At 47.9% G+C, this 1,106,026-nt stretch overlaps 27 protein-coding genes and 6 long non-coding RNA genes across 52 annotated transcripts in view; 16 read left to right on the plus strand and 17 right to left on the minus strand.

Annotated features, from left to right (window-relative positions):
• Window positions 1–36,376, plus strand: part of LOC308483122 (uncharacterized protein) — a gene marked incomplete at its 5' end in the record, with an annotated part of 54,770 nt that extends 18,394 nt beyond the window's left edge. The window contains 12 exons of the mRNA XM_081016708.1: window positions 4,098–4,161; window positions 5,137–5,391; window positions 9,005–9,065; window positions 14,169–14,299; window positions 15,998–16,117; window positions 19,243–19,377; window positions 21,021–21,134; window positions 22,998–23,111; window positions 24,834–24,880; window positions 26,381–26,557; window positions 30,383–30,524; window positions 32,185–36,376. Coding sequence (XP_080872834.1) covers window positions 4,098–4,161; window positions 5,137–5,391; window positions 9,005–9,065; window positions 14,169–14,299; window positions 15,998–16,117; window positions 19,243–19,377; window positions 21,021–21,134; window positions 22,998–23,111; window positions 24,834–24,880; window positions 26,381–26,557; window positions 30,383–30,524; window positions 32,185–32,546 — 1,722 coding nt within the window. The 3' untranslated portion in view covers window positions 32,547–36,376. The remainder of the gene's footprint in view (window positions 1–4,097; window positions 4,162–5,136; window positions 5,392–9,004; window positions 9,066–14,168; window positions 14,300–15,997; window positions 16,118–19,242; window positions 19,378–21,020; window positions 21,135–22,997; window positions 23,112–24,833; window positions 24,881–26,380; window positions 26,558–30,382; window positions 30,525–32,184) is intronic.
• A 9,196-nt stretch (window positions 36,377–45,572) lies between these two features.
• CALM3 (calmodulin 3) lies at window positions 45,573–55,939 on the plus strand. Its single transcript, XM_081019506.1, has 6 exons — window positions 45,573–45,722; window positions 51,530–51,560; window positions 52,063–52,206; window positions 53,062–53,168; window positions 53,401–53,536; window positions 54,308–55,939. Exons 1-6 carry the CDS (start codon window positions 45,720–45,722, stop codon window positions 54,334–54,336), a joined length of 450 nt encoding a protein of 149 aa, XP_080875632.1. The 5' UTR covers window positions 45,573–45,719; the 3' UTR covers window positions 54,337–55,939.
• Window positions 55,940–78,417: 22,478 nt separating this feature from the next.
• PTGIR (prostaglandin I2 receptor) lies at window positions 78,418–117,917 on the minus strand. The gene is made up of 2 exons (XM_081019104.1): window positions 116,432–117,917; window positions 78,418–79,424 (listed from the first exon to the last, which is right to left on the minus strand). The coding sequence occupies exons 1-2, from the start codon at window positions 117,272–117,274 to the stop codon at window positions 79,173–79,175; spliced, it is 1,095 nt and encodes a 364-aa protein (XP_080875230.1). The 5' UTR covers window positions 117,275–117,917; the 3' UTR covers window positions 78,418–79,172.
• Window positions 117,918–118,053: 136 nt separating this feature from the next.
• LOC308484626 lies at window positions 118,054–119,764 on the plus strand. The gene is made up of 2 exons (XR_013990054.1): window positions 118,054–118,478; window positions 119,438–119,764. It is a non-coding gene; the product is annotated as an uncharacterized lncRNA (long non-coding RNA).
• A 17,498-nt stretch (window positions 119,765–137,262) lies between these two features.
• Window positions 137,263–146,345, minus strand: GNG8 (G protein subunit gamma 8). 2 transcript variants are annotated; one of them, XM_081019542.1, is made up of 3 exons: window positions 146,245–146,345; window positions 139,157–139,263; window positions 137,263–137,984 (listed from the first exon to the last, which is right to left on the minus strand). In XM_081019542.1, exons 2-3 carry the CDS (start codon window positions 139,238–139,240, stop codon window positions 137,856–137,858), a joined length of 213 nt encoding a protein of 70 aa, XP_080875668.1. In that variant the 5' UTR covers window positions 139,241–139,263; window positions 146,245–146,345; the 3' UTR covers window positions 137,263–137,855. The 2 variants fall into 2 exon arrangements, with proteins under 2 accessions (XP_080875668.1, XP_080875667.1); XM_081019541.1 differs by having other exon boundaries at window positions 146,083–146,313.
• STRN4 (striatin 4) lies at window positions 141,503–329,525 on the minus strand (the record flags this gene model as incomplete). Of its 3 annotated transcripts, XM_081018692.1 has the most annotated exons (18): window positions 305,973–309,311; window positions 309,423–309,612; window positions 311,268–311,354; window positions 311,570–311,668; window positions 313,872–314,012; window positions 315,211–315,381; window positions 316,312–316,433; window positions 316,617–316,664; window positions 317,900–318,075; window positions 318,321–318,436; window positions 318,912–319,025; window positions 319,524–319,674; window positions 320,846–321,005; window positions 322,086–322,286; window positions 322,425–322,503; window positions 323,811–323,884; window positions 324,161–324,264; window positions 329,136–329,525. In XM_081018692.1, 17 exons carry the CDS (start codon window positions 329,523–329,525, stop codon window positions 309,443–309,445), a joined length of 2,403 nt encoding a protein of 800 aa, XP_080874818.1. In that variant the 3' UTR covers window positions 305,973–309,311; window positions 309,423–309,442. The 3 variants fall into 3 exon arrangements, with proteins under 3 accessions (XP_080874819.1, XP_080874817.1, XP_080874818.1); XM_081018693.1 differs by lacking the exons at window positions 305,973–309,311; window positions 309,423–309,612 and adding an exon at window positions 141,503–141,540 and having other exon boundaries at window positions 311,229–311,354; XM_081018691.1 differs by lacking the exons at window positions 305,973–309,311; window positions 309,423–309,612 and adding an exon at window positions 285,747–286,013 and having other exon boundaries at window positions 311,221–311,354.
• DACT3 (dishevelled binding antagonist of beta catenin 3) lies at window positions 156,661–200,208 on the minus strand. The gene is made up of 4 exons (XM_081018801.1): window positions 199,890–200,208; window positions 162,072–162,183; window positions 160,319–160,477; window positions 156,661–158,743 (listed from the first exon to the last, which is right to left on the minus strand). The coding sequence occupies exons 1-4, from the start codon at window positions 200,100–200,102 to the stop codon at window positions 157,107–157,109; spliced, it is 2,121 nt and encodes a 706-aa protein (XP_080874927.1). The 5' UTR covers window positions 200,103–200,208; the 3' UTR covers window positions 156,661–157,106.
• On the minus strand, window positions 220,173–280,333 carry PRKD2 (protein kinase D2). Of its 2 annotated transcripts, none has more exons than XM_081018672.1 (18): window positions 279,868–280,333; window positions 259,501–259,639; window positions 249,199–249,330; window positions 244,493–244,647; window positions 241,751–241,952; window positions 241,223–241,303; window positions 240,297–240,444; window positions 238,520–238,637; window positions 236,153–236,230; window positions 234,102–234,360; window positions 232,618–232,670; window positions 232,394–232,466; window positions 230,334–230,440; window positions 230,041–230,202; window positions 229,228–229,326; window positions 225,528–225,795; window positions 224,313–224,398; window positions 220,173–221,903 (listed from the first exon to the last, which is right to left on the minus strand). In XM_081018672.1, the coding sequence occupies exons 1-18, from the start codon at window positions 280,105–280,107 to the stop codon at window positions 221,679–221,681; spliced, it is 2,625 nt and encodes an 874-aa protein (XP_080874798.1). In that variant the 5' UTR covers window positions 280,108–280,333; the 3' UTR covers window positions 220,173–221,678. The 2 variants fall into 2 exon arrangements, with proteins under 2 accessions (XP_080874798.1, XP_080874799.1); XM_081018673.1 differs by lacking the exon at window positions 279,868–280,333 and adding an exon at window positions 275,220–275,375.
• Window positions 328,979–336,777, plus strand: FKRP (fukutin related protein). 3 transcript variants are annotated; one of them, XM_081018973.1, is made up of 2 exons: window positions 328,979–329,114; window positions 333,757–336,777. In XM_081018973.1, exon 2 carries the CDS (start codon window positions 333,849–333,851, stop codon window positions 335,358–335,360), a length of 1,512 nt encoding a protein of 503 aa, XP_080875099.1. In that variant the 5' UTR covers window positions 328,979–329,114; window positions 333,757–333,848; the 3' UTR covers window positions 335,361–336,777. The 3 variants fall into 3 exon arrangements, with proteins under 3 accessions (XP_080875099.1, XP_080875100.1, XP_080875101.1); XM_081018974.1 differs by lacking the exon at window positions 328,979–329,114 and adding an exon at window positions 329,428–329,526; XM_081018975.1 differs by lacking the exon at window positions 328,979–329,114 and adding an exon at window positions 329,535–329,804.
• A 12,361-nt stretch (window positions 336,778–349,138) lies between these two features.
• On the minus strand, window positions 349,139–406,485 carry LOC308484550. Its single transcript, XR_013989968.1, has 2 exons — window positions 406,257–406,485; window positions 349,139–349,822 (listed from the first exon to the last, which is right to left on the minus strand). It is a non-coding gene; the product is annotated as an uncharacterized lncRNA (long non-coding RNA).
• Window positions 352,204–392,173, minus strand: SLC1A5 (solute carrier family 1 member 5). The gene is made up of 8 exons (XM_081018930.1): window positions 391,258–392,173; window positions 371,512–371,554; window positions 367,508–367,618; window positions 365,268–365,434; window positions 363,540–363,773; window positions 362,311–362,505; window positions 355,553–355,687; window positions 352,204–353,513 (listed from the first exon to the last, which is right to left on the minus strand). The coding sequence occupies exons 1-8, from the start codon at window positions 391,788–391,790 to the stop codon at window positions 353,285–353,287; spliced, it is 1,647 nt and encodes a 548-aa protein (XP_080875056.1). The 5' UTR covers window positions 391,791–392,173; the 3' UTR covers window positions 352,204–353,284.
• LOC308484618 lies at window positions 393,113–409,641 on the plus strand. The gene is made up of 3 exons (XR_013990046.1): window positions 393,113–394,016; window positions 406,749–406,913; window positions 409,008–409,641. It is a non-coding gene; the product is annotated as an uncharacterized lncRNA (long non-coding RNA).
• Window positions 409,642–411,550: 1,909 nt separating this feature from the next.
• On the minus strand, window positions 411,551–428,182 carry AP2S1 (adaptor related protein complex 2 subunit sigma 1). The gene is made up of 5 exons (XM_081019510.1): window positions 428,027–428,182; window positions 418,411–418,560; window positions 416,733–416,846; window positions 414,707–414,766; window positions 411,551–412,211 (listed from the first exon to the last, which is right to left on the minus strand). Exons 1-5 carry the CDS (start codon window positions 428,027–428,029, stop codon window positions 412,110–412,112), a joined length of 429 nt encoding a protein of 142 aa, XP_080875636.1. The 5' UTR covers window positions 428,030–428,182; the 3' UTR covers window positions 411,551–412,109.
• An 11,187-nt stretch (window positions 428,183–439,369) lies between these two features.
• ARHGAP35 (Rho GTPase activating protein 35) lies at window positions 439,370–520,537 on the plus strand. The gene is made up of 7 exons (XM_081018592.1): window positions 439,370–439,753; window positions 467,502–471,396; window positions 484,721–484,865; window positions 512,283–512,360; window positions 512,807–512,938; window positions 516,674–516,779; window positions 517,936–520,537. The coding sequence occupies exons 2-7, from the start codon at window positions 467,560–467,562 to the stop codon at window positions 518,297–518,299; spliced, it is 4,662 nt and encodes a 1,553-aa protein (XP_080874718.1). The 5' UTR covers window positions 439,370–439,753; window positions 467,502–467,559; the 3' UTR covers window positions 518,300–520,537.
• Window positions 520,538–534,215: 13,678 nt separating this feature from the next.
• LOC308484628 lies at window positions 534,216–554,560 on the minus strand. Its single transcript, XR_013990056.1, has 3 exons — window positions 553,701–554,560; window positions 552,337–552,552; window positions 534,216–534,663 (listed from the first exon to the last, which is right to left on the minus strand). It is a non-coding gene; the product is annotated as an uncharacterized lncRNA (long non-coding RNA).
• NPAS1 (neuronal PAS domain protein 1) lies at window positions 543,837–644,758 on the plus strand. 3 transcript variants are annotated; one of them, XM_081018689.1, is made up of 12 exons: window positions 543,837–544,003; window positions 554,649–554,820; window positions 558,711–558,949; window positions 587,325–587,398; window positions 612,673–612,762; window positions 623,061–623,235; window positions 629,829–629,941; window positions 632,093–632,289; window positions 632,766–632,872; window positions 635,206–635,353; window positions 638,911–639,008; window positions 641,756–644,758. In XM_081018689.1, exons 2-12 carry the CDS (start codon window positions 554,729–554,731, stop codon window positions 642,955–642,957), a joined length of 2,535 nt encoding a protein of 844 aa, XP_080874815.1. In that variant the 5' UTR covers window positions 543,837–544,003; window positions 554,649–554,728; the 3' UTR covers window positions 642,958–644,758. The 3 variants fall into 3 exon arrangements, with proteins under 3 accessions (XP_080874815.1, XP_080874814.1, XP_080874816.1); XM_081018688.1 differs by having other exon boundaries at window positions 543,838–544,003; window positions 554,646–554,820; XM_081018690.1 differs by lacking the exon at window positions 543,837–544,003 and adding an exon at window positions 545,187–545,205 and having other exon boundaries at window positions 554,646–554,820.
• Window positions 644,759–647,043: 2,285 nt separating this feature from the next.
• TMEM160 (transmembrane protein 160) lies at window positions 647,044–656,354 on the minus strand. Its single transcript, XM_081019458.1, has 3 exons — window positions 656,155–656,354; window positions 653,085–653,177; window positions 647,044–647,890 (listed from the first exon to the last, which is right to left on the minus strand). Exons 1-3 carry the CDS (start codon window positions 656,345–656,347, stop codon window positions 647,634–647,636), a joined length of 543 nt encoding a protein of 180 aa, XP_080875584.1. The 5' UTR covers window positions 656,348–656,354; the 3' UTR covers window positions 647,044–647,633.
• Window positions 656,355–656,527: 173 nt separating this feature from the next.
• LOC308484492 (uncharacterized protein) lies at window positions 656,528–710,973 on the plus strand. 4 transcript variants are annotated; one of them, XR_013989928.1, is made up of 8 exons: window positions 656,528–657,123; window positions 657,650–657,724; window positions 659,593–659,717; window positions 666,458–666,528; window positions 681,199–681,373; window positions 690,938–691,179; window positions 691,261–691,353; window positions 709,951–710,973. XR_013989928.1 is itself a non-coding variant. In XM_081019505.1 (6 exons), the coding sequence occupies exons 1-6, from the start codon at window positions 657,104–657,106 to the stop codon at window positions 709,967–709,969; spliced, it is 453 nt and encodes a 150-aa protein (XP_080875631.1). In that variant the 5' UTR covers window positions 656,528–657,103; the 3' UTR covers window positions 709,970–710,973. The 4 variants fall into 4 exon arrangements, 1 of the variants encoding a protein (XP_080875631.1); XR_013989927.1 differs by having other exon boundaries at window positions 690,938–691,353; XR_013989929.1 differs by lacking the exon at window positions 709,951–710,973 and adding an exon at window positions 697,143–699,374 and having other exon boundaries at window positions 690,938–691,353.
• On the minus strand, window positions 659,308–681,192 carry LOC308484133 (NTPase KAP family P-loop domain-containing protein 1-like). Of its 3 annotated transcripts, XM_081018739.1 has the most exons (4): window positions 665,333–665,538; window positions 664,557–664,639; window positions 663,113–663,241; window positions 659,308–662,961 (listed from the first exon to the last, which is right to left on the minus strand). In XM_081018739.1, the coding sequence occupies exons 2-4, from the start codon at window positions 664,597–664,599 to the stop codon at window positions 660,878–660,880; spliced, it is 2,256 nt and encodes a 751-aa protein (XP_080874865.1). In that variant the 5' UTR covers window positions 664,600–664,639; window positions 665,333–665,538; the 3' UTR covers window positions 659,308–660,877. The 3 variants fall into 3 exon arrangements, with proteins under 3 accessions (XP_080874865.1, XP_080874866.1, XP_080874867.1); XM_081018740.1 differs by lacking the exons at window positions 664,557–664,639; window positions 665,333–665,538 and adding an exon at window positions 663,943–664,149; XM_081018741.1 differs by lacking the exons at window positions 663,113–663,241; window positions 664,557–664,639; window positions 665,333–665,538 and adding an exon at window positions 679,927–681,192 and having other exon boundaries at window positions 659,308–661,425.
• Window positions 698,453–708,713, minus strand: LOC308484194 (NTPase KAP family P-loop domain-containing protein 1-like). Its single transcript, XM_081018927.1, has 4 exons — window positions 708,575–708,713; window positions 706,474–706,556; window positions 704,426–704,584; window positions 698,453–702,657 (listed from the first exon to the last, which is right to left on the minus strand). Exons 2-4 carry the CDS (start codon window positions 706,514–706,516, stop codon window positions 701,162–701,164), a joined length of 1,698 nt encoding a protein of 565 aa, XP_080875053.1. The 5' UTR covers window positions 706,517–706,556; window positions 708,575–708,713; the 3' UTR covers window positions 698,453–701,161.
• A 732-nt stretch (window positions 710,974–711,705) lies between the features above and the next one.
• EHD2 (EH domain containing 2) lies at window positions 711,706–771,674 on the plus strand. Its single transcript, XM_081018942.1, has 6 exons — window positions 711,706–712,488; window positions 724,926–726,096; window positions 734,439–734,536; window positions 755,507–755,919; window positions 767,155–767,319; window positions 768,551–771,674. The coding sequence occupies exons 2-6, from the start codon at window positions 725,699–725,701 to the stop codon at window positions 769,085–769,087; spliced, it is 1,611 nt and encodes a 536-aa protein (XP_080875068.1). The 5' UTR covers window positions 711,706–712,488; window positions 724,926–725,698; the 3' UTR covers window positions 769,088–771,674.
• Window positions 771,675–782,463: 10,789 nt separating this feature from the next.
• Window positions 782,464–805,181, plus strand: NOP53 (NOP53 ribosome biogenesis factor). Its single transcript, XM_081019003.1, has 13 exons — window positions 782,464–782,713; window positions 785,647–785,711; window positions 785,914–785,998; window positions 787,079–787,281; window positions 790,084–790,154; window positions 790,244–790,339; window positions 791,378–791,482; window positions 794,119–794,316; window positions 797,230–797,405; window positions 798,248–798,314; window positions 801,739–801,815; window positions 803,741–803,797; window positions 805,102–805,181. Exons 1-13 carry the CDS (start codon window positions 782,481–782,483, stop codon window positions 805,106–805,108), a joined length of 1,440 nt encoding a protein of 479 aa, XP_080875129.1. The 5' UTR covers window positions 782,464–782,480; the 3' UTR covers window positions 805,109–805,181.
• Window positions 805,182–815,257: 10,076 nt separating this feature from the next.
• Window positions 815,258–830,942, minus strand: LOC308484341 (gap junction delta-2 protein-like). Its single transcript, XM_081019204.1, has 3 exons — window positions 830,493–830,942; window positions 822,453–822,909; window positions 815,258–816,245 (listed from the first exon to the last, which is right to left on the minus strand). Exons 1-3 carry the CDS (start codon window positions 830,561–830,563, stop codon window positions 815,883–815,885), a joined length of 891 nt encoding a protein of 296 aa, XP_080875330.1. The 5' UTR covers window positions 830,564–830,942; the 3' UTR covers window positions 815,258–815,882.
• Window positions 830,943–850,688: 19,746 nt separating this feature from the next.
• On the minus strand, window positions 850,689–858,270 carry LOC308484366 (homeobox protein Nkx-2.4-like). The gene is made up of 2 exons (XM_081019263.1): window positions 857,870–858,270; window positions 850,689–854,039 (listed from the first exon to the last, which is right to left on the minus strand). The coding sequence occupies exons 1-2, from the start codon at window positions 858,126–858,128 to the stop codon at window positions 853,495–853,497; spliced, it is 804 nt and encodes a 267-aa protein (XP_080875389.1). The 5' UTR covers window positions 858,129–858,270; the 3' UTR covers window positions 850,689–853,494.
• A 19,409-nt stretch (window positions 858,271–877,679) lies between these two features.
• Window positions 877,680–887,429, plus strand: SELENOW (selenoprotein W). 2 transcript variants are annotated; one of them, XM_081019538.1, is made up of 6 exons: window positions 877,680–877,839; window positions 880,650–880,674; window positions 881,470–881,523; window positions 883,248–883,322; window positions 886,005–886,122; window positions 886,778–887,429. In XM_081019538.1, the coding sequence occupies exons 1-5, from the start codon at window positions 877,811–877,813 to the stop codon at window positions 886,077–886,079; spliced, it is 258 nt and encodes an 85-aa protein (XP_080875664.1). In that variant the 5' UTR covers window positions 877,680–877,810; the 3' UTR covers window positions 886,080–886,122; window positions 886,778–887,429. The 2 variants fall into 2 exon arrangements, with proteins under 2 accessions (XP_080875664.1, XP_080875665.1); XM_081019539.1 differs by having other exon boundaries at window positions 886,781–887,429.
• Window positions 887,424–892,385, minus strand: LOC308484631. Its single transcript, XR_013990059.1, has 2 exons — window positions 891,766–892,385; window positions 887,424–891,299 (listed from the first exon to the last, which is right to left on the minus strand). It is a non-coding gene; the product is annotated as an uncharacterized lncRNA (long non-coding RNA).
• A 131-nt stretch (window positions 892,386–892,516) lies between these two features.
• LOC308484498 (histone H3.3A) lies at window positions 892,517–898,845 on the plus strand. Of its 2 annotated transcripts, none has more exons than XM_081019516.1 (4): window positions 892,517–892,660; window positions 896,197–896,355; window positions 896,871–897,024; window positions 898,120–898,845. In XM_081019516.1, the coding sequence occupies exons 2-4, from the start codon at window positions 896,228–896,230 to the stop codon at window positions 898,246–898,248; spliced, it is 411 nt and encodes a 136-aa protein (XP_080875642.1). In that variant the 5' UTR covers window positions 892,517–892,660; window positions 896,197–896,227; the 3' UTR covers window positions 898,249–898,845. The 2 variants fall into 2 exon arrangements, with proteins under 2 accessions (XP_080875642.1, XP_080875643.1); XM_081019517.1 differs by having other exon boundaries at window positions 892,521–892,660; window positions 896,200–896,355.
• Window positions 898,846–914,993: 16,148 nt separating this feature from the next.
• Window positions 914,994–982,874, plus strand: LOC308484346 (homeobox protein otx5). The gene is made up of 6 exons (XM_081019222.1): window positions 914,994–915,043; window positions 925,346–925,550; window positions 959,620–959,677; window positions 968,822–969,072; window positions 976,254–976,405; window positions 978,956–982,874. Exons 4-6 carry the CDS (start codon window positions 968,976–968,978, stop codon window positions 979,577–979,579), a joined length of 873 nt encoding a protein of 290 aa, XP_080875348.1. The 5' UTR covers window positions 914,994–915,043; window positions 925,346–925,550; window positions 959,620–959,677; window positions 968,822–968,975; the 3' UTR covers window positions 979,580–982,874.
• Window positions 982,875–990,870: 7,996 nt separating this feature from the next.
• Window positions 990,871–1,104,242, plus strand: B3GNT8 (UDP-GlcNAc:betaGal beta-1,3-N-acetylglucosaminyltransferase 8). Of its 4 annotated transcripts, none has more exons than XM_081019047.1 (3): window positions 990,871–991,154; window positions 1,090,226–1,090,322; window positions 1,101,865–1,104,242. In XM_081019047.1, the coding sequence occupies exon 3, from the start codon at window positions 1,101,872–1,101,874 to the stop codon at window positions 1,103,090–1,103,092; it is 1,221 nt and encodes a 406-aa protein (XP_080875173.1). In that variant the 5' UTR covers window positions 990,871–991,154; window positions 1,090,226–1,090,322; window positions 1,101,865–1,101,871; the 3' UTR covers window positions 1,103,093–1,104,242. The 4 variants fall into 4 exon arrangements, with proteins under 4 accessions (XP_080875173.1, XP_080875171.1, XP_080875172.1 ...); XM_081019045.1 differs by lacking the exon at window positions 990,871–991,154 and adding an exon at window positions 1,086,786–1,086,932; XM_081019046.1 differs by lacking the exons at window positions 990,871–991,154; window positions 1,090,226–1,090,322 and adding an exon at window positions 1,086,791–1,086,932.
• PRSS16 (serine protease 16) lies at window positions 998,865–1,021,846 on the plus strand. Its single transcript, XM_081018956.1, has 12 exons — window positions 998,865–999,054; window positions 1,004,625–1,004,815; window positions 1,006,577–1,006,676; window positions 1,008,410–1,008,539; window positions 1,008,896–1,009,019; window positions 1,010,353–1,010,430; window positions 1,011,732–1,011,779; window positions 1,012,397–1,012,669; window positions 1,015,838–1,015,979; window positions 1,017,217–1,017,396; window positions 1,018,579–1,018,724; window positions 1,020,356–1,021,846. The coding sequence occupies exons 1-12, from the start codon at window positions 998,979–998,981 to the stop codon at window positions 1,020,416–1,020,418; spliced, it is 1,551 nt and encodes a 516-aa protein (XP_080875082.1). The 5' UTR covers window positions 998,865–998,978; the 3' UTR covers window positions 1,020,419–1,021,846.
• Window positions 1,026,058–1,029,648, minus strand: LOC308484490 (uncharacterized protein). 2 transcript variants are annotated; one of them, XM_081019502.1, is made up of 3 exons: window positions 1,028,985–1,029,648; window positions 1,027,666–1,027,891; window positions 1,026,058–1,026,514 (listed from the first exon to the last, which is right to left on the minus strand). In XM_081019502.1, exons 2-3 carry the CDS (start codon window positions 1,027,855–1,027,857, stop codon window positions 1,026,311–1,026,313), a joined length of 396 nt encoding a protein of 131 aa, XP_080875628.1. In that variant the 5' UTR covers window positions 1,027,858–1,027,891; window positions 1,028,985–1,029,648; the 3' UTR covers window positions 1,026,058–1,026,310. The 2 variants fall into 2 exon arrangements, with proteins under 2 accessions (XP_080875628.1, XP_080875627.1); XM_081019501.1 differs by having other exon boundaries at window positions 1,026,059–1,026,514; window positions 1,028,980–1,029,647.
• Window positions 1,044,383–1,063,148, plus strand: DMAC2 (distal membrane arm assembly component 2). Its single transcript, XM_081019254.1, has 6 exons — window positions 1,044,383–1,044,523; window positions 1,048,178–1,048,368; window positions 1,050,638–1,050,718; window positions 1,053,147–1,053,274; window positions 1,055,715–1,055,877; window positions 1,062,612–1,063,148. Exons 1-6 carry the CDS (start codon window positions 1,044,485–1,044,487, stop codon window positions 1,062,829–1,062,831), a joined length of 822 nt encoding a protein of 273 aa, XP_080875380.1. The 5' UTR covers window positions 1,044,383–1,044,484; the 3' UTR covers window positions 1,062,832–1,063,148.
• LOC308484586 lies at window positions 1,071,033–1,086,695 on the minus strand. Its single transcript, XR_013990014.1, has 2 exons — window positions 1,086,575–1,086,695; window positions 1,071,033–1,072,938 (listed from the first exon to the last, which is right to left on the minus strand). It is a non-coding gene; the product is annotated as an uncharacterized lncRNA (long non-coding RNA).
• Window positions 1,104,243–1,106,026: the final 1,784 nt, after the last annotated feature.

A 1,106,026-nucleotide genomic window follows, 5' to 3' on the forward strand; every position in this document is an offset into this window, starting at 1 on the left:
GATAAATAGGTACCGCTCCAGCGGGAAGGTAAACGGCGTTTCAGTGCGCTGCTCTGGTTCGCCAGAAGCGGCTTAGTCATGCTGGCCACATGACCCGGAAGCTGTATGCCGGCTCCTTCGGCCAATAAAGCGAGATGAGCCCCGCAACTCCACAGTCGGCCACGACTGGACCTAATGGTCAGGGGTCCCTTTACCTTTACATTAATTCCAGAGGGTCTACTCTGAGTAGGACTCGTGTTGACCACAACCCTCACTGTTTCCTTGTATCTATCGGGTTTCTCAAGTGTGGGAAATCTCACGAGATGCGTTTCCAAGTCAGGGTTTGGGTTGGCTTTCTGTTGAGTGCCCCCCCCCCGAGCTCTGTTTCGACAGATCCGATCCAATTTCAGATCCGAATTCCTGTGTGAACATATTCCATCTGCCCAACCTGCGAGCAAAGCTGGGTTTCCCCGAAAGGGGAGCTGTGGGGGCGATCAGGGCTTGCGACTCTCCCTTTCCTTTCCTCTCTCTTGTGTGCCAAAACTAGATCTTTGTGTGGGCAGAAGGAATTTGCGAGGAACCTTGCCAATCTCTCGGAGCTCTCTTCCCAGCTTTGGAGTTCTGGTGGTGGTTGAGGGAGTGGTGTCCGAGGGCTACAGCTCAGAGCCAGGGAGACGTTCTCTTGTTTGTCTCCAGATCTCCTCAAGTGTAGATGAAGCGTTGGGAGAATTTTGTAATGTGCGAAAGGGGTATGTCATAGAGTTGGAATGGACCGTGTGTGTGTGTGCGCGCGGGTGCGTTGGGATTTTGGGAACCCGGACTCCTGGATTCTGTCCACCGATCCTTTGTTCTCTTTCGTGTGCCTCAGTTTCCACCTCCCTAAAATGTGTGCAGCCATCTGCCCCACCCAGATCCGAAATTTTATTTATAAAAATCTTTATAAATATTATAAAATATTTGTTTGTTTGCAAAAAAACAACAACACCAGAGTGGTTTACAACAAATGTACATAGAAGCCGTACAATAAAAGCAATATTTTTAAAAAGTTAAAATCGGGAATCAGCTAAGCGTTGTGGGAAAATGTATCCTTTTTGGATGAAGTTATTATTGTTGTTATATTTGGACACAGCCCTTTATCCAAAGAGTCCTGGTAGTTGTATTTTGTTAAGGGCTTTTGGGGGGGGGCGGTAAGATTGTTGTTGTTGTTAATCTGTAGATCTCAGGGTGATGCACACATAAAATCACAATACATTCCTAATGAACTGCATATGAACCGGAGGGGTTGCACCAGTAAAGAATCATTTACTTCAAAGTGAAAGCGCGTTTACTGCTCAACCCTGCTTTAGTAATTACTATTTCATTTTATAACGATGGATGGAAATTAAAAGATAAAAACCGAAACTGTCGAATAGCCACGAGGAATGAGTACTTTGTGCGCGAGTTAAAATAATAACAAAGTCCAAGTAAAGACGATTGACGTTATCAGATCATCCAAGTCTAGTTCCAGATTTGCCTGGCTTTGATGGGGGCTGTCTTGAAAATGATGGTTCTGCTATATATTAAATAAAGGGATGAAAATGCATTCTGTGAATTGCCTGCGTAGGCCTGGGTGGGATGGAAGAGTTTTCAGCTGGTGTTCAAAAGTTGAAACAGAAGATGCTTGCTGAATCTCTAGTGGCAGAGAGTTCCATAGGACCGGGCTGGTGACACTAAAGGCTCGGGGTTTTTTGTCATTGTCAAATAAGCCTCACAAACTCGGGAAACAACGAACGATGTTCCTGCAGTTGATCTCGGTGATCGAGCTGTGATTTGAGGGTGCAGGGCTTGGTAAATTAATACAAGGACATTGAACCTGGTATTTTAGGGTTGCCATATTTCAAAAAATGAAAATCGGAACACAAAAGTTGTTGAGCTTCCTTCTTGGCCAAAGCTCTTGAGTTTATTTTTTGTAAAGAAGAAGAAGTTTTAAAGCTATTTTTTAGGGAAATTGCCAAAAAAAAAAATCTACACCTCCAATATGGGCAGGTTTCCCTGGACATTTAAAATGATTTACGAAATCGAGTATAGGGCAGCATATATAAATTCAATAAATAATAATAATAATAAAAATTCCGCCTGGACGCCATTTTTGACGAGTGAATCCTGGCTATGTTCAGGAAATTCCAGACATATGGCAGCCCTGCTTTATTTCCTCTGGTATGTGAAGCCGGCCCTACCATTAGGCAAAATGAGGCCACTGCCTCAGGCGGCAAAATGCTTGGGGCGTGGGGAGTAACAAGCCCCTCTGCTGGAGGACTGGCCATGTAGCAACTGCCCTGCCCCTAAATTTGCGCCTCAGGTGTTATGGAGCACGCTGTCCTGTCACCAGTGTTGGATTAAGATTTGGCAGCCTGTCCAGTTGGCTTCTGTGTCTGGAATGGGGTAGACGTTGGGGCCGCCATCTTGTCATTCACCTTTGTTGCAGGAATTTATGTATAGGTTGGGGGGGGGGTTGCCCCTCCAGCAGATATCATGCACATGCAGCCCACTACCCAAACCAGCACAATCGCTTTTGTGACTTTTGTGATTTGTCCCCATAAAACACCCCATCGTAGTTTCTTCCTATCTATTCAAAGGGTCTTTGCTGCACAATACCAAATGTAACAATTCACTGATAAATGCATCTATGTACAGGCTCACTGGGAAAACTTCAGAAATTCATATAGACATGTGAGCTCAGCTGCTCAGCAGCCCCTCTGCCTGAGTGATAATCCCTGGCATCCTGATACCTGAGTGCCAGTCAGGTAGCCAGTCCAGAAATAGCAAACCCAGATGAAGACAAAAGGGTGTGATTAACTTGGCTGGGAAACAGGGAAATGTAAAGATCTCTTTTGTTCCACTTGATGGGTGTTTGGTGGAGGGCAAGGAGAACCATGGGGCAGGGTCCAGGATGCCCAGATTACTGCCACCAGACCTCCCCTTTCATGATGTAACCGTGATGTATGAGTGATGTAGTTTGAGGGGGTGTAACATGGGGATGAGCAGCTAATAAAAGTTTGGGGGCTCTTTTGTTCGGGGCTTCCATCTAGTTCCACCTGGTGGCAGGTGGGAGTCCTGTCGCGACAGTCTTCAATAAAGACCAAGCCTACTGGCTGCTGTTTTGCACTGGTATTCCTGGCTGGTGTCCTTGTTTTTTGTCCAAGGGAGCCCTCAGATTTCTCTGTTAACACCTTGTTCGGCAAAAGGTCTTTGGCTAGCCCTACTGGGATGGCTGCTGGAGAGAGAGCCCCTTCCCCACCCTCTTTGCAGCTTCTGGGAAATGGGGCATGCCAGTTTTTTAAGCACTGTGATAGCACTCAAAACCGCCATGGCTCCTCCCCCAAGGAATTCTGGGAGCTGTAGTTTGTGAAGGGTGCTGAGAGATGTCAGGAGACCACAGTTCCCCTCACAGACCTACAGTTTCCAGAGTGGTTTTACAATCCATCTCTCTTCTCAGGGAATTTTGGGAATCTGTGAGGAGAATCACGAAGAGTCGGACACGATTAAACGACTAAACAACAAGTGAGGGGAATTAGAGGTGTCCTAATGACTCTCGACACCCCTTTTTAAAAGATAAAATATAGTTTTAATGATTTCCATTGTATAACAACAATTAAAAAGGGAAAAAAGCAAAAATACAGAAGCAAAATCCCATTTTATCCCCCTCCGGGACGGTTCAGTCTACAGTATTTAAGTTTGCTGAAGTCCAATCTGTGATTTCGGTGGTTTCCATTCTTCAGTAAAATGTTTTATAAAAGGAGGCTATATTTCATCAGAATAATTTCCAGCATTTGCATTATTCAATGCATGCAATCTCTTTGCCAGTTTTTCCTGATTCAGCTGTTGACCATACATTCTGTTTCCAACGAGAAAAACAGAATGCTTTCCAGTTCTGTGCCACTGCTTGGCATGTTCCTACAAAAAGAAAAATTATTAGTCCTTTATAGCAAAGGTTAGATCACCCTTAACAAACTACAACTCCTAGGCTTTTTTATGAGCTGGGGGGAAGCCATGGCTGTTTAAATTGGGATCATGGTGCTTTACATGTATGGTGTCCCGGGATGAAAATCTCCCGTAACCAAATGCCTTGTTCCTTCTAGCGCTCGTACTCTCTGGTACTGGAGGCCTGGGATGCCGCCAACGCTTCTGATGTCACCAGCCAAGGTAAGGAGCTGCTCTCTCACCTGGGGGAGCCAGCAGGGTGGGGTTCCAGACAGGGACACGGTTAGGATTTTGAGACCCTCCATGTTCAGAGCCATAGCTGTCAAGCGTCCCTTATTTGGCGGGACAGTCCTTTATCCCAGCGCCATGTCCCGCTGCTGTCCCTTATTGATGATGTCCCTTAAATAAGCTACTGAAGGTAATGGGGCCCTTTCTGTGTCCAACTGTCCTTTGTCAATAACAAATTGTTGCTGTTTTTTTGTGTTGAATATGTGCTATATGGTAATTTATGGACCTAATAGGTATCTAAAGCCATTTGCACGCAACAAAATATGTATTTTATCAAAGTAATTGTTGATCCCTTATTTTGGCTGCTGATCCCTTATTTTCGAGGCTGCTGGTCCCTTATTTTCAACTCTGTAAGTTGACAGCTATGTTCAGAGCAGTCTACCCCTGAATATCAGTTGCAGCAAAGGAGGTCTCTTGCCTTCATACCCTGCTTGCTTGTGGGTTTCCTAGGGCTACCTCACTGCCCATGATGGAGGTCTAGGTGAACTGCCTTTCATCTGATCCAGCAGAGCTCCTTAGCTGTCTAATAATAATAATAATAATAATAATAATAATAATAATATTTTTTTATTTATACCCCGCCCTTCTCAGTTCAGAAAACAGGGCTCAGGGCGGCTAACAACAAATTTAAAACACTGAAAAGCACTATTGTATTGTTTTTAGCCACCCTGAGCCCGGCTTCGGCTGGGGAGGGTGGGATATAAATAAAAAATTTATTATTATTATTATTATTATTATTATTGAGCTTGGTGGACCAGTGGCCCGACTGGCTGCAAGTTAGCTTCCTCCCTTCTGATGCACCCAGGCAGTTTTGGGTCTTCCACCTCTGCCTTTGTCTTTGGAAATTCACCGGGTGATGCAGTGAGTCTCCTCTCCCGCCCACTTGCCTTTCTCGCCCTCTCCTTCCAGGCGGAGGGCAGCTGATGGAGCGGGTGACCCGTTCGGGAATGCTGAACCCTGGCGAAGGCTGGCAGGACCTGTGGCATCACGGGCGCAGCACCTCGCTGGAGTACCGGGTGCGGGTGCGCTGCCAAGAGCATTACTACGGCCCGGCCTGCAACTTCCTGTGCCGGCCCCGCGACGATTTCTTCGGGCACCACAGCTGCGACGCTGCGGGCAACAAGGTCTGTCTGGACGGCTGGACGGGAGACGAATGTACACGGGGTATGTCCCGGGACGTCCGGCTGGCACGGGGTGGAGGAGAGGAAGAAGGGGCTGCATTGGGGGAGGGTGGGGAGAGAACCCAGGAGTCCTGCACAGAGTGCCATTTTCCATCCCGGCCTCCTGGCAGTAATGAAGCTTTGTTACGCATCCACAAATCTGGGAAAGAGAACCTGAGGCTCTGCTTCGATCCTACCCAGCCCCTTCATTGATTCATTAATAATAATAATAATAATAATAATAATAATAATAATAATTTATTATTTATATCCCGCCCATCTGGCTGGGTTTCCCGAGCCACTCTGGGCAGCTTCCAACAAAACACTAAAATACAATAACCTACTAAACATTAAAAGCTTCCCTAAACAGGGCTGCCTTCAGATGTCTTCTAAAAGTTTGGTAGTTATTTTTCTCTTTGGCATCTGGTGGGAGGGCGTTCCACAGGGCGGGCGCCACTACCAAGAAGGCCCTCTGCCTGGTTCCCTGTAACTTGGCTTCTCGTAGTGAGGGAACTGCCAGAAGGCCCTCGGAGCTGGACCTCAGTGTCCGGGCAGAACGATGGAGGTGGAGACGCACCTTCAGGTATACTGGACCGAGGCCGTTTAGGGCTTTAAAGGTCAGCACCAACATTTTGCGTTGTGCTTGGAAACGTACTGGGAGCCAATGTAGGTCTTTCAAGACTAGTGTTATATGGTCTCGGCGGCTGCTCCCAGTCACCAGTCTAGCTGCCGCATTCTGGATTAATTGCAGTTTCCGGGTCACCTTCAAAGGTAGCCCCACATAGAGCGTATTGCAGTAGTCCAAGTGAGAGATAACCAGAGCATGCACCACTCTAGCGAGACAGTCTGCGGGCAGGTAGGGTCTCAGCCTGCGTACCAGATGGAGCTGGCAGACAGCTGCCCTGGACACAGAATTGACCTGCGCCTCCATGGACAGCTGTGAGTCCAAAATGATTCCCAGGCTGTGCACCTGGTCCTTCAGGGGCACAGTTACCCCATTCAGGACCAGGGAGTCCTCCATACCCACCCGCCCCCTGTCCCCTAAAAACAGTACTTCTGTCTTGTCAGGATTCAACCTTAATCTGTTAGCCGCCACCCATCCTCCAACCGCCTCCAGGCACTCACACAGGACCTTCACTGCTTTCACTGGTTCCGATTTGAAAGAGAGGTAGAGCTGGGTATCATCCGCATATTGATGAACACCCAGCCTAAACCCCCCGATGATCTCTCCCAGTGGCTTCATCAACACCTTGCAACCAGCGTTCAAAACTCCCGTTGTTCTAGGCGCATTTAGCGACAGGGAATTTAATGAGCGCAAGCAGTTTCTGAGCTCTGAGCTCATAAATGCGCCTAAGATTTCAAATTAAAACTGCAGAGTGGAAGAAAAGGAGGACCCTTTTCTGCCTCCCCACTTCCAGCTACTCTCTGAAGACTGGAGAGGAGACCCTCATAAGCATATTAGGGGGTGGGCAGGGGAAGGACTACTAGACCATGTGAAAAATGAACATAATGTTTTAGCTGCAGTTCATTCATTTTCAGTACTGTATTCCTGTTATTAAAAAAACCGTGTCTAGACATTCCGTTGTGCCCATAACCTAGGTGCCATTTAGCTCCTAGCTTTCGGGTGGCACTGTGGGTTAAACCACAGAGCCTAGGGCTTGCTGATCAGAAGGTCGGCGGTTCAAATCCCCGCGACGGGGTGAGCTCCTGTTGCTCGGTCCCTGCTCCTGCCAACCTAGCAGTTCGAAAGCACACCTGTGTAAGTAGATAAATAGGTACCGCTCAGGCGGGAGGGTAAACGGCGTTTCCGTGTGCTGCTCTGGTTCGCCAGAAGCGGCTTAGTCATGCTGGCTGCATGACCCGGAAGTTGTATGCTGGCTCCCTCGGCCAATAAAGCGAGATGAGCGTCGCAACCCCAGAGTTGGCCACGACTGGACCTAATGGTCAGGGGTCCCTTTACCTTTACCTTCATATCTCAGTTTCAAACACTGCTAGCAATGATCAGTTTCAGCTAGTTCTACTATTTTCTGTGCATGTACTCGGGCAGGTGATTTGGAGTGCTCAGATATCTTCTTTCCAAGTGACCTAAGCTGTGTTTGCTGTGAAGTTTCATTGTTATCTAATAGAACCTGTCCCTTGAAACAGAATCATAGAATCATAGAGTTGGAAGATACCACAAGGGCCATCGAGTCCAACCCCCTGCCAAGCAGGAAACACCATCAGAGCACTCCTGACATATGGTTGTCAAGCCTCTGCTTAAAGACCTCCAAAGAAGGAGACTCCACCACACTCCTTGGCAGCAAATTCCACTGTTGAACAGCTCTTACTGTCAGGAAGTTCTTCCTAATGTTTAGGTGGAATCTTCTTTCTTGTAGTTTGGATCCATTGCTCCGTGTCCGCTTCTCTGGAGCAGCAGAAAACAACCTTTCTCCCTCCTCTATGTGACATCCTTTTATATATTTGAACATGGCTATCATATCACCCCTTAACCTCCTCTTCTCCAGGCTAAACATGCCCAGCTCCCTTAGCCGTTCCTCATAAGGCATCGTTTCCAGGCCTTTGACCATTTTGGTTGCCCTCCTCTGGACACGTTCCAGTTTGTCAGTGTCCTTCTTGAACTGTGGTGCCCAGAACTGGACACAGTACTCCAGGTGAGGTCTGACCAGAGCAGAATACAGTGGCACTATTACTTCCCTTGATCTAGATGCTATACTCCTATTGATGCAGCCCAGAATTGCATTGGCTTTTTTAGCTGCCGCGTCACACTGTTGGCTCATGTCAAGTTTGTGGTCAACCAAGACTCCTAGATCCTTTTCACATGTACTGCTCTCAAGCCAGGTGTCACCCATCTTGTATTTGTGCCTCTCATTTTTTTTGCCCAAGTGCAATACTTTACATTTCTCCGTGTTAAAATTCATCTTGTTTGTTTTGGCCCAGTTCTCTAATCTGTCAAGGTCGTTTTGAAGTGTGATCCTGTCCTCTGGGGTGTTAGCCACCCCTCCCAGTTTGGTGTCATCTGCAAATTTGATCAGGATGCCCTTGAGTCCATCATCCAAGTCGTTGATAAAGATGTTGAATAAGACCGGGCCCAAGACAGAACCCTGTGGCACCCCACTAGTCACTCTTCTCCAGGATGAAGAGGAACCATTGATGAGCACCCTTTGGGTTCGGTCAGTCAGCCAGTTACAAATCCAAAGACCTTGCGTTTCAGTGCTCCTAAATGCTTACCTTTGGAGCAGACATCTGGGAAATTTGACTTCTTGTTTTGACCTATAAAGCCTGGTGCAGCTCAGGACCCCAATGCCTCAAGGACCCCAATGCCTCTCCCCCTAGGAACTGTCCCAGACCCTGCGATTATCATCTGATTATCATTCTTCATGAGAGGTCCGGAGGGTGGCACCACCGGAAAGGGCCTTTTCTGTGGTGGCTCCCCGCTTGTGGAAACGCTCTCTCACAGAGACTCACTCACTTCTTTTCTGCCAGGCCTATGGCTTTTAATTATCTGGATTGTCTTTTAGATTTATAAATTTATTAGATCGTAATGGTGATGATTATCATCGCTCTGCCCTGGGCTGAATTTGCAACGCTCACATAAACTCCCCTCATGTTTCTTGCAGCCATTTGCCGACCGGGTTGTCACGAAACTCATGGGACCTGTGAGGAGCCTGGAGAATGCAAGTATGTACAGCTGAGTGTGAATGAATGGCGCAGCTTACCGGAAAAATAAGAAATCGAGATAACAAACTTTTTATTAAAAAAAGAATGGAAACGGTTTATTGAATATTTGCAGACAAATTGTAAAACAGATAAGAACATTGGCAGGATTATTGTACTAACCTGCAGTTTCGCAAGAGTATATATTTAAAGCAGACGAATAAATGAACAAATTGAGTTAGTTTGGATATGCAGAAGATATTAAAAATAAATTTAAGGATCCACAGAAAGAGGGGGAGGGAACTCAAGTTTTGAAATGTTAAAATGGCTGAAAAATTACTGAAATGTATAAACCTGAAAATCGTAAAAAAAAAGAAGAAGTGATCTACAGATGAAGGGCGGTATATAAATTTATTAAAAAATAATAATACAAATCCTGCGTTGTAGATCGTATTGGCCACAAACCAAAAACAACAATTCAGCTGGGGAAGGAGTGATTAAAAAGAGAGGCTTTCAAAAGCACAGAACAGGAGGTGCCTGTCTCACGGGGACAGAGTTCTCTAATGTGGGTGACACCACAATGAAGGCCCTGCTCCCACTGGCTACGTGGCACTGCCAGGCTGGCCCCCTCAGCTGAGCTCAGGCACCAGGTGGGGCTATTTTTTAAGAGGGCAAGGTGGTCTCTTAAAATAACCTGGTCCTGAGGTGTGTAGTGCTTTATAGATGAAAGAGAAGACTTTAGACTTGGCCCATTAGGACAGGGGCAGCCCGTGCCATTCCTTTCAAAAACGGCTACCTATGAATTTAAGCTGTCAGTCCCTTCAGGATTTCGCACATGTTTCTGGACACAACACTACGATCCCACTTTAAACAGTCACACCTTCCTCCCCCCAAATAATTTTGGGAGCGGTAGTTTGATAAGGGTGCTGAAAATTGCCGGGAGACCCCTATTCCCTTCACAGAGCTATGGTTCCCAGGGTGGTTCAACACACCCTGGGAACAGTAGTAGCAATGGCTTCTCCCTTCCAAAGAATTATGGGACTTGTAGTTTGTCAAGGGCGCTGAGAGTTGCCAGGAGGCCCCAATTCCCCTCACGGACCCACGGCTCCCAGAGTGGTTTAACCACCAACCAATAATAACCAATAATAACCCCTCTTTCCCAGAGAACTCTGGGAATTGCGGCACTGTGAGAGGAACAGAGGGGGTCTGCTAACATCTCTCAGCACCCTTAACCAACTACACTTCCCAGCATTCTTTGGGAGAAGCCATGTGTGTTTAAAGTGGTATCGTAGTGCTTTAAATGTGCCGTGTGGATGTAGCCTGTTGAAATCAGGGGCTAAGCAGTTGGCTCCTTACCTCTCTCGCCCTGACCTAGCCACTGTGATCCACGCGACGGTCACCTCCAGACTTGATTATTGTAACTCGCTCTACGTGGGGCTGCCCTTGAGACTGACCCAGAAACTCCAGCGGGTGCAGAATGCCGCGGTGAGACTTCTTACGGGGTCCTTGCCGCGGGATCACATTCATCCAGTGCTTTACCAGCTGCACTGGCTCCTGGTGGAGTACAGGATCAGGTTCAAGGTGCTGGTTTTGACCAGCCCTATACGGCCTAGGATCCTTGTACCTACGGGACCGCCTCTCCTAGTATGTCCCATGGAGGACCTTACGGTCTTCAAATAAAAACATCCTGAAGGTCCCAGGCCACAGAGAGGTTAGGCTGGCTTCAACCAGAACCAGGGCTTTTTCGGCCGTGGCCCCGATCTGGTGGAGCACTCTGTCACAAGAGACTAGGGCCCTGCGGGTCTTGACATCTTTCCGCAGAGCCTGCAAGACAGAGCGGTTCCACCAGGCCTTTGGCCAAGGCACAGCCTGACCCCCTCCTTTGGCAATCCTCACAGAACTCTAGCCCAATGGTTGCCATTAAATTGATTTTGAACTGATTTTAAAATGAATTGATTTTAGAATGCTGTATTATTTTACTGCTGTTAGCCTCTCTGAGCCTGGCTTCGGCTGGGGAGGGCGGGATATAAATAAAATTTTATTATTATTATTTATTATTACTTTCAGTGGGTTTTCTCTGCGTGAAATTGGATTACACAGCCCTGTGAGGTGCATAATGTTTGGGAACTGGGTTACCTCTCCCCCTTTCCCTGCTTCCCAAATTCTCCCCTCGCCCCCAAAGAGCCGATTTCCTGGCCGGCCCCAGCAACTGGAAGCCCGGCAGCTCCCCTCCAACGCCGGGGCAATGGCCTAGGGCAGGAAACAGCTAGCCAAACCCCGCTGGGAGGAGAAGGAAGTTCTGGGTCCCGGCCAGGAAAAATGATGTCACCCTTGGATCCCAGGGCCGATAAGGATGGGGTGTGGCACCGACTGCGGTTACGAGGAGGCCCAGCCCCTGATTGGGAAGGCTGGGCAGGGGCCAGGATCTTGACCGGCCGCCCAGCGTGATGGCCCCGGTGGGGCAAGAAGGCTTTTTTTGGCAAGCTTGGGGGGGAGCCAAACCGAGCAACGGCTGTGTCAAAGATAGCGAAAGTTCCTGATGACATATTTACATCATCTGTTTTCAAGTGCTGTGACCCTCATTTAGACAGCCACGCCTTCCCCCAGGGGATCTTGGGAGTTGTAGTTTGTTCAGGGTGCTGAGAGTGGTTAGGAGACCCAGGTTCCCCCACACACAGAGAGAGAACTACAATTCCCAGAGTTCCCTGCAAAGAAGGATTGGTTGTCAAACCGCTCTGGGAATTGTATCTTTGTGTGGGGAATGCGGTGTCTGTGTCTCCTAACACCTCTCAGCACCCTGGACGGGTGATGGCCCTCGCAATTCTTTAGGGTAAAGCAGTTGTTGTCTCTGTTCTGCACTGACGCAGGAGCATAGCTGTCAATGTACAGATTTGAAAATAAGGGACCAGCAGCCTCGAAAATAAGGGATCAGCAGCCAAAATAAGGGATTTTGCTGTTGCAAAGAGTTACATACGTTGGTAGGATTGACAGATGCTGTCAATCCGGCATGAGGTGGTTGTGGTGCTGCGGCGGATGATGAAGCAGTGCCCTTCTGCGTCCCTCCCCATCCCCTCCTCTTCTCCCTCCTCAGCTGCCACCACTGCTGCCGCCTCCGGGCTCGCGGGCGGCGTGGGCGAGAGTCTCTCTTGCTTCCTTCCCCGCCCCCTCAGGCGGGGAAGGGCTGATGGAAGGCGACTTAGCTAGTGCCCATCACTGTGGCGGTGAGTCCCAGAGGTTAACACTACGCCTGTCGGCCTCTCCGATCTCCTGTGAACCAGTGTCATTGTGTGACTCCAATGACTACTAGCGTTAGGAAAAGGGGAGGAAGAAACTCCTCTCTCTCCCCCCCCGCTCTGTGCAATTCCTTAATACGATAAGTATCTGCCATTTATTCCGCTGTTGCACATGTCATGTGTTGTTGCTGTTGTTGTTAATTATACAGTGGTACCTCTGGTTGCGAACGGGATCTGTTCCGGAGGCCCGTTCGCAACATAAAAAGAGTGCAACCCGCGGCGGTGCGTCTGCGCATGCGCGGGTTGCGATTCGCCACTTCTGCGCATGCGTGTGATGTCATTTTATGCTTCTGCGCATTCGCAAGCGGCGAAACCCGGAAGTAACCCTTTTCGGTACTTCCTGGTCGCTGCGGGACGTAACCTGAAAGAACGTAACATGAAGCGGACATAACATGAGGTATGACTTTATAGGAATTTGCTGACATGCTCTGTAATATGTATATTTGTTATCCCCCTCCCCCTCTGTATTTTTATGTTTCGAATGTTTGTTGTAAGCTGCTTTGGGCACAGCTGCCCAAAAGCAGTAAACTCAACCCATCTTCTATTATTAATTAATGCCATCACTGCATGATGAGGACAAAAGAACAGTCCCTTGCCCCGAGCCACTTACAGTCTAAAATTTGACACAGGGAAGACCACAGATGGAAGGGGTGCGAAACTGAGGCAGATGTAAACGAGGAATAATAATAATAATTAATTATTTTTACCCCGCCCATCTGGCTGGGTTTCCCCAGCCACTCTGGGCGGCTTCCAACAAAATATTAAAATGCAATGGTCTGTTAAACATTAAAAGCTTCCCTAAACAGGGCTGCCTTCAGATGTCTTCGGAACGTCTGGTAGTTGTTTTTCTAGAACATAGCTGTCTATTCAGTTGCTTGTGCCAGGGGGTTGTGCCAGAGGACTTTACTCAAAACAGTAGATTCTGAGGAGGGGCTTGGAGGAAGAGACAGAGAGGGGGGGGGGGGAGAGGAGGGGGGGAGAGAGATGGCGTCAGCCAGTCCATTCTGGGAGGCAGTTCCAGAACGGCCAGGGAGAAAGAGAGGAATCGCATTTAGAGAGGAGGTATTAGGGACGCGGGTGGCGCTGTGGTCTAAACCACAGAGCCTAGGGCTTGCCGATCCGAAGGTCGGCGGTTCGAATCCCCGCGACGGGGTGAGCTCCCATTGTTCGGTCCCTGCTCCTGCCAACCTAGCAGTTCAAAAGCACATCAAAGTGCAAGTAGATAAATAGGTACCGCTCCGGCGGGAAGGTAAACGGTGTTTCCATGCGCTGCTCTGGTTCACCAGAAGCGGCTTAGTCATGCTGGCCACATGACCCGGAAGCTGTACGCCACCTCCCTCAGCCAGCAAAGCGAGATGAGCGCCACAACCCCAGAGTCAGCCATGACTGGACCTAATGGTCAGGGGTCCCTTTACCTTTACAGTTGTACCTCGGGTTACAGACGCTTCAGGTTACATACTCTCCAGGTTACAGACTCCACTAACCCAGAAATAGTGCTTCAGGTTAAGAACTTTGCTTCAGGATGAGAACAGAAATTGTGCTCCGGTGGCGCAGCAGCAGCAGGAGACCCCATTAGCTAAAGTGGTGCTTCAGGTTAAGAACAGTTTCAGGTTAAGAACAGACATTCGGAACGAATTAAGTACTTAACACGAGGTACCACTGTATTTTAAAAAAAGATGCTCTCAAGTGAGACTAGCATTATACATTTAAAACGATGAAGCCAATAACTGCGTGACGAGGCCATCTCTCCGCTCAGATTAGAGCTGGCTGGCTGGCTCACATCTCCCGCTCATAACCACTGTGCTGCTCTGATCTTTCCCCTTCCTCCTCCCAGGTGCCACTATGGGTGGACCGGTCAACTCTGCGACGAGTGCATTCTTTTCCCAGGCTGCGTTCATGGCAGCTGCACCGAGCCTTGGAAGTGCGACTGCGAGACCAACTGGGGGGGCATCCTCTGCAACAAAGGTGAGCCCCCCCCCCACTTGGAGCATGCTCAGTAGAGGCTTGGCTTCTATTGGAAATTGGCCAGTCTGGAATTTTCCCCAGGCTACTCTATGACTCTTGTTGAACTCAACCTCTGGGGTACTTTGCCATTGCTTTTCATGTTCTACTGACAGGGTCCTTTGTTTTAAATTATTTTGTGTTGCACTTGGAAATCGGTCACTAAATTTGTCACCAGTAAGCCTGGCGATGGTAAGCCAGAGAAGGGAGCAGAGTCAGGCCCAAACAAGTAGATACATACATAAATAATTTTATTTGTATGCCGCCTTTGCACAGTTCAAACCATGCTCAAGGCAGCTTACAAAATGAAAAAATACGTAACTACAACATAACAAAATTGGTCATAAACAATACATTAAATATTAAATACTCAACCAAACTGAACAATTTCCACATAAACCACAGTAAGATCTATATACTAAAGATACAAAAAAACCCAACAATAAATACTTCTAAGACCCAGAAGGTCAAGATCCTGCAGCTTCTGCGCTGAAGCCACACATTGCGAAGTTTTTATTCCCAGGGATAAGAGAGTCGCCATTTTCTCTGCTGGATGGGCCTCTTCTACTTTTCTTGTACCTCTGATGATCCAAGAAGCAGAGGTCCATTTGCTGAGCGGCAAGGTTAAATTGGGGTTTCTTCTCTTTAGTTTTTCTAAACTAATTATGCAACACAGCAGCCAAAGCATGACAATCCCTAGTGTGATGTACACCCAGATATGTGTGTGTCCTGAACCTGAAACAGGTATATTAAGGAAGAATTGAAGCACGCAGTTGTCATTTTGCTGATAAACAAGCTGGTACTCCAGCAAATCCTTCATAAACGTTATTGATAGCAAGGTCGCTGTCAGATATATAGAAGTGCCCTTCATACGTGCCAATAGACTGGGGATACTTAGTACATCAAAGCACAATATGGGACATGGGTGGCGCTGAGGGTTAAACCACAGAGCCTAGGACTTGCCAATCAGAAGGTCGGCGGTTCGAATCCCCGCGACGGGGTGAGCTCCTGTTGCTCGGTCCCTGCTCCTGCCAACCTAGCAGTTCGAAAGCACGTCAAAGTGCAAGTAGATAAATAGGTACCGCTCCAGCGGGAAGGTAAACGGCGTTTCCATGCGCTGCTCTGGTTCGCCAGAAGCGGCTTAGTCATGCTGGCCACATGACCAGGAAGCTGTACACCGGCTTCCTCAGCCAGTAAAGCGAGATGAGCGCCACAACCCCAGAGTCGGCCACGACGGGACCTAATGGTCAGGGGTCCCTTTACCTTTACAGCAATGATAATAATAATAATAATAATAATAATAATAATAATAATAATTTATTATTTGTACCCTGCCCATCTGGCTGGGTTTCCTCAGCCACTCTGGGCCGCTTCCAACAAAGATAAAAATACATTAAAATGTCACATATTAAAAACTTCCCTGAACAGGACTGCCTTCAGATGTCTTCTAAATGCCAGGTAGTTGTTTATCTCTTTGACATCTGATGGGAGGGCGTTCCACAGGGCGGGCACCACTACTGAGAAGGCCCTTTGCCTGGTTCCCTGTAGCTTTGCTTCTCGCAATGAGGGAACCGCCAGAAGGCCCTCGGCGCTGGACCTCATGATGGAAAGATGCAAACTTACTGGAACCAAGGAATCACCTGAGCTTTCCTCCCTGCCCAGATCTGAACTACTGCGGGTCTCACCGTCCGTGCAAAAACGGCGGTACTTGTGCAAACAACGAGCCGAACGAGTATGAGTGCCTTTGTCCTGATGGATTCCACGGCCGGAACTGCGAGGAAGGTGAGTGGCGACTCGAAATGTCGGGCGAGAAAAGCCCCTCCAGGACAGTTGCCTCCCAGGGTCTCTCCCATAATCCTTTGCAATGCTGTACAGTGTTCAGGGCAGGGACAACTACTTTGGTGTGCTACAGGTATAGTCCTCCCAATGCTTTGGAGTGTAACTCCCATTGGCCGCAGCCGGTCAGGGATGATGGGAGTTGTAGTCCATCTTCAGGGCACCTCATTGGCCACTTCCTTTCCCCCCACTTTTATATTGTTATTAATTGAAGTCCATGATATCATACACAATCTTAAATACACGTACAAAGAAAAGGTAATAGTGATGATGATGATAATAATAATAATAACAACCTTAAATAATTATACAGTCATATCTAGGGATGCGGGTGGCGCTATGGGTTAAACCACAGAGCCTAGGACTTGCCGATCAGAAGGTTGGTGGTTCGAATCCCTGCAATGGGGTGAGCTCCTATTGCTCAGTCCCTGCTCCTGCCAACCTAGCAGTTCGAAAGTACGTCAAAGTGCAAGTAGATAAATAGGTACCGCTCCGGCGGGAAGGTAAATGGCGTTTCCGTGCACTGCTCTGGTTCGCCAGAAGCGGCTTAGTCCTGCTGGCCACATGACCCGGAAGCTGTACGCTGGCTCCCTCGGCCAATAAAGCGAGATGAGTGCCGCAACCCCAGAGTTGGTCACGACTGGACCTAATTGTCAGGGGACCCTTTACCTTTATCTTGGGTTACAGACACTTAAGGTTGCGTTTTTTCAGGTTACGGACTGCCGAAACCCAGAAGTACCGGAATGGGTTACTTCCGGGTTTCAGCGATTGCGCATGCGCAGAAGTGCTAAATCACGCTTTGCGCATGCGCAGAAGAGCCAAATCGCAACCCGCGCGTGTTCAGACGCACAGCTGTGGCTTGCAAATGTGCATCCCGCACGGATCACGTTCGCAACACAAGCGTCCACTGTACCGTTAAATATTGATTTAAACTTGTACTTTTACGTGCTGTTTTCTAACTAAACAAAAATAAACCAAAGTAGAATCAAATAAACTAAACTAGCAAAGTGGTTGCGTGTCAGAGTTGAATACGGGTGGCAGGGGTCCCTACCCCCACTCAGCGAGCGAGCTAAATTGGCTAATCTCCCCATCATCATAAAAGCTTCAGGGCAGGGATGCGATACAAATCGCACTTCCCAAAATATACGTACCACAAAACAATCAAAGTAACTAACAAAAGAGGATAAATACAGCAGACATCTTAAAATTACCAAACAAAAAAACAAACCTTGTAGAATACGCAGCTTACTTTCTGACTGAAATACTGGTACCTTGTTAGCACTCAAGGAAACAAAGTGACCTAACCGGGAGCTATATATAAACTTATTTCCAAATATACTAATGTCGTTTATTTATTTTTTATATCTTTCGTAAAACTCATATACCACTTGATTTTGTGAAAACACCTCCACACTACCTAGGAGTCACCTGACTTATAAGTAGGCCTAGAATGTTTACTTGACTAATCAGGTAATCAGTTTAAAATTTCACCTTCTAAGAAATAAATATTTACCGCAAAAAGAGGTGCCCCCACGTCCTATCTATGCCATCTTCAGCTCTGTGGAGAAAGTTTGAGCTAGAAACATGGTACATAAAATATAATCTTGCAATGCATTCTACTTGGTGGGGTCGCTTGTATATCTGGGTTTGTCCTTGGCTCCCCAAAAAGATGATTAATTTTTAGCTGCAGCCAGGAAGTGCCTTTGCATTTTGGGATGGGACAAAATCCCCTCCTTTCCCCCCCGTCTTGCTTCAGAAATGTTTTCTCAGCTGTGCGATGCGAGGGACTGGAAATCAGAAGCTGGTCTGTTAGCAGAGAACTGGGCGGGATGATAGTCTGGGCATGGAAAATGACTCCACTCTTTGCTCCAGGAGGAGAGGCAGAGGTCATAAACGAAGGAGGGTTCTTTTTCCAATCCAGGCTGGGAGAAGAGACCTGTGTCTCCCTCGTCCATTTTGCGCCAGCTCTGAAAATTGGGTGGGATACAGCGGTCAAATAGGGGCTTGGATAAGCTGGGAAGGCTCGCTTTCTGAGCCACCTGCCTGCACTGGCGGAGGAAGAGGAGTGTGGGAAGAGCACACTGCCCCCGGCAGCACAATCCCGGTGGGGTGCCATCGCGGCTGCCCCCCTGCCCATGCTGGGTGCCACGCTCCCACAAGCGTCGTGCCACGCCCCCAGGACACATGCCACGCCCCTGGGACACGTGCCAGCCCTGCCCCTGCCTGCTCTCTGCCCCCCCCCGGTGCCGGAGCATGAAGCTCTGCCACTGCCTGCCGGATTGCCTTTGGCGAGGTGAGGATACAATACGATATGATAATCTTTATTGTCATTGTCCTATACAGAACGATCTACGTCAGACATTCAGAAACCAACAAGCCTGCTATCCCATCTATCCCAGCCTGGTTAGCCCCCTAAAAACTCTTATACCCCATAATTGAAGACAATATACTCCCACAGATACTACCTTAAAGGTAAAGGGATCCCTGACCATTAGGTCCAGTCGTGACCGACTCTGGGGTTGCAGCGCTCATCTCGCTTTACTGGCCGAGGGAGCCGGCGTACAGCGTCCGGGTCATTTGGCCAGCAGGACTAAGCCACTTCTGGCGAACCAGAGCAGCGCATGGAAACGCCGTTTACCTTCCCACCAGAGCGGTACCTATTTATCTACTTGCACTGGTGTGCTTTCGAACTGCTAGGTTGGCAGGAGCAGGGACCGAGCAACAGGAGCTCACCCCGTCGCGGGGAATTGAACCGCCGACCTTCTGATCGGCAAGCCCTAGGCTCTGTGGTTTAACCCAAAGCGCCACCCGCGTCCTAGAGACTACCTTACACTGTGTTTAAAACCAAAATCGCACTTGAATAGAAACTGTTTCTCAGGATAATTTCCAGGCGAACAGAGGAACTTCATGAGAGTGGGGTCTTTTTTTCTTTCTAATGCCCAACCCAGGGCGGCCGTAAGCATGAAGGGGAGGGCCAGCAAGCAGACCTTACTGTGGACTAGCAGCTTTGGGGCAGGCCCGTTTGTAAAACAGCCTTGTGCCTTCTCTTTCCCGTGTCTCCCCGATGCCAGCTCTCCTTCCGTTACCCGTTGCTGAATTAACTTGCGCTCCTGAGCTCTGTGCCAACGGCGGAACGTGCCTCAACACCTCACCCGGTTTCCGGTGCGTGTGCCCCCCAGGATGGAGCGGGGAGTTGTGTCAGCACGGTAAGTGGCTTCTTCTTGTTGTTGTTGTTTAGTCGTTTAGTCGTGTCTGACTCTTCGTGACCCCATGGACCAGAGCATGCCAGGCACTCCTGTCCTCCACTGCCTCCCACAGTTTGGTCAGACTCATGCTGGTAGCTTCGAGAACACTGTCCCACCATCTCGTCCTCTGTCGTCCCCTTCTCCTTGGGCCCTCCATCTTTCCCAACATCAGGGTCTTTTCCAGGGAGTCTTCTCTTCTCATGAGGTGGCCAAAGTCTTGGAGCATCAGCTTCACGATCTGTCCTTCCAGTGAGCACTCAGGGCTGGTTTCCTTCAGAATGGAGAGGTTTGATCTTCTTGCAGTCCATGGGACTCTCAAGAGTCTCCTCCAGCACCAGAATTCAAAAGCATCAATTCTTTGGCGATCAGCCTTCTTTATGGTCCAGCTCTCACTTCCATACATCACTACTGGGAAAACCATAGCTTTTACTATACGGATCTTTGTTGGCAAGGTGATGTCTCTACTGTTTAAGATGCTGTCTAGGTTTGTCATTGAGATAGGCCCCAGAAATTCTAAACTTCATCAAAAATATAGACTACCTTTTAAAGTGCAAAGGAGTCAGAGGTTTTTTGGATTTCAGATTCGGGGAATTGGGCTGCCCAAGGTGTTTCCAAAGGAGACAAAGCAAGACAGCCGAAGTTTGGGAACTTCAAAGCTGCAGTAAATGCTAAACTGGTATTAATTTATTCCAGTAGAATAGCCATGTTTGGGCTATTATAGCAAAACCAACAAAAAACAAGCCAACTGAGACCTTCCCGCAACTGATTTGGACTACAATGCCCATCAGCCCCAGTGTGGGATGGGAGTTGTAATTCAGAGGAGCTGGAGGACACGCGATTGGTGATGGCTGGGCTGGACTGATAAGTCTATTGTGACAATACATTGCATGGTTATCTACCGCAGATGCTTCATTTGAGATTCCTGCATTGTAGGGAGTTGGACTAGATCAGGGGGAGGCAAACTAAGGCCCGGGGGCCGGATCCGGCCCAATTGCCTTCTCAATCCGGCCTGTGGATGGTCCGGGCATCAGCGTATTTTTACATGAGTAGAATGTGCTCTTTTATTTAAAGTGCATCTCTAGGCTATTTGGGGGCCTGCCTGGTGTTTTCACATGAGTAGAATGTGTGCTTTTATTTAAAATGAATCTCTGGGTTATTTGTGGGGCATAGGAATTCGTTCTTCCCCCCCCCAAAAAAATAGTCCGGCCCCCCACAAGGTCTGAGGGACGGTGGGCGGGCCCACGGCTGAAAAAGGTTGCTGACCCCTGGACTGGATGAGCTTTGGGGTCCCTTCCAACTCTTCTACGATTTATGCATTGAATTCCACATACACACTTTCTGTGTGGTTTCAGTTTCCCCAACACTGTAACCGTAAGAACCAGAAATCTTAAAAAGCGACATCTCTGTTCTTTTCCTGAGACAAATTAGGTTCAGCTTGCCGTAACTGCTAGCAGAAGTGCAGTTTTGCAAACCGCCGGGCGCTGCGTTAATTCCACTGTCGTTACATGGTTGTAAAGTTAAGGGATTATTAAGGCGCTGCGATTTTCCTCTGCCTCTGTTGCCGGATCCTCCTAACCGCAGCGCATTGTTTTGCTGCCCCCTAGAGGTGACCGACTGCCTCTCCCAGCCCTGCAGCCACGGCGGGACTTGCAAGGACCTCCCTGACGGCTTCAAGTGCCTCTGCACTCCTCAGTGGACAGGGAAGACCTGCCAGATCGGTGAGGATTTTTTGCCCTTCGTTGCGTGACGTTCTGTGGTCGCTCCTTCCTCCTTGGGTTACATCACCCCCTCCTACCCTTTTCCCCAGGGCTGTCTTTAGCAGATGCGGGGTGCAAATATCCGCCCAGCGCCCCCAAATTACCACGGATGGGGGGGCGGGGAGCTGTGCAATGCCAGCCACATACCGTATTTTTCACTCCATAAGACGCACCCGACCATAAGACGCACCTAGTTTTTAGAGGAGGAAAACAAGAAAAAAAAATATTCCGAACGAAACAGTGGATGTATGATTTTTGTGGTTCATGCTGTGGCCACAGACATGATACGTGATTTGACTGTGAGTTTGGGGCAGCCCAATGCAAAAATCCTGAGAATCCATGTGGATCCGTGCTTTGTAACCACGTTTTTGCGCCATTGTGGCCCCACAAAACAGTGGGTACATGGTTTTTTTGGTGCAGGCTGTAGCCATGGACATGCTATGTGATCTGATGGCGAATTTGGGGTGACCCATTGCAAAAATCCTGAGGATCCATGTGCTTTTACCTACCCCCTCCCAGGCAGCCTCCTTTATCACTAGCGTCCCTTCTCCCCCTCCTGATCGCTTGCCGATCAGCTGCTCAGCGGCTTCCTTTCAACACCCCCTTCCCTCTTTCTTAAAAAAAAAAAGCTTTTCGCCCCTGGGCAATTTGGCTCCAGGGACCACGCATTTGCTGTATAAGACGCACAGACATTTCCCCTTACTTTTTAGGAGGAAAAAAGTGTGTCTTATGGAGCAAAAAATATGGTAGTTAGCGGGGCACAGCTTCCATCCTAAGCCTCTGCGGGGATCGCTCTCCTCCCATGGAGGCTTGGGAGGCAGGCTGCACGCCGGCCAGCCATGTGGTTAGGGTTAGGGTGCAGAGAAAGCGGGGGCCACCGGCAAAGCCGTGCAGCTCCCCCACTCACTGGGGTGCGCCTGAGAGGCTCGCGCCCTCGCACGACGCACTCCTAAGCCCTATGGGAAAGACGGCTCCGCTCTTCCCAACGTTCCACCTCCTTGCCCTTCCAATTGGTCCCGTGTGATTTTCCATTTCTTTCCTGCCCCCAAATCAACACTCCTCTTTCCCTCGCCGCCCCTGCCCTGTTTTCAGCATTCTGGAAGGCTGGGACTTCCTCCTCCTCGGATGTTTGTGCTCATTCACCTGCTCCACAGTACAACTGCCACTTAGGGGAGGTGAAAAACCGGGAGCTTTTAACAGGGGCAGGCTTTTGGTAATCTTTTGTAATGTGGCACCCTGTGCAAGGCCAAAATTGGACGCCCCCCAAATGGATCTTTTCCTATTATGGATCTTTTCAATTTCGCACCCCCTCGACTCGGCCACCCGCACTGCCCTAAATCCTGTGCTGATACCAGGCGCTTTCTGTGCTGGTTTCAGGTTTTTCTCTGTAACTGTGAGGCCAGATACTTGCAAAGTGGTGTAATCTCTTTGGTTTTTCCCCTGAGTCAGCTAGTCTGGAGTCCCTGGGCATGACTTCTGTCCAAGCATGAGGTTCTGAACCCTGATGGGTGCCCTGTTGATTAACTGGTGTGATTTACAGTTGCCACAAAATACACTCTTTTTAGATGGCTTTACAAATCAGACCGGGCACATTGCTGGAGGAAGGGTGCGCTTGGGTTTTAGTCACGTACTTAGGCTGAACCTCCATTTACAGGAGTATTATATATCTAGTGGCTGGGTACAACCAGCGAGAGGCAACCCTTAGGCCACCGTGCCCCTGCTTCCTAGAGGAATCTGGCTGATCACTGTTGGAAGCTGTTGGTGCTGACCTGGCTGGACCTTTGCTCTGATTTGGCTTGGCGTTTCCCATGTTCTTGTTTCCAGATGTGAACGAATGCCAGAAGAACCCATGTCTCCACGCGCGTGGGTGCAAAAACCTCATCGGGGGCTATTTCTGTGACTGTCTGGACGGCTGGACCGGAACAAACTGCGATATCAGTAAGGACGGGGTCCCCCAGTGGGGTGCAACATGCATTCAGAAGTGGGGGCAAAGTAAGCCTTCATCTGGCTGATGTACTGCAATTTGTACCTGTAGCAAGGAGAAGGGCTGTTACCCAGTGATAAGAACACATCCGCACCTTAGCAAGGCTAGGGAGGGACCTGTGCCTAAGACCTCAGAGAGACCTTTGTCCAATTAGATGAGAGAATAGAGCCCTGGATGGGTGACTGGTGAGATTCTGAACCAGGCAGCTATCTTCCTATAGACATAGAACTGTAAGGCTGTCGTCACGCAGCCGCCTTTGGAGGACTGGGGATGCCCCATCACAATTCTGGATTTGCATCACGTCAGGGTGCAGGAGGGGAGCAAAAGAGAAGGCAGGTGTTAAAATGGCAGTTTTAAGCAACAGTAGAGGTTTGGATAAAGCGGGGATGGAGGTGTCGTAAGGTGGATTTGTAGACCAGAAGTTGCCCACTGCTGCTTTCGAGCCAGACAGCTCAGCTGAAAACCATCCTAGCCTTTTGCAATCTGGTTGGCTTCCTTCCTGAACATCAGGCACATGACTGAGGGCAGATCCACACCACCGATTTAAAGCACACCCCACGCACATTTAAAACCCATGACTCCCCCACCAAGGAATCAGGGAACTGTAGTTTGTTAAGGGTGCCACAAATTGTGGCTCTGCGAGGGGAAAACTACAGTTCCCAGAATTCTTTGAGGAAAGCCACATGCTTTAACTCTGCACTGGATGCACTTTCAATGCATAGTGCGGATATGATGTACGATTTTCTCGTTCCGGCAGACATTTTAAGGTGGTTGGTTTTACGGATAAAATGTTTACTGTTTTATTGGCCTGTTTTCCATAGGTAGTTTTTTATGTACACCGCTGAGAAAGGGGAATAATCAAGGGGTATAGAAATGTCTTAAACCAGTGGTTCCCAATTTAGCGAAGTACTGCGGACCGGCTGTTTTTCGAAAGTCAAACCATGGACCCCTTTACTTTTGAAAATTTTGATACCGTATTTTTCGCCCCATAGGACGCACTGGCCCATAGGACGCACCTAGTTTTTTGGGGGGGAAATAAAGAAAAAAATTTTTATTTCTCCGCCAGGTGCGGGGAAGAACCAGGTCGGGGAACAGCGGGAAGGCGCGCTCCGCCTCTCCGCTGTCCCCCAAGCTTGTGGGGCTGGTGATGGGGAGAAGCGCACTTCTCCCCACCGCCAGCCTCCAAACCAGGTCTCCACAAGAGGTGGGAGAGCTGCTCGACTTCGCGCAGCTCTCCCACAGCTTGCAGAGAGCCACGCGAAGCCCAAAGCCTGGGGGGCGCTGAGCTCAGCGAGCTCCAGGCTTCGGGGTGCAGGCAGCTCTCCCACCTCTTGCGGAGACCTGGTTTGGAGGCTGGAGAGCGAGAGGGGTTGGTGCGCACCGACCCCTCTCGCTCTCCAGGCTTCAGCGAAAGCCTGCATTCGCCCCATAGGACGCACACACATTTCCCCTTTATTTTTGGAGGGGGAAAATGCGTCCTATAGGGCGAAAAATACGGTATCTCTATGGTAGTTTTTGTTATGTGAATTGTGCCACAGAACCCCTAAATGGATTATGTGGAAGCACCCATTGGGAACCACTGTTTTAAATAAATAGTGTATTTCTCTCACGGGAACTGCTTAGAAGTTCAGTGATCACACACCCATTCTCTACTTTACCCCCTTATTCCCAAATAGGAGAAAACTCTTGCCGGAGACGATGTCGCAATGGAGGGACCTGCCAGGTAAGTGTGTGGGTGCTCAGGTCGGATTGAAAGAGAAAATTTTCAAAATCGAGAATTGGGGGCTGCCATTTTAGGGATGCTGCCCTGAGAAATCCACCCAACTCTGTGCTGGCAGAGACTTCCCGCCAGGTTATTTTCATCCTCTCAGCCTTGCCGGCTTTCTTGGACCACTGCCCTGCTGCCGCAGAAGCCCACCAGCCAGTAATCACAAAGTTCAAAGGCGGATTTAGCTCTTTGCTAGCAAAAACACCATCTCCACAGACTGGGCTGAGTGTCAGGCCCAGTTTGGCCCGCCATCTTGATTCAACATGGCGCCCAAACAGAGACACAGATTGCCTCCCCACCAACCCCCCAGGAACCCTTGTGCCAACTTTGGCAACGAGATATCAAGAGACAGCCGAACCTATAGAGAACAGACAGGATGGACAACTTTCCAAAATATATAGTAGATGGGTTGCTTCAGTATAAAGTAGCTTAGGTATTCTAGATCCGTGATATCTGCCAGCCCATGATCTTTCTGTGGGCCTGACGTCTGCCTGGAAGAAGACTTCCACTTGGTAATCCTCACAGAACTCTAGCCCAATGGTTGCCATTAATTTGATTTTGAATTGATTTTAGAATGAATTGGTTTTAGAATGCTGTGTTACTTTTATTGTTGTTAGCCGCTCTGAGCCCGGCTTCGGCTGGGGAGGGCAGGATATAAATAAAAATTTATCTTTTCCACGCACAATTCAAAGTGTTGGTGCTGACCTTTAAAGCCCTAAATGGCCTCAGTTCAGTATACCTGAAGGAGTGTCTCCACCCCCATTGTTCAGCCCAGACACTGAGGTCCGGTGCTGAGGGCCTTCTGGCGGTTCCCTCGCTGTGAGAAGCCAAGTTACAGGGAACCAGGCAGAGGGCCTTCTCGGTAGTGGCACCCACCCTGTGGAACGCCCTCCCACCAGATGTCAAAGAGAAAAATACCAAACTTTTAGAAGACATCTGAAGGCAGCCCTGTTTAGGGAAACTTTTAATGTTTAATACGTTATTGTATTTTAGTGTTCTGTTGGAAGCCGCCCAGAGTGGCTGGGGAAACCCAGCCAGATGGGTGGGGTATAAATAATAAATAATAATAATAATAATAATAATTATTATTATTATTATTCGTTCTGGCATGGGGAACCTCTTTGACTGCAGATCCCACAAGCTCAACCCAGCATGGCCAATGAGCTGGATGACAAGGGTTGTGGTTTAGCAATATTTGGAGGGCCAGTTTCCCTTTGTGCAAGTTCATCTGTGAGTTGTCCGCAATTTCGTTTAACGGGATCCTCTTTAGCCCATTTGCGTTCTTCCTGCATTGCGGGGAGTTGGTCTGGATGACCCTTGGGTCCCTTCCAACAACTCTTTGACTCCACGATTCCTATGCCCCTTCCTCTGTCCCATAATTCCCTTCCCCACGCAACTTGACGACTCGCTAATGCCAGTTCCTGTCTCTCTCCTCCTCCTCTCTGTTCCCAACAGGTGAAAGGCGGAAGGCACCTCTGCACCTGCCGGGAGGGCTACACAGGCACAGAGTGCGAGACGGAGCTGAGCTCCTGCGGTGGCGCCCCCTGCCTGCACGGAGGGCAATGCCAGGAGATGGAAAACAAGACCTTTCTTTGCAACTGCCCTCCCGGGCTTAGTGGCAGTCGCTGCGAGGTACTGAATGAATTTTATTATTATGGTCTCACAGACCAGCTCCGCCTCGCTTACAATATCAGGGAAATCATAAAACACAACAGGAATACATTGAATTGCAATTGGGTATAACAGAGACAGTACAGCTGTAGCGGCAGTTAAAAATATATATTAAATCTTGATCACTAAAATATAACCTAAAATTGTCATTTAAATCGTTAATCATTTTGGTAGCTTGTTCCCTAAGTTTTAAGGCAGTCGCACAGAATTTGGCCACCCTTAGCGTGATCTCTAGATCCTTGTCCTCTACCAGGAGTTTTAGACATTGAAGTTCGGACCCGTTTGGAGATTTTTGTATAACAAGAGTGATAAATACCGAGCGTATATCCCCGTAGAAAAGGCAGCGTAACAAGACATGAGAGACAGTTTCTACCTCCATCAAGCCGCAGGGGCAGACTCGTTCCACGTATGGTTTACCCTCGAATCTGCCCTGCAATAAGGTAGATGGCAGCACATTGGTCGCTGCAAGATAACTGTCCCCTGCTCCTGGGGTGTCTGGGGCTTCTGTGAGGCAAGGTCAAAGCACCAAACTAAAACTCTTCAGTTCCTAAAAGGATCACAGGGCAAGGGTGTCGAGACAGTGCTGCGCTGATCTTTTTCATTAATCTGGGTGTTGTTTTTCGTGAAGCCTCAAAGGCTGAGCGCGATCCCCTGTGCCTTCATAGAATTGCAGAGATGGAAGGGAATCATAGAATCATAGAATCCTAGAGTTGGAAGAGACCACAAGGGCCATCGAGTCCAACCCCCTGCCAAGCAGGAAACACCATCAGAGCACTCCTGACATATGGTTGTCAAGCCTCTGCTTAAAGACCTCCAAAGAAGGAGACTCCACCACACTCCTTGGCAGCAAATTCCACTGTCAAACAGCTCTTACTGTCAGGAAGTTCTTCCTAATGTTTAGGTGGAATCTTCTTTCTTGTAGTTTGGATCCATTGCTCCGTGTCCGCTTCTCTGGAGCAGCAGAAAACAACCTTTCTCCCTCCTCTATGTGACATCCTTTTATATATTTGAACATGGCTATCATATCACCCCTTAACCTCCTCTTCTCCAGGCTAAACATGCCCAGCTCCCTTAGCCGTTCCTCATAAGGCATCGTTTCCAGGCCTTTGACCATTTTGGTTGCCCTCCTCTGGACACGTTCCAGTTTGTCAGTGTCCTTCTTGAACTGTGGTGCCCAGAACTGGACACAGTACTCCAGGTGAGGTCTGACCAGAGCAGAATACAGTGGCACTATTACTTCTAGATGCTATACTCCTATTGATGCAGCCCAGAATTGCATTGGCTTTTTTAGCTGCCGCGTCACACTGTTGGCTCATGTCAAGTTTGTGGTCAACCAAGACTCCTAGATTCTTTTCACATGTACTGCTCTCAAGCCAGGTGTCACCCATCTCGTATTTGTGCCTCTCATTTTTTTTTTGCCCAAGTGCAATACTTTACATTTCTCCCTGTTAAAGTTCATCTTGTTTGTTTTGGCCCAGTTCTCTAATCTGTCAAGGTCGTTTTGAAGTGTGGAAGGGACCCCTGGGGTCATCCAGCCCAACCCCCTGCAATGCAGGAATCTCAGCTAGACTGTCCATGGCAGATGGCCACCCAACCTCTGCTTAAAAGCTCCAAGGAAAGAGAATCCATCCCCTCCCGAGGGAGCCTGCTGTCTAACAGCTCTTGCTGTCAGAAAGTTCTTCCTGATGTTTACTCTGAATTTCCTTTCTTATGGTTGGGATCCATTGCTTCAGGTCCTACCTGCCAGAGCAGTGGAAAACACATGAGCCAGCGTGGTGTAGTGGTTAAGAGCGGTGGACTCGTAATCTGGGGAACCGGGTTCGATTCCCCGCTCCTCCACATGCAGCTGCTGGGTGACTTTGGGCCAGTCACACTTCTCTGAAGTCTCTCAGCCCCGCTCACCTCACAGAGTGTTTGCTTTGGGGGAGGAAGGGAAAGGAGAATGTTAGCCGCTTTGGGACTCCTTCGGGGAGTGATAAAGCGGGATATCAAATCCAAACACCTTCTTCTTCCTCCGCAAATGAATCCAGATTTCATTGCACGGGCAGAGAAAGCTGAAAGCAACATTGCGGGTGCAGTCTAATACCCATTTACCTGAGAGCCAGTGGGGCTTAACTTTTGAGTGGACTTTTGAGTGGCACTTCCCCACAGCTGACTAAGTCCCCTCCTCTCCAGGATCCCCCCCCCCCAAGCAAGCAGAGACTGCGTCTACAAGTCACCAATCTCTCCTCCACCCTTTTCAGATCCAGTGTGGTGTAGTGGTTAAGAGCAGTAGTCTCGTCATCTGGTGAACCGGGTTCGATTCCCCGCTCCTCCACATGCAGCTGCTGGGTGACCTTGGGCCAGTCACACTTCTCTGAAGTCTCTCAGCCCCACTCACCTCACAGAGCGTTTGTTGTGGGGGAGGAAGGGAAAGGAGAATGTTAGCCACTTTGAGACTCCTTAAAGGGAGTGAAAGGCGGGGTATCAAATCCAAACTCTTCTTCTTCTTCATCTTCCATGTGAAAGCCCTTCGGATTGAAATGGCCGTAATAATAATAATAATAATAATAATACAGTGGTACCTCGGGTAACATACGCTTCAGATTACATACGCTTCAGGTTACAGACTCCGCTAACCCAGAAATAGTACCTCAGGTTAAGAACTTTGCTTCAGGATGAGAACAAAAATCGTGCTCCGGCGGTGCGGTGGCAGCAGGAGGCCCCATTAGCTAAAGTGGTGCTTCAGGTTAAGAACAGTTTCAGGTTAAGAATGGACCTCCGGAACGAATTAAGTACTTAACCTGAGGTACCATTGTAATAATACAGTCATACCTCGGGTTACAGACGCTTCAGGTCGTGAGTTTTCGGGTTGCGCACCGCGCCGAACCCGGAAGTACCAGAATGGTTTACTTCCGGGTTTCGGCGCTCGCGCATATGCAGAAGTGCTAAATCGCACTTTGCGCATGCGCAGAAGCGCCGAATCACGACCCGCAGATGCACAGATGCAGCTCTGTGGGTTGCGAACGTGCCTCCCACACGGCTCACGTTCGCAACCCGAGCATCCACTGTAATAATAATAATAATAATAATAATAATACTACTACTACAGTGGTACCTCAAGTTAAGTACTTAATTCGTTCCGGAGGTCCATATTTAACCTGAAACTGTTCTTAACCTGAAGCACCACTTTAGCTAATGGGGCCTCCTGCTGCTGCCGTGCCGCCGGAGCCCAATTTCTGTTCTTATCCTCAAGCAAAGTTCTTAACCTGAAGCACTATTTCTGGGTTAGCGGAGTCTTTAACTTGAAGCCTATGTAACCTGAAGCCTATGTAACCTGAGGTACCACTGTAATAATATTTTTACTGTTTATACCCCGCCCACCTGACTGGGTTTCCCCAGCCACTCTGGGCCGCTTCCAACATATATAAAAGCGTAATAAAACATCAAACATTAAACAACTTCCCTGTATATCATATCACCTCTCTGTCTTCTCCAGGCTAAACAGTCCCAGCTTCCTCATAAGGCTTGCTTTCCAGAACCTATGCTTTCGTGCAGTGCTTTCACAAAGTTGAATATGTTATGCAAAATGCATGCAGACGCGCTCACTTTGAGTGACGTATGCATCGCAGAATGTTGCCTGTGCAAATTATGCTTTTTCAAGGGGGTGGGGAGAGAAGAGTGGAGTCCAGATGGTCGTCTTTACAACCACCTCCGGCGATCTGGAACATTTCTGCCCCACCCGGTTGCAGCCCCCTCTCCACCCCTCCGCAACCAATTTGTGTCCTTGTTGTTTGGATCCGGCAGGTCTTTGTGGATCCCTGCTCCTCGAACCCATGTCCCGACAATGCTTCCTGCGTGGGCAGCGAGGGCAGCTACGTCTGCTCCTGCCCCGAAGGCGCTACTTGCCGGCAGCTGCGAGACGCCTGCCTCGACGGCGTGTGCCAAGGTAGGTGCCAGGAGCTGCTGGCGGGGCCCAGGGTAATGCTGTCAGAGTGCTATAGGAGAGTTCAACAATGGCCGCCACTTGTATACACACCCCTCTCTCTGTCCTCTGAACAAGCACTGTCCGGGTTCAAGGGCACATTCCAGCCCGATGAAGGTTGCAAAGTGAGGCTGGTGAGGGGCAGGCCTGGGGAAAGCCCTGAGGGGCCGCATAGAGAAGCCCGGAGGGCCACGTTGAAGCCACAAACCGAGTGTCGAAGAGCGAGCCAGCAGTAAATCACACTGTTCGAAGTTGGAGTTAACTGTTTATTAGCCAAAAAAACCAACGATCTGCACAGCCTTGGTTGAGTGTCAGGCCTAAGGAGCACAGCAACTCACCCTGGTAGGTCTGGGCCCATGAATCAGTTGCCAAGGCCGAAAGTCCCTGCCTTCCCACAGCAGTCCATGTCCCCTCCTCTCCAGGGTTCCCACCCACCCAAGCAATAGGAGACGGCGTATGCGGCGTATTCTCCTCCTGTAGCCTTATTAGACTTTACCGATTGGTGGGGTCTGCGTTGCTCCCGGGAGGGAGAAAGGAAGTCAAACGACACCGAGGTGGATTTAGAGAAAGAGTTATTTATTCCTGCTCTCCGGAGCAGCAGAAAGGCACTTGCGTGGTCAGTTCACAGCAAGAGCACTTAAGGAGCGGTTACAGACAGCTTATATACCCTTCCTGGTCCCCTTGCCCCCTCCCCAGGAATCCAGCTATGTCAGCTTATACACGTCAGTTGACATCCATGACCATAAAGTTGTTCCTGTTCTTGTACTCTTGACCATAAAAGGATCTTCCTTTTCCTGTTCCTATAATCTTATCTTGGGGCTAAGAAGGTCACCAACTCTAAGAGCACTCCTGGCGTCATCCCCGAGCGGGGGTGTCTTGCAAGGTCTGTGCGTCAGTGCGTCAGGATATTTACAACCCACAAGATAAGATAAGCCCCAGTTCTGCCATCCCGTCTTCACTTCGGAACTGACAAGGCCATCCATTAGTGTCACAGACTGATAAAGGAGGGGGCTTTGAGCACTTGTTTATACAGCTGGGTTTCTGTTGTACATTTGCTCAAGTGCTCAAGTTAATGGATTTTAGCTAAGGAAAAATGGGGATTTTGGGGCCGTTTCAAACTGACTGCACAGTCAGTTTTGGGTTTGGGAAACCCATTCCTTCACTCCGATGCCTCTTCTGGTCCTGGGAAACCAGGCAGGAGGAAAACTTGTTGAAGCAGGAGGGGGCGGCTTCCTGGCTTCCTCACCAGCCTGCCCGATCTCTGCCTCTTGGCCCTGCTCCTCTCCAGCCTCTGCTTCTGCCTCTGCTTCTGAACTGCTCTCTGCCACAGACTCTTCTAGCTCACTAAGCCCTGTTTCCTCTTCAGGCGATTATGGGAGCAAAACATCTTTCCAATCCCTGGAGAGGCCGAGGACTGAACTTTGGGCCTCCTGCTCTGCTAACAGAGCGCTGGGGTGATTTGAGACCACCTTCCTCAACCCGGAGCCCTCCAGACTACAACTCCCATCAGCCACGCTGCCTGACCGAGGATGATGGGAGTGGTAGTCCGAAAGACCAGATTGGGAATGCCTGTTTTTTTGTTTCCCAGATGGCAAGGCCTCATTCATCCTCCTCTCCCTTCCAGGCGCCGCCAACACAACAATCCTCTATGTGCTGCTGCCGCTGGCTGCGCTGCTTGTCCTGTTGGTCCCCACCTTGGTCCTCCTGGCGCTGTGGATCCACCGCAAATCCCAGGGGACTCCTCCAGCCGCACCGGAACCCGCCACCAACAACAGCCTGCAGCCCGACGCCGTCCACCTGATCCGCAACTTCACCCACGGCGACGCCGAGCAGGGGCCCGGGGAGGAGGAGGCCACGGCCAAGGCGGCGCGACCCCCAGGAACGCGCCCGTCCTGCGGGCTCCCAAAGACAGACATCTCCAACGAGGAGAGGGCCAAACTGAACCGGCTGAATGCCGCCCCAGCCTTGCCAAGGCCTCTGCTCTGACCCAGCGGGAGAGGGGACGGTGTTTCAGCTGTGTGCAAAAAAATTAAAAAGGCGGAGAGGGGAATTGGACCCGCAGAGGAGGACTCCGTCAGCACTGCGATCAGGGGCTAAAGAGCCCAGTGGCACTGCCCCCCGGAAAAAAGTGGGGTGTGCGATCCCCAAAGCACCTTCCTGACCAATCAAGCCTTTTGTAGTAGCAGTCCGTCCATACTTGCCCAGCGCTGCTGTATTTCTGACTTGGAAAGGATGCCAGCGTTCCTGTCTGCCTTTCACTTTAGGGCAGCGAGGAGCAGCTTCTGTGAAACACGTGTGCTGGCAGGCGGAAGCCCAACAGGTTGGGTCACCGGATGACGACCCCGCCCCTTAAAGGGGGATCGGTTGGGGAGATTAGTTCTCTGGATGCGAGGAAAGCCGTCCCTCCAAACTTTAGTCTGGCAAAGGCAATATGGAAGCCGGGAGGATTTTGGCTCCGCTGCCGGACTTTTCTCAGAGAGTCCAGGTTGGCCGGAGGACAACGAAAAGTCACCTTGCCTTGCTTCTGCTTCCGAAGGGGTTAAAGGGGTGTGTGTGTCTAATTTGAATGGAGAGAAGGGATTGGAGGAGCTGGGCCGCACCCATCTGGACCTAGCCACCGATTGGCTACATGGTCCGGAAAGCAACATTATGGAGTGCAGGGGGGCCATGGCGGAAGATTGCCTTGTGGCCAAGTGTTGCTGACAACTGCCGGCCGTTTTGCCACGAGGGAAAACAGGAAATGCCACTCCTTGCCTCCTCCTCTGCCTGAGGGGACTGGAGGAGGGCCGGGGAAGGCAGCAGGGGAGAAGAATGGAAAGCCCCAAAAAGCAGGCGGGTGTGTGTGTGTGTGGACAGAAATCACAGGAAGCAGCGAGTGCCACACTCCTTGGAGGGCCGGATTTGCCATCCATCACAGCCTGCCGCCTGAGGCAACTGCCTCATCGAGCGTCATGATGGGCCGGCCCTGCTGGGAGGGGTGGCAAATGTGCCAAGGAGAAGCCCGTCAAAGGCCCTACACCCCCACCAACTGTATCGGCCATCTCTTGTCACGGGGCATCAAAGCTAAGACCTTCCTTCCTGGATCAGACCAGAGGTCATCTTATCTTCCTATAAGAGCCTGTCAGGTGACTCAGAGGATGCTCCTATGGGGGTCTCCACCCCCTAAATCTAGTGCCTCTCTGCTCCTGGATGTTTCAAGCCAGGGATGGGCTAACCTGTGGTCCTCTGGGTATTACTGGACTACAACTCCCATCCGCTCCAGCCAGTGTGGCCGTTGGTCAGGGATGATGGGGGCTGTAGTCTAGTGAACGTCTGGAAGGCCCAGTTTTGGTCCATCATGCTTAAGAGCTATTTGGTGCAAGACTTTCTGTCCTCGAGAATTTTCCTAGCTTCCGGAAGCAGCAGCTGGTGAGTTCTGGGTATAGCGCCTTGACACCTGCCCCTGCTCCCTGGCCAGCTCCACAGCCATGAAGGGGAGGGTCCGGTGGTCTAAACTGAGACGAAAAACTTAATTTCCAAATGAGCTCGGGTGTTGGTCCTAATGTATGATGGGGTGTAGAAGCCACTCCACATTAGGAGATGCCCGCTGTGGTTTCTGTTGCAGAAGATGATGTAAGTTTGCACAGTGAGCAGTTGCGGACGGCAAAGCTAGGCCCAGCCCTAACATTAGTATGAGCGAGCAGCTGCCTCAGGCGGCAGTTAGCAAGGGGTGGCACAGTTTCTCCACACAAACACACCCCAATACTCAAGTCTCCTAAGCTAGCTGACTCGCCACCTCCTAAGCTAGCTTGATGACCTTCAGATGTGGTGGAAGATGCCAACCTAGTGTTGAAATCAGAGTCGCCCGTCGGTCTGGTTGGATTCTGTACGCAGAACAGGGCGACGCCATCTTTCCCTTTGCCTCAGGCAGCATAGTGTCATGGGCAGGCCCCGGGGAAAGGCCTTGTCTTTTCCCTCCCCATTGGGGTATCTTATTGTTCCCAGTTGCGACTGTCTGGCAAATGGCCTGTTTGAGTCTGATTCAGAAAAACTGGACCCCTTTGTGTCCCGTTATCTGCCTCTGAGGCGGCCCAGCTGCTAACCACTCCTTTGCGAAACCATCCCGGTTGCCTGCAAATTGCATACCCCAAGTTGCGCTTGGTGCTTCCAAGGAGATGTTGAATCGTTGGTTACAGCAGGCTTCACCAACCTGGTGCCCTCTGGATGTTTTGGACTACAACTCCCATCAGCCATTGCATGCTCTTTCAAATGAGATGAGGAAAACCTCTGGATTATCTTTCTCTTTGAATTCAGGGAAACGCTTGAGATCAGTTTATTGAAGAACAAACAAGTTTTAAATATACAGTGGCATCTTGGGTTAAGTACTTAATTCGTTCCGGAGGTCCGTTCTTAACCTGAAACTGTTCTTAACCTGAAGCACCACTTTAGCTAATGGGGCCTCCTGCTGCAGCCGTGCCGCCGCTGCGCGATTTCTGTTCTCATCCTGAAGCAAGGTTCTTAACCCGGGGTAATATATCTGGGTTAGCGGAGTCTGTAACCTGAAGCATATGTAACCTGAGGTACCACTGTATTCAGAACGGTTTCTCAGATGTGCGCCCTTAACTAGATGTGGCACAGAAATGAGGAGACTGGAACTGGCAGCTAATAATAATAATAATAATAATAAATTTTATTTATACCCCGCCCTCCCCGGCCAGAGCCGGGCTCAGGGCAGCTAACACCAATAAAATCACAGTAAAAACATAGTAGGAAAAAAACCCCAATTTAAAATACAGGTTAAAATGCAATTTAAAATGCAGCCTCATTTTAAAAGTAGCCCATAGATCGAAACCATAAGGGGAAGGAAACATAAGGGTCAGACTGAGTCCAAAGCAAAGGCCAGGCGGAACAGCTCTGTCTTGCAGGCCCTGCGGAAAGATGTCAAGTCCCGCAGGGCTCTAGTCTCTTGTGACAGTGCGTTCCACCAAGTCGGGGCCAGTATTGAAAAGGCCCTGGCTCTAGCTGGGGAAAACAAAAATAATACGTTATACATGCTCAATGTATCCTTGTCAAACCATTACCTATTGCACATTTAACTTCCAGCATAAATAGGGAACTGAAGTATCTGGTGAAAGAGCAACGTCCCAAAAACTATACAGGAGGCAGCAACGTTAGCTGACCAAATTAATGAAATTAGAGACAGGGGCTGATGGGAGTCGTAGTCCAATACACAGGGTGACGAAGATCACATATGCTCATTGCCACAGATCCTCCTGCCTCCATTTACTTTGCTTACCGCATTGCCAGCAGGGGACCCCACCGTCCCCTTCCTTAGAATCATATAAAGTTGGAAGGGACCCCAAGAGTCCAACACCCTGCAGGGCAGGAAATCTTTTGCCCAATGTGGGGCTCGAACCCACAAAAATGCGATTTAAGAGTCCTGCGCCGTTTCGACTGAGTTATCCAGAGTTTGTTGGGCATATCCGGACCAAGGTCCGCCAGCTGCCGACCCAAATCGAAGACCGACTCTCCCTCCTTCCCCTACTGGGCAGAGTATGCCTTATTGCTATTGTCATTAATAAGAATAATACATTACTCTGAATCAGATAGAACTTGTACAGATTTGAAAAAGGGGAGGAACAATGGGTGGGAGGGTAACAGGTATCCCCAACCCCAGCTGGGAGTGGGCTGAATGTATTTAAATTGTAATATACTGTAAAGATGACTTTATAGCTTTTTGTTGTTGATCTTCTGGATACTTTTAAGATGATAATTGATGATTATTTTGTACTGGGGCACAGTTGAAGAAACCCGAGTAAATACTTTTATTTGCCTCATTTATTGCCTTGGGAGAAAATTCATTTCCTGGCTTGGGGTGGTCTGGTCCCAGAACGGTTCCGATTGTCATCGCAGATACTACGGCATCCAAACCACTTGACCGGAGGGCAGCCTTTAAACAGGGGACCCTACTGGCTCCCTGTGTCACTAGAGCGTGCCATTTTAGGGGGTGAAACTTAATTTCTGCAAATTTCTTCAGCGAGGTGTCTTTAAAATATTATTTTTGGGTGTGAGTAATTCAGATCTGCTGGGGTTTTTGTTTTGCAATTGGATAACATTTAGATCAGTAAGTCTGCATTTGATGAGAGGTGCCAGTAAGTTCCAGCTGAAGAAAAGCCCTGAATTTAACCAAAATCCCAAGTCATACTGCAGCTTCTTGGCACCCCTCATTTTTGGAATTTGAAAGTTGGAAAATTTCCTACTTTCCTACCCTACCACCCTCCGGCCCTCAGCAAAGAACCTCGTACCATCCGAGTCACGGCACCAAAAAAAAAAAAAAAAAGCAAAAAAAGCAAAAAAAAAAAAAGCAAAGAACCTCGTACCTACGGGACCACCTCTCCCGGTATGCCCTGCGGAGGACCTTAAGGTCCATGAATAGCAACACCCTAGAGGTGCCCTAAGGAAGTCAGATTAGACTCAACCAGAGCCAGGGCCTTTTCAACACTGGCCCCGGCCTGGTGGAACGCTCTGTCTCATGAGACCAGGGCCCTGCAGGATCTGATTTCTTTCCACAGGACCTGTAAGACAGAGTTGTTCCGCCTGGCCTTTGGCTTGGAATCAACTTGATCCCCTTCCCCTCTTTCCTTTCTCCTTCTGTGATGGAACTCCTATTTGGGGACTTCCCTGGCTTTTTTCTGGCCCACGTAGGACCAGTCTGGATAGTTGGCCTTGGTGAAGTTTTGACGTTTTCGTCCCCCAAAATTTTTTGATTTGAGTTTCTACTGAAATGAGGCTGCATTTTAATGTTGTATTTTAATCTTGTTTTAAGTTGTATTTTAATCCATTGTTTTTATACCTGGTGTTAGCCGCCCTGAGCCCGGTCTTGGCTGGGGAGGGCGGGGTATAAATAAAATGTATTGTTATTATTATTACTAAGGAGAGCCTGCAGGATCAGGCCTGGGTGTCCATCTAGGGCAGCATCCCGTACCCACTGTGGCCACCCGGATGCCCTGTGAGACCTGAGCACAAGAGCTGCCCCCGCCCTCCTGGGAGACCAGGGTTCAAATCCACACTCACTGGGGAGCCACGCACTGCATCTCTCAGCTTAACCTACCTCACAGGGCTGTTGTGGAGATTCAGGGAGGAGGAGGAGGAGAATAAGGTGGGATATGAATAAATGCAACCACTCAGTCGCAGATGTATCGTCACGCTCGGCTTCTGCAGCAGCCAATGGTCCCGGGCCCTAAGGAAGTCAGATTATCCTCCACCAGGGCCAGCGCCTTTTCAGTGATGGCCCCCGACCTGGTGGAATGTTCTGTCCCATGAGACTAGGGCCCTTCAGGATTTAACCTCCTTCCGTTGGGCCTGTAAGACAGAGCTATTCCGCCTGGCCTTTAATTTGAATTCAGCCTGATCTTTTATTCCCCTTCCTTCCCTCCCCTTTTATGAAGATTACCCACTCTGAGACCCCACAGCTAATTCTCCCCTGGTCTCCTCGCTGGCCCAAATAGGACTAATTTAGCCAGCTAGCCCTGGTGATCATCTAATGCTTACTGGATGGATTTCCCCTAAATTGATTTCTGAACTTTGAATTTTATTGTTATTCATGTTTTTATACTGTATTTTATGCTGCTTTTACAATTAAGTGTTTTAAATTTGTCAGCAGCCCTGAGCCTGGTTTTTGAACTGGGAAGGGCGGGGTATAAATAAAAAAATATTATTATTAATGCCCGTTTAAAAGCCATCTCAAAAAAACACAAACCCATCTTTACTGCAGTCCATAGACCCCCAAATACACAGTACAGCGATAGTACATATCAGCAGTTATTAAGGTCATCTACAAGAGGAAGAATCCCAATACAGTGGTACCTCAGGTTAAGAACTTAATTCGTTCCAGAGGTCCGTCCTTAACCTGAAACTGTTCTTAACCTGAAGCACCACTTTAGCTAATGGGGCCTCCCACTGCCGCCATGCCGCCGGAGCACGATTTCTGTTCTCATCCTGAGGCAAAGTTCTTAACCCGAGGTACTATTTCTGGGTTAGCGGAGTCTGTAACCTGAAGCGTATGTAACCCGAGGTACCACTGTAGATCATTTTATTCATTTAAAAGCTGTTTTAATTGACTTTAAAAAAACAAGAAACTCGTAAGCGGTGTACAAAATAGCATTAAAACAACATGATAAAAGGAAGAGTTCTGAAATATGAAGGTCCAATCTCTGGGGTCAAGCAACGCATCCAGCAGTTTGGAACCGGGCCCCTCTCACACCAGAAAGGGGCATTTTTGTGGGCAAAAATAGGTGTCTCTCTGCACTCTCTGCCCCCCCCCCCCGTTCTTTTTGGGGTTTTGAGTGACAGCAATGCCAGCCTCTGACAAACCCAGGCTGACGGGATCTCCTCTCTCGCTTTTCCCAGCGAGTGAAACCCCCTCCGGGCTGCTCCTGTCTTGGGCGCGAGGAGGATCAGTTTCCTTGGCACCCGATCCCCATCTCTGACCTGTTCTGCCTGGCTCTCTCTCTCGCTCTCTGCACCTCGCCAACTTCCACGCAGTAGCCGCAGGAAGAACGGGTGGCCATTCAAAGTGGAGCACAGCTCATTCTAGATGGCAGTGATTTGGGGGGCAGGCTGTGGCCTGCCCTTGCTTTGCCCTCGGCTCTCGGCTCCTGAGAACAGAGCGAGGCTGTGTTTCTGGGATCCTCGGCTCCCAACCTGTAAGGGCAGGGCAAACTGTTTCCAAAACACATATACACACACACAATGGCATCAGGACTCACTGGGCGCACCACACGCAAACATATACACACCAGCTGCCGGCCCTAGTGGCTATAGGAGGGCGTGGGACTGGGATGAAGAAATCCGGTGCGGTTGGGAATTTCCGACTCGAGCATTTCAAAATAACCAGCCACCTGCAGCGCGGAAAAAGGGGCAGCGCCAACCGTCGCTTTGGAGCGAGTTTCTAGACCTCATGGCTCCACACCGGGGTCGGCAGCTGAGGTCTCATGCATTTACATGTTACATTCTAAGTTACATGGAACCAGGCAGAGGGCCTTCTCGGTGGTGGCACCCGCCCTGTGGAACACCCTCCCACCAGATGTCAAAGAGAACAACTACCAGACTTTTAGAAGACATCTGTTTAGGGAAGCTTTTAATGTTTGATGCATTGTTGTTGTTGTTGTTTAGTCGTGTCCGACTCTTCGTGACCCCATGGACCAGAGCACGCCAGGCACTCCTGTCTTCCACTGTCTCCCACAGTTTGGTCAAACTCATGCTGGTAGCTTTGAGAACACTGTCCCACCATCTCGTCCTGTTGTCCCCTTCTCCTTGTGCCCTCCATCTTTCCCAGCATCAGGGTCTTTTCTAGGGAGTCTTCTCTTCTCATGCGGTGGCCAAAGTATTGGAGCCTCAGCTTCAGGATCTGTCCTTCCAGCGAGCACTCAAGGCTGATTTCCCTAAGAATGGATAGGTTTGATCTTCTTGCAGTCCATGGGACTCTCAAGAGTCTCCTCCAGCACCATAATTCAAAAGCATCAGTTCTTCGGTGATCAGCCTTCTTTATGGTCCAGCTCTCACTTCCATACATCATTACTGGGAAAGCCCTGTTTAGGGAAGCTTTTAATGTTTGATGCATTACTGTATTTTAATATTTTGTTGGAAGCTGCCCAGAGTGGCTAGGGAAGCCCAGCCAGATGGGTGGGGTATAAATAATAATAATAATAATAATAATAATAATAATAATAATAATTTATTCACACATTTATTTGACAAGATTTCTGTGCCACTGCTCATAAAATATACCTGAGCGGTTTGCAATAATACATACGGCAGAAAGCTAAAAGCTGAAGCTGGCAATTGTGGAAAGATGTGCACTTAAGTGTCTGCACGAGGTTTCTAGGCGTTTTGAGCAGAAAGACCTTTCCTAAAAAGCCTGGCCTGGCCTTACATACGAGCAATATTCAGCATTGTAGAATAGGGGAGAGTTCCTCTGAGCATGTGCAGTTTTGCTGAGCGACATCTGAGAGAAGGACCGCTTTGGAGAGAGAGGGGAGCCCAGGGAGCAAGCATCCCCTCAGTGTCAGAGAATCCTATTTTCTGTTACTGATAAACTGTTCTTAATATGGTGTTGAGGGAGAACCGGGACATATATCTTTGGAATAAGGAAGAGTGGTGGGGGAAATTAACCTTTATGTCTATTTGTACTAAGTGAGGCTGAATAACAGCCATCACGACAACATAGCGGCCTCTGCTGGCAAGGGGGCCACCCCCCAAAAAAGATGCAGTATGTGGGGCATTCTGGGAAAACAAAATGGCAGCCCTCAACAGCGGCTGCGAAAATTATTACAGCCACCACCAAACTAAAAAGGAATGTGAAATGCAGCAAAGCAGATGGGGAACTCGACAGTTTCATTTGTGAGAACGAAAACGGATAGAGTAACAAAAAGCCCTTTATAAACTTCTCTGTTCATGCGCCATTCCTGATAAGACCTGAAGCCGCATCGATTCTGAGTGGAATTAGAACCACCAAGGTCACTTTTTTTTTGCTGTAAAAGCTGCAACAGCGAAAAACAAGTTCGTCTTGCAGGCCGGGCACTCTCTGCCCTGCTTAGAAGGCTCCAGGGTAACATTATCTTCCCTGTTCAAGCTCACCGAAAGTCCATTACAGTCCATGAAAGGCAGGCGAGTCAGCGGGCGAGAAGAGGGCTCTGTTACAGGATCCATGGCCCAGAGCCATTTGCTCAATCGTTAATAAACTCCGCGCCGAGAGATCAGGATACGGACAGGCGCCAGGCCAGGTGTGTGTGTTTCTGGATAAGCATTTAGCATTTAGGGGTTGGCGAGGAGAAGAATGAGAGACGAACGACCCCGAAAATGAAAATTGTGCAGCTGGAAAAGGGTTCAGGAAAGGGCAAGCAAAACGACCGAGGCGATGGAGAAAGGGGACAGGTTGCAACATTTGGGGCTTTTTAATTTAGAGGGAGGGACGTGGGTGGCGCTGTGGGCTAAACCACAGAGCCTAGGACTTGCCGATCAGAAGGTCAGCGGTTCGAATCCCCACGACAGGGTGAGCTCCCGTTGCTTGGTCCCTGCTCCTGCCAACCTAGCAGTTCGAAAGCACGTCAAAGTGCAAGTAGATAAATAGGTACCACTCCGGTGGGAAGGTAAACGGCATTTCCGTGCACTGCTCTGGTTCGCCAGAAGCGGCTTAGTCATGCTGGCCACACGACCCGGAAGCTGTACGCCGGCTCCCTCGGCCAGTAAAGCGAGATGAGCGCCACAACCCCAGAGTCGGCCACAACTGGACCTAATGGTCAGGGGTCCCTTTATAGAATCATAGAATCATAGAGTTGGAAGAGACCACAAGGGCCATCGAGTCCAACCCCCTGCCAAGCAGGAAACACCATCAGAGCACTCCTGACATATGGTTGTCAAGCCTCTGCTTTACCTTAATTTAGAGGGAAGGTGAGCAAGCCGGAGGTGTGTAAGATTATGCATGGAGTTCAGGAACTGGACAAGGAGATGTTTCCTCATCTTCTTCCATGGTACTAGAACTGGGAGCCACCCAGCGAAGCTGAGGGTTGGAAGACTGAACACAGAGAAAAAGAAATGCTTCTGCGTTCAGCGCATAGTTAAACTGTGAAACTCCCTCCTGCAGGCCATAGACTTGGATGGCTTCAAAAGAGGGGTAGACAAATTTGTGGAGGGTTAATACTATGTTCTGCCTCCCCTGTTGGAGACAGTATGCCGCTGAATACCACAGTTGCTGATAATAATTGTTTGTTGTTTAGTCGTGTCCGACTCTTCGTGACCCCATGGACCAGAGCACGCCAGGCACTCTTGTCTTCCACTGCCTCCTGCAGTTTGGTCAGAGATAATAATTATAATAAATAATAATTTGTACCCCGCCCATCTGGCTGGGCCTCCCCAGCCACTCTGGGCGGCTTCCACAGAGACCAAAATTACACTAAAATGTCACACATTAAAAACTTCCCTGAACAGGGCTGCCTTCAGATGTCTTCTGAATGTCAGGTAGTTGCTTATCTCTTTGACACCTGAAGGGAGGGCGTTCCACAGGGCGGACGCCACTACTGAGAAGGCCCTCTGTCTGGTTCCCTGTAACCTCACTTCTCATAATGAGGGAACCGCCAGAAGGCCCTCGGCGCTGGACCTCAGCATCCAGGCAGAACGATGGGGGTGGAGACGCTCCTTCAGGTGTACAGGTATGCTGAGACTTTAAAATCCTCAGATTAATATAGTGGAAGTGGTTTGCTTGGCTCCCGGCTCTTACCCCATCTCAGCCACTAACCCTTTCTGTGCTGTGTCTGTAAAATAGGGACAAACGTGACCTGTTATCAAGGCAACAATGACTGAAGGCTGTCAAATACTTCGCCTGAAGTTTAACCCCTTGAAAAAGTAGCAATTTGCTGATTGAAAGGTTAGGCGTCACCCAGGGATAAAAGTGCAGCGGCAGAGCGTCTGCATGCAGAAGGTAACGGGTTCAAATTTGGGACCATCTCCAGGGAGGCCAGGGGAAAGCCTTCCTGCATGAAAGCGCTTGCCAATCTTTGTAGAACAAGGTTTCCCAAACTTACAATAATTGCATCCCGCTTTGGGCAAAGATAATTTGGGGGTAGTTTTCCCAGTAGTGATGTATGGAAGTGAGAGCTGGACCATCAAGAAGGCTGATCGCTGAAGAATGGATGCTTTTGAATTCTGGTGCTGGAGGAGACTCTTGAGAGTCCCATGGACTGCAAGAAGATCAAACGTCTCCATTCTGAAGGAAATCAGCCCTGAGTGCTCACTGGAAGGACAGATCCTGAAGCTGAGGCTCCAAGACTTTGGCCACCTCATGAGAAGAGAAGACTCCCTGGAAAAGACCCTGATGCTGGGAAAGATGGAGGGCACAAGGAGAAGGGGACGGCAGAGGACGAGATGGTTGGACAGTGTTCTCGAAGCTACCAGCATGAGTTTGACCAAACTGCGGGAGGCAGTGGAAGACAGGAGTGCCTGGCGTGCTCTGGTCCAGGGGGTCACGAAGAGTCAGACACGACTAAACAACAACAACAAATATTTGAATTGTTTTCTGGAGGTGAAAGAAAAGTCCTATGATAAAGTAAAATAAAACATTCTGCTGTGTACTCTTTGACATTTTTTAACATACCCCTATGAGTACATATGCATACCACACTTTAGGAAACACTTTGGGTGACCTGTGGTCTGGTTCAGTAGAAGGCAGCTTCCTAGATCGTTACTTCAGCAATGTCTGGAAGGCCTTTTGTATGTTCTCAGAGGCACTCTTGTCCCTAGGAGCACTTCATTTCATGGAGGCATGACTGGAAACAAAACGTTAGATGCTTTCCATATGACCCCCTCCAGCAGTGTCAGCCAAAGGTCTGTGTTGCCCGTGCATTTTAATGCCTGAGATCCTGTTCCTTATGCTTTTCCCCCTCCAAGCAAAACTCCACTTTAAAAAAATTAATAATGAAAGGAAGGAGGATCAAATTCAGTGATTTCATAGGGAGATATTCTAGAGTTCCCGTCTACTGTACTTCCCTATAACTCCTTGTCAACATTTTGCTGACCACATTATTCCTCACCTGCCGAAAGATGGTATCTGTGGTTGGAAGGGGCATGAACTGATCTACATTTCATGCATTCAAACCGTTTTTAACAGGTAGGGAGAGCTGGGAGGGCCTGTTGTCTCAAACCCTGACTGGAGAATCGCTGGCAGTCTGTGCAGGGAATACTGAGCTTAAGGTAAAGGGACCCCTGACCATTAGGTCCAGTCGTGGCCGACTCTGGGGTTGCGGCGCTCCTCTCGGTTTATTGGCCGAGGGAGCCGGCGTACAGCTTCTGGGTCATGTGGCCAGCATGACTAAGCCTCTTCTGGCGAACCAGAGCAGAGCACGGAAATGCCGTTTACCTTCCCGCCGGAGTGGTACCTATTTATCTACTTGCACTTTGACGTGCTTTCGAACTGCTAGGTTGGCAGGAGCAGGGACCGAGCAACGGGAGCTCACCCCGTCGAAAGGATTCGAACTGCCGACCTTCTGATCGGCAAGCCCTAGGTTCTGTGGTTTAACCCACAGCGCCACCCGCGTCCCTAAAAATCCTGAGCTTAGTGGACCTTTATTTCTAATGTGGCCAGATCAACAGACAGGAGAGAAGCCAGGGAGAGCAGCTGCAGCTGCAGCTTCAACTTCTTCATTGACAGGCTGCAGTTCAACAGGTAAAGCGCCCGACCATCACTGCATTGCCCTGCGTGGGGAAAACTGCGGCTGTTAACACCCAGTCTCTTCCACGTAGCAAAAGGAAACGCACCAGGCTAGGGAAAAAATTGCAGGTAAAAAGTTTGGGAGCGGAAAGGGGCGGGGAAACATGGGATGGGGCGTGGCCAGGGACAGGGGTGTGGCCTATCGGATTGCGATGAGCGCGTGGCTGCATGAAGGAGGCGGGGCTATTGGCTGCCTGGGTTTTTGTGGCTCCGCCCCCTATGCACAGATTGATCTATTTGTGCTGGGAGTGGGGGGGGGGATAGTTGGCTTGTACCATTCGAAAGAGCACGAGCGGCTGCCTTCCTCCCTGAAACCCACGAAACAAGCAGCCCGCTGCCCCGCTGGCTACCCTGCCTTTCCGCCCATTCCTCCCGATTTGGTTCCTCCCTCCACCCCCCCTCTTTCCCGCTCCGACATGGCCCGCTCCGATTTTGACGCATTGCAGGTGAGAGGCGACCAATGGCCGCGGCAGTCTCATCCTGCGCCTCGCTCCCCAGCCAATGGGGGCGCGCGTCACAAGCGCGTCGTCACAATACTGTGTCCTTCCGCTGGAAGGCGGTTCGAGGGAGGGGCGGACGAGTGAAAAAGCGGCGACGGGCGGGAAAAAAAAAAGAGAGAGGGAAAATAGTCCCCCTCTTCTTCACCCCACCCCACCCCGCAAAGAGGCGGGGAAGTGGGCGGGGCTTGCGCGGCGGCCGAGAGCAGCTCCGACGCGCGGAATGCGGGGAGAAGGAAGGGGGCGGGGCGCTCCCCTGGCGGCCGTTGGCGGAGGGATCCCTCTCGCGCCGTGTGTGTGCGTGAGGCGGCCCGCAGCGGGTTCCGGCTAGTGCTGCTCCCACCTCCCTTCCCCACATCGCCGCCGCTGCTCCGCGAAGCCTCTCGACGCTCCAGCTGCTGTCGCCACCCGGACCCGGCCATGGTGAGGGGCGCGGGCGCCTGAGGGGTTAATTGAGGGAGGGGGGTGGGGGCCAGGGGGGAAGGGGTTAATGGAGCGGGGTCTGCAGGGGGGCTGTATGAGGGGGGAGGGGGCCGAGGGTCTCTGAGGAGGGGGCCAGGTAAGTGCCCCATTGGTTTTATTGTGTGTGGGGGGGGTGTTAATGGGGGGGGGCAGGGGAGAAATGGCGCCAGTGAAATGGTTGTGGGGGGTGCAGAGTCAAATGGGGGGTATTTGGGGTGCGTGAGACGGGGGGGGGGTTCACCGCACTGCAGGGCACATGGGGGGGTCAGCGCGTGCAAGTCCTGGGTTGCAGATGGGGGAGCACTGGTTGGGGGAGGGTTTTTTTTGGGGGGGTGAGTGAATGGAGCTGGGGAGGAAGCAGATGTGGGGAGGAGGGGGGCAGTTTGAGCGCAGGGTTTTTGGGGTGCCAGCTTGACTGCAGGGGAGGGTTTTTTGGGGGGGAGGCTTAGGACGCCCCTCCTACGGAGTGAAGGGGGTGCGATGAGCATTTGGGGGCTGGGATGAGTGGGGCAGCGAGAGAGGCGAGGCGTGGGGGGAGGCTGATCTCATTCCCCCCTCTCTCTCCTGAGCTTTCCTTCCGAAGAAGCACGAAGGGGCGAGGCGAAATGTGATAAGATGAGCAGTGTGTGTGTTTGGGGGGGGGGGTTGTTGATGCTGGTGTGTGTGCTGGGGGGGGGGGTCCAGGGGGTGAGGCTGTGCAGAGCTGATGGGGAGAGCTGAGAAGGGAAGAAAGCGCTGGCGTTGATTCTCAAGAAAGCTGGGAGGAAGTGCCCTGGATGCTGGGTTTTCCGGAATGGCTGGCTACCTGGCAGGTTAGGTTCTTGGGCAATTGGGGCAAGGAGCAGGTGGCAGGGTTAATGGGAGTGGATCAGAAACGCAGGGCTCGGCTCAGGTGTGGATGTGGTTTCAGGGAACTTGGCTTTTGGGGTGGGAGGTGATGTGGGGGTGGGAGCACCACAGGTGCTGAACAGAGGAGGTGATGGCAGCAGGGGCACTGGGCAGAAGGCCCACCTGGCTGGGGGATGCCATTGGGCAGGAGGGCGGGTGGGGCTGGAGAAGGGTGGTAGCCGAGTGTGCCAGCTGATCATCACAAGGCCTTTGGATCTGCCCTTCAGGAGTACTTTGGGTAGGGGTCTTGTTTCTGGAGATGTTCTCTTGGGTAACAGCGCTGTAAGGAGACATGATGGCTGCTGAATGATGTTGCTGAGAGTGGGACGCTCGAGGGCCATGGAGAAGGGCTGGAGGTGATTCGTTGAAGGGGATGTGTGGGAGATGGCATTTTGTAGCCCATTGTTCAGAAGCCGACAGACAATGAGCCTTTGTGGGAGGTGGCCATGTAGAGTATCTGGTGTGAGATGAGTGAATGGTGTAGAATTGGAGGAAGTGAACTGACAGGACCCTCAAAGGTCAGGCTGGTGTTTCTAGGAGTGGAAGATGTAATAGGCAGAAAAGATAGGGAGGGAAGCGTATTGAGAGAGCTTTATGCTTTGAAGAGAGAATGCATGGAGTTGGTGGTCTTTTGAATGGTCTCCTCATAAGCTGTGTTGGGGCTGGAAATGGTGCGGCTGGGTTGCTGATGAGAATTCACTTTCCATCATCTAGAAGAGCAGAGGGGGATGCAGGAGAACATGGGTGTGGATCCTGACAAATATGAGCTGTCTTCTTAATGAAGGTTTTATTGCATGCATGTCCTTCTGTTCCATGAGGCTCTTGGTGGTCTGCTTTCCAGGTTACTGTTTAGCTGCAGCATCTGATGTTCTCGTGCACTGGGCCTCAGAAACCACTTTGATTTGCCTCAACAAGGAAATTGACAAACTCCTGACTCAAACAAAAGCTTGGAAGTAGCCAATCCATTCTGTGTCTCACCTCTAACTGGCTCTGGGGGGAAGTGGGGAAGCCATCCAACACGATAATTTGAAATGTAGTGGGGTAGTTCTGGTCTAATTGCAGCGTGACAAACAATTTGGCAAGAGAGAATAGTGTGAAGACTACTTTGTAGTCTGGTGATGAGGAGAGGGAATCCTGGGGACCTTAGGGATGCTTGGAGAGGAGCCATAGTTCAGTAATAGAGCCACATGCCTTGCATACAGAAGGACCCATGTTTTAGTCCCTGGCATCTCCCAATAAGGCTGCAAGAGACTCCTGTCTGAAATTCTGGAGAGCCACTGCTAGTCAGTGTAGACAGTACAGTAGCCCAGATGTAAAGCACAAGGTTTGGTGTCTCAGTATTACAGGGTCACTTGTCTGTGGGTGGGAAGAGTGCTCGAAATGGAGAAAGAATGCCTTCAAAGAGCCACCCTCCTGTAATGAAGCCAGGGGTCCTTCTAGTTTTGATCTTCCTCTCCCTGCTGCAGCTTCCGGCGCGTGGATGACGCACTAATTCCTTCAGTCCCTTGCTGGAGCCTCCCTCAGCCCGTTGCAATATAGAAGAGTGGCTTCCTGTTTGAGTCTGCATTTCCCTCTGGCGGCTTGGCTTATCTACCAGAAGCTATTAGATTATTATTTTCATGCTGGCTGCTCTTGCCATGCTAACCTACTTTCCAGAGCATCTTTCCCTCAGGCCATCTAGATTGGCTACCCTGAAGGGCCACCATCTCTCTCTTTCTCTCTCTCTCTCCAGCAATTATTGAGATGTAGGCCATCTTAAGCAATGCTGAAAAGGCCAGTGAGATTTTTTTTTTGGGGGGGGAATAGCGTGATTTGATTGGGGAGGGGGATGAAGGCCAGGACTGTCCTTCCCTGATCTTACCACAGCCCTTGGTCTTCTGTCCTGTAGGGGTGCCATTATAAATGCCAAGCCACTTCTGAAGGCTGATTCTGAAGAGCAATGCAGTTCTTCTTGCTCTTTGCGTTTCCCTCTTGTCTAGCAGACCCTGTGTAGCTTATGCGATCTGACAAGTTTAGACAGGGATGTCAGAGTTCAAGCTTTTGCCCTGGAGAAATCTTTGGCCAAGATGAAAGTCAGGTGGCTGTTCTGACCCCCTCCTGCCCTGTTGCCCCTAACAGTTCTGTGCCTGAGCTCAAAATGAGGATTTTTTCCTCCCTTGGCTGAGATGTGGGTGGTCCCACCCACCCTTTCCTGCATTGATGTGACCCTTTGTGGTGCAGTGTATTAAAACCTTCCCCAGATCCCCACTCTCTGTCGCTGCATTGGAAGTGCTTTATCATCCTTGTTTCCTTTTCTGACAGTAGAGGGCTCCTAAGTCCACTGCAGTCTGTTTAACTGAGCCCCTGTTAATCCGGGGTAGCATTAGTTTCTCTGCAAAAATACCTCTAGCTCTAAAGCCTAAATGGGTCCGCCCCCCCCCCCCCAGAATGTGGGGCGTGGGGAGGACTTCATATGGCTGCATCTGGGCTTTCATTGGGGGCTTTCCTTCTTCTCCCCCTCCCCCAGCGGACTTCGCCCTTCTGCATGTTGCACCCTTGGCAGTCCTTGGTGATATCTGCATTTTGCAAGGAGCGACTCTCAGGCGGTATCAGGTTTGCCTTGTATCTTCTGCTCTGGCTCTCGGCTGTGCTGCAGTGTTGGACTGGCTGGGACTGCAGTGAAGGCTGGAGTCCAAGCAATCCTCGTGTTTTGCAGCTCTCGCTTCCAAAAGCACTGAAGTAGAATGTTAAAACTCCCTTTTTTTAAACAAGTGCACCGAAATGGGTGTGAGCTGCAGGCTGCTTCTTAGCCAACGCAGAAGCACGATGGAATGGTGCAGCCAACTTCAGCAAGGCCAGACAAGGGGAAATGCGGCAGAGATGCTCTTGCCCAGGATGTCAGAAGTCCCATGATGTGGTCATACAAAGGTGGAAATGTGCCTCACTTCCCCTTGGAATCCATTTTACTCAGTACCTATACACTGCTGATGAACACCCTCACTTTTCCTTGGGCCAAGATATTTGCATTTCTATTCCCACCATTCTTCTGAGATATTAATCATTCTCACCACAATGCTGTGACATAAGGTAGGCTCAGTTATTAACTTGCCTACGGTCACCCATTAAGTGCCCTGGCTGATTAAGGATTTGAACCAGTGTCTTCCTGATTCAGTTCTAAACCTTTGCCCTTGTCATCCTAGAGCCCTACATTTCTGTAATAACATTCAGCCAGAAAACTGCCTTCTGAATGTTGTCTTATTTTAAGGAAGAAGGATACTGGTTGGGTTCAGCCACTGAATGCTCAGGTCGAGTCGTGGATCCCAACAGAAATCAGTCTGCAGTGTTGCACTGTCTGTCCTTTTTTTATCCTGCCTTTCCTCCATTCTGGGGCAGCTTAGCATAAACCCAAAGGCAAAGCATTAATACGGTGCAAATAAAACATCAATTAAATCACAAATCTGCAATATAAATACAATGAAACAGCAGAAATAGATTATCTGTGTCTAAAGACATGCCATTTTGGGTTTCATTTCTGAAAGCATTGTAAATGGGAAACGGGAAGAAATCATTGCTTTGAGATCCTTTTCCAGTTCTGTTACTTCTGGCTGTGTAAATGGCCACCACCATATCTTGTGGCAGTGAATTCTGTACTTGATGGTCAAACTAGCTAAGGACCCCACCCCTGTGGCTTTTTTTCAGTCCTTCCTGCATGAAGCAGCTGGCACTGTTGGTCTCTGTCTGCACCTTTTGCTGTGCATCTGCTTTCTGGTCATGATACACTGTGGCTTAGATTGCAGACCCTGACTTGTGAGAGGCCAACGGGTGGGTGGGTGGGTGCTGCCACCGCTCCTGAAACTGGCATGGCTTCAAGGGCCTTTTGGTGCATCCTGTAAACATAGGCATGATGCAGAAGGGGGCTGGGCGTGTCTAGCTCAGAGCAAAGCTTGGGGGAAGTGGGCTTGAGAGTGTTAGGCTTAACTTCTATGGTATTTCAGCAGATGCTGTAAGTTACTTGATGAAGAATCCAGCCACCTAAAAAAAATAAATCCTCCTGACTTGCTCTTAATTGTTTATTTGCTCCTTCCTGACAATTTTTGAAAGCCAGCAGAAAGAGGAAGGAGAATATTATTTCACCAGGGTCATCCCTTTAAAGAGGACACAATCCTCTGGGTCAGTGCTCAGCAAAGCAGGCATAGATTGGCTGTTGAGGGGTTTAATGAAGCGGGCTAACCGGTGAGGTTCAGGACCCACCTATCCTGCTCTGAAACATTTAGGTTTCTCCATGTGACTTAAAATCGTAGCACTGTAGAGTTGGAAGGGACCACGAGGGTCATTTAGGAGAACCCCCTGCAATGCAGGAATCTTTTGCCCTGCTTATTCCAATGATGCAGCTGTCGCCGTCCACCTGCAGTTCTTCTGCATTGTGCCATATTATGGGGGATGTGCATAGCTCCAGGTTTAAGACTTCTTGGTGAGAGCCAGGGTGAAGGAAGGCAGCAGTGACAACCGGAGGGAGGAAGCAATAGAATGATGGACAGGCTTAGAGGCCATGGCCCGCCCTGGTATGAGGAGTGGTGTGCTTGGAAGCCCCTTCTCACCGTCTGTGGATTGGGCTGCTGCTACAATCTCAGCTCTGTAGCCCCGAATTGCAGAACTGAGGCTGGGGGTCAAGCCAAATGCAGCCACATATAGCAGGTTGGCAGCAGGAGACCCTTTGGATACTGCAGGTGGACTGCATCTAGCTTGGTAGGTCACAAGGTGTGCGAACCTGAGCTGGGGGCTTACAGGTAATGTGGAAAATGGCATGGGCTCTGCTGCTTCCCCACCAGGGAGGCTGATAAGAGATGTAGAGAGGTTTGACTCTTCATTTTATATGTGTTTTTCTCTCTCACTTCTTTCAGGCTGACCAACTTACCGAAGAGCAGATTGCAGGTGAGTCCTCAGCATACAGTGGCAGTAAATATTAACTCGGCTGGCACTGAATTGATCTGCACGTTGAGGGAAGACGAGCAGTACATCCCCTTGTCTACTGGCTTTGAAGCTGGGTTAACTACTGCTCAAATTGAGCCAGAATGCACATGGTGAGGGGCAGCTTGTGAGCTTCTTTGCAGAGAAGGAGGATTTCCCCCCCCCCCAGTAGTCCTTAAAGTGCAGAATCCTTACTACAGTTCTTTAGGAGAGATAATTTCCCCATCTGCAGGGTTTGGGTGGTAATGTGAGGGCAAGGCCACAAAAGATCAAAACAAATCCCTGGGAAAATGTGAACAGGCTTGTTCTGCCACCAGCATTTTAGGCACTGGGGATTTCAAATACATCACCAGACTCACTTGGTTCCCCTCTCTTTGGAATGGGGCTGGCTAGACTTCCAGGATAATCACTGGTTGCAAGTACATGATCTCTATGTAGCTTACATCAACCCTGCTTCCCCCTGCAGAATTCAAGGAGGCCTTCTCCCTCTTCGACAAGGACGGGGATGGCACCATCACCACCAAGGAGCTTGGCACTGTGATGAGGTCTCTGGGTCAGAACCCCACCGAGGCAGAACTGCAAGACATGATCAATGAAGTTGATGCTGATGGTAAGTGGCCCCAGCACTAAGGGGGCCTGGGCAGAGTAAGTGATCCAAAACCCATGGCTTCTGCCAGTACTTTATGCAGAAATTCAGCGGGGGTTGCTTAGATTGGGGAGCAAGCTTTATTCTTGATGGACAAGAGGAACAGTTTACCTTTCCCACCGAGCTTCTCTGACTCCTGTGCTTAGACATCCACCCATCCCTGCTGTTTCCCTGCCTTTTGTGACTGAGAGGTAGAAGCAAGAGGGATATTGATTTATTTGATCTTGCCAGACTAACATAGACTGGCCTATGTATTAAGTTGCCAATGAATGCAGTGGTGGGGACTGGTTCTGACGGGGTACTAGCTGACAGTGGAGTGGGGGATGGGTCAAGGCTTGTGAAGGACCCAGAAAGCCAATAGTTTCTGTAGTAGTAATAGCAATAATTGGAAGTAGCACCCTATTTCCTTCCAGGGATAACAGAAGGGCGCAACATTAATGTATCGAAAATACCACTCACTTTCTTCAGTGTATATACTGCCTTCCAAGTTGCACTGTCCAAGATGCTTAAAATAAAAACAAAAAACCAACAGTTGGGTAACGCCTGCAGTATCTTGAGATATTCTTCGTGATTGCTTCACAGGCATACCATTTAGCAGGCACTAGTTTCAGTGCTGGGGTGTGGAACTCCTTTTGTGCCATAATGTGTCCAACTCCAACACATTCCACCAGCTAGTTCGGTTCCCTTCAAGCGGGGCTTCAGTATTCCCAGGCTGGCCTTGTCCTAGGGTGGCTATTTGAGATTGGTCTCGGCATCCCAGTCTGCAGCTGTTTTGGTTTCTGCTGGCTTCATCTTACTGGTGCTCATTTCTGTTTTCAGGGAACGGCACAATTGACTTCCCAGAGTTCTTGACCATGATGGCAAGGAAGATGAAGGACACAGACAGCGAGGAGGAGATCCGAGAGGCTTTCAGAGTGTTTGATAAGGTGAGGAAGTAGAGAAGGACCACCTGCCTTCTGGAGGGGAGGGAGGAGAGTGGACAGAACACTGCCATGCATCCCTATATACTCTCAGGGAGAATGGCAAGGAAACAGCAGTGCCCCCTTCCCTTAATCTGGAACATACAGAATGGAGAAGGAAACGCCATCTGCCAGGATAAAAGTGGAAGGTGCTGCCTTGCTGTGTTGCTCCCTGCTAAACTGATTCCTTTGCTTCCAGGATGGGAATGGCTACATTAGCGCAGCAGAGTTACGCCACGTGATGACAAACCTAGGGGAGAAGCTCACTGACGAGGAGGTGGACGAAATGATAAGGGAGGCAGATATTGATGGGGACGGGCAGGTCAACTATGAAGGTGAGTCGGGGATGGGATCAGCATCTTGCCTGCTGCCGTTTTGGCAGCCAGAACGTTGCATGAAAGAATTGAGGTTCTGCTTCGGCAGAGGGTCTCTAAAGAACTGTATGGGACCTCTTCTGGTTTTTGAGGGCAGTAATTGTGTCACTGACTTCAGCCACCTGGGTGGTGTGGAAGCACTGTAACCATTTTTATATATCCTGTTGAGGGGGAGATGCCTTGGATTATGTATCACACTTTAGTTTTGAGCTGTGTGGAAATAACCCCAAATTTAATACTCCCGAGTCCGCCAGTGAGGTCCACATATATGCAAAACGTATTCAAAGGCTTTGAAGTTTGCTTTTTTTACAGGCCTTGGCTGGATAGAACCAGGGCTTTCTTACCCCTTCCCCTCAAATTTTGATGGTACTATTCTGGGGATTTTTCATCGGTTCTTGAAGCCTACTGTAGTCTTCACACATTGTTCAGTATAGCAGGGTACACATTAAGGTCGTGTTCAGTGACGGGGGTACCGTTGACTTCCCCTCTGGTACTTTTCTCTGGATGAAGGCAGTATGAGAGTGGAGCAGACACAGTTACCACAGCTCTGTTTGCTTTTATCTTTTGAAAACTACTTTGAGTGTAAAAGTCAAATCGTGTCAAGCCGAAGTAACTGTGTGACCGCTGACTGGGCTGATGTCTAGTTTAGGGAGCTGATCTCAAGTCTTCCAGCTTAAAAGGGTGTGGGCTCCGCCGTACTGACTTTGCTTCCTTACACTGTGTCTCTTGCAGAGTTTGTGCAGATGATGACTGCAAAGTGAAGCCCGCAGAGTGGGTGGCTGGCAATGCCCATTCTCCTTCGATACTTTTCTCCAACACACTCTCTCTACTTAAGTAACCTGGTTCTCTAAGCAAAACAATCGGCTGTGGAATAAATCTGACCAAGCAATTAAAAAGAAAAAAAAGAAACTCCCCAAGCTGCATGATTGCACTCATCTCTCCCTCCTTCTTCTTGCTCTCCCTCCTTCCCCTTCCCCCTCCCCGCCTTTCCTTCCTTCCACCTCTTCTGGTGCATCCCCCCAAAAAAACCTCCCCGAGAACCTCCAACCTTGTGGATGTCTTTTGTTTCCATCGGGTCTTCTGTTCTGCAGCCAGAGCTGGCCTGTCTCCCAGGGCGCAGATATCTTTCTCTTTCTTTCAAGAATCCACACGACGGGGGTGGAGAGAGCGCAAAAACCTTCTTAATCGTGTTGCATGTGTCTGGCACTGTGGTCGTGCGCATTGACATGGCGGTTGCCACCGAAGGTCTTGCCCCAGGGAACACCGAGGAGGGGTACAAGGAGGAAACGGGGTTGTTGTTTTCCCCCCCTTCGTTTTCGTGGGAGGGGGGGCGCTATCCCACCGCCGGGGTGCCTGTGGCTGAAGGCAGGTTCCAGAGAGCTCCGTCAGCATGATGTGGGGAGAAGAGGCTGTTAAAAAGAGGGGGAGGGGGGAGCGTCCGACAACTGTCCGATTGGCTCTTTAAAGAAAAAAGAAAAAAAAAACACACGCAAAACCGAACCAACCGCCCATAATTTTAACTTCTGTCTTTGTTCTTAACCTTCTTGTATAAATTGTAAATGTCCTTACAGTTTCCTAAGCATTGTGTCCAGACATTGGAGCTGCTATGTAAATACCTGACGCTACAGGCCCCTTTTGCGGGGGGGGGGGGTCGCCCCGCGTATGGCGACGGCGAATGCTTTTGATTGGCAGCTTGAGGGGTTTGGGAGGGGGGGAGGCGTCGGAACGGAACCGCAATAAAACAGTGAAGCCGCTGCTGAGTGAATGCCAACTGCGCCAGAACGCCCTCTTCTCCCTCCCTCTTCCTCCCCCCCCCCGCCTTCCTCATGCGACGCTTCATTTTTTTCGTAGTGGCTCTCTCGGTTTTAACGCTTGTGCCGCACCTTTCGCTTCGGTGTCTGTGCTCTTTCAATGTTGCTTCCTTAACTCCGCCCGTCCCCACCCGCCCCCCTTTTCTCGCGGCAAAACAGCATGTGCCGCAAACTTGCTTCTCTTTACTTTTTTTCACTTTTATTTTTTAATCCAAAAAAAAAATTTAAATAAATAAAGAAGAAGAGAAAAAAAAAAGAGTTTTGGAGGGGGAATCGAAACAGAGCTGCAGAATTTCCCTGAAACCGGGTGAAAGAAGAGTGCTTTGCGCAGTCCGTGGCGGATTTGACCACGCCCCCTCTTATTATTATTTCCTGTCTTCTGCACTCCTGTGTTGAGCAGAGGTGAAGGGATCTCACCTGAGAACTTAGGCAGGGGGCGTGGGGAAGGTTGGAGCAAGAATGTCTTTGAAAGCAGGTGGTGTTGTGTTCAGTTCAAGCTGTGAAAATAAAATTATATCAATGTTTTCCAATAAAATGCAGTGACTACCTGAAATGGCTGTTTGCTTTGATATTCCTGTCCCTTTAACTGGACCGCCTCGTTCGGTTGTTTTGTTTCACAGTTGCTGGAACAGCTTAAGATGCGAGTGTCTCTTTTCCCCATGGGCGAATGCAGCAAATTCCCCTTGGGGAAACTTTTTGAAAACAAATTAAATTGGTAAAAGCTTTCCTCTGAAGGTTGTAATCGCTGAGCCACTTCCATGGGCTCCTGGTATAAGCCTGGAGCTACTTGTGTTGGAAAGCATCATTTGACTTAATTGCTTTGAGCAGAAGCAGCCGCGTTCTTTATGTTGCTTCCATTGATCCTGGGTGGGCAAAGGAAGGAAATGGAGGACAAGGGAGCCAAAAAACTGCGAAAGGAGGGTAAGGAGATGGCAAAGAAAGCTGAACGAATTCTTTGCCTCTCTCTTCACAACCAAAGATACAGGCAGATCCCAGTGCCTAAACCTAACCTTTGCAGGAGGCGAGTCTAAGGAAATGGAGCAGATAGTTGTGATGAGAAATGATGCTCTAAGCCTAGTAGGCAACACGAAAATTGACAAATAGAAATAGAAATACTTTATTGTCACTGTACCACTTGTTTACAGTAAGATTAATCACTGTGTCCAGATGGCATCCACCCAAGAGTTATAAAAGAACTCAAATGTGAAATTGCTGATCTTCTGTCTAAAGTATATAACTTGTCCCCTCCGTTCTTGAGGACTAGAAAGTAACCAATGTAACACTAGTTTTTTTAAAAAAGGATGCAGGGGGAATGCTGTTAGCATACTGTCTGCCCCAAGAAAACTGGTGGAAAGTGTTAAAGATAAAATAGCCAAGCATAGAGGAGAACAAGCCTCGCTGAAGCAGAGCTAGCATGGCTTCTGCAAGGGAAGATCTTGTCTCGCAATTCTATTGGAGTTCATTGACAGTGTCAACAAGTATATGGGTATAGATTGGTTAACACAGTGTACTTGGACATTGAAAAGCATTTTGACGAAGTACCTCATCAAAGACCCCTGAGTAAGCTTAGCGGTCAAAGAATAAGAGGAGAGGTCCTTTTATGGATCAGGAATTGGCTAAGTTGCAGGAAGTAGAGGAGGAACAAATAGACAATGGGGAGAAGTAGAAAGGATCAGTATTGGTACCTGTGCTATTTAACTTACTCATAAATGATCTAAAGAGGTGAGCAGTGAGGTGGCCAAGTTTGCAAATGATACTAAATGGTTCTGGATCATTAAAGCAAAAGAGATTGTAAAGAGCTCCAGGAGGACCTCCCAAAGCTGAATGGGCGATAAAATGGCAAGTGCAATCCAAGGTAAAGGTAAAAGAACCCCTGACCATTAGGTCCAGTCGTGACCAGCTCTGGGGTTGCGGCGCTCATCTCTCTTTATTGGCCGAGGGAGCCGGTGTACAGCTTCCGGGTCATGTGGCCAGCATGACTAAGCCGCTTCTGGCAAACCAGAGCAGCGCACGGAAACGCCATTTACCTTCCCGCCGGAGTGGTACCTATGTATCTACTTGCACTTTGATGTCCTTTCGAACTGCTAGGTTGGCAGGAGCAGGGACCGAACAAAGGGAGCTCACCTTCTGATCAGCAAGTCCTAGGCTCTGTGGTTTAACCCACAGCGCCACCTGCGTCCCACAATCCACGGTAAACAAGTGTAAAGTGATAAAATACCGGAGCAAAAAATATTAATTTCATATGCTCATGGGGTCTGAATTGGCAGTGACCACAAATAAAAGTTAGGGGTTGAAGTAGGTAGCTTGATAAAGGCATTGACCCAGTGCGTGGCAGCTGAGGCAATTTCCATGCTATGGGTCATTAAGAAAATGAATTGAAAATAAAATGGTTGATATAATGTCGTTACAAACATCCATGGTGCAACTGCATTTGGAATACTGTGTTTCTGGTCACCTCACCTCAAGCAGGATATTGAAGAGTTGGAAATGGTTCAGAAAATGGCAAGAGAAAGGTTGCAGCGTTCAGGACTTTTAGTTAAGACAAAAGGTGAGTTAGAGTGGACAGGATAGAAGTTTATGACATAATACATGGCATAGATAAAAGTATTTTCCATTCATAACACTGCAACTGGTTGATCTCCAATGAGACTGAACGTTGGAAAATTCAGAACAGATACAACAATTTCTAATCTCTATGCATAGTAGGAACTATGGAACTCATTCCCTCTGGAGGCAATGAGGGCCACCAACTTGGATGGCTTTAAGAGAGGATTCAACAATTTCATGGAGGAGAGGGCTATAACTTCTCTGGTAGCTTTGATGGCTTTGCTGTGCCTCCACAGCTGGATGTAATAATGCATCCAAATTACACTTGCTGGAAGCCACAAGAGGGGAGAGTTGCTCTCGTTCTCAGATCCTGCCTTTGAGGGTTTTCTACAGGCAACTTGTTGGCCACACTGAGAACAGGATGCTGGACTAGATGGCCATTGGCCTGATCCTGCGGGCATTTGTGTGTCCCTTTGTGTGTCTGCATACACTTAGCTGCGGATGAGCCAGTCCAAATTGCATTTCAGTGCAACATTGTCTGCAAGACCTAGCTAGAGCTGTGCTGGCTGCAGACAATGGGAGCTGGAAGTCTCTCTAACATCTGGAGCACACCAAGTTGGGGGCAGCTGCCCAAGAGAGTTGATCTGCGGCCTGCTCTCTTACATTCTACACTAGCTGCCAAAACCTTGCCCTGCTGGCCACCCAGTTCCTCTTGCATGCAATATTTATTTACAGTATTTATAGGCTGCCCTAGAACACAAGTCCTCTTGGTGGTTGTCAACAAGAAGAGAAATTAAAATCCGGGAACAGTCAGAGCAGCCAGAAACACAGGATAGAAACACTTAAATCTGCAGCTGTTAAAAGTATAGCGTGCACTTGGGGGGGGGTGTTCTAATGCTTGTGGTTTTTGCAAGTTGCAAGAGCGGAAGATGACACCCTCTGCTGTGGAACATGGCAAAGACCTCTCTTAAAGTTGAGGAGTTCTCAGAAATACGGGTATTTGGTTACAGCTGCTCGACTGACGCCAACTTTTTTGCTCATAGGGGGTCAGCCATGAGCTGTTTCGAGGCAGAATCCCAGCCGCCCTGGATCCATAATAATAATAATAATAATAATAATAATTTATTATTTATACCCCGCCCATCTGGCTGGGCTTCCCCAGCCACTCTAGGCAGCTTCCAGCAATATATTAAAATACTGTACTACATCAAACATTACAAGCTTCCCTAAACAGGGCAGCCTTCAGATGACTTCTAAAAGTCTGGTGGTAGTTCTCTTTGACATCTGGTGGTAGGGCGTTCCACAGGGCGGGCGCCACTACCGAGAAGGCCCTCTGCCTGGTTCCCTGTAACTTGGCTTCTTGCAGTGAGGGAACCGCCAAAAGGCCCTCGGTGCTGGACCTCAGTGTCCAGGTAGAACAATGGGGGTGGAGACGCTCCTTCAGATATACTGGACCGAGGCCGTTTAGGGCTTTAAAGGTCAGCACCAACACTGGGAGCCAGTGTAGGTCTTTCAAGACCGGTGTTATGTGGTCTCGGCGGCCGCTCCCAGTCACCAGTCAGGCTGCCACATTCTGGATTAGTTGTAGTTTCCAGGTCACCTTCAAAGGTAGCCCCACGAAGAGCGCATTGCAGTAGTCCAAGTGGGAGATAACCAGAGCATGCACCACTCTGGAGAGACAGTCTGCGGGCAGATAGGGTCTCAGCCTGCGTACCAGATGGAGCTGGTAAACAGCTACCCTGGACACATAATTTATCTGTGCCTCCATGGACATCTGTGAGTCCAAAATGACTCCTAGGCTGCGCACCTGGTCCTTCAAGGGCACAGTTACCCCATTCAGAACCAGGGAGTCCCCCACACTCACCCCGCCCACCCCCTGTCCCCCCAAAACAGTACTTCTCTCTTGTCAGGATTCAACCTCAATCTGTTAGCCACCATCCATCCTCCAACCACCTCCAGACACTCACACAGGACCTTCACCGCCTTCACTGGTTCTGATTTGAAAGAGAGGTGCATCCATTCATTGCACTTAAACCCCACTTATGTGCTGGTCCGGGAGGGGGGGGTTACCGTGCAGCGTGGTCCGTGTCCGGTCCAAGGCTGAAGCGGGGTCCAAGGCAGGGAGTCGGGTGAGGTCAGGAACTCTGGCAGAAAGCAGGACAGGGTGCCGGCAGGAATAGGTAACCAACGATGTTGCTCCCGCAACCTGGGACTGGGCGGGCTGACCTTTATCTCCTCTGAGGCATAGGGCAGCCCCGGTCCACAGGTGACTCGCCTCTCCTTGCCTGGAAGCGAGCTCTCCGCCTTTCTGCCCTGAGGGCAGCTCAGGAGAGGCTGGAGGGTTACTGGACCCAGAGGCAACCCCACCTTCCCCTGACAGGGCTGGGAGAGGAGCACCTGCAGGCAATGGGTCATCACCTCCGGAGCCAGAGCGGATTCAGCTGGTGTCTGCTCATGAGGATCTGGCACAGGTGAAGGCCCTTCAGGTTCAAGCCCCTGCCCTGGCTGAGCTGAATCTGATTCCCAGGCCATCACAACTTAGCTGGAGGTGTCCGAAAGCTGCTCTAACCACTTCACCATCCAGGTTCTCTTGGGATCAAGTTTAAGTGTTCCTATACTTTGCTTTTATTCACATACACACCCACCCTTGCTGGAGCCCTGTGTTCTGTTGCTAAGGTGGATTCGTCTCCCAACTGGAATGGGTGCTGAGACGCAATGGGAAGCCGTCTCTTGAGAGAAGTTAAGATGATGCCTCTGATCAGCACTTCCACTGTTTAAAGATGCAGCGGATTGACTTGCCTTGGAAGATGCTCTTTGGAAGGAGGTGGGGTCAGACCAGTGACTCTCAAAGCCTCCTTTGATGGTACCCTCTTGTGGGAGCCCCTGAGGTTCTTTCAGCACACTACTCAGTTGTATCCTTGGCAAGCCTAAGTCGGGGCGATGTCTTTGCTGCTCCTCCTTTTTAGTGGTTTGGTGTTTTCAGACATGGGGCCCTCTAGATCAGCGTTCCTCAAACTTCGGTTTCCAAATGTTGTTAGACTACAGTTCCCATCATCCCTGGCCATTGGCTAAGCTGGCTGGGGATGATGGGAGTTGTAGTCCAACCACAGCTGGGGACCCAAGGTTGAAGGACTTTACTCCGGATTCTGATCCCCATCAGCCCCAAGCAATATGGCCAATAGTCAGGGATGATGGGGTCTGTCTTGCACTCAAAACACCTGTTGTGAAAATGAGTATTACAGTATTTAGAGATGGTTTCATTATGCAAACAAACTGGTGTAGGATAGAGCACAAGCGAACATTGGTAAGAATAGGATATGATAAATATAAATTCAACAGCATACCAACAAAAAGAGAATGGTTGGGGAAACTTTGCGAGTACCTGGAACTAGCAAAACTGACGGATATAATAAGGAGAAAATCCAAAACCATGGTTATGAAGCAATGGGAGTTCTTAAACGATTATTTACAAAACCAGGGCTCGATTATAAAAATCTGGTTGCGTTTAGAATAATCTTGTGCGTAATATAAAAAATACAAAGTGAGACATTAAGGAAATCCAAAGGGAAAATATGAAGAACAGAGGATCTGACGAAGGGATTATTAAAAATGCATGAGGCAAACGGTGGAAGTCTTTTAAAAAACAACAACACTTTTTAAGGTAGATAAGGACAAGATGAAATTATACAATTGAATATAAATATAGATGGGAAACGGCTATGTATAGTGAATACTTATCTGCTTTTAAAAATTTTCACCTATGATCCTTTTCTTTTACTTCTTTATTTTTTCTTTGTTCTTTTTTTCTTTTTTCTGATATCTTATCTTTCATTTCACTCCTTTATTGTGAATAGCATTTTATAGAGGTATAAATAACTGTAAATATGAAAAGAGGCAAAGTATTCTCTAATTTTTTTCCTTGGTTATATGTATTTTCTTTTTCCTTTCTTTTGTTGTGAATATGTATGTTTTCTAATTTGTACTTAATAAAAATTATTATTAATTTTTTTATAAAAAAATCAGCAGCGTCTAATAAATGATAACCTGTGGCTCGGTTTCTAGCGCTGAATTGTTTGGATCTAAAAAAAGAAAAGAAAAAGAAAAAAAGTTTTGGGTTCATCTCTCTCCTGCCTAAAGGTGATGGTTGCCTCTTTCACTTTTTCCTCCTACAGGACCAAGCATTTGCCAGCTCTGATTGTCCTCCTGAGATTCTAAATAGGTTATAGAGGTTGATGGGGAAAGCTGACTTCTTTTTTCTTCTTCAAAATAGCTTTGGGCATCTCTGAAATCTCTGGCGTTTGCAGTTTGAAACAATGGGAGGGCAGATTTGGGAGCTCACTTGAAGAGAAGCGGAACTGACTGCTGGCTGTGAAGTTGACGGGAGACAAAGCGTATCCGAATCTGCAACGTCTCCTTGAGCACAGCAGAGGGAGCCAGCCGCCATGGGGAGATGGCTTCTTGAACAGGCTTTCGTACTTGGGAACTGTTGAAGCCCTGTCCTAGAATCATAGAATCATAGAGTTGGAAGAGACCACAAGGGCCATCGAGTCCAACCCCCTGCCAAGCAGGAAACACCATCAGAGCACTCCTGACATATGGCTGTCAAGCCTCTGCTTAAAGACCTCCAAAGAAGGAGACTCCACCACACTCCTTGGCAGCAAATTCCACTGTCAAACAGCTCTTACTGTCAGGAAGTTCTTCCTAATGTTTAGGTGGAATCTTCTTTCTTGTAGTTTGGATCCATTGCTCCGTGTCCGCTTCTCTGGAGCAGCAGAAAACAACCTTTCTCCCTCCTCTATGTGACATCCTTTTACATATTTGAACATGGCTATCATATCACCCCTTAACCTCCTCTTCTCCAGGCTAAACATGCCCAGCTCCCTTAGCCGTTCCTCCTAAGGCATCGTTTCCAGGCCTTTGACCATTTTGGTTGCCCTCCTCTGGACACGTTCCAGTTTGTCAGTGTCCTTCTTGAACTGTGGTGCCCAGAACTGGACACAGTACTCCAGGTGAGGTCTGACCAGAGCAGAATACAGTGGCACTATTACTTCCCTTGATCTAGATGCTATACTCCTATTGATGAGGCCCAGAATTGCATTGGCTTTTTTAGCTGCCGCGTCACACTGTTGGCTCATGTCAAGTTTGTGGTCAACCAAGACTCCTAGATCCTTTTCACATGTACTGCTCTCAAGCCAGGTGTCCCCCATCTTGTATTTGTGCCTCTCATTTTTTTTGCCCAAGTGCAATACTTTACATTTCTCCCTGTTAAAATTCATCTTGTTTGTTTTGGCCCAGTTCTCTAATCTGTCAAGGTCGTTTTGAAGTGTAATCCTGTCCTCTGGGGTGTTAGCCACCCCTCCCAGTTTGGTGTCATCTGCAAATTTGATCAGGATGCCCTTGAGTCCATCATCCAAGTCGTTGATAAAGATGTTGAATAAGACCGGGCCCAAGACAGAACCCTGTGGCACCCCACTAGTCCTCTTTCCAGCTAGGTCTCGCCTGCCTAATCTTATTTGTTAGGTACCTGCTAGTTGCAGACTATGTTCATTACATGGCTGCAGCTGCAGCTTCCATGCTTTCACATGCAGTCCTTTGCTTCTCCTGCCTTCTTAAGAGTAGGAAAAAGCCTTCAATGCAGATGGTGACAGCAGTCACGAAATTAAAAGACGCCTGCTTCTTGGGAGAAAGGCAATGGCAAACCTAGACAGCATCTTAAAAAGCAGAGACATCACCTTGCTGACAAAGGTGCGTATAGTTCAAGCCTTGCTTTTCCCAGTAGTGATGTATGGAAGTGAGAGCTGGACCATAAAGAAGGCTGATCGCCGAAAAATGGATGCTTTTGAATTATGGTGCTGGAGGAGACTCTTGAGAGTCCCATGGACTGCAAGAAGATCAAACCTCTCCATTCTTAAGGAAATCAGCCCTGAGTGCTCATTGGAAGGACAGATCCTGAAGCTGAGCTCCAATACGTTGGCCACCTCATGAGAAGAGAAGACTCCCTGGAAAAGACCCTGATGTTGGGAAAGATGGAGGGCACAAGGAGAAGGGGACAACAGAGGGCAAGATGGTGGGACAGTGTTCTTGAAGCTACAAACATGTGTCTGACCAAACTGCGAGAGGCAGTGGAAGACAGGAGTGCCTGGCGTGCTCTGGTCCATGGGGTCACAAAGAGTCAGATATGACTAAATGACTAAACAACAACAACAACAACAACAACAAAGCCTTCAGGCCAGCCAGGATCTCATTCATAGCTTCTGGACTCTGCCCATTTTACACACATTTTTTCAAAAAATCTGCTATGGCAACTCAATATCTTGCATGTAAGGGGGAACTTCAAAAATTAAGTGTGACTACACTGAGGTTGCTAACCTCTGTGCCTCAAGAGCTTGGACCCTAACTTCCAAATAGCACCAGCCACTGTAGGCAATGGGACACGGGTGGCGCTGTGGGTTAAACCACAGAGCCTAGGACTTGCTGATCAGAAGGTTGGCGGTTCGAATCCCCGCAACAGGGTGAGCTCCCGTTGCTCGGTCCCCGCTCCTGCCCACCTAGCAGTTTGAAAGCACGTCAAGTGCATGTAGATAAATAGGTACCACTCCGGTGGGAAGGTAAATGGCGTTTCCGTGCGCTGCTCTGGTTTACCAGAAGTGGCTTAGTCATGCTGGCCACATGACCTGGAAGCTGTACGCTGGCTCCCTCGGCCAATAAAGCGAGATGAGCGCTGCAACCCCAGAGTCAGCCATGACTGGACCTAATGATCAGGGGTCCCGTTACCTTTAAGATGGCTTTAGAAGAAGATCAGATAAATTCATGGAGAAGAATTTGTGGCTACATACCATGGATCATGAATCATAGAGTTGAAATGGACCCCTGTGGTCATTTAGTACAACATCCCTGCAATGCAGGAATCTCAACTAAAGCATCCCTGACAGATGGCCATCCGTTCCACTTTCAAAAAGCTCCTGCTGTCAGGAAGTTCTTCCTGATGTTTGGTCGGAATCTCCTTTCTTGTAACTTGAGGCCATGGGTTCGAGTCCTACCCTCCAGAGCAAGAGAAAAGCTTGCTCCCTCATCCATGTGCCAGCCCTCCTCTCTCTCTCTCTCTCTCTCTCTCTCCATTTAAAAAATATATTAGCAATTTCAACATAACAAATTATCAAACCATATAATCACATACATTATTTCCCCCTTCCACCCCCCCACCAGAGACTTCAATAGCAAAGGATGATGGGAATTGTAGTCCCACAACCCCGGATGGCTACAGGTCAGCCAGCCCAGATTGTGGCTGATGTTTGCTTTATTAACCACCTTCTAAACCACCATCTCAAGGTGAATCTCTGCAGAGAATGGATTGTGCCTCTGGGGGTGAAGTCAAACTACTGGAGAATCACAGCAATCGCTAGCTGCAGAGACGGGTACCTGCATTGATTTTGCTGCATTAGCATCACCAAAGTGACCTCCCCGGGGCGCAAGCCTGAGCACTGTGTATGGGGGTCTTGGGCTGCCCAGATAACAAGACCTGCCCCTGTCTTGGCCTCACTGTTGCGGCCAAAGGAAAGAGCAAGACATTTGGCACCAGCTGGGCTGCAGGAGTTGGCAGAAGGAAGCATTCAAGGTGCCACCCAACTGCCTTAGGGACTCCATTCCAGACTTGTGTTGGGTTTACTGCTGAACCTTTTCTTCTAGCAAAGATAGCCCGCAAGGCAGCTGGTACAGTTTTTCCTCGAGGTTAACTCCTGAAGCCTTTCTCATGAATGAGTATACAGTGGTACCTCGGGTTAAGAACTTAATTCTTTCTGGAGGTCTGTTCTTAACCTGAAACTGTTCTTAACCTGAAGCACCACTTTAGCTAATGGGGCCTCCTGCTGCTGCCGCACCACCAGAGCGTGATTTCTGTTCTCATCCTGAAGCAAAGTTCTTAACCTGAGGTACTATTTCTGGGTTAGCGGAGTCTGTAATCTGAAGTGTATGTAACCCGAGGTACCACTGTAGTTGCAGGGCGGCAGAACACACAAAATATGGTTTTTTTCCCCCAAGCACAAAAACCATACATTTAGAACAAAACTGAAAATCTACCACTTGTGGTGGAGACCCATTTATCCATCTGAGAAAGCCTGAAATGTCTTCAACTTTTTCTGGAAAGTGCAGAAAGTGGGCCCCTGTCTTATTTTGACAGGGATGCTATTCCACAGAACAGGAGCAACCACATTACAAGCCCTGCTCTGAGTGACTGTGAAGCAGGCTTCTGAGACCTTTACAGGGGAGACCACAGCAATCTACTGGGTGTTAGAGTATTGAACTAAGACACATCCAGCCATGAGGTGCACTGGGTGACCTGGGGCCAGTCACTGCCTCTCAGCCTAGCCTTCCTCACAGGGTTGTTGTGGGGATTAAATGAGAGGGGGAGAACCATATGTGCCACTTTGAACTCCTTGGATGAGAAGGTGTGGTATACTGCTGCTGCTGCTGTTGTTGTTTAGTCGTTTAGTTGTGTCCGACTCTTCGTGACCCCCTGGACCAGAACACGCCAGGCACTCCTGTCTTCCACTGCCTCCCACAGTTTGGTCAAACTCATGCTGGTATCTTTGAGAACACTGTCCAACCATCTCGTCCTCTGTCGTCCCCTTCTCCTTGTGCCCTCCATCTTTCCCAACATCAGGGTCTTTTCCAGGGAGTCTTCTCTTCTCAGGAGGTGGCCAAAGTCTTGGAGCCTCAGCTTCAGGATCTGTCCTTCCAGTGAGCACTCAGGGCTGATTTCCTTAAGAATGGAGAGGTTTGATCTTCTTGCAGTCCATGGGACTCTCAAGAGTCTCCTCCAGCACCAGAATTCAAAAGCATCAATTCTTCGGCGATCAGCCTTCTTTATGGTCCAGCTCTCACTTCCATACATCACAATGGGAAAACTATAGCTTTAACTATACGGACCTTTGTTGGCAAGGTGATGTGTCTGCTTTTTAAGACGCTGTCTAGGTTTGCCATTGCTTTTCTCCCAAGAAAGGTGTGGTATAAATGCAGCCAATCAATAGAAGATAAGGCGGCCTCTCATTAACCTGGTCCTGAGCTGTATTGTGACTTCTGTGTTAGCTCCAGCACCTTGAACTTTGTCCCATAGCTTCTGGTCGACATCAGACGTCCCCAGCTTGATGTCCCCCAGATGTTTTAAGACCACAGCTCCAACCTGACCTGTGGCAGATGGGAGTTGTATTCCAGCTGCAGAGGAGGGCAACAGAGATGATAAAGGGGCTAGAAACCAAGCCGTATGAGGAACAGTTGAAGGAGCCATGTTTAACTTGGAAAAGAGGAGACTGGGAGATCATCATCTTCAAATATCTCAAGGGCTATCTCATGGAAGATGGAGAAAGCTTGTTTTCTCCTGCTCCAGAAAGTAGGACTCTAACCAATGGATTTGAGTTACAGAAAAGGAGATTCTGATTCAACTTCAGGAAGAACTGTCTAATGGTAATGTGATAGGAATTTTGAGGTCTTAGATATATGGTAATGTTCATAACCGCACGTACATAGATCAGCACAGGAAGACCGACCTGAAGCCATTTTGATTCCTAAACTGAGCAAATGTTTTCTCTGCAAGGTCAAAGTGGAAAAGCCTCCCCATTGTCTTTTCCTTCACAAATCCTGTCTTAAGGGTATGTCTGTGTTTGAATAGGGTGTGAGCCTGTGACCTGGCCCAGGAACTAAGTATTTATCATTACAAAAGACTGGCCAGGCTCCCCAGGCAATTCAATCAAGTAACCTGCCAGACAGGAGATAAACAAGGACAGGAGAAAAACAACATTCAAATTTCTGTTTAGACCGCCTTTTTTTGTGATGTAGGTATGATGTATCTGAGGGGTGGTCTTAGGTTACACCCCTTCTGTGATGTATGTATGATGTTTCTGGGGGTGGTCTTGATCTACAGGGTGGCAATTTCAAAAGTCTTTATAAGGCCTTGCGCGCCATTTTTCTGGGTCCCTCCTCTCCTGCGGGTGAGGGGAGCACCCTGTTGCAACAGATCAATAAAGGCCAAGCCTACAGGCTGCTGTTTTGCTCCAAGTTATCCTGGTTGGTGTCTTTGTTTTTGTCCAAGGGAGCCCTCGGATTTTTCCGTTAACAGTAAAAGCTGTTCCAGAGTGGAATGGACTCCATCGGGAGGTTGTGGATGGACGCTCCTGCCTTGGAGGATTTTAAGCAGACGTTGGATGGCCATCTCTCATGGATGCTTTAGCTGAGATTCCTGTATTGCAGGGGGTTGGACAGGACGACTGTTGGGGTCCCTTCCAGGTCTAAGATTCTATAGTTATCTGGAGGGTGCTAGGCTGGGGAAGCCTGATGTCGATAATCTGCTTCCGTCGGCTCCCTGGGAAGGAGGGAGGGATAAGTGCCGAGTGCGTGACATGCTGCCCTGCCTGCGTGCTGTGGTCTGTCTTTTGCTATCTCTGCGGGCTGTTCTGGAGGAAGTGGAAGAGCTGCTCCAAAAAGGGACAGCTGCAAAAACAAAGCAGAAATGGCTAAAGAAAGGTACACATCTGACCTTAAGCAACCGTGGCCACCATCCTCTCCCTTACCCCCCCCTGCACTGTAGCATGCTTTGATTTGTATATGCTAAGTGACTGTTTATATGTAGCTGTTTGTTCAGGCGGCAGCAAATTTAAGGCTTGCGGTCTTAGCCTGGGAGCAGCTGTATTCAGCACTCTTTCAAGAGGAAGTCCTCCCTCTTCAAATGGTTGTTGTGCGGTTCACTGTTTGATCGGAATGGTACAGCGTGGAAACATCTGCGCTGACTCTGGTTGAGGGTGAATGCAGGAACTGAGCACTTCTCAGGTAGAGCTGCCGCAGAACTGGGTGCTAGGACACAGCCAACCGTCGAAATGTGTGCTTCTCCTGATTTTGCAGCGCAGTCCTCCAGCCAAGCAATGCATGCAAAATGCCATATAATGGAGGAAATCATCCATAAAAATGTGTATTAATGAAAATAATGCACTATTTTAGGAGAAATTGCTTTGCAGAAATGCATGCACATTGTGAGAAATTAGCATTAAAAGGCAGAGAAGTTTTCATTAAAAAAACAAAAACCAAAAAGTCCACAAACTGACGTGAAAAAGTAGAGGACTGCACTTAAGATTTTGAAAACGAGAAATAGGGTGGGGGGAAGCTGAAACTGAGTGATTCATTCGTTTTTACTCAGGGCATGCCCTTCAATCTTGGAAACACAAGGGCTGGTCTAACTTAAGGGTAGGTAAGTGGTGACTCTGCTTCTCCCCCCCACTACTCTAAAATGGGTTGAGAACTTGTGGTCCCCCAGACATTTTACCTTGAAGTGGGCTGGAAGCATATTGGCAGCCAGTTCTTCTGGTATTGTGTGGATCTTATATGATACTCTCTTTTTAAAAAAACTTTTTATTTTGCTTTTGCAATATTAGCCACGGCAAACAATGACATCGAAGGTTTGGCAGGAAGAATGCATGATGAGTGAAAATAGCACTTAGATGTGATTCCTGCATTGCAAGGAGTTGAACTAGTTTACCCTTGGGGTCCCTTCCAGCTCCACAATTCTGTGATTCTATAAATCCCATGTGGGACACGGGTGGCGCTGTGGGTTAAACCACAGAGCCTAGGACTTGCTGATCAGAAGGTCAGTGGTTCAAATCCCCACGACGGGGTGAACTCCCGTTGTTCGGTCCCTGCTCCTGCCAACCTAGCAGTTCAAAAACATGTCAAAGTGCAAGTAGATAAATAGGTACCACTCCCGTGGGAAGGTAAACGGTGTTTCCGTGTGCTGCTCTGGTTCACCAGAAGTGGCTTAGTCATGCTGGCCACATGACCCGGAAGCTGTACGCCGGCTCCCTCGGCCAGTAAAGCGAGATGAGCGCCGCAAACCCAGAGTCGGCCACGACTGGACCTAATGGTCAGGGGTCCCTTTACCTTTTATAAATCCCATAATGCCTAACCATTGGCCAGGATTGCCGAGGCTGATGGGAACTGGAGTCCAACAACATAGAGAGGTCCACAGGCTCCCCAACTCTTCTCTAAAAGGACTTTTGGGGGGGGGGGGAGCTGAAATGTGTGGTCATCGCAAGCAGAATTACCGCTTCGGCTACCAGAAGTGTGGGGGCCCTTGGAGAGAAAGGTTTGCCTGCCCCCACCCTACTGCTTGAAATAACATTGGAAAAAGTCATTTCTCACCAATATGAGCACCTAACAAGTCTGTATCCGCTTTTATGAATTCAGTGTGATTGATAGGTTGGGTGTGGGGTCTGCCTACCCACTCCTTCCTCCTATCTGCATGCAAGGACAGTTGAGATCTATGGGGTTCTCAGCTGATACATTGACATTCCACCTTGGGATTGATGACATGCAGGCGCCGCTGTTTATTCGAAGGCAGCCGGGTCAATGCCTTGTTTGGCATTTTTTCCATTGCACCAGGTGCTTTGACTCAAGCATGCAGACGCACACCCCCCCCCGCCACTTGACTTTTCGGAGGAGATGGCATGCAGCAGCAGGCACGGTACAAATGGACTCATTCTTGCTCCCTGAGCCATACAAGTGCCATTTCTGCACACTCCTTAGAACTTCACCTAAAAGGTAAAGGTAAAGGGACCCCTGACCATTAGGTCCAGTCACAGACGACTCTGGGGTTGCGGCGCTCATCTCGCTTTATTGGCCGAGGGAGCCGGCGTACATCTTCCGGGTCATGTGGCCAGCATGACTAAGCCACTTCTGGCGAACCAGAGCAGCGCACGGAAACACCGTTTACCTTCCCGCTGGAGCGGTACCTATTTATCTACTTGCACTTTGACGCGCTTTCAAACTGCTAGGTTGGCAGGAGCAGGGACCGAGCAACGGGAGCTCGCCCCATCGCAGGGATTCGAACCACCGACCTTCTGATCGGCAAGCCCTAGGCTCTGTGGTTTAACCCTCAGCGCCACCCACGTCCCTAGAACTTCACCTACTCGTTCATTAATTTTACTTGGTTGACTCTGAGTAAGGGCTCCTATGCACATTCTATGGTCCTGTTTGAGAAAGTGGCAGTTCAGGTTTACCCCACATTGCCATTTGCTCCAATCTCTCACTAAAGAGTGGGTTTTCCCTTGGAAAGGAGCAGCTCGGGGAAGAAACTGCTTGAACCCATGCCCGGAAGGTGTGTTCAAGCGAAAAACCACCCATCCCTGTGCTTTCTTGGCACAAGCAGAAGTGTGAATGAGCCCTAAAACTTAGTTGAATACCACCCTTTCTCCCTCTGTCCATCTGCTACCTCTACTTGCAGTTTGCAAAGGGTAAAATTAAATTAGGGTCATGGCTGACGCATGCCCACCTAAGCCCAATCGTATACAGAGAGAGCCAGTGTGGTGTAGTGGTTAAGAGCGGTGGACTCGTAATCTGGGGAACCGGGTTCGCGTCTCCGCTCCTCCACATGCAGCTGCTGGGTGACCTTGGGCCAGTCACACTTCTCTGAAGTCTCTCAGCCCCACTCACCTCACAGAGTGTTTGTTGTGGAGGAGGAAGGGAAAGGAGTATGTTAGCCGCTTTGAGACTCCTTTGGGTAGTGATAAAGCGGGATATCAAATCCAAACTCTTCTTCTAAAGCCACCTCTTTTACACATACAAAATCCTTGGTCCATCTTTGGTGGAAGGATCTCAAGGCCTGGGAAATATCCTGGAGAAGTACCACCAACCAGATGAGACCAAATGGGTATGATGGACCAATGACTCTGTAGAACATGGACCTTTGTCCCTTCAGATGATGCCGAGTTTCATCTCCACCATCCCTTAAAAAAAATAAAGCAAGCTGGACCACAGTCTGCCTGAAGGAAAGGCAGGGCGGCATTTCCTAGGTGACTGACTGCCCACCCCCAACCTTCTCAAGCCCCCACCAGTGACCAGGACATCCTTCTGGCCTGCTTTGACCAATTCCCATGTTACATTTGCTTTGTTCATCCTCCTAAACTCTTTGAAAAGGAAAGTCAGAAATAAGTCAGTCTCTCCGTTGCCGTTAAGATACATGTATATTTTAGTGCACGCTAATAAAAGCACATGCTTTAAAACTGCAGCATCATTCTCCTTCCACAAATAGTCTTCCGGTGGGTTTCTCTGCCAGCATAAAGAACGAAACAATGCATCTTTGAAGAAGCCACATTCAAGCCTTTATGGCTGTCAATCTGACTTCAGTAACGTGATGTAATAATTAAGAGGTCCGGGGTATGTGTGGACCTAAACACCCTTTCCCACCTTAAACTGCTCCTACAGGAATGAAGTGTGCAAACTTCTGCAGTCGTCTGGGCACTGTCTTTGCTTGCAAAAAATATCAATTTTTCGTTTTGGGTCTTGGACTTCTCTCTTTCCTCTGCTTTCTCTCTGACGGCGAAGAGATCGGGGGTTGAGCACAGTGGAGTTAACATAACAGGGAGTCAGGACATGTGGAGGTCCCGTGACCGAGGAAGACGCCTCTTGCTGTAGCCTTTGTGAAGCTCACTACCAGCAGGGATGCAGAAATTGGCTAAAAATGAGAGAGCTGTGATGCACTAAAACTAGGGCCCATCTGGCCCAGGGCACTGTTCCCAACAGTGGTCAGCTGAAAACTCCAAAGCTGAACATGGAAGACAAAAACTCTCCCCTGTTATTTGTCCCAACATCTGGTGTACACACTATACATTTAAAGCACACCCCCTCCAAAAAAGAATCCAGGGAACTGTAGTTTCTTGTGGGTGCTGGTAATTGTAGTTCTATGGGGGGACTACAGTTCCCAGGTATCTGGGCCTTTTTTTGGGGGGGGGGTGCCTTAAATATACAGGGCAGAATTCAACTAATAAGCCCCACCAGCAGAAAACCTGCACAAATGATTCTACAATGGGGCTCCCCCATTTCCTTCCCCTGTGCACTCCCTGAAATTGCCTTGGCTTGGGGTGTCGGGGGGGAAAACAACTGGCCATTTTGCAGCAGCACCTCCCTAAGTTTCCAGGGCTTTCTGGAACAACATTTTCTCCAGCAGCTAGAACCAGGGGCGGTATGTGCAGGCCACCTCCTGTGTGTTTTCCTGGGGGCGAAGCGCATGAAAATTTTCTGATGCCGACATGTACCATATTTTTTGCTCTATAAGACACACCAGACCATAAGACGCACCTAGTTTTTGGAAGACGAAAACGAGGAAAAAAAATTCTGAATCCCAGAAGCTAGGACAGCAAGCGGGATTGCTGCGCAGCGATCCCGCTTGCTGTCCTGGCTTATGGGATAGCTGCGCGCAGCCTCTCCCGGGCAAGGGGAGCCTTCATCCCATGCCCGGGAGAGGCTGTGCACGGCTAAGGCTCCCCCAAGAGCCGTGCTGCCTTTAAAGAGCGTGCGGAGTGTGTGTGCGGCTCTTGGGGGCTTTTCCCCGAGGAGGGAGAAGGGCAGCAAGAGCCGCCCACACGCTCCACGTGGCTCTTTAAAGGGAGCGCTGAGCTCCCGCCTGCATTCGCTCCATAAGACGCACACACATTTCCCCTTACTTTTTAGGAGGGGGAAAGTGCGTCTTATAGAGCGAAAAATACAGTACTCTGGGGTAACTCTGGCTGCTCCCCACCCACTGGCGTCCCCTCCAGCCTAAGTCAGGGGTTGTTGCAAAGAAGCACAATTGCTCAAACCGTTGGCCCGAACCACCCCTAGGACAGCAGAAGGAGGAAATGCCTTTGCATCCTGCTAACTCATCTGCCCGGTGGATGGCAATGACCAGGCACTTGCGCAAGGCAGGTCATGTGCACAGAAAGAGGTGGAGGGTCAGGAAAGTGGTGGGAACTTCTTGAACGTGTTGCACCAGACAGAGGAGGTCACCCCCTCCAGCATCCAGCTTCAATGGAAGTCTTCGGGTTTGAGAGCTAAGAGAGAGGGAGACAAAACTTTTCTCTGCCCAGTCTCTCAAAGTCGAGCATAATTCGGTAAACTTCTATTGTGTCGCCCTCTCGCTTGCCTTTTCTCTAAACTAAAAAGTCCCTCCTGCTGCAGCCTTACAGAGGGGCTGCCCCATCCCCTTAATCATTTCAGTCTCTTTTCCAAACCTTTTCCAACTCTGCAATCTCTTTTCTGAAGTGGGACAACCAGATATCTCTTTCCTTGCATTTCCATCCTGGCTGCTCCCTTTGCCGGTCTGCTGGAGGTTGCTGGACCTGTTGTGTCTTGCTTTGGTGAGGTACAGCGACCTGGTATCTCCCAGCAGAGGAATTAAGAGGTTCACACTTGGCAGCAAAGAGTTTTTCGAAGCGAGGCTTAATGGTGTGTGGCCCCCCGCCGATTGAGCTAAAGATGCTGAATTCCCCCACCCCCCCAAAAAAATGAGCTGGCAAATGCCTCAAATGCCTTCAAATCCCATATTGGCCCGAATATAATCCTCACTTTCCCCCACATTCCGACCATGAATAGTTAAAATGCGGCTTAAATTCGCAACCTTGCAAAAATGGGCTTTTGTGATATCGATGCTGAAACAGACATATAGTAAAACAGAACGGGTGTAAGTCCCTGTGGAATTTTAAGGGAGCAGCTTATATTCTGGTATTGTCTTTTTCTCCCCCCCCCCCCCGGTGATTTTTAAAGGTGTGATTTATTTGCGGGTGCGGCTTATATTCGGGCCAATACAGTATTATTATTATTATTATTGAATAGTGCTTCCCTATTCTCATTGGCAAAATATTGGAGGGTAGGCTTCTGGCCTTACGCTCTTAGGTCTCTTGCTTTCAAACTTCTGAATGATTCCTACAAAAACTGACCTCCTTGTTAGTGTGAGCAGCTGCTTTCCATGTGGAGTCTTCTAAGGGGTGTGTGAGGGGTGGTGGGCAAAAGTTCAGGGACCAACATCTCTCTCAAACAACTACTTGAAACCAGTGGCTTACCAGTTTTTGCTGGGCTCCAGCACCCATCAGCCCCAGCCTGTGTGACCGACTGTCGGGAATAATGGGAATTGTAGTCCGCCAACTTCTGGGGGGGGCACACGTTCCCCACCCCTATGCTAAAGCCATATTATCATAGTTTGCTAGAGTGTGCCTGAGTTGTACCACCTATGTGTTGCCTAGCAACCAGTGCTAGGATGAGCGTTGTGCAGTCCAGCCACCACTGTCAGAAGTATCGGGGTTCTGCTAAGTCTGGGCCACAAAGCTGAATCCTCAGGTATTGGATTCCAGCTAAAGGATGTAGAAATGAGTCACTTTATGCACAGCTGAGAAGTTTGCTTTATTTCTCTCCATTGCTATATGTGTGCAAGGCTGTCATCACACTGTAATTGGCGTGGCTGCTGACAGATGGCGCTGTCCCTGCAAACTGCAGACTGGTGGCAAATGGGAAGAGGGGAAAGCAGCACGACAGGGCAAAATTCTGCAGTTCAGTTCTCCAACAGAGTTTTATGCATCTACAATGGGTAAAGTGTGCTTGTGTGTGTGAAACCAGCATATCAAATGCGTGATATTAGGGGAAAGATGAATGTCTGGGGAAATACGCTTTGCAAAAATGTGTATGTTAGAGGAGAAATTTGCACCAAAATGCTGGTGAATTTTCACGAGGACCTAAAAATTACAATTGCAGACTTGACCCGGGCTAATGGCAGTCATCTCCAGAACACCCAGGGGCTAAGCCCCTATCTAAGTGCCATCTCATTCAAAGGAAACTCAGAACCCAGTAGAGCTCCTGTGGAACTTCCCACCACTTGAGGAAACAGTGAGGAATTCCACATTAAGTCTGGGCACAGAAAGTTCTGGGCTATTAAGCAACCTCCTCACTCCCCCCCTCATCAGGGGGTTTGGGCTGGGTGTTCATCAATATGCGGATGATACCCAGCTCTATCTCTCTTTCAAATCAGAACCAGTGAAGGCGGTGAAGGTCCTGTGTGAGTGCCTGGAGGCGGTTGGTGGATGGATGGTGGCTAACAGATTGAGGTTGAATCCTGACAAGACACAAGTACTGTTTTTTGGGGGGGGCAGGAGGTGGGCGGGTGTGGAGGACTCCCTGGTCCTGAATGGGGTAACTGTGCCCCTGAAGGACCAGGTGCGCAGCCTGGGAGTCATTTTGGACTCACAGCTGTCCATGGAGGCGCAGGTCAATTCTGTGTCCAGGGCAGCTGTTTACCAGCTCCATCTGGTATGCAGGCTGAGACCCTATCTGCCTGCGGACTGTCTCCTCAGAGTGGTACATGCTCTGGTTATCTCCCACTTGGACTACTGCCATGCGTTCTACGTGGGGCTGCCTTTGAAGGTGACCCAGAAACTACATTTAATCCAGAATGCGGCAGCTAGACTGGTGACTGGGAGTGGCTGCTGAGACCATATAACACCGGTCCTGAAAGACCTACTAAATTGCCTCCCAGTATGTTTCCAAGCACAATTCAAAGTGTTGATGTTGACCTTTAAAGCCCTAAACGGCCTCGGTCCAGTACACCTGAAGGAGCATCTCCACCCCCATCGTTCTACCCAGACACTGAGGTCCAGCTCTGAGGGCCTTCTTGTGGTTTCCTTCCTGTGAGAAGTGAGGTTACAGAGAACCAGGCAGAGGGCCTTCTTGGTAGCGGCACCCATACCATGGAATGCCCTACCACCAGATGTCAAAGAGAACAACTATCTGAATTTAGAAGACATCTGAAGGCAGCTCTGTTTCGGGAAGTTTTTAATGTTTGATATTTTATCGTGTTTTTAATATTCTGTTAGGAGCCGCCCAGAGTGTCTGGGGAAACCCAGCTAGATGGGCGAGGTATAAATAATAAATTATTATTATTATTTATTAAACACACAGACACATACAAATTGCAAACTCGTGTGGAAATGTGGAGAACTGGACTTAAGACTGAGAAAAGCAAAAGAGACTGAGAGAAACGGAAATTAAGATTTACCTATAGACTCTCCTGCACCCCAGAAAATGAAGTATATGGGAAAGTTCCCTTGGTGGCACTTTCAAATAGAGGGGATGAGGGATAGATGGCAGTTCTGTGTGTACTTGCAGGATGTCCATTTTCTCTCCTGCCCTATTTCCTCTCCCACTGGTGCCCCCAATATTGGTGGCGGCTAAGGGCACCCTTCTAAGTGACAGCTGTTCAGTTCAGCACATGTGCAGAGAGAGCTATGATGGGGGAATTCTAGTACTCCTGTCTCGGGACTTGGATTCCAAATATTTACACAGAGGGGATTATTGCTTAGTTGGATGGTGGAGTGGGGGGAGGGGATGGAGAGATCTGGAAGAACATGCAGGAGATTAGCAAGTAAAAGAAATATTTACTCTGGGGCCTTAAGTCTTCCGGAGCTTCTGGCAAGTGTGGTGCAACTTGGGGGAGGAAGAACAGGAGCTACAGGTGCTTGGATGGGCAGAACAAATTTGGTCTCCCAAATCAGTCTACTTCCAAAAGCAGGCATTCAGAGAGTAACAAACTAAGCAGGGCTTGACACTGAGGCCCCATCCTGTCATGCTCCGCTCTCCCACTGGTCTTTAGCCTAAGGTTACCATATTTTTTCCAATGAATCTGGGGATACTTTTCAACTTCAGTGGATTTTGTATGGGAATGATTTGTAAATCCGGGGACTGTCCCTGGGAAACAGGAACATCTTGTAACCTTACTTTAGCCATATATTTTCAAGTTCATCCCTATAATCATATGGAATAGCAACTTGATTCTCTTTTGAGTGGAAGGCTGTAGGCTGGAGAGCAGAAAGGCGAAGTCAGCTGGAAAGAGGGATTATACCTTGTAGGCTCGCCCCACTTTGAGCCTCTGGGGAAAACATTTTGGCTGCAATTCTAACCCTGCTTACCCAGGAGTAAGCAGCATTGAATTCAGCAGGACTTATTTATGAATAGACTTGTTTAGGATTGGAGCGTTAGCTGGCTTGTATTGGCTCAACAACATGGCAATAGAAAGTTGTGTACGCCTTGGAAACTTTTCCCCAACCTGATACCCAGGAGATGTTTTGGACTACAACTTCCATCAGACACAGCTGTGCTGTGCTGGCTGGGGCTGATGGGAGTTGTAGGACAGAGGTTGGATGGCCCCCATCATCCTACCCGGACACTGAGGTCCAGCGCCGAGGGCCTTCTGGCGGTTCCCTCACTGCGAGAAGCGAAATTACAGGGAACCAGGCAGAGGGCCTTCTCGGTGGTGGCACCCGCCCTGTGGAGCGCCCTCCCACCAGATGTCAAAGAGAACAACTACCAGACTTTTAGAAGACATCTGAAGGCAGCCCTGTTTAGGGAAGCTTTTAATGTTTGATGTATTACAGGATTTTAATATTTTTTTGGGAAGCCGCCCAGAGTGGCTGGGGAAGCCCAGCCAGATGGGTGGGGTATAAACAATAAATTATTATTATTATATTATTATATCTGTCATGGATGCAAGGGGTTGGACTAGATGACCCGGTGACCCCTTCCAACTCTATGATCCTAGGTTGGCGAAGGTTTCTACCATGCTGTGTTTACGCGAGAGTTAAGCCACAGACTCGCCAGGCCCTTTTTGAGCTCTGTCTCTGTGCATTTTAAAGTACAGCCACGCAGGCGTGGTGGATAGAAACTTGCCGCTTTTTATTTCTACACCTTCAAAGATTCACAGTAAAGCTTCACAATCGAACCCTGTGCGCTAATCGACGCCGGAAGCGTGAAACTGGACAAACTTAATATCCATTATCCGTTTGGGTACGTTAGCAAACAAGGCAGAGCTGGGACTGGCACAGGTTGCTCAACATGCAGGCAAACCGAATGCTATACAGTCACATTTATCCTCTCTCTCTCTCTCCATCCTCTTCCTCTGTTTTGCCCTCTTGGTGCTTGAATTACAGACGCCCTTTTAATCTGATCTCCCGTCCTCTTTAACCAATGAGGAAAAGCAAAGCAGAGCATCCTTACGGAAAGGGTCGTCGCTCCCCTGATATAGAGTACCCGCTTTGCATGTTCAAGGTCCCAGGTAGCAGAATCTCCCGGTAGGGCTGGAATTGTCTCCTGCCTGAAACCTTGGAGAGCACCTGCCAATCAGTGTCGAGACATTCCTGAGCTGGACGGACCAATTGGGCACTTCCCGTGTCCTCCTGGAAATTTCCCTATGGGGGATGCCATTGTAGGGGGAAAGAATCTCTCCCCTCCAAAGACCTGTTCCTTCGCCACCACCCGCACCTGCTCCAACCTAACCCCACCAGTTCCTGGATCCTTGTTGAGATGCTCTGCAGGTGGGACATCATTTCAGCTCCTCCTCTGGGTCGTCACCCCGTCCCTCTGCGCCCACTGCCAGGAAGCGCCCCATCATAGGGTGGCTTTGGCTCTCAGCAGGCGGAATAGTCTTGGAAAGGGATGCCATCCTGTGTGCCGAGTGTGGCAGATGCTTTCTGCGTCCTGGACCACCAGGGCCACCAGAACTGGGAGTAGAAAAAGTTCCGGATGCTGCGGAAGACGGTTTTGCGGAAAATGATGAAGAGCCACGGGTCCACGATGGGGTTGAAGGCGCTGAATCGGAAGGCTTTCATGTCCTCATTCTCGATGTGGTCAGGGTTGATGCCCCCAATGTAAGCCCGGATCTGTGGCGGAAGAGAAGAGAAAAAGTCAGGAGAGGGGGAAAACATCACAAGATGTAGGTCGTAATATTATGATGGAAGATTGGGAAAAATTATGGAAAACTGATTTAAAAATTACAGATTGTTCCCTATTAAAGGAGAATTACATGAAGATGATGTACATATGGTACACGACACCAGTGCAGTTAGGGAAAATGTATAAAACTAGTTCAAATATACTGTATTTTTTGCTCTATAAGACGCACCAGACCACAAGACGCACCTAGTTTTTGGAGGAGGAAAACAAAAAAAAATATATTCTGAATCTCAGAAGCCAGAACAGCAAGAGGGATCAGCAATTCCTCTTGCTGTTCTGGCTTCTGGGATAGCTGCGCAGCGTGCATTCACTCCATAAGATGCACACACATTTCCCCTTACTTTTTAGGGGGGGGGAAGTGAGTTATAGAGCAAAAAATATGATATGTTGGAAGTGTAAGGAAAAGGAGGGGACATTTTATCATATGTGGTGGGATTGTAAGGTAATTAAAAAAAATTGGGAAGTGATATACAATGAATTGAAGAAAATGTTCCATTTGACATTTGTTAAAAAACCTGAAGCATTTTTGTTAGGGATTGTAGGGAAAGATCTGCCAAAAAAGCTGAAAAACATCTTCATGTATGCGACAACGGCCACGAGAGTTCTAATAGTACAAGGATGGAAGACTGAAGAAACTCCAACTAAAGAATCATGGCAAGAAAAATTGATGGACTGGGACTTCCGGGTTGGCGCCATCGCCGAATGGCGGACTCCCTCCGAGCTCCGGAGGGAGCCGGCTCGGCAGGGGCTGGGTCCTACCGCACCGGCGACGCGGGGACCCTTAAAAACCACGGCCACGGAGGCCGTGGACATGGAGACTCGGCTGGCACCGCCAGCGCCCTCCCGACTCGTGAAGGAGCCTTTTTAAAGGCTACGGATCGGGTGCCGGGGAGAAGCGTGGTGCTTTGAGTCCTCTGCTATCCCTGCCGAGCGAAGCCGCATGCCATCCGGCGGAGAGCGCTGACTTCTTCCATTGAAAATTCGGACTTTTTAACAACAACCCGTGAGTAATTTGGAAACCGGGTTCAAAAGGAGAAAAAAAGAATTTTTGTTCGGATTGGACACGAGCGGGGGGGGGGAATCCAAAAAGGAAGTCAGTCCCCCTCCCTACTGTAAACCTTCCAAAACAAGGATGGGGAAACCAAGGTCCAAAGAGATTTGTATTGCTGATAAAAACTAAGAATTCCACGATGGGGAACTACAAGAACTGTGCTGGAGGAAGAATTGAGGGAGAAGGGAAACGTAACCCCCCCCCCCTGGGAACCGGGGTGATTGAAGAGAGAGCCTGGTGAAAAGAGTCGGAGATTTTGACAGCTGTCAAAGTAGCTGTCAAAGTCGGAAAGCAGAGAGGATTTTATTATGAGAACTTTGCTGGTTAAATTTGTTACAATTTGCTATAACCCGTTAAAACTTGGATACAAAATGGCGAAAACATGGATAACAATCGGACTTTTGGACTAGAGAAAACAAAGTTACAACAATCCCCCTAGAGGAGTTTCGGGACATTACAAAGATGGTCGTAAGTGGAAAAATACCATTGGAATTTTACAGGACTGGTTATCTTCTGGGAAAGCTGCAAAACGGAAATAATATTTTGTCTACAGGGTGTTCAGCTAAAGGAGACAATAGAATTTTCTATTGAAGAAAGGAAGGGACTGAACGCAAGTTTTTGTTCCTGAATAATAATAATCCCTGCAGAGTTATTAAGCTTCTGAATTAGAACGTTTCAGCAGCGGAACAAGAGGAAACTGGACTACAACTTGGAAAGAACAATGGGGGGAGTTTTATTAAAGATTTGAAGTTAAATGTCTTAAAAAATAACTATAAAAAGAAAAAGCCAGCAAGGAGTTGGGGGAAATAGGTGATTTATGGACTTTAAGAATTCCAGGCAGACAACATGGTTTGGTGGTCAGGGGGAAATTAAACCGGGGACAGGGGGGGGAGAACTAAAATCCAAAGGCTTGTCAACTTTTTTTTTTCTGAATTGGCTCTTTTTTATCTATTATATCTTTTATTTCTTATTTCTTATATTTCTATTGTGTGGGGTGTCCTTATCATTAAAAAAAGGGAAATTGTGGAATGAAAATGGGGTGGGCCCTGGGGAGAGAACTTTTGTCTTCTATTTAAGGGTATTGATGTGGAGTGTATAAATTTTAAATTCGAATAATGGTTTAAACAAATTAAGTTTTAATTAGAACTGAGAGCTTGTGGAGCCAACAATATGAAAGGGGAATATGGTAGGGGTGGGGGAAGGGGGGAGTCCCGGAAAGTGGATGTATGAAAATAAGGCTTTGAATGTACTTTAATCTTTACTTTCTGTATTTTTGAAAATCTTAATAAATATCATTTAAAAAAAAGAAAAAAAGAAAAATTGATGGACTATTCAGAACTGGCAAAACTGACATAAACTACGGGACAAGGATAACTGTGACTTTAAGGATGAATGGGAACCCTTTACAAAGTATCTGAAGATGCAACAAAGCGAACTGGACTACTTGGCAGGTTTTGAATAAACATTCACAAACATTATATTGATAATAATCAGCTAAATCTATACAACTTTGTAACATGCAGAAAACAGCAAGTCTCAGAGAAAGACTGGAACTGAGGGAAGCCGGGGGGTGGGGGTGGGTGGGTTTTGTGTGGGTGGGTGGGGGGAGGGAGGGAGGACAAATGGGGAAAAAAAGAAGGATGATATGTTTCTGGATAATATGTTTTGTTTTAATTTTGAATAAAAAAAATTAAAAAAAGGAAAAGGGGACAGCAGCAGCTGCTTCCAGCCCAGTACCATGTGGGTTACTTGAAAGGAACCCCTGGCTGCTTTGGGCAAGTTCCCTGCCCACCCTCCCACCTCCTTTGCAAACAGCTTAGTTGGATCACAGCCAACTAATGCACACAGAGAGTCTTGGGTTCAATTTCTGACACCTCCAGTTGCACCTCAGGAGGTGAGTGGAGACCCCGGGAAGCCAAGACAAGCAAGCTATACCTGAAGGAGCGTCTCCACCCCCCATTGTTCAGCCTGGACACTGAGGTCCAGCTCCAAGGGCCTTCTGGCGGCTCCCTCATTGCGAGAAGTGAGGGTACAGGAAACCAGGCAGAGGGCCTTCTCGGTGGTGGCACCCGCCCTGTGGAACACCCTCCCACCAGATGTCAAGGAAATAAACAACTATCTGTCCTTTAGAAGACATCTGAAGGCAACCCTGTTTCGGGAAGTTTTTAATGTTTGATGTTTTATCGTGTTTTTAATATTCTGTTGGGAGCCGCCCAGGGTGGCTGGGGAAACCCAGCCAGACGGGCAGAGTATAAATAATTAATTAATATTACTATTATTAAGCAACTTGGAGAAAAACGATAAGTGGTTTTCACATTAAGTCTGTATTCGACTCATCCCAAATTGGCAAAAGACGCGGTTTGGAAGTTTAAAAGGACCAGTACACCTGCCATTTCAGGAATTTCCTTCCTTGCCTCTTCCTCAAATCTGTACACATGATTGCCATCACCTGCGACCAACTCTATTTATATACAGCGGTACCTCGGGTTAATTACTTAATTTGTTCTGGAGGTCAGTTCTTAACCTGAAACTGTTCTTAACCTGAAGCACCACTTCAGCTAATGGGGCCTCCATTAGCCGAAGCATGATTTCTGTTCTTACCCTGAAGCAAAATTCTTAATCCGAGGTACTATTTCTGGGTTAGAGGAGTCTGTAACCTGAAGCGTATGTAACCTGAAGCGTATGTAACCCAAGGTACCACTGTATCTGCAAGGCGGACTGGAGTCAAGAACCATCGGCAGGCTGTTTTTAAGGAGTTTCCTCGAATATTTGCAGAGGCAGATCTAAAAGGGAGAGCAAGCCACAGCTTTCCCCACCACACATTAGTCAACACGCTTCGAAGACCCAAGCAGATTTCAAAGAAGGGAGAGGCAAAAACAGAAGGTTTAACAGCGAAGAACATATAAAAAAGACAAGTTGTCTGTGCATTCTGGATCTAACCCAACCCTCGAGTCAGTTCAAATTCCTGATGACTGCCTCCTGCACTTCAGGCATGCTTAGAAAATAGTGTACCGTATTTTTCGCTCTATAAGATGCATTTTTCCCCTCCTAAAAAGTAAGGGGAAATGTGTGTGTGTCTTATGGAGCAAATGCAGGCTGTGCAGCTATCCCAGAAGCCAGAACATCAAGAGGGATCGTTGCTTTCACTGCGCAGCGATCCCTCTTGCTGTTCTGGCTTCTAGGATTCAGAATATTTTTTTCTTGTTTTCCTCCTCCGAAAACTAGGTGCATCTTATGGTCTGGTGCGCCTTATAGAGCGAAAAATATGGTAATTGCTGAGTGTGTAACCAATTTAGGCCCAGATCTTGTTAACCTGCCGAAAGCCCCTCTTATGATAAAGGGGTGGTTTTTTTGCTCATGAAAGCCTATCGTGTGAACACAACACAAGTGGTGTTGTTTTCAATTAAAAAGTTGGCAACTCTCACGGTGACCAAACGCTGAGAGTTGTGAAATTGTTCTGAGAGGGAAGTGTGACTGAAACAGAGAAAGTCCCTCCACGCTCAGTGAGCTGCGTGTAGCAATTTGCTTGAGAGGGAGATTTCCTCATGCCTCGAGAATCTTAGGGGGCCAGCTGTGATCCTTTTGCTGTGGCTTCCGCAAGAGCTCAGTGGAGATCCAGGCGGATGGACCACCCCACTGATGGTTGCAGGCTGTTCCCCTTCTTCCATATCCCATTTCATGACAGAGAAGAGATGGGGTCTTTAGCCTAGTAGGAATACGGGCTTGCAAGCTCTTGTTGCTCAAACCACTGTGAATTAATTCTAGCTCTAACTGATTCACCACTGGGAGCCTGTTTCTTTTTTCTTTCCTTTTCCTTTTCAAATAATCTTTATTAGTTTTTCAATTAGATACGCCACATACAAATACTGTATTACATTTTTCATTTGTACTTGCTCTTCAGAGCTGACTTCCCTCCTTCCTTCTTCTGGTTTTTTATATCACATATAATTTTATCGCATTATTTTCTTCCATTTTATATATTGTTATTCATTTCCCATATTTGTCCATAGTGTATCCATAAACAAATAAGTCCTCATGTTTATACAATTCTTGTTGTCTGTCTGTATTCATTTACCACTACTGTTGGTTATATTAGTTTCCTTATACATTTTGTTTCTTATTATTTTCATTATCCATCACTTTTCTTAATCTTTCCCGTTATGAGGTTTGTTTCCAATTTTACTGGTTTTACTATTTCATCTTATCTTTCTTTTATACAACATAATTTTTTCCCATTCTTTATGAAATGTTTCCTCGGCCTGTTGTCAAATTTTCCCTGTTAGTTTGGCTATTTCTTGCATATTCCATTACCTTTGTCGCCATTCTTCTACTGTTGTTAATTGCTGCTGTTTCCAAACCTGGGCTAGCAGTAACCTCGCCGCTGTTGTTGCATATAAAAACAGTTTCTGATCGTTCTTAACTATATCTTCTCCTACCATTCCTAACAAGAATGCCTCTGGCTTTTTCAAAAATGTAGATCTAAAGATCATCTTTAGCTCAATATATATATATATATATATATATATATATATATATATATATATGTTTCAATATATGGGTTAAGAGTAAGAATCATAAAATTGTAGCGCTGGAAGGGACCCCAATGCTAAATGTCATGATGCCATGACATAATTTAAACTACATTACTGTATTTTAAAGGGATATGGGTGGTGCTGTGTGTTAAACCACAGAGCCTAGGACTTGCCGATCAGAAGGTCGGCGGTTCGAATCCCCACGACGGGGTGAGCTCCCGTTGCTCGGTCCCTGCTCCTGCCAACCTAGCAGTTCGGAAGCACGTCAAAGTGCAAGTAGATAAATAGGTACCACTCCGGCGGGAAGGTAAACGGCGTTTCTGTGTGCTGCTCTGGTTCACCAGAAGCGGCTTAGTCATGCTGGCCACATGACCCGGAAGCTGTACGCCGGCTCCCTCGGCCTATAGAGCGAGATGAGCGCCGCAACCCCAGAGTCGGTCACGACTGGACCTAATAGTCAGGGGTCCCTTTACCTTTACTGTATTTTAATATTTTGTTGGAAACCACCCAGAGTGGCTGTGGAAGCCCAGCCAGATGGGCGGGGTATAAGTAATAAATTATTATTATTATTATTATTATCTAGTCCAACCCACTGCAAGGCAGGAATCTCAGCTAAAGCATCCCTGACAAATGGCCGTCCAACTTCTGCTTAAAAACCTCCAAGGAAGGAAAGCTCACCACCTCCTGAGGGAGTCTGTTCTTTTCTCTTCCCCCTTCTATTCCTAGGTCATGCTTTGCAATTGCTTCCGCATTCCTGATATGTTAGTGCAACAGTTTGCAAACACAGATGTTTTAAAAAAACAAAAAACAAGAACTACTCTCAGTGTGGGCAGTTTTGAATTTTTTAGCTCTTTAAAAAAAGTAATGATGTTATTTTGCTCCTAGGGTGGTTCTGGAACCCTTTCTATATGCCATTCAAGGGCTAAATGTGTGAGCCGGGTGCGTGTGAGAGAGAGGAAAAGCAGTGTCATAGTGGCAGAGATGGGGCCAGTGATTGTAGAATCACTACGAGAAGCCAAGTTACAGGGAACCAGGCAGAGGGCCTTCTCGGTAGTGGCGCCCTCCCTGTGGAACGCCCTCCCACCAGATGTCAAAGAGAACAACAACTACCAGACTTTTAGAAGACATCTGAAGGCAGCCCTGTTTAGGGAAGCTTTTAATGTTTGATGTATCATTGTATTTTAATATTCTTTTGGAAGCCGCCCAGAGTGGCTGGGGAAACCCAGCCAGATGGGCGGGGTATAAATAATAAATTATTATTATTATTATTATCATAAAAGAGTAAAGTTGGAAGGGACCCCAAGGGTCATCTAGTCCAACCCCCCTGTATTGCAATGCTTAATGATGAGTTTAATCATGCCTGTGGGGATTTGAATTTGAGCCTTCTCAGTCCTAATCCTAACCCGGCACCACACTCTGCTGCTTTATATACTCCTCCTTCACCATCTTAATAATAATAATAATAATAATAATTTATACCCCACCCATCTGGCTGGGCTTCCCCAGCCACTCTGGGCGGCTTCCAATAAAATATTAAAATACCGTAATACATCAAACATTAAAAGCTTCCCTAAACAGGGCTGCCTTCAGATGTCTTCTAAAAGTTTGGTAGTTGTTGTTCTCTTTGACATCTGAAGGGAGGGTGTTCCACAGGGAGGGCGCCACCACCGAGAAGGCCCTCTGCCTGGTTCCCTGTAACTTGGCTTCTCGCAGGGAGGGAACTGCCAGAAGGCCCTCAGCGCTGGACCTCAGTGTCCGGGTAGAACGATGGGGGTGGAGACGCTCCTTCAGGTATACTGGAGGAGGTTCTCTGGGGGTTCCAGCTGAAGATCTCCGTCATCATCACTGCTGATCTCAGAGTGGCTGAAATGCAAACGTTGTCTGATCTTCACATCCCCCTTTTGCAATGCTTTCCCTCTTTCCCCATCCCTTGTGTGCCGGCCTGCCCTTCTGTGATTCATTGCCTTCCTTAAAATAACCCCAACTGGGGCAAAGATCACAACACAGTAGAAGCTTTCCCTACAAACTCTTGTTTTTTACAACACTCCCTTACCCCTGCCCTCAAAAAAGCCAACCCCACCCTACCCCAAACCCCAGAGACTGGAGTTTGCCCAAATGCCATACAGTGGTACCTCAGGTTAAGTAATTCGTTCCGGAGGTCTGTTCTTAACCTGAAACTGTTCTTAACCTGAAGCACCAGTTTAGCTAATGGGGCCTCCTGCTGCCCCCCCCCCCCAATTTCTGTTCTTATCCTGAAGCAAAGTTCTTAACCTGAGGTACTATTTCTGGGTTAGCGGAGTCTGTAACCTGAAACGTATGTAACCTGAAGCGTATGTAACCTGAGGTACCACTGTACTCTCTTTTAAACCGAGAAACAATTTTGCCTAGGTTCACATCTATATGGGATGGAGCTGCTCAGGTGAGGATGATCAAAGGTGAGGTGGAAAAGGCAGTCAGGCCTCACGTATCCTGAGAAACTTTGGTACAGTACTCAAAAGAACGCAAGGCCATAAATTATAAGGAGAGCCCAGCAGGATCAGGCCAGTGGTCCATCAAGTCCAGAGTCCTGTTCTCACAGTGGCCAACCAGAAGGAAGAAAAAGGAGGCTACATATTCTTCTGGAAAGGTCCATCAGAACAAGAACATCCTTTCTTTTTCATGCAAGGTGAGACGTATGTAGGACCTTTGGCAACTTAAGTTGACAGAATACGTGCAGCTTGCAGACTTAACATACAGAAAAAGAGAACAAGAAGAACACACGTTTGGAGAAGGTTGGAAAACGTTTGTTGACTATATGGGAAATAACTGTGTACAGCTGAAAACGCTGGCAACGTGAAGATAAATTCAACAGGGTAAATAAGTTTTGATGGATGTAATAGTGGAATGGGACGGGGGTGGCGCTGTGGATCAAACCACAGAGCCTAGGACTTGCCGATCAGAAGGTCGGCGGTTCGAATCCCGCGACGGGGTGAGCTCCCGTTGCTCGGTCCCTGCTCCTGTCAACCTAGCAGTTCAAAAGCACAAAGTACAAGTAGATAAATAGGTATCGCTCCAGCGGGATGGTAAACGGCGTTTCCGTGCGCTGCTCTGGTTCGCCAGAAGCGGCTTAGTCATGCTGGCCACATGACCCGGAAGCTGTACACCAGCTCCCTCGGCCAATAAAGCGAGATGAGCGCCACAACCCCAGAGTCGGCCACGACTGGACCTAACGGTCAGGGGTCCCTTTACCTTTAATAGTGGAATACTGAATGGTATAGTTTTTTGTAAAATATGCAAGGATTTATGATATGCAAAATGGAGCATGGAAGGAGAAGAAGGGAAGTTGTTGATATCTTAAGGATGTAAAAACGAGTACTTTAAATTGTAAAACAGGAAATTTAATAAAAATTATATTCCTTGGGATTCTCTTCTTTTGGCTTTCCTGACCTAGGTGGAGACTGGCCCAGTCCACTGGATCCCTTCCCAGTGTAACCTGTTGGCCCCTTCTCTTCTCCATCCTGGCCCAACTAGTCTCCCTCGCCCAGGGTCCCCAAACACAGAGTTTCATTTGACCCCCCCCTTTGAAAATGCTGCCTGTGTTGACTATGAGATCTTGCCTGCCTTCACTGCCATAGCAGAAGGAAGGAGAGTGATGAGGGCTGGATTACATTCAACGCGACATCTGAGTAGGTTATGCAAAGCAGAGCCTGTTCCAAGTCTGTGGTTACACTTGGCTTACAATGTGGGCAGCTTGTGGGCTCCATGTTCTTTTGTCGAGCAATGAATATATAAGGAGGTGAGCTTTATTCGAAGGGTTGAGAATCGCTCGTTAATGCCGGTAGGGACTTCTGACAGGAACGCCACAAGATTTTTGATAGCAAAACCTATGTTCTTCTTGTTCTCTTATTCTGTGTGTTAAGTCTGCAAGCTGTGCATATTCTGTCAACTTAAGTTACCAAAGGTCGTAGCTACGTCTCACCTTGCATGAAACAGAAAGGATGTTCTTGCTCAGATGGACCTTTCCAGAAGAACGTGTAGCCTCCTTTTTATTCCTTCAGTTGTCCCTCGCCTGCTCTTCGAGTCTCTTGGAGCCTGCAATATCGATACTAATACACTCCACGATGGCGATCAAGATTATACCTCAACACAGGCTACAAGGAAGGAAAGGTAAAGGGACCACTGACCATTAGGTCCAGTCGTGACTGACTCTGGGGTTGCGGGGCGCTCATCTCGCTTTACTGGCTGAGGGAGCCGGCATACAGCTTCCGGGTCATGTGGCCAGCATGACTAAGCCGCTTCTGGCGAACCAGAGCAGTGCACAGAAACGCCGTTTACCTTCCCGCCGGAGCAGTACCTATTTATCTACTTGCACTTTGACGTGCTTTCGAACTGCTAGGTTGGCAAGAGCAGGGACCGAGCAACGGGAGCTCACCCCGTTGCGGGGATTCAAACCGTCGACCTTCTGATCGGCAAGTTCTAGGCTCTGTGGTTTAACCCACAGCGCCACCAGCGTCCCAATCAAGGAAGGAAACCAAGGCGCAAAATGAACACTCAAGCCCTTCAAGATCCCATTAAGCGAGATTGCTTCCAAACGACTCTTAAGAACCATCTGCTTTCAGAATTCCCTGATAACATCGAGGAACACTGGACCAAGCTAAAAACATCCATTATTGCAGCCTGTGAACAAACTATTGGATACCAAACCAAGAAACACCAGGACTGGTTTGATGAGAATGACAGTGAGATTGAACACATGATTGACAAGAAAAGGAAGGCCTTTCAGAGCTGGCAAAAAGATAGAAACTGTCCCACTAAGAAAAAATTGGCCTTCACATTCACTTACGGACTCATTGTTAAAACCGTGTTTATGGAAGACAATCTTACTCGGCTACGAGCGATTGCCAAAGAGATAAGAAGATATAAGGAGGGCTGTTTGAATTCTACAGTTTCTCTCTCTCACACACAGGGACAAACAGAGTCCCACATGAAATCTGACATCCAGCAGGGAATTGGGAGAGAATTTGGAAGAATTAAAACTGTACACTAGTGATGTATGGAAGTGAGAGCTGGACCATAAAGAAGGCTGATCGCCAAAGAATTGATGCTTTTGAATTATGGTGCTGGAGGAGACTCTTGAGAGTCCCATGGACTGCAAGAAGATCAAACCTCTCCATTCTTAGGGAAATCAGCCCTGAGTGCTCACTGGAAGGACAGATCGTGAAGCTGAGGCTCCAATACTTTGGCCACCTCATGAGAAGAGAAGACTCCCGTGAAAAGACCCTGATGTTGGGAAAGATTGAGGGCACAAGGAGAAGGGGATGACAGAGGACGAGATGGTTGGACAGTGTTCTCGAAGCTACCAGCATGAGTTTGACCAAACTGTGAGAGGCAGTGGAAGACAGGAGTGCTTGGCGTGCTCTGGTCCAGGGGGTCACGAAGGGTCGGACACGACTAAATGACTAAACAACAACAACAACAACAAAACTGTGCACTGCCTCAGGGAGGGCGGGAGACTTGGGAGAAAAGCTGTATATCCATCCAATAATTTATAATTTAAAATCCCAGTTCCGCTGACTAGCTTGCATCATGACTGTGAAGATGCAACTGCTGCTGGAACAGATCCAGTCGCCTTTGTTCATGGTGCTTTCAGAAACGTGGACCTTGGATCAGACCAATTGCCACTTGAAATGCATGGGTTTTTATCTTATCCACAGTAGATAAGGGAGTGTATCTTCCGATAAATTTAAATTAGCTTGAAACCAATGTAAACGAGCTTCATCACTGTCGCAGCTCCCCCTCCCTGACCAAAATCGTAATTTTGTGAGGGCTCTTTGAGATCTGTAACCCCTTCACAGGACTTCAGTTTTGAAAGTTCTTCAGTTGAGTATGTACAGTTTAAATGGGTCAGAAACTGGTTTAAATTGGTAGTGTAGACATACCTAAGGGGAACAATAAACCCCAGTCCTACTGAGAGAAGCCCTTACAATTTGAAAATAAATGGGTGGGAGGAAAGGGAAATGAACATGATCTCTGTTTTGATTGATGTGAGTTGAAAATATAAAATGGCATGTATAACGGCAACTCTGAGATGCTTTGTTTAGAAAGGAAGTTGGCCGAATCTCTGGTCCTGGCTGCAAATCTTGCTGTCTATTTTATGTTTCCCTCCTGACAAATCCATATCCCAATTCAAACACTGTTGAATGGATCCGAGTGTCATTTGACTAAGTATACAATATTGTATTTCCTGGAGCATCAGCCTCAGAAGTGACACTGAGGCCTTGCTTCGCTCCAAAGCTTGGAGTCATCAGCCTTAATTTGTGCCATCCAATTATGACGAGGCCTGCAATTACCTAGCAATCTCATTAACCCCCCTCGCCATAAAAGCACGGCGGGATTATTTCTGGTTTGATTACGGTTGTGGCAGCGGAAGGAGCCAGGGGTTTCCTGCGTGATAACATCCCAGGGTGCAAGAATCATTAAGCTACCTCTCTGGGGTCTGGATTTAACTTATTATATTATATGCAGGAAGGTTGGGGGTGAACTGAAGCACAAAGAGAGATCTGCTCTCCTCATCCACCTGCAAAAAAACAAAAGCACCCTCCACCCCACCCCCCACCGTGGACACTCCCAGATACAGACTTAATATTGTAAATCGGTTGTTCAGGTATTTTTGCAATGTAACAAGCTTTATTAATAGTCTTACAATACATTACATATATATAGTACATCTCGTAAAGTGAGATTTCAATCATACATACACACACACACACACACACACACAAACATATACTTGTCTTTTCTTACATAGTTATAAACCTTAAGCTTCAGCTGTGTTTATGCTAATTTTTATGCGGTTATTAACAAAGATGTTTAACAAAAGTTATTAACAAAAAACTTCTTGAGCTTCTTGGGAGAAAAGCAATGACAAAGCTAGACAGCATCTTAAAAAGTAGAGACGTCACCTTGCAACAAAGGTCTGTATAGTAAAAGCTATGGTTTTCCCAGTAGTGATATATGGAAGTGAGAGCTGGACCATAAAGAAGGCTGATCGCTGAAGAATTGATGCTTTTGAATTCTGGTGCTGGAGGAGACTCTTGAGAGTCCCATGGACTGCAAGAAGAACAAACCTCTCCATTCTTCAGGAAATCAGCCCTGAGTGCTCACTGGAAGGACAGATCGTGAAGCTGAGGCTCCAATACTTTGGCCACCTCATGAGAAGAGAAGACTCCCTGGAAAAGACCCTGATGCTGGGAAAGATGGAGGGCACAAGGAGAAGGGGACGCCAGAGGACGAGATGGTGGGACAGTGTTCTCGAAGCTACCAGCATGAGTTTGACCAAACTGCGGGAGGCAGTGGAAGACAGGAGTACCTGGCATGCTCTGGTCCATGGGGTCACGAAGAGTCGGACACGACTAAACGACTAAACAACAACAACAACAATGGAATTATGATTGCAGAAAACTGGAAGACTGGAGAAATACCAACTAAAGAACAATGGCAAGAGAAGCTGATGAACTATGCAGAACTGGCAAAAAAGACAGACAGACAAAGAGAAAAAGACAACAGTGACTTTGAAAAAGAAAGGGAACCATTTATATTTGCAGAAACAAAGAAAGTCGATAGACTTGATGGCAGGATTTAAATAAACATTCACGTTATTAGCATTAGAAAATTTGTGGAAGATAGAGAAATAGGATGGTGTGTTTTATTTGTAGGTTTTTAGGTTTTATGTTTTAAGGTTTGATGTTGTTGTATAAATATGTTACTAGTATTATTTTCTTTTAGGAAGTAGCAAAGTGGGTGAAAGGAGAAACAAACCAGAAACGAAAGTTGGGGGAAGTCCAGAAGGGGAGGGAGGAAGAAATGTATAGTAAATGTTATGGATATGAGATGTATGTAATGAATGAAAAAGGAAAAAGAAGAAAAAGAATTTGTCGCTTTTAAGCCATCTAGGTTGGTGGCCATCTTTGTCTCCTGTGGCAGGGAGTTCCATAGATTATGCACTACATGAAGAAGCACTTTCTCTTCTCTGAATCTTTCAACATTCAGCTTCACTGGAGCTCCATGCGTTCCAGAGAGAAGGGGATGGACTTCTCTCTGTCCACCCTCTCTGTGCCATGCCAAATTTCTTGTAATCCTCCGCCACTTGCAAAGTGTCTAACTTCTAAGGGAAAAAAGGAAGGTGCGGGGGCCAAGCCTATGCCCCCAACACGTCGCCCCATCTTTAATTTATTTACTTTCAGCACTTTCAGCCTGCTCTTCGTTGTAGCAAATGAACAACATCACAGCATGTCATACCAATGAAACAAGTTTAAAACAAAGAGGAAAAGAAAGGGGGGAAACCCAGCCAACCATATAACCCAATGGCAAAACATTGTTTATACAATTGCTTTAGGACCCCCCTTCTCGCAAATGCTGGGATCTGGGTAAGCAGGTGCTGCTGGTCTAAATGTGGCGGAAACTGGGCAGCAGAAAAGAATGCTAAAATCAGGAACGAACACATTTTGGAGATGTGGCCTCTCAGTGCAGCTTACATGACTCAGTGGCGCATCAGTGCCCCCCCTGATCTGCACATGGCACAAACCACATGCTTTAGTGCTCAAATAAAGGGACATTTAAGTCCAGTCATGAACAACTCTGGGGTTGTGGCGCTCATCTCACTTTACAGGCCGAGGGAACCAGCGTTTGTCCGCTTCCACAGACAGATTTTCCAGGTCATGTGGCCAGCATAACTAAGCCGCTTCTGGCGAAGCCAGAGCAGCGCACGGAAACGCCGTTTACCTTCCCTCCAGAGCGGTACCTGTTTATCTACTTGAGCTTTGACCTGCTTTCAAACTGCTAGGTTGGCAGGAGCAGGGACCGAGCGACGGGAGCTCACCCCGTCGCGGGGCCTTGAACCACTGACCTTTTGATCGGCAAGCCCAAGCGCACAGTGGTTTAAACCACAGTGCCACCCGCGTCCCCAGTGCTCAAATAGCGCCTGGCAAATCTGTGGTTTAACTATTGTGTAAACACACTGTGGCAGCTGTGCTGTCTGGGGCTGATGGGAATTGTATTCCAAAACACCTGGCAAAGTCTGGCTTAAAGCATGGTTCTGTAGCTGGTAGACACAGCACTCGATTCACCCTGGGACAACCACCCTCTTGCCAGTAATTCCTCCCAGAACAAAATCAGTTGTGGAATGAGAAGGTAGCTGATGAATGCCCCTCCATTCTGCCTCTCTGACCTATATGTGAACGACAGGTAGACACGACCTCATTTCCCTGAATCCTTTGGGAAAAGACGCCCAGAGGATGCTGTCTGGGCTTTTTCCTGGTCTGTTCTGTTCTGCTTGCTGCCTAAATGATTTTCGGTTTCTTGTTCCTTGTTTCTCATTTCTACAGGGCTTTGGGTTTGTGTATTTTGTTTTTTGAACAGATGAGCTGCATCTTACGACTTATTCCTGAGGGTGGCTTCAGCAGTCAAAAGCATCGAAACAAATACCGTATTTTTTTTGCTCTATAAGACTCACTTTTCCCCTCCTAAAAAGTAAGGGGAAATGTGTGTGCGTCTTATGGAGCGAATGCAGGCTGCGCAGCTATCCCAGAAGCCAGAACAGCAAGAGGGATTGCTGCTTTCACTGCGCAGCGATCCCTCTTGCTATTCTGGCTTCTGAGATTCAGAATATTTTTTTTCTTGTTTCCCTCCTTCAAAAACTAGGTGTTCTTGTGGTCTGGTGCGTCTTATAGAGCGAAAAATACGGTATATACTATCCTCAGATATTTCAGATATAGAAATAGGGACCGTTATCTTGTGTATTTAGAAAATGCACACTCTTTTATGTTAAGGGATGGTCCCTCTCTTTCTCTCTCTCTCTCTCTCTCTCTCACACACACACCCCTCCTGCTGAATGCTCTAGTAGAGTTGCGTGAATCTATTAATTTTGATTTCTCTCTATTTCTGGTTTTCCCAGTCTAAAGTTCAGTTCTCCACATCAGCTGAGATTCCAATTCCTGCAATGCCGGGGTTTGCATCCCTTCCAAATCTGCAATTCTATAATTCTATGAAAATCACACTTAGAAAAATGATAGCACTTCAGCTGCAGCATGCGCGCTTTGTGGTGCCTTAGTGACCATGTGCTCACCTGCATTTGCAGGCGCACTAAGGTCGAAACGCTTTTGGAGCCAGTGGAGGGGGTCAAAATGAGATCCTTTCAACTCTGGGGGAAAGGGAGGGCTACAAGCAAAGCATCCTGTAAAAAATGTATTCCCCTCTCTTTCTCAAGCAAAACAGGAACAAATTACAGGCAGCATTTTAATCTGGGACAGGTAGCTCAAAATAGGGACAGTTCGAACGTATTTTAGAAATCCAAATTTAAAACGCACCAGTGAAAACAGCCAATGTAGCCAAGTAATTCACAACTGCGCCAAACTCAGAAGAACATAAGGAAATCTTGCTGGAGGCAGAGCCGAGCCATCGTGACTAGTAGCCATTGATAACCCTGTCTGAACTGGACTAATTCTCCTTGAGGTGCTTTCTAAGTGATCCATGCGACGGTCACCTCCAGGCTTGACTACTGTAATTCGCTCTATGCGGGGCTGCCCTTGAAGCTGACCCAGAAACTCCAGCGGGTGCAGAATGCTGCAGCGAGGCTCCTCACGGGGTCCCTGCCATGGGAGCAGATTCAGCCAGTGCTTTTCCAGCTGCACTGGCTCCCGGTGGAGTACAGGGTCAGATTTAAGGTGCTGGCCCTTCACGGCCTAGGACCCTCGTACCTACAGGACCGCCTCTCCCGGTATGCCCCACGGAGGACCTCAAGGTCCATAAATAGCTACACCCTAGTGGTCCTGGGCCCTAAGGAAGTTAGATTAGCCTCAACCAGAGCCAGGGCCTTTTCAACACTGGCCTCATGAGACCAGGGCCCTGCAGGATCTGATTTCTTTCCGCAGGGCCTGTAAGACAGAGCTGTTCCACCTGGCCTTTGGCTTAGAGCCAATTTGATTCCCTCCCCCTCTTTCTTTTTTCTTTTTCCTTTCTCCTCCTGCGATGAGGTTTCAAAATTTTAATGTTGTATTTTAATGTTGTTTTTAAGTTGTATTCATTCAATTTGTTTTAATTATTGCTTGTTAGCCGCCCTGAGCCCGGCCTTGGCCGGGGAGGGCAGGGTATAAATAAAAATTATTATTATTATTATTATTATTATTATTATACTCCACCCAGGAAGTGGAGAGATGTGCCTCCTCTGTCAGCTCTCGTCCCGAGGTCTCTGTGCCCCTCAGACGACTTGTGGAAAAGCCCACAATATCTCTGACTGCTAAACGCACGCGAAAGAAATAAGGTGAAGTAACCACAAAGCATTCTGAAGAATTGCCTTTCCCCCTAAGTTATCATCTGAATCTAGAAAAGGGAAGCACTTTCAATCTTGGCCTCTCCTTGCCGTGTCAAAAAGCTGTTTTCTGCCCTGCTGAAACCTGAAACCGCACTTATGCTCGATGTGCAGAAATGAAGCAGGCGCAAGCCTCCATCTGATACCACGCAGCACCGCCTCGGTTCTGAACCCACAACACTTTGCTCCTTAACCGCCCTGGATTGGTGATGAGAGCGGCTGCGGCGGTTCATCGGCAAGCGGAGACGGGCTCTTTGCAACACACCCAGAGACCTCCTTGCCCTTGCTGTCGCTTGGCACGCCAGATGTGGCACTGAAAGCAGGACGCGTGGTCCTATTGCTGCTGAAATTTGGCTCTGCTGCAGGGATGCCCCCGTGCAAGGTCTCCTCAAGGAACAGCAGCCCCTGCAAGCACAGCCTGTCCTTTGTCAGGCTGATGGCATAGAATCATAGAATCATAGAGTTGGAAGAGACCACAAGGGCCATCGAGTCCAACCCCCTGCCAAGCAGGAAACACCATCAGAGCACTCCTGACATATGGTTGTCAAGCCTCTGCTTAAAGACCTCCAAAGAAGGAGACTCCACCACACTCCTTGGCAGCAAATTCCACTGTTGAACAGCTCTTACTGTCAGGAAGTTCTTCCTAATGTTTAGGTGGAATCTTCTTTCTTGTAGTTTGGATCCATTGCTCCGTGTCCTCTTCTCTGGAGCAGCAGAAAACAACCTTTCTCCCCCCTCTATGTGACATCCTTTTATATATTTGAACATGGCTCTCATATCACCCCTTGACCTCCTCTTCTCCAGGCTAAACATGCCCAGCTCCCTTAGCCGTTCCTCATAAGGCATCGTTTCCAGGCCTTTGACCATTTTGGTTGCCCTCCTCTGGACACGTTCCAGTTTGTCAGTGTCCTTCTTGAACTGTGGTGCCCAGAGAGCACCCTTCTTTGCATTCCGCCACGTGGCACTAGCAAACTCTGCAACTGCCACTGGCATCTTGAGCCAGGGTCCTTGTGTGCGGCGGTGCCTGCAGGCCTTTCAGCCCGGGCTCCTTATCGCCCGCCTGTTGCACAACCCTCTGTCCACGCCCGGTTGGCATCCTCAGCTGTTTCAACAAAGCCCTGCCTTGCCCCTTTCTTGTTGCCACAGTAATGCAAAACAATCCTTCAACAACCCCGATTTGGGCCGGATACCCCACCGTGGGTGGTTAGAATTGCCTGGCATTTTATGGGCGATGGATGCAAGCTGTTCTGTTTTCAATATATATATATATATATACATTTTATGGCTATTTCACATGTAGTATACAGCAGGCAACGAAAGTCGCAGCTCGCCTGCCCTTTTCGGAAAGATGCGTAACAGCAGTCTAATGTTTACGATGCATACAAAAGTCTCTCGGCCAATAAGTCTCCCCAGATATTTCTGTGGTTCTGGAGAGATGTTGTCTCCATTGATCGTCTCATATAGGAGATAAATGAATGCCTGGTATTATAAAAGGGTAAAGGACTCAACTTGCTTCTGACCGTGCTAACCTGGCATCTGAGAGCCAACATGTCGACAGGCCAACATTTAGCAATTTCTAAATGAGCAGCTACCAGCAAAAATGTCAGCGTCTCCCAGTGAGATAATTGTTGATTCATCTATTATTCCCAGCAAGGCTAACAAAGGAGTTGGATTTGTATTGGTTTTAAATTCTAAAGACAAAAGTGGGGGGTGCATTAACCCCGCCTGGTAAACAGAACCCGGGGTGTCTTTCTCTTTAATCCCAAATAGATTGCTCAGCTGTGTGTGTGTGTGTGTGTGTGTGTGTGTGCCAGCAGGAGGGGGGGAGACACTCTGTACATGCTCAGTGGTATTAACACACACAAAAATGTAATAAAAAAATTCCTTCGAGAGCAACTAAGTTTGTTATTGAGGTGCTACTGGAAGGATTTTTTTTATTTTCTTTCAACTACGGCACACCAACACGGCTACCGTAAAGGTAAAGGGACCCCTGACCATTAGGTCCTGTCACGAACGACTCTGGGGTTGCGGCGCTCATCTCGTTTTATTGGCCGAGGGAGCCATCGTACAGCTTCCGGGTCATGTGCCCAGCATGACTAAGCCGCTTCTGGCGAACCAGAGCAGCGCACGGAAACGCCGTTTACCTTCCCGCCAGAGCGGTACCTATTTATCTACTTGCACTTTGGTGTGCTTTCGAACTGCTAGGTTGGCAGGAGCAGGGACTGAACAACGGGAGCTCACCCCGTCGTGGGGATTCGAACCGCTGACCTTCTGATTGGCAAGTCCTAGGCTCTGTGATTTAACACACAGCACCACCCACATCCCTTTAAAACACAGTAATGTAGTTTAAATTATGTCATGGTATCATGACATTTAGCATTGGGGTCCCTTCCAGCGCTACAATTTTATGATTCTTACTCTTAACCCATATATTGAAACATATATATATATATATATATATATATATATATAGCTAAAGATCATCTTTAGATCTACATTTTTGAAAATGTGTTAATCTTTGTTGGAAGCCGCCCAGAGTGGCTGGGGAAACCCAGACAGACGGGCAGAGTACAAATAAATTATTATTATTATTATTATTACTACTACTACTACTACTACTACTACTACTACTACCAAGAAAGCCCTGTGCCTGGTTCCCTGTAACTTGGCTTCTCACAGTGAGGGAACCACCAGAAGGCCCTCGGCGCTGGACCTCAGTGTCTGGGCAGAACGATGGATGTGGAGATGCTCCTTCAGATATACTGGGCCGAGTCCTTTTAGGGCTTTCAAGGTCAACACCAACACTTTGAATTGTGCTCGGAAACGTACTGGGAGCCAATGCAGGTCTCTCAGGACTGGTGTTATGTGGTCTCGGCGGCCGCTCCCAGTCACCAGTCTAGCTCCCGCATTCTGGATCAGTTGTAGTTTCCGGGTCACCTTCAAAGGTAGCCCCACGTGGAGCACATTGTCACAGCCTCTTCCCACTCAATGAACCCAGTTACTTCTTCCGCTTCCCACGCCTCCTCCTCCCTGTTTGCTCCCTCTTCTCTCAAACCTCTCAAGGGGAAGGTAGATCTCTCTCCTTCTAATGAGAACGGGCCAGGGGAGGCGTTGAAGGGAATTAGGACGGGAGATAAAAGATGGATATACAGTGGTACCTCGGGTTACATACACTTCAGGTTACATACGCTTCAGGTTACAGACTCCTCTAACCCAGAAATAGTGCTTCAAGTTAAGAACTTTGCTTCAGGATGAGAACAGAAATCGTGCTCTGGCGGCGCGGCGGCAGCAGGAGGCCCCATTAGCTAAAGTGGTGCTTCAGGTTAAGAACAGTTTCAGGTTAAGAACGGACCTCCGGAACGAATTTAGTACTTATCCCGAGATACCACTGTATTAGGAAGAGGAAGAATAAACAAACTAACCACCTAAGATCAAAAAGGGAGAAGATAAGCGAGGGAAGCTGTTGCAGGAGGAAGAAATGACCGAGGGGTCAAAGGAAGTGGCAGTTTGGGGAGTGGAGAATGGGGTACAAATCGAACGTGAAAGCAGGAAAGGAGAGGAATTGTTTCAAAAGACTTTGAGAGCCCTGTGGGGGTGGAAAGGGAAATCTATGAAATAAAAAGCCATCTCTGTTTAGAATCTCTGGATCAGCAAATATTGCCTAAAACGGGGAGGCTGAGTCATAACACCCCCGGAGCAAATGTCTACACATGTTTCAAGGAAAGCTGAGCTGCGGAACTCCTTGCCACAGGGGAAATGCTGTGGGAAAGAGCGTGGTGGTTTCCAAAGATGGGTCAGATATCAGTAGAAAACAATGTCAGCAATTGATATTGGGTTCTGCCAAACTTTGTCCTTACTCTGCCCCTGCACCGCCATTTTTTGACTGGTGGACCTCAGCCTCTATCCTGTGGGTAGAAAGTTTGAGATTGCCTGACCTGTAGTGTAGATTCTACACCAAGGTTTTGAGGGAGAAAATAAGAATTGTAGAACATTTTGTGGCTGTTGTCAGATGAGACTGCCTTATATAGAGCCAAAGTTCTGTGTCTTGGGTACAAAATTCAGCACCATGAAAATCTCACCACAGACTGGGAATGAAAAGGTACTCTGGTTAGGAGAAATCTTGGGCAAAAATGTTAAAAAGTTAAATCTGCAGACAAAATGGCATTAGGAGGAATTCACATGAACATGTTCGAGAGCTGAAAGGAGGGTCCTTTCTTAAGAGAAAATTTGCACATTGCTGCAGAAATGTGGAAAACCAAATTTAATAAAAAACAGAGAGAAACCAGATTGGACCGATTCACCCCTCCCTAGTCATGACGGCTCTATGTAACCTCCTGGATCGGAGACAGGATGGCTTTGAAGAGGGTTGGGGAGCAATTCAATAAAGTTTGCATTTAAAGGTGAGCCCATGTGATTCGCACTTTCCAAAATGCTATGTGAACTGAAGTGCAGAACCTGACAAGAGCAGGTGCCAGGAACAGGTCAGCAACAACTCACACGGCTTCAGTGAAGTTAACTTTTTATTTGAAGAAACCAAACAGCTCAGGAGCCAGGCCTAGTGAGCCCAGCAACTCTTCCCGGTAGATCTTGCCCCAGCGAGGCAGTTGTGAGGCCTGAGGGTCCCTGCCTTCCCATAGCTCCCTAAATCTCCTCCTCCCCCAAGTCCTTCCCAAGCAATCTGAGACTCTGTCATCTTGTCCGTCTTTGCTCCACCCTCTTCATACCTCTTCTGGCCCTGGGAGACCAGGAGAGAGAGATAGCCTGCTTCATCTCTGCCTCTTGGCCTCCCTCCTGCTGCTTCTGCTTCTGATTCTGAACTGTTCTCTGCCACAGATTCTCCCTGCTCACTAAACCTTGTTACCTCTCCAGCTTCTGACACCTCCACCCAGTCTGCTCCCTCTTCTCCCTCTCATCATCATCCCATCACCACTCCCCAACCCTTCTTGCCCTGGGGATTCCCTTGAGGGATCCCCAGCTAGTGCCTTTCACCGTTCCTCTGCGTGCAGCCAGTCCATAAACACCAGCCTTCAAAATTTCGCACTTCTCTGAATTTTGCATCTTGGGCCAAATTGCGTTCAAAAGCATGTACATCGTGGGAAATTTCACTAAACTACTGGTGAATTTTCATGAGGTTTTTTTTTTTTTTTTTTAAGAATCCCATGTTTGGAAGCTGATGTGCAGATGTACTGAATACAGTGGTGCCTCGCAAGACGCAATTAATTCATTCCACGAGTTTTGTCGTCTTGCGATTTTTTTCGTATTGCGAAGCACGGTGTCGGGAAAGTTTTGGAAAAGCTTCAAAAATCACCAAAGCCTTTAAAAACCTCAAAAAAAGGCTACCACACTGCGTTCTATGAGTTGCTCCTCGAAGTCAAGTCGCAACTGTATTAACGGTGTTAAGAAAAAGGAAACAAACTTGCAAGACGTTTCCGTCTTGCGAAGCAAGCCCATAGGGAAAATCGTCTTGCGAAGCAGCTCAAAAAACAAAAAACCCTTTCGTCTAGCGAGTTTTTTGTCTTGCGAGGCATTCGTCTTGCGAGGTACCACTGTATAAGAGTGGAAGGATGAGCAATGGAAACAGAAATGGGCAGATCTGCCCATCCCTACCGCTGAGTAAAAGTTGCTGGGGGAGGGAAGGAGGAGAAAGCGACTGGGCTCATGTCCCAAAACATCTGCTTGGCTAATGTGGGAAACGGCCCATTGAACTTGACGGGCCTTAGCTCTCTTCCAGCAAAGCTCTTCATCTATTTTTGTTAAAGAAGCTTGAAAAATGTCAGACACTCCTAAGGAGAATCTCTCAGAACAGCCAGAGAGAATCACCAGAGCTGAAGACATTGCCCAGGGCAACCGTGATGGGACTTTTGCCTGTGCTTTAAGCTGCTTGTCTAGACCCCAGAGCAGTCGCAGTCTAGGAAAATTCGGGTTGCTTTAAAACCTCTGGGCCAGTACCAGGAATTTTAGATTTAGTCTTTCGTCCATATGGGGATAGCTCTTTAAAAACTGGGTCTTTATGGCTCCTGAGAATTTGAACTGTTTCACTCACCCCTGCTATCACCCTGGAGATTTCTGTGATTTGATTTGAATAAAGCAAATCTAGACTGGTGACTGGGAGCGGCTGCCAAGACCACATAACACCGGTCTTGAAAGACCTACATTGGCTCCCAGTATGTTTCCAAGCACAATTCAAAGTGTTGGGGCTGACCTTTAAAGCCCTAAACGGCCTCAAAGGCCCAGTATACCTGAAGGAGAATCCTCCGGAAAAAGAATCTCTCAAAAGACCTGTTGATGGCATTTTACCATTGTACTGTTCAGAGTGTATTAATTTATGGTCTCTGTGTGTGGTTTGGGAGCTGCACGGTCAGGGAAAAAACAACGCTGTCCAGGGTTGTAAAGACTGCGGAGAGAATAACTGGGTGCACTCTTCCCATCTCGGATCAAATCTATGCTTCCAGGTGTCACAAGAAAGCTGCAGAGATAGCGCAGGATAGTGCACACCCTGGAAATGATCTCTTTCAGCTTCTGCCTTCTGGAAGAAGGTACAGGGTTATAAAGACCAGGACTAGCCGCCTGAGAAACAGTTTCTATCCAAATGCGATTTTGGTTTTAAACACAGTGTAAGGTAGTCTAAGGGACGTGGGTGGTGCTGTGGGTTAAACTACAGAGCCTAGGACTTGCCGATCAGAAGGTCGGCGGTTTGAATCCCTGCGACGGGGTGAGCTCCCATTGCTCGGTCCCTGCTGCTGCCAACCTAGCAGTTTGAAAGCACATCAAAGTGCAAGTAGATAAATAGGTACCACTTCGGCAGGAAGATAAACGGCGTTTCCGTGCGCTGCTCTGGTTCGCCAGAAGCAGCTTAGTCATGCTGGCTACATGACCCGGAAGCTGTACGCCGGCTCCCTCGGCCAATAAAGCTGAAACCCCAGAGTCGGCCACGACTGGACCTAATGGTCAGGGGTCCCTTTACCTTTACCTTTAATGTAGTCTCTATGGGAGCATATTGTATTTAATTATGGGGTATCAGCGTTTTTAGGGGGCCAACCAGGCTGGGATAGCAGGCTTGTTGGTTTTTGAATGACAAGAAAGAGTATCATATCGTATCGTATCATTGTATCTTTGCAGCGTTTGGGACCTTTCGGTTTAGTGAAAAGGCAAGGAAGTGGAGACAGGATAGATGTTCATAAAATTGTGTGTGGTGGGGAGAAAGTAGAGAGACAAAGGTTTTCCTCCCTCTCTTTGTGACACCAGAATTTGTGGATTTGCGATGAGGCTGGATGTTGGAGAATACAGGACAGATAAAAGGAATGACTTCTTCGTGGTTAAACTTTGGAACTCCCTGCCACAGGGATAGCCACCAACTTGGAAGACTTTAAGAGAGGACAAGTTCATGGAGGAGAGGGCTATCGATGGCATGATGGCAGTGTTCTGCCGACGCAGTTGGAGGCAGCGATACTTTTGAATAGCAGTTCACAAGAAAATGCAGGAGTCTGGCTTGCAGGGGTCCCCGAGATGCCAGACTAAATGAGCCATGGGCCTGATCCCGCAGGGCTCTTCTTACACTGCTGTAGGTGGTTTAATAAGATTGCTGATCTGCAAGTCAGGTGCACACGTGACCTGGAAACTCTGGCCTGAGGTCGCCGTCGCCTTGGCTTCAGAGTATCTCCTCTGCTGGGTCGACTCTCTGTTTCGTCTGACTTAACTCAGCTTGCGGCTTGCCTGCTTGGGTCCGCATCGCCCTTGTGCACTTATGCACAATATTGCAGTGCAGGCAGCATTTCCTGCAACAAGCAGTTCAGCCATCAGGCGTTGGGAGGGTGATTCACGGCTTCCCCTCCTCTTTTGCAAATGAAAACCGGCCTTTCGACTTCATCTCTGGGCCTCGTGTCTCTCCAGGGAAATGTTTACAGAAGGAAATGAGGACAGAAGCGGGGAAAGGTTACGGAGTGAAGAAACTGCACTCTGCATATGGTAAGAGACATACCGTATTTTTTGCTCTATAAGACTCACTTTTTCTCTCCTAAAAAGTAAGGGGAAATGTGTGTGCGTCTTATGGAGTGAATGCAGGCTGTGTAGCCATCCCAGAAGCCAGAACAGCAAGAGGGATTGCTGCTTGGCTTCTGAGATTCAGAATATTTTTTTTCTTGTTTTCCTCCTCCAAAAACTAGGTGCGTCTTGTGGTCTGGTGCGTCTTATAGAGCGAAAAATACGACATTTTTCTGAGAACAGGCAAGCTCCCAGATAATGCTGCCGCAGAATATGAACCTACCAGTGAACTGTTTTCTACCAAATGATTCTGTCGGTCCATTGTAATCTTCCGAGGAGCCTCACCTCCATGTCCTCCAGGTGCAGGAAAACATTGGCCCTCCAGTTGTTGTTGAACTACAACTCCCATCTTTCCTGGCCACTGGGCATCCAGCTGCTGGGAGTTGTAGTCAAAAACATCTGGAGGGTGCTAGATTGGCAAAGGCCGATCTAAGCTGCATTTTGCTGGGTCCTCCCTGCCAAGGGATGCCCATTGCACCCACTTCCCCATGACTTTCCTACGCCACGCAAAGCGATTCATTTTCCAGCAGACGTTCAGGCTGCCCAGCTGTTAATTCTAAATAAACTTTAATCGGGAGGTTAAACGTTTTATCTGCTGTTTCCTCTCTCCCTCTCTCTCATATTGCTTTTTGTTTTCCTTATTCGTCTTTGTCTTTTATATTTTATCTTCCTTTTTAACGATTATTGGCTTGCAAAGTGGCTTAGGCATTTCTTTAAGTGGAGAATGGGAGATAAAAACACTTTAAGTCAATTAGCAAGTAATGCCATATCATTTATGTTTTTTTAAAAAATAATAATAATACGGGAAACTTTTTATTTGTTTGTTGATATTGGCCGTGAGCTTCCAGAATCTTCTGGCTGGCTGGCTGGCTGGCTGCAGCCTCTGCGTGGGCCTCTGGTCTGATTCAGATGGGGAAATATTGAAAAGAGGTTGCAGGGAGGCTGCAGTTCAATTGGTAGGGTATCTGCTTAGCCTACAGAAGGTCATAGGTTCAGTGCGCAGCATCTCTAGGTCAGTCTTTGAAAGACTCTTGCTGGAAATCCTAGCGAGTCCCTGCCAAACAGTGTAAATACTGAGCTAGCTGGAGCAATAATACTGAGCTAGCTGGAGCAATAATACTGAGCTAGCTGGAGCAATAATACTGAGCTTGCCAAAGCAATAATACAGAGCTAGCTGGAGCAATAACACTGAGCTAGCTGGAGCAATAACACTGAGCTAGCTGGAGCAATAATACTGAGCTTGCCAAAGCAGTAACACTGAGCTAACTGGAGCAATAACACTGAGCTTGCCAAAGCAATAATACTGAGGAAAGTCTCCTGCCGGAAATCCTGGAGAGTCCCTGGCAAACAGTGTAAATACTGAGCTAGCTGGAGCAATACTGCTGAGCATCCACCACCACCCCCACTCCTCTGAATGTGCAACCTCCAAGCAAACGACCCTCTCTTTAAAAATCAGTTTTAAAAAAAGTAATTGGAGGGGTCCTGGCAGATGCCAAGTGGGAGCATCTATAAGCTCCTTGAGGACCCCAGAATTTGGAATAAGACAGCTTCCTCTGCTCCTAGCACCTGTGGCTTAGAAAGCACAGCTCATTGGACTGGCAAGCGTGTTTCACACCTGCTTGTAGGTATCTCTGTTTGCCTAACCCTTGTTAGGAGGCCTGCAGAGACACACCCGAGGGGGAAAGATAACAGGATCCGACTGTTGCCGCCACCTTTGGTCAGCCCTCGGTCCGGATTCGCAATCAGTTGCCCGAGGAGCCCCAGCAAATTCAGCTGCCTGGCACCCCCCCTCCTTGCCCACCCTGATCTCGTCCTTTATTTCAGAAAGGCATGTTGTGTTCTGGAAATTCCACCAGCTGAGGCACAAACAGCAAGCTGGCTGCAACACCCGTCCTGCTCTCTCGGTGCCGCAGGATGTGGTCCAGGAGAAACCCAGAGGTTTTTGCTGTGTCTCGTGACACATGTAACTCCCTGTTCTGAGTAGCATACCAGAGCCTCCTCCTTTCTTTCAGCTTTCCCTAACTTGGTGCGCCTTGATACTACGACTCCCAGCAGGCCCAGGGGTACTTGTGGAGGTGGAATGAGAGAGGGGGAGAAGCATGTTGTGGTGGCGATAACGCCAAGCTTGCAGTTTTGAGCCCCGCTGTATTCCAGGGGGTTGGACTAGATGATCCTTAGAGTCCCATCCAACTCTACAATTGAGTGATTCTATGTATGTCGCGAAGAATTGATGCTTTTGAATTCTGGTGCTGGAGGAGACTCTTGAGAGTCCCATGGACTGCAAGAAGATCAAACCTCTCCATTCTGAAGGAAATCAGCCCTGAGTGCTCACTGGAAGGACAGATCCTGAAGCTGAGGCTCCAAGACTTTGGCCACCTCATGAGAAGAGAAGACTCCCTGGAAAAGACCCTGATGTTGGGAAAGATGGAGGGCACAAGGAGAAGGGGACGACAGAGGAGGAGATGGTTGGACAGTGTTCTTGAAGCTACCAGCATGAGTTTGACCAAACTGGGGGAGGCAGTGGAAGACAGGAGTGCCTGGTGTGCTCTGGTCCAGGGGGTCACAAAGAGTCGGACACGACTAAACGACTAAACAACAACAACATGTATGTCGCCTTGAGCCCCTTGAAGCGAGAGGTGGGCTATAAGTGTAGATCGGTGGAAGTGGGATTTATCACTCCCTGGGGTGGGGTTACCTGAGGGGAGCTGCTGAGCTGTGAATGACTATCAGGCTTCAGAAATCTGGTATCACTGGATCAAGGTCATCAGTTGTTGAATTACTTCAACTGGTTTTAATTGGATGTTGAACAAACGGCCCTTTCAAATTTCATTGCATTCTTATCTTCCTTAGTAAGGTAAAGGGACCCCTGAACATTAGGTCCAGTCGTGGCCGACTCTGGGGTTGCGGCGCTCATCTCGCTTTATTGGCCGAGGGAGCCGGCGTACAGCTTCCGGGTCATGTGGCCAGCATGACTAAGACGCTTCTGGCGAACCAGAGCAGCGCATGGAAACGCCGTTTACCTTCCCGCCAGAGCGGTACCTATTTATCTACTTGCACTTTGAGGTGCTTTCAAACTGCTAGGTGGGCAGGAGCAGGGACCAAGCAACGGGAGCTCACCCCGTCGCGGGGATTCGAACCGCCGACCTTCTGAGAGGCAAGCCCTATGCTCTGTGGTTTAACCCACAGCACAGTCCCTTAGTGGGGGCATGCAAATCTCTATTCTGATTAATGTTTTTTTATAAAGTAGGGGGCACCGAGGATGAGTTTATGGAGCCAAGTGGCCCCAGAATTTTCTGGAATCACTAATGTAAATAATAATGATTAAGGTCTTAGGGTAGGGAACTAGGTCACAAAAAAGCAACAGACCCTGGGAAGGATGTGGTCTGAGAGTTTACAGTATCTCTCCTTGCCCACCCTCCCCTGCTGGTCCTGAAACCATAAAACTCAATAGCTCAACTGATGCTTGATGATGGGGCTGCTGGAAATTGGAGGGCAACAGGCTTGGCAAAGATTGAAGCAGCACTAGGCCCACGGATCCTGGCCTGCTGCACCTCTCCAGTGTTATCAGATAAAGGTCCCTATCCTCCAACATTTCTCCAGTGAAAACAGGGGTGTCCTAAGGGAAAGCGAAGGGACGCGGGTGGCGCTGTGGGTTAAACCACAGAGCCTAGGACTTGCCGATCAGAAGGCCGGCGGTTCGAATCCCCGGGACGGGGTGAGCTCCCATTGCTCGGTCCCAGCTCCTGCCAACCTAGCAGTTCGAAAGCACGTCAAAGTGCAAGTACAGAAATAGGTACCGCTCCGGCGGGAAGGTAAACGGCGTTTCCGTGCGCTGCTCTGGTTCGCCAGAAGCGGCTTAGTCATGCTGGCCACATGACCTGGAAGCTGTACGCTGGCTCCCTCAGCCAGTAAAGCGAGATGAGCGCCGCAACCCCAGAGTTGGCCACGACTGGACCTAATGGTCAGGGGTCTCTTTACCTTTACCTTAAGGAAAAGCGGGGCATTCCAGGAACAAATCAGAAACCAGGACAGCTTCTGTGCTGGAAAATAGGGACACTTGGAGGCTCTGGAAGTTTCTTTCGCTGGGAGTTTTTCTAAAACTAAGATACAATATTGGCAAATTGCGTGAGCTCTCTCAGCTCCCGGGCCAGGCATCCTGGAAGAGGTTGGCACCCTCAGGCGGAAACTGCAGATAGACTCGCCTCGACTTGGCTGCCTCTGCGGCAGGATGTGGGGCAGCTGAGGAGATGCAGGAAATCGACAGCACCTCAGGGAGTCTGGCTGTTTTCCATGCCAATTCCGGTTGTGCCAATTTGCTCACTTCTGCAGTGTGGGCGGGTTGCGAGGCGGCGGGGCAAGAGCTTTGAGCCCGGGTTTTGGCATGGCTGGTTTGGGCCTGGACGTGGCTGGCAAACCCAAAGGTTTTGGAGGGGCGGAGGCAACGCTTGTCCTAGGAAGGCCCCATAGCTGTGGGGAAGGGGAGAAGCAGGGCTTGGGGAAGTAAGTGGGTCTTGCAAATAGGGCAAATGCCTCAGAGTCCCATAATAATAATAATTTATTATTTATTATTTATACCCCGCCCATCTGGCTGGGTTTCCCCAGCCATTCTGGGCGGCTTCCAACAAAACACTAAAGTACAATAACCTATTAAACATTAAAAGCTTCCCTAAACAGGGCTGCCTTCAGATGTCTTCTAAAAGTTTGGTAGTTATTTTTCTCTTTGACATCTGGTGGGAGGGCATTCCACAGGGCGGGTGCCACCACCGAGAAGGCCCTCTGCCTGGTTCCCTGTAACTTGGCTTCTCACAGTGAGGGAACCGCCAGAAGGCCCTCGGAGCTGGACCTCAGTGTCCAGGCAGAATGATGGAGGTGGAGACACTCCTTCAGGTATACTGGACCGAGGCTGTTTAGGGCTTTAAAGGTCAGCACCAACACTTTGAATTGTGCTCAGAAACGTACTGGGAGCGGTGGGAGGGCATTCCACAGGGCGGGTGCCACCACCGAGAAGGCCCTCTGCCTGGTTCCCTGTAACTTGGCTTCTCACAGTGAGGGAACCGCCAGAAGGCCCTCGGAGCTGGACCTCAGTGTCCAGGCAGAATGATGGAGGTGGAGACACTCCTTCAGGTACACTGGACCGAGGCTGTTTAGGGCTTTAAAGGTCAGCACCAACACTTTGAATTGTGCTCAGAAACGTACTGGGAGCCAGTGTAGGGCTTTCAAGACTGGTGTCATATGGTCCCAGCAGCCGCTCCCAGTCACCAGTCTAGCTGCCGCATTCGGGATTAGTTGTAGTTTCCGGGTCACCTTCAAAGGTAGCCCCACGTAGAGCGCATTGTAGTAGTCCAAGCGGGAGATAACTAGAGCATGCACCACTCTGCCGAGACAGTCTGCGGGCAGGTAGGGTCTCATCCTGCGTACCAGATGGAGCTGGGAGACAGCTGCCCTGGACACAGAATTGACCTGCGCCTCCATGTACAGCTGTGAGTCCAAAATGACTCCCAGGCTGCGCACCTGGTCCTTCAGGGGCACAGTTACCCCATTTAGGACCCGGGAGTCCCCCACACCCACCCACCTCCTGTCCCCCCAAAACAGTACTTCTCTCTTGTCAGGATTCAACTTCAATCTGTTAGCTGCCATCCATCCTCCAACTGCCTCCAGACACTCACACATGTGTGGAGTTCACCCGGGGGACATAGCCCAACCAAGCTAGGGTGTCCATGTGTCCTACTTTACAGAGGCCGGTCCCCATTGCAGCTGATAGGGTATAAAGCAAGGAGGTCAACAGTAGGGGGAGCCAGAGCCAGCTAATTCTGGTTTCCTTCCCATCCTCCTGCCTGCTGAGCAACAGGAATTAGGAGCAGGAAGGTGGCAATCTTCCCCCTGGACTAAGGCTAAGGCGGAGAGAGCGACTGGCGCTTCCATCCATGGTGTACCCCATTCTGAGCGATGGCCAATGTGGCAGCCCTGATATTTGGGTCACAGCCACCCCGAATATATTTAAAGCACGCTTAAACCACTTTAACAGTCACGTTTCCCCGCGAAAAGAATTCTGGGAATCCTAGTTTAAATGTGCTTGGAATTGCAGCCCTGCTAAAGGGTAATCTAGAGTTCTCAGAAGCCATGGTTTAAAGCCATATGCTTTAAATCAGGGTTTCCCACACTTGGGTCTCCAGCTGGTTTCAAACTACAACTCCCATCATCATCACTAGCTAGCGGGATGAGCAGTCAGGGATGATGGGAATTGTAGTCCAAAAACAGCTGGAGACAGGGGTGCCCACTGGAATAAAATATTGAGGGGGGGGCAGGTAAGCCTCGCCTTGCATAATTGGTAACATGATGGGGCACCTGCCATTTGAATGGCAATGCTCATCAACTTGGAGGGGGCAGCCCCCTCAAATATTTTATTAGGGAAGTGAAGCCCCCTCGGCCCCAAAGAGTTGGCTCTGGTGGCTGCAGACCTAAGTTTTGAAAACCCTGCTTTCAATTAATGGCGTGGATCTTGCTGGGAGTCGACACTTAATGAGCCTTGGTCACTCCCCCATGCAACCTGCCTAACCCCACCCACTTTTATCTTATACCTGTGTAAAGGTAAAGGGATCCCTGACCATTAGGTCCAGTCATGGCCGACTCTGGGGTTGCGGTGCTCATCTCGCTTTATTGGCCGAGGGAGCCGGCGTACAGCTTCTGGGTCATGTGGCCAGCATGACTAAGCCGCTTCTGGCGAACCAGAGCAGCGCACAGAAACGCCGTTTACCTTCCCACCAGAGCGGTACCTATTTATCTACTTGCACTGGTGTGCTTTCGAACTGCTAGGTGGGCAGGAGCAGGAGCTCACCCCGTCGCGGGGATTCGAACCGCCGACCTTCTGATCAGCAAGTCCTAGGCTCTGTGGTTTAACCCACAGACCACCCGCGTCCCTATACCTGTGTACGTCCTGGTAAACTGCAGTTCCCAGGATTCCTGTTGTTGCGGGTGGGAAAGAGAGAAATGCTTACACTGCTCCGAGCCTCTTGGGGAAAGGGTGAGATGGTAATCGATAAGAATAATAATTGGTGAGAATAATTCTCCCTGTGCCTTATGGTCGTAGAAATGCAGAGTTGAAAGGAACCATGGGGGGGGGTGTAATGTAGTCCAACCCCCTGCTTAGGGAAGCTATTAATGTTTAATAGGTTATTGTATTTTAATATTCTGTTGGAAGTTGCCCAGAGTGGCTGGGAAGCCCAGCCAGTTGGGCGGGGTATAAATAATAAATTATTATTATATTATTATTATCTTTTGCCCAAAGTGGGGCTCGAACCCACAGCCCTGAGATTAAAAGTCTCATTAGTTGCCAGCTTCTTATTATTCGTACCCAGGCTTGCTCCTGCGCCTTAATGCCCTGTAGGCATTATCAGTTGATAACGCTTCTCTCCCAGCTTTGCAGACCAGGATGCTCTTAAAAGCAGGGGAAGAGGCCTCACCCCCCTCCTCTTTTGCAACCTTGCCATTGCCCCATCTGCAAAGAACGGAAATGATGAAAGCTTCCCTTCTCATCAGAATCCAGCCTCTTCAGCTGCCGGCCCTCCAGAGTTTCTGAAGAGTCACGCTGCCGTACTATTCCCTCTAGCCCACACATGCACCAGGTCCCTCACGCGGAAGAAGGGCAGGGCCCTTTCCAGGACTGATTCACATGTCTGAGGCCGGATTCTGCTCTGGCAGCGGCCGGGGACTGGGAAAGGCAGCAGGAGAATTTCTGGGACCGTTCTGGGCACTGCTAGGAGGACGGGTTAGAGAAGAAAGGCGACGGGGAGGGAATTGGCAACTGCAGAATGTCTGCGACAAACGTTCCTGAAAGAAAGGGGCTGAAGGGTAATAGAATAGTTGGAAGGGAACCCAAAGATCATCCAGTCCAACCCCTTGCAATGTAGGAATCTCAATGGCAGGTCGATGTTTGCTTTCAGGACATAATAAGAGCCTGCTGGATCCGGCCAATGGCATCCGGCATTCTGTTCTCACAGAGGCCAATCAGATGCCTGTGGGGAACCAGCCAGCAGGATTCGAACACAAGACCAACTCTTCCCTCCTGTGGTTTCCAGCAACCGGGAACCAGAAGCATTTCTGCCTCGAAACATGGAGGCAGAGTGTAGCTAGGAGCCATCAATAGGCTTCAACTCCTGCCAGCTGAAAAGGAAGGAATCATTGGTGCCCTGGTTCTAGTTTTCTGTATTAAAACAGGCAGGTTATGTGTGAGTGTCTGACTGTGTGTAGGGTAGCCAATTCCTTTGCTGGCTCACGCTCTTCTGCCTCGGTCCAGGATACCTGAAGGAGCGTCTCCACCCCCATCGTTCTGCCTGGACACTGAGGTCCAGCGCCGAGGGCCTTCTGGCGGTTCCCTCATTGCGAGAAGTGAGGTTACAGGGAACCAGACAGAGGGCCTTCTCGGTAGTGGCGTCCACCCTGTGGAACACCCTCCCACCAGATGTGAAGGAAATAAGCAGCTATTCTATCTTTAAAAGACATCTGAAGGGAAGTTTTTAATATTTAATGCTGTACTGCTTTTAACATTTGATTGGGAGCCGCCCAGAGTGGCTGGGGAAACTCAGCCAGATGGGCGGGGTATAAATAATATATTATTATTATTATTATTATTATTATTATTATTATTATTTTAACAACAGCTTGGTTGCCAGAAACCTCACAAGCAGCGGCGGAGCAAGCCGATTGGGCGTCTGGGACGGCACGTGTGGCCCACGCCCAGGGGCGGGGCCTCCGAGGAGTCTGCCTGCCTCCTCCCACTCAGGCTGAGGGGAGGCAGTGGGCGGACCGTTTGGGGCAGCGCGGAGCCTGCGGACCCCCAAGCCACCGCGTCACTCCCAGGAGAGACGCATGGATCGAGCACGCTGCAGGCCCCGCCTGGCATTTTGTCACCCCCCTCAGTGGTGACACCTGGGGTGGTCCGCCCCACCGCACCCCCCTTCCTCCGCCCCTGCTCACAAGGTGGTGAGCTCTTCCTCACTGGAGGTTCCCCCCCCCCCAGCAGAGGTTAACCATCAGGGATTCTTTAGCTGTGATTCCTGCATTGCTGCGGGTTGGGCTAGATGACCCTCAGGAGTCCCTTTCAACTCTACAATTCTGTGTCTTGAAAGCCTTCTGATCCTAAGCTGCTGTGAAATGCTCCGAAATGGAGCCAGTTTTGCTCCAGCTGTTTAGCAAACCCTTTTTTTACAACCGAAACACTACACTTTTCTTTGCCGTTGCGTTTCTTCGATTGGGCAAACAGCAGGAAACGGAGGGAAAAAAGGAACAGGAAAGATATGGAATATAAAGCAGGGAACGGGTGCGAGGTCTAACCTCTTATCTCAAGGCACACACATTCCTCCTCTGCTCCCAACATTTTGCCTTGCTAGCTCTACACTGGTCTCGTCTTCTCCCAGGCTGAACAGAGATCTGCCGTCATGGTGATGTTATAGATCAGCCTTCCCCCACCGGGCGCCCTCCAGATGTTTTGTACTACAACTCCCACTGGCCACAGCACTGCCAAGGCTTTTATAGTTCTTCCTGCCCCCAGTTAAACTTCCTTTTAGCAGCAGGAGGAGCAAGGCAGAAATACAGGCTGAATGTCACTGGGGTGTGTGTTTCAGGGCCAGATCTAAAGGGCACGCTTAAACGACCGTGTGCCCCAAACCCAACAAGGGAACTGCTCTCTCTCTCTCTCTCTCTCTCTCTCTCTCTCTCTCTCTCTGTGTGTGTGTGTGTGTCATAGCTGTCAACTTACAGATTTGAAAATAAGGGACCAGCAGCCTCGAAAATAAGGGATCAGCAGCCAAAATAACGGATCAACAATTACTTTGATAAAATACATATTTTGTTGCATGCAAATGGCTTTAGATACCTATTAGGTCCATAAATTACCATATAGCATATATTCAACACACACAAAAAGCAACAATTTGTTGTTGACAAAGGACAGCTGGACATAGAAAGGGCTGCATTACCTTCAGTAGCTTATTTAAGGGACATCATCAATAAGGGACAGCAGCGGGACATGGCGCTGGGATAAGGGACTGTCCCGCCAAATAAGGGACGCTTGACACTATGGTGTGTTTGTTGGATTGACCTTTCTGCATCAGAGAAGCCTCTAGCCCCAACTTCACTTCCAGCAGAGCCCAGGTGGCTTCCAAGGAGGGCATAAGGACAATGGGCTTCCTCTGCTGTTCCTCTCTAGACTCTGATATTCAGAGATAGACTGCCCCTGAACCCGGAGATCCTTCATGTCATGTTATTTTTGTTTATGACAGCTATTGCACAGCAACAGGGGCCCTGGAATTCAGATCGGAAGCTTGGTCTCCCATCGTCCCTGACCTGGATATCTGTCATGGTTAAATAACTATTTGCAGACCCGTCTACGTAACTGTCTAATCTCATGTGTGTGTGCATCTCTTGGGCGAGGAAGTCTGTGACATGCTGATCAGACCACATCAACCGCACCACGGTTTTGACAGCTTCTGCACAACACCCTTTGTCACTTGGGGTGTCTGTGAAGTCACTGCGTGCACAGAAAGACTGAGCCATCTAGCTCAATATTGTCTACACAGACCAACAGAGGCTCCCCCGTTTCTCAGCCCTGCCTGGGGGAATCCGGGGGGGGGGGGGTTGAACCTGGGACTTTCAGCTGCTCTAACCACTGAGCCACAGTCCTTCCCCTACAGAAAGCAGGTTGCAGAAAGCTCCCAGCCTGGGACAGTCTTGTGCACCCTCCTCACTCGCACGCAGGCGGGAGATGAAAATGTGGCACAGCGTTTCCTGTTGTGGCCTTCGGCCCAAACCCAGTGCAGGATACGGCTGTGGAAAATCCTCCTGCAACAGCCACCTGGAAGACCCAGGCAGTGGCAGGTCATGAGATGCTTGACTCTCCCACTGTGCTCACAGGTGAGCAGTCGCGGGGCTCCCTAGTCTTGAGATGGAGCCGATTGGCTCACGATTCTTGACCGCCTCGGATGAAAGCTGTGTTGTCTCAGTTGCGAACCTGGCTGACCCTTATCATGTCACTTCCTGTCCCCAAGACAGTTATCATTATTGAGCCAAGGCATTTGCCATTATTGAACCAAGACGTTTGCCACGATTGAGCCAAGACATTTGCCATTATTGAGCCAAGACATTTGCCACCAGTGAGCCAAGACATTTGCCATTATTGAGCCAAGACATTTGCCTCTATTGAGCCAAGACATCTGCCACCATTGAGCCAAGACATTTGCCACCATTGAGCCAAGACATTTGCCACTATTGAGCCAAGACATTTGCCACTATTGAGTCAAGACATTTGCCACCATTGAGCCAAGACATTTGCCACTATTGAGCCAAGACATTTGCCTCCATTGAGTCAAGACATTTGCCTCCATTGAGCCAAGACATTTGCCACTATTGAGTCAAGACATTTGCCACCATTGAGCCAAGACATTTGCCACTATTGAGCCAAGACATTTGCCACTATTGAGTCAAGACATTTGCCTCCATTGAGCCAAGACATTTGCTACCATTGAGCCAAGACGTTTGCCACCATTGAGCCAAGACATTTGCCACTATTGAGCCAAGACATTTGCCACTATTGAGTCAAGACATTTGCCTCCATTGAGTCAAGACATTTGCCTCCATTGAGCCAAGACGTTTGCCACTATTGAGTCAAGACATTTGCCTCCATTGAGCCAAGACATTTGCCTCCATTGAGCCAAGACATCTGCCACCATTGAGCCAAGACATTTGCCTCCATTGAGTCAAGATATTTGCCACCATTGAGCCAAGACGTTTGCCATTATTGAGCCAAGACATTTGCCATTATTGAGCCAAGACATTTGCCTCCATTGAGTCAAGACATTTGCCTCCATTGAGCCAAGACATTTGCCTCCATTGAGCCAAGCTGGCCTCCGTCACCTCACCAGCCCCTCTCCGTTATCCCTCCCTGCCCCCCGTGACCCCCGTGGCAGTACTTACCGTGAGGGGCAGAGAGCAGATGACAAAGATGACCGTCATGAGGGCCAGCAAGATGAGGTGGTCCACCTCCTCCTCGCCTTGGCCGAGCCAGCTCTTGCGCCGCCGCTGCTGGGCCACGTTGATAGATCCTCGCCGCCGGGCCCTCTGCTTGCGGTACATCTGGCAGAGGCTGATGATGACCAGGCCGTTGCAGACGAAGATGGCGAGGATCAGCAGTGCCATCAGCGTGGCGTAGGACAGCGAGAAGGCCGCTTTGCTGCGGTCGCCCCCCGTCAGCTCCACGTCCATCTGGACAAAGCACCAGGTGCCCGGGCAGTACTGCTTGTACTTCCCAACGCCCAGGAAGGGCAGAGCGCAGAAGAGGGCGCTGAAGGCGTAGGTGGCGGGGAGAGAGAGCTTGGCCCACCGGCGGATGTTGTGCTGCGAGTAGAAATAGGGGTAGGAGATAGCTAGGCACCGTTCCACCGCCATGGTGCAGAGGATGAGCATGGCGGCTTGGCTAAAATACATCATCGAGAAGGCAAAGAGGTCGCACAGCCAGTGCCCTCCGTCCGCCAGGCCCAGCACGGTGGCGTTTCGCGAATAGGCCACAAAGACCACGGGGCTGACCACGCAGGTGCCCAGCAGGTCCGTGATGGCCAGGCCGGTCACCAGGATGCAGAAGGCCGAGCTCTTGGTCCGCAGCTCCTTCCGGTGGAAGCCCAAGATGGCCAGGGCGGCCATGTTGCCCACCACCCCTGCCGCAAACATGAAGGAGCTCATTCCAGGGTTGCCATCTTTCTGCAGTCGGGTCAGGCTGCTGCAGTCCTCCGGAGGGGTCAGGTTTGCTTGTGGCGCTTGCATTGGCACGGAGAGGGGGCTGGAGGTCTCAGAGGGGGAAGGCCAGCAGGAGAAAGGGGGAAGCTTTGGGACTTCTTGTTCTCAGATGTGAGGCCTCAGAGTTCCGAGAAGGAAGAAGGCAAATGGTGGGTTCAGATCCTTCTCCTCCTCCTGCTTTCAATCCCCAATTAATTCACGTTGGAGGGCAGCCCCTCGTCGCAACAGACGAGCCCGGAGTCCTGTTCCCAGAAGCTGTGAAAGACGACATCAGAGTCCAGCCGATTACGGAGCAAGAATCCAGCCGGCGTTCCGGGGTTAGGGCCACGACGGGGTCATGCCCCCTGGCTAAAGCAGGTGGAGCTGGGACCCCCCTCCAAAAAGGACTGAGTCGATGGTCCTGGGTTCTGTTCCTCCCAGCTCTAGAAAGAGAGAGCAAGAAGAGGGGCTAAGCCACAGCAGAGGCGTCCGGGGCTCTGTTTCCTCTGCAGCTCAGGAGTTCCCAGATGTGACAACTCTGGGCTGGTGTATCTGAGGACGGAGCCTGCCCCATCCCATCCCTGGCTGGGTGCGAAGAAGTCTGCTTGCTTCCGAATGAGTCGCCCAGCGTCGAAAGTGTGTCTGGCTGCTGCCGGCTTTGCGTGGGTGAACATCTGATCTGTCAGGAGCTCGTAAGGGAGTAGCTTTCGACTCAAATAGGCAGGCAGGGACTGGGGAGGGACAGGTGGGTGGGGCTTGGCCTACCCACCCAATGGGTGCTGATAGCTTTCTTTTTTTCCAACCAGACTCCCACGCTTATTTCTCTCTCTCTCTCTCTCTCTCTCCTTCCTTCAATGACTGCAAACTGGCTCGTCTGCTGAGTAAAGGCACGAGAGCTTTCTCCGTCAGCGAGACTCATTCCTTATTATATAGACAGAGCCCCCACCCACCCACCTGCTCTAATGCAATCCAGAGGAAAGTTTGCTGCAGGCTCCCCAGGGCTGCCTAGTAACAGGAACTTAAGTCATTCAACCACAATCAGACCGTAAGAATTTGCAACGAGGAACTTGCTCCCTCGGGGGGCAGCGATGGCCGCCAACTTGGAGGGCTTTAAACGAGGCTCAGACAAGTTCATGAGGAGAAGAAGAAGAGGAGTTTGGATTTGATATCCCACTTTATCACTACCCGAAGGAGTCTCAAAGCGGCTCACAATCTCCTTTCCCTTCCTCCCCTACAACAAACACTCTGTGAGGTGAGTGGGGCTGAGAGACTTCAGAGAAGTGTGACTGGCCCAAGGTCACCCAGCAGCTGCACGTGGAGGAGCACGTGCGAACCCGGTTCACCAGATTACAAGTCCACCTCTCTTAACCACTATAGGTAAAGGTAAAGGGACCCCTGACCGTTAGGTCCAGTCGTGACCGACTCTGGGGTTGCGGTGCTCATCTCGCTTTATTGGACCAGGGAGCCGGCGTACAACTTCCGGGTCATGTGGCCAGCATGACTAAGCCGCTTCTGGCGAACCAGAGCAGCGCACGGAAACGCCATTTACCTTCCCGCCGGAGCGGTACCTATTTATATAGTTGCACTTTGACATGCTTTCGAACTGCTAGGTTGGCAGGAGCAGGGACCGAGCAACGGGAGCTCACCCCGTCGCAGGGATTCGAACCGCTGACCTTCTGATTGGCAAGTCCTAGGCTCTGTGGTTTAACCCACAGCGCCACCCACGTCCCCTTAACCACTACACCACACTGGATAAGGTGGTCCATGGCCACAACTAACCACGATACCCCGGCTCTGCCTCCACAGTCAGAGGTATTGATGCTTCCAAACACCTGTTGACCTGGAGGGGAGAGGACTCTTGTGCTCGGGTGCTGCTTTTGGGTTTCCCATGGGCATGTGGTTGGCCACTGCGAGAACAGGATGCTGGCTATCTGGCATAGTTCAGTCAGTAGAGCATAAGACTCTTAATCTCAGGGTCATGGGTTCGAGTCCCACCTTGGGCAAAAAAATAAATAAATCCTGCATTGCAGGGGGTGAGTCTAGATGACTTTGAAGAAGAATAGGAACCATTTATATTATACTTGCAGAAACAAAGAAAGTCTATAGACTTGATGGCAGGATTTAAATAAACGATCACATTATTAGCATTAGAAAATGTGTGGAAGATAGAGAAATAGTATGATGTATTCATTGTTATGTTTATGTTTCTAGGTTTGATGTTGGTGTTATGTACTGAGTTGAATAGGATCCAAAAGGCAGCAGTCTGATTGGTCCTAGTACAATGGGATTCAGAATGCAGCAGTCTGATTGGTCCTAGAACAACAGGGTCCAGAATGCAGCAGTCTGATTGGTCCACAGGAGCCACCCAATCCAGCTCCAGGTGGAAGTGAATCCGCAACCTGATTGGCCTGCAGGAGAATCCCGGAATTAGCCAATCACGTGGGGCCCATTGTGTAAATAATGTATATAAAGAAGACATTCTGTGGGAACTTCCATTCCTCCTCACCACTATGAGCTGAATAAAGAACATGAAATCCACTCTCGACTCTGAGTATATTTCAATTTTATTGTATAAATATGTTATTAGTAGTTTTTTTCTTTTAGGAGGTAGCAAAGTGGGTGAAAGGGGAAACAAACCAGAAGCGGAAGTAGGGGGAAGCCTAGGAGGGGAGGGAGGGAGGAAGGCATAGTAAATGTTATGAATATGAGATGTATGTAATGAATGAAAAAGAAAAATGAATAAAATTTTAAAAAAATTAATGACCCATGTGGTCCCTTCCAACTCTACAATTCTATGTTCCTATGACTAGGTGAGCCACTGGCCTGATTCGGCAGGTTTTTCTGATATTCTTAACTACAGGGAGGAGGAGTTGGCCAACTTGCCTGGCCTCAGGGCCGGCGCTGCCATTAGCCAGAGTGCGGCAACTGCCTCAGGCGGCAAAAACTGACAGCTGGGGAGAAGCAGAGGGCGGCTGAAGGCCTACAAGGGCTCTGCTGCCACCCTGCTTCCTGGCCTTCCACTGGCAGGCTGGCTAGCTTTTGTGCATGGAACAAGGAAGAGGTAGCGTCCCATCCTCAGCCTCAGGCAGCAAATGGGATTGAGCCAGCCCTGGCCCTTCTCGGTTGGTTGGGAAGCTGAGCAATGTGTGAGTAGGATTGCCACCTTTTCAGACCTTTAAAGGCAGCCCAAGGCACAGGGATTTTGCAGGCAAGCCTTTTCCCAGTGTCGAGACAATGTGCGAGGGAATTATTACAGTTCCTGGCAACTCGGATGAACGAATATTTTTAACTGTAACTGAGACTACAGCTGGTTTTAGATATGGTTTTATTGTTATTGGATTGTTTTAACCGTCTTAGATTGTTCGTGCTTTGTTTTTGGATTGCAGATCCTTTGGCTGTCCTGGGCTCCTTGGGGAGGAAGGGCGGGGTATAGATACAACCAATCAATCGGTTGCTTAATTTGGGCTGGGCGGTAAAAGGCGCAGGAGCGAAACCAGCTAAAAAAGCTGGCAACCCTTACTGCATTGAGGCAGGGCTGGGAAAAAGAGGAGTGCTTTTTGCTGCAGCAGGGAGAGGAAGCTGGGTTCATTCTATGATTCTAATCCAGCCCTCTCCAGCTGTTTTGGACTACAACTCCCATCATCCAATGGGAGTTGTAGTTCAAAACATCTGGAGGCCACCAAGTTGGGGAAGGCTAGCTCAGATGACCTTTGAAAGACCTTCTACCTCTATGGTTCTATGAAATCAGGGCAACTGAATATGTTGTTGTCGTTAAGTCGTGTCCGACTCTTCGTGACCCCCTGGACCAGAGCACGCCAGGCCCTCCTGTCTTCCACTGCCTCCCGCAGTTTGGTCAGACTCATGCTGGTAGCTTCGAGAACGCTTTCCAACCATCTCGTCTTCTGTCGTCCCCTTCTTCTTGTGCCCTCCATCTTTCCCAACATCAGGGTCTTTTCCAGGGAGTCTTCTCTTCTCATGAGGTGGCCAAAGTATTGGAGCCTCAGCTTCAGCATCTGTCCTTCCAGTGAGCACTCAGGGCTGATTTCCTTAAGAATGGATACATTTGATCTTCTTGCAGTCCATGGGACTCTCAAGAGTCTCCTCCAGCACCATAATTCAAAAGCATCCATTCTTCGGCGATCAGCCTTCTTTATGGTCCAGCTCTCACTTCCATACATCACTACTGGGATGTATATATGCAACTGAATATATGCATCCCAATTGCCACTTCGGACGCACGAAGTTCTTTTGCACGACATCAGACAACATCCAGCATCCCACACACCTGCCTTCTCTCGCCCCTGTTTAACTGGCATCATTTGCAATAATAATAATAATAATAATAATAATTTATTATTTATACCCCGCCCATCTGGCTGAGTTTCCCCAGCCACCCTGAGCGGCTTCCAATCAAGTGTTAAAAACAATACAGCATTAAATATTAAAAACTTCCCTAAACAGGGCTGCCTTCAGATGTCTTTTAAAGAGAAGATAGCTGCTTATTTCCTTCAGATCTGGTGGGAGGGCGTTCCACAGGGCGGGCGCCACTACCGAGAAGGCCCTTTGTCTGGTTCCCTGTAACCTCACTTCTCACAATGAGGGAACCGCCAGAAGGCCCTCAGAGCTGGACCTCAGGGTCCGGGCTGAACGGTGGGGGTGGAGATGCTCCTTCAGGTATACTGGGCCTTTGAGGCCGTTTAGGGCTTTAAAGGTCAGCCCCAACACTTTGAATTGTGCTCGGAAATGTACTGGGAGCCAATGTAGGTCTTTCAAGACCGGTGTTATGTGGTCTTGGCGGCCGCTCCCAGTCACCAGTCTAGCTGCCGCATTCTGGATTAATTGCAGTTTCCGGGTCACCTTCAAAGGTAGCCCCATGTAGAGCGCACTGCAGTAGTCCAAGCGGGAGATAACTAGAGCATGCACCACTCTGGCAACCATTCGTGCGTCTTTTTCTCTAGCCTTCTCATTCTCTCCATCTCCACCCATACTTCCTTCGGGGTTGTCAACTGTTTTCTGGGAGGGTCCTTGGAGAAGAGTCGTTCGGATCCATCTTAGGGTTGCCTGCGGTAGAGTGAGCAATGGAGGCAGTCAATAATATGCTGGAATGGAAGACCCTGGCTTCCCCTGCTGGGCAGCTTCGGTAGTAGCACCCAATGTCTGCAACAGGGCACTAACCCGGGCTTCTTTTTCTTGGACAATCACTCATAGCTGAGTAAGATTGTCTTCCATAAACACGGTTTTAACAATGAGTCCGTAAGTGACTTGGAGGCCAATTCTGGATCCACACGTTTTTCCACAGTGGGGACATAGGTTTCCGGGCAGGAGTTGATCGCAGTGTGGATTTGCCAAGCGTACCTTCCTCTTAGCACGTTTCTCCCTTTCGTCCTGAGTTCGAGCGTCTTCAAAGCCCATGACACCTTTGGTAAAGGCTGTTCTCCAACTGGAGCGCTCGCAGGCCAGTGTTTCCCAGTTGTCGGTGTTTATAGTACTTTTTAAAGATTTGCCTTGAGGCAGTCTTTAAATCCTCTTTTGTTGACCACCAGCATTACGCTTTCCATTTTTAAGTTTCGAATAGAGTACAGTGGTACCTCAAGGGTAGTGTTGTGGGTTAAACCACAGAGCCTAGGACTTGCCGATCAGAAGATCGACGGTTCGAATCCCCGTGACGGGGTGAGCTCCCGTTGCTCGGTCCCTGCTCCTGCCTACCTAGCAGTTCGAAAGCACGTCAAAGTGCAAGTAGATAAATAGGTACCACTCCGGCGGGAAGGTAAACGGCATTTCCGTGCGCTGCTCTGGTTCGTCAGAAGCGGCTTAGTCATGCTGGCCACATGACCCGGAAGCTGTACGCTGGCTCCCTTGGCCAATAAAGCGAGATGAGCGCCGCAACCCCAGAGTCGGCCACGACTGGACCTAATGGTCAGGGGTCCCTTTACCTTTACCTTACAGTGGTACCTCGGGTTAAGTACTTAATTTGTTCCAGAGGTCTGTTCTTAACCTGAAACTGTTCTTAACCTGAAGCACCATTTTAGCTAATGGGGCCTCCTGCTGCCGCCGTGCCGCCAGAGCCCGATTTCTGTTCTTATCCTGAAGCAAAGTTCTTAACCTGAAGCACTATTTCTGGCTTAGTGGAGTGTGTAACCTGAAGCCTATGTAACCTGAAGCGTATGTAACCCGAGGTACCACTGTAGTTGCTTTGGAAGACGATCATCAGGCATCCGCACAACATGACCAGTCCAACAAAGTTGATGTTGAAGCATCATGGCTTCGACACCTCCAGTGTAACCTGGGCACACTAAGGCTGTGTGCACATTACCCTATCGGATTTCAAATTGCAGTTGTGCATAATCATGCACATCAGCACAGTGGAATGTGTTTTCAGGTCTCTCCTTGCCAGCGCCTGGATATTTTCCTTATGATGGCTGTGCTGTCTCCATGGTTGGAGGCAGCCAATGCTTCTGAGCACTGGTTGCTGGAAACCGCAGGAGGCGAGAGGGCTGCTGCGATTGGCTGCTGCTTGCTGGTTTCCACTGGCATCTGGCTGGCCAAGGTGAGAACAACAGGGTGCTGGACGTGGCTGGCGCTGTGGTCTTAATCAATGAGCCTCTTGGGCTTGCTGATCGGAAGGTCGGCAGTTCGAATCCCCGCGACGGGGTGAGCTCCCGTTGTTCCGTCCCAGCTCCTGCCAACCTAGCAGTTCAAAAGCACGTCAAAGTGCAAGTAGATAAATAGGTACCGCTCCGGCGGGAAGATAAACCCATTGTTCAGCCCGGACACTGAGATCCAGCGCCGCGGGCCTTCTGGCGGTTCCCTCATTGCGAGAAGTGAGGTTACAGGGAACCAGACAGAGGGCCTTCTCAGTAGTGGTGCCTGCCCTGTGGAACGTCCTCCCATCAGATGTCAAGGAAATAAGGAGCTATCCTATTTTAAAAGACATCTGAAGGCAGCCCTGTTTAGGGAAGTTTTTAATATTTAATGCTGTATTCTTTTTAACACTTGATTGGAAGCCACCCAGAGTGGCTGGGGAAACTCAGCCAGATGGGCGGGGTATAAATAATATATTATTATTATTATTATTATTATTATTATTATTAATTGTGTTTCTGTGTGCTCCGGCACCTGTCACAGTCCTCTATGCGCCAGTAGCGATTTAGTCATGCAGGCCACATGACCCGGAAAACTGTCTGTGGACAAACGCCGGCTCCCTCGAGATGAGTGCCGCAACCCCAGAGTCGCCTTTGACTGGACTTAACTGTCCAGGGGTCCTTTAACCTTTACCTTTTACTTTCTGTCTTGAGAGGCAATGGAGTGCGCCTCCAGGGGTGAAGTCAAACTGCTGCGTTAGCAGGACTGAAGTGGCGTAAGCCCAGGCAGTGTGTCTGGGGTTGCTGGGCTGCTCAGACGACAAGACCCCCCTCTCGACCTCACTGATGTGGTCCAAAGGAAAGCAGAGCAAAACATTTGGTACCAGTTTGTCTGCAGGAGTTGCCGGAAGAAGGCCATGAGAGCCAGTGTGGTGTAGTGGTTAGGAGCGGTAGACTCGTACTCTGGGGAACCGGGTTCGCGTCTCCGCTCCTCCACATGCAGCTGCTGGGTGACCTTGGGCCAGTCACACTTCTTTGAAGTCTCTCAGCCCCACTCACCTCACAGAGTGTTTGTTGTGGGGGAGGAAGGGAAAGGAGAATGTGAGCCGCTTTGAGACTTCTTCAGGTGGTGATAAAGCGGGATATCAAATCCAAACTCCTCCTCCTCCTCCACCCAACCGTCTTAGGGAATCCGCTCCACATTTGTGTAGGGTTTACTCCTTAGCCTTTTCTCTGAAAGGCAGCGGAGTCTTAGGATCAGAGTTTTCCTTCTGCTAGATTTGCTCCTTTCCCAGGTGGATGAGCCCCACCTGCCCCTCACTTCCTTCTACAGCAGGTGCAGAAACCCCCTTCTTGACTGTTCAACCCCCTCTTGGTCTCATCTGTTTCATCCACACTTTTCCTGTAGGGGAAGTCACTAATTCACCGAAGGTTTGAGACCCATTAGCTAATACTACTACTACTACTACTACTACTACTACTAATAATAATAATAATAAATTATTTATATCCCGCCCTCCCCAGCAGAAGCCGAGCTCAGAGTGGCTAACAACAATAACACAGCATTCTAAAATCAATTCATTTAAAAATCAATTCAAAATCAAATTAATGGCAACCATTGGGCTAGAGTTCTGTGAGGATTACCAAAGGAGGGAGTCAGGCTGCGCCCTGACCAAAGGCCTGGTGGAACAGCTCTGTCTTGCAGGCCCTGTAGAAAGATGTCAAGTCCCGCAGGGCCCTAGTCTCTTGGGACAGAGCGTTCCACCAGATCGGGGCCACAGCTGAAAAAGCCCTGTCTCTGGTTGAGGCCAGCCTAACCTCCCTGTGGCCCGGGATCTCCAAGATGTTTTTATTTGAAGACTGTAAGGTCCTCCATGGGACATACCAGGAGAGGCGGTCCCGTAGCTTAATAATAATAATAATAATAATAATAATAATAATAATACATGGCTTTATTAGACTTACTTACAGCACCCCACATTCTTCCCTCATCTTTCTGTTCCCTTTTCATTGCTGATCCCCACCTAAATCAGGGGAGCATCCTACTAATGCAGATTGAAATAATGCGGAAAAAATCAGACCCCATCATGTGTTGCAATTGAACGTATGTTGGTGCTGACCTTTAAAGCCCTAAATGGCCTCGGTCCTGTATACCTGAAGGAGCATCTCCACCCCCATTGTTCAGCCCGGACACTGAGGTCCAGCGCCGAGGGCCTTCTGGCAGTTCCCTCATTGCGAGAAGTGAGGCTACAGGGAACCAGGCAGAGGGCCTTCTCAGTAGTGGCGCCCGCCCTGTGGAACGCCCTCCCTTCAGATGTGAAGGAAATAAGCAGCTATCTTACCTTTAAAAGACATCTGAAGGCAGCCCTGTTTAGGAAAGTTTTTAATATTTAATGCTGTATTGTTTTTAACACTTGATTGGAAGCCGCCCAGAGTGGCTGGGGATACTCAGCCAGATGGGCGGGGTATAAATAATAAATTATTATTATTATTATTCATTATTTTAACATATCGTTTTAGGGTTTCATCTTGTTTTTATTTTGAGTTATGTATGTGGGGGCCATAGCTGTCAACCTTCCTTTTTTTTGCAGGAAATCCCCTTATTTCAGCGTCATTTCCCGCTGCTTCCTGCTGCTCTCCCGGATTGTTAGATATCCCGTAGACTGTCCCCGGGACAGGTGAGGCTGCTGATCCCTTACAGTGGTATCTCGGGTTACATATGCTTCAGGTTACATACGCTTCAGGTTACAGACTCTGCTAACCCAGAAATAGTGCTTCAGGTTAAGAACTTTGCTTCAGGATGAGAACAGAAACCGTGCAGCGGTGGCAGCGGGAGGCCCCATTAGCTAAAGTGGTGCCTCAGGTTAAGAACAGTTTCAGGTTAAGAACGGACCTCCTGAACAAATTAAGTACTTAACCTGAGGTACCACTGTATTTTCAAATCTGAAAGTTGACAGCTATGCAGCTGATCCCTTATTTTCGAGGCTGCTGATCCCTTATTTCCAAATCTGAAAGTTGACAGCTATGCAGCTGATCCCTTATTTTCGAGGCTGCTGATCCCTTATTTCCAAATCTGAAAGTTGACAGCTATGGTGGGGGCCCACCACCAATTTAGGAGCTTAGGACCCCTGAAGGTTGTGACCTCTGTATCTTGAGACCCTTCTCACCTTCTTTGCCACACACCCCTTTCTCTGGCCTTTTCAGCCCAGACTCCTGGCAGTGCAACAGGTGGGAGATGTTTCCGTCCTTTGTGCCAGAGATAAACTCGGCTTTAATTGGCTTGCCCTTTCAAGGCATTCGGCTTCCAGCTGATCGTTTTGTCTTAACGCCGCTGGGAAGTCAGCATTCATTATTCAGCAGCCTCTGTTCCAGGCCCTTTTCCAAATGAAATCATCCATCCATTACTGCGGGACGATGATCTCAGGCCTTTCTCAACAGTCCTTTGCAACATCCTGCAACCATCCGCCCAGTGACCCTGTGAGGTAGGTCAGTGGTGCGAGGACCAACTTCAGCAAGTCTCTCTTGTGTTTTGTCTGCTGGGATCTGACCAAGGTTTTGTCCCAGAAAATAAAAAAAGGAGGCCTCTGAGGACTCGCAGATCTGAGAGCGGCATTTTTTACTGCCTCGGTTCTTGGCAGTGTGATGCAAAGACTCTGGGGTCACAGTAAGAAGCAGATAGCTCGATGATGATGTCGAGTCAATGCATGATGGCCGTGAAGAAGGCAAATTTCGTGCCAGGGACCATTAGAGAAGGAACTGAAAAATAAAACTGCCGATATAATGTCATTATACAAATCCATGGTGCATCTGCATCTGGAATACCGTGTCCAGTTCTGGTTGCCTCAGTTCAAAAATGATATCCTAAAGTTGGGAAAGGTTCAGAAAATGGAGCAATTCCTGCATGAACAATTTCAATGTTTGGGACTTTTTAGTTTAGAGAAAAGGTGAGGAAGAGGTTGCATGGAAGAAGAAGAAGAAGAAGAAGAAGAAGAAGAAGAAGAAGAAGAAGAAGAAGAAGAAGAAGAAGAGTAGTAGTAGTAGTAGTAGTTTGGATTTGATATCCCACTTTATCACTACTCTAAGGAGTCTCAACAGGACGCGGGTGGCACTGTGGGTTAAATCACAGAGCCTAGGACTTGCCGATCGGAAGGTCAGCGGTTCGAATCCCCGCGACGGGGTGAGCTCCCGTTGCTCGGTCCCTGCTTCTGCCAACCTAGCAGTTCGAAAGCACACCAGTGCAAGTAGATAAATAGGTACCGCTCCGGCGGGAAGGTAAACGGCGTTTCCATGCGCTGCTCTGGTTCACCAGACGCGGCTTAGTCATGCTGGCCACATGACCCGGAAGCTGTACGCCGGCTCCCTAGGCCAGTAAAGCTAGATGAGCGCCGCAACCCCAGAGTCGGTCACGACTGGACTTAATGGTCAGGAGTCCCTTTACCTTTACCTTAAGGGTCTCCTTGGGAAAGAAAGAAGGAAAGGACAATCCCCATGGGATTTCAGTTCTCTGTGGCTACAGGAAACAAAATTATGCATGCAAAAATACATGCAGATGTGCTTGATTGGCGTGACGTGCGCCAGCCTCGGAGAAGGGATTTTGTTTGAGCGTAGGAATTTTGCACGCATTCTGGGTGATGGTGTTTGGGACTCGAGAGAACAAGGAAGGGTCCTCAGTCGGTTGCGGAGAAAGGCAGCCGGTTCTCAGGGTCCTGCTTGGATGCTCTCCATCCTCCTTGAGCAAGGCAGCAGACCGGGCGCAGCTGCCGCATGATGGATTGCCCACCTCTTGCCAAAGGGATGCTTGGCAAGGGCTGCCAGCTACCGTGCCTGTAAAGCCTGTCTAAATCTTTCTTCGGGGACGGGCACAACACTCTCCCTTAACTTATTAGGAAACTTATTAGGTTTACAAGAAGTCAGGTCATTACTTGTGGGGCAACTGAGGGGCCTGCACTCCTTCTTCCTCGCAGTGCTTGGACAGTTCTCCATGGCTCCTCATCCAAACACACCTCACCATCTCCCTTCATGGTGCTGGCCTGTCTCTCTCGATCCTTGAGAACTGTGGTGAAGCCCAGCCCAGCCGCCTGGTTTTCTTCCCAGTAATCTGGAGTTTATGTGCTCTCTAGCGACCCCTCCTGGTTTGCTCGAGGTATTACACCTTATACCTACACCATCCTTTCTTTCTTGAGCCCTGTCTGCCATCCTTTGGATTGTATCCTCCAGCGCCCTCTTCTGGCTGAATGAAGGATTGCACTTCACAACTCTTTTCTTGGGAACAGTTGGGAGTTGCTGATCGCTCCTTTTATTGCACCAGCAGAACTACATACACCAAAGGGAGCATGCGGGTGAGAGTATGTAATTTCTTTTGGGTGCTTCTCTACCCACCCTATTCTAAAAGTTGAGGATGTGCTACCCAGAGAGCCAGTGGTTGGAAAGTTGCAGCTTGGACTACTGCAACGCGCTCTACGTGGGGCTACCTTTGAAGGTGACCCGGAAACTGCAATTAATCCAGAATGAAGCAGCTAGACTGGTGACTGGGAGTGGCCACTGACACCATATAACACCGGTCCTGAGAGATCTGCATTGGCTCCCAGTACGTTTCCGAGCACAATTCAAAGTGTTGGTGCTGATCTTTAAAGCCCTAAACAGCCTCAAAGGCCCAGTATACCTGAAGGAGCGTCTCCACCCCCATCGTTCAGCCCGGACACTGAGGTCCAGCGCTGAGGGCCTTCTGGTGGTTCCATCATTGCGAGAAGTGAGGTTACAGGGAACCAGACAGAGGGCCTTCTCGGTAGTGGCGCCCGCCCTGTGGAACGCCCCCCCCTCCAGATGTGAAGGAAATAATCAGCTATCTTATCTTTAAAAGACATCTGAAGGCAGCCCTGTTTAGGGAAGTATTTAATGCTGTATTGTTTTTAACACTTGATTGGAAGCCGCACAGAGTGGCTGGGGAAACTCAGCCAGATGGGCGGGGTATAAATAATATATTATTATTATTATTATTATTATTATTATTATTATTATTACTGCAGCAGCAGCCTGTGAGACCAGGGTTCACTGCTCGTTCATGAAGCTCACTGGGCCTCAAGTCTCTCAGCTTAACCTACCCCACAGGGTTATTGTGTGGATAAAATGGGGAGAACCACCTTACGCTCCCATGGAGGACGGATGGGAAATAAATGTAATAACACCCACATAATTTATTTTTAAAATAGTTCAGTGCACTTTGAGTCCAAATATCTGGGTTCCTGCTCAGTCGTGAAGTTTACTGGGTGACCTTGGGCCAGCCTCTGTGCGTGTCACTCTAGCCTACCTCACAGGGTTGCTGTAAAGGGAGTGCCACTACTACTTTTTAAAAACAAAAAACATACCAGCCATATTTCTCTCCTCTGACAGATGAAGCTTTTCCCTGTACGGGAAGAACGAAGTGATGGGAACATTTCAACTGGTAAATTTCCTGCTGGTAAATATAACAGCGCAAGTTTTTTGTTGCCAAATTTAATTCTGATTCAAAGGCACAGCACTAATTTGTTTCTAGGTCACAACCCTTTTTGTTTCCCCTCTTCATCTGAAGCATTACAACAGGAGGCAATTGGGCTTAATTCCATTTCCCAGTCTCTAATGTTTTCAGCGTTGGATCATTATCTACCATACATTTCAAGAAGGTAATGCCAAGCCTTAACCACAACAACCCCACATCTCAGAGCCACAGGAAGCCATAAAACGGGCTCAAATTTCAAGCATTGGAAAGCTGGTCAGGCTGGTGCTGCAGTTGTGGTTTTTCCACACACAAAAATACACATAATCATCTGTGAGAGACAGTGTGGTGTAGTGGCTAGAGTTCAAATCCCAATTTGGCCCTGAAGCTCAGTGGGTGAGAGTGTGGGGACCCATCACTGCCTCTCAGCCTAACCGTACCTCTCAAGATTGTTGTGGGGATTAAATGGGCAGTGGGAAAACCACGAGCTCCTTGGAGGGGAAAAAGGGGGGTGCGTAGAAATGCAATAAATGAATAAATCATGAATGAGGCCTGGAGGGGGGGGGAGGGAAAGGAAGGTGACACCACAATACTGGAATCCAATGGGCTGCCAACAGCATCATGTGGGCAAGAGAGACACGTAAACAAGACCTGGCAGTTCCAGAGAAGAGGGCTAGAGTGAAAGCAGATGATCTGTCCCCAGCAAGATGGAGAATGGCCCGTGGCTCAGTGGAAAAACCATCTGCTTTGCATGCAGATGGTTCCAGGTTCAAATGCCCGGTGTCACGGTCCGGTTCATGGGCGATCGAAGTCCCGGCAGGGGACGTCGGGACCAGAGGCAAGATGGCGGGGTGGGAGCAAGAACGGGTGTCCAGAAGCCAGGATTCAGGAAGCCAAGGGTCTGAGGGTCAGGAAGCAAGGAGTCAAGAAGTCAGGGGTCTGAGGATCAAGAAGCAAGGAGTCACGAAGTCAGGGGTCCGAGGATCAAGAAGCAAGGAGTCACGAAGTCAGGGGTCCGGGGATCAAGAAGCAAGGAGTCACGAAGTCAGGGGTCCGAGGATCAAGAAGCAAGGAGTCAAGAAGTCAGGGGTCTGAGGATCAAGAAGCAAGGAGTCACTAAGTCAGGGGTCCGAGGATCAAGAAGCAAGGAGTCACGAAGTCAGGGGTCCGGGGATCAAGAAGCAAGGAGTCAAGAAGTCAGGGATCCGAGGGTCAAGAAGCAAGGAGTCACGAAGTCAGGGGTCTGAGGGTCAAGAAGCAAGGAGTCACGAAGTCAGGGGTCTGAGGATCAGGAAGCAAGGAGTTACGAAGTCAGGGGTCCGAGGATCAAGAAGCAAGGAGTCACAAAGTCAGGGGTCCAAGGGTCAAAAAGCAAGGAGTCACAAAGTCAGGGGTCCGAGGGTCAAGAAGCAAGGAGTCAAGAAGTCAGGGGTCCGGGGATCAAGAAGCAAGGAGTCAAGAAGTCAGGGGTCCGAGGGTCAAGAAGCAAGGAGTCAAGAAGTCAGGGGTCCGAGGGTTAAGAAGCAAGGAGTCACGAAGTCAGGGGTCCAAGGGTCAAAAAGCAAGGAGTCACAAAGTCAGGGGTCCGAGGATCAGGAAGCAGGGAGTAAAGAAGCCGAGGAGTACTCAAATGCAGACACATTTTCACGAGGATTTGAACAAATAATGCGGAAATCTGAACCCGAGTCTGGAGAAATGAGAAAGCAGAATTGGCAGATTTGCCCATCCTGGGCCCCCCTGCCTCTATGGGCAAACTCTGCTGGTTAAAAAAATGCAGCTGTCAGAATCAGTAACCACATGGGTATCTGTGTGTGCTCACACTGGATTTAAATTAATAACTTAAGTGAAAAGTGAAAACTCCCTCTTTTATATTCAAGCTGTACCCTCTGCCTGACTCACAAAGCCTTTGCAATCTTTCAACTTGTCTCGCTTATTGATCTTACACTTTTGAATTATCCTAATTGCCCTCTTTATTTACTTAAGACCAATTAAAGTTGTAATGTAAACTTTCCTTTCTTTTCCTTATTGTTCCTCCTGTAATAAGCTATTGTACCACTTTGCCCTGGCTCTGTTCTATTTACGTTGAAATAGCAATAAGCTTCTTTTCATTTTTTAAAATAAACCCACAGGTCTGGTTTTCAACTGATAAAATTCAGAGAGTCTGGCTACTTGCAGGGGCAGAACCACATCACACATTTGAATGATATTCAATGCACATTTAAGGCGTATTACTTCCCTCCAAGCATCCCAGAAACTGTAGTTCGTTAAAGATCCTGAGGGAAATGGTAGCCCTGTGAGGGGTAAACTGCAAGTCCCAGGATTCTTGGGTGTGTGTGTGTGTGTGTGTGTGCTTTAAATATGGAGTTGACCAAAAAAAAAAAGCAGAGACATCACCTTGCCAACAAAGGTCCATATAGTTAAAGCCATGGTTTTCCCAGTAGTGACGTATGGAAGTGAGAGCTGGACCATAAAGAAGGCTGATCGCTGAAGAATTGATGCTTTTGAATTATGGTGCTGGAGGAGACTCTTGAGAGTCCCATGGACTGCAAGAAGATCAAACCTCTCCATTCTTAAGGAAATCAGCCCTGAGTGCTCACTGGAAGGACAGATCCTGAAGCTGAGGCTCCAATACTTTGGCCACCTCATGAGAAGAGAAGACTCCCTGGAAAAGACCCTCATGCTGGGAAAGATGGAGGGCACAAGGAGAAGGGGACGACAGAGGAAGAGATGGTTGGACAGTGTTCTCGAAGCTACCAGCATGAGTTTGAGCAAACTGCGGGAGTCAGTGGAAGACAGGAGTGCCTGGTGTGCTCTGGTCCAGGGGGTCACGAAGAGTCGGACATGACTAAACGACTGAACAACAACAGGCAAACTAAGGCCCGGGGGCTGGATCCGGCCCAATCGCCTTCTAAATCCGGCCCGCAGACTGTCCAGGAATCAGTGTGTTTTTACATGAGTAGAATGTGTCCTTTTATTTAAAATGCATCTCTGGGTTATTTGTGGGGCATAGGAATTTTTTCTTTTTTCTTTTTTCCTCAAAATATAGTCTGCCCCCCCACAAGGTCTGAGGGACAGTGGACCGGCCCCCTGTTGAAAAAGTTTGCTGACCCCTGGAGTAGACCTTTGCTATCCCTTTGAGAAAGAGCCTGAGCATGTGCAGTTGTTGTTTAGTCGTATTGGAGCCTCAGCTTCAGGATCTGTCCTTCCAGTGAGCACTCAGGGCTGATTTCCTTCAGAATGGAGAGGTTTGATCTTCTTGCAGTCCATGGGACTCTCAAGAGTCTCCTCCAGCACCAGAATTCAAAAGCATCAATTCTTCGGCGATCAGCCTTCTTTATGGTCCAGCTGTTTACCTAAATATTCGACACTGCCTAGGTCATCAATCAGATTCTCTGGTTTCTGAGTCAATGTGGAGTGAGCTAGCTCCCCCCCCCCTCGTTATTCATAGCTTCCATCTGTCATTGTGATTCATGCAAATTCTTTCCCAGCTTCCTCACAGGCCTTTTCCAAAGGCTCCCTTGACCCTTGCTGCTGGGGTTTCCCCTCCTCTTTATGTATCGATGGGGTTATAGTGAATTTACTGCCTCTGCAGCCTGGAGTGCCAGAGGTCACAAGCCAAGTGGATTATGAAACATTTCTTAAAAGGAAGTTATTCCCAAGATTCATTCCAATTAATCCTGGGAGAGTCCCGATTCTAGCTGCAGTTTTCTTCAAAATCTCTGACACAGATTTTTTATATACGAGAGAGAGAGAGAGAGAGAGAGAGAGAGAGAGAGAGAGAGAGGTCTTCTGGGATCATCTTTGCCGAGAAATGATGCTTTCTTGGATGGGTGGGTGAATCAGCCAAAGAGCGTGGGAGACCTGTTCCTTGCAATGGGGGGGACTTTGTGGCTGCATTCTCAGATTCTGGAAGGGCATGATACATGGCTGGTAGACGGCCCTTGTCTTTTGCTTTGCTGCCAGGAAAAAAGGCATATTTCCCACGGTGCCCAGTCAGACTACTTGCAAAAGTCCAGAAGTAGGCTTCAATACACCACTCAGCCTTCTTTGAACAATTTACCTGCTTTCTTGCTGCCTTGTTGTTCCATCATCACATCACCGCCCATTGGTGGCCACATGAACTACAGCATGACAACAGCATTCCAATTTTCTTATATAGTTAATATAATATAATATAATATAATATAATATAATAGGGTGAAAGAGGAGAGTGCAAAATATGGTCTGAAGCTCAACATAAAAAACCCCCTAAGATATTGGCCACTGGTCCCATCACCTCCTGGCAAATAGAAGGGGAAGAAATAGAGGCAGTGAGAGATTTTACTTTCTTGGGCTCCATGATCACTGCAGATGGTGACAGCAGTCACGAAAGGAAAAGACGCCTGCTTCTTGGGAGAAAAGCAATGACAAACCTAGACAGCATCTTAAAAAGCAGAGACATCACCTTGCCAACAAAGGTCCGTATAGTTAAAGCTGTGGTTTTCCCAGTAGTGTTCTATGGAAGTGAGAGCTGGACCATAAAGAAGGCTGATCACCAAAGAATGGATGCTTTTGAATTATGGTGCTGGAGGAGACTCTTGAGAGTCCCATGGACTGCAAGAAGATCAAACCTCCCCATTCTGAAGGAAATCAGCCCTGAGTGCTCACTGGAAGGACAGATCCTGAAGCTGAGGCTCTAATACTTTGGCCACCTTATGAGAAGAGAAGACTCCCTGGAAAAGACCCTGATGTTGGGAAAGATGGAGGGCACAAGGAGAAGGGGACAACAGAGGATGAGATGGTTGGACAGTGTTCTCGAAGCTACAAACATGAGTTTGACCAAACTGCGGGAGGCAGTGGAAGACCGGAGTGCCTGGCGTGCTCTGGTCCAGGGGGTCACGAAGAGTCGGACACAACTAAATGACTAAACAGCAACAAATATTCTTGAAAGAAGCTTCATGCTCGGCTCCTTCTTCCAGGCCTCCTCTCTTACTCTACATACATACTGTACATTTAAAGCACATCCTCACACGCACAAAATCCTCAGAACTGCGGTTTAGCGCAGAGCTACATTTCCTCCATTCTACTTTGTGAGCTGAAATTTCTTAGATTTTCAGTTTACAGAATCACCAGCATGCATTGACTGGGACACCCTTTCACTGGCGTCATGTGACAGATGAGGACGCGATTTGTTCCTTTACATGCGCCCTGCTCAGTGCGTCAAAACACAGATGGAGGAACAAGGCTCTTTTGACGGAAGACTGGGAGATCTCCAGAAGAAGTTCATGGCCTAGACGGAGCCAGCAGTGCAGTTACTGGCCTGATCATCAAGAAAAATGGCAAATTAGCAGAACTTAAATCAAGGCTTTTGGAATGGATTATAGACTAATTGAGAGAGCAGAGAGTTATTTGCTCATTGTGGCCGACAGAAGTTAAACGTTATGGTTATACTAATGCAAACCTTTGCTGGGGAAGGAAAAAGAGAACATAAAGCAAGATTAAAAGAGCGATCATTAGCCAATTTTGCTGATAAACCCTTTTTTGCCTTTTGGGCGCCTAGCGAAAAAACATGTCAGGACACCAACACATGCAATAATGAGGTAGAGTGGTTGTTGTTGTTTAGTCGTTTAGTCGTGTCTGACTCTTCGTGACCCCCTGGACCAGAGCACGCCAGGCACTCCTGTCTTCTATTGCCTCCCACAGTTTAGTCAAACTCATGCTGGTATCTTCAAGAACACTGTCCCACCATCTCGTCCTCTGTCGTCCCCTTCTCCTTGTGCCCTCCATCTTTCCCAACATCAGGGTCTTTTCCAGGGAGTCTTCTCTTCTCATGAGGTGGCCAAAGTATTGGAGTCTCAGCTTCAGGATCTGTCCTTCCAGTGAGCACTCAGGGCTGATTTCCTGAAGAATGGATACGTTTGATCTTCTTGCACCCCATGGGACTGTTGCAGTCCATGAGAGTGGTTAGTGCAGCCAAACTCCTTCCTGGTGCCTTCCAGATGTTTTGGATAACAGTTCTCAACACCCAATTCAGCACAGCCAAAGAACACAAATCATGATAATTGCACTCCAAAGAATCAACTGGGGCCGGGGGCACCAGTTTGGGGAAAGGCTGAGTTATGGAGTGCTTAAGAAGGAGCAGGAAAACCCACTGATGGGATGAGTGCCTGACCACAGAGCCTAGGACTTGCTGATCAGAAGGCTGGCGGTTCGAATCCCCGCGACGGGGTGAGATCCCGTTGCGCAGACCCTGCTCCTGCCAACCTAGCAGTTCGAAAGCACCTCAAAGTGCAAGGAGATAAATAGGTACCGCTCCGGCGGGAAGGTAAACGGCGTTTCCGTGCGCTGCTCTGGTTCGCCAGAAGCGGCTTAGTCATGCTGGCCACATGACCCGGAAGCTGTATGCCGGCTCCCTTGGCCAATAAAGCGAGATGAGCGCTGCAACCCCAGAGATGGCCACAACTGGACCTAATAGTCAGGGGTCCCTTTACCTTTACCTTTAAGAAGGTGCAGGAAAAACTACTGATGGGATAAGTGCCTGACAGCATCGCTGTTGGCAAATTGGCTTCTTCTTAAAAGCCCCCAATGTTTTGGCAATGGCTTCTCAGCAGTACAATCTTACGTTTCTCCCACTGAGGCCAGGGGTGGAAATCCGTCTCCCGCTTCAAACCGCATCAGCCACGAAACCGCAACAGATTTAAAAATTGGGGAGAGGGGCTGCTCACTCTATCTAAGGAACTGCACCATTTCCCTAACTCTCCCCTCAAAAACATGTGTGTGATTGATTAAGCTCTGAAACCCGGCCGTGGGCTTCCGGGAACGCCTGCCTTCTGTCCTCCCACGTTTGATGGAAAGGCTGCTAAGATAACTGTTCTGTCTTGCTGCTGTTCCGCAGAAAAGTGAGATAACCGTCAAAGAACACCACCTCCATTAGGACATTTTGCCTCTTGTGGACTCGATGCCCCGAGAGCGTGGTTGGTGGAAACAGGAAAGAGGCGTGGAAATAATCAGTTCAACATTTATTGGAAAGGAAAAACAAAGGAGGAGATGGGAGGTAGAATTCTCCTCTAACAGTACCCTGGGGGCGATTCCTTGAATGGAAGGAGATCATAGAACCATAGAATTGCTGAATTGGAAGGGATCATCAGGGCTCATCTAGATCAACCCATGTTGAGGTCACTTCCTCCCTCCCAGCCCCTGGGGCAGAAGGTTGCCAACCTTCTTGGGCCTGCGGGCACATCTGCCTACCAGAGAAACTGTCATGGGCACCATGCACACATACCAGGGTTTATTTGTTTATCATTGGGATCAGGAAACAACACAGGCCGGACAAGCTTATTTCTGACAGCAATGAGGACCAGTAACTTGCTTTAAAAAAGAAGAAGCTGAGACACGTTTTCTCTACAGAATACACACAGTCCTGTTTTTTGTGTGGGTTTTTTTGCTGGATGGAGATAGGACCAGGTTAGAAATGGGGATTTGAAAGGGGATCAGGGTGTACCACGAACATACAAGAGGAAGTTCCGCCCACCACCGCCCTGGTCTGGAAGTGGGAGGAGTCTACCATTTGTCTCTCCCGTCCAATCCACTTCCAGGCTCACAGCACGATGCAAAAGAGCCGTTTCTCACGGAAGGGGTTCTCCGCAGATGGCACCGGGGTCACCAGAGGGTCCTCTTTGGCGTGGGCTTCGCAGTGGGCCAGGAGGTCGGCCGCTGCCTTGGACACCTGCCACGGAGGGAAAGAGAGTCAGCACGCCATATATATATATACACACCGTATTTTTCGCTCCATAAGACACACTTTTTCCCTCCTAAAAAGTAAGGGGAAATGTGTGTGCGTCTTATGGAGCGAATGCAGGGGGGAGGCAAGCGGGGAAAGCCCCCAAGAGCCACACACAAGCTCTGTGCGGCTCTTGCGGGCTTTTCACCAGGAGGGAGAAGGGACTGACGCGGCCAGTCAGTTCCTTCTCCCTCCTCGTAGAAAAGCCCGCAGGAGCCGCGCACTCCTTAAATATTTTTTTTCTTGATTTTCCCCTCGAAAAACTAGGTGCGCCTTATTGGTCCAGTGCACCCTATGGAGCGAAAAATACAGTGTGTGTGTGTGTATAAACATATCATTTACAACAGTAATTAAATATACTTTTACATCTTATTCCATTTGTTTGACTTCCATCAGTACTGTCTGGAAAATTTTCCCAATCTAATCTCCTAGTATGCATTTCTTATTTTTCCTATTATATTTCAAACTCATAACCAATATCTCTTATCTTTTCCTACTTTATAACACTTCGTATATTTCCCCTTACAAAACTTCTTGTAGTCCTGCTAGCATAATTTGTCGATTACAGTTGCTCTTCAAATAATTCCTATACTTCTTCCAATCTTCTGTAAATCTCTGGTCCCGCAGGTTTCGAATCCTTCGTGTCATTTTGTCCAATTCTGCATAGTCCAATAATTTTGCCTGCCGTTCTTCTTTCGTTGGAACTAGTGAGCACGCCTTTTGCAACACTTAAGCTAGACTACCGCACGGTAGGCCGGCCTGCCTGCCCTTGGAGACTGTTCGGCTGCTTCACCGCGCAGAACTGAAACACGGTGTTGTATACAGTGGTACCTCAGGTTAAGTACTTAATTCGTTCCGGAGGTCCGTTCTTAACCTGAAACTGTTCTTAACCTGAAGCACCACTTTAGCTAATGGGGCCTCCTGCTGCCACCGTGCCGCCGGAGCACGATTTCTGTTCTCATCCTGAAGCAAAGTTCTTAACCTGAAGCACTATTTCTGGGTTAGCGGAGTCTGTAACCTGAAGCATCTGTAACCTGAAGCGTATGTAACCCGAGGTACCACTGTACATGGAAGTGCACCTCATGCAGTAGGTGAGGAGAGGAGATGGGGAAGCTCACCTTCATCCGGTCGATGTTCACTTCCAGTTTCAGCTGCTCCACCGTCTTCCGTGCCTCTGCAATCTTGGCCATGTTGTTAGACATTATCCCTCACCCGGCTGGAGTGGCTTTGTGGTCAGCAGGTGGGCAGAGAGAGGGAGAAGAGACAGGCAGATAGTAATATTCAGTGGAAACAACTGACCTCTGAGCCCTCTCCTCTCAGATTAATAATAATAATAATAATAATAATAATAATAATAATAATAATTTATTTACACCCCGCCCATCTGGCTGGGCTTCCCCAGCCACTCTGGGTGGCTTCCAACCAAATATTAAAACACAGTAATACATCAAACATTAAAAGCTTCCCTAAACAGGGCTGCCTTCAGATGTCTTCTAAAAGTTTGATAGTTGTTCTTCTCTTTGACATCTGGTGGGAGGGCGTTCCACAGGGCGGGCGCCACTACTGAGAAGGCCCTCTGCCTGGTTCCCTGAAACTTGGCTTCTTGCAGTGAGGGAACCGCCAGAAGGCCCTCGGCGCTGGACCTCTGTGTCCGGGCAGAACGATGGGGGTGGAGACGCTCCTTCAGATATTCTGGCCCGAGGCCGTTTAGGGCTTTAAAGATCAACACCAACACTTTGAATTGTGCTTGGAAACGTACTGGGAGCCAATGTAAGTCTTTCAAGACCGGTGTTATGTGGTCTTGGCGGCCGCTCCCAGTCCCCAGTCTAGCTGCCGCATTCGGGATTAGTTGTAGTTTCCGGGTCACCTTCAAAGGTAGCCCCATGTAGAGCACATTGCAATAGTCCAAGCAGGAGATAACCAGAGCATGCACCACTCTGGCGAGACAGACCGCGGGCAGGTAGGGTCTCAGCCTGCAAACCAGATGGAGCTGATAAACAGCTGCCCTGGACACAGAATTGACCTGTGCCTCCATGGACAGCTGTGAGTCCAAAATGACTCCCAGACTGCGCACCTGGTCCTTCAGGGGCACAGTTACCCCATTCAGAACCAGGGAGTCCTCCACACCCGCCAACCTCCTAGACCCCAAAAACAGTACTTCTGTCTTGTCAGGATTCAACCTCAATCTGTTGGCTGCCATCCATCCTCCAACCGCCTCCAGACACTCACACAGGACCTTCACCGCCTTCACTGGTTCTGATTTAAAAGAGAGGTAGAGCTGGGTATCATCTGCATATTGATGAACACCCAGCCCAAACCCCCTGATGATCTCTCCCAGCGGCTGCATGTAGATGTTGAAAAGCATGGGGGAGAGGACAGAACCCTGAGGCACCCCACAAGTGAGAGCCCAGGGGTCTGAACACTCATCCCCCCCACACACTTTCTGAACACGGCTCAGGAGGAAGGAGCGGAACCACTGTATGACAGTGCCCCCAGCTCCCAGCCCCTCTACACGGTCCAGAAGGATATTATGGTCGATGGTATCGAACGCCGCTGAGAGATCCAGCAGAACTAGGAAACAGCTAGTTCTAGATCCAGCGACGTTCACAGAAGCAGTAATTTCATCAGAGCAAACCATAGCCATTATTGATCTCTCAGAATAAACCGTTGTGAGCTTGGGGGGATCAGTCTGGATGATGCCCCAAGCCCCTTCCAATTATTGGGTTCCTGTACCTGATGAGGGCTGGAATCTAACAGAGCAGGTTGCTGAACTGATCGGACAAGTTTCTTTGCAAGACAGTGACCATAGCTGGCCACTTAAGTACCCTCATCAACATCCCAAAAGAAGTAGGTTGTAAGAGTAAAAACTGATTATAGCCTCCAGGTTAATGGGTGGGTCTTTCCTAGCTCCGAGGTAGGAGTTGTGTTTGAGAGCTGGGCTGGAAGCTGGAGACACAGAGTCATGCTTGCTCTGTGCCGGATCCAAAGTTGTCATTTTTGGTTTTTGTACCTAGACAGCATCTTAAAAAGTAGAGGACATCACCTTGCCAACAAAGGTCCGTATAGTAAAAGCTATGGTTTTCCCAGTAGTGATGTATGGAAGTGAAAGCTGGACCATAAAGAAGGCTGATCGCCAAAGAATGGATGCTTTTGAATTATGGTGCTGGGGGAGACTCTTGAGAGTCCCATGGACTGCAAGAAGATCAAACCTCTCCATTCTGAAGGAAATCAGCCCTGAGTGCTCACTGGAAGGACAGATCCTGAAACTGAGGCTCCAAGACTTTGGCCACCTCCTGAGAAGAGAAGACTCCCTGGAAAAGACCCTGATGCTGGGAAAGATGGAGGGCCCAAGGAGAAGGGGACGACAGAGGACGAGATGGTTGGATAGTGTTCTCGAAGCTACAAACATGAGTTTGACCAAACTGGGGGAGGCAGTGGAAGACAGGAGTGCCTGGTGTGCTCTGGTCCAGGGGGTCACAAAGAGTCGGACACGACTAAACAACTAAACAACAACAATACATTTTTGGGGTTTTTTTTTTACATATCAGTTCCAAAAGTCATACAACATAACTTCTCATCTTATACAATATTTCCCAAAGTTGTCATTTTTGAGCCATTTTTGTAGGCAATTGCAAAAAACGACACTGCCGACATGGGTTGCCATACATCCGGATCTTCCCAGACATTTTTTTCCAATTTCCGCCCGGAAACTGCTGCCTACTGCAGTATTCTAGATATGTCTGGGAAAATTCAGGACGTATGACAACACTAATATATATGAAGGGATCTTTTTGTGTGTGTGCGAGAGATTCTTTTTGCAAATGCGACATTAGGAGAGATGCAAGTTAAGCGCTGGTTAATTTTTCTGCAGCTTTTAGAAACAGAATAAAATCACAAGTGAGGCTGCATTTTAGTTTGTTAAGAGTAGAAACTCAGAGAGGGCAAAGAAATTGACAAATTTCTCTCTCCCTACTAGTCAGGGCTGATGAGAGCCACAGCCTTATAACATCTGCAGAGAGGCAGGTCTCCCCACCCCGCTATAGGCAAAACACCTTGAATAGCACAGGACGGCTAAATCTTACTAAATTAAGTCCTTGGTGAGTTACACAATATAGAAAATACAGCTCTGAGAATTTGCTTTCTAAAAGCTGATCCCTCTGGGAGCGAAGGCGTTCTTCAGTTAATGAGGCAGAATCAATAGCGGGTTGTTCAATGACTGCCATTTAACTACTCACGCTGGTAAGGGGGAAAGGTGCTGTTTCGAAAGCAGAACCAACACAAATCCCTTGTCCAGAGAGCCTGCCCCTCTATGCCCCAAACTTATAAATACCTTTGGTGAGCAGCCGCAGAGTAGCATTTGGGGTTTTTGTGCTGGGACTTTTCCATTTAATGAAAAGATTGTGTATGTGTTTCTGGTAAAGGGACCCCTGACCATTAGGTCCAGTTACGGATGACTCTGGGGTTGCGGCGCTCATCTCACTTTATTATTCCTCCATTCTGAAGGAAATCAGCCCTGAGTGCTCACGGGAAGGACAGATCCTGAAGCTGAGGCTCCAATACTTTGGCCACCTCATGAGAAGAGAAGACTCCCTGGAAAAGACCCTGATGTTGGGAAAGATGGAGGGCACAAGGAGAAGGGGGCGACAGAGGACGAGATGGTGGGACAGTGTTCTCGAAGCTACCAGCATGAGTCTGACCAAACTGCAGGAGGCAGTGGAAGACAGGAGTGCCTGGTGTGCTCTGGTCCAGGGGGTCACAAAGAGTCGGACACGACTAAACAACAACAATTATTATTACAGTGGTACCTCGGGTTAAGTACTTAATTCGTTCTGGAGGTCCGTTCTTAACCTGAAACTGTTCTTAACCTGAAGCACCACTTTAGCTAATGGGGCCTCTTGCTGCTGCCGCGCCGCTGGAGCCCGATTTCTGTTCTCATCCTGAAGCAAAGTTCTTAACCTGAAGCACTATTTCTGGGTTAGCGGAGTCTGTAACCTGAAGTGTATGTAACCTGTGGTACCTCTGTATTATGGATGCTGCCTGCAGGATCTGTGAGATGGAGATGCTGGATGAATTTCATTCAAATGCCTTAATTAACAGCGCTGCAACAACAATGGTGTCCACGCCGTCTGGCTCTGCCAGGTCCACCCGCCCTGAGAGTTTAATAGTTTAATAAAGGAAACAGACCCAAAGAGAGAGGTGCGAGTAGATGAAGGGGAAGCTGAACAGCTGGGCGTGACTGAGGAACAGCAGGAAGCCCAGAGGCTGAGCCACGATCCAAGAGAAAAGGGAATTAGCTACACGGCAGGAGCAGCAAGAGGGTCGTGGGGGGCAAATGCAACTCATTAGCCCCCTTCCTTCCACCTCCATGCGCTCCTGACCCCTCACATCAGCCATGCTCAAAGCCCTCGGCTAATTGAGAAGCCCCCTGCAAGGGAGAAGGGAAGGTTTGGGCACATGGAGATGATAAAAGTATGTGGGAACATGAGGGGGGGGGCTCCATTGTGTGCATGGAAAGTGCAATAGGGGAGGGACAGAATCGGTATTTAATACAGATATCCATTACTGAGACCCCTCCCTGCCCGCAGACTGTCTCGCCAGAGTGGTGCATGCTCTAGTTATCTCCCACTTGGACTACTGCAATGCGCTCTGCGTGGGGCTACCTTTGAAGGTGACCCGGAAACGGCAATTAATCCAGAATGCGGCAGCTAGACTGGTGACTGGGAGTTGAGAGATCTTCATTGGCTCCCAGGATGTTTCCGAGCACAATTCAAAGTGTTGGTGCTGACCTTTAAAGCCCTAAACGGCCTCGGTCCAGTATACCTGAAGGAGCGTCTCCACCCCATCGTTCAGCCCGGACACTGAGATCCAGCGCCGAGGGCCTTCTGGCGGTTCCCTCATTGCGAGAGGTGAGGTTACAGGGAACCAGACAGAGGGCCTTCTTGGTAGTGGCGCCCACCCTGTGGAACACCCTCCCTTCAGATGTGAAGGAAATAAGCAGCTATCTTATCTTTAAAAGACGTCTGAAGGCAGCCCTGTTTAGGGAAATTTTTAATATTTAATGCTATATTGTTTTTAACCCTCTATTGGAAGCCACCCAGAATGGCTGAGGAAACTCAGCCAGATGGGCGGGGTATAAATAAATTATTATTATTATTATTATTATTATTATTATTATTATTATTATTTACTACCTCTGAAGTATAGAAAAAGCCTGCAGTGCCTCTGAGCATGGGCAGAGTCATTCCGCTGCCCACCAAGCAACTCGTGCCATGATTCGAGCCAGCCGACGTACATAACCCGGGACAGGGTTGAAGAATGTGGCTCCCACACAGCCCAGCAAATTTGCTGGGGGGGGGGTTTGGAGTCACGAGGAGTGGGAAATTCAGGATTTGCGGACATAAGGTGAGGGACGGGTTTGAGCCAAGTTGGTTTTCCAATGGTCTGCTGCGGAGCAGCCGAAGCACTAAGCAAGAGGGCCTCTGAGCACATGCAGAGTATGCACCTGTGAATGCAAAGAGCAGCTTACATGGGGAGGCCACAGGTGTCTCAGCCTGGTGCCCTCCAGATTATTTAGACTACAGCTGTTGGCTGGTGATGATGGGGGTTGTAGTCCGAAACATACCTGTAGGTTGGAGATGCTGTGATTCTTCACCTGCTGTTCCTCCCTCCCTGTGGAGGCACCAACTCACTGCAGTGCCCGCCCTCGCCAGCTGTGCCCAAAGCCCTTTTGAGCTTGACAGCTGCTGCCGAGGGAGAAAGGAGGTCCCTCATCTTAGATCTACACAGGTAAATATCAGGAGGGGAACGAGCTCTTGTAAGGCAAGAAGGTGGACCCAGACAACGTCTCTCTCCCCGTCGTATCTCACGACCATGGTAAAACCACTTGGATTTTTTAAAAAGACACAGACTAGCAAATGCAGTTCACAGGCAGAGTGCACAATATTGCGGCAGGTATAATTGGCAAGCAATTTCCTGGATTCGGGTGCAAAATTCAGTGGGGAAAATCCATACCGTGGCTGCTAGAAAAGGGGAACTTGCTTATCCTTTGGGGACTTATTCTATGTACCAAGCCAGACCATTAGTACATCTAGTTCAATAGTGTTCACACTGACTGGCAGCAGCCCTCTGGGGGTTCAGGAAGAGGTCTTTTCCTAGCCCTACATGCTGTTGGGGGTCAAACCTGAGAACGTCTACCTGCAAGGCAGATTGCTCTGCCGCTGAGCCCTTCCACCTTGAGGGCATCGCACGCTCCTGGCCTCAGTTCTACCACCTGTTAAATGGGCGCAATAGTGACTTAAGTGGACGTTTTGCCTTTTAAAAGGGATCTCTGAGTATTAAGAGTAAAATCACAGCAACGGAGCATCTGCTAAATAGTTAAAGTTAGCTGTTTGTGGTTCATTGCCCCTCTGCCTTATAAGAAAGCAAAAAGGTGGTGGCCCAAGAGAACTTTTCAAAAAGGAATCTAGCTCATGAAAAAGGCAACTTTTCAAAACCACATCTCCATATGGATGAGCAAAGCCTGAGATATTTTAATTTAATGCCGTTCGCATGGAGAAGGAAGCTATCTCTCTTTGCAGCCAAGAACAGTGCAGTCCTGTGCACGCCTACTCTGAAGTAAGCCCACTCAGTTCAACAGAAAATGTGTAGAGGATTGCAGCCTCACAGTGCATTCCCAACTGCATCTTGTTGAATTCAATGGGGCTAACTCCTAGGTGCGCTTGGTGCACAATTATCAAGCATTGCTTGCATGCCATTTTGTATTTTGAATTCTGCCTCGTATACAGTATTGCAAATATTTTTATTTCCTGCCAATCCACACTACCCTGGTATAATCTGATTGCCTGCAAAAGAGAGAGAGAGAGCGCGCATGGAGAAGCATTGTGATTTTTGGTTCCAGCAGGGAATTTCAACTTGAAAAGTGAAATAAAAGATTAGATGAGACAGGGAAGATCTACCAAGAAGACCTAACTCGGAGAACCAGATGCATTTGGGGGAGAAGTGAGGATTTAAAACGTACCTCCTCAAAGGTGCAGGAACCACCTACCTTGGCCAGATCCAATGCCAAGTCAATCCTCACGCGCTCGGAATCACTCCAGAGCAATAAGCCTCTCGCCCAACCCAACCCAACCCTTTGCCTTGCCTCTCCCCAGCCAGGGACAGCTCCGGGTTCGAAAGGAGGCAAGCAAGGGAGAACTCTGGCTGTTACCTGTTGTCTACGGCCGTCCTTGCAGAGCAAAGTGGCTCCTCTCCGCTGTCTCTGGTCGGAATGAACAGCTGCCACCACCTAGGGCACCGGGAGCCGCAGGAAAGCAGGCAGGGAGGGGAAGCAGGGAGGGAGGCGCCTCCCAGCCCACCCCTGGGAGACACGGTTTCAGAGGAAGGCGGCTTGTAGGAAGAGGGGGTGGGAGGGAAAGCAGGCCCAAGCCCTTCGGAGAGAACTGGCTTGGATTTCAGGTGTCTGAGGTCTGAAGGGCATCAGAAGATCCTGCTGGACCAAACCAATGGTCCATTCGGTCCAGCATCTTCTTCTTGCAGCAGCCAGCCACATGCCTGTGGAAAGCCTGCAAGCAGAATTGGAGCACAAGAGGAACTCTCCCTTCCTGGGGTTTCCAGCAACTGGTACCCAGAAGTGTTGTTGTTGTTGTTTAGTCATTTAGTCGTGTCCGACTCTTCGTGACCCCATGAACCAGAGCACGCCAGGCACTCCTGTCTTCCACTGCCTCCCGCAGTTTGGTCAAAAGCTGCAAGAACACTATCCAACCATCTCGTCCTCTGTCGTCCCCTTCTCCTTGTGCCCTCCATCTTTCCCAATATCAGGGTCTTTTCCAGGGAGTCTTCTCTTCTCATGAGGTGGCCAAAGTCTTGGAGCCTCAGCTTCATGATCTGTCCTTCCAGGGAGCACTCAGGGCTGATTTCCTTCAGAATGGAGAGCTTTGATCTGCTTGCAGTCCATGGGACTCTCAAGAGTCTCCTCCAGCACCAGAATTCAAAAGCATCAATTCTTCGGCGATCAAAGTGTTGGTGCTGACCTTTAAAGCCCTGAATGGCCTCGGTCCAGTATACCTGAAGGAGCGTCTCCACCCCCATCATTCTGCCCGGACATTGAGGTCCAGCGCCGAGGGCCTTCTGGCAGTTCCCTCATTGCAAGAAGTGAGGTTACAGGGAATCAGGCAGAGGGTCTTCTCAGTGGTGGCACCCGCCCTCTGGAACGCCCTCCCACCAGATGTCAAGGAAATAAGCAGCCATCCTTTTATTCTCTCCTCCACATATCGAGTCACATTTATCATAAAGATTTTTTAAAACAATAAAAGACAGTCTGAATACAAGTTTCCTGGTATTCATTCCTGGTATATTGCACTCGAAAAGCAATGACAAACCTAGACAGCATCTTAAAAAGCAGAGACGTCACCTTGCCAACAAAGGTCCGTATAGTTAAAGCTCTGGTTTTCCCAGTAGTGATGTATGGAATTAAGAGCTGGACCATAAAGAAGGCTGATCACCGAAGAATTGATGCTTTTGAATTATGGTGCTGGAGGAGACTCTTGAGATTCCCATGGACTGCAAGAAGATCAAACCTTTCCATTCTGAAGGAAATCAGCCCTGAGTGCTCACTGGAAGGACAGATCCTGAAGCTGAGGCTCCAATACTTTGGCCACCTCATGAGAAGAGAAGACTCCCTGGAAAAGACCCTGATGCTGGGAAAGATGGAGGGCACAAGGAGAAGGGGACAACAGAGGCAAGATGGTTGGACAGTGTTCTCGAAGCTACAAACATGAGTTTGACCAAACTGCGGGAGGCAGTGGAAGACAGGAGTGCCTGGCGTGCTCTGGTCCAGGGGGTCACGAAGAGTCGGACATGACTAAATGACTAAACAAAAACAACTTCCCTGAACTGTCAAGTTGAGAGTTACATTCAGGCACTATTTGTAACATTAAACTTTAAAGATCTGCCCCCCCCCCCCCAATATCCATAACATACTGCTGCATCACACTGTTGACACATGTTCAGCTTGCAGTCCACTAAGACTCCTAGATTCTTTTCACATGTGCTACTGGCAAGCCAGGTGTCCCCCCCATATCATATATCTGTGCAGCTGATTCTTCCCGCCCCACCCCCACCCCAGCCACAGTTTCTGCAGAGGAACAGTGTAAAGGCTGGGAAGGATGACTATAACGTAAAGAACACGGTAGAGAAATGATAATAAAGTATCTCTGGATTTTTTTGATTGCATGCAATGTCAACTTGCATCCATGTGGAGGCAGCATAAAGCAAGAGAACGATGCAATGGAAAATCCTAGACTCTTCAAGGTTCCCTCTTGCCACTGGAATTTGCCACAAAGGTGCGGGTCAACCCCGTTCGCCAACCTGGTGCCCCTTCCAGCTGTTTTGAACCACAACTCCCTGGGGCTGGTGATGAGAGTTGTAGTCTGAAATATCTGGAAACGGCACTGGGTTGGCGAAGGTTCTGCGAATCCCAAATCCTGCTCCTCAAAAAATGGAGCTGGGTTTATTGAAATCTCCCCCTCCCCACCCGAAAAAAGCCAACCCAGACTCATATTTGACCAGGATCCTTTCCAATAATAAAACCACAAATGCCTGTGTTGGAATTGGACTAGTGAGACCTGCGAGATGAGCGCAGAACTCCAGAGTTGGCCACGACTGGACCCAACGGTCAGGGGTCCCTTTACCCTTACTGAAATATACTCGGAGTCCTGTAGTGATTTCATGCACTTTATTGCAGCTTGTAAAAGAGTGATTGAATTGCCCCCCCAAACCTCAGGCTTTTATTTACATTATTTACACAATGAGTCCCGTCTGATTGGCTGATTCTGCTTCCCTCCTGGAGCCTGATTGGTCTTTTCCTGCAAGCCAATCAGTTGTTGCATTCTACGATCCACTTGTCTCTCACTGCATCCGTTGGATCAGCAGATGGAGCAAGTAAGGGTAATCTGCAGAGTGAAGGACCACCTTCCAGATCTTGCCACTGTCGCCATGAACTGAAAAACAAGATAAAGCAGGCATCCCCAACCTTTGGCCCTCCAGATGTTTTGGACTACAATTCTCATCATCTCTGACCACTGGTCCTGTTAGCTAGGGATCATGGGAGTTGTAGGCTAAAACATCTGGAGGGCCGCAGGTTGGTGATGCCTGAGATAAAGGGTCAGATCCTTTGGGTGAGAGATAGCCAACTGCCACACACGACTGGGGGCGTGCGGATCCAGCTCAGTGGCAGCCAGCAGACCAGTCATACTCTAAACCATGGGTAGGCAACCTAAGGCCTGGGGGCCGGATGCAAGCCAATCGCCTCCTCAATCCAGCCCGCGGAATGAGCGTGTTTTTACATGAATAGAATGTGTGCTTTTATTTTAAATGCATCTCTGGGTTATTTGTGGGGCATAGGAATTCGTCCATTTCCACCACCACCCAAAAAAAAGTCCGGCCCACCACATGGCCTGAGCGACGATGGACCAGCCCACAGCTGAAAAAGGTTGCTAACCCCTGGCCTAGGGTCTCTCTTCATCTAAATCCAGCCATGCATGGACCACTTATAAACGCCATCTGCAACTCCTAGAAAGATTTCATCAATGGTGTCTCGGGAAGTCAGGCGAACTAATGCCACTGTACTCGAAGAAGCAAAGATCACCAGTGTCAAAACGATGATTCTTCAACATCAACTTCGTTGGACTGGTCATGTTGCGCGGATGCCTGATTATTGTCTTCCAAAGCAACTATTCTATTCCAACTTAAAAATGGAAAGTGTAATGCTGGTGGTCAACAAAAGAGATTTAAAGACTCTTTCAAAGCAAATCTACAAAAATGTAGTATAAACACCGACAACTGGGAAACACTGGCCTGCGAGCGCTCCAGTTGGAGAACAGCCTTTACCAAAGGTGTCATGGTCTTTGAAGACACTCGAACTCAGGGAGAAAGGGAGAAACGTGCTAAGAGGAAGGCATGTTTGGCAAACCCTCACCGTGATCAACTCCCACCAATGTCCCCACTGTGGAAGGACGTGTGGATCCAGAATTGGCCTCCACAGTCACTTACGGACTCACTGTTAAGACCGTGTTTATGGAAGACAATCTCACTCGGCTACAAGGGATCGCCAAAGAAAGAAGACAGAATTCTTGCTTAAAGTTATCTGCAACCAACCCGACCTCATGAGAAACTGGCCACTCAGATGGTCCTACTGAGACCGGTCTCATTGGAGTCTTAGGCCTTTCTACCTCAGACTCTAACCCCTGCAAAGCTGCCTCTTTGCAACGCTTTTGGCTCCGGCAAAATTGGTTAATAAATAGATCCGGGGGGGGGGGGTAACTTTCAAAGGCATCTCTGACACTTTGCCCCTTCCAGAAGCTTCCAAATTTTCGAGGGTGGAGGAGGGAATGCGGACGACCTTTTCCCATCCCTGACAGAAGTGACTCCATTTTGAGAGGGGCGGGGGGTAACTTATCTATTTAGGAGACCTTGGGCGGCTTTGCTCCTTTGTTCAAGGGAACTTTGCCGGGCGATGTGGCATTTGATCGAATCCAGATGGGATTCCAGTTCCTTCGACCTGATGTCATGTTTGTGTGTGTGTGTGCATGCGCACAGGGCCTTGCTCACAAACACGCACACGCAGACATGCTCGTGAGGTGGTCACCTCCTGACTCCGGTTTCGCCTGCCCTCCCCCGCCCCCCTTTGCGGCAGCTGCGATAAAGGATGCCGAGGGGGCTAAAATTAACCCCAGGAAAATCTCAGGCCAGCGTCTGGAACAGATCAGAATCATTCCAGACACCGAGAGACGGGGGGCGAGGCATGTGTCTGTGAGTGTGCGCATAGTTCAGCGCACTTTGGAGGAGGGCGAAGGAGGGATTGCAAACAGAAAGGAGAAACACACACAGAGTTAAGGTTTAAAAAAACCCCAGCCCTTTAAAGCAGTGGCTGAACGAGAAAGTAAAAATTAGGGTCTCCAGGAACTTTGAGACCCCCACCAGGCAAGGAGAAGGCAGTTCAAGGAGCACCACGGCAAGGAGAGTGGCCAGGCGAATAAAAGGAAGCAAGGAATGGGCCCAGGCCGCTCTGCCCATGCTCAGATGCACCCCTCATTTATTTGCACGAGGGTTGACAACCAGCCAACGTAATGTAGTGTTTAGGACCTGGGAGATAAAGTTTCGAATCCCACCCCGACTCAGCCATGAAACTTACCTTGGGCCACTTGCAATATGCTACTATTCGGAATCCTCAGTAATTTTTCCGTTTTAAGTGAGAATATCCTAATAACCTGTTTTGTTTTGTTTTGTTTTGTTGTCGTTTAGTCGTTTAGTCGTGTCCGACTCTTCTGACCCCGTGGACCAGAGCACGCCAGGCACTCCTGTCTTCCACTGCCTCCCGCAGTTTGGTCAAACTCATGCTGGGAGCTTCGAGAACACTGTCCAACCATCTCGTTCTCTGTCATCCCCTTCTCCTTGTGCCCTCCATCTTCCCCAACATCAGGGTCTGATCTATCTGACTTTTTCTGGGGGAATCTCCTTTGCCTTTCGGCAGGAACCTGAATGCATTTGGGCTTTTAGTCTATTTTGAAATGTTCGATTTAGTTGTCTTAATTTTTTATTAAGCTCTATTTTTATTTTTTTGCATGAATTTTGTATTGGGGGGGGGGCTTTCTTGGCCAAACAGCAACACAGAAATAAGCTTATACATATATATATATAAAAAACAACCTAATGTTCAGGCACCTCCTACACATGCTCTTTAAAGTAACTTTTCCCTTCTTTTTAATGCCATCTCCCCCTAGAAAAGGCATCCTCCACTTTGACCAAGCCTTTCTTAAAGATCCTTTTTATTTCTCTAAACTTAAACGTCTGAAACGCAATAACCTTCAGGTGCCCCAAATCCCTGCTCTTCTGGGGTTGCCCATACAGGAAATTACGCAATAAATAACCTTCATATCCTGGTTATTTATATATTATGGTTTATATTATGGATAATAGCAACAACGTTTGGTTTATATCAATAAATAACGTTTCTATCATGGCCGGGTGTCCTGTGAATTTCACATGTGTTACCTCAGCCTTCCTTACGAGCCCCCTATAAGGTAGGCCTGTCCCAATTCTCCTGACGTTAAGGACTGGCAACAGGATGAGGGAACGTAACCTGGCCTCCCAGTGACTCCAAGGCAGGGGCAAGATTTGAACCCGGGACACGGTATTGCCAAGCTCTCTAACCATGCTTTGCCCCGCCTCTGCCACCATCTCGGTTCCTCAGCTCCTAATTAACCGACATGGGCGATTCGAGACGCCCGTCTCTCCACTCAGGCTTCCGGTATAGGGACCGGCTGGTGCCGTTGCCATGGCGACTCTTCTGCAAGCGCCGGCATCCTCCGTGATGCGGGCAAAGGAGATGAGCACCTTAACCCTTGCTGGGTACCATCCATCTTGTGCGTTCTCTCACATATCGCGGAATCATGGGATTGCAACGCATGTTCTGGAACTTTCCGCCGTGGGCAAACATCACCCGCTAGCCGCCAACTTTGGCCTGGCAAGGCCTCAGCGAGCCCTCCTGTCTTTGCTGCCTGCCTGGGGCTGACAAAACAGGGGGAGAAGCATCTCTTAGCCCCCCAAATGTGGCCGCAGGTTGTGTCGACTCACTTCCCAGCATCCTTTTATCGGTTAACCTGTTCTGGCCTTTGGAGAGGGCTAATTTGGGTCATCTTTGACCCTGTTTCTGGCACTGTTTTTGAAACTCGTACATAAACGATTCAGCTGCTTCCTTTAGCACTTTGTGTTCTCCAGAAAAAAATGGATGGTCCTTTGGCCAGGGTCTCAGGCTTAGCTAAGGCCTCACTCACATTTAGACACTTTCTAACTGGGGGGTGGGGGTGGGTTTTGGTAAGTTTCGCAACTTGTCTTGATGCACATCACACCAAAAATGGGACACACGTTCTCAGCTTTTCCAATTTAAGCAAATAAGAAGATGCTATTTGATTAAAGAACCTTTTTTTTTTGTTAACCAGTACGGTATATATACATACTAATATATATACATACTAAAATGAGCCTAAACTGTTCATAAATATTAACAAGCATATGCTACTATTCGGAATTCTCAGTAATTTTTCCATTTTAAGTGAGAATATCCTAATAACCTGTTTTGTGTTTTTGCTTTGCTTTACAAACCTTTTAAAAGCATTACTAGCCCTCACAATACCAATATTTTTTTCCAGGGGATGTGAAACAGACAACTTATTCTCTCTCTCTCTCTTTAATAATATTTTTATTAAAGATTTTCCTCGTTTACAAAAACACATGCATTGTCTCTTCCTTCAGGTTGTTTTTTCTCTCTCTCTGTGTGTGTGTTTGATTTTAATTCTCCTTCAACTCAGTTGCTTTCCTTTACTCTTCCATGTCATCGAAGCATATGCCCTTGTTTAAACAAATAAAATTAGATAAATATGAATGCAAATATATAGGCTCTGGTGGCCCAGGATTAGATCGTGATGGATAGAGTCCTCTCGGATCAGCAACTACTTTAGCACAGCTTAAAGCAGGCTTCCTCAACCTCGGCCCGCCAGATGTTTTTTGAGACTACAATTCCCATCATCCCTGGCCACTGGTCCTGCTAGCTAGGCATCATGGGAGTTGTAGGCCAAAAACAACAACAAAAACATCCAGGCGCAGAGTAAAAGGGAGGAAAGGGAGGTGGGGTCTCGTGTCTCTCATCTGGAACACATTAGGAGAGGCCCCGTCCACGACATGAGTTTTTCTTTTTTTAAGTCAGCCGCAGCCTAGACGAAAAGGGACTCTGAAAGACTCCCTTCCCTCACCTCCCCCATGCTCAGGTTTCCATTACGAGCCGGTGAGATATTCAGATGGTACAAATTAGGCACGCACTTCATAAAAGAAGCCTCCCCCCCCCCTCCATGCCTGGTTCCAGCTTAAGTTTCTACAATTCCCTAACCGTGCGTCAGGCGAAAGAAGTAAATCAAATCGTGAACCCAAAGGACTCGCCCAGAGGGAGGAGGTTCCCTGTTGCCCTACTGCATGAGTCGCTGATCTGGCCTGGGAGACACATGATTCTGCTGCGTCTTTCCTTTGGGCCCATCAACACCTCCACCCTCGATTCAGGGACACAACAAGGACTCCAATGTGGGCCAATAAATAGCCTTTCTCCCAAACAGGTTTTATAACCAAGGTTGCTTCCACACCATACACTTAAAGCACTATGATACCGCTTTAAATGGTCGTGGTTTGCCGCAAAGGATCCTGGGAGCTGTAGTTTGTTAAGAGTGCAGCGCGATCTTAGGAGACCCTCCCCCATCCCTCTCTCAGAGCTACAATTCCCAGATTTTTTAAACAAGAAATCCCCCTTCCCAGGTACTCTGGGGTGCAAATATAAGGTAAAGGGGCCCCTGACCATTAGGTCCAGTCGTGGCCAACTCTGGGGTTGCGGCGCTCATCTCGCTTTATTGGCCAAGGGAGCCGGCGTACAGCTTTCTAGTCATGTGGCCAGCATGACTAAGCCGCTTCTGGCGAACCAGAGCAGCGCACGGAAACGCCGTTCACTTTCCCGCCGGAGTGGTACCTATTTACCTACTTGCACTTTGAGGTGCTTTTGAACTGCTAGGTTGGCAGGAGCAGGGACCAAGCAATGGGAGCTCACCCCGTCGCAGGGATTCGAACCGCCAACCTTCTGATCGGCAAGCCCTAGGCTCTGTGGTTTAACCCACAGCGCCACCCACGTCCGATCTGCAAAGATGGTGCTCAGCAAATATTTTTTTTAAAAAGGGCACAGGAGTGGTGAATTTATTTCACAGGGGGCTGGGAAGAGAATCCAGATGTCAACCCTCGTGAACACAATTGTATGCTTCTTAGGAGACATAGTTTTGGGGAGCTGAAATGGGTTGTCAATGTGCCCCTAAGCGAATGCGGCCCTTTTATCTGAATAGGATCCCCTGTCCCTGATCTATAGAAATCACGGGGAGCAAAGGATCCCATTTCAAACACACAATGGCCCAGTCTTTGGGACCCAGGTTCAAAGAGACACAAAAGTCCCTTTTTGGAGGAGGAGTTCAGCCAAGGAGGCCACGGGCTCATTTCTCTGGCTCCCGCCTTGCAGAAGCCGTTGCAATAATTTAGCTGAGCCAGGATTGCTTGGAGGGAGGAGAAGGGCTGGCGGAAAGGAGCCGTGCTTTCCCCTATATTGGGGGCAGCTGGGGGATGGGAGAAGTGCCGAGCGTTCCTGGGGAAGGAATTTGGAAAAGCAGAACCCGCCTTCCTGGCTGCGCGGAGAGCATCTGGTTTTCATAAGGGGCTTCAGCTCTGAGCAAAAGGGAATATATTTATGAGAGAGAGATGGACCTCAGATAGCAGTGCGGAAAAAGCAGAATTTTGTCCTGAGCTGCCCAGCGGTTATAGGACTCAAATGGGCTCGCAGGATCCAAGGCATAGCTGTCAACTTTTCCCTTTTCTTGTGAGGAAGCCTATTCGGAATAAGGGAATTTCCCTTAAGAAAAGGGAAACGTTGACAGCTATGATCCAAGGATTTCCTGCTTTCGCTTTAAAGGGACGGTTCAGAATTGGAATCGCTTGGGCTGGTTTGCATACTACAAGGACAAACATAATATATATATAAAGCTTGAGGCACAGCCCTGTTCTGCAACCAAATTAAAAGCTTCCTCTGAGCAAGTGCAGAGTGCCTTTTCCTGAAGCCACACGTTAAGCTTCAGGAACGGGGAGTTTCCAGAGAGGGGATACTATTTTCAAGCAGGCTTGAGGCCTACTGCAAAAGCCGTTTTTCTCCCCTCTTTCAGAGTTTTGGCTCTTGTTCCATCCTACTAGGCTGGACTTTTAGGTAAAGCTTCATTCCACAGCCCATACTTGCTTACTTTCCCCCAAAGGAGATACAGTAAAGGTTTTCTTTTTCTCCTTCTCTACCCTACCACACCCCTCATTGTCAAATCCTCCTTTTTTTCTCCTCTCTCTTTCTCTCTCTCTCTCACAAATGCATTGCTGCAATGAGAGTTATGCAAACCAGAAACGCACTCTGTTCTTGCCGTCAGTTAAACAGATTTTGCAGGTTTGGGAAGCCCAAGCAAACCCCTACAAAATCTCTTTTTCCTAAGTCAGAAGCGGGATGTGTATGCAATCATCGCAGGCCCCTTTTTCAAACAGCCTTCAGCTCTCCAAATAAAACTATCACCTGGTTCAAGAGACGAAACCCAGAGCCCATGATGTGCCCCTCTAGGTCCCTCAGAAAACCAACGCAGCTAAGCGTTTAAGCTTCATTGGCTTCTCAGCTTTATATCTGGATCTCGGCCACAAAACTTAAGCTTTCAGGGCTGATTCATACTGGGTTTCACCGGGATTTGGCCAGCGTTTGAGGCAGCTAACTCGTAAAATGTGAAGGGGAGACGCACGTCTCTAAAAGGAGGGGTCGGCAGCTGGACTGCTCAAGGGCCCCATCCTGCCCCCCTCCCAGTATCACCAGTGGCCTTCCCAGCTGCCGACCCACAGACAACATGAACATGGAGGGCCAAAAGCCTTTATGAAAGGGGGGAGAGTTCCCTCCCTCCATCACCATCTTTAAAGCAATCTTCCTTTACAGGCAAGTCGTTGACATCATCCACAAAAAACAACCCCCCAAGAAACAAAACACTGAATTTTATTTACACAGAGAGAAAGGATATCTTTACAGGAATACAAGATTGGCAGTGTCAGTGTCAGACTCCAGAGTTTTGCAGCGGAACCCGGACTCCTGAGAAGTCAACTGTACAAAAACCATAATAAATACCTCTCCTTTAAAAATGGACGGGATTAGAAAGGGGTGGCAGCTGGGGGGGCGAGAGGGAGGGAGACCATTTTAGCGGTTTTTCGTGCAGCTGGGGAAAGAGCGTTAAGAATCATGGGCACCCCAAACTCTGTTCAAAGGCAGTGTTAACTTCCCCAGGTTTTCCCCCGGGGGATGAAAATGGAGCAGATCACACAGTCCTGCAGTTGGAGCCGGACCGGATGTTGGGGTGTTGGGAATGTGAGGTGCATTTGAGGGGGACCTTTCTGCCGAAAGAGGGACAAAATGGCCGCCCTCCTTCACACCGTCGTCATGACTTTGAGGGAGCCCGAGCGGAAGCGCATGATCTTCTTCTTCAGCGCGTGCGAGGCCTTGATCTTGACGAAGACCTTGGGCTGCCCGCCCGCCGCCTTCCCCGGCCCAGAGGCCGATACGAGCTGCGGGGAGAGCTGCTGCGGCCACACCAGGCCACCGCTCTCGTCCGTGTCGCTGGACGCCCCGCTGCTGTAGGCCGGAGGCGAGTCCCCCTCGCTCAGGCTCGACTCGCTGTCGCCGTAAACAAGGCCTTCCTCCAGTCGGCACATGGGCGCTTGCCGGGCCGGCTCGGCCGAGCATTCGGAGTCGCTCCCGGCGTAGCTGTACCCCACCGGCCCGACCCCCCGACGGCTCCGGCGCGGCTCGGCGGCGCTCCCACCGGCAGCCTCCTCCTGGCAGATCTCCGCCGTCGAGCGCCACTTGCGGTAGCCACTGGCCACGTTGCCGTGAGGCCGCCTCGGGCGGGCTGGCTTGCTGGCGGCCTCGTCCCGCTCAGCCGTGCCATACTTGACCCCCGGTTTGTTGAGGAGGCTGTTCTCCGACTGCGAGCGAGCCGCCTTCCTTGACCTGGGGGAGCTTTTCCGGCCGCCCCCTTTCCTCCCTGCCGCCTCACCGCTGCCCTCCTCGCTGAAGCGGCATTTCTTGGGGGGCGCCGACACCCGCGGCCGCTCCCTGGGCAGCAAGGGGGCCCGTTCCGGCGACAGTTCCACGGAGCGCCCCTTGGTCAGGGGAGGGGGCTTCTTTTTGCCAGGCCGCAGGGCCTGCTGCGCCCGGGGAGGCTGCTGAGCTGGGATGTAGTGGGCCTTGACCATGAGGCAGGCCCCGTCCTCAGACTCGTAGGAGGCCAGGTCCTGGTTGCTGCCAGGGGCCACTCCGTCGTCTCTATCCAGCAGCGGGGACGATGGGTAGGCCGCTTCATACTGGTCAGCGGACGGAGGTCTCATATGGGCCAAGGCCTGCAGCTTGGGGGGCTTCTTGAGGCTGGCGTGGGGCGGGCTGTAGTCCTCAGAGGCTGCTTTGGCCGCCAGCGTCCTCTCGGCCGCGGCATCCCACGAGGACCAGATCCGTGTGGCCGCGGCGGCCCCCCCTTCATGGCCGCAGGGCGAAGGGGTGCTGCTACCCCTCTCCACGGCCGGAGGGTGTTTGCGCTCAGCCGGCGGAGGCAGAAGCTCCAGGGGCCTCTTGCACAGGCTGTTTTGCCTGGCCACGGCGCCCTTGGCAGGCGGCTCCGAACCTAGGCTCGTCCTGGGCTTGCTGCCCCTCACCAGCTGGCTGCGGCGGCGGACGAGCCGGGAGATGTAGCTCTCCACTTTGTGGCAGTGCGAGGCGGCGGCTTCCGAGTAGAACTGGAACTCGCCGCCGTAGGCGTCCAGGCCCCCGTCCCCGTCTGCGGGGTAGGCCCTGGAGGCGGCCGAAGAGAAAGCGGGGTCTTCGTAGAGGTGGCTCCGCAGCAAGGGGTTCTGCAGGGCCACGGCGTGGAGAGGGCTGGGGTACAGGAAAGGGTCTGGCGGGTAGCCGGGGGGCTCTTCGGCGTAGTCGTGGGAACTGGAGTAGGGGGCAGAGAAGGAGCGGGGCACTGTGCTCCGATGGGGCCCGTCTTTGCTGCTGTTGCCCACATCGCCTGGGAACCGAGGCGGGAAGAAAAGGAGACAGAGAGAGAGAGAGAGAGAAAGAGGTTGGCTGAAACTCTCTGGCCACATTGCCGTCCTACATTTAAAAAGTGCCATGACGCCATTTTAAACATGGCTTCCCCCAAAGAATTCTGGGAGCAGTAGTTCATTGAGGGTGCTAGCAGCTGTTAGGAGACACCCCCACCCAACCACCATTCCCCTCCCAGAATTACAATTCCCTGTTCCATATGAAGAGGGATTGCTTGCTAAAGCACTCTGGCAATTTAAGCTCTAGCGGGGGTCTCCTAACCGCTCTCAGCACCCTCAACAAACTACTGCTCCCAGAATTCTTTGAGGGAAGCCATGACAATTTAAAGTGGTGTGATTTTGGACATGTCACCTGCCTTTTTATTTATTTATGATTTTCAGTTTTATACATTTCAATAGTTTTACAATCATTTCAACATTTCAAAACCTGACTTCCTTCCCCCTCCTTCTGCGGTTCCTTAAATTTATTTTAAATATTCTCTGCATATCCAGATTAACTTAATTAGCTCATTTATTCATCTACTTTAAATATATACTCTTATAAAACTGCAGGTTATTACAATAATCCTGTCAATGTTCTTATCTGTTTACAGTTTGTAAATATTCAATAAACCATTTTCATTCTTTTATTAAAAGCTTGTTATCTTGATTTCTTATTTTTCTGGTAAGTTTTGCCATCTCTGCATATTCCATAAGTTTTTGTATCCATTCTTCTTTTGCTGGGAATTCTTCTTCTTCCCACTTTTGAGCAAGTAACATTCTTGACGCTGTAGTCGCAAACATGAAGAAATTTCTATACAGTTTGAATAGTTCTGTCCTTATAATTCCCAAAAGGAGAGCTTTGGGGTTTGTTTGTTTTTACAAACGTTATTTTAAACATCTATTTCAGTTTGTTATATATCATTTCCCAGTAAGCTTGTGTCACCGGCCTTGGGCGTCATCTACGCTATACCTTTAAAGCAGTACCATGGATGCTCGGGTTGCGAAAGTGATCTGCGCGGAATGCATGTTCACAACCCGCAGCGGCGCATCTGCGCATGTGTGGGTTGCAATTTGGCACTTCTGTGCATGCGCAACCTCCCAAACCCGCAAGTAACCCATTCCGGTACTTCCAGGTTTCGGCGGGTCCGTAACCTGAAAAAACGCAAACTAAAGCGTCTGTAACCCGAAGTATGACTGTATTGTACCACATTGAACAGTCCTGGCTACCCACCCCCCAGAATCCTGGGAGGGGTACGTTTTCAGGGTGCTGAAAACTATTAGGAGACCCCCCTATTCTCCTCAGAGGGGTACAATTCTCGAAGTGATTTAACAGTCAGTCCCCCTTTGCAGGGAACTCTGGGAATGTAGGGGTGTCTCCTTGCAACTCTCAGTCCCTTTAACAAACTACAGCTCCCAGAATTTCTGGGGTGGGGGGGAAGCCAGGCCTGCTTTAAAGTGGTAACATGGTGCTTTAAAAGTCGTGACCTGACTTCCACACGCGTTAGGACTCAGAACCCTCACCCTCCAATACCCTCCTTCCGCTGCCCCTTACTCACCCACAGACTTGGGGCGCTCATTGGCGTAGCCCAAACGGGACTCTGGACGGCCGATCCGAGAGTAGGACCCGGAGGCTGACGGGAAGCCGGAAGAGGAGTCCCCAAACCCGGAGGCAGGAGAATCGGAGGCCACCGCCGACTGCGTCCCCTCGTAGAAACCTGGCGGCAGAAACAGGCATCTAGGGTTATCCTTATGCCTCGCACCCCCCCCCATGTCCTCTACTTGCCAGCCTAGCAGAGGGGCTGGCTGGCCTTATTGCAAGCAGGCCCAGCAGTGGGGTGGGTGAGGGTCAAGTTGTTTGGATGACGTTTGCGGAGCCTGGAAGGGAAGGCGCAGACCCCTTCACGGCCTAGGACCCTCGTACCTACGGGACCGCTTCTCCTGGTATGCCCCGCGGAGGACCTTAAGGTCCATAAATAGCAACACCCTAGAGGTCCTGGGCCCTAAGGAAGTCAGATTAGCCTCAACCAGAGGCAGGGCCTTTTCAACACTGGCCCCGACCTGGTGGAACGCTCTGTCTCATGAGACCAGGACCCTGCAGGATCTGATTTCTTTCCGCAGGGCCTGTAAGACAGAGTTGTTCCGCCTGGCCTTTGGCTTGGAATCAACTTGATCCCCTCCCCCTCTTTCCTTTCTCCTTCTCTGATGGAACTCCTATTTGGGGACTTCCCTGGCTTTTTTCTGGCCCACGTAGGACCAGTCTGGATAGTCGGCCTTGGTGAAGACTTGACGTTTTCATCCCCAAAAAAGTTTTTGATTTGAGTTCCTACTGAAATGAAGCTGCATTTTAATGTTGTATTTTAATCTTGTTTTTAAGTTGTACAGTGGTACCTTGGGGTTAAGTACTTAATTCGTTCCGGAGGTCCGTTCTTAACCTGAAGCACCACTTTAGCTAAATGGGGCCTCCCGCTGCAGCCATGCCGCCGCCACGCGATTTCTGTTCTCATCCTGAAGCAAAGTTCTTAACCCGAGGTACTATTTCTGAGTTGTTAATAATAATAATAATAATAATAATTTTATCTATACCCCACCCTCCCCAGCCAAGGCCGGGCTCAGGGCGGCTAACAAGCAATAATAAAAACAAGTTGAATGAATACAACTGAAAAACAAAATTAAAATACAACATTAAAATATTGAAACATTAAAATATTAAAATGTAGCCTCATCACAGGAGGAGAAAGGAAAAAGAAAAAAGAAAGAGGAGGAGGGAATCAAATTGGCTCCAAGCCAAAGGCCAGGCGGAACAACTCTGTCTTACAGGCCCTGTGGAAAGAAATCAGATCCTGCAGGGCCCTGGTCTCATGAGACAGAGCGTTCCACCAGGCCGGGGCCAGTGTTGAAAAGGCCCTGGCTCTGGTTGAAGCCAATCTAACTTCTTTAGGGCCCGGGACCACTAGGATGTTGCTATTTATGGACCTTGAGGCTCTCCGTGGGGCATACCAGGAGAGGTGGTCCCGTAAGTACGAGGGTTAGCGGAGTCTGTAACCTAAAGCGTATGTAATCCGAGAAACCACTGTATTTCAATCAATTGTTTTTATACCTGGTGTTAGCCGCCCTGAGCCCGGTCTTGGCTGGGGAGGGCGGGGTATAAATTATTATTATTATTATTATTATTATTATTATTATTATTATTATTATTATTAAAAACTGTCTGTGACCAAGAAGAGAGCATTTATTCGGGGAGAAGCAACAGGCCAACAATAGGGAAGCGACCAGGGGGGCTGCAGTTGTGGGGTGGGGCTTTTCCCTTACCTGAACTGGGCCAGCTGTCCGTCTCGCCTGCCTCCCCGCAGGTCTTCTCAGGGTATAGTCTCAGCAGCCCCAGTTGTTGCTCCAGCTCCCACATCAAACCGGGCAGGGCATCCTGCAAGAAAAGCAGCAGCAGAGAAGATAAAAGTGGCTCAAAGAATCAGGAATTTAGGATGCACAAAAAGTCCGCCCCACCCCTCATCTGGATCTCTGCACAACTGCCACAAGGCCGCAGACCAAGACACGTGATGTGGTCTTTGCGGAGAAAACCACTGCATGCTTTCCCTTAAAAAATAAATAAACACAGCGATCTAGTCCCCATTGTTGCACACAAACAAGGAACAATAAGGGTTGTGGTTTTTTTGCGGGGGTATTGCAAACGTGTACAACTGATGGAACAACTGATTGGTTCAAAATTGGGAAAGGAATACAACAAGGCTGTATATTGTCTCCCTGCTTATTTAACTTATATGCAGAATTCATAAGGTTGGGCTGGATGAATCCCTAGCCGGAATCAAGATTGCCGGAAGAAATATCAACAACCTCAGATATGCAGATGACACAACATTGGTGGCAGAAAGTGAGGAGGAATTAGAGAACCTTTTAATGAGGGTGAAAGAGGAGAGCGCAAAATATGGTCTGAAGCTCAACATCAAAAAAATGAAGATCATGGCCACTGGGCCCATCACCTCCTGGCAAATAGAAGGGGAAGAAATGGAGGCAGTGAGAGATTTTACTTTCTTGGGCTCCATGATCACTGCAGATGGTGACAGCAGCCACAAAATTAAAAGACGCCTGCTTCTTGGGAGAAAAGCAATGACAAACCTAGACAGCATCTTAAAAAGCAGAGACATGATCTTGCCAACAAAGGTCCATATAGTCAAAGCTATGGTTTTCCCAGTAGTGATGTACGGAAGTGAGAGCTGGACCATAAAGAAGGCTGATCGCCAAAGAATGGATGCTTTTGAATTATGGTGCTGGAGGAGAGTCTTGAGAGTCCCATGGACTGCAAGAAGATCAAACCTATCCATTCTGAAGGAAATCAGCCCTGAGTACTCACTGGAAGAACAGATCCTGAAGCTGAGGCTCCAAGACTTTGGCCACCTCAGGGGAAGAGAAGACTCCCTGGAAAAGACCCTGATGTTGGGAAAGATGGAGGGCCCAAGGAGAAGGGGACGACAGAGGACGAGATGGTTGGACAGTGTTCTCGAAGCTACCAGCATGAGTTTGACCAAACTGCGGGAGGCAGTGGAGGACAGGAGTGCCTGGAATGCTCTGGTCCAGGGGGTCACGAAGAGTCGGACACGACTAAACAACAACAACATCTCTCCTTGGTTGTGTTTTAGCACTAGAGAAAAAGCTGAATTTGGAGGGACCCCATGGCAGTCTTCTCACCAAACTTGGCACAACCGAAACGATTGGTCCCCCGCTGCCGTTTCTCCTTGTGAGATTTTTTGGGGGAGTCTCAGACGTTTCCCCCAAGCCTTGTTGCAACTGGGCTAATTCCTGCTGCCCCAAGCAGCAGATGTGGGGTTGGTGGAAGGGAACAGGGAAGGGTGGCGCACGCCAGGGAAAAATGTCGCTTTTCAGCAAACAAACTCTTTGCCCTGTTTCCAAAGCTTGATGCCTACGCCAGGCCGGGCAAACTCCCCTACCGAATCCTCATTTTCTGGTCTCTGTGTAGCACTGCGTTCCAAACCTAAGAAGTAAAGAGAGCTAAGAGTACCCTGAGCAGGTGCAAAGTGCATTTCCCTAACCATGCAACGTCTAGACAGGTTTCAGTGGCACAGCAACTGCTAAGGTCGTAGAACCAACCCTGGCTTTTTCCGTTGAATGGTCAGGTAGCGTTTGATTTGGGAGAACTCTCGCTTTTTAAAATTGCATTTTAACCTGTATTTTAAATTGGGGTTTTTTCATATTATGTTTTTTGCTGTAATTTTACTGGTTAGCTGCCGTGAGCCCGGCTCTGGCTGGGGTGGGTGGGGTATATATAAAAGTTATTATTATTACTATTATTATTATTATTACCCAAGACCTTGGTGCTATGCTCAAGGGAGACATTCTTGAGCTAGATGAAGAAAGTGCAAGACAACGTCTTATGCTTAGACCTCCTTCATTGCAGCAAAACAGTGAGTGGGCTGAACTATTCTTCCTTTTTCTGAGCACGTGACTTCTGGAGTGCGTCTCCCCTCCTTCGAGAAAAGAGGCAGATCTCCTCCCGAATTCGTGCAGCGAAGGGTGGAATCAGCAAGGGGGGACCCCCCGCTGCCAACAAATGGGGTCAGAAGTCCAACTGCACACACAAACACGCCACCTTTGTAGACAGCTGGAACTTGAACCCCAGGCACCAGGAGATGTGTGTGTGTGTGTGTGTGTGTGTGTGTGTGTGTGTTTGTGTATAGAAGCATAGGCTGGGAAGAAGAAGGAAATTGAGTGGGCTACAATGTGACATTTGACCGCTAGGCAGATGGGTGCGCAGGGGACAAAAAGGACTCATTTAAGATCGTCACTCAAACTCCGGTCTGGAAACAAAGGGGCAAAATTCTCACCGCGCCAAAGGAAAAGGAGAATGTGTGTGTGTGTGTGTGTGTGAGAGAGAGAGAGAGAGAGAGAGAGAGAGAGAGAGAGAGACTGCCTTCACACCATTCATTTATACTTCAACTAGTAGTTATGGCTTGCCCCAAAGAATTCTGGGAGCTGTTACTTGTTTAGGGTTCTGCTAAGAGATGTTAGGATACCACCCTGCTCCCCTCTCAGAGCTATAATTCCCAGAGTTCCTTGTGAAGAGGGATTGGCTGTTAAACGACTCTGGGAATTGTAGTTCTGGGAGGAGTGCAGGGTTCTCCTTAACAACTCCCAACACCCTTCACCAAAGACAGCTCCCAGAATCCTTTGGGGAGTGGGGAAGCCATGGCTGGTTGAAGTGGGATCACAGTGCTGCAAAATAAATAATAATAATAATAATAATAATAATAATAATAATAATAATAATTTATTATTTATACCCCGCCCATCTGGCTGGGTTTCCCCAGCCACTCTGGGAGGCTTCCAACAAAATATTAAAATACAGTGGTCTGTTAAACATTAAAAGCTTCCCTAAACAGGGCTGCCTTCAGATGTCTTCTAAAAGTCTGGTGGTTGTTCTTCTCTTTGACATTTGGTGGGAGGGTGTTCCACAGGGAGGGCGCCACTACCAAGAAGGCCCTCTGCCTGGTTCTCTGTTACCTCACTTCTCGCAGCGAGGGAACCGCCAGAAGGCCCTCAGCGCTGGACCTCAGTGTCTGGGCAGAACGATGGAGGTGGAGACGCTCCTTCAGGTCTGCTGGACCGAGGCCGTTTAGGCCTTTCAAGGTCAGCACCAACACTTTGAATTGTGCTCAGAAACGTACTGGGAGCCAATGTAGATCTTTCAAGACCGGTGTTATGTGGTTTATTGTTATTATTATTTTATTTGTATGCGGCCCATCTGACTGGGTAGCACCAACCACTCTGGGCGGCTCCCAACAGTATATTAAAAACACAATAAAAGTGTTTCTCGTGGATTGGAATGAGGATTAAACAAATGAATGGAGAACTCTATGGAAGAGGGCTGTGGTTTTCGTTTGCCAACTATTCCACATGCCAACACCAAGGGTGAGTGCAAGGAATTGTGGGGCAATAAGCCACAGCACCCTTTGGGTTCAGGGAGCAGTTTGGTATCTGTGGTTGGTTGGATGGGGGGGGTTTTGGACTAGGGGGAGGTTGAGGTTTTGTTTATTGCTTTGTTTAAGGTACAGGTAAAGGGACCTTCTGATCGGCAAGTCCTAGGCTCTGTGGTTTAACCCACAGAGCCACCCGCGTCCCATCTATTGCTTTGTTTAAAGGGTAAAGGGACCCCTGACCATTAGGTCCAGTCGTGGCCGACTCTGGGGTTGCGGTGCTCATCTCGCTTTACTGGCCGAGGGAGCCGGCGTACAACTTCCGGGTCATGTGGCCAGCATGACTAAGCCGCTTCTGGCAAACCAGAGCAGTGCACGGAAACGCCGTTTACCTTCCCGCCGGAGCGGTACCTATTTATCTACTTGGACTTTGAGGTGCTTTCGAACTGCTAGGTTGGCAGGAGCAGGGACCGAGCAACGGGAGCTCACCCTATCGCGGAGATTCGAACCGCCGACCTTCTGATCGGCAAGTCCTAGGCTCTGGCGTCCCATCTATTGCTTTGTTTACTATTTAATAATTCCTTGATACTATTTGTAGGGGTGGTATTTTCCCCCCATGAGCGTTACGTTATATGTTATCTTTGACAGCTCGGTAGAGCAGGAGGCTTTTAATCTCAGGGCCATGGGTTCGAGCCCCACATGGGGCAAAAGGATTCCTGCGTTTCAGGGGGTCTGACTATTGTCATCTTGTCCAGTGATGTCATGTTCAACCAGACACGTGGAAGGAGACAAGAAAAGACCAGGTTTGGCGGGGGTGGGAAGCCCTTCACGCTTTGCGATGCAAGTTTGGAAGGGGAGGGAGAGCGCCCTAAATGTAGCTCACCTAATCTGCATGATTGCAGCAGCCCATTTTGAACGCTGTGCAAATGAGCTTGGAGGCAGATTTCAGAAGGCCACAGAGACAGCAAGCCAACAGGCCAATTTGAAATCTGCATGCATTTGAATGAATTAGCACATATGCATTTTGAACCACAGGCAGAGGAAGTTGCCTTACAATGCATGGTAGAGCATTGGTCCATTCCTACACCAGGGAAGAGGTGCAGACCAGGGGAATAAATGCTGGCCTTCTAGGTTTTACTATCTGGGTTTTAGGTCTCTGCCCCAGGGCATGCAGCTGGCAGCTAAATAAATAACCACTAAGAAAAGGCAAAGGTGGCGTTAAACAGCAACTTTCGCACCTTGCCAACTTGCTTTTGTCAACCAGGGGTGGCAAGAGCTTTCGGATATGCTCTGTCCTGGGGTGAAATTCAATTTGGTTTGCATTTAAAGGCAAATCTACCTAATCTGCCTTTTCCAAAATGATATGCAAACTGGTACACAATCCACCCATCGAAATTCACGCTTCTCTGAATTTTGCAGTGTCATTCTCCAGCCGGGTAGCGTGTACAAAAACCCATCTGCCAGGGTAAAGCGCTCATATTTAAAATGTATATATCAGTGAAAATAACATCAAAAAATGCATGATGTCGGGGGAAATGGCTTTGCAAAAATGGGTAAATTAGGAGAAATTTGCACCAAAATGCTGTTGACTTTTCATGAGGACCTGCTGATGCGGAAACATGAAAAATTGAACTTAAGACGGGATAAATGAGAAACCAAGAGAAACTGAAACTTACAGATCTTCCCAACTCCAGGTCCCACCTCAAATGAATGGGGTACCATTTTCTGGTAGGCTCACATACTGGCAAAATCAGATTGAATAATAAAAACTGTGATGCAACAAACGTATTCCCCGTCCCCTGCAAAATTGGAGTTTTTGCAGTAAGGAAAGTGATGGGGAAACCCACTGAGTAGTGTGGCCTAATATTTGCTTGATGCGATGTCAGTGTATCTGGCTGTTAACCAGAAGGCTGGTGGTTTGGGTTCACCCAGGGATGGCTTGCAGTTCTACAATTCTATGATTTCCCACCAACAAATCGTGATGAATGCTAACTAAATAGCCAACATTGCATGAAGTCTGAGGAGAGGTTAGACAAACAAATCAGGATGAGCGCCCAGTAAGCAGGTTGTGTGGAAACAGCCCCTGAAGTCCCCTAACATCGAACCACTTATTCACAAGGGTCTGTGACCACTGACAGGTTGTGCCTCCGTAGCAGTGACCAGAGGAGCAGTGACTGCTGGGAGAAGATGCGCCCTGGTGCATCTGCGGCGGCACAACCAGATGCCTTCATTTGCCCCTGCTGCCACAAAACATGTCTCTCCCACAGCCTTCAAAATTCGCCAGCCGCATTTTGCATCTGGCTATCGGCCACTGGCGACCAGGTGAAGTTGCCCAGGCACCAGGATGGCACCTGATGTCTCCACCACCTGCAGGTTGCGTGCCTGGGGATCCTCAGATCCGGACTGTTTTCACACACGAGCAACCCGTCCCGTAGAATTCTATCCATTTGATCTGCCCAGTCAAAACGAATTTCAGGAACCGAAAAGTCGGGTTGAAAAATACGACTTCCGAGCGGTCTGTCCCCAAAATGGCAACTGGACATTCCGTTTTGGCGACCGTAACCCTGGTTTAAGGAGCCTTTTGGTGCCTAGCTTATATATCTGAGTTTCTAACACAGCTCTGCCGTTTCAGCCTCTACAGCCACAGCAGGCGCTGTGATTCCCCAACGGTTTGACTTCACCCCCAAAGGCGAACTCCTCCATTGTCTCCCGAGACAGACGGATGCCAACCAAGCTACTGATGGTACAGTGGGCAGGCCCTTGCAGTCCCTCTGTCAATCAACACTGGCTACCAACACTCAAGGACCCTCTATGAATCTCACCGGAGACAGAAGATGACTTTGGTTCCAGCGCAGCAGTTGCGGAAGTCTGCCTTATTCCCCATATCAAATGGATTTCCACCCATGTAAAATTTATTTTCCTCTGATCTCCTCTCGCCTAGCCCCAGCCGCTGTTCTTATGCCTATAAATTTCTAATCCCTCCTGGAATCCTGTTAAGCTCAAAGCTATCTGGCTGGTAAGACGCGCCAATACCCACAAACATTTAAATCTGCGCAAAGGAGGTTTTGCACAAGCCAATTGCCGGCGGGGCTTTGCACGGAAAACTCTGCGTGAAAGCTGCATCCCATGATGATCAAGACCAGAGGTCAGCAAGCTTTTCCAGCTGTGGGCCGGTCCACCGTCCCTCAGACCATGTGGGGGGCCGGATTATATTTTGGAAAAAATAATAATGGACAAATTCCTATGCCCCACAAATAACCCAGAGACGCATTTTAACTAAAAGGACACATTCTACTCATGTAAAAACACGCTGATTCCCGGACCGTCCGTGGGCCAGATTGAGAAGGCGATTGGGCTGGATCCGGCCCCTGGGCCTTAGGTTGCCTACCCCTGATCAAGACCCTTTTTCAAGGCTGGATCTCTGCCAGATCTTTGCAAGCAAAAAGGCTCGGACCACAACGTCGCCGGCTGGACTTGGGAACTGCCTCCATTGCTCTCCTTGTTTGGAGTATCGGAGCAGATATAAAAACAAAGGACTGCTTCTGGGCCGCCAAGTCATTTAGGCCCCAGAAACAATTGGGATCAGCTGGAGAATTAAGCAAGCTACTTTAGATCATGGCCACTGGTCCCATCACCTCCTGGCAAATAGAAGGGGAAGAAATGGAGGCAGTGAGAGATTTTACTTTCTTGGGCTCCATGATCACTGCAGATGGTGACAGCAGCCACGAAATTAAAAGACACCTGGTTCTTGGGAGGAAAGCAACGACAAACCTAGACAGCATTTTAAAAAGCAGAGACATCACCTTGCCAACAAAGATCCGTATAGTAAAAGCCATGGTTTTCCCAGTAGTGATGTATGGAAGTGAGAGCTGGACCATCAAGAAGGCTGATCGCCGAAGAATTGATGCTTTTGAATTCTGGTGCTGGAGGAGACTCTTGAGAGTCCCATGGACTGCAAGAAGATCAAACCTATCCATTCTGAAGGAAATCAGCCCTGAGTGCTCACTGGAAGGACAGATCCTGAAGCTGAGGCTCCAATACTTTGGCCACCTCATGAGAAGAGAAGCCTCCCTGGAAAAGACCCTGATGTTGGGAAAGATGGAGGGCACAAGGAGAAGGGGACGACAGATGGTTGGATAGTGTTTTCGAAGCTCCCAGCATGAGTTTGACCAAACTGCGGGAGGCAGTGGAAGACAGGAGTGCCTGGCGTGCTCTGGTCCATGGGGTCACGAAGAGTCAGACACGACTAAACAACTAAACAACAACAACAACTTTAGCCCATTCCCAAAAAAAGGTATTGCAGTTCTGGGAGAGGTGAGATGGGTACTGGAATTAGGGTGAATTGAGGAACTGAGTGGCACACAGCTGCCTAATTTAAAGCGACCATAGGTTATGCGTTTCCCGATTGCAAAAATAAATATAAAAATAAGAGGGGGCCGCAAAACACATCCACACCCCACACACTTTTGCCCGCCAGTCAAATTTAAATCTAACCTACTTTTCACCTAGCACAGTTGTGGAGATTATTCCAGCTGCAGCTATTATAATCAGGCGAGCATCCCTCAAGGGAAAGGACTGGATAACTTCAAAGCCAGAGACTTTAGAGGCGGGGGGGGGGGGAATCCCATTTGCTCTGCTGTGAGTTTATTGCTCTTGGCAAGGCAAGCCTAGTATTAGACCGGTCTCTCTCTCTTACAATCCTGCTCCTAATCAGGCCACTTCTTGCCGTAAAGTGGTCATATTGCATGCTCTCCAATATTTCCTTGATTAAAAGATGGACATTCTGGTCTGTATCAGGATGTGTCCTATACACATCAATCTTGGTCACTTTGAGCCAATTGCAACCTCTCCGCTGAACCTACCTCACAGGATTGTTGTAAATAAAAAAATGTGTGAGGGGTTGGGGTCATGTACACCACCTTCCACAGATAAATGGAATGAAATAAAATGGTAGCTGGAAGCTGCCTTGAGTCCTTGACAGGGGAAAATGCAGGAGATAAATTATTATTAGGGACGCGGGTGGCGCTGTGGGTTAAACCACAGAGCCTAGGACTTGCTGATCAGAAGGTCGGCGATTCGAATCCCCACAATGGGGTGAGCTCCCGTCACTCGGTCCCTGCTCCTGCCAACCTAGCAGTTCGAAAGCACCTCAAAGTGCAAGTAGATAAATAGGTACCGCTCCAGCGGGAAGGTAAACGGCGTTTCCATGTGCTGCTCTGGTTTGCCAGAAGTGGCTTGGTCATGCTGGCCACATGATCTGGAAGTTGTACGCCGTCTCCCTCGGCCAGTAAAGCGAGATGAGCGCCGCAACCCCAGAGTCGGCCACAACTGGACCTAATGGTCAGGGGTCCCTTTACCTTTTTAAATTATTATTATTATTATTATTATTATTATTATTATTATTAAACTGTGAGAATGAACAGGAACATAGAGACTAAATCCTATTGAACTCAGTGGGACTTAGTTCTGAGTAAAAATGCTTAGTGGGCAGACCTACTTCATTCCCCAAAAATATCAGAACCGAAACACAGCCATCTTTGGACATCATCTGAATTTTGCAATGAAGTTCTCCAGCCACGTAATGTGTCCAAAAATGTATGTATCATGGTAAAGTATGCATAAAGGTGCATATAATAGTGAAAATAGCATCCAGAAATGCACTATACTAGGAAAAATTGCTTTGTAAAAGAAAAAAGAAAAAGTGTGTCTTAGGAAAAATTGCATACAAACATGAATCTGTTAGGAGAAACTTGGGCTAAGATGTGGGTGAATTTTCAAGAGGACTTATTTATTTATCTATCACAAACTGATGTGGAAATGTCGGCAGCTGAGCTTAAGAATGGAAAAATGAGAATCTGAGTGAAAGCAAATTGGATAGGTTCGCCCTTCTAAGAAGTTCCCTGCGAAGATTGTGGCTGCAGGCGGGGAATAACACCTCTCTGTACCCTAACGAAAAAACTACAGTTCCCAGAATTCTTTGTGGGAAGCCATGGCCGTTAGAACTGGTATCGTAGTGCTTTAAATTTATGGTGTGAATGTGGCCTTGCACCACTATCTTCGAAATCCGAAGTTGGCAACAGCTCCCCAAATTCAAAACCATGAGGGACAGAACCTTGGGCATTTGATTCTTGTAAAAACGGAAGGCGACGTTTTCCTCCAATTTGTTGCTTTTCGCGCCAGGGCCTTGCACAGCAAACAGCCCCTGCGGCAAGAGCCCAGAGTTAGTGGCACACAATCGGCACAATGATGGCAGTTTCGCCTCTATGCTTCTCCTAATGAAAGGCGCTATTGGAATCGCGGCTGAGGGAGCTGCCATCCTTCGCGACCCACTGCCAAGAGGAGGCGGCGGGTGTTGGTGAGAGCAGAAAGAGGGAGAAAAGCCCATAAAATATTGTCGGTTAGAAGCTAGGCTCCTGGTTTTGTTTTTTTTCCTGAAGGAAAGTAATGCTTGAACGGTTACATCTGGCTTCCTGAGCTGAAAGGCAAGGAGATGGAAAAGAAAGAGGCAGCAAAGATTTCTCTCTCTCTCTCGTTCTCCGTTTTCAAGACCTCACAGACTGTTTTGGTTTCCCCCCACATCGCCATTTCTGAAACATTCTTATTTCTGAGTGGTTCGGAAGAACAGGAGCCTGGAATTGCACACCAAATTAAGTCAGGAACAGACATGAAAAACGGTCCTATTTTCATAGCTAGGACTCTACTTCTACCTGCTAGATTAAGAGACTCAGCAATAGGCCTGTTGTCCAGTTGATTTAGAACCAAAGGTGGTATTTTTTTCTTTAACAAACAAACATAGTAAAAAAAGGACCCACAATTTGAGGGGTTTTGCCCTGTGTGGTGCCTTAGATCCCAACTGCACTGTGCATTTAAAGCAGGACTGTACCGCTTTAAACAGTTGCGGTTTCCCCCAAAGCATCTTGGAGAATTGTAGTTTGCTCAGGGCGCGGAGAGCTGTTAGGAGACCCCTGTTCTCCTTGCAGAGCTAGATTTCCCAGAGAGGTTTAACAATCAAAGCTTCTTTGCAGAGAACCATGGAATTTGCAACTCTGTGAGTCGAAAGAGATTCTTTCAAAGACTAGAAGGAGAAGGAGGAAAAGGAAGGAACAGGGTCGGGGGGCAAGAGTTTGGGACCAAAGCAATGCCCATCTCCCTCCCCCTTGAAAAATAAAAACAACCACCCCAGATTAGTTTTGAAAACATACATCCTTCCTCTGGAGAAGCGTCATAGTTTTGTCAAATAATATTCTGGGCTAATCCAGTGTCTTGACTACCGTATTTTTCGCTCTATAGGACACACCGGACCATAGGAGGGGGAGAACAGGGGGGGGGGCATCTCTCCCTCTCTGCTCAGCGCCCCTTCAGCGAAGCGGCAGGAGAAACGGAGCACCTTCCATTTCTCCTCCCGCTTCGCGGAAGGGGCGCTGTGCAGCTCTCCCTCTCTGCTGAAGCCGGGAGAGTCTTGCTCTCTCAGCTTCAGCAAAAGGAACCCGAAGCCTTTGGAGCGCAGCGCGAGTTCCCGCTGCGCTCCAAAGGCTTCAGGCGGCTATCGCTGAAGCCTGGAGAGCGAGAGGGGTCGGTGCGCACCGACCCCTCTCGCTCTCCAGGCTTCAGCGAAAGCAACGCGAAGCCTCCGGAGCGCGGAGGGAGCGCTCCCTCTGTGCTTCGGAGGCTTCGCGTTGCTATCGCTGAAGCCAAGGAGCCTGCATTTGCTCCATAGGACGCACACACATTTCCCCTTAATTTTTGGAGGGGGAAAAGTGCGTCCTATAGAGCGAAAAATACGGTAATTGCCAAGTAGATGGAATTGCTTAGCATGCAGGAATAGGAAAGTCAGGATCTGCACACACTTTGGCTGATCGTAAGACAGGCCTCTCCAAACATAGCAAAGGTCAGACAGAATTAAAAACAAGACCATTTACAGGCAGGCAGGGCTACACTTCAGATTGCTGGAGACTCCAGTCCCGAGAAGATCATTAACCACCCTCATTTAGAAATGCCAGCCAGGGACATTTTGCCGCTTGAGGCAATAGCTTCTGCCCGCCAGACCCTCCAAGTGTCCCTATTTTCCAGGGAAGTCCCGGATTTATAAAAGGTGTTCTGGTTTCTGATCTGATCCTGGGACATCCCGCTTTTCCCTAAAAGGTGAAGGGACCCCTGACAGTTAAGTCCAGTCACGAACGACTCTGGAGTTGCGGCGCTCATCTCGCTTTACAGGCCAAGGGAGCCGGCGTTTGTCCGCTTCCGCAGACAGTTTTTCCAGGTCATGTGGCCAGCATGACTAAGCCGCTTCTGGCGAAACCAGAGCAGCGCACGGAAACGCCGTTTACCTTCCCGCCAAAGTGGTACCTATTTATCTACTTGCACTATGACGTGCTTTCGAACTGCTAGGTTGGCAGGAGCAGGGACCAAACAACGGGAGCTCACCCTGTCGCAGGGATTCGAACCGCCGACCTTCCGAACGGCAATTCCAGCGGCACAGTGGTTTAAACCACAGCACCACCTGCGTCCCTCGCTTTTCCTTAGGACGTCCCTATTTTCATCACCTTGCCAACAAAGGTCCGTATAGTTAAATCTATGGTTTTCCTAGTAGTGATGTATGGAAGTGAGAGCTGGACCATAAAGAAGGCTGATCGCTGAAGAATGGATGCTTTTGAATTCTGGTGCTGGAGGAGACTCTTGAGAGTCCCATGGACTGCAAGAAGATCAAACATCTCTATTCTGAAGGAAATCAGCCCTGAGTGCTCACTGGAAGGACAGATCCTGAAGCTGAGGCTCCAATACTTTGGCCACCTCAGGAGAAGAGAAGACTCCCTAGAAAAGACCCTGATGTTGGGAAAGATGGAGGGCACAAGGAGAAGGGGACGACAGAGGACGAGATGGTGGGACAGTGTTCTCGAAGCTACAAACATGAGTTTGACCAAACTGCGGGAGGCAGTGGAAGACAGGAGTGCCTGGCGTGCTCTGGTCCAGGGGGTCACGAAGAGTCGGACACGACTAAACAACTAAACAACAACAACAATTTTAATCAGAGAAATGTTGGAGGGTATGCAACCACAACCGCCATGTCCCTACAGGAGACAGCACCCTCCTTAGCTCAAGATCTGCCCGAGGTGAATGGTTCTCCTTGCCTCATAGGCGGGCCGGCCTTTTTATTTTTATTGTATTTTTATTTATTTATTAGATTTATATGCCACCCCTTATCAAAAGATCTCGGGGCCGTTCACAAGATAAAGACACCCGAATTTGTGTGTGTGTGTGGCAGGATGCCCTCATAGTGCCCATAGGCACAATGCTCCCTGTAAGGTCTTCCCCTATTCTAAACGTGGGGAAACTGTGGTCCTCCGGGCCTTGCTGAACTACAACTCCCATCTTCCCTGGCCATTGGCCATGCTAGCTGGGGCTGAGGGGAGTTGTAGTCCAGCATCTAGAGGGCCACAGATTCCTTGCCAAAGCTGCATACATTTAAAGCAAAATGATATCACTTGAAACCAGCCATAGTTTCCCCAGGAGAGTCCTGGGAACTGTGATTTATGGGGGTTTTCTGTATAATTTTTATTAAGTTTTTCTGTTTTACATTATAGAATATTCATTTAAACAACCTTAAAATATCAACAACTTCCCTTCTTCTCTTTCCATGGTTCAGTTTGCATGCCATAAATCCCTGCACATTTTACGTAAACCAAACCATTCAGTATTCCATTATTGCATCCGTCAAAATTTATTTACACTGCCGAATTTATCTCAATGCTGCCAGTGTTTCAGATGCACATAATTTCCCCCCATATATTCAATAAACATTTTCCAATCTTCTTTAAACGTATGTTCTTCATGTTTTCTTATTCTGCACATATTCCATCAGCTTAAGTTGCCATTCTTCTTTGGTTGGGACCTCGCTCGCTTTCCATTTTGGGGCTAACAAAACATGGGCCGCAGTAGAGGCATACCTAAATAGCCTTTTTTTGACACCTGGGAATTTCCATCTGAATTATCCCCAATATAAAGGACTCTGGGGGGGTTTGGGGGGGGAAGTACTTTTGAATTTTTTTTTTCAATTCATTATAAATTATTTCCCAATACACTTTTACCCTTTTTCAAGTCCGCCACATACGATGGAGTGTACCCTGATTTGCGAAGGGTGCTTAGAAGGGTGTTAGAGGTAAAGGTAAAGGGACCCCTAACCATTAGGTCCAGTCGCGGACGACTCTGGGGTTGTGGCGCTCATCTCGCTTTATTGGCCGAGGAAGCCGGCGTACAGCTTCTGGGTCCTGTGGCCAGTATGACCAACCAGAGCAGCGCACGGAAATGCCGTATACCTTCCTGCTGGAACGGTACCTATTTATCTACTTGCGCTTTGACGTGCTTTCAAACTGCTAGGTGGGCAGGAGCAGGGACCGAGCGACGGGAGCTCACCCTGTCGCGGGGATTCGAACCGCCGACCTTCTGATCGGCAAGTCCTAGGCTCTGTGGTTTAACCCACAGCGCCACCCGCATCCCGAGAAGGGTGCTAGGAGACCCCTATTTCCCTCACAGAGCTGAGGTTCTCAGAGTGAAGAGGGAACTGTTCTGCGAACTGCAAACACCCGTAACAAACCACGGCTCCCATAATTCTTTGGGGGAACCCATGACTGTCTAAAGCAGCGCCATTGTGCTTCAAGGCCCACAAAACCTCTCAGCCCCCTCCCCGCTTCTGTGACGGCAAAAGCTGCTTTCACCTTTCTCTCCCCGCTCTCCCACCCAAGAAATTCAGTTCATAAAACGGAAGGCAAGCCGGGACAGCAATGGTCCTCTTGACTCTTAGCCATGGTTTGGAGCACTGCTTGGAGATCTGCTGCATCCCACGGCCCTTTATTGTACCCTATTTTTCGCTCTATAGGACACATCCCCCCCCCCCCCCAATGAAGGGGAAATGTGTGTGCGTCCTCTGGAGCGAATGCAGGCTCCTTGGCTTCAGCGATAGCAACGCGAAGCCTCCAAAGCTCAGAGGGAGAGCTCCCCCTGTGCTCCGGAGGCTTCGCGTTGCTTTTGCTGAAGCCACCTGAAGCTTCTGGAGTGCAGGGAACTCCTGCTGCACTCCGAAGGCTTGCGGATGGCCGCCTGAAGTCTGGAGAGTGAGAGGGGTCGGTGCACACCAATCCCTCTTGCTCTCCAGGGTTCGCTTCACTGGAGAGGCGCTGCACAGTTTTCGCTCTCTGCGCAGCGCCCCTTCAGCGAAGCGGGAGGAGAAATGGAAGGAGCTCCGTTTCTCCTGCCGCTTCGCTGAAGGGGCGCTGAGCAGAGAGGGGGAGAATTCCCTCCCTGTTCTCCCCCTCCTATGGTCCGGTGCGTCCTATAGAGCGAAAAATACGGTATGTTTGAAGCGCGCCTTGCAAACCACACTGGGAGGAAATTTATCCCGGAAAGCCATATGCAAATAGATTCAATAAATAAAGCACAGGCTACGTTTCTGTGAGGCTACAGGGTCGGGTGGAGGGGGTTTAAGAGGGACGCTGCGGGCCGCAGTCGTTTCCACCCTTCTTGTCGAAATATTTGGGAATCTGAATGCTCCAGGCTCCTCAAGTGCCGAAGAATTCCAAACAAATACTGCTCAACGGCAGCAGCACCACAGCACCTCTAAGCCTTTATCCTGGCACGGCGCCATGAACATTCGTCAGAATAACAGCCGTCCAGGGAAGGATAACACTCCCATTGTCAGCCAAGGAGATGCACCAAGGCCATTTTTAATAGATATATTTTTGAATGTGTGCAGAGAAGCCGCCTCCGCTGGGCACCGAAGCATCTTGTGCGAAGCCTCCCACCTCTGCTTTTGTCTATTCCGCCCCCCCCTTTCTTAATTACGGAGGATATTTGCATTCCCGCCCCCTTTCTAAATAGAGATCCTTTTGTTCCTTAACAGCTGTTTTCCTACCAGAAGCTTAGAGATCAGCTTTTTGGGGGAGAAAGCCCAATAGAACAAAATCTTTGCCGGTGGGGATGGGGATGCTTGCCTTTGTCCTGGCACTCGCGCATCAGTCTGGAAGTGTGTGATAAAGCGGTTATCTTGCAAACACGGCTGGGGGTGGGGTGGGGGAGTTTCTTTCTAAGCCAGGGGCTACACCTGACTGTTGAGCTAAAAATCGTACACAGAGAGAGAGTTTGGAGAGGTGAGAGTTCAAACACATGTGCCAGAAACACAGATTAAGGATTGCAGACTTGGAGATGTGCCCAGGGCAAAGGCATTGCAGAGACCACACCTGAAGCTGCCCTCGCATACACCAGATCCTCCAAGTGCCCCTATTTTCCAGGGACATCCCCGGATTTACAGAAGCCATCCCGGTTTCTGATTCGATCCTGGAATATCCCGCTTTTCCTTAGGACGTCCCTGTTTTCCCAAAGTCTTTGTCGGCTCTGCCAACATCCCTTTTAACAGGGGATTCGTCCAGAGACCCTCTGCATGCTGAGCACACACTAATTTTTTATTTATTATTATTATTATTATTATTATTATTATTATTATTTATATACCACCCTATACCCAGAGGTCTCAGGGTGGTTCACAGAACAAAATCAAAATGTAAAACCACAAAATATACAGTCATACCTTGGGATGAATACGCTTCAGCTTAAATATTTCCAGGTTGCGCTCTGCGGCGACCCGGAAGTAATGGAGTACGTTACTTCTGGGTTTCGCCGCTCGCGCATGTGCGGACGCTCAAAATGACGTCATGCGCATGCGCAGAAGCAGCAAAACACAACCCACAGATGCGCAGACGCGTCTTACGTTCACTTCAGGATGTGAACGGGGCTCCGGAACGGATTCCGTTCGCATCCAGAGGTACCACTATATAATCAAAATAATGAATGAATGAAATCTTTATTGCTAAAAACCATAAGCCATCACAACTGAATCAAAATAAAAACAATAACGCAATAACCCCCCCCCAAAAAACCCCACATTTTAAAAGGGCATAGGCCTCTACCACTGACCCGCACTGTCTCCCTAGGGTTGCCAATTCAGGAATGGCATAACTTGGATTAGATTTCAGCTTTGTGCCCACTGCCAAATATCAGGGCCGGCCCAAGAGATTTTGCCGTCTGAGGCAAAGGACAAGGTGATGCTCCTCCCCTCCTTATTCCATGTGCAGAAGTTGACTGGACAGGCAGTTCCGCTCAGCATCCTCCACCACCCCTAGTGTACAAGATCTGCCCTCCAACAAAGGAGAAATGGCCCGGGGAGGAACAGCCAGGGGGCTGCTGCCATTGACCTCCTAGAAACAGCAGCCTGAGGCAACCACCTCCCATCGCCTAATGGTAGGGACGGTTCTCTCCATATATCACCCAGGATGGAAAAGGTTGGGTTTTGTCATGAGAGGAACAAATCACTATAGAACAGATTGGACATTTTACAGAGAGGAGCAGCAATACCCAAAGGACAGTATCTTCTTAAAGCAGGCTGGGAAAACATACATCCATTCCCTGGGAATCAGTTTTGCTGTGGAGGCCACTGGGGCAAGCAGAGGCAATCTATGCCAGTGCTCTGTCGTGGCTGGAGTGTCAGACTACGACTTGGGAGAGCAAGATTCGAATCCCCACCTGCCCACGATGCTCACTGGGCCCAAAAATGGTGGGATATAAACGTGATAAATAAATAAAAGAGCCAAATGCATTTTCCTAGCAGCATCTTGCAAATCCAGCTTTCAAACCTGCGCAGAACCATAAAGAGATTTCTGGTGATTATCTAAATGGATGCAGAAACTTCTGCATTTTTATCAGTAGAGCAGAGCTTTCAGCAAACAGATATCCTTTATACCGTTCCGCCGCCACCGTTTATTACTGGCTTGCACAACTGGAAATTTTCTAATGCATGTATACAGAATGCATGACTCCCATATAGTAATCTTCTCATTCCTGCTTGTTTCCAATCACGAGTTCTTGTGGGTAAGGCAGTTTAATGGGGGAAAGGAAAGGGGTGGGGGGAGCTGATGACATGAACAAGTCAGTTCCTTCAGGGTAACAACACAGAGAATTGGGATGATCTGAGCATTTTGCAAATGGTTATGATTTTACACATTGATAAAGGCTTCAGATCTCGTATTTTTAGCACGGCATTCCTGTCACGCGTGCTGTCTGGGCTTTTTTTTTTGCAATTGAGGCTGTGCCTTTAGGACAAGAGAGGAGGAAGATTTAAATATAATTGCCAAATACATGCAAGGCGCTTCCCTCTCTCTGGAAACCAACAAGATTCGTCAGCTGTGAGCAATATAATTAGAGGGGTTTGCAATTAGAGCTTTGCATATTTTTGAGAGCCAGCAGAGATTGGAATTCGGTGCCTGCTTACCTGGGAGTAAGCCTGATTGAACTCAGTGGAACGGGCTTCAGAGTAAACACACGGACTGCAGTTCTTACAGAATTCCCTATTCCTGATCCTGGCCATTCCCCACCACCCAAAATCTGTTTTCAATGCTTACCTACCACAGTTCACAAGAGGCAGGGTGGTGTAATGGTTAGAGTCTTGGACTAGGACCTGGGAGTAAAGGTAAGGTAAAGGGACCCCTGACCATTCGGTCCAGTCGTGGCTGACTCTGGGGTTACGGCGCTCATCTCGCTTTATTGGCCGAGGGAGCTGGCGTACAGCTTCCGGGTCATGTGGCCAGCATGACTAAGCCGCTTCTGGCAAACCAGAGCAGCGCACGGAAACGCCGTTTATCTTCCCGCCAGAGTGGTACCTATTTATCTACTTGCACTTTGACGTGTTTTCGAACTGCTAGGTTGGCAGGAGCAGGGACCGAGCAACGGGAGCTCGCCCCGTCGCAGGGATTCGAACCACCAACCTTCTGATCAGCAAGTCCTAGGCTCTGTGGTTTAACCCACAGCGCCACCCGCGTCCCAGGACCTGGGAGACCAGGGTTCAAATCCTCACTTAGAGATGGAGGCAGTCACTCCCTGTCAGTCAAACCTAACTCACAGGGTTGTTGTGGGAATTAAATGAGGAGGAGGAGAACCATGTATCTTGGGCTCCTTGAAGGAATGGGGGAGGGGGGATAGAAATAAACTAATAAGACTAATTGAGGTTTCAGAGAACAGTTTTTGAGTCGCAAGAGTACTTTGCGGCTGGGATTTCAATGGCATCGCTGAAAAGTCAAACCTAATCCACCTGAACGTTCAGAACTTTGTACCTCTATATATATGCATAGGGGAGAGAGAGATTTGTTTGAACTTCCATAATTCCACCAAATCCGATCTGAAGTTCCAAACCCCTGCTCCGTCCCTAAACACACAGTGGGGGTGGCTGACCCACACCCCTCCTTGTTGCTCAACTACCCCAGTTGTGAGAAAAGAGCCTTGGGTGAAACTGCAGAGAAGTTAACAGGCCTGGCCTGTTCGTGTGAGAGAATGAGCCAGCCGAGTCCCGGACCCAAATTGCCGCTGCAGGTGAAAGAGATCACTTCTGAACGCTCCCCTATGTACAGTGGTACCTTGGGTTAAGAACTTAATTTGTTCTGGAGGTCCGTTCTTAACCTGAAACTGTTCTTAACCTGAGGTACCACTTTAGCTAATGGGGCTTCCCGCTGCCGCCGTGCCACCGCTGTGCAATTTCTGTTCTCATCCTGAAGCAAAGTTCTTAACCCGAGGTACTATTTCTGGGTTAGAGGAGTCTATAACCTGAAGCATCTGTAACCCAAAGTACCGTATTTTTCGCCCTATAGGACGCACTTTTTCCCCTCCAAAAATGAAGTGCGTCCTATGGGGCAAATACAGGCTTTTGCTGAAGCTTGGAGAGCGAGAGGGGTCGGTGCGCCCCGCGCATCGGGCAGACATCGGCCAGCCCCACAAGCTCGGGGGACAGCGGGGAGGCGCAGCGCCGCCATCCCGCTGTTCCCCGACCTGGTTTGGGGGGGGGAATAAAGGGGGAAAAAATTCCTTTATTTCCCCCCCAAAAAACTAGGTGTGTCCTATGGGACGAAAAATACGGTACCACTGTATAGTGGTACCTCGGGTTACATACGCTTCAGGTTACATACACTTCAGGTTACAGACACCGCTAACCCAGAAATATTACCTCAGGTTAAGAACTTTGCTTCAGGATGGGAACAGAAATCATGCTCCGGCGGCACAGCAGCAGCAGGAGGCCCCATTAGCTAAAGTGGTGCTTCAGGTTAAGAACTGTTTCAGGTTAAGAACGGACCTCCGGAATGAATTAAATACTTAACCTGAGGTACCACTGTATTGAAACAGCCACTCTCAAATCCCTGCACATAGAAATCTAGCACAGCCAGAAGCAGACAGGCTAAAAATGCCCTCCTGGCATGCTAGATTATTATTTTTTTTGCTTGCAGGGTTTGGGGGTTTTTTTGTTCCATGGGGCAGGCCACACAATTTGTCAACGCTGAAGGTGACAAAGCAAGTCTCCCTTTGTAAGGGGGGGGGGGGAGAGAGAGAGAGAAAGCAAAAAACCCTGACGTCTCTTCCCAGATTAACAAAGTGAATTTCTGTTTCAATGTCTGGCTTGTGCAGATGTCAGAGGATGGAGGTTCTGTTAACACAGAGAGAGCAAAAAAAAACCCTTCCTGTGGAAACTTGTTCCTTCGGACTTTTCCGAAGACCAAAGAAGCAAAGAGCCCCGTCCCAGTAAGTGGGGTGCAAAATGCAGAGGCCTGGGTCAAGTGAGGCTGGGGGTCTCTGAGGCCTCCCCCCACATCTGCTGATCCAGTTTCTTTCCCTTGGCTGCGCCTGGCAGGGAGGCAGTTTTGGAAGAACACGGTTGCCTGCAGGTCTCCCGTTCATAAATCCAAAGATAAGAATCCAGACAGGAGGGAGGAGGGAGGCTGGCGGAGACTCGGCCCAGGACTGTCCATTAGGAAGAAATCAGATCAGCCTTCCTAGGCTGAGCAAAGCCAGGATGCGAAGGTGGTTTTGACAAGCGGACGACAGCGACACAACTCCCTTTGAGAGAGAGAAAGAGACAGAGACAGCAGCTGTTCCTACAAAGGATGAAGAGGTAAAAAGTGTTATGATTAGATGGCCCCAGGATTTGGGACATCATATTGACTTTGAAAGGTGGGGGAAATTATGGACAAAAACAATTAAATTTACAGCATGTGTGTCACTTAAAGAGAATTTAATGAAGATGATGTACCGCTGGTACATTACACCGACTAAACTTGCCAAAATGTATAGAAACCAAGATAAAAACTGTTGGAAATGCAAGGAGAAAGGGGAATTTCCTTCATATGTGGTGGACTTGTACCAAGGTGAAAGCCTTCTGGGATACAATATATAATGAGTTGAAAAAGGTTTTTAAATATAATTTCAGTAAAAAACCAGAGGCATTTTTGTTAGGGTTAATTGGAGAGGAAATTCAGAAATAAAGATGTAAGTTTGTTTATGTATGCCCCAACGGCTGCAATAATACTCCTGGCCCAGAAATGGAAGCTGCAGGGAATTCCTACATTGGAAGAATGGCAGATAAAAATGGTAGAATATGTGGAGATGGCAAAGCTGACGGGGAAGATCCGGAATCGGCAAGACGAACTGTTTCAGAAGAACTGGAGCAAATTTATATTTCATATGAAAGAAAATTGTAAACATTTGAAAACGTTTGTAAAAAAGGGCACTTCCCGCAGATTTCTGAGAAATCTGCCTGCAACTGGGTTGTGCCTTTGAGGGCCGTCCCCTGGTATCCAGCGCATAGCTGTCAACTTACAGATTTGAAAATAAGGGACCAGCAGCCTTGAAAATAAGGGATCGGCAGCCAAAATAAGGGATTTTCCAAGCACAGGTATGTTCAACTTCTGAGCCCCTCCCAGCCAAAGGCAGAAAGCCCAGCCAGCAGCCAAACGAAGCCTCAAGCGGTGGTTCCCACAGCGCAGCAACCCGGCAAAGGGGATGCAGCAAGGAAATCCACCATCACTCTCCGCTGGGAAGCGCTGAGCAAAGGCGAGTCCTCAGGCAACGCGGCCGATTTGATCGGCACAAGGCATGCAAGCTCCACCCCCCAGTCGTTCTTAGACTCCTTATTGGGTGAGCAACGCAGCCAAGCAACACAGTTGGAGCCTCCCTCCTCCCGGGTCGGCAGGGAGGGAGGGAGAGGAGCTGCTTCCTTTGAAACCCGGGAAATTTAAGGGACATCATCAATAAGGGACAGCAGCGGGACACGGCGCTGGGGTAAGGGACTTTCCCGCCAAATAAGGGACGGTTGACAGCTATGATCCAGCGCCCCACACAGATCTTTGCTCCTTTAGATAAACACGTCCAGAAGGAATAATCTCCTAGAGCGGTGCTCAGAAGCGCTCCAGGCGTTGGGGAGTTGCATTCCAAAATATCTGGAGGTTGGAAGACACTGTCGGTTGGGGAAATTAAGGCATTAAACGCACACAGTCCGGTTCCCTGACCCCGGGGGCCTGCATGAGATCACTGGAAGTGGCAAGGAGGAAATAAATAATGGAAGAACATTTGAGCGAGGACGGCTGCACAGCCTTTGCTGAACAAATCTCCTGCCCCCTGTCCTCTCCAAAGATCTCCCTCCCCTCCGTCAACCTTTACCCGAATTACATTGTCCCACCATAAACCACCAAAATGCCCCTCCTTGTCCCATGACACCTCTTCCTCCCCCCCTTTATCTCTCCTGTCGTCAACATACCTGCCATATTTTTTAATATTTACCCAGCTCCTTGCACCGTTCTGAGTTTCAGTAAGTCGCCCACCCCACCCTCCATTAGAGCAAAGCTTCAAGCGTTTTATGGTGTTTGCCTGACCTTCCTGCTGGACTAGTCATCTTCTCGGCCCGGCCTATTGCTCACCCACCATCCCTGTCCACATGTGACCGGACTGTATTGAAATAGTCCGGAAAGGTGAAAGGACACACTCAACACTCTACGTGGGGCTGCCCTTGAGACTGACCCAGAAACTCCAGTGGGTGCAGAAAGCCACGGTGAGACTCCTTACGGGGTCCTCGCTGCGGGATCATGTTCACCCGGTGCTATACCAGCTGCACTGGCTCCCGGTGGAGTACAGGGTCAGATTTAAGGTGCTGGTTTTGACCTTTAAAGCCCTTCACGGCCTAGGACCCTCATACCTACGGTATGACATACCATACCTGGTATGTCCCACGGAGGACCTTACGGTCTTCAAACAAAAACATCTTGGAGGTCTCAGGCCACAGAGAGGTTAGGCTGGCCTCAACCAGAGCCAGGGCTTTTTCGGCTGTGGCCCCGATCTGGTGGAACGCTCTGTCACAAGAGACTAGGGCCCTGCGGGACTTGACATCTTTCTACAGGGCCTGCAAGACAGAGCTGTTCCACCAGGCCTTTGGCCAAGGTACAGCCTGACCCCCTCCTTTGGTAATCCTCATAGAACTCTAGCCCAATAGTTGCCATTAATTTGATTTTGAATTGATTTTAAAATGAATTGATTTTAGAATGCTGTGTTACTTTTATTGTTGTTAGCCGCTCTGAGCCCGGCTTCGGCTGGGGAGAGCGGGATATAAATAAAAATATATTATTATTATTATTATTATTATTATTATTATTATTATTATTATAGAAAAGGCAAGTCAGAGGAGACAAGTTTATAAAAGCACGCCTGGCATGGTGAAAATTGGAGGGAGGGAGGTTTTTCTTCCTCTCTCCTCATAACACTAGAAATTGTGCGCATTCAAGGACGCTGAATGTTAGAAGATTCAGGGCAGATAAAAGAAAAGGATTTCTTCGCACAGTGCAAAGTTAAACATTGTGTCGCAAGGGGTTGGACTAGATGGCCCCCAGGTGTCCCTCCCAACTCTCCTATTCTATTCTACTCTATGGCACGGCGCAGAAATAAAAGACAACTGCAACAACAAAAGAAAGCAACCTTTTCCCCACCTCCGACCGCAAGATGTTTCCAATCCAGATTCCAAAAGTGGATATTTCTAAAGCCTTTGTGATGCATGTTGTGGAGCTGTACCTTGGGTTACAGATGCTTCAGGTTACAGACTTTGCTAACCCAGAAATAGTACCTCGGGTTAAGAACTTTGCTTCAGGATGAGAACAGAAATCGCGCGGTGGCAGCGGGAGGCCCCATTAGGTAAAGTGATGCTTCAGGTTAAGAACAGTTTCAGGTTAAGAACGGACCTCCAGAACGAATTAAGTTCTTAACCCGAGGTATCACTGTACTCATGCGTGTTATCAACCCCCAGCCAAGCTCAGAGCCGGACTGTGGAAGGCGAGGACATCAATATGGCGGAAGGGTAAGCACAGACGACCCCTCTGACACACACAAACACGCCAGTCTCCGAGACAAGAAAACGCAGGAGACCTGGGCCAATCCAAAAAGATGACTCAGCTCTGTCGACTGCACCAGGGCCTGACTCAGCAAGTCTGTGAAGGCAAGGAGGTCTGGAATGTCAAAACAAGGAGAGGGTTGGCATGGAAGCATGGATCAAAAAATTTCCAGAAAGGGAAGGGGATGGGGTCCGAGAATGTTGACTTTTTTTTTGTGACAGCCCCCCACCAGCTGCTGTTCTTGGAAACTGAATACTTGGTCAAAAGAGGAGGTGTTCAGGGATGAGAATCTTCTAGGTAGCATAGCTGCTGCTCCTGTTAAGGCCCCCATTTTGCTATGTGACGTGGTTGTCACCATCATTTCTACATTGCTTTATATTTTAAAGGAAAAAAATCTCAAAGCAGTTTACAAAATGGATTGTTCCCCTCTCTGAGCAAATGGAATCTGGGAGGTTCCTTGGTTTTCTGAGGGGCTCTGGGCAGTGAAGCCAGCTGGCGTCCATTAGAGCGCCCGTTGCGCCCGTTGCGCATTGACCCAACAGAGCGGCAAGGGCTCAGCCTGCCCTGCCACGTGGCAGCAGGGACAGCAGCAAAGAGATTCTCTCTCTCAGCCTCTGCTGCTTGGTCTAAACCACTGAGCCTCTTGGGCTTGCCGATCAGAAGGTCGGCGGTTCGAATCCCCATTATAGGATGAGTTTCTGTTGCTCTGTCCCAGCTCCTGCCAACCTAGCAGTTCGAAAGCACACCAGTGCAAGTAGATAAATAGACACCACTGTGGCAGGAAGGTAAATGTTGTTTCTATGTGCTCTGGTTTCCATCACGGTGTTCTGTTGTGCCAGAAGTGGTTTAGTCATGCTGGCCACATGACCCGGAAAGCTGTCTGCGGACAAACGCCGGCTCCCTTGGCCTGAAAGTGAGATGAGCACCGCAACCCCATGCAGTGGTACGTCGGGTTACAGACACTTCAGGTTACAGATGCTTCAGGTTACAGACTCCGCTAACCCAAAAATAGTACCTCGGGTTAAGAACTTTGCTTCAGGATGAGAACAGAAATCGAATGGCGGCGGCAGTGGGAGGCCCCATTAGCTAAAGTGGTACCTCAGGTTAAGAACAGTTTCAGGTTAAGAACGGACCTCCAGAATGAATTACCCCGAGCGGTTTAGTCCTGCTGGCCACATGACCCGGAAAGCTGTCTGCGGACAAAGGCCTCAGCCTGAAAGCGAGATGAGCATTGCAACCCCATAGTCGCCTTTGACTGGACTTAACCGTCCAGGGGCCCTTTACCTTTTTTTTACCTAGACGGGGGGAGAACAGTCAAGGCTGGTCCCCTAGGGCTGGTGGGGATCCTGCCAGCCCCCTTGTGCTAAAATTATGGTTTTTAATGGGGATGCGGTTTAAACAGGTGGGTGCTGTTTATTGGGGGCATGTTTTAAATTGTTCTTAAGTGTTATATGCTAATTTGTATTTTTTCGTTTTACAAGGCTGAGTAATATTTACAGCCTTTTAAATGCATGTCGGGTTATTGTTTTGTTGTTTTCATTTTAACTCTTGTGTTTTCACCTTGTGTTTTTAGCCTGTGAACCGCGCTGAGATCTTGCGATGAAGGGCAGCATATAAATCTAATTGATAATATTTTATTGATATTTTACTCAGGAAATTTCATTCATAAATAGAGGGGGAAAGGAAAGGAAAAAAAGCAAGCGAGAAAAAAAGAAAGAAAGAAAGAAAGAAAGAAAGAAAGAAAGAAAGAAATGATGTAGTATTACCAGACATTAAAATACAGATGTGTATATTCTTATTATCCTAATAATATGTTTCCGAGCACAATTCAAAGTGATGGTGTTGACCTTTAAGGCCCTAAACGGCCACGGCCCAGTATACCTGAAGGAGCGTCTCCACCCCCATAGTTCTACCCGGACACTGAGGTCCAGCGCCGAGGGCCTTCTGGCAGTTCCCTTGCTGCGAGAAGCCAAGTTACAGGGAACCAGGCAGAGGGCCTTTTCGGTAGTGGCACCCGCCCCGTGGAACGCCCTCCCATAGATATCAAAGAGATAAACAGCTACTTGACATTCAGAAGACATCTGAAGGCAGCCCTGTTCAGGGAAGTTTTTAATGTGTGACATCTTAGTGTATTTTTGGTCTTTGAGGAAGCCGCCCAGAGTGGCTGAGGAAACTCAGCCAGATGGGCGGGGTACAAATAAATTATTATTATTATTATTATTATTATTATTATTATTATTATTATTAAAATATAAGAAGGATAACATTTGCCCGCCCTCAGCCAGGCCCCACCTGCCTGAGAAGACATAGGGAAGTCATCCAATTCATGGTAAGATATTCCCCGTCAAGCTTTTTCTGTGGCTAGGAGATCTTCTGCCCAGCTTAGGCTGGCTTTCCATGATGTCTATGCTTGTTTATTTCATAAAATGCACACACCGTTTGCTTGCTGGAAGAAAAACTCAAAGCGATATACTGAAGAAAATGAAGAAAAGTAAAAAAAGAACTCTATAAAGCACTCAAAAGATAAAACCAGCCATAAACGAAGAACAGATTAAAGCAAACACTCTGTCGCCTAAACGAAAATGGTGCCAAAAAGTGCCCCTGCCTGGTGTCAAGAGGCAGGGAGTTCCAAAGGGCACAGTAAAAATTCCGCAGTTCTATCTGCATTGCAAGGGGTTGGACTCTCTGCCATGGGAGCAGATTCACCCAGTGCTTTTCCAGCAGCACTGGCTCCCGGTGGAGTACAGGGTCAGATTTAAGGTGCTGGTCTTGACCTTTAAAGCCCTTCACGGCCTAGGACCCTCGTACCTACGGGACCGCCTCTCCTGGTATGCCCCACGGAGAGCCTCAAGGTCCATAAATAGCAACACCCTAGAGGTCCCAGGCCCTAAGGAAGTTAGATTAGCCTCAACCAAAGCCAGGGCCTTTTCAACACTGGCCCCTGCCTGGTGGAACGCTCTGCCTCATGAGACCAGGGCCCTGCAGGATCTGATTTCTTTCCACAGGGCCTGTAAGACAGAGTTGTTCCGCCTGGCCTTTGGCTTGGAGCCAATTTGATTCCCTCCCTCTCTTTTTTTCCCCTTTTCCTTTCTCCTCCTGTGATGAGGCTGCATTTTAATATTTTAATGTTTCAATATTTTAATGTTGCATTTTAATCTTGTTTTTCAGTTGTATTCATCCAATATGTTTTTATTATTGCTTGTTAGCCGCCCTGAGCTTGGCCTTGGCTGGGGAGGGCAGGATATAAATAAAAATTATTATTATTATTATTATTATTATTATTATTATTATTATACTCGACAGGTCTGTGATTCTGTCTCCACTGTCTGAAGACCAGTTGCTGTGGGTCACAAAGTGGCTGTGATGCTCAGATCCGGCTTTCAGGCAGGCCGCCGAGAGACCAGGATTCTGGACTGGATGGCAACTGGCCGGATCCAGCCAAGCTCCTCTATGCTTCAGAGACTCTGACAAGGGCGCGGTTTCTCTCCTGCCATAAAGGAAAAGAGCAGGAGGGAGGCGATTGTACCAGAACCAGCCAAGAGGAGAAGCCGCGTGACTTTTTCCTTTTTACTGGACGCCAGGAACGGTCGAGAGCACTGCTTGAATTTAACGCTAGTCAGCGGACCAAGAATACAGCCCCTCTTTGTGCACGGACAATGGATTTCTAGTTAAATACCGTGATCCTTATGCACAAATCAGCAAGTGGCTTCTGTGACCTGTTAACCTGCCATTGGTCAAGCTTTTGTCATGTGAGGTCATCACGGACATTGTCACCGTACAGGGTGCCTTCAACGGAATGCTCACCAACAGCGCAACTTCCGGGAGGGGGGTGAAAGCACACCTGGAAGGAGTACAGGGCAGGTGGGCAGGGTTTGGGGAGGGGGGTCCAAAGGCAAAATGCTGAAGGGAAGGGGGCAGGGGGCACAGGGGGCTGACCAGAGCTCCTTTGCACTCCAGTAACTATGTGTCATGTATTTGGGTGGAGGGAGAGGGAAGTAGCTTCCAGGACAGAGGGTTGGGGACTCCTTTCCAAGCCTAGATTCTGGCTGTGTATCCGTTACCAGCTTGTGTACACATTAAAAGGTAAAGGGACCCCTGACCATTAGGTCCAGTCATGGCCGACTCTGGGGTTGCGGCGCTCAACTTGCTTTACTGGCTAAGGGAGCCGGCATACAACTTCCGGGTCATGTGGCCATCATAGAATCATAGAGTTGGAAGAGACCACAAGGGCCATCGAGTCCAGCCCCCTGCCAAGCAGGAAACACCATCAGAGCACTCCTGACATATGGTTGTCAAGCCTCTGCTTAAAGACCTCCAAAGGAGGAGACTCCACCACACTCCTTGGCAGCAAATTCCACTGTCGAACAGCTCTTACTGTCAGGAAGTTCTTCCTAATGTTTAGGTGGAATCTTCTTTCTTGTAGTTTGGATCCATTGCTCCGTGTCCGCTTCTCTGGAGCAGCAGAAAACAACCTTTCTCCCTCCTCTATGTGACATCCTTTTATATATTTGAACATGGCTATCATATCACCCCTTAGCCTCCTCTTCTCCAGGCTAAACATGCCCAGCTCCCTTAGCCGTTCCTCATAAGGCATCGTTTCCAGGCCTTTGACCATTTTGGTTGCCCTCCTCTGGACACGTTCCAGTTTGTCAGTGTCCTTCTTGAACTGTGGTGCCCAGAACTGGACACAGTACTCCAGGTGAGGTCTGACCAGAGCAGAATACAGTGGCACTATTACTTCCCTTGACCTAGATGCTATACTCCTATTGATGCTATACTCCATGACTAAGCCGCTTTTGGTGAACCAGAGCAGTGCACGGAAACGCCGTTTATCTTCCCGCCAGAGTGGTACCTATTTATCTACTTGCACTTTGATGTGTTTTTGAACTGCTAGGTGGGCAGGAGCAGGGACCGAGCAATGGGAGCTCACCCCATCGCGGGGATTCGAACCGCCAACCTTCTGATCTGCAAGTCCTAGGCTCTGTGGTTTAACCCACAGCGCCACCCGCGTCCCTGTGTACACATTACCGGCTTCAAATGCAGCCAGGTCATTCTCAATTAGGACCAAAGCTGGTTTGGAGGGAAACACATCGAAATAACAAGATAGGTATGGACTGCGGCCAACGTCACATTATCGCCGCTTCCCAAACTGGAAATGGGAGCGTGTGGGATGCAGAGCATAAGAGGAGTGCACAGGCTGTCCCCGTCAGTCTTATTTTAGGAACTGGGAGCAAAGAGATTCGCCGAACCAGAGGGCTGGTGTTTGCTGGAGCTGGTAGGGCAAAAGGTAGGGAGCCCAACAGCAGGTGGCGCCAGAGCCAACGACAGGCAGAAGCTTTGTCCCCATGCTTCTCCCTGCAGAGTCCTGAAAGGGCAACACAGAAGGAGACTAAAGGGGGAAGCTGGGTGCCAGCGCCACCCCCTGGACTGGTTGTTAAGTTAACGGTAAAGGGACCCCTGACCATTAGGTCCAGTCGTGACCAATTCTGGGGCTGCGGCACTCATCTCGCTTTATTGGCCGAGGGAGCCGGCGTACAGCTTCCGGGTCATGCGGCTAGCATGACTAAGCCGCTTCTGGCGAACCAGAGCAGCGCACGGAAACGCCGTTTACCTTCCCGCCGGAGCGGCACCTATTTATCTACTTGCACTAGTGTGCTTTCAAACTGCTAGGTTGGCAGGAGCAGGGACCGAGCAACGGGAGCTCACCCCGTCGTGGAGATTCGAACCGCCAACCTTCTGATCGGCAAGTCCTAAGCTCTGTGGTTTAACCCACAGCGCCACCCATGGTTGTTAAGTTAGAAGGCAGGTAAACCGGGGCTAAGAGCAGAGGCTGGTGGGGCAGGGCCCCATTTTCTTTAACGGACCAGCCTCTTCTGTGAATAGCCTTGTTTTGATGCAGGCACAGTCTTAAGATTTTATCACCACTGCAAAAACAGTCATCGCCAACCTGGTGCCCTCCAGATGTTTTGGATCACAACTCCCAGCCGTGCCAGCCACGGATGCTGGGCACTAGGTTGGCAAATCGCTGAGGCAGAACCACAAATAATCTTAGAGCACCTTAAAGACCAGCCCATCCATCATTTTGTGGACCAGAGTCTACACCATCCGACGCACAAAGCAGATATTCTGGCAGGCGTCTTCTTGTGTTTTTAATTAGGGTCCCAAGATGATGAGGGGGTTTTTATTATTATTAATCTGTTGTTTCTGCAGTGCTTTATTGTACCGCTTTATGAATGCTCCTGATTGTATTTGAAAAAACGCATGGTACTCAGGCAGGGAGAGAGAGAAATATATCACAGAAACGCTGGGTGGATGGGTTTTATTGCACAATTATAATCAAAATGAAAACAAAGGATATGATGCTAATTTGAAAAGAATGGCGTTGTGGAGCATTCTTTTACCAGTGTTTAGCTTGCAAGCCATTCTCGCTTGCCTTGGGCTGTTCAGACATTTGGGAAATATCTATACCAAAATTAAGGTGTTTCAGCTGTGGAACAGGTCAGTCCCAAGAGCTATGGGAGGCAAGTGCTTGACCAAACATCAGATTTAGGGGACGCGGCTGGTGCTGTGGATTAAACCACAGAGCCTAGGACTTGCCGATCAGAAGGTTGGTGGTTCGAATCCCCGTGACGGGGTGAGCTCCCGTTGCTCGGTCCCAGCTCCTGCCAACCTAGCAGTTCGAAAGCACAAAGTGCAAGTAGATAAATAGGTACCGCTCCGGCGGGAAGGTAAACAGCGTTTCCGTGCACTGCTCTGGTTCACCAGAAGCGGCTTAGTCATGCTGGCCATATGACCCGGAAGCTGTACGCCGGCTCCCTCAGCCAGTAAAGCGAGATGAGCGCCGCAACCCCAGAGTCGGCCACAACTGGACCTAATGGTCAGGGGTCCCTTTACCTTTACCAGAAAGACCACTCTCTAGACCAGTGGTTCCCAAAGTGGGGGGGTACTGCCCCTTTGGGAGGGGATTCCTTAGGTGGGTGCTAAGGGGCAAAGGGGCCTTGTCAAGTTAATTAAACTGAATAGCTTCCACTGGACATTGAATAAATGTGCAATTTAATGTTACATGTCTTCCAAAACGAAGCAGCCCAAATCTGGGGTGCCATCTCCTGGGTCCACAATCCTGCGCGAGTCATGTGACCCACATGAGATTGCGCCCCCCCAGCACTTTTCAGGCACAGCACCCCAAAATACGTGCTTTGGGGAGCCACTTAAGATCACTGCCCCCCACCCAAGTCCTTTTTGGGGGCACCATTTTTGCTGCTATCCTCTTGCCAGAAGAAACAGGACGTCCTGTTTTCTTCCAAGGCAGCTGACTGGCATGTTGTCACCGCTTTAAATTTATTGTGTTACTACCTTTCTTGGTCTGCCGTGCATATTGCTATTCTGAATCATGCTAGAGGAGCACGTATTTGGGATGAGTTTATGCAACCAAGGAGGCTGAACCCAGCAAAGTTTGGAAATCTTGCCTCTAGACCATGGGTAGGCAAACTAAGGCCCGGGGGCCGGATCCAGCCCAATCGTCTTCTCAATCTGGCCTGTGGACGGTCCGAGGATCAGCGTGTTTTTACATGAGTAGAATGTGTCCTTTTATTTAAAATGCATCTCTGGGTTATTTGTGGGGCATAGAAATCTGTTCATATTTTTTTTCAAAATATAGTCCGGCCCCCCCACATGGTCTGAGGGACAGTGGACCCCTGCTGAAAAAGTTTGCTGGCCCCTGTTCTAAGACCCTCCAGCACCCAACTCTGCTACGCCTTAAGATTTGGGGAAATAGGAGGTTTCTAGGCTCTTGGTGCTGTGGGTTAAACCACAGAGCCTAGGACTTGCCGATCAGAAGGTCAGAGGTTCGAATCCCCGTGACGGGGTGAGCTCCCGTTGCTCGGTCCCTGCTCCTGCCAACCTAGCAGTTCGAAAGCACGTCAAAGTGCAAGTAGATAAATAGGTACCGCTCCGGCGGGAAGGCAAACGGCGTTTCCGTGCGCTGCTCTAGTTCACCAGAAGCAGCTTAGTCATGCTGGCCACATGACCCGGAAGCTGGACGCCGGCTCCCTCGGCCAATAAAGTGAGATGAGCGCTGCAACCCCAGAGTCGGCCAAGACTGGACCTAATGATCAGGGGTCCCTTTACCTTTACCTTAGGCTCTTCTATTCCCGCCCATCAAACGCGGTCAATACAAAAGCTTCAAGGGTACATTTTAATTCTGCCGCAAAAAAACAGCAGAATAACATATAGCTGCTGGGATCAGGTCACAAAGCATCTCGCAAAGCATTCTGCTCTTACAGTGGCCAGCCAAATACTGAAAACAGTATCTACCATATGGGAAAAGAAGGAAGCACGTATGTTTGTCTAAAGGAGTTTCCGGGCCTCAAAAGATTGAATTGGCAGGGGTGAGGGGCTTCTGTGGTCATCTGTGGGTGAAAGAACGAAAGCAGGTGGGAGGAAGCTTTGACCCTCAAGATTTTGCCAAACTACAACTCCCTTCAGCTCTGGCCATTGGCCACGCTTCCCAGGGATTATGGGAGTTGTAGTTCAGCAATGTCTGCTTCCCCCACTTCTGAACTAGAGGACTGGCTTCCAGGAGCAAGGATAAATAAACAAGATATCTGAAGTATCTGAGGCATCTGGAGAAGTGTGCATGCACATGAAAGCTTATACCAAGAATAAACTTCGTTGGTCTCTAGGGTGCTACTGGACAATTTTTTTATTTTTATATATATTTAAACAAGATATGTATTTCTTTGAACCTCTTAGCCTCTGTTTACAAGTTACCGTATTTTTCGCTCTACAAGACGCACCAGACCACAAGAAGCACCTAGGTTTTGGAGGAGGAAAACAAGAAAAAAAATATTCTGAATCCCAGAAGCCAGAACAGCAAGAGGGATCGCTGTTCCCTCTTGCTGTTCTGGCTTCTGGGATAGCTGTGCAGCCTGCATTCGCTCCATAAGACGCACACACATTTCCCCTTACTTTTTAGGAGGGAAAAAGTGCGTCTTATAGAGCGAAAAATATGGTAAGTGCTGGGGACATCTTCCTTCATAATCTACTCCCCAGGACTCTGGGCTATATGCAAACACCTCTCCGAAGAAGAAAATAAACCAAATCACCCCCAGACTGTCGCCATTTTGCAGGCGGGGTTCAGTCACATGCTGGAAATGTTGGTTTGTGCAACTGAGGTAGGTTAAAGTGCTCTGTCGCAACAAAGAGGAGTTTTTGCAGTTAGGAAAGTGACAGGGAAGGCAATACAAAGCGTGGAATAGCAACTGATTGGCAGGAAGTCATATACCTCCCCACAACAGATCAGGGTGGAAGTTCTTTGGCGTACAACCTCCCAGCAAACAGATCAGCAAAGAGAGAACTTGAGTATGACCTCTGAGCAAACCAGTCAGGATGCATGGTCCATAATTAGTTTCCCTGCAGGAACCTGAAGTTTGCAACCAGAATTAAGGTAAAGGTAAAGGGACCCCTGACCATTAGGTCCAGTCGTGACCGACTCTGGGGTTGCGGCGCTCATCTTGCTTTATTGGCCGAGGGAGCTGGCGTTTGTCCGCAGACAGCTTCCGAGTCATGTGACCAGCATGACTAAGCCACTTCTGGCGAACGAGAGCAGCGCACGGAAACGCCGTTTACCTTCCCGCCGGAGCGGTACCTATTTATCTGCTTGCACTTTGACGTGCTTTCGAACTGCTAGGTGGGCAGGAGCAGGGACCGAGCAACGGGAGCTCACCCCGTCGCGGGGATTCGAACCGCCGACCTTCTGATTGGCAAGTCCTAGGCCCTATGGTTTAACCCACAGTGATTATGCGCTGATAAATCAGTGCATGCATACTTTATTCCCATCACGCACAATTGCTAGACCTCTGTGGGCTATGCATCTACCACAATTTTAACTTGGAGCTGCATTGATATATATTTTTATTTTAAATAAGACAGAATTCTCCTCCGGCATTAATATTTCATGCTTAATCACCAAATAGCTGCCATTTCAACCACAGGCGGTGAAAGATTTAAGAACTTTACCCCCAATGAAATAAGCATTTACTTACCACGGAGAGAGGAGAACCAATGGCAGTTCTCTTTTTCCACCCCCAATCTCTTCCCCTTTTGAGTCTCCTCCCAGTTTACTGGGGGTGATGTCCTCAGCAATCTCTCTACCCCCCCATCCCCCCCCCAAAAGCCTGGCTTTCTAAGTAAAAATGGTGCATCTACAGCAGCACAACCGGACGCCTTCCTCTGCCCCGGCTGCAACAAAACATTTCTCTCCTCTATCGGTCTCTACAGCCACAGCAGGCGCTGTGATTCTCCAACGGTTTGACTTCACCCCCAAAGGCGAACTCCTCCATTGTCTCCCAAGACAGATACCAAACAACCACAACCAACAAGTTACTGGATGCATTTGGAAATGATAATGTTCCTTTTGGAGTGAGATTGTATTTTATTTATTGCATTCACACCCCCACCTTATCCTGCAAGGAGCTCAAGGTGGCGTACACGAATCTACACCGCCTCATGTAACCTCCACAACAACCCTGTAAGGTAGGCTAGATCGAGAGGCAGTGACTGGCCTAGTGAGCTTCACGGCTGAGCAGGGATTTGAACCCAAGACCCAGAGGTCCTAGTCTGACACTCTCACCACTTCACCACAGGGATGCTCAAAGCTCAGATGGCAAGCTCATAGGTATTAAAACACCCTGCGCTTGTCACCTGAGACCTTTCTCTGTGTCCCTCCTGCCCAAGAGGTTTGGAGGGTGGTAGCAAGAGAACGGGTCCTTCTCTGTGGTGGCTCCCCATTTTGCGGAATGCTCTCCCCAGAGAGGCTCACCTGGTGCCATAATTACACGTCTATAAGCGCCAGGCAAAACGTTTCCTCTTTACCCTGGCCTTCAGCCATTAAATAATCTATGGATTGTTAAAGGTCAGGTGGACAACTGTTACTATGATTTTTTGATTACTGTGCTTTGTTTTATGTTATTATTATTATTATGCTCTGTAAAATATGTTTTTAATGTTGCACACTGCCCTGAGGGTTTTTTTTATAATGGGCGGCATATACCATAAATCTAATAAATAATAATAATAATAATAAGCAATCAATTTGACAGTGCTGACTTCAACCTCTGCAATGGGAAAGGAAATTGTTGTCTTGATTCAGACCTCAGTGAAGAGAGTTGAACTGCAATTCAGGGGTTTCACACGGAGCCCTGCTTTTAAGTTTCTTTCCCCAAGTATGGCCAGTAACTGGGGGCCTGGTTTGTGAACCCCTTTAATTCCCCCTCACCCATGAGTTGCCCCACACACTCTCCTCCTTAATCCCATAGATTTTTGATGCAATTGTTGCAGTTCTCCTGTTTCAGTTTTCAAAGACGACAGAGGAGGAGATGGTTGGACAGTGTTCTCAAAGCTACCAGCATGAGTTTGACCAAACTGCGGGAGGCGGTGGAAGACAGGAGTGCCTGGCGTGCTCTGGTTCATGGGGTCACAAAGAGTCGGACACGACTAAACGACTAAACAACAACAACAGAACTGATAGGAGGCAGCATTAAAGACAGCCTTCCTAGAAGAATTTAAGACCAGGTCAATGGTCTCTCTAGTCCATCATCCAGTTCTTACAGTGGCCAAGCAGATGCTTCAAAGGGAAACTCGCAAGCAGGATTTGGGCACGAGAGCCCCCTTCCCCCTTCTGTGGTTTCCAGCAACTGCCATTCAGAGGCATTTCTGCCTTCAGGTGTGGAGGGCATAGTCCCATAGTTTAACCATTGGTTGGGGATGATGGGAACTGTAGTGCAAAACTGCTGGAAGACACCAGGTTGGGAAGGCTGGTTTAGAGTTTCCCTAGTCCTACAGCACAGTTATGCAGCTTTAATAGCAATGCTGTATCCCCAGGGATGTGGGTGGCGCCGTGGGTTAAACCACAGAGCCTAGGGCTTTCTGATCAGAAGGTCGGCAGTTCGAATCCCCGCGATAGGGTGAGCTCCCATTGCTGGGTCCCTGCTCCTGCCAACCTAGCAGTTCAAAAGCACGTCAAGTGCAAGTAGATAAATAGGTACCACTCCGGCGGGAAGGTAAACGGCGTTTCCGTGCGCTGCTCTGGTTTGCCAGAAGCGGCTTAGTCATGGTGGCCACATGACCCGGAAGATGTACGCTGGCTCCCTCGGCCAGTAAAGCGAGATGAGCGCCGCAACCCCAGAGTCGGCCACAACTGGACCTAACGGTCAGGGGTCCCTTTATCTTTGCCTTTACCTATCCCCAGGGAAACCCAGGATTTTGTGGGCCTGCAATGGGCATGGATAGCTCATGAGTACAGGGAATTCCTTGGCACCTCCTAGTAAACTACAGTTCCCAGAATGCTTTGGGTAAAAAGCTGATATCAAGTCCGTATAAATGTAGAATGCAGATACATCCGAAATTGTGGGTGTGTGAGATTCAACAGGTAACTTCCCAAATCACTCGGTTCAGAAGGGCAGGGTTGCGAGCCCGGAGCTAACATTGGCTTACTGAGATTAGCAGTCTTCCGTCTCACTCCTTCTTAAGATGAACACACTGTAAATAGACTTTCAGATTTGGCAGCAGAAGCCAAGAATCCTCTGGCTGGATGGGACCAGTGGTGCTCATCTAAGCCTGCAGCCACCTTCCAACAGCAGCCAGCAGCTTATGGAACACAGAGCTCCTGGAGAGAGAGGTTCTATCACCAATAAGAGTATTTTCCCACAGGTCTTCAAAGTCCCTCCCCCCCCCCGCAAAGCTGAAGCTTCAGTTGCTTGGAGAAAGGAGGGGGTGCAAGAGAATCATAAGCCAGTGTGTTCAACAATGGATTCTTTCAGAGCATCGGTTCCAAACCTGGTGGCCGTGAGTTCCACTGGCGCACCGCCTATATCTCATGATTTGCACGCACATATTGTGAGCAACGCACTGTTTGCCCAACCCAAAATCCTTCCCACCCTCTCTTCCTCCCCCCCCCCCCAAATCGTCCACAGACCAAAAAGCTGCTTCATCTCCCCACTCCCGGGCGTCAACACTAACAACCCCCAACCACTCCCCGCCGCCTTCCCTAGCCGGCGCTCCGCACGCACAGAGTCCCCAAGCCCCAACCTCAGAAGAGAACCCAGGAGTCCGAGCATTGCCTTCCCCGCCCCCAAGAGTGTAACCGACCAGAAGGACCCGGGTGGACGGGCCAGAGGGGTGGGTACCTTGAAGTTCAAGGGCTGGGCTGGAGAGGGGAGCGGCGACTCATCGGTTGCCCAAGACGAACCGCTAGGAGGTAAAAACGGCGAGGCGAGATTCCCCGGGTTTCGAAGGCGCACAGGCAACGCTCCTCTGGCATTTCTCGCAAGCCCATTAATAAAACCGCAGAGAAACCGACTCGTCGGTCTCCCGATCCCTTTACAGCCGTGCTTGGGCTTAAAGCCCCCGCTTTCCCCTTTCAAAAAATGAAATAAATCTTTGCTCTTTGGTGGACAACGCAAGATATGGGGGGGGGGGGTCAAGAAACACAGGCAGACGATACAGAAGCCCGCCCCCCCCCAAGCAACGTCGCAGAAGGACCCTTCCCCCAAGGGCAGCCACGCGTTTACACCGCTGCAACTCGTCGGGTGCAGCAGGATCGCAGCCTTGATGCGCGCGCCCCGCACCCCCAAAACCACACTAGAGAAGCGGGGGAGGGATAATCGCGGCGGTTCGCCCCCTCCTCCCCATTTTAACCCTTTCACGCCCACCAACAGCACCACGGTACGTACGGACCTTTCCCCTCGCGCGAAGCCCCCTCCCCTCGCAAAGCCTCCCCCCTCCCCACCTCCCGTGAATGCAGCCTCGAGTCTCCTTCGCCCCCGAAGCTATTGGATAGATCAACCCAGCACCTCCCCCGAGCAGGATCGGACCGGATCCCCGCGCAGGGGTGTCCGGCAAAGGCCCCCGCCGGGGCGGACAATGGGGCTCCTTCTCTCTCTCTCTCTCACCAGCTGGTCCTCCGGAGCCGCGTCGCCGCCTCCAGCCTCGCCATCGCCCTGCTTGCTCGGGGACTCGGCGGCCAGGCGCAGCGCCTGTCGGACCCGGCGCTCCTGCCGCTCGCGGAGCAGATGCAGCTCGCACAAGCCGGCCAAGGTGCCCTCCAGCCAGCCGCGGAGCCGGCTCCGCTCCGGGCTGGCGGGGAACGAGAACGCCCGGATCATCCTCCTCCGATGGAGCGCGGCGCCGGGTGCGAGTCCTGCTCCGCCAAGCGCAGCAGCGCTAAAGCGACCCCCGGGCGCGCTCCGGCCGCTGCAGCTCCGGCGCTGTCACCGCCTCATCTGCATAGCAACGCTCATTGGCCGGTCTGCCGGGGCTGATTTGCATGCGCAGCCCTCCATTGGGCGGCCCCGGGTTCCGTGGCCGAACCTCCCATTCAAACAATTGGACCCTCGCTCACCCTGCTGGGCTTTTTTGCATAATAACCCTTCCAAAGAAGCCATTGGCTCGCCGGGCTCCGCTTTATTTTACAAAGCCACGCCCCTCCTGCCCGGTCTCTTCTTGGGACCCCGTGGTTGAGTTTCGCTGGCCTGGCCGCGCCCAGTTAGAAACCCCGGCCTACCTGATGGCCACGCCCTGAAGCCGAGCCATTGGCTGTGCTCCCTTGGTTTCTGCACTTTGGCCCCGCCTTCGAGCCAAGCCATTGGCCGGCTTGCAGAAGGCGATCTGCATAGCCGCGCCCCGGAGCCGAGCCATTGACTCACCTGCGCTGCCTTATCTGCATGGTAAACCCCGCCCCAAGAATGTTTCAGCCGTCCGCCATTGGTTCGCCCAACCCACCTTATCTGCATAGCCACGCCCTTCCACTCGCTCCATTGGCTCGCTGGTCTTAAATTACCTACGCAGCCACGCCCACGGTTCAAGCCATTGACATTCTAGAGCTCCCTCGCTGGAAATGCGGTCAGTCATTGACACTAATTCTGTTTCAAAGCTTCTATGAACTCATCTGTCGTCTCGAAATTCCATTTCCTTTTCCTTCTTCATTCCAACTCCCTGTTGCCGAAGTGTTACATTTGTTTATATGCCTAGCCCCGCCCCTATATTAATATTGCTTTGCAATTAATGGGCAGGATCTCCGTCCTGACCATGTCCCGCCTCCTCATTCATAAAATAGTAACTTGTGCGCTTTGAACTCTGCTTTGCACTCCCGCCCATCTAGCCGTACCCCCCGCCCCCGCCCTACCCACCATGAATGGAGGAAGCGCTGGGAAGCCCAGATTCGTTTTCCTCCAGGGCTTTCGCCCCGCCAACTTTCCTCGCCCATCGGCCTCAGACCCGTTTCTCCCAAGATTTGCAGAAAGTGCAATTTTGCACCAAGTGTAAGAGGAGGAGGTGAGACGCCGAACGCCCCTGGGATGGGCGGGGGAGTGACTGTTATGGGATGGATTCTCTTAATCCCTTAAAAAGACGACGGGCGAACACGTAGGGAACGCACAGCTTAGCAGGAGGCTAGCATCTAACGCACACATACACAGACACATCCCTCTCTCCAGAAAAAATAAGGAATTGCAGAGTTGGAAAGGACCTCACGGGTCTTCTAGTCCATGGGTAGGCAAACTAAGGCCCGGGGGCCGGATCCGGCCCAATCGCCTTCTAAATCCGGACTGTCCGGGAATCAGCGTGTTTTTATATGAGTAGAATGTGTCCTTTTATTTAAAATGCATCTCTGGGTTATTTGTGGGGCCTGCCTGGTGTTTTTACATGAGTAGAATGTGTGCTTTTATTTAAAATGCATCTCTGGGTTATTTGTGGGGCATAGGAATTCGTTCATTTTTTCCCCACAATATAGTCCAGCCCCCACAAGGTCTGACGGACAGTGGACCAGCCCCCTGCTGAAAAAGTTTGCTGACCCCTGATCTAGTCCAACCCCCTGTATTGCAATCCTTAGGGAGCAAAGCAAGGCCAGAAGTGTCCTGAGGGCCTGATGGGAAGAGCGGGAGGGCCACATCAGCCCTTTGGTTCCCTGCCTCTGGTCTGGTATCACTCTTAGCTGGCTGAGAGAGGAGTTTCCCCAGCATCCCATCCGCTAGGGAGGAGATCTCACACACAATCCTCTCCTAATCCTCCTTAAGTGTGTTTGGCTGGGGGGTGCTAAATTGTAGTCCAAAACATCTAGAGGGCATCTCATTGGCAAGTGTTGGCTTATACCGTCCCATTTTCACAATCCTGGCTCAGAGGAGGAGATGGTAAACCAGGAATAAGATTTTTATTTTATTTTTCCCTCCCCTATTCTGGACATTGTGCCAACTTTCAAGAGGAAGCTGAGTCTCGCAGTTCAGATAGGCAGTTCAAAAATAAAAAATATATATACAGTGGTACCTCGGGTTAAGTACTTAATTCGTTCCAGAGGTCTGTTTTTAACCTGAAACTGTTCTTAACCTGAAGCACCACTTTAGCTAATGGGGCCTCCCGCTGCCACCGCGCGATTTCTGTTCTCATCCTGAAGCAAAGTTCTTAACCCGAGGTACTATTTCTGGGTTAGCGGAGTCTGTAACCTGAAGCGTATGTAACCTGAGGTACCACTGTATTAATAATTAGGGATAACTTGCCCAGTGGATGAAGTGCAGAATGGTGCTCAGTCACAACTTGCTCTGCTTGGGTCAGTCTTGCTCATGCAGTTTTGAACACTACACCTTTCACTGGACACAGGGGAAATTGCATTGGTATCAAGGCCTAGGTGAGCTCCCATTGCTCAGTCCCAGCTCCAGCCAACCTAGCAGTTCGAAAGCATGTCAAAGTGCAAGTAGATAAATAGGTACCGCTCCAGCGGGAAGGTAAACGGCATTTCCGTGCGCTGCTCTGGTTCGCCAGAAGCGGCTTAGTCATGCTGGCCACATGACCCGGAAGCTGTACGCCGGCTCCCTTGGCCAATAAAGCGAGATGAGCGCCGCAACCCCAGAGTCGGCCATGACTGGACCTAATGGTCAGGGGTCCCTTTACCTTTACAAGGCCTGTTCTTAGCAAGCAGACCCTTTCGAAAGGCTGGCTACTAGATTTGTAGTGAACCTGTGTGAGCCTTGGACATCGCCCCCCCTGCTGTTTTGGTGGACCTGGTCTTAGCTGACCATCTTTCCGGGAGGGGTGGGTCGGTGGGTACGGGGAAGAGTCCTAGCCATCCGAGAATGGTCCTAAAAATACAGAGGGCGCAGTGGCGATGGCTCAAACGTCGGGGAGAAAGGGGCTGGCAGATGTGACAGTGACGGGGGAAAGGAGCGCAACAATGGTTTATAAATGGTTGTGATAATAATAGTGCGAGGATGGTAGCCATGGTGATGGGGACGGTGGTAGCCATGACAATGGGAGGTGGGGGTGGGGGTGGCAGCTGGCAACAGGGGCAGTGAAAAATAGCAGAGTCGGCTGTGGCGAATTAAAAAAAAAAACCACGCGCACACAAAATAATCCTGCGGTAGCTGCAAGGCCAGGAGTGGCTCCTCGTGAGCTGTGGTGAAAGGGGGGAAAACGCACTCCCCTTTTCCACCACTTCATGGTGAGCATGTCTTGCTCTCAGTGCGCTGGGAAATCATTCCTGCGTTTTGCTTTTGCTAATTTTATCAGCTGCGGGGAAGGAGTGAAGCTTTACTGGCAGGGGAAAACCCTGCAAAGGTGAAGGAGCTTCAAAGAGCTGACCCACGGAGAATAATAATAATAATAATAATAATAATAATAATAATAAAAAATAATTAGTATTAGTACTAATAGTATTAGTATTATTAGTATTTCTACCCCACCCATCTGGCTGGGTCTCCCCAACCACTCTGGGTGGCTCCCAACAGAATATTAAAAACACAATAAAACATCAAACATTAAAAGCTTCCCTACACAGTGCTGCCTTCAGATGTCTTCTGAAAGTCAGATACAGTGGTACCTTGGGTTAAGTACTTAATTCGTTCCGGAGGTCCGTTCTTAACCTGAAACTGTTCTTAACCTGAAGCACCACTTTAGCTAATGGGGCCTCCCGCTGCTGCCGCACTGCTGGAGCACGATTTGTGTTCTCACCCTGAAGCAAAGTTCTTAACCCAAGGTACTATTTCTGGGTTAGTGGAGGCTGTAACCTGAAGCGAATGTAACCTGAAGCGTATGTAACCTGAAGCGTATGTAACCCGGGGTACCACTGTAGTTGTTTATCTCCTCGACATCTGATGGGAGGGCGTTCCACAGGGCGGGCGCCACCACCGAGAAGGCCCTCTGCCTGGTTCTCTGTAACCTCACTTCTTGCAGGGCGGGAACCACCAGAAGGTCCTCAGAGCTGGACCTCAGTGTCCGGGATGAATGATGGGGGTGGAGACTCTCCTTCAGGTATACTGGGCATTGTCCACGCAATCCACACATCAGTTCTCGGTGGGCTTCTTTCTTTAAAACCTCAAGAATCATGAAATTGTAGACTTGGGAAGAAACCCCCATTTAGTCGAACCCCACACATGTGTGGGGCCACCCTCGAAGCAAACTTATAGGTTTTAACGCATGAAATGTGGGGCGACTTTGCACACAGATTGTGGGCCTGCGGTATCATTTTCATTTATTTTACTTGGTAAGATTTACATGGCGCTTTCTTCATAAGCCGCCGCTTTCCTGTTTTATCACGATGGGGTGGAGTTTACAGGTTGCAATATGAACAAAAAATAAATCTACAAATATTTCCATGTGGTTAAATGAAACGATATCCTGTATTCGGAATAAAACGTGGGTAAACATGTAGTATTTATCGAAATATTTAGGTCGTTAAATTTGTACGCAGCTTGATTGTAAAATAAAATAAAATGGGGGAAGCCTCAAAGTGGTTTATGAGGATACAATTAGTAATTTAAAAACAAATATACATAATAAAAGCAGAGTAAAAAGCAGAGACATCACCTTGCTGACAAAGGTCCGTATAGTTAAAGCTATGGTCTTCCCAGTAGTGAGGTATGGAAGTGAGAGCTGGACCATAACAAAGGCTGATCGCCGAAGAATTGATGCTTTTGAATTATGGTGCTGGAGGAGACTCTTGAGAGTCCCATGGACTGCAAGAATATCAAACCTCTCCATTCTGAAGGAAATCAGCCCTGAGTGCTCACTGGAAGGACAGATCGTGAAGCTGATGCTCCAAGACTTTGGCCACCTCATGAGAAGAGAAGACTCCCTGGAGAAGACCCTGATGTTGGGAAAGATGGAGGGCACAAGGAGAAGGGGACGACAGAGGGCAAGATGGTTGGACAGTGTTCTCGAAGCTACAAACATGAGTTTGACCAAACTGTGGGAGGCAGTGGAAGACAGGAGTGCCTGGTGTGCTCTGGTCCATGGGGTCACTGTTAAGTTGTGGGTGAACATATCAGACGACACAGCGATTCTTCAAACAGCTCTTGTTTATTCACAGGCCAGAACAGAACTGAACTGAAGGGGTCAACCAGCCTGCTTATATAGAGCTCCAGTACAACGCAACTGTAACAATTTTCTGTAACTATCCAATCACTGAACGTCACTTTCAATCCCTTATTTGCATATGTGGACCTGAGTGAAAACTATCTACAGCATCCCCCTGCTGGCCCAGGGTGAGAACTTCAGTACATAACAGTTACAAAGAGTCGGACACTACTAAACAACAACATACATAATAAAATTACTGTCAGGGAACTTCCATCGGAGCTAGAGGCAGAGGGAAGGCTCCAGAGGGATGCCGGAGAGGGTCCCAGTAGGGAGAGAGGAAGCCCGTCCGCTGGGGAAGGAAATCAGCGTAACACCAGTGGAGAAGGGGGGCAGATGGGGGAATCGGAGAGGAGGCTCCAAGACTCCTCGCCGGAGACCAGCGGAGAGAGTACGGGTCCTCCGCTGCCCACACCCTCCCTGCGCAGAAGGCTTCCGCGCAGGGAGACTAGGCGGAGACTAGGCGTCAAAGAACTTTTGTGATGGAAGAAGTTCAAGAAACGCCCACTGACGGATTCTGCCAGCGACTGAGACAGCCACGAAGCAAGAGGCTGTCCGGTCAGAAAGGGTTCAACCAGGTAACCTAGCCAGGAGTGGCGGCAACTTACGCACGAGCAACCCCTAAACCCATTACAATTACATATCTGGGTAGGCTTGCCTAAACAACTTTTTAGCCTGGACCAGAAATAATACAGCCAAGGCCAATATAAATGGGCAAGGAGTTTTAGAGAATTGTGCTTCCACAGTGAAGGACTGACTCACTGCAAGTTTAATTATCTAATTAAACTGCAAAAGTGACAGTCCTGCGGTCCTGATGAATTTTTGCATGCAGCCTAGACCTCAACAGTGCCCTTGAACGCATGCAGAGTGCATTTCTCCCACTGCTACATATCTGCTGCCCCACACCAGGGACCAGGGATGGTTTCAAATCTGCGGCAGTTTCTGCAGTAACTCTGAGTGACACTGGTGGGTTTGTTGGAATCCCGCAAGCAATATCTTTCTAAAACAGCTCAGCGCCTGATGGGCTGCAGAGCCACAATCAGATTTTTTAAACAGATGCACACAGTGCCGGTAAAAAGCACACAGGTTTTTCCCCCGAAGCCTTGCAAATGTTATTATCTGTGTTCCACCATTGCTATAGCCACACAAGTCGCAGCAACTCACGCTACTCCAGAGTAGCCACATTGCCATCTATGGAATTGTTCCAGGAGAGCTTGGCAGATCACACGCAGCCACAGAATGCTAAAGGGCTGGATCATTTGTGAAATATACTCGGAGTCAAGAGTAGATTTCATGCTCTTTATTCAGCTCATAGCGGTGAGGAGGAATGGAAGTTCCCCCAGAATGTCTGCTTTATATACATTATTTACACAATGGGCCCCACGTGATTGGCTAATTCCGGGATTCTCCTGTAGGCCAATCAGGTTGCGGATTCACTTCCACCTGGAGCTGGATTGGGTGGCTCCTGTGGACCAATCAGACTGCTGCATTCTGGAGCCTATTGTTCTAGGACCAATCAGGCTGCTGCATTCTGAATCCTGTTCTAGGACCAATCAGACTGCTGCATTTTGGATCCTATTCAACTCAGTACATAACAATTCACTTCAACACAGCCTCCGCCAACCAGCTGTTTGGGACTACAACTCCCATCAGCCCCTGTGTGGTAGCCAAGGCTCATGGGAGTTGTAGTCCAAACCAGCTGGAGGAGGCCAGCTTAGCAAAGCCTAGCTTAACGTCTTCTCTCTTGCACTGCAATCCAGTGCCGAGGGCCTTCTGGCGGTTCCCTCACTGCAAGAAGTGAGGTTACAGGGAACCAGGCAGAGTTTGTAACCTGAAGCGTCTGTAACCTGAAGCGTCCGTAACCCGAAGTACTACTGTAAAAGGACACATTCTACTCATGTAAAAACACGCTGATTCCAGGACCGTCTGTGGGCCAGATTGACAAGGCGATTGGGCCAGATCCGGCCCCTGGGCCTTAGTTTGCCTGCCCCTGCTCCAGGGCTTCCAGAAACGTAGCCCTTTGAATGTGCCAATTTGGCACAACTTTCTGCGGTGCCTGCTAGCCAGCAGGAAGGCAAAAGAATTCTGCCAAGCCATGCTGTTCCTGGAGGAAGCCCTTCTTAAGATGCCATGGCACGTGCCTTGATGAAAGCAGATCCACCCCATTCCCTGTTGAGGGCTAGAAACTTGTGTTTGAAAATAAACAAGAGAGTGAGAGCAATGTGAATACCTTCGGCAAGGTGTGGCATCGCTAGAGTTTTCCCTTTCTGTTGTCACAAGGCCACAAAGTCCTCTGCCGAGTGAAGTCTGGTTCCCCAACCTAACAACAACAACAACAACAACAATAATAATAATTTTATTATTTATTATTTATACCCTGACAATCTGGCTGGGTTTCCCCAGCCACTCGGGGCGGCTCCCAACAGAATATTAAAAACACAATAAAACATCAAACATTAAAAGCTTCCCTACACAGGGTTGCCTTCAGATGTCTTCTAAAACTCAGATAGTTGTTTATCTCCTCAACATCTGGTGGGAGGGCGTTCCACAGGCTGGGCACCACTACCGAGAAGGCCCTCTGCCTGGTTCCCTGTAACCTCATTTCTCGCAGTGATGCAACCGCCAGAAGGCCCTCGTCGCTGGACCTCAGTGTCCAGGCTGAACAATGGGGGTGGAGACGCTCCTTCAGGTATACTGGGCCGAGGCCGTTGAGGGCTTTAAAGGTCAGCACCAACACTTTGAATTGTGCTCGGAAATGTACTGGGAACCAGTGTAGGTCTTTCAAGACCAGTGTTATATGGTCTCGGCAGCCACTCCCAGTCACCAGTCTAGCTGCCGCACTCTTGATTAATTGTAGTTTCTGGGTCACCTTCAAAGGTAGCCCCACATAGAGCACATTGCAGTAGTCCAAGCGCGAGATAACCAGAGCATGTACCACTCTTGTGAGACAGTCTATGGGCAGGTAGAGTCTCAGCCTGCGCACCAGGTGGAGCTGATAAACAGCCACCCTGGACACAGAATTGACCTGCGCCTCCATGGACAGCTGTGAGTCCAAAATGACTCCCAGACTGCGCACATGGTCCTTCAGGAGCACAGTTACCCCATTCAGGACCAGAGAGTCCTCCACACCCGCCCACCTCCTGTCCCCCTAAAACAGTACTTCTGTCTTGTCAGGATTCAACCTCAATCTGTTAGCCGCCATCCATCCTCCAACTGCCTCCAGACACTCACACAGGACCTTCACCGCCTTCACTGGTTCCGATTTAAAAGAGAGGTAGAGCTGGGTATCTGGCTCTCAACCTACCTCACAGGGTTGTTGAAAGGAAGAACACCATATACACCACCTTGAGCTCCTTGGATTGGATGAAAGGGGATGGCTCAGTCGGTTGAGCATGAGACTCTCAATCTCAGGGCTGTGGGTTCAAGCCCCACGTTGGGCAAAAGATTTCCACGTTGCACAGGGTTGGATTAGATGACCCTGGGGGTCCCCTTCCCACTCTATGATTGCGTCTCATCAGGGCCAGGAAGGGCTCTTCTTTTCCTCCATGTCTGGGATAGGGAACCTGCGGCCCTCCAGATATTGCTGTGTTCCAACTCCCAGCAGCCCCTGCAAGAAAGCGTAACCGATGGACAGGGGCATGATGGGGGATGTAGTCCAGAAACATCTGGAGAGGCATGGGCTGCCCATCCCTGGGTCTGTACTCTCTAGGCTGTGAAGACTAAGTGGCAAGGCAATGGGATGCCATTTTGCGATTTCAAAGGATGGCGGGCATTCTGGTCTGCTGGTTCTTTCAGAAAGTGTGGACTATGGAGAGATAAAATCGGATCTGGAAATATGGAAACATCATGAGAGGCAGGACTGAGATTTGGATATGCTTTGACGTTCTGACTGTGGGAAGTCATAAAATCAAAATTACAATTTGGAAGACAATTTGATCTTTTTTATTTTTATTGGATTATGATTTGATACGTTAATTGGATGTTTTTTATTGGAAAATTAATAAACACTCTAACAAAACAAAAAGAAAGTGTGGATTTAAGGCTCTGTGGAGATAAACTTTCGAACCAAAGCATGTTTTAAGAAGAGCGTGGAATGTATAAGAGCTTTGGAATGACGCAGTTAAAAATGCCGTCGCCATATTGGGAAGTTCTGTCGGAGGTCTTGAGTCTGGGAGGAGAAATAGAGAAATAGAGCTGTTTTTATATTGTGGGTGAAACTCCTCAGAGGGACTTAAGAGCGACAGTTTTGCGAGATTAATGATGGAAAGAGCGATGTTATCTATGAAGGCGATGATATATGGAAACCATCTCGATTTAAGGATTGGAAGAACGGGAAAATTCACACAGGATTATTATTGGTGTTTATCGGCTTAAGGAGACTTTCAGAAGAGATCATAAAGAAAAAAGAGAAAATATATGAACAAGATGTGATGTGGAAACAGCAAGATAAGACTGGATAGAATTATGAACTCTGTTTGGACTGTTTGGACTGATTTGGACATTAACGCAGTAACAAGAAGATGATCAGAATCCCCCTTCGGATCTTGAAATATGGGTCCCCCCAACAAAATTTAAAATTCGGCTTTGTAATTCGGAATTTATATGATGTGATTTAATTTGATTTGATTGGCCGGTTAATAAAAATTATTTTTTTAAAAAAAGAAAGTGTGGACTACGCAGGCTTACCATTAAAATGTGAGCTCAATCCTAGCTATAGGGTGAGCTGAGAATGTGGGGGTGCTCAGCACCTTGTGCATCCCCCTAAAAAGCCCCAAACTTGTCAGGTGGTGGTTTGGGATGTGGAGAGCTATTTGCTGGGTTAACCACTCTCAGTTTTGCTCAGCTCTGCTAATTGTTAATTCAAACAGCGGCTGAGGCAGATTCCTTCCCTCTCCCTTGCTCTTCCCCTGCCAACCGCTGCAGCCAGCTGATGGATGCCCCGCAAAAGGGCCATGATTAACTGCCGGGGACTCAATAACAGATACACCAACATCCCTGTGCCACCCGTTCCCTAGAGTCCCTTGCCCTGCCAAGTTGGGAAAGTTTAGTGGCCAGAGAATGGGAGCCAAGATTTCTTGGGGGTGTCTCAAGATTAGGACACTAGTAATATTATCAATGCTGAAGAAAGCTTCCCTTTAATGAAACTCACTGGGTGACCCTGGACCAGGCACCAGCTCTCAGCCTAGCCTACTTTGCCGGGTCATTGTGAGGATAAAACAGGAAAACAATGCATGCCTCATTGAGCTCCTTGGAAGAAAGGCAGACTATAAGTAGAAATATAATATGAAGTATAAAACAACAAAAACTAGTACTAGCTGCCTCTAAAGCCTTGGATAAACAGGAGGGTCTTAACCAGGGGTAGGCAACTTAAGGCCCATGGGCCGGATGCGGCCCAATCACCTTCTCAATCCGGCCCACGGATGGTCTGGGAATCAGTGTGTTTTTACATGAGTAGAATGTGTCCTTTTATTTAAAATGCATCTCTGGGTTATTTGTGGGGCATAGGAGAACCAAGGTACCACTGTATACACGAACACAGCTTCTCAGGAGCATCAGGTCCTACTGGTCAATGCCAGTGTCTGGATTTAATGCAGCCCAAGGTTATTTTTTCATCTTTTTCAAGATAAAAATTAGTTGAGCCCACAAACCCATTGTAATTATAGACGATGCATCCTTCTTCTCTTGCTATGTTTTACTTGTTTATTATTATTATTATTATTATTATTATTACTACTACTACTACTACTACAGTGGACGCTCGGGTTGTGAACGTGATCCATGCAGGAGGCATGTTCGCGACCCGCCCGTCTGCACACGCGCAGGTTGTGATTCAGCGCTTCTGCGCATGCGCAAAACGCGATTTAGCACTTCTGCGCATGCACAAGCACTGAAACCTGGAAGTAACCCGTTCCGGTACTTGCGGGTTTGGCACGGTGTGCAACCCGAAAGCACGCAACCCAAATTATCTGTATTATTATCATCTTAGTAAATCACATAACTGTATCCTAGGCTTCTTCACTGGCAATTGTGAAAACTTTTCTTATTCTTTTAAAAACTATTTCCCCGCTTTCCTCTGTTTTTTCTTTTGAGATTAAAGTTCTGCAAATTGGTGTGTGTTTGTGTGTGTGTGTGTGTGTGTGTGTGTGTGATCACGTACTTACCACTCAAAAGTGGTGCGTCTGGGGAGCTGCTGTTTGCCCCACCTGAAAGGGCAGGGCTGGCACTGGTGCAATCCAGACACATCTTTGGGCTCCCCTGAAAGAAGAGAGGGTGCCCAGGAGATCTCCGCACTTCTCGCTTTCTGAGACGCAGGCAGTTGCACCCGACTCTGTGATAGCAGCCAGCAGACAGAGAGATGAGAGAGAGAGAGAGAGAGAGAGAGAGAGAGAGAGAGAGAGAGAGAGAGAGACTACTGCCACTATTAATAGTTGAGCTGGTGAGATTCTAAAAGCTGAGATTTTCACACAAACAAATGCACGTCATTTGCACTGCGGAAAGAGGGACTTCCCAGAGGCCCGTGACGCACTCAGCTCCACATCTGATAATCTGTGCGCTGTCACTGACATCTGCAAACATTGTCAGCCCAACGTGAGGTGAACCCAGGCAGCGTCTTGAATTTAGAGCCAGGCTCCAGGACTCAGCCAGGAAGACCGGCCCTACCATTGGCTAGTGTGAGGCAGCTGCTTCAGGCGGCGGATGCTGGGAGTCGGCCGCCCTGAGCCCTTGGCCGTTCGCCTCCATTGGAAGGTCAAGCCGTGTGTGAGCCGCATGGCCTGCCCACCAACTGGCAGCCCTCAGGTATGCAGGAGGATGCTGTCCTTACGAAAGGCTGCTGCCTGTTGAGTTGGCTTCTCTGCTGGCCGCTAAAGACCTGCCCGTTTTCAGAGAGTCGCACAAGTATCTCGTAGGCGAGCTGTGGTCGCCTCGCTGTGTCGCAGGAACCCCCTCCCCCCATCATTCAGTTTGTACAAACTCGACACACACACACACTCTCACACACGACATACGCTACGCTTCTGTTATAAATTCATAGAAAATCAACCATACTTCGGATCTGCACCGTTCCACTTTTATTTTACTCCATGAAGGAAGGACTACAAAATGGGGAAGGTTTGATACAGGCCAGCCATCATCCTTTGAGCATACCAGCACATACACAGGAGCCCTACCCAGTTGGCATGACAACCTTGATGGTCCCCGACAGAAGACCATCAAGGTCACAAAGGACTTGCATATGGGAGTGGATTCAACATGGACTGGAACATGGACAATGATCAGATCTTCCCTCTGGGGGCAGAAAACTCCCATCTCCCCTTTGTCCTCTGGAAATGACTCATGGGGAGGGGGAGAGGAGGAACCAGCCAGGTGACAAGATACTCAGGTTACCTCCACAACTCCTCCCTCAACCCCTCCTTTTGTGATGTGTCAATGATGTAGTCGTGATGTAGTTGTGATGTAGTTCTAGGGATGTAGTTTGGGGGATTAGTAACTAATAAAAGTTGGGGTCTTCTTTTGTTCTGGGCTTCCATTTTGTTTCACCTGGTGGCAGGTGGGAGTCCTGTCGCGACAGTCTTCAATCAAGACCAAGCTGTTTTGCTCTGGTATTCCTGGCTGGTGTCCTTATTTTTTTGTCCAAGGGAGCCCTCAGATTTCTCCTTTAACAGTTGCAATATCGCCCTGCAGGAAACAGGACAACACCCACCCCTTAACTGATGAGCGATATCCCTCTAAAGCATGGGTAGGCAAACTAAGGCCCAGTGGCCGGATTCGGCCCAATCGCATTCTAAATCCGATCTGCGGATGATCTGAGAATCAGCGTGTTTTTACATGAGTAGAATGTGCGCTTTTATTTTAAATGCATCTCTGGAGAATAATAATAATAATAATAATAATAATAATAATAATAATAATTTATTATTTATACCCCGCCCATCTGGCTGAGTTTCCCCAGCCACTCTGGGCAGCTCCCAATCGAGTGTTAAAAACAATACAGCATTAAATATTAAAAACTTCCCTAAACAGGGCTGCCTTCAGATGTCTTTTAAAGATAAGATAGCTGCTTATTTCCTTGACATCTGAAGGGAGGGCGTTCCACAGGGCGGGAGCCACCACCGAGAAGGCCCTCTGTCTGGTTCCCTGTAACCTCACTTCTCGCAATGAGGGAACTGCCAGAAGGCCCTCGGCGCTAGATCTCAGTGTCCGGGCTGAACGATGGGGGTGGAGACGCTCCTTCAGGTATACAGGTTATTTGTGGGGCCTGCCTGGTGTTTTTACATGAGTAGAATGTGTGCTTTTATTGAAAATGCATCTTTGGGTTATTCGTGGGGCATAGGAATTCGTTCATTATTTTTTTTCAAAATATAGCCCGGCCCACCACAAGGTATGAGGGACAGTGGACCGGCCCCCTGGTGAAAAAGTTTGCTGACCCCTGCTGTAAAGGAACCACAGGGTGGAAAAACAGAGAGACAGAAAGCGAGAAACTGCCTTTGTGGAACTTCCTAGAATGATTCAAGCCAAGAAAAAAGCCAATTATCCACTGGGGCTGGCACGCAAGGAGAGCTGCCTAGGAGTGGCTGAGCAGACATTAACGGCAACCGCAGTCTCTGAATGCATGCCTTGGAACAGGCAAATCTGTTCCTCTCGCTTTCTAATTTCCCCCTGCTCCCTGTCTTAAGATCAGTTCCCTGCATTTCCACAAGAGCTTGTGGTTTTATTTTGATTTTATTAAGTCCTGGTGGAAGTCCACCAGCGTTTTCACTGGTTGGGGAGGAGGTTAAATGAGGAAGGGGCACTGGCGGAGGAACAGGGGTGCAGGTGGCGCGCCATGCCCCTGGGACATGCATCACGCCTCCGGGATGCCCCCAGCCACGCCCACGCCTGCTCTCTGTGCCCCGCCCCTGCGCCAGAGCTTGAAGCTCCAGCCTTGGGAAGGGGAGCTCCTTACCAGGGAAGAATGGCAAACCAAGCTGATGGACGATGCTGAAATGGAAAATCTGACTGGAAAACTCAGGAACCAAGAGGACAAAAATGTTACAAATAATGGGAAATTGTTTAAGGTTGTCTAAGAGACCACTTCCCCCTCTTCTTCTCCCTCTCTCTTTTTTCTTTTTTGAGCCTCCTTTCTTGGTCTTTCTCTTTCTGATTTGTTAAGAAATGCATGTAAGGGGAAAAAATTAATTTTAATTTTTATCATCTACAATAATGTCTTATTTATTTTATAGTACAGTATATTGATTATTGCCTTCATTTTATGGATCAATGGTCTTGTTAAATTGCTGTTTTAGGGGTTGTTTTTCATTGTCTGGAACGGATTAATCCATTTTCCATTACTTTCTATGGGAAAGCGTGCCTTGGTTTAAGAACGCTTTGGACTTCTGGAACATACTAAGTTTGTAAACCGAGGTACCGCTGTACTTTAAAAGATGTGGGCTCACAGATAACATTTGCATAAAACTGGCACATGCTTGTTGCTATCTCCATGCGCGAATGTGGAATTTAAAAGTCACAAAAGGCAAGCCAGCCAATTCCCCACCCAAATTACCCAATTAAATTGATTGATAACCCCACCCCAAATTAGCTCCTACTCCATTCATTTAACCCCTAATTGAGCAGGACATGTTGCAACGCCAAACCCGTCAATTAGCCCCAGTAATTATCCCTCACATCTCCTCCGGATAAAGTGGCCTCATTTATTTATTACGTAAAATTTATACACTATTGATTGTTTAAAAAAATCACACCAAACAAACCTCAAAGCTGATTACAAAAAAAAGGGGGGGTGAGAAAAAGCAAGAAAAATCAACAACCCTCCTTTAAAACATACAGAAGTTAAAATACTAAGGAAGATTAAAGTTACCTCCACATTCTAAGCATTTGGGCAGGCTTGTCCAAACCTGAACGTTTTTCGCAGGCGCCAAAAAGAGTACAGTGGTACCTCAAGTTAAGAACTTAATTCGTTCCGGAGGTCTGTTCTTAACCTGAAACTGTTCTTATCCTGAAGCACCAATTTAGCTAATGGGGCCTCCTGCTGCCGCTGCACCGCCGGAGCACGATTTCTGTTCTCATCCTGAAGCAAATTTCTTTACCTGAAGTACTATTTCTGGGTTAGCGGAGTCTGTAACCTGAAGTGTATGTAAGCTGAAGCGTATGTAACCCATTAGGTACCACTGTAGAGTAAATGATGGCCATGATGTTAATTTATATCCTGCCTTTTGGCCAGATCAGGACTCACGGCAGCTTACCCAAATTGGAACAAAATATTGTTTATTCCTCCCCCAGCTCCCCCAAATCCTAATACAATGGTACCCTGGGTCTCAAACGCCGTGGTACTCAAACGCCTTGGTTCCCAAACACCGAAAATCCAGAAGTATTCCAGTTTTTGAATGATTTTCAGAAGCCAAACGTCTGAGGACCCAAATAATTACCGCCCAGTCAGTCTGACATCAATACCAGGGAAGATTCTGGAGCAGATCATGAAGCAAACAGTCTGTGAGCACCTAGAAAGGAATGCTGTGATCACCAATAGTCAGCATGGATTTCTGAAAAATAAGTCATGTCAGACTAACCTGATCTCGTTTTTTGACAGAATTACAAGCCTGGTAGATGAAGGGAACGCAGTGGATGTAGCCTACCTTGATTTCAGCAAGGCATTCGACAAGGTGCCCCATGATATTCTTGTAAAGAAGCTGGTAAAATGCGGTCTTGACTATGCTACCACTCAGTGGATTTGTAACTGGCTGGCTGACCGAACCCAAAGGGTGCTCATCAATGGTTCCTCTTCATCCTGGAGAAGAGTGACTAGTGGGGTGCCACAGGGTTCTGTCTTGGGCCCGGTCTTATTCAACATCTTTATCAACGACTTGGATGATGGACTCAAGGGCATCCTGATCAAATTTGCAGATGACACCAAACTGGGAGGGGTGGCTAACACCCCAGAGGACAGGATCACACTTCAAAACGACCTTGACAGATTAGAGAACTGGGCCAAAACAAACAAGATGAATTTTAACAGGGAGAAATGTAAATTATTGCACTTGGGCAAAAAAAATGAGAGGCACAAATACAAGATGGGTGACACCTGGCTTGAGAGCAGTACATGTGTAAAGGATCTAGGAGTCTTGGTTGACCACAAACTTGACATGAGCCAACAGTGTGATGTGGCAGCTAAAAAAGCCAATGCAATTCTGGGCTGCATCAATAGGAGTATAGCATCTAGATCAAGGGAAGTAATAGTGCCACTGTATTCTGCTCTGGTCAGACCTCACCTGGAGTACTGTGTCCAGTTCTGGGCACCACAGTTCAAGAAGGACACTGACAAACTGGAATGTGTCCAGAGGAGGGCAACCAAAATGGTCAAAGGCCTGGAAACGATGCCTTATGAGGAACAGCTAAGGGAGCTGGGCATGTTTAGCCTGGAGAAGAGGAGGTTAAGGGGTGATATGATAGCCATGTTCAAATATATAAAAGGATGTCACATAGAGGAGGGAGAAAGGTTGTTTTCTGCTGCTCCAGAGAAGCGGACACGGAGCAATGGATCCAAACTACAAGAAAGAAGATTCCACCTAAACATTAGGAAGAACTTCCTGACAGTAAGAGCTGTTTGACAGTGGAATTTGCTGCCAAGGAGTGTGGTGGAGTCTCCTTCTTTGGAGGTCTTTAAGCAGAGGCTTGACAACCATATGTCAGGAGTGCTCTGATGGTGTTTCCTGCTTGGCAGGGGGTTGGACTCGATGGCCCTTGTGGTCTCTTCCAACTCTATGATTCTATGATTCTATGATGCGGCTGGCAGCTATTGTTTCTGGGGCGCCTGCACCAATCAGAAGCTGCACCTTGGTTTTTGAAATTTTCAGAAGTCAAACAGATTAAGTCTGGCACTTTTGCTTTTGCTATTTATTTTGCATTTTTGCTTTTTCAGTTAATTTGTTTTTGTGACTGTGTGGAACCCAGTTCGCCTACTGATTGATTGTGTGACTGCGGAAATGGACCAAAGCCCCCCATCCAAACAGTGACTATCATCAGTGCAGGTAAGGAAAAAATAATAATTTAAATTTTTATCATCTACCATATTGTCTTATTTATAGTACGGCGCCTTGTTTATTGCTTTCATTTTATGGATCGGTGGTCTTGTCGGATAGTCAAATTCATGCTAAATTGCTGTTTTGGGGGTTGTTTTTCGTCGTCTGGAACGGACTAATCCGTTTTGCATTGCTTTCTATGGGAAAGCGTGCCTTGGTTTAAGAATGCTTTGGTTTAAGAACGGACTTCCAGAACGGATTAAGTTTGAGAACCAAGCTACCACTGTATCCTAATTGTTAACTCAGATCATGTTCCATTTCATAACAGAAGAACAGAGCCTGCTGGATCCGGCCAATGGCCTTACCAGTCCAGCATCCTGTTCTCACACCGGCCGATTAGATGCCTGTGGGGAACCCCCCAAGCAGAATTCAAGCACAAGATCAGCCTTCCCCTCCTATGGCTTCCAGCAGCTGGGATTCAAAGCGTTGCTGCCTCTGATTCAGAGCAGGGCCTTTATATGTAGTATCCATCGACAGACCTCTCCTCCTCCGTGAATTTGACAAGTCCTCTTTCAGGACCCTCGTACCTACGGGACCGCCTCTCCCGGTATGCCCTGCGGAGGACCTTAAGGTCCATAAATAGCAACACCCTAGAGGTGCCCTAAGGAAGTCAGATTAGCCTCAACCAGAGCCAGGGCCTTTTCAACACTGGCCCCGGCCTGGTGGAACGCTCTGCCTCATGAGACCAGGGCCTTGCAGGATCTGATTTCTTTCCGCAGGGCCTGTAAGTCAGAGTTGTTCCGCCTGGCCTTTGGCTTGGAATCAACTTGATCCCCTTCCCCTCTTTTCTTTCCTTTCTCCTTCTGTGATGGAACTCCTATTTGGGGACTTCCTTGGCTTTTTTCTGGCCCACGTAGGACCAGTCTGGATAGTTGGCCTTGGTGAAGATTCAACGTTTTCATCCCCCAAAAGTTTTTGATTTGAGTTTCTACTGAAATGAGGCTGCTTTTTAATGTATTTTAATCTTGTTTTTAAGTTGTATTTTAATCAATTGTTTTATACCTGGTGTTAGCTGCCCTGAGCCTGGTCTTGGCTGGGGAGGGTGGGGTATAAATAAAAATTTATTATTTATTATTACAGTGGTACCTCACGTTAAGTATTTAATTCGTTCTGGAGGTCCATTCTTAACCTGAAACTGTTCTTAACCTGAAGCACCACTTTAGCTAATGGGGCCTCCTGCTGCTGCTGCGCCGCCAGAGCACGATTTCTGTTCTCATCATGAAGCAAAGTTCTTAACCTGAAGCACTATTTCTGGGTTAGCGGAGTCTGTAACCTGAAGCGTATGTAACCTGAGAAACCACTGTATTATTAAAGCCACCCAAAATGGTGGCCATCACCGTCCCCTACGGGTGGGAGTTCTACAGTTTAACTATACGCTGTGTGAAGCACTTCCTTCCATCTTTTCTCAATCGTCCAACATTCAGCTTCTTGGAATGTCTTCGAGTTATAGCTGGTTTTGACCTAGAAAGCCTTAAACGGCTCAGGACCGCAGTACCTCAAGGTCTGCCTCTTTCCATATGAACCTACCCAAACCCTGAGATCATCTTCTGAGGCCTTCCTTCGTGTGCCTCCTCCTCGAGACATCCGGAGGGTGGCAATACGAGGAAGGGGCCTTCTCTGCAGTGGCTCCCTGTCTGTGGAATGCTCTCCCCAGAGAAGTTCGCCTGGCGCCTTCATTATACACCTTTAGGCGCCAGGCAAAAAGTTCCTTTTTAACCAGGCCTTTGGTTGTCCTGATTGACATCCTATGCCCATTTAATATGTGTGTGGGTTTTTTGGGGAGGGCTTGTTATTGGGTTGTTGTTTTTACTTTGATTATATATTTTGTGGTTTTATATTTTGATTTTGTTCTGTGAACCGCCCTGAGACCACCGGCTATAGGGTAGTATATCAATAATAATAATAATAATAATAATAATAATTTATTATTTATACCCCGCCCATCTGGCTGGGCTTCCCCAGCCACTCTGGGCAGCTTCCAGAAAAATATTAAAATACTGTAATACATCAAACATTAAAAGCTTCCCTAAACAGGGCTGCCTTCAGATGTCTTCTAAAAGTCTGGTAGTTGTTGTTCTCTTTGACATCTAACGGGAGGGCATTCCACAGGGCGGATGCCACTCCGAGAAGGCCCTCTGCCTGGTTCCCTGTAACTTGGCTTCTCGCAGTGAGGGAACCGCCAGAAGGCCCTCAGAGCTGGACCTCAGTGTCCGGGCAGAACGATGGGGGTGGAGACGCTCCTTCAGGTATGCTGGACTGAGGCCGTTTAGGGCTTTAAAGGTCAGCACCAACACTTTGAATTGTGCTCGTACTGGGAGCCAGTGTAGGTCTTTCAAGACCGGTGTTATGTGATCTCGGTGGCCGCTCCCAGTCACCAGTCTGGCTGCCGCGTTCTGGATTAGTTGTAGTTTCCGGGTCACCTTCAAAGGTAGCCCCACGTAGAGCGCATTGCAGTAGTCCAAGCGGGAGATAACCAGAGCATGCACCACTCTGGCAAGACAGTCTGTGGGCAGGTAGGGTCTCATCCTGCATACCAGATGGAGCTGGTAAACAGCCGCCCTGGACACAGATAATAATAATATTGTGAGAGGGAGAAAAATATTTGCCCACTTTTCCCATGCCATGTGCTACCTACCAAGAATTGTGCCCCAGGCTAGGCAACCCCCCCCCCCACTCTCTGATCTAGTAGATCCGTCAATACATGGATATAATTGGAGCACGCAAACCCATTTGCACAATACAAGAGCCTCACTCTGCGCATTTGGTTTTAAGCTGTGCTTCAGGTGCATTTTTATTTACAATACAACATTTGGTGGTTCCCACCCCGTTTCCCCCCCAAACGAGACATTCAAGGCGTTGCAGCTGCCCAGGTTAAGGGAGTCCAGAGCTAAGGCAGGACTGATATCCTTGCAGATCTAGAACGAGGCGCCTTGTTTTTGCCGGAAAACCCAGAAGCATAGTCCAGGAGACACACGATGTCCTCTGCTGGGGGAGGAAGGCAGCCAATCGCAAGGGGCTGGGGCGTCGGATGTGGCTCCAGACCTGTCAATATTGGGCAGGCAAGGACTTTGTCCCAGTTGGGAAGTGTGTGTGTGTGTGTGTGTGTGTGTGTGTAGACACCACAATAATCTAGGCTGACTGTTGTCTGCGGCAAAGACACACAACATGTGGACAGGGTCATCTGAAGGCGGAAACTTCAATCACTCCTGCTCTGTAGATGTCTCCCTCCCCTCTTTCAAAACCCCCGGAAACTAAATCAGGTTTTTAATCCTTGGTTTCACTTGAGCCTCGCAAAAGACAGCTGTCATTTCAGGAGAGGCAGACACCAGGGCTACACAGACACACACCCCTTTAAGAAGTGAGAGAGAGGCTGGAAGCTTAACCACCTCTTGCAATTTCCTCCCTTTCAATGAATCGCCTCTGGCCGCTGCAAAAGTCTTGGGTGCCAAGATGTCCGTCATGAAGGCTGGCCGTTAACTCTGGGGCTGGAAGAAGAAAAGTCGGCTTTGTCTCTCTCTCGTGCACAAGGGACTAGTCTTGTTTCCTTCTGGGTTGCTTCAGGCGGCAAGTTTTTAAACAGGAATGGAGCGGGTGGGATGTTTTGGGGGCGGGGAGGGGAGCAGAGACTGGGGGATGGGGGGGGTGGAGAGAGAAAATATTCCAGGTTTGCCAAGCAGAACAAGGTTTCGGGAGCAAGTCGCTGGAGAGAGGTTTTCCAGAGCCCACCTCTTTTAAAAGCTGAGGATGAAGGTAGTCTTTTTGCTCCCCTGGAATATTCAAAGTCAGTTTTGCGGCTGACCCAAGAGACATAATCCTGTTCCAAACTGGAAACCAGTCCCCTGACAGCAGGAGAACAAGATGGTTTCAGAACCTAAACACCCCCCCCACAACCTCTATTGATGGGGCTCCCCAACATTTATTCCTGCGTCAAGAATTGCAACGCCCTCCTTAAGGCACCAGAACAATGCCCGGCTCATTCCCCCGCCTATTCCAAGACGCCCAACGTTCATTCCCTCTACTTCAGCAGCTTCTGATCTCTCGCAATGATGCCCCCCCCCCCGAAATAAGTGAATCGGAGAGAATCGAAGAACTTGGGGTGTGAAGTGGAGCAAAGTTCTGAGAGCGTCTTCCCTGGCACTGCCAGCAGGGGGAGCTGCCGCCTCCTTCAGAACAAGGCCCCACCCCCAGGGGGCGGAGCCGACGCCATGTGAGAGATTCCGCGTGCCTGTCCATCCTTCATTTGAGCTTCCCGTAAGCAGGAGGCGCTCAGAGCACGCTGACCCTCTCGGTCAAGCCCTTCATGTCCACCTCCCGCTGCTGTTCGTCCTCCTCCTCCTCCTCGTGCAGCCGCCGGACCCGCAAGTGGTCAGGATACGGCACGCTGTGCTCGGCTGCAAACTGTTCCCACCGGGCGTCGTCGCTCTCGTGGGTGATGTAGCGCTCGCCCATCCTGCTCTCCAGCTCCCGCAGGTCCAGCCAAGTTTGATAATCCTGGGAGGGGAAGGAAGAGGAGGAGAAGCTCAAATGTAAATCTGTGAAATGAAGGGGATGCTTGTCGGTTGCTCTCTATGCCTGTGGATACTGAGATAGCTTCTTTAAAAGAGCATAACACTTGGTCTCTTGTACCACAAACCCCAGATATGAGACTTATTGATTCAAAATGGGTTTATAGAGTTAAAATGAATGACAAAAATGAAGTTGTAAGGTACAAGGCAAGATTAGTTGCTAGGGGTTTTCAACAAATTCCAGGCGAAGATTATGATTTGTGTTATTCACCAAGTGTAAAATATGAAACAGTTAAGCTTTTGTTAAAAGATGCATCACAGCATGGACATTCTGTTATTCCCAGAGCGGACTTGCTATCCTGTGTTCAGAGACCAATACGCAGTGCACTAGAGTCTTAAGGTTACGTTTACAGTTTGTAAAGAAACTAATTGCTGACGAAATGATTGTATTTCAGTATGTTCCAGGTGACAATCAAATTGCGGACATTTTTACAAAAGCACTTCCAAAGGTTACACATGAAAGACATGTACAAAATATGCTTGATGTTTTTGTTCCACAATGATGAACCACAGGGGAAATGTTGAATGGTTTCTTTAAATGTAAAGGTTCATCATTGTTCCACCTGATCTGTATGTCTTTAAGGGGCCAGAGCAAAATAACAAGACCCAGCTTTACAGCTGTGAAACATAGCAGGTGCTGCTGAGTCGTATTGATTAAGCTGTGTCAGCAATTGGGTGTAGTTACCCTGGGGGATGGGTTGGTGGTTGGGTCATGTTTGTTTGTTGATGTATTTAGTGTAAAAGGAGTTTTTGTTTTTGTAATTAAAACCTTGTTTAAGTTATTTTTGAGTCCCTTTTTAATGCATGGTCTCCCCAGCAAGCTCTCTGCAGCGCTACTAAACTGCAAATAGCCAACATCCAGATGTTGCTGAACTGTGACTCACGACACCCTTGACTGTTGGCTACGCTTGCTGGGTGCTGGGAGTTGTAGTTCAGCAACGCCCGGAGGGCCAAAAACTCCTGCCGCCCCTGCTCTGTGCACTGCCATGGGTTACACCGAAGGATGGGGAGATAGTCAGAGACAAACTGCTCAATCCGTGGAGACGGGAACTACAATATTGCAACCACCTGTTGAAATTTGCACCGCTCTGAATTTTGCAATGCAGCAATCCAACCGAGTCAGGGTTACAATAATAGAACCTTGGTTTTCGAATGTGATCCGTTCCGGAAGTCCGTTTGACTTCTGAAACGTTTGAAAAAAGGGAGGATCAAAGGGAGGGCAGCAAATCTAATTGGGGAAAAAAAGAGAAATGTGTTGGGAATCTGCATACGTGCAGCTACACACTCAGAGTCAAGTAGGGTTTGGCCGACAGCCAAGGCAATGTGAAGGAGTAAGTCTGCCTGGTGATGCAGAGACATGGAGACAGCTCCATGATAGGTCAAGCTCTCTCACGGGAATAATGATTAATGGCCTTCTAACTGTGTTAATACGAGTCAGTGTAGGAGTTGAGAGTTGTGAGTCGTGTGAGAGCTAGTCAAAGATCCGTGTTCTGTTCTGTTCCTGCAAATAGTCCACTGTATATAATAAACACCGAACTACAAGTTCCTGGTTCCTGCTTCATCCATCCTGTCTGCAGCCAAGTTGCCAATTGCTTTCGTGAACTTTGCGTTTACTCTGCTAGGTCTGGCTAAGGTCCTGCAAAAAGTTGTGAAACACCAATAGGTTTTGCCAATAAAATGCGCCTCGGAAGCTGTTTGGGTTCCGAGGAACGTTTAAAAACCAAAGCAGTTACTTCCAGGTTGTCGGCGTTCGGCTTCCGAAACATTCAGCAGCCAAGATGTTCAAACAACCGAGGTTTGACTGTATAACAGGCTTCCTCAACTTCGGCCCTCCAGATGTTTTTGGCCTACAACTCCCATGATCCCTAGCTAGCAGGAGGAGTGGTCAGCGATGATGGGAATTGTAGTCTCAAAACATCTGGAGGGCCGAGGCTGAGGAAGCCTGGTATAACAGTTGCGTTGAAAAAATGCAATGAACAAAATTGCTTCCTATTAGGACTAAATTGCTTTGGGAAAACATATTAGGAGAAATTCACATTAAGAAGGTAAGAAGGACGAAGAACATAAGGAGAGGCTGCTGGATCAGGACTATGAACCATCTAAGTTCAGCATCCAGTTTTCACAGCGGCCAATCAAATTCCCCAAAGGGAAACCCGCAATTGGGACCACAAGGAACCAGAGCAATGGCAGCAGCAGGAATGTCAGACCAGGTGGCCCTGAAATCAAATACTGCAGCTACCATGGTGCCTTGCAGATGTCTAGGACTACAAAGCCCATAATCCCCAGCCAGCAGGGTCCACGGTGAGTTTGGACCCCAGCCGCCATCTCTGCATACCTGTAGCCAAGAGTGGCTGAGCGATTTATCGACGCTGTAACGTTTCCTCATCTTCACCTGGAGGAGGTTGTTGATCAGATCAATGGCTGGGCAGGAGGAAAGGGAGAAAGGAAATGCTATCAGAACCTGAGAAGACCCTTCAGGATCCGGCCGGGAATCCAAGTACAGTGGAACCTCGGGTTGCGGACGTAATCCGTGACAGAGGCACGTCCGCAACCTGCAGCGTTCACGTCCTGAAGCGCCGTGTCTGCGCTGGCATGATTTAGCGCTTCTGAATGGGGTAACTGTACCCCTGAAGGACCAGGTGCGCAGCCTGGGAGTCATTTTGGACTCACAGCTGTCCATGGAGGCGCAGGTCAATTCTGTGTCGAGGGCGGCTGTCTACCAGCTCCATCTGGTACGCAGGCTGAGACCCTCCCTGCCTGCGGACTGTCTCACCAGAGTGGTGCATGCTCTGGTTATCTCCCGCTTGGACTACTGCAATGCGCTCTACGTGGGGCTACCTTTGAAGGTGACCCGGAAACTGCAATTAATCCAGAATGTGGCAGCTAGACCGGTGACTGGGAGCAGCCGCCGAGACCACATAACACCGGTCTTGAAAGACCTACATTGGCTCCCAGTACGTTTCTGAGCACAATTCAAAGTGTTGGTGCTGACCTTTAAAACCCCAAACAGCCTCGGCCCAGTATACCTGAAGGAGCGTCTCCACCCCAATCTTTCTGCCTGGACACTGAGGTCCAGCTCCGAGCGCCTTCTGGCAGTTCCCTCACTGCAAGAAGCCAAGTTACAAGGAACCAGGCAGAGGGCCTTCTCGGTAGTGGCACCCGCCCTGTGGAACGCACTCCCACCAGATGTCAAAGAGAACAACAACTACCAGACTTTTAGAAGAAATCTGAAGGCAGCCCTGTTTAGGGAAGCTTTTAATGTTTGATGTATTACAGTATTTTAATTTTTTTGGGAAGCCGCGCACAGTGGCTGGGGAAGCCCAGCCAGATGGGCGGGGTATAAATTATGAATTATTATTATTATTTTGCCCATGCGCAAGCGGCGAAACCCAGAAGTAACCTGTTCCAGTACTTCCGGGTTTCCCACGGTCCGCAACCCGAAAACACGTAACCTGAAGCGTCCATAACATGAGGTATGACTGTAGCAGAAAGCCAGCCAATTTCCGAGGGCAGACTCTCCCCATCCCACCAAGCTCCTTTGGATAGTTACCGCCAACTGAGATCTGGCGCCAGGGGTTCGCCGGGTACATAAAGGCGGCGTTCTGGATCTGGTCGTTAATGTCCTCGTCTTCGTTGAACGGGAAGGTGCCGCTGAGGCTGACGTACATGATGACTCCCACCGACCACATGTCCAGAGAGCGGTTGTAGCCCTGGTTCAGCAGGACCTCAGGCGCCAGGTAGGCCGGGGTGCCCACGACCGAGCGGCGGAAGGACTTCTCGCCAATGATGCGGGCAAAGCCAAAGTCGCACAGCTTCACCTACGGGATTGTAAAGCAAGGAACCTTACGATCCACAGGCCGCCATGCGACGCAGCAAAACACATTCCGATGTACAGTGGTACCTCAGGTTAAGTACGTAATTCGTTCCGGAGGTCCGTACTTAACCTGAAACTGTTCTTGACCTGAAGCACCACTTTAGCTAATGGGGCCTCCCGCTGCCGCCGCGCCGCTGGAGCCCGGTTTCTGTTCCTATCCTGAAGCAAAGTTCTTAAACCGAGGTACTATTTCTGGGTTAGCGGAGTCTGTAACCTGAGGTACCACTGTATATTTTTATGCTGTGAACCGCCCTGCGATCTTTGGATGAAGGACGGTATGCAAATTTAATCAACATCATCAACAACAACAACAACAACAACAATGGGATAATGGCAGGGCCTTCTCGGTGGCTGCTCCCAGACTTTGGAACTCCCTCCATAGAGGAGTTAGACTGGCTCCCTCCTTGTTGTCCTTTTGTCAGCAGGTGAAGACTTTCTTATCACAACGGGCTTTTGGGAACTGACGGCTTTTAATGAATAGGCTGGTGTTGTGCAGTTTCTATTGTAATTATCTGCATGTTTTTAATAGCTCTTTTATATTTATATGTAGTGGTTTTTTGTGTGGCTCACATTCTTTTTATATATATATACAATTTGTTTGTTTTACAATTTAAAATACTCATTTTACATCCTTAAGATATAAATGACTTCCCTTCTTCTCTTTCCACGGTTCATTTTACATATCATAAATCCTTGCAGAGTTTACAAAAACGATACCATTCAGTATTCCATTATTGCATCCACCAAAACTTGTTTACACTGTCGAATTTATCTTAATGCTCCCAGCGTTTTCAGCTATACACAATTATTTCCCATATACTCAATAAATGTTTTCCAGTCTTCTTTAAACGTATGTTCTTCTTGTTCTCTTATTCTATATATTAAGTCTGCGAGTTGTGCATATTCTGTCAACTTAAGCTGACATTCCTCTTTAGTGGGGACCTCACTCATTTTCTATTTTTGGGCTAACAAAACATGGGCCGCAGTAGTAGCATACATAAATAACCTTTTTTTGACACCTAGGAATTTCAGTCTGAATTATCCCCAACAGAACGGACTCTGGCTTGGGGGGGGGGGAGAAGTACATTTTTTCCAATCCATTATGGATCATTTCCCAATACTCTTTTAGCCTTTTACAAGTCCACCACATATGAAAGTACGTTCCCTCCATAGCGATCCATGCGACGGTCACCTCCAGGCTTGACTACTGTAATTCGCTCTACGCGGGGCTGCCCTTGAAGCTGTCCCAGAAACTCCAGCGGGTGCAGAATACTGCAGCGAGGCTCCTCACGGGGTCTCTGCCATGGGAGCATATTCACCCAGTGCTTTTCCAGCCACACAGGCTCCCGGTGGAGTACAGGGTCAGATTTAAGGTGCTGGTCTTGACCTTTAAAGCCCTTCACGGCCTAGGACCCTCATACCTACAGGACCGCCTCTCCCAGTATGCCCCACGGAGAGCCTCAAGGTCCATAAATAGCAACACCCTAGGGGTCCCGGGCCCTGAGGAAGTTAGATTAGCCTCAGCCAGAGGCAGGGCCTTTTCAACACTGGCTCCGGCCTGGTGGAACGCTCTGTTTCATGAGACCAGGGCCCTGCAGGATCTGATTTCTTTCCGCAGGGCCTGTAAGACAGAGTTGTTCTGCCTGGCCTTTGGCTTGGAGCCAATTTGATTCCCTCCCCCTCTTTCTTTTTTCTTTTCCTTTCTCCTCCTGCGATGAGGTTTCAATATTTTAATGTTGTATTTTAATTTTGTTTTTCAGTTGTATTCATTCAATTTGTTTTTATTATTGCCTGTTAGCCGCCCTGAGCCCAGCCTTGGCTGGGGAGGGCGGGGTATAAATAAAAATTATTGTTATTGTTATTGTTGTTGTTGTTATTATTATTATTATTATTATTATTATTATTATTATTATTATTTGCATCTCCAGCACTTATCTGATTCAATCTTATACATCTTAGCAAGCCTACTCAGAGTTAAATACCATCTGTGAATCAGTTTCATTGATTTATATGTAGTTTTAACTCTATTCATGTGCTATTTTTTTAAAAAAGGATTGTTGGTGTCTTTTCTATGTTTTTAGCTGTTCCTATTTTATCTGTGTTGGGACGCGGGTAGTGCTGTGGTCTAAACCACAGAGCCAAGGGCTTGCCGATTGGAAGGTCGGCAGTTCGAATCCCCGCGACGGGGTGAGCTCCCGTTGCTCGGTCCCTGCTCCTGCCAACCTAGCAGTTCGAAAGCACGTCAAAGTGCAAGTAGATAAATAGGTACCGCTCTGGCGGGAAGGTAAACAGCATTTCCGTGCGCTGCTCTGGTTTCACCAGAAGCGGCTTAGTCATGCTGGCCACATGACCTGGAAGCTGTCTGCAGACAAACGCCGGCTCCCTCACCCAGTAATGCGAGATGAGCGCCACAACCCCAGAGTCGTTCGCGACTGGAAATAATAATAATAATAATAATAATAATAATAATAATAATATTTTCTTTATACCCCGCCCTTCCCGGTTCAAAAACCGGGCTCAGGCCAGCTAACAACAAATTTAAAACACTTTAAAACACTTAATTATAAAAGCAGCATAAAATACAGTATAAAAACATGAATAACAATAAATTCAAAAATCAAAAATTAGATAATCCCCAGGGCTAGCTGGCTGAATTGGTCCTACTTGGGCCAGCGAGGAGGCCAGGGGAGAATTAACTGGCAGGGGTCCCTTTATCTTTTTATTTTATCTGTAAGCAACCTTGAGCCTCTGCCAGGAAAAAAGGCAGGGTAAAAATAACTATTAGTTAAAGGTAAAGGGATCCCTGACCATTATGTCCAGTCGTGTCCGACTCTGGGGTTGCGGCACTCATCTCGCTTTACTGGCCGAGGGAGCCGGCGTACAGCTTCCGGGTCATGTGGTCAGCATGACTAAGCCGCTTCTGGTGAACCAGAGCAGTGCACGGAAATGCTGTTTACCTTCCCGCCGGAGCGGTACCTATTTATCTACTTGCACTTTGACGTGCTTTTGAACTGCTAGGTTGGCAGGAGCAGGGACCGAGCAACGGGAGCTCACCCCGTTGCGGGGATTCGAACTGCCAACCTTCTGATCGGCAAGCCCTAGGCTCAGTGGTTTAACCCACAGCGCCACCCACATCCCTATTAACTATTACATACACTAATAATAATAATAATAATAATAATAATAATAATAATGGGAGTTGCAATCCAGCAAAAAAATCTGGAGGTCCATGGGCGACCCAGTCCTGCCCTAAACGAAGAAAACCACCAAGGGACACTGCCTGGGTCTCTCAGTTTTGAGCGGTTCCGTTCTAAAATCCCGAACGCCATTTGGGATGCATCCAGCTCTTTCTCAGACGCAGAACAGGAAGCCTTACCTGAGGGAACGGCTCAGCCGAAGCCAAGAGGACGTTCTCGGGTTTCAGGTCGCAATGCACGATGTTCTTGAAATGCAGATGCCGCAAAGCCACCAGGATCTGAGCGGAAAAGATGGAAACAGGTGTGGCAAAAGGTGGCAAGGAGCAGAAAGCCATCAAATCCTGGCCAGTCAGGATTCTACCCACGTCAGCTTCCCACAGATCGCATGACATGAATTATCACAGAGGTCCCGGGGGTCTCTTTCCCACTGCAATGTGTTACAACAGCCTTCCCGACGCTGGTGCCTGCCAGATGTTTTGGGACTACAACTCCCATCCTCTCTGACGCTGATGGGAGTTGTAGTCTGAAATTTCCGACAAAGGCCAGTTTGCCGAAATTTGCTCTCTGTTTGCTGCTGGCTGGTCACACCTTCTGCTTTCAGATACCCAGGCGAAAGCTCCTCTTTTGCCCTTTAGGCATCACTAGCAAATATTAAGATTTCCCGAATCCCGAAATTTGTTGGGGAAGCGCAACCTCAGGCAAGTCTCTGCTGCCACCTGGTGGGCGCTGGTTGACTTGCACCTTCTCTGGCTTTGGAAGGTGTATGTTTAATAATAATAATAACAACATTTTATTTATACCCAGCCCTTCCTGGTTCAAAAAACAGGGCTCAGGGCGGCTAACAGCCAATTTAAAACACTTAATTGGTGCAACAAAAAACAGCTTAAAATACAGTATAAAATGTGAATATTTAGAATTCAAAAATCAATTTGGGGGGAAATCCATCCAATAACCATTAGATGATCACCAGGGCTAGCTGGCATGTTCCTTACCTGCGTGATGAGGAACTTGGTGAGTCTCTCGGGCAGCCGGCCCTTTTCCGAAGACAGGATCATTTCCAGCATGTCTCCGTGGAGCTTCTCCATCACCACAAAGACTTTCTCCGGCGTCTCGAACATGCACTCCAGGTTCACGATCCCGGCGTGCCTCAGGCTCTGCGGGGTGGGGGAGAAGAAGAGAGACAAGGTGAGGTGTCAGGATGAGGCTCAGAGGGACTTAAGGGACCCCTTTTCCCACCAGCCCTCCCACGACAACACCCACAAAATGGCCGCCGCCACTCGCTCACCTGCAAAATGGCGACCTCGTTGCGCAGTTGGCTCTCCTGCTTGGTGGGGAAGCGGAGCTTGTCAATCACTTTCACCGCCACGTCCCGGCCCGTCTTCCGGTGTTTCCCTGGGGGCATCAAGAAGGGAAGCCAACATTTTAGGAAGGGGCCGTTGCTGGCTGGCAGAAGGCAGAAGGTACCGGCCCAACCATTGGGTTTAAGTCAGCAGCAGCCGCCCCACAAACGAAATGATGGCTAAAATTCCCATCATCCCGATGGGCTACGACGGTGGGAGTCCGAGCCCAATAACACCTGGCTGTCTCTGTGTGACGGACAGCTGAGCTAGACCAGAGTCTGGTGATACAAGGAGTCCCGCGAAATTCCTTTTTCTATATAAATTTTATTTTTCAGAAATATTTTGACATAAATACAGTCCAGCACAGTGGTACCTGGGGTTACATACACTTCAGGTTACAGACTCCGCTAACCCAGAAATAGTACCTCGGGTTAAGAACTTTGCTACAGGATGAGAACAGAAATCGCGCGGCGGCAGCAGCAGGCCCCATTAGCTAAAGTGGTGCTTCAGGTTAAGAACAGTTTCAGGTTAAGAACGGACCTCCAGAACGAATTAAGTACTTAACCCGAGGTACCACTGTATTTTCCAACAAATATATGTATTTTAACTTCTCCCCCTCCTTTTGCAGTTTCTTACATTTTTTAATTTACAACAATGCATCTCCTTCGTTACTCCAATTAATAATTACTCCCTAGTTATCTTTTAACATTGATTTTAACCATTTTTAATCCTGCTAAAGAACTTTTATGTATACAACGACATTTCAGATAATCCGTGACTTTTCTCTCATCTTTTATAAAAGTTCCACCCACCCCACCCTTGGTTCCTTATTGCTCCTGTAAGTTCTGCCATTTCGGCATCCATTAATTTAGTCTGGCATTCCTCCTTGGCGAGTACAGAATCTTATTTCCATTTTAATAAGCACAAATAATCCTGGCTGCTGTCGTGGCAGTACTCTGAAATTCCACCAGAGGGCTGTAGCCTCTCTCTGATTGGCTACCAAGACAGTGAGTCAGAAGGGGGCGGAGCCAGCACTTTGGGAGGGAAAATAAAAGGAGCTGTTTCTGGGGGAGTTTTCAGAGGGTTTAAGAGAGAGCGGGAAGGAGAGGACAGTTTGGTTCTGGTCTGTGTGTGGAACATCCACTCTGAGGAAAATATTTCTGAGTTTACATAGGAGGACAGTGTTTGGTGTCTTGCGAGGGCATTTAGACAGGAGTGAACTGGAGGGCTGAGTTTGAACAAGGAGAAGTAGAAGCTGTGAGGACAAAGTCTCCTTGGGTCTCCTTCCAGTTAGGACGGATCTTGGCTTGAATATTTTATCGAACATTTTTCAGTTATGAAGAAATAAAGTGATACAAAGAAGAAAAGAAAAAGGCACCAAAATTGCAGAGGAAAATAAAACAATATATGAATATATATGAAAAAAAAGATGCGGTGATCCGATTGGTAGAAGACTGGGAACTTGACAGAAAGTACCACCTTGTTTAAGATCCAAAGTAATAAGCTGTAACACCTATGAGTTAAGGAACCGAAGTGAAATAACTCGAAATAAACTGAGCATTTACCATCTAGAAACCTGCAACATGTGACTGAAGAGTGACAACTGAAAATAAGCAATCAAAGCTTAAAAGAAGCTGTGTGTTTACTATAGAAGCCAGTAGATTTAGTATAATTATAAATTAGTTAACTGTTTCCTAAAAGAACTTGATTTTGCCAACTTTGCTCCATCAAATAAACCTTTTTTTTTTTATTGGTTCACCTTCTGCCTGAGTCTCCAAGCATCAAAGTTTAACCTCACGCAAAAAAGTGAGATAACCTGTGGTGGTTATAGAGTTTCGGATCCGCCACAATTGGTGGCCAGAGCGGTGGGATTCGCGCCAATCTGCTTTAGAGGCCAGACTAGATTAGCAACCAGCGCCCTCTAGAGGTGGAGAGGTGTTATGGCATCACTGCTCCAGGTAGACTCATATCAGGGAAAGAGTGTCTAGCCAAGTTCTTAACTCACCTCCGTAGACGACGCCAAATTGCCCAGAGCCCAAAACTTCATCCGGGAAGATCTGGTAGACGGTGGCGATATCCTGCAGTTGTACAAATGGATTGTGTTTTGTTTTTTAAAAAAGCAACTTTTGTGGGCGAAGGACCCCCCCCCAACCAAAGTTAGGGGTGAAGAGCAGGCAAGGAGAAGGACCAGGCAAGGAGACCCGGAGACCCAGTGCTCCCAGAACTCACCACGTTCTCCTGGATCTGGCTGTTGGACACAGAGATTCGTAATGACGCTTGCCCTGGAAAGAGGAAGGCAGAAGGTAGAAGTCAGGGCTGAGCCCATCTCCCAATGTATCACATGCCAATGCTGTACAGGGGACAATGCCCACCTGGGTAAGGTAAAAGGATAATGGACCCCTGGACGGTTAAGTCCAGTCAAAGGCAACTATGGGGTGCAGCGCTCATCTCGCTTTCAGGCCGAGGGACAGACAGCTTTCTGGGTCACGTGGCCAGCATGACTAAACCACTTCTGGCACAACAGGACACCATGACAGAAGCCAGAGCGCTGTTTACTTTCCCGCTGCAGCGGTACCTATTTATCTACTTGCACTGGTGTGCTTTCGAACTGCTGGGTTGGCAGGAGCTGGGACAGAGCAACAGGAGCTCACCCTGTTGCTGGGATTCGAACCGCCAACCTTCTGATCGGCAAGCCCAAGAGGCTTAGCGGTTTAGACCACAGCGCCACCCGCGTCCCTACAAGGCCCACCTAGGCCAGTACTGTCTGGGGCTCTCCAGATATCATGGACTGGGGCCAGAGAGTGAGGCTTGGAAGGGCGCAATCAGGCATCTGGGGTTAAAGGTCCCCACTCCTGCGTGTGAGGGGGAAGGCATGGGTTGGACACTGTCAGAAGCGAGTAAATCACATGGAGTAGATGAAGTTACTGTATTTTTTGCTCTATAAGATGCACTTTTCCCCCTCCAAAAATTAAGGGGAAATGTGTGTGTGTCTTATGGAGCGAGTGCAGGCTCCATGGCTTCGCATTGCTTTTGCTGAAGCCAGGAGAGCAAGAGGGATCGGTGCACAACAATCCCTCTTGCTCTCCTGGCTTTGCTTCGCTGGAGAGGCGCTGCGCAGCTTTCCCTCTCTGCGCAGCGCCCCTTCAGCGAAGCGGGAGGAGAAATGGAAGGGGCTCCGTTTCTCCTGCCGCTTCGCTGAAGGGGCGCTGCGCAGAGAGGGAGAGAAATTTTTTTCTTGTTCTCCCCCTCTAAAACTAGGTGCGTCTTATGGTCGGGTGCGTCCTATAGAGTGAAAAATACGGTAATTCACCGTAGTGAAGTTCTTCCTTCCCTGATAGCTTCCCAAACAATCTGAGGCACCACCATCTTGCCTGTCTTTGATTTGCCTCTTCATACCTCTTTGGGTTCTGGGAGACCAGCAGGGAGGGGAGACCCCCTGGCCCCTTCACCAGCCTATCTCTGCCTTTCGGCCTCCCTCCTCTCCAGCTTCTGCTTCCGATTCTGAACTGCTCTCTGCCACCGACTCTTCCTGCTCACTAAATCCTGTTACCTCTCCAGCTTCTGACACCTACTCCTCCCAGTCTTCTCCCTCTGACTACTCATCGTCATCCCACCACCACTCCCTGGGGGCTGAGCCTTCTTCCCTCGGGGGTTCCCCAGCTGGCACCTCCCAGCATCCCTCTGCGTCCCACCAGTCCAGGACAGACACTCACTGTGGGGCGCCTCTCCTTGGGCGCTCGGAGCCCCTTGGAGGACGACTGGCATGAGGGCCTGCCGGATGGCATTCTCCCACATCCTGGCGTTCTCCAGGCTGTCCCCAGCATGCTGGTGGTTGCTGGGGGCGCCGCTTTCCCCCACGTAGTAGGTGGCTTTGGCCGTGATGATTTCAAAGCAGTGAGGGTTGGCGCCCGAAGGCAGCAGGGAAAAGTCCTGGGCTGGACCCACGGCCAAGATCTCCGAGAGCGGAATCTCCTACAGGAAAAGGAAATGGAAATCAGCCTTCATTGCTCAGCCCCTGATCTCATGGCAATCAGGGAAGACCAACAACTCTCCCCACTTGGCATTCCCAGCAACTGGCGTTCAGATGGCGTTCTCCATGCCAGGCATAATGTGATGAACTTCTATCATGTTGCCTCTTTCTCGCCTTTTCTCTAAACTAAAGGTAAAGGGACCCCTGACCATTAGGTCCAGTTGTGACTGACTCTGGGGTTGCGGCGCTCATCTCGCTCTATAGGCCGAGAGAGCCGGCGTACAGCTTCCGGGTCATGTGGCCAGCATGACTAAGCCGCTTCTGGCGAACCAGAGCAGTGCACGGAAACGCCGTTTACCTTCCCGCCAGAGCGGTACCTATTTATCTACTCGCACTTTGACGTGCTTTCGAACTGCTAGGTGGGCAGGAGCAGGGACCCAGCAACGGAGCTCACCCCGTTGCGGGGATTTGAACCGCCGACCTTCTGATTGGCAAGTCCTAGGCTCTGTGGTTTAACCCACAGCGCCACCCGCGTCCCTTTTCTCTAAACTAGGAAGTCCCAAATACTGCAATCTTCTTTCACGATTTTCTCGCCCTAAGCTGATTTCATGAGAACACCACGCATCCCATCTGATGCTAAGTCAGCGGTTCTCAACCTGTGGGTCCCCAGATGCTGTTGGACTACAACTCCCATCATCTCTGAGCTCTGGCCTTGCTAGCTAGGGGTGATGGGAGTTGTAGTTCAGCAACATCTGGGGACCCGCAGGTGGAGAAAGGCTGCGCTAAGTGATGAAGTCATTAAGCCAAGCCAGAAAAAGGGCAAAGTCTCCTGCCTTCACTTCAGCACATCTGTTGGTCAGCGGCAGGGAACGCCATCTTGGCTGCGATCTAGGGCCAGTGGTGTCGTGGTCCAGGGTCACGGAGGTGGGGGACAAAGACCCACAACTATTTCTGCTGTGGGGTCCCTGTCTCCAGCACCCCTGGAGCGTGAAAGGGGAGGTTTTTAGCCACGGTGGATATTTAGGAGCAATGAAAGCACAAGGCACTCCGGTTTCAGGAGAACGGCGCAGAAGTTCTGTTATCTGGCTCTGAGATAGCTCAGTCAGTAGAGCATGAGACTCTAAATCTCAGGGTCATGGGTGTGAGCCCCACATTGGGCAAAAAAACAAACTGCATCGCAGGGGGTTGGACTAAATGACCCTCATGGTTCCTTTCCAACTCTTCATTCTATGATTCTATGTGCAATGGAAAACACAACTCAAGCCACTCCAAAAGAAGATATTGGAGCACTCCTAATCGTCTGCCCTTGTAAATGCACAGAAAATAGCAGATCTGGCTGAAAGATGCAGTTTGGGAGAGATGCATCGATCGTTGCAATGCCTCCCTAACTATAATTATAATTGCATAATTATAGATTATCACATAATCTTAGAAGAGGCATGGCTGTGAGCAGGTGTGACTATCATGCAAATTTCTGAATTTGCAACTGCACTATCGTCTCGGACCGCAAAGGAGGAGCAAAGAAGAGGTGGGGAGGCTTTGCCAACCTGGTGCCCTCCAGATGTTTGGAACTACAACTCCCAAGAGCCCCACAGCTGTGGATCAATCAAACCTTTGCCCCCCCCCCCCGAGCCTTCCTTGCAGGCAGAGTTCTTTCTTCCCCCTTAGGACATTTGGCTCAGCTTCAGAAATATTTGCAAGAGGGCAGTTGCCGCCCATAAATCTCCCCCCGCTCCAGCTTCCCCATCCTCATCCACACTGAGGACCCTGAATATTAGGGGATGGCCAATTTACCTTGTAGTAACGACTGCTGGTGTTGTTTTGGAAGAGAGTGAGGCATTTGCTGTCCAGTCGCCAGTAATGGCGTTTCCGCTGCAGAATGGGGAAGAGAGAAAAGAAGTGTTTTTACAGGTCATGGCATTCCAGGGGTTGAAGGAGGCTTTAAAAGCATCCTGAGGACCCAATGCAAGACTTTCACACTCATACTTACACACACAGAGCATTAATTCCATACACTGACATGCGCCATCCGGTTATCTGCCGCCCTACATGCAAAGAGCTGCAGGAGGGGCTCTGTTTGCAGCTCCAACAGCACCTAAGGTCTGCTGTGGAACAGCACGGAGCGGGGCCTTCTCTGAGGTGGCACCCCGGACGTAGGAGTCCCTCCCATTTGGGAGACAGTTGTCCCCCACCATGTTCTCAGATCTGTGACGTCAAGATGCAACGTTATCTTTTCCCTCACGGGCCTACGGAGGTGAATAATTGGTTTCTCTGCTGCTAGATGGCCATTTTAAGATGCCTGCTGTTTTATGAGGCTCTTATTTTAGGTTTCATTGCATTGCATTTTAATGAAATTCTGGGTACCGCCCCCTAGAGCAACGAAGAGGGAATGTGGGTTATACAGCAGGGCTCACTTCATCAGCTCGTCCAAAAGCTCAGCTATCCCTAGTACTTCAAGACTCCCATAAAAGTGCCTGGCTTAAAACCGTCCATCAAAAACTTCACCCTTGTGGCCTATCCCCACAACACCGACTCACTATGGGCCCTACTAAAGCAAACAGTCTAATTGGTCAACGTTTGAAAGATATCGAGCATCAGAACAACCTGGCCACTATAAGGAAATTCTGCCCTTGGTATGTTCATTTTCCACCTCTCCGTTTTGATTCTCTGGCTCCATATCTGTACAAACTTATTATCCCAAAATGGAGACGTGCTTTTACACTTGCAAGACTGGATGTTTTGCCATCTGCGGTACTTGAGGGTCGATTCCAAAAGACCCCGTCTGAGAAACGTCTTTGCCCCTGTGGAGACGGTAGCACCAAAACAGCAGCACATGTCCTCCTGTCTTGCACTCTCTACAAAAACCTGAGGAACGAGATCATCACCCCACTCGTACTAACCATCCCAGGGCGCTCAACCACTGCTACAATGCCCTTTCTTCTATCAGATCAAAATGAGCAGATAACAGCAAAGGTTGCTAGGTCCATAGCAGGGGCAATCAGAATAAGGGCCACTGACGGCTGATTCAGGACTTTAAATTGTGCTTTTAGATCAAACTTCCTTTTCTGCGTATACTGTAATGTTTTACTGTTGCTATAGCCGTTGGCTAATGCAAATAAAGTTTTATCTTTTATCTTAGCTCAGCTCCACCAGTCACCTCCTTACCCTGAACTATGCCAACTGGTGATTATAGGAACAGCTGTTTAGAAATTGGTACCCGAGTCTCGATTTTGATCTTCCTCTTCCCTCCCTGTCTCTTTTTCCTTACGTGCCATGTCTTTTTTTGGTTTGTTTTTTTTAAGATTGTAAGCCTGCAGGTAGGGATTTATCTTGGTTGACTATGTGTAAGCCACCAAGGGATCTTTTTCGGATGAAGTTGGGGGCAAGAAATAAATAAGTAACAATAATCAAGATCAGAGCAATAAGCAGGAAAGGACGGCGCCACCTCTTCTTGCTTGCATCGCTCCATCGCTAGAAGCAGAGAGAGAGAGAGCAATCTTCTGAATAATAGAAAGGCCCCTGCCCCAAGGAAACGATGGAAAGGAAAGGCCTGGAAACGATGCCTTATGAGGAACGGCTAAGGGAGCTGGGCATGTTTAGCCTGGAGAAGAGGAGGTTAAGGGGTGATATGATAGCCATGTTCAAATATATAAAAGGATGTCACATAGAGGAGGGAGAAAGGTTGTTTTCTGCTGCTCCAGAGAAGCGGACACGGAGCAATGGATCCAAACTACAAGAAAGAAGATTCCACCTAAACATTAGGAAGAACTTCCTGACAGTGAGAGCTGTTCGACAGTGGAATTTGCTGCCAAGGAGTGTGGTGGAGTCTCCTTCTTTGGAGGTCTTTAAGCAGAGGCTTGACAACCATATGTCAGGAGTGCTCTGATGGTGTTTCCTGCTTGGCAGGGGGTTGGACTCGATGGCCCTTGTGGTCTCTTCCAACTCTATGATTCTATGATTCTATGATTCTAAGGAGCTTACAAAACCTGGAGGAGCAAGGGTAAGCACAAGCAAGCATATGACTGATGGTGCTATGAAATAAAATCAATCCACTGCCCTCATTTCCGCGCGGTACTCAGAGGCTGGGGTTTGTTCCAGAGGCCCAGCCTCAATGCCCACCCACCCCAGTCTCACCCCACTCTCCCCACACCTCCAACTCACCAGGGTATCCTTGTTGCTGAAGTGAACCACCCAGCCTTCCTTCAGAGCCGTGCTGGACTTGCGGGTCGTTTGCCGGACTGACTGGACCACTCGCATCAGGGGAATGTAGCCCATGGATCTGGAAGAAGAGGCAGGAGGTGCGCTTTAAATTTGGTGGGTCTGAAAGCGCAGGGAGCGGGGAAAGGGCCACAACAGATGCAACTAAAACTGGATGCGTGTGCTCATGGGAAGCCCCTCGGGATTTTTTAAACAATTATTTCTTGAACTCGTGTTCCGCCTTTCGTCTGAAGACCACAGGGCAGTTCACAAGGCAAAAATGCAAAATGAAAACACCATAAAAGAAAAATACAAGTAAAAGCAAAACAGTAACTCCTCCCTCCCACCCACAGTTAAAAGGCAATAGAACTTTTTTTTTAAATTGAATTTGTATACCTCCCTTCATCCGTAAACCTCAAGGGCATCCGCAACATAAAAATACAAGATAATAAACACACCTGAATGAAGAAAAACATTTTTGCCTGGTGCCTAAAGCTATGCCATGAAAGCAGGAGGTGAGGATTGGGAGATAATGACTGTTCCTCAAATTTTTTTATCCTGCCCTTCATACCGTGAATTTTTCCCCAACCCCAATTTGTCTTCCTTTTTTTTTTTTTTAATTAACGTTCTTATGTCACGTATGTATACATTATCATATTACATTACAGGGCATATTATAATATAATTTCCAACTCTTATGTACTCTATATATGTTCTTATGTAAAACTCTCATGTACTCTATAATTTAAGTACGCATGCCACCCGAATTGGATGTCATGCCCTTCTATATCTAGTACATCCGTATTGCTTAAAAGGAACCAGTCCCTCATCCATGAGAAGCAAGCAGCCTCATAGTATAATTTTAAGTCGGGGAGACCAAAGCCTCCCCTTTCCTTAGTATCTATTAAGACCTTATGTTTTATTCTTGGTCTTCTCCCTGACCAAATGATCAATTTTGTCTTCCTAACAAACCTGTGAGGTAGGCTAGCCTGAGAAATGGTGACAAGCCCACAGTCACCCTATTGAGCTTCCCTTTAAGGTGGTTTGGGTGGCATGTGTGAGATTTGCCCCACCACAGTTTATCTTCCTCCCAACCCTGTAAGGTAGTGTTAAGCCTGAGAATTGGTGACAAGTTCACGGTCACCTAGTGAGCTTGGCGGCTACAAACCCAGGTCTCTGAGTCTTATGTCAACAAAGCCCTCTGGCGTCACCAGCAGTACGAGCGTAGAGGAAAAGGGGGACTCTAGGGCCAAGCCTCAATAACCATTTTTATAATGGACATGAACAAATAAAATACTAGAAAAAATGGGATTCTTGGGAACGCCAGGGGAGAAATTGCTATGCCAAATATTTTGGACTACAACTCCCATCACCCCCAGTTTGTTCTTATGGGAATTGTAGTCTTAGCACTGGTAGAGGACAGAGGTTGTGCTAGAGAACTTTTCCTTTTGAAGGAAAAAAAAGGGGGAAAGTGTAATGAAATCATGGGAGAGGTGGACGGGGAAACCGAGAAACCTTTTCGAGAGAGGATGCGAGTTATCTTTGCTTTATAGCCTTGTGAAGAAATCTAGACCATGAAAGCCATTCATTCTCAGTGCCAGATCAGCAGCAACGGAACGTTAACAAACATTGCAGCTTCTGTAAGGGGAGTGAAAGGTTGGATCCAGCCATGAAGGGAAACCCCATACAGGACCCAAGGAAAGAAAATGAAGCTGTGGTTTCAGGGCTGGCCCTTCCTCACCCCCGGGACTTGCTGTCGTCCGAGTCCTCGCCCATCCTCATCTCGTTCTCTGAATGGGAGCCTGGGATGATTCCAGAGTCGTCTGATTCATCCATGAGCGAGTTCTTGTCGGCCTCACTGAGGTCGCTGGCTTCTTCCATCTGCACATCTGGGAGGGTCATAGGAGAGGAATAAAATATATCCAAGACTTCTCCAATCATTGGGGCAAGGCCGTAGCTCAGCAGTAGAGCATCTGGCTTTGCGTGCAGAAGGTTCCAGGTTCTATTCCAGGTAGGGTTGGGAGAGACTCCAGTCTGGCACTCTAAAGAGCTGCTGCCAATCAGGGTAGACCAGGGTTGGGGAGCATCCGGCCATTGGGCCAATCTTGCTATGCCTGGGTGTTCAATTTGGCCCACAAGGCTATTCCCCCTCAAGGCACACCCACCTGTCAATCAGCCGGCATCACTGGTGATGTCAGATGATGGGCGAGAAGACACAATGGTTGTTACTATAATTAATTAATTACCATCCTGTTTTCAGTGGGGAACAGGATTGTGCAACCAAGGCAAGATTTAATCCCCACTCATCAGCTGATGAGAATGGAGGTTAAAGCCCTTTGCAAAAGCGCTCTTTGAAGCAGCTCCACGCTTCTGCTTTAAGCAAGTGAAGGAGAGGAGAAAGAAGCTTGTACAATTCAGGGTTTCCTTCTCCTCTCATTGCCTCCTTGGCTACAAAAAACTTCTTCAAAGAGTACTTTTGCAAAGAGCTTTGAGCCAACCCAACCTTTCTGTTTCAGCTTCTGGAGGCTCAAACAGAAGCCTTTCCCAGATGATCGACACACATTGAAATGGTGGGTCCTAAGCTAAGCCACACCCATCTCAAGAGTTAAAACCAGGTCCCTCCCCTCCAGCCACCTCCACGCAACGAGAACAGCGGCCGTCACTCACCTCCGCCGTTAAACAGCGTCTCCCCCAGGCAGTCATTGGGCACCCGAGTCGCGCAACGTTTGTGGCAGTTGAACTTGCAATCTGGAAGGAGTTGGGGAAGGAGGCAAGGCGGGGTGGAAGATCAGCAGCAGGTTAAAAAGTTTCAAGCAAAGGATTCTGGTCTAAATGGACCAATAGCCAGACTTGGAATAAAGGACCTGCAAATGTCCTGCCTTGGTGCTGCTGGACTACAACTCCCATCATCCCTGAACATGGGGCAAAGCTGGCTGGGGATGGTGGGAGTTGTAGTCAAAGAATCATAAAAGGGACCCGAGGGTCATCTAGTCTGACCCCCTGCAATGCAGGAATATCAAGGCAGTCTCCCACCCAATTTGGAACTACACCGGACCCTGCTTAGCTTTGCAAACGTGCTGGAAGTTTTATTGCTGCAGTCCAACAAGTCCTGGAGAACCACGGCTGAAGATCCCCAACCCGAGGCAGATGGGAGGCCCAGATCCCTCCCTCGGGGTCCCGTCCCCCCCTCCTCACCTTTGCATTGGAGGCCCTGGCGGAAGAGGCCTTTGAGGAGCTTCTTGCAGTACTGGCAGACGGTGGGCCGGGTGTAGGAGTGAATGAGGAAGGTGTGGGGCACTTTGACCTTGGAGAGGAAGAGCTTGTCTAGCTCAATGGGGCGGCCGATGTAGGTGGAGGAAGTCAGCCGGCGGGGGAAGGTCTCTATCAGGCTCCGAGTCTGTGAGGAGGGAGGGGGAGAAAGGGGAGCCGGAGGGAGAAGGATCAGCTCTGAGCAAACCACCAGGGCATAGAAGAACACCATCTCTACCCTGAGGCGTTATGTTTGGGACCCACCCGATTCACTGAGTACCCTGTTCTCAGTGGGGAATAGGATTGTGCAGCCAAGGCAAGATTTAATCCCCACTCATCAGCTGATGAGTATGGCGGTTTAAGCCCTTTGCAAAAGGGCTCTTTGAATTAGCTCCATGCTTCTGTTTTAAGCAAGTAAGCAGCAGTGGCGCGGGGTGAAGGAGAGGAGAAAGAAGCATGTATAATTCAGGGAAGGTACCCCCCCAAGAGTTATCTAGTCCAACCCCCTGCAATGCCGTCCTTGTGTGGGCTCGAACCACCAACCTTCTGGTTAAATAACCACTCAGACTGATCCATCGCACCACAGCCATGACTGTGCTTTGCTTTACACTGTTTTTAATGTTATTTCAAATCGTCGTCGTAGTAGTACAGTGGTACCTTAGTTTAAGACAGCTTAGTTTCTGAACAACTTGGATAAAGAACGCTGCAAACCCGGAAGTAGGTGTTTTGGTTTGTGAACTTTGCCTTGGAAGCAGAACATGTTGAGTGTGTTGCATCTGTAAATTGAGTCCCCCACTGCTATGGGAAAGCATGCCTTGGTTTAAGAACGCTTTGGTTTAAGAATGCTTTGGTTTAAGAACGGACTTCCGGAATGGATTAAGTTCGTAAACCAAGGTAAAGGGACCCCTGACCATTACGTCCAGTCGTGACCGACTCTGGGCTTGCGGCACTAATTTCGTTTTATTGGCGGACGGAGCTGGCATACAGCTTCCGGGTCATGTGGGCAGCATGACTAAGCAGCTTCTGGTAAACCAGAGCAGCGAACGGAAACGCCGTTTACCTTCCTGCCGGAGTGGTACCTATTTATCTACTTGCACTTTGACGTGCTTTTGAACTGCTAGGTTGGCAGGAGCAGGGACCGAGCAACGGGAGCTCACCCCGTCGCGGGGATTCGAACCGCTGACCTTCTGATCGGCAAGTCCTAGGCTCTGTGGTTTAACCCACAGCGCCACCCGCGTCCCAAGGTACCACTGTAATAATATTTATTTGTTTGTTTGTTTGTTTTGCTGCCCCTCTGACAGGTTACCCCAGTCACTCTGGGCTGCTTCCAGCAAATTAAAACACAACACGACATAAAACAACAAAACTTCCCTGTACAATTTAAAACGCACCGTCGAAAACAGTTTAAAGCAAATCATGTCTTCACCCTGGAGGCGCACTCCACTGTCTCTCGAGGCAGACATAGCTGTCAACTTACAGATTTGAAAATAAGGGACCAGCAGCCTCGGAAATAAGGGATCGGCAGCCAAAATAAAGGATTTTCAGAGCACAGGTATGTTCGACTTCTGAGCCCCTCCCAGCCAAAGGCAGAAAGCCCAGCCAGCAGCCAAACGAAGCCTCAAGCAGTGGTTCCCACAGCACAGCAACCCAGCAAAGGGGATGCAGCAAGGAAATCCACCATCACCCTCCGCTGGGAAGCGCTGAGCAAAGGCGAGTCCTCAGGCAATGCGGCCGATTTGATCGGCACAAGGCATGCAAGCTCCATCCCCCAGTCGTTCTTAGACTCCTTATTGGGTGAGCAACACAGCCAAGAAACACAGTTGGAGCCTCCCTCCTCCCTGGCCGGGAGGGAGGGAGGGAGAGGAGCTGCTTCCTTTGAAACCCGGGAAATTTAAGGGACATCATCAATAAGGGACAGCAGCGGGACACGGCGCTGTGATAAGGGACTTTCCCGCCGAATAAGGGACGGTTGACAGCTATGGAGGCAGAGGGATGCCAAGGCAAGTTCGCCCCAGAACCAGGTGGGGAGGCGGGCAGGGCAGATCCACTCCCAGCCACATAGCTGTCAACTTACAGATTTGAAAATAAGGGACCAGCAGCCTTGAAAATAAGGGACCAGCAGCCAAAATAAGGGACCTGCAGCCTCACCTGTTCCAGGCACTCCAGTCTTCCTGCAGTCTGGTCAAACTCATGCTGGTAGCTCCGAGAACACTGTCCAACCAACTTTGTAACCAGAGGTTCAACTGAACAGAATCTGAATCACATGCACCACAAGGCCTATGCAGCCTCAACTTAAGATGGCTCCCCGGCCTGGCTTTGCACTGCAAAGTTTGCAGCAGCACGTGCAACAAAATGGCGTCCAGCATTCAAAAAACCCCTCAGCTTGCATTAACTAGCCACACACAAGGCATGCAAGCTCCACCCCCCAGTCGTTCTTAGACTTCTTATTGGGTGAGCAACACAGCCAAGCAACACAGTTGGAGCCTCCCTCCTCCCTGGCTGGCAGGGAGGGAGGGAGGGAGAAGAGCTGCTTCCTTTGAAATTTAAGGGACATCATTTAAGGGACATTTAAGGGACATCCATCAGTAAGGGACAGCAGCGGGACATGGTGCTGGAATAAGGGACTGTCCCTTCAAATAAGGGACGCTTGACAGCTATGCAGCCAGCAGGGGGCGCATGTGCACTCACCAGATCTTCGGAGCTGGAGGGCAAGGAGTCCGTGATGGAGAGGCGCAGGGACTGAGAGTTGGCCAAGGAGGTGGAAGAGAGACGGCGCTTCCGGGCTCCGCTGCAGTTGTTGGGGATGCTGAAGGCGCAGCGCTTGTGGTAGTTCAGCCCACAGCCTGGGAGGAAGATTAGGAGCGTCAAAAATGGCAGGGTCACGAGGTTGGCAGCAGAAACAGCACAGAGAGGCAGGAGAGAGCTACAATGCCCTGCGGCTGAGGTGCCGGGACTTCCGGGCAGAGGAGCTGTCCATCGCCAGCACCGTGGGGCTGCTGGAGTTCCTGGACCCGGTCGGCGTCCAGCAGGTGGACCTGAGGTTCAACAACCTTCTGAGAGCAGAGGAACACCAGGGAGTTCATGGCAGCGACTGAGCAGCCGGCAAGCCAGAAAGCCGGCCCCCGCGACCACTCCTCGCTCCTTCTCTCGGCGACGCTCCACTCTCCCCTCAGGCCATCCCGAGGCGGCCCTGAGACCCTCCTGCGCGCGCACTGCCGGCCGTCCCCTTCGCCCGTTATCATCAATTATTCTTTTTATTATGTATTTGTTTACAATGACAAGGGACTCCAGGTGGCTTACAGATAAAGAAAATAAGAACAGCTAGAAACATGGGAAGCAGGGACAATCATTAAAGAACAATTAAATGCTGATATAATTGAAATTTTATGTACAGTGGTACCTCGGGTTACATACGCTTCAGGTTACATACGCTTCAGGTTACAGACTCCGCTAACCCAGAAATAGTACCTCGAGTTAAGAACTTTGCTTCAGGATGAGAACAGAAATTGTGCTCCGGCAGCGCAGCAGCAGCAGGAGGCCCCATTAGCTAAAGTGGTGCTTCAGGTTAAGAACAGTTTCAGGTTAAGACTGGACCTCCGGAATGAATTAAGTACTTAACCCGAGTATAGTTTTATACTCCTGCTTGGACTACTGCCATGCGCTCTATGTGGGGTCACCTTTGAAGGTGACTCGGAGACTACAACTAATCCAGAATGTGGCAGCTAGACTGGTGACTGGGAGCAGCCGCTGAGACCACATAACACCGGTCCTGAAAGGCCTACTTTGGCTCCCAGTATGTTTCTGAGCACAATTCAAAGTGTTGGTGCTGAGCTTTAAAGCCCTAAACGGCCTCGGCCCAGTATACCTGAAGGAGCGTCTCCACCCCCATCGTTCTACCCGGACACCGAGGTCCAGCTCCGAGGGCCTTCTGGCGGTTCCCTCCCTGCGAGAAGTGAGGTTACAGGGAAGCAGGCAGAGGGCCTTCTCGGTGGTAGCACCCGCCCTATGGAACGCCCTCCCACCAGATGTTAAGGGGATAAATAACTATACAAATTTTAGAAGGTCACCCTGTGTAGGGAGGTTTTTAATGTTTGAAGTCTTTTTAAAAATATATATTTATTAATTTTTACATGAAATTAAAAAAAAACACATTTCACTATTACTTTTAATAGTCCTTCACTAATACAGCTATACCTTGGGATGAATACGCTTCGGGCTAGGCAAATTCGGGTTGCGCTCCGTGGTGACCCAGAAGTAACAGAGTTACTTCCGGGTTTCGACGCGCACGCATGCGCAGACTGTCAAAATGATGTCACGCGCATGCGCAGAAGCACCGAAACGCGACCCGTCTTGCGTTCCATTCGGGATGAGAACAGGGCTCCAGAACAGATCCCGTTCGCATCCTGAGGTAACACTGTAGTTCTCTGCATACTTTTCTCTGCAATATTTCACATAGTCCTCCTTACAAAACTTCTTGCAATCCTACTAGCAAACATTTGTTAATGTTTGAAGTCTTGTTGTGTTTTTATATTATGTTGGAAGCTGCCCAGAGTGGCTGGAGCAACCCCAGTCAGATGCGCGGGGTACAAACAACAACAATTTAGTTATTCTGATAACAAAGAAAAGAGGAATTGGGGGTTATGTAGCTCCCTATTCCCTACACGGACTGGCAGCGGCCCTTGGCTCCAACCCTGGCACCTCCAGGGCTGGGGCAGGCTCCTGAAAATCCCAGAGAGCTTTTGCCAGTCAGTGTAGACAAGACGGAGCCATATGGACCAGCTTTCTATGTTCGGATGCGGGGAAAGGCTCAGGGCAGGATGTCTCCTTCAAAGACAGAGGTCCTTTGGTTGGGTCAGGACGATATGGGATTGGGGGGGCAACTCCCATCACTTGCAGGGGCGCAATTAGTGCCAGCACCGTCCGTTAAGAGTTTGGGTGTAATCTTCGACACCTCCCTTTCCATGGAGGCGCAGATTGCAGCTATAACAAAGGCGGCATTTTTCCATCTCCGCCAAGCTAAGCAGTTGGTTTCTTACCTCTCTTGCCCTGACCTAGCCACTGTGATCCATGCGACGGTCACCTCCAGACTGGATTATTGTAACTCGCTCTACGTGGGACTGCCCTTGAGACTGACCCAGAAACTCCCGCGGGTGCAGAATGCCGCGGCGAGACTCCTTACGGGGTCCTCGCTGCGAGATCACATTCACCCGGTACTATACCAGCTGCACTGGCTCCCGGTGGAGTACAGGATCAGGTTCAAGGTGCTGGTTTTAACCTTTAAAGCCCTATACGGCCTAGGACCCTCGTACCTACGGGACCGCCTTTCCTGGTATGTCCCACAGAGGAACTTATGGTCTTCAAACAAAAACATCTTGGAGGTCCCGGGCCACAGAGAAGTTAGGCTGGCCTCAACCAGAGCCAGGGCTTTTTCGGCTGTGGCTCCAATCTGGTGGAACACTCTGCCACAATAGACTAGGGCCCTGCGGGACTTGACATCTTTCCGCAGGGCCTGCAAGACGGAGCTGTTCTGCCAGGCCTTTGGCCAAGGCACAGTCTGACTCCCTCCTTTGGCAATCCTCACAGAACTTCTAGCCCAATGGTTGCCGTTAATTTGATTGGAATTAATTTTATAATGAAATGATTTTAGAATGTTTTATCGTTTTACTGTTGTTAGCCGCTCTGAGCCCGGCTTTGGCTGGGGAGGGTGGGATATAAATAAAATTTATTATTATTATTGCAGGTTTGATCCCCGGAGAGGTAGGCTTGGAAGAGAAACACACACCCCCGTGTGAAATCCCTGGAGAGCTGCTGCCAGCCAGAATAGGAAATACTGAAGTACGTGACTCGGTATAAAGGCAGTTCCCTGCGTTCCCAAACGCTTTGCAAACCACATGGGAACCAAGCAGTGGAAGGGGCTGGTAGGAGGGTGAGGTTTTCTGCCTTCGATTAAGCATTAAGCAGCGTAATGGCCTAAAAGCCCAATGCGTCGTGTCCTGCCAGGGCCCCGGGGGCAGATGCAGAGTGAGAGCATGTGGCTCAAAGGCTCACGTGGCTTTGGAGGTCAAAAGCAAGAGCCCAAGGGCAGCAGCCCCTGCGTGGGAGACTGGAACGCTCCGGGCCGCTGCTCCCAAACAGCAGGCGAAGGGGCCAAGCTGCGTCCGGACTGTGCCACTTGGGATGGCAGGAGGGGGCACACATAACAGGGGGCAAAACAAACCTAATGTTTCAAGGAGAGGGTGTCCCCCGTCCTCTTCTCCCCGATATATCATTTTTCTACAGGTACCAAATATTTTATTTCCTTTTCTTTGGGTAGCAGAGATTCTCAGCTGTCCTTTTTTTTTTTTAAAAAAAAGGATGTTTCTAGACCTCATGATACCCTTGAAAATGTGTCGGCAAGAAAATCGCTGGGCGTCTGGCAGGGCACCCAAATAAGAGAAGGCTCCTGGCCTTTGGGGGGGGGGGAAGTCTTGCCTCGCCTTCCACTCTAGGTAAAGGTAAAGGGACCCCTGACCATTCGGTCCAGTCGTGGCCGACTCTGGGGTTGCGGCGCTCATCTCGCTTTACTGGCCGAGGGAGCCGGTGTACAGCTTCCAGGTCATGTGGCCAGCATGACTAAGCCGCTTCTGGCGAACCAGAGCAGCGCGCAGAAACACTGTTCACCTTCCCGCCAGAGCAGTACCTATTTATCTACTTGCACTTTGACGTGCTTTCGAACTGCTAGGTTGGCAGTAGCAGGGACCGAGCAACGGGAGCTCACCCCGTCGCGGGGATTCAAACCGCCGACCTTCTGATCGGCAAGTCCTAGGCTCTGTGGTTTAACCCACAGCACCACCCGCATCCCCGCTTTCCACTCTAACAGCTAGCAAAAGCAGAGTAGAATATGTGAGGTAGGAAAGCAAATATTTTAAAAGTGGCTCAGTTTCCACAATTTAATGCAGAGTTTTCTTGCAGTGAAATAAAGAAATAAAAAATAAAAATCGACAGGTGTATTACTCTTGAGGGAGCCCATGACTCCAAATCCCATCATCCAAGGACATAGCCAGGATTTATGTTGGGGGGGGGACAAAACCGACATGATCAGTTAGTTAAGTATTTATATTGTTTTGCTTGATCTATGGGGGGCAGCTGTCCCTCCTACCCCCCTCTTGGCAACGCCCATGCCATCACCATTGGGCATAGGCCAAACTGGCTGAGCCTGATGGGAGCTGTAGTCCAGCAACATCTGGGGAGGGCACAGATGTTCCCCACCCCCAGGGGAGAGGTCTTCAGGGACAAAATGGGCAATTGATCCAAATAAGTCTTTATGCCTTTGGAGGAAATGCCAAGCCAGGTCTTGGCAGACAAAAAACCCTCCGCCTTCCCGCAAAAAAATCAAATCAAAGAGGGAGCCTTACCATCACACTTGAGACCTTGGCGTACCAATCCGAAGAGCATCTCGCCGCAGTGGTCACAGAAAGCCGGAGCGCGATAGGAGTGCACGTTGAGGGCGTGTGGTCGGATCCGGAAGTCCTCAAAAGTGGCGGAAGCTAGGAGAGGAGGAGAAGGAAGGCGCTTAGAATAACATTGGAAGAGGCCTGCAGGATCAGGCCCCTGGCCCATACAGTCCGGTATCCTGGCCCCGCAGTGGCCAGATGCCCCGAAAGGAAGCACGCAGAGCAGGATCCATAGCTGTCAACTGTCCCTTATTTGGCGGGAAAGTCCCTTACCCCAGCGCCGTGTCCCGCTGCCGTCCCTTACTGATGATGTCCCTTAAATTTCCCGGGTTTCAAAGGAAGCAGCTCCTCTCCCTCCCTGCCGGCCAGGGAGGAGGGAGGCTCCAACTGTGTTGCTTGGCTGCATTGCTCACCCAATAAGGAGTTTAAGAACGACTGGGGGGAGGAGCTTGCATGCCTTGTGCCGATCAAATCGGCCGCGTTGCCTGGGGACTCGCCTTTGCTCAGCGCTTCCCAGGGGAGAAGTGACGGTGGTTTTCCTTGCTGCATCCCCTTTGCTGGGTTGCTGCGCTGTGGGAACCACCGCTTGAGGCTTTGTTTGGCTGTTGGCTGGGCTTTCTGCCTTTGGCTCGGAGGGGCTCAGAAGTTGAACATACCTGTGCCCAGAAAATCCCTTATTTTGGCTGCTAATGCCTTATTTTTGAGGCTGCTGGTCCCTTATTTTCAAATCTGTAAGTTGACAGCTATGGCAGGATCAGAGTACTAGAGTACTGCATTTAATACTATTCTTCCGCATAGATTGGTGCCCAAATTATTAGACCTGGGACTTCCACCGTGTTTGTGCAGGTGGATATTCGATTTTCTATCAAACCGTTCCCAAAGGGTCAGGTTGGGTTCCCACGTCTCTGCGGATCTTATCACGAATACGGGGACGCCGCAGGGGTGCGAGTTGAGCTCGCTTTTATATACGCTCTATACAGCTGACTGTGCCCCCAAATACCCCAGGAATAAGATAATTAAGTTTGCAGATGATACAGCGGTGGTTGGTTTAATCACTGCTGGAGAGGGGGAGGCGGCCTATAGGAAGGAAGTTGAGCAGTTGGGGGAGTGGTGCAGGAAAAACAACTTACTCCTTCACTTAAAGAAAACAAAAGAGATTATTGTGGACTTTAGGAAATGTAAATTGAATATTCGGCAACTTATTATTGAGGGGAAGTGTGTGGAACAGGTCTCGGTGTTTCGATTTCTGGGAATGGAGTTGAGAGATGACCTAACCTGGGGAGAAAACAGCAAAGACCTGGTGAAGAGAGCACAGAAGAGGTTGTATTTTCTGAGAATCCTCTGGAAAAACAATCTCTCAAAGGACATGTTGATGGCATTTTACCATTGTACTGTGGAGAGTGTATTAACTTATGGTCTGTGTGTGTGGTTTGGGAGCTGCACGGTCAGGGAAAAAATAATGCTGTCCAGGGTTGTAAAGACTGCGGAGAGAATAATTGGGCGCACTCTTCCCATCTTGGATCAAATCTATGCTTCCAGGTCTTCCAGGTGCCATAAGAAAGCTGCAGAGATAGCGCAGGATAGTGCGCACCCCGGAAATGATCTCTTTCAGCTTCTGCCTTCTAGAAGAAGGTACAGGGTTATAATGACTAGGACTAGCCGCCTGAGAAACAGTTTCTACCCAAATGTAATTCTGGTTTTAAACACAGTATAGGTAAAGGTAAAGGGACCCCTGACCTTTAGGTCCAGTCGTGACCGACTCTGGGGTTGCGGCGCTCATCTCGCTTTATTGGCTGAGGGAGCCGGCGTTTGTCCGCAGACGGCTTCCGGGTCGTGTGGCCAGCATGACTAAGCCGCTTCTGGCGAACCAGAGCAGCACACAGAAACGCTGTTTACCTTCCCGCTGGAGCGGTACCTATTTATCTACTTGCACTTTGATATGCTTTCGAACTGCTAGGTTGGCAGGAGCAGGGACCAAGCAACAGGAGCTCATCCCATCGCGGGGATTCGAACTGCCGACCTTCTGATCGGCAAGTCCTAGGCTCTGTGGATTAACCCACAGCGCCACCCGCGTCCCTAAACGCAGTATAGGGAGTCTCTATGGGAGAATATTGTATTTTAAAATGGGGTTTCAGAGTTTTTAGGGGTTTTTGAATGTCTTATGTAGATTTTTCAATTTCATTGTTCTGTATGGGTCAATGACAATAGAGATATCGTATTGTAGAGCAAGTCTGCCACAACTTCCAGAAACTGATATTCAGAAGTGTTCGCTCCCTCTGACCGTGGGGGCAGAGTCAAGCCGGATGAGGAACGGTTGAAGGAGCTGGGGATGTTTAGCCGGGGAAAGAGGATACCGAGAGGAGGGCTGGCACTTTAAAATGACATTTGTAAAAACAAAACCAGAAGCATTTTTGTTAGGAATTGTAGGACAAGACCTGCCAAGAAAAACCAGGAATCTATTTATGTATGCTACAACAGCGGTAAGAGTCTTGATAGCAGAAGGACGGAAGAATGAGGAAATCCTAACGAAAGAACAGTGGCAAGAAAAATTGTTGAGTTATGCAGAGTTGGCTAAATAGACATACAAATTGCGGGACAAGGACAACTGTGACTTTAAGGAAGAATGGGAGTTTTTTACAAATTATCTAAAAAGGCAACAAGAGGAACTGGACTCCCTGGCAGGTTTTGAATAAACATACACACAATTTATTGGTTGATAACATGATAGACAGATAACGTAAGGATATGTATAATTTTATAACATGCAGAGAATAATATGTGCTGAAAAATCAGAGAGGGGAGCTGAGAGAAGTCTCTGGGGGGGATGGAAGGGGGGAAATAATGTAAGTGATTATATGGTTTGATAATTTGTAATGTTGAAATTGCTAATAAAAATATTTTTTTAAAAAAAAGAGAGAGAGAGGAGGGCTGGCACATGGATGAGGGAGCAAGCTTTTCGCTTGCTCTGGAGGGTAGGACTCGAACTCATCGCTTCAAGTTACAAGAAAGGAGATTCCGACCAAACATCAGGAAGAACTTTCTGACAGTAGGAGCTTTTTGAAATAATAATAATAATAAATTTTATTTATATCCCGCCCTCCCCAGCCGAAGCCGGGCTCAGGGCGGCTAACAACAATCAAATAATCAAAAAATCAAATAATCACACAATCTAAAAATATTTCATTATAAAAATTAATTAAATCAAATTGATGGCAACCAATTAAGCAAAGTTCTGTGCAGGTTGCCAGAGGAGGGAGTCAGGCTGCGCCCTGATCAAAGGCCTGGCGGAACAACTCTGTCTTGCAGGCCCTGCGGAAAGATGTCAAGTCCCGCAGGGCCCTAGTCTCTTGTGACAGAGCATTCCACCAGATTGGAGCCGCAGCCGAGAAGGCCCTGGCTCTAGTTGAGGCCAGCCTAACCTCTCTGAGGCCTGGGACCTTGAGGATGTTATTATTTGCAGACCGTAGGTTTCTCTGTGGGGCATACCAGGAGAGGCGGTCCCGTAGGTACGAGGGTCCTAGGCCGTATAGGGCTTTAAAGGTTAAAACCAGCACCTTAAACCTGATCCTGTACTCCACCGGGAGCCAGTGCAGCTGGTATAGTACCGGATGAATGTGATCTCGCAGCGAAGACCCCATAAGGAGTCTCGCCGCGGCATTCTGCACCCGCTGGAGTTTCTGGGTCAGTCTCAAGGGCAGCCCCACGTAGAGCGAGTTACAATAATCCAGTCTGGAGGTGACCGTCGCATGGATCACAGTGGCTAGGTCAGGGCGAGAGAGATAAGGGGCCAACTGCTTAGCTTGGCGGAGATGAAAAAATGCCGCCTTTGTTATAGCTGTAATCTGCGCCTCCATAGAAAGGGAGGTATCGAAGATTACACCCAAACTCTTAACGGACGGTGCTGGCACTAATTGCACCCCTGCAAGAGATGGGAGTTGCCCCCTCAATCCCATATCGTCCCGACCCAGCCAGAGGACCTCTGTCTTCGAAGGATTTAACTTCAACCGGCTCCCACGTAACCATCCAGCCACAGCTTCCAGACATCTGGTCAGTGTGTCTGGGGCCGAGTCAGGATGGCCATCCATCAACAGATAGAGTTGGGTGTCATCAGCATACTGATGGCAACCCAGCCCAAAACTCCGGACAAGCTGGGCGAGGGGGCGCATAAAGATGTTAAAAAGCATCGGAGAGAGAATCGCACCCTGAGGCACTCCACACACCAAGGAGTGGCGCGATGACAATTCCCCCCCAAGCGCCACCCTCTGTCCCCGACCAGAGAGAAACGAGCGCAGCCATTGAAGGACTGTGCCCTGGATCCCCACGTCGGCAAGGCGGTGGTCCAGGAGTTCGTGATCGACCATGTCAAAGGCTGCTGACAGATCTAGAAGAATCAGCAGCCCCGACCCACCTCGATCCAGCTGCCTGCGGAGATCATCTGTTAGGGCGACCAGAGCCGTCTCGGTCCCATGACCAGCGCGGAAGCCGGACTGGAATGGATCCAAAGCAGATGTTTCATCCAGAAACCTACCAAGCTGTTCAGCAACCGCTCTCTCAATCACCTTACCCAGGAATGGAAGATTCGAGACCGGGCGGTAATTGGATAGATCTGAGGGATCTAATGATGTTTTCTTTAAGAGCGGACGCACCACTGCCTCCTTCAGTTCCCCTGGGAATGTCCCGGTGCCAAGGGACAAATTGATAATATCCCCCAGGGGGGCCCGCACCTCGTCTGGACACGCTCTAATCAGCCATGACGGGCACGGGTCAAGAGGACAGGTGGTGGGCTTTCCAGCTTGGAGGAATCTGTCCACATCGGCTGGAGATATCCGGTCAAAGTGGTCCAATACTGGACCCGAGGACAGTCGAGGGGCCTCCAGTTCCTTTATTGTGTCCAAATTGGCAGGGAGGTCATGGCGGAGCAACAGGACCTTTTCCGCAAAAAAGCTCACAAATGCCTCACAGCTGTGTGTCAGATTGTTATTTAAATTTGGCTGTCCTTCAAGGGACGTTAAAGACCGAATTATACTAAATAATTGCGCCGGGCGAGAGCTAGCGGATGCAATGGAGGCCGAGAAGTAAGACTTCTTAGCGGCCTTCACTGCCATCTCATAGGTTTTCATAAAAACCCTATAAGATGTTCTTGAGGCTCCGTCACGGGCACCCCGCCATACTCGCTCTAGCCGTCTGAGGTCCCGCTTCATTTTCCGAAGCTCCTCGGTAAACCAGGGAGCCCGGTTTCTGCGGGGTCGCAGAGGGCGCTTAGGTGCGATCTCATCGATGGCTGCCAGGAGCTGGGTATTCCAGCCCTCAACAAGCTTAGTCAATGAGTCGCCAGGGGGAGCAAGGTCCCGCAAGGCTTGACGGAATCTATCAGGGTCCATCAGCCTCTGCGGGCGAGCCCAAATCGGCTCGCCACCTAAGCAGGGTGGGGGTGGAAAGTCAATCCTGGCTTTCAGAGCGTAGTGATCAGACCATGGCACCTTCATCGAAGGAGACATGATCACATCTATACCGGCGCCAAAGATCAAATCCAGCGTGTGGCCTGCTTGATGTGTGGGGCCCGAAACAAACTGGGAGAGCCCTAGTGTCGCCATGGAAGACACCAGGTCCAGAGCCTGTGAGGAGGGAGTGGCATCAGCGTGGAAGTTGAAGTCTCCCAATACCAATAGGTTAGGGAACTCCAAGGCCCAGCCGGCCACTGCCTCCAGCAGGCCTGACAGGGTGGCTGATGGTGCGCTAGGTGGCCGGTACACCAGCCAGACAGCCAAGCTCTCCTCGGAGCCCCACACTAGGCCAACACATTCAATGCCGGGGATCGATGGCGAAGGTAGAGCCCTGAAAGAACAATCTTCCCGGATTAATACTGCCACCCCTCCCCCCCGGCCCACAGTCCGTGACTGGTGGAGGACGGAGAAACCCGGGGGCGCCATCTCTCGTAAGGTAACAGTTACCCCTTCGCGCACCCAGGTCTCCGTCACACAAGCCAGGTCGACCACCTGCGAGGTGAAGAAATCTCGCAGGGTAGCGGTTTTGTTGCCTATAGACCTGGCATTGCACAGCACCAGTGAAGGAGGTGAGTACTCCTTGCTCACCCTACCCTCGTCTCTCGGGATGGGGCGCAGATTGGAAGGGGTACGAGCGTATCCATATCTCGATCCCCTTCGCCTATAACATGTGAAACAGACTCCCTTAGGAGGTTGTGGACTCTGCTTCCTTGGAGGTTTTAAAGCAGAGGTTGGATGGTCATCTGCCAGGGATGAGATTCCTGCATTGCAGGGGGTTGGACTAGATGACCACAGGGGTCCCTTCCAACTCTACGAATCTATGATTCATGATCCATGGTATGTAGCCACAAATTCTTGAATTTATCTGATCTTCTTCTAAAGCCATCTTAGCTGGTATCCACTACTGTCTCCTGCAGGAAGGAGTTCCGTAGTTCATGTGTGAATAAGCCCCTTCTTTTATCTGCCTTGATTCTTGCCATGTTCAGAAGGTGAGAGGGGTTTTTTAAAAAAGGGAAGCAGCAATTCAATTTCAAGGATTAACGGAGCACAGTGGAGCTAGGGGATTTCTTTTTTTCTTTTTTGAATATTTTTTATTAGAAATTTCGACATAACTATTTATCAAAAACACATCCTCCTCATTCCCCCCCATTTTTTCCCTCCCCCAAAAATAAAACCTGCCCTCCCAACCCCACCCCCCAAACTTCCCTTAGCTCTGGTTTTTCAGCACATGTTATTCTCTGCATATTCTAAAATTGTAAAGACACTTAATTTATCTATCTAAATATTACCAGTAAAAAGTTTGTGTATGTTTATTCAAAACCTGCCAAGAAGTCCAGTTCATTTGTTGTTTCTTTAAGTACTTTGTAAAGTGGAGCTAGGGAATTTCAAAGCAGGGAGGGGGGAAATAAAGCCCTCCCATTATCACTGCCGGACCCCCAGAACATTCTCCAGACCACCCCTCCCTGGCCCTTCGCAAGGGCTTTGGAATGAGGCAAAGGGAGGAGGCACATCAATTGCTCCACCCACTTTTGTCCCAGGCCCCACCCACCTGACATATGGCCCCCCGGGAGCTTGCCCAGGAGGGGATCTGGCCCTTGGGGTGGAAAAAGCTTTTGCACGCAAGGCAGATGCTGTAACGCTGAGCTATGACTCTTCGCCTCAGAATTATCAGTCTTCTGATAATCTGCCACAGAACGAGAAGATAAAAGTCTACAAAAGTGCCAAGGTTTTGTTCTCAGCTGAATGCGGTTTGTTTAGGTCAGCAGCCTGGTGCCCTCTAGATTTTTTTGGACTACAACTCCCATCATCCCTGACCATCGGTTGCAGCGGCTATGGCTGATGGGAATTGTAGTCCAACACATCTGGCAAAGGCTTCTTAGGACTTACCATTGCATGAAAACAGGCACAGGGGGTGATTTAAGCACCCTTGAGGAAGTGGAGATTCTAGATTGAGAGGCTGGAATAGTGCAGGTTATCTGACGGAACTGCATTAAATCATCCATCCTGGGACACCCGGATTCAAATTCTGACTCCAGGCACAACGCTAGCTGGGTGCCACTGACTGAACTCCACTCCCAGTCTAACCTGGTATCTCACGAGGCTGTTGCAAATCATTTTATCAAGGGCTGCCAGGCCGGACATTTAAAAGCAGACAGGGAAACAAGGCACTCTACACTCTCTCAGAGACACTCTTGTCTCAGGATAGCCTGTCCCTGTTTAGGAGCCCATCCCACATGCCCCAGCTGAAATAGTTTAGAAACGAGTAGCCTCTGGGAGACCTTGTCCTAGTCGCCATGTTTCAAGCCTGGTCTACCTTGCAAGTTTGTTGTGTAGAGGAAATGAGGGAGCAGCTGGAGGCTAACCCACCCTGGGCATAGCTGTCAAGCGTCCCTTATTTGGAGGGACAGTCCTTTATCCCAGCGCCATGTCCCGCTGCTGTCCCTTATTGATGGATGTCCCTTAAACTTCCCAGGTTTCAAAGGAAGCAGCTCCTCTCCCTCCCTCCCTGCCGGCCAGGGAGGAGGGAGGCTCCAACTGTGTTGCTTGGCTGCCCGGCCCGCCCCCCTCCGGCCTCCTCTCACCAGCCTCGGCCCCCGGGAACCCCTCCCCGCCAGGACTGGCAGGAGCCTCGGGCCCTTCCGCCACCATCCTCCTCGCGGCCGCAGAACTGAGCGTCTCTGCCTGGGGCCTCCCCTCTGCCCGTCACCGCCGTGCCCGCTCCCGCTAGGCCGTACTGCAGCTGTGCCGCTGAAGGAACAGATGAGATGGGCAGCCTATGAATTGCTGAGGAGCCTTCAGAGGAGAGCGAGGGCAACCATAGAGAAAGCAGTTCAGAGAGAGGAGGAAGAGGAGGAGGCGGAGGCGCGGACAGGTGTTCCAAGGGCTAAGCATAGAGGGGGAAAGCGGAGGAAGGACCGCAAGTGCTTCTTCCACAGATTTGTAGTGGTAGACTAGCATAGATGGTCTGATCTGTGGGTTTACTTTGGGCGCTATTCCCCCCCCCTTCCTCCCGCCCCGCCTGATGGAACTGAGCGCTGCAGATGGAGCACGAGAGAAGAGATACAGAACTGCAGCAGCATCTTCGTAGCTTGGGCTTTGTTTTGCGCGCAAAGTGGTTGCTGCTTGTAGTTATTTAATTGCAGTGTTTCATCGGCTGGTGTCTTGAGCAGCAACCTCTGGAAACGAAGGGCTAAAAACCGGCGCTGCTCTCCCAAATTATCTGGTCCCTTTTAACTTTGTATTTCAGCTGGTTGACTAAAATCCCTTATTTTGGCTGCTGGTCCCTTATTTTCAAATCTGGAAGTTGACAGCTATGACCCTGGGCTCCTCTGATTTTGAGCCTTGTGGCCACCCTTTTCGCCCCAGGCAGAAGCAGCTGTTTCTGGGGGGCTTCCCTAGCCCCACCTAGGTAGGCAGGAAGTGCCCCGGGTCCCTCGGGTGCAAGAGGAGATCCGCCAGGAAGCACCTTCCACCGCCCTTCCCCCAAGCGGAGGAAAGGGGTTGTCTGTACCCAAAACCCACATCCTGCTCCGTTGCCTGGGCGTCGGATTCAAAAAACATCACCTGCCGCCTCCAGCAAGCGAGAGATCTAGGCCAGGAGAGAGAGATATACAGAGAGACAGAGAGGACTGTGCCAGCCTTTGCTAAGGAACCAGCGTGGCGAAACGGTTGCAGCACTGGACCAGGACTTGGCAGAGACCAGGGTTCAAAACCTGCCATGAAGCTAACTAATAATCATCATCATCATCATCAATAGCCGCAAGGCTATTGATTGTGAAAAATTGGAAAAGTGGTATTATACCGACAAAAATAGAGTGGCTTGCCAAATGATTGGAGTACTACGATATATCCAAAACAATGGGAGGATCTCAAAAGAGAAGATAGACAGGGACTGGAAGGTGTTTAAAGGATACTTGCAAAACCATATTGAAAAATCAGAACTCCTATTAGAATAAACAAGTTCCGTTTCAAATACTGGAATACTAAATAAGATGGATAACAATGTGTAATAGAAAAAGAAGCGTGAAATTAGGTTAAAGGTGTGTGAAAGAAAGTAATAGAAGTGGAAAGAAATTGCAATTGAGTAGATTGGAAGTCTAACACAAAGGTGGGGTGAGGGGTGAGGGATGGTGGTGGGAAAAGGAATTATCTGTGGGACTGAATGTTGGTATGTTTGTATATATTTAAGGATTGTATGAAATGTATGTTTGTATGCTTGTATATTCGCAATATGTGTGTATTAATGCTGAATTATTTTAACAATAAAAACTTATTTTTTAAAAAAAAGGAAAGTCCCATGAACCAATGGAAGCAATAGTGGGGGGAAAAGGACTTGGCAGAGACCAGGGTTCAAATCCTGCCATGAAGCTAAATAAATAATAATAATAATAATAATAATTTATACCTCGCCCTCCCCAGCCAAGAAGGGCTCAGGGCGGCAAAAACCAGGTATAAAAACAATGGATTCAAATACAACTTAAAAACAAGATTAAAATACAACATGCAGCCTCATTTCAGTAGAAACTCAAATCAAAAACTTTTTGGGCATGAAAACTGGGCGGCCTTGGGGGGCAGCCTCTGCCTCTCAGCCTAGCCTACCTCCCAGGGTTGTTGTGGGGAGTGAACGAGGAGAAGTAAATGCACATTCCCTTAGAATTTTCGAGTCGGGAAGGGATACCCCCAAAGGTCATCTAGCCCAACCCGCCATCGTGCGGAACCCGCAGCCGAGCCAGTTCACGATTCCGCTAAGGCAGCTCACCTGAGAGCACCACCTCCACCAGGTCGCCTTCCTGGATGTCGCTGGCAGCCCTGACCAGCTGCAGGATGTTGGCCGAGGACGGGTCGTGCTTGAAGAGCAGAATCTTGTCGTAGAGGCAGTAGAATCCGCACTCGGGGAACTGAAAAGGAAGAGACAGAGGTGGATAGGGAGAGCCAGGGAAAACAACTCTAAGAATCCAGAATGCAGCAGCTAGACTGGTGACTGGGGGCGGCCGCCGAGACCTACACTGGCTCCCAGTACATTTCTGAGCACAATTCAAAGTGTTGGTGCTGACCTTGAAAGCCCTCAATGGCCTCGGTCCAGTATACCTGAAGGAGCGTCTCCACCCCCATCGTTCTGCCCGGACGCTGAGGTCCAGCGACAAGGGCCTTCTGGCAGTTCCCTCATTGCGAGAAGCCAAATTACAGGGAACCAGGCAGAGGGCCTTCTCGGTAGTGGCGCCCTCCCTGTGGAACGCCCTCCCATCAGATGTCAAAGAGATAAACAACTACCTGGCATTTAGAAGACATCTGAAGGCAGCCCTGTTTAGGGAAGTTTTTAATGTGTGACATTTTAATGTATTTTTGGTCTCTGTGGAAGCCGCCCAGAGTGGGCGGGGTACAAATAATAAGTTGTTGTTGTTGTTGTTATATTCTATGGCACTCTTTGTTTTTGCACTCATTATTTATTTTGTGTTTTTATCCTCTATTTTCATCTTGTGAACTGCCCTAAGGGCGTGTGTGTGTGTGTGTGTGTATCTATATATCAAAAGAAGGAGAATTTTCAAAGCATGCTTTGCTGGCCTGGTACACCTTCCAAAAGCTTTGGACTATAACTCCCATCAGCCCAAGCCTGCTGGGAGTTGTAGTCCCAAACATCTGGAGGGCGCCAGGTGAGCAAAAAGCGACTTCGAAGGTTTCAGGGAGGAGGGGTGGGAGCAGTGGTGGACCTACATTTTGGGGTTCCTGAAGCTTGGACTGATTTGGGGTCCCATTTGCACCCGGCATCAAGGCCAGGGCAACCACTGCTACCTTCTCCAATGGGTTTGTTCCAGATCATCACAATTGTTTGGTTGTTGTTTTTTTAATGCTATTACATCTCAGATTTTGATGAAAATCTCCGTACTGGATTATTGCTCCAGTCCTCTGAGAATCTCTGGTCCCACAGGTTTTGAATCCTTCCTGTTAGTTTATCCAATTCTGCATAGTCCATTAATTTCATCTGCCATTCATCTTTCGTCGGTAATTCTTCTTGTTTCCATTTTTGTGCTGCCTTTATTGCATATAAAAACAGTTTACTATCCTGTCTGTTAATATCCTCCCCTACAACGCCAAGTAAAAATGCTTCTGGGGTTTTTTTTAATAAATGCATATTTCAACATCTTTTTCATCTCATTATATATCATTTCCCAAAAGCTTTTCACTTTCTTACATTCCCACCAGATGTGATAAAAAGATCCTTCTTTTTCTTCACGTTTCCAACATTTATAACTTGTTTTGTACATTTTATTTAATTTCAATAAGACACCCTTCCCCTTTCTATGCACTTCAATGCACTTGGGCGTTGCTCAGTTAACTCCAGCGCAGTCGGAATGCTGTTTGAACAGGGTTGCGGTGAAAGAAGCAGGTTTATTCCTGGGACACCGCAGGGAGACGGGAAAAAGAGACAAGTCACTGCAAGTTGGCGGTGGTTTCAGGTTTGAGCCCTTTCTGTACCCAGAGGTCAATCGCAGCAGCTGCAAACTTTTAAAATCCAAAGCAATACTCTGCGCTGACTCTGGCTACAAACAGGGTTGCTCCCCAGTGAGTAACAATGTGCTCTGGGCAGCCAGGCGGGGAAACTTTCAGAAACCGAAAGACAGATGGTCCTTTCTTCGGGGCGAGTCACTGATGCGTCAGGACTCGAGGCAGGTCTTAAAAATGCGGGCCGACGAGATTTCAGCTCGGCTGGGCTACACTGATTGGGCAGCGGCTCGGCTGAAGCAACGGGTCGAAAGCATGACAGTTTGGTTAGGTGGAGAAACTTTATTTTGTGCCAGTGGGCTGGATCCTCATCCGTTGCCGCCCCGCAGGCTGGTTTTGACAGGTGAGTGGGGCAACCAGTCACCCAATGTCACTATGAGGCCATGTGATTGACGGGTAGGTCGTTCCGCCCACCAGTGAAAGTCTGCCAGCAGCACGTCCCAAGCGCCCAGCAGCAGCTGGTTTCGTCGGGCGCCTGGGAAGAGCAGCGCAAGGCGCTGGGCTGCTCCTGTGGCACCAAGCAGTTTCCATGGAAAAACTGTTGTTAAAACAGAGCTTTTCTTCCCCCAGCTCATGGAATCATATACAGTGGTACCTCGGGTTACATACGCTTCAGGTTACATACGCTTCAGGTTACAGACTCCGCTAACCCAGAAATAGTGCTTCAGGTTAAGAACTTTGCTTCAGGATGAGAACAGAAATCGTGCTCTGGCGGCGCAGCAGCAGCAGGAGGCCCCATTAGCTAAAGTGGTGCTTCAGGTCAAGAACAGTTTCAGGTTAAGTACGGACCTCCGGAACGAATTAAGTACTTAACCTGAGGTACCACTGTAGTCAGAAGGGAACTCCAAGGGTCAACTAGTCCAACCCCCTAAAAAGCAGGAATCTCAGCTAAAGCATCCATGGCAGATACGATATGATAATCTTTATTGTCATTGTCCCATATAGAACAACGAAATTGAAAAAATCTACATAGGACATTCAAAAACCGACAAGCCTGCTATCCTTGCTATCCCAGCCTGGTTGACCCCCTAAAAACTCTGATACCCCATAATTAAATACAATATACTCCTATAGAGACTCCTTACACTGCATTTAAAACCAAAATCGCATTTGGATAGAAACTGTTTCTCAGGCGGCTAGTCCTAGTCTTTATAGCCCTGTACCTTCTTCCAGAAGGCAAAAGCTGAAAGAGATCATTTCCGGGGTGCACACTATCCTGCGCTATCTCTGCAGCTTTCTTATGGCACCTGGCTGCATAGATTTGATCCAAGGTGGGAAGAGTGCGCCCAATTATTCTCTCCGCAGTCTTTACAACCCCGGACAGCATTGTTTTTTCCCTGGCCGTGCAGCTCCCAAACCACACACATCCTTCTCCTGTGTAGGCCTAAGAAAACTTCTACGATCTCTCACTGTTTATTGTAATGCTGAACAATTAACAATTAACCCTCTCTCTTTGAGGGGTAGGGGGTGGCACTCCTGGCACTCGCTTCAAAAATCGAAATATACCCATATTTCCTAAAAAGATTGCTGCTCTCCTGGAATAATTCCTTGTCAGCGGCAAGGAATATATACACATGCACGTATGCATATATTCAGGCACCAAGAAAACGTTTCAGGTGTGGCTCATCTCAAACAGGAGTCCAGGCTGTCAGACAGCAGCAGACAAACACCTGTCTTGCAAAGATGGATGGCGTGTGTGTGTGTTTTTTTAAGGGAAGGCAGCCGAGAAGAGACGTTTCGCACAAGCTCAGGGAAGGAGCAACATTCAGCCTTTCAAGCTTTCTGGTTGTAGTGAGACGCTATGCAAATGCCGGCAGTTATTTTTAACTCTCAAAGGTACCCCATCTGAAACGCTTTGTTCGTTCCAGTTGACCTCTGAACTCCTCCTTCCTTCCTCCTTAAAGCGGAGAGATCTTTATGATTTCATTGCAAGCGAGAGGAACTGGCTCCTATCCCTGCTCCCTCCCCCCAACCATCTTTTTAAAAAAATCATGTGCATAAGAACGACCCTTATCCTGGGGAGCCTATGGAATTCACTGCCACAAGATTTTCACTTCGGATCCTCTGAAACAGTGCAAGTGAGAGTCAGCGTGGTTCAGTGGTTAGAGTGCTTGACTAGGACCTGGGAGACAAGGGTTCAAATCTCCACTCGGCCATGAAGATCGATGGGTGACCAACATCCCTCTCAGCCTAACCTACCTCTCAGGGTCGTTGTGAGGGGTAAAGGAGGAGTGGCAGAACCACCTTGAGCTACTTGAAGAAAAGGCAGGATAGATATGCAATAAACAAGTAAGCAAACAAGCCATGTCTTGTGCCAGGGAAACTGTGGAATCCACTGCTGCAAGATCTTTACTTTTCAAAAATTCAACGCCTCTCAAACAGGGAGTCCTTAGACGCCAGAGCATTTTGGGGAAAGCCACGGGGAAATTCCACTGGTATGGCACCCATTAGAGGTGCACCCACAAAAGGGTTAAAACTTAAAAACCCACCACCAGAAATTGCAGTTGTGAATGCAGAAAGAACCACGGGGTCCACTCTCAGATGTGCAATCTCGGGCTTTTGCCAGTCTGTTGTGAACTACAACTCCCATCACCCACCACAGGCTAAAACTCCCAATTGCGCTGGCTGAGGCTGATGGGGAGTTGTAGTCCAAGGTGCCTGGAGGGTCCCATGCTCCCATAGACAGATTGACTACAGATTTCAGTATGTCTTGCTTCCACATGAAGCCAGCCCCGCCATTAGACAGAGCGAGGCAACTGCCTCAGGCGGCCGCTTTGGGGAAGTGTCATTTAAAACGCGGCAAATACTTAGGTAAAGGTAAAGGACCTCTGACAAGTCCAGTCGCATCTCGCTTTACAGGCCGAGGGAGCTGGCGTTTGTCCGCAGACAGTTTTTCCGGTTCATGTGGCCAAGCATGACTAAGCCGCTTCTGGCGAACCAGAGCAGCGCACGGAAACGCCGTTTACCTTCCTGCTGGAGCGGTACCTATTTATCTACTTACATAGGTGTGCTTTCGAACTGCTAGGTTGGCAGGAGCTGGGACAGAGCAACGGGAGCTCACCCCGTTGCGGGGATTTGAACCGCCGACCTTTCGACCGGCAAGCCCAAGCGGCACAGATAAACACACTTAAGACCGCATTGTAAAAATTACATGGGGGGAAAACTCTCCCAGAAGTCAGTTTCCAAGCCATAAGCCAAGAGAGGATGTAGAGAGAGGATGTACGTGCTCCTCAAAGGCTCCCGGTTGGCACACACCCGCCATTATTTGATCTGTTGGAGTGTTGAGCAGCATTGATCCTCCATCCCCAATAATAATAATAATAATCAATACATATAGACAGTCGGAGGGTGGAGTAAGGGGACATAATGGTCCCCTAGTGCAGCTTGCGCTGTATGTGACAGGAAATAGGGGTTTGTGGAGGCATCCCAGAAAAAAACACTCTTTGCCCAGAAAGCAAATCCCATCTATCCCTGACAAAGCAGGCACAAGATAATTTAATTTACTAAGAGTATTGTTGGCACAGAAATGGAAACAAGAAGAGTTACCGACGAAAGGAGAGCGGCAGACGAAATTAATGGACTACGCAGAATTAGGTAAGATAGAAGGATTCGAAACCTGCGGGACCAGAGATTCTCAGAAGACTGGAATAAATATGTGGACTATTTGAAAAGCAACTGTAAGCAACAGATGATGCTGGCAGGACTGCAAGAAGTTTTGTAAGGAGGAATAGATGAAATATTGTAAGGAAGGCTATGATGAGAGAGTCAATAGATAAGATAATTAAAAGCAATAGTGAAACTAAGGAATGTAACTGAAGTGAAAAAATTGGAAAATTTTCCGATGTGGTTGATGGAAGTCCAAAAAAAACTGTATAAGATGTGACCTAAGTTGAGTGACTGTTGAAAATGATATATTAAAAAATGAATAAAAAATATAACAACAACAACAACAACAACAATAATAATAATAATAATAATAATTTAATTTACTACTACTACTATTATTATTACTATTATTATTATTATTTACATCTTGCCCTTTTCCCAGTCACCCAAGGCAGCTTACACAAATTAAAACACAAAATAAAAAAAGCTAAAAACACATGAATGATAATAGCTTAAAAGTCTAATTGTATTAAAACATTTATTATTATTATTATTATTATTATTATTAACAGCAGTCTGCTGGGACAGCTCAGTTGGTACAGCATGAGACTCTTAATCTCAGGGCTGTGGGTCTGAGACCCACATTGGGCAAAAATGTCCCTGCATTGAAGCGGGCTGGACTAGATGACCCCCGTGGTCCCTTACATCCCGAGCAATTCTACGATTTACTAAATTTGTACACCATCCTCATCCAACGATCACAGGGAAGTTCACAACAAAACATACGAGGATGCGTGAGGCGGCGCCATGATTTCACTGACATGAAGGAAACACTAATATATTCCATTATGCAAATGAATTCAAAGCTGTTCCATGACTGATCAGCTAGAAGGGACATAATGATTTATAATTCAAATAACTGAGCCTTAGCATCAAATCGAGCTGAGATACTTCTAAATATGCAAGCCCGGAATGATTTCTAAAATAATGCAGAACAAGACAGCAATACAAAACGCTTGTTGCCTCTTGTTGCTTAAAATGCCCCCTATATATATATATTTTCTCTCTCTTTTGTCTAATCCTTTCTAAAACTGTAATTTAAAAAATAGTTACCGGGAAAAACCCTTACGCATTATAAAAGATAAGTTCCAGTTTTAAGGAACGTGCAGTGCTTGATTCTGAAGGAAAACTACATGCATATGAATGAATTTAGTGATCAGCAGGCATTTCAATTAAGCTAATTATTTTTAGCCTTTCAAATTAATCACAATTTAATGTGCCCTGGGTGTGGGAAATGGGGCCCCTGAATGTGGTCTCCAAAAAAACACAAGGCTTCCCAGAGAGTTATATATATTGAAAATCTAATCCTCAACCTACCACAGCGGCATAATCCTCATCAGACTGAGAAGGGATGAAGCAAAACAAATATACTAAAATTCAGATATTGGTCTTATTATGCCACCAGGAATGGAAGCTCCAGGTACAGGGGCAGTGTGAGAAACTCAAGCTATATAATCTAATCGGCCTACTTTGGGCCAGGCATCCCCAACCTTCGTCCCTCCAGATGTTTTGGACTACAACTCCCATGATCCCTAGCTAACAGGACCAGTGGTCAGGGATGATGGGAATTGTAGTCCAAAACATCTGGAGGGCCGAAGGTTGGGGATACTTGGTCTAGGCGCTGTTGGGTTGTTGCTTTTTTGCAATGTAATGCAATTTATTATTAATATTTCTACACCGCTTTGTCTTTTAAAGAACAAATCTCAAAGCGGTTTACAACACATTGAAACCATCCGGAACAAAACAAATCCAAGCTTCGAGGAAAATATTTCAGATCCCTTCTCTAGGTGACACACTTGGCCATGGGTATGCAAACTAAGGCCCAGGGGCCAGATCCGGCCCAATCGCCTTCTAAATCTGGCCCATGGATGGTCCAGGAATCAGCGTGTTTTTGCATGAGTAGAATGTGTGCTTTTATTTAAAATGCATCTCTGGGTTATTTGTGGGGTCTGCCTGGTGTTTTTGCATGAGTAGAATGTGTGCTTTTATTTAAAATGCCTCTCTGGGTTATTTGTGGGGTCTGCCTGGTGTTTTTGCATGAGTAGAATGTGTGCTTTTATTTAAAATTCATCTCTGGGTTATTTGTGGGGCATAGGAATTCATTCATTCCCCCCCCCCCACACACACAATATAGTCCGGCGCCCCACAAGGTCTGGGGGACAGTGGACTGGCCCCCTGCTGAAAAAGTTTGCTGACCCCTGCACTTGGCTTTCCCCAGTCACCAGCCTGGCATCCAGAAATCTCAGTGTGGTCGCAATGGGACCTGTGGTAGCCCCAAAACTCACCTGGCTGATGTCTAGCCCCGTACAGGGGCACCCTACCACCAAACAGGGACGCGGGTGGCTCTGTGGGTTAAACCACAGAGCCTAGGGCTTGCTGATCAGAAGGTCAGCGGTTCGAATCCCCGCCACGGGGTGAGCTCCCGTTGCTCAGTCCCTGCTCCTGCCCACCTAGCAGTTCGAAAGCACATCAAGTGCAAGTAGATAAATAGGTACCACTCCGGCGGGAAGGTAAACGGCGTTTCCGTGCGCTGCTCTGGTTCGCCAGAAGCGGCTTAGTCATGCTGGTCATATGACCCGGAAACTGTACGCCGGCTCCCTTGGCCAATAAAGCGAGATGAGCGCCGCAACCCCAGAGTCGGCCATGACTGGACCTAATGGTCAGGGGTCCCTTTACCACCAAACACCGGGCAAGAGGGGCAGGCAGGAGGGCGTAGCTGCTGCAAGGAGAGCGCGGAGACGGGCTTTCCCACCCAGCTCTCCAGCTGCGGGTCGTGTGCCCAGGTTGCAGGGCAAAGGATGCCCACCCATGAGTTGGGCACAACATCCGTACAAAGTTTTGGGGTGGTGTTAAGCATTGCTTCCGGTTTTGATTCAGATCAAGGCTGCATCAAGCTTCCAGGAAATGATTGATCGAGGGGGCAGAGCGATTGCCCTATTAACAAAGGTCGCAGCATTTGGGATTTATTCATTTTTAGTTCTCAAAAGGTGTGGCAGGAAGATTCAGCCACGGAGAAAAGTGGCATTTAATCATTTCAGTATAGTCTAGTATCAAAATGTTTTTGTTGTTTTTTTAATTTGCCAAAAATGGATCAATATCTTTTCAAAATGAGGGCAAGAACATCAAGGGATGATACTGTTGAGTTTGTATAGATATTTGAGGTACGTATGTAATAGGCTCACGTATCGTTTTCTTATAAAGCAGTTGCACTCTAGGTTGCAAATCAAGCACAGCTATCAATTGAAAAAGAAGTGTGAAGAAGTGTATCTGAAGAAGTGTGCATGCACACGAAAGCTCATACCAATAACAAACTTAGTTGGTCTCTAAGGTGCTACTGGAAGGAATTTTTTTATTGAAAAATGGGTGTGGCTGGAGTTAAAAAATCACCGTATTTTTCCGTCTATAAGATGCCCCCATGTATATGAAGCTCCCTATTTTGGGGGGCTCTGATTTAAGAAAATGGGGGGATATGGCATGTATAAAACGCCCCCAAATTTTGGACATTATTTTGGGGGGGGGGGACCTAGTCTTATACATGGAAAAATACAGTATTCTGAAAGTGTGGCCCAAAGGTGGGGTGGGGAAGCTGAGAACCATTGGTTTGGAGAGATGGCAAGGAAGAAGCAACAGGATAGAAGTTTATAAAATTATGTCTGGCATGAAGAAACTGGGCAGAGGAGAGTTTTTCCTCCCTCCCTGTTAACACTAGAACCTGAGGGCATGCAATGAAACGGAACGCTGGAAGATTCAGGGCAGAAGTCCTTTTTCACACGGCGCATGGTTAACCTATGGAACTCACTCACACTGGAGGCAGTGATGACCACCAATCTGGATGGCTTCCCATTACGGGCACCTGGTTGGCTGCTGTGAGAACAGAAGACTGGCTTGAACAAGCTGGGTCTTCTTATTCTGCAATTCTCTTTCATTGAGATTCTGGTGCTGCAATGGTTGGACTGGGGGCAGGCAGGTGTGGAGGACTCCCTGGTCCTGAATGGGGTAACTGTGCCCCTAAAGGACCAGGTGTGCAGCCTGGGAGTCATTTTGGACTCGATACGATATCTTTATTGTCATTGTCCCTTGCGGAACAATGAAATTGTCCATGGAGGCGCAGGTCAATTCTGTGTCCAGGGCAGCTGTTTACCAGCTCCATCTGGTTCGCAGGCTGAGACCCTACCTGCCCATAGACTGTCTCGCCAGAGTGGTACATGCTCTGGTTATCTCCCGCTTGGACTACTAGAATGTGCTCTACGTGGGGCTACCATTGAAGGTGACCCGGAAACTGCATTTAATCCCGAATGCAGCAGCTAGACTGGTGACTGGGAGCGGCCGCCAAGACCACATAACACCGGTCCTGAGAGATCTGCATTGGCTCCCAGTACATTTCCAAGCACAATTCAAAGTGTTGGTGCTGACCTTTAAAGCCCTAAATGGCCTCGGTCCAGTATACCTGAAGGAGCTTCTCCACCCCCCATCGTTCTGCCTGGACACTGAGGTCCAGCACCGAGGGCCTTCTGGCGGTTCCCTCATTGCGAGAAGTGAGGTTACAGGGAACTAGGCAGAGGGCCTTCTCGGTAGTGGTGCCCACCCTGTGGAAAGCCCACCCACCAGATGTCAAAGAGAAAAACAACTACAGTGGTACCTATGGTTACATACGCTTCAGGTTACATACGCTTCAGGTTACAGACTCCGCTAACCCAGAAATAGTACTTCAGGTTAAGAACTTTGCTTCAGGATGAGAACAGAAATCGTGCTCCAGCGGTGCAGTGGCAGCGGGAGGCCCCATTAGCTAAAGTGGTGCTTCAGGTTAAGAACAGTTTCAGGTTAAGAACGGACCTCCAGAACGAATTAAGTTCTTAACCCGAAGTACCACTGTACCAGATTTTTAGAAGACATCTGAAGGCAGCCCTGTTTAGGGAAGCTTTCAATGTTTAATAGGTTATTTTATTTTAATATTCCGTTGGAAGCCGCCGAGAGTGGCTGGAGAAACCCAGCCAGATGGGCAGGGTATAAATAATAAATTATTATTATATTATTATTATTATTCATGTGCTGCAAGGGGTCAGACTACATGGCCTTTGGGTACCCCTTCCAGCTCGACAACTCTATGCCTTTATGAAACTCTGCATGAGCTCGTCTACCCAGTATGCTCAGGTATAGCAGGGGCAGGGGGAAGGGCTGGGAGGAAGCGGCTCTCGAATCCGCCACCCTGGGGCACCTGGGCCCAGTGAGGCAGCAGTTAAGGGCCTGAGTCACGCACTTCCCTCCTGAACCTCCTCTCCCGGCAGCCCAAAGTGTTCCTGGCGGGCAGGAAACGGCCTCAATAATAGCAGGCAATAAAGGCGGCCAAGCCAGGCCAGGGTGAGCCCAAGAGAAAGAGCTGCCTGTTTGTGAGTCACGCTAGAGGGAACAGCCCTCTATTCAAAGCGAGAGCCAAGATGGAGCAGGACAAGGCGGCCCCAGGTGCGAGGAGGAGGAGGAGGAGGAGGAAAAAACCCCAAGGCCTTCCCCGCATCTAAGCAACAGGTAGCCAGAGCCAGGGGGCAATGTTATTCCTGCACGGCCCACCCCCAAAATTAAAAATACCCTGCATTATTGTTGACAGAGCAATGCAAAAGAACAGAAACAGAGGGAGACAGAGGTAGGTCTCTGCCCCAAGGAGTTCACACGCACTATTATTTCAGCAACAATTTCTCTGCAGAAGAAAACACTCTAATAAGTCAATTCTGGTCATTCCCGTCCTCAATCCAAGCTGAAATTCTAGAAAGACGAGAAACATGAAGAAACAGACTGGCTGGGAAAGACGCATATTATTTCAGTCTTGATGGCAGAAAGTGAGGAGGAATTAAAGAACCTTTTAATGAGGGTGAAAGAGGAGACAAAATTTGGTCTGAAGCTCAACATCAAAAAAGCTAAGATCATGGTCACTGGGCCCATCACCTCCTGGCAAATAGAAGGGGAAGAAATGGAGGCAGTGAGAAATTTTACTTTCTTGGGTTCTATGATCACTGCAGATGGTGACAGCAGCCACGAAATTAAAAGACGCCTGCTTCTTGGGAGAAAAGCAATGACAAACCTAGACAGCATCTTAAAAAGCAGAGACATCACCTTGCCAACAAAGGTCCGTATAGTCAAAAGCTATGGTTTTCCCAGTAGTGATGTATGGAAGTGAGAGCTGGACCATAAAGAAGGCTGATCGCCAAATAAATGATGCTTTTGAATTCTGGTTTCAGTCCCTTGGCGGCTCTAGCTGAAGAGGATCCCTGCGGAGGGGCTCCCTTGCCGAAATAATAATAATTATTATTTATTATTATTATTAAAGCAGAGACATCACCTTGCCAACAAAGGTCCTTATAGTTACAGCCATGGTTTTCCCAGTAGTGATGTATGGAAGTGAGAGCTGGACCATAAAGAAGGCTGATCGCCAAAGAATTGATGCTTTTGAATTCCGGTGCTGGAGGAGACTCTTGAGAGTCCCATGGACTGCAAGAAAATCAAACCTCTCCATTCTGAAGGAAATCAGCCCTGGGTGCTCACTGGAAGGACAGAGCCTTAAGCTGAGGCTCCAATACTTTGGCCACCTCATGAGAAGAGAAGACTCCCTGGAAAAGACCCTGATGTTGGGAAAGATGGAGGGCACAAGGAGAAGGGGACGACAGAGGACGAGATGGTTGGATAGTGTTCTCGAAGCTACCAGCATGAGTTTGACCAAACTGCGGGAGGCAGTGGAAGACAGGAGTGCCTGGTGTGCTCTGGTCCATGGGGTCACGAAGAGTCGGACACGACTAAACGACTAAACAACAACAACAACAAAGGGATGGAGACGTCATGTTGTCATAGGGGTGCCGTATCCCAAAATAAACGAAGGGAACAGGAACAGGAACATTGCCTCGGTGGGTGAAACTAAGGCGGCGTCCACAGCATACAGTTATAAAGCACCCAGCTTCTCCCAAAAGAAAATCAAAGAATTGTCAAGTTGGAAGGGACCCCACGGGTCATCTGGTCCAACCCGCTGCAAGGCAGGAATCTCCAGGATCCTGGGAATTGTAGTTGTGCGAGAGAACTGTGGTTGGTCAGCAGAGAAGACAGTGGAGGAGAAGAAAGGCGCAAAAGGGTCACAGCTACAGCACACATTTAAAGCTCCCTCCCCCCCCAAAAAAAACCCAATCCTGGGAGTTTCTTAAGGGCGCTGGGGATTGTAGTTTTGGGATGGGTGAGCTATAGTTCCCAGGACTAAGGGGAGACTACATGTTTTGAAACATGGGGTGTGGGTGTGCTCTGCGGGTCCACAGCACCAGGAATTCTTGCCCCCAAGACAGCACCTGGAATTCAGAGGTAGACTGCCTTGCAACAAGGAGGTTCAACGCGTAGCCAAGTGGTCAGCGTTAAAAGCAGCAAGACCGCTGTTGGCAGAAGCCATCTCCCTTTGATTTTAAATGTTTCCCAAAGGAGGACAGCCACACCTCAAATTTAAAGCCCTCTTATGCCACTTTAGGGACGCGGGTGGCGCTGTGGGTTAAACCACAGAGCCTAGGACTTGCCGATCAGAAGGTTGGCGGTTCGAATCCCCGCGACAGGGTGAGCTCCCGTTGCTCGGTCCCTGCTCCTGCCAACCTAGCAGTTCGAAAGCACACCAGTGCAAGTAGATTAATAGGTACCGCTCCGGCGGGAAGGTAAACGGCATTTCCGTGTGCTGCTCTGGTTCGCCAGAAGCGGCTTAGTCATGCTGGCCACATGACCCGGAAGCTGTACGCCGGCTCCCTCAGCCAGTAAAGAGAGATGAGCACCGTAACCCCAGAGTCAGTCACGACTGGACCTAATGGTCAGGGGTCCCTTTACCTTTACCTTTATGCCCATAGCTGTCAACTTACAGATTTGAAAATAAGGGACCAGCAGCCTCGAAAATAAGGGATCAGCAGCCAAAATAAGGGATTTTCCACGCACAAGTATGTTCAACTTCTGAGCCCCTCTGAGCCAAAGGCAGAAAGCCCAGCCAGCAGCCAAACGAAGCCTCATCAATAAGGGACAGCAGCTGGACATGGCACTGGGATAAGGGACTGTCCCGCCAAATAAGGGACGCTTGACAGCTATGTTTATGCCACTTTAGGTGTCATGAATAATCCTGGGAACTGTAGTTTCAGGGTGCTGGGAGTTGTAGCTCTGCAAGGTCATCACATACGGATCCTAGGATTCTCCACGACGGTTTAATGCAGGGTAAGAGTGCTTTAAATGGATAGTAGGGATGCGGCCCTCCCAAATGATATACGGGGAAGCAGGATTCGAATTCGCTTCCCGCACGTTCAGGGCTCAAACAGATGTGAAGTGGGCACACGTCGATGGCAGCTCCCTGGCTGTTCCTCCCGAGTCCCACAGCCAATCATCTCTGTTGGGAGATCAGAGCTCTGCACATGCTCCTCAGCCTGTTGGGCACCCCCTGAATAAGCCTGCCTCATTCAAGTGTGTGTGGGAGGATGCTGCCGAGGGCAAAAAACAGTTTGTAAACCTCTTCCTGCCCCTCGCTATTTCCCCAAAGCCTAGCCCTCCAAAATTCTGCACATGCTCAAAAGTGCCATCTTCTGCATTGCCACTTTGCTTGCTTCAAAGCAAGGATCAGCACTGAAGAACATAGGGACTAGCTTTTGCCCGGGTGAACCTGCCCTGGTGTTAAGATGAGCTTCTAAAGCCCTCCTTCCTGCCCCGTCTCCGCTGGAGTTATGATTGACAGATGCTGGCGACAGGGCCTTTTTGGTGGTGGCTCACATTTACAGAATGCCTTGCCTCCCTAAAATAGAGATTGCAGAGATGGACCACGCAGAGAATGAACTAAGGAAGTTTAGTTGTCTGCGGGGCTTAGACGAGCCCAGAATGTGGCAGCGGAGACAAGATCCAGCTTCCCAAGAACCTCAGCCTCAATTCAAGCAAACAAGAAGCAGGTTTCTAGTCCTCATAGAAAGCTGATAGACATTGCAAAAGCCAGGAAGGTGGTTGAGCAAGTTTTAGTAGTAGCAGGAGGTGCCTTCTGCTCTCCCCATGACAACTACAATCAGAATTGAATGAACAAGAAAAAGGGAAGTTAACATGCAAAATAGAAAAGATTATGCAAATTGGCTCTCAATCTGCATAACCCAGAGTTCAGATTGCCTAAGGGCGGAACTTTGATATTACTGATTTGAGATGGGGTGTTTTTAAGCATGGAATACAGCCCAGTGTTAGGGAATGAAGTTTACGGAGCAAAAAGACCAGAATGGACATTAAGAACGTAGAAGAGCTTGCAGGACCCAAGCAAATCTCCACTCCCTCTAGTTTCTAGAAACTGGTGCAGGGAGTTCCACAGATTAGCAGCTGCAAATCTGCAGTTTGGGATGGCAGAAGGCTCTGTGTGACTCGGAGAAGGAGGCTTCCCTGTCTCTTAATGCCCGGCTTGACTTAACTCTCCCTGGCAAGGATGCTTCCAAGTTTCCTCCAGCCCGGGCCTAAAGGATGTGGACAAGGGACGCTCCCATCCTGGAGACATCCCAAAGATTATCGCTCGGCCTCTCGGAACCAGGGACACTTCCCTTTCCTGCTCAGAGGGGAGAGAGGCAGCCAGCGTCTTGGCTGCTGTTTCCGCTCCTTTGCTGAAACACAAAATACTTGTATATATAGCACGAGGGGCCCTGGACCAGCTGGGAGAGGACGGGAAAAGAGTCCAGGCAGTGCAGTGGCCGGCGGTGGCGCGAGCCACAACATCGCCACACCACCCATCTCTCAGCCACAGATGCGGTACGTGGCCTTAGGAAAAACCGCTTTTCTCGGTTTGAGTCTCACGCCCCCTTCGCTTCTGGAACGATAGCCCGCCTGACCCTATCTTGCAAGACCGTTGCAAAGATTATCAGACCGTTTATGCAAAGCGGGACTCAAAAAGAGCTATGTAAATATTACGGCTGCGACGAAAGGGAACTGCGACAGAATGTTGCAGTGCTGAGTTACTGCAGGATTCCAGCGACTCCATCGCTTGCTCCCTTCCTCTCAGTTTGAGGTGTTGTCCCTCTTTTGGGTGGTTCCCCCTGCAAGAAAAAGATTGCTCAAACCCCAGGGGTTCCCCCAAATTTGCAGGTGTCAGCCTCGTACGAATGGAACGGTGGTGCTCTTTCGGCCTAGGAAACTAGTGGTACTTACCCCCTGAAGATTAGAAATTTGTATTTTACATTTATTTATGTAATGAGTTTGCTAGGATTCCCCACACAGCTCAGAACTAACTTCCGCCTCATCCGGCCTTGAGAGCATGCAAAACAAGAGTGCCTCTGAGCATGCGTTAAGGTCCCTCTCACCTACGTCAGAGAGACCTATCACCAATCTCTGCCTGTCTGAATTTTGAAAGAGGGCCTGTCAGGCACGGCCTTAAGCCCCAGCACCTCTCATTTTAAAAACTGGGCTAGATCCTGGCCACATGCATTTAAAGCACTGTGATGCCAGTTTAAACAGTTTGCCCCCAAAGGATCCTGGGAAGTGTAGTTTGTTAAAGGAGCTGAAATGGGTCAGGAGTTCGCAGAGCTACAATTCACAGAGCAGTCTATCGATAATTCCCTCTGCTCAGGTAACTCTGAAGACTTCAGCTCTGTGAATATGGGTGATCTAACAACTCTCAGCAGCCTTAAACTACAACTCCCAGGATTCTCTGGGGGAAGCCAGGGCTGTTTAAAACGGTATATCAGGGCGCTTTAAATGTATGGTGTGAACATGGCTTCAGTGGGAGTCTGGCCAGGCAGGAGGGCTGGCAAAAGAAGGGTTAAGAAGCGAATGGGACTTCAAACAGCTCTGCCAGATGGGAATTGTAGTCCAAAACATCTGGAAGGTACCGTATTTGTGTGTGGACAGGGGGAGGCTGCCTCAATATACCGTATTTTTTGCTCTATAAGACTCACTTTTTCCCTCCTAAAAAGTAAGGGGAAATGTGTGTGCGTCTTATGGAGCGAATGCAGGCTGCGCAGCTATCCCAGAAGCCAGAACAGCAAGAGGAATTGCTGCTTTCACTGCGCAGCGATCCCTCTTGCTGTTCTGGCTCCTGAGATTCAGAATATTTTTTTTCTTGTTTTCCTCCTCCAAAAACTAGGTGCGTCTTGTGGTCTGGTGCGTCTTATAGAGCGAAAAATACAGTATGCCACGCAAACAAAACTTCCAACGCAATCTGGAGCAAGACACACGTTGACCATCAATTGGTTCTTATCTTCCCCTCCCCACAGCTCAGGGCAGCAGAAATATAGGCCTTCCTCCGTTTTCTACCTACAACAACCCTGCGAAGTAGGTCAGGCCAGGAGAGGGTGACTGCCCTGAAATTCAGCTGGTGGCATTCAGGTCCAGTCAAGGACTCCCAACTGGGTTTCCCCCAAAGGCTGCCAACTTCATTTTATTTCTTTATTATTGGATCGATATCTCGCTTTTTCTCCAGAGAGCTCAAGGTGGCCTAGATGCTTCTCCTCCTTTCCATTTTATCCTCCCATCGACCCTGCGAAGTAGATTAGGCTGCTAGAAAGTCATCCGGTGGGCTTCAGGGCTGAGAGAAAATTTCTTTTAGACTTGATTATTGTAACTCTCTACATGGGGCTGCCCTTGAGACTGACCCAGAAACTCCAGTGGGTGCAGAATGCCGCAGTGAGACTCTTTATGGGGTTCACCCGGTGCTATACCAGCTGCACTGGCTCCTGGTGGAGTACAGGATCAGGTTCAAGGTGCTGGTTTTAACCTTTAAAGACCTATACAGCCTAGGACCCTCGTACTTACGGGACCGCCTCTCCTGGTATGTCCCACGGAGGACCTTACGGTCTTCAAACAAAAACATCCTGAAGGTCCCAGGCCACAGAGAGGTTAGGCTGGCCTCAACCAGAGTTAGGGCTTTATCGGTTGCGGCCCCGATCTGGTGGAATGCTCTGCCACAAGAGACTAGGGCCCTGCGGGACTTGACATCTTTCCGCAGGGCCTGCAAGACAGAGCTGTTCCACCAGGCCTTTGGCCAAGGAGCAGTTTGACCCCTTCCCTTGGTAATCCTCACAGAACTCTAGCCCAATAGTTGCCATTAATTTGATTTTGAATTGATTTTAGAATGAATTGGTTTTAGAATGCTGTGTTACTTTATCGTTGTTAGCCACTCTTCGGCTGGGGAGGGCGGGATATAAATAAAATTTTGTTATATTATTATTATTCTTTTACTCGGCCTGCCCTTGCCAAACAGCTTGATAGACAGACATTAGTGTATGAGGCAGGGGGAAGCCGGTGACCCCCCCCTCAAAAAAAGTCAGCATGGCCAGTCATGATGGGAGTCCAATGCCACCTGCAGTGTTTTCTCCTGCTCTGGAGGGTAGGACTCGAACCCATGGCTTCAAGTTACAAGAAAGGAGATTCCGACTAAACACCAGGAAGAACTTTCTGACAGTAAGAGTCTCCCTCGGGAGGTTGTGGACTCTCCTTCCTTGGAAGTTTCTAAGCAGAGGTTGGACGGCCATCTGTCATGGCTGCTTTAGCCCAGATTCCTGGGGGTTGGTCTGGATGACCCTCGGGGTCCCGTCCTCTCTACGGTTCTACAATTCTAATGCCAACTCTTGTTCCCGAAAGACCTTTGCGGGGACAAACTAAGTGTGTCTGTGCACAAGGCCTCCAACGTCGTACACATACAAACAGCAATGTTTACCTACAGATAAACACACAGTTGGATATGAACCGTACACAAACAGCCTCCAATATACACAAAGGGCTGGGCAGACACACACAATAAAACACACACACAAATCACCACACCGGCGATGCCGTGTGAGTAATGAAATCAGAGCACCCACACTGAGGTCCTTCAGATGTGAGGCTTACTTTTTATTCATCTTACGCAGCACATCTGCCTTTGAAGAGTAAATGCACTTTTTAAAAAAAAACAACGCCTCCCGAAGGTCTCTGCCCCAAGGAGCCTGCAATTTATTTTGCTGCTAAAGAATACGAAAGAGAGGGAAGCATGACCAGAAGGGTCACAGTCAAAATGCATAAAGCGCATGGCTTACCCCATGGAACCCTGGAAACTGTAGTTTGCCGGAATTGCAGAGCTACGGTTCACAGGATTCTTGTGGAAGCCATGCAATTTCAGTGTGTCTCCGGTTGTGGGTTGGGAAGGGCAGCAAAACTGGTGCCCCCCCCCCATACAAGCTCCACCTTGGCACTTTATAGCTTCTGCCCCCCCCCCCCCGGTGCCCTGCAGCCGGGCTGGCTCTCTGCCAGTTGGACCAAGGCGCACCAATGGCTTCTAAGGCTGTGCTCGGAATGGAAATGAAAGGGAGGAGCGGCTACCGGTCAACTGGCCACTCCCTGGAGTGGCCAGTTTAGCCTCCATGTTTAGCCTGGAGAAGAGGAGGTTAAGGGGTGATATGATAGCCATGTTCAAATATATAAAAGGATGTCACATAGAGGAGGGAGAAAGGTTGTTTCCTGCTGCTCCAGAGAAGCGGACACGGAGCAATGGATCCAAACTACAAGAAAGAAGATTCCACCTAAACATTAGGAAGAACTTCCTGACAGTAAGAGCTGTTCGACAGTGGAATTTGCTGCCAAGGAGTGTGGTGGAGTCTCCTTCTTTGGAGGTCTTTAAGCAGAGGCTTGACAACCATATGTCAGGAGTGCTCTGATGGTGTTTCCTGCTTGGCAGGGGGTTGGACTCGATGGCCCTTGTGGTCTCTTCCAACTCTAGGATTCTATGATTCTATGGCCACTGGCACTTGGCTGAGCTGGCCAGAGCCCAAGGCCAGGCAGAAACTGCTCACAGACCGAGAGGGGAGGGCCGCCCCATAAGTGGCAAGGCTTCCCCCTAGTCTTCAGAAGGCGCAGAAAGAAATCTCGCGAGACTTCATCCAGTCTCACGAGACTTTGCCACAGGCTTGGTGGTGACGATGTTCTGTGGCACCTGTATCAAAGCAGGGATGGATTAACAGTGGTACCTCGGGTTAAGAACTTGATTCGTTCCAGAGGTCCGTTCTTAACCTGAAACTGTTCTTAACCTGAGGTACCACTTTAGCTAATGGGGCCTCCCGCTGCTGCCGCGCCACAATTTCTGTTCTCATCCTGAAGCAAAGTTCTTCACACGAGGTACTATTTCTGGGTTAACGGAGTCTGTAACCTGAAGCGTCTGTAACCCGAGGTACCACTGTATTTATTTTTTTCAAAGTGGAGGCAGCTCCCACCCAGCAAACTGGCTTCGACTAGCGCCAGGAGAATGTGCAGCGAGGGAGGAACTGCAAACAGATTCCATGGCATGTACCACGCTTCCCTTTTGATGCCAAAGTACCACGTAATTCTTACCACGCTTCAGTGCTCACCGACCGGAGAGGGAAAAAAAGTCCCCACACCCTGCTCACTGCCTTTTCTACCAGCACAAAACTTCAGGAACGGAAGGCAGATCCACATTCGCGGCCGAAAACTGCAGTAGCTAACCTGGCGTTCTTTCAGTTTTTTTAAAATATTTGTTACGCTATAATAAGCAAAGCAGTCCATTATCTTGCATACATGACCCAACAAGGGAACACGTGGATAACGCGTTATCCAAAATATTGCCTTAGACCACTGAGGTAGAATCACAGAATTGTGGAATCGGAAGGGATCACGAGGGTCATCTAGTCCAACCCCCTGAATTGCAGGAATCTTTCACCCAACATGGGGCTAGAACCCCCAACCCTGAACTCAAGCCTTCTCTACCGACTGAGCTGCGCACAGCCTTTGACCAAATACAAAACCTAAAGCAACCCAAAGCATCCACGCAGCCGCGATAGGCTCGCCTCTCCAGTTAATCCGGAGTTACTAACCCGGAGTAAAGATAAAACAACAACAAAGGCACGAGTTACGCATCCACGAGCCAAACCCCAGGCTTTAGAGACTTCCCCCGACGGAGGTCTCTTGCTCTCCCCCTACAACAGCCCCATGGCGAACCCCCTGCCCCCCCCCTCGCCTTGCGCACCTTCTGATCCACAATGGAGCACGCCAGTTGCTTGACGTGGGCGAGATCGGAAGATGCGGGTAGCAGGACGAACTCGCGGGTCAGCCCGATCTGGATCTGGAAGGAGACGCCGTGGCAAGGCGAGGCGCCGGCCAGGGCGCACGACGGAGCCGGCGCCGGCTCGGGGGCTGTTGCTGCTCCCGCTGCCGGGGACATTGGGGCTGGAGAGCAGGACGAGGAGCGGCCGGGAGGAGAGGCCATCGTGGTGGTGGTGGCGTCGGGGCGGCGGTCGCCGGAGTCTCCCCGCCACCTCCCACCCCGCAAAACGGGGAGGGTTTCACATGGATGGAGGCTGGAGCGCCCGCTTGCCTGCCCGACGGTGCGCCTTGGTGCGCTCTGCGCGCGCGTCTCCAAAGGCCACCGGCGAAACCGTGCGCTCCTGATGCGCCAACAAACTTTTCTCTCCCTCTCTCGCTTTTCTTTCCCCTCGCCTTCCCCCCCCCTCCGCCCCGAGAAGGAAGTGCCTTGAGTGACAAGGCGCGGCGCCAATGGCGGGCGGCGGCGATGAAGTCACGACACCCCGCCCCGCCGCTCCGGAGTGGATCCGGAACGGCTGGCGAGGCACCGGGGAGCGTGCCGGGAGGAAGGAGGCGAGATGCGGCGCTGGCAAGCGAAACGGGGGCTCAGCGCGCACTGCGGGGCAGGGAGGGGGGGGGTGTCCGGAAAAACCAGCCTTGGGCGCATGGAAGAAAGAGTGCCCCTGAGCGCGTGCAGAGTGCATGTCGGCCGTCTCTTAATCAACTCATTCGGGGGGGAAAGATTTGGTTTGCAGGTTAGTTTGAACCCCTGGCTCGCCTCTCTTTAAAAGGCGACTAGCTGCTGCCTTTATTTTGTCCGCCGTTTAAGAAGTTGGAGAGAAAAGATGACGGTCTCTGCCCCGCAGGTGTTGCAGATCCTTCCAGTTTGCATTGCAGTGCGCTGGTGGGGAATCGGGGCTGGAGGCAGACCCTCTGTGCTCCTAGTTGGTTTCCAGGAAGATCCGGACTCCTCTCTCCAGGATTCGGGAAAGGCTGAGCGGAGTCTCTGCCCCGTAGCCATTACAAACCTCTCCAGCTGTGGCTAAGGGCGTGGAAGCCTCTTCCTGTCTTTCGACACCGTGCCAGCAGGTGTCAAACCTAATTGGGAGACGACGACAGCAGGGATGAGGAAAATCCCAAAATTCCCTCGCTGCTGGAGACGACTCCCCGGAGGCTGCCCTGTTTTCTTCGCCGGCTACACTCATTCCATCAGCACGTCGTGCAAGAGCGCTCCCTGCTGGCAATCCCCGGCCTCCAGCCTCTTCTGCTTCGGTTCTTTATGCCAAAACCCAACCCTCGTGGGAAGGCGGGGATTTAAAAAACAACAAGAGAACCTCTGAGCCTGAACAAAGTGCTCACTTTTCACCTGAGTTAACCTCACCTGGTCCCCACCCAGCGAGGAATTTCCAGGTAGATTTTCACTACGCCAATCTGCATAATGACAGGGCCTCAGAACAAGGTAGAGGCTGCCTTAGAGAAAGAAGTCGCAGAGGACTAGAAGCTTGTTGCGCTTGCAGTTTGCAGGGGGGAAAGTATTATTATTCGACCTGGATGGCAGGTTGAGAGGAGTTCCCTACCAGGACAGACTTTGCTCGTGTGCTCAAGACATCGATTCTATAAAACATATTTTGCAGCACTGTGCGAAATATGAGCAAGCCACGGCTGAACTGATACTACCCTTGCTGGTACCTTTCCCGGAAAAATCAGAGGCTCACCATGTCAGGTTCCTATTGGAAGACCGGACAAACGCTAGAACATTAGCAGTGGCAAAGTTTTTATCGGTGTTTGCAAGAACCAATGATCCCTATATTCTGAACAAAATGCTTGTTTAACCTGGAGGTAGGCTGTATGAATTGTGTATTGCTTTGTAATGATTTGTTGGGTCTCTGGACCGTAATAAAGATTGTTGTATTATTATTATTATTATTATTTTAATGTACAATGCTGCCACCAAATTAACCAGAGGTACTTTTGCAGTCAAGATTTTCTCTCTCTCTCTCTCTCTCTCTCTCTCTTAAATGCACTCATTCTGCACCGGGATGGAGAGCCTGTGATGGTCTGGTGCTCAGGTTTAATCCTGCCATCTCCAGGTACGACTGGAAGAGACCACCTTCCCAAAACCCTTGAGAGCTGCTGCCAATCATGTAGACAATACTGAGAAAGATGGTCCACGATTAATAATAATAATAATAATTTATTATTTATACCCCACCCATCTGGCTGGGTTTCCCCAGCCACTCTGGGCGGCTCCCAAAAAAATATTAAAATAGTGTAATACATCAAACATTAAAAGCTTCCCTAAACAGGGCTGCCTTCAGATGTCTTCTAAAAGTTTGATAGTTATTTTTCTCTTTGACATCTGGTGGGAGGGCGTTCCACAGGCCGGGTGACACTACCGAGAAGGCCCTCTGCCTGGTTCCCTGTAACTTGGCTTCTCGCAGTGAGGGAACTGCCGGAAGGCCCTTGGCGCTGGACCTCAGTGTCCGCGCAGAACGATGGAGGAGGAGATGCTCCTTCAGGTATACTGGACCGAGGCCGTTTAGGGCTTTAAAGGTCAGCACCAACACTTTGAATTGTGCTCAGAAATGTACTGGGAGCCAGTGTAGTTCTTTCAAGACCGGTGTTATGTGGTCTCGGTGGCCACTCCCAGTCACCAGTCCAGCTGCCGCATTCTGGATTAGTTGTAGTTTCTGGGTCACCTTCAAAGGTAGCCCCACGTAGAGTGCATTGCAGTAGTCCAAGCGGGAGATAACCAGAGCATGCACCACTCTGGTGAGACAGTCTGTGGGCAGGTAGGGCCTCATCCTGCATACCAGGTGGAGCTGGGGGACAGCTGCCCTGGACACAGAATTGACCTGCGCCTCCATGGACAGCTGTGAGTCCAGAATGACTCCCAGGCTGCTTACCTGGTCCTTCATTAAGGCAACTTTCTGTATTCCTGTGTTCCTGTGCTTGGTGATGTACTGGCAAAGGGAGCTCAGGCGGTTAGAGCGTGCAGTGCTGATAATGCCAAGGTTGCAGGTTTGATCCCCACATGGGGCAGCTGCATATTCCTCTTCTCCCTCTCCACTTTATAAACTTCTAGGCATCCAGTAAAACTGAATCTTGGAAGATTCAGGACAGATGAAAGGAAGTTTGTTATTCATGCAACGTGTAGTTAAACTATGGAACTCACCGCCACAGGAGGCAGGGAGGGCCCCCCAACCTGGGTGGCTTCAAAAGAGGATTAGTCAAATTCACGGAGAGCAGTGAAGCTCTCAAATGCTGTTAACGCTGCCTCCATGGCTGGATGGATGCAGCAGTACTTCTGAATCTCAGTTGCTGGAAGCTATAGGAAGTCCTGAGTGCTCACTGGAAGGACAGATCCTGAGGCTGAGGCTCCAACACTTTGGCCACTTCATGAGAAGAGAAGACTCCCTGGAAAAGACCCTGATGTTGGGAAAGATGGAGGGCACAAGGAGAAGGGGACGACAGAGGACGAGATGGTTGGATAGTGTTCTCGAAGCTACCAGCATGAGTCTGACCAAACTGCGGGAGGCAGTGGAAGACAGGAGTGCCTGGCGTGCTCTGGTCCAGGGGGTCACAAAGAGTCGGACACGACTAAACAACAACATAGGAAGGGAGAGGGTTCTCACAGGCATCTGTTGGCCACTGTGAGAACAGGATCCTGATGGGCCATTGGTGTGACCCAGCAGGACTTGAATTACATATGTTGATATCCAGTGTCCTGGGCCCAGAAAATCCTGTTGGCCCCTTAGAGCTCAGAAGCAAGCCTTGATAGTTAAGAGCAGGGGTCAGCAAACTTTTTCAGCAGGGGGCCGGTCCACTGTCCCTCAGACCTTGTGGGGGGCCGGACTATATTTTTTGGGTGGTGAACGAATTCCTATGCCCCACAAATAACACAGAGATGCATTTTAAATAAAAGCACACATTCTACTCATGTAAAAACACCAGGCAGGCCTGGTGTAAAAACACGCTGATTCCTGGACTGTCCGCAGGCCTGATTTAGAAGGCGATTGGGCCGGATCCGGCCCCCAGACCTTAGTTTGCCTACTCATGGTTAAGAGTTTGTTCCCCCCACCCACTCTGAAAGTCAGCCCAAGTTTATAATTGGCATGTGCAAATTTGGGGGGGGGGAGCAATGCCCACCTCTGATCTGGCAGCGGGTCATTTACACATAGCAATGCCCATTTATGCCAAGAAACGCTTCCTGTTTTCCAACACACTCTTCCTTTTGCGGCGAGACGCAGTGGAGAGTTCTCCTGGGGTTTGAGGAAGTCTTGGCAGTCCACTTCCTTGCATTGGAGATGCTGCAGGAGAAAGGGTTTCCCCTGTAATAAACGGAAATCTGCCCTTATTCCCTTATGGGGGACCCAAGAGCCCTTATAGAGTCCTTTGCAGGTTCTCCATCGGCCGGAGAAAAGAACAGAGGCCAACCAGAGAATATTGAGAAGCAAAGCAGCTCGTAAGCCTGATCTTTATTGAACTGTTGCAACAGGGTGCTCCCCTTGCACGCAGGAAAGGAGGAGGACCCAAAATAAAGGTGTGCCTGCCCTTTAAATTGCCCGCCCTGGAGTCCAAGACCACCCCCAGAAACACCATACATAAATCACAGAAGGAGTGTAGCTCAAGACAACCCCCAGGCACATCATACCTACATCACAGAAAAGGCGGTCTACAACAGAAATCTGAGTACCTTCTTTAACTCCTGTCTGGCAGGTTACCTGTTAATGCTTACTTGATTGGATACCCTGGGTAGCCTGGCCAGTCTTTTGTGATGATAAATACTTAGTTCCTGAGCCAGGTCATGGGCTCACCCTATTCATACACAGACATACCCGTAAGACAGGATTTGTGAAGTAAAAGACAATGGGGAGGCTTTTCCATTTTCCTTGAACTTGCAGAGAAATCATTTGGTCAATTTGGGAGTCAAAATGGTTTCAGGGCTGTTTTCCTGTGCTGCTTCAGACATGAGGTTTATATATTTATTTCTTTATGTATGTGTTTGCTTGGTACATTTATGAACATTTATTATATATATATAAGACCTTACATTTTTTATTTCACCCCGATGGCGACCTCTTTTACTCTCTCGCTTCTTGGCTTTTTCTTCCTCCTCCTCCTTCTCCTCCCCTCTCCTTTTCCTTAAAAACTGGCAGAGTTATTCAGGAGGCTGGTGTGGTGTAGGGGCTAGGAGCCTGCCGTGATTTGGAAAGCCTGGAATTCCCTTCAGGCAGGCCTCTTCCTCTCCCGGATCTGCAAAATGGGGATAATGACACTCGCACACAGCACAGCCCAGGCTTGTGGCTGCCACATCAAGGAACTCGGAAGCACGAAGGGATTTATCCAACATTAGTCATGCTTGGAGTAGACCGAACAAAACCCATGCAGCTAAGCTAGTCGTGCCTGTTCATTTTGATGAATCCACTTCATGTATGAGTAACACGGGGCACAATCCTAATTATTTCCCCCACTGCTTTAAGGAGGGGCTGCGGAAGCAGAGTACACATTCTGCATGCAAGAGACTCTTGGTTTCAGTCCCTTGGCGGCTCTAGCTGAAGAGGATCCCTGCGGAGGGGCTCCCTTGCCGAAATAATAATAATTATTATTTATTATTATTATTAAAGCAGAGACATCACCTTGCCAACAAAGGTCCGTATAGTTAAAGCCATGGTTTTCCCAGTAGTGATGTATGGAAGTGAGAGCTGGACCATAAAGAAGGCTGATCGCCGAAGAATGGATGCTTTTGAATTCTGGTGCTGGAGGAGACTCTTGAGAGTCCCATGGACTGCAAGAAAATCAAACCTCTCCATTCTGAAGGAAATCAGCCCTGGGTGCTCACTGGAAGGACAGAGCCTTAAGCTGAGGCTCCAATACTTTGGCCACCTCATGAGAAGAGAAGACTCCCTGGAAAAGACCCTGATGTTGGGAAAGATGGAGGGCACAAGGAGAAGGGGGCGACAGAGGACGAGATGGTTGGATAGTGTTCTCGAAGCTACCAGCATGAGTTTGACCAAGCTGCGGGAGGCAGTGGAAGACAGGAGTGCCTGGTGTGCTCTGGTCCATGGGGTCACGAAGAGTCGGACACGACTAAACGATTAAACAACAACAACAACATTTATTATTTATACCCTGCCCATCTGGCTGGGCTTCCCCAGCCACTCTGGGCAGCTTCCAACACAATATTAAAATACAACAATGCCTCAAACATTAAAAGTTTCCTTCAGATGTCTTCTAAAAGTCTGGTAGTTGTTTTTCTCTTTGACATCTGGTGGGAGGGCGTTCCGCAGGACGGGTGCCACTACCGAGAAGGCCCTCTGCCTGGTTCCCTGTAGCTTAGCTTCTCGCAGTAAGGGACCCGCCAGAAGGCCCTTGGAGCTGGACCTCAGTCTCTGGATAGAACAGTGGTGGTGGAGACGCTCCTTCAGCAAGCCACTTTCATAGGTTTCATAGGTTTTATATTTTATATAACCTTCCCTTTTTTGCAGGAAATTCCCTTATTCCAGCACCGTTTCCCGCTGCGTCCCACTGCTATCCCGCATTGTTAGATATCTCATAGACTGTCCCCGGGACAGGTGAGGCTGCTGATCCCTTATTTTCAAATCTGAAAGTTGACAGCTATGTTTATATTCCTGATGGGGCTTACCTGCCATGTGAAGCACACTAAAGGATTGCAATCTCCATTTCTTTCCAAATAAGTCCACAAGGAACTCGCCCTCAAAAGCACTGAGTGCGCCAGATGCCCCCATGGATCTCGAAAGACAACGATCCACACCCAACTCTCTTCCACTTCTTTGCCTAGCTGCCTGGTGGGCGACTCTTGCTACCCACCCAGCGGTTACCAGGCTAGCGGCTGTTTACAAGCCTGAGTTAATCTGATGGCGGACATTTAAGCAATTGAAAATTACTTAGAAAGTTGACAACCCTTGTTAATTAATTTATTTTTTTGCTGCTTTTCCGGTGTGTCTGTGTGGATTTCCATACCGTCTCCAGGGTTTTAGACTGCTTGGCTTCAGAGAAAAAAGTATTTTTCCATGCAACGGCTGCAGCTCGGACTTTGGTGGCAAAGGGGTGGAAGGAAGAAGAAGTCCCGACAATAACGGATTGGCAGAACAAGCTACAAGAATTTGCTGAAATGGCGCAGTTGACAAATAGCCTGAGAGGCAATTCAAAACAAAAATTTATGGAAAAGTGGGATAGATATAAGATATATCTGTATTCAAAAAGTTAGTAAAGGTTCGCTATCTATGCTAGCATTCGACTGACATTGGAGAGAGACTGAGTTGAGAAATAAGACCAAGGGTACATAGTGATACAGGTATGTATTAGATAAAATGTAAAGAAATATACAATAATAAGAGTACATTCATTTGTAAAAAAAAAAAGGAATATACAACGGGATAGACAGGAAGTCCAAAGTGTTGGTACATATATTATTTTGGAGTAGTTTTTTGTCCTTGTTTTTTTTCTTTTAGTATATAAACTTTGTATACATGTTGAAAATTATAATAAGCCTTGTGATGTAATAGGATAATGTTTACCGATGTAACATAAGAACTTTAATAAATAAATAAAACTCAAAACAAGAGAGAGAGAGAGAGAGAGAGAGAGAGATCACTATGGTGTTATCTTAGAAAACAGCGTGGCTGCGACTGTGCTAAAGGAACCCTGCGCTTTTGAATTTGGCACCAACCTACTATTGATCTCGCTGCTGTGTATTTGCATTCGTCTAGTACCAGCTCTCCAGGGTTTCAGGCATGAAAGTCTTTCTTCCAGCTGTGCTGGAGCGATGAGCCGGTTTGAACTTGGAACCTCTGGCATGCAAACCAGGTGTTCCAGCACTCCAACCCTCTCTGAGCTGCATTCCTGTCCCATACCTCGGCTGGCAATATTCAGAAAGCAGGTGGAGTCGCAAGAAGCGTATCCTCTCACGGCTCCCCTAGGAGGGGCCGATTCGCTCCCGCCTTCCTGTCGCTTGCGCCTTGCAGAAACATCCTGTTGGAAGGGAAAGGCACTCCAGGATAAGCCAGCCACAACTTCCCCCTTGGTGTAGACCGTGGGTAGGCAAACTAAGGCCCGGGGGCCAGATCCGGCCCAATTGCCTTCTAAATCCGGCCCAGGGACAGTCTGGGAACCAGCGTGGTTTTTACATGAGTAGAATGTGTCCTTTTATCTAAAATGTGTCTCTGAGTTATTTGGGGGCCTGCCTGGTGTTTTTACATGAGTAGAATGTGTCCTTTTATTTAAAATGCATCTCTGGGTTATTTGTGGGGCATAGGAATTCGTTCTTTCCCCCCCTTCAGAATATAGTCCGGCCCCCCACAAGGACCGAGGGACAGTGGACTGGCCCCCCGCTGAAAACGTTTGCTAACCCTTGGTGTAGATGCACAAGCACATAGAGAGCCCAGGAGTCGCAGTCCTCAGGGATCATTAAATGCTTATTCTGAAAGGATGCACTAAGTTGAGAGGACCAAGGTGGGCATTGCCTTAGCATCTTTTTGCGAAGAACCAACCAGGTAACTTTACTCTTCCCAGGTAGAACGCCTCTGAACCTGAAGGTTCCATAAAGCTATTTGTTGTTGTTGTTGTTTAGTTGTTTAGTCGTGTCCGACTCTTCGTGACCCCATGGACCAGAGCACGCCAGGCACTCCTGTCTTCCACTGCCTTCCACAGCTTGGTCAAAGTCATGCTGGTAGCTTCGAAAACACTGTCCAACCATCTCACCCTCTGTCGTCCCCTTCTCCTTGTGCCCTCCATCTTTCCCAACATCAGGGTCTTTTCCAGGGAGTCTTCTCTTCTCATGCGGTGGCCAAAGTATTGGAGCCTCAGCTTCAGGATCTGTCCTTCCAGTGAGAACTCAGGGCTGATTTCCTTAAGAATGGATGGTTTGATCTTCTTGCAGTCCACGGGACTCTCAAGAGTCTCCTCCAGCACCAGAATTCAAAAGCATCCATTCTTCGGCGATCAGCCTTCTTTATGGTCCAGCTCTCACTTCCATACATCACTACTGGGAAAACCTCTTCATGGATCACTGCCTTGCCGTGGCGAAGGGGCTTGAATAACTCAGAGAAGCTATGAGCTATGCCATTCAGGGCCACCCAAGATGGACAGTCATAGTGGAGAGTTTTGACCAAACGTGATCCACCTGGAGCAGGAACCGGCAAGCCACTCCAGTATCCCTGCCAAGAAAACTCCATGGACAAAGACAACAGGCATAAAGCTATTGTCTACTATTAACTTCTATTTACACCCTGCCTTTCAGCGAAAGTGTCCTCATAAGTGACGTACAAAACCAGCTAGGATCCCTGAGGACGTGGGGCTTCCAGCCCCAGCCAACTCTACACTACAAAGATGTCTGCAAATATAACGCCAAGGCTGGCAGTGCCAACCCCACCATGTGAGAATCCCTTGCAGACGACCGCAGTTCCCGGAGACAGACTGTCAGGTTGGGCATCCATAGCAGGGACCAGAGGAGGAATGACCTCTGGGAGGAGCACACAGAGAAGAAATGCCATGGCGCATCTGCAGTAGCACAACCGGACACCTTCCTCTGCCCCGGCTGCAACAAAACATGTCTCTTCTGCATCAGTCTCTACCTCGTGCCTCCTTGCCTCCTGAGACAGACGGATGCCAGCAGAGGCTCAGTGGTGAGGCCATCTTACCCACCATTACTCTTTCATGTATCCTGGCTCTGAGAACTGGGGTGTTGGGGCTGAAGGCTAGTGTACCCCCACCTCAAATGCAGTCTCAAAATGACCACGATCGCTCATTTAGTCAAACTAAGCTGCTTCTCCCCTTGATGGATGATGGGCCTTCTGGAGAGTTGATGAATGGGTTCGCAACCCAGAAGGCAATTTGTACCAGCGCTGTAGAAGTGATTAATAACATACCCATGCCTGTGTTAATCAGGGCTGTCAAAAGCTTTTAATTAACTGCCTGGCTTTTGTCTGATTAATGAATGAAATTAAAGTACATTTACCTAACTGAAAGGTTCAGCAGAGGGCCCTTTCTTGAGGCTTGGAAGCAGCACAGAGTCTCGTCGGCGTGCAAAACATAGCTGACCCAGAATCGACGTAAGGAATGAGCTACTGTGGAAAGGCAGTGCCTCTAAAAAAATCCCCATCTAATTATGGAATGTGGAATAGTTCCAATTATGCTCACACGCCAGAGTCACAATGGCGCCCAACCTCTTTTGTGACAGAAGTTCAAGGCCCATCAGTGTTTCTGAAAATCCAGGATTTGAAGATATACCAAGGTGGGTTCCTAGGGAGCGCTATGGCCGTAAGGCAGCAACTACTTCCCTGGGAGTAAGCCCTAAGGAATGACGCTCAATTTGTCGCCGCAGTTCTCTGCACGGCAGCCCATAATATTATGTACATTTATTATCTGGCTTTCACCATAAAGAGTGGGCTACAACAATGTAAAAATACAAGATTATTGTTAAAACAGCTTGCAATGGGTCCTTTAAAAAAATCTCTGTCAGGGTTCGGGTTGTGCCTTCAGCAACTGAAGAAAGCTGTACAAAGCTAAGCCTCTCCCCATGTGAACTGACCCAGACTGTGCAATGGTCATCTGAGGCCATTTCTACATGTGTCCCCTCCTCGGGAGGTCCAGAGAGTGGCAACATGAGAACAGGGGCTTTTCGGTGGTGGCTTCCCAAATGTGGAATGCTCCCCACAGGGAGGCTCAGCTGGAACCATTGTTACTTATGATAGAATCAAAGAGTTGGAAAGGAACACGAGGGTTATCTAGTCCAACCCCCTGCCGTGCAGGGACCTCAACTGTACCTGACAGATGGCCATCCCATCTCTGCTCGAGTAGATAAATAGGTACCAGTGCAGCGGAAAGGTAAATGGCACTCCGGCTTCCGTCACGGTCCTCTGTGTGCCAGCAGCAGTTTAGTCATGCTGGCCACATGACCCTGAAATTTGTCTGCGGACAAACGCCGGCTCCCTCGGCCTCAAAGCAGGGGTGAGCGCTGCACCCCATAGTCTAACTTAACCATCCAGGGGTCCTTTACCTTTACCTTACCTTACCTTGAGCAATGACTATTAACGTGCAAAATAAACTACCAACACCACCTGCTGTTCTTAAGATCCAAGAAGGTCTCTGTATGGAAAATTGCTTTCCTTCAGATATTTGGGTTCTAAGTTGTTTAGAGCTTCAAATGCTCGTGTGAGCCAGTAGGATAGGCAAAAAGGATAAAGGTAAAGGGACCCCTGACCATTAGGTCTAGTTGCTGACGACTCTGGGGTTGCGGTGCTCATCTCGCTTTACTGGCCGAGGGAGCCGGTCATTTGGTCCAGGTCATTTGGTCAGCATGACTAAGCCGCTTCTGGCGAACCAGAGCAATGCACGGAAACGCCGTTTACTTTCCCGCCGGAGCAGTGCTTATTTATCTACTTGCACTCTGACGTGCTTTCGAACTGCTAGGTTGGCAGGAGCAGGGACCACGCAACGGGAGCTCACCCCGTCATTCGAACCGCCGACCTTCTGATCAGCAAGTCCTAGGCTCTGTGGTTTAACCCACAGTGCCACCCACGTCCGCAATCAGGATGCAGATACTTAAAAATTGTCAGGAAGCGAGCTTCATTTGAGAAGCGATGGCAGGAGGCAGATGGCCCTGGCTGCTGCCCAGAGGGCTCCTTTACAGGAGGGCAGCCGAGGTGCCCACCTCTTGGCCCCAAAGAAGCCAGAGCAATGCCCCCCTTTGCCTGCCCCTCATGCCCCCACCTAGTCCTGCAAAGCTGAGAAGACCTGGCTGACCTGACAACACTTCACCACAAGCTGCCCATGCAGACAGTTGCTTTGCCACCCAGCATCTCCCAGAGCCCCGGGGCACAGCTTGGCTTCTGGTCCCATGCCCAAGCGAGCAGGACGGCAGGTGTGGGCATTGTTGACACTGAGGTTGCGCCAAGTTGGGCCGCAAAAGGCTTGGCTTGTTGAAAGAGAGCTGCTGGCACTTAAGCCGATGGATTGCCAACTGCGCTTGGAGGAAGTAGGAGGTAACTGGCGAGACCCAGGTGGCAAAATGGGGCGCCCTTGTTAAAAGCATTTGCAGCGGCTGCCCACCTGATACCGAACCAGGTTCAAGGTGCTTGTATTAATTGGCAAGGCCTTGAACAAGTTAGGTTTATAGGGACCACCTGAACGCTTATATCCCAGCCCCAGCAGCTACCTTCTGTTTTAGAATCAGGGAGTTGGGACCCTGAAGGTCCTCTAGACCAGTGTTTTTCAACCACTGTTCCGCGGCACACTAGTGTGCCGCGAGATGTTGCCTGGTGTGCCGTGGGAAAAATTGAAAAATTCAAAAGATTTAAAAAATAAATAAATCAAATTTTCGCCCACTAGGCGGGCGCCGGACTGTGTCGGGGGGGGTTGACCCCACCCTCGGCCAGCAGGGGCGCCGATTGGCGCTCCTCAGGGGGACACCCTCCACTTTTCTGATGTCCGGGCTGTGATTGGTCCGGACTCCAGCCTGGACCTATCACAGTAGGACATCATCTTCCGACTTCCTTCCCGCCCGAGCACAGTGTGCGCAGCAGCGGAGAGAAGAAGACGTCGCGACTCGAGTCACCAGGAGGACCGGAGAAGTTGTCATTTTATTTCTCTTCAGTCTCCACTGAATGCCTTGACTGAGTTAGGGACCCTTATAGCTCAGCATCAGTTGGTGGAAAGGACATGACTTTACAGGAGCAGGAGGAACTAACTGAACTGAGACAAAATCGTGGTTTCAAGCTAAGATTTGCTGATCTACCTTTGGACAGTTTTTGGTTGGATACTGCCAAGGAGTTCCCCCTGTTACCATAAAGCACCAATGCTGCAGCAAGCAAAGGCTCTAGCAGCTCAGCCAGCTGCTTGTGGCTGGAAAGCCAGACAGGATGTTTGTGACTGTTGCCATGGGAACAAAGGGGCAGTCCATTCTGTACTGAGCACCGGATGTTAGCTCAGTGTGTGTGTGTGTCATATGACCCGTACTGGATGTACTTGGGAGGAGTTTCTTCTTGCTGTTGTTGAGAGCAGACATGATTCTCTGTACTGATGTAAGAGGCAGAAATAAATGATGTAAATAGTTTTCTGTCTGCTTCTTTCCCCTCCCTGGGGACACCAAAGGGGAGAGAGGAAGAACGGTGTGTTCCTCTCATACATCTGAGAAGAATCGCCGGACCTCGCCTGCTTATCAGCAGAGGTTGGGAGACGCGGGGAGGTCGACAGGAATATCTGCCGGTGCCTACGCTGTGGCACATTCCTCTGACCCAGGCAGAATTCCAACAGTGGCAGCCTTCGGATGGTTGCGATTCCTCGGACATCTGCATGAGAAGCTGGTGGATTGTCCTCCTCTGCTCCAAGGAGGGAGACAAGCGTCTGAGAAAAGCCAGAGGCTCCACAGACAGCTGGTGGAAAGAAGAAGTGTTTTCCAGAGCAACAAAGTTCAAGGTATGCTGCATTTCGGGCTAAAAGTGTGAACGCAGGAAGATTAATTCCCTGGTTCACGGAGCTGCGTTTCAAAGAAAACAAAAGCTCCGGAGGAAGAGGCCTGCAGCTTGAAGGCTGAAGCCTGCATTCCACAAATTTTTGTGGTAGATAAGATGTCCTCTTGAAATGCATTGTTGCTAGGTAACGGTCCTGGAAAGTTACTGGCAAAGGGGCTGGACTCTGAGTGTGAGCCTGGGAAAGCGAAACAAAATCAGAGAATGTTTCGGCTACAAGGTTTACGAGCTCTTGGAAGGGACTTTTCAATAGCAGCCTGAGTTTAGCTGCCAGGTGCAAAGAGCGTAAACAATTTGCAGTTTGCTGCGTGAGAAAGGAAAAAACAGCTGTTGGATTTTGCACCTTGTTTGGAGGTGAGAGAGGCTTGGCTTCAAGATGGATGCCAAGAAAGGGGGAGGTTTGCCTTGCCCACCTCCCTTAACCAATGACAATTATTCATCTTGGTCTGTAAAGATGAAGGCCCTGCTGCAGAATCAGAGGCTTTTTGATGTAATTGAAAACCCCATCCCTGCAGCACCAACCAGAGGTTGGGAGTCACAGAATGTAAGGGCCAGGACTGCTATAATTCTGTGTGTCTCAGATGATCAGTTGGTGCATGTTCAGCATTTAGAAAATGCGAAAGAAGTATGGGACACGCTGCGTACAACGCATCAGAGAGATGCTGGTTCTTCAGCGTTGCTGTATTTTGAGAAATTGACCAATCTGAGACTTGCGCCTGATGGAGATGTTCAAGCGCACCTGACAGAAATGAAGTTTCTGCGTCAACAGATGGTGGAACGCAATTTTCGTCTTCAGGAGGAAGTGTTTTGCTTCATGATGATAAACAGCCTTAGCCGCACCTACAAGGTTGTTGCCAGTCAGCTTGGTTCCCTACCGGCCGCGCAGCTGACCGCGGAGAGAGTTTGTGCTGTGGTCCTGAATGAACACGACAGACTTGCTGCACTGGAAGAAAAAGACAGGGGGAGGGAAGAACAGAGTTCTAATTCCCCCACTGCTGATGCTACTGGAGAGCATGGTGTAGCATTGAGTGCTGTCCGATGCTACAATTGTGGACAGACTGGGCATCTACAGCGAAACTGTAAGAAGCCGCGCCAGTCAAGAGGAGCAAAGAGCAGCTCTACGAAGCCTCAGGCGTCAGGCAAAAGCCGTACCAAGTGCCAGGTGAAACCTGCAAAGGCTATGATGGCGAAAGGAACCACGCCAGATGTTGGGAACTCGTTCATAATTGACACGGGCGCAACGGTTCACATGTGCCCGCACAGAGGACTGTTTTCGACGTTGAAGAAGCAAAGCTTCACTGTGAAACAGGCCAACGGTCAGGAGTTGGAAGCAACTGGAATTGGGACTGTGTATCTTGAGAGTCTGAACTTGACTATAAGTGATGTTTACCTGGTTCCAGAACTGAGATTTAATCTGCTGAGCGTGTCGCAGATTGCAAAGAAAGGACTGAAACTGTCCTATGATGCTAAAAGCTGCAAGATCTACAAAGATGGAGAACTGTTTCTTACTGCCAAAGAGAAAGATGGACTGTATTTGTTGACTTTTGATCAAAGTGATTACATGAAATGTAATTCCTCTGTTTCTAACGAAATCTCTCTTGCAGGTGTGACCAGTATGAGCACCAGGAAGGTGACTAAGACCAAGAAGGTCGACAGAGCGTTTCAGCGGGTGTATGCTGATGTGATTGGTCCTCTAGAACCATCTAGAGGCGGTGCACGATTTTACCTTGTGTGTGTGGATTGTTTCACTAATTATTCTTGGGTTTATATGATGGAGAAACCGCAAGAAACTTTAGAAAAGTTTCAGGAGTTTTGTGACAAGGTTAAAAATATGCATGATGCTAACATTGATTGTCTTTTCACAGATGACAAACAAATTTTTCTGTTACAGAAGTTTCAGAAGTTCCTGGATGGAAAAGGGATAGACCACAAAGTGGCAGTTTCGCAAGAAGCGTGGAACAGGGGGGTCTGTGTAAAAGTGAACAAAGAATTGCAAAAGGGAATGAATGCACAATTGCTGAGTTCACATTTGCCACATGAATATTGGGCGGAGTCGTTAATGTCCTATGTTCACGTGTGGTTGAGAAAGGTCTCAACAGAGTTGGGAATTTCTCCTTTTGAGAAGCTGTTCAATAGAAAACCTTCTGTTGCCTATTTTAAGGTTTTCGGGTCTCATGTGAGAACAGAAGCTCCAGGTGGAGTAAAGAATGCCAGAGGCATTTTTGTGGGTTATGAAAAGGGTCTCTACAGAGTAATTTTGTCTGAATCTGGTCAGGTGATTCTCACAAAGTTCCTAGAGAGTGCTCCAAAGCAAGAGCGGATAGTACAGACATTTCCCACAGCAAACGATTCAGATGATGATGATGAGTTTGATCTTATTGAGTTCAGTAGTACTGATGATGACAGCGATAGCTCAGACAGCTCAGTTGTCACAGTCATTGAGAGGAAATCTCACATAATGACTAGACCCTCAGAAGAGGAGGATGAACCATTGATTAAGCTTAGTACTGGTTCTCCAGAGAGTTCAAAGGTTGAACCAGTGAGCACAGAGGATCAGAACCTCATACGCAGGTCTGAGAGAGCAACGAAGGGTGTACCACCCAAGAGGTATTCAAAGGAGTTTGCTAACCTTGCATATGTTGCTATTGTAAACGACCAAGGACAGATTGAAGCTGTGTCTGAGTCAGAGACAAAGGCACAACAGAGAGGTGTTAACCGAGGTAATGCGAACTCACACAACCAGAGAGGTACATTGGTTAAACCAATGGCGGGTAGTTCCAAGGGTGGAACTGAAACAACAGGGGAATGTTATAAATATAACAACTGTTTGTTTTCTTCTCTGGATGACGCTTTGCTCGCGGCACACATTGATACTTTAGGGGGAGTATGTTACCATAAAGCACCAATGCTGCAGCAAGCAAAGGCTCTAGCAGCTCAGCCAGCTGCTTGTGGCTGGAAAGCCAGACAGGATGTTTGTGACTGTTGCCATGGGAACAAAGGGGCAGTCCATTCTGTACTGAGCACCGGATGTTAGCTCAGTGTGTGTGTGTGTCATATGACCCGTACTGGATGTACTTGGGAGGAGTTTCTTCTTGCTGTTGTTGAGAGCAGACATGATTCTCTGTACTGATGTAAGAGGCAGAAATAAATGATGTAAATAGTTTTCTGTCTGCTTCTTTCCCCTCCCTGGGGACACCAAAGGGGAGAGAGGAAGAACGGTGTGTTCCTCTCATACATCTGAGAAGAATCGCCGGACCTCGCCTGCTTATCAGCAGAGGTTGGGAGACGCGGGGAGGTCGACAGGAATATCTGCCGGTGCCTACGCTGTGGCACATTCCTCTGACCCAGGCAGAATTCCCATTTTCCACTACATATCTGTGTGAGGTGAGCTTTTCAAGCATGATTGCTATAAAAACTAAATACAGAGAGAGACTGAGAGCTGTTGATGAAGAGCTACGTGTGTGTCTTTCTTCGATTCCAGCCAGAATATCAGCTTTGTGTTCAGCCAAACAGGCCCAGGTTGCGCACTGAATAAAGTATTTTATAATTTTTCATATTTCTGTTTACTTACTACAGTGGTGCCCCGCAAGACGAATGCCTCGCAAGACGGAAAACCCGCTAGACGAAAGGGTTTTCCGTTTTTGAGTTGCTTCGCAGGACGAATTTCCCTATGGGCTTGCTTCGCAAGACGAAAATGTCTTGCGAGTCTTGAGATTTTTTTCCCGCTCCCCCCCCCCTTTTTCTAAGCCGCTAAGCCGCTAATAGCCTTTTAGCAGCTAAGCCGATAAGCCGATAAGCCTTTAATAGCCGCTAAACCGCTAATAGCGCTAATCCGCTAATCCGCTAATAGGGTTGCTTCGCAAGACGAAAAAACCGCTAGACGAAGACACTCACGGAACGGATTAATTTCGTCTTGCGAGGCACCACTGTATTTCATAATAAAGTAATTATAAAATACTTTCTTTGTGTTTATTTGATTCCTATTCAAGAGAATTACTTTATATATAGTCAATATAGGCACAGAGTTAAATTTTTTAACATTTTCTAATGGTGGTGTGCCTCATGATTTTGTTCATGAAACAAGTGTGCCTTTGCCCCAAAAAAGTTGAAAAACACTGCTCTAGACCAATCCCTGGCAATGCAGGAATCTTTTGGCCCAACGTGGGGCTTGAGCCCACAATCCTGAAATCAAGAGTCTCATGCCCTACCGACTCAGCTATTTTCTAACCTTCAAACAACTGCCGAAAACTTTTCTATGCTGCCAAGCTTATGCAAGCAATTAAGACGTCTTTCTGGAATTGTTGATCTCATGTAAATTTTCATGCGTTTGTTGTTGTAAGCCACTTTGAATTATTCTGTTGTTTTTTTAAAAAATGAATTGCCTATGCAAATATTTTTAGACATAACAGTAAGGCGGAGGCTTGATTATGCAATTAGGGACACTCAATTCAATGCCCTTCCCTGATCAATTTGGCATACACAACACTTTCTTCTGCATGAGCCAACGCGGAGGAAAACTAATGCTCATCCTCCCAGGGGGAGCAGCAGAAACAGACAGAATTCTTCTCTCATGCAAATAGGAATGAGCAGTCAAGGTGCCATATAAAGGATCGCCCTTTGCCTATCTCTTGGTTCATGTGTGAGTGATCTGCCTTGGCCCAGTATACCTGAAGGAGCATCTCCACCCCCATCGTTCTGCCCGGACGCTGAGGTCCAGCTCCGAGGGCCTTCTGGCGGTTCCCTCATTGCGAGAAGCAAAGCTACAGGGAACCAGGCAGAGGGCCTTCTCGGTAGTGGCACCTGCCCTGTGGAACGCCCTCCCGTCAGATGTCAAAGAGATAAACAACTACCTGACATTCAGAAGACATCTGAAGGCAGCCCTGTTCAGGGAAGTTTTTAATGTATGACATATTAGTGTATTTTTGGTCTTTGTGGAAGCTGTCCAGAGTGGCTGGGGAAACCCAGCCAGATGGACAGGGTACAAATAATAAATTATATTATATATTATATCTGGGGGGTGGCCCCTCATAGCTTTGCTCAAGCTCGTTTACTGCAACCAGATAAAGGGAATTAGGTCCTTGCCCCCCTGCAAAGACTCTCAGAAGCTACAATTTCCCCACTTGGCGGGGGGGGGGGGGAGCCTCGCCAAAGAGAATCAGAAATCAATGGACCTTCAAGGAGAAGAGGTGGGCATACAAATGCTTTTGGGGCCTGACCTTTCGATGGGAGGAATGGAGAGAAGCCAGAGGACTTGGGGACATTTTGCGTTGGGGGCTGTTTTTATGGGCTGCCGAGCGGAGTTCCTCTTAAGAGGAAGCAGGCTGCGGCACGATAAGGAAGAACAATTGGTGACAGCAAAGCCGCACAAAGGAGCAGGACTTATATTCCTTATCTGGATCGTGTGGGAAATAGCAAGTTCTCTTACATAAATGGATCCAGAGCAAGGTTGCTTGAATGCCCTATCTCCAAAAGCCCAAGTTTTGGGCCACATCATCTCGACCAGCCAAACCAAAGGACCACATTTTTATTTCAAACACTTATTAAAAAATATCATCGCCCGTCATAAAAATTGCCTCCACTCCAGGGCAGTTTTCACCCTGGCCTGTGATTAAGCTGCACTGAATATAATTTACTTACCACCAAACGGTGCAGAGGATTGATGTATTATAGTATTTTAATATTTTTTTGGAAGCCGCCCAGAGTGGCTGGGGAAGCCTAGCCAGATGGGCGGGGTATAAATAATAAATTATTATTATTATTATTATTATTATTATTATTATACTGCAAACCTGCTTCTTTTACCTATGGAGAAGTGCGAAAGACTTTCCTTTGCAATCTTTTAAGGAATGGAACCTTAAATCTTAATTTTAAAAATGGTCAGAGGCTCGTGCCGCATTGAATAGAATCCTAGAATCCTAGAGTTGGAAGAGACCACAAGGGCCATCGAGTCCAACCCCCTGCCAAGCAGGAAACACCATCAGAGCACTCCTGACATATGGTTGTCAAGCCTCTGCTTAAAGACCTCCAAAGAAGGAGACTCCACCACACTCCTTGGCAGCAAATTCCACTGTCAAACAGCTCTTACTGTCAGGAAGTTCTTCCTAATGTTTAGGTGGAATCTTCTTTCTTGTAGTTTGGATCCATTGCTCCGTGTCCGCTTCTCTGGAGCAGCAGAAAACAACCTTTCTCCCTCCTCTATGTGACATCCTTTTATATATTTGAACATGGCTATCATATCACCCCTTAACCTCCACTTCTCCAGGCTAAACATGCCCAGCTCCCTTAGCCGTTCCTCATAAGGCATCGTTTCCAGGCCTTTGACCATTTTGGTTGCCCTCCTCTGGACACGTTCCAGTTTGCCAGTGTCCTTCTTGAACTGTGGTGCCCAGAACTGGACACAGTACTCCAGGTGAGGTCTGACCAGAGCAGAATACAGTGGCACTATTACTTCCCTTGATCTAGATGCTATACTCCTATTGATGCAGCCCAGAATTGCATTGGCTTTTTTAGCTGCCGCGTCACACTGTTGGCTCATGTCAAGTTTGTGGTCAACCAAGACTCCTAGATCCTTTTCACATGTACTGCTCTCAAGCCAGGTGTCCCCCATCTTGTATTTGTGCCTCTCATTTTTTTTGCCCAAGTGCAATACTTTACATTTCTCCCTGTTAAAATTCATCTTGTTTGTTTTGGCCCAGTTCTCTAATCTGTCAAGGTCGTTTTGAAGTGTGATCCTGTCCTCTGGGGTGTTAGCCACCCCTCCCAGTTTGGTGTCATCTGCAAATTTGATCAGGATGCCCTTGAGTCCATCATCCAAGTCGTTGATAAAGATGTTGAATAAGACCGGGCCCAAGACAGAACCCTGTGGCACCCCACTAGTCACTCTTCTCCAGGATGAAGAGGAACCATTGATGAGCACCCTTTGGGTTCGGTCAGTCAGCCAGTTACAAATCCACTGAGTGGTAGCATAGTCAAGACTGCATTTTACCAGCTTCTTTACAAGAATATCATGGGGCACCTTGTCAAATGCCTTGCTGAAATCAAGGTAGGCTACATCCACTGCATTCCCTTCATCTACCAGGCTTGTAATTCTGTCAAAAAACGAGATCAGGTTAGTCTGACATGACTTATTTTTCAGAAATCCATGCTGACTATTGGTGATCACAGCATTCCTTTCTAGGTGCTCACAGACTGTTTGCTTAATGATCTGCTCCAGAATCTTCCCTAGTATTGATGTCAGACTGACTGGGCGGTAATTATTTGGGTCCTCTCTTTTCCCCTTTTTGAAAATAGGGACAACATTTGCCCTCCTCCAGTCTGCCAGGACTTCGCCTGTTCTCCAGGAATTCTCAAAGATGACTGCCAGTGGTTCTGAGATCACATCTGCCAGTTCTTTTAATACTCTTGGATGCAGTTCATCTGGCCCTGGAGACTTGAATACATCTAAACTAGCCAAGTATTCTTGTACTATCTCCTTAGTTATTCTGGGCTGTGTTTCCTTTGCTAAAACATTTGCTCCAAATTCTTCAGGTCGGGCATTGTTTTCTTTATCGGAGAAGACTGAGGCAAAGAAGGCATTGAGGAGTTCAGCCCTTTCTGTGTCCCCTGTTTGCATTTCACCATCTTCTCCTCTGAGTGACCCCACTGTTTCTTTGTTCTTCCTTTTGCTACGAACATACCCATAAAAGCCTTTTTTGTTGCTTTTAACCTCTCTAGCAAGCCTGAGTTCATTCTGTGCTTTAGCTTTTCTGACTTTGTGTCTACACGTGCTGGCTATTTGTTTGAATTCCTTTTTGGTGGTTTGCCCCCTTTTCCATTTTTTGTACACATCCTTTTTTAATCTTAACTCAGTTAAAAGTTCTTTAGATAGCCACCCTGGCTTCTTTAGGCACCTTCCATGTTTCCGTCTCATTGGTATTGCCTGACGTTGTGCTTTTACTATCTCCCTCTTAACAAACTCCCAGCCATCATGAACTCCCTTTCCTTTTAGTATTACTGTCCATGGGATCTCACCCAGCACTTCCCTAAGTTTTATGAAGTCGGCTTTCTTAAAGTCAAGAAATTGAGTCCTAGTATGCTTGGCTGCTCCTTTCCGCTGTATAGTAGACTTCAGAAGAGCATGATCACTCGCGCCTAATGATCCTTCCACTTCTACCCCACTAACCAGGTCATCAACATTGGTTAGGACCAGATCTAAAATGGCTGTTCCTCTTGTTGCTTCTCCCACTTTCTGGACAATGAAGTTGTCTGCAAGGCCAGTGAGGAATCTGTTTGACCTTATGCTCTTGGCTGAGTTTGACATCCAACAAATATCCGGGTAATTGAAGTCCCCCATTACTACTATCTCCCTTCCTTTTGCATGTTTGGCCATCTGTTCCAGGAAGGCATCATCTATGTCCTCCGTTTGGCTTGGGGATCTATAGTAAACTCCCACAATGAGGTCACTGTTATTCTTCTCTCCCTTAATTTTGACCCAAATGCTCTCACTTTGGCTTTGAGGTTCTAAATCTTGGATCTCTTCACAGGTATACACATCCCTGACATATAACGCCACTCCTCCTCCTTTCTTGTCTGGTCTGTTTCTCTGAAATAGATTGTATCCCCCCATTATTACATTCCAATCGTGGCTGCATAGGGAGAGTATTCATGCAGAATTGCAAAAAATGCTAAAGATCTCTTTTAATAAAAAAACAGAGGCCTGCCTCCTGGGAATTACAGATCTGGATATTCCGCAAAAGAGGAAGGGTATCTTTTTATACGCTACGGCGGCAGAAAGTGTTCTTATCATGGCAAAATGGAAGAGTAATGAAATCCCCTCTATACAAGATTGGATCCAAAAGCTGACAGAATATGCCAAATTAGACGGTCTATCAGAAAAAATAAAGAATAAATCAAAACAGGAATTTGTCTCAAAATGGGAGGTTTTCAAAGAATATTTGAAACATAAATATAGTAGTTTAAACTCTGTTGCAGCATTCGAGGAACTTCAGTAATAGTTGCAAGGTAGATATAAGAATTAAGATATATTGAGAAAAAGTTTAAATAAGATAAAAGTGTGTATTGGCAATAAGTAATATGAAATCGAAATATGGAATAGATGGGAGGTTGGGTCTTTAGTGTTAAGACCACTTTCTGTATTATCGTTTGTTAAGAAAATTATGTGTCCATAGTTATTCCTGGGTGTAATTTGGTATTTGTGTTTTTTCTTTCTTCTTTTCTTGTTGTATCAATATTTTTTTTTTTTTAAAAAAAGGAGATTGTAGGAAGGAAATTAAAAAAAAGAAAGAATAGCAGCTGCATAGGAGGCTGTTCCCTCTTAAAACTACGGTAAAAGTAAAGGGACCCCTGACCATTAGGTCCAGTCGTGGCCGACTCTGGGGTTGCGGCGCTCATCTCACTTTACTGGCCGAGGGAGCCGGCGTACAGCTTCCGGGTCATGTGGCCAGAATGACTAAGCCACTTCTGGCAAACTAGAGCAGCGCACGGAAACGCCGTTTACCTTCCCGCCGGAGCAGTACCTATTTATCTACTTGCACTTTGACGTGCTTTCGAACTGCTAGGTTGGCAGGAGCAGGGACCAAGCAACGGGAGCTCATCCCATGGCGGGGATTCGAACCGCCAACCTTCTGATCGGCAAGTCCTAGGCTCTGTGGTTTAACCCACAGCGCCACCCGTGTCCCCCAAAAACTACAGTAGTGCCTTTTAAATGAAGCTGCACATTAATACGTCCTCATTTATGTCACTTTCTTGGGAGAATAAGCCACCCTTTGACAAAGTGAGAACAAAGCGTGCCCTGGAATTAGTTCGTTTTCAACGTACGGTAATTTGATCAGTAAAAGTCAATGGCGTTGCTCGGCCAGCTGCTAGCTAAACCACTACCCAAAGTGGGAAGAGTGCATGAACTTTGGGTTCCTGTGTTCAGAAAGGTAGCACCTGGGCTGGCTATTGCGCTCCGGGGCTTCCCCTCCCTGTGCCCTAGAACTGCTGTGGGGCCTGGCTCTCTCTGCTCCACATCCTTGGAGCGCAGAGGAGCCGTGGTGAAAAGACCTGTTGTGTCTCTCGGCACAAGAGGAGCTTTGTTCAAAGCTGAAGCTGCAGGTGTTGGCCCTGGCAGGCGCTTTCTCGTTCCCGGCTCTCTTTCCACACTCGCAACCCTGTGCAAACAGAGAACTTCGCTCGGCAACGGCAACCGCTGTAACTGAGCAGCTCCCTGGGGTCTAGAAGGAAGAAGAGCAAGGAGCTAGGCCGAGGGGAGAGGCGATGGGAGGCAGTCCTCTGCAGAGTGGAGCCCGTGTTCCACTTCTCTGCATGCATTTATGACCAGGAAGCCAGTGTAGTGTAGGCTGAGACCCTCCCTGCCCGCAGACTGTCTCACCAGAGTGGTGCATGCTCTGGTTATCTCTCGCTTGGACTACTGCAATGCGCTCTACGTGGGGCTACCTTTGAAGGTGACCCGGAAACTACAACTAATCCAGAATGCGGCAGCTAGACTGGTGACTGGGAGCAGCCGCCGGGACCACATAACATTGAAAGACCTACATTGGCTCCCAGTACGTTTCTGAGCACAATTCAAAGTGTTGGTGCTGACCTTTAAAGCCCTAAACGGCCTCTGCCCAGTATACCTGAAGGAGCATCTCCACCTCCATCGTTCTACCTGGACACTGAGGTCCAGCGCTGAGGGCCTTCTGGCGGTTCCCTCACTGCGAGAAGCTAAGCTACAGGGAACCAGGCAGAGGACCTTCTCGGTAGTGGCGCCCGCCCTGTGAAAAGTCCTCCCACCAGATGTCAAAGAGAACCACAACTACCAGACTTTTAGAAGACATCTGAAGGAAGCCCTGTTTAGGGAAGCTTTTAATGTTTGATGTATTACACTATTTTAATATTTTTTTGGAAGCCGCCCAGAGTGGCGGGGGAAGCCCAGCCAGATGGGCGGGGTATAAATAATAAATGATGATGATGATGATGATGATTCCCCAGTCCATTCAGCCTGTTGCTCCCATAGGAGAGAGTGATGCCCGTTGGCCTAAATGGCTTTAAAAGATTAGACAAATTCATAGAGGCGTATCGATGGCTGGAAGGCTTCCAAATACCCGTTGCTGGAAACTGCAGGAAGGGAGAGGGCCCTGCTTGCGGTTTTCCCCACAGATTGGCCACTATCGGAACAAACTGCTTGACTGGCTGGGCCATTCATAAGATCCAGCAGGTTCTCAATCCAGAGTTCCTATCCAGGGACAGAATTGGTCCCAAATAACTTGCATGGCCCCCTGATGCTCAGTTAAAGGTAAAGGGACCCCTGACCCTTAGGTCCAGTCGTGGCCGACTCTGGGGTTGTGGCGCACATCTCGTTTTATTGGCCGAGGGAGCAGGTGTACAGCTTCCGGGTCATGTGGCCAGCATGACTAAGCCACTTCTGGCGAACCAGAGCAGCGCACAGAAACGCCCTTTACCTTCCCGCTGGAGCGGTACCTATTGATCTACTTGCACTTTGACGTGCTTTCAAACTGTTAGGTTGGCAGGAGCAGGGACTGAGCAACGGGAGCTCACCCCGTCACGGGGATTCGAACCGCTGACCTTCTGATCGGCAAGTCCTAGGCTCTGTGGTTTAACCCACAGCACCACCCGCGTCCTGATGCTCAGTTAGGAGAAAGGAAAAAATTTCCCCCATGGATTGTGCCCAGGCATCGCTTCCACAACTGCACCCCTTCAAAGGCACCCGTTTAGCGCCAGGCCTGCTGCTACACCCCTTGCCCTCATTCCTTTTATAAAGCACCCTGGGGCTCGTGCAGAGTGCTGCCCTGAGCTCCTGGAGCAGCCCAACTGCAATCTGTCCCCAACACGTTTAGAATGAAGCAGCAGGGTCTCCCTGCAAGGCAGATCGCAGGGACAGGCCTCAGTACCTTTCTCTTCAAAAGTTAAGGATGTTGTGCCCCAGAGAGCAAGTTCAGTTTTGAAACTTTCCTCTTCCCACCACGCTTAATGCCGGGAGGCAGTCAGTGATCCTTAAAGAGGCTGCAAGCACACATACACACACTTCTCAGAGTTACCCTTGAAAGACCACCCCCCATAGCAAATTTGGGTGAGGGGCAGCTGCCAATGTGGGACCGAGTTACCTCTGGCAACGCCTTAAACTTGCCCACTCCTGCCCAGTCACTTCGTTCCTTAACAGTGGCATGCTCCCATTTTTTGCCATACATCCAACAAGACCAGGGCCTTTTGTGTGGTGGCACCCGATCACTGGAATGCGTTCCCAGTGAACACAAGGCTGGAGCTGACATCGCCAGCACCTAAGCTTCAAGACTCACCTGTTCACCCAGGCTTTCCCCGAGGAGTGATCTAGCGATCGTTGCTATATTAAGCGAATCTACTGATTCGTGCTGTATTTTATGCTTGTTTCATGAATGCCGTTTCCTCAACTGATTTTATGCTCTTCACGGCCCAGTCTGCCATTTTCTCCTGAGTGCTGGTGGCGTGCAGATTCGCAAAACAAATAAAACTTCACAGTTGTTGGTTTTTTAAACCACAAGATAACTAGTTCTAGTTCAACTTTGTCAAGAAACCCACATTTATGCCAAAGGATTTTTTTTATTATTCTTATTATTATTATTACCACCGAGACAGGTTTGTTTGTTTTTTTTGTCCCACATACAATTCAGTCTTGTGATTAAACAGGACAAAAAAAATTACAAATAAAAAGAGAAGATGGAGTTCAAATAAATATACAATAAAAAGCTAACCGGCATTTAAAAAGGCAGGAGTGCTCTCAAGTCTGGATAAATACAGCACACAGATATGTTTGGGGACAAAGGGGACGGGTTCAGTGGGGCAGGGAGGGAAATAGGCCAAAGTTTCAGAAGTGCCTTGTGATCGGTGGTGCAGGGCGGGTGGGCGTGAGCCACCCAGTATGCTCATGAGATTCGGAGAGAGCACCAGTCTTTTGGAAAACAGCGTCCTTCCTCGCCCTCTCCCCCTTTGCTTTAGGCTCAAACTCCGCACTGTTTTTTAAAAAAGAAGACCATGGCTCGTAGAAACTATCACACAGTGATAACGTGATCGTGGTTACTTCAGCATCAGCCCTTTGGGTATGTCTTGGGTTTCGTTTCTTTTTTTCAAATACTATACAGAATGTACAAAAAAAAGGGAAGGGGGAATTGGGGTGGGGAAGGATGCAAGGTGCTAGACAGGGATATCCAACGCAGCCTTAGCTGCAAAAAATAAAATACAATTACCCCAAAGGGAGCTCGGGAGCTCCCGCTGCTTTCCAGGACAGCCACTCCCTGTTTGCTGCTGAGCTCGTGCAGGCAGGTGCTGGCGCAACGTGGACTTGCCCCCTCTCACCCTGCTCCACAGATGCGGACAGAGCCTCCCCAAAGGCCTCGCTGGCCCAGAAGGTGGAGGCAACCCATGTGGAAGAGGAGAGAGACCAACCCAGCTCTCTCCGACTGGCTGGTTCAGGCTGGAGGGCGAGTCCAGAAGTCACCACCTTGCAAGATGCCAGGGAGAGCCGACTGTAGCTGAGCGGCTGCAGCTTGACCCAGTCTCCTTGCCTAAGCCCCCTCGGTAGTGTTTAAAGGCTGCAACAGCGAGCCGGCTAAGGTAGGATCAGGTGCAGCCAGGGTCTGCAAGGAACAGTGTCGTGGAGCCCCAAACCCCACGCCCTCGATCCTATTTGTGCTAAGAGCTGCCCCAGCTGGCTGCTGAGGGTGGGCACAGCAGACCCTTCCCCAAAGAGCCCTCCTAGGAGAGGGAGGGGGGCAACATAAAAGAAACAAAACCAGTGCCCCAAAGAAGGCATCGCTCACCAAGCTCCCATGCAACAGATTCCCAAATTCAGTAAGGATCTTTTTTTTTTAGTGTTTTTTCTTTTCTCTTTTTTAGTAAGGATTGCCAACTGCTTGGGTCAAGTTACAACACACGTAAGAAGAAAAAGAGTGAAATAAAAGCAAAGAAGCAGCCCCTCGGATGCAGGGTGGTTAACTTGAGACGCCCCAGAGGCTCCAACTCCTATCAGCCCCAGCCAGCAGGGCCAGGAGGGAGGAGTCGTAGCTTAGCAACACCTTGCAGGCCACAGGTAGCCCAACTGGTGCAGGAGGGTCTCCAAGCCCCTGGATCTAAAGGTTTGGTCCCCTTCCTGGATTTGGCCCCTTCACCTGACAAGCAAGCCCCTCTCTTGCCTGGCCTTTGAAACCCACTTCCGAGGAGTCTACTTGGGTGCAGGACCAGGCAGAACCTTCCCATCTCCGTTCTGCCACGCTGGCCCAAGCGTTACCAGCCCTGCCAGAGTGATGGGAGAAAAGCCGTGCCTGTTGGTTTTTAGTTCGCTCCCTATCCCCCAGGGAAACAACGGCTGCGATTCAGTCTCGCCTGGGAAATAGGGAAGCAAGAGAGCCCAAGTGATGGGGGGCTTATTGCTGAGATGAAAGCTCCACCCCACCCAGGGCTAGCATCTACGAACAGGCTTCTAAGGGTTGATGGCTTTTTCTTAAAAAGGGTGAATTGGGGAACTACCAGTTATCCAACAGACTACACTGCTTCTTTGAGTGGTTAATAGAACCTGTCCACCTCTTGCTCAGAGTGTGAGCAATCCGAATGTTAGATCTCAAAAAGCCTGCCCAGCTTAAACAAGGCGATTCAGGTTGCCACAGAGCGGGGGGGCCTCCCTTGGCCACCCCCCACTTCCTAATTTAACCAGAAACTAAGCCCCGCCCCATGGCTCATCCTTCTGCTCCCCTTTCTCTGGCTCCTTCATCCCCCCCCCCCAGACCCTCCTCCCACATTCACAGACACGTTTCTCTTCCCTGAACGAGCGTCAGCAACTACGGGCCCGCTGGCCCATGTCCGGCCTGCGGGCGACAACTGGCTGGCTTCCCAAATCGACACGACTCCCGCCCAAGCATCCCTGTTTGCTTACCTGCGGTCTTTTCCTTCTGTCTCCTTTTGCCTCTCCCCCCCCCCCTTACCTGTGGCCTCGCGTCTACAGTATCTGAAAGCAACAGGGGGCAGAGAAGGAAGGCCCTCATGTGCCCTCCCTCCTGGCCCATTGCTCCTCTGCTGGGTCCGCCTACGTGGGGAGCGTTAACGGTGAGAAGTCCTCATCGCCTGTGCGTTTGGAGTCAGGAAAGGGCAGGGGAAATGTGAAATTGAAGGAAGCACAAGGGATGGGGGGAGAACCTGCTGAACCACACACAGCTGGCACGTGATTTGCCTCCCCCCCCCCCAAGAAGTCTTTAACAGTTAGCGAAGCAGTGCGAAAGCCTTTTGTGGCTGCAACTGGCTGGTGCGAGAGTAGTGGGTGGGTGCCCTTCTGCTTGCATCTCACTCCTCTTTTGGCTTGGGACGAGGGATCTTGGCCAGGAGAGAGAGAAAGTTGCTTGGTCCAGGGCTGCTCTGGTCAGGAACGCTGCTGTGTGTCCTTTTCACACACCAGGAGGTTGTTTCTCCCCAAAGGAGTTCCGACGTCGAAGTCGCAGGTCCAAGGCGGCAGGAGGGGAGGTTTCGAAAACCCTTGCCCAAGATGGCAAGGAGGCAGAGCTTGCCAGAAAAGCCCTTCCCAGACACAGCAGAGCATCCCAGTCCAGGCCAGTGCTCTCTCTCTCTGCTCCCAAACTGGGAAAAACGTTTCCGCTCCCTCAGCTGGGAAAGAAAAACCAGACGACCTTGAAAGGAGCGGGGAAACTGTTTCAGTGCTGGTGAAGGTGAGTCCCAAGGTCAGGGAAGCAGCTGCCTCTTCCCCCAGTTGCAATGCCCCGGCCACCGCTGTCCAGCAGGGGTCAGTCCTGAGCTTGGGTGGGGATGGCAAGAGGGGCCCGTGGCGAAGAGAAGAGTTGTTAGCACCACTGGCTGGGCCAGAGAAAGAAAGAACGGACAAGGGGAACGAGAAAAGAGGGGGCTCCTGGGGACGCACCTGTTGGGGGCGGAAAGAAAGAGAGAGGCACTATGAAATGACAAGGAGGTGCAAGGCCGGGCCCCACAAGGCTGCTTCCTCCTGCCCCGCCCCCTCCTGGGCATGCCTTACCTGTAGGCCCCGCCCTCTTTTCATACAAAGACCTTGGCAAGGGCATCGGCCCCAGCGCTGGCAATCAGGGCCTTGCTGGGATGGAAGGCCACGTCGTGGATGGCCTCTTCGTGCTTCTTGCGGTGAGCTGTGATCTCCTGCGTGCAGGTCTTGTTGTCAAGGTTCCACAGCCGGAGGGAGCAGTCGTGGCCTAGGAGAGGCGGAAGGGCCAGGGGGGTTAAGCAAGGAAGCCCACGTGCCCAGGCATGCACGAGGCTTAGTTAAGGGGTAATAATAATAACAACAACAACAACAATAATAATAATAATAATAAATTTTATTTATATCCCACTCTCCCCAGCCGAAGCCAGGCTCAGGGCGGCTAACAACAATAAAAATAGTACAACATTCTAAAATCATTTCATTAAAAAATTAATTCAAATCAAATTGATGGCAACCATTAGACTAAAGTTCTGTGAAGATTGCCAAAGGTACCGGCAGACCTCTAAGCTGTCGAAGGAGGGGACGGTGCGAAGCCACTATGGCGAGGAAATAGGGTGTCGGACTAAAGGCCCGTCCATCCCACAAGCCCGCAAACTGGGCCAGTTGCCAAAGTCCCAGGGCCACAGGGACTGGGAGGTCACAGAGGAGTGGTGGGAGGAGCTGGCTGGGCAATCCCCAAGGGAAGAAGGCTAATGAGCCTGGGGAATGGTGGTGGGATGATGAGTGATCAGAGGGAGAAGACTGGGAGGAGGAAGTGTTGGAAGCTGGAGAGGTGACAGGGCTTAGTGAGCTGGGAGAGTCTGTGGCAGAGAGCAGTCCAGAATCAGAGGCAGAAGCAGAGGCCAAGAGGCAGAGATGAGTTCAGGCTGGTGAAGAGTCACACTGGTCTCCCCCTCCTGATGTGGCAGGCTCCCCTCCCCAACTCCCAGAAAGAGGTATGAAAAAGGAGGAGCAAAGACAGACTGTGCACAGTATCCGGTTGCTGGAAAGATGCCCTCAGGAGGAGGACAAATAGGCTGCGGGGAAGTGGGGAATTTCAGCAACTGGTTTCATGGAGTAAGACCCACAGGGCATGAACTGCTGTGCTCATTAGGCCTGAAAGTCTGTCCAATCTGTGAAGATCATGTTTTGCTGATAAAATGTTAACCCCAGCATTGAAAATGGTGTGATTTACTGACTGGCTGGCTCCGCGACATTTACAGACCTGAATTTGCACCTTTAAGGGGTGAGATTGGAAGGCCAACTCACGCCCTTCACAAAGGATGGATTAAAACCCAGCAACTGCCAGTTCCTGATGACAAGGTCAAGACTGTCTAGAATAAAGCTGAGTACATTCACGGGAGGAGCCTGACATTCTGCTCTGCCACTGGGGGGGACGGGACCCACCTTGCAGACTGGGGTTCTACTGTGCACATAAGAGAAAGCTCCCAGTAAGAAGGCTGATTGCTGAAGAATGGATGCTTTTGAATTCTGGTGCTGGAGGAGACTCTTGAGAGTCCCATGGACTGCAAGAAAACCAAACCTATCCATTCTGAAGGAAATCAGCCCGGAGTGCTCACTGGAAGGACAGATCCTGAAGCTGAGGCTCCAATACTTTGGCCACCTCATGAGAAGAGAAGACTCTCTGGAAAAGACCCTGATGTTGGGAAAGATGGAGGGCACAAGGAGAAGGGGATGACAGAGGACGAGATGGTGGGACAGTGTCCTAGAAGCTACCAGCATGAGTTTGACCAAACTGCGGGAGGCAGTGGAAGACAGGAGTGCCTGGCGTGCTCTGGTCCATGGGGTCACGAAGAGTCGGACACGACTAAACGACTAAACGACAACAACACCACATATGGAGATGGAGGAGGCAGCACTTACTTCCTGATATAAGGAACACTCCGTTGGGATCTACAGCGAGACAGGTAACAGCATCCAGGTGTGCCACCATGGAGTGCACAGCTTTCCCTGCACAAAGAGGAGAACATTTTTCCCCTGAGTTACAAAATGTAGACATGTACGCAACTCCCGTTCCTGGGTTATTTGGAAAATCGTGTTCAGAGGGAACCTGCCAGCTTAAAACTGTGTTTGAGAAGCAAGTGCTCTTCTAATCACTGCAAAGGAGGCAGAGGTTACAGGTTTCTGCCACCTCATCCATTCTGGGCCCCAAACAACAGCCCTACCTGTGCGATTGTCCAGGAAGCGGATCCCTCGGTCGTCATGGGCTGTGATAGTGATCGGCTGGGTTGGGTGGCTCACAACTTGGTTGATCTGACTGGATCCTGTTCAGAGAGGAAGGGAGGAGAGTTTAAGGACAGTCCTTGGACAAGCAAACCTTTGCTTGGATAAGAGCAGAGATGTGGAAAAGGAGAAACTTCTCCAAGGAGGCAGCCTCAAACGTTTGCTGAATTTGCACTCGGGAGACCCTGAAAGAGAATGTGAGGGCCAGGTGCCATATGTTACTTATTTCTGCCAAGTTTTTAAACAGACTAAACATTATACCAGCCCTTCCCACACCTGGGGCCTTCCAGAGGTTTTCGGAATACAATTCCCATCAGCCTAAGCCAGCACAAAGCTGCACTGTATGAATGATTTATTTATTTTGGCTTGACACAAAAATGCGTCCAGAATTAACTGGACAGAGTTCTAAATTTAAAAAAATAAAAGTACAATGTAATAGAGGTATTCTTCCTTTTATGACTCAGGAGGGGGTGCTGTTCCCAAGATTATGCACACAATTGCACCTAAAATTTTTTGGGCTTCTGCTCATTTGTAAACTTAACCAACCCAAACTCATTCACTTAGTTCATGCTACAATCACTTTATGTATTTCACTTGTCAGTAGAAATAAAATTCACAGCAAGTGCGTTTCACTCCCAGCACCTTCTATTCTTGGACCCAAAAGCCCCTTATAGCACAGTTCCAATTCCAAAATTTTATCTTCTCTGAATTTTGTTGAGGCACTTTGGTTTCCCCCCTCTCTCCTCTTCTAGATTCCTCAGAGATCCCCTTGCCTATCCCACCTCTGTCCTGTCCACAACTACACCCCGGCAAGAGCTCAGTCGGTAGAGCGTGAGCTTCTTAATCTCAGGGTTGTGGGTTTGAGCCCCGTGTGAGATAAAGTGGAAATGAAGTGTAATTGTCAGGGAACTGCCATCAGTGCCAGAGGGGGAGAGAGCAAAATCCAGAGGGATTCCGGAGAGCGTCCCAGGATTGGGAGAGGCAGCCCATCCTCTGGGGAAGAGAATCAGCGTAGCACCAGTGGAGAAGGGGGGCAGATGGGGGAAGCGGCGAGGCGGTCCCATGACTTCTTGCCAGGGACCAGCGGGGAGAGTAGAGGTCCTCCGCTGCCTACGCCCTCCTTGCGCAGAAGGCTTCCGCGCAGAGAGAGTAGGAGGCGACTAGGCGTCAAAGAGCTTCTTTGCTGGAAGAAGTTTAAGAAACGCCCACTGACGGATTCTGCCAGCGATTGAGACAGCCACGGGTGAGTGGCTGTCCAGACAGAAAAGGTTCACTCAGGCAACCCAGCCAGGTGTTTGCACTGGCTTACGCACGAGCAACCCCTAGAACCATTACAGTAATGTTACCTTGAAATTATGTACACAGTATTCCAATGGTCTCTCTCTCTCTCTCTCTCACACACACACACACACACACACACACAGACAACTACACCCCAGCAAGAAACAAACGCACTCTTGGGGAGTCTCTAAACAAAGGACCTGTAAAAGCTGTTGCTGGTTTATCATCATAACCCCTGGTCCTAAGCAACCCAATCTAACTCGCTAGGATGACACTCCTGCTTGGGGAAATGTCCCACTTTGTGCAAGAGAACAGAAATGTCACCAATATCGGCAGGTGTCTGACTCATTTCAGACTAAACAGAACCTTTATTCTCTTTTTTCTTTTTTAATTTCTTTTTTTAATTTTATTTACAACATAACACAACCCCCACCCCCCAATATACAAATCCACGTTCATTAGACGTGAACATAACATACAGTAAACATAACATACAACAATACCAACAACCAAATAAAAGACTTCCATTATCCTGTATCTGGCCTCCTTATTTACTTCTTATAAACTGTTTCCTTTATGAATAATTATTAAGATTTTTCTAATGATAACTTAAATATCCACAAAGTCTCCTGCAGACATTAATCGAAACAAGTCCAGATATGTATTTTATGTATGTGTTTTGTGAAGTATTCTCTGCATTTTATTCTCAATAATGGCAGAAACTCACAGATGGAGAAGACTTTTATTTTTCTACATCATTTTTATTTATAAAGGGAATCTTTGTATGAGCCAATGCTTTATTATCCCTTTGGAGCTGTGGTGCCTTCATGAGGTTGTTGTTGTTGTTGTAATTTTGTCCTTTTATGTTGTCATGCTTTATGGTTAACATTTTTGATTCTCTGTTTTTGTTATGTTTACACTTTTTTTTTTGCTAGCCCCACCCCACTCTCAGCCCCAACTCACCGCTGGCTGGCCTGGATTCCAGGGTCAGGACAGAGCAGTTGGCTTCCACATCATAGAGAACTGTGCATCCTGTCTGGAAGGCTGCCACGACGTGTGCAGGGTCGGTACCGGAGAAGGTGATGGAGGTAGGGATTCCGTTCTCTGCAGAAGATGGTAGAGACAAGCATCTGGGCACTGGGTTCTGGCGATGGTCCAAGGGTGACCACAGCAGTCGGAAGGATTTGGAGAGAACTGGAAGTTGCTCTGCCCAAGCCATATTGCACAGAGTTGATGAATCTCCACCTAACCTTGAGGATTTATATATCTCTAATCTTTGTTTTGACTCTTCTCTGAGCCACTGCACCTTTATCCCTCTTAGGAAGCCCTCCCTCCCTTTTTGGAGAAGCCCTGAATTATCTGCTGAGCGTATGTGAGGTTTTCAATGCTCCAGATGTTATTAACTTCTAGCTGCTACGAGAGATTGAGCACCATAATAATAATAATAATAATAATAATAATAATAATAATAATTTATTTATACCCCACCCATCTGGCTGGGTTTCTCCAGCCACTCTGGGCGGCTTCCATCAGAATATTAAAATAAAGGTAAAGGGACCCCTGACCATTAGGTCCAGTCGTGGCCGACTCTGGGGTTGCGGCACTCATCTCGCTTTACTGGCCGAGGGAGCTGGCGTACAGTTTCCGGGTCATGTGGCCAGCATGACTAAGCCGCTTCTGGTGAAGCAGAGCAGTGCACGGAAACGCCGCTTACCTTCCCGCCAGAGGGGTACCTATTTATCTACTTGCACTTTGATGTGCTTTCGAACTGCTAGATTGGCAGGAGCAGGAACCGAGCAACAGGAGCTCACCCCGTCGTGGGGATTCTAACCTCCAACCTTCTGATCGGCAAGTCCTAGGCTCTGTGGTTTAACCCACAGTGCCACCCGCGTCCCTCCCTATTAAACATTAAAAGCTTCCCTAAACAGGGCTGCCTTCAGACGTCTTCTAAAAGTCTGGTAGTTGTTTTTCTCTTTGAAATCTGGTGGGAGGCATTCCACAGGGCGGGTGCCACTACCGAGAAGGCCCTCTGCCTGGTTCCCTGTAACTTGGCTTCTTGCAGTAAGGGAACCGCCAGAAGGCCCTCAGCGCTGGACCTCAGTGTCCAGGTAGAACGATGGAGGTGGAGATACTCCTTCAGGTATACTGGACCGAGGCCATTTAGGGCTTTAAAGGTCAGCACCAACACTTTGGGGTCTGAGCTTGAGAGGGAAAGGCAGAGCAAGTTCACACCACGAACGAATGAGAAGCCCTTTGGCAGGATCCAAGGGCCCAGCGTGATCAAAAAGAGGCAGAGGCTCACCACTGTCCGCAGTGTAGGTGCTGAGGCAGGAGGAGTTGCTGCTGCTGGGGTCCCATATCCTCACCGTGCCATCCGCAGAGCACGAAGCCAAGCGGTTCTTCGAGGGGCTGAAGGCCAGGCCCCAAACGGCGTCTGTGTGTCCGTCCAAGACGTTGCCGAGCACACTTGGGTCTGGGCCAGGAACAAGAACAAAAGCAAAACCTCGCGCTGCCTGCCTCCCTTTCAAGCTTCGCGCAGCAGTGACAGATGGCCTAGATCATCACATATACCCGTATTTTTCGCTCTATAACACGCACCCGACCATAACACGCACGTAGTTTTTAGAGGAGGAAAATCTGTAGGCATGCCACCCGTAGGCATTCCCTCCATAACACGCACAGACATTTCCCCTTACTTTTTAGGAGGAAAAAAGTGAGTGTTATGGTGCAAAAAATACGGTACTTCAGAGCCAAGGCCCAAACAAAGTTATTTATTTCATGCATTTAATATTTCCCCCTTCGACACGTGTATTTCTAGGGGAGGCTAATAGAACTGCAAACAGAACCCGACGCTCAAAAGCAGGAGCATCGTGCAGCAAACATCCAAGTAACATAAATAAAAGAGAGAGAGCCTGGAAACTTTAAATGCCCGTGCCAGAGCAGGCGCCAGGTGAGCCTCCCTGTGCTGGGATGGAGCTCCACAACTGGGGAAGCTCTCTCTGCGTGCGTCACCACAATAGGTGCATTGGATTTAGCCCTCTGGCCAAATGGAGGGCAAGGGATAGAGAAGAGCATGAGCTTTGCTTCCTGGTCCATGCACACGAGAAGGCCAGACCCCACAAACGCTCTGCCCTCCAAGACGCAAAACATGCAGGGAGTCACCGTCGCAACTCGGCAGTGAATAGTTTGTGGAGGCTCCAGCCTTGCAAAAACCAGCAGTCGGCAATACTGCCACCCCACCCAACCTGGTCCCCAATTCTAAACTTGCAGGGTGCGGCGAGGCACCCCCAAATCTTGTCCATGTAATGTCACTGTGCTGAAAACAGCAGTCATCCCTAGATCAAAGAATGCAAGCAAGGAGACAAGAAGCAGCAGAGTTGGGGCAGCCCTTGCCTGTCCCTACCATAGCCATCGTAGGGGTCCATGCCAAGTTCCGGGATCCTCCAGCAACGGATCCTCGTGTCTGCGCCTCCACTGTAGCAATATTCGCTGTCGCAGCCCATGGCAACAGAAAGCACCGGGCCCCTAGCAGGGAACAGCAACGGGTGCATGAAAAGGAGCGGAAGGAACGAGGATGGGGCTGTACCCACTAATGCTCCCCCGACACCCACCAGGGGGAATCCAACAGGCAGTTCTGCTTTAGGGCAGCTGACAGGTTAGCTAGGGATCAATGCCTTCCCCTTGCGCCTGCTCGACTCCTATACACACCTGTGTGCCCTGAATGCATAGACTGGCTCCACGTCGAGCGCTGCATTCCTGTAACAGCAAAGAGGGATGACAAAAGAGTCAGATGGGTGGCCTACGCATCTACATGTCGTCTTTGCTTTTCTCACTTACAGGCTGAGCTTACGTGCAACAACTCCCATTGTGTCGCAGCTCTTTTCGTCTCCTGTGACTGGTTATTTTTGTATGCTTTCCTCATACAGTTTCACAGAATCTATCACTAGGGGTTAATGCTTTCTTTTCGTTCTTGTTTTTATTATGCATTTTGTATTTTTACGTTGTGAACTGCCCTGAGGTCTATGGATAAAGGGTGGAATACAAATTTTATTAATAATAATGGTAACAGATTTGGAGGGAGTTGGAAGGGACCCCCCGGGGGCGATCTAGTCCAATGTCTTGCAATGCACGAATCATCTCCTGGGGGCATCTCTCCCGCAGGGACGCTACAAGTTTAAACCACTTTGTGGATCCCATCTCTCCCCTATCCCCACAAGAACTCTGGGAAATGGGAGGGTTAAAAGACTGTACAACTCTCCACAGCCCTACAGCATTCCTTGACTGGGAGCCATGGCAGGCGGAGACAAAAAACGGGCATCCATCTGGCACACAGAAATGCCTAAAGCAGTTTCTTCCCTGTAATGAGAGACCTGCTGGGCCGGACCACAGAGCGACCTCCTCCAGCATCGAATTTCCCACAGTCACCAACCAGATGACTACAGGACGCCTGCAAGGGCAAGGACCCTTCCCTGCCGCTACTCCTCAGTAACTGGCGATCGGAGGCATGCTAAGCCACCTTGCCCTTCTCCAGGGAGGGAGCCAGCTAGCTGCAGCTCTAAAGACATTAAATAAGTTGGAGTTCTTGTTATTAAATATGCCAAGAAAAAAGCACACCAAGAACTCAGGCCAATATAAGTTTCAATAGTGGGAGTGGTCCCTACTCGCAAATCAGTAGTCAATGGTTTCTGATCCATAATTGACTTCTGCCCAATGATTGAAACTAAGACCTTCACATCAAATCTGACTATGGACTAACATGAACTTACTAGTTTCTGATCCATAATTGGATATACATATCCTTATGAGTTTGAGTTTGTAGTCTCTGTTTGAGTTTGTAATCAGAATACATACTTTTGAATGGATTAGTTTTTGTTACAATTGGCTATTGATTTGCGAGTAGGGACCGCTCCCACTACTGAAACTTATATTGGCCTGAGTTCTTGGTGTGCCTTTTTCCAGCTCTAACGACAGCAGGTCCTCCCTCCGCTCACTTTTTGGCGGCCACCGTCTTCTGGAGGTTCCACAGCTTCAGCGTGCCGTCCTCCGAGGCGGTGACCAGCGCGGACTCGGAGTGATGGAAGACCAAGGCCCGGATGCCATCGTAGTGACTGCGTAGGGTGAACTTGGGGTTCCACGTCTTCTTAAAGGCATCTTTGCTGTCCGAGAGCTGAGGCAGGGGTGGAGGAGAGGAGGAGAAAGAATAGAGGGGCTGCTTAGTCAGGTGCCCCTCCCCAGCCCGAACCTCCCCCGCTGCTACAGAGCTGCTTCCTCACCACCTCCCACTCATGGAAGATTATTTCCCAGCTCAGGCTGCCCCCGTGGCAGTAGCCAGAGGAGCAGAAGAGGGCTTGAGGAGGCAGCGGGGGGCGGGAATGGAAACCGACGAGTCTCGGAACTCGCATCGCAACTCACATCGCAACTTAGCTCATTGTCGTTGGTGACGGTCAGGTCCGCGAGGTCTCCCAGGCTGACCTCTCCTCCGCCAATGGTGTCCATTATAAAAACATCTGAGGAGAAGCCCAGGGAACCTGTTCCGGGGAGGGGAGAGGAAAGCTTATGAGTGTGGCAATGCGCCAGCTACAGGACAAAGGAAACAGGGCAGGGTGTAGGTTGTTTTGGATGGCAACAGGGAAGTGTGGCAAACAGCGCTTGTGGGAAAATTAAAATAAAATAAAATTGGCACAAGGCTTGAAGCAGACTGAATGGCACGACTTTATTACCCACAAGGCTAAAACTGAAAGTAGAGGACTTCCCCACACATTAGAAAACTTTCACTGGGTAACTTAAAATGTTCGTTGCTTTCTATACAAATAGCAGCCTGGGATAATAACTTGTTTGGTTGTTATTTTGCATGCATTGCCTGAACACCAGTTTCTGGGTTAGGGGTGGGGTATTTCTTGACCTGCATGGTGCTGTGATAATGTTGGACGAATTTAATAAAATCAAAAAACAATGCCCAAAGGAAAGGGGGTGGGGCATAAAGGACAAACCAAGCCTTTGCACCTTCGTGAGATCTGGGTTGACTGGAGATGGCTGCCGGCATGGAAGCTTTCGGGGGAAGCCCATCCACATCTTGGAGGTCGGCTAGCATGCCCTGCAGCTTCACCCGGCGGCTTTCTGCAGAAGAGGAAGAGTTTGGATTTGATATCCCGCCTTTCACTCCCTTTAAGGAGTCTCAAAGCGGCTAACATTCTCCTTTCCCTTCCTCCCCCACAACAAACACTCTGTGAGGTGAGTGGGGCTGAGAGATTTCAAAGAAGTGTGACTGGCCCAAGGTCACCCAGCAGCTGCATGTGGAGGAGCGGAGACGCAAACCCAGTTCCCCAGATTACGAGACTACCGCTCTTAACCACTACACCACACTGGCTCTCACCACACTGGAATGGGGGGAGTTGGAGAGGGGACGGTCAAGCCAGCCTCTGGCCACTGCAAACTGGTGATGACCCAGCTGCTGAACCGTGGTCAATCGCGGTAAAAGTGCCCAGGCGTTTCCCCCCACATCTCCACCCCGATAGCTGACTGAGACACAATCAGGAGGAATTAATCAGGAAACCCCCATGCAGCCAAGGGGGCATTTCAGATGCAGAGGAAACTTAGATGCAGCTCTGTAACTACCAAGTTCATTGCCGTCTCCCGCTCGCCGCATGTCCCCGGACCCCTCGCCGTTCTCCCCCGAGCCAAGGAAGTCGAACTCGCTCAGTGCATCCTCAGAGTCCTCGTCGTCGTCTTCATCCTCCACTTCTGGCATCAGGGGCTTGTTGGTGAGCTGCCAAGAGGGACAGGGGCAAATCAGAGTTTGGATGTGCATTGTGGCCACATCTGCATGGGCAAGCACCAGCCCGACAAGAGAACCTCCCCGCCTGAAACTAAGGAGCATGACCGGGCCAGTTTATGGCCTACTGCAGGTGGGTTTTGTAGGTATCCATGTCCCTTTGTGTCCTCAGAACAGTAGCTGGGGGGGGGGGGCGGGAAGCACAGAATGAAAAGGCCCAACCCCCAGGCCCACCGTTCCTAACAAAGAGATTCCAGAGACCACTGTGGACTTACAAGTCCTTTGTGGGCATGTCACTGGGCAAAGACTGGCAGGAGAAGATTTACGCTTTGCTTCTCCAACTTGAATACAATAATAAAGAGTATTTAAAGTGTGGCAAAATGCCAACACAACAGCCTCAACTGTGAATGGGAGCCACAAGCCTAAAGGGGGGAAACCAATGGACTAATGGATGAGATTTCACTGCCCTGGCAGAGCCGGGGATAGAAGCTACAATCCAAACGCCTGTTTTGCCTTGCTCTTGCTTCCCACAAAGGGAGAGGAGATGACGGACCATCCCTGGAGGAGTATGCTGATTTGGAATAGCTGGCCTGATACTAGACTTCTGGGTGGGTGCGGTTATAAGGGGGGTATTAGTGAGTGGGAGTATTCTCTGTTTATTATTTGAGCATAGTTAATGCTTGTTTGTTTCCATGAATGTTATATTAAACAACAGATTGCTGCATTGTATGACACCCCCTTTTCTTATACTCTGTTGGTGTGTGGGTGCATATGTACACACACACACACACACACACACACACACATGATATATAAATTGCTGAAAGTCACTTGGAGAACTAAGCTAAGAAGTTTAAGAAATAAGTAAAATATCTGCAGCTGCAGATAGTTCAGTTGGTTAGAGCATGGTGCTGATAACACTAAGGTTGCAAGTCCGATCCCAGTATGGGAAAGGTGCATATTCCTGCATTGCAGGGGGTTGGACTAGATGGCTCTCAAGGGCCCCTCTCAACTCTGCAATTCTATGATTCTGACTCCCTGCCCTCTGTTCTATATTGCTAAAAAACCCCAATTCCCTTCAAGAAACCTAAGTTCAGCCCCCTTGCCTCCATGGTGCTAAACTAAGTCCTCCATCTCTTTGCTAGGTTCATGGCGGGGAGGATACCTTTACTCGCTGCTTCTTGTGTTGCCGCTGCGTCTCCAGGGGCAGGCTTTCCAAGTCCTTCTCCTCATCACTGTCGTCTTCTTCCTCGCAGCCCTGCAAGAAGGGAATCTTCTCCATCACGGAGCCGCCGGTCCGGTCCTTTGCCTCCTTCCCAGCATTCCTGCAAGTAAGAAGGGTAAGGAAGAACAACTGACACTGGGGTCTAGGGTTGCCTCACGTGAAAACAGAAAAGCATGCTCATTATCAGGAGAAAAGCAGCAGAAAATTGTTGTATGGGGAATATGAACTCAGCTCCAAAACAGGCTTGAAATATATTCACTGAGGGATTCCACACTCCCTCCTCTAATTTGATTTGTGTAGATCCATTCCTGGATCAACTGACAGCCATCAGCACAGTCACTTATGACTTTATGGACCACCACAGTGCAAGGCTATGCACAACCTTCCCTGACCAGGGTTTTTATTTTATTTATTTATTTCCCACCTTTTGCAAGACGCCACAGAGAGGTTTACGGCATATTGAACAATGTAACTACCAAACAACAACAACAACATGACACAAATACAACTCAGAATTGAAACAGCTGCATCCAACTGTTAATAAATGCAATCTGACAAATTTCCCTCATCCAAAAGCCTGGCAAAAAGGCTGCATCTACACGCGCTTTCATAAAAAAAAATACAGATGTGGGGCCACCACTGAAAAGTCCCTTCCACAGGCACCAGCACTACACCCTTTGTCCTGTACAGGGACAACTGCCAGCCTAGTCTCATCCCCTGGCCTTAAGGAACCTGCTCTTCGAAAAGGTCTCCTCTGTACATCCCATGGGTGTTTCATTCCCTACTGCTAGCCACAGACCACGGAAGTAGGAAAATATCAGAGTAACGCAGAGTCTGAACATCTGGTTTAAAAAAATGCAAACTCTGAAAAAAGAACACTGGCCATGACCCTCAATGAATGTAGATACGGGAGCCACCCCCTCCTTGCAGCTCTATGGTGAAAGTCCTATGTACCCTGCGCTGGCAATCAGAGCAGCGATATAATACAGAAAACCCTCCCCCATTAAAAACTGTATTAAAAAGGGGGGAAAGTTACAATTGGCCATGCATACTCTAGGCGTGTGGCTCCCAGAGGGTTGACAGCGGGTCAAGGTGGCCCTCTACTGTGAAGGGGGGGGCAAGGAACATGGAGAAGCTTCTCTTCCTTGCTGCCCCATGGCCAAAGTGACTGATAACGTACCTTTTGATCTGCTCCTCTATCTGCTTGACGAGAAGGGACTCGCCCCCATTCAGCCCAGCAGGTCCCGGCGCAGGCCCAGTCCCCAGGCCGCTGGGCTCAGCGGCACCGTTCAGTTCCATGGAGCAGCGGCCGAGCAGAGAGCGGACTCGCTTGGATCGCATGTCTAGGATGGTGTCCGTGTAGCCCACTTCCTCCAGGTACCTGGGGAGGCCGATCAAAAGGGGCCTTCAGTATAGGGCTGAGCAACTTGGCAGGCCCCGGGACAAGCCTGCCTTAGAGGGAGGCTGCCAACAGGGCAGAGCCTCTTTGCTCACCCCCAGGAGCTCAGTTCCTACTCACTGGCGGAGGAGTTGGCGCCCTTCCTTCCACATGAACTGGTTGCTCTCCAAGGAGATCGGTTCCGCTGGCCCGTTGGAGACTAGGGGCGAAAGGAGGAAAGCTTTCCATCAGCAGCTGGCAAGGAAACTACAGGCATACCTCATGTTACTTTTGCTTCATGTTACGTTCTTTCAGGTTAACGTCCCGCAGCGACCCGGAAGTTCCGGAAAAGGTTACTTCCGGGTTTCGCTGCTCGCGCATGCGCAGAAGCACAAAATGACATCACGCGCATGTGCAGAAGCGGCAAATTGCAACCCGCGCGTGCGCAGACGTGCCGCTGTGGGTTGCGCTCTTTGCATGTTGCGAACGGGCCTCTGCAGTATGTTCTCAGCCTTGCAAATAGCAAGGCCAGAATTTGCTATTTAAAAACCCAGAAAAACTCAAACCATATGGACAGCCTAGAGCGGGACTAGGAAAGTCTTCCAGCGGTCAAGGAGAGCAAATTTCCCCTCCTCTTCCAGGTTCTCTGATCTTTTGGCCCATTCAGGCCAGCTCTGTCTCCTCTGACTGCCACTAGGACAGCTCCAGGGCCTCAGGAAGGTTTTTCTCTCCCAGATTTGCTATGCCTTTTAAACAATAACTATTTTCCTCCTTCCAATCCCTTTGTCATTTTGTGCAGTGTCTTTTCAACTGAAAGCCTGAAGACAGGGATTGTCTCGTATTCTTAACTGATCTGAAGGCCACTGTAGGAATATCTTTGGCTAGAGAGATGGTTAACAAAATGCTTTAATTAAATTATTTATTGATAGCTTTTCCTGTGCACACAAAGCACAGAGTCTGGGAGTGAACTTCAGTATGCAAAGCCAAGCCTGAGCTTTGCCACTGAGCTAGAGCCTCTTCCCTGAATCTACCCTCCTGCCCTTTTCCTCCTTCCCCTCAACGCAAAAGGGAGTCTATTGCTAACGAAGCACCAGCCTCAACATTTATTTAAATACTTATGGGCTGCCCTTCCATTTGTTTTGGCACCTGTGGCAACTTCCAGACAGCAAACAAACAATGGAAGAAATCCAAGCTCCAAAAGTTGGAAGAGTAAGATTTCACTGGACATAGCCTGGAATGTCTGGAAGGTGAGGGAGTCTGTGCAAGATACTACTTAAGTAGGAATGCCCAGCTCTCATTCACCAGCCGCCTGAACCTAAAAGAGCAGTGGACACATCAGAAGACAACTGCAGCAGCAGGTTTCTGGATGTCTCTCATTGTGAGAGGATGTCATTGCCATTCCAGGGGAACAACAGTGGAAGCACCTGTTTAGGCCCTGGCAGGTGGCTCAGCAAAGGATAAAGGAACATCACAGGTGCAAGTGAGCAGATGCCCAGATACCCGAGGGTGGGGCGGGGAGCACAATACCTGGTTCTGACATATCTGCTTTCTTTTCCCCCTGGTTCAGTTCAGTGCCAAATTTCAGCTTGTGGTACTTTGACCTGGAAGAAGCAGAAGAAACCTTAGGAGCAAAACACAGGGAGCAAATGAGCATGTGTCATGTTCCTTACAGCAGATGATGGGTGCAGAATGCAACGGTGAGGCAACTGTCGCACAAGGATAACAGGAGCGGAAAGAAGAATCCAGACTGTCTCTCCCCACTGCACCATGAGGGAAACTCCACCCTCTCCCCAAATGAGAGACCAGCAGCGGCAGCAACCCAGAGGTGCCCACTCTGCCACCACAAGGGGGGCGCACTGGTGTGTGGCATGGCTCACCTCTCCTGCTTCAAAGCGTATTCCAGCATCTTTATCCTCCGTACAAGATCTGTCTTGAGGTTCTCTTGGCCCTTCCTTTCCCCCTGAAGAAAGGCCACTTGCGCCTGGAGGGTTAAGAACTGGAAGTCAGAGGCATTGAATTCTGACAGCACACAACAACCCCATTCCTGCCCAACCCAGGATTATGAGGGAATTATAGGCTAAAACCCAGGGGTAGGCAACCTAAGCCCCGTGGGCCGGATGCGGCCCAACTGCCTTCTCAATCCAGCCCACGGATGGTCCAGGAATCAGCGTGTTTTTACATGAGTAGAATGTGTCATTTTATTTAAAATGCATCTCTGGGTTATTTGTGGGGCATAGGAATTTGTTCATATTTTTTCTAAAATATAGTCCGGCCCACCACATGGTCTGAGGGATGGCGGACGGGCCCATGGCTGAAAAAGGTTGCTGACCCCTGCTAAAACCCATCTCAAAAAATATTAACAGAAGTACACAAACACACACACACACACACACACACACACACACACGACTTGATGTATGTAAATAAGTCTTCCCCTGATGCTGGGTTCCCTCGTCTCATTGGCTGAACTGCTCTGAGGTCACAGGATTAATAAATGTCATGGCAACAGCTTGAAGGGAACAGGAAAAGGCATCTGGTTACAAAGGGCCCATGAACAGGAGGGGCTGCATGCTGCAGGGAGGTCTGAGAAACAAAACAGATAAGGCGGCAAAAGAAAGGGGAGGGAAACCCTCTAGGGACAAGGGCTGTGTGTTGATAGTGCGAAGAGGGGCAGGATTTTATATGACAGCTCCCTTATTAAACCAAATCCCAATCCTCCCTTCATCCCCAACAGTGACCAAGTGGAAAAGACTGGGAACTAGGTGACTCCATCCTATTCCGTGTTTTCTCTCAGCAGGCCATGAATTCAAAATAATATGCAGAAGTCCTGCCCTTGCTGCCCTGTTTAACTGCTATAACAACTTTACAACATTGATGCGATAAGCTGCACATGGCTGCAAAAGCGACATGGTTTGTAAACTGCAGGAGACACACTCCCGGTACGATAAGCAGGTTTGATATTCTGTCTTAGCTGAACAGCAGCGGAATCTGTCATGAGAGGGTGGGAAAATTGTAAGGGGTTGCAAACTGGGGCATTTCACTGATACAAAGCCATGTCAAAGGCTCACTGACTTGCCTCCATCAGTACATGGATTGACAGCACCGCAGGAAAATCCAGCCACAACCTCACAGGTTTAACAAGTTCATGTTTACAGAGCGCTTTTGAAAAAGCTGGACTGCACTAAGTATGTAATTAAAAATGCAGCTGAAATTCCCAGGAGTTTGCTTCTGTACATATTGCTTGGACTGGGCAACTAGTTTCCACTACAGTAATAAGAACACTTCAAACGGGAGACAGGCAATGTGCTCTTTTCCAGAATTGAAGATGGCTTGAAAGGGAGATTCTCTTTAGTATTTCCATTTCTCTGCTGTTTTCCCAGCACTAGGACTTCAAGTGGGTTTGGTTGCTGCCCACAGTGCACACAACTCATCCCACTTTCCCTGCAGGTAAACAGATTTTGCAAGTTTTTGTATTGTTCCAAAAACTTGCAAAACCCGTTTGATGAGAGGTAGCAGCAAGACAGGAGGAGACCGTGTTCATCATGGGAAGCAAAAACAGTTCAATTCACTCAAGATCCATTTTTCATTCTCAGTCTCCATTTCTCAGGTGCGATATTAAGACTGTCAAATGTCCCCACTGGTAGGAAAGTCACATACTGACTTTAAACAGCTTCCCTTAACACAATTCCCAGCCACACGGAATCAGTTCTTGTTGAACAGATTATCTGAAATTTGCCCTTGACAGGATCAGCTGCGTGCACCCCAGGGAAGCTCACAAACGAGCAACAGTGGGTGGCTCTTGCCTTTGTCTCCAGCATTTACAAATCAGCTGTTTACTGCCTCTGAATACCATTTTAAGCTAATTATGGCTAGCCACCTAAATCTCTCTGTGAACATGCCTAATCTATCTTTAAAGCTGCCTATTATGATTACATCTCTATTCTGCCTTTCCTCCAAGGAGCTCAAGGTAGCATGTGTGGTTCTTCCCTCCTAGTTTTATCCTCACACCAATCCTGCAAAGTAGGTTAGGGTGAGCATCATAGCCAAGGGGGTATGTGCACTTGGATCCTGGCTGCTCGACGGTCAGCTGAATGTAATTTCATTTTGCAGAGTTTCAACATACTGCCGATTGGTTCTATTAGATGACCCCAAGTGCCAGTTTTTAAGAGTGAACAATTGCTTCCGATTTACGCTCCCTTATCATTCTGGTGGCAGATAACCATTCAGTTTTTAAGAAAACCAAACATGATTTGTGAGAGGCAGAGCTTCCCATGGGACGTGCACTGTGATTTCAGGTGCTGCCTGCTACCTCTGGTCAAACAGATTTTCAGCACAAAACAAACAGTGGTTCACCAGAGGAAAAAAGGAGGATGGGCACTTATACTATGAGCAGTAACTTCTGGCTACAGCCCTTTCAAAAGATAGCTAGGACCTAGGAGACCAAGGTTCAAATCCCCACTTGGCTCACTGGGTGGCCATGGCGCCAGTCACTACCTCTCAGCCTAACCTATCCTGCAGGGCAGTTGTGCAGATTAAATGAGGGAAAGAGAACCATATACAGCACCCTGAGCTTGTGGGATAAGAAGGCAGGATGTAAACAAAATAAATAAATAAGTAAGAGCACAATGTCCATCTCTTAACACAACCTCTGTTCAGCCCCCTGCTCTACCGCCTTTGCATCCATGCTAAAATACAATATGTTGTTCCATCTCCCTTTGTGCCAGTTACTATGGCAGTAGGGACAGCTGCTTCCCAACCACCTGGGAGCCATAGGTGTCAGCTTCCTCCTTCCTCTTCCCATACACTCCCCATTTGCTATGGAACAGGTGGCAGCAATATCCACCCACTCACCCCCCCACTCTGTCACCACAGAAAGTAGAGATGAAATCCTTTCACAGGCTTCCACTCACGGTTGGCAATACATCAGTTACTTTCAACCTTTTGCCTTTCGGAGGTAATGCAGATATATTGCCCAGGTCACTCATTTCTTTCCACATCCCTACAAGGGGAAGGGACCAACTATCCACCCCCTTTAGTACATCCAGCCTCAAACTTACTCAACACCCAAGACAACTTTAGAATAATGTGCCTCCCTGCTTTAATCAATTTCACCCATTTCACTATAAGCGGTTATTTGGACTGAGATTTGCCATCCACCTCCCTGTTCCCATTTCCTGTGCTAAATCTCTGGCAGCCAGATAACTCTGACCTGAAGTGATTAATACTCTCTAAACCCTAAACAATGAAGCAAGTTTCACGGAAATCAGTGGGGGATGCTACTGCTCTTGTGTTCTTTGAGACAAACAGAATTCTACACCATAATCATAAATTGCTTTGGGTTTGAGGGTTCGCTGACTCCATCCCCAGAGGCTCACTCTCCCTATACGTATCTTCCCCACTGACTATGCATCACTGGCGGTGGTTGAGACAGCACTGAACATATTCTCCCTGCTGCCCTCACCTAGTAGGATGTGTGTTTAAGTCCATAGTTCAGAAGGGAAGATCCTGCTTTGCATATGGAAAGTTCAATGCCTGGTGTTCCCAGGTAAGGCAGGGAGAGACCCCTGCTGGAAACCCTGTAGAACCACTGCCTGAGCTGGGTGCACCAATGGTCTGGCCTGGTATAAGTCCACTTCCTACATGCAAAAAAATCCACAACTAGCAGCTCCTAAACCCTCTTCTGTGGGAATCAGCCCACCATCGCAACATATGGCATCTCTAGAAGGGCGGCAAAATTGGGGGAGGGAGGCGGAATCCAGCCCCCTCAAATTTCCCTTTTTAACAGAGTACAGTAGGAGAAGCATCCTATCTGCATAGGGATATTCCTGTTGGAAGAATGGAAAGGAAGGCCTCAGGAGCCCAGGAAGCGGACACAGACCATCTAGCTCAGTACTGTCTGGGCAACCGACGACAGGAGTCCTTCTGGAATTACAGTCTCTCTTTCCCATTGATTTAAGCACATCTTCCGCCTTGGCATCCTGGGCCTTGAAGTGGAAGCAGCCGCCTTCCCCACCGAGTAGTACTTGAGAAGGTGTCCAGAGTGAGATTAGATGGAAAAGCTTACAATGAACACCTTCTGGAAGTAGGGGAAGTATCTCTTCCCCTCCCCGCCAAACCATAATTTTAACTGCTACATGAAAGGAGCCCAAAACACTCTTTGGGGTTTATCCCCAGGTCCACCTTCTATGGGAATAATCCCCACAGCCTTCCTGAGGGGCGCAGACCCTCCAAGTGTCCCTATTTCCAGGGACAGGCCTGGAATTACAAAAGCCGCCCCAGTTTCTGATTTGATCCCGTAACGTCCCATTTTTCATCTCTTTTCATGGGAGAAATGTTGGAGGGTATGGAGCTATGTGACCCCAGAGCCAAGGAGATAAGTAACTATGCAACCTTTAGAAGACATTTGAAGGCAGCTCTGTACAGGGAAGTCTTTAAATGTTCAGTGTTTTAATATATGTTGGGGCAAGCCGGTCGCATATTTATATATTTATCATATATAATGATGATGGGATGGGACGCCCCTGTTTTCAACGGAGAAATCTTGCAGGGCACTGGGGTGGCTGGGGGCGGTGTTGCCAGGCCCCCTTGCGGGGCTATGCAATGGGGGGTAAGAGTGCCTTCCTCTGGCAGGGACTCCCCCGTTTCGTGGCCGCAGCCGTGACCCCCGGAGCTTGGGGGGCGCCGCGCCTGCCCCCACCCCCGCCAGTCCCGTCGGCCACCATTTCCCACCAAGATGGCGACGGCAGTGGCAGGAGCGGCAGCGGCGGGAGGAGGAGGAAAGAAGAGGCGACCCCGCGGCTGTCCCCGCCGCCCCCGCGCCCTCGGCTCCCGGTAACCTCCGGCCCCTCTCACCTGCAGCTCGGCCCTCTCGGCCTCCCAGCGGCTCTTCTCGGCCTCGAAGCGCGCCCACTCGTGCTGGATGAAGTGCAGGATGCCCGGCAGGCTCAGCTCGCCGCGGCCGGGGCCGCCCTGAGAGGCCGCCGCCGCCGCCGTGCCTTGCTGAGGCGGCGGCGGAGGGGGCGGCTGAGGCGGCTGGTCTCCCGCCGCCGCGGCCAGCGCCTGCTGGTGCAGCTGCTGGGCCCGCGCCGCCACCCGCTCGGCCTCCATCGGGGATCCGGCCGGCTGCGGCTGAGGAGGCGGCGGCGACGGGGAGGAGGAGGAGGAGCACGACGACGAGGAGGAGGAGGAGGGCGGCGGCGGAGGAGGTGGTGGCGGCGGCGGCTGCTGCTGCTGCTGCCACATAGTGAGCCCGCCGCGCGCGGGGGGAGGGAGGAGGAGGGCGGGCGGCGGGAAGCGGGTCCCGGTCTGCGAGGGGAGGAGGCGGAGGAGGCGAGCGAGAGCGGGGGACAGAGAGGACGTGCGGGAGGGAGGAGCGGGGGCCACTTCCTGCCAAATAGGGAGCCGGCCAGGAAATGCGGCCTAGGTCGGCTCGGGAGGCGCTCGCGGCTACTACGCCGCAGAAGAGTGTGAAGCCGGAGGGAGAGAGAGAGAGAGAGAGAAAGGAGTGGAGGCGTTTCCATGGTGACTGGAGGGGTGGGCCGCATCCTCCCTCTCTCTCTGATCGCCGATGCCTCCTATTCCTGCTCCTCTCGCAGAATTGGGGGGGGGGTTGCCGTGGTAACCGGAGTAGGGTGGGGGGAGCGCGCGCCGCTCTATCCTTTCCTGCGCGCGCAGGCTGCTCCCCACCCTCGTGCAACGTCCGCGCGCAGGGCCCCGACTCTAACCGCCCGCCCGTTCGAAAGAGAGCGGGCGAAGTCACCATGGCAACGCGGCCTGCTACCTCGGGGCCTTCGGGAAAAGCCGCCCCCGAGCAGGGCGCCCACCGCCAGCACCTTAGCAACCGGCTGCCGTCATCCCTCCTCTTCCTCCTCCTCCTCCTCCTCGGGAGGATAGACAGGGTGGCAACATACACTCCCCCCCCTCCCCCCATGAAGTGAAATTTAATTTAAAAGGACGTGACAGATCTGAGTGGGATTGCATTGGGGGCACGCAGAAGCCTATTTGGGGTGCGGGGTGGGTGGGTGTGAAGGGTAAAGGAGAAGAGGGACGGTGTGGTGTAGTGGTTAGAGGACCCGGACTGTGGCATGGGAGACCAGGGTTCACTGGGAGAGGCCTGGCGACTGAGGGGGTGCCCCTCTCAGCCTACCTCGCAGGGGTCTTGTGAGGATGAAACGGGGAGGATGAGGGCTGTGAGTGCCGCCTTAAGCACCTTGGTGGAAAGTTGGGGTGCAGTTGCAATAGGTAAAGGGACCCCTGACCATTAGGTCCAGTCGTGGCCGACTCTGGGGTTATGGCGCTCATCTCGCTTTATTGGCCGAGGGAGCCGGCGTACAGCTTCCAGGTCATGTGGCCAGCAGGACTAAGCCACTTCTGGCGAACCAGAGCAGCGCACGGAAACGCCGTTTACCTTCCCGCCGGAGCGGTACCTATTTATCTACTTGCACTTTGACGTGCTTTTGAACTGCTAGGTGGGCAGGAGCAGGGACTGAGCAACGGGAGCTCACCCCGTCACGGGGATTCGAACCGGCGACCTTCTGATCAGCAAGTCCTAGGCTCTGTGGTTTAACCCACAGCGCCACCTGTGTGCAATAAATAAGCCATATAATAAATAAGCAGGTTGTTGCCAAGGAGTGAGGAAGGTGTGCAAGTTCAGCCAAGGTGTCCTCTCAGAAGGGCCTGTGGTCAGGGGTGGCTATTTCTGCTGTTGCCACTGTATTAAACGTCATCATCATTGCCATTTGTTATTGTTAACTTTTAAAGCAACATGCATGCGCACAGCGCTTTGCTGACTAAAAGAGGGCAGGGACATGCCCAAAGGTCTCCTGCTCCCTCAGTCTGAATTCATTGCATATTCCTGCCCCTTCCTCTCTGGTCTCCATTGCATTGTGACAACGATTACACTCGCCCCAAGCACCACCATAATGTAGCAACAGCTGTCCTTAAGAAGTGGTACTTTCGTTGAGATTCCTGCCTTGCAGGGGGTTGGGCTGGATGACCCTTGGGTTCCCTTCCAGCTCTGCAATTCTACGTGAATTGATGAGTGCTGCAAGTCCCGTTCCCTTCTTAAAGAATGGTTAGTCAAAAAGGCTACTGTCAAATAATCTTTAAAGTGCCTGTAAACCCTCCATGCTTTCCATGTTTGCTTTCAAAATGATAGATACCAGGGCTCAAGTGTGCCTGAACAACTCCCAGATGCCTGGGGGAGTAGGGTGTGATGACAGTCTGCACATACTCAGAGACATTATCTTCCTGCTTCCTCTGCCTGTCTTTCCATAGAAAACAGGAGCTGGGCTCAAGGCTTAGCTCAAACTGAGCCCAAGGAACAACTCCTGCAGTTGGGGGGGGGGTCCTATTATTCTGGGGACCCCACAATTTGCTAAGGGTGCAGCCTGATCTGAATTTCATAGGTGTGTGTCTTTTTAAAAATCCTTACTACACTCTTCCAGTACACTGGAATAGTACCTGAGCTTGATAAAATGGGGATGGGAAGGACCATGTTTGCTGCCCCTTGATTTCCTTGGAGGACATAAAATGGCAATTATTTACCAATGTGGAAGAAAGTGAAGGGGTATACTCTTGGGGTTAGCATTGGGCCAGTGACCAAATTTGTTCCCTGCACCCCATTCATTGAGAATCAAGCCTCCATCTGCACAGCATAGCAAGATGGTGATGAGTGTTAACTCTGCTATTATGGAAAAGAAACCTGATCTTTTTTGTTTGTGTTTTTTCTCCTCCTGAGTAAGCGGCCTTCCCCCAAAGGAAGCTTTCTTGTCCCAGCCCCCTGCCCCTCATTTGTCTACAGAGGGAGGAGGGTTACAGAGCAACGATTGTCCCTTTACAAACACAAGCCTTGATCCCTCCAGGGAAATGAGCAAGCTTGATCTAAATAAGATTAAATAAGGCAGCCCCTCCTGTTCTCCTGGCCCATCTGCCACGCCAGGAAGATTAGTGGGTTTAAAAATAAATAAAAAAGACATATGTTGAGGGGTTGCACTCATTAGCGCTACTCTTTTGTTGGCTTCCCTGCTGCTGGTGGTTAATGCCCAGCACGAGCCTTGATGCTTGCACACGCCTGAAAGCATGTTGGCATTTTCTGGTGGCGCTACCGTTCTCCAGGCGGCGCTGTTCCCAACACACCTCGCCATTTACCCTGCTTGCGAATTCTACTTCTGGCATTTTGCAGTTCTTTTGGAAGGGCTGCTTGCAGTTCATTGGCAAAGACTGGCTGTGGAATTCACCTGCCCTTATTGTGAGATCTGAATGTGTTCCATCTCGTGGCAGGTCACTTGAATCCATATATGAAGCCAGAGTCTAGATAAGCACTGCATGCTCTGGCCAGCAGAAACACTCCAAAGTCTCGGGCAAAGTCATTTCCCAACTCCCACTGGAGTTGCCAGGGTCTGAATCTCGGACTTCCAGAGCATGGGCTCTGCTGCTGAGTGATGGTCCCTCCATATTTTTAACAGCAGTTCATGGCCACTGAGCCTAATGGACAGGGGTGCCAACTTGAATAAAATATGAGAGGGCAGGTAAGCACCACTCTATAATTGATCACATCAACTTGGTGGGGGGGGGGGGTTCAGCCCCCTCAAATACTTTATTGGGCAGCTAGAAGTTGTCTCCTATGAATGGCTATGTTCTACCGTTGGAGGCAGTATGCTTCTGGAAACATCACAAGAGGAGAGTGCTTTTATTCTTGGGTCCTGCTTATGTGCTTCCGATAGGCATTTAGCTGGCATGTGTGAGAACAGAATGTTGGGCTATGATGGCCTGATTCAGTAGGCTCCTCTATTGTTACGTTTTTCTGGATATAATGGCTCCACAGGTTCCCCATCCTTCACTCAAGAACACTTCTTCTTTGTGCTGGTGGCACGCCAAAGTCTGGATTGCCTAGAGCGCTGCGTTCTGGGGCGCAACAGTGTGTGTGTGTGTGTGTGTGAGAGAGAGAGAGAGAGAGAGAGAGAGAGAGAAGAGCTAAACTAATTCAGTAATGAAAAGCTGCTGTGTACCCACAGAATTGGCTGCCCGTTGCTTCTCTGCATGAATTGTTGTTCTGAACTTGCCTCCTACCAAACATTTGTTGTTCTACGGTGCAGAAGAATTCTGTTTCAGCTATGCACCAGGTGCAATTGAATCATTGGTCATGCCTCGTAAGGAGGAACCACAGAATGACTTGCTCTCAGAACAGCCTGCCCTAAATGTGTCTCCATCTTGACATGCGCCCCAGTGCCATGACTCTTGCAGAAACAGAGAGGTGGGTTTTTCTGTGGGAAGACAGTAAGACCCTCTAACAGGAAATCATTTTAGGTAAAAAGTTTGCTTTTGGTCTCAGAAGTTTGGAGTAATCTATTTATTTAGTCGTTTAGTCGTGTCCGACTCTTTGTGACCCCATGGACCAGAGCACTATAGCTGATGGTAAAATGTATTTCCTAAATGTACCATCTTTTGATTATTTCTTCCCCCTGGTTTCCAGGTAAACTAAATTTGGATGGATGAATCTGGAACTGCGAGACTCTCTGTGGGCCAGAGACAAGAGCTCTTCCAAACTCGCCCTGCGCTCGCAAGATGCGCATCACCTTCTGCCAAGGTGTGCTTGCTGTTGCCATCGCCATAAACTTACTGATCCTTTTCTACATCTCGAGGCTGCAGCAGCGTGTCTTGCACCGCCACAGGGACCACCCGCACCCCAGTGCCCACCAGCCCCGTGGCCTGCTGAGGTCAGGCGTGACCGTCCTCATCAGGGAGTTTGAAGACTTTGAAAACTATGTCCCCGACGTGGTGCGTCTCTTTGTGAAGCACAAGCCCGAGCTGCCCATCGTGGTGGCGGCAGACCGATTGCCTTATCCTCCTATGGTTCTCCCTGGTGCTCCCAACATCCAGGTTGTCGTTCTCAAGCCATCCCCTGACCAGCCTGCCCACGTCTCCAGGCCCGAGACCTACGTGAAGACGGAATACGTGGCGCTGGTGCCAGATGGGGTGAGGGTGGATTCCGCATCCCAGCTGGAGCGAATGCTGGAGGAGTTCAAGGCCAGCCAAGCTCAGGTGCAGATGGTGGCAGCTCCAGTGCAGTCGCTAGCTCCCCTCCAGTGCCTGAACCTCAAGGTGAACCTTAAAGAATGGACGGCCGACTACACAGCAGCTCCGCCTTCCTCCAAGGTGTGTGTGGCCTTGAAAGGCGAGGCCGTCGTCCTCCTGCGCACCAGGGACCTCTTCAACCTCTCCATGCCCCTGGCCAAGCCCTTGCTGACTTCCCTCTTCATCCAGGCCTCCCTGCGGGGATGGGCCGTCCGCCTGCTCGACGTTTCCTTCTCGGCGCTCCACCAACCTCTGCTCACCTCCTCCCACAACCAGTGGAAAGCCGACAACCTGGCCAAGGCCAACCGCCTGCAGCTCTTCCGCGACTTTGGCATCAAGCGGGTGGTCCTGGAGGACGGCAAGGAGCAGTGGTTTGGCTGCGGCAAGGAGACGCCCCGCTGCTTCGGCACCATCCGCGATGACACGCCGGAATACCTCTACCAGAACCGGTGGACGCCGCCTTGCTGCCTCCGAGCCCTGAGGGAGACGGCCAAGTACGTCATCGGCATCCTGGAGGCGTCCGGAGTGCGCTACTGGCTGGAAGGGGGGACGCTCCTGGGAGCCGCCCGCCACCAAGACATCATCCCATGGGATTACGACGTGGATCTGGGCGTCTACCTGGAAGACATCCCCAACTGCGAGCTGCTCCGGAGTGCCGATTCCGGCTCCATCGTGGACGAGAAGGGCTTTGTCTGGGAGAAAGCCATCGAGGGGGACTTCTACCGGGTGCAGTACAGCGAGCGCAACCACTTGCACGTCGACCTGTGGCCCTTCTACCCCAAGAACGGCGTGATGACCAAGGACACGTGGATGGACCACCGGCAGGACATTGAGTTCCCGGAGCATTTCCTGAAGCCCTTGGTCCCCATCCCGTTTGCCGGCTTCCTGGCTATGGCGCCCAATGATTACTGGAGCTTCCTGGAGCTGAAGTTTGGAGAAGGGGTGATTGAAAACCCAGAATATCCAAACCCAGCTGTAAAGAGCATGGAGAAGGGAAAGTGAAAGAGCCCTCGTGAAGGCCCAAGCCTTAAAAGGAGAGGTTCTCAAGTATCTCAGAGCTGAGAGCTTTCCTTCCTTGAACTCTTGATGCCATGCAAATGATTATGCAGTCAGGTGATTTACCTGCCCGTTACAGGTACCTCGGTGTCTTGTCCATACTGGAGGAGATGTTTGCAACAGTGAATTGTTTCACGGTAGCAGCACTGAATGTACATTCTGCCTTTCTGGATCAGATCAAAGGCCCATCTAGCCCAGCATTCTGTTTCTGATGGCAGCCAGACAGGTGCGTCTGGGAAGGTCACAGTCAGGGCATGAAGGTAATGGCTCTTTGCTGTTGTTGGTTCCCAGCAGCAGAAGTAGACTACCTTGGTGGTTGAAGGTTTCATTTTGCTGATCCATAGCAAACAGAACCCTTTGAAAACAGAAAGGCTAGGGAGGACCATTGTTGCAGTGAGTTGCAGCGTTGCCTTTCAAAGTACAAGGGTCTCTTACGTCACCCCAGGAAGAAAAATCCCCCCCCCCCCCCGCTGTCGACAGCTGGTTGTTTCAGCAGGAGTCACGCAACAGAGCAAGCAGCTGCAGTGGCTTTCACAAAGCAGTCATTTTCCAGAGAGGTAGCTGTGTTAGACTGTTGCTGCAAAAAAAATCAGTGAGTCTTGTGGCACCTCAAGGACTAGAAAATTCAGTGTGGTCAGTTATTTTGTGACTGAAAGACGAGACTGCTTAGGATTCAGCGTCCCGCTTCCTCAAAACTGTCCAGGAAGAATTTGATAAGGAGATCATACCGCCAGCCAAATAAGGAAAGCATTAGAAGCAGGTTCTACAGGAGAGAGGCAGATGCTGAGAATCGGACAGGCAGCTCCTATGCGTACAGTGGTACCTCGGGTTACAGACGCTTCAGGTCACAGACGCTTCAGGTTCCAGACTCCACTAACCCAGAAATAGTACCTCGGGTTAAGAACTTTGCTTCAGGATGAGAACAGAAATCGCGGCGGGAGCGGGAGGCCCCATTAGCTAAAGTGGTACCTCAGGTTAAGAACAGTTTCAGGTTAAGAACGGACCTCTGGAACAAATTAAGTTCTTAACCCGAGGTACCACTGTATATGAAGAGCCCTGCATCCTATTTGTACCACAGTGGCCAAGGCCATCAAGATCCCTCTGGGAAGCAGGCAGAAAGTAGGTAGAAAATAAATGGCCAGGGCTTCAGTAAGGGAAAAGAATTAGCACTGCTGGTGTGGTACACCCTTTGAAGTCAGACAGAAAGCATTCACAGAGTCATGAATTGCAAATTCTAAATCCTCATATTCTGCCCATTTACTGGTAGATTGGAATGCAGGAAGCGCCTGTCTCACTGCAGCTGCTGCTCCTCACTGAAGCTAGGCTGGCTGTAGCACGAGGGGCTCAGGTTTTGAGGGGGACCAGTAGATCACACTGTTTTGAATGCTCAAGTGAAGTCAGCGGGGCATACCCCAAAGGAGGTAAGCTGAGGATTGCAGCCGCGCTCTGGCAGCCTTCTTGCAGAGATGCCATTGGTGCAAATCCAGCAAGGAGACAACTGCAGCATAGATGCGAGGATCTTGCCTTGTAGAATTCAGAACGGGGGCGGGGGGGCATCCCTCTTACCACTGCTTGGTTCTGCTGCTGCAAACTGATATTAATTGGATTTTATCTAACATACGTTTAAACCGCCTTGAAGAGGAAAAGCCACCTCAGAGCAGCTTATAAAACAGAACACAGCAAAACATACTTAATAATAATAATAATTTATTATTTATACCCTGCCCATCTGGCTGAGTTTCCCCAGGCACTCTGGGCGGCTCCCAATCGAGTGTTAAAAACAAAACAGCATTAAATATTAAAAACTTCCCTAAACAGGGCTGCCTTCAGATGTCTTTTAAAAATAGGATACCTGCTTCTTTCCTTGACACAGGATGGGAGGGCGTTCCACAGGACGGGCGCCACTACCAAGAAGGCCCTTTGTCTGGTTCCCTGTAACCTCACTTCTCGCAGTGAGGGAACCGCCAGAAGGCCATCGGCGCTGGATCTCAGTGTCTGGGCTGAACGATGGGGGTAGAGACGTTTCTTCAGATATACTGGACCGAGGCCGTTTAGGGCTTTAAAGGTCAGCACCAACACTTTGAATTGTGCTCGTAAATGTACTGGGAGCCAATGCAGATCTCTCAGGACCGGTGTTATATGGTCCCGGTGGCCACTCCCAGTCACCAGTCTAGCTGCCACATTCTGGATTAATTGCAGTTTCCGGGTCACCTTCAAAGGTAGCCCCACGTAGAGCACATTGCAGTAGTCCAAGCGGGAGAGAACCAGAGCATGCACCACTCTGGTGAGACAGTCTGCAGGTAGGTAGGGTCTTAGCTTGCGTACCAGATGGAGCTGATAAATAGCTGCCCTGGATACAGAATTGACCTTCGCCTCCATGGACAGCTGTGAGTCCAAAATGACTCCCAGGCTGCGCACCTGGTCCTTCAGGGGCACAGTTACCCCATTCAGGACCAGGGAGTCCCCCACACCCACCCGCCCCCTGTCCCCCAAAACAGTCCTTCTGTCTTGTCAGGATTCAACCTCAATCTGTTAGCCACCATCCATCCTCCAACCGCCTCCAGGCACTCACAGGACCTTCACCGCCTTCACTGGTTCCGATTTGAAAGAGGTAGAGCTGGGTATCATCTGCATACTGATAAACACCCAGCCCAAACCCCCTGATGCGCTCTCCTAGTGGCTTCATATAGATATTAAAAAGCATGGGGGAGTGGACAGAACCCTGAGGCACCCCACAAGTGAGAGCCCAGGGGTCTGAACACACTCCCCCAACACCACTTTCTGGACACGGCCCAGGAGAAAGGAGCGGAACCACTGTAATAAATAAAACCAGCAATGCACTATAAAATACCGGCCTCCAAATGTTAAAATCTGACGACAAGATATGGCTAAAGCCTTCCGTCCACCAAGCACCCCTCAAGAGAAGGCCAAGGAAATGGGGATGGGCCGTGGCCTAATGGGAGAGCAGTTGCCTTGCATGCAGAAGGTGTCAGGTTCAATCCCCAAGGGGATTCAGACCCCTGCCTGAAACCCAGAAGACCCGATGCTGCCAGTCAGTGTAGACAAGGCTGAGCTACATGGACCAGTCGTCTGATAAGGCACCTTTGTTATGTTCCTAGGTGCATCTTCGGAGCTTTCTAAAAGGCCTCTGGTGATGGGGTTTGTCAGGCCTCCAATGGTGGCCAGATATTCTAGAGACAAGGGGCCGTTGCAAAGACATAAAGGCAACTCTCCATTTATGTGGGGGTTACATTCTGAGGCATCACGCCTTTAATAAGTGAAATCACATATACCGTATTCTTTGCTCTAGAGGACGCACTTTTCCCCCTCCAAAAATGAAGGGGAAATGTGTGTGCGTCCTATGGAGCGAATGCAGGCTTTCGCTGAAGCCTGGAGAGCAAGAGGGGTCAGGGGTCGGTGTACACCGACCCCTCTTGCTCTCCAGGCTTCAGGCAGCTATCTGCAAGCCTTCTGAGCACAGCGGAAATTCCCATGGGCTCCGAAGGCTTGCGGATAGCAGCCTGTTCTGGGGGCTGGGGTGGGGGGAAGCTCAGGCTTACCCCGTCCCCAGCCCCGCAAGCTCTGGGAGCGGCGGCGAGGTTGCGCGCAATCTTGCCGTCGCTCCTGGACCTGTTCGGGGGGGGGCGGAATAAAAAAAAAATTCTTTATCCCCCCCCCAAAAAAACTAGGTGCGCCCTATGGTCCGGTGCGCCCTATGGAGCGAAAAATACGATATTTGAAACACGCTGAAAAAGCCTGCAAGTACGCCTTCTTGCCCCTTTCCACTATACTTTTGTGGCGTTTTCAGGTCAATTCTGCGTTCAGCGCGTATATGTGATCGCACATATATTGAGCGTGCATAAATGGGGGGGTGCCTGTATACCCTTGCCTGGCAGGGTGGGTGGTGGCAGAGTTGCAACCCACCCACTCCCATAGGAAATAGACTCATTCTGCTGTCATTTGTGCAGACACCTCACTTCCCCTCGCTGAAAGTCGTTGACAGGGCTGGGGTGGGTGGGAGCTGGGTGTTGAATAAATTTTGCCTCGGGGATGCATTTTATGATTGCAGTGTTATTAAATTTTTTAAAAGAAAGAAAAAGAAAAACCTTGCGCCACTTGTGTTTAACTTGGCAATGCTTCTGTTGGTTTGCTGCTTATATTTAACAGCATTGTAAAAAGTAAAAAAATATTAACCCTCCTCAGGGGTTGTTGGATTAAGCCAAAGAAAATACCAGAAATGTAGGAATACTCTAAAGGAAGGAGAAATAACATAAAGAGTCCCATTGTGTTTTTGCTTTTGTTCCAGCCCACTTGAACTGCCTGGGGAGGGTGGCTAGCGGTTTTGAAGGTGGTCAGGTAATAATAATAATAATAATAATAATAATAATAATAATAATAATAATTTATTATTTGTACCCCTCCCATCTGGCTGGGTTTCCTCAGCCACTCTGGGCGGCTTCCATAGAGACAAAAAATACACTAAAATGTCACACATTAAAAACTTCCCTGAACAGGGCAGCCTTAAGATGTCTTCTGAATGTCAGGTAGTTGTTTATCTCCTTGATATCAGACAGGAGGGCGTTCCACAGGGCGGGCGCCACTACCGATAAGGCCCTCTCTGCCCCACCTGCCCACGTGACCCCAGCCCACTCTTCCACAGCATAGTCATAGCAATCGTGGGCTTGTCTGGGGCCACGCAGCGTCTGTGGCAGGTGTCTCACTTAGTACGGGTGCAAAGCTGCCTGTTTCTTTCTCCCTCTCCGGCTGTGTGCTAGTGTACCAAAAGTTTTCATGCAGACAATGGTCACCTTGTTTCACCTCCCTGCAAGCAGTTTCCTTATAGCCGTGAATGCATCGTCACAAGCACAATTTACAAGTTCACATGCACAGCTTGGCAGCCTTCAATCTCCAGGGTCACTTGAGGAGAGGCTTTGTAGCTAATTGCAGACCTTCGGCATGAAAGCAAGAGCCCGTATCCTGACTGCCCCGAAGATGAAAGAGCCAGTCTTCAGATTTTCAAACTCACTTTCAACCCGAACCCACGGCACCCAGATTTAATTCTTAAAATGCCTCTGCCCCTCTTTATGTCCTCTGTTTCTCTTCCACCTTTTCCCTAAACAACACTGAGGATTGGGGTTGAAAGGGTAGAAACATAGAATTGTAGAGCGGGAAGACCCCGAGAATCATCTAGGCCAGGGGTCAGCAAACTTTTTCAGCAGGGGGCCTGTCCACTGTCCCTCAGACATTATGGGGGGCCGGACTATATTTTGAAAAAATAAAACCACGAACGAATACCTATGCCCCACAAATAACCCAGAGATGCATTTTAAATAAAAGGACACATTCTACTCATGTAAAAACGTTCTGATTCTCAGACCATCTGCGGGCCGGATTTAGAAGGCGATTGAGCCAGATCCGGCCCCCAGGCCTTAGTTTGCCTACCCATGATCTGGGCCAACCCCTGCATTGCAAGAATCACAGTGACGGGCATCTATCAGCCCAACCAACCTCTGCTTTAAAACCTCCAAGGAAGGAGAGTCCATCACTTCTTGTGGGAGTCTGTTGTACTGTCGAACAGCTCTGTCAGAAAGTTCTTCCAGATGCTTAGTTGAAATCTCCTTTCGTGTAACTTGAATTCAGAAGGGGAACAGAGAACTCCAATGTAGAATTATTACCTGCCCCAAACTAGATTTCCCGGGATATCTTGGATGAAGGGCCATGGCAGTGAAACTATTATAGACCCAGTTTATGGTATTGACAATCCTGCGCTTTCAAATTTTCTTTTTGCACACGTTTGGGTGTCGGTAATTCTGGCATCACGAGGCTCTAATGCCTTGTGGGCCTTTGGTTTATTCATGTTAATGATGCTTGCCTAATGTTCTTCAGAAAATGGAAGAGATATTTTGAAATTAAATGTCCCCTGTAGACAACATAGAGGTTCCCCCACCCCCTTCACATCACAGACGCAGGAAATACAAAAGCGGATGTCTGCTTTCCAGGACCTGAGATTTCAGCTGATAATCTGGTCTCCCAATTACTGCCGCCTCTGAAGTTTACCCTCTCCCAATAATCCTAGAGTTGTGGGGTTTTTTTTTTAAATCCTGGCTCCTGCCTGTGGCCTTTAATACAGAGGCAGGTTGTTGTTGTTGTTTAGTTGTGTCCTACTCTTCGTGACCCCCTGGGCCAGAGCACGCCAGGCACTCCTGTCTTCCACTGCCTCCCGCAGTTTGGTCAAACTCATGCTGGTAGCTTTGAGAACCATCTCGTCCTCTGTCGTCCCCTTCTCCTTGTGCCCTCCATCTTTCCCAGCATCAGGGTCTTTTCCAAGAAGTCTTCTCTTCTCATGAGGTGGCCAAAGTATTGGAGCCTCAGCTTCAGGATCTGTCCTTCCAGTGAGCACTCAGGGCTGATTTCCTTCAGAATGGATAGGTCTGATCTTCTTGCAGTCCATGGGCAGGTTACGTTTCAGCAAATGTATCTGTGGCTTGCATTTATCACATAAATTGTGTACAGAGAAGATGGAAGGCAGCAGTAAGGAAAGAAACAAGCCGGCGAGAAAGGAAACATCATTGCTGTTGCAGGAAACAGACGGATCTGGAAAGGAAGTGGGTTTTCCCTGAGCTGGAAGTGAAAATGGGCAGGGAGGGCCGCAGTTCCTTTCCATTCAAGGACTTGGTGCATGCAAGAGATTTCTACAAACGCAATCTGGGATCTAATCCTTAGCTAAACATCACAGCTCAGAGTTAATGTTAGGGGGTAGATCCAGAACAGGCTTCCTCAACCTCGGCCCTCCAGATGTTTTTGGCTTGCAACACCCATGATCCCTAGCTAGCAGGACCAGTGGTCAGGGATGATGGGAATTGTAGTCCAAAACATCTGGAGGGCCGAGGTTGAGGAAGCCTGATCTAGAACGGGGTCAGCAACCTTTTTCAGCCGTGGGCCGGTCTACCGTCCCTCAGACCATGTGGTGGGCCGGACTATATTTTTGGGGGGGAAACGAATTCCTAGGCCCCACAAATAACCCAGAGATGCATTTTAAATAAAAGGACACATTCTACTCATGTAAAAACACGCTGATTCCCAGACCGTCCGCGGGCCGGATTGAGAAGGCAATTGGGCCGCATCCGGCCCCCGGGCCTTAGGTTGCCTGCCCCTGATCTAGAGAGCGTCTCTACCTCACCTGTTGCCCAGCTTTTTGCTAGGTTGTGTGAAGTTTTTGCCAGAAGAGGGCAGCAGCAGCCTGCCCTCAAACTTCTTTAGAAGACAGTGTTCCAAAACACTGAAGCTACAAACCTCCACTCTTCCAGCCTGCCAGCTGCCATCACCCTCGCAAGATCCAGTTTCACTGGATGGGCCTAAGATTAAGGACAGACAAAAAAGTCTGTCCATGCCTAGTTAAAGAGGTAGTGATGGCTGCCAAACTGGATAATAATAATAATTTATTATTTGTACCCCACCCCCAGCCACTCTGGGCGGCTTCCACAGAGACAAAAAATACACTAAAATGTCATACATTAAAAACTTCCCTGAACAGGGCTGCCTTAAGATGTCTTCTGAATGTCAGGTGGTTGTTTACCGCTTTGACATCTGATGGGAGGGCATTCCTCAGGGCGGGCGCCACTACCGAGAAGGCCCTCTGCCTGGTTCCCTGTAACCTCACTTCTCGCAATGAGGGAACCGCCAGAAGGCCCTCGGTGCTGGACCTCAGTGTCCGGGTAGAATGACGGGGGTGGAGACGCTCCTTCAGGTATACTGGACCGAGGCTGTTTAGGGCTTTAAAGTTCAGCACCAACACTTTGAATTGTGCTCGGAAACGTACTGGGAGCCAATGTAGGTCTTTCAAGACAGGTGTTATGTGGTCTCGGCGGCTGCTCCCAGTCACCAGTCTAGCTGCTGCATTCTGGATTAGTTGTAGTTTCCGGGTCACCTTCAAAGGTAGCCCCACGTAGAGCACATTGCAGTAGTCCAAGCGGGAGATAACTAGAGCATGCACTACTCTGGCGAGACAGTCCGCAGGCAGGTAGGGTCTCAGCCTGCGTACCAGGTGGAGCTAGTAAACAGCTGCCCTGGACACAGAATTGACCTGCGCCTCCATGGACAGCTGTGAGTCCAAAATGACTCCCAGGCTGCGCACCTGGTCCTTCAGGGGCACAGTTAATCCATTCAGGACCAGGGAGTCCCCCATATCAGCCCGCCCCATCCCCCAAGTCCTCTTGGATGGCTTTAAAGGAGGGTTAGAGAAATTCACGGAGGATCTTTTGCTATCAATGGCTACTAGTCACAACGGTTATGCTTTGCATTAGCAGTGGGAGATGTTAGGCTTCTGAATATCAGTATCTGGAAACTGCAGAAGGGGGAAGGGCTGTTGTATCAGAGTCCTGCTTGCAGGCTTTCCACAGGCCTCTGGTTGGCCACTGTGAGAACAGGATACTGCCCTAGATGGGTCGCTGGCCTGATCCAGCAATGCTGTTCTTGTCTTCAGAATTTGCATGAGACTCCAGATTTCTAAAATGAGAGGGGCTGAGTTTCAGCTCAATCAGTGAAATTCTTTATGCCCATTGCAGCTGTACACAAGGCAAATTGTAGTGAGTCACTGCTAGGAAGGGCAATAAATTCCTGAATGTTGTTTGGAAAGCCACACAGCGCTGTTTGGGGGATTAATTTAGCTTGTGAATAAGTCCTCTTGCTGTCAGGGGGCGGGATATAATTCGGAGCAAACATGCATGGGATTGGGCCACATTTAAATGAGGCAAAACCCCATGCGATTGTTCTCCGGCGGCAGATTTTGCATCAGTTTTATGGTTTATGTAAAACTATCCATGTGAGCTTTCGTTCTTCTTCTGAGCATTTCAACACAAATCAACAGCTAAGCCCCGTTTCTGGGCGACGGTCACGCAATTGCCAAAGGCACAATAATTGCATTGCCAGAATGTGTTTGTTTTGTTTTGTACGACACTCAGGGTAGCTTATAGCATGGCCCTCCCAATGCCATTGGAATCCAGCTCTCATCATCCCCTACGGACAGTCTAGGAAATGGGTACAAAACAACAGGGAGTTTATCATGTCAAACCATTATGCCTCCTAGCCCAGCACTCTTGATGTCTGGCTGTCAACAAGGGAAGGCCCATAGCTCAGAGCAACTGTTTTGCATGCAGGTTTAATCCTCTGTATCCCCAGATAGGGTTGGGAGATCCCTCCCTGCAGAGATGCTGCCAGTCAGTGAAGACAATACTAAGCTAAATAGACCCAACAGTCTGACAATATAAGGCAGCTTCCTATCATTCCCAAGCTCTGGCACAGAGGTCTGTCTTTGCTTTAACTAGGCTCTTCCCTTGGGAGTAATAAACGGAAATCTGCCCTTATTCCCTTATGGGGGACACAAGAGCCCTTATAGAGTCCTTTGTAGGTTCTCCATTGGTCAGAGAAAAGAACAGAGGCCAACCAGAGAATACTGAGAAGCAAAACAGCTCGTAAGCCTGATCTTTATTGAACTGTTGCAACAGGGTGCCCCCTTCGCACGCAGGAAAGGAGGACGACCCAGAACCCAGGTGTGCCTGCCCTGGAGTCCAAGACCATCCCCCAGACACATCATACCTACATCACAGAAAGGGCAGTCTACAGCAGAAATCTGAGTGCCTTGTTTATCTCCTGTCGTTGTTTATCTCCTGTGGCAGGTTACCTGTGAATGCTTACTTGATTGGATACCCTGGGGAGCCTGGCCAGTCTTTTGTATGAAAAAAACTTAGTTCCTGAGCCAGGTCACAGGCTCACCCTATTCATACACAGACATACCCTTAAGACAGCTTTTGTGAATGAAAAGACAATGGGGAGGCTCTTCCATTTTCCTTGACCTTGCAGAGAAATCATTTGGTCAGTTTGGGAGCCGAAATGGCTCCAGGACTGCCCTCCTGTGCTGCCTCAGACATGTGACCCATACATTTATGTATGTGTTTGCCTGGCAAATCCATGAACATTTGTTTTATATATATATATGTAAAGGTAAAGGGACCCCTGACCATTAGGTCCACTTGTGCCAGACTCTGGAGCTGCGGTGCTCATCTCGCTTTATTGGCTGAGGGAGCCTGCGTACAGCTTCCGGGTCATGTGGCCAGCATGACTAAGCCGCATCTGGCGAACCAGAGCAGCACACGGAAACACCATTTACCTTCCCGCCGGAGTGGTACCTAATTATCTACTTGCACTTTGATGTGCTTTGGAACTGCTAGGTTGGCAGGAGCAGGGACCGAGCAACGGGAGCTCACCCTGTCGTGGGGATTCGAACCGCCGACCTTCTGATCGGCAAGTCCTAGGCTCTGTGGTTTAACCCACAGCGCCACCTGCGTAAAAGACCTTAATTTTTTAATTTCATGGGAAATAAAAACTGCAGCCTCGCAGCCAAGCAGTGTCAGGCCTGTTCCTCCCCAGCCAAGTCTCCCTCTCCCTTTGTGTACACAGCTTCCCCTTGTTACACACCCAGCCGTTTGGGTGTGTCGTGTATGTGCCAGGTGCTTCAACCTTGCCAGGTACCAAAAGGGCAGAGTGGGAAGCAAGTTTCAGCAAGTCAACAGAGGACAGAAGACTGCGTTCCCTTAAGGTCTGTTTTTCCTTGTACCTCAAGCCCTGCGTTTCTTTGTTCAGAGGCTGGCGAGCACCCAGGGGCTGCGCCCACGCAGCTATTCAGCCCAGGCACAAGCAGCTTCTCAGAGTTTGCCGGGGCAGGCCAGGATTTGCAGGATACCCAAACTCGCCTTGAGCCTAATGCAGCCCGCAGAGACAGCAGGCGCCCCTTGGCTTTTGTGCAGAGTTGACTGTGGTTCTGGCTTCCACAAAGAGAAAACCTGCCACCGGCTGCAAATGTAGCTACAGTCAAGAGTACATGATGTGGCTTGCAATGTTCCCCTTCAGTATTTGGAATGAAGATACAGGAGAGATTGTTGTTTAGTCGTTTAGTTGCGTCTGACTCTTCGTGACCCCATGGACCAGAGCACGCCAGGCACTCCTGTCTTCCACTGCCTCCCGCAGTTTGGTCAAACTCATGCTGGTAGCTTCGAGAACACTGTCCAACCATCTTGTCCTCTGCCGTCCCCTTCTCCTTGTGCCCTCCATCTTTCCCAACATCAGGGTCTTTTCCAGGGAGTCTTCTCTTCTCATGAGGTGGCCAAAGTATTATGGTGCTGGAGGAGACTCTTGAGAGTCCCAGGGACTGCAAAAAGATCAAACCTATCCATCCATAAGGAAATCAGCCCTGAGTGCTCACTGGAAGGACAGATCTTGAAGCTGAGACTCCAATACGTTGGCCACCTCATGAGAAGAGAAGACTCCCGAGAAGGACGAGATGGTTGGATAGTGTTCTTGAAGCTACCAGCATGAGTTTGACCAAACTTGCGGAAGGCAGTGGAAGACAGGAGTGCCTGGCGTGCTCTGGTCCATGGGGTCACAAAGAGTCGGATACGACTAAACGACTAAACAACAACAATGGGGTTGCAGCACTCATCTCGCTTTCAGACCGAGGGAGCCGGAGTTTGTCCACAGACAGCTTTCTGGTTGATGTGCCCAGCATGACTAAACCGCTTCTGGCACAATGGAACACCGTGATGGAAACCAGAGCGCATGGAAACACTGTTTACCTTCCCGCCGCAGCGGAACCCATTTATCTACTTGCACTAGTATGCTTTCAAATTGCTAGGTTGGCAGGAGCTGGGACAGAGTAAGAGAGCTCATCCAGTCGCAGGGATTCGAACTGCCGACCTTCTGATTGGCAAGTCCAAGAGCCACGGTGGTTTAGACCACAGCGCCACCCGCGTCCCCCTGCCCATTAAAGTACTGTGCTGAGTTAGATGAACAAATAGACCAGGTGTAAGGCAGGTCTCCTTCTCCCTAAGGTAGGAAGGCTTCCTTAGGGTAGCATCACTTCCACTGAACTCAGGAACTGCAAATAAGAGTTTGCAAAAAAAAAAGGGGGGGGGGAGAGAACAACTTGTGCAGGCAATGGCTTATGAATTTCCCAGAGTTTGTTATTTATTTATCATAGAAGTTCCTGTAATAATAAGACCAAAAAAAATGTTGGAACAATTCTCATTTTAGTAATTTATAAGCCGTTGCTTGCAGTGGTCAGTATCACTGATCACTGGCAGGGGTTGCTTTTGGACTAATGGGCAGAAGAAACTATTGCGGACACCCTTCTTAGACACTGCAGAAGATTCTATTGACTACAGGCAATGCTGCTTTGAAACCTAATTTCATCAGCAGAGGCCTGTGGAAACCTGGGAAGCTGCAGGCAACCTGCTGGCAACTGCTGCGCCACACATTACATCGGGAGCCTCAAGCGTAGAAAGTGATAATGCAATCGCCTTCCGCAGGGGAAGCGCCACAGAAACGATTTAACATTAATGAAGAAAACAAACCGACACACGTTGCTTCCAAATCTGTTTTTATTATCTTGTGCGATGTGGCAATTGCACATTTCCTCCCCCCACCCCACCCCACCCCAAAATGTAGGAAGGAAATTGTGTGCAAATAACAACCAACCTGATTTATCACCCCCACCCCCAAGAAATCAGTCTCGCCCCCACTTTGGGGGTCGCTACCTCACCAGAAACACGACAGGCCTTGCCTGCATCTTTCTAAGAGCAGCTTGATCTGCAGGCCCAACTTTTAAATCATGGAAAGCAGCAGCTCTCTGCAGATCAGGCTGCCACTAAGGACAGAAAAGCAGGGCCTGGTTTGAAGAAATGCAAGCCCGCCACCACCCCTCTGCCCCCGCCAAAGACCAGCAGGTTCAACATCGGAGAAAAATGCCAGCTGGCACAACAGCCCATCCTGCTCACCTGTTCCGATATTGGGAAGAAAGTTATCATAGCTGCTTCCTAGGGAAGCCAGCTCTTAACCCAGGCATCAAATACGCCCCCGACGTAGAGATGGTACCGTTCTGCACCCCTGTTGACTGTGAAACAGAAGCTAAAGCAAGTGCACCACCCATTAACACTCAGTGGTATAGGCAGCCTGCAGGCTAGGCTCTCTTCCGTACAGGATCGGGACTGAAGCTGGGAGAACTGCAATAGCAGCAGAAGCAGATGGAATGACAGAGGGAGGCTGTGCCCATCTCCTGCTTTCACTGAGCAGCTGAGAAGACTTAGCAGCAAGCAGATGATCCTCTATCTGGGCAAGCAGCAAGACCAGATAACCCCGATAAGCAGCAAGACCAGAAAACCCAGATAACCCTTCCCAAATTCTGTGGATCAGGATCATCGAAGTGTCAGCTGTCACGTGCACCCAAACCCCTTTGCAGATGGGGGCTTAGAGAGCCCCAATGGTCGTCCGCACTTTGCCTCTTTGTGGGTTGAGGGCAATTCTGAACGGCCTTCAGCAACGGAGGGTACTTTTAAGCAACAGGAGGTTGCACCTACAGCTTACCACTTACAATCCACCTGCATTGGCTCTCAACACAGCTTGTATTAGGAACTGCCACCTCCTGTCAGAATACAGAGGGTGGTATATTTGGCACTAAAACAAAACCCATGTTTATTTTGAAGTGCCAGCTGGATACCAGTCACTGGCATTTGAAGGTTTACCCAAAGTGGAATGTGGAACGAGGGGTACAGGAGCCAGCCTCCTATGATCACCCAACGGCAGGGAATGCATGCGTTCTGCGCTAAAAGTAAAAAATCATGTACCAAGGAAAACCACATCCTGTATGTAAATCAGGCACACGGATAAAACTGGCGTCGTTTCATGTTTTGTACAATTTATTTTGCAGTCTGTGCACAATTTCATTTTGGCTTTGCTAGCCATGGAAAGGAGGAAGACCCTGGATCCCCACACCTAAGGGCTGTGAACCTTAACCACTTATCCGCTTTGAATTGTATCGTTGAAGCAATGAGGGATAGAACACACAGCCCTGCCAGAAGGCTCTGCTTCTTTCCCCTATCCCAGAGTCCCACACTTCTCTCTCTCCGTTAAGTCACACCTGGACTTGCAAGAACCAAAAGTTCAAACCCTGAAACTTACAGGCTCTGGGCTTTGATGTAGTACAGCCTGTGCCCCCAAAAGTGACGGCAGATGTTTCCACCCCTCATCTGGAGATCTGATCTCAACAGGTATTATCATAAAAGTTGCTTTGGCAGGGGAAGCCTTGGCACAAATCCGTGCGGAGGTGCAATCTAGAGAGCTCCTGTTTAATGCCAGCGATCTCCGCCCACTCAGAGAACACTTAAAACACCATTCCTGCCCAAACAGGTGGGGAGCTCTGTTGGCACGAAGGGAGAACTCCAGAATTCTCACCAGGAGAACTTTGCACATATTTGGACATTATGTGCTATTGCATGCAGGTGGTGAACCAGTCACAAAAGAGTAGCTTTTATTTTAGAGAAAAAGGAAGTTCCTAACTCTTACTGCTTATACAGTGGTACCTCGGGTTACATACGCTTCACGTTACATACGCTTCAGGTTACACACTCCACTAACCCAGAAATAGTGCTTCAGGTTAAGAACTTTGCTTCAGGATAAGAACAGAAAGCGTGCTCCGGCGGTGCGGGGCAGCAGGAGGCCCCATTAGCTAAAGAGGTGCTTCAGGTTAAGAACAGTTTCAGCTTAAGAACAGACCTCCGGAACGAATTAAGTACTTAACCTGAGGTACCACTGTATTTCAGAAACTACAACTTTCAGAAGTCAGAGGTGAAAATATCTACTAGTGTCGTCCTTGCAACATTATTATGATGTTCACCAAGTAAATACATTTAATTCACACATCGTCTATCAATGTACAGAAATGAGTTTCTCTGCAGGGTGCACACAATCCTGTTGACCACTTCCTTAAGTCTGCTTTGCACAACCACAAGAACTTCTAAAGGAGAAAGTTGCTAGATGGAGGAGCATAAACCCACCAGAGATTATTATTTTTTAAATTTGTATACTGCTCTTCATCCAAAGATCACAGGGCGGTTAACAACAGATTGATCAATTTTGCCAACAGATGGCTCTCCCTAACTTCTTATATGCTTTAGAAGAGTAACTAAAGAAGGGGACTAGGCAGCCCTTTCTCTAGCACTTCCACCAAGTAACATTTCAGCAGCGGGAAGATCTTAAAGGAACATTACCAGAATATCTGCTTCCAGTGCACTGTGAGACCAAAACCTAATTGCCCCATGCAGCAACTGGTGTTTGCCTAGACCCCACTTGAAGCCTACCTCCGAATTTTGACAGACAAAGCCTGCTAAGGAGTCCTGCATGGCCAAAATGGAAGAGACTGCATCCAACTAATCAATAAGATCTACAGTTCAAAACACTGAAGTCGGATTTAAAAGTTCTGACATTCTAATGATTTTTATTTTTTTTTAAGACTGCAAAACATCTCCACTGATATGCTTCAGGCAGCTATTGGCCAGCTCATGAGCGCCTGCGGCACAAACCCAATTTGCATCAGCAAAAGGTAGTGGCGCCCGCCCTGTGGAACGCCCTCCCATCAGATGTCAAGGAAATAAACAACTCTCTGACTTTTAGAAGACATCTGAAAGCAGCCCTGTTTAGGGAAGTTTTTAATCTTTGATCTTTTATAGTGTTTTTAATATTCTGTTGGGAGCCGTCCAGAGTGGCTGGGGTATAAATAATAAATTATTATTATTATTATTATTATTATTATTATTATTATAGTATGCATTCTGGATCTGCACAGGGCATTGTGGAGGGACAGGGCACCAGCACTTGGATTCTGATCTATAGGCTCCGGAAGCTACAAGGTATGGAAGTAGATATGCCCAGGTAGAATCCATTGCCAATAATAATAATAATAATAATAATAATAATAATAATAATATATTATTTATACCCCACCCATCTTCCTGTGTTTCCCCAGCCACTCTGGGCGGCTTCCAACAGAATATTAAAAACACTATAAAAGATCAAAGATTAAAAACTTCCCTAAACAGGGCTGCTTTCAGATGTCTTCTAAAGTCTGGTAGTTGTTTTTCTCTTTGACATCTCGTGGTAGGGCGTTCCACAGGGCGGGCGCCACTACTGAGAAGGCCCTCTGCCTGGTTCCCTGTAACTTGGCTTCTCGCAGCGAGGGAACTGCCAGAAGGCCCTCGGTGCTGGACCTCAGTGTCCAGGCAGAACGATGGGGGTGGAGACGCTCCTTCAGTTATACTGGACTGAGGCCGTATGGGAGAATCAGACGATTCTCAGCTAAGTTCCCAGTCCTCAAGATTGCAGACACTTGAAAAGGTACAAAAGATTCCATCGGTCAAAGTCTAAGCCTGCGTGTGAGACAAGGACAAGGCTGAAGGCCCAGCCACAGTTTCCAAGTGACCCTGTGTGTGCATAAGTATATATTTGCTTTAAGTTAAGGCCCTGCAGTTTTCTGTGGGGGTGCTGCCAGGCCTTTGTCAGCCACTGCAAGGAAGGCAGAAGGACCCTGGAGGTTCACCTCCTGCACGCACACCTAGCCAAAGATTCCACCACTTTTCCTACTCTGTCCCATCGCCGGTGGTACTTCCTCCCTTTCTTCCTCACTGCTAATGTCTGCTTCAGCGTCTGCTGGGCTTTGCACAGGCCAGGCAGCGCTGAAAATTTGGTCCAGGGGGGCCACCACTCACCAGCTCCTTCTGCAAAGCCTGCCCACTTGCACATCAGCGGCTGCTCAGCACAAGACTGGAATAAAAGTGATGGGAAACGGAGCCCCAGAGGTTATCTCTCACCTCTGAAGCTACTCCAGTCTCGCTCACTCTCTTTGACCTCCTAACGTTGCCCTGCCCCTTTAATTCCATCGTGGAGAGAAAACACACCATTCGGATCCTTTCAAGTTCCAGAAATAAATTAAATTGCATCGCAGCTGTTGGAACCAGGAGTTGCCACTTCAAGAGAGCACTGGAGTACTGTCTAGTTTTTGCACATGATGACCCAAGCAGGGAAGAAGGGAGGAAAATATGTAGGTTTTAAGCAATTCAAGGAAAGTTGGCTTTGCAGGGGATGGCAGAAATCCCAGCGACCCAGCGGTGACTCTCAGTGTTCAATTGCACATCGCACAACCTTGGCATTAGGATTCGTAGAGAAATTGTAAAAGGCAGAAAGGCAGCGAAGAAATTGTAAAAGGCAGAAAGAAATTCTCTCCCCCCCCCCATTCCTGTTTGACGATAGGTATTTATAGGTTCAAGCGGTGCACTGCTCAAGTTATTGAATTGTGGGGTGGGCCAGGGGAGAATAAATCTGTCCGGAAATAAAGTAGACTGCTTCCTCTTCCTGCAATGAAATGTAACTAAAAAGGGGGTGACGACAATGGGAGGGAGTCAAAGATACTAGACACGGAAAGGACAACACCCACCCCCCTTGCTTGGTCCAAAACACAAAATAAAATAAAATAAAATAAAATAAAAAGCAGCAAAGGTAGCTAGAGATCCGGAAGAAGGAAAAGAGTGATATTAAGAGACCTCCAGAGTCACTGCTACCAGTTTCCACGTTGCAGATTTAAAAACTTAAGGGTTCAGCCTGGAACGTGCAAAGTATTGTGCCTCTGAGAATATCCAGAGTGCCCTTTCTCCTGAGCAACAGCACCCCCAACCCTCATCTCCTTAAAGAGGGAGAGGCTTCCAGCCAAGCAGAGCTATTTCCAGGCAGCATCAAGCCCCCAACATTGACATTTTTCAGGGGGGAAAGTCCCGTTTGAAATTTTAAAAGCACTGTGTGAAAAATCAGTCATTAAAAAAAGGTGGAAAGGAGTGTGCTGGGTGAAAATCGAAGAAGTTCCCCATCACCAAACCACCTGCCCTTGCTTCTTATGGGAAACAGAAGTCTTTCAAAGGTGGAGCAGATTCGGGAGCTGTCCTTAAAAATGGAACCCTAACTTAAAAAAAAGAAGTCTAGCCTCTTCGTAGGCTGCTTTACATCACAGATTCTTTTTCGCAGGAGTTGATGCCCTCCAAGGGGGCAGGCCCGTCCCTCTTGATCAGTGGGGAGCCTTCTTCCGCCCCCACTTCCTTGCCGGCGTCCGTCTTGATCTCCATCAGCTCCTCTGCCTCTGCCTTGCCTTCCGTCCTTTCGGTGTACACCTGCAGGAGCCCAGCGCCAAAAGCATCGCCTTCCACGTTTAGGACGGTGCAGGTGCGATCCCTGGTGCAAAAGAAAGAGGCAATGACTGAGGTGCTCGGGGTTAAGCAATAAGGGTTGTTAGCAACATTCACTGGACACAGAGCCTCCATGTTCAGGAGCAATCTATCTCTGAGAACCAGACAAACAGCAGGGAATAATAATAATAATAATAATAATAATAATAATAATAATAATTTATTATTTATACCCCGCCCATCTGGCTGGGCTTCCCCAGTCACTCTGGGCAGCTTCCAAAAAAATATTAAAATACTGTAATACATCAAACATTAAAAGCTTCCCTAAACAGGGCTGCCTTCAGATGTCTGGTAGTTGTTGTTCTCTTTGACATCTGGTGGGAGGGCATTCCACAGGCAGGGCGCCACTACCGAGAAGGCCCTCTGCCTGGTTCCCTGTAACTTGGCTTCTTGCAGTGAGGGAAAGGCTGAGACCTTTGTGCCCCACTTAAGAACACGCAGAGGCATGTGGCTGCTGAACCAGGCTAGACCTTTGGGCCAGATCCAGCCGGGCCCTTCCTGTATTCTTGCGCCATGTGCAGATTCCCCCAAGCGACAGGAGGAAAAGCTAAATGCTCAGCTGCTTTTAACCTTTCCTCTGAGGCCCCCCCCCCCAGCACACCTGGCCCAGCCAGCCATACTGGACAAGTCAGTTGGACAAATACACCCCCTGGCCGCCACGAACAAAACACACCACTCAGCGGGTAAATGAGCATCCCGGGGACATATTGGAGGAGAGTTGGAGGAGAGACCTGCTTGATTCCTCCCCAGAGAGACTGGGTTAAAAAAAAAATGCAAGAAAAATGGCTCAGAGTCAGAAGGTTCCCCATTCAACACTGCATCTGTGCTTGAAAGGACCTCGTCAGGCAGCAAAGCTGTAAAAGACCCCTGCTTGAATCTTTGGGGAGCTGCTACTTCCACTCTGATTACAGGGCTGGACAGACCAGCAGCCTTATTTTGGCCACATCTGCACCATCCATAGAAAGCGCACTGATACCACTTTAAACAGGAACGGCTTCCCCTGAATAATTCTGGGAGCTTTGGTTTGCACAGAGTGTTGCCAGGAGACTTTGTTCCCCTCCCAGAACTACAATTCCCAGAGTAGTTTAGCGATCAATCCTTCTTTACAGGCAACTCTGGGAATTGTAGCTGCGAAGGGGAATAGGAGTGTCTCCTAACAACTCTCTACACCCTGAATAAACTACAGCTCCCAGGATTTTCCAGGCAAAGCCGTTGTTGAAAGCAGAATCATAACCCTTTAATTGTATTGATTTTTATTATTTCATAAAACCTATACACAGCTTGTTTGTAATTTTTTTTAAAAAAAAACTTCAACGTGGTTTACAAGAAGGAGGAAACAGTAAAATTAACGGCAAAAACAGCTAAAAAAACTAAGAATTAAAATCAGCAATAAACTAAAAACAGATCAAAACACACATCAACGTTCTAAGCATCTGGGTAGCCTTGTCTGATCAATGAAACAAAATTCGGAAGGTGACAAAAAGAGAACACTGTGGGAGCACGGGTGATGTCAACAGGCAGCGAGTTCAAGTTTAGGTGTTGCCACGCTAAAAGATCGAATTCTTATAAATGCAAAATGGGCATTATATGGCATCTTTTAACAGTGTATGGTGCAAATGTGGCCTTGGTCCAAGGCAGGTTTGTCCAGCCAAACGCCCCACCCCAAAAAATTGTCCTTGGAGGATTATTTGCAGAAGATTCAACTGGTTACCTACCACCTGCTTTCAAGGCAGCAACTTTCTGCAATGGCTTCTGCTTTACTATGTGAACCTGGGGCCTTTTCCTTGAGCCACTTGCTGCAAACGTCTCTCCTCTCTGCTTGCGGAATAAGGCCAACACATGAGGAAGAGGACCTGAAGGGCAACTAGCAAGGAGGCGGGAGGGAAAAAGATCCCGTCTTTTGGCGGGGAAGTTGGGACTAGCCAGCCTGCCAACCCTGCGACGCTATGAACATCAGTCAGGGAAATCGCCGGTCGCTCCTGATCGCTGAGCCTCTCCCTCAAACTTTGCCCCCGCGGTACTTACACAAGCCAGTCCACTGCCAGGATGAGGGAGATGTCGTTGGTGGGCAGCCCGACAGCTTCCAAGATGATGGCAAGGGTGAGGACGCCACCCGCAGGAATCCCAGCAGCTCCGACGCTGGACGCCGTCGCAGTAATTCTGTGGGATGGAAGGGGGCAGGTTAAGAGATGTGTCCTTCTCGATGCTCAAGTGCAGGATTTGGTCTTTATCTGGAGAGTGTGGGGGGAACCCAAAGCAGCAGGGAGAGAGGAGGGCACCATATTTTTTGCTCCATAAGACACACCTGACCATAAGACGCACCTAGTTTTTAAATTAAAACAAGAAAAAAATATTCTAAACGAAACAGTGATTGTATGATTTTTGTGGTTCATGCTGTGGCCACAGACATGTGATCTGATGGTGAATTTGGGGTGACCCAATGTAAAAATCCTGAGGATCCATGGGCTTTTACCTCCCCCCCCCAGGCAGCCTCCGCTAATGTCCCTTATCTCTCTGCCGATCCCACCATCAGCTGTTTGCTTTCATCACACCCTTTCCTCTTGTTTGCCTTAGTGTCTTTTCCTTAGCTAGAGCAGTTTTTTGCTCCTCCTTTTCTTCTAATTTCTCTCCTTATTGCTTTAGTCTTCCTGTTTCCCCCCTTTGCAAGTTTGCTGTCTTTCCCTCCCCACTCCCAGGCAGCCTCCTTCATCTCTAGCATCCCTTATCTCTCTCCCCAATCGGCAAACGATCAGCGGCTTTGTTTCAACACCCACTCCCCTCTTTCAAAAAAAAAAAAAAAAAAAAAGCATGATCTGCTTTTTGCCCCTGGGCAATTCGGCTCCGACGCGGGTGGCACTGTGGGTAAAACCTCAGTGCCTAGGACTTGCCGATCGCATGGTCGGCGGTTCGAATCCCCGTGGCGGGGTGAGCTCCCGTCTTTCCGTCCCAGCTCCTGCCCACCTAGCAGTTCGAAAGCACCCCTAAGTGCAAGTAGATAAATAGGTACTGCTTTATAGCGGGAAGGTAAACGGCGTTTCCGTGTGCTGCGCTGGTGCTGGCTCGCCAGAGCAGCTTCGTCACGCTTGCCACGTGACCCGGAAGTGTCTCCGGACAGTGCTGGCTCCCGGCCTCTTAAGTGAGATGAGCGCACAACCCTAGAGTCGGTCACGACTGGCCCATATGGGTAGGGGTACCTTAATTCGGCTCCAGGGACCATGCATTCGCTCCATAAGATGCACATATATTTATCCTTACTTTTGAGGAAGAAAAAAGTATGTCTTATGGAGCAAAAAATACGGTAACTTTTGCAAAGCCAAAGGCACCAGCCAGATTTTGTGGCAGCCGGTTTGGAAGGACATCAGAGCCCCAAGTGGGCCTGATCACCCTTCCTCCCTTCCTCCCTTCCTTCCTTCCTTCCTTCCTTCCTTCCACAGCTTAGCCAAGAGAGGTCAGAGCTCTAACTGGGAAATCCTTTCTCTAGGAAGTGGCTACTGGTTGAGAACAGGACAAGGCAGCAAGCAGATCCTAGACAGACCAGCATAAATTCAGTCAGTGATGGGTAGGGAGAGATCAGCCAACTTCTGGAAACTCAAGCATTACTCCAAATTTTAGTAACCAGTGGCAACTGGGTGTGTGGGTTTTTGGACCCTTGGCCAAAGATTTCCTCCTTCTAGGTTCCTTATTCAAACTATGACCTGTTTGTGCACTCGAGTTCCTCTCTACACCACCCTAACCCTCACAATTTATCATTTCTTGGCATTCTGGAGAATCATGCCTAATAATAATAAATAATAATAACAATAATAATTTATACCCCGCCCATCTGGGCATCTCCCAACAGAACACTAAAAACAGAATAAAACATCAAACATTAAAAACTTCCCAAAACAGGGCTGCCTTCAGATGTTTTCTAAAAGTCAGATACAGTGGTACCTCGGGTTACATACGCTTCAGGTTACAGACTCCGCTGACCCAGAAATATTACCTCAGGTTAAGAACTTTGCTTCAGGATAAGAACAGAAATTGTGCTCTGGCAGTGCAGCAGCAGCAGGAGGCCCCATTAGCTAAAGTGGTGCCTCAGGTTAAAAACAGTTTCAGGTTAAGTACGGACCTCGGGAACGAATTAAGTACTTAACCTGAGGTACCACTGTAGTTGTTTATTTCCCTGACATCTGAAGGGAAGGCGTTCCACAGGGCAGGCGCCACCACCAAGAAGGCCCTCTGCCTGGTCCCCTGTAACCTCACTTGCTCACAGGGAGGGAAATGCCAGAAGGCCCTTGGAGCTGGACCTCAGTGTCTGGGAAGAACGATGGGGGTGGAGACGCTCCTTCAGGTATTAACCAGATTAGCTGGCAATTGGGGAACACAAACACACACCACTAGGCAGGGTCAAGAATGAATCAGGCACCACACCCTGGATTAAAGAGTCCGTCTCTTCACCCTAGGCATGAGAAAACCAGTGGCACTGTCTCCCATAGAGCCACAAGCCTGGCGAAGGCTGCCTTCAGCTCCTCCCTGATGCTGCAACAAGGCGATCTCCTCTGTGGCGCCTCTTACAGGTCTTCCTACCCAAGCCAGCTGGGTAGCAGTGGTGCCCCATGCTCAACAGCCACCTTCACCAATTCAGGGCTCTCCAGATGTTCTGGACTATGACTGCCATTAGCCCCCTCCAGCACAGCTGTATGATGCAGAGGTGGATGGGGGCATGGCCTTGCTGGATGGGGCTGATGAGAGCTGTAGTCCCAAACATTTGGAGGGCACCATGTTGGCGAAGGCTGCCCTGCAATAGCCAAACCTAAGTCCACAGAGCAGAATAAAGGAGACCCAGGGGCCTCCTCATCACCAATTTGTAATCTGCTTCTGAGAGCACTTTTCCATCCTAACAAAGACTCCTGAAGTAGTCTGCAACACAGATGAAATTTCAGTTTTAACTGCCTGCCTCAAGACCATCGGTGATGGGGCTAGTCTGGCCTGTTAAGGGAGGGAATTCCACTGCAGTTGTCTCCCTGCGTCAAATGACAAATTAAAAGCCTCCCTCCCTGCATTTCTGGCACTGTACAGTGGGCACTCGGGTTGCGAACGTGATCCATGCGGGAAGCACGTTTGCAACCTGCAGCGCTGCATCTGCGCACGTGCGGGTTGCGATCCAGCGCTTCTGCGCATGCGCCGAAACCCAGAAGTAACCTGTTCCGGTACTTCCGGGTTCGGCGTAGTGCGCAACCCGAAATCGCACCACCCGAAGCATCTGTAACCCGAGGTATGACTGTATAAAGAATGAATGAAAAAGAAAATCACACTGGTCTAGACTCCAAAGAACTAGTTTAGGGTAAACACACACTATTATGATTATTTAATCTCTTAGGTATTGTGTGTCTCCCACCCCTTTCGGACAGCAGTCTTGTTAAGGGGGGCAATATTGAGAGGTTCATCTGCTGTGGGATCCTTTGCAATGCAACGGAGGGTGATGAGAGGGGCACAGCTCTCCCTCTGTTTCCTCAGCACCCCTAAAAAAAAAACACACGGCAGCCCCAACGAATTGCTTGGGTTCCTCGTGGCCGCCACTCAGTGACAAAAAGCGTTCTTGAGAATCCCCTCAGGGTCCAAAAGCAGCTTGCCACATCTGTGGCACGTGATGCTGTTGACCGAGACACACAAACTGGACTGGAACTTGGTTTGCAGAATGTAGAGCTGGATCTTGCGGGCGGGGGGCAGGGGGCCTGCACTTTTAACCCAAGACAGAGGAACAAACATGGACGGATGACCAGCCAGGAACAAAAACAGCCCCAGCTGAAATCCTGCCTCCAGCAGAGCAGAGGTCAGTTGAGCAGAACCTCCCAGCTCCCTCCCGGACCCCTTCTGGTCGCAAGTTCTGCCTAAGCCTGCAGTTTTCTTACTGCCCTATGCCGCAACAAAGGGCCTCAGACACAGTTGATGATTAAGCACCTTGAGGCCAGGAGGGACAGGTCCACCTCCTGAACTGGAGAAAACAATGTTTTACTTGCAATTGCTTTTTTTAAAAAATGCACCCAAAAAAACAGTCTGCAAAGGTTTTCTGCCCTCGACACGTCTGTTAAAAAAAAGCAAAATACTGTGCCAAGGAAAGTCTCTAGCCATTCCTTGGTCAATCTAACTGCTGACCCCTATTTTATTCCAACCTTGATAGAGGAGTTTTAAAGAAGAGTTATCATTCTGATAGGGGGAGGAAGGGGATGAGAAGCGCAGCAGGAGAAGGGCTTGAGTGGCAAATCCAAGCAGAAGCTCAAGCAGCCTTGCTGAGTGCATCTCTTTTAGTCATGAGGACTAGAACTTTGTCACTGACAAAAGTGGCAATGGCTCAGGACTCTACACTAGCTGCTGGCCCCATCTCTAGATGCTACCTGAATGAATTGAAAGATATATTTGGAAGTTTCAAAGCAGGGTTGTACATTTTTCTAAGTTTTGCTGTTTAATCTTTTGTAAATTGCGTTGTGAGTGGTTTTTTATTATTATTGCAATCAAGCACTGCATAGAGTGTGTGAGAGATATTGGGGGGGGGGTGGAGCTAGAGATGTACAGCTCCACAAACCACCGGCTATTCACCCCTCAAAATTCTGCACTATTAAACAGTATTGATGTAGAGGAGCATTTGTGCTGGTGCTCGACAATTTAGTCCAGCTGATCATCATCATTGTAGGAATTGGGTATTGACGTGGCAGAAACAGCAGAAGGCTTAAAGATTAGAGGAGCTTGGAGAAGCGGCAGGTGTCTAGTGTTTGGCCAGGCAAATAAAACCCTAGAGACTAGGAAAGAGTTTCTGTGTTTGCCGCATCAAGTCCTGAACAAGATCAGAATTTGGTACTTGGTGCAGAACCAACCCACTACATGCTGAATGGCCTCAATTTTCGTCCAGGTTCCTAGTCCTTAAGATCGACCCAGAGAGCTTTACAGAGGCAGCCTATCAAGTCAAGTGCCTGTCAAATGTTCAGCTACACTGGTCTGCCCAGCCGGTCACTTCAGTGCACACCAAACTCTGGTTGTTCCTGCCACAATTTTTTTTAAGGTTTCATCTCCCCAAACCCCCAGTCCATCCATTCTGGGTGGACCAAGGGTACCTCCCAGCATAAATCCCCCCTTCGTTTCTGCAGTGGCCTCATGATCCCCTTTTCTGCAGCCGACTTTATATCCCACTAAAGCAGGGGTCAGCAAGGTTTACCTTGCCTGGGCCAGTTCACTCCAGCAGAGATCCTTCTGTGGGCCAGACCGCGCCCGCGATTTCCGGTGCTGCGGAAGCGAGTCCCCGTGCCATGCTGTGCTGGTTTAGGGCAGCACACAGGGACTCGCCAAGCAGGCAGCTCGTGGGCCAGTTAAACGACCCCCGTGGGCAGCTTGTGGCCCACGGGCCTTAGGTTGCCGACCCCTGCACTAAAGCATCAAGATAGCACGTGCCCTCTGGCAGATTCACACTCTCATTCTACCGGGAAGGAAAGGGCAGAGGGGTCTTAGAACCTGTGTGAATTATCACCACCCACTTCACCAGCAGGAAGTTGAAATTTTGGGAGCTGGTTATCTGAACAGGCTGGACAAACCCCCTTCCTTGCTCCCAAAGCTCACTTCCTGCAGCTCCAGGACAGGAAATCACCATGAGAAATTTGTGCAGGAACCATCATTTTGGAAAACGGAATCTCCTCTTTGTTTTCTTCAACCTGCCCTCTTGCTTCCCCTTGATTTCCAGGATGTGGCAGGGGCTACCAGCCACCCACCATCCACCTTTCAAAATGCCACAATATTAAACCGTGCTGATGTAGAGGAATATTTGCCCTGATGCTCAAGCTCAACGACTTAAATGTGCTTGCTGTTTGCTTGTGGCTTGTCTAGTCTCTCTTCCTCACCCAATGCGCCCAAGGAATGGAAGGCCCACCTGGTGCAGATCAAATGGGCTGGTTTTGCAGAAAAGTCTTAGGAGAATGTGGGTGTTTGAGCAACCCCACGGTGAACAGTGAGAGGAAGAACGAAAAAAGCGGACTGTCTTGCCAGAGTGGTGCATGCTCTAGTTATCTCCCGCTTGGACTACTGCAATGCACTCTACGTGGGGCTACCTTTGAAGGTGACCCGGAAACTACAACTAATCCCGAATGTGGCAGCTGGACTGGTGACTGGGAGTGGCTGCCAAGACCATATAACACCGGGTTTGAAAGACCTACACTGGCTCCCAGTACGTTTCCGAGCACAATTCAAAGTGTTGGTGTTGACCTTTAAAGCCCTAAATGGCCTCGGCCCAGTATACCTGAAGAAGCGTCTCCACCCCCATCGTTCTGCCCAGACGCTGAGGTCCGGTGCCGAGGGCCTTCTGATGGTTCCCTCATTGTGAGAAGCCAAGTTACAGGGAACCAGGCAGAGGGCCTTCTTGGTAGTGGCGCCCACCCTGTGGAACGCCCTCCCATCAGATGTCAAAGAGAAGAACAACTACCTGACATTCAGAAGACATCTTAAGGCAGCCGTGTTCAGGGAAGTTTTTAATGTGTGATATTTTAGTGTATTTTTGGTCTTTGTCGAAGGCACCCAGAGTGGCTGGGGAAACCCAGCCAGATGGGCGGGGTACAAATAATAAATTATTATTATTATTATTATTATTATTAAGCACATACAGCGAAGGCAGCCTGCCAGCAGCTTGGCAAGGTGGGCCACAGTCTATGGGTGGTGGGCTTTGTCTGTTTGGGGAAAGGGGAGGGAACAGGTTGTGCAAGGTGCGTGGGCTTCTAAGGACCACCATTTGAGCCCGAAGGGAGACTGGTCGGAATACTCACAGGATGGTGATGACTTGGATGAAGTTGAGAGGCTTGTTGTTGAGCTGGGCGATGAAGACGGCAGCCACGCACTGGAAGAGGGCAGCCCCGTCCATGTTGACCGTGGCCCCGATGGGCAGGATGAAGCGGCTGATGTGCTTCGAGACGCCGTTCTTCTCCTCGACACACTTCATCATCAGGGGCAGGGTGGCAGAGCTGCGAGGAGGAAGAGGTGGCTTGAGAACGTGGGCAGAGAGAGAGAGTGCTCCTGAAACAGCTCACAGGCGCAGCACAACTCCCACCAGTTCCAACATGGAATAAATCACAGTGCAGGACCCCTTAAGGGCTGCCTCCGTCCACATGCAAAGGTGAGCCTTCTCAGTGGTGGCACCCAAGCTGCACAGTTCCTTGCCTTCAAGAGAGCTCCCACCCACCTCCGTTAATTCTGTGCCCATGAGCTTTCCAGGGTAGGGTTCACACAGACTTTATATGCCTTTGCTTTTTTATTATTATTGCTGAAACTGTTTCCTGACATTGTTCAGCTAGAGATATCCCAAAAAATATAAGAGAAATCTTCTTATACGGAACAGCCGCCACCCGATTACTAATTGCATCAAACTGGAAAGGGGGAAAAGTACCAACATTAAGGGAATGGCAGAACAAATTACTGGATTACGCAGAAATGGCTCTATTGACAAATAAACTAAGGGGTAATACAAAACAACCATTTATTCAAAAATGGGATATGTTCAAGAGATATTTACAAATTTGTAACAGTGATATAATATCCATGGCAGCGTTCGAATGACCCTACCTCTTGTGTAAAGTAAATATTAAGAAATATGGGGGAAATGGTACATGTTGTAAGAAAGTATTAGAAAATATATTAAGAGTAAAGTAGGAATTGTAAGTACATTCAATATTACAAACGTCAATTACATTGGGAAACAATGGGGTTTACTTTATTTTATTTTACTTTAGTTAGAAAACGGAAATAGTAAATTTATGTAAGGTTATTTTTTTTTCTTTGTATATGTGGATTTAAGATACTGTATGATATCTATGAATTTCAATAAAGGATTTAATGGGGGGGAAGGTGGGAAGGAAGCAGAGATTCAGCCGACCTCCCTGCCTGGCATTCGAGTACCATTCACTCCAAGCAAATTGCACTCTGGCTATGCAACAGGTGTCCTTTTAAACCCCCATCCCATTCTCCTGGCTTTCTGGAGCCGCAACCAGCTCATAAATACCTGGAGGAAGTGCCGAAGGCGGTGGCCAGGGCAGTGAAGATGCCCCAAAGGAACCGGTAAGGATTCTTGCGGGTGAAGATGAAGTAGATGGCTGGCAGGACGATGAGACCGTGGATGGCATGGCCCACCAGGCAGCAGCAGATGTACTTGCCCAGGCTGGTGAAGAGGACAACCACATCCTCCATTTCCACAATCTTGCCAGCTACCAGGAACATGATACCCAGGGGGGCGTACCTGGAAGGAGAGAGAGAGGAGGATCAGCAAGAACACCACCGAGACCTAATAATAATAATAAATATTATTAACAACAACAACAAATTTTATTTATATCCCGCCCTCCCCAGCCGAAGCCGGGCTCAGAGCGGCTAACAACAGTAAAATAATACAACATTATAAAATCAGTTCATTATAAAATCAGTTCAAATAAAATTAATGGCAACCATTGGGCTAGAGTTCTGTGAGGATTACCGAAGGAGAGGGTCAGGTCGTGCCTTGACCAAAGGCCTGGTGGAACAGCTCTTCTTGGAGGCCCTGCAGAAAGATGTCAAGTCCCGCAGGGCCCTAGTCTCTTGTGACAGTGAGTTCCACCAGATTGGGGCCACGGCCGAAAAAGCCCTGGCTCTGGTCGAGGCCAGCCTAACCTCTCTGTGGCCTGGGACCTCCAAGATGTTTTTGTTTGAAGACCGTAAGGTCCTCCGTGGGACATGCCAGGAGAGGCAGTCCTGTAGGTATGAGGGTCCTAGGCCATCTAGGGCTTTAAAGGTTAAAACCAGCACCTTAAACCTGATCCTGTACTCCACTGGGAGCCAGTGCAGCTGGTATAGCACTGGGTGAATGTGATGCAGAACAGCAGGCAGGAGAGAAAAATAAGAAAATCTCCACCCCGCTACAACAGTTGCCAAGTGGCCTTTATGGCCATGAGCAACACCTGGTAAGATATCAGAAGCTGGAGAAGTTCTAGGAGTGATGAGGCAGGACTTCAATGCCTCCCCCTGCACTGCCACTAGCAAATACAGAATAACTGATGCATCTTTCTAATTTCCTTAGTCTGCATAACATATACACAGTCGTACCTTGGTTTTCAAACTGCTTAGCTCCCAAATGTTTCGGCTCCCGGACGTCGCAAACCTGGAAGTGACTGTTCCAGTTTGCGAACTATTTTTGAAAGCTGAATATCCAACAGGGCTTCCACAGCTTCTAATTGGCTGCAGGAGCTCCCTGCAGCCAATCAGAAGCCGCACTTTGGTTTCCGAACGTTTTGGAAGTCAAATGGACTTCCGGAATGGATTCCGTTCGACTTCCAAGGTATGAGAGTACAGTACAATTGCATCTTACAAGCGTTTAACTCACGAGATTTCAACCATATGCAATTGAGGGCAGACTGTTTGAAATTTCACAAGTTAAATTCAAGCAAGCAGAGAGCTTGAAAGTCCTTTTTGTGCCAGGTCTGCTTGGGGTTTCCTGGTGTAAAAAGAGTTTTTTTAACAGTCCGTCTTGCCTGGAGAGCAAAGCCTGTGTGATTTTCATGTATACGTGGAACCCTTAGAAACAAACTTCCACATAAGATGCGATTGCACTACACGTGTATCAGAAATCAGCTTTTGCTACGTCAGTTTGGCAGGGAACTTCACAGAAACGCACAAAACCCAGCCCAGAGAGGCCTTGCAGCCAACTCTTCTGTGTTAACATTTATCCCCACCTGCGCTGTTCCCCAATGAGACTCCTTACCACATGATCCAGGAGACGAGCACCATCGTGGCTTCGTTGAAGGAGTTGAAGAACTTGATCAGGTTCTCGCCTTCCGGCCCGAGCTTCCGCAGAGCAATCCCAAAGACGATGGCAAAGACCACCAGGCCCAGGATGTTCATCCCTTCCACCTCTGTGCCTGTGGGGATCTAAGGGGACGGCAAGAGGGAGGAAAGGCTTCCGTCACAAAAACAGCCAGGGATTTGAAAAGCGGTCGAGGGTTTCCCTGCCCTCAAGGCAGACGTCTGCACACAACAGCCATATCCTTGAGATTATAGCAAGCGAATAATTTGTCCTGAGGATGCAGCAGTTGGGGGGAAGGTTTACAGCAGCACACCACCATACTTCCCAGAAGACCAGGGAAGCATGCTGCTCCTGCCCCTCCTTGCCTCATTTGCTTATTCCACCATTTACCACAACCACCAAGTGTCAGGCTTCTAGGAATCCTCACGGCCAGCTGCCAGAAATGGGAAAACAAGACATTCTTACCAAAGTATTTTATTTAATATTCACAGAGAGAGGCATAGAGATGTCGCTTCTTGGACAGTGGTGTTGCTCCGAGTCCCACCCTCTCCGTGTCTCTCCTATTATACGTGATTCCTACATCGGCTAATCTGTGCTTTCTGCCTCTGAGATTTCTGCTCTCCTACTCTCAATGCCCGCCAGTCTGGCACGCTTTCCAAAGACACTGAGTCTATTAGCTGAATTTCCCCTGCTGCTGCTTCTTCCTGCTCCTCTCCCAGTATTTTCCAGCTTCTCCCCTCTGCAGCCTCTGATCTGTGACCTTCTGCTAACCACTGTTCTAAATCTATACTGTCTCCCTCTTCTCTGGTGCGGCAGGAGGGAGAGGCCAGTCTCCACCATTCCTCCTCATTCCACTCCCTGACACCGAGTCAGCAACAACTGGGGGAGAGCAGCAACTGTTACCCCCCCCCAAACTGCTCCTGCCACCCTTTTCTCTATCTGTGGCACCACCGATTGAGGCGTAACAGCACCAGCTGCCACCTCACCCACAGGGAGTGCTTCTTCTGTATCCTTCCACGACAACTCCCTGGGCCACAGGAAAACAAGGCCCAGCAAGTGCTTTTCAGAAAGGGAATACTTCTCCCGGAAGAAGGAGAGCCTCTTTATTGCTGGTCAGCGTCTATATATCTCCTTGCCAGAAAAAAATCAACAATTAAGGCCACTTGGGCAGGTTTAGAGTCCTATATAGTCTCTCTTGAATCCCTCCATCCTGCTGCTCCGCTCATTATTGGTGGAGATTTCAACGCACGCATGGGTGCTAATGATGACAGCTTATACACCCACTACAACCAGTTTCTGGTCTCTGACATCCATTTAGATACAGGTACTGCCCGCCTTTCTAAAGATCTTAGATGCAATTACCCAGGGCTTTGCTTAGCCCAGGCTGCAAAGCGGAGGGACCTGCTGATACTAAACGGCAATATAGAGGGGGATTGCCCTGGGGAATACACCCACTCCACAAAGTTTGGCGGTAGTGTCATAGATTATATCCTAATCTCAAGATTTGCATACAAGTTTGTCACAGAGTTCCAAGTGGGCTATAAGATTGAAAGCGACCACTTACCCTTAACTCTGGCTTTTGCAGGTCCGCTCCTCAACAATTCTATTGTAGAACCGCAATATATTCCTAATGCAAACCTTGGCATATCCTCAGCTAAAAGAATCAAATGGTCCCCCCTACTCAACACAGCCCTGACTTCCCTTCTTCAAACAGCTGAGCTAAAGGACATCCATACTTCTTCTCAGAGAACCCGGCAGCACTTAGTCATCAAGCCAGAAGAGGCCCAGTGGCAGCTGAGAGGCCCAGTGGCAATGAGGGGACAGGCCTTTGTGGCTGGTCCCATGGCCAATAGCAAAGAGGAGACCCATAAAACGGCCTGTGTGGGAAAGTCTTGCGCAGTTCAGACAAGCAGGGGTGTCACCTGCTAAAGGCACGGCCGAAACAAAAGCAAGCCAGTGTTCATCGCTAACTTTCATGAGCCATGGGTAAATAGTGGAACAGCAAGGCCCCATTCATACCATACTTTTTAAAGTGCTATGATATCACTTTAAACTGTCATGGTTTCCCCCCCAAAGGATTCTGGGAGCTGTTGTTTGCCAAGGATGGTGCTTGAAAATGAGCCCAACACGCTTCAGGTTTCTTTTCCGAGGCAACACATCCAAATATATATGTTCCAAGTGCATCCCATTCCTCTTACCTTCGTCTCTATGATGGTTTCACCAACTGTTACATTTTCACCAAACGTGATATTCTCGCTGACTCCTGTCCTGTTCTTCTTCTCTATCACCAGTTTATAACTGGTTGCATACTGGGGAGAAACACAAAGAGGGAAAGACAATGTCAGCTGTGGCTGAAAATAAATTCACTTTGTACTTGCATGGGGTTCTGTGGATGTTTCCAACACAGACAGGAAAACTGCAGGCTGTTAGTTCATCCACCTCCCCTTTCAGAAGGTGCAAACCCTGGTCGCTCCCCTGCGGCTGGGGAAGAACAGATTATCAATATATCCCACCGCAATCCCAATCCAACTGGCAAGATGATGGTTCGGTGGCAAGCTTTGCTTGGTAAATCAACCAACAGTGGGTGTTGATTAATTGCTCAGTGGAGCCGAGATATTAAGGGCACCCTTTGGAGACAATGGGACGCAGGTGGCGCTGTGGGTTAAACCACAGAGCCTAGGACTTGCTGATCAGAAGGTTGGCGGTTTGAATCCCCGCGACGGGGTGAGCTCCCGTTGCTCCTGCCAACCTAGCTCCTGCCAACCTAGCACTTCGAAAGCACGTCAAAGTGCAAGTAGATAAATAAGTACCGCTCCAGCAGAAAGGTAAACAGCGTTTCCGTGCGCTGCTCTGGTTCGCCAGAAGCGGCTTAGTCATGCTGGCCACATGACCCGGGAGCTGTACACCGGCTCCCTCGGCCAATAAAGCGAGATGAGCACCGCAACCCCAGAGTCGGTCACGACTGGACCTAATGGTCAGGGGTCCCTTTACCTTTACCTTTACTTGGAGACAATGGTTCTGGGAGCGTTACTGTCCTAGGGAGTTTGAAAATGATTTCTTAAAGGGGGCTTCTCATTGAACCCTACCAAGGCCACTTGGGTAAAGGAGATGAACAACTGGCCAATTATCTCAAAAAGACACCGGTATGGAGTTTTTCGACAAGTGGGAAGATTAACCGATCGATTTATCTGTTAAGAATTCAGATTATTCATCCCCTAGACATTCAGCCGTGGGGAAGCAGACCTTACAGGGATGTGCCAAGAGTTCCAAGCTGAACGGGTGGGAGATGCAGGCAGAAGCCGTCCTTCCGCCATGTGCTGCCTGGATCTGTCCCCTGCGATCTGACCTGGGAATTCACCTTTGTTCCTTTAACAAGGCTATTAAAAATTAAGCCAAGCTGGCTTCGTTGCCCATACCCTGCCTGCGTCCTAAAGAGGATTAATGCATCACAAAGAACAGTCAATAAAAAGCAGGGGAACATTAATGGAGGGTATCGTTTTGTAACCACACACAAAAGGCCTCTTTTTTTTTTTAAGCCTCTGGTGGAAAGGAAGACGTTTAATTAGCACATTGCTAGGACAGTAGCATGTGAGAGTAAGCAGCAAGCAACTGCTCACTGCAGATAGGGAAACTCGTAACTTCTCGGTCACTGTCTTCAAAGCAGCAAGCAGAGGAGCCAGAGGCATATTGATTTACAAGTCCGGGAGAGACCCCAGAGACCTCCTGCCAGACATACCAATTCTCCATTGCAGCTCAAAACGCATAACCTGCTTGCAGGCTTCCTAGAGGCATCTCCCTGGCCGCTGAGAACAGGGGGCTGGACCAGAAGTGGGCTTTTAGACTGATGCAGCTGTGGGGCTCTACTTGTTGTTGTTGTTGTTTAGTCGTTTAGTCGTTTCTGACTCTTCGTGACCCCCTGGACCAGAGCACGCCAGGCACTCCTGTCCTCCACTGCCTCCCGCAGCTTGGTCAAACTCATGCTGGGAGCTTCGAGAACACTATCCAACCATCTCGTCCTCTGTCGTCCCCTTCTCCTTGTGCCCTCCATCTTTCCCAACATCAGGGTCTTTTCCAGGGAGTCTTCTCTTCTCATGAGGTGGCCAAAGTCTTGGAGCCTCAGCTTCAGGATCTGTCCTTCCAGTGAGCACTCAGGGCTGATTTCCTTCAGAACGGAGAGGTTTGATCTTCTTGCAGTCCATGGGACTCTCAAGAGTCTCCTCCAGCACCAGAATTCAAAAGCATCAATTCTTTGGTGATCAGTCTTCTTTATGGTCCAGCCCTCACTTCCATACATCACTACTGGGAAAGTGGGGCTCTACTTGTTGTTGTTAAAAGCATCATTGGGAGGAAGGCTAAGACAGGAGGTGGCAACTAGCCCAAGGTCACACAGTGAGATTTGTGGCTGGAGGGGATCCGAACCGGAGTCTCTCCAGACTCACGCCTGATGTTCTCTCTCCCCGTTCATGTTCCCTGCTCAAAACGCATTTGTAGTCTCGGGAATTAGGCACTCATTGCAAACCCAGATTTGAAAATCAATGTCCTCCTGCCTGCAGACTGTCTCGCCAGAGTGGTCCATGCACCGGTTAGCTCCTGCTTAAGACTACTGCCTTGCGCTCTATGTGGGGCTACCTTTGAAGGTGACCCAGAAACTACAACTAATCTGGAACGCGGCTGCCAGACTAGTGACCGGGAGCAGCTGCTGGGACCATTCAATGCCAGTCCTAAAGGATCTACATTGGTTCCCAGCAAGTTTCCGAGCACAATTCAAGGTGTTGGTGCTGATCTTTAAAGCCCCAAACGGCCTCAAAGGCCCAGTATACCTGAAGGAGCGTCTCCATCGTTCAACCTGGACACAGAGGTCCAGCTCTGAGGGCCTTATGGTGGTTCCCTCACTGTGAGAAGTGAAATTACAGGGAACCAGGCAGAGGGCCTTCTCGGTAGTGGCACCCTCCCTGAGAATCACCCTCCTATCGGATGTCAAGGAGATAAAGAACTACACAACTTTTAGAAGACATCTGAAGCTGTACAGGGAAGTTTTTAATGTTTGATGTTTTACAATGTTTTTATATCTGTTGGAAGCTGCCTAGAGCAGCTAGGGCAACCCAGTCAGATGGGTGGGGTATAAATAATAAAATTATTGCTATTGTCATTTATTAGTAGTAGTATTAGTAGCAGTCACAAGGTGTTTACAGGGAAATCGTAAGAATGCAAGAAGAGTCCAGCAGGATGAAATGAGAAGGTCCATCTAGTCAAGGATACTGTTCCCCACAGGCAGCCAGGTGCCTCTTCCAAACATTGACCCCACATTTCCTGGATGGCTGCTTGCAACAGAAAGCAGTATTGGGCTGCCTTCATCAACCAGCCGCGTTGGCTAGGTCTGTCCGCAGGTTGGGGAAGGTTTGGTTAAGGAGCTTTATACCTCTGTAGCAATGCCTTATTATGCTGAACGCTGGGAAGGGTTCCTTTGAGATCTGGCCAGAACATTGCACTTCTCCCCATGGAAATTATTTCAGGTTTCCAAAGCAAAGGTACGCTTTGTGTCCCAAAGTGATTGCGTATCCTGGCAACTGAGCAGCACGGGCTGTTTTGTAACCGAAGCAGTTGCCTGTTCTAGCTTCCTCCACTCTGGAAAGAAGCACCTGCTCCCCGGGTTTTCTTAGCCTCCCATTCCCTTTTCTGGAGAATCACAACTCCTGAAAGGGCTCTCTATATGGCTTTAGAAGAGGATTAGACGAATTAAGCTATCTAGCTTGGTCATCACAGAGTCAGTGAGGGCCACCAAGCGGGATGACTCTAGAAAAGGATTTGGCAAATTCATGGAGGGCCACTAGCCATGGCTAGACTCTGCCTCCACAGCTTCTGAATACCAGTCGCAGGAAACCACCAGACGGAAGAGCGCTCTGGTGCTTGAATCCTGTTTCCAGGCATCTGGTTGGCCACTGAGAACAGGATGCGGGCCTAGATGGGCCACTGGCCCCATCCAGCAGGCCCCTCTTAAGAGCCCACAATGCAAATGGTCAAGCTTTGTTAGAAAACGCCAATCAATCGATTGTTAAAGCCCCTTCTGGGATCACAAGTACCCAAATGCTTTGATTTGTGCGGCGTAGTGTTTGGCGCAAAATCCAGCACTGCCTGCCTTGGGTTCAATGGGAGGGGAAGAATTGTGGGGGAGGGGGAGGTTGGGAGGAGTTAAGCAACTCACCGATCGGAATGCAGCTGACACCAAGTTGGAAGGGAAGATGTTCCTGCGTGGAAAAAGAGAAAAACAAACATGAAAAACAGGGTTCCAGAGGGAAATAGCCTCTCTCAATCGACAGGGTACTCTCAACCCACCCTCTTCACATTCCCCAAACCCCTGTAGCCCAAGTCCAACCTTCGCCCTCAGCAGTTTCTATTTTCAGTGTCCTGCATACACCCCAAAGTCAGCTAGGGGTTCAAGGGTGGCCCTTCTGCTGTACTCCAGATGTTGCTGGACTCATCATTCTCCCTAACAACTGGCCATGTTGACTGTGGCTGATGGAAGCATCTGGAGCAGCGGTTCTCAACCTGTGGGTCCCCAGATGTTGTTGGACTACGACTCCCATCATCCCTGAGCTCTGGCCTTGCTAGCTAGGGGTGATGGGAGTTGTAGTTCAACAATATCTGGGGACCCACAGGCTGAGAAAGGCTAATCTGGAGGGTCCCACACGTTGGTCCCCCCATGCACTAGTTGCAGACCTCCAAAAATAACTTCTCCCAACTTAAAGGGCAACAGGGTGCTTCAGAAAACTGTATTGAGACCAAAGCACACATAGCAGCAGAAGCTGCAAATCCACACATACACACAGAAGCGTTGACTAGCTGCGCGCTCTTGCGTATCGATGGCAAAGCTTGGAAACATTGTGTGTGTGTACTCATGCATGCGTTTGGGCTTGCGGTTTTTGGAGAGACTCGTTTGCAAGGCTGATTTGCCTGCAAGCAAATTCCAACTCCTCCCTAGAAGGTGACCACTTGCAAGCTCGATGATGGTGACAAAAACACCAGCCTTCTAAAGGGCTCTCCAGGACACTACCTCCATAATGCTTCCCAAAATGCATTTATTTTATTTCATTAGCTATATAATGACACCTTTTCTTCCAAGGAGTTCAAGACGATGTACGTGGTTCTCCCTTCTCCTCAATGAATCCCTACAACAACCCTGTGAGGTAGGTTAGGCTGAGAGACACTGACTGGCCCAAGGTCACCCAGTGAGCTTCATGCCTGGGCTAGCCTCCCAGGTCCTATCCCAACATTAACCACTACACCACGCGGCCTCTAATAAGAATGTCCGGGCTCCCCTGGGTCAAACCAGAGCGGCTCCTTTTATTCCAGTATGCTGTTTTCATTGCTTGTTAACCAGGTCCTTCCAGGTAGCATCCATCGGTCTTGAGACACAATGGAGTGCGCCTCTGAGGGTGAAGTCAAACTACTGCATTAGCAGCATGGAAGTGACCTCCCTGGGATGCAAGCCTGGGCAGAGTATCTGGAGGTCCTGGGCTGCCCAGACAACAAGACTCCCCTCTTGGCCCCACTGATGTGGCCAAAGGAAAGCAGAACAAGACGTTTGGCCCCAGCCTGGCTGCAGGAATTGCCTGAAGGAGGAAAGCAAGGCACCATCCAACTGCCTTAGGGACCCCCCTCCGGATTTGTGCAGGGTTTCCTCCTAAGCCTTTTCTTCTCCCAAAGATTTCCCATAAGGCAGCAAAGGTATGGGATCACAGTTTCCTCTCTGTCCTACGGGACTGCCTCTCCCAGTATGCCCCGCGGAGGACCTTAAGGTCCATAAATAGCAACACCCTGGAGGTCCCAGGCCCTAAGGAAGTCAGATTAGCCTCAACCAGAGCCAGGGCTTTTTGCTATGGGGCATGAGGAGAGCTGGGAAGCCATCACTCGAGATCTGAGAAGCATAAAAGTGCATCATTACTTCATAAATTGTAGGAACCTAACCCATAATAGAACAACACTGGCTCTGACCTGGTGGAACGCTCTGCCTCATGAGACCAGGGCCCTACAGGATCTGATTTCTTTCCGCAGGGCCTATAAAACAGAGTTGTTCCGCCTGGCCTTTGGCTTGGAATCAACTTGATCCCCTTCCCCTCTATCCTTTTTCCTTTCTCCTTCTGTGATGGAACTCCTATTTGGGGACTTCCCTGGCTTTTTTCCGGCCCACGTAGGACCAGTCTGGATAGTTGGCCTTGGTGGAGACTTGACGTTTTCATCCCCCAAAAGTTTTCGATTTGAGTTTCTACTGAAATGAGGCTGCATTTTAATGTTGTTTTTAAGTTGCATTTTAATGAATTGTTTTTATACCTGGTGTTAGCCGCCCTGAGCCTGGTCTTGGCTGGGGAGGGTGGGGTATAAATAAAATTTATTTTTATTATTATGCGCCAGTGTGCTTATTATCCCCACATTTTGTAGCCAGTGTCTACCTACAGATACCCAGAAAGCCCATGCCCCAAGGGGACTTCCAGGCTCCCCACTGCTGAGTCGCTCACTTCGCTTCTCTGGGTCATCCGAGCCTTGGCCGAGAATAACCTGCTCCGTTGCCGTAACTCCTGGATAGATCGGATATCACAGTCTTCACCTTTGCTCACTAGGCTCCTGAATTTCCCCGCACCCTAATCCCCTCTGGTCGCCACTTTTCTCCCCACGCCATCAATTCAGGGCTTGGAACTGCCAGAGGATTAACTGGGCAGCACAAACAAGATTAAGACTCCAATCCCGGGAGCGAGTGGCTGGCTCCATAGAGCAGAATACTGACCCAATTTGGAGAGCGGAGACCCCGTCAGCACTTAGGGGGGCAGCCCTACTTTATCCTCTTGCAGCACAGAAAGGGGGGCCCAGGGAGTGGCATGTCAGATCAAGGAGAAGCCCCCCCAGCCCACAGGGAGCTACAAAAGTGCAGACCAGCCCCTCACTTCCCCAACTCGTCCTGCTATAATTATTATTATTATTATTATTATTATTATTTCCCTGCCCATCTGGCTGGGTTTCCCCAGCCACTCTGGGCGGCTTCCAACAGAATATTAAAATACAATAATCTATTAAACATTAAAAGCTTCCCTAAACAGGGCTGTCTTCAGATGTCTTCTGCTATTTGGAACAAGTGACTTCGGATGCAGTTATGCACATGCAGCAATTTGTTCCGTCTCCCTGCACCCCAAATTCTATTTCAGCACAAACAAAACCCCACTCACCCCGGCACAAGGAAAACAAAATCAAGGTGCAGCAATCCACAATGCCAGCATTGTTGTTTCTGCGTCGTTTTTCAATAGCCACCTGACAGGCTGCAATTCAACAGGTGCGGCTCACTACAAAGAGCCAAAACACCAACCCATCAGCAGAGGAAGAGCAATCAAATCAGCACCCTATAATCAAATCAGGAGCGGTGGAAAGCAAAGAGAAGCAGGAAACAATCCTGATCAGGAACAGAGACAGAAATAACAAGGTTAAATAGCCTCCTATAGCCTCCATAAAGAGCTGGGCTGTTAAACCTGGCGCCCGAAGGCTATTTAGCTGTCTTTTGGGACGCCAGATGCAATAGTGGTTTGCTACGGGGTGTGAGGAGAGCTGGGCAGCCATCACTCGAGATTTGCGGAGCATAAAAGTGCATCATTACTTCATAAATTGAAGGAACCTAACCCATAATTGAACAATATTAGCATAAATTAAATTATCAGCCGGCCCACAACGACCGTGCGAGGTAGGCCAGGCTGGGAAACAGTGACTGGCTCCTGGGGCAGCCAAATTTATTGAATTCCCAAGTCAACTATGTTGGTTAAGCCATTACGTCAGATGGCTGTGGCAGTTTCTTTCAAGCTTTTATTTTTTATTTTTCTTTCTTTCAAGCTTTTAAGCGTCTCCTTTTCTCTCGTCCCGCCCCCCATTTCCTTCTTCGCTAGATCTCTTCGCTTTCCCTCATACTGCTCTTTCCCAGCTCCAACAATCCTGCTTTTAGTGGACTTTTTCACTCCCGTGCCCTTCCAAATTTACCGCGAGGGAGGAGCAGCCCTTCCCATTTTGGGGGGCCGGTGGGAGCATTTGGAATTTTGAGAAAAAGCAAAATGGCCGCCATTTGGGGAGGGGGCTGCTGCATGTCACAAAATGGCTGCCCCATCTAAAAACGCAGAAAAGAGGGCCGCAAAAGGATGTGGGTGCGCCCCATGCCCGTATTAAACAGTGAGGGAAACGCACCTGCGTGAGCCACTGGCATGTTTGCGCATAGAGAAGCGCTCTGCAACCTCTCCTCAGCTCAGATGGGCGGGTGGGCATGTCAAATCCTGGCCTCCAGAGAAATGTGGACATGTTTCAGGGAGAGATGTTCCTGAGAAGGAGAGGCCGAACCTCGGGAACTGAGAGGAAAGTGTGATGGACTCTCGCCTGCTGTGGATTTCAGGGGGGAGAATTTACTAAGACCTTTCACAGGACGTTCTGTCAGGTGCGCCACATTGGCGGACCCCACCCCACATGAGAAGAGCATTAGTGGGCCAAGGCCTCACGTCCGAAACACCATTTTTCAATTCTTCATGGCTGTCATGTGTAATAAACAAAAAACTGCCCTTATTTCCTTACTGGGAGCACAAGAGCCCTTGTAGAGTCCTTTGCAGGTTCTCCATTGATCAGAGAAAATAACAAGAGGCCAACCAGAGAATATTGAGAAGCAAAGCAGCTCATAAGCCTGATCTTTATTGAACTGTGGCAACAGGGTGCTCCCCTTGCACGCAGGAAAGAACCAAGGTGTGCCTGCCCTTATATAGACATTTTAAATTCCCTGCCCTGGAGCTCAAGACCACCCCTCCATACATCATACCTACATCACAGAAAAGGCGGTCTACAGCAGAAATCTGAGTGCCTTGTTTATCTCATCTGACAGGTTACCCGTTAATGGTTGGATACCCTGGGGAGCCTGGCCAGTCTTTTGTAATGATAAATACTGATTCCTGAGCCAGGTCACTGGTTCACCCTATTCATACACAGACATACCCTTTAGACAGGATTTGTGAATGAAAAGACAATGGGGAGGCTTTTCCATTTTCCTTTGACCTAGCAGTGAAATATTTGAGGTCAATGTGGGAGGGACAAAATGCTTTCAGGACTTTTTCTGTGGGGTTTCAGACATGCGGTTTATATATGCAGTTATGAACATATTATATATATATATAACCTTATTTTTTTTATTTCACATAAAAACAGAACTGCAGCATATCAACCACAGACAAACAGGTTATCAGACCACGATCAAACTTCTCAGAACTCTGCGTACTGATCTGCGGAACACGCGCCATTCTGTTTCATGCTTGGAAGACATGGGTGGCCACCCATGGGTGCAGCACTAGATGCTAAACTTAGAGAAGCCAAAAAATTATGCAGAGAACTGTGCCGTTACATTGAATGCTGCAAAGATGCCAGGGTGAAATATCGCAGTTCCAGCAAAGCACTTGACAGAAGCATCCTGTGATAAGATGGATTTATTTTATTTTAATGGGGGGGGGGGATATTACTGAGAAACACAAAAGGGGAGAAACTGGATACTAGATCAGAAAGAAAACCAGTGTGGTATCTTTTGCAGCCTCACTGCCCAGCACACCAGCTGACTTCAACCAGGCAAAATGCGACTGGCGCCCGGCTAATTTCGAACACTGATATATGTATGTACGCCTAACATAGCTGGATACAACCCACATGGAGATTTCATCTGAACCTCCCTTACAGTGAATCTGAGCCACCGCCTAAAGGAATTTGACCTTCCCGTCGCTCTCTTTTATCTCATGCCTCCATTTATGAGAAATTCTTTCTTCGGAAACCCAAGGCGACTGCACTGCACCAACCAGGCTATTTTCTACTTGCAGGTATGTCAGGTTTGAGAAAGGCAAGTTACGGCCCTGCCCTGCACAGTGCTCATTATTGAATGAAGGGTCGAGTCTCCTCTTATCTCTTTCCGAAAGGCACAATCGTATCTGAAATGTTGTCTGTTATTATAACCGAGCAGCTATTTACCCTGGGATGAAGTCTCCCATTTCCTCTTCCAGCAATCTCCTGAGCATCTTTCTCCTCCTCAGTTATCACCCTTACAGCTTTAGGGAAGAGGACAAAACTAACTGCAGTTGCTCCTGCCTAAGTCTTCCAAATTATTGCTCCCAATGCCTCCCTTACCCTTTCCCACATGCCTCCTAGATGTTTTAGGCTACAAACCCCTATTGGCCTTGCTGACTAGGACTGGTGGGAATTGGAGTTCGAAACGTTTGGAGGGCACCAGGTTGGAGAACGACAATTTAAAGTAGCACCACCTGCTCCACCCCCTTTCTGTACTTTTTATATCCTCTTGAATCTCATCCATTCCACATTCTGGGATCTCAGGCATTCCAGCTCGCCCATCCAGATTTGGATGGTGTCAATCACTAGCAAAACAGACACGGTTCCCCTTGCTTTAACCATGGTTAAGCCGCATGCCTGAACCGTGGCCGAAGGCTGGTGATCAACCGACATGGGGAACCACAATTTTTGCATTTGACCATGGTTATGCCTGCATAAAGCCAGCAACGTCTGAGGCAGCTTCTCCGAAGAAACTCCTGGCACATGCTCTCCAAAATCACCTCTTCCGTCCCAGCCCAGAACAAGTACATCTTTGTTAGACTGTGGCCACAAAGGACAAACAGCAGAAAGGTTTGAATTCCAAAACCTTCCAAGCGCCCTCCCGTATAATGACTATCATTTTAGAAAGCTCAGGAGCCCAAAGACACCAAGCAAGAGAGCAGCAGCCCTCAGTATAAGACTCATTTAAGAAACGCTGGTTTAGATCACAGAATCATCTTTGGCAATCACCCACAGCCAAATAAGATTGTCTTCCATAAGAACAGTTTTAACAAGGAGTCCGTAAGTGACTGTAGTGGCCAATTCTGGAGCCACGCGTCCTTCCACAGTGCGGACATTGGTTCCCGGGCGGGAGTTGATGACGGTGTGGATTTGCCAAGCGTGCCTTCCTCTTAGCACGTTTCTCCCCTTGCGTTCTGAGTTCGAGTGTCTTCAAAGCCCATGACACCTTTGGTAAAGGCTGTTCTCCAACTGGAGCGCTCGCAGGCCAGTGTTTCCCAGCTGTCAGTGTTTATACAATACTACATTGTTTTAGATTTGCCTTGAGACAGTCTTTAAACCTCTTTTGTTGACCACCAGCATTACGCTTTCCATAGAATCATAGTTGGAAGGGGTTCCAAGGATCATCTAGTCCAACCCCTTTGCACGAATAAATATCATAGCCATACTGTAAAACTGGGGTCCATGCAGCCCACAAGATAGCACCCCCCCCCCAATGTCTGTCAAGGCCTCTGTTCCCAGGCACCCCTGTTCATTTTCTTGTAACTGGGAGGTGGTTTTTATCCTAAACGTTTGAGGGTTCCCATCTCCTTTTGCACCAGGAGGGGCAGTGTAAGGGTTTTGCCTTTTTTATTTTTCCGGGAGATTCCTGCAGCCAATCGGAAGCCACGACGGACGTTCAGGTTCAAAAGAACATTTGCAAGCTGGAACAATCACTTCCGGGTTTGCGACGTTCAAGAGCCAAAACACTCGACTGGCAAGGTATTTGACTTCCAAGGTCCGAATGCGTTCTGTGGTGCACATGTAAGCTTCTTAGACTTATATACAGTGGTACCTCGGGTTACATACGCTTCAGGTTACATACACTTCAGGTTACAGACTCCGCTAACCCAGAAATAGTGCTTCAGGTTAAGAACTTTGCTTCAGGATGAGAACAGAAAGTGTGCTCCGGCAGCGCGGCAACAGCAGGAGGCCCCATTAGCTAAAGTGGTGCTTCAGGTTAAGAACAGTTTCAGGTTAAGAACGGACCTCCAGAACGAATTAAGTACTTAACCTGAGGTACCACTGTATGTCAGCCTGGGGCTCCCAGGATTTTGGACCCCCGATCTAAAAAATAGGGTGTGTGTTCAACTAAATTTTACTCCGAGTAGACGCATTTTTATTCATGAGCATGACTAAGTTAGGCCCATTCATGTCAATACATAGTAAAACTTGGCTGAATGCCACCTGGGGCTCTTGAGGATTTCCACCCACCCCTAATTCTCAGGAATTTGGAATTTTCCTTTTGCTCTCAGCAGAGAAATAAGTCATCTTTTTAGCCTAAAGGAACTGTTCTTTAGCTTTTTTTTTTAGGGGGGGAAACACACACAAAAAACCCAACCTCAAGACATCAGCAAGGAAACTCAACACCCGGCGCATGTTGCATCAGATTTAGGAGGACAAAACCATCCTTGTCCCACCCCCTTTTCAGAACGAACCGAGTCAAAGAAACAGACGGCGTACAGAAATAACCGCACCTACTCCAAAAAGCATCGTTGCAAACTGTCTCTCCTTCCTTTCGCGACAGTGCCCAAGTTCCATTATGAGCAGCCAAATTGCTGGAAGACCCTGCGCAAAATGTTGGGTTTGTGCCGGAATGCGTTTGAAGTCTGCGGTCTAAGGCAGAGAAAGCCGGCAGGACGCAGCGGGGATTTTTGCCTGGTGTTAAGAGGCAAAGGAGAGCTGCGGAGCTCAGAGCAGCTGAAAGACACTAAGAGGTTTGCCTGTGCTGAGAGCTGAGTGCTGGGAGCTGTTGAGCAGCTGGAAAATCGTTTCCCCACGGATGGGTGCCGGAGGAGCTTGTGATCTGTGAGTACAGCTTGGGGCCCCTTGGGAGAACGGAAGAAAATGGCAGGCAGCCAGGTCTTGGAGGACATTGCGTTTGAACAGCTCACTCTAAGAAGTTGGGCAAGGGCGTAAAGTCAGCAAGGGCTGCCTGGGATGTGCTGTGAAGCTTCAGCAGGAGGCCAGAGCCCTGGAGAAGTATTGAGAAAAGCCTAGAGATGGCTGCAGCTCCTGTTCCTGATGTTTTAGCCTCAAGGAGTGCTAGTGAGCAGATCGGGGGGGCGAAGGATTCCAAAGGCAAGTGTAAAAGTTTTCCACTGTGCGTGCTGGAGTGGAATGTCAACAAAGCAGGTTCCCAGAAAGCCGCAGTGGGAGCCAGGCCAGAGGGGGCGGAGCTGGCAAGGAGTGTTTTTCCGGAAGAAGGAGGGCCAGGCCGGCTGGGAGGAGCCCCGGGCAGTGTTTTTCCACTGGAGTTCGTCGTTGCTGCCCATGGAGAGCGGAGACAGCTGGGCAGGAAGGTCCCAAGGTCAACCAGCTGAGTTCTCATGGGAGTCAGTCTCGGAGAGGAGGCCAGCGTGGGAACGCAAGGGAAAGACGTGGTTCAGACACTGGGGAGGGTTGTTTTCTTATCACTGCTTCTATGGCAACTGTGAAGAACAACTCCAGCCAGGACACGGTGACACGCTGAGTTTTGAATACTGCTGTTGGTCAGCACCTGCTAAGCGAGCCTGCTGGCAAAATGCGGAACTGCAGGGCTGTTTCAACAGGACACAACTGTGATGTTAGCAGACGGAATGAGAAAGTCGGTTTCTGCTGTGGCTAACATGTTTTTTTTTCCTTTACAGGAGGAGCTAGAGGTCTACGTTGGGGGGGGAAACAAGTGGCCAACGTGAAAAGGGGGCAGAACAATCTCTTTGTTCTGGAGTCACCTCTGGAGGGTGGTGGGAATGCTGGAAAAGCACAGGCGCAGTGTGCTAAGGTTCCCAGTCATGTGCAAAAGTTGCACAGGTGCACAAAAGGGTACAAACTCCGGAAATGTGGGAGGTCCCTAGGGTGCAGGGCATGCAAGGGTGCACAGGTACATGTTTTTCCCGGGTTTGGGAGGGTAGCCGAAGAGCCCTTTGAGCTCTTTGAGGCAGGTGGTCCAAAGGTTCAGGAAATGATCTTCTGTGGATATGATCCTGCAACCAATGGGTGGAAGTTTGCATACCCAGAGGGTGATCAAACCAAGCTGCTGGTCAGTAAGCAGGCTGAGTTCTGTGAACAGGGTGGGTGTTTCAAGACTCAGGGATGGTCCTATTTTTCTCTCAGAATGTCTGTCTGATTCTGAGGAGGAAAGGGAGCCAGAGGCTGATCCCGGTGATGGGGACCAGGTCCAAGATCAGGGTTCAGGGCAGGTCTGGGCATCTCCAAAGGTTGTGAAAGGAGTGTCCAGGTGTGAGGCTTCATCTCCGGTTAGCGTAATGGAGAAAGCTCACAAACAGGGTGTCAAGTCAGAGGGGGAAGGATCTGACGGAGAAGACACAACTGCTGGCCCAAATGGGTCAGTAGGGTTTCAGGTCACAAGTGCGTGAAAAAGTGTCGCACAGTGTGATTCTGGGAATGTTGAAGGGGTTCAACAGGTGCCTGGGAAAGATGCCGGGAAGTGGCATAAGGCAAAGGGGAAGGTGTTGAACTCAAAAAGGTCTTGTCAGAATGGTTCGGCAAGAGGGGGTGTTGGGTTTGGAACTTAACAGGTTAAGTTGTTCCCATGATGCCTCAGCATTCTGACGTCAGCTTTCGAAGCTGGGAGGAGTTTCGTCTCTGTTCCCCTCTGGTCTCTGAGGGAAGAAGTCGCAGTGTTTAGTCATGGCTGCGGTGAGCCCAGGAGATTCCTGGGGAATGTCGGAATAAAGAACTGATATTAGACAAACCTGGTCTCTGTGTGTTTGTCGGAAGCTAAGTAGAAGCTACGTGACAGTTTTGGCTGCTGTGTTCAACTCTGCTGAGGCGTGACTGGAGAGCTACTGGAGACGGAGCTGAGTGGCGCAGCTGGGAGGAAGCGCGCCGGGCATAAAGAGCTAATTGTGGATCGTAAATCAATTAGCAGGGGTCACGCCAAACCAATAAATCAATTCAACACAAAATACCCCCTGCACAAAGCTCTCAGAATTAGCTCCTCTCTCCCACCTCGTTTCAAAGCACCTTCCCTCTAACGGCAGACGTTTAAATGTCAGCTCTCATGACTCAGGATTCCATGCGACTCATAAACTACAGGCGCTTCTGACTCTGCGTGTAAAAATCATCGCCACCGCAAGGATCTCGTGGTAGTGAACTGTCTGCTTGGAAATAAGCAGAGAGGTTTATTCCCAGGGTTGATGAAGTTCAGCAATGTGTTCTCTGCCTATCTGTTTTCAAAAGAGCCTGATGGGCTGGAAAACCAATTTTTTTTGGGGGGGGGGGAGAGAAATGAGGGGTGATGACACATTGTGAACAACGAGAGGGAAATGGACCACTCTGCCTTTCTTGAATTCTCATGGTATTCTCAAGAACCATTTGCCGTTTGTCTAAAAAAACAAAACACCGTAGGCAAAAGACGCTCGATTTATTATTGTGTTCGCAGAAGGCCAGCCGAATCTCACAATTCTAAGAAGTGGAATAACCTGTCTTCCGATGACCACATGGTCATCTTCTGACTGCTTCTGTGAATGGGCCACTATGGCTGTTATGGGCAAGATAAACATAGAATTGCAGAGTTGGAAGGGACCACAAACAATCATCTAGACTAACCCCCTGCAATGCAGGAATCTTTTGCCCAATGTGGGGCTCAAACCCACAACCCTGAGACTGACAGCCTCGTGCTCTACTGAATGTGGATTAGGGGGTACATAAGCTCAGGGACGCGGGTGGCGTTGTGGGTTAAACCACAGAGCCTAGGACTTGCTGATCAGAAGGACGGCGGTTCGAATCCCCGCGACGGGGTGAGCTCCCGTTGCTCAGTCCCTGCTCCTGCCAACCTAGCAGTTCGAAAGCACGTCAAAGTGCAAGTAGATAAATAGGTACCGCTCCAGTGGGAAGGTAAACGGCTGGCCACATGACCCGGAAGCTGTACGCCGGCTCCCTCGGCCAGTAAAGCGAGATGAGCGCCACAACTTCAGAGTCTTGGGCCACGACTGGACCTAATGGTTACCTTTACCTTTAAGCTCAGCAAGAAAAGGACTTGGCCATTGGAGGCTGACACAACCCACCAAAGACGGGGTTTTCAAAAGTCTAGTGGAATTCAAATGCAACAGCTACAACCATGGCTTGAGCACCAGCACCCAAGCCTCAGACTTGCCTGCTGCTCCCTTCACCCCCAAATACACTCCAGTTCAATCCAATTTCCTGGTTCGGGAAGGGAGTTTGCTGCTTGCCTCCCAAATGGAAAACAGAGGCACAATTCGCCAGCTGGAGGCCGGCCGGCAGCTCAGAGCCACTGAAAGTTGCAAGTTCAAGGCTGTTGTGCAAGAGAAGCAGTGGGACCTGCCTCTTTAGGGAAGTCCCAGAGCTCAGTGGGAGAGCAGAGAAATTAAATGCAAAAAGGTCCCAAGGTCAGTCTGTGCTATTTCCATGTAAGGATGGAGAGGGGGAAAGCCGCCAGTCAGCATAAGCAAGATGAACCAATGGCCTGGTTCTGACTTGGAGGGCAAAGCACAGCGTTGTTTGCCAAATTTGGGTGTAACAGTACAGTTTTCCGGGAGAATTGCAGCTCCACTTCTCTGGAATCAGCTCCCGGCTGAAATTAAGCAAGCCCCAAGCATTCTTGCCTTTAGGCAGCAACCGAAAACTTATCTTCTTAAAGGGCCTTCCTTTGAGCGTGACTCAGCAACTTTTGTTGTGTGGTGACTCAGCAACCCTTAAACCGGTGTGCGTACAGCATTCCATTTTCTGATACAGTCATACCTCGGGCTTCAGACACTTCAGGTTGCGTTTTTTCAGGTTACAGACCACCAAAACCCAGAAGTACCAGAATGGGTTACTTCCAGGTTTCGGCGGCCGCGCATGTGCAGAAGCGCTAAATCGTGCTTTGCGCATGTGCAGAAGCGCAACCTGCGCGTGCACAGACGCGACGCTGCGAGTTGCAAACGTGCATCCCGCACGGATCATGTTCGCAACCCGAGCGTCCACTGTCTTTATTGTATGCAAAAAAACAACAACCCCCCCCAAAACCACGACCCTTCCAGAGACATGGGGGGGAAAGAGTTCTATCACAGTCTTCATCAACTTGTTGCTCTGCAGATGTTTTTGGGGTACAACTTCCATCGTTCTCAGCCAGCTGCTCCAGAGGGCAGGATCTCCCAAAAGCATTCCCGCTCCCAGGAATGCCTGGAGAAGCCCACCCCTTTCGCTGAGCGGTCTTCTCTGCCCCTGGAAAGATCCTGTTTCTCTGCAGGCAGAGGCCTTTACGTCACTGCTGCCAGCTTGCTCCATCCGTCCACAATGGCTCAATTCAGAGTTGCTCAGCATTACCCCAGGTTCTGGAAGGTCACAGCAGAAAACTGGATTTCCACTGGTAGGTCACAGTGGAAAACTGGATTTCCACCCACAGCAGTAATCAGTCGATACGGCTCCACCCACAAACAGGGAGCCCCAGATTGAGGTCAACATGAAAGACACCCTCTTTGTTCCCCCGGAGTGGCAGAGGCAGAGGACTAACCCGGCTCAAGCTCAATGTCAGCATTAATAAAAGCTCTCCCTCCCATCTCTGCCTCATATAGCAAGGGGTTTAGCTCTCCTGGAGCTCAAGCTTATGAAAAGCACAAGTGACAATTATATTATTCTGCTTTATCATCAGCTTAGACCAAAAGTGAACCCAAGGCCAAAGTAACTTTATTTGCAGAAATTTAACTCCATGCATCTCTTAACTCCACCGCTTCTGATGCAACGGACTACAGCTGTAGCTTGGAAGTCGAACGGAATCTGTTCCAGAAGTCTATTCGACTTCCAAAATGTTCAGAAACCAAAGTGCGGCTTCTGATTCACTGCAGGAAGCTTCGGCAGCCAATCGGAAGCCCCGCTGGGACTTTTGGCTTCCCAAAATAGTTCGCAAACCGGAACAGTCACTTCCGGGTTTGCGGCGTTTGGAAGCCAAAATGTTTCAGAACTGCGGTGTTTGAAAACCAAGGTACGACTGCATCGGGGCTCCTCTTCTGGAAGCTGTTACAGGACAAGTTTCCAAATTTGATGGCGGCAAATTATTTTGAAAGAGCTGCAGCGTTCGAGCTCAGAAATAGCAGGGACTACGCAAAAATGGCAAAGCTGACGGGGAAATTAAGAGATCAAAATGATGAACATTTCGCAGAAGAATGGAGGCCTTTCTTGGACTATTAAAAAAAAATGCTATCGTCAAACGAAATCGCGGTCAGGGTAGGAGATAGAAGCAACGGAAGCAAAATGATAAAACAACTGTAACAGAGAAACTTTGTGTAATAAAGATACAGTGCCGTAGAAAAGGTTTGAGTAAGAACACTGCTGAAGTGGGAGTGGGAGGTCAATTTACGAAACTATTTGATGTGAAAACGTTAGGGGAAAGTTAATTTAAAAAAAGTATAACAAAAAGAAATGGGGAGCAGAGCTTCCCCCATACAGAATTTTGGCAAAATTCTGAACAAAACTGTTTTTCTGGGCTTATCACTAGGGTGATGCAAGCAGCTGTTTCGGAGGGTGGACACACCAATCGGATTGTGGCCAATATAACAATTGAAACTGCATGACCTCTTTGGTCTTAAGGCAAGGCGAAGTCAATAGCCTATTTGCAGGCAGGGCAACCGTCTTTATGAGATCGTCTCTCCTTCAACTGGAAATGGTCCAAAGGGAAAAAGCTGGGCATGGGTCACATCTTTGACTCAGCAAAGGTGAGCAAAGGTAGAGAGAGGAAGCTACCCCACTTGTGTGAAATGCCAGGTAACTTGATAAAAGCAGGTGAACTGCCCCCCTCAAGGCTTGTGCTTGCTAGAGCATTAGCAATGGTGCAATTTTTTTAAGCGGGGGGGAGGGGGGAGAAGCATACACAGTAAAGAATGCAGTTGAGCTCCCACCCAGGCATCCTCAACCTGGTGCCCTCCAAATGTTGCTGGACTCCAACTGATGGGACTTGTAATACCCAGAGGGCACCAAGTTGGCAAAGGCAGATATAACAAGTATCATATGCAGTGTTAGAAACTCAGATATATAAACCAATGGCCAAACGGCACCTTAAACATAGGTTACAGTCACCACAACCAAACGTCTGGGCACCCTTCATTTTTAAAAGACAATGGAATTTATTCTTATTCTTAACTCCATTTCTATGCTGCTTTACACTGTAAAGAACAGATCTCGAAGAGACTTACAGCATATTGAATCATCAAGCCAAACAATCCAGAACAAAACAAAGTCAAGCTTCGAGAAATATTTCAGATCCTTCTCTATGTGACGGTTGGTTTTCCCCAGTCCAAAGACCTCCATGTGGTTGCAATGGGACCCGGGCCAGTGGCAAATCGCGTCTGCCTAATTTCTAACACTGGTTGTACGTGGGAGCTGCAAAATGCTTCTGAGTTTGAGACCCTAAAGAGGTGCAACCAAGGTTAACTGGTAGCCAAGGTACAATTTTATTAGATTTTCTCTCTTCGGCATTAAGACACTGCTTGCAGAGGCAATAGCTCGATGCTATAGATCACCTTGCTAACGCTTTTGCGCCTTCCAGATGTTTTGAATTCCAGCTCCCATCTGCCCCTGCCCAAAGGACCAACGGTTGTGGAAAATGAGCTGAAATCCCATTATCCTGGAGGCAATTCAACTAATCCACATTCTCCTGCAATAGTGTCATTTGTGATTGTTGTTACACGCACAGAGGGGTTTTTTTTTGGGGGGGGGAGGTGGAAGAAAGTAGGGGGCAAGGGTTACCAGAATACCAAATTTGGTAATGGGCAGGTGTATAAAAAGACTTCTATAGCCCCCCCCAGGGGGGGGGAATATAAAAACCCAGCCAGCCCTGAAATTAAAGATTCCCATCTAGGAGAGGGTAAAAAATTATCTCTACGTGGCTCCCACAACTCCAAGCTATGCGGAAAAAAAAGGTCTTGCAACAGATCCTGGACTGGGAGCATGTGTCTGGGCAGAGGAAGTGGGGGAACTGGTTCTTGCTATATCTTAGCTTTCCCCAGCTACATGGAACTTTGTGTCTCGGGGCACAGCGCCCGGGCAAGTGCTTTGCTGTGGCAGGTGCCCAAAGGTTGCAACAGTGCGAGGAAAACTGGAAGAGAACAACCCACATGATCACAAAACATTGGGTCATCTATTGTGCATGCATCACATGGGGTGTCAGTTCCAGCTGGTAGGCTGGGCTGGGAGCAGGGGTCTCTACACAAGTTCTCAAGTACTCTGTAGCCAAAAAAATCTGTTATATAAATACTGTATTAGGTTATGGTCTGGGTAACTACAATAACATTTTCTTGTAATTTATACATTTGTTGCTGTTCTGTTCTCTGCTACGTATTTCTTTTCTTCCTTTCTTCTTTTTTGTGTCTTATCTTACCCTTTCTGCATGTCATTATGTATTCTTTTATCTTTCAATAAAGAATATGAGATAAAAAATAAATCTGCTTTATGCATGGACAGGATGTTCCAGTGCTTCCAAGATCCAGGTCAGATAAAGAAAAACAAGGTGGTTCTCGTAATTTTCTATCTGGGGTGGTGACACAAACACACCAATATTGCAGCTCTTCAGGATCTTGGGCAGAAAACATCTTCATCACCTGATGCTCGATTCTATTTTTAACCAGCGATACAAAGACTGAACTTGGGTCCTTTTGTGAAAGACTGTTCTATTCCATTGAGGATCTGTGCTTCCTCGCAACAATTCTAACCTGGCCTGTGTATGACCAGAATGAGGTGGTGGAACAGACTGCAGGCAAGCAATCGCACATTTACTTATCTATGGGGTTTTTTGTTGTTAAATCCCTTTGCAACAGAAAGCCAGCCCAGTTGGCAGAGGCCTTGGACACGCCACAGCTACCTGCCAGGTTTCAATCTGCCAGGTGAGTGTTAATGTCGGCAAGCATCCCAGGAGATGCTCGCCCCTCTGCCTGTCAGGTTCCCACAAGAGGAAATCTGTCTAGAGGAGCTGTAGATTAGATTACAGTCCCGTATTATCTTTGCACAGCTATCATTAAACCTGCGGAAATGAGCGTTGCACGGTTGCCACAGCAACCAGCAGCACGACTAGCATTGGGCAGTGGGGGGGGGGAGCGTTTTCAATAAAAGGCGACCTGCAGCCACGGCAACGTGGACCAGAATCACCTCCCCAGGGGAGACGCAGTCAAAGATAGCACTGCTTCGGCAGGTTGAGCCCAAGAGGGAAAGGCTTTTGGGTGATTGCTACTACTCCTAGGAGGCATTTAACCAGTCAATGGGTCTTTGGACTAACCCCGCAAAGTACTCAGTACAAAGCTGGCATGGTCTGGGTGATGACATCTTCAGTCCACCAGCTCTCTTGATCTGCAGATGAGCAGCAGTGATGGAGACGTAGGACTTTTAAACCAGGCACATTTTGAATATGGCTTTCAACTACAGTGGTACTTCAGGTTACAGACACCGCTAACCCAGAAATAGTACCTCGGTTTAAGAACTTTGCTTCAGGATGAGAACAGAAATTGCACGGCAGCAGAAGGAGGCCCCATTAGCTAAAGTGGTATCTCAGGTTAAGAACAGTTTCAGGTTAAGAACAGACCTCCAGAACAAATTAAGTTCTTAACCCAAGGTACCACTGTACTTGCGACCAAGTGAAGATACCTGCGTAGCAGGAGCAGTCACTATTAAGAAGAAGAGAACAGGAATAGGCCAATATATACGTAGACTATCCCGGGATCAAGTGACTTTTCAGTTCTCAAAGGTCTTAACCCAACTCAAGGTTGCCCTTTGAATTAGCCAGACGTTTAACTGAGAATCAACCGCAGTCTGGCTTTCCTTGGAAAAATAAGATTCAAGAGCCGCCCAAAAATGACAGCTAGACATTCCATTTTGGTGACTGTAACCTTGGTCTAAGCCTAAGGCACCTAGCTTATACATCCGAGTATCTTTCTAACAGGAGCACCGTATGCTAAAAGAATAAGAATGGGGTCCACAAATACAAGGCCTGCATCTGTTGAAGACTACTAAGACTGCCATCCAGTTTTGCTGAAGTGGCCCATAATCAGAAATGGCGATTCGATACCTTCAAGTTCCTTTTCCAAGTGGGGCTGCCAGCCAATTGTGTATAATGAGATGTTTTCTGCCACCCAATAAAACCGTGTACCAGCCGTCTCAAACTGGTGCTACTCCAGATGTTTTGGGCTACAACTCACTGTGCTGGTTGGGGCCTCAAAGGGAGTTGTAGATGAAAACATCTGGAGGGCATGAGGGGAAGAGAAACCTGGCGCAAGGTCTCCACATCCCTCTGCTACGGAAGCAGCTGTTCCTTGCCACAGCCCTCTCTGCCCTGCCAACGTAACTTTTCACACCGTACAGAGAAGGCCGGCCGGCCCACCACAACCACCCTGGATTCAGCAAGAAGATGCAGACACCACCCTAATCCCAGCACATTCCAGGCCTCCCACTCCTGCACCCGTCCTAAATTTCCATTTTCGTCAGGAAGGATGACATTATTTCAAAAACTGCCAGGAAGGGAGCAGGAAAACAGCCACGACGAAGCAGGATGACCATCTTAGAACATTCTGTACCCCCATCGGTGGAGGGGGGGGAGAGGACTCAACACCCTGTGACCAATGGCCTTTCTGGAAGGGCGTATTTTAGCCCGGATTGAGACATTTTGGCCCTTTTCTCTGGCTCTCTGGAGGGGGCAGGGGAGGCTTTCCCGTTGGTTGGGAGAAATGCGATCCTCTTACACCGGATTATATTCCAGCTCATAAAGGCATGCGTGACACGGAGGGTGGAATAAACAGATCCAAGAAAATGCGAGAAGACAGAGAGGCAATGTTTGTCCTCGCATGACACACCATCCCAGGGTTTTTTAAAAAAAGAAGCATTCCAGGGCCATGTCCCACAAACAAGAGGGAGGAGACGCATGAACACATGCTCCTTCTGTTTCCACTAAAGTAATGCATATTTTGGCCAACAGGAATACAGTGGTACGTCGGGTTAAGTACTTAATTCGTTCCAGAGGTCCATTCTTAACCTGAAACTGTTCTTAACCTGAAGCACCACTTTAGCTAATGGGGCCTCCTGCTGCCGCTGCACCGCCGGAGCATGATTTCTGTTCTCATCCTGAAGCAAAGTTCTTAACCTGAAGCACTATTTCTGGGTTAGCGGAGTCTGTAACCTGAAGCGTATGTAACCTGAAGCGTATGTAACCCGAGGTACCACTGTAGTTGGAATACAGTACCCTTTTTTTAACCACCTGCCCTGCAAAGAAAGCATCTATTGCTTTAGGCAGGGATCTAAGGGTCACAGAAGCTCTCCCCCCCCCCCCCCGAGCAGACCTCATACATGAGCCTCAAGGGGGTTGCTCTTCTCTCCCCCCAGTCTTAATCTGAGCAAGAGGTAGTGCATTTTAAGCAATAAAGAGACAGCGCCCTGAACGCATCCAAATTACAAATTGTATAACTAGCTACCCACTGTAAGGCTTGATGGCTCTTGGTTAAGTGCACGAGCTACTATATGGTCAAGATTTTATGCCTAGTGATTAACATTCAAAGGCGTAAAAAAAAACCTTTGGTATTCACACGCCGGTGAGCCTGCAAAGCAACCACGACTATCCGCTTTCAGAATATACTACCCATGGGACATGGCTTTCTCAGGAGGATCCGCCTAGGTGGCAGAAACAAACCGCGTCACATTAAGATGCAGTTAACTGCTCCTGCCACGTGTGGCTTTACCCCAGGGTTCAGCCTTGATGGAGTTCCTCCTGGAGGGTGGGCAACAGCACCAACACTGGACAAACAGGAGTGCCTATGGGGAACTGCTATCCCGTTCCTCGCACTGGGTTTTCATCGCTGCCATGGATGTACAGGTGATATTCCCTTTAAAATTAATTGCTCCTTTCCAGAGTTACATGACTGCTTTGGTTTGCTGAAATGTGCAATTGTACAAAGTATAAAATGCAGGGCAAGCTATACTTTGAAAAAACAGCAACAAGGTGTACGTCTGGCTGTTAACCAGAAGGTTGACGGATCGAACCCAGCCAGGGGCGGTTGTGCGCAGGGTTCCTGTTTTGCAGGGGATCCCTTCCAACTCTACGATTCCAAGAGTGCCTCTGAGCATGCGACGCCTGCAGAAACCCGAATTCCCCTTCCCCGCTCACCTGATGAGGTCGAGGAAGGAGTCGACCACTTGCTTGGCCTCGGGCACGGCCGCCTCGTCGCCGAAGAGCTTGGGGGCCGACGCCCCCTCTCCGGGCTTGATGATGAAGGCCAGGGCGACGCCGATGGAGGACGCCAGCAGGGTGGTGAGCAGGAAGAAGAGCATCGCCCAGCCGCCCAAGCGCCCCAAGGCAGCCGGGTCCAGGCTGGCGGCGCCCGCCACCAGGCTGCAGACCACCAGGGGCAAGATGATCATCTTCAGCAAGCGCAGCAGCAGCTCCCCGGGGAAGGAGAAGAGCAGGATGTCCACGCGGCTCAGCCCGCCGCCCGGCAGCTGCCGCACCCCGAGCCCCACCACCACGCCCGCCACCACGCCGGCCACCGTCAGCAGCACCAGCAGGTTGGCTCGCAGGCAGCCCCGCAGGCGGGACGCGCCCAGGTTGCTCTTGCCGCCGCCCTCGGGGATCTCCACGCCGACGGGCGCCGGAGCCCCGATGCTCCCGTTGGAGGCGCCGGGGAATTTCTCCGCCGCCATCGCGGAGCAATTAAAAGCACGCAAAAAAAAAAAAAAATTAGAATAAGGGGAGGGCGGAAATAGAAAGAGATCTGGCAAAATGCACCAAATAAGGAATTTCTTAAGGAAGAAGCTGCAGCTGCGGCCAAGTTCCCACGCGTAAAGCTCCCAAAATCAGGATGCGATTTGGTGCACAATGGAATAAGCGCCACGCGGAACCAGGTGGGGGGTTCCCTTGGTGGCCAAGCGTGATCCAGTGGATTCCTCGTGCTGCTGCTACTGCTGCTGCTTCGGTCTCCTCCCCAGGGAAGTTCCTTTAAACCACTGCCGGCTCCGATTTCCACGTGGCCGCCCTGATCCCCCGCTGAGGGCTCCGCTCTCCGCCACGCGGGAAGTGCCGGGGCAGTGCCCATGCGGCTCTTCTCTTTGCCGGGAGGACACGCCCCTTCTGGGCGGGGACGTGGGCGGTGGCTCCTGGAATTCGGCACCGGGTTGGCTGAAGGGGATGTACGTCATGAAGGGCGGGGCGCGATCGATATAAAGTGTTCCCTACCAGCGACGAGGGGGGAAAGGGGGCGGGGTCTCTGACGTCATGTTCTTCAGGAGGGGAAAAATGGGCGGGGATTGGTGGGGATGGGCGGCCCAATGAGCCTCTGACGAGGTTTCCCGCCCAACAGGCCTTCTGCGCTTCTTTTTACCTCAGGGCGAAGGGATATTGCCTCAGCCGGCGGTTAGACCGCGCAAAAAAGGAGGCCCCTCCCCGGAGCTCTGAGTTAATTAACTTAGGCTAACTAAATTAACTACCTGGCCTACCCACCCCGCATACCAGAAAGTCATTAATGTGAACAACAACATTTCTATAAACATATTATTCAAAGGGTGAGGGAAGCTCTTTCTATTCCAAGGACAGGTTTATCAGTTGCACGTTTAGCATAAGGGCAGCCATGTTGGATCAGGACAAAAACCTGCCTAGTCCAGCATCCTGAGCCCACAGCGGCCAACCAGATGTGTGTGCGAAACGCGTAAGCAGGACCTGAGTTCAACACTAACACTTCCTCACTTGTAGTTCCCAGCGACTTGTATTCAGGGGCGTAATGCATAGCAGTCATGGCTAGTAACTTGTTATGTACTGAAGTTCTCACCCTGGGCCAGCAGGGGGATACTGTAGATAGTTTTCACTCAGGTCCACATATGCAAATAAGGGACTGAAAGTGACGTTCAGTGATTGGATAGTTACAGGAAGTGGTTACTGTTGCGTTGTAGTGGAGCTCTATATAAGCAGACTGGCTGCTTATATAGCAGTTCTGTTCTGGCCTGTGAATAAACAAGAGCTGTTTGAAGAATCGCTGTGTCGTCTGATATGTTCACCCACAACTTGACAGTAACCATTGCGGATGGGCTATAAATATAATAAATAAAACCAGAATATCATAGCAAGGATTTTGTATACTGATTTTCCAGCCTCTCCGGTATGCAGAGAGTCCAACAAGCGAGTTGGAAAAGCAGCTCACCGGAAATTATTGAAACTTTGTCTAGTGGCAATACTAGCCCACCCACAGATTTTGTGAACTACAACTCCCATCGTCCCTGACTGCTGGCCAAGCAACCTGCGGAAGTTAGAGGAGAGCCAGACAGTATGGCGTAGGAGAGAGGCCATGCGGATGAGGTGACCCTGGGTGGGATCCCCAGGGCAGAGCGAAGCTGTGGAATAGCCATCAATGCCAGCGGTCAGGGATGATGGGAATTGTAGTCCCAAAGCAGCCGGATACCCTGTGAGAAGTGGGTCCTAAAACCTTTAATCCCGCTCCTTAAAATGCAATCTGAACAAAACGGCTGAAGCAGCAAAGAGTTTATTGACTACAATACATTCTCCCTTCTCAAACTTCCCCCATTGAGTTTTCTGGAAGGTCAGCGCTGACGTGGGCAGGAGCTGCTGTCCGGCCTCCTCCCAGAGGATGGCCCAGAACATCTTGCTTTACCTGGCTCCGAGACAGCAAAAGGAAAGAGCGCCTCTGTTGCAATGCAAGAGCCCAACTTCAATGCTCCAGGCTATGCTTGCTGTTCTCCTCCTACATTGCAACATTTTCATTCAGCCTTTCTTCCTCGGTTTCTGCAGAAACGACGGACGAGAAACTGCACGTGTTCATAGTTTCCCCGTGTTACCCTTTGCCTCTCTCCCCCTGTCTTTTGGTGAAATTCGGATTGTAAGCTTTCGGAGGCAGAGGCCTGTCTTCCAAGCCAGCCTGAGTAAGTTGGGGTGATAATGCCAAAGTTCCAGGTTTGATCGCCAAATGGGACAGCTGCATTTCAGGGGGTTGGACTGGATGATCCTTGGGGTCCCTCCAAACTCTATGATTCTAAGTGTCATGTGCTTAATCGATCATGGCAATGATCCAAGCAAGGCGAGGCTGCCTCAGGTGGAGTTGGGGTATAAATAAGGGCAATAGGAACATCCAGTTCGGAGACTACCATGATGGTGCCCACGGGTGCCCTGAGAGGACTTTCCTGGTGAGTTAAGCTTGAAAGAAGCATTCTGTTGTAACCCAGAGAATAGGACGTGCTTAGATGTGATATGTATGTTTCTGTGGTACCCACAAGAGTGTCTCTGGTTTGCATATCTGCACACAAGCCCAGAAAAGTTGGCTCTTGTTTAAGGGGCATGTTGTTGTTGTTGTTTAGTTGTTTAGTCGTGTCCGACTCTTCGTGACCCCCTGGACCAGAGCACGCCAGGCACTCCTGTCTTCCACTGCCTCCCGCAGTTTGGTCAAACTCATGCTGGTAGCTTCAAGAACACTGTCCAACCATCTCGTCCTCTGTCGTCCCCTTCTCCTTGTGCCCTCCATCTTTCCCAACATCAGGGTCTTTTCCAGGGAGTCTTCTCTTCTCATGAGGTGGCCAAAGTACTGGAGCCTCAGCTTCAGGATCTGTCCTTCCAGTGAGCACTCAGGGCTGATTTCCTTCAGAATGGATAGGTTTGATCTTCTTGCAGTCCATGGGACTCTCAAGAGTCTCCTCCAGCACCATAATTCAAAAGCATCAATACTTCGGCGATCAGCCTTTTTCTTCCTTCATGGATCACTGCCTTGTCGTGGCGAAGGGGCTTGAACAACTCAGAGAAGCTATGAGCTATGCCGTGCAAGGCCACCCAAGATGGACAGGTCATAGTGGAGAGCTTTGACTAAACGTGATCCACCTGGAGCAGGAAATGGCAAGCCACTCCAGTATCCCTGCCAAGAAAATTCCATGGACAAAGACAGCAGGCATATGGGGCATGTACCATCCCACAAAGTGCAAAGCCTGCTGATATGAAATTTATAAGAGATGCACAAAAGCACATGAAGGCCCCATCGTGCCACTTTAAACAGTTGCGGCTCCCCCACCCCAGAGAATCCTGGGAAATGTAGTTTGTTAAGGGTGCTGAGAGTTGTAAGGAGACTCCCTCCCCCTCCTCACAGAGCTACAATTCCCAAAGTGGTTTCACTCTGGGAATTGTAGTTCTGTGAGGAGATGTATCAAAAAAAGATGTAGGAGGTGGAACCTAACTGCCTGTGGAGTTCTAGCCAATCAGGAACCAAAATGGGCCAAAACCTTTTGATAGGCTGCCATCTAGCATCATGGTGATGCTAATGAAATTTCTCATTATAAATTCTCATTGGGGGTGGAAACCACACACACTTATGGACTGTTAGAGACTCTTATTGTTGTAGCGGAACAAAATTGAATCATATGGATGAGTTTGTCAATAAGTACTGTGCTAAACATTGTGTAATCTATTTTCTACCTGCTACCTTTCTGAAAAGTTATTATTTGCATATATACTTTGCATATATATTGTAAAACTAAAAAATAATAATTCTAATTCCCTATATACATCTTGCACAGGTTAAATCATATTGAAGCCATGTGCTTCGGCTAGGACTCATTTCCCTTCCACATATTACGCAACCACCTCCTTTATATAGCTGGTAATCTTAGACCCTGACTTCTTGGTTATCTATATCCTTCCGAAGAGGAGTTTACTTGTGAACTCAGCAAGAGGTACTGGAAAATACTCCCCACAAGCACAAGGCTGCAATAACCTCTCTTCCGCCATCCCAGGCTGAACCCTCCAATGACAGCTTTCAGTTCTGCATTCTTCTCAAAAAATTTCCCATTTTGAATTGTTGAGGCCATCGGAAAGGAACACACCTGTGAGTTCTGGAGAAAGACATGAGCAATTTGGGAGACTGAGAAGCAATTGTTTAGAGGAGGGATGAAGAGCTGGCAGAAGAGAGGGACAGCAGCAGCATCGTGAATATTACAGATCCTGGGTTACAACACATATGGCCATGTTTAAAGTATACATCTAAACTGAATTAACAAGCATTCCTCTCCCTAGGAAATCCTGGAACCATATTTCAAGGAGGAAGCATTAGTGTCTCTTTTTAGCACCTTCACCATATTACAGGTAAACCATCACCATGTTTCATTAAACTAGCATTAAAATGAAATAATTTGATCTGGATATGCTTCAAGTCAGGGTTAGCCAATGTGGTACCCTCCAGATGTGTTGGGACTACAATCATGGCCCGGCTGCCAAGGGAAGAAGAGTGAGAAGCTTTTCTGGTAGCGTTATTCCATCTCCCTTTTCCACTCTGCCCCATTTTCCTGCAGAAGAAAATGTCGTTTGATTCTGAGATTCCTGCTCTCTCAGCAGTATGGATGAACTATGTCTTCAGTCAGCAAGTCTCCTCCCCATAATCCTGGGGAAAATTATCACAGAACGGTGGGGTGTGCTGGGTGCACTTTCTGAAAATGGCCTTGCAGAACACCGACTGGCCAGCCTTCTGATTTGTTATTAACGAGAAACATCCGTTGCTTGTTAATTAAAAGCTGCAGAGCCCTTGCCAGGTGGATGTATTCCACGCACGTAGCTTTTGCACGGTGACCTTTTCTGTCCTCCAGGCTTGGCCAAATCCATGGTCACTCACAGAAGACACTGGACCCTGTGAACCCCAGCCTGTAAATGAGAAATTGGAAGGGTGAACTGGCAACCTCATACCTCATTAAGCGACACGTTAAGAGGCTTACAAGTGCCTTCGTTATTCTCTCCAGAAGGAGTTCCCCAGCACGGCAGCTTCTGATCTTGCAAAGAGGTCTCTTGTGCTAAATCCAGGCATCTGGTTGGCCACACTGAGAACAGGATCCTGGACTACTTGGGCCAGTGGCCTGATTGAGCAGGAATGGTCTTCTGTTAAGAAAATAAGGTTTTGGTTCCCTCCGGATTGGTGAATTTTTTGGTGGGTGTATTATGCAACATGTCATTATGCTGAACCAGGCATCCCCAAACTCAGCCCTCCAGATGATTTTTGGGACTACAGTTCCCATCATCCCTGACCACTGTCCTGTTAGCTAGGGATCATGGGAGTTGTAGTCCCCAAACATCTGGAGGGCTGAGTTTGGGGGTGCCTGTGCTGGACCGTCCACACATCATTAGCTGTTCTTCAATGCTTCACCAGTGTTACTGCATTATTGCCATCCAGAGGAACACTCTTGCGCTACAGCACAACAAAAGCAAGAAGAAGAAGAAGAGTTTGGATTTGATATCCCGCTTTATCACTACCCGAAGGAGTCTCAAAGCGGCTAACATTCTCCTTTCCCTTCCTCCCCCACAACAAACACTCTGTGAGGTGAATGGGGCTGAGAGACTTCAAAGAAGTGTGACTGGCCTAAGGTCACCCAGCAGCTGCATGTGGAGGAGCGGGGAATCGAACCCAGTTCACCAGATTATGAGACTACCACTCTTAACCACTACACCACACTGGCAAGACCAAGAAAACCCCAGGAATATTTATAGAAGGCTTCCTCAACCTTGGCCCTCCAGATGTTTTTGGCCTACAACTCCCATGATCCCTAGCTAGCAGGACCAGTGGTCAGGGATGATGGGAATTGTAGCCTCAAAACATCTGGAGGTCCGAGGTTGAGGAAGCCTGATTTATAGTATAAAAAGTTTCAGGAGGAAGTCGCAGAGCACACACTTGTTGGAAACTTTTGCAGGTGCAAAGAAGATTGAAAGTGAGACTGCATATGACATACGGAACACCAGCATGAACACATCATCATGAAGGCCCAAGAGAAAGGATGCCTGGATGGGATTTTTTTTCACATTTAGCTCAAGGAGACTCCAGGCTTTGGTACTGGCTGGATCTCCTTCCCTCCTGATTCACCTGCTGAGCACCTAAAGGGCTTTGTTGGAAGAACCCTGAAATGCGAAGCATTCATTCAAGCAGAGAGAGGAAGAGGAGGAGGAGGAGGAAGAGGAGGAGAGGTGTCTTTGGGACATCTTCTCCCCAGCCCATGGTCAGCCTTGCCAGATCATTCCGTCGAGGCGTGAATGTCAGGAACTCCAGAAAGGCCTGCACTTGCCTAATTGCACACATTCTCACGATAATTACACCATAACTTCATAATTACCGGCTCTGCCCTAGCTCCGGGGACAAGGAAATTTTCTCCGCAAGAAGAAAGTTCATCTCAATTATGCCTCGTTTAAACAGGACAGGCATTTTTTTGCCCACTAGTAGACACACAACAGTGGCAAAGCTGCTTCCCTGATAGTACGCCTCTCCTTCTGCAACTGATTCTTGTTGTTCCTGGCCTTCTGCCTTCCCAGCGCTTCCCAGCACCCACAGGGATGGAGAGATAGAGGAAATTAAACCTCAGACATAGCCTTTCATCATCAGCTCAACTGTATGTTTTGCCCCTCTCTTATAAAGCTATTATGCTAGGGTGCTTGCTCTTGCAAGATATTTCTTGAAAAACATGGGCTCTGAGGATGCTTTATCACTTGAGAACATCAGTCTCATCATGCCCTGCTTGCCAAGCCGTGACTTGCATCGCTTCTGAGCGGTGGGGTGAAAGAGGTGGATAATGATCCACAGGACCTAAATGTCTGGGAGGCCTTGGAACGAGCGCTGATACAATTAAGAATATAAGAGCTCCATTCAGGGCTTAATTTTGAAGGAAGCGTCAGCTTTGGATCACGTTGAAGGCATGCTTCTGAGCGCGTGCAGTGTTCCTGTCCCACTTGGGGCAATAACAGCAAACTTGTGTGCCCCACATGCTATATATCAGAGTTTCCACAACGACCGGCATGATGACTCCTGTTGGCCGAACCCCCAGTAGAACTGAAGCAAATAACAAATCCTTGTTGAAGAGAATAACAAGTGCAGACAACTGCTGGAGATGTGGGAGTAAAAATGCGAACTTAGTACATATGATGATTAACTGCCCGATGATAAGATCATTTTGGTGTGAGGTGAGGATATTTATAGCAAGAGTAATAATGCTGTTTACCTTCCCGCCGGATTGGTACCTATTTATCTACTTGCACTTTGACGTGCTTTCGAACTGCTAGGCTGGCAGGAGCAGGGACCGAGCAACGGGAGCTCACCCCGTCGCGGGGATTCGAACCGCTGACCTTCTGATCGGCAAGTCCTAGGCTCTGCGGTTTAACCCACAGCGCCACCCGTATCCCAAATCCAACTTACTTACAATTAAATCCTAATTCAATCCTAGGCCTATTTGGTGCTTTCAAGTGACTTCTAATTATTTATATTTGGCAGACCCTATTAAATGGCTCTCTTTGGGCAGAGTGTTTGGACAGGGAGTTCCTCTTTCCAGGGAACTCTGGGAATTGCAGCTCTTTGAGGGTCTCCCTAACAACCCTTTAGCAAATGACAGCTCCCAGGATTCTTTGGGGGACGCCATGACTGTTTAAAGTGGCGTCAATGTGCTTTAATTGTACGGTGCAAATGTGCCCCAAGAGCTTTTCACCACCACTGATAACGCTACCGAACCAGCAGAGAAGAGGGGGAACTTTGCCCAGCTTCCTTCCTCTGGTGGCTTCCTACAAACACAAGCGCACAACCTGTTGCAGTTGAGCTGCCTTGACCTCTCTACTGCTCTGGTGTAAAAATGTCAGCCTCCTGGCACTGCGCACTGTTTGCTCAGTCGCCTTTGTTTTAATACTGACTCAGGTTCTTTTGTCTCTGACTTTGTTTGACTTTGGCTCCGAGCTGCAGAAAAGATGTTCGTCACCTTGGTGCGTTCCTCCTCAGGGTCTCGGTTTTCCATTGCACACGCATTTATCTGCCTGATAAAGGGGCCAGGAGCTGGGCTCAGTTTGCAGGGTGCGCAGCGAAGTACCTGCCTCTGTCTGCTGCTCCTGCAGAGGCTGCTGGCTGTGCAAGTGGCGGCTAGTGCCCATTGGAACATGCGGAAAGCAGAGAGAGGCCAAAAGCGGGCAGAGCTGGAGGCAATGGCAGGCAGGGCCAGAGCCAATGGCAGGGTGGAGCCACCTACCGTATTTTTTGCCCGATAAGACTCACTTTTTCCCTCCTAAAAAGTAAGGGGAAATGTATGTGCGTCTTATGGAGCGAGTGCAGGCTGTGCAGCTATCCCAGAAGCCAGAACAGCAAGAGAGATTCCTGCTTTCACTGCACAGCGATCCCTCTTGCTGTTCTGGCTTCTGAGATTCAGAATATTTTTTTTCTTGTTTTCCTCCTCCAAAAACTAGGTGCGTCTTGTGGTCTGGTGCGTCTTATAGAGCGAAAAATACGGTAATTCTCCCTCCCTGCTGAGCACTACAAGGGCAAAACTAAGGCAAAAGGGGAGGAAGCAACTGGGATTCCGAAGCTTTTCTGCCTCCAGCTATGACAGCAGAGCACAGCCATCGTGGCTAGTAGCCATCTTGTTACCATAGGACAGGGGTCAGCAACCTTTTTCAGCCGTGGGCCGGTCCACCGTCCCTCAGACCATGTGGTGGGCCGGACTATATTTTGAAAAAGAAAAAAAAATGAACGAATTCCTATGCCCCACAAATAACCCAGAGATGCATTTTAAATAAAAGCACACATTCTGCTCATGTAAAAACATGCTGATTGCCGCACCGTCTGCAGGCAGGATTGAGAAGGTGATTGGGCCAGATCCGGCCCCCTTAGGTTGCCTACCCCTGCTATAGGAGCATAGGAAACTGCCTTATATAGAGTCCATTAAGCTCAGTATTATCTGCATTGAACGCCACAACCCCATAGTCGCCTTTGACTGGACTTAACCATCCAGGAGTCCTTTACCTTTTACAGCCAGGAAAAAAACCTTGAAGGACCACATTTACCTATTTTTACTATTATGCAGTAGTGTAGATCGTCATGCAGCAGGGTCATGAGTTAATATTTCAAGATCCTGTATTCTGTCCATGCAAATATTTGCCCTTCACTGCCTCTCTTACTGCTTCTGCTGCTGTTACTTCCCACACATGTTTCATCAGTCAATCGAGGAAGTGAGAGATCCGGTAGCGATGGTGGGGCTGGGCTACTTGAAAGCAGAACGAATGAGGAGTGGAAAGCCACCAGTGGCAGAGGGAAGATGAAATAGCTGGCCCAGTTGCGTCAGATTTTAGTACTGTATTTTAGATACTAGAATGCATGTCTATTAAATGCATTCCTATTATAGCTGCATGTACAGGGTGGCGCATCTTACGGTGGCGCAATGTGTTGCCATTAGTGGAACAGAATTTCATTCAAAACACTGTCATCTGCAATGGCTTTGATGTTGAAGAGCAGCGCTCACTGAGACTAGGAGACTTACATGGAAGTCCGTTTCTGTAGGAAATGGTGCAAATTCAGCACGTAGGTAATTACGCACAATGAGGCTACATGTGTGCAGATCTCTGCAGACACACATTTTCCTGCCTGGAAAGCGAATTCCATGCAAAAGCTTTGTAGCATGTTAACTCTTCTTTAGTCCGAAGAAGAAGATGGAAGCTTTCTCCGATGAGAATAGGGATGTCCTAAGGGAAATTAGGACATTTTGGGATCTAATTGGAAACCGGGATGGCTTTTGTAAATCTGGGACTGTCGCTGGGAAATAGGGACATTTGGAGGGTCTGGACTGGTATTCGCAGTGTCTATGAATGTGCTACTCCATTCCAGCTCATCCTACCACTTGTATTGCCAGCACTGTACCCCAATCCTTCCTTCTTGCATGATCCCGCACTAAAATCTATACCACAGATTCGAAAATCCAATGTCAACGTAGTGGAGCCAGGCAGAAACATTCCTCTTCACCCAGGCTTTACTGATTAAACAATCTATGGCCTTTTAAATGGGCTGGGGGGTATTTTTGTTTAAATAATAATAATAATAATAATAATAATAATATTAATTTATTTATATCCCGATCTCCCCAGCAGAAGCCGGGCTCAGAGTGGCTAACAACAATAAAAGTAACACAGTTTACATAAAATCACAATCAATTAATTGAAATACATTCTAAAATCAATTCAAAATCAAATTAATGGCAACCATTGGGCTAGTGTTCTATGAGGATTACCGAAAGAGGGGGTCAGACTGTGTCTTGGCTATAGGCTCTGTCTTGCAGGCCCTGTGGAAAAATGTCAAGTCCCGCAGGGCCCTAGTCTCTTGTGACAGTGCATTCCACCAGATCGGGGCCACGGCCGAAAAAGCCCTGGCTCTGGTTGAGGCCAGCCTAACCTCCCTGTGGCCCGGGACCTCCAAGATGTTTTTATTTGAAGACCGTAAGGTCCTCTGTGGGACATACCAGGAGAGGAGGTCCTGTAGGTACGAGTTTGTTTGTTATTACATCGTATATTATGGGTTTTGTACTGCAAACCACCCTGCGATCTTCGGATGAAGGCTGGTATATAAATTTAACAATAAAATAAAATAAATAATAACCAGCCTGTCTTCTTCACACCCACAACCGCGATCGTATGTGGTCTCGCTTTCAATACTATTCGTGCCTACGAGAGTTTTGGGGCGGCCACACTGCTTCCTTTTTAGTTAGTGCACATCCTGCAACTTCCTGGTGAAATATTGTAACTTGGCATGCCGCAAATGTCCAGAGCGGTAGGTGGGTGTGGTTGTCTGGCTTTTGCTGGACTGTTATGTACTGAAGTTCTCACCCTGGGCCAGCAGGGGAATACTGTAGATAGTTATGCAAATGAAGGATCAAAAGTGACGTTCAGTGATTGGATAGTTTTAGAAAGTTGCTACAGTAATGTTGTACTGGAGCTCTATATAAGCAGGCTGACTGAGCCCTTCAGTTCAGTTCTGTTCTGGCCTCAGAATAAACAAGAGCTGTTTGAAGAATCGCTGTGTCGTCTGATATGTTCACCCACAACTTAACAGGACTGAAGCCCCTCTGGACAGTGACCATGTGCTAGTGTTGGGAAAAACATTGTGGTACAAGCTAAAGCAGAATGGATACTCCACGAATGCGCAGAATACACCCGTAACATAAGAGAGGTCTGGAGGAGTCCCAGGGCGAATAGCAACTTCTGTTAATGATTGCTTTTTACTGCCCTGCCCCTCGCTTACTAAGGAAGGCTGGCACACTGCTCTTGTACATTTGATCAGAAATTAAATGAATAACCCTCCCATGCGCCATCCCCACGCCAGAAAACCAAGGAAGCTTCAAGGCTATTAACGTTGCAGGAACAGGGCTATTTTTAAAGGTTGCAAGCCTAAACGCTAGTGTTTAATATGTTGGGGGAAAAGCTTTCAATTCAAAAATGTGATTGCCAAAAAGGTGGCAATCCTACGTATGAGCTCAAATCTCATCTGATGCCCTTGAATGGCCATGTTTGAATGGCTTGTAGGTGTTTACATGGTGGAAGGATTGCCATGTTTGTTTTCTCTGGACTTGCTCCTATGCCTTTTCATCTGCAGCCCGTCACGCTACAGAAATCAAGCTGGCAAAACTATTTTTGCTCCGCAGCGGAGAAACGTTGCCAGCTTCCTTTCTGTATGCCAGGCTGCTGTTTGAGGAATGAAAGCGACATAGCTGTCAACTTACAGATTTGAAAATAAGGGACCAGCAGCCTCGAAAATAAGGGATCAGCAGCCAAAATAAGGGATTTTCAGAGCACAGGTATGTTCGACTTCTGAGCCCCTCCGAACCAAAGGCAGAAAGCCCAGCCAGCAGCCAAACGAAGCCTCAAGCGGTGGTTCCCACAGCGCAGCAACCCGGCAAAGGGATGCAGCAAGGAAAATCACCGTCACCTCTCCGCTGGGAAGCGCTGAGCAAAGGCGAGTCCCCAGGCAACGCGGCCGATTTGATTGGCACAAGGCATGCAAGCTCCACCCCCCAGTCGTTCTTAGACTCCTTATTGGGTGAGCAACGCAGCCAAGCAACACAGCTGGAGCCTCCCTCCTCCCTGGCTGGCAGGGAGGGAGAGGAGCTGCTTCCTTTGAAACCCGGGAAATCTAAGGGACATCATCAATAAGGGACAGCAGCGGGACATGGTGCTGGGATAAGGGACTTGCTTGCCAAATAAGGGACGGTTGACAGCTATGGAAAGCGGGGCCAGTAGAAAAGAAGCAGAAGAAAAAGGTGGCCACTCTCATTTCATTACTTGCTTGAACTGTTCCCTTTACTTCCTCCTAGGACTGCTTTCCTCTGAAGCAGGGGCAGGAACCTGACACCCAGGGGCCAAATGCCTCTGCTGGAGCAAGCCAGCTCCATCAGGCCTCCTTGTCCCTCAGCTGTCACCTGGGGGAAGCTGTTGCATCAGGCTGCGGCAGGCAAAGACACAGGAAGCAGGAGGGCTCATTTCATCAGCTTCGCTGGAGGCCCACGAAGCACCTCTTTGCCCTTGAACTGTGCCAGCTGGCTTTTATAGGGACAGCTGTTTAGAAATCCATGCCTAGGTTTTGATTTTCCTCCTCCCTCCTTGTCCCTTTCCCCTTGTATATCATGTACCTATGGAACCGCCTCTCCTGGTATGCCCCGCAGAGGACCTTAAGGTCCACAAATGACAACACCTTGGAGGTCCCAAGTCGCAAGGTGGTTAGATTGGTCCCAACTAGGGCCAGGGCCTTTTCAGTACTGGCCCCGACTTGGCGGAATGCTCTGTCACAAGAGACCAGGGCCCTGCGGGACTTGACATCTTTCCACCGGGCCTGCAAGACAGAGCTGTTCCGCCTGGCCTTTGGTTTGGACTCAGTCTGACCCTTATGTTTCCCTCCCCTTATGGTCTTGATTTATTGGCTACTTTAAAACGAGGCTGCATTTTAAATTGCATTTTAACCTGTATTTTAAATTGGTCCCCCCCCTTTCCCCCTATTATGTTTTTACTGTGATTTTATTGGTGTTAGCCGCCCTGAGCCCGGCTCTGGCCAGGGAGGGCGGGGTATAAATAAAATTTATTATTATTATTATATAGATGGATAGATAGGGATAGATGGAAATAGATGGATAGATAGATAGATAGATAGATAGATAGATAGATGATAGATAGATACAGATAGATCCTTTTGAGGCTTTCCCTCCTTATGGAGGGTCTCATTGATGGCTTTCTGCACAACTGTCAGGTCAGCAGCCTTCCCCATGATTGTATTTCCCACTGAACCAGACTGAGAGACCATTTAAAGGCTCAGGAACCCATTGCAGTTGTTATGGATTGAATAGCTACTGCACCTTTTCAAAATATTCTAATTTTCTGAGATTGTTAATTTGGGGGTTTTCATCATCTGTACGCCATAATCATCACAATTATAACAAATAAAGGCTTGACATATCTCGCTTTGCATGTCATGAGTCTATCTCATATACAGTGGTACCTCGGGTTAAGAACTTAATTCGTTTTGGAGGTCTGTTCTTAACCTGAAACTGTTCTTAACCTGAGGTACCACTTTAGCTAATGGGGCCTCCTGCTGCCGCCACGCTGCCGGAGCATGATTTCTGTTCTCATCCTGAAGCAAAGTTCTTAACCCAAGGTAATATTTCTGGGTTAGCAGAGTCTGTAACCTGAAGCGTATGCAACCTGAAGCGTATGTAACCTGAGGTACCACTGTATTAGTTTCACCTTTTAAGTTGAATTACTGAAATAAATGAACTTTTCCACGATATTCTAATTTTTCGAGTTTCATAGATAGATAGATAGATAGATAGATAGATAGATAGATAGATAAATAGATGCTTTGGGAGCCTTCTTGGCTGAAGAGCTGGACACTAGTGCTCCAAGTAAGTAAATAAATGTAGCCCTCTAGCCACATCTCATGGACTAAGCCTCTCTTTGCCAGTGGGGCTTTAGCACACAAAAAGCTCAAGCTCCAATAGATGTGTTTGTCTGTGATCTAAACCACTGAGCCTCTTGGACTTGCCAATCAGAAGGTCAGCAGTTCGAATCCCCGCGACAGCTTGAGCTTCCATTGCTCTGTCCCAGCTCCTGCCAACCTAGCAGTTCGAAAGAACATCAATGCAAATGGATAAGTAGGTACCACTGCGACAAGAAGGTAAGTGGCGTCTCCGTGCGCTCTGGTTTCCGTCACGGTGTCCCGTTGAGCCAGAAGCAGTTTAGACCTGCTGGCTACATGACCCAGAAAGCTGTCTGCGGACAAACGTCGGCTCCCTCGGCCTGAAAGCGAGATGAGCGCCGCAACCCCATAGTCACCTTTGACTGGGGTCCTTTACCTTTTACAGTGGTACCTCGGGTTAAGTACTTAATTCGTTCCGGAGGTCCGTTCTTAACCTGAAACTGTTCTTAACCTGAAGCACCACTTTAGCTAATGGGGCCTCCTGCTGCTGCCGCGTCACCGGAGCACAATTTCTGTTCTCATCCTGAAGCAAAGTTCTTAACCTGAAGCACTATTTCTGGGTTAGCGGAGTGTGTAACCTGAAGCGTATGTAACCTGAAGCGTATGTAACCCGAGGTACCACTGTACCTTGCCAGAAGAGACCTCTGCTGTTCTTTCTGCAACACTTACACACATGCAAAAGGAATTTGTGGATTGCTTGGTTCTAAGTGAGCAAGATGAGCCCATTCAGTTCACAGATGACTTTTTACAAGAGACCTTTGGCATTACCTGAAGATGACCGGCTAGATACAGAGCCGGCTCACCGAGTGTCGGTCAGCCCCTTCTTTCGAAGCTGCTGAAAAACCTGACCCACATATTGTGATCTTTCTTCTTTTGCGTTAAGAGCCAGAATGTTTCCGATCGCAACCGCCCGCCCTCTTCCCAAGACGTCACCTTTTAAACAGAGTTGCACCTGCAGTTGTTTGCGGGGAAGTCACCTGAAGAGCCGGTTCTGCTGAGATCGTGACGCTGGCTTTGTTGACCGAGCACTCCAAGCGCAGGACAAAAGGTATAACCTTCAAAAAGACGCCAGACGTGGCTCTGGGAAGGTGGTGGAAGGAGCTCCCTTTCTGTCTCTCCCCCACTGCAGGGGGAGAGCAGCCCTCCGGGATCATGCCAGGACAGAGTCTTGCACCCATTGCTTGCAAATATGTTTGCAGAGGGGTAGCAGCCCCGAGAGGCCACTAGGAAGCTGGTGACTGTCCCTCAAGTGTGGCGATGATGTTTAGAATCAGCTTGGAACTTTCTTCTTCTTCTTTACTTATTTTTTATCATTATTATTACTATTATTTTATTTTTTAATCCATTATTAATTATTATTATTGTTGTTGTTGTTATTATTATTATTATTATTATTATCATCATCATCATCATTATTTCTCTTTCCTTTTAGTCCCCTCTTAGTTTCTTAGTTTGTTTTTGAGGGGAGAGCCTTACCTCCCTCCATCGTCCTGCTATTCCTACCATCCTCTCTAAAAATTAAAATAAAATAAAAAATATCCCCCCCCCCCATATCAGTGATATTGCTACTGGTGCCTTCCCCCCTCCCTTTTCCTTTTCCTTTTTTTTCTTTTCCTTTCCTTCTTCCCCCTCACCTCCCTCTTTCTCTCCCCCCCTTTCCCCCCTCCTTCTCTTTAAAAGAACACATACACACACTCACACGTACACACACACACACATAAGTAAAGTAAGTAAATAAATGTAGCCCTCTAGCCACACCTCATGGACTAAGGCTCTCTTTGCCAGTGGGGCTTTAGCGCACAAAAGCTCAAGCTCCAATAGATGTGTTTGTCTGTGGTCTAAACCACTGAGCCTCTTGGACTTGCCGATCAGAAGGTCAGCAGTTCGAATCCCCGCGACAGCTTGAGCTTCCATTGCTCTGTCCCAGCTCCTGCCAACCTAGCAGTTGGTAGAAAGCACGTCAGTGCAAATGGATAAGTAGGTACCACTGTGGCAAGAAGGTAGGTGGCGTTTCCGTGTGCTCTAGTTTCCATCATGGTGTCCTTTTGCGCCAGAAGTGGTTTAGTTCTGCTGACCACATGACCCAGAAAGCTGTCTGTGGACAAACGCCGGCTCCCTCAGCCTAAAAGCGAGATTATGTTTGCCCCTCTCAAAAGGGCTGTATACATATTTTCATTTCTACATTATTTTTTACTGTTGGCATTTGATATACAAATACGACTCCCAGGCATCACAATCGTGACATCTTCAGATCTCTCATCTCCTTCCCTTCCCCTTTCCTTCTTTGATTTAATCTGCTTTTCTAGTCCCTCTTACCCTCCTAACTCTAAAATCTACATACACATACCTCCCCACACACTTTCATTAGCAATCCTCCCTCCCCAGTGGTTTTTTACCTCATACTATAACTAGAACTGGGACGTGGGTGGTGCTGTGGGTTAAACCACAGAGCCTAGGGCTTGCCGATCAGAAGGTCGGCGGTTCGAATCCCCACGACGGGGTGAGCTCCCGTTGCTCGGTCCCTGCTCCTGCCAACCTAGCAGTTCGAAAGCATGTCAAAGTGCAAGTAGATAAACAGGTACCGCTCTGGCGGGAAGGTAAACGGCGTTTCCGTGCGCTGCTCTGGTTCGCCAGAAGCGGCTTAGTCATGCTGGCCACATGACCCGGAAGCTGTACACCGGCTCCCTCGGCCAGTAAAGCGAGATGAGCGTTGCAACCCCAGAGTCGGCCACGACTGGACCTAACGGTCAGGGGTCCCTTTACCTTTTTTATAATTAGAACCACCACTGCAACCAAGTACCGTAATTTTCGCTCTATAAGACGCACCAGACCACAAGACGCACCAAGTATTTGGAGAAGGAAAATAAGAAAAAATATATTCTGAATCTCAGAAGCCAGAACAGCAAGAGGGATCGCTGCGCAGTGAAAGCAGCAATCCCTCTTGCTGTTCTGGCTTCTGGGATAGCTGCGCTGCGTGCATTCGCTCCATAAGACGCACACACATTTCCCCTTACTTTTTAGGAGGGAAAAAGTGAGTCTTATACAGCAAAAAATACGGTATTTTCATCCTTCTTTGTCTCTCTCTCCCTCTTTCTTTCTTTCTTCTCCTTCCCTCCTTTTCTCTCTCCCCTTTTTACTTCAGAATCAGCTTGGAAGCCACACTTGCCTCGGTCGCATTCAGAACACAACCACCCCCCATTCAGCCACAGACCCTCACCACCTCTGCTTTCCCACTGGCACCAAGATTGTAAGGCAAGGATTCCACCGTTGGCAATACGGGCCAATGGCCTGACTTGGTGGGAGGGTCCCCATGAACCAGGTGCAAAAGCCTGCCCCCTGGTGGCCTTTGACAAAAACAACACACAGCTCCATAAACTCTGCCGAACTTTGCAATAGGTCACCAGAAGCCACACTGGGACACTTGGCTCCGATCCATGTGGGGCCGAGGGCAGACTTCTGTAGGCTTGGCTCCGGGCTCAATTCCTCATGCTCCTGTGACAGTCATATAAAGGCAAATAAGGATGCAATATACAAAATCACCGGCCCTTCAGAGAGGCAATCAAGGTCTATCTTCAGCCTCATGACCCTCCTGTTTAAATACTGCTTTCAAATAAAGACGTGCTGCTGTTGGGTTGCCCTGACCTTTAGAAGGCTCTAGGGTTGCATGCAAAACCACCAAAGGTGTAACCAAACCCTTGGCATGAAGGGCGCATGGTGGGGAAGTCCTCTCTCAAGCATGCGGGAGTGTTCAGCTACTGGGATAAATGCTAAACCCTGATAACTCCTCATAATAATAATAATAATAATAATAATAATAATAATTTATTATTTGTACCCTGCCCATCTGGCTGGGTTTCCCTAACCACTCTGGGCAGCTTCCACAGAGACCAAAAATACACTAAAATCTCACACATTAAAAACTTCCCTGAACAGGGCTGCCTTCAGATGTCTTCTGAATGTCAGGTAGTTGTTTATCTCTTTGACATCTGATGGGAGGACGTTCCACAGGGCGGGCGCCACTACCAAGAAGGCCCTCTGCCTGGTTCCCTGTAGCTTTGCTTCTCGCAGTGAGGGGACCGCCAGAAGGCCCTCAGAGCTGGACCTCAGCATCCGGGCAGAACAATGGGGGTGGAGACGCTCCTTCAGGTATACTGGACAGAGGCCGTTTAGGGCTTTAAAGGTCAACACCAACACCAACATCATCACATGTGCACACGTCTGAAAAAGTCTGCAGTTCCCCTCTGCTTCTGCCAAGGTGCCCAAGGCGTAGACACCAGCAGAACATCTGCTGCTGTCCGTGCTGGGAAGGGGAGGCAGGGAAAAGGGGGGGGGGAGTTAAAACTTTGATTACAGATAACAATCGTCAGTGTGGTATAGTGGTTAGAGGGTCAGAGGGATCTGCAAGACCGGAGTTCACCCCTCTCCCTCTCTCTTTGGCGATCGCTCGTAGCCAAGTAAGATTGTCTTCCATAAACACGGTTTTAAAAGTGAGTCCGTAAGTGACTGTGAAGGCCAATTCTGGATCCACACATTCTTCCACAGTGGGGACATTGGTTTCCGGGCGGGAGTTGATCACGGTGTGGATTTGCCAAGCGTGCCTTCCTCTCAGCACGTTTCTCCCTTTTGTCCTGAGTTTGAGTGTCTTCAAAGTCCATGACACCTTTGGTAAAGGCTGTTCTCCAATTGGAGCGCTCGCAGGTCAGTGATTCCCAGTTGTCGGTGTTTATACCACATTTCTTTAGATTTGCCTTGAGAGTCTTTGAACCTCTTTTGTTGACCACCAGCATTACGCTTTCCATTTTAAAGTTCAGAACAGAGTAGTTCATATCCCCGCTTGGTCCAGAAGCTCACTGGGTGATCTTGGGCCAGAGGCACCACCTCTCAGCCTAGCCTACCTCACAGGGCTGTTGTAGAAATTAAATATATAATTATATTTATATAATTATATAAAGTATAATTCCCAGTATCCCTGAAGGAGCGTCTCTACCCCCATCGTTCTGCCCAGACACTGAGGTCCAGCGCCGAGGGCCTTCTGGCGGTTTCCTCACTGCGAGAAGCCAAGTTACAGGGAACCAGGCAGAGGGCCTTCTCGGTAGTAGCGCCCACCCTGTGGAACGCCCTCCCTTCTGATGTGAAGGAAATAAGCAGCTATCTTCTCTTTAAAAGACATCTGAAGGCAGCCCTGTTCAGGGAAGTTTTTAATGTGTGACATCTTAGTGTATTTTTAGTCTTTGTGGAAGCCGCCCAGAGTGGCTGGGGAAACCCAGCCAGATGGGCGGGGTACAAATAATAAATTATTATTATTATATTATTATTATTATAAATGAGAGAGGAGACACACACACACACCCTTGATCACCTGGAAGTCAAAGGTGGGAGGTGAACACAACAAATAAATCAGTTTTCTGGATGCCCAAGTAACTTTGAAGTAGTTTGTAAGGCTGAGGTACTCCCCACCTCGCAATGCCTGTTCTCAGTGGCTGGCCAGATGCCCATGGAAAACCCCCCAAGCAGGATTTGAGCACAAGAGCTGTGGTTTCCAGCGACTGGAAACCTGCCATTACTGTACGCGGCTTCTTATTAACCTACGACGTGTATTTGGTGCCAAGGCTTCCAAGCGCCAGGTGAAACCATCCTAAGGCTCCAGGAACGCCCTCCTATCAAACATACACGAGACTCTCTTGGTGGGGGTTTAAGTGTCCCATAGATGCTTTATTTAATCGGTACATCACTTTACTGGCAGTACAAACACTCATCACGCACACTCACACACACTTATGGTCCCTCTTCTACGGCAGACGCGGCACAACACTTTTTTTTCTTATGTGAATGGACGGGGTGCGGCGGGGGGGGAGCAGCAGGCTGGTGACTTGAAGGGCAGAGACAGAATGTTGTGTTGGGATGGTAGCACGGGGAGGGTGAGGTGACGCCAGCTATCTCCACTTCCCCACTCCCACCTTTTTCCAGAAAAGCAACCCAGCCCCAACCAGCGGCCTCTCCGCCCCCTTCGCATGTTCAGCCCCTGCAGAAGGAAGCGCGGCTAGGAATCCGAACTAGGAATGCCAATTCAAGATGTCCCCCTCGCTTCCCGCAAACCCCCAGCTACAGGTTAAGTGGCAAAAATTTGCTCCGGGCAAGTCACTGATTCAGGGGACCGGGGTGAAGAGAGATGAGCCCGGGGGGGGGGGGGTAGCGGCAGGATCTTGCCAGGGGGGAGATCCGAGGCAATCTACTTCTCCGCTCCTCATTCCAAGGATTGCAACATGAGGAGCTGCTTCAGGACCTTCGTCTGGCTGGTCTCTCGGATCTCGCCGGCTAGGAACATCTCGTCTACTACGGTGTAAACCTGCAGAGAAAATAAATGCGTTCCTCCTCTTAGAAAGGGGGCGCTGTGCGGGATCCCCTGGAAATTTCGTTGTCCCCGAAGGGGGCAATGACAATAAAGATATTATTATTATTATTATTATTATTATTATTATTATTAAAGAATCCAAAGCAACGTGTGTCTGGACTTCTCTGCCACCTTTCCAAAAGGGAGCAAAGGAAGTTCTTAATGTTTTATACAGTGGTACCTTGGGTTAAGAACTTAATTCGTTCTGGAGGTCTGTTCTTAACCTGAAACTGTTCTTAACCTGAAGCACCACTTTAGCTCATGGGGCCTCCCGCTGCAGCTGCACAATTTCTGTTCTCATCCTGAAGCAAAGTTCTTAACCCGAGGTACTATTTCTGGGTTAGCGGAGTCTGTAAACTGAAGCGTCTGTAATCTGAAGCGTCCGTAACCCGAGGTACCACTGTATTTTACTATTTTTTACACACAGTGGTACCTTGGTAGTTGAACTGCTTGGCTCCCAAACAAATCGGCTCCCGAACACCGCAAACCTGGAAGTGAGTGTTCCGGTTTGCGAACGTTTTTCAGAAGACGAATGTCCGCCGCGGCTTCCAATTGAGTGCAGGAAGCTCCTGCAGCCAATTGGAAGCCGCACCTGGCTTTTCAAACCCTTTCGGGAGTCGAACAGACTCCTGGAACGGATTAAATTTGAGAACCAAGGTACCACTGTACGTTGTAAGTTGCCCAGAGTGGCTGGGGAAAGCCAGCCAGATGTGCGGGGTATAAACAATAACATTATTATTATTATTATTATTATTATTAAGGGGCGCAAGGCAGAGCCACCCTCTGGTAGCAGATGGCCCAAGTGCAGGACCCAACACTGCTCCAACCCCACCCACCGGGGAGGTCCAGGTTTTGCCCAGCTGGTTGCAGCTTCCTGAACGTCCGGACTGGGCCCCTCTTCCTGCCTCCTACTCCACAGCAAGGCCTTTCCTCCCCTTGGAAGCTCTTCCTTGCTCCACACTCCTTGCGGTGCATGAATTCTAGGCCTCCAGCTGGCAGGGAAATTTGGCCTTTTGCAGGCTGGGTACGTCTCAAGTCCCATCACTGTTGGATGTCTCACTCCTAGGCCTCACCCTTCCTTGACCCCCTCTCTGCTCCTCCTCTCAAGGTGCCAGAAGCGAGGCCAGGAACACAGAAGCTTCTTTCAGCGGCCACTGAATCAGATACAGATAAAGTGCAGCCTTAGGCAGCTGTCTAACACCACCTTGTGGGCAGGGCTGGCACCAGCAGGTCACCCTGCCCCATTCTTTGCTGGCGCTGTGCCCTGACTGTCTCAGAAACAGCATTTTCCTCAATTACTGTATTTTTCGCTCTATAAGACGCACCAGACCGCAAGACGCACCTAGTTTTTGGAGGAGGAAAACAAGAAAAAAAATATTCTGAATCTCAGAAGCCAGAACAGCAAGAAGGATCGCTGCGCAGTGAAAGCAGCAATCTCTCTTGCTGTTCTGGCTTCTGGGATAGCTGCGCAGCCTGCATTCGCTCCATAAGACGCACACACATTTCTCCTTGCTTTTTTGGAGGGAAAAAGTGAGTCTTACAGAGCAAAAAATACGGTATTTATTTTAGTTTTATAATAATAATAAAATTTTATTTATATCCCAGCCGAAGCAGGGCTCAGAGCGGCTAACAACAATAAAAGTAACACAACATTCTAAAATCAATTCAATTTAAAATCAATTCAAAATCAAATTCATGGCAACCAATGGGCTAGAGTTCTGAGAGGAGTAACGAAGGAGGGGGTCAGACTGCGCCTTGGCCAAAGGCCTGGTGGAACAGCTCCGTCTTGCAGGCCCTGCAGAAAGATGTCAAGTCCCGCAGGGCCCTGGTCTCTTGTGACAGAGCGTTCCACCAGATCGGGGCCACGGCCGAGAAAGCCCTGGCTCTGGTTGAGGCCAGCCTAACCTCTCTGTGGCCCAGGACCTCCAAGATGTTTTTGTTTGAAGACTGTAAGGTCCTCTGTGGGACATACCAGGAGAGGCGGTCCTGTAGGTATGAGGGTCTTAGGCCGTATAGGGCTTTAAAGGTTAAAACCAGCACCTTAAACCTGATCCTGTACTCCACCGGGAGCCAGTGCAGCTGGTATAGCAGCTTTAATTTAATTTAATTTAATTTAACAACATTAAAGAGACAAAGAAGACATGACCCATGTAGGTGCACAGACTTAGCAAAGCACAACACCCCTTTTCTTTAAGGATGGCAAGAGTGTGTACCAAACCGGCATTCTTCCCCTTTTATTTCAGTGGCCCTTTTAAGTCAATTCCAATCCCATGGTTAGTTTTTCATTGAATTTACCTCTTAAGCTCATTGTGCAGCGCCTGTAATCATGCGGCATATGAACTGTCAGGCTAGATAACACAAGAGCCCCAATCTTTTTTTATCCACAAGCGCGGTTTGTTTTCCTTCCTCGTTTTGCCTTATTGGAAAAGGGTCAGGGAACAAAAACCCACCTTGTAGAAGTTGAAGACGAGGTCGAGCTCACAGACGTTGTGGAAATATTCATTCAGCACCTGGGAAGAGAGGAGGAGGAAGGGAGTCATGATTTTGGGGGGCCACAGTCATGCGCAAGGAAGGTGCCTAACATTTGCAAGGCCAGTCATAGCTCAGAGGTGGAGTGCTAATTTTGCACAGTTCTGGCATGTCCAGTGAAAAGGATCAGGAAAAGACCCTTATCTCTGCCACTTTGAATAGACAATACAGTGGTAAAAGGTAAAGGGACCCCTGACCATTAGGTCCAGTTGTGACCGACTCTGGGGTTGCGGCGCTCATCTCGCTTTATTGGCCGAGGGAGCCGGCGTACAGCTTCCGGGTCATGTGGCCAGCAGGACTAAGCCGCTTCTGGCGAACCAGAGCAGCGTACGGAAACGCCGTTTACCTTCCCGCCGGAGTGGTACCTATTTATCTACTTGCACTTTGACGTGCTTTCGAACTGCTAGGTTGGCAGGAGCAGGGACCGAGCAATGGGAGCTCACCCCGTCGCGGGGATTCGAACCGCTGACCTTCTGATCAGCAAGTCCTAGGCTTTGTGGTTTAACCCACAGCACCACCCGCTCTGCCACTTTGAATAGACAATACAGTGGTACCTTGGGTTAAGTACTTAATTCGTTCTGGAGGTCCGTTCTTAACCTGAAACTGTTCTTAACCTGAAGCACCACTTTAGCTAATGGGGACTCCTGCTGCTGCTGCGCCACGGGAGCCCGATTTCTGTTTTCATCCTGAAGCAAAGTTCGTAACCTGAAGCACTATTTCTGCATTAGCGGAGTCTGTAACCTGAAGTCTCTGTAACCTGAAGCGTCTGTAACCCAAGGTACCACTGTATTGGGATAGGTGTTGAAAACTTTCGGGGGGGGGGGGCATCTTCAATTTCTGAAGGCGTGCCATGGACACAACCCCTCCTGGTTGCTTCCCGCCTCCTGCCCCAGGTCACTCAATCCTCCTCCTCGCCACAAGACAAACAGAACAAGAGGACATCTCTCTGCTCAGTCCCCTTTCACTTGTACCCCCCCTGCCACTCCACTCCTATGCTGGCGTGTCCCTTAATAAAAGGACATAGAACTGAAAAGAGTTATCTCCTGCTTGGACTACTGCAATGCGCTCTACGTGGGTCCAGCTTTGAAGGTGACCCGGAAACCACAACTAATCCAGAACGCGGCAGCTAGGCTAGTGACTGGGAGTGGCTGCTGAGACCATATAACACCAGTCCTGAAAAACCTACATTGGCTCCCGGTACGTTTCCAAGCACAATTCAAAGTGTTGGTGCTGACCTCTAAAGCCCTAATATAACAACAACAACAACAGTAATTTATTATTTGTACCCCACCCATCTGGCTGGGTTTCCTCAGCCACTCTGGGCGGCTTCCAACAAAGATTAAAAATACATTAAAATGTCACACATCAAAAACTTCCCTGAACAGGGCTGCCTTCAGATGTCTTCTAAATGTCAGGTAGTTGTTTATCGCTTTGACATCTGATGGGAGGGCGTTCCACAGGGCGGGTGCCACTACCGAAAAGGCCCTCTGCCTGGTTCCCTGTTGCTTTGCTTCTCACAATGAGGGAACCGCCAGAAGGCCCTCGGCGCTGGACCTCAGCATCCAGGCAGAACGATGGGGGTGGAGACGCTCCTTCAGGTATACAGGACCGAGGCCATTTAGGGCTTTAAAGGTCAACGCCAACACCTAAACAGCCTCGGCCCAGTATACCTGAAGGAGTGCCTCCACCCCCATTGTTCAGCCGGACACTGAGGTCCATCTCAGAGGGCCTTCTGGAGGTTCCCTCACTGGGAGAAATGAGGTTACAGGGAACCAGGCACGGGAGCACTTGATCACACAATCTTCCACCCAGAGTCTAAAGTGGTACCGTTCAGAAATAATTTACCACCTCATCTGCGCTGGGGCATCGCTTATCATGCCTGGGTGTGAAAGCACTCATGCGTGGGCATTCTTAGGGCACAGACTTAAGCCTGCAGGTACTACTCACCTCCACAAAGTTGTGAATGGCTTCTAGGTAGGCGAGGTTGTTGTCGTTGACATCCACACAAATGCAGAAATAAAGCCCTGCGTAGCGCCTGTAGATAATTTTGAAGTTGCGGAACTGGGGGGGGGGGGGGGAGAGAGAGAGAGAGAGAGAGAAAAGGTGATGAAAATAGCGATCACTGGATAGAAGCACAAGGTGGTGTCTATTGCAGGTTAGGGTAGGACTGTGGAGACTGGAAAGGGGAAAGCCTCCTATTGCTATCCACCTAGCGTTGAAGGACTATACAAAAATGACCTCAATAGGCAGAGGTTGGAGGGCCATCTGTCATGGATGCTTTAGCTGGGATTCCCGCATTGCAGAGGGCCGGACCAGAGCCTTTGGGGTTCCTTTCAACCCTACAGTTCTATGATTCTATGACCCATTAAAAAGGTCTTTATTCTTGCTTGCTGTGCAACCGCAGGTGTCAATACAAGTACAGTGGAACCTTGTTTTCGAGCATCTTGGAAGCTGAACAATTCAGAACCCGAACACCAAAAACCAAGAAGTAATTGCTTCCGTTTTTGAACGTGCCTCGGAAGTCAAACGGCTTCCGAGGAGCGTTTCTCAATTTTTTCAATGGATTTTGCCAACCGCCCATTGATCCTCGGTTTTTGGACGTTTCGGAAGTCGAACGGTTTTCCGGAATGGATTACGTTCAGAAACCGAGGTTCCATTGTAACAGAGTTTGGCATTCAGAGAATATGCACTTCTAAGATTACTTTAGATTGTAATCCTGGTGGTTTTTTAACTGCTCCGAGAGCCTTTTTAGCCAAAGAGCAGGATAAAAAATACTTTCAACAAGTAAATAGCAGTGTCTTCTTCCCCTTGTCCTTCAAATTCCTAACTGGCATAAATACAGATAGATACAGTGGTACCTCTGGTTAAGAACTTAATTTGTTCCGGAGGTCTGTACTTAACCTGAAACTGTTCTTAACCTGAAGCACCACTTTAGCTAATGGGGCCTCCTGCTGCCGCCGCGCCGCCGGAGCCCGATTTCTGTTCTCATCCTAAAGCAAAGTTCTTAACCCGAGGTACTATTTCTGGGTTAGCAGAGTCTGTAACCTGAAGCGTCTGTAACCTGAAGCGTATGTAACCCAAGGTACCACTGTAGAGGCTTTTGCTGGTGTTTTATGCTGTAGTGGAAGCTGGCTCCAGGACTTTGTGACACCTTGAGAAACACACGGTACAGTGGTACCTCTGGTTGCGAACGGGATCCGTTCCGGAGGCCTGTTTGCAGCCTGAAAAGAACGCAACCCACATCTGCGCACGCACAGGTCGCAATTCGCCGCTTCTGCGCATGACATCATTTTGTGTGTCTGTGCATGCGCGAGTGGCAAAACCCAGAAGTAACCCCTTCCATTACTTCCCGGTCGCCGCGGGATGCAACCTGAAAACGCGCAACCTGGAGCCAATGTAACATGAGGTATGACTGTACTCAGAAACACAGAGATCAGGCAAGAGGGTGCTCACACAGCAAAGGATGGCAGGTAACCCAAGCCTTCCAGGCAAGCCATGTTACAGCTAAAGGTCCTAAGAGACTCTGCCCTTCAATCCCCTCCGCCGAAGCCAGTTCGGCCTGCGGAAGGCAAAAGCACGACAGCTTCATACGCAAAGGAAAGCTGCAAGCAAACAGAAGCGTTACCTCGACAAAGTTGGTGTGCTTTGCGTCCCGCACAGTCACAACAGCATGAACCTCCTCGATGAGCTTCTGCTTCTCGTCATCGTCAAACTGCATGTACCACTTGGCCAGGCGCGTTTTGCCAGCACGGTTCTGGATCAGAATAAAGCGAATCTGTAGGAGAGGGAAGAAAGCAGCATCAAAGATACCTGGGATTTAATAAGCACTCTCCAGACTACTGGGATGCGGGTGGCGCTGTGGGTTAAACCACAGAGCCTAGGACTTGCCGATCAGAAAGTCGGTGGTTCGAATCCCCGCGATGGGGTGGGCTCCCATTGCTTGGTCCCTGCTCCTGCCAACCTAGCAGTTCGAAAGCACGTCAAAGTGCAAGTAGATAAATAGGTACCACTCCGGCGGGAAGGTAAACGGCGTTTCCGTGAGCTGCTCTGGTTCGCCAGAAGCGGCTTAGTCATGCTGGCCACATGACCCAGAAGCTGTACGCCGGCTCCCTCAGCCAATAAAGCGAGATGAGTGCTGCAACCCCAGAGTCGTCCACGACTGGACCTAATAGTCAGGCGTCCCTTTACTCCAGACTACTGATACCCGGGACATGCTTATTAAAAAACAAATTACAGCTGAGAATACCCTTTGCTCTTGGGTATTTGTTTGTACAGTGTGCAGGGGTAGAGAATTGCCTATGGTCACTGTCGGAGTATCCTTTCTTATCAGGACACAAGCAATGTTCGAAATTCCCCAGGCGCCAGGTGCGTTTTGCAACTGGCACAGGTTCAATTGCGACCAAGTGGAGATCTCTGAATGCCAGGTTGGCAAATAATCTCCAACCTCTCAGGCCCTACTCTGACATTCTAACCACTGCACCAGACTGTCTTCCTAGAGTACTTCTGCTATGGGGCAGCTATATAAATTAAATAGGTAAATAAATATGGGGAAAGCAAAATATCACTTAGAGAAGGCTCTGAAATATTTTCCTGGAAGCTTGTATTTGTTTTATTCTGGATTCTTTTAATGTCTTGCAAACCGCTTTGAGGTTTTTTCTTTAAATTATAAAGCGGTATAGAAATGAAATGAGGAACAACACCACAAAAATCACATTGCAAAAGAAAGGCGCCTAGACATTTCGTGGTGACCATAACCTAGCTTTAAGGTGCTATTTGGCAATTAGCTTATTTATCTGAGTTTCTAACACTGGACATAAGCCAAGAGCTGCCGCTCACTCAGAGATAAAGGCCTGACTACCTTGGGAACAAGCCTCTGCACCGTGAATGGCTGGGCCAAGCGTAACTAATGCACACACACATTGTGGCTTCACCCCCCCCCCCCCAAAAGGCTGAGTGGAAAGGAGCAAGGACAGAGCAGGCACTCGCACAAAGAAGCAACAGGCCTCCTCCTCAAGGCATGGATGCCTTGGGACAGTTGTTACTCATTTCCCACAATGTATTACAGAGCCTCCCAAGAATTACAGCTTATAGTTTAACGCTCACTTTAAGCTCAGCGGGCTTTATGCCCAAGCAAGCCTGTACAGCAGTGGTGTCCAAACTTTTTTCAAAGAGGGCCAGATTTGATGAAATGAAGGGCCGTGAGGGTAGACCAAAGGGCCAACCAAGGTTTTTGACCTTTTTTTTAGGATTGAAGTTATCAAAGTTTTTTTAGGATTTCCCCCCAAGAAATAAACTGACACAGGGGGCCGGATTAAACCAACCGGATTAGGCCTCCGAAACGCCTTCACATTCCCATTGAATGATCCCCTTCCTTTTTGGGGGGGCATTGTGTTGTCCTATTACTCGGAGGCTTGCAAAGATGCAAATCAGAGACCACACCTGAGATCACCCATTTTCCAAATTAGCCTGAGGGCCAGTCTAAGGGATAACAGCCGTGCAGATTTTAACTTTTTGAAAAATGCAAACATTCACAGGGGTTCTGAGTCTTCCTCCCAACATGGGGGCGGTTTAATGCTGAAACTCAGCCTTTGCCAACCTGGTGCCCTTTGGATGCACTACAACACCCCTCACATTTTGGCTAGGGCTGGTGGGAGGGAAACTGGGCTGTTGAAGGCTCTCCTGACCAGAACAGTTCCTGCCTCTCTTGCCAGATCTCCCAGCTGCTTCCTTCCCCTTTCCTCCCCCTGACTTCCTTTCGCTGTGTTGTGCATGGATTGTGCTTGAGGGTGTCCCTAAAGAACAGAGCAGCTATTTCTGGTCAGCCTCCATCCATGTCTCTTCATGCCTAGTGTGCTCAGGAGATAGGAAAGGGACCCACCCTGTATGGAGAAAGCCAGCCCAGCAGAATCAGCAAAGACAAACAAGGGATAGCTGGCTATCTGTTCCAGCATCACGTGATGTTGCTTTTTCCAAAAAATAAAATAAAAAGAGGCTGAACAAGCGTCTACACCAGGGATAGGCAACCTGGGGCTTGGGAATTTGTTCATTTCTCTCCCCCCCCCCCCAATATAGTCCGGCCCCCCACAAGGTCTGAGGGACAGTGGACCGGCCCCCTGCTGGAAAAGTTTATTGACCCCTGCAGAAAATATTCCTACATCTAAAGAAGCCCAAGAAGGCTATGGTTTGTAGCTAGTGTGAGTCCTACTCAGAGTAGACCCACTGGAATGAATGTGCATAATAATAATAAATTTTTATTTATACCCCGCCCTTCCTGGTTCGAAAGGAAAGGGAGTTCATGATGGCTGGGAGTTTGTTAAGAGGGAAATACTAAAAGCACAACGTCAGGCAATACCAATGAGACGGAAACATGGAAGGTGCCTAAAGAAGCCAGGGTGGCTATCTAAAGAACTTTTAACTGAGTTAAGATTAAAAAAGGATGTGTACAAAAAATGGAAAAGGGGGGAAACCACCAAAGAGGAATTCAAACAAATAGCCAGCACGTGTAGACACAAAGTCAGAAAAGCTAAAGCACAGAATGAACCCAGGCTTGCTAGAGAGGATAAAAGCAACAAAAAAGGCTTTTATGGGTATGTTCGTAGCAAAAGGAAGAACAAAGAAACAGTGGGGTCACTCAGAGGAGAAGATGGTGAAATGCAAACAGGGGACACAGAAAGGGCTGAACTCCTCAATGCCTTCTTTGCCTCAGTCTTCTCCGATAAAGAAAACAATGCCCGACCTGAAGAATTTGGAGCAAATGATTCAGCAGAGGAAACACAGCCCAGAATAACTAAGGAGATAGTACAAGAATACTTGGCTAGTTTAGATGTATTCAAGTCTCCAGGGCCAGATGAACTGCATCCAAGAGTATTAAAAGAACTGGCAGATGTGATCTCAGAACCACTGGCAGTCATCTTTGAGAATTCCTGGAGAACAGGCGAAGTCCCGGCAGACTGGAGGAGGGCAAATGTTGTCCCTATTTTCAAAAAGGGGAAAAGAGAGGAACCAAATAATTACCGCCCAGTCAGTCTGACATCAATACCAGGGAAGATTCTGGAGCAGATCATTAAGCAAACAGTCTGTGAGCACCTAGAAAGGAATGCTGTGATCACCAATAGTCAGCATGGATTTCTGAAAAATAAGTCATGTCAGACTAACCTGATCTCATTTTTTGACAGAATTACAAGCCTGGTAGATGAAGGGAACACAGTGGATGTAGCCTACCTTGATTTCAGCAAGGCATTTGACAAGGTGCCCCATGATATTCTTGTAAAGAAGCTGGTAAAATGCGGTCTTGACTATGCTACCACTCAGTGGATTTGTAACTGGCTGACTGACCGAACCCAAAGGGTGCTCATCAATGGTTCCTCTTCATCCTGGAGAAGAGTGACTAGTGGGGTGCCACAGGGTTCTGTCTTGGGCCCGGTCTTATTCAACATCTTTATCAACGACTTGGATGATGGACTCAAGGGCATCCTGATCAAATCTGCAGATGACACCAAACTGGGAGGGGTGGCTAACACCCCAGAGGACAGGATCACACTTCAAAACGACCTTGACAGATTAGAGAACTGGGCCAAAACAAACAAGATGAATTTTAACAGGGAGAAATGTAAAGTATTGCACTTGGGCAAAAAAAATGAGAGGCACAAATACAAGATGGGGGACACCTGGCTTGAGAGCAGTACATGTGAAAAGGATCTAGGAGTCTTGGTTGACCACAAACTTGACATGAGCCAACAGTGTGACGCGGCAGCTAAAAAAGCCAATGCAATTCTGGGCTGCATCAATAGGAGTATAGCATCTAGATCAAGGGAGTAATAGTGCCACTGTATTCTGCTCTGGTCAGACCTCACCTGGAGTACTGTGTCCAGTTCTGGGCACCACAGTTCAAGAAGGACACTGACAAACTGGAACGTGTCCAGAGGAGGGCAACCAAAATGGTCAAAGGCCTGGAAACGATGCCTTCTGAGGAACGGCTAAGGGAGCTGGGCATGTTTAGCCTGGAGAAGAGGAGGTTAAGGGGTGATATGATAGCCATGTTCAAATATATAAAAGGATGTCACATAGAGGAGGGAGAAAGGTTGTTTTCTGCTGCTCCAGAGAAGCGGACACGGAGCAATGGATCCAAACTACAAGAAAGAAGATTCCACCTAAACATTAGGAAGAACTTCCTGACAGTAAGAGCTGTTCGACAGTGGAATTTGCTGCCAAGGAGTGTGGTGGAGTCTCCTTCTTTGGAGGTCTTTAAGCAGAGGCTTGACAACCATATGTCAGGAGTGCTCTGATGGTGTTTCCTGCTTGGCAGGGGGTTGGACTCGATGGCCCTTGTGGTCTCTTCCAACTCTATGATTCTATGATTCTATGAATAGGCTCTTGCACGTGGGTAGGCAAACTAAGGCCAGGGGGCTGGATCTGGCCCAATCGCCTTCTCAATCTGGCCCACAGACGGTCCAGGAATCAGCGTGTTTTTTACATGAGTAGAATGTGTCTTTTTATTTAAAATGCATCTCTGGGTTATTTGTGGGGCATGAGAATTCCTTCATTATTATTTTTCAAATATAGTCCGGCCCCCCACATGGTTGGAGGGACGGTGGACCGGCCCACGGCTGAAAAAGGCTGCTGACCCCGATCCACACCATCCACTTTCCTCATCACAGAGGCGGCACGACAGCGGTGGCACACCTCCCGAGAGATCTGGTCCCAAGTATGACAGCACTGTCCTAATGCAGCCTACAGGAGATCCACTGCCCTGTCACCTCCCAAAGGATACTGCCTGGGCATAAAAGCTTTCAGGGAATGAGCAAGCTACAGGGAAACACAGGAGAGGAGGGCAGTGCAAGTTCGGCGCTGCAAGAATCTTTGCGCTCCAGCCCAAAGTGCAGGCACGCATGGGTCACTCTCTCCCAAGGTTCTGTCTCCCACTGCATGGGTCACTTCTGACACCAGGTGGCACCCTACATTCTCCACCAGGGGCCAATGTGGTCCTTCAAAGCGCTGTGAGGGACGCTGGTGGCACTGTGGTTTAACTCACAGAGCCTAGGACTTGCCAATCGGAAGGTTGGCGGTTCGAATCCCCGTGACAGGGTGAGCTCCCGTTGCTCGGTCCCAGCTCCTGCCAACCTAGCAGTTCAAAAGCACGTCAAAGTGCAAGTAGATAAATAGGTACCGCTCTGGCGGGAAGGTAAATGGCGTTTCCGTGTGCTGCTCTGGTTCGCCAGAAGCGGCTTAGTCATGTTGGCTACATGACCCGGAAGCTGTACGCCGGCTCCCTCGGCCAATAAAGCGAGATGAGCGCCGCAACCCCAGAGTCGGCCACGACTGGACCTAATGGTCAGGGGTCCCTTTACCTTAAAAGGTATAGGACCCCTGGATGGTTAAGTCCAGCCAAAGGCGACTGTGGTGTTGCGGCACTCATCTCGCTTTCAGGCTGAGGGAGCCGGCGTTTGTCCACAGGCAGCTTTCCGGGTCATGTGGCCAGCAGGACTAAACCGCTTCTGGCGCAACGGGACACCATGACGGAAACCAGAGTGCACAGAGACGCAGTTTACCTTCCCGCCACAGCGGTGCCTATTTATCTACTTGCACTGGCGTGCTTTCGAACTGCTAGGTCGGCAGAAGCTGGGACAGAGCAACGGGAGCTCACTCCGTCGCAGGGATTCAAACCACCGACCTTCGGACTGGCAAGCCCAAGAGGCTCAGTGGTTTAGATCACAGTGCCACCCGCGTCCTGGCTGTAACATCCCCTTGCACTGTGAAACACCATGCCTGAATTGAAGCTTCCGCTCCTTCGATATTCAGACGTCAGCGAATATTCTGTAAGCAGAAACACCCATGGAAAAGACTCTGCTTGGCTGCTTGCGTTTCTTTGCATTAAAAAATAAATAAATGCAGACACCCAAATTAACAGATAGTGCCCCTTGTTATCCAACGAGCTTGTTTAGCGGATATGCGTTTCCACGGAAAAGCCACAAGGGAAATGAGAGTTGCACAACTAACAGACAAATCCTTCCCTTTAGAATTTCTCCTCCCGCAAGAATTGACAAGAGAGGAAATGCCACAGATCCGCAAGCATGTTATCTCTCTCCAGAATTCTCAAAGACAGATGCTTCCAAAGAATACTGTGTTCAGGCCCGAGCATACGTTTTTAAAAAATAAATTATAAAATCAGATCTTAATGCACATTTTTAGGAGTGATATTCAAGATCTGAACCAGAAAAAAAACATGTTATGATTTGCATATTATTCTAGTATCAAGAGACCAAAAAGAAATCTACTTTGAAGCCACACCACAAGCTAGGAGCACAGCTCCATCCACACCACAGCTGAAGCGAAGCAAAGACCTCACATTAAGAAATGTAAAGATTCCAGGTAACTCAAGCAAGCAAGCCAAGCCACAGAAAGAGGCCAGTCTCCGCCCCACTCTAATGAAGTGGACCACTTCCAAAAAGGATTTGCACAATATCCAGCTAGAAGAGTTTGACAAGGAACTCTTTATAGGAATACAAGTTGTAACAAACTCTACTGAACCCAAGAAGGGCGGGGGGAGTTGCAATATTTAGCTAATAAACCACAACCACTCTTTTCACAAATCAAAAGGTTTGGATGGCTTATATCAGGCAGCACAACTTGCTTTTCTAAAAAGTTTGTTTTTAATGTAAGTGCAGATGGGAAGCAAAATAACAGAACGCCTTTTCTAAAATGGTTTTCGCCAAGATAAAACAAGTATATTTTTACCTGCAGAGATATTATCTTATTGATAGGCAAATGTAGAACAGTTTAATCCTCTTACAACTGACTAAGATTCCTTGATTTATGTGACAGACCAACCACAAAAGAACAGAGTCCCTCTGGAGACTGTGAAGTCTCCTTCCATGGAGGTTTTTAAGCAGAGGTCGGATGGCCATCTGTCATGGATGCTTTAGTTGAGGTTCCTCAAAATGCAGGGGGTTGGAGCCTTCCAACTCTAAAACTCTATGATTCTATTAAAGGCACGCCATAATCTTGAACCCACTGTGTCTGCAATGCACTACACCAGGGGTCAGCCTGGTTTGAATCCCCGCGACGGAATGAGCTCCTGTTGATCTGTCCCAGCTTCTGCCAACCTAGCAGTTCAAAAGCACGCCAGTACAAATAGATAAATAGGTACTGCTGTGGCGGGAAGGTAAACATCCTTCTACTCATGTAAAAACACCAGGCAGGCCCCACAAATAACCCAGAGATGCATTTTTAAATAAAAGGACACATTCTTCTCATGTAAAAACAGGCTGATTCCCAGACCGTCCGCAGGCCAGATTTAGAAGGCGACTGGGCCGGCCCCCAGGCCTTAGGTTGCCTACCCATGCACTACACTCAAGTCACTGGGTTACAAACCATAATATGTTGCAGTGGAAATATTGGCATTTCTGGATAATTTCACTTGCTGGGTTTCCTAGAGAGCACTTGGTGATCAGGGGGAAAGGGAATAGGAAGAAGAAAAGATGCAACTTCTATGAGCATGGACTGCTCTCTGCCCTGAAAAACACCCACCTCCTCTGCATGTGCCAGTCAAATGGGGCACTACCACCATCTCCTGTAGGCATCTTCTAGCTACTTTCCAACTATGGGCAGCACTTGCACATCCTTCCTCCCAATAGGAAAATCCCACTAAGTCCATGCACACTCTCCAAGTTGCGCATCAAGAGGAGGATTCCGGTTTATTGTTATTTATTTTGCAAATTTATAAACTGCTTTGCAGCCCCAAAGGCAAAAGTAAAGCACATTTTCTAGAAACAATGAAAACAATATAAACGATACAGAACAATAAAGCCATAGATGTACAGTTAATATTTCAGAAATGCCTGGATCAAGCACAGGGAAAGCCTGCTTAAAACTTTACTGTTATCCCACCAAATCCTTGCTTCTGACAGTGGAGGCAGCGCATAGCCGTCATGGCTAGCAACCATTGAAAGCCTTCTCCTCCACAAATACTCTCTCTCCCCAACCCACATACCCCTTGCACATTTGGAGCAGAGGATCATAGAAAGCTGCCTTATACCAAGTCAGAAGAACCAGTGCCCCATCTTGCTCATGTACTGCCCACTCCAGCCTTTGCTCAACCTTTGGTCCCATCATCCCTAACCATGGCACCCTTCTATCTGTGGACGATGGGAGTTGTAGTCCAATGACGAGAACAATGGCCTGGCAAAATAAAAATCCTTCCAGTAGCACCTTAGAGACCAACTAAGTTTGTTATTGGTATGAGCTTTCGTGTGCATCTGAAGAAGTGTGCATGCACAAAAAAGCTCATGCCAATAACAAACTTAGTTGGTCTCTAAGGTGCTACTGGAAGGAATTTTTTTATTATTATTTTGTTTCGACTATGGCAGACCAACACGGCTACCTATCTGTAATGGCCTGGCAGTAGTCCTCTGGGATTTCAGGCAAGGAGCCTCTCCCAGCCCTACCTGGTATTGAACCGTCGACCTTCTGCTTGCAAGGCAGGCGCTCTAAACCACTGAGCTATGGCAAGGTTGGCGCAGCACGCCAGGTGATTTAAAGCTCTGGACGCAGGTGGTGCTGTGGGTTAAACCACAGAGCCTAGGACTTGCCGATCAGGTCAGCGGTTCGAATCCCCGCGAAGGAGTGACCTCCCGTTGCTCGGCCCCTGCTCCTGCCCACCTAGCAGTTCGAAAGCACCTCAAAGTGCAAGTAGATAAATAGGTACCACTCTGGCGGGAAGGTAAACGGTGTTTCCATGCGCTGCCCTTGTTCGCCAGAAGCGACTTAGTCATGCTGGCCACATGACCCGGAAGCTGTACGCCGGCTCCCTCGGCCAGTAAAGCGAGATGAGCGCCGCAACCCCAGAGTCGGCTACGACTGGACCTAATGGTCAGGGGTCCCTTTACCTTTACCTTTTATGCCAATGGCCTTAGCAAGGTCGGCTTCAGGATGCGGCCACAGAACCCTGCTGCTCATTCTGCTTGCCATGGGCCGTGGGCTTCTGACCCTGAGAGAAGCATGAGCACAACACCAGAGGCCTACCTTGCAGGGCAATCGTTAGGGCCTTGAAGCATTGCAGCAAATGCTAACATTGAAAATTGGCATAATTGGAATTATCATTATTTCTTCCACCAGCAACCTCTTTCCCTCCCCACACCCAACACCCTGGGCCCCTGGATTTGGGGGCCCCCATTGCTGACCCTGCCTTCCCTCCCCCTCCGGCTGAGCCCCATATTTCAAACCCCTCCCCACCCCATTCTTACCATGGCGACCCCCTGCCCTAAATCCTCTTTCCACGCAGAGCTCGGGGCAGCTGCTCCGACACCCCTCCCCGGACCCTCCCTTCCCACCGGATATCCGGTGAGGCGCACGCCCCGGCCCCCCGGGCAGTCGGGAGTTGTAGTCTTCAGAATGGCTGCAGGAGGAGGAACGCCGTCGAGAGGGCTAAAACCCGCCCCCGCCAGGGCTATACGCCGACTCGGCGTTGCATGCCGGGAGTTGTAGTTCCTCCGACCTGAGCGGTTAATGGGAGTACGGAATGGTCCCCTGAATCAATCAGGGCAAGGCTGCCTCCAGCAGGGGGAGCCCGAGCTACGCGGCGCTCGCGCCAAGCCGGGGACTTGTCGGGAGGAGCGAAGCCCAGCGCTTCGTAGGGCAGGCCCCGCCAGGCCGTTACTTGAGCCCCCGGCTTTGGCAAGGCCTGGTAGGCCCTGAGCGGGGCTGAGGCAAAGGGGGTGCCGCAGAAGGGGGCGCCCTCGCCTCAGGGCAGGTTATTGGAAATGGAGGTTGTTGGAAATGGGTGCCCTTCAAGAGGCGCCTAAAATAAATTGTTGTTTAGTCGTTTAGTTGTGTCCGACGCTTCGTGACCCCCTGGACCAGAGCACGCCAGGCACTCCTGTCTTCCACTGCCTCCCACAGTTTGGTCAAACTCATGCTGGTAGCTTCAAGAACACCGTCCAACCATCTCGCCCTCTGTCGTCCCCTTCTCCTTGTGCCCTCCATCTTTCCCAACATCAGGGTCTTTTCCAGGGAGTCTTCTCTTCTCATGAGGTGACCAAAGTATTGGAGCCTCAGCTTCAGGATCTGTCCTTCCAGTGAGCATTCAGGGCTGATTTCCTTCAGAATGGAGAGGTTTGATCTTCTTGCAGTCCATGGGACTCTCAAGAGTCTCCTCCAGCACCATAATTCAAAAGCATCAGTTCTTCGGCGACCAGCCTTCTTTATGGTCCAGCTCTCACTTCCATACATCACTTACTGGGAAAACCAGAGCTTTTACTATATGGACCTTTGTTGGCAAGGTGATGTCTCTGCTTTTTAAGATGCTGTCTAGGTTTGTCATTGCTTTTCTCCCAAGAAGCAGGCGTCTTTTAATTTCGTGGCTGCTGTCACCATCTGCAGTGATCATGGAGCCCAAGAAGGTAAAATCTCTCACTGCCTCCATTTCTTCCCCTTCTATTTGCCAGGAGGTGATGGGACCACTGGCCATGATCTTTGTTTTTTTGAAGTTTTGCTTCAGACCATATTTTGCGCTGTCCTCTTTCACCTTCATTAAAAGGTTCTTTAATTCCTCCTCACTTTCTGCCATCAAGGTTGTGTCATCTGCATATCTGAGGTTGTAGATATTTCTTCCGGCAATCTTAATTCCGGCTTGGGATTCATCCAGCCCAGCCTTTCGCACGATGAATTCTGCATATAAGTTAAATAAGCAGATAAAATAAATAAAATGCCCCAATTTGCGTGTGAAATATACCTTCTCTCCTCCACCCCACTGTGAAGCAGGGGCAGGCAGAAGGTGGACCAGGATCCAGGGTAGAGCTCTTGGTCGTTTGTAGGGGTTTCCGATTCCCAAATGTTGAACAATGGAGACAACGACCGGGTCTTCTCCCCATTTCTTCTGAGTTAGGGCACAGAAACAAAGGAAATTTATTCATTTATTTTATTTATTTAAAGCATTTTTATCCAGGTCTTCAGCCACAAAGGATCCCAGATGTCAGGCTTGCAAAGGAATCGGGAGGATGGAGGGAAAAGATCGTCCAGGAACTATTATTCCTCAGTTACAGAGTTTTCAAAACGACCAGTTGGAATGGAAAGATTTCTCTTTTTAAATACAGAATGGGGAAAATTTAGAGACTATTTGAAGACACATTGTAAACAAAACTAAAAACATCAGCAGGACTGATATACACATGTGCAGTAGGAGTCAATTAAGGGGAAGATAAGGAGAAATTTGTAAATATATTTGAATTGGATACGCAGCAATAAAAAGATATGAAATAAATAACTGCAGAAAGGAGGGGAGGGAAGTCGAGAGGAAAGTAAATTAAGATGTGTAAAGATTCAGTTTTTCTTGTTTAAGGTAAAGGTAAAGGGACCCCTGACCATTAGGTCCAGTCGTAGCCGACTCTGGGGTTGCGGCGCTCATCTCGCTTTATTGGCCAAGGGGGCTGGCGTACAGCTTCCGGGTCATGTGGCCAGCATGACTAAGCCACTTCTGGCGAACCAGAGCAGCACATGGAAACACCCTTTACCTTCCTGCCTATTTATCTACTTGTACTTTGACGTGCTTTCGAACTGCTAGGTTGGCAGGAGCAGGGACTGAGCAACGGGAGCTCACCCCGTTACGGGGATTCAAACCGCTAACCTTCTGATTGGCAAATCCTAGGCTCTGTGGTGTAACCCACAGTGCCACCCGCATCCCTGATAAATGAGAGAGAAGGCTGCTAAAGCTGGCCTTTGAGCAGGAAAGATGGAGGGGCCCTGCAGATCCATCTGTCTTTGCAGCCTGATGGAATGCTTAGGTGGAAAACCAGGAGTGGGTTTTTTGTGTCGCAGGACCGTGAGTGTAATTCTGATCCTGGAAGACAAATTCCTGATCTTAACAGGTGCACGGACAGAGGCACCCTGTTGCCCATGTACTTTTAAGTATGTTTGAGCCACAGTTTGGGCTTCGGTTGGTGCATCTCAGAAGTTATATTAAAAGGGGGGAACACCCCAAGGTAGATCACCTAAGCCTGATGTCTGCGCTCCCCTACCATGAAGTTTGAAATGAGCAAGAGAGGAGAAGGAAGTCCCCGGGGACTGTGTGATGTAAAGGCAGTGACTTTGATTCCCAGCCTGTCACCCTGAAGCTAGGAAGTCTGGGTGTTGGCTCCTGCAATGAGTCAAACGCTGCTAATTGCTCACTCTATTTATGTATCGTGTCCTGGCATGGGGCTGGCATTCAGAGCAGAGGTGTCTAGGATAAACGTCTGCTCCCCAGCGCGGGCTGACAGCTGCCTCCCACCCTTGCTCTGGCGGAGGATTTCCAGAGGAGCAGAAAGCCAGAAGCAATTCGTAGGTCTGCCTCGCTTAGCAAGAAAAAAAAAATATGTATGGCTTTTCAGAGTGCTATAATACAGACATGGTTTTTTCCTTTTATTTCATGGTGGTGGGGAGCACCATCAAAATATTGCACCATTTCAAAACAACAGGTCCTGGGACTTTCACACCGCTAGTTCTCGTCAGCTACGTGTTTCGGAGAGGCTGTCACTCTCTGGGCAAACACATCCTTTGCATGCACAATGTCCCAACCGCAGCCTCTGGCATCTCCAGTTGAAAGAATCTCAGGCAGCAGATGATGTAAAAGATCTGAGTACTGTACAGTGGATCCTTGGGTTACACACACTTGGGTTACAGATGCTTCGGGTTACAAACTCCGCTAACCAGGAAGTGGTTGCTCCAGGTTAAGAACTTTGCCCCAGGATAAGAACGGAAATCGCGTGCCAGCGGCAGCAGGAGGGCCCATTAGCGAAAGCACGCCTCACCTTAAGAACTGTTTCAGGTTTAGAACAGACCTCTGGAACGAATTAAGTTCTTAACCTGAGGTAGTTTGAAACTGCCAATCAGCCTTCCTGGGTTAGATGGGAGGAACCTTTGACCTATGTTTAAAGCAGATCTAACACAAATTTAAAACACCAGGCTTTCCCCAGAGCATGCCGGGAATTGTAGTTTGTTGGGGTGCTGGGGACTGTAGCTTATGTGAAGAGTAAAGTACAGTTCCCAGGATTCTTTAGCGTAAGTGCTGTGCTTTCATTGCTCAGTATACCCAAATGCTTTACAATCCCATCTCATGTTGGAAAAGTGACCCATTACTTTGGTGGTCCTGGAGAAGCGAAGGATTCCTCACTCTATCCCCAAGGACCTCCGTTGGAGCAAAACCTCCAAGGCCAGCGGAAAAAGTTGGGAAGGAGTCTGTTAAGTTGTGGGTGAACATATCAGACGACACAGCGATTCTTCAGACAGCTCTTGTTTATTCACAGGCCAGAACAGAGCTGAACTGAAGAGTTCAGCCAGCCTGCTTATATAGAGCTCCACTACAACGCAACAGTAACAACTTTCTGTAACTGTCCAATCACTGAACGTCACTTTCAATTCCTTATTTGCATATGTGGACCTGAGTGAAAACTATCTACAGTATCCCCCTGCTGGCCCAGGGTGAGAACTTCAGTACATAACAGAGTCCTAGATGCGCCTTAACTTGATGTTGTATGGAGTTTGCATGGAGCGTTTTGGGGCACCCCCTAGAACTAACCCAGACCTCCACCTTTTGTGCCTTGCCTCTCTCTTGCTGTTCTGAGCCTGTGCCGACTTCCCTAGATCAATGGGAAAGCAGGACATGTGCCCTCTCCCCTTTCCCAGTGGCAGCCTCTTCTCATTTTGGTAAGACAGCAGGGCTCCATCAGGCAAAATCCTTGGGGAGAGTCTGCAGCCATTGCCTGGACCCCCTGCCCCCATATAAGAAGCTGTTGGGATGGGTGCTTGTCTGGATGGGAACCTGCAACCCTCCAGATGTTTCTGGACTACAGGAAAAAAGGAACCTCCCCTCTTGTTTCCTCATTGCCTGCTTGCTTATTTCCATCTGAAACATGTCTGGGCAAAGTTCTGGTCTAGGAAGGAGCAGAGTTCAAATCTCTGTGTCCACGATGAGCCTGGATGAGAAATATTGACACAAGCCTTTGCAGCAGTAAAGGTCACCGCAAAATAAACGGCTTTAGTTGAAAAGTAACAAATATTATAAAGGCTGTTTGCTTCCCCTGTGACTTTCACCGGCTTCTCCCCTTCACCTTTGCAAAGATCTGATCTGAGATGCTCAGAAAGCTGGACCTACCTTTCTTCCTAATCTAATGCCAGATGTGGAGATATAGGGCATTTAAAGGTCATTTGACACACATTTGAAGCACCTGGCTCCCTGCCTGAAATTCCTGTGAACTACAGTTTAAGGGTGCTGGGACTTGTAGCTCTGTGCAAGGGAAACTGCAGTTCTCAGGACTCTTTGGGTGAAGTAAGTAAAGGTAAAGGGACCCCTGACCATTAGGTCCAGTAGTGGCTGACTCTGAGGTTGCGGCGCTCATCTCGCTTTATTGGCCGAGGGAGTCGGCATACAGCTTCTGGGTCATGTGGCCAGCATGACTAAGCCGCTTCTGGGAACCAGAGCAGCGCACGGAAACGCCGTTTACCTCCCCGCCGGAGTGGTACCCATTTATCTACTTGCACTTTGAGGTGCTTCCAAACTGCTAGGTTGGCAGGAGCAGGGACCGAGCAATGGGAGCTCACCCCGTCGCGGGGATTCGAACCGCCGACCTTCTGATCGGCAAGTCCCAGGCTCTGTGGTTTAACCTACAGTGCCACCCGCATCCCTTTTGGGTGATGTGTTTTAAGAGGGACGCGGGTGGCGCTGTGGGTAAAAAGTCTCAGTGCCTAGGACTTGCCGATCGAAAGGTCGGCGGTTCGAATCCCCGCGGCGGGGTGCGCTCCCGTTGCTCAGTCCCAGCGCCTGCCAACCTAGCAGTTCGAAAGCACCCCCGGGTGCAAGTAGATAAATAGGGACCGCTTACTGGCGGGAAGGTAAACGGCGTTTCCGTGTGCTGCGCTGGCTTGCCAGATGCAGCTTGTCACGCTGGCCACGTGACCCGGAAGTGTCTTCGGACAGCGCTGGCCCCCGGCCTCTTAAGTGAGATGGGCGCACAACCCTAGAGTCGGACATGACTGGTCTGTACGGGCAGGGGTACCTTTACCTAATGTCTTTTAAATGCAGTGTGGATCTGAATTTAGGTACCCAGCGCCTTTTCTCCAAGGGATGGAGGAAGAAAATTCGCCTCCTTCCTGCCTCCCACCAGGTAAGAACATGGGCAAATATTTAGCCACCCAGGGCCAAAAACTCCTGTGAGATCCTGCTGCCATCTGGTGCCCCCTTCTCAAGGCCTTTCCTCATGCAGGAGGGGCTTCGGTGTATGGGAGGGACTTGAGGCAGCATAAACAACAGCTGAGGAATTCTAAGCACAAGGCTTGTTTGCCCTTCTTGTTAATTATTATTACGGTTACATTCCATGCTGCTGCCATCTGTTTATAGAGCACTGGTGCTTGGCACTGTACAAAACGAGGCAGTTGATCTTTGTATGACAGAATAAGGCGGCCTGCCAAAGGTCCCATCTAGTTTATTACATTGCTCTCACCACAGCGGCCAGCGTTGGATGTCTGCAGGAAGGATGGAGATCAAGGGGTGACACAAGCAACACCGCCCCCCCCCCGGCCTGGTTACCTGTCCCAAGGATCTGAATATAGGAATTGACCTTCTTTCAAGTCAAAGCATTGGTCCACGATTGGCAGCAGCTCTCCAGGAATATGGACCGCTCCTACTTGGACATACTGATTTAATTTGTTATATTGCTCAGGACCGCAATACCTCAAGGACCGCCTCTTTCCATATGAACCCACCCAGACCCTGAGATCATCTTCTGAGGCCCTTCTTGGTGGCAACACAAGAACGGGGCCTTCTCTGCAGTGGCTCCCTGTTTGTTGAATGTTCTCCCTGGGGAAGTTCACCTGGTGCCTTCATTATACACCTTTAGGCACCAGGCAAAAACGTTCCTTTTTAACCAATGCCTTTGGTTGATTTAATTGACATCCTATGCCCTTTTAAAATGTGGGGGGGGGGGGTTGCAGAGGGGGGTTGTTATTGGGTTGTTGCTTTTATGTTGATTATATATTTTGTGATCAACAAGTCTTCAACATCAACTTTGTTGGACTGGTCATGTTGTGTGGATGCCTGATTATCGTCTTCCAAAGCAACTACTCTATTCCGGATTTAAAAATGGAAAGCGTAATGCTGGTGGTCAAAAAAAGAGGTTTAAAGACTGTCTCAAGGCAAATCTTAAAAAATGTAGTATAAACACCGACAACTGGGAAACACTGGCCTGCTAGCGCTCCAGTTGGAGAACAGCCTTTACCAAAGGTGTCATGGACTTTGAAGACACTCAAACTCAGAATGCAAGGGAGAAACGTGCTGAGAGGAAGGCACGCTTGGCAAATCCACACCGTGATCAACTCCCGCCCGGGAACCAATGTCTCCACTGTGGAAGGATGTGTGGATCCAGAATTGGCCTCCACAGTCACTTAGGGACTCATTGTTAAAGCCGTGTTTATGGAAGACAATCTTACTTGGCTACGAGGGATTGCCAAAGAAGATATATTTTGTGGTTTTATATTTCGATTTTGTTCTGTGAACTGCCTTGAGACCTCCAGGTATGGGGCGGTATATAAATTCAATAAATAAATAATAATAAATAAATTTCCATACCACCATTATCTACCAACGAGCTCAAGGTGCGGTGTACATGGTTCTCCTCCTCCCCATTTCATCATCGCGACAACCCGGTGAGGTAGGCTAGGCTAAGAGATGGTGACTGGCCCAAGGTCAGTGAGCTTCATGGCGGAGCCGGGATTCTCCCAGGTCCTGGTCCAGCACTCTAACCATTGCACCACACTGTCTCTCCTGGGACCACGTAGAATATGCACTCTGCTACCGTGGGAGGGCTCCACATAGCCTCTGCTCCTCTGTTAATTTCTCCACTTATTTAATTTATCATATAATCTGCCTTGCTGGATCAGATCAGGGGTCCATCCCGTTCAGCAGCCGTCTTCTCACAGTAGCCAGACAGATGCCACCAGCAAGTAGGGTAGACTGCCTCTGAACTTGGAGGCTTGATCTATCCATCATGACAAACAGCCATTAATAGACCTCCGCATTAATTTGTTGTAAAGCCATTTACGCCAGTGGTCACCAGGTCACGTTATACTCTGATCTGGAATTCCCTTATTTTTAAGAAGGCCATTGGAAAACCTTTGCTACCCATTAAGCCCCAGAAGGTCTTTATGTGAGCTGACATTAGCTTCTGGTCTGTGTGATGTGATCACTTTCCAGGGGCAGACTCTGTACAGGGCAAAGCGACTCTGCATTATGCAATTAGCGTGCGGGTTATCTATATTAAGAAGCCACATCAATAGTTATGATACATTTACCGCGCTCGTTGTGGCAGAAAGGATTTTAGCCCCAGCTGTCTCGCCAGAACGCTAAAAGCTGTGGAAGCTGTGTCATGGATGGGTGAGGTTCTGCCAGATTTCTAACCAATGCCAGTTTTTAAGTGCAGACAAAGGGACACTTGGTACACTGCACAGCTGAGAGTTTGTTTTTAAATAAGAGTTCTTTCGGAAATTTTGATACCTTGATCTTTTCATCAAGTCACAAAAATTGTGAATGATTAAGTGGGCGGATCAGTTTCTAGAAGCACAGAATTTAAACCTCCAGGTAATTCAGTTTTGGAGCATGAGGCTTTTAATCTCAGGGTTGTGACTTTGAGCTCCACGCTGGGCAAAAGATTCCCGCAGATTCCTGCATGCCAAGGGGGCTGGACGAGATGACCCTTGTGGTCCCTTCCAAGTCTACAATTCTGTGAAAATAAATACAGTGGTACCTCAGGTTACAGACACTTCAGGTTACAGACTCTGTTAACCCAGAAATAGTGCTTCAGGTTAAGAACTTTGCTTCAGGAGAACAGAAATCGTGCTCCGGTGGCGCGGTGGCAGCAGGAGGCCCCATTAGCTAAAGTGGTACCTCAGGTTAAGAACAGTTTCAGGTTAAGTACGGACCTCCGGAACGAATTAAGTACTTAACCCGAGGTACCACTGTATTTAACACCCTGATCATATGCACATTGGTTTGTCAGTCGCACAGTTCAGTGAAGGTTACTCTCAAGTAAATGTGCATAGGACTGTGCTAACAGTGCTTATGTGTGTCTTCTTAGACGTAAATCCAAACGAATTCTGTTGGGCTTACTTCTTAGTAGGCGGGCATAGGGATTGCAGCCTAAGTCTAAATGCACTTACTGGGGTGGGTGTGTGAAGCCCCAGTGAACACAGTGGGATTTGCTTCTGAGTAAACAGAAGACGCGGGTGGTGCTGTGGTCTAAACCACAGAGCCTAGGACTTGCCGATCAGAAGGTCGGCGGTTTGAATCCCCGCGACGGGGTGAGCTCCTGTTGGTCGGTCCCTGCTCCTGCCAACCTGAAAGCACGTCAAAGTGCAAGTAGATAAATAGGTACTGCTCCGGCGGGAAGGTAAACGGCGCTTCCGTGCGCTGCTCTGGTTCGCCAGAAGCGGCTTAGTCATGCTGGCCACGTGACCCGGAAGCTGTACACCGGCTCCCTCGGCCAGTAAAGCGAGATGAGCGCTGCAACCCGAGTCGTCCACAACTGGACCTAACAGTCAGGGGTCCCCTAAACCTTTTAAACAGGCATGGGATTGCATCATAAGACTGCAGTTGGGGAGGGGGGAACTGTTATTCAAAAATGGAAAAGGCAGTAATAATGACAATTCCCTCCCCAACTGATTATTACATTTATATCCCACTTTTTCCTCCTGAGATGCAGAACATATGCCTTGCATGCTGAAGGTGCCATCATTTCCAGTTAAACGGGAGGGTGGGAATGTTGCCTGGACCCCGGAGAGCTTTTGCCCATCATGATATTGGGTATGATGGCTTGATAGGAAGCTCACAGGCTTCCCTTGCAGGCATCCAGTTGGCCTCAGCGAGAACAGGTTGCTCAACCAGACGGGCTGCTGGTTAGATCCAGCAGTCAGGCTCTTCATGCGTATATTTTAGGAAGTTAGGCCAAAAGATACCTGGGATTCTATTCCAACCCTGCATAAATCACGTATGAGCATGTAATCAATGTAATAAGCCAGGCTTGTCCAACAGGTAGATCAGGGTGCTCCTGGTAGATCTCTGGCCCCTCAGCGATCTCCTTACAAAAAAACCCAAGAAGCCAACTTTGGCTTCCTACAAAAAACCTCCACAACTTTGGGTAGATCACTCCCAGTCTTTTTACGATAATGGGTAGATCACCAATTTTTTTATACACAGGTAGTAGCTGTCCATAGTTCTAGTTACAGGTAAGAAGTGTGCATGCACACAAAAGCTCATTCCAATAACTAACTTAGTTGGTCTCTAAGGTGCTACTGGAAGGAATTTTTTTATTTAGTTTTATTTTTATACTGTGAGTAGATCGCAGTCTATTGGGAGTTGGACGTCCCTTCAATGTAAATGTAATAAATGCAACAAAAAGTTTGCTCCCCACCCCTCCAAAAGAAGTTTTCTGGGATGCTTCTGTGTCACAGATAACTTCTGCCACTATCATTTTGCCCAGACATGGTGCCCTCCAGCTCTTTTGGACTCCAACTCCCATCAGCCCAAGCCAGAACTGACCAGGGGAAGTTGCTTTGGCCTAGAGCAGGACCGGCTAACTGCCTCCCCTCGCTACGTCATCTGCCCCCCCCCGCCAAAGCTTGTCCTCCAGCTGCTGACCCCCTAATCTAGAATACAGTGGATGCTTCTGTTTTATTGCTGGTGGTTGTTGTTGCTCATGTATCACATCCTTAAGGAAGGGGGGGGGAGAGCGGCACGAACCCCCGACTTCCGGATCCTTGCATTTGGTTTGCAAACCGTCCGCAGCAGCTGCAGCACTTTCGGTGGCCCTTCGCTATCCGAGGCGCACCCTGCGCCAGGATGCGCGCTGCTGCTGCGAGGGATCGCCCGCATCTGCCTGGGCGACAACATTTGGCAGGGAGGGTGCGCGATCCTAGGGACGCCTCCCCAAGAGGCATCGCCGCGCCTGGCAGTGCCGGGCACACGCTGCAAGCGTCGCGCTCCTTCCCTTCGCCCCGTGCCAGAGGGCTGCGCTGCATTTTCCGCCAGGGGCGTGCGCGGGTGGGGCGGGTTCCTTTGCAACCCCGCCTTCCCCCTCCCCCCACGATCTTGGCTACAAGCTCGGGCTCGCGTGCCAGCCTCTTGCAGCAAGCGCTTCTCCCCGTTAGCCGCCCCGCCCCGCCTCTCCTCCTCCTCTTCCCTTGCATGCATGCAAAAAAAAAGGAAAAAGCCTTAGCCGGTGGAACGCCCCTGCGCGCGCAAAACCCCCCCAGCGGGGAGGAAGAGGAGGAGGAGGTGACCCGCGCGCCCGCGCGCCCCTCTGCAAAGTCCTGTATCGCTTCTGTGCATGCAAACCTGCCTCGCATGCCTGCATGCGCGCGCGCGCGCGCACTCTCCCTCTCTCTCTCTGAATAGAGGTTCCGGAGCCCCGCCCACTTCTCCCCCCTCGCGCCGCAGCCCGCCCCGCCCACTTCTCTCCCCTCCGCCGGCGCGCGCACGCCGCCAGCCGCAACAGCAGCTTCTCCTCCGCCTCCTCCTGTCTTCCCCCCCCTCCCGCCCCGCTTGCTCGCTGGGCTCGGCGCGCGCACGCGCAACACACACACACACAGGCGGTCTCGCGCCCTGTCTCTCTCTCTCTCTTTCGGTCGATGGTGCCACTGCCGCCGCCGCCGCCACTGCTCCTTGTGAGGGGGAAAAGAAGCCGCCTCAGCCGCCGCCATTACAAGGCCGCCTTTCTTCCCTCGCTTCACCCCACCCACCGATACCCTCCTCCTCCTCCTCCTCCTCTCACCGCGCCGGGGGAAGGAAAGGAAGGGAGGAAGGAAGGAAAGGAGAGGGAGAGAGGAAGGAAGGAAGGAGGGGAACATGGCGCCGCCTCCTTCTCCTCCCGCTGCCGCCTCGGGTCCTTCTCCGCCCCGCCCCGAGAGCCCGGCCAGGACCCGCTGCTGCTGCTGCCGCCGCCGCCGAGCTGGTAGGTGCCTCCGCCGGGAGCCTCCCCGCCCAGACCCCGCTCGCCTGCCTCGCCTTCCCCGCCGCCCTGCGCACCCCGCCCCGGTCCCCACGGAGGGGAACGAACAATGAGGCGGCGGCGGAGGCGCCCCTCCCCCGATCCTGCCTCATCCCGAGGGGGCAGGGGCGAAACCCCCCCCCCACGCCCCCCACCACCGCAGTTTACCTCAGGCGTGGAATGGGGGGGGAAGGGGGAGGGGAGAAAGAACCTCCCCTCCTTTCTCTCTCTCTCTCTCTCCCCCCTTTTCTTTCGGAAATGGAGGAATCCCCTCCCTCCCCACTGCACAAGCACACATTGCGCGGGGAGGGGTGCGGTGCGAAGAAAAGACCCTTGCCTGCGAGGAGGTGGGGTGGGGGGAGAGAATGAGAGACGCCCCTTCCTTCTCCTGCTCCGTCCCCCACCAATACATGTCTCCCACCCCCGTTGAGGTAGCGGAATTTCGGGGAGGGTCGGGGGTGTGTGTGAGTGGGAAGCCAAAAGGCAAAAAAAGATCTTTTTTTCCTTAGGTGTGTGGCGGAGGAATAATACAAGAGTCATCATCTATCTCCCCCCCCCATTCCCCCCCTCTTTCTCAGCCATTTAGTTTGGGGTTGGCAAACTTGACATGGATAAAGAGGCTCTGCCCCTACCTGCGTATTTGCAGGGGGAAAGATGCTTCCCTGCATCCCTGGCTGGGGGGGGGGATGATGATGATGGGGGTCCCTTCCACAAACTGCTCCAGTGTTCAGAGGGGCGGGGATGGGGCTTAGAAGCACGCATGCGGAGGGCCCTGGCGATGGAGGCGCAGGCTGAGCTGAAAAGGGGGGTATTGTGGCAAGGGGAGGGGGAAGGAGCTTGAGTTTGGGGAAGGGCACATGGGGTGCCCCTAGAATAAAACCTAAGGTGGAGTCAGTCACACCAGCAAACAAGTATTCTTCTGTCTTTGACCACCCCCAGTGGCTGATAGACATTTCTGCTGTTTTGCCTGGAGGGAAGCCCTAGTGTTGCCTTGTGGGGTGGGGTGGGGAAAACTACGAGGCTCAGGGAAGAGAGACGCAAAGAGAAATTCTTGCCAGCATCTTCATCCCTGAGTTACTCTTGGACAGGGACCAGTGGTAGTCTTCCTGCTGATTTCGGTTGGGTGGTTCTGCCTCCTCGAAGCATGATCTGAGGTGGATGGCTGGGGTGGCAAATGGCTGTTTCTGCACTGTATGCTCTGATAAACTCCAGATTGAATTATTGCCATGCACACTGTGGGGCCGCCCTTGAAGACAGCTTGGAAACTTCAGTTGGTCCAAAGCACAGCAGCCAGGATACTCGCCGGTGTTCCATTTAGAACTCAAATCACCCCTGATTTGAAACCACTGCACTGGTTGCCAGATATTTTCTGGGTCCAGTTCAAGATGCTCATGTTGGTGTTTGAAAGCCTTAAATGTCTTAGGCCCCAAATATCTGAAAGACTGCTTCCTTTCCTTATAATCCTCAGATATTAAGATTGGCAGAGGGTGCTCTCTTGGCAGTTCTGCTGCCCTCTGAAGTATTGGGGATGGTAGAGAACACTCCATGGCACCCCCTATATTCTGAAAACCCCATTCCAAGCTTCTAGCATCCTCAACATACAGCTTCTTCTGTATGCTGAAGACATTCCTCTTTATGTTGGCCTCTTACAGTTTTGATTTTTGTGATATTTGCAGGACCATACCTGTATATTTGATTTTGATTTTTGTTATTGACCTGTTTTGTTTTAATATTGTCTTACTGTAATATTGTTGTAACCTGTCCTAGGCAGATAGGAAAACTTCTGAATAAATAAGTGCCACCAGCTTTCCTCAGCTCAGTTCTTTGGGATGTGGAGATTATCCTGGTTTTAAAGGCATTTGGATAAGTTGAGAAGATGGCATAAGGGGAAAGTGACTTTTCCCTTAATGCACTACTGAGGCTGAGAAATGATGCCTGCTGTCCTGTTGTGCATGCCTCCAAACTCTAAGTAAAAATGGGGCATAATTTTGACTTCTCTTTGTGTGCATTATCTCCTCCCTGGACTTCAAAAGTCCGTCTTTTGTCTTGGAGGGGGAAAATAGGCATCTATTCTTGGTTTCCACACACACCCTTCTCTTTTCCCTTTCTCTGTGCTTTTTGTGTAGAAAAAGTGCAACATTCAAAGCAGCCCCCAGCTTCTCTAGTTATTTTTGATAGGTGGGATTGTGGGATATGTCTCAGTGTTTCTCTTTCTTGTCCATGTTGCTCTCCTGGGACATCTCCCAGGTTTCTGAGGAATGGCATATTTCTGACATGTGCAGGCATCCTAATTACTTAATCCTATGAAGGGTAATGGAATTTCCAGTTTGTTAATGTGTGTTCAAACTGTGTTTTTTTTTAGCAAGACTTTATCAAGATGATCATAATTAAATTCAGCTCTTGAAGATGGTTGGTGATACTGGAGAAGAAGGTAGAACAAGGTGTATCTTGAGAAACAAGGACCCTTCTCCTTTCACTATGCCTAACATTGGTTGAGGGCATATGGCTCCATCAAAATACCTTTTTCTTAAAAGTCATTCAAGATGGAAAGAAAAAGGAGAGAACATTTTCTTATAGAGATTGCAAACTCCTGGGAAACTCTTCCGTAACATTCCTTTATTTTTTCAGACTCTTTTCCTTCCATATTATTGAGACACCTCAGGGCCTTATTTTTAATTTTTTATTTTTTAAAAAGCAAATGTAGGTACCACTTGACTGCAGGACAACCTCTAAGGGGTTTACAAAAATATAAAACAAAACATCAAAATTCTTGGTAAGAATACAGTTAATAGTCTGGAAGTCTTGAACCTCCTGGTAAAGTCACAGATACCCCCTCACCTTTGTGCTTTCTTGAAGGAAAGATGGGGTTGGCTAGTTGAAAGCAATGATTTTTTTTCTTGAGAATTCTTTTTAAATTATTTTATTGGGAGAAATTTATTCTGTAGCTTTGGGATGAGCTACATAACATGTTAGGACACCATCTTTCTCCTGTTTCAGGATAGGGAATGGTCATGGTGGAACTCCTTTACCTTACCCCGGTTTTGACCTTCCCTAATAATCAGACAGCAGAAGACTTCCAAACCATGAATGCCTCAGATTATTTCCGTACAATATTTTCCATCTTACGTCTTGTCCCTGTTTGGAGGCATCACCAAATAATATTTTTATGCAGGCAGTTCTGAAGTAAGTTAGAATGTGCACAGCTGAAAGGCAAGTGATGGGTGCCCAGTTTACTAGACGTTATCTCTTTACTTTTAGTGACTGATTAAATTGCAGGGACTCAGCCCTAGACTCAAAGCTAGGTCAGCATTTTATCCTTATGGATGACTCTGTTTTTGAGAACTGGATCATGTTCAGATAATTAGAAGTTAGTAAAGACTGCCTGCTATATCATATCTTAAACCATTAATTCTAATAACAGGACAGGAAACTGGGGCTTACAGTGTTGTTGGTCTAAAGCTAATTGAATAAAAGTTCTCTTGGATGTTTTGAGAAGTTTGAAGTATATTTTTGTTGCTGTAGTTCTGATTCCGGCCCTGTGTCAAATTATAGCCATATAGTCTGACCATTAGAATTATTTTGCAAAGGCAGTTCTCCAAATGACCATTCAGTTCAAAATTACTACTCAGCCCTTGTTTAAATGAGTATCCACATATAAGTAATCATGTGAATCAGTCGGTGATACAAGCAAAAATGTTCCCTTGTGATGCAAGTCAAAATAATTTTGATCAGTGGAACAGCCATGAGGTTTTAATTGTACATGGTGCTGGAGAAATCTTAGCAAGGACTCAGATTATGCATACCATTAGCTGAGGAGGGGTTTTTGGTTTTTTTTGTAAGGCTGGTTAATTATATTCAGTAGGAAATTAATTTGATCCTGAAAGGGCTTTTAGATTCATCTGCATCTGAGTGTTCTGTTGCAGAGAGTTCTGGTCTCAAGCATTCAAGTTTGTTCTTTTAGTGAGGTCTGAAAATATTGCCAGTAGCAGATTTTCAGGATGTGGCAGTAAATAGCTAGTCTCCCCCCCTGCCCCCCCCCAGTGTGGACTGAAGCCTTGTTCCTGGCTTCTTACCACTATTCACATTCTTAGAGAGAAATGTTAGTGTGTGTTCCTCTGTGAGAGCATTTTATATAATAGAATGAGTAGACAGCTTCACTGAGAGCTGATTTTCCCTATGCTCCCGAGCGATGTATCTGCTTTGCTAGGAGCTGTTGGAGATGCTCTTGTTCCATGCTGAGAGCTGACAATGAAGGAGGAAATTCAAAGCCAGTGATATATTTGCATCTGCTTTTGTTCTTATATTTATGGCTTCAAGAATCCTTGGAGGTAACATTTTCTGTGATAGTTCTGAGTGTATGCCTGTTGCTGAGGTTCTTTTGTCTCAAAGAAGGTACGTGTTCTGCAAAGGTTAAGCATTTTTTCTTACTCTTACCACTTGAGTAGGTAAAACTGGGGTGCTAGGATGTGTTGAGCCAAGGGAATAAATAGTAATATTTCAACTATTCTTTGTATAAGAATAGCTTAGGATTCTGTGCTTGAAAGCCCAGGAGTATTGGTAAATTGACATTTGTCTTGTAAAAGATCTGATATTCTCATGTAATGCAACTGCATCTCCTTGAGCCTAGTTCAGATAGAAGAATGTATATTTAAAGGAGAGAATTGATCCATCCTGGCACCTAAACCTTTAAATTTTTACTTGGAAGCAAGTGCAGTTGTTTTGCTTATGTTACCATTAATCATGTTTTAGGACTATATAGCTTAAGAATGTTTTTAAAATGCATTCAGTGCTCAGTGTTTCTTATAGTAATTTTTGACCTTGTCCTCAAATAACAACTGAATGAATAGTTGAATTGCTGTGTCTCAGGAACAAAGTAGCACATTGGTCTGTTTCTAGTCCTGTTGATTTAGTATTTTTAGCTAAAGAACCAGCTACTTGCCAGTTTATAACAGCAGATATATTTTTGAAATCTCTGTAATTCCACTATTAGGTTCTTATTTTGAAGGATGACGAGGTATTTTCAGTATTAAGTATCCTCTTGAGTCATTTTAATGTGATTGCCTGAAATATCCTGCTTTTCCCAGTCTTCCCACCTTTCCTTTTGTTCTGATTGAATTCCTTTCCTATACGCTTATCAAAAAAACCTCTTGATTGCAGCTCCCTTTCTAATTCTGACATAGCATAGTCATTGTGTGCAGACAGATAACTCTCAAACTTTTCCTCTTGTCTTTGTGGTTAAAAAACAAATTGAACTGCTTGCATTAGTATAGTTCCTTCGAGTGATTAAAAATTGCTGCCACTTAAAGCCATGTGTATATTTTTATACTGTGGAATTAGATTAGAGATATACAACTTGCTCAGTATGTGGGGACACATTTAGGAAGTATTAGGGATTGGGGCGTGTATTTTAAGTACACATAACAGAAATGGAATTGGCACTACTACAGGTGCCACATAATACCTATTCCACATTTGTAAACACTCAGTGGTTTAGTGTGACAGCACCTACAGTTTGGATCTCCCTGCCTATTGAGATAAAGCAGATGCCTTCACTGTACTCTTTTTGTTGCCTGCTAAAGACATTCTTATTTAGACAAGCCTACCCAGATGCTTAGGAAGTTGAGGTAATTTTAATCTGTTTTTGTATTTTAACATTTGTATGTTTTAAAGTAAGGTTGTAAATTTTTCTTGATTTACTTCTTGTATCTTTTTGAGGCTTTTTACAATCAAGTGGTTGATTATTTATTTCAAAAAAGGCACCTTGCCATGGTCACTAATTGGCTGGTCAGTAGTCTGACCAAAAGGTTTAGCATTGCTTTTTCTAAATATTTTGAATCATGGTGAACGGTGCTGCCTCTACCCTTGTAGGGTGTTTTGTTTGGCACTGTGTGAGCAAGCTCTGTCCTCACACACATTCTTCTCTCATGCATTCTGATTTTTCTCCCTTCTGATTTAGTGGAAGCCATAGTTTACTGTTACCTCTAAGCCAGGCAAACTATGACTTGTGCTAGAATGTCAATGAGAAAGAAAATCAGATTGCGTGAGGGGAGCACCAGAGTGCAGGCCTAGTTTTGTTGTTGTTTAGTCGTTTAGTCATGTCCGACTCTTCGTGACCCCATGGACCAGAGCACGCCGCAGGCCTAGTTTATATAGTACCAGACCCTGGTTTGGTGTTAGATCTGAACTGTTGCAGTCTTCTTAAGAGGTTTGCTGACTAAACCTTATATGTAAACACTTCTTTAACACATCACACAAAACCATAGCTTAGCACAAGCCAGAAAAGCCAGACTGAGCTGCAAGAAATCTCAGGGTCATGCACTCAGCTTCCCTTTCACCCTGAAAGGAAGAGTTTGGAAGGTCTTGTTTCTGCTTGTTATTAATCACAATTTGCCATGTTGTCCAGACCTGGAACTGAGGTTAATCTTGAGTGTGGCTAGTTTAAATAATCCTGCTTCAGTAACTGTGGCTTAGTTCGCTTCTTGCTTTAAAATTAACCATAGATAATGTTAACCACAATTTGTTGCTGTAGATGACACAACAAATCATGGTTAAACAAAAGCTTCCAAGTTCTTCCTAGCCACACAGCCAGAGAATAGTGAGTGCATGAGACATGCTGCAGCTCATTCTGGCTTGTGCAGACTGTGGTTTGGTGCAGGGGTGCTGAACCTTTTCGGCCCTTCTGTGAGCCAATTTTGACAGATGTGCAGGGCAATCCACCTGGCAATCACAAACCATTATTGTGACAACACATGATTGGCAGGCAGGTTGCCCCACCCATCTGTCAAAATCCCTTGCATTCCCTATATTCCTGTCCAAGGATGGGTGTGGGGGGGGATCATCTGAGAGTTCTTTGCAGCAGTTTCTCCCACACTGGTCTGGTGCAATCTTTGAAAGTGTGGGAGAAAATGCTGCAAAGGGCTCCTACTTTAAGTGAGTCCCTGCTCTGTGTCTTAGCTATGGGGAGGAGGGACTGTGTGGGGAAAAAAGCACCCACTTCGTCATTGCTGTGCAATGGAGTAGTCTTGTTAGTGCTGGTGTCAAAAGCAGACCTTGGCTCTGGCAAGGACTGCTCCATCGTGAAGTGATGAGTAAAAAAACTGGGCCCACTTGTTTTCATTGCATGCTTACGGAAAACAAGCAGACACCTCCCCCCTTTTTAAAGTCCACCCATGCAAGGTTTGGGGGAAATGACCTTATGGACCAAATTGGGCCCATGGGCCAGAGGTTCCTGTCCCAGTGTAGTGTGATGTGCTGATGAGTCATTTTGAACTTTTGGATAGGGTCTGAAAGCAAAACTTTATTGATTGCTTAGAAAGACCACTTGCCAAGGTGAGGATTTAAATTTTTATTATTTATGTATTTTGACTTTTGTATCTTATCAGATGAAACAGAACAGTGGTTTTAAGGAACATAAAAATAAGACTAACTAGGGCTGATGCTAGTTGGAATCCAGCAACAAGTGAGGGCCAGAATTTCCTCACACCTTAAGAAAGTTTTTTATTCTTTTTGGAGAGGTGTGTCATTCTTTTCATTTTAGAGGGACACATATGAGAGAAAAAATAATTATGGAAGTGATAGCAATTTTGGACTAACTTCAATTAATGTAGAATAGAGTAAGACATGTCATAGGGCATTTCACGTTTCTATGAGTACAGTCATTGACATCTAGAAATAGGTAGGAGGGTCAATCAAGGTGATTTAAATAGTTGATTTAAATCAAGCTTCTAGCTTTCCAAGTCATTTGTTTCCTGAGCAAATGTGCATACCAAATGGTTGCTGTATCATTTAAACCAGGGACCACCAATTCTTTAGCTTCTGCACATGCATAGAGGGAACTGAAGGGTAGATGGGAGAAATCAACCTGGACAGGTAGCCCATCTAGCAGAAGGAAAACTCTGATCCTAAACACCCACTGCTTTGCAGGACATCTTCAAGAGAATAGGCTAAGGAATAAACCCTACACAAATCCAGAGTGGAGTCCCTAAGATGATCAGATGGTGCCTTGTACGCCTCCTCCTAGCAACTCCTGCAGCCAAGCTGGTGCCAGTATTGCTCTTCTTTCTTTTGGACTATGTCAGTGAGGCTGAGGGGGGTGGGTCTTGTCATCTGGGCACCCCAGGAGCTCCATACACATTGCCTAGGCTTGAGCCCTGGGGAGGTTGCTTCGGTGATGCTAACACAGCAGTTTGACTTCACCCCCAGAGGTGCACTCCATTGTCTCTTGAGACGGACAGATGTCAACAGTGCAGGAAGAAGTCCATATGAGATTTTTGCTTGTGCATTCCCCTTTTGTCCTCTTCACTTAGAAAGATGAATTCAGAAGCTTTTTGGTTCTGCTTTTGATTAAACACAGCTCTTGTTGTGACCCTGTTAATCTTAGCTATGGTTAATTTAAACGAGTCAAATAGGATTTGAAGTTGGTTGGTTTGAAACCATAGTTGGTATTAACCACCGAACAACATGACAAAACATAGTGAGACAGAAGCTTCTGTTCTCTTACTAGCTTTGGCAGTGGAGGCATGTAAGGGAGCACGTGGGCCTGAAGCTTGCTCTGATTTGTTCATGTTTTGTCATCCTAAGCCATAGCAGAGCACTTGAATGCACTTATTGGTTTGATAAAGGGTAATAGTTGAGTGTTGTCCACAGTTGCACTGAAGTAAAGTTCTATTGAAGGTTATTAGACTCACATTAGCTATGACTAACTTCACCAGGATTAGAGCCCATGAATATATAATTTAATAAATTTTTATTACATTCACATATAATTTTCAACTAGGTTAAGGGGCATTTTTATTACTGTGGTTTCTAGCCTTCATTGGTGTGTAGCGAGCAATCTGGAAATGTGGTGGTGAAAATGCTGAAGGATGTGAATTGAAGCAATTAGAAGGGAGCCATTAAGATATTAGCTGTATAGCATGCTTTCTTCATGGCCTGAGCCTGGGCAACAGTATAGTTTTAGACTGAAGGAAAGTGTATATTTTTCAGTTGGAAGCAGCTAAAATACCTCCCACCGCCCCCACAACGCTGAACATACTGCCCAAGTGTAGATATTTCTAGATAATGACGGTTATAGTAGCCAGGTAGGAGTTCTCTAAATGCCTTGGTGGTAATTGTCACTATAAACTGATAAGGCATGATGCAAGCATATGCTTCTCATCAACAGTTATTTATTGGCAATGTGATGCTGCTGTTGTAATAGTTTTAATGGGTTGAAACCTATTGATTATTTTTTTGAATCCTCTGACCAAGAGGCAATGCAAACAAAACAACATAAATAAACAATTTGATAAATTTAATATAGAAGGCATTTCTGTTGTCACCAAAAACATGGAAAAATGAGTATGCCCCATTGTTCTGTCTGCATGTGTTTTTCAAAGACCACCTGTTTAATAAGAATAGCTTCTTTGCTGGATCAGATCAAAAGGTTCATCTAGTCCAGCATTTTGTTTCCAAGAGTAGCTAGCTAGATTCCTCTAGAAACTCAACAGCTGAGTTGTTTTGTTGCTTGTCCCCATCATGTGATACTGTTTCTGAACATAAAGGTTCTGTGTTGATCCCATAGTTATTAGCTGTGGATAGATCTCTCCTCTACTCCAGCTCATGTCCAGGTAAGATCTAAAAGATTACACTGTGCCAGCACCATGAGATTGGAGTGGTATGTAGCAACACCTGTGCCAGGCACAGAAAACATTACCCTGACATGACAGCAGTGTTATGCCTATGTCTGTGTGAGCAAAAAGGTTTAGGATGACAGATGCCGGTGTGCAAGGAATGCACCTGAAAGCTCCTGGCAATTGTTTCATTCCTTCTGTAGTTTGAGATCTTGCACAGGAGGAGGGCAACACAAGAATGGACCTTTTCTGCAGTGGCTCTCTGTTTGTGGAATGCTGTCCCCAGGGAGGTTTGGCTGGTGCTTTCATTATACACCTTTAACAGGGCCTTTGGCTGGTTGATATCTAATGTAAGGTTACCAGATTTTTTTCAACTTAAATAGGAATGATAGGATTTTGTATGGGGACTGATTTGTAAATCCGGGGCCTGTCCCCGGGAAATGGGGACATCTGGTAACCTTAATCTAATGCTCTTTTAAAATGTGTTGTGTGAAGGAGAATTAGTGGGTTGTTTTTATTTTTACTATGTATTTTGTGTTTTTTATATTGTGTTTTTATGTTGTGAACCACCTTGAGATCTACGGGTATAGGGTGGCTTACAAGTTTCTTTATTTATTATTTTATATTGGGGACACTATGTAAACAATACTACTAATGTTATTGTAGAACAGCTTGGATTTCTCCCCCTACTAATCCTCTTCTTCCCACCAAATCATTACACATTTTCTTTTATTCATATTTGAAATGGGCGTGGTAGTGAATAGAGGTTTTGATGATGTGACATTCTAAAAAAGGTAAACTTTAACAGGTGAAGTAACATTTACAGTCCCTGCCTATAATATTCTAGTTTTGTATATCATACCTGACAAAATAAAGAAAATTTACTTTTGTCCATCACAGCTGTGATGTTTTATTTTTTTCCTATGCAATGCAGAATGTAGCAGGCACACTTACAGAATTAAGCTTTCATTCCTTGCCAGTTTCTTAAATGAAAGCAAAGGAGTTTTTTTTTTTGCTTTTGTTTAGGACAGAGCAGTGAGCGTCAGGCCCAGGGTCCAAATATTGCTCTCCAAGCCTCTTTACATGCTCTCTCTCCCTTGGCTGCAGTCCTTGCTAGCTCTGCTGTGCACCCTCCTTGAGTACTTTCGCCTCACTGGAATGTGCCCTTGAACTATGATAACGTCTCTTGCTTGTCTAGATGGAGAGATAGGGGTGTGTAGAAACTTCTGGCTTGCACATGTAGCCTACTGTACAAAGGTAAGAGTCATGTTCATTGCTCCAGCCTCTGTTGCCTCTGGCTCAGCCCACCCTGGCATGCAGCCCCTGGAAGTTTGCCCACGAAGCATTGTAGCCCTGGGGCTGAAAAGGATTCTCCTCCCCTAGTATAGGACATGGGTGGAATCCTGTTCCCTGAATTGGATATCATCATGTTCTTATGATACAAGGCTGCCTTGAACCTCGGGGACATTCCAACTCACTGAGAATCAGCGTGTCTGCTTTAGGAATTGTTTCATCGTTTCCAAGTTTAGGGACACAGATTCCCATAAAAGACTTTTTGCTAAAGTTGGGGTAAGCAGTAAGCAGTTCAATACAGTGGCACCTCGGGTTAAGTACTTAATTCGTTCTGGAGATCTGTTCTTAACCTGAAACTATTCTTAATCTGAAGCGCCACTTTAGCTAATGGGGCCTCCTGCTGCCACCGGAGCATGATTTCTGTTCTCATCCTGAAGCAAAGTTCTTAACCTGAAGCACTATTTCTGGGTTAGCGGAGTCTGTAACCTGAAGTGTATGTAACCTGAGGTACCACTGTAACTTCATTCTTAGATATTATGCCTCTGTTAGAAACAGTTTTTTGGGGCTTTGTACAATACAGAAAGAAAGTGGATTCTTTCCCAATTTTCTCCAGTATTTGATGTGGTCACATCCATGCTGTGTGATGGGTACTACCTGTTTTGGGTGCAGACTGGGCAGAGCTTCTCTGAGCAGGACTATGAACATTATTCATTCGATAGTATGGGATACTGGTTAGGGCTTTGGTATATTCTTGCTTTTTTCCTCTATCCCAGGGTCTGTGTTCGACTGTTTGAAATACACTCAGTAATGTAGTGTGTGTAGGCTCAGAGGTTGTCAGCAGGAGACAGGAACTGGCCGTCACTCTTGTCTCCTGTGCAGTAATGGGTATCTTTCTTGCTGTACCAGAGTCAACCTAATTTATGCCTTTCCAATGATTTGGCTGTCTTGCACTGTGGGTAGATAGAGAGAAATGCCAGGTAATCTCATGTAGGTGCTCTTGTATCCTGGTCTCATTAAGGCCGATGGTTTAGAATGAACTTGTACAAAAACGTATTTGCACGTTTCCTTTTTGGGAGAGGGCTGTTTCTCATCGATAGAGCACACATCCTTGGAGAGGGCACTGCCAGTCAGTGTAGACAATACTAGATGGATCTGATTCTGTATAAGGCAGCTTGCCAAGTTGCAGTGTTCCTATTTCCTACCTCTGGTAGTTGTAATGTGCTTTTAGGTAAATAAGGGGAAAAGGATATGTGGGACTTGACAAATCTTGAGGAAAATAAAGTATCCGTGGATGATCTTAATGTTCTTACGTTTCAATCTGTCTTTCTGAGTCTTTTTTTTCCGTATACTGTAACAAACAATTCTGCCACTTTGTATTTTCTGTTGACTTACTTGAGTGCAGTATCTCATTTAAGTTTGGATTTCCCCCTCTTGTTATTTATTTTTAAAATCATAGTTGTTTAGTGGGCAGCCCTTTAAATTGGTTAAATTCTCGCAAAAGAAAAGTATTCATTACTCATACTCTTCCATCTCCTAAAAGGGGCTAATAAGTTTTTGAAGATTTTGCCTTTATTATCCCAAGAGGTTTTGGTTTAGAATGGCATTTACTCGTGCTGTTCTTAGCTGATCAGTTGCTAGTTCATACTAGCTGTATGTGTAATCCTTACAAATGGGTTGGTTCAGCCCAGTAGTGGGGAGCTAGAAGGAGGGAATGGAAGTTTGTTCTGCAGTTGAGCCGAATAATATTTTTGGACTCTTATCTTGTGTAAGCTGCAAATTATACATTTGCCATTTGCTGTGGTTGTCCCATCCCTTTGGGACTAAAGCTTTTTGCAAAGAAGCTGCTCTGAAGTGTCCAACACCTTGATATTTCTTTGGACTTAGAGGGTCTTTTGCCTCTTACGTTTTACTCTGCTTAAGCCCATTAGGACCCACACAGGCAGAGGTTACATATACAGATGCCAGAGTGAACATATGTTGGAGGATCAGAATCAGGCTAGATTGCTCCCTCATGTCGTCTTATTTGATCTCATATCGGGTGTAAGATTCGAAATAGGGCCTTACTAGCCCCATAGGATTTAGGTCCCAGTCACTGTATGTTACACTCTGGTTTAGTGGTGTACATCTCTTGTGGTTTGGTCCTTCATAAGCATCAGTGGGCAGCAAGGGAATGTGGGGTGAACTGGTGTGAAACCGATCACCCACTATGGTTTTGCTTGAGTCTTTGCATAAAAGGAGGTTTATATGAAATTCAGAGAGGATCACAGATCAGGTCCACTATAGGGTATATTTATCTATAGCATTGAACCCTACAAAGCTTCTAATACTTTTTCATGTGCTGATAACACAGCTCTTTATTCCCCCCCCCTTTTTTTTTACATTTCAGAAGCATTTGATATACTCCTTAGACCATGACATTGTCAGCTTATTCAAATTCAGCGTGGTTGCATGGTAGGGAGTGCATTACAATGTGCATGTAGAGTGGCTAACCAATAGACCACTGGAGTAGGAAGGTTTCAGATATAAAAATAAATAAATATCTATTATATTTTAAATGTATTTGTGGAAGGGGGTTATTGGTTTGTTTTTGTTTTATTATGTATTTTGTGTTCTCATTTTGCATTTTTATGTTGTGAACTACTATGATCTTCGGCTGAATGGAGGTATGCTAATTACTTAATTAATTAAACACACCAGTATAGGAAAATATGTCCAGCCAGTATTTTGACTACTACAAGTAACTTGGTATGAGTAACCTATATATGAACTTTGAAATTGGGATCACTGAATCATGTTTTTTTTAAAAAAAATAATAATAATTTTGCTATGTTTTTTCACATACTTCAACTCTGATAAATGTTAAATTAAATATAGGGAGTGACATTCAGTGGTGCTTGCCCACTTGCACCACAGAAATCTCGACTGCTGAAGAACACCAGACTTTTACTACTAACTCTGTTAGTAGTTTTAAACTTTGGTTCACTGTCTGCTGTCAATGGTTTGATTTTGAATTCCTCTGAAATGGAACAGAAGTGAGAGCTATACTCATGAAGCACCTATTAATTTCACTGGGGTTTGTGATGGTAATGTTCCTCAGTTGATGGCCCCTTTTTCTTTAGCTGTAGTTTTGGAGGCTAAATTCTAGCTTTTAGCTGTCTAGTTATAATTGCAGAAGCCTTAAACCATTATTTTTAACAATAGCTTTACCTTTCTCTTTTGAGAATATCTTTGTCCACTGAACACATCCCTGGGAGTAGGGAAGGCAGGCTGTGATGACCTGAGCTACAGCCTGAATTCCCCCCCCCCCCTTTAGTTGGATTTAATGACCCAGCTAGGGAGGTGGTTTGGCTACTGTCCAAGTCTTCAACTATGTGAGCTGTTAGATGCTTCAGAGTGTTCTGATACCACAGTGATAGGGCTTTGGCAGTGCTCAAACAAGCTATAGAGTGTCTCACATTATTTGTCTAATTCTTATATGTTTGAAGTCTGCTCCCTTAAAAAATTATTTGACGTTAATAATAATCTATTTGAATAATGATGCCAGAATAAGGTCTTTACATTTTCTGTTGCAGCTTGAATATTGATGGGGAAACTAGGATTTCCCTTTGTTAGTGATGGATGTGTTTGAGTTGATAACCTCTGCTTGCTTAATTTTTCTTAATACAGAAAGCAGAAGAAAGACCTTGTTCTTATAGTCCATTGAACTGCAGTGGGGCAAGGTAAATCTGTAGATGAGGAAAAAAATCTGTGTGCATTGCTTATAAATAACAGAGAGAAAGAGCATAGCTTTAGAGTTCTATATAGGGCATTATTTGAAATAAGCCTGGTTAAAATGAATAGATGTTATACAGTCTTGCACTCTTAAGTTGTAAAGCACAGTGAAAAGACTTGAGGAGTACAGAGTGATAACGAACGAGCCTTAGAGCTTGGGGTGTGTGCAATTGCATCTTAATTGGCATCTTGATATATACAACCTTTACGGTACAAATTCTTAACGTGCTTATTCGGTGTTACAAACAGATGTGGGAAAACCATCTTAGTAAAAATAGTTTTTTATAGATTGCAAACCAATTCATCCCACTGTTACAATGAATAAGAAAACAGGTAGAAAATATTAAACTTTATACTCTGTCTCTTTCCCTGAACTTCATACTGTTCCCAGGTTTCATACTTGTAACATCCCATAAAATATCCAACGCTTTATCTCAGGGCAGTAAGGGATAAGCAATAGTAATCTAAATGTGGGCAGTGACATCATACCAATTAGTAGCTCTTTGGCGCTGTGGGTAAAACCTCAGTGCCTAGGACTTGCTGATCGTAAGGTCGGCGGTTCGAATCCCCGCGACGGGGTGAGCTCCCGTCGTTCGGTCCCAGCTTCTGCCAACCTAGCAGTTTGAAAGCACCCCTAAGTGCAAGTAGATAAATAGGGACCGCTTTATAGCGGGAAGGTAAACGGCGTTTCTGTGTGCGGCGCTGGTGCTGGCTTGCCAGATCCAGCTTCGTCACGCTGGCCACGTGACCCGGAAGTGTCTTCGGACAGCGCCGGCTCCTGGCCTCTTGAGCGAGATGAGCGCGCAACCCTAGAGTCGGTCACGACTGGCCCTGACGGGCAGGGGTACCTTTACCTTTACCTTAAATTTCATACAATTGGCTGCTAAACTAAAAAAGGGGTGTGTGCATTGGGGTGTGGAAAATAAGAGAATCCACTGAAACAGCAGACAGTGTGATGCCTTTTAACTTTGTTATAGGAATGCTTGGACTTCTTGACATCTCATAATCCATCAAGGGTTGATGATATAGGCCAGGGGTAGGAAACCTAAGGTGTAGGGGCCAGATGCGGCCCAATTGCCTTCTAAATCCGGCCCGCAGATGGTCCGGGAATCAACGTGTTTTTACATGAGTAGAATGTGTCCTTTTATTTAAAATGCATCTCTGGGTTATTTGTGGGACCTGCCTGGTGTTTTTACATTAGTAGAATGTGTGCTTTTATTTAAAATGCATCTCTGGGTTATTTGTGGGGCATAGATTTGTTCATTTATTTTTTTTCAAAATATAGTCCGGCCCACCACAAGGTCTGAGGGACGGTGGACTGGCCCCCGGCTGAAAAAGGTTGCTGACCCCTGATCTAGGCAGTTTCAGTTGCACCTCTTTCAACAGACCTAAGAACTGTGAAGGCTGTCTGGTTCTTCTTAAAAGAGGGTCCATGGAGTTCACAGAGGTTGACCCTTCCATGTGTGGAAACCCCCAGTAAAGGTGGGGGGAAGTAGAAATGCTGCTAGCATAGATATTTCCCTTTTTTGTCTCATTTATCACTTTTAATTAACAGCTGGCAAAGACGGGGAGCTTTGTTGCTTGAGGAACAAAGCAGTCAGACTGCATCCCATCTGCTGCTCTAGGAAACTAAAGCAGAAAGGTGAGAGAAATTGCCCCTCATTCCCTTTTAAGAACCAATCCAAGAGAGCACAGTTCTCTGGCTGGCTGGATGGGAAAGGGAAGCACAGCTCTTTTTATGTGGTAGCACAAAAAGTGGTGGAGTAGTGATGCTGTCTTTTATGAAAGATTCTGAGCAGGCCTAGAGAGAGGTTATTGCGAGAACTGGACTACTTTAAATGTGGCAAAGTTTATTTACCCATACTCCCCCCTCCCTTTTTGTGGTGAGCAGACATTGTTTGCTCTCTATGCTGCATGGGAAATCACCTTTGAACCTGAAGGGAGTTTCCAGCACAGCCTGCGATACAGGAATATGAAGGTCTTTTGTTTCAATGCAAAATTTCAAGAACTTTACTAGCTCTTGCAGTTAGTAGCCTAGCTAGGTTTTGGATCTTTGGCCCTATAAATTACAAATGCTAATAGCCAGTTTTGCTATTGGTTTAAGACAGGGGTGGGCAACCTTCAGCCCAAAGCCCTCACTCCCTTCTGGGCAACCTTCTGAGACCAGAGGCATAAGTGCATGGAGGAACAAATCTTAATTTTACATTTGTACAGTAGGCTTGTTCCTGCCATCCAAGCAAGCAAGAGGCACGGTCAGAGTTCAAGGCCACATTCTAGCCAGGCAAAACTACTTGGGCTATGAAGCAGGGCCAGCGAGGATGTGGCTTGGGGAGACGTTTGTGGCTTGGAGAGAGATCTGAAGGCCTGTAGAGAGACCTAGAAAGGGTGCTCCCCAACCAAAAATGCACATAGCAGATAGTAAACTCTTTATTGTCAAAGCTGACAGTGAAGAGTAGTTTGTATGGCTCCGAATACCCATGCACACCAGTCTAACGTCTAGGCAGCTATTCCCAGGTCTGCACTTTGTGCCCTGTATCAGGAGGTTTTTATCACTTGATGTTTTTATTATGTTTTAAGATACGTTGTAAGCCACCCAGAGTGGCTGGTGAACCCCAGCTAGATGGGCGGGGTATAAATAATAAAATTATTATTATTATGGAGCAGTTGTAGCAACAAGGGGCCACTCCACTTCCACCAGTTATGTACCTCCCCCCTACAGGCTGTGCGCATGCAGCCAGAGACTGTGCCTGCATGTCAGCTTCCTTTGCTCATCCCTCTTCAATTCCCTACTGGTGCTGGGAGACAGTGGTGCAGGAGGAGGCAGGGGGACACACCTGGCCCTTTGCTTGCCTGACCTTCCTCTTTTTCTGACCCATTCTGTGCTCCACTCTCCAACTGTGAAGCTTCACCTTGCCCTGACTCTTGCCTCCTGACAAGTACAGTTCCCCACAAATCACTCCCCCCCCCGAGTCAAACTCCAGGCCCCCTTCTCCTGGTGCACATTCATCAGTGTCCTGCCAGTCCCTGACACGTGATTTAAAATCTAGTTATTTTACTCACTCATTCTGATTTAATAACCAATGGGGCTATTGCTAACTAATTGCTGGGATGCTGAACAAGCTATTTTCCCTTGTAAACCTCAGTTTTTATGCTGAGGTGTGTATTGGCTTTCCAGTCTCAGAACAAGCTGGTGAAGGTGTCCAGCAGATGGACTTAATTGACAAATCCCATTTTAAGATTAAACTTGTGGGGAGATAGGATTCCTATGTATCAAATACTGGGTATTTTTGGAAATTCTGAGTTGTGTTTTGCATTTCCCTCTTTTATTTCATGTCTGCTTTCTAAATGATTTTAACAACAGACTTCCTCTTTATAACTAAATAGAGAAGCCCATTGTTCTTAAAAGCTGAAAGTAAGAGAGATGGTAAGACATATAACTAGTACTGTTTGTCGAGAGAAACTCTCCCTATGCTTCATTTAAAAAATACATGTGACTTTCTGGTTACAGATTTGCTTAGATGCTGTGCAACATTTTTTGTAAATCTCAAGAGGCAAAGAAACCCTTTTTCTTTACCTGTGCAGTACCCCCTGTGCCAGTTCAGGCTTAAGGGTTTTTTTAGGCACCATGGACTGCTGTCTTTCTCAATTTTCATACCCCTAGTTAGGCATATCAACAGAAATGCCTCCTGCTGTGTAGGGCCCAGAATGTTTTTCCTGGCCAAGAAGCAAAATTAAGCCTTTCTTGCTCTTATACAGGGGGTGTTTTCTGCAATATTTCAAGTGGAGATAAGAATACAGCATCTTATATATGTTTAATTTTATCTGTCTATGTATCCATCTATCTATCTATCTATCTATCTATCTAGAAGCACTAGGCAAGCTAAAATGAGGGTGCATTTGTACAGTAGGCTGTACATGTTGTATTTATAATCTGCGTGTGCATATTAATCTTTCGCCTAACATAGATTTTGTGATAGCTAATAAAAGTTGCTGCTTGAACACTGGATTCTTTGAGTACATTTTCTGTTAGCAGAAGGTTTTGGTATGCAAGTCTATTGAAGTAAACAGAAAAGAGAGAAGCTTTGCCTGTCCAGCTAGGAAGAAAAATGAGTTCTTTTAACAATAATAGTAAAAGCAAAACAAAAAGCAAATGTAGCCTTTCTTTTAATTTCTTTCACATAAGTAGCAGACTTAGGTGAGATCTAAATTGTTGAGTGACAGGTTTTACTCCATACACCAGGATTTCTAAAGGTCATCCTTTTACTTCTGCAGTTCCCCGTCTTTAACTTGAAAAGCCACCCCCAAAATCAAGGGAACCTCTGGAGCAGCACTTGACGCAGCTCTAGGATTTCAGTACTTGGTAGACACAACTGTCAGTAGCATGCACAAAAATCTTTCCATCTCAGTCTCATTTTATTGAAAGAACTGCAAGAGAATTATGCACATTCTTGAAGTGGAAGGAGGATTGTCCATGCTAATATCCTCCCTTAGGGATGGTGGTGAGGTATGCTACTAATGTGTCATAATTGAAGTTTTACAATATGCCTACTTATCTGCTTTGCTTCCAGGGGATTGTGCTAATCTTAGATGCGTCGTGTTGAAGGAATAGTATTTTGGAAAACCACCTCTGATAGTGGGCCTTTACCCATGCAACGGATAGTGGGCTTTATGTGCTGAGGAGAATGCATGCTGCTAAGCCGGACTCGAGCGTATTCATCCCAGCTAGTAGCAGTGCCTGCGTGATTTGTGCACATACTTGGTTTCTCTCCTTGTATCAGTAAATTTCCGAAGGGACCCAGAGGGTGATGCTGGGGTTGGTGTGCATGGCCTGTAAGCTCATGTACACCCTTCATCTAAGAATAGCCCATCTGTTGCCTGAGATTAAATGTTTCAGATCCAGATGGTTAAAAAGCTTAAATCAGCCTTTCCAAAGATACAAATGACCCATTTCAGAGATTTTCTACACTTGAGCCACTGTGGTGCAGTGAGAAAATTTACGACTCTGTGAGGAAATCCTTTCCCCATTGTTACACATACAGTACGGGCAGTGGACTGAAGCGGCACCCCTTGCGCTGCTGTGCTTCAGGGTCATTCAGCGTTTGCTTTATTAAAAGTGATTTTCAACAGTGTGTAATTCTGAACACTAAAACCACACTAAGCTGGAAGTTAGCATTAAATATAAATAATGCACATGTTTGCAGCAACAAACACCCCTTAAATTAGGTTAATTTGAGGGTATGTTTTAAAGAGAGTGCTGAGTTGGGCTGTGCTTAATTTTGCATAAGAAACGGTACCCAGCAAACAGGGAAGATAATTTAGTTGCGCTACTTGCGGCAGGGAAGCATTACTATACCAATAAAACATCCTAATGTGGGGCTGTATTTCTTGTACCTAATGCAGGGTTAACCAGGGTTCACTCTAGTATTGTGTGGCTTCTTTGTTAACTAGCTTTCTGTGCTGAGGAGTCCCGCTTTTCCTCTTTTGCTTTTCTTCCCCCTTTTTGTTGTTTATTACGTTGCATTTTCTACAACTGTGATGGGCAGACAAAATCATCAAGATTTGGGTGGATGAGGGCAACATTCAGTGAGGTCAGTTCTTGGAAGTGTTGAAGGTTAAATAGTGGAGATGTAGATCATGAAAATACATTTGTTTGTCTGTCTAAAACAGGGGTCAGCAAACTTTTTCAGCAGGGGGCCGGTCCACTGTCCCTCAGACCTTGGGGGGGGGGAGGCAGACTATATTTTGGGGGGGAAAGAAGGAATTCCTAAGCCCCACAAATAACCCAGAGATGCATTTTAAATAAAAGGACATGTAAAAACACATTGATTCCTTGACCATCCGTGGGCCAGATTTAGAAGGCGATTGGGCTGGATCTGGCCCCCGGGCCTTAGTTTGCCTACCCATGGTCTAAAATGTGCCCTTACTGATCAGGCGACCAATTTTATATTGATGCTTCTAAAAACTGCAGGGTACCATCCCAGAAAAGACATAGTCTCCTTTTCATGAAGGAATGCCTTTTCTAACATGGTACATGTTGCCACAAACACATCAGCTAAAAAGTGTGCTTTCTCCTTACATTGATTTGAGAAATTTGATCAAATGATCGGTTAAAACTGCATATGATCCACTAAGGCTTGATCTTGAAAGCACTACACATTAGGGATGCATGTGGCCTATGATACAAGCCTTTCTTTTCTCCACTAAAATGAAGAGAAGGGCTGATAACAGGCTATGGAACTGTATATACTGGGTTCTAAGTACAGTGGTACCTCAGGTTACATACGCTTCAGGTTACAGACTCTGCTAACCCAGAAATAGTGCTTCAGGTTAAGAACTTTGCTTCAGGATAAGAACAGAAATCGGGATCTGGCAGCGCGGCAGCAGCAGGAGGCCCCATTAGCTAAAGTGGTGCTTCAGGTTAAGAACAGTTTCAGGTTAAGTACGAACCTCCGGAACGAATTAAGTACTTAACCTGAGGTACCACTGTATATGCATGGATTTCACACTCTACTGAATTGGCATTTTTTTATTTAATATTTTTCTCATAACTTTATCTGGAACTGCTTGCTTGTCTGGTAGGGAAATTATTTACTAGATAATTAATAGGAAATTGAAAAGTGTGTCTGTTTTGCTGATCGAGAGAACAGCAAGAATGGCAACACAGAGAAAAGCATTGAGATTGTGGAGCAGGAGGAGTGAGTATGGAGCTGGTTGTATGGCTGTTATATGTTGCGACTCCTATCTTTAACACTTGTAATGTCTTTTGTTCCTAGTTTTAAAACTTTACTTGGTAGGAAATTTGCAGGCATAGTCTTATATGTTTATAGTTTCACTCTTCGAAACATAGCAGTTCAAGTCCAGTTAAAAGAACAGCCAGTATTGCGATACCCCAAGCCACAGGGCTTCATTAAGTACAGTGGTACCTCGGGTTAAGTACTTAATTCGTTCCGGAGGTCCGTTCTTAACCTGAAACTGTTCTTAACCTGAAGCACCACTTTAGCTAATGGGGCCTCCCCCTGCTGCCGCACCACCAGAGCATGATTTCTGTTCTTATCCTGAAGCAAAGTTCTTAACCTGAGGTACTATTTCTGGGTTAGCGGAGTCTGTAACCTGAAGCATCTGTAACCTGAAGCGTATGTAACCCGAGGTACCACTGTACAACATATTTTAGCAAATGCTCATCACCCGTAGGTAAAGGGACCTCTGACCATTAGGTCCAGTCGTGACTGACTCTGGGGTTGCGGCGCTCATCTCGCTTTATTTGCCGAAGGAGCCGGCGTACAGCTTCTGGGTCATGTGGAACCAGAGCAGCGCACAGAAACACCGATTACCTTCCTGCCGGAGCGGTACCTATTTATCTACTTACACTTTGAGGTGCTTTCGAACTGCTAGGTTGGCAGGAGCAGGGACCGAGCAACGGGAGCTCAGCCCATCGCAGGGATTCGAACCGCGACCTTCTGATTGGCAAGTCCTAGGCTCTGTGGGCGACTAAAGTTTCAGTGGTGGTGAAGTTCAGTGTGTAACAATGTTTTTTGTTTTAAAAGTTGTACTTAACATGGATTGTTTACCTGGCCAGTTTCCAGATCAGAGATACTGCTTGTTCATTTGTATCATCAATTTGTTGCACGTGTCATTTTGCTCTTCTGTTGAATGAAAAGCCTCCCACAGGTTTTCTAGTGCTGAGACAGCCCCCTGCTGCCTTTCTCCTCAGGCACTTGGGCATGCCACTTTGCTGGTTTGTTTTTGTATCCTCCTGTTCTCTTTCCAACACCAGCCATCTCAATCTTTTCCTACTCTGGCTCTTAATGCTTTCCATTATGGTTTGCTTGCTTTCAACGTATCCCAGGAGTTGGAACTTACTAGTATTTGATGCCTAGTATGGAGAAGACTGTTCTTAGTTTACCTTTGGACTTTGCCATGCAATACTAGCTGGATTTGCTGCCATGTGTCTTCTCCATATTTTGCCTGGTGACAGATCGGTTTCTGCTTTTATGTGAGCATTTTCCCCTTTTGTTGTTTAGTCATTTAGTCGTGTCCGACTCTGCGTGATCCCATGGACCAGAGCACGCCAGGCACTCCTGTCTTCCACTGCCTCTTGCAGTTTGGTCAAACTCATGCTGGTAGCTTCGAGAACATTATCCAACCATCTCGTCCTCTGTCGTCCCCTTCTCCTTGTGCCCTCCATCTTTCCTAACATCAGGGTCTTTTCCAGGGAGTCTTCTCTTCTCATGAGGTGGCCAAAGTCTTGGAGCCTCAGCTTCAGGATCTGTCCTTCCAGTGAGCCCTCAGGGCTGATTTCCTTCCGAACGGATTGGTTTGATCTTCTTGCAGTCAGTCCTCCAGCACCATAATTCAGAAGCATCAATTCTTCGGCGCTCAGCCTTCTTTATGGTCCAGCTCTCACTTCCATACATCACTACTGGGAAAACCATAGCTGTAGTGTTTTGCAGGACACATTATTTCTACTACATTCCAATCCTTCTGTGTTGGCTATGAGGACCAGCTTCCATAAGTGGCATAGTTGTGCATCTGTGCAGGCAGCCCACTGAGCTTGCTCTTCAGCTTGTTTCCTACTTCTCACTCTGACCCAGGCACCAGTGGTGGTGAGAATGATTAGCCCTAAAAGCCACTGTCTGCTTGCTCATTGGCTTTCTGCGTAGCAAGCAAACAGGTGGTAGTAATTATGAGAAAGAGAAGCATCAGAAACAAGATTTGAGAATAAGAGTAGACTCTTAGAGTTCGAAGGCATCTTAGAGGTCATCCAGTCCAACCCCTAATCGGTGCATACAGAATGCAACTACAGCACCCCTAACTGCGCATCATTCCCTTCTCCAGTCTAAAAACGCCCAGTTTCTAGATCCCTTACTATCCTGATCATCAACCTTGGACACACTTCAGTTCAATGTTCTTCTTAATGTGTCAACGTTCTTCTTAATGTGTGGCACACAGAACTGAGCAGCAGCGAGGTGCCATTTTACACAGAAGTGCCAGGATTTATCTGTTCGTTTCATTCAAGAATCTCTTCCCATAAAATATCCTAGAGCAACTTGACAACAAGTATCAACAATAAAACATTTATAAATAGAATTTGAAGTACAATACAGACTGGAATAAAAATGTCCATGTAAAAGGCTTGTTGGTTAAGGAATATTTATATGTGTATATTTACATGGAGGAGAAAGCTGCTGATCAATCCTGTGCCATTATCTTTCTTGGACAGCAGCATGAAAGGGAAATAGATAATCAGTCTTCTAGTCAGGGTACTACATTGTACACCAGTAGGATCTAATTCTAAGGCCCCTAACCCCTTATGCTGACACTGTGATAGATGTTGTCCTGTGTGAGGTAATGTGTATAATCAAGAATGTTGACTGTGAATCTTTTAAGTTCAAATTTGAGGTGCCAAGCCCTGAAAGTTGCATGCAAAAAACTATTCTTGGTCTGAGCGCCATTGGCTGTAAAGATGCCTTTAACTGCTAATGCTAATTTATTATGAAAATTCTAGTAGAATTATGTTCTTTCAGGGTTGAGAATCTTGTTGCCTATAACTTTATATGTGAGAAAAGCCCAGCCCAAAACATTCCAGCTGCACCAGCTGCACTGAATGGACTTGGTAGAAAATCTTTGATTTATAACTGTAAAATGAAGATAAAATATCCAGTTGGCTGTAGATTCAGAGCAGCTCTCAGTTTATAGTACGTGTCAACTTCCTCTATCCCACTTTTTTTGTAGTAGTCCAAATACTTAATCTGGTGACTCAGCTTTTTTTTTTTTAACTAACTCTTAGAAAAGTTGAATGCACTTAAGATCAAATGTTCTAGGTTTCCTTTTCTAACTCAAGCGTACAATAGCATTTTCAAACGTACAGCAGCCTTTTGTCTTGTGTAATTCATTCCAACTGAAGAACTAGTTAAACTACATTATTCGGCCATCAAAGCAAAGGATAATTTATACTGGTTGCGGATTCAAAGTCCACATTCTCTAAAAACAGGCATGTTGTAACTATGAAAGCAAGCAATGCCATTTGAATGCCCCCAAATTTTAAATGATAGTGTCAGTTTTAACATGTCACTAAAGCAGTATGATTGAGACTGCTGATTGTTTTGTAATTTAATTTAATTTAATTTTTGTTTCATTTTTTTATAAGAGTATTTTTAGGGTGGCTTGTAGGGATTAAGCCTCCCAAGGTGGATTATGTAACAGTATTTTAAATATTTTAAAATCACTAAGCAAATATTAAAACAGTTCTGGGAAGAAAAGAGCCACTTAAAAGCAAGTAGTTATGATGCCACAGTAATATTACTTAAGAATTTATTTGGGTCTTTTCACACTTTTAACTGTTATCCTATTAGACTGAGCCTGTGAGTTCAGAGAGTTCAGTTCATCCTTTTCATGAATGGAATCATCAGCTGTTAATCTGGTACCATTCTTTACATTAAAAAAAACACCAAAGAGGTCTTTGGCTTGGTGCGTTTGGTGTTGACAACATTGTGTAAATAAAACATTAAATATGTTTGAGTAGAGGGAGAGTAAGGAGTGTATGCTTGTAGTAGTAGTTTCATTATTTCTGTCTCTCTAAGGCTGTGTTTTAAGTAAACAGCTTTTCTTGCTGTTCTCCAGGACAGAACTTTCTCACTCTCATTGTTGGTGATGGACTATTTCAACGGAGTTTTGTAGCGAGGTGGCAAAGAGAGTTTATAGTTTGCAGACATGCGGCTAGTACCCACAGACCACATGGTGTGGCAGTTAATAGGTAGTTAGGATGATTTCTCATTCATTGTGATTAGTGCTTGGTTAGTAACCACTGCCAGATAAACTGTAGAAAGTAGATACACAGTTGTCCATCTGAACCTTTATTGGCATAGCCTTTTGCCTGATGGGTAAGAATTGCTCTCCTTTTGTAAACTAGCTTATCTGCTCAGCTTTTCTTGCAAATTTGTTGTTTCAGGAAATCTGGAAGTGGTCTTACCTCATGTTCCCATACATGTCCTGTGTCTAGAGCAGGCATCCCCAAACTCGGCTCTCCAGCTGTTCTGGGACTACAACTCCCATCACCCCTAGCTAACAGGGCTAGTGGTCAGGGATGATGGGAATTGTAGTCCTAGAACAGCTGGAGGGCCGAGTTTGGGGATGCCTGGTCTAGAGCATTTGAAATCACCCCAAACAAGAGATACCTAGATGCACTGATAAATCTGGGCTGAGTAATGCAAGAATTTTTCTCCCTCAAGGAAACATGTGGAGCATTTTGGGAATATTGCCAGCTGGATTTTGCAGTAGGTAGCAATTGCCAAAATTCAAGTGTTGCTAAAACCCCCAAATTGTCACAGTGGAAAATATTAAACTGTAAAACTAATCACATTACTGTTCAGGACTGGGGACTTCCAACATTTTTAAAAGTAACCAAATCCCAATATTCTAACGCAGGTAATGAGCAGTTGTGGTCCATTGCAAAGAATGTTGGGTTTGGGAGGCTTCAGTTAAAAGTCCTCTTGTGTTTTAGTGGCCTTGGCCAATAAGTTCCTCATGGATGCAGTAGCCATTTACTTTAGTTATTTTGAAGATGAGCAAGAAAAACTATTAAGGCAACTTACACACTTAAAATACTATTTTTTTAATTCCACGTGTCTCAAGGCAGTATACAAAGCCTATATATGTATATTTGCTGGGGCGGGGGAGCCCCTGAAATGCGACAGTGACAGAATATATTGTTCATTAGAATGCCCACTTTGTTCAGAGCTACATTGATTTCTGTTTTGTCAATTGCTATGGTGCTTTGGATACTGCCTAGAACAAGTGTTCTGACTGCACCAGTCGAGCTTTGGTACATAGTTCAAATTTTTAAGCTTCTCCTAATAACATGAACAAATTCAAACAACATAGTGATAGTCCTCTTGCAAGGGCTTACTGACCTTGAGCAATATGAGTAGACAGACATTGTGCAAATGGAAATCAGAATACTTAAGGGTATGCTCTTTCCCTGCCAGGGCTTCTGTGCCTCCAACAGCTTTCCAGCAGGTGAATGTTCAACAGGTCCACATTTGCCCTTTTGATGCCAAAGAAAGCATCAATTGTCAATTTCTGCCTGTCAAAAAACCATTCAAAAGCACAGGACATTTGCCAAGAGAAGGTGACTTCAATATTATATGGGATAATTGTCCACACAGCTCCTATCTTGTGTCTCCATGGTCCCCCCATCTGTCCCTCATTCTGCTATCACTTCTTTGTGGCCCCCAATGCATTCCCCTCCCTCTACAGAACTGGCGGAAGCAATGAGAGACAAGCAATGGGCTCATAGTACAAGGCTTATCGCAAATGCAGCCCTCCATGATGCTTCCCCTGCTTTAAAACAGGGCTGCATTGTAGAGGCTGTGGGTGGGGTTTTCTTCTTGCTTCGTACTATGAAGAAGAAAAAAATTCTTGGAAGGGTCAATAGAGCTACTTCCTAAAAGCGGTATGCAAGTCTTTTTCCTTTCCATCCTTCCTGAAATCAAGAGAACTGCACAAGCAGCTTTTGGGGTATTGCATTGTTGGGTCTTCCAAGTGCTTCCTCTTTCTTTATGGTGCGAAGCAAGAAGGGCAGCATTCCTGTCTATAGAGACAGTGCCTTGGAAGCTGTTTGTAATACAGAATACTTATTAGCATTACTGTACTAGCATTCAGGTTTGCACCCCATAACCGTGGACCCATTTCCTTTTCGAGAAAGAAAGGGGAAGAGGAAAAAATGCCTGTGGAACTGACTGCCCCCCCCCATGCTGCTTTTAAAATGAGAAAGGATATTAGGGCTGTAAAGAGGGTTGTACAAGGGGTGTTCTTTACTTGTTTCCTGGTAGTGTGTGTGAGAGAGAATTCCAGGAGCAATTTTCAGAACCCAGCCTCAAAGTCAGTTTCTACTTTAATATTTGTCTTCGTTATACATTTAAAGCGTAACTTGTCTTTTTATTATTTTATCTCATGTTTGCGCTAAAGATCTTTCTTAAAACCATGCTAGTGCTATCCCTTTAATCATCCTAAGACTGTGTTTGTTTTCTTTTCTCTAGGGGGGAATGCTGTCTATCCAGTGCTGAGGATCAGTGACAACTGAGCTGCTGATGGCGCATGCAGCAGGGAAATAGCCACCTTCACTGTCCTGGAGATGATTCACCTGGATCGCCAACAGCCACCCAGTCATTTTTGATATTGCATGGGAGTGCGGCAGACTCTAATACTCTAGGAAGAAGCCGAGTGTGGCAGGATGTTTGGATGATGATGATGGCAAGGAAGCAAGATGTTCGCATTCCCACCTACAACATCAGTGTGGTGGGGTTGTCTGGGACAGAAAAAGAGAAAGGGCAGTGTGGCATTGGGAAGTCTTGCCTGTGCAATCGGTTTGTACGGCCCAGGGCAGATGACTTCCATTTGGACCACACTTCGGTTCTCAGCACCAGTGACTTTGGAGGAAGGGTGGTTAACAATGACCACTTCTTGTACTGGGGGGAAGTTGTGCGTTCTTTGGAGGACTGTGTGGAATGTAAAATGCATATTGTGGAGCAGACTGAGTTTATTGATGACCAGACTTTTCAGCCCCACCGCAGCACAGCCCTGCAGCCCTACATCAAAAGGGCGGCTGCGACAAAACTCGCATCAGCTGAAAAGCTCATGTACTTTTGCACTGATCAGCTTGGGCTGGAGCAAGACTTTGAACAGAAGCAGATGCCAGATGGGAAGCTGCTGGTGGACGGCTTTCTCCTCTGCATCGACGTCAGCAGGGGTATGAACAGGAACTTTGACGATCAGCTCAAGTTTGTTTCAAACCTGTACAATCAGCTCACGAAAACTAAAAAGCCCACTGTGGTGGTTCTGACAAAGTGTGACGAAGGAGTGGAGCGGTACATTAGAGATGCGCACACTTTTGCCTTAAGCAAAAAGAACCTCCAGGTGGTGGAGACGTCTGCCAGATCCAATGTGAACGTTGACTTGGCTTTCAGCACTTTAGTGCAGCTGATCGACAAAAGCAGGGGCAAAACTAAAATTATCCCTTACTTTGAGGCTTTGAAGCAGCAGAGCCAGCAGATTGCTGCTGCTAAAGATAAGTACGAGTGGCTGGTGAGCCGCATAGTCAAAAACCACAATGAGACTTGGTTGAATGTCTCACGGAAGATGCAGTCCTCCCCTGAGTATCAGGATTATGTGTATCTGGAAGGGACGCAGAAAGCCAAGAAGCTCTTCCTGCAGCACATTCATCGCCTCAAACAAGAACATATAGAGCGCAGGAGGAAGATGTACCTTGCCTCATTGCCCCTTGCTTTTGATGCCCTTGTTCCAGACCTGGATGAAATAAACCACTTGAGCTGCATAAAAATGGAGAAGCTGCTGGAGACAAAACCAGACTTCTTAAAGTGGTTTGTTGTTCTTGAAGAGACCCCCTGGGATGCCACCAGCCATATAGATAACATGGAGAATGAGCGCATTCCATTTGACCTGATGGAGACCCTGCCTGCTCAGCAGCTCTATGAGGCCCACTTAGAGAAGTTGAGGAACGAGAGGAAAAGGGCAGAAATGAGAAGGTCTTTCAAAGAGAATTTGGAGACTTCCCCTTTCATAACACCAGGAAAACCTTGGGAAGAAGCTCGCAGTTTCATCATGAACGAGGATTTTTATATGTGGCTTGAGGAGTCTGTCTACATGGATATTTACAGTAGACATCAAAAGCAAATTATAGAGAGGGCCAAGGAAGAATTTCAGGAACTGCTTTTAGAGTACTCAGAACTGTTCTATGAACTGGAGCTTGATGCCAAACCAAGCAAGGAGAAAATGGGTGTCATCCAGGATGTGTTGGGTGAAGAGCAGAGATTTAAAGCACTACAAAAGCTGCAAGCTGAGCGAGATGCCCTGATCTTGAAACACATTCATTTTGTTTACCACCCAACAAAGGAAACCTGTCCCAGCTGCCCAGCTTGCATAGATGCTAAAATCGAGCACTTGATAAGTTCTAGGTTTATCAGGCCATCTGATCGCAATCAGAAAAACTTGCTTTCAGATTCCAATATAGATAGAATCAATTTAGTCATTCTTGGTAAAGATGGACTTGCACGTGAGCTAGCAAATGAGATTCGAGCTCTTTGCACAAATGATGACAAGTATGTGATAGATGGGAAGATGTATGAGCTCTCCTTGAGACCTATAGAGGGTAATGTCAGACTTCCTGTTAATTCTTTCCAGACACCAACATTTCAGCCGCATGGTTGCCTCTGCCTTTATAACTCTAAGGAATCTCTGTCTTACGTTGTTGAAAGTATTGAAAAGAGCAGAGAGTCAACCCTTGGCCGAAGGGACAACCACTTAGTTCATCTTCCCCTGACTCTGATTCTGGTCAACAAGAGAGGAGATACCAGTGGAGAAACACTACACAGTTTAATACAGCAAGGACAGCAGATTGCCAGTAAGCTACAATGCGTCTTCCTCGACCCTGCTTCTACTGGCATTGGATATGGGCGTAATATTAATGAAAAGCAGATCAGTCAAGTTCTGAAAGGCTTGCTGGACTCAAAGCGAAACTTAAATCTCATGAGCTCAACAGCAAGCATTAAAGATCTGGCCGATATCGACCTTCGTATTGTCATGTGCTTGTTGTGCGGAGATCCTTTTAATGCAGATGATATTATTCTACCTATTCTTCAGTCCCAAACCTGTAGGCCTTCCCAGTGTGGAAGCAGCAATTCTGTCTTACTTGAATATCCCATAGGACCACACAAGAGGCGTATAGAACTCTCCTTGCTTTCATACCATTCCTCTTTTAGCATTAGGAAAAGCTGGTTGGTCCATGGCTACATTTTGTTTTATTCAGCTAAACGTAAAGCATCTTTGGCTATGTTACGTGCCTTTCTTTGTGAAGTGCAGGACATTATCCCTGTTCAGATAGTGGCACTCACTGATGGCTCAATAGATGTTCTAGACAATGATTTAAGCAGAGAACAGTTAACCGAGGGAGAAGAAATTGCCCAGGATATAGAGGGAAAGTTTACAACCATACCTTGTAGTCAACCTCAGCATAAACTAGAGATTTTTCATCTGTTTTTCAAAGATGTGGTGGAGAGAAAAAACATCATTGAAGCTACCCACATGTACGATAATGCTGCCGAAGCGTGCAGCACCACAGAAGAAGTGTTCAATTCACCCCGGGCTGGCTCGCCTCTCTGTAATTCAAACCTTCATGATTCAGAAGAAGATATTGAGCCTCCAACCTACAGCCCTTTCAGAGATGACACATCCATGCCCACTTTGTCCAAAGATCTTTCTAAACTTTCCATGGAGTTGGAGGGGAATGATGGTCTTTCTGTCTTTTCTGCTATGAGCACTTTTGAAAGCAAATTGAACAACAAAGTACCTCCGCCAGTGAAACCAAAGCCCCCTGTCCACTTTGATATTAAGGGGGACCTCTCCTATTTGGATCAAGGGCATCGGGATGCACAGAGGAAGTCCATGTCTTCGACCACGTGGCCACCTACAGATGGCTTTGACCCTTCCGATTATGCGGAACCCATGGACGCAGTAGTCAAACCAAGGAACGAGGAGGAAAATATCTACTCTGTGCCTCACGACAGCACCCAAGGCAAAATCATCACCATTCGTAACATTAACAAAACCCAGTCCAATGGCAGCGGCAACGGGTCGGACAGTGAAATGGACACGAGCTCCTTAGAACGAGGCCGGAAGGTGTCCATCATTAGTAAACCAGTGTTGTATCGGACAAGATGCACGAGGCTTGGGAGATTTGCCAGTTACAGGACCAGTTTCAGTGTAGGGAGTGATGATGAATTGGGGCCAATTAGGAAGAAAGAAGAAGACCACACTTCCCAAGGATATAAGGGAGATAACGCTGTCATTCCATATGAGACGACTGATGAAGATCCTAGGAAAAGAAACATCTTACGTAGCTTGAGGAGGACAACAAAGGTAACTTAATACTTTCAACGTGTTTTTAATTTTAATTTTCAAGGTTTTTTACTAAGATAATCAGGGTTACAATACGAGTGCAAACATTCAAATTGTATGAAATACGAACAGCTCTCTTACCTATTCAGCAGTCTGTATATGAGAGAAAATTGTAAAGGATGCCATCAAATTCTTTCCAGGGTTTGTTTGGAAACTGAAAACAAATGTGCATTTTCATTTTCATTTTTTTTTGGGGGGGGGGAATATTTTCTGATGACCTTTCCTGAGCAAGATGATAGATTAGATGTGTCTGCTTTATAAGGGTGGAAAATGTGTTGTAATGAAAGGTTATAAATTGTTTCCCCCTTTACATTCCGTTTTTCATTTTCAAGTCCAGCTTCTAAAAGCAAATTGGGAACAAGTAGCAGCTGATTCCTTCTTATGGAGTAGAGAATTTTGAAGAACATTTGTCTGGCATGCAGTGTGAAGCTTGTGTTTAAACTTACTATTTGGGAGCTTCATTGTTGTTCTAAAATGGAATGACTTGAAATATCCCATCCAGAATGTGCAGAGAAGCCAGTCAAACAGCAGCTTTTAATCTTGTAAATAGGATATGTGGAAAGCTATTTTTCATGTAAGATTTATCTCTTCGTTTCAAACTTTTCTTTCACTGAGTTATTTTCTTAATTTGGGTTTTTTCCATTGCAACACAAACAGCTACTGAACAGAAGTAGGTTCATTTCTTTTATGCAAAGACTTTTGTCTCTTTAAACAATGTCGTGACTGCTTTGCAAAACAGTGGTGATTTCATACTTGCAGCAGCTGTCCTCTTGCCAGCAGGGTATACTTCTCTTCATTGGCATTAGAGCCCTGTTCCTGGAAGAGGGGAAAAAACACAAAGGCAGACTGAACTGGTAAAACCCCTTTTGAGGAAGCTTCAGTAGTAGCTTGGAGCTTTCTTTTTCTTGCAGGTTTTTTATATATTTATATATATATTGCTTCAGAATTCTGTAATGGCATAATACAGTGGAAGCTGGAAATATAAAAAGTTAAAAGCCTAATTTCCTCTTCCTGAATCCCATGATGGTTTTCTGCATCTCCCAGTAGGAATGCAAATGTTAATAAGAAAGAATATGAATGCCGTTAACTCTTCTGTTCTGGTGTAGACAGTGTGTGCATACCACAGCACCTATTTGAACTCCCAGTAAAGAGAGAGTAGACTTGGACGTGTAAAGGACAGTGGAGGTCAGCCCTCTAAGCATTTTCATGAAGTGTAGAAGCAATATCTAGAAGCGTTAGCTTACCCCTCAGAAAACAATCAAAAACTCTGACTGGAATGCATTCAAAGGCCGAGGGGAAAGGCTTGGGAGGTGCCAACCTACTGCATAGCCAGCAGAGGGAGCACAAGTTAACTGCCAGACATAACTTCCAAAGCTTAAAAGCTGATGCAAGAACAGTAAATTGAAAGCTTTTGTGAATTTCAAGCCTTGTTGGCAGTTTCAAGCTCTTGGTGGCATCTCGCTTTTTAAATAGCATATTCGTTCAAGTTAGGAGTGTTAATATTTGAGCTCCTAAGGAAGGTATCAACAGGCAACTTTCTCCATGGGTCTTAAAACATGAGGCTCTTCAGTGTTTGCATGCTCTGAAAAGCAGCCTTGTTTAAGCAGCAGCACCTACTCACCAGTCTGCTAGGAAAGCCTGGAAGTCAGCACAGACATGCTTTCTCATCACCCAGAGTGGTTAGTAGCTTCAGCGACACTAACAACTATGCAGATCTGCAAGTGATAATCACAATAAGTTTAATGCTAAGTTTGATAACCAAATAAGGTTGGTACAGACATACAGTACTTTAATTTTTTAAAAAAATGAATAGTTATTCCTTCTCAATGTGTTGTGAATCGCCCTGAGATGTGTGGATGAATGGCGTTATGCAAATTTAGTTAATAATAATAATAATAATAATAATAATAATAATAATAAAAGCTAGCATGTCAAGCAGTGTTAGAAACTGAGATACGAAAGCTAGGAAATAAATGGCACCTTAAACATAGGTTTTGGGCGCAGCAACAGAATGTCTAGATGCACTTTTTTATAACAAGCAGTGCTGAAAATGAATGAACTGCAGCTAAAATATTATGTTCATTTTTCGCATGGTCTAGTCCTTCCCCTGCCCACCGCCCCAATATTCTTAAGAGGGTCTCTTCTCTAGTCTTCAGAGAGTAGCTGGAAGTGGGGGGGGGGGAGGAGAAAAAAGCCCTCCTTTCCTTCCACTCTGCAGTTTTAATCTCAGAAACTGCTCGCATTAATGAAATTCCCTATCACAAAATGCACTTAGAACAATGGGAGTTTTGAGCACTGGTGTTCTGCATTTCCCTCCCTCCAAATTCTCTACCTCAGTTGGTACTTAACTTAAAATTCTCCCCCATCTTGTTTTGCTGGGACCCTGGTCCAAAGCATACACAGCAACAGTTGCTTTTTATAACAGAAAAAGATGTTGAAAGATCTATTCACAGAGCTCCCATCTCATATGTAGTTTGACTGTCCATCTTCTGCCTCAGTGTCGCATGTATTTTCACTGTCAGTCTAGAAAGTGACTTAAATTTAGCAGACATCTTCTGAGTACATTTTTGTCTTCGAAGAGCAATCTGCAGAGGTTAGGCTCCAAATTCTGCAGATTATTTTCTTAACATCTCATCAGATAGTACAGCTTGCTCCAGGGCAGATTATATTACTTGTACTTCTTAAAGTGTGTTGGAACAGCAGCTTTCTTTCCTGGAATCTTAGATTGTCCTAATGGGGCAAAATGTCTGTCAGGAGTGCAGAACCTTTTCTGGCTAATGGGCCAGATCCTTAGCTCCCTACCCTTAAAGGAGAAAATTTTACAGATGAGCAGGGCTGCTTACCTGTCAGTCACCTGATGTTATTATAGTGATGTTGGGTGATGTTGCACTTGGAAGTCCCAAGTGTTGGGACTTCAAAGTGCAGCTCAGGACTGCTTGAGAGCTCTTTTGCAAACAGTCCCGGTTTGCAAACCAGAGGTTTAAAGAGCAGTGCAGGTCTGTTTGCAAAACTGTTTCTGAACAACTTTTTGCTACATTTCCCTGTTTCCAGCAGGGGAACAAACACATGCCGCCAAACAGCAGGATTGAACTCTTTGCTCACTAGTTGCTGAGCAGAGGGTTCAATCTTAATGGCAGCAAGGATCTGGTTTGCCCAATATGTTCCCAGCAAGGATTGAATACTACCCTCCTGCCCATCAGATAATGGCACCCAATGACATTAGCTGATGAACAAGTGGGGATTGTTTAAGGAAAATTGCCTTGTAGGCCAACTTGGACCCCTTATGATCATGAGTCATTTGTGGGCTGGAGGTTCCTCATCACTGAAGTAAGTACATGTTCACAAACTCTTGGAAGGGATATGTTGGTAGAGATGATGGCAAAGTTTCAAATTGTAAGCTTGGTCTGTTCTCTGGCTTAATTTATTCCTTTGTACATTTATTAGTGATGCATTGCATCCTTAACAGCTCAGCTGTGTTCTGTTGATATCTTTACACTTTCCTCTTTTATGTATGTGCATTTCCCTCCCCAAAAAACATTGTCTATATTTGCACTAGGAAGTCTTACCATAACACTGCCCCTGCTACATAGGTAGATTCTTAAATGCTCTATTGCCTCCATCAGGTCCCTGTATCACAGATTTCTTCTTTTTTCAATCACATTGATTTTTTTAAAAGGTTTTTTTTAGTAATAAATCTCTTCCCCTTTCTATCTGCATTCTTAGGCTGCAAGTTTAGTAGCTGACTCAGCATATGGTCTTAAGCCAGTTGTGTACAGAGACAGTAACTTAATTTTATCTAGATTTCTCTGTTAATGGCAACAAAATGATACTGCATTTTTACAATGAACTATAAACTGCTTAGTCTAGTAGGTCAATCGGACTCCACTGTTGATCACAGCAAGAATGTTACCAAATTTCACCGTTCCAAAATCAAGTAATTGGCTATGGCCCAGATCATTATTGAAGCAGGTTTGTAGCACACACCTTCCCATTGGCACTAATTGATCGTCATGTTGGCAGTCTCATTAAGTTGACCATGAAAGCGTTATTTGGCTGCTTAGCTCACTTAATCTATGTCAAGATAGTGAAAACCCAGAACTTCGACGTTCAGTTTCATCCAAAAAATATTTTAGCTAAGAACATTTATAACATAGAGCAGGCGTTTATTTCCTTTTCTGTACTCTAACCCTGCTGAAGATAGTTCCTCCTACTAGAATGTGTAAAACTAAGAATATAGTCCTTTTGAATAGAATGTCTCCTGGAATCATTCTGCATTTTTTAGAATTATGTCATCGTAATATGCTGATTGCACAGTGTAGAATGGTAGTTAAACTGGGTTTACAGCTCCCAGTTGTCTTTGACATGCAAGTCACATCTATGTATTGGTTATGAGCTTCACTGTGTGAATTGCTCTTCAGAGTACTTCTTGAAATTGTTGCAAAGTGATCTAGTGTTCTCATTGCCCATGTTAATACATAATAAGTCAGACCTTCTGCCTTAACCATAGTTTACTGTGAACCACTACTGTGCAGTCAAATCCATACTTCTTTCCCAAGCTCCTCCTTGAAGAATTACGACAAAGAAGGGTATGTGAAATGGTCAACTTCAGTGGTTCCAGTTAGCTAAGTACTGCAGATCCCTTGCTTTTTTCAAAACCCAAGCCATGGACCCCCTACTTTTGAAAAGTTTGATATCTGTGGTAATTTTTGTTATGTGAATGGTGCCACAATGGGTTACCACCAATTGGGAACCACTGATCTACCCCATTAAACATTTGGTGGATACTTGATTGTATGACGAATATGTTGTGTATTCTTTATGCACTGTTTTCCACACCCTTTTCTTCTTGGCTGTGAGCCAGGAAGCAGGAGTCCCAAGGCAGGTTCCAAATGAGTCTCTAACATATTGATAAATAATAAACAGCATTCTCTGCAGCCCTTTTGCTGCAATCCTTTTAACGCTGGGTTGAGGTTCACGCACCTGCTGCTTTATAGAAGCTGTAAGCATGCAAGAGGAACTGGGAGGCCTGCCTGCCATTTAAAGACAATGTAGTGAGTACGAAGAATAGTTCCATTGTGTTGGATGGTCATAGATCTTCAAATGGTTCTGCTTATTGCTTCAGTAATACTGGTGGTGAAATCTATGATCTGGCATGTGTGATGCGCCCCCCCCCCCCCCAGCCAACATACATGTGTGTAAATGTGTAGCGCAGAGGACTCCTTAATGTTTTTTCATAGCTAAGAATTCACTAGGCTAAATGAAGGTAAACTCTGGAATGGTGTTGCTTTCTCTTCGCTGGACTGCTTGCTGCTGCTGTGTAACATTTTAATGGCTCCCTAATGACAGACACATGCCTGGCTGAGGGTAGCGGGCTCAGACATCTGGCAAGCACTGATGCGATGGTATTTCCAGCAGGGACTTCTTGCTTTTAACCCTTTTGATGACTGAAACATTTGTTAGGTCCCTGGTTGCGATTATGAAAGTTTAGGAAGTTGCCTCATACAAGGTCAAATTCTTGGTCTCTGTAGGCCAGGGGTGACTAACCTGAGGCCCTCCAAATGCTAGTGGATTCCGCCTCCCGGCAGCCCCAGTCAGCATGGGAGCTGTACTCAACAACATTTTGGGGGGGGGGGCACAGATTAGCTATTCCTGATCTAGGCTCAGTGTTGTCTACTCTTGACTGGCAGCAGTTCTCCAGGGTTCCCAAGCAGGGGTCTTTCCCATCACCTGCTGCCTGTCCCATTTATTTATGCCAATACAATCAAAATAACTTTATTGTACTAGCCATTGGCCATGACAAATCGGAATAAAAATTAAATACAGGCAAAAGCACAACTTTTAGTCTCTATTTAGATCTCTGCTTCTCCATTACAGTTCACTGCTATATTGTCCAGGGTCTCCTTTCTGATCCTTCTGGCTGCCAAAACCAGTATTTTTGCCCTCCCTACTAACTGAAGCTCTTGAGGCGGCTTACTAGATAGTTGAAACACAGTAAAATAGATATTGACACAGTAGTCACTGCAGCAGGGCAAAGGTGTAAGTACTGTATGTAAGCCCCCACCTATGTTCTCTGATGTTAAAACAAATTGCATTCTGCAACTGAGTCTCCTGGCCTGGAACTGACTGTTGAAGAAGCTACATGTTAGTCCCACACAGGCCAGGACTTCCTTGCTGGGTGGATGCTGCTGCTGCTGCTGTCTTTCACAGCCCTGGGGGCTGCTGGGGGAGCTAAGATGTTACATGCCTTCCTGAAGTTGCTGGGGATTGAATGTGGGACGCTTTCTCTGCCAGGCATGTGCTCTGCCACTGAGCTTTCACCCCTTCCTTTATTGTGATGCAGTGTGCATTTTTATTAACATTTTAACCTGTTTGTCTGGGGCCTCAAAGCAGAAAGCTGTGGGCAGGTCTTAAATGTCCAGGAGCAGGGGGAGCTTGGCATATATTCTGGTGGCTGCATGCCATTTTTGCCCATGCCTCCATTTTGGTCAAGTGTGTGGCTAGAAAAGGTCATAGCTACATTGAGCCCTTGCACTAGTTCTGTGATTTGGTCTAGGTTTTCATTCCAAGTTAGATAGCTGTGTCTTGCTCCCTTGGGCAGCTTGGCCAGGGAAATGAGGCTGGAATCCCAAGCCCGTTTCACTTTATAGTCAGTAATATTGAAGTAATAGCTGCAGAGCGCTAGGTATTCCATCACTTTTTCACTAATGCTGTTGGCGAACAGAGAGAAATGTTGCCAGTTGATTGAACCCCCATGCTTTTGTCACTTAATATTGCATCCCATTTACTACTTTAAGAAGCAGGGGGGAATTCATAGCTTTGAGATTTGTATTAGGCTTTCCTCCTGCTGTGCTGTACATCATTAAAATGATGTACAGTGTGAAAGCTTTTCACTGATTTGAGTCATCACAATTATACTCTCCTATCTCATCTCAGCGCTAGATCTTTTTTCTTTTCTTCTGCTGAGGTGTTGATTGCAAATCATCGGTGCTTTTAAAAGGTATGTTTCCTTTTGCTGTTTCTTCCTTTTGTTGTTTCTTCAGGCCATGATCAAATATATAGTCCTGTTTGCATTGCCTGCTGGATTTGTTTGCGCTGGTGGGGGAACTTCTGTAGCTTTAGGCAGTACATCTTTGCATTAATGTGGGCAGCTTCCTAAAGGGCATGTGCTGAGTTCGTTTAATCTTGATACATAATCTGCCATGGGGGACTTAACTTCTGGCTCAACAAAGTTTTTTATATGTCCAGCGTGAAAGAATGAGGAAAAAAGTGTGTGGCAAACTGGAGGTGGGCTGACAAATTGAAACTGAATCCAAACAGGATGGAGGTGCTGTGTCTTCAAAGTTCCTGAGACCAGGAAGCAGGAATACCACCTGTTCTGGAATGGGTTGCACTCCCCTGGAAAGAGCAGGTGCATAGCTTGGAGGTGCACCTTGATCCACCATTGCTTGGGAGTGCCTATTTCAAGCTACAGCATTTCCTGAAGGAGAAGTTTGCAACAGTGATCCATGCCCTGGTAACCTCCAGATTGGACTATTGTAATGTGCTGTTTGTAGGCTACCCTTGATGAGGGTTCTGACCTTTTAACCTTTACTGGACTAAATAACAACTCCCATCTGCTGTATTGCCATTTTTGGCTGATGTTTGTATGGATCTTAATGTTTCAACTGTTATTTTACTCTAGCATATATGATTTTTAAATATCCCAATCTTGGGGCCTTATAAATTCATGCATCACATACTTTGTACATTATATTCATTTGTGAAGATGCTTGACACGAAATCAGAGTTGATGTGTCTGTGGTCGGATCCAGCACGGCTGCTCTTACGTTTTTAGGTACTTAAATGTGTGGCTTATCCTGTGAAGTCAAAAATATTAGTAAATATTCCCTAATGTTTGAGGTGCTGCTAATTTATTTCTCACCCAATGCAAAAAGAGATAAAAGGCAGTTTATATTAAATGACAGATTTAATAGCTGGTCGTCTTCTTCTTCTTTGGCAATCATTTGTAACCGAGTAGGATTGTCTTCCATGAACACAGTCTTAATAGTGAGTCTGTAAGTGACTGTGGAGGCCAATTCTAGATTCACACATCTTTCCACAGTGGGGACATAGGTTTCCAGGTGGGAGTTGATTGCCAAACGTGCCTTCCTCTTAGCATGTAACTCCCTTTCATCCTGAGTTCAAGTATCGTGACACCTCTGGTAAAGGCTGTTCTTCAATTGGAACGCTCGCTGGCCAGTGTTTCCTAATTGTCGGTGTTTATACCACATTTTTAAAAGATTTGCCTTGAGTGAGTCTTTAAACATCTTTTGTTGACCACCAGCATTACGCTTTCCATTTTTAAGTTCGGAATAGAGTACAGTGGTACCTCGGGTTAAGTACTTAATTTGTTCCGGAGGTCCGTTCTTAACCTGAAACTGTTCTTAACCTGAAGCACCACTTTAGCTAATGGGGCCTCCTGCTGCCGCCGCACCACCGGAGAACAATTTCTGTTCTCATCCCGAAGCAAAGTTATTAACCCGAGGTACTATTTCTGGGTTAGCAGAGTCTGTAACCTGAAGCGTATGTAACCCGAGGTACCACTGTAGTTGCTTTGGAAGACGATAATCATACATCCGAACAACATGACCAACAAAATTGATGTTGAAGAATCATTGCTTCGACACTGGTGGTCTTTGCTCCTTCCAGTACACTGGCATTAGTTCTCCTGTCTTCCCAAGTGATATATAAATTTTTTTTTGAGAAATCGTTGATGAAATTTTTCGAGGAGTTGCAGATGGCATTTATAAGTGGTCCATGTTTCACAAGCATACAGTAGGGTTGATAGCACAGTAGCTTTTTAAACAAGCATTTTGGTTTCCCCATGAATGTCCCAATCTTCTGCTTTTCAGTCTGGAGAAAGCTACACTCACCAAGCTCAGGCGATGCAGGATTTTGGCATCAGTTCCAGCCCTTTTGGAGGAGCCCAGGGAGGAGAAGTGATTGACACTTGTGGCGCTGCTGAGTGGTTGTTTAGTGCTTGTTGGTGCAGCACTTTGGTTTTTTTGGATGTTGAGTGATAGACCAAGCTATCTGTAGGGTTCTGCAAAGATATTTAGGATGGCTTGGAGGTCATCCTCTGAGTGTGCACACATTACGTTGTCATCAGCTTATTGTAGCTCTATAACATAAGTTATGGTAACCTTACTCTTTACTTTCAGCCTACTCAAAGAGCTTTCCATCTGTCCAATATATGATTTCTACCCCAGTGGGGAGTATGGTATATGATTTCCCCAGTGGTATATGATTTCTACCCCGGTGGGGAGTTTCCCTTCGACAAAGTGTAGGATCATGGCAATGAAAATAATAGAGTTGGGGTGAAAACACAACCCTGTTTAACACCTGATCCCATTGTGAATGGTTCGCTTTGAGAGCCATTGTTATCTGTGATTGTTGCTGTCATATAATGGAGAAGCTGAAGGAAATTTAGTATAAAAGCACAGTGTAGGGTCCTGAATCAACAGTCAGATAGTGGCCCTAATTCTGATTGCCCCTGCTAAGAACCTAGCAACCTTGGCTGTTATCTGCTCTGTTTGGTCTGCCAGGAGAAAAGACACTGTGACAGTGGTTGTGCACCCTGGGATGGTCAGTACGAGTGGGGTGATGATCTCGTTGGAAGACATGTGCCACTGTTTTGGTGCTGCTGGCTCCACAAGGGCATAGGCGTTTCTCATGCGAGATCTTTTGGAATCGGCCCTCAAGTATAGCAGATGACAAAATGTTCAGTCTTGCGAGTGTGAAAGTACGTCAGTTTTTTGGGATAGCTAGTTGGCCCATTTATTGTGGCTTTAAAGAAACTCTTTGCATCATGAATGTCTGCTAAGTGCTGGATCTCTTGAGCTTTTTTTTAATCTACCAGGCGTTCTTTAGTTCTCTGGTTCTTCTTTGACCCTCAGCCTTAGCATTGGCATAGGTTTCTTTCTTCGTGGCGCAGTTTCTATATCTTTGCCAGATCTGAAAGGCCTTCCTTTTCTTGTCAATAACATGTTCAATCTCACTATCATTCTCATAAAACCATTCCTGTTGTTTCTTGGTTTGGTATCCAATGGTTTGTTCACAGGCTGCAATAATGGATGTTTTTAGCTTGGTCCAGTGTTCCTCAGTGGTATCAGGGAACTCAGAAAGCAGATGGTTCTTAAGAGTCATTTGGAAGCAATCCCGCTTAATCTTGAAGGGTTGAGTGTTCATTTTGTGCCATGGTTTCCTTCCTTGAAGTCTGTGTTGAGGTATAATCTTGATAGCCATCATGGAGCATATTAATTGGTGATCTGTCCAGCATGAATGGTGATGAATGGTGTACCCATTAGGAAAGGATAGGGCATAGGCTCTTACTGTTAAGTTTCAGTTACCTGGTTTATTTTCTTAATATGCTCTCTAATGTCTTTGGCAGAAAAGCTCTTTTCTGTCATTGGTGTCTGAAAATAAATTGCCACCCCTCCCCCTGTTGTTGTATTGTTCTACGTATCCTTCTGTCACCAGAGCTCTGGAGGGAGGAAGTTATATGGAAACAGACTAAACAGGAAGTGATCATTTTTTAGCTAGGAATGGGGTATAGACAATGGAGGAGGGGAGTTGGGTGGGTGGGAAGTTTCCTGGGGCCACATGGTTCAACAGATGTCTTCAAGGGAAGCTGTTGGCTAGGAGTGAGTTAATCTCCTCTCTTGAGCTCAAAATAATAGAACACCTGCCCTTGTATAGCCCTTTTTATCAAGCTGGAAACCTCCTTGCAGTTGAGTCATACACTACATATTGTGACTTTTCAATTAGTGCAGCGCGTCCATCTTCCCCGGGTTTCCTGCCAACTTCCTCATCTGGAGAGAATATTATGAACAACTATTTTTAAGATAAAGTGATTTTTTTTTAAAAAAACCTCTTTTTAAAAAACATTATCTGATAACCTGACATTGATAGATAATGCAATATATTTTAAAATATTGATATCAGGGCTACCCAAACGACATTGCATGGCTTTCATGTGATGTCCCAGAACCCCAAATAGCAATAGCATAATTAGGCACATTCCAGAGCTAATTCATGAGGGAGTACTCTGGCTGCTAACTCCTCCTTTTAGTTTTGTTTTGTTTTATGCAAATACTGACGACCAAACTACACATGGCAGCCATAGCAGGATCAACCAACATTGTTGTATGTTTTTTCCTTTACTAGAAGTGGGGGATTTGGATTCAGGCTTCAGCATGGGGAGTTTAACCCAACTGTGTTGACTACGGATTAGATTCTGGGCTCAGTTCAAAGTGCTGGTTTTGATCTTTAAAGCCCGGTACAGCTCGGGACTACAATAGCTCGTGGACTGTCTCTCCCCATATCAACCAACCAGGACGCTCCTTGCCATTCAGGGATGCTTTGCAGCTGGCAAGGCATCTTGGCTGAGTGGGGCGCGGTTCACAGAAAGAGCCAAAAGTTGCTGATCTAGCAAAGCCAGTAGAATGACTCTGCTTTCCTACTTTTCATCTCTGCTGCAGAATGGTGTAATAGTAATATCTGTTGTGTCACCATAGGTCATAGCTACAGGAAAAGAGAGCCGCTTCAGTTTCTGGAGCACAGGTCTTAAAGGAAAATTAGCCATGGAAATCCACCTAGGAAAACAAATGAGGAATCCAGCTCAGACTTTAGGTACCATGTACCTTAAGTGTAATGCAGAAAAATGGGAATTGAAAATATAGGGAAACTTGCCTCCCACCCACATCTAATACCTTAATGGAATTATGACTTTTTCCAGACTTTGGGTAGAATGGGAATGCACAAGTGAGAATGTAAGAGCAAACTGTGGCGGGGAGAATTTCAGGTACCCCACTGAATTTCAGGTACTCCACTAACCAAGGATTCTAAAACGTTCTGGAGGCAGCCCTGTTTAGGGAAGCTTTTAATGTTTAATAGGTTATTGTATTTTTGTGTCTTGTTGGAAGCCGCCCAGAGTGGCTGGGGAAACCCAGCCAGATGGGCGGGGTATAAATATTATTATTATTATTATTATTATTATTATTATTATTATTATTATTATTCTGACATTTAACACTTTTGCAAGCCCAGCAGTATTAGTATTAGTATCTAAAAATTAAATACTTTGACTGCTAGAGTTTTTGAAGTAACGTTTGTCTTTCTGCTGTTAATTGAATTTTATTTGATAAAATGAATTTGATGGAGGGTGGATAAAAAGTCTCATGAAAAATGAAACAAAATAATTTTGCAGCCTGGAAAGGACCATAGACCTGCGGGATGGCTCTTGTTCTAGTGTCTGAGGTTCTAGCTAGCAGGGAATAGCCAATTAAATGTTGCTGGATTACAACTCCCATCGTTCCTGATCATTGGCCATGCTAGCTGGACCTGATGAGAGTCTAGAAGGCACCACGTATTGAGAAGATACATTTGCCCTTCCATCTCTCCCTAAGCAGGCCATTCTGTTTTTCTGTTTGCTGCTTGTGGTTTGTTTTTCCTGCTTTTGAAGTAGAAGCTTTTCCTTGGTACTCCAAGTAAACTTCTGTGGAGCCACTCTCCCCCCCCCCCCCCGCCATCACACACTTTGACTCAAAGGCACACCCGGATAGAGTTTGTGAATCACTGTCACTTGACCTGAGGCTTTGTGCCTTCCTTGCCTGTTGCTCTTAGCTGTTCTTGGCACATTGTTGCTTGAGAATAAGACTGGTTTAGACGGAAACAATCCTTATTTGTTTGCTGTTCTTTATCCACTGTGGGAAGAAAATACCTGTTGGCTTCACAGCATTTTTTTGTAAGTGAACAAAATGTAGCTTGCACCATAGCATTTTGGAAGAGGAGGCTCAGAAAGTTTCCTTGTTGGATTTTGTATTTGCTGCGATTTCACTCCCTGCTAGTCAGGTGTAAAAGGTATCTGGTGTTCAAATTATTTTTATTACTGTGTAGCATTTGCTGTGGCAGGTGGTATCATTCCAAGTAGTTTAAAAATGTTTCCTTCTAAGCTTTATTTTTAAATGTTTCCTTTTTATTTTTAAAGTATTATATATAGTTGTATGAACTCACATTCTACTTACGTAGCAATAGCAACCATAGCTTTATAGCAAATTGAGCGCATATGTATAATCAGAAGTACATCTTGTTTTTGACTAACAAGTTAAATTGTGTCTTTTATCGCCCCAGTTTCTTATATTATTGACCTTTTGGCTATTTAGGTAAAGCCTCATTAAATCCATTGCTTCATTATTTATAATGTATGTTTCCAACAATATTAACTCTGGTAAATTCTTCTCTACAGAAACCAAAGCCTAAGCCTCGGCCATCTATCACAAAGGCTACATGGGAGAGCAACTATTTCGGGGTGCCTTTGTCCACTGTAGTGACACCAGAGAAGCCCATCCCCATTTTTATTGAGAGATGCATTGAATACATTGAAGCAACAGGTAAGATCTTTGTAGCAAGAGATGATGTTGTTAGTTTATTTTAATGCCACATCTCATCTGTGAAGGCCCCTTGGTTGGTTCAGAAAGAGTATATGGCTCCATTTGCATTTTGTGGGTGGGTGGGCAAAGGTGGGAAACTTATAGTTTAGTAGCTATGAAAGCTCTTGCATGTACCTTAATTTAGCAGTGTAGTTTGTGTACCTTTGGTCAAACTTTATTGAAGATCCTTGGTAAAATGTCACTTCGGTTGTGCATTGAATTCTGGGTAAAATGAGCCCGCAATGGATTTCATAGAAAAATGTGGCGGCGGCGGCAAATGATTGCTTTTAAGAACCAAAATAAACTCCAAACATTATTTATACTAAGCACTTTCTAAACATCATTTTCTCTTATCTGTATTGGTTTTAAAGAATTAAAAGGGAATGTTCTACAAACAGATTAGCATCTGCAGAGAAGTGAAACAGTTTATTGTTTCAACAGTATTTGAAGGATATGCCTGCTGTGCTTTGGAGGCTTTTAACTTAATGTCGTTTATGCTTGAGCAGTCTATAGATGAATTGCATGCTGTTTTATTTTATTTCCTGTTATACCGTCTATATTTAAATTCTCATGCCTTCATTGCTGCCAGATCAGAACATACTTCTCCCTCCTGAGTAGGTACCAGAAAGTTTAGCAGTAGTAGTAATAATTATTTTATTTTATTTTTTTATACCCCGCCCATCTGGCTGGGTTTCCGCAGCCAATCTGGGTGGCTTCCAGCAGAATATAAGAACATGATAAAATGTCAAATGTTAGTAGTAACTTGAAATTGCCTGTAGTGGTATTTATCAGGTGTAAAGTATTCCTATTTGATGCTTCTGCATGGCTCTGACAAGATGAATCCTTTCCCACAATGAAGGGCTGCTGTTACTCTGTTGTGCTATCAGAACATTTTAGCTAAAGCAGAGAGCAGCTGCCTTTTGCAGTTCAGCAAGTGGAGAAAGCTTTAAGGGCCTTCAGTTTCTTGCTGTGTCTGTAAAATTCCTATATCATGAAAGTTGATGGTGCAGTTTTGGTAGGTCCCTTTTGCTTCCCGCACTAATACTGTGAATGCAGTATTTCACTGCCAATATTTATTTTCACTCCCATCATTTGATTTTTTAGCCCCTTTCAATAATTTGAGAGAGTGCTTGGTTTTTGCTTTGAAATACCCGGAAGCTGTACGCCTGCTCCCTCGGCCAATAAAGTGAGATGAGCGCCGCAACCCCAGAGTTGGTCACGACTGGACCTAATGGTCAGGGGTCCCTTTACCTTTACTTAGTGTGTACGTACAAAAGCATTATGATTTGGTTTTAGGGTACATGGAAATAAGTCACTGCAGAGTGAAATGGGTGCATTCTGCTCTTTATTATCCTAATGAGAGAATAGACTTTCCTTTTGCCTTTGCAAACAGCTCATGTTACTGCAGATAGGAGCAGCGCTTGGGCAGAGTCCAAGATGCACCTGTCCTGTTAGGTGCAACTTCAGAGCTATGATCGGAAAGCCTTGACTACAAGACAGATTCATTCTTACTCAAGATTTTACTACACAAAGAATCTGCCATGTGATTTCTCTACCTGAAATGAACACTGCAGCTTTATTGAAAGTTCTCGTGCCTTAGGGTTGAGCTGCAGATGATTCATCTGAGTGGAAAACCTGTCCTGTGTATAAACATCTTTAGTGTTTTTTAACAATGCCAACTTCCCAGAAGTCGATTCAGATGAAATTAGTAAAGTGCTGATTTGTGGTACTGTTCATACTAATATGAGTTATACCAAAGACCTGATATACCTATTAATGGAAATCTCATATACTCCTAGTGAACTTGGTTCTCAGAGTGTATGGATCATTGTGAGGAAGGACTCAGGAAATTTTGGGGGAGCCCCAAGGTTTGCAGAAATACAAAAAATGTTGGGGCTAACTTGGAGAAAAAACATAAAATTGGGGTGGTGTGGGGAGGAAAGGTGGGGAATAGAATGGAGTATCCTGGGAAAAGGGCATGAATCATGGAACATGAGTTCTCCAAATGTTTTGTTTGGGGCCCTGGAGCTTGTTTGCACAATCAGAGATACCAGACATACTTTGGGATTTCTGTCCTGAATTAGCACCCTTGTTAACATAGGGTATATCTCTAGTTTTTTTGCTTCCTCCATTTCTCAGGCTTTCAGAGTCACTGGGGTAATTGTGTGGTTGTTTGGAATTGTAGACTGTGTTCCCTTCTGCATAATTGTGATAATGAATATGTTTGCATACTAAAAACTAAGTCAGGAGTTCCTAATTGGCCAGAGGCATTTCTGCTTTGCTTGTGCCTGACTGAATCCTTTAATAGCCAAAGATAACAGAACAAAATAGGGGGGTTTATAATTCCTTGTCTTGGATTCTCAGAATAGATAACAGTGCATCATTAGAGTGAAACAAGTAAGCTTTATTATACCATATCCTAACCTCAACACCCAACCAGAGAGGTCCTAGCATTTCGTTTTCATAAATCAGCTGAGGAAAGGCTGTAGCAAACAAATCTGCATCTGAAGGGAGTTTCCCTATGAATTTGGACAGGCTACCAAGCTTTCATGCTGTTGATCTTGGTTCTTAGGCGGTGTTAAGAGGATGCGCTCTTACTGGTCTTCAGCAGTCACAAAGAAAACTTAGGAAACATGTCCTGAGCTAAAATATAATTTCTTAAAAAAACCAGAAGGATTTACCCATATTGCTACTAAATTCATCATTGACTAAAAATGCTTTGCAGTTGCCATGTTTGTGGGTTTCTGTCCCGCTGGTGTAACTGACTGCTTTGTGGTGAAAATGAAGAGATTGATAATGGATTTAAAGGGCCATGGTTCAGTGGCAGAGCATCTGCCTTGCATTCAATCTCTAGCAGCGTCAAGTAGGGATGAGAAAGTCCCTTGTATGAAACCTTGGAGAGCCACTGCCACACAGTGTAGACAGGACTAAGCTGGATGGACCAGTTGTCTGACTCTGTACCAGGCAGCTTCAGTCCTGTCAATCATTACTAAATATATAAAAGTTCAGCTGTGAATATTTGTAGAAGTTAGGGGAGAGAAAGGGGCTGGGGAACTCATACTCTCTGCACATATGCAACTAGCCTGGCTGTCTCATCACTTATATGCTTCTTGGGTGCTGTGCTTGAGACTTTAAAAGCCAGTAAAGTTCTCATGCAGGAGTGCAGAGAGTGGAGTTAAGCTGCAAGCAGGTACCGTCCACCAGTTGCACAGATCAACGGACCAGCCCTGCTCTGTTGCTTTGCCCATTAGCCAAATGCAGACATCTCTCCCTCCCTGGAGAAGTTCTTATGTTCTTTATTTACAAAGGCAGGGATATCTGGGCCCTTCTTTTTTGTCCCATGTGCCAGCTGTCACACTGGTCCTTTGAATCTGAAGAAGTATGAACTACACCATACATAACATGATTTTCACCCAGAGAAGGTGAAAAGCATGCCCATTCACAGGCAGCTTGAACAGCATTGAAGTGTTCCTACCCAGCCTCCAAACAGAGACTGTATGGTGTGGGACAAGGCCTTTTATAGCATCTCCTAAGTCCCATTCTCACAAGGCTGGTAACAGGCATTCTCATTTGGTCTTGCAATGGCCATGAAATGCTGGCCACCCCAAGACCATACCGGCCCAACATCAGACACTAGCCCTCAGACACTACAGCAGTCCACCTCTTCACTGCTTCCTGCATTTTGGGGAAGGGAGGGTGTCTTGTGAGATCAGAAAGATGATTCTGCATGTAAAGCTGTTCCCTTCAGCTGCTTTTAACATATTTAGTGGTAATGTATTCAGACAGTACTGTATAAATAGCTATGAGAACACGTTTTTTTTTAGTGCTACCGTAGAGTCCCAGCGGGGTGAAATACCCTGTGGATAGCACCACTGTTCTCTCTCTCCCAATGCAGACTTCCAAGTGCTGCAATATTCTCCTTTAATCCTGGCTGTGTAGAAATAGAGACCCACCTTTGAAAGTTTGCATTATCAGAACCTCATCCAAGGCTGAAAGACAACTGGATTAGAGTGGGGTATGGAGAAAATGACCTGAATTCTTCTTATTTGAGGAAGTGAGTTTCAGATTGCTTGGCACCACCCTTGTGCTTGGCTGAACAAATATTTCAGATTCCTTGTTGTCAACATAAAATTTGAAGAAGCACAGGCTTCTATGTGCCTGGGATTTTCCTGACAAGCCCAGGAGCAGGGAGCAAACAAGGCTCATAGTCCAGCTCCATGGATCTGTACTAGTAATTTGTTGTTGTTTAGCCGTTTAGTCGTGTCCGACTCTTCGTGACCCCCTGGACCAGAGCACACCAGGCACTCCTGTCTTCCTCTGCCTCCCGCAGTTTGGCCAGACTCATGTTTGTATCTTCGAGAACACTGTCCCACCATCTCGTCCTCTGTCGTCCCCTTCTCCTTGTGCCCTCCATCTTTCCCAACATCAGGGTCTTTTCCAGGGAGTCTTCTCTTCTCATGAGGTGGCCAAAGTACTGGAGCCTCAGCTTCAGGATCTGTCCTTCCAGTGAGCACTCAGGGCTGATTTCCTTCAGAATGGAGAGGTTTGATCTTCTTGCAGTCCATGGGACTCTCAAGAGTCTCCTCCAGCACCATAATTCAAAAGTACTAGTAATAATACTAAGCATTTAATATTGCATTTCATAGTGCTTCACTTTATTATTTCATTCTAATCCTGAGAGTTAGGCCAGGATGATCTTTCAGATGGGTGTGTGTGTGCGACACAGAACAGTGGCTTGCCTAAGGAAAGCATCATAGAACTTTGGCTTCAAGGCCCCCACCCTCTGGCCACAAACAACCCAGCCTCCTACGCCAAGACAGGATCTGTGAAGAAAAGGAAGTTCTAAAATTAGACGCTTTAGGTTGATGCTCCAACAGGGCACCCACTTGCAGGTGGGTGGGTAAGTTTATGCAATGGTCCAATCAAGATAATCGTTGTCTTCTGGCTGACTCCAAAGCCATCCAGATTGGCCTCCACCACGAAAGCTTTCATGTGGCTTGCCAAGGTAGTGTTGTGTACATACCTGGGGTTTTGTGGCAGGAAAGATGACACACCTATATTCTAACCTTGCTGCTTGGTCACATAATTAGCTATTGCATGTTTTTAATTGTACACCTTCAGACACTTTCATTTTTGTTGCCAGGACAGTGTTTTTTTTATACTAGGGCAGAGGTTTTCAACCTTTTTGAGTCCACGGCTCCCTTGACCAACTACATTCTTTCTGCGGCACCCCGTAGGGCTCAGAAGCCCAATTATGTGACCCCTTGTCTGCAGAGCTGGCAGTTTCTCACCCTTTTTTGAACACCCTTGTTCGCTCAGCCTCCTCTCCTCTCCCCTCTCATTGGGAGTCCTCTGGACAGCTGCTGTTCCTGCCCCTGGTCTCTGAGCTAAACCCCCGCCATGCCCCAAGAAGAGGTGCCTCCTCACCCTGCCGCACAGGGGCTTGGGACTTGTCTATCTATTCTCAACAGCAAGGGCAAGCGGACTGGCTCCCTTGCCCGCTTGCTTGCTTCCTCCGAGGCTGCTTACTCCTGGCAACCAGCCCCAGAGGCAGCATTTGCCTGGGGACCTTATAGCCAGGGCTGCTGCAACAAACAGCTGTGCAAACCTTCGGAAGACAGAGATGTGAGAGGGCAACAGAGGAGGGAGGGAAGGGACAGAGGCCAGTGTTGCCCGTGGCACCCCTGGTCATCATTCAAGGCATCCCAGGATGCCATGGCACACTGGTTGAAAACCACTGTACTAAGGGAATCCTTCAGATCAATTTGTTTGCTATTGCAGGGGATTCTAGGCCATTATCTGGGCTTGCTTTTTGTTCCAGTGGGGTTTTGCCATCATTGTGCATGAATGTGATCCAGAACACACCTCATATTCTCCTACAGCTACATGTTGTAGAGAGAAGATCAGCAGTGATGCACAAGCTGCTTTTCAGAGAATCCTGTCTACCATTGCTGATTTTCCACCTGAGAAAACCCTAATAAGACAGTATGAAGCCATAGAGTTATCCAGAACACAGAGTGAAAACCACTAAACTAAATGGCACAGCGGTTAAAATGTTGGGTTTGCATCAGGGAGCCTAGCTTCAGTTTCCTTTTCAGCCATGAAACTCACTGGGAGACCTTGGGCTAGTCACGAACTCTCTGCTTAACCTACTTCAAATGGTTATAGTAAAGAGATTGGTAGGTGGGTGGAGAGAAATGAATACGTTGCCCTAAGTTCCTCGGAGGAGCATAAATTATGATATCAATAATACGTAAGCTTATTGAACCGGTATGATGAGTCCAGTGGAATCCTAGTTTTCAGTGATGGCTTAAACCTAATTCACTAGTTTAAAAACCTACCTCATTTAAGTGATAGTCTTCCAAACGTCGCTCCTCATCAGCTCACCTCTTTGCTGCATCAATAATTGACATAATGTGCCTGACTGTGGAAGTTCAAACAGAATATGGATTATTTTTATACCTGGAAGCAATGGTAGGTGAAATTGGATAACATCTGTGGACTGTTTTAATATTTAATTATTTTCCAAGTTGATCTTGGAGCCTTAAAAGAAATCCTTGCATATGTGTGTCCCCCTAGGATGAATGCTCTCTGAACCTTGGGGCTAAAACTGCAAAAGTATACTTTTTAAGTGAAAGATCTGCTCTCTCCATCACAGCAAAAATGAGAAGAGTCTTGTTAGCTACTGTGTGGACTAAACTGCTCCCTTAGCCTTCCAGCCTGGGTCCCCCACTTCCTCCTTATAAGGAGGGGTCTTGGCTGTGGTTTCACATTGTGGTATGAGTGGCATTCGCTTGTGGCTTCATGTGGTCACTTGTTGAAACAGTTCATTCCTCGGTGGTTGGAGTTCTGCTTTGTTAACCCACCAAGCTACAAGCAAAGTTGCTGATATTCTTGATCATGACTAATAACCTAGAAGTTTTTGTGGGGATGAAGCATCAGCAGGCATTCTTGTTAGGGCAGCATTACAGCACATAGAATCATTTATTTTAATGTGCAGGCTTCAGTCCATCAAGATGTCACTGGCAAAAGATACAGAGCATCTCTTCCCACCAGAAACAGGCATTTCACAGCGGAAGTTAAAACCTGAAGTTGCAGATAAATGGCTGCTTTATATCAGATTGTGTGTTCTCATTTTATCCTCTGTTATTTTCTGTTGTGGCTGAAAAGTTGGGCTTTTAAAATTTTATATATTGGTAGTTGAGATGCCTTTTTCTTGGCCACACTGATTTGGTAAAACAGCTGAAGGCTTTTGAGTGAGCACATGAATTTATCGCTTTTAATTTTCTATACCTGTGGAAGTTTCTCTTTTGAAAAACATTTCTCCCTGCAGATCGATAGACCTTTAGAAAGCAGATTGGCAGCGAAGCCTCTGAACCCAATTTATTCTCGGGGAAACTTGATTTATTCTCAGACATGGTTAGCTGCCTTGTGTCATGTAGCAGGGCTAAGAAAAAGTTCTGAATGGAGAGAGTAATCAAGAATGGCTACTGGTCCCCAGTGGTAAAGTATTGCTGGACATAAAATCTAAGGTCCCAAGGAAGCAACGGTTTTGAAATTGGATCACAGTCCTAACTTCCTGTTTTCTCACTAACAGGTTTTCCTCGAAATTTAATAACTGAATGACAGGTCACAAATTTAGCCTGAGTCACTGCAAGATTTTCCTCCTTTCTTTACATTTGTAACCAACATTTTCTGTAGACTGGAATTTATGTTTGGATAAGCAAGGGGTGCACAAATTGCACCCCTCCAGATGTTTCTGTACTACAACTCCCATCAGCCCAGCCAGCATAGCCAGTAATCGGGGATGGTGGGAGTTGTAGTCCAGAAACATCCGGAGGGCCGTAGGTTGCACACCCCTGCAAATACAGTTCTACAAACCTTGTGTATTTAAGATGCTTCCATATGAACCAGAATTACCCTCATCAATTTTTTAATTTTTTTTGTAAATAGCATGGCATATTTGAGCAGATTCTGGTCTGGAAGCACCCCCCCCCCCAACTTCCAAATGAACTGACCTGGAACAGGTTTTTGTAATTCTCCTCCCACCTCCAGGGAATTTATGAATGCCTGCTATATGAGGGAAAAGTTATGTTGAAAGCTCTCTTCCTTCCCGCCCATCCATCTAAACCTGGATTCCTACAGAAGTAAAGTATGTCTCCTATCCTCACTTAGTCCAATGTTCCTTCTTGCTTTATACCCTTAATACTAACTTTCATTTGTTACTTGGGTTTAGATAGTCAGAAGTGACGCTTATAAACTTGATGGTTGTGCATGTGCTCCTGTTCAGAATGCATCTAAACTGTGGATGAGGCAGCCTATGGTTCATTTGGATGCTTTTTCAGTTCTACCTCAGGCCGGGGGGTGTGTGTATGGGTCATATGTGGACCTCCAGGCCTCTGTCCCCGGGGACTTTCCCCCGGTCACATCCATCACCAGCCTTGCTTCAAACTCTCCTTCAGCGTTTTTACCTAGCTATAATGTTATATGCAAATGCGAACCATTAATGCCTCTTGCTTTTCTGGATGGAGAATAGAGGTGTGGGTATAGAAAGTAGCCTGCTGTACCATGATAAACCTTACACTCACTTCTCCACTAGTTTGCCTTAGTGCCCCCACTCTGAGAATGTGGTCGCTGGAAGGGAATGCAGCCCTCTGCTGTAAAGGGTACCCCACCCATCTTAAGACAGAGAACCTTGCAAAACGTCTCTTGGTAACAGATGCTAAGCAGGTAATAACTTTGCTTGAAATACAGAAAACAATTTAGAAATTTTAATATATTAGCACACATTCAGAATGTTGCATCAAAAGATTTGGACTGAATTAGTGTGGGCCATTTGGTTCATACACACAGACTTGGTGCTGCCTTAAGTTTTGAATGCCAGAAGACTGCATTGAAGAATAATTTTATGCTGCTTGGCAATTCCTGCTTTTTCTAAACCAGCATCCCTTTCTCTGTTTATCTGCAGTACTCAGTTACGGTGCTAACATTATCAACATGTACTGTATTCTAAAAACAGTATAGTAATTTGAGAGTACAGTGGTACCTCTGGATATGCACACCCCTGGTTGCGTATCCTTCAGGTTTCACCGCACATGCGCAGAAGCATTTTACTGCACAGTGCGCATGCGCAGAACAGGCACCTCCGGTTGCGAATTCCTTGGGATCCGACGAGCTCCGGAACGGTTCCTTTGCACAACTGAAGGTACCACTGTATTACCCCTAACCATGAACTTCAGTATCTCTTAGGGTGCTTCCCAGCAACACACATGAGCCCATATCCAAACAGCTGTGCAATCAGTTTCATGTGTCTAGAGGACTTTCGACTTCTGTCTCTGAACATCAGTCGTCTGTGCCACATGGCAAAGCACCTTATTGATTTTGAAGCAAAATTTCTAATGCAGTTTGCTATGGCTGTGAAAAGCTGTCTGCTTCTCAGAAGAAAGAAAGAAAGAAAGAAAGAAAGAAAGAAAGAAAGAAGCTCTTGGGTTCCAACTATATGCTGTTGCTTTTCCTTAGCTTGCATCAGGCGAGTTTGAATAAGTAGGGGTCTGGTCTTGACATAAGTAGCTAAGATTTTGGGGACTGTGTTCTTGTTTCAGTACATCATGAATGAGTGTAATATAATGCTTGTGAAGCTCTGGTTGGACCCTGTAGATCCACAGCTGCAGAGTTTGATACTTGAACAGCTGTGTGTACGTGGAAAGCTCTGTGGAAGGTGCTGGGACAGGTACTTTATTACCTAATAGCTTAAGAATGTCTTTATGCTGTTCTCAAGAGGTTTTAAAAAGAATTATAGGAATCTCAACTTCATTCTAGAAACCCCAGGCACCCCTTTTAAGTGTTTTGTGATGAGGTAGCGGTGGTGAAAATGTGTAGGCAGGTTCCGCTTTGAGGGTCAGATTTATTACCCGTATCCCACATTTCGTCCTCGAGGGAAACGCAGCGTCGCTAACAGCAAAACAGAAAACGAATTTACACAAAACACAAGAATGAAAGTCAGTTTGACAAAGCATACAAATATTTGGAAAGTCAGATCTCAATTGATGTCAAAAAATGCAACAAACCTGTCCAATTTCTAGCAGGAGTTGATTCAACAACAAAGGTCCTCCTCCTGTTCTTAATGTCACCCCCCCCCCCATGTCCCCATACTTGGTCTCCTTGTATGGTGGTGGGAGCTCCCTGGTATTCTTCTGGCCATGTGACCAATCACAGAGGTCTTTCCCACCTGATCAGCACCCCAATCCTCCCTCTCCTGGCTGCTACACCTCCTTCAGGCAACAGTGTTTTGACACTGCCTTCAACTTCACGGACAGTGGCAAGCCCTTTTCCTGCTACTCACGCCAACTGCTGACACTATAGTGGCGGGCGCCTCACTGTGTAGCATTTGGTGGGCTTCTTTTCCCCCCCGCTGATGAAATTTGTGTGGCTGATTTGTTCTGTGAAGCTTCACTGAGCACATTTGACTTAATGTTGAATGCATATTTGACTTCTTGTGTCTGCTGCAGAAAGCATTCTGCACATAACAGCTTCTCTCTCTCTTGAGCGGTTGCCTTTTATTTATTAGAACATTTCTCTGCTGCTTTTCATTTACAGAGAGAAATACCAAAGCAGTTCACAATAATAATAAAGCACAATAAATGCAGTAAAATCAGTAAAAAAAAAATCCCCCAAACAAACACAGTAACTATTATTAATAATAATAGTAGACTCTCCTTGGATGAACAGGCAGGTCTTCAGATATGTCCCAAATCAATGTAAATGTATTGACAATCACATGTCAAAAAAATCCTGAGCCAAGAATTGTTTTTTCACTGGGGAGTGAGTATTTTGCTAAGCTTGGCTAGTCTGCCCCTGAACTCTCCTCCCTAAAAGAAAAACTGCACCACTCCTTAACACTATAAACCCCTTTAATCAGTGTATTACAAGTGTGTTGCACTATATGATATGTCTAAAACTTGGCTTTTATTTTTAGTTTTAAATATTTCTATCCCGCCTTTTAAAAAGCATAAAAAACTCAAGATGATTATCAATATATAAAATAATAAAACCCTATTAAAGAATGATGGTAAGGGAGAAAAACGGCCAAAAAAGAACCATTTTAAAAATTCATATTTGGAAAACTAAAATGCCTGGGAATATTAAAATTTATTACCACAGTAGCATGCATTTGAGGATAAGCAACTTTCCATTCCACTTAGTGAGGTCTTCTTCGTGACCTGGGATACCTTTAGAACAGTAGCCGCCAATGCTCCGTGGCTTCCAGTACCTGCCATGACACTTGCAAAAGGTCTCAATAAATATCCCCTCCAAAATACACAATGCACCAGATACAGGGTCCCCCCCCCCCTTGCTCAGTTCTTACTTGAACTGGCTCAGTCTCTCCTACATTGAACATGCCCCATTAAACATGCCCACATTGCACTGGATGGCAGGATTGAATCCCTACCCTTCCATCCATTCTGAACAGAGGAGAGATGTAAATAACTTTATCGCTGTGAGTAAGGGTGGTAGTGGCTGATGTTGGTGTCTTTTCCCACATTGACGGCTTGTTTTAGGCGGTGGGATATGTCCACAGCCTTCTTTTGTCCTGCCTCTTTTTCTGCTTTTATTTGTGGTAACCATTTGGTCATGCCCCCCCCCCCAAGCCATTTTGTGCCTAGCAGTCACAGGACTTTCTCGAAATTCCAAATTCTTCCACTGGCACAAAGTTTGGCAACGCGGCTGTAGACCAGCGAAGTATTGGCCCTGTGACTTCCATAATGAAAGTGCAGGTCTCAAAAGACAAACAGAAAAGCCCAGTCACAAAAATAGCACTATCAGACTTCTGCAAACATGGTTTTGGACAGTTGATAGGAAATGGAAGGAGGGAACTGAGCAGATGGTTTCCATTTCCACAGCCACCAGCTGAAAGAATGTGCACGAGTAGGCAGATAAGTAACCGGACAGCATAATTTAGGCTATAGATGAAGACTTTCAAGTGAAGACAATTGGCTCACTGTCCAAGGGTTATCAAGGCCCATTTTGAATTAGATTGTTTCATGGTCATAGCAATCCTATATATTCTTATTGAACTCAAGTGGATCCTTGTAGCAATAACCACACGTGATGGGGAGGGGTCTCGACAGGACAGAACCTGAGGTTTGCATAAAAACACCCAAGGGATTGGGGGTGCTAAATGGGTATGAAATGCTAACAGTTGGGGGAGATGGAAGATCTGGGGGTGCTGAGAAGGGAATGCCACCAACTCTACTGGAAAAAGGTATGGCTGACTGGCTTAAATCCTTAACAGGAGTGTTCTACACTGAAGCATTTTGTTGAATGTCCCACTTGTTAGGCTAAATACCTGTGTAAGGCTTTCAGCTGGAAAATTAGTTCTGTATTTGAGTGTGTGTTTTGAGATTTCTGTCTGGGGCCTATTTGACCAGAATTTATTGTGAATTGCTCTGATTCCAAGAGTCTGTTCAAGCAGTAACTGGTTAGAGTAATTGAGCTATTTCTTTGCCCGTGTTCAAATAACTAACTCCAGCTGTCCAAGAAAGATTGTTTTTAAACTGGGATATTCCTAGAGGTGCCCAGGCTGCTGCGTAACACTTGCCTTGGCCAGCAATCACACTAGCCTAATGGATGGGCAAGGAAGAGGCTGAATTATAACATCATGATAACTTTGCAAGCTCATGTGTAGCCTGGATTCTTTAAGAGATTTCTGCAGGAACTTTAGGAAAGGAAGGAAGTCAGTAGTTGATGGCTCTCTTGCTGCTAGAGATAGCTGGTGAAGTCCTTCAGATTCAGGCCCCAAAAGAAACTTGGTGTAATGCTCACTTCAGTGGAGAGGTAAGTACTAGAAGCTCCCAGATTCTTCTCTGACCACCCACATTGTTAGACCCATAATAGCTCAAAATACAGGGGCAAATAGCAAACTATAATTGAAGGCCTTGGAGCAGGAGGCTTTCTGGTTGCCTTTCTCCATTGATAGCAATAAGATTGTATTAAAAGGCTGCCTGCACCACCCACACACCCATGGTGGTAGAGGGAGATAAAGCCCACTCACTGCATGAGATCCTTGAGGATGGAAGAGTCCCCTACTGGAGGTAGTTTTTCCAAGATGTACTCTTGTACACAAATCAGTGAATGGCGTCTCCATTCTTAGGGGCTTGGAAAACTGTTGGGGAAAATGGACTTTGGGTGAAACAGCTTCGCTTGTCTTTGATCCAACCCAAAGTGCTTCACTTTGGGGAAGGAGATGGGTGGGTGGAAGAGGCTCACCTATCTCTGCTCAAAGGTTAAGTAATAAGTTTCATGACACCTCAAAACCAGTCTTGATGAAACCCTACAGATGTTGCACCTGATCCTTGTAATAGGTAGAAGTTCTGTTTTAGTCGAGTTGATTGCTTGCTTTAAGTGGATTTAAAAGCAGAAAATAGGAAACTTGGGCACTTATTGTGCATGTTATCTGGCAGCGGCCCTCTTTGGTTTTCCCTGTATGAGACATTTTAATTGGAGATGTGGGGATCTTCTGCAAGCAGAGCGTGTACTTCACTATTGATCTATGGCCTCTTCCCTGATATACAGTCCAGATGTTCCACCAGTACTGTTGACAAATGATTTCCCCGGGCCAATTTAGCATCTATAGTCTCACTCTAGTTTAATGTAGCCAGAATCTGTTTTAGTTCTTAAGCCAGGATTAATCTTCATCCACCCCATCTTGTAAATGGATGAAATGGTAAGTAATATTGCAGACTGTTAGTGTTTCCTTGGTGTGTGTTGGAAATGAATTAAGCTTGCTGTTGGCTCCATTTAGTGCTACTTAATGTAATAGCCATTACCCAACATGGTCAATTTTGGTTGGGTTAAACAAAGAAAACAGTAAGGTGTATTTCAAGGCAATCTCTACCTGTAGAGTGGGAAACTATTAAAAACAGCTAAAAATAGGTCTTATTTGTAGTGCCAAGCCTAGGGGTAAGAAAATGAATGGCTTGGGACTACTAAAAATGTGGTTTGCAATTCTGTAAGCTCATGCGCCATCTCCCTTCTCCCCCTCACAGGCAAATTACAGTCTCCCTTCTGTCATTCGATTATTGTTATGTTGGTTTTGGCAGAAACACAATTGAAGCTAACCAGGATTGTCCTCAAAACAATGGTTTGAATTGGGCTTGCAAGCTATGGTTCTTAGAGCAGTCTTTGTTATCTGTAGCCATGTTTATCCTAAGCTGGTGTAATGCTAAACCATAGTTAAAGCAAACCATGGGAGGGGGGAGTTCCTGGTGACACCTTTGTGAGCTATGATTTGAAGATGACCCTGCTTTGTCTGTTCTGGGCCAGTACTTTTCCTTTCCTAAATTATTTTGGTCTAGTCCTTTCTTGGATAAAGCCTCCTAGCTCTTTTTTTTTTGTTAAGTTTTAATTTATAACATGTAGAACTTGAAAGTGGGTCCTTTTCATATTGAAACTGACAAGGTGGTCCAAACAACCGTGATTCTGGTTGTTTGCTGATTATGTGAGTAATTTTATGTGAGAAAGCCTCCTCCTTCCAGTCAATAACTGCCGTCACTGAGACAACAAAGGCTTAGATCAGGCTTCCTCAACCTCGGCCCTCCAGATGTCTTGAGACTACAATTCCCATCATCCCCGACCACTGGTCCTGCTAGCTAGGAATCATGGGAGTTGTAGGCCAAAAAACATCTGGAGGGCTGAGGTTGAGGAAGCCTGGCTTAGCTCAAGAAGGCTTAGATTCTGCTCCATCACCTGCTAAATGTTGTAACTAAGAACTAGTGTCTGAACCTGTTTTTTCAGTCTCAGCCCAACCCCCCCATATGTGTGTGTACATCTATATGTGTATCTCCTATTTTTCAATGTGAAATTACAAATTAGTAAACATAAACTCAAAGCTAATCACACATGAGTCTGTTGAAGAAAACAAGATAATGGTTTATACCCAATCATTGTATAGGCAGAAGGAAGTTTGCACAACCAGGTTTTTGCCCCCCAAGCCCCCCCCCCGAATGTCCCCCCCAAGGGGTGGGGGTTCCTGAACAGCATAGGCTATGCTCCATGGAACGGCAGTGCAGTGGGGAAATTGCCTGAAATCTGGCAGAAGAGCCCTGCACAAAACTGCATCAGGCAGGCATTACAGGCTTGACTACTGTAATTCGCTCTACGCGGGGCTGCCCTTGATGCTGTCCCGGAAACTCCAGCGGGTGCAGAATGCCACAGCGAGGCTCCTCACGGGGTCCCTGCCATGGGAACATATTCACCCAGTGCTTTTCCAGCTGCACTGGCTTCCGCTGGAGTACAGGGTCAGATTTAAGGTGCTGGTTTTGACCTTTAAAGCCCTTCATGGCCTAGGACCCTCGTACCTACGGGACCGCCTCTCCCGGTATGCTCCACGGAGAGCCTCAAGGTCCATAAATAGCAACACCCTAGAGGTCCCGGGCCCTAAGTAAGTTAGATTAGCCTCAACCAGAGCCAGGGCCTTCTCAACACTGGCTTCCGGCCTGGTGGAACGCTCTGCCTCATGAGACCAGGGCCCTGTGGGATCTGATTTCTTTCCGCAGGGCCTGTAAGACAGAGCTGTTCCACCTGGCCTTTGGCTTGGAATCAGTTTGATTCCCTCCCCCTCTTTCTTTTTCCTTTCTCCTCCTATGAAGAGATTGCACCCTAATGTTTTAATGTTGTACCTTAATCTTTTAAATTGTATTTTAATCCACTTGTTTTTATTATTGGTTGTTAGCTGCCCTGAGCCCGGTCTTTTTTTATTTTTATTTTTATTATCATTATCATTATTATTATTATTATTATTATTATTATCATCATCATCGCAGGGAAGAGGTGATGGGAAAGACTGTCTACACAAACTGCCTTCTGCATATGCAAGCTCTGGGGAGAGGGCTCAGTGAAAAGGGCTGACTGCCATTTCACATAGAAATGACATACGGTGTGAGCTTCAAATGTATGCTTTGAGCATCCATTGATTATCTGGAATGTTTGGGGCAACAGGAATGCTATTTCCATAGAGATGCCTTGGACCTTCATGGGTACTTGGGATTGTCGTGGTCTTGGATCACTGTCTGAAGCAATTTGACAACTGATAGCTTGATGATTTAGGAAATATAGGAAGCCGAAATATGCCAGGTCAGCATGTTCATTTGTTTGATTCATAAAATTTTTACACTGCTTGGTTGTTAAAAAAACAAAAACAAAGCTGAAAGCAGTTTACCAAAAAACGAAACAGTAAAAATCCAGAATCTATTTTAGCCAAATATGTTATGTAGCCAAATACTGTGTTGGTTGCCTTTAGCAATTAAGCAGACATTTGCTTGGATTGATCCCTCAGGGTTGCTCTTTAAATTTTTTTTGGACATTGCATTTCAAAGGATTTACTTCAACAATGGTAGATGTTGTCGAACAGTGTTAGATGAAAACATGGTTAAGTTAAACACCAGTACCCCATAGTTATTTCATTAAAAACTGGCAATGTAAAATGTGAGCATAATGTTCCAAATTTCCGAGGTGTGCAAGCCACAGTAATAATTAACTTGGCTTCATCATTCCTGATTCTGACCACAGCTGAGGGGTGATCACCATCCAGCAATTAAATGTTCTACCTAACCATGTTTAATAAGAGTATGATGAATATGTTGCGGATAATGGCACCAAAATGGCCATTGTCACTGGTGGCCTCATCTGTAGTTGATTTTAATTTAAAACAGTGTTGAAATTGAATAATTCCAAATTTATGTGTAGCTTGTAGTTTTCTGCACTGTCTACATTTGGGTAAGATTGAATAGCAAGTATGTCTCGAACTTGGTGCAATATCAGTCTTGCAGCTGGTCCATTCAAATGTGATTTATACATTTTTCAACTTTCACATTTCTAATATCTACAACCTGCATTTTCTTTAGTGTACAAGTATTACTTGATCTGATTAGAACACATTTAAATTTACACCTATTGGCTAGGATGTCTCATCTGAAACATAAATTTGTTAGTTGACCTGAAGTTCAATGAGCAGAATGTGTAAATAATGCATAATCTTGTGTGTGTTTTTCCTTCTGCATCTCTTCCCTTGGGTTTTAATGTTAGCCAGAGACAGAGAGGGGAAAGGGTCCTTTAGGACTGTTCATGTTTGTTTGTATCCCATTTCTTGAGAAGAAAATTAGCAGGAATATTTCCAGGTAAAGGATCAATTAGCTCTTTTACAGGAGAGCTCAGTGCTCAGTGGTTGAAGTAGAGAGAGAGAGAGAGAGAGAGAGAGAGAGAGAGAGAGAAAGAAAGAAAGAAAGAGTTTAACTACCTATTTGAACAGTAGGACTAGCTGTTTATAAACAAGATAGCAATAAACTGTTGGGCTATGTCTGTGAGTTGCCATCTTTGCTTTCCACCAGCCACTGAGTCCACCTGCATCTCCTTTGGAAGATGATCCTGGAACTGCCAGGGGCTAGAAGACTTCCATACACAGCCCCAAGAGACAGACATCCTTTTCCTCTTCCTCTTCTTCTTCTTCTTCTTCAATGAATTTATATACTGCCCTATATTCGGGGGTCTCAGTGTGGTTCACAGAATAAAATCAAAATATAAAACCACAAAATATCTAATAAAAATAAAAACAACAACCCAATAGCCCCCCCTCAAAAAAACCACATTTTAAAAGGGCATATGATGTAAATCAGATCACCCAAAGACCTGGTTAAAAAGGAATGTTTTTGCCAGGCACATAAAGGTGTATAATGAAGGCGCCAGGCGAACTTCTCTGGGGAGAGCATTCCACAGACAGGGAGCCACTGCAGAGAAGGCCCCGTTCTTGTGTTGCCACCCTCTGGACCTCTCACGGAGGAGGCACGCGAAGGAGGGTCTCAGAAGATGATCTCAGGGTTCAGGTAGGTTCATATGGAAAAAGGCAGTCCTTGAGGTATCGCGGCCCTGAGCCATTTAAGGCTTTATAGGTCAAAACCTATATATATGAAGTGTATGAGAGAGAATGTGAATGAATGGTAGATAAAAGCTTTGTGTGGATTTTCCTTGTAAAGCTCTTGAGAGTTAGTGTGACAGGGCTTGTGGAATGCTGGACTGCAGAAACCTACTTCCATATCCCTGGTTGCCCACTAAACTCATTGGGTGCCCTTGAGCCAGAATATCTCTCGGCCTAACGAAGTGGCTGTGAGAAGTAAATTGAGCGATTACGGGGAAGAGCCATATACATTGACTTGTGCCCTATCAAAGAATTGTGGGATATAAACATAATGAGCTCCTTTGGGAGTCGATCTTGACTCAAAAAGCGGAATATACATATAAGACAATATAATTGCTAGTGTTATTGGCTCCTAGTTAATTGCTTTGAATCCTGGATGGTGATGGTGAGGGGCTTGTGCTGTACATAATAGTTACGCATCTAGATGCTGAGTATTGCAGGGGGGAAAGCATTTGTGGAATCATCAGAGCATCATCAAAATGTAAATTCAAAATGGGGTTTGGCTTGGAAAGCCTTTCCTGCTTGTTAGCTGGCTGGGAATAGGGAATTACTAAGTTGACGACGTCCCCCAGTGGCTCTTACCGTTCCTGAAGTTACTTTTTTATGTGTTTGCAATTATGCGTTTTGCCAGCCAGTGACATTTGTCTTGCTTTATCCAAGTACTTTGATACATTGAGACAAGAGAAACCATAGTTCTGATGGCTGATTCATACACATCAGCAGAACTATCAGGAGGAGTCTTTGTCAACAGAAAGTTGAAAAGGAGCTGGCAGCTTCATGAAGCCCCATCAAAATATCTGCATGCTGTTGTAATTTACTTGGAATGCATTTTTGCAGAAACAGATGCCGTGACATGGATCTTTTTAATGAGGGATATGTATGCTTTTACATACAGTATATATATATTTTTAAAGCCTTGCTGAAAAACCAAAAACTTTGGTTTTTGAACCACCCCCACCCTCCATTATGGGAATCCCCAAATCTGTGACTGAAATTATACAAATAAGACAACGGGTTCACTGTTTTGGTTGGTTTTGGTTCAAAATATATCACTTCATTTGGAGCTCTGTTTGGAGTAAGGAAGGATAACAAGTGTGGCGTATTGCAGACAGACAGTTGGTCCATTGGGAAAGAGATGAAGAGTGAAGACAAGAGATTTGGTGAGTTACTGAGAGCCAAGGAAAGTGTTTTCCAAGGGTGTTCCCCCCCCCATGCTATCAGAAATTCCATATACCAGGAGAGCTCCCTGTTTCAATATAATGGAGGAGGGAGTTGGGAGGTGATTGGGTTTTGACTTGGCTTTGACTTGGTTTCTATTCCTTTATTGTAGGTTGCTTTGAGGGCCCTGGGGGCCAAAAAATGGCCTGCGTGTTACATAAAATGCTCAGCAAGTTCCCTCTGCCATTTATTGGCTGTGACTCCAATAAACACTTGTCGGGATTGCTTAAGAAGATGTGTGGGGATGAGTGATTATTGTTTATATTGGCTGCTGGGTACACAGGCTTATTCTGGGAGCCCTTCCTACTTTGTTATTCTTAGAAACTAATTAACTTTATTAGAACAACAAAAAAGATACCTTAATCATCAACAGGTGATTTACTCATTGATGCTTTTTTATTATTATTAAAAAAAATTAACCATTACAATGGAACAATAAAATTCAACTTTTGAACAATGCTAGGTAAGGTTTCTATAGAGGTGGATGCTTCACTGAACAACCCTTATCTTTGTCATTTATCCTGAAACACCAAAGTCAGCATACAGGTGAACAGTTTAATGCTGCTGTTTTTTCTTTGTTGGAGTTACTGAATCATTCTTATTATAATTGGTTTGTATTCTATTATATTTGTTTTATATTTTTATTGATGTAAACCACTCTGGAGCTTATTGATCAAGGGTGGTATACAAAACTAATAAACAAAATATAAAGAAAATTGTGTCCCCTTTTGGAGAAGCCTATAGTTACAGCAAATGGCCAATAGAAGAAGCTTTCCATGCTCATTGACTTTCCCTCAGCTGCTTCAGGGCTGCGGGGCAAGCTTCCTTCACTTGTGCCCTTGGACACCATGTTGCAATGAAATAGTTGAGCTGCCACCTAAACAATGGCATGATTGACTTTATGGGATCCATATATGACCAGTCAATGGCCAGTGTGCCAGTCCTCTTTGTCCTCCTGCATATTAACATGCCATTTCCAAACTTAAATCACAATTTCCACATGCTTCGCATTCCATTTTGCTATCAAAAGAGGCACAAAAGAATCTACGAAATAATTACTTCAAGTGATGCTCCAGGTGTGGCGTAAGATTTCCACCTTACTTTCCTCCCAAACCTAAGAATGTTATGATGCAGCTGGCTGTGTACATTAAGGTAAAGGTAAAGGGACCCCTGACCCTTAGGTCCAGTCGTGACCGACTCTGGGGTTGCGGCGCTCATCTCGCTTTATTGGCCGAGGGAGCCGGCGTACAGCTTCCGGGTCATGTGGCCAGCATGACTAAGCCGCTTCTGGCGAACCAGAGCAGCACACAGAAATGCCATTTACCTTCCCGCCGGAGCGGTACCTATTTATCTACTTGCACTGGCGTGCTTTCAAACTGCTAGGTTGGCGGGAGCAGGGACCGAACAACGGGAACTCACCCCATCGCGGGGATTCGAACCGCTGACCTTCTGATCGGCAAGCCCTAGGCTCTGTGGTTTAACCCACAGCGCCACCCGCTTCCCTAGCTGTGTACATTATGACTCCATAAATTAGAAGAGCTGCAGCATCTGGTCCTTGGGCCTGCGCCTATCAAGACTGTCACAACAGACCACATAGATAACGTGTCTGGTGGTGGTGAAAGCTAGTGGCTTACAGCCAGCAAGATACACTTCCTTGTTACAGAGATTTCTATTGCCAGTTACCCAGTGAAGGATGCAAGGTGTAGGGCAATTGTCTCTTTGTCTGACACCTTTTCTCAGTATTGAATCTAATCTGAGAATGTGTGAAGCATAGACAACCCTTGGCTATGCTGTGGCAGAAGATAAATGGTTTGAAGTTCAGAGCATCAGAAACACTGAAGGCTGGGAGAGCTTATTCTGTGGTTGTCATTTGAGATAAAGTTGCAACTGTTGGTTATACCACAGAACCTTGGATCTTCAATTTAAACAGGTTGTTGTTTTGCCATCCACCTAACTCTGGAGGCAATGAAAGAGTGCACCTTTAGCGGATAAGTCAAATCGTTGGAGAGTTACAGCGCCTGCTGCGGCTGTAGAGACTGATATAGGAGATACGTGTTTTATTGCAGGTGGGGCAGATGAAGGTGTCTGGTTTTGCTGATACAGTTACACCATGGCATTTCTTCTCTTTGTGCTCCTCCCAGCCGTCCTTCCTCCTCTGGTCACTGTTGTGGATACGCAACCTGACTGTCTCCAGGCACTGTGATCGACTGCATGGGATACCCATCTGGCAGAGTTAGTGTTGCCAGCCTTCATGTTGTGTTTGCAGACTTCATAACATAGAGTTGGTCTGCCAACAGGCCTAGTTCCTGAAGCCACCTCTCTATAGAGCACATCCATGGGGATCCGGCCATCTTCCATCTTAATCTTCAAGAGTCTGCATTCAGTATATCCAAAGCGCCGTAATCTTGGTTGCTCTTTGCTGTTATGAAATTTATTTTTTAAAATGTAATGAAGTCTTAAAGATCCCCCTAGATGGGTCCAAGAGCTTATGCGCCTGCCCTGGGGCACTTGAGTGCTTCCATTCTAATTTCAGTAGCTTGTGCTGTAGGGGAAGTGGTCTGCATGGTCCCTCCATCTTTATAAAGCACACTTTATGGTGGGAGTGGGGTATAATCTGCTTGAATTGGAGGAGGGATAGGAGACCTAGAGCAGCTTAGTGACCTCCAGATGTTTGAGACTACAGTTCCCATCAACCCCAACCAGCATGGGCAAAAATTAGGGATAAGGAGAGACATATTCCAAAAGATCCAGAGGGTACCAGGTTAGGGAAGGTTAACATAGAGCAGCCTTCATTTATTTATTTATTTATTTGTTTTAATGAAATTTTATTAAACAAGAAACATAGGCCCAAAAAGAAAGACAAATAAAGTAATATGAATTCAACATAAGGAGCTTTTGATGACAAAGTCAAAAGAAAAAGAAAAAATCAGAAGTAAGTGTGATGCGTACAACTATAAAATTACACATGGGGTATAAGAATGCACTGATCCTTCTGATTTCATCTCTGCCTGAGGGTTATTTCTTAAATATATGACAGTGCAGTCACATGGGTGGTGAATCCCTTCAAAATATGATTTCATTTGGTGACGTTTGTAAACAGGCAAGGCTTCTTTCTTTTTTCATACTTCATTCATTCTACAAAGAGTCATTGCAGTTGAAGGACAAGCTCCGGACAGAAAGAAGCACTCAATGAGGGCATAGAACGCACCTGGTGAAGGTGTGGTCTGGGGAGAATCCTGAGGGCCAGATAGAAAGGCCTGGCCGGACATCCCCCACCCCTACTCTAACATGATCTTACATGCTATATGTCTTGGCAGTTGGATTTGTTGGAATAGAACTTGAGCAAGACTGGGTAATATGGATTTTGGGGTATCATTCACCATTCGATCAAGAATAGTGGAAAGAAAGAGCCCACAGTTCCAAGAAACACACTTTATGTGCCCCTTCCACAACAGAAGACTGTTGACTATTCCATTTCAGCTTTACCTTGGAGATCCCTGATGAATAAGTTGTGTGGGTTTGCATAGGAAACATTGGGGAATCTTCAAGAGATTAGCTATAATTTATTATGCCAGGTGTTTCTATAGTTGCAAGGAAATGACTATAGAGTCTACAGACACAGCATGGAGTTCGTATTTGGAGAAATCGGTTGCTGTTGTGGTTAAATAGTTTAAGAAGACTCATCTCCTTGAAAAAAGAGATCCGTGGTGACAGTATGTATCTAGGTTTTCCCAAGCTAGTAGAGAAATCCCCAAAGCACAGATACTTTTCTCAGCCTCTGAAATTCTGTCTCCCTTGAGGGAGTTTGGGCAAGCGCTCAGCCCTCACACCTTCTGGTTAGTCTGAAGTGCCTTCAGTATTTATATTTGTTATATCTGGAAGTGCAACTGTGACAGGTAGCAATGTGTTCCTGGGATTTTTGTGGGCCTGGAGACTTTGTTTTCTGCTGCCAGTTGAGTTCTAAAATACTGAAAATACAAAAGTGAAGATCTAGTCATCTACTCCTTATCCAGCCTGGTCCATTTCCTCTCAGCTATGAACCTAGTGTCATTTTAACATAGGAATGAGTTTTCCGACCATTCCAAGTCTTCTTACCCTCTTCCTGTTCTGCATATAACAAATTTGATCTTCCCCACATTTATGTTTATTCATAGCTGAACAAAAATTGCAAAACTGTTTTGCTATCCTGTGGGGGAGATGTTTATTTTCAGTTGAGTTTCTAAAAATCCTGGTGGGAAGGTAAGTGCTTCTGGCTGCAACTGGAATATTGAATCTCAAATTGATAGGAACATTGGTTCAGTAGGCTACTGACAATGAATGATCAGAGGTCACAAGCCATTAGCGAAGAAAGTTTACCTCTGAATCAGTGGATAAGGCAGACATGTTAGCCCTAGTCAGACAAATTTGTACTTGTATGTCTGTGCAATATATATAATTTGACTCCACCCAGACGGGGGTAGGCAGTTGATGAAAAATGAAGGCTGGTCTTAGTCATGCTTAGAATCAGGCCCATTGACATCAAGGGGACTAAATCTGGATGCAACCCAATATTAGCATCTATTTTTTCCCTGCATTTAGCAGTTAACTGAATATCCTTACCTCTCTTGTTTGGTAAATAGCAGTTCTGAGCATCTTCCATTTCATGCAGCCTAGCTTACTTGCACTGCTTTCAAAATAATGCAGCGCTACTAGCAGAAAGACGCGTGAGAGCCAAAGGGCACATTCTTAAAAGCAGCTGCATGATGGGGCTCCAAAGTGGAAATGAGCAGTGATGTTAGGGGAAGGAGAAGATTAACAACCCCACGCCATTTCCCTTATCAAAATTTCACCCTTTCCCCAGGTGCTGTTGCCCCACTGGGTCCCCTTCAGATTTCCCTGCTTCTAAGTAAAAGTGAAAAGATTGAGAAACTGGGTCACAGATTGCCTGCGAAATGTGTCATTTTGGTCCCTAGAGAGTGGAACAAGGGCTGCAGTTGCCATTTCAACTGCTTGCATGTGCTAGACCTACTTTTGAGTTGGGCTTGGTGTGGTTTGATGTTCTCAAATCCACCTGGCAGCCAAGCATTCTTTGTTTCTTGTGTTCTGCAAAGTCACTGCTCGTTCTTCCTTTCTTTGTTTTGGCACATACACAAGCCTATTATATTGGCTCACATGTTAGTGTATGAATCCTGCATACTTTTTGCGTGTGACCAGGGTGGGTGTAAAACAGGATTTTGTAACGTAAACATGGAAGTGGATTGCAGGAAATACTGAGCCTGTTATTAAACACTGCTTCTTTCTGTGTGTTGAGCGCCTTCTACAATCGTCTTGCGTTGATCTCGGTTTGCTGTATGGTTTGTAAGCCGTCTCTGGCTTATGCCTCTCCTCTCAACTCAGGGGTGATTGATGTCTTGCTGTTGCTGCTTGTGTGTAACTGATCGTGGAGAGAAGAAACAGAGCGACTGTGTCTCCGTGAGAATCTCTCTTAACATTCCAGGAAGGGGGGGGGGGCAGACGGACACAGCATTAATTGGGTGTTTATTGTAAAGCCATCTTGCAGACCTTTCTGCCCCAAGGTGTGTTTTGTTTGCTATGTACACCTTCGCATAGCCTGACTCTTACGGACAAAAATTGCTCTTGTGTCTCGTTTTGATCGCTTTGTGTAGCGCATCAGTCAGGCATGTACCGTGTAATTCCGCAGCACCCATGTCCCCTCCACAGAAACGAGGCTAGCTTTGTTCGGTGTGGCGCATCAGGGAGCATTTGGGGTCAAGCTTGCTAACTAGAGCGCAGAGCTTGCAGAGGCTTAATGACTGCGTTAGGGTGTTCAAGCAGCCCTTCATGTCTCTTTCTGGCTCTTTTCTTCTCCTCCTAGTTTACACACTTGCCTTTTGATTTTCTGCGGGGCGGGCGCCACGTAGGAAAATGGAACCAGCAACCAGCGTGGGCTGCCGCTTAACTAGCTCCCTTTTGTCGCAGAGAGGCGTTAATGGTGCGCTCTGAGACGTCCTAATGACAAGGAACCACAAAGCGGCTGCAAGTAATGCAGCAATATGTGATGTGTCTTGGGACGCACAACCGAACGTGGAGGAGCCTAGGAGTTCCTGTTGATGGCGCCTTTGCTGTGCAGTGTGGCTACGCTCAAGTCTAGGAGCTTAAGTGGGAAGGGGGGGGGGAAATGATTTGAGAAACGCTGTTGCATTTTGGTGTAGTGAAACTGGCCCCAAAGATAGTCATTCCTGAGCCAGGAAATTTCTGAATGGCGCAACCCACTAGAAGTTCACTTTGCCTTTGCAGAATCTCCCACTCAGCTGTCCTTAATGGCACCCTCCTGTGGTGCAGTGGGTCAGTGCATCTGGGTGTTGGTGGTTCAAGCCCACTGAGGACAGCTGTGGGTGCAGAATTCCTGCATTTCAGTGGGTTGGTCTAGATGACCCTCGGGGTCCCTTCCGACTCCAGAATTCTATGGTTCTACTCAGATGTCACTGCTGAGGCACCCACCTCACCTTGCCTGTCAGGGCTGCTTATGAGCAGGCAGAACAGGTACTTTGCGTGTTTAATCTATCCTGCATTGTCCATTGACAAGTTTGTTTGGATTCCAGGCAGTGGGAAGACAAATGGCAGCAGTGGCAGCTGCTCCTTTCCCTCTCCCCATCCATGGGCACAGTGGCTCTTTTGTTCCAGGCTTGGAATTATACAGCCCTCTGGGCTGGCCCATTAACCCAGTTTCCCTCCCTGATGAGGTGAATTGCTTTCTATGAAATGAGGTCCCTATACAGACAGCCTCTGTAGCAATTAAGAGCTTTTAAGCCATGCGATTGATGACCTGTGCTCTGAATAAATCCTCTTCACTCCAGATGCACCTACCATCAATCTATCCCTGGGCTGGGTCTCAGCCTGGCCTTTTGCTTTTATCTCACCAAATACGAGCTTCTCAGAATCTGACAATTAAAACAATTACTAAATTGAGACATTCATGCTCTCCCCCCCATCTTACGGTTTTCACTGAAGAAGGCCATCCTTCTAGCGAGACGGACCACCTTTCTCCTCTTGTGCCCTTGGCCTTTTTATATTTACTTTGTAGATGTAATGCTAGTTTGCTTTATTTTGCAGTTCAGAGATGCTGCGAGCAGCATTTAAAATAGCAAACAACTTATTTAAAAGAATATCTATTAAGGCGTGTAACTTATGCCTTAAAAATGACGCGACAACCTGCAGCCTGCATTGTAATAGCAAGACTTGGCAGCATTTATATAGTTAAAGGGTTTAAAATTCTTAATGATTTTTATATTGATGTGATCCTCAACAGCCCTGTGAGATGGACACATCTGGAGTTGAGAGAGAGAGAGAGAGAGAGAGAGAGAGAGAGAGAGAGAGGCTTCCCCAAAGGCAAGCTTGGATTCTTAACCACTTGAATTCACTGTACCTTAGAACAAATGGGCAACTCCTTTTTCCCTGTGGGGGTAATTGTCAGGCGCTGCATGCCAGCGGTACAAGGGGCAGGGGCAGGAAATTGGTGAGGTCACCCCCCACCCCTCTTCCTACCCAGGAGGATCAGATGGTTCTTGCCAGAAGTCTGAACTTTTCATTTGCAGAGGCTTTTAAAATTGGGCTGAGGGCCACAGGGCCTTTTCCCAATTCCTTTGAGTTCAGGAGGCCCTAATAGATGGGAGAAGTTTAGATTTTCTTGCACAGAGTTCTGTTCATTGTATTTGTCTTGTTTTTCTTGCAAGTGGTTGTCATAACATCACTTTATAAGATGTTAGAGCTGCTTAGGTGTGTGGAGGGAGGAGTAGAAAGGGAGATACTTCCATATCACAATTCTAGCTCTTTTTTCTTCTACCTTGCATTGTGTGTAGAATTCTATTACTTCTGGAACTCTAGCTGTACATTCCTTTTAACAAATTACTGTACTGAGAGAAAATAAAAGTCAGCTGTGTTGTGTACCCCATCTGACTTGTTCCTTATGTTTATATCCCCCACCCTCTTTTCCATTATGGAACCCAAGGTGGTGTACATGTGGTCTCTAACCAGGCACTAGACATATCCAGGACTCTTCAGCAAGGGGGAAGCCTGACGTGCCTGGGGTGCATTTGCACAATTTTATTTTCTTGAGGCAAAAAAATTCTATTCCTCAACACATTTCTTCTCTGTTGAATGTTGCCTTTAGGTTCGCTTTTTTGATCCAGCGCAATTTCTTTCTCTTTTACCAGGGTTGGGTACTGAAGGTATCTATCGGGTGAGTGGAAACAAGTCTGAGATGGAAAGTTTACAGCGGCAGTTTGATCAAGGTAAGTCTCGTCCATTTTCTCTTATGTGGGATGGAGCAAAGCATCTTAGAACTATCCACATGTGTGTTTCTGGATCTCTGCACAACAGTGGAAGAAATGCAAGTCTCTGTGTTGATTCTCCTAGTCATATAAGTGCTAGTTACAAATCTAAAGTGTTAAGTGGTGTGCCCTCATTGACTATCATTGAGTTTGTGTGCACTCAGTATGCAGTTGCTAGAAGTTCTAGATGTCTCACTAGTCCCAAGTCCTAACCAGCACCCTACGAACACAGACAAATGTACCTCTGCTGTACTACAGTAGTTGACATAATTCCCTTGGTAAATACCTAGGACCATCCTCTTTCACTAATTAATTAATTGATCTGATACTTGTAACAAATCTTAGAAATGTGTGCGCCTCCGTGGCAGCACTTCGCAAGGTGTAACCATTAAATTTGCACCTTGTAGATCACAATCTGGACCTTGCAGAGAAGGACTTCACTGTGAATGCCGTAGCTGGAGCCATGAAGAGCTTTTTCTCAGAACTGCCTGACCCTTTGGTACCTTACAACATGCAGAATGAACTGGTGGAGGCCCACAGTGAGTATGCAACAGTTGGTGATGAAAAGCATTGTTTTTCCCGGATTAGAGAGCCTTTTAATCTTCCTCCACATTTCTCACTTAGCGTCAGATTTGGCATTCCTTCTGTTTGGGAACCCATGTTCATAACTGCTGACTCATGTGCGCAGCTTTTAATTCCATATTTCTCCATCTTATTTCACTTCTGTGATGTTGCCAACATCATGGGTGCTTATGGCAAGTATGTTAGGTTCTGAAGACTCTTGCTGTCCTATTAATCCATCCTTTTTGCTCACCAGTCTTCCATTCTTTAGACGGCGGTGTATCATGGAGTGCTCTTGTTGATAAAATATTGGCAATACTTAGTAGGCTGCCACCTTAATAGGGAGGGGGGAATCACAGGTGATTGGGGGGGGGGAGAGAAAGACTCTGGGTCTACATTTTAAGAAAGTAGGCTGATGGAGTTGCAGAATTTCCTTTGAGTCCTGTACCTCCCAGTGCAGTGAGTACAAAATCCTTGGAGGACCGCTCTTGACTGCTGCACTCTGATGCCATCAGTGAGTGTGCTAATTTCTCTTTCATGTTCCTATTTCAAAATCAGGTGTAATGCTGTGGTTCTTTCTGAGTTGCATGCACAAATTATGCAGGGAGGGGGATAGTGGATCAGCTTTAAACTTGACCAAATATTTTTTTCTCCCCAAGAACTGTAGTTCACTATTTCTGACAGGGCTATTTAAAACATTTCCTTTTAAAATAATGCTTTCTCCCTAAGGGGATTTAGTGAATGGATGTGAGCCTTGCCATGGCGACATCTAGAGCGAGAAAATAAAATAGCATGGGAAAGAGTTCCATTGTGTGTGTGAATGCCTGAAGCAGCACCTTCTTGATTTCCTCCCTTTTTTTTACCAGTCTTAAGAAGAAATGGTTGGCGCTTGGTTTTTGTCACGTATCCGTTTACACAAGGGGTGGCCCTCCAGATGTGTTGGGACTCCGACTCCCATCAGACCCTGTGGCCAGCATGGCCAGTGGTCAGGGACAGTGGGAGTCAGAGTGCAACAACATCTGGAGGGACACAGGGTTCACATCCCTGGTTTGCACTGATTTAAAACCTGAGGTGTGGTTGCTGTATCTTAGACACTGCATGAAGGGCTTCAGAGCAGAAAGGCAACAACTCTGAAATGAGGAGCTAATCCACTTAATAAATTCTCCTGTGTGTGCCCCTTTGCGATGAATGGGATATTTCAAAAATTAACCCCACCCCCAAAATAGCCTGCCTGAAGAATGCCTTTTCAAGTCCGTTTGACACATTTTGATAACATGATAAAATGAGCTTGCTGGGGCATTTGGTAGCCTGCTTTGAACATGCTTGGGAATAGCAGGGTGTACGTTATTTAAACCTTTTAGCCCGTATATAAGCCTTTGCTAATATTGTTAAGGTCAGCAATGCTGAGCTGCCCTGGCACAGTCCTGTTGCACAGTCTACAGCAGAGGAGATGCCATGGTCAAAATATTTTTGGAAAGTGAGGTGGGGTGGGAGGGGAAGGTTAAAGCAAGATGGCTTCTGATACTTCATGGGGCTGTCCCAAAGGAGAGAGCATAGCTGTTAAAAGAGAGTAGTGGGTCTGAATGACTGCTGGGTGACATTTTACTTCAGGCCTTTGGATGCAATTACCGCATTTTTCGCTCTATAAGACGCACCAGACCACAAGACGCACCTAGTTTTTGGAGGAGGAAAACAAGAAAAAAAATATTCTGAATCTCAGAAGCCAGAACAGCAAGAGGGATCGCTGTGCAGTGAAAGCAGCAATCCCTCTTGCTGTTCTGGCTTCTGGGATAGCTGCGCAGCTTGTATTCGCTCCATAAGACGCACACACATTTCCCCTTACTTTTTAGGAAGGAAAAAGTGAGTCTTATAGAGCAAAAAATATGGTAGTTTAAAGGGCAGTAACTATTAATTGGTTGCACAGAGTCCCATGTGGTAGCACTTGTGGAGGAGAAATTGAGATACTTGTTCGCTTAAAACAGAGCCTTTTACACCTAGTGAGAAATGCGAAACTTCTCCCCAGTAACACCATTGTATGGACTGAGGTTACAGGTGTGTCACAGGTCTCTGCCGGATGTGTTCATTGGTGTAAATAGTGGCCTATGGCTGTATTTCGCTATAAAAATATGAATAAGTTTCCATGGCATGGATGCCTTCTGACTGGATGATTCCGCGTGACAAAAACAGATATTTCTACCCTATTTGGTTCTGTTTCAGAACATGCTCGGTTAATTAACAACACACTTTGAAGCAAATTGGCTCAGCTATTAAGTGTCCAACCCAGAGTGGTTTTCACAGTAGAACCATCAAATACAGTAATTAAAAAATGCAGGAATAAACAAGCAGTTTAACAAATACAGTTAAAACCCACATGATACAAAATGAGCAGAAAGTGTGCAAAATTCAGCAATTGATCAAAGCAAGCCACAGCACCAGATTGGTAAACCAGTAATACGTAAGTGCATTCTAGAGAGGTTTCCCTCATTTGAATTTAACACAAGCAAAAGCTGGGCAATTCCTCATGGCTTCCCACTCCAGAGATTTCTCTTGTGAAATCAGGTTTTACACAGACCTACTCTTCTGATTATTATTTTTTAAAAGATGGGGCAGAAAAACCCCACAAGACCAAAGAGTCACATTTGAGTCACAGAAATACTTTGAAAAGCAACTTCTGCAGGACTCAGCTTGGTGCAAATCTAAGACACTGCCTTGAGTCTGAAATGTTTCTTCTGTCCATTTCAGACGCGTTCAGAGTTTGGGGAAGACTTTGTACTGAGTTCGCTTTAGTCTGTCGAAGTAGTGTGAGGTTTGGGGCCCTTTGCTTTAGAAGTAATTTCCAGAGGATTTCTGAGAGATGTTGTTTGCCCCTTTCTTATTGTGGCATTATGACATGTATAAAAGTAATAATCTTCTCTTTTCAAGTAAATTGCCCAGCTGTTAGATTTACCCCTGTGATGCTTGCATACCATAAGAGAACCAAGGCCTTTGTAGGAAAGTTTGCTACCTGTGTAGGAAATTGACATAGTTATGATTCCATATTGGAAACCAAACAGGAAGCAGAGATTTTCTTACCAGTATTTGGATCTTGAAGGAAAACATATTTAAAAAGATTGACCTGTCAAACTGTTTAATGTTAAAAGAGTCTCTCTTTAGAATAGGAATGAGTAATAGCCCTGTGGCCTTGGTTAATACCCTGATTATCTCATCTTTAACTTCTTTCTTTTTTTAAAAAAAATGTAAGGTTCTAGCCTTTGTGGTTTAATAAAGCTGGTTATAAATTGAGGCAAGGAAAAGGAACCTCAGTTTCATTGTATTTTAACTCCCCAGCCCCAAATATCAGCCCCAAATATGAATAACTTGGTTCAAACTTAATATGAAGATAACAATTGAAAATGGAGACTGTTGCAGAAGAAATGCAACTTGGCATAATTGAATGTGGTCTGGTACCTGTCATGGTAAAATAAAAAGAAATTATTTTAATGACCTGCAAATCAGCTGTGATCCTCTACCATGAATCCTTCTGTGCTCTTTGGGTTTGATGGACTGTTGAGTGTCGTTGGTGGTGGTTGGGCTTGTGGGATTTGTGTTCCTGCATTTACTCCTTAAACATCAGTTGCAGGCTTTTTGAGTTTGCACTTGGGTAGTTGGAGATCATGAATGCCTGTTTGCACCTTGTAAAATTGTGAATTCTGGTCTGTTTCCCCTTTAAACAGAGATCAATGACAGAGAGCAGAAGTTGCATGCACTTAAAGAGGTGCTGAAGAAATTTCCCAAGGAGAACTATGAGGTCTTCAAATACGTTATCTCTCACTTGAGCAAGTATGTTCAACGCATGTTTTTTCTGTCCCTCTGAGATGCAAGGGGGAGGGGGGGCGGATCTCACCTTAGTTTTAGCTGTTGGTTTCTTAACAAGCTCTGAAGCTGTGTAAAGCTAACGTTGGGTCATTTCACAGCCACAATGGGGCAGTGGAGCCTGCCTGAAGTGAATCTGTTCCCTGACGTTTCTCCCAATTAAGCAAGCCTCCATTTATCAGGGGTCTCATTAAGTTTGGTAAATCCTGCTCCTCCAGAAATTGGCAGCCGTGCTCTGGCAGAGCTTGTATTAGGCCTGCTGTCTCCCCAGTTTCATTAGCCATGGCCAGGGGGCATTTGCTGCTTTTCAGAGGTCATATTCACAAGGCTGCGCTCTTAAGAGTCCCAGTTAATGAGCCCAAATCACCACCAGCCCTTTGGTTCGGTTCTCACAGCCACTGATACAGATCGTCGTGGCCCTATAACACTTGAAGGTGCATTCTTGGCAGCGCTCTTGACAGCTCGCTAGTTCGGGGAAAACAAGATGACTAAAGGATTTTGAGGTTTTCCGCTCTTCTTGTATAGTTTTGAGTGTATCTTTGGAGTCCTGTTTTAATCTGAGTGTGTTTCAGTTCTGGAGTGATTTTGTAGTCAGCCCTGCTCTACTCTTAAAAGAAAGGAGGCAAAATAATCTCATTGCCATTTTTTAAAACCTTTCTGACTGGCATGAGTAAAAAGTAATTAATGTTTAGGACCCTCTTAGTTTGCCAGCTGCAGCAAATCTACCTGTCACCTTCAACCAATGCTGTCTCATCTCTCCCCCTGCCCCTGCATTGCTCCAATAACTCTCCCCCCTGTTCCTGGTCACTACCAGCACCACAATCCTTGCTGCTGTGTTTTCTTACCTTCCTACATATGTGCGGTAATATAAGAGCATAACTGAGATACCAGGAGCCACACATGCAGCCGGGAAGGCAGTTGTCCTACAACAGCAGGCTGGGTCGAGAGTTAGCCTGCCCCATAACTTAGTCCCTGGTGTGCGCAGCTGCCGCCTAGACCCTTCTGTCCCTGCTTCAGGAAGCGTAGAGTGTACCTTCCGCTTTGCCCCGTAGCCCACAGCTCCCCTGTGGTTTTGAGCAGGCCTTGCTAACCTTGTGTGTTGGTGTCTCCCGTGTCTTTCCAGAGTAAGCCACAACAACAAAACCAACCTGATGACGAGCGAAAACCTCTCCATCTGCTTCTGGCCCACCTTGATGAGGCCCGACTTCAGCACCATGGATGCTCTCACTGCTACTCGTATTTATCAGACAATCATAGAACTCTTCATCCATCAATGCCCTTTCTTTTTCTACAATCGGCCCATCATTGAGCCTCCTGGGGCCATGCCCAGCTCTCCCTCCGCCATTCCTGCCAGCACGCCTTTCCTGTCCTCCGCACCTGTGATGGCCCAGCCGTCCCCTCCACAGACTCCTCCTCCCCCCTCGCCGCAGTCTCCCCTCCAGCCCCTTCTCGCCCCACAGCTTCAGGCTGAGCAGCACACACTGTGAACCCTGGGCACAAGAGGACATCGAGGTCTCCTCCGGTTCTCCCACGCGGAACAGAGACTGGAAACTCAACTCCGTCATCTGTCGCCCTCCCCCCTCCCCCTCCCCTGCCACTTGGTTGCAAACTTCAGCTGGGCAAACTTCAGGGGCGAGCTGGAGTATTGGACACATGCGACGCCTTGGTTCTGCCTCAGTGCCTGGCACGGAAGGGCCTGCTGCGTCAAGGATGACGTCGGACATTCCTTTGAGCAGGAGGAGTCTGGACCTCTCTTTGAATGCTGGATCTGATCAGTTCCGACCGGAGCAAACCCGTAGAACTCACGCGAACACTGCCGCGATCAGCTGGGGGGGGGGGTGGCTTTGGACGAGTGCTTGGGAATTTCTCCTGTACACAGACAGAGAAGACCTGCTACAGCCTGGCGAGATGTGGAGCCCCTACCCCCCAAACACATTCCATGATCTGCAACCAATGGCCTGTTCTGCCCCGCTGGGCACCTCCTCGCCTATTTTGGGGAGACCACCGTTTGACCTTAGACCAACTCTCACCGTCCCAGCATAGCTGCTCAGAAGGTCTGGACCAACACATCTGAAAAGAGAGGCTTTTTATGTTTTGGCAAAGGTGGAATGTAAATTTCTCCTGACTTTTAAGTGTCGGCCAATCGTAAAGGGGGAAGGAACTAACCTTGAAAACAAACAAATGGCGAGGAACATTAGAAGAAATGAAAACATCGCCACCATCCGCTGGTGGGGTTGTTTTTAATCTGGCAAAGTAGTAGTTTGGGACAATGGCTCCTTTTTACTTGAGCAGAGAATTTGTGTGTGGCAGAGGCTCCCTGGCAGGGTGGGGGGGGGGGGTTTGAGGGCAGTCCAGGTTTGGTCTGGCTGGTTCTGCTGTCTTTATTTGACAAATCATTAACATATCTCTCACACTACAAACACACCCACACTTTCCGCCTCACGCAAAATATTGGTGTTTGCACTTAATTGAAGGGAGAGTGTGAGGCAAGGGCATGTGTGCGTGTGTGTGTGTCTTTTGCAAACACAAACGATGATTTGCTGTCTGACTTGGGATTTAATTCCTCTAGAACACTATGTTGACAGAAACACTGTTGTTAATCTTCGTGCGCGAGTGTATGTGGGCCGTATGGGGTTGGGAGCCAGTGGTGCGGCTATAGAACAGTGGCTTTTTTAAAAAACAAAGGTTGCTGGTGGAAACATTTTAAAGGATAAAAGCTGATGCAGGAATGAAGTGGAGGGAAATGCAAGTGAATTTCACCTCCCCCTCTCCAAACCCAGAGTCAGAGGAGGCAGGCTAACAGAAGAAAGCCCCACACTGCGGTCTCCTGGAGTGGCTGGTCCAGTCACTCCTTGCGGGTTCGGTTCACTAATTTCTGCGGTTTGCTGCCATTATAAAGGTAGCTTGAGGAGTGACCGTGCCATGGGATGGTAGGATAAATCTGACGGCAGGTTCTTGAAACCTTCAGGCGCAGCCTTAAACCACTAGAATTAGCTGCCTTTCCAGCATCCCTGAAAATGGCCACGGATCACTATCGCCGTGCCTGGAGCCTGGACCGTCACTGTAGGCTGTCAACGAGCTGCTTCTGCCCCCGTCCCCTCCCTGCCTCTCTCCATGCGGTGTGTGTGTGTGTCTCTCTGCCCTGGCTCTGCTGTTTGGTGCATCCTGTCTCCGCGCACGTCCCCTTGTCCTTTTCCCACACCTGGAGCCACGGTATGCTCATATCAACCCTTAAACCTGTGGTCTTTTCCTAGCCGGGGTGCATCTTGGGCATGCAGTGCCCCCCGGCTTTGCTACTGTGTGACCTCGGCTTCTTTCCTTGCATCGTTGCGGGGGGGGGGGGCGTTGTGCAGGGAAGAGGCAAGAAGTGAAACCACTAGGGATAACCAATCAATATTTCCTGTGCAGGCACCATTGAGAAGAATGGTGGCTGTACATCAGCAGTGCCTGGTAAACTGTCCTGTAGAGTGAGTGAGTGTGTGTGTGCGTGTGCGTGTGCAATTGTGGGGTGGGGGAGACGGAGGAATCTACTTAGTAACAGGGCAGTTTTAACTGGAGTTTCCACGGTACCCCTGGGAGGACACAAGGGAGCAATCCCCTATGCCCCCCTTTCTGTCTCTTCGCACTTTAAAGCAGAACCTGTGGTTTATTGCTAGTTTTAGCATTTCAAGGATGTTTGTGTTAATTTCAGTAGGATGGGGAGAGAAACCCCAGTTCTCCCCCCCCCCAAAAAAAATTTAAAAACCACAACCCCTCCACCTTTATCCCGCCTCTTTCCGGCATACAGAGCCCAATCTTCAGCAAACTGTCTCCCTCCTATAAATAAGCTGAATTATGTACTCCTTATTTTAGAACCACATTTAAAATTTGTATCTTATGTCAGGATTGTGTGCTTGAAAGCATCCCTTGCGAGCATTCCTTACAAGTTTTTTTTTAAAAAAAAAATATTCTCATGCGTTAATGAAGCTTTTGTGTAAATAACAAACTCTTTTTGGTTTGTTTAGACTGTTAAAAGGAAAGCAGACTATTTTGCCATCCTTTATGCATGCATAACCCTAAAGGGCTGGGGAAGATCCCCTCCAACCTTCCACCTTGCTTCCGCCGTGTTTTGCTGTGGTCTCGGGCTGGGTGAGCGTTGACTTGTTGCAGCTAATAATGTAGGCTTTCTACCAGGGACAGGTTGGTGAGTCCTGCTGCATATGCCGTGTGTTTTCCTGTGCCTTCTCTTAGGGTCTAATGCCAAACACCTCTGTCTGAAGGACCTCTAATTAACAGCTGTTTAGATTCAGGGTGCTCTTCCTTGCTATCTTGATCAATGAATGGTGGCTTAACCCGCCTCAAACCCCATCAGTTTGCTGCACCTTGAAACTTCCGATACGGCCTCATTATTGCTTGCTGCTGCAGGAGGATAACCCACATGCTGTTGTTTTGTGAGGATAGCAGCACACACAGAATTGAAGCGGACGGGGCAGGCACAAAGGGTTGCAGTGTGCTGGTTGGCGCTCTACCCTTGTTGATCTGGCCTTGTGATTCCACCCTCAGTTGCTGCTCTCAAAAGGGGAAAGGTGGACAGTAAGAAGAATTGTGCTTTCCCCCCGATCCTGCCCCTTCCTCAGAATGCGCCATGTAGAAGGGAGAAAATGCTCGTCGTTCTTTTCGGGCGGTGGTGGCTTCCCCCAAAGGATTTACCATTCCACAATCCACGAGGCCGTCTTAAAAGTCTGCTGGAGAAGCGAGGTTGGTGGTGCAGCCCGCTGGAAGGCATGTAGACTGCAGAACCAAGAGGCCATTTTTTAAAACGTCAGACCAGGCGGCCCCTGCAGATCTACCCGGCAAAGTGCTTCACCTGTTGCCATTTCTCCTTTTGAGATAAGTGATATCTAGTTCCTACTCAAACTACCTGTGTAAGTCTCTTTGGTTACAAGGGACGGGTTTGGGGTTTGTTTTTTTGACTGGTAACTTGCAAAAAGACTAGAGATCCGACACCCCTATTTTGCCTAAGCTGTTCCATTCCTTTGCACGCACTCGTGCCCCGCTTTGGTGTCCAGCATCATGCCACGCCTACGCAAATATTCCCAGCTTTTTCTGCATTTGAGACTACATGCGTGCTTGGGCTGTCATACGGGCAGAGAGGAGCAGTCGCGAAAGGATTGGGAGTCCGTAGGGGCGTTTTCAGTCGCAGTCTTGGTAAATCCAGCTTTCTCTGACAGCATCCTGCGCAAGGCTGCAAAATACTGTCCCATGCCTCTTCTTGCTTCCCAAGCCTGTCGCTCTCTGGATTGCAACCTTTGTGCCAGGCAGGCAGGGGGCTGATGGGAGCTCCTGCTCAAAACCCCCCAGAGGGCGCTGGGCCGGGGAAGGTTGCTCTGAACTGTTCACCTGCCCTAAATGGAGGGTTTTCGTGGAAACTCGCCGGGATCTGCTTTGGAAGGCCACACTTTTGGTGCCAAAGGTTACCCCGCTGTACCCCTTCTCTCCCCCCCCCTTGGAGAGGATTGCTGGGCTTTGCTGTTCTGTGATTATTTTAAGCGGGAGACAAGCGGCAAACATTTTGCGCCCCTCGACCTTCATTTCAAAACACACACAAACACTAAATCCAGCTGCTCCTGTGGTTGAAATGGCAAACATTTCAAGGCTGCCAAGGCTCTGCTATCGGCTAACTTAACACGTGCATTTTTAATTTTTATTTTTACATTCGCTAAAGGAACCCCACCGGGGAATTCTTTTTTGTTCTTAATCGCTTGTCCGGATCTTTCCTCCTTGACTTTTGTGACTCAGCAGCCAACGTTCTAAGCCTGACTTCGCGTTTTTGTCCACCTGGTCTTGGTTTCTCCTTCTCGGTTTCTGATGCCTGGCCAGTGGGATATGCTTTGGTCTGCAGACAAAACAGTGACCCCCCAGCAACCCACAACATCTGTCTCTGTCTAAAACTCTGAATAGTCTTTTGTAGAGGTCCAGGGAAGGGGAGGAGCACTGCCTCCCCCCTCACTGCCTCTATCATAGGTCCTAGTTTAACTGTTAGGTTTAACTCTCCCCACCCCTTGTTCTGTAAAATCAAAATACGATAGAAATATTGTATTTTTAAATGTAGTTTAAGGCAGGGCATAAGTTATTGTTTAAATAAATAAAAAACTTTTTTTCTCCCTGTGTACATTTAAAAAAAAAAAAGCCCGATCTGTTTCTCAAATTGTATGGGAATTAAACTTGTCCTGAAAAGTTGGGTTTAGTTTCTGCACTCAGCTTATATAATTTCCCCCCGGTACTTGTATTTTCACATGTAAAATTACCTCTATATATGTTGAATTAACAATTTTTTGGAATCGGAAGAGGAAGGAAAAAAAATATTAATGGTAATAAAATGTGTAGTAGTTCCAGCTAAGTATGTGCCCAAAACACTCTTCACAGAAACAAACAAGAAATATTGAAAGATCTGTATGTAAAGAAAAGTATAATGCTTATTTCTCTGTATTTTTAGGAGCCTAACAACATCCTTTAGTTATTGGTGATAGAATATTTCCTTTTTATGCTTCTTTTAAAAGACATTCTTAACAATTTGTGGTTCTTTTTCCCCAGGCCAATCCAATTAGTGCATGATAATGTTGAAAGCTCTGGGCAAAAAAAGAAAAAGTAAAAAAAAGAAGGCCCTTTTTCTGCTGAGTTTAAAGAAAAAAATCATGTATTTGCTACAGAGTATTGTATGTGTCTCAATGGGAATGGTGTAAAAACTTAAAGGCCTTATGTGATATGTATCATAGTTAATAAACCAATCTTGTAAAAAAAAAAAAAGGAATATACTCCCTCCAAACTGTGTCTCTCGGCAGGCGCCCATATACACATGCAGGCACACAACATCACATGCACACATCCTTTGTTTTGCTCCTGCCTCTTTGTCTCTTGCGGAGAAAATCTTGCTAGCTGCAAGCAGTCTTTCGGCACAGTAGGGGAACCTTCACGTTTGCAGAGAAGGGCTGGCAGCATTGAATACAGCAAATGGTTTAAGGCGTCCAAAGGAGGAAATATCAACTCCTGGCGAAGGAACAGGTTTCAGCCACCTTCCTTTGTTTGATCCCACCAACCCCTTCTGCTGAACTGGGTGGTCCTGGTTTAAACGTGGGTCTGCTAGATGCATGTCTAACATGTGGCAGTGTGTTGTTTTGAGGGCCAGTGGTAAGGCTCTGCTCTTGTATCTTTCCCAGAAGAGTGCTGAAATTTGCACTCTTGATTCATCCTGCAGAGAACTGCAGCTTCCGTTCGTTAAACTATTAAGACGTGGGTCTCTAGCCCTCATGGTTGTATACTAAAGAAAGGTGCTGTTTGCAATTCTGCCCCAAAGGAGATTCATGCAGAGCTTAAATTGCTTAGCTACGATTACTTTTCTGGAACTGTGGAGATGGGGGAAGGAATTGAACTCCCACCCACTCTGATCTCTTGGCTAATATAAAGGTAAAAGGACTAAGCCGCTTCTAGTGAACGAGAGCAGCACACGGAAACACCATTTACCTTCCCGCCAGAGAGGTACCTGTTTATCTATTTGCACTGGTGTGCTTTCGAACTGCTAGGTTGGCAGGAGCAGGGACCGAGCAACGGGAGCTCACCCCGTCGTGGGGATTCGAACCACCGACCTCCTGGTTGGCAAGTCCTAGGCTCTGTGGTTTAACCCACAGTGCCACCCGCATCCCTTTTCTTGGCTAATATAAGCGCCGTCTATTAACAAGTTCCTGTATGTTGTGGGAAGTCAACCAGGATTGACAAAAGTTAGCACCAAATACCCGCACAGAAAATTACTGAGCCAAGCTGTAGGTTCCAAACACAGTTTCTGATTGTTTGAGGCTGCTGACTGCTGAGCTGGAGAGATGATGGTGCTCGCTGTCTAGACCAGCCTTTCTCAATCTTGGACCCCTAGGTGTTGTTGGACTACAACTCCCATCATCCCTAGCTAGTAGGGGTGATGGGAGTTGTAGTCCAGCAACACCTGGGGACTCAAGGTTGAGAAAGTCTGGTCTAGAGTCTCGACTTCGGGTTTTAAGAGCCAACGTCAGACCTAAGAGTAAATGCTACAGACCAAGCGCCTTTGTTAAACCGCTTAGAGGTTTTCCTTATAATTTAGCACTATACAAATTCTGTTGAACAAGTGACAGATAATTTGCGGCCTGTTTGATGATCCCGGATGCTTAAGCACCGAAATGTGCCTGATCCAAAGCCTGTGTGTTTTCTTCTACCCAAAAGGTAGCAGGTGTAGGTGTGAATCCTACATTTGAGGGCTAAACCAGCCTGTGATGCCTTAGCAGAGAACTATTTCAGGAGCGGAGGCTGGATATAATAATAATTATATTAATCTATTATTTATACCCCGCCCATCTGGCTGGGCTTCTCCAGCCACTCTGGTCGGCTTCCGACCAAATATTAAATACAATAATACATCAAACATTAAAAGCTTCCCTAAACAGGGCTGCCTTCAGATGTCTTCTAAAAGTCTGGTAGTTGTTGTTCTCTTTGACATCTGGTGGGAGGGCGTTCCACAAGGTGGGTGCCACCACCGAGAAGGCCCTCTGCCTGGTTCCCTGTAACTTGGCTTCTCGCAGTGAGGGAACCGCCAGAAGGCCCTCGGCGCTGGACCTCACTGTCAAAGAGGAGTGATATAAGCAATGCCCTCTAGCCTTAAACATCCAGAGAAAGATCTTGCCCAGGAAGGGATATTTCGCATTCAGAGCACCTGTTGCACTGAGCTTATCTCCACTAGGAAGGCAGATAGCATCCCAGGCATGTCAATGTGAGGCTCGGCTGTTTCTCCCAACACACAACTAAGCTTTACTTAAGAGTAGGCCCAGAGACATTAATAAGCATGTTTAAGACCCATTAATTCCAGTAGGTCTGCTTGAGTAAAACGTAACTGAATAACCTGTTCCCAAAGCTCTAATTCTGCTACTAGCCCTGAAGTGCTTATTTTTAAAATGTACATAGAATATCCTGAAGTGTATGGTTCTTTTGAAAAGGACCTGTGTTTTGACAACCTGTTTGGGGGTCCTGGGGATCTGCTGTAGATTGCTCCTACGAGGCTAAGTTGGGGCTGGCTCCCTTTTAAAAAGGATTTAAAAGTTACTTATTTGAAGCATTTTTTACTTCCCTCTAAAGCCAAAGAGATGCTGACAGATTAATACAAAAACAAAGGCACAACACGAAAGGAAAAGGGGATGGGGAGGGAGGAGGAAAAGAAGCAAACTCCGCCACCACTTCTTAAAGCGACGGAGCTCTTACGCAGACCAGCTGGGATGGAAACGGGTTCAAGGAGAAGAGGAGCCAAACAGCTGAGCGTGTGGCCTGCTTCCCTTGAATTGCAGGTGCCCTATTTTAAGTTTCCTATGCAGCGTTCTGTGTGTGCAGCAATTTCTGCTTAGCAAGAAGATGTCTCTTAGGAGGTTGAGCTCTTCCTGTGAACACTGAACGAGTTTTTCTGATGGCTTCTTCACTCCTTGCCTGGTGAGTATTCTGTAACGCAAGTGCTGCCCCCTAGTGGTCAACATACAGCATCTGTCGCATAAGGGAATCGAACCTGCAACCTTGGCATCATTCACGCCACCCTTTAACCAACTGAGCTATCCAGGATGGACTAGGGTAGGGCAACTAGTAATTCCTCTGTCTTGGGCCAGCTGCCTCTTCGATATCTCATCTTCCCCACTCTGCCCTATGTATTTATCGTGATTTAAGTTTCTTATGTCATCCCAGGGCAGGTTGCAACAACTTAAAAGAGTCTGCGTTAAAAATGGTTAAAGCAAATGGCAGTCACAGGAAAATGTCAGGCAATTCAACTGTCAAGAAAACTTGCATTTAGGGGCTGAAGCCTGTTATTATGGTTCTTCATCGCTGATTAAATATTTTTTCGCTGGTCGGTTTGTTTAAGGACAGGTGACTAATCACTTAATTGATTGCACATTTAGCAAGCAGCCCAGGAAGGTGCATTTTAAAGAAAGATACTAAAAGAGCAAGATAAAACTTAACCATTTGATAAACCAAAACTCCCCAATTGCATCTGTATGAGACTCTTAATCTCGGAGTCATGGATTCGAGTCTCACGTTGGGTAAAAGCTTCCAGCATTGCAGGAGGTTGGACAAGATGACGCTTGCGACCCCTTCTATCTACAATTCTACGAAAGCAAGACACTAACCCTAATTTCAAAGAGCTAGAGGCTGATGTGAGCCCAGTGAGGTACATTAAGGCTAAATGATGGGGGATGGAGGGTGAACTCACTCTACGTGGGGCTGCCCTTGAGACTGACCGAGAAACTCCAGCGGGTGCAGAATGCCGCGGCGAGACTCCTTACAGGGTCCTTGCCGCGGGATCACATTCGCCCGGTGCTATACCAGCTGCACTGGCTCCCGGTGGAGTACAGGATCAGGTTTAAGGTGCTGGTTTTAACCTTTAAAGCCCTATACGGCCTAAGACCCTCATACCTACAGGACCGCCTCTCCTGGTATGTCCCACGGAGGACCTTACAGTCTTCAAATAAAAACATCTTGGAGGTCCTGGGCCACAGAGAGGTTAGGCTGGCCTCAACCAGAGCCAGGGCTTTTTTGGCTGTGGCCCCGATCTGGTGAAACGCACTGTCACAGGAGACTAGGGCCCTGCGGGACTCGACATCTTTCCGCAGGGCCTGCAAGACAGAGCTGTTCCACCAGGCCTTTGGCCAAGGCGCAGTCCTTTGGTAATCCTCACAGAACTCTAGCCCAATGGTTGCCATTAATTTGATTCTGAATTGATTTTTAAATGAATTGATTTTAGAATACTGTGTTATTTTTATTGTTGTTAGCCGCTCTGAGCCCGGCTTCGGCTGGGGAGGGCGGGACATAAATAAAATGTTGTTATTATTAACATTGGTCTTCCTAGCCTAACCAACCATTCTGTGCCCTGAACCACGCTGCCTGGAAGAAGGGACTAAGATGCCGTAAGTGAAGACCGGAAAAAGAGAGGGGTTGGAGAGAGATAATCAGGGTGTTGTTGTTTTTTGGCAACTGGCTAAATTGTGTAGATTTTGCTTCCGCAGCACCATCAATTCACATTATGCTTTTTAGACCATAAGCAAAAAATGAAAATGAAAAATGAAAGCAATATTCATTGCCCCTGGGAGCTTACAAACTAAAATACCCTTCCCTAAGCTTGCCCCCTCCAGAGGTGGACTACAGTTCACATATGGCAGTGCTGGTGGGAATTGTCAGAACATCTGGCAGACACCAGGTTGGGGAAGGCTGATCTAAAGTTTGATGGTGACAGGAGGGCAGAGAGAAGAGATGTGAAGGCACTTTGGACTTTGGGGCATCAATGGCAGGTCTTGACACCCTGTACCTATTTTCCTTCTCTTCCTTTTAGGGCTTTTGCCTCTTCCACAACCTCCTGGGCACCTGGCAACCTGTGCCTGCTTTTTACCTTCTCGGATCCTCAGGGAAGAATTGCAGGAGTAAACCATCCCTGTTTCCCAAAGTTTGCCCTGTATCAGGCACGTCCAACTCCCAAGGGACAGTGATTTACTCATAGTATAAAAAGACCGGCTGTGATCTACCCATTGTCATTGCCAGGAGATGTTGAGCTTTTTTTAGGGGAGACTTGACCTGTTGGAGGACACGGGTGGCGCTGTTGGTGAAACCACAGAGCCTAGGACTTGCCGATCAAAAGGTTGGCGGTTCGAATCCCCGCGACGGGGTGAGCTCCCGTTGCTCGGTCCCTGCTCCTGCCAACCTAGCAGTTCAAAAGCACATCAAAGTGCAAGTAGATAAATGGGTACCACTCCGGCGGGGAGGTAAACAGTGTTTCCGTGCGCTGCTCTGGTTCGCCAGAAGCGGCTTAGTCATGCTGGCCACATGACCCGGAAGCTGTACGCTGCCTCCCTCGGCCAATAAAGCGAGATGAGCGCCGCAACCCCAGAGTCGGGCACGACTGGACCGAATGGTCAGGGGTCCCTTTACCTTTATGACCTGCTCTATGTAAATACTTGGCTGCAGATGTTTTAGAGTCCGGCAGGTGGCAGACAATCCCCACATTCTCCCCACCTGTCTTGATTGTTTTCATTTTTTCAGCTGTCTTCCCTTTCTCATTTCCTCCTCTGCCAAGGAGATCAACTTCTGGGAAGGAGGGCTGGGAGATCTGGGAGATCTTTGTGCACACGGTCTGAGCTCTCTTGGCAGAGTTGGCCATGTCATCTAAAAATCGGCCACCAGAGCATGGGCGGAGCCAAGATTTTTGTTTGGGGTGTGGAGGCAGCCAAAGTTGTTGAGGTTTTCTTGGGAAATCACGGGTAAAAATACCTTGTGAATAGGACATTGCAGGGGGCAGGCTTCTGCTGGGGGGGGCAGATAATTGTGTACAGTCATACCTCTGGTTACAGATGCTTCAGGCTGCGTTTTTTCGGGTTACAGACCGCCGAAACCTGGAAGTACCGGAAGGGGTTACTTCCGGATTTTGGCGGTTGCACATGCGCAGAAGCACCGAATTGCAACCCGCGCGTGCGAATCACAACCTGAGCGTCCACTGTACTTTCAATCCTTTTCAATATTTGTGGATCTGGGAGGGGGGGACTACTCCCACTCCCCCCCCCCCAGGTAAGCCCATGCACCGGAGGCATCCACAGAGCTGCTCCTGACGTTAGGCAAAGTGAAACGACTGCCTCGGGTGACGGGGGTCAGCAGCTCCATGCACCTCTCTCTGTTCATCAGCCCTCAACTACAGTGGTACCTCGGGTTACAGACGCTTCAGGTTACAGACGCTTCAGGTTACAGACTCCGCTAACCCAGAAATAGTACCTCGGGTTAAGAACTTTGCTTCAGGATGAGAACAGAAATCGTGCTCCGGCAGTGGAAGGCCCCATTAGCTAAAGTGGTGCTTCAGGTTAAGAACAGTTTTAGGTTAAGAACAGACCTCCGGAACGAATTAAGTACTTAACCCAAGGTACCACTGTATTCCCTTCCATTGCTGTGTGGTCTCTCCTGGGCCCTCAATCTGGTCTGCAGCCTCAGGTATAGTAGCCCATGTTTTCATGCCACCAGCTGCTGCTGCTGTTGTCATCCGTCCGTCTCGGGAGACATTGGAGGAGTACCTCTTCGGGGGTGAAGTGAAACCATTGGAGAATCACAGCGCTCTCTCTTTGCGCTCTCTCCCAGCGGGCATTCCTCCTCTGGTCACTGCTATGGAAGCACAACCCGACTGTCTGTCTGTCTCCAGGCCCTGTAACCGACTGCAAGGGGTTTTCATCTGGCAGAGCTAATGTTGCCTGCCTTCACGTTTGCAGACATCTTCGTGACGTAAGAGTTGGTCTGGTACCTGAAGCCACTATCCTTCCATCTTAAGATTCAGCTGGCAGTCCGGTTGACTTTTGGTCACGCAATGGAGAGCCGGGTGCCGTCTTGACTTTTGCCTCTGGCAGCAAAGTATGTTAGGCCAACCCGGAAGCAGCTGCTTAATGGCAAGGCTTGAGATAATAAAATAAGCAGATTACAGGGGCTGCAAAGAAGGGGTTAGGTTGCCCCCTTAACTCACCGCCACCACCAGCTGATCACCAATGAAACCTTGCAGCAGCAGTTTTAAAACAAGTTTGCCTCCATTGGTGGATTAATTTACCGAACCTTGCTGAAGCCCGGAGAAATAGCTCGCTGCCAATCATCTCTGCAAACGAGATCCTTGTGGGGCCTGCCTTCTTTTCTCCTAGAGCAGGCATAGGCAAACTCCAGCCCTCCAGATGTTTGGGACTACAATTCCCATCATCCCTGACCACTGGTTCTGTTAGCTAGGGATGATGGGAATTGTAGTCCCAAACATCTGGAGGGCTGGAGTTTGCCTATGCCTGTCCTGGAGTCATTGACAACGTGAGTTAACCCAGGGATATGGGGCACCTCGGGCTCAAGTGTGGCCCTCCATACCTGCCTACCTGGCCCTTGGAACACCCCCTGAGCCACACCCCTCACTGCCTCTGCTTCACGTCGTGAGTGCTTTTCCTCGAACGCCACTCATGCCTCTTGCTTACCTGAGTAGAGGCTAAAGAAAGGTGTGTGTGTGTGTGTGTGTGTGTGTTTAGAAATCAGCCTATGGTGAACAGGTCAAATATATGTTCCTTTCTCCGCCCACTTTGGCCTCTGGCCCCACCCACCCCTGGCAAGAACATATAGCGCTCAGGCTAAAAAAACGTTTCTCATCTCGCTGAAGCGCATTGTGCAGTAACTACATGGCCAGCAGGTGGCAGTGTTGCTTTATTTTGCTTTGGAGCCCGTGATTGAAAAGGAGACGCATCTACATCAGATTTACTGATTAGTTTGCATTTCTAGACTTCTTGTGGTTGGCATCCATCTGTCTTGAGAGACAATGGAGTGTGCCTCCGGGGGTGAAGGCAAACCGCGGGAGAATCACAGCACCTGCCGGGGCTGCAGAAACTGTTAACTGCTGCCTCCCGTGCTGTTTTTGCTGCGTTACCAAACCTGGGTAGTGTGTAGGGAGGCCCTGGGCTGCCCAGATGAGAAAAGAAAAATCCTCTTGTCTTCACTGCTGGGGTCCAAAGGAAAGAGCAAGACATTTGGCACCAGCTGGGCTGCCGGCAGGAGGCCTGCAAGGCGCCGTCCACCGTCTTAGGGACTCTGGGTGTGTGTAGTGTCTGCTTCTCCCAAAGATATCTCACAAGGCAGCAGAGGTTTAGGATCAGAGTTTTCTTTCCCAAGTTGATGAGCCCCACCTGCCCCTCACTTCCCTCATGTTGTTGTTTAGTCATTTAGTCGTTTCCAGCAAAGGCCCGTATAGTTCAAGCCATGGTTTTCCCAGTAGTGATGTATGCAAGTGAGAACTGGACCATCAAGAAGGCTGATCGCCAAAGAATGGATGCTTTTGAATTCTGGTGCTGGAGGAGACTCTTGAGAGTCCCATGGACTGCAAGAAGATCAAACCGATCCATTCTGAAGGAAATCAGCCCTGAGGGCTCACTGGAAGGACAGATCCTGAAGCTGAGGCTCCAATACTTTGGCCACCTCATGAGAAGAGAAGACTCCCTGGAAAAGACCCTGATGTTGGGAAAGATGGAGGGCACAAGGAGAAGGGGACGGCAGAGGACGAGATGGTTGGATAGTGTTCTTGAAGATACCAACATGAGTTTGACCAAACTGCGGGAGGCAGTGGAAGACAGGAGTGCCTGGCGTGCTCTGGTCCAGGGGGTCACAAAGAGTCGGACACAACTAAACGACTAAACAACAACATTAGCAGGGGGTTGGACTGGATGATCCTTGGAGGTTCCTTCCAAGACTACAATTCCACGACAATTTTACCAATGCACTAGATAAGAACATCAGAAGCTGGATCAGGGCAAAGGCCTGCCTAGCCCAGCGTCTGGAATGCACAGCCAGATCCTTTGTCGGGAAGCCCAGGAGCAGGACCTGAATCGATGCACACACTCCCCCACTCGTGAGGAACTGGTATTTCACCAATGGAGGGGAAACTGAGACGCTGCGGGCTGCGCTGCTGTGCTCAAAGGGTTAACTCCCGAGCCAGTCTTCTTCGGGTCTCCTCTCTGCTCCCCCCTCCCCCCTCTATCCTAGCCCTGAAAGAGTTAACGGAGGTCAGGCATGTGTCAGCGGCTGGCAGTGTCTGGAAACCGGTGCATGGTTATGAGGCAGCGCAGGGGCCCCCCAGGGATCATCTGACATGGATTGAAAACTGCCTGATTGACAGCCGTGGCTCCGCTGGAGTCAAAGGGCTTCCCAGCGGAGCCACACGGGTCAAGCTTGGGCCTAGTCCCTCCAGGCAGCTCTGGCGATGGGTCTTTCCACAGCCCACCCCTCCTCCTGCCGTGCGCACCCTGCCTCACCAAGCGCCTCCCTTCCCCATTCATCTTCCTGATCACGATTGCATTCCTCCGCTGGCCGGGAGCCTCTTCAAGTATGCAGGGAAGGGAGCCTGTGCGCACACGGACGGGCGCACCCGCTGTAGACGAGGCCCGGCTGGAAGGAAAACCCTTGGCCACATCGGGTGGGGTGGAGGGGCATGGCAGAACCCCAAAGGAGGCAGACCTCATGCAACATAAGATGCTCTCTGCATGGCACATCTTCCAGAACTGTGCTGGTCCCGTGGGTTACCCAAGAGGCGAGGTCCAAGTCCGGTCCGTGGTCAAAGGTGCAGCGAGGAGGCAGTCCGTAGTAGCTGAAGCTGGGTGCAGGGCAGGGAGTTGGGTGAAGTCAGGAACAGGCTTGCAAGCAGGGAGCCAGGGCGGGTCAGGCAGAAAAGCAGGACAGGGTGCAGGCAGGAACTAGCAACCAACAATGTTGCTCCCGCAACCTGGGACTGGGCCTGGCTGGCTTTTATCTGCCCCGAGGCATAGGGCGGCCCCGATCCTCTGGTGACTCGCCTCTCGTGGCCTGGAGGTGAGCACTCCTCCTTGTGGAAACTTAGTTCCCTCCGCCTCTCTGCCCTGAGCCTCTGCAGCTCAGGAGAGGCTGGAGGGTTACCGGACCCAGAGGCAACCTCAGCTTCCCCTGACGGGGCTGAGAGTGGAGCACCAGCAAGCAATGGGTCCTCCATCACCTCAGGAGCCAGAGCAGACTCAGCTGGTGCCTGCACCTGAGGATCCAGCACAGGTGAGGACCCTTCAGGCTCACGCCCCAGCCCCGGCTCAGCTGGTTCTGGAGGCGGGGAATCCTGTGCAGACTGGGATCCCTCAGGTTCAGCATCCGAGTCCGAATCCCAGGCCATCACAAGAACCCTCCAAGTATCCCAATTTTCCAGGGACAGTCCCGGATTTACAGAAGCCGTCCCGCTTTCTGATTTGATCCCGGAACATTCCGCTTTTCCATAGGACGTCCCTATTTTCATCGCAGAAATGTTGGAGGGTACGGAATAGGATGTCCCTAGGGAAGGGGGCAGTGACGCTGTGTGTTAAACCACAGAGCCTAGGACTTGCCAATCAGAAGGTCGGCAGTTCAAATCCCTGTGATGAGGTGAGCTCCTGTTGCTCGGTCCCTGCTCCTGCCAACCTAGCACTTCAAAAGCACGTCAAAGTGCAAGTAGATAAAATAATGGGTACCGCTCCAGCAGGAAGGTAAACGGCGTTTCCATGCGCTGCTCTGGTTCGCCAGAAGTGGCTTAGTCCTGCTGGCCACATGACCCGGAAGCTGCACGCCGGCTCCCTCGGCCAATAAAGCGAGATGAGCGCTGCATCCCCAGAGTCAGTCACGACTGGACCTAATGGTCAGGGGTCCCTTTGCCTTTACCTTAGGGCAGGGGTCAGCAAACTTTTTCAGCAGGGGGCCGGTTCACTGTCCCTCAGACCTTGGGGGGCTAGACTATATTTTTTTGGGGGGGGGCAAATATGAACAAATTCCTATACCCCACAAATAACCCAGAGATGCATTTTAAATAAAAGGACACATTCTACTCATGTAAAAACACGCTGATTCCTGGACCATCCACTGGCCGGATTTAGAAGGCGACTGGGCCGGATCTGGGGCCCGGGCCTTAGGTTGCCTACCCGTGGTCTAGGGCTTCTTTACAGCCAGGACTCTCCAGAATTCATTTCTCAGGTGGACAGCCATTTCCATTCAAAGAGAACGAAGGAGGTGGGTTCTGGGACATCACCTTCTAGAAAAACGGCGCTGGACACCCCTATTTTCATTGGAGACATGTTGGAGGGTATGATCTGTTGTCTGAGAGTTGCAGAATCGGGTGGCAGCTTTCTGCGCGGTGAGTGTGAATGGGCTTTTCCAGATCCACAGCATCGTGGAGTTTCCACACTGCTCCGAACACGGCGGGTCATCTCTGGCCAGGTTTCCCTCGAGTAGTCCCACTGAAACGGCTGGACCCAGCTTAGTCATGTTCGTGGCTTTTCATGGGTCTCCTCTGAGTAATAATAATAAATTTTATTTATACCCCGCCCTCCCCAGCCAGAGCTGGGCTCAGGGTGGCTAACTCCAGTAAAATTACAGTAAAAACATAATAGGAAAAGAAAAAAAACACCAATTTAAAATACAGGTTAAAATGCAATTTATAATGCAGCCTCATTTTAAAAGTAGCCTCAATGGTCGCAAAAGGAGTCAATTCATAGAGTACTGAGAAGCATTCAGACATCATACAATGTCCACCGTGGACCAGGGAGCAGGTGGGTTCAGTTTGCATTTACAGGCAAACTTGCGTGATTTGTGCTTTCTGAAACACAGCCTACCTTAGAAATCTGTACTACTACGGATTTTGCTAACGTAGAATGGTCAAGTTGGAAGGGACCCCAAGGGCCATCTAGTCCAGCCCCTTGCAGTGCAGGAATCGCAACTAACAATGTGGTTTTCCAGCCAAGTAATGTAAACTGGCATATGCTAGAGTACAGAGCGCATTCAAATGGATGTTTAGGAGTGAACATAATATGCAAAAATAGGGAAACTAGCTAAAAACATGCAAAAGACTATCGTTAAAAGGTAATTAGATTTTTACAGAATTGAAACTATATCTAAAGAAGCAAATCTATTCAAATACGGATAATAAAAACAGCACAACATTATTAAAAGTCCTTTAAAAAAAATAACAACTCCAAAACAGTCAGTTTCCAAAGGCCTGTCAGAATAAAAGAGCCTTCTCCTGCTGCTAAAGGGAGGAGGGAGCCAATCTCTGGGCAGGGAGTTCCAAAGTTGCCTGGGAGCTACCACCAAGAAGGCCCTGCTGCAGCATTTGTAAGTTTCCCTCCGGCCACCAAGTGGACTAGAAATGGGGAGTCCAGGAGCTGCAGGAACACTGGACACCCACAAGCTAACTTTCTGCCTCCCAGTCTTCAAAGAAGAGAAGAGGAGGAGATTGGATTTGATATCCCGCTTTATCACTACCCGAAGGAGTCTCAAAGCGGCTAACATTCTCCTTTCCCTTCCTCCCCCACAACAAACACTCTGTGAGGTGAGTGGGGCTGAGAGACTTCAGAGAAGTGTGACTGGCCCAAGGTCACCCAGCAGCTGCATGTGGAGGAGCGGAGACGCGAACCCGGTTCCCCAGATTACGAGACTACCTTCTTAACGACTACACCACACTGGCTCTTAACCAAAAGCCCAGTGGCGCCATGCCATCGTAAGGAAGGTGCTTCTGTCGGAGTCCCCGATGTTCTTGACTGTCAGTCCCAGAAGATTTGCATCCATCCTGCTCTTCCGAAACATTTGCAATGCTCCGAGCAGCTTCTGACACATAGGATGCAAGACTCTCTTAACAAAACGAGGTGGAACAGGGCTTGTTACTTTCCACATCACTCCTGGCAAAGGAATGTGCAAACCCAGTGGTTCCCGAACTTTTTTCAGGCCCACTTGGTTCCACAAACTCCTCTCTAGTGCTCCCCTATGCTGTAAAAAGCATTACTCAGAATAATGCTTTTCACGATCCGCTACGGAAGAAAACACAGTAAAATTCAAAACAGTAGCATTCAAAACAGTAACGATTAATTGCATAGCTATTCAAATCCAATTTGTAGCCCTGGATTCCCAGAAAAACTAACTTACAGGTGTGAGTGTGTGAGATTGATATTCACAAAAATAAATATATGCTCTGATCTAATATTGTAGCATACACACATACACACAAAACATATACGCAGCAAAGAGAGTTGCACGAAAAATATTTTCACACATTCTTACAGAACATAAGGGTGAAGGAAATTAAAGCATAAAATATCAACCGTAAAATTGGAAGGGACCCTGGTGGTCATCCAGTCCAACCCCCTGCAATGCAGGAATCTCAACTAAAGCATCCATGACAGATGGCCGTCCAACCTTTGCTTAGAAACCTCCAGTGAAGGAGTGTCCACCAGCTCCCAAGGGAGTCAAACAGCTCTTGCTGCCAGAAAGTTCTTCCTGATGTTTAGTCAGATTTTCCTTTCTTGTCGCTTGAAGCCATGGGTTCGGGTCCTACCCTCCAGAGCAAGAGAAAACAAGCTTGCTCCATCTTCCGTGTGACAGCCCTTGAGATATTTGAAGATGGCTCTCATATCTCCTCTCGGTCTCCTCTTTTTCAGGCTAAACGTTCCCAACTCCCTCAACCATTCCTCATCAGGCTTTGTTTTGAGACCCTCCTCTATAAGAGCCCTCTCCCCTTCTGTGGTTTCCAGAAACTGGTATTCAGCCAGAAGTGGTTTAGTCCTGCTGGCCACACGACCTGGAAAGCTGTCTGTGGTCAAACGCAGGCTCCCTCAGCCTGAAAAGCAAGATGGGCGCCACACCCCATAGTCTCCTTTGACTGGACTTAAGCATCTACGGGTCCTTTGCCATTTTTACCTTTATTCGAAAGCATTGCTGCTTTCAGCTGTGGAGGCAAACAGAGCCTCCATCATAGCTAATAGCTAGATCAGGGGTCAGCAACCTTTTTCAGCCGTGGGCCGGTCCACTGTCCCTCAGACCTTGTGGGGGGCCGGACTATATTTTGGAAAAAAATGAACGAATTACTATTCCCCACAAATAACCCAGAGGTGCATTTTAAATAAAAGGGCACATTCTACTCATGTAAAAACACGCTGATTCCAGGACCGTCCGTGGGCCGCTTTGAGAAGGCGATTAGGCCACATCCGGCCCCCGGACCTTAGGTTGCCCACCCCTGAGCTAGATTACCCTCATGGTTGCTTCCAACTCTAATAAGAATAATAATTTCATTATTTGTACCTTGCCCATCTGACTGGCTTGTCCCAGTCACTCCCTGGGCTGCCTCAGCCATCTATGATTCTATGAGTCTCCGTAAATTTGTCCAATCCTCTTTTACAGCTGCCACCACTGGCTCCTGTGGGAGAGAGTTCCGCAGTTTAAACTACGTGCTCTCTCTCTCTGTGTGTGTAAGTGTGTCCTGCCATGAACTTCCCACATCCAGAAATTCCTCCGGCCCGTTGACTGACCTCCCTGTCGCCGACGCCTTTCGGACTGTCAAATTCTATCCGCTGATGGGGAAAAAGGAACAGAGATTTTTAAAAAATGCCTGCGTTGTTCATTCCAGGACACGTAGCACCGCGATAAAGGTGGACGTGGACTCCCCGCCCACTCTGCACAACTAGAAAATGACAACAGCGTATCTGACAAGTTGACTTTGGATGGATGAGTTGTCAGAAAATCCGGGCGGGGGAGAATTTTCCAGATAGTGTTGGAAGCGCTGTACTAGGGTACCAAACAGCATCGAGAGGACTAGCGACATGTTCTGCCCTCACTGAACCACCGCAAGCATGTGGGGCAGCCCCCCTTCGCCCACGTGGCTCCTGCCTCTCCCTTCTCCCCACCCCCACCCCACACACAACGGCCTGTCAATCAAGCACAGGGTGACATGGCAAGCCGTCCTTGGTCATTACGGCTGACAGATGTCCATTATCTCCTAATCTCTCTGCATTAATCAGGTGTTTGCTGCCAATCACGTTGGCTGGGGGAGATGTGTTTTTATTTGCATCTGTCAGGGCCAATTACTGCTGTGCAGACAAAAGCTTGCCATGTTTTTACCCCCCCCCCTCCCTCTTCTGTCATGGATTTCATCTTTCCTCCTGCAAGGGGGAAGGAAAGCCAGAGGGACCTTTGAAAGTTGCAGGATTCCCACAGGCTCCAGAAAGGGGCGATTGGGAGGGTGGCGGGCTTCTTAGAGGGCAGAAAATTCTGCAGCGCCGCAAACACCTGGTCAGCAACTAGGGACTCTGCTAGATTGGTAAAGAAAAAGGTGTTTTATATGCGTTGTATATGCAATATAACATTGCGACACCAGAGGGCGCCGTGGAGTTCCGTTTTTTGCCAACTCGATTTTTCATACAAAGTTTACAACACGTTTTCCTGAAACGCTGCTTTGATGTGTCTGGATCCAGCCAAGGTTTCTTGTTGAGCTGCTTGTGGAGGAAGAAGGGGCCTGAGACCACCCCAAAGTGGGTGCCATGCCCTGTGTCTATGTCTTACTGTTGTTATTTAGTTGTTTCCGACTCTTCGTGACCCCCTGGACCAGAGCACGCCAGGCACTCCTGTCTTCCACTGCCTCCCGCAGTTTGGTCCAACTCATGCTGGTAGCTTCAAGAACACTGTCCAACCATCTCGTCCTCTGTCGTCCCCTTCTCCTTGGGCCCTCCATCTTTCCCAACATCAGGGTATTTTCCAGGAAGTCTTCTCTTCTCATGAGGTGGCCAAAGTATCGGAGTCTCAGCTTCAGGATCTGTCCTTCCAGTGAGCACTCAGGGCTGATTTCCTTCAGAATGGATCGGTTTGATCTTCTTGCAGTCCATGGGACTCTCAAGAGTCTCCTCCAGCACCAGAATTCAAGAGCATCCATTCTTCGGCCATCAGCCTTCTTGATGGTCCAGCTCTCACTTCCATACATCACTACTGGGAAAACCATAGCTTTAACTATACGGACTTTTGTTGGCAAGGTGATGTATCTGCTTTTTAAGATGCTGTCTGCCTTGCTGTGGCGAAGGGGCTTGAATAACTCAGAGAAGCTATGAGCTATGCCGTGCAAGGCCACCCAAGATGGACAGGTCATAGTGGAGAGTTTTGAACAAACGTGATCCACCTGGAGCAGGAACCGGCAAGCCACTCCAGTATCCCTGCCAAGAAAACTCCATGTCTTACTATATTTATTTATTTATTTATATCCCACCTTTTTCTTCGAGGAGCCCAAGGTGGCAACACATAGGTTCTCCACACAACAGCCCTGTGAGGTAGGTTGGGCTGAGAGGCAGTGACTGGCCCAAGGTGATCCAGTGAGCTTCATGACTGAGTGAGGATTCGAACCCGTTCCTAGCCCAACACATTAACCCAGGGTTTCCTAAAACTTGAGTTTCCCACAGCCCCCTCCCAAACTAGCAGGGATAATGGGATTTGTAGTCCAAAAAACTGCTGGAGACCCAGGTTTGGGGAACACTGCTCTAACCACTACACCACACTGGCCCTGGCAGTACTGGTGGATGGGGGCAGGGAGAGGCAATTCATTTTAGGCCAGCCTTCCTCAACCTGGTGCCCCCTAGCTTCCCCCCTTTTTTGGACTACAACTCCCATCAGCCCCAGCCAGCACAGTTGATGGGAGTTGTAGTCCAGCAGCTGGAAGCCCACCAGCCTTAGGTGGCTGGTGTTGGTCCCCAGTCTCGCCATTCAAATCAGTGCTTCCCATAGTGTGCAGCAGCGCCCCCTGGGGGCTGGTAGGATTACCCAGGGTGGGAGCTAAGAGGCGAGGGCGATGTAAAAGACTATCAGACTTTGCAGAACTTGTATCCCTGCGTCAAGCACGTCGGTTTTGTTGAATTAATTTGACTAAAGAGGTTTTTATATATATACAGTCATACCTCGGGTTACAGACGCTTCAGGTTATGTGTTTTCGGGTTGCGCAACGCACCGAACGCGGAAGTACCGGAACGGGTTACTTCCGGGTTTCGGTGCTTGCGCATGCGCAAAGACACTAAATCACGCTTTGCACATAAGCACCAGAGCAGGACCGTGGGTTGCGAATGTTGCGGGTTGCGAATGTGCCTCCCACATGGATCACATTCGCAACCCAAGCATCCACTGTAATTTTTATTGGTTTTTGCACATGTTTTCCAAACGTAACACCCCATCTCATACAACCTTTGCCTATCACAGCCTAGGACTTCTGTCAACCTCGACTAATCGTTTTCTAACTTTCTTTCTGATTTTGCATTTTTATTTTAATGGTTACTGCTATAAAATCCAAATCCTAAATAAACTCCTTCTTAGTCCTTTTTCGCAATAATTCATATAGTTCTCCTTACAAAACTCCTGGCAACCCTGCAAGCGATGTCAGTTGATTACAATTGTCTCTCAAATATATCATAAATATCTTCCAATCTTCCAGGAGAGTCTGGTCTTGCTGGTTGCGAATTTCCCCACTTAATTTCGCCAACTAAACATTTTTAATTGGATTTTGAATGAAATGTGGAATTAATTGTTACTGCTTTGAATTTTGTGGTGTTATCTTTCGTAGAGGGTTGTGCAAGCAGCTATTTGGAATAATGCTTTTTACGGGGAAGGGGGCATTGGGGATGTGTTTATGGGACCAAGAGGGTGATGGCCCCCCAAGAGTTGGAAACCATTGATTTAAATCGAGGGCTGGAGGACGGAGAGGAATGAGGCTAGGAATTTCCGTCTGTGGAGGAAAATGAGCTTAAGATGGAATGGAATGTTTGCAAATATTGGGAACTTCCTATTCAGATATTGCAAGATGCTGAAAGGCAATACCGAATGAGACACTGACCCTCAAAATGTGGAACTCGTATTAAAGTTGGGAGCATTGGTCAATCAAAATGTGTTTCAATTAAATTAAAATTGAAATCTCACATGCTTTCCGTTGTCAAATACTTGATGCCATTAGTCAGCAGTTCAATGCTGTTTCTTCCTATTTAGTTGTCCATTGTTCTTGACACATTGGAGAAAAAAGTATTGCTCGGAATGTCAAAAGACAAGGTTGGGTTTTCAAAAAATACCGTCTTAATATGGCTATCACACATTGGGAAGAGTTCCTAAGGCACAAGTCCCATTTTACAAAGTTTATGTAAAAGTGGGTGATTGCCAACTTAGTTCTAGCTATTGAAATCAATAGGCTTAAGTCACGCCCTTTATTTCCAGTGGGTCTTCTCTGAGTAGAGGTGGCATTGCCCACAACCTAGACTCTACTGGAAAAGCTTGATTATTTCAGTTTTATTTCTTTCATGTCGAATTTCTCGTTATGATTAATTGCTACGTATAAAACTGGAAATTTAAAATTAAGATTTAGGTATGTAAGTGGTTGAGTTGGACTTGGCAATTGTCTTATTTGTTGGGTCGACAGCCAGGCTTATTTATTTATCTAATGTGTGTGTGCGTACACACACACAAAACACTCTAGCCACGATAAACATATTTTCTCCAAAGCACAGAGTTGTTGTTTTTTAATGTGATTTGCGCTTAATTAAACTCATTTTACTTCTCACCTCATTCATTTTATAATGTGCACTCCCCCTCTTGTTTTTACACTGTGATTATGATGATGATGATTTATTAAATTTGTATATTGCCCTTCATCTCCAGATCTCAGGGTGGTACACAACATAAAAATGGTGACCTTTCGCAGCAAACTTGATGCCGTCCCGAACATTTTGGACCACAACTCTCAGCCTCCCTGAACTTTGGCCCTGCTGGCAGAGGGGCTGATGGGAAATGGAGTCCAACATGAGCCAGAAGACAAAAGGTGAACCACCCTTGATTTTATTACAATGATTATAAACCACCCTATAACAGAGGTGCTTTGTTTTTACCAAACGAAATAAAACAAATTAGGAACAGACAATACACCGCACAAACCAAAAGCTAAACCGAAGAATTGGTATAGATTTAAAAAACTGATCCAAGTTTGAAAGATCTGGTGTCGAAAATACTTTGGCGTAGTTGCCAAGCGGGGTTTACTGGAGAGAGATGGTGCCACCACCAAAAAGGCTTTTTGCTCCTCTGGTACTCATTTGGGGAACTGAAAATGGGCCCCCCAAAATGACTCAGGATTCAGATAGATAAGGTAGGTGGGACAAACTGTCTGGTTCCAAGACAGTCCAGGCCAAATTCTGTTGTCGTGTTTATTTTGGTTGTTGTATACCATGGGTAGGCAAACTAAGGCCCGGGGGCAGGATCAGGCCCAATCGCCTTCTAAATCCGGCCTGCGGACGGTCCAAGAATCAGTGTGTTTTTACATGAGTAGAATGTGTCCTTTTATTTAAAATGCATCTCTGGGTTATTTGTGGGGCGTAGGAATTTGTTCATTTCCCCCCAATATATAGTCTGGCCCCCCACAAGGTCTGAGGGACAGTGGACCAGCCCCCTGCTGAAAAAGTTTGCTGACCCCTGTTTTATACTAACTTCCATAGGAAAAAGAAACAGGAATTGTAAGCTATAATATGTGGAATTCATAATAACAAGAATAAGAATTAGAATAAATAAATGGAAAACCCCGACAGGAGATACCAAGCTTCCTTACCTTAACACAAGGAACAAACCTTTATAGTGAATAATGATTCATTCAAGAGCGCAAGTTAGAGGAATATTTGGCAAATAAAATGTAACTAGCCACAAAGGGGAGCTCCATGATCCAGCAGAAGTCCGTGTTAAAGTCATGTCTTTGAGTGCAAACTCTTGGTATGCTCAGAGGCAATTCCAACAACTGGCTTTGTACAAAAGTAAAGAATGATTAAACATCTTTGGTGTTGCTTCTACATTCCTACAGTGCGGGGGGTTGGACTAGATGGCTCTGGGGGCCCCACACTACTCTACAATTCTGATTCTATGGTTGCTGCTCTTCTTTCAATGCATGGACGCTTTCTGGCTTTGGTCTGCACGCATTTCTTCTTTTTTTGCCAAATAACATTTATTAGTTTTCCCAATTTTGGACAACATCAGTGCCAAATCACATCAAATTTAACACAATCGCCCCCAAAAGTTGACTTCCCACTTTGCGTCCTAGACGCGTCCCTGCTTTCCCCCATCGCTTGCTATTACATTTTGATTTCTGACCCCCATTTCATTCCTTATATTACAATCACAATTTATTATTGTTGTTATTTTTTTAAAAAACCCCTTTCCCATTATCCATCAGCTGTCGATTGATCAACTCCTGCTCGTATATATTCACGCAACAAGAACAAAAGGCGGTTATCCATCTTCCTTGCCTGCCCGCTCCGAACCTGCGCACATTTCCAGAATCCAGCGGCGCGCTTGTGTGTGTGTGGTGCGTGCGCGCGTGGAGATGAGCGCCCCTGCGCGCGTACAGAGCGCCCTGGCCGCTCAACTTCGGCTCGGGCCGACCCCCCCTTCCTCCTCCTCCTCCTCCCCCCTCCCCCGCCCCCCCGTCCAGTCGGCGGAGGGGCGGAGGCGGCATCAGTATGCGCAGCGCCGCGCCCGCTCATCACCATGTGAAAGGCAGCCGCGCCGGCGGCGCCTGCTGCTTCTGCACCCGCTCCAGCGAGAGCGCAGCGCAGCCGGGGCTCGCCGGGGCGGACGCGCCTTCGCCGGCCGGCCGGCCCGCCTCCCTTCCCTTCCTCGTGCGCGCCTGGCCGGCTCGCCCCCTCGATCGCCCGCTCTATGGCGGAGCCTCCCCGCCGGGCCGCCCCGAGGCCGCGCTGGACGGGCAGATCCCGGCGGGGGCGTCCCGGGCGCGGGGAGGAGAAGGAGGCGGGCGCCGCCACCGCCACCGCCGCCGCTTCTTCTGCTTATGCTGCCATCATGCGCGCCCGGTGAGTGAGACGCGGGGAGCTTGGCGCGCCCCGACGAGCCCCCGGCGGCCCCGGAGCGGAGCACGTGCGCGCCGGGCGCGTTGGGGTGGGGTCGTCGGGGAAAGTTTGGGGGCGGATTGGAGGGGGATCCGAGAGCGCCTGAGCGGGAGGCGAGGTGATTGGGGACCCCCCACCTCTCCGAGGGTGAGGGTTCAGGGACGAAGAGGGGGAAAGTTTTGGGGGCCCCGTAGAGCAACGTGTGGTTTTGTGGGGAGGGTGAGAAGATTGGGGGAAGAAAGGGGACGAGGTGGCGCAGGAGATCTTTTCTGAAGGCTGGAGCCTCCTTTTGGGGGAGCCCCTAGACGGGGTTTGGGGTGAGGAGCAGAAAGACGGTCGTGAATAAAGTGGGACGGAGGCGCGAAGTTGGGACTGGGTGGAGGATCTAGGACGGGACGGGACCCCACAGGGTCATCCAGCTCAACCCCCTGCAATGCAGGAAGCGAGGGGGTTTCGATGGAGGCTGCCTGAAAGTGGGTGCACCCACTTTTTTACATGGGGGGTGGTGGTGGAGGGAGTGGTGAGGCTACCCTGAAGCTGTGAGCTGGCTCGTCTGAATTGTCTGGAGCAGCAGTGATGTCTCAGATAATGGCGGGGAAAGAGAACCCCATATAGGAAGGGAGCACAAAGTTCCTAGTGGGGGTGGATGTCTCTCTGAACGGGGGGGGGGGCTCCTGGGGTCATGTGACTTGCATGAGGCACTGGGTGGGTACCCATAGACGGGTCAAGCTGTTGTGAAGGAATGTCTGATGTCTCCTTCCCTTGGTTTGTCTGGGGAGCAGAGTCAAAGCCTTTGGGAGTCTGGCCTCCTTGCCCTCGCCGCTGGATGGTGGCGCTTGGCTGCTTCCTGGCTGCGCTGCCAGGTCCCTCTGCCCCGTGCTGCCGTTGGCAGAGATGCTCCCTGCCCTCGATTCTGTGGGGTCCTCCTTCCATTTCCCCCAGTGTGGGGTTTCCCCACAATCTGACCCTCCTCTTCCATCTGGTGCTTTCCCTGTGCCCAACTTCCGATAAGATTTAGGCTTGGAGGGGTGGGCTGAGTCGTCCCCCCACTTCAGAAGAAGCAAGGCCACCCCCATAATTCTTGCTTGAACCCCATAATTCAGGGTGGTGGGTTCAGTGAGTGACTTAACAGGAGTTTTTTACAGGATCCAGCCAAAGCGAAAAAGGTAAGTGCGAAGTTTGCTTCCTGTAAATTCTGGCCTGGGATGTTCCTCTCCCCTTATCTTTCTGGGGTGCCAAAGAGCAAACTGCGGGCGTCTTGTCTGGTGACTTCTGTGTTTGCCCAGAGTGGGTTGCATGGTCCGAGCCTTGCTTTGTGCCAAACTCGAGGGCCTTTTTTCCTGGGCGGAGGAGGGGGGAAAACAATTGTTGCTTGTTTTTGCTCCACCAGAAGCAAAAGATAGGCATGAGCAAATAAATAAATCGATTCACCACTGAACTGTCAACTAGGCAGTCACCCTGGTGAAATCTGAATCAGCCAAGAAGTGCATCGCCTGCCCCCAATTTGACCCTTGAGGTTCTGAATCAGGGCCACTGTTTTCTGAGATACCTTCTCTGCACTGAGCCAAGAATTGGTTAATTTTGTGAAAGAGGTGCTGGGGCTGAAGCTCCCCGTTCCCAGCTTTGCTGGCTGCTTTCTCAACCTCTCAGCTGCAGGCGTCTCGAGTGTAGTGAGCAGGGAGGGGAAAGGCACTCTGCACATGTTCAGAGGTTGCAGTCTCCGTTCACTGCAACTTTGCCCGTCCAACAGCTGATGGCAGAAAACAGGTTTGCAGGTCTTGAGTGCTGGGGTCAAGCATTGCAAAGCTCAAGGCTGGACAGGGGTCTCGGCTGAGTTGGTTGGATCCTCATGAACGAAGTTGTTGTCCTGGCAGAGTTTCCAGCTGTGGAAAGGGATGCTTTCGGGTTTTTTGCTTAGGGCAGAAGCAAAGCGAGGGAACTCAGACCTCGCAGTGTGTGCATTTGTTCCTGAGATCCAAAGGTGGCGTTTTTGGAAACAGTGTTCCAGGTTTAGCTGGGCTTTTGTGGAAGGAACGCAGACGTCAAAAGGTGTTTGGGTTGCAGAGCTTCAGAATCCGGTTGCATGTAGGTATACAGCTTGGGCGTCTCGTGTGGAGCTTCTGCCAAAACCTGGATGTTGAGGGCTTTGGAGAGCTCAGGGATAACGAAAACCAGAGCAGAAAGCTCCGGAGAGTCACCTTCATCCTCCTGGCTATCATTTTCAGGGACTCGTTATAACACAGGTGTGTGTCCCTTTCTCACTTCCACACCTTTAACTGGGCTTGTGAAACAGCCACATACTGGACTGCCTTTTGGCAAGCTAATATTACTTCTGGCCAAGAATGTAGGAAGCTGCCTGTTGGTCCACTTAACTCAGTGTTGTTCACAGTGGCTCAGCCAGGAGTCTTTTCCAGCCATGACTTGAACCCTGGACCTTTTGCATGCCCATGGGTGGGGTGGGGAGGAGGGGAAAGCCTCCCCGAGGTTTCCATCAGGCCTTCAGATGTTCTAGAAGTGATGGGCGGTGTGTTTGATGGCGGATAGTCCAGCCGTGTGTGCTACAGTTCCCTTCGAGTCTGGGCTGCCAGCAGGAAACCCTCTTGTAAAAAAAATGCTCTTTTATTTTAGGAGCTAGCAGAACTTTTCTTCAACCCTGCCCCCCACCCCCAAAGTTTTGATTAAAACTGCAGAAAGCAAATGGTTTGTATTCTTTAAAATAAATCAATCTCCCCCTTTCTTACTTGCCAGGTTTAAAAGGAAAGGGTTTGCCATTTCTGGCAATGTGTGCTCTGTGCCGCTGAGCCCCCTGCAAGTTTTTGTTGGGGTGGGGGAATCGGTGCAGGTTGTCTCAGGGCCAGATTGAAGGCAGGCTCAGCGGTGGAGAAGGTCTCTGGTTCAGTCCCCGGCAGGTGAGAATGAGAAAGGTCTCTTTTCTAGTTGCAACCCTGGAGAGCGGCTGCCAGTCCGTGTAGGCAGTTCTGAGCTAGGTGGACCCAAGTCTGTGGAGCAGCTTCTGAGAGCCGGATGTGGTTGAAGAGATGCTTTGCTTGCACACGTCTTCTTCTAATTAAACAGGTTGGGCAGGCTTCCTGAAATCACACCAAAACCTTCCCAGCCTGCTTTCAAATCCCCTCCGGTTTCAGGGCACGGGAAGGGAGACCCTCACATCCCTGAGTTCCCAGCTGCATCTGGGTTGTGGGGCACAGTGGCCCCAGGAAGAAGCCAAATGCATCCGAATACTTTGAGGGGCTCTGTGTGGAATGAATGGTTCCTTTGGAATGAATGGGAGATCCTTGTCCTCCAGGGGCTTCGCTTCCTTGCCGCTGCTGTCAGAGATGGTGGCGTGAATGATTTGGGTAGAGTGCAATCCAGCGTTTCCTAATCTCTGTTTCTCAGCTGGGTGTTTTCTCTGCCACTTGGGGCGTGTTTCTGGGCAAAAGGGCATTTATTTCCCTTTCATTTTCTGCTGAATTTCTCTCTCTGATTGAAAGTCTTTATGCAATTAAAACACCGCCAGATCCCTGCATAAGAGGGAGTTGGCAGGCAGCAGGTACGACATGACTTGACCCCTGATTTGGAGGGGCAGAGTAGACTGAAGAGTAACGGGGAGGAGAGATGCAATGGAGTGTCCTGGAAGAAGGCATGGCTGGCTGGGCAGCAACACACTGCGCTGCAACTTTTTGTTGCAGGGCCCACTTGTTTATTTCTTTCCATCAAATCCTGGTTTTATACCACAATTCTTTTTCAAGCCTTGCATGTGTTTTCAAAACCCTTTGTTTTCAAAACAACCGCCCCCCCAACTTTCTCTGCCGTGCCCGGGACAGTCTTTCTGGAGGTCTGGCCCCAAACATTTCATTGCCCTATCAGCTGTGGGTGTTTGGAGGGGTTCTTTTCAGATCCCTCTCAAGGATGCTGCTGACTGAGCATGTTCTGCAAGTTTCACTCCCCGTTCTCTGTGGCTTGGCAAGGGACGATGGGGTGTGCGCACCCCAGGAATCGTGCTTTGCTTCTCTGCACCCCCAAAAAATCTTGTCTCGCTTTAGCGATAGCCCCGGCATTGCTCATATAAACCTTGGGAAATTCTGGTCTTGTGGCTGCTTAAAATGTTTGCCGCTAGGAATGCAATATTGGCGTTTCAAAGAAAGCTTTCCTTGTAGCTCTTTTGGCTACTTTATCTCTTCTCAGGGTTTTTTTTGTTTGTTTGTTTTTTTGGTGCAGTGAAGCGCTGCCGTGCCAATAATCTTTAAGCTGCCTACCTACCTGAACTCTCCTTTGGAAACTAATTTGTGTGCCCTTCTGCTCTTCCTGGGCGCCCTCTGCGGGGTGATCTCTCCCCAGTTGCAGGCTGCCTTTCCCCCAGTCTTCCCCCTCGTCCTAGTTAGTCGCTTTCACCCCTTTTGTTGTCATGGCTGTCGCTGGCACACCAAACAGATTCACCTTTCCCAAAAAAACACACCCCGCCTTCCTGGCCTGAAAGTTTCAGGCGTGCACAAGTCCCCGATGGAGTGGGTCTCCCTCCTCTCCCCCCCCCAAAGAAAACACCCCGCCTTCTTCTCCAAAGTCTCCTGGCGCCCCAGCCCTTTCCATGCCATCCTCAACATGCAAAGGTGTTTAACCGGCAGGCCTGCGAGGGCATTGGTATGCGCGGTGCGCAGCGTCTATTGATGATCTCGATTTTATATGCGAGAGAGGTGTGGGTTTTGTATTGGTATGTGTGAGAGGGTGCTGGTGCAGTTGTGCGTGCCTCTGGATCGGTATGCGTGGGCACTCACGCATCGAATGCGGGGAGGAGGAGGAGAAAGGAGAGGCTTGGGGGTGTGTGTGCCCCCCCTCCGGAGCCTGCCTGGTAGAGCCGACTCTATGCTGATGCTTGAAAAACAGCCACTTTTTGCTCCTGCTTTCTTGAATTCCCAGCCACTGCAGATAATACTTATTTTCAGCTTTTCCGATAGACTGTTCTGCACAGCTGGGCCAAACTGAGCAGCCTTCCTCCTGTTCCGGCGAATTGCACCCCAGGGCGAGAAGTTTATTTGGCACAGTCCAAGGGGGCTTGGATGTCGCGAGTCTCTTCTTGGTTAGGTTGTCGCTTTGAAACCGAGGTTGTTGTTGTTGTTTAGTTGTTTAGTCGTGTCCGATTCTTCGTGACCCCATGGACCAGAGCACGCCAGGCACTCCTGTCTTCCACTGCCTCCCTCAGTTTGGTCAAATTCATGCTGGTAGCTTCGAGAACGCTGAACCATCTCGTCCTCTCTCGTCCCCTCCTCCTTGTGCCCTCCATCTTTCCCAACATCAGGGTTTTTTCCAGGGAGTCTTCTCTTCTCATGAGGTGGCCAAAGTATTGGAGCCTCAGCTTCAGGATCTGTCCTTCCAGTGAGCACTCAGGGCTGATTTCCTTCAGAATGGAGAGGTTTGATCTTCTTGCAGTCCATGGGACTCTCAAGAGTCTCCTCCAGCACCAGAATTCAAAAGCATCAATTCTTCGGCGACCAGCCTTCTTTATGGTCCAGCTCTCACTTCCATACATCACTACTGGGAAAACCAGAGCTTTGACTATACGGACCTTTGTTTGGAAACTGAGGTTAGCTGAGGTTAAGCAGAATGAGGATGTGCAGTCCGTTTAAACCAGACCTTGGCAACCAGGCGACCTGCAGACTGTTTGGACTACAACTCTCACAGCTGGGCCCCCGGCCAATCCTTATGGTATACTGCCTCTGGTCTTGGAATCTTTATTCTTAACCAGTGTGGTCAGTCACTTAAGTAGAGTCCTGTGGGATCAGGCAGTGTTAGAAACGCAAATATTTAAGCTGACCTCCAAATGGCACCTTAGACCTAGGTCATGGTCCCAAAACGGAATCTCTGGGCACTTTTTAAAAAACCTATAGAAATTATTATTATACTGCCCCATAGCAGTGGTGGAAGGCAGTGTGGTGTAGTGGTTAGAGTGTCGGGCTGGGAGATCAGGGTTGAAATCCCCACCCAGCCATGAAGTTCGCTGGGTGACCTTGGACCAGTCACAGCCTCTTAACCTTCCTTATAGGGTACTACTTTGTAGAAACGGATGGAATATAAATGCAGCAAATAAGCTCTTTCTGCTTAAGAAAGCTGGAGGGGCCAGCCAGATGGAGATGTCAGTCGCCAAGCTGGCATCCAGAGATCGCAATTTGATCCGCGCCGGTCTCAAAATTTGCCTGGCTCATTTCTAACATTGCATCTGTAGGGCACCTGGTTGGCAAAAGCAAAATTTCATTTCTGAAATAAATACATGTTGGGCGGAGGTCTCTGTGATCCTTTCGTTGTCCGTCTGGGACAGAGGTCTCTGCCTGAAACGTAAGGGGGAGCAGGGCAGGTGGCAGTTGTCAAGCGGTGAGGGTAAGGCCCTTTGTGCATGCCCAGAGGAACAGTTCCGAAAGTACAAAGCCCGGGAGCCTGTGGCCCTCCAGGTGTTTGGCCAGACTGCAGTTCCTGTAATTCCTGATGGTTGGCCAATGGTGGCTGGAGCCATCGGGAGTCCAACAGCATTTGGAGAGTGCAGGATCCCGACCCCTGCGATATATTATTACTTTTGACTTCCCGGATGTTTTGTTCACTCTTGCCCAGCCATATAGGTAGAAGCTTTCAAGGGAAACTGGGGAAAAAGAGGTGACTTCTCATGTTGGTAGTACCACTTTTTTGTTATTCAAAGTGCTTGGCAATCCTTCGCTTTTTCACCCCTGATATCCTGGAGGATTGTGTGTCAATCATCCATGCCCTGGTTAACTCTAGGCTTGGCTACTGCCTTATGCTCCACATGGGGCTGCCCTTGAAGACAGTTCAGAAACTACAATGGGGGAGAGGAAACCCACTAATATATTTAGATGTATTTTTACACTGGGGAAACTGAGCTTGAGAGCTAGTGACTTATCCAAGGCTGACTCCACAGGATAGATTTGAACTCGGGTCTCCCGGGACCCACCCTGAAATCCCTTGTGCCCCCTTTGTTTTATTGTCTCCAAAGAATATGGGGATGTGCTCGATTTATTTATATTTTATTTTTAGGAAGGTCTCCTTCTCTCTGGGTTTTTACTGCCAGCTCTGTGGATTTTTAATTATAACTCCAGCAAAGGGAGTCAGCGATAATTGAGCTAAATTTGTGTCATAGTTTATGCTAATAATTTTTTTCTGCAATTAGTGGCTTTTTAGCAAGATTCTTCTCTCGAGCTCAGCTTCTTGCTGCTCGGAGAGTTTGTCAGCCCTGCAGTTTTCCATTCTTCCCTCTGCGTTGCTTCCTCCCACCCTAGTAATGCAAACTTGTTTTCTTGCAGAGAGCTCTCTGTACAAATGGAGAGCTATTTCAGGGCCTCTTTTCTGCATCCCAAAAGGCAGATTTCTCCCCCCCCCCGGTGTCATACGATCTTTCTATATGTCTCTTTCCCTAAATTAATGTGAGTGTAAATATGTATACTTTCAAAAAATTGACTGTATAGGCAGCTCAGCAGTATAACTCTCTCTGAGCTGTTTCACAGCAAGGAGCAGAATAGCGAATCCAAAATTCAAGGCACGACTAGGGCAGGATTAAATTCGCTGCTTCTCCAGCTGACGGCTAGCGCATCTCATGCCCTGCTTGTGCACTTTTGGGGTGGCCAGGCGAGAAGAGGGTACGACACTAGGGGGGTCTCCTTTGGCCTGATCTAGCTAATGGGGACTCTAAAGGTAAAGGGACCTTTAAAGGGACTCTAAAGGTACAGGGTCAGGTTTAAGGTACTGGTTTTAACCTTGAAAGCCTTTTACGGCCTAGGACCCTCCTACTTACAGGACCGCCTCTCCTGGTATGCCCCGCGGAGGACCTTACAGTCTGCAAATAATATCATCTTGGAGGTCCTGGGCCTCAGGGAGGTTAAACTGGCCTCAACCAGGGCCAGGGCCTTTTTGGCTTTGGCCCCAGCCTTGTGGAACGCTCTATTGCAGGAGACCAGGGCCCTGCGGGACTTGACATCCTTCTGCAGGGACTGCAAGATGGAGCTGTTCCGCCTGGCCTTTGGTCCGGGCCCAGTTTGACCCCCCTCTATGGGATCCTGTAAGTTACCTCTTTGGCCCTTAATCGGCTCATGTGGGACCAACATGGATAGCTGGCCCTGAGGTTCCCGACCCCTATGGTTGTAATTCGTGGGCGGTCATTTAATTTTATCCGGATTCTAATTTTTAAGCTGTATTTTAATCAATTGTTTGATTGTGTTTTAATGTATTTAATATTTGATGTCAGCTGCCCTGAGCCCGGTCTTTGGCCGGGGAGGGCGGGGTATAAATAAAAATTTACTTACTTATATGGAGTCCAGTGTGTCATCCTCCCGCAATTCCACAGGTGTCGGTCAGATGCCCCAGACATCTCTCCCGTCACACTGCTGCTTCCCAGCCACTGGCATTCTGAGGTAGACTGCTTCTGAATCGGCAGGTTCCATCTGGACCGTTGTGGTGAATCGCCATCCACAGACCCCCTTCTCCATGACTTTGTTGAATCCGTCATCCACCATCAGATTCTGTGAAACAGGATTAGGGAACCTTGGGCAGCGTGGCCCTCCAGGCTTCTCTATGTGGCCCTTGGAACCTTCCCTAGGACCCACCCTTTCACTGGCCCTGTTTCGCACCCCAACTGTTTTTGCCTAGCTGTCTTTGAACTCTGCTCTAATCTCGATGGAAGCCAGAGAGGCGAGTTCGAGTGTCTGTAGAAACTAGCCTACCGGGTAAGGGTTAATTCATGGCCCCACCCACTTTTGCTTCCATGTGGCCCCTGGGGAGAGGAATAGGGCCCTTAGGTGAAAAACGGTTCCCTAATCCGGAATTAAAATTTGTGCCCCAAGTTGGTCGGTTGATTTGCAGCCTGGAGTGACTCACAGCTATTTCCTGCTGCGAAATAAGCGCATTGCATGGGGGTTGGGCTAGATGACCTTTGGTGTCCCTTCCAAGAATGTGGCCCGGCAGTTTGGACAAAGGCAGCAGCGGGTGTTCACCCGTAGCCACCCCAAGGAGTTGGGGAAAGCCCATCATGGAACCCAGAGGGTGTTGCCATGCAGAGCCAAGTCAGATGAGGAGGCAGAGATTTTCCTCTGCAAAGCGTTTTTGCAAACAAATCATAGCAGTTTCCGCCGCAATCCACGCTGTTCAGAGAAGGGCTGGGATGTACGGAGCCACGTACGGCAGGTACAATGTTGGGGGGTGCCAGAGAAGTAAGTGCACCCCATTGTCACAGGGCAGGTTCTGAAATGTGTAGAAAAATTCCAGTTGACTAGCTGGTGCATGCACTGCTGAAATATTGAAATCAATCCCCCCATTTCTGGAATCATGGCACAGGGTGCTTTTTTTAATGATAATTGGAGTAAACGTGCTGCCAGTCACTGTTGGGAAATATTTTCCTTTCCAATTCTGGATGACTGTTAATGCACCAGGACAAAAACATTTTCGTGTTTGCCCTACGCTCTCAGACTTTGCCGTTTGATTGGCTCAAGCGGGGGGCGAGGGCCCTGCAAGGCGGTTGGACTCCAGTTCCCATCGGTCAGTGTGGCCAACGCTCAGGGACCATGGGATTGTAGAATTATAGAGTCGGAAGGGGTCCGCTAGGGGTCATCTAGTCCAACCCCCTGCAATGCAAGGGGAGTTGTTGTCCAGCCGTATCTAAATGGTTCCTTACCTCTGGACAGAAGCTTTTGTTGATTAGTCTGCTGATTGAGACTTGCAGATCTGAGAGCCAGTGTGGTGTAGTGGTTAAGAGCGGTAGTCTCGTAATCTGGTGAACCGGGTTCGCGTCTCCGCTCCTCCACATGCAGCTGCTGGGTGACCTTGGGCCAGTCACACTTCTCTGAAGTCTCTCAGCCCCACTCGCCTCACAGAGTGTGTGTTGTGGGGGAGGAAGGGAAAGGAGAATGTGAGCCGCTTTGAGACTCCTTAAAGGGAGTGAAAGGCGGGATATCAAATCCAAACTCTTCTTCTTCTTCAGATCAAATTTAATGTTTATGGGCATGACGACTAGAAACTTGAGTGCTGTTTTTTGGCACTGATTTTGAAAAAATTCTGGATCTTGCGCTGGGCACTCAATTCTTCTCTTTTGGGCTGGTGTGTGTAAGTGTGTGAGAGAGAATATACACAGCATTATATACAGTTTTGGCTCCAAGTGATTTCAGTGGGAAAACGGCGTTCACAGGAGGAAGGAAAAAGCTCTGTGTATTCCAGAGATGTTGAATTTGGCGTTGGCTTTTCCTTGTGCTTAGATTTAGTTGCTCAAAATGTGCTTTGAGGGAGGCTTTGATAACCAACCCCCCCCCCCCAACAAAACTTTGCTGAGCAGCAGATCAAGTGCACATCCTACCAGCGGTATGACTTATAATTCTCTAACAAGGAGGATTTTAATGTTTCATATACAGGCTGGGGCCTGAGACCTGCGGGTACAGGGTAGTATACAAATTTAGCAGATAGATGCAGATTTCAGTCGTCAGCCTGGCATCCAGAGATCTCGCCATTGAACCCGCACCAGTTGCGAAACTTGCCTGGCGCCTGGGGAATTTTGAACACTGGTGAGAAGAATGGCAAAAGCAGGGGACCCCCCCCCATTGTAACCCCAATTTCCCTCTTTTTCCAGAAGGTTGTGGCCTTCCCTAACGGAAACCAGCCATCGGAGGACGCGTTGAGGCTGCCCCGAAATCGGATGGTTCCGGGGTTGAGATGGCAGCCCTGTACGGCAGCGAGGTGAAATGCGTCAGCGTGGAATGGGATTTCCTGCAAGGCTTATTAGTGAAGAACCAGCCGGTGCCTTGGTAAGAGGCCTCCATTTACTGCCTCCCTTCTTGGGGCTACTGGGCATAATATTTCATAGCCGCTGTGCCATGGATTGCGAAGATCTTAAGTCGAAGTCTTTGCTCAGTCATGAAGCTGCTCCGTCTTGCAGCCCTAGCCTGCCTGGACTCATTTAGCCAGCTAGCCCTGGTGATCATCTAATGTTTATTGGATGGATTTCCCCCCCTAAATTGATTTTTGAATTCTGAATTTATTGTTATTCACGTTTTATACGGTATTTTGTGCTGTTTTTTGTTGCATCAATTCATAGCTGTTTATGTTTTCCTTTTTTTAAGGGAAATTCCCTTATTCCGAATAGGATTCCTCACAAGAAAAGGGAAAAGTTGACAGCTATGCATCAATTAAGTGTTTTAAATTTGTTGTTAGCTGCCCTGAGCCCGGTTTTCTGAACCGGGAAGGGCGGGGTATAAATAAAAATTTATTTATTTTATTTATTTTTGGGCATTGAATTACAAGAGGATCTGTCCTGGAGTGTCAACACAAGGGGGCTTGTGAAGAAGGCGCAGCAGAGACTGTACTTTTTGAGAATACTAAGGAAAAACCATCTTCCGCAGAAACTGCTGCTTGCCTTCTATCACTGTGCCATTGAGAGCGTGCTCACTTATGGCTTATGTGTGTGGTACGGAAGCTGTACTACCCAGGACAGGATGGGGTTGTGCAGGGTTGTTAAGGCAGCAGAGAGCATTGTTGGCTGCCCACTCTCCACCTTAGAGCAGATTTATGCCACAAGGTGCCATAGGAAGGCACTGGACATAGTAAAAGATCCATCACATCCTGGTCACTGTCTCTTCGAGCTCTTGCCGTCGGGACGGAGATACAGGACGATGAAGACAAGAACGAGCCGTCTTAAGAACAGCTTCTTCTCCAGAGCGATCTCAGCCCTGAATGGGAAGCCCGGACTTTGAAAGTCATCTAATCTCCCTTGCTGTATTATACTGTATTGTTTAATTAGTGTTTTTATGGAGCAGTCAAGTAATTTCGTTGTCCCCGGAGGGGCCAATGACACTAAAGATATTATTATTATTATTATTATTATTATTACTATTACTACCTTGCAGGGTTGCTTGGAGGCAGGGCCAACTTACCCATAGGTGCTAGGGGTCCGGGGCCCGAGAGTTGAGTCTGGGGAAGAGCCTGTCTGCCCGTCAGAGCGCTGTGGCGGGCTCTTCTGCTGCGGGCAGCTCTGCGCCATGAGTACAAAGCCGACCGAGCCAGCGAGACGCTGAGGTGGCCGGCCGGCTCCTCCCTCCTGCGCGCCTAGGACTGGGCAACCGGGGGGGGGGGGCGCTGGGCGGATTTTGCACCCGGCGCCGCATATGCTTAGGACAGCCCTGCTTGGAGGGTTAGCTGGGGCAAACACCCACCCACCCACCCACATGAGCCACCCTGAACTCCTTAGCGAGCAGTTTTTGCCGTCCAGGCGTCCTGGACTACAACTCCCATCAGACCCTGCAAGCCCTCAGTTCCTTCTGTCCATTTTGTGGTGCTCCCTTGTTCTAAAAAAAGGAGCCAAACACGGCAGTCTCATGTATGAATGAATGAATGAATTTATTAATACGGTCACAGACCAGCGTCAACACACACAATATCACGGATCATAAAAAAAAATTCAGAAATACAGAGGACAATATGAATATAACAAGGATTTAAATATAAAAAATTAAAATTAATTATTAGCGTGCCCCCTGTAATTAACATTTGGGGGTTTGGTCATTATGGGATACCACTTGCTTCCTGCGATTAATTGCAGACGCACAGAATTTGGCTACATTTAATGTAGTCTTGGGATTCTTGTCCTCTAGCAGTAATTTTAAACTATGGTGTTCCGATTCTTTCCTGGACTTTTGCAAAACAGGTGTAATAAAAGTCAAACGTATATCCTCGTAAAGACGACAACGTAATAGTACATGTGAAGCAGTTTCAACTTCCGACGAGCCACAAGGGCAGACCCGTGCCGTGTATGGTTTCCCCTCAAATCGGCAGTCTCATGTAGAGCAATGAGGATTATGGACGCATGGCTTGACTGCGTGTGACAGGCCAAACCTACGCCATGCCTTTAAAGCGCAGGCTTGGCTCCCCCCAAAGAATCCTGGGAGCTGTAGTTTGCTGAGGGTTGTCTGGGGACCCCCTATTCCCCTTCACAGAACTAACATTCCCAGAGTGGTTTTACAATCCATCCCTCCTCCCAGGGAACTCTGGGAATTGTCGCTTTCTGAGGTGAATACAGGCGTCCCCTAACAACGCTCAACGCTCTTGTCAAGCTACACTTCCCAGAATCCTTTGCGGGAAGCCATGTTTGTTTGAAGAGGCACCAAAGTGCTTTAAGTGTGGTGCAGGTCAGGGTGGATTTGATTTAAATCACTAGTCAGTAAGACTTAAATCTCTTTTTTTACAGAAAGACTCATTCTTGCTGGTATAATCTTAATGCAGTGGACCCTCTGGATCTGAATGTAATTCGTTCCAGGGGTTCGTACGTACCCCGAAAAATCCACAAGTAGAGGCGCCACTTCTGTGCGCGGCGCGATAGAGCGCTTCTGCACATGTGCGAAGAGCACTTCTGTGCATACGCGCGCAGCGAAACCCGGAGGAATACACGTTACCCTGAGGGGCCACTGTATTAACAACCAGATGAAGGTTTCATTTTTGGAATAATAAATTTTCAGAGTAGTTTTTAGTTATATCAAAAATGACTGATTTGGTTATATTATTAGAAATACATTGACAGATAATTATGAAATTATTGTGAGGTTTAATAAGTTAACTGTTTATATTTGGACAACATTTCTGGTGTACTTTATTGGAAGGAGAAAAATAATCTTTTCCTTAATAACAATTTAAACAATTTATTTAACTAAAACAATAACATTATAGCATATGTATCCATGTTTGTTAACTGATGTGGTGAAACAATTTTTTTAAAAAAAACACAGACTGAGTTTTAGCACACATGAAAAACTTAAATCCTTATTTCCTGATGAATAGCCTTTGGACTATAATGTAACTTAAATAGAAAACTATCTTTAGAAAGATTTTCCCTCCAAAAGCACTTTATTTTAAAAATCCAATTTAAATAAAAAAAAGGCTTTTCCTTTTTTTAAAAAAAACACATTGATTTTTATCCACCCTGGTACAGGTGCCTCCTCTGAGACATTTCATACGATATAACCACCATCTTTCTCTTAGTATTTTGAACAGGAACCTCTGAGGAAAAGTGGGGGCTGGGAGAAGCAAATGGAAACCCTTTTTCACTTTTTGCAGAAGCGAGATTCCTGCATTGCAGTGGGTTGGACTGGATGACCACCGGGGTCCCTTCCAACTCTACAACAATTCTATGAGTTTTAAGTGTGCCTTGTTGGCCTTTTCTGCCGTTCATGGCTTGTCTTGCCGCTCTGTGAGCGGTTCAATGGCCGGCGAAGGAAGGCGTTGGTTGGCATTAGGTCAGGGCAGGCCTGTATGTCCATCCTGTTCAGGAGGGTGGTGGTTATTTTTGTGGCTGTTACAATCCGTATTTTGTGTTTTTATACCGGAAGCCGCCCTGTGATCTTCGGGTGAAGGGGGTGGTAGATAAATTTAATAAATAAAAATACAGTCATACCGCAGGTTACAGACGCTTCAGGTTGCGTTTTTTCGGGTTACGGGCCCGCCGAAACCCGGAAGTACCGGAACGGGTTACTTCCGGGTTTCGCACATGCGCAGAAGCGCTAAATCGTGCTTTGCGCATGCGCAGAAGTGCCGAATCGCAACCCACGCGTGTGCAGATGCGCCGCTGCGGGTTGCGAACGTGCATCCCGCGCAGATCACTTTCGCAACCCCAACTTCCACTGTAATAACAATGGTGGTTTTTCCGCAGCCTCCAGGCCTTGCGCAAGGAGAAGTCCCGAAACGCTGCACGCTCTCGCCGGGGCAAGGAGAACTTTGAGTTCTACGAACTGGCCAAGATGCTGCCACTGCCCGGAGCCATCACCAGCCAGCTGGACAAGGCCTCCATCGTCCGGCTCACCATCAGTTACCTCAAGATGCGCGACTTTGCCAACCACGGAGACCCGCCCTGGAGCCTGCGGGCGGAAGGGCCTTCCCCGCCTGGCAAAGGTGGGTGGCAGATGCGTGTGGAATTGTCCATGGGCCATGAGGGACGGCGACTTGGTTTGTTTTTTTAGCTGTAAGAGTGGCAATGACCATCGCCGCCTCTGGAAGGAAGCTGGAGACAAAGGTTAAGCACTCCCCCTTGTTTAGATCCTAAGAAGTTGCCCCCTACCAGGGCAAAGGCATTGAGGGCTGCCATACGTCCAGAATTTCTCAGACACAGCTGGCTTTTGGCCCTCATAAACAGCGTCCCAGGTGGAATTGGCTGAAACGTAAGGGGAAATCTGGGTTTATGGCAACGCATGCCGGAAGTGTAGATTTTGGCGAATCTCCTTAAAAATTGCTCAAAGCTTCAGCAACAACTTTGGCAAAACAACAGCAAAGCTCAACAACTTGTGTGTTTGTGTATATGTGTATATACAGACACACACACACACACACTACTTTTTTCCTAAAAAAATGTTTAGGGGTACTCTCATTTTCCTACCCATATTGAAATACTGCCCCTCAATAAGGCCCAACTTATATTCACAAAATGTTAAGGGGTATGCGTCCCCCCAGAAAACAAGCAGTGTGTGTGTGTGTGTGTGTGTGTGTGTATAATTCTTTTTATTAAGTTTTGTTTTACAATTTAAAATACTTCTTTTACATCCATAAGACATCAGTGACTTCCCTTCTTCTCTTTCCACGGTTCATTTTACAAATCATAAATCCCTGCATATTTTACAAAAAAAAACCTATACCATTCAGTATTCCATTATTGCATCCATCAAAACTTGTTTGCACTGTTGAATTTATCTCAACGCTGCCAGCCCTCAACAACTTTTGGGTCCAGATTTTCACTTTTTGGAATATGGCAACCCTACAGTACAGTCTATTTTGGCTGGCAGTGACTCCCTGGGACCGCTGGTTACAGGAAGGTCTTTTCCATCACCTGCTACCTGATATCCTTTTACCTGGAAATTGAAGCATGGGGACTTCTGTATGCTCTGCGGCTGAGTTGCGGTTCATCCCCTCCTGCCGGTCTCTCGCAAGACCGGCGTCCTTCTTGTCGCCCGCTTCCCATGACACAGTTAAATCTCGTCTCCACCAGAGCCTGTCCATTTCCTCCTCCTCGTCCTCCTCCTCTCCCCGTATCCCTAATTCCTCGCAGAAAAGGCCAGGGCGCCGTTTCATTCCAACACACCCATGCGCTCGCGCGCGCACCGCACAAAGGCGCTTGCCCAGATAAAATAGCATTGATTAGCCATGCAATAAATCACCATTTAAATAATGCAGCTTCAAAGTGTGTAATTAAATAAATTAACTGCCTTGGAAGAATACAGGCTTGCAGCAATTTCTGATTACTATCATTACCCGCGGGGTAATTATCAGCCAAATAACGAGTGTTCCATGAAATAGGGATAAACATCTGCCTATTGTCTGGAGAGGCTTGGGCGAGGCGCTGTCCGTTTCCCCCCCTCTTCCTGCACCCCCTTTGCCTCTCCCCCCCCCCTCAAAAAGCAAATTCCAGCACTGAGAAAGGGGCACTTTGCTGTTGAGCCGAACTCTGCACCCCACCCCTAGGCACCCAGTTTGCAAGAGGAGCCAAAATCTCTGCAGAGTGAATTCTGTTAATGATCAGCTAGGAAAAATGAGCGCCGAGAACTTTATAAAACTATGGAAGGGCTTTTCCCCTATTGTTCTGCTGCAGCTGTGTCCTGGAAGAGGGTTTAAAAATAGAGAGTGGTGTTGGAGGGCCAAAGCGGGGTCAGAACAGAGAATTAGGATGCCCGAGTGCTTAATTTATGGGCAGAGTGTGCTGTGTGAGTTCGCTTTTTACAATGAGGGCTAGTAGCATAGTATGTGGATAGCAGTGTGGAAATTGATGTTTGGGCCCTGAACTGTGGAGAGGGTAATACTAGTAGCTGGGAGTGGCAGCTTTCATCCAGTGAAATTGACGGGCAGTTGGTTCAGGGTGGGCAGAAGGAAATATTGGTCACACAACAATGCACAATTAACTTGTGGAACTCGCTGCTTCAAGATGTGTGTGATGACCGCTACCTTACATGCCGTTTTTTATTTTTAAAGGTTTAGGCTAATTCTTTTAAGAGGGAAAGGACTGCTACCTTAGATGTCCTTTTTAAAGGTTTAGGCCATTTCTTTTAAGAGGGAAAGTCTATTCGCCACTCTGAGATAGCTCCATGGAGCCTCCAGCCTTGGGAATAGCATATCTCTGAATATCAGGTGTTGAATCCACAGGGGAGAGCTGTTGCCTTCACGCATTGCCTGGGGAACCTGTATCCCGTCCCCCCCAGAGATGTTGCTGGACTAGAACTCCCACCAGCGCCAGCCAGCACGGCTGGGAGTTAGAGCCCAACATTGCATTGAAGGGGGTTGGACTAGATGACCCTTAGGTCCCTTCAAGAAGTACGGTTCTCTAATTCTAACATAACTGTTACAGGTTCCTTTTTTCTGGAACTTTGGGTGCAACTCAGCTTGCAAAAGAGGGGTTAAGACAGGTAGAGTTTGGGACCTCCAGATCCCCAGATCATCCCTGTTTCTTTAACTTCTTGCACTGACCTGTTCCTCCTCCTCAAGCTTCTCTTGGAGTTGACTGAACAGTTTAACTTGGACATTTCCACCAAGCAAAAACTAATTAATCTGATTTAATTAATTAATCAGATCTGGCGAGAGGGGTGGGGAGGTGGAGTGGGAAATCTGTTTTTAAAGAAGGCGCTTAACAAAAACTGCAGCTTCCTTTTTCCATGGTACTGCCCACTGCTACAATATCACAGGAACATAACAAGGTGCCTTATGCAGTCAGACCTTTAGCTCAGTATTCTCTGCAGCAACTCTCCAGGGTTTCAGGAAAGTGCAAATGTCCTGTTTGCCCCTGGTCCCTGGGAGGATTGTGTCTCTCTGAGCCTCAGTGTTCCCCAGCTGTAAAATGGGACTTCATGCATACCAGTGTTTGCAGAACTTTCCCACTTCATAAAACTGAATCTCGCAGCCCCTTTCTTTCTCACCTGCAAAACATAAATATTAATTGGTTTTTTGATGCAACTCTGCTGGCAGATTTTCTAATTTTCTGCAAGGATCTCTGATCTTAGTCACTTGGGTGAAGATCCATCCTGGCTACAGGACAGCCAAGTGTTTAGACTTAAGAGGGGCCAGGGAGTTCGATTCCTGATCCCTGAGTCAGGCATTTTGTGCTTGGTCCTTCACCTTCCGCCCCCCATTATTTTGTACTTCACTTGGCTCTGATTGGCGGGTGCTAACCCAATACATTTTGCTGCCTAAGGTGGAGCAGAAAACATACCCCGCAAGCGTCCCAAGAAAAAGCAGGACATTCCGTTTTCTCATGCGAGAGCATGGCTGCCCTTTAGGGTGCTGTGATTTTGCACTGAGATCTCACAGGAAGACGTGTGGGTGTGCAGAAAATGGTCCGTCCCATTTTCTGCTTCTCCTACTCAAATTGCAAATTGATGTACAGTGGTACCTCGGGTTAAGTACTTAATTTGTTCCGGAGGTCCGTTCTTAAACTGAAACTGTTCTTTACCTGAAGCACCACTTTAGCTAATGGGGCCTCCTGCTGCTGCCGTGCTGCCGGAGCACGATTTCTGTTCTCATCCTGAAGCAAAGTTCTTAACCCGAGGTACTGTTTCTAGGTTAGCGGAGTCTGTAACCTGAAGCGTATGTAACCCGAGGTACCACTGTATTTTTCGCTCCATAAGACACACCTGACCATAAGATGCACCTAGTTTTTAGAGGAGGAAAGGGGGAAAGCCCCGTTTTTGTATTGTTTTGTATTGTTTTATTGTTGTTAGCCGCCCTGAGCCCGGCTTCGGTTGGGGAGGGCGGGATATAAATAAAAATTTATTATTATTATTATTATTATTATTATTATTATTATTATTATTATTATTTTGGCGGGGATCAGCTCGCAGTTGTGCAGCTTCTTTTGCAAAGGGGAAAAGCCCCTTCTTTTGAGGATCAGCTCAGAGTTGTTGAGCTTACTTTGCAAAGGGAAAAAAACCCTGTTTTTATGGTGTTCAACTCACAGTTCTGCAGGTTCCTTAGGACAGGAAACGGAGCCATTTCTACAGTTTCCAGACAGATAATCTAATCAGCCAGTCACATGTCGCTGGGGAAACAAACAGCCTCCGCCTGCAGAACATTCAACAATGGAGGCCAGGGCAACAGGGCAGAGCCAGAAAGGGAGCCAGCGATCGACCACACATTCGCTCCATAAGACGCACAGACATTTCCCCTTACTTTTTAGGAGGAAAAAAGTGCATCTTCTGGAGCGAAAAATACAGTAAATTAAGGCTGGCTGAGTTACTTTGACACTTGAGGTAGAAAATCTGCCCAAGCACCTTATCCTGGGAGTGAAAATGCCAGAATCGTAAGTTACATAACGATTTGCAGCCACGCCATACACTTAACACACTATGATTCCACATTAAACAGTCGTGGCTTCCCCCCAGAGCGGCCTGGGAGCTGTAGTTTGCGAAGGGTGCCGAAAGTTGCTAGCAGACCCCGCTGGTCCTCTCACAGAGCTGCAACTCCCAGAATGATTTAACAATTGATCCTTCTTCCCAGGGAATTCTGGGAATTTTAGTTCTGGGAAGGGAATGGTGGTGGTGGGGTCTCCCCACAGCACCGTTAAAAAACTACAGTTCCCAGAATTCTTTGCAGGCAGCCTTGGTAGAACAGTACAGTGGTACCTCAGGTTAAGTACTTAATTCGTTCCGGAGGTCTGTTCTTAACCTGAAACTGTTCTTAACCTGAAGCACTACTTTAGCTAATGGGGCCTCCTGCTGCCACCACACTGCCACAGCATGATTTCTGTTCTCATCCTGAAGCAAAGTTCTTAACCTGAAGCACTATTTCTGGGTTAGCGGAGTCTGTAACCTGAAGCATATGTAACCTGAAGCGTATGTAACCCGAGGTACCACTGTACTTAAAATCTATGGTGCAGACATGCCTTGAATTTGACTGCCTGAGGTGAGTGCCTCCCTCTGCCTTATAATTGTGCTGGTTCTGAGTGGACCTTGGAGTTTTAGAGGAAGAAAAAGAACGCAGGTCCCAGAAGCGTGAATTTCACCGTCCTCAAATAACAACCCGTAAAACTCTTAACCACTTGCAAACGTCGCCTCTGGGCAGAAGCAACTAGAACCCAGGAATCCTGACTTGCAGCACCTTGCCTGACGGGCAAATTATTCTCTCTCTCTTCTCCCCCCCCCCCAACAACCCCCATTCGCAAAAGAGGCTGTTGGCCAGCGATTTCCCCTGTACTAATTACCATCTTTGACCCGGGGCCAATTTCCTAATCAATCGCATTAGCGCAATTAGCAGCAGTTTTTAATGCCGCCAGCAAAGATCTTCCCGGGGCTTAGCCAGGGAAAAATATTAAGGTCATGTTGATTAATCAATCAGCGGTTTATTAAAACATCTGGAGGGAGACCAATTGTTTAAATTGGCCCTAATTTGACAAGTAAAATGGAGCCTGATTTTTCATTTCTCTTCCCGCCCCCACCCCCCAGTCACCCAGTGTGGAAGAAATGGGATGAAGGAAGGGGTGTGGGGGACAGCAAGCATAAAACTGAATTTGCTTAGGGTTATTTTAAGGGGCCTTGAGTGTTTGCAGTGCTCTGCAGAGTTCAAAAGGGACATGTTCCTGCTGCCTAGTTGCTTACAATCTAAAATTTGACATGGGGGAAATGAGAGAAGGGAACCAGGAGGGTTTGGAAGTTCTGCTTTAATATTTCTTGTAAATCCCTGGATGTCTTGCTACGATCCGGAGGTATGTGGGTTTTGCAAAATAAATAAAAAGAGTGTTTGGAAGCTCCCTCATAGCTGTCAACTTTCAGATTTGAAAATAAGGGATCAGCAGCCTCAAAAATAAGGGATCAGCAGCCTCACCTGTCCCGGGGACAGTCTACAGGATATCTAACAATCCGGGATATCAGCGGGAAACGGCGCTGGAATAAGGGAATTTCCCACAAAAAAAGGGAAGGTTGACAGCTATGAGCTCCTTCTTTGTCCCTCGCAAGAGATCAGGCTCCGAATTAAAGTTTGCCCCGTCTAGGTGACAGAGTTGTGGAGCATCACCAAACACGAGGCTGGCCTTGAAGGCACCAGCCAGGAAATTCATTCTGATTTATCCAGAATGCAGCCTGCAGGATATTTTGTTCGGAGCAAGCAGGTCACATCACATTAGGCCAGTCCTTGACCAGCTGCCTTGTTGCCAATTCAGTTTCTGAGTTTAGTTCAAGGAGCTCCCTTTCACCGTTAACGCCCTGCCTAAAAGGAGCTGTAGTTTGCAAAGGGTGCCGGGAGTTGTTAGGAGCTGCAGTTCCCAGAGGGAAGAGGGATTCAACCGCTCTGGGAATTGTAGCTCTGGGAGAGGGGAATGGGTGTGTGTGTGTTTCCCAACACCTCTCAGCACCCTTAATTAACTATAGTAGTACCTTGGTTCTCAAACGCCTTGGTACTCAAACAACTTGGAACCGAAACACTGCAAACCTGGAAGTGAGTGTTCTGGTTTGTGAACCTTTTTCGGAAGCTGAACGTGCTCCGTTTTGAGTGTTATGCTTCCGATTTGAGTGCCACACATCCGTTTTAAGTGTTACGCTGAGGTCTGTGTGTTTTTGCTGTTTATTTTGCGTTTTTGTTTTTGCGGCTCTTTTTTGTTTTGTTTCTGTGACTGTGTGGAACCCGGTTCAGCTACTGATTGATTGATTGTGTGACTGCAGCACATTGTTTATTGCTTCCATCTTATGGATCAATGGTCTCGTTAGATAGAAAAATCCATGTTAAATTGCTATTTTGGGGGTTGTTTTTAAAAGTGGTGGAACAGATTAATCCATTTGCATTACTTTCTGTGGGAAAACGTGCCTTGGTTTTGGAACGCTTTGGTTTTGGAACGGAGTTCTGGAACGATTAAGTTTGTGAACCAAGGTACCGCTGTACAAGTCCCATAAGTCTTTGGGGGGAAGCTGTGGCTGTTTAGAGTGGAATCACAGTGCTTTAACATTTGTGGCGCTTTATGTAGCCAGAGAGACTGTCCTGAGCAGCAGCCCCTGACAGATGACACCCAAGGGAATGTAGCCCCTGATGGAAGCAAAAATTCCTGTCTCCGATCGGTGTACACAACGGGTGTCTCGTGCACAGAATCAAAAAAGAGAGACATGATCTAAGAGCCCACCCAGGGGCATCATTTAGTTGCCTATCCTTACGTTCAAAGCTTTTCCAATTTTTATCTGTGTTTCAGTCACGATGGTTTCACAGAATTATAGATTTTGAAGGGGACCTAAAGGGTCATCAAGTCCAACCCCCTGCAGTGCATGTACATAAATTTGTTTTTTGAATGGTCTTGCAGATTTTAGCTCCTGTTTTGTCTGCAGCTCCTTTTGCACACCATTAGCGATCTCTTTCATTAAGCCCTTCGCGAATCTTCCAAATGAATGAGCACGTAAGGGGGAGACAGGTTTGACAGCTTAAAAAATGTTTATTTCTTCCTTGCAACGGAGAAACTTTTGCCTGTACTTTGCCTGAATGTGGGTCAGACGATCGGGAGCTGGAGAAAACTGCCCTTGGCTGGCCCAGTTTTAACTGCTGGTGGCCGACTCCCTGTTCTTAAATCGTTGCATTTTGCAGTTTCACCCTGCATTCTTATTTTCGTCATGCATTCTCATTTTAATAGCACCATCGCTGCATGCATGACAATGCACCCGGCAGTGCGAACAGAGGGAGAGCCCTTTCCCAGAAGAGCTTATAACAGAAAGAGTTGGGGAAGGAGGGGAGAGGCGAAAGAACACAACAGCTGAATATGGGCAGATCCAGTGGGGCTGCTGTTTGACAGCCCATGCAGCTGGCCTCTCTACCCAGCCTCTTCGGGACCCCAGACAGAAGTCCTTCTCCTGACCCAGGGGCATTTTCTCCACCTTCTCCCTCTGCCTGTATTGGAGAAGGGCTGCGTCTCAGTGACAGGACACCTGCTTTGCATGCAGAAGGTCCTTGGCAGCGTCTCCAGGCAGGGCTGGGAAACGTCCCCTGCCTGAAACCATGGAGAGCGGCTGCTGCCAGTCATTGCGGGCAACATTGAGGTCTGTGGAAGCAGCTCCCTGTGTTTCCATTTCCCGTTACCTCCCTTGCATGCGACTTTTCCTTCTCAAGCGTCGCTGCCCTCAGTCATGTTCTGGATGGGGCGGTGGGGGTGTCTGTTCGCACTTGGGGGTTAGAAGTGCTCTAAAAGAGGATTGGACAAATTCACAAGAGGGTAATAATATAATAAATAAATAGTAATGATAATAATAATATTTATATCCCGCCCTCCACAGCCGAAGCCGGGCTCAGAGCGGCCAACAACAATAAAAGCAACACGGTTCACGTAAAATCACAATCAATCAATAGGAATGCATTCTAAAATCAATTCATTCTAAAATCAATTCAGAATCAAATTAATGGCAACCATTGGGCTTGAGTTCTGTGAGGATTACCAAGGGAAGGGGTCAAACTGCTTCTTGGCCAAAGGCCTGGTGGAACAGCTCCGTCTTGCAGGCCCTGCGGAAAGATGTCAAGTCCCGCAGGGCCCTAGTCTCTTGTGACAGAGCGTTCCACCAGATCAGGGCCACAGCCGAAAAAGCCCTGGCTCTGGTTGAGGCCAGCCTAACCTCCTTGTGGCCTGGGACCTCCAAGATGTTTTTGTTTGAAGACCGTAAGGTCTTCAGCAGGGCATACCAAGAGAGGCGGTCCCGTAGGTACAAGGGTCCTAGGCCGTGAAGGGCTTTGAAGGTTAAAACCAGCACCTTAAACCTGATCCTGTACTCCACTGGGAGCCAGTGCAGCTGGTATAGCACTGGGTGAATGTGATCCTGCGGCAAGGACCCCGTAAGGAGTCTCGCCGCGGCATTCTGTAAGGCTGTCAGTGAGGCTCTGCTTCCACGGTTGGAGGCGGAAAAGCTTCTGAACACCAGTCGCTGGAAACCATAGGAGTAGAGAGTTGATCTTGTGCTCAGGTCTTGCTTGTGTGCTTCCCATGGGAAGCATCTCTTTGGCCACTGTGAGAACAGGATGCTGGCCTGGAAGGGCTATTGGCCGGATCCAGCAGGTTCTCCTTATTATCTCAGACAGATTTCCCCCAGCAAGGTGCTTCTTACGTCCTTGCTCTCTTCCCCAGTAAGCAGACCACGGCCGTGAGTGTGAGAGACAGACAGAGAGAGATGGATGGACCTGGGTGCGTGACGATTTAGGCACCCGGCGTTTGCCATCAAGTCCCTTGGCTGCACGCCCTGTCCTCTCGCTTCTCAGTGGGTACCGAATCGCCCTCAGCCTGGCAGAGAGCCAGGTGCCAGCCCCAAACTCAGTTGCTGAAGCCCAGCCTTACCACGACTCCTGTCTCTTCCACCCCCAACCAGCCCGGTGGAGGGAGGGAGGTGGAAGAATGTCTGATGCCTCAATTTCCCCGCTTGCAAGAGTGACTCACCCACGCTTGGCCTCCATTCATGGTTGCGCCACCCCCGGGCCACTCAGTCTAATTGACCCAGATTGCCTCACGTTGGCTGGATGTGTGGAGTCCCCCTTGTTCCCGGCTGGTGTTTGAGTCGGAAGACAGGGTACTTTTGGCTTGCAAAGTAGGAGCAAGAAGACAGGCGAGGGCTGGCTGGAGTGCGGATTATGGGAACAAAGTGAGCATAGGTTTAGCGCCACCCGTCTTGCCCCTATGCCCCCTTCTTCTTCTTCTTTTATACATTTTAATTGGTTTTTTAATATATCATTTCCAACAGTCGTATAACATAACTTCTTATCTTATACAATGTATTAGACTTCCATCAACACCTCTGATGATTTTTCGTTCTTATCACTAACTCTGCATTTCTAAATTTCTCTATTACTCTTAATTGTTATTAACTAATAATTCCCCCATAGTCTTTCTTGCAATATTTCAATCATCCTCCTTACAAAACTTCTTGCAGTCCTACCAGCATAATCTGTTCATTACAATTACTTTTCAAATAGTTCATATATTTACTCCAGTCTTCTAAGAATCTCTGATTCCGCAGGTTTCGGATCCTTCCTGTTAATTTATCTAATTCTGCATAGTCCATCAATTTCATCCTCCATTCTTCTTTCGTCGGTAATTCTTCTTGCTTCCATTTTTGTGCCTAATGCCCCCTTCTTGTGCTGCTGGTGCTGGTGGCTGGCGACCTTGATGCTTTATTTTAATCCTGGTCATCCTCTAAGGAGAACTTTGTTCTTATATCTTCACAACAACCCTGCCATGTTGGCTAAGGTGAGAGACAAGTGACTGGCGCAAGCTTCACGACTGAGGACAGATTTGAACCCAGGTCTCTCCAGTACTAATCGGGCGCTCTGCCCACAACATGGTGCTGACCTTGCTTGGCATGTTTCTCTGCCGCAGCTTCGCACTGCAGCTTCGCTCCTTCTCAATATTAGGTCCCCACCTGCCAAATGGGGGATACGAACCTACCTGGCCAGGCTGTTGTGAGGTTTGCTGAGGATGCATGGAAAAGGTTCCACAGCTGTGTATAAAGACTAAGCAAGTGCTTACGACTTTGCATGTGGTCTTCCCTGGAGATGTTGTTGTTGTTCAGTCGTTTAGTCGTGTCTGACTCTTCATGACCCCAGAGCACGCCAGGCACTCCTGTCTTCCACTGCCTCCTGCAGTTTGGTAAAACTCATGCTGGTAGCTTCGAGAACACTGTCCAACCATCTCGTCCTCTGTCGTCCCCTTCTCCTTGTGCCCTCCATCTTTCCCAACATCAGGGTCTTTTCCAGGGAGTCTTCTCTTCTCATGAGGTGGCCAAAGTATTGGAGCCTCAGCTTCAGGATCTGTCCTTCCAGTGAGCACTCAGGGCTGATTTCCTTCAGAATGGAGAGGTTTGATCTTCTTGCAGTCCATAGGACTCTCAAGAGTCTCCTCCAGCACCAGAATTCAAAATATCCCTTCAGATATTTTCCAATAATTCCCTGCAGGCATTTTCCACAGCAAGCCCCAGAGTTCCAGGAACTGATCTTGGGATCTTTTGGCCAGGTGGCACAGAATATTATTCCCTCCATTCTTCTTCCTACTGTCGCCCTCCCACCTCCAAATTATGAGGCATCGGTTCGACCCCTTCCCAGCTAACTTTGCCAGCAAGGAGCCAAGAGACGGGTTTGCTCTTTGCCTTTCAGCTGCAGCTAATTCTCCCGCTGCTCCGACTGCGCAAAAGGGGGTTTGCAGCTGCTCAGCCGTAATCCGCCGCGATTCCACTGGCTTTATTCTCCCACATAATTACACACTTGGGGGAAGAATTCAGTGATTACTCCAGCTCTGGACGACTCTCTTTTTTGTGACTCCAATAATCCCGCCAGATTTTGACATTAACCCCCTCGCGGCTTCTGCTTCTTCTTCTTTTTTGAAAGGGGGAAGGAACGCTTCCCTCCCCCTTACACTTTTGCCGGAAGAAGGGAGACTCCGCTGAATTAGGAAAGGGTAATATTCCGTGCCCTCCAAAATGTTTGGCGTTTATAGTAGTGTGTGCAGGATTCAGCCTCCATTTTTCTGGGTCTGTTGTTTGCAACGAAAGATACTCTCAGCCCTCACGGGTACAGTGGTACCTCGGGTTACAGATGCTTCAGGTTACAGACGCTTCAGGTTACAGACTCCGCTAACCCAGAAATAGTACCTCGGGTTAAGAACTTTGCTTCAGGATGAGAACAGAAATCGTGTGGCGGTGGCAGCGGGAGGCCCCATTAGCTAAAGTGGTACCTCAGGTTACGAACAGTTTCAGGCTAAGAAGGGACCTCCAGAACGCATTAAGTTCTTAACCCGAGGTACCACTTTTCCAGGGAGAAAAGTACCACTTTTAGAAGGAGAAGCCTGCAACTGTGCAGGCAGCTGACCTCTGAAATCTGAGGGGTGGGAGCTGAGCAGGTTTTAAAGTAATCAAGGATGGATTTGGGGCCTTGCTTCTCTAGAGAGCCAGTGTGGTGTAGTGGTTAAGAGTGGTAGTCTCGTAATCTGGTGAACCGGGTTCGCATCTCCTCTCCTGCACCTGCAACTGCTGGGTGACCTTAGGCTTCTCAGCCCCACTCACCTCACAGAGTGTTTGTTGTGGGGGAGGAAGGGAAAGGAGAATGTTAGCCGCTTTGAGACTCCTTCAGGTAGTGATAAAGCGGATATCAAATCCAAACTCTTCTTCCCCACCCGCAAGTAGAATAAATCATGCCAGATGCATAGCAATGGGGGCAAATGTGATATATAAATGTGATATACATGGATATCTGTCTTATACTGAATCAGACCATCTGGCTCATTATTGTCTGCACTGACTGGCAGCTGTTCTCCAGCGGTTCAGGCAGGGGTGTCTCCCAGTCCTATCTAGAGGTGCTGCTGCATTTGAACCCGAGGCATTCCACATGCAAGCTTCTACCACTGAAATCCAACCCTTCCCCACAGGAGTGCCAGCTTGGCCCCTCGACTGTGGGTGCCCTGGTGCCCGACCCCTTCATGGGGAATTTTGTGGGTGCTCGGAGCCCCAGGGAGCCGGCACCTATGCTTCCCCATTTGAAATTGAAAAGCTACTTGGTTGTAGCTGGGACCTCATATTCCTCCAGAGCAGGCACAGGCAAACTTGGCCCATCAGATGTTTTGGGACTACAACTCCCATGATCCCTAGCTAACAGGGCTAGTGGTCAGGGATGATGGGAATTGTAGTCCCAAAAAACATCTGGAGGGCTGAGTTTGCCTGCTCCAGAGTGTGGCCTGGCATAGAATGAGGTCCAGTTCTGAGCCAAGAAAGCTTAACTTTTGGAAAAGGGGGGGAAAGGGTAAGTTACTTCTTTTTCTGAAGAAGGGTATCAGGGGACTTGCAGAGGATGCAGACACAGTTCACCCATTTATTTATTTATTTAAAAAATTCTGGCCCCCAAAACAGGTGTTCCCTTAATTTTTCAGATTTTCAGATTTCATTTTTTTCATCCATGAGAGCTTTTATGAGGATTGCTGAGCAGAGTTTGCCCATCAGTACAAATGAGAAAATATATGCAGATGTGCCTAATTTTTACAGAGTGCAAAAATTAGTTTTGGCTTTACACAGATTCGGACCCCCCCCCCCTAAAAAAAAACCCTTGCAGTTTAGATAGCTGTGTAACCCAGAATGGTAGTAAGGAACTGGCAAAAATCTACCATGGATTAAAAGCAGTGTCAATCAGGATATGATGGGGATCGGATGTGGGTCAAAGCAACAACTGCTTAATAATATTTTGGCAGCTTGAGTGGAGTTTGGAAGGCAGGGGCTCTTAATTTTGTTGGGTTTTTTTCAGGTTTCCACCTTGAATCTGGTGATCTTTAGCTTCTTCAGAATCTGTGGCTTCTTAAACATACCGCTCTTTTGAAGCAAGCTCCTTGTCCTCTTGGGGGTATGAAAGCCTCCACTAAGTCAGGGGGTTAAGAGCTCCCAGTATGTTTCTGAGCACAATTCAAAGTGTTGGTGCTGACCTTCAAAGCTCTAAAAGGCCTTGCCTCAGTTACTCCCATCGTTCAGCCCGGACACTGAGGTCCAGCTCCAAGGGCCTTCTGGCGGTTCCACACTGCGAGAAGTGAAGTTACAGGGAACCAGGCAGAGGGCCTTCTCGGTGGTGGCGCCCTCCCTGTGGAACACCCTCCCACCAGATGTCAAGGAGATAAACAACTGCCTGACTTTTAGAAGACATCTGAAGGCCACCCTGTCTAGGGAAGCTGTTAATGTTCAATGCTTTATTGTCTTTTTATATCTGTTGGAAGCTGCCCAGAGCAGCTGGAACAACCCAGTCAGATGAGTGGGGTACAATTGTTGTTGTTGTTGGCCTCCAATCAGGTTCCACTATCCCTACACCAACTGCTACTCCTGAGTTACCTTTCCTCTTGATGCCAGAGGAACGATCTTGCAAAATATTTGCTCTGATTTCGTTAGCACAGCTGTCCTGCTACTTCCACCTGCAGTAGCTTCCTAAAGAAAACTCTGGGTTTTGTAACAGGAGGGAATCCATTCTTAAAATTGTGTGTGTCTTTTCTAATCAGAGTTGGAGAACTGGATTCACTATATACTTTTCTCTCTGATTGGGACTGCCCTTTGCCATAAGGTCCCAGGGTGGGTTGCAACAAGGTAAAAACACAATATTTAAATCGGAGGAAACAATTTACAATCAGAAGGTGGGGGGAAATTATATCTCGGGTGTCAAAGGCCAGTGCGGTGAGATGGAAATAACAAATTCAAATAAGCAGCTGCAGAAGGTAACAAATGGAACAGGAGTTTCCAGCTACCCCTTGTTTAAGAACTCAAATGAAACAGTTTTAACGCATATGGGATGGGAGATGCCTCTTGTGAGGTGACTCAACAGCTTGGGTGCCACCACTAAAGAGGCCCCGTCCCTGGTACCTGCCTGCCTGACCTGCAAAAGCAAGAGCAGGGCCTTTGGTGATCTCAGAAAGCGGGTGGGCTCATATGAGAAAGCAGGCGTCCGTTTGCTTATTTATTTTTTATTAAATTTGTTAGTTGCTTTGTCTTCGCCAGGGCAAACCAAAGCAGCAAACAAACAAACAATTTTTTAAAAAAACCACTTAGATGCTTTAAAGGCAAAAGGAAATAGAAATAGCATAAAAACATCCACTTCTAAAAGGCCACAGATAGTCGAAGGCCAAAGGCCTGGATATAGAGGAAGGTTTTTGCCTGGCCCTTTAAAAAAAATGTAATGAAGGTACCAGGCAAACCTCCCTAGGGAGAGCATTCCACAAATAGGGAGCCACTGCAGAAAAGTCCCCGTTCTTGTGTTGCCGCCTTCCTGACCTCTCGTGGAGGGGGCACACAAGGAAGGGCGTCAGATGATGACCGCAGGGTCTGGGTCAGTTTATAGGGGGAGGGGCGGTCCTTGAGGTGTTGGGGTCCTGAGCCGTTTTATACGTCAAAACCAGCACTTTGAATTGGGCCCGGAAAGTAATTGGTGGAGCTAAGCAAATAGAGACTCAGCTTCTAAATGGCTGTGGGGCAGAAATCTGGCTGCCATAGATCAACCCTTTACTCTTTTTCCCTTAGAACAACCCTTTACTCCTGATAAGGACAATTCCGGGTTGAGAGACTACTCAACAGCCCAGCTCGCCAGGGTACAGGTCTCCCCCGGGTCCATGCGGTCAGTAAAAGAAGGAAATTCCAGCCAAGTACCGTATTTTTCGCTCCATAAGACGCACCTGACCATAAGATGCAACTAGTTTTTAGAGGAGGAAAACAAGAAAAAAATTATTTGGAACGAAACAGTGGATGTATGATTTTTGTGGTTCATGCTGTGGCCACAAACATGTGATTTGACGGTGAGTTTGGGGTAGCCCAATGCAAAAATCCCGAGAATCCATGTGGATCCGTGCTTTGTAACCACGTTTTTGCACCATTGCATGATCTGCTTTTCGCCCCTGGGCAATTCGGCTTCAGGGACCATGAATTTGCTCCATAAGATGCATAGACATTTCCCCTTACTTTTTAGGAAGAAAAAAGTGTGTCTTATGGAGCGAAAAATACGGTAATTTGGAGCAAAACAGCAGTCAGTAGAGTTATATCCTTTATTGTTGCGCAGCAGGTTCAAACTTCCCACAATATCCCAGAATACAGTTCATACAGCATCATTGATACATCATCTTTCGTGTCCTCACGCTTGAGGGATTATGGCAGGAGGTGCCAGGGGGAAGAGTCCTTGTTCCAAGGGCAAAATGGCGTTGGAATGGAGGAACTTGGCAAAGGGGTTGATTTCATATGATTTATAAAGCTAGGTATCTTCCCTGAGCTGTCAAGTCAGAAGGATACATTCAGGCATAATATTTGTAACATTTAACAGCTTTAAAGATGTGCCCCCTGCCCTGTAATTTCTGTAACACTCCCCTCCATAGAAGTGAATGGCGACCCTTCTCTCCTGTGTGCCATTTGCTCCCCTGAAAGTCAGCAAAAAGTCCAGGATGTGAACAGGCAGGCCTTGCGCTGTTAGGTCTTAGGCGTAGCAAAATAAATTCATTTAAATAGAGCTTCCTCCTGCCGTGGAATGGAGGGAGGGGAAAAATAACATGTTTTAAGAGATTAAGAACCATTGTTCAGTGGAGGGTGAAATATTATGATTATTGCACGTTGACAGGACAAAATTACTGTGTGGATTGCGGTTGTGATGGTGCTTGCATGTGCTGTCCACCCCCCCCCCCATCTTCCTCCCCCGCTGTGGGCCTTGTTTTCGCACAATGCACACCGCGGACTCAGTTCTTCGGTTGCTGTTTTCGTTCAGGTGTGGCTGTAGGCTGCCTTTGGGCTGCTTCTCCGCTAACACTGGAGCACATGGGTGCTGCATCGAATTCCTTAATTTATTTGGAAAAAAGTAAGTTCCTAGACCTCAGTGTGGCCACATGGAGATTTAGGAAAGTCATTTCTGCACTGGGTTCCGTCTTTAACTCTCTTCCCCCCCACCAAACTCGGAAGCTGCGAAAGGAAAGGGGGGAAACCGAACCCCCAAAGGCAGTGCAAGAATTTAGGACAGAGATAAAGCTCAGGTATCAGGAACCTGTGGCTATCCACAGATGTGGCTGGATTCTGTCACCCCTGAGACCTGGCTGGGGCCGATGGGCCTGGAGACCAACACTAGGCCACTCATTCTCACAACAGCCCTGAAAGGTGTTGTTGTTGTTTAGTTGTGTCCGACTCTTCATGACCCCATGGACCAGAGCACGCCAGGCACTCCTGTCTTCCACTGCCTCCCGCAGTTTGGCCAAACTCATGCTGGTAGCTTCGAGAACACTGTCCAACCATCTCGTCCTCTGTCGTCCCCTTCTCCTTGTGCCCTCCATCTTTCCCAGCATCAGGGTCTTTTCCAGGGAGTCTTCTCTTCTCATGAGGTGGCCAAAGTATTGGAGCCTCAGCTTCAGGATCTGTCCTTCCAGTGAGCACTCAGGGCTGATTTCCTTAAGAATGGATAGGTTTGATCTTGCAGTCCATGGGACTCTCAAGAGTCTCCTCCAGCACCATAATTCAAAAGCATCAATTCTTTAGGCTTGTGTTATTCTTAGAAGCCCCGTTCTGCAGCTGGGGAAAGAGGGGGATGAGACTGGCAGGAATCAGTGCCTAAGGCTGCCTCAGTTTGAGACTGAGTGGGAGCCCACCCAAAATTTATCCAATTTGCCTTTTTCGCCTCAGTTCTCATGAGGTTGAACTTTGCCTGGGCTGCGTCTTCTCAGAACTCCCTTGAGAGCTTCCTTGATACCCTTCCTTGATGCTCCTCCATCTCACCAAACTCCCCACACATAGTAAGCTAGCGTGTCAGGGGGAAAGCCAGGATTAAATATCCCTCTCTGTCACGTGCTGCTTTTCTATATTCAGGGGAGCTGGTTACTTGAAGGAGTGTTCTGTTGTCTGTTCCTTCACTTGCTGCCTGAAAAACGGTATGGATTGATGACCTTGGTGAGGATTCAAATCTTGTCCTGGATTCAAATCTAGCAAGAGCCACGAACTCTCCAGGGGCTTTCAGGCTAAGTCACTCCTAGGCCTTTGTTATTCTCTGTCTGTGAAATGGGCAAACGAATGACCCATCTTTCAGGTGTTTAAAATTCCCTGGAAATAATAATTGGAAATGTCAAGCCCCTTTCTCTACTCATCCCTTATCCAACATGTTTTGCAAAAGGAATAAAAATTTTGCAGATCATTCCAGATTGCTTAATTCTGATTGCAGAATTTGGATGTTTACAGAATTTGCAGATAATCTGATGCCGTGGTCTTCAGCTGGTCCAAGTCTGAGACCCACCTCTGAATTCCAACTTTGGACCCTTTTTCACTTTCGATGTTTGATAGTGCTAATAAGGCACATTAAAGGTAAAGGTAAAGGGACCCCTGACCATTAGGTCCAGTTGTGGCCGACTCTGGGGTTGTGGCACTCATCTTGCTTTATTGGCCAAGGGAGCCGGCGTACAGCTTCCGCGTCGTGTGGCCAGCATGACTAAGCCGCTTCTGGAGAACCAGAGCAGCACACGGAAACGCCGTTTACCTTCCCGCCAGAGCGGTACCTATTTATATAGTTGCACTTTGACGTGCTTTCGAACTGCTAGGTTGGCAGGAGCAGGGACCGAGCAACGGGAGCTCACCCCGTCGCGGGGATTCGAACCGCCGACCTTCTGATTGGCAAGTCCTAGGCTCTGTGGTTTAACCCACAGCGCCACCCGCGTCCAATAAGGCACATTATTAATCCTAAAATTGCCATTCACATGGCAATGCATGTAGAGCTGCCTTTGCATTACTGCCAAATGAAAACCAGTCATTTTTACACTTGATCTTAACCAAAAGACTGAAATGCTATTGAAAACCAGTGGTTTTTAAAAAGGCTGACGATTTCAGTGGGACACTTGAACATGTTTATGCTTCCAGATTTTGTTATGGTGTTGTGGCGGGGAGAAGGTATTAGAAAGACTAACTCACAACTAATTTCTACGGCTAAACTGGGTTTTTTTAAGTGGCAGCAGATGAGAGATTGCTTCACTTGCCAATTCTGGGTATTATTTACTAACCAAAATCCAAAACTTTGGTAGCATTAGTTGCTGAAATTGCACTTTTAAGCTTGTGTCACAACTGAGTTCAAAGAATTCTTTTTACATCCTGTATCTTAATTCCAGTGAATCTGGGCCCACATATATTATGGGGAAAACAGCCACTTAAAAGTTCAATTAATTGTTCTACATGTTGCAAAGCATTTCCTTTTATAGAAGCAAAATTTACTGCTTGATCTTCCTCCCCCCCACCAGCCAAAAAAAGCTGTGAAAAAAAGTTGGAAACGTGTCAGTGAAATTTTCTGATTAACATCTCAACTGGAGTTTCAACAATTTTTGGAGTGGTTCTTTTTTTTAACGTCAAAATTTTGGGGAAAAAATATTCCCTCCATTGAAGGGTTTCGTTCAAGCATCTGAACCCACCTGCAAGGCACGCCATCCTTAAAAGCTGCAACGAGGTGTCTAATAAAGAAGCAGATATTAAAGATTCATTTCTCACAAATCCCCAAACTTCATATTAAAGTCCAAATAATCTTGTTTGCACCTTTTCCTACATGACCACCATCTCACTTTTTATGAAAAACAGTAAGGGTTGTGTGTTCAGAACCCCTTCCTTTGCAGAGGGCTTTATTAAGAGCATAGTCTCTGATGAAATTAACAAATTCACTTTTTTAGAAAAAACAAAATGCATGGAAGCCAATGCTTCGCTGTGGAGAGAGGGATGAATCCAAGTTACATTTGGAGCGACATTGAGAACAAGTTGAGATCTGCCCACCTTCTCCTGCTGCCTTAGAGGGAGCAAAGTTTCCTTGTTTTTCAAAAACTGGTTGTCCGTTATTATGGCTTGCTGGCGAGCTTGTTTCTGAGTGCCTCGGCAGCGTCGATGGTTTCAAACTTCCACTTGCCAGCATCTCTCCACATTTCACACACTGAGGAATTGGCATGCTATTTCCCCCTCAGTCCCAGTGAACCCCTATTTCCATGCATTGCTGGTCAAATTTTTCATGTCCTTTTAGCTGTGGTGTCCTCTTTGCTTTCTGGATTTCCCCGACTCTTTAGTGAACCCTGTTTTTGACAGTGAGCAAGGGGGGGGGGGAAAGTAATAATCACCATTTTATTTTGTGTTGTCTTACACTAAAAAGCACCGATGGCACCCAAAACGATTCAATCTCCCTCGTTTTCTCCTTCTCCTTCCTTCCTCTGTCATCTGCTGGTACCTTTCTCCCTCCTTCCTTCCTGTCGTTTTTGTCCTCTGTCACCTTGTCTAGTCTTTGCTTTCCTCTCTCCTAAATTTCTGCCTTCTCTTTCTCTGTCCTGTCTCTTTTGCCCCTCTCTCCCTCGCCTCAACTTCTTTCTCAGACCTCCTTCAGCAGCTGCCCTCCTCTTGTCCTCTCGGCTGCCATTCTTCTTCCACCTTCTCACATATTTCCATCCTTCCTTCCACTCACCTGCTTTATTCCAGCTGCTGCTGCTACTGCTGTTGTTGCCTTTCCTAGAGGCCTTTGCAGCCGTTCCACCCCGCTCATGACAGAAACAGCTACGATGCCATCTCTGCCCTCCTTCCTGCGCTGAAAATCTGCCCCGAGTTCAGCATTCACCCCTCATAGCTTTCCAGAACAGGAGCTTCAAAAAAGCAAAGTGGACCTGGACTGATATTCTGAAAAAGGAGTGTGTCAGTCAGGGACTGCTTGTGGCATTAGGAGTTGGCAACCCATGCAGAGAGACCTGGAAATGGCTCCTGCTCTTTGCCTCCAGATCCTAGATCAGACATCCCCAAACTTGGCCTTCCAGCTGTTTTGGGACTACAGCTCCCATCATCCCTAGCTAACAGGACCAGTGGTCAGGGATGATGGGAATTGTAGTCCCAAACAGCTGAGTTTGGGGGTGCCTGCCCTAGATTCAGGGAGAAGTTGATGTGGAATCCCTGTTCCCTCCAAGTCTCACATCTTGCAGACTCTTACGGCAACTTCCTGACCCCTCTCCCCACTGCCGCCTTCAGCCATGATGGCATCCAAGCTATCCCACCGCAATGGCCATTTCAGCATTCTAGTCCTCAGCGTACTTCCATTCATTCATTTCGTTCAGCATACTTTCATTTCAATCATAGGGAGCCGGTCTTGGTGCAGCGGTTAGAGAATCAGACCCGGAGCCAGGAGACCAGGGTTCAAATCCCCACCCCCAAACTTGGGCATGAAGCTCACTGGCTGAGACCTTGTGCCAGTCACTGCCTCTCAGCCCAGCCCTACCTCACAGGGCTGTTGTGGGGAATAAATGTGGAGAAGGGGGAGGAGAAATAGGTACCGCCACCTTGAGCTCCTTGGAGAGAAAATTGGGAGATAAATGCAATAAATTTGAAGAGAAGTCTCGAAAGCCATATAAATAGACTGTAAAATAGACAGAGTGCCCCTGCTCCATAGAAAGCTCTCTCAGCAGAGGCACAGCTGTAGGATAAAAAGGTAAAGGTAAAGGTAAAGGGACCCCTGACCATTAGGTCCAGTCATGGCCGACTCTGGGGTTGCGGTGCTCATCTCGCTTTATTGGCCAAGGGAGCCGGCGTACAGCTTCCAGGTCATGTGGCCAGCATGACTAAGCCGCTTCTGGCGAACCAGAGCAGTGCACGGAAACGCCGTTTACCTTCCCGCCAGAGCGGTACCTATTTATCTACTTGCACTTTGACGTGCTTTCAAACTGCTAGGTTGGCGGGAGCAGGGACCGAGCAATAGGAGCTCACTCCGTCGCGGGGATTCGAACCGCTGACCTTCAGATCAGCAAGTCCTAGGCTCTGTGGTTTAACCCACAGCGCCACCCACGTCCCTTAGCTGCAGGATAGAATAATAAACATAATAATAATAATTTTATTGTTATTGTTATTGATAATAATATCCCGCCCATCTTGCTGGGTTGCCCTAGTCACACTGGGTGGCTTCCAACAAGCATAAAAATAAATAATAAAACATTAAACATTAATAGTAACAATCTGATCCAATATAAAAAGTCACAATAAGTTTAAAACAAACAACTTATATCAAATAAAGCAGTACTTAATAATAATAATAATAATAATAATAATAATAATAATAATAATAAAACAGTTTACACCTATCAATTACAATAAAGAATTACTCATCGATAATCAATAAAAATAACAGCAAATCGCAATGCGCAAAACGTACAAAACCATGTAAAAGAATCAAATTGAGAAACAAGGACACGCATTTTATAAAAACTTTTTTTAAAAAACTATCCCTGAGCTCCTCTCTTCCCAGCTGCTGCTGCTGCTGCTGCTGCTGCTGTTCTCAAAGTCATGGTCTGGGAAAGGCTCCTGGGACTGGAGGCCGGAGCAAGGAGAGTGGGAAAAGCCACTGCCTGCAGAAAGTCTCTCTCCCCTCAGTTCTAGTATTCAGAAATATGTTATTGGAAAAAGGCCTTTGCCTTTCTCCTGCCATAGTAGTTCCTTATTACATTCATATACCACCTTTTCTTCCAAGGATCTCAATGCTGTGTACAGTGGTACCTCAGGTTACATACGCTTCGGGTTACAGATGCTTCAGGTTACAGACTCCGCTAACCCAGAAATAGTACCTCGGGTTAAGAACTTTGCTTCAGGATGAGAACAGAAATTGCGCAGCGGCAGCGAGAGGCCCCGTTAACTAAAGTGGTGCTTCAGGTTAAGAACAGTTTCAGGTTAAGAATGGACCTCCAGAACAAATTAAGTACTTAACCTGAGGTACCACTGTATGTGGTTCTCCACCCTCCCCATTTCATCCTGTGAGGGAGGTTAGGCTGAGAGACACTGACTGGCCCAAGGTCACTCAGTGAGCTACACGGCCGAGTGGGAATTTGAACCCTGCTGTCCCAGGTCCTAGTCCAGGGGTCCACAAACTTTTTCAGCAGTGGGCCAGTCCACTGTCCCTCAGACCTTGTGGGGGGCTGGACTATATTTTGAAGAAGAAAAATGAACAAATCACTATGCCCCACGAATCACCCAGAGATGCATTTTAAATAAAAGGACACATTCTACTCACGTAAAAACACGCTGATTCCTGGACCGTCCGTGGACTGGATTTAGAAGATGATTGGGCCGGATCCGGCCCCCAGGCCTTAGTTTGCCTACCCCTGTCCTAGTCTGACACCCTAACCCAGGGGTCTGCAACCTTTAAGACAAAAAGAGCCACTTAGACCCAATTCCGAAGAAAAAAAACCCGGGAGCCGCAAAACTCGTCATTATAAAAATAACTTTTTTGTCACTTTTTTATTATTTCTTTGTTTGACCCCTCAGAATTACTCCTCCTCATAGAAATAAACGTTAAATTAACAAGTTACCTTGTTTTGTGTGTGTGTTCTTCACTCCCCTTCAAAACAGTGACCAGCGTACATGCCTCCTTTCAATGCAGTGACCAGCGTACATGCCCCTTACAATGTAGCGGGCGGGCGGGAAGGTGACGTCGGGACGGTGAGTGACTAACACACGCACTGCCCCCATGTGACGTCACAGCCAGTACAGCGCCCGCCACAGTGGGGAATGTCGGAGCGCACAATGCGCCTCCTTCCCTCGCTAGTATCCGCGCCGGAGCTGCGGCAAAGGTGTAAAAGAGCCACATGCGGCCGCGAGTTGCCGACCCCTGCCCTAACCATTACACCACCTTGGCTGTGACCACATGGCAGCCCTCGTGGAAGCTGATCAAATTAGGGTGCCTGGTCAACAGTTTTGTTGTGGTCCATTTGTGGGTCCCAGCTCGCTGGTTGGTGACCTTTGACCTGATGTGCTGACTTTTTCCTTCCACCTGTAGAGTCAGCTGTTTTGCTCCCTTGCCGATTCACACCGTATATTGATCACATTTCGAAAACCGGATCATCCCAGTCCAAGTTCACCATGCCAGCAGCTCCCACTGTCTCTGTGTCTTTGCCTTTCAGAGGTTTCCACTAATAATAATCCAATAATATATGCTGTGTGGACGCGGGTGGCGCTGTGGACGCGGGTGGCGCTGTGGGTAAAACCTCAGTGCCTAGGGCTTGCCGATCGTATGGTCGGCGGTTCGAATCCCCGCGGCGGGGTGAGCTCCCGTCCTTCGGTCCCAGCTCCTGCCCACCTAGCAGTTCGAAAGCACCCCTAAGTGCAAGTAGATAAATAGGTACCGCTTTATAGCGGGAAGGTAAACGGCGTTTCCGTGTGCTGCGCTGGTGCTGGCTCGCCAGAGCAGCTTCGTCACGCTGGCCACATGTCCCGGAAGTGTCTCCGGACAGCGCTGGCCCCCGGCCTCTTAAGTGAGATGGGCGCATAACCCTAGAGTCGGACATGACTGGCCCGTACGGGCAGGGGTACCTTTACCTTTAATATAAGGTGCTTGTGTTTTCTGGGCAGCCTGTGGTTATCGTTTCCCCCTGCTTTATGGCTTTAAAAGCTGGCGATGTTGCAATCGTGTGTGTTGGTGGGGGGTGTATTTCTGTCCCCCTCCCCATATATTCCTCTCTCACTCTCCCCCCACCACACCGTACCCTTCTTTTCCCCGTAATCCTAGCAGCTTTCTAATTCTTACATTAAATGCTTTTAATTATAGGAGCATTCTGTCTGACCCGCGGGGTTATTTCAAGAGAGAAAAATGAAGGAATTAAAGAAAATGACAGAGCAAATTGCGGCAATTAGCGGTGCTGGTATTGTTCCGAGTGTCTGTCAAGGGAGTTCTCTGTTTGTTAGTTACAAGTAAATTCGTACAGATAACGGAGACAGCCATTATAAATGCCATCTCCGAGGCTGCCTGGCGCTGCAGCTATTTTTCCTTTTTTAAAAAAAAAAAGAGGGGGAGAGAGAGAGAGAGAGATTTTCTTTGTAAAAATAATATTTCTCCTTGTAAAAATACTATTTCTCCTTGAAAGTGAGCTCTGATAGAGAATTGATTTCTCTTCCTGCCCTCCTTTTGCCCCAGTAAGTCCAGGATCATGGTTTTGTGGGTCTGTGTCTGCCTAGTCGAGCGTCAGACTGAAAGAGCCTTAGAGATGCAGTGAATGACCATTTGAGTTTGGGGGGCAAGATTTCACCCAGGGCTTAACCCCACAGCCTGCTTCCCGTAGCTGAGGGCAAGCTGGGCGCTAGAGCCCTTTCCTTACACACAGAAACCCTCCCATGTCCATTTTCCCGGCATCTGCAGTTAAAAGGATGAGGTAGGCAGTGATCATAGGGACATGGGTGGTGCTGTGGGTTAAACCACAGAGCCTAGGACTTGCCGATCAGGTCGGCGGTTCGAATCCCCGCGACGGGGTGTGCTCCCGTTGCTCGGTCCTTCTCCTGCCAAGCTAGCAGTTCGAAAGCACGTCAAAGTGCAAGTAGATAAATAGGTACTGCTGCTTCTGGTTCACCAGAAGCGGCTTAGTCATGCTGGCCACATGACCCGGAAGCTGCACGCCGGCTCCCTCAGCCAATAAAGCGAGATGAGTGCCGCAACCCCAGAGTCGGCCACGACTGGACCTAATGGTCAGGGGTCCCTTTACCTTTAGGCAGCAATAGGGATGTCTATTTCCTGCCAGAGACCACGGAGGGCTGCTGCCAGCCAGAGCCAAGTCCACTGAGCTTGACAGAATAACGGCGTGACTCCCTGCAAGGCAAGCTTCACGTGTATGTATGAAAACCAGGTGTATAATTACAATTTTACTGAAGGCAAGTGGTGTCTCTGAGCATGTGAAGAATCGTAGAATTGGAAGGGACCACGGGGGCCAATCTAGTCCAGGGGTCTGCAACCCGCGGCTCCGGAGCCGCATGTGGCTCTTTTACACCTTTGCCGCGGCTCCGGGGCGGATACTAGCGAGGGGAGGAGGCGCACTGTGCGCCCCGACACTTCCCACTGTGGCGGGCGCTATACTGGCTGTGACGTCACATGGGGGCGGTGCGTGCGTTAGTCACGCACCGTCCCGACGTCACCTTCCCGCCCGCCCGCTACATTGTAAGGGGCATGTACGCTGGTCACTGCATTGAAAGGGGGCATGTACGCTGGTCACTGTTTTGAAGGGGAGTGAAGAACACACACACAAAAAAAGGTTGTTTAATGGTTTAGTCGCGTCCGACTCTTCATGACCCCATGGACCAGAGCACGCCAGGCACTCCTGTCTTCCACTGCCTCCCGCAGTTTGGTCAAACTCATGCTGGTAGCTTCGAGAACACTGTCCAACCATCTCGTCCTCTGTCGTCCCCTTCTCCTTGTGCCCTCCATCTTTCCCAACATCAGGGTCTTTTCCAGGGAGTCTTCTCTTCTCATGAGGTGGCCAAAGTATTGGAGCCTCAGCTTCACGATCTGTCCTTCCAGTGAGCACCCAGGGCTGATTTCCTTCAGAATGGATAGGTGTGATCTTCTTGCAGTCCATGGGACTCTCAAGAGTCTCCTCCAGCACCAGAATTCAAAAGCATCAATTCTTCGGCGATCAGCCTTCTTTATGGTCCAGCTCTCACTTCCATACATCACTACTGGGAAAACCATAGCTTTTACTATACGGACCTTTGTTGGCAAGGTGATGTCTCTGCTTTTTAAGATGCTGACCATTTTGCTACCCCACCTCAAAGCACCAAACGATCCGGTTTCTGCCCTGGCAAACTCCCGGCGGATTTTTTCGAACTCCTCCCCACTTGCATCAAAACAGCCCCAGGAATTCAGAAAGGTGGTGGAACAGAAGCCATCTTTTTCGGGCTCTGTACGGATTTCTCTAAGGGCCTCTCCTCTTGGCATCTCACAGTTGGGTGTCCTCGTCCGCAAGTCACCCCCCCCAACACCCCCTCTCTTTCGGCCCCTGAGCCAGGGAACTTCGCTGCAAGGGAGTGAAGGGGCTGAAAGGAAGGTTAAGCCGGGGTCTTGTGAGCTTTTCAGCTTTGCTGGGGAGCAGTGAATGCGGAGCTGATAAGTATTCTAATCCCATCTCCCAGGAATGTGCAGAGCACAATGGCAGGTCCTCGCTCTCCCCTCCAGACTTCCCCCTCCACACCCCCAGGGCTCTGTCCTTGTCTTCCCCCAGAGTGAGTGCCTGGTCCTTGCTTGTGTGCGCTCACCACCCCAGAGTGGGGTTTGTGCAAGCATCAATGTGCACAGATGCACATGCATGTAAAGAGAGGAGATGTGGATGACAGGCTTGGTTTATTGTTGTTGTTTTGTATGTCCCTGTATAAAATTGTCCCGGAATTGAGATGCAAATGCCCCTCTTAGTAACAGCTCTTGTTTTGCCAAATTACTTGGTAAATCTCTCTCTTTTTGTAAAAGATCTCTGTCTGAGGCTTCTCTCCTCTTCTTCACATTTCCCTTCTACCTTTAAATTACTTCTGGAAAAGAATCCCAACCTTTCTGCCCCTCCATTCCTCCGTCTTCTGTTTTTTTGGTAATGTTCAGGGCTTAAGAATTTGCTCTTTGGTGACCAGAAGAAGCTGTGGGGAGGAGGGTCTCTGTCTGCAGCTGACATCTAACCCCGTGGTTCAGTCGCTTGAGATGCTTTCTTGCCTTTGAGCAAGATGGATGAGGTTTAGGATTGACATGCTTATATACAGAACTTAAAACACTTGACAGCTGATGGTCTACAAGCCTTCCTCAAGCACTGGCTGGGCTGCTGTGATGTCACAGCATGCGCACGCTTGTCACTGCTGAATGAAGGAAAGGTCTTAGAAAAATGAGGAGGTCGGTGTGTGGGAAAGATTATCTTTGCACTTCATTTATTTATTGTGGGGACAGGTGGGGAGACTGAAACTTTGGTTGTCAGTCCCTGATCATTATCCCCTGAACAAATATAAGATGAAAGAGAGTTTATCCTCTTCCTCCTCCTCCTCCTCCTCCTTCTTCTTCCTTTTTTTGGAAGTGGCTTCCTGACTTCAGAGATGTGGGTGTGGGATCAAGAAGCAGCAAGGGAATCTGTTTATGTTCAGAAGTACACTCTCCTTTGCAAACATAAGCAGGAAGTAGCTGGTATCCTGTGGATTAAACCAGGGGTAGGCAACCTAAGGCCCGTGGGCCAGATGTGGCCCAATCGCCTTCTCAATCCGGCCCGCGGACGGTCCAGGAATCAGCGTGTTTTTACATGAGTAGAATATGTTCTTTTGTTTAAAACACATTTATGGGTTATTTGTGGGGCCTGCCTGGTGTTTTTACATGAGTAGAATGTGCTCTTTTATTTAAAATGCATCTCTGGGTTATTTGTGGGGCATAGGAATTCGTTCATTTATTTTTTCAAAATATAGTCCAGCCCACCACATGGTCTGAGGGATGGTGGACCGGCCCACGGCTGGAAAAGGTTGCTGACCCCTGGAGTAAACTCTCTTAGGACAAATCTCTTGCTGATAAGAGAGATCTTCAGTTCTGCAATTCCAGCTTTAGGGGGTGGGGGTGGGTAAGCTCCGTGCTGGAGCCAAACTTGCAATACATGTTGCGGTTATTGTTGGGGTCCAAGAAGGATCTTCCAGGGCTGGCAAATTCCACATTCTCCCAATAATAATAATAATAATAATAATAATAATTATTATTTATACCCCACCCATCTGGCTGGGCTTCCCCAGCCACTCTGGGCGGCTTCCAAAAAAATATTAAAATACTGTACTACATCAAACATTAAAAGCTTCCCTAAACAGGGCTGCCTTCAGATGTCTTCTAAAGGTCTGGTAGTTGTTGTTCTCTTTGACATCTGGTGGGAGGGCGTTCCACGGGGAGGAACTTTGCAAGTTCTCAGCCTCTCGAATCCCTGCCCTCCTGGTCACACCATGAGTCTCAATGCCATGGCACCAGCAGCTTCTCCCTGGCAAGTGTGGAGATCAGGGAGCCAAATACTGGGTGGTGGGGTGTCCAAGGCCTGACCTCTCTGATAGCGGGTTCCTTCTCTCTCTCTCTTTGACAGCTGCTGGCCGGAGGAATGTGAACACCCTGCTAACAGAGCTCTTTGAACAGCACTTAGGGGGCCACATTCTACAGGTGAGTACGGCTCACGTGACCTGCCTGTCTCTTACTGGTCTGACTCTATTTGGCAATTATCTGCAGGATCTGATTTCTTTCCGCAGGGCCTGTAAGACAGAGTTGTTCCGCCTGGCCTTTGGCTTGGAATAAACTTGATCCCCTTCCTCTCTTTCCTCTTTCCTTTTTCCTTTCTCCTTCTGTGATGGAACTCCTATCTGGGGACTTCCCTGGCTTTTTTCTGGCCCACGTAGGACCAGTCTGGATAGTTAGCCTTGGTGAAGACTTGACATTTTAATCCCCCAAAAAGTTTTGGATTTGAGTTTCTACTGAAATGAGGCTGCATTTTAATGTTGTATTTTAATCTTGTTTTTAAGTTGTATTTTAATCCATTGTTTTAATGCCTGGTGTTAGCTGTCTTGGCTGAGGAAGGCGGGGAATAAATAAAATTTTTTATTATTATTATTATTATTATTATTATTATTATTATATTACTGTGAAGAGCCAATGAAGTCCAGATTCTGTCTGATCTCCCTCGCCTCACCTGAAAGATTCTTCTCCTTCAGTCTCTGGGCAGGCTCCGCCCCCTTCCTGAGCCACCATATTGCATTGAAATTCCACTAGTGCATTTATTTGCCCCCCCCCCACACTTTTTATGCATTGGTATCCTGGCGTTCAATATATTTTTTTTTTTTTTGTCAAACGTATTTTGCAGAAAATCCTTGAGGCATCCAATTTTGAAAATAGTTTGCTCGTGCTACTTTTGGGAGAAGGGAGGGAAGTGAGCTTGCTTACACAGTTCTTTCCTCTTTTTGGAGTTTTGTGGCCAGGTGGAAGCTAGCCAATTTCCCCCTCCATTCGATATGATATGAGACGATAATCTTTATTGTCATTGTCCCATACAGAACAACGAAATTTTAAAAATCTACATCAGACATTCAAAACCAACAAGCCTGCTATCCCAGCCTGGTTAACCCACTAAAAACTCTGATACCCCATAATTAAATACAGTATACTCCCACAGACACTACATTAGGTAAAGGTAAAGGGACCCCTGACCATTAGGTCCAGTCGTGGCCGACTCTGGGGTTGCGGCGCTCTTCTCGCTTTATTGGCCGAGGGAGCCGGTGTACAGCTTCCAGGTCATGTGGCCAGCATGACTAAGCCGCTTCTGGCGAACCAGAGCAGCGCACAGAAATGCCGTTTACCTTCCCGCCAGAGTGGTACCTATTTATCTACTTGCACTTTGACGTGCTTTTGAACTGGTAGGTTGGCAGGAGCAGGGACTGAGCAACGGGAGCTCACCCCGTCATGGGGATTCAAACTGCCGACCTTCTGATCAGCAAGTTCTAGGCTCTGTGGTTTAACCTGCAGCGCCACCCGCCTCCGACACTACATTACGCTGTGTTTAAAACCAAAATCGCATTTGGATAGAAACTGTTTCTCAGGCGGCTAGTCCTAGTCTTTATAACCCTGTACCTTCTTCCAGAAGGCAGAAGCTGAAAGAAATCATTTCCGGGGTGCGCACTATCCTGCGCTATCTCTGCAGCTTTCTTATGGCACCTGCAAGCATAGATTTGATCCAAGGTGGGAAGAGTGCGCCCAATTATTCTCTCTGCAGTCTTTACAACCCTGGACAGCATTGTTTTTCCCCTGGCCGTGCAGCTCCCAAACCACACACACAGACCATAAGTTAATACACTCTCAACAGTACAATGGTAAAATGCCATCAACATGTCCTTTGAGAGATTATTTTTCCGGAGGATTTTCAGAAAATATAACCTCTTCTGTGCTCTCTTCATCAGGTCTTTACTGTTTTCTCCCTAGGTTAGGTCATCTCTCAACTCCATTCCCAGAAATTGAAACACTGAGACCTGTTCCACACACTTCCCCTCAATAATGAGTGGCTGAATATTCATGCCACCTATTGTTACAGCAGAACATTTCTGGTGCAGGGAGCTGTGCCATTTTGGTTTCCTTGTTAGGAGTTTATGGGTCTAAAACTCGACTTCTTACACCATGTCGCACAAGGCTTGGAGTCAGGGTTGGGAAGCCTGGGGCCCTACAGATTCCATCTCCCATCAGCCTCAGCTAGCATGACCAATGGTCAGGGGTGAGGCAAGCTGAGGTCTAGCAACCTCTGGAAGCTCACAGTTTCTGGCTCAGAGAAGGAGTTTACCGCAAAGCTAAGCAGGAATGTTCATTATCTCTTCCTGGGAAGAATAGAAAGCTCCTGATTTCCACAGTGACCCAGGCAAGTCCAGCGCCACCCAGTGGCTAAGCGATGCCATGACGCTATCCATGCATCTTTCGAGTCTTGACATTTTGAGGGCAGGCACCGGTGAAGCCGACGGATCGGGCTAATTATTTCTTGAGAGCACTCATTACTGCTGTCTCCTGGGGCTGTGGGCTAATTATCAGAAGTGGCATATGGTAATATTTTAAACAGCAATTTATCAATCCCCAGCCGATGGCTGCCCTTGTTGCACAGCCTGGCTCGTGACAGCTGAGGGGAAGTGTGTGAGCAGGGGAACAGACCCTGCGTTGCATCTGTGTCCCACAAGCCCACGCACATGAAGGATCTGGGAGACTTGCCTCGTCACATTTCCAACAGGTCCCCCCTAATCTGGATGGAGTTTACTCTGTAGCTTTTAAAATCAGAGTCCAATCCTGTGCTACGTAAATGGTGTTTGCTCATTTCATCTTCCTAACATCCCTGCAAAGTAGGCTAGACAGAGAGAGAGAGACTTACTCAGAGAAGTCCCATTCAAATGAATTCACCGTAGCCACGTTCATTCATTTGACTGGGTCTCCTCACAGTACGGCTAGTGTTAGGTACAGTCTCACCTGGTAGCAGCGCAGCCACAGATCCACACTGGAAGAAATATTTATTTGTTTTTTCACACTACTGGAAAACTTTGCTAGGGAAGCTATTGAAGGACTAAGACGCTCTGGAAGAAAATTGAGTTGGGCACTCCCTGTTGATGAACGTAATCAATTAAATGCAATTTGTTTACTTTAATTACATGCTGTTTGCAAGCCTTTACCTTATAGGGCAGATCGGGTACTCTGCTAGCCTCTTTGGTGTGGCTGGCAGCGGTCAGGATTTGGCCTTCCTTCTACCTTCTGCTACCTCAGCTAATCACGCAGTTTCACTTCATTTTAAAGCCCTCTCAATAGAGGCATGTTCTTGCCCCTTCTCCTCAAGGAGCTGTCAGAAAGAGAGAGAGGGAAAGGAAAGGAAAGGAAAGGAAAGGAAAGGAAAGGAAAGGAAGAAAGAAAGAAAGAAAGAAAGAAAGAAAGAAAGAAAGAAAGATTCTGGTTTCCCCCTCAATGTTTCCAAACGCTGTCCATCGAAACTTGGCAGGGAAGATGATGTTGATGATGATGATGATGATAATAATAATAATAATAATAATAATAATAATAATCTTATTTATACACCACCCATCTGGCTGGGTCTCCCCAGCCACTCTGGGTGGCTCCCAACAGAATGTTAAAAACACGATAAAAGATCAAAGATTAAAAACTTCTCTAAACAGGGCTGCCTTCAGATGTCTTCTAAAAGCCAGATGGTTGTTTATTTCCTTGACATCTGATGGGAGGGCGGGTGCCACCACCAAGAAGGCCTGATCCTTTCTCTTCCCAGGGGTCCCTCTCTTTCCAGAGACCCCGAGCCTAGCCCCCCTCCCCATTAGATTCCAGCTTGCCTGTCCAGCCCCCTTCTCTTTACCTGCCCCACCCTGCTTAAAACAACCACCCAGCTTTTAAAACCCTGCCATTTATCTTGGGAGGGGAAAGGCTGGAGGCAGTTCGGCAGCTGTTGACCCAGGGCTTGTCTGCACCATAGCCTGAGAGCAGCCTGCCATCGTTGCTCTGCATTTGACTCACTGATTGGGACAAACTTGGGACTGGCAGGGGGTGGTGTGTGTGTGTGTGTGTTAGGAGAGGACTTAGCTTTGCTCTTTTCCAAAAGAGGCTACGGGAGTCAATCCAAGGTTTAAATTAAGCCAGGATGACACTTCCCCCTTAATTTACGTTTTCATCTTTCCAAAATTCTAACATTGCAACCTGTTCATTGAGGGTTTTTTTGAGCCTCGTCAGAACGGGTATTCCCCACCCCCAACTCCAGGTGAGAGGTAAAAAGGCAAATGGCCTCTGAGGATATACAGAGTATTTTCTCCAGAGTTGGAAGGAGAAGCTCCCTTTCCCTCTGCCTCTGTTTCAAATCAGCCATAGCTAGGGGTGTAAGGAAAGCACTGGTTTCTGATCTGCTCTGCATTTGTTGCTGTCCTGCTTCCGGGGCGGGGGAATGTTGTTTGCCTTGCTGTCCTCTGTGGTGGAACTTCGCGTAATTAACTACATGCTTAATGATGTTTTCATTACGTTATCTCCCCCCCCCCGCCCCAATTCATGTCCGTGCAAAGGAAGCAGAATGCAAATGAGGTGGAGGGGAGAACGATCAGTTGCGTATCTTTTGAGGACTGAAAACAACAGTGACTACAGATCATATTTGCCAGGTGCATTTTTGTTCTGGACACGGGACTAATAAGTGGATCTTGGCCATTTCCACATCCCTAGCTGTTAACCTGGTCCAGCCACAGATCGGTGAAGTGTGGCCTGCAATTAACTCATTTCTGAAAGCAGCGAATTGCCTTGCGCAGGGGTGGGCAACCTAAGGCCCAGGGGCCAGACGCGGCCCAATCGCCTTCTCAATCCGGCCCGCAGATGGCCCGGGAATCAGTGTGTTTTTACATGAGTAGAATGTGTGCTTTTCTTTAAAATGCATCTCTGGGTTATTTGTGGGGCATAGGAATTCGTTCATTCCCCCCCTCCAAAAAAATAGTCTGGCCCACCACATGGTCTGAGGGACAGTGGACCGGCCCACGGCTGAAAAAGGTCGCTGACCCCTGGTCTTGCTGGATCATCTCTAAGACCTGTGCGGTGCGAACTCTTTCTTCCCAACGGGGGGGGGGGGACCGTTTGCTGCAGGAGATCACCAGCAGGGCATGAAGGCAACAGCCTACTACTGCTGGCTGCCTTTCTGCAATTAACACAAGAACCTGTATTGGACGAGGTTGCTCTGCTTTCTGCCTGGGAAGCTACTTTACACTGAGTCAGGTCCTTGGTCTGTCTAGTTCAGCCTTGCCTACACTGACTTTCTTTTTTTTTTTTTTAATGATATTTATTAAAGTTTCCCAAAGAAAGAATCACATCAACAAAAAAGAAAAATTCAAGAATAAAAAGAAAAATACACAATGCAAAATACAAAAAGAAAAAAGAAAAAACAGTTAAAAACAATTCCATCTTTTCATCACTACTTTTACATTTACTTGTTTCCCGGACCTCCTCATACCTCCCTCTTTTGTATTCCAATTCAGTTTGTTAGTCCAGCAATTCCTTTCCCTCCTTTTTAATCCCAATCCTTAATCTTAATATAATATAACATTAAATTTTTACCTATTAAAAACCAATTTTTCCATTCTTTTAACCTTTTTAATCCTAATCCTTAATCTTGATATATTTATAACTTTAAAGCCTGTACAGCTAGAAGCCACTTAATTTCAATCCAACATCACTCTAACATTCATTAATTTTGCAATATTTCTGTAAATAATCTTTAAATTTCTTCCAATCTTCTTCCACCGACTCTTCTCCCTGGTCACGGATTCTGCCAGTCATTTCCGCCAATTCCATGTAGTCCATCATTTTCATCTGCCATTCCTCCAGTGTGGGTAGCTCTTGTGTCTTCCAATACTTTGCGATGAGTATTCTTGCTGCTGTTGTTGCATACTGTGATGGGACGATGAGCTGCTTGTGTGTAAAATCCTAGTCCCTCAGAGTTTGGTCAAGTTTGCAAACCTCTGTCTGTAACGGAGCCCCTTAAACATGGCTCCGTCAGTCGCTGGCAGATTCCGACAGTGGTTGCTTTCGGAATCGCTTCCAACATAAAAGCTCCTTAACGGAAACACGTCTTCTGGACTCTCTGCGTGACAGTTTCCGGCGAGGAGTGGGTGTCCCTACAGGAGGTCCTGAAACCTCCCCACTGTTTTCGCTGGAAGTGTCTCTGAGCCATCCCTCCAGCTCCCTTTCCCTCAGCTCAGCTCCTCTCCCCCTACTGGTTCCCTCTTCAGCTGCTGAGTCTCTCCCAACCTGTGTGAGCCCTTTCACTTCCCTTCCTTCCGATGGCAGTTCCCTGACATCCACCTCCCCTCCAGGGCCCCCTTCATCCCCTCTCGCCCCCTCCTCTACGGGCGGTGAGGAGGCAAAACCCCGGAATGAACTTCCTTCATCTTCCGATGTCCCGAACACTTCTCTCCACCTGTTGCGGTTCCTGGTCTCGAAGTACTCCTCCTCCTCAGAGTCCATCTCCCCTTCCCCTTCCGATTCCGAGAATCCTTCCAACTCCTCCTCCTCATCGGTGGTCCCAAAGTATTCCCTCCGGAACCTCTCCACAGGCTGAGGTTTCCTTGGGAACCTTTGATGGAACGTTTCTATCAATACCTCGTCATTGATATCTTCTGCCATTACCCAAGTGTTTTCTGACTCCGGTTCTCCTTCCCACGCTACCAAATACTCCACCTGATCCCCCTTCCATCTGGCGTCGAGGATTTCTGCCACATGGCTGCTGCATTCCCTTTCTTCTATGACCGGTCCCCGAGTGGCCATCCCTTCTCGTCCCCCCTCATACGGTGACAGTAACGACCTGTGAAATACTGGGTGCAGTTTCATGTGGTTGGGTAACCGGAGCCTGAAAGCCACTGGGTTGACCTGTTGAATGACCTCAAAGGGACCCAATCTCCTGGGTCTTAATTTCTTACAACCTCCTTTGAACGGCAACCCTTGGGTTGACAGCCACACCCTATCTCCCACCCTTATGGTTTCACCTTCCCTTCGGTTCTTGTCTGCCTGCCTCTTGTATTCTTCCTTCGCCCTTTCTAAGTTGAGTTGGAGCTGACGATGGATTGCTTCCATTTCTTCTACAAAATGCTCGGCTGCCGGGACACCCCATCTCTCCCCTTCTCCCCCTGGGAAAGCCCTGGGATGACACCCATAATTAGCCAAGAAGGGGCTCATCCCTGTGGACACATTCTCGGCATTGTTGTAGGCAAATTCCGCCAGCGCCAACTTTTCTACCCAGTCATTCTCTCTGTCATTGACATAACACCTCAGGTATTGCTGGAGGACCCCGTTTGCTCTTTCCGCCTGCCCGTTGGTTTCAGGGTGCCGGGCAGTCGAAAAGTTGACCTCCACCTGCAGTAAGCTCATGAGCTTCCTCCAGAACCTGGAAGTAAATTGTTTTCCTCGGTCTGAGACCACCCTCAATGGCACCCCGTGCAACCTAAAAATGTGTTCTACAAATAACTTCGCTGTCTCTTCCGCCGTGACTGCATGCGAGCAGGCTACAAAGTGGCACATCTTTGTTAGTAGGTCTACCACCACCATGATGGCTGTTTTCCCCTTGGACTTCGGCAGATCAGTCATAAAATCTATCGACACTGCCTCCCAAGGTCGTTCTGGGGTTGGTAAGGGTTCTAATAGCCCCGCCGGTGCCCGCCTCTCCCCTTTGGCTCGCTGGCATTGCTCACACCCTCTTACATACTCCCGTACATCTTCCCTCACCTTAGGCCACCAAAATTCCCTGGTGACCAACCACATGGTTTTGTGTTGTCCAAAATGCCCCGCCGTGGGGCTGTCGTGCAACTGCTTGAGTACCCTCCCCCTTAAGTCTCCTTCAGGGATATACAGTGCCCCTTTGTAATACAAAGCTCCATTTCTTTCCTCGAAACCCCCTGGTTCCTCTCCCTCACCCCTAAGACCTCTGAGCTTATTCTGGGCGTATTCATCATTCTCTGTTTCCTCTACCAGTTCTCTTTGTCCCACCAATGCCGCCCCACACACCCAGCGGTCCTCTGGAATGACATGTCTCTCTTCGGGTGCTCCCTCCCCCTCCAAATATTCAGGTTTGCGTGAGAGAGCGTCCGCCCTAATGTTCTCTGGGCCTGGCACGTAACAAATCTCAAAGTTAAATTTGGAGAACTCCTGGGCCCATCTCACTTGCCGTTGGTTGAGCACTCGTGCCGTCCTCCAATACTCTAGGTTCTTGTGGTCAGTGCACACTTGCACCTTATGTTGTGCGCCAATTAGCAGGTGCCTCCATCTCCGGAACGCCTCATGAATGGCTAGTAGTTCTCGGTCATACACCGTGTAGTTCCTCTCGGATTTGTTCAGCTTTCGCGAAAAAAAGGCACACGGTCTCCACTCTGACTCCTCCTTCCCTGGCTGCAGAAGCACCGCCCCAATAGCTCTGTCTGATGCGTCAGTTTCCACTCTCATCGGTTTTTGTAAATCCACATGCAGGAGTTGTTGTTCCGAGGCGAAGGCCCTTTTTAGTTCCTCAAATGCTCGCTCCGCCTCCTCAGTCCAAACGAACTTCTTCTTACTGCTGAGACAGTCCGTAATGGGCGCCGTCAGGTGGGCAAAGTTTCGGATGAACTTACGATAGAAGTTCCCAAATCCTAGGAACCTCTGCACATCCTTCCTTGTTTTGGGTGTTTTCCATTCCAGCACCGCCTGGACCTTGCCGGGATCCATGGCCAATCCCTTGTCTGACAGGCGATACCCCAGGAATTCCACCTCCTTGGTATGAAACTGACACTTCTCCAGTTTCACCCACAGCTGGTTGGCTTGCAGCCTGCTCAACACTTCTCTGACGTCTCTCACATGCTGCTCCTCATTCTCAGAATACACCAACACGTCGTCTAAGAAGGCCACACAATTCTTGTAAAGCAAAGGCCCCAGGACGTGGTTCATAAACGATTGAAAGCACGCGGAGCCTCCTTGTAGGCCGAAGGGCATAACTAAATATTCAAATGCCCCCAAAGGGGTGAACATGGTGGTTTTCCATTCATCCCCCTTCCTTATTCGTATCAGGTTGTACGCCCCCCTTAGGTCCAGTTTAGTAAAAATCTTTCCCTTCCTGACCCTTGTCAAAATGTCGTCAATCCTGGGCATAGGGAAAGCCACTGGTTCTGACACTGCATTTAAGGCCCTGAAGTCACACACAAGCCTCGGCTTGTTCGTGTTTTTTTTATCCACAAAAAACACTGGGCTGCCCCCCACCGCCCTGGACTCTCTGATGAACCCTCTCTTCAGGTTCTTGTCAATGAACTCTCTTAGCTCCTGCATCTCTCTGTCTGACATGGCGTACAGCTTGCCTACAGGGAGCTGTGCCCCAGGGAGTAAATTGATTTGACAGTCAAAGGGTCTATGCGGGGGTAGTTGGTCAGCTTCCCTTTCGCTGAAGACGTCGCGGAGATCTGCGTATTGTCGTGGTACCTTCACGTTCTCCGTTACTTCAGTCCCTGCTAGGGTGGCTTGGGCCCCTGCCAAACCCTTTCCCTCTTTGCAGTGTTCTAAGCAATGTGCTGAACCAAAAGAAACCACTCTCTGATGCCAGCCCACCAGCGGATCATGTAACGCTAGCCAGCTCATCCCCAATATAATGGGAGCTCCTCCCAAGGTGGCCACATTAAACGCTATCAGTTCGGTGTGCCTTGCCACCTTCATTATCATTGGGACGGTCTGCAAGCTGACTTCTCCTCCCAACAGCTCCCTGCCATCGATCGTGGTCACCTGCAGGGGGTTGCTTAAAGGGATCGTCTGTATCTGGTGTTCAGCTGCAAACTCTTTGCTCATGAAATTGCAGGAGCTGCCTGAGTCCAACAGCGCCTTTATCTTTAGAGGGTGTCCGTTTGGCAGCTCTAGCGCCACTTCTATCACTAGGGCGGGTTTAGGAGGTTCTGGCGTGGGCACTTTCACTGCTCTTTGGCCTGGCTGCTGTGCCCCGACGGTGGCAGCCAGGCGTTGGCTTTTACTTGCTTCGGTATTTCTTCCTCTCTTCCCTCCACAGCTCCTACCATCCCTTGCCATTCCTTCCTCTGGGGGCAGACTCTGGCAAAGTGACCTGGCTGTTGGCAGAGATAGCATTTCCGGGCGCCTTTTCCCTCCTTCTTTCCCCCCTCACTGGGCTTTGAAACTGCGCGCGCGCGCGCTGTTCCGATTTCCATCGGCTCTGCCGGCGGGAAAGTTGGCTCTGGAATGTCTGGAATGCGGAACTCCTTCCAACGTTCCCCCTTCCCTTCCCGCCTCTCCAATGCTCTCGCCTCCTGGCGCGCTCCTATGGTCAGCGCTGATTTGGTCAGCTGGTCCATAGACTCCGCCCTGGGCGCCCGGGAAAGTTCGTCTTTCACAGCCGAAGAAAGCCCTTCTTCAAAGAGCATTTGAATGGGTTCCGCCGATAGATCCCACCCCAATTTATGGATCAACATGGTGAACTCAGTCCAGTACTCACGGACAGATCGGCTCCCCTGTTTGCAAGCCATTAACTGTCTGCGGACCACTCCCTGTTCAATATCGCTGGAAAACATCAGATCCATGGCGCGAAAGAACTTCATCGTGTCCTTTAGGACGTCACTATTCGCTGCCATCAGGGGTCTAACCCAGTCTCTCGCCCCCTTTTCAAGATGCCCAATCACGAAAGCCACTCGTGATTCCTCGTCAGGGAATTCATCAAACTGCAGATTGAGGGCATATTGCATCTCTGTCCGAAAGCCATGATAGTCTTTGGGCTCCCCCCCAAACTTCTGCACCAATCCTGGTACCTTTCTGACGAGCTGGGTGTCTTTCCCCTTTTTGTCTGCATCCTGAGCCCTCCTCTCCTCAAGCCTCGCCGTCTGCAGCGCTAGCTGGACCTCCAACACCCGGTACCTTTCTTCCAGGCTTGGACCCGCTCCAGCTCCTGCTTCTCCGGTTCCGGCTGGGTTGCTCATGATGCCTTCTCCTGCACAAGCTGCTCACGAAGTCTGTCGGAATGCTGTGATGGGACGATGAGCTGCTTGTGTGTAAAATTCTAGTCCCTCAGAGTTTGGTCAAGTTTGCAAACCTCTGTCTGTAACGGAGCCCCTTAAACATGGCTCCGTCAGTCGCTGGCAGATTCCGACAGTGGTTGCTTTCGGAATCGCTTCCAACATAAAAGCTCCTTAACGGAAACACGTCTTCTGGACTCTCTGCGTGACAGTTTCCGGCGAGGAGTGGGTGTCCCTACAGGAGGTCCTGAAACCTCCCCACTGTTTTCGCTGGAAGTGTCTCTGAGCCATCCCTCCAGCTCCCTTTCCCTCAGCTCAGCTCCTCTCCCCCTACTGGTTCCCTCTTCAGCTGCTGAGTCTCTCCCAACCTGTGTGAGCCCTTTCACTTCCCTTCCTTCCGATGGCAGTTCCCTGACACATACATAAAGAAAGTTCTATCCTTTTTTAACACCGGTTGGCCGACTATGCCCAGGAGAAAGGCCTCTGGTTTCTTCAAGAAGGTATATTTAAATACCTTTTTTAATTCATTATATATCATCTCCCAGAAAGCCTTAATCTTTGGGCACGTCCACCAAAGGTGAAAAAATGTACCTTCAGTTTCTTTGCCTACACTGACTTTCAGCATCTCTCCAGGGCTTCAGAGAGGGCTTTCTCCCCAGCCCTACCTGATAGGGAACCTGGGGGGGTGGGGCTTGCTGCATGGGAAGCTGACGCTGTCCTTCCCTTCTCCTGCCTTGAAACAGAGCTCAGAACAACACACACATCTTCCTCTCACTTTTGTACACCACTTCTCGCTGGCGTCCATCTGTCTCAAGAGACAATGGAGTGTGCCTCCGGGGGTGAAGTCAAACCGCTGGGTTTGCAGTGCCAGAGTGACCTCCCTGGGGGGACAAGCCTGGGCAGTGTGTATGGGGGTCTTGGGCTGCCCTGATGACATGACCCCCCTCTCGGCCCCACCGACGTGGTCCATAGGAAATCAGTGTAAGACGTTTGGCATCTTCTTGGCTGCAGGTGTTGCCGGAAGGAGGCCACCAAAAACCCCTTTTGGACTCCATTCCGGATTTATGTAGGGTTCACTCCCGAGCCTTTTCTTCTCTCAAAGATATCTCACAAGGCAGTGGAGGTTTATGATCAGAGTTTTCCGTCCCCTAGATGGCCTCCCTTCCCAGGTGGACGAGCCCCATCTGCCCCATACGCCCCTCTTCTACAGAACGTGCAGAAACCACCTTCTTGACTGCTGGACCCCATACACCACACTTTGTTGTTGTCGTTTAGTCATGTCCGACTCTTCGTGACCCCATAGACCAGAGCACGCCAGGCACTCCTGTCTTCCACTGCCTCCCGCAGTTTGGTCAAACTCATGCTGGTAGTTTTGAGAACACTATCCAACCATCTCGTCCTCCATCTTTCCCAACATCAGGGTCTTTTCCAGGGAGTCTTCTCTTCTCATGAGGTGGCCAAAGTATTGGAGCCTCAGCTTCACGATCTGTCCTTCCAGTGAGCACTCAGGGCTGATTTCCTTCAGAATGGATCAGTTTGATCTTCTTGCAGTCCATGGGACTCTCAAGAGTCTCCTCAACACCAGAATTCAAAAGTATCTATTCTTCAGCGATCAGCCTTCTTTACGGTCCAGCTCTCACTTGCATAGATCACTATTGGGAAAACCATGGCTTTAACTATATGGACCTTTGTCGGCAAGGTGATGTCTCTGCTTTTTCCCCCTTCCTGCTTTTTCTCCTTCATGGATCACTGCCTTGCCATGGCGAAGGGGCTTGAATAACTTACAGAAACTATGAGCTATGCTGTGCAGGGCCACCCAAGATGGACAGGTCATAGTGGAGAGTTTTGACCAAATGTGATCCACCTGGAGCAGGAACCGGCAATCCACTCCAGTATCCCTGCCAAGAAAACTCCATGGACAAATACAACAGGCATACACCACACTAGATGTCTCTATTTCTGGGTATAGTGCACTGGCCTGGCAACACACTTTTCCTGGGTCGCTGATTCAAAGGGAACCTAATTTTGCCCGCAGCCAGAGCAGGTGCGAAGAGGCAGGAGCGAAAAGGCGAGCAAGCTGGATCAATTGAGTTAGAGGATTCTGCGCAGAGGGGGAACGGAGGTGTTAACCTCGTTTGGCTCCTTGGCCAGGTGTGGCGGCTTCCTTTCCACAGCCCACTGTCTCCAGCTCGAGGGCTTGTTTTTGTGTGTGAGAGAGAGACTAATTCGGGTTTATTTGGAAGCAATCTGATTTGGCCGCTGGTGTGCGTGAGGAGGGGGCTACGAATAGGGAGGGTGAGGGGGATGCAGATGTTGCGCCAACAGCTGGCTGACAGAAAGCACTGCTGTGGGGGGCAGCCCTCCATGTGCAACCTCGGAGGGAGCGCTGTAGCTCCTCTCAGTGTAGTGGAAGCTGCTTGCTGGACTCTGCTTTTATACGAACAAGGCTAATCCTCCCCCTTTTGGACTCCTTCCTTCCTCCGCCAACACTGTTGTTGCCAGAACGATTTGTCTTTTCTCGTTGCTCTGAGCATGGGATGCAGGCCCATAAAATCCCTCTCCTGGCTTCCTGACCGCTCTCGGATCCGGCAACAAGCCCCTTTGTCCTTCCCTCCCATGTGACGCGGCAGAAATCCCGTGGAACGATGCACGGAATGGAGAAAAGCGAATGTGGAAAAGTTTATCTACCTCTCTCGTAACTCCCGGAGCTCGTGGACATGTGAATGTTGGGAAGATTTGGGAGAGGTAGAAGGAAGCCTTCACACCAGCGCAGAGTCAGAGCATGGAACTTGCTCTTGAGAGAAGTAATAATAAGAATAAGAATAAGAATTTATTTATACCCCACCCTCTCCAGCCAAGACCAGGCTCAGGGCGGCTAACACCATGTATAAAACAATTGATTTAAATACAACTTAAAAGCAAGATTAAAATACATTAAAATGCAGCCTCATTTCAGTAGAAACTCAAATCAAAAACTTTTTGGGGATGAAAGCGTCAAATCTTCACCAAGGCCAGCTATCCAGACTGGTCCTACGTGGGCCAGAAAAAAGCCAAGGAAGTCCCCAAATAGGAGTTCCATCGCAGAAAGAGAAAGGAAAAAGGAAAGAGGGGGAGGGGATCAAGTTGATTCCAAGCCAAAGGCCAGGCGGAACAACTCTGTCTTACAGGCCCTGCGGAAAGAAAGCAGATCCTGTAGCCATCAGAAATCAGAAGTAGCAACGGCCACCAGCTTAAGGTAAAGGTAAAGGGACCCCTGACCGTTAGGTCCAGTCGTGACTGACTCTGGGGTTACGGCGCTCATCTCGCTTTATTGGCCGAGGGAGCCGGCATGCAGCTTCCGGGTCATGTGGCCAGCATGACTGAGCCGCTTCTGGCGAACCAGAGCAGCGCACGGAAATGCCGTTTACCTTCCCGCTGGAGCGGTGCCTATTTATCTACTTGCACTTTGAGGTGCTTTCAAACTGCTAGGTTGGCAGGAGCAGGGACCGAGCAACGGGAGCTCACCCCGTCACAGGAATTTGAACCGCCGACCTTCTGATCAGCAAGTCCTAGGCTCTGTGGTTTAACCCACAGCGCCACCCGTGTCCCAGCTTAGATGGCTTCAAAAGAGGATTGGACAGATTCACAGAGGAGAATAAGACTATTGATGGCTACGAGCCACAAACAGCGATCCTCTGCTTCCATGTTTGGAGGCAGCAGTAATTCTGAATCCCCGTTGCTGGAAACCACAGGATGGGAGGGGGTTCTTGTGCTTAGATCCCACAGGCATCTAGTTGGCCACTGTGAGAACTGGATGCTGGACTAGATGGGCCATGGGTCTGATCCAGCAGGCTTCTTATCTTCCTACATTCCAGGACCACCATGGCCTTGACTCACCCATCTTTCTGCTCCTGTATCCTTTCCCCTTTGCTGCTTCCTTGTTGCATCCTCAAAACACCTGCCTAGAATCCATCAAGACTTCCTCCCAGAGCTAGCCAGCTGCATTGCTCAGCTGGTGAGCTGGCCTGTGGGTCCTTGCCTGCCTCAGCCTCTTAGAGCACCCCACCTGCTGCTTCTCCCTATGCCTCAGAGCCCTTTGTGTTCATGGAGACAGGGGCTGCTCTGGCTCTGGGTCCTGTGCACTGGCCCCCATCCCCTTGTCATTCTCCATCACCCCGTGAGTAGTTTCCTACACCAACCACTCCTTCTCCACCTCCCAGTTTGCCCCCTTGTGCCCCAAGTCCTACACCCCTCACCCAGATCCTCTTTCTCCTTCCTGTTGTCCTGCCAGTTCATGACACAAACGAAGCTTCTCAGTGGTTTGTCCTTTAAGGATTTGCCAGGGCCCAGAGCCAGAGAGAGAGAGAGAGAGAGAGAGATTTCTGTGCTCTCAGACTCTGCTGAGCAAGTTGCCTGTTTGGAGCTGTCCGTGGTACTGCAGCTCCTTACCTGCTGGATGGAAAAATGTTGCTTCAGGAGGCCTCTCCTCTCAGCTCCTCCAACCCTTCCTTGAAGCCCCTCTTTCCTGTGAAGTCTTTGGCACAATCCCTCCATCCTCATGCCTGGGGGCTCTTGGTTGCCTTGGCCTGCCGCTTCCATATGCCCCAGCCGGCATGGCCCGTGGCTCAGGGACCTTGCACGCCGTTTGATCCCTGGTAGGTAAAAGTAAAAAAAAGTTAAGTCCAGCCAAAGGCGACTCTGGGGTTGTGGTGCTCATCTTGCTTTCAGGCCGAGGGAGCCGGCGTTTGTCCACAGACAGCTTTCCAGGTCACGTGGCCGGCAGGACTAAACCGTTTCTGGCACAACGGAAACCAGAGCGCATGGAAATGCCATTTACCTTCCCGCCGCAGTGGTACCTATTTATCTACTTGCACTGGTGTGCTTTTGAACTGCTAGGTTGGCAGGAGCCGGGACAGAGCATTGGGAGCTTGCCACGGTAACATGGATTCTCCAGGTGACGCTGCCAGCCAGGTTCATGCCCCAAACCCCAGACAGACACTGCTGCCAGCCAGCCCAGGCAGTACAGAGCAAGATGGAACCCAGTGATCTGTACCCATTATGCCAATAAAGTCTGAATGAATGAATATATGTACCTGTAGCTGCCTGTGTTCTTAGGGAAAAGCAGAGTCTGGAGTCAGTGCGGCCTGCTTGCTCAGTAGCTGGTGAGAAGTGCTGCGGGGAGGTTGGTTCACTGATGTGGGGGGCAGGGGACCCACAGAGAGCTCCTTCCCCCAGTGAGGGGCCCCCAGAACCTGCAGCCTACGTTGTGGCTCTCTCTGTCTCTCTTAAACTGCTCTTCCCCTGCTTCTGCTACTTTTGCTACCTTCGCCAAGTGTGTTTTTCTTGATGTGCATGTGCTGAAAATCTGGCAAAATGAAATCTAGGGATTGATCCATGCATACCTCTCTTCCTCACTGTTTGCAGCCCCCCCATCCCCCGCAGAGACATCCCCGTCATGTGGTGTCAACCATTTAATTGCCACAGCAATGACCTCCGGCCGGCACATCGAAACCACTTGATGATGATAAAAAAAGCAATTTTATCTGTCAGCAGTAATTAACGTGCTGGAACGTTAACGTGGCTGTCGGTTCCATTCATCTCCTGCTATTTCTTTCTCTCTCTCTCTCTCTCTCTCTCTCTCTCTCTCCTCTCCTCTCCTCTCTCCTTTCCTCTCCCCCTCCCCACCACCCAGGCTCCTTCATGGGGGAAACGTCGTAATTGTGCAAATATATCCCGTTGGTATAAAGAGGCATTGTTGCTGCAGGGCAGGCCTTGGGAGAGAGGCAGGGGGTGAGAGATCGGGGGGCTAGGAGGAGCCCCAATGCCTCAGGACAGGGAATCTGGTAGTGCAAGCTCCAGAAATTTTATTTTTGGGGAGGAGACTCATAGAATCGTTGAATTGTAGAGCTGGGAGGGACGCCAACGGTCATCTAGTCCAACCCCCTGCAATAATAATAATAATAATAATAATAATAATAATAATAATAATAATTTGTTATTTGTACCCCGCCCATCTGGCTGGGTTTCCCCAGCCACTCTGGGCGTCTTCCCACAAAGATTAAAAATACATTAAAATGCCACACATTAAAAACTTCCCTGAACAGGGCTGCCTTCAGATGTCTTCTAGTTGTTTATCTCTTTGACATCTGATGAGAGGGCATTCCACAGGGCGGGTGCCACTACCGAGAAGGCCCTCTGCCTGGTTCCCTGTAGCTTAGCTTCTTGCAGTGAGGGAACCGCCAGAAGGATCTTGGTGCTGGACCTCAGCATCCAGGCAGAACGATGGGGTTGGAGACGCTCCTTCAGGTATACTAAGCAGAAATCTCAGCTAAAGCAAGAATCTCAGCTAAAGCATCCAAGACAGATGTCCATCCAACCCCTGCTTAGAAAACCTCCAAGGAAGGAGAGTCCACAGCCTCCTGAAGGAGGCTGTTCCACTGTCTCCTTCAGCTCTCACTGTCAAAAAGCTCTTCCTGATGTTTAGTTGGAATCTCCTTACTTGTAACTCGAAGCAATGGGTTCGAGTTCTACCCTCCGGAACAGCAGAAAACAAGCTTGCTTCATCTTCCACATGAGATATTTGAAGATGGCTATCACATCTCCTCTCCTTTCCAGGCTAAACATACCCTCAACCGCTCCCTCAACCGCTCCTCATAAGGCTTGGTTTCCAGACCTTTGATCATCTTTGTCACCTTCCATTGCACACGCCCCATATTGTCAATGTCCTTCTTATATTGTGGCGCCCAGAACTGGACACAGGAGTCCTGGTGGGGTCTGAATAGGCAGAATAGAGCAAGACAAAGCTATTTGATTACGGGACAAGACACTGTCTGTGGCTCACTTCATCTGAGAGATGCTGACTATGAAAGCACATCTGATTTATTTTGGGTGTGAAGCAATATTGTTGTTGTTGTTGTTGTTTAGTCGTTTAGTCGTGTCCGACTCTTCGTGACCCCATGGACCAGAGCACGCCAGGCACTCCTGTCTTCCACAGCCTCCCGCAGGGGCTGTCTCCCACAGCCTCATGCTTGTAGCTTTGAGAACACTGTCCAACCATCTCGTCCTCTGCCGTCCCCTTCTCCTTGTGCCCTACATCTTTCCCAACATCAGGGTCTTTTCCAGGGAGTCTTCTCTTCTCATGAGGTGGCCAAAGTATTGGAGCCTCAGCTTCACGATCTGTCCTTCCAGTGAGCACTCAGGGCTGATTTCCTTCAGAATGGATCAGTTTGATCTTCTTGCAGTCCATGGGACTCTCAAGAGTCTCCTCCAGCACCATAATTCAAAAGCATCCATTCTTCGGCGATCAGCCTTCTTTATGGTCCAGCTCTCACTTCCATACATCACTATTGGGAAAACCATAGCTTTAACTATACGGACCTTTGTTGGCAAGGTGATGTCTCTACTTTTTAAGATGCTGTCTAGGTTTGTCATTGCTTTTCTCCCAAGAAGCAGGCGTCTTTTAATTTCGAGACTGCTGTCACCATGTGAAGCAATATTGGGAGGCACTAAAGTCTGAATTTTGCACCAGGGTAACCCACCCCAGTTGGAAAACCCCCTTTCTCTGGACTCCAAAGATTTCGTTAGGCGCTGCTGGTTCATCCTCTAGCTTATCCTGGCAATCATATGGACTAGAAATTTTGCCAAACTTCTGCTTGTTTAAACTTCCTTTCAGAGCGAAACTACGTTTCAAAGGCAAATGTGTTGTGCCCTAACAGACTCCCCCTCCTCACTGTTTATTTTGATTGAGAAGTTTCTTTGGGAACAGGAAATCTAGAGTGGAGAAGCAAAGTAGGGTGCTTAACTTCTTCCTGTGCAAATGGTGATGACTCCCCATTTCCAGCTTTTTAAATGCGTGCTTGTGAGGGTAAATCATCATCAATCTTTATTACGGTCCAGAGACCCAACAAATCATTACAAAGCAATACACAATTCATACAGCCTACCTCCAGGTTAAACAAGCATTTTGTTCAGAATATAGGGATTATTTGTTCTTGCAACCACCGATAAAAACTTTGCCACTGCTAATGTTCTAGCATTTGTCCGGTCTTTCAATAGGAACCTGACATAGTGAGCCTCTGATTTTCCTGGGAAAGGTACCAGCAAGGGTAGTATCAGTTCAGCCCTGGCTTGCTCATATTTTGCACAATGCAACAAAATATGTTTTATGGAATCGATGTCTTGAGGGTAAATAATGTCTTTTGAACCTGGGGGGGGGGGGGGAGAAGCAGCTGATTTTGAGTTTAGGGCAAAGAAGGTGAGGAAAGGGTTACATCAGTCACTTCCATGCTTCAAATCCGCTCCCTCACCCCACTCCACATCCCCCTGGGACCAGTACACAAGTTGGCATATAACATGTCCTTTGGCCCTGGGAGTGGCTACGGCTTTGGCCCCGATCCCTCTTTCCAGCCCTGGGCATTGTTGCAGCCACAGAGGGGGCAGGTTAACATTCATCCCTCCTTACAGGGATTTATCGCCCGGACTTTGCAAAACGAAAGGAGGGCGAACTCAGCGTTGCGCCCCCAAAGTCCTCCCCTTGGAGCTCGCAGAGTCCTTTCTGCCCAACTGCCCTGGGACCGGTTTCGTAAACTGCTTCAAACGTTGCCTTAGGAGAGGACATCATCATCCAGCTTTAAAGGGATTTGGCCGGGGACCCGAAAACTGGGCATTTTTTGGCGTTTGCTAACATTTGCCATGGCGAGATTCAAAGGGGACGTCTGAGGCTTCCGTCCTGTGTCTCCTTGGGGAGCAGCTTCCTGTTTTCTGGAACAGTTTGGAGTGGGGGGTGAAAAAGCAAAGGGGAGAAAAAACTTTTGGCTGTGGCTCTTCTCCCCTCCCCCTCTCGGCCTTATTCGGCTCTCCTCCCTGGATGAACCCTGAAGAGGTTGCGCGCTCTCTCTGTCTGGTCTTTGCTCACCACAAATATTCAGGGCTTTCTTGCTCCTCATTTTGCGGAGCGGGTTTGCTGCCTCCTCTCCTCTTTGCCTAGGGAATTTCCAGATGTTCCTGCACTTTTAAACAGCTGCTTCTAGGTGCCTCTTTAGGCGCTGTGCAGATTTTAAACCCACACGGAGGTGCATAAAATTTATGCTCAATTTGTAGAAAGCGGAAAGGAAGTTGTCCTCCTCATCATGGTAAAACACTGTAATCCAGAGTTGGCCAACGAAGCTGAAAGCTGTAAGCTTCAGGGCAGGCAAAATAAGTTGTTTCTTTTTTTCCCTTTTTTAAATTTTTGAATTTTTTTATTGATACAACAAGAAAAAAGAAACAAAAACACAAATACCAAATTACACACAAGAATAACCATAGACACATAATTTTCTTAGCAAACAATAAAACATATATTGGTCTTAACACTAAAGACCCAACCTCCCGTCTATTCCATATTTCAATTTCATATTACTTATTGCCAATACACACTTTTATCATAATTAAACTTATTCTCAATAAATCTAATTTTTTATATCTACCTTGCAACTATTACTGAATTTCCTCGAATGCTGCAACAGAATTTAAACTACTATATTTATTTTTCAGATATTCTTTGAAAACCTCCCATTTTGAAACAAATTCCTGTTTTGATTTATGCTTTATTTTTTTCTGATAGACTATCTAATTCGGCATATTCTGTCAGCTTTTGGATCCAATCTTGTATAGAGGGGATTTCATTACTCTTCCATTTTGCTGCGATCAAAACTCTTGCTGCCGCCGTCGCATATAAAAAGATACCCTTCCTCTTTTGTGGAATATCCAAATCTGTTATTCCCAGGAGGTAGGCCTCTGGTTTTTTATTGAAAGAGATCTTTAGCATTTTTCGCAGTTCTGCATGGATACTCTCCCAGAATACCTGTATTTTCCTACATATCCACCACATATGATAGAAAGTTGTTTCTTTGCACAGCGCAGGGTTAATTTGCTCCCCCAAGAGGTAAAGATCGCCACCAACTCTGGGTGGCTTTAAAAGCAACGTAGACAAATCTAGTTAGGGAGAAATAACGTCAACGTTTACATGCACTTTCAAATCTGTTTCTGAAGCCAGAGGTCCCTGCTGGGATGTTAAGGTGTATTCTGAGCTTTAAAAGAAAAACACGCCCACAAAAGCTCTCTGTCAAAACTCTGTGTCAAGGTAACCCAAACGCTGACCAGAGAGAGGCTAGGTTCTGTGACCTTGTGGGAACAAAGCATATTTGCAAGGCTTTCTCATTATTTATTTTCATTTATTAAATAGGTGCTCTGCTCTCGGATCTGTAGATCTCAGGGCTGTTCACAGCATGAAAATGCGAGATAAAAAACACACAAAATGCATAATAAAAACAAGCAAACAAAAGAAGCCTCCCAACAAACACATTTAACAGGATATGGGATGTTAGCCAAAGACCTGGCTGAAGTGGAACATTTTCACCTGGCGCCTAAAGGCGTATAATGAAGGCGCCAGGCGAACTCCTCTGGGGAGAGCATTCCACAAATGGGGAGCCACTGCAGAAAAGGCCCTGTTTTTGGTTTTTAGCAACTGTTTTGCAGTATTTTATCTTGTTCCTGCCAGCACCAGAGCGTAAGAGGGAGCTCTTCCGAACCAGGCCAGGGACCCTATTCTGTCCAGTATCCTGTTCTCACAGTGACCAACCAAATACCCACATGGGAAACCTTTGAGCTGGACCTCGCTGCACCAGGACTCTCCCAGCTTGTGATTCCCAGCAGCTGGTATCCGGGGCATTCTGCCTCTGGCAGTGGGTGCTGGACATAGCCTGAGTGGTGGGTAGCTATAGATGGGCAGGAGCTGTTCAGGGTCTTAAGCCCCACCCCCCAGAACACTGAATATCTTATTTGGCAACCCCCCTGGCTTCTGAGACTTTATAGAACCATCGTTCTTTTGCCCTGCCCTTTGTATCAGACAATTCAATTTGTGTTCATTAATCAGCTGGTTAATTAGCAGGTAGTGGCCATCGGACGATTGCAAGGTAGTCTTCCTAATGTTTACTCAGCATGGGGATAAGGTGGAGATAGCAGCCAGGTTTCTGCAACACGCAGTGAGGATTCGCAAACGTCACAGTATTTTAATTGTTAGATGCAGATACTGCTGCGCTTTTATAGTGCTGAACCTTTTGGAACCTCATCTATATGCCAGTTAAGGTTTGAGATGGGTTGGTTGACACAGAGTTGGAAGGAACCAACCAAAAAGAATATTTTTGCCCAACGTAGGGCTTGAACCCACAACCCTGAGAGTAAGGGTTTCAGGATATACTGACAACTGCTGTTCTTTCTCTTCCGAGCCTGCCTTTGCTACGATGAGGTTTAGGAATGCCTTTTTGCTCAAAACGAACCCAAATATTCTTGTTGTTGTTTAGTTGTTTAGTCGTGTCCGACTCTTTGTGACCCCAGGGACCAGAGCACGCCAGGCACTCCTGTCTTCCACTGCCTCCCGCAGTTTGGTCAAACTCATGCTGGTAGCTTCGAGAACACTGTCCAACCATCTCGTCCTCTGTCGTCCCCTTCTCCTTGTGCCCTCCATCTTCCCCAACATCAGGGTCTTTTCCAGGGAATCTTCTCTTCTCATGAAGGTGGTCAAAGTATTAGAGCCTCAGCTTCAGGATCTGTCCTTCCAGTGAGCACTCAGGGCTGATTTCCTTCAGAATGGAGAGGTTTGATCTTCTTGCAGTCCATGAGACTCTCAAGAGTCTCCTCCAGCATCATAATTCAAAAGCATCAATTCTTCAGCGATCAGCCTTCTTTATGGTCCAGCTCTCACTTCCTAATATTCTTAGGAAGTCTTAATTCCAGGACCGCTTTGGGTGACTTTTGGTTCTTTGGTATTGACTGGCTCAAGTCTTGATGTTGCCCAGCCCTTGCAAACAGCTATTTAGTGGGGTACTTCTTCTATAGCAAATAGTGTTCCCAGGGTCTTGCCATGCCGCCTGTTTTGGCAGAAGCGACAAAGGGCCTTGTGGCACCTTAACAACGGGTGCATTTATTGTAGTTTAACAAGCTTCCGTGAATGAGAGTCCACTTCATCACATGCAGATTGGTGCCTGACTTCATCTTTGGGGGGTGAAGCCTGGGAGTCAGGAGTGGGAGAGGGAAATTCACTCAGAAACAGCCCATGACGTCCCTACTAACCTGGTTCTAGAGGAGTCCCTAACTCAATGGTGGAGCGCATATCTTGTCTGCAGGAGCTCACAGGTTCAGTCCTCATGAAAAGCAATCTGTGGGGGATGGGAAAGTTGTGGAAGAGCCCTGCGCCTGGAGAGTCGCTGCCGGCCGAGCAGCTCAAGCCTAGCTAGATGGGCCAATGATTTGTCTCTGTGCAAGGCAACAGCTTAACTTCATAGCCTGCCATTGCCAGGTTTTCTGCACATACCTTATTTTTCCTTGTATAACACGCCCCCTACTTGTTGATCTTTTTTGGGGGGGGGAGGATTGCCCAGAGCTTTTCAGGGGGAGAAGGGGGGATGCAATAAATCACTAACCCAACGGATAGGCACTGACAGTTGCTCGCATTGCAGAAGCCAAAAAGCGGCTGCCCGATTTCCAGCAGTGGCTGACAATCGCATGCACAACTGCCGCAGCAGCAGCCAATACAAACCAGCCTTTGCCACAGCCACCAATCGCCAGGCAAATTGCCTATGACAATCTGCAGCTCGTGGCAGTCACATGTCCTCCCTACCCATGCTCCGTGTATAAGACAACCCCCCATTTTTTAACACTATTTTGGAGTAAAAAAAAAACCTCATCTTATACACGGAAAAGTACGGTACGTCTTTAACATGGGCTGCCAGCCAATCTGAAGGTGCTTCCTGTTGTAAATTAATTTATCCCCACCCCCATTTTGCTTACTTGATCTGAACTTAAATATGTTTGCATATTTGCAGTGTTCAAAATCCCCCAGGGCGTCAGGTGTGTTTTGCTACTGGTGCGGGTCCAGTTGGGGATGCGTGGAGATTGCTGGGTGCCAGGCTGATCACCACAGTTTAAAAACCTCTGCCTTAGTCTATGTTGTTGTTGTTTAGTCGTTTAGTCGTGTCCAACTCTTTGTGACCCCCTGGACCAGAGCACGCCAGGCACTCCTGTCTTCCACTGCCTCCCGCAGTTTGATCAAACTCATGCTGGTAGCTTCGAGAACACTGTCCAACCATCTCATCCTCTGTCGTCCCCTTCTCCTTCTGCCCTCCATCTTTCCCAACTTCAGGGTCTTTTCCAGGGAGTCTTCTCTTCTCATGAGGTGGCCAAAGTACTGGAGCCTCAGCTTCACGATCTGTCCTTCCAGTGAGCACTCAGGGCTGATTTCCTTCACATCCCATGGAAATGGAACTGGTATTAAAGTTAATACCAGTTCCGTTTCCATGGGGTGTGTCTCTACTCCTTGCATACAGGGACAAGTGAATTGTTGTAAGAGCAAGCTACAGTCAAGCTATGTAGCAGAGATCATAGAATTGTAAAATGGTAGCTTTGGAAGGGACCCTGAGAATCATCTAGTCCAAACCCCTTGCAAGTAGATATTCCTTTGTGGCAACCGCAACCTAGGTTTAAGGTGCCATTTAGAGGCTGGCTTATATTGCTGAGTTTCTAACACTGTTTGCATGTTGCAAAAAAATCCCTGGAGGAGGAGAGAGACCCCTCCCCATCTTTGAATGTGAGGCAGATAACAGTTTATATATTTTAAAAAAAAAAAAGAAGGAAGGAAAAGGCCTTCTGCAATTTTTTGTTCGCCATCCAGCTTGGAAGCTGGCGAGATCCAGTCTTACCCATTAATTAATCAATGGGCTCATTTTAAGCTGCAGCTAATATCTGCGCTGATCAATCGTTTTAAAGCCTGCTGCCCTATTTTTAGTGCATTGGGTTGCTACCCTGGATCTGTTTGGGCACTAAACCAAATTAGGAACTGGATTTACCAAGGTTTGATTTGGGGTAGAGTTTCTAGTCCCTATGACATGATGCCCTGGGAGTTTTGCAGCGAGGTTTTATGCTGTGAACCACCCTGTGATCTTCGGATGAAGGGCAGTACAGTGGTACCTTGGGTTACATACGCTTCAGGTTACATACGCTTCAGGTTACAGACTCCGCTAACCCAGAAATAGTGCTTCAGGTTAAGAACTTTGCTTCAGGATGAGAACAGAAATCATGGTCCGGCAGCGCGGCGGCAGCGGGAGACCCCAATTAGCTAAAGTGGTGCTTCAGGTTAAGTACAGTTTCAGGTTAAGAACGGACCTCCGGAACAAATTAAGTACTTAACCCGAGGTACCACTGTATACAAATCTAATAAATAAAATAATAATACTAATTTTGGAATCTTCCCTACACCTGGACTAGCTGTGCTGGTGTGACACATAACTTTCTTTCCACCTTTCCCCCCTCTGCTTGACAAAAGCACCGGCCTGTATTATTTGGAGTGGGGGGTGGGGAAACACATCTATATAATATAAATGTTGTTTCTGTGTTCTCTCTCTCTCTCCACAGTCTCTGGATGGGTTTGTGTTTGCACTGAACCAGGAGGGAAAATTCCTTTACATCTCCGAGACGGTGTCTATTTACCTTGGGCTCTCGCAGGTAGGAGCTGTGTGAGCTGTGTGCTAAAACGTGAATAATACATGCACAGACTGGAAATAAAAGAGGGGGGAAAACCCCACTCATGCGGCCAGATGTATAGCGCATGAGTATTATGCAGCCGGGTGGGGGTTGCGCTGGGAACAGGCAAGATTATTCTCTGCAGCGTCTGCAAGGTGGAGAATCTGCAGGCTCCCAAATACTTTGCGGGCTGCAGCCAGATACCGTTGGGCAGCTGGAATGGGCAGGAATGGTTGCAGCCAACCCATAATTTGCTTACTATGGTATTCTCTAAGCATGCAAAGCTGGGAGCTCTTGCAGACTTCTGAGAACCTCTGCTGCCATTTTAATAGGGAGAGAGAGCGCATGTGTGTAGTCCTCATGAGGACAGTCCTTTTTGCCCATGCATAAAGGAAGTTGACTTGTTTAGCTTAGGAGGTTGAGACCAGATGTGCTAGAGCAGCCTTTGTCAACCTGGTGCCCTCCAGCTGTGTTGCGTTTGCAAAGTAAAGGAAGGATTGAACTCTGATTAATAAGAATACACACAGAGACTTGAACCAGCAAGACTCTGGGAAGGGTGCGTATAATTGTGTCTCTCTGTGCAACCCCTGGCCCAGGCCGTTTTTATTCACAAAAAAAACTTTTTACAGAGTGTTCGTAAGAACCAATCAGATTTCTTCTGAGCATTTCCACAAACCCACGTGGGGAGAAGTTAAACTACTAAAACTAATTAAGCACAAATATTTCTGGGGTAAACAAAGAACAGAACGACAAAGAAGAGCATCTGGCAACCCCGGAGGTAATAAACAAGCAATACACATGATAAGAAGGATGGCCAGGAGGACAGTGACCATTATCCCCTTAATGTGAGATCTGCTTCCTGGCCCTAAGATTAACATCGTAAGATTAATATACATCAAAGAAACTTGCCCACTATCTTTGAGGACCCAGGACGCCTGCCTGTCTAAGCAACTGGGCTGTGTACGTGACAAGAGAAATGGGCAGTAGAGGAAATGGCCAGAGTTGCAGAGGTGTAGATTGATCAAGAATCATATCAAAATAGTTTAAACCCAGTCAACGCAATGCTTTCATTGCTGACACAGATGGCTTACTCTATATCTGTTATAATTCCTCATAGCAATTCCACCTGATCACTACATCTCTGCATATTTGCACTCCTACAAGCTGTTTTGGACGGCAATTCTCATCCGTCCCAGCCAGCACAGTTGCGCTCAAAAACATCTGGTGGCCAGAGATCTGGGACTCCACAAGTGATTCTGGGAGGGTGAACAGGATTGGGCAAGAGCCCCCCAAAATGGACAATAAAACGCTGCTGAAATGTGTACAATGAGTAAGAATGCAACTTTAATCTGGCAAAGAAATGTATACATACGAATACAGTTTCTAAAATGCAGTGAGATATGATCTCAGCTACCCAGAATGACGCCTAAAGGCAGGTGCATGGGAAAGTGTGGGATAATGCTTGCTGTGATGCAGCAGCAGTTTAACTCTCCGCTTGCAAAGAAATCAGAATGATTGCTCAATAAATAGCCAATGTAGCGGATCTCCCTGCAAACCAATATGGATGAATGCTCAACAAACTGGGCGGTTTGGAAATGCCCTTAGTTTCGCAAGGATGATGATGATGATGATGATGATGATAATAATAATAATAATAATAATAATAATAATAATAATAATAATTTATTTCTACCCCACCCATCTGGCTGGGTTTCCCCAGCCACTCTGGGCGGCTTGCAACAAAGATTAAAAATGCAATAAAACACCAGTCATTAAAAACTTCCCTAAACAGGGCTGCCTTCAGATGTATGTCTGTGATCCCTGTAAGGGACAGCTTCATATTCTTGCGTTGCAGGGGGTTGGACTAGATGGCATTCAGGGTTCCCTTCCAACACTATAATTCTTTGATCCATGAGAGTGTGGTGCATTGGGACCTCTCCCTCTCTCTTTCTCCCTTAAATTGGGCTGCCTTTGTGTGCTCAAGCTTCAGAGTGCGAGCTCCCAAGTTCCACAGGATGTTTCCTTGGGCCTGGCTGCATGAGAAACTTCTGAGCCGAAGGCTTCGCCCGGCCCCAGCGTCACCCTTTGCCTCCTGGCGAGGTGTGCTCTCCCCGTGCTTGTTAGCGTTCCGTGTCCCACCTCCCAACAGAGAACATCGCTCCCCTTCCTGGCCTGCCGATTTCCAGCCCCCCCCCATAAACACTTCACAGTCCTTGCCGCATGAATAATTAATCGTGGTAATTATCTCTGCTACAAACGATGCAATTTAAACATGCTTTGTCTGATAATTGATGATCGGCCTTCCTTCTGAGCTGCGATTGATGGGTTGCAGCTAGGAGAGAGGGAGAAGAGAAGAGCGTTGTCGTCCCCTGCCATATCCCAACATGCGCATGTTTTCCAGGAGACCTTGGGGAGGAGGAAGTCGGGAGCAAATTGTAAAACCCAGATTCCACACACCCAGCCTGCATCTTCCTTGCAAAGCACCCTGTTAAAGGTGGTTTGCCCTAAGGGAAGGTAAAGGTAAAGGGACCCCTGACCATTAGGTCCAGTCGTGGCCGACTCTGGGGTTGTGGCGCTCATCTCGCTTTATTAGCCAAGGGAGCCGGCGTTCAGCTTCCGGGTCATGTGGCCAGCATGACGAAGCCGCTTCTGGCGAACCAGAGCAGTGCACGGAAACGCCATTTACCTTCCTGCCGGAGCGGTACCTATTTATCTACTTGCACTTTGACGTGCTTTCAAACTGCTAGGTTGGCAGGAGCAGGGACCAAGCAACGGGAGCTCACCCTGTCGCGGAGATTCGAACCGCTGACCTTCTGGTCGGCAAGTCCTAGGCTCTGTGGTTTAACCCACAGCGCCACCTGTGCCATCCGTGTCCCTATTTGTACCCTCAAAAACATCTGCCTGCCATTGCCGGGACTCCCACTGTTGTCCCAGGTGCCACGCTGCTTGCTGAGTGACCTCGCAGCAGTAAACAATTTTTGATTTTTGCATTGTCCCAGGTTTTTTGGGGGGTGGCAAGCTGATTCCACCCAGTGTCATTTACGCGTTTGTTTAAAGCGTTTTTTGTTCGGCCCTTCGGCCAAAAAGGACCCCGCACCTCCCACAGCTTGCAGCCTGAAAATACGTGGCACGAAAGGAAAAGGCGAGGAGGAGGGAGGAGGGGAGAAAGCGAGCTTGGCTCTTCGAGTTTCAAATCTCTTGTAGCAAGTAGCTGAGAAGGGAACTGTGCTCCTGGGGAGCCGACAGCGAAAGGAGCCGGTTTGTGAGCACAGTCGATGGCACGACCCTGCTTCCCTTCTCGAGAGTTGGGACAGAGACGAAAGGTTGCAACCAAGTCTTCGCTCCCCCCCTCTAGCCTCTTGTGAAGGAATCATCCATAAAAGCAGCAGAAGAGCTGCAGATTCGTAAAGCGAATCGTAAAACGATCATGGCCATTTCTCCTGAGAGACAAGCCCCGTTTCCTGCGCACGAAAGTCGCTCAACGCTCAACATAACACCCCGCAAGCTTTCCCTCTTCTTTTTAAGCTTTCTTATTTTTCATTTTCACCTTGACAACAAGGCAAGAATGTGAAAGCAGGGGGCTGACGGCGGGATTTGAATATCAGCAGAGGGGAACGTGCTCCGGCCCCGACCAATCAATAGCGCCAATTTCGCTCCGCGCAGTGCCGAACGAGACCTCTTTTGCCTTTCAACTTTCCATTTCCCCTTAAGCAATTAGAGCTGGATGAAGGGGTAAGGGGAGGCAAGGGACCAGCCCCCCCCCCAGTGGAGAGCCCTGTTGTTAGGAGGTGTCAGTCGGCTGGCGCCGGGCCCAGGAACGGCAGTTTGTGCAGCGTGAGTGACAGCTGCCTCGTTCCATCAGCACATATCCCTTTCGGAGGAGGAGAAAGAGGATGCTGGCAACCGATTCCTCTTATTCCCGAGGATTCCAGCTATGCAGGAAGGGAAACTGAGGCAGAGAAGGGGGTGGGCGCCTCGAGCGAAGAAGACCCAGTTCATCCTAGGGGAAATCTGGCTTTTGTGCCACCCACCTCCCAGAGTTGGCATCTGAACCCCGCTTGTTTGCCACAAACCCAACTCAGGTGCTGGAATTTAGGCGGCCGTGTTCCAGCCCCCAGAATCCTTTGCTCTTACCTGCCAGGAACCAAACTCTTCAAATAAGAGTTTTGAACGGAGGCCAAGAGCTTGCAGCGCCGTTCGGACTTCATGCTGGCTGCGAAATGGTGTGGGTTGCTTTTCTCCGGAAAATATACCATTGAGGCAACTGGGTCAGAATCAGGCCTTATCTTCCCCCATGCAGGGAAGGGTGGCAGAACGAATGCCCATGTGCACGGGGCGTATTCCTATTTTGGTCCTGGGAATACTCTGCTGGGAAGATCTTGAGAGACCCTGCCAGCCAAAGCACACCTCCTGATTGTCTGGAATTCAGGATTTTTTCAGTGTACACGGAATAATTATGGGGAAGCCGTTGTAAATTACGAATCTTGAGTCTGGTTCATCCCCACCCACTCCTTCTTTCTTCGGGTGGCTTCCTTCCTGTGCTTTCCTTCTCTCTTCCCCCCCCCCAACTCCCTTCAATCTGGTTGGGGTGTGCCTGAGAACAGCTGTGGGGCGAGGGGGAGGCGGGGAGAGACAAGGCGACTGCTCCGCTTTTCAAGCTGATTTTTGCTCCCCGAGGCCCCCACTTACAAACTGGGCACTTTCAACCTGTTCTCTGGCAAAGATTCCAGACTGGAGCGAACCCCGGGCAAGGAGAAGGCAGCCTTTGATATAGCATTAAATTGTGATGGAGAAGACCTTGCCGGAGGCCGTAGGAGAAAGGCAGAGGGGACTGGCGGGGGGGGGGGTGAGAGGAAAAGAAGACAGGTACTCTCTCTCTCTCTCTCTGTTTGTGTGTGTGTGTGTGTGTGCGCAGAAGGAAGGTGACTCTTGCATCCCACTCTAAATTTCATCAGGACTCTACTGGGCAGCTCCTTCTCATACTGGGTCTGGAATGGAGTCGGTTCGTCTGGGTCTCGTGCATCCCCGAATTCTTCTCCCCTCTTCAAACAGGAGCTTCAAATGCACTGGAGACGCCTCTCCGTCATCTCTGTGCCCCCCTCGAATCCCACCCACTCTTTCCCCCCAAATTCCTGCCTTTCTCAGCCTTTACATTTAAAAACCAACCAACCAACACCACAGCTTTAAGGCTGAGCCTGGCCAACATGGTTCTTCATCTCCTTGGGGCCGGCTCAACCGTTAGGCAGTGGGAGACAGCCGCTTCAGGCAGCAGTTGCCTGGTTGAAGGCGTTGGAGGGAACAGAGTTGTGTGCGACACAAGGTTGTTTCTGCATCTCTTAAGCTACCCTGCTGCCCTCAGGTGCAGAAGAGGATGCTTGGCAGAGCTGAAGTCAGAGGCAACTCCCAGTCCGGTCGGACTCTGCACACAGAAGAGGGAGTGTGTGTGTGATCTGGGCATTTGCCTCTGGCAGCAGAACGTCTTGGGCCAGCCTTGGCCCAGCCCTTTGCTCTCTGGCCCTCAACCCATCAGCTCAGCAAGACAATGCAAGCAGGAGGTGATGGTCGGACGCATCGCCTGTTTTTCCCTCCCTTGGCAATCTAATCTGTGGCGGTCTTCCTGCTGTGGAGATGCATCCTTAAGAACATAAGAAGCGCCCCCTGGATCAGGCCAACGAGTCCAGCACCCTGTTCTCGCACTGGCCAACCAGATGCCTCTGGGAAACCCTTCAAGCAGGATTCGAACACAAGCCCTCTTCCCTTCTGCATTCAGAAGCATTGCCACCTTCAACCATGGAAGCACTGAGGACCTTCTGGCGGTTCCCTCATTGCAAGAAGTGAGGTTACAGGGAACCAGGCAGAGGGCCTTCTCGGTGGTGGCGCCCGCCCTGTGGAACGCCCTCCCATCAGATGCGAAGGAAATAAGCAGCTATCTTCTCTTTAAAAGACATCTGAAGGCAGCCCTGTTTAGGGAAGTTTTTAATATTTAATGCTGTATTGTTTTTAACACTTGATTGGAAGCCGCCCAGAGTGGCTGGGGAAACTCAGCCAGATGGGCGGGGTATAAATGATAAATAAGAATAATAATTATTATTATTAGCAGAGCGCCCCTGTTGTGGCTAGTCGCCATTGGGGAACACGGTGCCAGGTGCTGTACAGAATTGAGCAGCCAGGCCAGAGGTGTGTTGCTAACAAGCCCCAGCTCTTTAGAGGTCTTTGACCCTGCAGTAGGGGGCAGCAAATATATTTCCTTTCCTCCGGCCTGCTTTCCGTGTCCCCCCACCTTACCCGCCGCCGCCCCCTCCTTCCTCCTCCGCCTTCCTCGCCTCTTTCAGTCAAATTGCCCTTTGCTGGTGCATCTTTAATGAGGAGCAGCTCTTTTCGAATGCACCTGACCCTGCCGATACCTCGGCATTATTATTTATTGATCCCTTTCTCCTGTCCGCCCCCCCCCCCCAATTCATTACGATGTGGGAAACGTTAACCCGAAGTGCTGACCTTTAGTATTCAAATCAGGCAGTATGGTTCCTTGGCTGCCTGCATGCTGATGAGGTGCTGTTGGGTCGGCAGGCAGGGTGGCTCGGAGGTCACGGAGGTGGGGGCCTACCTTTTTATTTTATTTTATTCCTGGGGAGAGGGTGGCGGCTAACAGAAACGGCTGGGTTGTGTGCTCCTAGCTGCTTCTGCGGGGGGCCCTTTCGGGCAGCAGCCGAATGCAGCTGCCGCTTCTCTATGTTTGCGCAGGGTAGGACCCTCCTGCATGCAGATGTGCCGGCACACCCAGATTCCCCCAAAATCTAGGGCGGAGCCACAAAACAAGGGACATCGCACTGGGCAGGAAGGCTGCAGCTTGATTGCCAAGTGCATTGAGGAATAATAATAATAATAATAATAATAATAATTATTATTATTATTATTATTATTATTATTTACCGTATTTTTTGCTCTATAAGACTCACTTTTTCCCTCCAAAAAAGCAAGGGGAAATGTGTGTGCGTCTTATGGAGCGAATGCAGGCTGTGCAGCTATCCCAGAAGCCAGAACAGCAAGAGGGATCGCTGCTTTCGCTGCGCAGCAATCCCTCTTGTTGTTCTGGCTTCTGAGATTCAGAATATTTTTTTTCTTGGTTTCCTCCTCCAAAAACTAGGCGCGTCTTATGGTCTGGTGCGTCTTATAGAGCGAAAAATACTGTATATCCTGCCCTCCCCAGCCAAAGCCGGGCTCAGAGCGGCTAGCAACAATAAAAGTAGCACAGTTCACATAAAATCACAATCAATTAATTAAAATACATTCTAAAATCAATTCAGAATCAAATTAATGGCAACCATTGGGCTAGAGTCCTGTGAGGATTACCAAAGGAGGGCATCAGACTGTGCCTTGGCCAAAGGCCTGGTGGAACAGCTCTGTCTTGCAGGCCCTGCGGAAAGATGTCAAGACCCGCAGGGCCCTAGTCTCTTGTGACAGAGTGCTCCACCAGATCGGGGCCACGGCCGAAAAAGCCCTGGCTCTGGTTGAGGCCAGCCTAACCTCTCTGTGGCCCAGGACCTCCAAGATGTTTTTGTTTGAAGACCGTAAGGTCCTCCGTGGGACATACTAGGAGAGGCGGTCCCGTAGGTACGAGGATCCTAGGCCGTATAGGGCTGGTCAAAACCAGCACCTTAAACCTGATCCTGTACTCCACCGGGAGCCAGTGCAGCTGGTATAGCACCGGGTGAATGTGATCCCGCGGCGAGGACCCCGTAAGGAGTCTCGGCGCGGCATTCTGCACCCGCTGGAGTTTCTGGGTCAGTCTCAAGGGCAGCCCCACGTAGAGTGAGTTACAATGCCTGGAGATTGACCCCCCCCCCCAAACGCTGGATCCTTTTTTAAAGGTAGAAAAGCATCTGGTTGGCGGGCAGAAGGGATCATCGCCAGTGGCACCACTGGCAGGCTAAATGATCAGGTAGCGGCAGGTGATGGGAGGAGCCTCTTTTCTCTGAGAGCTTGGTAGAGCAGCTGCCAGTCTGGCTGGACAGCTCTGGTCTAGACGGGCCATTGGTCTAATATTGGAGGCAGCGACTTCACATTGCAACCCAGAGCAGTTACAGGTAGGTAGCCGTGTTGGTCTGCCGTAGTCAAAGCAAAACAAAATAAACAATAATAAAAAATTTAATAAATTCCCACCACCACTTCAAATTTGGTGATGATCTGTTCCTCTACAGCAGTGAGCACCTGCATGGCTCCACAGTATGCCAACATCTTCATGGCAGATTTAGAACGTTTCCTAAACTCCTACCCACTCAAACTTCTCTTGTACTTGCGTTACATTGATGATGTTTTTATTATCTGGACACATGGTCAACAGATCCTGGACACCCTCCACCAGACATTCAATGACTTTCACCCCACCATCAACCTAACAATGAACCGATCTATGCAAGAAATACATTTTTTGGACACTACTATAAAAATACAGGACAGGCGTATGTTGTTGTTGTTTAGTCGTTTAGTCGTGTCTGACGCTTCGTGACCCCGTGGACCAGAGCACGCCAGGCACTCCTGTCTTCCACTGCCTCCCGCAGTTTGGTCAAACTCATGTTTGTAGCTTCGAGAACACTGTCCAACCATCTTGTCCTCTGTCGTCCCTTTCTTCTATGGGCGTATAGACACCACCAACCAACTGACCGTCAAACGTATCTACATGCTTCTAGCTACTATCCCAAACTTACCGAACAATCCATTGTATATAGCCAGGCTGTACGTTACAGCCACATCTGTTCACTCTAAGGTGCTACTGGAAGGAATTTTTTTATTTTTTATTTTATTTTATTTGTTTTGTTTCAACCCAGAGCAGTGAGTCTGCTGTTCTCTTTAAAAAGATAAAATAAAGGCAAATGAGATTCTGCAGGAAGAAAATTCTGGGCATGCATGAATGTGTATGCCCCTCCTTCTCATTATTGTTAATGAGTTTTTGCCCCTCCTGTTCTGCATAATTTATTTTTAGTGCATTGTATCGCCCTGTTTCTTCTGCTCCCGGGAAGAAGGCAAAGGACTACCAGGAATGTATACCTCTTTAAATATAATACAAATAACTAAGCAGGATGTTGGAGCCCCCACCCTGGCCCCTGAAAACCTCCTTCATCCGCACCTCTGGTTTTGCTGAGTGTTGCCCGCGGACTTTCAAGCCACAAGGACTAGAAACTTGCCTTCTTTACAAAACAAAAAGCGAAAGCTGGGGTTCTCTGGAGGCTGAATCCTAAGCCAGTGCTGCATTCAATTCTGGATTCCCACACTCCCCAGAACTGCAGTGCTTCTATGAAAATCCAAGAGGATCTGTTGCACCGGGCGAGAGGGATTTGTGTAAACTTGCTATGTTAACCTTCAGCGTTTAAATCAGGGTGGTCCAACTTTTCATATCAAGTGGGCCACAAGAATACTTCGGCACAGAACACTGCTTTGTTGTGCAGGGGTGGGGAGTGAGGTCAAAACTGAGGGCACCTGCCCCAGCCCTCCTGCTGCCTTCCCAAAGCCAGATAAGTAAGCAAGTGCCCCCCCCCTTTTGAGAAGGAGGCACAAATAATAATAATAATTTATTATTTATACCCCACCCATCCGGCTGGGTTTCCCCAGCCACTCTGGGCGGCTTCCAACAAAGTATTATAATACAGTAGTCTGTTAAACATTAAAAGCTTCCCTAAAGAGGGCTGCCTTCAGATGTCATCTAAAAGTCTGGTAGTTGTTCATCTCTTTGACATCTGGTGGGAGGGCGTTCCACAGGGCAGCTGCCACTACCGAGAAGGCCCTCTGCCTGGTTCCCTGTAACTTGGCTTCTCGCAGTGAGGGAACAGCCAGAAGGCCCTCGGTGCTGGACCTCAGCGTCCAGGCAGAACGATGGAGGTGGAGACGCTCCTTCAGGTATACTGGACCGAGGCCATTTAGGGCTTTAAAGATCTGACAGGTTCCTAAAGCCTCCCTTTTCCTTCCCAGACCTGGCAAAGCACTAACCATGTTTTGGGAAGGAGGAGGACAGACCCCAGGACCCTGCCAGAGTCCTCACGCCTCCTTCCGAAAGCCCAGCACCATGCTTACCTGGCTGTGCAATGGCAGAACGGAGGGCTGGGATGGAGGGCTGTCCAATGTTGCCAAGGGCCGCTGAAAAAGGCCTCAAGGGCCACATGTTGGACCACCCTGATGTTGATCAATCTGGGTAAGGAGTAAGAAGGGGGTCAGAATGCAAGAGGGCTTGGAATCCCGAAAAATCCTGCTCCTGTTCCTGACACAGCCAGGTGTTCCTTGTCTTCCAGGTGGAGCTGACGGGGAGCAGCATCTTCGATTACGTCCACCCTGGAGACCACCCTGAGGTCGCTGAGCAGCTGGGCCTGAAGCCTCCCTCGGAGACGTCTCACTCGACGCGACAGAAAGCGCCCACCCTGGCCACTGCCACCTCCTCTTCTGGGCTGACGGAGACCTCTGAATCTGGTATGCCTTCTGGGTAACAGCAAGAGGGGAAAGGGCTCTTGTGCTCGGATCCTGCTTGCGGGTTTCCCATAACGGGCTTCTGCTTGGCCACTGCAAAAACAGGATGGTGGACTCGACTGGCCGCCGGCCTGACCCAGCAGGTTATTTTTACTTTCCTGCGTGCCCATGCTTCAAGCACACCGGGAAATGGGCGTATTGCAAGCATGGAAGCTGTGTGTGGTTGCTCAGGTCATGGGGAACAGGCACTTGGCACATGCTTAGAGGTACCCTCTCGCCTCCAGGGCTAGAACAAAGCCATCTGTTTCAAGGGGGGGACCGCACATGGCTACAAGGAACAGCAACAGGGAATTTCGTTTTGACGTTTCTGGCTCTCATCAGAGGTTTCTTGGCTGAGAGCCATGATGACTGAAGCCCGTTTAATGTCCAGTGTAAAAGGTAAAGGGACCCCTGACCATTTGGTCCAGTCGTGACCGACTCTGGGGTTGCGGCGCTCATCTCGCTCTGTAGGCCGAGGGAGCCAGCGTACAGCTTCCGGGTCATGTGGCCGGCATGACTAAGCCGCTTCTGGCGAACCAGAGCAGTGCACGGAAACGCCGTTTACCTTCCCGCTGAAGCGGTACCTATTTATCTACTTGCACTTTGACGTGCTTTCGAACTGCTAGGTTGGCAGCAGCCGGGACCAAGCAACGGGAGCTCACCCCGTCGCGGGGATTCGAACCGCCGACCTTCTGATCGGCAAGTCCTAGGCTCTGTGGTTTAACCCACAGCACCACCCACATCCCAGTGCAATGTCCAGTGTAGACTAGCCTTTATAAATGAATTAAAACTTGCTCCTGAACCAGCCTACCCCCACCTGATTCTCTCTTTTTGTCAGCTTTGGCAGCCAATCACCCAGTCTCCTCCTTTTCCATAATACTGGCTATATAGTATTTCACCTTCATTAGCTCAGCAATCTTTACAACACCCCGGCAAGGTAGACCACCCCTGCAGCCTTGACATTGCAGATTGGGCTGCTGAGGTTAAGGACATGCCTATGACCAGGGCCATCTTAAGCATATGCGGCTCTGGGTGCAAAGATCTGCCCGGCGCCCCCCCCCCCCCAGGTTGTACAGGTTGCCGAAGCCTCAGCAGCAACAGAGGAGCCCGAGGCGGCGGTTGCAACAGAGCAAGGCTGGGGCCGGGCGCCTGGGGAGGGGGTGGGCAAACAGAGCCCAGTGCAACAACGGTTGGGCCCGCGGAGGTGGCGACTGAGTGAAGCTGGGTGCCTCGTGAACTGTGTGCGCTGGGTGGGCCTCTCGATGGCCCACCAATCCCAGGTGCGCAGGAGGACAGAGCCAGCCAGCTGCCTCAGCGTCTCACTTGCCCGCAGCAGAAGAGCTGCGGCGCTCTGATGGGCTCTGCTCTGCTCGGCAGCGGCTGTCGGCTCTTCCCAATCCCCGGACTCCAAATCTCTGCCCCGGAATGAGAGCCCGACGTCTGGGTGCCCCGCACCCCTAGCACCTATGGGTAAGACGGCCCTGCCTATAACCGAGTGAATTTGTGGCCATGGCAATGGTTGAACCTGGAGTATTCCAGCTCAGGCTCCTGGGATCAAACGTCATCGCATGCAGTTGTGTGGGTTTGCAGCCCCTGTGGATTTTCTCCCAAGGAAAACTCTTGTGGGAAGCTGGAATCGTGAATCTTTCTACCCTGCAAAGGCAGCCAGGAAGCCTCTTTCGGAACACAGACAGAGGGGGAGAGACCTGGGTGCATAATTGGAGCACAGTGACCCCTGTCTACTCCCTTCCCCCGTGGACGCCTCCAGCTCTAACCACTGGCCAGCATTTCCCTCCCCAGGGAGTTGGTGGGGAATAAATCTTTTGAAGAAAGGGGGAGGGGAATCCCAGATAGCCGACACGATTAATTTTTAAAGCTACGTGTCTATTTATCTAGTACCAATTTATTTTTGACAGCAAACAGAAACGCCGGCACAGAATCTTCTGAACAGGCCTCTGCTCTTCCAAACAGTGGAGCTCACTCCTTTTCCCCAAATCTGGAAGAGAATCCATGCAAGGGTCATAGCTCAGTGCTAGAGCATCTGCGATTTGTGCAGAAGGCCGTAGGTTCAAACCCCAGTGTCTCTAGGTAGGCCCGGGAGAGATTCCTGCCTGAAACCCTGGAGAGGTTCTGCCGGTCAGTTTTGGACCAAGGGCTGCCAATTCCATGCCCTCCAGATGTGTTGGACTACAATTCCTAGCATCCCAGGCCATGGATCATGCTGGCAGCATCTGATGGGAGTTGTAGTTCAAAACACCTGGAGAGTGCCAGGTTGGGGGAAAGCCAGAGCAGACAACACCGACCTGGGTGAACAAATGACTCTGGCGCAATTCACGCTGTAAATTTAAAATGCTGTGATTCAGCTCTAAGCAGACATGGCTTTTGCCAAAGAAACCTCAGAACTGTTGCCTGTTAAGGCTTAACCCTGTTCCCCCTCCTACACTTCCCAGATTGTCTTACAATCAATCCCTCCTCCCAGGGAACTCTGGGAATTGTAGTTCTGGGAGAGGAGCAGGGGGGTCTCCTAACAATTCTCAGTGCCCTGAACAAACTACAGCTCCCAGGATTCTCTGGGGGAAGCCGTGACTGCTCAAAGGGGAATTGTAGAGTCACAAAATTGTAGAGGGACCACTAGGATCATCTTTTGCCCAACATGGGACTCGAACCCACAAGATGAAGAGTCTCACGCTCATGCTTGGACTACTGCAATGCGCTCTACGTGGGGCTACCTTTGAAGGTGACCCGGAAACTACAACTAATCCAGAATGCGGCAGCTAGACTGGTGACTGGGGGGGCCCGCCGAGACCATATAACACCGGTCTTGAAAGACCTACACTGGCTCCCAGTACGTTTCCGAGCCCAATTCAAAGTGTTGGTGCTGACCTTTAAAGCCCTAAAGCCTCAGCCCAGTATACCTGAAGGAGCCTCTCCACCCCCATCGTTCTGCCCAGACACCGAGGTCCAGCGCCGAGGGCCTTCTGGCGGTTCCCTTGCTGCGAGAAGCCCAAATTACAGGGAACCAGGCAGAGGGCCTTCTCAGTAGTGGCGCCCGCCCTGTGGAACGCCCTCCCACCAGATGTCAAAGAGAAAAACAACTACCAACCTTTTAGAAGACATCTGAAGGCAGCCCTGTTTAGGGAAGCTTTTAATATTTAATAGGTTATTGTATTTTAGTGTTTTGTTGGAAGCCAACCAGAGTGGCTGGGGAAACCCAGCCAGATGGGCGGGGTATAAATAATAAATTATTATTATTATTATTATTATTATTATTATTATACCAACTGAGCTATCGCAGTGCTTTAAAGGTATGGTACGGATGCAGCCTCAGTACAAGGCATCTTTCTCTGTTTTTCCTGTGCTGCTTTGATCCTGTTTTGCCCTTGCTTGGCTGCAAGCGCCATTGGGCCGATGGGACGTTGCTGCCCGGGATCAGGCGCCAAGTCTCCAGTAGCTCTTCCCTGCTGCTTCTCTGCAAGCTGACCTGGCGGGTCAGAGGCTGCCGCCGGGTGCCCGGTTTGCCCTCTGCCCCCACCCACTTGCACACCTGCGAAGGACACCGAGGGAGAGAGAGAGAGGAGCGAAGCGGTATCTCGAGACTCCTTCCTGCTCGTTTGGCATCCGCCTGCTCGGCTTTTATCCAGGGAACTTGTGAAAGATTTATACCGAGCTGGAAAGTAAAAGAGAATACGAGATCAGCGTTCTGCCCCTGAGTGTGTTCTCATAAGAATGTGGGGGGAGGAAAGGGGGGGGATCAGATGAGGGGTCTGTCTCATCCAGCAGTCTTGTTCTCAATATGGCCTGGCTAGCTAGATTCCTCTAGGACAGCTTTCACCCCAACCCAACCCCCTTCCAGCTGTTTTGGACTACAGTTCCCATGTGGCTGTGTAACTCTGGGAGCTGCTGGGAATTGTCCAAAACAGCTGAAAGGGCTGACGCTTTTATAAACGTGAGAAGCAGGGATCCCCACAACCGAGAGAAGGAAAACGAAAGGAGTTCAGGTTGCTCAGATAAAACATTTCTTCTAGACCTGATGTCCTATGTAGGGCGTTGGAGCTGCAGAATGCTAAAATTATATATATAATTGGTCAAGGTTCTCTCCCCCCCCCCCCAATTAAAAAGCTAAGCCAGGAACCAGCTCCTCGTGTGGCAGGCAGTTCCATAGGTTAAATTGTGCTTTGATGGGAGTGGATGGGAGTTGTGGTCCAAAACAGGTTGATGAAGGCTGATCTGTGAGTCCTGATTGCAGCCTCCTGTGGTTTCTTGTTTCGTTACAGTTGGGTTAGGTTAGGGTTCCTTTGTTTACTTCACTACATTTGTATCCCACCTTCTTCCTCCAAGGAGCTGAAGGTGCTATATATAATTCTCCCCCCCTCAACAACCCGCTGAGGTAGGCTGGGCAGAGAGGCAGTGACTAGCTGAGCTTCGTGGCTGTGCAATCCACATTTTGGTTTTTATGACCTTCAATAGTTCGATGTAGACAGCATCTTAAAAAGCAGAGACCTCACCTTGCCAACAAAAACCCATATAGTTAAAGCTATGGTTTTCCCAGTAGTGATGTATGGAAGTGAGAGCTGGACCATAAAGAAGGCTGATAGCCAAAGAATCAATGCTTTTGAATTATGGTGCTGGGGGAGACTCTTGAGAGTCCTATGGACTACAAGAAGATCAAACCTATCCATTCTTAGGGTGAGGCCTTGAGTGCTCGCTGGAAGGACAGATCCTGAAGCTGAGGCTCCAATACTTTGGCCACCTCAGGAGAAGAGAAGACTCCCTGGAAAAGACCCTGATGTTGGGAAAGATGGAGGGCACAAGGAGAAGGGGACGACAGAGGACGAGATGGTTGGACAGTGTTCTCGAAGCTACCAGCATGAGTTTGACCAAACTGTGGGAGGCAGTGGAAGACAGGAGTGCCTGGCGTGCTCTGGTCCAGGGGGTCACGAAGAGTCGGATACGAATAAACGACTAAACAACAACAACAATCTGATGTAGCTCTTGGCCACATCACTGTTCCTCACACATATTCCACAGCATCTGTGAAGGAGTTAAGTTGATTCTTCTTGCACCCCTACTCTCTGCCTTCGGTCTTCAACCAGTTTCTGAGTCATATAAGGATCTCTTTCTTACCCAATAACTGCCAAGTTCGCTCAAGAGCCATTGATGAGCTTTTGGGACGTTCAGATATATAAGATTGTTTCCAGCTAAGTTCTGCTCAAAGTAGACCCGTGAAATTAATCTAGGTTAGTCATGCCCATTAATTCGAGTGGGTCTGAGTATGACTAGCATCTGATCCAACCTCTCATGTCTACCAGATCACCCCTGGCCACGTGATTTTTGAGACACACAAACAACTACAAAAGGCTAGAGTGAGGCAGGACCGCCCATTGCAGAAACCATGCTGATTCTTCCGCAACATGGCTTGTTCTTCCATGTACTTAAAAATACTAGCTTTAATAATGGTCCCTGCAAATTTACCTAGGAGAAAAAATAAGGGGGTGAGTCTGTAATAGCAAATGCCCACCTCATTCCTTAAAAAAATTAAAAACGCTCAGGTTACCTCTTCCAGTCCTCTGGGAAGAAGGAAACTGATTTTTAACGTTGAATATTTATGTTAAAAGATCAGCAGTTTTGCATTTGAGTTCTTTAAGGACTCTTGGGTGAATGCCATCTGGCTCTGACTTCTTGTTAGTTTGTAATTTGTCAATTAGCTCTTAAAGTTCACTCTTTGTCACCTCTATTTGACATAGCTCTGCAAACGCTTCTCTTCACCCCCCCCCCCCGCACGAAAACAGTAGTCCAGATATGGACATCTTCCACGGGGAAGGCCAACGCACAAATACAATACGCCATTCTTCTTCAAAACTCTCCATCCTATGGAAAGTCATCTAAAGATCTTCTGGCTCCCTGGTTTCCTGTTCCTAATGTGTCCAAACTTGGCAAAACTTCTGCTTCTTAAAAGGAAGTCCACTCACCATTTACGGTGTCCTTGACACGGCTGTTTAACCACGCTGGCATCCTCCTGGACTTTTTCAAAGGGTTACTGTATAGGTAAAAGGTAAAGGGACGCCTAACCGTTAGGTCCAGTTGTGGCCGACTCTGGGGTTGCAGCGCTCATCTCGCTTTACTGGCCGAGGGAGCCGGCGTACAGCTTCCGGGTCATGTGGCCAGCATGACTAAGCCGCTTCTGGCGAACCAGAGCAGCGCACGGAAACGCCGTTTACCTTCCCGCCAGAGTGGTACCTATTTATCTACTTGCACTTAGGGGGTGCTTTCGAACTGCTAGGCTGGCAGGAGAAGGACCGAGCAACAGGAGCTCACCCCGTCACGGGGATTCGAACCGCCGACCTTCTGATTGGCAAGTCCTAGGCTCTGTGGTTTAACCCACAGCGCCATCCGCGTCCCTCTACTGTATAGGTACGAATCCTGCTTGCTGGTTGGCCATTGTGAGGACAGAATGCTGGACTATGTGGGCCATTGGCCTAGTCCAACAGGCTCTGCTTATGTTCTTGGAACAGCTCCTAATATTGAAGGTGTGACACCTGCCTGTCTCTGTATCTTAGATCCAGCCAGCTCCCATCCTGCTGAGGGCGACGTTTTGGACCGCTCCTTTTTCATCCGTCTGAAATCCACCCTGACCAAGAGAGGGCTTCATGTGAAAACTTCCGGCTACAAGGTAAAATGACGCCCACTCCAGCCGTGGGTCTTACTTCCTCTTTATTTATTTATTAAAGATTTTCTTGATTTACAAAAGCGTGTGTAATGTCTCTCTCTCGTATTTTTCCCCCCATGTAACATTTTTACAAATCAGTTTCATTTGTTGAGACATTAGGAAGAGGATCTAGGAGTCTTGGTTGACCACAAACTTGACATGAGCCAACAGTGTGACGCGGCAGCTAAAAAAGCCAATGCAATTCTGGGCTGCATCAATAGGAGTATAGCATCTAGATCAAGGGAAGTAATAGTGCCATTGTATTCTGCTCTGGTCAGACCTCACCTGGAGTACTGTGTCCAGTTCTGGGCACCACAGTTCAAGAAGGACACTGACAAACTGGAATGTGTCCAGAGGAGGGCAACCAAAATGGTCAAAGGCCTGGAAACGATGCCTTAGGAGGAACGGCTAAGGGAGCTGGGCATGTTTAGCCTGGAGAAGAGGAGGTTAAGGGGTGATATGATAGCCATGTTCAAATATATAAAAGGATGTCACATAGAGGAGGGAGAAAGGTTGTTTTCTGCTGCTCCAGAGAAGCGGACACGGAGCAATGGATCCAAACTACAAGAAAGAAGATTCCACCTAAACATTAGGAAGAACTTCCTGACAGTAAGAGCTGTTTGACAGTGGAATTTGCTGCCAAGGAGTGTGGTGGAGTCTCCTTCTTTGGAGGTCTTTAAGCAGAGGCTTGACAGCCATATGTCAGGAGTGCTCTGATGGTGTTTCCTGCTTGGCAGGGGGTTGGACTCGATGGCCCTTGTAGTCTCTTCCAACTCTATGATTCTATGATTCTATGAAAAGGGGGAAAGAGGGGTTGAGGTCGGGTGGCGATGTTTCTATTTTACTTACTATATATGGGGTTTTGTGTCAGCGTTGCTTGTGCAGGTTCTCTGCTGTTCGCTTGTGTTCCTTTGGTGGTGAGAGAGGTTGGGGCTGGCCTAAGGTGTGGTTGTTCATTTGTGGTTGGCTGTGGTGGTCTTTGTTTTCATGTGTGAGTGGGGTGGGTGGATGTTTTGGATCAGGTTAGCCATATTGATATGTATGCTGTTGGTGGATTTTTGTCGTTGTCTTGTTGGGCTGTGTATGTGATAAAGGGGAGCCGTACCGGGGTGAAGGCTTCTTCTTCTATTTGTCCCCGTGTCAGTTTCAGTTTATTGGTTAATTTTTCTAGTAGGGCTGTTTCCCATACTATTTGGTACCATTGGTCCATGCTTACTCCTGACAGGTCTCTCCAGTGTCTGGCTATGTGGGGAGGCACTGTCTTGACAGCCTGTCTTGTGGCGGTGGAGGGTGGGGTGGGGGGAGTGGAAGTGCAGAATTCCCCTTTTTCCCTCCCACAATAATATTTATTGAACTTCATACAAACACAACACGGGTTACTTCTGGGTTTCAGCGGTCGCGCATGTGCAGAAGCGCTAAATCGTGCTTTGCGCATGCGCAGAGGTGCTGAATCGCAACCCGCTGATGCGCAGACACAGGTTGCGAACGCTGTGGGTTGCAAACGTGCATCCCGCACGGATCACGTTCGCAACCCGAGTGTCCATTGTATTCATTAGTATTAATGGATTTAAGTGTATATACAATATAAAATTAAGTGTTTTTTATATTGTAATTTTATGTTGATTTTCCAAATTTTATTCCAATTATCCCAATTATTTCCAGATTAATACTTTGTTTAAATGACTTCCTATGCGTCATTCTTGATGATGATGATGGTGGTGGTGATGTTAATAATAATAATAATAATAATAATAATAATAATAATAATAATATGATGATGATCATGATCATGATGATCATGGGAAGGCAAACTAAGGCCCAGGGGCCAGATCCGGCCCAATCGCCTTCTAAATCTGGCCCGCAGACAGTTTGGGAATCAGCGTGTTTTTACATGAGTAGAATGTGTGCTTTTATTTAAAATGCATCTCTGGGTTAGTTGTGGGGCATAGGAATTCATTCATTTCCCTCCCCAAAAAATATAGTCCGGCCCCCCACAAGGTCTGAGGGACAGTGGACCAGCCCTCTGCTGAAAAAGTTTGCTGACCCCTGATGATGATGAGTTTCTCCTGTCTGTGCCCCCTCCCTCAAACCCTCTTCTCCTGCTCCCCCCTGCAGGTGATCCACGTCACGGGCCGCCTCCGCCCCCGGCTGCCCTCCTTCTCCCACGCCCACTCCCTGCTGGGCCGCGTGATGGGGCTGGTGGCGCTGGCCCACACCCTGCCCCCTTCCACGCTCAGCGAGGTGCGCATCGAGTGCCACATGTTTGTCTTCCGGGTCAACATGGACTTGCAGATCGTGTACTGTGAGAGCAGGTGGGTTGCCAGAGCCCTCTGGGCTGCTTTGTGCCATTCTTGGGGAACGCGGGCATCTGTTGGCAGAGACGGCTGAAAAAGTCACAGTGCCCGAGCGAGTTGGAAATCGAAGTTACACACACAGCACTTCAAAGGGTTGTGGCTTTCTGTTGTCTTTATTTCTCCTGTCCCCCTTGGTTTCTGCTATTGCCTCTGGATTTGCTGCTCCTGTCCCCAGCTCCCCACCCATATTGTATCTGAGCCAAAGTCCACGTAATTGATCCTATATTCTCTCCCTGCCTCCTTCCCCCACCCACGTTCCTTCTGTTGTTTCCCTCTGCCTGGTTTGGATTGTAAGCTCCTTGGGGCAGGGCTCTGTCACTCCTCTTTCTTGTAAGGTGCTATACGCACAGATGGCCCCGTATGAATGAATGGATCTCCTGCTCAGCCCTTCCGTAATCTGCCTTCCTTTTTTGCTCTTTCTTCCCCTGACAAAGGATCAGCGATTATATGGACTTGACCCCCTCGGAGCTCGTGGGCAAAAGCTGCTACCGGTTCATTCACGGCGAGGATGTGGAGGGAATCCGGCAAAGTCACCTGGACTGTATGTTGGCTTCGTAACGGTGTTGACGGCGATAGGCTTTCTGTATTAGAGCATCCCGTGCACATTCCTGGGTTGTGCCAGAGCTTCATCTAGTCCAGGGCATTCCCCCCAAGAGCTAGAATTCCTGGCACCCTTAGCAAACTACAGATCCCAGGATTTGGGGCAGGGGAGTCAATGTACTTTAAATACGGGCAGCCTTTGGCAAGTCCACAAGCAGAAACCACCCTCTTTCCCTTTAGATTCCCCAGGGACTGTTATTCAGAGGCTTTGGCTGCTTTGGGAAACAGAGTCCTGGGCTAGACTGGTCTTTGGTCTGGTCCGCCAGGGCTCCACTTAGAATCATAGAGTTGGAAGGGACTGCATCTAACCCTCTGTAATGCAGGGATTTTTTGCCTAATGTGGGGCTCAAGCCCGCAAGCCTCAGATTAAGAGTCTTGTGCACTGTCGGCTGAGCTTTTTATGTCGTTCTAGAACATGGCTTGGGACGCAGGTGACACTGTGGGTTAAACCACAGAGCCTAGGGCTTGCCGATCAGAAGGTTGGCGGTTCGAATCCCCGCGACGGGGTGAGCTCCCGTTGCTCAGTCCCTGCTCCTGCCAGCCTAGCAGTTCGAAAGCACGTCAAAGTGTAAGTAAGATAAATAGGTACCACTCCGGCGGGAAGGTAAACGGCGTTTCCGTGCGCTGCTCTGGTTCGCCAGAAGCGGCTTAGTCATGCTGGCCACATGACCCGGAAGCTGTACGCCGGCTCCCTCGGCCAGTAAAACGAGATGAGCGCTGCAACCCCAGAGTCGGCCACAACTGGACCTAATGGTCAGGGGTCCCTTTACCTTTACTAGAACATGGCTGGTCAGTCTATGGCCCTCCTGATGTTTGCTGGGATCATTGGGATCATTGATAAAACTTTATTCTCATTAGCCAATGGCCATAGCAACAATAAAACATTACAGTATACGCAGAAAAGGAAGTTTGATATAAGAGCACAATTTAAAGTCCTGAATCAGCCGTCAGTTAGTGGCCCTTATTCTGATTGCCCCTGCTATGAACCTAGCAACCTTTGCTGTTATCTGCTCATTTTGATCTGATGGAAGAAAGGGCATTGTGGCAGTGGTTGAGCGCCCTGGGATGGTTAGTACGAGTGGGGTGATGATCTCGTTCCTCAGGTCTTTGTAGAGAGCGCAAGAGAGGAGGACGTGTGCCGCTGTTTTGGTGCTACCGTCTCCACAGGGGCAAAGACGTTTCTCAGGTGGGGTCTTTTGGAATCGACCCTCAAGTGCCACAGATGGCAAAACATCCAGTCTTGCAAGTGTAAAAGCACGTCCGTATTTTGGGATAATAAGTTTGTTCAGATATGGGGCCAGAGAATCAAAATGGAAAGGTAGAAAATGAACATACCAAGGGCAGAATTTCCTTATAGTGGCCAGGTTGTTCTGATGCTCAATATCTTTCAAACGTTGACCAGTTAGACTGTTTGCTTTAGTAGGGCCCATAGTGAGTTGGTGTTGTGGGGATAGGCCACAAGAGTGAAGTTTTTGATAGACGGTTTTAAGCCAGGCACTTTTATGGGAGTCTTGAAGTACTAGGGATAGTAAACCGGGGGGGGGTTGAGTTTAGGCGGAGCCAGAAGTTAAGAGTTCTTTGCCAAGTCCGTACTTCTACTGAAGGGAGACTTGTTTGCTGGATTACAGCTTCCACCGTCCCTTGCTGTTGGCCGTGCTGGCTGGGAGTGATGGGTGTCAGAGTCTAGCATCAACTGGAAGGCAATGGGTCCCCCCCCCCCCATTACAGACCAAAGGGGTCACTGTTTCGGCCAAAGCAATCCCCTGCATCTCTATAAGCTTCTCCTGATCCGTTTTCAGTCAAGATTCCTGCCACGTAGGGGGTTGGACTAGATGACCCTCGGGGTCCCTTCCAACTCCACACTTCTAAGATTCTTCTCCTACCCTGGCACCTCTTCAGCTCTGCTGCCTGTGAAAAGCAGATTGTCCAAGGACCAGTTTTATGCAGTCAGCAGAATCAAGCGGTAAAGCTCTTCCTGGACTGTACTACCTTCCAACAAAGTGGGGGGGGGCTCTTGAATTTTTGATTGGCCCCCTCCATTTAAAAAAACACCCCTCCTTGCATTTAACAAATGTGTTGTGAAAGAGTGAAGAATTTCAGCCAAGCTCAAGGCTTGCTCTCTACCCAGCTTGCAACCTTCCCTGGTGACCTGAAGTTGTACAGTCCGGGCAAGTCTTCGCCACTGTTCCTCAGCGCTTTGGGCTAGACACAGTTAATGTTTTTCTTCTTAAAACTGTTGTTAACGGCTGTTGCCTCCCCTTCCTCCTCCTTTAGTGTTAAACAAGGGGCAGGTGGTGACCCAGTATTACCGCTGGCTGCAGAAGAACGGGGGCTTCGTGTGGGTCCAGTCCTGCGCCACCATCTCGGTCAACGTCAAGAACCCCACCGAGAAGAACATGGTCTGGGTGAACTACATCCTCAGGTGAGGCGTCCCGTCTCAATTCGTGCAAAGTTCGGAGCAAACGGGGGCATATTTTTTAAATATCTTGCCACCGCCACAGAATTCCCAGCACCAGGGGTTGCCATCAGCGCATCCCAGTCAAAGTTGAGGTTGAATCCTGACACGACAGAAGTACTGTTTATGGGGGACAGGAGGCGGGCAGGTGTGGAGGACTCCCTGGTCCTGAATGGGGTAACTGTGCCCCTGAAGGACCAGGTGCGCAGCCTGGGAGTCATTTTGGACTTGCAGCTGTCCATGGAGGCGCAGGTCAATTCTGTGTCCAGGGCAGCTGTCTCCCAGCTCCACCTGGTACACAGGCTGAGACCCTCCCTGCCCGCAGACTGCCTCACCAGAGTGGTGCATGCTCTGGTTATCTCCCGCTTGGACTACTGCAATGCGTTCTACAGGGGGCAACCTGGACATTATTTTATTTTTTAAATATTTTGCTGGAAGCTGCTCAGAGTGGCTGGGGCGACCCAGTCAGATGGGCGGCATATATATAATAAAAATATTTATTGTTATTTATTTATCTTGCTCAAGCTCCCACCATCTCCCTCCCAAAAAACAACCCCAAAGATGGCAGTGAGCATGTGTGCAAATGGTTATTCTGCAAGAACGCAGGCTATTCTTGAAGCAGGCCTCCTCCCACTGGTGTGGCAAAAGTTAGGTACTCAGAGGGGATCCTTAGGATCTCAGGAAGCTGCCTTACGCAGAGTAATCCCATTGGTCCATCAAGCTCAGTACAGAAACTGAGCGCACTAGGGAGTTTTTCAAATGGGCATTGGATGTTCAGGGTGCCTGGCTGCCTTTTTAAATCTAGATTTTTCAAAGGTTCAGTCCCCGCTCCCTGAGGTCTCAAGTGGCAAAAGTTCATCAAGAGCTTCCACCACACTCAGCCCTTTGGATCCCAAGTCCTTTAAAGGTAAAGGTAAAGGGACCCCTGACCATTAGGTCCAGTCGTGGCCGACTCTGGGGTTGCGGTGCTCATCTCGCTTTACTGGCCGAGGGAGCCAGCGTACAGCTTCCGGGTCATGTGGCCAGCAGGACTAAGCTGCTTCTGGCGAACCAGAGCACGGAAACGCCGTTTACCTTCCCGCCGGAGTGGTGCCAATTTATCTACTTGCAGTTTGACGTGCTTTCAAACTGCTAGGTTGGCAGGAGCAGGGACCGAGCAATGGGAGCTCACCCCGTCGCAGGGATTCGAACCGCCGACCTTCTGATTGGCAAGCCCTAGGCTCTGTGGTTTAACCCACAGTCCCGAGTCCTTTACTGCTCCTCAAATCAAGACCACCCCTATCTCTGTTGCCCCAGGTGCAACATTTAAAATCTACTTAAGAACTACCAAATATTCTCTGCTGAAGTCTTTTTTCTCCCTCTTCCCAGCCCGCCACGCTTGCCCACCCTTCCAAACAGATAAAAGGGATCTGTGAATGGCTACTGCAGATGGTTATTAATGACTACTTTCCCCCTTTCCCTCCCGATAAAGCAAAGGGAAGCATTATTATGCTAATCCTGCAAGCAATTGCCGATGGTAATGTATGATTTGTAAGGGTGATTAGTATTTTAGTTAATTAGTGCTGTAATTAGAGGCTAATTAACTTTCTTGCAGCCTCCCTGCAAACTTGCTTGCTTCCCTCTCCGCTGCCACCGCCCCGCCAAAACCAACACCACTTTGCAAAGCGGGACGGGGCGGGATTGTTCCTTGGACAGGACAAGGGAGAAAGAAAATGCCCGGGCTGGAAGGCTCTGTGTTCGAGGAACAGCAAAGTGGTGTGTTGAGCTGGAACACACCATTTGTAAGTTGCGGGGAGGGCAGTTTGGCAGTTTCAGGGAGGGAAAGCAGCTGAACTTAGCGGGTGGCGCTGACCCCCAGATTTTGTCTCCTCAATTATATGGCGATGAAGCATCATTCGCAAAGACCCCTGGGAGCAGGGAATGGTGCCTGAGAGTAGCACAAGCATTGCAGCACCAAGGTTGGCAATGGAAAAAAGTGAGCACTGGTGTCAGACATAAACTCTCTCTCACTCCCTAGAGCCCAAGCCCCAGATACGTTTGGACTGCCATATTCACTGTGCACGTCCCTCTTTATTTCGCATGCCCCTGACATCCCAAACGGGTCTTGGGGCTCCAGGGAAGAATGACGCCTGGGTTCTGAATCGCCTCCTTCCATTGCATCGGCTGCCCTGTGACGATAACTTGCTTTTGGGGGGAGGGACTCTTAACTTGAACTGGTTCCAGCTTTGCTCGCTTGACAATAAAACCCCCAACCCTGCTGTTTTTGGTATGTGTGCATGTAGGGTGGTGTTTTTTTTAAACACACACACACACCCAATCCACAAGGGAGAGTTTGTGATTTCAATCTGTCCTTGTTTGTTCTTGGACAATGAAGCGCCAATGGTCCCTCTGCTGTGGCGGCGGCTGTTCCGCTGATTCTAGCCTGCAGGTGGCTGGATGTGTCAGCTCTTATTCAAGTTGGCTTTCTTCAGTCCCCTTCTGGTTTGCAAGAGGGTGGGAGGAGGGAGTTGCGGCGCTTATTTTAATCCCTGGCCTCTCAGCGTTGCCACATGTCTGCTAAGCAGGGAGACTGGATATCTCTCTCTGTCTCGGCTTCCTTGCTGCCACCAAGCGGCCGCGCTTACGAGATCCAGCTATGATCCTTCACGATGCCAAAGTCCCCAGCGCCATTTCAAAGGCCTCCTCTTGAGGGAGGGATGGCGCAGAGCAGTGCCCCAGAGGTGGAAATGGTAGGGAATGTGTACAGGAGAGAGAATTACCGTATTTTTTGCACCATAACACTCACTTTTTTCCTCCTAGAAAGTAAGGGGAAATGTCTGTGCGTGTTATGGAGCAAATGCCTACGGATGACGGGGGGATCTGCTGCAGTCGTGAGCAGAGGATCCATGGTTACAGCCTGCACCAAAAAAATCATGCGCCCACTGTTGCCTGGGGCCACAATGGTGCAAAAACATGGTTACAAAGCATGGATCCACATGGATCCTCAGGATTTTTGCATTAGGCTACCCCAAACTCACCGTTAGATCACATGTCTGTGGCCACAGCATGAACCACAAAAATCATACATCCACTGTTTCGTTTAGAATATTTTTTTTCTTGTTTTCCTCCTCTAAAAACTATGTGCATGTTATGGTCGGGTGTGTGTTATAGAGCGAAAAATACGGTACATTTCCTTTGCATCCTGGCACAAATTCTGCTGCCTTCTGTATCCCGGCCACCACTGGAGGTGTCCCACTCTGAAGTTCTTTATACTGCCTTCCGGCAATCCTCCAAGCTGTTGTGGGCGGAACGGAAAAACGGACCCTTCTTTGAGGCATCTCCTGGGCCCGGCCTGTGGCTTAACCCCGGCAAAACATCCGAAACCCCAGCATCACCTCTGAACCTCGCAAAGTGCCTTCTAGGGGAACGAGCCTCCCTTGGCAAGACGAAGATATATCTTGAATCTTTGGAACGATCCCCACATGTGCATTTCCTTAATCTTCTCCTTCCCTTTTTTCTCTTGTTTCACTTTTAACCCTTTCCAGCAAGCCGGAGTGTAAGAACACTGTGCTGGACATATTCCAGCTGCCTGGGATCCCTGCAAGACAGACGGAGGCCGTTGAGGTGGGGCCAGAATTCAAAGGTGAATAAAATGAAGCCTTGGACAGGGAGGGGAGGTTAGTTTGCCAAGCAGACGAGCTCTGTGCATTGCTAGCGGAAGAGATTTTGGCAAACAGGTGTGGGCTGTCTCTTTCAGCAGAGCTCTTAGGTTCTTGCCTGCTAATAAAACATAGCAAACCTACTATTTCCCCTTTAAAAATCAAAGGGCCCCTTTTGCTATTTGTTGTTGTTGTTGTTGTTTAGTCGTTTAGTCGTGTCCGACTCTTCGTGACCCTATGGACCAGAGCACGCCAGGCACTCCTGTCTTCCACTGCCTCCCGCTATTTACCAGTGTGCTTTTGCTATTTACCAGTGTGCTTTTTTAAAAGAGAGTCCTGGTGTCGGCGCTGCCTTCGCTCTTCTCAGCCCCTTGGTGAACTGCTGCAGGCTGGTGGTGTTTTGTTTCTCTGGCCCCAATTCAAGGTGCTGTTTTAAGCTTTCAGGGGCTTGGGACCCTGGGGGAACTGAAGGATTGCCTGCTTCTGCGTGTTTCTGCCCTGCATGCTCCAGTCATCTTTTCACACCAGAGAGCCCTCAGCCCCATGAAGCACAGTGGGCACTACCTTTAAAACCCTAAACGGCCTCAATCCAGTATACCTGAAGGAGCGTCTCCACCCCCATCGTTCTGCCCGGACACTGAGGTCCAGCGCCGAGGGCCTTCTGGCGGTTCCCTCGTTGCAAGAAGCCAAGTTACAGGGAACCAGGCAGAGGGCCTTCTCGGTGGTGGCACCTGCCCTGTGGAACGCCCTCCCACCAGATGTCAAAGAGGAAAACAACTACCTGGCTTTTAGAAGACATCTGAAGGCAGCCCTGTTTAGGGAAGCTTTTAACGTTTAATAGGTTATTATATTTTAATATTCTGTTGGAAGCCGCCCAGAGTGGCTGGGGAAACCCAGCCAGGTGGGCGGGGTATAAATAATATATTATTATTATTATTATTATTATTATTATTATTATACGGTTATGGTCCTGACCTTGTGGCACACGCCCTGCCAGTTGGGGTGCCTCAGGTCCTGTTTGTTGGCCATGGTGCTGAGCCATCAGAAGTCTGCACTCTGCCCAATCATTCTCCCTCTAGCAACAAATCGCTAGTCTTGGCTTATTAGAGCCTTTCCCAACCGGGCTCCTTTTAGAGGTTTCGCACTGCAACGCCCATCATCCCTAATGCTGGCTGGAGCTGATGGAAGTTTGCTAGTTCGTTTATTAAATTTGCATGCCGCCTTTCATCCGAAGATCCCAGGGCGGTTCACAACTTAAAAAAACAAAATGAAGACATTAAATACATAATAAACAAGTTGCAACCCCAACCAGGATTCATGTTGGGGGCGGCTGCCCTACTGCAGTAACTGAACTAGTCCTCATGGTTTGTTTAGGAGAAAACAAATTTGTTTTCACAATTTGTTGTTGAAGCTGCAGTTCAAGACAGGAGCGAGGAACCTCAGGTTGGTCCTTCGGGTCTCGCTGCAGGTCATGATCTTACTGCCCTGCTATGTGCCCTTCTCCGTGCAAAGGCCGAATGTGGATGGAACAAAGCTCCTCACTTGCCTTGTGCGTTGGTGTCAAGTGTGTCCCAACCCCATCCTTTCTTGCTGCTGGGCAAAAGGTTTTGCTCTGCATGGATTCTGCTTCTCATCACTTTTGCCTCTGGCCCTCCCCACTGCTGGTATGTGGCCCCTGGAAAGTGGCCCTTGAGGGTACAGTGGTACCTCGGGTTAAGTACTTAATTCGTTCCGGAGGTCCGTACGTAACCTGAAACTGTTCTTAACCTGAAGCACCACTTTAGCTAATGGGGCCTCCTGCTGCTTCCGCTGCGCTGCCGGAGCACAATTTCTGTTCTCATCCTGAAGCAAAGTTCTTAACCCGAGGTAATATTTCTGGGTTAGCAGCGTGTGTAACCTGAAGCGTATGTAACTCGAGGTACCAATGTATTATTATTATTATTATTATTATTATTATTATTATTATTATTCCACACTTCATCTGTAGGTCTCAAGGGGGTTTACAGCTTAAAAACAAAATGCATAATAAAAACAAGAACAAAATAAACCAATAACCCCCCACAAACATATTTAAAAGGGTTTAGGATCTTAAGACAGCCCGAGGCATGGCTCAGTGCGACCTTCAAGCTGAAAAAGATTCTCCACCCTGCTGCTTGGGGGCTCACCACGTCACCCAGATGCGGGCACTGTACTGTTATAAGTGGCCAGTGAAAACGTGGCTGTTTAGACTCTCTGCTGATTCACCTTTAACGTCCCAGTTTCAGAGGATGTTTTGTATATTGTTATGGGGGCTTGGCCTTAAGATTTTTGATGGGGATTGCTGCATTTCTTGTTGTTATTATTATTATTATTAGCCACCTTTAGTTCCTTTGAAAATACATGAAGGGATAAATGAAATTACAGGGAGGATGTTCAACCTTATTGAGTAGGTTTCCCCCCTCTCCAAGGCGGAAATTCTGCCATGCTGGCTTTTGAGTTCCTGCTGTGCCCAAATCCACTTCAAGGCTTTCCGGAGTAGCTTTGCCCTGTGGTGGTGATTATTAGCTGCGCTGCTGGCAGGAAGCTGCTCTGAAGCGAGGTCTAAACTCTCCCCCAGGTCTTCTGCGGATAGAAATTTTGCTTGGCAAAATAAATCTGCCCAACTCCTGGCCGTGGGAAGATGCTTAGCTCCCTGCTGCCTCGCTCAGTTGATTTTTTCCCCTCCTGTCTCCCCACCTGATTTCCCTTTCAGAGAGCAGCCTTGCCAAAGAGAGCAGCCAAGGAAGGAAGCTTTACTCCCCCAGCAAACCTGGCTCCCTAGCCGAGGGCTACCCCCGGAGCGTGGCGGAGGCCGGTGCCCGATGCCGCCTGGCAGAGACCGATTCCAGCGGCCCGGAAACGAGCTACCGGGAGGAGGAGCTGTCAGACGGAGGCGCCGGGAGCGACACCGAGGGACCGCCCAGCAAGCGCATCAAGCTGGAGTTCCCGCCAGAGAGCCCCTCGCGGGAGGCAAAGGAAGCCAGCTCCGAGGAGTCGGACAGCGGCAGCGAATCGGAGCTGGGCCTCCTCCCACAGCAGAGGGCGCCCATGGCGAGGAAAGCCAACGGCTGCAAGGCCGGGGGGCGGAGGAGCGCAGGGCCCGGCCGCCCGGAGTTTGCCTCCGTCATCCAGACTCAGAAGAGCTCCGTTCTGAAAGCCGCCCCAGCACTTAGCATTAAATCTGAGCAGCCCCCCGGTGCCAAGGGAGCCCCCTGGACCTGTCCTGCCGCCCACAAGGGCAGCCCTTACACTGTGAACAAAGCACTTAGCTTAGAGAAGCCCTCTCTGCGGCCGGCCTCTTCTCACCTGTACGTCTCCATCCCGGATTCTGTGCTCACCCCGCCCGAGATGGAGAGCGGCGCCCCCAAAGGGCCTTTCGGCACCTCTCCCCGGACCGTCCCGGCAGCCTCCTCTTCGGCGGACACTCTCTCGCCCCCGCTCTCGGGCTCCCCGTGCGAGGAGAGGGCCACGTCCACGCCCTTCACGCCGCTCCTCTACCCCGCCGACATGGAGGTGCTGCAGCGGTTCCACGCGGGCAACGTGGTTGTGCCGCTGGTGCACCAGCTGGGTGGCCCGCATGCCGGCACATCCGGCTCGCAGGGCCTTTACGCCACCAGCACCATCCGGTACGCCCCTGCCGACATGACGCTCGGCATGCAAAGCAACGTGCTGCCGCCTTCCCACCCCATCAACCTCATGGACATCGGCGGCGCCGAGGCCAAGACGCCCCGGGAACTTATGTACCACCACCTGCAGCGGTTGAACATGGTCGCGCCCTTTGGGAACTCGGCCGGCTTGGCCCAGATTTCAGGGGGAGCCTTTGCCGCGGCGGACTCCTTGTTTTCCACGCTGCCCTTCTCGATGGCTGGCAGCGGGGTCCACGGTGCCTCGGCTTTGGAACGCAAGGAGGACTGAGTCCGTGGCCAAACTCTGTACCATCCATAAAAGGTCCTGTGTGCCCCTTTTAGAGGAAAGCTCAGCGCCAACTTCCCTGCCACCGGGGGAAGAAATCTTTGTTCTCTAACCAATCCCTGCGTGTCTCAACTTTTCATAGCACCCCTTTCTAAACCTCTGGCAAATTAGTAGCGTGACCATCTCCTCAGCAGTCTTGTGTTCCACTCTTGCTCCTTGCCTGGCCCCCCAGATGCTGCTGTTTGAAACTGCTGTTCTGGTTGCGGAACGAATTCAGGAGTTAGCCCAGTGCAAATGCGGAGTTCGGGAGTTTAACCCAGGGCAAAGTCGGTGCAACTTTCCTGGGAAAGATGAAAGAGGTATCCTACATTCGTTCTGGTCTGTCTTCCTGCTGCTACAAGTTGACTTCCTTCCTCCACCATGTTTGCTGGGGACTTTGGGGTGGGCTTTTTTTGTATGTATGGGGGTTATAATTAGGCCCTGCAGGTTTTTCTGTTGAGAGGACCATCTGCCTGCTAGCCAAGGCGAGTGTAACTCGAAGAAACCTGCACATGAAGAGCAGGGTGCCACCACCCCTGACTCAATCCCCCAATGTGATTACATCAGTGTTACCACTTTTGCTTCTGTTCTGTCCACACTGCACTATCCCTTACAGCACAGCAATTGCTCAAAAGTCCGGCTCCGAATTATAAACAAAAAATCCAGGTGTGGCAAGTATATCTGAGTCAACCCTTTGGGTGCCCTTTGGGCACTCCCCTTATCTCATATAGCCTCACCTTCGTCACGCTTCCCCCTTCTGCAAATAATGGATTAATAGCTTATATGTTTTCTGTGTGCTCAGATCAAAGGGGAAAGAGATTACTAAAGCTGTCTTAACTGCCCTGTTGCCAAGGGTTCTGGCACTAGCTTAACAGTCTTAAGTGAAATGTGGGTGCCAAAAGGTGACGGCTAATTTCCCAGTGGTTACAACTTCTGAAAGTGAAGGAAGATGCAGTGTGGATGAACCAATAATTGAGCATGGACAGTTCTAAACAGCTAACAGGGTGTTGATTCTGCTCTTCTAATTACCAGGTGTTAAGACTTCTCATCCGCCCATTTGTCTACCAGTGGCTGTTGTAGCAAAATGGAAATTCTGTGTGCAGAGGCAGTCTACCAGAGTGACAGATTTGGGGTGGGGTAGATTGGGAGAACCATCACCACCACACCGTTCCTAGAAGGTTCTGCCTGGCCACTGTTGGGAGATGGGGGAAATGGTGGACAAGATGCACCTCTTTGATGGTCCAATCCTGCAAGGTTGCTTGTTCCTCTCATCACTGTGCAAACACAGCTGTTGCTTTGATCCTGTACTCAGTAGAAAAAAGCTTCCACCATTGAGACCCCTTGGGACATGAAAAGGACCTTTTCCATCCAGAGCCCAAAATGCAAGCCAGAAAAGGGATGGAAACAGGTAGGTCCTCATCGTATGTGATGACAGCACTTAAAAAGGTTAAAAAAATGTTACGCCATAACTTTTAGCACTTATTCAGAATAAAGACTACTTGTACAGTTTGGTGGGAAAGGGTGGGTGGGGGGAAACCCACAGCAAGACAGTAGCACTTGGATGATGTGGTATTTTTCTGTGTAACTCATCGCTAAAGATCTGTGTGTGTGCGCGTTTTTTTCTTTTATTAACCTACGGTTCTCGTTGGATAGATGAATGTAGTTTCCACTGTTCACTTGTTCTTGACATTTTGCTGCTTCTTTTGGCGATCTGGGGTTTCAGAGAAAATGAAAATAAATGGGACTCTGTTCCTGCCTAAAATGATTTCAGTAGGCGCAACCATTTTTCCTGGCAAGCTTAAGAGCAGTAAGATCCTGTCGTTAAAATGCCTGTGTGTGTATCCTCATTTTGAGTTACTTAACAAAAGGATCCCCCCCCCACACACACACACCAAAGAGAAATACTAACATACTTGAAAGTACTTGGAATAACAATGTGATGATTTTTTAGGGCACACACCAGCCTGAACACGCATGATTCCTCTGCAGTCTGGTCTCCCCTGAAATGTTTGTTTGTTATTTGGATCAAAAATTCCAAAGTGTGTTTTCTCAAATTTGCTAGTGACAGGATAGTTCAGTCGGTAGGGCACGAGATTCTTAATCTCAGGGTTGTATGTTCGAGCCCCACCTTGGGCAAAAAGATTCCTGCATTGCAGGGGGGGTTGGACTAGATGACTCTTGTGATCCCTTCCAATTTTACAGTTCTGTGATTCTGCGATAAAAGCAGAGGTGGTTGCCAAGTACCATCAAGGACAGGTGTGAAATTCAAAGCAGCCTTGGCAAATTGTGAGCAATTACTTGAAAAGAAAGGAAATTCGGCGGTGCTAAAGCACAAGGAAGGGTCTCAATACCGTCGAGAAAAGTGACTGCCTTCCTCGTTGCCAGCTCAAACATTCAAATAGGACAAGAGCTACTGGGCACAGGGTCACGTAAGTGTATAAGGTGAAACGTGAGAGAGCTGGATAGGTAAGAAATTTTCCTCCCACATAATACTAGGAGTTGGGGCCATCTGGTGAAGTTGAATGTTGGAAGATTCAAGAAAGGACTTATTCACACAGCACATAAACTGTGAAAGCAGTTCCCCCCAGAGGTAGTGACAGCCACCTACTTGGATGGCTTTAAAAGAGACTTTTTAGCAATTCACGGAGGACTCTGTTGTTGGAGGCAGGGCGCTTCTGAGTTGCTGGGACACACAAATGGGGGAAGTGCCGTTGTGCTCAGGTCTGCTTCATTTTCCACAGGCATCTGGTTGTCCCCAGGGAGAGCAGGCTGTAGGCTAGATGGGCCTTTGGCTTGATCCAACATGGTTTTTCTTATGTACCCAGAGGGGGAATGAAGTCAAATCACAGCCCTTCCCATCTACGTCAGCTGCATGCTATGCATCCACGTCTGGAGGGAAGAGCTCTCATATTCCCTATTATAAGTGCATGACAAAGCCCCTGCCCGTAGGAGCAACACAGCTCAAATGAGGCTCAACGGGAAGGCCTGCAAACACACAGACAGCTCTACCCAGAGCTGCCTCTTGGGTTTGTGGGTGCCCTATTGGCACTTCTGGTAGAAACATTGCTGGGAGTAGTGTTCCAAGCGAGGCTTGGGGGTAGTTCTAGCTTCTCTCAGTGCTCCAGAATGCTCAATGTAGTGCCTCTCCAGGACATGCTGGGAAATGTTAACTGGTGGCTTGTAGACGCAGCTGCCAGGCATTGTGGGGAGGGGGGAGTGGCTAGGGCAGGCATTCGTGGTGGTGGTGGGCCCTGGCAGCTTCACTGGAGTAGCGAGCTACAATGTGAAGAGTAGGATTGTGCCAACCTTTATAGAAGGGATGCAAGGGGACTTCTGGGTTCCATGCCTCGAGGGTCCCACCTTATCTCAAGAACCACTCTCACACCTTGATGTGAAAAGTGTGGGAAGCTATGAAGGGAGAAGATGGCCTTAGGTGCCAGCTGGCAGAATCGATGAAATCGCTTTTGTCCGTACCCTGTTTTCCCGAAAATAAGACAGTGTCTTATATTAGTTTTTGCTCCCAAAGGTGCGCTAGGTCTTATTTTCAGGGGATGTCTTATTTTTCCATACGGTACACATTTATTGTCTAATTGTGAGTCAGCCAGACCCCATCAGGGCAGAGCGAGCAGCGGCAGGTGGCAGCTTGTCCTGGTGGCGGCGCAGGCTCTCTGATTTAAAGAGACCTCGCACTACCTGAACAGCTCTGGCTGTGCTGCAGCCAATCAGTGAGCTGCATGGAGTCACCCGCTGCTACGGTCCAGAGGAGTCAGACACCTTACGGTAGCTTTGGTGCCTTATATTCCGGGGAGGCCTTATGTTCAGGGGAGGCCTTATTATCGGGGAGGTCTTATTTTGGGGGGGATGCCTTGTATTACAGCAAGAGGCAAAACTGGAAGTAGGTCTTATTTTCAGGGGATGTCTTACTTTCGGGAAAACAGGGTAGAAGTTAGTCTGCCCAGCTAAAACCAAGAGTTGCGTGCCCGGCTGCTATCAGAGGAAAGAGCGTGAGCAGTTTTTTGTCACCAGGTTTAGAAAAAAAAAAGTAGGAGATTTGGTTTTGGTGTCTTTAATACAAATGTCAACTGATTTGGACAGGTGGAGCAAAGAAGGCATGGGCCAGAAGAGATACACCTGATATGTGAGGAGCAGGAGGATTGGGGAGCATAAGCAACACTGGGAAAGCAGGACCAGGCTTTACAGGAGATGCCAAGAGAGCAGGGCATTTCTTACAATATCTTTAGCCGATAAATATCAGCTAGTATATCAATTAACTGGTTGAAGCGGGGGGCGGGGGGCAGAGCAGAGCAAGACCAACTTCAACAGAATGCTTACGTGCCAGAGATCCCAGTTCAGCAAGAGTGCGTGCTGCTGGCTCAGCAGAGTGTCCTCTGAACAATTCCCTTCTTTGTCGTTGCCAGTGACCTGATTTTTGCTACTGTCACTTTCCCAGAGCCCATCTGGAAAACCTGAAATAAATACAAAGCAGCCAACACATCCGCTTGTCTCTTGTTTGCAAGGAAGCCGCCTCTCCTTGCCCTTCAGCCCAAAAGGCAGAAGGATTCAAACATGCCGGGTGGGGTGGCCTTAAAAGCTGCAGTCCACAGAATACAATTGCGTGTCTGCACAAGCCAACTGGGCCGTCACTTATCCGACTTCCCGTCCTCCTTTTTCTTGTCCTGACACTTGTCGTTGGGGTCGTCCTGGATGATCTCCACCTCCAAGCGCCCAATGTAGAGGGAGATGGCACACAGCCAGAACAGTGCCACAGTGGTGACTGCAGCACAGTTCAGGAGAGCCGTGGAAAAGGACAGCATCATGGTGCGACGGAGGAGGAAGAGGCTGACGAGGTAGGAGGCGCTGCCGTACGAGACGCAGATTCCACCCAGGATGAAGAAACCTGCAAGGAGATACAAAAGTCAGCATTGGGCAGTACTAAGCAGTGAATATGCCTGTCTATACAACTCAACAGCCTTCTACTAAAAAAAACAAAAAAAAACCCTATGCGTGTCTGGATGGGCTTATACTGGAGGGGAGAAATCCCTTATTAATTCTTATGTACAGTGGTACCTCGGGTTAAGAACTTAATTCATTCAGGAGGTCCATTCTTAACCTGAAACTCTTCTTAACCTGAGGTACCACTTTAGCTAATGGGGCCTCCTGCTGCCGCCGCGCCATTTTTGTTCTCATCTTGAGGTAAAGGTCTTAACCCGAGGTACTGTTAGCGGAGTCTGTAACCTGAAGCGTCTGTAACCTGAGGTTACCACTGTATTCTTTATACATTCAGACCTTCAAGCTGACATTAAAAAGTAACATGAAATTTTATTAGACCAACAAAGTTTGAGCTAGGAGCATGCATGCCTTCAAGACAAGACAAGCTCTTCATGGGCTGAAAAAACAAACCATTGATGAAAAGTTCTACATGACTCTAAAGCCTGCATAGGTCCCTGTTAATCTTGCCTACCTCCTGTCTCTAAATTAATATGGTTACCGATCTCTACTGAGTTTCCGTATTCACCTGAAGTGGCATAGGCTCAGAAAATTAAGTATTTAATCTGTTCCTCCAAATCTGGAGGTTATTTGATACACAAAGAGACCCACTCCAAGTCTCCTGCTGTAGTGGTGGAGGGCAAGATCCCACTGGGACAGGGAATATGGTGTGAAAAGCCTGGAGAGGTGAGAGGGATTCAGTTGGAATGTTTGACATGCACACTGTCTTGCAGAGGTAATATCCTATTTCCAGCATGATGAACCCAAAAAACAAAACATGCCTACTCCACTGGTTCCTCAAAGATAAAAGCTTGCCCAGAATTATTCCGCGCCACCACCCCTTCATACCTATTGTCATTTCTCAAAACCATAAATGCCATTTATAAACTGGGAACACCAACACAACTAATTGTAGCTCAGTTTCAAGTATGAGGATCCACTGCCCTACTGTGGTATAAATGAGAAACACTATTTTGGAACCAGTTGACAGATTTAAGAGTCAGCAGTGACTAAATCTTTTTCAGGCAGCCCTCAATATCCCAACAATATTGACTTTGCTGTGTAACTGCTACTCTCTCTCCCACCCCACTACACATATATATAGTGTCTGTGAAAGAGTGGGATCTTTACCAAAGCTGGTGCAATTCAAGAGGATGCTAGACCTAAAACTGGTTTTCTACTTGCGTGCCTAGCTTCTGCATTGCATATGGAGGAGGGTACATTAAAACAAACTTGTCCATAGTTTCAGATTGCCCCCTTCACTGTGCTGGACACATGACAGTCTGAGACTACTCTTCTTGCCTTCTCACAGAGTCCATCCAGCAACCTCCCTCTCCTGACTGCACTGAGGTGAAAGAGGTGAGGATACTGTAAAGAAACCCAGTATCTGGAGAAATTAACAAAATGCAGCTTATCCGCAGAACTATGGCTTGTTTTTAGGAAAAGCTATTTGCATTTGGAAGATGGCGGAATTATGCAAGCTCATAGGTCACTGCAATCTGCATAATTATCAGCGTGCTGAATTTCCTTTAAAATGGGGAAGGAGGGGCGAGAGAGGGAGAACCACTTTAAGGGGCCAAGTGTATGTTCTGGTGCCCTAGCCTCTGGGGAAAGGAACAAGTGCTACTCTTTGCAGCATCAGCCTTAACTGCTGGCCTGACTGCAAGTGCTGGTGTGCTGGGGGGGAGCAAGTAAATGGAGAAAGAATTGAGATATTGTTACCCTGTTGGGTAGGTGGACATACAAAAATGGAGCGAAGAGGACAGAGAAGCACCTGGCACAGCCTGGTGCTTAGGGAGCAGAAGGCCAGGGGGCCAGCATCTCACAAAGGACTTCTGCTGGGCCCCTGTAATGTAGATTTCTTATAAGCAAGCAAGAATGCCATTCAGAGTAGGGAAACTTGTGACCTCCAGATGTTGTTGGGCTCCAGCCCTCATCAGCTAGTGTGGTGACTGGGAGTGGCCACTGGGACCACATAACACCGGTCCTGAGAGATCTGTATTGGCTCCCAGTACATTTCCGAGCACAATTCAAAGTGTTGGTGTTGACCTTTAAAGCCCTAAACGGCCTCGGCCCAGTATACCTGAAGGAGCGTCTCCACCCCCATCGTTCAGCCCTGGACACTGAGATCCAGCGCAGAGGGCCTTCTGGCATTTCTCTGATTACGAGAAGTAAGGTTACAGGGAACCAGACAGAGGGCCTTCTTGGTAGTGGCGCCTGCCCTGTGGAACGCCCTCCGATCAGATGTCAAGGAAATAAGCAGCTATCTTATCTTTAAAAGACATCTGGAGGCAGCTCTGTTTAGGGAAGTTTTTAATATTTAACACTCAATTGGGAGCCGCCCAGAGTGGCTGGGGAAACTCAGCCAGATGGGCGGGGTATAAATAATAAATTATCATCATCATCATCAATGGTCAACTGTTATAGTCGTAGTCCAGAAGCAACGTTGGAAGGGCAACAGGTTCCCCAGTCCTGATGCAGTCAAACCCTGCCTCCTCTTGTCTCCTTCCCTGCTTATTTTCACAGACATCAGGGCACATCAATTTCGACTTTCCGTTTTATTCAGGCTTAAAGAGTTCAAGCCGCTCATTTCAAAGAACAAACCCTCTGCTTCTGCTACCTTCCTCTCTGCACACCTGCTACCCCTTCCTGGGCATTCCATGTGGGCAAAGGGAATACATCTGCAACTCAGTGGATCCTCAGCCTCTAACTGCCGCTGCTGGCCTTGAGCTTTTAAAGTCGGCTACTTCTCCCCACCCATCTTTTTCCTAGGGAGAAGCAAACTGCCAAGGTCGCTGAAACAGTCCCTGTCTGACTTTCAAGGCTGTAGAATCGTTTGCTCTTCTGAGTGCCGTTTACAGAAGATGACATCACAAGAGCTATTAGTGTCTGAAATGTCAATTGAAACTTATTAAGGTTCCTCTTGTCTTTTGACTCACTTATTCAGAGAAGCTCTTTCTCTGGCTCTAACCATCAATTAGCTCTTCCAAATGTTGGAAGAATGACTGCCCCAGTCGTAGACAGTACAGTGTCTACAGACAAATGTTGCACAAGGTGCATCTCAAGTAGTCATTTGCTACACGGCAACAGCCCTAGAAGAACAGCCCGCTCTTTTCCGGTTTGCAAAGTCTTCTCAATCCAGTCACTTTTAAAGCCATTTTGACTCCCCACCTGCAGCAGGGCAAATAAACAGGTCTGTTTTGCAAACGGGCAAAACAGGCTGTGATGCTAGTGTCCACTTCCTGAGCTCCAGAGTTACAGCTGCGGTGTGTCGACATTGGCGATATACCGTGATGTTGAAAAAAGCTGTGTTGGCCCCAGCCAGCGAGATGCCAGGTGAAACTGCTGCAGCTCTCGTTGTGGGAGCTGAGGGGCTTTCACCCACTGCCTCGGGGACTGCGGCGGGTGGGGGGGCTCTGTAAAATTGCTTGACAGCAGCACGCTCCTCAGCCATGCAGTTTAAAGAAGCGGAGGAAGGAACAAGCTGAAACGGCACCCCACCGATTCAGCTTGATTCTCCCTATGTCGGGGCAGAGTGCAATGGTGGTTTCACCAGCGGTATATTGCTGGTGAAACTGCCACAGCTTCTGCCTCTAGCTCCCAGCTAGTTTGTTTCTCCCTCAGCACGCTGGGGGCAAAGGGACTGAAGAGCAGTGATAGTTTCACCAGGAATATACCGCTGAGTGAAGCTATCATTGCGGCCTGCCCCCATATACTGGTCCTGGGCAATACAGTGGTACCTCGGGTTACATACGCTTCAGGTTACAGACTCCGCTAACCCAGAAATAGTACCTCGGGTTAAGAACCTTGCTTCAGGATGAGAACAGAAATCGTGCTCCGGCAGCGCGGCGGCAGCAGCAGGAGGCCCCATTAGCTAAAGTGGTGCTTCGGGTTAAGAACAGTTTCAGGTTAAGAACAGACCTCCAAAACGAATTAAGTTCTTAACCTGAGGTACCACTGTATATCAATATATCACCCAGGCCTACTCTCCTGCTACGTGTGCAAACTATACCGCTTGTGGTTGCATCCTTTCTCTGAAGAGCAGAGGGGCAGAAGACCAGAGGCTAGGTACCTTCTATTTCATCAGCTATATTGGAAGACCTTGACCAAGTCTCAGAAGATGACCCATGGGGATCCACCCTTAGTGTTAATTATCCTTACCACAGCCCTGAAAGGCAGGCCTGTAATTTATTCTCATATTACCAGTGATCAGTGTTAGAAACTCAGATATATAATCTAATAGCCAAATGGCACTTTAAACGTGGGCTGCGGTCACCATAATGGAATATCGAGGTTATGTCTCCCCCCCACTCCATGGTATAATGATATTATTCTTATTCTGATTCTTATACTGCTTTATATTTTAAAGAACAAATCTCCAAGCAGTTTACAACACATTAAAACATCAAATAAAACAACGCAGAATAAAATGAATTCAAGCTACAAGGGAAATATTTCAGATCCTTCTCTCCGTGACATTTTGCTTTCCTCAGTGGCCAACTTGGCACCCACAAATCGCCACGTGGTCCCAAATGGGCCCACGCTAGTCATAAAATGTGCCTGGCTAATTTCGAACACTGCTAATGATGTTTAAAAATTGAATTGAATTAGAAAAGTGTCCTGTGCAAATTGCGGAAATTTTCCGATACCCTTGACTGGAGAGTGATGTAATTTAGCACATATCACCTGTATTTAGTAAACAAGGCTAAAAGCGTTCAAACCGTCAAGCTTGCCTAATACTGTGGTTACAGTGGGCATCCGTTTGTTGTTACTAACCATCCTATGAATCAACATTTTTTCCACTCCACATCACTGCACACTGCAGATGAGGCAATTGTATGGCCTGTATGAACCCACGATGCGAGTTTCTGATCCAAAGGATAAATGAATCAGAGCCATGTAAGCTGACTTTGTGGCTTCTCACTTCTCCCTAAGGAAAGGGTGTTGGCCTGTTGACACAGGTAACCCCTTCTATGATTGTTATCCTCTTAGAAGAATGATGCCAACAACATTTTGATGGAATGATTCCTTTATCTATGGCAGCAAACTAAGATCTGCCAATATCCTGTCACTCCACCCTGAGTATCGACTTGCTTGTTACCTACCATAAGCTGCTTCGCGCCCCATGTCACTCTGAACGTAAGAAATCACTCCAACACCAGTAGCCAGCAAGCCATTCCGAAACCAGGAGAGGAACCCTGGTGAGAAAGGAGGAAGGGAATAAGAACCGTCTCCTCTGTGTTTAAGCAGACATGGTTTCTATCAGATTAAATCAATACATATTAAGAATGCTAATAGTACACCCTACACATATCTACTCAGAAGTAAGCCCCACTGAGACATACTCTAAGGTAAGCCTGTAAAATATGATAGTCCAGTGCTACTGTTAATAAACATAACTGTCACATTACTTTACAGAACTGGTTGTTACAAGGATTAACTAAGACAATACAGTGGTACCTTGGTTCCCAAACTCAATCTGTTCTGGAAGTCCGTTCGACTTCCAAAACGTTCACAAACCAAGGCACGGATTCTGGTTGGCTGATTGGCCCGGAAACAATGCCGACAGCCGAAATGGACGTTCGGCTTCCAAAAAACTTTTCGCAAACCGGAACACATACTTCCGGGTTTGCGGCATTTGGGAGCCAAGCCATTCAGGAACCAAGCTACCACTGTATTAATGAAGCGTTCTGAACACTCAAAAACAGATATAAACGTGCTGCTGTTGTTTCAGTTCTGAATATCTTTAAATGTTCTTAGCTGTTAATGTTTTAGTTGGTTTTTAAGTTATTCTTCGTGATACTGTTTGTAAGGATGAGTTGAAAGGCAAGGTGGGTTGAAAGGCAGTGGAAACAGCCATGGTGATTTAATAAGCATTCACGTTTCATAGGAAGGATTTGTTTGTTCCTATTCCATATATGCCACCCCTTGATTCCAACAATGCCAGGGTGGTTTACAACAAAAGAAAAGTGGGGAAGAGAGAAGAGCCCAATGAGCTGCGAGCAGTAGTCCAGTTTGGGTGTTTCCTCTACAACAGCAACCATCACCACTCAAGAATCATATTGAACATTCTTCTCTTGAAGCGAATTGGTTTTATTATAGAATTTTTATTGGTATGTTAGAATATTACTTAAACCACTCGGAAAGGTCTGGCTGAAAAGTGGCATATAAACATCTTAAATACATGAAAGAATGCAAGATTAAAGGTAAAGGTACCCCTGACCATTAGGTCCAGTCGTGACCGACTCTGGGGTTGCGGCGCTCATCTCGCTTTACTGGCCGAGGGAGCCGGCGTACAGCTTCCGGGTCATGTGGCCAGCAGGACTAAGCCGCTTCTGGCGAAGCAGAGCAGCACACGGAAACGCCATTTACCTTCCCGCCGGAGCAGTACCTATTTATCTACTTGCACTTCAATGTGCTTTCAAACTGCTAGGTTGGCAGGAGCAGGGACCGAGCAACGGGAGCTCACCCCGTCACGGGGATTTGAACCACCGACCTTCTGATTGGCAAGCCCTAGGCTCTGTGGTTTAACCCACAGCACCACCCAGGTCCCAGCATCAACAAAATCTGAAGCAGTAGCTAGAAACAGCATAATGATAAAAGTACTTAAAGACCCTGAACAATACTGTAATGAAGTCTTAGCTAGGGGGCAGGCAAAGAAACAAACCACAGGTGCCAGTGGAAGGCCCCAGGTTCAGTCCTGACACCTACAGTTAAAAGGGTGAAGAAGCAGATGGTGCAGAGATCCCTTCGTGAGAAGGTTCCATTCAAGAAAACTGACCATTCATAGCTAGAACAGCCAATGGTCTAATCCAGGAAAAGGCACTTCCTATAAACTGAAATGGTAAGGGTTGGTGGGAGTTAACAGTCCTACAATCTCTGAAAGACCACAGGTTCTACATCCCTGTTCTAAATCATGTTCCACATAAGAGGATCTTTAATATTTAGTTAAAATCAACAGGCAACGCTTCAATTGACTGTTTTGCCTAGTACTGTACATAAAATCAGTCACGAGCTCTGCTGATATAAAGCTAGCTATGTTTCTCTTCACAAATGATGTCTGACTAAAGAAGATAATGCAGACCTCCAGATGTTCCAACTACAACTCCCATCAGGCGCTGACCACTGTCCATGCTGGCTGTGGACCAACATTTGAAGGGCCACAGGTACCCCACACCTGGCACGAGACAGACTGAGGTAACAACAAAGCTTAATGTTTTCAAAAGTGGGGATTAGCCATTGCTGCTGCTTCCTAGAATCCTGCTTATAGGTTGATACCTAATCTAGCCTGCAGCCTTGCATCTTCTGACTCAACGTCCAGTGTACAGTGGTACCTCAGGTTAAGTACTTGATTCGTTCTGGAGGTCCGTTCTTAACCTGAAACTGTTCTTAACCTGAAGCACCACTTTAGGTAATGGGGCCTCCTGCTGCTGCCGCACCACCGCCGCACAATTTCTGTTCTCATCCTGAAGCAAAGTTCTTAACCCGAGGTACTATTTCTGGGTTAGCGGAGTCTGTAACCTGAAGCATATGTAACCCAAGGTACCACTGTAATGTGCTGTTTGTGGGGCTACCTTTTGAAGACTACCTTCCAACCAGCAGTTTGGAAACTGCTGTTAGTACAGAATTGTTTCTACAGGGAAGCGGGTGTTTCTGATCCCTTTCAACTCTGCATTGTGCACCACCTACCCCAGGCATAGGCAAACTCTGGCCCTCCAGATGTTTGAGACTACAATTCCCATCATCCCTAGCTAACAGGACCAGTAGTCAGGGATGATGGGAACTGTAGTCCCAAACATCTGGAGGGCCGGAGTTTGCCTATACCTGACCTACCCTGATGAAGAGCTCTGCCGAACTCTTAACCTTGCACATTGATAAAGGTACTGCCTAATAGCATATATATACATATAATATTGTTGGGGGATATTAAAGTTAAACATGCAATGTAAAATATCTTAAATAAGGAGTTATTTTTAAAAGCATGTTCCTAAGAGGTGACCCTTGGCCCACATTAAGCCTCCCTGTTCCCGCCCTGGAATGTCTTATCTGTCTACTTCCTGCAACAGACATTAAGCCCCGCCCTTCAGAAGCCCCGCCCACACCGGCCTTCCGCAGGCCCCGCCCTCTCCCTGCGCGCGCCTCAGCCCCCTCCCCCTCCCGCCGCCCTTCCCTCACCGGTCTCGTGAGCTTTCCTGAGGAGCCAAGCGTCTGCCTTGTCCAGCTCCGAGACGACGGGAGGTCCCGGGCCCCGCCCAGAGCTGGGCCTCGCCGCCCTCCCTTTCCACGGCCAGGCTTCTCCCCTCAACAGGCCGCCGGCCCCTCTCGCCCGCGCCACGGCCCGGCTCCACCAGGCCCCGCTCAGCGCCATGGCGGCGGCCTCGGGAAAGGCTCAAGACTAAGGAGCCGGTGTGCGGAGAGACCGCCCCTGTCAGGCACGGAAGGCGGGGCTGGTGCTGATAGGCCGCGTGGGCTGCCGCTCCTCGGTAGTGCCGCCCCTCCGCGGGCAGATTTCGAGAGGGATTGGCCGAGGCGCATGTCGTTATGAAGTGAGGCGGGTACGTTGCTTATCAGGATAGGTCCTTCGTGACCCATCGGGTATTCAACGGGGTACCTTCATCCTTCTGATTGGTCTCCCGAGAGCATTCTGGGAGATGCAATCGCTTTCCTCAGCTCTGGGCTGCCCCGTTGCATGCTGGGGATTGTAGTCTCTACCTCAGGAGAGCCAAGTACAGTACGTTACACTGTACAGAGAGAGAAAAGCGGTTGAGTGACAGAAAACGTTTTAGGACCATTTAGGACCGAGGAAAGCTTCGCTTGTGTGACTGACGAGCGGAAGGAAGGAAAAAGACGTTTTAATTTCAAAGCTCCGCTCAAACTGCCATATGAAAATATGAACAGTGGGCTAAGAGTTCAGGCCTGTCATAAGCTGCTCGCTTCCAGCTCCGAGACCCATGTTCAGTGTGGACCATCTCACAATGTTATGACAGGGCTGCCATAAACCACAAAGATAATATTTGTAGTATTGGACCGCACTGCAGGGTTGTCATAAACCCCGCTAGGCTCCCAATGCCCCATTTCTCCTGAGCCATGGACACCAACTCCCTCATCTCTCTGCAATTTATTTATGACAGGAAGTGTTAGCAGGTGAGCATTTGCTTGAGGTCACCAATCTGTGTGGCAAATATTGCCCTGCTTGGGGTAAAACCTCAAGTGTACCATAAACAGTGGTACCTCAGGTTACAGACTCTTCAGGTTACAGACGCTTCAGGTTACAGACTCCGCTAACCCAGAAATAGTACCTCGGGTTAAGAACTTTGCTTCAGGATGAGAACAGAAATTGTGCGGCGGCAGCGGGAGGCCCCATTAGCTAAAGTGGTGCTTCAGATTAAGAACAGATTCAGGTTAAGAACAGACCTCCAGAATGAATTAAATTCTTAACCCGAGGTACCACTGTCGATGTATTTGGGCTCCATTCAAAGGCCCCACTTCCTCCTTAACACCAAATACCTTTTTTGCTCCCCGTTTCCTGTCCCTCCAGAGAGCCAGGGCCCCTTTCTCTTCTACATTGGAAAAGAAAACCTAAATTGTGTCTCCATTAAAAAATAATAAATCATAGAGTTTCAAATATAAATGGTACCAATTTGCAGAGTTTCACACATTATTTTTACAGGTGCCCCACTTCCCGAAATGGCAAGAGGTTTCAGGGGTGCTGCTTTCCTGGAAGGAGAGATCACTGGATGCTTATGTGAGTTTGCAATGTTTGTATTTATGTACAATTATACAAGTTGAGCACAGGAAGAGGCAAACAGCACAGCGTTCTTTCCCACAGTAAATTTACTGCCTTACAATCAAATTCCCTGGATCCAGCACTTCCCAAGATATAATCGCCCAAATTGCGAGAAGTGAGGTTACAGGAAACCAGGCAGAGGGCCTTCTCGGTAGTGGTGCCCACCCTGTGGAGCACCCTCCCTTCAAGGCAATAAGCAACTATCTTACTTTTAAAAGACATCTGAAGGCAGCCCTGTTTAGGGAAGTTTTTAATGTTTAATGCTGTATTGTGTTTTTAATATTCAGTTGGGAGCCGCCCAGAGTGGCTGGGGAAAACCCAGCCAGATGGGCGGGGTATAAATAATAAATTATTAATATTATTTCTTTTCCTTCTTTTTCTCTCTGTGTCTCTCTGCCTATCCCAAAATGCTTCTGCTGTCCTTTGCACACACAGATCTCGAGCCTCACCCATAGGTGCTGGATAGGGGTGAAGCAGTCAGAAAAGGCATTTGAAATGATTTTCATATTCCCACCATTTCTGTTAAACTAGAGCCTGCCCTATCATTTGGCCGAGCGAGGCAACTACTTCTGGTGGCAGGTGCTGCGGGTGGAGTAAAGCAGGGGCAGCCCCTCCAGCTCTTCCTGTCAGTTGGAGGGCAGCTTTGTGTGCCAGATGCCCTCCTCTGCACTCGCTAAGTAAGCCTGCTGCCCTCGGATGCAGTGGAGAATGCTGACCCATTGCCAGAGCTGAAGTCAGATTTTACTGCCAGAATGTATACATGGGAATGGGGTGAGGGGTGCGGATCTTATAGGCAGTGCTTTGTTTCTACAAAAAAAAAAAAAAAAAGGTGCCGGTACTCTCTGGGCACAAATTTTCCCTGGGGCCAGGAGAAACAATTACATGTTAAACAAATGCATGTTCTACTGAAACTTCATTATGATCTTGGTATATAGTTATTACATGATGCATGATAATGACTTGCGGCAATACCACAACTTTTTCTGCACTCTCAGTACCTGACTCTGCATGCTTATTTTCACCACAGGGTCATGCCATCCAACATTCTGCTGGGACACAGGCTTGCACCTCCTACCTCAATCCTGGGAAGTATTTGCACAGCTTAGAGAAGGAGGCACGATGCTTTGAGGGGGTCGAAGAGCCATCCTGCCACCTTCCTAAAGTCCTCCCAGCTTTGGAAACGAGGCAGCAGGGCTCCAGGATCCTGTCAGAGCCTTATGCCTCCTTCCCTAAGCTCAGAAAATGTTTGCCCAGCTTAGGGAAGGAGGCGCAATGTTCTGACAGGTCCGAGAGCCGCCCTGTCTCCTCCCCTCCAAAAAAGGTGGTGGAACTGTGTTCTGGCATGTTCAGCACTGCTAATAACCTGCTTCAAACATCAAAATGTATTGGGCTGGGTCCAGATATCAATTCTAGCCCATAACGCTCTTTTACTAATCCTGGAAATCAGAGAGCAAATTCACCAACATTATGTTCCATGACATTTATAGTTAAGTATAAATACTTCAATACACACACACACACACACACACACACCCCAGCACTTGTTGGTTTATTTAATAAAATTTATATACCACTTTATTGTATTGACGCTTTTAAGGTGCTTACAAGAAATATTAAAATTATCGTAAACAACAGTTAAAAACAGTAATTAAAATGAATTAAAAGATTATCAGTAAAATAAATTAAAATACATCACCATCTATATATCTAAGTAGGCTTGCCTAAACAAAAACACAGGTGCTGAAATGTTGCCTTTACTATACCTACATAAATCTCAACAGAAAATGATCTGACCATGTGCTGTTGTCAATATCTCCCACTTTTAGAACACCCTCCTCCTGCCCAGTTGAGAAGAGCCCAGGACGGCAAACAAATAAGAATTAAAATATCCAAAAACAACCCCAATACAAATGCAGACTGGGAAATAGCTTATTGACAAGAGGGTCTTCAGGTAGGTCCCGAAAAGACACCAGACCCCCTAATTTTCACAGTGTTTCATTTTCCAGTGATAGACATGCAGCAGTGCCATTTCAGGGTTTGGTGGGGGAGATTCCCATCCGAGTTTCAAGCTCTGCTATTTCGGTATATTAACTACTGATTTAAAACAATGCATGTTAAAAATATTTGTCTTGTTGCTTTTTAATGCCTTCTTTGACAACCTCCTGCATAAGAAACATAGAGATAGGAGCATTTGAGATATAATGATGTGAGAGTTGATTTAACATCCTAATTGGCAAGCCAGTATTGATCCAGGGTTGTTAAAATTGTCTACCAAATGTCTAACTAGTATTGGTTGAGGTTTAATTTCTGGGTCATGGATATTGGTGGTTCTGGGGTATTTTTGTGTTTGGTTCTTTTAACTAGGGCTTTTTTTCAGACCGGGAACTCACTAGAACTCAGTTCTGATACCTCTCAGGTAGGCGCCATTGCCATTCTAAGAGAACAAGGGAGGTGTTCATGGTGAGTTCCGGCACCTCTTTTTCTAGAAAAATAGCACTGCTTTTAACCCTTTTGAGAAATGAGAAGTGGTAGAGCCCTTCGACTCTCTAAGCTCAGCCTTCCTCAGCATGGTGCCCTCCAGATGTCTTGGACTACAACTCCCATCAGCCTCGACCAGCACAACTGCAGAAGGCTGTCTCATACCTGTAGCCATATGCATTTTCAAATTGTTTGGGTTGTGCTTGCTGTTGTGACACTGTTCTTGATTTCATTTCATTTTTTTTTCATTTCACTTTTAATTTGTTACCGCCTTTCTATATTAGTATACACAAGTCTGTTTACAAGCTGAAGGAACAACAAAATATACAACAAAGATCACACACACCTTATATCAAATTGATCCAATACAAAAAAGTCATCATAAAAATATATTTTTAAAATAAACAATTTATATCAAATAAAGTAACATTCAATAATCCATTACATATACAATAACATTATGTATCAGCAAATAATAATTAAACAGAAATTCACTCTCAACAATTACAATAAATAATTACTAAACTATAATCTGTAAAAGTAACAGCAATTCACAATGAAGAAAATACCACAATACATACAAAACCTTGTAAAAGGATCAAGTTGAGAAACAAAGGCACACAACTTACAAAGTTATTTAAAAAAAATATTTCTGAACTCATCTTCTCTCATCTCAGATGTTTCTGCTTTTCTTAAAGTCACGGTCTGGGAAAGACTGGAGGGTGGGGCAAGGCAGGTGGGAAAATTCATTGTCTGATGGCCAGCACAAAGTCTCTCCCCTCTCATAATTCTTCCTTCGGAAACAGCTCCTTTATGAAGGAGACTCCTAGGGCTGGGGCGTCGGGCAAGGCGGGTGGAAAAAGCCTTTGACTGATGGCAAGCACAAAGTCTCTCCCCCCTCATAATTCTTCCTCTGAAAACACCTCCCGTATGAAGGAGACTTCTAGGGCTGGGGCGTCGGGCAATGCGGGTGGGAAAAGCCATTGCCTCATGGCCAGCACAGAGTCTTTCCCCCCTCACATTTCTTCCTCTCAGAACAGCTTCCTTATGAAGAATACTCCTAGAGGTGGGGCGTCGGGCAAGGCAGGTGGGAACAGCCATTGCCTCATGGCCAGCACAAAGTCTTTCTCCCCTCAATGGATGGTGACTTGCTGCCTTTTCCTCTACTGTTCCTTTCTCTGCTTTTTCTTCCTCTGCCGTTATGCTGTTCAGGCCCCGTAGCAACTCAAATGGCCTTTTCAAAGAGAGATCCAAACTGATCAGGTAATTTGCCAAATATCTGGCCCACTTTGCTGTGATATGGGACCTGGTGACCAGGAAGCTTCTGAACAGATCTGGATCTCCATCAAGTTCCAGAAGTTTTTGGATATCATTCTTAATCTTAGCCAATGCTGGCTCATGTTCATCATAAATCTCCAGTAATGTTTTGCCGTCTTCCTCTGTTTCCCTCCATAGCAGATTTCTTCCTTGTCTATCTGCTTCCCTCCTCTGGCTTTCCTCAAGCTTTCTTCGGTATCGGGCATCATCCAAACATTGCAAAATCCAGCACAGGCGGCAAGGCCAGCCGTTGGAAAGAACAACCCAGTCTATCACCTCTCTGATGTCAATTTTTTCCTCATATTTCCAAGGAGCCTTCGATTCCATCTTGGTGATGGACAAGATGGTCAGGACTGTGTTCACCACCCTCTTCAGTTGCGCAGAATTCCCTGGAATGTATTCATTATTTATCAGGTGCTTACAAATACTTGACTTTTCGTTACAGCTGGGGTCTTCTAAACCTACCACCGTGATCTTGATGTTGTTTTCTTCACAAGAGCATGCAGCTGGATTCTCATAATCCACCTTCAGGATCTCATTAAACAGCCTTAATTTGTCCTTGGGAGTCATATGCGGCAGGGAGAAGGGCAAGGACACAATTCGGTTTAAGTACAAGTAGCCATTTGTGTTTTTCTTTTCTTTCTGAATACAATCCACAAGGATGCTTGGATCGGCAGCCAAGATGGAGATAAATGGGGCATCTTTGTTGGAAAGAAGTATGTTTATGGCATCCAGAACATCCACCACTTTGTCCTGAGTGCACCTGTCCAAATTGATGATCTTCAGGACCACCAGGATCTTTCGATTCTCTATCCATCCCAGGAACTGGAGGAAATTCGCTATGGTTTCCACTTCTTCTTTCACAAAGTTCATGAAGCCCATCTTGGCACTGAGGGTGTTTCTGTCAATTTCTATCTGAAGCTTCTTTTTCAGTGTGTAGTAGAACTTGGTCATTACATGTATGAAAGGAGCGATAAACAGAATAGCCCCTACTAAAGCAGTGGATCCAAAGAGCGACTTTAAATTATCTTCCTTTATCAACATGCTAACTGCTAGTAAAATAAGAATCAAACCTAATATAATAGGAATGAAGAACTTCCCCCATCCTTTAAAAACCCATTTCCTTCTCTTAGTTTTTTTCAGAGATTGCCCATCAAGGATCATAAAAGTTGTAAAAAGTGCTTTGTTTTTTCCTTCGATTCCATCAAGCAGCGCTGTAAGAATGCCAGCCCAGATGTGGTCACATCCCACATACTCCCAGGCATCGAAATGGATGAAGATGTACTGGGTACCTTTGTATTCTTCTGAACCAGAAGCAGGGTAACATAGAATCATATGCCAAATGAGTGAAAGCAGGGAATACTTTCTTCCACCTTCCTCTCCCTCCGTGGGCATGTGGCCTGTAAAAGAAAGCAGAAGCACACCATTTATATTAATCTGTACCCGTTATTACTTAATATTGATTTCTCCTGGCCCCATTTTATTCCACACTCCTTATATTTTGTCTCCTTATCTGGGCTTTCTGTTCCCATGGGAATTGGTGGTACTTACTTTCAATTTCATCTAAGAGTCTTCTTTTGTTTCTTCCCCATGGTGCATAGAATCCCACTGTCACTGGCGGGTCAATCTCTTGTAGAGTCTTTGCCAGGGCTTTGCAGTAAAGGGCTTCGTGGGTTTCAACTGTGCAATCACAATCCATTTTACAGGAAAGAAAGCAAAAAGATATTATGTTTTAAAAAACCAGGTGGATAGTAGCTGCTTTCAGCACCTCCTATTGCAACCACAGGCGTGAAATAAAGAGGCAGGCCACAGGAGAAGTTAAAGGCAGGCTTGGGTGACAAGGGTTTTGCTTTTTAGCAAGCCCAAATTGTTGCACCCACATGAATGACAAGGATCTGAGAGGTGTGCTGCAGCAGCACAGAGTCAAACCATGTTGGCAAGAGGCAATCCCACCTCATACAACGCCTACCCATCCAATGCACTGAAGCTCAGAGACTGAACCCAAACTGAGCAGTTTTCTACACCCTCTGACTGACCCAAAACGCCATGCTGTGGACACCAGTAAGCACTGTGAGATGCACGTCAGGTGGAACCATAACCTATGTGGGCCCTTAGATGGCCTAACATAAGGCTGTAAAGCTCCAAATGTCAAGTCCACCATGGCCTGTATATCCTTGCTGCCAAAACTCAAAGTGCCAGCAGTAGTATATGCAGCAGCACTGCAAAAGGATTGTGCACCAGAACGGGTCACATCCATCCCCAGCCATGTCAAGGCACGATTTGCAACAGTCCCAAACTGCTATTTAATGAGGAACTTCCCATCGTGGTGATGAAACAGTGAATTTGCAGAAGGCAGAAGGCTGACTTAATGTCGCACTTACCCATGAAAACACCTTGGGCGACAACAGTGAACCATGATGATTCCGCTATCCAAGCAAAAGTAGCAATCTGAACAAAGGTGATCAGGGAGGGGCATCATTAACCACCTGCCCCTTGTGCTGGGACCACTGCTGAATGAGATGGGGTTGAACCTCCTGCTTCAGGGGCTACAGGGAAGATGTAGCGCTGACTGCCTCAAGCATGAAACTAAAGCAGCCTGGCTACAGGCTCATACCACCACTGCTGCCACACGTGATTTCTCTTTCCTCCACAAGGCTTCCTCAGAGGCGCATGTACCATAAAGATCTGAAGAAGCCAAGAGGGAGGTGGGGTGGGCTTAAATAGCCCCCTGCTCTGCTTAGCTCACTCTGTGCCAACATGCAATAGCACAGTAGTTTGTGGGTAAAGGCACATCATCAAAAAATAAATAAATAAAATTTTATTTATATCCCACCCTCCCCAGCCGAAGCCGGGCTCAGAGCGGCTAACAACAGTAAAATAACACAGCATGGCCCATTCCTGAAGTGGCCACAAAGGCCCACTGCTACCAGAACCCTGTGGACCGAGCGGCCGAGAGGGGAAAGTGCAGAAAACTGATTTAGTAATAATGATGCACCTTCGTGGTCTCTCATCAGTGCTTGGTGCTCTGGATCATTCATCTCTGTGGCAAAGCGTCTCAACTTCAGCAGCTGCCCAACCCTGTTAAAAAAGATATACATAGAATAAATACATTTTGGGGCAGGGCACTAGCTTAAAGGAAGGGTAAGTGGTGGTGGGCCATACTGCTTAAATGCTGCCAATTCCCACCATACCTAATGTCTCCCCATTCATCTCCAGTCTCAGTTAAAAGGTGCTGGTTAAAGCCAGGCTACTTAAGCATTATCCGTATAGCTCAGTGGGTAAGAGCATGGTGCCAGGCTTGCAGGCTTGATCCCTGTACGGGACAGCTACATATTCCGGCTATTGCAGGGGGTTGGACTAGATGATCCTCAAGGTCCCTTCCAACTCTACAGTTCTATGATTCTATTATCTCATCGGCATTTATGATCCTGACTGTCCCCTGTGGTCAGTGGGTGAGGTGCAGCTGGGAACAAGTAGCACCCTGGTAACGCAGCACCCAGATCAGCCTCTCCTAATCTGTGACCTTCCAGATGTTTTGTAGTACAACTCCCATTAGCCACAGACATGATGGTCATGCTGGATAGAAATCCTTGGATATGATCTGAAGACCCATGAGGCTAAAGCCAAGCTAGACAACGTACGAATTCTCGTGGCTTGGGACTGTCCTCCATTCCCTGATCCATAACATTTATGCAGATGCATAAATCATCTCTAGATAAGTAAATTAACCCCACCCTCTTCTTTTTTGCCTTAAAAAAGAATGCACCTTACCTGGAAAAAAACCCAACACGAGCATGGACTTGTTTGGATCCTTCACCTGAAGGCTTGCCACAGATTTAGTGGAGCTTGAATAACCCCAGACACTGACTCTTGGCTCTGAATCTCGCAGACTATATATTAAATGGGATGTGGCTAACCATGACACAATATGAGCAGTGGCTTTCAACATAATGAAAGGAAACTCGGATTACACCAGCTTGCTTGGTGAGAAGTTTGCTTGGCTGTAGATTCACAGAAAGTAAACAATTATCAGTTCATAAAAGCCAGTAATTTATTGTTGTCACCATAGGTCTTAATAAAAGTAACCATCATACAGAAATGAAAAAGATTTCTTAGGATAGTTATGTAACATTAGTAATATCTTGGTAAGGTGTAGCTTTTCTTCACAAAAGCAAAATAAGCTACTTTTTCAGTAATCACCCTATGATTTGTGGTAGAATCAAAGTATTTGTTTCTTTATTTGCCCAGTGGCAGACCAAGGAGAAAGTGACTTGGATTTTGGTTGCTTGAAAACAGAATAGAAAATGAGGGTTATGTTCAGCCTCTTCAAACCTACAAATACAGCATCTCTGAGCAGAGAGAACCTTCCTCAACAGACTACTGTACTGTGGTACCTCAGGTTAAGAACTTAATTTGTTCTGGAGGTTGGTTCTTAACCTGAAACTGTTCTTAACCTGAGGTACCACTTTAGCTAATGGGGCCTCCCTCTGCCGCCACGCCACCACTGCGCGATTTCTGTTCCTGAAGCAAAGTTCTTAACCTGAGGTACTATTTCTGGGTTAGCGGAGCCTGTAACCTGAAGCATCTGTAACCTGAAGGGTCTGTAACCTGAGGTACCACTGTAATGTGCTGTTTATGGGGCTACCTTTTGAAGATTACCTCCCAAACAGTTTGTTTGGAAACTGCTGTTGGTGCAGAATACAGCAGCTAGATTGCTGCTAACTAGCACCTTGCACTGAGAAACTGTTGCCCCCTTGTTCAAGAACTGCACTGGTTTCCCCGAGTGCAGTTCAGAGCTGATGTTTCCCTTCAAAGCTCTACGTGGCTTGGGATCTGTCTTGTAGGAACGTCTTCCCCTCATATTAAACTGCCCTTGTCTTGTGATCCTCTTTGCAGGTCTTCCTCCAGGTGTCCTCACCAACTGAGGGAAGGGTCTGACTCTGACCACAACCGAGAAGAACTAATATGTAGGTGCCACCCCATTTATTGAACACTTTCTCATCTTTGGAGTGTGGCATGAAGGACTTTTGACTTTTAATGCAGTACTCATTTTGGTCTCTGGTTTATAAAGCTGCTATTGATTATCCTATTATTATTTCGTTAATGTGTTATTAGTGAATAGGAATTTCACCCTGCATTAGGAGAGTCACTCATCACTTGAATTGACAGGAAGCAGGTGCATGAGTTTCTTGCTCATACTAAAATTAAGAAACAAGCTATTGCACAGCTAACCACACTAGAGGTAGTGATCTTGGCAGCCAGGAAAAGGAACAAATGCATTGTTTTTGTCCTTTATAACTGGTAATCCTTCCTTCTTAGCATTTTCCTCGAGATGGGGATATGAGTCTTTTCCGAGGAACTCTTAGGTCTGAAAAGATGACGCTTACCTCATGAGTTCTACTCTCTAAGGAAAGGGTCTGTTTCTTGGCTAAGTGTTAATGACATAATGAGTCAAATATCACTCATGAAGACTTGGCACAAGAATGAAATTCCAGTGCTGACAATGTGTGTGTATGAATTCCCAGCAGAGCTCTTTAGAGTGGTAAACCGGCTGGTCCAGATTGGTGTGGTATCATTGACAGTCAATAGCCTGCTGGGAGAGACCTGTGAATCACTTTTAGGGTAAAATCATCTGAACCCATGGTGAACTTGATGCCACAATGGTTTCAGGTTTATTGAAAGTCTCTGGAGCATCAGGGAATTACAGGTGTGAACAGGATCCTTGCACAGTGAGGCCGTAGCTACCACTTTGAAGAGGGTCTTCCCAGCCTCCAGAGGTTTTTGAGAACTACTGTCCGCTCTCTAATATTCCTTTCCTCAGCAAGATGATCAAGAGGGTGGTGGCTGCCCAGCCGCAGGTATGCCTGTAGGAAGTTGATTATCTAGCTCCATCCCAGTCTGGTTTCAGACCTAGTTCTGGTAAAAAATCAGTCTTGGTCACTCTGACTGATGACCTCTCTTGGGAGAGAGACAAAGGGTACTGAACCCTGAAGGTACTGTACTGCAATGGTTTCATTCCTACCTGCAGGGTTAGTACCAGGAAGTAGTACTAGGCGATTGTTGCTTGGCTCCATGGCTTTTGGACTGTGGAGTCCCGGAGGGTCTCCTTTCAATTTAACATCTATATGAAACCATTGGGAGCAGTTGTTTGGGGATTTGGAGTGTGGTGTCAACTGTATGCTGAAGACACGCAGCTCTTATCTCTCCATTCCATCAGAAGGAGGCAGTGATGAACTGGATGGGAGCCAGTAAAATGAGGCTGAATCCTGATGAGACGGAAGTGATTTGGGTGAATGGTTCTCCTATCCAGAAACTAGGTACACATCCTGTTCTGCAAGGGATTACACTTCCTTGAAGGACCAGGTTTGTAAATTGTCTCAGGAGCCCTTAAAGCTCGGAGTGGTTTACACAGAAGTCTTAAAGATTGTTATGGACTGGCTGGATGCAGAGGAGTGGTGAGAGGCAGCAGCTGGGGAACCCCCAAAGGAGGAAGGCTCAGAGCCAGGGTGGGGTGGGATGACAATGAGAGGGAGAAGAGGGAGCAGACTGGAAGGAGTAGGTGTTGGATCCTGGAGAGGCAACAGCATTTAGTGAGCAGGAAGAGTCTGTGGCAGAGAGCAGTTCAGAAGCAGAGGCTGGAGAGGAGAAGGGGCCAAGAGGCAGAGATGAGTCAGACTGGTGAAGGAGCCAGGGGGTCTCCCCCGTTGCTGCAACCAGCTCCCCTCCTCCCTGGTCTCCCAAAACCAGAAGAGGTATGAAGAGGGAGGAGCAAAGACAGACAAGGTGTCAGAGTCTCAGATTGCTTGGGAAGGACCTGAGGGAGCAGGAGACTTAGAGAGCTGTGGGAAGGCGGGGCTCGTCAGTCCTCACAACTGTCTCATTGGGGCAAGATCGACTGGGAAGAGTTTCTGTGCTCACTGGGCCTGGCCTCCTGAGCTGTTTTGTTTCTTTGAATAAAGAGAGTTAGCTTCACTGACACTCTGCGAGTTATTGCTGACTTGCTCCTGACAACCACTCTGACAAGTATCAATAAAAATTATGTAATAAAGTCATTGAACCAAGCTCCAAGAGAATAAAAAAAATTGTGTACTGCTGCATCTCCCCACCACTGGCCTACTTAGTGCAAGATGGTTCTTGAGTAGTCCTGTGGGGGCAGTGCAAGAGGGGTAACACCCCAGCTGGACCACTGGGAGATGATGGGCGGCTCTTCCCCCCCTTTTTTGCTATAATCTTTTTGCTGTAATCTGTAATCTTTTTTGCTGCAATCCACCCTGGAAATACTTGCACTGAAGGGCGGCATATAAATTATAGGAACAAATAATTCCTTCCTATAAAATTCTAATTCTAGTTAGGTCACTGTGACTGTTCCCTCTGCCTTTCATCCCACCTCACTCCCACATTTGCTGGCACTTGGGTGGTCAGTTGCCCACCCAGCTGCGTACTCCTCACTCCCTTCATCACAGGTCTTGTTGGTCTCCAGGAACAGAGAGGAAGGAGCTAGATGAAGCAGCTGTGGCTCAGGCAAGCTATTACGCATTTTTCTTGACTCATCCTGGCAAATAACCCCGTAAGGCAGTCTGATAATCATCTACTTATTTCATAACAACAGTAGCGTTTCAGTGTTCAAAGCACTTCATTTATTGCCTTGGTTCTTCCTTAGAAACACCCCTGTGAGACTGACCAATATCTGTGTTTCTATTATTATTTATTGAATACCGAAATAGTATGGGGACGCGGGTGGCGCTGTGGGTTAAACCACAGAGCCTAGGACTTGCCGATCAGAAGGTCGGTGGTTCGAATCCCCGTGACGGGGTGAGCTCCCGTTGCTCGGTCCCTGCTCCTGCCAACCTAGCAGTTCAAAAGCACGTCAAAGTGCAAGTAGATAAATAGGTACCGCTCCGGTGGGAAGGTAAACGGCGTTTCCGTGCACTGCTCTGGTTCGCCAGAAGCGGCTTAGTCATGCTGGCCACATGACCCGGAAGCTGTACGCCGGCTCCCTCGGCCAATAAAGCGAGATGAGCTCTGCAACCCCAGAGTCGGTCACGACTGGACCTAATGGTCAGGGGTCCCTTTACCTTTACCTTCATGGGGTGATGGAAGTTGTGGTACAACACCCGGAGAGCTACAGGTTCTGCATCCTCCACCAGGGCCAGGGCCTTTTCAGTGATGGCTCCGACCTGGTGGAATGCTCTGTCCCATGAGACTAGGGCCCTACAGAATTTAACCTCCTTTCTCTGGGCCTGTAAGACAGAGCTATCCCGCCTGGCCTTTAATTTGAATTCAGCCTGATCTTTTATTTCCCTTCTCTTCTCTTCCTTCCCCCTCCCCTTTTATGAAGATTACCCACTCTGGGACCCCATAGCTAATTCTCCCCTGGCCTCCTCGCTGGCCCAAGTAGGACTGATTCAGCCAGCTAGTCCAATCTAATGTTTATTGGATGGATTTTCCCCAAATTGATTTTTGAACTTTGAATTTTATTGTTATTCATGCTTTTCTACTGTATTTTATGTTGCTTCTGTGTTGTATTACAATTAAGTGTTTTAAATTTGTTGTTAGCCACCCTGAGCCCGGTTTTCTGAACCGGGAAGGGTGGGGTATAAATATTATTATTATTATTATTATTATTATTATTATTATTATCTCTATTCTAAACTGGATCCCACATAAGATGGACTGTGTTCTTTAGCTATCAATCACTAGGTAACACTATACAATTGGGCTGCAATTGACTGTTTCACCTGCTATACACCACCTCAATCTAATTGTTAGTTTAAAGCAGAGTCTCGTGCCCAGCGGAAGGATGAGGAGTACGTGCTGCATACTCTATATTGCTTTATTTACAGTTCAAAGCTGGTATATTACAGAAAGACATCTTGCCTCTGCCGGAGCAGAAAAAAATGCATCCTCTCTCCTCGACAGCTCGGAGAGAATCACAAAGTGAAACAGCAAAGTACAGTGAAAAACAGGAAACCAGTGTACGTCACATCCAGTCTCCCTTTCCCGTGAGAAACTCCAACAGTACAGACTGTGGAATGTAAACACCTGTCTCGTGACAAGCCCTTTCGCTGCACAGTGAAGGAAAGCAGAAACCAACATCCTCCCCCTTTCTGTGAACATCACTGGGCAGCGTGTTCGTACAATATCAGTACAAACCCAACTTCTGCACATAGGTACAGTGTTGATCCCTTGATACAATCTTGGACAATACATCAGCAGGAATTTCATTACCTGGCATATAGGACACCGTTACGAGTCCCTTCTGAATACATTCCCTAGCATGCTGCAACTTTAATTGCAAGTGCTTCGTGCTTTGCTTACAACCTTCAGACTTCAGCAAAGCCAAACATGCTTTGTTGTCCTGGTAAACCTGGATTGGACATTTGACAGGAATTTTCATATCTTTGCACAATTGTACTAACCATTCACAATCCTTAAGTGAATACGATAGTGCATTCAGTTCGGCTTCACAAGTACTTAAACTAACTGTTGTTTGCTTCTTGCATGACCAATCAAACAGACCTTGATTGTACATGTAGCAAACTCCAGACGTACTTTTCCTGTCTGTATTGTCACTTCCAAAACTTGCATCTGCAAATATCTCAAGACCACCAGACTTCTGATTGTTAAATCTCAGTCTGCAATGCATAGTGCCTTTCAAATACCGCGCTATGCGTTTCAGAGCTTTCCAATCCTTGACACTAGGATTGTTGACTTGTCTGCTTAGCAAATTACAGCTAACAGCAATGTCTGGTCTTGAACATCTGGCAATGAAGTTTAGCTTGCCTAGCACACTTCTGTACAGTGTAGTGTCAGAAAATGCTTCTTCAGTGTCATCTACCTGATAACCTGTTGTCATCGGTGTGTCTACAGGGTTAGCATCCATCAGATTTAGTTTGCTTAACACATCAGCAATTTTCCGTGACTGGTGTACTAGAATGTTACCATCTTGATCTCTCTCTATTTCCAGAGATAGGTAGTTGTTTACCTCACCAAGATCTTTCATGTCAAAGTGCTCTTTCAGTTGAGCTAGGGCGTTATTGTACATTGCGACATCTTTCCAAAAGAATAATAAATCATCAACATAAAACAAACAGTACAGTTTCTTTTGCCCCTCCTCTTTGACAAATACACATGGATCAGCTTTCCCTTGCTGAAAACCTAGAGAAAACAATACTTCAGTGAGTTTTGTGTGCCAACACCGTGCACTTTGTTTGAGACCATAAAGGGATTTCTTCAGAGCACAAACAAATCCCTGTTTTACCTGTACGCCATCAGGTGGAAGCATATAAAGTGATTCATCTAGAGATCCGTACAGAAAAGCTGTATTAATATCATGGTGACTAATGTGTAGATTTTCCTCTGCAGCTAGCTTGAGCATAAGCCTAATGCTTTCATATCTCACTGTCGGTGAGTAGGTCTCGTGATAGTCTTCACCTGGTACCTGTGCAAAACCTCTGGCTACCAATCTGGCTTTGTGTCTGACTATCTTGCCATTTTGATCTGTCTTCGCTTTGAAGACCCATTTGCTTCCAAGCAGTTTCATTCCTGGAACTACTGGAACTAGCTCCCATGTTTTGTTCCTTTCTAAGGAATCAAGCTCAGCCTTCATGGCATTTAACCATGGCTCAGCTTCCTTTGAATCCAAACCCTGGATGTCTTGGAAACTTGAAGGTTCAAATACCTTCTTGGAGCTTTTAACAGCTGTTACTGCTATCGTAGCAAACTCATCAGCAAATCTCTTTGGAGGTCTGCCTTTTGTGGCTCTCTGTGACCTACGAATTAGCCTTAAATCTTCAACACTCTCCTCTTCCTTCTTAGGAGAAAAACGACCTACTGTGAACAATGGTTCCTCCAATTCTTGATCAGAGCTTTCAGAGGGTCGCATAGAGGCTTTCGCACTCTTGAAATCCTCTGAATCACTCGATTCAGTTTCAGATTCAGACTCAGAACCTACATCAGTGGGTGTGGGTTGTTGTGGTTGCTTTTGACTATCCTCAGTCTCATCACCGTCATCAGGATAACATTGGAAAATTCCCACATTCTCCCCCCACTTTGCATTGTACTCAACACTTCTCGTGAGCTTAATTGTCTTAGAATCAGTCATCATTATTCTGTAAGACCCTTTCTGATAACCTAGAAAGATACCATGCAATCCACGCTTGTCTAACTTGGAGTTTTGTGGTGAGCGAACCCACATGTCAGAACCAAAAATCTTCATGTGTTTGATGTATGGCTTCTTGCCAAACATCTTCTCATAGGGGGTACAACCAATCGCTGAAGATAACCTGCGATTGTAACTGTAAACAAAACACGAGAGAGATTCGGCCCAATAACTCTCTGGAAGATTGGCATCATGCAGCAAGGTTTTTAACCCTTGAAGCAATGTCTGATTTGCCCTTTCCGCAAGTCCATTCTGCCATGGCGAGCGAGGACTAGACAAATCGTGTTGAATTCCTTTCTCAGTCAGAAAAGCTTCAAACTGCTGAGAAGTGAATTCTCCCCCGCGATCAGTGAAAAGAGTCTTTATCTTCTTACCGTGCACATTTTCCAACCAAGCACAGAATTCCTTGAACCTAGGAAAAGCCTCTGATTTGTGCTTGAGATTGTACACAAAAATATATCTAGAAAATGCATCAATGAGAACCATGAAGTATCTATTTCCACCCAAAGAGGGCGCTAGTGGTCCAACCAAATCAGCATGAACAACCTGGTATGGTTCTGTAGCTTGCCTACTAGACACCTTACCTTTCGCAGCCATTTTCACCTTGTTTGCTGCGCATGCTTTGCACTTCATGTGGTACCTGCAGGGTTTAATAGTCATACCTTCAACCAAGGCAGGCATTTTAGATACTGCCTCAAAATGCAAATGACCAAATTTTCGGTGAAAATCATGAATACATTCTGCATGCAAACTTTTGTTAGAACCTGCAATGCAACAAGTGTCATCCTTTTCAACATCATCATAATACAAAACAAACAAACGATCAACATATTCTGCATGCAATACATAATCATTTTTCTTTGTGATGATGCACTTCCTGTTCTTGAAGGAAACGTCGATGTTCCGCTCATTCAGCTGTCCAACGCTGAGCAGATTATGTTTGGCGTCTGGCACGTAAAGCACATTCTCTATCGATAAGTCCAAACTGTGAAGAACAACAGTTCCGTAGCCTTTACTGGGAATAGTGTGGTCATCCGCCTGGTGAATCGCACCTTCCTGCGGTGTAAAAGACACAAACAGTCTCTTATCGTTGCACATGTGGTGGGTCGCCGCTGAATCAACAACGAAGAAAGATCTAGACGTCTTCTGGACCTCTGCAACCTTTGGAGTGAAGCGTGAAATCATAGCCTTGTGCTGCGTTGTCCTAGACACCGGACCTTTGCCTTTGCCTCGGCCTTTTCCGCGCGATGAGCTATCGCTGCGCTGTTCTGTCTTGGCCCTGGGATATCTGCATTCCCTCTTCATATGGCCTAGACGTCCACACGAGTAGCATTTCACTGCCTTCAAAGCTTTGGCGCCATCTGGTGGTTCCACTGCACTATGGGAGGACGTCTGTGAAGACTCCCCCTTGCCCATGCAGCTAGCACCCCGGCGATCTGCTTCATTTAAAATCACGGCAGTAACAAAGTCCACTGTTAGCTGAGCGGTTGGCTGCACAGCAATCTGGGTTGCAACAGACTCCCAACCTGAACCCAAAGATTGTAGTATCATGAAAGAATACACAGCCTCTGGAAAGTTGAGTCCTCTCTGTTGCAGCTCATGTCTCAGATTTTGCATCTCCATCAGATGTAAACGCACATCTCCACCTTCAGCAAGAGCCATATTATGCAGCTTGTTAAAGTAAAACATAGTGGACCCAGCTTCTGTCCTTAAGTGAGCTTCTCTCAAAGCGTCCCAAATTTCTCTGGCTGAGGTCTTATCACGCAATAGACAGAGCTCTTCTGGGGATACTATCAATGTAAGAGTTCCCCTTGCTTTGGAATCCTTAGCTTCCCATGCATCTGTAACTGGAGCTGGGGGGGTTTCTGTAATCACCTCAAACAAACCCTCTTTCCGCAGAATTGCCTCTGCATACAGAACCCAGTCCGCGTAATTTTTCTTGCTGAGCTTAGGAATCCCACAAGCATCCTGAAGGGCCATCATGACTCTGGCATTAGCCTTCAGCGTCATATATGCTGCTTTAAATCTTGCTGCGTCACTGCTGCAGCTGCCTTATTCCAAAAGCGCACTTAAAAGTTACTTTCGATTTCCCCAGCATAGTAACTTGTGCCTGGGAGCCTTTTGCCTATTCCCGGCAAAACGGCTTTAAAAGTTCAAAGTCCAGCCATAAAGCCATTAACTAGAAGCTGGCAGGCTGCCCGGAGCAGTAGCACATACCTCATCAATCACCTTTACGCGCAGAGCAGATTCCGTTCCGATCTGTCCCTCTGCATTCCGATCCTTTGCCGGCACTCCGATTCGACTTCTGGAGCCCATAACCACGTGTTAGTTTAAAGCAGAGTCTCGTGCCCAGCGGAAGGATGAGGAGTACGTGCTGCATACTCTATATTGCTTTATTTACAGTTCAAAGCTGGTATATTACAGAAAGACATCTTGCCTCTGCCGGAGCAGAAAAAAATGCATCCTCTCTCCTCGACAGCTCGGAGAGAATCACAAAGTGAAACAGCAAAGTACAGTGAAAAACAGGAAACCAGTGTACGTCACATCCAGTCTCCCTTTCCCGTGAGAAACTCCAACAGTACAGACTGTGGAATGTAAACACCTGTCTCGTGACAAGCCCTTTCGCTGCACAGTGAAGGAAAGCAGAAACCAACACTAATTACCGGCTTTGGTGATGTAGACATCTGTTCTCCTCTTTACAACTGCTTTCTGCCTAAAGGAGATGTGTTTCATTTAAGGCAGGGATGAGGTGCCTGTGGCCCTGTTGCTGGATGACAGCTCCTATCATCCTTGACCATTCATTGTGCTGCCTGTGGACTCCTGGGGGTTGAGAGTCTAACAGCATCTGGGGGGGGCATAGTTTCCCCAAACCTGGCTTAATACATGAGACAGATCTGGGTAGCAGCAAGGCTTAACGTTTTCAAATATGGGGGTCAGCCATTGTTGCTTTTATGCCAGGTATAAGCTGCTACCTGATCTAATCTGCAATCTCCATCTTCAAATTGAGTCTATATCCAGACCTCAAGAGTTCAGCATCCAGCCTAGTTGTTTCTGGGGGCGGGGAAGGGTGGGTCTGATCCCTTCCAACCCTGCTTGTGTACCATCAACCCTGATGAAGAGTTTTGCAGAACTCAAAACCTTGCACATCATTTTGCCACATGTTTGACGGTCCCAATTAAGTTATTGCCCAATGGCCTATTTTTTTTGGGGGGGGAGGGGTATTAAAGTTTAAAGTCTATTGTTTGGTTTTGGTTTTGATTCAGAAAGCACAATTCTGGGATATATACAGTCTCTTTGCTAAGGTTGTTACCATCTGATATGAGGCAAATATGGTGGGGTGGGTACTGATTTGAAACAGTTAACTCTACGTTTATACAGTTGGGGCACTATTTTGAATGATGTGAAGTTTTAAAGGAAATTTCTTTTACTTTAATTTCTTAAGGAAATTTCCTTTAATTTCTTAAGGAAATCAGCCCTGAGTGCTCACTGGAAGGACAGATCCTGAAGCTGAGGCTCCAATACTTTGGCCACCTCATGAGGCAAAACCAGAGCAGTGCACAGAAACGCCGTTTACCTTCCCGCCGGAGCGGTGCCTATTTATCTGCACTTTGACATGCTTTTGAACTGCTAGGTTGGCAGGTGCTGCGACAGAGCAACGGGAGCTCACCCTGTTGCGGGGATTCGAACCGCCGACCTTCTGCTCGGCAAGCCCTAGGCTCTGTGGTTTAACCCACATCACCACCCATGTCCCTTAAGCCCAGTAGTAGATCCCAAACATCCCAGGGTGCACTTCCTTTTCTAATGCACACAGGAGTCTCCTGTCACTTTCAAATCACCCAATATCAACATTTCTCCCATCTTAAAGGCTGTCAAGATGCCTGCTTCTTGGGAGAAAAGCAATGACAAACCTAGAAAAGCAATGACAAACATTAAAAAGAAGAGACATCACCTTGCCACCTCTTCTCATGAGGTGGCCAAAGTATTGGAGCCTTAGCGTCAGGATCTGTCCTTCCAGTGAGCACTCAGGGCTGATTTCCTTCAGAATGGATCAGTTTGATCTTCTTGCAGTCCATAGGACTCTCAAGAGTCTCCTCCAGCACCATAATTCAAAAGCATCAATTATTCGGCGATCAGCCTTCTTTATGGTCCAGCTCTCACTTCCATACATCACTACTGGGAAAACCATAGCTTTAACTATACGGACCTTTGTTGGCTTTTTAAGATGCTGTCTAGGTTTGTCATTGCTTTTCTCTTCTTGACAGCCTTTAAGTTGGGAGAAATGTTGATATTGGGTGATTTGAAAGTGACAGGAGACTCCTGTGTGCATTAGAAAAGGAAGTGCACCTTGGGATATTTGGGATCTACTACTGGGCTTAAGGGACACGGGTGGTGATGTGGGTTAAACCACAGAGCCTAGGGCTTGCTGAGCAGAAGGTCGGCGGTTTGAATCCCCGCGGCGGGGTGAGCTCCCGTTGCTCTGTCCCAGCACCTGCCAAACTAGCAGTTCAAAAGCACATCAAAGTGCAAGTAGATAAATAGGTACTGCTCCAGCGGGAAGGTAAATGGCGTTTCTGTGCGCTGCTCTGGTTCGCCAGAAGCGGCTTAGTCATGCTGGCCACATGACCCAGAAGCTGTACGCCGGCTCCCTAGGCCAATAAAGCGAGATCAGCACCGCAACCCCAGAGTTGTTTGCGACTGGACTTAACTGTCAGGGATCCTTTACCTTTACCTTTTACTGGGCTTAAACATTTTCAGGAACATGCTTTAGTGGACACCTGGCGCCACCTACAGCATGGAGAGCATATTCACACATTTTCCTCTCCTCGGCATGCTGTTCACACAAGAATATATTTTATACTGAGTTCCTCCAGTCTGGTGTCTAGGGTGGAAATAGCAGAGAGAGGTCCAAGGAGGCATCTGACCACGCCATGCTTAAAGCACTGCTGTGGAGAGATGAATCACCCCCCACACCCCACGTAGACTCTGTTAACTAAATGAGTTCATTGTGAAAGAAAATATATACGGAGGCTTTATTTAAACTTTACATAGGGGACAACATTCACCTGCATTTTAAGCATCTTATTGGCCAGCTTTTATTAGCATCGTGGCTTGTAATAGCTTGATACTGAAATTTATTTGAAATTTACTGTATTTTTCTCTGTATAAGATGCCCCCATGTATAAGATGCCCCCTACTTTTGGGGACCCCAAATTTAGAAAATGGGCAAATGCACTATCCATGTATAAGACGCTCCCAGATTTTTAAACTTATTTTAAAGTAAAAAAAACCCTAGTCTTCTACACGGAAAAGTACGGTATATAGGTTGTGACATTGGCCACATGATATTAAAAAGTCTGGCAATTGGTGCTGATAGAAAAATTAACTACTAAACTAAAAATATCAAGGGGAATGAAGCAAAAAACCACATGTTGGTTGGATTGGCATATCTTTATTAAGTATAGTGCAAAATAGAATGTGGGACATCCTTCACATTCTTTTTTTCTTTTTTTAGTTCCTGTAGTTTTTTCGTTTCACACATTAGTGTTATAGGTTCTGCACTCCAAATGGCAATAAATTTCAGGGACGGTGCTTTTCTGGGTTCAGCTCCAACAGGAAGGATAAATCACTGGAGACTGATGGCAGTTGGTAATATTTGGATATATTTACAAAAATACAAGTTAGGCATAGGTGAAAGCGAACAGCATAATATTCCAGCCCCCAGCATATCAACTGCCTCACATCAAATCAAGTATTCCCAAGATATATCTCCCCCGCTTTCGCTCACTCTGGTTTCCATCCTTAAACATATAGCCCTGAATATATTTGAATGGATTATAGAATTATAGGTTTACTTGAGAAGAAGCTTGCTTCATACCTCACCATTTCCCACCAGCCCGATATAAAGTAGCATCTCGAGCCAGGATTCTGTTTTACCCAGTTCTTAGTATATTTAACATGCTTTCAGCTGTTATCAGTGTTTTAAATATTTTTATTTTTATAGTTTGTAGCGAAAAGTTAACCAAGACAATAAAGAAATGCTTTGAACTCTGAAATACTATTGTTATTATTAGAGAATGATACATAAAGATACATTTTTATTGACACAAGAGTTTTTTATGTAAGCTACACTGAGGATTGGCTGAAGTGTTAATAAAAACCTTAAATAAATCAATGAAAGATAAAAATGCAGAGTAATAGCAACAATAAAATCTCAAGAAACAGATAGCAGCATAACAATAAAAGATAAAATAAGTTAAATATTCAAGTTGACCAGATCTTTCCAAACTGTGTGTCGCGACACATCAGTGCGTCAGCCACAGTGTGTAGGTGTGTCGTGTGAACGCTCCCCATGTTCCGGGGCTGGAAAGGGGTTAGTTTAACCTCTGGTTTGCTAGTAAAAACTGAATTACTGTGTTGCGAAATGATGCATGTCTAAAAAGCGTGTCACCAACCTGAAAAGTTTGGAAAGCTCTGAAATAGACTCCTGGAGGCCGGGAGTCCAAAAGCATCTAGAGGGCCACAGGTTCAAAGCCTAATTCTTTCAGAAATATTATCTACCTATTCTGCTTTCCCCAAAATCCTAGTTATAACCTAATACCTGACCTAGTCAGCAGTCTGCATCTTCACACTGTGTCTATATGCAGACCTCCAGACTTCAACATCCACCCTGTTTTGGGGTGGGTTTCTCCTCACTTCCAACCTGCAAACCAGGATTGTTCCAAAGTTGTTAAATGTTTCTACCAAATGGCAAACTAGTATTAGTTGAGGTTATTTTTGCAGTTCATGGATATTGGTGGTTTTGAGGTAATTTAGTGTTTTGTTCCTGTACTCTTTTGAGTACAGGAAGCCCACAACTTACACACCTTTAATTTGTGTATATTCAGCTTTACGGTGTGGCAAAAAATAAATAAATTTTAAATGTGGGTGGAAAGAGGACAGGGTTCGGGGGGGGGGGGAATGGCTTTGGTAATCCCACAATATGCGATTTTGGCTTTATTTGTGAACTGTGGTAACTCCCTAGTAATTGTGGATTTACAGTAATTATAAGAGGCAAAGATCAAATCACTTAGCTCAGCCTAGTGCCATCTAGATACAATTTCCACTGGTCTGTCTAGCACAGCTGTCTTGGCTGCTAAGCATATGTGTTTTCAAACTGTTGGGATTTTGATTTCTTGTTGCGACACTGTTCTCAATGGATGGTGACTTGTTTCTTCCTCTGCTGTTATGCTGTTCAGGCCCCGTAGCAACTCAAATGGCCTTTTCAAAGAGAAATCCAAACTGACCAGGAAATGTGCCAAATATCTCGCCCACTTTGCTGTGATCTGGGACCTGGTGGCCAAAAAAATTCTGAAAAGATCAGGATCGCCATCCAGTTCCAGAAGTCTTTTTATATCATTCTTAATTTTAGCCAGTGCTGGCTCATTGTCATTGTAAATCTCCAGTAATGTTTTGCCATCTCCCTCTTCTTCCCTCCATAGTCGGCTTACTTCTTTTCTATCTGCTTCCTCCTTCTGGTTTTCCTCAAGCTTTCTTTGCTGTCTGGCATCTTCCTCACATTGCAAAATCCAGCTCAGGCGGCAAGGCCAGCAGTTGGAAAGAACAACCCAGTCTATCAGTTCTTCAATGCTTATTCTTTCCTCATATTTCCAAGGAGCCTCTGATTCCAGCTTGGTGATGGACAAAATGGTCAGGACTGTGTTCACCACCCTCTTCAGTTGTGCAGAATTCCCTGGGATGTATTCGTTATTCATCAAGTGCTTACAGATAATTAACTTTTCGCTACAGCTGGGGTCTTCTAAGCCTACCACTTTGATCCTGATGTTGCTTTCTTCGCAAGAGCATGCATGATAATCCACCTTCAGAATCTCATTGACCAGCCTTAATTTGTCCTTGGGAGTCATCTGCGGCAGGGAGAAGGGCAAGGACACAATTCGGTCTAAGTACAAGTAGCCATTCGTGTGTTTCTTTTCTCTTTGAATACATTCCACAAGGATGCTTGGATCGGCAGCCAAGATGGAGATAAATGGGGCATCCTTGTCGGAAAGAAGTATGTTTATGGCATCCAGAACATCCACCACTTTGTCCTGAGTGCACCTGTCCAAATTGGTAATCTTCAGGACTACTAGGATCTTTCGCTTCTCTATCCATCCCAGGAACTGGAGGAAATTCACTATGGTTTCCACTAATTCTTTCACAAAGTGCATGAAGCCCAGCTTGGCACTGAGGGTATTTCTGTCAATTTCTGTCTGAAGCTTTTTTTTCAGTGTGAAGTAGAACTTGGTCATTACATGTATGAAAGGAGCGATAAACAGAATAGCCCCTACTAAAGCAGTGGATCCAAAGAGCGACTTTAAATTACCTTCCTTTATCAACATGCTAACTGCTAGTAAAAGAAGAATCAAACCTGTTATAACAGGAATGAAGAGCTTCCCCCATCCTTTAAAAACCCATTTCTTTCTCTTTGTTTTTCTTACAGATTGCCCATCAAGGACCATAAAAATCGTAAAAAGTACTTTGTTCTTCCCTTCGATTCCGTCAAGCAGCGCTGTAAGAATGCCAGCCCAGATGTGGTCACATCCTACATATTCCCAGGCATCGAAATGGATGAAGATGTACCGTGTACCTTTGAGTTCTTCAGAACCAGAAGCAGGGTAACAAAAAAGCATATGCCAAATGAGTGAAAGCAGGGAATACTTTCCCCCACTTTTCTCCCCCTCTGTGGGCATGTGGCCTGTAAAAGAAAGTGGGAAGCACAACATTTGTACCAATCTGTACTCATCATCACAGGTGGGATGAGTCTGCTGCAGTCCACAGCTGGTGGGGGGGGTCGGTCATTTTCTGGTCATCACTTAGGAACATAGGAAACTGCCTTATACTGAATCAGACCATTGGTCTATATAGTAGTAGTAGTAGTAGTAGTAGTAGTAATAATAATAATAATAATAATAATAATAATAATTTATTTGTACCCCACCCATCTGGCTGGGTTTCCCCAGCCACTCTGGGCAGCTTCCAACAAAGATTAAAAATACATTAAAATGTCACACACTAAAAACTTCCCTGAACAGGGCTGCCTTCAGATGTCTTCTAAATGTCAGGTAGTTGTTTATCTCTTTGATATCTGGTGGGAGGGCGTTCCACAGGTCGGGCACCATTACCGAGAAGGCCCTCTGCCTGGTTCCCTGTAGCTTTGCTTCTCATAGTGAGGGAACCACCAGAAGGCCCTCAGCTGGACCTCAGCGTCCGGGAAGAACAATGGAGGTGGAGATGCTCCTTCAGGTGTACTGGACCAAGGCTGTTTAGGTCAACACCAACACTTTGAATTGTGCTCGGAAACGTACTGGGAGCCAATGTAGGTCTTTCAAGACCGGTGTTATGTGGTCTCGGCGGCCACTCCCAGTCACCAGTCTAGCTGCCGCATTCTGGAAATATAGCTCCATCTCTACCTGCACTGACAGTCATTAGCTCCCCAGTGGTTTTCTGGCAGGGGATATTCCCAGCCCTAACTGGAGATGCTGGAGATTGATCCTTAATAATAGAAATCTACTGGCTCACAAGCTGGTTTGGAACAGGAGACCACTTCCTCTTTAATCTGTCCTTTTATTTGGTCTGTATCTAGACTATGTGCTTTAGCAGGGCATCACAAAACTCTGGATACCAGTTTGGTGTGGGTATGGAGACACAACAATGTAAAAGAATGTGGAGTTAGTAGTTAGTTTGTTGGACTGGGACCTGTGAGAAGAAAGTGCAAATCATAGGTCAGCCATGAAGCTCACTGGGCCAATCACTGCTTCTCAGCCCAAGCCATCTCACAGGTTTGTTTTGATACAAGGCGAGCTCCGTGGAGGAAAAATAGGGTATACACATTATTATAAACAAATTACTAGAAGTATGCCTTAAAAATAATTGTGCGTTGAGTACTTAATCTGGCGTTCTCCTGGCCCTGAGCCACTGAACTTCCCTGATGCAGGATTTCTTTGCAAGAAAGACCCCATGCCTTGCCAATTAACTTCACACCCCTTACCTTCTGCATCCTTCTCTGGGATATTTAAATACAGCTTTGATTATTCTTTTTCGAGTCAATGGTACTTACTTTCAATTTCATCTAGGAGCCTTCTTTTGCTTCTCCCCCATGGTGCGTAGAATCCCATTGTCACTGGTGGGTCGATATTTTGCAGAGACTTTGCCAGGGCTTTGCAGTAAATGGCTTCATGGGTTTCAACTGTACAATTATAACCCATTTTACAGGAAAAAAAGAAAGCAAAAAAAATATTATCTTAAAAACCATGTGGTTAGTAGTTGCAGCAAACAAAGGGAGTTTAAGTGGGCACATCCTATGGCAACCATAGGCATGAAATAAAGAGTTCAAGGCAGGCTTGGGTGACAAGGGCTTTGCCCTTTAGCAACCTCAAATTGTGGTACCCACATGAACAACCAGGATCTGAAAAGGATGCTGCAAAAGCACAGGGTCAAACTATGTGGGTAGGAGGCAATCCCACCTCATACAACGCCTGCCCATCCAATGCACTGAAGCGCAGTGACTGAGACTGAACTGCATTCAGTGAGCAGTTTTGTACACCCTCTGACTGACCCAAAGGACCATGCTGTAGACCAGTGGTGTCCAAACTTTTTTCAGAGAGGGCCAGATTTGATGAAGTGAAGGGCCGTGTGGGCTGACCAAAGGGCCAACCCAAGTTGTTGAGCTTTTTTTAGGATTGAAAAATTGGGTTGGAGTTGTTGAGGTTTTTTAATAAGGAAATAAACTGACCGGCGGGCCAGATTAGGCCCCTGAAACGGACTTTGGACATGCCTGCTGTAGACACCAATAAACACTGTGAGATGCATGTCAGGTGGAACTATAACCAATGTGGGCCCTTAGATGGCCTAACATAGGGCTGGAAAGTTCCAAATGTCGAGTCCGCCGTATATCCTCGCTCCCGAAACCCAAATTGCTAGCAGTAGATTCAGTGCAAAAAATAAAGTTTACCAAACCAAGACACATCCATCTCCAGCCATGTGAAGCCATGATTTGTAATAGCCCCTAAGTGCTATTTAATGAGGAACTGCCCATCATGGTCACCAAACAGTGGACTGGCAGAAGGCTGACTTAATGACACATTTACCCATGAAAGCACCTGGGCTGCGACAGTAAACCATGACATTTCTGCTATCAGTGGAAGAGAAGCAAACTCAACAAAGGTGATCAAAGAGGGCAACCATTGACCACTTTAGCACAGACAGCATAAAGATTTGAAGATGCCAAGAGGGGAATGGAATGGGCAAATATGGCCCCTTGCTCAGTTCCACCCATTCTGCACCACAATGCAGTAGGACGATTTGTAGGCAACGGCACTCCGGGACCCGTTCCTGGAGTGGTCAGAAAGGGCCATCACTGCCAGAGCCCTCTGGGTCTGGCAGCTGAGAAGGAAAACTGATGTAATAATCAAGGCACACCTGGATGGTCCCTCATCAGTGCTTGGTGCTCTGGATCACTCATCTTTGTGGCTGGCAAACTTCAGCAGCTGTCAAAAAAATACATAGCGTGAGTGTCTTTGGGCACTGATTTGCTTGGAAGGCTACTTTGAAGATAGTGTGGAAAGTGGTGGGCTGTACACAGTCAATTCATGCTGGGCTGCTGACAAGTCCCACCATCCCTACACATCTCCCCGGTCATCTGCAGGCTCAGTTAAAGGGTGCTGGTTAAAGCCTGGATACTTGAATAACTATCTCTCCAGCATTTATGTGCGTGAGTGTCTGAGGGTGGTTGGAGGATAGGTAAAGGGACCCCTGACCATTAGGTCCAGTCGTGGCCGACTCTGGGGTTGCGGCACTCATCTTGCTTTATTGGCCGAGGGAACTGGCGTACAGCTTCTGGGTCATGTGGCCAGCATGACTAAGCCGCTTCTGGCGAACCAGAGCAGTGCAGGGAAACGCCGTTTGCCTTCCCGCCAGAGCGGTACCTACTATTTATCTACTTGCACTTTGATGTGCTTTCGAACTGCTAGGTTGGCAGGAGAGCTCACCCCGTCGCGGGGATTCAAACTGCCGACCTTCGGACCGGCAAGTCCTAGGCTCCACAGCACCACCCGCATCCAAGGTTGGAGGATAGATGGCAGTTAATGGATTGAGGTTGAATCCTGACAAGTACTGTTTTGGGGGGATGTGGGGCGGGTGGGTGTGGGGGACTCCCTGGTCCTGAATGAGGTAATTATGCCCCTGGGAGTCATTTTGGACTCACAGCTGTAAATGGAGGCACAGGTCAACTCTGGGTCCAGGACAGCTGTCTACCAGCTCCATCTGGTACACCGGCTGAGAGCCTACCTGCCTGCAGACTGTCTCACTAGAGAGGTGAGTTATCTCCCGCTTGGACTACTGCAATGGGCTCTTTGTGGGGCTACCTTTCAAGATGACTCAGAAATTACAACTAATTCAGAATGCAGCGGCTAGACTGGTGACTGGGAATGGTCATGCTGGATAGAAGTCCTAGGGTATACTCTGAAGATACAGGAGACCACCACCTTGCTAAAGCTGAGCTGGACAATATAGGACTTCTCAGTGCACATGCTTAGGATGTGCTGCATTTCCTAAAGATGTGGAAGGTGAACCTAAAATTTACAGATGGTATCTTATTGAAAGAGAATTATATGAAAATGATGTATAGATGGTATATAACACCAGAGAAAGTGATCAAAATGTATAAAAAGGGATCAAAAACCTGTCGGAAATGTAAAGAAAAAGATGGGACATTCTATCATATGTGGTGGGAATGCAAAAAGATGAGAAATTATTGGGAAATGATATATAATGAATTGAAAAAAATGTTTAAAAAGACTTTTGTTAAGAAACCAGAAGCATTCCTTCTAGGAATTTTAGACCAAGATGTAAAAAAAGAAAACTGGAAATTATTTATGTATGCAACAACAGCGGCAAGAATTTTATTAGCACAAACTTGGAAGACAGAAGAAATACCAAGGAAAGAACAATGGCAAGGGAAACTTATGGAATATGCAGAACTGGCAAAACTAACAGAAAAATTACATGAAAAGGACAACAAAGACTTTAAAAGAGAATGAGAACCATTTATAACATATATGAAGAGGCAACATAAAGAAATGGACTCATTGGCAGGGTTTGAGTAAACAATCACAACTGTATACAACAAAAAATAAGTATATGTATTGAGAAAATTTTGGGGAAACAATACGCAGGGTGAACAATATGGAAATAAAACAAAACGGGAGTATGAGGGAAGTCCAGGGGAGGAGGGTTGAAATATGAAAAATTGTGAAAGATATAGTTAGAAGAAGTATACATGGAAAAATCAAATAAAATTATTTATCTCAGGATGTGCTCCATTTTCTGATCCTGAACATCTATCTGGGTGCATAAATCATACCCAGATAAGAAAGTCAATCCCTGCCTCCCTTCTTTTTACTCATTAAAAACACTTGCCTGGTAAAAATCCAATGTGAGCGTGGACTGAACTTGCCTGGATTCTTCAGCTGAAATACATGCCACAGAATTAGTAGAGCAGCAGTAACCCCAGACACCGACTCTTGGCTCAGAATCTTGCAGAATATATATTGAATGGGATGTGGCTAATCATGACACCATATGAGCCATATCTTTGCATCACAATGATGGGAAGTAAGTTTACGTGAACCCAATTTGCTTGGTAATAAGTTAACAGAAAGTAAACCACTATCACGTCATAAGTCAATAATTTAATTATCATCACCATAGGTCTTAATGAAAGTCAGCATCGTGCATGGATGAAAAAAATTACTTAGAATAGCTCAAGAACATTAGTTACATCCTGGTAAGATGTATCTTTCCTTAAACCAAGTGAATTAAACTACTTTTTCTTTTTAAAATCAAATTAAGGTACTTTTTCAGTAATTACCCTGTTAGTTGCGGCAAGCAAAAGTTTGTTGTTTTCTTTATTTCTCCAATGGTAGACCAATGAGAAATTGACTCAGGTACTTAGATTTTGGTTACTTGAAAACAGAACAGAAAATGAGGGTTATGTTCAACCTCTTAAGCCCTACAAATACAGCATCTCTGAGCAGATTAAACCTTCCTCAACTGATGGCTGTAATGTGCTGTTTATGGGGCTACCTTTTGAAGAAGACTGTTTGGAAACTGCCGTCAGTACAGAATACAGCAGCTAGATTGCTGCTAACTGGCACCGTGCATTGAGAAACTGTTGATGATATTCCAAAAGACAAAACTAAATTTTTCTTATACGTGACGTCTGCAGCAAGAATCCTGGTGGTAAGTATTGGAAAGGGAATCAGTTACCCACTAGGGGAGAATGGTTATGTAAGCTTTCAGAGTATTTAGAATTAGCCAAATTGACAGAAATAATAAGACACAAACCAAAAAGTGAAGTGAAAAAGGAATGGGAGTGTTTAAATGAATACCTTAAAAGTCAAGGTTCGAGGACAGAAATCTGGCTGAGTCTGGAATAACCTTGTGAAATGAAAGGATAAGAAAGAGGGATTCATATCTAGATGCTAGGATAGAGATGATCAGGAAGACAGGAAGACACAATGAGAGGTAAAGGAGGTGTTGTGGGATTGGTGGAAGTCAATGTTTGTTTTTCCTTTTAGTGTTTATATTATTAACTTGTAAGATATGGATTTGGTTTTTTTGTATGTTGGTTTTTGTGTTTTGTGTATTGTTATTTTTCGATATTTTTTGTATTGTTGTGTGGAAAATGCTAATAAAATTTAAATTATAAAAAAGAGAGAGAGAGAAACTGTTGCCCCCATGTTTAAGAACTTCATTGCCTTCTGTCCTGTTCCCAAGTACAATTCAGAGCTGCTGTTTACCTTTAAGGCTTTAAGGCTTGGGAAGTGAGAACCTGTAGAAATGTCTTCGCCCAAACCAAACTGTCCATGACTTTTGTAAAGGCCTTCCTCCAGGTGTCCTCGCCAACTGAGGGAAGGGGTTGACCACAACAAAGAAGGACTTATCTGTTGTTGGTGCCACCACCCCAGTTACTGAACCCTTTTTCCTGGAAAGCTCACCCATAGTGGCATCAAGAAGAGCTTTTAATATACAGTATACCTAAATGTTTGGACTCCTTTTGGTATCTGGTTTACGCTGCTGCTATTATTATTACATTAACTTTTTTTGTTAATGATGGACCTGTAACTGAACAAGAATTTCACTCTGCATTAGGAGATTCTCCATTCACTTGGATTCACTTGAAACAGGTACATGATTTTCTTGCTCCTACTGAAAGGAACAAGGATTTCTCATGAAATCTTACAGCAGTTCTGCATTGTTTCTAAGGAAAAGACATATTTTGTTGACTTCATTGTATGAATGATGTGAGTGAGTCAAATATCCCTCGAAAGACTTGGTGCAAGAATGAACTCTAAAGCAGAGAGAGAGAGAGAGAGAGAGAGAGAGAGAGAGAGAGAAAGAATATGAATCACCCAGCAGAATTGCTTAGAGTGGGAAACTATCTGCGGCAGACCCGTGTGGTATCATTGACAACGGACCAGTCAATATCCTGCTGTGACTCACTTTTAAGGACAGAATCACCTGAACCCATGCTGAACCTGATGCTGCAATTGTTTCAGGTTTATTGAAAGTCTCTGGAGCATCTACTGGGCATTGTTGGGAGTGATATAAATAGAAAGGAATGTAAGCTTTTTTTATATGCAATAACAGAAGCAAGAATATTACTGGCCCAAAAATGGAAGCAAGAAGAATTACCGACGATTGAAGAATGGAGGATGAAGTTAATGGACTATGCAGATAAATTAACAGGAAGGATTCGAAACCGGCGGGACCAGAAATTCACGGAAGACTGGAGTAAATTATTTGAAAGGTATTTGTGAAGACCAGACGACGTTTGTAGGTTTGCAAGAAGTTTTGTGAGGAGTATTATTGGAAGAATTGCAAAAATGTATAAGAGGAAGGATGATTTGTTAAAAGATTTAAAGGCAATGTAAAGTTAAGAAATGCATAAGAAGTGGTTAAAATGGTGGATCATCAGAGGTGCTGATGGAAGTCTAAAAAGATTGTATATGTGATAAGTTTTGTGGTTTACTTTATAATTTATATGTTAAAATTAATGAAAATTATATATATATATATATATATATAATATAATATATATAATATATATATATATATATATATATATATATATATATATATATATATATAGGACGCGGGTGGCGCTGTGGGTAAAACCTCAGCGCCTAGGGCTTGCCGATCGCATGGTCGGCGGTTCGAATCCCCACGGCGGGGTGAGCTTCCGTCTTTTGGTCCCAGCTCCTGCCCACCTAGCAGTTCGAAAGCACCCCTAAGTGCAAGTAGATAAATAGGTACCGCTTTATAGCGGGAAGGTAAACAGCGTTTTCGTGTGCTGCGCTGGTGCTGGCTCGCCAGAGCAGCTTTGTCACGCTGGCCACGTGACCCGGAAGTGTCTCCGGACAGCGTTGGCTCCCGGCCTCTTAAGTAAGATGGGCGCACAACCCTAGAGTCGGACACGACTGGCCCGTACGGGCAGGGGTACCTTTACCTTTACCTTTATATATATATATATATATATATATATATATATATATATAAAAGAAAGCCTTTGGAGCATCAGTGAATTATACCTTGTGGAATCCATTTCAGGTACTGCAATCCAAAGATATGGATAGGATGCTTATGGTGGTGAAGGTCAACAATGTGCCCTCTAGATCCCTGTCCATCATGGCTATAAAAACTAGGAGGAGGGGATTGATTGGATGGGTCCAGGCAGTGCTCAGTTCCTCACTACAGGAGAGAGTTCTGTCCAATGCTTTGAAACAAGCAGTGATGTCCGTCCCCCCCTCCTAAAGGGATCCAGAGGTTTGGGAAAACGTCAGTCCGTTCTCTCTTCTGTCCTTAGCAAGGTGGTGGCCAGCCAGCTGCATCTCTTTCTGGAGGAAGGTGATTATCTGGATCCATTCCAGTTTGGTTTCAGACCCATTTCTGGTTTCAAAACAGCCTTGGTCAGCCTGATTGATGACCTTTCAAGATTAAGGGGAATTGCAACCCTGTTGGTTCTTCTTGCTGTCTCAGTGGCTTCTGACACTGTTGACCATAGTGTTCTTCTGGAGCAATTCAGAGGTGGGGGCACTCTACAACAGTGCTTCTACTCCTACCTGCAGGGTCACTACTAGAAAATACTACTAGGATATTGCTGCTTGGCTCCATGATTTTGGGGCTGTGGGGTCCTGCAAGAGTCCATTCTGTCTCCTTTGCTATTTAACATCTATATGAGAGTGTTGGGAGCTCTCATCTGGGGATTTGGAGGGTGATGTCATCAGTATGCTGATGATACTCAGTACTATCCATTCCATCAGACTCAGGAGAGACCATGAAGGTGTTGGACAGGTGTCTGGATGCACTGAATGGGGGCCAGTAAATTTGATAAGGTGCAAGTGCTGTGGGTGGGTGGTTCACATGTCTGTGAATTCAGTATACATCCTGTTCTGAGAGGGATTGCACTTCCTTGAAGGACCAAGTTTGTAGCTGGACAGTTCTCCTGGATTCCAATTTGTCACTGGAGTTCCAGGTAGCTTCTGTGGCTAGGAATGCTTGTGCCCAGCTAAGCCTGGTTCACTGGCTATAGCCATTCCTGGCCTGGGAGAGTCTGGCCTCAGTTGTCCACATTGTAGTGGCCTCCTGCTTGGACTGCTTGGATTGGGGTCTCCACCCCCATCATTCAGCCCAGGCACTGAGGTCCAGCACTGAGGGCCTTCTGGCGGTTCCCTCGCTGCGAGAAGTGAGGTTACAGGGAACCAGGCAGAGGGCCTTCTCGGTAGTGGCGCCTGCCCTGTGGAACGCCCTCCCAGCAGATGTCAAGGCAATAAACAACTATTTTACTTTTTAAAGACAAATGAAGGCGGCCCTGTTTAGGGAAGTTTTTAATGTCTGGTGCTGGATTGTTTTTAATATTCAGTTGGAAGCCACCCAGAGTGGCTGGGGAAACCCAGCCAGATGGGCAGGGTATAAATAAATAAATAAATAAATAAATAAATAAATAAAATAATAATAATAATTATTATTATTGTTGTTGTTGTTGCTACTGTTGTGTACTCTATGTGGGTCTGCCCTTCTTGTTGTCACTGCCATGGGCCACCTGGCTGTTGCTGATCCATGACAGGGCCTTTTCAGTGGAATGCCTTCCCTAGCCTGACTCAATCATTATTACCTTTCAGGAAGAATTTGAAAACATTCCTGTTTACCCAGGCATTCGGTGACTGAAGAATACTGTTCCTGGCAACCTTGAGATTATTGGAAGGAAGCATGTCTTTATTATTCAGCACGAACTCTGCTACCTTTTAAGGGCCGCAACAGCACATCCAGTTGGCCCAGCCTCTTTTGCCTTGGGAAGTCATGCTCAGGAGACAATTCCTGTTGTTTGTTTGGCCAATAGCACTGTCTGATAAGGGCCAATGAGGTGAGAATAGTCACCAGGTGTTATCTCATTGCTGTGCCACAGACAATAGCCCACGAATCACAGTTCCTTCCTTATTTCAAGTGACAGCTGGGGAAGAAGCAACAAAGCAGCTGCCACACTCCAGGAACTTCAACTCTGGCTGCTAAGGAGACAAGAGCTGCTTGGAGGGCAAGGGTAAGTTTTCTTAAGCAGCTGGAGCAGCAACAGCAGGCAGAATCTGCAGCAGGTCAGAGCTATGGCTGGGACGGTGGACACAGCAGTTTAAAGTGGGTTTGGCCCATCCTGTATGTATGTGTTGTCTTCATTCAAATGACAGCCTACACAGTCTCTCTGTTTAATTCAGCTCTTCCTGATCTGGGGATAATGCAGTGAGGGGGGGAAATCCAGCATATGGGTGGGCCCTGGTGATATCATTAAGTATGATGCTTTATTCATTAACCACATTTGCTGAGAGCATGAAAACTGTTCCTTTTGGAAGGAAGCACTGTTCAGACCCATAAGTGATCATTCAAAATTTTATTTGCAGAACTTTCTTCAAAACCATAACAAAAGCATCAAAGATACATCCCAAATATCCAAGCAATGTCTTGTGCAATTCAGCACAGGCTCAGCATCATATAAATAACTTTAACTTATAATCAGAGCTGACAAACATAGCTCTCTCTTCCACTCAGGCTCTCTTGAAGGGGTCAGCAAACTTTTTCAGCAGGGGGCCAGTCCACTGTCTCTCAGACCTTGTGGGGGGGGCGGGACTATTTTTTGGGGGGGAGGGGTCTTTTTATAGCCAGACAGAACAGAAGTTCTTCGAAGGAAAATGGTGTTGGCATGTCCCACTGGGCACTGAGAGAGTCCAACTCTCCAAGCACTTTCTCTTCCCCTCTCTGTTGTGTTCTGTCTCCTGCACCTGTTCACAAATACATGCTGAGTAAAACCCAAACATCGCTTGAGAACTGGAACTTGGAACCAACTGGTGCAAAGTAAATATATAGCATCTTATTTTATTTCCATCACACAAAGTGAAGCATGTGTTTCTTCAAAGTGTAGAATCTGTGTTGCTTTGAGGTGGGAGGAGTTCCTAAATGATTTGGGTTGCAATCCTAAGAAGAAAATCCTAGTGAACTCTGCAGGACTTCTCAGTAAACATGCTTAAGTTTGTGCTCTAGTCCCTGAGCTGGAGCATCTGTCTAGGTACATAAATCATATCCAGATAAGAACGTTGACCTCCTCTCTTCTTTTAATGCCTAAAAAAACCCAATACTTACCTGGTAAAAAGTCAGCGTGAGGGTGGACTAAACCTGTCTGGAGCCTTCCAGTGAAAGATATATCTAAGCAGAGCAGCTATAACACCACATACCAAATTTTGGCTCAGGTGGTTGCAGAATATATACCATATGGGGTGTGGCTAATCATGATACAATCTGAGCAATGGCTTTGCTAGGAAGTTCGGATTACTTTCACCAAGGAGAGAACAGAGTAAGCTGTGGGGCAAGTTTCCCTATAAAAGCATCTCAGACCGCATTGAGGAATCAATGTTGAAGAGAATGCAGAAATGGTAACCCCAGTTAAACTTTCACATATGCATAAACATACTTCATCTAGGTGCTGGCAAGGGTGTGGGAACAGAGGCAGCTATAGGCACTTGTGGTGGAAAATTTTGGGGAGCAAGTGTTTAATGAGATAAGAAAAATTACTCAACAGCATATCACGAAGTCTCCAGAGGTTGCATTATCAAATCTGTATTTAAATGAGAATCAGGACTTGATGGATAAATCACAAATGGCATTTCTCTCAGTGGCAACACGTGTGGTTATAATCACGTTCTGGAAGGACTTAGATGGTGTGAACTTGAATACCTGGCAAGAGGAGCAAAGTACAAAGATACCTTAGCAGGAGAATGACGGACCTTTATTTCATTTACAAATTCTCCAGAAAACCAAAGACCAGTTCCGAAAGTTTATGAAGAGCTCGTCGCCCACTCAATAAGAACACATTTTACAAATGCTTACTGTTACAAGTTGTGGTGTATGGGAATGCAAGTTTCCATAATGTATTTTTGGAACTACATTATATTTTTGGAAATACATGAAAATGAAGGTGAAAAGAAGATTGCTACTAACTGGCACTGTGCACAGAGAAACAATTGCCCTGTCATTTAAGAACTGCACTCCTTGTAGCCTGTTCAGGTCAGAGCTGGTGTTTACCTTTAAATCTCTACCTCACCGGAGTACTTATAGGAATGTCTTCTCCCAACTAACTGTCCACATCCCGTGATGGTCTTGGGAGGCCTTCCTCCAGGTCTCTTCTCCAACGAAGGGAAGGTGGCTACAGTGGCGTAGGAAGGGGGGGTGCAGGTGGCCCTGGGTGTCATCGCTGACGGGGGTGGGGTGAGAAAACGGCGATGGGCTATGTGAGTCTGTGGCATTTTTAACAGGTTAATTCAGAGAAGCAATCAGCCCAAAATGAATGCCTAACAGCAACAAACTGTATTGCTGGAATCAATCAAGAGCAAAGGTATAGCTGGCGGGGGGACACTGGGTGCCACACCACGGGGGGGGGGCATCACTTACAGCGGGCACTGGCGGAGGAAGTGGACTGCCCCGGCACCACTATTCCAGTAGGGTGCCATCGTGGCAGCCCCCCCGGACATGCGCTGTGCCCCCCCCGCGCACCAGGCACCACACCCCCACAGGCGGCGTGTCACACACCCAGAACACACGCCACACCCCTGTGGATGGTGTAGAATGTGTCCTTTTCTTTAAAATGCATCTCTGGGTTATTTGTGGGGCCTGCCTGGTGTTTTTACCTGAGTAGTGTTATGTACTGAAGTTCTCACCCCGGGCCAGCAGGGGGATACTGTAGATAGTTTTCACTCAGGTCCACATATGCAAATAAGGGATCGAAAGTGACGTTCAGTGATTGGATAGTTACAGAAAATGGTTACTGTTGCGTTGTAGTGGAGCTCTATATAAGCAGGCTGGCCGAACCCTTCAGTTCAGTTCTATTCTGGCCTAAGAATAAACAAGAGCTGATTGAAGAATCGCTATGTCATCTGATATGTTCACCCACAACTTAACAAGTAGAATGTGTCCTTTTCTTTAAAATGCATCTCTGGGTTATTTGTGGGGCCTGTCTGATGTTTTTACATGAGTAGAATGTGTCCTTTTCTTTAAAATGCTTCTCTCCTGCAACCCATATGGTGCAAAACACCTTGCTCTGCTTTCCTTTGGACCCCACCAGTGAGACTGAGAGGGGAGTCTTGTCTGGGCAGCCCAGGACCAGGGCCGTCTTACCCATAGAGGCTAGTGGCGTGGGGCGCCGGGGCGCCAAGTTCTGGAGGGCACCAGGGAAGAGACGGAGGCTGGACGCGGCACCTCCCAGCATCAGCTTGCCGCCCTCGCCCGCCTCCACCATGCGGTGCCGAAGCAGCACCGCGCCTGGAGCCTCCGTCTGCCGTGGCCACCGCGGCACGAAGCGGCCAGCTGAACCGGAAGGCGCCTCGTCCAGCCTCTGCCTCTTCCCCGCCGGAGGAGCCGCCCCCCAGCCGCTGCCCGCCTCCTCCAGCCCCGCCGGCAGCGCCGTTCTCTTTTTAAAACTCTGGGAAATGGGATGGGGGCTCGTCGGAGGGAGCTTTGCACCACGACCCTGCCCAGGACCTCCATCCACACTGCCCAGACTTGTGCCCCAGGGAGGTCACTTCAGTGCTGCTAGCGCAGGAGTTTGACTTCACCCAGTGGTGAAGAAATTTGTGGTATCAAATTTCAGGGGCACCCTATGTGATGCCAAAATTATGTAGGCTTAAGAAGGCTGATCGCCGAAGAATTGATGCTTTTGAATTATGGTGCTGGAGGAGACTCTTGAGAGTCCCATGGACTGCAAGAAGATCAAACCTATCCATTCTGAAGGAAATCAGCCCTGAGTGCTCACTGGAAGGACAGATCCTGAAGCTGAGACTCCAATACTTTGGCCACCTCATGAGAAGAGAAGACTCCTTGGAAAAGACCCTGATGTTGGGAAAGATGGAGGGCACAAGGAGAAGGGGACGACAGAGGACGAGATGGTGGGACAGTGTTCTCGAAGCTACCAGCATGAGTTTGACCAAACTGCGGGAGGCAGTGGAAGACAGGAGTGCCTGGCGTGCTCTGGTCCAGGGGGTCACGAAGAGTCGGACATGACTAAATGACTAAACAACAACAACCCCCCCCCCTTTCTCCTTTCATTCTAGATCATAGTTGCAGTGCCCCTTGCAGAGACTCCAAGGCTCCACGCCCGGTGTGACAAAACGGGTCACGCGGCCCCAAACCTGCCTCTGCTTCACCCACACTCCATTGTCTCTCAAGACTGACAGATGCCAACAACACAAATTCAGGAACATGCTATTGCACAGCATTTGAGAAAGCGATCTTGGCAGCCAGGGACTGTATATGCCCTGTATATTAGGTACACCTGCTCTGGCATAATCCTTCGGGGAGAGGAGTAGGCTTTTATCAGGAAATCTTACATCTGAAAAGTTGGCACATACCTAACCAATTCCGCCTTGCTTCTAAGGAAAAGCCCTGCCTTCTGTGCAAGGTGTAAATGCTGTTAGTGAGCCAAATAGCTGGTACTTCACTGGGGCTATTTCAAGAAGCTCAGTGGGTGTGTAATAGGCAGGAAGATGCAAAGTAGGCAGTTATTGTTTTGAAGTGTCCTGCCCACAGACTGTCTCGCCAGAGTGGTGCATGCTCTAGTTATCTCCCGCTTGGACTACTGCAATTAAAAGTTCAAAATTTTCTAATAATCCCAGAAGTCAGAAGGAAATGGAAGCATTTGTGGCTGCTATATTTGGCTTACGCAACCAGTGCTTTCATATAGACCCGTGGTTCCCAATGTGGGGCGCACACCCCACAGCGGAGCAATTTGCTTTGGGGGGGTGATTTGAGAATGAGTTATTAACAGTTAATGGCCTTTTAGGCTTCCTAAATTATATACGGGGGTGGGGTGGGAATCAGGATTTTAGAGATGCTTAGGTGGGGCACGGCCAAGAAAAGGTTGGGAACCACTGATAATAAATAATAATAATAATAATAATAATAATAATAATAATAATAATAATAATAATATATTTATACCCCGCTCATCCAGCTGGGTTTCCCCAGCCACTCTGGGCGGCTTCCAACAGAATATTAAAATACAATAGTCTATTAAACATTAAAAGATTCCCTTCACAGGGCTGCCTTCAGATGTCTTCTAAAAGTCTGGTAGTTGTTTTTTTCTTTGACATCTGGTGGGAGGGCGTTCCACAGGGCAGGTGCCACCACCGAGAAGGCCCTCTACCTGGTTCCCTGTAACTTGGTTTCTCGCAGTGAGGGAACCGCCAGAAGGCCCTGGGCGCTGGACCTCAGTGTCCAGACTGAATGATGGGGGTGGAGACGCTCCTTCAGGTCTACTGGGCCTTTGAGGCCGTTTAGGGCTTTAAAGGTCAGCACCACCACTTTGAATTGTGCTCAGAAATGAATCATGCCAGGGAGCAAAACATTAGGTAGTCTTCATATCCTTTCTGGCTATGCTGTTTTACGATTTTATTCGGTTGATCGTTGTGTAACATTCCTGCAGCCCTTTCCAGAAGGAAGTTCTGATATGTATATTTATTGGATGAAGGCAGCTGATAAAACAGCAGGATTACAAAGGAACAGGCAATTGACTCCAAGTAGATGGGAGTTCTTCCTATTGCAATTTTCCTCCAGGCATATGAGTGGGCGTTTCTCGTGAAATCTTACATAGGAAAAGCTGTAACTACATAAACAATCCTTACCAGTTTTGAAGGACATTATTTTGGGTGGCAACGCATACATGCTGTCAGTGAGCCTAATATTCCTAACAAAGACACCAGTCTTAACCTCTCTGCACCACGTAAACAGTAAACAACACATTCTGCATTCTCATGTGCTGTGTTCACTTTCAATATCACCCACGTCCTCCTTCAGGTGCCATCCTCTTCTTCAGCCTGGGAACACACTGAAGCTGGGGTCGACGGTATGTACAGAAAGATTTCAATAAGATCACAAGATGTAGGTCACAACATGATGGAAGATTGGGAAAAATTATGAAAAACTGATTTAAAATTTACAGATTGTTCCCTATTGAAGGAGAATTACATGAAGATGATGTATAGATAGCACACAACACCAGTGCAGTTAGGGAAAATGTACAAAACTAGTTCAAATATATGTTGGAAGTGTAAGGAAAAGGAAGGGACATTTTATCATATGTGGTGGGATTGTAATGTAATTAAAAAATTTTGGGAAATGATATACAATGAATTGAAGAAAATGTTCCATTTAACATTTGTTAAAAAAACCCGAGGCATTTTCATTGGGGATTGTAGGGAAAGACCTGCCAAAAAAGCTGAAAAACATCTTCATGTATGCGACAACGGCTGTGAGAGTTCTGGTAGCACTAGGATGGAAGACGGAAGAAACTCCAACTAAAGAATCATGGCAAGAAAAATTGACGGACTATGCAGAACTGGCAAAACTGACATATAAGCTAAGGGACAAGGATAACTGTGACTTTAAGGATGAATGGGAACCCTTTACAAAGTATCTGAAGACGCAAAAAAGCGAACTGGACTCCTTGGCAGGTTTTGAATAAACATTCACAAACTTTTTATTGATAATAATCAGCTAAATAGTTTGAGGATCTGTACAACTTTGTAACATGCAGAAAACAGCATTCTCAGAGAAACCAAAGACTGGAACGGAGGGAAGGTGGGGGGGGGGGAATGGGGGGTTAAACAAGGTTGATATGTTTTGGGATAATATGTCTTGTTTTAATTTTGAATAAAAAAAATTTTTTAAAAGAAAAAGATTTCAATATGATATGCAGCAAGATCACCTCTCAGGCAGGAGTTCAGTTACAAGGGCTCTGTGTAGACACAAAAAGGCGCACTCTCAAACTCTTGAAACCACACGCAGAGGTGGATCTACTGTAAAACTAATGAAGTTTCAGGGCCTTCAGTCCTGGAGGGGCCCCAGTAGCAAATTTAGTCCACATTAGTTAAAACGTTGGTGTCTAGTATGACTCAAATTGATTAATTTTTTGTTGTATATATTTCAACAATCCCAAAGTTTGAGAGTTAGTAGCACAGATGTTGTAAAGGTGGAGTGTTGCAGTGAGTTGGCTATGTAATTCTTTCCCCTTTTTAACAAATTTCCTATATTTTATATCCCTCCCCTCAATGTATGGATTTCCCGTGTGGCTTACAGTGGAAGAAACATGGAGGAGAAGTACTCCATTATTATTATTACTATTATTTATTAAATGTGTATACCATTGTATATATCAAGATCACAGGGCAGTACACAACATAAAAATACAAAATGAAACACAAAATACCGTATGTAACCAAACAAAAACAAAACAATAACACCCACACCCACAAACAAACATGTTACTCAGCCAAAGACCTGGTAATAGAGAAATATTTTTGCTGGCGCTTAAAGATATGTAAGGAAGGCGCCAAGCGAGCCTCCCTGGGGAGAGCATTGTACAAATGGGGAGCCACCGCAGTAAAGGCCCCGTTCTGGTGTTGCTGCCCTCTGCAGGCTTTGCAGAGGAAGAAGGGCTTGAGATGATTGAGGTGGTCCTTGAGATATTTCGGTTGAGTGATAGAAAACATCACCAAAATTCCAGTTTTAATTTTAGGAACCCCCCGCCCTCCTGGGAGGAAAGCTTTGTCTGCCGCCTGGCCTGGCCTGCGCTCTCAAGCCAGCCTGCTGCTCTCAGATGAAGTGAGAGTTAGTGGCAGTGGGTTTTTCTACGTCAAAATATGCTGGGATGCACCTCCCTCAGAAGACCCACCTCAGAGCCCAAAGAGGCTATATTTCAGCTTTTTTGAGGGAGGGGGCTCCTCGCGAGCCAGAGTCAGCCTCTGTCAGGCTCCATTCACAGGGCGTCCACCTCCATCACACGGGTGGTGGGCTGTCTCTTCCTCCTGGGAGAAATATGTGACCCAAGTGTGTGAAGGCAAAGGTGGAGGCAGCCCTGCAACGGAGCCTGTCAGAGCCTGTTGATGCTCAGAAGAAGGTCCACAGACCTATTCCAATACACATAAATTTTTATTTATTCCCCACCCTTCCTGTTTCAGAAAACCGGGCTCAGGGCGGCTAACAACAAATTTAAAACACGTAATTGATGCAAAAACAAACAAACAAAAAGCATAAAATACAGTATAAAACGTGAATAACAAAAAATTCAGAATTCAAAAATCAATTTGGGGGGAAATCCATCCAATAAACATTAGATGATCACCAGGGCTAGCTGGCTGAATTAGTCCTAATTGGGCCAGCGAGGAGGTCAGGAGAGAATTAGCTGTGGGGCCCCAGAGTGGGTAATCTTCATAAAAAGGGGAGGGGGAGGGAAGAAAGGGAAATAAAAGATCAGACTGAATTCAAATTAAAGGCCAGGCGGAATAGCTCTGTCTTACAGGCCCTGTGGAAGGAGGTTAAACCCTGCAGGGCCCTGGTCTCATGGGACAGAGCATTCCACCAGGTCGAAGCCATCACTGAGAAGGCCCTGGCGGAGGATAATCTGACTTCCTTAGGGCCCAGGACTTCTAAACTATGATTATTCATGGACCTTAAGGTCCTCTGCGGGGCATACCAGGAGAGGCGGTCCATTGGTCTTGATTCCATTCTCAGGGTCTGATACACAGTCTTTACACATCAGTATTAATTAAACACCTCAAACCCGTTACAGTACCCCCTTCTAATACACACTGAGACTATCTCAGAGCACATCCCAGTTATAACGTACAAGTTCTAATAAATAGGCTTCCTCAACCTCGGCCTCCAGATGTTTTGAGACTCCAATTCCCATCATCCCTGACCACTGGTCCTGCTAGCTAGGGATCATGGGAGTTGTAGGCCAAAAACAATGAGAGGGCCAAGGTTGAGGAAGCCTGTAATAAATGCTAATATCTACTAAACCCAAACATTTAGTGCCATACATCCTTTACCTTATGCTATGTGACATTTCTATTTAAATGTAGGTTGTTTAATTTCTCAGTTTAATTTGTTTCACGGAATTTATATACCCCTTGATTGTAGTAAAACCTCTAAGCTGTTTATAAGTAATGTTAAAATGATCAATAAGCAACGTTCAAAAGCCATTCAAATTAACAGGAAAAGAACAGAAAAGACATCAGAATCTATGTGCCTGGATGGGCTTACCTCAACAAAAATGTTTGAAGCAAGTGCCAAAAACCTGCCATAAGTAGCACTAGTTTGTAGCCAAAAGAAAGCATGTCAAACTATGGTTTGCCCAGATGCAAACTGCTGCTGTTACTACACCTTAATGAAGACGGGGGTGGCGGCGATTTAATTTATATCCCACCTTCCTCTCAAAGGAGCCCAGGCCAACAAACACATAAGGGATAAAACCTCTGAACACAACCAGTGTGGTGTGGTGGTTAGAGGGTTGGACTATACTTCTATTTTGAGTGTTATGCTTCCTTTTTGAGTGCTACGCTTCCGATTTGAGTGCCACACTTCTGTTTTGAGTGTTACGCTGAGGTTTGTCTGTTTTTGCTATTTATTTTGCATTTTTGTTTTGCGGCTTTTTTGTTTTGTTTTTGTGACTGTGTTCAGCTACTGACTGATTGATTGATTGATTGGTTGTGTGACTGCAGTACATTGTTTATTGCTTTCATTTTACGGATCAGTGGTCTCATCAGATAGTAACATTCATGTTAAATTGCTGTTTTAGGAATTGTTTTTAAAAGTCTGGAACGGATTAATCCATTTTGCATTCCTTTCTATGGGAAAGTGCGCCTTGGTTTTGGAATGCTTTGGTTTTGGAACGGACTTCTGGAACGGATTAAGTTTGAGAACCAAGGTATTGATAATGTATTGATAATGAATCCTAAGAATCACTGTCTGGTTAATGCAAATAAAATCTTTTGGGTGGTCATACATTTCTCCACAAATCTCCACTGGTACTTTTTTCAAAGACTGGTGACTATTTCTGCCAGTTCTTGTTGTCGTTCCTCACTTTTCCGTATGTTCCTCCGACCTCGGAGCAACTCAAATGGCCTTTTCAAAGAGTAATCCAAATTGAGCAGAAGGTTTGCAAAAAAACTGACCTTCTCTGCTGTGAAACTCCTCTCCTTGTTGACCAAGAAGCTCGTGAAAAGATCAGGATCTCCATCAAGTTCCAGGAGGCTTTGTATATTATCTTTCGCAGCATACTCAGCCAATTCTGACTCGTGGTCGTTGTAAATTTGCAGTAACGTTTTCTCGGCTTGCGTCCCTTGTTGGTGTCTTCTGCCATTGCCCTGCCTCACATTTGGGTTTGCTGCCTGGCTTTCCTCAAGTTTTCTTTGCTGTCGATTATCTTCCTCACACTGCAAAATCCAGCTCAGGCGGCAAGGCCAACAGTTGGCAAGAACAACCCAGTCTATCGCCTCTTTTATTTTTTCTCTATGTTCGGCTTCAGTCTCCGATGTCACCTTGGTCATGGAACAGATGGTCAGGACTGTGCTCAGCACCCTTTTCAGTTGGGCAGAATTCCCTGGGATGTACCTGTGATTCTTCAACTGATCACGGATAAATATAATTTCCTTATTGTTGACTTCTTCATCCTTAGGGGTCATCTGCGGCAGGGAGAAGGGCAAGGACACAATTCGGTCTAAGTACAAGTAGCCATTCGTGTTTTTATTTTTTTGGATACATTCCACAAGGATGCTTGTATCAGCAGCCAAGATGGAGATAAATGGGGCATCCTTGTCGGAAAGAAGTATATTGATGGCGTCCAGAACACCTACCACTTTGTCCTGAGTGCACTTGTCCAAATTGGTGATCTTCAGGACCACCCGAATCTCTCGTTTCTCTATCCATTCCAGGAACTGGAGGAACTTTGTGATTGTTTTCACCTCTTCCTTCACAACGTGCATGAAGCCCAGCTGGGCACTGAGAGCCTTTTTGTCCATTTCTGTCAGAAGTTCCTTTTTCAATGTGAAGTAGAAGTTTTTACAAGCAAGTATTAAAGGAGAAATCAACGTAAGACTCCCTGCTATAGCCACGAATCCGAAGATCTCCTGGAACGCATCTTTCATTAGGTTGCTGCATGCTGCTAAAAGAATAAGCAAACCTGATACAATGGGAATGACGAGCCCCCTCCTTCCTTTAAAAAACCTTTTCTCACCTTTCTCCATAGCTTTGCAACCAAAGGCCCTAAAAAGGCTAAAATGAAGCTTATTCTTTCCTTCAATTTCATCAAGCAGCGTAGTAACAAGGCCAGCCCAGATACGGTCACATCCTACAAACTCCCAGGCATCAAAATTGATGAAGATGTACCGGATAGAATCGACTTCTTTCGTGCTGTGACTTTTGATCTCTTTGGAATCGGAAACCGGGTAACAAAAAATCATGCGCAAAGCCAGCCAAAGTTGAGAACACATTCCTCCATTTCTCCATCCGCACTTCCTGTTACTTTCCCCCTCTGTAACATAAAGGAAGAAGCACAACATTTGTACCAGCACAACATTTGCTGCAGGTCAGAGGACCGGGAGGGCCTTTTTGTGGTCATCCCTTAGGAACATATCAAGCTGCCTTATATTGAATCAGATCATTGGCCTATGTAGCTCAGTATTGTCTACACTGACTGGCAGCAGCTCTCCAGCATTTCAGGCAGGGGACATTCCTAGCCCTACCTGGAGATACCAGGGATTAAACCAATATTGACAATATTCAAATTTAGGAACCGAATGGACTTTATCTCCTGACTATCCATTGGACTTTAATTTCTCTTGATATGTTCTGTTTGCATGATGTGTTGGTCTATGGAATTACACTTTGTGAGATATTATAGGTTGAATTCTGTTTGAAATAGGAGTTACATAGTCAAAAACAGCCTGTTACGTTGTGTGTGTTGTTACCAGGATTGTATTTAGGTCACCTAAGGTTTAGTAGTGTCTTGTATGTGCTTAATAATAATACAGTGATACCTTAGGTTACATACGCGTCAGGTTACATACGCTTCAGGTTACACACTCCGCTAACCCAGAAATAGTGCTTCAGGTTAAGAACTTTGCTTCAGGATGTGAACAGAAATCATGCTCCGGCGGCGCGGCAGCAGCAGGAGGCCCCATTAGCTAAAATGGTGCTTCAGGTTAAGAACAGTTTCAGGTTAAGTACAGACCTCCGGAACGAATTAAGTACTTAACCTGAGGTACCACTGTAGTGTGCTGGTCAGGGGCAGCAAAATGGGAGGGTGCCCCTGCTGAAGCCTCACTTACTAGGATCACCTGATTGCAGTTTCTGGGTTCCAGTGGGATCTTGTGAGAGGTCTCGCGGGAACCCAGAGACCACTGCTATTTCTTGCTTCTCCGACAGGAGCACCACGCCTTGGAATTCTTCCACTCAAGGTGGCTGCCTCCTTCTGATGGCTAACAAGCTGGTTTGGGACGGGAGCACATTATATTTAATCTACACTGTTTTATTTTGTCTATATTTAGATTGCGTACGTGTGTGCCCCATAAGCGTAATGCTGGTGGTCAACAAAAGAGGTTTAAAGACTGTCTCAAGGCAAATCTACAAAAATGTAGTATAAGCACCGACAACTGGGAAACACTGGCCTGCGAGCGCTTCAGTTGGAGAACAGCCTTTACCAAAGGTGTCATGGGCTTTGAAGACACTAGAACTCAGGATGCAAGGGAGAAACGTGCTAAGAGGAAGGAACAGCTTGGCAAATCCACACCGTGATCAACTCCCGCCCGGAAACCAATGTCCCCATTGTGGAAGGATGTGTGGATCCAGAATTGGCCTCCACAGTCACTTACGGACTCCTTGTTAAAACCATGTTTATGGAAGTCAATCTTCCTCGGCTACGAGGGATTGAAGAAGAAGAAGAAGAAGAAGAAGAAGAAGACAGGTGACTATGCCACTTTTAGAAATTATTTTTGCTTCTGCGTACTAAATACTGCATTTACCTGGCACCAAACATTTGACTTCCTGGGTGCCAAATCGTCAAAAAGAGGAAAGGGCCTGTGTTTTGTCAATTCACAGGAGATTCTTAATGGCTGGGTCATTGGGTCAAAAGAGTCTTGTATTGCAGAGGTTTGGACTACATGACTCCTGTGGTATTTCCAACTCTACAGTTCTATGAGTCTATGATTTTATGGCTTCACGCTCCTTACATCCTGCCTCCTCCCTCTCTGGGCTTTTTTCATGTGGCTTTGATGGTTGTCATGGGAACTGGTGGTACTTACTTTCCATTTCAATTTCAATTTTATCTAAGAGTCGTCTTTTGTTTCGCCCCCACGGCGCGTAGAATCCCACCGTCACTGGTACCGTAACATGTCTTAGAGTGTTTGCCAGGGCTTCACAGTAAATGTCTTCATTGATTCCATCTGTAGAATTGTCTTTTCCTAGAGGAAATAAAGCAAAGAAGTTACTAATTTTTAACCTATGTCCCCACCCTATGTGGAAGGACGTGTGGATCCAGAATTGGCCTCCACAGGCATTTACAGACTCACTTTTAAAACTGTGTTTATGAAAGACATTCTTACACAGCTACAAGTGATCGCCAAAGAATAAGAGTGATTTGGTATGTTTTTCATTCAGAAAACATCTCATTGTCAAAGGCAAGAGGCTAAATCAGGGGTCAGCAAACTTTTTCAGCAGGGGGCCGGTCCACTGTCCCTCAGACCTTGTGGGGGGGGGGCCGGACTATATTTTGGAAAAAAAATGAATGAATTCCTATGCCCCACAAATAACCCAGAGGTGCATTTTAAATAAAAGCACACATTCTACTCATGTAAAAACACACTAATTCCTGGACCGCCTGCGGGCCGGATTTAGAAAGTGATTGGGCTGGATCCGGCCCACGGGCCTTAGTTTGCCTACCCATGGGCTAAGTAGTCCTCTAACACTAGGGACACCTCACCTCAGGTAGATGAATAGAATCACTTTGAAGAGCTGCAAGGGCAAGTTGGATTTCCCTTTTTGTCCATTAATGCACTGGGCCAACACTGACAACACCAACAGCAAGGCATGCCTGGATGACAGGGGCAGGGGCTTGGCCTTTTAGCAACCTCAAATAGCCCCCCTCTCAACTCTGCCCCCTCTGCACCCATGAGACATGCAATGCCGTGGATTGTGGGTAAACTCGCACCAGGAACTATTCCTGAAATCTGGGTAATAGATGTTGGTCATAACATAGGCATGGAAGCATGGGAACGATTGTGGAATATGGATATGAAATTTACAGCATGTTACGGTTTAAGAGAAAATTCTATGAAAATGATATATTGTTGGTATCTAACACTGAGTAAACTGGCAAAAATGTATCAATCTAAATCAAACAAGTGTTGGAAATATAAAGAGAAAGCAGGTTTTTTTTTACCCTATGTGGTGGTGTTGTAGTAAGATTAAAGGTTACTGGGAAATGATATATAATGAATTGAAAAGGATGTTCAAAATAAGTTTTGTAAAAAGAAATAGAAGAAGAAGAAGAAGAAGCTTTTCTTTTGGGAATTATAGGGACAGAACTACCTAAATTGTATAGAAATTTATTTATGCGTGCTACTACAGCAGCAAGAATGCTACTGAAAGAAGCAGAAGTCCCAGCAAAGGAAGAATGGATACAAAAAATTATGGAATATGCAGCAATGGCGAAACTTACTGGAAGAATAAGAAATCAAAATAACAAACTTTTTATAAAAGAATGGAAACGGTTGATTGAATATTTACAGATAAATTGCAAACAGATAAAAACATTGGCAGGATTATTGTAATAACCTGCAGTTTCATAAGAGTATTTATTTAAAGTAGATAATTAAATGAGCAAATTGAATGAATTTGGATATGCAGAAGATATTAAAAAATAAATTTAAGGAACCGCAGAAAGAGAGGGAAGGAAGTCAAACTTTGAAATGTTCAATTGATTGTAAAACTAATAATAATAATAATAATAATAATAATAATAATAATAATAATAATAAATTATGTATTTCTACCCTGCCCATCTGGCTGGGTTTCCCCAGCCACTCTGGGCAGCTTCCAGCAAAATATTACAATACAATAATTCATCATATATTAAAAGCTTCCCTAAACGGCTGCCAAAAGTCAGATAGTTGAATAATAATAATTTATTATTAATTAAATGTATAAACATGAAAAAGTATAAATAAAACCTTTATTTTAAAAAAGGAACTATTCCTGAAATGACCACAAAGGCCCACTTCTTCCAGAGCCCCATGACCCCAGCACCTGAGCAGAAAAAGCACAGAAAATTGATTTAGTAATAACAGCACACCTGGATGGTCTTCCAGCAGTGATTGACGCTCCTTGTCACTCATTTTTGCGCCCAAAAGCCTCACCTTCAGCAGCTGCTCAACTCTGTCAAGTAAATACATTGAATGAATAGACCTCCCTCGTGGGTTGGCCCCCAATTTGTACGGAAGGTTGCTTTGAAGAAAGGGTAGACAGTGGTGGTCTTCACACTGTTGTAAACAAAAATCTGCCCTTTTCCCTTATGGGGTATCCAAGAGCCCATATAGAGTCCTTACGTAGGTTCCCTATTGGTAGGAGAGAATAACAGAGGCCAACCAGAGAATATTGAGAAGCAAGCAGCTAGTAAGCTTGATCTTTATTGATCTGTTGCAACAGGGTGCTCCCCTCATCCGCAGGAGAGAGGAGGAACCCCGTAAAACGGTGTGCAAGGCCTTATAAAGACTTTTGAAATTGCCACCCTGTAGATCAAGACCACCCCTAGAAACATCACATACATCACAGAAGGAGTGTAACCTAAGACCACCCCTCAGATACATCATACCTACATCACAGAAAAGGCGGTCTTAAAACAGAAATTTGAATGTTGTTTTTCTCCTGTCGTTGTTTATCCCCTGTTTGGCAGGTTACTTGATTGGATTTCCTGGGGAGCCTGGCTAGTCTTTTGTTGTGATAAATACTTAGTTCCTGGGCCATGTCACAGGCTCACACCCTATTCAAACACAGACATACCCTTAAGATAGGATTTGTGAGGGTAAAGACAATGGGGAGGCTTTTCCATTTTCCTTTGACCTTGCAGAGAAAACATTTGGTCAGTTTGGGACAGTTTGGGAATCAAAATGGTTCCAGGTTGGTCTTCCTGTGCTGATCTATGTATGTGCTTGGTTGGTACACTTATGAACATTTAACATATGTCTAAGACCTTAAAATTCCTTTCACAACACATACCCCCTTCCCCAAACTGGGCTGCCTACAGGTACCATCATTCCCCACTCCCCTCACAGGCTCCTTTCTGAGTTGGCAGTGGCGGAGTGCGGTGAGCAAATGGTTGCAAATCCCTGGACAGGAGGGAACAATGGGAAGAAGAGAAAATGGAGACGATTCATAGCCTCCCTGCTCCACCTGGGGCTTCGGGACGTGGATATACAGTACTGTCATAGGGCCATTCAGCTTCCACAACGGTTGTTGGCAACGGGTTTTTTTTAAAAAAATATAAAACAAGGAGGATCTGCAGGTTGGTATTCAGAAAAGGCAGAAAATCAGCAGGGTTATTCATGGAGAGGAGATAATATTTAACTTAGAATCATGGAATTGTAGAGTTGGAAGGGAACCCCCCCTTGTCCAAACCCTCTGCAAAGCAGGAATCTCACCTAAAGCATCCATGACAGACACCCAAGATTTGCTTAAAAGCCTGCAATGAAGGAACTTGCTGAACTTCTTATAGTCAGACAGCTGTTAAGGCACAGGAAGGAAAGTAGTCTTGGCATATCCCACTGGCCACTGAGAGAATCCAACTCTCCAAGCACTTTCTCTTCCCCTCTCTGTTGTGCTCTGTCTCCTGCACATTTTCACAAATATATGCTGAGTAAAACCCAAACATCGCTTGAGAACTGGAACTTTGAACCAACTGTAAATACAGTGGTACCTCGGGTTAAGAACTTAATTCGTTCTGGAGGTTTGTTCTTAACCTGAAACTGATCTTAACCTGAGGTTCCACTTTAGCTAATGGGGCCTCCCGCTGCTGCCGCGCCACCGGAGCACGATTTCTGTTCTCATCCTGAAGCAAAGTTCTTAACCCGAGGTACTGTTTCTGGGTTAGCAGAGTCTGTAACCTGAAGCGTCTGTAACCTGAACAATCTCCCATCCAACCTACACAATCTTCCATCACACAAAGTGAAAAACATGTTGCTTCGAAATGTGGTTTGAGATGGGAGATATTCCTAAACAATTTGGGTGGCAACCCTAAGAAAAAAATCCTAGTGAACTCTGCAGGACTTCTCAATAAGCATGCTTAAGTTTGTGCTCTAGTCCCTGAGCTGGAGCATCTATCTAGGTACATAAATCATCTCCAGATAAGAACGTTGACCTCCCTTCTTCTTTTATTCCCTTAAAAAATCACTACTTACCTGGTAAAAAGTCAGCATGAGCATGGACTGAACCTGTCTGGAGCCTTCCAGTGAAAGATATATCTAAGCAGAGCAGCTATAACACCAGATACCAAATTTTGGCTCAGGTGGTTGCAGAATATATACCATATGGGGCGTGGCTAATCATGATACAATCTGAGCAATGGCTTTGCATCATAATGTTAGGAGGTTCGGATTACTTTCACCAAGGAGAGAACAGGTCTTGGAGTAAGCAATTTCCCTATAAAAGCATCTCAGATTAAGGGACCCATTTTGAAGATAATGCAGAAACGGTACTTAACCCCAGTTAAACTTTCACATATGCATAAACATACTAGGTGCTGGGGCGGGGGGGGGGACGACAAAGGCAGCTATAGGCACAAAAATTACTCATCAGCAAGTCTCCGGAGCTTGTGATATCTAATGAGAATCAGGACTTGATGGATAAACCACAAATGTCATTTCTCTCAGTGGCAACACGTGTGGTTATAATCACGTTCTAGAAGGACTTAAAAGGTGTGAACTTGAATACCTGGCAAGAGGAACAAAGCACAAAGATACCTTTGCAGGAGAATGGCAGAGCTTTATTTCATTTACAAATTCTCCAGAAAACCAAAGACCAGCTTGCTGCTCACCCCATGTTTTACAGACACATATGGTTATAAGTAGGACGTGGGTAGCGCTGTGGGGTGAACCACAGAGCCTAGGGCTTGCTGATCAGAAGGTCATCGGTTCAAATCCCCGCTGACAGGGTGAGCTCCCGTTGCTCGGTCCCTGCTCCTGCCAACCTAGCAGTTCGAAAGCACATCAAAGTGCAAGTAGATAAATAGGTACCACTTCAGCGGGAAGGTAAACGGCATTTCCATGTGCTGCTCTGGTTCACCAGAAGCGGCTTAGTCATGCTGGCCACATGACCCGGAAGCTGTATGCCGGCTCCCTCGGCCAATAAAGCGAGATGAGCGCCACAACCCCAGAGTTGGTCACGACTGGACCTAATGGTCAGGGGTCCCTTTACCTTTACCTTATGGTTATAAGTTGTGGTGTATGTATGGGAATGCATGTTTTCATAATGCATTTTTGGAATTGCATTAATTTTTTAAAAAAATACCTGAAAATGAAAAGATTGCTGCTAACTGGCACAATGCAAAGAGAAGCAATTGCCCCAGTGTTCAAGAACTGCGCAGTACCTCTGGTGGGGGACACATTGTGCTCCTGGGGTAGTTTGTCCACTCTTGGTCTCCACCCTGCGCTCAGTTTTGCCCTCGGTTCTCATGTTTGACTCCTAAAAGCTGTCAGCATTCGACAGTGGCCACACCCTGGGAACCCTCTTGTGTGGGAAGCCATTGGTGACATAGGAACTTCTCCTGCCGGTGAAGACAGGTTCTGGCAGATTGAGTGGATGTGAGCAACAGTGGGTCCAACCGTCAAGGAGAAGAAATGGAGTAAACTCTTCACAAATCCGGCCTGGAGTCCCTGAGATGGTAGGATGGCTCCTTGTAAACCTCCTTACGGCAACTCCTGCAGCTAAGCTGGTGCCAAACATTTTGCTCTGCTTTCCTTTGGACCCCATCAGTGAGACTGAGAGGGGAGTCTTGTTGTCTGGGCAGCCCAGGACCTCCAACCACACTGCCCAGACTTGTGCCCAGCGGTTTGACTTCACCCAGTGGCGGACCTTGTGGTCTCAAATTTCAGGGGCACCCTATGTGATGCCAAATTTAGCCACCACTACCACCTATCTCCTTCCATTCTACATCATAGTTGCAACGCCTCTTGCAGCGCCTCCAAGGCTCTTGGCAACCAGGGACCGTATATGTCCTGTATATGCCCTCTCTGGCTTATTCCCCGGGGAGAGGAGTAGGCTTTTCTCAGGAAATCGTACATCTGAAAAGTTGGCACTTACCTAACCTATTCCCCTCTGCTTCTAAGGAAGAGCCCTGCCTTCTATGTAAATACTATTACTAGGCCAAATAACTAGTGCTTCACTGGAACTACTTCAACAGGTGTATGAAATATAATAGGCAGGAAGGTGAAAGGTTCTACAATTCTATGATTCTATGTAAGAGAGCAGAACAATTGCAGACAAGGTCATACACCGAGTGCTACATCAGCAGGGGCATAGGAAAGGGGAGGCAGGGGGTGGTCCGCCCCAGATCCCATCATGGAGGGGGGGTGACAAATGATCAAGGAACAATTACTGCCCTACTAGGGTGGTTCATAAAAAAACTTTTTTTAAAAAAATGCCTGCTCCAAAGGTCTTAACTTACAACACTAGGAATTATATCGCCATATATGAAATTTCATGCATATCAATTAGTATCTTGACCTTCCTCCACGAAAATAGCTGTTTACTTGGCCATTTTCCTATGTTGTGAAGGCTGGTTACCCAGTTCCTATTTCTATTTTACAGGCAAGCCAAAGTAGCTCCAGAGCAGGAATGGTATCTGGAACTGCAGCCACCCATGGCCGAGGACAGCAACTTCTGTTCCCCGTGGAGACTGAGCACGTGGAGTGATGCTTCCCTTCCACAGCCACAGGATGGAGGCACCAGTGCGCCTCTTGGAAAAGCGATCGAGTGCTGGAGAAAACTCAGCTGTCTGCCAGCAGAAGCACCACACATGTTCAGACCGATAGTTACGTAAATTCAACTAACAAATATACCCACAACTTAACTGGTTGTGTTTAACTATATAAATTCTTTATACATCATATAAACATAACTCTTTTCACATTATCTAATTGAGTAGAAGCAATTAAGGACCAACATTTAGAACAGGAAATACAAATAGATAAGTTCTTATATACGTAATGTCCATAAAGAAGCTTTTGTGTTTCACGTATGTGCAAATGAATCAATTTTTTTAAACAGAATGTCCAAATAAAATCTTTTTGTGTTCCACGTATGTCTTAGCAAATACAAGTGCCAAACGTAACAACTTTAAGGAACAGTACTTGCAAAAGATGAACTTTTCTTTGTAATGTTCCACATCTGCCTTGGCAAAGTATGGTTGTTGTATGCAGCTGCTGTATGCAGGTATCAGACGAAGGATACGAAAGATCTTAACATGTGCCTTTGCAAAATATAGTTGTTGTCTGATGTATAAAGAATTTATATAATTAAACACAGCCAGCAGAAGCACCACTGCAGCTGAAGACAAGTCAGATGGAACAGTCAGCAGCTGAAACCAGGAGAAAATGAAGCTGAAGCTGAAGAAAGAATGGCAAAGCACAGTGCCCAAGTCAGCTGTTGCTGTTCTTTCCGTGTCCATAATGGAGAACTAGGACTGGCCGGCCCAGGAAGCAGGGTGAAGGAGCCTGCCTTGGCAGTGGGTCTGGACCTCATAGGTCAAGGAGAGTCAATCTACAATTCCTACTTTAAAAGATTCAATGTTCTAGAAACGAAGTCTGGAGCTCCAGCAATCATATGTTGAGAAGTCCAATAATATTAACAATAACCATATAAGTGGTGTAGGGGAAACGCAGAAGACCATTGTAATTTTGAGGAGTTAGATGACATGTCTCTTTCCCTTTACATCCCCGGTTTAAAGTTTGCCGATTCATGCTGGTATAACTTGTTCTCCACACACCTGTGTCAGGGGTTTCCTGGGTCTCCTGTCTTCTAAGTGCTGATTGGCTAGTGGGGAGGATACCCAGTTGCAGTGAATTGGGTTGGAGACTCTCAGCTGCTCCGCATTCCTGTTGAGTCACACCCGGTGTCCCGGGCTGATAATGAGTGATGCCTGTTAACCAGGTACAGTCAATCAAAGTTGACTATAAAAGCTGTAGGTTGAAGGGGCTCAGATCTTCTTCAGAGGTCAAGGTAGCAGATGATGTGAGACTGTTGGCTGGGATCTTTCTCGCTGCTCTACCTGGAGCTCCGGGCAGCTGAAGGGGAGATTGTGTGTGACTTCTGTCAGGTATGCTATAAGTTGTGTTTTGTATGCCTGCTGCTATCTGTTAACCTTATGCAAATACAGTGGTATCTCGGGTTAAGAACTTAATTCATTCTGGAGGTCCGTACTTAACCTGAAACTGTTCTTAACCTGAAGCACCACTTTAGCTAATGGGGCCTCCTGCTGCTGCTGCCGTGCCGCCAGAGCACGATTTCTGTTCTCATCCTGAAGCAAAGTTCTTAACCTGAAGCACTATTTCTGGGTTAGCGGAGTCTGTAACCTCAAGCGTATGTAACCTGAAGCATATGTAACCCGAGGTACCACTGTAAAGCATGACTTATTCTTCATCCACTGGTGTGCTTTTTGGCTCCAGGTCTGGAAAGAACCCTGCCCTTGGCAGAACGGGAGGAGTGGACAGGAAGGTATTAAAATCTCCACCAAGTGATAGAGCACTCGTTGCTAAAGAATATAATTTGGTGTCTATAACAGTTAAAAATATCTTTTTTAGAGCTCAGAAGCATCCCAAATAAGGTAAAGCAGCAATTTTTTGAACAGCATGTGGGGTCGCCCATAATAAGCAAAGGATTTTAGGTATACTAAAGGAAAGACTAGGGCTGAGCGATATCTGCTTTTCAACATTGGGATAGCTGAGCAGCTATGCATAGTGATATTCTGATATATCCCAATATCTGAAATTGCTGAAAAATGTGCTGTGCAGCCCACACTGACTCTCCTAGAACCTAGGCGTGAGTGCCTAAGGGCCCCATTCCTGCCACTCACCACCTGGCCCAAGGTGGGGCCTGACAGGCCTCATAAGGACAGTTGCTGCTGCTGCTGCTGCTGTCCAGGAGGACTTGGAGCAGCGCAGAGTTCTTTTTAAAATGTTTTTAAATTTTCTTTTTTCCCTTTTGAATTTTTTTGTGTGGGGTGGGGGTGAGATGAATGTTTGGTTAGGTTCGGGAATTTGTTTGATTTGGATGTGTTTTTCATTTTTACAGTTTTTTGTTTGTATTGTTTTATTGTGGTTTTTTTTTTAAAAAGGTTTTATTTTGTTCTTAAGGGGAGGGGTCAGGGCTGCCGGGGAGTGGGTCCCAGCCAACAAAATGGCTGGGGCAGGTTCCAGGGCAGGGGGGGGGGGGATGCACTGGGACAACCAATCTCAGTGATCACGGGTAGGAGGAGGAGTTACACTAAGACCAGACCATGTCATTACCGAGGAGGCAGGTTTAGTCGTTTGAGGACTATCCCTGCCTCCGGGTCTAGTCCTGACCTGATGGATACTAGAATCAGCAAGGGATACCCGCACAACCTGAAGGTGCTGCTGTGCAATGCCAGGTCAATGATTCATAAGACCACTGCCATCCATGACTTGATCATGGATGGAGGACTTGACCTGGCATGTGTGACAGATATTTGACTGGATGAAGCAGATGGGCCTGTCCTTGCCGCTGCTTGTCCACCAGGTATCTCTTATGCACAGCAACCCAGGCCTTGTGGGCATGGAGGGGGGGTTTGCAATGATTTTTAGGAAGTCATTGGTTTGCACCAGGCGTCCTATTGGGAAAACCCAGTTCTCCGAGTGCATGTTCTGGAAGTTGGGCAATAGGGGCAGTACAGGATTCCTTTTGGTGTACTGACCTCCCCACTGCACCAAGGATTCCCTGCCCGAGCTGCTTCAGGTCGTGGCAGATGTTCTCCTGGAGACACCTAGTTTGGTTGTCCTGGGGGATTTTAACATCCATGCCGACATGACTTTACAAGGGGCCACTCGGGACTTTGTGGAAAGCATGGCCTCCATGGGGCTGTCCCTGAATATGTCTGGCCCAACCCATAGCCACGGACATGCCTTGGACCTGGTGTTCACCTCTATGGATGTTGGTGATCTGACACTAAGTAAAAGCGAAACGAAAGAAGTGCCATGGTCAGATCAGTTCCTGGTGCAACTGGACTTTTCCACGACCCTTCCCCTCTGCAGGGAGGTGGGACCGATTTGGATGGTCCACCCCCGCCACTTAATGGATCCAAATGGTTTCCAGAGTGGTAGGGGATGCTTTATCCCATGTTGATGGCCTTTCAGCTGATTCCCTCGTGGCCCGCTGGAATGTGGAGTTAACCAGGGCTATTGACTGTTTAGCTCCGAAGTAGCCCCTCTGATTGCATGGAGACTGGACAGTCCCGTGGTTTTCCACAGATCTGAGGGCAATGAAACAACCGCTGAGACGGCTAGAGCGCCGGTGGTGGATAACTCATTCTGAAGCTGACCGGACACGGGTTAGAGCTCAGATACATCACACCTTGTTATGTACTGAGTTGAATAGGATCCAAACTGCAGCAGTCTGATTGGTCCTAGAACAATAGGATCCAAATGCAGCAGTCTGATTGGTCCTAGAACAATAGGATTCAGAATGCAGCAGTATGATTGGTTGGCAGGAACCACCCAATCATGCTCCAGATAGAAGTGAATCCACAACCTGATTGGCTTACAGTAGAATTCCGGAATTAGCCAATCATGTGCAGCCCATTGTGTAAATAATGTATATAAGGCAGATACTTTGAGGGGACTTTCATTCATTCCTCCTCACCACTATGAGCTGAATAAAGAGCATGAAATCACTTTGCGACTCTGAGTATATTTCACTGGCGACGAGGATGGGATACCGCTGAGCTGACTGCCACACTCAGCACCGCAGCACTGCCACCTGCCGCACCGCTGCCTCGCACCGTGTATCCAGGCTTCAGCTCCGGGACACAAGGAACTCAGAATGGCAACCGACAGCAGCTTCTCGCCGTTCAACCCAGCATCTGGAGACTGGGAAGCGTACGCCTCCCGTTTCACCTTCCTCCTAGAAGCCAAAGGGGTCACCGACGAAGAAGACGCCAAGAAGAAGGCGATATTCTTCAGCGTCTGCGGAGAGGAGACATTTGAAATCGCCTGGGCTCTCCTTGCGCCTGAAGACGTCGCTACTGTTCCATACAAAACAATAACGGAACAGCTGAAGGGGCACTTTTCGCCGCAGCCCTCAGTGGCGGCTCGTCGAAATGCCTTCTACGCAAAGCGGCAAGCCCCTGGGGAAACCATAACTGGGTTTGTGACCTCTCTCCGCCAAGCCGCCCGGTTCTGCAACTTCTCAGAGCTGGAGAACATGCTTCGTGACCGCCTCGTCGGTGGCCTGAAGGATGAGAAGCTGCAACGGTGCCTCTACGCTAAGAAGGACCTAACGTTCCAGGTCGCTCTGGAGGAGACCCTGGCAACGGAAGCTGCCAAGAGGTCGACGCAAGAGGCACGGCCGAGCCTGCCATCCCAACCGAGGGTCCACCATGAAGACCTCACCGACGACTCAGGATCTGACAGGGAGGAGGTGCACCGAGTACAGCAGCGCGCCCAAGCAGCACACAGACCACAGCTGCCTCGATGAGAAGGAGGGAACTGCGCAAGCTGCAGGGAAAGTCACGAGAGGAGGACCTGCCGTTTCCGCAACGCAGAGTGCAGGCAGTGCAGAAAATTGGGACACATCGCCCGGGTGTGTCGAGCTCGGCCCACCCGACGCCAGGCATCAGATGACAAATCCAAGAGCCCCAGGTCCTGGGGCCCAACGCACCAAGGCAACTCGACGGAGCTCACGGACTTCCAGGTATACCAGTTGCCCCACCCCAACGTAGAGAAAATTTATGTAGAGGTACAGATAGAGGTGGCCCCATGCCGCATGGAGCTTGACACGGGTTCAACCCTATCCATAATCTCGGCAGGGACCTTAAGGAAACTGTGTCCTACTGGGGGTCCCAAACTCAGGCCGGCCCCATTCACCCTCCGGGACTTCCAGAAACGTAAGGTCCGCACAGTGGGGGTGGGGACCCTCAGGGTGCAATACCGAGGGTGGACGCGGCAAATGGATTTGCTTGTGGTCAAGGGCCCCTACATTAGCTTACTGGAATTGGCATGGTTTGGACCACTGGGGCTAGCCGTCAATGGGGTGAACCACACTAGCTTACAAGTGGACGTGGACGCCATATGCAAGGAATTTCCGGGGGTTTTCGATGGGAAATTAGGACAGTATACGGGCCCCCCCATTGCTCTACAGCTTGACCCCGCAGTACGACCGGTCAGGCTCAAGGCCTGCCGGGTCCCGTTTGCCCTGAAACCCCGTATAGACGAGGAATTGGACCGGCTCATGGAGTAAGGAGTGCTGGAGCCGGTGCCTAATGCTCCCTGGGAAACCCCAATCGCCACACCCGTCAAGCCTAATGGTTCGGTCCGCATCTGCGCAGACTACAGGAAACAGGAAAGGTGCCAAAATGCATCCCTGTTTGACTCCAGTAGTGGTCTTAATTCTAATGGTGAGATGGCCAGCCAGATCCACCTTTACTTGTATTGATGTGTCAGTATATAATGTTTTGATGAGAAATAATAGACGGAGGTCTATATTTGTCTTTTCCAATTTTTGCCACAATGCGTGTCTTGGGACCGTATCAAAAGCTGACTTTAGATCAATAAAAGCAACATATAATTTTTGCTTCAAATTATGGATGTATTTACATAGCAGAAAGTTCAGCACAAAGCACTGGTCCAATGTGGATTTCCCTCTTTGGAAACCTGCCTGGACTTCAGATATCACCTTATTTGTATCTGCCCATTCTTCTAGTCTCCCAAGAAGGAGCCTGGCATATAGTTTGGAGGCTACATCTAACAAACTAATGGGTCTATAATTGGCAGGGTTTTTCTTATCGCCCTTTTTATATATTGGGGCAATTATACTCAACTTCCACCCTTCAGGTATATGACCTGAGCTGTTAATGTATGAAAACCCTGGCTGGGTCGAAAATTTTTGGCAAGCTGGACTTGGCCCAAGCATATCAACAGCTGCCAGTAGATGAGGCCACAGCAGAGGCACAGACGATTGTGATGCACAGAGGAGCGTTCAGGGTAAAGCGGCTGCAATTCGGTGTCAGTGTGGCACCAGGCATATTCCAGAATTTAATGGACTCGCTCCTTGAAGGGATTCCTGGCGTCACCCCCTTCTTCGATGATGTGTTGATTGCCTGGCCCACACCAGAGGAGTTTGAGGACCGCCTCCGCACCGTTCTGCACCGTTTCCAGACGGCGTGTCTCAAGGTGAAGCAGGAAAAATGTCTACTAGGAGTGCCTCAGGTGGACTTTCTGGGATTTATGGTGGACGCAGAAGGGGTCCACCCGACTGGGGACAAGGTACGGGCCATTTGTGATGCCCCAGCGCCCAAGAGCAAGACTGAACTTCAGGCCTTCTTGGGACTACTTCAGGCCTTCTTGTGACTATTCAGGCCTTCTTGGGACTATCATTCCTTCCTTCCCCACAAGGCGGCGGTAGCGGAGCCCCTACACAGACTCCTGGACAAGCGGGCCCCTTGGGTGTGGGGCCAGCGCCAGGAGGCCGCATTCCAGGCAGTCAAGGACTTGCTTGTCTCAAACTCGGTCTTGGCACACTTCGACGAGAGGCTGCCGGTGGTGCTAGCATGTGACGCCTCGCCCTATGGCATTGGCGCTGTCCTGGGGCACCAACTCCCGGATGGAAGAGAGGTACCGGTGGCATACTTTTCCCAGACACTCAACGCAACCGAGCGGAACTACTCGCAAATCGACAAGGAGGGTCTGGCAATCGTGAAGGGAGTAAAAAAATTCCATGATTTCTTGTACGGGCGGCCCTTCACCGTGGTGACTGACCACAAGCCGTTGCTTGGCTTGTTTGCCTCCGAAAAGCAGACCCCCCAAGTGCTGTCTCCTCACGTCCTCAGGTGGTCAATTTTCCTTGCCAGCTACCAGTATGCACTGATTCACCGCCCGGGGAAGGCGATGGGCCATGCGGATGCCCTCAGCAGGCTACCACTACCGGAAACAGGCCCCGACCCAGCACCTGCACAAGAGGTTGAGCCTGGAGCTGCTTCCCAACCGCCCCATTCAGGCACAAGAAGTTGCACACCATTCCAAGAAAGATAGGGTCATCTCCCGGGTCCTGGACTGGGTGTGGAGGGGATGGCCCAGCAGCAGCCCTGGGCCAGAATTCGCTGGCTACACAACCCGTAAACATGAACTGTCGGCCCACAAGGGGTGCCTGTTATGGGGAAGCAGGGTCGTTGTTCCCCAGCCCCTCCGCCAAAGGGTCCTCACAGCCCTACACGAGACATACCCAGGGGTAGTAAGAATGAAGGCCCTTGCCAGGAGTTATGTGTGGTGGCTGGGGATCGACGGAGAGATAGAGGCCTGGGTCAAACACTGCCGGGCCTGCCAAGAATCCCGCCCAGATCCCCCAAGGGCCCCTGTCCAGTCCTGGGAGTCCGCCCGAGCACCATGGTCACGCCTGCATGTGGACTTCGCTGGCCCCTTTCAGGGGAAAACATTCTTCATAGTGGTGGACTCCTACACCAAATGGCTGGAAGTCGCACTGGTACCGTCCACTTCTACATCCGCAGCCATCCGGTACTAAGCAGGCTGCAACCCACGGGCTCCCTGACACTCTCGTCTCAGACAACGGGACTGCATTTACGTCAGGAGGATTCCAAACCTTCACAGCGCAGAACGCCATCCGCCACATCCGTTCGGCGCCATTCCACCCTGCCACCAATGGCCAAGCAGAACGCATGGTGCGGACCACCAAGGACACCCTTCGCCGCATGACGCAAGGGGATTGGGAGTACCGCCTTGCCACATTCCTTCTAGCACAGCACAGCACCCCCAGCTCAACGACTGGCCAGAGCCCCGCTGAACTACTAATGGGTCGGCGCCTTGTAATCAGATTGGACCGCCTTCACCCTGATAGAGCTCAGGATGAGGTAGTGGTGGGGGAAGGCAGGAATCCCCGGACCTTCGAGGCCCAGGACCCAGTGTACGCAAAGAATTTTGGGGTAGGCCCAGCATGGGTACCCGCCACAGTCACCAGGGTCACTGGCCCCGTGTCGTACGAGGTGCTAACGGATGGGGGGCAATGCTGGCGCCGCCACTGCGACCAGATACGGCGACGATTCCCGGGAGAAAACCAGGAGGAGGACAGGTCAGAGGAGTCCCAAGGGAACAGTGGGGCAGTGAGGCCCATAGAGCAGGAGGGGCCAGCAGGAGAGGCAGAACCAGTAAATACAGAGAGGACCCGCGAGGCCGAAAGGACACCAGAACCACGACTGAGCGAGCCGGTTGCACCAGACCAAACAGCCCCATCACAGCCAGCATCTTTGGAACATGAGCCAGAACCTGAACCCCGGACCAGGGAACACCCCAGGCCGCAACGCACACGTAGGCCGCCGGCGTACCTTGAGGAGTATGAATGCGACCTCCTGGGCAGGACTGGAACTTAGAGGGGAGGGGTGTTATGTACTGAGTTGAATAGGATCCAAACTGCAGCAGTCTGATTGGTCCTAGAACAATAGGATCCAAATGCAGCAGTCTGATTGGTCCTAGAACAGTGCAGCAGTATGATTGGTTGGCAGGAACCACCCAATCATGCTCCAGATAGAAGTGAATCCACAACCTGATTGGCTTACAGTAGAATTCTGGAATTAGCCAATCATGTGCAGCCCATTGTGTAAATGTATATAAGGCAGATACTTTGAGGGGACTTTCATTCATTCCTCCTCACCACTATGAGCTGAATAAAGAGCATGAAATCACTTTGCAACTCTGAGTATATTTCACACCTACTTCACAGAAAAGGCGGTCTTAAAACAGAAATTTGAATGTTGTTTTTCTCCAGACAGGTTCTGGCAGATTGAGTGGATGTGAGCAGCAGTGGGTCCAACCATCAAGGAGAAGAAATGGAGTAAACTCTTCACAAATCTGGCCTGGAGTCCCTGAGACTGTAGGATGGCGCCTTGTAAACCTCCTTACGGCAACTCCTGCAGCCAAGCTGGTGCCAAACATCAGACCTGCAGAAAGAATTAGAGAATACAATATTGAAGTGCTGGTATAAGAAATAGAAGGTATTGTGCAGCAAAGGGGAAGAAATTCAAACACCATAGAAAATGGGATGGGAAGTCTGGAAAAGACAAATTTATGTATTGAACTATATATTCTAAACTTTTGAAAATTTAATAAAATGGAACAGCTTGGTGCGTAAAACAATTTTACACAAATTTCGGCTCTTGTCGTGCAAGTGGATTCCTGGGCTGAGCACATCCTCAAACGCACCTTCTTCTCTCATTCTTTTCTAAGGCCTCACCTCACACCCCTCTCCATCCTCTATGCAGGAAGCATCACCGCTCAAGGGCACACCCAGGCAAAATCTCTGCAGGGCCGGGCCAGTGAAGGGGTTCCCTGGTGGAATGGGGTGGCCTTAGGACCATCCCAAGTGTTATGTACTGAAGTTCTCACCCTGGGCCAGCAGGGGGATACTGTAGATAGTTTTCACTCAGGTCCACATTTGCAAATAAGGGATTGAAAGTGACATTCAGTGATTGGATAGTTACAGAAAGTTGTTACAGTTGCGTTGTAGTGGAGCAGGCTGGCTGAACCCTTCAGTTCAGTTCTCTTCTGGCCTGTGAATAAACAAGAGCTGTTTGAAGAATCGCTGTGTCGTCTGATATGTTCACCCACAACTTAACATCAAGGACCAGCTAAATATCTCTGGAGGGCTGCATTCAGCCTCTGGGTGTGAGATCCCTCTGCTCTGTGCCATGGTAAAGGCTACACACCTCTGTCTTCCAATGCCTGTGCCACTCCAGCACACCTAGAATAGACCCCGGGAGCTAAGTCTACTGGAAATGTTCACTTACTGCCAGGAATTCATCAGAAGCCATATTCTCCACTAAATTAGAAAAGGGTAAATACACCAAAGCTCTGTATGCGCTGAGGATCAGAGAACCTCAGTTCAAACAGTTGCACATTCCATGGCTGTGCGACCACCTTTGCTAGCCTAGAACGCACGACCACCATGCCCAGGTTCTAGGAGATTCAGTGTGGCAGAGTGGTTAGACTGCTAGACTCGGACCCGGGAGACCAGGGTTCAAATCCCCACGAGGCTCACTGGGTCTGACTCACTCTCAGCCTAACCTGCCTCACAGGGTTGTTGTGAGGATAAAGTGGGGAGAAGGACCTTGAGCTTCCTGGAGAAAAGGTGGGATAGGAGTGTCATAAACAGATCAATGAACTACCAGTTGTAGAAAGTTTACCCTAACAGCCACACCATATTTCTTCTACAGGATTTTGAAATTGGTGTTCACCTCTGCTTGCTTGTACAGCTAAATTTAGCTGTGAGTGTGATGAAGGCCACTCACCAGCCCCATTGAAGAGGCTCCTCATGAGGCCAGAGGAACACTGCCCGGCTGTGGGGCGTGAAGGCCGCTCCCTGCAAGGCCCTTTTCCACCAGGCCTAGGGGGCAGGGCCCACACTCACCAGCCCCACTGAAGAGGCTCCTCATGAGGCCAGAGGAACACTGCCCGGCTGTGGGGCGTGAAGGCCGCTCCCTGCAAGGCCCTTTTCCACCAGGCCTAGGGGGCAGGGCCCACACTCACCAGCCCCACTGAAGAGGCTCCTCATGAGGCCAGAGGAACACTGCCCGGCTGTGGGGCGTGAAGGCCGCTCCCTGCAAGGCCCTTTTCCACCAGGCCTAGGGGGCAGGGCCCACACTCACCAGCCCCACTGAAGAGGCTCCTCATGAGGCCAGAGGAACATTGCCCGGCTGTGGGGCGTGAAGGCCGCTCCCTGCAAGGCCCTTTTCCACCTGGCCTAGGGGGCAGGGCCCACACTCACCAGCCCCACTGAAGAGGCTCCTCATGAGGCCAGAGGAACACTGCCCGGCTGTGGGGCATGAAGGCCGCTCCCTGCAAGGCCCTTTTCCACCAGGCCTAGGGGGCAGGGCCCACACTCACCAGCCCCACTGAAGAGGCTCCTCATGAGGCCAGAGGAACACTGCCCGGCTGTGGGGCGTGAAGGCCGCTCCCTGCAAGGCCCTTTTCCACCAGGCCTAGGGGGCAGGGCCCACACTCACCAGCCCCACTGAAGAGGCTCCTCATGAGGCCAGAGGAACATTGCCCGGCTGTGGGGCGTGAAGGCCGCTCCCTGCAAGGCCCTTTCCACCAGGCCTAGGGGGCAGGGCCCACACTCACCAGCCCCACTGAAGAGGCTCCTCATGAGGCCAGAGGAACACTGCCCGGCTGTGGGGCGTGAAGGCCGCTCCCTGCAAGGCCCTTTCCATTAGGCCTAGGGGGCAGGGCCCACACTCACCAGCACCACAAAGGTCTCCTCATGAGGCTGGAGGAACATGGCCCAGTTGTGAGTGTGGGCATCAAGCATCCATACTGGACCTTCTATTATGATGAACTATCTCGCTGCTTTCCTGTGAGTAAACCAGTGAATAGGATAGGATTCATCCAGTTTTAGAGATACAGTGCTTACGTTTATTTTGAATTTTGTTCTGACCTTCTGCCAGTTTTCAACTACCTTTTATTGTTAGTAAAGTTTCCCAGATTGACCATTGAAGGGTGGTGTTGTTGTTGTTTAGTCGTGTCCGACTCTTCGTGACCCCCTGGACCAGAGCACACCAGGCACTCCTGTCTTCCACTGCCTCCTGCAGTTTGGTCAAGCTCATGCTGGTAGCTTCGAGAACACTGTCCCACCATCTCGCCCTCTGTCGTCCCCTTCTCCTTGTGCCCTCCATCTTGCCCAACATCAGGGTCTTTTCCAGGGAGTCTTCTCTTCTCATGAGGTGGCCAAAGTATTGGAGCCTCAGCTTCAGGATCTGTCCTTCCAGTGAGCACTCAGGGCTGATTTCCTTCAGAATAGATAGGTTTGATCTTCTTGCAGTCCATGGGACTCTCAAGAGTCTCCTCCAGCACCAGAATTCAAAAGCATCCATTCTTCGGCAATCAGCCTTCTTTATGGTCCAGCTCACACTTCCATACATCACTACTGGGAAAAGCATAGCTTTAACTATACGGACCTTTGTTGGCGAGGTGATGTCTCTGCTTTTTAAGATGCTGTCTAGGTTTGTGATTGCTTTTCTCCCAAGATGCAGGCGTCTTTTAATTTCGTAACTGCTGTCACCATCTGCAGTGATCATGGAGCCCCAGAAAGTAAAATCTCTCACTGCCTCCACTTCTTCCCCTTCTATTTGCCAGGTGGGGATTCATCCAGCTCCCGCCTTTCGCATGATGAATTCTGAATATAAGTTAAATAAGCAGGGAGACAATATACAGCCTTGTCGTACTCCTTTCCCAATTTTGAAATAATCAGTTGTTTATTGAAGGGTGATGTGTGTGATGGCAAACATCAGGTTTTTAGAATCCTCACTGCCTAGAAGATGCTTGAAATTCATGCCGCTGGAAGTGAGGATCAGAGCTATTCTAAGACCATTATGCTCTTCTGAGGTCTGAGAGACAGAAGCATAGAGTGTGGGCTGCTTTACATGCTGAGTAACTTACAAAGGGATCTGCCAGGAAAACAAGCCAGCTGCTTTAATAAGGCAGTTGCAATGAGAAAGAGTGGGCATTGTCTAACCTCCACATCAGCCTTGTGCAAGCAAATCAAGATGAATGCTCTGTAAGCATGTGGTCTCCCCACAGGAGCTCACAGTGTGTCAGGATCCTATCCTGGGACATCCCTCAATGGACCTGAGAGACAGCTCAGTCTGTAGAGCATGAGGCTCTTAATCTCAGGGTCGTGGGTTTGAGTCCCATGTTGGGTGATTCCTGGATTGCAGGGGGTTGGACTAGATGACCCTCATGGTCCCTTCAAACTCTGCTAGCCTGTGATATATCCCATAGGTAGGCAAACTAAGGCCCGGAGGCCGGATCTGGCCCAATCGCCTTCTAAGTCCGGCCCGCAGACGGTCTGGGAATCGGTATGTTTTTACATGAGCAGAATGTGTCCTTTTATTTAAAATGCATCTCTGGGTTATTTGTGGGGCATAGGAATTTGTTCATTTTTTTTTTCAAAATATAGTCCGCCGCCCCCCACAAGGTCTGAGGCACTGTGGACCGGCTTCCTGCTGAAAAAGTTTGCTGACCCCTGATATACAGTGGTACCTCAGGTTACAGACGCTTCAGGTTACATACGCTTCAGGTTACAGACTCCACTAACCCAGAAATAGTACCTCGGGTTAAGAACTTTGGTTCAGGATGAGAACAGAAATCATGCTTTGGTGGCGTGGCAGCAGCAGGAGGCCCCATTAGCTAAAGTGGTGCTTCAGATTAAGAACAGTTTCAGGTTAAGTACGGACCTCTGGAACGAATTAAATACTTAACCCGAGGTACCACTGTATCCCATCTTGTTCCTCCACCTTTCTTTTGGGCTCGCCCTTCCTTCCTTCCTATACCACACGGTGGCATCAGAGGCCGTCATTTGCCAAGCCTGCATTCTTGCAACTTTGGAGAGGAGCTGGGAATGTGTGTATCTCTTTTTTTCTTTTTGCGCATTACTTGTTCTCAAGTTCTTGGACATCCCAGGCGTCACCCTCCCTTCCGGAATAATTTATGCTAATGTATTCTGCACCCTGTTTCTTGGCAGCTGCTCGTCCCGACAGCCAGCGCCTTCCTCCAAGCGGGAGTCCCCTTCAGAAGCTTCTCAGGACCCCAGAAGTGGGGAAGGAAAACCAACATTTATTTGAAAAAAACCAAACCCTCCCAAACAACCAAAAGGGATTTTCCATCTGAAACTGGCATTCGTGTCTCCCTTACTCCTCCCTTGCCTGCACCGCTGTGTGCTGGCTTACAGCCTCTCTCCACCGCATTTAGGAGAAGTGACGTCTTCTCTTCGAAAGGCAGAAGAAGAAACACAGCGATTCACACATAGGAGTATTTATTTCTGATCCGGAGTCCTTATATCCAGCGGCAAAGTGCATGCGGTGCTTTTACACCTAAAGCTCGGGTGATCAGCAAGTTTACAGCTGGAAGAATATCCCCCAGAAGATCTCTTGACTGAGGTCCTTTTGCTTGGGATCTCCTCAAAGTTCTGGACCAGCCCACCAAAGTCTGATATAGTAGAACTACAGACGCCACCCCTAGAATCTCGGTTTCATCTCAGCTCCCTGGAAGATTAGAGACCCATTAGCTCACTGGATTCTCTTTGGGTGCTGGATTCCAACAGCCTTTTGGTCAGGTTTGGGGCCCTTGCCTACTTCTGTCAGTCCTGATCTCATTCTTGAAAGGTCTGCAGGCTGTCTGTCAAGACTTCGACCTCCAACCAAAGTCCCCTCCTCTTCCACCGCACCTCCAGCTTCTTCGATTTACAGTCCACTTCCAAGGGACCGGGCTCTGCGCCATTCTCACCGGGCTGCCAAGATGTTCAGCTGGATGAAGAAGAACGAGAAGAAGAACCCCGAAGTGATCCGTACGGTCACCGAGGGCCTGAAGGACCTCTACAAGAGGAAGCTGCTGCCGGTGGAAGAGTACTACCGCTTCCACGACTTCCATTCCCCGTCCCTGGAAGATGCCGACTTTGACAATAAGCCCATGGTCCTGGTGGTGGGACAGTACTCTACCGGCAAGACCACCTTCATCAAATACCTGCTGGAGCAGGACATCCCCGGGAGCCGCATTGGGCCCGAGCCCACCACCGACTCTTTCATTGCCGTCATGCACGGCGAAACGGAGGGCATCATTCCGGGCAATGCTCTCATCGTGGACCCCAAAAAGCCCTTCCGGAAACTTAACCCTTTTGGGAACACCTTTCTCAACCGGTAAGTGCCCCAAAACTGCCACCTCCCCATATTTTCTGGCCTTTGAGTGCATTCTTTGTCAAGGCTAAGCTCAGAGAGGTGTGTTTGTGTTGTATGGCTGTGTGGTGTAGTGGTTAAGAGTGGTAGTCTTGTAATCTGGGGAACCGGGTTCGCTTCTCTGCTCCTCCACATTCAGCTGCTGGGTGACTTTGGGCTAGTCACACTTCTTTGAAGCCTCTCAGCCTCACTCATCTCAGAGTGTTTGTTGTGGGGGAGGAAGGGAAAGGAGAATGTTAGCCGCTTTGAGACTCCTTCGGGTAGTGATAAAGCAGGATATCAAATCCAAACTCCTTCTTCTTCTTCCTCTTCACCCCTTTCAGTCTCAGGACCCAACTTTATTAACTTGAACATGCAACATGACACTGGATTACATTATTATTATTTACCATATATGACCATTTTCCCTCTCGGTGTTGATCTGATGCAACACCTCTCTCTTATTTACATTTATACGCCCCACTTTTTCTCCAGCGAGCTCAAGATGGCATACATGGTTCAAGTGGGGGTGGAAATAAGAAACAGAAAAGCTGAATTTGACTGTCTTAAATTCAGTTCTCCACATTCCCCCAGCAATTTGCTGGTTTTAATTCTAAAAGTATCACCTAGAAGGTTTGTCAGCGTTTTAGTGCAAATTTCTCCTAATGTACGCAACTTCCCCCTTAAAATGATGCATTTTTGTAAAGTTCGTTCGTGTGCATTTTTATGTACCCTTTCATGTGCACTGTTTGGCTGGAGAAGCAAATCACAGATTTCAAGGGATAACTGCGCTTCAGCTAGCTTATCGGTTCAAAAAATGCTTCTCTTGTTGAAATGCAAACAAAAGTTTGATTTCTCGCCAGCCCTAGAAGAGGCTGCCTTCCTTTGCATCAGCTTATACCTGCCTTTCTCCTTCTCTTTAAAAAATGCAGGATGACAAAAAGAAAATGTTGAGTGTACCACATAGTGTGCAACTCAACCTCAGATCAGCACATGGCCCACTTGCAATTCCCCCATGGGCAACCAGTGGCCTAGAGCAGTGTTTCCCAGATTTGGGTCTCCATGTGTTTTTGGACTACAACACCCATCATCCCTAGCGAGCAGGACCAGTGGTGAGGGATGATGGGAATTGTAGTCCAGAAACAGCTGGAGAGCCAAGTTTGGGGAAACTGGTCTACACCAAATGTCTAGTCCAGACATTTCTCTGATGAAAATAGGGATGTCAGGGTTTGCCAGGGTTTAACGCAAACACAGGGAGCCTGCAGCCCTCCAGGCATTGCTGGGCTCCAACTCCCATCATTCCTAGCCAGAATGGCCAGTGGTCCAGGATGATGGGAGTTCTAGTCAAGGCAATCTCTGGAGGGCCATAAGTTCCCCATCACTGGACTGGGTGGAGCCCAAACTACATTCACTGCTATGTGTCCTCCTTGTTACTGGGTGGGGTGTGTGTGCGTCTGTGGCTCTTCAGATGTCATTGGCCTTCCAGTTCCATCAGCCCAGCATTTCTGTATAGGAGACCTGATGGGTGATTTCAGTTCATGCTGCGTTCGGTATGGGAGTAAAATAGGACAATACTTGGCAGCTTCCTATGCTTCTAAATTGGGGGAGGGAGAGGAGATATCCCTCATGCTTTTTTGATCCAGATCCATTCCTAGATGCCAGGTGTGTATTGAATTCGCCCCCTGTCCATTGAACAGAGGCCCTTAAGCAAATTCCCTCCAAAATAAGATACCAGCTTTAATTATATCCAGGACTTTCAGCTTCAGAACCCCACTCTAACCACTAGGAATTTTGGTGTTTCTCGGTTTCTAGTTTTCCAATATTTAGCTCAGCTCCCCACTTTTCAACAACAGGTTGTGTTTCATTATAATTACTGCTCCTAACAATTCAGCATTTGTGCAACTATCTCCAAATTCACACATGTGCAATTTTGCCCGTTTTTCACATTTTTTGCAAAGCAGTTTTGCCTAACACAAGGCACGTTATTTTCCCTAAGATATTCTCTTTACCCAAGCATAACCATGAGTGTACACGTTTGCAACTGGTTTGCAAAACTTGAGTGCCGCGATTTCAAAAGATTGCTGTTTTGGTTTGCATATTGAAAGCAAAAATTAGGTGGTTGTTGTTGTTTAGTCGTTTAGTTGTGTCCGACTCTTCATGACCCCATGGACCAGAGCACACAGGCACTCCTGTCTTCCACTGCCTCCCGCAGTTTGGTCAAACTCATGCTGGTAGCTTCAAGAACACTGTCCAACCATCTCATCCTCTGTCGTCCCCTTCTCCTTGTGCCCTCCATCTTTCCCAACATCAGGGTCTCTTCCAGGGAGTCTTCTCTTCTCATGAGGTGGCCAAAGTATTAGAGTCTCAGCTTCAGGATCTGTCCTTCCAGTGAGCACTCAGGGCTGATTTCCTTAAGAATTGATAGGTTTGATCTTCTTGCAGTCCATGGGACCCTCAAGAGTCTCCTCCAGCACCATAACTCAAAAGCATCCATTCTTCAGCGATCAGCCTTCTTTATGGTCCAGCTCTCACTTCCAAACATCACTACTGGGAAAACCATAGATTGAACTATACGGGCCTTTGTTGGCAAGTTGATGTCTCCTTTTTTAAGATGCCTTTGAATGTGAACTGAACCCAATGTGTCCCCCATTTTATGGGTCCTCCACTAGCCTCTACTTCCCCTTCTCGAGCTCGGCCTGGGACTTGTGATGTTCCTCTCTGCCCTTTTGGATAGCATTCCAGATGCTGCCCAGCTGTTTCACAGAATCGGGGTGTAGGGAATGCAAAAGGCACCTGTTTCCTCCCAGCCCACTCTTTGCAGGGGCGAAGAGAAGGAGAGAGAGGGAGAGAAAGAAAGGGAGGCTGGAGGTCTTTCAGGGGTGAGGAGTGGAGATGCAAGCCGAACTCTCTGGAACAAAGCGCGATTCTCTGTGCCAGGTTGTCCCCGCAACACCCCATGTCCCAACAGCCTGGAAATAAATCAGCCCTCCAGATGTGCTAGCTTTTGGGACAGATGGGAGCTGTTCCCAGCAGATGAGTGCCAGGGCGAAATCGAGAAACACTGGGCCTTATTAGGGTATGCATGTTGAAGAGAAAGACCAAAGAATGCCTTGACTTTTAGCTATACACAGCTTGCACTAGGATGACGCAACCTTTTGTCTTTTTCGGCTACAAGGCGGGGCTGGACTGGATGATCCTCAGGGTCCCTTCCAATTCTATGACCGGGGCATACTCGTCAACTGTCCTGTTTTGAGTGAGACACCCCAGAATTACAAAAGCCATCACAGCTTCTAACTGGATCCCAGAATGTCCCATTTTTTTGTTCTTGTGTTCTGGCGCATGTCACCTGGCTCCCGCAAGAGCTCAGGACCAAAAACGAACACCCCAATTTTAATCAGCAGGATTAGGCATCCCCAACCTGCGGCCCTCCAGATGTTTTGGCCTACAACTCCCATGATCCCTAGCTAACAGCACCAGTGGTCAGGGTTGATGGGAATTGTAGTCCAAAACATCTGGAGGGTCCAAGGTTGGGGATGCTTGAGCAGGATTTTGGAGGGTATGCTGAGGAATGCTAGAGTTGAGTGCATTGTTACCAACAAAGGCACTGGGTAATACAGGCAGAAATCCACTGGTTTTCCACTGCTGCAGCTCCACCTGTTGATTTTCTGCCTGTTACGTAGGTTTAAAAGATTCAGACTGTTTACTCATTTTTTGTGTGTACGTGGGGGGGGGGCATTCTTAACAAACAGCACAGACTTCTTTAAAATTACTGTTGGCTGTACTTTGGCCCAGGACAGTGGGAAACTGTGGAATTGGATATCCCTGGGTATTTTCCGGCAGGTTCTACTTTTAGCATCCTTGTTTATACTGGTTGAGCTGTGCACCTTCCTCCATCCAGGGGTTTGTAAACATGAACTCCTCCCCAGGCGCTGAAGGCAGTCAGATTGTCTCAGTTCTTCCTTGGCCCATCCCTGTTCTCTCAGAGGTAAGGATGGGGGAGGAAAAATTCCTCTTCCATATCTCATTTTAGTGGGAACTCAGCTAAGCCTCACTGCCCAAACCAATAGACAAACCGAAACACAATTACTCTTCAAAATTTGCACACATTTTTAGTGTTTTGGGTCACCTTCTGATTTGGGAAGGTGCAAAACGAGAACTAAACCACGTCCTGTCCCCCCCCTTCCCCTGCTTGGGAGCAAGTTCCACTGGCATCAGGCTTGGTTATTTCTAGAAACACCTTTCTTTGGGGCACAAATGGGTGAATCTATTCCACCCTTTCAAACAGGGCTGCAAATTTTTCTTGTTTCAACATTTCATTCAGGTTATTTATTGCATGAATTTACAAGTTGCTTATAAAAACGCTGAAGTGGCGTAGAATGTAGAAAAACACCATGAAAACACCCGACAAATTCAGTATAGAAGTTAATTCATATCGATCCGTGATGCAGCCGAGTCACATTGCAGGAAAACCCTCTGTGTTTGGGCTTCAGGTGAGAATGTTAGATTAATCAACCAAAATTTTAGTTGATTGAACTGCGAGGTTTGTAATACTGTGAGGTTTGTTAATCTTTCCCCGAAAGATTCCATCAACGGTGTCTCTGAAAATTTTTACACATCACTTGGGAAGACAGGCGAACTAATATCAGTGTAGAAGCAAAGATCACCAGTGTTGAAGCAATGATTCTTCAACATCAACTTTGTTGGACTGGTCATGTTGTGCTGATGCCTGATGATCATCTTCCAAAGCAACTACTCTATTCCGGACTTAAAAATGGAAAGTGTAATGCTGGTGGTCAACAAAAGAGGTTTAAAGACTGTCTCAAGGCAAATCTAAAAAAATGTAGTATAAACACCGACAACTGGGAATAAAATGGCCTGCGGGCGCTCCAGTTGGAGAACAGCCTTTACCAAATGTGTCGTGGGCTTTGAAGACACTCAAACGCAGGACGCAAGGGAGAAACATGCTGAGAGGAAGGGACGCTTGGCAAATCCACACCGTGATCAACTCCCACCCGGGAACCAATGTCCCCACTGTGGAAGGACGTGTGGATCCAGAATTGGCCTCCACAGTCACAGACTCACTGTTAAAACCGTGTTTATGGAAGACAATCTTACTCGGCTACGAGTGATCGCCAAAGAAGAAGACTGAGTCGGGCCAGGCTGAGTCGTCTACAATCCCTACAGTTTCATAGCATCATAAAATTGTAGAGTTGGGGTCCTGAGGGTCATCCAGTCCAACCCCCTGCTGGTGTTGGGGTCAGGCAGGACACCCACCACTCACGATCTTCTTCTTTGTCTCTGTCTAGCAGATTCAGAATAAAATATCTCAACAACAGTCGTTTCACTTTTTTTAAATAGAAATCTTTATTAATTTAAAATACAATCATACAGTAAAGGTAAGTATAACAAAATTAAGCACAAAAGAAGAAGAAGAAGAAAAGGGATTTGTCACCTTAAAAAGGTCGAAAAAAGGTTTCAAAGTAACAAAAAAAAGACAGTTAAAAGAACCACATATTTATACAACAACGTCTTAGCCTATAAAGTTTTCTGTGAAAAACTTCCAATTGTTCTCATTATACTTTTTCTATCGTCTTGATTTTGTCGCACTGTTTGTTTTATATCTTTTTCCATATATTCCTCTAAGCTGTTTATTCCATTTATCTATTGTACACAAGTATCATTCAATTCTGCTAGGATGGTATCATTTTTACAATATAGTCTTATATAGTCCTTAAATAACAAGAGTTGTTTCAAATCACTTTCTTCTGACCCGAAGTGCTCAGAAAAAACCCTGTCAAAATCCTTCTACAATTTCTACTTTTAGTTAAGTACTTTTGTTTATTTACTTGGTTTGAGGAGGGCGCTGCCACACACACACACACACACACACACACACACACCGCCGTGACACCCATGACAGGGATTGAACCTGCGACTTTCTGGGTGCAAGGCAGAGGTGCTCTGCCACTGAGCTACCTTCCTCCCACTGCTCTAACACATCTGGTCGTGGTGCTTGAATCAAAGCTTCCTGATATCCACCAACAGCTTTTTCCCGCCCCCCCCCTTTGTTGCTTATGCTAGCGTGGGCTAACCAGGGAGGGCAAGTTTGAATGGATGGAACCAGCGGGGCGAGCCAAAACCACAGGAGCAAAGCAGGCAACCTCCCGGGGTGCCAAAATTCCTGGTGTACACAGATATGGAAAGAGGAGGAGGAGGCACAGAGAGAGTTAGTAGCAGAAGTACGGCAGGCTTTTGGCCAGGGCAGCCCCGACGCTCCAGGGAAGTGTTCACAGCACAACTGAGATCCTTGTGATCTCCATCAGCTGCTGGGTCATGAGCACAACTGGAAACAGGGGGAGTTTTTAAAAGTGACAAGCGCCGAACACGAGAAAACAAGGGCTGCTCCCTTGGTTCTTGGCTGCTCAGAGCGCTGCTCTTATTGCTTCTTGGCGTACGAGGAGCGAGGGGAGGGGTGGCAACGCTTTTAGGAGCCCAGAGCAGAAGGAAAAAGAACAAACAGGCCGGGAAAAGCCTAGAGGGAAGGGCACACTCGCTTGTTCATTCAAATTGGTATATACCGTATTTTTCGTTCTATAAGACGCACCAGACCACAAGACGCACCTAGTTTTTGGAGGAGGAAAACAAGAAAAAAAATATTCTGAATCTCAGAAGCCAGAACAGCAAGAGGGATCGCTGCGCAGTGAAAGCAGCAATCCCTCTTGCTCTTCTGGCTTCTGGGATAGCCTGCATTCACTCCATAAGAAGCACACACATTTCCCCTTACTTTTTAGGAGGGAAAAAGTGAGTCTTATAGAGCAAAAAATACGGTATTTAACATCCATAACTCGACTTCTTCGATCTTGTTGTTAATCTCCAAGGCAGGCTTACTGGAAAAGCAGAACGAACAGAGGATGCTGGCTTTTCCAAGTCAAGCCACTGGTTCATTTAGCTCTGTATTGCCTACGCCAGGGTTTCCCAAACTTGGGCCTCTAGCTATTTTTGGACTACAACTCCCATCATCCCTAGTTAGCAGGACCAGTGGTCAAGGGTGATGGGAGTTGTAGTCCAAAAACAGCTGGAGGCCCAGGTTCGGGAAACCCTGGTCTACACCAAATGTCTAGTCCAGACATTTCTCTGATGAAAATAGGGATGTCCTATTCCATAATAATAATAATTTCATTATTTATACCCTGACCACCTGGCTGGGTTGCCCCAGCCATTCTGGGCAGCTTCCAACATATAAAAAAACATAATAAAACATTAACCAACTTCCCTATACAGGGCTGCTTCAGGTGTCTTCTAAGTTATAGCGACTTATCTCCTTGGCTCATGGGTCACATAACTCCATATGCTCCAATGTTTCTCTGGTGAAAATAGGGATGTCCTAAGGAAAAGTGGGATATTCTGGGATTAAACTAAACTAAACGGCCTTGGTCCAGTATACCTGAAGGAGCGTCTCCACCTCCATCGTTCTGCCTGGACACTGAGGTCCAGCGCAGAGGGCCTTCTGGCGGTTCCCTCACTGCGAGAAGCCATAATAATAATAATAATTACTACTTTTGAAAATGTTTATTATCTCTGTGGTAGCTTTTGTTATGTGAACGGTGCCAACATACCCTCCAGTGTGTCCCAGTGCAAAACTGGGGCACATGTCTTCTGGTCTGCACTCGTGTGCCAGTCATGTGACCAATGGGATGTTCTGGACAGTTGACAGCTAAATGGCCTCAGTCCAGTATATCTGAAGGAGCGTTTCCCCTCCATTGTTCTGCCCGGACACTGAGGTCCAGTGCCGAGGGCCTTCTGGCGATTCCCTCCCTGCAAGAAGCCAAGTTACAGGGAACCAGGCAGAGGGCCTTCTCGGTGGTGGCACCCTCCCTGTGGAATGCCCTCCCACCAGATGTCAAAGACTTTTAGACAACTACCAGACTTTTAGAAGACATCTGAAGGCAGCCCTGTTCAGGGAAGCTTTAATGTTTGATCCATTACTGTATTTTAATATTGTGTTGGAAGCCACCCAGAGTGGCTGGGGAAACCCAGCCAGATGGGCGGGGTTTAAATAATAAATTATTATTATTATTATTATTATTATTATTACTATTATGTGCCACGGGGGCCCTGGGTGGGTTACATGGACCCCTCGGGGGTCCGCAGACCACCAATTGGGAGCCACTGATTTAGAGAATTGATATGACTTAGATCACTAACATTTCTTTTTGGGGGGGAACCTCTGTAAGTCCGGAAATCTCTCTAAGCCTCCTTTCTCGCTGCTCTTGTCTACGCAATCCCCTCACCTTGGCCTCTGGCCTTCTCTCTTTCTGCCCCCATAGGTTCATGTGTGCCCACTTGCCAAACCAGGTTCTGGAGAGCATCAGCCTTATCGACACACCAGGGATCCTTTCTGGTGCCAAGCAGCGCGTGAGCCGAGGTAAGACCATCCTGCGGTTGGCAGGATTGAGGGTGTTATGTACTGAAGTTCTCACCCTGGGCCAGCAGGGGGATACTGTAGATAGTTATGCAAATGAAGGATCGAAAGTGACGTTCAGTGATTGGATAGTTTGCATGCAAATGAAGGATCGAAAGTGACGTTCAGTGATTGGCTAGTTACAGAAAATGGTTACTGTTGCATTCTAGTGGAGCTCTATATAAGCAGGCTGACTGAGCTCCTCAGTTCAGTTCAGTTCCAGCTTACAAATAAAGGGCTGCTTTGGAAGAATCGCTGCGTCGTCTGATATGTTCGCCCACAACTTAACAGAGGGCAAGGATGCTCAGCTGCTCAGGCTAATCCTGCCCCACTGTGTGGGTTTCCCCCACCCTCTTTGGGTGCACATTTATTTTGTTCTGACAAGGTGGAAAGTGTGTGGAGGAGGGCAGCCGAGATGATCAAGGGTCTGGAAACCAAGCCTTGTGAGGAACGGTTGAGGGAGTTGGCTATGTTTAGCCTGGGAAAGAGGAGATGTGATAGCCATCTTCAAATATCTCAAGCGCTGCCACATGGAGGAGGGAACAAGCTTGTTTTCTCCTGCTCTGGAGGGTAGGATTCAAACCCATGGCTTCCAAGTTACAAGAAAGGCGATTCCAACTAAACATCAGGAAGAAGTTTCTGACAGTAAGAGCTGTTCAGAAGTGGAACGGTCTCCCTCGGGAAGTTGTGGACTCTCTTTCCTTGCAGATTTTTTAAGCAAAGGTTGTATGGCTGTCTGTCATGGATGCTTTAGCCGAGATTCCTGCATTGCAGGGGGTTGGACTGGATGACCCTCGGGGTCCCTTCCTGCTCTACAATTCTATTAATCAATTCAAGGATCTATCCTCTGCCTTTCATGGCGCACTGCCCTCACAGAGTTGTTTACATAAAGTAAAAAGGTAAAGGGACCCCTGACCATTAGGTCCAGTTGTGACTGATTCTGGGGTTGCAGCGCTCATCTCGCTTTATTGGCTGAGGGAGCCAGCATACAGCTTCCGGGTCCTGTGGCCAGCATGACTAAGCCGCTTCTGGCGAACCAGAGCAGCGCACGGAAACGCCGTTTACCTTCCCGCTGGAGTGGTACCTATTTATCTACTTGCACTTTGACGTGCTTTCGAACTGCTAGGTTGGCAGGAGCAGGGACCAAGCAACAGGAGCTCACCCCGTCGCGGGGATTCGAACCGCCGACCTTCTGATCGGCAAGTCCTAGGCTCTGTGGTTTAACCCACAGCGCCACCCGCGTCCCTTTGCATAAAGAAGGAAAAACATAAATACGTAGAAAAAATTCGAGAAATCCATCCATTTTTAAGCAGGAGTGGGGAACCTCAGGCCTGGGAGATGAATGTGGCCTTCCAAGTCTCTCTGTGTGGCCCCTGCTGCTCTCTCCAGGCCACACACCTCACCAGCCCCATTCTGTACCTTCCTCCTGCTTGCTGGGGCTGATGGGATTTGTAGTCCAAGACTTCTGGAGGACATCAGCTGAAGGAAGGCTGTGCTAGGTTGTGCCTCTGCATGACTCTGGCCACATCCCTTGCCACGGCGTGCCTCAGTTTCTCCTCCTGAGCCCGCGCCCGATACTGCAGAGCCCCGTGCCGGCAGCTGTGTCCCCAGTTGCCGCTGGCTGTGACAGATCCCTGGGTGTTTCCCTGGCCCCCGGCCAGACCAGCTCTGCCATGTTCCTGCATGCAAGGTCTGGGGCTGGTAAACGTTGATTCCCGTCTCAGAGGCCAATTTCAAAGGAAACAAAAGCACACAGCGTATTCATTTCAAAACAAAAGGAAGCAGCTGGACGGAGAGGGGAGAAGTGGAGTTAGGAGGTGGCAGGGGGGATACTGAAGGTTGCCAGTCGCCCCCCACCCTCCCCATGGGGGGATTTGGAGTCCAACAGCATTTGGGGAGAGCAGAGGATCGCCATCCCTGATCTAGCTAGTTAAAAGAGTTCTGGGGAATTCAAAATATTGCACACTACGGCCTTATTCACACTCCTGCTCCAGTTGCGATTGCTGGGAACAGGTCTCTGACTTATAGGCACAGATCCAAGCGATTTTTCTTGGTCCCGTTGCTTTCCCCAGGAAATCCCTCTGTTTACTGCTGAATCGGAACAAGCGTCAATCAGGTTGTGGAACGATACTCGTTCCGATTCAGCAGTGAACAGTAGGTTTCCCCAGGGACACAAAAACCCAGCAACATCCCTACAAATCGCAGACCTGTGCCGAGAAACTGTGGCAAAAAGGAAATGTGAATGAGCCCTTTTTGGTTAGAGTTGCCCTAATAAAGATATTTACCTAATACAGTGGTACCTTGGGTTGCATATGCTTCAGGTTACATATGCTTCAGGACGCGGGTGGTGCTGTGGGTTAAACCACAGAGTCTAGGACTTGCCGATCAGAAGGTCGGCGGTTCGAATCCCCGCAACGGGGTGAGCTCCCGTTGCTCGGTCCCTGCTCCTGCCAACCTAGCAGTTCGAAAGCATGTCAAAGTGCGAGTAGATAAATAGGTACCGCTCGGGCGGGAAGGTAAACGGCGTTTCCATGCGCTGCTCTGGTTCGCCAGAAGTGGCTTAGTCATGCTGGCCACATGACCCAGAAGCTGTCTGCGGACAAATGCCGGCTCCCTCGGCCAATAAAGCGAGATGAGCGCCGCAACCCCAGAGTCGGTCATGACTGGACCTAATGGTCAGGGGTCCCTTTACCTTTACATATGCTTCAGTTTACAGACTTCACTAACCCAGAAATATTACCTCGGCTTAAGAACTTTGCTTCAGGATGAGAACAGAAATCGTGCTCCGGCTGCACGGCGGCAGCAGGAGGCCCCATTAGCTAAAGTGGTGCTTCAGGTTAAGAACAGTTTCAGGTTAAGAACGGACCTCCGGAATGAATTAAGTACTTAACCCGAGGTACCACTGTACAGATTTTGTATTTTTATGGGCCAACTCAGTGACCTTAATTGTTTTTCCTCCCAGTGACTTTAAAGCACATTCCCCTCCCCACAAAGAATCCAGGCAACTGTAGTTTGTTAAGGGTGCTGGGAACTATAGCACCACTAGGGGTAAACTACAGTTCCCATGATATTTTTTTAGGGGTGTTTTAAATGTATGGTGTGTACACAGCCTCTGACACCAGCAGTATGTGCAGGAACAGAACAGGTGAAAAAGAGAAGCCTTTTAAGATTGCCAATGGAGGGTTGTTGTTTTTTAATGGTGTTTTATTCTGTTTTTAGATTTGGGAGGTTTTTTAAAAGTTGTCTCGTTGCCCTTCCATTATCATTGTGCAGATTTCATTCGCACTTCTTCATGCGCCGCCCTGGAATCTTTTGAGGAAGGGCAGTTAAATAAGTATTGTAAGCAAATAAAGTTTCCACTAGGCTTTATCACCACTAGAGAGGACAAGGTTTTTCCTGCTACATTTCTGCATGTCAGGCTTCTGTCAACATGAGCAGGGCCAAGGGAAGGGGGACAGAGTTCACAACACAACCATAAAACACACACACACACACACACACACACACACTGATTGTGTGAACAGAAGATGAGAGTCAAGAGGTAATGTGAAGTCAGGTCCACAGAGAATTTACTGCTTGTGTCAAAGGACAAGATGGCATCCTCTCATGTTAGACTCATTGGAATCAATGAATACGACTAACTTAGGTGCCTTAATTTCAGTGGATCTACTCTGAGTAAAAGCTAGTTGGATACCAGACCATTGTTCAGTATTCACAGGCCCCTACAATTGTCACTATTTTCCAAGGACAGTCCCAGATTTACAGAAGCCGTCCCAGTTTCTGATTTGATCCCAGAACATCCCACTTGTCGTTAGGGCATCCCTATTTTCATCGGAGAAACGTTGGAGGGTATGGAGTTATGTGATCCCTGAGCCAAACCTATATACAACCTTTAGAAGACATCTGAAGACAGCCCTGTATAGGTTTTGTTTTGTTTTAAGTTCAAAGTTTTCTTAAGTTTTTATATATGTTAGAAGCCACTCAGAGTGGCTGGGGCATCCCAGTGAGATGGGTGGGGTATAAATAATAAAATTATGATGATTGAAGAGGACACCCCTATTTATATTGGAGAAATGTTGGAGGGTATACTTTTGTTTCTGTACTTTGCTTGATATGCAACCACCTGGTTTTTTTGCATTCCCAGGCAGATGGCAAAACCGAGGCTGTTTATAGAGTCCACAACTGGCCCCCGTATTTGGCTGATAAGCTGCGTTTGGCTTTGTCTGCAAAGCTGCTGCCAAGAGGTCCATATAGTGGGGGCTTTGCAGAAGGGGCAGTAGGGTGCATCTCACGACCCACTAGGCAAATTGTGTTGGCCGCACAAGCTAAACACACGCACGCGCACACACAAAGATTACAAAATGCAAGGAAACATTTAGCAGATGTAGGAAGGAATTGGTTACAAAGGCAGCTATTGAGCGGGAACAGAATGTGCCAGAGAGCGAGAGAGAAGATAAAGCCGTTCTAAGATGTGCTATCCTCATTCCAAGGTGTGTCGAGGGCGCTCTTGAGTTCAGATGTGAGCATGCACCAGGGGAGATGGGGAAAGGGGATGCCAAAAATGTCTGAAGGGTGTATGAAGGACGCACGTCACGGGAGACGTCCTAAGGAAAACGCAGGACGTTCCGGGACTGAATCAGAAACCGGGACGGCTTCTGTAAATCCGGAACTGTCCCTGGAAAATTTGGACACTTGGAGAGGCCTGTGAATGCGGGATAAACAGTGACCCTGGAGGAGCTCCTATTTCACAGGGGCTTTTTGTTGTTGTTGGGGATGAACAGAAGAGAAAGCTGCAAGGAGCCTTTGCTTGCAGGGAGAATTTAGTGGGCCTTGCTCCCAGGGATGGGCATAGCTGTCAAGCGTCCCTTATTTGGCGGGACAGTCCCTTATTCCAGCGCCATGTCCCGCTGCTGTCCCTTATTGATGATGTCTCTTAAATAAGCTACTGAAGGTAATGGGGCCCTTTCTATGTCCAACTTGCCTTGTCAACAACAAATTGTTGCTGTTTTTTGTGTTAAATATATGCTATATGGTAATTTATGGACCTAATAGGTATCTAAAGCCATTTGCACGCAACAAAATATGTATTTCATAAAAGTAATTGTTGATCCCTTATTTTGGCTGCTGGTCCCTTATTTTCAAATCTGTAAGTTGACAGCTATGGGGATGGGGCATCTAGCTCTTTTCCTATACAACTGGGACAGACATGTTCCCCGCAAAGTCCCCCCCGAGAGGATAGGGTGGGGAGAGCCCTTTCATGCTTTTCCTGTGACGCTCACATTCCTGTACTCGTCTCCCCTTGGGACTTTGGCCTTCCACTGCGTGGGATGGGTCAGTTCAGGGTGGCTTTTAATTCCCGCTGAGAGGCAGGCCTCTCTCAAGCTCTCTCTCTCTCCCAATATTTCTTTGGTTGCCGGGGCACCCCCGGGAGAACCCTGTTCAGAGATAGCACAGGTCTGCTGCATTCTTTCCACATTTTATACATGAAAGTATGTGGGGAATCTGGATAGACCCCGCCTCGGCGAACAGGGCGAAGTGGAAACTGGGAAAGGCTGTGGGCCCTGGACAAATGGCCTTGTTTATTTGGGAGCGTTAGCCAAGAATCTGCGTTCCTGTGGACGAGACACTCCTTTGACCCCTGTAGCATGGTGTGTGGTTGTGAGCTTTCTCCTGCAACAGGGTGTTAGTCCAGCATCCCTGGGCAAGGCTTCTCCAACCTGGTGCCCTCCATATGGTTTGAACTACAACTCCCATCAGTCCCTGCACTAGGTCCTCTAGACTGGGGGTTCCCCAACTCCATAGCTGTCAACATTTCCCTTTTCTTGCGAGGAATCCTATTCGGAATAAGGGAATTTCCCTTAGAAAAAGGTGACAGCTATGCTCAACTCCCCCCAACTCAAGACTACAGTGGTACCTCGGGTTAAGAACTTAATTCGTTCCGGAGGTCCGTTCTTAACCTGAAACTGTTCTTAACCTGAAGCACCACTTTAGCTAATGGGGCCTCCTGCTGCTGCCGCGCCGCTAGAGCACAATTTCTGTTCTCATCCTGAAGCAAAGTTCTTAACCTGAAGCACTATTTCTGGGTTAGCGGAGTCTGTAACCTGAAGCGTATGTAACCCGAGGTACCACTGTACTTGAAAACGGCAGAGCACTTATTGCTTTTTCTATTGCATTTCTATTGCTTCTTTCATTTATTATACTGTATTCCATTTTCTAGTCTTAGAATCTGCATTCTGTCAGATTTGAATGGTAGTGCAATGAAATGCAACATGGGCAACAATAGAAGCAATTAAGAAATTGCAGTTGAAAATCAATGTGGAGGTGGCTGTGGACCACCTGGATGAAGCCCACCGACCACAGTCTTTGATCCTTTGCTCTAGGGTAGGTGTCGTGATCTAGAGGGCTTCACAACCACTGGATTTTAATGGCAAAGCTTGATCATAGGTGGCAGCCCCTCCAACAAACCTAGACCTCCAAGTGCTTCCATCTGTCCCCCTCATTCATTCATTCATTTTTATAGTGGTACCTCGTGTTACATACGCTTCAGGTTACATACGCTTCAGGTTACAGACTCCGCTAACCCAGAAATAGTGCTTCAGGTTAAGAACTTTGCTTCAGGATAAGAACAGAAATCGGGCTCTGGCGGTGCGACGGCAGCAGGAGGCCCCATTAGCTAAAGTGGTGCTTCAGGTTAAGAACAGTTTCAGGTTAAGAACGGACCTCCAGAACGAATTAAGTACTTAACCCGAGGTACCACTGTATAGTCATTTATTTGACCCTGCTCGTGAGCCAGAAAGGCTTATAATGATCGGGAGTAAGACTGCCCCTGCCGCTCAGGCTTGCTGTCTGAAAAGACATGACACAAAAGGAAAGGGGATAGGGAGGGAAAGGAGGAAAAAAACAACAACCCAGCATTAGTTAAGAGTTCTAATGTGTCTTCTTTCCAGCAGTGAAGGGTGAAGTAAGTTTTCTACAGCAGCTGCTTCTCAGGCCAATGGTTATTCTCCCGCACCCCTTGCCACGAAGCCCCCTCAATGGTGGGCAGCCCCGTGGTCAATGAATGACGCCAGAGTGTGCTGCCCTGAGTTCCACAGAGTGCTAAACTTAGAGGCGCCACTGGCCTGTGGCCCTCGAAGTTGTCCCAGGAGGACATATGGCCCTCCGCCCCTGCCATGGGCCATTATGACTTTGCAGGCCGAAGCCTGGGTGAGGCCTAGCTGGCACAGAAGCCTGCCTCCCTGACCGGGGGCCCCGGGAGGGACTTTTAAGAGAGTTTGTGATACAAATGGGAGCGGGAGAGGATCCTCCGCCAGTCGTGTGTCTGTGGGAAAGAGCAGCCCTTGCTCCATGGCAACGGAGCGCACAGATGATTCACTTGCGAAACGCTGAGGAATGTCTCCTGCATGCCAGGGACGGAGGAGGAAGGGCACATTTCCAGGGCAGCACAAAGCGTGCACATGTGTAGATACAAAGGTAGTTGTAACTAGGAAACTGGGTGGGCCGAGCAAGCGCTGGGATTAGCCTGGCATGCAAAACAAAATGCACGGGCAGCCCTCTGTCGCAAGGCCTTCTTCCCCAGCTCCCCTCGTCCTCCGGCTGGTGTGCTGCCTCTTGGGTTTCGTTGTGTTTTTGTATTTGCAGCAGAACGAGGTGGTAGAATGGACTTTGCCATGCAAATTACACAGAAACATAGCTGTCAAGCGTCCCTTATTTGGCGGGACAGTCCCTTATCCCAGCGCCATGTCCTGCTGCTGTCCCTTATTGATGAGGCTTTGTTTGGCTGCTGGCTGGGCTTTCTGTCTTTGGCTTGGAAGGGCTCAGAAGTTGAACATACCTGTGCCTGGAAAATCCCTTATTTTGGCTGCTGATCCCTTATTTTCGAGGCTGCTGGTCCCTTATTTTCAAATCTGTAAGTTGACAGCTATGCACAGAAATCGAAGAAGTCATAAGAATTACAAGCCATGCAATGGCAACAGCAGGCAAAAAAATCATTATACTGTAAGTGCTTCCGAATGGCCCTTTACAGCAGCTGTTCGCCAACTTGGTGCTCTGGAGGTGCCTTGCGCTACAATTCCCAGCAGCCTCATCAGTCAGCATGCTGGGGCTGATGGGAATTGTAGTCCAAAACATCTGCAGGGCACCAGAAAGCTCCCTGCAAACAGAAAACCAGCATAGCAGACAAGAGCTCTGAGCTTCTACTTTCGTCTTCTTGCCTTCCTTATTTATTTATTGCATTTCTATCCTACCTTTTTCTCTCCAAGGAGCTCAAGGTGGTTTCTGTGGTTCCTCAGTTAAGCAACAAAACAACCCTGTGAGGTAGGTTAGGCAGAGAGGGAGGGAGGCCCAAGGTCAGCCTGTGAGCTTCATGGTCGAGTGAGGATTCGAACCCTGGTCTCTCCCAGGTCCGAGTCGAACACTCTAACCACTGCACCACACTGGCTCTTTTTCTGATGCGTGCTAACTTTCTGCTTGCAGGGAGATAATATTACCAGTACAGTGGTACCTCGGGTTAAGTACTTAATTCGTTCCGGAGGTTCCGTACTTAACCTGAAACTGTTCTTAACCTGAAGCACCACTTTAGCTAATGGGGCCTCCTGCTGCCGCCGCGCCGCCGGAACATGATTTCTGTTCTCATCCTGAAGCAAAGTTCTTAACCTGAAGCACTATTTCTGGGTTAGCGGAGTCTGTAACCTGAAGCATATGTAACCTGAAGCGTATGTAACCCAAGGTACCACTGTATTACTGTTATTATTTTCCTACTACTGTATGATAGCCCTCCACAATAATCTGATTCTGAATCGGTGGCACATTCCGTTTGGCGACCTCTGTCCCAACTCATCCTCCTGAACCTGCCCAGCCAAACTTTGCACAAACATGTTATAGACAGGCTGGAACAACACCGCAAGATCCATTTAATAATTAAATGCTTGCATTCTAAGGCAGCTCCACTTCAAATTTGGTTGGTGTGATGGTTTAGTTTGAAATGGAGCTGCCTTTCAGTGCAAACCTTTGGTTCCCAAATGGTACATGAGGTGGTGCTGATAATAAAGAGTGCTTCTGAGCATGTGTGGAGTACACCTCCCTTGCTAGTGAATTTGTGTATGTTTAGGATTGCCAAGCAGGGCTTCTGAGCTAGAAAGCCCCAATTTCCTCGAGCCCCAACACCCCCTCTTTTATGTTTGCTCTTGGGGGGGGGGGAATCCCATTGGCCAGTAGCTGTTCCGACATCATCTAGCGGCCTAACTCAAGGCTGCAGAACTTTGCAGCCTACCACTGAATTGGATGCAAACCATTCCCTAAACCATGTATGGTATGACATTCTGCAAAGCTCAGCAAACCTCCAGCTGGGGGGACCTCAGAAACTACAACTCCCTAAAGCACCAAAATGCATGAGGTTCCTGGGCTGCTTGCAGCTTACAACTTTGTTGTTGTTTAGTCATTTAGTCGTGTCCAACTTTTCGTGACCCCCTGGACCAGAGCACGCCAGGCACTCCTGTATTCCACTGCCTCCTGCAGTTTGGTCAAACTCATGCTGGTAGCTTCGAGAACACTGTCCAACCATCTCGTCCTCTGTCGTCCCCTTCTCCTTGTGCCCTCCATCTTTCCCAGCATCAGGGTCTTTTCCAGGGAGTCTTCTCTTCTCATGAGGTGGCCAAAGTATTGGAGCCTCAGCTTCAGGATCTGTCCTTCCAGTGAGCACTCAGGGCTGATTTCCTTCAGAATGGAGAGGTTTGATCTTCTTGCAGTCCATAGGACTCTCAAGAGTCTCCTCCAGCACCATAATTCAAAAGCATCAATTCTTCGGCGATCAGCCTTCTTTATGGTCCAGCTCTCACTTCCATACATCACTACTGGGAAAACCATAGCTTTAACTATATGGACCTTTGTTGGCAAGGTGATGTCTCTGCTTTTTAAGATGCTGTCTAGGTTTGTCATTGTTTACAACTTACACAGGCCTAGATTTCACCACAATGAAAGCACGGGCCTCTTGTTCTCTGCCTTCAGACATGAGGAGCTGTTAGTATTTTAAAATCTTCCCCCTTAAAAAACACACAAAAAACCCAATTGCGGATCAGGACAGATTTCTCCCCCACGGATGGTAAAAGCTTCTCCTTCCGTGCTATGGTTTTGCCAGCCTGGGCCTGTCTAGATCCCACCCTGCTCCTTGGCTCCCTTTCCTGCGCACAGCCAGGGATCCATGGGATTCCTGAGCAGAGAGGAAATCCTCGCAGCGAGTCGGCACAAGCCAGAGTCAGCCGCCTGCCCTTCAAAGTGAATTACGGCTCTTTCTCGGGGATGCGCCGCTGCCGCTGCCAGCCTTCGCTCAAAAGCTCCAAAAGGCAACCATCTGGCTTTGGAAACGCACCTGTGGGCTTCATAATCTTTCTAATATACAAAGATTCCTTTTTGCCAGGCACCAAGGCGCAGGCTGCACACGCCCTGTAGACTTAAAGCACATTTCGTGTGCATGGCTTCCCCCCAAATAACCCTGGGAGCTGTAGTTTCCCCCTTGCAGAGCCGCTGTTCCCAGCACCCTTATCAAACTACAGTTCCCAGGATCCTTTGGGGGAGGTCACGTGCTTGAAATGCATGGTGTGTGCGAGCAGCCAAACTATGGTAAGGCAGTCTTTGCTGCAGGTTGGGGTGCCTTCCTATTCATTCTGCTCACTGGGGGCCCTGGACTTCTTCCTCTGCTGCCTCATATCTGGTTCTCCCTGCACCACCACCATCACTAACAACAACAATTTATTTATATGCCTCCCGTCTGACTGGGTTACCCCAGCCACTCTGGGCAGCTTCCAACAAATTAAAACACACTTGGAGTTAAGTGTGAATTTCACGCTCTTTATTCAGCTCATAGTAGTGAGGAATGGAAGTTCCCCCAAAATGTCTGCTTTATATACATTATTTACACAATGGACCCCACGTGATCGGCTAATTCCGGGATTCTCCTGTAGGCCAATCAGGTTGCGGATTCACTTCCACCTGGAGTTGGATTGGGTGGCTCCTGCGGACCAATCAGACTGCTGCATTCTGGATCCTATTGTTCTAGGACCAATCAGACTGCTGCATTCTGAATCCTATTGTTCTAGGGCCAATCAGACTGCTGCATTCTGAATCCTATTGTTCTAGGACCAATCAGACTGCTGCATTCTGAATCCTGTTGTTCTAGGACCAATCAGACTGCTGCAATTTGGATCTATTCAACTCAGTACATAACAACACAGTATCAGTGATTGCACAAACCAAAGAAAAATGCCTTGGATGAGCAGGGCTGCCGTGTTCTTTCTTATCTTTGTATAAAAATATACAGGGTTCCCCTCCTTCTCTTTTGCACGGCAAAACAACTCTAGATGCAGCAACAGCAATAAAAGCTGGGGCGAGGGGGGGGGCGGTTCACCACCATCCCCCTCTCCAGCCAACCCAGCACATTCCACACTCCCTCTTCTGCTGGAAACCCTTCCCTGTTCAGTTCAGAATTTGCTTGGTATTTCTTAAGCATCTTGGTGGAGGGAAACTCCCCTTTCCCCTGCTAATTTGGCAATCTAATCCAAGCCGTTTGCTGGCCTATGCGCCAAAGTTAACTGGGTTTCCCAATCGGGGTTTGGATTTGTTCATTAGCAAAACCCCGCGAGACACGACGCCACGATGCAAAACCACGAGCTTCCAATTATAACCGACGCAAATTGATTGGTTTAACCGCACAACAGTGCTTTGTTTCATGCACAAAGTTGCACATAGGAAGCTGGCTTCTACTGAGTCAATATTTCCTAGCATGGCTCTCCGGGATTTTAGGAAAGGGCCATTGCCAGCCTTTACCTAGAGAGGCAGTAGGTTGAACCAAAGGCCTTCTGCATGAAAAATGGATGTTCCATCTCTGAGCTATGACTAGTGCGCTTTGGTCCATCGTGGCTGCTCTGCTGGTTGCTGAAATTTGCTGCTGTTGGCGATTCCACAAGCCTGGCAGGGTCCAGATTATTAGCATTATCAAGAGTTCATCCCAGCAGATAATGTTAGCGCCTAAAAGGAGCCTGCTCTCACAGTAGCTAACCAGAGGTCTGTCGAAAGCCCCAAACCAGGATCTGACCACAACAGTACAGTGGTACCTCGGGTTAAGAACTTAATTCGTTCTGGAGGTCCATTCTTAACCTGAAACTGTTCTTAACCTGAGGTACCACTTTAGCTAATGGGGCCTCCCGCTGCGCGATTTCTGTTCTCATCCTGAAGCAAAGTTCTTAATCTGAGGTACTATTTCTGGGTTAGCGGAGTCTGTAACCTGAAGCGTCTGTAACCCGAGGTACCACTGTACTCTTCCTCACCTGCGATTCACAGCAAATGATATTGAATAGTGCCGCACAAATGCACCTTACGGTATTGACTCTTAGGAACTATAGGTCGCCCCTACCCTTCTCCCGAAACAACGAGCCTGGAAACAAAGATCTGGATGGAGGGCAGTGAGAAACAATGGAAAGAGCTGGCCCATATTGAGAAGATACAGTGGTACCTCGGGTTACAGACGCTTCAGGTTACAGACTCTGCTAACCCAGAAATAGTGCCTCAGCTTAAGAACTTTGCTTCAGTATGAGAACAGAAATCGCGCGGCCGTGCAGCAGAGGTGGGAGGCCCCATTAGCTAAAGTGGTACCTCAGGTTAAGAACAGCTTCAGGTTAAGAACGGACCTCCGGAACGAATTAAGTTCTTAACCCAAGGTACCACTGTATTTGCCAAGTCAAAAGCTGGTCGGTTACATGGTCTGGTCATATAATCTTACAGTGAACAATGAGAATATCATCCAAAGCAGCAACACTCAGTCTGGCCGCACACATGGAGAATCTCCTTGTACCGTCTCAGTAGGAGAAGACCTCAGGGATGTGGTCTCAGTTTCTTAAAGCACTTATTCGTTGCATTTATACCCTGCTTATTTCTCCAAAAAGCTAACGGTGGCGTAGATGGTCCTCTCCCTCTCCTCATTCAACCCCCACAGGCCTGTGAAGTAAGGGAGGATGAGAGGAAGCAACTGGCCCAAGGTCACCCTGTGAGCTTCGTGGCCGAGTGGGAATTCGACCCGAGTTTTCCCAGGTCCTAGTCCAGCGCTCTAACCACTGCACCACACTGGCATTTTGAAGCAGGCCTTTCCGAACTTTGGCAGCACCTCTGCTTGAAAGTAGCGATGCCGTAAGCTTCAGGGGCACCGCCCACCAGTTAATGGTGCGTTGAGTGGCCCTGAAATCTCCAACTTCCATGTGTTGTTGTTTAGTCGTGTCCGACTCTTCGTGACCCCATGGACCAGAGCACGCCAGGCACTTCTGTCTTCCACTGCCTCCCACAGTTTGGTCAGACTCATGCTGGTAGCTTCAGGAACACTATCCAACCATCTCGTCCTCTGTCGTCCCCTTCTCCTTGTGCCCTCCATCTTTCCCAACATCAGGGTCTCTTCCAAGGAGTCTTCTCTTCTCATGAAGTGGCCAAAGTCTTGGAGCCTCAGCTTCAGGATCTGTCCTTCCAGTGTGCACTCAGGGCTGATTTCCTTCAGAATGGAGAGGTTTGATCTTCTTGCAGTCCATGGGGCTCTCAAGAGTCTCCTCCAGCACCATAATTCAAAAGCATCAATTCTTTGGCGATCAGCCTTCTTTATGGTCCAGCTCTCACTTCCATACATACCTGTGGGGTGCCACAGGGTTCTGTCTTGGGCCCGGTCTTATTCAACATCTTTATCAACGACTTGGATGATGGACTCAAGGGCATCCTGATCAAATTTGCAGATGACACCAAATTGGGAGGGGTGGCTAACACCCCAGAGGACAGGATCACACTTCAAAACGACCTTGACAGATTAGAGAACTGGGCCAAAACAAATAAGATGAATTTTAACAGGGAGAAATGTAAAGTATTGCACTTGGGGGGGAAAAATGAGAGGCACAAATACAAGATGGGGGCACCTGGCTTGAGAGCAGTACATGTGAAAAGGATCTAGGAGTCTTGGTTGACCACAAACTTGACATGAGCCAACAGTGTGACGCAGCAGCTAAAAAAGCCAATGCAATTCTGGGCTGCATCAATAGGAGTATAGCATCTAGATCAAGGGAAGTAATAGTGCCACTGTATTCTGCTCTGGTCAGACCTCACCTGGAGTACTGTGTCCAGTTCTGGGCACCACAGTTCAAGAAGGACATTGACAAACTGGAACGTGTCCAGAGGAGGGCAACCAAAATGGTCAAAGGCCTGGAAACAATGCCTTATGAGGAACGGCTAAGAGAGCTGGGCATGTTTAGCCTGGAGAAGAGGAGGTTAAGGGGTGATATGATAGCCATGTTCAAATATATAAAAGGATGTCACATAGAGGAGGGAGAAAGGTTGTTTTCTGCTGCTCCAGAGAAGCGGACACGGAGCAATGGATCCAAACTACAAGAAAGAAGATTCCACCTAAACATTAGGAAGAACTTCCTGACAGTAAGAGCTGTTTGACAGTGGAATTTGCTGCCAAGGAGTGTGGTGGAGTCTCCTTCTTTGGAGGTCTTTAAGCAGAGGCTGGACAACCATATGTCAGGAGTGCTCTGATGGTGTTTCCTGCTTGGCAGGGGGTTGGACTCGATGGCCCTTGTGGTCTCTTCCAACTCTATGATTCTATGATTCTATGATTCTACATCACTACTGGGAAAACCATAGCCATAACTATGGAGGAGGAGGAACCGGCAAGCCACTCCAGTATCCCTGCCAAGAAAACTCCATGGACAAAGACAACTTCCATGTACAGGAATGCAAACAGCCTTACATCTCGCACCAGGAGTCATGCATGAGAATTCTTGTGCCTCTGGCAGCACCGGGTGTGTCTGTCTGCTCAGATTCCATTGAGTCAGTTACATTTTGCAGGAAAGACTTAGAAACATTTGTTTTCACACCACCTCCTCTGCTTTACTAAATAAACCAGGGAAGGGTGGAAATTCCTTCTCCAAGGAGATACATTCGCTCCTTAAACACCCACTCTTCTCCTGGGCCATCTCTTCCTCTGCCAGCCACAGGCTGCTCATCAATTGGGTCTGGATCTGGCCAGAACCCTGGAGCCTGCTATCACCCAGAGGGCAAGTGCTGGCATGGGCTGGCTGCCTGGAAATTTGGCCCCTTATCACTGGTGTGCTAATAAACCAGAAGGGGAAAGGAAAGAAACCTGCAAAAAGCAGCACTTTGTAAACTTGTAATTTGCAGGCAATCTCAATATATATATTTATTTTAATCCCGCTCTTGTGTGCAAGAAGGGAGAGTTTATGTGGCTTGTAAAATTCACCGGAAATGCAGTAGCTGACAAGGGTAACAAGGGCCCATTAGCCATGACTGTCAGTTTCCTGCCTGGACTCCCATGCTGCAGTAGTTAATTCCTTAAATAATGGGGCAGGCCCCCCTGCCCAGTACAGCCTGGCTCTAGCTACTCAGTGGTGAGGCAAAAAGCACTCTGCACACACTCAGGGGCACTTTCACCTTTTGTTATTGTAGCGCATATTCCAGGGGGCTGAGCTGCGATGTTCAAAAAGGGACCCTGCCCCTCTGCCAGAGCTCACACGGGCTTAAACCCTGTCCCGCCATCCTTTCCAGGCCTGCCCCGGGGGCAAACCAGGGCGCAGAGAATGGTTCCTTTGTCTTGACCTTCTGTATCTCTGTCTTGTGACACCAATCCGGAGCAGCATATTCCACTTGGGCAATGCATGCGCCATCGTTCGGGTGACCTCTGGCAACCCCTTTTCCCGCCGGTGCTTCTCTAAGATAAGGCTGCGTGGCCGGCCAACCCTGCCTCTTTTATTTAAGATCTCCCATCTTTATTATTTTTCTTTAATCGGTCAGAACAATGAGGGCTCATTGCTCAGACTTTCCTATGGAACGGCTCGGTTTCCTTTTTTGGTGCTGTGGAACAAGCCCTTCTGAACTTCGGCTGCCAAGAGGCGGGTGAGAGAGGCTGAGAGGGGTGGCTCTGATCCAACAGCTACGAAAGCTGCAGAGCTTGTTTAGATTTGGCAGGGATGGAGAAGAGGGAGGGGGCTGAGAAGGAGAGTCCGGGACAGAGGCCGGGGGGGGGGGCGACTGCTTTTGCTGGACTGGAAGAGGGGGACCCAGGTTGCTGGGAGCAGGGGACATGACCGAGGGGTATATAATTGTGCACAGATAGAGTTTAAACAAAACATATTATCTTAAAACATATCCTTGATTCCCCCCCCCCCCCATTCCCTCCCATATAATAACCCCCTCCCCTCCCCCCCCCCGACTTCCCTCAGCTCCAATCTCTGGTTTCTCTACAACTGCTATTCTCTGCATGTTACAAAACTGTAATGATCATTAATATATCTGACTGGTTATTGTCAATAAAAAGTTTGTGAGTGTTTATTCAAAACCTGCCAAGGAGTCTAGTTCACTTTGTTGTTTCTTTAAGTACTTTGTAAAGGGTTCCCATTCATCTTTAAAGTCACAGTTATCCTTGTCCCGTAGTTTATGTATCAATTTTGCCAATTCTCCGTAGTCCATCAGTTTCTCTTGCCATAGTTCTTTAGTCGGGATTTCCTCGTTCTTCCATCCTTGTGCTATTAAGACTCTTGCCGCCGCTGTCGCATACATGAAGATATTTTTCAACTTCCTTGGCAGGTCTTTTCCTACAATCCCTAACAGAAATGCTTCAGGTTTCTTAACAAATGTTAGATGGAACATTTTCTTCAGTTCATTGTATATCATTTCCCAAAACTTTTTTAACTTCATTACAATCCCACCATTTGTAAACTGAGTCCCTCGCTGCTATGGGAAAGCACGCCTTGGTTTAAGAACGCTTTGGTTTAAGAATGGACTTCCGGAACAGATTCAGTTCGTAAACCAAGGTACCACTGTACTTAATTGCTGACATTACCCCTCAGTTCACTTTAGATCAGGGGCAGCCAACATGGCGGTGGTGTTAGACTCCAAATCCCATCAGCCCCAGCCAGCATGATGAATAGTCAGAGATCATGGGAGCTGTAGTCCAAAGCATACGGAAGGCGCTACATTGGCTATCCTTGCCTTTTAGGGTCTTGACCAAGGGGAACAAGACTGGCAACTTTCTGTCTGTGGTGGTAGAAAACACCAGCTAACTCCCCAGGACTTGCCACTGAGCGAGTTCAACCCATTCCATACTGTAGTACGAAACAGCAGTTTGGCACGCAATGCAAAAATCCTTGAGATGTCTTAATGTTTATAGTCAAACCCCAGATTCTAAATTAAGAACCTTTATTAAGAGTGGAGACAAAGAGCGAAGGAAAAAAACAGAGGGGCCCCAGATTTGATCCCTGGCGGCTCTGGGTAGGGTGCGAGAAGACTCCTATCAAGTCCACAGCCAGCTATTTTGCAGACAGTAGTAAGACAACTTACTAAGTAAGTAGTAAGCAAGCAATGACAAACCTAGACAGCATCTTAAAAAGCAGACACATCACCTTGCCAACAAAGGTCCGTATAGTTAAAGCTATGGTTTTCCCAGTAGTGACGTATGGAAGTGAGAGCTGGACCATAAAGAAGGCTGATCGCCAAAGAATGGATGCTTTTGAATTCTGGTGCTGGAGGAGACTCTTGAGAGTCCCATGGACTGCAAGAAGATCAAACCTCTCCATTCTGAAGGAAATCAGCCCTGAGTGCTCACTAGAAGGACAGATCCTGAAGCTGAGGCTCCAAGACTTTGGCCACCTCATGAGAAGAGAAGACTCCCTGGAAAAGACCCTGATGTTGGGAAAGATGGAGGGCACAGGGAGAAGGGTACGACAGAGGACGAGGTGGTTGGACAGTGTTCTCGAAGCTACCAGCATGAGTTTGACCAAACTGTGGGAGGCAGTGGAAGACAGAAGTGCCTGGCGTTTTCTGGTCCATGGGGTCACGAAGAGTCGGACACGACTAAATGACTAAACAACAACAGTAAGACAATGGGCCATTGGTCTGGCAAGAGGCAGATCCACACCATAGATCTAAAGCACATTCCATGCACATTTAGAGGACATGGCTTCCCCCAAAGAATTCTGGGAACTGTAGTTTATTAAGAGTCCTGGGAATTGTTGTTCTGTTGAGGGGCAAACTACCATTCCCAGGATTCTTTGGGAGAGTCATGTGCCTTAAAGGCACAGTCTGTACGCAGCTGAAGCTTCAAAAATGGCAGCAACCCTTTTGGAATTATAGGGACAGAACTACCTAAATTGTATAGAAATTTATTTATGTATGCTACTACAGTGGCAAGAACGTTACTCGCCCCAAAATGGAAAGAAGCAGAAGTCCCAACAAAGGAAGAATGGATACAAAAACTTATGGAATATGCAGAAATGGCAACTGGAAGAATAAGAAATCAAGATAACAGACTTTTTATTAAAGAATGGAAATGGTTGATTGAATATTTACAGATAAATTGTAAATGGATAAGAACATTGGCAGGATTATTGTATTAACCTGTAGTTTGATAAGAGTATATATTTAAAGCAGATGAATGAGCAAATTAAGTTAATTTGGATATGCAGAAAATACTAAAAATAAATTTAAAGAACCTCAGAAAGAGGGGGAAGAAAGTTGAGTTTTGAAATGTTAAAATGATCAGTGAAATGTATAAAATCAGTGAAATGTATAAACCTGAAAAGCATAAATAAAATTTTAAAAATGAAAATGGCAGCAACTGCCTTAAAGTTGCTTCTTTCCCTGAAAGTGAGCTAAGATGCCACTTTGCAGGGGGCGTGTGTGTGCAAAATTACCTCTTATTTGTGGGAATGTTCAGGGATGCAGGATATATTGTTTGATTATATCCTTTCCAACTTGTGTTAACAAGTTCTACAATTTAGCAGAGTAACGTTCCCCTTTTAAACTTGCACAGCGGATGCGTTTGCTCGGGCTCGCTAAAGCCTCAAAAATAAGTTACCTGGTAATTTCCCCTTTAGTCCCTCGTAAAAGGAAATAGACACAACACAGTCTTCTATAAAAGCATAAAAAGAGTTTACAGTCATACCTTTTGTTACGTTTGCTTCAAGTTAAATCTTTTCAGGTTGCGTCCCGCGGCGACCCAGAAATACCGGAAATACCGGAAAGGTGACTACTGTACTACTGTACTACTACAGTAGAGGCCAAGGCCTGGAAAAAATCCAATATGGAGGTTGGTTGGCCGAAATATGGGGAAATCATAGAAAAAGTTGGAGAAAATTGGAGGCTGCAGAGTTATGAAAAATTAAAGAATAAGGTGCAAAATTGGTTCCATTATGCTCAATTACAAGAGGTTTTTAAGTTGGATAAAAAAACAGGCTTCCAGGTGGAAAAATCGAAACTAGAGACAGAATTGTTAGAACCAAAGACTAAAGTACTTTCGAGAATGTATAATTTGCTGCTTAAATGGAACACTCAGGATGAGACAGTCAAATCAGCAATGATAAAATGGGCTCAGGATATTGGGTACAACATTATGTTTGAAGACTGGGAAAGGTTATGGACCACTGGTATGAAATTCACGGCATGTAATGCCTTGAAAGAGAATATTATGAAAATGATATATAGGTGGTACATGACCCCAGTCAAGCTTGCTAAGATATATCATTTGTCTGATAATAAATGTTGGAAATGTAAGGAGGCTGAAGGGACATTCTTTCACCTCTGGTGGACTTGCCCAAAAGTGAAGGTCTTCTGGGAAATGATACATAATGAGTTAAAAAAGGTGTTTAAATACACCTTTCCTAAGAAACCAGAGGCCTTTCTCCTGGGCATTGTCGGCCAGAAGGTGTTAAAGAAGGACAGAACTTTTTATATGTATGCTACAACAGCAGCAAGAATACTAATTGCAAAATACTGGAAGACACAAGATTTGCCCACACTGGAAGAGTGGCAGACGCAGTTGATGGACTATATGGAATTGGCCGAAATGACTGGCAGAATCCGAGATATGGGAGAAGAAACAATGGAAGAGGATTGGAAAAAATTCAAAGACTATCTACAAAAATATTATAAGTTATATGAATGTTAAGAGTTTGCATGACTTAGAAAATTTAGCTTCAGCAATAAGATTCGGTGATATGGAAACTAAGTTATAATTATGAAAGGACTAATGTTTAAAGTAACATCATATTTATTTTAAGGCAAAGTAATCAGATAATAAGTATTTTAAACATAAAGTATAATTGTTTGAAAGTACAAAGGAATGCATGAAACAAGGTAATAATTTGCTGATATCTTTATTGTAAAGAATGCAGGGTGAGGGAGATGTGGGGAAGTCCAGTTGGTTATGAGAAAACACTCTGGAAAGATGGTTTTCTTTTGTCTTTCTTTCTTTTTTTTTCTTCTTATTCTTTTCTACTACTGTTATTTTCTTATGCTGATTGTACACTTGTATCTGAAAAAAGCAATAAAAATTTTTATTAAAAAAAAAAAAGAAATACCGGAAAGGGTTACTTCCGGGTTTCGCCACTCGCGCAGACGCTCAAAATGACGTCACGCGCATGCGCAGAAGTGGCGAATAGCTCATGTTGCAAATGGGGCTCCGGAACGGATCCCGTTCGCAACCAGAGGTACCACTTGTACTCACTCACTCATTCTGTTCACAGATGGATCCCAGAAGGCAGACTTAAGTTACAAAAGTAATGTACCTGCAATCTATCCCATAAAGAGATAGTCCCTTTGACCTCTCTTGGCTGAAAGCCAAGAGAGCATCTTAGGCTAAGCTGATGTTGCTTTGACGAATGTAGTCAGAGAGAGAGATGGCGGCCAGTCCTATGCTTTTGTTACCTCCACAGGTGAGGCCACGCCCACCTCTGATCACATGTAGGGGAAGTCTGTCCCAGCCTAGGAGGAAACAGGAAGTTCTGACTGGCTGGTCCAGACATCCCCTTTTTATGTCCACTCTAGGGATGTTGTACTTGACTGCTCTGTGTTTCACATCCCACATTATTCCACAAGGCTCTCTCTTCTCCTCCGCAGGCTACGACTTCCCGGCTGTGTTGCAGTGGTTTGCCGAGCGCGTGGACCTCATCATCCTCCTCTTTGACGCCCACAAGCTGGAGATCTCAGACGAGTTCTCGGAGGCCATCCGGGCCCTCAAGGGCAACGAGGACAAGATCCGGGTGGTCCTGAACAAGGCCGACATGGTGGAGACGCAGCAGCTGATGCGGGTCTACGGCGCCCTCATGTGGTCGCTGGGCAAAGTGTTCAACACGCCCGAGGTGCTGCGTGTCTACATCGGGTCCTTCTGGTCGGAGCCCCTGATGATCTCCGATAACCGACGGTTATTTGAGCTCGAGGAGCAGGACTTGTTCACGGACATCCAGAACCTGCCCCGGAATTCTGCCCTGAGGAAGCTTAACGATTTGGTCAAGAGAGCCCGTCTGGTCAGGGTGAGTACTTGGGCGGCCACAAGGTAGACAGGGAAGGTCTCAGCGGTGGCTAAGGAGAAGAATATCCTAGGACAACAAGGAGATGTTCGGTAGATCGGGGCTGGGGAAACTTGTGGCCCTCCAGATGTTCTTGGACTCCAGCTCCCAGCAGTCATCAAAGGTGATGGGAGTTGTAATATGACAACATCTGAAGGCACACACGTTCCCCACCTCCTGCAGCAGGTAATGCATTGCGATGGGTGTCAAGTTATGAGAAAGGAGGTTCTGACTAAACATCAGGAAGAGCTGTCATAGCCCTGTTCGGGTCCTGTTGCTGATCTAGAAGGGGATAGGAGTCTCCAAGTAACACTTGCCTGAGAGCAGAATCCACATATGAAGTCAGAGGACCCAGAGGTCAGGGAATCCAGATGATCACAGAGACAAGGGTCTAGATGGAGAGCAGGAAACAGCAAGGCAGGGCCGGGAACCATAGGCGTTGTTTCCAGCATCTGACTGCTGCTGAGAGCTCTGCTTAAGAAGGCTGAAGCCAGCTGGTTCTCATCAGTGCCTTCTCCTGTTCTTGAAGGCTGATCAGCTGCGGGTGGCATCATTCCACCTTCTTCTCCTTCAGGCTGCTGTTCAGCAGGTGAAGCTGACTCCTGACCCATGACAAGAACTTTCAGCCAGTAAGAAGTGTTAGGACAGTGGAACAGACTGCCTTGGAAGGTGGTGGACTCTCCTTCCTTGAAGGTTTTTAAGCAGAGGTTGGATGGCCATCTGTCAGGGATGCTTTAGTTGAGATTCCTTCATTGTAGGGGTTTAGAACAGATGAACCTCAGGGTTCCTTCCAACTCTACGAATCTATGAACCAGTAGTTGGTCAATGAAAATAAGCTGTTGGTCAATGACAGTAAGATAATGTTCTGTTCTGATGGTTCCCAAACTGCCCTTGTCTCCCAGAGTGCTTGAAAATGGCTGAGGGTCTTGGCCATGGGTAGGCAAACTAAGGCCTAGGGGCCGGATCTGGCCCAATCGCCTTCTAAATCTGGCCCGCAAAGCGTGTTTTTACATGAGTAGAATGTGTCCTTTTATTTAAAATGCATCTCTGGGTTATTTGTGGGGCGTGGGAATTCGTTCATCCCCCCCCCAAAAAAATACAGTCCAGCCCCCCACAAGGTCTGAGGGACAGTGGACCGGTCCCCTGCTGAAAAAGTTTGCTGACCCCTGGTCTTGGCAGACACTTATTAATTTGCCTGCCTTTTGTAGCACTTACCATGCACTGCGCTAGATGTTGTATGATTTTTAATTATATTTTTGCAGGCCCACTCCAGACCACCTGCATGATGCTCACAGGCCACTGGTGGTCCACGGACCCCAGTTTGAGATGCCCTGTGGACCAGTTCCATTAGGAGGAAGGGAAGTGCGGCCTCTGCCCATTTCAGGGGCACTCCATTGCAGCCGTGAATGCTCTGTTGCAAAACCTCCTTGGCTGGCGGTGGAACATTCCTTTGCAATGGAATTGGAGGGCAAATAGGCATTGTGTCTTGAGATGGTTTTGCTGGGTTGTGAAAGGCGAATGATCCCAAAGGGAGATCTGTTGCAGGCAGGGATCTTCTCCAACAGGAGAATGCGGCATGCACTCCCGCCAGGAGAAATGTCCCATTGCAATGGGGGTAGGTGCAGCAACTGAGCTGGGGTGGGAATTCTGTTGTAGTTACCTGTTGGATACAGTCGCATTGAAATGGGACTGGAAAGGAGAACAGGAATTGCCCACTGAGGGAACTTCAGGTTGCAAGAGACCGTGATACGGGTATTTTGTGTGAATGAATGGCACAAGGGAGGTTATTCTTAAAGTGTTCCACTGAGGTGAGGCTTGAAGGAAGAGCATTATCCCATTTGAACAGCCCAGTGTGTGTGTGTGTGTGTGTGTGTGAGAGAGAGAGAGAGAGAGAGAGAGAGGGAATACAGTGGTACCTCGGGTTACATACGCTTCAGGTTACAGACTCCGCTAACCCAGAAATAGTACCTCAGATTAAGAACTTTGCTTCAGGATGAGAACAGAAATTGTGCTCCGGCGGTGCAGCAGCAGCAGGAGGCCCCATTAGCTAAAGTGGTGCTTCAGGTTAAGGACGGACCAACGGAGCGAATTAATTACTTAACCCGAGGTAAAAGGTAAAGGGACCCCTGAACATTAGGTCCAGTCATGACCGACTCTGGGGTTGCAGCGCTCATCTCGCTTTATTTGCCGAGGGAGCCGGCGTACAGGTCATGACTACAGGTCATGTGGCCAGCATGACTAAGCCAATTCTGGCAAACCAGAGCCGCGCACGGAAACGCTGTTTACCTTCCCGCCGGAGTGGTACCTATTTATCTACTTGCACTTTGCTGTGCTTTCGAACTGCTAGGCTGGCAGGAGCAGGGACCGAGCAACAGGAGCTCACCCCGTCGTGGGGATTCAAACCGCCGACCTTCTGATTGGCAAGTCCTAGGCTCTGTGGTTTAACCCACAGCGCCACCCGCGTCCTTAACCCAAGGTACCACTCTATTAATGACCTCAGAACTGTTGGCCAGTGTGGTAATTTCCCATCGCAACCACAGCTAGGTGGAGATGGCAAGCATTACTGAATGGAAGGATATTCCAGCGTTGCAGACATGTTTGTGACTGAAGAAAGGACTTGGCTGATGCTCTACACAGTGAGAAAATACAGAGTTTTAATGGGGTTGTGGGGAGAGGACACGCAATGGCAGGCTTTACCCATCTGGCTAATGCACCAGATGCATTACTGAACTTCTCTTCACCCATACTGAGGATGGACTCCCATGCCGTGCTTCATCCTACAAGCACCCTCCTTCCGCTGTCTCCAACTACACCGCTTTTCCTTTTTGAAAGGATTGACCTTAAGTAATACGATCACACTTGCAGAGGGGCCCTTCCACTAAACCACCCCCATTCCCCTTTTTCTCCGTCGCAGGAGACCGCGGCTTGTCCCGACGCCCAGTTTTTAATTGCTGCTTTTCCTGTTCTCCCGAGCAATTGGGAAGGAACTTTATTGCGCCTCCCCTTCTGAACAATGGCCCCGTCCCGCAGAGGAAGCCCGCATTGTGCTTTAGGGTACAATGTGTTTATGGGCTCGACCACCCCTTTCCTATTTCCCAACGCTTCCCTCTGTGTTTTGCTCTGGTTTTCTCGTTAAGCACGTTCCTGATGAGGTGGCATCTTCCGCCGTCTTAATTAGATGAATGACGCCGCCTCGTTTCTCTCTTCTCAGGCCTGTTGCTCTGGGTACGCAGAGTAGCGGAGATGGGTAGAAGCCTCGCCCAAAGATCCGTCCTAGCCATAGATCAAATCCTGGCTCCCACTTCTCACAAACAGCAGTAGCTATTTATTTTTTTAATAAATTTTTATTAGATTTTCCACAGTGATAACACAAACCACAAAGCAAAATGATACACAAAAACAGAAAAAGAAAAAGAAAAAAGAAAGGGGGAAAAGGGGGGGAACAATAAACAGATAAACAATAACAACAAACTTAATTCTTCACAAATCCAACCTTTCAAACATCTTGGTTGACTTCCTCAAATCCCTCCCTTCTGAGTTTCCTTGTAATTAAAGGTAACAGCTTTCCAATATCATTATTAAACTAAAACAATTTCCAATTATAGTCCATCTTATTCACTTTTCTTAACATTCTATATCCCATTTATTTAATTATAACTGAATTTAATCCTAGGCCTATTTGTTTCTTTCAAGTAATTTATAATTTTTTATATTACAATATTTGTTCAAATAGTCCTTGAATTTCCTCCAGTCCTCTTGAAACTCCTCTTCTTTCTGGTCGCGGATTCTTCCAGTCAGGTCAGCTAGCTCCGAAAAGTCCATCACCTTCACCTGCCAATCTTCCACTGTTGGCAGTGCTTGTGTTTTCCAGTCTTTAGTAAGTAATATTTGGGCGGCCGTTGTGGCATACAAAAATAATTTAACATCTTTCTTGGGCAATTCTAAACCTGTTATTCCAAGAAGAAAGGCCTCTGGTTTCTTAATAAATGTATATTTCAACATATTTTTTCTTCAGTTTATAAATCTTCTCCCAGAAGTCTTTCACCTTGGGACAAGTCCACCACATATGGAAAAAAGTACCTTCTTTTTCTTTACATTTCCAACAAAGGTTATCACTATTGTAATAAATCTTTGCTAGTTTTACAGGGGTCAAGTACCATCTATACATCATCTTCATAATGAAGTTGGTCCCTTACCTTTCCCGCCTGACCTGGCCACAGTGATCCATGCAACGGTCATCTCCAGGCTTGACTACTGTAATTCGCTCTACGCGGGGCTGCCCTTGAAGCTGTCCCAGAAACTCCAGCGGGTGCAGAATGCTGCAGCGAGGCTCCTCACGGGGTCCCTGCCATGGGAGCATATTCAGCCAGTGCTTTTCAAGCTACACTGGCTCCCGGTGGAGTACAGGGTCAGATTTAAGGTGCTGCTTTTGACCTTTAAAGCCCTTCACGGCCTAGGACCCTCGTACCTACGGGACCGCCTCACCCGGTATGCCCCACGGAGAGCCTCAAGGTCCATAAATAGCAACACCCTAGTGGTCCCAGGCCCTAAGGAAGTTAGATTGGCTTCAACCAGAGCCAGGGCCTTTTCAACTCTGGCCCCTGCCTGGTGGAACGCTCTGCCTCATGAGACCAGGGCCCTGCAGGATCTGATTTCTTTCCGCAGGGCCTGTAAGACAGAGTTGTTCCGCCTGGCCTTTGGCTTGGAGCCAATTTGATTCCCTCCCTCCCTCTCTTTCTTTTTCCTTTTCCTTTCTCCTCCTGCGATGAGGCTACATTTTAATATTTTAATGTTCCATTATTTTAATGTTGTATTTTATTTTTGTTTTTAAGTTGTAATCATTCATCTTGTTTTTATTATTGCTTGTAAGCCGCTCTGAGCCTGGCCTTGGCTGGGGAGGGCGGGGTATAAATAAAAAATTATTATTATTATTATTATTATTATTATTATTATTATATCTTCCTTTAACATTGTACGTGCAGTGAACCTAACCCCTTTCCTCCATAACCTCTCTCAGTCCTCCATCATTATATTATGTCCCACATCTCTTGCCCAATCAATCATAACCAATTTAACTTGTTCATCCTTTGTATGTCACTCCAACAGCAGTAGCTATTTTTTGACCCATCAGAAAGACAGTCTTTTAGCAAGCCAGGCATGGGTCTGAGTCCCTGAAGGCTGCTCCATGGGGGGGGGGCACTGTCCTACCAAACTCAGCCTGCCTGCAGCCAGCCCCACACCTCTCTGCCCTCTTGCTTTTGACCAATCCAGAGAGTAGCGCAGCCTGTCATCTTCTCCCTCCTCCGTTTCAGTAGAAATTGGCAGAGAAGATGGGTACCAATCTAGAATCGGCTGCTTCTGCCTGTCACTGGCACTGACTCCAACTGCTGTTGGCATCCCTGCCTTCCGCCCTACCATTGCCAAGATAGAGAGGGAAGGAGCGACCCACTTTTTTCTGGTTTGGGTCCTGTCCGCACTCAGTTTTGGACACAGCCTAACCCACTTACGTTGTGTTGCTATCCACTGCCGGCGTGCAGTTGCCAACAGATTAATTCCAAGGGAACACGGCCTTTGAAAGAAAACAGCAACAAACCACTATTGTAAGGATGGTGAGGTGATGGGTGTTGGATTCCAACTCCCATCAGCCCCAGTCAACATGGTAAGTCCAAATTGCAGTCCAAAATAACTGCAGGGCGCCTGGTTGGGGAAGGCTGATTCCTGCATTGCAGGGGGTTGGACTAGATGACCTTTGGGGTGCCTTCCAACTCTACAATTCTATGATTCTATGTTTCTGTGATACACGGGAAGCACTCTGAACGCCTGAAGGCTATGTATAGACCTGGTAAGTGCCCCTACCTGCGGGACCAGAGATTCTCAGAGGACTGGAGTAAATACATGAATTATTTGAAAAGCAATTGTAATCAACAGATTACGCTAGTAGGATTGCAAGAAGTTTTGTAAGGAGGATTATGCGAATTATTGCAGAGAAAACCATGATAAGAATTATTAGTGAAGGAGTAATACTGAAAATTATGAAATGCAGATTAAGTGAAAAGCTTGGAAAATCTTCAGATGCAGTTGATGGAAGTCCAAAACATTGTTATAAGATAAGAATGTATGTTATATGATTTTTGGAAATTATCTGTAAAAACTAATATGTGTGTGTGTGTGTGTGTGTGTGTGTGTGTAAGTGTAATTGCCCTTACTAAATTACTTAATTCTTAACTGGTTAACATCCCTAATTTTCATATTATAATAATAACTTTAAAAAAAAAAAATTATTTTCCCAAAAACTTAAACACTAAAAAGAAGAAAAACAATACAATACAACACATCAAATTAACAAAACAAGACAAAGACAATAAGATAAATCAAACAATTTCATTATCCCATCTTTCATTCACTTATTTCCACGACCTCCTCACACCTCCCTTTTTGTATTCCACTTCTGTTAATTATTTCAGCAATTCCTTTCCATCTTCCTCTGTTTTCTATCCTATAACTCATTCTAACCTTATTTTTTCCTTTAATGCTCTATTAACCTATCTGTACTTAGTTCCTTATAATATTTCTACTAAAGCCATATAACTTCATTCCAACATTTTCTAGCATTCATTAATTTTACAATATTTCTGTAGATAGTCTTTAAACTTTTTCCAATCTTCTTCCACCGACTTTTCTCCCTGGTCTCGGATTCTGCCAGTCATTTCCGCCAGTTCCATCATATTATAATAATAACTTACACAGTACCGTGTGGGATCCTCATCTGACAGCATCACCACATCTTAGAATAATGTTTTGGATGGGCACCTCTGGCCAGCGGAAGATTTGGAGGGACGAGAGGGCACATGATCACATCTCCTTTGGCCCTGGATAATTGGCTGCTTGCTTAAATGGCCTCCCCAAATCTGCCACCTAGAGTGGTTTGCCTCACCTTGTCCAACGACAGGGCCGGCCCAGGTTTCGGCTCCTTAATGTCCCCCTCTGTCGGCATACATAGCTGACTTAGGTCATGTCCGCACTGTGCATTTAAAGCGCTCTTATAGCATTTCAACAGTCATGGCTTCCTCCAGCGATGTTAAGGGGGCTGGGAATTATAGTTCTGAGCAGCTAAACTACAGCTCCCAGGATTCTTTGAGGGAAGCCACATGCTTTCGGTGTATAGTGTGATTGATGTGACTTGGAAATATGGGAAGCCGCTGCCGTGATTTGCCCTTAGAAAACACTGCACAGATTAATTCTAGCCAATCTATTCCAGCAGCAAGGAGGTATCACTCCTTCTGCCGGCTCCTCCATCCATCTCTCTCTCTCTCTCTCTCTCTCTCTATCTCTCTCTCTCTCTCACACACACACACACACAGAGAGAGAGAGAGAGAGAGAGAGAGAGAGATTAGCAGATTATTTACAAGGTTCTTCAGTTCAGTTGCCCAGAAAATGAGCTAGCAGTTACCCAAAAGTTCAGGAAGCTTCTGTTTTTGCCCCCAGATTTCTCAGCCTTATCTTTTCCTGTCACCTGTAAGGATGGGTTTGTATTACAAGGACCCTCCAGTGGCAATTTCCTCCTGGCTTTGGAAAAAGAAAATAACACAAACCCACAAAAAACAGCTGGGTGGCTGTACAAGGAAGGATGTCAAGGCCTCTGCAGCAAATTTTTCTCCAGTGTCAGGCACACCAACCCTGGAGTTGAGTGAGGACTGAGGACACGTCCAGACAGCACCCTTATTTTGGGGGGGGGGGGGGGGTTCAGTCACATGCTGGCAAATTCAGGCTGCACGATTGAAGCTGATTTGGGGCTCCTGAGCAGCAAACCTTCCCACTAAAAATCGGACTTTTGGCAAGGAGGGAAGCGTGGAACGATAGCGCTTGCTTTGACCCAATGTACTCACTGTGCCTTTAAAGCATGACTCCCCCCCAAAAAAAAGAATTCTGGGAAGTGTAGTTCATTAATAATAATAATAATAATAATAATAATAATAATAATAATTTATACCCCGCCCTCCCCGGCCAGGGCTGGGCTCAGGGCGGCTAACACCGAACAAAATTACAATACAACATAATAGAAAAAAGAAAAAAAACAGTTAATTAAAATACGGCTTAAAATGCAACTTCATTTTAGTAGTAGCCCATAAATCAAGACCATAAAGGGAGGAAACATCAGATATTCACCCGAGCCAGGTATCCATGCTGGTCCTACATGGGCCAGCAAAAAAGCCAAGGGAAAATTTATATACCAAATCCCATATAAGGGGTCAGAATGAGTCCAAGCTGGAGGCCAGGTGGAACAGCTCTACCTTGCAGGCCCTGTGGAAAGATGTCAAATCCCGCAGGGCCCTGGTCTCTTGTGACAGAGGGTTCCACCAAGTCGGGGCCAGTGCTGAAAAGGCCCTGGCCCTAGTTGAGACCAATCTAACCTCCTTGAGACTCGGGACCTCCAAAGTGTTGTTATTTATGGACCTTAAGGTCCTCCTCGGGGCATACCAGGGTGCTGAGAATTGTAGGGCCTGATATCCTTTGCGGGAGGGCCCATGTGCTTTAACTTTGCGGTGCGTCTGCAACTATTAAAATCCCTTCCCCGCAAACTAAATCAGGATGAATGCTCAGTCAACAGATTTCAAAGAATTGCGGGGCTGGAAAGGACCATGAGGGTCATTTAGTCCAATCCCCTGCAATGCGGGACTTTTCCCGCTAAAGATCGAAGGCTGAAATAGCATTGAAATGGGATGATGTTATAACTGCCCTCTCACACCACCGTGAGCACAAATAATCGTTGTTGTTGTTGTTTAGTCATTTAGTCGTGTCCGACTCTTCGTGACCCCCTGGACCAGAGCACGCCAGGCACTCCTGTCTTCCACTGCCTCCCGCAGTTTGGTCAAACTCATGCTGGTAGCTTCGAGAACACTGTCCAACCATCTCGTCCTCTGTCGTCCCCTTATCCTTGTGCCCTCCATCTTTCCCAACATCAGTGTCTTTTCCAGGGAGTCTTCTCTTCTCATGAGGTGGCCAAAGTATTGGAGTCTCAGCTTCAGGATCTGTCCTTCCCGTGAGCACTCAGGGCTGATTTCCTTCAGAATGGATAGGTTTGATCTTCTTGCAGTCCATGGGACTCTCAAGAGTCTCTTCCAGCACCATAATTCAAAAGCATCAATTCTTCGGCGATCAGCCTTCTTTATGGTCCAGCTTTCACTTCACTTCCATACATCATTAGCACAAATCATCAAGGATGCACAGTTAGAAAGGACCCTCACTTTATCCATTTCTGATCAGAGGCCCAGGACAGGATTTACAACCTGGCTCCTGGCTCCCTCTTTGGGGACGTTTCCTCTGCTCATCTCTCTCCCGCAACCCCTGCATCCTGTCTTGCCTGGGCTTCTGAGCCTTCTCACGCCCCAGACGTCAGCCGCTTCAGCTTGGCTGCCACCTCAAGGGTTGATGAGCCGAGCCAACGACGCGGAGATTTCCTTATTCTCCAGACAATGAGCTGCGCTGCTTTGCACAGGAAAGTCCTGAGCCATAAATCCAGCCGGTGGTTGGGGAAGCGAGCCCAGGGAATCCATCTTCTAGCCAGAAGTCCAGAACTGCAAAGCCTGCTTTGGGCTGCTCTCAAATGCTAGAATCTTCTTCAGTGCTGCATCGTTCAAGTCCTGGAAAGAACACGATCAGTTTTCGTGTGCACCAAGTTGGGGAAAGCTGGTAACGCTTTTGTTGGAAGCCTGAAGGTAGCATTCAAAAGTGGTCCGTGACTTCTACCACCTCAAGCTTCCTGGCCCTGTAAAAACACCGTTTCCTGGAAAGAACACCCTGCCTAGCACAAGTCCAGGATATCTGCTTTGGCACGTCTTTCTTTCCCCACCTACTGCCTTGACTTCTTTCTGCATCCTCCTCCTCTTTCTTCAGCACCAAAATGCTCTGCCTGACATCACTTAACCTTTTGCTTGTCTCCATGCTCCCCACTTGGAGGGCCTGCGGACATTCCATGACATCACGACAGCTCGACCACTCAGGGCCGGTCCTACCATTCGTCAGAGTAAGGTGGCAGATTCCAGTGTGTGTGTGCACAGGTAAACAATGTTGGAGGGCAGTCGCTAGGTGTGTGCTGCAAAGCCTGCCCTGCTTGCCCTAAGCCAGCCTGCAACCCTCAGGTGTGGTGGAGGACAGGTTCCTGTCATCAGTGCTGAAGGAACCTCCTCCTGCCGGCTTGATCAGCTTTTGAGCATGGAATAGGAGGCAGCGCTATCTTAGCCTCAGGTGGCCAAAAAGCTTGGGCCAGCCTTGCAACCAGTGGCGAGCAAAGAGCAGGGGGCGAGGGAGTGTATCTTTTTTTGGGGGGGGGAGGGAAATATATTGAGGTTTTCACATTACAATAGGGGAGGAAAACCCAAACTAAACCACAGGAAATAAAGAAAAGAAAGATACCGAAGAGAGAAGGAACAGAAAAAAGCTACAAGGTACTCCCCCAGCACTAAATAATAATAATAATAATAATAATAAATTTTGTTTATATCCCGCCCTCCCCGGCCAGAGCCGGCCTCAGGGTGGCTAAACACCAATAAAATCACAGTAAAAACATAATGGGGGGAACAATTTAAAATACAAGTTAAAATGCAATTTAAAATGCAGCCTCATTTTAAAAGTAGCCGATATCTTAACTTTCATCCTGAACAGGGGGGTTGTATCCAAGATTAGTCAGAGCAGACCCATCAAAATAGCCACAGCTCCCATAAATTTTGATGGGCAGTATCCAATGCATTCATATTATTATTATTATTATTTATTACTTATAGCCTGCCCATCTGACTGCGTTGCCCCAGCCACTCTGGGCAGCTTCCAACACAATGTAAAAACACAGCCAGACATTAGATATTAAAAATTTCCCGATACAGGCTGCCTTCAGATGTCTCCAGAAAGTTGTGTAGCTGTTTATCTCCTCGACATCTGACGGGAGGGCGTTCCATGGGGCGGGTGCCACTACTGAGAAGGCCCTGTGCCTGGTTCCCTGTAACTTCACTTCTCGCAGTGAGGGAACTGCCAGAAGGCCCTCGGAGCCAGACCTCAGTGTCCAGGCTGACCAGTGGGCTTGGAGACACTCCTTCAGGTATACAGGGCCGAGGCCTTTGAATGCATGGTGTGAATGTGGCCTGACAGACACATGTGCTGCTCTTAAGAGCCAATCTTCATAAGCTGCTGCTTCGGTCCACCCAGGTTCATGCTCACATCATCAGCCACCTGAAGAGAGAGATGCCGTCCGTTTTTGGCAAGGACAACAAGAAGAAAGCGCTGATCGCCAAGCTGCCCGTCATCTTCGCCAAGATCCAACTTGAGCATCACATCTCGCCGGGCGATTTCCCCGACTGCAACAAGATGCAGGTGAGGGCAGTTTCCTCGTCTCCCATCGCACTCATCTGAAGCAGCCATGATAGGCAAAACAACACAAGTTTCCCTGTACTGTACTAGATCCCATCTCCTTAATTTTTTTGCCATGGTCCTCACTTCAGGATCAGGGGTAGAGAATCTGTGTCCCTTCCAATGTTGCTGGTGGTGTGCAGGCAGAATCCTCACCTAGTTTAATTGGCTGCTTGGATGCAGAGAAGTGGAGGGAGGCACCAGCTGGGGAACCCCCAGGGGAAGAAGGCTCAGAGCCAGGGGGTGACAATGAGTGGCCTGAGGGAGAAGACAGGGAAAAGGAAGTGTGGGGAGCTGAAGAGCTAACAGGGTTTAGTGAGCGGGAAGAGGCTGTGGCAGAGAGCAGTCCAGAATCAGAGGCAGAAGCAGAGGCTGGAGAGGCAGAGATGTGTCAGGCTGTTGAAGAAGCCAGGGGGTCTCCCCCTCCTTCTGAAACAAGCTCCCCTCCTGGTCTCCCAGAACCAGAAGAGGCATGAAGAGGGCAGAGGAGAAGTTAGCTTCATGCAGGCACAGTCTCAGATTGCTTGGGGAAAGCCCTGGAGAGGAGGGGACTTAGGCAGCTGTGAGAAGGCCTTCACTCTCAGCAACTGCTTCATGTGGGCAAGACCTACTGGAGACCTACTGGCACTCCTGTGCAGATCCTGTTTTTGCTAATAGTTAACTCCAACTTAAGGGATGTGGGTGGCGCTGTGGTTTAAACCACAGAGCCTAGGACTTGCTGATCAGAAGGTTGGCAGTTTGAATCCCCACAACGGGGTGAGCTCCCGTTGCTCGGTCCCTGCTCCTGCCAACCTAGCAGTTCGAAAGCACATCAAAGTTCAAGTAGATAAATAGGTGCTGCTCTGGCGGGAAGGTAAACGGCGTTTCCATGTGCTGCTCTGGTTTGCCAGAAGCGGCTTAGTCATGCTGGCCACATGACCCGGAAGCTGTACGCCGTCTCCCTTGGCCAATAAAGCGAGATGAGCGCCACAACCCCAGAGTCGGCCACGACTGGACCTAATGGTCAGGGGTCCCCTTACCTTTAACTCCGACTTGCTCAGTGTGATTTACTGCTGGCTCGCTCCTGTCACCCAGCTTCGGGGGCTTCAGCATCACTTAATGTATATAGAATATAGCATTGTATTCAAGCAGGCAGGAGTGCCACAGGGCTAGTCCCATAAGCTATGCCACTTCCCCCTCTCCCAATTCTTTCTAGGAGATGCTCATGGTGCACGACTTCACCAAATTCCACGGGCTGAAGCCGCGCATGGTGGATGCTTTGGACGAGCTGCTGACGCTGGACATTGCCAAGCTGATGCCGCTCCTGCGCCAGGAGGAGGTGGAGGTCCCCGAGCAGATTGTGCACGGCGGTGCCTTCGACGGCACCCGCAACGGCCCCTTCATTGAAGGAGCGACCGAGGGGGCCTACGAGGGCATGGACGACGACGAGTGGGTAGTGACCAAGGACAAGCCCAAATACGACGAGATCTTCTACAACCTGTCCCCTATGGACGGCAAGCTGAGCGGCACCAAAGCCAAGAATTGGATGGTCACCACCAAGCTGCCCAACTCCGTCCTCGGCAAGATCTGGAAGCTTAGCGACGTCGACCGCGACGGCATGCTGGACGACGAGGAGTTTGCTCTTGCCAGCCACCTCATTGAGGTCAAGCTGGAGGGCCACGGTCTGCCCTCCGACCTGCCCCGCCACCTTGTGCCGCCCTCCAAGCGTCGGCAGAAGGGGTCGGCAGAGTAAGGAATCTCCCCAAGCTGGCCTCCATTCCTACGCCAAGGCTTGAACTGCTCCAGTAGGCCTTGGTTTGGCTCCGACTTTTCATTTTCCACCCCTATCTGGCTCAAAGCCCTCGTGAAAGCCTCGTTCTCCCACAGCATGGCAGATCCCGCTTCCTGCTCCCTCCTTCAAGCCAGTCACCACTTCTGCCTTCTTCTTCGTCCCTACTGGACTCAAAAGAAAACTAGAAAAGTTCCAGTCCGCTCCAGCAGGCTTCAGTTCCTCACGTAGGCCTTAGTCTTCCAAGCATCGTTTCAACTACTTCAGTTGGTATCATACTCCAGGTTTCCACTTCCTTCTCCCAGGCCTAGTTGGGCCGGTGGCCGTTGGCCCTCACACGTGCCAGACTTTCCCAGGAGGTCTTCCTCTCTCAAAAAAAGAGCTCCCCGCAGCCATGCGGCAATAGTTATCTCACACTTGAGCTACCTGCTTTCTTGGCACCAGCTTCGGACTCTTCTCTTGCCGCTCGCAAACGAAGAGAACCTTGACCCAAGAATCCTGACCTTTTTTCACTGGGTCTTGGCCTTGTTGCCAGCTCAGACTCCAATGTGTGCCCTTCTCATTCCTCTGGTTCCATTAGAAACCTTCTCTGCGTTGAACTTCCCTAGCTGGACACCTCAAGGCTGCTCGGGGACATTATTCCGGCAGGGCCTTATGGACAGCGACGGTCGAAGGTTTCCTTGGTGGCGTTGCTGCCGCCATTACTCCTTGCCGGACTCGCCCATCAGTCAGGGGGGCGACGTGAGGCAGGAGTGAAGGAAGACCGGCAAGGGAAAGGACAGAAACATCAGTCCACACTCAGGTCCACGTGCAAACCTGACCAGGAAGCCTTTAAAGAAATCAGGGAGAGGGTATCCATTGACCCACCCTGGCCTACTGCCACCAGTAGGCTTGGTTCAACTACAGTGTCCACCTTTTGGAGCAAGGTTCACAGAATGAATGCTCACCTAGCAACCCTTACATGCCCAGAGTACAGGACCCTCTAGGGAAGGGCTATAGCTCAGTGGTAAGGAACCCGCTTTGCATGCAGAAGGTCCCCGGCATTTCCAGGTGAGGTTAAAGAAATGGATGGGGCTTGTCATTTCACAGGTAGTGTTGGTGGAAGAAGAGAGCTTTGCCTGGGTTTCTTTTCCATCCTCGCAAGTGAAAATTATGCCTTGGGTGTTTGTTGGCTTGGGAAGGCAAAGTAGAAACCATGGGCTAGATAGATAAACCGAGTTAAAAGAATTCCCTTATTTCCCATTGGAGAGGTGCCCTTCACAGCGAGAGCCTGCCTGGAATGTGCAAATCCCTCAGGGAAAACAAGGAGAGTTGGGCCAGCAGGAGACCAGCAGATGTTGGAAGTGCCTCCTGGCACCATGCCCCCCGGGTGGCAGAGAATGCTTGAGGCGGTGGCCCTTCAAATCCAGCCTTTGAGATGGCCCTCTTTGCAGACCAGGGAGGCAAAAGCGTCTTCCACCTGGAGATGGGATTAAGAGCGCTCGCCTCAATGCAACAGGCATTTCCCCCAACCACCCCACCTTCGGGGAAGACGTTGGCAGAAGCAAGAGCTTCTTAGGAGCCCCTTCCCAAGTGTTATGGGGTGGAAGCTCCTACACAGGAACAAAAGAGGTGGCTTTAAAAGAGGAGTAGACAAATTCATGGATGATAACGCCGTCCATCCCCATCAGCCATTATGGCTGTTGCCACCTCCCAAATTGGCATCTGGTTGGCCACTGTGAACCCAAGATGGCCCACTGAACCAGATCCAGCAGGACTCTTCTGATCCTCTTAGCAAGCTCTGCTTCAGCCCACATTTGCTGGGTTCAAGCCAGAGCCGGCCCTACCGGTAGGCAAGAGGCGGAAACCTGGCCTTCACGTTCACAGGCCAGATTTCGGGTGGGTACCACTGAAAGGCGTCGTCATTTGCTCCGTTTGTCGTTAAACATTTTGTCATGCCTGAGGGAGACTGCCGCTCTGTTTTCTCTGTCTCAGAAAACCAAATGCCTTGGAGCCTTCTCTGGGCTCAAGTAGGGTCGTTCCCTATGGAGGCCTGCGACACGGTGAGGAAGTTGCTGCCGTCCCATCCACTCCTCAAAAGCCTCGGCTGGTTTTTGAGAAACCACACCCCAATTGCTCTGGCTGCCTGTTTGTGCTGACTACTGAAATAGCCTCCATTCCTAGGCCTGAATACTGCTGCAGGCCACACCCCAAGCTCTCCTGGGATTTAGCTTCCTCCAAACTTCATGCTTTTTCTACTGGCCAAAGGCCAAGTAGAGGCCTGAGTTGACCTCACAGCCAAGAAGATCTCCATCCATTTGCAAGGGTGAGGTGGTTGAGAAAGTTGAATAAGGGCTGATGACCAGATGGGCAGTCTATGGCTTGAGGCTTACATTGGAATAAGGCACCTCAAGTTAGGAATCGGGGAGCAATCTGCTTCAGCTTGCACTGATGAATTTACCTACCTAATCCACATGCCCCAAAACAATATGCAAACCAAAAACACAGCCACCCTTTGAAATTTGCACTTTTCTGTTCTATAGCCAAATAAAAAGATGAATGTGTTAGCAGAGACGCTGCTTAGAAATGCATATATTGCTGAAATTAACACACAAGACTTATTTATATCGGGGGAAGTTGCTTGCAAAACAACTGCACTGGCTTGGCCTGGTGGGAGTTCTAGTCCAAAACATCCAGAGGGCACCAGGTTGGCGATGGCTGCAATTACGCAGTTAACATAGCACGGGGTTTTTGTGTTGCGATTTTGAGAGGGCTGTCTGAGTTACCCGTCTGTCGCACCAAAAGCAAAGGCAGAATATTGCACCACACCTTAAAGACCAACTAATGTTGTTATGGCACAAGCCTTTCTGGAGTCATGAATTTGTGAGTCGCTAAGGTGCCACACCTTAGGTGTGACGAGGGTGGTGCTGTGCGTTAAACCACAGAGCCTAGGACTTGCCGATCAGAAGGTCGGCGGTTCGAATCCCCGCAATGGGGTGAGCTCCCGTTGCTCGTCCCTGCTCCTGCCAACCTAGCAGTTTGAAAGCACGTCAAAGTGCAAGTAGATAAATAGGTACCACTCTGGCGGGAAGGTAAACGGTGTTTCCGTGCGCTGCTCTGGTTCGCCAGAAGCGGCTTAGTCCTGCTGGCCACATGACCCGGAAGCTGTACGCCGGCTCCCTCGGCCAATAAAGCGAGATGAGCGCCGCAACCCCAGAGTCGTCCACAACTGGACCTAACGGTCAGGGGTCCCTTTACCTTTAAGGTGCCACAAGGCTCTTGTGTAAATTCCATCCATAGGGAAGCCTGAGCAGCCCCACCCAGCCCAGCCCCAGCCTTTATCGTGCTCCCCTCCAGCCCACTTCCCCACCACCACCAGCTGCTTTTTATGTAATGAAAACCATGCGCATTAATTGCTTTCATGCAATAAAATTTTCTGTCTTGTTTGGTCCTCAATCTGTGCATTAGCAGTGCCAAAGTTTTGCATTTTTATTATCCTAACACTGTGCCTTAGGCTCACCCTCTTACAAGGCATCATAGCTGCATTTCTACCCAAGCAGCACCCTGGATCTCTTCTGCAACTGATAGGAAGCCTGCCCTTTGGTGCTAGCTCTGATCCGAGGGCCCTCTTTCGTAATTCTGTCCAGACCTCACCCCCATGCCCTGCACCTCTGCAAGCCTTTTCCCTTGCTGAGAAGACCAAAGTAGTGTTCTGCCCACACTTGATGCTTCCAAGATGCTCCTTTTGACCTGGGAGCATGTCATAATGAACATATACCTGCTTTGGGTTGTTGGGGTTTCTACTATCCTGGCTTCCCTGCAAAGTGCGGGTTGTCACTTGCTTAGGGTGCTGAGAATTATCTCCTTAAAGATCCTGTCGCAGACCTGCAGTTCCCAGGGGGAGAGGAAGTGACAGGTAAACCAGTTCAAGCCTGTTGTGTAGACGTGGCCTCTGTGTCTCAGTCAGTAGGACTAAAACCGGAGAACCAGCCATAGAGACAAGTAGGGGATGCATGGTTCCCCATCCTCTTTCTTAGGTGCTGCAGAGCAGCTTGGCAGCTAACTCCACAATGGTTCTCCGGAGGACTGTGAAGCATTCCCTGGCAGGGCTGTGCATGTTCCATGTTGAAAATTAATGATTTGCACATTCAGTCTTTGGAATATATTGCGCCACACACTGAAGAGCTTACGCCATGGGTGAGCAACCCTTCAACGTTATAATATCTTTACAACTATTACAGGAATTGTAAAGGGTGCTTGTCCCTGCAGTGTTATCCAAATCTTTAGACCTTCAAGCTGGAGCTTCTGGGTTGTTTTTCCCGTGCTGCAATTAAACATGTAGATGTTCTGAAAGGTTGTCCCCCCTTGACCTAAATATTGGCTGTCAGCTGTCTGCAAGCCCCCTCAAGTACCTTGGCTGAGCTGCTGTGATGTCACAGAATGTGCGTGATCATTAGTGGTTAGAGGGGGCTATTTACAATTTACGTGGTTCTTATGAGAAAGATGTCTGCTTCTGTGGAAAGAGTTGTGGGAATGAGGTTCAGAGGAGACGTCGATTCCACATATCGCTTCAACATAACAAGTCTTCTCTGCAAGTTTCTAATGATGTATATTTGTTTATGCTTCCATACTTTTCCCTCCTGCTAATTGATTTTTTCCCCTCCCTCCCAAATCATTGGAGTTCAAAAGAAGTACAGTGGTACCTCGAGTTAAGAACTTAATTCGTTCCAGAGGCCCGTTCTTAACCTGAAATGGTTCTTAACCTGAGGCATGCTTTCGCTAATGGGGCCTCCCACTGCCACTGCGCCGCTGGCGCAGGATTTCCGTTCTTATCCTGGGGCAAAGTTCTTAACCTGGAGCAACCACTTACTGGTTAGCGGAGTTTGCAACCGGAAGCATCTGTAACCTGAGGTACCACTGTATGTTAGAGGGATGAGAAAGAACATCAGGAGGCGAAAAAACTCGGAGAAGTTTCCAGCCATTTATCCAAATCCATGAGGTCTAGCAACTTGCTTTAAAACAAGTACACCAAAGAATCGAGAGGTTCTCAGATGCGTAGCTCTTTCTTGGGCAGAAAATCCTTTCCTGGCATGTCATCCTTTGGGCTGGGTGTGACACGAACAACATTCCGTTCATTCATTGCATTACTTTGTCAACAAACTTTTGCCAGTAGTCGTGGAGTTCAAATCTGCTTCCCGGCCTCTCCAGCTGTGTTTTCGCAGTAGCACTGTTTCAGGTCAAGTTTGTTCTCGTGTGAGCACTGTGTGTAGGGAATAGCTGTCACTTTTATTCCATCTGCATTGCTTCATGTATACCTGCTGGGCTCAGATCCCTCCCTCTTTCACTGTATTCCAGCTGCACACTCGAGCTGCTTCGTTCGCTCCATTCAGCCTTATTGTTACTATTGCAGAAGCCATGTGCGTATTATTTCACATTGAAACAGCAGCATTTATCTGCCGACTTTGCTTGCCGTTTGCTTTAGGAGTGACTTGCTTGATGCTGACTTTGGAGATTTCTGGATTGGGTGAAACAGACAGGGAGCAGAGAGCGTGTAGCTGACATTCAGGTGGCCTGGTTCTGGCGGAAGCTGTGTGGCCAAGACCAAACAGATCCCTAGAGTGCTCTTAGAAAACCCCTTAGCCCACTGGTGAAGCTGTGGGTTCCCCATCCTGTAGGCAGGGCTGTCACCCCTTTTGTGCTTAAAATGTCAACATCTCCAACCAAAGACTCCAAACTCCGCACCCAGAATAGATGATGCAAGCCACCTACACAAAATATGAATATCCTTATGTGTGTGTATATACACCGTTTCGCCCAGTTCATTCTGCTTCCAAACTTTTCCCAGCACCCCTGAATTTGCAAGGTCATTCCCAATCACTATACTGCAGAGGCAAAGGCTGATCTGCAGCCCAGGATTTTGCCCCAGCAGAGCTGCCCCGTCCCCTGGGATGGAAAGGGAAGACGGACAGCTCCACGTCAAACCTCAGGATCGAGGCGAGAAGTTTGATTCCAGGTGGTGGTGGGGAAATATAAGGAACCAACTGTCTTCACTGAGACCCCCTCTGCTGGTCTTGATGCACTTCCTTGGGAGACCCAGGTGTGCAGAGGACCCCCCGCTGCTTCCGCAATGTGCCTTTGTCACTGTAACAGCATTTCAGCCTAAATAAAACATGTTGTATTTACCAGCCAGAGTTTGGCCTGCTTTTCCTGGGATCTTGGTGCTGTGTGTGTGTATATGTGTGTCTAGTAAAGGGCTTATGGCTATTCCCTCACATTGGTGTGACAGTTTATCTGTGTGGTATTCAATTTTTTACGTTTGTATGCTACGGTGCGGCAGCTGTGGCCTGGGGAGGGTCCCAGGAGCCATTATTATTATTATTATTATTATTATTATTATTAATTCCCCGCCCATCTGGCAGGCTCTCAGCAGAATATTAAAAACACGATAAAACATCAGACATTAAAAAGCTTCCCTAATCGGGGCTGCCTTCAGATGCCTTCTAAAAGTCAGATAGTTGTTTATTTCCTTGACATCTGATGGGAGGGCGTTCAACAGGGCGGGTGCCACTACTGAGAAGGCCCTCTGCCTGGTTCCCTGTAACCTCATTTCTCGCAGTGAGGGAACCGCCAGAAGGCCCTCGTCGCTGGACCTCAGTGTCCGAGCTGAACGATGGGGGTGGAGACGCTCCTTCAGGTATACTGGGCCGAGGCCGTTTAGGGCTTTAAAGGTCAATGTAGGTCTTTCAGGACTGGTTATATGGTCTCGGCGGTTGCCCCCGGTTACCAGGCTAGCTGCCACATTCTGGATTAGTTGTAGTTTCTGGGTCACTTTCAAAGGTAGCCCCACGTAGAGCGCGTTGCAGTAGTCCAAGCGAGAGATAACCAGAGTATGCACCATTCTGGCGAGACAGTCTGTGGGCAGGTAGGGTCTCAGCCTGCGCACCAGATGGAGCTGGGAAACAGCTGCCCTGGACACATAATTAACTGCGCCTCCATGGACAGCTGTGAGTCCAAAATGACTCCCAGGCTGCGCACCTGGTGCTTCAGGGGCACTGTTCCCCCATTCAGGACCTGGGAGTCCTCCACACTCACCCACCTCCTGTCCCCCAAAAATAGTACTTCTGACTTGTCAGGATTCAACCTCAATCTGTTAGCCACCATCCATCCTCCAACCGCCTCCAGACACTCACACAGGACCTTTACCGTCTTCACTGGTTCTGATTTAAAGGAGAGGTAGAGCTGTGTATCATCCGCATACTGATGAACACCCAGCCCAAACCCCCTGATGATCTCTCCCAGTGGCTTCATGTAGATGTTAAAAAGCATAGGGGAAAGGACAGAACCCTGAGCAGAGGCAAAGGGCACCACTGAAATTTGAGAATCCCAAGTCCGCCACTGTTTCCCCAAAGAACCCTGGGAACTGTAGCGGAGCCCTCCCAGAGCTACAGTTCCCATCAACCCTTGAGGAACCATCATGTGTGCACCATTCTCTTCCTTGAGAGAAACCAGAGATCTGCAGGACTTCTCCCGTACAAAGCCATGGGGGAGGGAAGAAATTTTGGAGACCCACGTAGCTTTTTTCCCTCCATTTGGCAGGGCATGGCAAGTGTCCCCAGCCTGTGACTCACCCACTGGGCCCCGGCCAGAACACTCCTCGCCAGGCCAAAGGAAACTTTCACATTCCTCTCTCGGGTGCCAAAAAGAACAGGCGGTACCAAATGGCTCAGTACATGGAGATTCCACGGTGGGGGTAGCGCTGGGGCAAAGCCCCTGCCCGACTAAGGGGAGCAGAGTGGGTGCGGTTTGATAATTTAAGACTATTGAACGGGGCAGCTCTATAGACGATAGTTTGCATGACTTTATTGACTTGATAACCTCGTCACCCAGAGCTCAGGGGCCCTCCTGCTCATTCTGCTGAGTGGGGCTCTGGATAGGTGCCCTAAAATCCTGCCCTGATGGCTCCACAAATCCAAGAGGGCCCCTCCGGATTGCAGCGCTACCAGGGCAGCTTTTGCAAACTCAGTGACCAGCCAGTTCATTGCTATGTCCAATGGGAGGACCAGGAACAAGGGCCTGCACACACATTGGCCGTGCACATAAATTTAAAGTGCACACAAGAAAAGAACATCAGGAATGGCAACTTGTTAATGGTGCTGGGAATTGTAGTTCTGTGGTGGGCAAACTACGGTTCCCATGATTCTTTGTGGGCATGCTTTAAATGTGCCTTACGTATGGTGTGCATGCGACCATTATGGGAGCGCTGCAAGTGGCATGATTTAATCACCGGCGCTCTTTTGGATTGGGATGTGGACATGGTTCACAGCAAGAATTAAAGGCTCTAGCAGATATTAAGGATTTTAAATGCACGAAAAGCAAGCCTAGTGTTATGTTTAAGAGCTATTACACACACACACAGACACACCAGCCCTGCAAATCAGTCTGCAAAAATAAGGAGCCTTCACAAATTTCTGCAACCCATCTGCTCTCACATTATTAATCATTTGTGGCCCACCCACCCCCAGAACCACCATTTTCTCTGTCTGATTGCTTGGAAGTGATCATTATTCGCCATAGGCCAGAGGCTATTTATACTAACATGGATTTGAATCTCCATATGACCAATAAGGATGCAGGAAAATAGGGGATGGGGCGTAATCTACTATTCATAAATATATTTCTATTATTTATGTACCAGTCAGCTAACAAACTCAAGTTCCTAAGACGGTTTACAGACAGTGGAACAGTTTTAACTGTGTTGCTTCCCCAGAACAACAGTGTGATCAAAACCACTGAGCCTCATGGGCTTGCCGATCAGAAGGTCGGTGGTTCGAATCCCCACAACGGGGTGAGCTCCCATTGCTCTGTCCCAGCTCCTGCCAACCTAGCAGTTCGAAAGCACGCCAGTGCAAGTAGATAAATAGGTACCACTGCAGCAGGAAGGTAAGCGTTTCCATGTGCTCTGGCTTCCGTCACGGTGTTCCTTTGCGCCAGAAGCGGTTTAGTCCTGCTGGCCACACGACCTGGAAAGCTGTCTGTGGACAAATGCCAGCTTCCTCGGCCTGAAAAGCGAGATGAGCGCCGCAACCCCATAGTCACCTTTGACTAGACTTAACCGTCTGGGGGTCCTTTACCTTTTTACCTACAATCAACATAAAACAATTTATGCTTCCACCACATTCAGAACGGTAAAAATGAAAGTGAACCCTAAACCCCAATAACAACTATCAGCTGATTCCACCTAATTTCCAAAGATCTACAAAAATGCAAACGCAACATGCTGGCTAATAACTGTTAGTGAATATATAATCGGTTATGAAGTCATTCAAAATATACGAATAAGCCACTTCAAAATGATGTATATATCATACAACACATCTCACAAAATATGCAAGTAACTACAGGTATGAGTCAAAGAAAGAATCAAACAAATCAATCAATAGCGAGGAACGCAATGGTTGGCATGAAAAGGGGGAGGATATGGATATTTCCCCCCTCCCATTGCAAGAATCTACTGACAATGTTTCAGAAAGGAGGGGGCAGAATCTGCTCATCGCTTCTTCCGCTCCAGCCTCAAGGAGTCTGAGTGTTATCTGTATAGAGATAAGATGACTGTTTAAGCAACTGTAACACTCATGCAGTCCAGCATCTCCGATAGTCTTTAGTAGTTTATTTTAGTTTCGCAGTAGCTGTAAAAGAATAAAAGAAGTTATGGTTCAGAGCCGTCGTTCGTGTAGTTTATACTCTGCTGTGCTCCGCTGACTTTGGAACTGAGTTTGCTGCTCACAGCTCCAAGTTGTGAGTCCATTGCACTTAGACCTGCTTCCCGCAGTGGAAGGTCTCTGGAAGTGCTTTTCCAGCTTGACTGGCCCAGTCGGGGCTGAAGACGTTGAGCCCAGTTGTTGTCACCGGCTCAAAGGCGAAGCTGACACGCCAAGCTGTCTCTCAAAGGAAGACGTCTCAAAAAAGTCTCAAAGGAAGACGTCTCTCCAAAGTCTCAAAAGGACAGTATATCTGGGATAAAGGTGGATTACAGCTTCTGTGCGGGACGCAGGTGGCGCTGTGGGTTAAACCACAGAGCCTAGGACTTGCCAATCAGAAGGTCGGCGGTTCGAATCCCGACGGGGTGAGCGCCCGTTGCTCGGTCCCTGCTCCTGCCAACCTAGCATTTCAAAAGCACATCAAAGTGCAAGTAGATAAATAGGTACCGCTCCGGCGGGAAGGTAAACGGCGTTTCTAATGGTCAGGGGTGCCTTTACCTTTAACCCCAACTGAGTGGTTGTCATCCGACCTGCTTAGGAAAATCTGCTTTTTTGCAGCACACCATTCGGTCCCCCTTAATAAAGGATTTCCCTTCTTTCCTGCATTCCCTGCTGTCTCCTGCTTCCCTGACTGCTTTTCAAAGTCACTGCTTTTGATTTTGGAACAGAAGTGGAGACCGAGAGCGAGCGGCTCCTAACCCTTGCTCTGGGTTCTACCCACGCATAGAAAAGGGGTGCGAACGAGGTCGGAGCCGAGACCCAGAGCATTTCAGGGGTCAGTGGAAAACAGATGGTGGGGCAGGAACAGGGAAAAGGAGTGAGTCAGAATTAAAAAGGTGAGTCAGAAAATTGTGGAGGGAGCCAAGTACATTTGTGCATGCGCTTCTATGGAAAGTCTGTGGCCGAGTGAGAGAAGGGGACACAGGGAATGCCAGCTCCCGCACTTAGAGCAGAAATAATACAGCAGAACCCGGGAATGAGGAACATATTCCAGCCCGGGGTTTAGGGTAATTTGCACTTGGAGTGAAGAGTGCTGGACTTTCACAGTGGCTTTGCGATCTTGTATTTATTTATATGCCGAGCAGACTTGCGGAAGGGTGCAGGGACAAGCACACAGGCCTGCTGTGCAAATCCCAAAAGTGACATCAGGACTTTTGCCAACAAAACACTGCACCTCCCAAGGAACCTCTAAGTTTTGCAGGATTTGTGAGACCGCACACTGGAAGATATGCAGGCATCAATTATCGAAGAGCACACTGAAATAAAACAGGGATAAAACAGCCATGTGTGAGTCTGCAGAGAAGATAAACTAAGTCCTATCCCTCAGTGCAGCAAGATATATAGAAGTCCCTCCATTGAAGTCTCCAAGCTTTCAGTCCCAAACTATTAGTCTGGCAGTCAACCCAACTGGTCTCTGCAATTATGATGGAGCAAGATTCTGTTCCAGATAATGAAAGGCCTCAGGAAACTTGCACCATATTGCAAAAAATAAAATAAAAATCTGTCTGGAGTCTCCTTCCCTCTCTGGACCAGTAAGGGATGATGAGTCAGATTGCAATAATCCGTACATTATGGTATCGCAAGTCCAAGTAATCTCTTCCATTTCTGCAAAATGCACACATCTGGTTGTCCCCTGTAACTAGTTGCAGCTTTCACATGTTTCTCCTTCGGTGCAAAACAGAAAGCACACATTTTGAGGGGTGTGTGGGTTTTGTAGGGGTGGCTGGCATTACGTTTAATGCCCCCTTTCCCCCCTCTGACACCACGGGAATTACTCTTGACTTAAGCAACAGTGGGGAGCCTGTATCTTCCAGTTGGCGGATGGTGCGGCATGAATACCGAGGGGAAACATCCGCCAGCCCTCAAACTCCTGTGAAAACAGTTAGCAGTGTTGGAAAAACACACTCACCACCCTGGCCTTTGCCAGCCACACCCAGCACCCGGCCCCTCCAGAGCCCAGATGGACTGGGACGAGCCTGTCCCCTAGTGGCTGCATGCAAAACTGACAGTGGACATGCATACGTGTGCATACTTTGATTTATCATATACTTCAGGAGTAGGGAATCGTAGAATGATAGACTTGAAGAGTCGGAAGGGGTCACAAGGGTCATCTAGTCCAGCCCCAGTCCCACATTTTCTCCCCACCCCTAAAGAAAGAACAACCCTTTATTTCTTCAAAAACATAAAATACTAACCCTCCTTTCCCTTCCCCATTGTCAGTAGCCACGGAGAGCCCTCTCCTCAGCCGTGAATTTGTCCAATCCTCTTTGAAAGCCAACCAAGCTGGTGGCCATCAGTCTCCTGTGGGAGCACAGCTGTCAACTGTCCCTTATTTGGCGGGAAACTCCCTTATCCCAGCGCCGTGTCCCGCTGTTGTCCCGGACTGATGATGTCCCTTAAATTTCCCGGGTTTCATGCTCGCCTGGCTTGGGAGGGAAGCAGCGGGGTCCTCCACTGTGAGAGAGAGCGTGTGCACGAGCTGCCGCGTCTCCGTCTCTCCCTTTCCCCCTTCAGGGGCGCGTCGTGAGGAGATGGGTGGCAGCGGGCGGGCGGGCGGGCAGGCAGCCCCTCTCTTGCGAGACTTCCGCCGCGCTGCCAGGGGAAGCCGGAGGTGGCAGCAGTGGCGGTGGCGGCTGAGGCGGCCTGAGGGGGGAGGAACACAGAAGGGCGGCGCTTCAGCGGCCACAGCGCTGCCACAACCACCTCATGCCAGGCTTGCAGGCGGCATGGGCAAGAGTCTCTCTCCCTCCCTCTCAGGTGGGGAAGGGCCTATGGAACTCATAAGCCAAGCAAAATCCCTTATTTTGGCTGCTGATCCCTTATTTTCGAGGCTGCTGGTCCCTTATTTTCAAATTTGTAAGTTGACAGCTATGTGTGGGAGGGAGTTCCACTGGACCAACATTCAGATTCAATGGATGTCCAGATCGGAGCTTCAGCATTATGAAAGAGGAAGGAAAACTCTCCTCCATCCACTTTCTCTACCCTGTGCATAACTCCATGCATTTCTAATCATGCCATTTCTTACCCGCCTTCTCTCTCTAAACTCACAAACCCCAAATGCGCATCGCTCAGGGGGAAAGGGCAAGCCAAGTATCTCAGTGACCTCCCCGCTCAGCCTGCATACATTCCCTGAGTCCAGTGGGGGTAATAAATAAATAGACGATACTGCAACTCCTATTGCTTAATGGCGGCTGCTGGGATAGCTCATTCAGCAGAACACGAGAGTCTTCTATGTCAGGGTTTTGGGTTCGAGTTCTGCTTTGGGCAAAAGGTTCCTGCATTGGAATCATAGAAGAGTGGGAAGGGACCCGAGGGTCATCTAGTTCACCCCCCTGCCATGCAAGGGGTTGGGCTGGATGACCCCCGTGGCTTCGTACAACTCTACAATGCAATGATGATGATGATGATGATGATGGCAGGACGGCGCCTTTAAATTTAACACCGGAAGTTGACCTCACCTGTCCATCTCCACTCCCCGCCCTCTCTCTTCCTATTGCGGGCGCCTCTCCGCCTCTCCCAAAATGGCCACCGGAAGTTGACCGTTCTCGCTTCCTGTTCCGCGCAGAAGGAAGCGACGCCGGCGCCCTGCCCCCTCGACTCGCTCTTTCTCGTGGCCCAAGATGGCGGCGGCGGCGGCTCCTCTTGGTGCTGCTTCTTCTCCTGCCGAGGCGGCCTTCCTGGGCTTCGGCCCCAACTCGCGCGACCCTGGCCGGCTCCCTTCGCGGCGGGCGGGGGGCCTGGGCGCCAGGAACCGCAAGAAGGGCTGGAAGCGGTGGCGGGGGCCGGAGGCCAAGCTCGGCCGGGACCTGGGAGACTGGCTGGAGGAGAAGGCGGCCGAGCTGAGGCAGCTGGGGTGAGCCTGGGGCCGAGTCTCCTCGGCGGGGGCGCGGGGGGCGGTCGAAGCGTGGAGCCTCCAGGTTCGGGGGCAGCCTATATCATCCCCCAGGAGGGCTGGGGGGGGATCACCATACCCGGCGGGGCGCGCATGGTTTGCCTCTGAAGGGGCCTATGGCCATAACCCAGCAGGGCTCCTGTTGGAATAGGCTGACAAACAGCCCTCTGCTGGGTCAGGACCCAAAGGCCCAGGACCCAAACAGCCCCCTGCTGGGTCAGGACCCAAAGGCCCAGGACCCAAACTGCCCACTGCTGGGTCAGGACCCAGAGGCCCAGGACCCAAACAGCCCCCTGCTGGTCAGGACCCAAAGGCCCAGGACCCAAACTGCCCCCTGCTGGGTCAGGACCCAAAGGCCCAGGACCCAAACAGCCCCCTGCTGGTCAGGACCCAAAGGCCCAAGACCCAAACAACCCCCTGCTGGTCAGGACCCAAAGGCCCAGGACCCAAACAGCCCCCTGCTGGGTCAGGATCCAAAGGCCCAGGACCCAAACAGCCCCCTGCTGGGTCAGGACCCAAAGGCCCAAGACCCAAACAACCCCCTGCTGGTCAGGACCCAAAGGCCCAGGACCCAAACTGCCCACTGCTGGGTCAGGACCCAGAGGCCCAGGACCCAAACAGCCCCCTGCTGGTCAGGACCCAAAGGCCCAGGACCCAAACAGCCCCCTGCTGGGTCAGGACCCAAAGGCCCAAGACCCAAACAACCCCCTGCTGGTCAGGACCCAAAGGCCCAGGACCCAAACTGCCCACTGCTGGGTCAGGACCCAGAGGCCCAGGACCCAAACAGCCCCCTGCTGGTCAGGACCCAAAGGCCCAGGACCCAAACAGCCCCCTGCTGGTCAGGACCCAAAGGCCCAAGACCCAAACAGCCCCCTGCTGGGTCAGGACCCAAAGGCCCAGGGCCCAAACAGCCCCCTGCTGGGTCAGGACCCAAAGGCCCAGGGCCCAAACAGCCCCCTGCTGGGTCAGGACCCAGAAACCCAGGACCCAAACAGCCCCCTGCTGGGTCAGGACCCTCGCCCACAGCACCCTGTTCTCACAGCCAGATAGATAGATGCCCACAAGCTCTTCTTCTCTGGTGATCCCTAGTAGCCGAGTAAGATTGTGTTCCATGAACGTGGTCTTAACAGTGAGTCTGTAATTGACTGTGGAGGCCAATTCTGGATCCACACATCATTCCATAGTGGGGATATAGGTTTTCGGGTGGGAGTCGATCACGGTGTGGATTTGCCAAGCATGGCTTCCTTCCTCTTAGCACGTTTCTCCCTTGCATCCTGAGTTCAAGTGTCTTCAAAGAAGTGTGCATGCACACGAAAGCTCATACCAATAACTAACTTAGTTGGTCTCTAAGGTGCTACTGGAAGGAATTTTTTTTATTATTGTTTTGTTTCAAAGCCCACAACACCTTTGGTAAAGGCTGTTTTCCAACTGGAGCGCTCGCAGGCCAGTGTTTCCCAGTTGTCGGTCTTTATACTACATTTTTTTCAGATTTGCGTTGAGACAGTCTCTAAACCTCTTTCATTGACCACCAAGAAAATTCCAAACTTAAAAATGGAAAGCACAATGCTGGTGGAACCCTCCCCACTGGTGATTCCCAGCCTTTAGTATTCAGGGGCTCAGTGGAGGGAGGACTTGGTTGTCACGGCTACTGATAGCCTTGTGCTCCTTAGTTTCCAACCAATTTGGCTTTGGGATTGCTCTCCTGTACTATTTTAGACATGTGGTTTATATACTTATGAATGTGTGTTTACCTTGTGCAATTATCAACATTTATTCTATATTTGAGACCTTAGAATTCCTTTAACTGTGCCCTTCCCTCCGTCTTGTGGCAGTGAATTCTGCTGATTAGCTTTTTTAAAAATTAGTTTTATATACTGCCTCATCATGAAATCTCAGGGAGCCAGTGTGGTGTAGTGGTTAAGAGCGGTAGTCTCGTAATCTGGGGAACCGGGTTCGTGTTTCAGCTCCTCCACATGCAGCTGCTGGGTGACCTTGGGCCAGTCACACTTCTTTGAAGTCTCTCAGCCCCACTCACCTCACAGAGTGTTTGTTGTGGGGGAGGAAGGGAAAGGAGATTGTTAGCCGCTTTGAGACTCCTTGAAGGGAGTGAAAGGCGGGATATCAAATCCAAACTCCTCTTCTATGTGTTGTGTGATTCAGTTCTTCACTTGTCCCAAATCTCCCACCTATCAGGCTTCATTGGATCAACCCCATTAGGGTTCTAGTATTACAAGAGGTAGTGGAAACAATCTCTCTATCCACATTTCCCATGTGTGGTTTCATGCACCTTTCTTGTGTCTGCTTGCCTTTCTTTGTAGGGAATTGGAGAGGTTGAAGATGAAATAACAAGAGGGGTGCTGAAGGACCGATAGTTCTGGGAGGAGTCAGTTGCAGAAGTGCGGGGAGATATTTACTAGGGAGTACACGATGATGCACCCACAGTTATGGGGCACTGGTGTGCGGCAGACATTATGGGCTGGACCCCTCAAGGAAGCCAAACCTTTGAAAGGAGATGTTTTGTTGGTGCAAATAGTGTGGGTGCAGATCTTGAGGGCATTGTGGAGTGGCCTGAGATTTGGATTGGCAGTGTTTATTATTGCATTATTTATATATATATGCCACCTGAGAAGCTCAATGTAATGTATGTGGTTCTTCCCCCCACCCCCCATATTTTATACTCAGCAACAACCCTGTGAGGTAGGTTAGGATGAGAGATGGTGACTGACCCAAGGTTACCCATTGGTCTTCATGACTTGAGTGGAGATTCAAACCCTGACCTCCCAGGTCCTAGTCCATCACTAAACACTATACCACACTGGCTCTCTGTGTTGTTACGATACAGGAGCAGAACGGTAGCTGTTGGCTGGATAATTTATTTTTTCCCTTCTCTCCAGAGGACCTGTGTCAGAGAAACCCAATGAAACCCTCTTCTTCGTAGACACTGGCGTTCAAGAAAAAGGTAAGAGGCTGCAACAATCAAGAAGAGTCAACTTGGGTCGTGAATACCAGAGAAATTGGAGCCTGGATCAAAAGTGTTCCCATTGCATGCAGTATAAGCTGCCTCCTGCAGTTGGACTCGCAAATCCTGCTCTCAACTTACTTCATCGTGCTGTTTGTTGATTGTGCCTCTGATGAATCCTTGGCTTGCATTTTCCTTCCAGGCCGAAAACAGAAGTGTGGCAAAGAGAAGCCGTTGAGGATCGACTTGATCCTGCAGCCGGATTCCAAAGTGCCTCCACCCAAAGAGTAAGTCTTCTTCTGGGTTGTGCAGAAGAGACTGTAGGAAACCCGTTGCCTGTCTGGTGCTCTTGATATCCCCCATCTGAGCCTTTGAGCTTTAGGGAGACAATTAGAGGCAAGAGAGGAAGGGTGCAGCCAGCGCTGACTTGCATAACACCCAGCAGGCTGCCCTTCGCACAGTCTCTTTACACAACTTGGTTCACTGAACTACATTGGAGCCTTTTTCTTACTCTATATATGACCATATTGCAAGCACTCCTCCAGGAGACTCTGGAAATAGAAATTCACAGTAATAATTTCCTTCCATTTTGTTGCCTGTCAGATTCTCAGGGAAGTGTGAGTGTTTCTCTCCTACTTTTTGGCCTTTTCAGTATTGGGAATTTTTCAGTATTTCTCCTCCCCACAAAGTTTAGTTCAGCTACTTTTTCATCATATGACTTAGACTCTTTAGGATGCACTCCTTACAGCTCTGTGGCTTCCTTTCTAGCTGGTCAATGTCCTCCTTTGAACTACTATTCTCTTTAGGTAGCTTGCCTCTCCAAAATCCCATGGGCCCAGAGTAGGCCCTGTTCTTGCTGCCCTGAGATTAAAGGTGCTGCTACAGTATCGGGAAGTAAAGTGAGGGAGCAACCAGAGGGTTTTTCAAGTTGCTATGTATGATTCTGGAAGTGGGGGAAAGGGCTGGTTCACGTCCTCTCGATAAGAAACTGCCTTGTGCAGTATCAGACAGTATTTATCCATTTACCTCATAATTGTCAGCATCGGCTGATGGTGGCTCAGCTGACGGCAGTCCTGCTTGACCAGGGGTAGGCAACCTAAGGCCCAGGGGCCGGATGCGGCCCAATCGCCTTCTCAATCCTGCCTCCGGACAGTCCGGGAATCGGCATGTTTTTAAATGAGTAGAATGTGTCCTTTTATTTAGAATGCATCTCTGGGATATTTGTGGGGCATAGGAATTTGTTCATTATTTTTTTCCAAAATATAGTCCGGCCTCCCACATGGTCTGAGGGACGGTGGACCGGCCCATGGCTGAAAAAGGTTGCTTACCCCTGTGCTTGACCAAGAACTTGTCTTTATTCTCCTTAGCATCCTCGCCCACCAGGTTCCCAACGGCAAGAAGCTAAAGAGGAAGCAGCGGCTTTGGGAGAAGTTGACGGAGAAAGGGGTGGTGCCACGGAAAGAGCGCCTCCTTCAGGAGAGGTTGCAGAAGCCCCCGGCAGTGAAAGCTGCAGAAGCAGGCAGTGGCATCGATCCTTCCAGGACGTTCTATGACATGTGGTCAGACTCAAGTAAGTCAAGACGGCAGTCAGGTGCAGTAATTCTATCCCTAGCTCTAGAAAGAGAGAGGAGTCTTGTGAGTTAAAGTTAGGTGGGTGGGACTTGAGAGTTTCACTGCTGCTACCCCACCCCCCTTTATAAACAGGTGTAGTGGAATAGAGGTTACATCTTTTTGGAAGGTCCAGCAGGTGAGCATAGCCTCATGCTTTGGTTATAAGTCAGCAGTTAGCAAGCCAGTTTTCATGGGATATTGGGCCTGAGTGGAGTTCTAGGTCTCCTGAAGGGTATAAGGTAAAAAGGTAAATAACCCCTGGACGGTTAAGTTCAGTCAAAGGCAACTATGTGGTTGCAGCACTCATCTCGCTTCAAGCCGAGAGAGTTGGCGTTTGTCCACCGGCAGCTTTCCGGGTCATGTGGCCAGCATGACTAAACCACTTCTGGCAAAAAGGAACACAGTGAGTGCACGGAAACACTTGTTTACCTTCCTGCCGCAGTGGTACCTATTTATCTACTTACACTGGTGTGCTTTTGAACTGCTATGTTGGCAGAAACCGGGACAGAACAATGGGAGCTCGCCCCATCACACGAATTTGAACTGCCAACCTTCCGATTGGCAAGCTCAAGAAGCTCTGTGGTTTAGACCACAGCACTACCCGTATTTTGAAGGTCATTGTATGTGGCCCAGCATCTCACGTAAAGCATCACCTAAGCTACAGGCCAGTTCCTTTGCGTGCAGCATTTGCATGTATCTGGAGGGAAGCTCTAGTGGCATGTGAGGGCGTTGGTGTCCAGCTAATTCAATAGGATGTTGGTCTGTGTGGAAGCTACTTGCATGTATCTGGAGGGAAGCTCTAGTGGCATGTGAGGGCGTTGGTGTCCAGCTAATTCAATAGGATGTTGGTCTGTGTGGAAGCTACTTGCATGCAGGCTACTTTCGCCCTCTAGCATCTCAAATACATTTGCCCTAGAGATGAAGGGCAAAGTGTCACCCTTCCACATATCTAGTTGTCCCGGGTTGCATTGCCATAGCTGACGGGGGCTGAGAACACCCCACAGTAGTTGCTTTTGTTGAAAAGTGGAAACATTCCTGGAAACATCTGAGAGTCGTGCAAGGAACGGCTGGTGTATTTTGCAGCAGGTTGTCCTCTCACCTGTATCTCCTTGCTCTTCCGGTCATGTTTTCTGCGGCTCATCTTCCCTTCTCCACGTCTCCGCTTCATGCCTTGCGGTGCCGTGAATGGCATGGGTGAAACCTTGCCATTAGGAGGAACCCAACCACCTAATCTGACACTTCTTGAACCCAACTCCACTTTTCAACAATGCCGTTTCTCAAAAACAAAACAAAACGCAACCTGGTTGCTTGTTCGAAATTATGTTTTGCAGGTAGAATGTGCCTGGTTTGCAAGGACAGCAGAAGCTTAAAGGCAGCAGTTTGAAATGTCATTTCATACTTGGTGTGATGCAGGCGTGATACCACCTGCTGCGCCATTTATTCACTTCTTACCTCCGCAGGTTGATGTAGGTGTGCCTGTTACCTAGATGGCCATCCTTTGTGGTCTTGGTGCGTGTGTGTGTGTGTGAAGTTTGTGTCTCTTCTGGGGACATGCAATTTACATTCCCCGCTCCCCAACACGTGGTTGAATCTCTTTATCTCTAGTAGACGTACCTCTAATCACATGCGTGTATCGGCTTCCTGGTTTTGTCTTCATCCCCTCCTCCTTTTCTACGGTACAAGATGTGTACCTGTTCCAGCTTTTAATCTCTTCAGCTGGGAGGGGAAGGAAGTCAGCGTGGCCTCCAGATTCTATCTAGGTCATGGTCCAGTGTCATGCTAGCTTTCTCCAGGAGAGGTCAGCACTCACACAGCGACATGCTGAAAATGATCTTTTTTAGGAACCCAGGGGTGGAATCTCTGCTGCGTCTCTTTTTTCCTTTGCCCCCCCCCCCCAATTAAAATAAATCCTGGCTGTTTTAAGAATTTGTGATATCTTAAAAGTTACAAGGGCTTCCGGTAGTTAGAGGAGAGATGCTGAGAGCTATTCGTCTTGAGTTCTCTTTCCAGCTTTGGCTGGGAAGGGGCGGGGAGACGAAGAGAGCACAGGCTGGCCTCTGGGACTCTCTTCTGTGACCCGGAGACTGCAAAGGGCAGCCCGATGGCAGAGAGAGTCATCTGCTGGGTTGGCTCCCTAAGCAGACGTACCCAGTTGGCCAGGCTGGCCCTGTGGGATTTCCCCTTGCGGGGAATCCCTCCCACATGCTCTGCATGTTGCTTCCAGCGGGAGTTGCCTGGCGCTTCTGGCTCAGCGAACAAGGTGGTGGGCGGTGATTGGCATTTCTCTCCATCCCGGCTGACACTCATTCAAGCAGGTTGGAGCAGCTACAGTCCTCCCTCGCTCCCCCTCCCCTTTTCTCCCCTGCCTTCAGGTGCCTGTTGTGTTTATCCTTCCCAGCTGCTGCCGCTGCCGCCTCCTCCTCTCTTCCTGCCCCCCCTCCACCCCCCCATCTGCTTGGGGTCAAAGGTTCAGGGCTAATCTAAGTGCTTCAGAGGACAAAATGACCTCCCTCCAGGCCACTGCCCGGTTCCCGTGGGTGGCTGGAACGTGACTGCCCGCCCACACTCTCTGGCCAGGTTGGCAACTATTGCCAAAGTAGAGCAGGCCGGTATGTGTGCTGATGGGGGGGGGGGAGAATTGAGTGGCTGCAGCCCCAGAGGCTGCATCTCACACCTTGTTCAGAAGAAGCAGAAGCTCAGGCTCTCGCTGGCCTTGTGACATGGCTTTCTTTCTCCTCCCCTCCCTCTTTTGTCTTTGCAGACCCGCTGGACAAAGCCCTGGCTGGGAAGGATACCTGGTTCCTGGAGCAGACCAAAAAACAGCCCGTGAAGGTACGTGGGGGCCTTCGCTTTTGAGCAGGGGTGGTTGCGTGGGGAGCCGGGGGCCACTTCAGCCTCTCTTTTCCTTTATCTCTCCTTAGCGCCCGGAGCGTCTGCAGAAGCCTCGATCTCAGCTGCCGGCCGTGGAGGTCATTCCCCCAGGAGGGTCCTACAACCCCAGTTTCGAAGCCCACCAGGTATCTGCTAGCTTTTCCACCTGTGGGGATGTGGTTGTGGCACTGCTAGGGATTGGGGAGGGAGCCATGGGTAATGGGAGGGGGCATAGGCAACGGAGGCGCCAGGGGAACACATCACACTCTTTTGAAGTGGGGGTGGGGTACCGTTTTCAATTCAAGGGCCACATTTCCTCATCAGCAAGCCCCCAGGGGCCACATGCCAGTGGCAGGCGGGACTAGAGTCAGATTTGGACAGCGCAGAAGTTGTGACTCTCAGCTATGTGCAGCAGGCTAGATTCAGTTAGAGGTGTCTATGCACATACACACATTATTTTTATCTGTTGTATTTCATTGATAAACCACCTTCACCTTCCAAGGAGCTCGAGGTGGGTTAGGCTAAGGCAGGGGTCAGCAAACTTTTTCAGCAGGGGGCCGGTCCACTGTCCCTCAGACCTTGAGGGGGGCCAGACTATATTCTGGAAAAAAAATATGAATTAATTCCTATGCCCTACAATTAACCCAGAGATGCATTTTAAATAAAAGCACACATTCTACTCATGTAAAAACACGCTGATTCCCGGACTGTCCGCGGGCCGGATTGAGAAGGCAGTTGGGCCAGATCCGGCCCCCGGGCCTTAGTTTGCCTACCCATGGGCTAAGAGGTGGTGACTGACACCATGGTCACCCAGCATTAGCTTCATGGCTGAGTGGAGGGTTTGAACCCTGGCCTCTCCCAGGTCATAGTCCCAGTACTCTAACCTTTATGCCACACTGGCTCAGCCAGCCAGCCAGGCAAATGAGTGATATCACAGTTTAATAAAACATTGCATCCAGGAAACAGCACCCAGGGAGGGTGTGGAGCAGGGCTGGCGAGGGACGTAGCTTGAGAAGGATCCTGAGGGCCAGACGGAGAGGGCTGAAGGGCCACATTTGGGCCTGACTTGGAAGAGAGCGTTCCGGGATGAGTGAAGCAGTCCCTTACACATCACAGCGGAGGTCCCACGAGGGATGGCTAGGCCTGTTCCTCCGCTGTTCACGCTGCTCCCTCCCCCTTTGCAGGCCCTCCTCCTCCAAGCCCACGAAGTCGAGCTGAAGAAGCAGAAGGCAGCGGAGCGATTGGAGCGTCAGCTGAAGTTCCCCACAGTGGATGAAGCCCCCACTGAGGTGAGCGTTTAACCCTGCAGAAGGGAGTTCCACCGCTGAGGCTGTTGGGGAATTGACCTGCGCCCTTGCTGGCATTCTGACCTTGTTCTTGGGAGGACAAAAACAATAGCAGAAGGAGCAGAGGTGCCACCATTGGACCAGAGGATTGTATCAAGTGAAGACTTGGTCAGGATATCCTGGGGCAAGCTTCCCCAACCTGGTGCCCTCCAGATGTTGGACATGGACTCCAGACCATTGGTTAGGGATTATGGGAATTGGAGTCCGAACAGTGATGTCTAGAAGTTGCCAAGTTGTGGGGAGACTGTCTTGGTTTTTTCCTCGGCTCTCAAGGAAGCAGCAGTGTGTCCTGTTTGTGCAAAGAGTGCAGAGGGCCTTGTCTCTGATAGAGTCAGTCAAACTCTCCTGTCCGTTACCTTCTCCTAAGAGCACATCGTTATGCCATCCTTTCCATGTTTGCCAGGGTCACTAAAGCTGCAGAGGCCCATAAAATGACAATGGCTCATCTAGACCGGGGCTTTTCAAGCTTTCAGTCCCAAGGAAAACGCTTCCCACATTTTTATCCCTGCTAAGTTGCATCTGTGCATTACAGGAGATTCTTGGGGTTAGTAGAGGGAGGAGTTTTCAGCACCTGCAGCTGTCTAGTGTGAAAGGAGAGTTTGCAAAAGCTCCCAGAAGCTGCCTTTTCATGGACGCTTTGCTGCTGCTGCTGCTGCTGCTGCTGCTGCTGCTATTGATCTTCCAGAGAAGCCCCGGATAAACTTCCTAGGGACGCAGCGTGAGAATTACAGGTTTAGGTAAACACGTTGACAGTTCAGGTACTGCATGACAAAATCACAATTTGTCACTTCCTCGCTTTTTAGTGCTTTTTAGTAGGTGTGATCCTGGAGGGGTGAGCTGTGGTGTCGCAGCCTGGCAGCAATAAGTCATCGTGCTTATGTAGATGAAAAGTTGCCACTTGGTGGCTCTCAGCCCATCCTCGCTGAATACTCTTTTGCTGAGGACCAGGAAAGGGTAACGTGGCCGCTTTGCCCGTGGTTAGCACCCCTCTCCCGCTAGAAGCAAGCCAGTTTCCTCACTTGGCCTGAGGAGAGCGTATATTTAGCCTCCTAATAGGCCTTAACCCTACAGCACTATATCAGTTTAAAGGGATGTGCCGGCCTCTGAGAAGATGTAAATAATCCTGCCCAGAGGCGCCAGGGCCTGGCACTGAGGAGCAGCAGCAGCAGCAGCAGCCTCCCATCAAACAGCAAAAGCCCCCAAGCCTAGGGAAGGAGCCAGGAACCAGCCTAAGGCTTGGAAGAGCCATGCAAGATCCTGTGTCCTGGGTCTTTCTGTACGTCGAATTTAAATGCAGCTGAGGGCTTTTAAGTGTTACTTTTTGGAGTCAGAGACTCAATATGAATGCGTTGGTATGAGGTACGTGCGTTTCCCGTTTTGGGCGCCATGCCTTGGCAGTGATCAGCCTTCAATTTAAGCATTGCCGGTGGGGTTTGGGCAAGACTTGCTGGAGAAACCAAGCCATATCCAAGCTTCTTGTGTTGAAATGCAAAGCCCTGGTCAGTGTGGGTCCAGGATAAGGGCCCCAGAGCCCTTGTATCCCTGCTCAGTCACTGAAATCCAGAGGAGCATTGTGACTGTTCAGTGGTACCTCTGGTTATGTACTTAATTCGTTCTGGAGGTCTGTTCTTAACTTGAAACTGTTCTTAACCTGAAGCACCACTTTAGCTAATGGGGCCTCCCGCTGCCGGAGCACGATTTCTGTTCTCATCCTGAAGCAAAGTTCTTAACCCGAGGTACTATTTCTGGGTTAGCGGAGCCTGTAACCTGAAGCGTATGTAACCCGAGGTACCACTGTATTACTAATTATTAACTGCTTAGATAATGGCGATGCTGCTGCAGGGAGTTCAGAGGGACCTGCCGATAGCCTGGGTTGTATCCAGTGTTAGTCATACTCAAAGTAAACCCATTGAAAGTGAGGGGGGTTATTGGATTGTTTTGGTTTTACCGTGTATTTCGTCTTCTCCTTTTGTGTTTTTCTGTTGTGAACTGCCCTGGGATCTTCGGATGAAGAAGAATAAACAATAGAGCAATAATAATTGTTAGCTGTCCTTCCATGTACAGAGGCCCCGTTGGCCTCCACTAGAAGTCAGCCATATAGCATCGCCAGGCCCTTGCAAAGGAACACTCTTCCAGCCAAGATTTTGCTCTCTTTTTGACCTTTAGGTATCTGTTACGAGACATGTTCGTGCCAACAGGCCCTTGGTAGCTGCTCAGTTTTATTTTATTTTTTTAATGATTACCTGCCTTGTTCTTTATTTTGTGTTTCAGTGATATTTTATGATATGGCTTATGCTTATAGGTAAATGAAATAAAACCACACAGGGTGTGCTGAACCCTGTCTGGCTCCTTTCAAATATATTGATGTGCCGGCAGAAGCTATCATGCAGAATGAAATGGGAAAGAGCTTTTTGCTTTGTAACAGCCTTCTTCTCCCTAAGAGAGTTGGCACATCCTTTGAGGACAATTGATCGAGCGCTATCAGCCATTGTGAGAAGACGCAGCCCAGGCAGGGTGTGCGATGTTTCTCTCCATCCCCAACCCATTCCTAATGATGCAGTTTACCTCCGCGCTTGCAGGAGACGGTGTTCCAGGAGCAGTGCCAGGGCCTCTTGGAGGAGGAGTCGGACGGCGAAGGGGGGCAGGAGAGCCCGTCAGAACCTCAGGAGGGAGAGTCGCAGGCGGACACCGTTCCCATACCTCATCTGCCCCGAGTGGCGGCAGGAGAAAAGAAAACAGAGCGCCAGCGGAAAAAGGAGAAGGAGGCCAAGCGGAAGGTGGGTTTGCCCTCGGTCTAGTGCAAAACTTACACACAGCCCCAGATTTGTGGTTGTGCCTGAGCCCCTCCCTTATATCCCAGAACCATAGAGTTGTAGACTTGGAAGGCTCCCTAGAGTCATCTGGTCCAGCCGCCCTTCTGAAACACAAAAATTGCAGCTAAAGAATTCCATACAGATGGTGGTCCAACTTCTGTTTAAATACTGAGGTTCTCCCCTATGTTCTGGGGTAGTCCGTTCTGCCGTGGAACAGCTCTTACCCTCAAAGTTCTTCCTGATGTTTAGTCAGGATCTCCCTTCGCGTCGTTTGAATCCATCGCTTTGGGTCCTACCCCCTGGGGTAGCAGGAAACAAGCTTGCTCCACCTTCCATGTGGCAGCCCGTCGGGTACAGTCGTACCTTGGAAGTCGAACAGAATCCGTTCTGGAAGTCTGTTGGACTTCCAAAACGTTCGGAAGCCAAGGCGCGGCTTCTGATTGGCTGCAGGAAACTCCTGCAACCAATCGGAAGCCCCGTCAGACATTCGGCTTCCAAAATAGCATTCGCAAACCAGAATAGTCACTTCCGGGTTTGCAGCGTTTGGGAGCCAAAACATTCGAGAACTAGGCTGTTCAAAAACCAAGGTACGGCTGTATTTGAGGACGGCCTGTCATGTCAGCCCTCAGTCCTCTGTTAGGCTAAACACAACCAGTCAATGCCTGGTTCCTTGCACCTTCCACCTTGAAGCAAGTTCAGCCAAGTATTCAGGCGTGTTGTTTTTCTAGAGCAGGGGTCCTCCAGGGGGTGATTGGACTCCCAGCTCCCCATTAGCCCAAGGCAGTGTGGACAGTGGTAAGAGGGGATGTGGCCCCAACAGAAGGCCAAGGGACCCCTGTCCCTGTTGTGGAACATGTCTTGGAAAAAATGGTTCGTTGGTTGAAAAACTTAAAAATTGCATATGTAGAATATCAAGTGGCGGGGGGGGGATTCCAGTTGTAGTCCCCCCTCCAACCCAAAATTATGCACCTGGGTCTTTATGTGACGTTTTCTTGGTCATATCTGGGTCGTTGCCTTTGGGGCCATGGGTTGATTTGCACCAGGACTTTGGCCTGGGACTTTCAGTACTGTGGTGGATTAAAGGAGGATGCTCCTCTTTCCCTCATATTCACAAGAATAAATGCTTTATTCTCAATATTCATTATTAAAGAAATTAACACTTCTTTGTAAGACCTTGTCCGAAAGACTAGTATTAGCCTTCCCCAGCTCCTACGTGGGGCTGAAAAGATAAGGTTGCCTTTGGTCACCCTCTAGTCTCAGACTGTGCATGCCATACACTTGAAACACACATGTGACCTGCAAAGGATCTTGGGAACTGAGCCACGTGCAGAGGCGGCATTTGAACTGGGGGCACCTTCCCTCCCAGCTCAGACTCTCCTCAGCACTATGCAACAATAACTATCGTTGTGGTTGTTGTTGTTACTATTACAGTGGTACCTCGGGTTAAGAACTTAATTCGTTCTGGAGCTCTGTTCTTAACCTGAAAAGAGTGGCTGGGGAAACTCAGCCAGATGGGCAGGGTATAAATAATAATTATATAATTATTATTCTTAACCTGAGGTACCACTTTAGCTAATGGGGCCTCCCACTGCTGCCGCGTGATTTCTGTTCTCATCCTGAAGCAAAGTTCCTAACCCGAGGTAATATTTCTGGGTTAGCGGAGTCTGTAACTTGAAGCATCTCTAACCTGAAGCATCTGTAACCCGAGGTACCACTGTATTTCTATACCATCCTTCATCTGAGGATCACAGGGTGGTTCACAATATAAAAACACAAAAATACACAGCACAGCAACAAACAGTAACAATAACACACACTCCCCAGTTTAAAAGGTCATCGATTAAACTAATTAGCCAAAGGCTAATTACAGCTGAGTTACTATAGCCTCCCCTGCCTCTGAGATGTGGGTTTGGGTTGTTTCTTTATTCTCTTGTCTCTGGAAGTGAAGCTCACTATAAGCAAAGCCACAAAAGGGGCTCGTGGTTGCATGGGGCATGGCAGGTTCCCACAAGGCCTCTGGGGAACAGGGCTGTCCGTGCGCACCTTGTTCCTTATGGAGCACAGAAAACCTACAAAATGGAATAGCTAGAGGATTCGACTTCCTCAGCACCTCCCTTTCCTGTAAAATCAAACATGACATTTCTGGCCCCGCTGGTTATGCGCTAGAAAGAATCTTGACATTTCTTTACTGAAGTCTCAGAAACCAGTGGGAAGTAGCTTGGTAAAAAGCAGGGGGATTTTCTCCCATGCATAGCTGCTTCCTCCTCTTAAGCTGCAAAAAAAAATTCAAAATAAGAGGAGCCAAACCTCCATAGCCCATATAGACTGTACGATCCAGCTTTTCCTCAAGGCAAAGTTTGGTGCAAAACGATAGTTGTTCTAGTGCAGGGATGCACAGACCAGTTGCCCTGTGAGTGCGTAAAATGCCCTTTTGTTTTGTTTCTGTGTGTGTTTCTACACACGCCCGTACTCCTTCCTGTGCAGGCACCTAAGCCTCTGCCAGGGCTTGCTCCCTGAGCTGCCCTTGAGAAGCCGTGGCAATCGGGGCTGCCTTCTGGGCCGGCTGCCAGAGCGAGCCTGATTATCCTCTCTACCGATGCTGCTGCGGCTTGCGAACACGCGGCCATCTGGCCGAGCCTGGCGCCTGCCATCTGCTCCCTGCAGGAGCTACGCGGGAGCAGGGAGGACGCCAGCTCTCGGGGACGACCAGAGATCCAGAGAGAGAGATCCAGCGATCCTGCGCTGGCAAGAGGGAAGGGGTTTGCCCTGGGCTACAGAGCACACCATGGACAGCAAGGGGCAAAAGCGAGGAGGGAAGCCATTCTCTCCCGAGCTGCTGCCTCATCCTCTCTCTCTCTTTTTCCCCTCTGTAAACAGAAAGCTCGGGAAGCGCTCGAGAAGGCCGCCCGGCTCCGGCGGCAGGAAGTCTTCCAGCTGCGCGCCATCCGGCTGCAGGTGAAGCGGAGGGAGGCGGAACTGCTTCGCCGGAAACGAGAGCGGGAGGCCAAGCGCAAGGCGGAAGAAAACAAGCCCAAGAGGCTGGGCAAGCTCAAGTAAGAGCCTGTTGAGGGGGACGCAAGGCTGGGGGGAGGAGGAGCTTGGCTAAGAGACGCCACGGATACTGACCCCATTCTCTCCACCCCTGCCAGGAAGGGAGCTCCAAAGCAGAAGGCCAGGTCCTTGTCTCACACTTCTCAGCAGGTCTAGAAACTCAGGATATATTAGCTAGGTGACAAATGGTTCCTTAAAGCAAGGTTTAAGGAATGTCTCGTTGCCGTTTTGGGGCAGGGCTGCAAGTCTTGTTTCTCAAAGGGTGGGCTGACTGTGATCGATTCTCAGTTAAACATTTGGCTAGCTCAGAGGACCACCTTGAGCTCGGTGGAGAGCTTTGAGAACTTTAAAGGAGAAAAGTCACTTGACTCAGGGACGGTCCACTTATACAGTGGTACATCTGGTTAAGAACTTAATTCGTCTGGAGGTCCGTTCTTAACCTAAGGTACCAATTTAGCTAATGGGGCCTTCGCTGCCACTGTGTGATTTCTGTTGTCATCCTGAAGCAAAGTTCTTAACCCCAAGGTACTATTTCTGGGTTAGCGGAGTCTGTAACCTGAAGCATCTGTAACCTGAGGTACCACTGTATATTGGCCCATTCCGACCTCTCTTTCTGTACGGTAACTGCCCCTGCTCAGAAAAAGCGTTTTCGTACCCTGAAATTCATCCTGAGTGTGCAGATAAATTATAACGGATAGAATTCGACATGATGGGGTATTAGTGTGTGAAAACGGGCATCTTCTCTCAGTCGCAAGCAGGCAGTAGCCAGGTGCAGAATGTGCCTGGTGAATTTTGAACACCGCTTCTCAGCAGCCCCCTTTTGTTTCCCCCTCTTGCGTGGCAGGTATGAAGATCCTGACCTGGACGTGCAGCTGAGCACTGAGCTGGCAGAGTCCTTGAGGACGTTGAAGGTGAGCATTTGCAGGGCGGGCAAGAGGCTGTATTCAGCTTCCCCATCAAGCGTTCCCTTGGTCCCGTTGCTCCCCCCCCCCCATTTCTCTGCCACCTCTTTGTTCTCTCTGTGCCGCCTTCTTGGGGTTGGCACAACCCTCGCTGCCCGCTTTCAAGCCAGCCCTTTTCAGAACGCAGCTTTCTGATTTGGCCGCCCACTCCGAAGATGGGCAGCCCGGCCTTGCTGGCATTTGGAGGGGCTGCTGAGCGGAGTTAAGAGAGCCCCTTTGGAGTTGAGGGGTGGTCCGTTCCTCTCCAGGGGCCTCTGCGCTGTGCCCCCCACGCCTACCTTCTTCCTTCCCTTGGTGTCCGATGATGAGGCCCATCCTTGCGCTCGGAGAATTTGCAGCAATTGCTTGCTGGGAATGTGAAGTTCCCCAGGGGCTCCCTGGCCCTGCCGAGCAGGTGAGGACTGGGGAGCTGAGGCACCCAAGGAAGACTCTCCTTTCTTCTTTCTCTTATCCCCACCCCCTTCCCAATTTGGAACATTTCTGCCATGTCTGGGTACTGCACGACCAACAGACTTAGAAAACAGCCTCTCTGAAGGTGTCTTCTCAGAGTTGCTTACTGCCAGCGTTTGTGCCCCCTCTCTGGACCAGCTTGGGTCAGGGAGACCCACAAATTCATCCCAGTATGTTGAGCTCTCAAACTCATCTCCCCTCTGCACAGTTTGGACCAGTGGTTCCCCAAACATTTTTTGGGCCACATCCCCAGTGGCTCCTATAAAAAAGGCATTTTTGCAGCATAGCGGTTTGCGCAGCCTACTAAGGAATTACAGGCATGGAATTGTCGAGTTGGAAAGGGAGCCCAAAGGTCATCCAGTCCAATCCCCTGCAATGCAGGGGTCTCAACTAAGTCATACATGACAGGTGGCCATCTTACATGGGCAGGCAAACTAAGGCCCTGGGGCCGGATGTGGCCCAATCGCCTACTAAATCCGGCCCACAGATGGTCCAGGAATCAGCATGTTTTTACATGAGTAGAATGTGTGCATTTATTTAAAATGCATCTCTGGGCTATTTGTGGGGCATAGGAATTCGTTCATTTTTATTTTTTTTCAAAATATAGTCCAGCCCCCCCCCCAAAGGTCTGAGAGACAGTGGACCGGCCCCCCTGCTGAAAAAGTTTGTTGACCCCTGAAACCTCTGCTCGAACAAAAGAATAATATTCAAAACAGTGTCAATTAATTGCGCATTTATTCAAAATCCAGTTAGAACTATTTAGTTTAATTATTTCTGCAAAACTGCTGAGCTTGACCCTGTGGTGCCATTTTTTTCAAAGTCACTTACACCTCCTGCCACTGCCCCCCTTGCCCCTTAGTTCCCCCCCACCCTCCCGTGGCCAGCAGAGCCCACCAAGGGGACACCAGCTCTGGACAGTGCTGACTTCCTCTTCCTGTTGGGTGTGACCTTCGCCTTCCTGCATCAGCTGACACCATGGAGGGAGGAGGTGCTGCGTAGACATCCCAGGGTGTTCTTCAGCATCAAAATTAACATGATAGATGGGTCTTTCTGCATTTGAGTATCTGAGATGCCACAGAGGGATTTCATGTCAGTAGAGAGGCTGAGCTTCTGGATTCTGTGGCCCGAGTGAGAGGCCTGCTCTGCCTGTGTGTTGACTCCCCTTTCTCTTGAAAAAACCTGATCGGCTGAAGTAGCCACCTATTGCCATGCACAGTAGCAGGGTGTTCCAGAGGTCTGTGGTGTGAAGAATTAACTTCCTTTGGCATTTGCCTTGCCTTTGTTGCCTCTTAGTCGTGGGGAGCATGCCCCTATTTCACAGTGTCAGCGTCCCTGCGATTGGCGAGCTAGTTTGGGATTGCAGCTTCTCCAGCGCCAGCCAATGAGCTTTGAGGCTGAGAAGGCTTTGTAGGTGGCTCTCCCCCCCCCCCCCCGCCGCCGCCCCCGCCAAATGCTCTGTTCCCTCCCAGCTCCTCACACCTCCCCCCTCACAGGCAAAACTCCCAGAGGTCATGCAAAACACCTCCATCCCAGGGAGCAGGAAGGCACCTAATGAGTGTACGTGAGGAGTTGATGTTGTGCGAAGAGTTGCGCTCCCGACACCTGCAGTGTCTCTGCTGGAGGTGTTGGTGCAAAGAGGGGAGGGCTTCGTACAGCTGTTTCTCTCCCCCCCCCCCCCACTGTAAGGAACACTGCTGAGACTTTCCAACTTTCTGGTGCAAAAGGGAAACTCTCTAGCCGACTGTACTGTGGGAAACGGTTATGATTTCCAGGAGACCTGGCGTGGGGAATCTCTGGCTCTCTGGATAATACACCAGGGCCAACTCTCAGCCCCAGCGATCAGGGCTGGGGAAGATGGGAGTTTGAGCCCAAGAACATCTGTAGACCCACAGATACCTCCCCAGAACCTGTCTCTGTGTTTGACTGTTACGGGCAAACTTGAATGTTTGTGGATTCGGGGGTTTTTTAATCCCCAACTGTGTGTTTAATTTTGGGTTGCGTGTAAGAGAAGGTTGGGTATTTTCATCAGGGCAAACAAACCTTCACGGTTTCGACTGTGTGTTTAATTTTGGGTTGTGTGTAAGAGAAGGTTGGGTATTTTGATCAGGGCAAACAAACCTTCACGGTTTCGACATTGGCAGTAGATTTTGGGGGAAAGAGGTGTTCTGAACCGCAGGCCCAAAGCGGGGCTTGTGTGAATGGTTGGGCACAGGGATACCAAGGACGTCAAAAACACGAGTGATCTGTTCTAGTGCTTTATTAAAGAAAGGTGCAGACTTAAAGGAAATCGGCTTGCCAGTTCTCCTAGCCTTTGCAAAAGCAGGACAGATACCATAGCAGGGAGACGGTTTGTCCGTTCCTGAAGCAAACAGTTACACATTCTTTATACACAAAGCAGCAAACATCACTCTGGCCCGGACCTCCCATCGCTTCACCTGCCCAGATGACTGCATAGGTGGCAAATACCCAGGCATTACCCCTTTCTGGTCTCAGAGCCCAGCACCCCAAGCCCATAGATAAGGATAGCATCAGAGCAAGTGAATATAAACATATATGAGCTCGTTGCTGCAACAACTACCAATTCATTGTGGGGTTCTCTTGACTACCAAGATGGTGCTTGCAGAGCTTCCGGAACAATTTGCCTTTGGTTCAGCATGTGAGGGCATCCAGGCACCGTTACTTCTCTTCGCCATCTCCCCTTTCTCTGACAACCTGGATGTTGTGCCTTGAGAACCGGTGAATCCAGGTGTTAGCTGAATTTTCCCCAAGAGTAGCCTGATCAAGACTGCATGGCACATAAATGAGTACTTGGCTAGGAAGGCTCTCCTGCCACAAGCCCCAGACTATCGGGATACCACAGGTCTCTTTGTGCTTAACATGAACCCAGATCTGTCACGAGTTCTGTTTCTGCTTCTTCCTCCAGCCCGAAGGCAGTATCCTGAAGGACCGGTTCAAGAGCCTACAAAAACGCAACCTCCTAGAGCCCAGAGAACGTGCAAAGTGAGTGAGAAGGCAGCGTTGGCAGGGGTGACTTCAACCTTAACACAAGGAGCCCACTTGATTTATGTTTCTTAACTAGTCTCTGACTGGAAGAAGGCAAGCCAGAGTCAGCAACTCCTGCAGAGAGATGGGGGTCAGCCTCCTCTGGTTGGTTCTTTAGGCCACAGGGAGTCTTTCACTGGAAACACTTTCTGGGCAGCCATCGGTCCAGGGATGCTGTGGTCGCATCCTGCATTGCACATCCAGCGTGGAGCTGGAGGGGAGGAAACGAGATGACCTTCCCACTCTGTAATTCTGAGTCTCTTGTTACTTCCTCCAAGCGGTTTAGCAGTTCTCTGATGCCACAGTGGAGTGCCCAGATTCAGGTATTAATGCAGTAAATTACCCCCAGGGGGTGGGTAACTCCCTAGACCTGTTGCCGGCTGTGGCCTCTTTAAACTATGGGATATCGTGGGATTATCCACACTTGCTTAAACCTCTGATAAGATTTGCACGTTCCAGAGAGGAAGCTGAGATTTCAGTAAATTGAGAAAATCGGCAAGGTCGGAGGGTCTCCTCTTGCTCCTCTCATTCATACAATATAAGCAGCAGCAGGATAATGCTGGTGTCTGTCTCTCTTCCTCCATAGAACTGTGCCCCCCACCACCAGCAAAGATTCTTTCTTATTCATTCCATTTATACACCGCCCTATACCCAGTGGGACACGAGTGGCGTTGTGGGTTAAACCACAGAGCCTAGGACTTGCTGTTCAGAAGGTCGGCGGTTCGAATCCCTGTGACAGGGTGAGCTCCCGTTGCTCCGTCCCTGCTCCTGCCAACCTAGCAGTTTGAAAGCACGTCAAAGTGCAAGTACATAAATAGGCACCACTCCGGTGGGAAGGTAAACGACGTTTCCGTGCGCTGCTCTGGTTCGCCAGAAGCGGCTTAGTCCTGCTGGCCACATGACCCGGAAACTGTACGCCAGCTGCCTCGGCCAATAAAGCGAGATGAGCGCCGCAACCCCAGAGTCTGTCACGACTGGACCTAACAGTCAGGGGTCCCTTTACCTTTTTTTTTTTTTTTTTAAATATTTTATTAAGGATTTTCTTGTTTTACAGAAGTGTAGTGCCTCGTATTTTTTTTTTTCATGTAACATTTTTACAAATCCGTTTCATTTGTTGAGGCATTAGGGGGAGAAGAAAAAAGAAAGAAAAACGAAAGGGGGAGTGGAGAGAGGGAAGATGGATGGGGTGGGGTCGGGTGGCGGTGTTTCTATTATGTTTAATGTATGTAGAGTTTGGTGTCAGCGTTGCTTGTGTTGTTCACTTGTGTTCCTTTGGTGGTGAGAGAGGGTCCCTTTACCTTTTTATACCCGGAGGTCTCAGGGCCATTAAGTCGTTGTGAAAACCCTGGGAGTTCTGTGTGGATGTAGAATGGCCTTTTCCAACTCCATGTCCACCAGCTTGGCTCGCGGCTGATGTCGGGGGTTGTAATTCAAAACATTGAAAGGCAACCACTTGCGGAGAGGGCGGGTGAGGCTGATGTGTAGACCCTTTTGGCCGGTTCGCAAATGTGTGTCCAGCACTTGGATTTCTGTGCATGAAGTGGCAAATCAGAGAGCCTTTGATTCCACTTCACAGCAGCTCAGAACACCGTGTTGTTGTTTGAAGGTGTTGCTTCACATCTTTAAGCGGTGAGTCACAAAGTGCAATAGTCGCAGCTCTCCTGAGGACTTTGCGGGGAAACGTAATCTCTAAGCCTTGGTGCGGGAGGGAGGGAGAGAAACCTTTCAAGGGAGGTGGTGTGTGGCCTTTGGAGAGGAGATGTCTCTTCAGCCATGGCAGCTTGCCTCCCAGGTTGCTGTGCTTGGCTCTGGGCTTGTGTATTTAGTAGTTCCTCTCATTGAGGACTGTAAAGTCCCTAAACCTCTTGTGTCTTCCTTGTCAGGTTCAAGAGGAAATACCGGGTGAAGTACGTCGAAAAGCGCGCCTTCCGGGAGATCACGTAAGTGGTGGCAGCGCTTTGCCCAATAGTGGCAGGCTAACCAGTTGCTCTTGCCCCCTGCCCCTCTAATCTTGCTCCACTGTCCTTTTATATATTACTTACTTATAGAGAAATGCGCAGCCTGCCCAGCTCAGATGCATCGTTACACAGGTTGACAACAGCTAAAATTGCAGCAGCAGCGGCATCGCACAGCCCAGACAGGCATAGCAAACAGAAACGCCATCTTCAGATAAAAACATCTACTGGCCAAGGTGAAAGCCTGCCAGAATAATAACAGCAAGAAGAAAATACCTTTGCCAACTGGGGCAAGACAGCCAAAGCAGGGGCCGCATTTTTTTTAAAGATGGGAGCGGGGACTCCTTGCAGTATTAAGCAAAGCAGTTGGCACATAAGAGGGAGATGTGCCCTTGTGTGCTAGCTTTCTCTTTGCGTGGAGTCATTTCCATATGGGGATGCTCGTGAGTGGCATCCCCACCTCTAGTTGTGGGGTGGTTCGGTCCATTCTGCTGCCGCCACCTCCTTGCTGCCTCATACTGTGGCCTGTCTCAGGTTTAGAGTCTGCTAGCCATGGGAGAGGAGGCCTGAGGGTGCCAGGATGAAGATGCAAGGAATCCTTAACAGGCATTTGAGTCTATTTGGGGGATCAGGCTGTTCTTCTGGGAGTGGGGCAGGGGCTCCATCTCCTAGATGCCCTTAGATCTCTGGCTAGCATATGAAACCCTTTCCTTAGCCTCTGAAGCCACGGGGCAATTGACAGTGGAGTCCTTTCCATGAGGCAGGGTGCACAATGCTTCCGGTAGTCTGTGGTTAGGGCCAAGCTGATCTTCCCCTCACTGCTATTATGTGTGCCACCCCCCGGAATCCTGGGAACTGTGGTCTGCTACAGGTGCTGGGAATTGTAGCTCTGTGCGGACAAACTACAGTTCCCATAATTTTGGGCCAGGGAAAGTATGTGCTTCAAGTGCATGGTGTGTACACAGCCCAAAGCAAGTCTCATCTTAATCATATAATAATAAAATTTTATTTCTAGCCCGCCCTCCAAAGCCGGGCTCAGAGCGGCTAACAACAGTAAAATAATACAGCATTCTAAAATCAATTCATTATCTTTGCTTGGTTCTTGTCTTCTGGCCTTTCTCTCAGACCCAGTTCAGCTGGTTTTAGCATCTCCCAGCTCCCTCTCTGCCTCCCAAGCTTACGCTGTTTGCCTCTTCTTTTGAGAGAGATCCAGTCATCCACTCCTGGTGTTGCTTCTGACTCCCCTTAATTCATTACTGTTCTCTCTTCTCTCCCTCCCCATTCTGCAGGTTATAGAACACGGATTACGCCAGAGCATCCCAGCAACTCACCGTTTCCCCAATCTTTCATTAAAATTCCATAAACCGCACTCAGATTGTACCTATTCTCTCTCTTTCTCTCCTCTCCTCGCTCACCCCATTTGTCTTGAGTGTGCAGACACAGGATGTCACCCTTCTTGAGGTGGGAAGGGGCCCAATCAGTCACCTTAAGTCCATTACTGGCTCACAAACAGGCAAACCTTCCTACGTCTGTACGGTTTCTGCTCTTAAAAAAAATGGAAAAGGGGAACTTTGCCCTGCAAAAAGTTTTCCTCCATCCCATTTTCATCAGGCGCTTCCAACAGCCACGTGATGACTCTGTGCAACTTGGGACTGCTTTTGGCCCAGTTTTCCAAGAGGAGGCGAGTGGACACTTGCCACTCGCACCGCAAGTCCTACCCGGCTGTTGCCCCCTTTTCCCTGGTATCTGAAGTTTTCACAAAGCACTGCGCACAGCAGGGACCCCTCAGTGGCTGCCAAGCTTCAGAAACACAGGTGATTGAAGCAGTCTATAAATACAAACTTCAGCAGCTGCACAAAGTCCTTTGTGGGCTTATTTGAGTCATGTTTGCTGAGCAGACCCATTGAAATCAGTAAGTTATTTAAGCCTGGTGATACTCAGTGTGCCCGCTCTGAGTATCCCTATTTTTGGGTATCGCCCTTTGAATTTAGAACTGGGAAGCGGCAGTGGGCACGTCCATCTCTACCTCTGTCGGTCAGATCTCTGTCCCTGCTTGAGGTGGCCAACTAAGCTTTGAAATCTCTGCAGCTACACTCGGCCAATAGGAAACGAGGAGCTGGCTCCACCCTCCGCTGCTACCAGTGATGGGTACCAGTGGGGGGGGGGGCCTCATCTCAACCAGCTGCCTTTTGAGCCTCTTCACCACCACCAACCTTGTTTTGGGAGTTTTATCTTGACGCTGAAACCCCTAAATATCTCCTGCTGTGCAGTGTCCTGTCACAGGTTCCTCCTTAACTTTATTCCGGCGGCATCCTTTTCAAACGCTAAAACTGTCGGCCCCTGCATCCCCTCCGGCCTGGAGGAAAGAAGATTAAAAACACCCCCATTTCCTAGGAGACGAAGCTCTCGGGGATTTGTCTGGCTGGGCTTTCATTACCTCCGGAGCGCTCCTCCACCCTCTGCATCCTTTGTTGATCCCTCTTCCCCACCTGCTGCCAGGATGCCGGCAGCTTGCAGGTGGGAGAGAGTCCCCCGAGGCCGCTTCCTCTCTCCTGAGCGATTTGACGCCAATCTGTATCGATGTTGCAGAAATATGGGTCACCTGTGTGCCTTTGGGGAAGGTAGCAGCCTGTCCGGTTCCTTGCCAGCTGCCGGCAGTGGTGGCTTGGAGTGCACCTTGGTTGTCTAAACCGGCTGTCACCGTGGGGTCTGGCTTTTTTGTATGTGTGAGAGAGCATTTCATGCGCCTGTCTGAACAACATCTGGCTCCTTTTTGTCTCCGCTTGGCCCAATCGCCTCTCTCTCTCTCTTCCCACGACCCTTTCTTCCAGGCCTCGCATCTCCTCTCCCTTTTAACTAAAGGCAATGTTGCTTTCCCCCTCTCGCTCCCTTTTCCGAGTGCACCTGTGACCTAGTTTGGCACTAATGCCATTGCACACCGCCTGTGACCTACTGCCCTACAGTGATCACCTGTGCCCACACACCTGTTAGCTGCCGGTTCCAGCTCCTCAGCGCCGTGTGCCGTGTCTTGCACAGGTTACCAGGATGGCAAAGTGGAAAAGGCCAAAATGGGGGAAGGGATGATGAGTAGCACAGCTCACTGCTGTACTATTCTCTTCCACTGCGCATGTGAGATTCTCGTTTGTTGTGAAAGGCCAGTCTTCCTGTGAGGTGAAGCGCACCTTTCCCCCCTTGAAGTGAAACGGAAGCTGCACTTCACTCAGCCAACATGAAAAGCAAACTGATCTCAAGCATATAAAGTTCAGACCGATTTACAGGAAAACAGATCAGACCATTGACCCACCATAGAGCACAAATCCAAACCCCTGCAATGCCGGAATCTGCCCAGCGTGCGACTCAGACCCATGACATTTAGATTATGAGTCTCGTGCTCTGCTCTTGTCCAACATTCTTTTCTCACAGTGGCCAGCTTGAAGCCTATGGGGTGGGGAGCCTGAAAGTGTGACCTGAGTTTAACAGGACTCCTCTGCGGTTTTCAGTATCTGATACAGTGGTACCTCTGGTTGCAAAAATAGAAGGGGAAGAAATGGAGGCAGTGAAAGATTTTACTTTCTTGGACTCCATGATCACTGCAGATGGTGACAGCAGTCACGAAATTAAAAGACGCCTGCTTCTTGGGAGAAAAGCAATGACAAACCTAGACAGCATCTTAAAAAGTAGAGACATCACCTTGCTGACAAAGGTCCGTATAGTAAAAGCTATGGTTTTCCCAGTAGTGATGTATGGAAGTGAGAGCTGGACCATAAAGAAGGCTGATCGCCGAAGAATTGGTGCTTTTGAATTATGGTGCTGGAGGAGACTCTTGAGAGTCCCATGGACTGCAAGAAGAACAAACCTATCCGGGATCCGTTCCGGAAGCCCGTTCCCAACATGAAAGGAATACAACCCGCAGCGGCGCATCTGTGCACGTACAGGTTGTGATTCACTGCTTCTGCGCATGTGCGTGACGTCATTTTGTGCGCGTGCGCAAGCGGAGAAATCCGGAAGTAACCCTTTACGGTACTTCCGGGTCACCGCGGGACGCAACCTGAAAAAACATAGCATGAAGCAAACCTAACATGAGGTATGACTGTATTCAAGTAGGACATAACCACCAGAGTTGATAGCCATTGATAGCTTCATTCTCCATTGCCACTGCAATGTCCACTGTTTTAACCATGTGCTGTGTGAAAGTACTGTGTCTCTGCCTGAATGCCTATTCTGGAGGAGAAGAGAATTATGAATAGACGGATCCAGTTACACCAGGTGCAGGCATACAGCAGAAGGTGCTTCCTAGTGGAGGGTGTTGGGAAGGAGGCATCAGAACAGGGCATCATTCAGAGCTGCAGCAGAAAGATTTCATGATTTTTTTGGTTCACGGTAGCCTCAGGCCATACAGTTTAGGAATCGTAGTCTTGAATGAAAACATGATGGATGAGACTTCCCTGCTGAGAGCTGGCACCAGATTTATTGGCTTTGAGGCAGTGGCAAAGGTGCAATAAAAAGTAGGATCTTTCCCTCTACAGAAAGTGGGAGTGTTTGCTGTTTCCTGACGACAGGCGCCAAGAGGCTACTTGGATAGTTTCATAGTACGGAAAGGTGTTCCTTGCTTAAAACTTGACAATAACGCTGTAAAGTCAGCCATTGTTCTCCCTGCATATTCCACAGAGGGGAGAGAGAGTGTAAATAAAGCAGGTTTGAGCCACCGCTGGCATGCCTGGTTCAGAGCTGCCTCCTTGCACAGGTGATCTTGCCTTTGGCACAGCACCTGCCCACCGACAGCTTTGCAAGGTAACCTTGCCGACAGCCGGGTCTTGCCCTAGAGGAACAAGCGGCTGAAATTTGAGGGACGGAGAAGAGCCATACAGGATAGCAGAGAGGAAACTGGTTCTCCAAAGGTTGGGCTTCACCTCCCGCCATCCCCAACCCTTGTCCCTGCTTGTCTCTCGTTACTTGGGCGGACGTTGGGTTTTCAGTTGTTTTGAACAACTGATTTCCTGCTGAGTAGCCCCAAGAGACTCTCAAAGCGGCTTACAAAATACTTGCACGGTAGCAAATGCATTCGAGTATAGGAGCAGGAACAGAAATAACACAGTGTCCACGTGGTGTCAGGATTATCCAGGCGGCATTTGCTCTCCCCACCCGCTTGGTCTTCCCTGCTTAGGATCTTTTGAGACAAAGGAGCCGAGCTGAGCAGCCAAGAACCCATCTAGCCCACAGTGGAGGCATATTTGATTAAGGGAGGGTCTGTAGCTTGGAAGAGTTGGGTATGTTGCTCATCTGAAACCCTGGAGAGATTCTACCAGGCAAAGTAAACTGCACTAAGCTAGGTGCTCTCACACTCTGCAAGGCAGCTTCCAGATTTGGCACAGGACTTCTCCCTGGTATAAGAGCATCCGAGGAGCTTTGGCTGGATCCGGCCAGTATTCCATTTAGCTCAGCACACTAATTTGCCCTGAGGGGTACATGCTCTGTAGTTATCTCCCGCTTAGACTACTGCAATGTGCTCTACATGGGGCTACCTTTCAAACTAATCCAGAATGCGGCAGCTAGACTGGTGACTGGGGGCGGCCGCCGAGACCATATAACACCAGTTCTGAAAGACTTACATTGGCTCCCAGTACGTTTCTGAGCACAATTCAAAGTGTTGGTGCTGGCCTTTCAAGCCTTAAACGGCCTCGGCCCAGTATACCTGAAGGAGCGTCTCCACCCCCACCGTTCAGCCCGGACCCTGAGGTCCAGCGCCGAGGGCCTTCTGGCAGTTCCCTTACTGCGAGAAGTGAAGATACAGGGAACCAGGCAGAGGGCCTTCTCAGTGGCGGCGCCCTCTCTGTGGAATGCCCTCCCATCAGATGTTAAGGAAATAAACAACAGGGAAGTTTTTAATGTGTGACAGTTTAATGTATTTTTAATCTTTGTTGGAAGCCGCCCAGAGTGGCTGGGGAAACAGCCAGATGGGCAGGGTACAAATAATAAATTATTATTATTTATTATTATAGCTGAGGTTTAGAAGACATCTGAAGGCAGCCCTCTTTAGGGAAGTGTTTAATGTCTGGTGTATCGTGCGTTCTTTTATCCTCTTGGAAGCCGCCCAGAAAGGCTAGGGAAACCCAGTGAGATCGTCTAGATACAAGTAACAAATTATCGTCGTCGTCGTCATCCGAGCAACAGCCCTCTCCCCCAATTTCAGCTCCCTGCAACTGATATTCTGATGCATATTGTTAGCAGTGGTGGAGGCAGAATTCAACCATCATGGCTAGTAGCCATTACAGTCCTAGCGGTGCAGCAGTAAAACTGCTATCACGTTTGCAAAGCTAAGCACAGTCTAGTACGGTTTCAAATTGGAGGGGGGGGGGGGCCTTGTGTTGAGATTCCTGCATTGGAGAGGGTTGGACTAGAGGACCTTTGGCGGTCCCTTCCAACTCGGTGATAGCCTTGCCCTCCTCTATCTGTTTGGGGAAAGCGTTCCGCGGCGGTAAGGGTTCCTCTGCCGTCGTGCAGAGCGCTCCCTCCGCCAACCCAGCCGCAGCCTCGCCCAGCTGGGGATTACAATGCAGGGTTTCTAGGTCAGACCATGTTACATCGGGCGGAAATTTCTTGGGAGGGATCCGGCCTGCGCTTGGAAGGAAAGGAGGATTTCAGTGTCCTCTTCCCCAGATGTCTGCAAGGCTGGTAACAAGCTGTTCTTCCCACCCCTCCCTCTTTGTGGAGCAGCGAAAGCTCTAAAGGAGGCAGGTGTTGCAGGAGAAAGGAGGGGGAGGCGAGTCAGGAGAGAGGGGGTGCATGCTAGGATCCTGTGCCCCCCCACATCTGATCCCTTTCACTGCAATGGCTGTCCCCCCCCTTTCCTTCCTTCCCTCCCTCCCAGGTCCCTGGAGAACGTGCCGCATGTTCAAGGCTCAGCGGCACATTAACTGGCTGCCATACATAATTCACACTGGATTGCCACAAAGCCAGCCTCTCTCCCTCCCCGTTCTCAGCTAGCATCTGGGAGTAAAAATAGCAACAAAGCCCGGCTAAGAATAGCATCCAACCCCACCCAGCTCCCGTGCCCCAGGAGTGGGGAAATGGCAGTACACCGGAGTGGGGTACCGATGTATCCATCTCCCACCCCGGCGCCTCTTTTCCCAGGTCAAGGATGGGGTAGCCCTCTCTTGTCTTCCCCAGCCAGGATAAACCAAGGCTTCTCGCCCCGGTGGCTGTTGGGAGGCAGCGACGCTTCTGAACGCCAATTGCGGGGAAATGTGGATGGGGAAAGAGCTCAGGTTTCCCACACATCTGGCTGGGCGAGATGGGCCACTGACCATAGCAAACGGACTCGTCTTATGTGAGGGATGATGGGAGTTGTAGTCAAGCAAATCTCTAGATGGCTGCAAGTTCTCCATCCTTGAACTAGGTCAGGGTTTCCCAAACTTGGGTCTCCCGGTGGTGTTGGACTACAACTCCCATCATCCCTAGCTAGCAGGGGTGATGGGAATTGTAGTCCAAAAACAGCCGGAGACCCAAGTTTGGGAAGCCCTGAACTAGGTGGAGACCAAACCACAAGCACAGCTTGTATGTTCTGAGTCCAATAGGTTCCTGAGGTGCGAAACCTGTGTCTAGACTCTGCCAATTCAGGCTTGGAGGGCTCCCATAATGGAACGATCTTCCATATAAATAGGCATACCCCTGCATATAGAAAGGTAGCATGCCATGGAGAAAGCTGACCTAGAATTCTTCCAGGCATAATAGTTGTCTGTGTGCAGGGATTCCTATTTGGGTATGGAGGAGCTCTAGCTTCACTCCGAAGCAATTCAACCCGGTCATTTTTTAACTACTGAAAACTAGGCTTCAGGGTGACCAGCTGTGGTAGCAGATGGTTTTCATGTGCCCTTAGTAGCTGGGTAGAAAAATTTGGAGGGTGCACCATAGCTGTGGATGTTGGTTCTAGGGCGGGTGAGGTGGAATCAAAACTTAGCATACGTTTGCTAAGACTCCGGAGCACTGCGTTTGTGTCAGAACTAGGATGCATTATTGTGGTAAGATGCACAAGCCACTCTTTTGATGATACAGATTCAGCAGGAACGATAAGGTAGCTCCGTCTAGATTTCTCCGCAATTTTCTGTTTTAGGATTAAATAACGTGGGTTAAACCACAGAGCCTAGGACTTGCCGATCAGAAGGTCGGCGGTTCGAATCCCCGCGACGGGGTGAGCTCCCGTTGCTCAGTCCCTGCTCCTGCCAACCTAGCAGTTCGAAAGCATGTCAAAGTGTAAGTAGATAAATAGGTACCACTCCAGTGGGAAGGTGAACAGAGTTTCCGTGTGCTGCTCTGGTTCGCCAGAAGCGGCTTAGTCATGCTGGCCACATCACCAGCATGCTGTACGCCGGCTCCCTCGGCCAATAAAGCGAGATGAGCACCGCAACCCCAGAGTCGTCTGTGACTGGACCTAATGGTCAGGGGTCCCTTTACCTTTACCTAATATGCATTAGGGGGGTGAGAGGAAGAGTTTTGACCAGTTGAAAACCACCAGTGAAGAAGTATTTGCAGCTGGCATTGCCTTTCCACGGGGCTTCAGGATACAGCCTCTTCCTCTCTTTTCTGCAAGCATTAAGATGCTTGGGGAGACATGCTACCCAGAGCCAGAGCCCAACATCATTGGGTGGGCCACAGGTTCTTGCATCCTCCCTGCTTCGTTAAAAGTCACCCTGGTGGTCCCAGCTCTCATCTTCCTCGCTCCCTATCGTTTGTGGAATGGGGTACAAAAGTTCTGGGCTCCTCAGATGGTAGCCAGCTTCCTAACTGGCTCCGTTCTTGTGCCTTGAGCAGCAGCGGCCTGACAAAGAGAAATTAAACCAGCTGCTAAAGCTTTTTCCAGCTTCAGGCAATGCTTCCTCGCCACCAGCCTTTGATTTCCGCACACAAGGTGGCTGTTTACAGGCCCAGGGCTGCTTCAAAAAATTGGCATCCCTCTTCCCTCTCCACACCTGTCTCCTTCCCCTGTCTCTAACCAGGGAACCACTTTTTCTTCCTCTCTTATCTTCCTAATGAATGGGAGGAGGATCGACGGCAAAGCAGGGATGACACGTTGGCAGCTGTTAGAGCCCCGCCAGGCACAGGGCACTATTAATAGAGACATACATATGAATGAGATCTCACCTCATTCCCAGTGCAAATGAGCAGGCAAGGGGCAGGGAGAAGGCAAGGCGTCTGCTCCTCTGGCCACCTCCATTCGACTCAGTCGAAAGCCTGCACAGACGAGGGTGGCCAGAGGCAAGAGAGGGCCAGGGCTGCCCCGGCAGATGTGCAGGAGAGGCAATTCCTGAAGCCCTGTGATGCTCTGCTCCCATGCCAATCCCCCCACAGCTGCAGGGACCCTCTTTCTCGCTGTCCCCCCTCTCGTGAATGCTTTGGTGATTTGCTTAGGGAGCACTGACTCGAGAGGTCCCTCTTATGACCTTACCTAAGGTTAGTCCTGCCAGCAATGTCCAGACCACTGGAGAGAGCAGGCAAGAGAAGAGAACAGCTGGAAGAGATCTGGAAAGGACTAAGGATGTCAGCTGAGCGAGGGGGGGCAGATACAGCAAAGAAACAACTGGTCAGATTTACCATATTTTTCGCTCTATAAGACGCACCAGACCACAAGACACACTTAGTTTTTGGAGGAGGAAAACAAGAAAAAATATATTCTGAATCTCAGAAGCCAGAACAGCAAGAGGGATCGCTGCGCAGTGAAAGCAGCAATCCCTCTTGCTGTTCTGGCTTCTGGGATAGCTGCGCAGCCTGCATTCGCTCCATAAGACGCACACACATTTCCCCTTACTTTTTAGGAGGGGAAGAGTGAGTCTTATAGAGCAAAAAATACGGTGTATTTTTTTTCAAAACCATAGAGCAGATTCCCTGCTCCAGGTTGGGATTAAAGCGGAGGGGGGAGGGCAGAAGGCAGGGAAAGATGCTCTATTATATATAACCACCTCAGAGGGAAGGAAACTAGTTCAACATTTTGCAGGCAGGAGATCCGAGAGGTATTCCTCAGCATCCCCAGGTAGAGAGACTCCTTGCCTGAAACCCTGGCGTCCGTTCTGGCAGTCCTGAGCAAGATGCCCTGACTCTGTGTCTCCACATCGGAGAGGGAGTTTCAGGATCAAAGGGCAAACATGGGTTGTGCCTGAGAGTCACCCCCAATTTCAATGCTGTGACCCACCTCGGGCAGACGGAGACATCCAGTTCTCCACTCTAGTAAGCTCCTTGTCTCTCTCTTTTTTGCCTGAACTCCTTTGCTCATCTGATTGGGACACCAAAGAGGCTTAGATGGGGTTTAGGCTCTCTAAGTGCACCGCAGGGGGCAGAGGGGGGTCTGGGCGGAGGGGCAAGAGCCGCTTAGGGGATGGGGACAACGGGAGGCCGGCGGTAGGAGGGATGGGGATTAGTAAACGAAGAGAAGGTTCCGTCTTTCCCCTTGCTCTCGGGAAGCAGGAGGGGGACTCAGGAAACGCAACATCCGTCCTCCCCATAGCCTGTGGGGCAGGAAGGGACTCTGGTTCTCCCCGATCGCCTCGCAGGCCTCTTTTGCACCACGAGATCTTGGGCCTTCGCTCAGGCTAAGCCAGATGGTGCCCAGTTAACCCCCTTCTCCGCTTTAGACCTATTAGAGAGCAGATTAAGGGATGAGAGGCCGCTGCAGCTGACCGGGCTGGGAGGGGTCTGTGTACATGTGCGGGGAAGGAGGGGGGGGGAGCCTCGCTTTGCTCTGCGTCTTGGGCCCAGGCAGTCAGAGACAAAATCACCACCCCCCACGCCGCTGCCGTCCACAGCAGGGTGGCCTTGGGAAAGATGCTCCAGAGGTGCCCACAGTCAGAGTGATGGAGGCAGGAGTTGGCAGTGGCTAGGACGAGGCACCTGCTGCTGTTTTGAGCAGGCTTTTTCCAACTCCGTTTTAACAGCAGCCTGACCTGCAGAAATCAAGCCAGTGCAAATTCATTTCTCGTGGCGAGACAGCGGAGGGAAACTTGCATCTACAGTGGTACCTTGGGTTAAGAGCTTAATTCGTTCTGGAGGTCCGTTCTTAACCTGAAGCACCACTTTAGCTAATGGGGCCTCCTGCTGCCGCTGTGCCGCCGCAGCACGATTTCTGTTCTCATCCTGAAGCAAAGTTCTTAACCCAAAGTACTATTTCTGGGTTAGCGGATTCTGTAACCTGAAGCGTATGTAACCCAAGGTACCACTGTACTTCGCTTCCACATGCCCGACTGCTCTTGAAAGCCCGGAAGAAGGTCGTTTGAAAAACAAACAAAACTGTGCCCCTGCCCCACACGCCGCAGCTGGGACAGAATGGTGATCTGGTCTTCTCTGCATACCCTTGGGATTTATGGAGCACGCACAGACATCAACCTGACCCTTCCACCCTTCCAACACCATCGCCACCGATTCCCCCAGCACCAACAGAGAGGCTGCCAGGAAAAACAATGAAGAAAATGGGGTTCTTTTTATTGCATACCTTATCTTTTTTATATAAAATCACATTTGCTCGTTCACTATTTACATCACGGCAGATGAGAGAGAGAGAGATCCGGTCGTGCATGAGGGGAAAGCCCCTCTCTCTGTCTTTCTGTTGTTGCTTCCTTTAAAAAATACACACACGCAAGCAACGTCCCCCCCACAAGCCTCCCCCACCCACCGCCGATTCATGCGTTTTTCATCACCAGTCCGTAAAAAGGAGTCGTAGGCACAAGTTTCCGCAAACCGCACCGTTTTGCTTGCACCATTAGTTAAGTGTAGAGAAGAGAAAATATTCGACGGGAGCCAGCGCATAGGAGGAAGGGGCACCAAGCCTCTTCCTTCGTTTCCCTCCCCCTTGCTCCTGCCCCATGGCTCCTGAGGGGCTGGGTTTCCCCCATCAGCCCTTAAAGCGAACGTGAGGCCCCATCCTCTGAAAGCGAGGAGGGTGTTTTGTTTTTGAAAGCACCCACTGAATATTGCATGGTTAACCTGGGAGGTATTGTGGTCAGGCCAGCATTCTCCTTGCTGCGTTGGCGACGTCAGGCCCGCCGAGGCCCCGATCCCCACCCCAACCAAACCGGATCGGGAGCGCTCAGACGTAGGCGGACTCGCTCGACTGCGTCCGTCCGAGCGTAGGCACTTGGGCCAGCGAGGAGAGGTCCTTCTTCCGCACCTCGCAGATGGATTTCCGCCTGGCCTGTACCCCTCGGATGGCGGTCTTGATCTTGCGCCAGCCGAGGTGGTTGAGCTCTGCCAGGTTGAGGAGGACGCAGATCCCGCTCACGGCAAACATGAAGACGAGGAAGACGGTCTTCTCCGTGGGCCGCGACACGTAGCACTCCACCTCCTTGACGCACGGGTAGCGGTCGCACTCGAAAATGGCCGGCACGTTGAAGCCGTACAAGAAGTACTGTCCCGCCAGGAAGCCAATCTCCAAGGCATTGCGGAAAACCACCTAAAGGAGCGGGAGGGGAACAGGGTCAGGGGTTGGCAGAGAGTGGCCTCTACCTCCAGATGCTACTGAACTACAACTCCCATCATCCCTCACCACTGGTTGCCCTGGCAGAGGACGATGGGAACCGGAGGCCCATCAACATCCGGGGAGCCACAGGTTCTCTTTCCTCTATACAGTGGTACCTCGGGTTAAGTACTTAATTTGTTCCAGAGGTCCGTTCTTAACCTGAAGCACCACTTTAGCTAATGGGGCCTCCTGCTGCTGCTGCCGCGCCACTGCTGCACAATTTCTGTTCTCATCATGAAGCAAAGTTTTTAACCCAAGGTACTATTTCTGGGTTAGCGGAGTCTGTAACCTGAAGCGTATGTAACCCGAGGTACCACTGTAGGCCCTTTGGCGATTATCCTCGCACTCGTTTTTTTGTTAATAATGACTCAGTGGCTTGTACAGTGGTACCTCGGGTTAAGTACTTAATTCGTTCCGGAGGTCCGTTCTTAACTGGAAACTGTTCTTAACCTGAAGCACCACTTTAGCTAATGGGGCCTCCTGCCTGCCGCCGCCAGAGCCCGGTTTCTGTTTTTATCCTGAAGCAAAGTTCTTAACATGAAGCACTATTTCTGGGTTAGCGGAGTGTGTAACCTGAAGCATATGTAACCCGAGGTACCACTGTAATTGCTCGATGCAAATCAGCAGGGGCCCGAAGCAGACAGAGTAAGGAACCTCCAAACTTGCCCTGTGGTAACTGTGCTGACCTTTCCTGCGATCTTAGCTTTCTGTCTCCTCCAGGTCCCCTTGGGAGAGGTCAGCCTTGGGATCTATATGTGCTGAGAGCTAAGGAGCGACCATGGCGCCCTTGGATCTTCAGCTTAGTAGTTAGCTAGACCTGGAGAACCCTTCCCTACCCAAATATGCACTACTTCATGAATTTTCCATACCAAGTGTCTTTCTTTGTGAGAGCAACAAGGCAAGGCTGCTCCCCCAGCAAGGACCTGCAAGAGCTTGGCTTTCAGCCGTGTGATAACTTTGCATCATCAATCAGCAATATTGTTCCTCAATTGCTGCCAGGGTCCCCACTGTTTGGCTTTTTACTTTTTTGCACTCATCTGCTGCCTCATGTTTGGTGGAAGGTGTTAGCTCCTTTGTTCAAACTACAGTGAATAAAGAGTGAGAGGCGGAACGAGGGAGGGAGAAAAAGCAAGTCAGGCAAGTTGGGTGGCTGCGAGCTGGGAGGGAGGTGACTAAGAAGCCTACACCAGAGAGCAGATCTTCCATGCTGCTTCCCCCAAAAGTTCAGGCAAACCCTAGTCTGAAGAGGATTAAGCCCAACAGCTTCATGCAAGGGGGGGGGGCATTCAAGGGCACACCTCGGCCCCAATGAAATTTAGGAGGCCTGAACCGCATACAGGTGTCACCAGGTGGAATCAGTACAGCTAGGGTCCCAGGCTCAGTTGTGAACCATCTGTTGGATGATGGGGGTTGTAGCCCAACAACAACTGGAGATCTGAGTTTGAGAAACAGAGCCCTAGAGGGCACGGAGCAGGGTTGGGGGCCCAGGGCCCTAAAATGAAAACAGATGTCCTTTTAAGCCCATTAGCAGAATTTAGATTATTGAATGAGCCAGCAGCTTCAGCTGGAGCTGTCCTTGGTCCTGCAGCGTCCCTGTTTTCCGCTTCTGACTTTGACTTGGTCTTCTCCGCTGCCTTCTTTTAATATATCTGCCTGGCTGTGTGCAATGGGGGGACCCTCTCCCCACACACCTGCCCCAAATCCAGAGGACGCCCGACACAGATCCAGCCCCAAATCAATGTGGGGCGGGGCTAATCTTTACTTTAAAAACCAGAGTTTCTCAAACATGGGGTGTCCTCCTGTTTTCAAACTACAGTTCCCATCATCCTTGACCTCTCTGGTCCTGCTAGCTAGGGATTATGGGAATTATAGTCCCAAAACAGCGGGAGACCCAAATCTGAGAAACTCTGGTTTTTAGACTCTAATTTAAAAGACAATTGGGGGCGCTGTATCACCTTTCTTGCTTCCAGCAGGGAAGGCACTTGCAGGACGCTAATAATAATTGTAATAATAATAATAATAATAATAATAATAATAATAATAATAATATTTATTTATACCCCGTTCACCTGGCTGAGTTTCCCCAGCCACTCTGGGCGGCTCCCAATTGAGTGTTAAAAACAATAGAGCATTAAATATAAAAAACTTCCCTAAACAGGGCTGCCTTCAGATGTCTTTTAATAATAGGATAGCTGCTTATTTCCTTGACGTCTGACGGGAGGGTGTTCCAGAGGGCAGGCACCACTACCAAGAAGGCCCTCTGCCTGGTCCCCTGTAACCTCCCTTCTCACAGGGAGGGAACCACCAGAAGGCCCTCGGCGCTGGACCTCAGTGTCCGGACAGAACGATGGGGGTGGAGACGCTCCTTCAGGTATACAGGACCGAGGTCGCTAAATGGCAATCCCAGTTTGAAAAGCTGGTATCGCCGCATCAAGTTCATCAGTTTTGTTGAGTTGATTAATTAGACTCAATCTACCGTATTTTTTGCACCATAACACTCACTTTTTTCCTCCTAGAAAGTAAGGGGAAATGTCTGTGCATGTTATGGAGGAAATGCCTACGGGTGGCATGCCTACGGATTTTACTCCTCTAAAAACTACGTGCATGTTATGGTCGGGTGCGTGTTATAGAGCGAAAAATACGGTAATTGGATTCTGAATAAATGGACAACTGACCTTTGCCGTTTTGAATTTCATTGTGTTATTGTGTTCCTTAGCGAGTTGTGCAAACCGCTGTCATTAATGGTGCTTTTTATAGGGCAGGGGGCATGGGAGATGAGGTTATGGAACCAAGCGGGTGGCAGGGCCCCCCTCCACAAAAAAAGCTTGGGAACCACTGCACTGGTACATTCCCTACTGGGCACCCCACCCCCTGGCAGCCCAACTCAGAGATTTGAGGCTGCTTCCACCCAACTGGGCTGCAGGCTGAAACCGCACCCTGGCTGAATCCGCCTGAATCATGTGGTGTGAGTGCCTACTCTTAGCTCTATCCTTGCTGCTAACAAGACCCCCCCACCCCCATCCCGGAGAATCCAAACTGGTCATTGACAGGCCCCACCGGAGCCGGACAGCATGGGAGCTGTCTGGGGCACTGGAAAGACACATGGAAGATGTGTCTTGTGGTGCTCGGAGATGGTTGGATTTCTCCAGGTGGTGCTGGCACAGCCTGAAGCCTCAGCGCCACTCCTGCCTGCTGCCAACGCTGCCTCCCTTCTACGCTCGTTCTCGCCCCGCGCGTCTATAAATAAAACAGATGGTCACCGTGTTGCCGCCAGACCCTCGTGCCCTTTTCTCTCGCGTAGGCTGCTGGGAAGGAAGATCAGGACGACGCTTAGAGTCTGGGCTGCACATTCTCTGCGCTTAGGAAAAGGATCTGCGTTCTGCAACCCGAATGCTGAAGTTTCCCTCTCTTCTTGTACCTTTTGCATAAGGCTATATATATTTCTGCTGTTTCCAAGGAAGGGGGGGAAACCCCTTTGTCCACCAATCCCTGGCTCACCCTTGGACAATTAGAAATCCTGCTCGTCACACCCAGCCAGATAGGCGGGGTATAAATATTACAATTATTAAATTACTATTAAAGGTAAAGGGACCCCTGACCATTAGGTCCAGTCATGGCCGACTCGGGGTTGCGGCGCTCATCTCGCTTAATTGGCCGAGGGAGCCAGCGTACAACTTCCGGGTCATGTGGTCAGCATGACTAAGTCGCTTCTGGCGAAGCAGAGCAGCGCACGGAAATGCCGTTTACCTTCCCGCTGGAGTGGTACCTATTTATCTACTTGCACTTTGACGTGCTTTCGAACAGCTAGGTTGGCAGGAGCAGGGACCGAGCAAAGGGAGCTCACCCCGTCACGGGGATTCAAACCGCCGACCTTCTGATCGGCAAGTCCTAGGCTCTATGATTTAACCCACAGCGCCACCCACGTCCCAAATTACTATTATCTTCCACCTAAAGTTGGAGCCAGGCAGTTTGCCCACATGCCTCAAAGCCTGTCTTCTCATAGAATTGTAGAGCTGCTAGGAAAGACCAGGGTCATCTAGTCCCACCCCCTGAAATGCAGGAATCGCAGCTAAATATTCCCTAATGGATAGCCGCCAGCCTCTGTTTAGAAACCTACGCGAAGCCGAGTCTGCCACCTTCCGAGGGTGCCTGTTCCACTGTCAAACAGCTCTAACCGTCAGACAGCTCTACCATCAGAAAGTACTTCTTCATGTGGAGCATAGTTAAACTATGGAACTCATTGCCACCAGAGGCAGCGATGGCCACCAACCCGGGTGGCTCCAAAAGAGGACCAGACAAATTAATGGAGGAGAGGGCTACCAGTGGCCCTCAGCTCTGCCCTCGCAGCCAGAGGCGGCAATGTCTCTGAACAGCTGGGGACCACGGGAGGGGAAAGCTGCTGTTGCATCTGGCTGGCCGCTGCAAGAACAGGACGTTGGACCAAACAGGCCACAGTGTGATGGCCTGGGATTTCGGACTCAGAGGCTGAACCTGAGGAATCCCAGCCTGCACAGGATTCCCCGCCTCCAGAACCAGCTGAGCTGGGGCTGGGGCTGGGGCTGGGGCCTGAGCCTGAAGGGTCCTCACCTGTGCTGGATCCTCAGGTGCAGGCATCAGCTGAGTCTGCTCTGGCTCCTGAGCTGATGGAGGACCCATTGCCTGCAGGTGCTCCACTCTCAGCCCCGTCAGAGGAAGCTGAGGTTGCCTCTGGGTCCGGTAACCCTCCAGCCTCTCCTGAGCTGCAGAGGCTCAGGGCAGAGAGGTGGAGGGAACTAAGTTCCCGCAGGAGGAGTGCTCGCCTCCAGGCCAGGAGAGGCGAGTCACCTGTGGACCGGGGCTGCCCCATGCCTCGGGGCAGATAAAAGCCAGTCAGCCCCAGTCCCAGGTTGTGGGAGCAACGTTGTTGGTTGCTAGTTCCTGCCTGCACCCTGTCCTGCTCTTCTGCCAGCCTCCCCGCCTTGGACCCAGCTACATCTTTGACGGACAGCCTCCACACCGCACCATTGACCTCAGACTGGACTCGGACATTGCCTCTCAGTTAGCCCCAGGACCAGCACACACACAGGCTCCTCCCATGTCGTTCTGTCTGCCAGAATGCTCCAGTCTTTGCCAAGGCTACAGCCACGCAGCACCCAGCCGGGAGTGGGGGGAATGAATGCACCTCAAAGCAGTGATCGTCGAATCATCGAGTTGGAAGGGCCCTCAAAGATCATCCAGTCCAACCCCCTGCAACGCTGTCCCTTACGGGGATCGAACCTGCGACCTCAGTGTTATCGGCACCACGCTCTAACCAACTGAGCTACCCTGGCGGGTTGTGCCCAAAGGACAAGATGGTGCCCCTCTCCAGGCCTACGCACACCTTGACAGGTGGATATTGTTTTTTTGTTTTTGTTTTTTAAAATATTTTTATTAAGGATTTTCTTGTTTTACAGAAGTAAGTGTAATGCCTCGTATTTTTTTTCCATGTAACATTTTTACAAATCCATTTCATTTGTTGAGGCATTACGGGGAGAAGAAGAAAAAAAGAAAGAAAGAAAGGAAAAAGAAAGGGGGAGTGGGGGGAGGGAAGATGGGTGGGGGTGGGGTCGGGTGGCGATGTTTCTATTATGCTTAATGTATGTAGAGTTTGGTGTCAGCGTTACTTGTGTTCCTTTGGTGGTGAGAGAGGTTGGGGTTGGCCTAGGGTGTGATTGGCTGTGGTGATCTTTGTTTTCGTGTGTGAGTGGGGTGGGTGGGTGTTTTGGATCAGGTTAGCCATATTGATTTGTATGCTGTTGGTGGATTATTGTCATTGTCTTGTTGGGCTGTGTATGTGATAAAGCAGGTGGATATTGTTTTAACGCCGGGGGCCGTCTATGCTATTGCACTAGACTGGCGCAGGGGGCATGGGGTGGCACACAGAATTCTGCCTGCCATCTGAGGGGATAGACGGCTGGGCGCATTTTGCCGGATTGTGCGGGGCTATGATGCAACAACCTAGAATAGCATTGGCCTCACTTGCCGCCGCACCACATGACGGGCTCATGCACGACTCCTCCCTGCAACCTCTCGGCCTTTTCGCGAGCTGTTGAGCGAGTCCCCGCCCCCCCCCATCTTAGGGAGGAGTTGGGAGTGCAGCAAGCACTAGCGCCCCCGACTGACCTGGATGATGTAGAAGCGGGAGATGCCCTCCTGTCGCTTGACCTTGGAGCTCTTGGGGGGCCGCATGGGGGCGCTGGGGATCTCCTTCACCTCCAGGCAGTCGGGCTCCTCCTTGGAGGAGCCGTCCGGGTTCTGCACCAGGATGCCGTTGACGTTCTTCACCTTCCGGCCATCCTTCTCCAGCAGCGGGTAGAGGAAGGAGTAGCGGCGGTCTCTCTGCTTGGCCGACTGGTGCACTGAGTAGGTGATGAAGCAGAGGCTGGGCGTGCAGACCAGGATGATCTGGAACACCCAGTAGCGGATGTGGGAGATGGGGAAGGCCTTGTCGTAGCAGGCCTGGTTGCACCCGGGCTGCAGGGTATTGCACATGAACATCGTCTGCTCATCCTCGTAAACGGTCTCTCCCACGATGGCCACAATCAGGATGCGGAAGATCACCACCACTGTCAGCAGGATCCTGGCGGGATGGCAAGAGAGCAGAGCAGAGGGAGATATTAAGGGAGATTGTGGACGGCCACTGTGACCACATAACACAGGTCCTAAAATATCTACATCGGCTCCCAATTTCCAAGCACAATTCAAAGTGTTGGTGCTGACCTTTAAAGCCCTAAACAGCCTCAAAAGCCCAGGATACCTGAAGGAGCATCTCCACCCCCATCTTTCTGCCCGGACACTGAGGTCCAGCGCCGAGGGCCTTCTGGCAATTCCCTCCCTGCAAGAAGTGAGGTTACAGGGAACCAGGCAGAGGGCCTTCTCGGTAGTGGCACCCGCCCTGTGGAACGCCCTCCCGTCAGATGTCAAGGAAATATACAACTATCTGACTTTTAGAAGACACGCACACACAATTGTTGAAGGAGAGCCTCTGGGATTGTAGCTGCGTAAGTGCCACACATCTCAAGATCCCAAACGCCTTGCGAATCAAATGTTTTGGCTCCCGAATGCCGCAAACCCAGACGTGAGTGTTCCGGTTTGCGAACGTTATTTGGAACCTGAACATCTGGCGGGGCTTCCAATTGGCTGCAGGAGGTTCCTGCAGTCAATTAGAAGCCGCGCTTTGGTTTCTGAATGTTTTGGAAGTCAAACGGGCTTCTGGAACGGATTCCGTTTCACTTCCGAGGTACCACTGGATAGATAGATACAGACAGATAGATAGTGGGAGCTATGGTTTACCCCTCACAGGGCTATAATTCCCAGCACCCTTTAACAAACTACATTTCCCTTTATTCTTTGGGGAAAGTCTTAAATTTATGGAGCCAGGGAGTTGGGAGCTTCCTTGGAGCACCTCTTGGGAAACAGCTGAGATGCTGGATGAAAGCAGAAGGGCTTCCAAGAGCCCCAATCCACTGCAAGTTAAGAGGAATCACCAGTGTGGTGTAGTGGTTAAGAGCTGTGGACTCGTAATCTGGTGAACCGGGTTCGATTCCCCGCTCCTCCACATGCAGCTGCTGGGTGACCTTGGGCCAGTCACACTTCTCTGAAGTCTCTCAGCCCCACTCACCTCACAGAGTGTTTGTTGTGGGGGAGGAAGGGAAAGGAGAATGTTAGCCGCTTTGGGACTCCTTTGGGGAGTGATAAAGCGGGATATCAAATCCAAACACCTTCTTCTTCCTCCGCAAATGAATCCAGATTTCATTGCACGGGCAGAGAAAGCTGAAAGCAACATTGCGGGTGCAGTCTAATACCCATTTACCTGAGAGCCAGTGGGGCTTAACTTTTGAGTGGACGTATATAGGACTGCACTGTCAGGTATGCACACAGTAGAGACAGTTTGAGAGAGTATATACCCAGCAGAGCTTCAAGGGCACGAGGGAGACTTGGGTTTCTGCAGCGACGCAAAATCTAGCAAGTGAGTCAATTTGTGCACTTCAGAGGAGGGGAGGAGGGGGAGAAGAGAAGTTGCTTTTTGCCAACTCCGCAGTTCCCATCAGAGCTGCAATATCGAGGAGGGGGAGAAGGGAGGGTGAAATTAAACCTAAGGACAGGACGCAGAGTTTTTTGCCAGTAGCACTGGTAAGGAAGATGAATGAGAAAACGCTGGCATTTGGCACATAGAATGATCGGAGAGCAAAAGCAAAATGCAGAGAGGGAAATTACATTCTGAGAGGGTAGGAAGGTGGATCAGAGACTGTTCGGGCAGCCCAGGTAGCTGGATTTTGTGGCTCGCAGTCAGGCAGGAGCAGAGCGATGCTCACAGTTCAGACCGCCTGTCCAGAGGATCGTAAGAATAGTAGAACTGGAAGAGATGTTGTTGTCGTTTAGTCGTGTCCGACTCTTTGTGACCCCCTGGACCAGAGCACGCCAGGCACTCCTGTCTTCCACTGCCTCCCGCAGTTTGGTCAGACTCATGCTGGTAGCTTCGAGAACACTGTCCCACCATCTGGTCCTCTGTCATTCCCTTCTCCTTGTGCCCTCCATCTTTCCCAACATCAGGGTCTTTTCCAGGGAGTCTTCTCTTCTCATGAGGTGGCCAAAGTATTGGAGCCTCAGCTTCAGGATCTGTCCTTCCAGTGAGCGCTCAGGGCTGATTTCCTTCAGAATGGGTAGGTTGGATCTTCTTGCAGTCCATGGGACTCTCAAGAGTCTCCTCCAGCACCATAATTCAAAAGCATCAATTCTTCGGCGATCAGCCTTCTTTATGGTCCAGCTCTCACTTCCATACATCACTACTGGGAAAACCATGGCTTTAACTATACAGACCTTTGTTGTGCAGAGCATATGAAGGAAGGTCCCTGCCCCAAGGAGCTTGCAATTTAGAATGCAACACAGGATGATTCCCCCACCACCACCACCCAGAGGAGATTTTGACTAAACATCAGGAAAAACTTTCTGACAATAAGAGATGTTCAACTGTGGAACGGTCTCCCTTGGGAGGTTTGGACTCTGCTTGGAGGTTTTTAAGCAGGTTGGATGGCCATCTGCCATGAATGCTTTAGTGGAGATTCCTGCATTTCAGGGGGTTGGACTAGATGACCCTCGGGGTCCCTTTCAACTCTACAATTCTATGATTCACAGGTTCGTACCCTTTTCCAAAGAGTACTCCCTTGGATCTTGCGGTTCCACTGCTAGGCAAAGCTAAGTTGCTGCAACATTGGCATCAGGATGAAGGTGCAGTTACGTCCATGGAAAAGTTTGCCTTCTCCCATTTACAAAGACAATATAAAATACGCAAATAAAATGTGACAACACGGATTTCATCCATTCATTCAAAGATTTGTCCTACTGGGTTTCAGGGTGGTGTAGGATCCATATGTATCGTTGCTCGGGGAGAGAGCAGCTGCTTTGGATGCAGAAGGGTCCAGATAGGAGAAGACTCTGGCCTAAAAGCCTGGAGAGCAACTGCCAGTCAGTGTAGACAGTATTGAGCTAGATGGGCCCAGTGGCTTGACTCTGTCTAAGGCAGCTTTCAATGTTCCTATGTAATGCAGTCAAGCACAATGATGAAAAGTAAGACTAAGCCTTGGACCATTTAAAATGCGAACCGTGCAATGTAGACACCAGGCAAGCCTCTTTTGGGAGGCCTTTGCATCCCATGAAACTGCATGCACAAGAACAGCACTGTTCCTGTCTGATATTTACATCCGAGAAAGGGTTCTGCCCCAGAAGCTATTTCCTGTGCCAGCATGCCTCTGAGCACATGCAAAGTGTCTCTGTCTCAAGACCGGGTAGTTCTACCAATTCTTGCCCATTTACCAAAACCAGCAGTATGACTTACAGGCAGGATGGAGGTCCAATCTCTCTCCTTCTTTCAGAAATGGTGCACCCCTGCTTCTAAGATTTAAGCCTTGGGTAATTTGTGTCTCCTCTAATAATGGGAAGGGGAGATCTTCATAGGCTAGGAATGGAAACGGCAGGGGGTGCACAAATGTTGAGGTGCACAAATGTTGAGGCGCATAGCCTAGTCTGGCAAGGTCCAAACACATCTCAGTAGGCTGTGTTTAAGGAGACAGGATTCCATGTTTGTTTCCCTTTCCCACCTATCTACTCCTATTTCTAGTTTTCATTTCGCACTGGGAATTTGTTGTGTGGGCTGCATCCTGCGCATGCATCTGAGTCCTGGCTCTTATGTGCTAACAATATAAAGTTCTGACTGAAAGACCTCTTGGTCTGAACTGAGGAAGGAAAGGGGGGAAAACTCAGTTTGGGGCACACCCAGCCACATCTTTTTTGTCATTTAGCCTTCTCAGCTTGATTGTCTTCTAAAGGCAAAGTCTGGCAGGAGTAAGGTAAAGGTAAAGGGAACCCTGACCATTAGGTCCAGTTATGGCCAACTCTGGGGTTGTGGCGCTCATCTTGCTTTATTGGCCGAGGGAGCCGGCGTACAACTTTCGGGTCATGTGGCCAGCATGACTAAGCCGCTTTTGGAGAACCAGAGCAGCACACGGAAATGCCGTTTATCTTCCCGCCGGAGCAGTACCTATTTATCTACTTGCACTTTGACATGCTTTCAAACTCCTAGGTTGGCAGGAGCAGGGACCGAGCAACGGGAGCTCACTCCGTTGCGGGGATTCAAACTGCCGACCTTCTGATTGGCAAGTCCAAGGCTCTGTGGTTTAACCCACAGCACCACCCAGTTTGCTAAAATGCCCCCCTACACAGAGAGAGAGAGAGAGCCAAGAGAGAATACACAGAGAGAGACAGAGAGAGAGAGAGCGCGCACCAAGAGAGAATGAGTTTGATGGGCCAGGGTTCCCACAGATAACCATTATATTGTTGGTTTTTTCCACCAACCTGGCGCCCTCCAGATGTTTTGGACTACAAATCCCATCAGCCCCAGCCGGTGCCAGAAGCTGTAGTCCAAAATATCTGGATGGTACCAGGTCCACGAGGGCAGCTAAAATTATCAAAAAGCAAACCTTGGTCAAGCCCTGCTCACATGGCGCTGATAGCACCAAGGTCACAGGTTCAATTCCCATAAGGGACAGCTGCATATTCCTGCATTGCAGGGAGTCGGGCTAGATGATCCTTCCGGGTCCCTTCAGGCTCTGTGATGCTATGATTCATCACTCACAACAAAAATATTTGCAAAGGAAGCTGCTGAGCAACAACATACTAAAAAAGTTCAAATAGATTTGTTTGAGAGGTAAGGTTTTCTTTCCCGCTAGTGTTGAATGAGCTCAGCAAAGGTAGAAAGACGGCATTGTCGCCACTGACTGCTGTTGCGAACAAAGGCTCATTCCACTTGTGTTTATTTGGGCTTTGCACAGAAAGGTCACAGGCAGGACCTCTCATATTTAGCGGCCTTCTGACCCGGCCATTGACATTTCTTCCCCTTCTCCTCCATATAGGTATTATAGACCACTTTTTCAGAAAGATGGGTTTGCAGGCACCACTTCAAGATGGGAAGAGGCTGGGTAATGCAGGCCGTTAGGAGGAAGGCTTCATTCCACAGGGAAAGAGCAGAAGATGTGATGGGACAAAAAGTGGCAGGACATTCAATCTTGGGGTGTGTGAGGAATCAAGAGAGCACGCAGGAGGGGAAAAGGGAGACAAGAAAATTTAAAGCCCAAAGACACCAAAAGCAGAAGTTTAAACTGTATAGGAAGGTACATTCTCTGGGACGTCCCAGTGACCTCTTCTGCATCATCTTGGGTTGGTTGCCCTTGGAGACGGGATGCTGAGATGGATGGACCACTTATCTGAGCCAGTCTCCTGGGTGCTGAAGAAAGGATGCGTTGCCCTTTCTTCATTCACCTCCCTGTTTATGCTTCATCTCAGCACTCCCCACCCCCGCACACCTCCTAATTCCTGTTAATTACATCCTCCATCCACCCACACAGTCCCCACTGCCTACCTGCCTGGCTCTCTCTTCCCCACACCTCATTATTTCTCTTGCATTTATATCCCCCACCTTTTTCCTCCAAGGAGTTCAGGGGGGCCTCCGTCCTCTTTAATCCCCACAACAACCCTGTGAGGTAGGTTAGGCTGAGAGGCAGCAACTGGCCCCCAAGGTCACACCCAGCGAGCTCTGTGCAAGCGGGGATTCGAACCCTGTTCTCCCAGGTCCAAGTCCAGCACTCTAACCACAACACCACACTGGCTCTCAGTGTGTAGCCTTTGCTTATAAAGACACTTGAGTGGGCTGAGCTTCTGCCCATGCTGCCCTCCACAAACCATGGGCTTGCCCCTCTTGTGAGATGCTCCCTATGCTATTAGTTCTGGTGGCACTGCCAAGAAGGGAGAGAAAGGGTGATGGATAGAGGGTCAAATAAGACAGCAGTGGAGGGAAGTGGTCAGATTAGGGAGACACGGTGGCTTCATAAGGCCACCCCAAATATCCCTTAAAACAGGGGGGGGCAACCTTTCACCCTCCAGCCCCACCTAGCAGGAGTGACCAGGGGTGTGTGTAGTCCTGCAGGATCTAGCAGGCCCCCGGAGTTATTGGAAGGAGGCGATTGTCAGCCCGCCAGAAAGCTGTTGTCTCTCTATTCTTTCACACACGCTTTCTTTCCTTTTTTCTTTTTTTAGGCCAGTCCCCATTTACAGAGTCTGTGTCTTGTTTGGTTTCTCAAAAGATAAACCTGTCTGAGGGGTAGCCCTCTGATGGAGCATCCTAGAGGTGGCTGGGAAGCGGGTTCGTTGCAGCTGCTTCGCTGCGGGTCGCAAACACTCTGCACATGCCCATTGACCTTTTGCTCGCCTTTCTGTCCATCCCCATGTACACCTCTGTGGGTCTATAGTTCCAGTCACACCTGCCTCTCCCACCCCTCTTTCTGCTGCATCTCCCGCTGCTGTGGAAACTTATAGATTGCAGTCTCCTTGGAGCAGGGACCTGTCTGGGCACCCTGTAAAATACCCACAGGTGTGATGCTGTGTCACATTATGCCTCGGGCAATGCCATGTCTCAGGTCCAACAGCCCTTGGTTCAAGTCGAAAGAACCCACCTGCCCATAATTTTCCTCCCTGGTGGGAAGGGATAAGGGTTCCAGATGTGGCAAACCCCATTCCCATCTGTAGGAACTTCCCCTCTTCTGCTCCGCCAAGCACTAGACAAAGCCAGGCTGCCAAGCTGATATATTTTACCCTGGTTACTCCACCAGCCTTTCCTAACTCTGCAAGCCACTCTGGTAACAATTTTAACAATCTTCCAGATGGCTGGCTGGGTGATTCTGTTTTAGATCGTCTGTTTGGCATAAGCTTTCCAATACAGAGAGGAAGAATGCACCTCTGGAAAAGGGCTGTAGCTCAAGGGTTGGACGCCTGTTTGGCATGCAGGAGGTCGTGGGTTCAATCTCCCGGCATCTCCGTGCGTGAAACCCTGGAGAGCCGCTGCCAAAGTGTGTAGGCAATATTGAACTAGATGGACCCGACTCGGTGCATAGCTCTTTCTGACTTTAATACACACACGGCCCACCCGGCATCTGAGAGAAGCAACTATTAAGTCTGGGGGAAGCCTGTGCAAGCCTTTCGGGCACTGCAGGGTTCTTCGGCGACTCGGCGGTGGGGAATCCCTGCGCCACTTGCCCCCGGCAGGACCGCGCGCTGGAAGGGAAGGGGACCCGGCGGCGAGGAAGCGCAGAGAGCATCCTTCCGGCTCCGGCAAGCCGCACCAGCTCTCCGGGTTCTCCTTGCAGAAGGGGGAACCTGACGCGGCGCTTCTACCCTCCGCGTAAAAACGCACCAGCCGGACTCTCGCCAAGCCAAGGACTCCTGAAAGGGTCTTCCCAGACCAGATCCCTTCCTCGGAGAAAAGGTCCCGGGGACGGCAGGCCCAGTTGGGCACCCAGAGAGGCGAAGCAGCAGCAGCAGCTGTGGTTCAACCCCTGCAGCTTCGGTCTTTGCCCCGAGGCCTCTACAATGGTCAGCCGCCCCTGCCGGACATGGCCCCCCCCTTGGCTGTGCAGAAGCCCCTCCGAGACCCTCCCTCTGGGACTCAGGCGTCCGGGCTCTCAGCCCTAACCGAGCCACCTTCCCAACTTTACGCGCGGGGCAGATCCTGGCGGGTCGTCCGTTCTTCCCTGCGCTCGCTCGCTCGCTCTCCTTGCCCCGCCGGTCTCGCCAAGCGGCTAGTCCTCTTGGCGGCTCGCCCTCTCTCTCTCTCACCTGCCTATCATGGTGGAATGCTGTTGCACCGCAGCCTCCAGCAGCCTTTCCAAAATGGTCCACTCTCCCATCGCTCCGGGCTGCACGGGTCTCCCCGCATCCGAGGGCTCCGCCGAGGGATGGTCGCCGCCGCCGCCGCTGCCGCCCGCCTAGTCCGCCGAGTCCTGCCCGCGATCGCCCTGCTCACAGCCGGCCCGCCGCCGTCGCCATCAGCTGCGCGCAGCGGCGCCCCGCCTGGCGCAGGAGGAGCGGGCTGCGGGGGCATCCGGAGCAGCAGGGCGACGAGGAGGACGCGGAGAGCAAGAGGAGGAAGAGGCCGCCGTCGCCACCGTCTCCCCCGGTGCCCTGCTGCTGCTCATGCTGCCACCGGGAACCGGGGACCGGGGGAGCCTCTCTCGCTCGCTCTCCGCGGCGCGCCGCGCTCGGCTCCGTCTCCTGGCGCCACCTGGGCGCGCGTGTCAAGGGCGGAGAGGCGGATTAAGCGCCGGGCGGGCGCGCGGGAGGGAGGGAGGCAAGCAGGGACGAGGGCGCGCGGAGGGGAGGGAGGGAGGGGTGGTGGGTGGTGCGCGCCCCACCACCACCAGGGAGGAGGAAGAAAGTGCCCACCGCCAGGGCTGCGCAAGCAGCAAGTCCCTGGTGAGGTCGGAGCAGGAAGAGGACTCTGCGGGGAGGCGACGCCTGGATCTTGCAGCCCCGGCTCCGGGAAGACCACGCCGGACGCGGGCGGGCGCTGGGGTGGCCCGGCGCCAAGCTGCCGCTCCAGGGGGTCCGGGGAAGGGCGAGCTGGTTAGGAGGGTGGGGGTGTCTCTTGCAGGCTGCTGGGGAGGGACCTCGTGGGTGGAAGGCGATTTGCAGAGGGGGGAGCGGGAGGTGGCTCCTCCGGCCGCAGCCTGGGCTCCCCAGCCGGGGTAACCGCCGGAGCAAGAGAATCGTGAATATTGCGAATCTAGTAAGTAGGGACGGCTCTCTCACGAGCTGTATATGCGCGCACGCAGGCGATAGGGTAACCGTATCCAACTTGTGCGTTGGTTACGCACGGTGTAATTTCGAATTTCTCACTGTTCCTACTGCTATTGCAACTCCATGGCAGTCCAAGGCCCGGGGAGGGGGGCAGCTGCCCTCACGAATGAACCACGGCTGTGTTTTTGTGGTTGCAACCCGCCCTGGGGGCCCCATTGTGAAGGGCAGGCAATAAACTGGAAGCATAATAATGACCAGCCTCCGTTTTAAAAAGAGAGAAAGTTTGCTGTAGCTCAGATGCGAGGCGAAAGGTCCAGGCGCTGGGAACTCCCTCCCTCCGCCCCACTTTAAATATTTTACTTCGCGCGCACCCCACCCCACCCCCAAGCCTATTTCTGCGGGTGTCCACTACACTGTTATGATATCTGAAGAAGATGTGTGAAGAATGTGTATCTGAAGAAGTGTGCATGCACACGAAAGCTTATACCAAGAACTAACTTAGTTGGTCTTTAAGGTGCTACAGGAAGGAATTTTTTTATTTCGACTATGGCAGACCAACACGGCTACCCATCTGTATCTACACTGTTATGATTAGTGTAGGAATGTTGTGGCGTGCATGCAACGGCACGCGCTGCGATTGCTGCGAGAGCGCGCCCACACGTGCACGCACACCTTGCAGTGTTTCCGCTGCATTCATTGCTGCAGTCTGTTAACACACACAAACGCCACGGAGAGAGATAGACGGAGAGCTCACAGGGTTCTTGCCGGGTGGTTAAGGAAGCGCGTCCCCCCCCCACCGCCCAGATGACGGGGAGTTGCAGGATTTCTGCACCGGGGGAGGGAGGAGGCGGAAGGCACACACACACACACACACACACACACACACACACGTGTTGCAGTATTGAGAGGGCGAGAGAATTGCGGTGTGTCCGAGACACTGCTGTTGCAAGGTCTCCCTCCAGCCCACCCCCACTCCACTCTGTCCACACAGACACCAGGGATTTCGCTTTGGGCCACTCCATGAAACCAGCGTCCCCGCGGCTCCAGGACTCGATCCTGTCCCGATCGCGGTGCGTGGCTTAGTTACAGGAGAGGAGAAAGGGGATTCTGCAGCCACCGTTTTCTCCGTCTCTGTGTGTGCAAGAAACTCCTCCTCTTCTGCCCATTGTGCCAAGGTCCAGCGTCCCTCCTCTGCGGCTGCTCATTCTTCTTCCCTTTTATTTTTTTATATTTTATTAGATTTGTTTAGCGCCCTTTATCCAAAGATGACAGCTGGGATAACTCAGTCAGTAGAGTAGGAGACTCTACATCTCAGAGTCCTGGGTTCAAGAGTCCTGGGTTCAAGGTCTTTTCCAACTCTGCGATTCTGTGATCACAGGGCTGTTCGCAACATAAAATATTGCCTCCCCTGGATCTGATCCTGGCCCGAAGGCTGTTGCAATGGGCCAAGCCTGGCATTCTCCAGGGTTTGATTTGAGCTGGACTCTAGGACTAGTTTTCTGAGCCCAGGACATCCACCTCTCATGTCAAATCCGGGGTGCCAGAGATTGGTCACACTTTGGCGTGACCAAGCTCCCCCGAGCTTGGCAGGATAGGGAGCAGGCAGGCAGGAACTGGCTTCTTTCTCAAGGCCTGGGGTCTCTCCAGAGGAAGGAGGTTTTTGCTGAGCTCCCACCCCCAAGGTGTCACCAGAGAAAGAGCCATTAATGAATGGTTCCAATTTACTACTCTTGCTGTGAAGGCAAAACCTGTCTTCTGTCCCTGAGATTCTGCCGCAGATTCTTCACTGGCAAGGATCTCTTGCGTAGCAAGGGAAGAGGAACGTGCAAAGTTATTTTGTACTTTGTACATGCTCCAAAAGCACATAAATACATTGCAACGACTGCCAGACAGGTGGCTCCTAAAGGGAAAGGTACCCCTGACCATTAGGTCCAGTCGCGGACGACTCAGGTTTCACGCTCATCTCGCTCTATAGGCCGAGGGAGCCGGCGTTTGTCCACAGACAGCTTCCAGGTCATGTGGCCAGCATGACTAAGCCGCTTCTGGTGAACCAGAGCAATGCATGGAAACGCCGTTTACCTTCCCTCCGGAGCGGTACCTATTTATCTACTTGCACTTTGACATGCTTTCGAACTGCTAGGTGGGCAGGAGCTGGGAATGAGCAACGGGAGCTCACCCGTCACAGGGATTCGAACCTTCTGATCGGCAAGCGTTAGGCTCTGTGGTTTAGACCACAGCACCACCGCGTCCCATGTAGGTGGCTCCTAGTGTAATCCAATTATTGTTCTTCCATCGGAAGCTGCAAGTGGAATTGGAATTGATTTTCCACAATCTGAGGAGCATTAAACTTTTTCTGCACATGTAACAGCCCTGGAAATATCTGAAGGTGGCTGTCATAGCTCCTCTCAGTCTCCTCTTTTCCAGGCTAAACATACTCAACTTCCTCAACTGTTCCCGATAAGATTCTTCTAGCAATAGTACCGCTCTATTCTGCCTTGGTCAGACCACACTTGGAGTACTGTTCTGGGCACCAGAATTTAAAAAGGATGTCGACAAGCTAGAAGGTGGGCAGAGGAGGGCGACCAAGATTATCAAGGGTCTGGAAACCAAGCCTGATGAGGAACAGTTGAAGGAGTTGAGTATGTTTAGTCTGGAAAAGAGGAGACTGAAAGGAGATAAGATAGCCATCTTCAAATATCTAAAGGGCTGCCACATGGTAGAAGGAGCAAGATTCTTTTCTCCTGCTCTGGAGGGTAGGACTCGAACTAATGAATTCGAGTTATGAAAAAGGAGATCTTGCAAACGACCACAACTTTATATGGCGATTATGACTTTTTCAGACAACCTTCAGCCCAAACATGCATTTGGGAACCCACTTTTTAATTTTGCACAAATTTAAATTTGTGTTGGGGCCTTCCTGCAGTTGTTGGGCTCCCTCAGCTGCAGGCAGCCTGGCCAGTGGTGAAGGATGATGGGAGTTGTAGTCCAACAACATCTGGAGGGCAGGTGCCAAGAATGCAGTCCTTTTGGCTTGGCAAGAACCATACCCACAGCTCCACCCGGTGGCATAATGGAGAATTGCACATATCCTCATTAGGAGCAGAGGTTTCCTGCAAGTTGCATTCCTGGCTCAGCTGTTTTGGGCTTTCAGTCGTGTGCCAAGTTTCTTACCGTCCCACTGACAAATCTTTGCAGCAGCAGGAAAAACCACTGCATTAAATCACTCTGATTATCCATGTCTGGAGATTTTCTGCCAATAAATTTTCTGTGTGTGGGTTGTTTTTTTTCCAGAGTCTGTCGGGCAACAGCTAACACCGAATCCCTTTCAGTTATAGGTGGCTGAAAACCGACAAGACTTTGTTTGACACAAGTTTTGAATGCAAAGGCTCGGCCCCTGAACATGTGAAACAGCAGGGTGTCTTTGGGCATGTGCAGAGTGCATTTCTCCCAGCGCTAAGCAACTACAGGTGGAACGCAGGTACTTCCTGGTGAGGAACGGGTTAATGGAAAAAATATAGGCAGCTCGAGTGAGTGAGTCAAGGCTCATGCTGCACGAAAGCCTTCCTCACTGCCAGCAACACAATCATCTAGGTCACTATGATTTTGTGGGTGGGGGAATGTGAGCAGAGTTTTGAAAAATGAAACAAAATCCTCTATAAATGTATATAACATGGGTAGCCTCAGCTGCGGAGACATTGCCATCATTTTGCAGGCTGAAAAACGCTCAGCTGTGAATGCCTGCAAGACCTTAGACATGAACTGTATACAGTGGTACCTCGGGTTAAGTACTTAATTCGTTCCGGAGGTCCGTTGTTAACCTGAAACTGTTCTTAACCTGAATCACTGCTTTAGCTAATGGGGCCTCCTGCTGCCGCTGCGCCGCCGGAGCACAATTTCTGTTCTTATCCTGAAGCAAAGTTCTTAACCTGAAGCACTATTTCTAGGTTAGCGGAGTGTGTAACTTGAAGCGTATGTAACCTGAAGCGTATGTACTAGTTCAGATTTACCAAAGGGATCCTCGCTAAGCTGCAAAGTTTGTAATGTGTGTGGATATGGATGGAACTGAAAGGTTGTTCCATTATCCTTTGGATGGGGCAAATTCAACCCGTAGAATTGTACCGTTGGAAGGGACCACGAGGGTCATCTAGTCCAACCCCCTGCAATGCAGGGATCTTTCGAACCCACAACCCCGAGATTAAGCGTCTCGTGCTCTACCGACTGAGAAGGTCCCCTTCATTGACAACACTTAGGGAATCGCAGTGAGGATACCTCTGGGGCAGCTTCGCTTCCTTAACTTGGGACCCTCCCAATTTTCTCAATTAAAACTCCCATCAGCCCCAGCCACAGTAACAGCAAAGTATCTGAAGGGCACCAGTTTGAGGAAGGTTGCCTGGCGGGGAGGGGGGTCATTTTCACAAGGAATGTCAAGAAAGCGTTTGCCAGTATGCGGGTGGCGCTGTGGGTTAAACCACAGAGCCTAGGGCTTGCCGATCAGAAGGTCGGCGGTTCGAATCCCCGTGACGGAGTGAGCTCCCGTTGCTCGGTCCCTGCTCCTGCCAACCTAGCAGTTCGAAAGCATGTCAAAGTGCAAGTAGATAAATAGGTACCGCTCCGGCGGGAAGGTAAACGGCGTTTCCGTGCGCTGCTCTGGTTCGCCAGAAGCGGCTAAGTCATGCTGGCCACAGGACCCTGAAGCTGTACACCGGCTCCCTCAGCCAATAAAGCGAGATGAGCGGTGCAACCCCAGAGTCGGCCATGACTGGACCTAATGGTCAGGGGTCCTTTACCTTTACCTTTACTGACGTTACAGAACAGAAAACAGATAAGATTGCCAACTTCGTTACGTACCCTGCTCCTCTGCCTTTCGCTGCAGCCTGATTTGCGCAACTTAAGCCGTTTAAGCCTTCTGCCCGGCTCCTGCATTTTTGCTTTATATCCAGAAAGGCTTCACCTGCTAAATTTGTGCATGAAAGGCTGCCGCTGCTAAAATCAGAGGAGGAGGGGGGGGGGCAGGAAAAAAGTTGGCAGGCCTAACGGCAGAAGAGAAAGCCAACTTTTAAATTAAAGTTTGCAATCCAGCCAATGTCGGGTTTTGGATGTTTGAGTTTCAAGCGCAGGGTGTGCAAACACTGGTTGAAAACAACTTCCAGACTGGGTGTCAATCTCACCCCAAAAGTTCCTGCCAGGCCTGTAAAGGTCTGGGTTGATTCCTGTCAATCTTGGGTGCTCCCTACATTTAAAGCCTCCCTTGCTTCCCTCCCATATTCCTGGGAACTGTAGTTCTGTGGGGTGGGGTAAACTAAAGTTCCCGGGATTATTTGGGGGAGGCCGTGTGTCTGCAGAATCACAAGACCAGAGCTGGTCCCTAGAGCTGGATCCGTGCAATCTGTGATCCTCAAACAAAGCTGAATGCCACTCCCTGAGATCACCCCAAGGATCATGGGTAGGCAAACTAAGGCCCGGGGGCCGGATCCGGTCCAATCACCTTCTAAATCCGGTCTGGAAATCAGTGTGTAGAATGTGCCCTTTTATTTAAAATGCTTTTCTGGGTTATTTGTGGGGCCTGCCTGGTGTTTTTACATGAGTAGAATGTGTCCTTTTATTTAAAATGCACCTCTGGGTTCTTTGTGGGGCATAGGAATTCATTCATTTTTTCCCCTTCAAAATATAGTCCGGCCCCCCAGAAGGTCTGAGGGACAGTGGACCGGCCCCCTGCTGAAAAAGTTTGCTGACCCCTGATCCACATCGACTGTTTTGTGGCTTGCTTGGAACTGATGGACAGAGCTCAGTGGCGCTCTTCTTAGACCACAACACGGCTGGTGGTTTGTGTGTGTTTGACGCTGCAACTGTGCCGAAATGGAGCCTTCTCATCTCTGAGGAGAGACCACCTGAATCACCTCTGCGGGTGCTGTTGCCACCTCAGAGATCCTGGGCGACGTTGCTATGGCGATGGCAAGGTGGCAGCCTAGTTGCCTAGGCCTGATGTGACCCGCTTCTTAGACTCTCATTAGGTGGGCTCTGAGCTCTTTGTCAAGGGAGTTAGCCGGGGCAACGGAGGGGAGATTATATATATTTTATCCATCCTCTCCTTCCTTCCTTCTGCTGAACCTGAATTGCCCTGGATTTCCGAGGGACGGAAAGAGGCTTGGGAGTTTGTGTCAGGGAGGAAGAGAGTGATGGAGACTGGCGTTCTTTTCAATTCAAAACAGGCCTTTTATCTTTCCTAATCTGATTGAAGCAGCGGCCTGAGGCGTCCCTCACGCCCTGCAAGGTGAAGGCCTGTCTGGAAGGCCCCCAAGGCTGAAGAGAGCAAAAATGGAGATATAGCTATATCGGAGGAAGTGGGAAGGAACCCAGCAGGGGACTGAGGTGGTGTATATATTTAAAGCACACACACAGAGTGCAAGAATTCTGGGAACGACAGTTCTCTTCTAGGATAGCTCAGTTGGTAGAACATAAATAATTTTGTTGTTGTTTAGTTGTTTAGTCGTGTCCGACTCTTCGTGGCCCCATGGACCAGAGCACGCCAGGCACTCCTGTCTTCCACTGCCTCCTGCAGTTGGGCCAAACTCATGCTGGTAGCTTCGAGAACACTATCCAACCATCTCGTCCTCTGTCGTCCCCTTTTCCTTCCGCCCTCCATCTTTCCCAACATCAGGGTCTTTTCCAGGGAGTCTTCTCTTCTCATGAGGTGGCCAAAGTATTGGAGCCTCAGCTTCAGGATCTGTCTTTCCAGTGAGCACTCAGGGCTGATTTCCATAAGAATGGAGAGGTTTGTTCTTCTTGCAGTCCATGGGACTCTCAAGAGTCTCCTCCAGCACCATAATTCAAAAGCATCAATTATTCGGCGATCAGCCTTCTTTATGGTCCAGCTCTCACTTCCAAACATCACTACTGGGAAAACCATAGCTTTTACTATACGTACCTTTGTTGGCAAGGTGATGTCTCTGCTTTTTAAGATGCTGTCTAGGTTTGTCATTGCTTTTCTCCCAAGAAGCAGGCGTCTTTTAATTTCGTGGCTGCTGTCACCATCTGCAGTGATCATGGAGTCCAAGAAAGTAAAATCTCTCACTGCCTCCATTTCTTCCCCTTCTATTTGCCAGGATATCCTGCCCTCCTCAGCCGAAGCCGGGCTCAGAGCGGCTAACAACAGTAAAGTAATACAGCATTCTAAAATCAGTTCATTTTAAAATCAGTTCAAAATCAATTTAATGGCAACCATTGGGCTAGAGTTCTGTGAGGATTACCAAAGAAGGGGGTCAGACTGCGCCTTGGCCAAAGGCCTGGTGGAACAGCTCTGTCTTGCAGGCCCTGCAGAAAGATGTCAAGTCCCGCATGAGACTCTTAATCCTAGAGTCATGGGTTCGAGTCCCACATGGGGTAAAAGATCCCTGCATGGCAGGGGATTGGACTAGATGACTCTCAGTGTCCCCTCCAACTGTACCATTCTATTATTTTTTGAAGGGGCCTGCTTTAAATGTATGGTGTCTATGCAGCCTCACACCCTAATCCTGTTTTTTCCCCTTTTCTGGGAGTGGTGTGGTGTTGAGTCTCATTGAATTGAAAGTAACTTTCTTTGTGGAAATCATAAATCAGACTGCAGATCTGCAGCTTACCACTATTATTGTTATCGTTATTTAAAAATTATATATCACCCTTCATCCACAGATCTCAGCAGTTCCCAGCCATAATAATAATAATAATAATAATAATAATAATAATAATATTTTATTTATATCCCGCCCTTCCCAGCCGAAGCCGGGCTCAGAGCGGCTAATGACAATAAAAGTAACACAATTTACATAAAATCCCAATCAGTTAATTGAAATACATTCTAAAATCAACTCATTCTACACAGTAAACCCCACGGAGTTCAGGGTGTATCCCAAAAAGTCTGTTTTGAATCACAGACAATCAGCCAGTCCTATTGAAAGAAAAGACCTAACCGCGTCTGATGGTAGATGTTGTCCAAAACAGTTCGGGGAAAACCTCGCTGGAGCGTGATGGAACCCGGGAACTATAGTTCATATAAAATAAGGTATTAGATTTGCCCAACAACAACAGAGCTTTCTGGTTGTGTCTGCACAAATACGTAAGGGTGTTCTGGGCGCGTGAAGAGATAGGTCCAAAGGACTTGCGCAGAGATACGGTTCCCCTTGGCAAACTACAGTTCCCATGATTTGAGCGGGGGCAGCAATGTGCTTCGCAGCATTTCCAGAGATGCCAGTCCTTTCTCCAAAGACCTGGTGAAAGAGCTGAGTGGCGCAACCCCGTCTCCTTTTTTTGAGTCATCAGTCAAGAACGTGGGCGCTGGGGCGCCTGCTCCACAAGAGCTTTGTTTGCCTAGCAAGTGGAGTGTCTTGCCACCGTTTCTGCCAGCTGGCTCTGGGGAGCGGACTAAGGCCGCCACGTTTGTTGGCTGCCTGCCTATCACTTTGAGGTGTGTGAGGTTGCTGGTCCCTGAATTTTGCAACGGGTCTCTGCTGCGGCCAATACCAAAAGCCTCCTTCAAAGAGAGCTGGTTTTCCAAACACATTTTCTTCTATTTCTTTTTTCTTTTAAAATTTTGTTTATTTGGCTTTTTATAATATTCTTAGCAAACTTAACTGAAAAAGAAAATAAAACAGAAAAAAACAAAACAAAAGATTCCTCAGACCTTCAGACCTTGCCCCTCAATCTCTCCATGGGTTACAATTCAATCTTTCATTTCTGCATCTTTTACTGCAATCTTAACTATTAAATATCCATAGTTACCCAAGTTCATGTCACTATACAGTGGTACCTCGGGTTAAGTACTTAATTCGTTCTGGAGGTCCATTCTTAACCTGAAACTGTTCTTAACCTGAAGCACCACTTTAGCTAATGGGGCCTCCTGCTGCTGCCGTGCCGCTGGAGCACGATTTTTGTTCTCATCCTGAAGCAAAGTTCTTAACCCGAGGTAATATTTCTGGGTAACCTGAAGTGTATGTAACCTGAAGCATTTTTAACCCGAGGTACCACAGTACAAGTGTTGCCGTATTCCAGCTAATGATTTTCAGCTGTTTACAGTGGTCTTTCAAATATGTTACAAAATTATTCCAGTCTTTCACAAAGCATTTGGTCTTCCTGATTTCTGATCTTTCCCATCATTCTTGCCATTTTGGCATAGTCCATCTCAGTCCATTTTCTTCTGTTTCTTTCTCAAGGTTTTCTTATGATATCCTCACTCGAAGCTGAAAAGTTCCTAACGGCATATTTCCCAGGAGGCATCTGAACACTGTTATTGACATTAATATATAAAACATTTATTTTGCCACGTGGTTCGAAAGGAATTCTTTTTTACTTGTCTATAACTAAACCTTCATTCTGAGTTGATTTTTCAGCAATAGCTAGAGACCAGATTTGATTATACCGGGAAATCCTTATTTGTAATCCCTCTATATATTTCCATTGCCTGGCGATTCTGATCAGGAAAGTGCCGCTTTCTAGATTCGCAAGCAGACGAATACAAAGGCTAGTTTTAGTTTTTCTTTAAAAGCCAACAATCTGAATCAGAGATCTTGATCGCAGGTCTCCCCGTCGTGGCTCATTTGCCCTCCCGTCATCACAGATGAAGCTGAAAGCTAGTCCCATGATTGAAGTGACTTACATATATTTTAGTCCTTGCCATGCAATGACTCACAGCTTTGCCTGATTCACGTACTGACCTTTGCATCGAGTAAGGCTGCACATAGAATTGTAGAGCTGGAAGGGACCACAACAGTCATCTAATAATTATAATAATAATAATTATAATAAATAAATTTTTATTTATACCGCGCCCTTCCTGGTTCAAAAACCGGATTCAGGGCAGCTAACAACAACTTTGAAACACTTACCGTATTTTTCGCTCTATAACACGCACCCGACCATAACACGCACGTAGTTTTTAGAGGAGGAAAATCCGTAGGCATGCCACCCATAGGCATACCCTCCATAACACACACAGACATTTCCCCTTACTTTCTAGGAGGAAAAAAGTGAGTGTTATGGTGCAAAAAATACGGTAATTATAAAAGCAGCATGAAATACAGTATAAAAACATGAATAACAATAAAATTCAAAAATCAATTAGATAATCCCCAGGGCTAGCTGGCTGAACTGGTCCTACCTGGGCCAGCGAGGAGGCCAGGGGAGAATTAGCTGTGGGGTCTCAGAGCGGGTGGTCTTCATAAAAGGGGAGGGGGAAGGAAGAGAAGGGAAATAAAAGATCAGGCTGAATTCAAATTAAAGGCCAGGTGGAATAGCTCTGTCTTACAGGCCCGACGGAAGGAGGTTAAATCCTGAAGGGCCCTAGTCTCCTGGGACAGAGCATTCCACCAGGTCGGAGCCATCACTGAGAAGGCCCTGGCCCTGGTGGAGGATAGTGTGACTTCCTTAGGGCCTAGGACCTCTAAACTATGGTTATTCATGGACCTTAAGGTCCTCTGCGGGGCATAACAGGAGAGGCGGTCCCGTAAATACAAGGGCCCTAAGCCACAAAGGGCTTTAAAGGTCAAGACCAGCACCTTGAACCTGACCCTATACTCCACCGGGAGCCAGTGCAGCTGGAAAAGCACTGGGTGAACATGCTCCCATGGCAGGGACCCCGTGAGGAGCCTCGCTGCAGCATCCTGCACCTGCTAGTCCAACCCCCTGCCATGCAGGAATCGTTTGTCTGAGGTGGGACTCAAACTCAAGACCTTGAGATTAAGAACCTCGCCCTCCACCAACCCAGCTACTGTCAAATCCCAACTCACCTACCCCAAGAATCCTGGGAACTGCCGTGTACACATCTACAATTCCCAGCACCTTTAACACACTATAGTTCCCAGAACTGCTTGTGGGAATTGGTGTGGGGAAGAGTTCTTTAAAGCTGCAGTGTAGACACAGACTTGGTGTAGTTCTAAGGATGGTTCTAAGATGTGGAAAATATGCTGCGAGAAATAGGAGGAGAAGCTAATGGAGAAGGCAGGTTCTGGAAGGTACTTTCCACTTCGTGAGGCGGTGGCCACAGGCAAATTATTGCCCTTTGAATTTGCCCTTTGTAAAAATTCAACACGTGTTTCCAAAGCAGGGACCGACTTTCATGTTGTTAACGGGGAAATCCGAGGGCTCCCTTGGACAAAAAGCAAAGACGCCAACCAGGACAATTGGAGCAAAACAGCAGCCAGTAGGCTTGGTCTCCATTGAAGACTGTCGTGATAGGACTCCCACTCACTGCGAGACGAAGCGAGATGGAAGCCCTGAACAAAAGAAGACCCCAACTTTTATTAGCTACTAATCCTTCATGCTGGGATGCTGGTGGCGCTGTGGTCTAAACCACAGAGCCTAGGACTTGCCGATCAGAAGGTTGGCGGTTCGAATCCCCGCAACGGGGTGAGCTCCCATTGGTCGGTCCCTGCTCCTGCCCACCTAGCAGTTCAAAAGCACGTCAAAGTGCAAGTAGATAAATAGGTACCGCTCCGGCGGGAAGGTAAATGGCGTTTCCGTGCTCTGCTCTGGTTCGCCAGAAGCGGCTTAGTCATGCTGGCCACATGACTCGGAAGCTGTACGCCGGCTCCCTCGGCCGGTAAAGCGAGATGAGCGCCACAACCCCAGTCAGCCACGACTGGACCTAATGGTCAGGGGTCCTTAATCCCTCATGCTACACCCCTAAAACTACATCACAACTACATCATGACTACATCATTGACACGTCACAAAAAGGAGGGGTTGAGGGAGGAGTTGTGGTGGTAACCTGAGTGTCTTGTCACCTGGCCGGTTCCTCCTTTCCCCCTCCCCATGAGTACTTTCCAGAGGACAAAGGGGAGTTTGCAGTTTCCTCTCCCCAGAGGGAAGAGCTGATCACTGTCCTTTGTTTCAGTCCCTGCTGAATCCACTCCCATATGCAGGTCCTTGTGAGTGTAATGATCTTCTGTCTAGGACCATCAAGGTTGTCATGCCAACTGGGTAGGGCTCCCTGCCTTGTGTCAAGTCTCCCCCCTTTGATAGTTCTTCCTTCATGGTGTAAAATAAAAGTGGAACGGTACAGATCTGATGTACGGGTGATTTTCTATGAATTTATAACAGAGGCGTCGCGTATGTCGTGTGTGTGTTGTGTTTGTACAAACTGAATGATTGGGGGGGGGGGCGGTTTCCTGCAACAATATTTTGCAGATTACTTATGTATCATTTGTTAATTACATTTTACCCTAGGTTTTCTCCAAGGAGCTCAAGGCTGCATAAGTGGTTCCCCCACCCTCTGTTTTATCCTCAGAACAACCCTGTAAGGTAGGTGAGGTTGAGAGGCACTGTCTGAGCAGAGGTGGGATTTAGGACGATGCGACCGGTTCTGCCACACTGGGCGCTGAGCCTAGGGGGTGTCGCAGGGCGCCACAACTATGACCTAGCAAATTGAGCCGCGCAGACTCTGCCCAACCAGGGTTCAAGGTTGTAACAGGGCCGGATTTAGGTTTGATGAGGCCCTAAGTTACTGAAGGTAGTGGGGGCCTTTCTATGTCCAGCTGTCCTTTGTCAACAACAAATGGTTGCTATTTTTTGTGTTGAATATGTGCTATATGGTAATTTATGGACCTAATAGGTATCTCAAGCCATTTGCACATGCAGAATGTCGGCACCCTATATATAGAAATGAGCAAACCAGTGATATTTTAGGGAGCAGGCCAGCAGGCGGGGCCCATTATAGGAGCCTGCACAACACAAAACACTGTTGCTGTATGTAGGTTTTATTTTATTTGTTTTTTTATCTTATATTTTGGAAATGTACATCCAGTTGTTTTTTTCCTTTAAATTTTTTGGGGGGCCCCAAGAGAGTGAGGCCCTAAGCTATAGCTTGTTTGTCTTGTACGTAAATCCAGCATTGGGTTGTAATCGCGTTTAGCGGAAACTGCTTACAATCCCTTATCAGAACTTCCCTCTTAACGCGGGAAGGTGGGGTGAAGGGAAGAGCACAGGTAATCCTATGCCTCTTTCATGGACCAGCATTGAGCACAATTTGTCACATCATCACTTTCTGTGGTCTATGTGATGAGCTGAATAATTGCAAAAATATAGAAAAGGGCTATGGAGTAAACCATGGGTAGACAAACTAAGGCCCTGGGACCGGATCCGGCCCAATCGCCTTCTAAATCCGGTCTACTGACGGTCCGGGAATCAGTGTGTTTTTACATGAGTAGAATGTGTCCTTTTATTTAAAATGCACCTTTGGGTTATTTGTGGGGCCTGCCTGGTGTTTTCACATGAGTAGAATGTGTGTTTTTATTTAAAATGAATCTCTGGGTTATTTGTGGGGCATAGGAATTTATTCATATTTCCCCCCCCTCAAAATACAGTCCGGCCCCCCACAAGGTCTGAGGGGCAGTGGACCGGCCCCTGCTGAAAAAGTTTGCTGGAGTAAATCCTACACCGATCCGGAGAAGAGTCCCTAAGATGGTTGGATGGCGCCTTGTACGCCTCCTTCCAGAAATTCCTGCAGCCCGGAATTAAGGTCCTCCGCGGGGCATACCGGGAGAAGCGATCCCGTAGGACACAGGGGAAACTGTGATCCCATACCTTTGCTGCCTTATGGGAAATCTTTGGGAGAAGAAAAGGCTTAGGAGGACACCCTGCACAACTCCGGAGAGGAGTCCCTAAGGCAGTTGGGTGGTGCTTTGCATTCCTCCTTCAGGCAACTCCTGCAGCCAGGCTGGGGCCAAACGTCTTGTTCTGCTTTCCTTTGGCCACATCAGTGAGGCCGAGAGGGGAGTCTTGTCGTCTGGGTAGCCCAGGACCTCCAGACACACTGACCAGGCTTGTACCCCAGCGAAGTTGCTTCAGAACCCAGCAAAAACCATGCAGGCGGCAGATGTTACGCGTTACCAGTCTCTGCAGACAAAGCAGGTGTAGCGATTCTCCCAGCGGTTTTTCTTCACCCACAGAGGTGCATTCCGCTGTCTCTCGAGACAGACGGATGCCGACAATCATCTATCTGGCAATGCAAGCTGACCGTAAGCAGTTTTGCATTGGGCTTTCTGCTGTGCTGTTCCCAAAACTTTCTGCTTTAAACATCAATAAAGCTTTTTTTTTTTTTAAGTTAAGAGCTGAACGCAGCTCCAAGCCTGACTCTCCTGCTGCACTGATCATCTTGAGAAATGATTAAATTGTAAAACGTTATGGGTCTAGAAATCATGACAGGAACTAAAGATAGTCATTTGAAGGAGTTAATTTTGATAGAAAGAGAGTATTGGAAAACTGTTACAAAGAGATACAATGGAATTCAGTTAGGGGGGATTTGAGGAAGTCAAACAATGAAAACTAAATCGGATTTTAGAAGGATGATGTGTTTATTTGTATGTTTTCCTTCTTTTTCCTTTTTAGTATGTCATATTTGTTATAATTTTGGAAAATCAATAAAAAAAATTGGGGGGGGGAGAGAGAAATGGGAGTCTAGCTGCATTTGGGCGGGTGGCACATGGAAATTTGCTGTCTGCCTGCAGTCCTCCTGCTAATGATCTCTGTTTGTTTCCTGTCCAAAATGGACCTGCCTTCAAACAATTGCGCGCCCTTAATCTCAGCCTGAGAAGGTGAAAAGTCAACAAGGCTTGTTTTCACCCCTGGCGCCACGCAGGGAACCGGCTTCTCCTCAAGTACTTATCCAAGAAGAAAGCAAGAAGCAGAGGTGGGGGGGGGGGTGTTGTGTGCAAAGGACAGTCAATATTGACGGAGGCACTTGAAGATCTAAGCTCAGTGAGCTCATTACATTCTTGAGGGAGTGCAGAGGTGCCCTGAGGTTAGGCCAGGATGAAAAGCCGGCACGTTTTTTGTGGCTTCCTGGACACGTAATAGGGGCGACAGCAGAAGCAAAGGCAGGCTATTTCAGGGCTGCGGGGTCGTCCGACACACACACACATTTTTATTTCAGGCCGCACGCAATTCTCATTTCTTCTTCTCATTTGTTTATTGCATATCATAGAGCTGTCAAGTTGGAAGGGACCACAAGAGCCATCTAGTCCAGGCATAGGCAAACTCAGCCCTCCAAGTGTTTTGGGACTACAATTCCCATCATCCCTGACCACTGGTCCTACTAGCTAGGGATCATGGGAGTTGTAGGCCAAAAACATCTGGAGGGCTGAGTTTGCCTATGCCTGATCTGGTCTAACCCCCTGCAATGCAGGAATCTCTTGCGCAATGTGGGGCTCAAACCCACGACCCTGATATTGAGTCTTGTGCTCTACTGGCTGAGCTTATCCCCACACCTTTTCCTCCAAGGAGCTCGAGGTGGCAACCGTGGTTCTCTGCCCTCTTCATTTAGTCCCTACACAACAACCCTGTGAGGTAGGTGAGGTAGAGAGGCAGCGCCTGTTTCCCCTCCCCCCGACAGTGAGCGTCGTGACCAAGCGGGGATTCGAACCCTGGTCTCTCGGGTCCTAGTCTGACACTCTAACCACTACATCATGCTGCTGTGGGAAGAGAAAAACCACCTTCTTAGCTCACTGTGAGTCGTCTTCTTCTTCTTCTTTGGTGATCACTCTTAGCCGAGTAAGATTGTCTTCCATAAACACGGCTTTAACAATGAGTCCATAAGTGACTGTGGAGGCCAATTCTGGACCCACACATCCTTCCATAGTGGGGACATTGGTTCCCGGGCGGGAGTTGATCATGATGTGGATTTGCCAAGTGTGCCTTCCTCTTAGCGTGTTTCTCCCTTTCGTCGGTGTTCGAGTGTCTTCAAAGCCCATGACACCTTTGGTAAAGGCTGTTCTCCAACTGGAGCGCTCACAGGCCAGTGTTTCCCAGTTATCTGTCTTTATACTACATTTTTTACGATTTGCCTTGAGACAGTCTTTAAACCTCTTTTTTTGACCACCAGCATTACGGTTTCCATTTTTAAGTTTGGAATAGAGTAGTTGCTTTGACATCACCTTGCAGAGACATCACCTTGCCAGCAAAGGTCCGTATAGTTAAAGCTATGGTTTTCCCAGTAGTGTTGTATGGAAGTGAGAGCTGGACCATAAAGAAGGCTGATCACCAAAGAATGGATGCTTTTGAATTCTGGTGCTGGAGGAGACTCTTGAGAGTCCCAGGGACTGCAAGAAGATCAAACCTCTCCATTCTGAAGGAAATCAGCCCTGAGTGCTCACTGGAAGGACAGATCCTGAAGCTGAGGCTCCAATACTTTGGCCACCTCATGAGAAGAGAAGACCCCCTGGAAAAGACCCTGATGCTGGGAAAGATGGAGGGCACAAGGAGAAGGGAATGACAGAGGACCAGATGGTTGGATAGTGTTCTCAAAGCTACCGGCATGAGTTTGACCAAACTGCGGGAGGCAGAGGAAGACAGGAGTGCCTGGCGTGCTCTGGTCCATGGGGTCACGAAGAGGCGGACACGACTAAACAACAACAACAACAGTTGCTTTGGAAGTAAGGGCTGTATCTGCAGGTAAGGCTGGAACCGGCCCCTGCCCAAAACACTGAGGAGCTGCTGCCGGTCAAACTATGGTCTGATTTGGTACAAGGTATCTCCCTATGTTCTTCTGTTTGCTTTGTGCACAGAAAAGAATATAGTTGGTGACAGTGAAATGGGCATATCTGCTTAAATGTGGCAGTCAAAAGTGCCCTTAAAATGCACTTTCCCCCCTCTTTTCTCCACCTTCTGTGATTTACTCCTGGAAATATCTAAGAACAGGGCTTTTCAGCTTGCTGAAACAATGGCCTCAGATTGACTCCTTACCTCGATTTCACTGGCTTTGAGAGAGGTCTACAGACGCTTGATTCTTGCACCTGCAGTTGTAAGAGGTGAAGTGTAAAAAAATAGCCAGGTGGGGAGAAAATGTTATATTTGCTTAAATAAAAAAGAACAACCCTCAGTATATTTCGTTATATTTGTTTCTTCCCAAAGGAAGAAGAGAGGAATATATGCTATTCAGTTCATTTAAAAGTAGCAAAGAAAACTAACAGAAATATGAAAGCAGACTTATACCCAGCATTGCTTGGGAATCTTAGGAAACAACCAAGTTTTGAAATCAGTGGTTAAAATAAGTGATAAGTTGTTAAAACCAGCGTAGTTTTGAGAGGTTCAGTCCGCCATCTTGATTCAAAATGGCACCCAGTTCTACCCAAATGTTGACGAAAATCTGCTCCTTTATCTCGGGAGCAGTGATGCAAAATTTGGGTATGTGATCTTAAAGAGGTGTCCATATCTATGGTGACCAGGCAAACAGCTTGCCAAAACATATAGTAAATTAGTCTAAATATGGAACACTTGATACAGCAATCAGAAACCGAGTTGTGGTGCTATATTACCCACTGAAAAAATGTCCTTCCTGGAAAAAAACATTTATTTGATAAAAAATTATACACCACTTGATTGTAAACAAAAATGGTTTACAAAAGATTAAACAGTAACAGCAAGGGGGGGAAATCACAACTCTTCTTTAAAACATACAAAAGTTAAAATACTAAAACAGATTAAACCTTTTAAATATCCGAGAAGCACTCAGTCCTGTAGCTTTGATTTGTTATAATCCACACACAAAAAGCTTTATTTGTTGGCTCTGGTTTGGCTCCTAGTTTACATACTAGTTATTCCTTAATGATTCTGATGTACTTGTATCAGCAGGGATTAAAGAGATACCAAAATGTGGATTATTCCCAATTAGGGCTAATGATGCTGAACAAATAGTGACTTATAAATGAAAGAGGGAGAGAGGTTCTGGGTCTAAACATTGGTCCTTCTGATCTGGAAGCACTTCCTCCTCAACCCAGATGGAATAGGCCTGGTTGCGAATAGGCCTGGTTGTGATGACCCAGGAAAATGCACTCTGTACGTGTTCAGAGTCTGCTCACTGCAAAACAGGCTTCTGAGATGAGCTCTTGACTTAAGGTAAGCCCTGCTGGCTTTTGCCTTTGCAAAGGCGAAGAAAAACTTCTGAAATTGTGGCACAACATTTAAGGGCAGAGGGTAGCCTTCGGCCGCTGCCCTGAGGCGTCAATCAGAGCTTCTGGATGTGAAATACTGTCCCCATTTCCTGCTTGGGTACATATTTGCCCGGAGGTTCAGAGCAGCCCAGGTTCAACAAGATTGCTGCCGCAGTGGAGTTCGCAATGGGTATTTGCTAAAAGCTGTCCGTGCCAAATCATTCTAGGTGCCGTCAAAGAATGCCGAGTCTTGGAGAACAGAAGTCGGCTAAATATTTACTAGGCAGCAAAATTCTGGTAGAGGCATTCGTCTCTGCTGAGGCGGCTGGTTTCTGATCTCTTGGGGCTCAGATTTTGATTGCAGGGACCCTGCATGCCGTCTTTTGATCATTTGTCCATGATGATTTGTGCAATTGATGGTAGTGGGGCTATTATACGCAATCCTGCTTGCTTGCTTGCTTGCTTGCTTGCTTGCTTTCCTTCCTTCCTTCCTTCTTTCTTTCTTTCCTTCCTTCCTTCCTTCCTTCCTTCCTTCCTTCCTTCCTTCCTTCCTTCCTTCCTTCCTTCCTTTCTCTCTCTCTCTCTCTCTTTTGATAATAATTTTTATTAGTTTTCAATTACAATCCAATAATAGCCTCATTATAAAAATGCCAAATTATAATGCAATTACTAATACCAATCATTCCGATAATTTCGGTAGCCCCCTGCATGCTAGAATTGATGGTTCTAACTTACAGAATATGCAGAAATGGCGAAACTTACTGGAAGAATAAGAAATCAAGATAACAAACTTTTTATAAAAGAATGGGAACGGTTTATTGAATATTTACAGATGAATTGTAAATGGCTAAGAACATTGGCAGGGTTATTGTAATAACCTGCAGTTTGATAAGAGTATATATTTAAAGCGGATGAATAAATGAGCAAATCAAGTGAATTTGGATATGCAGAAGATATTAAAAACCTTTCCCTAAATAATAGCAGCAAACATGGATACCGTTTCAGGGTGGAGAAATGACTCACCACCAGTATTTAATGAGTATTTGTTCCAGAAAATTTGAACAACTGCACTAGTGTCTGAATGTTCTTCTTGCGAAATTGTTCTCCACTGCAAACAAATTTGTTGAGAAATTGACAGTGCTCACAGTGTTCCTGGCATATAGCATATTCCAGGATGACGTTCATGCTGCGTATACATTGCCCAGTCTTACAATATCATATAAAAACAACATTTGGAGTAATACTTGTCTTTTATCTCAGCGCAACACTCAGGTTTATGTTGGCGCTGTTTCATCTTTAGCCTTGTTGTGTTTTTTTAAGGCATAACTGGGGGGGGGGGGGGTTAAATTGCTTTTATGATACAGAGCACATGCCACATACAGCAAATGTCGTGCGTACAGGTAATGTACCTTACAGCAGGGGTCAGGAATTTCCAGACCCCAGGCTAATCATGGTTTGGCAGAGTGTACAATTCGTAAAACTTGCAGGATGTAGAACACATCTATAGTAAATGAATGTAACAGAATTGGACAATCTAAAGAAGGGGACACTATACCTTTAAAGCACATTTAAAGCTCATTATCTCCCTCAAAGAATTCTGGGCACTGTAGTTTAACCCCCACCCCCCTGAGCTACTGTTCCCAGCATCTCTTAGCAAACTACAGTACCCAGAATTCTTTGAGGAAAAGAATGTGCTTTGAATGTGCTTTAAATGTGTCTAGTCTGCATGTGGTCTACAGTTTCCTCAGGTGAGTTCCATATCCAGAGACAACCTGAGGTGTGGTCTGATCGTGTTTGATCTGAAATAGAGCTCTCCCATAAGGCACCAAACGTACCCGGTCTCTCCCGAGTTCTCTTAAAAGTTGTGTACATTTTCTTTCTTCCTGCATAGCAATCGGCAATACTTTTCCGTACCAGAGGACACAACGGCAAGTAGTTTCATGTCTGGGCAACTGTTAGACAGGCAGCACCCCAAAGGGTGTGCCCAGTCGGTCCCTGTTTCCAGGAGGTTTTCAAGCTCAAGCAGATTTTTGCACAATTAAAGCAGATTATGGCACTCTGTCACCACAGCGCAGCAAGCAAGCCCTGAGCTGTTGCCTGCTATTTGCAACACCTAACAACAAATTATCTTCCGCCCGCCCCCCCAAAAACCCCGGTAGTACAGTTAGAGGCAAATTTATCTCCCATCAGCCCCAGCCAGCATGACCAATGGTTAGAGATGGTGGGACACCAGGAGGACACCAGGCCAGCAAAGGCTGGTCTAAAGAGAATTGACGTTCCACTTTCCCCCCGCTCACTCTTGCCGTAATCTGTGCTGATTTGCTTTCGACAAAGCAATAAGAAGGAGCCTGCAGAGAAATCAGCAAAAGCCATTTGACGGATCTTTCCCTTTTCCCAAGAAAGCTACAGCGATCGATCCTGGAGCACCAATCGATCGGAAGCGCTGGCTGATCTGAAAAGCTGCAGCTGAAGCACGTGTCTGGTCCAAGCAGTGAACCATTTTTGTTTTGTTTTTGCAGGGTTTAAAATGGTTTGGGACTTGCTGGTTTAAGTCTGTGGGTAGCTTGGCTCCTCCTCATCTTCCCACCATTATTTCTCATGATGTTTTAGTCTGGTCTCTTCTGTCTCAAAAGCCAAAAAGCGCCAGAGTGAAGGTCAGTTAGAGCAGGGGTGAGGAACCCTCAGCCTGTGGGCCAAATCTGGCCCACCATGTTGTCTTCCCCAGAGAACTCCCACTTGCCCCATATTATTATAGGCGATGTCATGTGTGGGGCAGGTGGAGACGTCGCTGCGCTGGCTGCTCACCTGTCCATCGACTGCCACCCTTAGGGTATCGGATGATTGACAGAGGAGTGGTCCTGCCCACCTATCAGAGTTGGCCCAATCAAAGATCTGTCCTGCCAGGTGGAAAATGCTCCTCACCCCTGCGTTCAGGTGAATGGGGTACTGCCCTACCAACCTCAGCCTGCCTTCATCCACTCTGCCTGCCTTTTTCCTTACAACCAATCCAGTGAAGAAGTGGTGGGAGGAACCAGCTAGGGGAAGAAGGCTCAGAGCCCGGGGATTGGTGGTGGGGCAAGGATGAGTGGTCCAAGGGAGAAGACTGGGAAGAAGTGGTGTCGGAAACTGAAGGAGTAACAGGGCTTAGTGAGCAGGGAGAATCTGTGGCAGAAAGCAGTCCAGAATCAGAGGCAGAAGCAAAGGCTGGAGAGGAGGGTTGGGCAAGAGGCAGAGATGAGTCAGGCTGGTGAAGAAACCAGGGAGTTCTCCCCCTCCTGCTGTGACAAGCTCCCCTTTCCCCTAAACCTCCTTGCAGAACCAGGAGAGGCATGAAGAGGGCAGAGGAGATGTTCGCTTTACACAGGCGCAGTTTCTGATTGCTTGGGGGAAACCCTAGAGAGGAGGGGAATTAGGCAGCTGTGGGAAGCGGGGATTTTCAGTCTCAGCAACTGCAAGAACTGCCAGAGATAGGTTGCTTTGCCCACTAGGCCTGAGCAGATCCCATTTTTGTCAAGCAAGAGTCCACACCAACTTGCATGGTTTGATTTACTGCTTGCTCACTCCTGACACCAAGCAGGTTTTGCCCTGGCTCCAGTCTTGCCATGTCTAGCCCTGACCTGGTAAAGTAAAGGTAAACGGACCCCTGACCATTAGGTCCAGTTGTGGCCGACTCTGGGGTTGCGGCGCTCATCTCGCTTTACTGGCTGAGGGAGCCGGCGTACAGCTTCTGGGTCATGTGGCCAGCATGACTAAGCCGCTTCTGGCAAACCAGAGCAGCACATGGAAATGCCGTTTACCTTCCCACCGGAGCGGTACCTATTTATCTACTTGCACTTTGAGGTGCTTTCGAACTGCTAGGTTGGCAGGAGCAGGGACGGAGCAACGGGAGCTCACCCCGTCGCGGGGATTTGAACCGCCGACCTTCTGATCAGCAAGTCCTAGGCTCTGTGGTTTAACCCACAGCACAAAAGCAAATCTGAGCTGGTTTCAGAGCGGCCAGCCTGACGGCACACAAGTCACATCTGATGCCTCCGTCCACTGTGTGCTGCCGGTGTGACAAGACAAGGCAGCCGCTTGCTTGGGCTGTCAGGCACACAGCATGGCCTCTCATGCCATCAAATGGTCCAATCCCGCTCCCCTTCCATTGGCTACCACGGCTTGCTGAACGCAAGCCTGCTCTCGGCAGCCTTTGTGCCGGGCTGAGAGTCGGCGCTGGAACTGGGGCTGGCGGATAAGCTCTGGGTGCTGGGTGCGAGTCCGGGGAAGGGATAAGGAGACCCTAACAGGGACTTCTCCTCCATCAGAGACCCGGCAAAACCGTAACCCCCTGGGTGTGGCGGAACCACGCTGTTGTCGCAGGTTCGGTGTGCTTCCTGCCCCGGGTCGGCCTTGGGGTCCTGTTGCTTGCCTTGCTTCTTCATCTTGTACCGGTGGTTCTGGAACCAGATCTTCACCTGGTTGGGGGTGAGGCGGGTGACGGTGGCCAAGTGCTCACGTTCTGGGGCTGTCAGGTACCTCTGCAGCTCGAACCTCTTCTCCAGCTCGTGAACCTGGGCCCGGGTGAACAGCACCCGGCGCTTCCTTTTGGACGGGTTCCCGGTGAAGAAGGAGGGAGGCTTGATCACCTCGCCAATGTAGCCCAGGCAGTCGGCTCCAGCTACGCTGAACCCCGATGTCCCCACATACCTTGGGACTGGGTGGGGGGAGGAGAAAGAATGAGAGCAAGTCAAGCTGTCATTGAGAATCAAAAATTATCAGTCGTACCTTGGAAGTCAAACGGAATCCGTTCCGGAAGTCCGTTAGACTTCTAAAACGTTCCAAAACCAAATCATGGCTTCTAATTGGCTGCAGGAAACTCCTGCAGCCAATCAGAAGAAGCCCCGTCAGATGTTCGGGTTCCAAAAGAATGTTTGCAAACCGGAACAATCACTTCCAGGTTTGCAGCGTTCGGGAGCCGAAACGTCCGAGTTCCAAGGCGTTTGGGATCCAAGGTACGACTGTCTTTTTATCTTGTGAACCAACCTGAGATCTTCAGCTGAAGGCGGTATAGAAACCAAATAAATAATAAAATAATAATAATAAAATGCAAAGTCCCATTTTTGGGTGGTGGGGGAGCTCTCTGTAGCATGTGGATCCTTGCAGATCCACACTATACATTTAAAGCAGCGGTTCCTCGTTTTTTTCAGACGGTCACTTTCTTAGTCCCATAAATTCATCCGCAGTGACCCATGCCCAGTAAAAGCATCATTCGGAATAGCGGTTTGCATGACCCACCAAGGAAGCACAATAAAATTCAAAACAACAACTAATTGTGCAACTTTTCAAAATCTACGTATTTTTTGCTCTATAAGACTCACTTTTTCCCTCCTAAAAAGTAAGGGGAAATGTGTGTGCATCTTATGGAGCGAATGCAGGCTGCACAGTTATCCCAGAAGCCAGAACAGCAAGAGGAATCGCTGCTTTCGCTGCGCAGTGATCTCTCTTGCTGTTCTGGCTTCTGGGATTCAGAATATTTTTTTTCTTGTTTTCCTCCTCCAACAACTATGGTCTTATGGTCTGGTGCATCTTATAGAGCGAAAGATTTTTAGTTTGGTTAATTCAACAAACGTGATGCCCTTGATCCGGCGATCAAAAGCCCGGTCCTCATTTTAGCTCGGCTGGTTAGCATGCGGTGCTGACAACGCCATATATTCATATTCAGCGCACCTTAAAAACGCACAACTTCCACCAAATAATCCTGTAATCAGTAGGTCAAGGAAATCTTAGCTCCATGAGAGGGGGAGCTACGGTTGTCAGAATTCTTTGGGGGAACTCGGTGCTTTAAGCGTGCACTGAATATACTGTGGATCTGTAAGGATAGGATGCTGGGCCAAATGCGTTTTCTGCCGCCAAAACTCCGACGCCATTTTCCAATGCGAGGGATACTGGACTTTCATGAAAAAGGTAAGAACACAAGAAGAGCCTGGCTGCAGGATCAGGCCAAGTCCAGCATTCTGTTCTCACAGCGGCCAGCCAGATGACTCTGGGGAACCAGGACAAAAGCTGATATTATTTCCCCCAAATATCCCTGGGAATTGTAGCTCTACCGGCCCGGTTCTTTCTGGGAAAGATTATGTTTTATTTCATAGATTGTAGAGTTGGAAGGGACCCCAATGGTCATGTGGCACAACCCCCTGCCACGCAGGAATCTTTTGCAGAACGAGGGGCTCAAACCCATGACCCTGAGGTTAAGAGTCCCGTGCTCTACCGATTGAGCTATCCAAAGTGAAATTCTCCACTCCATTCGGTTTCTTCCCATGTGCAAAACCCACAATCAGCATCCCAAGCCACTGAGCATGCTCAGTTGTCATAGGGCTGGGTATTTGGGGGGTGAGGGTCCCCCTTAATGTGTTTCCCCACAAATCTGGGGTTCCCCCAAGCCCACTGATACTTCCCTCTTGGGTGACGAAAGGGGCTGTTCTGACTACATACAAATAGACATGAGGACAATGAGTCTGATTTTATTATATAAGATTTGGTTGTGTACAATACAGTGGTACCTCAGGTTAAGAACTTACCGTATTTTTTGCTCTATAAGACTCACTTTTTCCCTCCTAAAAAGTAAGGGGAAATGTGTGTGCGTCATATGGAGCGAATGCAGGCTGCGCAGCTATCCAGAACCCAGAACAGCAAGAGGGATTGCTGCTTTCACTGCGCAGTGATCCCTCTTGCTGTTCTGGCTCCTGAGATTCAGAATATTTTTTTCCTCGTTTTCCTCCTCCAAAAACTAGGTGCGTCTTGTGGTCTGGTGCGTCTTATAGAGCGAAAAATATGGTAATTCGTTCTGGAGGTCTTTTCTTAACCTGAAACTGTTCTTAACCTGAGGTAGCACTTTAGCTAATGGGGCCTCCCGCTGACGCCGCACGATTTCTGTTCTCATCCTGAAGCAAAGTTCTTAACCCGAGGTACTATTTCTGGGTTAGCGGAGTCTGTAGCCTGAAGCGTCTGTAACCTGAAGCGTCTGTAACTCAAAGTACCACTGTAATGTATATTTGTAATCTATCGGGTTGTCCTAACTTTTCTTCCAAGGAGCACAGAGTGCTTTCTGTCCTCACAACGACCTTGCGAGGAAGGCTAGGTGCAGGCAGAGGACGGGCCATAGATCAGTGCTAGAGTGCAGGCTTTGCAAGCAGAATCTGCGGAGAGCTGCTGCTGCTGCTGCTGCTGCCAACCTGTGTAGACTTTACTGAGCTAGACCATTGGTCTATCTCTGTACAAGGCATAGCTGTCAACGTTTCCCTTTTTTAAAGGGAAATTCCCTTATTCTGAATAGGATTCCTCACAAGAAAAGGGAAAAGTTGACATTTATGTTTCAAGGTCACCCAGTGAGCAACCAGGACTCTTTGGTCTAAAAGTCTAACCACTACACCACACTCCCTCCGTACATAATAACAACCTTTCCTACATTCTGACCCGTTCCAGTGCAGGGTTTCCCTAACTTCTAATAGCAGGAGGATTAAAATTGTAGTTTCAAAAATAGGGGGTTGACTTTTTGAGTGTGTAAGAGGCATTCCCTGCCACATCGAGCCTAGGCCCCATTCCTGGTTGGAAGGTGGCAAGCCCAGGGCGAAGCTGGAAGATTTAAGACAGATAAAAGAAAGCCCTTCTTCACGCAGAGCGTAGTTCAACTGTGGAACTCCCCGACACAAGAGGCAGGGACAGCCACAAACTTGGATGGCTTTAAAAAGAGAATTGGACGGATTCATGAAGAAATCTATCGACGGCTACTAGACCTGAGGGCTCTGCTATGCTCCACACTCAGATGTGAATACCAGGAGGGAAGAGTCCCGCTCAGGTTTCGCTCTCAGGTTTCCCGCAGGCATCTAGCAGGCCACTGCGAGAACAGAACACCGGACTAGGTGGGCCATTGGGCTGATCCAGCTACAGGCTCTTCTCATGTTCGTAACTCCTGCAGGGGTGCGACGGGCAGCCTCCTCCGAGAGCATTATTCCACCACTTGGCAGTTCAGAAGCCCACTGACAGCCCCACACAAGTTGCCCTACAGACATTTTGCTTGCAAAAGTAACAACAGCAACCCATCTGACAGCTAATAATAATAATAATAATAATAATAGTAATAATTTACTATTTGTACCCCGCCCATCTGGCTGGGTTTCTCCAGCCACTCTGGGCGGCTTCCAACAAAGATTAAAAATACATTAAAATGCCACACATTATAAACTTCTGTCTTCTGAATGTCAGGTAGTTGTTTATCCCTTTGACATCTGGTGGGAGGGCGTTCCACAGGGCGGGCGCCACCACCGAGAAGGCCCTCTGCCTGGTTCCCTGTAGCTTTGCTTCTCGCAATGAGGGAACCGCCAGAAGGCCCTTGGAGCTGGACCTCAGTGTCCGGGCAGAACGATGGGGGTGGAGACGCTCCTTCAGGTATACTGGGCCGAGGCCGTTTAGGGCTTTAAAGGTCAACACCAACACTTTGGTGTACATCACTTACATGAAGGGTAGCTGAGAGGGTACATCACTTACATGAAGGGTAGGGTCCGTCCGCGGTGCCAGAGGAGTACCACTCTGCGTGGGCCACCCCGTTCCTGAAGTTCTCCTGGGGGTAGGCGGGCAGCTCTGCTGGGCCTGGGAATGCCCCTGGGCAGCATCCCAGCATCGAGTTCGGAGGCAGGCAGTTGCCGATGGAGAACCTGGAGCCCCCCAAAGGAGGCTGGTGGGTGCCGGGCATAAATTGGGCAAAATCTTCCAGTGCCTCTGTAGCAAACGTTTTGAGGTCCTCCATGTGGACGGATTAGTCCACCCACTCCCAGAAGGATGGAGGATTTAGAGCTGGATGCTGAGGTACCACTCCACACACTCTTTGACCTGCTATTCTTTCCCACCCCTCTTCCAGACGGACTCTGCAGCAGTCGTGATTCAAGGGGCCTTCTCTTCCTTTTATCTCCAAGTCTGCACCTTATCAGGAATTTAAGTGCTCCACCTACGGCAATGGAGGTGGAGTGGGTGGGTGGGTGGGGGCGAAGGAGCCAGCCCCTCCTCTCCAGGAGTCTAACCAAACAGCAGGAGCGAAGAAGCAGACAGTCCAAGTTAATGGAAGCGGTGAATTGGTTTGAGAGGGGAGTCTCAGTTCCCGAACCTTTAACCTGGGACATCTCGCTGGCATCACAGCAGACAAAAGGTAGGACCTACCTGTTCCCGACAAGGCATGCTGTCTCCAGGCATGCCACCCGGAAAGCCGTACATTGGGTGCGGGATTTCGTTTTTGTATTTGAATCAAGTTTCTAGGCCACATGGCTGCAAAACTGGCATAATTGCGAGCGGGCCATGGCTGCTGAGATCTCGGAAACCCCAGAGGAAGGGAAGTATTCCCCATGGTCAGAAAACAAGATGTTGGATCAGCCCAAATGACTTGAGCAAAGCTAACAGTTGTATCAATTGCGGGGCTTTGGAGTCCTCCGAGGAGCAGCGATAGATCGGACAATTTCAAACGACGTTCACAATTCTTTAAGCTGTAGCAGTAGAATTAGTAGAATCTGCCTCTAATTTTTTTTTAAATAGGTGATCATTAAAAAGTAATCGAACACTCATAGAATTAAAACAGTACACAAAGGTCTATTTAAGAATGCAGATGCTGTAACTACGACGACGACAAGGAGGTGGAAATGCACGTATTTGGGGAAATAACCTGCGCAAAGGCATTGTTTTAGGGAAACGGCATTGCAAAAAGGTGTATATTTGGCAAAATGACATACAGAGGGTGGGTGGGTGTGTATTAGGGGGGAAATGCACTAAGATATTGATCAATTTTTCCAGGGACTTCTTGAAAGTCCACATGGAGCCTGGCAAATAAATATCCTCTCACAGGAGGAGGTGAGGGGAAAGGGCCCGGCTGGCCCAAAATGTCAGCTGGCAGCCTAGCGTTCTAGGTTTGTAGGTAAAATGAATGGCCACATTTGCCTGTTTTTGGACTAATTTTCTGAAACAGTTCTGAAAACCCTCTATTGGTTTAGACATTTCTCTTCTGGTTTTTTCTTCCTTTTGTTGCTCTGGGGAGTTAAATAGACGCCATTCTTCCCTCCCTATTTTTTTAACAACTTTTTTTATTGGTTTTTAAACAAATGCAAAAAAAGGGAACCATTAAACAATTCTTGTCCCTTTTCACTTCAACTATAAAAGTTTTTGTAAACCCCACCCAGCCAAGCCCAAACTCATTCCATTCAATTGGGGGGGATGTTTGAGGGCAGTGAACACACTCTCTCTCTCTCTCTTTCTTTCTTTCTTTCTTTCTTTCTTTCTTTCTTTCTTTCTCTCTCTCTTTCTCTCTTTCTCTCTCTCTTTCTCTCTCTCTCTCTCTCTCTCTCTCTCTCTGTCACACACACACACACACACACACACACAGATTCTTTTCTTGTGTTGTTTCCTTCAGCATAGCTGCAATGGAAAGGCTGTGGGTGAGTTGGGGTCTATTTCCCCCATCGTGAGCTGAGAGGTCCTTGATAGCAGCCCCTGCTGACCTCTATCCCAATATGGATCTGAATCCTGCAATCAAATGGATCCTGGCTAACCCTCGTCTGGGTGGCCCTGGGCTGGCTGGCTTTCGGTACGCAAAAAGTTGGCTTCCTAGCTTGAAATATACTCAGAGTCAAGAGTGGATTTCATGCTCTTTATTCAGCTCATACTGGTGAGGAGGAATGGAAGTTCCCCCAGAATGTCTGCTTTATATACATTATTTACACAATGGGCCTCACATGATTGGCTAATTCCGGGATTCCCCTGTAGGCCAATCAGGTTGCAGATTCGCTTCCATCTGGAGCTGGATTGAGTGGCTCCTGTGGACCAATCAGACTGCTGCATTCTGGATCCTATTCAACTCAGTACATAACATAGCTAGAGCCTTCTTGGAGCTAGACGAATCTCAGAAGGCCATATCTACACTGTGTGTGTACGGCAGGATCACCCCATTTTAAACATGGCTCCCCTCAAAGGATCGTCAGAACTACCGTTTAATAAAGGGAGCAAGAGTTGTTAGGAGGTCCCTATTTGCCCCACAGATCTACAATTCCTCTCATCCTCTTCTAAAGCCATCAAAATCAGTGGCCATCACTGCCTTCTGTGGGAGCGAGTTCAAGTTCCAGAGTCACACTCAGTTCTCATTAGGCTGGTTTGGGGGTTCCTCCCCTTTGGGTTTTTTAAATCATTCTTATTCTGTACTTCTGCAAACCTTGGAGCTCCTCTTAGCCAGCCTTGGGGCACCTCTAGCCCTTCAGATGTGGCCAAACTACAACTCCCATCAGCCCAAGCAAATGGGGCCAGTGGGCAGGGATGATGGGAGTTGTGGTTCAGCCACATCTGGAAGGCAAAAGTTCCCAGACACACCTCTAGGGGGCTCAAACTACTCAGTAAACTCGGGGAGGGAAACAGGTGCAGGGTTGGTTGGCCTTCAGAGTTGATTTCATGGAAATCTGATTCCACTGGGTTTGTTCAAGATGGAAAGGGGTTTAGGGTTTCTTGAGGCATCACGTTCGTCCCAGCTTTACCTTCCTTGTTCAGCATGACAGGCAGAACCCACCGCTCTCAACTGACTCTCAACTGCCTCACATTCAAGGTAAAGGTAAAGGTAAAGGTAAAGGGACCCCTGACCATTAGGTCCAGTCGTGGCCGACTCTGGGGTTGTGGCGTTCATCTCGCTTTATTGGCCGAGGGAGCCGGTGTACAGCTTCCGGGTCATGTGGCCAGCATGACTAAGCCGCTTCTGGCGAACCAGAGCAGCGCACGGAAACACCGTTTACCTTCCCGCCAGAGCAGTACCTATTTATTTACTTGCACTCTGATGTGCTTTCGAACTGCTAGGTTGGCAGGAGCAGGGACCGAGCAACGGGAGCTCACCCCGTCACAGGGATTCGAACCGCCGACCTTCTGATCGGCAAGTCCTAGGTTCTGTGGGCTCTGTGGTTTAATCCACAGCGCCACCCGTGTCCCACATTCAAACTCCCTTTCAAATCCTCATCCAATCACCACCCACCACCAGAATTCCACACTCTCCCTTTCCCCCTCTCCCTCCTTAACATTCCCATAATAATTCTGATACAATTACCTTAATAACCCTATTCCATTCAATATTTTATACACACTGCTCCCATTCCTGGTTCCTTTCCACCTGGCCCACACTCACCCAGTCCCACTGAAGAGGCTCCTCATGAGGCCGGAGGAACATCGCCCGGCTATTGTTTTATTGTTTTATTCATTTAATATGCTGTAAACCGCTTTGACATTTTCACTAAAAATATAAAGTGGTATAGAAATCTAATAAATAAATAAATAAAATCCTGCGTTCCATTGATTAATAACAAAATCAGATGTAATGCTTTACATATTGTCAGGGGTTCAGGAGCAGAGGCAAGGGCAAGGGAGGAAACAGAGAGCGAGGGAGAGGAGGCAGAAGAAAAGATGAGTGATGACGACGACCCGAGATCTCCGAGTCTTTCCAGTGAATCAGAAGATTCACAGAAAGGAGCACCAGTGGCCAGGGCAAGGGGGGAGCCTAGGGGGACACCCCAGGAAGATAGAGCCAGAGGGGACTCAGAGGGGAGCAGTTGGAAATCAGGACCAGCGTCACCGCCAGAGAGCAGGGAAGAGGAAGGGCGCCAGGGATCAAGCGCTGGCAGCTCACAACAGGGGGGAGGGCACGAGTCAGGAGTGGCCACACCTCCATCGGGGAGCGAAGAAACGGTCAGACGGAAGGTGGAAGGTTGGGCGCGCGTGCCAAGTTCAAATGCACAGGAAGGTGGCGCAGTAGGCAGCCCGGAAAGGGAGCCAGGTCCTAAAGCCCGCCGAAAGGAGGGAGAAGAGTCAGGGGGGTCAGCGTCAGCGTCAGAGGAATCCCGGAAGGAAGAGACCCCGGGGGGCAGAGGGACCCAGAGAAGAACAGTCAGGCGGAAAAGGTGGAGCAAGGCTAGGATATTAAGTTGGTGTACAAGGGGCGGAGACTCAGATGGAGCTTCGCCGATCTAACCATGAGACGTAGAGTTGCACGCAGCAGCTTGAGAATGGAAACTGTAACTCAATAAAGACTTTTATTTAATGATCGCTGGCTAGCGTGATCCTCTGTGAGCTAGGATCTGGAAGCAGCTCTGACAGTAAGCTCCATCCCTAGATTGTGGGCATCTACGTCCTCGCGGAGAGGAGAGAAAGCGGGTGCCTACTAGCGAGCTCACGAACGGCAGACAACATGACGGCCGAACAGCAGATAGTGGAACTCAGAGAAGCAGTGACACGACTGAATGCCGAGGCTCTTGCATCCAGGAAGAGAGAGGAGGACGCAGCTGCCGCCTACAGGGATCTCCAGGTCAGGTTGGAAGTGCTTACGAAGCAAGGGCAACTGACACCCAAACCGGAGGGGATTGGGTTGGGGAGACGAACAGGCGGTCTGGTCTCTCACTTCGATGGGAATTTGCAACAGTACCCCAACTTTAGAGCAGATGTAATGTGTGCACTGCAACTGCTGAACAAAGACTTTAGAGATGAGCAAGAGAAGGTGGGATTCATCATGTCCCATTTGCATGGAGATGCTAAAGCATGGCTGCGCAATTTGTGGAGAGATAAGGATCCGGCGCTCCAAAATGCGGATGCCTTTATTAAAGCGATGGATGGGTGCTTTTTATCAAGCATTGACGTGGATCTTGCTCGGCAGGAGATACATGGACTGAAGCAAGGGAGGGCCAGCGTAAGGCAGTACCATGCCCGCTTTTTCGCTTTGGTCAGTGCCCTGGAATGGGACAGAGATTCGGCTCCTGTAAGAGACCTGTTTTGGGAGGGATTGCACGGCTCGGTTAAAGATGAAATTGCGAGGGGGGAGAGACCCCGGACCACGCAGGAGATCGTTCAGAGGGCGCTGGCGGTGGGGGTGCGGCTGGAAGGACGTCCGTGGAGCAGGGACGAAGGGCGTGGAGGGCGCGAACCAGCCAGGGGCTCCTCCTTCCTTCCCAGAGAAGCAGCGCGTGCGCAATCCACGCCTCCGCCAGGAGGAGGAGCGGAACCTATGGAGGTTGGAGGTGCAAGGGCTCAGTCAGCAGCCAGAGCCCTAGCACCGGCAGCAGTGAAAGCGAAGCCTCCTAGAGGGAACAGGAAGTGTTACATCTGCGATGATCCACAGCATATGGCGAAAGAGTGTCCCCAGAGGCTCCACAAGCACACTGCAGCCTCAGCAATGGTAACTGCAGCAACGCAGCAAGGACAACCACAGCAGGGAAACGAAGGAGTCTGGTTGGAGGAAGAGGCACTGGGGCCCAGCCAGACGTGTCAGTGAAGCAGTCCCCAGAGATTTTACAGCCCATGGACCCCCTCCCGCCCAAACCGGTAGTGAAGCTCACCGCGTCGCTCCAGCTGCCCAATGGAATCACCATGGACGTGCCAATCACCATTGACTCCGGAAGCAATGCGGACTTTATAGGGCAGGACTTTGTCGACCGGCACGCTATACAGTTGCTGCCTGCCACGCTGCCCCTGCAGGTTGTCACGGTGGATGGCAGGGAGCTGCTAGGGGGGCAAGTGGTGAAGCAGACGCCACCAATGGTGATGCGACTTGGGAATCACAGGGAAATCATCAGCTTCAATGTCACTCAACTATCGGACACGCCCATTGTATTGGGCATGAGTTGGCTGGACAAGCACAGCCCGACGCTGGCTTGGTACCAGAGGCAGCTGACCTTCGGCTCTTCCTTTTGCGCTGAACACTGCATCGTGCCCAGGCAGGAAGGAGGGGAAGAGGAGTCACAGCTGCAGCTAGGCACGCTGCAAGCGGTTCCCCACAAGTACGCAGAATTTTTGGAGGTTTTCTGCGAGAAGGAGGCAGACAGGCTACCCCCCCACAGACCATATGACTGCAAAATTGACCTGCTGCCGGGGGCGGCGCTGCCCAAAGGGAAGCTGTATTCCATGTCTGAGGACGAACTGCAGGAACTCAAAGAGTTCATAGATCATAATTTGGAGCGCGGTTTCATCCGAGAGTCCAAGGCAGCGGGGGGCAGTTCGGTATTCTTTGTTAAGAAGCGGGACACGCCCCAAAAAAGACTTGTAGTGGACTTTCGCATCTTGAACAGTGTGACCAAGCCATCGGACTTCCCCATGCCCCGAATCGACGACCTCCTCGCAAAGGTACGGAAGGGCAGAGTGTTCACCAAGTTGGACCTGCGAGGGGCATACAACCTCATTCGCATGCGGGAGGGAGATGAGTGGAAGACAGCCATGTTCACGCCCCTGGGCACCTACGAATATAGAGTTATGCCTTTTGGATTGCAAAATGGCTCCCACGTTTTTCAAGCTTTCATGCATCACGTGTTGGCGGGGCTCCTCTACAAGACGTGCGTCTGTTTCTTGGATGACATCCTGATCTTTTCGGAATCGCAGCAGGAGCATGACAGACACGTCAAGGAAGTGCTGAGCAGGCTACAGCAACATAGGCTTTACGCCAAGCTGGAGAAGTGCCAATTCGACGTGACCGAGGTGGATTTCCTGGGCTACAAGTTGTCTGATAAAGGGCTCGCCATGGACAGCGCCAAGGTCCGAGCAGTGTTGGATTGGAAAAGCCCACGCAACCGGAAGGAGGTCCAACGGTTTGTCGGCTTCGCGAACTTCTATCGCAAGTTTATCAAAGGCTTTGCGATGCAGACAGCGGCCATCACGGACACGCTCAGCTCCAAGAAAAAGAAGTTCATCTGGACAGAGCAGGCGGAGCAGTCCTTTCAGGCACTCAAGCGTCTCTTCGCGTCGGAAGAGCAGCTGCTTCATGTCAACCCCAGCAGGCCGATGAGGGTGGAGACAGACGCTTCGGACAGAGCCGTGGGAGCAGTCCTGCTGCAGAAAGACCCGCAGGGGGTTTGGAGGCCGGGAGCGTTTTACTCAAGGAAGCTCAGCAAGTCCGAACAGAACTACACCATCTGGGACAGGGAGTTGCTGGCCATTCATGCAGCGTTCAAAGCGTGGAGGCACTTCCTGATCGGCGCCAAGCACACGGTGCAGGTCTGCACGGACCACAAGAATCTAGAGCACTGGCGCACGGCACAGTTCCTGAACCAGAGGCAGATACGTTGGGCTGAGTTCTTTGCGAATTTCGACTTCCGAATAGAGTATGTCCCGGGGGACACCAACATCATGGCGGATGCTCTCTCCCGTAAGCCACAGTATCTGGAGGAGGCAACGCCAGCGGCCGCCATGCACATCTTCGCACCGACAGTGTGGGCGTGCGCGGCGGCAACAGTTGACCTGGATGCGGTGCGACGAGCGTTGCAGGATGACTCCTTCGCGCAAGCAAAGATGGCAGAGGTGCACAGGGGCACGGCAGCGACCGACGAGTTCCAGCTGCGAGATGGTTTGCTCATCCGTAAAGGGGCCATCTACGTGCCGGGAGACGAACTTCGCGCCAAGGTACTGCAGCAGCTGCACGACGCGCCCACTGCCGGGCACTTTGGCAAGGAGAAGACGGTGGAATTAGTAGCCAGAGACTTCTGGTGGCCAGGAATGAGAGGGGAAGTCGCGGACTACGTGGCGAGGTGTGACACCTGCCAGAGGTCCAAACCAGTGCACAGACCGCCGGCCGGACTGTTGGAACCGCTGCAAACTCCGTTCGAGCCATGGGAGAGAGTGGCCCTGGACTTTGTCACGGATCTGCCCAGCTCGAGGGGCAAGACGGCTGTGCTGGTGGTGGTGGATTTGTTCTCCAAGATGGCACATTTCATTCCGTGTGCGAAGGTGGCCACGGCGGAACAAACCGCCAAACTGTTCATAGACCACGTGTTCAAGGTTCACGGTCTGCCGCGGTCTATTCTGTCCGACCGAGGGCGACAGTTCATCTCAAACTTCTGGCAGAGGCTGATGGGCTTCCTGAACGTCAAGATCAACCTGGCGTCGGCTAGACACCCGCAGACCAACGGGCAAGCGGAGCGGGTCAATGCCATCATGCAGCAGTACCTGAGATGTTATGCGAATCAACAGCCTGCGACGTGGGTGGATTACCTGCCTCTCGCCGAGTTCGCCTACAACAACACGAAGCACGTGTCCACGGGGGTCACGCCGTTCTTCGCCAACAACGGGAGGCACCCTAGAACCTTCCCGGGACTGGAAAGAATGGGGGAGGGGGAGCCGCAGACAGCAGATGCGTTCGCGTCGGAGTTGCAGGAGGTCCACGATCAGCTGCGGCGGCACCTGGAGCTGGCTAAACACGCATACAAGGTACAAGCGGACAAACACAGAAGGGTTGGCGAAGAGATCCATGTGGGAGACTGGGTCTGGTTAGCAGCCCACGCAGTGCCGGCCAGGTCGTTGGCGAAGAAGAAACTAGGGCATAAACAACTGGGGCCCTACCAAGTCGACGAACAGGTCAACCCGGTGGCTTTCAGGCTGGCTCTTCCGGAGGGTTCCAGAATGCATCCGGTGTTCCACAGATCGGTGCTCACTCCCTACAAGGCACCTCACAGGTTTCAGGAACCAGGAACGGCACCGGGTCCGCTCCGAGAGAGAACCGGGCAAGGGGGAGTGGCACAGGAGGAGCGCATCAACGAAGTCACGGAGATTTTGGACTCCAGATGGGGGGAAGAGGGGGTAGAATACCTTCTCGCCAAGGAGGGCACCCCGGCCAGTGCCAACAGCTGGGTGCCGGGCTACGCTTTAGACGAACCTCTGCTCAAAGAAGAGTTTCATGCCCTCTTCCCACATAGGCCAATGCCAGCAGACTTTTTCGACGACTGGCTTTTCACGCCCACGCTTTCAGCCAGCACGTTCCGGGGGTTCGACTCGGACGAGGAACCGACACGAGACGCCCGTTCCCCAGAGGGGTCACCCTCGGGATCTGCTTCAGAACCCTCGTATTGGTGGGATGATCGACCAGAGGAGCAGTTCCGCAGAAGGTGGCTGGAGGGTCCAGGACGAGCAACGTCTCCAGAAGGCAACGAGGGAGAGACGGACATGGACGTTTTCGGGGACGACCCGGGTTTCGAGCACGGCGGCACAGAGATGGAAGCGGAGGTGACCGTCGTCAACGAGAGCAGGGAGGAAGAACCGGAAGACTTCGGATGGCGGCCCGCCACGGGAAGCGAACTGTATCCGACATTCGTCCCCCTGACACGGCAGCACCCAGATCCCGCACCGGAAGGAGGGGAGGGGGGAAGAGGGGGCTTCGAGGGGGGGATGGATGTCAGGGGTTCAGGAGCAGAGGCAAGGGCAAGGGAGGAAACAGAGAGCGAGGGAGAGGAGGCAGAAGAAAAGATGAGTGATGACGACGACCCGAGATCTCCGAGTCTTTCCAGTGAATCAGAAGATTCACAGAAAGGAGCACCAGTGGCCAGGGCAAGGGGGGAGCCTAGGGGGACACCCCAGGAAGATAGAGCCAGAGGGGACTCAGAGGGGAGCAGTTGGAAATCAGGACCAGCGTCACCGCCAGAGAGCAGGGAAGAGGAAGGGCGCCAGGGATCAAGCGCTGGCAGCTCACAACAGGGGGGAGGGCACGAGTCAGGAGTGGCCACACCTCCATCGGGGAGCGAAGAAACGGTCAGACGGAAGGTGGAAGGTTGGGCGCGCGTGCCAAGTTCAAATGCACAGGAAGGTGGCGCAGTAGGCAGCCCGGAAAGGGAGCCAGGTCCTAAAGCCCGCCGAAAGGAGGGAGAAGAGTCAGGGGGGTCAGCGTCAGCGTCAGAGGAATCCCGGAAGGAAGAGACCCCGGGGGGCAGAGGGACCCAGAGAAGAACAGTCAGGCGGAAAAGGTGGAGCAAGGCTAGGATATTAAGTTGGTGTACAAGGGGCGGAGACTCAGATGGAGCTTCGCCGATCTAACCATGAGACGTAGAGTTGCACGCAGCAGCTTGAGAATGGAAACTGTAACTCAATAAAGACTTTTATTTAATGATCGCTGGCTAGCGTGATCCTCTGTGAGCTAGGATCTGGAAGCAGCTCTGACACATATGAACTTCTTGAACAGCAAATACAAGCAACTGATTTGCTACTTAATTACAACTTATTTTATTCATGAACTAGAGAGTTCATACCAAAACAAAACAAAGGCGCTTTAAGCAGAAGGCAGCAGAGAAAAAGTTTGGGGCTTTTGTTTTTGCTATTTATTTTGCGTTTTTGTTTTTGAGGCTTTTCCAGTTAATTTGTTTTTGTGACTGTGTGCAACCCAGTTCAGCCACTGATTGATTGATTGATTGATTGTGTGACTGCGGAAATGGATAAAATCAGGATATCATCAGTGCAGGTATTGATTTTTTTTTTTAATTATCATATACAATACTGTCTTATTTATTTTACAGTACAGCACATTGATTATTGCTTTCATTTTATGGATCAATGGTCTCGTTAGATAGTAAAATTCACGTTAAATTGCTGTTTTAGGGGTTGTTTTTAAAAGTCTGGAACGGATTAATCCGGTTTGCATTACTTTCTGTGGGAAAGTGCGCTTTGGTTTTGGAACATTTTGGTTTTGGAATGGACTGCTGGAATGGATTAAGTCTGAGAACCAAGGTTCCACTGTAGTACAAATTAATTTATTCTCTCAGCAGCTTCATTAGGGCTATTCCTTAGGCTTTTGCATTCCTCATCCTGCTCCCCCAGTGATGGAAAGGGCTGTGACCTTTACCTTCCAAACATTTTCACACAGCAGATTCATAGCTGTCAACTTACAGATTTGAAAATAAGGGACCAGCAGCCTTGAAAATAAGGGACCAGCAGCCAAAATAAGAGACCTGCAGCCTCACCTGTTCCAGGCACTCCAGTCTTCCTGTCCTCCTGCAGTCTGGTCAAACTCATGCTGGTAGCTTCGAGAACACTGTCGAACCAACTTTGTAACCAAAGGTTCAACTGAATAGAATCTGAATCACATGCACCACAAGGCCTATGCAGCCTCAACTTAAGATGGCTCCCTGGCCTGGCTTTGCACTGCAAAGTTTGCAGCAGCACGTGCAACAAAATGGCGTCCAGCATTCAAAAACCCCCTCAGCTTGCATTAACTAGCCACACACAAGGCATGCAAGCTCCACCCCCCAGTCGTTTTTACACTTCTTATTGGGTGAGCAACACAGCCAAGCAACACAGTTGGAGCCTCCCTCCTCCCTGGCCGGCAGGGAGGGAGGGAGAGGAGCTGCTTCCTTTGAAATTTAAGGGACATCATTTAAGGGACATGATTTAAGGGACATCTATCAATAAGGGACAGCAGCGGGACATGGCGCTGGAATAAGGGACTGTCCCTTCAAATAAGGGACACTTGACAGCTATGAGCAGATTCTTTAGCGATTGCCTGGGCAGGTTTATCTTCCAGACATTTACTCTGGGTTTTGAAAGGGCTGCTTCACTTTCTGCCTCCTCCTTCAGACATAGAATCTATTATATTACGCATGGCAACTTCATAAAGAGGTGGATTAATTCAGGGATTTGTCAGATTCAGCCATAAAATAATCTATGTAGAAGGGAATAGTAGTCCATATTCTACAGACATATTAGCTATATTGGCAAATTCGAGCTGGGCCTTATTTTTTAACGGCTGTATTTCATGCTGACATTTAGATTATCCAGAATAATTGTTCTGTCTTCTTATTTCGTGACCATAATAATTTTTGTGACAGTATCCAAATAATAGCTTTTGTGGCAGTATCTAAATTATAGCTTCCTTGAACTGTCTTTTGAATGGCATGAATTCTGAAGAGTTATTTCTATGATCTTCTCAATGTTTCTTCTGTAGGAAATGTAATCTGACAAGCATATTGTTGATTCCACGTGGCAACACGTTCTTTTCTAAGGATCAAGTGTTTATCCTGTTCTAGCCAAGCTTTTTTCTGTTCTTTGAATGAGTTTTTACCCTGTTGTATCTTCTGTAGCGCAGCCATTAAGGCTGATACCTGAAGATTTAATCTGCATAATGCCAAAACTGTAATTCTGCCACTGTTTTGTTTGTGGTTTGTCTTTCCTGACCTCCCTGGGGCGCAAGTCTGGGCAGAGTACATGGAGGTCCTGGGTTCCCAGATGACAAGACCCCCACTCTTGGCCTGGCTGCAGGAGTTGCTGGAAGGAGGGGTACAGTGGTACCTCAGGTTACCAATATGCTTCAGGTTACATACGCTTCAGGTTACAGACTCCGCTAACCCAGAAATAGTATCTCAGGTTAAGAACTTTGCTTCAGGATAAGAACAGAAATAGTGCTCTGGCAGTGCAGCGGCAGCAGGAGGCCCCATTAGCTAAAGTGGTACCTCAGGTTAAGAACAGTTTCAGGTTAAGAACGGACCTATGGAACGAATTAAGTACTTAACCCGAGGTACCACTGTACAAGGCGCCATCCAACCATCACAAAGGCTCCACTCCAGATTTGTGTAGGGTTTACCCTTTAGCCTTTTCTTCTCCCAAATACAGTGGTACCTCAGGTTACAGACGCTTCAGGTTACAGACTTCGCTAACCCAGAAATAGTACCTCAGGTTAAGAACTTTGCTTCAGGATGAGAACAGAAATCGCGCGGCAGCAGCGGTAGGCCCCATTAGCTAAAGTGGTGCTTCAGGTTAAGAACAGTTTCAGGTTAAGAACGGACCTCCAGAACGAATTAAGTTCTTAACCCGAGGTACCACTGTATATCCCACAAGGCAGTGGAGGTTTAGGACAGGGGTCGGCAAACTAAGGCCCGGGGGCTGGATGTGGCCCCCCAGGCTCGTAAATCCGGCCCGCACCGCAAAGCTGGAACCCGCCGTGAAGCCGAGACTCCCGGTGATGGTGACGGGAGGAAGAGGCCGAGCGGCGGCAGCTCTGCCAATCAAACGTTGTGCCTGGTTTATCTCAACATGGCGCGGGGATGTCTCTGCCAATCAAACGCCGTGCCTGGTTTGATTGGCAGAGTCGCCGCTTGGCCTCTTCCTCCTGCCACCGCCACCCTGGTGCTCCTGTGGGCCAGAGAGTGGAGTGGATGAGCTCTCTCTGCCTACCCGCTTCATGAGAACAGCGGTGGGGGGGGGGCAGGCAGCAACAGCCCCTGGGAAGGTAAGAGCAGCGCCTTCTTTCTCTAGGCGGGGAGGAAGCCCGTTTCGCGGTGCCGCCAGCCCTTTGGTGAATGAGGCAGGCGGCAAACCGAGAAGGTGGCTGGCAGTGGGGTTGTGGAGGGAGGACTACTTGCACCCCTCACAGTGTGCATAAGAATTCAGTGTTTATGTGTATGTATATATATATATAGTCATACCTCGTTACGTTTGCTTCATGATACGTTTTTTCAGGTTGTGTCCCGCGGCGACCCGGAAGTACCAGAAAGGGTTACTTCCGGGTTTCGCCAGTCGCGCATGCGCAGATGTGCAAAATGACATCATGTGCATGCGCAGGAGCGGCGAATTGTGATCTGCGCGTGCGCAGACGCAGGTTGCGTTCCTTTCAGGTCGCGAAGGGGGCTCTGAAACGTTTTTTCAGGTTGCGTCCCGCGGCGACCCGGAAGTACCAGAAAGCGCAAAATGACGTCATGCGCATGCGCCGGTGCGGTGAATTGTGATCCGTGCGTGCACAGACGCGGGTTGCGTTCCTTTCAGGTCACGAAGGGGGCTCTGGAACAGATCCCATTCGCAACCAGAGGTACCACTGGAGAGAGAGAGAGAGAGAGAGAGAGAGAGAGAGAGAGAGTGTCCGGCCCTCCACAAGGTCTGAGGGACCGGCCCCCTGCGGAAAAAGTTTGCTGATCCCTGGTTTAGGATGAGAGTTTTCCTAGATAGTTACCTAGATGGGGCTGATGAGCCCCACCTGCCCCTCACTTCCCTCTACAACCTGTGCAGAAACCGCCTTCTTGACCTTTGGACCCACTCTTAGTCTGGTCCGCTCCATCTGACTGCAGGGTGGGACCCAAAGGTGGACAAACGACCCCAGAAGGAGCATGATGTGTCACCCACCAGATGCACGACCCCTCCCCTAACAGCACAGAGTCTCTGGAGGGCATCAGCTTGGGGGAAAAGGTGTCAAAAGGGAGCCATGTTATTTTCTGTGGGTCCACTAGGAGGGGGTAGAAACCAATTTTCTGGTTTCTGATCCCTGCTGGCATTGAGTTTACAGACTCTCTCGACATAATGGCTTGCTTATATTGTATATACCGTATTTTTTGCTCTATAAGACGCACCAGACCACAAGACGCACCTAGTTTTTGGAGGAAGAAAACAAGAAAAAAAATATTCTGAATCTCAGAAGCCAGAACAGCAAGAGGGATTGCTGAGCAGTGAAAGCAGCAATCTCTCTTGCTGCTCTGGCTTCTGGGATAGCTGCACAGCCTGCATTCACTCCATAAGACGCACATACATTTCCCCATACTTTTTAGGAGGGAAAAAGTGAGTCTTATAGAGCAAAAAATACGGTACTTGAAGAGTTTTACAAGAGCAGTCAGGCCTAGCCCTTCTGATCAGAACTGGCCTGGCATCCAGGATTGTGCTTTCATCTCATGATGCTGCCTTGCAAATGAAAGATGGCATAGCCCCTGTGTGTGGTCTGCCTCTGCTTTTGATTCACAGAACTGTCACGCAAGACACGCACGCCTTGCAGGGCAACAGCCGCCTGCTTTTGCTGTTCGACTTTGATGTGCCACAGTAAATCAGCCACACCCCAGCACAACCAATCGGGCAACATCTGTGCATAAGGAAAATGCCAAGCTGATTTTGTGCGACAAACTCGGCTTTCAATCACAGCTCTACAGTAAATCACAGCCCTGCCCTGACCCCAGTTATGGATAAAGGCACATTAAGCCCTTTTGCACGAACATGAATGCAACGCTCCATTCTCCACCCTCTTCCCACAGAACCAGAATGGGAGAAACATCTGACACAGCTATGGTAATGTTCTCTGCTCATTTGGGTCTTTCCTTGGAGGTTTTTAAGCAAGGTTGAATATAGTGGGGTAGGAGAACTGAAAAGGATGCCAATATATTTCACATCTGGCAACCAGTGGGCCCCTTTGGTTTCAGATGGTACAGGGGTGAAATTTGGTATACTGACCAAACTAAGCTTCCCCATGTATAATTTGATCTAGGAAGCTTAGTTTGGTGAGAATCCAGTATACTTCTTGTCAATGAGCTATCATAGCTGCCAGAGGGCTGTGAAAATTTGTGTCCTGGGGTTTTTAGACTTGTCTACCCATGTACTTTCTGATACCGAAATGGCACATTGCTTGCTAGATGTGAAATATTTTTCAGCTTTTCCAACCCACTAACCTCTCCTGCAAACCAGGTGCGTATTCTGTGTGGTGCAAATAAAGTGCTTGTTTCCACTAAGAGGCTGGGTGAAAGCACGGCGCTATCTGTTCCAGTGATTCAGAGTGCAAACTCTGCGCTTTTGCTAAAGGACAACACAGGCATGAAGAAATCAAGAAAACCATGTGTGAATTAAAGATGTCAGCTGAATCTGGCCAAAGATGGGGACTGCGAGGTTCAGTGCTAGCAGCCAAGACAGCACAGAACAGCACAAGATATACGGTATACGATATCTTTATTGTCGTTGTCCCATGCAGAACAATGAAATTGAAAAACTACATAAAACTACATAAAACTACATAAAAACTACATAAAACTACATAAAAACTACATAAAACATTCAAAACCCCCTAAAAACTCTGAAACCCCATTTTAAAATACACTATACTATAGAGACCCCTTATCTGTGTTTAGAACCAGAACTGCATTGTGTCGAAACTGTTTCTCAGGCGGCTAGTCCTGGCCTTTATAACCCTGTACCTTCTTCCAGAAGGCAGAAGCTGAAAGAGATCATTTCCGGGGTGCGCACTATCCTCCGCTATCTCTGCCGCTTTCTTGTGGCACCTGGCAGCATAGATTTGATTTAAGGTGGGAAGAGTGCACCCAATTATTCTCTCCCTGGATAGCATTGTTTTTTCCCTGGCCATGCAGCTCCCAAACCACACACACAAGTTTGTTCCCTCGGGCCTGAGCAACAAGTGGTGTGTGCTTGATGTTGTTTTCTGCCATTTCTCATGCTGTTAAGACTTCGCATCTGTGATTTGGCAAGAAGTGGGATTGATGGGATGTCATTTGTCCAACAAATTCCCCTAGTAATTGCCAGTTACTTAGGTTTTCCGAATCCAGAGAGCGTTTCTTGAGAAGATCTGCCTTCAGCATGTGCAGAAAACACCCTCGACTGTTAGATCCACTCTTGGTCTCATCTGCTCAATCTGTCAGGGCCTTTCTGGCTACCTGGTTTGGGTAGCCAGTTGAAACCATTCCTGGAGTGCGGCTGACAGCTTCTAGAAGCCACAGGTTAGAGCTGATTGCAGCGTGGGGACCAAATGTGGACAAACTACCCCAGAAGGAGCACATGTCGTCCACCAGAGGTGCTACCCCTCCCTTAACACAGCCCCATAAACCCCAAACCTATTTGCCAAAACCTGGGTGGTGTACATGAAAATGTATTATTGTTGTTGTTTAGTCGTGTCCAACTCTTCGTGACCCCCTGGACCAGAGCACGCCAGGCACTCCTGTCTTCCACTGCCTCCCGCAGTTTGGTCAAACTCATGCTGGTAGCTTCGGGAACACTATCCAACCATCTCATCCTCTGTCGTCCCCTTCTCCTTGTGCCCTCCATCTTTCCCAACATCAGGGTCTTTTCCAGGGAGTCTTCTCTTCTCATGAGGTGGCCAAAGTATTGGAGTCTCAGCTTCAGGATCTGTCCTTCCAGTGAGCACTCAGGGCTGATTTCCTTAAGAATAGATAGGTTTGATCTTCTTGCAGTCCATGGGACTCTCAAGAGTCTCCTCCAGCACCAGAACTCAAAAGCATCAATTCTTTGGTGATCAGCCTTCTTTATGGTCCAGCTCTCACTTCCATACATCACTACTGGGAAAACCATAGCTTTAACTATACGGACCTTTGTTGGCAAGGTGATGTCTCTGCTTTTTTAACACAGCAATAATAACAGCAGTAAAAGCATCAATGGAATTTACTTCTAAGAAATTTATTCTAAGGGCTGTGTGGAGAGAGTTTCTTCCTTTAAATTCCTAGGAGTTTATCTCAGTGAATACCTTACTTAGAAAATCAATACAACCCAGGTGATTAAGAAAGCCCAAGAGAGACTCCATCTCCTCAGAGTATTGCGAAAGAATGATGTCAATCAACATTTCATGATCTCCTTCTACCTGTCCACAATAGAAAGTGTCCTTTCATACTGCATCACGGTGTGGTACTCTGGTTTGACATCAGCTGATAGGAAGTGCCTACAGAGGGTGGTGAATACAGCACAAGATATTATGGGCTGTCCCGTGAATCCACTAGATGACATTGCGGAAGAACGTAGCGTCAGGAGAGTGAAGAAAATTCACACCCTGGCCGGCACTTTCTTGATCTCCTGCCCTCAGGCAGAAGATATAGAAGCATGATTTTTTTTTTTTTAAAACAATTTATTGGGTTTTACAATAGAAATAAACATAATAAACAATATAACATTTGTCTTAACATATTTTCACATTTTCTTTGGACTTCCTCGCATCTCCCGCTCCCACTTTCATCGTTATAACATTTTGTCAGCAATTTATCATCTTATTTAGATTCTTATATCCCTTCTATGTTTCATAATCTTATAGTTCTCGAAAGGAGTTAAATTTTCACAGTCTTACTTATTTTCTTAAAAACCTCTAAATTTAGTGGTGCTCAGTTATTTTAGTCTAGCATCTTATTTAGCATTCACTCAAATTACAATGTTTTTGTAAATAATTCTTAAATTTCTTCCAGTCCTCCTCAATCCTCTCTTCTCCCAGGTCACGAATTCTGCCGGTCATTTCAGCCAGTTCCATGTAGTCTATCAGTTGCATCTGCCATTCTTCCAGTGTGGGTAGATCTTGAGTTTTCCAGTGTTTTGCGAGAAGTATCCTTGCTGCTGTTGTTGCATACATAAAAAATGTCTGGTCCTTCTTTACCACCCCTTGGCCGACAATACCCGATATAGAAGCATGATTAGTCGCACCAACAGGGTAAAGAACAGCTTCTATCCGTGGGCTGTTAGGCTGCTGGATGAAAAGATAACAACAGGGCAACTGACTTTCGGGTTTGGTGGGTGTGCGTCAGTAAACGAGGGGAATTAAGACTAAGAGAGCTGAGTGGTGGGTGCTCGTGTAATCTCACTGTATACAAGTTGTACAAGTGACAATTTTGTTGTTGTTTAGTCGTGTCCGACTCTTCGTGACCCCATGGACCAGAGCACGCCAGGCACTCCAGTCTTCCACTGCCTCCCACAGTTTGGTCAAACTCATGCTGGTAGCTTCGAGAACACTGTCCCACCATCTCGTCCTCTGTCATCCCCTTCTCCTTGTGCCCTCCATCTTTCCCAACATCAGGGTCTTTTCCAGGGAGTCTTCTCTTCTCATGAGGAGGCCAAAGTATTGGAGCCTCAGCTTCAGGATCTGTTCTTCCAGTGAGCACTCAGGGCTGATTTCCTTCAGAATAAATAGGTTTGATCTTCTTGCAGTCCATGGGACTCTCAAGAGTCTCCTCCAGCACCAGAATTCAAAAGCATCCATTCTTCGGCGATCAGCCTTCTTTATGGTCCAGTTCTCACTTCCGTACATCACTATTGGGAAAACCATAGCTTTAACTATACGGACCTTTGTTGGCAAGTGACAATAAAGTATTTCAATTCTAAGTATGCTACAGGATCACAGCCTTGCTTGGAAGTATGTTCCACTGGAACGAATACGCCACGCCCATAAAATGTGATTATGTTTGCCGAGGGCTGTGAAAAATCAGAAGTTGCAGGCTGCCCTGCCTGACATTCCTGAGTTTTGCCCATGCAATGTCAGATCAACATCCAGAGAACCGCAGACTGTGCCATCCTCGCTCTCTGCGTATCCCTCGGGCCACGTTCAGGCATGGTTGGCTTTTAACACGCGTTCGGGTCATTTAGGAGCCTCCGGCTCCCACCGCTCAACTGCTTAATGTTGCAGAACCAAAGTCCTTCTTTCCTTCCAGAATGTTCCCGCTAATTGCTAATCAGGTGCTTTTAATAAAATAACAGCCCGTAACCCTGTCGATTATCCAAGCTCTTTTTTTCTTCTGCGGTCCCGGAGACACGTGAAACCCTCGCTTTGCACCTGCGAGCCGTGGCCTCCCCGTGTCTGGTCGCGACGGGGTTGGGACGATACCATAGCAGGAAAAGGGGGGGAGGAAAGCGATGTAGTTTTCTTTTGCTGCTTTTTCTAATTAATGGTCTCGAGCGGCCGGCACAATCGTGTAACAATCGTGTCTCTTATATGGAGGAGGTGGGGGCGGGGGAGCGAGATGCGGAAGAGGGAAGATGGGAAAGAGGGTGGTTTCCCCCATTTCCCGCCTCCCCTACTTTCGCGGTCACAGTGGTATCGTCCGAACGTCGCGATAAAAACCTCCTTGCTGCAAGGTTCCGAAATAGAACGTTGGAGGCCTGAACTGCGTGTGAGAACTGCTCCTCCCCTGCTGCTGGTTAGAGCCGCAGGGTCCAGCCGTCGCCATGCATGTCAAAATCAAGGTGGTGTATTGGTAAGAAGCCATTGCAAGGAAAATATATATATTATTGCTGCTGCTGCTGCGGTTATTGTGCTCCTTTCCGCCTCCTTTTTATTCGATTGCTGGGAACGCTGTTCGTCTGAACGGGCCATTCCTTAAAAGGCGAACAGATTTTTTAATTATTGCATAAGCTTTATGCTGCTGCATCAACCATTTGCATCGTGCATGTGGCGAAGGAGACTCGAGCCCGCCGATGCTCAATATAACCCCGCAAGGTTCCGCGTTGGGGTTTGCTGCCAAGCAAGCTGATGGCGCCACGCCTCTCGAAGTCGTTTCCTTCGTTGCTGCGGTGGTGATCTTGCTGTTATTTCTAGAGCTCTCCGTCGACGACAGTGAAAATGGCACAGGATGCCCGGGGGCGTTTGGGTAACCTGGGGAGGGAGGTTCCCATGGGACCTCTTGAAGGTTGGTGGTTTCGTCACTTGATATGGGTGACCCATCGGTTTATTGCAACATGAACTCTGGATTTTGGACTTTCATGCATTTTGATTGCAAATTGGCCTGATTTATAACTTGTTATATAATCCAGACAGAAGGGTACTAAATGCCTCTATTAACGTGCAGCTTTGCTGAAATATTTATAGTGCTTTCAACGTTATTCAGGATTTTTATTTTTAAATAAGGGAACACATGGTATCTGATTGCAGAAGAGCAGTAATTGCTGGAAAGCATGTCTCACAAAGATTTGGGCTACCAAAAGGTAGTAGCAGTAAACTCAGGATATTCAGTGGTAATGTGAGTAAAGTAGGTAACATGAAGCCAAGGTTTGGGTAGCCGCACTTCCAGAAACGTAGTATTGAGGATCCCTATCACATGACAGTTCAATGTGGTGTCCTTTTTGCCCAGAGAGAGCATTGAGTGGCGTTGCTCAAACTTCTGTTCCTTCAGCAGAAAAGTAGTGGACAAATTTTGACTAAGCAAACTTCGGAGCACAGTTGGCTAATCCTGGCAGCCGATCTGGCAAGAGTTCATTAGTTTTGAGTGACTGTTACAGGTTGCCTCTGATGCGCAGGCAGCTCAAAACAACTCCCTTGTATGAGCACCAGATCACTGGATCTTTTCTGCTAGAGAGCAAGTCCCAAGTGTTTAAATGTAAGCCTCGAGCCCCTCTGATGTCCGGCTGCAGGTGTCAAAACAGCCAGGAAAGCAAAGTTGGAAGAGGTTAAGGAGAGTTAAAGATTAAAATCAAGAATTATTTTGGGTTGAATTTTAAAGCCCAATGACCCGCTTGCACAGGCTTTAGGCCCCACTTGTGAGTCGTGACCCACAAGTTGGGGAAATGTTGGACCAGCAGAGTCCACTTCTTCAGACTGATGCGAGCAATTTTGTACAGTGCTTGACATGAATCCACCATTGATGTCCACATTCCCACAGATAGACAAATGAAGGTCCCCATGTTAAGCTGCGCATGATGTGTCACTGGCCGGTTGTCTTCATAAATGTAGCTGTCAGTGGTCATAGGGTAATTCAAGAAATTCTTTGCTCACCATAAAAAAGAAAACCCAAGCAAGGGGAATGTTTATTAGAAACTTGGAGAATTATAAAACTGAAAATGGATCCCCAAACTTTCCTTGTTTTTAGTGACTTTCTCTTCTTTACTAAATGGGACACGGGTGGCGCTGTGGGTTAAACCACAGAGCCTAGGGTTTGCCGATCAGAAGGTTGGCGGTTCGAATCCCCGCAACGGGGTGAGCTCCTGTTGTTTGGTCCCTGCTCCTGCCAACCTAGCAGTTCGAAAGCACGTCAAAGTGCAAGTAGATAAATAGGTACCGCTCTGGCGGGAAGGTAAACGGTGTTTCCGTGCACTGCTCTGGTTCGTCAGAAGCAGCTTAGTCAGGCTGGCCACATGACCCGGAAGCTGTACGCCGGCTCCCTCGGCCAATAAAGCGAGATGAGCACCGCAACCCCAGAGTTGGTCACGACTGGACCTAATGGTCAGGGGTCCCTTTACCTTTACCTTCTTTACTCAACTTCAAATGTTGCTCTGAGGTCTGCAGGTGTACTTGGTCATAACGTTTGACAATGTGGGGCTCTAGCCAGCTAAACACCTGTTTAATGGTTCTATTCAGTGGCGTGAAAGAGAGCTTTTTGGATCCGACACCTGATCTCGCTGACATATAAACTGTCTTCTACCTCCTGCTTCTGAGAGTCTTCCTGAATATGCCTGTTTGAGGGGCTGTAGGCATTGTCTGGTTTAACCAAGGCTGTCTGTGATGTTTCACCTCTTGGAAGCAGCACACAGGGCTCTTAACTTTGCCCTTGGATTCAGTATCAAGAAAAGCTATACTTGTTACCATCTGTTAGTCAACCTTGTAAATGAGTCCACAAAATTTACCAACCTGCCACTTTTTAGCTCGCCTGCTCTTTCACGCTAGCCATGGAGGGCATCTGGAAATCAGAGCATCTTTAGAGAACTTGTGAAAGCTTGTGGAACGCCGTCTCCCAACATTTAGCATCCTAAATCAGAAGAAATATTGGGGGGGGGGGATACAAACAGATCTAGAAACTGATGGAACAGCAGAATGGGAACCAGTGGATTGAAATTTTAATGGGATCAAAAGTTGTAGGACCCATCAAAGTTATATTCCTGGCTCCATTTGATTGCTAGACAGAAGGATTGCTGCTTAAGGGATCTGGCTAGTTGCAGGTGGCCTGGTGACTACAGAAGCCAGTTCATGGCCGGTGGGTGGAGATTATGGGAGTTGTAGCGCAGCCACAATTTCCATCTTTGCTTTGTGCTAAATGTGATGTTGCAGTAACGCTTGCTTTTCCTTTTCTTGTAGTGGGGCCTGAGGATACAGTCCCAAGGTGAGTAGATCCTTCTGCCTGATATGTAGCAAAACCACTTAACATCCTGGTCTGCAGCCTGGCTGAAAGAACCAAAAGTAACTGCTGGTTGGATATGGCGCAGCGGTAGTGGCAGTTAGCGCCGGACCCAAGCAGTATTTGCTAGCGCAGTAGTCATGCCTGTATTAGTGCACCACATATTTCGCTTCCAGGGTTTCTAATGTTGGCAGGGAAGATCCCCTCGAATTGCTCTGGATCTCTCTGCATCCTACAGAACATGGGAAGCTGCCTTATACTCAGTATTGTTGACATTGACTGGCAGTGATTCTCCAGGGTTTTGGATAACGTCTCTCTTCCAGCCATACCTGGAGATTTCCGGGATTGATCCTTGGATCTTTAGCACTCAAAGATGTGCTCTGCTAAAGAACCACAGCCTTTCTCATGGCTTGCATGTGCTAATTGAGCACAGGGGTTGAGTCTGAGCTGCTGGCAATGCAAAGGTCTTGGCCTTCCTCCTCTCCTGATTCTGATTCTGGACTGCTTTCTGCCACAGATTCTCCCTGCTCACTAAGCCCTGTTACCTCTTCAGCTTCTGACACCTCCTTTTCCTGGGCATCTCCCTTTGACCACTCATCATCATCCCACCACCAGACCGCAGGCTCTGAGCCTTCTTCCCTTGGGGTTCCCCAGCTGGTCTCTGTGTCCAACCAGTCCATGAGGGCTTAGGGAGGGCTTTAACTTTCTCTGATAACCACAGCTGTGAGTTGATGTTTCGGAACTCTTAAACAACTTCTCCCTCCTCCTCTTAACTTGTAGTATCAGCAGCTCAAGAAGGAACTCGAAAAGGAGTTTCCGGGCAAGCTGGAAATGGTAAGTAGATCCGGGTGCTGCTGGCACAAGTCGTCTTGCTGACCTGTGACCCGTGCGATTTAAGCAGCAGGAAGGGAAGGAATTTGGCATTTTGGTTGCCTCTTAGCGTGGGATGCAAGATACACTTTAACTCAAGGCCCTCTGGGGCCCGGGCCCTGAGACACACACACACACACACACACACACACCCTCAACAAAGGCACCTGGTATGGACTGAAAACCTGCAATGCATCTCCTGACTTGTTTTGCAGAAATCACTGTAAACCAGTGGCTGCCTTTGACAGAGATCTCCACACTGCAGATCCCCTTCAACTTGCAGACCCAGGATGGTGTTGACTAGTTTTCTAGGCTGATGACTCATCTGGCTAGGTCATTAGTTCTTTAAACAGAACTAAGGCAACACCCTATTCCTCCATCTACACCCAGTATTGTCTGCTTGAGTACATTTTCCGTGCAACTCTGGTTCTCCCCGCCCCCAAACTCCTATCCCTCCCTAAAAAGCATCTAGAGCTTTCTTCCTTGGTAGACTTCAGCGGGGAAAGAGCCCACGCATAGCAGTGCTTAGCAACCTTATATCAGACGTTCAGCTTGGCTGCTGGTCTTGGCAGCTTGGGAAATAAGATGTTGTGATCTGAGAACTAAATAATTGTTAATGGTTTCAGAACTCACAGAGTTAAAGAGTTCTGGTGACGTCTCTTTCCTGAGGCGTGGTTAGAAACACTTAAGGGAGGGGTTTGACTCCGAGTGTTTCAGTCTGACTCTCGGACGACATGCGAAAGGGAGAATGTGTCAGTTCTCACCAGGTCTGAATTTATGATGTTATTCTACATGATTAAAGCCAAGAGTAGATAAGGACTGCCTTGTGTCTGCTCTGATTTATTCCACACGTGCTGCACTTTGCTTCTCACCGCTGTGTTTCGCTCTGCTACCGGCAAGAGAAAGAGGCCTGAGGAGGACTTTTGCAGGAGGCACGGATAGCTTGCAGAGTTTCGCAACGGAAGCGTGCCAGGCTCCATGTTCAGTCTCTGTGTACACTCTTGTCCGGTGTAAATAATCCGAAGAATAATGACCAATGAATTGTTGGGTTTGTACTCTCCCTAAAGAAGGAGAACTCATCTTCTTGCCTCTAGCATGCCCCAGGCGTCTTCTGCAGCGCACAGGAGATGTTTCAGTAGATGGTCTGGCGACATCCTGCACATGGGAGGGCTGGGTGAGTGGGGAGGCAATGCCGCTAGGTGTGTGCTGTCTCTATCTGAAGGAGCGTCTCCACCCCCATCGTTCTACCCGGACACTGAGGTCCAGCACCGAGGGCCTTCTGACAGTTCCCTCATTGCGAGAAGTGAGGTTACAGGGAACCAGGCAGAGGGCCTTCTCGGTAGTGGCACCCTCCCTGTGGAACGCCCTCCCACCAGATGTCAAAGAGAAAAACAACTACCTGACATTTAGAAGACACCTGAAGGCAGCCCTATTTAGGGAAGCTTTTAATGTTTGATGTATTACAGTATTTTAATATATATATTTTTTGGAAGCCGCCCAGAGTGGCTGGGGAAGCCCAGCCAGATGGGCGGGGTATAAATAAATTATTATTATTATTATTATTATTACTGTCGTTCTCCAGAAAAGCTTGAAGAATAAATTGTGGCATGCTTGCATCTAATGATAATCCAAGATGCGCAATGGCTCCTTAAGGTGGTTTCATCCCCCCCCCCCCACTTTCTACCTAGACTGGCGAAGGGACTCGTGAGTCCACAGGATGGTTTGAAGTCACGGTGGCTGGGAAGCTTGTGCATTCCAAAAAGGTGAGTCGTTCTGGGGAGCCCTGCTTGGCAAGGCAATGGAAGGCCAATACTTTTTAAATAAAATTTTTATTCATTTTTTTTTTTCATTCATTACATCCATCTCAAATTCTCAACATTACTATGTATTCCTTCCCCTCTCCCCTCCTAGGCTTCCCCCATCTCCCGCTTCTCGTTTGTTTCTCCTTTCACCCACTTTGCTACCTCCTTTTTTTTAATAATATTTTTTATTAATTTTAACATATAAATTGTAAAATGTACCACAAAACTTATCACTTATACAATCTTTTTAGACTTCCATCAGCACCTCTGATGATCCGCCGTTTTAACCACTTCTTATGCATTTCTTAACTTTATATTACCTTTACATCTATTAACAAATCATCCTCCCCCTTGTCCATTTTTACAATACTTCTAATAATACTCCTCACAAAACTTCTTGCAACCCTACAAACAACGTCTGTTCTTCAAAAATACTTTTCAAATACTTTGCTACCTCCTAACAGTAAAAGTTACTAATGACATAACATCAAACATAAAAGTAAAAGTAAATACAGTGTAATATTTCTTATCTTCTACACATTTTCTAATGCAAATAATGTGAATGTTTGTTTAAATCCTGCCATCAAGTCTATCTACTGTCTTTGTTTCTGCAAGTATAATGTATAAATGGTTCCCATTACTTTTCAAAGCTGTTGTCTTTTTCTCTTTGTCATTTTTGCCAATTCTGCATAATTCATCAACTTCACTTGCTGTTGTTCTTTAGTTGGTATTTCTCCAGTCTTCCAATTTTGTGCAGTCAACATTCTTGCTGCTGTAGTGGCATACAGATGGAAGGCCAATTCTTGAGCACACAGCTATACAAGGTGGTGGGTGGTTGCAGATTATTCTCCCAATGCTGGAAAACACAATTTGGCAACCTTACAAGATTTTGTGTGTGTGTGCCTCTTTTTGAACTCTGGAAGTTTTAAATTATTTGCTGGGGTGGTGTTTTTCTCCCTTTAAGATGGAGGAATTTTCAGAGAGATGTGTGCATGTTTTAAATTTGCTCTGTTCAATACCATCTTGGGGACGCGGGTGGCACTGTGGGTTAAACCACAGAGCCTAGGGCTTGCCGATCAGAAGGTCGGCGGTTCGAATCCCCGCAATGGGGTGAGCTCCCGTTGCTCGGTCCCTGCTCCTGCCAACCTAGCAGTTCGAAAGCACGTCAAAGTGCAAGTAGAAAAATAGGTACCGCTCCGGTGGGAAGGCAAACGGTGTTTCCGTGCGCTGCTCTGGTTCGCCAGAAGCGGCTTAGTCATGCATGACCCGGAAGCTGTACGCCGGCTCCCTCGGCCAATAAAGCGAGATGAGTGCCGCAACCCCAGTCGGCCAGAACTGGACCTAATGGTCAGGGGTCCCTTTACCTTTAAATACCATCTTAAGCCAATTCATTAGCCTGTAACCCTTCAGGTATTATTGGTCTGCAGCTTAGGGCATTGGCTGAAGCCATGGGAGTCTGGAGCCCAAGCATTTCTGGAGGGCCACGGATCCCGTCTCTGCACTTGCGCATGGATGTGGTTGGGGAAGAAATGGACTATCCCTTTTTCTCCCTGGCACAGTAGGAGTTAAAATGTGGGAGGACTCTTGTGGGAGAACAGCTGAAAGGTACAGTCCACACACCTGTTGCATGTGCCTGGGCGTGGTGTGGTACAGTCCAGCCAGAGTGGTACTTAAATGCCCACATAGTCCTTTGTTATTCCCCTCCCCCCCCCCCCAAAAAAAATAACAGAAGCAGGCCAAGTGGAGATGTTTATCTGTTTTTTAAAATAATTTTTATTGAATAATTTTATGCTACAAAAAACATTACAACCATACTACCACAAAATATAATTGAGACATAAAAATTACATACATCAATATTTTGTTATTTGTTATTTACCGTCTTATTTCCTCCCAAACATTCCGTACAAAACACACACACACACAAACACACGGGGGGGGGGGAATTAATAATGATAATAATGAAAATATTTCCCCCCTTTTATCTTACAAAATCTTTTCTTCAATTTTGACTTCCTGTCAAGTCCCACTGCATATGTTTTATCTTACAACTGAAATGTACACAAAACAATAAACCTTTCTATATAAATTTTCCAATTAAGTGGAGATGTTTATCTAATCCATATGGTCCTAAAAATTGTATTTATATAAGTTTTTTATTGTTAAATTGCTTTGGGATGCTTCCTGGGAAGGGATTTCTAGATGAAGTGAATGAAGAGTAAAAGAACAAATTATCAAGTAGGCAAGAATGCAGCTTGTCCTATAATAAAATAAAATAATAAAAAATTTATTTGTACCCTGCTCATCTTTTCAGCGTATACAAAAACTTAATAAAGCACTAAACATGAAAAACTTCCCTATATGGGGCTTTGGGCAAGTACAGATCTAAGAGTTCAAAAATGAAAAGGAACTTCTGCGCTGAGAAGCCGAATTCTGCGAGTGGCATAAATAAACTCTACAGTCACATTGTAATGTAGCACCCAAAGACCAGTGTGTACCAACTCTGTGTCCTCATGGCATCGATCTGTCCCTACACCGTAAAGGAACCCTAGGCGGACAATGATCAATCTGGTAGCTTCTGAAACTTTTTTGAGAGGTGGGATGGGGACTTCCTTTTCTGACCTTGCTTTTTCTTTCTGCCAGAATGGAGATGGCTTTGTAGATGATAGTGCCAAGCTGAAGAAGATAATCATGGCCATCAAAGCCGCCTTGGCGTAAGGACGGCTGGAAGAATGCTCCAACAGCTTAATGCTTAGCAGAGGTAAAAAAACAACCTGTAAATATTTCCGCCTGTAATACATGAGCTGTCAAGAGCCTTGGCTCCACGGTGGGGTCTGTACTGGGATCAAACTGCTCTTTCACCCTAGTGCTTGCAATATTGTTCAGTTAGGCAAGGCTTTCTCAAAAACGGTAGCAGTAGGCACACTGCCATTGTGATCAGGTCCCTCTACTGCTGGGCCTGCTTAATACCCTAGCTAGGAGAGTGTATCTACATGATGATGCCAAATTACTTTGTCTGATACAGATTTGAAGCCTACATTTGGCTAGGATGTATCCTTCTAAATGGTTCTATCTTGTCTTGCAAATAGCGTGAACCAAAAACAGTTACGTGAGTCAGTGGCAGCTCAAGATCAAGGGTGACCTTTTGTTTTTGCTGATCAGGATCCTTGGGGCAGAGTTTGGAGATGAGCTCTGGCACGTGTGAAATGTCTCTGAGCATGTGCAGAGTTCTAATCCACACCTAGATAGGAGGAATGCGGTCTTTTGTCAGGCTGTATACAATAGCATCTTCTGCCCTATACATGCCACGCTTGAAGCATTTAGCGTAGCTAGTGGGGTGGTGGGTGGCAGCTTGGGGAAGCAATTGCTCATGTACAAAATCACATAACCGCATTGTCTTTCTCTTTCTTGCTCAGCAGCTCAAAGAAAAATCTGTTTTGTTCACCTTGGCCGAGCGCTTGATGACGGGAGCTGCTGAAACGTCAGCCGACACCTGGCAGTTTCCTGAAAACCCTTGCGTAGGATGCCAGCTTGAGCAAAGCCTGATGGGAGAATTTGAGCTCTGAATAAGATGCACTTTGACACCTGTGTGCTGACCTGGGCAGCGCCCAGCAACTGCAGTGCCTAACACCTTGGTGTTGTGTATTCAGTGTGTGCTGCACGCGATCTTGGCTTTCTGTGTAGTTCTTGTTTTAATCTGATATACTAATGGTGGAAACTGATTCTAGATCGCAGTGGAGGGTAGGCATCGTAGAGCCCTCTCACTAAACAAACAAACAAAACAAACTTGTTCTGGCTTCTTAGATCATGGGGTGCTCTCGGGTGCTTTTGCCTTCTGCAAGTTGGCAACTTAAAATACGCTTACCCAGTGCTTACACAACACGGTGGAATCCGATTCCTTTTCCACACAAAAAAAACAAAAAACATTTCATTTAATATAGGCCCAAAACATGCAACTTGAGTATTCTTTCTTGTTCCTTTCCCACCCCACTCCCGATTTTCAAGTTGCAAGATGGGGAAAAAAATTGAATCCATTTGGTATCCAATAAAAGACATTTCAAGTTGTAACCTGTGTGGAAACACTTTATTCTCTTGCTTATTTGTGCATAACTACACAAAGTTGAGGCATAGGCTATCTACGTTTTTACACCAATATTTTACCTTTTAATATTTTACCTCCACCCCTTTCGTTGAGCCCGGGCACGGAGATCCAGCACTGAGGGCCTTCTTGGTAGTGGCACCCACCCTGTGAAACACCCTCCCATCAGATGTCAAGGAGATAAGAAACTATACAACTGGAAGACATCTGAAAGCAGCCCTGTATAGGGAAGCTTTTTAAGGTTTAATGTTTTACTACATTATTATATATGTTGGAAGCTGCCCAGAGTGGCTGGGGCAACCCAGTCAGATGGGCAGGGTACAAATAATAATATCATTATTTCCAGATTAAGGTCTTAAGCTACCGTAGATCAAAGCTGAGCTTATATGAGTGCCATGGGTGAATGGCTGCCTTGTATTCCATGCCCATTTCATCCTGTGATCAAAGTTTTGTAGTTTGTCTTCTCCCATCCCCTCACAGTGAAAGCGTAACTTCTTGTAGCCTGTATACCCTTTTCTGAAAAGAGATCCAAGTGCAAAAGACTCCTCCAGAAGTTGATTTAGTGACTGCCCAAGACCACCATAGCGTTGTTGGGATGAATAAAACTCTGCAAATAAATACTTTTCTCTCCCCCCCCCCCCTTTTAAGGCATGCGTGAAATTTGATTCCAATCTTCGTAAATGTGTGACGTCTGCTGTAATCCTCAGAAAAACATTGAATTGTATTTATAAATAGTAATATGACCTCTTTTTCCATAGTTGGAAGAAACATTGAGAAGCATTGTAAGTAAAACCAGGAGTATGGAGTGCTGCTGGAGCAAGAGGGGCTCCAGCTTAAATTATCTAATCTTGTTTGGTATATTGAAGCTTCCCCCTGATTTTGCCAGTGCATGTTTCATTCAAAATATTTTCATTTTAAAGGGCACTAATCAGCTTAGTGCACGTTTTGGTTCACAATTTGTACCTATTACAGAATGCTTAAGGGCTAAATCTCAAGTTTAAATACTGAGCAAGAGCTCTTAGGTCCCCGACTGTGATGCTTATGTGAAGCTCTGGTCTGCCGTTGCTATGCCAACAGGATGCCACCACTTGGGTACTAAGCTGCTTACAAAGCAGGAATTAAGTGGTTCCTTCAGAGCTTCGCAAAATGAAATTGCTCTTGGTTTTTGTTTTCATAACAAGAGAGCTGGGAATGGAGTTGAGGAGATGGTGGCTCTCCTCACAGTTATGTAGTTCCATTATGGTATGTTACTGTATGCATATGACTGTGTGCACCCTGCTTCTTAAAAGCAGGAAAAATCCCATTCCTAAATTGCTTAACCAAACTAAAATTCCAGGGAAGCAGGGTACTTGGTTTGAGCACTTTGACTTCCTCACAAAGAAACAGTTTCAAGTGCAGCCCTTTGTAGTGTGCTGGGGCAAGGATAAAACTATTGCCAAGAAGCGTAGGGGAATTGTGGATACCTTTTGTGGACTTTAAAAAAAAAAAAATTATAGTTAATGAAATTGCAAGCAGGATTTGCAATAAAAGCTGCAGAAGAAAAATGATAATAAACATTTTGCAATAAAGATATAACGCAGTAGAAAAGGTTTGAGTAAAAACACGAGGTGGGGTGGGAAGTCAATTTATGAAACAATTTAATTGTTATGAAGATTATTGTGAAAATGTTTGAAACATTTAATAAAAAATACACTGGGGAAAAAGAAATGTGGAATCTGGCCCTCCAGGTGCTGCTGAATTCCAGTTCCCATCTGTCCCAGCCAGCATGGCCAATGATTGGAAAAGATGGAAACTGTTGTCCAACAAAATCTAGAATGCTGTAGGTTCGTCACCTCTGGTTTAGTGTTCTCTGTACAGGCATGGCTGCTGTGCAGAAGGCACTGAACTTCAACAGGAAGTCATGGGATGAGAGAATGGCGTGAGGGGGCAGACTTGATAAGGCATGTGGAAAAAATTCTAGGACACAACAAGACACAGCATGGAAATGGGAAACAAAGCATGGCATTTAGATTTAAAAGAAGTAGCTGTTATGAGAGCGCAACGGACTATACAGTTCAGGGGCGTTTCAATAGGTGCACGGTCTTTTCACAGTGATCTGTAGAGAGCTGTCTGTCCTAAACTTGAGATGGTGGTCACGGGGGTGAAGGAGCAAGCTGTTACTAGTTATTAAATTTGTATAGCGCCCTTCATCTGTCACTCTCAGGGCAATTCATAATTTAAAATATTGACGCAAACAATCTGTACCAAACATTCTCAGTCCAACGTCAGGAACTCCAAACAAGCAAAAGCAGGAAACTAGTCAGCTTTGTTGCTTATGTAAAGTTCTGTGCTGAAAACAGAGTTGCTGGGCTCATTTAGAATAGTTTGCACTGATCAATAGGGGCTTAAGTGGATATCTTATGAAAATAGTGGCACAATATAATTCCATCCCTTACTACTGCTGCTGTTGCCCCACAGTGGCTTTTGATAGTTTTGGTTTTGCTCACTGTTTACAGCTAACATCCACCAGAGATCATCCAAGTATCTGTTACACATTGAGACATTTGGCAGGGGTCCAACATTGCTCCTCTCAACCCGCAAATAAGATGAAAAATATTTGAACCAGACACTGCAAATGTTGAGGCGGAGAACTGCCTTGGGAAGTTGCCAAGTTTTTCTCTCTCGCCTAAAAAAGAATCCTCTACACAGTAGCTAGTCCTTTTTTATAAGTTAATTTCCTTGCTCTGTGTGAAGCGTGCAACAAGTAGCAATAAATTTAAGAAGGATGTTGGCAAGGCGGAACATGTGCAGAGGAGGGGACCAAGATGATCAAGGGTCTGGAAACCAAGCCTTATGAAGAATGGTTGAATGAGCTGGGTATGTTTAGTCCGGGAAAGAGGAGACATGATAGCCATCTATCTCAAAGGCTGTCACATGGAAGAGGGAACAAGCATCTTTTCTGCTGCTCCAGAGGGTAGGGCCCAAATTGATGGATCCAAGTGATAAGGAGATTCCAACTAAACATCAGGGGGGAAACTTTCTTACATTAAGAGCTATTTGACAGTGGAACAGTCTCCCTTAGGTCTTTAAGCAGAGGTTAGATAGCCATTTGTCATGGTTGCTTTAGCCGAGTTTCCTGCATTGCAGGCAGTTGTACTAATGACCCTCAGGGTCCCTTCCAACTTTACAATTCTTTGATTTTATGTGAAAAGATGCAATCTGCTAAATGCCTGTGGATTGCTTGCAAACAGAATAACAAGAATGGAGGGGTCAGTGGGGGAAGCAGAAAGAAAAACAGATGCATTATATTTAGTATTAGCAGCAAGGGTGTAGGGTGGGGGAGCATAATGTAAATTATGTGGCTTGTTCCCACACTCCAGCATCAGTGATCCCACTAGCCTGTAAGAAAAGCTTTACAGAATGCTGTGGTTCAGGGCTAGGGAATTAGCTTTCGCCCTTTCTAAGCTCCAAAGGGCTAGTATCCAGTTCAAAACCTAAGCATTAGATTGCAAGATAGGGGGCTGGGGAATGTCTTTAGAATAGGAAAGGGGGGGGTAGGGTATTTTTCCTCTCCCTCAGAAAAGCTCCACATAGGATAGGGTGGAGTTTTCTAACTTCCTGGTGCATATTCCCCTGATGCCCAAAACTCACCTACAGGGTACTATATAAGCTGCTAGGGGCTTCAGCCCCCTGCTTTCATTCCCTGCCTCCAACTGACAAAAGACCAAGCCAAGAGTGTTCTGCAACATGAGAAGGTCTGGATGTAAACTGAGACAGCCCCATGGTTGTCACAGAAGCTATGAATTCCTGAGCCACTTCAACTGCATGGACCTCTCTGTGGATGTTAATGTCCTGGGCGGCTTTGGAAGGAAGTGAAGAATACAGGTTTAATAAAAAATGTGAATTTCCCCCCGCAATAAATCAAGTCGAGACCAAAAGTGTCTAAGACCCACCGCTCTTCCCCCTCTGCTGTTAGGGAAACTGCTGTCAAAACTATAGAGTCCCATAGTTTTTTGCTTTTTTTTTCAATGATGTGTGTGTGCATTTAATGTAAAGAATCAAGCTGCATTTTCTGTTAATTAAGAGCCTCTTATTTCTGTAGGAATTTCCTCTTTTTATAGTTGCCTGCCAACCCATAAATGTTTGCTATGTAATTCAGTCCTATGTGTTTTTAAGCAGGTCTAAGTCCCGATGGGACTTACTCCCTAGTATACGCTCTTAGAATTGCAGCCACCCTGCCTATTTTTATCCATGTTCACCTAAAAGCAAATCCAGTAGTTAACAAAGACTAGAACGGACAAAAGATTCAAATGGCCTGCCACTGACCTAAAACCACAAAGTTTGTTCCTGAGGAAACATGATGTCCAATTGCATATGGTAAGTTCACTGGTGTGCAATTTTAGTCTCTCCGCATGGCACACAGAATCCATTTAGTATTCCATGGAATCTGTGGTGAGGATCCTATGGAAATCAAATTATGATTTGAGATCACGGCGATGATTGTGAACAAAAAGTGATCACTTGATCATGCTGCAACAAAAAATATTTTAAGTTGCTGTTGACGTGATTCACGTAGGCCCAATTCTGAGCAACTGAAGTTCGCATTCCTTTGATATTATTACAGGTGTGCTGATTTTTTGTTACAAAACTCGTTGAGGCGATTATTTCAGAACCACATGCGAGATTGACTCAGTTCGACTCGCAAGTAAACCGACCATTCTCCTGGAAGAATGGAGCATGGCTTGGCTGGGCGCTGCTCCATTAAAACACATTGCTTTCGGCACAATTTATAGCGTCTATAGTTTGCACCAGAGCAGCTTCTTTCAAACGACGGCTAGATATTTGTGGCGAGGGCAACCGTTGCCGTATGTGAAATGTGGAAGGAAACCCTGGCGTTTCATGGCTTTCTCTTTCTGGGGCTCTCCGTGCGGGAGCAGAGGCGGAGAGGGCCTCGCTGAGGCGTTGGCAAGGCGCTCAAGATGGCTCCCGAAGAGCCTCGTTCACCTCAGCCGACCCGCCGCTTCTTCCAGCCGTTCCCTCCCCCTCCCCCACCCCGCTCCAGCCCCGTTGCATGATGGTTAAATAGCCTGGCCCTGGAACCCGCCATTTTCTGTTGGGGCTGGCGGGAAAAGCGGGAAGGGAGCGGAGAGCAGCGCGAGCGCCGCCGCGGGACGACCAAACGGCACCAACGGCCGCTGAAGCGCGAGGCGTAACAGCTCAGGTAACGAAAACGCCGCGAGGGGCCGCCGGCCGAACCCCGCTCCCCGCGCGCTCTTGTCCTGTTGGGTGAGGGCAGGGAAGTAAAGGGGGGCAACTGGAAACCGAGGTCGTCTGAGGCGATGCCTTCGCTCCTTCATTTCTCTCCCCCCCCACACGCCAACGCTTAGACGCCAAGTCCCGCCTTCCGTCTGCATCCCGCCGCCTATTGGCTGAAAGAGCGAGGGTGACGGCCGCTTCGCTGATAGGCCCGAAACCCCTGAGGGAGCTCGGGATGGGATTGGTCGGCAGCCGGTGTCAATCGCCGAGGAGCATTTTTTCCGGAGGTTCTGTGCCCTCCCCCTCCCCCTTTTGCTCTCCCGGGTTACAAACCAATTGGCCGGCCGCGCGCTGGCCAGTCGGGAAGAAAGGCTTCTGCGGCCTGCGGGTGGGGGTGGGGGTGGGGGGGAGTGCTTTTATGCCACCTGACTCCGGGCAGCCAATAGGAGGAAGCGGTCTCCGCAAAGGCTCCTGGGGCGTGTAGTCCATTTGCGGTGTGGCTCCTAGGTGTTCCCCAGGTGTCCTGGCCATGTAGTCGCCCCAATGCTTCCTGTTCCCAGAGGTCACCGCAGCCCCTCCCCGTGAACAAACAACCCCCCCCCCCGCTTTCCTAATGTTGTTACTGCACGTGCTCCCCACCCCCCAGTACGGGATGGGGGGGGCTGTGGTTACCATGGCAACTGCCTCTTCTGTTTGCCAGGACCACCTAATGACGACAGGCCGTTCCTTTTCTTAGACCTTGCTGCTAACTCTGGTTTTTCTAAAGTTAGGTTTTACAGAATCAGCTGTGGAGACTTTGTCCAGTTAGGGCGAATGGGGAACTGCCCCACCAACCTCATCCAGGCCAGGGGGTGACTGTTCCACCGTCGATCTGCTCTTATTATCAGAAAGTTCTTCCTGATGTTTAGCTGAAATCTCCTTTCTTATTTAACTTGAAGCCATTCGTTGGCGTCCTGCCATCCGGAGCAGGAGACAGCAAGCTTGCTCCATCTTCCATGTGGCAGCCCTTAATATATTTGAAGATGGCTTACAGAATCTCTTCTCAGTCTCCTCTTTTCCAGGTTTCCTCATAAGGCTCGGTCTCTAGACACAGTATGTGTCTAGGATTTTAAAGCCGTTTGTAAGTTGTAATGGAAGGTTTTTGGGTTTTTTTGCTGGGGGTGGTGGTGGTGCGGATATAGTGCAATCCTGAGCAAGTTTACTTAGATGATTTACACCCTTGATGAATTCCACTTTGAGCCAGGTGCAGGCTATTTTCACTGTGAGCCAGGTGCGGTGCTCTCCCACTGCGTTCACACAATATTGTTCATTCTCTCGTTCTCTCTCTCTCTCTCTCTCTCTCTCACACACACACACACACACACACACACTTGAAGGCGAAACAGTTGGTTTGGCTAGGTTCTCCACCACTCAGGTATTTTAGAAATTAAAAAAACTATAAATTTGCTTGTGCATTTTGATAGCAGATTTTTTTCACCCCAGAGAATGTAGAAGTATAAAAATAATATTGTAGCATTGGTGGTTGTTAAGGTTTTTATGTTTTGTGGTCTTAATTTATATTTGTGAGATTGCTTTACAAATACTGGAGCTAGTTTAGGAAGCTCTTTGAATTCAGCATGTTTGATGTTACTTTTTATTGCTAGCAGTGAAGGTAGAGTTTTGAATCCAGAACAGAACTGAGATATGAACAAGGAAGCATGGCTTCTATAAAACATCCACATTCTCACACCCAGTAATTGTTCATTGTGTAATAATGAATGCCAGCAATGTTACAGAACCAGATTCTGATTCAGAGCCATTACTGCCATTTGATTAGTTTGATCATACAGTGTTTCCCTCTCCAATACTCCATTCTTGCTAGTTTTTACTCTCTCCCAGAATTAGGAAGCTAGGAAGTGTTGTCTTAAGTTGTTTTTCTGCTGACTTCTCTGACCTTTTCCTACTGGGAAAAGTTACTGCATCTAATAAAGTGAATTCTAACACCATGAAAGTTTCTGCCATAATAATTTTTAAGAGTTGTATCCAAGTAAGTTCCACCCGGAGTAGACCGATTTAAATTCATTATTATTATTATAGTTTATTACCCGCCCTTCACTCTCAGGTACTAGGGCAGGTTACACCAATTAAAACACAATATTAAAAACAATTTGAAACAGCTTGCAATCACATAAATAAGGTACCTAATTAATAATAAACCCATGTTAGTCATATCCATTAATTTCATTGAGTCTACTCTTGAGCATGACTAGCAATGGCTGCAACCATAACCCTTTAGGGTGCCACAAGATTATTGTTTTGCTGCAGCAGACCTCTGGAAATTAATGCTCTGTATTAAAGTAATTCTCTGTATTAAAATACGGCACATGCATTTCTTGGGCCTTCTGGTTTTTACCGTGTAAGCCTATCTGTGCACTTTCAGAAGTAAGATTGAGTTCCATGAAACTTACTTCCAAGTATAGGATTGCAGTCTTATGTTAGCTGATGCCTGCTTGATTTTTTAAAGGGGGAGGGGCAGAGGGAAAGGTCTGTGGAGCAGCGTGTATGACAAAGGATGAAACGGAGGGAATATATTGTGGAGCTGAGACACACGAAGGAGATACGTTCTTTTATTAGACCCTCTTTTTGCATGTCCCCGTGTATAATGCCAGACACTGCTGACTTAAGTGATTTCTGATCAGAATAAAAACAACTTGCGCTCCCGGAAGGGCTTTTTCTTTCCCTGACTGAAGTAATTAATCTCTGTAGGTGCAGATGCAAGTAAACAAAAGTAGTTCACTTCCTACTGTGGTGTCAGTGTAGACAGCAAGAACTACTTTACTGCTAGTGTAAAACTTTATATTTGTCCCGCACTTTCTATGCAAGTGAACTTTAAGGCTCCTGCTCTTTCAACTGTTAAATGCAGATGTGCCTCAGATGAAATGACAAAAAAGTAGATACAGGTAATGCATCATGTAAATATTTTAATTTTAGGACTTTATCAGGTGTTGAAATAAGTTTCCAGAGAAAGTGGGGCTTGGCATGTCATGTGTACATCTGCTAAAGCTTCAGCAGTTCTCTTGATGCTGTCTACTGTGCCGGCTAGATAGCCAAAGTGAATTGGTTCAGGCAGCTGAATAAGGCAACTGAATTGCTTAAAGAACCTATGCATGAAGACGATGCATCAGGCTTTTGGACAAAATGGAGGAGTCATATATACAGCAGGTGGTTGTTCTGGGGTGCTGCTATGGATAACCCATTAGGTTCCTTCCAAAACCTAGCTTCTGTTATTGACAGGGTTGTGATTTCTGGTTTTGGGGAAAGTTCAATGAAAATCTAGAGGTCCCCCCCCCTTTTAATAAATATATTCTGTTCATAGATGTTTTTACCATGAAATGGGGTTTGTAAACTGAGCCCAAGACCCCAGAGTTGCTACTGTGTAGTACCTTACAGTGCAAATTGGACGCAGAGCTATCAAAAGTGTCCCTGTTTCCCCATAAACTCATCTGTACTCCATTCCCTTAGCAGGTTTCTTGCAGCTTAAGGACCACCCAGGATGGCCCGTACTAAGCAGACTGCCCGTAAATCCACTGGCGGGAAAGCTCCTCGAAAGCAGCTGGCCACCAAAGCCGCCCGGAAAAGTGCACCGTCCACTGGTGGAGTGAAGAAACCTCACCGTTACAGGTATTTGGAACAGGCACTCGATAGCAGCTCAGTTTTTTGGCCAGTACAGGGTGGGGAGCACAGAGAAGCCAGGCAACTGCTCTCAAGCCCTACAATCTGGTCAGCCCCTAGCATCAAGTAAAAGTGCTCTCCAAAGTTGTCATGGAGCTGGGGATTTGGGAAGGAGGGGTGGCTGCTCAGTTTCTGTACCCTGTTTCCCTCCATTCTCATGACTGTGTTAGCAAGGTTGGAGGGAGATGACTACTATTTCCCTATACAGTGGTACCTCTGGTTGCAAATGGGATCTGTTCCAGAGGCCCATTCGCAACATGAAAAGAACGCAACCCGCAGCTGCGCGTTTGCACACACGTGGATTGTGATTTGTCGCTTCTGCGCATGCGCGTGACATCATTTTGCGCGTGCGGCGAAACCCGGAAGTAACCCTTTCTGGTACTTCTGGGTCGCCACGGTACGCAGCCTGAAAAAACGTAACATGAAGCAAATGTAACGTGAGGTATGACACTAATTTCTCCCAGGCCTGGCACTGTGGCACTGCGAGAGATCCGGCGGTACCAGAAATCCACAGAATTGCTGATCCGCAAGTTGCCATTCCAGCGTCTGGTTCGTGAAATCGCTCAGGACTTCAAGACAGACCTGCGGTTCCAGAGTGCTGCCATCGGAGCTCTGCAGGTTTGTGCCTCGTCTCCTTGTTGCCTCGCCCTTCCTCCTCCTGAAGACTATGCCTGGTTCCAGAGGGCTGCTCCTTTCTGGGAGTTTAAAGGCCAAAAAGAAACCCTGCTTGCTTTTTGCAGCACAGACTGTGTCATGTGCCCTCAGACTGTTCTCTTGAGCTGCTTGATATTTCATGAAACTCTCCCTCTGACACTTCTGTGCTGTTGTCACCTTCTAAATTCATAAGCTGCATCTAGCATCCATTGGACATGTTAGATGTGAGCTGGAGACCTGTGCCTGAGCAGAGTTGTTGTGGGGGGGGGGTGTTGTGCTGCTTTCTCCTTTGCTGGGGTTTGGAGAGGTGCTTTCTGCCTTTATTGCAGCTCCGTTGATAAAGAGGGGATGGGGAACCTGTGCTGATTCAGATGCTATTGGACTCCCAGCTCCCATCAGCTGCAGCCAGCATGGCCAAGGATGATGGGAGTTGTAGTTCAGCAACATCTAGGGAGCCACAGCTTCCCCGCCACTGTCGAAACTATTAGATGGGCTGAGGCAGGCTGGGAGAAGAGAAATGAGGAGCTGTCACACCCTCCCTTCCAGTCTTCCACCTCCTCCTCCTTTGGAGGTCATGCTTGTTCTGGCAGTGACCATCTGTGCTTGAAAGTAAGGGAGGAACAGCTGCTGCCATAGCAAGCGAGGTCCTCCCACTTCTTTAAAAAGAAGGTAAGTGTCGCTGTCAAAAGATGAAACCGAGATAAGAGTGTGGCAGCGTCTCCTCCTCCTGGGAGCTTGGGGTGTGAATAAGATGTTGTCGATATTTCTCTCCTGTTCCATCTGGCGATGCTCCCTTCTCCACGATTCCAAAAATTCCAAGGGAATTGAATTGCGTGTATCCCTTCAGCAGGCAGGTAATGTATGTGATCGGCCTTCTGTTGCGTGCAAGACGAAGAGCTAGCATTTTGAAATCCATCAGTTTGTCAACACACAGATAATCTGTTGCAAAACCTTGCTGCTTGTGTTTTGTATCAGCCCCCCCCCCACGCTTGTGCATTTCAAAACTGCTCCCTGCAAAGCAGTTCCATTATTTTAACTTGAATTTCCTTGTCTCAATAGGAAGCCAGCGAGGCGTATCTTGTGGGTCTGTTTGAGGACACCAACCTGTGTGCCATCCATGCCAAGCGGGTCACCATCATGCCAAAAGACATACAGTTGGCTCGCCGCATCCGTGGCGAAAGGGCTTAAGTTCTCCTCCCCTCCCCCTTCTAACATTTATGCCCCTCCCCAGGCAGCCCCACCCCTGCTTGTGCAGTGTACTTAGAATACACTCCAGGTTTTATTTCCCCCCCCCTACCTACTCCTGTTTGTAGTGGCTAGGACACGTGAGAAAATGTTAGATAATCTATTGTAGTACCTCTCCAAGATCGGGAGACTTGATTCCTATTCATCATGTACAAGAAAGAAAAAAAAATCCTTTGAAACCTGTAAGACTTCTGGATGTTGTTTTTTTGTATTTTTTTTTCAGAATTGCAAAAAAATAATAAAAACCCAACAGGGGACACTTTTGAAATACCTGGTTTTGTACACACAACTTTAAGTAGATAATAGGCGTTTCAATGATAAAGAGCTTTTGGTCTTCGGTCTGTAAAATATCTGCAAAGAACACTACACTCTTTTTTCTTTGGTTAGTCTTTTTTATTTTTGTCTAGGCAAGGAGTGCTTTCTAAATCCCACCCCCCTTATTTTCCATGTGTCTTGTGTCTGTGACTCTGACCTTTGTACCAATAGGGACTACTCATCTTGAGGCAGTAAAGAAAAAATAATAAATGTTGAATGACAACATATTTGCTTCCTTAATTTTTGCTTAATGGTGGTTTGTGGAAGACCTTGCCAGATCCCACTTTCACACAAAGCGAGACAGCCCTGTGGTTTGCAGTGCTGTTGGAAATTTTAAAAAGCAAAAAAGTATGGGTTGCCAGTAATTTTCATACAGCACCTCTTTGAGTGTACAGAGCACTTCGCGTCCCTTGTCTTGGTAATCTCTTTGTAGGATAGGCCATTATTACTGTATACAGGTAAGTGACGTGGGTGGCACTGTGGGTTAAACCACAGAGCCTAGGACTTGCCGATCAGAAGGTCGGCGGTTTGAATCCCCGCGACGGGGTGAGCCCCCATCACTCGGTCCCTGCTCCTGCCAACCTAGCAGTTCGAAAGCACGTCAAAGTGCAAGTAGATCAATAGGTACCGCTCCGGCGGGAAGGTAAACTGCGTTTCCGTGTGCCTCATCTCGCTTTATTGGCCAAGGGAGCTGGCTTAGTCATGCTGGCCACATGACCAGCTGTACGCCGGCTCCCTCGGCCAATAAAGCGAGATGAGCGCTGCAAACCCAGAGTCGGTCATGACTGGACCTAATGGTCAGGGGTACCTTTACCTTTACCGTATACAGTGGTACCTTGGTTTAGGAACAGCCCTGTTTATGAACTATTCAGTTTACGAACTCCGCAAAACCGGAAGTAGTGTTCAGGTTAGCAAACTTTACTTCGGTCTAAGAACGGAAGTCGAATGGTGGAAGGGTACCAGCGGCAGGAGGCCTCATTAGGGAAAGCGCACCTCAGTTTAAGAATGGTTTCGATTTAAGAACGGACTTCTGGAACGGATTAAGTTCGTAAACCGAGGTACCACTGTACTTGTATTGCAGGCCTGAGGCTAAGGGAAGAGTGGCTTGCCTAAGTCTATCCAGTGCATTCGTAGCAGTGGTGACATTTGAACCATGAACGCTTGGCTCATAGCTTCAGCACCATCCTAACCAAGCCTAGTGAGAAGCAAGTCCTACTGCGTGTCGTGGGGCTTACTCCCAGGCAGACGGGGTTAGGATTGCAGCCTCAGTCCCTTACTCTAGTGCTCTCTGCAAATGTGACATCTTGTTTTATACAACTGGATGTTTGGAGATAACAGCGTTGAATTAACTTGGTACGTGGAAATTTGGGAACCCTTGACACCTATCAAAAAGAGTAATTTAGGAAGCGAACCTTTTCCTGGCATGAAGATCATGGTTGGTGGGGAAAAAATAACTGTTCAGCTGCTGTTACAGGCCCAGTTCTTCTATTATTATTTTTTAAATGATATTTATTAAGGTTTCAAAAAAAGGTTACATAGATAAAAAGAAAAGAAAAACAGAAAAGAAAAAATACAAAATACAGAAAAAATAAAAGACACTTAAAAACAAATCAATCTTTCCATGCCTTACATTTCATTTACTTGTTTCCCTGACCTCCTCACACCTCCCTTTTTTGTATTCCAGTTCAGTTAGTTAATTCAGCAATTCCTTTCCCTCTTTGTTTTTATCTTAATCCTTTAACTTAATATATTATAACTTTAGATTCTCACCTGTTAACAATCCATTTTTACATACACCTTTATAACATTGCTTGTTACAGGCCTAGTTCTAATGACATTAGAAAAAGTTGATAAATATATCCTGAATACAAACCTACCTCGTGTTTGGAGTTAAACTGCAGTCTAAAGTCAATTCATTAAAATCCTTTTGATTGAGTTAACCTTACTTAACAGAAACTAATCAATTGGCATAAGATTTGGGGGGGGGGGGCACTTTGCTACCCTGATACGTCTGTGTATCTCGGGGTAGAAGGATGTCTTAAATCAAGCTGTGTGTGTTGAATCGGAAGAGAAGGGCATTTTAACCTGTTTCCCTTGATCTACAGAATCATAGAATTGTAGAGCAGGAAGGGACCCTGTGGTCATCTAGTCCAACCCCCTGCGAGGCAGGAAACTCAGCTCAAGCATCCATGACAGATGGCCATCCAACCTTTGCTTAAAATCCTCCAAGGAAGGTTTGTTTGGAAAAATTGCATGAGACTTTTGTTTTTTACTCCATTGGGTGTGATTAAAAAGAACTCCCTAATGGCAAAGATGAATAGGTTTTTTGGAATATTTTTTTGTCTCGGGTGCTTCTTCTTTAGCAAATAAAAGCTCTAGTGTAAACAGTGGCAGAAATGCCGGGACATTGTTTACGACTGTGACGTTGACAATGTATTTGAAGAACTATGTAGTATGTCTACTGTGTAAACTCTGCAATGAAAAGCAGACCTGCGTGGTTTCACCTGTGTCCTGGAAGATGCTTTTAACAAGGCGAGTGTCCCTGGTTAATCGAGCCGCAGGTTTTTGTAGAAACCAGCCATTCGATTAGTTGAACTATTCATTTTAAAATAATTATATGCCACTCTCCATCTGAATGACACGGGAGCAGATCACAAAACGCAGTCAGATAAAATCCTGCCCATGAGAAGAAGTGTATATTCCAAGCTTGCTAATAAAGCCTACGGAAACAGGCCTTAAACAGGTGACTAAGATGTATCACAGTTTGCACCTGCCTTATTTTTGAAGGGCAGTGGCACTACCCCATGTATCCTGACTCATCTAATGGCACCACCATCAGGAGACCTTCCAGCAATCTTAATGAACATGCAGGTCTCCTCCTTTCCCTGGAGGGGAAGGGAGGGAGAGAGGCGAAGACATCATCAGGACTTGCTTTGGTCAGAACGTTCCCAAAACCAGGGCCTGAGGGCACCATTCTGCCGGGCAAGAAGGAGGGCATGGATTTGTTTCTTCACGTCTTGGTGTTGCTCTCTGCCAGGGAGTGGGTGGGAGAATGGCAAAGCTGTGAACCACCTTGGGTGCTGTCAGGGAACTGCATCAGTTACGGAGGGAGAGAGAGCAAGATCCAGAGGGATTGGGAGAGGCAGCCCATCTTCTGGGGAAGAGAATCAGCGTAGCACCAGTGGAGAAGGGGGGCAGATGGGGGAAGCGGCGAGGCGGTCCCATGACTCCTTGCCGGGGACCAGCAGGGAGAGTAGGGGTCCTCCGCTGCCTACGCCCTCCTTGAGCAGAAGGCTTTCGCGCAGAGAGAGTAGGAGGAGACTAGGCGTCAAAGAGCTTCTTTGCTGGAAGAAGTTTAAGAAACGCCCACTGACGGATTCTGCTAGCGATTGAGACAGCCACGGGTGAGTGGCTGTCCGGACAGAAAAGGTTCACTCAGGCAACCCAGCCAGGTGTTTGCACTGGCTTACGCACGAGCAACCCCTAGAACCACTACAGGTGCCTTGGCAATAAGACAATGTGTTAAGTGAATAAGGGAACGCGGGTGGCGCTGTGGTCTAAACCACAGAGCCTAGGGCTTGCCAATCAGAAGGTCGGCGGTTCGAATCCCCGCAACAGGGTGAGCTCCTGTTCTTCGGTCCCTGCTCCTGCCAACCTAGCAGTTCGAAAGCACCTCAAAGTGCAAGTAGATAAATAGGTACTGCTCCAGCAGGAAGGTAAACTGCGTTTCCGTGCTTCTCTGGTTCACCAGAAGTGGCTTAGTCCTGCTGGCCACATAACCCGGAAGCTGTCTGCGGAAAAACACCCGCTCCCTCGGCCTATAGAGCGAGATGAGCGTGCAACCCCAGAATCGTCCATGACTGGACCTAACGGTCAGGGGTACCTTTACCTTTAAAGTGAATAAATAAATATACGGGGAAATGCCTTCCTTCGCAAAAACGAGCTGCAGGATGGACTGGAGAGCCTTGGGTCTAGAAGCCAAATACAGCCTTTCTGGCTTCTGCCAATGCTACACTGAGCTTTCTCCACCCCCTTGAGTGTTTACGGCTGGATGGATTGTGTCCTTCAACTGTGTTAACGCCTCTTGCCTGCTTTCAAGGAGAGAGGTGTGTGTCCACATACCTTTCACTTAAGCGTGGGGTTTAAAGGTGGCCTACTGTACAAAGGAAAGACCCTCGCTTTCGACACTCGTGCTTCATGATCTCCTGCCTAGATTTGGTGGCTGGAGGGTGCCATCCTGTGGTTATTCTCTCTGCTTGTGGCAGATTGCTGTGAGTTCAAGAGGCAGATGTGGATGGCGGGAGGAAGAAGCTGTCTGGAAAGTACCGTACATACAGCCCAAACCATCCTAGATTTTTATCTTCAAACCAGCACTTTGAATTGTGCCTGGAAAGTAATACACATTCTAGTGCAGCCTTCCTCAAGCTTAGGTCCCTGTATGATGTTGTGACTACAACTCCCATCAGCCCTGCTGGCTAGGAATGATGGGAGTTGTAGTCCAACAACATCCAGGAACCCAAGGCTGAGAAGACCACTATAGTAGCTCACCCTGAGAAACTGGTGAGCTTTCCACTAAATTCCTGAGAAATTCTCCCTGCTTGGCATTTTTTAAACAAGTCGCCCTATATCCACAAGCTTCTAATTGTCCTTTGTCTGGATGCAATTAATGTGCAGTTTCTCCACTCCATGGGCTACAGGTGGGTGATCAGCTGCCGGCCCCCAGCCTCGCTTTATGTGGCCCCTGACACCTCAAGCAGCCCCCACTTCATCAGAGTTCCCTCTCTCCTGCTAATTTCCTCTTTGTTTTTCTTGGCTTTAAAATATGTCCCTGCTCTCATCAGCCCATGTAGTTTCAGAGCAGTATCCTAGTTCTTCCTGGTCGTACAGTTTGGAGACCAAAGTCTTCCCTGTCGGCTATCTGTGAACAAATCGGTAGGCTTCTGTAAGGTAAAGGTAAAGGTAAAGGGACCCCTGACCATTAGGTCCAGCCATGGCCGACTTTGGGGTTGTGGTGCTCATCTCGCTTTATTGGCCGAGGGAGCTGGTGTACAGCTTCTGGCTCATGTGGCCAGCATGAATGAGCCGCTTCTGGCGAAATCAGAGCAGCGCACAGAAACGTCATTTACCTTCCCGCTGGAGCGGTACCTATTTATCTACTTGCAGTTTGACGTGCTTTCGAACTGCTAGGTTGGCAGGAGCAGGGACCGAGCAACGGGAGCTCACCCCGTCGCGGGGATTCGAACCGCTGACCTTCTGATCGGCAAGTCCTAGACTCAGTGGTTTAACCCACAGCGCTACCCGCATCCGCTTCTGTAGAGCACACTAAAGTAAGAAAGGAATTGCTTTCACTCGCTTTCCAGCAGCTGTTATCGGGTCTGCTGCACACAGACACACAAAATCATCTTACTTGAGAGTAACCCTGTAAAACTCAGAAGGGTTTATTTCCCAGTACTCCGGAAGAGGTTTGGGAATTCTAATTTTAGGTTGCCGCCAGGGCAAGGCTTGCAGCAGAGCAGTCTTTATTCCAAATGAGCTAATTTGTCTCTGACTACCTCCGCTCGCTCAGTCCTCCACCTGGCATGTGGCCCTCAACAGATTACCCTGAGCGAATGCGGCCCTTGGCCAAAGGTGATCCCTCCTTGCCTAGGCCTTGTAATGCAGTAAGTCAGAGATCTTTGTTCTTCAAGCCTTCTCTCCCTATGTTTCCCCCCTTATGACCCTGTTTCTGCCTACCCAACAAGCAATCTAGCCAGCCTCTCCTTAAAAGCAAAATCCTAAACAGGTCTACCGAGAAGCAAGTCCTACTGAATTTCCTGGGGCTTGCTCCAAGGTAAGTGAGGCTAGGACCGCAGCCTTGGACTCTGAGGTTTTCCCTGCAGTTTCTCTTCCAATTAACCCACCTTTTTTTTTTTTAAATAATATGTTTTGTTTTAATTTTGAATAAAAAAGTTTGAAAAAACAAAACAAACCCAGCTTTAACCATTAGTGTACACTGCTTCTGTTCCAGCTCCAACGAAGATTCGAGGCTGTATTTTTGGAGTGGAAAGCTAACCTGTCCTTGGATGCGCCCACCCACCTGTCAAAATTAAACCCTTCTTGAGATACCAGACGCCTAATACTTATTAAGGCAGCTAAAATTGGTCAGCGCAGGGCTGGGCCCATGTGGCAACCATGCTAAATTTAATGCGAACCTGTCAGAGGCCATCAAGTCAAGATAATCCTCCCTTAGTTCCCAGGATTCTCTGGGAGAAGTCATGACTGGTTTTATTCCTTCAATCTATTTTAATTTCCAACAAAGCCACAGATGCTTAAGAGGCATAAGGGTGCTTTAAAATGTATTCTGTGTGTGCGACCTCAAGAGAATTGGCACGACGACGGCAGAAAGTTGGTGCCAGTTTCTGTGGCATGAGGAAGGCCTGGAGGCATCTTTTATTTAATTGAGCGTCCTAGTGATGCAGCAATAAAAATGCTACCACGTTTACAAAGCTAAGCAGGGCCCATTATGGTTTCAAATTGGATGGGGAACCATGTTTTGAAATTCCTGCATTGCAGCGGGTCAGGTGTGCAGCCTGGGAGTCATTCTGGACTCACAGCTGTCCATGGAGGCGCAGGTCAATTCTGTGTCCAGGGCAGCTGTTTACCAGCTCCATCTGGTATGCAGGATGAGACCCTACCTGCCCGCAGACTGTCTTGCCAGAGTGGTGCATGCTTTGGTTATCTCTCGCTTGGACTACTGCAATGCGCTCTATGTGGGGCTACCTTTGAAGGTGACCCGGAAACTACAACTAATCCAGAATGCGGCAGCTAGACTGGTGACTGGGAGCAGCCGCCGAGACCATATAACACTGGTCTTGAAAGACCTACACTGGCTCCCAGTACGTTTCCGAGCACAATTCAAAGTGTTGGTGCTGACCTTTAAAGCCCTAAATGGCCTCAGTCCAGCATACCTGAAGGAGCATCTCCACCCCCATCATTCTGCCCGGACACTGAGGTCCAGCACCGAGGCAGTTCCCTCCCTGCGAGAAGCCAAGTTACAGGGAACCAGGCAGAGGGCCTTCTCGGTAGTGGCGCCCACCCTGTGGAACGCCTTCCCACCAGATGTCAAAGAGAAAAATAACTACCAAACTTAGAAGACATCCCTGTTTAGGGAAGCGTTTAATGTTTAATAGGTTATTGTATTTTAGTATTTTGTTGGAAGCCACCCAACAAAATGGCGGGGTATAAATAAATTATTATTATTATTATTATTATTATTATTACTCTTGGAGTCCCCTTCAACACTGATTCTATGGAAGCTGTGGTACAGGCCTAGGCAAACTCAGCCCTCCAGACGTTTTGAGACTACAATTCCCACCATCCCTGACCACTGGTCCTGTTAGCTAGGCATGATGGGAGTTGTAGTCCCAAAACATCTGGAGGGCCGAGTTTGCCTATGCCTGCTGTGGTACGATCCAGCAGCAAAAATGTTTCCAGGCTTCCCTCCCCCTCTCCCCCCCATTTCCTTCTTAAAGCAACTTCAAGGGTAATTAAAAGAAAAGAAATATTGACACTGGGTGGTGAGAGAGAACAATTTCTTTATCGGAGTCGAATCCCAGAGCTATCCAAAGGTAGATCGTAGTTAAAAACCAAAAAGTGAATTGAGCGGGTGCAAAATCCTTTGAAAAAATAAAATTATATTTTCCATCAACAGAGGGCAGCAGTGTTTCACTGAAACAGCACCTTAAATTGTCCAAGCCACAGCCTGTTTTGCACATTAAATGCGCTTGTGCGTAAAGGCAGGTCAAAGCGAGAGACTTTGGCTGTGGTGGGGAAAAGGGGATTGGGACTAGTGGGTTCTGAGAAGGGGCCAAAAAGCCCCTCTGCCATGGTTCCTCTTCCTGCTCCCAGATTTATACTCCCCAACATTTCTCCGACAAAAATAGGGATGTCCCATTCCGTAAGGATAATTTTACTCTTTATACCCCCACACATCTTACTGGGTCGCCCCAGCCACTCTGGGCAGCTTCCAACATATATAAAAAACAGAATAAAACATTAAAGGTTTTTTTAAAAACTTTCCCAAACAGGATTGCCTTCAGACGGCTATGGGGTCAGATAACGCCATACCCTCCAACATTTCTTCAATGAAAATAGGGACATCCTAAGGAAAAGTGGGACATTCTGGGATCAAATCAGAAACCGGGATGGCTTCTCTAAATCAGGGACGTCCCTGGAAAATAGGGACACTTATGGAAGGAACATCCATTTTGCTGGCGCCCTAGGATTCTATGATCCATCTGTCTCGAGAGGCAATGGAGTACGCCTCTGAGGGTGAAGTGAAACCGTTGTGTTAGCCAGTCACGGCCTCTCAGCCTAACCTACCTCACAGGGTCGTTGTGGGGATTAAATGAGGAGAGGGAGAACCACGTATACCCCCTTGGAGTTCCTTGGAGGAAAAAGGTGGGATATAAGCAAATAATAACATTTCTCTTAGCGTTTTGCTCTGGGGTTTATTTGACAAGATGGCGGCTCCTCGCCCTTCCAGATACAGAAACCAGGCGGACTGACGGCTGAAACGTAATTTGACATTAGTGGTGGGAGAGACTTCATCGCCACACCTAAGGCAGCAGGCTAGATTGTAGGGGGGACAAGTTCAGGGGGTTCAGTAGCAACAGCCAGGGTGCTATTGCGGATGCTCCGCCTGAGGCAATCCTTTCATATTGTCTAATGGTAGAGCTGGCCCTGGAAAACAACTGGATTTCTGTTTCCCCCTCAGCGGCAAAGAGGAAGACTCACAATATATGAAAATAGGTTTTGTAGCAAAATATTGATCGCTGCAAGGAAGACTAAAGAGTGGGGGAGACTAGGGTTGCCATACGTCTGAAATTTCCTGGACATATCCAGAATATGGCTGTTGGAAGCAGTGTCTGGGTGGAAATCACTGAACTGTCTGGGAAAATCTGGATGTGTGCTTAAAAAGCAAGGAGATTTTGCAAAACTAAAAAAAAAAAAAAACCCTCAACAACTTTTGTGTCCAGATTTTCACTTTTTGAAATATGGCAACCCTAGGGAGACCCCTTAATTTTAAAAAAATCCATCTTTTGTATTTCAGGCACCATTCCTGTCTGTCTTCCACAAGGCACAAAATGCAAACAAATGAGGTGATTAAGTATCAGCTGGGCTAGAAAAATGCTTCACCTGTGGTGCTTTTTCACACAGATGTTAAAATGTGCCTCAGCCCTGAAAGAAAGAAAAAGCTGCCGTTCTGCTTATGGGAATTAACTGAGGTAAATATTATTCAGTGATTTGCACACAGGAATGAATGCTATACATCTGTCAGAGTGGGATACAGATGTGGCCACAAAACCTACATGGGTTTAACTGTTACTCCTGCGCCCTCCAGGAACTGGAGAGCAAACAGGGTCACTTACAGAGTCCAACTACCAGTGCTACAATTTCCCAGCATTTGTTTGTTCTTTCTAGGGGGAAAAAAATACCAGAATTAATGATTTTTAAAGGATTTAAACGTTTGCAGACCCTCCAAGTATCCCTATTTTCCAGGGACAGTCCCTGATTTAGAGAAGCCACCTCGGTTTCTGATTTGATTCCGGAATGTCTGCTTTTTCTTTGTTGTTTAGTTGTGTCCGACTCTTCGTGACCCCCTGGACCAGAGCACGCCAGGCACTCCTGTCTTCCACTGCCTCCCGCAGTTTGGTCAGACTCATGTTCGTAGCTTTGAGAACACTGTCCAACCATCTCGTCCTCTGTCGTCCCCTTCTCCTTGTGCCCTCCATCTTTCCCAACATCAGGGTCTTTTCCAGGGAGTCTTCTCTTCTCATGAGGTGGCCAAAGTATTGGAGCCTCAGCTTCAGGATCTGTCCTTCCAGTGAGCGCTCAGGGCTGATTTCCTTCAGAATGGATAGGTTTGATTTTCTTGCAGTCCATGGGACTCTCAAGAGTCTCCTCCAGCACCATAATTCAAAAGCATCCATTCTTCGGTGATCAGCCTTCTTTATGGTCCAGCTCTCACTTCCATACATCACTACTGGGAAAACCATAGCTTTAACTATACAGACCTTTGTTGGCAAGGTGATGTCTCTGCTTTTTAAGATGCTGTCTAGGTTTGTCATTGCTTTTCTCCCAAGAAGCAGGCGTCTTTTAATTTCGTGACTGTTGTCACCATCTGCAGTGGAGAAACATTGGAGGTACGAAGTTATGAGACCCCCAAGCCAAAGAGATAAGTAACTATTCAGCCTCTAAAAGACATCCAAAGGCAGCCCTGTATAGGGAAGTTTTTAAATGTTAAATTATGTTTTTATATGTGTTGGGAGCCTCCCAGAATTGCTGGGGCAACCAAGTCAGATGGGCAGAGCAGTGCTTTTTTCTGGGGTGACGCAGGGGCACGCATACTGTCAGAACACGCCTGGGGGGGCACCCACAGCCCCCGGAATAAGACAAACCTCTCTGGGCGTCTTTCTTATGAAGCACACTCTAGGACGTTCATAAATCTTCAGTCCCGGTGCGCACCAGCGACACATATCCTCAGATATGTGCACACTCACACACCAGAGTATAGCAGAAGCGATGTGGAGAGGAGGTGTGGCATTCTAATTTATTCAGCAATGTATACAGGACAAAGCAATCATGGCATCCTCTCACATCTTCTCTGAGAGAGAGAGAGAGAGAAAGTACAAAAGTACAATACAGCGGAAAAAATAAGACTGGCTTCCGTCCTCACACTTTCCAAGTCTGGAAAGTAAACACAGACATGAGATGTAACAATCACACATCCAGCAACGGGAGAATGAAATATACCGACACGTACCCCTAAACATTTTGTGAATCTTCGTACTTTTGTCCATTTACTGTATCTATTTCCCCCCTTTTTGAACTATAAAATGGAGATTTTCTGGAGTCAAAATGAGAGTACCCCTAAACATTTTTTAAGGGAAAAAGCACTGGGGCAGATAATAATAATAATAATAATAATAATAATAATAATAATAATAATAATATAGCTGAATATGACGTCCCTATCTTCATGAGAGAAATGTTGGAGGGTATGCATGATCTGTAGCTGATGAATTCATAACGTGGGTCTTTTAAGTTACTTGGTATGGGAAACAATCTGCGCAAAAGGAAATTATCATTGAGCGAAAATGGTACACGAGAAAAGAGCGAGGAACATCAGAGGATGCTCGATGCCTTGTCGCCAAGTGTTAATCCTCTTTGAACAGAATAATCTCTCACCCGCCACCCACCCCTTTGTCCGGCATGTATTCCCAACTTGGATAAGGGCAATGCCTGGAGTGTGTTTTTGTTTTGGGGTGTGTGTGTGTGTGGTGGGTCGAGTCAGAAGCTTCATGGCTATCATCTCTTTCTGGAGAGAAGCTGCAACACACACATCTCATGTTCGGCTCGAGAGGCAAGGCTGCCCTTGCTTTTGGAGAGCATTCAAGCCCAGCTTTCCTCCCGGCTTGCTCTCATTTATATAATGAACCGGAGGGAGGCCGTGCCAGGTTCTTCCACTAGGAAGAGGCCGCGCCGTTCAGAAAAATTATGATCAGATTCCATGTGTGCGTGTGTTTATGTGTCACATGTGCAAAACTCACTCAAGGTTGCTGCTGTTCTTTCCAGCACAGCCCCTGCAACACAATGGCCACCTTTTCTTCAAGCTGCTCCTCCTATACCATTAGCAACAGCCTGAGATACACAGAAATTTAACAGGTGAAACTTTGGGTCATGTCGATTAGGGAAATCTTTGCGCTAAATGTCTGCATGCGAGGCTGTTGTCGAAGACCCAGGCTAATAAGGGAAAGAACCAGTGCTTTTTTCCCTTAAAAAAATGTTTACTCTCATTTTGACTCAAGAAAATCACCATTTTATAGATCAAATCGGGAAAAACAAATGCAGTAAATGGACAAAAGCACAAAGATTCACAAAATGTTTAGGGGTATGCGTACCCCTGTGTACCCCCAGGAAAAAAGCACTGGAAATAACTATCCTGTGCCTAGAGTGGCCAAAAAAAATCAGTAAAAGGAACTTGGTCTGCGCTGAAAGCTACAGACACGCAATGCATTGGAAGCATGTGACTTCCTCCAAGGAATTCTGGAGAACTTTGGTTTGTCGATGGGAATTATAGTTCTGAAAGGGGTGAACTACAATTCCCATGGGCTTTTTTAAAAGGGAAGCCACATGCTTTAAGTGTATTGTGTGTGTATGCAGCTTGAAAAGCAGGGCACAATGGCTTTCTCCAGTATTGGGTTGTTTCCCATCAGCTGTGGCTTCACTTATAATAATAATAATAATTTATTATTTATACCCCGCCCATCTGGCTGGGATTCCCCAGCCACTCTGGGCGGCTTCCAAAAGAATATTAAAATACTGTGATACATCAAACATTAAAAGCTTCCCTAAACAGGGCTGCCTTCATATGTCTTCTAAAAGTCTGGTAGTTGTTGTTCTCTTTGACATCTGGTGGGAGGGCGTTCCACAGGGCGGGCGCCACTACTAAGAAGGCCCTCTGCCTGGTTCCCTGTAACTTGGCTTCTCGCAGTGAGGGAACTGCCAGAAGGCCCTCGGTGCTGGACCTCACATGTTGTAGGCAGTTGAGCTACAGAACAAAACACTTCTGGAGGCAAAATATTCCTGCAGCACGGGGTTGGACTAGATGACCCTTGCGGTCCCTTTCAACTCTGCAATTCTATGATCTTCATGTACAGTCTTCCATTGTATGTGTGTGCCCCCTACAGGAGAAGAGGGTGCATCAACATTTGGTGCTCTGTCTCTGAGCTATGACGCTTTTGCTGTGTGATCATGGGTGCCTCTGTCCAACCTGCCTCTTTTTGGGGAAAAGGGGTCCAGCGCATTCCGTAAATTTAGGTTTGCACAATTAAATTGGTTTCAGGGGCTCCATTTGCTTTAGCGCAACCCGCGTCCACTTTAAGGGACACAGACTTTTAGCACAGTTAGGAGAGATGGGGGAACGCATTGAAAAGTGTGGGGCGGACAAAAGGTGGGCGGGGAGTTGTATAAATGCCATGCGATCAAATTGGGAGGAACGTTCATTGTCTTAGAACAGGGGTTAGCAAACTTTTTTCGGCAGGGGGCCGGTCCACTGTCCCTCAGACCTTGTGGGGGGCCAGACTATATTTTGAAAAATAAATAAAAAATGAACGAATTCCTATGCCCCACAAATAACCCAGAGATGCATTTTAAATAAAAGGACACATTCTACTCATGTAAAAACACACTGATTCCTGGACCGTCTGCAGGCCACATTTAGAAGGCGATTGGGCTGGATCCGGCCCCCGGGCCTTAATTTGCCTACCCACGTCGTAGATGAACAACCTTGCAAGCAAAGCAGAGCAGAAGCTCAGGAAAGACCTGGATGCGATCTAACCTCTCTGCATGAGCTTTGTGGACGTAAAATCAGGATGTATGCTCTATAAACAGTTCATCTGGAGGAGCCTTGACAGGTATGCGCTGGGATGGCATTTATCTATATATTTCTGAAGGGTGGGTGTTTTCACCGGAAAGCCACCGTTCTTAGTCTCCTGGAGGAAAACCAGTGGTGCTTCTAGAAAAACTGGTGCCGGTACTCACCGTGAAGTTCTTACAGTGCGTGCCACGCTTTTTAGCAACAACAAAAAGAGGTGCCAGTACTCCACTGTGGCACCTTAAAGCAGCCTTAAGCTTTCAAGGCAAACTTTGCCAACCTGTTGCTCTCCAGATGCATTGGACTTCCAACTCCCAGCACACCCAGACAGTGCCCTGGGAGGGCACGAGGTTGGGGAAGCGTGCCCTAACAAATTTATTGCGGTGTGAGCTTCCATGGACGGCAGGGGAAGCGTGCCCTAACAAATTTATTGCGGTGTGAGCTTCCATGGACGGCAGCCTGCTCCGTTCTCCTTATTTGTGCCCGCTTTCTCCCCTCCCCATCCCGTGGCCCCCCCCCCTTTCACTGAAGCCCAGTCGCATATGGGGTTCCATCACACTGAACGGATTAAGGTTAATCAGCCACAAATCCCTGCGTCTAAAAAACAAACTAATCATCAAGATTTCCACACTCTCCGCCCAGCTGCTCCCTGGCGGCCTGGCCTCAGAAGCCTGCGGAGCCAGAGATGGGGAGGGGCAGTTTGGGGAGGCTGGGGGGGGGAGAGTTAGGGTGTCTCTGGGTTAAACCTCTAAAAATCCACACACACACACACACACACCGTTTCTTCAAGGGCTGGTGTGGAACGCTAGCAATAGGCGCTCTAGAGAGTTTGGCTTCTGGAGATGGTACTTCAAAGAATCATAGAAGGGTAGAGTTGGAAGGGACCCCCAGAGCCATCTAGTCTAACCCCCTGCGATGCAGGAATCTCAGCTAAAGCATCCATTGCAGGTGGCCACCCAAGCTCCGCTGAAAAATATCCAAGGAAGGAGAGTTCACAACCTCCCGAAGGAGTCCATCCCACTGTTCTTAGTGTCAGGAAGTTCTTCCTGATCAGCACCAGATTTAGGGCAGTGTGGGAAGTTCCCCCACACAGAGCACTGGGCCGATGGGGTACACAATTGATAAGATCCATCATTGAGAATGTTCATTTGGGGGTGCCCAATTTAGGCCTCGCTCAGGGTGCCATACTACCAAAATCTGCCCCTGTCCTGATGTTTAGTCGGAATCTCATTTCTTGTAACTCATATCTCCTCTCAGTCTCTTCTTTTCCAGGCTAAACATACCCAGATCCTTCAACCGTTCCTTATAAGGCTTGGTTTCCAGACCCACTAAGGTCCAGCTCCGAGGGCCTTCTGGCGGTTCCCTCCCTGCGAGAAGTGAGGTTGCAGGGAACCAGGCAGAGGGCCTTCTCAGCAGTGGCACCCTCTTTCTGGAACGCCCTCCCATCAGATGTCAAGGAAATAAGCAACTATCTGACTTTTAGAAGGCATCTGAAGGCAGTCCTGTTTAGGGAAGTTTTTAATGTTTGGGGTTTTATTCTGTTTTTAGTGTTCTGTTGTGAACCGCTCAGAGTGGCTGGGGAAACCCAGTCAGATGGGTGGGGTATATATAATAAAATTGTTGTTGTTGTTGTTAATCATCATAATGATCATCAACATCATCTTGGTCGCCTTCCTCTGCACACATTCCAGCTTGTCAATGTCCTTCTCAAATTGTGGCACCCAGAACTGGACACAGGACTCCAGGTGTGGTCTGATCAAGGCAGAATAGAGCGCAGGTGGCGCTGTGGTCTAAAGCAGTGAGCCTAGGGCTTGCTGATCAGAAGACCCGCAGTTCGAATCCCCACGACGGGCTGATCTCCCGTTGCTCGGTCCCTGCTCCTGCCAACCTAGCAGTTTGAAAGCACGTCAAAGTGCAAGTAGATAAATAGGTACCAATCCAGTGGGAAGGTAAACGGCATTTCCGTGCGCTGCTCTGGTTTCGCCAGAAGCGGCTTAGTCATGTTGGCCACATGACCCGGAAAAACTGTCTGTGGACAAAACATCGGCTCCCTTGGCCAGTAAAGTGAGATGAGTGCCGCAACCCCAGAGTCGTTCACGACTGGACTTAACTGTCAGGGGTCGTTTACCTTTATGACTTCCCTTTATCTGGGAAGGGGTTTGTGTGTTATTGTTTTGTTGTTTCGCTTTAATTGTTTACATGTGTTTTATCTTGTATTTTACTCTGCGAACCACCCTGAGATATTTTGATGACGGCTGGTATATAAATAGAATCAATCAATAAATAATTTGAAAAGGAGTCGTGTTAAAAAAAGTAAATATATTGTCATGTAAGGTAATCTGTAACATTTGCAGATAAATTGGAATAATTGGGGGGGGGGGATACATGCAGCAGTCAGGAGAACCAGCGACGCATCTAGGAGGGTATGTGGGAAGTCAGATTTGGAAGGAAAGAAATATTAAATTTGTTTTAATTGGGGACCAATTTGTAAGAGATAGAAAATCAATAAAAAAAGATTTAAGGGGAGAAAATATTTGCTGCATAAAGAAGTACTTATTCTCTACTTTCTCCATTCCACAAATATATTTTTTTATAAACTTCAATCCTGTCTCCCCTTACCCGCTTTTTCTCTAAACTAAAAATTTCCATTTTGGGCACCAAGGTGAAATCCTTGCCCCTGCAGGTGAAATCTCCAATTCCCTGTTTTGCGAAGACACAACCGGGCTGCAAAAAAACTCCTCAAACCCCAAGTGCATTTTATTAGCAGGGGCGTTTTTGAAAACCCAGCTATAAGTTGCTTTGCAGAAGTTGCACCTCTTTCACAAACCGATCTCCCTTGTCCTTGTCGGCTTCTATGAACATAACCCCCCCACCCCGAAGTTTTTGCTCCAACCCAGGAAAGGGAGGGACTGGACTACAACTTCCATCATCCCTTGCCATGGGTCACGCTGGTTGGGTCTGATGGAAATGGGGACTCAACAAATTTGAGCCCATCAGCTACTGAAGGTAACGGGGCCCTTTCTGTGTCCAGCTGTCCTTTGTCAACAACAAATTGTCGCTGTTTTTTGTGTTGAACATATGCTATATGGTAATTTACGGACCTAATAGGTATCTAAAGCCATTTGCACATAACAAAATATGTCTTTTATCAAAGTAATTGTTGAACTGAAATACATGCAATTAAGAAGAAGTATATCAATAGTGAAATAATTATTAAGCTCCAACTTAAAACGATTTTTTTATCCATAACAAATTTAATAATGCAAGCACATTGGCATTTGGCAATAACAAAAGTTCCTTTAGAAACACAGTTTACAAAGACTCATAATCTAGTCTCTAGAAACTTGCTATAACGTTTAATAATAATAGGTGTAAATATATGATGCAAACTACTAATAATTATAAATAGCAGAATGTAGGTACCCTATATATAGATATAAGCAAACCCGTGATATTTTAGGGAGCAAGCTAGCAGGCAGGGCCCATTATAGGAGCCTGCACAACACAAAACACTGTTGCTGTATGTAGGTTTTATTTTATTTGTTTTTTATCTTATATTTTGGAAATGTACATCCGGTTTCTTTTTCCTTTAAATTTTTTTGGGGGCCCCCAAGAGAATGGGGCCCTAAGCTATAGCTTGTTTAGCTTATACGTAAATCCGGCACTGACTACTGGACTTCTGGCAAGCGATGGGCTGCACCTCACAACGGTTGGGAGGAATGTTTTTGCCAAAAATCTCAGAAACCTCATCAGGAGGGCTTTAAACTGGCTAATGTGGGGGAGGGAGACAGTGCTCCTGAAGGTAGGAGTCTATCAATTGATGAAGATGATCATCCAAATGTCATAGACCAAATGGAGCAAACAGCATGCAGACCTAGTGGTGGGAGGAAAAAATCCTTAAATAAGAGACACGGGGGAATGATTAATGGACTTCAATGTCTGTACACTAATGTGCAAAGCATGGGAAATAAACAAGATGAGCTTGAGCTCTTGGTACAGCAAACTAAATATGACATAATAGGCATCACTGAAACCTGGTGGGATAAGTCCCACGATTGGAATGTAATAATGGAGGGATACAATCTATTTCAGAGAAACAGACCAGACAAGAAAGGAGGAGGAGTGGCGTTATATGTCAGGGATGTGTATACCTGTGAAGAGATCCAAGATTTAGAACCTCAAAGCCAAAGTGAGAGCATTTGGGTCAAAATTAAGGGAGAGAAGAATAACAGTGACCTCATTGTGGGAGTTTACTATAGATCCCCAAGCCAAACGGAGGACATAGATGATGCCTTCCTGGAACAGATGGCCAAGCATGCAAAAGGAAGGGAGATAGTAGTAATGGGGGACTTCAATTACCCGGATATTTGTTGGATGTCAAACTCAGCCAAGAGCATAAGGTGAAACAGATTCCTCACTGGCCTTGCAGACAACTTCATTGTCCAGAAAGTGGGAGAAGCAACAAGAGGAACAGCCATTTTAGATCTGGTCCTAACCAATGTTGATGACTTGGTTAGTGGGGTAGAAGTGGAAGGATCATTAGGCGCGAGTGATCATGCTCTTCTGAAGTTTACTATACAGCGGAAAGGAGCAGCCAAGCATACTAGGACTCAATTTCTTGACTTTATGAAAGCCGACTTCATAAAACTTAGGGAAGTGCTGGGTGAGATCCCATGGACAGTAATACTAAAAGGAAAGGGAGTTCATGATGGCTGGGAGTTTGTTAAGAGGGAGATAGTAAAAGCACAACTTCAGGCAATACCAATGAGACGGAAACATGGAAGGTGCCTAAAGAAGCCAGGGTGGCTATCTAAAGAACTTTTAACTGAGTTAAGATTAAAAAAGGATGTGTACAAAAAAAGGAAAAGGGGGGAAACCACCAAAGAGGAATTCAAACAAATAGCCAGCACGTGTAGACACAAAGTCAGAAAAGCTAAAGCACAGAATGAACTCAGGCTTGCTAGAGAGGTTAAAAGCAACAAAAAAGGCTTTTATGGGTATGTTCGTAGCAAAAGGAAGAACAAAGAAACAGTGGGGTCACTCAGAGGAGAAGATGGTGAAATGCAAACAGGGGACACAGAAAGGGCTGAACTCCTCAATGCCTTCTTTGCCTCAGTCTTCTCCGATAAAGAAAACAATGCCCGACCTGAAGAATTTGAAGTAAATGATTCAGCAAAGGAAACACAGCCCAGAATAACTAAGGAGATAGTACAAGAATACTTGGCTAGTTTAGATGTATTCAAGTCTCCAGGGCCAGATGAACTGCATCCAAGAGTATTAAAAGAACTGGCAGATGTGATCTCAGAACCACTGGCAGTCATCTTTGAGAATTCCTGGAGAACAGGCGAAGTCCCGGCAGACTGGAGGAGGGCAAATGTTGTCCCTATTTTCAAAAAGGGGAAAAGAGAGGACCCAAATAATTACCGCCCAGTCAGTCTGACATCAATACCAGGGAAGATTCTGGAGCAGATCATTAAGCAAACGGTCTGTGAGCACCTAGAAAGGAATGCTGTGATCACCAATAGTCAGCATGGATTTCTGAAAAATAAGTCATGTCAGACTAACCTGATCTCGTTTTTTGACAGAATTACAAGCCTGGTAGATGGTGGTAGGTGGATGAAAATGATTTCAGCAAGGCATTTGACAAGGTGCCCCATGATATTCTTGTAAAGAAGCTGGTAAAATGCGGTCTTGACTATGCTACCACTCAGTGGATTTGTAACTGGCTGACTGACCGAACCCAAAGGGTGCTCATCAATGGTTCCTCTTCATCCTGGAGAAGAGTGACTAGTGGGGTACCACAGGGTTCTGTCTTGGGCCCGGTCTTATTCAACATCTTTATCAACGACTTGGATGATGGACTCAAGGGCATCCTGATCAAATTTGCAGATGACACCAAACTGGGAGGAGTGGCTAACACCCCAGAGGACAGGATCACACTTCAAAACGACCTTGACAGATTAGAGAACTGGGCAAAAACAAACAAGATGAATTTTAACAGGGAGAATGTAAAGTATTGCACTTGGGCAAAAAAAATGAGAGGCACAAATACAAGATGGGTGACACCTGGCTTGAGAGCAGTACATGTGAAAAGGATCTAGGAGTCTTGGTTGACCACAAACTTGACATGAGCCAACAGTGTGACGCGGCAGCTAAAAAAGCCAATGCAATTCTGGGCCTCATCAATAGGAGTATAGCATCTAGATCAAGGGAAGTAATAGTGCCACTGTATTCTGCTCTGGTCAGACCTCACCTGGAGTACTGTGTCCAGTTCTGGGCACCACAGTTCAAGAAGGACACTCACAAACTGGAACGTGTCCAGAGGAGGGCAACCAAAATGGTCAAAGGCCTGGAAACGATGCCTTATGAGGAACGGCTAAGGGAGCTGGGCATGTTTAGCCTGGAGAAGAGGAGGTTAAGGGGTGATATGATAGCCATGTTCAAATACATAAAAGGATGTCACATAGAGGAGGGAGAAAGGTTGTTTTCTGCTGCTCCAGAGAAGCGGACACGGAGCAATGGATCCAAACTACAAGAAAGAAGATTCCACCTAAACATTAGGAAGAACTTCCTGACAGTAAGAGCTGTTTGACAGTGGAATTTGCTGCCAAGGAGTGTGGTGGAGTCTCCTTCTTTGGAGGTCTTTAAGCAGAGGCTTGACAACCATATGTCAGGAGTGCTCTGATGGTGTTTCCTGCTTGGCAGGGGGTTGGACTCGATGGCCCTTGTGGTCTCTTCCAACTCTAGGATTCTATGATTCTATGCTGCATTAGCAGCACCAAAATGACCTCTCCGGGGTGCAGGCCTGGTCAGTGTGCATGGAGCTCCTGGGCTACCCAGACGACAAGACCCCCCTCTCAGTCTCACTGATGTGGTCCAAAGGAAAGCAGAGCAAGACGTTTGGCACCAGTTTGGCTGCAGGAGTTGCCAGAAGGAGGCAACCCAACTGTTTTAGGGATTCCACACTGGATTTGTGTAGGGTTTACTCCTTTTCTTCTCCCGATGATAGACCGCAAGGCAGCAGAGGTTGAGGATCTGAGTTTTCCTTCTCCTAGATGGGCTCCCTTCCCAGGTGGGTGAGCCCCCTCCAGCGGCGTAGCGTGGGTTGTCAGCACCCGGGGCAAGGCAAGTAATTTGCGCCCCCTAACCAGGGGCAAGGCAAGTAATTTGTGCCCCCTAACCCCTAACCTGCCGCCGCTGCCAGCTTCTTCTTGCTGCTGCCTGGTCTGGTCTGGTGTGGTTCTCTCCCGCGCTCAGCGCTGCGCTGGGCGGCCGCTGCACTGTCCCTCCCCCAGATAGTCCCTCGCTCTCTCTCCGCACCGCACGCCTGGCACCCACCCCCTCCACAGTGGGCGGCGACCCAGCGGCTCGGATCGGATTCACACAGCCAGCACTGCAGTGAGAGAGAGTGAGTGAGCCAGGTAGGGGCAGAGAGCTGCGAGTGCGAGCGCGCCCCCCCCAGATGTTGCGCCCGGTGCGGCCGGCCCCCCCTGCACCCCCCACGCTACGCCACTGGCCCCCTCTCCCCCTCATTTCCCTCTATAGTATGGGGAGGCAAACAAAGGTCTGGGGGCTGGATCCGGCCCAATCACGTTCTAAATCCGGCCCGCGGGCGGTCTGGGAATCAGCGTGTTTTTACATGAGAAGAATGTGTCCTTTTATTTAAGATGCATCTCTGGGTAATTTGTGGGGCATAGGAAGACCAGGAGGGAGGGGAGCTTGTCACAGCAGGAGGGGGAGACACCTGTTACTCTTCACCAGCTGGGTTCATCTCTGCCTCTTGGCCTCCTTCCTCCCAATTTTCCTGCTTCCTACACTTTGGAACTCACTGCCTGTTGACATCGGTCCCTACTGGACTCTTTTCAGCACCCGCTAAAAACATTTTTGTTTAGGGAAGCATGCCCAGATATGTAGAATGCCAACACATAGCTTTAATCTGTTTTTAGTTTTAACAATTCAAAGAGTTGTTCTTAACTGTTTGCTGCCGGTGGTTTTATTCTCTTCGCAAACTGCTTTGAGGTGTGTTGTTTTCCCCCCAACAATCAAGGCGGCGCATAAGTTTTATGAAACGAAATAAATACAATTTCAGGGAGGTGGTAGGAGCTGGAAGTCTCTCCCACCCCTGCCACTGCTGTCAGATTGCCAGGCAGTTATTTTTATTTAGCGTATTAAATTAATGTCGACTTCTCTGTGCAGAAAGAAGCCTAATTTTCCGCCAGCCGCACGCTTGCCTGAAAAACAAGGAGGCTTGCTTTGGCAGGGAGAATAGGGCCTGTTGGTATGTTGCAAGCCCAGAATTATATCGCCATGCACTGCCCCCCCAGCCCCCCCACCCCCCAACAGCCCACCCTCCGGACACCGGTCCGGGCTGCCTCCGGGTCCACCCTCTGCACATTTCCAAAGGTATTAACAAGAGCTTGGAATTCCTGGATGGATTTGTGCACAATGATGCCTTTGTCCTGTCTCTTCTGTTTGAAGCCCCCTCTTGCAAGCCACGTGTCCCCCTCGGGTCTGCGGTTTTGCCCTTCCAATTCAACGTTTGGGTCGGGCGCTCGCTGACAGGGCCAGGGACTTGCTGTCAGATCGTTTGCGGGACCCTCTCAAACACTGCTCAGGACCGTGAAAAGGGTAGAAATGTGCCAAGCCTTTAGTTATTTTAAGTCATGGGTAGGCAAGCTAAGGCCCGGGGGCCGGATCCGGCCCAATCGCCTTCTGAATCTGGCCCGTGGACAGTCCATAAATCAGCGTGATTTTACATGACTGTATTTTAATACTTTGTTGGTAGCCGCCCAGAGTGGCTGGGGAAACCCAGCCAGATGGGCAGGGTATAAATAATAAATTATTATTATATATTATTATTATGAATATAATGTGTGCTTTTATTTAAAACACATCTCTGGGTTATTTGTGGGGCCTGCCTAGTGTTTTTACATGAGCAGAATGTGTGCTTTGTTTAAAATGCATCTCTGGGTTATTTGTGGGGCATAGGAATTCATTCGGTTTTTCATCTGCAAAATATAGTCCGGCCCCCCACTAGGTCTGAGGGATAGTGGACTGGCCCCCTGCTGAAAAAGTTTGCTGACCCCTGTTTTAAGTCATGGGTAGGCAACCTAAGGCCCGGGTGCCAGATGCGGCCCATTCACCTTCTAAATCCGGCCCGCGGACAGTCTGGGAATCAGCGTGTTTTTACATGAGTAGAACGTGTCCTTTTATTTAAAATTCATCTCTGGGTTATTTGTGGGGCCTGCCTGGTGTTTTTGCATGAGTAGTATGTTGTTTTTTAAAAATTTAAAATGCATCTCTGGGTTATTTGTGGGGCATTGGAATTCATTCATTCCCCCCCCCCCAATATAGTCCAGCCCCCCACTGAAGGATGGTGGACTGGCCCCTGGCTGAAAAAGTTTGCTGATCCTTGTTTTAAGTCATTGCATGTGGCGGGGGTGTCCCGTTTGGGTTTTTATGGCCTAGCCACCAAAACGCCTTAGGAATATCCCCAATTGGCATAGAATCGTAGAATTGTAGAGTTGGAAGGGAACAAGGCAGGAATCTCAGCTGAAGCATCCATGATAGATGGGAGAGAAAACTCCCAAGATGCAAGAGTCATTTTGGCAAATAGTTCAATCCTTTACAGGGATACCTTTGGCAACCTAACCAGCCATAGGGAGCAGCCCCTCTGGCAACCATTTTGGGCGGTTCCTTGCCCTCTAAAAAAAAAGAAGGCAAACCTTGCAGACATTTATTCTAATAAAGAGCAGACTAGACGTTTTCTTAAATGGCTTTAAAAAAGTGAAAACGATTTACCACAACGCCTACCGAAAGAGAACTTCTCTGGGAATTCACCGCCTTCTTACAAGGCTGTGCAAACAACCCCATCTTAGTTAAACTAAGACAGATACTTAGCCGCCCGCAGCAATTAAAAGGCATATTAAACTCTCGTTTCGAAAGGTTTATGCCCATCGGTAAACCCAGCCGTCCGATTTAAAAGACTCTGAACTGTTAAGACAGAGCAGTGCACAGCCTTGAATCGATGCACTTAATTGCTATATAAAAAGAGCAGATTGAGCAGCAAACTTTGAGCACCGGTTGGGGGGGGGGGTTCATCGTTTCAGGGCTTTTCCCATTACGCTCATGAAGCCTCTGAGGTTTGGGTGCCATTTCACACACACACACACACACACACACACACACACACACCTGGATTGCAGAAAGTGTGACTTCCAGGTGAGTTTGAGCCCTAGTACCACCAAAGTTCCTTTTTTAAAAAATCAAGCTACTAGTCCATAGGCATTGGAATACAATAGCCAATGATCAAGGGAGGGAAACAATAGTCTGAGGGCGGAATTGTTGTGGGAATTGAGCTCTTCCCTCCCCCCCACCCCCAAAATAAATCAATCTCCTTATCGATTTGTTTCTTCGAAATGCACAGCTTAGGTGAATTTGCAGTTCTTCTCCAGGGTGTAGTAGCCCAGGGAGGGGGACAAACGCCCCCCTTAAATCAAGTAAATAAATAAAAAATGCTTAACAAAATGTAGAAAATGTAGGAAGTTTTTGACAGCTTTTTCTGAGCACTTGGAGGTCCGAAAAAAGTGATTTTAAGCAACGGTGGTTGAGAGTCGTTTCGTTCCGAATCTGCTAGACAGAGCCAGTCAGAGGATAATAACAGGTGGGGCTGTCCTGGACCCCCCCCCCGCAAAAAAACCCCATAAATCCTGGCTACACCCATGGACCTGGATTAACTCATATATTGGAATCTTTTTATACCAAGGCCCTTCTAGTGGCAGTGCCCCCGCACATTTATTTTTTAGAAGTGTGTCCTTAGAGGGAGCCCAATGTAGAAAAGGAAAGGGGTGGGGGACAGAGAAGCAAAAAAAAAAAACAAAAAAAAACAAGGAATCAAATTTATTTCCATGCTTTGCCTTGTCTTCCTTATCAGGATCAATATACGAAACAGGAAGGTAGCCCAGTTTCCTTGTGTTTTGGGTGCGGAGAGGCCGGGCTCAAATGCAGTTCTCCTGGGTCAATTAATATATAATTCCAGATCCTGCACTGAGCCATTTCCCCTGTCAAAATTCCCTTCGCGTGTTCATGCACAAGTTAACTAAAGCCTCTCTACCAACTTGGCCAACCTCCCTCCATCCTGCTAGAGGTGACCTTTAAAATATATTAACACCCCCTCAGAAAAAACACCCTATCCCTGTGGGGTGCCATGATCCTGCAAGCCGTAGCGTCAAGCAGGCCGAAGACGGGCAGCTTTGCCCTACGCCAGCCTAGGATGTCAGACACTGCCAGCTGTCCTCGTCCAGATTAATGTCACTCACTTGTTAGGCTCCCGGTGGAGTGGATAATTTCTTCCTTTTTTTTGTCATCTCCTGGATTTAGTCCCCCCACCCACCAAACTCTCTCCCTCCTTCCACAGCCCCATCGCTTTCGTGGGCAAGGTTGGGGATGAGAACACGAGGGTTTATAATATGGGCTGTGTTAATACCTTGGTTTTCCCTTCTGCAAAATGGGGAGATTTTTTTGGGAGTTTGATTTGGCTCAGTAGATAGAGGTTGCCTCCATGAGACCCGCGGATGGATCCCAGTTCTTCCCCAGAACTCACGCACCGTGATGGCCTTGCAAAGGGCCTCGTTTCTGCTCTGCTCAAATCATTGTATTAACACTGTATGGCCCTCTGTCATGGATGCTTTAGCTGAGATTTCTGCATTGCCAGGGGTTGGACTAGATGACACTTAGAGGACCCTGAGATCATCTTCGGGGGGCCTCCTTCGTGTGCAGCCTGCTTGAGAGGTCCAGAGAGTGGCAACACGAGAGCGGGGCCTTCTCTGCAGTGGCTCCCCGTCTGTGCAATGCTCTCCCCAGGGACATTCGCCTGATGCCTTCATTATACACCTTTAGGCACCACGCAAAAATGTCCTTTTTAACCAGGACTTTGATTGACCTGATCAACATCCCATACCCTTTTAAAATGTGGCTCTTTTGGGGGGGGGGTATTATTGGGTTATTGCTTTTATTTTAATGTTATATACCGTGATCTTTTTATGTGAACCGCTCGGCATATAAATTCAAATTCAATTCCCTTCCAACTCTGCAATTCTATGATTATCCAAATCTTCTGTGCTGTGGGCTTCTAGTCGAAAGCCCATCTCAGAAGATCTGGCCTTGCAGCACATAACCTGGTTGGTGCGAAGGGGTTGTTAAAAGATGGGAAACAGAAAAAAACTGAATATGCTGTGCCGTAGATGAAATACCAAAACAACAACAAACCTATGGTTACGTGAAACCTATTCAATAAACACACAAGACGTAACCGGCTGTACGTTTGACAAAATAATATATACTATTCATTGTACTGAATTGTAGATTTCAACAGAAGTAACTCATAAAGTTCAACGAAAAAAGTAGAAGACCCAGTGGATCAGTTCATTCTCTAATCAGTTTATGCATAAGGCATGTGAAAGTGTCTGTTCCACCTGTCTGTTCATAAAGTCCAACAATCCACACAAAAGGTTGTTGCAGTTCCACAGAATCCTTTCATGGAGTCTAAGGCAAGGATTTCTGGAATATTAGCCTTGTTTCGCCGTCTTGGGCTTCATCAGTAGTACAAACTCTAGGTAATGCAAATAAATTCAGTATCGTAATCTCACACATTTTCACAGCAAAATTAAAATAAAAAACGTCAACAACCGAACATACTATATATGATATCTCAGGACAGTGGAACTTATAGCATAGTAGTAGCAACTTTTACAGAGTAGAGTTATGACAAGCACAATATTTTTTTAAGTAACAGGTGTTGGCAATCAACAGACACAAAATTTCTACTTTTTTCGTTGAACTTTATGAGTGACTTCTGCTGAAATCTACAATTCAATACAATGAATAGTATAAATTATTTTGTCAGACGTACAGCCGGTTACATCTTGTGTGTTTATTGAATACAGTGGTACCTCGGGTTACATACGCTTCAGGTTACATACGCTTCAGGTTACACACTCTGCTAACCCAGAAATAGTGCTTCAGAACTTTGCTTCAGGATAAGAACAGAAATCGTGCTCCGACGGCGTGGCAGCAGCAGGAGGCCCCATTAGCTAAAATGGTGCTTCGGGTTAAGAACAGTTTCAGGTTAAGTACAGACCTCCGGAACGAATTAAGTACTTAACCCGAGGTACCACTGTATAGATGAAATACCAGCAATGTCCCCTTCCTGTCTCCTCTTGAATCTTCGAGCCACGACACGATCTGAGCAAGCTGCAACCCTCCCTCTCCTTTTCTCTCTCTCCACTCTCTCTCTCTTTCTTTCTGCAGAACCGTGCAGGTACGTAACCCTGCTGCCCTCTGTACCTCCGGATCCCGCACGTGTACCAACAGATCCGGGAGATGCCGGCAGAAAGAGCTATCATAAAAGCACGGGGGATATTCTGGCGGAGACAAAGGGTCTGGCTGCTCGGGCGAGGCTGGGAGAGGTACCCCCCTCTGAAGCAGGAGCAACGGGGTACAGGCCGCAAGCATGGTAGGTCGCTTCCTTTGCTAGTAGCGGGAAAGGGGGTGGGTGGGTTTTGAGAACCGGGGTGTCCTCGAACATTCTCTCGTAACCCTTGGAGACGCGAACGAGGCTGCTTGTTTCGAATCCGAGGGAATTTACGCAGGAAGTTGACTTTTAAGTTTGTCGAAGGTTGGTGTTGTCGACACGGGCTGGCAGCAGCTCTTTGGAATTTCGGGCCCATTTAGGGATGCCATTGGGGATCAAACGTGGGACCTTCTGCATGCAAAGCAGGTGTTCTGCCACCAAGCTACGGCCCTTCCTCTGAAATGGAGTTTCCTAGAGGAGTCTTGTTGTTGTTTAGTTGTTTAGTTGTGTCTGACTCTTCCTGACCCCATGGACCAGAGCATGCTAGGCACTCCTGTCTTCCACTGCCTCCCGCAGTTTGGTCAAACTCATGCTGATAGCTTCGAGAACACTGTCCAACTATCTCATCCTCTGTCGTCCCCTTCTCCTTGTGCCCTCCATCTTTCCCAGCATCAGGGTCTTCTCCAGGGAGTCTTCTCTTCCCATGAGGTGGCCAAAGTATTGGAGCCTCAGCTTCAGGATCTGTCCTTCCAGTGAGCACTCAGGGCTGATTTCCCTAAGAATGGATAGGTTTGATCTTCTTGCAGTCCATGGGACTCTCAAGAGTCTCCTCCAGCATCAACAGTATACAAATCAATATGGCTAACCTGATCCAAAAAAAAAAATCCTTCCAGTAGCACCTTTAAGACCAACTAAGTTAGTTCTTGGTATGAGCTTTCGTGTGCAAGCACACTTCTTCAGATACAGATCTGTAACTGATCTGTAACTGATCCAAAAACACCCATCCACCCCACTCACACATGAAAACAAAGACCACCACAGCCAACCACAAATGAACAACCACACCCTACGCCAACCCCAACCTCTCTCACCACCAAAGGAACACAAGTGAACAGCAGAGAACCTGCACAAGCAACGCTGACACCAAACCCCACATATAGTAAGTAAAATAGGAACATGGCCACCCGACCCCACCCCCACTCACCTCTCCCGCCTCCCCCCCTCCCCCTTTTCTTCCTAATGTCTCAAAAAATGAAACTGATTTGTAAAAATGTTACATGGGGGGGGGGGTAATACGAGAGAGACATTGCACACACTTTTGTAAATCAAGAAAATCTTTAATAATAATACAAAAGTAGGCCTAGAATGTGTATTTGACTAATCAGGTAATCAGTTTAAACCTTTCACCTTCTGAAAGGGTTTCCCAGATTAAAAAATAAAGCGTATACCATATTTTTCAATGTGTATGCAATCTTTCAGAATCCTACAGATTGCAAGCATCACCTTACCGGCATAACACACTTGTTCCTGGAATCAGGACAATGGATTTACTCATATGCAGATGTATGCAAATGCCTTCCATTGCTAGGCTAAATGTCCATGTTATCAGCCAAATAAGAGATTCCTTTCATTGGGTGACGGTCCTAACAATAAGTGAAGCATTTTATTTTATTTTATTATTTTATTTTATTTTATTTTATTTTATTTTATTTTATTTTATTTATTTCTCTCTCTCTCTCTCTCTCTCTCTCTGGGGCATAGGATAAGTGTGATCCTGACAAAAAGTTTTGAGGCCGGGGAGTACCCACTTTAGCCTTGGAAGTGAGCCATATTTAATCACTAGGTAGATGACGAGGTGATGATCTGGCAGCAGGAAGGCAAAGGCTGGGCAGGGGTTCCCTTCTAAATTGTTGATTTCATTGTGAAGCTCTCTCTCAGCAGACAAAGGAGCCCCGGTTTGCTTATCAGTAGCCTCCAGCCATGCACAATTGCCTTGCTGAGTGGTCCACTAATTAGATGGGGCAAGGAACAATGCCAGCACACCTTTAGAGAGGCTTTCGGGAGGAGAGGACAGATTGGGGAAAAGGATGACTGTGGCAACCTTGCTTTGCGCAAGAAGGCCGCCTTAGCTGCAACCTCAAGGGCTTGGCAGGCCCGCTTCGTCTAGAGGAAAAAGGGGAGGGAGGAAAGGAATAAAAAAGGGCAATAAAATTAATAATGGCTTTTGGTGTCTCGCAGGGTAATGTGGCAGCCCAGCCCAGCAGTAAAAAAAGGCAGATGGCATTACTTTCCCGAGTAGAGAGGAGGGAAGGGAGCACTTTAAGATTCTCGCGGTTCCCCTGAACATCCCAGGTGAGATCCAGGTAACAACAGGGCCTCTGCTATGCCCTCCAGGCGGCAGGGAACTGAAGGCTGTCTTGTGCCCATTGTGCAGATGGAGACGACAGGGCACCACAGCTTGCAGCAGCCGCACAATAGGGTTGCAAATTTGCAAACGGACCAGGGGGGACCAGAGGAAAGCACCAGTCTTGACCGTGGCTGCTTTTGTGCCTCTTGAGCTTGGGATCTCATAAGTTGGAAGGGACCCCCCCATCTAGTCCAACCCCCAGCAATGCAGGAATAATGTGCAAATGTGAGCGAGTGAAGTTTTTCAAGGCAAGGTGGACTTGGCAGGGTGGAAGCATAAGAACAGCTTTTTAATATCTATACTTCCAGGTACTATGAATGCTCCCAGCCCCTGGGAGCTGGGTGGGGGGACTACCTGCATCCATGCAATTTATTCCCCCCCCCTTTATTAATTTTCACCCTCTCTTAGGAATTTGTTTTCTCCGTCAGCTTTCGTGAGAAAGTTGCCTGCTCCTGCCTCTTTCACATCTTCAGCCAATGAACAAAGTCGTAACTGTGATTGGCGTTTGGGAAAGCAGATCTTTCCAATTAAACAGAAAGCGACACACCCATTGCCTAGGCTTTAGACAAGGAGTTTTCTGGTCCCCACTTCAATTTAAAGCCTTTTATTTTAATCTGATTGGGATCTTTTGCCCAACGTGGGACTTGAACCCACCACCCTGAGATTAAACAGTCTCATGCTATACCGGCTGAGTTATCCCAGGCAATTGGGAAATTTCTAAACTGCTGGAGAAATTTGCTGTCCTATCGAAGAAGAACAAAACAGGTATCCAGGATTTTCGGAGAGCTGTGATGGGGCAGTAATATCTCACCTCAAAAGTAAGAGGTATAGGAAATTAGGTCTTATTTCATGCAGCAAAATGTGATTCCCTCGCTCTGAGTTTGTAAACATTTTCATTTAAAAAGTTTATTGTAGTGCTGATAACATAACATTCATTGTTATTTCGCCCCTATTTGAGGGGACCCATAGCCGAGAGAGCGAGAGTTACGTCAATCTTGCAAAATAACCTAGGATTACCTTTTGTTTGAAGGTGCTGCAACAGTTTATGACAACGAAATCCTGAATATCTGATTCCCTTCCCATACAGTGAGGGGGGGAAAGTATTTGATCCCCTGCTTAATTTGCCCGTTTGCCCTGTGATGAAGAAATGACCACTCCGTAATTTTAATGGTAGGTTTATTGTAGCTGTGAGAGACAGAATAACAACAGAGGAAAACCCCAGAAACCCAGAAGAAAAGTCAGAGATTGATGTGCATTATCATGAGTGAAATAAGTATTTGATCCCCTATCAACCAGCCAGATGTCAGGCTACCTGGTATCTTCACTGTATTTAACGAGCTGAGATTAGAAGCACCTGCTGTAAGGGAGAGGTCTTACCTGTAATCCCAGCTCGTTACAGTACCTGTACAAAAGACACCTGTCGACAGAAGCAATCAATCCAGCAGATTCCAAAGTAGCCACCATGACCAAAGAGCTGTCCGAGGATGTCAGGGACAAGAGTATAGACCTGCACAAGGCTGGACTGGGCTACAAGACTATTGCCAAGCATCTTGGTGAGAAGGTGACAACAGTTGGTGCAATAATTCGCAAATGGAAGAAACGCAAAATAACTGTCAACCTCCCTCGGTCTGGGGCTCCATGCAAGATCTCATCTCGTGGAGTTTCCGTGATCATGAGAACGGTGATGAAGCAGCCCAGAACTACACGGGGGGAACTTGTCAGTGATCTCAGGGCAGCTGGGACCGTAAAGGTAAAGGGACCCCTGACCGTTAAGTCCAGTCGCAGGCGACTCTGGGGTTGTGGCGCTCATCTCGTTTTAGTGGCCGAGGGAGCTGGCGTACAGCTTCCGGGTCATGTGGCCAGCATGACGAAGCCGCTTCTGGCGAACCAGAGCAGCGCACGGAAACGCTGTTTACCTTCCCGTCGGAGCGGTATCTATCTACTTGCACTTTTTGGCGTGCTTTCGAACTGCTAGGTTGGCAGGAGCTGGGACTGAACAACGGGAGCTCACTCTGTCGTGGGGATTCGAACCGCTGACCTTCTGATTGGCAAGCCCTAGGCTCTGTGGTTTAGACCACAGCGCCACCCACTTCCCCAGCTGGGACCATAGTCACCATGAAAACAGTTGGTAACACACTACGCCATGAAGGACTGAGATCTTGCAGAGCCCGCAAGGTCCCCTTGCTCAAGACAGCACATGTACAGGCCCGTCTGCAGTTTGCCAATGCACATCTGAATGACCCAGAGGAGAACTGGGTGAAAGTGTTGTGGTCAGATGAGACCAAAATCGAGCTCTTTGGCATCAACTCAACTCGCCGTGTTTGGAGGAGGAGGAATGCTGCCTACGACCCCAAGAACACCATCTCCACCATCAAACATGGAGGGGGACATATTATGCTTTGGGGGTGTTTATCTGCTAAGGGGACAGGACACCTTCACTGCATCCCCTTAGCAGATGGACGGGACCATGTATCATCAAATCTTGGGTGAGCACCTCCTTCCCTCAACCAGGACATTGAAAATGGGTCAAGGATGGGTATTCCAGCATGACAATGACCCAAAACACATGGCCAAGGCAACAAATGAGTGGCTGAAGAAGAAGCGCATTAAGATCCTGGAGTGGTCTAGCCAGCCTCCAGACCTTAATCCCATTGAAAATCTGTGGAGGGAGCTGAAGGTTTGAGTAGCTACACATCAGCCTCGAAATCTTACTGACTTGGAGAGGATCTGCAAAGAGGAGTGGGACAAAATACCTCCTGAGATGTGTGCAAACCTGGTGGCCACTTACAAGAAACATCTGACCTCTGTAATTGCCAACAAGGGTTTTGCCACCAGGTACTAAGTCATCTTTTGCAAAGGGATCAAATACTTATGTCACTCATTATAATGCACATCAATCTCTGACTTTTGTCTTCTGGGTTTCTGGGGTTTTTCCTGTTGTTCTTCTGTCTCTCACAGCTACAATAAACTTACTATTAAAATTATGGACTGGTCATTTCTTTGTCAGAAACGGGCAAATTTAGCAGGGGATCAAATACTTTCCCCCCTCACTGTATGACAATTATTGTTATGACTTCATTCAAGGGCTAAAGACATTGAAAGGTGAGAGGAGACTAGTTAAAAGAGAGAGAGAGAGAGAGACAATAACGCCTACCCCTTTTGTATCTTGGGTTCTCTTAAGGGCTGGATCTTTTCTTTTAAAAAAACCAAAAACTGGGAATCTGGGGATTATGGCTTATCCAGGGGGTGCAACTGCCCTCCTTCTCCCCACTCCTCCCCACGGACGCCCCTGACTGCGTGCACAGGCAAAAGGCATGTTCATATATCTCAGTTTTATTAAACTGAGATATATGATCACCTATGCCAGGCCAATGCCAATCAAGTCTAAATTAGCATTTGCTCTGGGTTCCTTTTTTTATATCTCTGAACGGCTGCAGACAAGTTTGCGTTCTCGATTTCGGTTTCATTTGCTTTCACGTGTGTTTTCATTCATTCACTTATCGAATTCATATCCCGGACCCTCAGGAGCCAGGCTGACAAATTGCACAAACAAAATGTCTGAAAACAATTCCAGTTCAAATGCATACTGCCATGACGTTGGTTTTAAGGCTCTGTTTTTTATTTAGTGTTTTAACAACTTGTTTATGGGACTATGCGCCGTTTGGAGATTATTATTTTTTAAACTATCAAGCAGTTTATAAATGCTTTTAAATACAGTGGTACCTTGGGTTACATACGCTTCAGGTTACAGACTCCGCTAACTCAGAAATAGTGCTTCAGGTTAAGAACTTTGCTTCAGGATGAGAACAGAAATCGCATGGTGGCGGTGCGGCAGCAGCAGGAGGCCCCATTAGCTAAAGTGGTGCTTCAGGTTAAGAACAGTTTCAGGTTAAGTACGGACCTCCGGAACGAATTAAGTACTTAACCCGAGGTACCACTGTACATAAAATAAAATCAGCCACAGGGAGACTGGGTAACTCAAGAAGGAAGGAAGGAAGTTCTTGAAACCTGCAGATAGAAGTAGCACCATCACCTTGCTGGTCTTTCCTTGCTGGCTGCTCCCAGTCTGGAGCAAAAGCCACAGGGGTTTAGTTTGACAGGGAGGACCCCCCCAAAAAAACAAGGGAGGTGAACTTTGACAGGAACCTGCGTCCCCAGTAATCTGCGAAAAGCTCCTGCGCTCCATGGGCCGTGTGACCCGTCATGAGGGAAGTGGTAGGGGCCAGACAGAGAACAAAGGAAGGGATTTTGAGTCCTTGGCAAGATGGGGAGGGGGGGGGAGTTCCCAAATCGCCAGGTTACATAAAGAAATTGCAGCCGGAGAAGTAAGTCGAGGGGGTGTGCTTCTTTGATCGGCTGGTGGTTAGAAATGGCGCTAGTTAGGAAAACAAAATCACAAGGGCTGGAGGCAGGGCACGAAATATCACCCAAGCTTGTGGCTCTGAATGGATGAAGCTGGCATGAGAACAGGTGCAAAGGGGGGAGGAAGAGAGAAGGCGGAAAGAGAGGCAGTGGCTGAGGCTAACTTTAAAGCACTGCAATAGCACTTTAAACAGCCATGGCTTCCCCCAAAGGATTCTGGGAGCTGCCGTTTGTTAAGGGTCCTGAGAGTTGTTTAAAGACCCCTATTCCCCTCACAGGGACGCAGGTGGCGCTGTGGGTTAAACCACAGAGCCTAGGACTTGCCGATCAGAAGGTCAGCGGATCGAATCCCCGCAACGGGGTGAGCTCCTATTGCTCGGCCCCTGCTTCTGGCGAACCTAGCAGTTCGAAAGCAAGAAGTGCAAGTAGATAAATAGGTACCGCTCCAGTGGGAAGGTAAACAGTGTTTCCGTGTGCTGCTCTGGTTCGCCAGAAGCGGTTGGTCATGCTGGCCACATGACCCAGAAGCTGTACGCCGGCTCCCTCGGCCAGTAAAGCGACATAAGCGCCACAACCCCAGAGTCGGTCACGACTGGACCTAATGGTCAGGGGTCCCTTTACCTTTTTATTCCCCTCACAGAGCTGCAATTCCCCAGTTCTCTAGGAAGACGGACTGATTGTTGAACCACCCTGGGAATATAAGAACCTAATAGCATAATATAGCTGAAGAAGGGCCGATCGTGCCTCAGAATAATATATTTGTAGAGTTGGAAGGGACCCAAGGGTCATCTAGTCCAATCCCCTGCAATGCAGGGATCTCAGCTAAAGCATCCGTGACAGAGGGCGCTCCAATCTCTGCCTAAAAAACCCCAAGGTGGGAGTGTCCACAACCTCCCAAAGGCAGCCATTACACTGTCAAGGAGCCCTTACTGTCAGAAAGTTCTTCCTGATGTTTAGTCAAAATCTCCTTTCTTGTAACTTGAAGGCCATGGGTTTGAGTCCTCCCCTCCAGAGCAGGAAAAAATAAGCTTGCTCCATCTTCCATGTGACAGCCTTTGAGGTATTTGAAGATGGCTGTCATGTCTCCTCTCAGTCTCCTCTTTCCCAGGCTAAACATACCCAGCTCCTTCAACCATTCCTCATAAGGCCTGGTTTCCAGGCCCTTTAGTGGCAGCAATAATATTTAAGTACCCCACCTTGAACGTATGACTAGAGGTGACCTTCAGAGGGCATAAGAACATGAGAAAAAGCCTTCTGGGTCAGATCAGAATTTCATCTGGTTCAGCATTGAGATCCAGCTCTTTCCTGTCTGACCAGAAGTTTTTAAAGCCCTAAATGGCCTCGAAGGCCCAGTATACCTGAAGGAGCGTCTCCACCCCCATTGTTCAGCCCAGACACTGAGGTCCAGCGCCGAGGGCCTTCTGGCGGTTCCCTCACTGTGAGAAGCCAAGTTACAGGGAACCAGGCAGAGGGCCTTCTCGGTAGTGGCGCCCGCCCTGTGGAACGCCCTCCCACCAGATGTCAAAGAGAAAAACAACTACCAGACTTTTAGAAGACACCTGAAGGCAGATCTGTTTAGGGAAGCTTTTAATGTTTAATAGGATATTGTATTTTAGTGTTCTGTTGGAAGCCGCCCAGAGGGACTGGGGAAACCCAGCCAGATGGGCAGGGTATAAATAAAAAATTATTATTATTATTATTATTATTAGTCCTATTGCTCTCCCTGGGATGGAGGCAGCTTTTGCAGCAGCTTTTGCCAACCAGGGTCGCCCCCACCCCAGATGTTGTACAACAACTGCTACCAACTGACTGGGGCCGAAGGGAGTTGTACAACATCTGGAAGGCCCCAGGTAGGCAAGGTCTGCTCAACAGTCTATCCTTCCCCCAGGCAACCTATACCAGTGCTGTTGCTAATTCCCAGCCTAAATTATTGTTTGAGCCGGTGATTTATTTTCTGCAGCAAACCAAGTACAAACAGGTTTCTCACTTCCTTCCCAGAAGAAAGACCTTTGTGTGTTTGAAGATGCTTATCGATAGACTTCCACCTTGCGGGAAGCTGAGGTGCTTCTAACATTCGTTGCTGCTGCCGGAAGCTAGCTAGTGATTTCGGGACTGATGTTATTTGGATGTGGTAAAGGACCCCTGACCATTAGGTCCAGTTGTGGCCGACTCTGGGGTTGCGGCGCTCATCTCGCTTTACTGGCCGAGGGAGCTGGCGTACAGCTTCCGGGTCATGTGGCCAGCATGACAAAGCCGCTTCTGGCGAACCAGAGCAGCACATGGAAACGCAGTTTACCTTCCTACCGGCGCGGTACCTATTTATCTACTTGCACTTTGACGTGCTTTTGAACTACTAGGTGGGCAGGAGCAAAGACCGAGCACAGAGCATAGGACTTGCCAATCAGAAGGTCGGCGGTTCAAATCCCTGCAACGGGGTTAGCTCCCGTTGCTCGGTCCCTGCTCCTGCCAGCCTAGCAGTTCGAAAGCACGTCAAAGTGCAATTAGATAAATAATGGTCAGGGGTCCCTTTACCTTTAAAAGAGTCCCAGGGTTTATCTAGTGACTCTCGTCCAACCCCTGCAATGCAGGAATATCAACTAAAGCATCTGCAACAGATGAACTTCCATCTTTATATATTTCCAGTTCAGTCGTGCCACTATAACGCGGGTGGTGCTGGCGTCTGGTCAAAGAGCAATTCCTTGCGTTACAGATGTGCTGTGCTTTGTCCCAGCTGCAAAGGCTCCCTCATTCCTTCTCTGCTCCTAGCTAAACAAACCCCACTCCTACGCTGTGTCTTCCTGCAAAATAGCCAAATGTCACTTTAAATTGGTACTTGTTTAAAGGCATGTTTCCCTTGTTTTCATCTGGTTTTCTGGAAGAGGGGTGGAAGGGAGGAGGTGTTAATTGAGACCTTGCAGGCAGGGGAGGGGAGGTGGGGGGATGCCTGTTTGTCTGTAGAATGAGCCCCCATCAATTTCCCTGCTGATTGTGTTGATTCTAATTAATTATCAAGCAGCCGGAGGGTGCGGGGACCCACTGTGAGAATTGTTTGGGAGGAGAGTAGCCCCTAAGTGGAGTTTCTGTTGTCTTTGAGCAGCAGTTCCCAAACTCCAGAGAAGTTGCCCTGCTCGTCTCTTGCGGCAGAAGACTGCCAAGCTGATGGTGGCATATTTTTCCCCCCTTTTGGAAATGAGAGGTGAAGTTGCTATCATACCACTTTAAATATTTCTAAGAACTACAGCCTGTCTCCAACCTCAGAGATTAATAATAATAATAATAATAATATATTTATACCCTGCCCATCTGGCTGGGTTTCCCCAGCCACTCTGGGCGGCTCCCAACAGAATATTAGAAACACGATAAAACATCAGACATTAAAAACTTCCCTAAACAGGGCTGCCTTCAGATGTCTTCTAAAGGTCAGATAGTTGTTTATCTCCTTGACATCCGATGGGAGGGCGTTCCACAGGGCGGGTGCCACTACTGAGAAGGCCCTCTGCCTGGTTCCCTGTAACCTCACTTCTCGCAGGGAGGGAACCGCCAGAAGGCCATTGAAGCTGGACCTCAGTGTCTGGGCTGAACGATGGGGGTGGAGATGCTCCCTCAGGTATACTGGGCCAAGGCCGTTTAGAGCTTTAAAGGTCAGCACCAACACTTTGAATTGTGCTCGGAAATGTACTGGGAAAAGTACAGTGGTACCTCGGGTTAAGAACTTAATTTGTTCTGGAGGTCCCTTCTTAACCTGAAACCGTTCTTAACCTGAGGTACCACTTTAGCTAATGGGGCCTCCCGCTGCCGCTGCGCCGCTGCTGCACAATTTCTGTTCTCATCCTGAAGTAAAGTTCTTAACCCGGGGTAATATTTCTGGGTTAGCGGAGTCTGTAACCTGAAGTGTATGTAACCTGAGGCACCACTGTACTGGGAAACATACTGGGAAGTTATTTGGAATGACTTAGGAAAAGCTCTGTACAATACCTAATGCTGCAGTCCTGTATGTATTTAGGAGTAAGCCGCTGTCAAGACAGCAAGCCACAATATTTACATTATCTTCACCTGATAGTGTGAATTCGCAAACTGATTCTCTCCCCTCCCCTCCCTCCAGTTCTGGCCAACATGAGGGTCCTGTATGTGGGATGCTGGCTTTCTAGACTAGCCGAATATCAGCAAACAAAAGAATTTCTTCCCTCTCCTGTCACCGCAGCAATGTGAGCGTCAGAGTAGGGCAAATTCTTTTCCAATACATGTTTTGTCGATGCCCACCTGCCTCCTGTCCCCATCTCTGCTCTTTGTCTTCTTTCTATTTTTAATGTGTGTGTGTGTTTTTCCAATTTCCCACTAAGCCTGTTGGACAAATTAAATTGTAAGTGCATAATTATGGACAGCCTATCTCTGTGTTGCTGCGGTTGCTGTGAAGATTGGGAGTTGGATTAAGCTGTTCTGGAAATCCATTTTCATCTGAGTTTTTAATACCTTTGGACCTGCTGGCTTAGGATCCCAGTCTGACTGCCAGTTCCTCGCTGCTGCTTTAGGGCAGTAATTGAAATGTGTGTTTGGGATCAGGGCTACCGTAATTGCAGGATTACGAGTTCCCTCCTGATTTGTATGTTTGTGTGTGTGAGAGGGAGAGTCATGTAAAATTGCCTTTCCCCAAAATTGCATGTGAATGAAGAGGCATTGAGCAATATCGCCTCCCACTTAGGTTTTCAAGTCCTCAAAGGGACTTTCACATTTATAATCTCAGTGATCCTTACGCCAGGTTTTCTTATACCCATATTGCAGCGGCTGGAGGCTGAGATATAAATATTAGTTTGTGTAAGGTGCAAAGTGACCTCTTGACTGAGTTGAGATACAAACCAGGGGATTTCTAGCTCATGCTGTAGACCAGGCATATCCAAAGTCCGTTTCAGGGGCCTAATCCGGCCCGCTGGTTGATTTAATACGGCCCCCGTGGCAGTATATGTCTTGTGGTAAAATCCTAAGAAGAGCTCAACAACTTTGGTCGGCCCTCACACATGTTCACTTTATCAAATTTGACCCTCTTTGAAAAATGTTTGGGCACCCCTACTCTAGACGAAACTTCCCCAATCTTCTGGCCCCCCCCCCCGATGTTTTGGACAAGCTCAGTCAGTACAATGTGAGGGTCATATATCTCCATAAACTCCAACATTTCTCCAATGAAAATAGGAACATCCTAAGGAAAAGTGAGGGACGCGGGTGGCGCTGTGGGTTAAACCACAGAGCCTAGGACTTGCCGATCAGAAGGTCGGTGGTTCGAATCCCCGCAACGGGGTGAGCTCCCGTTGCTCGGTCCCTGCTCCTGCCAACCTAGCAGTTCCAAAGCACGTCAAAGTGCAAGTAGATAAATAGGTACCACTGTAGCAGGAAGGTAAACGGCGTTTCCGTGCGCTGCTCTGGTTCGCCAGAAGCGGCTTAGTCATGCTGGCTACATGACCTGGAAGCTGTACGCCGGCTCCCTCGGCCAATCAAGTGAGATGAGCACTGCAACACCAGAGTCGGCCACAACTGGACCTAATGGTCAGGGGTCCCTTTACCCTTTACCTTTAAGAAAAAGTGGGACATTCTGGGATCAAATGAGAAACCGGGACGGCTTCTCTAAATCAGAGACACCCCTGGAAAACAGGGACAATGGAGGGTCTGGAGTTATGGGTTCAAGCACCACGTTGGGCAAAAGATTCCTGCATTGTAGGAGATTGGACCTAGAGGTCCCTTTCAACTTTTCTATGATTCTTTGGTTCTAATCACCACAAACTCCTATCAGCCCCAGCCATTGTCTGGGGCAGATGGGAGTTGAAGAATCAACATCTGGGGAGAGTTGTGGGATGTGATGCATAAGTAGCAGTCAAGTCCAACGTTCCTTGTTTTCCTAGAGTGGACATGCAAGGGGATGTTTGGACCAGCCAGTCGAAAACTTCCTGTTTCCTCCTGGGCTGGGACATACTTCCTTTTGCATGCGAGGTGGGCGTGACCTTACCTGTCCAGGTAACAAAAGGACCAGGCACGTACCACAACTCGTATCTTTTTGGCTTCCTCCATCGTTGGACCAGCAGCTTTTTAGCTATAGATGCTCTGTTGGCTATAGATGCTCTGTTGAGCCAACAGAGGACAACAAAGGACAAAGGGACTATATTCCAGTGGGATAGTTCCACATGTTTATATCTGTAACTAAGTCTGCCTTCAGGGATCCAGCTGTGAACTGTGAGTAAACTTCTTTTATTGACTTTAAATAATATTGCCAGGTGTTTATTCTTTTATGAGAGATATAAGGGGTCTTACCAGGAACATACAATTCATTACTAAATTGTATGATATTGAGAGGCTTAAAGAAAGTCTGCAACCTGCTACCCGCTGTGCGTTAAAAGAGGAAGGTAAAACTCTGCTAAGTAAAGGAACTTGCTAGCGCAAGTTAGGAAGGATATTAATAAACAATATATCCTCTCCTGCCTCCCTGAACATTCCCACAGAAGGGAGACTGCTTAGGCATGATCCTTCATCAATTTAGTAAGGAAGACAAATACAGCCAGGAAATGGGTGAGGTTTTTGTCCAGAAAGGAGTACAAAAGGATTGCTTCTCATAGTGCCCCAACTGCTTTTACAGAACATTACAGATCTCCAAGCGACTTAACAGCAAAAAAAGATATAGAATGCATATTACCTGGGAGGGGGGAATAATAGAGTAGATTAATATTTCATATAACATAGAATCATAAAATTGTAGAGTTGGAAGGGACCCCGAGGGTCATCTAGTCCAACCCCCTGCAATGCAGGAATCTCAGCTAAAACATCCATGACGGATGGGCACCCAACCTCTGATTAAAAACCTCCAAGGAAGGAGAGTCCACAACCTCCCAAGGGAGTCCGTTCCACTCTCGAACTGCTCTTACTGTCAGAAAGTTCTTCCTGGTGTTTAGTCGCAATCTCCTTTCTTGCAACTTGAAGTCATGGGTTCGAGTCCTACCTTCCAGAGCAGGGGAAAACAAGCTCGCTCCCTCTTCCATGTTACAGCCCTTCAGATATTTGAAGATGGCTCTCATATCTCTTCTCCAGGCTAAACATATATAACATCCATTAAAACAAAAGCCTACTCAGTTAATAAACAGATAATAAACAAAGCAATGCTCAGACCCACCAATTAACAAATAAGCAAAACCCCAACCTCCCCCCAGTCCAAAAATCATTCACAACAAACCAGCAATTTCGCGTGCCCCCATAACCTCCACAATGCACCCCGAAGTCTGGAGTCAAGGGCAGCTGTTACAAATTGGCTTCTCTCAAACCACTTTAAACAGTCTCAAGTAGCTCACGTGGGGAAATAGAGAGCAAGGAAAAGAAAATCAAGCGGATATTGCTTCTTTCTTGATCTGTGCTGGATTTGACCTATGGAACTCCTCACCACTGGATGTTGAGAAGGACATACAGTGCTACCTCAGTTTAAGAACAGTCCGGTTTAAGAACGATTTGGTTTACAAATTCCGCAAAACCAGAAATAGTGTCTTCGTTTGCGAACTTTACCTCAGTCTAAGAACGGAAGCCGAACGGTGGAAGGGCACCGGCGGCGGGAGGCCTCATTAGGGAAAGCGTGCCTCGGTTTAAGAATGGTTTTGGTTTAAGAACAGACTTCCAGAACAGATTAAGTTCGTAAACCAAGGTACCACTGTACATCTGATGATGCAAGAATACCTCAGCGCAGCTACAGTTCAGGGGATTGGCTTTTTGTGCTCATTCTTTCAATGCCCTTTCTCCTCACATACCAATTAGCATCACACTGCTGGCTGTGTAAATTGCCTTCCCCAAAAAAGTTTTGGGGTGGCCTTCGGTGACAAGGGCGCTCTGTCTGCAGCGTTGGGTGTGGAGGTGTGGTTCACTAACACATTCAGATCTTCCTTCACGCTGCCCTCATCCAGTAGCGAAAATGTATTCTGTGGAAAACCTTAAGTCAATGACTTCCCATTTCCAAAATGAGGAAAGCCTGGGATAAAGGGAGGTTTGTTCAATGACCTGCCAACCTAGCAGTTCGAAAGCACGTCAAAGTGCAAGTAGATAAATAGGTACCGCTCCGGCGGGAAGGTAAACAGTGATTCCGTGCGCTGCTCTGGTTCGCCAGAAGCGGCTTAGTCATGCTGGCCACATGACCCAGAAGCTGTATGCCTGCTCCCTCAGCCAATAAAGCAAGATGAGCGCCGCAACCCCAGAGTTGGTCACGACTGGACCTAATGGTCAGGGGTCACTTTACCTTTAAGAAGCGTGAAGTCAGCACTGGAAAAGCCAGTCTTCCTTATAACTTAATGTTATGTTACATAAGCTTGAAAGGTGCTCTCCTTTGATTTAGCAGCACAGCTCTTGCAGAGAGCTCAGATCCTCTAACTCTAGTTAACTTACGGAAAGAGTAAAAAATCTCAGATCTTCGCGTTGTGATATGGTGGAAGATCCGCCTTTATAGCCATGGGCTCCTTTGTGCCCTCATATTTTCCCAATTTCTATGCTTTCTCCATCTCTCTCTCCTTTCCCCACTTCTTATTCTTTCTAATGAGAACCATCCAGACCAGTCATAAATGGGTGACTGGGGCTGATGTACAAAAATGAAGACTCCAGGGCTCCTGCGCTTTAGAGAAATATGTGGGCTAGCTTCAGTTTTGCGCAACCTGTTTTCTTTCTATTAGCATCCCTGTGGCCCAACAGAAGAAGGAAAACCCTGCCCCTAAACCAGGCATAGGCAAACTCCGGCTCTCCAGATGTTTGGGACTACAATTCCCATCATCCCTAGCTAACAGGACCAGTGGTCAGGGATGATGGGAATTGCAGTCCCAAACATCTGGAGGGCCGGAGTTTGCCTGTGCCTGCCCTAAACCTCCTCTGCTTTATGGGACATCTTCAGGTGTAGAAAAGGGTAAGGTGCCAAACGTCTTGCTCTGCTTTCCTTTGGACCACATCAGCGAGGCTGAAAGTGGAGTCTTGTCGTCTGGGCAGCCCAGGACCTCCACACACACTGCCCAGACTTGCGCCCCGGGGACGTCACTTCGGTGCTGCTGACGCAGCCGTTTGACTTCACCCCCGGAGCATAGCTGTCAAGCGTCCCTTATTTGGCGGGACAGTCCCTTATCCCAGCGCCATGTCCCGCTGCTGTCCCTTATTGATGATGTCCCTTAAATAAGCTACTAAAGGTAATGGGGCCCTTTCTATGTCCAGCTGTCCTTTGTCAACAACAAATTGTTGCTGTTTTTTTGTGTTGAATATATGCTATATGGTAATTTATGGACCTAATAGGTATCTAAAACCATTTGCATGCAACAAAATATGTATTTTATCAAAGTAATTGTTGATCCCTTATTTTGGCTGCTGATCCCTTATTTTTGAGGCTGCTGGTCCCTTATTTTCAAATCTGTAAGTTGACAGCTATGCTCCGGAGGCGCACTCCATTGTCTCTTGAGACAGCCGGATGCCAACGACTGTGGCCCTCTGGTGTGTCTAGAATTTACAAAGCCCAAGAAGTGCATTTTTGGGTTCGTGCACAATCCACCTCCACTGAGTGATCCTCTTGTGCAACAAGTCTTTCTCACTGGATCCGACTGAGGTCTGCCTAGGCCAGCGTTCGTTACGAAAACCGTAGCCCAGTGGAAACTGCCCGCCCGTGGGCTGCAAAAATAATAATTCTGTCCACCCCTAAGAGGGCGTTTCAAGTGCAGGAGATGAGAAATTGAGATGTGCCAGATCCCATCTTCTGCACAAACGTACGGGAGCCCCTGAGGCACGCCCGGTTCTGCCCCCCAAGGCAAATTCTGACCCACTGGACCCTGCCACCGAAACCTCCTCCCCACCGTGATCGCCTGCGCACATCCTCCATGCTCCTGCTTTCCCCTCAACCATACGGTCCCTCCCTAATCCGTCCCCTGTTCTATTCCAGGGCTGGGATTTTCAATTAAGGATACTTACTGTGTCCCCCTTCCACCCCCTCCTCCCACTGCCATTTCCCTAATGAGGGGTGGCTGGTGGTAAATTAATTGTCCTGACAGTGTGACCCTAATCCGCCTGTGTATTATAATTATAAGGGGGTGAGTGTGTGCAGGCTGAGCAAAAGACCTTGGTTATTTCCAGACTGCCGCTTTGTAATTAACTAGCACGTGGCATCGTTAGGCCGGGGATTACACGAGCCTTTTATTTATTTCCTTTTGACTCATTAATTCCTCCCCCCCTCCCTCCAGCCTCGGGCGATTAAATACCTCCTTGCATGGCTGTCCCTTTTAAAGGGTCTGTGGGCTGCCTTTGGCCCCCTAGCCGGCCTGTCATCTGCACCTCCTTCCCGGCGGACGGACCTTGGCCACTTTGTTTTGTCCTAGTGGGGAATTAATGTTAATTAAAAGTGCATTGTTTTCAACGCTTCCTGGATTACCCTCTGCGGAATATTCCTTTCCCCGGCCTCATTTTAAGTGCATTAGCTTAGGAGGAGGAGGACGTGAGCAAGTGGCCAATTATGAAATTGGCTGCGGCGCAGCTGAAGGTGCAGGGCAGATTCACACATGCAGGGCATTAAGCCCTCTTTGAGGGCAGGACCAGGTGACTACCTGCAGGTGTGGAAGGGGCCCTGGACAGGTATAACCTGCACCTCTCTTTAAACAACTGTGATTTGGTCAAAAACGCTTGCTTAGAGCTGTTAGGAGCCGCATTAGAAACTCAGATACAGTGGTATCTCGGGTTAAGTACCGTATTTTTTGCTCTATAAGACTCACTTTTTCCCTCCTAAAAAGTAAAGGGAAATGTGTGTTCGTCTTATGGAGCGAATGCAGGCTGCGCAGCTATCCCAGAAGCCAGAACAGCAAGAGGGATTGCTGCTTTCACTGCGCAGCGATCCCTCTTGCTGTTCTGGCTTCTGAGATTCAGAATATTTTTTTTCTTGTTTTCCTCCTCCAAAAACTAGGTGCGTCGTGGTCTGGTGCGTCTTATAGAGCGAAAAATACGGTACTTAATTCATTCCGGAGGTCCGTTCTTAACCTGAAACTGTTCTTAACCTGAAGCACCACTTTAGCTAATGGGGCCTCCCGCTGCCGCCGCGCTGCCAGAGCACGATTTCTGTTCTCACCCTGAAGCAAAGTTCTTAACCTGAAGCACTATTTCTGGGTTAGCGGAGTCTGTAACCTGAAGCGTATGTAACCTGAAGCATATGTAACCCGAGGTACCACTGTATAGGCTCCAAATGGCACCTTAAACCACAACGGAATGCCTCTTCGCCAGGGGGTTGGACTAGATGACTCTGTGGGTGCCTTTTCCAACTCTACGATCTCAACTGCATTCCTTGACTGCAGCTTGCTCTTACAATTCGCTTGTCCCAGTATGCAAGGAAGAAACACAGACGGCGGAAATGGAATTGACTGTGGACCGCGGCAGAGGTTTTTCAACTGCGGTCGCCAACCTGTGGCGGCCAGAAATCTCTACGTGGCCGCAGTTGGGCCCACACCAGTAGCAAAATGCTCCTGGGGAGTTTCAGACACTGACGAGGAGACCTCTTTAGAGCTACAATTCCCAGCGCCCTTAGCAAACTATGGTTCTCAAGATACAGTGATGGAGGGTAGAGAAATTCTGCTATGTGCATTATGTTACTTTAAATAGTCCTGGCTCCTCCCACAGAATCCTGGGAACTGTAGCTTGCTGTTAAGGGTGCTGAGAGATAGGAGGTCCCGATTCCCTTCAGAAAGCAACAGTTCCCAGGGACGTGTGACTGGTGGGAATTGTAGTTCTGGGAGGGGAACAGGGGTCTCCAAGCAACTCCTGGGATTCTCTGGGGGAAGCCATGACTGTTTAAAGTGGTTTGGTCTGCTTTAAACCCATAGTGCAGATGGGGCCTAAGTTCTTAGAGCTCTTTTCCTGAGTTTTCAGGCTCTGAAACGATTTGCTTTCTGCTATCATCCCAAGATCAGCATGGCGTTTACAGTGCTGTTTTATTTGCTTAGAAAACCCGGCATAAATTTGACCAGATAAATTCCCTAAAAACCCTAAACCTTGATGCAGCATAGAATCATAGAATTGCAGAGTTTGAAGGGACCACGAGGGTCATCTAGTCCAACCCCCTGCAATGCAGGAATCTTTTGCCCAATCTGGGGCTCGAACCCACAACCCTGGGATTCAGAGACTCATGCTTTACCAACCAAACGAGTGGCAGTGGCTTTCTGGGAGTTCTAGGTTTGCTGGCGTATGGTTCTTGCTCTGTTTCTGCATCTGAGACTGCATTTTAGTATTTTGTTTGAAATCTGCAGCATGCAGGTTCCGTTTCCTCTCTCTACATCACAATGTTGCACATTTTGCTGACCTGCCTGCCTGACCTGAGGCTCTGTCGTTTTTCTCAGGCCCTGGGGCTTACCCTTGACACTGAAAATAGGCTCAGGGGCTAAGCTCCGTGGAGCCCGATCTGTGCCTCAAGTGAAACCTTAGATATGGGGAAAGGGGGAAATACTAGGGAGAATTTATAAGGGGAAAGAGGGAAAGGGTGCTTGTGGGTTTGCTGGGGAGGGCAAGAAGGTTCAGACAGACTTCCTAGCCCGCTGGCTGTGCAGATGATAGACTTGGTGGCCCTTGCTCTGGTCTATGGAGGCATTTTTTCGAATAAGGAAAAACACATACTCAAGAAGACCACTTACCTGTGAATTATCTAACTTATGTGTGCAAGTTATGTAACTTTGTGTGCAAGGACATGCATGGAAAGGAGTGCTTGGGACTAGTCGGGACTTTCTCAACTACCTTCCTCAACTATTTAGAGACCAACTTAAATCTAGATTGTGAAATCCCATTTTTAAGGATGTACGGAGTTCAGGGTTAAAGTTGCCTCGCACTGAATCACTTTGGACTGCAGCTGGTGGGGCATAGCTGTCAACTTACAGATTTGAAAATAAGGGATCAGCAGCCAAAATAAGGGATCAACAATTACTTTGATAAAATACATATTTTGTTGCATGCAAATGGCTTTAGATACCTATTAGGTCCATAAATTACCATATAGCATATATTCAACACAAAAAAACAGCAACAATTTGTTGTTGACAAAGGACAGCTGGACTTAGAAAGGGTCCCATTACCTTCAGTAGCTTATTTAAGGGACATCATCAATAAGGGACAGCAGCGGGACATGGCGCTGGGATAAGGGACTGTCCCGCCAAATAAGGAACGCTTGACAGCTATGTGGTGGGGTGAGGATTGCATGGTGCTGGGGTTTTTTGTATGTTGGGATTTAAAAAAAAGCATGTCAGGGTGATGGGTAGGCTGAGCTGTTCGCCCTGATATCCTAGATTTCTATGTGGAGGGTGTTCGGGTTTTTTTCTATTGGAGCAGGCTAAACAAACTGGGCAGATGCTATTGACCTGTGTTCCAGTGCCATTTTAAGGATGACTTTTCTTTTCTTTTTTCTTTTTATTGGAATTTTATTTACAACATAACATAAACCCCTCCACCCCCCCTTAAGGATGACTTTTCAGCCTGGCTAATTAGCTGACCAATCCTTTCTAGAGCACATCGTTTTTATTTTTAACTTTTTACTGCGGCTTTCCAGTAAGAGCTGAAATCAATGATTTCATGGATGAGTAATACCTGGACCTAATTTTCAGCGACAAAGTCTGTGACACAACTAGTGGCCTTTCCAGTTAAAGATTTCCAGCTGCCCGTCTTCTGGTAAACACGTCTGCTAGAAACGACAGAGAAGAACCGCCGCTCAAGGTGGTCCATGCTAGACTATTGGAGCATTTACTCTTGACTGTGTGTGATACCTTGGCATTATTCAGTTAATGGGATTGATATCCTGTTCGTCCGTAGGCTCCTAAAGCAGCTTACGAAAAGTTTGTGTTTTGAAATGGACAAGGTAGCAAGAGTACATTCTGCGTATGCTCAGAGGTTCTTGTATTTTCTTGCAATCTGGTACGCCAAACAAACAAACCCAGAACAAATAGAGATAACTAATCTGTGATATGGGGAAAATATTGGTTATTGATTGCTAGTTGCGCATTTGGGCACTGAAAAGGATGTGTGTTTAATTTTCTATTTAAATAAATAATCTGAAAGCTTGGCTTACAAGGTAGAATCTCGATATCCCACCAAAGGCAACAGGGAGATTGTGAGTGGCCGACATGCTTTAACTTAGTTCAGAAGTTGGCTTTTCTGCTTCTTTTGTTTTGAATACGCAAAATTTGGGTTTTGTGCAAAATCTGGTGCTGCAGAACTGTAATCTGACTTGTCAGAAGGCTGCATTGATTGCAAGCTCACAAATGCAGCCGTAGGCCACTAGTAGCTCTTTAAAAAAAAATCCCCTAAAAGCTGCAAGAACATAGTGCCCAATTACATATTTGCATGGTGTCATTTTAGAGTAGGTTAGTGAAATTTTGCACCTGCCTGAGTGCAAATACACAAACCAAGAGAGGCAGGAGGGGGAGTCAAAGAATCACCTAATTCTCTAGCTCAGTGGCAGAGCAGATATTTGCCTGTAGAAAGATCCGATCCCTTGGCACCTCAAGTTTAAATTATCTCAGCCACAAGCCCTGCCTGTGAGCTTGGGGAGGTGTTGTCCATCAGCATGGCCAAGAGTGGCTGAGATGGACCAAAGTTGTGATTCCTGTATCCGGTTCTTTGTGATGGTGGCGCTGGGCTGGAGGAAATTTGCTTCTTCACCTGGGCCGCCCCCAGCTACATCCAAAGCAGCAAAGCCTGTTTTTCATTCACAGGTAAACTCATAAAGAGGGACTTGTGAGCGTTTTATACACTGGAGAGCAAAATGTGCTGCAAGACTGCGTTCATTTTCCACTTGTCAAAAAGGCAGGCTCTCACAAGTCGACATCTGTGCCCCCTGTAACATCGAAAGATGAAAATAGGGGACACTCTTGCATACACCTGACACCCCATTTTCACCCCAAAGTTCAGGGCTGCCCCCCCCAACCAATTACACACAAATGCAGACTCAAGGTTTTAGTGCTGTATTACATAGGCTCTCCTGCTGCAAAAGCTAGATGTGTTAGTAAGCTTTCCAAGCTGTTTCATTTTATTCTTTTTAATAGAACGAACACCTGTGGCCTGATCCTTGGCATGTTTTCTCGGAAGTAAGCGTGCGTAGAATTTCAGTCGTTGCTAAGGCTGAGGTACTGCCTCTCCCCTCTTTCATCGAAAGATAAGGAATAACGATAGCAAGGTTCGGCATACACTGACTTTGGGGTGAGTCCCATTGAGCTCTGTGGATTTGACTTCTGTCCCCCCAAAGGCAAAACAGGACCTGGGAAAGGGCTAACTGTAAGAGGGGTCCCCGTCTCAGGTGATCGGTGGCACGTCTGTGGATTTGCGGCTGAGGACGTCGCACCACGTTAAATTCGCTTTTGATTTTTATTTCCGTGGCTCCTTTTGGAATCCGCATTGCAATGCGATAAAACGCAAGTGTTAAAAGGACGCAATAGCAATACTCTTAACAACCATACAGCATCACAATGCACTACAGTGGTACCTCAGGTTAAGTACTTAATTCGTTCCGGAGGTCTGTTCTTAACCTGAAACTGTTCTTAACCTGAAGCACTACTTTAGCTAATGGGGCCTCCTCCTGCTGCCGTGCCGCCGGAGCACGATTTCTGTTCTCACCCTGAAGCAAAGTTCTTAACCCGAGGTAATATTTCTGGGTTAGCGGAGTCCGTAACCTGAAGCGTATGTAACCCGAGGTACCACTGTACAATTGCTACCACAGACGGAAAAATAATTACGTGCGGCCTGCCAAGACCCTCAGCTATTTTCAGGTGGTCCCAGGGACAGGAGGGAAGGATTGGGAATTGCTGATTTAAAAATAAGGTCCATTCCTTGGGGGGGGGGGAGTTTGTTGGTAAAAGCAACAGATGCTCTCCGGAGAAATCTTGTGTGCCAATTAGCTTCACCACGGAGGCAGCCAATTCGTGGCGCCTGTTTCGTGGCACCTCTGCTCTCAGGCTGAGGCCTGCTCCAGGGAAACAGCAGCCGTGGTACCCACCGTTTCCCATCTCGGGGGAAGCGCTCCCCACATCCCCAACCACCCTCTCCTGGGCATCTGGACCCCCCCCCCACTCCACACAGCCTGCGCAGGACCCCAAGTGCCTGCTTCTTCCCCCAACCCCGTCTCCTTGAGAGGCCATCAGAATTAATCCCAGCCGACGTTGGGAGAGGTGATGGATTACTGACTTTGTGCCAGCAGGGTGGACATCTTGCCTAAAGTCACCTCGGCCATGTTGCCCCCTCCCCTCCCCTCCCCCTCCCCCCGCCCTGCCTGCCTGCCTGCCACACTCCCGGATTAGTCTCTGAAATATAGACCGTGACAGCTGACATCACTGCCTTCCTTCCTTAAATCTTCCACATTTGGGTGGCTCCTACCTCTTCTTTCTCTTTCCCCCCTTTCTTCCAACCCGTCACCCCCTTCACGGCCTCTCTCCTCGCCTTCTCTCCTCCTCCGGGCAACCCCTTCGAGGTCTGCGCCACCGAGTCGCCCAGGTGAGCCACCCAGGTTTACGTCCCAGCTTTTCCTACTACCACCTTTCCCCCCCCCCCTCCCCTTAACAGGAGATATATGATTATTTGCAACTGATCCAGCTTTAGAGGGGTTTAGCTCCCTTGATAAAATTATATCTAATGATTTAAAGTCCTTACACTTGTAATACAGCTTGGGCCGGCTTTATCGCGCTTAATTAAAAGTACTGCCAGGGGTTTGGAAGGGCCATTTTTTAAATTTCCTCCTTCCCTTGCAGATAACTTTTTGTCGTCGTCCCCCTCCGTTGGGTGGGGAAAGTGGGACCTGTTCCTTTTTGTCTCTTGTGAGTGCGGACGAAAGAATTGGGCTGCTGGGCTGGTGATGCGGAAGACGATGTTGTGTAATTGCTGGCTACCAATACCAAAAAGGAGAAAAGGATTGTTTCGGGGTTCTTTTTTAAGTTGAGTTTTAAAAAAACCAAACCAAACCAAGGAGCGCCAAGGGATCGTTCAGTTTGGTGGATAAGGCAATGTTCCGTCCTTGAGGCTGTTAGAAAAAGGAATTGTGCATCTTAGAACCAAGGACCTGTCAATTTGCAGTATGCTAAAATATATGTGGGCAAAGTCACGCCCTTAAACTGATATTCAAGCCGCAAAAAAGGCCCACGATCTTGCTGTCAGTATCAGTACAAAACAATTTTGATTACTTCCTTTCACACCCAAAATGCCTGCCCACGATGCTGGTAACCTACACAATGATTCTGGCTCAAAAGGTTTCCAACTCTGCTTATATTTATCTTGGTTCTCTGTCTGGTATGTTTGGTTTTTGGGTGTCTTTATTTTAATGCAGCTGCAGACCAAATGGTGGGGTTTACCAGATGCCCCCTCCAGTTGTATCTAAGAGCAATGACGAAAGGCTGGGATCTCAGCCCAAGACTTGCATGCACCTGACAGATTTGACAGATTTTCTCGATATCACAAAGCAGCGTTCCCTCCTTGTTTCAAATGTACCGTATTTTTTGCTCTATAAGACTCACTTTTTCCCTCCTAAAAAGTAAGGGGAAATGTGTGTGCGTCTTATGGAGCGAATGCAGGCTGCGCAGCTATCCCAGAAGCCAGAACAGCAAGAGGGATTGCTGCTTTCGCTGCGCAGCGATCCCTCTTGCTGTTCTGGCTTCTGAGATTCAGACTATTTTTTTTCTTGTTTTCCTCCTCCAAAAACTAGGTGCGTCTTATGGTCTGGTGTGTCTATTAGAGCGAAAAATACGGTAGTTTGCCGCGTAGCATCTCAGGTTACTGTTTGAGGAGCGCATGTCCAAGTTGCCAGGGACTAGTTGCTTGATACGTTTGGGTTTGGGCTTACAGCATTGGCCATTATTTTGCAACGTCTGCTGGGGCTGCCTAAGTCATTTCCATCAGTGTTTGTGCAGAGGAACTTGGTGGCAGATTGCTCATGTATCTTGGGGTCATTTTACCACTTCCCAGAGAATTCCTGATGTGCTAGAACAGAGCTTTCCCAACTGTGTCGCCACACATCAGTGCGTCGGCTGCAGTGTGTAGGTGTGCCGTGTGAATGCTCTTCCCGGGGCTGGAAAGGGGCTAGTTTCACCTCCAGTTTGCTAGCAAAACTGAATTACTGTGTCGCGAAGGGATGCGTGCCTAAAAAGTGTGTCACCTACATGAAAAGTTTGGAAAGCTCTGTGCTTGATATGAATCACAAATATTGAGGAATTGACAACATTCCGATAAGGTCTTCTGTGGAACTAACAACACATGTGGATATTTTTTTCAGGATTGCTTTCTTTTGCAAGAGTTACGCCCCTACCCTATGGTGCTGTCATTACAGCAACAATTCAAAGTCTACTTCAGATTTATTTCATTTCCCATTTTTAAGCACCCAGTAATAATAGATTAAATAGGTAGCGGCATTTTGGAGGTCTCAGTGAATGGAGTTTACTCATCCTTAAGTCTGATATTTGCAGCCAGCAAACAATTTGCCTTCAGGCACGTTGACTGGAGACACCCCCACCCCCCCCAGGTTAGGGTTTTCTCTCCCACCATGGATTGCGGCTTTTTTGTAAGCGATCTCAATCTCTATTGTCCCCTCCTTGCAGCAGATTCAGTTCCCAATCCTGGTCTGGATTGCGAAGTTTGTTGTTGTTTAGTCGTTTTGTCGTGTCCGACTCTTCGTGACCCCCTGGACCAGAGCACGCCAGGCACTCCTGTCTTCCACTGCCTCCCGCAGTTTGGTCAAACTCACGCTGGTAGCTTCGAGAACACTGTCCAACCATCTCGTCCTCTGTCGTCCCCTTCTCCTTGTGCCCTCCATCTTTCCCAGCATCAGGGTCTTTTCCAAGGAGTCTTCTCTTCTCATGAGGTGGCCAAAGTATTGGAGCCTCAGTTTCAGGATCTGTCCTTCCAGTGAGCACTCAGGGCTGATTTCCTTCAGAATAGGTTTGATCTTCTTGCAGACCATGGGACTCTCAAGAGTCTCCTCCAGCACCAGAATTCAAAAGCATCAATTCTTCGATGTTAGCCCTTCCTTAATTTGTGGGGGGGGTGTCAGATCTGCACAACTTGTTCACCGCCAAGCAGAACCCAGCCGTCATGGAGCCTTGCCTTGGCTACCGTCTCCCCTATTTTTGCAGTGCCAGTTGGGCCGTCAAGTCAGGAGGTTGCCGGACATTGCCTCCTGGGCTACCTTTCAGCTTAGTTTTGGGGTCGCAAGTTCTTCAGGCCTTCCAGAGGGCGGCACAAAAGCACCCTTTGTCCTCTGCAGATTCCTGGTTATGAAGCACTTCTCCGAATCTATCCAGCCTCAATGTTGAATTTTGGAGCTTATGAGACCCCCACATGCAATCATGCCCAAACTCCACATATATCTTCCTTGATTGGTTCTTCATTTTTAGCCGATAATGCATAATAAAGTGGAGATGTCGTCGTTTATTTAAATTGCATCGTGAAAATATATTCCCTCATTCTGGCCTTCTGTTGCTGTTGTTTTTTTGGAGGGGCTGGTTTCTGAGAACCTGTCTTTTTGCATCTTTCAATGGCTTCTTTCAGGAATGGGGAACCTGTGACCTTCCAGGTATTGTTGGATTCCAGTTCCCATCAGCCCCACCCAACAATGGTCAAGAATGATGGGAGTTATAGTCCAGCAATATATGGCAGGCCGCAGGTTCCCCATTCCAGACTTGGAGAGAGAGAGATGCAACTTTCATGCATGCCAGTGATTGTGGGAAGTAGGGTGGTAGCTTCTCCAGATAAATGAATTTTTTGGTTTAGACTGCAATCCATTGCACACTAACTTAGGTGCGAACCCCATTGTGGGCCTTTACTTCTGAGTAAATATTCCTAAGGTTGTGGTTTCCAAGCTCCACCCCAGGACCGCTTGAAAGTTGCTGAGTGTCTTGGCAGACCGCTAATTGGATTTTCTGCCTGTTGCAGCAATTGCAAAGCCAGAAGATTTTAATTTGTGTTTTTATTGCTCTTCTTACTTCTTACGCTGTATTTTATGGTATTACAATTTGCATCCCACAGAATGCAGTTAAAAGGGAATATTTAATGTGTGCATTCTGCACTGCAGACCTCCTGAGTGAAGCTCACGAATGACAGTTTGGGAACCCCTGGAGTAGGACGGGGCTGTGTGTGTGCTTCCTTTGTAAACCCTCAAATAAATTAAGAGTTACTTTATTGACTTTTAGTAAGTGTTCTGCTCTGAGGATGTACCTTTTGTTGATCAGGTGTCGCAACTGTGTTACAGACTTACACTGCTTTAGCAACTGCTCCTTGGCCTCACGTAACCCTGGGAGTTATAGTTTTCGGATGACTTGCAGGTGTCCTTTTGCATTATTCTGAAACCGCCTTTGAAAATAAACATCTCTCCCTTGTGTGTGGGGTGGGGAAGTAATGGGAGATTCTCAGGAAACCTGCAAAGGTATTGCTAAGTACCTGTGCCACAAAATGTAAACTCTGCAAGGAATTCTGGGAGTTGCAGTTGTGGTTTTCTGAGGGCGTTGAGATTTCCTGGCTGCTTTGCAAAACTATAATTCCAAGAGGGTGTGTGTGTGTGTGTGTGTGTGTGTGTGAGAGAGAGAGAGAGAGAGAGAGAGAGAACACAATGACTATTAAACCAGCTTAAGATTCCCATTCATCTTTGCAATACGTTAGGTTTTATTGTAATCAATATAGATGGACTTCTTCAAAACCGTCCATACGTAGAAGGATCCAGCGAGCTTTCCATCACCTCTACCTGGCGCAACGAAGTCAACAGCCTCTGCAACCTGGTGGAATAGCTGCAACCTGTTGCCTTTGTGGAGGAACGGATGCAAGACTTTTCTTCTTGCAATTATGTAAAGAAAACCAGGGTAAAAATTAATGGGCAGCTGGTGGGCTGTGCACGCTGTTAATAACGCTGCAATCATTGAATCAGTCTGCCCTCTTCTCCTCCCCCTGCTAACCGACCCCCCCCCCTTCGCCCGGCCTCATGCCATCTGTTAGGCCTGTGCTTATCCTTAGATTGGAGGTTCCTTGGGGCCAGGCACTCTTTTTGCTTAAGGGGCTCAGCCACCAATTTCATCAAGCTCATTGGGGGAAAAATTGGCTGCAGAATTAGCAAGGGGGAGGTTCCCGAAAGAGCAGTTAGTGGGAACGTCAAAGACTGTAAAGGTTGGGCTCCAGCAAGATAGACAGATAGATAGATAGATAGATAGATAGATAGATAGATAGATAGATAGATAGTTGTTTAGTTGTTTAGTCGTGTCTGACTCTTTGTGACCCCCTGGACCAGAGCACGCCAGGCACTCCTGTCTTCCACTGCCTCCCGCAATTTGGTCAAACTCATGCTGGTAGCTTTGAGAACACTGTCCAACCATCTCGTCCTCTGTCGTCCCCTTCTCCTTCTGCCCTCCATCTTTCCCAACATCAGGGTCTTTTCCAGGGAGTCTTCTCTTCTCATGAGATGGCCAAAGTATTGGAGCCTCAGCTTCAGGATCTGTCCTTCCAGTGAGCGTTCAGGGCTGATTTCCTTCAGAATGGATAGGTTTGATCTTCTTGCAGTCCATGGGACTCTCAAGAGTCTCCTCCAGCACCATAATTCAAAAACATCAATTCTTCGGCGATCAGCCTTCTTTATAGTCCAGCTCTCATTCCATGCATCACTACTGGGAAAACCATAGCTTTTACTATACAAACCTTTGTTGGCAAGGTGATGTCTCTACTTTTTAAGATGCTGTCTAGGTTTGTCATGGCTTTTCTCCCAAGAAGCAGGCGTCTTTTAATTTCGTGACTGCTGTCACCATCTGAGGTAATCATGGAGCCCAAGGAAGTAAAATCTCTCACTGCCTCCATTTCTTCCCCTTCTATTTGCCAGGAGGTGATGGGACCAGTGGCCATGGTCTTCATTTTTTTGATGTTGAGCTTCAGACCATATTTTGCGCTCTCCACCCTCATTAAAAGGTTATTTAATTCCTCCTGACTTTCTGCCATCAAGGTTGTGTCATCTGCATATCTGAGGTTGTTGATATTTCTTCCGGCAATCTTAATTCCGGCTTGGGATTCATCCAGCCCAGCCTTTCGCATGATGAATTCTCCATATAACTTAAATAAGCAGGGAGACAATATACAGCCTTGTAGTACTCCTAGATAGATAGATAGATTTATTGTTTCCACTTGCATAAAGGGGGTGGGTGTCTCAATGGGCGCCGGATTATACCACTTCCGGTGCCATCACCCCAATTCTTCCTTTCACCAATTTGCTCCTGAATACCAACTAGTCAACACTTAGTCAACGCCATCTTTCCTTTCTTAGCCGCCGCCAATCTTGATTGCAAAATTGCAAAAAAAAATCAAATCCTTTGGCAAAGTGAATTTGAAAGGCAAGCTGGAGGGAGGGGTGGGGGTGGGGGAGTATAAACCTATCTCTGCCAGGAGCTGCTGGGAATTGCATCTTGAACTTCTTTCCTGATTCTAAGCTTCTTAAGAGAGTAATTTCTGGAGAACTATCCAAGAGCTCTTCAGTGAAATTTTGGGTCCTTTATGTACTCTTTAATGGGATGTTTCAAATGTCCTTAATCTCCTCTCATTTTGCTCGCTGCAGATGCTCCTTAGTTTTGCTTTTTCTCTCTCTCCAGATAACAGGGGCAGTAGTCCTTCTGTGTAAAGGGAAAATTCTTTAAGCACAGAGAAACAGGATGGGGGGGTATTTTATTGAGGACAAGCTACAACGGAATAAAAGATGCTTCTGTAATATGTTGGGGGTTTAGAGGCTGGGACAGACCTAGGGCAAATGCATGTTTGCTTCCGTTATAAGGGATAAGGAAACAGAGATCTATATTTGCTCCCCAGTGTCAATCATTCATGTTTACTTAGAAGTAAGGTCCATTGGTTTCAATTGACTTTTCAGTTATGACTTCTAAGGGGTGCTTCAGTTATGTGGAAATAAAATCACATGGTTATCAGGATATTTTTTTTAAAGGCTGTATTTTAAGATTTCCCCCCTTTAAAATTGAAACCGGGATCAGATTAAGTAGAAAGGGTAAATTGCCAGAATATTCTATCTCACTGAATGTTTTGCTTTTTTATATCCTTGTAAAGAAGCAGAATACAGTGGTACCTCGGGTTACATATGCTTCAGGTTACAGACTCCGCTAACCCAGAAATATTACCTCGGGTTAAGAACTTTGCTTCAGGATGAGAACAGAAATCATGCGGCGGTGGCACAGCGGCATCAGGAGGCCCCATTAGCTAAAGTGGTGCTTCAGGTTAAGAACAGTTTCAGGTTAAGAACGGACCTCCGGAACGAATTAAGTACATAACCAGAGGTACCACTGTAGATACATCAGATGTGCAAAACTGTGAATTTTATTTTAAATACAAAGATCATAACTACAGTATTAGCCATTGTTGTTTTTGTAAACATTTCATTTTGCTCGCATCAAAACGACTTAGTTAAAATTTTAAGCCACAGCTTTGTAAGACTGCTGTGTATTAATTATACCTTTAAAACACATTCGAAGCACATTTCCCCCTCAAAGAATTCTGGGCACTGTGGTTTATCCTTTGCCGAGTTGCCATTTCTAGCACCCAGAATTCTTTGAAGGGGGAAAATGTGCTTTGAATGTGCTTCAGAGGTATAGTTTGTATGCAGCCTAAAAAGAGCAATTACATCCTGGATGTAAAACACGCTTGCTCAGAAGAAAATAAGTTGCTTTCAGTTCTATTTGAGTGGCCCAATTTTAAAGCCACGCTCCCGCTGATTTTGCAATTATAGGGCATGATCCAGCTAAAGTTAAGTACATATCCCATTTCAGTGAGTAAGCTAAGTACATACTAAACTCTCCCTCTCCCCCTAAATCACTTTTCCCCTTAATTTTGACTGGATTGTGCCTGTGCATTTTTAATATATTTTTATACTAACGAGCATGCATCTTTAAAAAAAAATACTCCAAGTAACAAAGCTTCCTAAAACGCATTAAGCAAATATTTATTTAAAACATCGCGTCACTTCTTTTTGCGAAGGGGAAAAAATGGACTGCTCAGTCCCATGACCTTGAAAACTGGGCTGGGGGGCTGAGGGTAGGTCTGCATCTACTGACAGATCTCTGCGTGATTTGCAGTAGATTACAAAGGATTTCTGACTTTTAGCTGGTTAACAAAAGCAGCAACTTTCCTCCCCAAATTAGGCTACTGAAATGGAGGAAGCTTGAGAGGATAGACTCATGGACCAAATAGTTTTGTGTGTGTGCTGTAAGCACAATTCGGGCAATGGAAACGAAATCCTAGGCTCAGATGTATCCTTTTGAGGGTTGCGTTCCTTCGTTCTAAGTGTAAGCCTATTCCTCTTTCGAAACCTCTCTTTCGCACTCGGCTGCAGCTGTTAGGCTTCGGGTGCTAAGAGAAAGAAAAATAGATCCCATTCACTTGAAGTCTGCCTGCTCCTACTCTACACAAATCTAAGCTGACTCAGTAAAAAATATCCATTGCCATTTGCTTGGTTTTCTGCATCTTTCGAGGTCAACTTAGCAACCTCCTGTCCATTAAGCTTTCAGTTTGTTTAGAAGCTTAATATTTCAGGATGGGGAAAGCGGAATTATTTGTAGATGTATTTATGTGACACACCAATTTCTGAGTTTTCACTTAATGCAACACAGTTGATATATTTAATGTATTCTCTCCCCCCCCCCCCCCCGGTGTGTGTTTTAGTCTTGTTTTTATCTGTAAGCTGCCTTGAGTCCCGTCAGGGAGAAAGACAGGGTAGAAATAAATAGGATCATGATAATGTAGGAAGTTTCTTGTTTCTGAAACAGAGCTGCCATGACAAGGGACTTATTTGTTATTTCATTTATTGAGGAACCACTTCCTATGAAGAACTTCCCAATGCGAGAAGATCTTGCGTAAAATGTTTCATATATAAAAAGTTAAAACAGTTATATTTACACACACACACACACACAGAGAGAGAGAGAGAGAGAGAGAGAGAGCGCCCTATACGGTATGAGGATAGAGAGAAACGATACGATACGATACGATACAATACGATAATCTTTATTGTCATTGTCCCATACAGAACAACGAAACTGAAAAAATCTGCATCAGACATTCAAAACCAACAAGCCTGCTATCCCAGCTATCCCAGTCTGGTTACCCCCGTAAAAACTCTGATACCCCATAATTAAATACAATATACTCCTGTAGAGACTACCTTATACAGTGTTTAAAACCAAAATCACATTTGGATAGAAACTGTTTCTCAGGCAGCTGGTCCTAGTCTTTATAACCCTGTACCTTCTTCTAGAAGGCAGAAGCTGAAAGAGATCATTTCCGGGGTGCACACTATCCTGCGCTATCTCTGCAGCTTTCTTATGGCACCTGCAAGCATAGATTTGATCCAAGGTGGGAAGAGTGCACCCAATTATTCTCTCCGCAGTCTTTACAACCCTGGACAGCATTGTTTTCTCCCTGACCATGCAGCTCCCAAACCACACACACAGACCATAAATTAATACACTCTCCACAGTACAATGGTCCTTTGAGAGATTGTTTTTCCAGAGGATTCTCAGAAAATATAACTTCTGCTGTATTCCATGTATAAAAAGGATTTCAAATGCAATACAGTTGCCAACTGATGGCTTGAGCATCATGTAATGTGGACTTGGAAGGTGACAGATATGCTTATATATAGACATGCAGGCTAGTAAAACAGGGCAGCCCGATAACAAAAACCAAACAATCTGGTAGCTTTGCAGGATGCAGTCCTGGTCCAGCAGACACAGAGCCCCAGGTGATCGATACTGACCAGTTTATTCTGTACCTCAGTTTTTTATGCCCAGGGGGCCAATTTGAAAGGTGGAAACCTACCTTTCCTGTATGCTCCACCTTCCCTGAATCAAGACATCGTTCAACACAAGTACCTTAGGCACTGTGGATTGAAAACGAGAGGCCCAGCGAAGCTATGTATTTTTTATCGCCCCAGTCAGTAAGCCAGCATTCCACGCAAGCTTCCCACATACATAGAGCCCTTCTCTGAGTGATCAGAGAATAAATATCAGAAATATAAGGTCACGTTACACGCCCAGGCTGACATTCACCTGATAACGCAGGCAAGGTGTGTGTGGAAAGGGGGGAACATTAACAGTCGCAGTGCCATTTCTTGGGTTGGGGCATGTTCCATAGAAGATCTTACGTGGCCAAATGGAAAAGGTGGTGGTGAGGGAGCCCATAGACCCAAGAAGCGGCCATAATTCTCTACACACCTGTTGATTATTCAGAAGCCTGCTGCCTTCTTTTGCATCCGGTCATTCTGCTGGAGGACGAAAGAGTCTGGGAATCTTGGTGTTGTTTTTGAAAAGTTAACCCATAAAGAGATTTGTTGGAGCAAAAAGCACAAATGTCTGTTTTTAGGTCTCTCTCTCTATCTATGTATGTATGTGTGTGTTGGGAAGAAATAAAATGAATTCGAGGAGGAGGGAAAATAGCAATGGAAAAGACCTGACCGCCTTTTTCTGATGTTGACATCTTCGCACTCTTTGACCCGTGTGCCTGAACCAAAACATATCAGTCGTATATTCCTGCTTTCGGGCAAGAAGGCACAACAGACCTTTCCAAACTGTGTGTCACGACACATGAGTGTGTCGGCTGCCGTGTGTCGGTGTGTCGTGTGAGCACTCCTCCCGGGGCTGCAAAGGGGTTACTTTGCTAGTAAAACTGAATGGCGGTGTCGTGAAATGATGCACGTCTAAAAAAGTGTGTCACCAACATGAAAGGTTTGGAGGTAGAAAGTCTCTCTGTGTGAGTTTCTCCTTCTTCCTGTTAGGCTGCTCCCCGTTGATTTGCAGTATTCCCCAGAAGTGTGTTGGTTGCGTGTGTGTGTGTGTTTGTGTGTCTATCTCGGTATCTGCTTCCGAAATCTCCCGATGCAAATCATTTTTACCCTTCACGCCAGCCCATAAACCTGCACACCGTCAGAGGGAACCTGGGATATTCAACTGCCCTTAAAGAAAACTCAACGAAGCCATCCCTCCCTTGTTTATTAATCTACAAGAGTGTTCCTATAATACCAGTCATGTGAGGGCCAGGATCTAAGAATGGAGCTCACAGCACAGCGCACCAAGTTGTTTTTGAGAAAACCCTCCCTCACCAGCCACCACCACTGCTGTTGCTGCTGCTGTTGCCACCACCACTGACCCCCCCCCCCCCCCCGTTTCTCCAGGGCTTAAGAGGAGAAAATCCCAAACCTTCGGATCTAAATGCCCAGAGAAGTCCTGGGCTGCAGAATCTCTTACCCAGCTCTAAATCTCTTTTCAATTCAGGTTAAGCTTCTCTTTTTATTACAGATTATAGGGATCTCCCACTGTATCACTTCTGGGTTATCCTTTTAACACATTTTGCTCTTTCTAGCCGGGGTTATTTTTTTGTGGTTTCCTGGGGTTGGGAAGAAGGAGCTGCCCTTGGTTTTTCCTCATTTGATCCATCTCCAGAACAAATCTCTGTTATGCTTCCTTGCAGAGGTACCCGGAGGCTCCTGGTCTGGACACCTGGGCACTGGAACTGCTCTCGGGAGAAGGTAAGGCAGATTCCCCCAACCCACCCAAAAAATAAAGCTGGTGTGCTTGTGTGCGAGAGAGAGAAGGCAGGACATTGTGCCACTACTGTGGAAATTCAATGGATGTTAGTTGACCATGTAGGTAAGAACCGAAGTTAAGTGGGAGAGATGGTTGTTGTTGCCCTGATGTGAGTTGACCTAGGAATTTTCCAACCATACAAGAAGTGACTTCAACTATCTTGCGATCCAGCCAAGGTGTCTTTGGCCATTTATAATCTCAATGTCCACCTGAAATTTTTCATTCATCCCATGCCGCCTCGTCAAAAGAATCCCAGGCGATCTGGAAGCTCAGCTAACCCCATCTCAGAAAGTCACCATTTTACCTCTTTTGGATGTCCTCTCTAGAAATCGTGGGTCTCCCACTGCAGCAAACAGTCTGGCCATCTCACTAAAGCCACAAATAGATCTGCGTTTTCCATTGTGTGTATCCCGTGGAAGATTTGCCACAATGGCAAAACTTAATTTCACTATGTTTGGTGAAGGGGTGGCGCACAATATAATGAAACGTTTACATGCGTTGCTTTCTTTAATTGCACCATTTAGATATAAATATAATTGCCTTTTCTTCAGTTTTGTAATCTAAGCTGTAAAGATGTTGTCCACGTTTAATTTCCCCCCTTTTTCCGTGTTCTGAAAACAAGACATGATGAGATTTAACCTGGGAAACGTTGGCATATTTTATGTGATAAATGGGGGAAGGAATTGACCTCTGTCAAATTACTCTGCAGAGTCCGCTAACAACCATCAATGTCGTATCTAGAGATGTGTAGTGTATATTCAGCTTCTGTTACAGTATTGGCATTTCGTCTCATTTGACGGCTGGGAAGCACATTTATAGCAAAGCTGGAAAGGTGGCAATAGTTGCATTCAGTGAGATAGATGTAAAAACCTATGGAGTTTTCTAAATAATGTTTCAAAGTGTATACAGTGTATGTATAAACATAAAATCAGTGAAAGGTGGTTGATTCAGTTTCAATCATCTTTTTTCAAAGTATTGACAGTCAAAGCAACATTTCAAGCAGACCCTACAGATTAAAACGAGTATAATCTCACTTTTGCAATTAAGAATTAGATAAAATGGCAGCACTAACAATATATCTTGAGGGGTTGTTCGCATTGTTCTTCAGAAAGAACCCTCAAGTTTTGGGTCAATGTAGATCGTGTTTTCAGCTTTTTTTGCAATTATTTTAAAGAATTTAGAACAACAACAACAAATAAATAAAATCCAGTGTTTCTCTGATAATTATAAGCATTTAATGAATGTGGAGGACCTATGTGGGGTTTTTTTTAAAAGGAAAATGTTTAAAACTTGATTTTACTTTTATTTTTTAGTCAATGTATGTGGTACATGCAGAGAGAGACTATTTTAAAGGATTGTCTTGATCTGATTTGTATAAAAATAACAACAACAACAACAGCAACCAAAGCTTTTTGTTTGTTTGTTTCAAAGGATTCTCACTGCATTCTTCCTGCCGCTATATAAATCTATAATCCGAGACACTGCAAAGAGATGACAACATTTTAAATGGGAAAATATCTGGGGCAAAACACCATCTGCCCACTCAAAACCTCTTCAGACTTGCATATTTCATTAAGCCAAAGAGAGGTTTATCAGTTTCCTTACATTAAGGAGCTCATATCTTTCTGGATTGCAAGCATTTGTACACAGATATTAGACCTTTCTTTTTTCTTTTTCTTTTTTTTTTTTTTTGCTGTTGCTTTCCTAATAAAAAACAAATCAGTTAAAATTTGCCTTTAACGGAAAAAAACGCCCATTTCTTAGCAGTTTTTTTAAAAAAAAAACTAAATTCATTTTAAGCTGTTCTTGCTGAAATAAAAAGAAATAAATAAAAGTGGAACATAGATAATGAAAAGGAATTCAGCATTTAATTTATCCAGATTGGCAAATCCTCTGGTAGTTCCCCAATGTTCTTTCTAAAGGAGTTTAACAGGGCAATCCTGAACATATAAATATTAATCTATCCTAAAGAGTTTAACAGAGCAAACCTGTGAAACAACCATTGAGTTCAATGTGGGTGCCCTCCAGGTAAGTGTTTAGGCTTTGGGGAAAATATAATTCCTCTATCTTATATATACCCATGCTATCAGGTGAAACACAAGCCCCTTTAGGCTTTTGCTTGAACACAAGAAACAAATAAATAAAGAAGAGCACAATTATTATTATTATTATTATTATTATTATTAAAACCTTAGTCCTTTTTATTTGATTATCAAGGCTATCAATATAGACGTGTGAAGCTATAGAGTTTCTGGCAGGGATTCAAATATAACGTTACCATCGTCTTTTTTTTTTTAATGTTACGAATATACAAACATACATTTCATACAATCCTTAAAAATATTCATACATACCCACATTCAATCCCACAGATACTTCTTTTTCCCACCACCATCCCTTACCCCTCAAATGTCAAATATAAGGTTACCAGACGTCCCCGTTTCCTGGGGACAGTACCTGGATTTACAAGTCAGTTCCCCTGACAAAATCCATCTATTTAGTAGGAAGTTGAAAAGTGTCCCCAGATTCATTGAAAAAAATCTGGCAACCTTATTCAAAGAGCATTCACGGCAACAGATTGGTGCTGCAACAAAATTTTGCAGCGCGGTGACACTTTTGTTGGCTGTGCCTTAGCTCACGACACTTCATTCTGTTCCATTTCCCATCTAGTTGTCCTCTTCCCTGCCTCCTTTTCCGAAAATGCAAACCCAAAACTGTCTTCCAGCATTCTGTGGTCCCCGAGAGGGCACACTGTCCTCTTGGGACTGTTTTTTTTGGGGGGTCTCTTCAGGTTTTCCTTTGTCTGAAAGGCTTCTGCAACCTTGCCAAATTCCTTTTCCCTGTGTGAGGGTGAGAATGATTAACTGCAGAGAGAACAGCACTAATATCCTTGAACACTGGAAGCAGAGGGAACAGAAATTTATTTATTGCACCTCGAGTGTCCAAAACACTACATTGTTCTTATTATTATTCTGCCACAGCCCTTGAAACAACACCATAGGCTAGGCCAGACTCACAACTAAAGCATCCCTGGCAGATGTTCACCCAACCTCTGCCGAAAAACCTCCAGGAAAGGAGATTCCAGCACCTTCTACTGTCAAACAGATCCCCATATGGTTTTTAATTTCATTTTCAGTGCTTCTTCTATTGCACTTTGCTGTATTGCAGTTTGGATTCCATGGAACTCCGATTGTAAGGGTTCCTCACAGACAGACTAAATGAGGCTCACAGGCCGTTGGTGGTCTGCGGACCACAGTTTGGGAACCCCCTAAAGTCTGCTTCCCACAAACCGGGAGAGGCTGTAGCCAGAGGGGGGAAACTTTGAGGACCCCTCATGCGGCCAGAAAATCCTGAGCAGCCCGTCTCCCTGCTCATATCAAGTATTAAGGTTGCTCTCTTGTGAATTAGCCACCCCAGCGGTTCCTGGTTGAGACCAGAAAGACAGGATGTAAACTTGATGGAAAACATAAATGAATTAAACGCGAGCAAATTGGGCCACGCAGCCTGTTCCTCCTATGTCTGCTTGCTAAGAAGCAAGTCTGAGTTCAGTAAAACTTACTCCTGAGTCCCAGGTAAGTGGGCATAGGATTTCAGACTTAGAATGTGTTGTGCCACAAAACAACAACAACAACAACAACGACAACAACAACAACAACATCATCATCATATTGGGTGTTTTGGAAGAGGAAAATATCCCTTTAAAATTGTCAAGGAATCTAGCTGTGTCCCACTCCAGGCCAGCTTTTTTGAATGGAGAACACATTGCTTAATTAAACGTCAAATGGGCATTTTCAAAAGCAATGCTAAAGACATCTTTTTGTCTGTACCTCTTCATGAATACTGTTACTGCGGTATGAGGCCAAATTTCAGGCACCTTGTGGTCAGAGCAGGGTAATGTTCAGACAATAGAAAGGAAGTTTCTGTGGAGAGCTTGCTATTGATCCAACATAATCAAAACTCAATATCCGCCTCTGTTAACCATTCGACTTTTCCAGTTTTTTACAAACCTTTCCCATCTTTTTTATTGTTATTATGTTTTTACTGAAATTTTATTGGTGTTAGCTGCCCTGAGCCTGGCTCTGGCCGGGGTATAAATAAAAATTTATTATTATATTATTATTATCTGGGTATGTGCTTTGCAACCAATAAATTTACACCTGTTTCAAGCTGTTTAAATTCCCCCGGGGAAATTATTTGGAGTACATTTCAAAAACTGGAGACTAATAACTGGAGAAATTTAAGAAATGATAGTGAAGAATAACTGTGGGGAGGTGTTATTGTTTGTCACCATGGCATAATTTTTGTGTTTTTATACGGTAAACCGCCCTGCGATCTTCGAATGAAGAGCGGCATAGAAATTTTAAAAATAATAATTAAAACAATAATAATAGATGTAGACCAGTTTCATTCAAGTGCAAAAAAGCAGTTGGGGTGTTGATAAGTCATGAGGCGACATGACTTATAGCATCTTCTTGACTGTCAAAATTTAGGAAAATTTTTTCTCTTTAAGTGAAAGCCTCTGAGCAGATAGGAAAACACGTTTTGCCCCCAAACCATCCTTAGTCCGGTCTTCTCTAGATATCTTATCTAAGGTGTTGAAAAGCATATAAGTGCCTGTCTGTCACTTTTTGTGTAGGTGTGTACTTGTGTATGTGTGTCACCATTCAGTTCCTTTCTTTGTTTACAAGGTCAACCCACACCTCTTAATTGGAAGGGAAGCTATTTGCAGGGACAAATAACTGTGTGTGAGGGAATTCTCTGCAAACTTGCCATTTGACTTTGCCTTGCTATAGATTTGGGAGCTGCTTGTTCTACCCCTGGGAAAGAAAGGACTCTCTTTCCTTCTTCTTCTTCTTTGAATAACTTTATAGGGGTTTTTACAAATAAGGACCACAGGAATAATAAATGGTGGAAATAAATAGGCCAAGTCTTCTCCTCGCGTTGTTTGCAATAAATAGATTTGCAGCAACGCCTGCAACATAACGGTTCGTGATTTGAACAATAGGTTCATGGGCCACGAATTGGTTTAAAGGAAAACAGGATAGAACAGAGATAAGGGTGGTGGGCTCCCTTTTCTATAACCTCTTCATTGTTTGCCTCTGGAGTTGGAAATCTAAAGCTGGAGGGATGCGGTTAAGGTGGGGAAAAGGAAGAAGCAGCAGGAGAGCTAGCCAAACAAAAGAGAGAAGAAGACTGTCAGCATCTTCCAAGCCCATTATCATTAGTGATTGATTCCCTGATGGATTTAGGAACAAAGGAAGCTTGGGGAGGGAGAGTCTTCTGGTGGGACAGAGAAATGGTTCACTTCACTGTATCTCCCCCAGTACTGCGTGTGTCCCATAGCTATTTTTCCCAATTCCGGAAATGCATCCCAGAGAAATCTAGGTTGCACCTAAACCTCCGTGGATCCAGCTGCAGACCAGACTTCCGCTGATGCCGATGAGATTTTGAACATCCTCGATTCCCCCTCCCGCCTTCAGTCCGTCTTTCTTATTCGCTACGTTAAAAGCAGAAGGAGAGAGGAAATTATAAAAGCTGTAGTTCTTCACGCAACACGTAGCTAAACTGCGGAACTGCCTCCCACAGGAAGCAGCCAGCGATGACAGCCAGCCTGAACGGTTTTAAAAGAGGATTAGGCAAAGGAACGTAGAAAGGGACCCACGAGGGTCATCTAGTCCAACCCCCTGCAATGCAGGAATCTTTTGCCCAGTGTGGGACTCGAACCCACAACCCTGAGATTAGGAGTTTCACGCTCTACCAACTGAGCTAAAATCATGGGAAATAAGGCTTTCCCAGAGGCATCTCCTTAGCCGCTGCAAGATCAGGGCGCCGGACTTTTATTATGTCCGTTATTTCCCTTCTCACACTGAGAGTGGAATTCCAGGCTCCCAGCTATCCCTGTTTCGCAAATGCAGGAAGCTATGAACGACCAAGAGCGATGCCCTCAACGCTACTTCCGCCTGCCCATTGAAACCGTGACTTGAACCTGGGTCTCTCGGCTCTGCAACTGGGCACTCTTGCTACTCAGTTGGCACCAGCGGGTTTTTCAGCTAAGGGGATATCTAGCCACCCAGTTTAGGATTTCACGGGCAGCCAGGGATTCTGCATATACAAGCATCCCAAATTCTAGGAATAGTAGTTTACCCTGGCAGAGATAAAGCACCCTTAACAAACCACAGTTCCCGGGATTCTTATTTGTGAGGGATGTGCTTTAAACGCCTGGTGTGTCTGCTGCCTCCTCTGTTAATTTCGGTGGTGAGACAGTGGTACCCATATAGGCCTTTGATAGCATCTTTCGTGGCTCCTCCTCCTGCCTTTGCTGAGATCCTTCTCCCTTTTCCTCCTGTTGAAGTGAGTCCTTCTCTAGGATAAGGACTGCAAAAATAGAGACCAGTGAATGGGGAGGATGCTCTGTTGGGCCATCTGCCCTGTTCTTTGGGGACAATGTGGCTTTCCCAGCCATGTCTTTTTCCTGGATAAAGGTAAAGGGACCCCTGACCATTAGGTCCAGTCATGACCGACTCTGGGGTTGCAGCGCTCATCTCGCTTTACTGGCCGAGGGAGCCGGCGTACAACTTCTGGGTCATGTGGCCAGCATGACTAAGCTGCTTCTGGCGAACCAGAGCAATGAACTGAAACGCCATTTACCTTCCCTATTTATCTACTTGCACTTTGACGTGCTTTCGAACTGCTAGGTGGGCAGGAGCAGGGACCGAGCAATGGGAGCTCACCCCGTCGCAGAGATTTGAACCACCAACCTTCTGATCGGCAAGTCCTCGGCTCTGTGGTTTAACCCACAGCGCCACCCGCGTCCTTTTCCTGGATAGAGGCATCCTTTTTTGGGGAAATGCTCTAGGCCCATTGTCTGTCTGCTTTGAGTACCGAAGGCCTCAGCTTTAGTCTGTGGCAACTCCAGGAAGGGCTGGGAGAAAAGCCATGCAGTAGTGGAAATATCAGCAGTCACCGAAGAACTCGAGGCTAGAAAGTCCATGACTGGCTTACTGCCTTCAGGCTGAGAAGCAGACCTCCTGATTCTGTGGGGCTTCAGTGTCTACTTCCCTCTCCCCTTTTACCAGCCAGAGATAGTTCTTTAAGGTAACCCAGATTTAGGGCAGTTTCCGTCACATTTTCAAATGCGCCAGGCTTTCCTCAGCACACGAAACCCTGCACACGTCGTATGCTCTCCTCTGTATCCTTTGGAAGACGGAAAAACCGAAATGAAAAACTGCAGCTTCTCTCCCACTTGGCAGAGAAGTTTGTTTTCTCTGTCTCTTTGTCTTGTTGCAACCCATTTCTGCGGTGCTCAGCATCTATCCTTGGAACCCTCATTTAATCCATGCACAATTTACAGGCCCGCTTCTCATAAAACCTTGGCGGTTAAGCAAAACAAGCGATGTTAAAGTGCAGTTGGCAAATTCTGCCACCGCCAAACCACGCCTTTCTTAATGGCAGAGAGAGGGAGTACCACGAAACATTCTCTAGTCTAGAGAGATAGTCTGGTCCCCAAACTGGCTTTACCAGAGCCGAAAAATTCAGAAGGATGTTGATGGAGGGTTGGTAGAATTTCAAAGAATTAGGCCCGTTGTTTTATTGCACTGTTCTATCTTGTTCTCAACGTTGAGAAATGTGGAATTGCTTGCAATTTCATTTTGCTCCCCGATTTCAGGGTTGTAGGTCTGATGTGCTGGGCTACCATGCGGTGAGAGCAAAAGGCACTCTGCACATGCTCGTCCTTACTTGTGGCACAGCTGAGTCCTCATGCTGCGCCCTCGTGAGTCCTAACCAAGTCCTAAATATTATTTTCAAAAATTGGTGTGCCTGCCTTTCGTCTGAAGATCACAGAGCGGTTCACGGCATAAAAAATACAAAATGAGAACACAGAATACATAATAAAGCAAAACCAAAAGCAAATAACCACCTCCCAACACATTTAAAAGGACATAGTGTGTTAATCAGCCAAAGGCCTGGTTATAGAGAAACTTCGCCTGCCACCTAAAGATATTTAATGAAGGTGCCAGCGAGTTTCCCTGGGGAGAACATTCCACAAACAAGGAGAATATACATATACACACTAGATTAGGAAGGCTAAGAGTTTCATCCTAAATTTAAATTGACAGGTAAATTAGTATAACAATGCTCAGCATATACATGGTATCGTATATTTGTGTGTGTGTGTGTGTGTGTGTGTGTGTGTGTGTGTGTCAATCAGTCATATTTACAATAATCCTGAAGGGTAGGTCAGTATTATTATCACCATGCTGTAGTGGACTGGGCAGGGGAGTGGATGAAATGAGGCTAAGGTAGGATTTGAACTCAGGACTTTCAGATTCATTCAGCCGCTGCGCCACACAATGTTTTGTATATGTTTACACTCAGTTCCCTTAGAATTGTGTGCTTCCTTTTTAAAAAAAACAAAAACAAACCCCTCAGAAGTTTGGGGGGCGGGGAAACTATTCTCAGGAGGAGGGAAGCAACAGAACTGCTGTATGTTGCAAAGCATTGCGTTTGAGAGGCCAAACTTCTACCAAAAGCTGTGCAGAATCCTTCCCTGCCTCCAGAATCCTTTCCCCCTCCAAAAACCCAAGGCACCGCTGTGAGTCCTTAATGTGTTGACTTAACCTGCTCATTTAGGTAATAATAGACCCTCAAAAGCATGGGCCTGATAGCCTATTGGTACCCATTAGACCCCCCTTTTGAGTTGCTAAAATCCCAATCTCCCCCCCCCCCCAAACCCCTCTAGCTTTCTCTGTATCATTACTGACTATATGGTAATGTGCAATTCAAATTAAAAAGGGGGTGGGGGAAGTAAGCAGTATACAGAGTGGGGAAGAAAAAGGCACCTCATCCCATATCCAAAGGAGTTTATTTATTTATTCGGCTGCCAGTGAGGTTCTAGGCTTTGTAGGAAAGTCAGAGTCCTCCTTGCATGGACCACCTCTGGAGGGTTAGCCCAGAAGGACACCAGAAAGGTGTGGTGTCTTCTCTTGCTTGCCATTGGTCAACCTCTCTCTCCTCCCCACCTCTCCCTCCTTGGGGAGGCGGCCACTAAATTCCTGGTCTTGTCTGTCTTTGCCTCCTGGCTGCAGTTCCAGCTGCCCTTGGGTGCTGAGTGGAGGACCAGGGTGACCTAGGAGGCTTCCAGCCAGCCAGCCAGAAGCAAGAGCGAAGGAGCAGTACCACCACCAGCAGCAGAAGACCTCTCTCCCCACCGAGATCTTTGGGGACTCCAACCTTCTGAGCATGATGTCCTACATCAAGCAACCACATTATGCAGTCAACGGCCTCACCTTGGCTGGGCCAGGCATGGACTTGCTACATTCGGCCGTCGGGTACCCCAGTAAGTGGATTTGCAAGATTCCCCCCCTTTTTGTGTCATTTTTCAGTTTTGGAGGAAACTTGGGCGATGGGCATCACTGAGTTGGTTCTTGGTAGGCAAAGGATGGAGAGACGTAACTGGGTTTTTCTTTTTTCTATGAATTGAAACCAGTGGGTTATCAGGTAGCGAGGGAGAATTCAGCTAGTTGGCCAAATGTGGGGGGAAAGAGAATAGAAACTGCTTCCTGTTTGGTTTGGGGATCAAAACAAACAGAATGTGCAAATATTGAATTATATTATTGTGGATCGTGATAAATGTTCTTACTCTACTATTTATCAAATTGCATGTATTTAAAGATGAAATGCCCTCAGTTTATAGATATATAACTATTTTTATAGTTTTATAGTTAATTGTAAAATAAGTATATATATGTGTGTGTGCGTATACACATACACACACATACTTATTTTACAATTAAATATAAAAATAGTTTTGGAGGTTCATATTCAGGTACTGAGACCATGATAAATTAAAAAATGAAAAATGTTTTCAAAAACGTCACCAGTTTTAGGGTGGTATTTCCAGTTTTTTTGCATTCATAGATGCTTAAATTGCCTTCCCACCACCAGGGCAGATTTTGTTGAAAATGTGTTGAAAGACTTCTGCATTTCAGATATATATATATATATATATATATTATTAGAGATTTTGATTTTGATATGTAGCGGCCATCATGTGGTTTACAAGTTCCAAAGGTTCCCTAGAAAGAGATCCATTTAAATGAGCCAATTCATGCAGACACACTTGTGATCACAATGGGCAGGATTCAGCCAAAATAAAGTCATTATTGTAATAATAATACTGCCCTTCATTTGAAGTTCTCAGGGCGCTCTTATAAAAGCCCGTAATGTTATCTGGATCCTAGTTTGCTGTCCACACCCTCCCCCAGCAGAAAACCCCAAGCAAACCACTGGATGTTCACAGATTCCTTGTGAATTACCCAAAAGTGCATTTTTGGACGTTGAAATAATTGAAACTTAAGGGGAACCCCTAAGTCCCTGCTCCCCTGCCTAGTTCAGGTGTTCTGGAGCAGGTTAAGAATCTAAGCAACTAATAGCAGGACATAATTGTTTTTAGTGTTATAGACGCTAAACTTCATAGCAACATTGCCTAGTTAATGTCACAATAATTTTTTATCCCAGACTGTTGCCTGGTGGTGGAAACCTTCCTAAATAAAGCTAGACCATCATTTCTATCATGTGACCTGCCTCCAGTAGGGCAGGCAGCTTTTAAAAAACTTATATAATTGCGAAGGAAGAAGCAGATATTAATGCATCCCTAACTAGCCTTTAATATTGTTTTAAATTAGTGGAGAGTCTATATTCTTTTTTTTTATTATTCCGTTGACCAAGCCTCTTCTAGGTAGAAAATTGCTCCATGGCCCTTTTTGAAAACAGAAATTTATCCTCTTGTTCCCTTTTATATCCTGCCTTTTCTCCATGGGGCTGAGGGGTGATCTGAACCAATAGAAAAAAGAGCAGGGGGAAACCCTAGGAAGAGATCCCTTTAAACAATCCAATTCATGCAGACACACTAGTGATCACAATGGGCAGGAACCAATTTGGTACAGTCTTCTATGCGGAGGGAAAAAATCATGCAGTAATTATATGCCTGTGCCAGGAGGGGGGGAAATACCCTGCTCATCTTGAGAATTAAATTGATTGCAAGGGGACTTGAGCAGGGGGAAACTAGACAATATCTTACTATAGGGAGGGGTGGAGGAGGAGGACATCCATTGGGGTCCATCTAGGTCAGGTGTCAGCAACCTTTTTCAGCCAGGGGCCGGTCCACCGTCCCTCAGACCATGTGGTGGGCCGGACTATATTTTGAAAAAAATTAATAATAATGAACAAATTCCTATGCCCCACAAATAACCCAGAGGTGCATTTTAAATAAAAGGACACATTCTACTTGTGTAAAAACATGCTGATTCCCAGACCGTCCTTGGGCGGGATTGAGAAGGCGATTGGGCTGGATCCGGCCCCCAGGCCTTAGGTTGCTGACCCCTGGTCTAGGTCAAAGGTCAGTACTGCCCTACACTGACTGGCAGCCTTTCTCTAGGGCAGGGGTCAGCAACCTTTTTCAGCCGTGGGCCAGTCCACTGTCCCTCAGACCTTGTGGGGGGGCGGACTATATTTTTTTGGGGGAAATGAACGAATTCCTATGCCCCACAAATAACCCAGAGATGCAGTGTTCTGTTGGAAGTCGCCCAGAGTGGCTGGGGAAACCCAGCCAGATGGGCGGGGTATAAATAATAATAATAATAATAATAATAATAATAATAATAATAATAAAAAATTAATAATAATGAACGAATTCCTATGCCCCACAAATAACCCAGAGATGCATTTTAAATAAAAGGACACATTCTACTCATGTAAAAACACGCTGATTCCCGGACTGTCCATGGGCCGGGTTTAGAACACGATTGGGCCGGATCTGGCCCCCTGGCTTTAGTTTGCCTACCCATGCTCTGGGGTTCTGCAGCCCTCCCTGCTAATGTCAGGGACTGCACCTGGAGCCTTCATAGAAAAGAGAAGCCCCACCTCTGAGCTGTGGTCCTTGCCAAAGAAAGAGAGTCATTTAAATGAAAGTCAGGTGTATTCACAACCCTGGGAGGTTCATTTCCATATTTGCCCCAGGCCACCTAACGGATTTACTGAGAATCTGAGATGTAAAGCCATAGGCTTTGAGTGCCCAAGGCCACATCTGCCCAGCTGAAAATGGGATGATCACCTATTCAATTTTATTGTATTTTACATCCCTTCTTCTCAATAGACACTGGAATTGGGAGGGGTGGGCCTGTGGCTCTCCAGATGTTGTTGGACTATAAGTCCCATCTTCACTGGCCATGGCTGATGGGAGTTGGAGTCCAACAAGGGTTGAGATCTAGATGACCTTTGGGTCCCTTCCAGCTCTTACAAATTCTGTGAAGAACCCAGAGGGCTGCAATTTCCCCATCCAGAGACTGCAAAGGGTCTATCATTGGGTCATCCGCTTCCTTGGCAACCAATATCACTTTGGGTTAAAAAGAAAGAAAAGGCGTTAAGTTTGGGAATCGTGATTTCTGGAAAGGGGAGAACAGCTTTATCTCATCAGGGGGAATGAAGTGATAAGAGGGAGAACAACTATATCTAATCAAGATAAGAGATAGGAAGAGATAACAGCATTTTGTGATTTCGGAGGTGGCAGCGGAAAATCTCTACCCCAAATAAGCTTAGCCTGGGTGGAAGGGAGCTGTCAAGTCAGGTGACCACTTGTCATGGTAAATGCATCATGGGAAATATACAGGATGACATCCAGCTACTCAGAGTAGACCAATCCAAAGGCAGCACCGTATAGGGAAGTTGTTAATGTTTGGTATTTTATTGTGTTTTTAATATTCTGTTGGGAGCCTTCCAGAGTGGCTGGGACAAGCCAGTCAGATGTGTGGCACATAAAGTGATGATGAGGAGGAGGATGATAGTAGTGGCTTTCCACCTTCTCTCCCCTTCTTGGTATTTAATTTATTTATTATCAAAATGTATACATTGCTTTTTTAAAAAAAAAAAACACCAACCAACCCAACCACCTCCAAGCAGCTTATTCTGGGACGCCCTTCGCCGGCTGTTTCTCTCAGCAACTGCTGGTGGAGTTTTCGTGCAAGCCAGCTGCTGTGTACAGAATCGGAGAATTGTAGAGGTGGAAGGGACCCCCAGAGTCATCTAGTCCAACCCCCTGCCCACATTTGTCCCTGGGTGGGCTCAAATACTTAACAGCAAGACCTACTGTGCTACAGTAATAATAGCTATTATTATTATTATTATTATTATTATTATTATCATTACCTTGCCCATCTGGTTTGGTTGCCCCAGCCACTCTGGGGGCTTCCAACACACATAAAATTTATAATAAAACATTAATAGTAACAATCTGATCCAGTATGAAAAGTCACAATAGCTTTAAAATAAACAACTTATATCAAACAATAATAATAAATAATAATAAATTTTATTTATACCCCAGCCGAGACCAGGCTCAGGGCGGCTAACACCAAGTATAAAAATAATTGATTAAAATACAACTTAAAAACAAAATTAAAATACAACATTAAAATGCAGCCCCATTTCAGTAGAAATTCAAATCAAAAAACTTTTTGGGGATGAAAACGTCGTCATCACCAAGGCTAACTATCCAGACTGGTCCTACGTGGGCCAGAAAAAAGCCAGGGAAGTCCCCAAATAGGAGTTCCATCACAGAAGGAGAAAGGAAAGAGGGGGAGGGGATCAAGTTGATTCCAAGCCAAAGGCCAGGCGGAACAACTCTGTCTTACAGGCCGTGCGGAAAGAAATCAGATCCTGCAGGGCCCTGGTCTCATGAGGCAGAGCGTTCCACCAGTCCGGGGCCAGTGTTGAAAAGGCCCTGCCTCTGGTTGAGGCTAATCTGACTTCCTCAGGGCCCGGGACCACTAGGGTGTTGCTATTTATGGACCTTAAGGTCCATAAATAAGTGTGAAGTGTCCTTGAGAAGGAGTCCAGCTCCTTTTTCCAGTTTGGCAAAGTGGTGCTTTTGAGCTGCCCAGTCCCTGGAAATCCCTGCAGCCTCCCTTCGCAGCCTGGGGTCTCCAGCTGTTGCTGGACTCCCCTCATCCCCAGCCAGAATGGTCAACGGTCAGGGAGGGTAGGAATTGTGATGCAGCCACCTCTGGGGACTCAGTGTTGGGAAAGGCGGAGGAGGGAAAGTGGCTTAGATGCTCATCCGGAATTCCTCCGTCAGAAGATCCTGCAATGGCCGGCAGGATTTCCCTGAAGAGAGGCAGTGTGGTGTAGTGGTTATAGTGCCTGACCAGGACTGGGGAGACCCCACTTCAAAGCCCCCCCTGAGCCACCAGCCTCCCTGGCTAACTTTAGGCCACTCACTGCCTGTCACTCCAAGCAGAGGGTTGCTTTGAGGAAAATAATAATAATAATAATAATAATAATAATAATAATAATATACCCCACCCATCTAGATAAAACGGGGGGAGAGGGAAATTAATTTTAGAATGAATTGATTTTAGAATGTATTTCAATTAATTGACTGTGATTTTATGTAAATTGTGCTATTTTTACTGTTGTTAGCCGCTCTGAGCCCGGCTTTGGCTGGGGAGGGCGGAATATAAAATATTATTATTATTATTATCATTACTATTATTAAGCTCCTTTGAGCCAGGGTGTTGTGGTGGTTAGAGCAACCTTTCCCAACATTTCCAGATGTTATTGGACTACAACTCCCATCATCCCTGACATGCTAGCTAGAGATAATGGGAGTTGTAGTCCAACAAAATCTGGAGATCCCAGGTTGAGAAAGGTTGGGTTGGTAGTGTGTGAGACTAGGGCTTCTCAGAGTCCCAGGCAGCTAGGACGCCATTTATTGTATTTTAATCTTTTGTTGGAAGCTGCCCAGAGTGGCTAGGGAAACCCAGCCAGATGGGTGGGGTATTTATTATTATTATTATTATTATTATTATTATTATTATTATTATTATTATTATTTCCCCAGGCCCTTTTAGTGGACTGGCTAAGCTAGGGAGCTGCCAAGTTCAAATTTCTTCCTTCACCATCCCTCAGCTTCAACCCCTCCTCTGAACATTGGCTTGTTGTAACCATTCCTCAGTTGATCTATGGGGAGACACTGGGAACAGAACAATTCGCTCTTTTCCAAAGGGAGACTCCTCTGTGGCCTCAGAGGGTGTCTTCTGGACATCCTCCCAGACCCACCACTCTGGCGGAATGAATGCTTCGTATAGAGAAAGACCTAAATTTCAATACTTGTCACTTGAAAAAGAACCTGGAAGTCTCTCGTTTGGAAGTCCCGCAAATTTGCCGTATCGGGTGAGACGATGTGGGGTTTTGTGTTCCAGTGAAGTAACGTTTACATTTAGAAATTAAAGTTTGCATTTAGAAATTGATATTCTTACAGCTTCTTGGAGAGCTCAGTTGGTAGAACACGAGGCTCTTAATCTCAGGGGCTTGGGCAAAAGATCCCTGAATTTCAGCGGGTTGGACTAGATGACCCGCGGAGTCCCTTCTGTACTTCTATAACCTTAAATAACTTACCTCTATGTGAATGCTAGACACACATGGAATGAATGGGTAGGAGGAAGGGGGAACAGAGGGCTCTTTTGAGTTGGACAGTTTATGAGCATTTGCTACTGAAAAGGCACAAATAAAAGTATTCTTAAAAAGAGCTGTCACGAAGCAGAGACATTTGTCCTATAAATCAGCCACCTCCCTAGGCACGAAGGATACCGAAAGACTGCTAGCATTGGAGACAACCGTACCTCCAGTGGGAGGAAGTTCCACAGACAGGGTGCCATAACAGGGGAGGCCCTGCTCTGAGTTGCGCCTTAAGATCTACAAGCAGGGCCTGCCTTGCAGAGCTTAAGGTGCAGGCTGGCAAATAATGGTAGAGGCCTTCCTTTAAAAACCCAGAACCTTAAATTGGGCCTGATAGCAAACAGACAGCCAAGCGTGGCTCTTTTAGGACGTGCAAGATATGCTCCTAGTTTCTGGTGCTTCTCCAGAACTTAGCAGCCGCAATCTGTACCAGCTGCAGCCTCCAGAGCACTGTCAAAGGCACATAGAGGTTTATTATTATTATTATTATTACTATTTTAAAGATTTTCTTGTTTTACAGAAGTATGTGTAATGTCTCTCGTATTTTTTCCATGTAACATTTTTACAAATCAGTTTAAAGGCACATAGAGTTGTGCATCTTATCGTCGTTGTGGTTATTGCTGTTATTTTTTTAAATATAGTGGTACCTCAGGTTACATACACTTCAGGTTACATACGCTTCAGATTACAGACTCCGCTAACCCAGAAATAGTGCTTCAGGTTAAGAACTTTGCTTCAGGATGAGAACAGAAATTGTGCTTCGGGGGTGCGGCGGCAGCAGGAGGCCCCATTAGCTAAACTGGTGCTTCAGGTTAAGAACAGTTTCAGGTTAAGTACAGACCTCCGGAATGAATTAAGTACTTAACCCGAGGTACCACTGTAACATTCTTGCTGTTGTTCTTTAAATGCAGAGAATGAACTGAACCGACCCACATGTATGAAGAGGGTCACATGATGAGATATGTAACTTTCCCTGAATCCAGATCTCTCCTCTTATTTTTTTAGCCACCCCGCGGAAACAGAGGCGCGAGCGCACGACCTTCACGCGAGCCCAGCTGGATATCTTGGAGGCTCTCTTTGCCAAGACCCGCTACCCAGACATCTTCATGCGCGAGGAAGTGGCTCTGAAGATCAATCTTCCTGAATCCAGAGTTCAGGTGGGGCTCCGCTGGGGAGGGGGCAAAGGGCAGCAAGCCAAGACAGGCACAGGGGCCGGGAGACTCGAACCGGGAGTGAGGTGTCTTATGTGCCAGCATTACAGGTGGCCAAAGGGGACCTGTAAGAAAATAAAGGAATTTTGGGATGTAATTTATAATGAGCTCAAAATAATGATCAAGGTTAAAGGGTAAAGGGACCCCTGACCATTAGGTCCAGTCGCGAACGACTCTGGGGTTGCGGCGCTCATCTCGCTTTATTGGCCGAGGGAGCCGGCGTACAGCTTCCGGGTCATGCGGCCAGCATGACTGAGCCGCTTCTGGCGAACCAGAGCAGCACACGGAAACACCGTTTACCTTCCCACTGGAGCGGTACCTATTTATCTACTTGCACTTTGACGTGCTTTCGAACTGCTAGGTGGGCAGGAGCAGGGACCGAGCAACGGGAGCTCACCCCGTCGCGGGGATTCGAACCGCCGACCTTCCGATCGGCAAGTCCTAGGCTCTGTGGTTTAACCCACAGCGCCACCCGTGTCCCTTTAATGATCAAGGTATCCTTCATTAAAAAAAAACTGGAGGCTTTCCTCCTGGGGATATTAGGCCCAGACATATCAAAAATGCGAGAGAAATATTATTGTATTCCACGGTAGCTGCAAGAATATTAATCGCTACGAATTGGAAAGCTGGAGTGGTTTGTAAAAAGAAACCTGAGTGCTCATTGGAGGCAGAGGTCCTCATATACACTCAGAGTAGACCTATTGGCATGAATGGCCATGTTCCATTTCAATAGGTCTACCCCGAGTGCAACTACAAGGATTCAACCCCATGCATTTCATAGAATCGTAGAATTGGAAGTCATATAGTCCAACCCCCTTCAATGCAGAAATCTTTTGCCCGGTGTGGGCCTTGAACCCACAGCCCTGAGATTAAGAGTCTCCTGCTGTACCGACTGAGCTATTCATTTAAAACACTCACTCTATCAAAAGCGTCATGGGCTGTCTGTGCAAAGAATCCTGGGAACTGTAGTTTGTTGGGGGTGTTGGTCCAAGGCGCCTTAAACTACAGTTCCCATGGTTCTTTGGGAGAAGCCATGACTCTTAAAGTGAGAGTGCTTTCAATGTGTGGTGTGGATGTGTTCAAAAAGGTCCCATGATTTTTCTTCTTCTTCTTCTTTCTTTCTTTTCTTTTCTTTTTCTTTTTTAAATTTTTTTTTGGATCCCATGATTTTTAGGAGTCGGTGTGTGGTTTTGTGTGCATGTAGAGTGCCCTCTGGTGGGAGCACACATTGTTCCTGTCACATCCTATTAGGCATCTCTCCCTCAGGAGGCCATCCCACAATAGGCCACTAAGCCTCTGAGGCACACTGCACTCAAATTTCTGCCACAGTCTGGCCATATTTGTATCCTGGCTGCCATCTTTCCTTGTAGCAGTTCACAGGTACTTTGCAAAGAAAATGGAGGCCAAGAGCAAACTCCCATCCTAGTTTGCTTTAACATGCTCCATTCACATAGGTGCCTGCGCATTATCCCAAGTCAGGGAGTGGGGATGGAAGGTTGAAGCAGCCGTCTTATAGCATAGGGTCGCCATGTTTCAAGAAGTGGAAAAAATCCGGACACAAAAGTTGTTGAGCTTTTTCTCCTGCAAAATCTCCCAAAAATTGGGAAATTCCAGACACCCGGCAGCCCTATATTATAAAAACCCATTATTGGGTTGCAGGAAACTTCCTGTTATAGCAGAGGAGCCTAGGACCCATGTACCTACGGGACCGCCTCTCCTGGTATGCCCCGCGGAGGACCTTAAGGTTCACAAATGACAACATTTTGGAGGTGGTTAGATTGGTCTCAGCTAGGGCCAGGGCCTTTTCAGTACTGGCCCCGACTTGGCGGAACGCTCTGTCACAATAGACTAGGGCCCTGCGGGACTTGACATCTTTCCACAGGGCCTGCAAGACAGCTGTTCTGCCTGGCCTTTGGTTTGGACTCGGTCTGACTGACCCTTATGTCTTCCCTCCCCTTACAGTTTTGATTTATGGGCTACTTTTAAAATGAGGCTGCTTTTTAAATTGCATTTTAACCTGTATTTTAAATTGGGATTTTTGTTTGTTTTGTCCCCCCCGCCCCCATTATGTTTCTATTGTAATTTTACTGGTGTTAGCCACCCTGAGCCCGGGGGGTATAATTTTATTTTTATTTTTATTATTATTATTATTATTATTATTATTATTATTATTATTAAATTGAAACACAGACAGGATGTGCCAAAGGTGTTGACATTTGGCCCTCCGGATGTTGCCAAACGACAACTCCCATCAGCCCCAACAGTGCCAGCAAAAACAAGGCCAAAAACAAACTCCCCACACCCAATTTCCTGGAACCCTTTCTCACGTTTATAAACTTCTCCAATGTTACCAGCTTGGGCTCCTCCTATGAACTTCTGAATCCTCCACCTCGTGTTCCGTTGAAATGGTTCCCGGGGAAACGCCGACCCTTCCTTTTGGTTCCTCCCCAAGCCTTCCCCTCGCAGCTCATCCTTTCTTGCCTTCCCTCCCCGCAGGTGTGGTTCAAGAACCGCCGAGCCAAATGCCGCCAGCAGCAGCAGCAGAGCAGCGGGCAAGCCAAAGCCCGGCCTGCCAAGAAGAAGACCTCTCCGGCCCGGGAGACCAGCTCTGAGACCAGCACCAACGGGCAGTACAGCCCTCCGCCGGCTGGCACCTCAGTGACGCCCAGCTCCAGCGCGAGCGCCACTGTCTCCATCTGGAGCCCGGCCTCCATCTCCCCGATCCCGGACCCCCTTTCCTCCTCCACAACCCCTTGCATGCAGCGCTCCACTGCCTACCCCATGACTTACACGCAGGCTCCTGGCTACACACAAACCTACGCCGGTTCTACCTCCTACTTCAGCGGCCTTGACTGCAGCTCCTACCTGTCTCCCATGCACCCGCAGCTCTCCGCGCCGGGGGCAGCGCTGAGCCCCATCACCACCCCAACCATGGGCAGCCACCTGAGCCAGTCGCCGGCCTCCCTCTCCAGCCAGGGCTACGGCACGGCCGGCCTGGGGTTCAGCTCTGTGGATTGCCTAGACTACAAGGACCAGGCCGCCTCCTGGAAGCTCAACTTCAACGCCACCGACTGCTTGGATTACAAAGATCAGAGCTCCTGGAAGTTCCAGGTCTTGTGAAAGAATCTCCATCCTTCCTTTGCAGAGCATCCTGGGACAACCTCTTCTGTCCAAGCTCGACATTGAGACCCCTGGCTGCTTCTCCTCTCCCCCTCTCCCCCCTTCTTATTTCTTTAAGAGGAGGCGTTCTTCTCCTCACCAGCATTGCACGTACTGTAGCATTGCTTTGTTTCTCTGCGCTGTTTTCGGAAACTCCGGCAACGAGGCAGATCCGTGCGGATGTTAGGAACTCGTGTACAGCCTTTGTTTCACACGCCCGGGCCTTGGACGTGTCATTCCTTCAGATTCTTGGCCTGGACTCAGTGACTTGTCAGCTCATGAAACCCTCGCGACAACTGGGGTGGCATTTGGAACCTCTCTCCTGGAAGTAGACCGAGACTGGAAGCAACACCAGAAGATCAGAGGTTGTTGGAGTTTTCATCGGGCATGTTAGAGGTGCCACAGCAGAGGCAAAAGTTTTCAAGAGAGCCACGTTTTTAAAAGCCAGGTTGCTTTCTCAAATGATATTTTAACGACGACAACAGACTGGGTTAGCAGAGACAGGGGCAAGCATCAGCTCACAGTTTGGTCCATCCTTTTTCCTAATGGAAACGAGCAATTCCAGCACCATGGACTTAAGCACATGCTCCTTATCCCTGATCATCAAGAGGTTTTATTTCAGCCCGTTCCCTCCTGCCTGAAGTGCATTGCTCAAGTCAACACCAGCAAGTCAACACTCTGGTTTGGCGGGGTTTGATTGTTTCGTTGTTTTCAGAGCCAGTTCAAGACATTTTGCCACCTGAGGACAAAGGAGAAGCTGGTGCCTCTCGTCCAATTTCCACGTACAAAAGCCAAGCAGACCGGCAGTCAAATCTTGCTTCGACACTGGCGACTGACTCCCCTGCGCTTGAGAGCAGCAGGCTCTGCCTGCAGGACAGCCCTAAAAACACCTGTGGCTTTATCTACTCCCCACCCCTTAGCATTGGCTGCCTGAGTCAGCTGCTGCATTCTGTCTCATGGTAGGGCCGGCTCTGCTTCTTCTTTTTTCCCATGCTCTGTGCTTTATGGTGAGAGTATACCAACATCAGGCATCTGAAACCTTTTCCCCCCTGTTTCTGCTTTTGGGACTCCTCATTAACCTCTGACCCTCCCATTGCAGACAGTATTGCTCACTTCACATTCCTATGCATGTCTAGTCAGAAGTAATCAATCAGGTAGTTCAATAGATATTTTTTTTAAAAAACAACTTTTGATAAACTAAAAAAAGTGCTCTAGTATTTAAAAAAATACTTTTAATTCAATGAATTATAAAAGCTACAGAGAACAATGGGTATCTTAGAAGAGGCATCCCTCCCCCCCCCCCTTTACACACTGGAAGAGGGAATGTCTCTTCTCAGATGATAATAATAAATCATGATTTTTTAATTTATATCCCACCCCTCTGGCTGGGTTTCCCCAGCCACTCTGGGCAACTTACAACCATGTATAAAAACATGTATAAAAACACAACATTCAAACATTTAAAAAAACCAAAATATCCTATACAAGCAACAAACAAACCAATAATTGGAATAGAAACCAATAACAACAACAATTATAATAACAATAATAACAAACAGTTTACCCAACTGTTGTACCCAACTGACACATGAACATCACCTAAAAAGCTAGGTGTGCTTTTTTGCTTCAGAACTACTGAAATTTGGTCAACAAATCAATTTGTTGACAAAAACACATTGTCTAGAATTTCTTTAATCAGGTGACAGCTGATTAATATTTTAAAAGCTTGCATACGAATAGCAAAGGAAGATATGTTGATGGTGCTTGGTAATGTTTTGCCTGCCATGTTCCCAGCATCTCCTCTTACACAAAAGCAAGTTTCTAGTCCCTCTGGTTGTGGAGAAAGCTTGGGAACGACTCCCTTTCCATCCACACTTGAGCCTGCTCCACTTAAGGGGATGCCGTGTCCATCACAGAGAGAAGGACATCTCCCTTTCTGGCTAGACTGAGATCTAGCCTCATGGGACTTCCCCAAACATAAAGTCAAGGAGGTGGGTAGCAGATTCACCAACAGAAAACGAACAGCTTAAAAGTACGGCACTGCCTCTGCCGTAAATCTCATAGGACCTCACCTAGTTTGTTCCCAACAACCTAGGAAAAGCCATGCGTTCTGTAATGTAATGGCCCAGTTTTATGGAACTTTTTCCAGTTGATGTCCGACAGGTCCCCTCCCTGCTGAACTTCCCAAAAACTTTTTTTTAAATAAAAATTCCAGGAGAGTTTTAACTGACTTCTGATTTTTACATTCATCGAGGATTTTTTGGTACACCGCTTAGAGACATTTGTGATTAAGCGGTATGTAAATTATTATTATTAATAATAATAATGGCTGTTGCTGCTGCTCTGCTTCCTCATCCTAGCTCATCTCTGCATTTTACAAAAACAGATTATTATTTTTGTAGTTAGGAAAGTGCACTGGAGGGGTGAAAATGATTTAATGCAAAAGCCCCGCAAGCAAATCGGGATTTCTGCTCCATGTCTCGTAACCATCCCCACAAAGAGATCAGAACAATTGTTCGATAAAGACCAGGCCTAGTTAAAGCTCCGCATAAGCTTTGTGTGTGATTTGCTAATCAGGGCAAATGGCTAATAACTAGGCCTTCTGGGAGAGTTTGAAATCTTTCCTATCCCTGGACACCCAGGATTTGAATCTGGGACCTTCTGGATGTGAACAAAAATAGTCTACTACTGACCTGTGGGTGTATATATATTGCCTCAGTGAATTTTGTTTGATCCTTTGGTATTTTGGATAGCACCAAAATTCCTTTCAGTGCTCAATCTTTTATATCCTGTACAACATGAAATAGTTAACGCAGGATAAATTTTAACTAGACGAGAAATGTGGGGTGAGGCTTAACTTTCCAGCATCTGATTTCATCTGGGGTGGGGTGGGAAAATAAAGTGTTTAAACAGTTCAATAAGCATTTGTAAATAATATGATTACTCCCCTTCCCTTAAAAACAAAAATTGCAATGGGTTTTTAAATTTTAGAAAGTTCTATTTTGTAAATGATATTCAACATTTTTTTAGTCTAGGTTTCTTAGCTGTAATACCTTCTTCTTTCTCTTTTTTTAAAAAAAGTAACGACAACATCCTCTTGCTGTAGATGAGAAGCATTCCCATGGAAGTTGTTCTGTCAGTGGTTTTCTCTATTTATTACTTAGTTTGTGATGAGCAATTTCCTGTACAGTTACCAAAACAAAACAAAAAAAGATTGTTGGTGGTTTTAAAAAAAATTAAAATATTAAAATGTAAAAAAAAAACAAAATAGGTGAAAAGGAACAGTGGCTCTGTGTGATTTTTGTTGTCGATGATTTCAGCTGCTACTTAAAACAATAAATTCTGCGAAATTAGGGCGATTGCTGGGGTCTGCAGGCTAGAATTGAAGATTTAGTGTGGTAGAATCCAGGATGGAGACAGGAGCCCTACGAGAGTTTAAAACCAAACAGTTTCTGCAAATGCTTGGAAGTGGCATATCAGAAAATTAGGTCAATAGATTCTACCCTGTCTATATTCACATACATTTTTCTGTCCATCTAATATTTATTGGGGGGGGGGGGGGACTTAAAGGAGAATTTCTTGTTAAATGCATTTCAGAATAGTTTGCAGAACGAAAATAGAACCTTTCCTTTTTTTAAAAAAAAGCTGCAGTTTTGGAGATAATTCTGATGATTTTGAGTGGCGTGCTTCCATCTCCAGGGATTTCTTGGCAACCAAACTCCACATTGCATTGTGCTGGGAAAAAGCACCTGTTCATTCCTTCATGGCAGCCAATAAAATGAGACTTAACAGAACCAAAGGAGATATTCGTTAACAAAGAAGCATCCTCCCAGGTCTCTATGTGCGTACGCAGTTTTGAACACAGAATTTTGGTGCAGAATTGGAGGCTAGAGGCAGGTTTTTGTTTTTCCCAGAGAGCTGAAAGCACTCTGGAAGTGGGGTGGCTGTTGGTAGTCTAAACACACCTCCGATTTGTGTGTCTGGTTTGGCAGGTTTTGTATTTTTACAAGCTGCAAAATGTGTTTTGACCAAAGTTGACAGTGGAGCAAAAGATGGTAGCTGGAGTAGATAAGCAATAGTTTTTAAAGAGAGTTTTAAAAGTCGCTTGAGAGAGAGGCTTTGCCTCTCATGGTGCAGGCACACAATCAGTAATTTATGTCTGATCCAAAGGGTTTTTAAAGCATCTGAAACCTGCCAAACCTGTTTGCCGGAGCAGCCAACTCTCTTTCAAATCACCTTACAATCTCTAACAAAAGGGGTCAGTCCCCAGCCTGGGTTCCTTCAGATCATGGGTAGGCAAACTAAGGCCCAGGGGCCGGATCGGGCCCAATAGCCTTCTAAATCCAGCCTGTGGACGGTCCAGGAATCAGCGTGTTTTTGCATGAGTAGAATGTGTGCTTTTATTTAAAATGCATCTCTAGGTTATTTGTGGGGCATAGGAATTCGTTCATGATTATTTTTTCAAAATACAGTCCGGCCCCCCCACAAGGTCTGAGGGACAGTGGACAGGCCTACTGCTGAAAAAGTTTGCTGGTCCCTGCTCCAGATGTTTCAGGCTGTGGCTTGGTGATGCAACACATCTGGAGAGCACTTGTTTGAGGAACATTGCTCCAGGCCGAGTTAACACCATTAGAACGGATCCTGTCTCAAGCCACTTCCTATTCTCTTTTTAAAAAAAATTATAGGCCACCAAGGGCAACTCCCATTCTATCATAAAAACATAATGGGTTTTTTAAAAGACTATTAATCTCAAGGTTATGGATTCGAGTCCCACGTTGAGCAAAAAGATTCCTGTATTGTGGGGGGTTGTGCTAGATGCCTTGCAACTATGAATTTATGTGTACAGTGGTACCTCGGGTTAAGTACTTAATTCATTCTGGAGGTCCGTTCTTAACCTGAAACTGTTCTTAACCTGAAGCACCACTTTAGCTAATGGGGCCTCCCGCTGCTGCCGCGCCACCGGAGCACGATTTCTGTTCTCATCCTGAAGCAAAGTTCTTAACCCAAGGTACTATTTCTGGGTTAGTGGAGTATGTAACCTGAAGCGTATGTAACCCGAGGTACCGCTGTATATTAGTCAGAGCCTCTTGGATAGGATCATGCCTGCTGGATAGCGTTAGCGTACTTGGGAATCAAAAAGTTTTGTGTCTCTTTTTTGTAGGAAATCCATACTTTTCTGTGCAATCAGCAATTCCCATTTTCTGTGTTCTGTGACGCCGGCAGCAGTGCCAGCAGCAATTATGAAGAAGGCCGGCTGAAATGAATAATGGAGACTAATGTCACCACCAGCAGAGCTATATTTTGTCAACGCAGCTCTCTTTTTCTTTAAAAAAAGGCCATTCCAGAAAAATGAGGGTGCAGCTTCTTTCTCCATCCGGGTTCCCTTTACACGAGCTTCCAATTTCGGATGCTGGGCGCTCTTATCTGGCTTGGGTATGTGATGCCCCAGCTTTCCAGAAAGTCTTCCTGTCGTCCGGACTCGGTAACCGACCCCAGTGCGCACTTGCCATTTGTTATTTTTGCTTATCTAATTTAGCAAATGCCCCAATCCTCTTAAGGCCGCTGCTCTCGCCCTCCCTCCCTCCACCCCCCCACCGTGCAGATTGGTAACTGAATTAGAAGGGATTATGGGACCCACTAAGGATGACAAATTGGTTCTTCGATACTGGGTGACAGCTGCCCAGGGTGGCGCTGCCAGCCGAGTCGCCCTGGGTAACCTCCTTTAATTAAACAGGACTTGGGACCGTGCGCTGAGGGGAAGGCGGGGCTTAAAACAGGAAAGGTAGTTGGAGGACCACGGGGACGACTGTAGCAGCCCCTTGGCCTAAATGTTCCTATTGCAAAGTAGGGCGGAAGCAGCTGCGCAGACGTCGCTGCGGTTTCTCATAACCCTCGTGCAAACCATTTCCGGTGAAAATCATGTTTTGAGTTGATATCTTTGGAGTTATTTTTATGATGGGCTTCTATAGCATCAGCACACGAGGTGCTTTACTGAGGAGCATCGGCCAAAATTACAGGTCTCTGCCCCGAGGAAAAAATACAGTGAAAAAGCTGGTGCAGATGTTGGTATTGTACTGGTGGCTTCTTGCTCCCATAAACATCTATTCATAATAATAATAATAATAATAATAATAATAATTTTATGCCCCGCCTAGCAGGACTCAAGGCGGCTTACAGATAAAAATAAGAACCACGGGAAACATACAAACATTAAAAACAAACAGTAATAGAATTTTAAACTCTACACTCATATAAAATCTTGAGTGGTAGTATGATATCTGCAGACTCTGGGAAGATCCTAATAATAACGGTAACAATAATAAAGCTAATAATTACCATGTGACCTTTCATGATTCCCTCACTTGACATGCGAAGAGAATTGCTTTCTTTAAAAACAGAAAATAGTTGAAAAGATCTGTAGCAATTATGCTGTGATCTCAGTCACTGCATGTTGCCGTTTTAAAGTGTTCACCTAGATTATTTTTCCTAACGGTCTTAATGAGCCTGCAGTTAGCCCTGTTGGGTTTGCATGTCACGGAAGAACAGAATTTCTCTGTCCCTTATTTGCACATGCAAACCAGGACGATGCTGGAATCAAGGAACGATAAGACTCCAGACGAGGGCAGATTCTTTTTTAGGCCAAACAAAATGTCACAAAATATTATAGAAATTTGTTTTCTAAGAGTGGGTGTTAAGCAAAGCAAGAAATTGGGGTGGGGGAGCAGGGGGAGAGAAATACTTTATTTGTCTCAATCTTAAAATGGAGCGTGGGAAGAGGTTTAGGTTCTGCAAGCTCTGTGGAATTCAAGCAGCTATTACATCATGATTATTTGAAAATTCATCAAGGCGGCTTGCAGCATGAAAAACACAAGGAGCTCAGTCTACAAATACAGTGGTACCTTGGGTTAAGTACTTAATTCGTTCCAGAGGTCCGTTCTTAACCTGAAACTGTTCTTAACCTGAAGCACCACTTTAGCTAATGGGGCCTCCTGCTGCCACTGCGCCGCCGCTGCACGATTTCTGTTCTCCTCCTGAAGCAAAGTTCTTAACCTGAAGCACTATTTCTGGGTTAGTGGAGTCTGTAACCTGAAGCGTATGTAACCTGAGGTACCACTGTGTATGTGTGTGTGTGTGTGTGTATATATATATATATATATATATATATATATATGATAATTTAAAACGTCAGCCGATGGTGGTTGGTTAAAAAGATATTGTGAAGGCCTGACTGCACACTGCAGTTTCCAGAAGATGTTTGGACTCTTAATCAATTAAGAGTTCTGTCCAGGTTCTGTCCAGGTTTCAGGTTATACCTAGGGATCAGGGTGGGATTACACAATGCCAGATTCCCCATTAAAAAAAAAAAGAAATCTAGTATTTCTTTAGATCTGTCTGAGTGGTCCAGCATGCCAAAGCAGAGAACAGCACATACCCTCTTTAATCTCAAACTGTTTACTTTCCAATTGCACCCAATAACCTGGCCCTTTAAGAGCAGCCAGACAGAGAGAAATTTGGCTCCTCTTAATCATTTTTCCATTCTTGTTTCTGCTTGTCACCTGACCTCAGATGGCCAAATCCAAAGGGGTGCGGGGAGGCGTCCACAGCTTCAGTCATTATGGCTGAGCAAAGCAAATTGTTTTGTGGAACACAACTGTTCGGCGTTTTCTGTTTGTGAAAAACCTCCCTCTCAAAGATTGAGATGATAAATTGGCATGCAAAATTGCAATACAATTAATTCAAACACGATCCTGACCTTCTTCTGCGCTTGTTTTTTTAAGCAGAGGTGTGTGTGGCAGGAAAGATATAAAATATAATCTCTCTGTGTATGGCTGATATTGACATTTCAAGCTGTACGTTTGCAGCATCAATATCCGCCTGAAATTCAAAAAGGTGCAGCCTTTAAAAACATTGCTCTTTTCCATTAACAGATTGAAAGTGCTATTGAGTTTATTCACATTCCTACATACAAGGCTGGACCTATCAAAATTCCCTCTTCCAATCTACTGTGAAAACTCAGGTGCCTTGTCGGGTCACGGTTTCCTCACCCAGAGGAAAAGATTTGCTGGCGAAATGTCTGCGCCGCCAGGTTGCTGCTAAATGCAGAGGAGCAGGGGCAGGAAAAAAGGTTGGCAACCTAAAAACATAAAACGAAATCGCTGAATGAATTCCCACAGAAGCGGCAGCACAGGTGAGAGAAAAGACAAAGTCCTTCTACCTGGCTAGGACAGGTACAAAAGCCCCTTTTGTCTCTCACACCTGGAAAACCCTTGTGAGCTGAGCTGAACAGAAGAGAACACTTATTGTTGTAGTCAAAAGGTCTATGCAATCGCATCTCTTGCCAGATCGCCAGCCCACTAAGTCCTACTGCAAAATACTGAGCGCGCTGCCAACACACTTCTGTTTCCAGGAAACAAAAGGGGCCAGGTCACATGGGCACTTACATCACGGCGGGGATTACGGCCCTAATGGATTTGAAATGTTCTAGGGCAGATTTAACGGTTAAAGGAAATAGATTCCCCAGCCCCCCTCTACCAATTAATATACATTAAACTAGCTGAAATAAATGTGCCTGTTGCCAAAAGGGAGCAAAACAAAACAAACAATAACACACACACCAAACCATAAGAAGTAGGTTGAGTTCCAAATTGAGAGGTTTGGGGGGGCCCCTGGATCACATGAATGCCGTTCCCTGTCAAATATTCCAAAACCCGTTTTATTTCTTTGTTATTTCTTTATTGTTTTTATAGCCCACCTTTTCATCCAAGGAACTCAAGGGGGCCTACATAGTTTCCTCGCTCCTCATTTAATCCCCAGAACACCCCTGCGAGGTAGGCCCAGCAGCAAGCTTCACAACTGAGTGGGGTTCAGATCTGCAGGGCCCCACCATGCAATTGAAGCCCACCCAACACACAATCAAAGCACATGACTTCCCCCAAATAATCCTGGGAATTGTAGTTTGTTCCTGTGAATTGTAGCTCCATGAGGGGAGAAGTCCTAGCTGGTGGCAGGACCAGGAGTTTGCATCCAGTGAGAGTCTTAGGAAGAGGTGAGCATTCAAATGAAGCTAATAATAATAATAATAATAATAATAATAATAATAATAATAATTTATTATTTATACCCTGCCCATCTGCCTGGGCTTCCCCAGCCACTCTGGGCGGCTTCCAAAAGAATATTAAAATACTGTGATACATCAAACATTAAAAGCTTCCCTAAACAGGGCTGCCTTCAGATGTCTTCTAAAAGTCTGGTAGTTGTTGTTCTCTTTGACATCTGGTGGGAGGGTGTTCCACAGGCCGGGTGCCACTACCGAGAAGGCCCTCTGCCTGGTTCCCTGTAACTTGGCTTCTCGCAGCGAGGGAACCGCCAGAAGGCCCTTGGCACTGGACCTCAGCGTCCGGGCAGAATGATGGGGGTGGAGACGCTCCTTCAGGTATACCGGACCGAGGCCATTTACGGCTTTAAAGGTCAGCACCAACACTTTGAATTGTGCTGGGAGCCAGTGTAGGTCTTTCAAGACCGCTGTTATATGGTCCCGGTGGCCACTCCCAGTCACCAGTCTAGCTGCCACATTCTGGATTAATTGCAGTTTCCGGGTCACCTTCAAAGGTAGCCCCACGTAGAGCGCATTGCAGTAGTCCAAGCGGGAGATAGCCAGAGCATGCACCACTCTGGCAAGGCATGCATTAAAGCCCCTTCAGAGTGGAGGCCCCATTAGCTAAAGTGGTGCTTCAGGTTAAGAACAGTTTCAGGTTCTCCGGAACAAATTAAGTACTTAACCCGAGGTACCACTGTACAGGTTTCCCACAGACATCTGATTGGCCACTATGAGAAAAAGATGCTGGAAGAGATGGGCCATTGAGCTGGTCCGGAAGGTTCTTCTGATGCGATGCTCTTGAAGCCTCTTCAACCATTGAGGAGAGGCCTTGATTTCCAGAGCCCTCACTGTCTTCGTTGGGGTTGACAGCTCAGGAATACCCCAGAACCTGAGATTTCAGGGCCCAGACCTGAGACCTAGGGGACGCAACAGAGGCAGCCCCTGGAGACGGAGGTTAATTGGGAGAGAGCAGCAGAGGAGGGCAGGATCTCCACTTCGCCCTGAGCAGGGGTGCCAACTTGAATAAAATATTGGGTGGGCTCAGGTAAGCCCCGTCTGCATAACTGATCACAAAACACAGCTCACACACATCATTTGAATGGCAAGTCCCATAAATGGGGGGGGGGCTGCCCCCTCAAATATTTTATGGAGAGGGACCTAGGAGATGGCTTCTATGACCCCGTGTCTATGCTACAATTAGCAGACAGCTAGTGCCCAGCTGAAACTTTCAAGCTACATGCACAGTCTTTTCAAATTATTAATTACAGTATTATCAATCAATCTTTATTACGGTCCAAAGACCCAACAAATCGTTACAAAGCAATGCACATTTCAAACAGCCTACCTCCAGGTTAAACAAGCATTTTGTTCAGACTTAAAGATAGGGATCATTGGTTCTTGCAACCCCCGATAAAAACTTCACCACTGCTTATGTTCTAGCTTTTGTCCGGTCTTCCAATAGGAACCTGACATAGTGAGCCTCTGATTTTCCCGAGAAATGTACCAGCAAGGGTAATATCAGTTCAGCCCTGGCTTGCTCATATTTTGCACAGTGCCACAAAATATGTTTTATAGAATCAATGTCTTGAGCACACGAGCAAAGTCTGTCCTGTTAGGGAACTCCTCTCAGCCTGCCATCCAACACTGCAGAAGGAAAGACGTTTAGTCTGGCTTTGGAGAATAACCTTCGATAATTTGGTACTGTCAGGTTTTTAATGTAAGGTGTTAACTTAAAGACATGCCCATATTGTACTCCTACTGCCAGCGGACTACAGACTGCTTGTGTATTATTATTATTATTATTATTATTATTATTATTATTATTTATTATTATTATTATTATTATTATTACAAACATCACCATCATTACTGGCACCCTCACACACCTGGAGACACAAACCCTCCATCTGCCCCCAGAAGGGGCCAGGCAAAAAAAAAAAGTGGTGCTATTAGATTGATTTTTTAAAAAGAGCTCATATGCAACCACAAGTCAGATTCCCTCACAACAGACCACAACTTGCACACACTTGAGGAAGGCTCTTTGTCCACCGGATTCTGATTTATTTCTGGGAAGCGGGGAACCTCCGCTTGCCCAGACTAAGGCGGCCTGGGGCCAGCAAGAGATGGGTTTTGCCTCTGTTTCCAAGCAAGAATCCTCCGGAAAAACAATCTCTCAAAGGACCTGTTGATGGCATTTTACCATTGTACTGTGGAGAGTGTATTAACTTATGGTCTGTGTGTGTGGTTTGGGAGCTGCACGGTCAGGGAAAAAATAATGCTGTCCAGGGTTGTAAAGACTGCAGAGAGAATAACTGGGTGCACTCTTCCCACCTTGGATCAAATCTATGCGTCCAGGTGCCATAAGAAAGCTGCAGAGATAGCGCAGGATCGTGCGCACCCCGGAAATGATCTCTTTCAGCTTCTGCCTTCTGGAAGAAGGTACAGGGTTATAAAGAGTAGGACTAGCCGCCTGAGAAACAGTTTCTATCCAAATGTGATTTTGGTTTTAAACGCGGTGTAAGGTAGGCTCTGCGGGACGCGGGTGGCGCTGTGGGTAAAACCTCAGTGCCTAGGGCTTGCCGATCGCATGGTCGGCGGTTCGAATCCCCGCGGCGGGGTGAGCTCCCATCTTCAGTCCCAGCTCCTGCCCACCTAGCAGTTCGAAAGAACCCCTAAGTGCAAGTAGATAAATAGGTACCGCTTTATAGCGGGAAGGTAAACGGCGTTTCCGTGTGCTGCGCTGGTGCTGGCTCGCCAGAGCAGCTTCGTCACGCTGGCCACGTGACCCGGAAGTGTCTCCGGACAGTGCTGGCCCCCGGCCTCTTAAGTGAGATGGGCACACAACCCTAGAGTCGGACACGACTGGCCCGTACGGGCAGGGGTACCTTTACCTTTAAGGTAGACTCTATGGGAGTATATTGTATTTAATTATGGAGTATCAGAGTTTTTAGGGGGCTAACCAGGCTGGGATAGCAGGCTTGTTGGTTTTCGAATGTCTGATGTAGATTTTTTTTCAATTTCGTTGTTCTGTATGGGACAATGACAATAAAGATTATCGTATCGTAAAAGGTGGGTTCTACAGCTTGTCGCTGGCAGAAAGGTTTCGAAGGAAGACGGGGGAAAGGGGGTTGGTAAGGGGTGGGGGAGTGGGTCAGGAAATTTAATCTGCAAACCTGTCAGCAGGTTTTAAAGCAGAAAAGTAGACAGGCAGATTGGATGTTAATCTGCCTTGATCCCCCAGAGACAGATGGGCGGAGGAGACGCCCGCAGAGGAGGAAGACCTTGCAAAGGTGAAGCCAGGAGGCGAGCAGAAAACCGTCTGGCAGAGCCGGGGAGAGGAAGGCGAAGGAGAAAAGAGGGAGATGCTGGGTGGGGGGGCGGCCAGGGGAACGGATGTGGGGAAACAAGGTTAAGCTTGGTTTACTTTTTTTCTCTCCCCCTAATGAACTGGATAAGTCGGGTAAGGGAAGAACAGGCTGCAGCCAGGCGAGACCCACACAAGTGGGGCTGCGTTTGTAGCAGGCCTGCCACCCTCCCTGGAAGAAACAAACCTCAATCCCATGAATTGTGGGAGTCTCAACTCCGATCGGTTAATGAACGGATTTAATATGCATGCGAATCAAAAACATACGGAGGAAATCATCTTCTCGCAATGTAGGATTCGAGGGCCTGTGCTGAGGTTATTGGGAAATCCCTTCCCTTATCAGACAGGCGCCATGGCCTCCGTTCTGTTTGCGGAACCCATTAAAGACCTTCAATTTTCCCCAAAACAATCCAAGACTTTCGATATACTAAACAGTTTCATTTCTAAAATTGTTTTGCACGTGTATTAATCTTTTATGGTTGATGTTTTGCTGTTGAGGTGTTTTCGCAGGAAGCGATTCACAGCTGGAAGTAAATAATTGGAACTGTGGGGAGCTCATAAGGTTGTATCCATTGTTCGCCCTACTCGGATCAGGCCCATTTTAAGTAATGGACACTGCTAACTTAGGTCTACTAATTTCAATGGGTCTATAACTTTTCTTTGGGTAAGCCCTCAGTGTAGAACGGGGTAGGCAAACTAAGGCCTGGGGGCCAGATCCAGCCCAATTGCTTTCTAAATCTGGCCCGCAGATGGTCCGGGAATCAGTGTGCTTTTACATGAGTAGAATGTGTCCTTTTATTTACAATGCATCTCTGGGTTATTTGTGGGGCCTGCCTGGTGTTTTTACATGAGTAGAATGTGTGCTTTCATTTAAAATGCATCTCTGGGTGATTTGTGGGGCATAGGAATTCGTTCATTTCCCCCCCCCAAAAAAATATAGTCTGGCCCCCCACAAGGTCTGAGGGACAGTGGATCGGTCCCCTGCTGAAAAAGTTTGCTGACCCCTGGTGTAGACCCATTGAAATTAATGAACCTAAAATAGTCTTGTCCCTTTCAGTGGGTCAATTCTGGAGGTAATTAGTTTGTAGCCATCTAAATTCTACTCAGAGTGGATTTCTTGTAATGAACCAAATTAGTCATGACTATTAACTTCGGTGGGTTTATTCTGTATACAGGACTACAACTTTTTGCCTGAATGTTTATAAAGACTTTTCAGCACTGATGCATCGTTTATTTTCAAGGGTTGGGGGGGGGGTTGGCCTTCCTTGCAATTTTTATATGTATTGGTTTCCCACTGATACTGTACACAGCAGCTGAATTTCTTTTACTATCTGATTATATATTTTTATTGGGGATTTTTAATCTTAGCCGCTTCAAACTCATACAGATGGGAAAGAGATGTCGAAATATCAACAAATATGTAAGGTGGTGTTTGCCATCTTGAGTCTGTGTAAGTAAATTAATAATAATAAAAAGTACGATGTTTAGGCAAAGATTGTGTTAACTTTTTAGTTGAGCAAACAGTTTTTGATCGATTAATCCCTGAATCAACGTAACATCGAAATACTAATTACAGTGGTACCTCTGGTTACGTACTTAATTCATTCCGGAGGTGTGTTCTTAACCTGAAACTGTTCTTAACCTGAGGTACCACTTTAGTTAATGGGGCCTCCTGCTGCCAGAGCACAAGTTCTGTTCTCATCCTGAAGCAAAGTTCTTAACCCGAGGTACTATTTCTGGGTTAGCAGAGTCTGTAACCTGAAGCGTCTGTAACCTGAAGCGTATGTAACCTGAGGTACCACTGTAATAGCTAGGATAAGTACTCTGTAGAATCAGAAACCTCCAGTTGCAGTTTCATAATTACCTAGGGTTTCACACACACTGAAAAAATACTGCCAGTTTGCACTTGGCGCCTTAAGGTAAAAAAATAACATAAGAGTCTTTTACCTGGATGAGGCCCAAGGCCCATCATTCAGTGTAGACTGTATTGAGATAGGTTAGCTGTGAAACACAGGTACAGGGTGGATGTTGTCCTGCAAATTTTCATTCCAATAATTAATAAAGATCATTTTTCAATAAATCCTGTGGATTTTGCTGAGCTGGGGCATAGTAAGTCTGTTCCGTAAGTAAGGCAATTTCCCCAAAAAGATTAAACACAGAATTATAGTAATATTGTGCATCTTGCAGTTAAGAGAGTTCTGGGGCTGATAACAAGCTTGGTAACAGCTCTCCGCAATGGCTTGATGTCTTTCAAGGTTCATGGGCTTCCCTGGCCATCAGTGGAACAGAATACTATTTATTTCATTTATTTATTACTTTCACATCTCATCTTTTTCTCCAGTGAACTCAAGCTGGCATAGATGGTTCTCCATCTCCTCGCCACTACAACCCTGTGAAGTAGGTTAGGCTGAGAGGAAGACTGGCCCAAGGTCACCCAGTGAGATTTGTGGCCGACTGGGAACCCCCGTCTTCCAGGTCCTGCTGCGACACTAACCACTACACCACACTGCCTTATCAGACCTCTGGGTCCATCCAGGTCTGTACTGCCCACGCTGACTGGCAATGGCTCTGTCCAGAGTTTCAGACAGACCGTCTCAGCCCTACCTGCAGATGCCGGGGATTTGAAGCTTGGACCTTCTGTGTGGAAAGCAGGTGCTCTTAGCTGCTGAGCTAAGTCCTTGTTTAAGCTGTGTCACGGAGCTCTTTTTAAAATTCACATTAAGATGCACTTGGAAGTAGAAGCTCTCTGTTGTCTGTACTGGGCTGCCTTGGCACCATCAGGGCAGGACTTTAGGACAGGTGTCAGCAGGGGGCCGGTCCACTGTCCCTCAGACCTTGTGGGGGGCCGGACTATATTTTGAAAAAAAAGAAAAAAACGAATTCCTATGCCCCACAAATAACTCAGAGGTGCATTTTAAATAAAAGGACACATTCTACTCATGTAAAAACACACTGATTCCCGGACTGTCCGCGGGCTGGATTTAGAAGGCAATTGGACTGGATCCAGCCCCCAGGCCTTAGTTTGCCTACCCATGCTTTAGGGCATGCATCCTAAGGAAGCCCCTCAGCAAAAGAAGCAGGAGGGCTCCTGGCATCTAAAGAGGGGGTGCCTCTATAGCTTGCACATACCCCAGGCACATCATGTCCAGAATCCAATGTTGTCTAGCGGCACCATGGTTGGGCTGAAAATAATAATAATAATAATAATACAGTGGTACCTCTGGTTGCGAATGGGATCCGTTCCGGAGGCCCGGTCGCAACGTGAAAAGCCTGCAACCTGAAGCGCAATATCTTTGCAGGTGCGTGGCACAATTTAGCACTACTGCGCATGCGCAAGCGGCGAAACCCGGAAGTAACCCTTTCCGGTACTTCCGGGTCGCCGCGGGACGCAACCTGAAAAAAGGTAACATGAAGCAAACATATTATTATTATTAAGGATTTCTCTTTTGTTATTTTGGTTGCTTATATTTACCTGTATTTGTTTAAAGCAAAATAAAAGATTATTTTTTAAAAACAAACAAACATGAGGTATGACTGTAATAATAAATTTATACCCTGCCCATCTGGCTGGGTTTCCCCAGCCACTCTGGGCGGCTCCCAACAAAATATTTAAAACACGATAAAATGTCAAACATTAAGAACTTCCCTAAACAGGGCTGCCTTCAGATGTCTTCTAAAAGTCAGATATGTTGTTTATTTCCTTGACATCTGATGGGAGGGTGTTTCACAGAGCGGGCGCCACCACCGAGAAGGCCCTCTGCCTGGTTCCCTGTAACCTCACTTCTTGCAGTGAGGGAACTGCCAGATGGCCTTTGGAGCTGGACCTCAGTGTCTGGGCTGAACAATGGAGGTGGAGACGCTCCTTCAGGTCTACTGGGCCTTTGAGGCCGTTTAGGGCTTTAAAGGTCAGCACCAACACTTTGAATTGTGCTCGGAAATGTACTGGGAGCCAATGAAGATCTTTCAGGATTGGTGTTATATGGTTCTGGTGGCCACTCCCAGTCACCAGTCCAGTGGCTGTATTCTGGATTAGTTGTAGTTTCTGGGTCACCTTCAAAGGTAGCCCCACATAGAGCGCATTGCAGTAGTCCAAGTGGGACTAAAACAACGACAATACACAGAGGTGTGGTTGTCTTCCCATTGACAGGTACACCTGTCTTCATGCACAACTGAGTTAAATTTCTAAGTTGCCGAGAAAGCCACAGAACAGCTGGAGCATTATAACTGACTCAAAATGTGGGGGTTTGTTGTTGTTTTGTGCAGTGGGGGGGAAGTCAAAGGGGCCAGAGGGGGGAGGAAAGACCTGGAGATTGTTCTCAGGTATGCACAGAGACACACAGTGGCTCTCTTGAGCCCGCTGGCTGGCAGAGGTGCCCAAACGTGGTTTTCAGCCATGCTGTGATCCAGCATTTCCCAACCTGGTGCCCATACCTTTCAACATTTCTCTGGTGAAAATAGGGACATCCTATAATAATAGTAATAATAATAATAGTAACAACAACAACAACAATAATAATAATAATAATAATAATATTCTGCCCATCTGAATTGGTTGCCCCAGCCACTCTAGGCAGCTTCCAACATATATAAAAAACATAATAAAACATGGAAAAAAACTTCCCTATGCAGGGCTGCCTTCTAAAGGTTGTACTGTATAGTGACTTACCTTTTTTTAAAAAAAAATTTTGATTTTCCAAAATTTTAAACAAACAAACAAGCAAACAAACATCATAACTGAACTTGGTCCAATCTTAGTACAGTAACATTGTTAAATGACTTCCTCAAATTCCCTTGAGGGAATACTTGTAGAGTCTGGGTGTCCTCGTAAGAAGAGGCCTGTTGTTATCAGAACAAAGGGTACCCCCTCTAATTCAGGGTCCTGTTCTCACAGCAGGGGCGGACTTTGGGCTTTCCAATTTCAGTGGCACCCTGGGCCACACGACGCCAGCCTTCAGTGCCCCTCCCTGCCTCTCGCCTCCCATTCTACATCACTGTAACCTTCGACGCCTCCCTTTCCATGGAGGCGCAGGTTGCAGCCACAGCAAAGGTGGCATTTTTCCATCTCCGCCATATTAAGCAGCTGGTCCCTTACCTTTCTCGCCCTGATCTGGCCACAGTGATCCATGCGACGGTCACCTCCAGGCTTGATTACTGTAACTCGCTCTATATGGGGCTGCCCTTGAGACTGACCCAGAAACTCCAGCGGGTGCAGAAAGCCATGGCGAGGCTCCTTACGGGGTCCTTGCCACGGGATCACATTCATCCAGTGCTATACCAGCTGCACTGGCTCCCGGTGCAGTACAGGGTCAGGTTTAAGGTGCTGGTTTTGACCTTTAAAGCCCTATGCGGCCTAGGACCCACGTACCCACGGGACCGCCTCATCTGGTATGCCCCGCAGAGGACCTTAAGGTCCACAAATGACAACACCTTGGAGGTCCCAAGTCGCAAGGTGGTTAGATTGGTCTCAACTAGGGCCAGGGCCTTTTCAGTACTGGCCCCGACTTGGCGGAACGCTCTGTCACAAGAGACCAGGGCCCTGCGGGACTTGACATCTTTCCGCAGGGCCTGCAAGACAGAGCTGTTCCGCCTGGCCTTTGGTTTGGACTCAGTCTGACCCTTATGTTTCCCTCCCCTTATGGTTTTGATCTATGGGCTACTTTTAAAATGAGGCTGCATTTTAAATTGCATTTTAACCTGTATTTTAAATTGGTCCCCCCACCCATTCTGTTTTTACTGTAATTGTACTGGTGTTAGCTGCCCTGAGCCTGGCTCTGGTTGGGGAGGGCGGGGTATAAATAAAATTTATTATTATTATGGTGGTGGCTCCCTCTAGGGCTCTGCGCCTGGTGTGGGCGACCCAGTTGCGCTCCCCTCAGTCCGCCTCTGCTCCAAATGTGCCAGCCAGATGCCCCCCATGGAGAAACCAATGAGCAGGACCAGAGGGCGACAGCAGCAACTCTTCCCAGTCTCAATTCCCAGTACAGTAACTGGCATTTCAGAAGCATTGCTGCCTTGGGCAAGCAGAGGGGAAAACATGTAGCCACTGCGCCATTACGCTTTAACGCGCCGTCTGCGTTGGTGACCTTTTGAGTTTGCAGAACCGAGTCTCTGCCCCGCGAAGCTTACAATTTAAACGCTGGCAGCGGAACCCCAGAGGGGAATGAACGCGAACAAATGCAGTTAGGATGAAGGTCAGCGCTCGGAGGCGCAAGATTTGGGCGCGTCTGTGGTGCCACCTAGGGGCGAGAGATCTGGGTTGACGAACCACACTCCTTTTTTTACGCTTCGTTTTTTGCACTCCCGGCTCCAAGAGGATCCCTGTGATCTGTCGTGATTTGTTTGCCCCCCCCCTTTCTTTTGGTCTTTTGCTTTCCCCCCAGCAGCGCTGCACGGCGGCTCACAAAGGATTAAGGATCGCCTTGCTCGCAGGATCCAGATCTCTCTCTCCAATCCGCACCTCCCCAAGTCCACACCCTTCTCCTTTGATCCGGGGCGTCTGAAGCTGCTGTCCGCCACGTGGAAACTGAGCACAGGGGCCCAGGAAAGAAAGAAAAAAAAAGTGATGGGGAGAAACGTCCCCAGAGCGCATTCTCTTTAAAAAATAAAAGCTCGCAGTCTTCCAGTACGAGGATGGGAGGCAGGAAAAGGAGCAGGGGGCGGGGGCGCAAAGGGGACTTAAAAAACAACAACACACCATTGCGAAGCTCCTCCTTGGACGACCTTGATGAACTTTGCAAAGGAAGGAAATCACGGGGTGGGAGGGCAGCTGGTCATGTGAGGCGAGTCCAATAAAGGGGAATTTTGCTTTGCTTTTTCTTTCAATTTGACTGCGAGACACTTCCCACAGCCGGCAGCTTGCTAGACCCGGGTTAAGTGAATCAGGAGAAGCTGGGGGAGAAATGGCCTCAGCCTCCTCTCCTTCCAGGGTCCTTTGGGGGGTCTTGCTCCTTGCGCTGCTCTCTCTGGCTCAGGCAGGTGAGTGACAGTCCTTCCATCTTATTGTAACTTGCTCTACGCGGGGCTGCCCTTGAAGCTGTCCCAGAAACTCCAGCGGGTGCAGAATGCCACGGCGAGGCTCCTCACGGGGTCTCTGCCATGGGAGCATATTCACCCAGTGCTTTTCCAGCTGCATTGGCTCCCTGTGGAGTACAGGGTCAGGTTTAAGGTGCTGGTTTTGACCTTTAAAGCCCTATGTGGCCTAGGACCCTCGTACCTATGGGACCGCCTTTCCTGGTATGCCCCGCGGATGACCTTAAGGTCCATAAATAGCAACACTCTAGACTTCCCGGGTGGGACGCGGGTGGCATTGTGGGTTAAACCACAGAGCCTAGGGCTTGCCGATCAGAAGATCGGCAGTTCGAATCCCCGCGAGGGGGTGAGCTCCCGTTGCTTGGTCCCTGCTCCTGCCAACCTAGCACTTCGAAAGCACGTCAAAGTGCAAGTAGATAAATAGGTACCACTCCGGCGGGAAGGTAAATGGTGTTTCCGAGCGCTGCTCTGGTTTGCCAGAAGCGTCTTAGTCATGCTGGTCACATGACCCAGAAGCTGTACGCCCGCTCCCTCGGCCAATAAAGCGAGATGAGCGCCGCAACCCCAGAGTCAGCCACAACTGGACCTAATGGTCAGGGGTCCCTTTACCTTTTAGACTTCCCGGGCCCTAAGGAAGTCAGATTAGCCTCAGCCAGGGCCAGGGCCTTTTCAACACTGGCTCCAGCCTGGTGGAACGCTCTGTCTCATGAGATTCTTTCCGCAGGGCCTGCAAGACAGAGCTGTTCTTTTTGCACAAAGCTTTGGCATAGTATATTGTATTTTAAAATGGGGTTTCAGAGTTTTTAGGGGTTTTTGAATGTTCTATGTAGATTTTCAGTTTCATTGTTCTGTATGGGACAATGACAATAAAGATATCGTATATCATCAGTCTGGAGGGGGTCCTAAATTTTGGGATAACACCACCCTGGATCCTAGTCAGGGGGGCATGCTCTTATCTTCACCCCCTCCCCAGATCAAATCGCCTTCAAGGAGGCTATTTTGATTGCGAAAGACAGCCTGAGGAGGCCAGGTCTTGTGACAGTTGATTCTATCAGTTAATTATTCACCATGTAAAGAAACCCTCCCTTTTCCTCTCTCCTAAATCCACCCCCCCCCCCAATCCATTTCACTGAGTTACCTGGACAAGAAGCTTTGGGAGAGAGTGGCGTGGAAGCAGTCAGCTGCAGGGCACCTGATTTTGCATGAAGAAGATCTCAGGTTTAATCCTAGGCAACACGATGGCCATGTACATACACAATAGACAATCTTTATAGAATTCCTTCAAACCATAACAAGTCCAAAATGAAATCTTTCATCTCAAAGTCTCTGAAAATCTTTAAATGAAGCAAGGTACCAGACTTTGTACAATGAAAGACAAGCTGTGAAGCTTTGTGTATTCAGCAAATATGATGTCCAACACTGAACAGTGATTCCGGATATTGACTACTGTTTCGCAGAATTCTTCGTCAGCGTGGTGGGAGGATATAGAATTGCTTCATAAACCCATCTTATTTCGAATGAATGTATGTAAATGAAAATATCCAATGCTGTGGAACAGTGCTCATGTAATAATGTAGTCACTGCTCTGTTGCGTATGTACACGGTCATCGTGTTGCCTAGACATTGCTGACGTTCTCTTTGCAACACTGGGGTTTGTTTGGTTACTTAATCCCAGAAGGGCGTGAAACTCTGGCGAGCTGCTGCCAGTCAGTGTAGGAGACAGTACTGACCTAGATAGACCAGTGGTCTGATTTAGTACAAGGCAGCTTCCTCTGGTCCTATGCGTGGCTCGCTCTCTCCATGCCACGTATAATTTTCCAAACCTTTGTCATACCCTTCCGTTGTTATCATTTTCCCTTTGCACTAACTAACCTCAGATACTTTTGCCTTTCCTTGCATGCCCCAGGCTTTTGATCATATGGAAGTTGATCCATAATACCCCACCCATCTGGCTGGGTTCCCCCAGCCACTCTGGGCAGCTTCCATCACATATAAAAACATAAGAAAACGTCAAACATTATTATCGTTGTCATTGCTACATTTGTTAGTTGCTTATGTATATTGTGGACGTGGGTGGCACTGTGGTCTAAACCACTGAGCCGCTTGGGCTTGCCGATCAGAAGGTCAGCGGTTCGAATCACCGTGACGGGGTGAGCTCCTGTTGCTCTGCCCCAGCTCCTGCCAACCTAGCAGTTTGAAAGCGCACCAGTGCAAGTAGATAAGTAGATACCGCTCCGGCAGGAAGGCAAACAGCATTTCCGTGCACTGCTCTGGTTTGCCAGAAGCGGCTTAGTCAGTTCCTGCACCTTGAAATAAAGGCTGGGAGAGTGCCCCCCTCAAAATGCACAACGATTATCCCTGGGTTAGTGGAGTCTGTAACCTGAAGCATCTGTAACCTGAAGTGTCTGTAACCTGAGGTACCACTGCAGTGCTTTTGGGGGAGGAGCTTAGAGTGGAGATCATAAGCTTTGTTTGGCCCCATCCACGGTTGTTTGCTTTATTACCCTGCTGTGATGGGATGGTCAAGGGCCTGGCTTGCTTCCAAAGGGAGGCCAAAACCTGGAGAAAAACTCAGCGTTCTCTCTGCCACAACTGAGGGAAGCAAGCTAGGTCAGGGAGCAGAAGGTAACCCAGACAGGGCACATACAGTTCCGTCTTCACACAACTCCCTGTCCCCCAATTTTGGCCACCCGAGGTAGCCCCTTCACCCTAACCCAATGATAGAGCCGGCCCTGGTGTGTGGAGGAGCTGCAGTAAAGAACAAGCAGCAGGGAGCTATTTGCCCTATTTTTGGACTTGTCCTAAAATTAGAATATAGAGTGGTACCTCGGGTTAAGTACTTAATTCGTTCCAGAGGTCCGTACTTAACCTGAAACTGTTCTTAACCTGAAGCACCACTTTAGCTAATGGGGCCTCCCGCTGCCGCCACACAATTTCTGTTCTCATCCTGAAGCAAAGTTCTTAACCCAAGGTACTATTTCTGGGTTAGCAGAGTCTGTAACCTGAAGCCTATGTAACCTGAAGCGTATGTAACCCGAGGTACCACTGTAGTAGCTATAACTTTATGAGCTACTTCTGTTGAAATTCTGTTGTTGTTGTGAATTTTATATTTATACCCTGCCTATCTTACTGGGTTGACCCAGACACTCTGGGAAGCTTCCAACATATATAAAAACATAATAAAACATTAAACATTTTAAAACTTCCCTATAGAGGGCTGCCTTCAGATGGCTTGTGGGGGTCAGATAACTCCATCCCCTCCAACATTTCTCCAGAACTAAAAAAAAAGAAGAAGAGTTTTTCTTCCATTGACCATTTGGGCAAAAGGGACCCACAATCTTTTGAAGTGTAGGAATTTTCAAGGGTCAGGGGTCAGTCTTGATGGGATACTTTTCACCTTGGGACGCTTCAGATGGACTCCGGAAGGAGCAGCCTCTTGGCCTTCCAGAGACCTTGAGACTCTGCATTTCTGCTTGCGAGGCAGATGCGGTCCTGCGTGTGCGTTTTGCAAACAGGAAACTGACGCTGTGCACTCAGCAGCTTTTGTGTCTTCTGTTTCACAGAAGCAAGACGCCGGAACGTTTGCTAGCGTGCTGCTTTACAGAGAATCAGTGAAGCACAATCCGCCTTTTGGATGTTCATCCGCCGCTTTCGGTTCCCCAAATGTGGTTTGACCGAGCGTTTGCTTCTTGTCAAGTTCCCCAAATAATATTGTTGCAGGGGAGGTCAGAGAGGTTTGGGTAGAATACAAGAACAAAAAAACAAACACCACACGCCGGCAAACATTTTTAACTACCGCAGGAGTAAAACAAGCATATGCATCACAAACAACAATTCCTCTTTCAAGCCATCTCCAACTAAGGCCGTGGAAACGCTATGCATTTAAAGTACATGTCTCCCCCCAAAGAATCCTAGGAACTGTAGTTTGTGAAGAGTGCTGGGAATCGTAGATTGGTGAGATCTGGGAAATGCCCATTTCCCAGAATTCTTTGGGGGAAGATTCAAAGACAATCCATGAAACTTTTAAACATTTCCGTGTAGTATAGCATAGTATCAAAGTAATTTTATTTTTAGAATATGGATAGATATCTTTTCAAAACGAGAGCAAGAGCATGCCTTCTTTGTGCCTAGTTTGTCTCAAACATGACCTAATATAAATGAGATTACCCAGCGAAAACAAGCTCACACCTTTGGTTAAGTTTGCATACATACTTAAGGTACATATATAAGGGCTTGTTTATATTTTGGGAATGGTTCATAGAATCAGAGAATCATAGAGTTGGAAGGGACCCTGAGTTTTTCCTGATGTTTAGTTGGATTCATGTTCTTAAGTCACTGCATTGTTTTATACTTTTGGGGTGCCCCATGATCATATTATAAAAAAGTAGGGCTCTGTGCTATGAATCAAGCACTGCTGGGAGTCATTTCCTTTTTCCCAGTGTATTTCTTATAAATTAAAAAAAATTGGAGTGGCACAAGCAAATTTTTGTTCTGAAAGTGTGGCCCAGAGAAAAAAATGTTTGAGAACCACTGCTCTGGCAGGACAGCTGTGTTGGTCTGTTGACCAAAAACAAGCAAAGACTCTGGTGCATCTTTTGTTACGGTGCCCTTCTGAAGGAGCGTCTCCTCCCCAATCGTTCTGCCCGGACACTGAGGTCCAACTTCAATGGCCTTCTGGCGGTTCCCTCCCTGCGAGAAGTGAGGTTATAGGGAACCAGGCAGAGGGCCTTCTTGGTAGTGGCATCCGCCCTGTGGAATCCCCTCCCACCAGATGTCAAAGAGAACAACAACTACAGTGGTACCTTGGGTTACATATGCTTCAGGTTACATACGCTTCAGGTTACAGACTCCTCTAACCCAGAAATAGTACCTCGGGTTAAGAACTTTGCTTCAGGATGAGAACAGAAATCGTGCTCCGGCGGCACAGCAGCAGCAGCAGCAGGAGGCCCCATTAGCTAAAGTGGTGCTTCAGGTTAAGAACAGTTTCAGGTTAAGAACACATCTCCAGAACGAATTAAGTTCTTAACCTGAGGTACAATAATAATAATAATTTATTATTTATACCCCGCCCATTTGGCTGGGTTTCCCCAGCCACTCTGTTCGGCTTCCAACAAAATATTAAAATACAATAGTCTATTAAACATTAAAAGCTTCCCTAAACAGGGCTGCCTTCAGATGTCTTCTAAAAGTCTGGTACAGTGGTACCTGTGTTCTCATCCTGAAGCAAAGTTCTTAACCCGAGGTACTATTTCTTGGTTAGCGGAGTCTGTAACCTGAAGTGTCTGTAACCTGAGGTACCACTGTATTTCAACTATGGCTCCCATCAGCTGGCTGGTCCACAAATGCTTGTGCCGTAATAACAACCTTGTATGCTGCTGGAATCCTGAGCATTCGTTGAATAGCCGCGATGGCCTCCATTGGGCCGTCTAAATGCCAAGATGCATGTGATCTGAGAGAGCCTGGCATTATGCAGAAGTGCACAACTTTAGGCGTCTTTTCGGTGTCTTCCCCTCCAGGCAGGAATTTCTGGCTGTTCCGCCAGCAGGTCCTGAAGCAGCGAGAGCAGCGCGCGATGCAAGAGGCGTATCTTCGCCTGAGACAGCTGCCTCGGTTCCTGGTCCCAGGGATGTGGGACGCTCCCCTCGAGAGCTTCATCCGCCAGCCCCTGGACCACTTCAACCGACAGGAGCAGCGCACCTACAACCAGGTACGAGGCGCTCGATGATCTGGCAACATCGATGGCGCTTACGTGGGTTGTTTATTTCAACTCATGTGCAACCACTCGTTCTACGTGCCTGTTTTATAGTTTTGCTTTTCATCTTTTAGTTTTCTTTTAAAAAAATATATTTGATTTTCCAGATTAAAATTTTACATTCACATAACAGCATAAAATATAAAAACGAGATTCCAGAGAATCCCCTGGACTTCCCTTCTCCCTTTTGTGAGTCTTATTATTCGTCCTTTACTTCTGCATCTTTTATAATCAAATTTTTATATCTCTATTACATCCAAAGTTCATCATTGAACTACAAGTGTTGTTCCAATCCCACTAACGATTTTAACTGTTTACAATGGTTTTTAAGATAAATTATAAATTTCCCCCATTCCTTATTAAAGTTTTGGTCCTCCTGATTTCTGATTCTTCTGGTCATTTTTGCCATTTTGGCATAGTCTACCAACTTGATCTGCCATTCTTCTCTGGTAGGGACTTTATCTTCTTTCCATCTCTCGGCTAATAGCATCCACACATATACATAAATAGTCTTTTCTGCTCCCTTTGAATTTCGGCACCTAGAATTCCTAAAAGAAAAGCTTCGGGTTTTGTTTTTTTTTAAGTTATTTTAAACATTTTTTCCAATTCATTATATATCATTTCCCAGAATGCTTTTACTACCTTACACATCCACCATATCATTTTATTTTCCCTTGCTGTGATGATTGTTCCCTCTGTTTTATATACATTATAAAATTATCATCATCATCATCATTATTAGTATGCTTTACATTTGCTGTCTGAATGTTGCCTTAAGGTTACCAGACGTCCCCGTTTCCCGGGGACAGTCCCCAGATTTACAAATCAGTCCCCATACAAAATCCATTGAAGTTGAAAAGTGTCCCTGGATTCATTGAAAAAAATGTGGTAACCTTACCTTAGGCAAGCCCACCCCCTCTGTAGAGTCATGCTTTGGGGAGGGGGAGTCCCTTTCACTCGTAGTGATATTCCTTCTCTTCTTTGTTGTTGTTGTTGTTTAGTCGTTTAGTCGTGTCCAACTCTTCGTGACCCCCTGGACCAGAGCACGCCAGGCACTCCTGTCTTCCACTGCCTCCCGCAGTTTGGTCAAATTCATGCTGGTAGCTTCAAGAACACTATCCAACCATCTCGTCCTCTGTCATCCCCTTCTCCTTGTGCCCTCCATCTTTCCCAACATCAGGGTCTTTTCCAGGGAGTCTTCTCTTCTCATGAGGTGGCCAAAGTCTTGGAGCCTCAGCTTCAGGATCTGTCCTTCCAGTGAGCACTCAGGGCTGATTTCCTTCCGAATGGAGAGGTTTGATCTTTTTGCAGTCCATGGGACTCTCAAGAGTCTCCTCCAGCACCGTAATTCAAAAGCATCAATTCTTCGGCGATCAGCCTTCTTTATGGTCCAGCTCTCACTTCCATACATCACTAGTGGGAAAACCATAGCTTGAACTATACGGACCTTTGTTGGCAAGGTGATGTCTCTGCTTTTTAAGATGCTGTCTAGGTTTGTCATTGCTTTTCTCCCAAGAAGCAGGCGTCTTTTAATTTCATGACTGCTGTCACCATCTGCAGTGATCATGGAGCCCAAGAAAGTAAAATCTCTCACTGCCTCCATTTCTTCCCCTTCTATTTGCCAGGAGGTGATAGGACCAGTGGCCATGATCTTCGTTTTTTTGATGTTGATGTTGATGTTTTGATGTCTCTTCTTTACCTCCCTAAAATTCACAGCGATTCTGGATTAACCAGGACTTTTGGCGACGCCCCGACGGACCAGTCTTCCTCTTCATCGGGGGCGAGTCTGCCTTGTCGGTGTTTGATGTGCTGGCAGGTGGGTGTCAGGCAACACCTCAGTTGCGGAGATTGGGGAACGAGGTATCTTAAGTAGTCATTCATTCATTCATGGCATTTCAACCCCGCGTTTTTCTCCCAAGGTGGCACCTGTGGTTGTTATGTACTGAAGTTCTCACCCTGGGCCAGCAGGGGGATACTGTAGATAGTTCAGGTCCACATGTGCAAATAAGGGATCGAAAGTGACGTTCAGTGATTGGATAGTTACAGAAAGTTGTTACAGTTACGTTGTAATGGAGCTCTATATAAGCAGGCAGGCTGAACCCTTCAGTTCAGTTCTGTTCTGGCCTGTGAATAAACAAGAGCTGTTTGAAGAATCGCTGTGTTGTCTGATATGTTCACCCACAACTTAACACTGGCGACGAGGATGGGATCGATGGACATCAGAGCACAGCCAGTTGCGGCCACTCTCTGAGCTGAGCTGAATGACTGAGCCGAAACACTGAGCAAAATCACGGAGCAGGGTGAGAACTTCAGTACATAACAGTGGTTCTCTTCCTCCTCATTTAATCCCCTCAGCAACCCTGTGAGGTAGACTGAGAGGCAGTGACTGGCCCAAGTGAGCTTCTTAGCTGAGCAGGGATTTGAACCCTGCACTCCCAGGTCCCCGCCTGACACTCTAACCACTACACCACACTGTTTTTTGAGATGGGATTTGCCAGAGCTTCGCCTTCAACTGCATTTGCAGGGCCCAAGGCTCTGCCCTGGATTGACTGAAGGCATACGGAGCGGCCATGAGGACGTACAAAGTTCCTGCACCAAGGCTAGGATGGTTTTGTCGTCCCAAATTCCTGTGAATGGTGTCCATGCGTCTTTTGTCAACATTTAAGCTTTCATTCCCAGTTGCTGGCAATCACCGGTATGCAGAGTGCTGCTGTTCTCCTGTCCAGCTTGCAGGCTGCGTCCACACCGTAATAAGAATAAATAATAATTTTATTATTTGTGCTCCGCTCATTTCACTGGGTTTTCCCAGCCACTCTGGGCGATCATATATTTAAAACACTATGAAACTACTTTTAACAATCATGGTTCCCGCCCCCTCCAAAAAAAACCCTCTGGGGGCTGTCATCTGTTAAAGGTGCTGAGAGTTGCCAGGAGAACTACAATTCCCAGCTCTTCCCTATGAAGAAAGTTGAAATGTTAAACCACTCTGAGAATTGTAGCTCCGGGAAGGCTTAGGGGTCTCATATCCTCTGTAGTCTTCGAACCTGAAGGTCCCCATCTACACAATACATTTAAAGCAGTTTCATATCACTTTAAACCAGAGTTTCCCAAACTCGGGTCTCCAGCTGCTTCTGGACTACAACTCCCATCAGCCCATAGTCAGCAGCACCAGCGGTCAGGGATGATGGGAGCTGTAGTCCAAAAACAGCTGGGGAAACCCTGCTTTAAACATTCGGGCCTTCTCCCAGAGAATCCTGGGAACTGTAGTTTGTTAAGGGTGCTTAGAGTTCTTAGGAGGCCCGCAATTCCCCTTCCACGGTTACAATTCCCAGAGTGGTTTCCCAGTCAGTCCCTCTTCCTAGGGAACTCTGCGAATTATAGCTCTGTGAGGGCAGCAGGCAGGATGTCCTAGCCCTCTTAACGAACTACAGCTCCCAGAATTCTTTGCAGGAAGCCACAACTGCTTAAAGTGGTATCGCCGCGCTTTAAACGTATGGTGTGAAGGTGGCCAGAGTGAGACCTATCCCCTGTTTCTCTTTCCGGTTTTAGGACACCACGTAGAGCTGGCCCAGAAGTACGGAGCTCTGGTGGTGGCCCTCGAACACCGTTTCTATGGGGCCAGCATCAATCCCGATGGGCTGCAGGATCACAACCTTCAGTTCTTGTCCAGCCAGCAAGCGTGAGTTGGCACCTGTGACTCGTATTGCAAACCCTGCATGCATTTCTGTAATACCGCAACATTTCTTGAAATATTTTACAAAACGCTTCCATTCCTCCAAAAACGTTTCCTTCATTTTTAATCTCTAATTTTGGCTTGCCGTTTCCACACGCTCTGTCGTTTTTATAAGCCGTTGGCATCTTTTTGTTGGGATCTCGCCTCCTTCCCATTTTTGAGCGTATATCGTTCTTGCCGCTGTCGTGGCATGCATAAATAAATTGTCTTAAGTCAATCACCCTCTTAATTTCAAGCAAAGAATCAAGGGAGGTTTGGGACATGTACCTCTGGTTGCAAAGTTCTGCCGTCTCCTTTTGCAGCTTGTCTGACCTGGCTTCCTTCCACCACTTCGTCACCCAGAAATTCAACCTGACGTCCAACAACACCTGGATTTGCTTCGGAGGCTCCTATCCTGGCTCGCTGTCTGCCTGGTTCAGACTCAAGGTGGGACCACAAGATCTCCAGTAGGGGCCAATAGGAACAGGACAGTGCCAGAATTACTTATAAGCTAAACAAGCTATAGCTTAGGGCTCCACTCTCTTGGGGCCCCCCAAAAATTAAAGGAAAAAAAAACCCTGGATGTACATTTCCAGAATATAAGATAAAAAACAAATAAAATAACCCTACATACAGCAACAGTGTTTTGTGTTGTATAGGCTCCTAGGATGTAAGTCATGGGCCCCGTCAGCTAGCCTGCTCCCTAAAATATCACTGGTTTGCTCATTTCTATATATAGGGTGCCGACATTCTGCATGGGCTGGTTGCATGAGTAAACAAACAAATCCCTGGGTTGCAAAATATGAGTCAGCAATATCAAAAGCAACACGATGGCCAGAAACAATAACAATGTGAAAAACTTTATGGAATAATTGAAAACATCAAAACTAACAAACGGAAGTCTCTGAAAGTCCTTAAATGAATCACGGTGCCAGACTTTACCCGACGGAGAGCAAGCTGTGAATTTTGTTGTTGTTGTTTAGTCGTTTAGTCGTGTCCGACTCTTCGTGACCGCATGGACCAGAGCACGCCAGGCACTCCTGTCTTCCACTGCCTCCCGCAGTTTGGTCAAACTCATGCTGGTAGCTTCGAGAACACTGTCCAACCATCTCGTCCTCTGTCATCCCCTTCTCCTTGTGCCCTCCATCTTTCCCAACATCAGGGTCTTTTCCTGGGAGTCTTCTCTTCTCATGAGGTGGCCAAAGTATTGGAGCCTCAGCTTCAGGATCTGTCCTTCCAGTGAGCACTCAGAGCTGATTTCCTTAAGAATGGAGAGGTTTGATCTTCTTGCAGTCCATGGGACTCTCAAGTGTCTCCTCCAGCACCATAATTCAAAAGCATCCATTCTTTGGCGATCAGCCTTCTTTATGGTCAAGCTCTCACTTGTATGGACATCACTACTGGGAAAACCATAGCTTTAACTATACAGACCTTATAAGGACCTTATAAGCTGTGAATTAAATACTCTGGAACAGTGCTCATGCGATCTATTCGACGAAAGATTGGTTAATGAAGAAATTACATATCTTTCTACTTACGAGTGTTGAACTAATTGGCTGATGAAGAATTCAATAAAACAGTAGTAGTTATCAGGAAACACTGTTCAGCAGAGTTCAGAGTTGGACATCAGAATTGGACATTTGCTGATTATACAAAGCTTCACAGCTTGCTCTCCATCTTCCGTGAACACAGTCTCAAAAGTGAGTCCGTAAGTGACTATTGACGAGGCCAATTCTGGATCCACACGTCCATTCTCTCTCTCTCTCTCTCTCTGTTCCAGTTTCCCCACCTGGTCTTTGCTGCTGTTGCTTCTTCTGCCCCCGTCAGAGCCCAGCTGGATTTCACAGGCTACCTTATGGTGAGTTCTTGGCAAAGAAACCAGGTGGTCTTTTTGAGTTTGGGGATGGCCCTCAGAGCTCCTTGAGGCCCTCTCAAATGATGACCACACTGGTACCGAATACCAAGAAAACTAGTGTTAATACGCCCAGGAACCTCACCAAAATGCTGGAGAGGGTGCACCTCCACAGGCACATACCTCCACATGTGGTGGGAGTGCCCCAAAATCCAACTATTCTGGACAACAAGCATACAAGAAATATGTAACATAACCAAGCAAGTATTAGAAATTACCCCAGAATTGGCCTTACTAAACATCTTCCAAGACAATAATGCCCACTTACACCACAAAGAACTCATAACCCACCTACTTTCAGCAGCCAGAAACACCATAACCAGACACTGGAGAGACCTGTCAGGAGTAAGCATGGACCAATGGTACCAAATAGTATGGGAAACAGCCCTACTAGAAAAATTAACCAATAAACCGAAACTGACACGGGGACAAATAGAAGAAGACGCCTTCACCCCAGTATGGCTCCCATTTATCACACACACAGCCCAACAAGACAATGACAAAAATCCACCAACAGCATACAAATCAATATGGCTAACCTGATCCAAAACACCCACCCACCCCACTCACACATGAAAACAAAGACCACCACAGCCAACCACAAATGAACAGCCACACCTTAGGCCAACCCCAACCTCTCTCGCCACCAAAGGAACACAAGCGAACAGCAGAGAACCTGCACAAGCAACGCTGACACCAAACCACCACATTTATTAAATAAAATAGAAACATCGCCACCTGACCCCACCCCCACTCATCTTCCCCCCTGCCACCTCTTTCCCCCTATTCTTCCTACTGTGTCAACAAATGAAACTGGTTTGTTAAAATGTTACATGGGGGGAAAAATATGAGAGAAAGTCATTGCACACAGTTTTGTAAATTAAGAAAATCTTTAATACAAATACATTAAAAAAATAAAATGATAACCACACGATGGCCAAAAGTTTGCCCGTGGTTGAACTCAGCCTCGGTCAACCGGAAAGGCCTCCAGATATTTGGACTACAACTCCCATCAGCGCTGGTGGGGGCTGATGGGAGTTGTAGTCCAAATATCACCAGTTTTGACTCGAAAGGAAATTATTCTCCCTCCCCCAGATAGTGAAGAAGAAAAAGCTGGAATTAATACCACAGTGTGAATCATCACATTCGAACGTAATGTTCCCACCATGCCTGAAACCCCATGCGACTTAACAACTTCGTCCTTATCCCCCCCCCCACCTATCTCTCTTTTGTTTCTTCCTCTCCAGGTTGTTGCCGCAAGTCTGTCCAATCCAGTGGTCGGTGGTTCCAAAGAGGTGGGGTTTTTAATATTTTCCCAGATGACTCGTTTTTTGGCCGTGTGGCAAAGTGCAACCGTTAAAAGTGGTTCTGTAACGCTTTAAATGCATAGTGCGGACACATCCCTGCTTTTTGCCGCCTGTCGTGTGCTCCCCCTGTGTTTCCTTTTTTTAAAAAAGAAATATTTATTTGATTTCAGAAAAAATAAACTAATAATAATAATAATAAATGTTTATTTGTATCACGCCCTCCCTGGCAGAGACTGGGCTCAGGGCGGCTAACATCAGATATATAACATTGGTATAAAATCAAACAATAATTAAATTACCTCCTAAAAACAAGTCAGGATCAAATAATAACAAAGTCGATTAAAAATCCATATAATGAGATTGCTCTGAATCTTAAGGCTTTCCCCCATCCCCTCCAGTTGTCAATATTTACAACTGCATATCAGTCCATTATCCACATTTTTTATCCATCTAAATTGTCCATAGTTTTTGTTACTTTACAAGTGCGATTAAAATCGTGCCAGTGTTTTCATCTGCTTACAATGGTCTCCTAAATAAATTACAAAATTTCCCCATTCTTTTTTTCAAAGTTCCTGTCCTCACCTTCCTTTTTGCTTGCCTCGCAGTGCATGGAGGCCGTGGCTGACGGCTTCTCTGCTGTGGACGCCCTGGTGCAAGATGGAGCCCGGGCCAAGCTGGCAAAGGACTTCCGCTCCTGCCAGGAGTTGGAGGGCCCCGGCGACTGCGTGGAGCTGGTGTCCAACCTGGCTGACATCTTCATGCTGGCTGTGCAGTACAATAACGAATACATGGAGTGGAGCACCATCGCCAACTTTTGTCGTGTCATGACCAACAACAAGACTGGCTCTGCCTACCAGAGACTTATGGCTGCCAACAACGTAAGCCTGCGTCTCGGTGGGCAGGAGACCTTTCCAGGGCCCGGACTGAGGAGCTGTGTCAATCCTTTTCCTTTGTTTAGGACGAGAGTGTGACTGGGCTGCAACTCCAGTGTGGTGTAGTGGTTAAGAGCGGTAGACTCGTAATCTGGGGAACCGGGTTCGCGTCTCCGCTCCTCCACATGCAGCTGCTGGGTGACCTTGGGCCAGTCACACTTCTCTGAAGTCTCTCAGCCCCACTCACCTCACAGAGTGTTTGCTTTGGGGGAGGAAGGGAAAGGAGAATGTTAGCCGCTTTGAGACTCCTTCGGGGAGTGATAAAGCGGGATATCAAATCCAAACACCTTCTTCTTCCTCCGCAAATGAATCCAGATTTCATTGCACGGGCAGAGAAAGCTGAAAGCAACGTTGCGGGTGCAGTCTAATACCCATTTACCTGAGAGCCAGTGGGGCTTAACTTTTGAGTGGACTTTTGAGTGGCACTTCCCCACAGCTGACTAAGTCCCCTCCTCTCCAGGATTCCCCACCCCCAAGCAAGCAGAGACTGCATCTACAAGTCACCAATCTCTCCTCCACCCTTTTCAGAGCCAGTGTGGTGTAGTGGTTAAGAGCGGTAGACTCGTAATCTGGGGAACCGGGTTCGCGTCTCCGCTCCTCCACATGCAGCTGCTGGGTGACCTTGGGCCAGTCACACTTCTCTGAAGTCTCTCAGCCCCACTCACCTCACAGAGTGTTTGTTGTGGGGGAGGAAGGGAAAGGAGAATATTAGCCGCTTTGAGACTCCTTCGGGTAGTGATAAAGCGGGATGTCAAATCCAAACTCTTCTTCTCTCAGTATTATTTATTATTAGTATTACTATCTGGACTCGTACCTCGGCAGCTGTTTTGTGCGGGCGCCCACGGCATGTTTATCGCAATATGAGCGTTTTTTAAACAACAACAACAAAAGGACTTTATTTTATTTCATAAAGTTTATATACACTTGATTATAGTGGGGGGTGGGGGGGAACCTAAAAGCGGTTTACAAAAAAGAATAGAATACAGTCATACCTCGGGTTACAGCCACTTCAGGCTGCGTTTTTTTGGGTTGCAGACCGCTGAAACTTGGAAGTACCAGAATGGGTTACTTCTGGGTTTTGGCGGTTGCGCATGCGCAGAAGTGCCGAATCGCAACCCGTGCAGACGCGGGTTGCGAACGCTGCGGGTTGCGAACATGCATCCCACATGGATCACGTTCGCAACCTGAGCGCCAACTTTAATAGAAATGTCTCCCCAAAACGTGCCAGAAAGTACCGTATTTATTGCTCTATAAGACTCACTTTTTCCCTCCTAAAAAGTAAGGGGGAATGTGTGTGCGTCTTATGGAGCGAATGCAGGCTGCGCAGCTATCACAGAAGCCAGAACAGCAAGAGGGATTGCTGCTTTCACTGCGCAGCGATCCCTCTTGCTGTTCTGGCTTCTGAGATTCAGAATATTTTTTTTCTTGTTTTCCTCCTCCAAAAACTAGGTGCGTCTTGTGGTCTGGTGCGTCTTATAGAGCGAAAAATACGGTAAATGATAGGCTCAGAGCAAAACACATGTGTCCGGATAGGCTTGCCTAACCAAACAAACCAACAAAATGTTTTTAGTAGGCGCCAAAAAGAGTACAATGAAAGGTACCTGACTGATTTCACGATGCAGGGAGTTCCAAAGTGTGTCAAAGTTGCTGAGAGTTGCAAGGAGACCCCCTACTCCCCTCACCGAGCTAAAATTCCCAAGCTCTTTCCTGTGAAGAGGGATTGACCATGAAACCACTCTGGAATTAATAATAATGATGATAATAATAATAATAACTAATCACTATATCACAAGGTTCTGTGCAAAAATATTATAAAAAACATTAAACAATTTAAAAAGGAATAGATACATTAAAAATAACCCGGATGGAGACCCCTAGCATAGCTGGAAAAGCTTTTCAGGCCAAAAATGTCTTCAGTTGTTTCCTGTTGTGCCATCGCTGACCATTAGCTGAGCTGGGAGTCCTGGACTTGCAGCGGCGTCTGAAAGGCACTTCCTTGGCCACCTCTGGGTCTGTGCAACAGCCATTCTGCGACTGAAGCTCCTCTTATTTTTTTATATATTTAATGTATAGGTGTGGGGTTTTTTTGCACTAGCCAAAGGCCATGGCATCATCCAAAGAAGAAAAACGAAAACAGCAGTTGCTCCATAGGCAGTAAAACCATGATCCAATCCACCTGAATTCCTTATTACACAGAATAAAATGTAATCCTCAAATAAAATGTGCAGATTTAGATCTCAAGAGTCCCCTTTGCAATTGACCGCGAGCCCACCCAGATCTTTCTTCCTAATCTTCCTAGCTGCCACCTTATAAGTCACGGAGTCATCACTCAGCAGCCAGTTCACCCTCTGGTTAGATTTGTTACCTTCGTGAAAAGGGGTTTTGTGAATCGGTTTCTTGGGTCCATATATAGTGGACGTTGTAGCAAGTGATGGCAAACGTTCTGTACATGTGGTTGCCCACGCAGGCAAAGTCTCTCTTCAAAAGGTATTCCGTTGTATCGCCCACCCAGGGCCGGATTTAGGTTTGATGAGGCCCTCAGCTACTGAAGGCAATGGGGCCCTTTATATGTCCAGCTGTCCTTTGTCAACAACAAATTGTTGCTGTTTTTTGTGTTGAATCTATGCTACAATGGACGATTCAGTTGCGAATGTGATCTGTGCGGGATGCACATTTGCAACCCGCGGCGGTGCGTCTGCGCACGTGCCGGTTGCAATTTGGTGCTTCTGCGCATGCGCAAAGCGCGATTTAGCGCTTCTGTGCATGCACAGCCGCCGAAACCCGGAAGTAACCCATTCCGGTACTTCCGGGTTTTGGCGGGCCTGTAACCCGAAAAAACACAAACTGAAGCGTCTGTAACCCGAGGTATGACTGTATATGGTAATTTATGGACCTAATAGGTATCTAAACCCATTTGCACATAACAAATAGGAACCTACACAACACAAAACACTGTTGCTGTATGTAGGTTTTATTTTATTTGTTTTTTATCTTATATTTTGGAAATGTATATCCATGTTTTTCCCCTTTACATTTTTGGGGGTCCCCAAGAGAGTGGGGCCCTAAGCTATAGCTTGTTTAGCTTATACGTAAAACCTCTCTTCTTTTCAAAAGGTGTATTTGGACGGCATGAACATGACGTGCACACAGAACAATCACACAGAGGCCCTGAAGGAGCTGCGCAGCACATCCATCTCCACGACAGGCGTGGGCATCAGGCAATGGTACTTCCAGACATGTACAGAGTTCGGATACTGTAAGTGAGAGTTAACATTTTGCCCTCTGCTCTCCTCCTCCTTCTCCACATATTATTATTATTATTATTATTATTCACCCTAAGGTCCTGGGGTGGATTATTTGTGTTGGTGAGGAGTTGAGAGTTTGTTTGTCTCAAATCAGACCTAATCTAAATGAGATTGCCTGGCAAAAAAGCGAGCTCACGCCTCCCATTGAACTTACATACATACTTAAGGTACATAGGTAAGAGGCTTGTTTATAATTACATTTTGGGAATCTGTCACGTTCTTGTGTATCTGCATTGCTTTGTTCTGGCTGCCCCACAATCATATTATAAAGTAGTTGTGCTCTACGTTACAAAACGAGCACAACTGGGAGCTGTTTCTTTTCGTTTTCCAACGTATCAAGAGAAGATTTGGTGTGGTGCAAGCAAATTAATCTGAAAGCGTGGCCCAGAGGAAAAAGGTTTGAGAGCCACTGACTTGGGGGCTGCCCCAGAGAAGGCCCTGTTCTGGACCTCCAGCCCTGAGCTTCTGAGTCCAACCAAGTGTGGACTTTCCCATTTGCATTGTTTCCCGTGAACTTATTTTCTATCTATCTATCTATCTATCTATCTATCTATCTATCTATCATCTACCTATCTATCTATTTATAATATACATTTTTATTAATTTTTTTAACATATCAGTTCCAACAGTCATACAACATAACTTCTCATCTTATATAATATTTTGGACTTCCGTCAACTCCTCTGATGATTTTCCATTTTTTATCACTTATTCTGCATTTCTCACTTTCTGTATTACATATAATTATCCTTAACTAATAATTCTCTTCATAGTCTTTCTTGCAATATTTCAAATAATTCACCTTGCAAAACTTCTTGCAATCCTACTAGCGTAATCATCACAGTTACTTTTCAAATAGTTCATATATTTACTCCAGTCTTCTAAGAATCTCTGATCCCGCCGGTTTCGAATCCTTCCTGATAATTTATCTAATTCTGCGTAGTCCATCAACTTCATCCTCCATTCTTCAGTAATTCTTCTTGCTTCCATTTTTGTGCCAATAATATTCTTGTTGCTGTCATTGCGTATGAAAACAACTTACAATCCCGTCTGTTAATATCATCTCCTACAATGCCAAGTAAAAATGCTTCTGGTTTCTTAACAAATGTATATTTCAACATCTTTCTTGTTCCCCGTGAACTTAGTGGCCTCAGCCCTGCCTTTTGCGCTTTATTTCTCTCGCTCTAGACCAAACCTGTGACGATCCTGCCTGCCGTTTCTCTCGCTTCATGAACCTGACGACTGAGCTTGATACCTGCCGAGAGGTCTTCGGCATCCCCTCTCTGGCTGTCCAGGAGGCTGTGTCCTTCACCAACGACTACTATGGGGCCGATCGCCCCAAAGCCAGCCGCGTCCTCTTTGTGAATGGTACGGAGGGTGGGGAGATGTGGGGCCCTCCCAGACGCCCGTGTGCAGCGCGTAGTTGCGAGAGAGGGAGAGACCCCCAGCTTGAAGCCTATGGAGAGCTCTCTTTTGTCAAACCAAATACAGTCATACCTCGGGTTGAAGTTGCTTCAGGATGAGCGCTTTCGGGTTGCGCTCCGTGGTGACCCGGAAGTAATGGAATCGGTAACTTCCGGGTTTCGCTGCTCGCGCATGCGCAGACGCTCAAAATGACATCACGCGCATGAGCGGAAGCGGCGAATCGCGGCACGCGCAGACGCGGGTTGCGTTCGCTTCAGGATGCGAACGGGGCTCCGGAACGGATCCTGTTTGTATACAGAGGTACCACTGTATTTATGTGGCTGGTTGTGATTGCTGGTCAGCGAAGAGAAAAGCGCTCTACACATGCTCAGAGGCAGATTTCCCCCTTCACTGTGAGGGGTGTGTAGGGTTTCTCACTGTTTGTCTGTGGAACAGACTCTTTAACCAGGCTGATTGGCATCCAATACCTTTTTAAAATGTGTAGTGGAAAGGGGGGGTATTGGGATGTTTTTGTTTTTATTATGTATTTTCTATTTTTTTATATTGTAATTTTATTGTTGAAAACAACAACAACAGACTCCCTCAGGAGGTGATGAACTCTTCTTTCTTGGAGGTTTTTAAGCAGAGGTTGGGTGGTCATTTGTCATGCATGATGTTCATATATGATTTATGATCATGTATGTTGAGATTCTTGCATCACAGGAGGTTGGACCCTCTACAGTCCTATGGTTCCATTTCCTCTCCTCCACTTCTGTGAGTTCCATTTTTGCACGGACAGAACAAGAGATAATAACAACGCAATTTCATTTCAAAATCTAAGCCAAGGGGGTCTGTCATCTGAGGCGGATATACAAATGAACCCATTGGGTTGCACCCAACTAGGTTTTACTCACAGTAGCCCCATTGAAATAAAAGGACCTAATTTAGTCGTGTTCATAAATTTCAATAGGTCTACTCTGAGTAGAGCCACAACACATTTTCCAGCGAGTTCATAGGAGCAGCATAGATCCCCCATCCTGGCACCAGAAGTTAGCTTCCGAGATCTGCCTCTCCCATTGGATCACACTTGCGAATCAGATTACTTTCTCTCCTCCTCGGTGATTGATCGTCGCTTTCTCTCCCCAGGCGACATTGATCCTTGGCACGCCCTGAGTGTCCTCAAGAACCAGTCCCGCTCCGAACAGGCCATTTTAATCAACGGCACTTCCCACTGCGCCGACATGAGGACACCCAGCCCCCGGGACCCACTGCCCCTTGTCCATGCCAAAGAGGTGAGAGCGGCCGGGAGATTCTCACTTGAATGTTCTGGGGATAGGGGGTGGCATGGGGGGAAAAAATAAATTGGAATCCAGAACGTTTTTCAGGAAGTTCCACTTCTGGTCTCAGGCTGGAGACAATGCAGGGAAGAATTAGAGTGCATAACCCTTTTAGAAAAGTTCTGTTTCCTCCTATGAAGATATAATAATAATAATAATAATAATAATAATAATAATAATAATTTATTATTTATACCCAGCCCATCTGGCTGGGTTTCCCCAGCCACTCTGGGCGGCTTCCAACCAAATATTAAAAACAATACAGCATCAGACGTTAAAAACTTCCCTAAACAGGGCCGCCTTCAGTTGTCTTTTAAAAGTAAAATAGTTGTTTATTGCCTTAACATCTGGTGGGAGGGCATTCCTCAGGGCGGGCGCCACTGCCGAGAAGGCCCTCTGCCTGGTTCCCTGTAACCTCACTTCTCGCAGTGAGGGAACCACCAGAAGGCCCTTGGCACTGGATCTCAGTGTCCGGGCTGGACGATGGGGGTGGAGACACTCCTTCAGCTATACTGAACCGAGGCTGTTTAGGGCTTTAAAGGTCAGCACCAACACTTTGAATTGTGCTCGGAAACGTACTGGGAGCCAATGAAGATCTTTCAAGACCGGTGTTATATGGTCTCAGCAGCCACTCCCAGTCACCAGTCTAGCTGCCACATTCTGGATTAGTTGTAGTTTCCGAGTCACCTTCAAAAGTAGCCCCACATAGAGCGCATTGCAGTAGTCCAAGTGGGAGACAACCAGAGCATGTACCACTCTGGCAAGACAGTCTGCGGGCAGGTAGGGTCTCAGCCTCCGTACCAGATGGAGCTGGCAGACATCTGCCCTGGACACAGATTAGCCTCTTGGTCTATGAACCTTGTAGTGGGGTAGGAGAGTTAAATATAATGCCAATATATTTTACATCAGGCAACCAATGCGCCCCTTAAGTTTCAGATAATACAAGTCTAAAAAGCCCCAGGCACAAATTTTCATGGCCCTCTAGCATCTGTGGTGGCTCATGTACCGGAAACAATATATTTATTGTTAACTCTGGAAATGTATGCTCGATTCTGACCCTCCTGATTTATATTTTGCTCCTGATGTACCGTATTTTTCGCTCTATAAGACGCACCAGACCACAAGACGCACCTAGTTTTTGGAGGAGGAAAACAAGAAAAAAAATATTCTGAATCTCAGAAGCCAGAACAGCAAGAGGGATCGCTGTGCAGTGAAAGCAGCAATCTCTCTTGCTGTTCTGGCTTCTGGGATAGCTGCGCAGCCTGCATTCGCTCCATAAGACGCACACACATTTCCCCTTACTTTTTAGGAGGGAAAAAGTGAGTCTTATAGAGCAAAAAATACGGTATATTTTGCTCCCCACAAATGTCTGCTTGTTAGGGTCTTGTTTTAAATGTTTTTGTTTTTAATTAATGTGCAAAGTACCTTGAGATGGTGGTTAAAAGGTGGTTAATAAATCAACGGCAGTAATTAAAATGAAAACAATTGTCCCTGAATTAGGAGCACAGCCTATAAATCAGGATTCTAGTTAGGAGCCTGCCCAACCTTGGCTTTATTTTCTCTCCCTCCCCACTCCCTCCATACAGCAAATCTCCTTGCAGGTTGATGAGTGGCTGAAGTTAGCAAGAAAGGTAAATCAAGGCAGCTGAGGGGCCAAATGAGAAGATGCTTCGCCAGCTCAAACCGCCGACGCCTCTCCTTCGAGAAAGACTGCTTGCTCTTGCCTTGCCTTAGAGACTCACAAAACATCTTTGCATCACCTGGGAAATAACTATGTGGCACAAATGACTGTGGTTTTTTTTAAAAAACTGCTTCAATTTCCAAATACAGATTTATTTATTTTTAATACCCTTGATTCTTCACTGTTGTTGATATGACGACGATGATCTGTCGATGGAGCTGGATTTCATAGCGGGTGGAAGATGGAGTGTCAATAAGGATGCCAATGTATTTTTTCTTTTCTTTTACTGGTTTTTGCTCCTTTGCTGTCTGGCTTGTGGGATGGCGAAGCTTTTCCCATCGCTGTATCTCCGTGGAAAGAGAAAAATGTCTGCTTCGTTTCTGTGCGGCAGACTGTGGGTTAAAGGCTGTTTGTCCCAGGGGTAGGGCAGAAAGTTTGCGGTGAAAGGTAGAAAACCGGGAGCTGTAAAACCCTCCTTGGGGGAGGTCTGCTGGAATCCGCTTCCCGAAGCAGTAGAAAACGTCTTTTCTAAGCAGAGTTTAATAGAACCTAATCATGACTTGGTACGGGGACACGGGTGGCACTGTGGTCTAAACCACAGAGCCTAGGATTTTCCGATCAGAAGGTCCCCGCGACGGAGTGAGCTCCCATTGCTCGGTCCCTGCTCCTGCCAACCTTGCAATTCAAAAGCACGTCAAAGTGCAAGTAGATAACTAGCTTCCGGGTCATGTGGCCAGCATGACTAAGCCGCTTCTGGCGCACCAGAGCAGCGCACGGAAACGCCGTTTACCTTCCCGCCGGTGTGGTACCTATTTATCTACTTGCACTTTGACGTGCTTTTGGACTGCTAGGTTGGCAGGAGCAGAGACCGAGCAATGGGAGCTCACACCGTCGCGGGGATTCGAACCGCCAACCTTCTGATCGGTAAGTCCTAGGCTCTGTGGTTTAACCCACAGCGCCACCCAGGTCCCTTATTCAGCATACATCAGGACAAAAGGAAACATGTCCGATCTCCTTTGTGTCCAAAGCTAGCAGCTAAAGCAAAAGCTATACACAAACGGAAGTTCCCAGCAAGCTGTGCTGGAGTGTAAACAGACAGGTGACATACAACAATTCCACACGTCTGTTCTTAAGGTGGAACGGAATATCCCAACAATTATCACTAGAAAGCCTTCCAGCCCCCCTGAACCCGGCGATCATTGGAAGTAGGAGAGCAAAGGGCTTGGAGACAGATGGCCCTAAGTGGCAACCATGGGGGGAGGGTGCTGTTGATGAATGAGGAAGTAGGAGAAAAGGGGGGGGGTGTGGAGATTTACCAGGAGCAACACCATTACTCCAAGAGGCTGCATTTCTAAGCCTCTCTCTGTGAATATTGAATAAACATCATTGGTAAGAACTTTCCTTTCTCTTGTCCATTCCTGGCAACCTACTGTAGGGGGTTGTTTCCTCTGAAGCCTGACACCGACTGGCGAGGAAACCACCCCAGAGCCCAAAGAGGATGTCCTCTTTGGGCTCTGATGAGGGTCTCCTCATGAGCCAGGAGGCCTCTCCAGGGTGCTCCATTTCCGGGTTCTTTCAGGGTGCTTCCGGGTTCCTAGCACTGCGTGTGTCGCATGCAAATGGAGCTTGTATGAATGGGGAGAAGCCTATGCAGCAAAAGGGGAGATTATTTTGAAAATCACTGGGTTGTATTGCAATGTAGCCCTGTGTGAACGTATCGGTGCGAGGGTTTCTGCTTCCGCAAGAGAATGTTTCTCCTCCTATCTTCTTCTTTGGCGATCCCTCGTAGCCGAGTAAGATGGTCTTCCACAAACATGGTGAGTTCATAAGTGATTGTGGAGGCCGATTCTGGATCCACACGTCCTACCACAGTGGAGACATAGGTTTCCAGGCGGAAGTTGATCACGCAAAGGGTTTGCCAAGCATGCTGTCCTCTTAGCACATTTCTCCCTTTTGTCCTGAGTTTTGAGTGCAGGGGGAGAAGTGAGGAAGAGTCCTTGTGTTGTAAGCCAGAAAATAGCTTATCTCCTGAGTTTACGCCAATAAAACTCAGAAATGTAAGGAGTTAGGAGTCCAACGTTGTTTATTGCAAAGCAATAGGTTACAGTCGGATCGTTCCACAAAACTGCAACCCTGCCCAGTGGTCCAGGCAGTAGTATTTATAAAATTTCAAACAAAGCATTTCAATTTTCACCAATCATATACATCATTACCTCATTTCATGTTTAATACACATGTGCAATAAGCACTGGCAATTTCTGCTGATTAAGTTCTGATTCCCACCGTGTTCTGTTACATTGCGTTAGTGTGCATGTTGGGAACCTCTGTTACAGGTAGCCATTTGCACTATGTACCAACTTGTGTTTTAGTTTTGTGCCGTATCTTTGTGATTCACATATTAGCTGTATTTCTGCTCCAACGGGGGGGGGGGGGCGCAACTTGCAAAATCATCAGTTTCATAAAGCAACAGGTTACCATAATTTCTCTATTAGAAGCGAACTCAAGGATTTACAGGGGTACACATTATCACATTTATTGTGGCCCTTTGGGCCGCCACCACATTCCTCCCTTTCAAGCTTAAAGGTACGAGATTACTTGTACCATTCAGCTTGACCCTCAGGTAACCCATCTTGACCCTCCTGAGGCAGTTGGTGGTACTGCAAAAATAACTGCTTTGGGGCTATATTGGAAAGCATGTTAGAAACCAAGTGACAGACTAAGGCAAGCAGACAAGGCACAAATACAATCAAGGAAGGACCGCTAGGAAAAACGTGGATGCTCCTTTTGCTAGGTCTGCCATCCATCCGGTCCCAAACAGATTAGACCAGCAATTGCTTAACGGGTTAGTATTCCAGACTTGTACTGGCACATGGGCTACTTTCCAAATATCTGTGGTAATGGCACGAATCGCACGGGGACTGACCGAGCGGGCGGCAGGGTCTGCAAGGTTCGTGGGCAGGATTAACGAGCCCAGTGGGCCGTATCCGGCCTGCGGGCCTTAGTTTGATGACCTCTGGCATAGAACAACCAGCCTCCGGTGTGTGGTTGTAGCAGTGGGCCATTGTCTTGTTGCCAGTGTCCTAACCACCAGGGCAGGAGTTTTGCCGGTGCAAAGTCAGTATTAAGTCAGAGTCTGGGTCCTAAGCACATGTCTAGGTGCCTACAGACCTTTTTATGCGAAAATGGTAAATCCAATTACCCTACTGATGTGCTCTGCAATGCAATAATGCCACCTCCTTCAGGGCCCATCCAAAAAGTTGAGAATCTCAGGGCACACTGATTGCGTCCCAGTCTCCCCCCTTTTCTCCTGGGGTTCCATGTTCCCCCACATCCTCACGATCTGGGGCTCCTACTGCAATTGCTGCTGCTAACAGCCCCGCCTTTTCCTGCATCCTATTCTTCACTTGCCTCCCTCATTCCACGTCACGTACACCTCCGTTGCCACATCCAACAAATGTGCTATGCCTTTTCCTGCCTCTTGTTTAAGTCGTTCTATGATACGCAGGGAGGGCATAGCTGGCAACCTTCCCTTTTTTTTGTGGGAAATTCCCTTATTCCAGCGCTGCTGCCCGCTGCTATCCCGGATTGTTATATATCCCGTAGACTGTCCCAGGGACAGGTGAGGCTGCTGATCCCTTATTTTCAAATCTGAAAATTGACAGCTATGAGGGAGGGGCTCTTTGGCCTTTTGGCATTTTGCTGTGTGGCAGGTGCCCAAGTCAAAATACACAAAGCAGTGAGAAACTTGTAGGTCAGGCCTTTTCAGAAGGCCTATAGCCGTTACAGAAAGCTCATATCTAGGCAGCATAATTCAGTGAAAAACCTGCCAATAAAGCACTCAATATATATATAAAAAGTTTGTTAGAGAAGACCTCTCAGCCCCCAGCTCTCCCCCCCCCTTCTAAGGCAGAGGACCTGAGCAACAGCCCAGGCCTGCCCACTTTTTTCTGGGAGATAAGACCTGGGAATTAAAAAAATAAAAATGCAAGGAACAAGCAGGAAAATAAAAATAAAATAAAATAAAATTATAACTGCTAGCAAGGGAGCACACAGTTCTTTCCCCAACAAAATGTACCTTACACCCTCACACAGGGTCACAGTCCCACCTTCAATGCAAACACCTGGGGCTATCCCCAGCACCCCCTCGGCCGGGCCGGGCCACAGCTGTCAACTTACAGATTTGAAAATAAGGGACCAGCAGCCTCGAAAATAAGGGATCAGCAGCCAAAATAAGGGATTTTAGTCAACCAGCTGAAATACAAAGTTAAAAGGGACCAGATAATTTGGGAGAGCAGCGCCGGTTTTTAGCCCTTCGTTTCCAGAGGTGGCTGCTCAAGACACCAGCCGATGAAACACTGCAATTAAATAACTACAAGCAGCAACCACTTTTCGCGCAAAACCAAGTCCAAGCTACGAAGATGCTGCTGCAGTTCTGTATCTTTTCTCTCGTGCTCCATCTGCAGCGCTCAGTTCCATCAGGCGGGGCGGGAGGAAGGGGGGGGAATAGCGCCCAAAGTAAACCCGCAGATCAGACCATCTATGCTAGTCTACCACTACAAATCTATGGGAGAAGCGCTTGCGGTCCTTCCTCCGCTTTCCCCCTCTATGCTTAGCCCTTGGAACACCTGCCCGCGCCTCCACCTCCTCCTCCTCCTCCTCTCTCTGAACTGCTTTCTCTATGGTTGCCCTAGCTCTCCTCTTAAGGCTCCTCACCAATTCAAAGGCCGCGCCAGGCTGCCCATCTCATCTGGGTCCTTTGGTGGCGCAGCCGCAGTACAGCCTAGCGGGAGCGGTGGCAGCGCAGGGCAGAGGGGAGGCCCCAGGCAGAGATGCTCAGGCGGCCACGAGGAGGATGGCGGCGGAAGGGCCTGAGGCTCTCGCCAGTCCCGGCGGGGAGGGTCTCCGGGGGCTGAGGCTGGTGAGAGGAGGACGGGCCGGGCAGCCAAGCAACACAGTTGGAGCCTCCCTCCTCCCTGGCCGGCAGGGAGGGAGGGAGAGGAGCTGCTTCCTTTGAAACCCGGGAAATTTAAGGGGCATCATCAATAAGGGACAGCAGCGGGACACGGCGCTGGGATAAGGGAGTTTCCCGCCAAATAAGGGACGCTTGACAGCTATGGGCCAGGCCCATATAAAATCTAAGGCCCAAACTGAAAAAAACCCTTGCCCGCAGCCAGTACAGTCTCCTCCCTCAAGGGGCTGGGCGAACGAGTCAACAGCCGCAAAGGGATCAGAAGGCATGCTCCCATGCAAAAGAGGCAAAAAGACCAAAAGCCATTCTCCCATGCCAAGGAGAGAAAAGGATCCACAGCCATCAAAACAAAACAAAACAAAAAGGTGCAACTTGCCATGAGGCCTAAGGCGCAACTTACATAGACCAGAAGTAAGAAAAACAAAACCAAAGGTGCACCTTGTCTTAGGCCTAAGGCGCAACTTACATAGACCAGAAGTGAGAAAAACAAAACCAAAGGTGCAACTTGCCATGAGGCCTAAGGTGCAACTTACATAGACCAGAAGTAAGAAAAACAAAACCAAAGGTGCACCTTGCAATAGGCCTAAGGTGCAACTTACATAGACCAGAAGTAAGAAAAACAAAACCAAAGGTGCAACTTGCCATGAGGCCTAAGGCGCAACTTACATAGACCAGAAGTGAGAAAACCAAAACCAAAGGTGCAACTTGATGAATACTGCCCAATGGCTGCCCCATTGTCTCTAGAGGCAGGGTTATAAAGTCACCACTTCTAAATCTTGGGACTGAAGGTGCATTCACAGATACAGGTTCGTTGCTTGGTGACTGGAGCACCAGATCACGGTTTGCATGTGAGTAAGGATGGATCAGAGTTGGCCGCGGCTCCCCCAATTTTCAGATGGTCATTTCAAAAGCGGCTGCCGAGTGGACATTCGTGGCTGCGCTGGTTGTGTCTCGTACGTGGCCTTGCTCGTCCACAAGCACCTCCTCCTTCCAAAAGGTATCCATCTCCAGCTGCAACTCCTTCAGGTCCTGGATCTCCAACGCGAGGGTGTAGAGATGGCGGAAAAGCGCCTGGTCAGCCCACCGCAATCTCAGCTGCATGGCAAAGAAAGCAATCATTTTCATTCTGTATCGATGTCCTGGCGATATAAGCACGATAAGGGCTGTATACACACCATGCATTTAAAGCAATCTGCCCCCACAAAGTATCATGGGAAGTGTAGTTTAAGCCTCTTGCAGAGCTGCAGGCCCCAGCACCCTGAACAAACTACAGATCCCAGGATTCTTGGGGAGGACGTTCTTTAAATTTGTTTGCAAATGTGTGTTGTGCACATAGCCTGGAGAAGTTTGTGTTTTGCGCTCTCATTTATTTATTTTTTTGTATTTTTATGTTGTGAACCACCCTGTGATCTTCGGATGAAGGGTGGTAAAGGTAAAGGGACCCCTGACCATTAGGTCCAGTCGTGACCCACTCTGGGGTTGCAGCGCTCATCTCGCTTTATTGGCCGAGGGAGCCAGTGTACAGCTTCCGGGTCACGTGGCCAGCATGACTAAGCCGCTTCTGGTGAACCAGAGCAGCGCACGGAAACGCCGTTTACCTTCCCACTGGAGCGGTACCTATTTATCTACTTGCACTTTGACGTGTTTTCAAACTGCTAGGTTGGCAGGAGCAGGGACCGAGCAACGGGAGCTCACGCCATAGTGGGGATTCGAACTGCGACCTTCTGATCGGCAAGTCCTAGGCTCTGTGGTTTAACCCACAGCGCCACCCACGTCCCCATGAAGGGCGGTACAGTGGTACCTCAGGTTACATATGCTTCAGGTTACAGACTCCGCTAACCCAGAAATATTACCTCGGGTTAAGAACTTTGCTTCAGGATGAGAACAGAAATCATGCTCTGACGGTGTGGCGACAGCAGGAGGCCCCATTAGCTAAAGTGGTGCTTCAGGTTAAGAACAGTTTCAGGTTAAGAACGGACCTCCGGAATGAATTAAGTACTTAACCTGAGGTACCACTGTATATACATTTAATAAACAACAACAACACAGTGTCCTCCAGATCTTGTTGGACTCCATAAGAACAGCCTGTTCAATCAGTGCACTAGCTAGTCCACCACCTTGTTCTCAACAGTGGCGTCCCAGGCGCCAATGGGAAGCTCTTACGCAGGACCATCATGGACAATGGCCCAAGAGTTGTGGTCCAACAGGCAGCTGAAGGACATCTCCTGGCTTAAAGAGGGCCTCACCATTTCACCGTGCACCCAGGCAATCTTGTCTTGGAGGCCGGGGCAGCTCCCCTCAAGCTCTTGGGCTGCTTCCTGCTCTCCTTCCCCAGGCAGAGAAAATGAAGGCAAGCTGAGCTCTCGAAACACTTTAGGCAAGGGGGGCAAGCCTTTGAAGGGAGACTCCTCCTCGTTGCTCCAGGGCCAGCTGTCCATTGGGAGGTTCTCTGCTCCCGGTTCATGACTCTCCCTGGAAAGTGGAAAAGACCCTGGTTAGTTTGCCCTGACCAGCTCCTCTCCCTGCTGATCTCGCAGAACCAGGAGAGACATGAAAAGGCCGGAGGAGAAGTTAGCATCATGTTGGCGCAGTCTCTGAAGAAACACCATGCTTCATATGCAGCAGCGCAACCAGACGCCTTCCTCTGCCCCAGCTGCAACAAAACATGTCTCTCCCGCATCGGTCTCTACAGCCACAGCAGGCGCTGCAACTGTCCAACAGCTTGACCTCACCCTCCATGGCGCACTATTCCATGGTCTCCTGTGACAGACGGATGCCAGCAACCAACAAGCTTAAATCCGCAGGTCCTTTCTTTGTAAGATAAAAAGCTCCAACCCGAACTGAAGGCAGAAAAACTAAATGCAGAGTTCCAGTTCCCTCCAGGACTTAAAGAAGTAGTCCCAACAGCGTGGCACCAGATACTGCTCCAAACGTCTGCCTGGATTTCTGAGCCGCAAAATGCAAACAAACAACAACAAACAACAGCTGTTTGTCTTCCAAACCTTTGTTGGTCAGCAACAGAGGCCATTGGTGCTCATAGACCTGGCATGTGGATGCCCCATACAAACTGGGAGAGCGAAGCATAACAATTCCACACTAAAGTTGTGCCTTTCCTCAGGCACCCTGGATTCCCAAGACCATTTTCAAGCTATAATTCTAAGGCACTGGAGGCTCATCCAATCAGGTGAATGGGGTACTGCCTCACCAACCTCAGTTGGCCCTCAGCCAGACCCCAACCTTCCTACCTTCTTTATTACAATCTTTAGTCTCAGTCTTTAGTCTCAGTGTTGCCCCTTGTAGAATTCAGCTGCAAGCCAGGGACCCAAAGTAGAATTAGTTGGTTCTGCCTGTTGTTGTCTCTGGCACCATCTGCTGTTGACCTCCCTGCCTTTCACCCTATTAGTCCAAATGGACATCAACCTACTACAGCCTAAGGGTTCTTCATTCTATGGGAAATTAAACAGTTAAAACTATGTCAGGTAAATCAGCTGCCTGTTCTACAGGTCTACTTGTTTGCCAACTGGGGTTGGCCGTTCTAACTTGTCCCATCGTTCACTCACCTTACCAGCCTCAAGTCGGCCTTCATCCTGGTGCGCCTTGGAGGGAGGTCTTCAGAGGGAGATGTAAAAAATAATAATCTTGATTGTAGAATGGCAGAAGATGCCTTCAAGGTCGACAGGAAGCTGCCTAGGAGCGACGGTGGAAGCTTGAGGGTGCTGGGTGAATGCCGGCTGGTGCGTTGAAGCAAAAGGAATGTGACTAGCTAGTTCTGCTTCTGATTATTCCTCAAGACCCCTCAGCTCTGAGAGAATATGCAAAGCGGGATCAGGTGAGTGTGACACCTGAGCAGGTAAACATGGGGACTTGGAAGCCCCCAACCCATTAACTCCTTTCTTAAGTGGTTCGGGGGATCTTTGAAGCTCTTTATCTCCTTGCATTCCACAGCAGTCGCTGACACCAGAAATGCCACCCGAAAAAGAGAGAAGAGAGGCTTGGAATAAACAGGCCCAGCTCTGCAAGTGACCAGCTGGGCTGTCAGTGCAAAGTCCGGGGTGCAGCTGGTGACGGAGCCTATTCATACGCCCTTGTTTTCTCTTTCTGCCCCACAAGGAACAGAAAGTCCTGTCAGGGCACTAGGCGGTGAGAGCGCAAGACACGCCCTCACAATCCAGAACACACAGATACTGTACACACACACAGACAGGAGAAGGAAGTAACACATCATCACACATAATTAACTGAAAGCAATTCCCTGCCACAGGATGTGATGATGCCAGAGGGCGAGATAGAGATGTTTGCTTTTAAGGTCAAGGTAGACTCAGAGGGCGTGAGTCGACTGTTAGTCATTGCATGATGGAGTGCTCCCATTCTCTCCTTACCTGATCTTTTTTGACCCCACCAAAACACCCACATTCACAGCACACAATTAAAGCACTATGATGCCGCTTTAAACTGCCATAGCTTCCCCCAAAGGATCCTGGGATCCGTCGTTTGCTGAGAGTTGTTAGGAGAGAGCCCCCCCCCCATTCTCCTCTGAGTTCCCTGTTGTTAACGGAAAATCTGAGGGCTCCCTTGGACAAAAAGCAAAGACACCAGCCAGAGCAAGTCAGAGCAAAACAGCAGCCAGTAGGCCCGGTCTTTATTTAGGAAAAGACTGTCGCGACAGGACTCCCACCGCCCACAAGGTGAAGCAAGATGGAAGCCCCGAACAAAGGAAGACCCCAACTTTTATTAGTTCCTAATCCCCTAAGTTACACCCCTAGAAATACATCATATTTACATCATGACTACGTTAAAAAACAGGAGGAGCCAGAGGAGGGGTCGCACAGGTAATCCGAGTATCCTGACACCTGGCGGGGCCCCCTTCCCCTCCTTGCCATAAGCCTTTTCGGAGAACAAAAGGGAAGGGCGCGATTTCCTGCCCCCTGAGGGGACTCCGGTCACAGTCCCTTTGTCATAGTCCGTGCTGAATACACTAGCATATGCAGTTCATTGTGTCCTTGATAGTCTTCCGTCTGAGTCCATCAAGGCGACTATCAAGGTTGCTGTGTCAACAGGGGGAGGGTTGCAGAGTACGTGCCTGCTCGGTCAAGGGATCATGGCTGATTGGCGACAAGCCACCCCCCTTTGAAAGTCCTTGTAATATGGAGTAAAATAAAAGTGGTCCGATGAGAATCCGACGTACGGTTGATTTATGGTGAATTTATGAAGAATACCGTTGCTGAAGTTCAAGCACTTCCACTCCTCAGGAAGTGGTTGCTACATTTTGATTAAATCAGTCACGGTCAATTGGACCCGGAAACTTTGTATTAGGAAGCTGTCAAAGACAGAGAAGCGAGGGCCTGCCGCCTGCAGTACCAGCGTGGCCGCCACAAGGGGCGCTGTTCGGTAACACTGATTGGCTGAAACGGCTGCCGGCTGACCTGGAGTTTATGCGCCTGGTCTACTCGTACTAAAGATAGGGCAGAGCGGAACGTGGAAGAAATATAGAAATAAATGCTATTTTTTAAGAAGATCAGCGCTTCCTTATTTACGGAAGGCTTTAAGGGATGGCCCTCTAAAAGGGACATCCCTAGGGTCAGGAAGGGGAGATGTGTGCATGTGTGAGTGTGGTGCTTGTGCAACACGTGTCAAGGAGATGGGGGGGGGGTTTCCGGCGACAGTTCCCCCCTTCGGAGATAAGATTGCGAAGGTAGGGAAACCGCGCAATCCTTTTCTCCGCATAATTCAATAGAAGTTTGGCATGTCATACCTAGAGTCCAGGGTCCGGAGGTTGTGCAAGGGCCCCATTTCGATTGGGGTTGACTGAATTCCTGATGTCGGTGGTCTATAGGTGGTAGTCAATCGCGGGCGAAGGGTAGAAGGACAAGAACCGCAAGTTTGACAGCACATCGGGAAGCAGTGAATTGCGCAGCAGAAGAAAGCAATGCAGATGGTAACAGTGACCAATACTAAGAGGCCGTTTCCTAAAAGTTGTTTTATCCAAGCAGATCCAGGTAGCCAGCTCCAAAATTGAGTGTCTGACAGGCCCTCATGTTGGATATTTCTAAGTTCATCGGTCAGTTTATGAATATTATTGAGATGACCAGTGATGTTCAAGGTCTGGTCAGAGACGTGTGTGCAGCACTCGGTTCCCACGAGGGCACAGACCCCTCCAGTCGAGGCGAGAACGTAGTCCAAAGCAAGGCGGTTCTGAATCGAATTCTGCCTGACCTCCGTTAACTCCGTCAAGATAGATTGGGTAGCTGCATTGGATTCTTCCATAAAGTTTAGCAGTATGTCGGTCAGTTTGAGGATATCAACGTGGTTGGAGCCGGCTCCATACGCAGGAAAGAGGGCTCGGCCGTAAGTCTCCCCATTGGCTGCGACATCAGAGAGCTCTGACAAGTCCTTTGCTCTCTTATTGCGCCTCCTTCCGGGGGGGAGCTCTTGAGTAACCCGGACTCCAGGTAAAATCAGTCCAAGATAACAGGTGCCACGGGAGTGGGGGCTGGCCCATACATAGCCGCGGTGGCCGCAAATCCAGAACAGCCCCTGCAGGCACGAATCTATGCGCCCAGTACGGAGGGTGCGGAAGAAGCACTGAGAAATTGGGGAAGGGTCCCAGGGGTCAGGCAAGTTCATCACACGTTTCCATGCAGACAGTAAGCTAGGATGGGTGGAGGGGTTGCCTTGGTGCCATAGGGTAATTCTACCATTTAATGCGATATCAAGGGTGTACTTACAGGTGCTCTCCCCGATGACTTTGTCGTTGCCGCTGAATTTCCGGCAGAGGTCGCCTGTTGTGGGTCCGGTCAGGTAGATGTACTGGTGGGTTAAGTTCACAGCGGTCAGGTTCCAGGACCGTACATCAGCGGAAAGATGTTGTTCTAGGGTGAGGGGCACTCCAAGGAATGGTATGCCACTGTGGAGGTGTGAGGGAGCATTGGCGCAAATCCAGCATTCGTTGGTGGTTGTTTGCCTTGCAATTTGAGAGATCAGTTTTACATAGGTGTTGGAATGCCAGGTGGACAAGAGGTCATTGTTGTTGGAGTCTTGGGACATTGACAGTTCCCCCCTTTGTCGAGGTGCAGTACCGGCGGGATGAAGGGGGTCTTGGCGCAGTAAGTAGGTTAGGTTTGTGGTAAGGCCGCCACATCTTTGGGGGCCGGTGGTGTCCCATTCTGCTGCAGGTGTAACTGAGTGATGCCAGCCTTCTAGGTACGCCTTGCCGTCCCAGTTGGAGGCGAGTCCGATGTCCCAAATGCAGCAGTACCTTCGGAGGCAGACCCCTTGTAAGACGGTTTGACGGGGGGTAGAATCTACTCTTTGGCAGTAAAACCCGTGGATTAAACGGTCTGTGGGGTGGTTCTGGTCAGTATAAACGGACTCACCGCCGCCATTGTCGAGGAGAGTCCAGTTCAGTGCCTGTTGTGGTGTACCATCAGAGAAAAGTACATAAGAGCCGTTGAGGCAATGGGCACGGTTCCAAGGGCCGTCTCTGGTGAGGATGAGTTTGCCGAGTGGCCTGAAAGATGGTGAGCGAATAAAAAGCTCCCAGGCTTGGTGTGTAGCTAGGATCGGTGAAATGGAGTGTCGAAGGAGGACGCGGGTCTCTGGCAAGCAGAATTCGAAATCTCCAAGGCGGTCTAATGTTCCTCGTTTCACCATATCAACAATTCCAAAGTCTAGGAATTTGTATTCAGTTTGTAATCCAGGGCAAGAGGCATGTGTGATCATGGTGTTTTGAGAGAAGGCGGTGGTGAGATGAAGGAGGAGAAGGGTGGGTATGGTGGTGGTCATCATAGTAGCGGAGGGAGTAAAGCTGTCAAACGGCAGAGCTGTCAGATGGGGAGCGGTGGAGCGGTGGAGCTGTCAAACTGCAGAGCTGTCAGATGGGGAGCGGTGGAGCGGTGGAGCTGTCAAACTGCAGAGCTGTCAGATGGGGAGCGGTGGAGCGGTGGAGCTGTCAAACTGCAGAGCTGTCAGATGGGGAGCGGTGGAGCGGTGGAGCTGTCAAACTGGAGAGCTGTCAGATGGGGAGCGGTGGAGCTGTAGAGCTGTCAAACTGCAGAGCTGTCAGATGGGGAGCGGTGGAGCTTTGCGGAGTTTTAGGCGGATGGGGGGTTGGTCGTTTTGGCTAGCTGTGGTGATGAGTTCGGAAGACCAAAGTGTTGACGTGTGAGCTGGGTCAGGTCCGGTCTGTTGGGCCCGGTTCGTGCCCCGATCTGGTCCGGTCTGTTGGGCTCGATGCGTGCCCCGATCTGGTCCGGTCTGTTGGGCTCGATGCGTGCCCCGATCTGGTCCGGTCTGTTGGGCTCGATGCGTGCCCCGATCTGGTCCGGTCTGTTGGGCTCGATGCGTGCCCCGATCTGGTCCGGTCTGTTGGGCTCGATGCGTGCCCCGATCTGGTCCGGTCTGTAGGTCGTGTTCGGTGTTGATGTCGTCTTCTGCTGGTCGGCGTGGGATGTGGTAGGGCGACTCGTCCGATGTGGGCTCGGGTGGTGGAGCCGGCTTACAGCGGGTATGATGCAGCCAGGCTGTCTTTTCTGCTACCTTAACAGAAGTTGGAGTGGTTAAAAGTACTTGGTAGGGGCCCTCCCAGGTGGGTTGTAGGGGTACCTTGTGGTGTGCTTTTGCTAGTATCCAGTCCCCTGGGTGGTATGAGTGGATGTTTTCGTCTAGAGGGATGTTTTGACTTGAGGCAGCATATCTGTGGAGGTGGATTAGTTGTCTCTGGAGCTGTATCACATATTGAGTTAATTCAGACTCTCCAACCTCTAACTCGGATGTTGGAAACTGGGTATTATATACCGGGGAGGGTCTCCCAAAGAGTAATTCATAGGGAGATAGGTTTAGGTTCCCTCGGGGACAAGCTCTGAGATTATGTAAAACCAAGGGGAGAGCGTTGATCCACTTAATTCCAGAGTCTTTACAGAGCTTTCCTAGTTGTGACTTCAGCTGCTGATTCATTCTTTCAACCTGGCCTGAGGATGGGGGATGGTATGGGGTGTGTAGTTTCCATTTGATCCCTAGAGCTTTGGCGACTTGCTGAACTATCTCTGAGGTGAAGTGGGAGCCCCTGTCGCTGTCTATATGTCTCGGGACCCCGAAGCGTGGTATTATCTCATGTAGTAGAGTTTTTGCAACCATTTGGGCATTGGCTCGGCGAGCTGGGAGGCATTCCACCCATCCGCTCAACTGATCAATGATGACAAGGGCATGCTTATAGCCTTGACAGGGGGGCAAATCTATAAAGTCAACTTGAAGACTTTCAAAAGGAACAAAGGCCCATGGTCTGGCTCCAGGTGGGCTTCTGGCGGTATGCTTTGGATTAAAGGTTTGACAAGTGTGACAGTTCTTTACTGCTGTCTTCGCGGCAAGGGCTAGTCCGGGGGCATACCAGCAGCGTTGGACTGAGTCTATAAGCTTGTCCCTTCCCCAGTGGGTACACTGATGCAGAATTCTCACATGCTTGGGTACCCATAGTCTGGGCATTATAAGTCTCTTGTCTGGAAGATACCAGATGCCATTCTCAAGGATGGCTCCGTGTTCTGCCCACCCCTTTTTTTCCTCAAGGGTGGCGGTTTTATACATTAAGTCAAAGTCTACGTCAGATGGAACTTGGGGTCCCTGGAATTCATTATCTGAAGACAGTGGTTGGAGGGCTGCTTCTTGTGCCATGTGATCTGCGCAGCTGTTCCCTATAGATACGGGGTCTTTCCCCTTTGTGTGAGCTTTACAGTGGACTACTGCTATTTCCTCGGGAAGGTGTATGGAGTCCATAAGGCGCTGTACTAGGGGTGCGTGGGCGATCTTAGTGCCCGCAGAAGTTAGGAAGCCTCTCTGCAGCCAGATTTGTCCGGTAGCGTGAACTAGACCGAAGCAATATTTGGAGTCTGTATAAATTGTGACCCTTTTCCCTGCTGCTAACTCACATGCTCGGATTAAAGCGATGAGTTCGGCCGCCTGTGCGCTATACTTGGCATGGACGGGGCGCGCTTCCAGGATATCTGTGTCACTAACAACTGCATATCCGCTTTTCCGCTCTCCCCCTACTATTTTCGAACTCCCGTCAGTGTACAGTACTAGGTGGGGGTTATCTAAAGGGAGATAGTCAAGGTCCTCCCGTGGTTTCTCGGCATGTCGTACTACTTGGCTACAGTCGTGGTGTGGGGTGCCGTCGTCAGGGAGAGGTAGGAGGGTTGCGGGATTGAGGGAATTCACTCTCTTTATGGTAACATTAGACGGACTGAGGAGGATGGCTTCATATCTGTTGAGCCTTTGTATCGTAAAACGTTGGCACCCTTGCAGGCTGAGAAGGGTAGCGACAGCGTGGGGGACGTTTACGGTTAGTTCATGTCCAAGGACAGTTTCTTGGGCTTTTTCTAGGAGTAGTGCTGCAGCTGCCACTGCTCTAAGGCATCCAACGGTTCCCATTATGGTGGTGTCTAGTTGAAGGCTGTAGTATGCTACAGGTCTATTCCTTCCCTGAAAGGGTTGTGTAAGGACGCCTGAAGCTACTCCTTTGTTTTCATGGACGAATAAAGAGAAGGGTAGTCTATAATCTGGGAGTCCAAGGGCGGGCGAGGACCTTAATTCGCGTTTGATAGATTCGAAGGCTTCGAGTGCCTCTGCAGTCCATTGCAATTGATCTGGGGCACTATCATGCGTCATTGCAGTGAGGGGTCGGGTGAACTCTCCATAACGGGGAATCCATGCTCGGCAAAATCCGCTCATTCCAATGAAACCTCTGAGCTGCCTCTTGGTCTTTGGGAGGGGTAGTTTTGCTATAGCATCGATCCTATCGGTCGTGAGGGCACGGGTGCCCTCTCCGAGGATATGTCCAAGATATTTAACTTCCTTTTTGCAGTATTGTATCTTTTTTGGAGATACCTTGTGTCCCTTGTGCGCAAGTATCGTAAGCAGGGCTATAGTGTCGGATTTGCAGGATTCTAAATCCCTTCCACAGAGTAAAATGTCATCTACATAAAGCCGGAGAACGGAACCTCCGGGGAGATTGACGTCTAACAAGTCTTGGTGTAATATGGAAGAAAAAATTGCCGGAGATTCTACATATCCTTGGGGCAGCCGGGTCCACGTTAGTTGACCGGTCTGCCATGTAAAGGCAAAAAGAAATTGGCTCTCCGGATCTACGGGGATGCTGAAAAACGCGGAGCATAAGTCTATAACGGAGTAAACTACAGTTCCCTCCGGGATTGTGCTCAGAAGGTGGTGGGGGTTGGCGACAACAGCATGTCTCGGAATAACAAAGGAATTGATCAGTCGAAGGTCCTGTACTAGGCGCCATTTGACGGGATTTGTATTGGGTTTTTTGACGGGGAGAAGGGGGGTATTACATGGGGAGGCGCAAGGAACTAAGATACCCATTTTTAGAAATTCGTCTATCATTGGCGTAAGTCCTTCGATTGCTTCGGGGGGGAGGGGGTATTGCTTGGTGCAGGGGAATGGTAGATCTTTTCTGTAGTTAACTTTGACTGGGGTTGCAGATTTTAGAAGTCCGACTGATGTTGACTCAGTTCCCCACAGCCAGGAAGGGACATTGTTAAGGAGCTCTGGAGGTAGGTCAATGGTATTGTGGTTAGCTTCTTGAAGGATGCCTTGGAAATTGAAAAGGGAGTCGTCCGGCATGTGCAGGAAAATCCCTTCTTGGCCGCACTGTATGGTGGCATTTAGTTTGCAGAGCAGATCCCTCCCCAAAAGGTTAACTGGACTGGAGGTGAGTAGAAAGGTGTGTTTAACTGATAAAGGCCCAACGGAGACGTTCACAGGTTTGGAAAGGGGGCAATTCCGGGGAATTCCATCAAGCCCCATGACGGTTCTAGTTTCTTCACCCGGGGGCAAATGACTATTCGTTAGAGTTGAGTAGGTGGCCCCAGTGTCCAGGAGGCAATCGTAAGACTGCCCATCAATTTGCATGGTGCACATGGGGTCAGAGGAGGATAATTGCAAAACCGGGCAGAGGAAAGGGAAAGAGGCGGGATCTGCTTCTAATTGTCAATGTGTCTGATACTCTTCAACCATCATTTCGTGAGTTGGGTTTGCGGGGCGCCCTCCCTGCTTAAATGGGTTGGCAGTGTCATGAAGTTGGTTTCGTGGTCGCGGCTGAGGTAACGAGGGTTCAGCGCGGGATTGCGTTAGATTTGAGGATTGGATAGGTCCGTATGGAAGAGTAGGCTCTCTGTACCTAGGGTGGGCATTTTCTGGGTAGTATGGTTTGGGGTTCTTATATTCGACCTTTCTGGCTCCTGTCCGAAGGGGGCAATTTCTCTTTATGTGCCCTACTTCTTCACAGTGGTAGCAAATGCGGTCTTCAAAGAGTTCGGACCCCCCTGGTTTAAACCTTTCTTTCGAGGTAGACATTGCGGCTGCGTAGGCCAACACCCGTGGGGAGTCAGGTTTTTGGTCTTTTCTTTTCCGTTCATCCCTCGAGTTGAAAACGGACTTTGCGATGGAGAGGATTTCATTTACGGTTTTTCCATCATATCCTAAGTGGTTATTTAGAGCCTTTCGAATGTCGGCTGTAGCTTGGTCTTTAAAAAATCCTTTGACTATTACCTCATGTTGTGGGCTCTCCGGATCTATTCCACCCCAGGTCTTAATAGCGGAGACTAGCCTAGAGTAGTAATCAGAGGGGTGCTCATCCGGTCCTTGAAGGATAGCTTGGACCTTGGTCCAGTTTACTGTTCGCTGTCCCGCAGCTTTAATGCCGTCTAGGATGGCCTTCTTAAAAAATTTTAAACCCCATATTCCATGTTCGGTGTTATAGTCCCAGTCTGGGTCGTTAAGTAGAGACTGGGCGGTCAGTGGGGTCATCGAGGCGGGGCGATTTGGTTGGTACCCTTCCCGGGCGAGAGCTTCTCCCGCCTTCACTAATATCTCTCTTTTCTCTGCCTCGTTAAAGAGGGCCCCAAGCAGCATATGCACATCTGCCCAGGTGGGGTTATGAGTGGAGAAGATGGTAGCTACCTGGCGGTGGCATTTGTCGGGGTCGTCTCGTAGGGAGGGCATCTTATCGGACCAGTTCATTAAGTCCGAGGTAAGAAAGGGCTGGTGAGTAAAAACCATGCGGGGAGGATCTCCTGCCCTGGCGGGGGGTATTGGTAAGGCCCGCAGTGGAAAGGCACCCTCTACCTCTCCGTTTTGCAGATTATCCCGATTCCTAGTTCTACTGGAGACGGGTCCCTCTCCTCCTTCGGTCAAAAGTTGCCCATTGAGCAGGGGTCCGAGATTTAGATCTAATTGGTCTCTTGTTAAGCTGGATGAGCTTGAGGAGGGGTCGGGAGGTGGTTGTGTATTTGGAGTACTTTGGGAAGGTGCAGCAGCTGCAGGGCGAGGTGTATTCTCCCTTGGTCCTGTGCCCCCCCCACCGGCTCCTGTTCTGTCTGCCGCCCCGGATCCTGGTGGTCGAGGTGCTTGAGGTTCGGGGTAGTAAAAGGGGACGAGGGTCCTATCCAGCTGTTCCTCCTGGGCTCTAATCTCATCATATGGGGGGGGTCCGGTTGTTTTCAAAACAGCCATTTGTCGGACAATTTGTGCTTGCTGCCGTTGAAATAGCTCGCGGGCTTCAGCGAAGGCATTTAGGTAGTACAATTGCCGGGGCTTTTCGTCAGCCAGGTAAGTTTTAAGTGCTTGCATCTTCAGGAGGTTAAAGGAACCATGGGGCGGCCACCTGGAAGCTGGTTCTAGATGGTGGGTGAAGGCAACCCACGAGGTGTTGCAAAGGTCCCTCAACTTTGACTTCGAAAGTCCTTTCCTCCCTCTCAATTCCTTCCAGTTTAAGAGGACAAATTGGAGGGGAGTGTCAGAGTCCTCCATCTGGCGGGAAGGCTTCGCGAAAGCCTTGTCGCCTGGAGGAGTCCAGTTGGAATGTTTAGAAGCCTGGGCTCCCATTCTTCCTATGTAGGGGTAGGGGGATAGGGACACACACAAGGGAAAAAGTGACGGGGGAAAGAAAAGGAGGGGGGTAGAAAATATCCTCAGTGTTTGGAATATCTTAGACTATCGCAACTTTCACCTATCTTCAAGTTGCAATTTCATTTTAAGAAACTCTATACATGAGCACAAACTACACTGACGGGACGCCTGGCCCGAAAACCTTTTCCTCGGGACGCCTGGCCCGAAAACCTTTTCCTCGGGACGCCTGGCCCGAAAACCTGTACCTCGGGACGCCTGGCCCGAAAACCTTTTCCTCGGGACGCCTGGCCCGAAAACCTTTACCTCGGGACGCCTGGCCCGAAAACCTGTACCTCGGGACGCCTGGCCCGAAAACCTGTACCTCGGGACGCCTGGCCCGAAAACCTTTTCCTCGGGACGCCTGGCCCGAAAACCTTTACCTCGGGACGCCTGGCCCGAAAACCTTTTCCTCGGGACGCCTGGCCCGAAAACCTTTACCTCGGGACGCCTGGCCCGAAAACCTTTACCTCGAGACAAATTTCCCTTTCGTGTTGCTTCACAGAACTAAACCCTAGTGTGGGGCCCCAAGTTGTGAACCACCCGCTTTCTTTTCCACGACAGCCTCCTGCCTAGCCTGAGACTAAGTTCGGAATTCCCTACTGAACGCTTGCGCAGTGCAATGCCAGATCGGGGTCCGAGAAAATTCAAAGTTAGAAAGGAAGCAAACGACCTTGCGTTCTCACATACCCGGGTCATCCCTAACAAAGGTCGCCAGGCAGGAGGGGCGGCTTCGTTTGCATAGTCGGGGTAAGGGGAGAGAGCAAGAGGGTATTAGAAAAAAAAAACGCCTCCGGGCGACTTCCGAGAGAGACGTCAGAGAAAGATAGTAAAGAGCCACGCTTTTCCGGACTCAACTCCAAGACGGAAAGCGGGGGAGAAAAAGGAGAGGGAGAGATGCTTTCAGACGTTTCTGGACGACTCTGAGAGACAACGTCGGAAAAGAGTAGGGCCCCGCGATCTCCCTGGCCACCCTCCGAGGGGGAGAATCGGGGAAGAAAAGGAGAGAGTTTAGAACGCACCCGGCCGACTCCGAGGGGTAACGTTAGAGATAGAGGAGAGAAAGGCCCGGCTGTCGTGGAGATATTCCGTTTCCAACCCCCTCCCAATGTATTTACTTCAAACCATACTCACGTTCGGTGATGTCCCCCGCGGATCCCGGGATCCTTTTCTTTAGCCGGCTTTCACCTCGCCTTTGCTCTCTCTGGTTGGGCTTTTGGTGACGGTTGATTACCGCCCGCAAAGAGGAGGCAGGGAGAGGAAAAAAGATCCCTGGGCTAAGGTTGCCCAGTGGCGCCTGATCCCCTCTATCTCCCCTCTCACCTTTGCAGGAGAACCAAGTGTCCCTGAGAATGGTCGCCAACTGTTAACGGAAAATCTGAGGGCTCCCTTGGACAAAAAGCAAAGACACCAGCCAGAGCAAGTCAGAGCAAAACAGCAGCCAGTAGGCCCGGTCTTTATTTAGGAAAAGACTGTCGCGACAGGACTCCCACCGCCCACAAGGTGAAGCAAGATGGAAGCCCCGAACAAAGGAAGACCCCAACTTTTATTAGTTCCTAATCCCCTAAGTTACACCCCTAGAAATACATCATATTTACATCATGACTACGTTAAAAAACAGGAGGAGCCAGAGGAGGGGTCGCACAGGTAATCCGAGTATCCTGACACCTGGCGGGGCCCCCTTCCCCTCCTTGCCATAAGCCTTTTCGGAGAACAAAAGGGAAGGGCGCGATTTCCTGCCCCCTGAGGGGACTCCGGTCACAGTCCCTTTGTCATAGTCCGTGCTGAATACACTAGCATATGCAGTTCATTGTGTCCTTGATAGTCTTCCGTCTGAGTCCATCAAGGCGACTATCAAGGTTGCTGTGTCAACAGGGGGAGGGTTGCAGAGTACGTGCCTGCTCGGTCAAGGGATCATGGCTGATTGGCGACAAGCCACCCCCCTTTGAAAGTCCTTGTAATATGGAGTAAAATAAAAGTGGTCCAATGAGAATCCGACGTACGGTTGATTTATGGTGAATTTATGAAGAATACCGTTGCTGAAGTTCAAGCACTTCCACTCCTCAGGAAGTGGTTGCTACATTTTGATTAAATCAGTCACGGTCAATTGGACCCGGAAACTTTGTATTAGGAAGCTGTCAAAGACAGAGAAGCGAGGGCCTGCCGCCTGCAGTACCAGCGTGGCCGCCACAAGGGGCGCTGTTCGGTAACACTGATTGGCTGAAACGGCTGCCGGCTGACCTGGAGTTTATGCGCCTGGTCTACTCGTACTAAAGATAGGGCAGAGCGGAACGTGGAAGAAATATAGAAATAAATGCTATTTTTTAAGAAGATCAGCGCTTCCTTATTTACGGAAGGCTTTAAGGGATGGCCCTCTAAAAGGGACATCCCTAGGGTCAGGAAGGGGAGATGTGTGCATGTGTGAGTGTGGTGCTTGTGCAACACGTGTCAAGGAGATGGGGGGGGGGGTTTCCGGCGACACTGTGAAGAGGAGTTGGTTGTTAAACCACTCTAGAAACGGGAATAAGGGAGCTCTGTAGCTCTCCTAACAACTCTCAGCACCCTTAACAAACTACAACAAACTCCCAGGATTTTTTGAGGGAAGCCATGACTCTTTGAAATTACGTCATAGTGCTTTTTAATGGCATGACTGTGCCCACAGTAAGAGTGGCTGAAATAATGATCTCTTCCCCTCCCCTTGATTTTTTTATATATAAAAAAATTCTGCGAACCTCCGTGGGTTCCCTTAAGTTTGCAGAAACCTCTTGCACCTCTCTGTTGCGGTTATTTAAGTATGAGCATCTGAAAGATTTGTTAAGATTAGTATTAGTATACAGGTAAATACGCCATACATTTAGAGCAGTTAACATATTACAGTGGTACCTCAGGTTAAGTACTTAATTCATTCCGGAGGTCCGTTCTTAACCTGAAAATGTTCTTAACCTGAAGCCCCACTTTAGCTAATGGGGCCCCCTGCTGCCGCCGCGCTGCTGGAGCACGATTTCTGTTCTCATCCTGAAGCAAAGTTCTTAACCTGAAGCACTATTTCTGGGTTAGCGGAGTCTGTAACCTGAAGCGTATGTAACCTGAAGTGTATGTAACCCGAGGTACCACTGTACTTTAAACAACCATGGCTCCCCTCCAGGAAAACCTGGGAACTGTGGTTTGTTATGGGTGCTGAGATTTGTTAGGAGAGCTACAATTTCCAGAGCTCTCTGTAGAGACGGATTAATTCATAAACGACTGATAATTGTAGATCTGTGAGGGGGGAAGTAGAGTCTCCTGACGACTCAGCACCCATAACAGTTCCCATGATTCTTTCAGAGAAGCCATCACAGTGCTCTGAATGTGCTGCTGTCTCTCAGAACAGATGCTGGAAAATGACACGTAAGGGCAGGTGGTCTCCTCAGCAGTCACGAAATTAAAAGACGCCTGCTCCTTGGGAGAAAGGCGATAGCAAACCTAGACAACATCTTAAAAAGCAGAGACATCACCTTGCCAACAAAGGTCTGTATAGTAAAAGCCATGGTTTTCCCAGTAGTGATGTATGGAAGTGAGAGCTGGACCATAAAGAAGGCTGATCACCGAAGAATTGATGCTTTTGAATTATGGTGCTGGAGGAGACTCTTGAGAGTCCCATGGACTGCAAGAAGATCAAACGCATCCATTCTGAAGGAAATCAGCCCTGAGTGCTCACTGGAAGGACAGATCCTGAAGCTGAGGCTCCAATACTTTGGCCACCTCATGAGAAGAGAAGACTCCCTGGAAAAGACCCTGATGTTGGGAAAGATAGAGGGCACAAGGAGAAGGGGACGACAGAGAATGAGATGGTTGGATGGTGTTCTTGAAGCTACCAGCATGAGTTTGATCAAACTGCGGGAGGCAGTGGAGGACAGAAGTGCCTGGTGTGCTCTGGTCCATGGGGTCACAAAGAGTCGGACACGACTAAACGACTAAACAACAACAACAACAACAACAACAACAACAACAACAACTTGCAAGCTTCCCAGAGATATCAGCCTACTGCTTTTCAAAGGAAATGATGGATGCTCTCCTTTGGAGCCCAAGGAAGTATTAAGGAAAAGTTATTCTTAAGACAGTAGCTGGGCAAGGAAATGGTGGGGATGGTACATATAGAATAAGTAGAGAAGAAGAAGAACATATGTTTAGAGAAGATTGGAAAATGTTTATTGAATATATGGTGGAAAATTGTGTACACTTGAAAACGTTGGCAGCATTAAGATAAATTCAACAGTGTAAATAAGTTTTAATGGATGGAATAACGGAATACTGAATGGTTTATCTTTTGTAAAATATGCAGGAATTTATGATTTGCAAAATGAACTATGGAAAGAGAAGGGAAGTCATTGATATTTCAAGGATGTTTAAATGAGCATTCTAAATTGTAAAACAGAAAAAATTAATGATAGATAGATAGAGGAAATGGTGGGGATGGTAATAGTATTTCTCACTCTGACCTGGAGGAACCAGAAACTCAATGCAGGTTTTGCTTGTGAGCATGTGCTGAATGCCTTCCTTTTATTACACCAACTTGCACCCACCCATACAGTGCCTCTGTTCACATGCAGAGTGCTTCAAAGAGGCATATTTAAAACAATCTTTGTTAACGACAATCCCTTTGGACATTTGCAGACATTTCCAAAACCTCATTCTTTATTTAAATCACCACGATCTTGCAGAAATTAGATAAATCAATGTCGAAAACGACATATGAATTTTCAGCCTGGTTTCAATCTTCCTGTCGTGGCACCTGGTCAAAAGAATGAAATCCTGGCTAAGCCAGGAAAACCTTGTCTTGTTGTCAACCAGGGAAGAAGCCTTTACATGTTCAACACCTGGTCAAATGAATTTTATCTGATCGCACCATATCGATTTGGACAGGTCTTGCCCTCTTTCCTTAAAAGGAGCTCATCTCCTCCGCCTTGAGAACACATAGAGTAAATACATCTCCAATTCCAGGTAAGGGCAAGAAATCGACCGGAGACTTCATTTGCCGCCTTTGAGCATGCCCAGAATATAGGGCGCATGCTCAGTAGCATTGAAACTGGATCCTAGACGGCATTTCCGCCCTCCTTCAAGTGCCCGTACCGAATGTCACATGACTTGTCCAAGATGGCTGCGCCCATGTTGGTAAGTGCCCTGGTGGAGGTGCATGATTTTTCCCCCCCTTGGCAATCTTGTCTTGGCCATGTTAGCAGCGGAGCTGGAAGGACCGGGCCTGGGGAGTCGGAAGCGAGGAAGTGCTTACTTTCACACGACCGGCATGGAGAAGAGAATGTGCTGTTGTCGCTGCTTTCCATGTGGCTGCTGGGGAAATGGATGTGTCCCCCCCCCCGACTAATCTCTGCTCTGCCCGGTTGTCACCTTTTTTACGGGCTCTTCGCCCGCGCCGTTAGCAGCAACTTGGCAGACAGAAATTAAGCAAGGGGCGCTTATTCCTACTGTTGAATTTCTCCGCAAGCAAAGCTTCCATTTGGAGGAGTTTATCAGCAGCAAGACTTAAAAAAGTGGGAACCGGCAACACCCCTTGCATCTCCTGGGGGAAGATGATGAGTGCTCATAACTACTTTGGTTACCATGGTTGCCAACTTCTTATTATACCAGAGCTGCTGTGCTTTAACAGCTGTGACAAAAGAGATAATTTAGTAGCTGGAAACTTTCCCCATTACTGCATCTCTCTGCTGGTGATAGTTTCACCTGTAGCATTTTTGCCTGACACCTGCTACTGCTAAAAGCACAGGAGCCTTGCTAGGAAGATGTCAGCAGCACATTCTCCCATCCCAGCAGAAAGGGTTCCATAGCTGATGCTGCTCTTTCCCTTTCTCTCTCCTTTTGTACAGTCATTCATGGGGTCAGTTGCTCATATAATAGAGAAATGTGTGCTCGTATAATAGAGAAATGTATTTCTGAGTAGCCGAGTTCATAAGTGTCTAGTCTTTATTGTGTTTTGGCTAAACCGAAACACCTACAGCTCCCTGGGTTTGCACTTGTTTTCATTACAGTGGTACCTTGGGTTACAGATGCTTCAGGTTACAGACTCCGCTAACCCAGAAATAGTACCTCGGGTTAAGAACTTTGCTTCAGGATGAGAACAGAAATTATGCAGCGGCAGCAGGAGACCCCATTAGCTAAAGTGGTACCTCAGGTTAAGAACAGTTTCAGGTTAAGAACAGACCTCTGGAATGAATTAAGTGCTTAACCCGAGGTACCACTGTAATGTGGATTCCAAAAACAGTGTTTGCTGTATGACCAGCTGGTGGTGCTATACATCAACAAAAGATGCTGCTTCTGTGTTTTGACTATTCTATTCTGTACAGCATTCGTAATATGTAATTTTATAATGTTGGGTTGCTGTTTTGCCTGGCAGGGCTCTTGTGCTGTTAGCAACTGCATGGCAAACAGAAAATGTGTAGAAGGAGTTTTTGCCTTCACTGTTGTTTCCTTGCCAGGAAACCAGTCACCTGCTGGATTTCTGACCTTACCCAGGGTTGTGCACTAATTAAAAGGGTTACAGCTCAGTCCTGGCTATGTCTACTCCAGTGTAAACCCTGCTGAATTTAATGGGGCATGCTCCCAGGAAAGCACGGTTAGGATTGCAGCCTAATCCCATTTAGCTGAGAGTAAGCCCGGTAGAATTTAACGGAGCTTGTATCTGAGTAGACACTGTTAAGCTTGTACTGTGAACAGGAGACTTCCCTTGCTCACTGTGCAAAGTGGCAGCATGGAGAGCACCTCAGCAGCACAGCAGAGGTCTCACCTCTGCAAATATCCAGAGGAATCTGGTTGCTTGCTGTTAAAAATAGAACATTAACCTAGATCAGGCACCCCCGACCTGCCGCCCTCCAGATGTTTTGGCCTACAACTCCCATGATTCCTTGCTAACAGGACCAATGGTCAGGGATGATGGGAACTGTAGTCCAAAACATCTGGAAGGCCGAAGGTTGGGGATGCCTGACCTAGATGGACTACACGTTCCGATCCAGTTGGGTTTCTCTTTTGTTCTTATGGCTGCACAGGAAGAAAGTATGAAAGGTAACTCTGAAACTGCTGCTGTGCCATTTCCCTCCCGTGATTCATAAGGCAACATCCTAACTGCTTAACTAGTCTGGGATTTTTTTGAAGCGGATGCATCCAGCCTTGCTGCGGTGCCAGAGGGCAACTTGTAAACAGGACTTTTCTTTTCCCTGGCTTGTGATTGATTTGGTTGTCAGCTAGACAGGCTGGGAAGAAATGTGGTTAGTTGGTTTCCCTCTTTAACATTTCCTTTCCTGTTTCTCTGCTTGAGAGCAATTGAGCCCTTAATACATCTGTTTGGCACCTTGGATTGCGGATGGGATTGCAAATTCCTTCCTGGGTTTTGTCTCTTATGAGCAGTGTGTTGTCTGCGCACATTAGCAGATGGGGATGTTCACTTGCCACAAAGTTCTTTTTCTTTTTCTAGTCTGGCCGGTTTAGCAACCTTAGTTTGACAGATCTGGATGTAAGAGCTCCAGATCTGAATCAATATGGTGAAACAATATGGGCTCACCAGGAGGACCAGCTGTTGCTTGTGCATATAAAATGGGAATTGTGGCATATTTCTGTGGGTGGGTGTAGAAGGAGGCAAAGAAAGGATAAGGGGGGGGGGGGCAGCAGATCTAAATAGACTGGAGACCAGCACAAGAGCCCTGCTGGATCATACAAAGATATTTATTTATTCATACATACATACGTACCCTGCCTTTCCCCCCTGATGGGACTCAAGGCAGCTTACATATAAAAATAAGAACCACTAAAACATAAGTGAAAAAAACCCACTCATTAAAAAACAGTTGAACATTGATAGAAGTAAGTGTAAATACATATATGTAATCTCCTGCAGCCAATCAGAAGGCGCACCTTGGTTTTCGGTTTCAGGAGTCAAACGAACTTCCAGAACAGATTAAGTTCGAGAACCAATATTCCACTGTACATTGTTAAAAAAGTAGGGAAGAGGCTGTCCAGATGTTGTTAGACTCCAGCTCCTATCAGCCCCAGGCAACGTGAGCAATGGCCAAGGATGATGGCAGTTGGGCTGGGTGATAGATCACACCAAAGCGGTTTGAAGTCCATATTGTGATATCTGTTTCATAATATTTGACCTGGTGATATACTGCAAATCATGGTGTGTGTGATATATATCAGTGTGTGTGTGATATATATCAGTACAGTGGTACCTCGGGTTAAGAACTTAATTCATTCTGGAGGTCCGTTCTTAACCTGAAACTGTTCTTGACCTGAAGAACCACTTTAGCTAATGGGGTCTCCCACTGCTGCTGCGCCACAGGAGCACGATTTCTGTTCTCATCCTGAAGCAAAGTTCTTAACCCGAGGTACTATTTCTGGGTTAGCAGAGTCTGTAACCTGAAGCGTATGTAACCCTAGATACCACTGTATATCGCAATGTTTAGCTGGTGATATATTGCGATGTTGAAAACCACATATCGCCCAGTCCTAGGTGGGAGTTGGAGCCCACCAGCGTATATAGAGCAGAATATATAAGTGCCAGAAATTATGCGGGAGAGTTATATTGCAGAATGAGTTAACAAGCGGCTGGACCTGGAAAAGTGGAAGAACGGTGGCCTAAAAAGGATTTATTGTGTTAATGTGGGAAATGGTCACGTTACATTTCCAACCTCCCGTTGGAGATGCAAGAAGGAATGACACAAGGAAACTGCAATATTTCGACAAAATGTGTCTTCCTTTCCAAATAAAACTCTCTCTCTCCCCCCCCCCACCCCTACCCCTGTTTTGTTCTTTCTCCAGTTCCAGCACAGCAGAGGCTTCGTCTCATTATGCTACACCAGCCTCCGGTATAGGAGCAAATCAACTCTCCCCACTCCAGGTCCCGTGAAAAGCAAGTTTCTCCAGTACCTCTGCGACCGCTTCTATGACATCGAAACCATTGTAGACTTTGGCAAGAGGCTAAGGCTATGGAACGCACAAAGGAAAAACAGGTATATGCCCCTGCCTCGTGTTTTTCAGGAATGTTTCTGTTGGGAATCTGAGGTGAGAAACCCACGTGGCAGAAGTTGTCCCCAGTTCCAGTCACCACACAGAGGCAGCTTAAGGTCCAAGACAGTTTACAGCTGCAGAAGATAAGGCTTCAGTAATACAGTTCTGGGTACTGATGTATATGTACAGTTTGTAGGCTTTGCAGATACAGATACAGGCAACTCCCCACTTACGCACATTCAAGGCCTAAGGCCTCTCCCGGTATGCCCCATGGAGGACCTTAAGGTCCATAAATAGCAACACCCTAAAGGTCCCGGGCCCTAAGGAAGTCAGATTAGCCTCAACCAGAACCAGGGCCTTTTCAACACTGGCCCCAGCCTGGTGGAACGCTCTGTCTCATGAGACCAGGGCCCTGCAGGATCTGATTTCTTTCCGCAGGGCCTGTAAGACAGAGTTGTTCCGCCTGGCCTTTGGCTTGGAGCCAATTTGATTCCCCGTCTTTCTTTTTTTCTTTCTCCTCCTGTGATGAGGCTGTGTTTTAATGTTGTATTTAACCTTGTTTTTAAGTTGTATTTCAATCAACTTGTTTTTATTATTGGTTGTTAGCCGCCCTGAGCCCGCCTTGGCTGGGGAGGGCGGGGTATAAATAAAATTATTATTATTATTATTATTATTATTATTATTATTATTATTATTATGGTACGTGTGTGACCACAGATGCGGGCACCATTTTCGGCCCCGGAAGGGGGCAGGGTGAAGCGCATCACGCCAACACACACGTTGCCTTGGAACACAACCTCTGCGCAAATTACAGATATATACAAGCACAAAGTATTTCTGTTGCTCCAGCAATTAAGGCGTAACAGACTCCATCTCACAGACAGACTCGCTGACTGACTAATGAGCTGATATGCCTTAATCACTTATGGCAATGGTTCAGTGCTGCCTATATAGTAACAGGCTTTGCTGACCTTGCACATGTTGCCTTACCTCCCACATGGGGTGGTTTTGCCCATGAAGGAAATTAACCCCTTCCTCCATGTCCATTTCCTCCAACAGTTTCTAGACCAGAGGTGACCCTCTAGGCATTGCTGGGCTCCCAGCTCCCAGCTCCCACCAGCCCCAGCCGACATGGCCAAAGGGGAGGGATGATGGGAGTTGTAGTCCGACAGCCTGCCTGGGGATCCTTGGATCTGGGCTGTTTTCACACACTAGCAACACATCCTGTAGAATTCTATCTGTGATACTTCAGCTGCACAATCAGAATGGATTTCAGGAACCAAAAAGTCATACTGTATTGAAAAAATACGACTCTCGAGCCCTCTGGCCCCAGAATGGGAACCAGGCATTCCGTTTTGGTAACTGTAACCCCGGTTTAAGGAGCCATTTGGCACCTAGCTTATAAATAATAATAATTTTTTATTTATATCCCGCCCTCCCCAGCCGAAGCCGGGCTCAGAGCTGCTAACAACAGTAAAATAGTACAGCATTCTAAAATCAATTCATTATAAAATCAGTTCAAACCAAATTAATGGCAACCACTAGGCTAGAGTTCTGTGAGGAAAACCGAAGGAGAGGGTTACACTGTGCCTTGGCCAAAGGCCAGGCGGAACAGCTCCGTCTTGCAGGCCCTGCAGAAAGATTTCAAGTCCCGCAGGGCCCTAGTCTCTTGTGACAGAGCGTTCCATCAGATCGGGGCCACGGCCGAAAAAGCCCTGGCTCTGGTTGAGGCCAGCCTAACCTCCCTGTGGCCTGGGACCTCCAAGATGTTTTTATTTGAAGACCGTAAGGTCCTCCGCGGGGCATACCAGGAGAGGCGGTCCCATAGGTACGAGGGTCCTAGGCCGTATAGGGCTATAAAGGTTAAAACCAACACCTTAAACCTGATCCTATACTTCACCGGGAGCCAGTGCAGCTGGTTTAGCACCGGGTGAATGTGATCCCGTGACGAGGACCCCGTAAGGAGTCTCGCCTTGCCATTCTGCATCCGCTGGAATTTCTGGGTCAGTCTCAAGGGCAGCCCCACGTAGAGCGAGTTACAATAATCCAGTCTGGAGGAGAGCTCAGTGCAGAGGAAGATGGAGACAAAGTTGGAAAGGAAAGAGTGATTGAAAAATGAGCATATAAAGTGAGCTTCCTACTGTCAGAGTAGCTTTAGACCACGTTTGTTTGTTTTGTTTTAATGCCCTCCTTTAATGTGGGATCGGGTGAACGACAAAGAGCTGGTTACAAGTGATTTGAATGACTAACATGTCCCAACTTGACCCTCAGATACAACATCCAGGCGAAGAACTATTTTGGGGAAAATATCGCAGCTGCCGTCTTTGTCCTGGCTTTGAAGGGAAGCATTAGGTATGTCAAACGTGCCCCGGCCAAAGCACTGCATTGTGGGAGTTACCTGAGGATCTTCTCAGAGACTCTTGATCCCCCGAGGGCCTCTATAGATTCCCTCTTGGTGTTTTCTTTGATGTTCTTTCCAGTTTTATAGCCCAAGGCAGCTAGAATAAAACACGGAGGGCGGCTTGTTCTGCCAGTTTTCTGTGGGAGCCATTTTGTTGATCACAGTCACTTGTGCATTTAAAACCACCTCTAGAAAAACCCCTCAGGAAAGGAGAGAGAAAAGGCTTTTAAACAAACGTAGCTATTGTTTGCTGAGCTTCTTGTCATACAAAACTACATACAATGTATTTCAAAGCATAGGTAAAAATACCTTTTTTTGTTGTTCAATAAATTTATCAATGAATCAATGTTATTTATTGATACTTATTCAGAGATATACAGAAATATATACCCATTGTAAAGTATCTTTTTATATAATATGCTGAGATAAAACAGAGATAAGGAGAAATCTGAAGAAGAGAAAGCAAGAGAAAAGGAAAAGAAAGAAAAAACGAATGAAAGATAGAGTAGAAAAAAAGGAGTTCTGACTCTCTGCAGCTACATATGATTTTTATGATTCAACCATTCTCTCTTCTATAAACCAGTATATTTTTTTCAATCTTAAAATCCATATATTACAAGTTCATTTTCTCTTTCAGGCAGAAAGTCCCTAAGAAATTTTCAATCCTTAACAAATGTTAGTAGTGATTTTTCTCTAATTAAACATGTTAGCTTAGCCATCTCAGCCAAGTCCAATAATTTTATCAGTCATTCTTCTATAGTGGGTCTTTCCATCTTTTCACATGTAGTAGTTTCGTCGCAGTAATCCTATATTGGACTAATTGTCCATAATCCTTTTCTAATTGTATGTCCATTGGTCCTAAAAGAAAGAGTTCTGGCTTCAGTTGGAAATTAACTGGTAAAAATGTGTTGCAGTAGAAGCGTATTTGCATAAAAACACATGCGATAAAAAATGTACAAAGGAAGCCTCCATATCAGTAGCAGAAAAACTTGGCAGCGCATCTAACAGCAAACCCTATTGCCTAGGGCAGTCAAAGACCTCTGAGAAAAGGTTAAGTTTTTACCTGGTGCTACCTGTCAAGGAGCCAGGTGGAAATCACTGGGTAGAGCATGCCTGGATAGAGCGGGTGGCGCTGTGGTCTAAACCACTGAGCCTCTTGGGCTTGCCGATCAGAAGGTCGGTGGTTTGAATCCCCGTGACGGGGTGAGCTCCCGTTGCTCGGTCCCAGCTCCTGCCAACCTAGCAGTTCGAAAGCACGTCAAAGTGCAAGTACATAAATAGGCACCACTCCGGCGGGAAGGTAAACAGCGTTTCCGTGCGCTGCTCTGGTTCGCCAGAAGCGACTTAGTCATGCTGACCACATGAGCTGGAAGCTGTACACCGGCTCCCTTGGCCAGTAAAGCGAGATGAGCGCAGCAACCTCAGAGTCGTCCGCAACTGGACCTAACGGTCAGGGGTCCCTTTACCTTTACCTGCCAAGGAGCCAGGTGGAAATCACTAGGTAGAACATGCCATAATGGGGACCAGAAAAGGCCCTTTTCCCTTGCCAGCATTCTCTGAGCTTCTCTCAGAGTTAGAACCTGTTAAGCGTCCGAACCTAAGAACGGTCTTACAAAAAACGCCAGCACCCAAATTCTGTAGAGAGAAAAAGCCAGATTCTGAAATGATGATGAAGAAGAAGAAGAAGAAGAAGAAGAAGAAGAAGTTATTTATATGCTGCTCTCCCCAGCTGAAGCCGGGCTCAGAGCGGCTAACAACAGTAAAAATAACACAATTTACGTACATAAAATCACAACCAATTTATTGAAATACATTGTAAAATCAATTCAATTCTAAAATCAATTCAGAGTCAAATTAATGGCAACCATTGGGCTAGAGTTCTATGTGGATTACTGAAGGAGGGGGTCAGACTGTGCCCTGGCCAAAGGCCTGGTGGAACAGCTCCGTCTTGCAGGCCCTGCGGAAAGATGTCAAGTCCCGCAGGGCCCTAGTCTCTTGTGACAGAGCGTTCCACCAAGTCGGGGCCACAGCCGCAAAAGCCCTGGCTCTGGTTGAGGCCAGCCTATCCTCCCTGTGGCCCGGGACCTTTTGTTTGGAGACCATAAGGTCCTCCATGGAACATACTGCGCTGAGCCCGGGACTGCAGGCGAAAGCGAAAGCCTGCATTCGCCCCATAGGACACACACACATTTCCCCTTCATTTTTGGAGGGGAAAAAGTGCGTCCTATAGGGCGAAAAATACGGTAATCCTGCCAATTTTACACCCCTTGCGCACACACGCCATCTGCTTCCTGCCTTTTGCTGAAGCTGCCCCGTGAGAGAACCACCTACAAGAACGGGTTGTGTCAAATCAACAAAGCAGCATGGTTTTTGTTTCAGGCTCCGGGGCAAAACGGAATGGGAGGACCAGAAGGGCGGCTTGGTTTTCCTACAAGACAAAGACACCTGCTTGGAAGGAGCCAACCTCAGCGGCTCCATCATCAACTATGACGGCCTGGATAACCTGGGTAATAAGAAGTTGTGCTTTTGAGTGTCCAGAGGGCTTTCAGGTGGCCGGACCTGCGCTGTCCTCGCTGCAGGAATAGGCAGCTGGAGCCTCTGGGTTCAAATGTATCCGTCCTCCTACCCCCACAGCGGTTTCAAGCAGTTGTTAAATAGTAGGGGGAGGAGACAGGGGGCTGTTAATGAAATCTGCAAGCCTCCCCCCACCCGAATTCCCCAATTTTAGTTAAATCCCCCACACCTTCGTAGCCTTCTTTTTAAAAAAAGTAGCTAAAGGGGTCATCACAGAAGATAAGGAATCTGGGCCTCCTCTGTCCCTCTCTCCAAAGACACCCCTTCCCCTTACTGATCTTACCACTTTCTCCTGGTCCCCATCTGCACAATACATTAAATGTACTCTTACGCCACTTTAAGCAGCCATGGTTCCCCCCAAAGAATTCTGGGAGCTGTAGTTTGTTAAGGGTGCTGAGAGTTGTAAGGAGATCCCATTCTCCTCACAGAGCTACACTTTACAGAGTGGTTTAACAATCAGTCCCTCTTCTCAGTGAGCTCTGGAAAAGCGCTGCAGGAAGAAGCCTTTCCTTTTTAGCTGTCCTGGATCTTCAAAAATGCAGCCGCAAGTTCTAGTTCTAGTGTGGCAGAGAGACGGAGCAAAACTTTTCCCCTCACACTTTATCCAGGCCATTTGTAGTTTTATAAACTTCGGTTGTGTCGCCTCGCCGTTTCTCCAAACTGAGAAGCCCCGGGCACTGCAAACTTTCCTCCTAGGGAAATTGTTCCATCTTCCTAGATCATTCCCGGTTGCGCTTTTCTGAACCTTTTCCAACTCTGCAATCTCCTTTTTGAAGTGACACAATTAGAGTTGTACGTTGGCATTATTCGTTCCGTTTGCACCAGCCCAACCCCTTAGCAAGGCACAAGGAGGGCGAGTTTTTCAGGCGAGGTTGATCAGAACCACACATGGTATTCGAAGTGCAGTTGCAACATAGGTTTGTATGATGGTTGCTGTCTAACAGGAAAATTCAATAATACTATTAATAATTTTATAATTAATACCCCGCCCAATTGGCTGGGTTTCTCCAGCTACTCTGGGCTGCTTCCAACACATAGAAACATAATAAAACATCAAATGTTAAAAAACATTCCCTGAACAAGGCTGCCTTTGGATTTCTTCCTAAAGTTTTGTAGTTCTTTATCTCCTTGACATCTGATGGGAGGGCGTTCCACAAGGAGGGTGCCACTACAGATGCAGCTTCACATTTTTCAGTGAGGGAACCACCACTCAGAGCTGGATCTCAGTGTGAGGGGTTGGACGAAGGGGGTGGAGACGCTCCTTCAGGTATACTGGGCCGAGGCTGTTTAGGGCTTTAAAGGTCAGCACCAACACTTTGAATTGTGCTCGGAAACATATGGGAAGCCAGTGAAGATCCTTTAGGTCCGGTGTTATATGGTCACCAGTCTGGCAGCCACATCCTGGATTAGTTGTAGTTTCCGGGTCACCTTCAAAGGTAGCCCCACGTAGAGCGCATCACAGTAGTCCAAGTGGGAGATAACCAGAGCATGCACCACTCTGGCAAGACAGTGCGCAGGCAGGCAGGGTCTTATACTAGATGGAGCTGGTAGACAGCTGCCCTGGACACAGAACTGACCTGCAGTAGCCAGTGATTTTTTTCTGGTGATACACAATCATATGGGTGGAGGGGTGGTGTAGAAAAGGAAACGGCAATGTATCATCAAATAGCTATCATGCATCTGATAGAATTGGGTTCTGGGCAACACTTCTCCCCTCCCCCTCACTGCCCCTCCACATTAAATTTGTTAGGTGCTACAGTGCTGCTAGGACGTGGGTGGCGCTATGGGTTAAACCACAGAGCCTAGGACTTGCCGATCAGAAGGTCGGCGGTTCAAATCCCCGCGACGGGGTGAACTCCCGTTGCTCGGTCCCTGCTCCTGCCAACCTAGCAGTTCGAAAGCACGTCAAAGTGCAAGTAGATAAATAGGTACCACTCCGGCGGGAAGGTAAACGACGTTTCTGTGCACTGCTCTGGTTCGCCAGAAACGGCTTAGTCATGCTGGCCACATGACCCAGAAGCTGTACGCCGGCTCCCTCGGCCAGTAAAGCAAGATGAGTGCCGCAACCCCAGAGTCGGCCACAACTGGACCTAATGGTCAGGGGTGCCTTCACCTTTACAGTGCTGCTGTGTTTTTACTTTTATCTGTAAGCTGCCTTAAGTCCCTCTCAGAGAAGAAGGCAGGATATAAATAAATACATCATCATAATAATAGGGTTGCAGAGTTCTGATTTGTATCTCTTTTTAGCACTGAGCACACACCTGTCTGGACCACGTTACATACCGGCAGGCATTGCACGGGGGTTAGGCTAGATGCAGATTGGCCACAGCCAGTTTACAAACCTGCTTTTCCTTCCCGCCCTCCCTCCCGCAGTCAACCAAAGAAACCTGAAGCAGCTGGACCTCAGCAGGTGCCCCTACATCGACGACTGGAGTCTGAGTCGCCTTCACAACTTTGCAGACACCCTGCAGGAGCTTTCGCTGGCTGGGTGCCCGCAGGTCACGGAGAGGGGGCTGGCCTGCCTCCACCAGCTCGAGTGAGTACCAGTCAGTTGAAGGGGGTCCGAGTCGCGTTGCCTAGCAAGCAGGGGCTAGGAGTCTCCAGGGAACTCTTGCCTGAGAGCAGAATCCAGATACAAAGTCAGAGGTCCACTCTAGAGGTCAGGGAATGCAGACAATCACAGAGCCCAAGGGTCAAATGAAAGGTAGGGCCAGGAACCACAGGCGTTGCTTCCAGCACCTGACTGCTGCTGAGAGCTGTGTTTAAGAAGGCTGAAGCCAGCTGGTTCTCATCAGCGCCTTTTCTTCCGTGTCCTCGAAGGCTGATCAGCTGCAGGGGGAGTCCCAATGCATTCTCTTCCTTCAGGTGTAGCGTTCCCAAAGCAAGGAAGGATTGGACTCTGATTAATAAAATACGCACAAGGCTTGACCAGCAAGACTCTGGGAGGAGTGCGTGTAATAATTCCTCTCCACCCCTTGGCCCAGGTCGTTTTATTCACAAAAGAACTTTTTACACAGTGTTCGTAAGAACCAATCAGATTTCCTCTGAGCATTTCAAAAACCCCACGTGGGACAAAGTCAGATCAGAAGAAATTCTTTTAACTACAAAGAAACGATTTCCTACTCAAGCATGCATATGTAGTTCAGAGTAAATAAAATAGGAATAAAAGGAGGAATGCATTCAGCAAAACCCCAGAGGTCATAAACAGGAGTAAACAGGAGAGGCAGTATTTACTATCTCCTTGTGAACTCTCTTCCTGGCCCTTAAGATTTATCTAAAGATTAAACTACATCAAAGCTACCTTCTATCTTTATGACCCAGGATGCCTGATGAACAACTGGCCTGTGTTTTAGAATGCTTATACGTCCCTGTCAGGTGTGGAGAAAGCAAATGGCAGAGGTGGAGAGGCTTGTGGGATTCGATCAGAAACCATTGTCAATGAATCAAACCCAGTCAACGCAATGCTTTCATCGCGGACACAATGGCTCGCTTCATTTTTCATAATTCCTCATAGCAATCCCATCTGACCCCCACACTCTGGATATTTGCACCCCTACATTCAGGCTGCAGTTCAACAGGAGAAGCTGACCCCTGGCTCGTGACAGAGGGGCTTGTACTGGCAAAATTTGTAAATGCTGGAGGCCATCACAGCAGCCCCTGAAACCACTTTCCCAAAAATTCAGACCCAGTGGATTTGCAGACTTCCTCTGTGCCAGTCTACCGCTGGGGCTGATGGGAGTTGTAGTGCACCTGGTTGGGGGGCACCTGGTTGGCAATGGCAGCTCTGTGCTAACCTGCCAGAGAGAGAGCTGTGAAACTTGAAAGCCTTGCCATCACCTCATTTGCCTTGCCCGGAGCAAGAAAGAGCAGGTTGTTGTCTAAGTGCTCCAGCAGGCAATGGCCTGGCTCACAATAATCTCAAGAATCCTTAGCTAAAATAAACGATGGCTTGATGTGCTAGTGCACTGCTCGCAAAATTGACTTGCAAGCACTTCGTACGTACACACACCCTCTCTCTCTCACGCACACAAGAACACACTCCCGTTACTGCTGGGAAGCAAGCCATGGTCTGGTTTGTCATAATGCTCAGTCCAGACATGGTTTGTTTCCCCCACAAAGCAGAAGTGCCACGCCACTAACAAATCTGGGATCAAGAGAAACAAGCCACAAGTTATGAAAATCCAGTACAGTCATACTGTATAAATATGCTTCAGGTTGAGCGCTTTCGGGTTGCGCTCCACGGCGACCCGGAAGTAACGGAGCGCGTTACTTCCGGGTTTCGCTGCTCGCGCATGCGCAGACAGTAAAAATGATGTCATGCGCGGAAGCGATGAAACGCGTCCCGCGCATGCGCAGACTCGCTGTCGCATCTTATGTTCCATTCGGGATGCGAACAGGGCTCCGGAACGGATCCCATTCGCATCCCAAGGTACCACTGTAGGACAGTAAGGGGAGAAATGGAGGGCCTACATTTGATGACAGCTGTGGGAGAACTGGGCACCATTTGAGGAAAACAGCCTGGTAGGACGAATTCTGCCTGTTGGCCAGAAGTTCCCCTCCTCTGGTCTGAGGTGGCGCAAGCAGCTGAAATTGTAGTTTGCTTCTCCCTTTGTGTTCTCCATCCATAAGAAGAGCCTGCAGGATCAGGCCAGGGACCCATTTAGTCCAGCATACTGTCCTCTTTTTTCTTTTTTTTAATCTTTATTGGTTTTACAGATTTTGCAAATTTCACCATCATAATACATAATACATACCTTATTCCTTTTAACCTTAATACTTTAACTCTAAACAAGTTTGTACTTTCCTCCCTCCTCCTTCTGGTTTCTCTATATTTTCTTTATATTTAGGCATTTGTCAGAGGACCTTAAGGTCCATGAATAATTAGTTTAGAGGTCCCAGGCCCTAAGGAAGTCAGATTATCCTCCACCAGGGCCAGGGCCTTCTCAGTGATGGCTCCGACCTGGTGGAATGCTCTGTCCCATGAGACCAGGGCCCTGCTGGATTTAACTTCCTTCCGCAGGGCCTGTAAGACAGAGCTATTCTGCCTGGCTTTCAATTTGAACCTGGCCTGATCTTTTATTCCCCTTCCTTCCCCCCCTCTCCCCTTTTTGTGAAGATTACCCACTCTGGGATCCCACAGCTAATTCTCCCCTGGCCTCCTTGCTGGCCCAAATAGGACTAATTCAGCCAGCTAGCCCTGGTGATCATCTAATGTTTCTTGGATGGATTTCCCCCCTAAATTGATTTTTGATTTTATTGTTATTTACGCTTTTTACCGTATTTTATGCTGGGGTTTTTTGTAGCATCATTTAAGTGTTTTAAATTTGTTGTTAAGTGCCCTGAGCCTGTTTTCCTGAACCGGGAAGGGCGGGGTATAAATAAAAGTATTATTATTATTATTATTATTATTATTTATTATGTTTACATTCTATGTGTACTTAATACTATGGAATAATACTATTCAAAATTTCAATTAAATATGCATCCTTCCATTGTTGTAATATATTCGTTCAATGTTCTTAAATCCTCCTTCCACAGAGTAATGGATTAAAACTGGTACACATGAAACACACACACACACACACACACACACACACACACACACACACTTGTTTTTCACGTGTACCAGTTTTAATCCATTCCTCTGACTTTGTGGAAGCACGTTTGGTGCTGAAACCTTGCAAGGAACACTTCGGATCCTAGTTGTCTAAATACTCTCCTGCCTTTAGCTGCTCAGCTCACATTTGCCCTTGATCTGAAGAATGGAGGCAGCAATGTTTGCTGAATACCAGTTACCAGAAACCACAGGAGGGAAAGAGGGGTCCTGTGTTCGAGTACTGCTTGGTGGTTTCCCACCGGAGGCCCAGGATAGCCCCTGTGAGAATGGGAGGCTGGACTAGATGTGCCCCCTGGCCTGATCCCGCAGGCTCTTCTTACAGATGGAAAACCAGTGGTCTTCCAGGAGTTGTTGGACTATGGTTCCCAAGGGTTGCAAAGGATGACGGGAGTTGTAGTCTGGAAGCGTTTGGAAGGTTTGCCGGTCCCCGATCTAAACCATGTGGACCGAAAGGCGAGGGAAGCACTTTAAAGGTTTTAACCTTTAAACCCCTATACTGCCTAGGTCCCTCGTACCTACGGGACCGCCTCTCCTGGTATGTCCCACGGAGGACCTTACGGTCTTCAAACAAAAACATCTTGGAGATCCCAGGCCACAGGGAGCTTAGGCTGGCCTCAACCAGAGCCAGGGTTTTTTTGGCCGTGGCCCCAATCTGGTGAAACGCGCTGTCACAAGAGACCAGGGCCCTGCGGGACTTGACATCTTTCCACAGGGCCTGCAAGATGGAGCTGTTCCACCAGGCCTTTGGCCAAGGCACAGTCTGACCCCCTCCTTGGGTAATCTTCACAGAACTCTAGCCCAATGGTTGCCATTAATTTGATTTTGAATTGATTTTAGAATGAATTGATTTTAGAATGCTGTGTTACTTTTATTGTTATTTAATAATAATAATAATAATAATAATAATAAGCCACTCTGAGCCTGGCTTCGGCTGGGGAGGGCAGAATATAAATAAAAAAATATTATTATTATTATTATTATTATTAAAGCTGCCGTGAGTCAGGCAGAGACAACTAGGGAATCAGGACAATCTGGAAGAGGTTCAGGTCATGGAGCATCTTCCTTGATTTGCAACCCTGAGTCAGGACAGGGTGTGGCCGTTGAAGATGAGCTGTTCCTTTAGGCTCTCTGCCACCCACAGTGTCGCCCATTTTCCAAAGGTGATTTCCCCTTTCGGTTGTTTCGGGCCGGCTGTTCAGGACTGCCCCGTGATCCTGAATAGCAGGAACTTCAGGAGCCAGAAAAGGAAACGTTTCTCCCCACAACCTGCCATTAGCTTATGGAATTCCCTGCCACTAAAATTCCACCAGCTTGGGTATTTGTTTATTCATTTATTTTTAAAAGGATTAAGCAACGTTTATGGAGCAGCCAAGCTGCCGAGGGCTGTTAGCCATCACAGCTAAATGGATCCTCCACGTTCAGAGGCACTGTATCTTCGCAACCTTCATAATTCTCTGTTTTAGTAATACTCCAGAAAGCTAGCCGATCTGGTTTGTTGAATTTGTGCATTGCTCATAAGTCCCAAAGCGATTTACAAGGACCAAACAAGTAATACAGTAGAAAATACAAAAAACGTATTTTTAAAAAATATAATCAGAGTAAACACAAAGCAGTCTAAAAAAAAGTGCATGGGGGTGGATCATGTAAGTTAACCTGAAGCCCCGCAGATTAAAAGCAGGACTAGCTAAATGAACCTTGGGTTGATTGGTTAAATTTGCCTCTAGTATTTTTTTTAAAATGGGAGTGGGCAGTTCTTCTTCAGCCCAGTGGACACATGTCCTTGTGGGTGGTAAAGGTAAAGGTAAAGGGATCCCTGACCATTAGGTCCAGTCGTGGCCGACTCTGGAGTTGTGGCACTCATCTCACTTTATTTGCCGAGGGAGCCGGCGTACAGCTTCCGGGTCATATGGCCAGCATGACTAAGCCGCTTCTGGCGAACCAGACCAGCGCACGGAAATGGCGTTTACCTTCCCGCCGGAGCGGTACCTATTTATCTACTTTCACTTTGACATGCTTTCGAACTGCTAGGTTGGCAGGAGCAGGGACCGAGCAATGAGAGCTTACCCCGTCGCGGGGATTCGAACCGCCAACCTTCCGATCGGCAAGCCCTAGGCTCTGTGGTTTAACCCACAGCGCCACCCGCGTCCCCCCCTTATGGGTGGGGGCAGAGGCACAAAGTGGGCAGGGCAGCAGATGGGGCTTTCACCTTTGCACTACAGGGCTACATTCCGGCCATGTACAAAATAGACATTTCTGCAACGCCCCTGTCCATCCAGCCACATGAGAGGCACTCGTAGGACTTATTTCAGCTAATGAACATCACCTGAGGAAGAGCGATGGAGCAGCACTGGTAGAAGACCTGTCACGACCCAGGAAGCATCTCAAGGGATTCTGTATTCAGTCCCTGAGTGTGAGTCCCTAGTTTAGGCTTCTGTTTACGAAATTTAAATTTCTCTCCTCACTGCAGAAGGTCCTGAAGTGGATTCCAACCCAAATAAAAACACGATGGCAATAAAAATAATAATCAAATAAACTTGTTGAAATCACACTGAAGTATATTCAAGGATTCAATGTCATAAAAGGGTTTATCCCCGATATTACCCCTCTACCTAGCCTACGGTGAACCAGGAAACAAAGCATTCGATCATGGTTCATAACCGTGAACACGCTTCTGCACCCGTATTTTGAAAGAACCGACGTCCTTGCATTGAGACATGATGTGTGTGTGTCACGGCTTAGAGGAGGCCTTGCAGTTCTGTTTTAAGATTACATTTGCCGTCCTGCATAAGGGGTAAGATTAGTTTTCATAAAGGCTAAATTAGTATTTGGCTCAGCTAATTGGGGGCACTGTTTTACTCAACCAAGAGGCGGTTAACTGATTGCTGCAACTGATTAATTGGCCACACACCAGAACCCTCATTAAAATCCCCTCTGATTAATCCATTAAGGCTTTGGGTGTTTAATCTACCATCGAGTGTTGTTGTTGTTGCTGAGTCATTTAGTCATGTCTGACTCTTCGTGACCCCCTGGACCAGAGCACGCCAGGAACTCCTGTCTTCCACTGCCTCCCGCAGTTTGGTCAAACTCATGCTGGTAGATTCGAGAACACTGTCCCACCATCTCGTCCTCTGTAGTCCCCTTCTCCTTGTGCCCTCCATCTTTCCTCGCATCAGGGTCTTTTCCAGGGAGTCTTCTCTTCTGAGGCAGCCAAAGTATTGGAGCCTCAGCTTCACGATCTGTCCTTCCAGTGAGCACTCAGGGCTGATTTCCTTCAGAATGGATCGGTTTGATCTTCTTGCAGTCCATGGGACTCTCAAGAGCAGGCACCCCCAACCTTTGGCCCTCCAGATGTTTTGGCCTACAACTCCCATGATCCCTAGCTAACAGGACCAGTGGTCAGGGATGATGGGAATTGTAGTCCAAAACATCTGGACGGCCGAAGGTTGGGGATGCCTGCTCAAGAGTCGCCTCCAGCACCATAATTCAAAAGCATAAATTCTTTGGTGATCAGCCGCCTTTATGGTCCAGCTCTCACTTCCATACGTCACTACAACTCTGCTGAAAGCCCTGCTTGCTTTTTTTTTTTTTTTTTTTTTTGCTCTCTGTTGGTAAAAATTTGCTTTATGAACCCTCCCTCCCTCTTGTCCTTTCAGGAATCTCAGGTTCTTGGATGTCTCTGACCTGCCCTCTGTCCGCCACAAAGAACTGGTTCGGATCCTGCTGGAGGAGATGCTGCCTCAGTGTCGCATTGTGGGGATGAACTATCCCGAGGGGGTGGACCTGCCCTTGGACTCTGACAAACACGGAGGCGAAATAGAGGAGGAGCACCAGGGAGGTGCTGGAAGCCAGAAAAAGAGAGAAGTCGCTATTTGAATGGGGAGGGCCGCATCTCAGAGACTCTTCCCCACCACCACCAACCATGCAAATCGGAGCGTTCCCCCAAAGGCGACACAAAGACAACAAAAGACGTGGTTGCTCTAAAGCAGCAATGGGGAATCTGTAGCTTTCCAGGTGCTACTGGACTCCAATTCCCATCAGCCCAGGCCAGCTTGGTTGGTGTTGAGGCATGATGGGACTTGGAGTCCAACAACACAGTTTCCCCACCCTTGTTCTAAAGAATGCCTGCCCTACGGTTATTTCACCTTCCTTATGTTCCTCCACATAATAAACAGACCCTCCGTATTCTGGCAGTGTGTACCTCTGAGCTTTTATTGTTCCCTTTTTAAAATACAGTGGTACCTCGGGTTACATACACTTCAGGTTACATACGCTTCAGGTTACAGACTCCGCTAACCCAGAAATAGTACCTCGGGTTAAGAACTTTGCTTCAGGATGAGAACAGAAATCGTGCTCTGATGATGCGGCAGCAGCAGAAGACCCCATTAGCTAGAGTGGTGCTTCAGGTTAAGAATGGACCTCCGGAACGAATTAAGTACTTAACCCGAGGTACCAGTGTAGTTTGGTGAGCACAGAACCAGAGTTGTTGTTGCAGGCATCTGTCTGTCTCAAGAGACAATGGAGTGCACCTCCGGGGGTGAAGTCAAATGGCTGTGTTAGGAGCACTGAAGTGAGCTCCCTGGGGCGCAAGCCTGGGCAGTGTGGATGGAGGTCCGGGGCTGCTCAGTTGACAAGACCCCCCTCTTAGCCTCTCTGATGCGGTCCAACGGAAAGATGAGCAAGATGTTGGGCATAAGCTTGGCTGCAGGAGTTGATGGAAGGAGGCGTACAAGGCACCATCCAACCGCCTTAGGGACAACTTCAGATTTGTGTAGGGTTTACTCCGGAGCCTTTTCTTCTCCCAAAGATATCCTGCAAGGCACCAGAGGGTTAGGATCAGAGTTTCCCTTCTCCTTGATGGGCCACCTTCCCAGGCTGACGAGCCCCATCTGCACTTAGAACGAAAGCAGCTTTTGGTATAAAATAGCATGGGTGTCCTGAACTTGCGGACGTGGGTGGCGCTGTGGGTTACACCACAGAGTCTAGGGCTTGCCGATCGGAAGGTCGGTGGTTTGAATCTCCACGACGGGGTGAGCTCCCGTTGCTCAGTCCCCGCTTCTGCCAACCTAGCAGCTCGAAAGCATGTCCAAGTGCAAGTAGATAAATAGGTACTGCTCCAGCAGGAAGGTAAATGGCGTTTCCTTGCGCTGCTCTGGTTTGCCAGAGGCGGCTTAGTCATGCTGGCCACATGACCCGGAAGCTGTACGCCGGCTCTCTAGGCCAATAAAGCGAGATGAGCGCCGCAACCCCAGAGTTGTCCGCGACTGGACTTAATTGTCAGGGGCCCCTTTACCTTTTACCTGAACTTTCAGGCCCCTAGGAACAAATAGTTCAGTTAATTGATCTATTGCATCCTTCTCCAGGACGTGGGTGGCGCTGTGGGTTAAACCACAGAGCCTAGGGCTTGCCGATCAGAAGGTTGGCGGTTCAAATCACCGCGAGGGGGTGAGCTCCCGTTGCTCGGTCCCTGCTCCTGCCAACCCAGCAGTTCAAAAGCACCTCAAAGTGCAAGTAGATAAATAGGTACCGCTCCAGCGGGAAGGTAAATGACGTTTCCGTGCGCTGCTCTGGTTCGCCAGAAGCGGCTTAGTCCTGCTGGCCACATGACCCGGAAGCTGTACACCGGCTCCCTCGGCCAATAAAGCAAGATGAGCGCCGCAACCTCAGAGCCGGCCATGACTGGACCTAATGGTCAGGGGTCCCTTTACCTTTTTATCCTTCTTCAACTGGTGCTGTTCTAGATGTTTTGGACAACAGCTGTTGTGCTGGTTTGGACAGATGGTGTTATTGTGACCCGAAATGTCTGATGGGTGAGGCTGACTTAGTATCGCAGGCTGTTTCTAACAGACCAATCCGCCCCAAAATGCAGAGCATAAAGGCAACTGGCCTTCCCCTTCATCTCTCAGAACCTGGCATTTAGAGGTAGACTGCCTTTGAAGAGGGAGGCTCCACTAAGCCTTTCTGACATTGGAAGGGGGTCCTGCAACATGGCTGGGTCCAAAATGAACTGTAGGTGTCCGGTAACAATAAAAGTGGCCTTGCAGGCATCCCTCTGGCAGTCCCACCGGCTTTGGAAGATGGCCTTGTTTTTGTTTGTTTGTTTTCAAAAAATTTTATTCATTTTATAACAAAAATAAAATACACAAACAGAAAAGACAAACAATACAAACAAATTCTTGTCATATCCTTATTTTATAAACATTGTTAAATGGGCTTCCCCAAGTCCCACCTATTTAATTTTCATTTTACTTCATCTTTAGCAGTTTACATATATCATAATTTCTAACCATCTTTCCCCCCCCCCACTTACTTTAACCATAAAAAACTTCACATTTTATCACTTGCAAAATACACTAACTTCTACTTCTAACCCTACCGCCTATATCCACTTCCAAAGCTATTCTAAAATTTAAATATTAATATTTTTTTCAAATATTCCTTAAACTTCTTCCAATCTTCTTCCACCATCTCTTCTCTCTGGTCTCGGAGTCTCCCGGTCAGTTCGGCAGGGAGACGGCCTTGTTGAATCTGTGTCAGGAATACAGTTTGCGTGGCAAAGAAGAAGAAGAAGAAGAAGAAAGGGATTTTGTTTCCTGTTTTGTCCTCCTGTGCAGCAATGTGTACACGTCCTCGCTTGCTGGTCCTGCTCATCCTCACAGGTTTGTTTGTTTTCTGACTGCGCTCAAATCCGTCGCTTGCACCCGTTGCCAGAGGCACCACCCGCCATTTGCCCCCTTACGGCACGTCTGCCAGTTTGCCTCTTGTTGATGGCGCTTGGCCTTAGAGCCTCAGGTGCTGAGCACCTGAGCTGTGCGGTTGGCAGGCTGTTGACGAAAACACAGCGATATTTTTGCAAGTAAGAACAAGCCTTGCGGTGGCGGCAGGCCTGCGGGATTTACACACTCACAGAAGAGGCCTTGTTGCAGCAGCTGCAGACAAGGAAGATGCTTTCTCCCTGTTGGCTAAATAAATCATTTAAAGCAGGCCTTACGCACTCCAGTGTTGAAAGGGTTCTTGGATACAAGAAGTATTGACTTGCCTGCTGGATGCCCAAGTGCACTTGAAGAGACAGGGAGGCTTTTAAACTGAATATGCATTTGGGAACGCCTTTTCTGAACCTTTTTGCCTTATACCTGCACAGTGGCCACGCTCCTGCTGCAACCCACCTGGGATCAGGCCGCAACCTGCCAATTGAAGGCCAGGGGTCTAGCAGATGGCATTGAACTTTCCTGCCAACTTCCAGTGCGGCTGCCAGGAAAAAGGTAAAGGGACCCCCGACCGTTAGGTCCAGTCGCGGACGACTCTGGGGTTCTGGTGCTCATCTCGCTTTACTGGCCGAGGGAGCCGGCGTACAGCTTCCGGGTCATGTGGCCGGCATGACTAAGCCGCTTCTGGCGAACCAGAGCAGTGCACGGAAACGCCGTTTACTTTCCCGCCAGAGCGGTACCTATTTATCTACTTGCACTTTGACATGCTTTCGAACTGCTAGGTGGGTAGGAGCTGGGACCGAACAACGGGAGCTCACCCTGTCACGGGGATTCAAACCGCCAACCTTCTGATCGGCAAGTCCTAGGCTCTGTGGTTTAGACCACAGCGCCACCCATGTATTGGCAATTCTAAAGCAAGAACAGGGAACCTCGGGCTTCAGGAGCGAAATAGGCCCCACCAGCAGCAGAGTGTTTTTGTGTCAGGAGTGGATCAGTAATAAATCACACGGGATAAGTGAACTCTCTATTAGGAGAAACAAGGTCTGCGCAGAAGTGCTAGGCCTACTGAGCACAGCAACTCTTCTCGGCAGGTCCTGTGGCACTTGTGGAGACTGAAGGCCTTCCCTCAGCTGCCTAAGTCTCCTCCCCAGGTCCTTCCCAAGCAATCTGAGACTATGCCGGTGTGCCTGATTTTGATCCTCTCATTTCAGCCCTCTTCTGGTCCTGGGAGACCAGCAGGAGGAGAGCTCGCTGTGGCAGGAGGGGGAGACACCCTGTCTTCTTCACCAGCCGGTCTTCCTGCACAAAGGTCAAAAGTCAACCGTTTAGGGCGGTGCAGGAAGTGTCGTTCCCACCCCCCCGGCACTGAGCAGGGGGCACAAAATTGAGAAGATCCATTTCGGGGTGCCAATTTCTGGCCTCACACAGGGTGCCATATTACAAAACGTTACCCCAGTGCACCCGTTTTTGCCCCGCCTGCTTTTGTCCGTGGCCCCGCCCACCCCTGACATGGCCCCGCCCCTGAAAGGGAATATGGCACCCAGGGTGAAAAGGGTCCCAGTTCTCGAGTTATTTCAACAGAGGTTTGCCTCCTCCTTATCCTAACACAGCAAAGCTCGCCTTGCATTGCCTGTTCCTCCTACAGTCCCCGACACACAAGTGAAGTCTTTTTTCTGATCTAAGCCCACCAGTGATTTCCAGAAGCGAGATCTGCCGCCATCGTTTCCTGCGCAGGCTCTCAGCCACTGGAGTTAATTTCCTCTGTGAAGCATAGTAGTGTGTGTGTGTATCTTCTGTTGCCTTCTGTTCATCCCTGTGCTGTACCAGAAATACAGTACTGTGCATCGTGCGTGTCCAGCGCCCTTGGCTTTCCAGTATTTGTCAGAAAAAAGTCCATTCCCATTGGCTTCCTTCTTGCTGAGCATTTGTTTCTTACTTGTGATGATTAATCCACAGTGGCCAACTTCTCTCTCCCTCCCTCCCATGAAAAGCCATTACACAATTTAAATTAAATTTCAGACCGGGCCTCTCTTGCTGTCTTTAGTCTGTGTTTCCTGTTTGCCATGGGCCATTAATGACCCAATGGATCCATTGTAAAAGGCCCAGAGAGGGCTGAGAAATGTGACTGTGAGTGACGTCAGTAGTAGCAGAACAGAATGTGTAATGTGGTTTCTTGCTTGCCTCATCTCCGGGTCTTGGGTTTGGCCTCAGAGACCTCCTGAGGACCCTGACGAAAACCCAGCTTGCCCTGTGCCCGGTTACAGAATCATAGAATTGTAGACTTGGAATCAGGGGTGCCAAATTGAATAACAAAATATCGTTGCCCTCGCCCCACATAATCGATCGCATGAGGCAGTGCACACACACACACCATTTGAATGGGAATGCCCATCAACTTTGTGGGGGCCCAGCCCCCTCAAATCTTCTATTGTGGGGGCTGAAGCCCCTACTGTTAAGTTGTGGGTGAACATATCAGACGACACAGCAATTCTTCAAACAGCTCTTGTTTATTCACAGGCCAGGACAGAACTGAACTGAAGGGTTCAGTCAGCCTGCTTATATAGAGCTCCAGTACAACGTAACTGTATCAACTTTCTAAAACTATCCAATCACTGAACGTCACTTTCGATCCCTTATTTGCATAACTAGCTACAGTATCCCCCTGCTGGCCCAGGGTGAGAACTTCAGTACACAACACCTACGGCCCCTGGGAGTTGGCTCCCATGCTTGCAAGGGACCCTGAGGGTCATCTAGTGCAACCCCCTGCAATGCAGAAATCTTTTGCCCAACACGGGACTCGAACCCACAACCCTAAGACTAAGAGTCTCATGCTCTGCCGACTGAGCTAGACCCTGAACTCAGGCTTTGGCAAGTCTGAAGCCTAAAGCCTGAGCCTGCGTAGACTCATGTGTGTGTGTGTGTGTGTGTGTGTGTGTGTGTGTGTGTCTAGCCTTGTGGAGAGCAAGCTTTCAGTCCCTCCGTTCATTCTGCTGTCCGCACTCTCCCCTCCTTCAGTCTGGGTTTATTCCTACCTAGGCCTCTCCCTTTTCAGAGTAGCCTTGGTATGAGAAAATCCAGACAATAGAGCAAAGGCAAGTCACAGGAAGTTCTCTATCTTCATTAAACGACAGCACGGACGAGACCTTAGCTGGAGGCAACAACCCTCTGCGTGTCAACAAGACCGCCATAAACGAGGAGGAAACTTCTGTCTCTCTCTGCCCAACTTGAGGTCTGCTCCCTTTCCTGTTACCTCTTATGGAACGAGCAGGCGCAGGATTGTCACACCATTTTATTTTTAACCGCTGGTGTCCCCCCCCCCCCAAATTCAGTTGCAAACTCGCCTTATCGCCTCCTCGTGTTCTTTGTGGTTGCTGTCGCACGAAAATGTGACACAGGCCTGGAGCAAAGTATGTGTCTCCCTTGACATCTATGCGCCTCAACTCCTTCTCCCTCAGCCCCGTTTGTCTTCCCACGGAAGAGATAGAGCTGTTTCGTTAGACAGGGCTTGTGGGGGTTCCTTCGAGCCCAAGGTAGCATTCTTCCTAAAGCTGCTTTTTTGCATATATGTGTTTGTGCAGGGTGGTTTTTTCCTGCCCCCTCCATGATCAGACATTCCTGCTGCTGCCTCTGGCCACGTGGGATGGGTGTTGAGCTGTGGTCTAAACCACTGAGCCTCTTGGGCTTGCCGATCAGAAGGTCGGCGGTTCGAATCCTCGTGACAGAGTGAGCTCCCGTTGCTCTGTCCCAGCTCCTGCCAACCTAGCAGTTCGAAAGCACACCTGTGCAAGTAGATAAATAGATACCACGACAACAGGAAGGTAAACGGCGTTTCCGTGCGCTCTGGTTTCCGTCACGGTGTCCTATTGCACCAGAAGCAGTTTAGTCCTGCTGGCCACATGACCCGGAAAGCTGTCTGTGGACAAACACCAGCTCCCTCGGCCTGAAAGCAAGATGAGCGCCGCAACCCCAGTCGCCTTTGACTGGACTTAACCATCCAGGGGTCCTTTACCTTTTTACCATCAAGGCAGGACTTCAGGGTCCTCACTCAGCAGAAGGGCCCCACCCATTCGGGTTGCCACCCGTCCCTAGAAAAACGTGATTGCCCCGTTTTTTGGACGAAAGTGTCCCCTGTCCCATTTGGACTTCAAACAGGACACCATATTTCCTGTTTTTGAGATTGGCCGGCCCAAAACAACAATACAGAGAAGGGGGAAGGAGTGGCGTTCTCTCCCTCCCTCGCCCCCTGGAGGTCATATGTGGGGAACCCCCCCTCCGCAAAGTGGGGGGAGGATTTGGTGTCATGCGAGTGTGTGTGTGCCCCCCAATCCCCACCTTCCGGCCTGTCCTTTCTTTTGCCTGACCTGTCCCGTATTTTGCCTGACCAAAGATGGCAACCTTACGCCCAGTGATTGGCTCCACCACATTTTGAATCAACCAGAAGTGGGAAGAAGGAGGGCCATTTGGGCAGGGCCTCAGGCTCAACAGGAGCCTCAGGTTTATAATAAATAATAATAATAATAATACATTTTTATTTATTTTTAGGGTCTTCTCGGTAGTGGCGCCCGCCCTGTGAAACGCCCTCCCTTCAGATGTGAAGGAAATAAGCAGCTATCTTCTTTTTAAAAGACATCTGAAGGCAGCCCTGCTTAGGGAAGTTTTTAATATTTAATGCTGTATTGTTTTTAACACTTGATTGGAAGCCGCCCAGAGTGGCTGGGGAAACTCAGCCAGATGGGCGTGGTATAAATAATAAATTATTATTATTATTGTTATACCCCACCCTTCCAGGTTCAAAAACCGGGCTCAGGGCGGCAAACAACAAATTTAAAACACTTAATTATAAAAGCAGCATAAAATACAGTATAAAAACATGAATAACAGTAAATTCAAAAATCAAAAAGATAATCCCCAGGGCTAGCTGGCTGAATTGGTCCTACTTGGGCCAGCGAGGAGGCCAGAGGAGAATTAGCTGTGGGGTTTAGAGACGTGTTAATTTTTTCTTCTTTCTTTTGCATTTGATCATAGAATTGTAGAGCTGGCAGGGTCTCTGAGGGTCATCTGGTCCAACACCCTACAATGCAGAAATCTCAACTAAAGCACCCATGACAGATGGCCGTGTAACCTCTGCTTAAAAACCTCCAAGGAAGGAAAGTCCACAACTTTCCCGAGGGAGTCTGTTCCACCGTCAAACAGCTCTTACTGTCAGAAGGTTCTTCCTGATGTTTAGCTGGAATTTCCTTTCTTGCATCTTGGATCCATTGGTTTGAGTCCTAGCCTCTGGAGCAGGAGAAAACCAGCTTGCTCCATCTTCCGTGGGACAGCCCCAACTTGCTTTCATGCACACGGGACCAAAATATGTCACGATCTTAGTAATAATAATAAATTTTATTTATACACTGCCCTCCCCAGCCAAGACTGGGCTCAGGAAGCCTAACACCAGGTAAAAACAATTGATTAAAATACAACATAAAAACAAGATTTAGTACAACATTAAAATGCAGCCTCATTTCAGGAGGAACTCAAATCAAAAACATTTCAGGGATGAAAACGTCAAATCTTCACCAAGGCCAACTATCCAGACTGGTCCTACATGGGCCAGAAAAAAGCCAGGGAAGTCCCCAAATAGGAGTTCCATCACAGAAGGAGAAAGAAAAAAGGAAAAAGGGATCAAGTTGATTCCAAGCCAAAGGCCAGGTGGAACAATTCTGTCTTACAGGCCCTGCAGAAAGAAATCAGATCCTGCAGGGCCCTGGTCTCATGAGACAGAGCATTCCACCAGGCCCGGGGCCAGTGTTGAAAAGGCCCTGCCTCTGGTTGAGGCTAATCTGACTTCCTTAGGGCCCGGGACCTTTAGGGTGTTGCTATTTATGGACCTTGAGGTCCTCCATGGGGCATACTGGGAGAGGCAGTCCTGTAGGTACGAGGGTCCTAGGCTGTGAAGGGCTTTAAAGGTCAAAACCAGCACCTTAAATATGACCCTGTACTCCATATTGCAGCTTTAGGGGTGCTCTGCAGAGTTTAAGAGATGTGATTTGGTAAAAGGGCATTCTTTGAGCACCGGTGCGAGGGCTGTTGCGCTGGCATAAGGTTGAGAGTAACAGAGGCGTGATATGAAATGTGTTGCAACAGCTGGACCAGTGGAAGCTTGCTGGGGCAAGAGGTTGCACAGAGCGGGCAGGATCAGACCTACAGCAGAAGAGTGCCGAGAGCCATCGCGACTTCCCATGACTTCTCTTGCACAACTGGCACACTGCTAAGTGATTTCAAATCAGCACAGCATTGAATTCCTTCCATAATTTTTGGCTTCACCGGCTGCCAAGTGCTTTTTCCTCATCTGCCTGCTATGTAAGCAATGGCACTCATCCCCTGAACATCAGCAGGAGAGAGAGTGTTTGGCTTGTTGTTTTAAAGTTATAAAACAGCAGAATTAGGTGGGAAGGAGATAGCAGAGTCAACAAGTGCCCAACGACCTGTAAAATTTGATGAGTGGATGTCTACCCTTGTGGGTAGAATGGATGGTTTGGTCTAGAACTTTTCTCCCTGACATGCTAGATATTTTTTGCTTTCAGGGAGTGTTTCCCCTTCATTTCCCCCCATAGAAGATTACAGTGGTACCTCCGGTTGCAAACGGGATCCGTTCCGGAGGTCCAGCCGCATCCCGAGGAATTTGCAACTGGAGGACCGCTTCTGCGCATGCGCGCACTGCGAAACCCGGAAAAATACTTCTGGTTTGCTGCGTTCACATCCTGAAGTTTACGTATCCAGAGGGATATGTAAGCGGAGGTACGACTGTATTTTAAAATGTCGATCTCCCACCTGCAGCACTCTTAATAGGATCACCATGGGTCCTACTTTGTAGAGTAAAGGTAAAGGGACCCCTGACCATTAGGTCCAGTCGTGACCGACTCTGGGGTTGCGGCGCTCATCTCGCTTTAATGGCCGAGGGAGCTGGCCTACAGCTTCCGGGTCATATGACCAGCATGACTAAGCCGCTTCTGGTGAACCAGAGCAGCGCACGGAAACGCCATTTACCTTCCCGCCAGAGTGGTACCTATTTATCTACTTGCACTTTGAGGGGCTTTCGAACTGCTAGGTTGGCAGGAGCAGGGACCGAGCAACGGGAGCTCACCCCCGTCGCGGGGATTCGAACCGCCGACCTTCCGATTGGCAAGTCCTAGGCTCTGTGGTTTAACCCACAGCGCCACCTGCGTCCCACTTTGTAGAGTACAGTCCTCTGTTTGAAGGTGTCCTCTGTTTGAAGGGCCGTCTGGTTCATCTGAAAGACATTTCAAGTTAAACAAGAGAGAGATTGATGTGTGTATGGCTTCAAGTTCCCCATCTACGCTGAGCCCCTTGGGTTGTAGATTGAAGGTCAGAGCCTTCCCCACTACGGCATCGCACTTGTATTTTAAGTTGTAGCCATCATTTCGAAATATGCATCTATCAGATAAATTGGCGTATGCAAAACGTATGCAAATCAGTGTCCTCTCTTATTCTGGCCGGGCATTTCTGCAGGGGTTTTTTGGGAATGGAGTCACCGCCGTGTTGCAGTCCTCCGCCCTTTCGTTCGGCTACCTGCGTAGGCAAGGCCTGAGACGTCTTCCTGATAGGAATCAGTCCCTTGGGTGAGCCATGGGGGACCAGCCCTGGTGACTGAACACATGGGAAAAGAGGATGGCAGTTGCCTGTTGCCAGGAGGCCGTTCCGCGCTTGCGTAAGGATTCCACAAACGAGTGGAATTGCATTGTATTTTGCAATATCGGGCAATGACTGCTGATACTGCTTGAGAAATCTGGAGGTGAGGCTGCTGCCATCGCTCATCGCATCCCAGCGGAAGCCTTGGCTCACCTCCTCTGACGCTTGCCCAAGTGGAAGAAGAAACCCAATCTCAGAGCCGATCACACAGATCGGTGCCAGAATTCTCCCACCCACAGCCTCCACAAGTCTATGCCAGCATTCTGCAACCTGGAGATGTTTTAGAGTACAAGAAAAGGCTGTCATTGGCAGCAGCTTCTCTGGATATTTTAAGCAGTTTTAATAGCACAGGAGATTAACGAATATATGATGCTCTCTTCTGCTGTGTCATGCTGTGTTATGTACTGAGTTGAATAGGATCCAAACTGTAGCAGTCTGATTGGTCCTAGAACAATAGGATCCAAAAGGCAGCAGTCTGATTGGTCCTAGAACAATAGGATTCAGAATGCAGCAGTCTGATTGGTCCTAGAACAATGCAGCAGTATGATTGGTTGGCAGGAACCACCCAATCCTGCTCCAGATAGAAGTGAATCCACAACCTGATTGGCTTACAGTAGAATTCCAGAATTAGCCAATCATGGGCAGCCCATTGTGTAAATAATGTATATAAAGCAGATACTGTGAGGGGACATTCATTCATTCCTCCTCACCACTATGAGCTGAATAAAGAGCATGAAATCACTTTGCGACTCTGAGTATATTTCACTGGCGACGAAGGTGGGATCCCGCTGAGCTGACTGCCACACACAGCACCGCAGCACCGCCAACTGCCGCACCGCTGCCTCGCACCGTGTATCCAGGCTTCAGCTCCGGGGCACAAGGAACTCAGAATGGCAGCCAACAGCAGCTTCTCGCCATTCAACCCAGCATCTGGAGACTGGGAAGCGTACGCCTCCCGTTTCACCTTCCTCCTAGAAGCCAAAGGGGTCACCGACGAAGAAGACGCCAAGAAGAGGGCGATATTCTTCAGCGTCTGCGGAGAGGAGACGTTTGAAATCGCCCGGGCTCTCCTTGCGCCTGAAGACGTCGCTACTGTTCCATACAAAACAATAATGGAACAGCTGAAGGGGCACTTTTCGCCGCAGCCCTCAGTGGTGGCTCGTCGAAATGCCTTCTACGCAAAGCGGCAAGCCCCTGGGGAAACCATAACTGGGTTTGTGACCTCTCTCCGCCAAGCCGCCCGGTTCTGCAACTTCTCAGAGCTGGAGAACATGCTTCGTGACCGCCTCGTCGGTGGCCTGAAGGATGAGAAGCTGCAACGACGCCTCTACGCTAAGAAGGACCTAACGTTCCAGGTCGCTCTGGAGGAGGCCCTGGCAACAGAAGCTGCCGAGAGGTCGACCCAAGAGGCACGGCCGAGCCTGCCATCCCAACCGAGGGTCCACCATGAAGACCTCACCGACGACTCAGGATCCGACAGGGAGGAGGTACACCGAGTACAGCAGCGCACTCAAGCAGCGCACAGACCACAGCTGCCTCGACGAGAAGGAGGGAACTGCGCAAGCTGCGGGGAGAGTCACGAGAGGAGGACCTGCCGTTTCCGCAACGCAGAGTGCAGGCAGTGCAGAAAATCGGGACACATCGCCCGGGTGTGTCGGGCTCGGCCCACCCGACACCAGGCATCAGATGACCAATCCAAGAGCCCCAGGTCCCGGGGCCCAACGCACCAAGGCAACTCGACGGAGCTCACGGACTTCCAGGTATACCAGTTGCCCCACCCCAACGTAGAGAAAATTTATGTAGAGGTACAGATAGAGGGGGCCCCATGCCGCATGGAGCTTGACACGGGTTCAACTCTATCCATAATCTCGGCAAGGACCTTAAGGAAACTGTGTCCCACTGGGGGTCCCAAACTCAGGCCGGCCCCATTCACCCTCCGGGACTTCCAGAAACGTAAGGTCCCCACAATGGGGGTGGGGACCTTCAGGGTGCAATACCGAGGGCGGACGCGGCAACTGGACTTGCTTGTGGTCAAGGGCCCCTACATTAGCTTACTGGGATTGGCATGGTTTGGACCACTGGGGCTAGCTGTCACCGGGGTGAACCACACTAGCTTACAAGTGGACGTGGACGCCATATGCAAGGAATTTCCAGGGGTTTTCGATGGGAAATTGGGACAGTATACGGGCCCCCCCATTGCGCTACAGCTTGACCCCGCAGTACGACCGGTCAGGCTCAAGGCCCGCCGGGTCCCGTTCGCCTTGAAACCCCGTATAGACGAGGAATTGGACCGACTCGTAGAGCAAGGAGTGCTGGAGCCGGTGCCTAATGCTCCCTGGGAAACCCCAATCGTCACACCCGTCAAGCCTAATGGTTCGGTCCGCATCTGCGCAGACTACAAATGTACCATAAACAAGGCCCTCACGGCCCACGCATACCCAGTGCCAGTGGTCAGCCATGTCCTTGCCACCCTGGCTGGGTCGAAAATTTTTGGCAAGCTGGACTTGGCCCAAGCATATCAACAGCTGCCAGTAGATGAGGCCACAGCAGAGGCACAGACGATTGTGACGCACAGAGGAGCGTTCAGGGTAAAGCGGCTGCAATTCGGTGTCAGCGTGGCACCAGGCATATTCCAGAATATAATGGACTCTCTCCTTAAAGGGATTCCTGGCGTCACCCCCTTCTTCGATGATGTGTTGATTGCCGGCCCCACACCAGAGGAGTTTGAGGACCGCCTCCGCACCGTTCTGCACCGTTTCCAGACGGCGGGTCTCAAGGTGAAGCGGGAAAAATGTCTACTAGGAGTGCCTCAGGTGGACTTTCTGGGATTTATGGTGGACGCAGAAGGGGTCCACCCGACTGGGGACAAGGTACGGGCCATTTGTGATGCCCCAGCGCCCAAGAGCAAGACTGAACTTCAGGCCTTCTTGGGGCTATTGAACTTTTACCATTCCTTCCTTCCCCACAAGGCGGCGGTAGCGGAGCCCCTACACAGACTCCTGGACAAGCGGGCCCCTTGGGTGTGGGGCCAGCGCCAGGAGGCCGCATTCCAGGCAGTCAAGGACTTGCTTGTCTCAAACTCGGTCTTGGCACACTTCGACGAGAGGCTGCCGGTGGTGCTAGCATGCGACGCCTCACCCTATGGCATTGGAGCTGTCCTGGGGCACCAACTCCCGGATGGAAGAGAGGTACCGGTGGCGTACTTTTCCCAGACACTCAACACAACCGAGCGGAACTACTCGCAAATCGACAAGGAGGGTCTGGCAATCGTAAAGGGAGTAAAAAAATTCCATGATTTCTTGTACGGGCGGCCCTTCACCGTGGTGACTGACCACAAGCCGTTGCTTGGCTTGTTTGCCCCCGAAAAGCAGACCCCCCAAGTGCTGTCTCCTCGCGTCCTCAGGTGGTCAATTTTCCTTGCCAGCTACCAGTATGCACTGATTCACCGACCTGGGAAGGCGATGGGCCATGCGGACGCCCTCAGCAGGCTACCACTACCGGAAACAGGCCCTGACCCAGCACCTGCACAAGAGGTTATGAGCCTGGAGCTGCTTCCCGACCGCCCCATTCAGGCACAAGAAGTTGCACACCATTCCAAGAAAGATAGGGTCATCTCCCGGGTCCTGGACTGGGTGTGGAGGGGATGGCCCAGCAGCAGCCCCGGGCCAGAATTCGCCGGCTACACAACCCGCAAACATGAACTGTCGGCCCACAAGGGGTGCCTGTTATGGGGAAGCAGAGTCGTTGTTCCCCAGCCCCTCTGCAAAAGGGTCCTCACAGCCCTACACGAGACACATCCAGGGGTAGTAAGAATGAAGGCCCTTGCCAGGAGTTATGTGTGGTGGCCGGGGATCGATGGAGAGATAGAGGCCTGGGTCAAACACTGCCAGGCCTGCCAAGAATCCCGCCCAGACCCCCCAAGGGCCCCAGTCCAGTCCTGGGAGTCCGCCCGAGCACCATGGTCACGCCTGCATGTGGATTTCGCTGGCCCCTTTCAGGGGAAAACATTCTTCATAGTGGTGGACTCCTACACCAAATGGCTGGAAGTCGCACTGGTACCGTCCACTTCCACGTCCGCAGCCATCCGGGTACTACGCAGGCTGTTTGCAACCCACGGGCTCCCTGACACTCTCGTCTCAGACAACGGGACTGCATTTACGTCAGGAGAATTCCAAACCTTCACAACGCAGAACGCCATCCGCCACATCCATTCGGCGCCGTTCCACCCTGCCACCAATGGCCAAGCAGAACGCATGGTGCGGACCACCAAGGACACCCTTCGCCGCATGACGCAAGGGGACTGGGAGTACCGCCTTGCCACATTCCTTCTAGCACAGCACAGCACCCCCAGCTCAACGACTGGCCGGAGCCCCGCTGAACTACTAATGGGTCGGCGCCTTGCAATCAGATTGGACCGCCTTCACCCCGATAGAGCTCAGGATGAGGTAGTGGTGGGGGAAGGCAGGAACCCCCGGACCTTCGAGGCCCAGGACCCAGTGTACGCAAAGAATTTTGGGGCAGGCCCAGCATGGGTACCCGCCACAATCACCAGGGTCACTGGCCCCGTGTCGTACGAGGTGCTAACGGATGGGGGGCAATGCTGGCGCCGCCACTGCGACCAGATACGGCGACGATTCCCGGGAGAAAACCAGGAGGAGGACAGGTCAGAGGAGTCCCAAGGGAACAGCGGGGCAGTGAGGCCCATAGAGCAGGAGGGGCCAGCAGGAGAGGCAGAATCAGTAAATACAGAGAGGACCCGTGAGGCCGAAAGGACACCGGAACCAGAACCACGACTGAGCGAGCCGGTTGCACCAGACCAAACAGCCGCATCACAGCCAGCATCCTTGGAACACGAGCCAGAACCCGGAGCCCGGACCAGGGAACACCCCAGGCCACAACGCACACGTAGGCCGCCGGCATACCTTGAGGACTATGAATGCGACCTCCCGGGCAGGACTGGAACTTAGAGGGGAGGGGTGTTATGTACTGAGTTGAATAGGATCCAAACTGTAGCAGTCTGATTGGTCCTAGAACAATAGGATCCAAAAGGCAGCAGTCTGATTGGTCCTAGAACAATAGGATTCAGAATGCAGCAGTCTGATTGGTCCTAGAACAATGCAGCAGTATGATTGGTTGGCAGGAACCACCCAATCCTGCTCCAGATAGAAGTGAATCCACAACCTGATTGGCTTACAGTAGAATTCCAGAATTAGCCAATCATGGGCAGCCCATTGTGTAAATAATGTATATAAAGCAGATACTGTGAGGGGACATTCATTCATTCCTCCTCACCACTATGAGCTGAATAAAGAGCATGAAATCACTTTGCGACTCTGAGTATATTTCAATAACGTTGGTCCATCAAGTCAAGGGCTTATCTGCTGTGACTGGCAGGGGTGTTTGGAGTCTCAGGCAGATGTTTTTCCTCTGATATTTGGGGTCCTTTTAGCAGGGTATACACAGCATGCAGGCTACCACAAAGCTATGATACAAATAACAAATATTTCCTACTTCCATCACTTCCCCTGGTTCCCATGGTTCATGTCGGCTATCAATTTCAGGTATCATGATGGACACGCTGGGCAAGCTGACTCTACTATCCAAGATTTTATTAAGCATTAAGACAGATATTCCAAAATGTAGTGTAAAGGTAGAGGGATCCCTGACCGACGTACAGCTTCCGGGTTGTGTGGCCAGGGAGCCGACGTACAGCTTCCGGGTCGTGTGGCCAGCATGACTAAGCCGCTTCTGGCGAACCAGAGCAGCGCACGGAAACGCCGTTTACCTTCCCACTGGAGCGGTACCTATTTATCTACTTGCACTTTGACATGCTTTTGAACTGCTAGGTTGGCAGGAGCAGGGACCGAGCAACAGGAGCTCACCCTGTCGCAGGGATTCGAACTGCCAACCTTCCGATCGGCAAGTCCTAGGCTCTGTGGTTTAACCTACAGTGCCACCCGTGTCCCTAAAATGTAGTGTAGTCTAGTGTAAAAGCAGATGGCATTTTTACCTTCTGCACAGTAAACCACAGATAAGATAAACGGTGGTTTAATCACAGAATCATGGCAGGGGGTTGGGCTAGATGACCCTTGCCTTCGCTTCCAACTCTGCAATTCTCTGATTCTATGACAAATCTCTCTCTCTCTCTCCCTAAACCCTCTTGATACCCACCCCAGGCTCTTCTGTAATGCACAGCGGTCAGCTCAATTAAGCAACCCAGGTGAGCAAACGGAAGCCGTGTTTCACCTAACACATAATTAACCTGTTGCCAACTCCAAACAGATAAAGGTCACACACGCACGCACAACACCTCTTGTTTTCTTTTCGGCTGAAACTGCTTCAGTAATGCAGTGTGACCAAAATAATAATAATAATAATGCCAGCTAAGTTTGCCTCCTGTTTGCAACTGAGAAGAAAAAGTTGCTGTGTTTTTTTTGCACACAGGAAAATGCTGAATTCCTAAAATAAAGGTGCCAATTTTGAAGGTATTTTTAAAAAAGCGGGGTGGGTGAGAGAGCCAACCCTGGCAAAGGAAGACTGAGAATTTTCCTCATCTGTCTTTGCCTTATAGGGTTGTTGAAAAGCCTCTTTAAAAACGCCGGTACTGGACCTAGGTAACAAGGGCTCCTGTCACACTTGTTTAGATAACTTTGATTTTACAAATCTTGTTCTTCAGCTGTTTGGGAGGAAGAGGGACAACAGCCAGAAATAACCTTCAAACTCTTGCAATGCACATGCCAACAGACTGAACTTGTTTTGCACAAACAGTCCTCTTTGCCTGGGGTCTTTCCCACATCCTTCACGGTAACCTCCAGCTCTAACCATTAGCACGCTCTTCTTCCACCATCCCCCTCTCTGGAAATTTCCACGCAGTGTCCTTCTAAAGCAGGGGTCAGCAAACTTTTTCAGTAGAGGGCCGCTCCACCGTCCCTCAGACCATGTGGTGGGCCGGACTATATTATGAAGAAAAAAAAAATGAACGAATTCCTATGCCCCACAAAGAACCCAGAGATGCATTTTAAATAAAAGGACACATTCTACTCATGTAAAAACACACTGATTCCCAGAACATCCGTGGCCTGGATTGAGAAGGCGATTGGGCCGCATCCGGCCCACGGGCCTTAAGTTGCCTACCCCTGTTCTAAGGGGTGATGAACTTACACAGCGGCTGAGTCTCAGGATCAGCCCAAACCCTTGAACGGATTTGTTACTAGAGCACGACTGTTTGTTTGTTCCAATAAGGTATTGCTGTCAATTATTTGTCATTCCATCTAATAGCAAGCTCAGGTGACTGAGTGCTGGTCCATTCCGCTGCAGTTCGGTTCATGAAACGAAATTGCATTCTTCATTTTGCCGTATGCTGTGTTGAAATTGTTTGCATGTAAATGTGCTATTGTTCCACACCGTTTATTTAAACACAAAGGAAATACAATGCAAAGGACGCGAGGGGACATCATCAATTGCATATTGTTTGTGGACGGAACAATTGCATTTGCCGGCTCGATTTACGATCTGGTGATGAGATGAATAAGCGAACATCGGGCATTTCTGCTAACGCTTCCGTCAGAATTCTGCAGCATCCCTAGTGGTTGCTGCATATGCAGGGAAAACTCTCTAGAACATTCTAGGAATTTTAAGAGATATTTTATCAGGTAGCCCCGAACAAGAAGGATCCTGCCGTTTTGTTTAAAGAGGCCCACCTGGTTTTCCATCGCAGTCTTCCTGCCCCATGAACCAAGCAATGATGGAGGAGACAGGTTCAATGATCTTAAAGTTTGATTAGGTGGCCATTGTAACTAATGGAATAATAGGCGTCTGTTCTAGGCTTAGTGGAACCTTGACCTGGAGAAATATCAGGGTGGGGATGTACTGCAACATTTTATTGCAGGCTGTACAGTGGTACCTCGGGTTACATACGCTTCAGGTTACAGACTCCACTAACCCAGAAATAGTACCTCGGGTTAAGAACTTTGCTTCAAGATGAGAACAGAAATCGTGTTCTGGCAGCAGGAGGCCCCATTAGTTAAAGTGGTGCTTCAGGTTAAGAACAGTTTCAGGTTAAGAACGGACCTCCAGAATGAATTAAGTACTTAACCCGAGGTACCACTGTACTTGTAAAATACCTACTGCTGTGCTCAGTGCTATTTTTATAGAAAAAGAGGTGCTGGAACGTACCATGAAAGCCTCCCTTGTTCTCTTATAATGGCAATGGCACCCACCTGAGAGGTGCCAGAACCGAGTTCCGGTGAGTTCCCGCTGGGAAGAAAAAAAGCTCTGGTTTTGCTAGATATTGAGCAGAGTTTTAAATTTTGTTGTTGTTGTTTAGTCGTTTAGTCGTGTCCGACTCTTCGTGACCCCATGGACCAGAGCACACCAGGCACTCCTGTCTTCCACTGCCTCCCGCAGTTTGGTCAAACTCATGCTGGTAGCTTCGAGAACACTGTCCAACCATCTCGTCTTCTGTCATTCCCTTCTCCTTGTGCCCTCCATCTTTCCCAACATCAGGGTTTTTTCCAGGGAGTCTTCTCTTCTCATGAGGTGGCCAAAGTATTGGAGCCTCAGCTTCAGGATCTGTCCTTCCAGTGAGCACTCAGGGCAGATTTCCTTCAGAATGGAGAGGTTTGATCTTCTTGCAGTCCATGGGACTCTCAAGAGTCTCCTCCAGCACCATAATTCAAAAGCATCAATTCTTCGGCGATCAGCCTTCTTTATGGTCCAGCTCTCACTTCCATACATCACTACTGGGAAAACCATGGCTTTAACTATACGGACCTTTGTTGGCAAGTTATTTAAAAGAGTTTTAAATAGCTACTTCTAAAGCTTTGCAAAAGTTGGTTCTCCTTTCTCGCATGTCAGAAATTTGGGGTATCTGTGGACGACGGGAGGAGTGCGTGCAAAACGAAGCGGGCTTGCAACTTTTCTCGAAAGTTTTTTTAAAATTTTATTTGAAAGTGTCAAGGGTAATTACAACTGCCGTGTGAGCAAAACAAGTCGGAACGGGGGTTATATAAAAGAAGAGCCCCTGGTTATGAATCGGAGGTCAAACCTCCATAAAATCAGTAGCTGAGCTGAAGGCGATGTAAACAGACTTGTTGGATTAGGAGGTCCTTCCAAAAATATTATAAATTTCTCGGGGAGATTTGTGGAGGAAGAATCTTAACTGGTTTTGCACATTCTGGAGCGACCCCGTCATAAGGGGGTCATAAACCAAAGACCTTTGTAGCTAAGCACCTAGCTCAGCCATCGGCTATTGGAATTTGCGTACAAAGGACACCTAGGTATAAACACGACCAAGCGGATTAAATTGCCAAACTGAAATGTGCAATTTAAAGATCAAAGAGAGGATAGTTGTGGCCTTTCCTTTTTCCCCAATGCCACTCTCTAGCAATTTTGTGGACTCTGCTGTCACCGGCTTATCTTGATCAGCAGGGAGAAAACTCAGATTGCAACCAGCTGAACACCCCAAACGAGGCAATAATTATGGGGCTGAGTAACTGTTTATGCAAATCTCTGTTTCGGCATCAACCCCCTCCGTGTTTCACGGTCTTGCTTTCGGTCAGGTGCTTGAGAAATTCCATATTTTCGAATTGTCGGCTAAACATAAGCTGTGTGGACAGCATACATTTAAAGCACACACAGCCGCCCCCCAATCATTCTGGGAACTGTAGTTTGTTAAGGGTGCTGGGAATTTAGATCTGTGATGGGGAAACTACAGATTCCCAGTATTCTTGGGCGGCGGGGGGAGAATGTGCTTTAAATGTATGGCGTACATAGAATTTGGCATGGGAGGGCGCTCTATAGCGGTGCTGGGAGACCTGTTTCTTTTGGGATAGCTCATTTGGTAGAGCAGGAGGCTCTTAATCTGAAGGTTGTGGGTTCGAGTCTCACACACCTGCATTGCAAGGAGTTGGACTGGATGACTTGCATGGTCCCTTCGAACTCTACGTTCGGGTAGAACTCGTTCTACCCGGACACTGAGGTCCAGCACCGAGGGCCTTCTGGTGGTTCCCTCACTGCGAGAAGCCAAGTTACAGGGAACCAGGCAGAGGGCCTTCTCGGTAGTGGCGCCCTCCCTGTGGAACGCCCTCCCACCAGATGTCAAAGAGAACAACAACTACCAGACTTTTAGAAGACATCTGAAGGCAGCCCTGTTTAGGGAAGCTTTTAATGTTTGATGTATCATAGTATTTTAATATTCTTTTGGAAGCCGCCCAGAGTGGCTGGGGAAACCCAGGCAGATGGGCGGGGTATAAATAATAAATTATTATTATTATTATTATTATTATTATTATTATACGTGATTCTAAGAGCAGAGACCCTTGGGAACTTTGCTCTTTCTCTTTCTCGTTCTCTCCTATTTTTTTTATCCCTCTTTCTACTCTGACACCTACCCTTTGAACTCTTCCATCCCACCAGAGACTATTAGCAGGGAGAGAGAGTGTACACTTGCCAGAGGTCCAAGCCAATGACTTCCAAAGTGCTTTTCCAATGAGGCTGAGGGCCTCAGATAACTGCAGCTTGTCAGAGTAATCCCCCTTCTCTTTAACACTTAGTCGTGGCCTCAGAATGGTTTTTTTCTGCCATATCTCCAACCCCATCCCTTCTGCCATACAAGACACACCGCCCACTCCTTGCTTCAGACGGCCTCGCAAATATTTATCTCGCTGCCCAGGCTTCGCCCCACCCTTTATTTCCCCAAATTATCACCAATTTCCCTTTTTTTATAAAGCAGTTTTACGAAACACTTTTTAACGTCGTGTTTTTGCACACGGCTTAGAGGTGGCTTTTTTTCTTAAAAAAAAGTTGTGCTTTACAACTGTTTTCGAATAAATACGTTATTTGTTTCCAAAAAATTATACCCTGCTTGATTGGGGTTTTTTTATATTTAAAAACACCCCCCCCCAAAAAAACCCCCCAAAATCTCAAAATGGTTTATATGCCTACTGTGTCTCTCTTGGGGGAACTTCCTTCCATGGTATAACATTTTATTATTATTATTTATTAAATTTGTATAACTCCCTATACCCATAGATCTCAGGGTGGTTCACAACAATATAAACACCACAAAATGCATAATAATAATCAGAACAGAAACAAACCAGTAACAAAACCTTCCACAACACATTTAAAAGGGCATTGGGTGTCAATCAACCCAAGGCCTGACTGAAGAGAAATGTTTTCGCCTGGAGCCTAAAGACATGTAATGAAGACACCAGGCGGGACTCCCTTGGGGAGAGCATCCCACAAGAGGGGAGCCACCACAGCCTCTGGACCTCTCATGGAGGTGGCACATGAAGAAAGGCCTCAGGTGATGATTGTCGGGTCCGGGACAGTTTATATGGGGAGAGGCGGTCCTTGAGGTATTGTGATCCTGCGCTGTTTAAGGCTCTATAGGTCAAAACCTATATGGAGGCAGTGAGAGATTTTACTTTCTTGGGCTCCATGATCACTGCAGATGGTGACAGCAGTCACGAAATTAAAAGATGCCTGCTTCTTGGGAGAAAAGCAATGACAAACCTAGACAGCATCTTAAAAAGCAGAGACATCACCTTGCCAACAAAGGTCCGTATAGTTAAAGCTATGGTTTTCCCAGTAGTGATGTATGGAAGTGAGAGCTGGACCATAAAGAAGGCTGATCACCGAAGAATTGATGCTTTTGAATTATGGTGCTGGAGGAGACTCTTGAGAGTCCCATGGACTGCAAGAAGATCAAACCTCTCCATTCTTCAGGAAATCAGCCCTGAGTGCTCACTGGAAGGACAGATCCTGAAGCTGAGACTCCAATACTTTGGCCACCTCATGAGAAGAGAAGACTCCCTGGAAAAGACCCTGATTTTGGGCAAGATGGAGGGCACAAGGAGAAGGGGACGGCAGAGGACGAGATGGTTGGACAGTGTTCTCGAAGCTACCAGCATGAGTTTGACCAAACTGCGGGAGGCAGTGGAAGACAGGAGTGCCTGGCGTGCTCTGCTCCATGGGGTCACAAAGAGTCGGACACAACTAAACAACAACAACAAGGTCAAAACCAGCACTTTGAATTGGGGCTGGAAACTGGCAGCCAGAGCAGTCGGGCCAAGATCGGTGTCATATGCCCGAAACCGTCTTGCCTCGTTGAGCAACCTGGCTGCCAAATCCTGCGCCGGCTGGAGTTTCCGAACCGTCTTCAGAGACCACACGTAAAAGCATTCCTACAGAACTTGATCTCCTTGACCCGGAGGGCCCACACCTCTGGAAAGCCCCTCAGGCACTCAGAAATCTCCCCACGCTTCTTCTGCACCTCCAAGCCCGAAATCCTGAGAATTGCTACCGCAGAGAGGCGATGTGGTGCTACACCAGTTGAACTCTCAGCCAGTTATGCAACCGTTTCAAGGCGTGCTAGGTGGCCGAGAGAGGAGGGAATACCTGCCCTGTGTGTTTTCCGAAACTGGTTGTGGATGCCCCAGGCCACATCCTGATGTGTGTTTTCTGAAAGTCCCTTAGTTGCCTAAGATGCCTGGTCTTATCTCCTGACTTCATTCCTCAGGTGGGCCCACCCAGTGCTTTCCCCTAATAATAATAATGATGATGATAATAATAATAATAATAATAATAATAATAATAATAATAATAATTTTTTATTTATATCCCGCCCTCCCCAGGCAAAGCCGGGCTAAATGTTTTGGGGTACAGTGGTACTTCGGGTTAAGAACTTAACTCGTTCCGGAGGTCCATTCTTAACCTGAAACTGTTCTTAACCTGAAGCACCACTTTAGCTAATGGGGCCTCCTGCTGCCGCCGCGCAGCCGGAGCACAATTTCTGTTCTCATCCTGAAGCAAAGTTCTTAACCTGAAGCACTATTTCTGGGTTAGGGGTACCTCGGGTTACATACGCTTCAGGTTACATACGCTTCAGGTTATAGATTCCGCTAAGTACTTAACCCGAGGTACCACTGTACTCTCATTTTCCCTACTCATATTGAAATACTGCCCTTCAATGAGACCAAACTTAAGATTCACAAAATGTTTAGGGGTATGCGTACCCCTTCGTACCCCCTGGAAAAATGCGCTGGGTCCAGCTGCCTCGACCTTTCCCTCCAAATTTGCTTTTCTGAGCTGCCAAGCGAGTCCTTAAGCAAATGATTCCCTCCCACAGCCCTGCCGGCAGCATGAATATTTGATGGGAGATGAAATATTAAGACACTTTAAAAAAACAACAACCAGAAAATGAAATGCCCCACCCTTTTGCCTTCCTTCCAGTGGTTTTCTGCTCTGGGAAGAAGCACCTGCCTGCCTTGTTTTTTTGCTCTCTGCTTCACCTTTCTTTCCTCTCCCCAAGAGAGGCGGCTTGTGTCTGTGAATGGTTTTGGCTTTGCAGAAATAAAAAAAAAAAAAAAAGTGGGAGGTTTCGCTTCTGCTTCGGGTGTCAGGATGTGTGTCTCTAGTGTATGTGTGCGATGAGAGAGACACCCATAACGCCTGGAGCAATAGCAGAGGAGGGAGAGAGCGGAGGAAGAGAGAGATGAAGACAGTCTAACTTCAAGCAGAGAAGAGGAGAGAAGGACAATAGGAGCCTCCCCATTCTCACAAGGCCTTCAGGTGAGACCTGGGTCTGTTCTGGGCAATGGTGCCTCTTCTGTGAAATCCTGCATGTGCGTTTACCTGGGAGCAAGCTGAACACAGTGGGACTGGCTCCCAAGCAAGCACGCCAGGCATTTTTGCAGAGCAGTCCTGTGTCTACTTGCTAGGTAGCAAGTACCATCCAGCAGAGAAATGTTCGGTTTTTTCTCCTGAGCAAAGACGCTCAGCATCACACGGTGTGAGCCTGGGGGGCAGGACTGTAGCATGGCTGAAATTGGGTGCACTCTTCCCACCTTGGATCAAATCTATGCTTCCAGGTGCCATAAGAAAGCTGCAGAGATAGCGGAGGATAGTGTGCACCCCGGAAAAGATCTCTTTCAGCTTTTGCCTTCTGGAAGGAGGTACAGGGTTATAAAGACCAGGACTAGCCGCCTGAGAAACAGTTTCTATCCAAATGCGATTTTGGTTTTAAATGCAGTGTAAGGAGTCTCTATGGGAGTATATTGTATTTAAAAATGGGGTATCAGAGTTTTTAGGAGGTTAACCAGGTTAGCTGGGATAGCAGGCTTGTTGGTTTCTGAATGTCTGATGTTGATTTTTTCCAATTTCGTTGTTCTGTATGGGACAATGACAATAAAGATTATCGTATCATATCGTATCAAAACAACTTTTATATGAGAGGACACAGCTGAAGGAAAGGCAGAGCTTTTGAGAGTTGTTCTTTTTTGGGGGGGTTGTTGTTACCAATGTGCTTTGTTTGGGGGAGGGGGGCTGGAGGGGGGAGAGTTTGCTCGGTGTGTTGCTTTTACTTCCTGGTGCCTTTTACGACAGGTGGAAATAAACGATGGGGCAATAGGAGATCTCTAGGATAAAATGCATTAGCTAAAAAAATCTGCAAGTGCTGTAATTCAGCCCACGGCTCCGGCGTTTGTCTTCCTCATGCGATTTACGATATTGAATTATTGAGTTGAAAAAGCAGGATTAGAGGTGGAAAGTGGGTTGGCTTTTTTTTTTTAAAAAAAGTGTGAAATTAAATTGCAGTCGCGACGGATGGGAAAACAAGAGGAAAGCAGAAAAAGGGACAAAAATAGAGAAAGATACATCCTTGCCAGGGGTTGGACTAGATGACCGTGCGGGTGCCTTCCAATGCTGCTATTTCTGTGAATCTGCGATCGCATGCCTAGAGACTCCCCACAAACGTGGGAAGATTCAGGTGACCTGTGAACCTCTGAGGGTTTTTTTTTAATATTGTGGGTGCGCATAAGTTAAACCATGGAGGAGTTTTCCTTAGCAGGAGGGAAATGGTATAAAGTTGTGAAGTTTTCCTCCGCAGCTTGAGTGCGTTGCCCACAACTTTTGTGCCCTGAGAGAGGTGGCTTGTGGGAGAAGACCGGGATAGTTATGGGTTACCTTTTGTTGGTTCAGCATCTTCTCTCAAAGATGCAACGCTGCACTGGGGATGTTAGGTACCCCTGAAGCTCCATGTTACGCATTTGCCGGTGTGGGCTGCACGAACCCCAAACCCCTCACATCATCCCCCCAACATTACCAAGGGCAGAGGGCTATGAACCCCATGGCCTAAGGTGGTATTATTTTCAAAATAAACGGCAGCCAAGCAACACGTGTTTGTTTTGAGGCCTGTAAATCCTCTCAGAAGCCTTGCGTGCCTCTTATTTCTCTTCTCCTCTTGCTTTTCTTATGATCTGTAATTCTTGCTTTCTTTCTCTTAACTCTATCCATATTTATGCTTTGCTTTTCGAAGTTCCCTATCTCCCTTCTGTGTGTGGAAAAAAGGGTTATGATATAATTACGATACTAGAGGACTTTGCTTTTCCTTATTCTTTTTCTACCTCTTCAGTTTCTTCTTCTGCTTATTCTCACTTCTTTCCAAATGATCTTCTTTAGATTGGTTTGGTTTTATTGTATTTTAGGTTGAAAAGTCTCAGTAAACATTATTCTAAAGAGAGAGAGAGAGAGAGAGAGAGAGAGAGACTCCTTGCGTGCCTCTCGCTGGCATCATGCGGAGGTTTGGAATTCCCACACACGGCTGGGCATGTGTCTTATCATGCCCTGTGCCAGATAAACCTGCCATGTGCGGAAAAGCATTGCTGGGAATTTTATGGAAAACTCTTCCTGGAACAGTGATATGTAGGGTACTTGCAAAAGGTGCATAGCAATCAATGCATTCCGTACCCTGTCCTACCCTTGCTGGGCCAGACAGGTCCAGACATTGTGTTTAGCATTATGTGCATCATGCTTGAACCTGGCCACTGAAGTATCCCGCTCCCTAAGCAGAAGAACCGCTTTCAGAAACTGTGTCTTTCCATTTCATTCCAGCCTGCCAGGACAGAAGCGATGCCTCCTTTTTAAATCTGTTGTTGACCAGAGGTCCAGAGCCTCTGGCATCTTCTGATTTGCCCCTGCAAGTTGCATTAGCCTAACTTCTGTTGTCTATTCTCCGACAACCTCTGGGTTAGATTATAGTAGAGCATTATACATGGGGCAGCCTTTGAAGATGGTTCAGAATCAGCAGCTGGTGCAGAATTCAGCAGCTGGATTGCTGAGTGGGGCAAAACAGTCTCGACTTACAATAACAGCAACAACAGCCTATAACATGAATCCTGGTGCAACAGTATCGGCTCGTTCTTGCTCTGGTTTTTGTACTTGCTCTGAACGTTTCTGTAAGTTGCTTTGAGTTCGCCTTTCCGGAAAAAAGCACCTCATAAATACAATAAATAATGATACTAATATGCAGTCATGGCTGTCCCAAGTAGGGTTCGGTGCACAGCCCTTTGCTATTCCAGGCTACCGGGCCAGCCCAGCTATGGGGGGAGAATAGCGGCCAGCCCGTGGTGGCTTCTGGCTTGTAGGGACGCCAGGTATACAAAATGTTTGGATCTTTTCTTTCGCGGTTGGTGTCCTCTTGAGGCAGGGCTGGCCCAAGGCCATTTTGCTGGCTGAGGTAGAGGGCAGACTGCCTTTCCCCCTATGAAGCAACCTGGACCTTGAGACCATCTTATGAGGCCTTTCTCTGTGTGAACCCCCTCCTCAAGAGGTCTGAAAGGTGGCAACATGAGAACAGGGCCTTTTCTGTGGTGGCTCCCCACTTGTGGGATGCTCTCCCCAGGGAGGCTCGCCTGGTGCCTTCATTACACATCTTTAGGCCCCAGGCGAAAATGTTTCTCTTAAACCAGGCCTCTGGCGGATTAGCGAACTATGGCCTTTTAAATGTGTCTGTGGGTTAGGGAGGCAGTTGGTTTGTTTTGGTTTTGCTTCATTATGTATTTTGTGCTTTCATTTTGTGTTTTTAGGTAGTGAGCCGCCTTGTGATCTTCAGATGGAGGGCAGTATACAGCCCAGTTTGAAATGATGTGCTGCAAGGTGCCTTGGAGATTATAACGTCAAAAGGCAAGAGTGAAATATAATCCATTTATTGATTGATTTGATTGATTTTATTTCTGTGCTGTTTTTCATTCACAATAAATAGCAATAACGTAATGGAACATCATGAGCCCGACACAAATCGTATAGAATTAACAAATCGCCAGTAAAACAATTACAGTCTATAATGCACTGTGTACAAAACAACTCAGAAAATAAGCCGAATTACAAAAGGCATATTACGGGATTCACACAGTAGTACAGTCTTTAAAATCTCTAAAACAACATCAGCAACCAAAAAAATAAACTTAGCACTGTTGGATTCACCTACCCACCTCATGATTCATAATCTTCCACTCAATTCATCTCATTAAAAGACTTATACACATAATTCCTGTGGCAGCAATTCCTTCCTGAAGGCTCCTAGTAGGAGGCAGGTGGAAAAAGCCGTTGCCTGATGGCCAGCACAAAGTCTCCCTCCTCTCACAGTCCTTCCTCTGGAAACAGCTCCCTTATTGATCTAAAGTTTGTGCTGCTGCTGTTTCACCTGATTTGGCATTTGAATTGTGTTGCTTAAGAGTTGCATAGAGGGCTGGGAGGGCGAAAGGTGGACTCCATCTTATGCATGTCTACTCAGAGGTAAGTTCCGCTCAGCTCAGTGGGACAACATGTGCGCAGCATTGCAGCCTCATGAATGTAAATAATAAAGGAGATTCACATATGAATGACTGCAAGGATGCAATGTTAGGACAGGAGCTTTTTTCAGCAGGAGTTTCTCTGTGACTGATGGCACGAAACCATCCCTTGCCTATTATTTTGTCTTGGTGTTCTTCCTGCCAGAAGGGACTCCCAAAAAGAACCGCCTTCTTCTGATTATCCCAGACCTTGTTGCCAGTTGTGCTTTGCCCAGGTATTGCAAAGCTAGTTCGTGAATTTTCATGAGGGTGGGTGGGGATCACAGCTATTGCAAGACGGAGAGCTGCAAACTCAGCCTTTCGTATTTTTAACAGTTTGGCAGGTGCTCAGCACCACAGGAGTGCAAAACCAGATGCCCGCTGTACTGCCACTTACGGCTCAGTCTGAGCTGGTAGAAAAACCTCAGCCTCCTCTGGGAAATCCTTCCAGGTATCGATCAGCCTGGAGGGTTCAGTTGCTTAGAGCAGGGGTCGGCAAGGCTTGCCGGACATGGGCTGGATCACTCCCATGGAGATCCTCCGTGGGCCAGGCCGGCACAGCGTGACACCGGAAATCACGTCTGCACATGTTCGTGGCGCCAGAAATTGCTTCTGTGCATGCCCAGACGCTGAAAAATCTCCAGTGTCTGGGCATAAAGGTAAAGGGACCCCTGACTATTAGGTCCAGCACTCATCTCGCTTTATTGGCCGAGGGAGCTTCCAGGTCATGTGGCCAGCATGACTGAGCCGCTTCTGGCGAACCAGAGCAGTGCACGGAAACACCCTTTACCTTCCCGCCAGAGCGGTACCTATTTATCTACTTGCACTTTGACGTGCTTTCGAAGTGCTAGGTTGGCAAGAGCAGGGACCAAGCAACGGGAGCTCACCCCATTGTGGGGATTCGAACCGCCGACCTTCTGATCAGCAAGTCCTAGGCTCTGTGGTTTAACCCACAGCGCCATCCGTGTCCCTTTTTAGTGTCTGGGCATGCGCAGAAGCAATTTCCAGTGTCTGGGCATGCACAGAAGCGATTTCCAGAGCCATGGAAGAGAGTCCCCGCACCGCGTTGCACCGATTTAGCGCAGCGTGCAAGGACTCGCTGAGCGGGCGGCTTGGTTTGGGGGCAGCTCATGGGCCGGTTAAGCGACCCTCATGGGCTGCTTCCAGCCCATGGGCCTTAGGTTGCCGACCTGTGGCTTAGAGTGTGGTGCAGATATAACGCCAAGGTCGCAGGTTCGGGACAGCTGCGTGTTCCTATATTGCAGGGAAGAGATGATCCTTCCAACTGTATGACCGGGGCCTTCTGGTTGATGTACGGCTGTAACCAGCTGGGGGTGGATGGGTAGGGGTTAATTGAGAAAAATCCTCTTGTGGGATTCAGCTTCCTGTTGATTTGGTTGGAGATGGATTTTCTGCAAGCCCTGCCAGGAGAAGAAAGGGAAATGTCAGCTCCTTCTTCACATTAGGGCACTAAATGGGCACTTAGCAACGCAGGGTGAGGCCAAATCACATGGGCTGACGCAGAGCTTGATTCAGTTTTTCCTAAACACCCTGCGCCTTTTTTTCTGAATTAACATTGGATGCACACATTTAATTCTTATGCTGAGAAGAGTTTCTTACATAGGCATTTTGTGTTCCTCTTTATTTAGAGCATACGGAGGCACAAGCCACTTCCTCAGAGGATGTCTGTGTCTTTGTGTCTGCTCATAATTAAGCCAAATTGAGTCTGGTGGAGTTCACTTCCACATAGGACATCGGTTTGCAGCCTAATTTATTACTGTGGTTTTCTTAAAATGAGCAAATGTCTGTGTTGTGGCTGTAGGCATCCTGCCCATGTTTTCTCAAAAGCAAATTCTACTTGATGTGAACAGGGGCAAGGCAAATAAGTGGCCTTGTCTCTATGTAGGACAAGAAGCTACAGTTAGAACTGGATTTGGAACAACTGATTGGTTCAAAATTGGGAAAGGAGTACGACAAGGCTGTATAGTGTCTCCCTGCTTATTTAACATATATGCAGAATTCATCATGCGAAAGGCTGGGCTGGATGAATCCCAAGCCCGAATTAAGATTGCCGGAAGAAATATCAACAACCTCAGATATGCAGATGACACAACCTTGATGGCAGAAAGTGAGGAGGAATTAAAGAACCTTTTAATGAGGGTGAAAGAGGAGAGCGCAAAATATGGTCTGAAGCTCAACATCAGTAAAACGAAGATCATGGCCAGTGGGCCCATCACCTCCTGGCAAATAGAAGGGGAAGAAATGGAGGCAGTGAGAGATTTTACTTTCTTGGGCTCCATGATCATTGCAGATGGTGACAGCAGTCACGAAATTAAGAGACGCCTGCTCCTTGGAAGAAAAGCGATGGCAAACCTAGACAGTATCTTAAAAAGCAGAGACATCACCTTGCCAACAAAGGTCCGTATGGTTAAAGCCATGGTTTTCCCAGTAGTGATGTATGGAAGTGAGAGCTGGACCACAAAGAAGGCTGATCGCCGAAGAATTGATGCTTTTGAATTCTGGTGCTGGAGGAGACTCTTGAGAGTCCCATGGACTGCAAGAAGATCAAACCTATCCATTCTTCAGGAAATCAGCCCTGGGTGCTCACTGGAAGGACAGATCCTGAAGCTGAGACTCCAATACTTTGGCCACCTCATGAGAAGAGAAGACTCCCTGGAAAAGACCCTGATGTTGGGAAAGATGGAGGGCACAAGGAGAAGGGGACGACAGAGGGCGAGATGGTTGGACGGTGTTCTCGAAGCTACAGACATGAGTCTGACCAAACTGCGGGAGGCAGTGGAAGACAGGAGTGCCTGGCGTGCTCTGGTCCAGGGGGTCACGAAGAGTCGGACACGACTAAACGACTAAACAACAGCAACAAATATGTTGCCTTCCCCCCTAGTTCCTCAAACATAACCAATTTATTTGAGCCAGACAGCAGGTCATTATCGATGTCATTAAGGTGGCAATAGACCCAGGGGGTGGGGGGTATTCTTTAAGTATTTAGCCCTCGGAATTTCATATAACTTACAGTACAACTTAGAATGAACAGTGTCCTCAACTGACTGACATCCACAGATATGGATTCTCTGGGGATGTTTTTCTATCAAACTTCCAGGAATTTGGTTTTCATTGTCTGGAACCTCAAGGTTACAAATGCCATGCGAAGGGCAAGGGAAATAATCTGAACCAGACAATGAAATTCAATCAAATATATTAAATATAGGCCTGGCTTTATTTCAACTCATTTTGTGGCATGTGACAAGTTGGCCTCTGTCCCTTCGCTGTAAAACGGAGACTATATGACTGATCTGTTGTGAAGGCAAACGAAATAAAAGCTTGGAAAATGCTTATTGGTTCCTACATTCAGGGGCTGGGGAGGGAGCCAGGCAGCTAGTCCTCATTAACTTGAAGATAAGCTGGCAATAAACCCTGAAACAAACTAATGAAACATATTGTGTTCCAACTAGAATGGGGAATATGTCAAATGTTGGGTAGATTGCTGATGTGGCCCATGTTTACCCAGCAGATCGCCCATGTTGAAGATCTGGGTTGGGGTTTTATCCTGACTAGATGGAATCATAGAATTGTAAAATTGGAAGGGATCTGAGGGTCATCTATTCCAACCCCATGCCGTGAAGGAATGTCATTCTGTCAAGAAGTACTATGTCTTTGCAGACGCTCCAAGGGTCCCTATTTTCCAGGGATGCGGGTGGCGCTGTGGGTTAAACCACAGAGCCTAGGACTTGCCGATCAGAAGGTCGGTGGTTCAAATCCCTGTGATGGGGTGAGCTCCCGTTGCTCAGTCCCTGCTCCTGCCAACCTAGCAGTTCGAAAGCACAACAGTGCAAGTAGATAAATAGGTACCGCTCCGGTGGGAAGGTAAACAGCGTTTCCGTGCGCTGCTCTGGTTTGCCAGAAGCGGCTTAGTCATGCTGGCCACAAGACCCGGAAGCTGTACGCCGGCTCCCTCGGCCAATAAAGCGAGATGAGTGCCGCAACCCTAGAGTCGTCCACAACTGGACCTAATGGTCAGGGGTCCCTGTACCTTTACTATGTCTTTGCAGACGCTCCAAGGGTCCCTATTTCCCAGGGACAGTCCTGGATTTACAGAAGCCGTCCCGGTTTCTGATTTGATCCTGGAATGTCCCACTTTTCCTTAGGACGTCCCTATTTTCAGCGGAGAAATGATGGAGTTATGTGACCCCCGAACCAAGGAGATAAGTCACTATACAACTTTTAGAAGACACCTGAAGGCAGCCCCGTATAGGGAAGTTTTTTAAAAAAATGTTTAATGTTTTATTATGTTTATATGTGTTGGAAGCCACCCAGAGTGGCTTGGGCAGCACAGTCAGATGGGCAAGGTTTAAATAATAACATCGTTATGGAGCAGGACATCACTATTTCCATCAGAGAAATGTTGGAGGGAATGTCTTTGAATGTCAGTTGCTGAGAATGGCTAGAGCATGGGTAGGCAAACTAAGGCCCGGGGGCCGAATCCGGCCCAATCGCCTTCTAAATCCGGCCCATGGACGGTCCAGGAATCAGCGTGTTTTTACATGAGTAGAATGTGTGCTTTTATTTAAAATGCATCTCTGGGTTATTTTGGGGGCATAGGAATTCGTTCATTCCCCCCCTCCCCAAATATAGCCCGGCCCCCCACAAGGCCTGAGGGACAGTGGACCGGCCCCCTGATGAAAAAGTTTGCTGACCCCTGCCTCTAGAAGGAGGACTGCTGTTTTCCCCAGGTCCAGGTTTTGTCATATGCATTGGTAAAGCTAAAGGGACCCCTGACCGTTAGGTCCAGTCGTGGCCGACTCTGGGGTTGCGGCGCTCATCTCACTTTATTGCCCGAGGGAGCTGGCGTGCAGCTTCCGGGTCATGTGGCCAGCATGATTAAGCCGCTTCTGGCGAACCAGAGCAGCACACGGAAACGCCGTTTACCTTCCCGCCAGAGTGGTACCTATTTATCTACTTGTACTTCGTGTTTTCGAACTGCTAGGTTGGTAGGAGCAGGGACTGAGCAACGGGAGCTCACCCCGTCACGGGGATTCGAACCGCCGACCTTCTGATCAGCAAGCCCTAGGCTCTGTGGTTTAACCCACAGCGCCACTTGCGTCCCTGTCATACGCATAGGATCTGCCATTTTGGGAATAGGATGCTGGCTCAGGTGGGTCTCTGGCCTGATCCAGCCGGCCACTTCTTAGGTCCTTATCTTCCCTCTCTCTTCCTCCAGCTCCTTGCACAGGGGGCAGAGAAGGAAGAATTGCATTAGCTTCTAGCCTGTGGCTTCCCTTACGCTTTGAACCCATCCCAGCAACTGGGGTGGAAAAGTTTTTAACTACAGGGAGGAGATTTTTCTCTCTCCTCTGCCTCCAGCCATTGCCAAGGGGGAGTGGCAGATGCCCTTTTCAGAGATGCCAAGCGCACTGTTTTGTCTCCCGGCCTGCGCGACTGTTTAGTTTTGCCACCCAGGCAGAATTTAAATTTATCCCCTTGGCCGGTGGCCAGGATCGGACGGTAGAAAGCCACGGCAGGAGGGGGAAATCCAGCAGCATTGTGTGTGCGTGTGCTTGTCACATGAGGCACATCTATGCACTGGAACTCCACCGGAGAGCGGCTCCGTGCATGCACCACGTGAAAAAGGGCCGTGTGCGACGGAAACCGGCGTCTTTCCTCCCAGGGGAACAGGCCTTGGCACACCAGGGACAACTGCCTCTTGGCGCCAGGGCTTGTGAGCACAGCAAGCCTGCTAAAGTCACAAACGGGAAACCTCTAAGTGCAGGAAAACTGTGCCAAAGAACACCAGGTCTATAAAACCTGCAGTAATGAAAAGGTAAGTACATAAGGGACTGTCCGTTTGTTGACCTGTAATATACTGTCACGTTCTGGTGTGCTGGATGCAAGCACATCCTCACTCTTTTTTTAAAAAAAAATAATTATTTCTAAAATTACAAACATCAAATTCAACATCCACATTCATTTTCTAACAAAAACCTATTACATAATTAACTAAATTAAAATATACCTAACTACTCTAAACTTCTCTTTGCTGTATACAAATATAACACAGTTAGAAATTTTATATTAAAGCTTTTATATTATAAACAATATTTCAAATTCCACTATACCCCCCCTTCCCCTTCACCCATGTGTGATCTCTTTCCCCCCTTCTTCTTCTTCTTCCGTCTTGTTCTGTTGTTATAATTTAATCATTGTTCAGCTGATTCTTTTATTATTTCCTTGCTTACCCCTGCACGTTTTACACGCTATCTATTAATATTCCAGTTCCGAAACCATATTTTTTCATATATTCCTTCACTCCCTCCCGCTCTTTAATTATTCTCTGATTTGAATGGCCTCTAATAGTTGCCGTCATCTTTGCCATTTCCACAAACTCACAGAGTTTACTTTGCCATTCTAGTAATGATGGTATTTTCTCCCCCTTCCAGTTCTTTGCGATCAGTATTCTGGCCACTGCTGTTGCGTAAAGGAATACATTTTTCTTATCTCTGTCATTTGATATTATGCCTAACAAAAAAGCCTCTGGCTTTTTGGCAAACGAAATCTTGAATAATTTTTTCAGATCCTCATATACCTCGTTCCAAAATTTCCTTACAATTTTGCATCCCCACCATCACATCCTCACTCTTAAGGGTCACAGGCCAAAAAGAAAAAAAAAAGAAAAGAGGCCATCCTGGAAAATGATGCGTTGCAGGGGGTTGGTCTAGATGACCGCTGGGGATCCCTTCCAACTCTGCAAATCTATAATTCTATGGTTCTAAGAAGCAGAGACCTTGCAAAGATACTGCACTACTGTGATGAAAACAGCAGTTCCTGGGCCAATGCACAGAATGAGCCAGGAAGGAAATGGGTAAAATCTTTTAGAAGGGACCCATCTCTCACATCATGGAGCGATTATGGCTAGGTTTACCCATGCCCAGAAGAAAGAGGTGTAGGAAGGGATTGTATCGCTTCATGCTACTGCTTTCAAATGCTTCTCCATTTTTTATTTTTTATTTAACTCCTTGCAAGCTGAGAACTAGCAGATCAGGAAAAAGGGTTCTCAGTCCTTTTGACAGCTGTGTGCTGTGGTTCGTTGTTTTTTTTTTTATTGACCGTACGTTATTAACGTAGAGCAGGGGTGGCTAAAATTTTGCGACCCGAAGGCCGTTTGCATCATTTGCCAACCCCTCCGGGGCCGCACGCCAGCCGTGGATACGACCACAGCGCTCAGATCAGCAGAGAAGTTTTAATTTCACTCTCCGCCTCTCCCTGTATGAACCCTGCACTCATCACCCAAGGGCCTTCCTTGTGTGCCTCCTCCACGGGAGGTCCAGAGGGTGGCAACACAAGAACGGGGCCTTTTCTGTGGTGGCTCCCTGTTTGTGGGATGCTGTTGCCAGGGTGGCTGGCCTGGCTCCTTCATTCCATATCTTTAGGCGCCAGGGAAAATCTTTCCTCTTCAACCACACTTTGGGCTGATTAAACAATCTATGGATTATTAAATGTATCCGGGCCCCCCGCGGTTATAAATAATAATTTAAATTATAAATAATGCTCCAAGACAGGATTTTCTGCCACCTGAAATTTTCAAGACTGCTGTAATACTAAGTGGGAGGAAATTTAGCATTATAGTCCATATATATATATATATATATATATATATATATATGGAAGACAATTGGCTGAATCCTAACAGTCCTTTTTTGGGGGGGGGGGGATAATGGTGGAAAAAATCACCACAAAGTTTGTTTGTTGATTGTGAGGCCAGTCGCGGTACCACCCCCACCCCGGGGCAGTCAGTAAACTTGAATAAACTCAAGCAGTCAATGATCTGGTTTGCAAATGGCCACAACTTTATTGATTTATTGATACAGGTGGATTTTTGGCTCAAGGATTGGGTTTATATCCGTTCCAGCCCCCGCCTCCAGAGAAAAATAGTAATTATTTAATTTTAAAAAGGTAAGGGAACTCAGTTCCCCGGAGTTTTTGCTCCCTACAAAAGTCCTGCTAAAAACCACAGACTCATCAGCTTGACTGATATATTGGCCAAAATGTCTGCTAAGTATCTCCTGAAAAGATTGGAAGGTCATTATCGTATACCGGTAGTAGTAGACCAGGCAGGTTTCAAGGAAGGGAATTTCCTTTGGTAATTGCTTCTCGCTCAGCCATTTGATAATGGGAAACCACAGCAGAACCTGCACAGCTTTTTACCGCTTTTATTGACTTAATTGCTGCTTTTGCTTCCATAAATAGAAGTCATCCCTGGGATAAATTATTAAACGCCAATATTGATTCGAGACTTTGATTTTTAAGTAGTGTGTTTCAACACAAATGCGTCTGAAGGTTCGAACAGGCTCTTGCAAGTGGGTAGACAAACTAAGGCCAGGGGCCGGATCCGGCCCAATCGCCTTCCAAATTTGGCCCGCAGACAGTCCGGGAATCAGCGTGTTTTTACATGAGTAGAATGTGTGCTTTTATTTAAAATGCATCTTTGAGTTATTTGTGGGGCTTGGGAATGCATTCATTATTTTTTCCAACAACAAATAATAATAATAATAATAATAATAATAATAATAATAATAATAATATTTTTTATTTATACCCCACCCTTCCCAGTTCAGAAAACCAGGCTCAGGGCAGCTAAAAACAAATTTAAAACACTTAATTGTAATACACCATAGAAGCAACATAAAATACAGTATAAAAGCATGAATGACAATAAAATTCAAAGTTCAAAAATCAATTTGGGGGAAATCCATCCAATAAACATTAGATAGTCACCAGGGCTAGCTGGCTGAATTAGTCCTACTTGGGCCAGCGAGGAGACCAGGGGAGAATTAGCTGTGGGGTCCCAGAGCGGGTAATCTTCATAAAAGGGGAGGGGGAGGGAAGAGAAGGGAAATAAAAGATCAGGCTGAATTCAGATTAAAGGCCAGGCGGAATAGCTCTGTCTTACATGCCCGGCGAAAGGAGGTTAAATCCTGTAGGGCCCTAGTCTCATGGGACAGAGCATTCTACCAGGTCAGGGGCCATCACTGAAAAGGCCCTGGTCCTGGTGGAGGATAGTCTGACTTCCTTAGGGCCTGGGACATCTAAGCTATGGTTATTCATGGACCTTAAGTCACTTACCCTATTAATTCCAGTGGGTTTACTCTGAGTAGACCTTAGTTGGCTACAAACCCGTATTGTAGCTCCATTTTAACTTTTCTATCAGCGATATAGTTTTGCATAATCAGAACTTTCATATGCCTAAGATTCTGGGCTGGCCTCTAAACATTTATGCCGGTGGTACGATTTTATTCTTGCTATCGCAAGCTGGCACTAGAGGATTACAGAGACCGTTCTGTGCTGTCCAGGCAGAAAACGACCGAGCTATTAAGAGTGCTAAATCCCATGCCACTACTGCGGCCCGTGTTTTGTTAGCCCCAGAATGGAAAACGAGCGAAGTCTCAACTAAAGAAGAATGGCAACTTAAGCTGGCAGAAAATGCGCAGCTTGCAGACTTAACATATAGAATAAGAGAACAAGAAGAACATACATTTAGAGAAGACTGGAAAACGTTTATTGAATATATGGTGGGAAATTGTGTACGCTTGAAAACGCTGGCAGCATTAAGATAAATTCAACAGTGTAGATGAGTTTTGATGGATGTACTGTAATAATGGAATACTGAATGGTTTAGTTTTTGTAAAATATGCAGGGATTTATGATATGCAAAATGAACCGTGGAAAGAGAAGAAGGGAAGTCATTGATACTTTAAGGATGTTTAAATGAGTATTCTAAATTGTAAAACAGAATATATATACTGTGTGAGTGTCTGGAAGCGGTTGGAGGATGGGTGGCGGCTAACAGATTGAGGTTGAATCCTGACGAGACAGAAGTACTATTTTGGGGGGACAGGAGGCGGGTGGGTGTGGAGGACTCCCAGGTCCTGAATAGGGTAACTGTGCCCCTGAAGGACCAGGTGTGCAGCCTGGGAGTCATTCTGGACTCACAGCTGTCCATGGAGGCGCAGGTCAGTTCTGTGTCCAGGGCAGCTGTTTATCCTCCATCTGGTGCGCAGGATGAGACCCTACCTGCCCGCAGACTGTCTCACCAGGGTGGTGCATGCTCTGGTTATCTCCCACTTGGACTTCAACGCGCTCTACGTGGGGCTACCTTTGAAGGTGACCCGGAAACTACAACTAATGCAGAATGCGGCAGCTAGACTGGTGACTTGGAGCGGCCTCCGAGACCACATAACACCAGTCTTGAAAGACCTATACTGGCTCCCAGTACGTTTCCGAGCACAATTCAAAGTGTTGGTGCTGACCTTTAAAGCCCTAAACGGCCTCGGCCCAGTATACCTGAAGGAGTGTCTCCACCCCCATAGTTCTACCCGGACACTGAGGTCCAGCTCTGAGGGCCTTCTGGCGGTTCCCTCACTGCGAGAAGCAAAGCTACATGGAACCAGGCAGAGGGCCTTTTTGGTAGTGGCACCCGCCCTGTGGAACGCCCTCCCATCGGATGTCAAAGAGAACAACAACTACCAGACTTTTAGATGACATCTGAAGGCAGCCCTGTTTAGGGAAGCTTTTAATGTTTAACAGACTACTGTATTATAATACTTTGTTGGAAGCTGCCCAGAGTGGCTGGGGAAACCCAGCCAGTTGGGCGGGGTATAAATAATAAATTATTTTATATTATATATATAGAGAGAGAGAGAGAGAGCGCGCGCTAAATCCAAAGAGGTGGATTTTGGAAAGAGAAAAACGTTTTACAGATGGTGCGAGTACTATGAATGGGATAATGTTTGCCATCTTTAATTATTATTAATAATGATTTTTATTTTCCACCCCGTTCCTCAGCCCTTCCGAGCCTCACTTTCCCCTCTGCTCTTGCTTTCCAGGAAGGAGATGAAACTTTCGCGGTGCATCACCGTGGCTACTGCTTTGCTGAGTCTGGTGGCCCTCAAAGCCTACATTGAGTGGACTGTGGAGGAGGCTGAGAGGGTGCCGACCCCTCACGGAGGGCACGGCGTCCCGACCACGGCCCAGCCCTCCAAGGAGGACTTGCCGGCCTTCACCCTGCAGCGCTTCAACGCCTCCTTGCATCAGCTGCGCCAGAGTATCCCACGGACAAACGCCTACTGGAACGAGAAGCAGCACCAGATCTTCCAAGACTTGGACGACGGGCTGGTGAACACTTCATGGAACGACTGTTCCGCTGGGCCCGAGGCAGCAAGCCGGGTGGCCAAAATCAGCGACTTCAGCTCCTATCCAGAACTTTACAGGAACTTCCTCCTCTACGACGAATGCCGGAACTTCTCTCTCTTGATCAACCAAGCGGGCAAGTGTTCCGGCACCAAGAACCGCACTTTCCTGCTCTTGGCTATCAAATCTCTGCCGGGGAATTTTGCCGCCCGCCAGGCCGTGCGGGACACGTGGGGGCGCGAGGGCGAGCCCGGAGGGTTGCCCGTCCGCACGGTCTTCTTGCTGGGCACGGCCCAGGGCCGCTTGGGGCCTCGGCTCCAGAATCTGGTGGAGTACGAGAGCCGGAGCTACGGCGACATCTTGATGTGGGACTTTGAGGACACCTTCTTCAACTTGACCCTGAAGGACTTCCTCTTCCTCAGCTGGACCGCGGAGTACTGCCGGGACGTGCGCTACGTCCTCAAGGGGGACGACGACGTCTTCATCAACACGCCCAAGGTCTTGGAGTACCTGGGGTCTCTAGACGCCAACAAGATGCTCTACACGGGACAAGTGATGGCCAACGCTTCGCCGTTCCGCGTCCGCCGGAGCAAATACTACGTCCCTGAGTCGTATTACGTGGGGCCTTACCCGTCCTACGCGGGGGGCGGGGGGTATATCTTCTCGGGGCCGCTAGCCCGCTGGCTCCACCTCATCTCCCGACACATCGCGTTCTACCCCATCGACGACGTTTATACGGGCCTTTGCTTCCAAGCCCTGGGCATCCTCCCTGAGGCGCACCCGGGCTTCCTGACCTTTGACATCGCGGAAAAGGACCGCAGCGATCCTTGCGTTCACAGCAGGCTGCTGCTGGTCCACCGCCGCAGCCCCCAACAGACCTTCCAGCTGTGGAAGCAGATCACAGACCCGAACCTCAGCTGCTGAATGATGGGAGTCAGGAACAATGGGTTCGAGACGCTTCCTGCCGAGCGCTGAAGGCGGATGGAGGCAGATGTGGCGCAGCCTTCTGTGTCTTTGTTGGACATGAGGACCTCCGGAGTGCAGTTGAGGGAGGGAACGGCCTCCTTGAAAAGTCTGTGTGCGGAGAAAGGGCAGTTCCGAGTGGCAGCGCCACTCCACTGCCTTCGTATTCTGCCTGGGCACTTCCTAGAGGCAGGGGCCAGATACGAATACTGGGTCAGAGAGGCACCTCTCCTTAGGTTTCTGTTTTATGTCTGCTCTGGGGTGGCAGCATGGAGAGGGGAGAGGTTGGCCGGTGGCGCAGCGGGCAGCCCGGTAGAAAGCAGAGGACCAGAGGGGCGTTTTTCTGAGGAGTGGTTCGGAAAGGGTGGTATTACAGTGGCAGAGGACACGTCTGGCTGCGTCAAGGCCCACCTTCAATCTCTTCGACCGGGGGTGGGGGTGGGGCCCTTTACTGCCAAAGGTCCGCATTCTCTTCCGTGCCATCTTCTGAGGGGCCGCATGCTGGCGGTAGGCGTGGCCAGAGGTACAAGTGGGTGGAGCAATGGGTGTAAATTTGGCCTTTGTACAGGAGGCAGGTTTCTACACCAACAGACGCCGCCTATCCTCCTCCTGGACAAGCAAAAGGTGTGATCGGAGTTCAAGGAGACATTTGTGGAACCATGGGAGAGTTGGAAGGGACCCCGAGGGTCATCTAGTCCAACCCCCTGCAATGCAGGAATCTCAACGAAGGCATCCATGACAGGTGGCCATCCATCTTCTGCTTAAAAGTCTCCAAGGAAGGAGGGTCCACCATCTTCCAAGGGAGACGGTTGCACTGTTGGAACAACCGTTTGGGGTGTGAAAAATGGCCAAAGTAGGGTATGGCTTGGAGACAGGGGGTATGACCAAAGGAGAGTTCTTCCTGGTGTTTAGTCGGAATCTCCTTTCTTGTAACAATAATAATAATAATAATAATAATAATAATAATAATAATAATAATAATTTATTTGTACCCCGCCTATCTGGCTGGGCTTCCCCACTCTGGGTGGCTTCCAACAAAGATTAAAAATACATTAAAGTGTCACACATTAAAAACTTCCCTGAACAGGGCTGCCTTCAGATGTCTTCTAAATGTCAGGTAGTTGTTTATCTCTTTGACATCTGATGGGAGGGCATTCCATAGGGCGGGCGCCACTACCGAGAAGGCCCTCTCCCTGGTTCCCTGTAACCTCACTTCTCGTAGTGAGGGAACTGCCACAAGGCCCTTGGTGCTGGACCTCAGTGTCCAGGTAGAATGATGGGGGTGGAGATGCTCCTTCAGGTATACTGGACCGAGGCCGTTTAGGGCTTTAAAGGTCAACACCAACACTTTGAATTGTGCTTGGAAACGTACTGGGAGCTAATGTAGGTCCTTTCAGGACCAGTGTTATGTGGTCTCGGCCGCCACCCCCCGTCACCACTCTAGCTGCCACATTCTGAATTGCAGTTTCCAGGTCACCTTCAAAGGTAGCCCCACATAGAGTGCATTGCAGTAGTCCAAGCGGGAGATAACCAGAGCATGCACCACTCTGGCGAGACAGTCCCCAGGCAGGTAGGGTTTCAGCCTGCATACCAGATGGAGCTGGCAGACAGCTGCCCTGGACACAGAATTGACCTGCGCCTCCATGGACAGCTGTGTGAAGCCATGTTCAGGTCCTACCCTCCAGAGCAGGAGAAAAGAAGCTTGCTCCACCTTCTGTGTGGCATCCCTTGAGATATTTGAAGGTGGCTTTCATATCTCCTCTCAGTCTCCTCCTATCCAGGCTAAACATACTCAGCTCCCTCATCCGTTCTTCATAAGGCTTGGTTTCCAACCCCTTGATCATTTTGGTCGCCCTCCTCTGCACACGTTCCAGCTTGTCCACATCCTTCTTAAATTGTGGCACCCAGAACTGGACACAGTATCCCAGGTGTGGTCTGACCAAGGCAGAATACAGTGGTACTATGAGTTCCCTTGATCAAAACACTAGACTTCCGTTGATGCAGCCTAGAATAGCATTAGTATTTTTATTTATTTATTTGCTGCTGCGTCACATTGTTGACTCACGTTAAACTTGTGGTCCACTAACACCCCAGTATCCTTTTTCACACATACTGTTAGTAAACCAGGTGTCCCCCACCATCTTATATTTGTTCATCTGGTTCTTCCTGCCTGAAGTGCAGAACTTTACATTTGTCCGTATTGAAATTAATTTCGTTAGTTTTGGCCCAGTCCTCCAATCTGTTAAGGCCATCTTAGTGCGTGGGGAACAAATATCCAAGCTGCCATTGCCTTTAGAAAGAAACAAACCTAAACATGCAGAGGAGGGATGTGAAAATAAGGAGGGTACCTCGTACCTACGGGACCGCCTCTCCTGGCATGCCCCACAGAGGAACTTACGGTCTTCAAATAAAAACATCTTGAAGGTCCCAGGCCACAGAGAGGTTAGGCTGGCCTCAACCAGAGCCAGGGCTTTTTCGGCTGTGGCTCCAACCTGGTGGAACGCTCTGTCACAAGAGACAAGGGCCCTATAGGACTTGACATCTTTCCGCAGGGCCTGTTCCACCATGCCTTTGGTCAGGGCGCAGCCTGACTCCCTCCTTTGGCAATCTTTACAAAACTTTAGTTTATGGTTGCCATCAATTTTGATTTTAATTAATTTTTATAATGTTTTTATAATGTTGCACTACTTTATTCTTGTTAGCAGCCCTGAGCCCGGCTTCGGCTGGGGAGGGCGGGATATAAATAAAATTTATTATTATTATTATTATTACTGCAACAGCTCAATGTTAGGGAATGATAAATTTTCAGATTTGGAAAGGCAAACAACTCTGACTCTTTCAGATCACCCAGGTTAAAAAACATTTGGAGGATCAACCCCTGCTAAAAACATTTTT

Source organism: Podarcis pityusensis (assembly GCF_964106645.2).
Source record: "Podarcis pityusensis genome assembly, chromosome: 8".
In the NCBI taxonomy this organism is placed as follows: Eukaryota; Metazoa; Chordata; class Lepidosauria; order Squamata; family Lacertidae; genus Podarcis; species Podarcis pityusensis.

Excerpts from the sequence above, each read along its gene's own strand:
- CALM3 (XM_081019506.1), top strand. Across the intron at positions 52,207-53,061 it reads CAATGAAGTTGATGCTGATG|GGAACGGCACAATTGACTTC; the intron begins GTAAGTGGCCCC and ends TTCTGTTTTCAG. Across the intron at positions 53,537-54,307 it reads CGGGCAGGTCAACTATGAAG|AGTTTGTGCAGATGATGACT; the intron begins GTGAGTCGGGGA and ends TGTCTCTTGCAG.
- PTGIR (XM_081019104.1), bottom strand. The coding sequence starts at position 117,274 with ATGCAAGCGCCACAAGCAAACCTGACCCCTCCGGAGGACTGCAGCAGC. Across the intron at positions 79,425-116,431 it reads TCTGCTCTCTGCCCCTCACG|ATCCGGGCTTACATTGGGGG; the intron begins GTAAGTACTGCC and ends CTTCCGCCACAG.
- GNG8 (XM_081019542.1), bottom strand. The coding sequence starts at position 139,240 with ATGTCTAACAACATGGCCAAGATTGCAGAGGCACGGAAGACGGTGGAG. Across the intron at positions 137,985-139,156 it reads TGAACATCGACCGGATGAAG|GTGTCCAAGGCAGCGGCCGA; the intron begins GTGAGCTTCCCC and ends CCTCCGTGGCAG.
- DACT3 (XM_081018801.1), bottom strand. The coding sequence starts at position 200,102 with ATGATCCGGGCGTTCTCGTTCCCCGCCAGCCCGGAGCGGAGCCGGCTC. Across the intron at positions 162,184-199,889 it reads CGGCTCCGGAGGACCAGCTG|GATGCCCTGCCCGGTTTGAT; the intron begins GTGAGAGAGAGA and ends CTTTTCTTGCAG. Across the intron at positions 160,478-162,071 it reads GGACAGCTGGCCCAGTTCAG|GTTTCTACGAGGGGACGCAG; the intron begins GTAAGGGAAAAG and ends TTCTGCCGCCAG.
- PRKD2 (XM_081018672.1), bottom strand. The coding sequence starts at position 280,107 with ATGGCCTCTCCTCCCGGCCGCTCCTCGTCCTGCTCTCCAGCCCCAATG. Across the intron at positions 249,331-259,500 it reads GGTGGAGGTGGTGCTCTCAG|CTTCCGCCACTTTTGAGGAC; the intron begins GTGAGCTGCCTT and ends CTCCTCTCCTAG. Across the intron at positions 236,231-238,519 it reads TCAGCAACAAGGATACCCTG|CGGAAACGCCATTACTGGCG; the intron begins GTGAGTTGGAGG and ends CCCATTCTGCAG.
- FKRP (XM_081018973.1), top strand. The coding sequence starts at position 333,849 with ATGCGCATCACCTTCTGCCAAGGTGTGCTTGCTGTTGCCATCGCCATA.
- SLC1A5 (XM_081018930.1), bottom strand. The coding sequence starts at position 391,790 with ATGGCGGCGGAGAAATTCCCCGGCGCCTCCAACGGGAGCATCGGGGCT. Across the intron at positions 363,774-365,267 it reads CTCGTCTCCTGGATCATGTG|GTACGCCCCCCTGGGTATCA; the intron begins GTAAGGAGTCTC and ends CTCTCCTTCCAG. Across the intron at positions 362,506-363,539 it reads GCCTTCGGCACTTCCTCCAG|CTCTGCCACCCTGCCCCTGA; the intron begins GTATTTATGAGC and ends TCCTCCTCGCAG.
- AP2S1 (XM_081019510.1), bottom strand. Across the intron at positions 414,767-416,732 it reads CCATTCACAACTTTGTGGAG|GTGCTGAATGAATATTTCCA; the intron begins GTGAGTAGTACC and ends CTCTCTTCCCAG. Across the intron at positions 412,212-414,706 it reads TCGTCTTCAACTTCTACAAG|GTTTACACCGTAGTAGACGA; the intron begins GTGGGTTTTTGT and ends TTTTCTCTGCAG.
- ARHGAP35 (XM_081018592.1), top strand. The coding sequence starts at position 467,560 with ATGCAGCAGGGAAATAGCCACCTTCACTGTCCTGGAGATGATTCACCT. Across the intron at positions 484,866-512,282 it reads TGAATACATTGAAGCAACAG|GGTTGGGTACTGAAGGTATC; the intron begins GTAAGATCTTTG and ends CTCTTTTACCAG. Across the intron at positions 512,361-512,806 it reads ACAGCGGCAGTTTGATCAAG|ATCACAATCTGGACCTTGCA; the intron begins GTAAGTCTCGTC and ends TGCACCTTGTAG.
- NPAS1 (XM_081018689.1), top strand. The coding sequence starts at position 554,729 with ATGGCAGCCCTGTACGGCAGCGAGGTGAAATGCGTCAGCGTGGAATGG. Across the intron at positions 632,290-632,765 it reads ATCGTGTACTGTGAGAGCAG|GATCAGCGATTATATGGACT; the intron begins GTGGGTTGCCAG and ends CCCCTGACAAAG. Across the intron at positions 635,354-638,910 it reads TGGGTGAACTACATCCTCAG|CAAGCCGGAGTGTAAGAACA; the intron begins GTGAGGCGTCCC and ends AACCCTTTCCAG.
- TMEM160 (XM_081019458.1), bottom strand. The coding sequence starts at position 656,347 with ATGGCGCTGAGCGGGGCCTGGTGGAGCCGGGCCGTGGCGCGGGCGAGA. Across the intron at positions 653,178-656,154 it reads CAGGAAAGCTCACGAGACCG|GGTTCCTCTCCTGGTTTCGG; the intron begins GTGAGGGAAGGG and ends CTTTCTCACCAG. Across the intron at positions 647,891-653,084 it reads GGGGCGCGAAGCAGCTTATG|GTTTCTTCATCCTGGGTGGA; the intron begins GTAGGTAACAAG and ends ATCTCCTTGCAG.
- LOC308484492 (XM_081019505.1), top strand. The coding sequence starts at position 657,104 with ATGACAGGAAGTGTTAGCAG. Across the intron at positions 657,124-657,649 it reads ATGACAGGAAGTGTTAGCAG|GTGCCCCACTTCCCGAAATG; the intron begins GTGAGCATTTGC and ends TTATTTTTACAG. Across the intron at positions 666,529-681,198 it reads CAACCGAGAAGAACTAATAT|ATTGCCCATCAAGGACCATA; the intron begins GTAGGTGCCACC and ends TTTTTCTTACAG.
- LOC308484133 (XM_081018739.1), bottom strand. The coding sequence starts at position 664,599 with ATGAATGATCCAGAGCACCAAGCACTGATGAGAGACCACGAAG. Across the intron at positions 663,242-664,556 it reads ACTGATGAGAGACCACGAAG|TTGAAACCCACGAAGCCCTT; the intron begins GTGCATCATTAT and ends GTGATTGCACAG. Across the intron at positions 662,962-663,112 it reads ACTCTTAGATGAAATTGAAA|GCCACATGCCCACGGAGGGA; the intron begins GTAAGTACCACC and ends TTTCTTTTACAG.
- LOC308484194 (XM_081018927.1), bottom strand. The coding sequence starts at position 706,516 with ATGAGTGACAAGGAGCGTCAATCACTGCTGGAAGACCATCCAG. Across the intron at positions 704,585-706,473 it reads ACTGCTGGAAGACCATCCAG|GAAAAGACAATTCTACAGAT; the intron begins GTGTGCTGTTAT and ends TATTTCCTCTAG. Across the intron at positions 702,658-704,425 it reads AATTGAAATTGAAATGGAAA|AGGGGGAAAGTAACAGGAAG; the intron begins GTAAGTACCACC and ends TTTATGTTACAG.
- EHD2 (XM_081018942.1), top strand. The coding sequence starts at position 725,699 with ATGTTCAGCTGGATGAAGAAGAACGAGAAGAAGAACCCCGAAGTGATC. Across the intron at positions 734,537-755,506 it reads CAAGCAGCGCGTGAGCCGAG|GCTACGACTTCCCGGCTGTG; the intron begins GTAAGACCATCC and ends TCTCCTCCGCAG. Across the intron at positions 755,920-767,154 it reads AGAGAGCCCGTCTGGTCAGG|GTTCATGCTCACATCATCAG; the intron begins GTGAGTACTTGG and ends CGGTCCACCCAG.
- NOP53 (XM_081019003.1), top strand. The coding sequence starts at position 782,481 with ATGGCGGCGGCGGCGGCTCCTCTTGGTGCTGCTTCTTCTCCTGCCGAG. Across the intron at positions 785,712-785,913 it reads CACTGGCGTTCAAGAAAAAG|GCCGAAAACAGAAGTGTGGC; the intron begins GTAAGAGGCTGC and ends TTTTCCTTCCAG. Across the intron at positions 790,155-790,243 it reads CCAAAAAACAGCCCGTGAAG|CGCCCGGAGCGTCTGCAGAA; the intron begins GTACGTGGGGGC and ends ATCTCTCCTTAG.
- LOC308484341 (XM_081019204.1), bottom strand. The coding sequence starts at position 830,563 with ATGGGAGAGTGGACCATTTTGGAAAGGCTGCTGGAGGCTGCGGTGCAA. Across the intron at positions 822,910-830,492 it reads CATTCCACCATGATAGGCAG|GATCCTGCTGACAGTGGTGG; the intron begins GTGAGAGAGAGA and ends CCATCCCGCCAG. Across the intron at positions 816,246-822,452 it reads CCCGCTTCTACATCATCCAG|GTGGTTTTCCGCAATGCCTT; the intron begins GTCAGTCGGGGG and ends CCGCTCCTTTAG.
- LOC308484366 (XM_081019263.1), bottom strand. The coding sequence starts at position 858,128 with ATGGAGGACCTCAAAACGTTTGCTACAGAGGCACTGGAAGATTTTGCC. Across the intron at positions 854,040-857,869 it reads GGACGGACCCTACCCTTCAT|TCCCAAGGTATGTGGGGACA; the intron begins GTAAGTGATGTA and ends CCCCCCACCCAG.
- LOC308484498 (XM_081019516.1), top strand. The coding sequence starts at position 896,228 with ATGGCCCGTACTAAGCAGACTGCCCGTAAATCCACTGGCGGGAAAGCT. Across the intron at positions 896,356-896,870 it reads AAGAAACCTCACCGTTACAG|GCCTGGCACTGTGGCACTGC; the intron begins GTATTTGGAACA and ends AATTTCTCCCAG. Across the intron at positions 897,025-898,119 it reads CTGCCATCGGAGCTCTGCAG|GAAGCCAGCGAGGCGTATCT; the intron begins GTTTGTGCCTCG and ends TTGTCTCAATAG.
- LOC308484346 (XM_081019222.1), top strand. The coding sequence starts at position 968,976 with ATGATGTCCTACATCAAGCAACCACATTATGCAGTCAACGGCCTCACC. Across the intron at positions 969,073-976,253 it reads TTCGGCCGTCGGGTACCCCA|CCACCCCGCGGAAACAGAGG; the intron begins GTAAGTGGATTT and ends TTATTTTTTTAG. Across the intron at positions 976,406-978,955 it reads TTCCTGAATCCAGAGTTCAG|GTGTGGTTCAAGAACCGCCG; the intron begins GTGGGGCTCCGC and ends CCCTCCCCGCAG.
- PRSS16 (XM_081018956.1), top strand. The coding sequence starts at position 998,979 with ATGGCCTCAGCCTCCTCTCCTTCCAGGGTCCTTTGGGGGGTCTTGCTC. Across the intron at positions 999,055-1,004,624 it reads GCTCTCTCTGGCTCAGGCAG|GCAGGAATTTCTGGCTGTTC; the intron begins GTGAGTGACAGT and ends CTTCCCCTCCAG. Across the intron at positions 1,015,980-1,017,216 it reads ATGTACAGAGTTCGGATACT|ACCAAACCTGTGACGATCCT; the intron begins GTAAGTGAGAGT and ends CTCTCGCTCTAG.
- LOC308484490 (XM_081019501.1), bottom strand. The coding sequence starts at position 1,029,005 with ATGAAGGCCGACTTGAGGCTGGTAAG. Across the intron at positions 1,027,892-1,028,979 it reads GCCGACTTGAGGCTGGTAAG|GGAGAGTCATGAACCGGGAG; the intron begins GTGAGTGAACGA and ends TCCACTTTCCAG. Across the intron at positions 1,026,515-1,027,665 it reads CCTGGGTGCACGGTGAAATG|CTGAGATTGCGGTGGGCTGA; the intron begins GTGAGGCCCTCT and ends TTTGCCATGCAG.
- DMAC2 (XM_081019254.1), top strand. The coding sequence starts at position 1,044,485 with ATGTCACATGACTTGTCCAAGATGGCTGCGCCCATGTTG. Across the intron at positions 1,050,719-1,053,146 it reads GCTTTGAAGGGAAGCATTAG|GCTCCGGGGCAAAACGGAAT; the intron begins GTATGTCAAACG and ends TTTTTGTTTCAG. Across the intron at positions 1,055,878-1,062,611 it reads GCCTGCCTCCACCAGCTCGA|GAATCTCAGGTTCTTGGATG; the intron begins GTGAGTACCAGT and ends TTGTCCTTTCAG.